Raw genomic sequence first — 1,153,433 nt, 5'->3', positions numbered from 1 at the left:
TTTTCCCATATAGGCCATTACAGAGTATTGAGTAGAGTTCCCTGTGCTATACAATAGGTCCTTATTAGTTATCTATTTTATAAATTCTTTCAGACACACCAGACAAAGTGTTATTCCCCAGTCTCCCAACTGGGCTATTCCATCTTCAAATGCTACCCAATCACTAAACAATTTAACATGTCTGGAGTTGCTCCTATAGGATAAATTAATATGCAGCCGCACACTTCCCTAGATAGTGTTTCACGGTAATCTTTGTTGAAATACATAAATGTTAGATGCATGAGGGGGATAATGGAAATTACTTTAAGGCAAGAACCTAGCTTCCATATTCGCAATAGGAAAAAGTTACGCATGTAAGTTGAGACACTCCAAGTTATTTGGAGAAATTTTTTTCTATGGGTTGTTGGAAATAATAACCTTCAACAGCAATAGAACCACTTAGAGCAACTGCAACGGGAATGACATATTTTCAGAATAAACTTGATTTGATACAATGCATTTCGAAATGTCCATTTTAAGTATCTGGTGGAAAACTCTCGAGACAGCAAACTATGCAGGAATGCGTTTAGCTACGGTCTGCTCAGCCCGGCTCCTTTAAGCTGCTTTCTCCAGGAGAATCTCTCTTTTGGTGGCTGTTACCTGCTCATCACGTGGACCCCATTTGGAAGCTTGGCTGGGACAGTCATCAGAAATAAAGAGGGCAGGGTGCACAACAGCCATGTGGAAAAGTCAGGAAGGTGGTGTACAGGTCAGGAGTGGAAAATGGGAAGGTAAAATGGTCAGACTTTTTCCAACAATCAGACCATGGCAGTCAGCATCACAGGTATGTGAAGTACGTGTAAAAAAAACCAACCAAACAAAAAACCAAGATGAGAGTGGAGGAGGCTAGAGGCTCTCATGAGAGTTATCTCTTTTTAAACAATATGTGTTGATTATTTTCCTTATAACATAGCTAATACACAAGCATGCACTATAGAATATAGTTTTTTATTGTTGTTATGCTACAGAATTGGAATCACACTATACACAAAGCTCTGTAGTAACTACTTTATCACTTAAGGATTTAATATGAGCATTTCCCCCATATAATTCAATATTTATCTATATTATTTTAATGATTTTATGAAATTCTACTTGACATTCATTTAACCAATTCCTTATGGCTAAATATTTAGATTTTTTTTTCAAATTTTCCAGTTGCACATTACACTGTGTTAAGAATCTTGGCACGTGTTTGATCATCTCCTTGAAACCAACTTTCAGGTGTTGAATTTCCGGTCAAGATTCAGTAGAGATCCACCGTGAGAGTTTCCTTCCTAGGTACAGACTGTTCAGTAAATAACTGATTATACCAATAATGTTTCAGGCTGTAGAACAAACAGATAAACTCAGAAAAGCAGTATTGAAAAGAGTGGGTGAGAAATAAGAAAATAGCCCAGTTCCTGCTCTGGTGGGGCTCCTCACAGATAATACGAAAGACACCCACCAACGACAAGATAAAATCAGATGGCTACAGCTGTCCAAAGGCAAGAGAAAAGGTAACACTGCCCAACAAACCTCCAGGTCCGTTATACCAACATACATTTACACCAGAGGTGTACAGGGATGCTCATTTCCTCACATTTCTGCCCAAACCTCCCTATCAATTTAAAAATCTTCACTTAGTGTTTTAATTTACATTTGGTTGGTCACTAATGAGGTCATTAGTGAGGTCATTTCAGTATATATATATTTTTCTATTATGCACATTTTTCTATTATGTTGGTTTTTTTCTTACTGATTAGAATAGCTCTGTTATTATGTTGCAAATATATTATTTTCCTTTTAATTTTTATGAGGTTTTTTGGTTTGGCATAAACATTATTTTTGTGGCTATCCTTTTTCATTATAGTCTCCTAATTTCATTTTTTGCTGAGATAAGCCCTTATTGCTCCCAGAATAACATAAATACTTAGATTTATATCTAGTCATTTTTATGGTTCTATTTTTTTATATTTAACTCTTTAATTCATTTTGATTGTACTGCTCTAATTTTACTATTTCGCAAATAGCTAGCCAGTAGTTCTAGTATCATTTACTGTGAAAATGTTTCCCTGCTGCTTTGAAGCCCTCCCACCATGATATTTTAAGCGAGCCTATGTACTCAGGCCTGGCTGGATTTTTCCATGCTGCCTTACAGACTTGTCTACTCTGCAGCCAGAACCGCACCTTGGTCTGCTCTTGGTTTAGTCTACTTTCCGCTTCGATAAATAGTGTGCTAGAAATGGGTCTTTCAAACTGACTCCCTTACCTGCCATCTTTTTCTGCCTTCTAATCTGAAGAATGGATCATGCAATGCTTACTGACTTGTTCAGGGAGGGAGAGATGGGGGAAAGTGTGAGAAGAAAAGGAAAGGAATTAACATTTTTTGAGTATTTACTTCATGCTTTACACAATGCTGCATATAATAAATCTTTTTAATCTTGATAACAGTAACAATATCGTCCTCCCTACTTTGCCAATTAGGAAATTGCCCCTTAGAGAGGTTAATTTACCCAAGATCACACAATGAATAAGTGGAAGAATTAGGATTCAAACTAAAATCTATCTGATTTCAACTTTCATGCAACCCTACAGAGACCTAGCGCAAAGAGTGGGAGAAGGGGGCCTATGTCCCTGGATGCTGGCCCATGAAGGACTGTGAGGACAGAGTCATTGCCGGCTCTAGTGCCATTGCAGGGAGAGGGCTCAGAGCCATGACATTGTTTCCAGATGCCATTTGCCCTTGCTATGCCAGCGTCTTGCCACTGTATTACACAAAGACAGGGTGTTGTAACGACACGGTATTCCAGCAGCCCCTACCCCCATGCCCTGTCCCCTACCCAAATATGTTTTCCTTTTTTTTAAAACTGATAAATGCATATATTTTTATTAACATATCTTCCCAGATTCAAATCAAAATAACTATTGTACAGTGACTAGATTCGTGTGTATTTTACTTACAACACTGTATACACTCAAAATTTTTGCTATATCCTAAGATAGGTCTGCATGATATAGCAAATTAATTTATCATTACACTTATGTAACAAGAAAAAGGCAACACCAAAATAGTGAAAAGGGAACAAATGTTTTCCTTTTAATCTGCCATAGTCTTAGAAACTTCCTACCACTATACCCAGACTTTCTTTTATGTTTAGGCTCTGTCTCCTGTCTCCTGAAACATTTCTTTTATGTTTAGGCTCTGTCTCTGTTTTACTTGATGACAAGGTGGGGCTGGAGGGAAACCCTAGCCTTAGCTATGTGGCTTTGGGTGGTGTTTCTTTGTTGTTGTTTTTTTTAATATCACTGAGCCTCAAGTTTTTTACCTGTAAAGTAAGAATAAGAGTAATAGTTCCTACCTTGTGAGGATAAGAGAAATTATGAAATAAAGTGCTTGGAGCATGTCTCACTAGTAAAGGGTTCAATTCATATTAATTATTGTTACCACCATTATTATTATGTATTGTTCCCATGAAAAATGAGAACAAAGCTATGAAGGAATGGGGCGCTGGATAGATAAAGGCAGTTAGAGGAAAGCATTAAAGGAGTTTGGAAGCTTAAGAACAATGTGGAGTTGTAAGATCTTAAAAGACAGATCTAGGGCTTCCCTGGTGGCGCAGTGGTTGAGAATCCGCCTGCCGATGCAGGGGACACGGGTTCGTGCCCTGGTCCGGGAAGATCCCACATGCCGCGGAGCAGCTGGGCCCGTGAGCCATGGCCGCTGAGCCTGCGCGTCCGGAGCCTGTGCTCCGCGATGGGAGAGGCCACAACAGTGAGAGGCCCGCATACCGCAAAAAAAAAAAAAAAAAAAAAAAAAAAAAAAGACAGATCTAAATTATGGATGTAGGGCTCAGGAAGAGAGACCAGGAGAGAAAGCAGAGGGAATGGGCCACCTGAAGCTAGAAGAAGCCCTCTCTCTCCCAATTTTCCTAAGCCTGATGTCTAACAAAAGAGGAAAAGTTTTGACTAGCTCCAAAAAGATCCAGTCCCTTCTCTTCTGGGATTTGAAATCACTACTGTCTGTCCTTAGGAAGCTGATCTGGAGTCTGGGAAGCAGTGGGGAGGGAGGCCAAAGCACGAGAGGCACCTCTACACATCCATTCATGCTTCACGCCTTCATTCAGCAAACGTTCATTAGAGACAGTGTGAAAAGGAGGTGATATGCTGATGTAAAAGTCACAGGAGACCCTGACTATGGGACAACCTGGTGGGAAAGAATGAGCAAATAACTAGGCAATTAGATACTGTGCAAAAACGTGTATGATATGTGCAGCCAGGCATGGAAGGGGACTCATACAGAGGGCATTCATCCAGCATTGAAGAGTCAGACAAGGCATCAGAGGCTGAGTCTCAAGGAAGAACAAGGAGTAAGCGGACAGGCGTGGCATCCCAGGCAGTGGAGCAATCGTGTGCAAAGGCTTGGATGCAGGAGTCATCAAGGCCACTGGAGGAATTAGGAGTGAAATGCAAGTCATTATTATGGCTGGAAACTAGCGCGCGAGGAGCAAGAATGGTGAAAGGTAAGACTTGATCGCAAGTGTATGGGGAACAGCTCATAAAGCCTCCTGTGGACCAAGCTGATGGGCTGGGCCTGAACACAAGGATCATGGATCATGTCTACTTATTTCTGCTGAAAGGATGGTGGCAGCAGCCTTGGTGCATTATTGTAGAGTACAAGTTTTTTGACTAGCACAGTGGTTTAGTTTTTGACACCCCATTAGTCATTCTGAAGTTCTAAAATAACCTATTAATGTGTCCTGAATAATAAGCCAGAAGGATTGAACTGTAGCTAGAGCCAGAGGTGAACTTGAACACCAACCTAGTGCCATTAAAAAAACCATTTTCATTGGTATCTTGAGAAAGAAAGAAAGAAAACTCTGTGTTGCTTTGGTAGAGAGCTTCAAAACCCTTTCCCTGAAATGAGGAAATGCCAGAGATAAAAGCCAGCTCAAATCTGGCCAATCAACACATATTAATCCTATGGCTTGTGAGCAGTGATCTCACTGTAAAATATAACAATAATTCATCTCAGGGAATTATCTTTCAGCAGAAAGTCAAAACTGCACATGTTTTCAGTATGTACTTTTTGAAAGAGGAAGTGGGAAAGAAAATATAGAAGTTAAAAGGAAGGAAAGAAACAGACAAAGAAAAAAGAAAGAGAAAGGAAGGGAAAAAGGAAAGAAGGAAGGAAGGAAAGGTAGATCTGTATGTATTAAATCTTGGTGAGGTTGGCACTTAAAATTGGAGGAGTGTTTTTGGTAATGAGCTTAACATTTGAACATACTCTATAGTCCCCACAAAATATGGAGTTCAGCAGTTCCTCCCAGACCCCAAGGTTTAAATGAAACCCACAAATGTCATAAGGAATCAAAGGGTCTCATCCCCAAATACTTAAGGTGTTCTTCCTATTGAAGTGGAGCCTGTAATATTCAGTGGGTTCCTCTGTTAGGTTGGTGGGAAGGATTCACTGTAATTATTGGGTTATCAGCCTATTTAGGGACCAGCTGTCCTCCACCAAATTCCTCTGAGTCAAAGAGGAAGTGACACAGTAACAGGAAAATGTCTTCTTGTAAAGTTCTTTAAGCATAGACATGCTTTTCAAAGGCTAATTACAAACATCTCAACATGTGGGTTATTGACTATTTCAAAATAAATTTAACAGAAAAATGTTTATCATTGTCCTAAAATCATCTTCTAAAAGAGATGATCACAGAAATGACTCTTGTTTTGAGATTTTTGATTACAAAAAAGAGACTCAGTAAAGTTGCCCCAGAAAGAGGGTTTTCTCATATAGTTATGCTAGGCTATCAGCAATCTCATTCATGTGGAACCCAGGCTTGGGAAAGCCAAGCATCTAGGATTTATGAAAAAAAAAAAAAAAAAAAAAATTGCAAGGTGACTTGAGGACCAGGTTAGCTCCTTCTGTTCTCGGTGGCAGGACTGCTGATAATTTTTCTAGCACTCTACTATGAACTACCCTGAAATTCCCCTTTGTATTTCCTTAAACCCTGTGTTTATTTGCTTCTCCTCTTGCTACCAGTTCAGTGATTTATTTCATCATTTTTTAGAGAGGAAATCTGATTTGCTACTTCTGTTACATAAGAAAAATATTGTTTACAAAGTCTCTGTCTACAAGACAATTCTATAGCTAAACACACACCAATTAGCAAAACATCTCTTGCATATTTTAATGCATAAAATTAAAATTGAAACTTCACATTGGTGAGCCTCTTAAAAAAATTGCACATAGCTTCCCCCATAAAATTCTGTAATGCGCAAGTGACTGTGCTAGGTGTGGTACAATACACTGTAAAGGTAATTGAACAGTTCTTAGGCAAGTTGACTCTTTTTTTTACTTTTGAGGTCTTAAGAGACATGCAGAGAATTCCCTTAATGCATTTATTTTCTTGTCCTGATAGAGTATACAAATTGCAGGAATATTTATAACTGTGTTATTCGTTTGGTGTTGCTAAAAATATTTTACTGTGTTATAGTTTTGCTTATATGGTATATTCTATGTATGCTGTAAGGTACTGTATTAGGTTGGATCGTATTTTAATTTTTTCTTGGTGAGGGAGGGAGTAATATGAAGTATTTATTATTGATAGGAAGGATATAAGGGCTGCTGGGAATTAGGGGTCAGAGAAACCCCTGGACTTTCTGGTTTGAGAAAGAACATGATTCCTAATCCTGCCCTGCTGATTCTAAGCACAGGTTTCCCCCGAGATCTGCAAGCAGGGTGTTCTTATAAAACCTTTCGTAAGCCGAAGTGGCAGAAAGCAAAGACGCAGTTACCTTCGGACACATCTTGCTAACAGATGCATAGAGTAAACCGAGACAAAGCACAGATGCTCTCACAGACACAGTTCAAAGCTATGGCGGCTTGATGCTGAGTGTACTTCCTGAAGAAGGAGCTTGGTGGTGCCACTCTCGCTGCTCAGGGTGTGTGCTGCCTCTGTTAATGCTTGCTGCAAAAACAGATGCCGACGCTATTTTCAATTTTCACCTTTTTTTTGTAAAAGTGAAAAGTCTCTTTGGATTTCTATCCGTGAAACAGGTAATAATGTAGGTCCTTCGTAAAAGTGAAGTGGCATAAAGCCGGGGGTGCGTGCAGTTGGAAACTGTCAGGAAGAAAACATAAAGATCCTACAGTGAAATCGCAAAAGGGATAGAGGTCTTAGACGCAACTTGGCCTCTGCCTTAGCCTTATGGCCAAGAGGCAGAGTAATTCCAAGTTTTCAGAGAGTGGATTTGGAAACTGATCGTGACGCTGTGCTGGCTTGGCCCCAAGGCAGAGGCTGCGGGAGAGAACCTGGAGGGCTGTCACGAAGGGACCCAGGCCAACTTGCTGTGGAGCGCCAAGGAGGAGTGCTCCTCCGCCCTCGTCCCCACAAGAACCACTGTGGCCTTGACGGGGAGCAACTCTGACTGCGGCAGCAACAGGCACCAAAATCTCAGCTCCAAACGTGTGGACTCAGAGATGTCTGCTGACAATGGCTGTAACAAATAAGGACTGAGCAGTTCTGCTTCACATGGAAGCAAGGGTGAATGACTCGCAGATTCAGCTGAGTGGCAAGAAGAAACTGACTAGTTTCTTGGTATTCTTAAACATTAAGGGCTTTATTTCCTAAAAATTGGTGTGGAAAGGAAAGAAGAAGAGAGGAGGAGTCCAAATGAGCTTGAATTGCTGCTGATCTGGTCCACGGAAGCTCACTGATGTTTACTTGGGTCACTACAGGGAGGCCCTATTTTGCACCCCACAGCATAACATGAGGTAACCCCGCTAACAGGTAGCAAATAAACATTGATGCTGTGCACTATAGGCTCATCTCACTGTGTCTCAGGATTCCTGGGAACCTAGAAAGATAAACTCACTAGAAGTCTAAATAAACAGAGATGTGGTGATGTCAATGGAGTTAAGCATTTTAGACTATGTGATGGGGGAAACAAAAAGTACGAGCCAAGATTTGCTGAAGGTATCTGAAAGTTTCACTGCATTATTAGGACACTGAGATTATTTATCAAACGGCCCTAATTATTACGAATCTCTCTCGCATATTACATGCTCTCATAGTATGCTACAATTTTCCCAGGAGTCGTATCCTATGATTTTTACTCATTTATAGTGAACTGAACCATTAACTTTTAAAGGACTTTCTGTAAAAATTTATATAGCTAATTATAAGATATCTAAAGGCTAATTATTCATTTTGTGGATAGCTCATTCGTTCTCTTCCTTATTACATACTCATTACTTACGAGTTGATCAAAAGACGAGCAATAAAATCTAGAGACCATAGAACAATGGTATTTAATTGTAGTTCTCTAAAAGTCACCTAAGATCTTTTCATTAATGCATAGTCACCCATTTTCTGCCTCCTTCCCAACCCCAGTACCTGTAGAGACCTGACACTGTGGTCCTGGGGAAAGGGTAAGGATGCTGTAGTTCAAATAAACACCCCAGGTGGATTCTGACCCAGGTGCTCCCAGGACGGTGCTTGGAAAAAACACAGCAGAGAACTTTGATTAAATAGCTTTAACAGCTCTGCTATAAAGTTTAGTGAGAAAACAGGGTAAGGAATTCCTTAGCCTTGTATTTTTGTATAAGGTTATACATATGCACGCCCTTATTATCTCCAAAACCAGGTAGGAAAACTGAGGTATGAAAAAATTAGTGGTTATTTAAATGATACAGAGATACCCTTGTGGACAGAAGAAGAGAACCGCAGCCTGCGCTTTCTGGGGCCCCCCAAACCTTACACAGTATAAACTTCATACACAATAGGATGACAACCAAGTGTAGGTCATCTTATTTTGGTTGGCTACAGTGAAGCCCATTCAGCCCTGCTCAAATGTCATGTGGTAATACATCCTCAATAAAAATAACAGCTGCATATCTCCTATCTTGACGTCTGTAACCCCTTGTTACAGAGCATTATAAAGTGAGACTGGAGCCTTCTGTACTACAAATGAGAGGGTTTGCTTAAGAAAGAATTACAAGCTCTTTAATTAATCATACTCTGGTTCCACTTTCTACCTGGAGCACTAGATCTCATTGTTTCCAAAATATTAGTCCATAGTTCTGTCTGAGAACAGAAGCAGAATTTCAGAATTTCTGCTCACATATCAAGTGTCTCAGCACCGTGGTGTCCTCCAGTAGTAATCCAGCATTTGATTATACTCCCCTCAGATATTTAGACACTTTCTTTGCCCATGCTGCTTAAACAACCCTGGCTGCAACAATAACTGGATCTACTGAGGCCAATTAATAGGCACGTAACTCTCCAGGCTGCAAGAGAACTAGGTGAGGCCTTATGTACTTCAGCAAGGATTGCACTGGAAAATATTTTTATTGCTTTTCATTGCATTAAATCTGGAATTATTTTGGAAGGGACATGGGCTGTGGCATGAGTGGTGGGCTTCACCTTTCATAATCACTAAATTTAATTTATATTTATTCATTAATTCACAAAGCAGGAAATAGGATTTTTTTTTTAAACTAGCTCAAACTTCTGGATATTTCCTTTCCTCTTTATTCATCCAACAATCCAGAAGATTTCTGGTTCTTCAAATCGAATTATACCATCTTTTAAGCTTAAGTTTAGACAGTGGATAGGAAGACATTTTTCAACAGTTGCCTAATTTAAAGATGTTCTGACACAGTATTTTGCTTACTTATTTAGATTGTGGTTGCATACTTAAAAATTAACTCAGTTATCACAGTCTGAGACCAAAAGATACTTCGCATTGCCTATTACTTAAGTGGAATCCAATAATGTTTGGTTAGTGAATAAAAGAACTATGAGAATGAATCAAATTTGTAATAGTAAAGTAATTGGTGTGTGGTATACTGCTTCCATGGAAATTATGTCATTTTCCAGTGCATAAAATACAGTCTTTTCTTAGGGTCCTCTATGTGAAAAAAGAAAATGATGTTAGAATGCAGAAACAACAAGCTTGCATGCTTATTTTTATATCTAAAATCATGGTTTACATGCAAAAGGAAAAGAAGACAGTGAACACTGGGAACCAGCACAGATTCCCAAAGCACACCTTGGTCATTCTGAGACCCCTCCTCTCAAAATACTCTGCATAAATTACTGCACATAGAATTTTGAATGTATTTCTGTGTTCCCTGGAAAATAAAGTAAATCTCCTATAGCCAAAACCACAAATGGAATGGTCAGTAATATGCAAACAAGGAAAGGGAAGATTGTTCTGAAGGCACATTCCTTTATCAGAGCTGTGATTCCAAGATTAAACCTTCTGCTGGCCTCAAGATGGAAAAGCTACCTTTGAACATTTCCTATTAGGCAGAGACCTTTTAGAAGGTCCAGGATTAGGATTTAGATTGTTCCAGGATGATAGCATTGCCTGCTTTCTGGCAGAAGCAAATACAAATCATATCTAATTATTATTATTATTAAGACCTAATTATTTAGGTCTCAGGAGTCCCAGAGATTAAATTATATTCAGTGCACACAATGAAAAAGACACTGTGACTCGGGTCAGGAGAAATCACAATGGATCTAAATCTCTAAAAATTTTCTAAAGCAAAATATGAGATTATGTTAATTGCTGAAATTATAAAATAAAATTTTATAAAATTATTCTGAAGAAATGATTAATGATGATTTGAATTTAATGAATGAACAAGGAGCAAGTAACTATTAAAAAAAAAAAAGTCCAAATAGGTTTGGAAAAAGAACCATAAAGAAGTGTTATATCTGAAACATACATTGAATTAAAAAGTCAACTGGTGAATTATACAGCAAATTAGACATAGCTGAAAAGAGAATTAGAGAACTGTAAGATCAATTTTAATAGATTATCCAGAATGCAACAAAAACAGGTAAGGAGATGAATTACATGAAGGATATTAACAGGCATTAGAGAGAGAATGATAAAGTCTAAGCAAAGTATTGAAATAGTGGCCTGGTTCCTCCTGATGCTTATAATAAAATGAGAGAAGGGAGAAATGATTTACAGATGACATTGTTCAGAATAAAAAGAAGCAAAGCTTAAAGATTTGAAAAATTATCAGCCTAACCATACTGTTAAAAATGCAAAACTGTAGCTGAACGAGAACACTAAAGGTGTGGCCAATGACTATTTCATAAGGTAATGAGTACGGATCAGCCATGTCCACAGACGCCAGGAGTTATTCTCCAAGATGATAGAAGAATGACCTGGGAAGATAGTTCAGCGATCTGAGGTACTGCCATTTCCATCACAGGCTCAGAGTATATGAGCCCAGGGGGCAGAACGGCTTCGAAAAGGGGGCCCATGCTCTCTCTTTCAACAGGCCAGAAGTCCTCCACCCAAAGTTGGTGGGGCAGGGCTGCCCAGAGCCATGGGGTCCCACCCAGAAGAGGAAGGTGGCTGTAAGAAGCTTCAGTGACTTAGGGAAGAAACAGGAGAGGAGAAGAGGAGTTGATGATTTATATAGGAAGGGATGAGCTTAGGGATATTATTAAACTTAGAAATTAGGTTTGGGGTTGACACAGAAGATGGTTGGAAGATTTTAATGAAAGAATTATCCTAAAGCAGCTGGATAAAAATGGTTCACAACCAGTATTTTCAAATGACTAAAAAGAGGCACAGATAATTGAGCTACAGTGAAAGACAGGAATACAGCATGGAAATAAAAGTTCTGCAGTTAGATATTCCACATTATGAGGGATTGTAACCCAAAGTACTGTGGAACCCCTAGGTGGTGGAGATTGGTGTCATGCCAAGGAAAGAGGCCACCAGTCTATTTGTTACCAAAGCTATCTGTAGTTCTAACATTTCCATCCACTCCTCCAAAACCGTGCCTTGAGACTCAGGCCCCTTCTCAGGAACCCAAGTTAGAATCAAACTCTTTTTTGATCCACTCCCAACTCTCTGACCAAAATAATTTTCATCTAGTCTGGAGTAGGAAAAAGTAGGTCCTGGTTGAACTTTGTGTTCTTTCAAATTTATTGATCAGTGCCTGAATCTCAGATTCAAGACTAAATTCCACACAGTTGAATACTTACAGCGATGAGAATAAACTATCTACAATTACATAGAGCAAGGTAGATAAATCTCACAAATAATGTTGAGTAAAATAAAATACTACTATGTGCAGTAATTTCTGCAGAATATTTTGAGGGGAGGGGTCTCAGAATGACCAAGGTGTGCTTTGGGAATCTGTGCTGGTTCCCAGTGTTCACTGTCTTCTTTTCCTTTTGCATGTAAACCATGATTTTAGATATAAAAATAAGCATGCAAGCTTGTTGTTTCTGCATTCTAACATACATGCACATACATGTATGATTTCATTTATATGAAGTACAAAAACAGGCAAAATTCATCTTGGCTATTTGAAGTAATTTAGCCTCGGGTGAGTATAAGAACTTCTGGCAAAGTGGTATGTTTTCTAAGGCTTAGCCAGTGTTAACTCTGAATTCCTGAATGCAGCCATTCGGCACTCTCCATCTGTAAGGAGTGGGTGGATAGGTGAGCTAAGGCAGTTCTCTAGGCTTTCAAGGCGTGGAAAGGTTGCAAAGAATCCAGGGGTTTTGTGTGTTTGGTTAAGAGGACATTTCTGTTGCTAGAAGTGCCAGTGGGTATACAGAGATTGGAATCTGGGTGAAGATGAAGCCATGGGTATGGTCCTCCAGAGTAGAGGCAAATGGCCAGGACCAGGGCCCTAACAGTGCATGCCAGGATATTTTTGCTCAAAGTCAGGGGCCATCAGTTCTTCCTAAGAGGTCACTAACCTGATTATTAATCAAACAATTCCCTTTGAGAGCAGGAATGTGCTAATACCCAGAGGACCCCACGGGCATCCAATGTAGATCTGAAGATTATTTTATTCCTATCATTATGGGTCACACTGCAAGCCACACTGTGTGCCCAGATGCTAGATATAAGCCCAGGTGTAAGGAGAGGAAATCTAGAAGACTGTGCATTTATCTATGTTTAAGAGATTGCAATGGATTAATTTTATTGCTTTGAATGGCTCTGGGCTGAAATCTAGATGTTTTTTGCTTTTTTTTTTTCTTAACTGATGACTGGGGCAGGGGAGGAGAAGGCACCTAAGGGAGATCACAAGAGTTAAAGACTGAAAAAAGAGACCCATTTTCTTTGCATACCTGAGTAAAGTGAGAGAAAATGTGTGTCTCCTTCACCTGAAAAGTCCTTTCCTAAAGGCTGGGCCAGCTAGGCAAGACAGTCAACATGAGAGGAGCAGAGATTAGCATTCTAACTAACTTAGATGTGACACAGGGAAAGCAGGTCCCTCTCTGTGGGTCACAGTCCTGAGAGCCTTCTGTCACGTGGCTCTTGACCACTGTCTCCCTGCTCAGTGTTCATGTCTCAGGAGGGGAGGGGATCTAATCGCCAAAGTACAGGGAAGTGCTGATTCTCTAGTCCTAGTTCAGCCTCCATTCAGTGAGATCTGTGGGTTCTAGATTCCTGACTAGGTAACCAGTGAAGTTGGTATTTTTTTCAAACAAGTGTGAAGTTTTCTTCAAGACAGGACATCCTAAATAGATATAGTGTCTCCTACTAGCATGGCCCTTGTTTTAGCATTTGGAAGCAATTACTGTGCCTTTTCTGGCTTCGCCCAAACCTTGGAAAAACAAACGCACACACCACTGTAGCATATATTTCCACCATGAATTATCCACTTGTTACCTTTAGTCACTAAAATATTATGGGTTTGGTCATGAATCCTCTTCTCTAATCTCACCCTCACCACTTCGCCCTGCATCGTCCCTATAATCCATCTTCTTATTGCTCCCTATCCCTTCCCACTGTTTTCGAAACCACAGTTTCCTTGTAGAGGGTTCTCTTTAACCTACTGACCTCTGTTCCATCTACTTCCCTGATTTAAGTGAGCTGACTCTCCCTTGGTGACGCCGTGTCCCTCAAAGCAGTTTAATCTCCCACAGGCACAAATCTCTCAATTAAGGGATGGGATTGGCCAGCTCCCTCTTCCTCTTTGGTGCTGTACCCCATCACCCCGCATCGTGCTCACTCCCCATTCTCTTGCGATCCTGGTTTCCAGTAGAGGCCTCTCTCACTCTTCCATGGACACACTTCCTAGAGCTTGTCCTCGTCTGCTGCAGACTTGGAGGTTCACAGCCTCCCTCCTCTCCATTCCTACCATCACTCAGGTAAGGCCCACAAGACCCCCACACACAGTTCCTTCATACCCTTAACTTCAAACATTTTCTGCTTTCATCTTTGGCAGGACTAGAGCTCCCGTCCTCACACAAAACCCCTTCCTCTGACTATAATCGTCCGTTTCTACAGTTATCTTCCTCCTTTATTTTCACGACGCTTAACCAAGTCACTCGGGTGACCCCCAAGAGTGAGCACGACCTCACGTTTTGTGCCACAGGCACCTCACTTACCTCACCCTAGTCCCAGCTATGATCCTATTTCATCTGGATTGTCAGGCTACTATCCCTCTGTCTCACTTCTAGGCAAAACTCTCACTCAAAAATCAACCCAGCTGCCTGCCTTCTCTGCTCCTTTTTCTCCTGCTGGAGATATAAACTACTCAACTGCACATATTGAATTCACTAAAAATTCAAGATTTCCAACCTGAACTGAGCACTCAGTGTTGTCACACTTCTGAGGCTGGGTGTGAGTTCACACGGCCACTCCCCACAGTGGCTATGTCCCACCTCTCCTTTCCCTCAGCCCCCTCACCCCACCCTGGGATGGTCTTGCTTTCTACTCTTTTCCCACTCAACACACTTCAGCAAGGCAATTTAACTCCCTATAATTCCGAACACCATTTTCATGCCGATGGCTCCCAAATGTAAACCGCTGTCCTAAATCTCTCGATTTCACGTTGCTGTGCCGCAGGAACAGGAACAGTACTCCATCAGTACTCGCTTACTGTAACAGGACGCCTAAGGTCTGCACGTGCTGCTTCCTCCCCCTAGAATCTCCTCTTCCTATTACACTCCCTTTGCCCACATAACTGCTGTTTCTAGGACACTTTATTCAACTGCACACCTCTGGATCACCTGCCTCTTCTACTGCTGTTCTTGGAGACTGTGCATCGCCCTGGGAGAGCACCCGTCACTGTGTGTTCATGACCTGATCCCTCACCAGGAGTTAGGCTTGTTGAGGACCGGCATAGGTTCAGTACCTAGAATAAGGTCTCATTCATACTAGACAGCCCATATACATGTTGAAGTGAATTAATAAATTAATGAACAAGGGAACTTACTAACCATGAGCCTTTCGCCCAGGCCTTTGGACTCAGACCAGTGTTCACTTAAGGGTAAAACAGAAAAAATAGTACTTTCTGATACTTAGTAAAAAGATTATTGTGTCATTAAATGGGGTAAACCATGTGAAAGTACTTTGTGAGTAGCACAATTGCTTCACAGATGTGGAGCAAAATATGGCATTGCTATGTCTGCCTTCACAGGAGACTTTTTTCACATCATCATGGTTTGTAATGATGACATCGTTTTCAAGTGTCTCAATTTTGACGCCATGTAGCCAAGGAGTTGCAAAATCAGATCACAGAATTATTCAATAATGAACTTGCCAACTTATGTTTTTGTAGGATATTAATTGAGCATTAATCTGGAAAGCTGAGCCCTACAAATCATAGTAGAAATAACCCCACTTGTGAATCATTAATGTTTACTGTTTTTAATAAAGGATTATAAAAGAGATTTTAGGTTTTGTTAGGAAAAGATCAATTTTCTTCAAGTTTAACAAAATCTAAATCTATTAGAATTAAAACTCTAGAAAGAATATATTTTATGTTTAGCAAATCATAACTATTTTATGACATGATTATCTTGAAAGTCATTGAGATACTTTGATAATTCTTTGCAGTTTAAATTTAATGGGCCATGAATCTTAATTCAGAAATTTTACAGCTTATTCTTTTGACCTTTCTATGAATCAGCTGCTTATATATATATTGTTACAATATTTGCTTGTGATGCTTTCAATTTTTACACTAAAATAACCTAAGAAAAGGAGAATTTTTAAAACTAAAACTATGTATAAAAGAAATTAAGTGCCTTATTCCTTATTAGAAGAATAATAAAATGTAAATGTATCAGTAATCCTTTTCAGTTTGATTCTTTTTATTGAGCACTTATAATTATTCAGTAAGATACAGCTCCTTCCCTGCTAGCATTTACTAAGGAAAATTAACTTTGGAGCTTCCATGGAGTTTGTAATATATCAAGAGAAACAAATCTATTTTTTTTTTTTTTGCTGTACGCGGGCCTCTCACCGCTGTGGCCTCTCCCGTTGCGGAGCACAGGCTCCGGACGCGCAGGCTCAGCGGCCACGGCTCACGGGCCCAGCCGCTCCGTGGCATGTGGGATCTTCCCGGACCGGGGCGCGAACCCGCGTCCCCTGCATCGGCAGGCGGACTCTCAACCACTGCGCCACCAGGGAAGCCCACAAATCTATTTTTAACTAACTATAAGTCAAATGTACTATAGAAAAGGTATAACAAATAAAGTTCTTTGGAAGGAAGAAAAAGTAATAGTTCTGCCTAGAGAAACTGAAAAGTCTCAAGAAGTGATTACTTTTAAAATGATTTCTGAAGGAAGAATAGGCATTTTGGAACCAGAAGAAGAGCTTTCAAGATATAAGAAATTTCTAGAACTAAAGTATGAGGGTATAAAAGGATGTGGTATGTTTGTAAAAATGACAAACTGCTATGCTTAGAGCAGTAGTTTTCAAACTTCAGCACACAGGCTTGTTGAACTTCAGACAGCTGATTCAGTAGCTGTGAGGTAGGGCTTGAGAATTTGCATTTCTAACAAGTTCCCAGGTGATGCAGATGTGGCTCTTTTGGTAGGACAGCGACTATATTTGATAAAAGTTGATACTGTCCAAGAATTTTAGAAGACCAGGTTGAAAAAATAAAAAGGTTGTAGCCAAATTATAAAGATACTCGATATATGAGCTCAGGCATTTTTCGTTTGCTTTAGCTAATTGGAAAAGCAGGATTGAAACTGTATTTTACAATAGACTGGAGTTGGAAAAGCCCGTAGGACATTGAAATAAATGGCCTAGTTGTTAATAGGGGATTAGATGGGAAAGCCATCAAGGACACAAGGCTGACAGGGCCTTGTAATTTCTTGACTTTGGAAAAATGGAAGGAAGAGTCTCAGCATTTTTGTGAGTCTTAGCATCGGTTACCTGGGGATTTGGCCACCAAGTTAGGAGCCCCAGGAGCAGGCACACCTCCGGACTAGGGGTGGGTGTAGGGCAAGGGGAGGGGACTGAGAATGTGATGGGACTGATTTTAAGGTGCTAAAGCACACCCAAGGACAGGGGCCAAAGAATTACTTGGAAATTTGTGTCTCGAATTCAGAAGAGTTGGAAGGAGGTTTGATGGATATGCATGTCAGAAATAAGGAAAGTCAGGAGAGTGGGTGAGATTTCCCAGGGAAATATTGTGATCAGGAAGAGGGGAGGATTAAAAAAAATAAATACAGGGACTACCCAAAAAGCACAGGGAAGAAGCCAAGGTGGGTTGCAGAGCCTGGAACTTTCCACATGTTGATAAAATATGAACTTAATAGTTTTAAACAAAAGAAATTTTTTTTGTGTGCTTGCTATCCATAAAATTTGGGGAATTTTCCTGAAATCTGGCATCAGTATACTTTCTGCCCATTACCCTGTTGAATGTAAGCATGCTTTTCTGAGTGTTTGTGGACTTGCTATAATGCATTCTGTTCAAAAACACAGAAGAATTTTTAATTGAGGTTAGAGAGATTAGGAGGCTTGTTAAGCTATGCCAAGATATAAAGCCCTAAAAGTTTTTAAGCAGAGGATGACATTTTGAAACATTTGTTTAACAAGATCTTTTTGGCCCTTGGAGAGGAGAATGGACCTTGGAATGTGGATTGGATACAGGGAGACATCTGGCTTAGAATACATTTGTGGAAGTAGAGAAGTGGTGAATGAAATAAAGGGGTACTAGAGATGTATAACTGACCACCTCGCATTTGGATGCACTTGAGATGTGGAGAAAGTGAGACGTTAAGAATATCTTCTTAGTTTCACCAAATGTAAAACAGATAGCTAGTGGGAAGCAGCCGCATAGCACAGGGAGATCAGCTCGGTGCTCTGTGACCACCTAGAGGGGTGGGATAGGGAGGGTGGGAGGGAGATGCAAGAGGGAGGAGATATGGGGATATATGTATATGTATAGCTGATTCACTTTGTTATAAAGCAGAAACTAACACACCATTGTAAAGCAATTATACTCCAATAAAGATGTTTAAAAAAAAAAGATTGTTAAAAAAAAGAATAGCTTCTTAGTTTGTTATTTGATGAATCAGATGGAGAGTACCACCACTGAGTGAAACGTGGGGAAGAAAAAGGTCTAGTTGATTGAGGTGAGTATAGAGACAGAACTGAGGATTAATGTAAAATGTTCAATCTGTTTTCTGAATCTCAACTGAAAGAACTATTTCAACACTACAAGGTTATCCATGAACTCACTGTTATAAAATAACATGGAAAAAAAAACAGGCAAATTCAGGTATGAACTTAAGTATATACTTTGACTTTAAATATTTCAATGGAAAATAAAACTTTAAAAAATTACTTGACCTCTTTTACCTATTTCACTTTTCCAGAATTTTGGGGAACATGGGAATTTTGATTAATTTGAGAACTTTTAGGCCTAGTCTACATATGTACAGTATAAGAAACTTTTAAAAATGCTAAGACTAAAGCTAAAATCAAACTCCGGGATTCGTTAAGTTTTTCTTGATGACTTGAAAATGTCCAAATGAATGAGCATCTGATCCCTTCAGGAAGCCTGATGATAACACAGGAGAATTATTCACTCAGAACGAAAGCTCCAGAATGTGTTAGGAGCAGTTGGAAGCAGATACAATTACATCAGGTGAAGTTCTTTCATGACTGCTGGAGTTGCTCCGAGGTGAAAGAGAAATGCAGAAACTTGGGACTCCAGATGGCAGGAGATCTATTTTTAGGCCAATAGAAACTTATATTTGGTTGGGGCACTTAATAGAATGAGTAGCAGAAATGTGTTGAAAACGTAATTTATACCTGCATTTGAGAGTTCAGCATGGAGCAGATGGGAGCAGGTGCCATGGAAACAGTGTAGGTCAGCCAGCAAGTAGAAAAAAAGGGAAAAGAGCAAATATTTTAGTGACAAGTTACTTTGAAATTTTGGTTTTTCCTAATCCTTGCTGAGATATTTACAAGTAAAAAAAGTTTAAAAAGTGGAAGTAACCAGGAAATTTCATTCTATGTTGGAAAAAAAAAATTCTAATGTAAGTCAATTATTTAGAACTTAAGACTCACCTTCCCAAGGGAAAATATATTTTTAAAGTTATAATAGTGGTTAGATTTTCAGGCTAGTCAACAAAAAGCTCCTTTAATAACTGCTGATACATTTTACTGTGAGTCTGAAGTTAGGTTCCTGGAAGCAAGAGATCCTGGAGAAGATGAGGAAGAGGAAGTAAAAGAGAAAAAAGGGAAGTCCTTTTGCTTTTCCAAGTGCATTATTTTTTTAATGGAAAAACTGAGAAACATCTGTCTCCAGGGCTGCTCTCTATAGCCCGTAGTAATAGCTCAAACATCCGCAGGGCTGTGTGGCTCCCACCCAAGTCTGCTTTTCTCACCTGTTCCAACGGGTTTAGGCATCTCCTCTCTCTGTGCCTGTCGAGCCCCTTTCTCCCCAACAAGAGACAGAGCTGAGGCCCATCCAGGCATCATGACAGCTGAGAGCACATGGGACTTGAAATGAGAAAATCTGGGTTCAGCTATTGGCTATATAAGTCATATGAAATTTAGAATTTGGGTGCCATCTCAAACTCTCTGCTTCTGTTTACATATTAAAAACAAAGTTGTGACTAATTTTAACATCACAGATTAGGGTGAGAACTTAATTTAAAAAAACAATGTAAAAGTGAATTGCAAGGTGGAAAAATTAATGTTAGTGTTGTTATCAAATTTTATATTAAGAAAAAACATTGATTGAACTAAATTATCTAAATGTGTGAATTTCTAAAGAGCCGACTCTAAAGGCTACCAGGTATGGATTTGTTTGATTTGTTAAAAAAAATTTTTAACCAGGATAAATATATAGTTAATGAAATTTTAGGAGTAAAATTAACTGAAGTGAAAAAAGAAGTTAGAGGAGAAGGTATTTTTAGCTACTGAGATCCTGCCAAGAAGTATACCACTGTGGTTACTAAATTTCCCTCTGCATAAAATTGGACTGATTGTACCTGCTTCTTGCCTACCTGCCAACATCTTGAGGCAAAGTTTGTACGTGTGTGTGAAAATACTTGGCACCCTTAATAGTAACTGTGCTATGTTATTGTTACTATTAAAGTTCATTTACCTTCAAATTTAAAATCAGATGTCTGAAAAACTCAGATTAGATACAAAATATTTTACTACTCTGTAATATTAAAATTTCCATTTTCAAGGTGATAGTAAGCATCATTGCAAAGTGTTTCTGATGGTTTATCGCTTAATTGTATGATGTAGTACTTTAACCAGGGGATAGTGTTGTCATCAAGCTGGGTAAGTAAGAATTATGCTTCTGCTAAGTAGAGCACTTAAATTCCTGTCCCACAGAATGATGGGCACTTTATTTCCATTCTTCCTGTACTCCTTTCCTCATCTTAAGAAAGAAAGAAATAGAAAAATGATGCTATACTTAGGAAAACCTGGTCTCTTGTAGGAAAACAGAAAATCCAAACTGTCTTGCAAGGTAACAGAACCAAAAACTGAAGGGAAAAAAGAGAGTGATTTTCCAAGATCACTAGAAGTCTGTTTTAAAGCTAAGTTGCAACAGGAAGGAAGCTGAGATTTCAAATAGGGCTTTAAAGTTAAGGATCCAATCCAAACTCTATTACTGCGAAGTTCCTATTGTGATGGTAATGACATGGTACGTGGGAAGTGGTGGTTTTACTTGGAATGGTGAGAGAAAGAAACTTGCCATGATTGATGTACCATATGAGGGTCAAACCACAAAATCACTAACTTGCTGACTGTCCAACTAAGTGAAATTGGGTTGCTTATCTTCCTAAGAATTCCAAGTTTTGTATGTATGTCTGTGTTTGTGGGACTACTTCATAAATTGAATGCAGTTTCTTTGCAGGGGAGGGGTGTTATAATTAACATTAGAATCACTTTCTATGGGTTTATGAGTGGTCACTAATACGAATTAGAACTGTCTACTCACCAGTGCAATGGAAGACCACCCAAGTGGTCTTCCGTGGTTTGCGCTAAGTTTCCTACGTTTTAGCAACAGGCTAAAGGTATTGAAGGTAGCTAATGGGGGATTATGTGTCACCAATCCAAGTGTTCCACAATTTGGCTTGGGATCCAAAAGAAATAAATTTGAGGTTCAATTATTTTCAGAGCATTTATAAGACATTACTAGAACCATTAAGAGGATTAAGTATCTTTTTCATATTTCATATTCATTTTAACCTTTCGAAGCAAATCAAAGTGTATGAACACATTTGAAGGTGAGCCATAGCAGTAGCAAGTGCTTCTGAAGGATGCTCCTGGACATCCTTTCTGAGTGAAACAGGGGAGACTGGTGGTTGAATAAAGAAGGGGCCAGCATTTTTCTAAAGAACCGTCACCACCAGGCTTGTAGTGCTCACTAAAGAGAGAAATGTAAACTCGGGTTTCTCAATCCAAGATGACTGAATTTTACCAGATACGTTAACGTTCTGGTAAAATGAAAGAGCCTTCAAAGAAAAAAATAAATGAATCAAGACTGCCTTTTACCTTCTGGGGAAAATGGCTAGGCTTTGACTGAAAAAAAAATTACTAAATATAAAATAACTCATCTTTCCAAAAGAGGGACTTAAAATCAGATCTAAGACTCTTTTAACTTTTTCCAGAATTCTTAGGAATCCACTTTTCTTTATCAGCTCCAAAAGAACAGTTCTTTGAGAATACACTGGTGTAGACTTTTCTGAAACACAATAACCATTTCTTTCAAAATAATTTTAAACACTTAGGCACCAATATAATGAAGTATAATGGAATAAAAAGTAAGAAGTCTTTGAAAATCTAATATGTCTTTAATTGATTTTAATTTCTTTAGAGGCATGAAATAACAGTTAATAGAGAACTTGCTATTTAGTATTTAATGAAACAAAGCGATCATCTTGAACTTTTCAATTTCCTGTTAATACGTTTTGAATTTTGAAAAGCTTGAAAAATGCTTAATATCTTAGATCATCTTTTCTCAACGAGGGTTCCTCTTCTGAATCACAGAATACAGAAACTGAATGTAGTGACAATTTCCTCGATTCTGTCAAGGATGGTACATACTAATATTGTTATTCATCTTCAGAGAAAAGTTAATTCATTACATACAATGCATAATTTATAGTTCTTAATGCTTAATTTTCTCCTGGGGTTATATTTTAAATGGCTTCTTATTGGGGTCTTCCATGGCACTATTTCATTTTTAAGTTAATGAATTAATTAATTTTAATTTTTTTATTGAGGCATAAGTCACATACATACAACATTATGTTAGTTTCAGGTGTATACCATAATAATTCAATATTTGTATATATTGTGAAAGGATCACCAAAATAAATCTAGTTAACGTCCATCACCATACATAGTTAAAGAATTTTGTTTTTTCTTGTGATGAGAATTTTTAAGCTTTACTCTCTTGGAAACTTTCAAATATGCAGTCCAGTACTATTAACTCTAGTTGCCATGCTGTACACCCATGGCACTATTTTAAGTGCAACATGTCATCATGATACATTGAGGGTCCATTTTTATTTAATATGTTCTTCTCCTCTCTGCCTTTTTATAGTAAAACACTTAAGGTCCACTTGTAAAACCCATGTCAGGGGAAAGAAGTAATGTGTTGGGAGAGCTTTAGTCATTGTACCCTCCCACCTCTCCCACCTCCAGTGATCTCTTTAGCTCTCTTCCTCCTTCCTGAAAAATTTTAAAATATTAAGAGTCTTCCTGTGAACAATTTGGGGGGTCAACCTCATGTTAGGTTTCTGTGGTCCACAGGTCAATGCCATGATCAGATGCTTTAAACTAAAGCAATGGGCTTTGCCAAGTTGCAAGAAACTTAGGTCCTGTCCCTCCTGTAATCAGTAAACTATAAGAACAAATGGCTCATTAGTCACTGGTTTCCTGACACTGTAGAATTGTCAGCCCGGTAACAAATACTTCATTGTTGTCTATAATTCTAAAATGTTAATGGTCAGTTAATGCCAAGAGAAAACTTCCATACTATTGACAGGTTACATTCCAATAAAACCTGGCTTGGCCCATGAATATTTGAGTATTAGAGTTCTTTTTTTGAGAAGAAAGCTAAGAAAAATGTAACCTTCAATATGTATAACAAGAAGTCCATTGACACTTGAACTCGCGATTCAATAAAATATATTTGCTCAAGAACCAAACTGTGAAGAGGGAAAAACTGAAGAGGGATAAATGAAGGATAAAGGAGATGGCGTTTAAATTACAGGAATATTTTCAACTAAAATCCTATTATGAATAGGTTTGTCCATAGCTGAACAAAAATGTTTTCTATATAGTTGGTTTGAAGGATATACATTACAAAAGAAAGTATTTTAAAAAATTCTAACTTGGCATCAATTTCTTAGAGCCCTGGGCTGTAGACAAGATGGAGCAAAGCTAGAGAGAGAGAAGACAGATGGAGTGACAGAGGTAGAAAACAATTCCCTGTGTTAAATCTGAAATAAGAGAAAGGCTATTAATCACACTTTTAAAGTATCTAAGGAAATTGTTTCGAGAAAGTATGGGTCCTCCTTGGAAAATTAACCTCCAAGGTCAAGTTGAAAAGAATCAGCCAAGAAATCAAGAGGTTAGACTAAAATCCCATCCCCACTCCCATGCTGACTGTAATGGAATAGCCTTGTGGATTTTCCAATACAATGGATTTCATACCCTTTCTTGTAATCATTAAAGAAGAAACCTCAGAAGACTTGGAGGGTTGGTTCACCTGAGTTTATTGAATGATTGAGTCCTTCACAAAATTACAAAGCCTTCTCTTCCAGTCAGATTAAATAATAGGCAAGGAACCGAAAATACGCATCTCGCAAGTAAAATTCTCTCTATCGCAAATGCAGAAATGTTACTACACCATGAAAAGAGTTAAAGGAAAGACTCTCTAACTCCAGATGACCTATGAATATCTGTATACCAAGAGCTTCAGTTATGAAGATGTGGTACTGTCCTATGAATATAGTTCTATGTCTGTGAGGGAATAAGATACCTGCTGCTAAGTTCCACTCAGGGATCCAAGAAATGTTTGTGTAATTGGACTTTCTACTTTCTACTCAGCCAAAATGATAGAAACATGAGGAGAGAATTGTGGGGGCCTCTAGACAAACAACTTGACTTGCTATGACCCAATGTAAATGACTCACTCTTTCTGATGGAGAACCAGCCAGGTTCAGAAAAAGCTGTGAATGACTTCATGTCATTGGGAAGTCAAAAAAGAAAAGGTGTAAAGAAGGCAGTGGAAGGAGAGACATTTTTCAAGATGCAAACAAATGACAGTATGATCATCATGTACACACTACTTCAATTGCACCCTCATTTTACATAGAAATATGTAATTGAAAACTTAAGTAGAGGTGAATTTAAAAATCAGTCCCATAAGCTTGTTTTATGTCTCATTTCATTTAAAAGAAAGGGAAAAACAAAACAAAGCAAAACAAACAAAGGTAACATCTGCTACATCAGATGTTACCTTAAGGTCATTGTTATCTGCAATTCACAGGAATTTGGCAAATGCATTTATAAGTTCAGAAAACATATAAAAAAATAAATATTTTAAATTACGAATTAGTGCTATGAAAAACAGATGACTGACTCTACCTAAAGTATGACTCTCAGACAAGCCAAAACTAACAAGAGTTTATCAATACTAAACTGACACTAAGAAAAATGTTAAAGGGTCTTCTCTAAGTGAAAAAGAAAAGGCTATAACAAGAAGTAAGTATGTATAGGAAAGGAAAAATCCCACTAGTAAATGCAAATATATAATAAAGGCTGATGATCAACCACTTAAATAAGCTAGTATGAAGATTTAAAATATATATATATATATATATATATATATATATATATATATATATATACTTCAGATTCATACTTCAGATTCTATCCCTTATAGGTTATTACCAAATATTGAGTATAGTTCCCTGTGCTATACAGTAGGTCCTTGTCGGTTATCTATTTCACATATAGTAGTGTGTATATGTTAATCCCAAACTCCTAATTTATCCCTCCCTCCCTTTCCCCTTTGGTAACCATAAGTTTGTTTTCTATGTCTATAGGTCTATTTTTGTTTTGTAAATAAATTCATTTGTATCTTTTTTTAGATTCCACATATGCTTCTCTTCTGGCTTACATCACTTAGTATGATAATCTCTAGGTCCAACCATGTTGCTGCAAATGGCATTACTTCATACTTTTTTATGGCTGAGTAATAGTCCATTATGTATATAGATATATATACCACATCCTCTTTATCCATTCATCTGTCGATGGAGATTTAGGTTGCTTCCATGTTTTGGCTTTTGTAAATAGAGCTGCAATGAACACTGGGGTGCATGTATCATTTTGAATTATACTTTTCTCTGGATATAAGGCAGACATTTCTTAGATGGGTCACAGAAAACAAAATCCACAAAAAAAAAATGATAAAATAGGTTTCATCAAAATTAAAATAGTCTGCTATCAAAAGATACCATAAAAAATGAATAAGCAAGCCATGGAGTGGAGAAAATACCTGCAGGTTATATACAAGACAATGGACTGGCATCCAGGATTATATAAAGAATTCTGATAACCCCATAATAAAAAGACAAACACCCCTATCAAAAATATGGGCAATGATTTAAACATACATTTAACAAAAGAACATAAATAGCCAATAAGCAAAAGTGTTCAACAATATTTGTCATCAAGGAAAAGCAAATTAAAACAATGAGATACTACAACATATCCAAAAGAATGGTTAAAAAAATGTAATAATAAAAAATGATGACAACACTAAACATTGGTGAGTATGTAGAGTGGCTGGAACTCTCAAACATTGGTGGAGATGTACAACAGTCAACAATTTTTGAAAAACAGTGACATATTTTAATTAAAGTAAGCATACATAATTCCACTCCTAGGTATTTTGCTCAAGAACAATGAAAATATATGTTTATAAAAAAGACTCGTACAAGAATTTTCACAGCAGCTATATTTATCATAACCCAAAACTAGAAACAACTCAGGTGTCCATTGATAGGAGAATGGATAAACAGACTGTGATATAGTCATACAATGAAATGTGACTGAGAAATAAAAAAGAAAAAAGTACACAAAAAACATGGATGAGTCTCAGAAACAGTATGCTGAGTGAAAGGAGCCTGAGACAAAAAGGTATAAAATTCTAGAACATACAAAACAAATCGATGGTGGAAAAATCAGAACAGTGGTTGACTCTGAGAGGGTAGGGACAGGGGTTGACTGAGAAGCATGAGGGAACATTCTTTGGATAACACAGGTGTATGTATTTGTCAAAACTCAGTGAATTTACACTTAATACTTAGCATTTTATTGTATAAATATATCAAAAGAAAAAATAAAAACAAAGAACTTTATTTAATGATAAAAATCTAAATATTTAGAGAAAAGTATATTAATGTGTGTAATTTACTTTTAAAGGCACCAAAGAAATCCCATGGATTAGTGAAATGATGAGGATGCAGATCGATGGATATGTGGTATTAATAAAGCAAGTGTAGTAAAATACTCATATTAGAATCTACATGGTATATATACAAGTTTGTACTACAAAATTCTTTCAGCTTTGCTGGATATGTGAAAAAATATAACAAAACACTGGAAAAAATGAAGGCCAAATAAAGTCATTTTCTCACACACACACACATACACAAGACAATTTACCACCAATAGACTTCACTAAATAAATTAGTAGGGGAAATTCTGAGACAGAAAGAAAATGATCCAGGTTGGAAGCATGGAAATTCAGGAAGGAAAGAGTATAACAGAACAGGTCAATATTTGGATAAACCTAAACTATCACTGACTGAGAAAACAATATATGTGAAATGAATATATGAAACAACAGTGTTCAAGGCAGAACTGGAGTGAGTGGATTTAAAATGTTCTAAGATTCTTTCATATATTTGGTAACAGCACCAATTTATATTGGACTAAGTCAAAGTTACATTTCATGACATCTAGGGTAAACACTGTATTAGTTTCCTAGGACTGCCGTAACAAATTACCACCAACTGGGTGTCTTAAAGCAGCAGAAATTTATTCTCTCATGATTCTGGAAGTTAGGAGACCAAAATAAGGTACTGGCTGAGCCATGTTCCCTTGGAAATCTCCAGGGAAGAATCATTCCCCATCTCTTCCAGCTTCTGGTGGCTCCTGACAATCCTTGATGTCTCTCAGCTTGTGGCGGCATTACTCCAATCTCTGCCTGCATTGTCACATGGAGTTCTTTCCTTGTATCTCTTTGTGTGTCTTCTCTTCTTATAAGGACAGCAACCATTGGATTTAGGGCCCACCATGATCCAGTATGACCTCATGTTAACTAATTACCTCTGTAAAGACACTATTTTCAAATAAGGCCAAATTCTGAGGTTCTGCATGGATGTGAATTTTGGGGAAACACTTACCAACCCACTTCAAGCACTAAACGAAAAGGAAAATATGTAACGAGCTAATAAAGAGGGAAATGTAAAATATAAAATACTTGTTAACCCAAAAGAAGTAAAGAGAAGAGATTAAAAGAACTATTAGCAAATGGATAAAAAGGAAATAGGAAGATGGGGATTTAAATGTCAAATATCAGTAATTATATCAAATGGAAATTGACTAAACATTCCCATTTGAAACAAAGATTTTCAGACTAGGGGAAAATCTCAATTACATGTAGAGTTAAATTATCTGAAACAACTGCATTAAGGGCAGAACTGTTGTCAGTGGAGTTACATGAAATATAAGAATACGGAATGTAAAATAAATAAATAAATAAAAAGTAAATTTTTTTTTAATTAAGAAAAAAGAATACAGAATGTTTGAAAGTAAAAGGATAAACAAAATACTATGTAAACACTAATCAGAAGAAAGCTGATATTGCTACACTAATATCAGATAAAGTAGCCTTTAAGACAAGAAGCATTATTAGAGATAGAGATATATTTCATAATAATGAAAGGATCAAGTCACCAAGAGGATAAAAAACACTCTAAATATACAGGCATATAATAACATAACCTCAAACATGTAAAGTAAAATTTAAAGAACTTTTAGGACTTATACAGAAATTAACAATCTATACATCTCAGTAACTGATGAAAAAAAGACAAAAAAGTCAGTAAAGATATAGAAGATTTGAAGAACACAATTAACTAACTTGAACAAATTGACACTTATAGAACAATGCAAGCAATGGTTTCAGTATACTTATTCTTTTCAAGACTACTTGGAACATTCACCAAAATTGCAGGGTCGTAGTAGTGATCAAAAGATTTCAAAGTACTGAACTCATCTATGAAATGTACTCTGAATACAGTGAAATTAAATGAGAAGCCAATATAAAATGATAACTAGAAAATCTCTAATATTTAGAAATTGAACAATAGAATTATAAATAATTTGTGACTCTAAAAGGCAATTTAAGTAGAAGCTAAGTAATATTTCAAAATGAAGTGAATGATAATGCAGCCATGACATAAAATTTGTGGAATACAGGTAAAGAGTACTTAGAAGGAAATGTAAACTTTATTTATTGGCATGTATTAGTTATTTAAAGAAAAACTGAAATCAATAAAGAAGTAAGAAGAAAGAGAGGAAGAAAGAACAGAAGAAAGAAGCAGAAAGTAATAAACTGGAAAACAAACATTCAATAGAGAAGAGTACCAAAAGGCTAGTAAATTAATAACATTTATAAAGCTTTGGCAAGATCGAGAATAAAAGAGAAAATACAAATTACCCATGTCAGAGTTAATATAAAGAGAAACATTACTAGATCCTACTGACATTACAAAAATAAAAAGAGGATATTACTTTTTTGCCAATAAATTTGAAAAGTTAAAAAAATGGACAAATTCCTAGAAAAACACAACTGTGAAATTGTCACAAAAAGAAACAGAAAATCTGTATAATTCTATATCTATTAAAGAAATTGAATCTGTAATTTAAAACTTTCCTACAAAGAAACTGAAGGTCCAGATGGCATCACAAGTGAATTTATCCAAATTTTACAAAAACAGGAAATAGAAAAAGAGAGAACACTTCCAATTCATTTTATAAGGCCAGCATAACCTTGATACAAAAACCTGAAAGGATATTTATGAGAGAGGAAATTGCAGGCCAGTGTCTATCAGGAATACAGTTGCAAAATCTCACTGAAAATATTAGTAAAGTGAAGCTTGCTATACATAAAAAGGGAACTAGGTCATGACTCAGAAGTTTTATTCCAGCAATATGATGTTCATTGAATACATAGTCAATTGATGTACTTATCACATTCAGAATATAAAGAAAAAAAATCATATCATCTCAGTAAGTGGATCAGATTTAATAACGATTCATAATTTAGTTGAAAAAAATTTCTTAGCAAACTAGAAACAGACGAGAACTTCTGTAATTGATTTTTTAAAAATCTACAAAAATCCTACAGCAAATATTAAACTTAATGGTAAACTATTCAAATCCCCACCCCCCACTCCATCCCAGAGATCAAGAGTGGAACAAGGATAGTCCCATCACTTATGTTCAACATTTTTCTAAATATCCTAGTTAATGCAAGAAAGAAAAAGAAATAAAAGGTATAAAAATTAGAAAGAAATAAATAAAACTATTATTTGTAGACAACCTGCATATAGAAAATCTAGATAAACTATTTTATTTAGTAAGCAAATACTACAACCTTGCTGGACACAAGATTCAAAAATTAATAATATTTTAAAATAAACCATTCCTAAATAAACAATTAGAAAATGCAATTTGAAGACAAAATTAACACTCACCTGGCATCCCTACACATCAAATATTAGGAATAAATTTAACAAAAGATATGAAGAACCTCCATATAGTAAAGTGTAAAACATTATTGAGAGATAGAAAAATAATACCTAAATAAATGGAATAAATGTACTCTGCATGAATCAGAAGAGCTATTATTTCACAGATGCAGACTGCTCCCAAATTAATCTATAGATTCAATGCAATCCTAATCAAAATCTCAGAAGACTTTTATTTCAATGAAAATTAATTATAATATTTATGTGGAAATGTGGCAAACTGGCAAATATTGGACCAAGATTAGACCAGATATTCTAGAAGAAGAAAGTCAAAGGATTTACACTAACACATATTAAAATTAATATAAAGGAATAATAATTAAAAGTGTGGTACTGGTGCAAAATTAGACAAATAGACCGATGGAACAGAATAGAGAATCTAGGACACCCACCTATATGTGGATACCTGATTTACGGTAAAGATGGCATTTCAGAGTGAAAGAACAGTCTTTTCAATAAATGATACTTGGTCAATTGGATTTCCAAATAGAAAAACAAATGATTCTTGATCACTACCTTGTACCATAAACACAGAATTCAATTACAATTAGATTGCTCATCCAAATGTGAAAAGTGAAACAATGCTTCTAGAAAATAACATAGAAGATTATTTTATAATCTCAGGAAAGCAAAGATTTTAAAAATAGAATGTAAAAAGCAGTACATAAAAGAAAAGATGAATAAGTTGGACTGTAAAAACTACTATTAATAAGAACTACTATTTATCAAAATACACTTAGAACGAAGAGGCAAATGGCTAGAGAATATCTGTAATGTGTATATAAAATAACACATATCTAGTATATACTGAAGAACTATAAATCAATAAGAATGTATGGATAACCCAATTTTACAACTGCATTGAGTAATGACCAACACTGATTTATTTTTTTTAAAGCACTAAGGAGGAATAGGAATAGTCTCTTCACAGAAAAGGATATCTAGTTTGCCAATAAATATAGGAAAAAGTGTTCAACCTCAAACATAAGGGAAATGAAAACAAAACCATGATAAGATGCTAGTACGTCCCCATCAGAATGACTAAAATAAAAAAACTTAGCAATCCAAAATGTTGAGGAGGATGAAGCAACTAGAATTCCCATAAACTGCTATGTGGAGTATAAACTGTTGCAACAACTTGGAAAATCAAAAGTATCTACTAATGTTAAATATGTACATGACCCAGCAATTCCATCTATAGATATGTACCCAACAGAAATGCCTTAAACATGCACCAAAAAATCATGCAGAAGAATGTTCTTGACAGAACTATTCATAATAGCTGAAAGCTAGAAAAAAAATCTACTGTCCATGAAAAAAATAGAATGGGTAAATAAATTGTGGGATTATATAATCAAATACTTGATAATAATGAAAACCAATAACTTACCACTACACCTAACAACATGCATGAATTTCCCAAACATAATGTTGAATAGAAATGTCAGATACAAAAGGCTACATGATGAATGATTCCATTTATATAAATGTCTAAAAGAGGAAGCACTAATCTATGGTGTTAGAGGTAAAGATAACGGTTATTTGAGGGAGAAGAGGTTACAGTGACTGAAGGGGTTTTTAAGGATGATGATGTTCTAGTTTTTGCTCTGGGTGGTGCTTACTCAGCTATGATCACTTTGTGAAAATACACAAGCTGCACACAAATGAGTTGCACACAACTCAAGCTGCACACAGATGAGTTGTATATATTTTGTTGTATATATTTCTGAATCTATTTTGTACTTCAATAAGAAGTTTACTTAAAAAATAAAAATTAAATCCATAAATAATGCATTTTCAAAATACTTTTCTGTCACTTTCCCAAGTCATTAAACTGCTTGGATATAAGTAGACTTGTTTCTTTTTTTTTTTTTCTTTATTTATTTTAAAATTACCTTCAGTCTTAAAGCAAATATATTCCTTGAAATTTGAAAATGAAAGTTGTAAATTGATACAATCACTATGGAGAACAGTACAGAGGTTCCCTAAAAAACTGAAAAATAGAATTACCATATGACCCAGCAATCCCACTCCTGGGCATATACCCAGAGAAAACCATAATTCAAAAGGACACATGCACCCCAATGTTCATCGCAGCACTATTTACAATAGCCAGGACATGGAAGCAACCTAAATGCCCATCAACAGATGATTAGATAAAGAAGATGTGGTACATATATACAATGGAATATTACTCAGCCATAGAAAGGAATGAAGTTGGGTCATTTGTAGAGACGTAGATGGACCTAGAGACTGTCATAGAGTGAAGTAAGTCAGAAAGAGAAAAACAAATAGTATATATTAACGCATATATGTGGAATATAGAAAAATGGTACAGATGAACTGGTATGCAAGGCAGAAACAGAGACACAGATGTAGAGAACAAACGTATGGACACCGAGGGGGGAAAGCGGAGATGGTGGTGGTGGTGGCATGAACTGGGAGATTGGGAATGACATCTATACACTAATATGTATAAAATAGATAACTAATAAGAATGTGATTTGATTTATAAATCAAAGGTCAGTAAATTATGACCTGTTTTTGTATGGCCTTTGAGCTGATTATGGCTTTACATTTTTTAAAGGATTGTTAACACACACACACACACACACACACACACACACACACACACAGACGCATATGTAGCAGAGACCATACATGGCCTGCAAAGCCTGAAATATTTGCTATCTGACTGTTTACAGAACATTTGAAGACCCCTAAATAAACTACCAATTGTATTACTCAGATCAGAGATAAGCATATATATTTTTTCTTCTGCTTGGCAAATTTTTTAAAAAAAATCAGTTTGTTAAAAGCCTCCCAGTATGAATACGAGTTTTATGGCATCTAAAAAGTTTTAAGTTTCATATGTTTTGACAAGTAGAGTTTTTTCCACTTCTATCCTTGAATTTTATTTGTTCCAATTTTAATATTGTCAATTTTTCAATATTCCTCAGTTCTTTTAATGTGTCTCTTGTAAAATATGTTGTTGCATTGTATATTTTAATATAATCTGAGAGTATCTGACTTTAAGTGGGTTAATTTGGTTCATTCATATTTGTTGTACAAGTAATATTTGCTCTTTCTTCAGTCATCTCATTATCTCACACTCTTGTTTTTAAATTAACTTTCTAACTTTAACCATCTGCAATGCATGTTCTTTGATTTTCTTAATTCTCTACTAATTTGTAAGGCATATGACCCATTGTAATACAATCAGTAGTTACTAATATCCATGCAAATACTTAAAGCACCAATGTGAAGAGTAAAACTATCTATTCAAGAAATCCAAGTAAATGAGAAATAAAAATTGCAATAGGTCCCATTAATTGTGTCAGGGTCTGTGCAATTTACATAAATCAGCTCACTTAATCCTTAGAGGAGTCCTTTGAGTAGGTTCTTCTTACAGATGAGGGTTCATGGGGCTTAAGTAAACTGTCCCCAGTCACCCTTCCAGTAACTGGCTGATGTGGAAGTCAAAGACAGACTGGCTGCCTCTCCAGACCCACCATTAGCTATATACTTTGGGCTCTTGCCAAGCTGGGCAGTCTGTCCCAGAGAGCCCAACAGGCTTGCTGTAATATTTTCTCCCATTCTACACAGTCTAGAAGGAGTTATGGTGGATTGTGTCTGTGAGATCCACTGCTCCCACAGAAACACTTGTGGACTCCTTAGAAGTGTTGAACAGGTTAACAAAACACCCCAGAGAACTTGGGAGGAAGCTCTAGGGTTTTAGGTCTGATGGGGGCCAGAAAGGATGGTTATTCAGAGCTCTCAACACACAATTGTCCTTTAAACTCCAAATTCATGCTACACATCTGTGTGGCCCCTGCCACTTTATTGGCCCTCTTAGAACAAAGGTGTTCAAATTTGCAGTATCTACCTATGTCCAAGGTCTCTGTTTCTTAGTATTTTATTTTATAATGTGTGGTTTTCCTTTCTTTCTCTTTTAGACCATAACCTACTTAGAATTCAAATGTGCCTTAAAAAAAAAATCCCACAGCATTCTAAATTCACATGGAGCCAAATAGTTTATAAATGTTCTTGTCTGACTACTCCTTATAATTTTTAAGATAATAAGAAATAAATGATGTTAACATATAGTTTGAATTTTGTCATAAAGTCAACCCAAAGATGAAAGGACAGATTATGTCATTTACATTCTTTGTCATCCACTTGAATCATCCATAACTTTTTCAAACAGCCTACACTTGGCATTGATCCATGCAGATCCTTCAGTGGGATGGAGGAAAAGGCACCTGAGAGGTGCTGACTCACACGCTGCTCCGAGCAGCAGGCTGGCATAAGCCAGCAGGGTAGAAATGGAAGGCCTTGGCCACCCAGCAGGAGGAGCACCTAAGTGCCTGCTTAGCCTTCTGCATCCAGCCCGATGTCCAGGCAGCCTCACCTCTTGTGTAAACAGAGCAATGGAAGCCTACTGGCTAATCCTTCAAGGCTCTGGCTCTTTTCGCCTTGATTGATGAGAGTAAAATTCTGTACAGCAGAGTATGGAACTTTAGATAATGTATTTTGGCTACAAACCACCCCTATTTTAAAAGAAACAGCAAAGGCTAGTAGGAAAAAGCTTCAGGGTTGTGGTTGGCTTGAATCTCGGTTTTGACGTTCATTAACTATGAGATTCCCTTGTGCCTTGGTTTTTCCATCTCTAAAATGGAGTGATAATAGGACCCCCCTCACAGGGTGGTTGGGAGGAGAGAATAAGTTGATACATGCAAATTACTTCACGTCAGCAACATGGTGAACATTTGGTAGAAGACAGCCATATCATTATCTTCATTTCTATTATACTTTTATTGCTTCTTCACCTCTACCCTCTTCTCCTCCTGCCTGTCCCTCTCACCTGATTTTCTCAGTGACTTAATGTTTTATGTGATCTTTGTAAGTGGCCTCATACCCTCGAGAGCAAGAGTGTTTTACAAATACATTCTTACGATAAAGAGAAGGAAGGAAGGGGGAAGGAGAGAGGGGGTAGAGAGGAAGAGAGAGAGGGAAGGAGAAAAGGGGAGGATTGTGTATGGAATTATTCAGGGCAGAACTTTCACTTACTGTTTATTTAAGGTTATCCACTCCCTAACTTTCTTATCTAAACCCTCTGGTCTCCTGGAAAGAAGGGAGTGTGATCCCTTGAAACATAGGACCCTGCCTCCTGGGACATCTCTTCTATCTCTGGCCACAGCACCCTGTCTTTGCCTTTCCTCAGAGGCCACACTTGATGCGTATCTAGTCACTCCTCCATCTCTAATTGACCAAGAATTCTGTCCCACTCTCAGGATCATTCTCCAGCAAGCACTAGGCAGTCATCACCCATCAGAGCTGGCCTGTGACATAGAGCAAAGACGCCATCGCCACCTTTCCATCTTGGTCAAGGCATCACCATCCCAGGAAGCCTACTCCTCCTCTGGCCTCCCTTATGGTTTTAACCTTATTAAACACTTTGGAGAGGGAGCTCATGATTCTCTCTGCACATTTGACTTAAAGCAGAGTCTGGCTGGAGTGGGGTCGAGGTGCAAGCATCACTGAAAGGAGCTCCTCAGATACAATTAATATTTACACCCTGCTTCTTTCCATAAAGGATTTGTGGACTCTGATTAATTATTACTAATAAAGTTTTGGAAACTAGCACCACATTTCCCCAAAATGAGCGTACATATAATTATTTTGCCTTTGAAAAAGGGAGTCATGGAATAAAGAGATTAAAGTTCACCAGTAAAGATAACATGATTGATGGCCATGACATATTTCATATTGAATACTCTGTGTGGTTTTGGGGCCACGAATCGCAAGAGCCTGGGAGTGACAGCTACTCAATTTTAGGAATCAGTCAGCAAGCACCATACTAGGCAGAATCTGATATGGGTACCTGACATTTAATGCTGTGTAAACGAGCCAGAGTGCTCACGGAATCGCTTCCCTAGCTGTGTGACTTTTAACGAGTCATTTGATCTTTCTACTTCAAAATCTTCTTTTCTGTAAAAAGAGGGAGATATTCGAAGAAATCACTAAGAAACCTTCTTTTCTGGGATTTGACCCTTATAAATCCCACATTACAATTTAATCATATATCTGTTAAGTTGATTGACATTATTTAAAGAGATACTTGAAACTTTTTCTGAGCACCTCTTCCCTCCTTCCCTTAATTTCCAACTCTGTAACAGCTTTAACTCTAAGAATAGAACACGGCATTGAAATGAGCTGTATACTTCTGCATTTACATGGAAAAATTCTTATAGTGGCTTTATTTGCCTTGTGTGGCTAGATATTTAGCCCTTTAATTTCAAGGCAATAATTCATCCATTTTATTCAATGATGAGACAAGTGTGTATCTGATTCTTTAATTACAGTCACAAGGGACACCATTCCAACTGAGCTCTGCTTCCTACTGAGAGGCCATGTTTTTTCCCTGCAAGATTATACGTGAACAATGGTTACTGAATTAAGTGAAATCACAGAGTCCCTAAAAATAGATACAGGTATATTTCTTTTTACTTGCACCTCATCTACACGGTAGCGGTTCTTCTTACAGGCATTAACTTGCTGTGGTTGATCCTTTAAAGAGGTCCTTGATTTGGTTCTTCGTTAAAATTATCCTCAGGAGAAAAATACCAGAGAAACCTGAAGGTTGAGAATTAACTCAAGCATAGTATCTTTCTCCTGCTGTAACTGCCACTTGCTAACTTCCCAATTAATTCTTCGCACCCGCCCTCCACCCACCTACACCCTTGCATATGATCTTAGTTATTTGACAATCTACTAGAATCAGTATAGTAGCACCTTGATTAGTATTCACAGTAATTGCTATTCCACAGATCCTTAGTAGAATGTACTTATTTTCTTCCAGCAAATTTTCAGGTTGCTTAAGGTCAAGCCCATTTCTATGCAGGAGGAGGTATTTAATAAACACCTTATCCTTAGACACAAATAATTCTTTGCTTTGTCGAGGTTTAATTCCTCAAATTGCATTCTATGTGGAAGGACCACATAGAAGGGATCATTCTTTAAAGGGTACATGGTGAGTTGGTGAAAAAAAAAAAAAAAAAAAAAAAGACTGGGAGACTGGGATGATCTCTGACCCAGCAGCAAAGAAGTTCTGAAATGTGGAAGTGCTTCTCCACTGGAAAAGCCTAATTCTCCATTAGCGGATGACAAAAGAGATTTGGAAGGAATTATTTTTTCTAAGGGGGGTCCAGTCCCTCTGCTTCAACATAATCACAAAAATGCCCAAATAAATGTGTGAATACATACACATGAGCACAGAGGGCAGTAACTCAGAACTACAGCAAATATGTCCACAAAATAATTCTACTTTTGATGCATCAAGAAGCAAGCATTTTAAAGACTTGTCTTATTTGACTTTCTATCCCCATTCTCTATCATGGTTTCTGTAAATGGCAGTCAAAGTACCTGTCACTGACCAAGTAAAGATTAATAACAATAACTAAGCATTTTAAGCACTCACCTTTATTTTATTTAATACTAATAAAATGCTAAAAGGTATATATTTTTAGTATCCTTATTTTATAGAGAAGGAAACTGAGATTTAAAATAATAGTTTACTTGTCTGAGGTCTGTCCCCACCAGAGTCCATGATCACTTAAATCACTAAGACTACCTTTTTTCAAGATGCTTTCATGAGAACGCTGAAAAACAAATTACATTTTCCAAAAGATTTTCTCACAGTCATTGGAAATTGAAGGCTTCTGCTATTCTCATTTTAAAGGCTTATAAAAGAGGCAAAAGAGTAACTAAATAAATTCAATATACACCCAGCAAAAATTAGATGGAAAAGAACATCATTTTATGTTTTGTCTCAATGCTCATTCCACAGGATTTGAATTGAAACAGTCCTTCCCCCCATTGTGCTGAATATTTTATTAATAACTGCTGTAGGCTCCGTTGAATCATTGGCCTTTGTCAGATTTTCCCAGATGTCATCTTGTCTTTGCTGGCTCTCATTTTGAGCCTGGATTTCTGCTTACTATGATCTCAACTGATTAGGCAGTACTTTGTTGTCTTTTAGGAAGATCATATGAAAGGCAATAACAAGTACAGTATTTCAGAGTGGAGCCTACGGCTGCCTTCTCATCTTCTACATTAGCCATTTGTTATACTTCCCGTGTTGACAGTTGAAACCCTAAAGAGTCAGCCTTTACAAACTTATATTTACTGTTCATTCATCTCAGCAGTTTATAAAAAGGGTGATTCCTGAATAATTCAATGTAAATACCTGAGCTAAACTTGGGAGAAAAGACTACTACTGGGGTGGTAAGCTGCCTGATTTAGTTACACATAGCATAGGAAAAAATAAACCAAATATACTTTGTAATTTCACTCCAAAAGTCGTTTCTTTCCTTTACAGAAATAAAAATTTGCCTATAATATATTCCTGCTGGGCACTCTGTCATCTTGTGTCATTCAAAAACAATACTCAGTTTGTCTCACCTGCAGAGATTTATAGATTAATCTTTAAATTTATGGTTAGAAATTCATATATGTGAATGAAATGCATGTTGGCCATTGGCTTTTCATTAAATATTTTTTTCTGATTATAAACAATTATATTCTCATTCTGGAAAATATGGAAAGTGCAAAAAAGAATAAAGTAGGAAAAAAAACAAGCTATAATTCTTTCAATTTGTTGGACTATTTAAAATTAAATCTCAGATTGCTTCAGTGGGAAAAGAGGAATTCTAGAAGTAAAGACATAGATATTTTTTTGTCTGAGGTAGAGGAACCAAATTAGTAAGTGGAACTCAAAGAAGTATTTATTTCACATGGAATCAAGAGTCAGAAGGGTGAGCGGAATAAACGTCATAACATACAATAGAGTTATTTGGGGTTTTGCAGAATCCAGGCCCTGCTCTTGGCCACCAGCATCACCAGCAATGAGAGAGTTGGTCAAAACCAACAGTGGGTTGGAAATACCTATATCCTGGTATAGCACTTTGAAATCCACAAATCACAAATAGCGGACATTATTTCACCCTCTAACAATGCCATGAAATAGAATTTATTATCCTTTTAGAGATAAGAACACTGAGTCTCAGAGAGGTTAAATGGCTTTACCAAAGCCACAGACTGATAAATGATCAAATCATACAAACTAGGTCTTCTGACCCTTAGACTAGTGCTTGTTCTGTTAGATTTGGCTGCATCTATAGGATGATGATGATGATAATCGCAGTTGTGATAAAGCCAACATTTCTTGAGCTCTTATTATGTGCTTGGCACTGTTCTAAATGCTTTACATGCATTAATTCATTCAATAACATGATGGAATAATCCCCCCAAAGGTCACAATACAAAATGCTTTCTGCATTTACAAATATGTAATTCCCCTTGGCATTGTGCAGTTATCACCTTCACGGTTCTGGAATCCAGAGAATTTATGCTAGATCGTGTGAAATGCTAGACAGAAGCATGGAAGAAGCAGATGGCCACCCTCAGGCCTAGAAAGGAGAAAATGGACCCTGACTAGGGAGGGAAATCAGTATTATTTCATATAATAAAAAGGCTGACTCACATTCCAAACAAAGTAAACCTAGCATTTTTATCATCTTTCTCTAATTTGGAGCTATCGGAGAGTACAGTTGTCTTTAAATTTGATTATAGATAAAGTCAGTTTGCAGAGGATTAGTGATATTTCATTACTTTGAAATTCTTGTTCAGTTGTTTCTATGCAAAGCATTTATTGAGGAATAATATGTGAGTTTTCTTTTAGCAAAAACAGCAAAATTTAGTTTCAGTCATGGGTAATAGACGCATATATAAAACCAAAACTACTCTATAAAATATGTTGAAATTTCTTCAATTTTTTTTTTCCTTCTTTTGTTCCCGGCCCAGAGAATTCTTACAGAGCTTTTAAAAGTGAGTTTACCATCTGTATGAGACACCTGTTGTGTTCAGTTTCACATCCATTCAGCCCACCTTTTCTCCAAACCTTGCTATGGAAACCAGCTGCTAACAGGTGTACCTGGCCTGACAGCGCCACAAATCTCTCACTTTTTGATCACAGCAGAGATGTTGTGGAAACCTGCCTAGCATCTGCCTGGCAGCAACCTGGCTATGCAAAGGAGTCAGCACTCTTGACCAACGGGTAGCAGGTGTGGGTAAATGCTGTCTTCTATTGTGCAGGTGGGCAATTCTGAAGCAAATTCTGCAAGGCTTCTCTGAGGGTCCTGATGGAAGGGAGGCCCAGTTGCCCTCAGGGTGACCAACAGGAGAGCACTTATTTTTTTTTGCACTGGCTTGAACCCTTTCCATGGTTCACTCTCCCCAGCCTCCACTCCTGTTCCTTGGAATCACTTCCTAAAATAAACTACCTGTACACAATCCTTGGCTCCAGCTCTGCTTTCTGGGGGACCCCAGACTAAGCCAGTCAGTTTTGCAAGTGGCCCTAGAAAATAGACCCTCAGGATGAGGTTTGGATTAGGATCTCTTCCTGGTTAGATGGTGGTAAGAGCTGCATTGCTGATACAGCCTCCGGGGAATACTCTGGGCCTGCAGTAGCCCCACAATTCCTAAGATTCTCAGGGTGGCCAAAGGGAAGAAGGTACAGTTAATAGGTGAAGCCATAGCCTACAGCGCTTGAATAGTACTGGAGCAGAGATCATCAAAGGACTGTGGACTTGGCTGGTCTCCATCAGTTGCTTTTAAAACCTTAAACAATATAAATAAAATGACTCAAGACAGCCAACAATCAACTCTAAACATACTGTCAGATCAGAAGGTCTCCATGGTAGCATTTTAAGAGATCTTAATTTTTGTAGCTACAAGGCAGACTCTGATGAAAATCAGACTGATTTAATTATAATGGTAGTCAAACAGTAAAAGAGATTGAATATACCTCCTCAGTAAGCCACATAGGCAAAATCAGCCCAAGGAGGAAAAGAGTGGAATCCTAAGACCTAGGATGGGGAAGATTGGGTGAATGAGCCTGAACAAACTGAATTGTCAGATTCCCCTGTACCCTCTGGGAGCTCAAGGGCACAGGGCATATGTCATCCACTACAATTACAATGTATAGTCTCCTGCCCAGTTCCCAGACCTAAGGCAGCTCACAGACACAAACCCCTTGGCTTAAGGGAGAGTTAGTCCCCTTGAGAAAGGAACTGCCATGACATCAAAAGTATGTACAATCAATATAGCCCCAATCCTTCCCAAAGGAAATGTGTCCCTAGAATAAACAATTTGGGACTCAAGGGGTAGGAGTAGGATTGGTCCCTCTCACCATGACTCCTGTGGCCTCTCTACCTGTGTCCCACCTGTGGAATGTAGACTCCCATCTCCTACTTTAGGGTCTCTGGGGTCAGGGAGAAATACTTCCACCTGGGGATACTCACCTAAGGCTGTGACTGCTGCCTGGTCATTTGTGGCCCAACGTGCCAACAGAGTGACAAACCAAGAAAGGAGTTGCCATACTGGAAGGGTAACTGATTCCTATTACCACGAAGAGCAAGAGTTGCTATGACACAGTGAAGGCACGAAGCCTCTAGCTGCTTCCAGGCCTAATAACAACTGTAAACAGCCAGCTGTAGTAACCTCGGTCAGACATGTGCCTGGCAAGAGATTCAACATATAGGGATGAAGGTCTATGTCTCTCTACCTGGGAAGCAGTACAGATCAGCTGAACTGTTGGGCAAGAATGAGGGAAACCTAGAATAAGCAGTACTGTGTCGGGAGATAGCGATGATCAAAGTTTCAGGGTTGGGTGGAGGAGATTAGATGGAGCTTGCCGCATCAACCTTCCTGTGACAAGGCTTTTTATTGAAAGTCGCTGGCTGCCTCCTGGAAGACTTGATAATGGTTTGGACTTCATGGAGAGCACAGGTGGGTTTGGGCGGTGCAAAGTATGGCCAGTACTGGCCTCTCTTGTGTGCCAGGGCCTCCTGTCTTCAAGGCCCATCTCTCACTCTCACCATCACAATTGCTCTAACTTTGCACAGACATAAACTGACTTCAGCCCACCTCAGATGCACCTCTTAGTGCTAGTTTTCTACCTGGAGCTCCTCTGATGCTGTGAGATGGGACTTCTTGGGGAGCTCTTTGGAATTCACCCACACCCAGCCCAGAATTGTGAGTTAATGTCATGTGGGGCAACCCTTAATAAGTGGGGAAGGGCAAGCTGTGGATAAATGCTCCACCTTCCCTTCCCGTGAACTATGGCTCAGGCCTGAGCCATAGTTCAGCAGTCACCTCAGAAAGTCCTGGCAGAGCCAAACCCTTGTTGACCTCGGTGGTAACCAATCTAAGAACAGACCCTTGTTGGTTTTACTTTCTTCCTTATTTTACTCTTCCCTGTGCCTCACTCCTGATCCCTGGGATCACTTCCCCCAGAACTAACTACCTTCATGCAAACCTTTGTCTAATCTCAGCCAAGGAGAACCCAGGTGAAGACACCACTTAATATATTGCTATGTCTTGTGTTAAGTAATACCAACCCAGAAGTAATAGAAATATGTTTATGCCAAATTCAATTTTCCTGATGGTGGGTACCCAACCACACACACTGTCCTTAAATCACACTCTTATGGTATCTTTGCATCTTTTTCATTTTAAACTGTAAATGGGAAATTTTTTAGATGGGTTTTTATGGGTGCAAGAACCAAAGGTTAAAGAAGTTCCTATTGATCACAGATGGAGCCTTATCCTTTGGATCACTGAATCATGGGTCTCAGATAATCAGGTGTCTGAGGCTACCTTTCATCTGCTATAGATCGGCCCTAGCTCCCCTTTGTAAAATAGACAACTAGGGTTTGCTGACTCAAGCTGGCATGGCTTGGAATCTGCTGGGTAAGGATCACATAATTTCATAGTTGAGCTTGCAATCACTGTGCAAGACAATAACAGAGAAAGAAATAGCTTTTCTTAAATATTCTGCCCTGCACAAGATGATTTAAAATTTTTTCAATGCAACAAAATATGGTAGATAAGAACAGGTGTGCTGAGATGGGAAAGGAGCAAAAAATGCTGGAGCAAAATTTTTTTTTTCTTTTTATTATTACTGCATTCAGGGCTCAGCATAAACTTGTGCTTTTAATAGCATAATGAGATAGCTCATGAAGGCCCACATTTTGTTTCTTGAAAATTTTCTCCTGTTTCTAAAAAATAGAAAAAAATATTTTTCTTCTCAGATTTTGCCTTCTTAGAACCTATTTTCTGACATATCAGACAAGCAAAACAGATATTTTTTCTTAAAAGCTTCCCTCCCCATCCAGAACTGTCATGCTGGTCACATTATGCCACCTCCTAGAATGTCTTGGAGGTGCTGATGTGGGTCACAGTGGCATCATATAATAGAATCAATGGGCAGTTATTTGTACCTAGGTTACTTGAGGTAAGGTTACTTGAGACAGGATGGTAACTAACGATTCAGTAGAGATCAGGTAGGAGAATTACCCATGAAATTGAACTCGTCCACTATAAGAAAGCATATATTACAATCAAAATTTATGAACTGAAAAATTAGTCAGCTATTTTATTACTTTCCTAGGGTTACCGTAACAAACCAAGTGGCTTAAAACAACATAAATTTGTTCTCTCATGGTTCTGGGGTTCAGAAGTCCAAAATCAAGGTGTCAGCAGGGCCAGGCTCTCTGATGCTTCTAGGGGAGGATACCTCCTTGCCTCCTCCAGTTTCTGGTAGCCCCAGGCATTCCTTGGCTATGATAGCATCACTCCAATCTCTGCCTCAGTCATCACTTAGCTGTCTTCTCTCTTCATGTCTCTGCATCACCTTCCCTCGGTGCATGTCTGTGTCCAAATTTCCCCTTCCTTTAAGAACACTAGTCATATTGGATGAGCACCCACCCTAATGACCTCATCTTAACTAATTACATCTGCAATGACCCTGTTTCTAACAAAGGTCACATTTAGAGGTACTGAGGGTTAGGATTTCAGCATATCTTTGGGGGGGACACAGTTCAACCCATAACAGGTGTAATCTTTGCAAGCATCTTAGAAACAATGCTGCAGTTTCAGGTTCTCACAGTGAACTGCTCTCAACTTGGGAGGACTCCACTGTTCACGTGAGAGGCTCTACGTGAGGACATACTGAAGGGCCATGGGAATGCCGGGAATTAGGTACTAGGACTGTCCTTGCTCATGAACTCATGTGCTACCTGGCAGCTCTACCCAATGTAATAGAGACCATTCTATTGATACAAGAGCTTGTATTTTCTTACAAGAGAACAAGTATTACTACAAGTTCACTTCTAATTCCTCATTTCTTGTCTTTTGTGCGGCTTTTGCATCAGCTACACTTTACTGCCAGTGGATAATAATGATAAACAGAAATCACAAATAATGTGATGGCATTCTGAAGAGAAAGAAAAATTTCAGTAAATTTGTTTTATGATTGAATAAATATATGTTAAGTATTTACAAATATGTATTGAGTGCCCATTATATTGAGAGGCTTACAGATCACTTTTCCAGATACTATGCTGGGGGCTGGGGATGCAATAGAGAACAAGATGTATGATTCTTATCCAAATGGAGCTTTGTGCCTATTAATTATCTTGCTCCTTTTAAACACTGCATCAAGACAGCAGAGTTTCAAGGTGGACTGGCTGGACATTAGTACCCATGGACAGAGTTACCAGAATGTATGTGAATTCAGATTTTTAAAGATGAATTTCAGTGAAAAAGAAACTTAAAGCATCTTGTTGATACAAACTGTAAATAATGTTTGTATTTATGATACTGTGACTTCAATTTCTTTTTTTCCACTGGATCTCATTCACAATGAGTTCCTTATGGTATAAATATTACTGAATACTCACTTGGAGACAATGGGATTTCTTACAGAGATCATAGAGGTCTTTAGTAGAATGTATTAGGTACACAGTCATAACAGACAGAAAGAAATATGCACTAAATCCAAACTCAACTTTAAAGAAGTGACAGGAATCACCATTTGACAACTTACTGAAAGATTTCTGAATGACCCAAACCAGTCCGAAATGCAGTGGAACTTAGAAATAACAACATGATAAACTGTAAAAAGGATACTTCAAAAATATGTATATGTATGAATTTATGTGTATGTATTTATAAGTAAATATATACACATATTATGTACATATGTACATTATACACACACACACACACACACACACACACACACACACACAATCTATGGGGTTGTAAGGGGCCAGTTCTCAGAAAACATGCAAATAAGGTCATGGCCTATTCTTTTCTTTCCCAGTGTTGTCAAAAATTGTTTTCTTGGGCTTCCCTGGTGGCGCAGTGGTTGAGAGTCCGCCTGCCGATGCAGGAGACACGGGTTCGTGCCCTGGTCCGGGAAGATCCCACGTGCCGCGGAGCGACTGAGCCCGTGAGCCGTGGCCGCTGGGCCTGAGCGTCCGGAGCCTGTGCTCCTTAATGGGAGAGGCCACAGCAGTGAGAGGCCCGCATACCGCAAAAAAAAAAAAAAAAAAAAAAAAATTGTTTTCTTGCTCTAGAGTTGAATAGAGCTTGATATTTTTTTTTTTTTCAGAAAATTCCTGGGCTCAGGCAAGCAGTATTCGATCCCCGTTAGAAGAATTATTTACTAAAGAATAATTGAGATCACTGCAATGCACCCAGAAACAGTAAATATGAACTGTTCTGATATGCTGTCATATACATATCCTTACCCTCTGATTCAGCTTATTGGGGAAGCAGTGTGAATAGGGTGACTAGGCTTTCCAGGGAAGTTTGCTTGGAGCAGTACTGGTTTATGCTTGTTGCCCTGGCATAATTGTCAGTAGCACCCTGTTTTACTTCTAAAAGTGTCCTAGTCTGAACAATAAATTATTGGTTACCCAATAGACACAGAATTTGAAGACAAATCTGTTAGATTTATCTAACAGATTTGTCTAAGATTCCACCTCATCCACACATCAAACAGGTCAATTAAACTCCAAACCTCAGTTTCCTCATCGGTAAACTACAAATACTCTTAATGACAATCTTTACATCCTAGTGTTGTTGTAAGGATTACATGCATTGATCGATAAGTACCTGGCACTGTGCGTAGTTCACAGTTACTGCCCAATAAATACTAGCTGTTATTTTTATCATCACTGCATGATGCTGGCCTGATTTAAAACAGGGAGCACAGGAGCCCATCTCCCATTCCAAAGCCACGTCTTGGGAGTTGTACCTCTACCCTCCAAGTGCAGCCACCATTCTGGGTCTCTCTTTTAGAGTATCCCCGAAGGATTTACAACCTGGATCTCTTTCCTTTGTCAGAAGTGAAGCCACTTGGCTTCTCTTCCAGATCTAGTTCTAAGCGTGTCACTTTCAAATTAAACCCCATCATTGCCCACTAGTTTTAAACTGAGTTTTTGAAAATAGCTTATCGTTAGATTTCACAGGAAGTCGCATCCGTCACTCTGGGTTTGCCAAGAAGGAGGGTGCTGGAACTATTCCTGATCTGTCTTCTGTTCTTTTCTGAGTGGGCATTCATGCTTGTACAGCCTGCGTCTTGGCCAGGAAGGCTTACCTCTGCTGGGAAGGTTAGGTGGGAAAGCAATGAAATTGTAGCTGGGAGCGGATGCCAGTGCAGCAGTGGCACACGGTGATCCAGCAATATCAGAGTTCCCGCCGAGAGAGAGGGCGGTGGAGATGACGCTGTAATTGTCCTCGACACGGCAGCTCAGTTCATGGAGAACAGAAAACTGTTCTTTAGACAGATGGCAAACCTGTCCATCCATCACCAGGCATTTAATGAGATAAAACAGAGCAGCCAGGGCTGTAGGTATGTGAGTCCAGACCATTTTGGAAGACATCAATTTAATTGCTCTTCTATTTTTGGGAAAGCTGTTCCCAGATGCCTTCCTTACCCTCTATTCTACCTTCCTTCTTTATTTTTATCTTTCCTGCCTTTCTGGTGTTTGGTCACAATCAGATGGACGGCTTCCTTTCCCGACTCCCAGTACCACAGGTTTTAAATCACGAGCATAATTGGGGCAGCCTGGCGAAGCTGAAGGCATATGGACTCTGATGCCAGAGACCTGGGTGTGAATCTCTGCTCAGTTATTTAGTGGAAGTTTCCTTTTCTATAACATAATGATAGCACTTTCATGAAGTCTGAAAAATGCAATATATGAAAAAAATATCAAGTATAGTTCCTAACCCTTAGAGGGTGTTCCATAAAAAAAAACAAAAACCAAAACAAAAGACCAACAAAACAGTGGCTGCTATTATTACTATGCCCAACTTTTCTTACATGATGTTGAAGTTAGGCTCTCCTAAGCTGCTCTTCTCTATTTATTTTAGGCCTTCAGCATAATACCCAGGGTCATGCCCAAGGAAATACAATTATATGGTACTCATGACCACTTTATTATGCTTACTCACTGTCCCATCCGAATTGCTCCTGCCCCTGTGTAAAAGCATTGCCCTTTGTACTAACTCATGGAGTAGAAGACCAAATAGTTGAGCCCAATCAGTGATTAAGTCCTATATATTCAATTCAAAACAATTAGGTTCATTTCTATGAATGTCTACATGTGTAAAAACTGAATGCTAGGGGCTTCCCTGGTGGCACAGTGGTTGAGAGTCCGCCTGCCGATGCAGGGGACACGGGTTCGTGCCCCGGTCCGGGAAGATCCCACGTGCCGCGGAGCGGCTGAGCCCGTGAGCCATGGCCGCTGAGCCTGCGCGTCCGGAGCCTGCGCTCAGCAACGGGAGAGGCCACAACAGTGAGAGGCCCGCGTACCACAAAAAAAACAAAACAAAACTCAATGCTACAGAGGCAGTGAGCTGGGCATATGTCATGGCCCCTGCCTTTCAGGTGCTACCTGTGAAATAGTTACACCTGAATAAATGTATAAAATGATCCTCTCTTGAGAAAAAACCAAGATTCTCTCTTGGATAAATAGTTCTGTTTCTATTCTGTCCTTGGATGTTTTATAATCCCCGTGGTACCCTGTGATGTTTGTGAAGTACTAGCATCATTTCTGCAACAGTCTAGTATCAGTTTCTGGAGAAGAAGCTCTTCCATCGTGGAGCTTTAGTACAGCTAGAAACAGAATAACTTAGCTATACCCTATTTTCCAAAGCTTAAAAATAAAATTATAAAGTCAACCAGAAGTTGAAAAGGAAAAAAAAAAGTGATAACATGTGACAGTTAGCTGGGTGCCCATCTGGGAAGAACTAGGCTGAAAATGGAACACAGGTCAAGGTCAGGAGTCAGCTGGGTAAAAGCCTGAACCACAAGGAGTGGAAGTGGTAGAGGGAGGGGACCTAGGGTTCAAGGCTGTTTTACCATGAGTGGCTCAGTGCCTGCAGGTTCTATAGTGTTGTTAGCCCACAGGAAGGCAAACTGGCAGCAGGGATGCCCCCTGGGCAGGGGAGACAGCAAGGTGAGGGGAGCGTGCAACACAGGTGGCACGTCAGCTCTACATGGTTTGGACAGTGGGCTGCTGCCAGACTCCTTTTTGAACATCTGTCCACTGACCTGGCAGATGTGCCACTGCTGGTCTTCATTAGGTGCTACGCACAGGCGGCGTCCAACCCAGAACAAGACCCACCGTCCACTGCTGGTGAAGGTGGCCTCTCCCTCCCCCTGGTTTGCACCATCTCTTTTACTAGCAAAGCAGCACCCTATCATAAGGTTCTGATTTAAGAGATGACTTCATTTTAGCAATAGTGAGTGCTGTAGATAAAATATTTAAAAGCCTTATGGTTTGATTAACATTTTACGAGTTCAAAGAATTATAGCTTTTAACATCCAGATTTTTTTCTTTTTTATGTTTTAGTATAGGGAAGGGATTTGGGTATATGTCCTCTCCTTCAAATCCTGATCTAAACCAAACAAGAGAACCTTCCTCATGCTAATTAGCTATAGCTTTATCTTAACAGTTTTAGGTTAATGATGAATTCTCTGCGAAATGGGATGGCTTTTTGCCCTAAGGCCAAGGGGAACCAGACCCAAATGCAAATGCTTTTAGGGACCAGACACCAATAAAAACTGCAGAGTTTAAGGGCAATAGGGAATGGTTGAGGTGGTGTTGAAACAAAGGAATGCAGGCCCCACCTAAGGAGATTCAAGTGCAACTTTTTTTTTTTAATATGAAAAATAAAACTCTTCTGCAGGCTACATTTGATCAAAGGCTTTCATTTGCAAACCTTGCTTAAATGATTCGATATATTGCTTACAATCTAAATATTTTTTGCTAGGCATTTTGAAACTTCGTTTATAAAACACAACATGTTGGTTCCTTTTCAAAATTCTCTTATTTCAGTAGATCCAACTTAACTTTCATAAATTTAGAACTATTTTTGCACTTTCATAAATTTAGAACTATTTTTGCAAATCTCTATATGACCTCCTTTGTTTCCACTGACTTTTTCAGACTGAAATGTGGGGTATGTATGGCCGGTTGAGTAGAAGTGCAGCAGGCTCAGAGACATCTTGCTTGATTATATACCTTCTAGTATTTGAAATTTACTTGAGAGCATAAGGTACACACATCTCAACGCTGAGCAAATTCATTCATTAAACTGTTACTTTTCTGTAACTCTTAATTCACCAAACAAAGAATACCTTCTATGTGAGGTACATAGTTTTCAGGTGACTTTTATGCTACAATGAATATACAATGTGGTAAGAAATACAGTGTGGTAAGTTCTATAAAGAAGGACTGGATAATTTGATATGATTAAGTAAGAGGTATTTTTTTTGCCAGTTTGCCAGCCTGGCAAGTGGGAGAAAAATCGCCCATGTCTACAGAAAATTCTGTAAAGCAACATCTTAGCATAAAACATTTGGTTCAACTCTTGGTCTTCATGCATAACCCTTGTGTGTAATGGAAACTGGTGCTGTGGTTTCCAAGACTGAGTGCATAGAATAGTTGCAGAGGTTAGGCACTGCTTTGGAAAGATCATGAGATATTCTACCCCAGTACCTAGAACAGTACCTAGCACGCTGATTATAGATATTCAATCAGTATTTGTTGAATAACTAGGTGAATGGATCATTCAAGGTTCAGGTAAGAGGACTGGAGAGCTCTGTCTTGCTTTTGACACATGAAGCCCCTGAGGAACATGTGGGCAGTTCTCACAGTGTCTGATATACATCACTGAGTTCAACAGGCTGTTTCCATGTGTGAAGAGAGTTCTCTGCAATCACCTGACTCCAATTATAGGCAGATGGTCAGTGACAAACGTGAGTTTACTGGGGAGTTCATTCTTCCCCTTTGGATAACTTAAGTGTTTCATCCTATGAAATAAAACTCACTGACTGGCATTAGATTCTTCAGCGTGTCCCAGAATAGCCATTTCAAGCACAGTGTGCATCGCAGTTTTAGAGTGGCAGGGCTAATTCAGTTACTTTGTGTTTGAAATTGGATTGACAAGGTCTATGTTCTCTGAATTTCCTTGTTTAAGAGAATATTTGGCTTATCACAATACTAACATGTAGTACCCGGTAGTCAGTAACAATAAGAGATATACGATATTAACCACGCTATGTTATAGCTACAAAGCACATAGCTATGGATCCCAGCCTGTCAGGAGATAGTTTAGATCCCAAACGTTCTGTCCTGGCCTCCTCATAATATTAACATTAACTATCATTGGCTGAGCACTATTCTTTGTGAGGCCCATGTCAGGGGCTTCATTTGCATTGTCTCTCATGTTAAAGGTGGCTCTTGCTATATACAGGTTAAGATGAAATAGCTGATGTACTAAGAGAAAAACGCCTTGCCCCAAATCACGTACAAAGTGTCAAAGTCCTTGGGCACATTTGCATTTCATTGATTTTGCCATTGGTTTCAAGTCCAGAAAGTATGGTTACTCTGTATTTCACTTACTAAGACTTTCTTTATCACACATAGTTACAGCAATATAAAAGGTATAAAATAAAACAGAACTTAAGGGAAAAAAATCACAATAGGAGCCCACCACAGTCTTACCCTGGTGTTTACACTTACAGGCACAGAGACCTTCTGTCAGTTTTCTCCACACGAAACACTTTTCACTTTCACACGTGTCGTTCCTTCTGCCTGGAGCACTGTTCCCTAAATAATCACCATCTTCCTATGACACCCCAATCTAAATCAGGTCACCCATTCATTTTTCCTCAGTACCCTGTAATTTTTCTTTATAGCACTTTCTACACTTTTAGTTGGTATTTAATTTTGTGTTTATTTCATTAATGCTCATTTCTCCCACAAAGGTATGAACCACATTTGTTCATGTCTTAGTCAGCTGTTATAACAAAATATCATAGACAGGGTGGTTTAAACAAGAGACATTTACTTTTCACAGATCTGGAGGCTGGAAAATCTGAGATCAGGGTATTAGCATGGTTGGGTTCTGGTGAGAGCCCTCTTGCTGCGTCCTCACATGACGAAGAGAGAGGGAGAGGGAGAAAGCTCTTTGATCTCTTCTTATAAGGGCACTAATCCTATTACAAGGATCCCACCCTCATGATCTCATCCAAACCTACTTACCTCCCAAAGGCCTAACCTCCAAATATCATCATGTAGGGGATTAGGGTTTCAACATAGGAACTTGAGAGGGTATACTTCAGTCCATAGCAGTTCACATAGGACAGTGTTTATCATAAGTTCTCAATATTTACTTAATGAATAAATGAATGAATTAATTAAAAATGTCCCGAGATCTCTATGTCCCTTTGAAAGTTGCTAAATTACAACTGGAATCCAGAACAGGGGGAGTGCTCCAACAACAATGTAAGTAAGTCTTTAAGCCAAGAAGTAAGTTCAGGAGCTGCTGAGAAACCAAGGATACAAGTGAAAGAGCTAGGACAGCAATGCTTAGAGAACTCTGAAGTGAACACCAGTGTAACAGTGGGTTACAGCCCACTGCTGGGGCTACCACGGTGAAGATCTGACTTTTTCTTTGTCTTCTCTCTCAAGCAGGGCTAGCTACATGATTTGTGGGGCTCAGTGCAAGATAAGAATGCAGGACTCCTTATTCAAAAAACAGGGGAAAGTGCCATTAAAAGTACTAAAATATAAAGCCCTTTCCTTTTGTCGATGGTCTCTCTCAACTTGTTTTATTTTCATTTGCTATTTAATGTTTTTTTGTTTGGGTATTTTTAGAAAGGGTTTTTTTTTTTGGCTGCACTGTGAGGCATGCGGGATCCTAGTTCTCCAACCAGGGATCAAACCCGTGTCTACTGCAGTGGAAGTGTGGATTCTTAACCATTGGACCACCAGGAAAGTCCCTTAATGTTGTTTTAAGGTAAAAAATAATTAAACATTTTAATTATTAGCATGAATTTTACCACTGTGCAGTCAGAGTTTTAGATGTAAATATCAGAGCATTTAACTCCTACTTGAAATCACCAAAATTAGACAACTCATATTCTGTACCTTGTATGTGCATATGTATTTCATTCTTACCAGCACTGTAGAAACACTGCACAAAACCAACTCAACTATTTTTATTTTATTTTGTGATAAGTGCACACTTTACCAACACTCTCTACCTTTGGCTTATTGATGAGTAAGGAAGGACAGAAAGGAAAGAGATCAATAGGTTGCCCTATTTTTCCCTCTCCTTCAATGTCATCATTTTCAGCATATGTGGTTGGCTACTACAGGGTAGTAGCAGGGCTAAGAAAGGACACGCTAGGATTCCTTGGTTGGTTGTGCCTTAGAACGCAACTGCCTTCTTTCTGGTTTGAACAGAAAACGTGGGCTCTCGGGGATGTCAGTGTCTCCCCTTAGTTGTACACGTAACATACTCACCTTGTCCACACAATGAGCCTCACCAAACTCCTACACATTGGGATTCTGTGCTCTTGAGGCATCCAAATGCGATAGGTGAATGAGGTGGTAAGGAACTCACCATCATGCTCCATTGCCCCCTTGGACTGACTTACAGAACAGAAGCTCACAGTCAACAGTGACAGGAAGGGAAGAGCATAAGAAGATGGTGGAGGGAGGTGGGTGGGGAAGGGAGGACCAAGACTAAGCCTGTTGTCTGAAATTCCACGTATCCTTTCTTCTGTGTCTCCATTTTTCTCCCGATCATTTTTCATTTATCAGTGGAGATAGAGAGCACTCTGTTTCTACTTCCTCCCTGAATCACACTGTTCAAAGGCAGCCTGCAATGGCCAGACGAAGCCGCTACCTTTGGCCCACTTTTCTAGCTAAGATCAATAAGGCAGTGGTGGTCACGGGGACAGGGCACCCAGGAGCTGGCTGCTCCCTGTGGTCTTATACACAAGACTTTTGCCCTTTGTGGAGCCACCCATCTTCACTTAATGGCTTAAACTGTTTCTTTTTTTTTAAAGGTCACGTGAATTTAGGCATTAAACAAATTGCCAGATTAGCCAACATCAAAACCTTTTTTTCCTAACAACAACAAAGGCTCTTGTAGGTAACACCCCTAAATAAAGAAGGACTTAAAGATACACGGTTTAAAAATTTTGCCTATAAATAATAATCATTGATAATTATCCCTCACCAGAAACTAAAGAATTGGTGTGTTTCCCATGTACAAACACTGACAACTACTCCATTTGCACAAAGAGCGTTACACAAGCAGAAATAGTTTCATTATTTAAATATTAAGAAAATCCTTTGAAAATAAAGGATTCCACTATACTTTATATCACATGAAAATGTAAGGTAGCATGTGCAAACTGTTTTAAAGTGCTTGTTAAAGATTCTTATAATAAGAAAGGCTGGGAAAAGTAGAGTCACATCTTATCAAAACAATCTAAGAAATCTTAAGAATGCTGCTTTTCTAGTAATACATAAATATACACGAACATGAGCAAGAATCCAAGTAAAGAAACAGTTCTTATTCATAGGATTGACAGTTTTATTATTATACCAGCCTGAAATAACATATAATGGTGTGTGAGTGTGCACTGGAGTTTCTAAAAGCAGCTTTTAAGATTGGCTTAATGTGAGAAGGGTTCAACTTTCTTCTTTAAATTCTGGAGGATGGGGTCTCCTGGGGATAAAGGGGAAAAGTGGAGATAAACTTTTAATGCAATCTCTATTCTTGCCACAATTTGTTGTATTTATTTGTTCAGCTCTATTTATTGTGTAGCCGCCATATGCCAGGTCCTGTGGATACAGTGAGGGCCTTGACAAATACACACTCAGCCTTCAGGAAGCTCAGAGCACAGGCCAGAAATAGTCTAGCACAGAGAACGTCACAGGAAGCAAGACCAAGGGTGGGGGGGTCACAGAAATCTTCCAGGAGGAAGAAACATCAAAACTAAGGGCCCTGGGATAAGTGAGACATGAACAGGTCTGCAATGGGGGAGTGGAGAATGCTGAATCAGCGGAAATCCTGAGAAATTCTTTCAGGATCTGGTTTCCCCAATTTTTATTAATCATGAGCTGAGGCTCCTTTTAGATGATGTGAAGAAATTTCTAGGACTGAAAAAACCAAGTGCTTGTTATGATTGTTCTTGCATCAGTTTGAATTTTGAATGTGTGTAAATAATTGATGAGGTTGAATCCGAGAGGTAAACCAGCTGGGCACCTTTAGCGGGGACCAATAAGAACCACAGCCACACCCAAAGAGTTGCACAAAAAGGAAGTGTGGTGTCTCTTCTTTGGGCCATGCTTTTGGGCACTAGGGAATGCTATCCTTTCTGGGTGAGGGAGCTGGTAATAAAAGTAGGTTATGAGTTGGACCTGGATGTGTGTATGGGAGGGCTTTTTTTTTTGATGTTATATGCATTTAAAGGTAGCTAAGACACACCTGTATTGAGGTGTGTGACTGTATTAGTCAGGGCTCTCTGGAGAAACAGAACCAACAGGATGTACATGAGATTTTTTAAAGGTATTGGCTCACACAACTATGGAGACTGAGAAGGTCTGCAAGATGGAGAACCGGGAAAACTAGGGGTATAATTCAGTCTGAGACTGAAGGCCTGAGAGCCAGGGGTGCTTATGTCTGAAGGAAGGAGAAGATGGCTGTCCAAGCAGAGAGAGCAACTACCCCCTTCCTCAGCCTTTTGCTCTACTCAGGCCTTCAACTGACTGACTGACACCCACCACACTGGGTAAGGCGGTTTTCTTTACTCGGTCTACCTATTTGACGCTAATCCCTTTCAGAAACATCCTCACAGATACACCCAGAAACGTTTTACCAGTTACCTGGGCATCCCTTAGTCCAATCGAGATGCCATAAAATTAATCATCACAATGATCCAACTGTCAACCATTGGCCATCAAGTACTGTATTCCAGCCAGAGGGAATAACATATTAAAAGACCCAGAGGCGAAGAGGCACCAGCATCTCCAGGTGACAGGAGGTGCTTAAATAAGGGTGGGCCAAGTATAAGGTAGCAAATGGTGACGGGTGCGTCACAGAGGAACCAGCAAGATTTCAAGTGTGTTGAGATTTTAGAATGCTGGAAATGGAAAGCCATTTAACACTTTAAGTAATGAAATGATATCATCGAATTTGCCTTTTCAGAAGACTAGTCTGGCTGCAAGGTGGAGGCTAGATTTAAGTGAAGGCAAGCCTGGAAGGAAGAACAGTAATTTATCAAGGAGATGCGAGTGGCCCAGAGTTGGGAGTGGCAGTGGGTATATGGGGAGATCTTGGGCTGATGCACCTTGATTTACCAGGTGTGTGTCTGTGTCTGTGTCTGTGTGTGTGTGTGTGTGTGTGTGTGTGTAGTGTGTGTAGTGAAAAAAGAGAGAGGTGAGGTTGACTCCCATGTTTACTCTTATGAGAACTGGGTGAATGGCTGGTATAATCACCAAAAAAAAAAAAAAAAAGGGATATAGAAAGAGAAGTTAATGTGTACAGGGTTATTCCAGAGGTTATTATTACATCTTCCATGTCTCCTTGTATGAGAAATGGAACTGTTGCCAGAATAATGACCATAGCCATTTGAGGGAAGTGTTTTGGAAAATAAAAACATTTGTAAGGGAGAATGCACTTAGATATTTGTTGCTGAAAGTAACTCTGACCTTGACTTCAACCCTTCCCACGTCAACATCCATTCCCAATCCCACCCACCTAAATCTTGTCCTTCCTTTTGGAGCTCTAGGTATGAATCTAACTACTATGAAATATGGCGGCACTTTTGAAAGGAGCCAGCTGGCTACATCTTTCTCCAATGTAAAGCATAATGGACCTCCAAGGACAACAAATTTAAACAGATCTAAGCAAAAGATTAAGACTCAACCAAAACTTTTGTTACTCATTTTATTAATATTCTTTTTTTTAATACCAAAACTTAGGCCTAATGTCCTGAGAAGGGAAGATTCATGCATACACCCTTAATATTGAAAAGCATTTTTTGAATCAACTGGCAAGAAAGTATTGTCATAACAACATCACTAATAATGATAATAATTTTATCTGCCTTTATTTATTGTCTACTATGTGCTAGTTGCTTCTTGAACATTATTTCTATACTCATGTAAACCCTACGTGTTTATTATCTCCACTTGCCAGATGAGCAATTGAGAGCAATGCTAAGTGGCCCACAAAGGGAGTGCAGACCTTCAATTTGGTCTCCTTTCTATGGTCTAAAACCAATTACCTATACCTGTAAGATAGTAAGAGCATATTTTGGAAGTAAATCATTTGAAGTAAATAGATGTGGGCAGTGCTTTTGGCTCTGTCTTAATCTTTCCCTCAAGCCTAGGAGTTTTGACATAAAAGGTTCATGATTGCTTAGCTATGAAGAGACCACAATTTATTTTTTATTTACCTGTTGATGGACATTTGGAATGATCTATTGATATTTAACATATTTTAACATGATATTGATATTTAACATAATATTTAACAACATATTAAAAATTCATATGTTGTTAAATATTCATTCCATTTTATTGCTGAATTGTATTCCACTGTATGAATATTCCACAATTTCCTGGTCAATGGGCAGCTTTCTTGTATGCAGTGATTTTAGGCCCAGGTCTTTTCATTCTGTGGTGTCACAAAATAAATAGGTTTGATGCCTATGCATTGAGTTGGCAAACAGACGTAGAGAATGTAGAGGTCTATAGTCACCTCGGCCCAGAAATAACCCCTTCTCACACACATACTCCACTGGTGAGAAATACTCATGTGGCCTCACCTCAATGCAAGTGTGTTGGAAAATGTAGCTGATTGGACAGCTGCTTCCCACCATACTCTATACTATGTAAAGAGGAGGCTGAGATTGGTGGGCAGTTTTATGTCACTGTTATGGATGTTTAACCCATCAATCTTTTCCTTTAAAGTTTTTAACTGTGGAGTCATGTTTAAAAAATAGTTCTTCACTCAGGAATTAGAGAAACATTTGCCAATATTCTTCTAACATTTACATCTTTTTAAACCAGGTAGCCTAACTTTAACACCATCCACTCTCCCCATTAATATGAAAGCGCACTTTAATCAAATACTAAAATAATTCTAGGGCTTCCCGGGTGGCCCAGTGGTTAAGAATCCACTTAACCCTGCCAACGCAGGGCACACGGTTTCGAGCCCTGGTCCAGGAAGATGACACATGCCATGCAGCAATTAAGCTCGTGAACCACAGCTACTGAGCCTGAGCTCTAGAGCCCGCGAGCCACAACTACTGAAGCCTGCGTGCCTACAGCCTGTGCTCCGCAATGAGAAGCCACTGCAGTGAGAAGCCCGTATACCACAACGAAGAGTAGCCCCTGCTCGTCACGACTAGAGAAAGCCCGCGCGCAGCAATGAAGAGCCAACGTAGCCAAATATATATATATAAATGAATAAAATAAATAAATTTTAAAAACTGAAAAATAAACAAAATAATTCTAACACACACACTTGGCATCCTTTATGAACTTGACTGTGTTCTATTTCACTTTTGTCTTGGGCTCATACCAGCCCCTGAATATTTTAATTATAACAGTTCTGTAATTAAAAAAAAATTCTCTGTGCCTCTCCCTCCAAAATTAGTCTTATTCTTTTAAAAAAAAAAAAACCTTCCCATCATATGCTCATTTATACATCAACATAAATATCTCTCCAAATCTCTCCCTCAATCCTAAAATAATCACAGAAGAGTTTAACTAGTAGATAGATAGATAGATAGATAGATAGATACATACATACATACATGACAGCTAAACAGATCATAGACACATCTGGAGGATAACTGATATATTTTCAATGTTGATTTTTCTCATTTAGGAGCTTGGTGTTCATATTCAAGTTTTCTTATGTGTCCCTCTTTATGCTTTCAACATTACAAACCTGGTAAATATTAAATGAATACTTGCTGAGTGGATCATATTACCATACTGTGCACACCTCTCATTAGATTATTCCTAGGTATTTTATATTATACTTCTGTTGCTTAATAAAAATATCTTTTTCTATTATAGATTGAAACTGGTTATTGCTAGTATATGAGAAAGCTAATCACTTAGAAAAAATGTATTATGTTGTTAAAACTTTCATGACTGAGAACGTGTTTCTTTTGCTTTCATAAATGAATGATAGTTTCAATGGATATAGAATTCTAGGTCGAGCATATTTTCTTTTCACTGAAAACTACAGACATGACTCATACTATCTAATAATATTTGTTACTGAGATGTCTGAGGTCAACTGGATTTTTCTCTCCTTTTGTTTAGCAACTTATTTTTCTTTCCCTGTTGGATGCTTATAGAATTTTTACATTATCAGAAATTAAAATATGTTTATGTCCAATTCCTTCAATCATTTTTTTCCTCTGTCATAACCTAAAAATCAAATTTTTAACTCAGGGAATTTTTTTCAATGATTTAATAATTTTTGCTCCTTTTTCACATGCCTTGTGAATAATATGAATTTCTATTGTAAATATGTTGATCTCCTAGGCATTTTCTCCTTGTCTCTATCTTTTCCCCATCATAATTATCTCATACTTTTCCTCTAAGCTACAGAAAAATTTTTAGTATTTGACTATTATTTTACTATTTTGTTGAAGTAGTGAATCGATGCTTCACTGCCTCTATTGTATTTTAATTTGGGGAATTTTAAAAATTTGAAGTCAAGCTTTACTTTATGTAATTGATGTAGTTTAGCATCAGTTAAGAAAACAATTCAATATATTTTTAAAAACATTTTACTATTAATCTTCTAGTAAGTTTATTTCCTGGGGTGGGAGTGGTGATAGACAATTTCCTCTAAATTCCTTATACTAGTGCCTGTGTTTGGAACTAATAAATGTTTCCATAAATGTTATTTTTATAACTTAAAGTTTGTTCCCTTTTACCAACATCTCTCTATCTTCCCCACCCCTAGCCCCTGGCAAAGATCAACTTTTTTTTTTTAGATTCTACATTTAAGCGGTACCATAAGGTATGTCTTCCTCTGAGGATTTAATCTATAACACGGTAACTATAGTTGATAACATTGTATTGCATAATTGAAATGTGCTAAGATTAAAATTTAAATGTTCTCACCAAAAAAAAAAAGATATCTGAGGTGATGGAGGCATTAACTCAGTGGGGGGAATCCTTTCACAATGAATAATGTATCAAATTGTTATGCTGTACACTTTAAATATCTTACAAACTTGTGTGTCTATTATACCTCAAAAAAGCTGGGGAGGGGGAAGAATGAATTTTTTTCCTTGCAGTTTACTCATCCTTTAAATGGTAATCCCTGCTTGTTTAGTTTGTTATTTAACACAAGTTGAATGAGAAATTGTCCCAGGACACAATTTACAAGGTTCCAAACAAAAGCAGAGGGGCTTTACTTTTAACAGCTTAATTGTATTCAAAGTCCATTTTCTATCTGTGATTAGTAGAGAGGGAACCGTAACCAGAAGATCCACGCTGTGACTTATATATGGTGGGAACCCGGAGACAGCTGGGTACCACCCACTTCTCTAACTGGTGTGACTGCCTTAGTGATGTGTACAAGCTCCCACTTCACTCAACAGGCCTTCCTCACCAAATTAAGTCAGAGCTGCCACTTCCTAAAGTTCTGGCTAAAGGAAGGTAACACTAATCTTGTTTTATAATCATATCTCTTTCAGTAGCTCAAAGATGGCTGGGACATTTCTCCCTTTCTCTAATTGTAGACAACTGCTCTTAAATGGAGCTCACTGTCTCAATGTTACATTTTAGTTAGGGCACCATCCAGGCAAAGTGTAGGCAGGCTGAGGGCCAGGGTCTGCGGTTCTGAGGATGGTAACTGTAAAGCCTCAAGTTCCCTTCTGGCCTTCCCTAGTTTACTGTCATCTCCATCTCCCTTCTCTCTTAATCTTACGGGTACCTGTGGATTTCTGTCCTTTGAAGTTCCACATAGGTTCTTCCTTTGCATGAGATAAAAGTCAGGCTGGTTGATTTTCACCTAGGTTAGGGCTCACCTGGATTCTATATTCCTGAATTCCCTCCAACTTCCTCTTTTGTGAAGAGTGGGTATCCTTTCTTTCCTTCTTTTCTCTTCTTCTTTTGAGTGCCCAATCTGAAGTTTCTCTATTTTTTCTAATGGAGAGATCAGAGAAGAAGGTGCTAAATATGTGTCATGAAATTATTATGTTGAACTGGAAGTCTACATTTCTATATTAGTTTTCATATTCTAGTCCCATTAGCTTTAAATAGAGGAAGAATTTTATACCATGAATCTAAGACAAGAAGGAAAATGAAAGAAGGGAGGGAGGGAGGGAGGGAGGGAGGAAGGAAGGAAGGAAGGAAGGAAGGAAGGAAGGAAGGAAGGACCCAGACAGCAAAGCTATCGAAAACACCACACTGACCCATGAATTTACAAGGATTAACTTTTTCTAACTGACAATAGTTAGACAGCCAATTAAAGCAGTGGAGGACACCTGGTAGTATTAAAACATTTTGAAGGAAAAGTAACAGTAAAAAGAAATGTACTAATGTATGTCTAATTTCACTATCCAAGATAAACCCTTCAATCCGCCAGATTCATCCTCTGGGTTTACAGCAGACCAAAGTCAACACTGACATTTGAGAAACCTCATGTTGATGCCTTTGGTCTTTGGGGAAAACACTGGAGTAGCTTTAATTTAAAAGTTTCTCTGTCCACAGCACAACAACTTGTTAAGGTGTTGCAGACCAAGTCAATCCCTCCAGCTTTACAATACCATCTTTTAGATTGTAAAACTGCCCTTGAAAATGGCTGGAGCAATTCTGGGCACTCTTATCAGCTCTCGTGGCCTGTTGGCATGAGAACTCTTGGAAGACAGATTGGTGTCCTGCAGCAGTTCTCTGTGCTGGATGGACTCAATCCCTCCCCGGCACTCTCTCCAGCTGTCCTCCCTTCACACATGGCTACCTGGCCCTGCCCCTGGAGCTCTTCCTGCATTCCCAGTTACCTGGTATACCCTTCACTCGCTTGCCGTTTAAAGAATTCCCGTATTAAAGAGTCAAATGAAATAAATCCTCTCAAAGTTTACTTGCAAACAAACAACACCCCTAAAAAGTTAAGTTCCAAATAGCTTACTAAATTATAGTATACTATGATGCAGATATCAAAAATGCTAATGAAGAGACTTTTAATGTAAAATTATAATGATATGGGGAAATTCTGAAACATAAAGCAAAAATAAAAGGTTTACAAGGAAGTATATAATATTATATCAACTGTGGAAAAGGAAAATGTACTCAAAAAAGAATGAAAGAGGGCTTCCCTGGTGGCGCAGTGGTTGAGAGTACGCCTGCCGATGCAGGGGAAACGGGTTCGTGCCCTGGTCCGGGAAGATCCCACATGCTGCCGAGTGGATAGGCCCATGAGCCATGGCCACTGAGCCTGCACGTCAGGAGCCTGTGCTCCGCAATGGGAGAGGCCACAACAGTGAGAGGCACGTGTACCGCAAAAAAAAAAAAAAAAAAAAAAAAAAAAGAACGAAAGAGAATATACTAAAATGCTAATAGTTGTTGCCTCAGTATGGTAGTATTATGCATGATAGTTTTATTCCTTTATAAATATCTCCATATTTCTATAAGATGCATCTTCTTGGACAATTTGTTTTGTTTTTGTTTTTTGCGGTACCTGGGCCTCTCACTTCTGTGGCCTCTCTCGCTGCGGAGCACAGGCTCCAGATGTGCAGGCCCAGCGGCCACGGCCCACGGGCCCAGCCGCTCCGCGACACATGGGATCCTCCCAGACCTGGGCACAAACCCGCGTCCCCTGCATCGGCAGGCGGACTCTCAACCACTGTGCCACCAGGGAAGCCCAACAATTTGTATTTTTTAATGATTTAATCACTTCAGTTTTTAATAACTTGAAATGTCAAGTAGATCACAGCACTTTATAAAATTGTCCACATAGTATGATTTCAACTAAAAATAATGTATAGATGACTTGATGAAAATATGGGAAAATGTTAATAGGCAATCTCTTCTCTAGGTGAGATAATGACTGATTGCTATTTCATTTCAAAGTTCACCTATATTTTCAGACTGGGGACACTGGTGGTGTATTAATTTTATATTAGAAAATAATGCCTAAGACAAAGGAGAAACAAGAAAACTGCTATGTTCCTAATACTCCTAGTAAACCAGTGTGCTACAAATAACTCTGGATAAAAGTTAAGAGTTGTTTTCAGAAATTAAAGATATTAGCTTCACATATTTCAAGATAACATATTTCACATTCCCCAGTTCACAAGTAGCAAATAGTTTCTCAAAAATATTTTTACCTCAAAGTGAAGTCAACTGAAATGAGGGGAAATCCTGTGAGAAAACGAAAAACAAATAAAAATAGAAAAGGTCTAGCCAAAGGTTCATCATAAAACAAGGATTCTGGCAGGACTCTGAAATGGAATGAGAAGGTTCGTGAATATACACCTAAAGTCCAGGGCCCCCACTGCCTTCTTCTTCCACTGTTTTTTGTTTGTTTGTTTACAGCCTTTGGGAAGACACTTTGATCCACAGAGGCAAGTGAAGAATTAGATCTTCTAATTCTTTCTGCAGTGGAGATGGGTATGCTCACTGCTTTCTCAGTCGGGGAATTCATTGTTAAGGAACTGTGTATGTACATATCACCTGGAGAGGTATGGTGGTATGTTTCTTGGTGGGTGAATGACCTGAATTAGGAAATTTTGTTGCTATTACCAAAAGAAGAAGTGTGAATATCTTCCAGTAGAGTCATCAAGTCATCCAAATTAGACTTTAATCCAGACATTTACAAAAATCTGTGGTGACTTGAGGGTTCGTGTGGAACTATACACAGCCTCTATCTAAAACAAAAGAAACAGCTGATTTATCCATTCAGGAAGACTAAGACATGATATTCAGAGGATGAAGATAAAATTCAAACAAATACCTATATTAGAGGACACCAGGCTTGGACCATAACTTCACTATGTCTATGCAAAGCAGGAAAGGAGAAAATAAATATCAAATCTACTTCTTTATCTTGTCATACCCTCAACCCTCCATGTAAAGAAATTAAAACCTTTATGCCACTCTCAGTAATCTCTTTTGGAAAAGAGATGCTTTAAAAAAATACTGGCAGTAAAGCTAAAACTTCTTTTTCATCTCCGATGAGAATTTGTTTCATGATTCATTTTGAACCATTTGACTCTAAATTGTTCTTTTATTTTTGTGTGTTCTTTTTAAAAAAGGAATTAATACATTTAGACATAGGAAAACACAACAAATCACATTTTACTAGTCTCTGCATTCATACACAGCACGCTATTATTTTCAATTTCAAGGACAATTCACCATCAAAACATATAAATATTTAAACACATACAGACCCAAATAATGAAACTAACAATGCAAACATTTATTAATTTGCATATCCTACACACTTAAAGTTCCACACCACTTGAAGTGTATTGTCATTTACCTTGTATATTATTATAAATTAGAAAACTTAGTATGCCTTAATTTTTTTCCAAATTGGAGAACTTTATGGAGGGAATATTATGAAACATTAAATGTACAACAGAGTGTTTGATTTTTATTGCCAGAATAATCTGTTCACTTGCTTCAAAATTGCCAATTTTCAGCTAAAGATCTTAAGGGAGCTCAAGGTGGCTCTTTCTGTTATACTTTTAACAAAAGTCAGAAAAAAAACCCAAAACAAAACCATGAAACCTTCAATACTTTCAAGCTCAAATTTCAGCCCGCTGTTTATTTTTCTTTGTGCTCCCACTGCTCTAATTAAACAAAGAGCCTGACATTCAAAGCTGGTTTGGGAAAAGAAAGAGAGGGCACAGCCAGTTGGGCTTTGGCCCAACTACCAATAAATATGGAAGATAACAGTCATCTTAACGGCTTTCATTATGACTTTATATTCATTCACTAAACTTTTCAAGATAGTAAAATGAATTAATGGGGAAAGGGAAAAAAGAAAATCTCACAATTATGCTATTTAGTGTTTAGGTTAGAGAAATTATACCTATTTGAAAGCAAAAACTTTAAATTATTGTATTTCAAAATCCATTCGTTTCTGAAGAAGAATCTTCATTATACTGTTTATTTTCAAATTGAATCCAACTAATCTACATTTTTCCTTAATACACTTTTCTATTTTATACCCCACCCCAAAAATGTCAGAAATATACTTAAAGAAATAATTTAGGAAGCTTTTTAATCTCTCTTAAGAGTTTGTGTTAAATTTAGATAAACATAATATTTGTGAAACATTTCACCTAGAGAAGCTACACATTTTTATGACTCCCTTTTAGTTCTATAATTTTTGTTTTAATATTTTAAAATAAAATCCTGAATTAAAAATTAATATATTATTATTTAAACATTCAAATGATATAGAAGTTTTTTTAAAAAGTTCCTATCCCTCATTTCTTCTCCCCTCAAATCTAAGAGTTGGGTGTGTGTCTTGTCACATCTCCTTTTATAATATAGAAACATACAGAAACACACACACACACACACACACACACACACACAGATGGGGTATGGATCTTTATAGACAGTGCTTTACATGTGATCTGTAACTTAATTTCTTCTTCTTTTATCCTTTCATCATGGACATTCTTCTGTAACAATACATAAAGCAACCATATTCTTCTCAATAGAGGTCATGTATTCCATTTTAGAACTGTACCAGGATTTATTTAACCAAACCCTTATTGATGAGCAAGTCAGTTTTACTCTTAAACAAGTTCACACACGCATATCTATAAGTCACACCACATGAAATAATCTAAAAAAAAAAAAATTAAGCCCTCCTGCTTCTCCTCCAAAAGATCATCAATTTTAAACAGTTTCTGGGTTTTTATTAGACTTTTGATGGTTAACATTATAACTTTTAAACAATAAATTGAAATGTGCTACTTTATGTGTTACTTGACACAGTGTTAATTTTCTTTAATTAAAATGAATAATTTAGCACACTTACAACTACCCCTTGCTTTGCTTCCCCTTCCCCTTTGTCTTCATTTTATTATTTTTATATTGTTAAATGTTGTAACTTTTATATTGTTTTGATAAACACAGTGAAGTCTTCCCTGCCAGTGTTTAAAGTGAGTCTAAGATCCAAAGGCAGTGAGACAGCATCTGTGGTACTCTGACCGAGTGTGGCTTATTGGCTGCAGAGCCATATGGTGTGATGGGGCCGTGAGAAGAGAACTCGGTCCTTGGTGCGTGCACACAATTTTTCCAAACTCTTCTCTAAGTTTGTTTTAGCTCTCTGGGCTGAATTCAGGTTTAATGGTAAGATGACAAAGATGACAAAGCTCAGAAGCTGTGTGACCCACAGGTAAGCCCTTCTGTTTTCTGGGCCTTGTTCTCATTTATAGACTGAGAGAGAAACTAGTCTGCCTCTGCTGGCTTCAGCATTTTAATATTCTAAATTATTGAATATCACCTAGAAGAAATGTGTTGCAGGTACAATGACACTGCAACCCTAAAAGCAGAGTTCTAATAGCAGAATTTAATTCCACTTTTCTAGGTGACCCTAAGTGATTGCCAAAGACACGTTCTCCTTAATACCTCCATCATTTTAGTCCTTGGAGATATTCTGAAAATATGAGGCCGTCACCTTTAATGGCCTCATTGGGTTTTTTTGGTCTGTTTGTCTGTTTTGCTGCAAAGAAGAACACTCCTATTAAATCCTAGTGTGTGCACTTTAAAATGTAAAATTATCGTTTACCCTTTCCACGATAATCAGAGCTAACAATATAGGTAAAGCTGGGATAATAGTAATACGTTATACTAAACAGAAAAAACAATGTTTCTTCCGCACTTTTACACCCATAGCCTAGAATCATTTTCATTTCTCTCTCTCTCTCTAATCGTTGTGGGATTAGCACTGGAGATGAAAGATGGTGATTCAAAAGTCTGGATTTGGGCATACCAAGCAGTTACACATGTAACCCAACCAGGGCCTGTATGCAGAGTCCTCCAGCCATTCTATCAGGTCAGGAATCTTTCCTGGTAGATCTATCACTGCTGATGTGATTTTGACACTTCCCTCCCTCCTTCCTCACTGGGGGTGGGGGTGGGGGGCCGACCCAACACTTTGGCCTTATCAGCCCCCGCAGATGCTGCTCAGTGTCTCTTCCTGCCAGTTCTGGCTCAGCACGGTGTCTCCTGGGCCCACTGACTGTTGGTTGCCATAACGACATTCAGCAGCTGAGGGAGGCCTGGCGGAGCAGTGATTGGGCCAGGTGGAGAGCGGGAGGTAGAACAGAGCTGAGCCACACCGAGTCCCAGCAAGGATGATCAGGAGGCAGGTGGCCATAGGAAAGGAGGAAGCCTCTGCACGGGCAGGGGTGGCGAGGAAGAGACAGAACCCATTATTGCAAATTAGCAGGGTCTGGCCTCAGATGCTGCTGAAGTTAGAGAGGGAGGAAGAAGCTGGTGGGGGAAAGCGGAAGGAGAAAATAAAAAGGTCAAAAAATATCACAGGGAAGCACAAGAAAAATGGAAACCAGAAAAAGAGACATTTCTGCAACTGAAGAAATGTCAACCTCAGATATTGTGAATATAGTAAAAGCATTCTTCTCCGTGGCCCGTTTATGCTTACACTAACATTGTTTTAACATGAAATTTAGAGGTAAAGGGAGAGACCAGCTTCAGAAGGGAAATATGTACCAGTTTTGGTTATGACACACTACTGGGTTCAGGCCTTATTTAAATTTGTAAACCGTGGTTGAAAATACCTAATTTGCCTTCTTCCCTGAATTGTTAATGATTTCAATGAGTTGTTGAATATTCAGATACTTGGTAAACTCTAAAACATTCTACTGCTTGATGTAATGGCGCATCACCGCTTGATTTTATCATTATCAATATTTAATGGGCTTCTCTTTCACTCTCATTTGAACCACTTTTGGAAGATTCTTTTCTTTCATTAATTATAGGATATTTGGACTCATATTTTTCTCACAGGAGGAACTGAGATTTATAATCCAATAAGGCCAGAAAACTTTCATCTGCTCTAGTTACTATCCGTAGAAATGATATAAAGTTGTAACCTAATTCAATTCAAACATCCCTATCTATATTCAACCAAAATTTCTTGATGCTATGTTTCTTTGATGGATTCCTTTTTCTCTGACCAAACTGCCCAGAACAAAGGAAAGCAAAATAAGGAAAGATAAAATATATATTGTATAAATGTATATTAGAGCACAGTGCCAGAGCTGAAAGTGACTTTGGGGAACAACGAGTACAATACTCCTTAAACTTTAATTTGAGATGGGTCATCTAACGATCTTGTTAAAATCAGATTCTGATTTGGAAAGCCCAGGGTGGGGCAAGACTGCAGTTTTAACAAATACCCAGGTGTGCTGATACTGTAGGTCTTTGAGAGGCAAGAATCTAGTACAGTGGTAATCAAAGATTTTGAGTTGCAGAACACTTTCTTTTAATAAAATCTGATAAAACAACTAAAATCACACCTGTGCACACTAAAGCAATGGTGGGAGGCCCACGGACCTGGCTGTCCTCCCACAGTCCCCACGGGCTTTTGAGTCATTTTCTAAGTACTTTCATGGAAGATCTTAAAATCTGTGGGACACGATATGAAATGCACAGGCTAATCTAAAAAATTATTTTAATCATAAGAAAACCGTGTCTCAGGAGAGTTTAAATACCAATAAATGAAATCATAAGATTCTCTATCCATACACATATATCCAATACACATACACAAAACATTCACACGAAGGCATGTGTAAAGGCATCCAGAGGACAGTTGCTGCGTTTCAGCATCCAAACTCTATTTGGAGGAAGCAAACCAGAAGATTAAAGCTGACAGTGTCTCTCTCTATCCCTTAGCAGGTAAGCTGAGAGCAAGTGACCAAGATTCAGCCAATCACAAAAGCTCATTCCACGGACTTCAGACCTAGATGGAATGAAGCTACAATTCAGAAACAGCTATTTATCATTCATGGTGGTGACACTAGAAGCAAAAGTTCAGGAATGCTGGTTTGAGGAGTTACTATTCCAGGTTAATCATGGGAAGTGATTGTAAAAAAACCAGAGTGACCAACATGATGAAAGTAAAGAAATGTAACAAGTGGAACGAATAGAATATAAAAAAGTGAGAGAGCAGAAGAGCTTAAGATGATTGGAAGAAGGGTTTCATACTGGTAAGTACACAGGAATGAGGCTCACATTTGGGTTGTACAGGCTAGCCCAGCTGCTACAGGGACTTCAGTGGCACAACACTTTGGATAGTCTCTAAACTCCACGAGGGCTGGATTTTACCCACAAACCTCTGCAAAAGGTACGTCTTTAATATTTGCCAAATGAATGACTGATAGATACACATCCAAACAAACATATATTCAGCATTTCTTATATGGTGCCATTTATAAACATGCAGGATAATAAGTAGAAGTTCACAAGGTGAGATTAGGACACTGACTACAATATCACCATGAACTTCAAAAGTAAAAAGAAATGAAGTCAGAAAAATCCTTCCAAATATTTCTATGACTTTTTGACTACTGCTGGTAAAATTATGGAGAACTGTGGAATGGGAATGTATTTCTGCTTCCTTTAAGAAGCTTTCCAAATGAAAGGAAATAGAAAACTATCAAATTTGAAATAAAGACAAAAGGTTGCTAAGGAATTAAAGGGACAAGATCACTGTGTTTAGTTTTTGGAAAGGGGAGTGAGCTTGGGCCAGAAGTAAAAATTCATCAAATTTTAGTCATGTTTATTTACTTATGATTTTCATTTTTATTTTAATGATTTCATTAAAATTTTTTTGTTTCCTCATTATTTTATTTGTATGTTTTCAGATTTGTTTCTTAGGTACCCAAGTTTTCTTTGTTTCTTTTACTGTTTATAATTTGGAAATCATTTTTCCCAACTAATGGTTAATTTACATGTAAAATACCTTTAGAGGTATTTATTTAATTCTATATCTTTACCACTTCAAAAATAAAATACATGGATTTGAGAATCCCCCACCCACACACATAAAATGAAACACTTTGCAAGCAATTATTCATACTCCTACTCTAAGATTTTGTTGGTGTTATTTGGAATTTCATACCCAGAATATTATCATTTTTTAAAACACTTTTAGTTTCTCTTGGAAGAATTACTTAAATGTTTTTCTCTTGTTTTTAACTTCTCACCATATTAACAACAGAGATTTAAATATTGATTCTTTGATTGGTTTCAATTACTCACTACCCTTCTTTTTACAACACAGTCTAATCCCCATTGGTTTTAATTATTCACCATATTTTCTTTTATAACATATAATCCTCATTATTTACTTTTTTAGTTTGATTCATTCCTCAGTCAGCTGGAATACTTTTTCAAGTTTTTTTTTTTTTTTCAGAAAAGGAATGTGGGTAAAAACATTTGGAGTCCTTTTATGTCTATTATTATGACTCTATTGCTTTCAAATATGAATGATAGTCTGTCTGGCTATAACATTCTTGGGTTTCGATATATTTCTCAAGAGTCTTGTGTTCGTTTCTCTTCTGTATTTTTCAAATTGTGGAGAGTGTGATGTCAACTTGAATTTTTTCCTTTTATAAACAAACTTCCTCCCCTGTCATCTTGATGCTTTAATTTTTCTTTAATTCAGGATTTTCTTCATCATAGTCTCAGATAAATGGTTTTCCCTGAGTTTTAAGTCCCCACCACCAAGAAAACATTCTACCATTATTTCTTTGGGAATTGCTTTTCCCGTAACTGCTCTGTTTTCTTCTGTATGTATCTTTGACTTCTTAGAGATGCCCTTTATATTTCTGATTAGTATATTTATCTCCTTAATTCTTGTACTCTAAATTCTGGGACATTTTCTCAATCTGGTATAGTAATTCACTGATTCAGTTTCCTGGAATATTCAACATATATTTTTTGTTTTCATGCCGTAACCAACCCTTGTTAATCATCCTTGTCATCTGAAAGCTATCTTTTCTGATAGGTGCCTTGTTTGGAGACACAATAGCTCCCTGAAATCACACACAAAAAATTTAATATTTTCATTCATTTCTTGCAGTAAATCTGTTCCATAGATTTGGAGAAGCATTTATTCTTCCACAGGTTTTCTGCTCTTGGATTACTGGCTATATATTAGATATCTGGTCACCTTTCTCTTTGTTCATTTTTACAGTTTGTTTATGTTTTTCTATTTTGTTTTATTTTTCAGTACTAAGAGAGTAAGGTGGTAACTGTAAAATACACTGTGCTACTCTCATACACCAAATTAGTGGGAAAATAGAAGTACAGGTTTGCAGATTTATTTTGTCACTTCAGACTTTCTCTTGACTGTGGGATAAAGGACAGTTCAAGGTCCACCATGCCAGTTGTCACTATTTCAGAGGATGTATTCATTGTGACCCTTGCTGGAGACCCTTTCTCTAAGTTGCATGACTATGTTCATTAGGCACTGGATGAAGCAGCGTGTGTTACAAAGCATGTCAATGGCACACACTTCTGAGAGAAAACATTGCACGTGTGCGTCAGGGAGCTAGTCTCACTGCACTTTCTCAGGGATGTCAGTACTGCCCACTCACTTTGCAGTGGCTCACCTTTGCTCAGGTACCTGTTGCAAACGTCCTGAAGCCTGTGGGGTTTTCCCATCATCTCAGATTCTTGTTCCTCAGGCAGAATTCTCTATTGCATCTGTTGACTCACAGATTGATTGGTCCTATCTCAATCCTGTCTCTCCTCACTGTGTTTTATGAAAATTCTTCCGAGCATCGGAGGTAAAAATGTTATCTTCCCCTCACTTTTAGTACTTGATGGGTTTTATTCAATTTGTATATCTTTTTAGTCATCTTACTGCTAAGTGGATGAGTTAAGACAGTAGATAAAGATTTCCATCTTTATCCTGAGTTTCTTGCTTCTCACTTTTTTTTTTCACATTTCTGACAGTATGAAAACAAACTAATGCTATTATTTTTTTAAAGCTGATCAGTGAACTTCTGAGATTAAACTGGGATCCTGAAATCAGCTCTGTCCAATAGAACTTCCTGCAATGAAGGAAATGTTCTTCTGATCTGTTCAATTCAGAAGCCACCACTAGACTCATATAATTATTGAGCACTTGCAATGTGGCTCATGCAACGGAGAGACTGAATTTTAAATTATATTTAATTTAAATTTAAATAGCCACATGCACCAAGCAGTTAGTGTATTAGATAGCTCAGTCCTAGGTAAACATCATTTAAGTTTCAACATCTGAAACTGGAAGTCCTAGGCCTCACACTAAACTTATAAAATCATAATCTTGGGTGTGTTGGCATGGGGGAGATATATTTATTAAAAGTTCTCTCCATGATTCTTAATGTGCACTAAGATAGTCTTAGATGGTAAGTTTGATACCAGGAATAATGGAAATGAGACTTGAAAGGGTAATGACCTTGTGTTCTACCGAGCTTTAATACAAACAAAGTAACAATGAGTGGTGCACGTTAGAAGCTTGACTAGAAAATACTAAACCTTCACTGTCCCCCTACCTTATCTGAGACAGACATTGCCTGTCAATCACTGTGGACTTTTCTATGCAACCCACAAACAGAATCCTTCTCAAACAGGATCTTGCAATCCCTGAGGATCAGTCCCAGAGGAGAATCATGTTTTCTATCTAGATCAGGGGTCTACAAATCTTTTCTGTAAAAGGCCAGATAGTAAATGTTTTAGGTATTGTGGTCCATAGGCTCTTTGTCACAACTCATTTTGTCAATGGAGCATGAAAGCTGTCATAGACAATACATAAAAATGCGTGACTGTGTTCTAATAAAACTTTATGCACAGTGAAGTTCAAATTTTATATAATTTTCCCATATAATGAAGTATTCTTTTTTACTTTTTCAACCATTTAAAGATATAAAAACTATTCTTAGCTCTCTCTCTTTTTTTTTTTTTTTTTTTTTTTTTTTTTTTTTTGCGGTACGTGAGCATCTCACTGTTGTGGCCTCTCCCGTTGCGGAGCGCAGGCTCCAGATGCACAGGCTCAGCGGCCATGGCTCACGGGCCCAGCCGCTCTGCGGCATGTGGGATCTTCCCGGACCGGGGCACGAACCCGTGTCCCCTGCATCAGCAGGCGGGCTCTCAACCACTGCGCCACCAGGGAAGCCCAATTCTTAGCTCTTAGGCATAAATAAACAAGCATTGGGCTGGATTTGTTCCCCAGTGGGAGTTTGCCAACTCTCATCTAAATGACAGCTAAGGTCTCTTCCCTTTCTAATATTTTATGAGTCAAAGGCTTTTTGCTATATATTTCCTAGAGAAGGACATTAGTATAATACTTGGTAGCTCTTTACATCTTCTTATAACTTAATATCAGGATCTGCACAATTCAGTATACAAAACACAGTCATAATAGTGATAACTTCCTAAGGTAAAACCTCTACAACATGAGTGATTAATGTGAATATACGTATGAAGGCAAATACAGTGATGTCTTAGCTTTTTGCCCTTCAATTTGCTTAAAAAATTTAAACATTTTCAAGTAAATGTCTACTGAATTTCATTCCAACAAAACTTTTAATTTGAAAATACTCTAGTCATGCAATTTTTTTTAAAGAACGAACATTCTATTTATATCTAAATTGCAGTTATGTTCTAAGTTAGAACAATATTTATTTCTATAAATCTACTACTAATTTTAGTTAACATTTAACATCTTTCTATGCATTTAAAGTGGATGAATAAGTAACAAAAGCAAAAGCTTCTTAGGGACCTGCTAGGAGATCAATGTGAGGAGTGTTCCCCAAACATCAGCCCTATCACCCAATGACCCCCATTCACCATCCTACCCCCCAATCTATGTGACTCACGTTTCTAGGTCAGAACGTGTTATTGTGATTATCAACCTCAGCAGGGCTCTGAGTTTGGGAACAACATACACTTCACATTTCCCAAACACCTACACGTTACGCTTTGGTGATTTGCTTACCATTACTATTATTGCTGCCCATATATTTTATACTTCTTTTCGTATTTCATTTGTTACACAGTCAAGATAAGAGAAGACAGTTAAACATCAATATAGGATTCTAAAGCTTTCAAATTTAAAAAATAAGGACATTCTACTCTTTTTGAACTAGTATTGTGGATTTTTAAATTTTGTTTTGATTGTTTTTCTAAAGACTTGAAACACATTCTCACACATATTGGGAGGTCAATAATAATTTTTTTATAAAGATTGCCTTCTTTTGAAAACTTCTATTTTCTTAACTTCTAGACTGGAATTTTAATTTTATTTTGCTTGTTTCTTTTTTATATATACTACTATGTTGAATGCAGTTTCAAAAGTCTTCTCTACCTAATACTCTTGATTCCAACTTATTAAAATCTTCTTCCCAAATAAATGGGAAATTACTAACAACCTCTGACTGGGTTGTTAATTACTATCCTGGGGCCAAGTTGATGTGGCATTGTCAACAATACTAAAATACAAAACCAAACACACACACACACACAAACTGACCTACAGATCTTAAAATAAATATACTAAAGTTAAATAAAGAAAACATTTCATTATACTTGTGAGTCAGCATTTTTCTTCAGTAAAATTTGCTAAGACTGACAATGAAAAAAAAAACTTCATTAGAAGAAAAATACAGAAGCAACACTTCTCTCCATGAATTTCAAACATAAAAATATGTAAGCATTATATAAAAATAAGAGGAAAACATGGCAATATATTTTAAATAAAATGCTTAATGTTTTACCCTATCCTGTTTAATCTACAAGATGATATTTAAAGGGGAAATATAAGAACTTTATAGCTAAAAGAGACTTTAAAAATCCCTTTATTTTACAGATAAGAAGCAAAGTCTGGAAAACGATGTGTTCATTAGCAGTAGAATCAGTACAGGAACACTTACAAGGTAGTTTCTTAACCTGCCTGTGGTGGTGAGTTCCATTAAAATGATTTGATTTCTAGTGGCTTCTCTGGGGTCACTTATAAGTTTGATATAAAAAATAGCTCACATTTATAGTACACCTCCTGTATATATTACTTGTAGGCTGAGATCACCAGTATGTTAGTATTTCACCCTAAGGCGCACTATATAAGTAGCAACACTCATACAGAATTATTTTACTATTTTAGCCATCAGTGAGTATAGAACTATGACCAAATGACAACCATTCATCATCATCTTTTTCGATTTTCTTCTTACAACAGAAAATACACATTGCTACAAACCAGTGTGCCTGATACGAATGACAAAGACCACGAGAGTATTCTCACTTAGGTAACAGGTATGGTTAAGTCAACACTTATTAACTGGGGAAAAGGCACAGACTTCGGAGTCTGAAATATCCAGGTCCAAAGCAAATGGTTCCCAGTACAGCCTATGGGCTCATGAATCTCTTTTCCTACATGTCAAAGAAATTTATAATAACAGATAATATAGTACTATTTGTGAAGATGAATGACATTGAAGATAAACTACCTGGTAGAGTACCTGAAGTAATTTTCATTTAACGACAGTATTCTTTCTCCCGTCTGTTACTCCCTATAGGAGGTCCTGTAGTGATTGGCTAAATATTACCATTTTGTTCTGACAGAATTATTACAATTTTACATGCTTAACTGCTACAGTTACTTAAACAAGGACGATATATAATTGCTGAATTATAAAACCATTAGCCCAAGAGATTAAAAACCATCACAAGAAACTCAAACTTCTCATCTCTCAAGACCACAAAGCTGAAGTAGAGTGGGTGATTTCCCTTCTGTATCTTATGAGAAGCACAGAAATAGAAGTTGGGAAGAGTCAGACTTCAGACTTCTGGTGAGATGAAAGTAGTAGGCTACTTTTCCCTTTTTGTCTTTGCAGAAAGAAGAGGTTGAGGATTTGTGCTCTAACAGCTCCTTCAGTGACACTCTAGAAAGCGGTGGGTAAAGAATGTGAAAAATCTAAACTTGAAAGGGAAATAATATGAACATACCTCCATGCAATAAATAAGTAGCCCTGACTTACACACCAACCCTGACAGCTATTATTAGACCCCACTGGTTAATTAGACAAACATATTTGGCTAATTTCCCTTCAGATTTACCATCAGTGTCAACACATTTGGATAATCCTAAAAGGCTGGGAATTTACAAGTCATAAACATTTAACAAAATAGCTAAGCTTCTTAAAATACTTTTCCCATCTGTGTTAAACCACAGAAAATCTAACCGGAACAGCATTATATCCCCCACCCTACACAAGTTTTTATTAGAGATAGTAAGTCACTTAGAGCTCTATGCTTTAAGTGTAGGGGGAGCAACACAACACAACACAATTAAAAAAAAAAAAAAAAAAAAAACCAACGTTGACCCAACTTCTATTACTATTTTCTTAAGTTTCTTAGAAGTTTTATTCATTTAGGAGCAAGTTTATTTTTATCTGTAAATGTTTTTTTACCGTCTCGCTTCAAACCATCATCTGCATTGTGAAGCCTGGCCTTTCCCCTGATGACCTAGTTACCCCGTCAGTTCTCTTATGGATACTCTTATTCCCCTACTCTGCTTCATGCACTAGAAGTCTGGGCCTTGCTCCCCAGAGCCGCTTTCTGATTACTGAGCAGTTCTCATCGTTTCACTTTTCTACACTGGAAGTCCACAGGAGTTATGTTTCTCAGCCTCTTCACCATCGTTTATCATCCTTCACCACTCACCATCACCTTCCTCAACCACCTCTGCCTGCCTCATTACCTTCTGTCCCTTTCTTTTTGTCATCACTAGTGACTTAAACATTACGGTGGATATTCTGACTCACCGCTGTTTACCTTCCTCCACTTTTTTGACCTTCCATTCCGGCAACCTCAGCCTCTAGTGAGTCCAGTCATATCCCGTGGATCCTGACCCAACGCCTCCAAGATCCCAAACATTCTTACCTTCTCTGAGCGTGAGCTGATTATAGATCACACAACCCTTTATCTCCATTTCTTGAAACACTTTTGCCTTTGCTGAGCTCTCCAATTACTCATTTTCTAATGATCCCCACCAGTAATGCCTCTCGCCACTCGGGGCTCTCTCACCAGAGTTCTAGGCCTCCACTCACACACACACACTGCTTTTCTCAACGTTTTATTGCTTATGTTCCCAAAGGATGAGTGTCTAGGGGGTTATGTCCCGGTCTTCCCAAAGTGTGCAATCCCCATGGAGCTCAGCTTGATGGGAGAGTGGCAAGGAAGATGCCCTGCTACTCACTGTTCTGAATACCCCCTTTGTCACTTAGTACTCAGAGTGACAGGATTTTAGGCTCAAAGTTCCACATTTTTCCCTCCCATGAACAAACTCATCTGCTAAGACACTTCTCCAGGAGACATCTCCCACCACATACCCACAAACAACATATACTTACGCGAACTAAGCTAACAATCCCATATTATCAACAACAACAACATAAGCAACAGTCTTCCATCCCATAAGCTCTCCACAAAATAGCCTCCCTGCCGCAACTCCCCTAGAAGCTTTCATTTGCTCCATTCATACTGACATTGCATTTCTGTTTTTCTGGAGAACCACTGCCCCCTACACACACACACACACACACACACATACACACGGAAAAAAATACTATGTTCCCAAATAGATTTAAAATGTCTATTTGGCCTTCCTTTTATACTAAATGCCAGCCATTGAGTACAAACTAATTGCTTTCTCTAGCATTAGTTAATCCATCATAAGGGTATAAACATTCCATGAGTCAAAACAGATTCGTGGCTCCCAATCATAGCAATTCTGACTTAGTAGGTCTGGAGTGGGGACTTGACTCTGTGTTTTAATAAGCACCCTACCTGCTTCTGATTCATGCTTATTAGAATACTGCTTACCACACCCCAACTGTTGCTTGAGGACTAGCTTGAATGAGACATCAATCAATAGGAACCATAATACTATGGGTCTGTTCTTTGGGACATTTGTGCCATATGCCAACCACCCACCAGATTTATGATAGGAAGGCCTTCTAGAAGACCAACTTCCTTACATTCCTTTGAATGTTGCAGTAGACTAAGCAACTCTACTAACATAAGACTAGCCAACTCTATAAACGCACTGCTGACCCCAACCATCTCGCTACCAAGCTCCCCTTCCTCTGCTTCCTATGGCACAAAGAGCATGAACACAAGTGGAGACTGAGCTCACTGTAAAATTTCCTCTGTATGTCACAGTGATATAGTGATATATTATGTGCTTCTTTCTGATGTTTATGATTCTATTCACGGTTCAAATATTATTGCATTTGTTAGAACATTCAAAATAATATTAAAAGTAATGGCAACGATGAGCTACCTCTTTTCTTATTGACATTCTTCTTCCTTAAAAAGAGCTTACTTGGGGCTTCCCTGGTGGCGCAGTGGTTGAGAATCCGCCTGCCGATGAAGGGGACGCGGGTTCGTGCCCCGGTCCGGGAAGATCCCACGTGCCGCAGAGCGGCTGGGCCCGTGAGCCGTGGCCGCTGAGCCTGTGCGTCCGGAGCTCCGCAACGGGAGAGGCCACAGCAGTGAGAGGCCCGCGTACCACAAAACCCCAAAAAAAAAAAAAAAAAAAAAAAAAAAAAAAGAGCTTACTTGTAGCGCACAAAGCACTACTTTGATAACACTTGTATCAAAACATCATGGGGTTCTTGTTAAATAATCAGATTCCTGGGTCCCATTAAACGGTATTAAAATACTCTCTGGAAATCTGCACTTTAATACACACTCTCAGGTGCCCCCAACACCCACACAAAGCTCCCTGTGCTAGCACCAGCCTCTACTGCTAATCAGAATCAGCTGCAGAACTTTTATGACTTATTCAAGCTCATCCCTGGACCTAAAAATCAAAATCTGATGGGATGGAGAGAATAAGAAGATGCTGTTGGAAGAGGCTCCTCAGATGACTTTTTTGTTGTTGTGAAAGTATGAAATTCAGGCCAAAGATTGAGTTAGTAAAACTTTCAGTTTGTGGCACATTATCATTATTGACCTGTGCAAGGCCCCCTTTTGTTTGGTTTGATTTACTTTTTCCCCCTTCAAACCACTAGCCCTTCTCCCATTTCACGTCCTTTGATATGTATGGTTATTGTAAAATATATAGGGTTGTTTGGTGGCCTATGAACTTTTAATTTGCATAAAATAACACATGATAGATTTTTTCCTACTGTTTTCATTCAATAATGTTTTTAACAGTTACACATGTTGTTGCATGTTCAGAGTAATTCATTTGCTAATCAGTTTCTCACTGTCATGAGGGATTACACAGCATGCATTCGCATCAAAGACATTTCATTTATCCATTTATCCATTTATCCACGTCCCTGAGGAGCGACATCTAGGTCACCTCCAGTGCCCCACCACCATAAACAAAGAGAAATAAGCATTTCACTGGACAACATGCTGCATTATGAAAATTCTTCATGCTTAGTTTAAACGAGAACTGCCGGATTGCCCCCCAGACTGGCTTCATGTGTTTACATACCTACTAGCAAGTAAGGCTGAGCACTTCATGTACCTGTTAGTTACCCAAGACTCCCTCTTAGGAATCACCTATCCATATATATGGACCACTATTCTATTTGATCATGTATTTTTCTCTTTTTCATTTTCTTTTTTTTTAACCATTTTATTGAGGTTATGACTGACATACAAAAAAGCTGTACATATTTAATGTGTATAGCTTGATGTGTTTGGAGATAAATATATATCATAAAACCATACTACAATCTATGCCATAAACATATTCATCACCTCCAAAAGTTTCCTCTGCCCTATTTATTACCATTTTTTGTGACAAAAACACTTAACATAAGATCTACCTTCTTGGCAAAACTTTAAGTGTACAATACAGTAGTATTTTTAACTGTAGGCTCCACGCTATACAGGAGATCTCTAGGACTTATTCATCTTGTGCAACTGAAACTTTGTAGGATTTATTCATCTTGTGCAACTGAAACTCTGTACCCTTTCATTAATACCTCCCGATTTCCCCTGCCCCCAGCCCCTGGCAACCACCATTCTATTCTCTGCTTCTATGAGTTTGACTATTTTAGATGCCTTATGTAAGTGGTATAATGCAGTATTTTTCCTTCTGTGTCTGGCTTATTTCACTTAGTGTACTGACCTCCAGGTTCATCCATGGGGTTGGAAATGGCAGGATTTCCTTTTTTAAGGCTGAATAATATTCTACTATATGTATACTTTACATTTTAAAGAATAAATCTCTTTGCACGTGTGAACTTGTTAGTTTTGTATGTTGCAAATACCACTGCAATGTGTCATGTCTGTTTGCTTTGCCTATAATGATGTGATTAAACAGAAATTCTGAATATTATGACAAATACACCCTTTTCTCCCTTTAGTGTTTGTGCATTTGGGTTCATTGAGATGTTTAAAGAGTCCTTCTCCACACCAAGATACAAAACCATTAGCTTATAAATTGTTTTAGACTTACATTTTTATCCATCATCTTTAAATATTTAATTCTCCTGTGCTTTTTCTCTCACTTAATGGAATAGTCTAAACTTATGTTTCTTTATAAAGTGAGGCAGTTTCAACACTCCTAAGTAAGCCACACTTTCTCTCTTGAGTTTTGTGCTATCTACTTCATATACTAAGTTTCCACATGTACACAGATCTATTTCACCATGAGTTGTGTGTTCCTGTGCCAACATTTTATCAATAAGACTTTACAACTTGTCTTAAATCCTTGTGGTGGACGTCATCTTTCTCTGTCCTACCTTTTAAAAACGGATCTAGTTATCTGTGATTCTGTGTCATGTATATGAATTTTACAGTGAGTATGTAGAGTTCTTAAAAACATCCTATCATAGTTTTTATTAGAACTGACATGAATTTACAAATGCATCAGTATTAATTCATTCCACTCATGAACATGCTATTCCTTTCCACTTATTCATTCTTTTCTGTTGTTCAATGTATTTTTAAGTTTATTTCTTACTTGCTTTACACATGAGTTATATTTTCTATGCTATTTATTATGATGCTACTGCTGGAATAGCCAAACGGTTAATATTTCTGTTAATCTTGTGTATATGGTTATTTTGCTGACCTGTTATTTCTAAAGGTTGTCTGATGCTTTTGAGGGATTTTATTTGGTAAATGATCATACAGTCTATTCGTAAGCAGAATTTGCATCATCCCTTCAGATATTTACCTCTTATTCTTTTTTCTCATCTTACTGTCTTGTCCAGGACTTTTGAAAACATCTTGAATGAAAGTGATCATAATAGGCATCTTCATCTGGTCTCACATTATAGGGTAAATTCTTTCATACTTTCTTGAGTTAAATGTTTGACCCAAGTTTTTGATAAAAGGCTTTATTAACATAAAGGATGATTTTTTTGTCTCTGATTTTTTATTATAATATGTGTTATTTAATCAAATTTTATTAAAATTTTTTTTCTCAATTTTTAAGATAATCATGTGTTCTTTCATGGACCATTAGTGTGGGAAATCATGTTGACTGCTTTTTGATGACCAAACATACTTGACTTGCTTCTTGGGATAAACCTGAAGGTGATATATTACAATATTATATATAATCATAAATATATGTACTTAGAATAATATATTATAAATGTATGTGTAAAACATGTGATATATATTATGCAGAAGATATAGACTACAATACAGATTAAATAAGCCAACATTTATGTAGCATTTTGCCTGTATTTTAATAAGTGAAATGGACTCTACATTTTGTTTCCCTATATTAACTTATCTTCTGTTGGTATCAAAGTAATACAAGTCACGTAAAATAAGTTGAGAAATTCTCCCTATCTATGTATTTTTTAAAAACAACTTGTATAAAATAAACATTATCTGATCCTTGGAAATTTGAAAGAACATATATAAAATAACACCTGAGCTTCTGCATTAGCAACAAAGGAGGCTGAATAGTATTTCCATTTATTTAATGGCTTTTCTCTTTTTTTCTTGTGCCATGTTATCAATATTATGATAAAGATATATATTTTAATAAGATTTTGAAATATATTTTCATATAATTGTTCATAGAATTTTTACTTTAAAACTATTATTTTCTTTCTAATTCTTGTTTTTATATTTTTACCTTCTACCTTTTTTCCTCAATGCCAGATTTTTCTATCTTATTTATCTTAAAAAAAACTCCAGATTTTTCTTTAGTTAATCTTCCCTATTGTTTTTATTCTCTATGCCATTAATTTCTGCTATTATATTTAATACTGTTTCTGATATCTTTGGGTTTATGGTGAAACACTTTCTCCCACTGAGTTGAAAGCTTTGCTCATTTACTTTCCATATTTCTTCCTTTTGGATAAGTATATTTAATACTTTCAGTTTTTCCCTATGTGCTTCTTTAACTGTATCTAGGAAATTTTGATAGATTTTCATTCATAAAAATAATTTTGTCATTTTTAATGGTTTCTTTCACAAAAATGTTATTAAATAGTATAATTTTTTTGTTTTTAAGCCATTATTTCATTATTGATATCTAATTGTATTGTCTTAAGTTTAGAAAATAGTCTGTATGATGTTGATATCACACAACACAGTTTATGTATGCAAGGGGAGGGTTTACATGAGTGTTCAAAAATAATATGGAACCTCTGTTGAATATAAATTTCCCTATATATTTATCAGTTAACAATCTATTACCTTGTTGTTCTATTCGATAACTTTGAGTACTTTTTTGTATTTTTTTTTTTTTTTTTTTTGCGGTACGCGGGCCTCTTACCGCCGCAGCCCCTCCCGCCGTGAAGCACAGGCTCTGGACGCACAGGCCCAGCGGCCATGGCCCACGGGCCCAGCCGCCCCGCGGCACGCGGGACCCTCCCAGACCGGGGCGTGAACCCACGTGCCCCACATCAGCAGGCGGACTCCCAACCACTGCGCCACCAGGAAAGCACCTTTTTTGTATTTTTGATCTTTGTTTTTGATGTTCCTAAATTTCATTTTAATAGATTTGGACACAGGTTCCCCCTGCCCCCTTTAGCAATACTCTTTCACTCTCTAAGTCATTTTGACCTGAGGGCATTTCATTTTTCCTAAATTATGGTAAAATCTCTATGATTAGTTTGACAATTACTTTCTTCTACTTATTTTAATCTCATTTTAAGACTTCTATTATATGAATGCTGACAACTCTGCCTTTATCCTTCCTACCACTTAAATTTTATTTAAAAATTTCCATCTCTTTTTCCTTTCTTGTTGGCTCCTATAATAATTTATTCACCTGATTTTACAGAAACTTATTTGTTCGGTGGCTGTATCCATTCTACTGTTCAATGACTTCTTATTGTTTCTAATCTACTATGCCATTTCATACTTAATTTTTCCAATTGGCTCTTGATAACTATTCACTTGTTTCCTTTTCTTTTCTTTTTTTTTTTTTTTTTTTTGCGGTATGCGGGCCTCTCACTGTTGTGGCCTCTCCCGTTGCGGAGCACAGGCTCCGGACGCGCAGGCCTAGCGGCCATGGCTCACGGGCTTATTTGCTCCACGGCATGTGGGATCTTCCCGGACCGGGGCACGAACCCGTGTCTCCTGCATCGGCAGGCGGATTCTCAACCACTGCGCCACCAGGGAAGCCCCACTTGTTTCTTTTTTATCAATATCCTTTCTTACCTCTTTAAGAAACTGACTTTAAAAAGTTATTCCCTCTAGACGATTCTTCATGGGGATAGGTTGTTTAGGTTTTTTGCCTCTCAAAGGAGTTGTATTACTCAGAGGTTTTGTTATTATTCCCTAGGATCTCATATTTCCTTACCTGGCAGTATACACCCGTAGGGAGGGACTGAAGTCCAGACCCTCACTTGTGCCCCTTCCAATAAGTTTAAGGGTGTGTGTATCAGGGCTCATTGAAAAAAAGCCCCTGTCATGAAAGTCTGGGTTCATTGTTCTTTATCCACCAGACCCCCAACCGATGGCCCTGCCACACAGAAAATTCCTATATCCCCATCTGGAAACTGCTTCCTCCCAAAAGCTACACCCCTCGCTTCTAATCACTTAGACTTTGGGGTGGATGGGGAGGAATAAAGGAAGGAATACTCATGAGTTGACTGGGCTACTTGTTGTAATCCACTAACAGTGTAGGGAACAATCCCTGGACCGCCCTTGGGAAGTGTGGCCTGTGTTCTATCTCACAGTAGCACAGGAAAGGCCAACGTTTGCCCAGTAATGTGTGTGGAAAGGCAGCTTGCAAACAAACACACACACATAAATGCAATAAAAAGGTCTAACCCCTTGGGCTCCTAGACTTTCTTCCTCCTGGGTTGCTGCATCACCCTTTGCCCAATCCCATCTTCTCTTTCCTAGGGGTTTCTCAGGATGTAGCAATATGGCTCTTGGTTTTATGGCATCGATATTATTTGCAGCATCTACAAGAAGGGAATCAGAGGGCTATATTTGTTCGCTATCTTGCCAGAGACTAAAATCTATTCCCAGGTATTTCTGATAGGTGTTATTTCCCTCCATGTTGAAAATCGTTAATATCTGTCCACTACAAACAATTTTGGCTATTAGTTTATAATAGATAGTGTTTCTTTTATTAAAATATGTGTCAACGTGCTTTTGTAATTACCTGAAATCAATGTTTTTTTTAGGAATGTCAAGGCATCTATAGGGACTTTATGCAGATTGCATTATATTGACAGGGTCTCATATCTAAACGTCAAGATTACTGGATATATTTGATTATGGTGGATCATTCTTTTATTGTGTGTTATTTACTTTTGCATGTTTCATTTAAGGCTTTCTTATCTACTTTTATAAGTGAAATCTATCTCTATTTTCTCAAATTATTTTTATGGAATATTATTATTTAATAAATTGTCACATTTTCATCCAGGAATAAAACAGATCACCACCTATAACTTTCCCTCGAATGTTGAAGGAATTAACCAGTTAATCCATCTATGGATTGGACTACATGAGATTTCCAATATCCAACTAGTTTTGACCAGCAAAACAGACATTTCATATGTTTTTATCCACATGAATACTAGAAGGAAAACTCCCTATAGTTCTCATCAAGTTCTTACTTCATTGGGAGTAAAAACTGATATACCGGTATATCATTTTGATTAAATGGAAAAGCATTCATAATTTCTTTCCCAAACCTACCACACATATTTGGAATGATATACAGATGTATACTCTAAGAACAGTTCTAGAAAAATAAAAAAACCTATCCTTTTACTTACTAATCTTCTGGCCTATGATGTTCTAGACAAACAACACAGAAAAATTAAGTTTCATCTATCTATTGTTTGTCTTGTTTATTCCGGTCTTTCTTTCAAGGCAAAGTACATGGGAAAAACAAAATAAAACAGTGAACCAAGAATTCATGGGAGAGTCTTTTGAATTCATTTTCTGGATGAGTGTTTCTCTACCCGAGCACCAGAACAGAGGACCTTCCAGGAAGTTAGAGAATTGAAAAATAGGGAGAAAGAATGAGTCACAAGAGGGTCTTACCCTTTTACTAAGAGCGAGATTGGATAAAAGATTTGGAAAATCACTGCAACTTACATATACGTGTGCAGTTATCATGGACTATTCTATTTCTCAAATGAAGCATGTACTATAATTATTTTGTGAGGCTATGAAATTCTAGAAATAAATAACATTAAAATGCCACAGGTTGTGTTAAAGTAAAATAATGTATTTATCACAAATTAAACTGCATGATAGAAATTTGGGGATTTTAATGATGAAGTACCCTTGGATAGAGTCCAGTATAGGCCTTCTACATAAAACATGTTTCAAAAGTGAAAGAACAGTTACGTTTCCAGGGCAAAGTATCGAAAAACTGTATATGACCCCTGTGTTAACCTCAATTTGCTCTGTGTATAGAGGACAATTTTAAAAGGTAAGATAGTGGAGAGAACTAAGTATTCACCCATTGTACCTTCAGAAAATACATTTCAGAATGTACTTACTGATTCCAGGATGGTTTAGGCTCATTAGAGCTAAGTTTGTGTTTGAGAAACCCTCCTCTCTGTGAACTTTGTTCTTGCTCTGCCAGTGGTTATGATGGCTCCCAGCCCTCCTGTTCTGAGAATCCAAATCTATTGCTTCTTTCATGACCTGTTTCAAAGCTCATGTTTTAAAGAAGGATCTCCTAAATATCCCCCCCACCAAAAAAAAATATTTCCTACCCTATTGACCATATTCTCAGGCAAGAAAGTTGATTATAATTCCTAGGAGAGTGAGCCATGCCCTTTATAGTTCACAAAATTCTCTCTCACTTAACTTTTCATTACTAGAGACCCTTTTGTGCATTAGACATCGCCCTCTCCTTGAAACCCTCTTTTGAAAATACAAGTATCTGGAAAAGGTCAAACACGAGACCCTTAATACTTTAGTATGGATAAGATTATACTATGTCCCTTTGGCCCAGCGGTCTCATCAGAGTTCTAGGTGCCAAAAGGAGAGAATGGATGGTCAAAGAAAAGGGAAACAAAGTCTAGAGTGAGATCAGCTCACCATTTTTTTTTTCCTTTGACCTTCCTAATTTTGCACATAACTATATTTTGGTTTAGTGTGAAAAGTAAGATTGCGGGGTCTCTTGTTAAACTGCCCAGGTTCAAATTCAGGCTCTACTACTTCCTGTATTTGTGATTTGGGGAAAAGTACTTCATTTTTCTATTCCACAGTTTCCTTATTTGTAGAATGAAAACAATGTACCTATCTCACAGAGTTGCTGTGAGCATTAAATGTAGTGCATATAAACTCTTAGGACACTGCAGGGCACAGAATCAACACTCAACATTACCTTCCTTAGCTTTTCTCTACCTTGTCTCATTCAAAAAGTGCAGCTCTCAGAACCAGGGTCCTGATGTTTAATGGACTCACAGCTGAAATCTCACTTGCCTCTCTCTTTATATATAATAATCCACACATTCATCAGTGACTAGGAAAGCTATTGCCTAGGACACCTGTCCTGCTTTTTTGTGAGCATATTTTCCTAAAGATCAAGACCTCTGTTAAGTCACAGTCTGGTTGTTATTAGTTCAAGACAGTGAGAAACTTGAGAGGAAGTGCTTCATTTACTTCAACATCTCAGTGCCCCACACAGCATCTGGAAAATGGTAACCATGGGAAATACTGGCTGGACTGAAAATATATTATTGTGATAAGAACAGTAACACTTGGGGTTTACCTTGATATCTTTATAATACCATCTCTCTGATAAACTGGAAGCATTCTATAAACCTTGCCAACTATAGTATATAATACTTGTTTCACATGGTTTTGAACTGGGAAATTATCCCCATTTAGGACAAAAAAAAAAGACATTTATTAAATGACACTAGGTGATAGGCACTGTGCCCAGTGTTTGGGAATCATGCAAAAATGAAAGACACAGTTCCTCCCTCTCTTAAGTACAGCTGGGGCTCCAGTCCTTAAGTACAACACTTTTCCCTACCTGGTCTTAGGGCACCACTCTCCTTTCTCCATGTTATCTCATCGTGAGAATGATTTCATAATCACATATACAAGTTTTGTTCACACCTGATGGCAAAACTTATCAAGACTTTTCTTAGTGCTGTTTGATTCTACTCTTTCTTACCATGAATAGCAATAGCCTCCTAATAACACTTGCTATGAAATTTGCAACAATAACACTTGCTATGTAAAGGCCGTTAACCTCAATCAAAAAGATAAAAACAAATAGGAGTTAAATCATTATCTTTTCTTTAAATTGTGTAGTGTTATACAACCTCTGAACAACAGGGCTATCCATACTTTGTCCACTTTCTTATACCAATCATATGTGTAAAAATCTTATTTATCTATTTGGTTGTGCTTAACATCTGTATGAATTTATTCTGAGTTTTTCCTGGTACTATCCTTAGGGCTACATAGCACTCTCCGGCCTTTTGTGGTTAAACACACATTTTCTTGTGAAATCTGAGTTCATAGAAAATCTTCTTCCCAGAAGCCATGTGCTCTAAATGATCTTTCAGCTTTCTAGTGAGAACTGGAATGACATGATCACTTATTTCCCAAGGTCCTCCTCACTTCCTATTCACCAGCCACTGAAGGACACCACAGTGGATCCAACAGTATGTACTCTGAAGCCAGAGTTTCCATTCTAACTCCCTGCATTAATAATTACTGTCTATCACACAGTTATAAATCTCTCTGAATCTTTACTTCCTCACCAGAAAAACAGGGCTAATAAATGCTTCTTCAGTTGGATTTTAAGAAGACTTGGTGATGTATGGCTGAGTCGCTTTGCTGTGCACCTGAAGCTATCACCACATTGTTAATCAGCTATACTCCAATATAAAGTTTTAAAAATTAAAAAAAAAAAAAACAAGAAGACTTGGTGAGATGATGGCTATAGAAAACTTGGAAGAGTCTGATGAATGTGAGCTCTTCCATCCCATTTTATTGACTAGACTCAGGGCCAGAGTTACCACTCATCTGTGGATCCTTCTGGCTCTTCAGTCATAAAAGATTCTTCTGGGTACTCAAGAATATATCAACTGCTCAGTAGTTAGAAGAACGACATTGCCAACAGAAGACTAATTTCAATTCCAAAAGCATTTTGCTGTAATCTAAGGGGGATTCAAAGATGACCGAGATAAGGTTTCTGACACTAATAGCTTGAATGCTTGAGTTATACTCTACATGAGGAAAGAATCAACTGTATCTTCTCTCTCTCTCTCTCTGTCTCAGCAGTCTGTGGTGTGGTATCTCTTGGCAACATCATTTTTTTTTCTCTCCTCTTATTTGTCCATATCCATTTAGAACACTGTTTAACATATCAATGTACTTTTAATGCCAATCCACCTTGTACATTAGATCTCTTTTCTTAAGACAGATTTCACCTCCTTTTCCACTGCCGTCATATACCCCTAAGACTCATCCCACCAAACCTTAGTGATAGCCATGATAGGGATTTTACTTATGTAAAACTGACTATATTAATCAAACGCCAGATGCCGAGTGGTTCATATCAAAACCCAAAATGAAAATTTAGCCTCAATGGGGTTATACAGGTGCTGAAGGTGAATGTCATAAAGTGACAAAAGGAGGCAAATGTCATAAAGTGATGAAGGAGGCAGAAATATATCTAAGAGAAGATGAAATCAGTCACATGGGGCAAGAGACCACAAGGAGTGAGGAGGGGGAGATAGAAGAATAAAGGGTACAGTTTTAAAGCTGAATAGGAGAGCAAACAACCAAGTCACCAGGCTAAAGAGATGAACCAGGAAAAACACTGTCATCACAAGTTGAGGGCTCAGGGGAACTATGAAGTCAGACGGAAATCAGGAACACAGGAGTGAGAACTGGTCAGAGGAATTAAGGAGATCAAGATTTTGAGACAAATCAGATACTTTCTGAGGTAGCCTCTTTACTATTCCACCCTGTTCCACCCAGTTTTTAAGGGGTACTACTCCAGACTCACTGAGGACTTGTATGAGTCCCGACGAGCTCAGCCTTAGTTATGCATACCGCCCAGGAACTATCTACAGAACTTCTGAGAATTGCACCGTAATGTCCCATTCTACATCTTTGGTTGTAATTCACCTTCCTTCACAAATTTTCAAGACCTGCTTGATGAGTCTGGGAAATCTTATGCCACACATACTTCTCCCTCAAGTGGATCTCAGCTAATAATACGGTACAGTTGTTAAGAAGTGAACATAATCACAGATATTTCTAATATTAATATAAATTTACAAACCAGATAATGGAACTACTGGAACTTATGGTTTTCAAATCTTACCTAGAGTTCTTTGTGAATTTTTGGGCTGTGCCTTTAAGGAATCTTTGAGAAACTGAAAAAAGACCACCAGAATGGTGAAAGCCCTACACATTATTTTATAATTGAAATGTTTGATGGACCTGGTTTTTATTGAAGATACTGAAAGGAGACAGGCTAGCTGATCTTGATATTTGGAATATTTACCTGTTAATAGAATAGATTTATTCTGTGCTATGTCAGAAGGCAGGACTAGGGGAAAAAGGAATGAACACTATAAGGAAGGAGAATAGAGATTTATACATCAGCAATACAGCTATCAAACCTTTCCAACAAAGCCTGATGCCTTAAGAAAGTATGCATTCTCAATTTAGTCTTCAGCTCAACATCTCTCCTTACAGTTCTTAAAAATGCCTTCAAAGAGGCCAGGTGCTGCACTAAAAATAGACATTCTGATTTCTAGTAACTAACCCTTATTACCTTTACTCTCAACTATCATTTCAGCTCTTGCATTACTCTTCATACAGTTTTGGGTATTTTTTTTTTTTTCTTCCCAGCTACAATTTTTCTCTTCTTGACAAAAATGATTATTCTTCCCTCAGGCTCCTCCAAGTTTGACCCATCAACCCTGTCACCACTCCCCTCCAATCCACATTTGGCATTCAAGCAGAAAAAAGGAAACTACATATCAGAAATTATATGAAAAGAGCTCGCACTGAATAAGAAATTTAACACCTAAGATTTATAATCCCTTTCAAAGGTAAGACACACTGTCTCATAAAATACATTTAAATTATTGCCATCTCTAGAAAAACACATTTCTTTCTTCTGGGAGGATAACTGAAGAGAAAAATCTTTAAATTTTTAGTTGTTTTTTTTAACCGAAGTAAAATTATATTTTACTTTGTGGATTGAGGATTAACAATTATTGAGGCAACAGATGAAACTATATTAGGATTTTTTATTGATGGCATGGTGATTCCACAGAGGCTGGTCACTGTTGAGCAGGGATTTTCAGTCTTCTTTGGCATTCATTTTCACAAGTAAAGCACATGCAATTTATAAATAATATTTAAAGCAAAGATTGTGAATAAAATACACTATTGAGCCCTTGCTCACTTGCAGTCTGGTCTGCTTTCTTGTGTTAGGGTAATGGGGTGGGATTCGAATGAATATAATAGCACTGCATTCAATCCTGGACAAGGGAACTTGTTTCTGTCGTTTGTGGTAGTGGGGAAAAAAGGAAGGTCTTATCCTTGCTTTAGCTCAGATCACCAACTATCTGTGTCACTTTAAAACAACCCATTAGGGCTTCCCTTCCCCGGTGGCGCAGTGATTGGGCGTCTGCCTGCCGATGCAGGGGACGCGGGTTCGTGCCCTGGTCCGGGAGGATCCCACGTGCCGCGGAGCAGCTGGGCCCGTGAGCCACGGCCGCTGAGCCTGCGCGTCCGGAGCCTGTGCTCCGCAGCGGGAGAGGCCACAACAGTGAGAGGCCCGCATACCGCAAAAAAAAAAAAAAAAAAAAAAAAAAAAAACAAACCCCATTATACTCATTGGCACCGTTTAAATAAAGAATCTGTTTAAATCAAGGTAATCTAGGGTCCCCAAAAAGCTACAGAAACCATGGGAGGGAAGGACGGACTGAGAGTTTGGGATCAGCAGATACAAAATATTACATACAGAACAGATGAACAACAAGATCCTACTGTATAGCACAGAGAACTATATTCAATGTCCTATGATAAACCATAATGGAAAAGAATATGAAAAAGAATGTATGTATACGTATAACTGAATCACTTTGCTGTACACCAGAAATTAACACACTGTAAATCAACTATACTTTAATTTTTAAAAATTAAAAAAAAAAAAAAAGACAAGAGGAAACCGTGGGAGGAGGCCAAGCAAGCCAAGCAGGGCAGGTGGAGAGGCAGAGACACCAACCTTTACTTTGCAGCTTCCAAGGGCCAGTAGGGTCCCCCGAACTTGGTTTGCAAGAGTTGAGGGCCCGTCCGCAGGTCGCCCGACAGTGCTTCGTGAGGCCCCGGGGAAGCCCCAGGGTCAACCCAGCAGCCCCCGCGGGAGAGGCTGGGCGGAAGCGCAAGGCCTGCCGGGACGGAGGTGGGCGGGTACCGGGGCTTCTGGGAGACGCTGCGCCTGGTTGGCTTTTTCGGGGTTTCTGGGAGACGCTGCGCCTGGTTGGCTTTTTCGGGGTTTCTGGGAGACGCTGCGCCTGGTTGGCTTTTTCGGTGACTTGGTGCCAGGGAGCGCGTGGTTTGTTCCAGGTCGGCCGAAGCTGCCCGGGGAGCTGGACTGTGAGCGCAAGCCTGGCAACCAGACTGCCGCTCTGAGTTCGTTGGCGTTAAGAGAAGGCCTCCCTCGTGTGGGAACCGTGACAGCAGCGGCGCCCGTGGTTGCCCGCTGCTGGATGAAGCCTCGAAGCACGGGGACTTGAGGCCTTAGTCTCCTGCGCGCATCCCTGACTGCGCGGGTCTCGAAGCTGTTATCAACCAGGCCGAAAGCAAACTGCTCAGAGCCCCGTAACAGGTGCCGCTACACATCCTGCCCTGGTCCGTGGGCCTGGGGAGGAAACACTTTCTGTATTTATGGACTCTTCTGGAAGCTCTTGCATGACACCAGATTCACATATCTTGGGACAGAAATAATCAGCAGTCGTAGGATATTGCCAGCTGAGTAGCAGTGACAAAAGGACCATCCCGACTGTGGGGTTAACCTAGGCCCTGGCTGCACCGCCTCTGGATTCAAAAGCCCTTTCAGGAAGTACTAGTGATGTATCTTGAAAAGCACTTGGTACTACTTCACGGTCATAACCCACCAATCTGCGTAAGGAGATGTGGATATAAAAAGTTGGAGAAGAAATGAAAACGATTGGAAAGGAAAGAGTACACTTCAAGTTTAAGGAAGCAGATACGCAGAAGTAAGCAGTATGGTGATTCCAACAAACAAACTGCATGAAGAAAAGTACCTCTCCCAGTCTCCTCTGCAACGCTTCACTTACACCCCAAAGGAAATACCAGTCTTTCTGCGGTATGCAGGTATGCATTCACCGGGGCATTTGCACAGCAATCTGTATGAATTTAGCCTATAGTATCTACAAAGGGTGAAGAGTTAGGGACCAATTATAGTGCGAATTTCCTGTCAGACTCATTCTGCTTTCTCTGTGTTTCGTTTAGCTTTTGTTTGGTTTGTTTGTTTGTTTTGCACATGGGTGGCCAGAAGGGGCACACATGTGTGTGCATATAGCTGAATGATTCATCTGCTGGAGCTGCTACAACTAATATTTTTAATGAAACAGTTGTTTATTGTGGTTAGCATTTGGCTTTAGTCAGGTGATGAGAAATGAGATAAATCTTCCAGTAAAGCCTATATTTTGAAATCCTGCCCCTGGGATTAGAGAGAGAGGATACAAACTTGCAAAATGCATAGAGGCTGGTAATGTACCTGCCTCAACCTTTTTATTCACTGTTCATGATTCTTGCTTTTCACATGGGCTCTAAGTAAGTGTTTCCTCTTGCTGGCTGACTTAGCTTTGTTTGAGCAACTTGTGAGCACAGAGGAAAACATTACAGTGAATTGAAAACGCATGACCTGTTCAATAATATTTAATACCATGTGTGGTTCTGTTAAGACACATTTGGGACAAAATTTATGGTTCTGTCCTGTTTCCATTGTTAAGTTTCCTTAACAATGTGTCATTATTTATGTCGTTTACACCCCTTACCCTCAAAGGTCTTAGCTGACTTAGAAAATGAATAATAGGTAGGGCAAATAGAACTTCTCAGAAAAAGTCCTGCATTTTTCATAGATTAAAAACACAACTATCTTTGGACATCTTCAGTAATTTAAAAAGTACACCCCACTGGTTGAGGAAAATAATTTAAATGATGGCCGCAAGCATGTTTAGACATTGGAGCATGAGGCAAGTTTAAAGGAATTGCAAAATAAGCTCTTACGTTTTTATTTTTATTTTTACAAAGTTGTTTTTTTTTTTTTTTCAATTAAATACTCCCTGTCCTGCACCCCACTCCACCTCATTTTCAGAGTGTTCTCGTGCAGTGACAGTTAGCAGTGCAGTTAGTTATGGCCAAGGGGCTAACAAAGTATTCCACTGGGGTTTTGGGAGCTTAATTTGTGGCATAAATCTCTGTTCTCAGGCCTCTGGTCTCAGACCCCACAAGGCTGTCAAGTGGTGCCAGAGGGCAATAGGACTTACTAAGTTTTAACTTTTATAGCATTTAACATGACTCTAAGACAATTGTTTTCCACTGCATTTCAGATGAAGCTGGTAGTTCCTCAGGAGTCCCCCATCTGGGTTTCCATTAATCTTAGTAACAGGCTCAAATCCTTTTACATTCATGCTTTGTCTGCATCTGCAGCAGGGTGATGCTGGATGGAACAAATTACTCTTATTGTTTCCTGATATCCTTGCTCATTACAAAATCTTCCATAAAAGATGGCATCTCGTGGGTGGGATTTGTAAAAAAGACAAAATAGGAATGGCTTAAAGAGATTTTGTATTAAAATACCTTTTTGTAGAAAGATCTTTGTGCATGTTTCGGGGTAAGGTGTTAACATAAGGATTACTGAGGTTAACTTAGATATAGAGAACTTCACACTTTATGGGTTTATAGTTCTATGCATTTTATAAGGCATATATTACATAAAGCAAAATCTGTCCCTTTTAGTGACTAGTTGCAAGCACAAGTTTTTACAAACATGAACAGTCATGTTTGTAATCAAGCTATAGAATATTTCTATTGATCCAAAAAAGTTTTCTTGTTCCCCTCTGTAGTCAATTCCCTTCTCTTACCCTACTCGGTAACAACCACTGATCTGATTTTTGCCCCTATAGTTCTGCCTTTTCCAGAAAGTCCTATCAATGAATTAAACATGTATGTAGCCTTCTGTGTCTGGCTTCTTTCAGTAAGCATAAAGTTTTCGAGATTCTTCTATGTTTTTACATGTGTCACTAGTTCTTTATTTCTTCTGAGTATCATTCCATTTTATGGGTATATATTTCCACACACTTTTGTGTGGATATACCACAATTTGTTTATTTACTTACTAATAGATGGACTTTTGAGTTATTCCTAGTTTGGGTTATTGTGAAGAAAAAGACTATAAACATTCACATACAGGTTTTTGTGTGGACAAATGTTTTCATTTACCTTATATAAAATACCTAGAAGTGGGATTGGTAGATTGTGTAATTGTATATTTAACATTATAATAGGCTGCCAGACTTTTCCACCATGGCCGAACCTTGCTGGTGATTGTATTCCACCCAGCAAGGTATGAGCATTCCAGTTGCTCCAGATCTTCACCAGGGCTGGATATTGTCATGTTTGGGAAGTGTGTGTGTGGTGTGTGTGTGTGGGGGGGTGTTTGTTTTTAATTTGCCGTTTGATGTTTGTAGTTATATTTCTTTGTGGTTTCAGTTAAATTTGCCTAATGACTAATGATGCTTTATACGTGTCTAAGTGTGTCTATGTATAATGATATATGTGCATGCATATATTTATTTAGGGCAAGTGTTACAATGCTCATACTGTTTTACACAATGAGGACATGTTTCATAATCCCACCTTGGGGGATTGAGTTTGACACAGTGGGAAAAGTGGGGACTTTGGAATTGGGCAGATAAGTGCTTGAATTCTGAGTTGTGTCACAGGGACAGAGACCACATGTTATTCACCCCTATATCCCTCTTGTTGAACGCCATGTGGCATGAGGTCAGTACCACTGCCTGGTACCTTGGCAGTGTTGTACCTATGGCCTGAAGGTTGGTAGAAGGAAACCATGGTTTGTCACAAGACTGACAACAGCCAGAGTTTGGACATTTAAACTTATGTTTTATCAGAGGATTAATGTTTCGTGTCAGGTTTACGTTCTCTCTAGCTGTTGTTTATGTACTCAGTTTGGCAGACTTAGCTGGAGAGCTCCACGAGGCTGTGGGAGAGTATATATTTGTCCTTGCTCAAGCCAAGAGCACACGTAGTTCTGCTGCCCCCAAACTCAAGTAGCCCAGGTATTCCAGGGAAACGTGCCCTTTGAGATAAAGGATGAAACTGACTCAAACCCTAATCTATAAGCAGAGGGAGCTTGGGTTTTGCTGATTCATTTTGATTTATGAATTATCATTGCTATACCATGTATGCTCTTCCTTCGTCAAAAAGCAAAACAAACCACATAAAAGCAGATATTAGACATCCCATACTCATAAAAATTCCTGTTTCTTCAAGTTCAGTCCAGCTTCCTGGTTTTCTGCCCAGATTTCTTTCTTCTGCCTATCTATCTAAACTAAATAAAACAGCAAAACTTTCTCTTATGAAAACCAAAATGTTTCCATTTTCTTATAAAGATTATCTTTTCTCTTTGTTCTTACCTCTCTTGTACAGCAATTTCCATTTCCATGATTCTGGTTCTAGACTTCATCATTTCTTTTAAGACTTTCCTATAGCCCCTTATTTACATCTTTTAATACCACCAGGTGTCTTTCTAAAGTATAGTCACAGACTCCTTGGGGGGACAGGGGATGCCTCATGTCCCTTGCTTATAAAATAATTACAAGTTTCTTGCTATTAATATCTAAAATCCTTCACAATCTGGCCACAAATTAACTTTTTCCAATGAACTTTTAACTTAAATATATGAAAATAATTCAAAACTCTTAAAGTATGTCCCTAAGCTGCTTCATTTGGTGAGTTCAAGACCAACATTTCCAAATGCCTTACAGCTATTCCTCATGAATGTCTCTTACAAACACTTCAAGATCAAAATGGCCCAAATCATATTAATCATTTTTATTTTATCCTCCTAAAACAATCCTCTAAGGATTAGTAAATGATAGACACGTTATAAATAGAGATAAATATAACTTGACGGTGAGCACATAAACAGAGTTTTCTTCCTAATGGCCCCGGAATGAATAGCTATGGAAATTGAAGGTATTCTGATATGATTAACTAGGATATTTCTTGTTGGATCTTGCATATTTTGGGGTGGGGAGAGTTATCTGGTTAAGCAGATTTAAAATTTTTATCGATTGATTGATTGAAACTGAAATTATGTAATTTGCCACTTAATGCTAGGTCTGGAAGCATCACTTGAGTGGCCTTTCTAAAGTAAAAGAGCGACGGGCAAGTTGTTTTTCATTGCTTTAATACACAGGTGTTATAGCTTGACAAATGGTATCCTTCTCGATACTCCTTTTATGCAGAGCTAGTTGCTGGGTGTGAATTTGCATAGGGACCAAGGAACCTCCCAGGAACACATGGATGGAGACCGCAACTCCATCTATTTTGAGTTTCTATATTATTCGATATTTTCTGAATGATTTCACTACACGCAAATGAAATTCCTTGCCAGGAAATGAGTACTTTCCCATGTGCCTCAGCCCTCCCCAACCTAAAAGGATGACAAAAGGAGATGGTGGGGTTTTACGATGGAAGGAAAGGAGTGTGGCCTGAAGATGGGCCTCAAAGCCAGAGCCTGCCTTGTCTGTTGAGTGAGGAGGTTGGTCTGCATGTGACATATGACTGAGTCCTAACTCCTCTTGTGACCCAGCTATGCTGGCATAGTGGGTTTGTTTGGCACCATTGGCAGAGCCCCAGGTACCATGGAATGTAAATTAATGAGGTAACATACAGTAGTGATCAAGCACATGGAGTCTGCAGCCGATTGCTGACCTCAAAATACATTTGGGGCAAGTTACTTGTCCATACCTCAGTTGACTCACCAGTAATATGAGAATATTAATATTATATATTTCCTAAGATTGTGAAGAGGATTAAGTGACTTATTACTTATAAAGTACTTAGAATAATCTCTTGTTCATACTAAGTGCCATATAAGTGCTTGTTAAATAAAATGAAATCTCAGGAAGCCAGTGGCATATCAACCTTGATCAAGTATGTCAGCGGTTGAACTGTCCTCTCTCTAGAAACTAGGTTTGTTTCATGGAGAGTAAAATATCTAACACTTCATTTACCTAATATATAAGACATTGTTCTCCTAAACTACAGTTTCATTTTAATTTTGTTTCCTTGTATATACCTGGATATTTTTAAAATTAGAATACAAAATAACTCTGTTGTTTTATTTAAAAATCCATAACTGAGTATCCTCTGACAATTCAAACAATTTTTCCCAGTAATGGTTTTTAAACCAATTTTACAGATGTAAATGCAAATGTTTTGATAGTGTTACATAAGGCTGTAGTCTTTGTGTGTACAAGTAGTCACATGTATGTAAGTCTGGCAAGTTTCAATCCCTGTTCATAATCAACACCAGAATAACACCAGAATAAAAAGGTAGACTGTTTCAGAGTCCTACCCCATTAGAAATGGCATATCACATTAATTCTTCTCTCGTTTTGTGGCCTGAAACTGGACATCGTCCCATTTCGTTAATCTCAATAGATTCTGTCAGACATTTGGTCATCCCCTTTCACTAAAACTAAAAACTACATTTCATTTTCAAAAAATGCATTGTTGGCCTCTCCCAGTAACCATGATGAAATGGCAACGCCAAGGAAATAAAGCAGCATTAGCAAATTCAAACGCAGTGTTTCCTTTAATTGCTTCAGGGATCTGAAAGACTAAAAGAACTATTGTATCCCTAGACAAGGTTGGCCTCTTTAGGAAAGCCAGGGACTTAAATTATGAGATTTCTGCATTTGGTAATCCTTCTCAGCAGATCATTGTTATAAAATCAAGCAGGATATCTTTTACACCTGAAACGTAAGTGAAATGACATGTTATTCTTGCAAAATATAAATGAAATGACATGTTATTTTTGCAAAATGTGAGTACTTTATCTAAATTATAGCTAACACATCTTCTATTAACTCACTTATCCACGGGTCATTAAACAGTTTAGATCTTTGGAATATGACCACAGATATGAAATTAAACAAAAAGGTGGCCAATAAGGACCACAAAGTTCATAATCTTTTTTTTTCAGGTTCCCATCTAGTCCTACTTTAAATCTAATTCCAACAAGTTTGAGACAGTGGCTTCTCAACCCATTCAGATTAGAATTTGTGTGTTTTAGGAGGGTAAGGCCAGAAGACATAAGTGTAGTCAGTTCATCACCTGATTGGCTTTGACGATGCAGGAAAACCATAAAAAACATACAGCATCTCACGAAAAACATGAAGTCATTAAGTTTAAGGGTAAGTAGCTATTTATACTTCAATAATACTAAAGAATATTCTACTGAACAGATATTTTTGAGTCATTAAAAATAGGTTATTTTAACACATTTTAGGAAGTTTCCACTTAAACATATTTAATGGAATAAATTAAATATTTATGTGAGGGTGCTTACAGTGGCAAACTCATATAACTGAAAAATCCACTTATGTCCAGCAGCTCATTATCTGTGGCTATTTCGTATCTGTGGTTCTAACCTAGAAACACCATAAGACATACTCATCTAATGTTTCCTAATATTTTATCCCTATTTTTAAGTCAGAAAATATAGGAATAAGATCTATATCATATAGAATAAGCTGAATTCAAGTCTAAGAGTTCATAAAATTATTTTAGAAAGACTCTGTTTATCTAGAATTTCAACTATTTTCAGTGTCACAAAAGAGAGTAAGAAGATGAAAGGTGATTTTTTCCTTCCTCTACCACCAATTCATACAGTCATCACTCAGTATCTTGGGGAACTGGTTCCAGGACCTCTGCAGATACCAAAATCCATGGATGCTCAAGTCCCTTATATAAAAATGGCATAACATTTGCATATAACCTACGCATATTCTCCCATATACGTTAAATCATCTCTAGATTACTTATAATACCTAATACAATATAAATGCTATGTAAATAGGTGTAAATACAATGTAAATGTTATGTAAATAATTGCTGGTGTGCAGCGAATTCAAGTTTTCCTTTTTGGAACTTTCTGGAATCTTTTTTTTCCTGAACATTTTCTATCCTTGGTCAGTCGAATTTGAGGATGCGGAACCTGTGCATACAGAGAGCCAGCTGTAATTGAGAGGCTCTGTGTAGTGCTTTATTCATCCTCTAAATTTACCCTTGCTTGATAGAACAGAAAAACTTGAAAAGGTGCACCTTAAGTGCAGAGACAGCTAGAAGCATGGGAGCTAAAAAGGAAACCAATTCCTAGAACATACCAGAAAGAATGATGTGAATGAAGTGATGACAATGAGGGACATTTATCAACTGAAACCATATTTCAAAGATTATGCCTCAGTAATATAAATTAGTACTGGCATGCCCAATTTTTGTATGGCTGAGGAAAACTTCACAAATTCAGTTGCCAGCCTATCACAAACTAGTACAAGTAATATATATGTCCTCCACCAGTGTACATTTGCAAATAGCACTCCAAAAAGTTCAAGGGCAAGACAATGCAAACTGGTGATGCATTCAGATATGCCATTGGCCTTAACATTGCTCTAATATCTCACAAGTATCCTTATTACATCTAGGTAGTATTTCTTTCCTAGAGTCAGTTATGGCCTTTAGAACACAAATGAACATCAGTAGAAAGTAAACTCATTTTGTTTTGTAAAATTTAAAATTGTTCCTCCCTCAGGATATGAAAATATCCTATACAAAGTACTCGAGACTCATCAAATCAACCCTTGACACTCGTACAAGCGTGATAATCACACGTCCTTTCTCTATTGACATTTTGAGTGTACTTGAAGAGAACACAAAAGGTGATTTGAACTGTGACACCAGTGGTATATAATTTCATCATAACCACTTGCATTCTGAAAGATGATTTTGATTTGAGTTTTTATTACTTTGTTAATGTTTCCGTTTATGGGATTTTCATTGTTTGGGATTAAACTTGAAGGTTTTGAACTGTGATTTGAACTGTGACACCAGTGGTATACAATCTCATCATAACCACTTGCATTCTGAAAGATGATTTTGATTTGAGTTTTTTTTACTTTGTTAATGTTTCCGTTTATGGGATTTTCATTGTTTGGGATTAAACTTGAGGATGTTTTCTAGGCATTTACAACTGATTTGTTGGAGATGGTTTAAATTTGACGGCAGGGAGTCCAAATGAAAATTTCTCCATAGAATTTGTATGAAGTTTATATTTGATTATAATTGTAATGTCTTTAACCGCACAAGCTGCCAGCATTAGAAGAATGTTTTACATCATGGGGTCATTGAGTAGATTGTAGAGTTTCATTAGTACAAGCCTTGGGTAAAACTGGAATAGGTGACATTTGGCTTTGCTATTCATAATCTCATCATTTTTTTTTTTTTTTTTGCTTTCTCTGAAACTTGGTACAGCTGGTATTCCTTCTGGCCTCGAGCACCCCTGTGTGATATCCTTCTTTCTATTGACCCATACCTGTTGCCTTAGGAAACGTCTGATTTCAGTTTGCATCTCTTTGTATGAATTTAGGTCTAGGTGTTACTCACATTGTGGAGGCAAAATTGATTGATTGGTCTCCTACTTAAAGTATTTCAGGCATCACTGAAGGTGGGAGAGGGTGCAGAGGGCCTTCCCAGTGACCTAGGGGTAAGGTCAGCCTCCATGTCATGAGCTCAGGTAGTCCAAGGGGGGGGGGATTAAAAAGAAAGAAATCAGAACAAACTTATCAAATATTAATGAGTTTGGTAGAACTGAATTTTTTCATAGAATTTATTGCACTAACGTTGGCAGGGTGAAAGTCAGATTCTGATTTCTTTCTTTCCTGTTACAGACGTTAATTTGATTCAGGCAAACTGTGTTGCAAACCACTCAGCATTTCTAGTTTTCAAAGTGAAATTAATCATCCTTCCCACCTGCCCATCTTTAGGCTATCACTGTACTAAGGACACTGGTCACGGAGTGCTTTTACAAATCCCTGAGACAGGTGTGGCTACATGTGTGCAGTAGAGATCAGTGAGGAAAAAATGAATGGCTGGAGGAGAATATGACATCGTCATCATTAGGAAAATGTTGGTCAAATAACCTATTTTATCTTTACATAACCAGCTGCTTTGCATAATTAGATAGTATCTTAAAATACATATTACATGAAAAGATTATTTTGATAAATTTATAAAAGTCTGGATCTGATTCTTTTACCTCACTGATCAGAATTCTTCGTAAACTAAGCCCAGCTTCCATTTTCAGCCTCACCTCTGGACACCGTTTAGTCATACTTATTTATCTGAGTCCATGCTTCTCAAATGAGGTGGAATGGCATAAGCTCTGAGGTAGTAGTTAATGAGGTAGCCAGGACACACACAAAACCCAGGGGACGCACTTGATACATCTTCCCAGAGCTTCAAGTATTCCTCAAGAAAACATTGATTCACGTGGCAAGCAATTTAAAAACATTATTTATAAACAAATACACGTGAAGTTTGGACTAGAATTCCAGGTACTAATCTTTACTAATTTTTAAAATAAAGCAAAAAACGTCAAAGAAATTCTACTTTGGTAAGATTATTTCCATCCTGACCCTAATCTTGCATAAAACCTTTCACTCTGTTCTTTAGGGGTATTTAGGAACAGATATCTGAGAAGTACTGCATTAGCTCCACCAGATTATTCACAGGTTCCAGAACATTCCAGACGCTTGCTTGCCCGTGTACCTTTGCTCATAAGTTCCTTCTATTTAGAACCCTTGCCCCATCTCATTTGTCTTGAGAATCCTTACTAAAGCATTGGGTCTGGATCAAAAAAGTTTTCTTTTTTATTTTTTAACGTTCCTTGAATACATCCCGTCCTGATTTACAAAATAAACCTTTCCTTAGCCATGTCCTAGCCCCTTAGCATTTTAATGGACAACTATTATTATATATATATTATACTGTATTATAGTTGCATACTTATTTAACTTTCTTTCCTTAGACTTGAGAGAATTTTAAGAGAAAGGACCATGACTTTTTTTTTTTTTAGATCTTTTATAGTATCTGTGTCAAGCATATATCAGGTGTTTCTTGAATGAGTAATGAATTTGCTTAATCTAATAACAGTGGCATATATATTGGTTCTCACACATGGTGGCTTCTGTGAGACCTCAGTTAATGTATTTAAAGACAGCAAATATTTTGAAATCAGACCTGGGTTTGAATCCCAGCTCTGCTAGTTCTTATTTGTGTGAATTTGGGAAATTATTCAATTTATCTAAACCTCAGTTTCTTCATGTTCAAAATGGGGACAATAATGACTCCCTCATGGTGTGGTTGTATAGATTCTGAAATGATCCATGCAAAATGTCTGGCACCTAGTAGGTGCTAAATATTGTTTCCTCCTCCAGACCTATCAATCCCAGCCTACGTGATATAATTTGAAGAGTGATGAATAAACTCCTAGCTCTATAATCACCCAATCCCAATGAGTCGGAGTCTCAGAAACCACGGTCAGGAGAGGGAGTGGGCTGGTTGAGTCGAAGACTGGGCAGCTGGGACAAAGGGATGAAGTAAATGAAATATCATGTCTACAGTGGAAGGTAAAGCGTAGGAACAAACCCAAAGCTGAAGGTCTACGAGCGAGCATCCTGACTGACTATAGATCCTAAACAAGACGGAATGCGTTGAATGGAGGAGCAGGTCTGCAGGTGCCCTGTGAAGCATCAGTAAGGGTAGGGGGGTCAACTTTGCTTGGAGCAGCTTTCACTGACCCCACAAGAAGAGAGAGGGTCTGTTAAAGCTTTTGAGATATTTAAAGACTTACCGAAATACATCCCCAAAGCTTTGAATCTCCACCCATCGTATTTCCTCCTTGGGTGATTTGTGGAAATGGCCATTTTTTAACCTGAATTAGTCAAATCTGGCGGAAGAGCGACTTGGCATTAGATCAGAGATTGTTGTATCAGATTTTAAGACATGACAACAATGCCTGCTCTCAGTCAAGCAGAAAGCAGAAAGATGCTTGCTTGATGGAGTCAGAAAGAGAATGGGTAAATTTTGAGAGAAAAGGAAGTTGGGGAAAAATTAAAAATGAGACATTGTGTAAATTCCGTTGGGATATTATCCAGCTATGAGACACACGGCGACTCCCTGGAGGAGCTAAAAGGAGAGGGTGTAGGATTGGGCAGCTGCAGACAGGTCCTGGGAACATCACATCTTGTCAAGGCGTCTCACTGCCTGCAAGCCCTTGTGAGACTGGGAGCCTCTGCGTGGACCCCAATCCACCACTCATCTGGTTGAAAATAAGAGGACTCGTTTATCCACTCAGTGGAAGTGGATTAAAAGAGTTCATGGCGGGTTTCTGAAGGATCATTCCCGCATGTTATTATCCTTTCTCTCTACTGTCTGTCAGATAAACCCATGCTGTAGCCAGTTTGGTGTAATCCTGTGTCTGCCCTTCTCCTCTCTCTGCTCTTTCATTTACATCCTCTTTTCCCTCCACCTCCCTCCTGCTTCACAACAGTGCCACGCAGACAGCACAGCAAGATGAAGCTGTGTTTTCCAAATATCAGGGCATGAAATGGTATGTAGAGCAGCAGTTCTCTTTTCAGACTTTCCCTTGCCCTAACTTCACACCCTAAGTTCCTCTTTATCCTTTACCCATTTACACTAATCCCGTGGTTTTAATAGAAGGTTCACTGACATCTGATATTTAAATGTTCCTTCTTGAAAATATGTAAACTTCAGCTGGTTAATGTAATTAAAGTAAAGCTCATGGGCACCACTTTGGAACTGGATAAAAATATTGTTATCCAACAGAATAAGGATAAACTTGCTTGTTAACCACCAGTTCTCTTAGGAACATGTTCCCGCGTGGGATCTCTGTAACTGGTGGGGTTCTTTTGGTTTGAGGCAGAGGTGCTTTAAGGTATCATGTTGAGCCATGAAGGATCAGTTACCCAGAAGAACTAAGGGGAATGGAATATACGGTGTCTTTGTTATTGACACCCAGGCTAAAGTCAGGGAACAATTCAATAAAACTAATTAATGCTGATTTGATTCCACCTACAAATGTCACTGGCATAACATTTGCGGTCATCTTAAGAAAATGTAGTCATTCCAAGCATGGAAAAGCAAAATAGAGTACTTGTGAATTAAATAGCAAATAATTTAATAAGATACTGTTCTTGAAAACACATTTGCTGAAAAATTCCATAATGTTACATAGAATTTAGTCATAACTCGGCACAATTCTAAACAATCACTGACTTATTAGCTTCAAAAGACGTTTATGGGGTCATTTAATTGAACTCCTTCTCTTCAGCCACAGACGTACCCAGGATAGCTCGTTTTCTAGCTTTCTGCTAAGCATATTTGAGACCAGAGATTTTGCAGTTTTCCTTCAGTAGAACAGTGTGAGGCGACTGAGTCATCCCTTGACTTTACTGAAGAGCAGTGGATCTGCACCGCAGAGGTTGGAAGCGGTCGGCTCCCTCCCAGCCGCAGAAAATAGCAGGGAGGAGAATGAGCTGCAAAAAGGAGAAGGCCAGGTGGGGCTAGCCCTGTGGAAAAGGCTGAGTTTGACTTGAGTTGCTGAAGTTTATTCCTTGGGAGAGTTAGGAACATGCTTGGCATTTATCAGGGATCGCTTGATCTGATTTAAATATATGAGCACTGCCACCCACTGTTACTACTACCCACTGTCATTGGGGGATGTGGTTCCACACCCCGGCAACTCATGCCTGTTGTTTATAATTTCGTGAGATTACTGAAAATTGCGATTTGGATCACTGGGTCTTCACTGGTAGCTTGAAATTCTTCCTGCAAGGGGATCTTGGTTCAGTTTGTGTGACTGTGACCTCCGAGTGTCCCACGACAGCCTCGAGACTGTACAACAAGGCTTCTTTGTCCTTTTTGGAGCAGAGCCTCCTTGTGAAGATGAGGAACACTATATATATATGTACAGGATACACAGAAAACTATGCAGACAGTTCCAGGAGGTGTGCAGACCCCTTGGTATCAGCCCGTTGGTCAATATCTGAGTCACCTCGGGCCACTGACATTACAGAAAGTAGCAAGTGCAACTGGCCAGACTGAAGACCTCACATTTTCTTTTTCTTTCTCTCTTTCTTTTTTTCTTTCTTTCTCTGATTTTAGAAACAGCACCACCAGGAGCAGGGACTTTCGCATATACAGTAAAAATGTACAGTATCTTCAATGCAAAGTTGGACAGGTGCCAACCCCCTCCCCCTCCCCACCCAGAAGCATCTTCATTTGAATTTAAAGGGGTGGATGAGTGACAGCAAGACTCTGTTCTCCTTCTGACAGGGCTTTGGCAGATCATTGGTTGTCATCAAACCTATTCCATTTCTTGCTCCCTGCCAGGAATTCCACCTACATGCCTGATGGCAATTAGTCCCTCGTAGGTGCTAATGAATAAAACGCAGCACGTAGACTTCACGAGGATGAAAAAGCCTACGATCCAGATCCAGAGAGTCACTCCAAGTATCAGTCCCCCACGCCGGTCCCCCGTCAGCTGTCGCTCTCACCCTGTCCAGCACGTGCTGTGCCAGGGCCGGCAAGCCCGCCCCTCCTCTGCGCACTTGAGCACGGGGAGTAGAAGGGAGCTGTCCGAGGAGGACACAACTCAGCAGAAAGCACGATTTTAGAACCTCAAGTGTTAACCTGTTTTTCTGTTGCCGTCACAGGCCATGATGCTACCAGTTTAGGACAGTCTGTGTTGGGGCATGCGAGCTGAATCTCCAAACCAAAAATGCCTTTAGAAGAAGCATTGAGAGGCCTCGTCAGAGAGCGTTCTGCACTGGGTGGGTTTCGGGGCTTGTATTATCAGTGGTTCCCAAGACTTGCTGATAATCAGACATCTCTAAGCAGCCTTTAAAATTACAGATTCCTTGGCCCTGTCTCTGGAGAGTCTCTGCCGGGAGGTCTAGGATAGAGCCTGAGAATCTAACTTTTAAAAAATATCTTCCCAGGTGAATCTGATACTCATGCCGGGATCAATACTCTGGGATTAGATGAGCTCCTGTATCCCATCTAACTGGAAAACTCCAGGACTAGGCGTTGATTGAAAGATTCTCAAAGACTGTGCTCACTATTCATCTGCACCTTTACTATGTTTTGGTGTTTAAAGGGAGCAAAACAATTCTCTTTTGTAATGTGACCACCTATCAGATATAAATCAATGTTCAAACATTATTTTTAAATGAAGCTGTAGGTGATTTTTACTTTTTTATTATAATTTCTAAAGTTTATAACTTTACTGAAAAATGAACATGTATTTCTTTAATAATAAAAGCTCAACAAATGTTATTTTTAAAGATCTTTCTGCATCCCAACAGAAGCTAATTTGTTCACAGAGAAAACTATATTTTAGTACTGTTGGTGTCTTTTAAATCCTATGTGTTTTGACTTATGCATTTAAAAATATTGCTTAGAAAAGGGGATTATAGACCTCACCAGACTGTCACTCAGATAGTCCAACTAAAAAAAAAATGTTAAGGACCCCGATACACCAAAGACCAGTTTGTTATTCATATTTTGCATGTACACAAACATTGTCTTTCTAGGATTTCAAAATATGTTATCAAACAATTGCAGCTAAAAAGCCTTGGAGTGACACACATGCTTGCAGTTTGGTCTCCTCTGATGGTAGCAAACCAAAGAAAGTGACGAGAGAAAGAAATTTTTCTTCTAGTTTTCATGGGCTCCAAAAGTTAAGATAGTTTGAATAGGATTCCCTGGAGCATTTAAACTCCATCATGTTTATCAGAAAGAGAACTTAATCCAAACCCTTTGAGGTTTGTTCTTCTCTAGTCAATATCTATTACAGCAAAACAATCATGGTTCTAAAGTATAACAGTGAAGCGAGGAAGAAAAGAGAGATTTTTCTTTCTGATAGTGAAATGGGCAGGTGCAGTTGAAACTGAAAGGCCATAATTAAAACATTGTTCAGCGGAGGCATGGTAGAGGTTCATGCAAGACTGCACAAATCCTCCCCTGCCCCACACGGACGAGTTCAAGGTTTTGGCAGGAAAGGAAGCCGAAGGTGCACTGCCATTCAAGAAACAGAGTCCTGGAGCCTGAACTTTAGTACCCTTGAGGGACACATGGAAGAAATTCTACACTGCTGGACCTACAAAATTGGCTTGTTTAAATCCATACATTTTGAACCACCTAAGAAAGGAAAGGAAAACAAACATTTTTAATTGAACATATAGTTATGTGGCAGGACTTATGCATATAGTAGGTTTTTAAAGCTCTAATGCAATAAGTATTATTATTTCTACCATATAGATGGGAAATTAAGCCTAGTTGCATAACTTGTCCAATGTCAGAATCAAATATATTTTATTTTTTACAGGCTGAATTATAGGATGGACATTGACTACATCTGTATATGATCAGATTAGAACACGCAGACTGAGAAAAGTGATGAGAACAGCGTTGGAAAATTCCTGGCACATCCTCTCAACTCATACCTGAGGTAGATCTTGTAAATCGATCACCGCGTTTTTTTTTTCCTTTCTGGCCCAGAAACGTGCCCAATGAAACATTCAAGGAAATCTCTACAGATCAACTAGAGTTAGCACATGGGTAACACCTACCACCAGGGCAGCCAGGAGCGGTAGGCAGGGTGAGACCCTAGAGGAAGGTAGTCAGGGGCTGGTTGATGGAGCCCCAATTTCTAGCCTCTTCCCCAGGCTCCATGGAGGGGCAATTCCATAGCAACTCTGTACACTCCTTCAAAGATCTCCTAAGTAATTGAGAAGATATTATCCTCTGATAATAGTTTATTGTGTTAGCTGTTCCACCGAATCATTTACAGGCTCTTCATTCAAAGGAAATAGATTGCTTTAACACAAAGGATTTAATCTCTGTGGAAGGAATGACTTACTCCTTGACTAGAGGTTAAGGCAGCTTTCTTTCTTTCCTTTTATTTTTTATTATTATTTTTTAAAATTTGGTGGAGCATTCCCACATCCCTCGTGGGTAGCTGCCTCCTCTGCATATGGGTAAACCAGCTGTCCTTTGTTATGACACAGGCCCTCACAGTGTCATGGGTTAAGACTGGTGGGAGTTGACTGAGAACTTTGAACAGCGATGACGGGTGGAGGCTACTAGTAGTTCTGGGCCAGGTAATACTTTTCCAGGGTTCAAAGCCAGAAGGCCAAGACTTCTGACCTGGACCACCATCTTTCAGGCTGCAGGCCAGGGATTGCTGAGGCCTAATATAGGCAGGGAGTCAATCAGGAGAACTTAAGAGGGAAAAAAAAAAAAGATTCTGCCTTTGCTTAGTTCTCCAGATTGGCTCTCCAGATGGCCCTCTTTTCTCTGGTAAATTATGCAACAAGCTGCTTCAGCCGAGTTTTGCAGACCTGGATGATCTTGAACTGATTTCAACAAACGGGCGGACTTGTGGGGTTGCAGGGCTTTCTCCTAGTCCTTTCATCTGAGGAAGAACACTGGGGAAAGAAAGCCAGACAATTTCTGGCACCAGTCATAGAAATGGAGCAATAAACATACATAAGTACCATTGCTTTATGTCCGCCTTCATAAAAGAAATGATTTTGAAGAAGCTAAGAGTCTGTCTCATTAGGCGAGGTTAGAGTTCATCATGATTACTCCACAAAGAGGAATTTGGCCTTGCAAATTCTCACTAATTAAATGCCAGAATCGTTCTCCAGTAATATTGCTGGAATTGAAAATGAAGAAGAGTTGCTTTTCAACATAAAGAGGTATGAGGGTCTCACTCTCTGCTGTTATTAACATGTCCTGGAACCAAAATCAATAGTGCATGCAAATGAGCCTCTGATTATTTCTTTGATTCGGAGAATGTCTCCTCCCACCGTTCCCTCCTGATTGAGGCAAAATGGATTAGCTCCTCAAGCCCTGGGACTGCTCTGAGTGCTGAGGAAGACAAGGTGGGGAGAGGCCACGCTGTGCCTTCCCACCCCCAGAGGCAGAATCGCAGCCCTGACACAGCTTCTTCCTGTCCCTGCACTGGAAAGTAGAGGCACTGAGGCCAGATTTGCCACCGAGCAGGGAGGAAGGCAGAGTGAGAACAGGAGGGAGAGTCAACAGGCCAGGTGGTAGGGGGAGCAGATGGGTAGGTGGTGGCTGAGCTCAAACTACAAAGTGAAGAGTTTTAGGAAAGAGGAACAACCCACTAAGAAGAGCAACTTGGGAACTAAAATGAAAGAGGAAACAAATAGAAGATTCCATGGCAAAAAAATTATTTTGAGATGATGAAAGTGAATAAAAGCCAAATTACAATCCACCCAGTCATCCATTCAAAGCTTGTTAGGCACCTTTCAGAGCCTGCACTGTGCGTTGGAATGCAAATAGGAACAAGATATGGTCCCTGCTCATAGTCTTGGTACATAGGTAAGATCTTTAAAGGAGAATTAAAATATGATGTGATAAACTGCCTAAAGAGAGACGTCAGGTGCTAGAGGGACACAGAGGGAAGAGTGACTCAATGGGTGAAGGTTACGGGAAACGCGACAGAAGAGGAGTTACTTGAGTTGGATCATGAAGTTGATCAGGGTTTCCCAGATGACAAGGGGGGGAGAGCATTCTCAGCAAAGGGAGCCGCAAGGCAATGGCATGGACGAAGGGGTGGAAGACCCCTCTCGAGGGTGAAACGGTGGTACTTCTGAGACAGTGATACTGCCTGAAAACAGGCTGTGGAGACAGGAAGTGGTCATCCAAGAATATGGAAACAGGCTAGTACCAGCCTTCCATGTCATGCTAGGAGCTTTGGATTTTCCTCTGGTAGTACAGCACATTTGGAAGAGTTGGAAAGATAAAGTGATAAGTTTACTTAGTAGAGGGTAAGAGAAGGTAGGAAGGGAAAGGATTAGTGAGTGTTTAAACTCTGGTTCCCCAAACCAGAGCTTCCTTAGTTTCCCTTCAAGCTTAAAGCCAAGAAATACCTAGTAGAGTGGGGCCTGATCAATTTACTGACTCCAGATATAACACAGCTGATTTCATTAGTAGTTATGCTTCTGAGAAGGACCACTGTAACCAAAGAGTGAAGACAATGCTAGTGTGAATAATTACTATTTATTTATTCAAACACTATTTCTAGGAACACATTCTACAGGCCAAGCACTGTGCCTGGCACCGGTTAAATGATGAAGAACATTACAGTTGTGTTCTGTGACCTCTTGAAGCTTTTGTTGAAAAGGGAAAAGCAGTAAACATGTAAGTGAATACATAATTATAAATCATGGTACATCAAATGAAGGAAAAGACCAGAAAACCAAAAGAGAAAATAACAGGGGAGAGGGAGAGGACCAGTTTTATATGATATGTGAGTAGGAGTTTCATGAAAAGGGTAAGGTTGTAGGAGGTGGAAGGAGAAGGGTGTGTGATAGAATGAGTGAGATGATGTTGGAGAAATAGTGAGAACCAAAGTAGGCATGGACTTGTAGGCAGCTTAAGGGGATAGTCTATTATTCTCCATGGAATTGAAAACCATTAAATGGGATGAGTTAAGTTTTTTAAAGATCACTCTGGCAGTGGTGCAAATGGATCAGAGGAAGGAAAGATTAGAGGTGGAGAACACCAGCTAGAGGGCAGTGGTCTAGAGAAGAGAAAACAATAGCTTAGAAAAGAGTTGGTCACGGAGATCAGAAAAGCAGATGAGTATTTCTGAGGATCCGATTAGAAAAAACAACTGGAAAGCACTAAAGTAGAGGAAATGTAATCTATGGAGTTGCTTGTCAGGAAGTGGAAGAGCTAAGCCAATAGGGGAGAGTGAGAGAAACTTGAGCTCAAACAAGACACTTGTACCCTTCTCAGCGAGAGGGACCAGGAGAGAAGGTGGCACCACTGGAGCTCCTGGGCTAGAATCACCTGCTTGAAAGTTGGAGCCATTGCAAAGATGCCACCTCTCATGGGGTGGAGGAAGAAATACCCTTTTCTCTCCCTTCTTCCTGTTCTCCATTATCCTATCAATGCCCTCCATTTATGCAACACAGCCAGAAGCCATCTGGCATGGGAGCCTGGAAACATAATTTTCAGGGATAAATCCCCTATAGTACAGAACAGAGAAGATAAAAGATAGTGACTCTGAGTGCAAACAGACCCAGGACTGGTATAGTATGACACTTGTATTTTAAGGTAGAATTGACATGACTTGGTGATGAGTAAGGAGTAGAGAGATGAGCAGGGAAGAAATGTCAAGAATGGTCGCTAGGTTTTTGGCTTGAGCAACTGGTACCATATGCAGAACGAGGAAGGTGTTGGACAGAAGTAGATTTGGTGAGGAAGCGTATAAAAAAAAATTCAGTTTGGGAGGGGTCAAGTGTAAGATGCCCATTAGATGTATATTCAAGAAGCCATTTACATCAGGAAGTTGAATTTATAGATCTTGAGCTCAAAAGAGAAGTCAGAGCTTTTGGTTGCTAAATCGTCAACATTTAGGTTGTATTTATGGCCGTGAAAATCAATGAGGTCACCAAGGAAGAGAATTTAAAATGAAAAGATGGCTAGGACTTACCTCCGTGAAGCCCACCATTTAGAGGGCAGACAAAAGAGGAGGAATAGAAAAGGAGATGGGGGAGCCCATGTTACCAAAACAAACAAAAAAACCTTTTACCACTGTTTTTTTTTTCCCAAGAGCAAGTATATTTATTTTATGATAACATAAGAATGTAAGACAGGTCACTTTACAGTTATATTTTATAATAAGAACAATAAACTAGAACTTAAGTTAAATGAAATTCTTAATATGAAATGATTCTGAGAATTACCATAAACCTTTCATCATAAAGTCTTCTGTAAAGAGTATGATACTAAAATTTCATGTATAGCTTCATCTTTCCAAGGAATAGTTTGTAGAAGGAAATACTGAGAATAGCATACATGTATTTAGTACATTACTATTTTCAAAGCACTTAAAATTTTTCAAATTGATGTAAACAGTCCCGTGAGATATTTTTACCTCTCATTTTATAGATGATAAACTTCAAGAATGATAATATGTGGAGAATCACCATCATTTACTACTCTTTTCCATTTTAATTGATCAGAATATTTTATTTATTTGCATTTTAATATTATGCTGCAGTCTTATAAACAGATAAATATCTATTCATTCTGATAAGCAGTAAAGAATAAAGGTTGCATAGGTAGTATTCCTTGGGAGAATGACAGAATTATAAAGAACCTTAATGAGCTAATTCAGTTTTTAATCTCTATTTATGGGACTGTTCTAAAGAGCAGTTTTTCCATGTATGCAAGATAATTTAGCTTATAATCAAAGATAAAAGTAAGCTGCATTTTTTTTCCATTATTTCAGAGAGCAAATAATATTGAGAACACTCAGTGTAAGGTAAAATAGAGCTGAGGCACATTAAATGAGAAGGTAGGTATTTTCATTTAGTCAATCAACTGAATCAATCTTCAAAGCAGGTGAAATTGTACTATATGAAATCAACCCCTACCACCCTTGACAGCAAAATGCCTTCTGGCTACAAGCTACTCTTCTGCTCCCTTTTTAAGCAGAGCTTCTTGATTCAGTTGTCTTTACTCACTACCTCCAAACCTTCTACTCACGTTCTACCCTGAGCTCTCTCTGCCCAGGCTCTTACCCCCATGGCCTCCACCACAATTGATTATGTCAAAGTCATTAACAACTTTCACATTTCTAAGTATGAATCAATCCTCAGCTGATCTCACTTGACCTACCATTTGGCCGACCACTTCGCTTGTAAGAATGAAAGGTGGTACTATTAATAACTAGGCAAAGACAACAGGCGTGATAGAAGACTGTGCTGGGCAAGCCACGACCTGTAGTCTTCCTGTCTATCAGCAGCGGTACACACAGGTTTTCACTCCCTGCCTCATGCATGTGTCTTACTTGGCTTTCAGTGCACCACATCTAGTTTTCTTCCTGCCCCACTGTCAGTTGTTCTCGTCTCCTGTGATGTTTCTCTCATCCACCAAACCACTTGGGAGGGCCCTCCAAAGTGGCCCCAGACTTCCTTTCTTCTCTATCAAAACCCATTTTCTTGGTCATCTCATCCAATAGCCTTGCTTTCAGATCTACCCGTGTACTAGCGTCTCTCAAATGTATCTCTCTAGTTTGAAAACCTCTCCAAACACAAATATTCAGTTACACTGGTATTCCATCTCTACAACCAAAGACTCTGAACGTCCTCCCCAAACTTGTTTTGCGATCCTTCCCATTTCAGCTAATGCAACTCTGTGCTGTTTTTGTACAGGTCAAAAAGCTTGGAGTCATCCTTAACTTCTTTCTCTCTCTTTTTCACAGCCACTTCTAACCCATCAAGAAGTTCCAGCATCTGTACCTCCAGGTATTTTCAGAATCCAGATGCTTCTTACCACATCTACCATAACCACCCTGGTCCAATGACTGAACAACGGTATCCACCTCGTTGCTCCTGTCCCTGTCCCCAGGTACTCTTCTCAGCTGGCTTTTGCCAGAGTGATTCTGTGAAACAAGTTGAATCGTGTCACTTATATGCTCAAAATAATCCAGATTTCTATCTCACCTAGAATACAAAGCCAAAGTCCTGACAAAAAGCCTACCAAGCCCCCAAATAATGTTTCTTCTCACCACCTAGTCCTCATCCCTGACATTGCCTCCTTCTCCCTGCTGGTCCTTGGACAAGCCGGGAGTGCTTCTGACACTGGGCATCTGCTCTGGCTATTCCCTCGCTTGAACAGCTCTCCCACCATTTACTCACGTGGCCCCTCCTGCAACTTTTTTGCTCAAATATCACTTCAGTGAGGTCTTCCCTAATCTCCCTTCTCGCAATTGAACCCCTTCATACCTCTTCCTAGTTTTTTCTCTTTTACCCTTATCATTATCTAATATACTGTACATTTTTGTATCTATTTTATCGTTCATCTCCCCACACTGGAATACAAGCTCCATGAGGTTGGAGTTTTTATCAGTGTTGTTTACTGCTATATCCTGGCTCTTGGAATATAATGTAGAGTATAAACTCAATAAATGTTTGTTAAATAACGATGGATAAGAAGAGGGGGTCAGAGAAAAAAAGAAAACCAGGAGGGGATTGTGTTACAAAAGCCAAGAGAAGGGAGTGTTTCACAAAGGATAGAGTGATCAATGGCATCTAGTGCTGTTGAGACATCTCCTGACATGAGATTTGACATCATGAAGGTCCCCAGTTATCAATGTATCGGAAAGAGAAGTTTCGGTGAAAAGGTGGAGGAAGAATACCGGCTGGAGGGAGATACAGACTGGAGGTCGTGCAGATTGCGTGGGAGATGATAAAGGGGATGTACTTCAGCACACACAGTCAAGAAGCCTGGCAGTGACAGAGCAGGGGAGGGGGATGAAAATGAGACCAATCAATGCCATCATCAAAACCCAATTAGCCAAGTTCCAAAACAAAGAACTTTCTTTGATGCTTGATCTATCCAATCATAAAGTCCTAACAACTGAATCTCAATTCAATTCAATTCCATTTCAATTGTTAGAAAGACCTCTCCATCCTACTCTTTCTTTCTGTTGTCATAGTTCCAGCTCTTATTTTAACAGTATTTCAATCGATTCCTTACCATCAGTAAATGAGCTAACCTCAGGCTCATCACATTTTTGGAGTTCCCCTCAGGGGAATGAAATTGGCTATGATCACAAGATTAACAAAGTAAGAACTGAAGAAAATGGACCAGAATAGCAAGGCTAATCTTCTAGCTCCTACTCCATCAACCCAACAGTCCAAAACCATGTACAAAGAGGTGCATCAAATTTAGGTCCAACCCTTACCTAGATCAATAATCAGTGGACAATGAGTGTAGGAAAAATTGGGTGTGGGATCCAGAGTTCCAGGTGGCAGCTGTTCTCTGTATGTGGTGATTCTGCAAGCCATGGTAGGGCATTCAAGTAAAGAAGTGAGAATACTGGTTGCATGGTGTATCCCTAGATAAAAAGAAACTGACAGGAGTCAATGGAGAGCTGATGGCATGGAACGATGAAATGGTTACCAGAGGATAGAAAGAAAAGAATGAAGGGACACCTAGAGCTTGAACAGAGATTTCAGGCACAGACAGGTCACGTGGAATGAAGGTAGACGGGGAGACTGTAAATCCTGGCTCTCGCCGGCACAGGACTCGAGGAGCAGGACAGCAGGATATTTTCAGACCCTATTTTCTGAGGCAAGGAGACTCTCAGTGTATCACCTGGTCTAGTTTTCACTGAACCAGGCTCTGACCTGGTGAAAAACCTAATCACGGATGCTGAGCTTGGGCTGCAGCAGGCTGGGGCTGACACATGTCTTCACACCCTTCATGCCCTCCTTTAGTTCCATTCCCCCCTCTTCGGGGATACTAGAGTTCTCTTCCTCAGGCACATTCTGATCACACCACTTTTGTGACATCAGTCACTTAATCATTTTCCATTTCACAGCCTGAGCCTGAGTCTAACTTTGCTTTCAAACCTTCATGCCCTTCCTGCTCTCATTTCCTAATCATGCAGAAAGGGCCACTCTTTACCTCATTAAGATCACCTAATAATGCCTTCGCTACTGCAGTTCCCACTGTTGCAAGGCTTCTCCTTTTCCATTCTCTACCAGACAGACTCCTATTCATATGTCAAAGTCCATTTCACCATGTTTCTTCCCCAACCGTATATATTAATGTATACTAATGAAGGACTACATCACGTGCCATAAACTAGAAGCAAGTGTCTTAACACTTGAAATAATTGCTCAGTGTTTTTTTTTTTATAGCATTTTAAAGCTATGACAATGAAATGACCCAGATAAAAGTTGCAATAGAAACACTAGCGTTTAGCATCATCTTGTACTCAGGTGTTTATGTGACACAGGATGTTATGAGACCATGGTCCCATATTTGTAAACTCATTTTTTAAAAAGACATCTTTAGAACTCACTAACAGCATCCCTGGCCTTTGTGTTAGGTGAGGGATGGGTATGTTTAAAACAATAGTTCCCAACTGGGGGTGATTTTTGTTACCCAGGGGACATTTGGCAACGTCTAGAGACATTTTTGATTGTTGCAACTGGGGAAGGGAATGATACTGGCATCTCCTGGGTACAGTCTAAAGATGCTGCCAATATTAAGTTGTTATGGAGTAATTTATCTTAAAGAGGGCTTTGAGAAGCCTGGAGTGAGCACAGTATAGAGACAGCTTCTGTCTGATGCAGAGGAGGGAGGAAGGTGGAGTCAGATGCACGAGAGCAGCCGACTGGGGCAGGAGGTGGCCCCAAGTGGACACTGCCAAACACAGCACTCCACAGAGCTCAGCTGGGAAACCACTAACGTGGCGAAAAGAAGATGGGGGTTTAATTCATTTAGATCTGTGTTATAATCCTGAATCCACCACTTAGTAATATCGTAAATTTGGCTAAGCTCTTTAATCTTACCAAGTCTTAGTTTTCTCCTCTGAAAAAGAAGAATGACAATGATTACTTCACGGGGTCATTGTGGAAGTTAAATAGAATGTTTGTAAGACTAAGCCATTGCCTAGGAAATGGTGCTTAATATTTTTAAATTTTTTAAAAAATAAATTCTTTCCATACTAAAGAATGCCACAGTTAGCCCCAGAAATACTGACTGAAAGCTTGTTAAAGTTTGAAGTTTATGATTATAAATTTCACTTTTACCATTTAAGCTATTAAGGAAGACTTTATAGCAATATTATTTTTAAAAGGAAGACATTTCAAAATCTACAATTTATAGGACTGCCCATTTACCAAAACAATCGACAAATTTGATAAATAATGATTGATTGCATATTTCTACAAAGCAGAGGCGTGTGAGCTATTATGTACTGTAGACACACAAAGTATGAATGTAGATGTTATTGTAAGAGTGGGGCAGTAGACATCTATTGTTTCGCTCTCCTAGACTAGCATACACCTTTCTGCTGGGAAATCTTTCTTCCACTTTAACTCTGGGGTGTAAACAGGAGCTCCTCTTGGTTTATAAATCCTTCCCCCTCACTCACTGTTTATTGTTCCAGGGAAAAACATATAATCCAAACTGGGATGATGTTCTTGGCACCCTCCAGCTCTTCTGTACAGGTATGGACTCCAGATCCATATTATACCAATAAAGCCCTTTCCTGGGATTTTTGAGCTTGAGATCAGAGAGAGAGAAAAAGCAAGTCTTAACTCTCTCTGGTGGTGAAATTGGAACATACAAATCAGCAGGTGGATTTCCTTCAATCTGAGAAAATGAAATAGGAAGCAGAGTTGTGGGCAGGTGTGTGTACTGTGCTGGGTGGTAGGGACACTGAAAGACTTCCTCATTCCAGGCGTACGTCTGAGGCCTGACTATGCACCCAGCGGAACGCGCTGCCTTTCCCCACGTGTGGGTGTGAGTCAAGGAGTTCTCCCTTTGGCCTAATCTCGTTCTATTTGGATTTCTGTCACCTAAAACCATAAAAGTCTTGACTAATTCAAGTGAGTTATGCTTAGTCAAAAAATTAAAAAATACTCTCTCTCTGCAAGTATCTAACTGGAGGCTATTATGGTGAAGGCTGAAAGAGTAAAAGATTTCTTCAGATAAACTACAGTTTATAAGTTACAAGTTAGTTGTGGAAACTTTAAAAAGTTAAAGAGATTAGTTAATCTCTGTAAGTTTTCAGTTCAGTCAGGAGACGGAAACCACTCCAGTTATTTTAACAGAGAGAATCCAGCGTAAAGGGTTGTTAGTTATGTGTGAAAGAACTAAAAGAGTGAAAGGAGAATTCTAAGGTATCATGAGGTGGCAACTGCAGGAAACAGCCACTGTTCACAGGACGGGGGGAACCAAGGGAAGGTGGGAATTATTAACACTTCCAAGCGTAGAGAAGCAACCTGCTAGGGCCAGAAGCCAGGCCTTTGACAAGGTGTCCCTCAGCTAGTGCTGGCGCCTCTGAGGGGGCTTCATAAGACCTACTCTGTCAGTGTAGGAAAAACTGCCAGCTAGATTCAACTCCTGCTCCAGTGCACTGTCACTGCTGGGGTGAAGAAGCATTGCTCCGGTGACACTCACTGAAAGGCAAAAGCAAGCCTTGCAGCCTTGCAGCCTTGCAGTCCCCCTTCTAGCTTCCTCTATCAGCAGAGCCTAATATGGAGCCCACCGACAGGCAGAAATGCACTTTCAGAGCCCCAGGCCCTGAACACAAAGCCGATCACAGAAGGTGGATCTGAAGCTGAGGGACAACAGCTTAATGATTGGCGGTCTATGAGGGTGATGAAATATACGTCAGCAGGATTGGGGGCATATTACTGACGTTAGTCTAAGAAGACCATTCCCTGAAAAGGAGTAGTTGTTTCATAAACATTGTGTCTCTTCTTCCAGTGAAAATTCAGTCTCATGTGGCCACTGTCAGAGGTGCCAAGGTCTTGCTCCTCCCCAGGGAGACACTAGTCATTTGTCTCCATTAGGGTCCGTGTGATGCCATCAGATCACCTTCCCAAGTCCTAGCTGTAATTGTTCACTTCCAGTCTGTTCCCTGCAACTCAGATTCACCTTTCTCTTTCATCCTTTGCCTTGATAGAATGCCTTTTTCAGCTGTTGTCTACCTTTAAAACCCAACACATATTCTTTTTCCTTTGGGAGCATTTTCCAAAGTAACGTGATTTTTCTGCCTTCTTAGTCCCTAGTACGTTTTCTATGTTTTTCCTTTTTTCTTTTCTTTTCTTTTCTTTTTTTTTTACAAATAATGGTGATATGCTTTGTAATGTGGCTGGGGTCCATAGCCAGGCTCAGATCTCTCTGAACTAGAGAAAAACTTGGAAGGAACTGCAAGGAAATGTGAAGGAATTGGTGGGGAAAACTTGTGGCCTGGGCAGAAAGGCTCACCAGGCATTCTGCATGCCGTGGTGGGACTAGGAAGTGAACCTGAAGCAATCCGCTCTCACTGGTACCGAGTGCCCTGTTCACCTCCAAGCTCTTGCACCTTAGGCATGGGACACTAATAAAATGATCTCCGGTTCCTCACTGTTCTTGAGGAAGAATGTAAGGCTATCCTGCTGGTCCAAGTTTGCTTTAATTCCAGGACTGGGCATGTTTAAGGCTGTGCTTGAGTATCATTATGGGCTTCTGGAGTTTGGCTAAATTTGACATTGCTTAGATTAGACAATGCTTTGTATCCTCATAGGTCTTTACCTAGTTCTTTAATAAGCTACTATGTGTAAAGGAATTATATCCAATCTTTCCTATGAAGATCTGCCTCCCCTATGGATTAAGAAAGAGACTTCTAATCTTTTACCAGTTCTGTTCCAGGACTGAAACTAAATTAGATCTGGATAAAATCTGAGATATTATCTTATTTATATGGAATCCCCACCGTTGACTATGGACCAGACCATAATTACCAAAGACATTCTACTCATGGTAGAATCCAGAAACTATATAGAGGGGCAAAACGTTCTACACATAAACACTGCATTCTTCCTGGAATAAATCCTTCCCATAGAAAGATTTCTTGTGACAGGTGATAACAGTCTTCCCCAATTACTTGTAAAAGTAAGTTGACAGTACAAAATTTCTTTTGAAGATACTCTATTAAGTACATCTCAACCAATGTTTACTGTCAAGCCAGGAATTTATGCCAGACAGGTAGAATCATTTTCCTTTATAAACCTATTATTAGCATCAGATAGACAAGCAGGCTGCTAAAAGAGTTTTCATTAGCATTTGCACATTACCCAGAGACAAATATTTTATCTCCTAGTCCCTCCATATATAATCCCCAGTGAAAAATATAACTACTATTTATTATGCCATGTACCAAAGCCTGTGCTAAATGGTTTATGCTTGGATTTGACACTAAGATCAAATACTTAAATGGGTTGAAATCCATGGCCTTTGATAATTTTCAGGCCATGTACTTTATGTCAAGTGTGTTCACAGTTCATTGGTTTTGCTAGAAATACTTATTGAATGCAGTGATTTCCTCTTATTTCCTTGGTTTCTCCTTTCTAGGCAAGCAGTGAGTAGTGAAATGAGGAAAGATGGTTTCAAAACATACAAAACCTGTTCCTTGTGTAGATACAGCTTAAAGAATATAAACAGATGGGTTTCTCCCACAAGGACAGGTCATCATACCATCAGGGGAAAATGAGTTGGCTGCTGCTGAGTTAAGAAGCAATGAAGTCATTGCTATGCACATAATTAAAATGTGATATTTCAAGAGGAGTGAATCCAAGGAGGAAAAAAAGAAAAATTGCAGATAATACATACTGTGGTTGTGGCTTTGAATTAATATGTGCCTGGGTGCAGAAGAAGCAACGCAAACAAATGTCAGCCATTAAAAATAGGCAAAAATAACTACATTTAACTTGTAACCTTTTCCACCCCACCTTCCTCAACATACACCCTTAAAGCTAGTATTATTTACTGTTGTTAAGCTCCTTTGAATTATATAAGTGTTGTTAGCAGGCTGGATTTAGGACAGGTAGAATTCCTTGATGCACACCATTTTGCTGTCTAATAGAAGCCCTAGTCAGGATATAATAAGACAAACCAATCCAGAAAGCATGCATCCAGTTCACGCCCCTCTTGATGTTGCAATGACAGCTCTTGCATCTATATCTGAATTACTAAATGGACCCATTTAGGAAAGAAGCTCTTCTTGTCATAGCCTTTATCTGGCTTACACAGGTATTCTCCTTTCTAAGCAGACTTAGGCCTAAATAAAGAAAAGAACACTATAGGATTTTGAACAATGGATCCTGTGCCCTTCCTGTCCAGGAAGCTGCCTAGTGAGGAGAAAACAGCAGATGCACAAGCAACTGTTATCTTGGGTAAAAGAGATGCTTTTCTTGGGACCATATCAGTTTCATGTTTATAGCTCCTTAGAAGGCTATATCTATATGATGACAGGCTTTCTGGTGAAAGCTGAGAAATTCAGTTGCAAATCTGAATGCTACAAAATGTGTGGCTATTTGGCAACGGGAGGATCAAACATCTGGATCTTTGACTCAGTTTTTCCATTTTCACCCAATATTTTCATATCGTGAAAAACACCAATTAAAAAAAGCAGCCAATCTGGTGTTTTGGCTTTCTTAACAGCCAATTTGTATCTCAGAATGGTTGGACCAATTGATTGTTCTGCTTTACATGGCCAAAATGAACAGATCAAGATAAAAATAGTGGGTTAGGTGGCTGTTCCGATTTATTTCAATTGATACACTGGTGTTGTGAACTCTAGCTAAGTGCTTTACAAATGCAAATAATTTCTGACATCTCAGAATTCAGTAATCTATCAGGAGGTAGATAATTGTCATTTCTCTCTAGTTCTCCAGATAAGAAATGGCACCAGCAGTAGCATGATTTTCTTTGGGAAAAACACAAGTCAGTATGTTCATTCTCTGTTAGAACTTGTGGGTTCCTCTCTCAGTGGGGCCTCAAACGGTCCAAATGAGACCAAACTACACGTGAGTATTCACAGACAGCACACTACAGTTTACTTCTGAGGCTCTGAGGAATAGAATTACTGCAAGACTAAAAAAAGAAAAGACAGAAAAGTAAGAGAAATTGTATTGAAATTCTGTTTTACAGTATACTACGTTGGAGTTTCCAAATATTCTAATTCTGGAGACTAGCCTACATTTTTTCAGGCTATCAATGTTAATATACTAAATGCATTTCATTTAGGAAATTAAGGGGTATGTAGATCAGGATAGAAATTATTGAGGTTATGGTACAGTTTATGTACAATTTCACTTGAGTAATACTAGGTCTAATATTAAAGTGGTAAGAGCCCTAGTCAGGGAATAGATTGTTTTTGGTAACATCTACATAATCAGGAAATGTTTTAAAAAGAAATGTAATATATATACCTAAGTAAATCACCTTTGCATTATATATGCCATTCTTTTCCAGTAAAGATCACCTAGATCCACAAATACGAGTATAACCATTTTTGTAGGCCGGCATCTAGGTTTCCATATGATAATGATTCTATAGCTGCCTTCAAGATGACATTTTTTTTCCTTCTGGCAAGGAATATGATGCTATGGAAAGATTAAAAAAGAAAAAAATACTAAGTCAAAGAATAAAATTGAAATAATATTTAAGGAAAATTATTTTCTTTCCATGTATTTTTAAATTTTACAGCTTTCAAAATAACCCAGCATACAGTACCCCTCAGATTGACTGACTCATCTCCATGTCCACACACTTTCTTTAAAAACAGAAAAATCATTTTTGAAAATGATCAAAACATAACATTTTGCTGGAACAGATGCCGTGCCTGAGCTCTGTGCCACATTTTTGTAGTATTTAAAATGAATGTTTCAGTTTTAAACACCACGGCATGACTAATCGCCAGTGAGGAGGAAAGGAAGGTCCTAGAGGAGTCAAAGCTGGGGTCCTCCTGTACCCCATTTGTGAGAAACACTGTAGCTCTGCTCTGTGTGCACCTGGCACGTGTCCTAGGGCCGCCCTTCTCATGCTTTCTTCCCAGCAAGAAGTGTTTGTGAAAATTTGACTATCTTGAGATTCAAAGAAAAGGGGGCATTTTTTAAATATCTAAGACTGATATGCACTTTGGGGGGATCTATTTGTAATTTAATTTTGCATCTCATTATATTCCATGCATCCTTTTAAGTGCCATCTGAATTTTAACTTTTCAGGATATATTCTGAATCCCAATTTAACATAATATCCCAATTTATATGTGCTTTGCCAGCAAAGTGTTAACAATGGTCGTTTTCCCTTTTAAAATTGGCCTGATTTGGAAGATAAATTATGTTGTGACCCAAAGTACAAAGAGTCTCTGTCCAGGAAAAAAAAAAATACACGGTACATTATTTTTCTTGTTACATTTTTTTATGTTAGTGGATTTAGTGATGGATGGATAAAAATAGATGACACTTTAACTCAGCCTTCTCCACATTTCTACAAGTTTGGAAGACCAGCTATGTGACCTTTTACTTTTCACCAGGGTAAGAGATCAATAGGGCTTTGCCCTCTAATATTCTGCTGATTGTCATATTATAGTTGACTCCTGTGACTGGCCCAGTGGCTTTCCTCTTCTTCTCTCACTTCCAGCTCCACATGCATGCCTCTGAAACCCGAGGAATCATTGAAGAAAACGTTTTCCAAGTAAAGGTTTTATAGGTCACACTGTAGCATGTTAGGATCATATGGATATCCCAACCATGATGACAGTAATAAGTATTCTTCAGTATCAGGCTGTATGCAGTAAGACTAAAGACCTCCTTCTATTTATTAATAAATATTTTGCTCATTTCTAATCTTAACACACATGTAGGTTTTGGCCTGCTATGAGCTCCAGAATTTTTTTGTTTGTTGGTTGGTTTTGTTTTTGTGGGATTTTTGTTCGTTTGTTTTGTCCTCATGGGGTTACTCAAATTCTGTATCTTCTGGTCTTTGTTGGGAAATGTGGGATTCATGGAGAGACACAATCAGACAATTCTGTCCCAATTTTTATATGTTTCTAAATGTGTAAGGCAAAATCTAGGATCTACCATTATGCTATGCCAGTCCACTGGAATCTTGTAATAATTATTAAGAGTTAATTTACTACCAGGGTTTCAATGGAAATATGGACAGAATGTGGGTGCATTTCATGATCCACAGTGTTGCAATTAGTGATAAACCACTGACACTTCATCTTCCTTACATAAAGTATTGGTCTAACCCTGTGTCTAGAGTATTTGTCAGGGACTCAATCACACATTACATAATACCGTATTTTCCAGAGAGGAGTCATGGCTCACACCCTCAGAGCAATATTGTGAATGTATAGGAGGGATATAGCCAGGTGTGGAGCCAGACAGGGATGGGGGCTATGCATTCATATTTCTTTACATCATCCTGATTTATCATTTTGGGGAAAGTTCTATTTAAGTGAATTCTTGAATAGCACGGGAAACCCTGTGTCTCTCCCTAATGGATGGTATTTATAAATGAGGAAAGGGTTGATCATAAGATAGAATATGGAAATGGAGAAATCGTCAAAACATTAACCTAAGCAGAAAGTACCTAACTCTATTGTTCCCACTGAAGCTCTGCAATGTAAAATGATCATTACATTTCTAGAAAGCGTTTACATTTCATTTATTTTGTTTTCTCTTTTATACTAGAAAAGCTTTGGGAAGCTTATACATGTACTATATGCAAGAGGAAGTCAGAAGGACTAAAAAATATGACTCTTGGGCATCTAATGACCTAAAATGCTGTTGAGTCAGCAATTTGAACTTATTATGGGGGTAAATAATTATTTGATAAATAATATCACATGAGAACATGTCACATATATTTGAGACTATCTCAGGTATTCCCGGATATCTCATATATTCCAGAATTATAATGATTTCTAATATTTTATTTCATTCTTTCATAGGTGCCTTTTCATGAGATGAACATTTCTTTTTGGATTAGAAAATATAATCACCATTAATATAGCTTGGAAACCTTAAAGGCATCTAGAGAACAATTACATTAATGAATATGTGCATGTTTAGTAAACACTTCAAGAAAGATAAGAAATAAGTTGGCACTTAAAGAATTACTGATTGGTTCAAGGGGAAAAGCTGAGTATTTCAGGCAGTCAGCACAGAACAAGGAGAACCTAGGAAACTGTGAGGTGGTAAGAACAGTAGTGGCAAAATCAGTAATTAGGGAGTGGAGGAAAATAAGGTTGGATGGACGGAGATTCTGGAAGACCTTTAAAATAAAGTAATGCAGGAAAGATTTGCCCTGGGGACCACCCCATGCTTTGATCAAGAAAAGTGACCACTTATTGTTGGGCTTAGAAAGCTTGGTCTGATGGTGATGTGGAATTAAAGCGGGGAAAGGGCAGCGTTGGGGCATCCAGGCCAGAAGTTAGTGTAATAATCTAGTTATGAAGTGACAAAGACCTCAATAGCTGATTTTTCTTTTCAGTCATACAAAGATACTTTGCTGTTGACTTGTAACAGCCCGGCGTAATCAGTCACCTCATTCAACAGACACAGGGTTTAGTGAAGGCTGTTTCTAAAAACCGAACCACCTCCTAGCAGTGAGGGGGCTCTAGCCTGCAGCATTTCCAATCAGATTGGACCACAACACTTTTGTTCCATGTAGCATACCCTGGGACCAGGGGGCCACTGAACATAGTAAGAAAGGCTCATATATGCAAATAAACGAATGCAATATAGTCTCATGTGTGATATGGAATATAGATAAAATATAAAGATATATGGACATATAATTTCATTAGGCTGGAATCATTTCATAACTGCAAGGAATTCAAGTAATTCAGCCTTTGCTAATTGCCTTTGGCTTTAGGGCTTGTCAGAATTCTTCTGCTCATTAAATTCATAATCTCTCCTTATGAGAGAGCATTGAGGACTCCAGTGAAGTGGTTCATCCACTCACAGCCCCCAAATCAGGCTGTTCATCATCTGAGTGTTTTTCTTCAAGCACACAAAGACACTATTTTCTTCTGGGTAGGGGCTTCCCCTGACCTCCCACCCACCCCTGTTAGGTAGGGAGTCATCCCCAGAGAGATGTGTCATTCTTGGAACAGAACATCCCTTGGCGAAGATTCACTGAGTAATCATTCAGCTAGAAGCATAAATCTACCCCGAGGGTCGGAAAAACCCATAGTGCATGAGAATAATGGGCAAAGAGAATTGCATTCCAGGCCATTAAAATAGACACAGACACTGAAGCGAATGTGCTGAGATGAAACAAAGGGAATTCTCCAAAATTCAAACATGGAACTCTGGGTGATAAACTCTTGCCTGGGTCGTGATGAACTCTTCAGTCACTCAGGAAGAGATCATTCTTACCTTGTCCTCAGGACAGTAAGGTGGGTGATCCGCACTGAGCCATTTTCTGTTGACTTCACGGAGCCTATAGGGAACACAGGCTTTCCTCCTTTTCCCCTTTCCTTTCTTCCCTGCTCCCCTTCCATTTGTGGCTATCACGTTGACCCTGAAAAAGACATTAGACAAAGGATTAGTCAGAACTCAGGATTCTCTGGTGAGTCAGAGCAGCCTACCTGCAGCCAGACAGGCCTGGGGCAGGGAGCAAAGTTGGCACCAGCCCTGCTCTGTAGGTTGGAACAGGAGCTGAGAGAGCTGTCCTTGCTGCAGAGGCTGGCGGGGAAGTTACTGCTGGGTGGGCTAGGCACAGGCCCAACAGGGATCAACATGTTCCCGTCACGATTCAGACAGACGCCTGGCACCAGGGGGTTCCAAGCTGGAGCCACCCAACAGGTGGGCAGAGCCCTGCTCAGAAATTCAGACTGGCCAGGGGCTTGATTATTAAAAAGACAGGATATGGAAGGAGTGAGAACATGGACCCCTGGTCTCATTTGCCTCCCTTCTAATTATGTGATTAGGCAAATTACTTTAACCTTTCTGAACCTCAGTTTCAAATAATGTCACTAAGGCTTTTATTATTTAAGGGTGAAATGAAATAATAAAAATATCTAACATTTATTCAGCACTAACTATATGTTAGGTACTATGCAAAGAGCCTGCTATGTATAATTATATTTAATCCCCAGGACAAACCTATGGGATAAATGTCATGATTATCTCCATTTCATATGTGAGGAAACTAATACTCAGGTCATCAGCCAGTAAGAGATTAATCCAGATCTGGCTTCAAGGACCAAGAGTTTAGCCAAATGTATATCCCCTCTGAGAAATCTAACTCCCCTAGCACTGCTGTAGGGGATGCGGATGAAGTTCCCGGCCCAGATTCCTAGTGTACAACTCCAGTGCTTGGGGCGAGAGAGAGAACAAGATCATAGTAAGGCTCTGGTCTTCTTCTTAGTCCAGAGAGAGAGAGCTGGGGTCCTGCTCAGTTTGTTGGAAAGGGCACCAAAAACAAAGTTCACCCTTATAAACTGTAGCACATAGAAGGGACTTGAGAGCCATTAATAGAACTCAGTCTTCAAAATGGGGTGCCATGCGGTTGGGCAGGTAGCAAAGGAGGAGCTCAGGGATCAGCCCCGGGGCAATGGCCCTGGATTATCATCCAACGCAATCAAGGATATTAGGAAAGAGTAGCATAGACTACTGTATGGAAGGTAGTTGAATCCTAACGCCCAGGTCAGGAGGCATGGGAAATGTAGGACAGGATGGAGCTGGACTGAGCTTGCAGGTCTGGGATATCAGCAGACTCCTGTGGATTAAAACTAGAGGGTAGAGCATTAAAATTTATTCAGGTTATTTCTTTAATATTATCATGTGTGATTTAGTGTAGTGTACTGTAGTGTAGTATATTATAGTGCAAAATAGTGATAACAGAGTAGTACAGTAGTGTGTGGTGTGATGTAGTGTTGTGCTGTGTGGTATAGTTTGTTGCAGGACAGTACAGTACAGCATAATGAGGTGTAATATGGTAGAGTAGTGTAGAGTAGCGCAGTGTAGTACAGAGCAGTGTTCTGCTGTATCGTGTGCTGTAGCGTAGTTTGTTGTAGTAGACTGTAATGTAATGTAGTGAAGGAACCACTGAGCTAGAAGTCAGGAGACTTCAGTTCTCATCTTTTCTGTGCCATTAATAGCTGTATGGCCCTTGGATAAATCACTTAGCCCTTTTTGGCTATAGTTTCTTGTAACATGTAAAATGGGGAGGTTGGAAAAGATGATCTTGAAGGTCAGTTCTGAAACATCCCACAGCTTGGTCTTACTCATGAGACCTCTAACAACTTTATTTTCTGCCAAGATTTAGAGGTTGCTTAAACAGACTTTCCCCAAGTGTAGAATGCCAGATAATGTTCCTGGAAGAAAGTAGAAAAGGAAAAAGCCCATAAATAGATTTTAGTACCAATCTAACATTAGGAACTAAATTAAATGAAAGGTTAACTTATTGCAATCCAATTCTGGTCATAATTCTTTGTGAAGTGAAAGGCATTCTTAGCCAAAATACTGGGAGGTCTGGGTAGCTGGAAACCAGCTCCAGAGAGTTTCCTTTGTTATACCCTTGGTACAAGCACAACTGCAGTACCTGGAGGTAAGCAATCAATTTGGTCAAAATTGCTGGACCAGATGATCCTACCAATCCAGATTACTGTTATCAGTAGTCAATTTTAACTGATTTATCTGCCAGAAGAAGTATGAATTCTGTATAATATTTTCAACTGAATTATTAATTGACCTAAGAATAAATGTACAAGTTTTAAAGTTAAATCATATGAAGAGGCTTATTGAAAAACGTAGAGGTTCTTTGTCTTACTCCTTTTCTCTTGCTCTAGTCCCCCTGCCCCAAAGCAACCACTTTTGACTGTTTCACCTATTACTTCTGGTATTTACACATTTTCATATTTATTAAATAATGTTATAGTACTCTCTTTTGATTCATCAATTTTAGACATTATCTGTTGGCTTCCTGTGTTGATAGATTAGGCTTTAACTCTCTAACACCAACATTCCTTCTGGGTCCACTCTCCCACACTCATAACTTAGTACCATATTTTGATATTGAATCAATATTCAGTGTTAACATTATTATGCCCCAGAGAATAGGGTGTACTGTGATTCCGTTTCCTTCCTTCCTTTTGTTTTTCCTTAATACAGGCCTTATTTTTCTTAATTTTCTTTGTATGTATTGTTAATTGTTTAAACATCTTCCAAAAACTTGTCTGTGAAGACTAATTTTTCACAAGGTAGATCACATCAGTTATCTTTCAATGCCTTGTTCTGTTTTGTTTTGTTGTGAGACATCTCTAGGTCTGTTTCATAAGTGTCACCCTGGGACTTCCCTTTGTCCATCATCCTAGAATTCCCTTTCTCCTTATTTGGGCTTCCTGTTCCCTGTGTCTCATGATGCCATCTGTAATGACATGCTCCTTTGTTTTGAAGGAGCAATTCCTTTAACCATTCTGTCAGATTACAAATATAGTATTAGAGTAGGTATCATGATGATAACATGCCCTCAACACGCCTGTCTTTTGAGTCACAGGGTTCTAATTTAGACTGATTTCTTCAGTTCTGGGCACCCTTTTGTCATCCTGGAATTTCCCTTCTTCATCATTATGAATATTTCCTTGCTTCTCTTCTGTGTTGACTTGTCTGTTGTCTGAATCCTTTTTCTACCTATTTCTAGATTACTGCCTCCTCTGGTGGAGAACTTCTTCCGTTAGCTTCCTGAAAAAAGGTACAAGGGAGGCAAAATATTTGAGACCTTGAATGTTGGAAAATGACTTAATTTTTACCCATACAATTGATTGATAGTTTGGCTAGGTATAGAATCCCTGACAGGGAATTTCTTTTCCTTCAAAAGTTTAAAGAAATTACTCTATCACTTTCTTGCTTTCAGTCTGATCTAGAAAAGTCAGATTCCATTTTGAATATTGATCCTTTATGTGTATTTTGTTTTTTCTCTCTGGAGGCTTCTAAAACTGCTGGTTTTGTTCTTTTTCCTGGAAGAGTTCCTTAACTTTATTTTCTAATCTACTATTGAGTTTTTCCATTTCTGTTATCTATAATGTTTTTAATTTCCAAGACATATTTTTTTGTTCTATGAACACACACACACACACACACACACACACACACACACACACACACAGTTGATCCTCCTTATTCACAGAATTTGTAGTGGCACTTCTGTGGTCATTCATAGATGTGTAGAACTTCAAGAAAATAAGTGATGCACACATTCCCAGCTGAGGTCAAAAAAGGTGATACTTTGCCTTCTTTTTTCAGCTCTCATACTGTAAACAACAAGTGTCCTTTTCATGGTATAACTAGTGCCTCATATTCCACATTTTTGTGCTTTTTGTTGCTTATGTACTGATCAGTTGATGAAAATGTCGTCAGAGCCGCAAAGGAGTCTAAGCCTGTATTTTCCCCTAGGGAACAATGATTCAGTATTCTCTACTTCAAAGTTGTAGTGACATTACAGAATATAACTACCACGAATACTGAGAATCAACTGTATATATAATATAATGTATGTCTGTGTGTGCATGTGTATGTGTATTAATATAGTTTTCTTCTCCCTGCATACTCTGTTTCTTCCAAGTTGCTTTTATTCTTCAATGTTAAGTGCCTCCTCGGTTATTGAATAGTATTTAGTTTCTTGATCATGATAAAAGTGAAAAACTAATAAGATGATTACATTCTCAGAGTGTGTGTGGAATCATGTTGACTTTGAGCTTCACTTTTTTTGAAAAAACCAAGTATGTCAGTATCCCTACAGTTATTTTTGGTTGGTCAGATTATCTAGAGATTACTTCTTTCAAAGAGTATGCTTTTTCAGTTTTATGCATAATCGTAAAACTTTTCACCTCAATTTCCCTTTTCAAAACAAACCCTTAGAAAAAATAAAAAGGAAAGATAAAAGTTTAAACAATGAATAGGTTCTTTGCAATATAGTCATTTTGAGAAACTGTCAACAGCCTATATTCTCAATGATCAATTAAATAAGAAGAACATATAAAAAATTTCCAGTGGAGTGTTACACAATCATCAACTATTATATTTACAAAGAAATGTTAACATCAGAACAAATGCTTATCTTATAATAAAAACAAAGAGAACAATGTAAAATATGGTGGGATCTAAACAATGCCAGAATACATGTATAGATGGTGTTATGTCTAAATAGTAGGATTATGAGTGACTTTTATGCTTTTCTGTGTGTTTCGTCATTTATTTAGCAAGTTTCCTACCATAAGCATGCTTTAAAAAGAAGAAAAGTTTATATCTAAGAACGAAGTGCTAATAGTAGTCTGCTTTCCTTTACTCCCAGTTTTCTATAGGACATATTAGGAACCAGAACTAGGGTTAGCAACCATCTTGGTTTGCTTGGAACTAAGAGATTTCTCAGGATGTGGGTATTTCATTGCTAAAACTGGGACAGCTCTGGGCACACTGATTGCTGGTCACCTTATAACCAAAACCCTTAATGGCAGAAATATATGGCAACATGTAAAATGGTTTTGAAAACTGGATTATATTCTTCTAAATACGTAAAAACATTAAAAATCTGTTAACTCTGCACAGAAAACAAGTTTCATTGAATTATACTTACAAACACATTCAAGATTGCCTAAAAATTATAGCATCAAATATCTGGATTTGTGAAAGTTTAATTGTATTTTATGTTTTACTTTCTTTTATATTTGGTTGTATTTCATAGTTAACATGACACAGAGGGACTATGTTGTATTGTGTAATGCTAGAAAAAGTTGGGAGCTTGCCTCCCTCTTGACTTCTTCTCAATTTCCTTCTCCTTCTTTGCTCCATCCACCAAATTCCAAAGTCCATTCCTGTGGTCTCTTCATCTATACTCTATCAGTGACCCAAAGCTATAGCTTCAGGTCTCACCTTTACACAGAGACTCTCAAATTTATCCTTTCTTCTGATTTCCAGTATTTAATTCTCATCTCTATATTTCCTGTCATTTATCATATCCCAAACTACTTTTCCCTCCCTAAGTCACCAAGACCCTGCAATTCTCCATTCAAATTAATCACTCTACCAGCATTCAGGTTACCAGCCATTTTCATTCATTCTGTCCCCTCATCATTCCCAAAGCAACCTATTGCTAAGTCTTGCCGATTTTAACTTCATAATATCTCTCTTCTTTGTCTATTTTGATAATTCCGGACTTTTTTGGCCAATGAGTGGTACTTTTAACATAGCCTCTAGCACTACTAGGAAGGCAAGCGTTTTGTTCTTTTAAATAGTCAGAAGCCCGTACATTACTGTCTCTACAGGTTCAGCAAAGTCTTCCTGCACCCCTGACCTCTTACATTTCTGAACTTGACTTCTATACTCCATTCTAATTTTTATATAAACACCAGTCAGTGCTGGGCATATCTCTGACCTTTGCTTTGCCCTTCTACTTCGCCAGTGTTTCCTGTACTATACTTTAGACAAACAAAGTGTAGTTCTGTGACACAATCTATGCCTCTACTTGCCACCTGGATACATGCCAGACCTTGCTTGCCTGAGTATATCAGAAACTTGCAAAGGACACCAGAGAGACTTTCAGGATTTCCCATGTACTTTACCCATATATGAAAGTCAGGAAGATACATTCTCATCTTCTTTCCATTGGATCCTAGAGCAGGAGGAATATTAAGGATACAAAGAGGCTCCTGACAGAGCAGTAGAGTCCCTTCTTGAAAGAGTTCCAGAGGTATTTGGAGATCCTTCGAAGTGGCAAATTTCCAACTAAGCTCCATCAAAGGTAAATCTCAAACCAAAAGGATACTACTATTTTTTGCCTCTTTTTTATTAACATCTTTATTGGAGTATAATTGCTTTACAATGGTGTGTTAGTTTCTGCTTTACAACAAAGTGAATCAGTTATACATATACATATGTTCCCATATCTCTTCCCTCTTGCGTCACCCTCCCTCCTACCCACCCTATCCCACCCCTCTAGGTGGTCACAAAGCACAGAGGTAATCTCCCTGTGCTATGCGGCTGCTTCCCACTAGCTAGCTATTTTACATTTGGTAGTGTATATATGTCCATGCCACTCTCTCACTTTGTCCCAGCTTACCCTTCTCCCTCCCCGTGTCCTCAAGTCCATTCTCTACATCTCCGACTTTATTCCTGTCCTGCCCCTAGGTTCTTCATGACCATTTTTTTTTTTTTTAGATTTATAACACCTAAAGCAGAAGTCATACCAGCAGAGTTAGGTGGATCACTACCTCCAATGAAATAATTTGGCCTATGAAACTCTGAAGCACATCAGGTTGGAAGGGGGTCACAGCACTTCATAAAGTCTCTTACCTGTAGAGAAAACATGTAACACTTGTATTGAGATGTCAGGATCAAGCTATGAGTTTAGTTCCCAAGGGTACATACAGAAAAATCTTGCATGCATGACAAATACAGAAGTGGTTTTCGACAGGACATTTTTTAAAAAGTAGTGGAACTCTTTCTTTAACAATTTTATTTGAAATCAAAATGTAAAGCAAAATTGGAATTATGTGCTTAAAGCTGGTTAGGCATCTCTTGGTAGATTCCATTATAGCCTTTGGAGAACTCTAGTGTTCTAGGAAATTATAATTTGAAATAAATCATAATAAAGATAATCTTTGTCCACATTTCCAGAGAGGAAAAATTACATATGCAACTGCCCCCCAAATTAACTCTGTCCCCTTTCTCCAAATATCTTAATGACAAGTTCATGATGACTTGGATTTAATGTGCTTAAGCTGATTGGGTTGGTGGCTTAAGGTACTATTCAAACCCCCAAAATCTAAGTTGATGGGTCTTCATTGACCTATACAATGGCATAGACATAGATGTACAACCTCAGGGTCTCTGTGAGGAGTAAGAAAACCTCGGTCCTAGTGCTTTCAGATTATCCCCATGTGCATACAACAATCAAACATTTTTTCCATAACAATAGACTGGATTATTATTTGCAGAAACTGAGATTGCTTTATTCCACAACATTAAAAAAGAAAACACCTTGTTTTACCACAGAATACTTTTCACTAAAGAAATATTCAAACTTTCAATTTCTGTAGAATTGATGTCAGGTAACAAGAGTAGAGTGTACTTGTTGCCCAGTTTTAGACTCTTAGAAATGCCCTTGCACTTTGCTTTTTAAGTAAGGAAGAAAATATTTGTGCCTTGTTCCAGAAACTGAATTTCTTTCTTTCCTTCAGTTCTTCCTTGCCATACCAACAAATGGCATATCTTTAGAAAATAGGAAAACATAGGAGTCTTCTCTTGAGAGATTGCCTACAACTTATAAAAGTTCAGTGATGCCTACAGTTTATAAAAGTACAGTGATATCATTTATCAAGTCAGCCAAATCACCCCTGTTTGTATCTGTAAGTTCTGGACATGAGTCAACAAGTTATTGTGTAGACTTGGATAACTGACCAAATAAAATGTGAATTCAAAGCCCCTTTTAATTCAATTGCCCACTGATTTCTTCCTCAATTCTTAGAGCTGATAATCCCATAAACGTAATTAGTAACTTCATTTCATTTAAATTCTACTTTAATGTCAACAAGTCAGCAGCCCTTTCTTATTAATGTAGTTCATTCCAGAATGAAATATAAATATCCTTTGCAGAACAGGATGTTAAAACTAAAACTTCTGCTGAAGTGACAAGATTCAGTCTTGAATCTCAAAAATGAAAGGCCACACCAAAAATGCAGAACTCATAAAGGAACTTACAGAGAACCAATCCCACAATACCTTCATCAAACTAAGGCCAGAAAGGGGGAATCAGACTAAGTAAAGGAGTTTTGAGGCATTGTCTTTCAAGAGAATTGTTATGTGGATGAGCCACTTCCAACCTTAAGGGGATTTTTGGGGGGAGGTGGGGGTCTGGGAGTGGGATCTTGCTGCTTACTCTGACTCACTTATAGAGCCATATGAAGAGCTTGACGCATGTTCTTGGAATATGGGTTCCTCTTGGATTGCAGCCTTTATTCATGCCTGAGAAGGCTGTATGAAGGAAGTGGTTTATAATAGTTTATGGCAGGAAAGAGAGAGAGTAGAAGACTGCATTTGGGAAGTACTCTCATTCATTCCACAGCAAATGATGTGAGAGTTTTTCTCAAGTACCACACAGAAAAGAGAAGGCCTAGAGCTATCTAAGTCTCACTTGAGAGGATGCTTGGAAGGAAGGAGATTCATCAGAAGAGAACGGGCATGGAAAGGAACACCTGAGAACCATCATCTGAGTGGGAAGGGGCCTGCTTACCAGTCACCGGCTGAATAAAATTTGGGGGGAAAGGAGAGAAAAGGCTAATCATCCCCCTTCCCAGATGGTAGGTGGCTGTCCAATATAGGCCTTAACAGGAGGATGGGATGGAGGTGTCTAATCTTAGAATGAAAACTGAAATTATAATTGTTATCTTAACCTGGACATTCTAATTTCTCAATTGGCCAGTTTGCAATTTAAAGTGATTTTAGGTCTGCCTGTGACCCAGGATTGACTGGAAAAGTCTTGGTAGTATAAGAAACAACCCCTTACCCCCAAATAAACTTTAAAAGAACAAAGGGAGACAGAGCAAAGTTGCATTTGATTACATTTTGGTTGCATTTTGGTCATGAATTTTCACATACTGATTTATATTTGGATTGTTGAATTCGATTCAGTGAATATTTATTAAGTCCTTACTACGAGGAAAATTAATATTGTTTAGTTAAGAAACAAAGTATGTGCTTTGGGGTCAGAAAACCTGCTTTTGAATTCCAGACTTTCACCTAACTCACAGTATTGTCCCAAGGAACTTGACTTCTCAGAGCCTCAGTTTCCTCGTCTGTTGACTGAGGAAAACAAATTGAGATTATTTTGAGGATTGAATGGGATAGTGGAAAGACCAACAACTTCTTGGCATTTTGGAAAGTGCATTAAATGGTCACTCTATAACACATAGTCCTAGGTATGTACTCTTTAAGTGAGCTCAAAGAAAGAATACTGGTATTTGTATCAAGAGATCATTTCTTTGTAATTTTGAACAAGTTCTTTCTTGTCTTTGGAGGAATTACTTTTCAAATGCATTAATTAAGCAGTCTGCAGACTCCTCTCCACAGTCATATAAGGACAGATATACACAGAATAACAGTAATCATCAGTCGTATTAATACTGGTTAGCCACAATGACACACACCTCTGAAATGGTTATTCAAAAAGAAATGTTAGAAAATATCTTTTTAAACACATGTCTCATAATAATGACTACATCTTGAGTAGTGCCTAAAATAGACTGACCTTGTACTTTTTTAGTGTCTAAAAAACATAGATTCAGCACATCCAAAACCTCAAATGACTTATTCCAGGCTGTTGAAACCCCCGTCAGTGAAAAACCACTCACATTTTGGTGAAGGATGAGCCTACAAATTCTGCTTATTTTCCTCTACATTTAAGATCCTGAGCTATAACTGTGTGGACATTAAGATGACTAATACAGACTCTCTGGTCCTCAAGGACTTAACAACAGAGTTGGGTAAACACAGCCTGGATGAACACAGTTACAAAGAAAGACATTTTATGCCAAATTCCAGGGTGGGGTAAGGTGACAGGGAGGCAGGTAAGAAAGTACCACAAAAGTTCTAAAAGAGTCAGACAATTATCATCCAAACTAACCATCTCTGGTCTCCACCTCATGCTTTATAATTATATGATCCTCTGACCCCTCCTTAGCTAGCAGTTTCCAAAAGACGGTAGAAATGTTCCACTGTGGATGACGTCATCATTTGGCATTACTCACTACACTTGCAAGCTAGCCGGGACAAGGAATGTGATCTAGCCCTGTCAGGAGGATGCTGTACTTTATCTGACTTGACTGAATACTTCACGGTCCTCAGGCCCCTTTTTCATCCCTGGCCATTTCCACACACTTTTAATCATAGTATGACAAGACACGCTAACCATAATTCATATGTAGCCCCATCAATCCCTTATAGGGGGCTGCAGTAATTTCCTTCCATTTACACTCATTCAGACTCTCTCTTTCTGGTTCCCAGTCTTCTCTTTATACTATTTATTCTCAATCTGTGCTGGAGACTTGGGAATTTATTTTTCCAGTCCCTCAGAACTCTTTCTGTCCTAATGCTGCTAAGCTTTATATAGTTCCTTTTTCTAGAACTTTGACCCTATCTTCATTAGTTGACATTTCTTCACATGGAATTTCATCAGCCTGTTATCAGAATATGTTTCCATTTGTCTTTTCACATCGTCCTGAATTTTACCACTGGTCTCCTCCGTAGGGATTTAATTCTTTACTTTCATCACCTTATTACAAATAACTTTTGTTGGGCAAAGTTATTCAGTAAGACCACATTTAAACATGCCCTTATTCCTCCTAGCAATCACTTTCCATCTTTCTTTCTATATTTAGAAAAGTCAACAAAAACTTAACCTCCTCCAAAGGCAATAGCATGTTCTATATATTTATGTGCAAATGCAAAGATTGCTCCTTAAATGTATCTGCTATCCTTAGGCATCATTCTCCCAGAGAACAAAATTCGAAGGAGTGTCTTTTGGGATACCATTTTTTAAAGGCTCATCAAAAACTGTATGTCTCCTTCCCTTGAATATTTTATTATAACCACTTTTCAGCAATTTATTCATTCACGGGTGCCCCTAATTTGCATCAAAGTATTAACTCCTTTCTTGATTCATTAAAGCTCTGATACCATCTCTAACCCTTTAGCAGCATTTGACACAGTTGAGCACTGGCCTTGGCTTCTTTAGCACCACACACATCTATTAGTCCTCATACCTCCCAACCACTCTTTCTTAATCTCTTGCTGGTTCCTTCTTCTCTATCTAATTTGAATGGTGAAGTCCTTGGGGTTTAGGTATGGACCCTATTTTCTATCCACATTTTCCCCCTCGATGTTTTCATCTTATCTCATAGCTTTAGATACCATCCATATGATGATATCTATCAAAGTAATGTCTGGGGCTTCCCTGGTGGTGCAGTGGTTGGGAGTCCGCCTGCCGATGCAGGGGATACGGGTTCGTGCCCTGGTCTGGGAGGATCCCACATGCCGCGGAGCGGCTGGGCCCGTGAGCCATGGCCCCTGAGCCTGCGCGTCCGGAGTCAAGTAATGTCTGAATCTCTCCTCTGAGCTTTTTAAAATTGAAGTATAGTTAATTTATAATACTATATTAGTTTCAGTTGTACAACATAGTGATTCAATATTTTTACAGATTATAGTCCATTTAAAGTTAGTATAAAATATTGGCTATATTCCCAGTTCTGTACATTACATACTTGTGTCTTATTTATTTTATACCTAGTAGTTTGTACCTCTTAATCCCCTTCCCCTGTAATTCCCTCTTCCTAGAAAACTCTTCCCATAGTTCTTCTTATGAATGGGTTATTTTCATATTTCAGGTCTTAACTCACATATTACTTCCTCAGAGAATGTTCAGTGATTATCCTATTCTTCTTACTAGAACTTATCACTATCTTGTACAAGAAGAAAAACCACATGATAATGTCAATAGATACAGAAATAGAATTTGGCAAAATCCAACATCCATTCATAATAAAAACTTCAACAAACTAGGAATTGAAGAGAATTTCCTCAACTTGATAAAGAATATCTACAAAAAACTTACAGCTAACACCATACTTAAGGGTGAGAAACTAGAAACCTTCCCATTAAGGTCAGGAACTAAGCAAGGATTTCCCCTCTTTCTACTCTTTCAACATTGTAATTGAAGTCCTAGCTAATGTAACAATACAAGAAAAGGAAATAAAAGTTATACAGATTGGGAAGGAAAAAATAAAACTTTCTTCACAGATGACATGATCATCTATATAGAAAATCTGAAAGAATTTTTAAAAAAAGAAAAAGAAACCTCCTGAAATTAGTAAGACATTATAGCAAGGTTGTAAGATGCAAGGTTAATATATAAAAGATAAAAGTCAATTGCTTTTTAATATTTATATCACTAATGAAAAAGTGGAATTTGGAATTAAAACAGTGTCATTTACACTAGCACCCACAAGGCTAAATACTTATGTATAAATCTAACAAAATATGTACAAGATCTATATGAGGAAAACCACAAAACTCTGATGAAAGAAATTGAGAAAGAACTAAATAAATGGAGGGATATTCCATGTTCATGAGTAGGAATGCTTAACATTTTCAAAATATCAGATCTTCCCAGCTTAATCGATAGATTCACTGCCATCCCCAAATCCCAGCAAGTTATTTTGTAGACATAGACAAACTGAATTTAACATCTGTATGGAGAAGTAAAAGACCCAGAATAGCCAACATAATATAGAAGGAGAAGAACAAAATTGGAGAACTGGCAGTACCTGACTTTAAGACTTACTATGCAGTCAACTAAACTTTGACAAAGGAACAAAAGCAATACAGTTGAAAAAAAGATAGTCTTTTCAGAAAACTGTGCTGAAATGACTGAACAACCACAAGCAAAAAAAAAAGGAAAAGTATCTAGACACAGATATTACAGCCCTCACAAAAATTTACTCAAAATGGATCATAGACCTAAATGTAAAATGCAAAAACTATAAAAATCCTAGAAGATAACATAGGAGAAAATCTAGATGACAGTGAGTATGGTGATGACTTTTTAGATACAACACCCAAAGGCACAATCCATAAAATAAATAATTGATAAGCTGGACTTTATTAAAATAAAAAATTTGCTCTGTGAAATACATAGTGAAGAGAATGTGAAGATAAGCCACAGACTCAGAGAAAATATTTGCAAGAGACACATCTTGCAAAGGACTTTATCCAAAATATACAAAAATACTCTTATAACTCAACAATAAGAATATGAACAACCCAATTAAAATGGGCAAAATATCTGAACAGACACCTCATCACAGAAGATATACAGATGGAAAATAAGCATATGGTAAGATTCTCAGCATCATATCTCAGGGAATTTCAAAGTAAAATAAGATCTTGCTATACAACTATTAGAACGGCCAAAATCCAAAACAGAGAAAATGCTAAATGCTGACAAGGATGTGGAGCAACAAGAACTCTCATTCATTGCTAGTGGGAATTCAAAATGCACTGCCACTTTTAAGACATTTTGGCAGTTTATTACAAAACTAAACATACTCTTACCATATGATTTACCAACCATGTTCCTTGGTATTTATACAAATGATTTGAAACGTTATATCCACACAAAACCCTGCACGTGAATATTTGTAGCAGCTTTATTCTTTTTTTGGGGGGGGGTAGGAGTTTATTAATTAATTAATTTATTTTTGCTGTGTTGGGTCTTCGTTTCTGTGCGAGGGCTTTCTCTAGTTGTGGCAAGTGGGGGCCACTCTTCATCACGTTGCGCGGGCCTCTCACTATCGCGGCCTCTCTTGTTGGGGAGCACAGGCTCCAGACGCGCAGGCTCAGTAGTTGTGGCTCATGGGCCTAGTTGCTCCGTGGCATGTGGGATCCTCCCAGACCAGGGCTCGAACCCGTGTCCCCTGCATTAGCAGGCAGATTCTCAACCACTGCGCCACCAGGGAAGCCCCCAGCTTTATTCTTAATTGCCAAAACTTGGAAGCACCCAAGATGTTCTTCAGCAGGTGAATGGGTAAATAAAGTGTAGTACATCCAGATAATGGAATATTATTCAGCACTACAAGGAAATGAGCTATCAAGCCATGAGAAGACATGGAGGAACCTTAAATGTATATTGCTAAGTGAAAGAAGCCAGTCTGAAAAGTCTGCATATTGTTCAATTCCAACTATATGATATTCTGTAAAAGGCAAAACTTTACAGACAGTAAAAGAATCAGTGGTTTCCAGGAGTTAGGGAGGAGGAAGGAATGAACAGGCACAGCATCGAGGACATTTAGTGCAGTGAAGCTATTCCATAGGACATTACATGGTGCGTACATGTCATTATATATTTGTTGAAATCCATAGAATGTAGGCCAGCAAGAGTGAATCCTAATGTGAACTATGTGCTTTGGATGATGATGGTGTAGCAATATTCATTGATCCTACAAATGTTCCATTCTGGTTTGGGATGTTGTTCGTAGGGAAAGCTGTGCAAATGTGGAAGTGGGAAGTATATGGGAAATTTGTATCTTATGTTCAATTTTGCCGTGAACCTAAAACTGCTCTAAAAAATAAAGTCTATTTAAGGAAAGTTATATGTGATTTACATTGTCAGGAGAAACAGGATCCATCCCCCCCACCCCACCCTGAAGTCTGGGAAGTGTCCACTTGCCCTACTGTCAAGTTTGGAATCCAGCTTATAGGAAAAAGATGCCATAGAGAAAACAATAATCAACAGCAGTTAACAAACTGTGACTGAACCATGTGCAATTATAAATGACAATAGAAGTCAAGTTGTATGATTTATTGGATTCAATAATTTATTGGATTCAATAATCTGACTCACAAACCCTTAAAAAATAAAAGTTATATTTGAGTATGTTAGAATACAATTTAGAAATAGTGTTTTCCAGTTTGGAAGTAGTATGATCCAAACTGTAGTTGACAAAAGTAGTAATAATAATGGCCCTAACATGTCTCTAAGAAATGACTGTTTGAGTTTCAATATCTTGGTCATTCATTTTAAAAATCCTTCTTATATGTTGCAACATTATGTGTACTTTTAACATACAATTTATTTTGGGATTTTCAAAGTCTGTAAACCATTTAATGAAAAACATGAAACATAACAAATACAAAAGTCAAACAACATTTTTAAACAAACGTTCTTTGAGGAAAGAAAAAAAGTTGAATAAATTTATATAGCAATTTACTTTTAAAGCAACCCTGTAGTAACTAATACCAGTCATTTAACTGAAACTATTAATTGAATCAAAGAGAGGAAAAGGACTGTGAAGAGACATTTATGTCAGGTCAATTCTTCCAGATTGTAGGTTTAAAATATTCAGCAATCAATTTTTTTCACAAGGAAATTGAAATGCTTGACAATTCAGTTACTTTAGGCCCTGTTTGAAGTCTTGTGTGGTCTGAATTTGTGTGGCCATTCATCAATAAGATGATTCATCAGTGGTTTTAGCTTCCAACACACCAGAAGGTTTTAACTTGGGCATTGCTAGGAGTAACTGATAAAGCTGGCTTCTCTACTCTGTAAAGGAAAGGAAACCGAGAATACAACCATGATTTTATTATGTAGCTATAATTTTTTACATACTGGTGGCTTTAAATTTTTCATTTAGAAGAATAAGTTGTATCTAGTGGGTCTCAGTCAGGGTTCAGTTTATATAGGGAGTTAGCGAAAGAAAGAGATGAATCTTTCAGAAATCCAGAAAGTAGGTTGAAGGTAGTAGCGAGGACCTTTGACAAGAACTGATGAAACAAACTTCTCATCCTGAACTTCCCTGATGCTGTTTTCCCCACGTACTTTAATAATGCAAATCCATCGAGGGCTAGTTCTTAAAATTTTTCTTCCTTCTGCATAAGTTGTTGCATTACAAGTTTGATACCCACTGGTCCAATTAATAAACCTGTAAATAATTGCTTTTTTTTTAACAGCTTTATTTGAGTATAACTGTTTTACAATAGTGTGTTAGTTTCTCCTTTACATCAAAGTGAATCAGTTATACATATACATATGTTCCCATATCTCTTCCCTCTTGCATCACCCTCCCTCCCACCCTCCCTATCCTACCCCTCTAGGTGGTTACAAAGCACAGAGGTGAACTCCCTGTGCTATGCGGCAGCTTCCCACTAGCTATCTAATTTACATGTGGTAGTGTGTATATGTCCCTGCCACTCTCTCACATCGTCACCACTTACCTTTACCCCTCCCCATATCCTCAAGTCCATGCTCTAGTAGGTCTGTGTTTTATTCCCGTCCTACCACTAATCTCTTCATGACATTTTTTTTCTTCTCTTAGATTCCATATATATGTGTTAGCATACGGTATTTGTTTTTCTCCTTCTGACTTACTTCACTCTGTATGACAGACTCCAGATCTATCCACCTCATTACAAATAACTCAGTTTCATTTCTTTTTATGGCTGAGTAATATTCCATTGTATATATGTGCCACATCTTCTTTATCCATTCATCTGTTGATGGACATTTATGTTGCTTCCATGTCCTGGCTATCATAAATAGAGCTGCAATAAACATTTTGGTACATGACTCTTTTTGAATTATGGTTTTCTCAGGGTATATGCTCAGTAGTGGGATTGTGGGGTCATATGGTAGTTCTTTTGGTTGTTATCTGTGCACTCAGGATGTATTTGTTTGATTTTTAATATAATTGAAGAAAATAATCCACTCATAGGTAGCTTTAAATTTACAGGGCATGGACACAATATAGAAAATTTAAATCTTCTGCTAGGGCTTCAAGTTTAATTACATAGTTGAATGCCTTTGTTAAATGATCAATAAGTAATCCATTTATAGTTCACTCTAGTCTATTAGACAAAGGAAAATTACATAATAGAGTTCCTTCTGGCTTGTGAATCCTCCTCTTAAAACATAAGCAGCCTTACTGATAGACAGACAACATAGGAATGCAGAAACCCTCTTTGTGGAAACTACCATGGCAATTTCTAGCAAACAGAGACACATTTGCTCTGTTGTATCTGGAAGGTACTAGCAATACGTGTCAGTCTGACCTCTTTCTCTAGTCTCCTACATAGTTGGGCTTGGAACAAATCCCCATCTGTGTTATGGCTGTAGTACTTCTAATAGTTTGGCTTATGAGGTACATTTTTAAAGTGGGCTGCAGGCTTCCCTCCAGACAGACTTTTAGAGCCTTAGAAAAATCCCAGAGCATCGCACACTTCACAGTCCCTCACCAAGGGGCGGGTCCTTCAAACGAGGTATGGCACAGGGCTCTCGTGAATGTCCAGCAGAGGTTCCTCGGAGCCTGAGGAGGACAGGGACCTCAGGGACTGGTCAGACAATGGCACCCTGGATCAAGTGTGCCTTAGTCAGAGGGCAATTACATCACACAAAGCAGTGAATGAGGAAAAGCTCAGAAAACAACAATTTGCACAAATAATATGGAGATTTTTAAAATAGATTACCCAAACTGCTTTTGAGGATTGAATGGGAAAATGTGTTCATTAACATCCTGCAGGGTGTGTGTGTGTGTGTGTGTGTGTGTGTGTGCACGCGCGGGTGCATGCGGGTGCGTGCACATGTGTGGATGTATATAAATTCAGGTGTTATTAATACATTATTGGAAATTTATTGTCCTCCAGGATAAACTGGTCACTCATGAGGAGATATTCAATGAATAGTTAATAGACATATCAGAATCAGTTAGATCTAGTATTGTAGTAGATAAAGTTAGTAATAGTAGATAAAGTCATAGGATTGGATTAGATCACCAAATGAGAAAATATGGAGACCATCTAAAAAGAGTACCAAAAAAAAAAAAAAAAAAAAAGGAAGAGTACCTATGAGGATTGCAAGAGGCTTCATGTAGGAAGTGACATCTGAATTTAGATGTGAAATACTGATAATATATCAGTAGGCAGAGAGGTCAGAAAGGAAATTTCTGTCAAAATATTCAAATGTAGGAATATGTACTCAACTTTCAAGGAAGAGAAAACTGCAGTTTGGCAAGTACACAGGCTGTACAGAGGCTGTACTCAAACATCCTGGTGTAAAGTTAGGTTGAGGGAAAATGCCATACTTGTCCTATTAAGGCAGAGATATTTTAAAGATTTGTTCATGCTATGACCAGTTAATATAAAAAATAGAGATGATAAGGGGAAGAGAGGAGAACAGAGGAAATACAGAAAAAGATAATAATATGAAATAAGAACTGGATAGTAGTAGGTAGAGAAAGACTCTAGAGGAATAGAGAAAACTAAACAATGAGACAGATGAGGCTGAGATAAAGGAGAGCCTCTGGGAATTTAAGATTAGCATTCGAGGCCCTGCCCTGCTGCTGTGCTGGACGTGAGGTCCTTGGCCATGTAAAGTATCTACTAATGACTGGTTAGGCCTGGCTGTCGGATGGCTCTCCTCGTTAACTGGAGTCTCTCCTCTGCCTGATATAACCATGTAAACACCACAGCCTCTAGGAGAGTCATTCTCGTCTGCACTGAAGCAGAGGTGACCGTGGCAGGAAAAACAAGTCTGAAGGTCAAGTCTGGCTCCTCATCCACAGGTTCCTCAGCAAATACTAAACAGACTCAAAAGTTAGCAGTTTTACCCAAATGACCGTCTGTCCTTCCCTGTAGGAAAGAAATCTCAACCTCCAAAAGATGAAAAGAAAATTCCTTTTGCAGTATGTGTACCCTGGCTAGTCAAGGATAGTAACTGTTGCCTGTACTTTACTCTATGGCACACAAAGAGAAAATTCACCAGCAGATTACGTATGGATAGTTTTGCCTTGTCACCAGTAGAGCCTCCATTTCTGGACCTCAAGTTAAAGTGCTGCCACATCCCTTTTTTTTTTTTTTTTTTTTTTTCTTATTCTCATACACTGTGCTGAACCATGGGAAGCACTGTGTTCTGACCAACCCCAGACTGCGTGGTCTGCGGTCTGGGCAGCGTAGGGTCAGCTAGACCCAGTAATGTCATCCATCTGTAGTTGGTGCAACTGGAGATGGGGCTCTTATCTGTGAACTTGTGTATTCCCAAGATTTAATTCACCTGATTCATTTCTGTGCTGTGTTTTCCAAACTTACTTCTCTTTGCAGGTTATTGAGACTCAGAAAAGCAGACTTTTGCTTAACTGATTACACTGAATAATAACGCTAGTCTAGTTTGCTTTCAGTTAACCTTATCACATTTCACACCACTTACAAATGGTGACTCACAATTGCAGCATTCCGCCCTTCCCTAAACTACAGGACAGTTTCACACTTCTCCTGATAAGTTATTTCTCTAACAAGCCTAAATACAAAGTTCCAAGGGCCTTAAGACTGTGGATTTCCCTGTCTTTTTGAACTAGGAGGGAGTGGGTGGGGCTAGAGAGAATTTTCTCAGTGTTTTCTAAGTACCGGGCAATGAACTAGGCTCAGTACATATTTTTTCTCATTGAATCCTCACAACTCTGCAAAGAATATATCATTGTACTTACTTTATGATATAATGGATCCTTTATAGGTTGATTAACTTGCCAGAGATTTTATAGCTAGAAAGAATATGCTCATCAGTAAAGATCAGAAATATTTATGATGTTATCTCAGGATTCTGAATCTAGATGCAAGGCTAGAGTTGAACAACCCTACAACCCATATTCCTGGGTTTGGGACACCCAAACCCAGGATACCTTTGTGTGTGTTTTGTGTGTGTGTGTGTGTGTGTGTGTGTGTGTGTGTGTGTGTGTGTGTGTTTTCTTGTTCTTTGGGATTCTTGTGCTGCAAAGCCACAAGTTTTCTTAATATATACAAGTCTCTTTAGTTACTGGGGGAAGAAATTTCTTTAGCAAGTAATCCAATATTTCAGAAAGCTTATTTGGGTCTATTTGCCATAAGCCAATTTGTGTTTTTCAGGATTCCTGACCTTGTGAGTAATTATTATTGAATTTGAATGTGTTAAACTTCTTACTGTGTATTCCCATTTTTAACTGTCTGTGTGGTGCATATAATCCCTGAAGGTCAGATTTCTGTGTGGTCCATATATTCCCTGATGGTCAGATTTTGGACTTTCATATGGCAGCTATCCCTCACAGACCCTTCCAAAAATCAAACAAACATAGAAACAAACAAATAAATCTTATATTTTACTGCACTAACTTCTCAGCGGGCTTTCCCACCTATTTTCTCATCAGCTCCCCACAAATCCTTGAGAGATAAATAGGAGCTTCCAACCAAAAGACAAAGACCTGCCCTGTCCATTTTAACCTGCGGTTGAAGTATAATTAGGGTGCCACTTATGCAAAATGAACTTGGCACAGAATTCCAAATACAATACATTTTAAGGCGGAAAAAAAGCCACTGATTTCTAATTTCTGAACGTTCCCAAACTCTCAATTGCTGAATTCATCAGAAGCCCCAAACTGCCCAGCCCTGAAACCATGGCCTTGGGCATGAGGGAAGCTGGGACTGGACATGTGTTTTTTCCATAGGCTTTTCTCAAACCACAACCTGACATGGCTTGATTTTCAAAATCATTATTGGCCTTCCTCAAACCCAGAGCACTCATCCTCCAGTGAGTAGCGTTCCAGCAGTGGAAGTAATAGTGCTAGTAATACTTTATTCACTCCAATAATCCCAGTGATTTTTCCATACATCACCTCAATTACTCAGTTGTCTGCTTGTTAATCAGACTAGCTTTTCTCCAAGTGTGGCCTGGGGGTAGCTGTGGGTCCCTGAAATTCTATAGAAGATCCTTGCAGTCAAAACTATTTTCTTAATAATAAGAAGAAATTATTTGTCTTTTTAAATTCTCATTTTCTGAAGAGTGTACAGTGGAGTTTTCTAGAGGCTGCTGTAACACCAATAGCAAAACAGATTGAATACAGAAGCAGATACAAGACCCTAGTGGTCTTCTATTAAGGAAGACACTGAAGAGATTTTGAAAAATATAAAATCTATTTTTGTTTTGGAACATATAGTTTCTTAAAAATATGTTATTTATGTTAACATGGGATAGGTTTATTATTGTTATTTTAATAAATTATTAAACATTTTAGAATTTCTTCAGCTTTAATTTCTAATATGGTAACTATATAATTCATATAAATGAAAGCTCTTTTTAAGAGTGCAAAGTGGTCCTGAGACCAGAGAGTTTGAGAACCACTGATCTTAGACCAAGGTAAATAATTTCTTGTCAAGGAAGAAGCCAACAACCTGATATGAGTGTGATTAACTTTTTTTAGAAACCTTATTGATGAAGCAGCCAGAACAATGATATCTGGAAAAACCACTCCTGTTTCCACTGTCACCTTCCAAATACTTCCTCCTGAGCCTAAGCAAAGTGCTTTTGCACTCTTTCCTAAACCCCATCTTTGTAAATATATACATTCGCCCTGATTCCTCACTGTTGGAAGAAAGGAATTTCTTTTTACACACACACACACACACACACACACACACACACACACACACACACACACACACACACACACACACACACACACACACCCTTATAAACATAATTCTCTACTTTCCTCTTGTAACTTTTCCCACCACTCAGCTTTGTAGGTCAAGGGTTCACTGTTAGGACTTGATCTGCACCCATTCCTTATACCACTGGAGAAAATAAGGCAAGATTCAGGGGGGGAAAAAACTATTGAACAGTGAATGGAGGAAGGGATTTGGAACACCACAAAGTCCTTTTATTTTTGCCATTTGCACCAGACACTTTATCAGTTCACACCAACTGTGGACTTGCAAAGGGCTGATTTTCTTTCTCTGTGACCCAGCAATAATGGCCTGCTCGCCTCTCTTACCCTCTCTCTCAGAACCTGGGAGAGAACAATGCAGCGCTCTGGAGGTGTCAGGTAGCAGTTAGAGCTTGCCAGCATGCTTGACACCTGAGTCCTCTAGTGACGGATACAGTGGCCAACTAACTGGTGCCTGGAGACATATGGTGACTTCTTCCCTGCCAAAGAAACCAAGACCCTGTGCCAGGGACTTAGCCAACCAGTGCTGGCTCTCAGGCCTTCCTTCCCAGGGGACGATAAGCGAGCACCCCGCGGCATTGTTGTTTGTTCGGAGTCCAGCAGCCCTCTCTGGGCTCCCGGGTATCACCGTGTCAGGCACACAGAAAAGGAGAGAATTCGATCGATTGATAGGAGAGACATGATAGAGAGGGCAGCATCCTTCTCTGATCTCTCTGCCGATAGGAAAAGCAACACAGTGGCGCCCACGTTCTGCTCCAGCAAGCCAGTCCCGTAGGCCAGCTCAGGAAAGGGGGCGTGAAGCAAAGCGCCTTCTTCCCCCCGGGGGGTTAAGTGACTTCGGGTTTCATCACTCCGTGCCATAGCGAGAGATTTATGCCAGCCTGGGTCGTTTTTCCCTGGAGTTCCTGAGGACGCTTGGGATCCCTTCCTTTTTTATTTCTTCTTTCTTTTAAATCTTCTTATTTGTTTCATCAAGAAAAATTTAAAATCTGCATATGGTTTTTTAAAAATCAAACAAGTACAGAAAGTTTATAAAATGATTGTAAGTATCCCATATTCCAGTACCCAACTTTTATTTTTCTACCCCTGGTAGCTACAACTAATAATTTTTTTGTATCTAGGAAATAACTGTGTGTGTGTGTGTGTGTGTGTGTGTGTGTGTGTGTGTGTCCCCACAGCACAGTTATTAACAGTCCACAGTGCAGGATTTAGACTTGCACTGCCTGGTTTTGAATACTGGCTCCATCATTTGCTAAGACCCTGGGTAATTTACTTTGGCATTCTAACTCACAGATGGCCTACCTTTTAGAGTTGTTTAAGCGTGTAAAGGGCTTAAAATAGTACTTGGCACATAGTCATAATTAAATAAGTGCTGGGCATTATTACTTTTTATTATTACTATAATTAATATAATTATTATTTACATATATCTCCTTTTAAAAACTTCACACATACTAAACGTGATACTTTTAACTTTGCTTTATTTTTTTCATCAAAATGAAATAGCTACAAGATCTTTCCATGTAAGCACAGATCTGCTTTATTCTCTTGAAATAGCTACATGGCCTTTTATTGTATGCATATACATTTCAAAAATTTAATTAGACTTCTATTGACTGGCATTTGGGTGTTTCCAGTTTTCTTCCTATTATAGACAATGTTTGGAAAATTATTAACGTATCTCAGTGGTAAATTCCTAGCAGTGGGATGACACGGTCCAAGAATAAATGTATTTTTTAAATTACTTTTTCATTTTTAGCATTTGAAATTTTAATCTATTTGGAATTTAATTTTGGTCAGCTGTGAGGCAGGGATTCAGTCTTCAGTCTTGTTTTCTTCCAGATTGATGACCAATTATGCAAATTTTATTAAATAAAACATCCTTTCCTCACTGAATTGGAAACTTATTTGTTATATATTAAATTCTGGATCTTTTTTGAAAATTATATGTTTCAGATGTATAGCATTATAATTTGACATCTGTATACACTACAGAGGGTCACCGTCACAAACCTAGTTACCATCCGTCACCACACAGTTAACCTCCTTCACCCATTGCACCCACACCCCATCCCCTTCCCCTCACTAATATGATTTCTGTATCTATGAGTTTGTTTTTGTTTTATTTTGTTTGTTTGTTTGTTTTGTTTTTTGGATTCCACATGAGAGTGAAATCATATAGTATTTGTCTTTTCCCTTCTGACTCACTTCACTTAACAAGATACCTCCAAGGTCCATCCATGTTGTTGCAAAAGGCATGATTTCATTCTTTTTTATGGCTGAGCTGTATTCCATTATTGTATATATATACCACATCTCCTTTATCCATTCATCTGTCAGTGGACACTTAGGTTGTTTCCATATCTTAGCTATTGTAAGTAATGCTGCAATGAACATGGGGGTGCACGTATCTTTTTGAATCAGTGTTGCTGTGTTCTTCAGATAAATATGAAGAAGTGAAATAGCTGGGTCATATGGTCGTTTTATTCTTAATTTTTTGAGGACTCTCCATACTGTTTTCTACAGTGGCTTCACCAATTTACAATCCCACCAACAGGGTATGAGTGTTCCCTTTTATCCACATGCTTTTCAACGTTTGTTATTTCTTGTCTTTTCAATAACAGCCATTCTAACAGGTGTGAGATGATAGCTCATTGTGGTTCTGATTCGCATTTCCCTAATAATTAGAGATGTTGAATATCTGGGTCTGTTTTTAATTTTTATTCTATTTCAATGATCTATATTGTTATTCTTATACACCATTTTCATCAGATGGTAAATACATTTTAAAAGGTTATAAGTTATGCCAATGTGTCTTATGGAAATGCTGAATCAATGCCCAACTCCCATTTTCCCATACATGCCCAACTCTGGATATTATCGATCAATTTTTAATTAGTTTTGTGAATCTGCTAGTTGGAAAACAGTATTTTTTATTTGAATAATTCAAAAGTAGCATGAACTACTTTTTTTTACAAATTTTTCTACAAATTTTTACATTTTTATTTGTATCTTGGTTTCTATCAGTTTTTTAGTATTCTTCATATTTACTTTAAAATGTTCTTTCTATTTCAATAAATTAGCCTTTAGTCAACAATGTGTTTTAGTATTGTTTTAAAAATTTATCTTTTAATTTCACTTTTTATATTTTTATTATACATTAGTATTTTATATAATGTTTAGTATTTTCCTTGATAGGGTCATGATTGGGATTTCTGCTTATAAAGATTGTTTGCACTCCTATACACACACACATTATAGATTTATATATCTCCCACAAATTGTCTTCTAGATCTTTTGTGAATTTATTTTTGTGTGTACCAATTTTTAAGGAACTGAAATTTCTTTTCGTATAAGACCTCACAGGTCTTCTTCACAAGCGTTTTGTTTGTGTTTGAAATGTCCAGTCTGTTCTTAACATTGTTTATTGACTATTTTGTCTTTTTAATACTGATTTGGAATTCCAGAATTATCAAATACTGAAATCCACATGTTTACATGATCTCCAGTATCAAAATGAATTCATTATGAGAGCTTCACAATATGATTAATATCTGGTTTGATGGCTATTACCTTCTTTCTGTTTTTCTGCATAATTTTGGTAACTGTTCTTGCACATTGGATTTTTCCAGATGCAGTTTAATATCATTTTCTTAATTTCCCTAGTAGAAAAAACAAAACAAAACAACAGGTATCAAACTGTGAGTCATTTAAACAAATCAAATTGTATAGGTTGGGTATTAAGATTATTAAAGTATGTGAGACCTATAAAATATAGTCTGAGCATGTCTCTTCTCTGCTCACAGCCCAGGGCCCCTGTCTCACTCAGGCTGCAAGCCAGAGCTGTACTTGGCCAAGGGACCTGATGTGGTTCAGTCCTGGCTGTCTCTCTCAATCCATTTCTGGTTACTTTCTCTCTTACTCCCTACCAACCATTTGGACCTGCTTGCTGTAGTTAAACACCTGAATCCTCTCTCACTTCAAGGACTTTGCACATGACTTGCATCCTTGCTTCCTTTGGTCACAGCTTTAGATGCCACCGGTCAGTGAGGCCTTCCCTGACCATCCGGCCATGCTGTTTGAAAGAACACACTTTTAGGCAAATCTTCAGCACTCTATCTCCTTCCCCTGCTTTACATCTCTTCACAGCACTCATCGTATACTGTCTGTCTCCGCTCGCTAGATCCCCCTCCATGAGGTCAGGGACTTTTGTCTATTTTGTTCACTGCTGTCTCTCCTAGGCCTAGAACAGTGCTTGATGTATACCAGATCCTCAATAAATACTTTTTGAGCGAGTGAATGAATAAATGAATGAATCTTTTCAAAATTCAGTGTCCCTATTCAAGACATGATATGGTTTAACACTTGAGTTTTCTTTCAAGTCCTGTACTTACATAAAAATATATAGTTCCTATTTTTCTATTGTACAGGAAACATTTTTTCCAATCTGTTTTTAAGTGGGTATCGTTTGCACCTAGAAAGGCTATTGATTTTTTTGAGTTTTAATTTTGTAAATAGCTCACACATTATTAAATGATATCATTCTAGTCATTTTTCAATTCATTCTCTTGAGTTTTCTAGGTATCAATAGTATATTATGCAAATAACGATAATTGTTGCATCTGCACTCCAATTATTATACCTGATTTATATGTGTTCCTTAATTGCCTTAGCTACTATTTACAGAAAATGTTAAATAAAGTAGTTATAGAGGGCATCCCTATCTTGATTCTTAATAAGAATGCTTCTAGTGTTTCATCTTTAACATGGTGGTGGCTTTTTGTTGCATCTATTTATACATATACAAATACCCACATACATGTACACACAGAGGATGTCACAGGAGTATCCATTGAGTTCTGTCAGTGCTCCTTTTTTAAAATTAGCAATTAATCTTGAATTTTATTAAATTATATTTTGATATATTTGAAATAATTATGTTTTTACCTTTTAATCTATTTATATGATGAATTATGATTCATTCTTGCAGAAAAACTATTCGATTATGCTGTATTTTTCTTTCAAGGTGGTGCTAAATTTTATTTGCTAATGTTTTAAGATCCTTGAATTCATATTTATAAATGAAATTGATCCCTAGAGTATATTTTCTTTACCATTTATTGGGTTTTCGATTTCAAATATATCACTTATCTTTATATTAGTTATTGCTTTCTAAAATTGTTTTAATCCCATTTTTTTCTGCATTCTTTCATTGATATAAAGCCTTTTTCCTTGCTTACTAATTTCAATGGTGTCCATTTGGTTCTTGATATTTCTGATTTATTTAGTGATTCTGTAATTGTTTTTTTTTTTTGATCCTGAATTTGTTTCCTTAGCTTTGAAATTGTATTCTGTTGTTTTAATGTTTTGTTCTTGATGTCTTTCTTTTTAAAAACTTTTTGTTATGTTTAAGTTCCAGAAAGAAAAACACTCATTGCAGGGAATTTCCAGCCAGTTCCTTGCTGGTATCATCTTACAGAGCACAAGCATTACCTGTCTTAGGCCTACTTTTCCTTCCCTCCATACTTATCGCAGCAGAATTTTTGCGTAGTTCCCATCAGTGGTGTGTGAAGCTGATCCACAAGTGTCAAATCTTCACATCTTTTCCTAACTTCACATTCAGTGATGTCACTTTGGCAGGTTGAATTGGCTATGGTGGGAGTATTTACCCCATGGCAATTGGCAAATGTTACATATTGCTTTTTTTTTCCCCCCAGAAAGCCTACTGTTAAAACATTTACCAGCATGATCCTAGTTACCATAATATAGACATTAATACCATGTAACCAGTTACCATAATATTTCTTTTCACATCATTTACTATGAGCAAGGTCTAACGTCTATTAGATCTTTGTTCTGATAACATGCAGATGACTTCTCCTGGACATTCTGTCACCTTTTCTTGACTTTGTCCTTAGAGCTTCAGTTTGGAGTCAGGATAGTGTGTGTTTTCTTGAACTTTACTTCTCTTCCCCAAGAGTTTGGAGGGAGTAAGAGAAGGCGGTGCTTTTCTCCCTCAATAAGCCACTGTGCCTGGAAGGCTGATCTTTGCTAGGCCTCCACCAGCTTGGTTAAGGGGTGTGTGATAGGGTTCACTTCCCCGGGCCTGGGGCCTCTCCTCATCCTGTGTGAGTTGCCTCCCAGTACAGAAATCCCTTCTTCCACACCCCTTCAAGGTGGATCCTTAGAAAGATCTGTCATCTGCTCTCAATGTTGCCCTCCTCCGCTTTACCCACAGGTCTCAAGTAGCTTTCCCCTCCCCCTCCCAGCAAATTGAGGAGTCTTGCCCAGCTTTTTGCTTTTTGACCTCAGGTGAGATTTTGGAGTGTTAAAGAGGGTCTTCTAATTTTTCAGAGCTTTCCTCTTTCTCCCCATCTCCTGCCCAAATACCTACACAATCCCTCTTGTCTAAGTCTCTCTTGGTTGGGCGATATTCATGAAGTTTTATTCTGGGTTTTTTCAAATCTTTTCCCAAGATTAACTCTGAGGGTCATGACTAAGGCACATCAATTTCCAAAACTGCTTATCTGTTTTTCTCTTTCCTCATTCGTAACTTTGCAAAGATTATGATCTAAAGTTTTGCTTTTTTTTTTTCTGTAAGGTTTTGTGTATGTTTGATGCTGTATACTCACTTTGAGTTCATTTTGTTACATTTTAGTAAATAGATATTATATGATCTTTTTTCTCTTTACCATATTTCCTGCCTGAAATCTCCTCCTTCTGGCTCCATTTTTTGATTATACTTGTCAAAGAAAAATAAGATATGATATTAATAATGTTATTGAGTGTGTAACATAGAAATGGATGAGCATTTTTCTTACCATTCTCCATTTACTCAAAAAGGGCTGATTCAAGTTCAAGAAAAAATATGGCTTCCGGTTAAATGCATATTGACTGGTTTTAATTCACAAAAGCCTTTCAAGTGACTATGAAATTTAGATTGGATTGGAATTGTTCTGTGGGGAAAACAATAGTTCATTAACTGTGTATGGTAAGATATTAGGAATTACATTTAGGTATTTTAGACAACATGAAAAGCTACCAATCTAGTATCTACTATCCTACCTTGAAATGCACATATTTAGATCAAGTGATTTTTATGTCACAAGTACAATTATGTATTTACAAGATACAAGTAAACACTTGTGACAATTCTGCCCATTCCATATCTCTTGACCAAGTTGCAAGTTCTGTAAGGATCAGAAAACCTAAAGATTTCAGTTTCTATTTCTATCAAGGCAGGCAAGACCTGTAAGCATTGCCTTAAATAATCTTTGGTACCTAGTGAAATTGGGCAGTTCAAACAAATCCTGCAACAATAGAAATTTTGTACTGAACTCTCTGTCTTATACTGGAAGAGAATAAAGTGATTAGAAAGTTGAAATTAGTCCACCGACACTGAGAAGTTTGATCAACATGTGCTGGGACCTACTTTGGCTCAAGCTCTACATATCTTGTATAATTTAATTATCATGACAGCTTTGAGGTGCAGGTGTTAGGATCCCCATTTGACAAGTATGGAAATGGAGGCCCAGAGAAGTGGTGGAACTTACTGTAGATCACAGGGCTAATAAGGGGTGTTGGAAGACTTTTGGTTTAAGTCTGAACCCTTTTGGTTGTTCTATAATGCTTCCCCAAGCAGTCAAGAACATTCCATCCTTGGAAACTGCAATTACTCTCAAGAATGAATTACTTAGTTCTTGTCTCTGTGGCCACAGAGAGTCAGACCTATGGACACTGTAGCTGGTAGGACTTGTTCTTCAGATGCTATCTGGAGGCTATGAGGCAGATAAGTAGTCAGCAAGAGTTAATGTTAATGACAAGGGACAAGGACAATTGAGCTGATAACCGTGTTTTCATAGACTCACTGAATCTTTACAAAGGCAGCCAAACTAACGAAAACAGGAACTTTGTACATTTTGTCAATGTCTGAAGCATGCATATACTTCTCTGCCATGCAGGTAATGTCATGAAAGTTCACACAAGAATCATACATGACTATTTAGGTCAAGTGCCAGACTTAAGAAGTCGGTGTAAAAAGGAAAGAAACAAAATAAAACAAACCCTTCATTGTATTATTTTACCTCTATACTATTCTGCATTCGATATAGCTGATTTTGTTCATAAATTGTAGTGCTTTAAATAAATGAATTATTCAAATGCTAATCAAATTTAGTTAATTTTGGTCTATTGGTGCAAAAAAGAAAGTTGTGTCCATAACAAACATGTGCACCTACCATGTACTTGGAACAAAGGACACGAGGTGAAAATGACGTTTCACTGTTCTTCAGTATCTCCTCTACATGTAAAAATACAGGAAAATTGTCCTTCTGTTGTTTGAAGAGAACTGATTTTTCTCTTGCCTCCTCTCTCTAAAAGGATACAGCTCAGTGTGTGACAAGGAGAAACAGAGAAATATCAGTACTCTGAGAGTGGGTTGCCATGAAAAGTTGGCTTCCAGTAACTTGATTAGAGAAATAAGGAGGAAAAGCCAGATGTGGAGTCTTGAATACTTAATGGAGAATCCTACTACCCCCTCCAGTCAGAGAGCCAGACTGGGCCAGATTGAAAGCCTGAGGGAGAGAGCCAGGGGGTCAAGGCACAGGGAGGCCTGGCCCAAAGAGCCTGGAGGATGATGACAGGATGGAGGAAATATCTGCACAGAACAGATACACCCTAAAACAGTCATCCTACGTTTAGCGTCTCTATTTAGGATGACCTCTTATTAAAACATTCAGGCTCTCCAGGGAAGCTCGTAGACTCAGGAGAGGTATTGCTTTGTTCTAGACCGAAGTCTGAACTGTTACTTGAGGGTCATTGAGAATACATTACAAGGGTGTCATCTGTTCCAATGTTTTCATAATTTTCCCCCTATGCAGAGTTGACTGGGATAAAATCTAGACATAAAGGTAATGACCACATAGAGAATTGAACAAGTTAGCTATTACCTTGGTCATTTGTTGGATATAAACAACAGTATCAGTGATTTCTGGCCACAAAACATGCCTTCTGATCTAAATTTTCTAAATTTGTTTTCCCTAAAATGTCGGTTTATGAAAAATTCACCTCCAAGTTCGTCTGTGTAGATTTACAAGGACTTTGAGTGTTAAGATTGATGTAAAATTTTGAAAAACATTAAAATGATGACAACTTTCTAGTTCCTGACAACTGGAACTTATTCAGCACAGGTTTATTTTGATGAGGATATTTACTTGTGATGAGTGCTAATTATAAAAGAATAAAATTCAATCTCATTTGTAATGGGTTTAAAAATGTCATTAGGTGCAGGCATTTTCTCTCATTTCCTTCAGGTGAGAGGGAGAAAACTATTTTCCTTCAGGTATGTGAAAATTATAGCCACTTGCCTTGATCCAGTTGCAATCTCATGGACCAATTGCTGATCAGAAAGAGCATTTTTGGTGCCCAAAATGCCTGATTCTGATTGATTCCAAAGACACTATTACAACCTAAGATTCTGATAGAATGTGCACATGGTCAGGTTTCAAGAATATTGAATTCTGACAATCCACTAGCCTCAATGAAGTGGGCATTAGCCTGAGGGAAATCAGACTCTTTGCAGTAAAAACATAATCAATCTCTTTGGTCACTGATAGAGCAAATGACCAGATGTTGATTTCCAAATTTCAACTTATTTGTAGACAGGCCTGAACGTCATTGGAATATTCTGTTGAGGCCAAAGACCAGGGGGAAATCTCCTGAAAACAAACAACAAACAAATACAGTCCTTGTAATGATAAGAAAATATACAAGAAGCATTTTGTTTTTCAAACCTAGGCAAACAGATATATAGAAAAGGTATGGTGATTTTAGAAGTAACCTTATTCAGATTCATGATGGTTTGAGATCCTTGGATGATCCTTAGTATGTACATAAATAAATAAATAAACAGGAAATACAACTTCAGGAGCTATTTGAAGTTATTACTATTACGATTCAAGATGTTAAATGCCAAAAGACATAAATTCAACATAAAGTTCAGCTATCATGTAGTTGTCTCAAATGTTAAGAGAGATTGGCTTATCTGTAAATGAAGAAACCGTGAGGACTGTATAGCTTTTCTTGTTTTGTTTTGTTTTGTTTTTCTTTTAAAACATTACTGAGCTACATGCAGTATAGCTTTGGCTTGTGGGAGGGAAAGCCAGTGCAATCCTTGTTCTGCCTCAAAATGCTTTTTGGATGACTTCCTAACTCCTTCTTTACTCCTATACATTTGGCATTAATTGTGCTTAAGGTTTTGGATGAAGCAGGAACCCAGAAGGGACATTAAGTTGTATCACTCAATAAAGCATTCTCTGTTCAGCCTGATGCATGGCCTTCTGGATCTTGGTGGGGTCACTGTTGGAATATCAAGGTCTGTCTGTGCTGGGATAGCAGGAGCCATAGGAGAGCCAAGATGGAGACCTTCAAGTACCGGGCCACATGGGCAAACTTGCAACTCTCTTGATTGGGAAAAAATAGCTCAAACTTGGCTATTGGAACAGCAGATCCAATTGTCCTGAGGAACATTAGATCCCTGGTGCCTTCTTCGAAGTGCTTTCCACCTTTAATTTAGATATTTCAAGGGAAATTTAATCCATATGTTTTGGATTCATTTGGACTAAACTCATAAATATGCTTCATCAAGTACTGCCAAGCTCTGTGTTCACCAGAATCAAGTAGTTTCATGGGACAATAGTGCAGAAGGAGGAAACTTGATATGCAAGGGTCCATCACCCAAACAAGGAAAAGAAACCCTCCGGTTCAAACCACTATCTACATAATCTTAGAGCAGTAATTTACCCTCCAACACTGTCATGGTAAAATAAACCACTTATGACTGCATGGGGCACATACAAGTACACATACAATAAATATATGCCCTTTCCCAGAGAAATATCATAACACGTGGTCTTTCTCATCATCAGTTCCAGAAAAGTTAACAACTCTAGGAAGGAAATAGAGGGATCTACCTATTTTTGCAGCTTTTAAAGTCCTCGCAGACTCTTTTCTCTGTGTATCTCACCTTATGTGTCTTGCTTTCTGTCTCTGTCATTACATAAGACTGGGGCTCTGCCAGGCCATAGGCTGACAACCCTTTTACCTTCTGTATATTTCTATTTGGTCAGATAATTTTGACCAACTTTACTTTCCCCAATATAAAATATTATATCATTGAATATGCTTTCTTCCAAACTAAATCTCCCTTGCTCTGAGATGATTTTACAGCTTCCTAGGGGGCTGTGCCCTGCAGGCTAAGAATCCTTGTGTGGTCACTGCTCTGAATAATACAAAGGAGAGTGGCTCAGTGAGAATAGTATCACAGTCCCTCCCCATTCGTTTTTTTCCCTAAATATTAAAATGTTATAGATTCAAGATGACCAGCTTCTACGTACTTTTAAACAAAAGCTGTATTTCGGAGCAATATGTGATTTTAATATTCTCTGTGCTATCACATCTGTGTTCAGAGTTTTCAAAAATAAAGAAAGGGAATTCATGGCCCATTTCCAAATCAGTTCAAATTTCTTGTGCCAATGGCACCTAATACCTCAAAGGACCCGAGGGCATCTAATAACCAAAGACACTTCAGGTGGCAGAGAAGCCTTAGGCGGGGTTGCTATCTTCACATTCTCATATTATAGAAAGTGAGAGGGGAGAGGATAGTGCAGGGTGATACGTCAGATGGGATTCCCAGATTCACGCATGCTGAATTCTCAGTTTTCAGTGAGGATGGACAGTCGTGCCATGATGGACAAAGCCCAGCAGTGCAGAGTTAAGTTGGCCTGGGCTAATGTTCTCATAGGCCACATTCCCTGAGCATTTCTTACCTAAGACAGTGCAACAACAATTATGATGTCTGTTGGTTAGAAAGTCTGATGACATAGATGAATAATAATCAGATTGGACAACTAGATATTAATGTAAAATATTATATAACTATCTTTTAAAATACATAGCATGTTAGGCCAAATGTCCAAAGACTTTTGTCCTGTACAAAAGAACAACACTGCACATTTCCCCTTTCACGAGAAAGGACTATACACCTTTTTTTTTTTAAGATTTTTTTTTTTAATGTGAACCATTTTAAAAGTCTTTATTGAATTTGTGTTTTTTTGTTTGTTTTGAATTTTTGAATTATGTTATTTGTTTTTTATACAGCACGTTCTTATCAGTTATCCATTTTATACATATTAGTGTATACATGTCAATCCCAGTCTCCCAATTCATCACACCACCACCACTTCCCCCCCAACCCCCCGCTTGGTGTCCATACGTTTGTTGTCTACATCTGTGTCCCTATTTCTGCCCTGCAGACCGGTTCATCTGTACCATTTTTCTAGGTTCCACATATATGCGTCAATATACGATATTTGTTTTTCTCTTTCTGACTTACTTCACTCTGTATGACAGTTTCTAGGTCCATCGACGTCTCTACAAATGACTTAATTTCATTCCTTTTTATGACTAATATTCCATTGTATATATGTACCACATATATTTGAATCTGTTATAATATTGCTTCTGTTTTCCGTTTTGGTTTTTTAGCTGTGAGGCATGCGGGATCTTAGCTCCCCGACCAGGGGTTGAACCCGCACCCACTGTGTTGGAAGGTGAAGTCTTAACCACTGGACCGCTAGGGAAGTCCCAGGACTATACATCTTTTATTTTCAAGCTGGAGCAAGAAAACAGGCTCAAAACAATACAGAATCACCTCACATTGTTCTTTTCTTCAGGCAGAGCGTGTATCAGATGACACTCATTTTCCTCCCCTGTGCACTTTTACAGTCAGAAACCCTGGTAGTGAATCTTCGAGGGGCCAACACGGAAACGGAAACGGTGCTTTGCTTGCCTACAACCCTAAATGCTTCCTGGTGTGTGTGGTGATTTGCTGAGGTATAACAAGCTTTCAAGAAAAGGAAAGCAGAGACGGAGAAGAGAAACCAAGTAAGTAAAGAATGTTGACTGGTTTCCTAGCTGGTGAGAGCCACCAAATCCCTTTCCTGGTTCCAATGCAAGACAAACAGATTCACAAGGAAGGAATTGTACTTAGCAGCGGACTGAGGCAGTCTTAGCCTGCACAGCCAAACCCCGCTCAGAACCTTGGCCAACTTACCTGGGTTACTTCACCAGCCCTATCTGCCTCCTTCTCCACCCACAGCCTCCAGGCATTAAACTGCTTCTGAGCAGGTGCACTCCGCCCTACCCTAAGCCACGCAAAGCAGCCATGTCGCCCCTAAACCCTTCACAGTGCGTCGGCCTCATCACGGTTGGCAATCGCACTCCTATGTCTTTCAAAGGGCAGTTTCAGCTTCTAACATTTCATTTTCTAATTTTTGCAACACGTCTGTGAGGTAGGGAGATCCAAGGTATTTCCCTCTCATTGAATTTTTCACGTGTTAAAGGTGACTAGAAGTGGTTTCCATTCAACCTTGTGTGTGTTTCCCTTTTTAATACTCAGAAATGCCCCAAATATATTATGATCGAATGAGGTGGGATGTCTCCCCTCAACTGAGGTGGATTTCCCTGGAGAGAGGCTCCTGTAAAGGCCAAGAGCCATTCTAAACTGCGAGGCACTACATTTAGTGTCGGCTCTAGTTCCTTTCCGAGGATTACCAAAGAAGAGGGGCCTTTGTGGAGAATGCTGGGGGTGGGGAAGTCGTGTCAGAAGGAGTGAGGTCTGGGGAGCTCTTAGGAGAAAATGGGGGAGCTGCAGCCTACTAGCTCAACAAGGAAGTAGCGCCATCAATCAAGAACCACGATGGGGAAGATTTTAGAAAACCTGGGAGCCCGTGCAACTTTGGTTTTATGCCCCTGGTACTTGTATTGGGATCAGCAATTGAGTCCTTGTCCTGCAGGAGACCCAGCACCAAGTGGGGAAGCTGGGGAGACCACGCCGCAGCCCACAGCCCTGTGTTCATTCACAGCTTGCTGAGGTTCTCCTCAAAGCGGACAATATCCCAGTTCCTCGCTGGGAGTGACATATATACACTAATGTGTATAAAATGGATAACTAATAAGAACCTGCTGTATAAAAAAAATAAATTAAATTTTTTTTAAAGCAGACAATTTCTGAGAGGAATGCCAAGTGAGCCCTGAGCCAGACAAGCAACTCAGGCTAAAAGCAGACTGAGCTGTGGGGTTCTAGGACCCTCAGTTTTACAGTGTGACTGGTGCAGGGTCGCCATCACACTGAAAGGAGGTAAAAGCCAAGTGGGTTGTGGAACGTGGAGAAAGAACACCCTTCGTGGTCAGAAGAAAACCAATTATTTCAGCTTTTCAGTCCTGGGAGGTTTCAAGCTATCAAAGGTATATAGCAGGGGCTTCCCCGGTGGCGCAGTGGTTGAGAGTCCACCTGCTGATGCGGGGGACGCGGGTTCGTGCCCCGGTCCGGGAAGATCCCACGTGCCACGGAGCCGCTGGGCCCGTGAGCCGTGGCCGCTGGGCCTGTGCGTCCAGAGCCTGCGCTCCGCAACGGGAGAGGCCACAACAGTGATGGTGTGTAAGTCCACCTGGACTCCATCCTTGCTCTTTGGGTAAAATAGCACCTTTATTTTCCCTGTGGAAACTCTCCCCCATTCTCAGCCCACCCCACTCTCCGTCTCGGTGTAGACAAGTACCCCAGCCTCAGTCAATTAATGCTGCTGGGCAACAGTGATTGGTAAAGGCTGGAGCATGTGAACGATTTGGGATCAAAGAGAGAATTGCTTAAGATTGTGTCAGCTGTTGGTAAAGAAAAGCTCTGTTCCCCTTGGACTTGTACTTGTGAGGCTGAAAGTCTGAAGTTTCAGGGACTAGGCAAGGTAAAACTGAATCACCTCCTGACATCCTTTGGGTTCCTGAATCAACTCTGCTCCTGGACTTTCCAGTTAAGCAATCAGAAATAGTTCCTTTTCTATTTCAGCTGGGTGCAGTCTGGTTTTCCATCACTTGCACCTAGAGATCCTAATACAGAACAGCATCAAGTTAAAAAAAAAAGAGAGGAGGGGACTAGTACAAAAGCATAAAATTAAAAAATGAGCAAGCAGATTAATTTAACTAGAGTGAGAGTCCATATAGGAGAGTAATGAGAAAACCATATGATCGTCTCAATAGATGCTGAAAATGCATTGGACAGACTCCAACACCATATGTGATTTTTTTTAAACAAAAGACTTAAGGAGAAATGGATGGCTACTTCCTTATCATAATCAGGAACATCTATTTTAAACATCATACTTAGTGATGAAACAGTAAAGGCATTCTAATTAAAATTAGCGACAAAACAAGGTAGACAGATAGAACAACAATTTATAGATTTGATATTTGCACAAATTCCTGAAATGATTATTTTTCTTCTTTGTTCTTGGAACTTTACCAAATGGTTTTAAAGTTCATGGGGAAAAAAAGCAGATGAGAACCGCTAAGACTTACTCTAAAAGATATTAAAATATATTTTAGTACAACAACAATACAAATGGTATATTACGGTATAAAAATTGACTGTAACATGAATCAGTGGGATTGCTCAATAAATTTGGTTTATGAAATTGATGATTTGGCAGGAAATGAAGTTAACTTTTATTTATTAAATATTTAATATTTAGCTGAACTTGCAATAAGTACAAACTTTCTAAAATTAAAAGAAATAGAAAAACAGGAAAGACAAGAATGTACAGGAAGATACTGCACAGGAAATGATTATTAAGTTACCTGGGCTATATACAACACATCCTAGGAAAACATAAAGATAAACATCAAACTGGAGAAAAGAATTACAACAAATATCTGAAGCTTAATATTCTTCATATATAAACTTTTTTTTCCAATTCAATAAAGAAAGTATGTATTTACTAACAGAATCCTAACTAAAGGAGATGAGATGATCATTCTCAGGGCCAGAGATAAGTTACAAATGATCGATATAGGAAACGGGAACCCCTGCAATCTGCTAAAGGGAAAGAAAACTGTTTAAACCTTCCTGGAAAGCAGTTAGGTCATGAGTGTCAAGAAGCTTAAAGAGTTCTTGATTCTGCTCTAGGATGCATCCTGAGGACACAATCAGAGGTCTAAACACACCAGTAAGAACAAGACAGTTCAGGGTGGCTTTACGTAAAACAACAAAAATGGACCCAACTGAGTAAATAAATTTTAATACATCCAATTCAATTTTTTAAAAATCACAGAGACATTTTCTAAAAATTTTTGAAAGTTATGTAATTTGTAACATTATAAAGAATATTATTTATTAAATGTAGGTGATATAATTATAGGTTATTTTCATTACTCTGAAAGTTTTTTTCAGATTCTACATATAAGTGAAATCATATGGTATTTGTTTTTTTTCTCTGTCTTATTTATTTAGCATAATGCCCTTGAGGTCCATCCATGTTGCTGCAAATGGCATTATTTCATTTTTCTTTGTGGCTGAGTAATATTCCACTGTATATATGTACCACAGCTTCTTTATCCATTCATCTGTTGATGGGCACTTGGTTTTTTCCATATCTTGGCTATTGAAAATAATGCTGCAGTGAACATAGGGGTGCATATTTCTTTTCTAATTAGTGTTTTTGTTTTCTTTGGATAAAAACCCAGGAGTGGAATTGCTGTATCTTATGGTAGTTCTATTTTTAATTTTTTGGACGCTTTCCATAGTGGCTGCACCAATTTACATTCCTACCAACAGTACGTGAGTCTTTCCTTTTCTCTATATCTTCACCAACACTTGATCCTCTGACTTCATTCATTTTATAGCTGAAAGTTTTTACCCTTTTACCAACCTCTCCTTATTTCCACCACCTCCCACCCCTAGCAACTACTTTTCTACTCTATTTCTAAGTTTGACTTTTTTTGTCTTTGTTTTTAGAATTCACATATAAGTGATAGTGTGTAGCATTTGTCTTTCTCTGTCTGGCTTATTTCACTTAGCATAATGCCCTCAAGTTCTGTCCATATTGCAAATGGCAGGATTTCCTTCTTTCTCATGGCTGAATAATATTCCATTTTATGTATACACACACACACACACACACACACTTCTTTATCCATTCACTAGGTTGTTTTCTATTGTGAATAATACTGCAGTGAACATGGGGGTGCAGATATCTCTTCAATATCCTGTTTTCACTTCCTTTGGGAAGGAAGGAAAATCTCACTCAGAAGTGAGATTGCTGGACCATATGATAGTTCTATTTTTAATTTTTTGAGGAACCTCCCTACTGTTTTCCCTAGTGGCTGCAGCAACTTACATTTCCACCAACAGAGCACAGGGTTCTCTGCTCCATATCCTCACCCACTCTTGTTATCTCCTCTCTTTTTGATGATATCCATCCAACAGGCGTGAGGTGATACCTCACTGTGGCTCTGATTTGCGTTTCCCTGATGATTGGTAATGCTGTGTACCTTTTCACGTATCTGTTGGCCATTTGTATGTCTTCTCTGAAAAAAAAATGCTATTCATTTCCTCTGCCCATTTTTTAACTGAGTTTTTAGGGGTTTTTATTTGCAATTGAGTTGTATGAATTCTTTATATATTTTGGATATCAACCACTTATCAGATATGTGATTTGCAAGTATCTTCTATTCAGTAGGTTACCTTTTCATTTTGCTGCTGGTTTTCTTCGCTGTGCAAACGAACAGACAAAAGAGAAGCAGACACCTAGATAGAGAACAAACTGGTGGTTGCCAGAGGGGAGGGGTGGTAGGGGGATGGACAAAATAGGTGAAGAGGATTAAGAGGTACAAACTCCCAGCTACAAAAGAAATAAGTCACAGGGATGTACTGTACTCATAGGGAATATAGTTGATACAACTTTGTATGGTGACAGACAGTAACTGTTTTTATTGCAGTGATCATTTCATAATGTATAAAAATATCGAATCCCTATTCTGTACACCTGAAATCAATGTAATATTATATGTTAATTATAACTCAACTAAAAAATATTTTAGTTTTTTTTTGTTGTTTTTTTTTATTAAAGGAAGATCAGGAAGGAAACTAAAAGGCAAAACTGTAATTAGTCATTTTAGATTGTCTCCTATTAATATAACAACCTAAAAGTGTCAGGATTTTTTATTTCCTTAATCAAATTATACATTGATTATACATAAATGTGTGAATTTTTTATGGCATGCATTTTTACTTTTCATAAATTGGATTTATTAAACATACAGATAGTCATACTTTTATATATTTTATTTAAAGTTAACCTCAAATTAAAAATGTCTTTTTCAGAGACATAATTTGAGGTAGGATCACCAAGGTCAGTTGCACATGAATTGTTTATGTGGATTTTGTCTGTCACCTTAACTATAAAGGAGGGAGGGAAGGAATCACTCTTCTTCCAGAGGTCTCCTGATAACTGTGCTTAGACAACATCTATGGCGTAAAAGATTAAAGATTTAAACTTTGAAATTAAGTGTCTTTCTTAGGTGTTTAACTCTCTCATAATATGTGGTATCCTATTGGGTATTCATTCATTCACTCATTTAATCTGTAGGTGTATTAGCTAAGCAAATGCTTTAACCTTTCTAAGCCTCAGTTTCATCTGTAAAATGGGAATTATGTGACACTATCGCCGTCTAAAAGAGTGCCTGATCACAGCAAGCACTGTGGACTCCAGCTCTGCTGACTCTCTATCTGGCATCCCTGGCCGATAGCAGTGCCACACGGCAGGTCACAGAAGTAGAGCAGCATGGTGCCAGCTCTGTGGCTGGGCCCATGTCCCAGATCTTCTCCTGCCCAGGCTGTGTTTCATTTCAGAAGAACATGACCTGGACACGCTCAGGGCAGAGGCATGTGTCCAAGTGGCTCTGGTGGTTGGCCCCATGGTTAGAAATGCATTCTTTTGTAGGCCTTGTGAATCATTTACTGATAGCAGTAGTAGGTAAGGAATTCCCACGCTTGTTGCGCAGGTATTGTCTGTCACTCAAACACAAGGCCAGTGTACCTGAAGACAATTCACACCCTGGTTGCCATTGTCGGTCTTGCTTCATAATGGCCTAAAGTTTAGAATAATCTAAAGTTGAGAATGTGGTGCTGTATTAACTGCTAGCAAACTACCTACCCAAGCTTGCAGGCACCCTGCCTTGGGCCCTTTCCTGCATGTGGCCTGGGGCGGGGCTTTGGTCTGGGGGGCTCTGATGGACAAAGGGAAGGACTTTATTGTTTTCTAAGTGATTGGATTTTTAAAGAAAGTTCTTGCTAACAATGCTACCTTATATTCCAGGAACAGGTGCGAGTATTAAGGTAATCTTTAGGCAGGTACCATTGCCCATGGTGTGTTTACTTTCCTACAAGTCCCTTTTTAAGACCTCCAACTGAAGCACTGTTTTCAATAAGTTACAGACTAAAACCACTTCCTCTGTTAAAATGCAAATACACATGGGGTGGGCAAAAGACACAGTATCCCCTGTCTATTGTTCCTACCTTCCTGAGGACAATTTCTGAGCGCTGGCTTACTGGGGCAAGTGGTGCCAGTCTCCGGACAAGAGGAAATGGTGAGGATGTAGCCCACCACTGGGGAGGGACATTGGGAGGGGGCCGAAGACCTTGCCCTTTATCCCCCATGGCTGCTCCAGGCCACACCTTGCAGCACAGGGCACAGGGGTGTGGCCCCCTCTGCACACGCCCCCTCTCGGGGGCTCCACCCCTTTCATCTCTGTCCCTCTGTGACCCATAGCAAGCCCTAGGGATGTTTGTATGTTCTTCCTCATGGTTGAAGACATTTTCTTATTTCCTTCATAAATCCGGACGCTTGCACATCTTGGTCCCTGCCTAAGCTAGAGTTAAGGAAGCAAAATAAAAGGTCCCCTGACACTTTCATCACATCTGGGTCAGAGACAAAGTGGGGAAGAGTGTTGAAGAGGGCTAAACATCGGCAAGTCCCAGTATTATAGTAATCTCACTCTCTGTTTTCTCTAAAATTTGTTTAATCTTTTCCAGATGTACTGGCACAGATGATCACCTCATGGCCTGACCTTCTCCTGCCACACTGGAGGCTGGGCAAGAGGGAGTGACTTCCCAGAGAAGAGGCTGCCCTTTAGCCAGGGTCCCTTGCTGCTAAGTTGTCCAGGAAGTGGCCATTGCCGTAGGTGCTTTTTGAACTTTCTCATGTCCCATCAGCACCTTGATCCCAGCACCGTTGGGGGCTTTTAAATATACCCGGTGGATAGGTAACTTATTCCCTCTTTCAAACTCAGATACTCTTGGCTACTCACTGTAAACTAAATACTTCTCTCCTTGGAAACCTCAGAATAGTTCTGTGTGATATCAAACACCTATGCTGGGAAAAACAGGAACAAACAAAGCCATAAGGGACCTGCCTTTGAAATGGAGCCTGGGAACCCATCAACCACACTGAGTATTTGTTTGCTTTCCTTGTTTCCCCAGAACTGTGCTCACCTGGAGGCAACAGCCTGTACTTTGTCGTTTGTTGGGATGAGGAGAGGCAAGGGAAAGGAGGCACTTTGGCCGGCTTGTCAAAGCATCCCCAACAGGAGACTGTGTAAAACGTTCCTACCCTAAGTAACCCTCAAGCTGCTGTTCCTTTCACTGGGGGACATGCCAAGGGCTGCGGCTGACTCAGCTTGGGCCCAATTCTGCTGTCATTACTTAAACCCAAAGTTCCTGGTTCCCTGGTTTTGGTGGGGAGTTTGCCCACACAGCGAGGGTAGGGACAGCACCCTGGCTAGGACTGGCTTTGCGTTAGGTGTGGCTGAGGCTCTCATTTTTCCTCTGTGAGCCCTAATTTCTGGCCTCAAAGGAATGAAGGAAGCAAGGAGTTCTCTTTTCCAGAAGCAGCCCAGTTGAGGACACATAGGTCCTATGTCACTCAAGCAGGAGGGTGGAGAAGGGGACGCTGACTGTTCTCCCTCGATGATGGAACAAGAGGCAGTCTTCTGAACCTTTCAGGTGAGAACAGATGTAGTCCAGTCCCTTTAGTTGGGAGCTACTTCTTACAAGGATGAGAAAGGAAGGGACTGCTTGGGGTTTTGTGTTTTTTTTTTTAATTTTTAAATTTTTTAATTTTTTTGTACTGAAGTATAGTTGATTTACAATGTTGTGTTAGTTTCAGGTGTACAGCAAAGTGAGTCAGTCATACATATACAGATACCTACTCTTTGTCAAATTCTTTTCCCGTATAGGTTTTTACAGCGTATTGAGTAGAGTTCCCTGGGCTACACAGTAGGTCCTTGTTGGTTATCTATTTTAAATATAGCAGTGTGTATGCGTCAGTCCCAAACTCCCAGTCTGTCCTTCCCCCCACCCTTCCTCCCTGGTAACCAAAAGTTCGTTCTCTAAGTCTGTGAGTCTGTTTCTGTTTTGTAAATAAGTTCATTTGTATAATTTTTTTTAGATTCCACATATAAGTGATATCATGTGATATTTGTCTTTCCCTTTCTGACTTACTTCCCTTGGTATGATCATCTCTAGGTCCATCCATGTTGCTGTAAATGGCATTTTTCCTTTCTTTTGCATGGCTGAGTAGTATTCCACTGTATATTTGCCTATCCACAGGTGAATGGATAAAGCAGATGTGGGAAGGGACCATTCTTTACCAGGATTGAAACGCCATATAGGACAAAGCACAGACCTGGCTGCCTGTGATTTTCTCTACTCCAGGGCTCTGCCATCAGGGTGCTCTGTCATCTCCCTATCTCTGCAGTCAAGTCATCAAGTTACTATGTAGCTTGGGTTAAACTCCCTAAGGAATGATCTTGTTAGTCACCATCTAGCATAGAGTGTCCTGTTGACCAGAGCTTCTTCCTCATCTGCCAGTTGGCTGACCTCTGTCTAGATGGCTGGTTTTGGCCTCAATGCCCATCCCTGGCCCACAGGTGAGACCAGCTAGTGGCACCACATGGCATGCTTCACTTGTGCATGAGGGATTGCCATGGCTCATGGCCTGGGATGGGGGCCATAAGTGTGGCAAGCAGTCGGTATCATATTTTGCCCAGTTCTGCAGAGGCAGTGTTGAGGTGGTGGTGGTGTGGGAAAGGGCGGTTGTTTGCTAAATACTCTAAATAATTTGAGGCACCAAAAGTTTGGCTTTGGTTCTCCTCTCATGGTCACGCGAAAGTAAGATGAGGAACATTTTCCTAATTCCTGGGAGGGACCCTTAGCAGCTTTGGCATATGGGGAATTTACCACAGAGCTAAGCTTCAGCACCCCAAGGATGTCAGTGCCTCATAGTGAATGTGTCTGGTATGAGGGATCAGAGGGAGTGAAAGAGGTGACACTGGACGAGCCAAAGCAGGAGAGGGCTAGGATACTGGGTGGTTGAAGCTTGAAGAGAATGGACTGTGAGAACCTATGGAAACCCTACAATGACTCTAAGACTTGATTGTGGGGCCTTTGGGGAAAGGCTGGGGCCCTAAACCAGCAGGTGTAAGAGGAGCCACTAAAACATGTGCTATGATAAGGAAAAGGACAAGGAAAAGTCCAAAGAAAAGGAGTAGGGAAAGAAAGAAAATGAACGAAGGGGTAAGAACTTCAGCTTTGTACTGTGTAGGAATCAGCAGGAAGTTCTGAGATTTCATTCACTCAGGAGTTTAGAAAGAGATCCAAAATAAAGCCCAACCCAAGAGCAATTACTGTCACTCTTAGAGCAGTGAAGAGACCCAAGAGGTCATATATACATCATGCCAGGTGGGGAGCCAGCGTGAGGGAAGTTGTAAGGAAAGTGCAGTAAAGTGAAGGCTTGGGGCTAAAAACGGTGAGAGCTTCAGAGCTGGAATTGGCAGAGAACTCGTGTTGTAATCCTGGGCCTTGTGGAGCAAACCGAGTTGCCAGCCCAGTTGAAATCATATTCCATTATATGAGCTGCTGGCCTGCGATTATGCACTCTAGACATTGACGTCTTGACTGTAATTGCCATGCCAACCCACCGGGCCATGTGTTTGCCTGTAAAAATACCTGCAAGTGTTCCTTAACTTGAGGTCTTATGACAATAAAAGAAGAGATTTGTTGAATTATATTTTAATATACAAGTCAATGCAATTAATATATACTATAAATCATTCAATGATTTTTTTAAAGTGGCTCTAGTATAAATTTGAAGTTTTTCTTCACTTAGGAGCTGTTGGGAACTCATACGCTGGGGACGGTCTGCTCTCAAGCTCAGCTGACTTTCCTGCACCTGTGCGGTGCTCCTCTTAACAAGTAGATCTTTTAATCAAGACTCCGTTTTATCATGTCAGGGCTTTTCCTCACAATTCCTGCTGATGAAGTTGCTCCAAGTTAACTTTAAGGACAGTCTTCGTCAGGAATGGCTAATAGTTTTTCTTCCTGCCAATCCCATCTGGAAATATTGACGATCTACTCTGCTTGAGGCCCTAGGGATTGGCATTCTCTCCATTTCCCCTCCAGCTCTTCCTCTTTCTGTGAGGTTCCAAATTAGCCCTGAGTTTCCTGCTTTGTATTCTCTGCCCTTGGTGGCCATGGAAGGAGTTAAATTCTGCCCCTTGGGTTAGGTCAGAGCATCCCTGATATTAAACAGACATACAAACTTGATGCCCCTTTTTGTGTAATGCTGGCAGGAATCCTCTCAATAACTGCAACTCGGGAATTGTTTCTGTTGAGCCACTTTAGTGAAGGTGTTAGTTATTTGAGCTTAAAGAGGTCCAAGCTCTTCTACCACCACCCCCCATCCCCAAATATTATACGTAGTTATTGAAGTGTTCCATACCTACCTCCCATTATAAGGAAGGACTACTGCTACCTACGCCACCACTCCAACCATTATCACCACAACTTTGCTACCTTATACTTGTATATTACTTCACAGTTTTCAAGGTACTTTCACAATCTCTACGCTATTTGATCTGCACAACCTCCTATGACCTACTCCTAGTACCTGTTATTACTCTTTTTCCAAGTGAAGATCCTGACGGTTACATGTCCCAGGGTCACGACTTGGCCCAAGAGCACACGGCTAGTAAGTGGCAGAGCTGGAAAAAAAACGGATGCTCAAGGCATTCACGGTGCGCAAAGTCCCTCCATAGTTTAACCTCTTCCCCATCAGTTGCCCAGCTCCGGAGAGAGCTGCTCTCTGAGCGCTGGCAACATGAAGTTTGAAAAGGATCTGACGAACTAATCTACATATGCTAACATTCAATGCTGATGAGTTTCAACATGTCACCCCTCTCAAGGACATTGCATTTTAATGAGCTTCATTCGGTTATATAACGTGAAGGAATACTTTCCCAAATATAAAATTGCAGGCATAAGTGAGAAGTTAGCCGGGGACATATTGGTGGAAAACGGCAACGTTCTGACATCCCTCAAATCACATCATGTCCAGGATCCCCATCTGACGAACTCCCTGTTCCTCACGAGGCTGCCCCACCTGGGAGGTGTGGATTTACGCACCTGCCAGGAGCTTGAATGCAGGCCTCCGGCTTCCTTTCCAGCCATGCATGGTAGGGTCTGTGTTCGTCTTGAACTCACGCCTCAAACACGCATTGGCTCTTCTCGTGCACTCTCCCCAGAGCAGCTTTGCTCCAGGGCTTGTCACACCCCGGGGCTATCAGATCTCTGACCATGAGAAGAAGCGGCCCAGTGACCCAAACCTTGAAGCAGTGACAAGCAGCAAGGGTTAACCGGTTTTGCACGAAGCAAGCCCGGCTCAACCCTGTGAATCTTTTTCACATTTGCTGCTTATTCATAACCCAAGCCCATCTGCTGCACAAGTAATGATCAGCCGCTCCTGTTTCAGATGTCAACCGCCCCAGCTGTTTCTCTCTCTGTAAACACGAAGGGGGGAGGCAATTACCACAATATTAATATTCTGGCTTGATTATCTCTATGCAGTGAAATGAAGACTGATGAATTCCCCTTGGGGCCCACCGTCACTTCAGCCCCACACAGAGCACACCTACGCAGCGTGGCGCAGGCTATCGCCTCCCAGGAAGGCCCAGGTGAACCTCGGAGCTTCTGCCGTGACCCTGGCCACCTGGAAATGCCAAGGTGAACGTGGTGCATGCAGGGAAAATTGATGAGTCGCTTGGATCGTGCAGGGCTTCGAGAGTGAAGTCTACGTTGAAGTTAAGGAATGAGGCTTAAAGATACCCCATATAGCTTGGGATGACTCTTAGATCTGTTTTGATAGAGATTCCAAGAGTCATAATTTCTTCCATCAGCGTTCTTTGGTTTAAAGTAAATGTCAGACAAAAGCTATCATCAAGAACATATTTCCCTCTCTGGTTTTTCACTGCCATCCCGAGGCAGCAGGAGCTGGAATGATCTGACTCATCAAGAAAGCTTTTTCTTCATTATTTCCTAAATGTGTATGAAGCATCAGCACACCCTCCCTTGGTCATAAGCAGGCACCCAAGCACCTCATAGGAGGAGCTCCGAGATACAAAATTTAATGTGGACCGTTTCCTGCCCTCCTCAGACTTCATACTGCCTGATACTGGGGAAGGAACTTCTTTTTTTGGGGGAGGGTGGCTATACGGCATGTGGGATCTTATTCCCCTGCCTGGGGATCAAACCCGTGCTCCCTGCAGGGGAAGTACAGAGTCTTCAACATTGGACCACCAGGGAAGTCCCAGGCGTAAGCACTTTAAAAAAGAGGTAGAATCAGAATCGGTCTGTCTGGCTTCAGTTCTTGGCTCTGCCTCTTTCCACGTGTGACCTCGAGGTCCATGACCTGCCGGTGCCTCAGTTTCCTCATTTATAAGATGAGGATAGCACTGTTGAGAGGATTAAAGGAGTTGATAGGCCTGCAGTGTTTAGCACGGGCCCTGGCCACACTCACTGAAATATGCATGTTGCTATTGTGGTGCCCCTCATACCTGAAAGGGATTTCGTGTGATGGCGTCTGGGTGGAGGTACCGGGAAGGCCCCAGGTACCGGGAAGGCCCCAGAAGCATCTGTAAGCCATGCCTCAGACAAATGAACTCAAAAGAGTAGAAGAGAAACTGGAGGCCGCTGGAAACACATGGACATAGTGATGAAGGAATAAAAGTTCTTGGGCTTCCCTGGTGGCGCAGTGGTTGGGAGTCCGCCTGCCCATGCAGGGGACGTGGGTTCGTGCCCCGGTCCGGGAAGATCCCACGTGCCGCGGAGCGGCTGAGCCCGTGAGCCGTGGCCGCTGAGCCTGCGTGTCCGGAGCCTGTGCTCCGCGACGGGAGAGGCCACAACAGTGAGAGGTCCACCTACCGCAAAAAAAAAAAAAAAAAAAAGTTCTCAGTATGTTCGAAGTTAATTTTAAGTCACCCAGGGGACAAGAGAGCTGGGTGCACGGAGGCGGGAAAGTGACCTAGGGTGAGCAGGGGCTTTAAGTTTGGAATAGATTAGAAAAGACTCTGAGCGATAAACCGGGGAATTGGGTGTTCCTATAAGGAATGGGAAGCCTTGCTAAGTTTCTAAGAAAATAACCTCAATAAATTCATATTTTGAAAAACTGTAGGAGCAGGCAGTTCAGAAGACTGAAATGCCAAAAAGCACGGGGAGCCTCCTGCCGGGTAAGTCAAGGTGGGGTCTGACCCAGGGCAGCAGAGTGCAGACAAGCGGACAGGGCAGTGACCGGAGGGTTGAGGGGGTGAGCGAGAAGTTCAAACGGAAGCAGACCGTGAGGCTCAGGGTCCTGGCACGTGGGAGGAGGGGACCCCCTGCTGGCTTAGAGGACACAGGAGGACCGAGTAGTAGCCGGACTGCCCTGGGGGCTGACTGCGGGCGATTCCTGAGGGGCTCAAAGGCAGGGAGCAGGGCCTTCCCTTCAGCCGTACTTGAACAAGCCGCTTCTACCCCCAGCAGCAGGTCTGAGCCCTGAGATCCCACCCACCTCCCAATGGAGCCAGCCAAGCACCGCCTCACGAAGGGAGGGAATCCTCTCAGACTCTTCTTGGGCATGGAAGTTTGCTCAGCTTATTCTAGCTTGCTGTAAGAGTCCTGCATTCTATCATGGACAGTCTTATTTCACGAAGCAGCTTCTTCTGGTATATGTGCACGTGTGTATGTGTGTGTGCCAGAACACAGGTGTGCATGGGTGCACATGCATGTGTATGTGTGGGGGAGGGGAGGGGGTGGGTCCAATAAGAAGAGTCGAATTGGCCTGATAAAGTGTCCTGGGCTTCTAACCCTATCCTCTCACCCATCCCCCTGCTCTGGAATCTCGTTAATGGCGACTTGATTCTTTCTTTCCTTTCAGCGTAGCTGGACGCACCACAGTGGGGAACGTCTGTGGGTAGAACACCCTCCCTCTCAGCAAGATAGCTCGGTGACCTTGAGCGGGTTACGTGCCGTACCTGGCTTCCTCACGTGCAAATGGTGATAACTGCAAGGCTTGTAAGTAGTATTGTAAGGATTGAATAACATAAGGCAGCAAAGCCTCACATCTGCTAAGTGCAAAGTAAACGTTAAGCTGTTATCCTTGTGACAGGATGCTGACAAACTGACAGGGTTCACGGTCAGGGGTGGCTTCGGACAGAGCGCCTGCTCACCCCAGGCCGTGCTGTGTGCTGGGGAAGCCTGCAGTTCCGGCTCCGCCCCTGCGTGGCCTGTACCCCTCTGTGCCTGAGCTTCCCTTTGTGCAAAATGGAGACGCTGACCACGCACCTTCTACGTCGACTTACTGTGCACGTGAAATCGTGTAAAGTGGTGAGAATGGTGCCTGGCGTCTAATAGGTACTACTGATATTTAAGTTGAGCTGCTGATACTTCTGAAGTAGAGGAAAGGCAGAGACAAGGGCACTGGTGTGAGGGAAGGTGTCATTGGTCCTGTCATTGAAGATCAGCTTTTCTGATGACCAGGCCCGAGGACACAGCAGGACCCTAGCTGTCCCTGGAACTGGCGTGCTGTGACTGTAGGCTTGGTAGGCTGTCCTTCTAGTGTTGTTTCCAAACTGGAACTAGAAACAACTTCCAAAGTACCCTGCCAGAACGTTTTAGGTTGTCTCAACATGATGACTTGGAGGGGATGGCATTCCTTTGGATCTATGAATTCAAATTTCTCTTTCTAATTGAAGTATAGTTGATCTACAATGTTGTGTTAATGTGATTAATGTTGTGTAAAGTCATTCAGTTATACATATGTAGACATTATTTTCTCAAACGTATTTATTAAATATTACATTCCTACCCAGTCACCACTTTTTAAAGAGTTAAGAACAAGATGGGAAGAAGAGACACGTGAAGGCAGCCCCAGGCCTAAGAGTTGCTGCTTGCCTGGGAACATGGGTGTCCCATTTTGAGAAATCCCAACACACATCAATCAAAAGCTGCTAAGCTTGTTAAAAAAAAAAAAAAAAAAAAAAAAAAAAAAGGAGTGTAGTTTTCTGGAAAAAGAGTGAAGAGATTCAACATTTGCATTATCAAAGGATTCTTTGCTTCAGGGAGAAAAGAAACCACAAAGAAAGAAAGAAAAGAAAAAAAAAGTACAAAAAAAAATTGAAAAGGATTCCCCACATGGTCTGTTTAAATGGTATCCTTTCTTGGTGAATTTCAACCCTGATTCAATTTGCAAATATTGGATTTATACTGCAGTGCATAAACCATATGTTCCTGGGGAGGATTAAAAACGTGTAAAGTGAGGTATCCCTGTAGGAACGATATTTAGGAGAACTTAAAACACACCAGAGAAAAGGAGCAGGTTCCTTTGTAAAGAAATCGGGTAATTGAACTCAGAGTGTGTGAGCTTAAACATCAGCTGAAAAACAGCTGCTCTTCAGAGGAGGATGAGACAAAAGAGTGAGGTTGGAAGGAAGTTGAGATGAGAACTGTTTAGTTCTTTAATGCTCCTGTGTGTGTGGATAAAAGGGTGAGAAGGAGGGCATCTTCTTTGGCCCCAGCAGCGGTTCCAAGCAGTTCTAGAAGCTTCTGCCTCCCTGAATATGATCTTCCCGCATGGCGGCTGAAGTGGAGGACCAGGGTCACACACATGGAGCAGTGATGTAGCAGGGCCCGGCGGGTCAGGCACCTGTGAAGCTACAGCCATAATACATTCTTCAGAAGCTGTTTTTTGACTTAATCGAGCACAATTTTCCATCCCATATGTGCAAAGCATTTCATCCATTAGCATCTTCTTGGCTCCTTTGGGCTTCTTTCTTTCCATTCAAAAAAAAAAATCAAAAAAAATCAAAACTCCCCATACTTCAACTCATCACCCACAAATATTTTGCTTCTGAGATCCACTCCATTTTCTCCTTGACGACTGGCATATTTTAACCTGTAGAGGTTCAACCGCCCTCATCTGCTTTTGATTAATGCAAGTTCCCTCTTTCCTGGGTCTGAACCCAATCACATTAAACAAGGTACTTTGCTAAGTGTTCTGAGGCGTAACAAGGGATCATGAACAGCTGTCTTAAAGGAGCTTACATTTTAATTTAATGTAATTTAACTTTAATTTAATTTCCATGTAACTGCCTGTCTGATTTTCTCAATTTCTACCATAGAGTACCCCCTCGAAAAAAGAAAAAAAAACAACACCACCAAATGCTTCTAGAAACTGCAAACTGACACTTTAACTCTTGTGTAGTTGGGGAATACATGCCTCTATGTGCATATGTGCGCACTCACACACACACAAAGATGCACAGATATACAAAGTAACAACCTCAGATTCTATGTTGTAACCATGCTTTACTTAATTTTTAATTTTAAAAAATACTTTTTTTTAGCTAGGAAATGCTGAGCAGCACTTTCCTTGAAATGGTACTTTGCAGTTAACCAAATGAATGGCATAGATTGTGTCTTTTTTTTTTTATACCCCCTTCACCTATTTCTCTGACCCTGCCCCCCACCTCTGGCAACCACTGATCTGTTCTCCATACCTGTGAGCTTGGCTTTTGTGTGTTTCTTTGTTTGTTTGTTTTTTAAGGTTTTTTTTTTTTTTTAAGATTCCAGACATAACAAAGATCACACGGTATTTGTCTTTCTCTGTCTGACGTACTTCACTTAGCATAATGCTCTCAAGGTCCATCCACATTGTCACAAATGGCAAGATTTCACTCCTTTTTTATGACTGAATAATATTCTACTGTGTGTGTGTGTGTGTGTGTGTGTGTGTGTGTGTATTATACACACACACACACACACATTTTCTTTATCCATTCATTTGTCAGTGGATACTTAGGTTGTTTCTATATCTTTGCTGTTATAAATAATGCTGCAATAAACACGGGGGTGCATTTTATTTTTTCAAGTTAGTGTTTTCTTTTTTTTTCGGATATATACCCCAAAGTGAAATTGCTAGGTCATATGGTAGATCTATTTTTAATTTTTTGAGGAATCTCAATACTGTTTTTGACAGCGACTGTACTGTTTTACATTCCCACCAACAGTGCATAACGGCTTCCTTTTCTCCACATCTTAACCAACGTTTGTTAATTCTTGTCTTTGATAATAGTCATTCTAACCAGTATAAGGTAACATCTCATTGTGGTTTTGATTTGCATTCCAGGTGACTGACGATGTTGAGCATATTTTCATGTACCTGTTGGCCATCTATCTGTGTGTCTTTTTCTGAAAAAGGTTTATTCCAATCTTCTATTTTTTAATTGGATTTTTTTTCTTCTTTTTGCTACTGAGTTGTATGAGTGATTTATATATTTTGGATATTAGCCCCTTAATATATAAATGATTTGAAAAAAAATTTTCTCCCACTCAGTAAGTTGCATTTTCATTTTGTTGATGGTTTCCTCTGCTGTGCAGCTTTTTAGTATGATGTAATCCCACTTATTTATTTTTGCTTTTATTGCTTTCACTTTTGGTGTCACATTTAAAAAAAAAAAATCATTGCCAAGACCATACTGCCTATGTTTTCTTCTAGAAGTTCTATGGTTTCAAACCTTACATTCAAGTCTTTCATACATTTTGAGTTAATTTTTGTATACGGTATAAGATAGTGATCCAGTTTCAGTCTTTTGCATGTGACTGTCCAGTTTCCCTAACACCATTTATTGAAAAGAATGTCATTTCCCCATTATGTACTTGGTTCCTTTGTTGTAAGTTAATTGGCCATATATTCATGGGTTTATTTCTGGGCTCTCTGTTCTGTTCCATTGATCCATGTGTCTGTTTTTTATGCCAATACCAGTCTATGCTGTGATCATGCTTTACTTTAAACAATAACAACATTTTTTGGAATCTAGAATGAAAGGGCCTTTGACCTCAAGACCACATGTAGCCCAGATGTAACTGACCATGGTGAAGATGATTTCAAAGGGGTAAATGCTGGACGCAGGAAGAGTGGCAAAGGGCACTGTTGCAGTTATGCAAGAGTGAAATGACAATGACCTAAACAAGAAAATGATTGTGGGAAGGGAATGGAGTCAAGATATATTCAAAGGTAAATTTGTAGGACTTGGTAGTTCCATGGATTGGGGGGGATAAGCAAAGTTTTGAGTCTCTGTTCACTCCCTTTTATCTGACCAGATTGTTAGGAAGATGGCATTGATGTTCATGGAGGTACAGAACTCATGGACTGGAACAGATATAGGGTGGAAATAGAATGAATTAAGTGTGGGACAAATTACATTTGAGATTACCATGGGAATTCCAAGTATATATATGCAGCCAGCCCTCATATATGTCGAGGAGTCTGAAGCTGAAAGGAGAAATCCCTGCTGGAAAGCAGAAGAATGACCCATCGGAGAGGTGAGTAAAATCCTGTAAGTCAAGGACAGAGCAAAGATTAAGGAAGGGTGAGTGTACAACTGTCTCGAGCAGCGTGGGTATCCTGTAGACAGGGATTGGGACACATCCACTAGATTTGGCAAAATGGTGGTTCTCCCCAGGCAGCTGCTGTGACATGTTGAGAAAGAAGACACAGAGGAGAGTTTGGGAGTTGGCAGAAGGCTGTTAGGCAAATGGCCGTGACTGTAGCCACACAGATCATCACGGTAATCTTGGCATTTGTTCTGCAACTGCATGGCCTTTAGTTACAAAAGGGATTGGACAAGCTTGGGAGGCTGTGTAAAGGCCAATCCACGTGAATTCCCAGGAAGCACACTGAGTACAGAGCATCATTCTAGTCTGCTTTCATCCTAGACCTGTCTCCGTCGAAGACACACATACACGGCCAGATACGTGTGCCCCAGGGACGTGAAAGGACTCAGATTCTTTTCAGTGTAGCAAGGTAAGAATTTGCAAGATCAATACACATTGATGATCCTAGGAACATCCATGCATTTACAAAGCTCTCTCCCCCGCTTTCCTGGCTGTCGGAGGGCAGGTTGGTAGATGACTAATACCAGCATTTTCAGGTGACAGATGATGTAATCGAATGGTCAGGAATTCTTTATTTACAGTTAAGAGGCGTGAGAAGTGATATTCAGAGATGGCTAGAACTCCAGAGCCTCACTTGTGTGCACGAGATTTTGCAGGGATATCGATTCAACTCAGTTTCTCTACCAAACTCAGTCTCTACAAATCCTTGGATCCTTTAAAATGTAGATTAAGCAGTTCTAACATATGACAGAATTATAGAGCAACTCTGTACTTAAAAACATCTCTCTGAGGGCTTCCCTGGTGGCGCAGTGGTTGAGAGTCCGCCTGCCGATGCAGGCGACGCGGGTTCGTGCCCCGGTCCGGGAAGATCCCACAGGCCGCGGAGCGGCTGGGCCCATGATCCATGGCCGCTGAGCCTGCGCGTCCGGAGCCTGTGCTCCACAACGGGAGAGGCCACAACAGTGAGAGGCCCACGTACCGCAAAAAAAAAAAAAAAAAAAAAAAAAAAAAAAAAAAAAATTAAAAAAAATAAAAACATCTCTCTGAACAGACTGACCTTTATTTTCAGAGAGTATGTGGTCAGTGCTTCTTGTAGAGGTTGTGATGCCTGTGTGTTGATATACCCATGTGTGCTGGCTGGTTCCCTGGGTACACAGCAGGCACTTAGAAAATGTGTCAGGTGGTTCGTGGAAGGTGTGCATTTCTAAATACCTGGCTAGGGTGAGATGTAGTCCACAGCTATAGATCAACACTTCAGACCTTCTCTGTAACCCCAGATTCCCTCCCCATACCCTAGTCAGGATGACAGCTTCTGGTTGGTTCTCCTCCCATCTGAAACCACACTTGTGTAAGTCTCCTTCACCCATAGCTAGATGTACCCACTCACCAATTTCTGCCCCTCACAGGAAATATATAAAAGCTTCTAAAAATACAGGTGACTTAAGTGTGTGTTTCAGTTACTAGTTTTGTCTCTTGACCTCCTTGATCTGTTGAGCTTTGGGACCTTTGCCCACCTTTGCTAGATGACCTCTGACCCCTTCTAGGAAGAAGCAGATCATCCTAGTGGTGGCGAATGTGGCCTCTGACAATGCCTGGCCTGACTTCCTAGCTCTGCCACCTCCTATCTTTGTGCTGCGGGCAAATTGCCTAGCCTCTCTGTGCCCTGGTTTCCCCAGATCTAAAATGGGGCTAAAAATAGAACCTCTCTTCTGGTTATTGTGAAGGTTAAATTAGTTAATACACATTATGCGGCTGCAAGAGTGCCAAGCACACGGCAGACAGTCACTAGAGGCACTATAGTTGCGGAGCTGTGGTTATTACCTACTGCTCGAAGCTTCTCGGCCTACAGCTCCCCATTTCTGGCCCCGTGGAGTGGCCGATGCAGGAGCCCTGCAGAGCCTGGGACTGGGTGTCAGCTGGCCTCGCTGCCGGCCGCCAACCGCACAATGCACACGTTAGCCACAGGTTCTCGGGCAGCTCTCAGTAAAGACAAATGTTCACTTGGGGCCCCGAATTGCTCTCCTGACTGAAAGGAGGTGCAAAGAAGAGGAAATTCAAATTCTTGTTCCTCTCAAATTATCTTTCATTGTACAGTGTTTGCTGATCCTTCGAGTATTTTGTGTTTTTTTTTTTTTGTTTGTTTTTTTTTTTTTTTTTTTTTTTGCGGTACGCGGGCCTCTCACTGCTGTGGCCTCTCCCGTTGCGGAGCACAGGCTCCGGACGTGCAGGCTCAGTGGCCATGGCTCACGGGCCCAGCCGCTCTGCGGCATGTGGGATCCTCCCAGACCGGGGCACAAACCCTTGTCCCCTGCATCGGCAGGTGGGCTCTCAACCACTGCGCCACCAGGGAAGCACCTTTTGAGTTTTTTATTTACTCTCTCCTGACCCACTCAACTTCTAGGGGAAAAGAGAATTTCAGAGATGTTGTAGGATTGAGCAGGGGCGAGACACATAACAGGAAGACGTGTCCTTCATTTACGAGTCTTAATTTATGAAACTTTCTTCATTGACACCAGTTTCTTAACCCCTCAGACAACTGGCGTTACCCATTCTTGGATGAAACTGTTCCTCCATCACTGGAGAGGACCAAGTCCAGCTGTCCTGGGCGATCTTCACAAGAAGCATAGGTGAGAGCCACCCTCCAACAGAGCCCCCAAGCTGCAGGTCCCCGGTGAACCCAGGCATATGTCCCCATGGAGATCCGAGCACAGAAGGCATTTGGTGGGAAGATACCAACATCAGCAAGCCCTAGGAAGGAAAAGGAAATCTGTCTTTTCTTATTATAACTCACAGGCCCTTCTGGTAAAGGGAAATGATGGTCCAGGTAGCCTTGGAGACATTGCTGATAACAGAGACAAGAGGCTGGGGTTGCAAAACTTAGTAGTGGCTGCAGCAGCAACAATGGCAGCTTGATTTATTGAACACTTACTATGTGCCAGCCATTGTGTTTAGTGCTTTGTATGCATCATCCTATTTTATCCTCCCAAACCCCTGCTGTAGATGTTATCTAGTGAGAGACAACATCTAGTGCAGAAGTCTCTTAGTGGTGGCTAAGAGGACAGGCTCTGGGGTGGGGTTTCTCAACCTCAGCACTGTTGACATTTGGAGCTGGGTAATTCTTGGTTGCGGGGACTGTCCTGTACATTGTAGGATGTTAAGCAATGTCCCTTACTCAACCCTGTAAATACCAGTAATATCCCCCCCCTGTCCTAGCCGTCACAGCCAAAAACATCTCTAGACATGGTCAAATGTCCGCTGGGGAGCAGAGTTACCCCTGGTGAAGGATCACGGCTCTAGACTCTCCGAAAAAGCACAGAGAATCCTAGCTCCAACACTACTCGTATGGCTGTGGGTTCGTTTCCTCACTGGCAAATGTACACACCACATATTTTTAAAAATTTAACTGAAATAATTTCTATATCATGCTTAGAACAGCACCTGGCCCAAAGGAAGTTTCAGTCGATGTTAGCTCCTTTAATTACTTGAAGTTTTACCTTTCAATATATTTCTGTAAACAGACAAAGAAACTGAGACTCAGAGAAGTTAAATAACTTGTTACATTCTCAGCGGAGGTGCGGCTGAGCCAGGTTCAAATCCAGACCATCTGCCATCAGAGCCGCACGCCCTCGACCTGGCTCTCCTGCGGGGTAAGCTCGGAGTCTGCCAGGCTGTAAACCGTCCAGCCAACGGCTCGGGGCGGGCTGGCTGCCTGGGGTCCTAGTGGGACACAAGCCCTGGAGCCCGGTGACCCTCCCTGACAGCAGCAGGGGCCGCAGGGGCCCGAGCAGCTCAGCCAAGGCGGCCACTGCAGTGCCCTGGCCTTTGACATTGTTTGTGGCCGCTATCAGGGATTACTATTTGCATATTCGTGAACCACAATATGCCAGATTCATAAGAGCCAGATGTCACAGCTGACCCAGACGAGGCCCTGAGACAGATCCCACACGTTTCATGTGTCAGGCCTATATCCATTCATAAAACAGCTCCCTTCCAATCCCCAAATATAAGTCTTGGGAAAAAAAATTCAAAGTTGGATGTGCAATTCTGAGACTAATTGCAATTGATTTCCAGACCTCACCCCCCTCCACCATCCCTAGCCCCGCAATCATCTTATACTTTTAATTCTAGGTTAATTCTTCCATGGTTCAAAGCAGAAAGAGGGGCATGGTATCCGTCATTCGACCCCAGAAAAGGAAAGAGGAATTCAAAGACATATGTAGGTGAGCATAGCATAATATTATTTTTGCTGTTGTAAATGTTAAAGCTACAGAAATAATTTGTGGTTGGACTCAGGGGAGATGTGTCACTCACACCCTCCCCTCTTTTTCTTTTCTGTTTTTTTTTTTTTTTTTAAACTTTCTTTGGAGCCACTTTCTCAGAAGCACAGCTGAAAACCCCTTAAAAACGCACACACGCATGCACACCGGTCTCAGGAGTTCGAGGGGTCTGGAGTAAGGATTTGAGAGGTTCAAGTCGGCTCCCCCTGTTAAAAATTACAGCTGCACCAAAGATGGTACAGAATACCTACCCAGAGCTCAGGAAACTCGTCTGGTTCTCAGGAATGAGAAAATGCATCTGTGCTGGATCAGACAGAGGTGGGGGGTCGGGCTTCCCTCACCTGTCACCACTCTGTCCAGAAAGAAAGGTCAGGGAGATGCCCACCGTGTCTGGCAGCATCCTGGTGGCTGGGTGCGGTCGAAACACAATGTCTGTCATTCATGAGTGGTCAAAAGACAGGGACACATTTAAAAAAACAAAATATGCGTGAAAAATCAACCTGGCGTTTAGTGTTACTCGGTTTTCGTTTCCACTTTTTGATTTCCTCCAGGGGCTGAAATTTAATCTCTCTTTTAGCAAACTGGGGGCCGGCTCCTTCTCTTTCTCTGGCTTTTTCTCCCCAGTGGGCTCTCAGTACCTATCCCACAGATACGCTCAGCCGATTAGGAAGCCTGTGCCTTGTCACCAAGACCTGTTGTCACCAAGGAAATGTGTTGGGGCAGGTGCTTTCCATCCCCCCCTCCGCACACCTTCAGCCCTGCTGACCTTGCTAATCTTTAGGTTCAGCGCTTGGCAGGTGCTGACAGAGAAGGCATCCCTGGGGTGTCCGTTCGTGCACCTGTGTGTCCCACTCTCCCACCAGGTTCCACATTTCCCAGGGGTCCCACTAGTGCAGGGGTCGAAGTGACACGGCCTCAGTCGCTGTTCTAAGAAACTCTGGCCAAGAGCTAAGCTTGCCCCCCTTCCGAGGGTGTGCCCCCGGACATTCCTCCCCTCCGCAAGAGGCACTTTTGGTGAGACAACACAAACACCCTCACCCACTGTGCCCCCGCCCCTTGGCTTGATGACCCACATTACTGGCAAGCACAGGGTCGTTTCTTAGTTTAACTCACATCCGGTTAGACACAGAGATGTTTGTTAAGGCTACTCTGCGGCGGGTGAGGATACATCAGGGGTCACTCCAAATCCATTCCAAATCAGTCTTGCAGGCCAACCCCGCAGAAAACCAGAAGGAGGAAATGACTCACCATCCGAGCCCATTGCTCTCGTAACCCCCGAGGCTCTCTCCTGGCACAGAGAGCCAGAGGCCGTCGCCGAGGTTCAGCTGCTACTTGAAATCAAGTCCTGCCTCTAACAGCACCCGTGCCCCCCCGCTTTGCAGAGGAAGGCCCCGCCCTAATGGCATGTGTCTACACCCTGCTGTTCTTGGATTGTACGAAGAGTGGACAGAAACAGCTTTCCCACCCGCTCACTTTCCTGATAACCCTTAGAATGTCCGTTGTTGAAATAAGGTAGATTTAGTACATCGGTAGCAAATGAGAACCACACATTTTCCCCAACTCACAGTACTCCAGCTCTATTGTTTTCAAGCAAACTGATGATTAAGTTGGAATTGTATAATCATTATACACCATCCTTCATTGGCCGAAACTTAGATTTCTTTACTCACTTGTCTCTCCAACAATCTACCCATTCATTGGACAACACGTTAAGTGCGGGATCTGCCGGAAACAGTGAGACCCAGGGCACGGACATGAAGACACAGTCCCCGTCGCCGATGGGCTGGCCGGCTGGTAGATAGAGATGGGCGAGCAAACATGCACAATTATGTTGGCGCGGCAATCTGGATCTTCTGAAGCACAGGGCAGTGACGTAGCGCAGGTGGTCAGGACCACTTTCAGGCATCAGGAAGTCTCCCAAGACTGAATGAGCAGGTATTTCTGGGCATGAATGTGGGTAAAGGTTAAGCAGGCGATGGGAACCCTTGGAGCTGTTTTGTGCCTCTGCCTTTACTCCTGGGGCTTTTTCTGCCTAGAATCCCCTACCCCAGCATTAAGGAAACTGCTGGCACACAGTAGGCAGCTACTGTATGCCCACTGGGGAATTTATGAATAAATTCCTGACGATGAGTAGTTAAAGAAGCTGGTAAAGATGCAGTAAATCAAAGAAAGTGGAGGCAACTCCAGACAAGGCCCAGCGAACACACGGCGTGTGAATAGCTGCCCCTGGAGACCACGTCCACGGCGGATATCATCAAGGATCGGAGAAGTTTTCTGGTTGAGTTTAGATGGCAAAGAACTCAGCTCTGCACAACAGAGCGCTTGACTGGCACACAGAGTAGAACCTATTTGCCATTTGCCTTTGCAGACTATTCATAGGATACACTTGACAAGGAAGAGTAAAATACATACATACATACATACATACATACATACATACATAGCATTAGAGATGAGACTATTTTCTTCATAAAGAGTCTTTGAACATACCTGGAGAAAGAATATGAGCTAGAACGTCTGCATAGCGGTCACATCTCGTATATAGTGACAAGAATAAGGGAAACAGTTCTAGAATGTCTATACTTTTTTTCACTGTGATGTTTGTTTCTACGCTGAACAAATGATTTGGATTGTCTGTGGGGTACTGGGCTCTCCGAGGGTAAGATGAGGTTGGTGGAGTTGTGAGGAAGAAGCGCTATGGAAACTCAGAGGGAAGGATGCGAACCTTCCAGCCTGAGCGCTGAAGGCTGCTCTAGAGGACGTAAAATCGAGCTGCACTTGAAAACATGGGTCATGTTTACACAGGAAGGAATTGTTAGAGAAATGACCTTTTAGGGAGGAAAAAGTCGCCTGAGAAAGAAGTCTAAGAATAAAAATTTGAGTCATGGGCGGGATTACAGGGAAGAGTATAATGTGTCCAGAATATGCACTATGCTAGGTGCGTCCTGGGTATTAATGAACTAAGTCATCTCTTAATCCCATGTGGTGTCAGTCAGTACAAGGGTCAGGCAGACAGTGTGCCCATATTTTCACACTTTAGGGCCTTAAAGAAAATAAGTGACATTTTTAGGAAACAGAGGTTATGACAGTCACGGCCAATAAGAGATCCTTCATCACATCTATTTGGTCCTGGGAGAAAAGTCTGAACCAGTGGCTCAGCACAAGGCTGTCCTTCCATCCCTGGACAGGACGGGTATACAACCAGATTTCCCAACCTCAAAGGACTGCTGTAAAGAGTAGATAAAATATATGAGTCTAGGACAAAGCTGGGAGCCCAGTCTGTACTTGGAGCACAGGAATTGTGGATTGTAGACAGTAAAGGAGTGTTTCTAACTTCACCGGTGCATCAGGATCACCTGGAGGCTTACAACAGATCGCTGCCCCCTCTGCCCCCTGGGAGTTTCTGATTCTGTAGGTCTGGAGAAGGCCAGGACGTTAGCATCCTTGGGTGATGCTGTTGGTCCAAGGACTGCTCCGTGGGGACACCCACCCTGAGCCGCCCTGCCTTTCTGTGCTGTGTCACTTGACACAGCCACTCTGAGCCTTTACTTCCTTCTGCAACTGTAGACTCAGAGAGAGGGAGTTGATAAACTCATCCAGGGAAAAGTTTCAGACAAGCCATTAATTTACTACCTATTACTTAATATAAATGAGGAAAATCCAATGGTAGAACTTATTTCAGGCACTTTCGGTCATGAAGTGGAAAAGGATTTGGAGGAAGAAGGATTGATAATGCTTTTGAAATCCTACCTCTCCTATAGGTGAGATGACTGGAAGTCTGAGAATTTCTTGGCTAATAAAATGCAGTCAATATTCCTACGTGGCAAAAAGATCACTGCCCTCACCTGGCCCATGAATACCGCAGAATTCAAGTCCCTTTTTCATCGGTTCTTCTTTCTCCCTCCCCACCTAGGACAGTAGTGCCCTGTAGGCACTCCAGAACAGCTTTGGCTGACCCGTTCGCGCTAGGCAGAGCATCAGTTATCATGACATCCAACCCAGCGTGGACAAGTTGGCACTGGTGGTAAGTCAAATACATTCCTCAAAATTTGATGCTTCCTCTTGAAGGTCTAAATATTAAGGTTCAGGAACAGAAAACCCTAACCCCAGTCTGTCACTCAAGGATCCTGCAATTGCCGAGTGGAGGTTTAGAAAAGAAGCTGAGATTTTTTTTTTTTTTCTGGGAAACCACCAGTATTCCAGCAAAAGCCACAGCATAGTGAGAACTTCTGAGTAAAACTAGGAAATACCAGCTATGGAAAGAAATGGCAGTATGTTGACCATACATGTAAATAACTTCCTGCCCCCCCTCCCCCACCAGCCATCACCTCCAGGGGAAAATAAGCACATCTGTGTGGGAGAGTGTCTGCCTTCTTCTGAACACAGGTCAGGAGCCAAGTCAGTTAGGAGAGCCCCATGGAAGCACAAGATACACAGCTTCGAAACATCCCTGGCCTCTCTCTCAAGTACAATAATTGCCAGGGATGGTCCACATGAGACCTTCCACATAGACCTCATTTCCAGTTGGCCCTCACTGGCGTGTGTTCATGAATATTAAGTAAAGGAACAAACATTCATTGAGCACCTTAGACGTACTAGCCTGGTCTCACAAGCACCTGCTCCCCGGGTGTCCCTCACCCAGGGGATGCTGAAACATTGGCTGTCAATGGCAAACACTTGATTGACAGGTGGCCTCAGGATGCCTTCACTTGGATAAGCCAGAGAGGCGTGGGGGCCTTTGAATTAGAACAGGGATCTCTGACTCTGCTCAACGTATGTGGCAGCCCGGATGGGAGGGGAGTCTGGGGGAGAATGGATACTTGCATATGTCTGGCTGAGTCTCTTTGCTGTGCACCTGAAACTATCACAACATTGTTAATCGGCTATACCCCAATATAAAATAAAAAGTTAAAAAAAGAAAAGAACAGGGGTCTCTGGTAGAGAAAGAGTTGCCAACAAAGAAGTGAGCAAAATGATAGGGGTAAAGTAAAATAATAAAACATATTTAAAAGAACTTAATAATTATGCTTTAAAGAGCAGTTTGTATTTCCCTGCTCTACCTCACATGGGTCCTGTGTACTATGTCATTTAATTCTGATAACTGCACTGCACGGTAAATGCTACCATCTTCAGTTTGCTGATGATGAAACTGAAGAGAAGAGAGAGGAGACCCATATGCTCTCTTTTGTGGAAACTGTGAGGTCGGGTCTGAGCGGCAGAGATCTGGCCTCCTTTGATTAACCTGTTCTCCTTCTGTGGATAGACCCAGCTTTGGGGGAGTGCAGTCTGGGTTTATTAAAGCACAGTCATACGGCACAGGTCTCTGCCACTGTTGAGAGAGGCGACTCCTCTCCCTCCTCTTTCTGAAACCCTTATTGATCACAGAAGGGGTGAGTCCACAACTACCGAGTAAAATATGCCTGCTTGGTCTATTCAGAGCAGTGTCGTTCGTATCCCACGTGCGAATAGGTGTGAGGGGCGTACCCTGAGGGGTCAGAGACAAGAAGCCTCACCTGGGCTTTTGGCCAAGGTGCCATTTTTGAGGGTTAACTTCTCAGGGCCTCCGTTTACTGTCTGCAGCATGGTGGAGGTGAGGGAAGAATAAGGGAAAAGCAACACCCAGAAGGCATCAGGGGGAAGTCTCCAGGAGTCCCTCAACACCCCCAAACAGCCCTGCAGCAACCCTTTGCTCTCACCCAGGAACCACAGAAGGGGAAGAAGGGAAGGAAGAGGGACACCTCCCTTTCCTCCTGTCCCAGCAATGGGCTGGCATCCTGGTGACCTGGGCTGTATAATTCTCAAGGTCTTCTCCCAACCCTTCCCTCGCCCCCCAGTTCAGGATTTCTTGGGAAGAAAAATACAAGGATGAGAAGAACCGTTCGCCTCCCTTGCAGGGTGTGTATGGATTATAAGATAATTCTTTTCCTTTCCTGTGTTCTGAGTGACCTGACAACATTCCTTCATAGCAACTGCACTTTTATATGGATTAAGAACCAAATGTTGAAAACACAACAGAAAAAGGAATCTTATTGCAGTTTCCAATATCTGACCTGCCAAGAACCAGGAGCTTCAGGGAAGCTAAATCAATTACTTAAGAAGTTTCCATCTTTTCAGCTTTTCTCAAGAAAAGTTGGAGGGAGCCTCCAACCTATCTTTCCAAAAAAAAAAAAAAAAGTGCACACAGGGCAGTGAACGGATAACAAAGGCATTTCCACCAATTCCGCATTGGATGGGAGGGCCTGCCTAGAGATTTGCCAAGAACACCGAAGCCAACTCCAGAAAGCTTCCTGGGATTGCAGTTGAAATAGCCCTTTTGATGAGTGAACTTTCCCAGGTTGGTTAAGAAATTTGCACTGTTCCCCTGTCAGCAAACTCAATTTTTTGGAATTCAGCACTTTGAAGAAAAAAAAAAAAAAAGATCTAAGGACATGGACTGCATTGTCTTCTTTCTAGAATCTTATTGAAAATGTGTATTTTGTCATTTTAAAATTAATTTTTATTGGAGTCTAGTTGCTTTACAATGTTGTGTTAGTTTCTACTGTGCAGCAAAGGGAATCTGCTATATGTATACATATATCCTCTCACCTTTGGATTTCCTTCCCATTTAGGTCAGCACCAAGGATTAAGTAGAGTCCCCTGTGCTATACAGTCGGTTCTCATTACTTATCTATTTTATACATAGTATAATAGTGTATATATGTCAATCCCAGTCTCCCAATTCATCTCACCACCTCCCTTTCCCCTATTTTGTCATTTTTAAAAAGCTGCGTTCTACCCAATGCAATTCATCTAATGTTTGTCGAATGCCTAAGTGTGTCCGGTTTGTTGAACGCCTGATGTGAAAATTCAGAGATTCAGTGTGAATTCAGGAGCTCACGACGTAGAGGGGAAGGTAGCCTGCAAAGGGAGATCTGTGGAGGTATGGAATCCATGCTTCAAGGAAGGGGTGTCTCTGTGGGGAAAAATGAGTCTGCTTCAGGGAGTCAGGACAGACTGGAGAAGAAGGGTGAAGATGAATTGCCCTTGGCTGGCAAGGGCAAGAAGTCATTCCCAAGTGAAGGGGCTTCCTTTGTGCCTCCAATTTTACATACTTTATCTCTGTTCACCCACACACAACAGGGGGGTTTCAGGTCTTAACAGAATTCGTCTTTCCGTGTTATGAGTGAGGAAACCGAGGCACCGAGAGACAGTTATGTGTCCAGGGTTACAAAAACGTAAACCACGGTTTGCACAGGCATCTAAGTCACAGTCTGGGAGTTAGATCTAGATGGAGGCCAACAGGCTTTGGTCAGAGGTGAAGGGAAGGAATTCTGCTCCGAATATGTCAAGCTCGAGGTACACGTGGTATGGATAGATTAGCTAGAAATAAGGACCTGGGATTGGAAGAGAGTTGGGGGCGAGATTCGGGAGCACGGGTAGGTTGGTGACAGCTGGGCTATGTGTGAGAGTGAGTGAGATTGTCCTGGGTAGGCATGCGGTGAGAAAAGCAGCTGTAGACAGAACCCCAGGGCAACAGGAAGAGCCCGAAGACGGACAGAGAAAATGGGGGGGGCAGCTGAAGCAGTAAAAAGAGAGGCAAAGCCATGGAAACCAAGACAGAGGAGAGTCTTCAGGAACGAACGGGGCCAGAAAATGCCATAAATGCTGCCAAGAGCTTACACGGGATGACAGCAGCCATTCGATTTGGCACTTGGAAGGTTACCGGGGACTTTAGTGGCAGGACTTTCAGTAGAGTACCGAGGAAAGAAGACAGGTGAGGACCTGGCAAGGAGGAAAGTGGGACAAGAAAGCTAAACGGGTGCTGCCCCATTTGTGGGTCTCTTTCAAGGTGGAGGAATTTTAAGAAAGTTGGCATGCAGAAGGCAGGCTGTCAGTGAAGAGGAAAGGGTTCTGGGATAAAGTAGAGGCCGAAGGTTTGAGAAGGAACAGAACCCCAAAGGGAATGGTGTAGAAGTCGGCCTTGGAGAGATAAGAGGTGATGAAAGGCACTCAGGGAACAGCCCTGCCTGCTGCGAAGCTGGTGGGGGGAGCCTATGATGAGAACAGGACCCTTTATCTTTGTGTGTGTGTGTGTGTGTGTGTGTGTGTATGGCAGCGCCGCGTGGCATGTGGGATCTCCGTTCCCCAATCAGGGGTGCAACCCGCGCTGCCTGCAGTGGCAGGGCGGAGTCTTAACCACTGGACTCCCAGGGAAGTCCCAGAGAATGAACAGCCGTATAGGGCCAGCGAGGCACGGAGCTACTGAGGAAGATGGGACTTACAGGAATGAAGAAGTGCTGTGGGGGGCTGTCCGAGACAGGTGTGATCGAGAAAGAATGACATCTGGTGTCCTGATAGCCATGGGGGACACAGTGAAATTCCAGCAGAGACAGAGAGGTGAGTATCTGTGCCAATCAATATGGGATGCTCCCGCCAGAAACACCGAGTAATTAAGCACATTTTACATGATACCCAGTATCCTCCGTGGATGAAGACAGGAATGTGCATGGGAAGAAAAACAATTGTGAGTAGATAATTTTTTCAAACACGTTCTATGTGCCCAGTACTATGTTAATAGCTTTATATATATGGGCTATTTAAATTTTCCCAGTATGAATTGTTGTGGATGTTACCTCCAGTTTACAAATAAGGAAACTGAGGGTTTGTTAAGAAACTTGCCTCAGATCATCAAACTGGTGAGTCAGAACCAGATTGAGAACCCAGGTCTGTCTGTCTCATAACAGCATGCTCTTAAATATTACTTTTTTTCCTGATGTAGAGAGGTTGCTAACATAAATTGTCACAAAAGGTTTGATATTTACAAAACCTTTCTAGAAAGGGGCTTTAATGTGATTTTACCCTCCCGATGAGGTGGACATGAGCTGTTATCCATCACTTGTTCACACACGCACTCATTCATTCATTCGTTCATTCATTCCACAGACATGTATTTCTTTGAGCATCTATAATGAGCCTGACATCAGGCAAGTCAGCAAAGATCCCGTGTGAAGGAGACCTGATTCCTCCCTGGAGGAGCTTTCAGCCTCAGAGCTAACATGTACCACAAAGATGTCCACTTCTCTACGGTAGGTGGCGTGCGGGAAGACGGTGTTGGCACCCAGGGGCACCGAGGGCAAAAGGTTGCCCTTCCTGAAGGTCAGAAAAGATTCAAGGAGGAAGTGGCCGGATCTGAGTGTCAGTGGTGAGTCAGTGTTGTGTGGATTCCCCTGGGGGCTGGGACAGGGAACAGGGCAGGCAGGGGCAGTCCTGTGAGGCGAGGCTCAGGGCCAGGAACAGTGTAGCACGTGGAGCCACAAAAAGCCCAAGCAGGCTAGAGTGAGTTCTCAAGCATCAAGAAGCTGCCCTCTTCCTGATTTTTTGATATACCAGCATGCACCTGCATAATTATCTGAGGGCTATATTTATCTATGCCAACTCTTTAAAAATAATCTAACTTCAAATTTAAAAAATCCACAAAATTGCTGTTTTGATCAGTGGTTATTTATTCTTTTTTAAGATGTTAAAATAAAAAAATATCCATTGGTATGTCTTACATATCACCTGTCGTGTGCATAATAAAGTATGAACCCCCTTTGAGAGCATAGAGATGAGAGTCCAGATTGGGGGGGGGGATCTTCAACTTTTGGTGCTCACACAGCCCTTGGAGAGTATAATGGAAACGATGGAGCCTCTCTATGTAACCCTGTGGGTACTAGCACACGTATTTTGCATGTTATTTAAGAAAGTAGCAGAGGACTTCCCTGGAGGTCCAGTGGTTAAGACTTTGCCTTCCAATCAATGCAGGAGGTGAGAGTTCGATCCCTGGTCAGGGAGCTAAGATCCCACATGACTTGTGGTCAAAAAAACAAAATATAAAACATGCAATATTGCAGGAAATTCAATAAAGACTTTAAAAATGGTCCACACACACACACACACACACAAAAAAAAAAAAACTTAAAAAAAAAAAAGAAGGGAGGGGGGCAGTGGTTCCTGGATGAGAGGTCGGGGTACCCTGCTGTAGGAGTAGGCAGGATGCAATACGAATGGTCGTGTTAAAGCCTGAAAGAGCAAAGCTGAATCTACCTGCTCTTCCTTTTATTTGCATCCCAGGAGGCCACCTGGTTGCACTCAATAGCCAGAGGCATCATTTCTGAAACTTTGTCATCTCAGCAACAGGAAAACAGCAGCCTTAAGAGGTCCAGGCAAAACTGCTGTATAGTGCAGGGTTCCCACTCGGTGCTCTGTGGTGACTCAGATGGGATGGGATGGGGGAGGAGGGAGGTGCAAGAGGGAGGGGAGATATGTATACGGGTAGCTGATTCACTTCGTTGTACAGCAGAAACGAACACACCATTGTAAAGCAACTATACCCCAATTTAAAAAAAAAAAAAAATGCCAAATCAGCCTCGGCCTGTGTACGTGGGGACTTCAGCCCTCTACTGGCTGAAGGGAAAGACTGAGTTAGCCCAGCAGGCAGCTCATGGCAAAAAAAAAAAAAAAAAAAAAAGCAAGCCACCGAGGTGCAGAAGCAGGGCCACTGCCCCAGGCACGAGCAGGGAGGTAGGGGCTTGGCAAGCCGAGCTGAGGGGGTGGGAGAGGGAAACTGCAGCCACCAACCAGGAGCAGAGCCACGCCATTCAGTCCCTCAGCTCCATTGCTGTGGCCGGGGCCCCACTAAGTGATGCCTCCCCAGCATCCACAGAGAAAGGGCCAGACAACAAGTAATGCTTGTCTTCCACTGGCAGAACAAGTCCACTAACCGGCCGCTGTGCCTCCCCCAAAAGGCCAGAAGAAGGGCAGACAGGAGGAAGAAGGAAGAAAGAAAAGCAGCGAGGAAGGATCGAGGGACACGCAGAAGAATGCGTCTGCTGCTTCAAATGTGGCACCGTTTAAGCTTCCAACGCAGGAGCCAAGAGCTCCCGTTAAATGGTGAGTCAACAAAAAGGTCAGCTCGTCCAGAGACCCAATTACCCTCCGCTTGGTGCCCAGGGAGGCCCAATTAATCCTCATTAGCTCGGCTTCGGTGGGGCTCTGAGTGCTCTGGCCCCTCCAGCTCCAGCCCGGGTTGTGGCCCTGGGTCCAAGCACCCCACTGTGAACCTTGTTTTCTCGAAGCTCACACTCTTGCTGGTTTGACCCAAGAAAAAAGAGCCTGTGGCCCAGAGGTAATGAACTGTTCTCTCTTAAGTCTGTCTCATCGTTCTCTAAAATAAGAATTCTGTCGACTGCACAAATATGACACGAATCAAGACACGCCACACCCCCGTCCCTCGCATACACTTAACACACTCAGTCTCCTGAACGCACATGATTTGATTCTGAGTGAGAAGCTGGACCCTGTCAGTATAGCTTAATTTAAATGCTTTAAGCAAAATGAATAGTATCATTAAATTGCTTCGGCCTCTTGTGTTCTAACACCCCACACAGGTGTTAACCTGTGATGGTAAGTTTGCAGCCCTTAAGCTAAGCAGACAATTCGGTACTAACATCCTGCCCCTGGAAGGTACAAGGACAGGATTGACAGGTCCAAACCTCTGCGGGGATGGACACCGTGTCTTCTGACAATTTCATCCTTTCATTTTAGTATTATCATTCGCCCTCCCTCCTGTCCATTTTCTTTTCCCACATTCCTTACCTGCAAAGCCCCAGGCGTGCCCCTGCCCTGGCTCGATTTCAGTTTCCTGTTCCTCAAACCTTGCTCTCAGGCGGGGACCAGCTTATTCACACAGAGCCATCACAGGCCCACCATGGGTCAGAGTTCCCTAAAGTCTGATCCAGGGACCACCTGCAGCTGAAACACGTGGTGCGTGTCAACAGTTTAAATCCTGGGCTCCACTCACTGAATCACAATTTCCAGGAGTGGGAAATCGAAATAAGCATTTTAATTGTTTCCCCGGTTATTCCTCTGCATACACACACACACACACACACACACACACACACACACACATGCACACACACAAAACACACACACACACACACACACACACACACACACACACACACACACACACACACGAAAAAACTGCTAAGATACAGCATTTGGCCTCCCAGGGCTATACGAGAAGTTTGTAAATCATACAGACTTGGCAATTCCAGGACAAGGAATGCTCTAAGAGTTGGTCTCAGCTGGGAGATGTATGCACATGTGTGGATAGTAGAGTTCCTGCTGTGTATGTGAGCTCCTCACATCCAGTTCTCCACAAAAGGCCAACTGGAGAAGTTCAAGTGGCCACACCTCATCTCCCAAAGGCCGAAAGAGGGAGCTAGTATGGTACGAGTGAAAGGGGGAAGGAATGCTGGCAAAGGGACATGTGATAGGAAGGATGAGGGGGAAAAGGTCTGTACTTGTTGACCTGATTTCCTGCAACTTCTGAACATGTATTAGTAGGATGTCCCCACCGTGGTGGGATTAAATGGGCCCTGAGTATTGAATGACTAGACGTTGGGGCCCTGCTCATTTCCTTCGCCCCATGTACATTAGGCCACACCTACATAATAGGAGCTCAAATCTGGGACTTCTCCCCTCCGCTCCCCCATTCAAATGCACTCACTGCGGGAGCCTGGAGATGAAGCTCTGGGTCATTTAGAAATTGGGTTCTTCATGGAACACAAATCAGTCTGCTGTGGCTTAACCAGTTTCTTTTCCTCATTCGATGATACAGCTGCAGGTAGGGGCTGCCACACTTTAAAAATCCAAGGCTCCTCTGTCTTTCTGACCTGCCTTCCTTAGAATATAGCCTCATCCTTACGGTGGCTATATCCTCACCTTCCCTCTGTATTCCAGGCCAAAAGAGGAAAAGGGAAAAAGCACAAGGAGGAAAGGTGCCACTTCCATCAGGAAAACCCGACTTCCCCTGAATCCCCAGAAATCTTCGGCTTCTCACTGGTAAGAACTGCCTGCAATATAGCCACCTCAGTTGCAAGGGAATGTGATAAAGGTAGCACTTATTTTAAAAATCTAGAGCGTCGTCTCCTTGAATAACATTGGGATGCTTTAGTAAGGAAGAAGAGACACCTGGATACGGAGGAGGTAAGCAGTGTGTGCCCCACGCCTAGAGACACAGCTTATCTGGGGAAGGTGACTCTTCTCTGATGTGTATTTTCTTGCCCTCACGGCTGTGACCTGAATAGCAGGAATACTAAGCTCCTTCCCTCTTTACATAATCCCCCAGCTTTTAACATGTGCCTCAAGCTTCGTGAGCCTAATTTTAGGTTCATTCAGTTTGTTCTTTGGTTGAGACCCTACTTGGTGTCAAGCTCAAGGCCTCACCCGGTGGGCACGATGGGGTGAAGCTGTCTCCTGCTGTCATGCAGCTTGCATTGCAGCGGAGGGAGGGAGACCCAAGGACAGGCAGGTACAACCCAGAGAGAGCAGAGCCATGACAAAGGAAGTAAATGATGCAGTGGGGACACACAATATGGTGGGACATTCAACCCATGTGGGGGTGAGGGAGCTGCTCAGAGGGTAGTAAAGAGGGTAATGGAGATGAGAGGGTGGATTTTTCTAGGCGGAATGGCCAGCATCTTCTAAAGGATGTAGGGGACGAACGTTGGTCTTCTGGAAACTTCTGAAGTTCAGAATGTCTGAAATATTGCCTGCAATGCAAGGGCAGGCAGTCGGGCGAGAGGTCGGCAAGGGTCAGATCACGGTGACCTTGTTGGGGCCATGCGGATCCGATGAAGGGCTTGAAGCAGAAGTCACAGATGGTCACAGAAGGTCACACTGCAATCTCTCTCAATTCTGGTAGCCTGTCCAGGAAGGACTGTTCTCACTGCCTTTAATCAGTCAGTTCCGATAACTCCATTCTAAATGGTTTCCATCTTCTTTGGTGAAATAACTGGGTGGAGAACAGATGATTTTACCTTTCAGTCTTTTCTGGTAGGTACCGTGTAGACTCAGCTTCTAAAATTTATGAATCAGAGAGACCAGATCACACTGCTGGTGTGCTCTCTGGCCTGTGACATCTAAAGCCACGTCACTGAGCCGTCGAGACTTAGTGTAAACTGCTGGCCTAGGACCTACAGTCCTGTTAAGAATCCTCCCCTGCGAGCCAGCACTACAGCACTCCCCCACTACCTCCTTCCCTTGCCCTCACCAGCCCCTCCCAAGCCCCTCCAACAACTCGGTAGGCAACTAGCTACTTCCGGCCAATGAAGACCCGCCTTGGAGTTAACCCAGGTTCTCTCCTGATCCTAAGTGCAGAGCCCAAACAGAAATGTCAGCATACGTTCAGAAATTCTTCTATGTGATTGACCTAGGATGGAAACCTATTGAACATCCTTAGATACTGAATGAAGATACAAACAGAACAGCATCTGGAAACCTACTTTTCTGAATTTCTCAGCAGGAAAAAAAAATGAAGGGAGAGGTGGAGGAAGGAGTAAAGCGTGCCAGGAAATAAAGCAGGTATTTGTTGGCTGCTTCGTCCTGTGTAACCATCAGCTTCACACACACCCCCCACCCAGCCTTTATGTTTGCACTCGTCCAGCAGATGAGCGATCCGAAGTTCAGAGAGGTTTAAACGAAATCCTAAAGGATGAAGGCCCACGTCACCCACGTCATCCGCCCCCTCCAATGAGAAAGGCTTTAAAATGGAAACCCAATTTGTGTACTACTCTCTAAGAAAACCCAGTAGGAGTAGAAGACCTCAAATCAATCTGAAGATCCTAATAACGAAGAAACAGTCTTCACAAACACACAAAAGCCTGCGCATGAGCGTCTATAGCAGCTTTATTCATAATTGCCAAAAATTGGTAGCAACCGAGATATCCTTTTATAGGTGGATGGCTCAACTGTGGTCCAACCATGCAGTGGAGTGTTATCCAGAAATAAAAGGACATGAGTCATTGAGTCATGCAAAGACATGAAAGAACCTTAAATGCATATTACTAAGTGAAAGAAGCCACTGCCAAAAGGGTACCATCTATATGAGTCTAACTGTATGACATTCTGCACAAGGCAAAACTGTAGAGACAGGAAAAAGATCAGTGGTTGTTAGGAGTTGGGGGGAAGGATGAATAGGTGGAACGGGATTTCTAGGGCAGTTAAACCATTCTGTACGATACTGTAATGATGGATACGTGACAGCAGACGTTTGTCAAGACCCAAAGAATGCCCAGCGCGAGAGTGAACCCTAATGTCATCTTTGGACTTCAGTTAATAACAATGTATCAACATTGGTTCATCAATTATCATAAATGTCCCACATGTCAATAACAGGAGAAACTGGGATTGGGGAGAGAGTACAAAGGAAGACTGCGTACTTTCGGTGCAATTTTCCTGAAAACCTAAAACGTCTCTGAAAAATAAAGTCTATTCAAAAATGTCTCTGGTATGAGTTTTTCCTGGAGGGAAGACACAGGAGCTTCCGTGCTCGTGGTGGACCTGGCAGAGGCAGGGGCTTCACAAGCTAAGGGACAGTTTCATGGACTTCCATTCACTCAGTCGCAGCCTAACACTGCTTACTTGGGAGGGTCGATAAGTCCCCTGCAGAATCTGGAGGTAAGCTCTCCCCTCTGACTTGGGGGTGTTCTAACATGTGACTAGGAATTTTCAAGGAGACATGACCCCATTGTCTGTGCAAACAAATAACACTCTCCTCATAAGTGTAACATGTTGGGTGGGGTGACTCAGGCTCACGTCAGAGTCTTCAGATGATTGGGTTTTCAGGTCATCACACGGCATGGAGGCTGGCTGGCTGGCTGAGGAGTCTTCACGGGGGCTCCCACATCTCTGGGGAACCCAGGGGAGGAGGGCAAGAGGAAAGCCTGACAGAAACGGGCTGCGAACGATCAGAAAAGCGAACCTTTTGATCCATTGTCTGAGAGACATGCCGAAAATGTGATTGTGGTGCTGCTGTGTCCTCTGAGCATAGATCTTCTTTGGGGACGTGCGAAGAAGAATACAGGCTACCACTACCGAGGACTGAACATTCAACACTTCAATAAGCCCACAAGGGAGGCTCGAGTGATAATCCGATGTTATAGGGGAGGAGACCTGGGCTTACAGGAGGTGAAGGGGCAGGGCTAAGGCGCCCAGCCAGAGAACATGGTGGGTGCCTGTCTCCAGAGCTGGAGAGCTGAGTGGATTAGACATATTGATTTCCACATTAGTAACCCAGGATGGCCGGTGATGAGTTTAGTTAGTCCTCTGGGGGCTTATTCAGTGTTCAACAGAAACAGGAAATCCTAATGCTTTTCTTTTTTTGAGGCCTTTCTTAGACCTCCTCTTCTTCCTTTGTTCCATGCTAGTTTTATTTTCTATTGGAGTACAGTTGAGTCACAATGTCATGTTAGGTTCGGGTGTACAGCAGCATGATTCAGTGATACATATACATGTTCCAGATGCTTTGAGTCTCACGTGTGATAATGTGTATCTACTCAGCGTAAGCAGACCAAGGAGGAATGGCAGTCTTTCATATCGCAGACTCTCTGTGGTCTTTAGATGACATTAAAAAAATCAAATATGTCCCTGTTATGTCTATTTTCTTCTAATGTTTTCCCAGTGGGAGTTCGAGACATCTCCACGGGAGACAACTGTGTTATATTCCCCAGGAGCCCCGCGGCATGTCAAGAGTGACGTTACCATTGCCCCGAATGCCCCCGATTCCCTCATAACCACAGAGCACAGTGTGTGCAAAACGCACGGACAAACTTCCTGTATATTTGTCCCCTCCATTCCAGGCATGCTTCTTATACCACAGAATGTTATGTGTACCCAGGAATTAATGAGTCTGCAAAGGGGAGCTCTCCCTCCCCCCAGTATAATACAAGCTTCAAGCCTCGGCAGCCTCGAGGCAGGATTAGCATTTTTCTGCTCACGAGCAGGACAGAGCCACCAAGACCAGGAGCGCCAAAGCCCTGGGCCCATCCTCAGCCCCGTCCTGGACAGGTCTTCCTTCTAGAAATGGTCCCTCCACGCATGGCACCCAGAGCCGTCCTTTCCTCCTTTCCCTGGGATTCTTGCCTTCAAATTCCCCGAGAAGTCTACGGAAGGCAATGGCAAAGGATGAAGCCTGGAGATTTTTAGAGGACCAGCCCTTTAAGGCCCTACATGGAAAGCCTGAACTTCTTTTTCCAGAATTGCTTCAGCTTCCAAAAGTGAACGTCTGCTGGGTTCCGGAAATAATATTGATTTTTTTTTTTTTTTTTTTTTTTTGCGGTACGCGGGCCTCTCACCGCTGTGGCCTCTCCCGTTGCGGAGCACAGGCTCCGGACGCGCAGGCTCAGCGGCCACAGCTCACGGGCCCAGCCTCTCTGTGGCATGTGGGATCTTCCCAGACCGGGACATGAACCCGTGTCCCCTGCATCGGCACGCGGACCCCCAACCACTGCGCCACCAGGGAAGCCCTTGATCTTTTAAAAAAAAACACTTTTCAAGTATAAAACCTAAGAATCAGATACTCAGTATCTATGAAACCCAGCATTAGGAAGGTGCCTTTGACATGGATACAGACTGTACAAGACTTTCCACCTAGGTGTGTGTGTTAATGCTGTGTAAATACAATCAGATCGTGTTTACCTGGATACGCCCCAAATAATCACTTCTGAAATACCATAACTGTATTTCTTCTTCGACTTTTCCTTTAAGTTCTTGTCGTGAGTTTCACTGAAGATAGACAAAATTAGCATGTCAAAATCAAATTGAATGCGGGCTTTTGCCCCAGACACCAAAGTTTCCCAGAGCTCCATGGCTGAAGGGCAGCTTTTCTCCGAACCCTCTTTAGTGCTGCAGAGATGGATCTGAAAGATCAAAGCTGTAAAATAGAGGCAGCCAGTGCAGATACCTGCAGAGACCTGGCAAGAAATGTAAACGGGAGATGACATGTGAGTATCAGTAGCAGTGGTGACCAGGAGAGGAACTAAAGGCCTTCAGACACAGGCCGTCACCACTCTGTTGGTGCCACAAGCAGGATCGGCTACGTGATAGGAAGGGCCCCGTGCAAAATGAAAACGCTGGGGCCTTTGTTAAGACAGCAACAGCGGAGCATGAAACCAAGCACGGGGCCCTTCTCAGTGCAGGACAGAGCGTGACCATGTAGGTCAGGGGGCCCAGGAAGCCAGCCCCGGCCACACGGGTATGTCAGGCCAAGGTGACAAAAGCAGCGCACAGAGGCTAGAGCTTGCTCGCTTCTTGAGACCTTTAAACCCAGATGAAGGCCCAGCCTGGATGTTCTAGGAGGAGGCCTGGCCTGCTGAGGGGTCAGCATTCAAGGGCCCCAGCCTCTGCTGCCTTTCTTGGGGTCCACCCCTCCACCGCCACCACCTGCTTCCAGACTTACAAACGCAAACCTGTTCAGAGAGCCTGAGCTCAGCTGCACGTGAGTCTTTGATAACCTGGCAAGGAACTTTTCCAAAAACTGGGGGCACATAGGTAGACTCAGGGTAGAGACCTAATACATCTTCCTTTCTCGTCCTTCCATTCTAAAACAGAACGGATGTCTTTCTTACAACCATATTATTAAGTGTTTTCGCCTTTTTTTATAACTCATTGTATATTTAACTTTTTGTTTATTTTATAATTTGTTGTTAATGTTTCATTTTAAAATTTTTATGCGTTGATTCTCTTAAACATGCAAAAGAATTACATTTCAAATAGAATATACAGACCTCCAAGTATATTTAAACTTAGATTGAATAAATGCTGGCACCTGACCTGTTTCTTTCCAATACATATCTCTGTTTTAAGAAGGAAATCGTGCAGATATATTTGAAATGTTCCATATACTCCTTTCTCTTTTACCCAGAATTAACCACAGTCTGGAAGTTTTTATAACTTTCCCATCAAAGGTTTTATGTTTTGACACTTAAGTAGATGTACAGTATTATTTTCTTTTTCTGTTTAATTTACCAAAATCATATATTTGCAAGTTGTTTTGTTATTCCCTCAACGTAGAATAGATCTATGTTGATACAGTAGATCAAGGAGTCTTCATTTTAACTGCTGTTTAGTAAGCCCCTATATATATGAAGGATAATTTATTGATGCCTCGTGTATGAGTCTTTCTGTTTCCTTCTGATGTTTTGTGGTTGGGAACAATGTGCAGTGAGGGTCCTGCTCTTGGGGTCTTCATGCGAGCAGGTACATTTCTCCAGGATCTGTATCTAGTGGTAGAGTCTGAACATCTGCAAGTTGGGGGCAGCTTGGTGATATCCATCAGGGGCTGTTCCCATTTACTCCCCACATCAGGTCTGAGAGTTCCCAAACCTCACATCCTCGCCCACACTTGTTATGATGAGACATTTTTTTGTCCAGCCAGTGGGTGTGAAGAGACACTTCAACGCTGATTGAATCTCCATTTCCCTGTCACTGATGGGATTGACATGTATTTCCATATATTTATTGGTCACTAGGGTCTTCTCTTCTGCTAAACACTTATTTATATCCTTTGTCACTTTTTAAAAAAGTGGATTGTTTTCTCTCTTTTACTACTGTGAGGGAGTTCTTTATATTCTGAATATGGATTCTTTGTTCGTTGTAAGTGTAGCAAATATCTTTTCTTGGTCTGTGGTTTGCTTTTTCACTTTGGATTGCCTTGTGTTATACAGAGGATTTTAATGTGAATGTCACTAAATGTATCATTCTTTGTTTTTACCATTTGTGGTTTATGTGTCTTGTTTAGGGAATTCTTCTCTAATGCATGTGTATAAAGATACTCTCCAATGTGTTCTTTTGTTCAAACTTAACTTCATAATTTTATATGGATTTTAAAGTCTTTGTCCATAAGCATGTATTTTTTAAAAAATGGTGGTAAAGTTCACATAAGAGAAAATTTAGCATCTCTCCAATATAGTCTTTGAAATATTTCAAAACTTGTTCTCCATATTTATGTCTTTAATCCTCCTGGAGTAATTTTCTGTATTACAGAAATAGGTAATATTTCTATTAGGTAGGATGTAATATTTCTGAGTTAGTATTTCTAACATTTTTTTTTTTACAAATGGAGTTTTCTCAGGAGTATCTATTTAATAGCACATTCTGTCTCCACTTACTTGTAATGCCATTTCTGTCATATATCAATTTCACGTATGTGTATGTTGTCTTTCATTGGTCAACTTGTCTGTCTCTTCACTAATACCCTGCTGTTTTAATTGTCATAACTTGATCATGATTACTGATACCAAATAAGGCAAGTTCATCTTTGTATTGTTAGGCTGTTTTGGGCTGCACTAATACTGGCATAAGAAATGGGGTTTTATAAAATGCCATATAATAATAAATCTGAAGGAAAGTGGGTAGTGCTACCCATTTTGGCTACCAAAATGCTACCCATTTTGGCTACCCAGCCATCACTTTCTCATGAAGTCCCATTCAAAGACAGAATGAGGGGTGGAGGCTTAAAAGGCATCCCTTGATTTTTATTAGGAAAAAACTATCCTTTCCCAGAAGGCCTGGTAGGGATTGCTCTTTACATGCCATTGCTCAGTTGCAGGTGAAATAGACAGCCATCCACCAGTGCCTGGCAAAGAGAAATAAGATTGCAATAATTGACATATTACTGCAGCTTTGTCCATCTCTCCTTGTAATTCTGTTGTCCACTTTGACTTCATATATTTTGGGGTTATGCTGTTAGAACTTTAAAGATTCAGGATGATTATCTTCCTGGCAGATTGTTCCTTTTATTCTGATATAAGAATATATTTTCTATTTTTCTTCTTTTCCCTTAATAATTCTTTGTTGTCTTAAAGACTGTTTTACCTAACATTTATATTAATATGCTGGTTTTCTTTCGATTAATGCTTTCCTCTATCTCTTGTCTCATCTCTTTACTTTCAAAATATATTTCTTTACATTTTACATCTTCCTCTCACATATATCAGTAAGGATGGGTTATGTTATGCTGTGGTAATAAACAGTTCTAACATTTCAACAGCTTAAAACAACAAAGATTTCTCTCTCTCTTTCAAGCTGCAAGTCTCACAAGGCACCATGGGGAGTTCTGTTCCATTTCATCCTTCCCCTGGGGTTCAGAGCAGTCACTCTCCTAATCAATGCTAATGGTTGTAGCAGAAGAAGGGGGGAAAGTGATACATCACGCACTGGATGTGAAGGTTTCCACCCCAGTGTGGCACACATCCCTCCAGCATATGCTTTACAGGTCGTAACCAACACCGTCCTCTCATTCCTAGGGAGCAGGCAAGTGAAATCCAAATCATGAGTTCAGAAGGAGAGTAAGAAATATTTAGTGAACAGCATTAATAACTATCATAAGTTGTATTTGAATTGTTAAAATAAAATTCAGTTTGAGAGGCTGTATCAGTTGGTCAGTTTATTTATATTTACTATGAATGCTAATATATGGGATGATTTGTGTTTTCTATTTATTTCCCTTGCCTTTACTTTTTCTTGTACTTTTCCTTTCCTCTCATCTATTGGGGTTAAAAAAATACATATTCTGTTTCTATGTTTATAGGTTTATCTTAAAATTTTAACAAGTATATTTAATGGAGCAAATTAATATTTTTACTTTTGCCCCAAACGTTACAAGGAACTCAAAACACAGTAGTTGTACGGAGCATCCTCCATCCTCTATGGTGTTATTTTCTAGCATTTTAGTTCCACCTTGCTTTTAAGTCTCTCTCAAAATTGTTTTTAAAAATATTTTTAACAGTCAGTACTCTTTAGACTTTGCTCCAATTTGAACAGTCATTTGCTCACCACTGCTTTTTTGCATCCTACTCCTCATTCCAGGGTTAATTTTCTTCTAATTTGATCACACTCGTAGGTAGTTATCTCATCAAACATCTTTAAAGAAATAAGTCCCGCTCATTGTTTGTCAGAAAATGTCTTTTATTTTGCCTTTTTTCTTGAATAGAACTTTAGCTACTTGTAGAATCCTACACTGACAGTTGTTTGCAACATAAGGTTATTTAGCACTTTTTGAAGATATTATCCCATGGTCTTCAGATCTTTATTTTTGGTGATAAGAAGTTCATCATCCTTCTAATTATCATTCTTTTATTTAAAATCTTTTTTTTTTCTAGCTATTCTTAAGACCTTCTCCTTGTCTTTGCTGTTCCATAGCTCCACTACAATGTGTGTAAGTGAGGGTTTTGTTTTAATCTATCCTGCTTAGGATTCACTGGGATTCCTACATCTGAGAATTGATGTGTTTAACAAATTCTGGGAAATCCTCTGCCATCCTTTTGAATGTTGCCTCTCTTCACTCTATTTTTTCTTTCTGAAATTTTATTTTTATTTTTTTAAAACTTTCCACATTCTAGTATTTTATTTTATTTTTATTTTTAATTTTCGGCCATGTCTCATGGCATGTGGGATCTTAGTTCCCCAACCGTGGGATCAGACCCATAACCCCTGCATTAGAAGCACAGAGTCTTAACCACTGGACTGCCAGGGAAGTCCCCCATTCTGAAATTTTAATTTGACATAATTTAGACTGCCTAAATCTATCCTGCTTATTGCTTAACTTCTCTTTTATCCTTCAGGTATTTCCAGATGCTGCATTACAAGTAATTTCCCAGATTTTATATTTTTGTTTGTTGATTCTCTTTTCTACTATATTTAATGTGGTCTTTACTCTATCCTTTGAATTTTTTTGTTGTATTTTTTTCTCTTTGTAGAAAGAAGCTCAATTAGTTCTTTTGTTTAATTAGATTGTTCTTTTACACAGCGTCATGTCTTTCATCATGATTTCTATTTCTTTTAAATAAAATATCTAATAATTTTAGATAATCTTGTTTTCTGGTTTATTTCAGATTGTTCTATTTCTTCTGGTTCTTGGACGGTGGGGAGACGTTCATCCTCTTTTGACTGTCCCTGTTGACTTTCCTGTGGTGAGTAATTATTTGTATTATGTGCAATGTTTTTCTTCCAAGTACATCTTGACATTTTTAAGATTGGCATGTTTTCTCGTGAATGGTGATTTCTTACATAGAAAGTAATTCATTGTCTGATTCTAGCAACATGTAGACCCAAACTATTGCAGACTCACCTTCAACTACAAACATACAAAAATTTTGGATAAACTATAACAACGGCACAGTTTTTAAAACCTATCTGAGGGGGAAGAATAGAGGGCACCTCTTCTCTTCTCTGTAAGTCGCTTTAGCCCTGAGCCCTTAATGGTTTTGTGTTTTCAAGATACCCAAGCATTTCACCTGGGCAAGAGCAGCTTTCACGTTAATTTCTGAGTTGAGATTCTGCCCTAGCTACAAGCATTAATTTGATTGTCACTGTGCATGTGGCAGGCTGGACACTTCTTTCTTTTTCTGTTCTTCCCTGAGCCCTGGGCAGAGCAAGCTTGGTGCAGCATGCCAGGTTGGTCCTGGTGGTTTTTCTGTGAAGGTCTTTCACAGAGTGAGTGACCTTCTAGGGTTCAATGCCAGTCTCAGTTCAAGCACCATGCCTCATGGGGCCAAAGTCCATGTTTCCTGTCAAGGTGTGAGCACCAGTATTTCCGCCCATGAATGGTAGGACACTTTTCTACATCGAATTACCCCACTACCACATCAGGCTGCCTCTACGTTAGGTCTGTGCTGGCCGGGAGTTCTCTTTTCATTTCTGGCAACTAGAGATTCATTTTAATATTTATTTTTCCCCTTGATATGTCTTAGAAACTGCTGTGTTGTTATAACTGATCCAGAATTCTTACGTTGTGGCGAAAGGTGCAATAGTTCAGTGCTCCACGAGGCTAGAACCACTCAGTGCTCTATTTTCTGTGTGAGAAATCACTGCTGAGGGAAAAAAATCGCCACCCTATAATTACTTTTATAGAAGCTTATTAAAACATTGAATTTTCATAATGAAGAAAACCTGGAAATACATATGTGAGTGTGTCAGAATGGCATCTACACCTCCAGGTAAGAAAAGTGTTCTCCATTGCATCAGTCACTTTTACCTTTTGTGTCTTAGTCCATGGCCACGTTGTTTTAAACCTGTGTTTCGATAACGAAACTTTTCAAAATTAACATATGGAACCACACTTTTGCTAAACTATTTACTTCTCATTTCTTGTTTCCAGGTTTAGTTTAATATTATCCTTCACTTCAGCTACCATACTTTGTAGAAAATGCGTTCTCTTGCAGAGCCAAGGAAATGTAAAACAAAAATGACACACACACATGTCCCAAAAGTGTCCATCTGTTCATTCACCCTTCTGGAATTTAGGAATTTTTTCATATAGTAGTATGGAGACTTTTCCCCTTTAAGGCTCATATATTTGATATTTTGTGGGACCTGGTAAATCTATAACATAACCTGAGATAAGTTCCAGGGAGTAAGATAACATTTGTTATTTACAATCCATTCAATCCCCTTGAAAATTGAGTGTTATTTTCACTCTAAGAAAAATGGTAAAACGAATGAGAATGAAAATTAAGTGCTGGGAGTTGGCAAAATAGGACTCTTATGTTGGTGAATATTGAACACAAGGAGAATGACAAGTGACAGCCAGCTAGGAATTATATTTCATGGGAAGGTACTTCATAGCCAAATATAGACAGGGGAGATTACTGCTCATTGAAATCCTGTTTTGAAATATTCCTTAAGATTGTTAAGAGATGTGTTTGTTTTCCTATAGCCAAAGCCCCCAGAAAACCCATAGCAGTTCTATTCCTTGCACCGTTCAAGACAAGAACCGTTACCAATAACACCCCCTCAGCCAGAAGCTATATTTACTGAATCAACCCTAATTACAGCTTTAGCTGAGGTTGTGAGGTCAAGAGAAGCAGTCACATCTTTCTCAGAAGGAAAACATGAGGTTGGAAAATTTGATCTGCAGAATTTGTTTTCCCACCCCAAGTATAGGGGATCTATCCAAGATATACAAATAATGGTGCGTTTTCAGTTCTCTCTTGTAATCCTGAAAACTACAAAAAAAGCATTAAAGCAGCTGCTAATATATGAACAGGTTGGATTTCTGACATGCATTCATAAGTATAGGAACAAGAATGAATGGAAAACCAGCTCGAGAACTGGGTGACAACTTAGTCCTTTGACTAAGGACTTTGTGCGTTGTAAATCAACGCACAAGGGATCAGGGTCAGGAGAGCAAATTCACTTTAAGACGGCAGAACTTGAAGGTTCCAATGTATCTATGACAAGTGCATGCATGGATGACATGTAAATTGTTGTGATTTGGCAATTTATTGCTAAAGTTTTCATCATGAATCTTAACCTCGATCCAGTAACCTGGCAAGTTGTGCTAAAGAGATCCTTAAAGATATACAAAGTAATCACATCAGTGTTGTTTATAGAGAAAAATTAAAAATAACCAAAGGTCAATGATGTTGATTAAAGAATTGTTAATACTTGTTCACAATTATTTGTAATTGTTAATAATTTCGAAATCATGTTACAATGTAGTGCATGCAACTATGGGAAATTCTTCAGTTAGCATCTTTATTTTTGTCTTCCACAGCTTCTTCTGACTTTATTAGGTAGGGGGAATTCTCCAGATGGAAACTTAGGGACCCCCATGTTTTGTTTTGTTTTGTTTTGTTTTAACCATTCTTAGCACATAATTCTCAAATCTTAGCACCTGGTTTTGTTTTTGTTTTTGTTTTTGTTTTTGTTTTTGTTTTTAGCACCTGGTTTTAACATAAAACTTCTCTATCTAACTCGGACCCTCTGCAGGCAAAAAGTCTGGAAGGGCTGGTGGTTCTCACTCATTCTCCACTCTGTTTCCTCACTTTCCCCCCATTTTCCTGACCTGTTCAGGGTTTTGGTCAGGGAGGGGAGGAGCAGGGAACAGGAAAGCTTTTGACTGGTTCTGTAATGAGAGGAGCCCTTCTCCTGGAGCCCGTTTGGAGGTCGAAGCTCTCTCTCTCGGGTTGGTCCTTTGCTGGCCTTTCCTGAGACCCACCACTGGACTCACTTAATTGCATTTCTCTTGACGCTGTCATGTGTTCCTACCACTTGGCCACTCTCTTCACAGCAGCCCACTAGGTAGAGACTCTGGAAAGTGCCAAGGCCCCCAGGAAATCCTCTTGGGCTGCATTAAAGATGGTCTGACCAGCTCTCCCTGACTATGAGGCCACATCTGGTCCATAAGAAACATCCACCTTCCTTTTCTCTGAGGGCAGGTAGGCTCAGCCTAGTGCATCTAGCCCAGCTCCACTTTTAAGTTTGCCAAGCAAAAGTCAGACATGAGCCTAGTGTATCTCCCCCACAGAGGAGAACACATATCAAATCAATTCTGAGTGGTCCTTGAAGCTTTTCTCTTTTAATCTAGAACTTGATGTGAAATGGAAAGCACCTCAGTCCCCATATTGGGATGCGGATTCTTATAGCTCCCTAACTGCTCTATTCACTGAAGTCTTTCTAAAACCTTTCTCGATCTCCATGCTTGTCTCTTTATATACTTGATGTGAGGAAGGGGCCTAAGAACTATGAAACTCATTTTTTAACATCCCCTTTGAAATCCCCACCATGTGGAATGTCTTATTTTCACTCCCTTGTCCTTGCCATGCGTTACATATCTGTATCTTAGTGGAAACTCCATGCCACATCTGGGGATGTGAACGGCCCTTATCCAATAACTTCAGCCCCTTTGATAATGTCAGTGTCGAAGCTTTGGGGGAGACTGTGTATAGAAAGGGAATTCCTGAAGTTAAGTTTGTGGGAAGGTCTTTAGACAGCTGAACTGTTTTGTTAGGAGGAAAAAAAAAAAGTGAAGAATATGATTTCTGCTTGTGAGACGGAGAAAGCAAAAACAGATTGGGAAGAGGGGAGAAAGTGCATGGCTGAGTAACATGGCTTAAAGACCCATGATCCCTAAGGAAAAGGATGTCTAATATTCTAGTGTAATGGCCTTCACATCCTGAACTTGAAGTCGGCTACGCATCAAAAAAATCCTTGTTTGGATGATTTGTTGTTACTCACTAATCAAGGAAAGAGCCTTATTCCCACATTTGGGTCTATGGCCAAAGCAAAATAAAGGAACAGCTGTAAGCTCAAGAGTGGAGAACGGAATTGAGAAGAAGTAGGAAGTTAGAGTCACAGGTGATCATTAGAATGTGAGACCCTGGGAAGTTGCCAAAATCCCGAGGAAAGCAATGAAATGAAGGACCAAGGCATCTTATCTAGACAATAAGGAGCAGAGAGACCCAGTTGACATCTGGCTTATGTATACAAGTGTACATATTAAAATGTCTGGAAGATGTTAACTGTGGTTATTGCAGAATGGTGGGATTATAAAAGATCATTATTTTCTTCTTCATTTTTTCCCACTAATATATGTTTCTTAGATTCTTCTACCATATTTTTGTAATTAGAAAAAAAGCAAAGTTTAGTTTAAAGGAAAAATAAAAGAAAAACTATGAATCAGAACCAGGTGAATCAGGGAGACAGGAATCCATGGGCTCTACCTTGGCAAGTCCATTCTAGATGTAATGACTTCTTGGCCATTACACATTTAAATGTAAAACAGTATGTTTCTATTTTGTTTTATATACGCATCAGTCTCTGAGATTAGGTAACATGCATCCATCCTGAAGGTACTTACCAAACAATAAAAATAAAGACAAATAGTAATTTTCAAAAATGTACTTCCCTGAAGAGCCAAGAAAGTTAAGGAACAAACATCAAACTGTAGTGACTTCAATAAGGAAAATGTTCCCTTAGGGGGCCTTTGGATAGCCAGCCACAACCTCTTCCAAGACACGTCTTGGTGGGTGTTGGGAAGGTGGGGACATTTTGTCCCCTAAGAAGAAGGCCAGGCATAGTGGTGGGGCTGGTCCTGGGGTTCCAGCCTGGTGATGTCTCTCTGATTTTCACAGAACCTCCCTCCATGTGTCTGCTGTTTCCTAAGGGGTATAGAGGGGGAGGGTGGCTGCTTAGGGGGCAGGTCTTCCAATGGTCATGGCAGCTGGTAGCCGAGGCTGTAGGTGCCAATGGGCAGAATTGTTGGCAAAGCTAGTGCTGCTTGTAGACAAGAGTGGTCCCCAGGTAACCACACAGGGAGAGATGAGTACATCTTGCCTTGTGTATGGAAAGGCCTTACTCTCCACCTCGATCAGAAATATAGGCTTGGGAGGGGACATGCCAGTATGCTGGCTCCTCCTGGAAAAGGGCCTTGGGTTAGGTGAGTAGACTTTCCCACTTCCTAACTTGCTTTCCCTCCTGGGTCCTCCGTTGTTGACCACCAGGCACCAATCTTCTTGCTTCTTATCTGAGATTGGCATTCTTGATTTAATGAAAATCATCAGGTTTAGGCTGTTCAGTAAATACTAAGCTGCCAGGTCACCCAGACGTTTTGCACTGGTCTCCACCAGCCGGGAAGAGGGATAATTATACAGGCTGTTTCTAATTTAATCCACTCAACAAGCTCCTCAGATAGGTATTATTATTAGTCTATGTTTATAAAATGTGTAAACCAAGGCTCAGATAGGATAATTTACCCAAACACACATAGGAAAAATAACCCAAACTTTTTTTTTCTAATTTCAAGATGAGTGTCTAATTTTTGAAAATAAGACTGGAAAAAGATAGGTTCTTTCTTCTTTTCTCTTCTCTATGAATATGTGAAAAAAAAACCCAAATTATTTAACTTACCACTTTTGAGTGTAACATTATCTAAATGCCGTTGAAGAATCACTAGTTCCACAAGAAGTTAATGCATAATAGACAAGAAAGGGAAAAAGAAAAACGAAAACAAAACAAATTTCCAGGTCAAAGCAGTTTGGGTGATGTTGGATTAAATCAAATGAGAAAAACTGATTTACTGTGGGAGTTCTCAGACTCTTGCACATGTAGATCTCCAGAACTATGGTATGAAACACTATAGTACCCAAACTATTCTGGGGAGTTTTAAATAGGAAATCTTTTTTTTTAATGGGAAATCTTTCTGGATTAATATTCCTTTGAAGTTCTACTCTATTACCATTTGGTGAAATTTTCAAATATATTTGACAGATTCTGTACAGAACATTTCGAGATGACATGGAAAAGGGGCAAAATATGGTGAAAATAAGTTTCTGTGTAAGTTACTGTTGTTAATAATAGAGTTCATGCTACGAAAATATAAAAGGAGTGATCCCAGTGAAAACCAGGTGAGAGGTTTCCTGAATCCTGTGCGTGTGTATGCGTATGCATGTGTGTCTAAGGACAAGTTTGTGTGTTTTAGCACAGAGGTATAAGAGCTTTTAATTTTTGCATTATTTATTGTTTTGGTCCATGTTCTTAGAGGAGCATGAAGCATGGTATTAAAAAGGTAATACAAGAATTGTTCTTGAGACATGATCACTCTGAGATGAGAAAAGGTAGAGAGAACAGGTGTAAGTAAAATAAATGAGTGTAAGGGGGAGACCAGAGTAATAATTTCTCAGTAGACAAAGTGGTTATTCATGGCTATGGCAGGAAAACAGCTGTAGTAGGGTTTCCTGGCACTCACTTTTTAAAAATTTTAAACAAAAATTTTTTTTAAAGTTTTAGATTTATAGAAAAGTTATGAAGGTGGTACAGAGAGTCCCCACATGTCCCAGACCCAGATTCCACTATTATTAGCATCTTACACTCGTAGGATACACTTGTCACAATTAGTGAACAAATACTGATACCTTGTTATTAACTAGAGTCCATACTGTATTCAAATTCCCTTAGTTTCTATTTAAAGTCCTTTTTCCTTTGCCAGGATCCCACCCAGGACACCACATTACATTCACCTGTCATATCTCTTTGGGCTCTTCTTGGCTGTGACAGTTCCTCAGACTTTCCTTGTTTTTGATGACTTTGACAGCTTTGAGGAGTCCTAGTCAGGCATTCTGTAGAATATCCCTCAATTGGGATTCCTGTAATGTTTTTCTCATGATTAGTCGGGGGGTTATGGGTTTGGGGGAGGAAAACCTCACCGATAAATTCATTCTCATCACATCATATTTTTAAAGCTGCCAAAGAGATGGTGGCAGAGACTATGTGTTCACCAAAACCTGTTTCTAGTTTTACCTAAGCCCATAGCTAGCCTACATTTCTTAGCCTCCTTTGCTAAGTGAGGTCATGAACCTGGGCTCTAGCTAACAGAACCCCCAAGCTTTAACCACAGAAAACGGCCCATGGATTTCCCATATTATTTCCTCATTCCTCAGCTGCTGGTCTAACGCAAAGGCTTCAGTGGGGGGCTCTGAGACCCTGGGAGATGGCAGAACGGCGAGAATGAAGGGCCCCGGGCCCCTGAGTGACCCCGTGGAGCCCAGCCCCAAGCGGCTTGCAGTGCACTGGGATGGGAGTAAGAAGTTAGCCTTCGTTAAGCCACTGAGGTTTGGGGATTGTTAAGGAACAGAAGTTAACCCTCCCCGAATCGTATAGAGATGACCAGGGTGAAGCTCTATGCTGGTCACAAGACTGAGAAGAATCCATTGTTGAGTAAAACCCCTTCCCCTTTGTCAATCTGGCCAGTCAGGGTGTTTTCGTAAGGAACCGGTCTTACGAGTACCCGTTCCCTCTAACAAGTCCTTGCAGTCTGGAGGACTCCCTGAGACACCAGACCTTGGAAACCGTTGTGACTGGATGCAGACGGCGGGCGGAGGAGGGGTCTGTCCCGAGGGCTCGCCTCCGCCTCCGGGCAGACACACTCTTACTGCCGCACGCAGCCTGGGGGCTTTTTGTGTGGTGAGCTGTTGGCGCCCAGGGAGGAAGCAGGAAAGAGATGGGGGGGGGGATACGTGTAAATGGATTCCTGGGTTAGAAGAGACAAATCTAGAAATAAAGTCACTCTGAATGTGTTTCCCACACGGCGGAGGGTTCACACTGGGTCTGCCATTGTCTCTGGGAGTTCATTGTCTGAAAGGCTCCACCAGGAATGGCCCATGGACAGTCCTGTTACCTCAACTCAGTTGAATAGAAATGGCCTAATGCCAGTGTCACTTGAAGGATGGGAAACTGAAACATCCATTCATTCCTACCAGTTCTCCAAACCTGAGTGACACTAAGAATCATCTGGGGAGCACTTAAAAATCTAGAATTTAGGGCTCTACTTTCAAAGATTCTGACTCACAAGGGCTGGAGTAGGGCCTGGGAATCTACACTTTAGAAACACTACAGGAGGCAGTGATCAGCCAAGTTTGAAAATCTCGGATCACAACCGTTTTCAGTAAAATCATCTATGCTAATTTATTTTGCTGCATCAATCGCTTAGAATTGGCATGTGTACGCACACACACACAGACACACACACAAGCGTGCACACGCCATCAAACCATGCAAAGCAAAAAGCCTCCATTCACGCCACTATCAATTAATCAGTCTTCTTTCTGAGACAAGAGGCTCTTATTTGAGTTCCAGCTCTGATTCATTGTCTGTCTTTTCACTCCTGACTCCTTCAATGACCACCAGACTTCTGGGGAGAAAAAGTCTTCTCAGTGTTAAGGATCCACATCAATATCTCCTGCCTGTAATTGTATCTCTCCTTTAATTAAAAAGTTCTGCTTGCAATAATACTTGTCTTTTCGTTTTAAAAAAAAATTCACAATTCTGGGAATTCCCTGGCAGTCCAGTTGTTAGGATTCGGCGCTTCCACTGCTGGGGTCCCGGGTTCGATCCCTGGTTGGGGAACTAAGATCCTGCTGGCTGCGTGGCATGGCCAAAGATTTTAAAAGAAAATTTTTTTAATTAAAATATCCCCACAATTCTCAGGTATGTTATTGGGAAATGAATAGATTTCCAGCATATGCCATACGTGGGCTAATCTATGCTCTACGTTTTCATTTGGTTATTCCCAATTTCTCCAACCTGCTTCTCTAGGTGCTGTGAATGCTGTGTCAGATCCCTAAGGCATTATGTCTGCCATCTTCCTCCATCTACCAGTAAAAGAAATCTAATGATGAAAACAGAAAGGAAATTCAGAAAGCTAAGTAAAAGTTTTCTTAGGAATCCTGTGTGGCCGTGCAACTCTCCCTAGTTTCATGTTCCCTTGTTTAAAAAAACATCTCTTTAGTCATCAATTCAAACTGATTCCTGGGATTAATGTCAAGTTTGGTAGCTTTTCCCTTCAGGGATTATCACCTCCAGCCTGGCAATCACATCCCCAAGTCCTCTCAGTAGCCTGGAAGAAACTGGAACCCACCAGGAGAGGCTGGGATTCTTTTACAGTTTTCAGATCCCTTTTATCAATACTTATCATGGTTTCCCAGTATGAAAGTAGTGCAAATTGAGGTGCAAGTAAAATGCCCCTTCTCACTTCTTAAATCTGATGTGAGACTGATGGGGCGGCTGTGAATTAATTAATAAAAATATCTAAATTTGATGTTTCTTTTTTAAACAGTAGCTAATATATGTAATGATCAAACTTTTATTAAAGAGTCACTGGACGTTCCACCAGAATATTGGCCATTGCAACTCAATCCATTCACCACATCCTCCACCCCAAACACACACACACACGCACACACGTACTCATATACAGCCACTTATAATTTTTTTGGAAACAATTAGATTCACATGCAGTTGCAAAACTTCACAGAGAGATCCCATGTACCCTTCATCCAGTTTGCCCCACTGTTTTCGTTTTATGTAACCACAGCTCAGTATTAAAACCAGGAAACTGGCATGGGTACAATGTTGTTACACACACTTTAAAAAATATATATTATTATCTGCTTCTCCAGGCAAAGACTCCTTCTCAGAAGCCGCTGACTTTCGCCAAATCAGCATCAAGTCATAACTACCCTCCCGTGTGAACCCAGGTTGGTGGATTCAGTCAAATGTTTTGGTTGTCCTGGAACTGGATTACGGTTCCCCAAATTTAAAAAAATTCCCCAAAGGGAAGAAAAATCATCAAGCTAATTTCACATGGTGTGTGCTCCAGTTATCTGTTGTTGTGTAAGAAACCACCCCCAAAGGGAGTAACTTAACCACATTTATTTTGCTCATAAATCTGCGATTGGGACAGGATTTGGTGGGGACAGTTGATGTCCGCCCATCTGGATGAGTCCGTCTCGGCTGGGAGGCTGGCTGCACCTGACACGGGCCAGGGAAGCGTGAGGGTGGGGCGCGGGGTGGTCCGAAAGCTCCCTCGGCCCCGTGCAAGTTTACTGCCTTGGCTGAGAAAAGTCAGAGAGCTGGGAGCTGGACCCCTGCGCTTCTCGGGCACAGGTCCCTCTGCAGTGTGGTCTCTCCTCAGATGCCTCCAGCACGGCAGCTTCAGGGAGGGTGTACTTCTTTTTTTTTTTTTTTTTTTTTAATTTTTATTGGAGTACAGTTGCTTTACAATGTTGTGTTAGTTTCTGCTGTACAGCAAAGTGAATCAGCTATGCAAATACAAATACCCCCTCTTTTTTAGATCTACTTCCCATTCAGGTCACCACAGAGCATTGAGTAGAGTTCCCTATGCTATACAGTAGGGTCTCATCAGTTACCTCTTTTATACATAGTAGTGTGTATAATATAGGTCAATCCCCATCTCCCAATCCATACCACCCCCCCTTCCCCCCTTGGTATCCATAAGTTTGTTCTCTACATCTGTGTCTCTACCTCTGCTTTGCAAATAAGTTCATCTGTACCACTTTTCTAGACTCCACATATAAGTGATATTATACAATATTTGTTTTTCTCTTTCTGACTTACTTCACTCTGTATGACAGTCTGTAGGTCTGTCCATGTCTCTGCAAAGGAAACTATTTCATTCTTTTTTATGGCCAAGTAGTATTCCATTGTATGTATGTACCACATCTTCTTTACCCATTCCTCTGTTGATGGACACTTAGGTTGCTTCCATGACCTGACTATTGTAAATAGTGCTGCAATGAACATTGGGGTGCATGTCTCTTTTTGAATTATGGTTTTCTCAGGGTATATGCCCAGTAGTGGGATTGCTGAGTCATCTGGCAACTCTATTTTTAGTTTTTAGAGGAACCTCCATACTCTTCTCCATATTGGCTGCACCAATTTACATTCCCACCCACAGTGTAGGAGGGTTCCCTTTTTCAGGGAGGGTGTACTCCTTACATATCAGCCCAGGGTTCCCAAGACATGTGGGAGAGAGGCTGAAAGAGAGAGAGAGAGAGAGAGAGAGAGAAGTTGTAAGCTCTTTATGGCACAGCCTCAGAAGTCATGTACCCTCACATCCATGATATTTTATTCATTGGGGTAGTTACAAAAAGGCACACTTTCAAAGACAGGAGATTTAGACCTCACCTTTTGTTGAAGTGTTGCAGAGTTTTGGAAGAGCATGTGAGACCAGAAATGTCGTTGTGAGAGATTAGGAGGATAAACAAACCAGTGGAAAAAAAAAATCTAAAGATGTTTCTCTTTTTTTTCAAAGCAAATAACCTATGTCATGATCAAAATTTTATTAGGTAGCCCCTTGAAATTCTGTCAGAATATTTGCCTCCCGCCATTAGCTCATAACTACAGCCACAAATACACACACATACATGCACATGCACACACACGTGTACACACATGTACAGACAGACAAAGCTTGATGATTTCAGAACAGATAGAGACCAAGAAACCATGGCATTGAGTGTGCTGAGTCCAGACAAATGATATTTACACACACATCCAAACTTGAAGAGAAAATGTATTTTTTTAGGTTTCAGACACTGTAATAGATATAAAGCAGAAATGAAAACCCGTTGCAAAGTTCTATAAAACAAAAATACATGCATATGTACATCTATGCACACACAGACATCACTTTTTTTTTCTATTACTGTATTTTTATCTCTGTCCTCAGCCAAAGCTTCCTTCTCAGAAGTCGGAACTGACTCACTGGCTGTCCATGAATCCAACATCAAGACACTATTGTTGGGACTCCCCTGGTGGTCCAGTGGTTAAGAATCTACCTTCCAATGCAGGGAACGCAGGTTGGGTCCCTGGTCAGAGAGCTAAGATCCCACATGACATGGGGCAACTAAGCCTGTGCACTCTAAGGCCGGCGCGCCACAACTGGAGAGCCCGTGCTCCGCGACAATGACCTGGCACAGCCGAATAAATAAATAAATATTTTTTCATGTACACTTAAAAAAAAACAAAACATTCTTGTCCCCTGATGTGGACTCAGGCTGGTGGGTTCAGCCTTATTGTCTTTGGCTTGTCTATGAACTGGGCTGTGGCTCCCAGGAGAAGGAACTGAAAGCATCAAACTAATTTCACATGATGTACTAAGAAGAACGCAGTACCTACCACATGAAGGAGTCGAGTGATTACTTTACCAAGCCATCCAGCCCTATGGAGATGACCTGTGATAAATGACTGGTCAGCCAAGGGAGCAGAAATCATGTAGCATTTCCACAGTTTGCAGTGAAATGCCGTTTGTGTTTATCACTGTTATGAAACAGCACAGTCGATTGCACGGGACAAAACTTTCTGCAATCACAGAAGCGACTTTTTAGTTAAAAAAACAAAATCACAGTATAAGATTTTATCGGACGTTCTTTACTGGGATCATCAGTGGTGGCTTGCAGGTGGCCTTAGTGTGCTGACAATCGTGTAATCCTCTTACACAGATATTTACGAGAGTTCTGAATGTGGAAGTACTTAAACAAGGTCGAGCTCTTTTGCCTTTTATTTAGAATTTTCATTGTATATGCTGAGAGTCAAAAAGTACACCCACAGCTTCATCATGATACGTTTCCTGACTTTGCATTCTTTTACTGGATTTTTCTTTCAGTTTCTCTGGATATAAGAGTAGTGTAATTGAACGGACAATCTTCTCACCTAAAACCTACATGAATCTTAGGGTAGCCCTGTGCAGAAAGAAGTGAAGTAATCACAGTATAAATGAGGCATTTGGATAGACTAATGCTTCTTACAAGTCAAGATTATCTAATTTACCACCAAAGGCCCCAGCTAGCTGTCACTTATCATTTTTTGAGCACTTGCCACGGGCAGGTGCCATGCTGACAACTTCAGGTAACATTGCCGCTTGGATAATGACAAATTTCTATGCAGCTGGTATTATTATTCCCATTCTACAGGTCAAGAATCTGCAGCTCCTAAAGACTGAGAAGCTTGAGCAGGGCCACAGACACCTGGAGCCAGGTTGAACGCAGATCCGTCAGACGTGAACCATTGCCCTAAGTCAGGTTAGTGCCCTGCCCTTGACAGAGACTTAAAAACTACACAGAAAGGCAATCAAGAGCTCTCAAGGTTGTGGGAAGAGGCATAGTGAAGTGTGAGCTAATCAAGTCTGGACCCTCCTGAGGAGTATAAGAAAATACTTACGAGTGATGGAAAGTTCACTGGAACTAATGCGGGAGGGTCCCTAGGCCCTGGGGAGAGGCTGGTTCTGAGAAATTTCCACACTTGAGAAGCTGGGGAATCATTATTTTTCCAGCTGAATGGCAGATAACTGCGGTTCTAACTGTCTTTGCCAGTTATTGGTTGACCTGGGGCTGCACTCAAGAAAGACTCAAGAGTGGAGTATGAAGTAAAACAGGGAAAGAACATAAAACATAATTGATGAAAGGAACTGGGTGTAATTCAGGGAAGAGACAGTGGCTCCGAAGTCACATTGTAAAGAAAACAAACAAGCTGATCTGAGGCCGGACACAGCAGGAATTCTCCCACCGATGCATTCCCAGGGACTTCTATTTGTGTGCACAAGTGTACATCGGTGAGTCTGAGTCTCCACGGTTGGATGTAAGTGGGTGGGTCTGCAGCAATTCTTGTAAACTGTCCAAGTTCCATTGGCAAGGGGGTGGGACCACTTACGCTGCTTCCTGTCGCAGGGGATTACAGTCATTCTCTCACCTCTAATTTTATCTTATCTGCTTTGCTCCAAATCTTCTGACACAGCGCTTCTCAAACTTTAACCTGCTTATGAATCATTTGGGAAAGATTGTGAAAGTGCAGAGTCCTCCTTAGTAAGTCTAGGGTGAGGTCAAGTCGCTGTATTTCTCAGAAGCTCCTGGGGGTTATGGATGCCCCTGTGGGGAACTACACTTTGAGTCACGGGGTTCTAAACAATGACATCGTCCTGGCACAGGAGGAGGAGGACGGTGACTGTCTCAAGAAAAGAGCATTTTTCTCTGTCTTCCCACTCTCGTTGGGCCAGTACACACCACTTTCTATAGGTTCTAATTTGCGGCGAAGGCTGAGGAAAGGATTGACAGTAGGTGCCACAGTCCTAGCTTGTTCTCTTCCTAAGGCTGCTTTCTCTCCCATCCTCTCTTTGTCTGATCCCATCTGGATGGCTGGCCTTCCTTCCTCTCCAGAGGGAATTCCACCCAAACAGCTGCTTCCTCCTGTGTCTCAAGCAGTGTTCTTGCAGAAGAGTTAGACTCTAGAGCTTGGAATCGAGCATGCAAAATCAGCTGGCCTAGCCTTCCACCCTCATTAGGGGGATGTCTAAACCATTCAAAGGGAGAGAGATGCCTATTTTCCTCACCCAAACCACCATCTTTTTTTTTTTTTTTTTTCCTTCCTAGCCGTTCATATTTTCAAACATTGGCGTGGGCCTTTGTTCAGCTGGAGACTCGGTCATCAAGTCCACTTTTGGATTAATTTGGTTCCAGTTCAAACAGTCCAACTTCACACATTTATCCCATGATTTCCTAATGCTATTGAATGACACATCGTTTTATTTTTCCCTTTGTTTTTCTCTTTCAACTAATTTATTTAATGGGTCCAAAATGGGGGATTAGACCATAAAAACATGTGGTATCCTAATTGGATTTTGGAAATGTGCAGACACGGCCCTTCAGTGGCTTCGTGTTAGCATCTGGACCAAATAGAAACTTCTGGCCCTTGATTCCAACTTGCCCCCACTTGCTCCACATCGGAGCCCCATCTCATGTGTTCCTTCTCTCCGGGGTCTCTCTGCTCCAGCAAAGCTGGGCTTCTGATTTTTCAAAACCCATTTCTCAATTTCTGCCTCAAGGCCTCTGCCTGAATTAGTCTACAGAGGAGGAGCAAGTTTCTACTTTCCGCTCCCTACACCTTTCGGAAGGGTTTTCAGATTTCAGCTCAAGACTGATGCCTCTATAGGAATATTTCCAAAATCAGCCCCAACCACTCTTCAACCTTCTGTGATCCCGAGTCCACTCCAGTGCCTTCTGATTATTTTGGCAAAATTTGTGTTCCACTCATATATATTTATATGGCTCACTGAGTTCTTAACAGAAGCTAACTGCATGCTTCTTACATGCTGGGTACTAATCTAGGTGCTGGGGTCACAGTGAACAAGCAGGCAACGTTCTTAATGTCGAAGAGTTTACATTCAGCTTTGCAAAGGTGGAGAATGAGCCAAGAACAGATAAAAAACCAATAATTTCAGATGGTGAAGAGAACTTGCTATTGGGTGGCAGAAGTCTGTCGGGCAGGGTTAGGGTTAGGAAGTCACTTTACTTTCGATCTGAGCTCTCTGAATGCACTTTACAAAAACCTTTCACGTACCGAGCAAACACTTGTAGACTCACTTTATTTAGATGTGCACATTCCAGTTTGCATGTGAATAAAGCATGTTGGACCTGGTCTCAAGGGAAGGTTCTTCACGAGGTCATTCATGCCTGGGAAAACGTCACTGAGGAGACTGACCACTGATTTCACTGGTGAGAAAGGGCCATACTGTAGTTTTCAGTGTAGCCCAGAGTTTCACAAACTTTAATTTCCCATTAGTTTTCCAAACTTTAATCAGATTTATCTGGGGTACTTGTTAATACTCTAGATGATTCTAGTGCAATTGACCTTTGGACCACATAATTAAACACTGTGTTATAACAATTTAATTGATAATAAGGACACGGAGATGGATGAATGGATGGGTGGGAGGACAGAAGGAAAGATGGATGCATGGGCGACCCAAAGATTTTTAAGCTGTAAATTGGAAGCTGAATTCAGGTGGCACGTGATACAACATATGTTCATGACTCTACCTTTATCCGTCCTGTGGCTCTATGCCTGCGATTTGGGAAGGTGAGCTCAATTCGGGCTCCTTTCTCTAATTTTCGTGAAGAAAAAGCTTATTCTTTGAGCCCCAAATATTTTAAAAAACTGGTTTAAACAGGGTGCGTGAAATGTAATCTTTCATTCAATTGTCCATCACTTACCATAGAACTTGCATTTTTTTGGAACCACATCCCCCCCCTCCCCCGCCAAACAAGTCACTTTTAAGTCATGTCCAATTTTGCTAGTATAACAAGATATTTAATACCATTGGAATCAGAGGTATCTTCATATTCTAACAAGACCCATAAAGAAACCGTCATGCATTAGGACCGGAAACTACACTTTAGGGTGTCTGAGAGGCAGTAGATGGTCCCACTACCACCAAGCACCATCCTACCAGGCCCTCCCCAGTCTAGAGAAGATGGCTTAGTAAGGGCGATGTGGGAATTGCAGTGCACTGGTACCAGTCTGTTCTCACCCTAACCAAGGGGCTGGAAAGAGTATGTTTCTACTTCTGAAACAAAGTGTGTGTGTGTGGGGGGGGCTCCAGAAGAGTCATTTATAATGACTGGGGTACTTGCAGTAAAGGGAAATCGGCATTTCATTCTTTTACTGGAGGCCTTCTGAACCTCCAAAGGTGTCAGACCCTCCCTTAGGATGTTTCCATTGAAAAGTGGCTGCCAGAGCTCTTGGGGGAGCTTGAGGTGTAGCCCTGAGGGGTGGCAAAGCATGTAGGAATATGCAATCTGTGACCCTCTTTTAAAAATATTTGTAAAGATTTTTTTTGGATGTGGACCATTTTTTTTCAAAGTGTTTATTGAATTTGTTACAATATTGTTTCTGCTTTATGTTTTGGCTTCTTGGCTGCCAGCCATGTGGGATCCCAGCTCCCTGACCAGATATTCAACCAGCAACGCCCCACAACATTGGAAGGTGAAGTCCTAACCACTGGACCACCAGGGAAGTCCCTGACCTTCTTTCAGCCTAGAAATTTCTGAAGACGTGAGTATCAGAACTTGGAGGAACTGTGGTGGAAATACCTGGGGAGGGCAGGATGATCCCCAGCCAACCTAGTCTTCTTCCACTGTTGGATGATGTGAAAGAAGACCCCTGCCTTTCATTGGCTCCACCTGAGGGAGCCCAGAGATTAGCGGAGGTGCTGGGTGCAGGCACCATGGGATTCCTTCAAGAGTCACCAAGTCAAGACCTGGGATGGAGGGCTAATGGCAGACATGGCTGAATTGGGGAGGGTGGGGGGAAGCTTAAAAGCCCACAGATTCCACCTGTGGGGAAACCACTAGTAGTAGATAGAACCAGGAAGAATCAGAACAATGTCCAGAGGTACCTCCCTCCCAAGAGTGAGTGGACATTTAAGGAAGGAGTCTTGAGTCCCCTAGCCCTGCTTCAGGCCCCCAAGCATCTAGGTCTAGAGGAAGAGGACAGCATTGATCCAGAGCCAGATCTTGCCCCCATCCTCCTCCTAAACAGTCAGAGTCGCAGCTCTAGCTGTAAATTGGATATGCAATTAAGGGTTTAAATTAAGCCACACTAAGTTTTAATTACCAAATGTGACCAGGAAGTTATGGAATACACCCAAGATTTTGTTAAGGGAGGAGAAAATAGTGGCTTCTACATAGCACAATTGAACACAGAGATTAAAAAAAAAAAAAAAATACATACGGCTATTTCACTTTTCTTTGGATCTCAGTTGCAATTCCTTCAAGACCCCATTGTCATAGAAGGCTTTATTGAAAGCAATTTTCATGCTCTCATGGTCAAATAATCCAAGAATGTTTATTTCCCCTTTTTTCCCTGACTTTTTGCCTACTTCTGGGATTGCATAATGCACTTTCACTCATTGATCACCCCATATTAAATCTTTCCTTAAAAGTTCAAAGTCAAGTATTTGGTCATTTGCAAGAGAATCTATCTGGCACTGAAGGCTAGGTCTCCAGAGTGAGGGGATTAGAAGACAAGCCACAGCACTGCATCCGGTTCCCTGGGTGATATCCTAAGGCATGCACACAGCAGAAATGATGCTCCAGCCAGACTCAGAGAAAAGCGCGTGAGCCCCCACTCTGAGCTCATGCTTGAGTTGACCTTTTGTTTATATTTAGTCACTCTTGTATATACTTAGCTTTATTCTGGATTAAGGAGGCCTTGATTTGACGTAAAATGCTTTTAGAAAAGTCTTTTCAATGAGGGCAGTCTCCACTGATCAAACCAGACTGTGCAGACTGATTGGTAGGTTAACAGTAAGTCTGGTTAATGGACAACTTGAGACACGAGACCCACCCTTTATTTTTATCTGATGACTGTGTGAAAATCTTTGCTTTATTGTTACCAAAGTTAAAACGGAAAAAAAAATATGTTTGAAAATGAAATCGTACTTGTTTCTATTCTTTAATTTAAAAAATAAATTATGAATCCCTAATTCTAGTATTTTTCCAGATCAAAAAAAAGTATTTTTTTTTCCAGGAGCCTCCCCGAGGCCCCTCTTCTGTGAATTTATGTCAGCTGTCTAACAAACTAATGAAGATGCTTGTTATAATGGATCCCTTCACTTCAGTGGATGATTAGGTAACTTTCAGAAATCATTCCACAATCTTAGAATAGTCATTCTTGAATCAGCCAAGATATTCAGTCAATAAATGCCATTCCATGTGATCATTACTATGACTGCCAAACTGTGCAATCTTAAAAATGTAGGGGGGAAAAAAAAAAAAGCAAGAAGGGTGAATATCCAGGATAAGACCAGGTATTTTGGGGCAGGAGGCTTTCCAGGTAGACTGGTCAGGTTCTACCTAAGCCCATTCCTATCTGGAAGTCTTTATCGTTGTCTTAAGCCTGGAGTCAACAACCATCATCCCCTTGAGAGTCTGAAACCTGAAACAAGCATATTTCTTTAAGCACCTTTGCAAAACTGCTTAATTTTCCATGAGAGCTCATTGCCTTGACCGGCTCCTGGAATTCAAGAAAAGGGTGGAAAGTCGAGTCCAATAAATGAATAACTTGCAGGAACTTCAAACTTCATTATTTCTGATGGCAACCCAACGCGTTTTCCATTGTAAAGAAGGGAGAAAAAAAAAAGGCCAGGTATTTTGTGCTCAAGTAGCTCTTTCTAAGCGAATGAGCGCACGCAGCCCTCTTTACCCTGGTTGAGAGCCTCACATTCTATATCTTGTTGGCTCAGACCCTCTTTGTTTCAAGTCCAGCCCCTGGTTGAGGGTCAGCTAACAAAAGACAGAATGAGGTTCAAATTCTTTAATTAGTTTTGTCAGTGATTCTCTGTGGTTGGCAAATAAAAGAAATACTTTCTGGGAGATCAGGTTCTCACACTGGAACTTTGGATAGGATAAAGCACTTGAAAGGCCAAGATCATTTTCAGCCCATTGTCCTAGCCTGTCTCTGAACTGGGCTTTTGCTAAAGAGCTTTGGAGCCAAAATTTTTATGTCATCCCCAAAATCATGGCCCACAGGTACCAATAAGAATCTCTCTTTCAGATATTAAAGCACAGAGACCTGCCATCTTAGAAGGGCTTCATGAAACAGTGAACTCTGTGAGCCAATTGGGAGAAAAACAGTTTTTGTTGGTGAAGGTTTGTGAACGAGCACAGTCTGGGATACAGATTTCCGGAAATGCTCAGAGGTCGAGTCCTCCAAAGTGAGAGTGCTTACAGCAGGATGAGGGCAGCTCACCAAGGATGCTGAAACTCGCTTAGGAGTCAATGTTGAAGGTGGAGGAAAAAAAAAGGAAAGAAAAACTTTCAAAGAAGCATCTTTGGCATATGACCATGCCCTTTCGTACCAGAAAGTTCTATCCTTTAAACTCGACGTAGGTCCTTCTACGACTGACCACATACCCTGATACAAAGGCAGTCACTAACCTTAAAACTATGCAACTTCATTGATATGGCCGTGTCCCGAGACAGAGACAGAAATTCTTCGTATAGCACCGGATAAAAACAGGATTCCAGTTTTATCTCAAAAATGGGACATTGAAAATTCAGGCAAAACCCACAAAGGAGAAGTGACCATGTCTTTCCGGCTTATGGAGCATGTCTGGAAGGAACCACACCCGCTGCCTCTTCTCTGACTCATTCCCCTCCTCCCTCCTTAGGGAATATCTGCCTCACTTCCTGAGCAGGAAAAGGTTTCATGCGGAGGCACCTATTCTCTGCCCTCTGCGTCGGGGCATGGGGCAGGGAGAAGGTGTCCAATCTTAGGGTGACAAGTCATTTCACAAATGTCTCTCTTGGGCAGCCTGACTTTCCTCTAAAGGCCTCTAACAAACCCAGATCATACATTCAGTTGAGGGGGAAGCATTTGATTTTCCTTTGAACTTGACTCTCCAGAAAAAAAAAAAAAAAAAAAGTAATTCCTTGGCTAAAATAGGGTACAAATGAACTTATCTACAAAACAGAAATAGAGTTACAGATATAGAAAACAAACTTATGCTTAGCAGGGGGTAAGGAGGGGAGGGAAAAATTGGGAGATTGGGATTGACATAAACACACTACTATATATAAAATAGATAAATAATAAGGATCTAGTGTAGAGCACAGGGAACTCTACTCAATACTCTTTGATTACCAATATGGGGAAAGAATCTAAAAAAGAAGAGTGGATATATGTATATGTGTAACTTATTCACTTTGCTGTACACCTGAAACTAACACAACATTATAAATCAACGACACTCCAATAAATTTTTTTAAAAAAAGTAATTCCTTGGGAGTATCACTTCTCTGACTTGAGGCACCAGATGACTCTCAAAACCATCTTGGGACCACATCGTGTTCGCTGAATGAGAAATTCAAACATCAAGACAGAAAACAAGAGCAAAGAGAGAACAGAGAAAGTAGGCACCTGTTTACCACTTTTGGAGCAAACCCTCATCAATACCTGTTTCTCCCACTGGAGATACGTATTTTACGTGACCATCAGGGCTGCGTCCACCGAGGTCACCCACATCATGTCATCCGTAAGTTCCATTCCCAACCTGCCATATCTTGGGAGTTCTCTTCCCAGCGGAAGGAATCAGGCACTTGTTTTCTATTCAGAGGAACAAGGAGATATAGGTGATTTCTTTTGACAAGGGCAATGCACTACACACGTAACTTGTAGAATATTCAACTGCATGGTGACTTTTCTGTGTTATTATCTGCCTCTTAATCCAACACACTGGACAAATGTTCCCAGAGGGCAGAGAAGACAGAACTTGTACTTCACTGATGTGCCCTGACAGCTCTCCTCTTCCGTACCCTGCCTGCTGGGCCTCTGGTTATATCCGCAACGGTTACTTTCTGAACCCAGTGGTATTTGTGACTTTGCCCACGATGTCACCCGTTACTGATGTCTGCACATCAGGCCGGCCTCTTGGCTGCAACAATTACCTCCCTGTGCCCCAGTTCTGCAGCAGGGTTGGAAGTTTTCGTGCTGGGTCTTTTAAATTATTTCTTCTGCCTCCCCTACTTTGGATTGCTCGAAAAAATAGCAACTAACAACAGTAAGGCTGTCTTAAATTTGCCCCAAAGAAATTGCCTGGGACTTTTCAGAGGCCACATTCAATTTATGAATAAATGAAATGGATCTTCTCGACCAGCCATGACAATGAGCACTGGCCTACATATTCAGGGCCTGAAAGAAGTTGAGGCAATGGGCCTAATGAGAAGCAGTCAGCGAATCTAATGAGAATCAGACAGAAGGCCTAATGAGACATTTAACATGCTCTCCGTCTCCCTCCTCTTTTGTTCGGTTTTCATGGGAATCTGTGTTTGGGGAGCTCAGTTGCACTGGCTACAAGCAGATACATATGGCCCTAGTGGGGTGATGCAGGAAACAGTAGAAAGGCATGGAGATGGCCAGGGATGGGGGGAGGGTGAACTTGGAAAATATACCCCCAGGCCATGATAATGTGGCAGGGCGGGGCGCGGGGGGGGGGGGGGGGGAGGGGGAGGGAGGGGGTTTAGCTGTTTGTTTTACTTATATTTTAATTGTATCTATGCCTTTTCCAGAATACCATACATAGAGTCATTGAGCTATTGGTGATGATACAGTAAACAGGCAGAGATTACAATCTCATTACATCACTGCTTAGAGAGAAATAAAGAGGAAAAGTGTGCAGGGCTGTTTCTGCAGCTGACTGTCGCCATTCAGAGAACAACGACTGGAATGTAGGTGCTGCACAAAGCTGGATGCCCGGAATAGAGTCCTGATGAGGCAACGTTCCTTGGAACACTAGGTATTTTCATTTGTTGACCTTGGATGGAAGTGGCAGCTAGAGAAATAGCAGGAGCACAGACCTTCCTGAGTTACAGCTCTGTGTGTCAGTTACCTGTGCTGGCAGTATGCAAAGGAAATACATATGTGTCCGAGCCACCGTCTGAAATGTTGTCTGACCCATGCATCTATCGTTTTTGTAGTATAGCTTGGCTTTGAGAGAGTAGGCAAGATTTCTGTCTCATTATTTAGCTTGCAAGCCCAAGAAATTTGCACTGGTCCTTGTTGCCTGCCTATCCCATAACAGTCTCTGTGGATACACATACTCTTTGTTTTATTTGCTTGCCCCAGTACATGATTGAAATGCAACTCTATCCCTCTCTCTAGCCATCTATTTATTTATTTATGACAACTCTTCTTTTGGTTGTCAAGGTTTAACTTCCACTGGCCCACCTATATCTTGAGTTAAGGATCTGAAGGTAAATGAAACAGTCTTGTTCTTTGGTGGCGCCACCTAGTGGCCTCACATGGCAACACAGTCTCAGCAGTTAAATGACTAAGGATTTAGAGATCAGATTATCACCTGGCTTAGTCGGGCGTGGACAGCAGATGTGCACCAGCATTTATACGTGCCAGGCTCAGAATTCACATATTTCAGCTTTTTAAAACTTTACAAAAATTCTATGGAGTAGATAGATATTATTCTTGAAATGAGGGTGTTCATATTACCTAAAATTTCCTATGGGCTGTGCTAGATGCACAGATAGACTGTGCTAGATGCTTTACATAACATTGCCTTGTTTTTCCTAATAATGATATTATGAGGTGTGAATTATGTGGTCTTTTGAGTCTAATTGCTTGGATCTGTAATGGGCTCCAGCCCCTACTTGCTGTGTGACTTTGAACAAATTACTTAACTTCTCTGTACCTATAGTAACAGCGATACAGTAATAGTACATATCTCATAAAGTAAGCACTTGTAAAGTGTTTTAAAGTGTCTGACACATAGTAAGCATTCAATATATACCAGCTAGTACTTTAATAATAGCAGCCACAGCTACTGCCTCAGTGCAACTAAACATTGCTGGACAAAAACCCCACTATAATGACTGGTCTCATATATTTCATGTCCATAAATTTCAAATGGACCACACTCAACAGTGCCAGACCATCCTACATGTATTTCCTTTCCGTGTTCACTTTTAAATTCCCCCAAACAACTATTTCCCACCCCTCTATCCTCATGTCATTTATACCGTGACCACTTACTTCCACACTCAGCTGATGAACTTGCCTCATTATTAAGAAAACGATTAGCTAGGAGCTTTGTCATTTCTCCCCAGCCCTATCTGCTGACCTACCTGTTCTCCGCCCTCTGTCTTTGATCAAATGGTAAGGGCTCCAGTCACACACACCTGGATCTCCTGTCTTCTAGTCTTTTCAAAGATTTGGTTCCTGTGTTGCTAAATCGTCACAATCTCTGTTTCTCCTGGATCACTGCCATCAGCATACAAACAAGCAACCTTAAAATAATCCTGCCTTGAGGCTAAACCCCCTCCAGTTAACTCCCATTTTCTGCTCCCTGTTGTTCTAGATACAATGAGGATAAAAAACAGTTCATTCTAAAAAGACCTCTATTTCCACCAAACCCATCAGGCTGCCTCGGTCAAGGTCACCCATGACCTCTATGCCACCAAATCCGTTGGCGGCCGCTCTCTCCTGGCTTTACCTCTCAGCAGAATTTATTGCATCTTCCCTGAGTTGCTGGGACACCAAGCTCGCTCTCCTGCTTTCACTCCCCACTCACCCACCTTCTCAGGGTAACCTTCACGTGTGGATGGGCTCACCTGAGAGCTCCATCCTAGCCCTCTTCTACTCTCTATCTGTATCTCTAACTTAGGAAATTCATCCAGATCCATCACCTTAAATATTGCTTTCATAAAAGCTGCAACAAGATCTCCCAAGTCCTGGCCTTTCCTTGAAACTCCAGATTCAGATACCTCCTCCTGACTTGTCATTTCCATTGGAAATATACTGGTACCTCAAACTGCCACAACAACAATTTTGATGCCATCCACAAACATGGTCCTTGTCCAGTTTTTTTTTTTTTTAATCGTTTGACTTTTGGTCTTTTTTTGTCAGTAAGCAGCATGACTGTTGACCAGTCTGTCATGTCAAAATCCTAGGAACCTCTAGGAGGAGACTTTGATGCTTCTTTTCCTTTCTCAGCCTTAAAAGCGTGCTCTGCTTCGGTCCATGGCTCTCTACATGGACATTTCCCACTAGCAAAACCCAATCATTCCTTAAAGTGTGTCTCCTAACTTACCCTAATCTCATCATCCCACACATTTACAATCTGCTAGCCATGCAGCAGCTACAGACATTATCTGAAAATATATATCGGATCACTTCTATCACTTCTCTCCTTTCAATCTATCTGATGGCTTCCTTTCACATTGTAACTTAGCCCAGATTTCTCACTCTGGCTTTCAAAACACCGTAGAGCAGAGTATCTTTAAGAAAAATGACATGAGGCTTTTCCTTAATTCTGAGAGTTCTCCAGTAACTTTCCAACAAATTCCTTTCTTAACCTAAGTTAGCCAGAGTCTTAGCTGCTTACAGTTGAAGAACTATCATTATATAGCCTGGGACTAGAATTACATCTGGCTCTTCACAGGAAAACGTTTGGGATGTGGATAAATTATGGACCTATCAACCAGATTGTGTACGTGTGTGTGTGTGTGTGTGTGTGTGTGTGTGTGTGATAATGTACACAGGCGCTCACAAACATAGTGATACTTAATAAGAACTTGTTGAATTGCTTTGAATTTGACTTATCATTTCTCTATGAAATCTGCCTTCTCCCGAACCTCAAAAACAAAACAAAACAAAACCCTCCCATCTTGTCCTGGAGAGGACAAGGACTGTCAAATAAAGGCCTTTAGTACGAGACTAGGGGACAAGAGGCACATTGCCGAGGGCCCATGATACTTCTAAGGAGCCCTCAGAAATGTTTTCAATTCTTTTTAATCAGAAGAAAAACATCATATAATAATAATGAATATATAATACTGAATACAACTTGTATTATATTCATCTTTATACTAAAGCAGTCGTAAAATGTAATTTTTAATAATTTTTGTGGAGGAAGGGGTCACTGAGGGCAAATATGCTGGAAAGGCCCCCATGAAGGTCAAACTATAGTCCTGTTCCTGGAAGCCCTGCTCTCTGCAGAAGAGGTTGGGGAAGGGGCTTCGGGATTTCTGGGCCCACTTGAATTTCTCTGATTGGGGAAGGCCAAATGAAACCTAAATGGACACAGAGAAGCAAAAATAGTGGCTTTCCACTACATTTATTTTGTTTTCCTTTAACAGACACTATCTAAAGCTCACTGGATGCAAGACACTATTCTAATTGCTTTGCAGTCACTAAGTCATGTAATCTACTATCTCCTAGGTGAATACGAAGTGAGTATCAAACACCTTTGCTTAACCTCTGCTAGGCTACTTCCTTCTCAAGGTGGATGTTCTTCCAGGGCCAAAAGGAATGTAAACACAGAATTTGTGAACTTGTAACTGCAATGTAGCAGGCATGAAATAGCTGGAAAACAACAACCATAGAACTGTTTTTAAGCTTAAGCTATAGTGTCCAGTGTTGACATACTTATAATGTCCTTAGTGATGTTCATCTTGTTTCAGGAAAACACTAAGAAAAGAAAGAAAGGAAGAGAGAAAGAAGAAAGGAAGAAAGAAAGAAGGGAAGGAAGGAAGGGTGAGCTGTGAGCAATCCGATAGTGTCTTGCGTCTTTCGAGGAGCTCCCTCACCCTAGAAGATGTCCTCCAACTTACCTTAATGAAGACCAGTCTCCAGGTTTTCCCCAAATATGAGATCAAGTTAAACACGTGTCACTTCAGCAGGTCACAGCAGAGCAGTGCCTGCCATCCCGCGTTCTCTGGAGGTGGGCACGTAACGTGTCATATTCACATTGGGTTCATATTTACATGTGCCAGTGACCATCAGTGATTCAACTAACTGTTACAAAAACATAAATGTGATCCTTTTGTAGTCTTTCTCTTTTCTTTTCAATGAATTCCTCTCAGTGAAATTTCAAGCTGAAGCATCATTTGAAGCTGTGCTACAGAGAGGTCACCTGAGCTTCTGTGAAGTCCACAGTGAACCAGACTTGCTCTGGCTGGAGAACCTGATGGGAAGAAGCTCTCTGTAGACCGTCTCATCTCAATCGTGGATGCTCAGAAAACCAGGGGGCTTTCTAGAAGATTCCAACACTCAGGCTCTACCCAGACGGATTAAATCAGTCTTTGGGATTGTACTTGGGCATCAACTTCTCTAAAAGCTCCCTAGGCTATGCTGATATGCAGCCAGAATTCAGAAAAAAACATTGATTTCTGTTTTGTCAATAAGTTCATTTGGGCTTCCCTGGTGGCGCAGTGGTTGAGAATCCGCCTGCCGATGCAGGGGACACGGGTTCGTACCCTGGTCCGGGAAGATCCCACGTGCCGCGGAGCGGCTGGGCCCGTGAGCCATGGCCGCTGAGCCTGCGCATCCGGAGCCTGCGCTCCGCAATGGGAGAGGCCACAACAGTGAGAGGCCCGCGTACCACAAAAAAAAAAAATAATAATAATAAGTTCATTTGTACCACCATTTTTTTTAGATTCCACACATAAGCGCTATCACATGATACTTGTCTTTCTCCATCTGACTTATTTCACTCAGTATGACAATCTCTAGGTCTGTCCGTGTTGCTGCAAATGGCACTATTTTGCTCTTTTTTATTGCTGAGTAATATCCCATTGTATATATACACCACATCTTCTTTATCCATTCCTGTCAAGGGATGTTTCGGTTGCTTCCATGTTCTGACTACTGTAAATAGTGCTGCAAAGAACATTTTTTAAATTATGGTTTTCTCCAGATATATGCCCCAAAACAGAAATAGAGTCACAGATGTGGAAAACAAACTTGTGGTTACCAAGAGGGAAAGGGGGGGGGGCGGTAAATTGGGAGATTGGGACTGACATGTATACACTACTGTATGTAAAATAGACAACTAATAAGGACCTACTGTATGGCACAGGGAGAGGAAAAAAACAAACAAAAAACACTGACTTCATACCCACGGACATCCCAGCCCTCTGTTATCAGTGGGGTGCTCTACAGCTGTGACCTCTTCCATGTAACCCTACGTTTCTCTGTCTTTATTCTGGGATGACTTTTTAATTTAAAGTGATTATCTACTCAACTCACTAGTCCTAGTTTCAAAGTCATTTGGGAATTAGATCCTCATTGAAAAAGTGTCTTAGAACTGCAGAAGGGCTACTGAGAGCCCAGGGCTGGATCCCAGGACAACTGAGAGGTCCCCTAGGAGTCAGGATTGAAGTGGTCATTCACCGAGACACCAAGGGCAGCATCACCGGAAGGGCAGTCTGCACCATTGTCAGGGCAGGGAATAAAGCAAGTCAAGGGACCAATGCCAAGAATACTGGTTTAGGGGGAAAGTGAAGATAATCATTTCTGTCCAACAAAGATTTCTTGAGGACCTACTGTGTTCCAGATATTGGGCCAGGCATTGTAGGTACAATCGTGCTGTCTAGGAGCTGAGAGTTCAAGGGGGAGGTATCATCAAATAATTTCAAAATTACATGGGAAGTTACGAGCAGTGAGAAAGGATATTTGGTCCCAAGTGACGCATGTGAGTAGAACGTCTAGAACATAACAACCTTATGCAATCCTTGAGAAGTGAACGTCAGTGAAGCAAGTTACGGATGCCCAGGAAACGGACAAAGCGAGGGCCAGGTGAGAGATGGTGGAACCAGGACTGGACCAGGGCCACTGTGGTGAAGGTTGGTGTGAATGAGCAGAGTCTAGTCATCAGAACTTCAGGACTGATTGGACGTGTGGCTTGAGTGGGAGAGAGTAGACTCTAAATGTAAAAAGTCAGGCGCTGGGAGAATGTTGCTCTCAGAACATGGATTTTGAAATGGGTGGAGACGGGCAGTCTAAGATAAAGGCTATGAACCACATGAGGGTTAGGGGTGCCAGCTTTTAATGGGGTACCAGCTGTGTGGCTCAGGATGGTGCAGCCTTGAGTGGTTAAGCTGGGTGGGGCGTCTGCAGAGAGTGAGGTGGAAAGCTAGGTGCCTGTGTCCTTCACTTTGAATCTGTACTTTGCTCATCGCATTGACAGTTGGGAGTCGTATCTTCCTAATTCAATTGCTTTTGTAAATCCCCACTGGCCTGATGATAGATTACAGGTGGCTATAAACTAAGACACTAAGATGGAGCGTGGCCTAGCCTCCCCTTTCTCCTTCCCTCAGCCAACCAGAGGCCTGGAGAATCTTGGGGTTGCCTTGGGAAACGAAATGCACTCTAAACGAGGAGCTGCAGGAAGGTGGAACATTTAAATTAACCTCCAGTGGAAACCCCAGCTTACTTGTTATGGTCATTCTTGGCACCAAAGGCCTCCCATATTGGCTCAAATCCAGTAACACAAAAATGGTAAAGTTGCAGGACAGAAAGTTGGCATGGACCCTGGGGTGATTTCCCTGTCCCACTGACTCCCCTGCCTTGGAATTCTGTCTAGACTTGGCTTCAAGGCACATTCCTTCAGCTTTCAGTGGGCAGAGGTGTCCGGCTCTTGCAATGTGTAACATGATTTTAAAAGAACCAAGAACAGGCTCTCAACCACTGCTTTCTAAAGGTCAAATCTCACTGCTCCAAGTGTGAGCGGGAAACATAAATATATTCCAGATCACACAGCCCACAGGTGCAGAAGCGGAGTGCTGCAGATTTCATGTGCAGACTGACGGGGTCCTTTCTTTGAGTCTCCAGATGCACAGGGAATGTTTTATGTACAGGAAGACAGAGGCTACACAGGGACAGCTGGGCTTTGGAGAAAAAAAGTATGGACATGTAGTTAACTCTACCACAAATCCCCATATTCAAGCCACCAAGACAGGAGGGAGAAAGGAAGCATGCAGGGGGATTTCATCCACACATTCATTCCAAAAATGTGGAGTGTTTACTATACGTCAGACATTTTCCAAAGATATTTTCCTGCCTGTGACAAAGTTGCTCACACTAGAGAAATGTGTTTCTTGCCACTTAGAAATCACTGTGCAATTCAGGGAGTTAGAAGATTGGCATACCGTTTGCCTTTGATTTATGACATCACCAGGAAAGTGATTTTATGACTTTCCTTTTATCTAATTAAGGTAGTCACTTTTCGTAAATGCCCTGGAGAGAAACATACCCTGAGAAGTGGGTTTCACAAAGGAAGCAACCTACCTGAAGAAGGGAGGGAAATGTTTAATTGAAGTGCAATTATTGGTCTCTCTTTTTCTCGATGAATAATTGCCAGGAGGCTCTTGCTATGGATAGCCATCGGTCTTCAAATTCTCCACAAATAGAAATGCAAACCATTTTATGTGATGGTTACAGTGATGACGATAATGATGATGGTAGAACAGGCTAAGGAAAATATTGAAGGAGGTAAGAAGAGTGAGAAAAAAGCACAATAATCTAAAACAATAAGGTGAGGGCAATGTTCATGGACATTGATACCAGGATATCATTCATTCAGAGATATTTATTGGGTACCTGTTATGTTCAGGTCATGCTAGGTGGTAGGGATATAATAATAAACAAAGAAATCAGACTTTCATGGAACTTGCATTATAGTGATGGAAGAGAGAAAACAGAAACAAAACAAAACATAGGATGCCAATTGCTGAGATAGAGGAAGAGGTACGGGGGAGGCCATGTGTGTACACATCTTGGGGTGGGTGTTAATTTGCTTAATGGTGTTGGAGAAAGAGACTCCTAGAAGATAACATTTCGGCTGATTCCAATGGCTAAAGGGAAGAGTCATTCTTTGGGCAAACAGAGCTGATTCTTTGACTTCCTCAGCATTTCTTTTCCTAGCCTTGGAGCCGAGCTGGGTACCCATAACATTCAGTATCCTCAGTTTCATAGGGAACATCTTTTGATTGTGGGACCGTGTGGACTGAGACACAGGGAGAATTTACAACCAGTGCCTACCTTCTGTGCTCTCCTCCGGCCACGTCCCAGATCTTCTGCTCTGCATGCTACATAGTTTCTGAGCTATTCCCTCCTTCTTCCAAAAATGTCAAGAAACCTATCCAGAGCTTGTGCACCAATCTCTTCAAAATAAGGCCATGGGGTTTGTTAATTCAGGTCGAGGAGCTGGAAAAGAATAATGGTAGGAAGCTGGCAGGCTTCCAGAGTGGGTGTAACTCTTTGGGAGAAGTGGGCCGTGAATACTTTCTTTGTTCTTTTCCCTCCTAACATTGGATTGGGTGGGGGGGGGGGAAGGTATTTTCATTTTTAGTATCAATGATATGGAAGAAACTGGACTCCATCCTCTTACTTGAACGTGCCTTGTTAAAGTGGGTAGATGTCTTTACCTTTAAACTAAATGCACCCTGCACACAATTTGGAGTCTGGCCTTGGCTGTCCCTGTCCTGATTAGCATTCCAACCTTGGGGGCAGGAGTGACCACACCATGTGAAAAAGGATGGTACACGACAGATTTCCTGAGCAGCTTACACACCTTTCTCTCTGCCTTGCCCCTTCCTCGGGTATATTTAGGTCCCACCTAATAAGACTTGAGAGTCCAGGACATAATTCTATAGTCAGGCAATTGGGTAGCTAAGCTGCTTTAGAACCCTTGTCTCAATAATCCTTTATAATTGCATAATGTTTTATTTGTTTGTCAAAGTTCTCTCCTATTTTCTCACTTGTTCTTCACAGTAGGGTTGTTAGAAAGCTTTGTGCTATTTAAAAATCTCTGTTTTACAGATGAAAACTCTGGTCTCATGGAAGCTGGGCTGCTAGTCCAAGGACATGAGAAGGTCATTTGGGGGCCCTGAGTGACATCTAGTTCTTCCGACTCTGAATCTGTTGCTCTTCAACTGCATCTTAAATGTGCGGAACCCTGGGATTGGATCTCGGCCACAGCTGAAAATTCTTGCCAGCTGGGAAACAAGTCACCTTCTCACCTACCTTCTACCCGGGGAGTGATTTGATCTCCCTGTACTCATGAAGGAAACTGCAGATGAAGCTGTTACCTGTGCAGTGAGATGTGAACATCCAACAATGGTGAGAACTGGTGACACCGAGAGCCTCTCGTTTCCCACCTCTCCTCCCCAGAAACCCTCCACCCAGGGCTTGGCCACAATTCCACCAATGCTTTCTGACTCAGGAGCTCAGCTCCATTGGTGAAGGAGTTTCCAGTTAAGCCACACAGGATAAGCAGAGGCGATGGGGTATCCCCTTCACCTGCCACGATTAAGGTTTGTCCTCTACGCAGTGAGCAAACATAGCGCACAGAATACTGAACACATCCAGGAGTGCCATGTCGTGGGGGGCAGGGGGGGCTTCTAGGGAGCAAAAATAAGGGTGATGAGGTCCAGCTTCATTCGTGACCTAGAACCTGACTACCTCAAGTGCTCCACAAACCAGCAGATCAGCATCACCAGGACGTGGGGACGAGAAACACAGAGACTCAGGCTTCTTCCACAACCTCTGGAATCGGAACCTGCATTTCAACAAGACCCCCAAGCCCTGACTCCTCATCCTGTTCCCTCTCTCTCCCCCACTTTCTCTCTCTCCCCTCACTCCTCTGTTATACTGGTGTCTGTCCATCTAACTCACAACACTTTTGCTCTGGAATATACTTCTGGAATTCTTGCAACTTGTAGATGTTTTCTTTCCCCTCTTTATAGACAGAGTACTTCACTAGGGTTAAACTGCCACTAAGCGTGACTGTGCCCTTGTCTGGTTCGCTGCAGAGCCAAATCTCTTCCCTCGATGACCAGAACTCTTCCATACAAGGCCTCTCTGGCCCACTCTTTCCAGGGAAGCCTTTTCAGAACAGGGGAAAAGCAGTTTCTTCAACTGTAAAAATATCTACTTCACAGGGTTGTGGTAATGACTAGAGATTCTACACATGGAGCATCTAGCCAGGTGACCGCCCAGCACCCATCCCATCGGCCCACAGGAGGAAGCCTTCCTCCATCAGGTCGGGGCTCCCCCTCCGTGGTCACAACATGGCTGAGGGAACTTCAAACTTCGCCACTTCAAACACCATCCAAAGAAAGAAAGGCCCTTCTGATACCCGCTTGTCCTGGGATCCGTTATCACTCACGGGCCCAGATTGTTTCGTTCCCATTATTATACTGACCACAGGGCTGAAGGTGGAAGCACTGACAGATACAAACCACTGAGGGCACACTCCTAGGACTGCAAGTGGGGTCTTTCCACCCAATCTCATGGCTCAACAAGAGGAAATAAGTCCCCCCTCACCCTTACCCCCGACACCAAATCAATAAGGATACAAAAGGTGAAATGAGAATATATGCTGAGGAGGAAACCAAAAAACCTCTACAAAAATTAAAACTGTGCTAAAAATATTTTTATGGACAAGGTCGTATATTAACTGGAAAAAAAAATCAAGTCGTAAAAACAGGATTTTCAGCATTCTTCTGTTTCTTTAATTATCTATCTATAAAACAGGATATATAAAAGAATGCTAAGAATAATAGGCTTATGGGAGATTTTTATTTTATTCTTGATGCTTATCTCAATCTTTTACTTTTTTCCTCTATAACAAACATATTTTTAAACACGTACTTTATTTCTTTAGCATCATTATTATCCTCAACATCAGTATCCACATTTTAGGACCCATCCAGTTCTACAGTATTGTGTAAAATTGTTTTGAGGTTTTTTGGGGTATCATTTTACTGTTTTGTGCCTTAAAAAAATTTTGTTGGAGTGTAACTGATTTACAGTGTTGTGCTACTTTCTGCTGTACAGCAAAGTGAACCAGTTATACGTATACCTGTACATATGTCCACTCCTTTAAAGATTCTTTTCCCATGTAGGCCATTACAGAGCACTGAGTAGAGTTCCCTGTGCTATACAGTAGGTCCTTGTTAGTTATCTATTTTATATATAGTAGTGTGTATATGTCAGTCCCAATCTCCCAATTTATCCCTCCCCCTCTTACCCCCAGTAACCATAGTTTGTTTTCTGTATCTGTAACTCTATTTCTATTTTGGGGCATATACTGGGAGAAAACCATAATTCAAAAAGATACATGCACCCCAATATTCATTGCAGCATTATTTACAATAGCCAGGACATGGAAGCAACCTAAATGTCCATCAACAGATGAATGGATAAAGAAGATATGGCACATATATACAATGGAATATTACTCAGCCATAAAAAGAAACGAAACTGAGTTATTTGTAGTGAGGTGGATGGACCTGGAGTCTGTCATACAGAGTGAAGTAAGTCAGAAAGAGAAAAACAAATACCGTATGCTAACACATATATACGGAATCTAAGAAAAAAGAAAAATGTCGTGAAGAGCCTAGGGGTAGGACGGGAATTAAACACAGACCTACTAGAGCATAGACTTGAGGATATGGGGAGGGGGAAGGGTAAGCTGGGACGAAGTGAGAGAGTGGCATGGACATATATACACTACCAAATGTAAAATAGTTAGCTAGTGGGAAGCAGCCGCATAGCACAGGGAGATCAGCTCGGTGCTTTGTGACCACCTAGAGGGGTGGGATAGGGAGGGTGGGAAGGAGGGAGACGCAAGAGGGAGGAGATATGGGAACATATGTATATGTATAACTGATTCACTTTGTTGTAAAGCAGAAACTAACACACCATTGTAAAGCAATTATACTCCAATAAAGATGTTAAAAAAAAAAGATGTCATACATATATACAATGGAATATTACTCAGCCATTAAAAAAGAATGGAGTAATACCATTTGCAGCAACATGGATGGACCTAGAGATTATCATACTGACTGAAGTAAGTCAGACAGAGAAAGACAAACAGCATATGATATTGCTTATACATGGAATCTAAAAAAAGGGTACAAATAAAATCAGTTTTGTTGAAACATCTCTTTGTGATGTTATTTTCTCAGTAGCTTAGTCCCTTCTACAAAAGATGCCTTCAAGGAAAGCACATCTTCTTTTAGAAAAACGAAGCCCAGAACCTGTTAGCCCTAGAAGGAGAATCTTCTACATGGGGGAAGGGTGATGAGGCAATTAAGTCTGCCTTCCTTTCCCTGGGATCTGCCCTTCCGTAAGGCCACATCCCCACCTACCACATCCACGTTGCTCTTAGACTTTAACACTTGTGCTCACGTTCAAACTAAACAACTTTTCATAGTTGCCTCTTTGCATAGCTGAAAACATGCTGGAAATTTTACAAAGAAAATAAAAGAATTTACCAATGAATGACAAAAAAATGAATAAACCCCAAACACCATGATTCTATTACACCTACCCAGCTCTTTAGGGAGTAGAGATGGAGCTCACACAAGTTAAACCACCTAGAACAAGAGGGTGCCATCCTACTCCCTGGATCCACCCCAGCTTTCTCCAAGCTTCCTTTTCTGTTCTTGAGAGGGAGAGAGAGAGAGAGAGAGAGGGAGAGAGAGAGAGAGAGAGAGGTTTCAAAGTGTTTCAATTAACCTCTCAGTTATATGAATGGCTTCCACATAGGCCTCAGAACATCAACAAAAGTATTTATTTTATTTCTATTGGCTCCTCTGAGGGGATAATAAATAAAATGTAGAATCATGGTTCCTGCTCTAAGAAGCTTACCATTTCCAGTGGGAATATCCAGCAAATGCCTGTAATTCTCGTTGGAGCCCCAAGAAGGAAGTATGGAAATGTTCTCCATTTATCACTGGGCTCACGGTTGGACGGTCTGTCTCCTAATCACTGCTTCCTTGACTCATACCTGACCCTTACAAACCAGGTGTAGTGGCATCTCTTCCACGAAGCCTTCTCTGATCCTCTGCTCCAAAATCATAGGATTCCTTTTTTTCTGAACTCCCCACATATACTGCACTTTTCTTGGGAGACATTTCACAGTTTAATAAAACGATTCCTCACTGGGGGAAAGAACGGGGGGGACACACACATCCTCTGAGAAGCATAAAATCATAGTGACAAGAACAATAAATGCCCTGTATTGAGAACTTATAACCTGGAATAATATAAATAAGTCTTTTCACAGTATCTCACTTAGTGATAACATCATATAAGCTTCAAGATGATTATGTTACTCATCAAAATCACACAGAGAGAAGGTCCCATGTTTGAACTCCTGTCTGTTTTATTTATTCCAAAGGTCCTGCTTTGAATCACCAATTCCTCCTGAGAGTTTTCCAACGCCTCCCCAGACCTCCTCTCCTTCCACCCCTCCAGCCTAGGCTGTGACCAGCACGTCAGGTCTGTACACTCCTTGTCCACCAGGGGGTCCCTGGGCTTGGTGGCAGGGGGCTGCTTTCTGCTCAGATGCTGAGCTGAAACAAGACTGAAGACCACGTTTAGATCCTATTCATCTGCCTTGTCCCTTCTGCTGCTGGGTTTGTACCCCTGCAGGGAAGAACCTTTTTTCATCTATCTGCCACCTTCCACATACACCAGCCCTGTGGAGTCTAGAACAATGTCTCACTCCTATCATTTCTGTATGAGTTTTTTTTAACTAACATTTTTGAGTACGGGAAAGAACACAGAATAAACAGATTATGGAAGTGAAAATAATGTCAAGTGCATGTGATAACGTTTACTAGGGAAAGAGAGGCTTCCTGGAGGAGGTGATATTTTTCATTTCTTTTGTCTGGGAGGATCTTGACTTAGGAGAGATGAAGAAGATGGCAGCCTAGTTGGGGAGGATTGCATAATGGTCTGATGTAAAACATTTCTCGATGAGAAATGATGGTGCTGATAGAGTTCCTGTGACCATAGAACAGATGAGCAAGAACATTTAATTCTGGGAATTTCTGTTTTCCATCCCAGGGATTATTCCTTGGGCCATTATCGCTTCAGTGGTTGAAGGTACTGGCTAAAAATAGGCTACTAATGTTTTCCTTAGAATTACAGCACACGTCAGAAGAGACTGATGACCCAACGCTGCACTGTTTTCTTTTCATTTCAGTTGGCCTCAAACAAATAAACCCGATAAATATTATCAGAGTCACATATGCTCATTAAGGGTTATAGTCAGTGGCTCTGTTTGTTTTACTGTGTAATAGATGATGAAACCATGGTGATGAGTAGAGTAAGCTGGGGTGGTTTTCATATCTTCCCATCTTAACACTGGAGACTGGCTCATTGTTTTTTTTTCACTGGCTTGTATTAGAAATAGAACAGCTTACTAAAACGCTTATTCATTTTGACATGTCTTAATGCAGTCCACACTCACATCTTCCAATCTACTTCAGTGATACATGATAGATGTTTGAAAGTGGTCCTTAAATATAGCGTTGAATGGGAAATAAGTACTTCCAGGGGGTGGACAGCCAGTGTAAAAGCTTTCTGTTAAGAATTAGTATTCTTTAATAACTTATTAATTATCCATAACCGAGGATTTTGTTGTTAATCATTTTATGGGTTAGAGAACAAAATTTGGCTCATGCTATATAAAATTTGTGTTCTAAAAAGTCAAGATATACTGTACTGGCTTACTGTCCTTTTTCTTTTTTAAGATTTCAGTCCAGTAAAAGAAAATAAGCACTGCAATTATTTCCTAATGAAAATACTACACATTTTCCTATCAGACCCTTACGGCCTTCATATTTTTAAGGAGACTGTGAAAAACGATGTCTTCTCATTCCTCCATAAATTCTTTCCAAAATGGTAAAATTGTACCTGTAATCTGGCTGTCTGTAAAGTCCCCGGTCCCCTTCTTGCTCTAATTCATTATTCTGTCAACAGAGTGGTCTTTCTAAAATACAATCTGATCACGTCCCTCTCCAGGTGAAAACCTTCAGTGGTTCACTATTAACGTAATCCAAGCCCCTTGCAGGACATATATGACTATTCATATCATTGCCTCTTTTAGCTCCTTTTAAAATTCTCTCACTCTGTTATTACTCCCTTCCTATGTAATTCACAGTCATCCTGGACTCTGTATGTCCTAAAACTAGCAAACTTTTGCTAGGACTTTTGCTAGTCCTTGGCTAGTCCTTCGGCCTCCAAATAACCTCCCACTTAATGTTCCGGTTAAACTGTTTTCATCACAACTCCACTCAAATGCAACTTCTATGATTTTTTTTTCACCTTTACCCCCAAACATCTAGTCATTCCCTTCTCTGTGCTCCTCTAATACATTCTTCAGGCATTCATATTTCCATCACCCTGCATTTTCATTATGTTTTAATGTCTACTTTCCCCCAGCCACACCTCTACACCCCCTGCCGAGGATTTTGTCTTTTTTGTAAGTAAAAACTCAACACTGATACAACTGCTGGCCCCAAGCAGGTCCTCCATAAATGTCCACTTACAGCACAGTGAAATGAATGAATCACAAACCGCCCCTCATGAGGAAGAAACACACCCAGAGCATATGCCTTTTGATGCCCTGATGCTAGCTGCTGTTCCCGACAGGAGTTCCAGACCAAAGCCAGAGACATGGTTCTGAAAAGTGCCCAGGGAGCTTTAGTTTCTAGTTAAAACCACGTGTGCCCGAGAGAACATCAGGGGTGATTACTTGAATGACGCCCACCTCCCAACTCTGTCCACATTAAAGTGGCGTAAACACGTACACTGTCTTCTTGGAAAAAGTTCCTTTGAGTCTCTGCTGAGAAGTATTCATTTAGAATTAGAAAGGGTGATTAGCATGTCACCAACCAGGCAGCAGGAACTGTATGTTCAGCAGCCACTTCCACGGGGATTCAGGCCTGTGGTTAATTTCCAAACAGATTTCAGGGACCTGATTTGGGAGGTGAGGTATGATCTTCTGGGGAAGGCTGCATAAGGCCAGAGAAAATGGTGTCACACTTGACATTGATAAGGGTTCCACCAACATCATCCAAATCTTCTCTGCAGTTATACACTCAATGCCATTTTAAAATGGTAACCATCAGAATATAGTTATAGAAACACAGAATGACACAGATGAAAACCTTAGAGATAAATTTGTCAACACCCTTTATTATTCAGATGTGGACCTAATAGTTTAGAAACAAGTTCTACCTGCATAAACTACATGGGATATGGAAGGAAAATGTAGGTGAAAATAATACATAGAGGTGGCAATTTGATGGAGTGGACAGGCCACAAGTTCTGGGGTCAGATCATCCTGGGTTCATCTCAGCACCTGTCTGGCCATAGGCAAGTTACTTAACCTCTTCAAGCGCTTTTACAGTGTCTTCAACTGTAAAAAGTACATCCTGCTATTTACTTCACAGGGTTGTGGTAATGACTAGAGATTCTACACATGGAGCATCTAGCCCAGTGCCTGAAAAAAACAGATATCCTCAATGACAGACGGATTATTGCAGTGGAGATGGGGGAATGTGAATCATACCTGGGGTGGACTTTTCACATAAAGCTACACAACATCCAAATCTTCTTAGTATTTTGGAGGAACCATGGGGGAAAGAGGAAGGCTCACCTTCCACTATGGAGGCTCTCCGGGAGGGTCCCTGTGTGTATGTGGGGAGGAGAGGGGGCAGTGGACACGTGGTAGAGCTCAACCAATCAGAACCTCTGCCTGGGGCTCTGAATCTGGAAGCGACCGGCCGCTGGGGCACCACCCAGCACCCTCGCCAGTCTCCTGCCCTGACCGCATCCTGTAGGAGGACCGGCTATCCGGACCCCTTTGGTTCCTACCTATGCTCTGAGTCTGACATTTCCGGGAGCTCTCTGATCTCTTCCAGCAAATCCCTCATTTGTTTAGGTTAAATCAACTTGATTTCTATTTCTGACTAGTAAGACTCTCACTATCAATACAATTCCGATAGAGACAGACGGATTCTTACCAATCTATTTATCGCCTGCTGTTAACACACTTTGCACCATATCATTTCCTCAGTTATAACCACGGCTTAATTTTCTGTGTTCATGGAGGAAGAGTAGTCTACAAAAATGAGAAATTGGGAGATTAGGATTGACACATACACTCTACTACATAAAAAATAGATAACTAATAAGGACCTACTATATAGCACAGGGAACTCTGCTCACTATTCTATAATGACCTATATGGGAAAACAAACTAAAAAAGAGTGGATATATGTACAGGTATATGTATAACTGGTTCACTTTGGTGTACAGCAGAAACTAAGACAACATTGTAAATCACCTACACTCCAATAAAAATTAATTAAAAAAATGAGAAACTGTGAATGAACCACAAAGTTTACTTTGAGTCACAAAATGAAGTCATTATATATACAAACCTAGGCTGAGAGCATCTCTGTATACTCTGCGTTCAAGGGTTTGATCGAAATGGCAGTGAGAGTGGGGAAGGAGAAGCCCCAAATATCCAGTCTCCCTGAGTGAGAGCCAGTTACAAAAGAAGCGGTCATCTAGCGCAGCCATCGCTTTGCGCCAAGTAACCAGTGATTCTCCAATGTTTTTAAGTTGGAGGGAAATATACGACAGATGTGTTGGCACTAGAAACAATAAAAACAGCTCCTTAAATCGCCAAGGAAGGGGGGGGGTGAGAAGGTAACACGATACAGGATCAATCAGGAGGGAGTGGGCAGGACTGTCTGTTATGGTTGAGGGTAGCAAGGGGATGATGTGGTCGGTAGCAGTAAACAAGCTTGCGGGGGAGGAAGTCTTGGACCACAAGCATCAACCAAAGCAGAAAACTGCCCTGAGCCCCACCCTGAAGGAAAAAGATATACAACTAGAGGAACACAAGAGGGATAAAATGCTAACAGAAACTCACATGGGGCAATAACATTAAAGCACATACAAATAAATTTAATAAAACATAGGGAGGGAAATAATGACTCAGTATCCTGTGCTGAGTTCCCTGATGGCAGTGGTTCTCAGCATCTAGGGTACATTGGAATGATCTGAGTTAAAAATGCAGATTCCTGGGCCTCTCGTCCTATAGGGGCTGCTATAGCGCTTTTTGTCGGGGGCCTCGGATGCGTATTTTTAACTGCTTCAGAAGTGCTTCTAGTGCAGGTAGCATTACTTGCTCCAATCGCAGATAAGCCCGGAAAGTTTTCTTAGTTTCAGTAGGTACCATGTCAGGTTCATATTGTCCTGGGGTCGGGGGGTAAGGCTGCCTTTACATCAAAGATCAGGACTGCCACCTGGCTGCACCCTCACAGATTGCCACGTGGGTAGGCTTACCCCAGTGATCCCTGGAGGCAACGCTGCCTCTCCCGTGGGCTGGAGTGCAGCATCAAACCAAACAGGATTATTCTCGAGACTTAAGAACTAATGAATTTGCCTTGCTAGGTTTTGAACCTGTTCGGGACCTGTCAGCCACTTCTTCCTTCTAATTTCTCCCTTTTGAAATGGGAATGTCTATCTTCTTCCTGTCCCACTGATGTACTATGGATGCATGTAACTTGTCTGGTTTCACACGTTCACACTGGAAAAGAATTTTTTTTTTTTTTTTTTTGGCCTCACCACACGGCATGTGGGATCTTAGTTCGCTCCCTGACCAGGGATGGAACCTGCACCCCCTGCATTGGAAGTGCAGAGTCTTAACCACTGGACCGCCAGGGAAGTCCCTGGAGAAGAATTTTGCCTCAAGATGAATTGTGCCTGGAGTCTCACCTGTACCTGATTTAGGTGACATTTAGGTGAGACTTTGGGCATTAGACTTTAGAGTGGATGCTGGAAGGAGGTAAGACTTTGGGGGCTGTTGGGGTGGAAAGAATGTATTTTGCATGTGAAAAGGCTGTGATTTTGAGGAGCTGGGGCAGAATATTACAGACGGAATGTTTATGTCCCCCAGAAATTCATGTGTTAAAGCCCTAACACCCAATGTGATGCTATGTGGAGATGGGGCCTTTGGGAGGTAGTTAGGGTTACATGAGATCATGAGGATGAGGCCCTTATGGTGGGATTAGTGTCCTTGTAAGAAGAGACACCAGGGCTTCCCTGGTGGCGCAGTGGTTGAGAGTCCGCCTGCCGATGCAGGGGACGCGGGTTCGTGCCCCGGTCCGGGAGGATCCCACGTGCCGCGGAGCGGCTGGGCCCGTGAGCCATGGCCGCTGAGCCTGCGCGTCCGGAGCCTGTGCTCTGCAACGGGAGAGGCCACAACAGTGAGAGGCCAGTGTACCCCGCCCCCCCCCCCAAAGAAGAGACACCAGAGCACTAGTTCTCTCCCTCCCTTCCTCCCCCTCTCTCTCTCTCTTCCATGTGAGGACACAATGAGAAAATAGCCATCTACAAGCCAGGAAGGAGAACTTCACCAGAACCTGTCCATCTTGATCTCAGAACTGTGAGAAACAAATTTCTGTTGTTTACCATAAATTGCCATCCAGTCTATGGTACTTTCATATGGCAGCTCACGCAGACTAAGACACATACCTAGGAAATGGCTGAGTTGGGATTTGAACCCAGAAGTCTGATTTGAGGACTTTTCCCTCGACCAACGACACTAGACTTTCAATAACCCTTTTTGCCAAAAGATATCTAGGAAGCAAGCCTTTTCTTGTCTTAGAGCATGTTTCAGTCTCCAACATTTCCTTTATACCAAGGGATAGAGAAGAGTGTGACCTGATTGAAGGTTCCAGGCGCTAGGATTGAGTCTCCCTTCTGTAGCTAAGCGGCGGGACAGAAACTCCCCCACCTTTCCCCTCGTGAAGCTGTGTGGACAGGCCACCAAGGGAAGGAGCAACTGAATCTCTCGCTACAGGACTCGACCATGTCACCAACCCCTGTGCTGAAATGAAGTTTCACCAGAGGCAGCCTGACCCCCAAGGGGACCGCACAGCTGCCGTGAATCCAGGAGGGCCCACGAATGACGCATGCTCCAAGCAACGCATCAGACCACTGGGCACTGACCTTCTGAGGTCTGCTAAGTAGAGGGCACTTGGAGAAAACACAAATATATATTTAGGTATAAAGGTAAAGCAGTTTGCAACAGCATTCCTGGTCTTTAGATTAACAAGTACAATATATCAGGTTCACGGGTATTTGGGGGCCAGATGTGCATCTTGGTAAAGAGCTGGTGCATGGTTACAGGGTGGTGTGATGAACATCCTGGAAGACGTTCATTGAGTAGTTATTGAGTGAATGAATGAGATGAGAGTCTCTGTGACAAGAGCTGAGCTATCCCCGCCTGTGCCAGGATGTGGCGGTCCCCTGACAGGAGCCAAAGGAGCCTGGAGAGTGAGCGCTGCCTGACTTGCCCCCTGGCCGACCTCTCGGTGACACCTGGGCTGGAGGGCAAGGAGGAAGGTGTTGCCGCCAATCGGGGCCACGGCAGGCATCCACGTGCAGTGCAGGGATGCACCTGGGAGCTGAGCACCAGCCTGCGTGCCACGTGCCGGCCGTGTGCCCTGGCTCAGCTGCCTGAGTCCGAAGAGGGATGCTTTCTAGTCAGTCTGCCAAGAGCTGGGAGCCTTTGGTAATTCACACAAAGACACAGTAGGGCCATCCAGGACCCTGTCAATAACCCGGGGGAGTGCAGACCAGCAAGCCAGGGGGAGCAGAAAGAGCTTGAGTCTCAGGAAGGCTGAGGTTTAAGGGTCAAGTGGCCGGCCCATCAGGCTGCAGACTTAGCCTGTGGAGCACAGAAGGACAGCAGCCAGATCCAACATTAAAACTTCCCACCGAGGCAGGAGTTGGCGGCACTGAGTAGGAGTTCACTGGTCACTTTAACGCACTCTGGCCCTACATAATTTGGAGAGAAAAGCAAACGCCAAGGGAACCGGAGAAACAAGACAAAGGAGAGTAACCTTGTCTTATTTCTTTATCAAAAACAACATGCCGATTGGAAGGGGTGGTTTCCATTTCTGGTCAGAGTAGCAGCTTCATAAGTTTGGGTCCTCCCCCCGCCGTCCCCCATCAACCCTAAGCATCTTGTCACCAAAGCAGCCCTCCTTCCTTTATTCCTTTTCCCATGGGCACAGATGGACCCAGGGAAAATGAGCACATGCAAGTTATGAATTTGCAAAGACTCATGACAGACTTTAAATAATCTACCCCAAGGGAAAACTAAGAGGATGGAAACATTTGCAAGGACGTTGCCATTCTTTCTAGTAGCAGCGTTCGGCCCGGTCCCTTCAACCTCGTAGCTTCATTCTCCGGGAGACAGATCAGCAGCTCCCTTCTGCAGATAGTCTATTGCGTTCGCTGTTATTAGCGACATTGCAACCTGTTCCCTTTTCTCTCCCTCCCGGCAGCAGCCAGAGTATCGACCAGTCGGCCCTTGAAAGAGGAAAGCTGTTCCCGGCGTGAGTCTGCGGGGGGCTGTCTGTGCGTCCAGGCCTCCGCCTCATATGCACTCCGTCCTTATGGGGGCAGGAGGTGGAGACGTTGCTAGACAGTCTGTTTCTGAAAAGGATCAACCTGCTGATGAAAGATTTATCGTTGGGGAACTGTGAGGCAGGAGAAGGCCTCTACTTGAGCCAAAATTGGTCATTCAGAGTTCATTCTGTAACCTGATCATTTATTTATATTTTATGCACCTTCTCCCAAGGAGAAGAGGATGCATGTGGGACCATGACCTCATTGAATGTAGCGTGGCTGAGTGACTATCTCACCGGACAGCCTGTTACAGACTTTTTGTGTGCAGCTCCTTGGAACGTTGCTTTAACCCTTTGGGTTCTGTGTGAGCTCCAGTGAGCAGGGGAAGATCAGGTTTTGCCTTCTCTACTCAGATACACTACAAATGATGACACACAGCTCTTGGTTCCAGCAGACGCATGCTCTAGACACAATTGTGTCTCTCCCCATCCACTCCTGAAAGAGGACATGGCTGGTGAGAAGTGACAGAAGGCCTGGAAAAACCGAAGACGGGTTGTGGGAAAGAAGATTCGTTTTGTAAATATTAATGGCCTATGTTCTCGTGAGACCACCTTCAGTGACATGAAACATATCGATGCTGGCAAAGGTAGTCACAACTTGGCACTGTTCTGGAAATCACAGCAACACCTTCTCTGTCCACAAAGCTTTAGGCCTGTCAGAGTGTGCTTGTTCCACTTCTACCCATGGGTATTTCTAGTCTTACTTCACGCAGGAGAGATAATGGAGGTCTAAGGAATGAGCTGCCCAAAGTCACTGGCCAGAGCTGGTAGGTGAGCGTGGTTTTGGATGCTAAGACCAGAGCTCTGTTCTTCAAGGTCCCTAAAGCCACCTCAGGAGGGCGCTGAGGGCGGTCAGCATCCTCAGCAAAGCAGCCTTGGAAGAAGCCGCTTGCCATTCCCATCCACCCCCTCAAGGCTAGGGGGACCCCCCGGCTGGCTCCCTGACTCAGAATGACCCTCCTTCTCTGAGCATAGCCATCAGTTCATCGGGTGACCCCCTGCCCCCACGAATGAACCGTCCAACTCTGACCCTCAGCTAGCAGGCCCCCTAATCATGATTAGTTCACATCGCGAGGGACACCTCACCCTGGGTTGGCTGTTTAGGTTGGAACAAGGTGACACAGACTTGGGCTTCCATGGAACTTATTTAAGGCGGAGAAGGGAATGTCCATAATCTCTTGTTGCTGAATCTCAGAAGCCACTCTTATCTCCCTGTCTCCAAGTCTCCTTTGGGAGTCTCCAGAAGCTTCCTCCTCTTCCTAGAGATCGTGTGGAAGACAGTGGAGGTTGGTTCAGTCAACACACATTCTCAACCCAGTCCTTCCTTGCATCCGCCTTGTTCTTGCATCTAAGGGGAGCTATACTGTGGAGTTCTGGCCGAGAAGATGTAGGCACCACTCCCTGGGATGGATTATGGGATCCAAAATAAAAAGGCAAAGATGTGCCCTTCCCATTTCTGGCTGACTGGGAAGCAGATGTTATGCCTAGAGGGGCAGAAACCATCTGGAAAACAGCTTTTTACAAAAGCTGCACAGCTGAAAGATCACTGAATCAGGATATCAGCCCTGGAAAGCCTACCGTAGACTTATAACAGATATAGAAAGGAAAATACAACTATTAGTTTACTACCTTGTGAGTTGGGTATTCTGATATCTGCAAAAAGAAGCAGCAGCTTCTTGAGCTTAGAACTAACAGAACCTTGCGATCCCTTTTAAACATAGCAAACTGACTTAAATGATCTGAATATCTCAACTGTGACATGGGGACCAAGGAAGCCATCCATAATGTAGAGATCCAGTGGAACACACTGTGTATTTAAGAAGGAAGGCCCCTGAGATGCCTGCTTCTACAGTTTCATTCCTTTACAGACTGGAACTCAATGAAGGTATCCTGGTCAGGCTTCTTTAGGCTATTTGAAAAGAAAAGTATAAAAAACCTTGGGTAAAAAAAGTTATTGCGAATATAGAAGAAATGTGGAATGATCTGGAAAATTGACCAGACACTATGTGGTCAGTTTACATTCCATTTACTGCCCATTCATTCATTCATGGATTTATTCATCTTGCAACTAATGTTTATTGACCACAAAAGTAATGCCAGGTTCACGGATTCACGGTAAATATGATTTATCCCCTTTCAGAAAACTTTAACGTCTAGATCTGAAGGCAGATGATCCAGCAATTACTTCCTAAAAAGTCTGATGAGCATCTGGGTAGTTGGAATCTGTGTATGTTTCATAGAAAAATGGAAAAATAGCTCAGCATGGCTAAGGACAAAAACTTCAAGCCCACATCATCACCTTCTTTTTTTTGGGGTGGGGGGAGCTCACCTAGCATTTGTGCTCTCCCAACAAAAGATTTGAGAAGATTGGTTTGAGACCAGTCAGCATGAAATGCCAGCCCTGGAAGGGGACTGGATTCCCTCTTGCCCAGTCATGGTGGCTGTTTCTGGAGTCTTTACATGACTTTGCCAGGGCTGCTCTGGCTGCCATAACAAAATACCACAGCCTGTGTGGCTTCAACAACAGAAACGTCTTTTCTCACAGTTCTGAACATTAGAAGCCCCAGATCAAGGTCCGGCAGGTTAAAATTCTGGTGAGAACTCTCTTTCTGATTTGCAGACAGATACCTTTTTGCTGTGGTCTTACGTGGTGAAGGGAGAAAGCACTGGTATCTCTCCTTCTTCTTAAAAAGGCACCAACCTTGTCAGATTAGGGCCCTACCCCATGACCTCATTTAACCTTTTCCACTTCCTCTCAGGCTCTATCTCCAAATACAGTCACATGGGGTGTTAGGGCTCTAAGGTATGAGTATTAGGGGCGGGGGGGGGGGACACAGAAACATTCAGTCCATAACAATGACTGATTCTTCCTGCCTGAAGAACATTCTTTATGGACATTACCGCGAGATCAGGAAGAAAGTTAGGGCCACGTGGCTCTTTAGGTACTGTGGACTTTTCCTTCAAACATTTCAATAGGAAAGGATGTGCTTCCCTGGTGGGCGAACACAAATAAACCACATGGAGGGCACAGTCCTCAGGGCCTCCTCCCTGCAGAGCATCCAGCTTATCCACGTTAAGGAGACACCACATACGACCAACAGGTATTTCAAATGATGTGTCCTGACGTGCCGGGACATGCATGGCAAACCATGGAGAGTCACTGCTGGCCGGGGGGCTGGGTGTAGGGGGTGGATTAAGGAGAGGGGCACCTCGGGGGATACAAAATGTGCCTGAGGATCTACACTTGAGTCTCACACACATAAATAAAAGCCAGGGCTTCTAAGGTGGTTCTCTAATTGGGGTCAGGGTCAGAGATTCACATGCGCTTTTGACAGAAGAGGAAACCAAAAAGAAGTGATACACCAAAGTCATGGGAAGAGTCTGTGATAACAACAGAGTTTCCCATAATGGCCCAGACCACTGCAGCCACTACCAGGTCGCATGTACCAGAGGCCTCGCCCAGGGGAGGCTTTGATCCAAGGACAAACCTTCCGTCCTGATGTAACTCTCTGATGGTTCAGTGTTGATTTTAGCAGTGTTAGCTACTGCTCCAGGGTCCTCTCCCGAAGTTTTCCTATATATTAAAGACAACACACCTGGAAAAGACAGAGCACTTTCAACAATAAAATTCAGATTGGCATAGACCAAGAGCCCGCAGGGAAGGATAGTAAAAAAGTAAGAATTGCATATTTCCACATCTGTTCCCAATGAGACTTATGTCAAATATTTTTATTATTTGACAAAAGCAATCCAAAGAATTATTTTGTTTTTCAGGATGCCTTGAAATGTCATTAAAATTCACCTACAAGCGCACAGATACAACATACCACCTGTCTGCAGTGTTAGATCAAATGAGAAAACAGAGCCCTGGGCCTCCTGAATAGGAAGACACTTGACCTGCTACAGGCAGGGTAGGGTGTGGGGAGGAGATGCTGTTGCTTACCTTAGCATTTCTGTTCTCCCACCAACCTGGGGCAAGCAATCTATTTTCAGCTTGACACCAATCAGGAAATGGCTCTGCTAAAATATCCCCCCTGTTAATACAATGAGACATATCCCTGGAAAAGCGGAGAATACCAACATGGGCCTGAGCGCTCAGATGAGAGAAAGTCATTCCTGGGCCAACACGGGAAACGCAACAGTCATTTTACAGAACACAATCGAGAAAGCAAACCTGCAAGAGGAAGTTTCTAGAAGGTCATCTGGTGACAAGTACAGAATGTCTACAGCAGTGCAAACTCTTTGGTTGAGTGATTTCATTCCTCTGTATTTACCCTAAAGATATTTTTCCATCCTTCTTTTTTTGGGGGGTGGTCGTGCTAAGCAGCTTAATTCCCTGACCAGGAATTGAACCCGGGCCCTCGGCAGTAAAATTGCCAAGTCCTAACCACTGGACTGCCAGGGAATTCCCTCCTAAAGATATGTTTAAATGTATAGGAAAGGATGCTTATTGTTCAGAGACAGTCCTTCACAGTTCTCTCATGCTCCTGCACACCTTACTGGGTATGCCAAGAATGCAAAATCCTTACCACTCTTTACCCAGGCCATTTCTCAGACTTGCGCTTAAAACAAGTGACCTTGAAGGATGAGGTAATGTCTCCTCCCGGGGCAAAGAGTGGGCTTGCTTACTGCTTACCCAGCAGAAGTAGATTCCCTAAGCTCGATATTCCTCAGCTGTAATGCCAACCCACCGCAAGCACAGCATCCATTTGGGTCCATGAAATCACTGCTATGGGGTCTCGGGGCCAATGGAACCAATGGAACCAATGCCATGCTGATACTCCTGCTGTCTGTTGTGCTGTAGGTAATAAAGTCCCTTGTCTCTGATCTAGGAGTCTTGTGTCATCTGCCAGCATCCACAAGACAGCAACAAGCTTACTTCTGAGCTGGTAAGTAGGGTAAAATCAAATTCCAAACTTGACACTTAAGACAGTATTGTTTAGTAAAAAACAATGAAACTAAATGGCACCAAGGAAAAACTGATGAGGTTAATTATGGTACATATGTACCCAAAGTATGATGCAGGCATTTAAAATGACTTCAAGTTGCATATTGATTGACATGGAAATAATATAACAATTTATTTTTGAGTGAAAAAAAAAAACCAAACACTTGAGGCATCATGCTAATCCAGACAGAGAAAATCAAATTCTGCATTGTATCACCTATATGTGGATTCTAAAAAAAAAAAAAAAAAAAACTCACAGAAACTGAGAGTAGAAAAGTAGTTGCAGGAGCTGGGAGTTGGCGGAAAATAGGGAGAGGTTGGAACGAGTGCAGAAACTTTCAGCTACGAGATGAATAAGGTCTGAGGATCTAACATAAAACATGGTGACTATGGTTGACAGTTCTGTATCATGTTCTCACACGCAAAAAACGATAAATATGTGAGGTGATGGGTGTGTTCATTACCTAGATGGGGGGAACGCTTGCCCAATGTTTATGTGTACCAAATCTCCACAACGTACACTTTAAATATCTTATAATTTTATATGTCAATTATCCCTCAGTAAAGCTGAAATTTAAAAAGACGATCTGCCACCACTATGAATTTTACCATAATTCACCCACAAAGTCTGAGAGCCGGCCCTCAGTCCTCCTGACTCACGGCTACGTGGATCCTTTTAAAATCTCTTAGGTGCCTCCCTTCCAGCTCTGGCTCCATCTAGGTCCTCCCCAGCATCTTCCTGGAGATTACAATCGTCTTTGAACTGGTCTCTGTCTCCATTCCACATCTCCCTACCCCATCTATAACTCTGCTGCCACATTAATTTTTCTTTAAAAAAAAAAGCCCACAAATCAGAGCATGTCACTTAAAAAAAATTTTTTTTTATTGTGGTTAAAGTCACATAATATAAAACATACTATTTTAACCATATATAACTGTACAGTTCAGTGTATGTCCTTCTTTTGCTTCAAATACTTCAGGGCCTCCCAACTACTGACAAAAAGTCCCCTGTCATCTGCTCCTGCTGGCCTCACCGAGTTTCTTTGATGTCGTCCCCTCGCTCGGCCCCCCCTGCGATTCATTCCTTTTGATTCCTTGCCCCTTCTTTATGGAATGCCCCACCCCGACCCTGTTAGGCAAATGCTTATTTCAACATTCAGCTCCTCCGGGGAAGTGTGTCAGAACTGCCTCCCCAAGTTGAAATCCCTCCTCCTTGGAGTCCCAATGAGATCATATGCAAATTCATCAAAATATTTACCAGGGGTTTCCCTGGTGGCGCAGTGGTTAAGAATCCACCTGCCAATGCAGGGGACACGGGTTCGAGCCCTGGTCCGGGAAGATCCTACGTGCTGCGGACCAATGAAGCGCGTGCGCCACAACTACTGAGCCTGCGCTCTAGAGCCCGTGCTCCGCAACAACAGAAGCCACCGCAATGAAAAGCCCGTGCACCGCAATGAAGAGTAGCCCCCGCTCACCGCAACTAGAGAAAGCCCGCTCGCAGCAACGAAGACCCAACGCAGTCAAAAAAAAAAAAAAAAATCACAAAACTTACCATCCTGTGTCCTATCTTTCTCTCCTATTGGCTTGTGAGCTCTCTGAGGGCAGAGACCACATCTTATTTATATCATCCACATCTAGTCTACTCTGGGCACAAAAAGACTATTTATACATAAACGAAAAAAATACAGTGGAAACTTCAGAGCCCAAGTTCACTCATACTATCAAATCTTAATTCTGAAAAGCTCTAAGTTGAGGACCCCACCTGATGGACTCACTGTGCTGCCATCAATATTTTGCTGCCCAGAAAGGAATAAAGCAGGTGATTCCTATCTGCAAAGAATGTTGCTCTGGAAATATTTGTTTCTGTCTGACACAGGGTGGCCCCCTCTGCTGCCATTAGAGGGGGAACGAACACCTTGGCAAAGTCCACATCCCTGGGACAAAAGCCATGGGGGGAAAACTGACCCTGTGATGGCTTACTATGCGTCATGAGATTATCTTAGGAACTGAGCATACTAAGATGCTTTAAGCCTTTTCAATAATTTATTATTAATGGAAAACATTCAAAGACAGAAACAAATGGCAACCCAGGAAGATCAAAGCAGGTGTGGGAAATAAAACAAGCAAAAGCCTTCAAACAGGGCTTCCCTGGTGGCGCAGTGGTTGAGAGTCTGCCTGCCGATGCAGGGGACACGGGCTCGTGCCCCGGTCCGGGAGGATCCCACGTGCCGCGGAGCAGCTGGGCCCGTGAGCCGCTGGGCCTGCACGTCTGGAGCCTGTGCTCCACAACGCGAGAAGCCACAACAGTGAGAGGCCCGCGTACCGCAAAAAAAAAAAACAAAAAACAAAAGCCTTCAGAGAGAATGAGGATGTGAGCCTGAAACTTGACAGCAGGTTTCTAGATCCCACTGAAAACGTATCATTTGGGACTGGACTCTAAAACACGGACCAAATGTAAGTTTGAACTATATTTCTTCAGGATGACCCCTTATCTGAAGCAGAGCATCACATAACAGTGCTTCCCAAAAGGTTTTGAAACATCAAGACAGGTCCCGTGATAGGCCTTGATAAGCCATTTCTAGCACGAGGATTTTTGCCGAGAAAGGCTCTGCAACAGCCAGTAGCATTGACAGAGCTCCCTCTTAAGTCAGGAGCAGGACAAGCCATCCTGACACCCACATTGCCCTGAGCTGGCCTCTCAGCTGGTTAGAGCAGGAGCTGGAAGGAAGGCATAACAGGGGGGCTGCTGGAAGGGACTGGGTCTCTGGGGGTGGCCCAGGACCCACAGGGCTACAAGCAGGCCACCAGAGAGGCTCACGAGGTGAGCTTTAAACTCCCTTAGGCCTCCATATTGGCAGCGCTTAAAGTAGGAGTCTTCCCACGACCTGAGGTGGGTCTATGGCAGCCAGCCCTTGAAGATGGAGCACCAGCAGCCTTTTTGCTACTTGAGGTTTTGCTTCTGAAAACGCTTTTGCTCACCCCACATTGGATTTCCTCCATCTTGGTTTACTCAACATTGAGTCCTGAATCCTCACTCTAACTTTAGCAAGCACAGCCTTTTGTCTTATGATCAGCATGACTTCTTTTCCCACAAGCCCTGGAGGACTTTGTTTGGTTATCTGAAGTCTGTTTTGGCCTTAGGAGCTGCCCCTCACCTCTGAGGTGGCCTCATCAAGGTTGGAAACTAGTTAAGTCTGGACTCCACACTGCATCAGTTCCTCAGCTACCCAGAGCTAGAAGCACCCTCTGAACCACATATACAGAAGTAGCGTATTTCACAGATGGTGAGTAACGGTGCTACCGCAGTCTGAGCTCAGCCAGGACAACAGGAGGAGACTGGCTTTGAAGCACTTGTCACGGCTGACATGGCAAGCTCAGTGTCATTCTTTGATCCAGAGTTACAGGCACATGAAGAGGATGGTTCAGTTTGTGACCTAGTCTGTGAGTGTTGTGAATGATTTGTTGTACAAGGGTTTATTTCATAAACATGTCAGAGATATTTAGATTATCTTACCCTATGTCGTTCATTCTAGTTTCACAAAAGTAGGTAAATAAGACTCAGAGATAGGGACAGAAAGAGGAATTTGTTCCAACCCTTATCAGGTCCATTGTTCATAGAATAGTGTCTGTTTCACTTGGAAATTTCCTTAGTTTAATGAAAGAGGAAAAAAAAATGGGTGGGTTATAGAGAAATCTATTGAAATTATTAAAATCACGCTCCACAGATTAGAAATAAACATCGTATCCATTTTTTCAGTCGTAGGCTCTATACTAAGGAAGAAAACGTGGGGGAGTGTCTTTTTGTGGTTATTTCATGTATTTCTAGATGACAAATCACTGGATTTTATTTCCAGAAATTCCCATCATTCGGGAAAAGTTATTCAAAGCTGCATAGCCAGAATTTATACAAGTATATCGTTGACTTCATTTTGATTGAGGGTGGGGATGTATGAGATCGGGAAATGGGGAGGAGGCTATTTTATTTTAATTGCTTGGGTGGGAGCGGATCTGGTTATCAGTTTCCTATGAGATGCGCTCCGTGCTGAGGGGTTCTGTGCTTGTCGTCGTCATTCAGTGGAGATTCTGCGCTTCTCTCATGACTTACACATGAACTTGGTGACTTACAATAACACTTTGTGATCCAATCTCAACTTGCTCTTTTCCATCTGTGACAAGGATAACATCCCGGCTCTGGGGGGCCTGGCAGCACCTTTTCCCTGCCAGTGAGGCTGAGCTCTGACCCATATGCTGAAGCAGCAGCTACAGGAGGGAGAGCACAGGACTCGACAGTAACAGGACAGATTGCCCAGCGCGTGTCCATTTTCACCCCATTTGGGCAACATGTAGCTTGTCTGAGTAACTCCTAAGTTGTGCTCCACGGACATGGAGCTTCGAGAAGGAGATGCTCGGTCACGTCCAGGGTCGTGGGATGGTAAGCGTCAAACTTTCCACAGATGGCAGAAGGGAAGTACTACCAGATCTGATGGATCCACAAGTTCATTTTTCTAGGTAACAGCTAAGGAGCTAAGTTAAACATCTCTGGTCTGGTTGAAACAGCCTGTGGAACAGTTTCATATGTTTTCTCTCCGGTTGTTCCTTCAGAAACGTTTTCAGCCACACCATGGATCTCTTTCCAACACAGAGCATTCATACTGCTCTGAGGTTAAGTTAAACTTTTGACCACTCCTTAACAAAGTCCTTAACTTCTGAAGGGGTGAAAGAGGGCAATCCATTAGCAGTAAGAAAATATTCCTGTCACAGGATCACTAATCGATGTCCAGAGGATGATGCACAACAGTGTTGCTTGTTTATTAGTTTGTTTTCAATTTTTCCACTAGTGCGGAAGCCTCCTGTGAGGTCTTTCTCTCCTGTTCTCTCTTCAGAGTCTTTGTGTTCTGCCTCCTTCTTGCCAGAACCCTGCCTCCCAAGTAGTGTCCAATTTACTTTTCCACCTGTAAAGTCTCCATCAAAAATTCAGGGTCCTATTCGTCTTTTAGGTTCTTCAAAATTAAAACGCACATGATAAACCTTTGTCTTGTTAATACTACCCACTTCTTATTGCATGACCTCGATGTTCTCTGCAAATAGATCTCTATTCTCTATTCTCTGACTAAAAAGAAAGAAAAGTTTCTGAGTAAGAGAGTGGTGGAAAAGGAAAGGAAAAGGGAAAGGAAAGGAAAGGAAAAGAAAGAAAAGGAAAGAAAAGAAAAAGGGGAGTGACAATAGGGGGAAAACTCTGTTCTGTGACATTTGAAACCAGGCCGTTACCATGACTAAATTCTTACAATTGTTTTGATTTTCAGCCACTGTTTTTTTTTAGTCATAGTATCTGCAAATTCGTGATGTTGAGCTAATATCAATAACTTTTCTTTTTCATTTTTCATTTTTTATTTTAAAATGAAGAATTCAATCTTTTATAGTAGCTGCATAGATTATCTGATTCTATATCAGTTCTTTCAAAAGAGTGTAATATGTCTTTCAGAAGTAGAATTGACAAATTCCTGAAACTTAAATCTACCAAAACACAAAAGTGTTTTTTAAATTTTATCTCCTGTGTTTTAATGTAAATATATAAAACTTTAAAGGAGACACCATATGCAGCTCAATTAATATGATTCACAGTGTTGTCATTAGAAATTGGCCAATAATCATGTTGAGGTGAAACAATCTTTACTTTGAAAATTACCGAACGTTGTTCTACTTTTTAACAATAGTAATGTATCTCTGCCTCTTTTCTCAGAGTAATTGAAATAAATTCATGAAGAAAGGAAAAAGAGAAAGAAAAGAAGGAACAATGATAAAAGAATGCAAATACAATGGCCACATGGGCTCATACAGCCACACACATAAAAATTTGGCTTGAAGTCCCCGGGCAGCCAAAGCAAAGAAAGGGAGATATGGTCTTATTATTAGGTAAGAAGAAATGTACTAGTTCCTCAGGGAAGCAAATGTATTTTTCTTGTATTAATTTCACAAGGAACTCATGCTGGTGGGGTCTCATCTGGGGAACACTGAGAGATGAGTTCTACAGGCAAGGATGCCACACAGAGTCCCCCTTAAAATCGAGGGTACGGCATTAAAACACAACCTAATTTAGGCAACTTTTAAACCCAAGTGTGAAGCTTTCTGTCCGCCAGCTTGAGTGAAGGCACTCATGGAGTGCTTAACCTTTAGACACTCTTGTTGAGACTAGATCACAGGAGGTTTACTATTGCCTTTTCAGTGCGGGCGTCAAAGGCCAGCAATGTGATGAGATAGTTGAAAGCAGATCCACTGTCTAGACCAGAGAAACTCAACCAACCACATTCGGGGCTCTTACCGCCAACCACATCCGGCTCTCCGGCAGCTGTTCTGCTCTTCCATGGATGCCCCACTCCCCCCTGGAGTTAGGCTCTAGGGGTAAATACGGACACAACTTCTCATAGGGAGTTATTTCCAGCATATAAAGGATTGAGTATGCGCCTTCTGCAAACATGGAAGAGCATATTCTTGGGGCCTATGCAGTTGGGATCATCCGTGTGGAGTAGAGACTGAGATCGGAACAGCTCTAGCGGACAAAGCATCCTCACCCAGTGCTGCACACCACTGATGATGTTTTACAAAGCTCACTTTGTCATGCAGGGTGACTGGGTCCCAACCAGAGGGGGCCAAGTGCCTATGAAATTTGAGGCACTTTCCTACGCTGGGCCTTCCTCATCCCCTCCCCAGAATCTGGGTCTCAGAGCCTACCCTCTCACTGGTCAGCACAGCCAACACTGACGTCCCCACAAAGATCGGATATACTTCTGATTTCAGGATGTAATACAGTGTTTAAAATCAAGTTTAAATTTTAGTAAGTTCCCATCTGTTTTCCTTCATATACTGTCCTTTTGACCTAAATGGGGATTTTTGCACCCCAAAAGACCTTCCCAACCAAGAACTAGATAAGCAAGATCCATGTTTACTCAAACATAGTGAGACAAATCTTTTTCAATCTATGGATGGTTCACTGAAAGGAAATTAATAGGGAAGTTAGTAAGACATTTCAATATCTTCACGATGACAAGAAATACTACACAGAATATGAAAACCTTTCCGAGAATTCCTAAAACCACTTGTTTGATTTGTCATTTAGTGGGCTGAGAGACATTGCTTCAAGGTGAAGGAAAAACAGTTGCTCTGGACAAGTCCAGGAAATCTCTCCTGGTCCTAATCAGGATAGATCAGCTTCATGTAAATGTGATCTAAACCTGGCATTTGACATCTCTTCAAAGGATCAAAATACTGAACAGCATAAAACGTTGCTGGGTTTGGCTTCACTTATTTTTAACTTCTATCCTGATGCTTTGGAATGGTTTCTAGATCATCTAGATGCACATGCCCTGCCAGAAAGAATGAAGAGAACGGACACACACTAAGGATCACATATAACCAGAATGAGCTATACTAGACTATTGATATATGCAAATAATATTTCCCCATATTTATCCTATAGAGTGCCATTTAACATTATTAAATTTTGTATGCAAATGCATTTGGAAAGGAGTGTTCTGTTTAATTTAACACAGCTCTCAAGGAGAACAACACACAAACATTTTCCCCTACAAATTGGCTCCAGGTAAGGCATGAAAGTGTATCCTACTGCTCAGTCTTCCAGAGACAATTCCAGAGACACATTCTCAAAAGTGGAGAAAAAAATTGATATTTAAAAGCTATCTAATTGGAGCCTAATATTGAAGTAAAACATGCATTAGTTGCATTGGAAAAAGTAAAAATCAATGAAGAACATCTCCGTCTCATTAGGAAGCTGATTTGGGAGGTGACACGGTCTTGCTCGGTGGGCAGAGGAGCTTGGTGACAGCCTACACTTGGCCAGCCAACACTATATTTATATCTGCTAAAAACATCTCTCACTTCTGGGTACACAAACCGAAATACTTGAAAATGAAACAAGTGTAATACGTACGTGTGGGAATAATTCAAATAATTAAGAACTGGGTACAATTTAAAATCGTATAACTTAGAATAAAAACTTGTGGAAATTTCCAGCAAAGGTGCCATAGATGCTTAAAGTATAATCCCTTTGGTTTGGTCAGTTTCTTCTTGGCCATTATTAGAACGGGAGAAAGCTGGAAATACACTCATCTCCAGATGATCCTCCTGGAAACCTGCCTAAAAGGGCGACATGTAGATTTGAAAATAAACAGGCTGAGGCCGATTAGGGTAGAAAAGCTTCCAGGAGCTGATCTGTGACATTTCTATCTAACAAGAACATTGAACTCTGCCATGTTTCTTATCGAAAGTCAACCTGGAGCTATTGTGTGATCTGCCCAGGAAGGGCCAAGTCACCCACCTATTTCCCATCGAAAAGCATGCTATTTTCATTACATTGATGGTGGACTTTTCAACTTAGAACTCCTCAGCAGTCATGCAAGTGTGCTGCCACCCAAGCAAAACTCACTATTTTCTTGAGTGCTGCTGTTGTTGTTATAGTTGTGTGTCTTTGTGTATCTGTATATGTGTGTGTGTGTGTGTGTGTGTGTGTGTGTGTGTGTGTGTGTGTGTGTGTGTGTGTATGTCTTTGAAGGAATCCACATGGTAGGGGCTGGGAATTCTTGGGGAGGAGTCTATTGAACTGGGTGTCACTCAACTTGAAAGATCTGGAGACACCAACTGGCCACTTGAGGAAAGAGGACGGCAAGCACCCAGCACGGTTCTATCTTAGGTTTGATTGTGTTTGAAGCAAGTATAGAAGAGCTGGAGTCTTCTGAGTCCTCCCCTGCCTCTTCAGCAATAAAAGGAGGGAGAAGAAGGCCGTCCTAGCAGAAGCCGAGGCCAGGGAGTGGAATGACTGATAACAAAGGAGAAAAGCAAGTGACAGACGACAGGGTCCTGGAGGCACCATGGAGTCCTCAGTGAGGGACCTCCTGGTCACACTTCTTCATCTTCTTTGGAGGGCAGGGAGGGGTGTTGTGTATGAACGCATCTGCCTTCAGAGCTTTCACTTGGAGAGCACCAGTATGTAGACAAGAAGTTCAACCTTTGAAAAAGAGTTAACTTGGACTTGGTAAACTATTTCAGTTTGAAGCCATTCAAGATTTTTTTTTTTTTTTTTTTTGGCCTCGCTTCGTGGCTTGCGGGATCTCAGTTCACCCCAAGGATTGAACACGGGCCACGGCAGTGAAAGCCTGGAATCCTAACCACTAGACCACCAGGGAACTTCCGCCATGCAAGGTTTTTCAAGTATTTCTAAATACTTTTTCACTATGTAATTGAAAGTGACCTGATACGGGGGACGTGGGGAGAACTCACATCCATTTACAGTAAACCCGGATAGCAGTATTTCCTAATATCATCTGTGTGTACATAGTATTTTTCCCTTCTAAGAGAGCATCCAAATCTTCCAAGAATAAACATTCACCTTCAAAAATCTTTAGGGTAAGTTAATACTTTTCAGATGCGCCAGCTCAGATGTCATATCACCATTGATATGTGTGTGACTGCTGCTGAACACTCACTGAAACACATATATATGTGTGCGAACTGATGTATTGAAATTCTGGAGGAGAAGCAGTATGCTAGGATGGTAGTATATACATAATGAAATATAATACTGAAAATTTCATTTAAAAAAAGAGAAAGGAATTCCCTGGTGGTCTAGTGGTTAGGACTCTGTGCTTCCACTGCAGGGGGCACAGGTTCCATCCCTGGTCGGGGAACTAAGAAAGATCCCACATGCCACACGGCATGGCCAAAAAAAATTAAAATAAAATACAAAAAGAGAAAATATGTAGAGGCATGGGAAAGATTGGAAGAAGAACAAATGGAAAAAGACACTCCAAACTTCTCCAAGTTGATGTACCATATATTTGTAATGTTTCTCTTTAAAATAAGTATTTTTAGTGCCACTAAAGCTCAGTCCTCTGAATTTCCAACATCTTTTAGATTCATGGGGCATTTGAAAGTATTTACAGTATCTGGAAAGCTTGTGTATTGTGCAAGACTTTCTCTGGTTTCAAACAGTATTGTCTGCGCCTGCAAGCAAAATGAAGTATCCTTCTGATGGCACTAGTGGGACCCTCCTTGCAAATACTGATGTCATCATGTACAATGACGGCTGCGAGGATAAATTTATATGGGAACAAAAGACTGACATGAACTGGCACAAAAACTGAAATATAGATCAATGGAACAGCATAGAAAGCCCAGAGATAAACCCATGCACATATGGTCACCTTATCTTTGATAAAGGAGGCAAGAATATACAGTGAAGAAAAGACAGCCTCTTCAATAAGTGGTGCTGGGAACACTGGACAGCTACATGTAAAAGAATGAAATTAGAACACTCCCTAACACCACACACAAAAATAAACTCAAAATGCATTAAAGACCTAAATGTAAGGCCAGACACCATCAAACTCTTAGAGGAAAACATAGGCAGAACACTCTAGGACATAAAACACAGCAAGATCCTTTTAGACCCACCTCCTAGAGAAATGGAAATAAAAACAAAAATAAACAAATGGGACCTAATGAAACTTAAAAGCTTTTGCACAGCAAAGGAAACCATAAACAAGTCAAAAAGACAATCCTCAGAATGGGAGAAAATATTTGCAAACGAAGCAACTGACAAAGGATAATCTCCAAAATTTACAAGCAGTTCATGCAGCTCAATAACAAAAAAACAAACATCCCCATCCAAAAATGGGCAGAAGACCTAAATAGACATTTCTCCAAAGAAGATATACAGATTGCCAACAAACACATGAAAGGATGCTCAACATCATTAATCATTAGAGAAATGCAAATCAAAACTGCAATGAGCTATCACCTCACACCAGTCAGAATGGCCATCATCAAAAAATCTAGAAACAATAAATGCTGGAGAGGGTGTGGAGAAAAGGGAACCCTCTTGCACTGTTGGTGGGAATGTAAATTGGTACAGCCACTATGGAGAACAATATGGAGGTTCCTTAAAAAACTACAAATAGAACTACCATATGACCCAGCAATCCCACTACTGGGCACATACCCTGAGAAAACCATAATTCAAAAAGAGTCATGTACCACAATGTTCATTGCAGCTCTATTTACAATAGCCAGGACATGGAAGCAACCTAAGTGTCCATCAACAGATGAATGGAGAAAGAAGATGTGGCCCATATATACAATGGAATATTACTCAGCCATAAAAAGGAACGAAACTGAGTTATTTGTACTGAGGTGGATGGGCCTAGAGACTGTCATACAGAGTGAAATAAGTCAGAAAGAGAAAAACAAATACTGTATGCTGACACATATATATGGAATCTAAAAAAAAAAAAAAAAAAAAGAAAAAAAAAAGAAAATGGTCAGAAGAACCTAGGGGCTAGATGGGAATAAAGATGCAGACCTACTAGAGAATGGACTTGAGGATACGGGGAGGGGGAAGGGTAAGCTGGGACAAGTGAGAGAGTGGCATGGACATACATACACTACCAAACGTAAAACAGATAGCTAGTGGGAAGCAGCCACATAGCACAGACAGATCAGCTTGGGTGCTTTGTGACCACCTAGAAGGGTGGGATAGGGAAGGTGGGAGGGAGGGAGATGCAAGAGGGAAGAGATATGGGGACATATGTATATGTATAACTGATTCACTTTGTTATAAAGCAGAAACTGACACCATTATAAAGCAATTATACTCTAATAAAAATGTTTAAAAAAACGAGAATGCAAAAAAAAAAGTGCATAGAAAATTCTACAGGATACATCATGTTAGGCTATAAAAGGAGTCACAAAAAATTTAAAAGGATTGAAATCATATAAAATATAACATTCCATACAATGAAATAAAGTAGAAATCAACAACAAAGAAATTTGAAAAATTAAAAAATATGTGAAAATAAAACAACACCCTCTTAAACAATCAATAGGGCAAAGAAGAAATCACAGGGGAAATTAGAAAATATTTTGAGATGAATGAAAACAAAAATACAACATTTCAAAATATATGAGATGCAGCTAAAACAGTATGTAGAAGAAAATGTATAGTTCTAAACACATATATTTCTATCTTAAGAAAGTATCAATGGGACTTCCCTGGCAGTCCAGTTGTTAAGACTCTGCGCTGCCCCTGCAGGGGTCACGGGTTTGATTGCTGGTTGGGGAACTAAGATCCTGCATGCCGTAGGGCGCGGCCAAAAAAAACCCAAAAGGATTGAAAGGAGCAAACTAAATCAAAGCAAGAAGGAGGAGGAAAATATTAAATAACAGAACCTAAATAAATGAAATGGAAAATAGAAGAATAATAGAAAAACCAACAAAGCTAAAAGTTGGTTTTTTTAAAAGATCAACAAATATGATAAACTTTTAGCTAGACAGGTCGATAATAAAAGAGAAAACTCCAATTACTAAAATCAGGAGTGAGAGAGGGGGCATTACTACTGATCTTGGAGAGAGAAAAAAGGATTTTAAGGGAGCACTATCAACGACTGTATGGCAACATTTATATAACTTAGATGAAATAAGCAAATTCCTAGAAAGATACAAACTACCAAAACTGAATCAAGAAGAAATAGCCTAACAGTTCTAGAGGCTGGGAAGTGTAAGATCAAGGTGCCAGTCAATCCAGCTCCCGGTGAGAGCTCTCTTCTTGACTTGTAAATGGTTGCCTTCTCACTGTGTCCTCACAGGGCAGAGGGAAAACCAGCAAGATCTCTCATGTGTCTTCTTATAAGGACATCAATCTCATAGTGAGGATCTCACCCTCATGAGATCTTATCACTCATCACCTCATCTAACTCATATCACTTCTCAAAGGTCCCATCTCTAAATGGTATCACACTGGGGTCTAAGCCTACAGCACATGCATTTTGGATGGACACATTTAGTCCGTAATGCAAAACGAACTACTTGAATCTAGAAAATTTCTGATTGCCTTTATCCCCACTTTTCAGTTTTGCTCTTTCACATTCTTCTGGTTTCTATCAGCAATTTCAGGAAGTCACCTGATCCACTATCTACAAAGAGCCCATAAAGAGGAATTCTGTGGATGTTTGGCTGAGTAACAGCAAACAAAGAGTCTAAGAAAAAGACAATGTTACTCAATTCTCAAGAGCTCTTTTCTGTTTTCCATTATAAGCTAAGAAGTATAAGCCTCAAGATTCCCATTATTATTATTGAAATATTGAGTAACAGCATCAAACTGTATTAGATAGTATTTACTCAGCATTAACTAGCTACTGTTAGTTCTTAATTAGAAGAATGAGCAATGGAGTAGAAACTTTTAAATGATAATTCATCCAATGTTCATTTTGTTAGGCTTGAGTATTAGGCTCCCTGAATTCTGTGCTTCAAGGAAAACACCAAAGTTGCACTGTGAAGAGGCCATTTTGGAGGCAGTAAGAAGCCATCCAGTTTCATTATCTTGGTCTCTGGTGCAGCTACTCTGTCCTCTCCACTGTGAACTGGAGGTCTGCCAGTCTCACGCAAAGCACAAGCCCCAAAGAGCTATTCTTTCTCGTGAGTGCGTTTGTTGAGCTCTATCTGAAGGGCTTTACAGAATAGAGAATGGTAACACTTGGAATAAATGGTGCTAATGTCACAGGAAAGTTGAAAGCATGCTGTAGTTTGTCACAATGGTTGTCTCTGGGAAGATAATACAGATGCGGATAACTGAGGGAGATGAATGCATTGTGATTGCGTCTATTAAGTGTATTAAAGAATAAGTCAAACAAGGCTCATTCCTTTCCCTGAAGCAATTCAAATTGCAGGAGTCATGCAGAAACCAGGCTTTACATGGGGGAATGCCAGGTGGGCTCATCCCGTAAGATGAAAAACCATTCTCAGTGTGAAAGTTAAAAAAAAAAGAAAGAAAAAGAAAAAAAAAAACTTTAATAAAAGAGTCAGGATGCACTTAAGAAAAAATAAAATGATTCCAAGGGAAAGTCTTGGAATCATAAGCTCACTCATAATCCAGAGACATCACCAATTAAGCTTGGCAAGCTGTGGTCTGCTACAGTTCTCTTCCTCCTTGAAACAGAGACCACAAAGAGTTCTGGGCATAAACACTAAACTCAGAGAAACTTACATGAGGTCCACAAGGACTACTCATAGCAGCATACTGTCCATGTGACTGGAGAGTGGATAAGTGATGACGTTACGATAGAATATTATATAGCAGTAGAACTACGTGCACATATAACACCATGACAGCATCTTAGAAACTGTGAGTGCAGAAGGTTCGCCTTGAGTTCACCAAAGTATTGATGGCACAGAATTAACAAGCAACAGGCACTCTCCACGTTTCCTTTCTCTGTTCACATCACCTAGAGAGACTATGCATTTCTTGGGCGCGCAGACGGAGTTTTACGCAAGGCTGTGTATTCGAGCCCCAGAGGTGGTCTTCCCTGCCAAGTGTGCCGTGTAATGGGCGCCAAGGTGAAGCAGAGAGATGAGGCCCTTGGACCTAGGCTGATGGCTGGTGGGCTAATCTGCGCATCCAGTCCAGGGGGATTTTCCTGCAGGGTTTAAACTTGGCTGAAGGCCAAGTGAGGAAGTTTATCACCAACAGGGAACAGTCTCCGTTCACAGTTCAGGGAGGTCAGGGTCCACGGCCTCAAGAGGGACTTGACTGAGTGAAGATTAGGAGAGAGACCAGGGTTCACTTACGCAGAGAACGTAACTCAAAATGGGATATGCAACACCAAATGCCAGATTTTTGTTAAGGATCCAGGCAACAGTGTTGGACTAGAGAAAACTGCAGATTTACGGAAGATATTTATGGTCCCAAAGAAGAACCCTGACCAGTCAATGCTCGTGTCTAAGAAAAGGGCAGATTGAAGAGCCTTTGGGTTTTTTCTGAAGCTAGAAATTATAACACGTGTTTTCTTCCTCTCTGGATTAAAGTAAAAGCACATGCTTCTTTTACCATCACTTACTGATGGTAACTCTCTAGCTAAGTTCTTTATATGTATATGTGCTGTGGATGAATGAATGAATGAATGAATGATGCAAAAATGTGGTTCATTATCACCAATGGGCAAACTAAAGTCACTTTGACTTAGAATTTGAGTCAAAACCGCCTAATGACCTTGATTTTCTGATTCTTCAAGGGCATTTTCCAGTCCAAATATCTCTTGCATGGAATATCTTCAACATACAAAGCACGCAATTCTCTGATGGCTTCTGGCAGTCACTTCTTGCTAAGCAACTCTCATGTTTTTAATAGATACATGTATAACGGAAGCAATTTGCCATACACCTGAAACTCATACAACACCGTTAAACAACTATACTCCAATATAAAATAAAAAGTTTAAAAAACAAACAAAAAACCAGGCAGGGGACCAGGGGTCCTGAGTTCCCAGTGGAGACCCCACAGGGTACACATCCTGAAGGAAACATTACTTATCTCTTTCTTTTCCTTCTACACACTCTCAGGCTAAGGAGTTTTCTTAAACTCCTTATAGAGAGGCTCCAACTGAATCTCGAGTGTACCTGCCATGCCGTCTACCTCCCACCCTGGCTCACTTTCTAACCTTTCCGAGAGCACGTATGAAATGACCTTGTACCAGAGTGCCTGCTCCGGGTCTATCAGTAGCCAAGGGCTGGGACTTCCATGACAGCTCAGGAAGCAGATCTCCCGTTGCTAATTACTTCATGTTGCCCATGCCTGTACAAAGCAGGCAAAAAGCAGTAAATAGCACTGGGACACACAGGGGAAGCAGAGGCCTATAAGGGCAGCTACATGCTCATTTTTGCTGCAAGGTAAACGCTACTCACTGTTATCAGCAAGTTGCTAACTCCAACTTGGGGCAAGGGGCAAGGGGCACCTTTCTATTGATCAACTCCAAGCTCACTAGGCTTCTCCTTGAATCCTGCTCATTTGAGGACAAGATGAAACATACCGGTGGGTTCTTTCCAGGGAAGAGACAGTCATGGTGGACTTGGAGACGGTGAGGAAAGCCAGAGTTCTTTGCTTCTTTACAAGCAGGCGTGTGATTTCAATTTTGCCTGAGGCTGTTGTCTCTGGCTCCTGAGAGAAGACCAAGAACTCTGCCCCAGGAGTCAGCACCTGACCACCAAGGTGTGAACTCGAAGGCAGGCTCCAAGAGCCACCTGATGGAGAGGGAGGGCGTTTCCTTCTGAAGCACCCAGGTCTTCAAAAAGGGCTGAAGAGTTTCCTGATATCTGGGCTGGGGTGCTGCTGCTTCCTCCACCGGGGTGGCGGCGGGGGGGGCAGGTGGATGACGCCTTTACCGCTGGTCAATTCTACAGAAACTCTGGGGTACGTGGCAATCATTTCACTAAGCCCCAAAGGGATCCCTGGGAGACGTATAGGCCAATTCAGAGAAAAGTTAACCTTCCTCATCAAAGAGCCCTACATTCCTCTAAACCCTGGCATAAAAATCAAGTGTCTCCCCTCATAGGTGTGGATAACCAAGAGGAAACAATTCAGGTGATAGCAAGATTTTTTTTCTTTTTATCATATCTGAGCTAATATTGCAACACCTCGAGTCTCCTTTGAATTTGCAAATTAACTGACTCTACTGTGGTTTATATTAATATTGCAGAAATAGATCACTTCTCCAGGTTGGAGTGGAAAAGATGGCAATATCAGATTTTAATAAATGTCTGGGGCCTATTGTGAAGTTGCTCTTTTCTCCAGTCTAAAATCTTCCTTCAGTTGCTAATCATAAACACACACACACACACACACACACACACACACACACACACACACACACACACACACACACACACACACACACACACACACACACACACACACACGTCTCCCTTTCCAGCTGGGGCCCCTGCGAGTCAGGAGGCTGCAACCACCGCTGCTCCTGGAAGCATGGGGAAACAAAGGCCTCTGCAGCAGACGCTGGCTGGGGAAAGCGGAGGCATTTACCCCCGCTCCTGGGCCCTGACTGGGTCCTTCTCTGCCCCTGGAGAAAGTCTAGTCTCCTCACCTGGCAACAGTGGCAGTTCTTCGAGGTGAAAGCATTCCTGCCCACACTAAACTGGCCTCCAGATGCTGCCTCCTCTCCCCTAGGCCTGGAACCTTCCTTCCCCTAGGGGCTGGTCAGAGCCCCGTGACACCTCAGAACCACTATTCATGTGGACGTGGGCTCAGGAGAAGGGGCACTGAGCCCAGCCTCTCTCCAGCGCCGTGGAGATTCCATTCCAGAGGCCTTGCAATTCCTCTTCCCCAGGACCTTTTTAACTCAGACAGATGCCAACAACTTTGAACTTTAAAAACACAGGGTCCGAGGACCCGTGCCTCCTGGCTCTCAGGAGGGATCTGCTTTCCATGTGCAAATTTACCCACCATTCTTTGTAACAACATCTCCTCCTGGGAGAAAATAAACAAAAATAACAATTCCACCTTGTTAGCACCTACTGAAGCGAGTCTCGCAGGCATTAATGTTTTCGGTTTATGTTAGCGCATTTCCATCCATATCTCTAGAGCGCTGGCATTGGAAGTGCCAATATTGCCAGACCTATGGTGGGAGATGCATGCACAGAGGCTGCCCCTGAGGTCCCCAACCAGGAGCAGGGACCCTGAGGTCCACACCAAGCTGTCCACTTCCGGTCTGTTCCCTTCTTCAGAGGGGCTCAGAGCAGGAGTGCTCATCAAAGAAACAGGACTGCAATTCAATTACCATCCGAATGAACATGTTTGATTTTTCTGTTCTAAATTTCTTTCCAAGACTTTCAGAAAACAAAGCTATTAAGTATTTCAATCTTAAAGCTGCTGAGTTTTCATTTATCTCTTGGCCACATCTTCTCACACTCTTTCTCTTTCTCTCTCTAATAACATCTGAAAAGCTGCCATCCCTTCTCTTCCATCTGAGGATTCTGGGACATCTCTGAGATGAAATGGAAGATCTGCCAGTTAGCAACTGGGGCTGATGAGTTTCTTGCAGGGACGGGGCAAGAATAGTGGAAGAGGGAGAAGAAACAAAACCATCTCACCTGCCAAGCAATGACAGCAGCAAAAGTGAAGCCCAGTTCGTGACCGAGGATCTGACAAAATCCCCTGCAGATAGGAAGTCACTGTCGGGTAGGCTGCGTGCGAGTGCATTGCTCCAGCCACTCCGGGAGGAAAAGTCCCATCCTCTCCTTCAGCCCTTTCCTTTTGGCAATATCAGCAGGTTGAAGGCAGGTGGCAACCAACGTTGAACTTTCTCCGGCTTCTCGTGACCTTCTTGTCAATCTCATTCACGGTCCCTGTTTGTCCTGCACATGGCATCCTTTCCCCACAGATGTGGCCACATCAAAGAAAGGAGTCTTTGTCACAGCAGGGGATGTGCCAGAGCTGTACATTTAGGAATCAAGAGTGACCAACACATGGTTCCTTCCCCTGACAAAAAAGAACCGTCTAGCAGGTGAGCTGGACCCCTACATCACTTCAATGCCAGGTCATAAGTGGCTGAATTCTAGAATGCCTAGGACACTGTGAGGTCCCATGGAAGGACCTTTAACCCAGAAGAGGAGGTGGGGGAAGGTGGTCGAGGACCAAAGTCAAGCACCAGAGAAGGTGCCCCTAGGCTGAGTTGTACAGGACAAGTAGGGGACATTGTAAGAAAAACCATGGGGGAATAGAGAAGCAGGACCTGCAGAAGATGAATTCAGAGAACCAGGGGAGGCCAGACTGTGGAGAGCTGAATGCATTCTGGGGCGGGGAGGGCTTTGTAAGTGAGGTAACAGGGAGTCACTGAGAGGTTTTGCATGAGGAAGTGAGATGGTCAGATGGAACCTTCTAGCAGGAATCTGGAAAATGAATCTGGGGGGACGGCCGGTGGTCGAGAACGCTGGGACGAGAGCTGTCCATCAGTTATTACAATATTTGTGGCTAATAAAGAGGTAATAAAGAGTGACTTAAGAACCCCTAGGGATGGGGTTATTTATGAGGTAAAATTAATAGGACTTTCTGGGTGATTAAATGGAAAATGGGGGGGGATGGAGGATGCAAGAGTAACTCCCGGGGGAGTGGCTGGAGGGTGACGGCCCCCAGCAACAGCACAGAGAAGGGAGACGGAAGCTGATCTTGAAGGAAGTAAGAACATCAGGCAGCTTGTGCTGGAAGGTCCCAGGGGACTTCCCGGCGGACGCCTGGTAGGCATGGGGCACAGGAGTGCGGGGCTTGAAGAGAGGTCACGGTGCCGGAAATAAACGTGTGAGTCATCTGCACCTGAGCCGGGGATGAGGGCATGTGATTCAATGACTCACTCCGGAGTGAGGAGCGGGGAAAGGAAAAACTCTGGAAAACCTCAACAGTAAAGCCCAACGCTTTCCATTCCTCTGAACTAAATCAGAGTGTTTAGGGTCTCTTCTGTCCCATCGCCAATCTTGGGGGGACTTTTTCATCTATTCAGAACCCTGCCCCCAGGCACCTGATCTTTCTGACAATGCACAGGAAAAAAAAAGATTTGCACCAAACAATAGTATAAGAGATTAAAAGCATTACCCCTCCTTGTGAAATTTAGACTCTGAGGGACTATGGCTGGTTGAGTATTTTAGTGCCGAGGAATGAAATTTCAGGTGTAAACAGTTTTGAAGGCAAAGTGGGCAGCAAGGAGTACATGCCCTCTCCTCTGCGTTCTTGCCCCATCCTTTTATTCCAACCTTCTCCTTCCAGGATTCTGGTCTCATTCAGGGGATGCTGTGCATTTCACCCTGGAGAATAGCTGCAAGGTCTGTCAGAGGGTAGTGTCTCTAATACAAGTAAGTCATTCTCATGCTAATTTGGGACTCTTCTGGTAAGCATAGCCTTGATGCTAAAATAAACTAATAGAGTTTCTACATTATTCCCCTTCTTACTAAACATTTCAAGAGGGTGGGGTTATGTGGTGGAGACTATTATTTTCCATCCAATTTCATTCTCTTCTCTCTAGGCTCATGGCTAGGCAACACTTCCCACTTGCCCTGGCAATGACCAACTGACTAAGTTCTCTCCAATGGAAAAGAGCCTGACACTCCCGCACACAGACCTTCCAGGCCGTGGACAGGCTTCTCCTGTCCCCACTGCAGGTAGAGCCTGGGCATGGCTGCGCCTCAGACTCTACCATGCAGATGAAGGCAAGACCCTAAGGGACAGTGTAGTCACAAGATGAAAGGAATCTGGGTGCCTGCTTGGATCCCACCGACCTTGAACTCTCACCTTGAACTTCAGAGAGAAACAAACTTTCTGTTCTTTGAGTCTCTAAATTTGGAATATCTTTGCCAAAGCAGCCTACCTCCCCTAACTAATGGAAGATAGAAGTAGTGGGTACCATGGGTAATAAAACCAAGATCTTCTCCTTCCTTTCAGGGGAGACTGATCATTAAAAGAAATTATAGAGAACACTGGAAGGCCATTTAATAATGATTAGATGTCAAAGATACAAAGAAAGTTTACCAGATATTTGATAGCCATGCATTTTTGTCTGAAGTTGTCCCTATGTGGGGCTAATGCTTCTCAACTCAGGAAGAGAAACGGAAATTGTATGATGGAGGAGCTCTTGATGTCCCTCAGTGAAGCCTTTGAATACCCGTTTGGGTAACTGCTTCGCTTATTGTTGTGTTGGGTATTTCCAGGCTCTTCTCAGTACTCGACAAATTCAGTCTCTGAATTTCTACTGTCTTTTCTGGCTCCTTCTGTACTTGAACCAATAGCTTCTGCCTTCTTCATTCTTAGTGATGGTCAATCCAATATGTGTCTTACATCCTACAACTACGCCAGACTCCTCACGGTTTTGTCAACAGTTTCACATATGGATATTTAAAAGGTATATTATCTGTGTATACAACGAAATATACAATGAATAATAAATGTTAAAAACCTATACTGTATCACACTTAAAAAGTACCAGTAGCGCGTCTCATCTTTGCTGACACATATATACAGACACCAAATGGTGGCCTGTAATAAAAATGTCAGCCCACTGGTTCAATGACAGAACCATTCCAGGGCGGGCGTAGCTCTGGTTTTGAGAGCATGCCATGACCCACATGACGTTAGCAAGAGTCTGCTTATTTCTCTTTATCTGCTTGGCTCTATTCTCAAAAGGACGCTTCTCTCATTGCCAAGAAATGCCAGGAGCTCACGGGGCTGCGTAATCTTAGGTTTGAGTGCAGTGGTAGCTCACAAGCGTCTTCCCTAGCCTTCTCAGGGTCCTGGGCTTTACTTCAGTGGGACGCGTTCTGGGCGTATCCAACCCTAAATCAACCGCTGTGAGCACAATGCAACACAGTGATTGGATTAAGCCTCCATTCCTAGGGCTGTAAGTGGATCCACACCCAGACTGTGGGGACTGAGAGAGAGGAAGGAGTGGGCCCCAAACAAAACATTAGGTCTGTTCCTGAAAAAAGCCGAAACAGGTAATAAACAAACAACAACCCTCTACTATGATACACTTCTTAGCTGTCCAACATTCAAATACAATCTTAGTACTACTATGTGTGTATATATATATATATATATTTTTTTTTTTCCCCTTCTTTAATGTCTACAGTAACATAGTCAGTCCCCAGAAAAAGAAATCAAAGTCTCATTTGAAGGCCTGAACTCCACTTCAGGTTTGGCATTACTGGGTGATGTGCTGTCCTCACAGCCAGGCACCCGACACACGCAATACAATAGTGGAGAAAGAACAGAAAAGCAGAGTCGGTGGGAAACATTCGCAGTCACTGCTTCGTTGCACATATAAACGTCTGTTTTATTTACTCATGTAATTCTATAACATTGGGACACAGTAGGTAACTAGTGTTTGTTGAATGAATGAATGAATGAATACTCAGCCGGACAGGAAGAGAAAGGACTTCCCGTGCCAGCAGTGGGAATGGGTACTTGCTCAGCTGGTCTAGCCATCCCTGTTCTTCTTTCTGAGGGTGACTCCAGTCCTTTGCCTCAGTGGCCAACCTGTCTGCCCTTTGATAGAACCTTCCTGATCTATTGTCCTCTGTGGCCATATCTTGGAATGGCACTGATGAAAATGCCCCCATATAAGCCCACTTTTTTGGTTGCTATTTCTCAGATCTGAGGGCTTTCTTAGAGACTAAACATTCATAAACGGTGGTTCTGGTTCCTCCTTTAGAAGTGTTTCAGGTTTTACCCAGTTCCAAATAGAACTGCACAGGCTAGTATCCAAAGTCAGAGATCTTGCTGGGTCATGGCCCTTTAAATTGGAATCCCACTGGAGAATTTCTGTTTCTCAGGAAGAGCATAGGTGCTCTTTCTACCCCTGAAGTCCTTCCTTTAGTAACCTTCATCTTTGTGCTGCCCCAGAACCGTTTGAAACAATTGTTGAGGTAAGAAGACTCCTCTGGCACTCAGGCAGCAACCACACATGCCTTATCAGCATGGATCTTCAACCTCTTTGTCACGTAGGAAACGTACAACAGGAAGAGCTTGGCAGTGATATCAAAATAGGTTTGCCTCATATTCTAATAATAACTTCTGATATGGTTCCTACCTTTCTGACTTGCTTTGCACTAACTTTTGATCAGGGTAGAGAGTAAACTTTACTAACCCCAGAAAGATCCAGAGTATCCAATTCTCAACTTTCTTTTTTTGTTTATTTTATATTGGAGTAGAGTTGATTAATAACGTTGTTAGTTTCAGGTGTACGGCAAAGTGATTCAGTTATATGTATACATGTATCTATTCTTTTTAAAATTATTATGTATTTATTTATTTTTGGCTGTGTTGGGTCTTCGTTGCTGTGCGTGGGCTTCTCATTGCGGTGGCTTCTCTTGTTGCAGAGCACGGGCTCTAGGTGCGTGGGCTTCAGTAGTTGTGGCACGTGGGCTCAGCAGTTGTGGCTCACGGGCTCTAGAGCGCAGGCTCAGTAGTTGTGGCACACGGGCTTAGTTGCTCTGCAGCATGTCGGATCTTCCCGGACCAGGGCTCGAACCCGTTTCCCCTGCTTTGGTAAGTGGATTCCCAACCACTGTGCCACCAGGGAAGTCCCTCTATTTTTTTTAAAGTTCTTTTCCCATTTAGGTTACTACAGAATATTGAGCAGAGTTCCCTGTGCTATACAGTAGTTCCTTGTTGGTTATCTACTTTAAATATAGCAGTGCATACATGTCGATCCCAACTTTCTTATTCTACAGCTTTCATGCAGAAGCTCATCTTTCAGCAAAATTGCACTTTCCTTCATTTTTGATTTCAGATGCGCCAGCTTCAACATATTTTTAAAAGAATTCTGGTGGGACCTTTATTTGTATTTTTTAAAAGGCCACTAAAAGTGGTTCACGTGTTCTAATACCCTGAATTTCTCCTACCAACTCCCCAGTGAAGCATCTGTAGGCATCTGGTCTAAGGTCCAAGATGCAGCAGTTTAAGAGACGGCTCCCCTACTGAATAACTTGGTTTGCCAGTTCCCTGCCATGAATAAAAGTTCTCAGTGCTTTACACTGTTGACTCAGCTCAGCATTTTCATATTTTAGGTCTGTTACTTACTATGCCTCACTCCTGGTTTCTGTGTCAGTCAAGCTAGTATCTGTGCTTAAGTTCCTAAATATAAAGTATAACAAGTAAACACATTAATCGACTCACAAAACTTGAGAGTCCAGAAGAAGGTATGGCTTTGCATATGACTCAAAAAAAAGCAAGCCCTTGTCCCAGCTTTAGCAACCTGTCCTAAGACACACCAGTCACTGTGACAACGAGAAATCAATGTGCTCTCTGGGTCACCTGCTGGACTCTCACTCTTGGGATGAGGGTGGAACCCTCCCCAGACACTCAGGACTGAAAGGGCAGAAGGGGAGAATCCCTGGATGAAAACTGGATACGTGGAAATAGCAGCGTTGCCTGGGTTAAACTCAAGAATGAGCTAAACAATAATAACCAAAAAACCCCCACAAAACTCTAACAGTTCTTTCAGTCTCTTTTTCAAACAACTTTCTGTGATAGTTTGAATTATTATTATTATTTAATTATTTTGTTCAGCAAATATTTCTTTCTTTCCCTTTCCTGTGTGGGTGAAGTTTATTTTCCTGCCCCACTGGTGCTTAGCTTGGCCCTGTTTTTCTATAGCTAATGGAATGTCAGTGGACAGGTCTTCAATGAGTTTGTGCATTTTGGTTTGGCTCTTCTGCTTTGGGAATCTTCCATGAAAAGAGCCTGCCGCAGATAGAGAGGCTCTTGCAGCCTGGATTCCAGAATAAACACAGGTACAGCGGACCTCAATCCAACTCACAGTGCCTAGAGGAGCCCGTTTTAGATCAGCAGCAGTCAGCCTGCAGAAATGTGAGCAAGAGGGCAAAGGCTGGTGTTATAAGCCGCCGAGCCTTGAAAGAATCACGCAGTATTATTTTGGCAATAGCTCATTCAGACATTCTCGCAGTAGATGTACCTGAATTTCTTTCTAAAAGCAGAAATCTGTTAGGACTAGGGGACAAAGGAATTTACCTTGAAGTTGCTTTTACAGAGCAAGGACACTGTTCTTATTTAGATTGTATATTTACTTGGGGCAAGCTAGTTGAGATTCCGGGATGGTGTGATGGTCTTAGTTCTAAAGTGTACATTCTTTTCCACTCTAACATTGCTGCACCAGGATGTGTTATAAAATCAATGTGCATGTGGCCTTGTGGTCGATGAGAGAGTTTCTTCATTTCCTCAGCCCCACCCACCCTGGGTGTTGTGTCCTTGAAAGGTAGTACCTTGCGGCACAGCAACTCAGAAGAACAGTAGGGCTGGCAGGGCTGGAGCAGATCAGAGGTGTGCTTCCAGACCAGGGCATCAAGTGTTTAAAAAGCATCATTAAATATTGATAGAGTACAAGTTAACTGAAAGCAATGGAGCATTCTGTTGTGAAAACGGAAGTCCGCATTGGAATATGGTGAAGTCACCTTTTTTAGAGAATATGCTTAATGGCCTGAGTGTAGTCTTTCAGAATCCAGGTTACTGTATCATGTAGTAACAGAGCAATTATTTTCAATTTGGAAATTTTTCAGAACCATTCCAACCAATTGGCCATCTTGACCATAAAAGCAGGTGTGGCCCCATCCAGCATGGGAAATTGCACCATATCAATTCATGATAGGTGGAGTTACTTAGTTCTTGCCTCATGAAAGGTGGAGATTGTCAACTGAAAATTTTCATTTTAGTTTATCTGATATCAAGCTGCTCTTTTTGATTCTAGCTAGTCAACAGTTTCAGCTGCTGAAGTTTTCCCACGGAACAATGTTATAATTAGTTGGATAATTGGAAGTTGTGTTCCTGACCAAGGACTCAGAAGCAAATAAATCATAGATATAACCAACAATATGTCATATGAGCAAGATACAGTTACCAGAAACCTCCAAAATCATTTGAATTAGTAAAATTATGATCCCAAGCCCACAAATAACATAAAATACAGGCCTAATGTATCATAAATTTGGCCAATCTGAAACTAATAGAAAGATAGCTATTGTAAACATTGAATTAAGACTTTCGTAGGATAATGTGTATGGCCTGGGTCTTCAAGGAAAGAAAAGCAATTTCTCACAGTAAGTTTAACCGATGCATTCTTTATCCCTCAGTAAATTCTGCTGCTGTAAATATGTCAAATAAAAGCTAATATTGTTTCTGGAAATGCAAGACCTCGGGGAAGACTCCTTAGGACAAAACACCAACAGATCTTAAATTTTAATTATTGATATGCCCATCTATCTCCGTATATAATTAGCTGGCTCGTGGGACATGTGTGAGCACGCGTGCGCGCGCGCACACACACACACACACACACACACACACACACACACACACACCCTCCCTTCCTCCATAATTCCTTTAGTGTCCATCTCTAAACACTGGAATGTGAGAAACAACACCAAGAAAACTCCTTTTGATGGTTCCTTTACACCAGCGGTTCTTAATTAACATGAATTTTCTTGATATTGAGTAGGTCTGGAGACATTTTCGGTTGTCAAAACTGGTTGGTTCTACTGGCATCTGGTTGGTAGAGGCCAGGGATGCTGACAAATAACCGAGCACGCAGTCCCCTCTAACAAGGACTTGTCTGCCTCTCAATGTCAGCGTTGCCAAAGTTGAAAGACCCTGCTTTACACAAAGGTTCGTATGGTAGAAGAAAGGTGGATTCAGCCAGTCAGCTTACTTGGATCATTCTTCACCATCTATCTTATTGCTCAGCAGGAAGTGGCACGCATCAGTAGCCCTATCACAGTTAACATGCAAAGAAAGCAGGAAACTGGATTATTTTGTTCATCACAGTGATCTTAGCCCAGTGTCTGGCATGTTAAGGTGGTTTAATGAATATTTGTTACGTAAATGAATAAATGGATGGGAAGAGGGAGAAAGAGTAAGAAAGAAAGGAAGAAGGGGGCAAAAAGGAAGTGGATGGTGTTAGGACCAAAGTCTGCTCGATTTGGGTGAACTTGCTTCCCTTTCCTTTACTGTCTTCCAGAAAATCAGTAGGCACAGGTTCAGCTAACAATGATTGCTTACTAATTACTGCCATTAATGGCATATCATATTTAACTTATTGTGTTAGTAGTAATTAAAGGACTGCTATTGACAATCACTATACAATCGTTCTTGTAGCAGCTCACAAATCGAAGGTTTTTAAATAATGTCATTGACTTTCAATGGTACTCAAAATTTAGAAGATTATTTTCAAAAGAGCAATCACAACATCTAAAGAACCTAGGACTTCAAGGTTTTGGCAGGTTGTTTGTTTGTTTTGCATTGTTTTGCTTTGTTGTTTACCCTCGTTGGTCTTCTGGGTTTTCCCCAGCCATAAGCAATATCCTGGCAGAAGAGTCACCCTGGCTATTTTGAGGGAAATGTACAGGAAGAAATGGAAAGTTATGCCTGCTGGCCATCTCACAAGGAAGGGGCTGGAAAGGGGAGGGGGACACGATGATATATATTAATAAAGCCCAGTCTTATTTTTAACACCTATTATCAGAATGCCTTCCTTCTTTCCCTAAATCACAATCCAGTGTCAGCATGGTCTCTGTCACAAGAAAACAACCAAAAACTAATAAACAAAACCCCACAAGTTTCTCTGTAAAGGCATTTTGACTTTGTTCAGGGCCCACCATAGTTTCTATGTGTAAAAGTCAATCATTCAATAAATGCTAAAATATTGAATGTATTTGGGATCTACCACGTGCCATCGGCTCTACTGGGTACTGGACACAGAGAGATAAAGAATGCTTCTTGAGAAGGGAAGCGTGGATTACCATAAATAATGAAGTGCTGGTCCATAGCTGGAAGAGCAGATGAGCAAAATTGGAAGGCAATACAGCGAAGGCTGATTAGAACTGACAATTTCACCAAAAGAACTGCATCCGTCAGACAGGGCACTAAAATTCTTGGTCAACATTAGACACACAGATAGTTATTCTTACTTCCTATCCCTTCTAAATGCCCTTACGTCCCCTCTCAGTTTGCATTCCAACCACACTTTAAAAACATGAATCAACTGTCAAGTTTATATCTCATTATAAAAATGGTCCATATTTTTATAGGCATCTATAGGCAGGCATCTCAACGTCTCTTAAACCCAACACGTGATAAATTAACTCTTTTCTGCAGATAGTAAATAGCAACCCAAGTTTATAATTCTTCCTACCCTCCATTAAAAGTTCATCTTCTCGGACTGGGCATTTTGCCATTTTTCTCATATTTTGACTTAACATTCATCATCCTTGGTCTTAATCTTCCGTCTACAGTTGAAGATATATTTCTGGTTAAGCCTATGATTGCTTCCTGTCTCAGAGGCTTCATCTATTCAATGGGCCCTTTATAGGCCATGGAAGAGCACTTTCCATGTTGAACACACACAAAAAACCTCAACAACAACAACCAACAAAAACCAAAACACCGGACATCCAGGTTAATACAAAAGCAGTTGGATTAGATCGAAATTTTCCAACTCTGGATGCTTCTCGTCACCAGCTTTCAACAAGGAAACTGAAAAGTAAGTTAGGCCGTTGAACCCCAAATTAAGGAGGCAGCTGGCAATGTGAGCGCATCCCTGGAGGGCGCCCTGGGGTGGACTCCTGTCTAACCAGGTTGCTGTTTTTACACTCAGACACCTTGGCTCTAAAAGCCACCACTCTGTAGGGATTTCGTACAGATGAACTGACTCTTCTGGAAACGTCCCTGATAAAGGCACTAGATGAGTCCAAACTACCTCATAACCTTGGAAGGTGCCAGAATAACCAGACAAGTGGCCTTGTCAAAATCTCTCATGAAATATCTGGAAGCAGGTAATAAGGAGAAAACAGAATTCCAGATGAGGTTATACAGAAAGAAGAGCCAAGCAAAGACAACCACGAGTGCAGAACTAGGATGTTTCAGCATAAATTTCCCTCCCTCTCTCTCCTTCCTGGGATGCTGCGGTGAGATCAGCAGCTCACACCTCTGCCGTCTTCATGTTTCATTGCATCTAGTGACCGGCTCTGACTGTCATAAAATAAAACAACACTCAGCAAGCGCGCACTGGCCCACGGCCCGAGACCAGGAGCTGAGCGAACCCAGGGTGACACGCAGCTGCCCCGCGAGGTAGTAAGTCAAAGAAGCAGGTGGAGGGACATCCCGTTTGTCCAAGTCACACTCGGAAAGCAAACCCAGTGTCCAGCAGCCTTGCTCCCAAGTGATCTATGGCTTTCCAGACCTCAGCCTGCCCTGGGTAGAGCCCTGGCCCAGGTGACCCGAGGAGGAACTGTTGATTTTGGAAAAGGCTGGGGCTGTATTTCTGCCACAGCAAATGATCGGGTCTCCACTCTCTTTGACTTAATAAAAATGTTATTACTATGCTTGCAGTATATGCTCATTTTAGAAAAAACACATGAGAATAAAGAAAAAAGAATAAGTGACCACCCGGAGATAGTTTTGTGGGATTTTAGGGTATTCCGTTCCAAAGATTTTTTTTCTGCATGAGACAGACCGGTGTATATTCTCCAAAACTGGAACCATACTATCCAGAGTACTTTTTAAAAATGTAAATAAAACATATATACAGAAAAGTGCACAGAAAAGTGAACAACTCAGTACAATCCCTATTATGTTGTAAATTCTTCCTTCTTTAATAATTCATTGTGGTTTCTACAGCTACAAACAGTCCGCTGGGTTTTAACAGCCACTTGGTATTTAATTAGAGGGATCTTCCAACATGTGCTTAACCAACTATGGTCCATATTTTTAAAATGACTTTCCTGATGATGCCTCTCCCATTTTTCTCTTAGAGGCTGAGTGTGAGTCTTTTTCTTACTGATTTATATACGTATCTTACCAAAAAAAAAGTTACTTCTGAACATTTTGAAAATATAAAATAATGAAACCAGACGTCTATTTATTAATGTTGAGAATTAAAAGTAAGAATTGGCTCTCCGTCATAAGATAAATTAACAAAGTTTTCTTGCTTTACTCTTTCAGTTGTGGTGAGGATGCCAGACTTTTATCTCAGATTATAGTTGTAAAATGCAGTGTGTCTCAAGCATTGTCCACATACCCTTCTCATCTTTACACAATTCCGAGTCAAAGATCCCATCCAGAGATAACATCGTGGTTAAGTGAATGGGCTGTGACGTTAAACAAATCTGGAGTCGAGCTCCCTCTGTGACCTAGCAGCCGTGTGACATTGGCAATATAACGGACTTAATCTCAGGTTCAGTTTTTTCAGCGGTGAAATGGGAAGAGTAATAACGCCGATTTCATAGGGTTTTTGTCAGCATTAGATGAGGCAACTTGCATAAAAATAATGAGAGCTACATGACACCCACATTTAGGCACAGCTTTACAGTCATAACGCCTGACACGGAATGAAAACTTAATACGCGGTGGCTGTATTACGCTCGTGTTAATACACCTGTTCTTCACGGGCTCTAATGATTAGAATGAGAAATTCCAAGCCCAGGGAGGCAAAAGCTAGATTAAGCACCACCTGCTATAGAACTCTGTCTCAGTGACGTTGACTTCTGCCTGGGAGTGCGACACAGAACATGCTAGTAGGTAGGCTAGGTCAGGGTGCAGAGACTGCACTTCTGAGCTGAGAAAGCGTCCAATCTTCAGTGTGCTCGGGAAGGAGTGCAGAAGCCAGGAAAGCTCAAGATCACACACCAGAAAGCCAAGTCCCACTCTCACAAGTCTCTCTCTCTCTCTCTCTCTCTCTCTCTCTCTCTCTCTCTCACACACACACACACACACACACACACTCATACTTAGGACAAATGTTTCTCCTGATGAATAGATCCTCACTTCCAACAAAGAAAATATTTAACAATTGTATTCCTATTAGAAGTTTCTTTATAACGGAACTTCTAACTCCACGACTTTACCATTTTACAGAGATTGAAGTTGAAAGTGATGACATTATTTATCCACAAAAAAATACTGTCATCTAGGACTTGGAGGGCATTATCGTCAGTGAAATAAGTCAGACAGAGAAAAACAAATACTGAACGGTCTCACTTCTATGTGGAATCTTTAAAAAAAAAAAAAAAACTCGTAGAAAATGAGTAGAATGGTGATTGCCAGGGGCTGGGGCATGGGGGAGAGGGGGAGAGGTTGGTCAAAGGATGAAAAGTTCCAGTTAGAGGATGAGTAGGTTCTGGGGATCTAATATTCAGCATGGAGACTATAGTGAACAATATTGTGTTATATACTTGGAACTCGCTGGACGAGTAGATCTTAAATGTTCTCACCACACACACAACACTGTAATTACATGGGCTTATGAATGTGTTAACTAAACTTAATGTGGTAATCATTTCATCATTTATATGTGCAGCAAATCAGCATGTTGTACACCTTAAACTTACAGAATGTTCTATGTCCACTATATTTTTTAAAATTGGAGTATAATTCCATCATATCTTAATAAATCTGGAAAACACCCCCCCAAAAAATAAATAAATAAAGCTAACTCACACAGATCTATAACTTCTCTCTACCCTTTTTATTCCTTTCTGTTATTCTGAGCTTTATTTTCAGCACATGGTAGGAATTTTTTATTATTTAATTTATTTTATTTTGAAATATTATAGCTGTTCATTGAGACCAATTCATGGGCAGAAAGGACCCCTTTAAAAAATGTAAAGTCTCATTTTTGCTTTTGGGTGAGCAAACTTAGACTGAAACTTACTAAATATCTGGGCCAACTTCTAAGATGAAATATCTGAGCATCGATCTGGTTCTGGAATATAGCATAGAAAATTGTTTATGTTCATAGTTAAAATGTTTAGTACTTCTTAATAGGTATAATTTTGTTTTTGTCTTTGCTTTTTGGAATAGGCCCACTGAAAAAGATATATCTGTTACATAAAATCATAAATGTTGAAACTCAATAATTCTACTTTTATTCCATTTTATATTAAACAATTATCTCTATCTATAGATCATTTAACATTGCTTTAGTCTACTTTAATTACATTTGTTTAATTATAAATTTTAAAACGAAGTTCAAGTTTAGTTATAGTTATTATTTATGTTTAATAATAAGCATTATTGAGGATTGAAAAAATAAAAATAAATAAAAATGCCATCTTCCACTGTTACTCAGGCAAACCTGGCTGAAATGATAAACCTGAAACGTTTTAATTGTCTTATACTAACCCTGGATATCAGTGTTATCAAAGACTAGAATAGGAAGCTAAATATGTGTTTTAAGAAAGGGGTTACTATAGATATATTTTTTTCTCCAATCCAAAATCTCTATCCTGTACCTGAAGACAATAGTATATGTCTTCATCTTCCAAATTAAAAATAATGTATTGTGGTAATATACATTAACATGACATGACTCATTTTTAAGTTCAGGGGCACTCACGCTGTCGGGCAACCGTCACCACCATCCATCTCCAGAATTTATTTTATCTTTCCAGACCGAAACGCTGTACCCCTTAAACAACACCTCCCCATTCCTCCCTCCCCCGCAGCCCCGGGCAACCACCATCTTACTTTCTGTCTCTATGAATCTGACTACTATTCTATATGCCCTATAGAAGTGGAATCGTACAATAGCAAAGAATTTTTTTTTAACTGCAGTGTAATTATCTTAATTTTAGCACAGTTAATCAAGCAAATTGTGTCCTTTAAACTATAGGATCGACCCATCCTTGGTACATATACAAAGACCTCATGGTTTGGCAATGGAATCTAAGCCTCGGCCTAATGGGGACCTGCTTCCATCAGGCAAACACAAAGCCCCTGTCTTTTCCCTATTTAGCTGAACCCTAAACAGTCTGACTGGCGTTCTGGGCTCTGCCTATATCCTTTGTGTTTCTGATGGTGCAACATCAGTCGTAAAAAACATCTACAGGACTCGCTTTAAAAGTCCTTGCTGCCACTTTAACTGTATACAGACTTGTAATTCGGCTGTAAAAATTCACGACTTGCTGAAAGGAGCTATAATGAAGTCATAATGATCGCCGGTGTGAGCACCATCGGAGAGGCCGTGAATGGCTGGCTGGCCACGAGGCCTGGTATGTCCGCCGGAAGCTGGGCGAAGAGTGGGTGACAGCCACACGGGACTGCCCGGAGAGAGGTGCACCTCTTCCATGCCCAACTATATGCCCAACTATATCAAGTGCTAATGAGTTCCCGGTCGCTGGCCATATAGGTCAACATTATCGGCCTTACTGGGGGAACAGAGGCTCCCTTCAAGACCCTCGAGTCCTTTGAACGCCGATCTTTCTTTTTGACAAAAGGATGTGGAGTGACATTTGGAAATGAAGGCTAGAGATGGAGGCCATTTCATGCTAAAAACTGTTCCGACTGGGAGTCTAGATGCCACCCTTCCCCTTTTGTGTGACGGAAGAAAGCTTCTCCTTTCTCCAGGGATTGCTAGAGGAAGGTGTAGTCAAGAAAGAAGGTTATTTCTATTTTTTCTGAGGTGGGCCGGATTTAACCAAAATGTGAATTGTGTCAGAAGTGCATTCAGGGCCAGAAGTGACCGGGCACCAGTGGGCCTGCGTCTGCCGTGGAGGCTCGGTGCCCAAGGAAGTGCTCACAGTGAACCTCAGTCTCAACAGGCCAGAGTCTGAACAGAGCGACAATCTCACCAAGACCACCCCTCCTGTCCTTCCCCGGAGCTGCTCTTTTCTCCCCTTCTCAACTCTATCTCTCTCTCACTTTCTGTGAGTCTCCACCCAGGGGACAATGTGGACGTGGGACCCCCTGCACTGGGAGCCGCCCCTCAGGTGACACTCGTGCTGGCTGAGGCCCATACAGATTGACTTCTCACCCCAGATACAGCTGCACAGCCCTTCAGGGGAGGAGAGTTTGACTAAAGAGAACGGCTGCCTTGGGACTTCCCTGGTGGCGCAGTGGTTGGTAGTCTGCCTGCCGATGCAGGGGACGCGGGTCCAAGCCCCGGTCCGGGAGGATCCCCCGTGCCGCGGAGCGACTGAGCCTGTGAGCCACAGCTACTATCCATTTCTCACCAGTGACCTCCCCAGCCATTGGTCACTGAAGCCTCCGGGTGACTATCCCAATTCTTTGTAACCAAGCTCTGCTTACAACTCATGTCGGAGCTGGAAGTCATTTGGAATATCTACTCTGTAATGGACTTCAAGCTTCCCAAAGCCAAACAGAACATGAATCACAAGATGAAACACCTGAAACAGCAAGGTCAGAGTCGGGACACCCTCCCCCATCCCACCCCTGCACAACACACAGACACACACACACACACAGACACACACAGACACACACACACACACACACACACACACACACACACACACACACATCCTTCCAAACTTATTTATTTCTTTATGCGCAATGGGCCAAATATAATCTCTGGACTTATTATTATATGTATATTCGCCTTCGTTTATCATGTTGAATTGCATGTGCTTTTGAAAGCCACCTAAAATCCTTTGAGGAAAAATAATGTACAGACCAATCACCTCCTAAATGAAAAATCGACAAGGTCCCATTTTTCTGGCGAAGGCCCCCTCACCCCCCTGCCCTGCGGTTCTCACTCTGTCCTGAGTCCCTTCAGCTCTCTTGGAAGCAAGCTTCTCTGCTCCCCGTGGTTTCATGCACACAGGTAGTTTCCCGAGAGGACCCCATGCTCTCCATGGACGAGGCCCCTCGTATTTCTCCTGCATTTTTCTCAAGGTCCCTTGGCGCTGACCCAGCCCCGGCCTGGGCCAGGAACATTCCTTTGATAACCAGACAAGCTCTATTGTTTTAGCCAGTCAGATCTGTAGAATGACCTCTGGAGATCAACAGCAGCAAAAACTAGTTTTCTTTCACATCTCCTAGGCCCACGGTCAGGGTTTAGGTAATAGCTGTTGGGGATTAAGTGAGCATCTCTGAAGAAGGTGGTGGTGGGTGAGATATCAGCGCGAGTCTGGGCAGCCTGCTTCACAAAGGCCACTTTCCCCCCCGAGAAAGCACTGCTCTTTCCAGTGTCCTGGGCCACCAGGGGACTAGTTAAGTATGGGAATTCCCAGCTCCCCTCAGGGCCTGACGCAGAAGGCCCGTGCTGGGTTCAGGAGTCTGCAGGGTTAAGAAGTCACCCGTCTGATTCTAAGCCGGGTCTTCCCAGCAAAACGGGCTAAGGATAGAGAGTAGCTTGGAAGGAAAGTCCTGCCCTCCTGGGAGGATGACACGTCCACGCCCAAGCCTGAGGCCCTCAGGGCTGGGCAGGAGGTGGGTGCTCTAACCAACTCCACTGCCATTGCCCGGTATGAGCCTGGGTCCGTCACTTCCTCTTCACGGTTGTAAGATGAACAAAACAACTGTCCACATTAACCTCCAGCAGGGCACACATAAGGCTGGACGTGGAGAAAAACGTAACAGTTCCTTCATGAAAACCAAAATCTCTCCTTTGCCGTGAAAACACACTACTGAGACGCAGGAAAGATGAAAACTCACACGAGCATTATTCACTCTCATTTCAAATAGGATGCTAACCAAATGCACACTCAATAGCCCCGCAACACCTGACGTCTGCGGGATCCAAACTTCTCTATCTGCAAATCGCTGAGAGGCGAGTGGGCAGTAGAGGCTAAGGCTTTGGTGGTGGGTGGACGTGGCGTGGCCCCAGCCACAGCTTTTCCTCACTGCAGGAACCTTGACAAGCTACTTAAGCTCTCAGGGGCCTTGGTTTTCTCACCCGCAAAACGGGAGCGATAAAGCCTACCCTCTTGGGAGGAGAGAGGAGGTACGATCCCAGTATAAGAAACGGAGGTGACCAATGCCGAGAAAGAAGAGCAAATAAGCGATGAGCTTCCCCAAGAGGCTGTGAGCTCATGAAGTCCGGGGCCCTGACAGTTGTGTGCATTCTGGTCCTGCCGGTGCCCGACGGGACGCCTGAGGTGCGGAAGGGACTCAGGCAGGTTGCACTGGCTCCAGTCCCAGGCAAAGAGGATTGAGACTCACCGTGGGCCAAGCCCCAGGCTAAGTGTTTCACGGGCACCATCTCAGTTAACCCACCCAACTAGTTCACCTTACAGACAAGGTTTGGTCATCTGTCCGACATGGTGGAACGTGGCCGTGAGTTCCGAATTCAAAATCTGAACTACAGCTTTGCATGGGGGCAGAGAGGGGCTGGAGGAAGAAAACGCTGGGGGCTCGAAGGTGGGTGGCTTCACGACACCGTGGTGCTTGCCCTGGACCTTGCAGGACAGCAAGATTTGAGGCGAGCAGAGATGGGGAGAGGATTTCAGGAGAAGCACAAGCCCACCTGGCAGAGCTGGAAAGCACAGGCTGTCCCGTGAGGGCTCCCTCCTCCTGGTGGACGCGGGCAGCAGCTCCGCAGTGACAGAGGCTGTGGTCCCCGTGCTGCTGTGATCCCCAGCCCGGGGGGGGGGCAGCTGATGCGGAAGCTCCTCCTCGACTAGGCTGCCCTCTGTCTTCTGAATCAAGCTTAGTTTCTGCTTTGGAGCAGAGCGACATGTAACAGTGCGCACAGCCGGGCTTGGGGAGGGAGGTAGCAGGTCAAAGACTCAATTTCCTGGCCTCGCCACGCTGCGTCACCCTTTTTAATGACATTTCAACATGGAGAGGGTTTCTGGTTTGTTTGTTTTTTCCCCCTCTTTAAATTAAACATACAGTAGGTGTTTTGTGTTTAATTTCCTTAAGAAAAAAGTGTATTATGGGGGTAAAATATTAAAAAAAAATGCAGCAGGGAGTCTTGGAAGTTTATGAAAACCGTATTGTGTGCTCAGAGGACTGGGGGTACCTTTTGGGAGCCTTTTCATTCTCTCGGGAACGCCCATAATGCAGTCTTACGAGTTCTGTTTGTGGTTGTATTTTCGCCTTCACTCTTTCTCTCCTTTTCGGCCAGTGTGTTAGTCACGTCCTGAGTCGCTTGTCTTTTTATGTGCTTCTCGGAGGTGTGCTGCTCACACAATAGCCCGGAGCCAGCAGGCTTTGGAGCCACTTCTGTTCCATCACGTCATTACCTTCACACGGCGTATTTATAGCAGCCGGCGTGCCAAGGGGGGCTTGGAGGCGGATGGAGGGCCAGGTTGGGTAGGGAGGGCCTCACAGAGCACCTCTGTGCTGTCCATCAGGCTGGGAGGGGGCCAGAGGGGCCAGTCTGTCTGCAGAGAGAAGGGCGGAGCTACACGCTGTCCAGCTCTCCCACCCTGGCCCTCAGAGCCTGGGGTGGGTGCTGTCAGAATGGCCAGGAGACCACCACGGGGGAGGAGTGGTAGGGGGACCTAGTGCAGGGGGCGGGCCTGGCTCTGGACCCCTTCCCCGGCCCCCAGGGAGAGCCACTCCACTTTGATCTGACCCGTTACGGAGGTCCTAATTTTGTTTGCAGAAAATCTTCCTCGTTTACCTAAAAAGTCTGTCCCTTATCTATGGGAACTCTCCCCTCCTAAGAAATGAACCATCTCAGGGCCCCTTGGGGCATCACCAAGTTTTCTCTCTGGCCCTCCGCACCTCCTACTCCATCCCCTTCTCTGCTTCCCGCCCCTGAAGTCCTCCAGGCCTTGTCCCTCACTCTTGGTGAGGGCTCTTGGTGACCTGCTGCAACGGTCCCCCACGGGCTCGCCGCTTCTAGGAGATACACCCCGCTGCCCCCCGCCACTGGAGTGATCGTTCTACAACACAACTTAGCTCCTGTCCCCAAGCCGGGCGAAGCTCCTCCGCGGCTCAGCCACCTTCTGGAAGGTGAAGACAATCATATGCACACAGACCCGAGGGCCCGCACATGCTGGGCCTTACTTGCCGCTCCGGCGGCTCCCCCGCCCCCCCTTCATCCCCCGGTATGGCAACCGCACGGACCCTTTACTGACCCAGTGACTGACACGTATTCACTGAGCAACTATTATGTGCCTGGCATGCTGTCCACGCTGAATGAGAAATGGAAGGATGCCTGCCCGCACGGAGCTTGCCTTCCACAGGAGAAAAGGGGCAGGAACCTGACCACACGAATCATACGGCCGCCAGGTGTTTCACAGAAAGCAAGGGAGGGGAGAAGAGAGGGGCCATTTAGCATAGGGTGTGAGACTAGGCCTCTTTGGGCAGGTAACCTGTGAGCAGAGACCTGACAGGTGAGCAGCGAGGACAGGATCTGAGGAGGCAGCATTCTGGGGGCCCAGAAGCAGGAAATGAGGCCAGGGAGGGGGGCGGGGTCAGAGCCAGGGCAGACGGTTAGGATTGAGTCCGACTGTGAAAGCAAACTATGGGAGCGTTGGAAGCAATTTCCATTTTTTAAAGACAGCCCCCCTCCAAGTTGCTGTGTGGACCAAAGTGATAGGGATGGGGGGGTGGCCTATGCAGGGCCCCAGGCCTGTGCACCAAGCAGGGGGGGAGCACGGGGACGATGCTGCACAGCCCCCCTTCCTTCTCACCCCTGCCCACTGGCGAGTTCAGAGAGAGGAGCTTGGGCCCAGGAATGAATGGGAAGTAAGAACGAGGGGACAGAGCTTTCCTGAAGTTTTGCTGGGAAAAGGCCCAGTGAAATAGGACTGTGTCCAGCAGGCAATAACAGAGTCAAAGGAGGCCCGTTCACTTATTCATTGGTTGGAGGAGACGCCGGTGATGGTGGGGTGTACTAAGTGTACACGTGGGATTCCACAGTGAGGGATCTGAGTCTGTGAGGCCAAGAGTCCCCTCCCCCATCCCCAGGAAGTGTGAGGAGTGGGGTGTGAGGCCTGGCCATCGCTCCATTTCTGCTTCTGAAGACAGCGAGGGCTCGTGGTCACACAGCGCAAGGGTCCCCAGGACCCCTCGTGTCAGGATCGCGGTGCTCAGAGACAAGGTAGGAGAGTCCCAGGGCCCTGTTTCCCAGCCAGCTCCTCTCAGGAAGGCCGGCCCCACAGAGCACACAGCCCTCAAGTCTGAAACTAGCTGTGCTCGCGGGGAGCCCCGCAGGCCGCGTGCTTCCAGACCACCTGGCCCAGCCAGAAGCCACAGATTGATGGCCCCTGCTTTCCAGATGTCCCCCCGGGGCCACGGTGGCCGGTCAAGCCACCTATAGGTCAGGCAGGGCCCGCACCCCTGCCCACTGGGCTCCGCGCTGCCAACGCGCCCTGGGGGCCTGGCTCAGGGCGCGGCTTAACGCCAGGATCTCCCAGCTCCCTCCGTCAGCGTCACAGTCAAGCTCTAGCGCGACTGCATTTCCTTCCCTGCATCTTCTTTGTGCCAGAATAAAATCAGTCAAATAAAACAAGCATGGGGCATCAGGCCACAGGCTGTATGTCTCAGCCTAACTCACTCTGACAGCCTGGGGAGGAGAGCAGCAGCCAGGGCTCCGGGTCCGGGAGCAGAAGTGGCCGCCGCCCTGCCCCAGGTGGATGCATTCAGTACATGCAGGCTGGGTCACAGGACTCCGCTCAGGCTTCCTCCGGGCACCTCGCCCCTCCTGGGCCTCCCCAACTCCAGCAGAGGCAGTGAGCAGGCCCATCTGGGCTGTACCTTCTTCGCTCTGAGGTCTGGGAACGCACAGGTCACCCCATCCGTCCATCCATCCATCCTTCCCATCCGTCGGGTCCCCGCTGAGATATTCCCAGCTGCCAACCCCAAAGGGCACCTGACCTTCAATATTCTGTGACAGGGTTTTCAAGAAACCTATGTCCCTGCTTTAAAGCACAAGGCTGAGAATGTCATTCATCGTTGCATCCTATGCATATCAAGCTTATCTGCTGCCACCCTCATGTTGGGGGTCTCTCTACTCTGTGGTTCGAACTTCATGGAGAGCCATTTCTGTATCTTCCCGGAGCCTCTCAATCCACACTGTGGGCAGATGAGGAGAGGAGAGCTGCTGTGGGCCAAGAGACATGGATTTAAGAGCAAGGAAGCTCCCATTTCAAGCCCAACTCTGCCACTTCAGGGATCAAATAAGATGCTTAGCGCCAAACGCTTAGAGCCATGCCTCCTTCCCAGTGAGCGCTTAGGGCACGTGGTCCTGCGAGAGGCCAGGGCCACGTGGGAAGGCACTGGCCCCTCCCACTTCTGGGTGTCACACCCCCTTGCTTTTCATCCAAACTCTCTGAATGCTTCTTTTCCGTGTCCTTTGCCTCCTCCTCCCAAACATGAAATTTCGGAGGTACTGGGAGTTAGTCCCAGAGCTCTGTGCCTTTCCTCTTCCCTGGGAAGCCCAGACCTCCCACTTTTGTGTCTCCAGCCCACACCGCTCCTGAGACACCAAAAGGTCCTGGATAAACAAATGCCTCCTTGAGACACCATTGAAATGTCTCAAAACCAGAACTCATTATTCTCCTGCCAAAGCAGATCCTCAAGCCATATATTCCATTTCAGTCAATAATAACACTCACGGCCTGATGGCTGCATCTAGAAACTTAACAGATTGTCTCGATTCCACCCTCTCTGTCTTCACTACTCTTCTAATCCATTATTGAACTCTGTGGTTCTATACCTAAACTAAATTTGAATCTAGACTTGTCCACATGACCCCCGCCGCTACCCTCTCAGCAATCTAGATGATCATCACCTCTTGTTCCGACCACTGCAGTAGCTTCCCAGCTGATTTCCAGCTTCTGGTCCTGCTACCACTCAGCCCATCTTCCAAACAAGTGTGGTCTTTCTTTCTCAAAAGTCAGATCATGTCACTCAGCCACTTCAGTCCCCGCTGATAACTTCCTCATTATACATAGAATTCAGTTCACATTACTCTCCAGGACTTGGGATGCTCTATAGCATCTAGCCTTTGCTTTGCTCTTCAACTTCATCCCAAGCCACTCTCCCCTCGACTAGCTATGCCCAGTCTCCCCTGGTCCTCTTTCCCACCTCGAGGTGACAATCCGAGCCCACTCCTGCATGACTCTATCATGCACTGTCTTAGCTGCTGCATGATTTTGCCTCGTCTACAAGCATGGCTTTCTCTCGCACGTCCCCTGAGACTCATCTTCACATATCCTAGGCCTCCATGCCATATGATACACTGACACTTCTTGGACAGTGCACTGTTAATAGGCTGGTTTCTTATTGTGCTTCTGGAAAGTCTTTTAAAAGGGGGGGAAAAAAAAGGTGAAGGTCCTTCCACACAGCATTAACATTTTGTTGTAATTAGAAAAAGTCGGGAAATTGATATCTAAATGTTCCCAATGCCGACATTAGTTTAAATCCTCATCCACACCCTTGGCCGAGGCGGGCCACGCCAAGACAAGTCATCCTGCCCTCTGGAGCCCATTCATTAGAGAAGGGAAGTGTTTACAGGGCCTCGGAATGATATAATGATTGCCCTCCCTCCCAGCAGGTCTCACCCTGTCTCAGGAAGACGTCGGGGGCCAGCGGCAGCCCGGGCTCCAGGCTGATGAGTCACACTGGGAGAAGGCCAATCATCACAGGAGGAAGGCTGGCTCCAGAGGACTGAAGACAGGAAACGGCACCTTTCCCTTGGAGGACTGAGGTTGCGTCTGACCTCAGTCTGATGCCATGGGAAACCACCTGGTCTGTCTGTCTGGGGATCCAGGAAGGGGAACGGGGGTCCCCAGAGAGGAAGACTCAAAGGCCAGGCTCTAGCCAGAGCTCTTAGGAAATCTTCACTGCCAGGTCTCTGAGGAGCTCAGGTGAGGCAGGTGTTGGGAATATGGACCCATCTTATTTTTTTCCACTTGTAGGTCTGGTTGCATGAAAAGCAGGCAGAAGTGGTGGAAAAGTGTACTCTGGAGAAGGCAGTAGAAGGGTGAGGCCAACAAGCTCTGGTTCTTCTCCAAGCCAGTACCTCTGCTATGGCACCCTTGAAGGACCATTGAATCAGGTGGTGAAAATTCTAGAGCTTCCTTATATTATTGCCTCTTCTTCCTCTGATGCTATGACCATCACCACCATCTGAACACCGTCCTCACTCCTCCACACCCCCTCCACTACCGTCACTGCCACTGGCTACCCTGTAGTGCCACTGAATGGTTTGGCAGGTACCATTCGAGGGGCTCCGTGTTTACTTTTCATTCAATGTATCTTTAATAAGGAGGAAACCAAGGTCTAGAGAATTCAGGCAACCTGACCACGGTCTATATCATGCAAATACAGAGCTGGGATTCTCACCCAGGCGCATCTAACACCAGGGCTGTGCTCTCAACAACTGTACCAGATAGAAGGTTCCCTTCGGGGCAGAAAAGCAAGGTTGAGGTGGACAAGCAGGCAACCATAGAGCAGAGGCCAGCCCTACTCCATGCTCTCCCGCCCCCAGTTACCGCTCTCCTTCTACTCACTCCTATGTTCCGTGACTCCATGGCACTCTTTAGAAGGACCGGGTGTCTTCCTGTCCCTTGGGGCCAGCTCTCCCTCTCCCACTTCTACCAAGCAAAAGGCACTCGCCATGCTTCTACTGGTCTGAATTGCCGCGGCCATTCTTGCACCCTCAGCAGGTCACCGTGACCTCTGTTTGAAACTTTCAGGAAAGAACACTTCCTTTCACAAAAGCTCCCCACCATCTAGCACAGCAGGAAACACGAGCTAAATCTTACAGGTTGAGGAGTGAACCAAGCTGAAGGGCGTCCGCCGGCCTCAGCTGTCCACTGAGCTGGGACCGCACAGTCCGAGGGAAGGCCCATCTCTCTAGGAATTCCAAAGCATGTGTTCCCTCACTGGAAGGTGCTAGGCGAGGGAAAAACAGACGAGTCAGGAAGCCTAGACATTCATTTTCAATCATGAACTGCCAAGAGTTAATGTTGACACAGACCCTTCCAGGGAGATAAACAGTCTGTGGAAGGTTCCTGAGTCTTTTCTCTGCCTATGCCAGCAATTAAAGAGAGGATCAGCCAGGTAGCAGCTCCTGTTGCTGCCTTGGAAAATTTTCCCGTGGGCTTATCAGGCATAAACATCTTGGAATGAGTCTGATCCCAGTTAAAGAACCAAATGTCAGGAAAGCCAAACATAAAACTTGCCTAGGGTAGGGATTCCTTGACAGTCAGATTTTTTTTTTCACTAGGGTTACAAGAGAGAGGGTGTGAAAGGAAAGCCCAGTCTGATTTTCTGAGCCATAATCATAGTATGCCTCTCCCTGGAACACAGAACTTCTCTGTTACTGAAGCTCCTGGAAACTGAACGAACTGGAGACCATGTCTGTGGTTGTGTGTCTTGCTTCCCCGGTTGGGTGCCAGGTCAGTGGGACCCTCCCTGGAGTAAGCAGACAAGGTTTTTCTGTCCCTCCAGAGCTGAGGAAGAACTACATCAACTGCCTTATAGTAAAAAATACGGGAAGTTAAACCATACTTTGTGTTATGAAATCTATTCAAGGTGTTTGCATTTTGAAACATTAAAACAGGCATCCTGGGAAGTCCCATCCTTAACTTCTAGAAGGTCAATCTTAGACTATAACAATTATTGCAGCTAGCTTTTGATGAGACCTTACTCTGTCCTAAGCATTTTACACCAGTATCTCACTCAACACTCATGACTATCCTATGAGGTAAACAGACATGTTACATTATCCTTATTTTATAGGTAAAACTGACACAGAGAGGTTCAGAAACGTTTCTAAGGTCACACAGAATATATGTCAGAACAAAGATGTGATCTTAAGGCAGTTGGACTCCAGGGTCTATGCTACTCCATGAAATGTTACCTGTGGATCAAAGAAACTGACTCTCAGTGGAATTGCTGATCCCACATCCTTAAGGTCCTCAAGGCACACATGGAGCTGAGGAATACATAGCAGCTGAGTGACTAGGGCCAAGGTCCCAGACCACCAGAGGCATGCCGCTTTGCTTCCAAATACACATGGGAAAGGTCTTCACCTCTTGCATCTCATGAGCTGGATGGATACCTAATTAACAAGCCTGTGTTGGTAACAAGCAAGCGTGGCGAGGCCTAGTGGACCGACCACACAAACCCAAGTCGGGGACGCCAAGTTCTGACTGCCGAGGTGTAATCTCTTGCTTTCAGTGAGGCGAGACAGCTGAGCCACGAGGAGGAGACTCAGAGAGCGCATTGTGAAGATAATTCTCACTGGGCACTCTGGTGTCTGAGCTAAGGGCTAGGCAGGAAAAAAAGCTCTGCTGAGAAGAAGCAAAGCAAATGATCCGCATAATCTGGAGGGTGGAAAAGGGCCAGGGAGATACGGGGCCAATTTTTTGAGGCCCCAAACCATAGGGAATCTTTCTAAGAAATAGCCAAGGACAAATGAGTGCTTCTAGAATAAATGAAATAAGATGAAGCTGGTTTTACCTGCTAAAACACCAATTCTGATCACTCCTTTTTCTCCTCTTTAAAATTAGACCAAGAAATCGGCGACTTTATTGTTCCGTTTATGCAACGAACTGGATACAACTTCAAAAAGGCCAACGTTCCCCTGTAGCATCTTTATTATTTTTAAGTCAACTTTAATGCGAGTTCGATGGGAAGCAGATTTTACATGCCCTTGGGTGACTAACCCTCTAAGAGCCTTCCTGTTTGTTCTAATAGCGAGCACGTCTATGTTCGTCTTCTGTTTATGGCACTGGGGACCTTGAGAGCTCACACACACACACACACACACACACACACACACACACACACACCCTTGACGTGTGCTACAAATAATACAAATTCTGCAGTGGTCATTGGGTATTGCCTTCCATAGGGGGAAAGAGGATCAATGTTCACTGGAGGAAATGTCTAAGGGGGCTAAGATGGTCCCGACCATAGAGAAATCCCATCAGTTGATTATGCTCTGCAGAACAACTGGGTCATTTTGACTACTTTGGACTAGGAGTAGATAGAACTTTATGTAAAATTGTTTCCATTGGCCAGACTTCAAGAACTTAAAGGTTAGTGTTTGATATTTCATAATCTTCATAAATTAATGAATTCCCCCCCTCCACCCCCCCCCCCCCCAGTTTCAGCCTGATGGATCATCCCCTGATGCCTGGAGGGTAACAGGAGAACTTCCTGTTGGTGGCAGGTCGAGTCAGTTGCTTTCATCTCTAACAAGGATGTTTCATAGCTTCCAAGACTTTGTCTAAAAGGAAACTTGGAAGCAAGCAAAGGTGTGAGAAAAGGAACCTTTCTCAGGGATTTAGACAATAATTAAAACCAGTGTTGGTTTACTTAGCAAACCAAGTGACTCTCCTTCTCTGCTGGCTTTTGCATCTACCTTTTTACTACATTAGCCCTTAATGTTGCCTTAGATTATGCCACTTCCCAAGGCTTCCCAATTCAGCTTTTCCTGCTGCTCTTTCTGCAGTCGGCTTTCCCTAAAGTGGGAGCGAGGACCTCAGAATAAGCACAATCCTTTTAACAAGGTTCCACCTTGACTCTCTCCAGGACCACCCTATCTGGGAGAAGCCAGTGTCAACATCCACATGGAAAAGGATGTCTAGAAAAGACATCCGAGGTTATCTCCCAGCCCGTTGCTTTACTTGGCATGACTAGATTCATTGCAACTCTCGTGTTAAGAAAGGGCCTGACAATATCCTCTTTCATATCGGGACGCGGCGCCACCGGCATGTCCAAGCTAAAGCACGAGAAGGGGCATTTGATAGGCAATAAAGTCGACTGTCCTCTAGATGATCCAGTCTCCTAAACCCCATAAACAGGTGCCTGAGTCACAAGAGAGGAAGCAGTGGGTGCAACTGGAGAGGGCTTTTTCACTCAAATCCCTGTAAATCATCGAGTACCCAACAGAGCAGCTTTTCTACTTGTGTAATAAAATGGAACATAAGTATGGAGGAGAGGAATTCTGCCTACTTAGAAGGAGATCAGAGCAGCACACCAGGGAGTTCAGAGAATATAGCAGAGCTGTGTTCTTCAGGAGTGGCAGGTGATGGTTTCAAAGCAGCCAAGGCTTTGGGTGATGGGTCATGAGTGAATGATGGATACCTCCATGTTTCTGAGAACATGGGAGAGCATGTTATCCCATAAAACATGGGAATAGTTTCAGGGTACTTTAGAGGAAACTAAAGGTCCCATAGTGGATGATGGGAGGAAGAAAAGGGTAGAGGTTATGTTTGTTATGCTTTTTAATCCCAGTTTTATATCTTACATACTTGTACAACTTGGCATAAAAATCATTCTACACGGCTTCTAAGAACTGAAGGCTAGAAGGTCATTCTCCCTTGGATCAACAAGAGGCTGATGGCCAGGGGGGCCATCCATGGCTTCATTATAATCCAGGCTCCTCCAGAACAGAGGGAGAATCTAACTGGCTACCTTTGTGCCATCACAACAGAACCTCTATCAGCTGGACTTCTTTGTCCTGTCATGAAACACTGGTTCAGCACAGGTCAGAGAACCATAAACTGTTAGCACTGGAAGGTACCCAAGAGATCCTCTGGCTCAATGATTTCTAAACTGCTTTTAGTAAAATTTTTTCAAATGAAATTTTTCTTACACCTAAAAATATAAAATAAATACAGTAGCTATAATTCAATATGGCAGTTTGATCATAACTTTTTATTATTCTTATCTAATAAATAAAGATGGATTTAATTAGGGAAAAAATCATCATTTTATAGTCACCAATGAAACAATGGATCTAGGCAATAATCATAAATAGATGCTGAAAATGTAAGATGGGAGGTTGATGGGGAACTTTTCAATGGAAGGATTAATTCAACTGAGCCCATGGGTCAAATTTAGCCTTAGTAAAAGAGGGTTAATCAACTATATTGTGACTTCAGAAGGTGGCGTGACAGGAGGTACGTATGAGAAGTATCTATGAAGTACTTTTGCCTAAAAAATATTGAACCCTAATCTAATTAATCCTAAATATCAGTTTTCAGGACATCAAAAATAAATCAAGCAATACCATGAGGAAGCAATCAGCCAAATTCAGACTTTAGGACAGTCTGGCTTAGTTTCTCTACTTGATCAAAGGCATGTGCAGTGGACTTTATTATTTCCCAAATATTCACTCCCCCTTCCTATAAGAGGAAGGATTATACATTTGTAAGAGGATCATACATTCATGCCTACTGCCTTTTGGCCGGCCACTCTCCTGGTGGAACTGTATACCTTCCTGCCCCACCAATCTTGACGGGGCCTCATGACTTGCCTTGGTCAATGGCAAGTGAGGAAAAGAGACTATGTCATGTCTAATCAAAGCTTTGCCCATCACTGCATGATCAGCTATGTTGCCCTTTCACTTCTGCCACAAGAACATCCTTACACAAACAGCCTGGAAGACCCATGGAAAGAGGCGGAGTCACTGCCAAACTCTGGAGACAATGTACAATGTGAGCCAGAAAGAAAAACCTGTAACCTTTTTTTGTTATAGGCATTGAGATTTGGGGGACATTTGTTACCATGTGAAGCTGATAAATTTAAAAGCACGCACACACACACACACACACACACACACACACACACACACACTCACACACACAAAGAAGAATTGTTACAGAATAAAAGAAACTTAATAAATGTAGTCATTGAAGACATGTTGTGGACCATGCTTGGACCTCAATTAAAACAACTCAATCTATAAAATTATTTGGGGATAGCTGAAGCAATTTGGATAATGTTTGTGTACTATGTAGTATTACGGAGTTATTGTTAATTTTGTTAGGTGTGCGAACACTCATATATGCATGTATTTCTCAGGTAGAGATGTATACTGGGCTATTTATGGGTCAAATGGTATGGTGTCTGGTTTTTCTTTTGAATATTCCAAGAAACAATAGTAAGGGAATAGATAAAATGTTCACAAAATACTGATAATTGTTGAAGCTGGGTAATGAGCACACAGAGGTTAATTATACCATTATCTCTAATTTTATGTATATTTTAAAATATTCCTTACAAATAAGTTTTAGATCATATCAAATAAGTTAAAGGGCATTAACAAACAATGACAGACAAGACATGATGGGAGTCCCCTGTAGACAAAAAATTCCAAAATTTATGGACAATGTAGTGTTTGGAAGAGTGGTTATTTAGAAAGTAAAGTTGAGAAAGCGTCATTTGTGTGTGTGTGTGTGTGTGTGTTTGGGGTTGACAGGGAAGAGTATCCTTAAAATGAGTGTGACTTAAAAAAAAAGAGTGTGACAACAATGGGTGTGAGAGAGTCTACAAAAGCAACCGTTTATAACATCCACCCATCCACACACCTACAAACAGAATGAATAATGCCCAATAAAGTGTTTGTCTTCCAGGTGAAAAACAGGCTTCCAAACCGAAACAAAACCTGCTAATGTAGGCACTGATGCCCAAGAGCAAAGCACTCCAAAATCTGGCATTTTCAGGTCATGGTCAGCTCGCCACATATTCACCCTAAAGTAGAGCCTAACAGTTAGACAGTCATCCCTGCCCAGAGGAAGACCAACCAGGTCACCATTGCTTCATTCACAAATGTTAGCAGACTACTAAGGATCTCACTGTCCAACTAGAGAAAATGTGCAGCATGACAGAGATAAACACGGAGGAAAAATGACACAAGAGAAAACAGAAATAATTAGGAAACAGAGGACAATTTGTTTCTGAAAAGGATAAACTTTTGATGAACAGTCTTCAGAGATTTGAAACAAGATGGCATCCAGAAAACAAGAATAGGTTTCAATGAAAAAGGAAAAGTCAGAGATAAAGAAAGTAGTCTTAGAAATTAAAATGCAACTTTAACCCTCACTCTGTCCCATCCAAACCAAGAAGAAAAGATAAAAGAAGATAATGTAGGCCCTACCAGAAAAGAAAGAGAAATAGGATACTCTCCATCACTGGGAAGGTGAAGGAAGTATTGGGACACACAGAAGAGGGATAAAACTAAGTGAATAAGAGGAGGGTGGAATAGCCATTTATCTGTGAGAACAATGGACACCAGAGCTTTGTTTAGATATTTGGTGTTTTCATCATGTCTGGTTTGTCACCATGCATTTTCAGAATATATGGCACACACATGTGCAGAAGCAATTTAACGTGATGAGCATATTGTAGAAATGTTAAGCCAAACAAGAGTAAGTATCATAAGAAGGAAATCCTCGAGTATCTAATAACTCAGCCAGGCTTTTATTTCTAGATCCGAAAATCTCAAAGTCTAGCCTCTATATTAATTGTGAGCACTTGGTATAGAAAGGTTAAGGTTCCAAAAAATATCTAAAATTCTCTCACATTGAAGTCAATCCCCTAGAGAAATTTCTGTGATCTTAGTTTTGAAAGTTTGCCGTTTTCGGAGGAGAGTTATGTTTGAAATTTTTGTAAAACGAAAAAAGTTAACATATTGAGAAAAACTCTACTCACACCCTCCACCCCCCCCCCCCCACTCACGGAGTACACATTCATGCCTGCCGCACGTTACTGAAAATCCACAAAACATATCAAAATTACTTTCACACGGCTTTGTCTAAAAATGCTTATCAAAGTGTTAGAACCCACTTGGTAATGTATGGGGAGAAAACATCCAGTGATGAACCTTGAGATCACATGTGATTTCCAGTCAACACACACAGACCCAGACACGCATGTGGATACGACACAGAAGATATTTTCTGGAAGCTCTTGCTAAATCGTTTATTACATTTTATCTGAAGATCATTTCAAGTTGTGATGACAAGCCGTAACTCAAGAGAAACTTTGTTCAACTGAGACCATCCTCTGGCCAAAGGAGGCTTCAAGCTGGTTAAAATGATCAATACACAAAAGGAAGTTATCCCTTAAAAAAGAAATCACAAGTAGCCCTCAACTTTAAACGTTTTTGAACTTCATCCAGGCTCTAATTTAAAAAGGGGGTGGGAATCCCTGTATATATCGAAGAAGAGAACGTTTTTTATGGATTCTGGGGGAGGGTACTGTCAAAACCGGAATGGCTGACCCGGGGGAAGTTAGAAGGCTGACACCGTGGAATCCTGGAATGGCTCCCCCGCAATGGCTCCAGGAAACACAGGCCCCTCCAGAAGCAGCACAGACAGCGTCTGTTCACATTGGGGACCCTGGTGCTGAGCAGCATTTGTCAAGAGTGGCAGCCCTGGGAGGGACTCATGCTCACAAATTCATTCCACGCAATGACTCACTAACCCAAGCCAAAGGGCTTTACTATCCCAGCAAACTAAGTCCACCTTCCACGGGCCTGAGACAACCTACTGATCATTTGCAGAGGAATGTCTGATTTACGGTGGTGAAGCTTTCTTTCCTTCTCAAATAGAGCTCCAGCCTGCTGGGAGGAAAGAAGCCAAATAAAACACTTTCTGTATGTAGACTTCTAAGTCACAGGTGGCATCGGGCGCTTAGTTATGTCTTCAGCTTGGTACAGACACATAATCCCCTTCCCTTTAATGTGTTAAAAAAGACTTCCTAGAAATTCAAACATGCCCAGCCTGTACATTTTTCTTGTTTTTTTTCCTGTGGAATAAATTGACAGACAGCTTGACTCTAGCATAATGTTTAAGAGAGTGGGGTTCCTGAGTACAAATGACAGCTCCAATGCATAAGTGCTCCATGACTTTTGGAAATTTGCTTCAGCAATCTAATTCTCAGTTTCCTCCCCTGAGAAATGGGGATGAAGGTCGTATCAACCTTGAACAGTTACTATGAGGATTGAGATAATCTTCATAAAGTTAAAATATTCCCCTGCCCAGAGGTATTGTGGCTGCAAACAACGGAAATAGTAACTCAAACTGGCTAAAACAATAACTAAATGTGTGTTTCATACAGGCTGGAATCCAGAAGAGCAGGCTTCCAGCACAAAATGATTGACAACTTGATGGATTGTCAAAAACCTAGGTTCTTTCCCTCTGCCGTATGCTATTCTTGGCATTGGTTCATCCCAAAGCTGCTTCCTCTCCTGGTCACATTTTGGCTTCCTATGGCAACTAGGACTACATTATTTCTTATTCATATTCAATTAAAAAAGGGCAAGGTAAACCTTGCAGAAGCTTCCAGTAGAATTCTCTCATCCCATTGGCTAGAATTGGATCACAAGCCCATCCTAAAATAATCAGTGCAAGTAGAACAGGATCACCATGACCAGAAGAAAGTCATCTTTGGAGAAGAAAAGGATGTAGGGAAAGATCATTTAAATGCCTGTAAAGGTTGCCTCTTATTAGCATTATTGGCCATGTTATGCTGCCCCTACAGTTTTACAGACACTTTTTCCAAAGATGCAACTGGCTATTGCTTCAAAGGTCTTGACATAGAAAATGGATTCTGTGTGCGTGTGTCACTTCAGGTTTATTTCTAGTAGTGGTCTAAAGTGATGCTTAAGAAAGATTCTGAGATGCCACCTATGCCAGGGAGGGGAAGGTAAAACAATCCGTTACAGGAGGCCACAGGTGCAAGATATGGCTTCATCAATGCCAAGGGTAGAACTGAACAGCTGGGCATGCCCACTTGCATTCTTTCTCTGCCACTTTTTAACCTTTAGAACACACAGGACTACCTCTTCAAGACTTTCAGACTAAAACCAGGAGTGCATCTTCACCACTGAAGAATGAGTTTGACCGAATAGCTGGTCCCCCACATTTCTGAGAGTGTGAGCTTTCTCAGCAGACCAATTCAACAATATTCACTGAGCACTAACTCAGCTTCCTATTTTGTGCCAGGTGCTTAGCAGAATCCAAAAGAAGTGCAAGACACAAACTCTGTCCTTAAGCAATGTCCAATCTATCTCGGAAAAGAAAGCACGTGGACAGTCAAGTGTTAAATAGTAGAACGAGGCAACCTAGAATTCAGGATCCAAGGAAATTGCTAGAGCCATTTTAACTGGCCATGACTAAACTAACCAGGGAGAATCCCATAATTAACTGTAGCACTGTTGTGCAGATTGGCATATGGGCTCGGCCTCAATCTGTACTAGGGACTGGTACTTTCCACGGAGCAGGCAGACAGATGGCCTCAGAGCTTTTCAGACTTTGCGTCAATGTCTCCCATGCTCTAACTGTAATCACAACCTTGACTTTATATAAATACATCTTCTTCCAGAGAAGGATGAATCCTGAAGCCTGATGAGGTGGTAAGTTTCTAGAGCTCTGAAAGTGTGGCAGTGGTTTCGCAAGGCTCTATCTTCCAACAAACCCTCCGGATTCACAGCTCGCATATGCTTGATCTGATCTAAATGGCTCTGTACCCTTGGCCCTAGAGAATATATTACATAGAGAACATACTGGAAATCACTGACGTGACTGCCCATCCCGATGCTGTGTGTTTACAACCTATGCAGAGCAGCTAAGTCTGATAAAAATGTATTGAGCAATAATAACAATAACATTTACTCACCAACAGACAATTAATTCTGAGCACTGAGTAGGCGAGAAGGGACATGCCATACAACTAGGGAAATGTATTTCATTTCTGGTTTACAAGGAATTCATAATCTGATTAAGCTGATACGACACAGATGTATGGAACACTACGTATAAAGCAACACATAAGACTAACCACCTGTGGTCCAGGCCCTTACTGACTCACAGTCAGATCGTGGCAGTCAGTCCCTTTGGAACCAGTCCTTTTATAATCCGTGTGCTCTATCACATCCACAGGGCCATCTTCCCAAAGTACAGCGGTGGGCAAGTCACTTCCTCGTTGGAGCAACTGCATGGCATCCCAGCGCCTACCAAAACATTACCCTCCTGGCTTTCCAGTCCTCCAACCACCCTCTAATATCTGCTCCTCTCCAGTCTTCCAGTCTATTGCCAACAGAGCAGCCCTCTTTCACTAAATTCATTTACTCAAGATCTCCATTTCCAAATACGTCATGGCTGCCCTGCCTCCAACGCTTGCTCACCTGTGCACGTAATACTCTTCCTGCCTTTACTTATTTAAGTCTCACTCTTCTTTGAAGAGGAAAATCTGTTTCCTGCCTCATTACTTTCCTAAGCACACTGGATGACAGAGATCATTCCCTCTGCTGAACTCGAGGAGCACTGGCATTTCTTAGGCAGCACTGTGAGTCCTTCTGCATCAATCTCGTATAAGGGTCTTGCCTTCCCATCTGGGTCTCCAGGTCCTGGACGTTTAGTGCCTTGTCCCAGTCCTATCTGCCCAAAGCTTAACAGACACAAGATCTTCAACAATGCTGTTGACGGCAGCATCAAGTCAGGCACTGACTACGGAGCAGAGCAATCGGTTACAATCAGAATGGACTAGAATGAATTTTAAAAAGCCTTACTAGGCAGGTGGCTTTGCAAACTGCGTTTGGAAGAAAGGACAGGAATTGCAAACGGGCAAAAGCAAGAAGAGTGAGGGTTAAAATGGAGATGGCGGACGTGGGAAGGGATGGGTGGATCTGAGAGCCTGACCATGTTCTGATAGTTGAGTAAAATCAACAGATTGGTACGGAAGTCTGGTGGCCACATGCCCTTCCCTTTGCGTATCTTCTAGGTGTAACTTGCTTAGGGCCATAGTGTTGACAATTAGGGCCAAGAAAAAGTCATCATCTAGGCTTAAATCTATCTTATGACCTTTAAATGTGCTTCTTCTATTTAATTCTTTGAAATATTATTTCCTTGGGTGGGGTAACTTTTTCCAATGGGAGACTCGTTCGTGAGTTGTTTGCTCCTCATTTTAACCTTGTCAGAACAATTGGGCAGAATAGCAAGTACTGATTACTGTTTTGCACACATACTTATTTTGCTTTTCATGTCCTTGGGTCCCCCTCGAAAACTCCACCTTGTGGCAAAGACCCTGTGACATTCACATCTAGGTTTTCAGGGGTGTCAGGGGATATCACGGGGCATGTGCTGCTCAAGGGGTCAGCTGGGTTCCACCGAGGCTGAAACTGAGATCCAATCCACTAGGTCTGACCTGAGATCCTTCCCGTGCAGAACACTTCAACCTCAATCTCACCTCAACTCTTCCTAGAGTAGCCATCTACCGGGTCCATACAGCAAAGAGAGGAAGATGTGCCGAGGAATGTGTGGATTATATCCTACTTATTTGTTAACTTTGCAAACTTTCTACTTCTCTACAGTTCTGGATCACCAGATACCCAAAAGGGGCCCTCTTAATTCCTCATTTAAAGTGTCTTTCTTCTTTAAACACTATTATTCAAACCTGTCCATCAGTTTTGTCTATATGTATGGCATTCTCCGTGCATCCACAGTATGACCCTAAGTGAAAGAACCATGGAATGCAAGAACCTGAAATCTCAGAAGGATCTCAGAAATCATCTCATCAAAGCCCCTTACTCTGTCGAGTCACCTACGGCCCCAGAGGGGAACATGGCCTGGCCACTCTCACCTGAGCATGTTATAGTTCTCTGATTCTATTAAGGACTAATACTTTTTTCCTACAATTTGACCTGTGTCCTTAATGCAACTGCCATTGTGAAGAACAACTGAGTTCCCTTCGTTAATGAGAATCTCTTCTCTTGCTCCCTCCACTATAGAAGCACACTTACTGCAAGAAGAGGATTTCACATTTCCATCAAAAAAAAAAAAAAAAAAAAGAAAACACGTGTAGGCTTTATCTGGAGATCATATTATAGCTCAGTGAGCCCAATTCCCTCCTCTCTTAAACTTACATAATGTAAAAAAAAAAAAAAAGAGGACATAGAGGTGATGAGTCAGATACCTGCTCTTCTCTCAAGGATCAGCTTCCTTCAGAACAGTGTTTCGCAACAGCATTACTATTAGTATTTCGGGTGAGCAATTCTCTGTCGGGGGCTGTGCACTGCTTGTGTTTATCACCATCCCTAGCCTCTACTCACTCCCTCACCCAGAGCACCCTATCCTTGTGCTGCCCCCGCTATGAGAGCCAGAAATGTCTCCAGACGTTGCCAAACGTCCCATGGAGGAAAAGCTGATCCCATCCTTCTTGAGAACCAGTGGGTCTAGAACACGCCATGAATGCGGAGGTGATTCTGAGGGGTCCTTTCAGAAGTTTCTTGTCAGTATTTGTGTTCCACGGGCTCCCACCCGCCAACTCTGACATCACTGCTAGCATTTCCACCCTGGACTACCCAAAAGAGTCCAACACACAGCAGGCAACTCAGTCTCTTTTTCTTCATAATGCCTCCTCACAGGGCTGTACAGGTGTATCACACTTAACAGTGGAGATAACAATTGAAAATCATCATGTGGAGAAGTCAAAATTGAAAGTCACATATTAAAGAATGACTTTTTGCCATAATCTAATGGGGAACTGTATTGGTGATCTATCGCTGTGTCACAAATTGCCCCAAATGAAAGCTAACCTAATCTATTAAAGAGAAAGCTGAACCAACAAATATGTATTATTTCACACAGTTTCTGGGGGTTGTTCCGTTCCTTACAGGGCAATAGTGGGTCAATTCATTTTAGAAGAATTTTCAGCCAAAGCAGGTTTTTGGTTGCCCTCTTTCAATAGGAAAAAATAATTAAAAAACCATAGCACATATTATTCGCTATTTCGATCAGCCATGATGCTGTAAGAACATCAAGGTATAAGTAGCAAGGCCTTTCCAGATCCACGGTAAAATAAAGGGCATCAAGCTTAGCCTCTTATAAGAGATGGTCTCTGATCTGTCTCCTGGCCAAACACAGACTTGTGAGAAGGACTCTGAAAGCACTCAAGTAACAATGGAGGATCCAATGGCCTCCGGTCCCTCATGCCCTTCCCACGTGCTGTTCCGTGGATGGGAACGTGACAGTAAGCTGAGGGGAACATCCCCTAGCCCCGTCTTGCCATCACTATAGCTGCATGCTCCTCCCCATGGCTCAGCCTTCACTCCAGAAGGAGCTGATGTTCCCAGAGGCTGGGCACAGTGAAAAATCATAATAAAAAGATTGGGACGCTAAAAAAAAAAAAAAAAATCTCTTCATCAAACAACATTTAACGTTGAGATCCTTCTCTGAGTTAGAACTGTGCTTATAACAAACCACGTCACAACAGTGGAACAGTGGAATAAAACAACCTTAGTTCATGTGGGCCAGAAATGTGGGTAAGGCTCAGCCGGGCCATTCTTCTGCTTCACGGGGCAGCGGCTGCTGTCGATTACTCAGTTGTACTCATGTGATTGCAGAGGCGGGCTGGAAGTCTGGGAAAGATTCACTCACATATCTGGTGTCTTTGGGCTCCTCTAAGTGGCTCCTCTCTCTGGAGAGAGTGGGCATAGGTACCACGGGATTCCTCAAAGGAGAGTGGTCAGACGCCTTTCATGGTGGTCGATTTCCAAGAGCAAAAGAGGAAGATGCTAAACCTCTTCAGGGCTCAGCCTAGAATTGGCACTGTATCACGTCTACCCCATTCTGTTGGTCAAAATGAGTCACTTTTGAAAAGTTCTCTCATGTCAAACCCCCTTTGTGCTTAAAAATCTCTGGCCTAATGTCTTTGACCTCTAGACCCAGACTTAAAGGACTCATGTGATTAGGGCAGATGCCCCCAGACAATCTACCTATCTTAACGTCAACTGATTTTGGACCTTAATTATAGCTGCAAAATCCTTCCACAGCAGTACTTAGATTAGTGTTTGACTGAGTAACTAGGAGAAAGTATGTGTACATCAGGGGCTGGGAATCTTGGGGACTATAGAATTCTGCCTAACAAAGTGAGACAACTGGTAAAATTTGAATAATGTTTTGTACATTAATTAATAGTATTGTATCAATGTTAATTTGCTGGCTTGGCTAATTTTGTACAGTGGTTACATAAAATGTTAATATTAGTGGAAACTAGGTGAGCAGTATATGGGAATTCTAAGTATTATTTTAATCATTTTTGTAAATATAAAATTTTTTTAAATAAAAAGTTAAAAAAAAAAAAAAAGGCAAGTCACCAGACCAGCCCAGGTTCCAGGGGAAGGAAAATAAAGTGCATCTTTTGATGGGAAGAGAGGCATGTGCCTATCGGGAGGGAGGAATTGATGGTGACTATCTTTGAAAAGTGTTTATTACAGGCACTATGAGTTAAAAAAGAGAATGAACATAACCAGTTCTTCTCTCATAGAACATGTAATCTGGTGAGTGAGAGAATGTCTAGTGGACAGATATTTACTGTGTGCCTCCTATAGAGTAAGCATCATGGTAATCACTGGAGATGCAGCGGTGACTAAGATACCCACAATATTACAGTTAATAGGAAAGAGCAATTGCTGACTAGTAATTATAACTCAGTGGGTGATGACTATTATGGTCAGATAAATACAGAGGCCTGAGGTAGCAAACAAGATGCAGAAATCACTTCCAATTGTGGAGATCAGAAAATGGTTCGTTCATGGGTTAAGACAAACACAAAGATGTACTCCCCTCTCCCCTCCACTCCAACCCTTTGGAATTGCTCCAAACAAATCGAGAGAAGTTATCTGTATGGTTCACTGCTGTATCTCTTATTTGGGGGGAATTACATTTTTTGCTGAATTTGCTTATAGAGTAGATTTTTACACAAATGAGTATTTTCCTACTAATAAAAACTGTAATTCAAGCTGGAGTCATATATATGTCATCCCAGATATCTGTCGTACTTCTTTCATCTGTCCAAGAAGAATCTGAAATTTCACTGGAAATGGGTGCCACTCGTTTCCTGACGTTCAGTACCTCTAATAAGCGATCCTTTGTTTACACTGATGTCTCTCTCTCTCTCTCCAGGTCTAGATCTCAGCAGTGTGCTGGTTGTTCTCTAGGGCACCCTACGTGGTTAAGTCCAAGTGTTCTAGGCGCTATCATTTTTCCCAGGAACGGCCTTTGGGAGAGCTGCTTTTGACCTACTTCATCAGCAACCTTATGGCTCCATTGAACCTTTAAAAAGCTTCACAAATGGCAGGCTATCTCTGTAAATTCATACACAGAAAAATCTTCTGGAGTGGGGGGGAACATTTTCGGGTCCTCTTTGGTAGACGTATATGTTCTTCGGATGTTTAACAGTTGAGAAACTGTGATATCTCCCTGAGACGGCAGGCTGAGGAGACTTTCCTGAGGGTTTTGCTGACAGTGTTTGAGTTAAGCTGATCCTTTTGGGAACCCTGTTATTTCTAGAGCATTTGCCAAGGCTGAGATGAATGGATTAGGGTCTTTCTGCTCCTGATATGTCTTGCCCTTTACCCCTTTGAAGATCCCGAAGTCCTGGGGTGCATGAGCTTTAGGGACACAATCCGAGGGTAGTGTCCATGGTAATGATGCCAGGGTATCACTTAGTCACACTGAAGGTGACGGAGCAGAGGACCTGTGAGTGCATCCACTTTAACATGACGACCTCCATCTTTTTCTTTTTTTTTCCGTGGCTATGCCATGCAGCATGTGGGATCTTAGTTCCCCAACCAGGGATCAAACTTGTGTCCCCTGCAGTGGAAGCATGGAGTCTTAACCACTGGACCGCCAGGGAAGCCCCAACCTCCATCTTCAGGCAGTAGCCTTCAGGGCTTCCCAGGCACATTGAATAAGTGCATTAGTACACCTAAATCTATTAGGATAGTGCTTTACATATAAGACCTTAACAGATATTGTTGTTGGTGTCATTATTATTATTATTATTAAGCATCAAATTTAACCCCAGTCACAGAACTCATAAGATCTTCTAACATTGCTGAACTTTATCTATCATGTATCCTAAGAGAGAGAGAGAGAGAGAGAGAGAGAGAGAGAGAGAGAGAGAGAGAGAGAGAGAGAGAGAGAGAAAGAATATAATAAGAACTCTTATTTCACTCGGATGCAGAGTAAGTCTACTTCAACTTTGCACAGGAAATGAAAGGTGCTAACTCTGACTACCAGTAGAATCCTCTTCCTCCCCCAGCTGGGCCTATTCTAGCTCTGACTATTCATTCTCCCAAGTTAAAAAACCTTCCCCCAGAAATGCACCCACACAGAAGCCCACCAAGCTACTCATTTCACCACGTCACCTGGGTGGTATGAGTGTAGCTGCACAAACTGATGAGTTTTGATCCACTGTCATCTCTGCAGGGTTTTGTCGGTGACTTCAGCTAACTGAGTCACTTAGCGAGGCCCGAGCACCACCTCTGCTCACGTGCTGGGCCCGCATCCTTTCACTTAGGTTTTCCCAGAAAGTAAATTTGGAGAACCAGACAAATGTTTGGGATGCAGAAGATGGGAAACAGGGGCCCAGAGATGGAAACCCTAGTGACTGGATATTTCCAACTCTGTCATATTTTTTAAGAATGGAACACGCTCCCATTTGCACAGTTCAGCAAATCAAGCTGAGAAGATTCAGGGTCCTGGGTCACTGGGCACTGTTTCCAGAGGTGACCTGTGGGTCACTGCATTTCTGTTTTGCCCCCTCATCTGTGTCAATGCCATTGCAAGCGTTTGGCTACCTATAATGACAATCCTGGAAATATAGTTCATTTTCCAACCCCCCCTAAATAGTGAATCTTTAGCAGTCCCCCCAAAAGAGATGCTACAATTTTCTTGACCCTCTGAGAAGAAAGAACACAATAACGTCCATTAGTAGTATATTTCAAAGCTTTGATCAAGAACAGCCAGGAAGTCCTTTGTAAAACCTACAAACATAAATCCAAGTCTACTGGGGTGAACGTGTGTTACACTTGTTGCCATGTCCCATACCAAGAGATGCTAGGGCAAACCGAATTTTTCTCTAGGGTTCAGAAAGAGGTAAAGGGGCGGACAGAAAGATATTTTCCTGTGGCCGTTTTACATTAATTTCTTTCCTCCCAGTTGTGTGTTCTGAAGCTATGTCTTGCTTCATGGGCAGCATTTGTGCACAAGTTCTGGGTGAGAGCAAGTTCTGCAGATGAGAAGCAAGAAAGCTTTGCTCCTCCAATCTCTGCGGTCAAGAGCCAAAGAAACCAATGTGAGGTGAACAGACTGTCATGTGGTTCATTTGCAAAGAAAAAGAAAGGGGTGGGGGGAGAAAGGAGGGGTGCGTCTGAGTGTTTTTCATCCTGTTGAAAGAAGAAAGCAAAGGGAGGCTCCCTGTTTCACAGATGGCAAAACCAAGGTGGAGAAGGTACCGCCTTTCTGGAGGCCATTTAACAGCAGTGATTAGGGGCAAACTGCTAATCCCCCTTGACGGCTGAGTAGCTGCTGCCTTCTCCAAGGAAAAGCAAGAAACAAAGGGACTTCCCTGGCGGTCCAGTGGTTAAGACTCCACGCCACTGTAGGGGGCACAGGTTCAATCCCTGGTCGGGGAACTAAGATCCCACATGTGGCAAGGCCAAAAAAAGAAAAGAAAAGAAAAAGCAAGAAACAAAGGCCAAGGCTGAGTGCTGGAGCAGACCTATCAACCTTCATGCCCTCCTTCCCCTTTCTCTGATGAGAACTCAGCCACAGCAGCAAGACCCCGGCTGTCACAGAGTCTAGTCTGCTCTGTATTACATTTTATTTATTTATGTTTTTCTTAGCACTGGGGGCATGTGACAGGTAGCAAGCCCGAGGGCTCTGCCCCAGACTGGGGTGACATCTGGAACACTCCTTCACTTTGTTCCCTGAGTTTTGAGGGAGAAGGAGAGGCAGCCAGTTATTCACGGCTCACCCCGCCCACGGATTAAGCCAAAGTTGCTTGTGGAGCTCAAGTCATGGCCAGAATTACCCCTAGTTATCTTCCAGATCACTGAGCAAGTCCTATTTTTCCTCGAGGTCAGTGGTGGCTTTTGGTGTCCATGCTTATGTAACATGGACAAAAAGAGAAAAGAGAGAAAGAAGCAGAGGAGGAGGGAGAGAAAGATACAGGAGAGGGAGAAAGAAAACATTACTATAGAGAAAGGATGGGGAAAAAGTGAAAAGTCAAAAAAGGAAGTCGAAATAAAAAAAGAGAAAGTAGAAAAAAATGGACTTACAGGGAGGTGTCAATTAGTCACTTTGCACGGCAGTGATTCTCCTGTCATTTTAGACTTTCAAACCAAGGAAGAGCAGCCTCCATATTAGTTTCCTATTGGTGCTGTAACAAAATATCACAAATGCCGTGGCTTAAAACAGCACAAATTTATTATCTTACAGTTCTGGAGATCAGAAGTTCAAAATGAGTCCAAAATAGGTCTCACTGGGCTAAAATCAAGCAGGACTGCTTTCCTTCTAGAGGCTCTAAGGGAGAGTCCTTTTTTTTTTTTTGCATTTTTCATCTTCTAGAAGATGCCTACGTTCCTTCATTCATTTCCATTTTCAAATCCCATAACAATTGGAAAAGTCCTTCTCCCATCATGTCACTCTGACAACTGACTCTTCCACACTTAAAGGCCCCTGTGATTGTATCAGGCCCACCAGGAAAATCCAGGATAATCTCCTTATTTTAAGGTCAGCTGATTAGCAACCTTAATTCCCTCTTGCCGTGGAAGGTGACACTATCCACAGGTTCTGGGAATTAGGACATGGGCCTCTTGGGTGTGCCTATCACAGCCTCTTATTAAAAAAAAGGATACAAATGACCTTATTTACAAAACAGAAACAGACTCACAGACTTAAAGGATGAACTTATGGTTACCAGGAGGCCAGGAGGGAAGGGTAGGGGGGGCAGGGATAGATTGGGATGGACATATACACACTGCTCTATATAAAACAGATAACCAACAGGGACCTACTGTAGAGCACAGGGAACTCTACTCAACATTCTGGGATAACCTATATGAGACAAGAATCTGAAAAGGAATGAATATATGTATAACTGAGTCACTTGGCTGTACACCTGAAACTAACACCACACGGTTAATCAGCTATGCGCCAATATAAAATAAAAATTTAACAAAAAATGTTGCAAAGGGTCAGGAGGCTGGGTAGCCCTTTAATGTGAAGATCTTAACAAATGGGAAAAAAGAACTATTTCTCCAGAAAAAAAAAATTGAGGTGGGTGAGTTCTGTTTCCTGGGTAGCATTTGAGCCCCTCCCAGTACGCAGCCTCCCCTGTTGGCATTCACACGTCAGGTCAGGCTGGGCTCACCAGGGTCCCCAGGGCCAATGCACCCTTGGGTCTGCCTGACCTGGGCGTGCTCTCTCTTCCTTTCCTCCTCATCAAATTTACTTCTTCCAACTCTCCTCCCTTCAAAACTCACATTCTCTCCCCCTGGTGTGTAGAATAAATATATGGTTTCAAAGTACTTGCATTCATTTGTCAATAGTATGTTAACTTCCTAGAGTGATACTAAAAGTCACGGTTTTGAATCGGCTTTGGGGGAAATGTGTCTATTGGAGGTGCTTATACTCCACGAATCCCACCACATAAACCTGTCCTGCATAGAGCCAGCCTGGTTTAAAAGTTCAGGTCCATTTGTGCCCAGAAGATAGCCTGGTATATGTCTACACAGAGAAACCATTTAAGCATCATAGGAGAGTAGGAATTTATAAACCACTGAACCCTGGTATTTCTATACTAGGACTGTAAGCAGTAACACAGTTTTATCCTGATGCCTGAGAAAAGTTCTGCATTTCCCCTGTGATGTGTTATTGATTTTCCCAACAGCTGTTTGAAATGGAATTATGTACCTTTTTTCCCGAACCTTTTCATCCTCCTTATCAAATAATCACTGTACCACAAAATAGAGAGGGAAAAGAAGTGAGCTTGACATTCTGGCCTCCTAAGTGGCATTGATACTACAATCAAGGTGAACAACCATTTTCTGCAGGCATCTCGTGTCTGAAGAATCTCATGAATTTAAGGACTCACTATAGCGGATACTCTCCCATGAACAGAAGCAAATGCAAGAAGAATCTATTAATCTTGGGGGGTGAGTTTGAAAATGAATAGCCCAGGGCCAGGTAGTGGAGGGTGAGGACCGTGCCTTTCTTTCCCTCTCGTCTCCTTTGCCACATGAGCTGTCAGAGCAGAGGCAGACGATCTGGACCTAACATTCTTTCTCAGCACCTGCTGGCCCGGGATCTGGAGAACGGGTCCTGTGTATAAAGGTAGCATTGGGCCACATGGGACAGTGACAAGCAAGAGACTCACATCCATAAAAGCAGATCACATGCCGACGTCATGGAACCAAAGAGTCAGTGGTGAGCTATCAAATTCAGGTGAGGTACGAGCGGGTGTGAATTTCCATGCAAAAGGCTGAAAGCAGGGGTCTTGAAGTCTTATGCAAAAGCCCCCCACTGTGTGGCTATCTAAGAGGTTAACCCCACATAGTCTAATAGTCTAATGAGCTAGTATGAAATAACCTATGTGAGACCTCCCTTGTTTTTCTGTTTTTTAAAACAAATCACGATTGGGCTTCTAACTCCTAGTAGATGGACTGAACGTGAAAGAACACCAAGTCACCTAGGGGAGTCACACAAAACTGGTCAATGTTCATTTCTCTTCTTCTGGGGAAACATTCAGCATATCAACATGCATGATGGAAAATATCAGGCTTGATTAACCAGAAAATCATGGCAGCAGAGAGTTTAAGAAAAAAAATCAAGGGACGGAAACCAGTTGCTCGTGGACACACATAATGATTAACCCGCGAAGTTTCAAAGAACTTTCTATGCCAACCTCAGACACAAATCTGCCAGAAGGTAGGCCTTGACACAAAGTGAACTGGAGCATATGGTATCTTAATAGGATGTTTGGCTTTGGAAATGCATAAGATAATAGGTCCTGATAATTAAAACAGCACATTGTTTATAGGTATAACTTGATCTGGGACATGTTGCTAGAAATTTTAGCAAGCACAGTGTTTCTTGCAGGACTAATTATCTATCTGAACTTGAAATATATTCTAAATTACCTCTCTCACTAAATCAGTTGGGTAAATGCTATCTGTCGGGTAATGAACAGGTTCAAAGTTCTCCTGGATCGTTTTGAGGTGTGTAGGTGGAAATCTGGACAGCCACATATATGATTACACTGGAGACGGTCTCCAATGGCAACTCTGCTGTGGACCAAGACTGCACAATCAATCAACCGTGATTGATTTCAAGGTTTTAGAGGCATTTTGTGACCCTCTCTGAATGATCAACATCCTGCTACATATGGTGACCCAGATATTTAAGGGTTATTGCTCAGTAACCAAGTAATTTGCATTTCAAGACATCTACTTGGATCACTAGGAGAAATGGTGGAGAAACGTCTTTCAAGATATGTGTTTTGCCAATTCTCTGTCATCCAGCCTTTTACCATTTTCATTACTAATTGTATATACATGGAAGAATTTCATTTAGATGTCTGGCCTGAAGTGAATGTCTCCAAATATATATCTACAAATTAGCCACTGGGGGAAAAGTACTGAAGAAGGTATCGAATTACACTTGCATGATGAAATTCTAACTAGTGGGATAACAGCAGGAGTTCTTCAGAATAAGTTGTCCACAAAGAGGAAAGCAGAGAGGACAATAAGTGTTTCAGGAATTAGTAGGCATTCTTCTAAAAAGTCCCAGGAGGCCTCACGAGAAGACAAACTTCCTATTTATTTGGAGTCCTTGATTCTACAAACATATTGGGGCCTAACAGCATGCATAAATGGCTTGAATCTTTCCAATAAAAAAAGAACACAATAAGGGCTTCCCTGGTGGCACAGTGGTTGAGAATCTGCCTGCCAATGTAGGGGACACGGGTTCGAGCCCTGGTCTGGGAAGATCCCACATGCCGCGGAGCAACTGGGCCCATGAGCCACAATTACTGAGCCTACGCGTCTGGAGCCTGTGCTCCGCAACAAGAGAGGCCGCGACAGTGAGAGGCCCGCGCACCGCGATGAAGAGTGGGCCCCGCTTGCCGCAACGAGAGAAAGCCCTTGCACAGAAGCGAAGACCCAACACAGCCATAAATAAATAAATAAATACATTTTAAAAATTAAAAAAAATAATAAATAAAAGAACACAGTAAGAAAACAAGCTCTAGGGCTTCCCTGGTGGCGCAGTGGTTGAGAATCTGCCTGCCGATGCAGGGGACACGGGTTCAAGCCCTGGTCTGGGAAGATCCCACATGCCGCGGAGCAACTAGGCCCATGAGCCACAACTACTGAGCCTGCGCGTCTGGAGCCTGTGCTCTGCAACAAGACAGGCTGCAATAGTGAGAGGCCCGTGCACCGTGATGAAGGGTGGGCCCCGCTTGCCGCAACTAGAGAAAGCCCTCACACAGAAACGAAGGCCCAACACAGCCAAAAATAAATAAATTTTAAAAAAAGAAAAAAAGAAAACTAGCTCTAAATCACAGTTTGAAAAATGAACATCTGTAATTTAACTTTCAATGACCACTTGGCATGTAATGACACGGGTTTAAGATATATGTGCCTAACAGCGTGAATTGGGTTCATATGAGGATACTGATCATGGGGTCACCTGATTCCTTGGTCTGTACCTGAGCTTGGGTGATTAGCAGTCTGAGTGACAATTCATCCTGGAACATATAGGCGAATCAGTTACCACCTTCTGGACAGAAGATGTTTCTATATTTCAAATTCACTGACAAATACTTAAATGCAAATACTTAATATTAAGGCATAATATATTCTTCTACAGTGGATACTCAGATCACAAAGAAATATTTTCCTTTCATTCTCCAATTTATCATTATTTAGACGTTATTTAATACCGAGATAGTCATCTGACATTCATTTAAAAATCTGTTGCATTTGTACTTGGCTCAAAATAAGGTACCAATTAAAGAACCACTCTTCACCCCCTTCATCCCAAAATTCATTGGTGGAGACTGATTTTCTGCCATGTCTCATGAAATAATCAAGGAAATACAACATAAAGCCATTATTTACCCCCATGGGGGAGAAAGGAGCTCAGTTTTATAATGGACATTAACAAATTCCATGGTTTAAATTACAGATTAACAAAGGGTTCATGAGCTCAAAATTAAGTTATTCTGTTTAAAATCAATCACTGAGACTGTCATTCTGCTTATTGCTTTGACTTCCTAACAAAGGTTTAAATGAGGACTTTATGTGCAAGTAAAGAACGTCAAGAGATCTGCTCTTTTTCAGACCTGCGTGGGCTGGAGGGGCAAACGTTTAGGCTATTAACGTAATTAGAATGAGGAATGTATTTTTCCAGAAAAAAAAAAAATCCTCACCCCCCCACCCACCCCCCAAATCCCACAAATCCACAATTAATCTATTATCTGGGGGGAAATGGTAAGGAATCAAAGGTGGGGTACGTTTAGAAAGCACTAGATTCATTGATACCAGAGCCATTCTGGAGACGCCAGGCAGGAAATCTGGAATTCCTCTAACTCTTCAGTGGCAGGCACCAGAACTGGGGAGAAGGGTCCAGAAAGGCTATTTTGCCTTTGCTAGCAAAATGCATTCAAACTGTGGTTTTGCAAAAAAACATATTTCCTTTGTCACTCAACCTCATGTTGGGTCACCACTCCAGCGCTGAGCAGCTCTGCGATGGCCCTGTCATCGTATCTGAGGACCTCCTTCAGGATGTGCGTCGTGTGCTGCCCAAGCAGGGGGGGCGGGTTGGCCTCTGACATCTTTAACTCACTGTATCTCACAGCTGGGCCTGTCAAAGGGGGAGGAAAGCAGGAAACCTGTTAATGACTGACCCTCAGAAATTCATTACCCAAGCAGCCTGGGGTGTTTGCGATGAATGCCAGGAATATCACTGCCAGCTACACCCTTGCAGATGGACCATCATTTTGGAAAGAACTGTATTTGCACACATGGCTTTTCTTGACTTAGCTTCACCCAACTGTGCAGTGGTCATCTGACCTGCCCACCACCGTGCAGGGGGCCACATGGATGCGCCTGGCCTGTCACAAAGACTCACAGGCGTAGGTCACTCAACTGAGTTGACTTTCTGGGTCCCAGAGAACAGTGGCCATGGGTACACAGTGTCTCTCTGAAGCTGGAAATCTGACCCCAGGTGAAGGTAACACAGAGGTTTACTACTCAGCATCTACTGTAGGGTTCCAAGATTCAGTTCAACAGACCACAGATCAACTACACCTCAGCCAGACCCTGGGTGAAGCCTTTAGGTGGTAGAGAAGGTTATGGGTGCAAGCTTCATTGTCAGAGAGACTTCTGTTTGGATGTCAGCTCTTCTACTTTCAAGCAGCGCCATCTCGGACTAATTACTTAATGTCTCTGAGCCTCGTGTTCTGCAACTAAACTGGGTATGATAAAGTTTACCATATAGACTTGATGTAAGGATTTAAATGAGATAATGGACAGAAAGCACGAAGCAAGCATCCCCTAACCCACAACAATGCACAAAACCTGCCGGCCACTATGATGACAAAAGCTGCCCCATCACCTCCCTTGATGCTTTTTAGTGCAAGGGGAAAAGGATATTTACTGTCAGCTCTTTGCTGAGCACTGAGCCACTGCAAACAGGGTAACTCAAGAAATGCTTTCAACACCTGTTGGGAATGGATTTTATCATCCCCAATCTTCACATAACAACACTAAAAGTCCCCAAAGCTAATAAGGTTTTGCTCAAGGTCACATGGCTAATAATTAATAGCACCAGGAAGCAAATCCACGTCCACCTGAGCTGTCTCACACTGAAGACCATGTACTTTCCATAACCTTAGCAGCCTCGTCTTGCTTCTCACTCTTCCATGGACAAGCTGGGGAACATGCTGTTTCGACAGATTTTACTTTTGTTGCCTCATTCAATAAATGGTATTTATGTTGGCTGTCCTTTACATCTCACTTGATTAGGCTTCGGGAAAACAAATTAGGGAGTCACAAGAAGACTACAAAACAGTACATTTCTATCTCATAAAAATTTTTCCAGCCTCCTCTCGATTTGGGGAGCTCATAGGGAGAACAAATAAAACCAAAGCACATGTGGGTAACAGAATGTCAGTCAGTAAAACAGCAAATGTGCTCCCGGCTCTTCGGAGAATTCCATGCAGAAAAGGTCATGCTGAGAAAGCCACTGTTGATGGAGAGAGAGGACACAGAACTCCTAAAACCATCAAGCCGCCCCTTTCTGTCACCCATACCGTCCGCTCCAGATAAATGGCAACTTCCAACTGATTCCACAGTTTTCCTTCTCTGGAGCGCAGGGAAATTCCTTTTTTTCCCCTTCTCACACTTCCTTTCAAACGCTCCAGTGTAGGACTGTTTTTTCATGGGTTGGTCCCTTTTCAGGAAAGGAGCACACATTGGGAAGCAGTGTCCCCTACGCTCCCGGGAAAGCTGATAATTTGGTGTTTTAGGGATGTGTTCCATTTTGACATCAACCATGGTTTTCATCTAAAACTTGTCTTTCAAAAGAAGGACTCTGCTGAGTGAATACAAGGCTGAAGTCGAAGTCATGTACGTGGTTTTTTCCTAACTGGATGACCTGAAGCAAGACGATCCACTGGGAAATAGGCACTTGACTATTCAGGAATCTGCGTTGAAACACAGCTACCATTTACTGCTATTGCTGCTGCCACTAGTAGTATTAGCAGTGGTAGCTACCGTGTCCTAAGAATCTAGGATGTGCCAGCCACTGTGCCAAAGGTTTTACATACATGATCTCCTATCATCCTCACGGCAATCCTCTATGGATGCTGATGGAGGTTTAAGGTAAAAGGGTTAAAGTTAGGATCCATGTTAGAAAATGAGAATTAACTTGCCCAACATCATACAGCTAGGAAGTTGTCAGTTTCCAAGTCCAGGTCTGTTGGGTTTAGGAACTTGGAGTTTTGTTAAAAAAAGAATGGTTTGGGGCTTCCCTGGTGGCGCAGTGGTTGAGAGTCTGCCTGCCGATGCAGGGGACACGGGTTCGTGCCCCGGTCCGGGATGATCCCACATGACGCGGAGCGGCTGGGCCCGTGAGCCATGGCCGCTGAGCCTGCGCGTCCGGAGCCTGTGCTCCGCAACGGGAGAGGCCCGCATACCACCAAAAAAAAAAAAAAAAAAAGAAAAGAATGGGTTGAGGTGAAATTCACATAACATAAAATTCACCATTTTCAAGTGAACTATTCAGTGGCATTGAATACATTTGCAGTGCTGTGTGACTACCACCTCTATCTAGTTCCAAACTATTTCCGTTGCTCCTGAAATGGAGCAGGACCCTACCTGTGGTCCTTGGCCCCCATGTCCTCCACCTACCTTCTGTCTGTGGAAAAACTTTAACCAAAGAATAAGTTTAATCAGAGAAATGAGAAAATGCAGAAACAAAGGAAAACCGTACAACAAGACTAAATAATAATAGTTTAGTCATTAAGCGTAGTTAAGGACCTTTATTTAGTTCCTCTCAAGGGCTATAGATAATATTCTGAGCCTTATCCTGTGAGCTGTCTTATAGACACTGAAACCCCATCAGGTGGAAGAAGTTAACTACGTGATGGCCAGACTGTAGCCGTGACATTAGCTGCCACATTTCCAAGAATTGGCCTCAAGGAGATGGGAACAAACCGACCCTGGAACTGAAGATTAACTGTACTTAAAACAATCAGGATGACGCTAGTCAGACCAGCGATGACTGATTTCACGATGACTGTCAGAGCTGACTGTGCTGTTTCCGCATGTGGCCCCTTCCTTCAACCTATAAAAGCTACTGCCCACTGATTGTGAGGGATGGAGTCGGCCTTTGGACAGGCATCCGCCCTCCCCCGCACGGCCCCCAGTCGCCGGCATCCAAAATAAGGCAAACTTTCCTTTCCGCCAACCTTGCCTCTTTACTGGCGAGCAGCCAGACCCCACCTTCAGTTACACTCTCGGTAAAACCCTCATCCCTTGAGCAGTTTCTCTCAATTCTCCCCTCCCCTCACGCCCCCGGCAACCACTAACCTTCTTTCTGTCTCTAGGGGTTTCTCTATTCTGGATATTCCATATCAATGAGATCATACAATATGTGGCCTTTAAGTGTCTGGTGTCCTCCACTTAGCATAACGTTTTTGAGATTCCTGCACATTGGAGTGCTGTGGTGTATTGGTACTTAGAACTTGGACTTTTAACCTCCCTGCAGGGATGATGTATAAGGGAATTCTTCAGGTCCAGCCATAGGAAAGGGCAGTTCAACTTGTGTCACCCTCACCATGCACCATCCTTTCCTGGGAGCTTCCAGATCCACACCGAACACTATGCTACTAAGTTTGGGATGAAGGGCATTTAACACTTTGCACAAAGAAATCTTAAGAGAATTTAGGTTGGTGGAATGGTATTACTCGGTAATTTTTAGACTTGCTAGGATAAAGACACCTGGAAGATACTATATATTTGGAAAGCTTAGGCTTCTTTAAATAAATATAAGTTCCTAAGTAAGCCATACTGCAGTTTATGAAATTGTATATACTTTTTCATATGCCCCTTCAGAAACCAGGTATTTTGCATATGACTGATTTTAGAAAGATTCTGAAGCTGGGGTTTGTCCATGTAGTTTAATACTAGAGTATGGTATAGGTATCTGTACTGTGCTGTCAGTTTTCACACTGTAATTTCCTATACGTTTCTTAAATACGGCAGTGCTCCCTTATCTGTAGGGGATAGTTTCCAAGACCCCATGTGGATGCCTAAAGACACAGAAAATGTCAAACCCTATGTATTCTCTTTTTTTCTTATCCACACATACTTATGATAAAGTTTAATTTATAAATGAGGCACAGTAAGTGATGAACAACTATAACTACTGATAACATAGAACAATGATAACAATATACTGTAATAAAAGTTATGTAAAAGTGGTCTCTCTCTCAAAATATCTTACTGTACGTATTAAATGCTTTTTCCATCTTAACTAAGCACCCATGACATATTGTGGCCTTAACTTTTGCAGTTTGAGGTGTGACAGCAAGACTAGCACGAATTTCTTTTTCCTTCTTCACAATTGCACGGATAGGAGATTTGCTCTTACTGTAGATCTCAGCGACCTCAGCTTACAGCTTATTTTTCTTTCCTTATTAAGTTGAGAACTTTCACCTTTTCACTTAAAAGAAGCTCTTTACAGCTTCTCTTTGGCATATCCGAATTGCCAGCATCACTACTCTTGTGCTTTGGGAACATTATTCAGTAAAATACGGGTCACTTGAACACACGTGCTGCCACTGACGGACACGTCAATCTGATAAGCTAGATGGCTACTAAGTGACTAATGGGTGGATATGCCTGACAAAGGGATGATTCAAGGGACAGAGGGGGACGGCAGGAGAGTTCATCACTCTCCTCAGAATGGCACACAGTTTAAAATGTATGAATTATTTTTTTCTAGAATTTTCTGTTTAATATTTTTATACTCTTTTTTTTTTTTTTTTCGCGGTACGCGGGCCTCTCACTGCTGTGGCCTCTCCCGTTGCGGGGCACAGGCTCTGGACGCGCAGGCTCAGCGGCCATGGCTCATGGGCCCAGCCGCTCCGCGGCACGTGGGATCCTCCCGGACCGGGGCACGAACCCATGTCCCCTGCATCGGCAGGCGGACTCTCAACCACTGCGCCACCGGGGAAGCCCTGTTTAATATTTTTAGACCATGGTTGACAGCAGGTAACTGAAACTTTGGAAAGTGAACCTGTGGATGGGTGGAGTGAGGAGCTACAGTGGAGGATCACTTTGCCATGTGGTTTATAAAAACAGAAATTTACAGTCCCTTAAAAACATACATAGATATGCACAGTGAGACAAGGAAGGCAATATCTAGACCCCAGAGAAAGCTAAGTTCTCATGAGTCCACTGAATCCTGTCCTTGTAACCCTGTGCAATAATCCTATGTACCTGGGACGTCCCTCCCAGTCTAGGCTTTGCATGAAGGGTTCTTCAAATATTTGTTTCAAGAAGTAGAACATGTTTGACATAATTATTTACATCTAAGGCCCAGAAAGAATGATCTGATTTTCTGTTTAAAAAAAAAGGATGAGCGGATAAGTCACATGTTCTTAAATTACTTTTTGGCAAAGCAATATCTACATCCGCACATGCTTTCAAACACTTGAAAGCTGTGTGATCTTGAGAATTCTTAAAAGTCCCTGAGTCTCAGTCTATAGATTTCTAAAGTGAGGTTGGCAATACCTATGGAGGATTGGTTTGAGCAGTTGGGTAATACAATATGGGTAATAACATCAGTAATAATCAAAGAAATGTGTATGAAGAGAATGAGCCCCAATTTTGTTTATAAAACTAGTAAATCATCTTGTGGATGTCATCTTAGTGTGTGTTTAAGACGTCCGTGATTGGGGCTTCCCTGGTGGTGCGGTGGTTGGGAGTCCGCCTGCCAATGCAGGGGACACGGGTTCGAGCCCTGCTCTGGGAAGGTCCCACATGCCGTGGACAAACTAAGCCTGTGCGCCACAACTACTGATGCCTGTGTGCCACAACTCCTGAAGTCTGTGCGCCTACAGCCCATGCTCCGCAACGAGAAGCCACCGCAATGAGAAGCCCGCGCACCGCAACGAAGAGTAGCCCCCGCTTGCTGCAACTAGAGAAAGCCTGCGTGCAGCAACGAAGACCCAATGCAGCCAAAAACAATAAATAAAAAAAAAAGGGGGTCTGTGATTGGTAGGAATACAAATTGGTGCAATCCTTCTGGAGGGAAATCTGTCAACTCAACATCGAGTTTTCAAAGTGTTCACACACTTAGATGGAGAAATCCTGCTTAAAAAATATTTTTTTTCCTATGGTTGTAATAAGGAATAGCGACACATTTTATTGGCAAGGCTCTAAACAACCTTCTAAATCTTCTTAATACTCTTAATACCTCTCTCCTTCCCACAAGGCTTTCTAACACAGCCTGTGAGGGTTCTTTGTGGGTCATTCTGAACTTTAAAAAAAAAAAAGAAAGAAAACTTTTCCATCTTTTCTTGGCTTCCAAAGGTTACATTGTTAAGAGTAGGTGTTTAGCAAACATTCCCTCATGTACTGTCCTCAAAGGCCTATCTCTAACCGCTTCCTTCCAGATAAAGAGGTCAAATAGTTGTAATACTGAAAAAAAAATTAGGAAAATATGTCCCAAACTTTGGCACTGGTTCAATAAATTACAGTACATCTAAATGATGGCAAACTATACTATAATTTCAAGTTGTGTATTTTGGGGCTTTGAACAGCTATAATTGCCTTCACTCTCTCCTGATAAACCACTGAAATAAAAGTACACGAGTTAAACAAACAAACATAAAACTTCATATGTGGGAAAAGGATGGGAGATAGCACCACTAGTGAATGGGATATTCCAACAAATTTAAGAATGACACGGATGGGATCATGTTGATGGGGAAAAGAGGTAGAGAAAGCTGAAGCACAGAATATCCTACGTGGACACTGAGAGGAAGTCGATGCCAATTCGTCTGTTTCACCTCCCCAAGAGCCTCTTTAAAAAATTTTTAATTTAACTAATTTATTTTTTAATATTTTTGGCCACTCTGTGCATGGCTTGCAGAATCCTAGTTCCCCGACGACCAGGGATCGCACCCGCACCCTTGGCAGTGACATCGCCGAGTCCTAACCACTGGTCCACCAGGGAATTCCTGAGCCTGTTTTCTTAAAATCAATGGTTAAGAGAGAGACAGATCTTAGACTAGAAGTAGGGCTGAAAGCAGAGGGATTAAACGCCTCAATACAGACTAGTCTCACTGGTTTCTTCTAGAAACTAGAAGAAAGTGAAGCTTGCTTTCAAATTTCTAAACTGAAATGACGTTAAACCTAGAATTGTATATCCAGTCAAATGATTAATCAAATATGAAGGGATTTTCAAACTTTCAAAGATTAAACTTACTAAGTACATTTCTTGAAGTTGACTCCAGTAAAATACTGGAGTCAATGAAATGAGGAAAATTTTGGTACAGGTTGAGGGCCAGCCAAGAAGTGTAGGGAAGGAGGGTCCCAGAACGACAGCTGGGACAAGGTAGAGATGGAGAAGGACAGAGATCTTCAAAAGGGGGAGTCTAAGGAGGCAGAAGAGACTTAACTGTATAATCAGTATGACTGAGAGGTTGGAAAAAGTAAAATAATGAGATAAAGCTACATATGCAAGAAAAAAAAAAAAAAGAACTAGGAACTCTAGAAAAAAACAAAATTTACCTAAGAAAATCAAGATTCAAATATGAAGCCAATTATAATGTGGCAAGATTTTAAGTAATTGATGGAATATAAGTAAAGAAAATCCATTTGACTTTGATGCCAAGAACATTCAAGAAGCACCTATTATCAGTGTATCCTCTATAAGGGCACAAAGCATAGTGCATTAGATTGTCTATTAGTTGCTGTAGGCCCTATGCAGGCAGGAAAATGCCAACTGTATTTGCTAATTGGCCCTCAATGCCTCTTGTTGTCCTTCTAATGAATAACAGCATCTTCTCTTGAACGCTTGTGATGGCTGTGGACTCTGCTTTTTATTTGCACTATCTCACTGGACTTTTCAACTTACAAAATAGAGAGCATTATAACTCGCATTTTACAGATCAAGAAATTGAGACCGGGCTTCCCCGGTGGCGCAGTGGTTGAGAGTCCGCCTGCCGATGCAGGGGACACGGGTTCGTGCCCCGGTCTGGGAGGATCCCATGTGCCGCGGAGCGGCTGGGCCCGTGAGCCATGGCCGCTGAGCCTGCACGTCCGGAGCCTGTGCTTGTGCTCCGCAACGGGAGAGGCCACAACAGTGAGAGGCCCGCCTACCGCTAAAAAAAAAAAAAAAAAAAAAAAAGAAATTGAGACCCCTTTAAAGGGTTAGTTTGTCTAAGGTTACCCAGCTAAATAAGAGACAGAACCAGGACAAAATGTCCTATACGTCAGACTCCATGGTCCATGCTCTGTCATTCAATACAAATGTGTTGAAATAATTATTGCTAACAATTAAAGATATTTGAAGAAATACTGTTTATATTATCTTATTAATTCATTTATCCACTAATTTATTCTACATATAATTTGTGAGTATCCCTGTGTCACGATCTGGGCTATATAATCTAGACATATGTTAGCAAACAAAATGTATCTAGACCCTCCTTTCATGGAATTTACATTCTGATTCGGAAGACAGACTAATAGGCAAACAAATAAATAGTTTAAATTTGACAGAAATTATTAAATGAGTTAGAAACCTAGCTGAAAAGAGGAGAATATTGCAGGCACGGTGGAGAGGGCTCATGGGGTAGTAAAGGACTACAGTAAGTCCCCTACATCCGAACCTTCAACTTGTGAACTTTCAAAGACGCGAACGTGCCCCTGGATGCCAGCTGTTGTGCTGTGCTACTGTACTTTTCAAGGTACTGTACTGTCAGATTAAAAATGTTTATCTTTGTGTTTGTTTTTTATGTGTTACTTGTGTGAAAAGTATTATAAACCTAGGACAGTACTACAGAGCTGACTGTGTTAGTTGGCTACCTAGCCTAACTTGTGTGAACCGGCTTGATGTTCAAGGCAATGAAAAGAGTTCCAGGGTGGCTCAAACATCATTTGGTAGTTTCTGGATGAAGCTGGAGGGAGAGACACGGGGGGATTTATAGGCTGTGGTAGTAAACTTGGATCTTATTCTGAGTTCACTGGGAAGCGGCTGGGGCTTTAAGCAGAGCAGTGACAGGACTTAAATGCTCCCGTTGCTGGGCAGAGAATGCGCGCAGATGAGCTTGGAGGCTGTTCTGGGGAGGTCAGGGGAGACGACGGTGGCCTAGGCTAGGATGCTGCCTACAGAGTTTGAGAAAATTGGATGTATTTGAGAGCGATTCGGTGACAGAAAGAGAGGGCTTGCTGATGAAGTACAAGGCCCACCCAAAGCAGGTGAGGAGGGAGGGAGAAGGATCAGAGGAGAACTCGCCTTTCGGAGCTGAGTGACTGCTGAGGCCATTTACCAGATGCGGAAGGCTGAATGGGTTCACAGACAAGCCTGGGTGGAGGCAGAAGTCAAATTCTTTTCTGAAGTGGCTGTTTGACTTGCCAGTGAGATATCAGAGGAGAGCAGCCTTTTGCTGTGCGAGTCTGGAATTCAGGGAAGAGCCCGGGCCAGGATATGTAAATTTAGAGGTCGCTGACCATCTAAATGTCTTCATTCCAAAGTGGTATATTCCCAAGGCAACTGTATTTGTTCCAACATCTCTGACGCTGAGGTTTTAAATTCGTTATTTAGGCAGCCTTTGTTCTATTATCTAAGTTCTATATCAAAATCTATTGTGTCAATATGGTTTGTGTCCCCAGGAAGCAAATTAAATGAATGAAAAATTAATCTGTACAGCTCATAAGTTCGGAGATGAATGCATTTCTTGCAAAGAGGAATTCTTGGCCTTGAACAGACACATCTCCACTGACTTGAGGGGTAGAAATTAGGGCAGTTTTACTTGTGAAAGAACTGTGGCCTCTGTGCTCACAGAAAGAGGCAGAGGAAGAAACGCAGAGTTCTCTGAGACTGAGTCATAGATACTTAGGGATCACCGAAGGTGTGGATGTTTTTCATCTGCATTAATAAAGGCAAAATCAAACCAAAAAGTGCTGAAAGAAACGCACACCACTGCAATCTCCAGCACACCAACTGGTACCAAACCTGGAACCCCAAGTGCTGTCCTTGTGAGGAGTCTATCTAGTCCAAGGATTGGGGGGCAAAGCCCTCACCGGGAAGGGGGTTGAGGGGCACAGCTTGTGGGTTCGACCCACTTCTCCATGAGGACTGTGTGTGAACTGCCCTTGGTCCCTGAGGAGCAGTGTGTCAGATTCTAGGAAAGTGACAATGCCTCTGACCTCAACTTCTGCGTATGCCCATTCTTGGGAGGCTGAACTAATGAACCTCCAGGAGCCCACAGGTCAAGAGCTGGAGGCTGACAAAATGCAAAGGTAGATGAGGAGGAACCTGCCCCAGTCTCTAGTCATACCCGATGACATTGGCAACTACTACTTAGTGAGCCTTTACTGTATACCAGGCCTGGGGCGAAGAGTTTTGTATTTGTTAATCTAATTTGATCCTCACAATAACCTTGGAGAGTGTTTGCATTTATCGGTGCCTTTTATTCCTACATCACAGAAGAGGAACATGCAGCTCAGAGAGGTTATGAAACGTGTACAAGGGCACACAGCACACAGCAGACGCACATATAGATCCGCTGATTTCGGAGCCATTGCTTTCGAGAAGTGACGTGGCAAGAGGGTTAAGAGCGTGGGTTTGGGGAGCCAGAGGGTCTAGGTTCATATCCTGGCTCTGCCATGTATCGAGTGTTATCTCCTTGGGTAATTTACTTAATCACCTGTGCCTCAGCATCCTCTGTACAATGGGGATGAAAAAGGTCCCTTCCATATAAAGTTGTGAGGATTTTTAGAACTTCTTAGAACAGAACCGAGCACACAACAAGCAGTCAACACATGCTAGCTGCCGTTGTTCCCTTTCCTTCTTTGCTGCGGTGCTGACCTTAGTAACCTAGATTCCTTAAGAAGAGCCTTGGTCACCTGTTAATTTCAGACTTCTACTTCCCAGAACATGGACAAGTGAGCTGCATTTCAGATTCATGACAGCAAGTTGGGGATAAAAGCCTTAACTTTAAAAAATCTTTAACAGTCAAGGATAAGATTACTTAAAGGAAAAGGAAAAGGGAGGAAGGAACCCTTTTTTTAAAAAAAATCAATTCTATTCATTCATTTTAGTTAAGGGCAGCTTTTTGTGTCTTCAAATACTAATTTTTTAAAAAGTTTTATTTTATATTGGAGTATAGTTGATTAACAATGTCATGTTAGTTTCAGGTATACAGCAAAGTGATTCAGTTATACATACACATGTATCTGTTCTTTTTCAAATTCTTTTCCCATTTAGGTTATTACAGAATATTGAGCAGAGTGCCCTGTGCTATAAGGAAGGAAACTTTTCTTAAGTACGTCAGACCTAAGAAGCACTTTTCAAATGTTTATTTCATGTATTCCTCACTACTACCCTTCGAGATAGGCATGTTTTCCTCTTCCTACAGATAACAAAAGGGAGGCTAAGCGAGGTTGAATGGTTACCTGATCATCTGATAAGTACATACTTACTATCTCCAATGGCATCATAACATACACCAGAAATTAATTTTATACTCTCTCAAATTTTAACTAGTTATGTTAAAAGGCACTTTGGAAACATGGGACTTATTTTACTTACTTAGCAAACACTTACTCTGTGCCAAACACTGTTATATGTGCTTTGCACATTTGATTCATTCAGCCCAGAAGGTACTACTATGATCCCCATTTGTAAAATGGGGAAAACGGCAACGCAGCAGGGAAGCCGCAGAGCTAAAAGGAGCTGAGCCAGCGTTCCAAGCCAGAGTCTTGCCCCAGATCCCGAATCTTTGCCAATGGGCCACGCCGCTTCCCAGTAAAAAGGAAAAAGCAAAAGAAGAGAGAATTATCTAAGCTGGAAAATAAACTCGGGGTCTTGGAGTAGGACATGCCAGCTTCAGATTTTGTCTTCTGACAGTCTATTCCCTCTGTGTTTCTAGATCACAGCTCTACCAGATTTCTTATGCAATAGGTACTCACTACTACTTCATCTTTTCACATTAATTTGTCATACGCCGCCTATTTCGTTGTAGGAGGTCCTGGAAACATGGCAGCATCGATACGTTCTGATTTCTCATGTTTCTGAGTCAGGCAATGCTCTCCAAAGCTTTCCTCTCTACCCACCCCAAAAGGAATGGAGCCTTCACTGTATTCTCTGTGGAAAGTTATCTGGTTCAAGACACAGGGAGGGCCCAGTTCCTGGTGTGCCAGAAAATTCCTCAGACTAGCCCTGTGTCGTGTTTTCCATCTGTGGTTTGAGGCCCTTCGGTAACAAGACCCTGACTATTCTGTCTCATCTCCTCTTAGAAACCTTCCACGATTCTCTTAGGCTGGAAAGGGAATCTACCCCATATATGCAAACATCCCAAGCTACTCTAACTATACACAGAGTTTGAGCTACATTTCTATAATCCAGACCAACTTAATAATGTAAACAGTTTCAGGAAACAGAGGTAGCCAAAAACATGTGGGAAACCATAATGAATATTCAAGTAATGGGAACATAATATCACATCATCACGAGGGAAGGGACCTCAACAGTCCTTTTTTCCAGAACTCCATGCACCTTCCGTCTTCATGATGCATTTCTAAAGCAATGAAACAACTTACCGCTCAACCTCACAGCAAACTGGCAAAGGATCAGCAGTAAGGGTTAAATTAATTCACAGAGCTGGCCGGTCCAATCACAATGGAAGACAGCATGGATACAATTAAAACTAAGTGTGTGGGTCTTTTCATTTGTGGGTTTTTTTAAATGTCTGATATGGGTGTCAACTGTTTAAAAAAATTAAGAATACTTAAAAGCAAACATCTGTTTCATAATATATGAAAGGCTATATCAAAAGTTTTTATTTTGACTTCTTTGGCCTATTGCTAAGATATGTACTATAGATACCATTTAATCTTCAAGGCTTACTACTGTAATAAGAGGCCAAACTTCATTTCACTGAAAATAATGATAGCTCCAGTATCAAGTTATTTCACAATTTCCCCTCCACTGCTTGAACTCATCATCATAACAATAAAAATATCTTTTATATGGTGCCTCTCAGCCATAGCATCCAGGGTGCCAAATGGAGCCATACAGTTAGAACACATTAAACCCATTAGATGTGAGATAAAAACAGATAAAGCCATTTCAACTAGCATGGAATAGTGAAAAAAGGCCATAGAGAATAAAAATGGCTTTGGACATCTTGAAGAGAAGGACCCAGTCGATGGCGCTGCTCATAGGGTCCCGCATCCCAGAAACTCGAGGCAACGTGTGGTGTGTACCACCAACTTGGACAAGTCACCCAGTCTTGCCCAGGGTTCAGAAGCACCATATACCACTACTGCTGGAACAGACTTCAATTCATTATTTTGGCGCTCAGTAAAGATGCCTCAAGCCCCACTGCCTACGAGGTAAGAGTATATTTTCAACTATGTCTCTGGTCCTGTGGTAGTCATCTGTGTTCATCAGATGTCCAGTTTCCACCTTCCAGGGCCACGATAGCGTGACACGTCCCGATCCCGTTGTGTGAGGCCATGGGATTGGCCAACAAATTGTGAATGGGAGGGATGTGTATGCCCCGCCTCCAGGCCAGAACACTCAGTGCTGAGGTGAGCCCCTCCAGGTCTCTCTGGTGTCACAGCTCCACCTTGCAAACCATGACGAACATGGGATGTGAGCAAGGAATCTACTTGTGTTGCCTTAAGCCAATGTTATTCAGGAACTGTTACTACAGCATGACCTATAGCTTATGGAGACTGATTCTAGGCCTCAGTTTTAAAACAGAGACCTATCTGCCTGAACCAGAGGAGGGGCTCATTCATCTAGCCCCTCAGCACTCCTTTCAAAGGGATTCAGTTCAGATGTTCCCAATACTTTGAAACTCTCATTTTGTGCGGAGTCAATTTTGACCAGTGGAATGATGAGAACAGCTACTATTTATTGAGTACTTACATGTGTTAGGCGTTTGGTGGAATGCTTTTCATATATTGTCTTGTTTGATAGACTAAATGACTTTTAAAAGTAGGACGATTATTATACCGTTTTATCAACAAAGGAAAGTGGGGTTAAGTAACGTTATCAAAACAACACAGTCAGTCAACTAAAGAATTTTGTTCGAATTGAGGCTAAATACAAAGTGCATGCTCGTTAACACTAGGATATATTTCCTCTCTGCATAATGTGGAAGAAAATCTGTTCGCATATCAGTGGCTGAATAAATACCATTCTTTGGCAGATGGTGTTATAAAGCAGTACTGTATTATAAATACTTATATATTTCATGATTGCTAATCCATTAAGGTATTTATCTTTCATTTGATAAAGAAACAGGGTAACTTGCCTTTGATTTATCTATCTTGTTCCAACCCACTGAAATGTCATAGTAGATTATCCATTTCCTGCTGGAAAAAATATACGGCCCATAAGGAAATGCTATTTATATTCATTAGCGAACACGCCATCTCCCCTCAAAGTGTGCTCCCCCAACTTTCAGCTGAGGTCTCTGAAAAATGTCGGGCTGGAAGAAACTCCCCCCTGAATGCTTCTTTCCAACATTTGTGTTTGCTTCTAATTATTTTCAACACTTCTGAAAACGCGAGGAAGGGTGAAGAAACACCTTGCTGACAATGTGCTCTTTGCCAAAATAATCAATCCTCCAGCTTCTTTTGCTTTCTAAAATTCTAATATTCAATACAAGCTCTTTGGGCACATTCCCAAGATTTTGTTTGGTTCGACTTCACCATGGAAAACAAAATTGGTTCAGCTGAAGTCTGTAGCCAGAACGTTTTAAGCTTCATAGACCTTCAAAGTAGTGACCTTCTCTTCACCTCCTCTGCCTCTGGGCTCCATTAAGGAAAATACCGGAAGAAGTTTCCAGGCAGAGAAGCCAGATTGCATTTCGGTTCAATTTTGAGAGGAGGAAACTGAACAGAGCTGGAGCAGGTAGTTATTTGTGGCTCTTACCTCAAACGAGCTTTGAAAAGTTCTTCTGTAAACCTTGGAAGGTCTTTTTAAATTTAATAAAAATTGCCTGTGCTTCTCAGCCTTTTATCTTAAAGGAATAAGTCCTATATCTACCATATTCTTTTCTTTTCCAGGAGTTTCTTAGATCACACAAATCACAATCACAGCCCAGGCAAATAGAGGATCAAGAAAATTAGGTCCTCAAATCTGCTGCTGGGAAAATAGGGGTGGCTCAGTATTTGTCACAAGAATTGATCTTAGTTTTTCTCTTTCACTTTGTCTCTGCGGTCCAAATGGAAAGACTTTAGGAGAAGGTCCTTTCCCTCTATGCCCCTATTTCCGTTTTGGCATCACTAGCCTCTCAATAACAGCATCCTAATCCTCAGCCTTCCCTCTGAGACCTTGTTACGCCAGTGGTCCTGTCTCTGAAATGTCTCTCTCACCTCCCCACACTTCTGATCTTTTCTGCCACCTCCTTGGCCCAAAGCACTCGGAAATAGGAGGACCACTTGTCTCATCCTTTTCCCCAGCTATTCCCTGCGGGCAACCTGCCCTCATTCTGCCCTGGACTGGATGCTGTGCGGGCCCCCGTGCTCACCTAGAAGGCGTCTCAGGTTGGCGATCCTCAAACCCAATTATTCTGAAAGTTCTGTTCAGGCTAACTTGATGCTGGGCCTTTCCTTTTTTTCACAGTGCAGAGGCACAGCTCTCTTCTCTGACTCCCTATAACATCTGATCTGCTTCTCCTTTACGGTGTATCTCCACGTCTAATAGTATCGCCTCTTGTGATCTTTTCTGAGACCATAATCAATGCTTTGCTCATCTTCCATCCCCCACTGCACCTACCACACGGTGAGTACTCAGTAAATAATTAGTGGAAGTGCTAGACCAAATAACCCTAACATATTCCTAGACTAGGAAATGAGACGACTAGAAATATGGGAAATACAGAAGGAAAGAGACATGAAGACTTGCAAATTAATATATTTTGCCCTAGGCGTCTAAATGGAGTCATCTTGACTCTTCTCTTCCTCTCACATCCCATAACCAACCCATCGGCAAATCCTTCTGGTTCCACCTTCAAAATATATACAGAATCCAACCACTTTTTACAACCAGCCTATTCCTGGTCACCAGCACATCTTGCCTGGATTTCTGTGAGAACCTCCTACCAGGCCTCCCTGCCTGCATGCTTCCCTGCAAGGTATTTTCAACAAGGCAGCTGCAGTCACCCTTTAAAAACATAACTCATATCAAGCCACTCCTCTGCTCAAAATTCTGCCAAGTTATACCTTTGTAATTTTTGATGGCTCAGAATTTTGTTGAAGGATAGCCATCTCTCCTCCATAACTGTAAAAAACATTTTCATATTTGGTTTATAAACCCCAAACAGAATGATGGATCCAATTAACTTTTTTCATTTCTGTATCATCTGTTTCCTTGTAAGCACTTTTATATACACACCAGACTTCAGGATTTGTCCACTTATGTACCATATCAAGTGAATTTTGGTGCACAAACGTCAAAAAAAAAAAAAAAAAAGAATTCTGCAAAGCTTTCCCTGTTTGACTCTTGACAATGGGCTCTGAGATTCCAGAGAACCTTCTAACCTTCCCAGTAAGCAGGGACCCCGTGACCTCCCCTCCCGCATTTCTGCCCGTTACTTACTCTGCCCCACTGTGCTGGTTTTCTTAACCAGGCAATGCTCATCCTTAAGGGACTTGACTCCAGCTCTTCCTTCTGCTTGCAACATTCCTCTTTCTGGTATCTGCACGGATTGTTTCCTCAAATCCACCAAGTCTTGGCTCAGCGCGGCCCACCCTGACTAACCGCCAGCTTTGACATCCCTGCTTTTGCCCTTCTAACCCTGTCACTTCCACTCAGCCTCACTCTGCGCTGCTTCCTCTTTCTGCCACAGCCCTTCTCAGATATGTCTGCCGTTCTTCGTCTCCCTCTGCTAGAATGCGCGCTTTACAATGTCGCGGAGCTACGCCTGTTTTCTCAACAATGTATTTGCTGAATACCAATGCATGAATGAATAAGTGAGTGCTTTAGTCCTAAGTTCAGCTCTCAGGTTTCTTGAACAACGAGGTCATACCCTCAGACCTCAAGATTCTAGAAAAAGAAATCTTGTCAAATAGACCCCGAAGTAAGGTGAAGCAGTGTTACTGACTATGAACCACAAGAGTCACATGTAAGCAGAAAAATGTTCAATGCAATGTGTCTGTTCTCACTGCATCTGGTCTATGCAACTGTGCAACTTGCATGTATGCTACCCATGAGGACAGACACCTGCAACGTTCTAAAGATGGGACGTTCCAGCAGCTGTGTGGCATTTTTGAGGACAGAGATTCACATCACAGATTGGATGAAAACAGGTGTTCAGGAGAATTATTAAACTCCATGAGGGCAGGAATCATATCTGTTTTGTCTGCACTGTCTAGAAGCCAGTAAATCGGGGCGCTCAATACATATTTGTTATGGGAGTGCAGGAATAAAGAGAAAGGATCCCTATTATTTTCAGAAATAAACAAGGCAGTAAAAAGTAATTTTGCTATTCACACAAAGGAAGGTTTTACCACCTGGATGTTGGTATAATGATACCAAATTTTACCTCAATTTAATTTGTTTAGAAGTTAATTTTTTATTATGACAATAATATGGGGGACTCTATGAACAATGTAAAATAGCTCAGAAAACACTGTCAGACTTAAAAAAAATTGTTTATAATTCCTTCTTGGAAAGACAGAAGTTCTTTTGGATTTTTAATGACTGCTTTTCTGTTTCAAAAACTAAGTCTTGGTTTTTATTTATATGAGAGTATAATTTTTACAATTGCACGTTAATTTAATTTTGTTTCCCATGTTTCTCTTTGTTAGAGGGTGTGTTGTGAATTTCACATAATAATAATAATACATGTCTGTTGTGGTATACAAACACTTTCCTATTTATTGTTTCTTTCCTTTCCCACCTGCTCCTTGTTAGCTATTTAGAGTCTTACAAAATGCCCTGCTGACTCTCTTGCACGTGAATTCTGTAGTTATTCTTTCCTGGTATCTTTTGAATTATTTAAAAGCATTTAACAACAGTAAAAAGAGCTAATAACTATTGAATATCTGAAATGTTGTTTTTGTTTTTTACAGTTTCACTGTAAACTTGAAGATAGTCATTGACTTTTTGTATATTAATTAAATGCACAAGTAATATTCTTTCCCCTCATGGAGCTCTTTGCACAGTTTCCAAGAACATAAACTTGGTTCTCTTCTTCCGCTAAGGGTAGGGCTGGCTATTGTCTATGAAATATGTTAGGATATCCTCAGTACATGCTGAGCGAGAAGACATTCTTACCACATTGAAACTTCATTAATTTTGCCTGAGTAACAATCCAGCTTAAGTAAATGAAAAATAGGAAACCTATCATTTCTTACAAACAAATAAAACTAGGCCAGAGATGTCTTGTAAATCCATAGTAAAACTTCCTTAATAATATACACAAGTGGATTGTAATTAATAAATCAATTCTTTGCCCACAAAAGGTACTTTTTGTTTCAGCATGCTTATTTTTAGGAGCAGTTGAAACATTTCCTGTGTAATCATAATTAAGCCAATAATTCGTTCAGGAACTTTTTTTAAAAAACAAGATAGCACAAAGATAAACTCAGAATTATCATCTAAATATCTAAATGGTCACATATCCAAATTAATGAGAACCAAATTTAAAATGTTACTGTTCTTATGTCTCTAAGTTCACAAGGTCCATAAAACCAGACCTGGTCCCAGATAATGATTTGTAGATTATCATGAATAAGAAGGTCCTTGATGAGCAGTGATATAGGAATAATTTATCATCTGTATCCTTAAAAAAATAAATAAGAAATACTCCAGTGAAAAGGTTTCTACATGACATTCTGAATCCCAGAGAAAAAGTCTAAACAATAATAAGTTTAAAAGTCCTCCCTGGATTAAACTTTCTCTGAAAGTTTTTGTACCTTAAAATTACGTGAAGAGGTATAAAACAGTTTATGTGAGGAAAGAGGCTATTTTTGTTCACTAGAAAAGGATTTGGAGGTGAAACTCTATATAAAGAATATTATAGACTTGAAAACATCCAAATACATGATATATATTTTAAGGAGAACCACAATTTTGTTTCCTGTGAAACAGAACAATCATAAAACCTTTCAGTGGCCACTCTAAAGTGAGTCCAATTGCCCAGCCCAGTGGTATGAGGGCGAATGTGTAGTAAACCGCACAAAGCAGGTCTGAGAAAGTCCTGAGCATCTTCTTGGGCAAAATCCAGAAAAGGGAGCACCTCCAAATTCCTGTTTTCTTTAGAAAGAAGAGGTGTGCTGGTTTACTCCACCCTTTGTTGGTCAAAGCCATTCTACCAGAGACAAGACAGATGCCTCAGGGCCTTGGGGTTTGTCAAAGTGTGAAAAAAGGTCTTCCTACCTCAGTTTTCCAGCTTGACAAGTCAAAAATGCATATTGATGGGCCTGGACTTATACCTAATACATCAGAATCTTTGGGAGTAAGGCTTGTTATATGAAATGGAATAAGCACTGAACTTGAATCTCTAAATTGGAAAAGCCTTGCTACTTCCTAGCTTTGTGGATTTAGGCAAATTACTTAACCTCTTTCAGCATCGGTGTCCTCATCTATAACATGAGGGTGATAACCGTATCTAGTTCATAGGCTAGTTTGGAGAATTAAATGAGAAAATGCTTGCCAAGCACTTAACCCAAGCACCTATTAAGCCCTTGCAAACTGTTAATTCTTCTAATTCGTCTTGTTGTAATTAACATCACAGGGTCTGAGGGGCAGGGGCAATGAGAATTGAGTTTCTGCTTCATGATGGCTAGCAGTGATTCAAACTCATGCTCAGGATCTAGTCTGAATTTTAGTACAAAGAGACTCTTTCTAAAGGGAGGCTGTTTATTTCACCATTAGGAAATGGACAGTGAAATCTTAAAAATGTATTACATAAAAGAAATACCTTAGATTTTCATTTCTGACCTCTTTCCTCCCAAGTCCTTCCTCTTGCAACTAAAAAGCTCTGGACATAAGGCAACAAAAAGTATAGGAAACAAGAATATGACTGCCAAGAGATCTTGAGACTTGAGGAACAACACTGAGGAGATTTTTCTGGGTTTCTTTGTGGCCTCCCATACATGCTGGACAGGACACTACAGAATCCACCAGCCCAAAACCACCAACAGACACAGACTAAAAATGCCAACAGAAGCCTATTCCTCCTAGCCAAAAGACTAGGAAAAGGGTGGCCTAATGAACCCTAAACATTTTTTGTCAATATCTGCTGTACTCTGGCCAAACACCAATGAGGGAAACCCCTCTGTCACCACTGCTTCATGGTTCCAGTGGAGCCAAGCTGAGCTGATCTTCTATCCTACCAGCCTCACCCTAATCCCACAGAAGCAGGCTGTGGCTCTCTGATTTCCCAGCTCTGTAATGTCACCAAGACCAAGGGTGAGCAAATCTCTTATTTCCCATCCAATAGGGCAGATGGTAATCTACTTACTCTGCCAGGATAGTGTCATGGAAATCAGGAAGTGAGCTGAGTGGGGTGGGGAAGCCCAGTGGGAAGGTGACCATACACACCAACTTGGCCTTCACGCTATACCTCAACAGGGAGATAGCCTGCTTAAAAAAGGGGAGATTGAATAGGATACAAAATCTCAGAATACAATGTCCAAAATGTCCCAGATACAACTGAAAATAACTCATTATCATCACAACCAGCAAAATCATAACTTGAATGAGAGAAGGCAATCACCAGGTGCCAATGCCAAGATAAACCAGATGTTGGAATTATTTGACAAGGATCATAAAGCAGACATCATAAAAATGCTTCATAAATAATCATGGGTTCTCTTGAAACAAATGAAAAAATATAAAACTCAGCAAAAATAGAAATCATGGAAAAGAACCAAAAGGAAACTGTAGAACTAAAAGACACAATAATCAAAATAGAAAAACTTACTGATGGGCTCAACAGCAGAGTGGAGATGACAGAATACAGAGTCAGTGAACTTGAAACCAAATCAATAGAATTTATCAATCTAACAACAGAGAGGAAATGTGTTTGAAAAAAATGAAGAGAGAATCAGGACAATAACAAGAGTTAACATTTCTATCGTTGGAGTCTCAGAAGAAGAGAGGGAAAGAGTGGGATGCTTTGAAAAAGTATTCAAACAAATAATGGACAAAACTTTCCAAATTTGGTGAAAAACACAAGTTTATAGCTGTAAGAATTTGAACAAATTTCCCATAGGACAAACCCATAGAAACTCATGCCAAGACACATCATAATTAAACTTCTGAAAACAAAAGACAAAAAAAAAAATCATGAAAGCAATCAGGAGAAAAAAAAAAAAAGCACATTACCTATAAGGAAAAAACAATTCAAATGACGGGATTTATCATCAGAAACCGCGGAGGACAGGAGAAAGTGGCACTTTTAAAAATTACTGAAAGAAAAGAACTGTCTACTGTAAATTCTATATCTGGCAAAAAAAATATCCTTAAGAAATGAAGAGGAAATCAAGACATTCTCAGATGAAGGAAAACTAGAAGAGTTTGTTAGTAACAAACCTACTGTTAAAAAATAGGTAAAGGAAATTCTTTTAACAGAAAGTACATAATAACAAAAGGAGACTCTGAGCTTCAGAAAGGAAAGAAGAATATCCAAATGGGTAAAAATAGGGGTAAATATACAGATAGTCCCCAATTTTCTGTGGTTTGACTTACTTACAATTTTTCAACTTTACAATGGTGTGAAAATGATACGTATTCGGTACAAACCACACTTTGAGTTTTGAATTTTGATCTTTTTCCTGGCTAGCAATACATGATACAATAGTCTTTTGTGATGCTGGGCAGTGGCAGCGGGTCACAGCCCCCAGTCAGCCACACAATCATGTGGGTGAACAATCAAGACATTAACAACCATTCTGTACCCATACAAAATTAAAGAACTTAAATGGAGTGAAGGTCTCTATACCTCACTTGAACTAGTAAAATGTCAACACCAGTAGACTGTGATAAGTTATGTATATATTACATAATACGTAAAGCAACCAGTTTAAAAATTCTATACAAAGATATTCTGAAGATGTTCAAATAACTCACAGAAAGGCAAGAGAAGAGAAACAGCAAAAACAAACAGAGAAAAAAAATCTTAAGCTGTAATATATCTCTAATTACTTAAATGTAAATGGTCTAAACTCACCAATTAAAAGACAGAGATTGGCAGCAAGGATTAAAAAAATGCTGACTATTAGAAACTCATTTCAAATTTAATAACAGAGGTAAGTTGAAAGTAAAAGGTTGGATATATATCATGAAAATACTCCTTTAAACAAAAGCAGGTGACTATAGTAATATCAGACGAAGTAGACTTTAGAGCAGAGAAAATTACTAGATACAAAAAGGGAAATTACAGTAAAGATGAAAGAATCAATTCAACAGAAATACATAAGAATCCTAAATGTGTATACATCAAACAAGAGCAGCAATTACACAAAGCAAAAACTGATGCTACTAAAAAGAGAAATGAACAAATACACAATTAGAGTTGAAGACTTCAACATCCCACTCTCATAAATTGATAGAACTAGACAGAAGATCAGCAAGGATATAGGATTGAACAACTCAATCAACCAATGTACCTATATTAACATATATAGAACATTCCACCCAATAGAAGCAGAATATACATTTGAAAATTAATAGTTTCAATCCAACATACCAACGGGTTAAAGAAGAAAAATGTTACAATAACATCAATTCACATAGAAAAAAAGCATTAGACAAAATCCAACACCTATTTGTGAAAAAAATTCCTAGCAAAATAGGAATTCAGTATACCTCCTCAACCTGGGTTTTGCATTTGCAAAACCCAACAGCTAACATCGTATTTATGGTAAAAGGCTGAATACTTTCTTCTAAGGTTAGGAACAAGGAAAGATGTCTCCTCTTACCACTTGTATTTGACAAACTACTCTAAGTTCTAACCATCATAGTAAGGCAAGAAAAAGAAGTAAAAAGCATGTGAGTTAGAAAGAAAGAAATAAAACTGTCCCTCTTTGCAGATGACATGATTGTCTATGTAAAAAATCCCAAGTAATCTATAAACAAACCAAACAAAAACCTTTCAGAACTAATAAGTGAGTTCAGCAATGTTGCAGGATACAACATAAATACACAAAAAGTAATCACATTTCTATGTATTAACAAGGAAAATGTGGAAACTAAATTTAAAACACTATAATGTTTCCAATCACTCCAAAGAAAATAAATTTAACAAGTAAACTCAACTTGTACAGAATAAGTATGCTGAAAATTACAAAATGCTGATGAAGGAATCATAGAAGAACTAAGTAAATCGAGAGATATACTGTGTTCGTGAATTGGAAGACTCAATATGGTAAAGATGTCAATTCTCGTTAAATTGATATATGTGTTCCATGTAATCCCTATCAAAATCCAAGAAAGTTTGTTTTTTTTTCTTTTGTAAACACAGGCAAGCATACTCTAAATTTTATATGGAAATGTAAAATATCTGAATAGCTAAAACAATATTGAAAGAGTGAAGAGAAAGGAATCACTCTACCCACTCTTAAGTATTATATATAGCTATAATAAAGACAGTGTGGTATTAGTGGAGAGATAGAAACATAAGTCAATGGAAATAGAGAATCCAGAAATAGACCCATACAAACATGACCAAATGATGTTTGAAAAAGCTGCAAAAACAATTATATAGGAGAAAGATGGCCTTTTCAACAAATGGTGCTGGAGCAACTGGCTATTACAGGCAGCCTAACCTCAACCTCAACCTAACCTCAACACTCTATAAAAATTAACTTAACGTAAGTCACAGAAAGAAATGTAAAACGTGAAACTATAAAACTCAGAATAAACACTTAAAAAAAATCTTTGGGACCTAGAACTGGGTGAATAGGTCTTGACACCAAAAGTAAAATTCACAAAAGGAAAAACTGATAAATTGGACCTCATCAAAATTAATTTTTTTTCCATGAAAGACCATGTTAAGAGGATGAAAAGACAGACTTGGAAAAAATAGTTGCAAACCAAATATTGACAAACTGAAAAACAGGAAATATCAAACAATTCAATTAGAAAATGAGCAAAAGACATTTCACGGAAGAAAATATATAGGTGGCTAATAAGCACATGCAAAGGTGTTCAATATAATCAGTTTTCATGGAGATGTAAATTAAAACTGCATCAGAATGACCAAAATAAAGAATAGTGATAGCACCAAATCCTGGTGATGATGCAGAAAAACTGAATTGCTCATACACTGCTGGCCGAAATGTGAACTGTTAACACTCACTCTGGAAAAATGTATGACAGGTTTCTTTCAAAAGTATACATACATTTACCATATGATCCAGCTACTGTACTATTGTACTCCTGGACATTTATCCCAGAAAAATTACAATTGGTGTTCATCCAGAAATCTGTTTGCAAATGTTCATAACAGCTTTATTTGTAATAGCAAAAGCTGAAAATAACCCAAATGTCCTTCAACAGGTGAAGAGTTAAACACTGTTACATTCATTCCATGGACTACTATTCAGCAATAAAATGAATGAAGTACTGATACAAGCAACAGCTTGGATGGATCTCAAGGAATTTATGCTGAGTAAAAAAAGCCAAAATCAAAAAGTTACATACTGTATGCCTCCATTTATAGAACATTCTTGAAATGACAAAATTATATAGATGGAGTGGGACAAAATTCTTGAAATGACAAAAGTATATAGAAGCGCGAAGGGTGGGAAATGGCAGTACCTATAAAGAGTAGCATGAGGGACCCTTGTGATGGAGCTGTTCTGTTTTGGCTATTGTGGTGGTCACATGAATCTACATGTGTGATAAAACTGCACAGAATTAAACACGCACACATACTAATGAGTCATGTAAACTGGTGAAATCTGAATATGATCAGTGAATTGTATTAGTGCTAGTTTCCTGTCTATAATTTTGCATTATAGTTACGTTAGGTGTTATCATTGGGGGAAACTGGATGAAGGAATTATTTCTTACAATTTCATATAAATCTACAATCATCTTAAAATAAAAACTTTTTTAAAAGCCATAAAAAGACAATGAAAACAAAGAAAAGCAATAACTTACATTTGATTAGTGATTTTCTTTTTTTTTTTTTTTACTACAAATTATTTCCTGTATAACTCCACATCTCAAGAAAATGGAAGATACTAATGATTTCTTCCCAATAGAAGACACTGGACATTTCTCTAACCTAACTGGATGGATCCTGAAATTGGGGCATGGAGAAGTAATTTTTCTGGACCAGAGGGCTTAATAAAAGGTCAATGAAGATGTACATCAAACCAAGAATAAACTTTGCTTTGAATCCAAAAAGATGTTTATCTTTTTAAAATTTTTGAAACCAAATGAGAATATACAATACAACCATCAAATGCGTTCTCCTGCCGAATTGTTGGGAAGCCTTGGGGGATGCCTACCATATCATACAAATCTGTTCATACTGGGTTGGGGGCAGTTAATGCAGGTCCTTTCTTGGAAACACTCTTTCTGGAGATCTGGCAGCAAAATGTGGGTGCTGTCAGAAGGAAGGTACTAACAGAACTTAACATTAAGTTAACTTAATATGGATTGCAGAACTTCTGCAATCAATATTTCAACATGCAAGGAACAAGGGAAGGTGTTTTGAAGCAGATGATAAAAAAAATCTGAAGAACTTAGGAAATATTCAGAAGCAATATAAAAAATAATAGTCTACATTTAGTAATCTGAAAATTAGACATTAATTCTGTTATACATTTGCTTTTAAATTTTTCAGTGAATCTGGATGAGACAAAGGACCAAATTCCAAAGCTGTTAGCAAGGAGAAATGGGAGAAAAAGACAATATTTTGACCTATACTGCCCAGTATCATAACAACCAGCTCCATGTGGGTACTTAAATTTAAAATTAAATAAAATTAAAATCCAGTTCCTCTATTGGACTAGCAAATTTCCAGTGCTGAGTAGTCACATGTAGGTAGTGGCTACCATATTGGATAGTGCAGAAAACATTTTCATCATCTCAATAAAGTATTGAGCAACCCCAATCTAGATAATTTAAAAAAAATACTACAAAGCTCCAAAACTTTTTAAAAGGACACCATTTTACAAAATGGCACCTCCCTAGAAGCATACCCATGGCCTAGAAGAGCAGCATTAGAAAGGACCCTAATAACATCATGTCAAAACATCTGTCATATGCTTGAATCTTTCTGGTTGTTCAGTTTATGTTCCAATATCTTTTTCTATAGCAAAATTGTTATTTTCTTCATTCTTTTTCAAGTTAAAAGAAACATTTCTGTTCTTTAAAACTATTCTAGGGCTTTAAGTCTTTCATCACCTTGGCTCTTCACTGCTGGATTCCCATCTGAATTCCAATTTCTCTACATCTCTAATCAAATATCCTGTATCAAAATTAAATGCATGTTTCAGGTGCTCAGAATATGAAAGATTTGTCTTTTCTCTTATTCTAGATATTATACCTCTATTTTTACAGACTAAAATCATATGGTATCTTTTAGTAACCCCATCAATCAGTTTATTTGCACTGAATTTTCAGTCAAATAAAACCCTGCAATAAGGTTACTGTGGACGTTGCTCTAGCTAATTGAAATTTTTTGGTATCCTAATTCTAATAATGTCTCCATGAAGTGGGCCACCTGTATACTTGTGAATACTTCAGGTGCCAAATTCAATTAATGTCATTGGTTTTGTAACAGATGCAAATTTATAGGCTCCTACATCTTTCCTGATCTAAGTGATAAAAATGTTGACAACAGGAACCAAGGATATATCCTTGGAAAACTCTCACGGTCACCCACCCCTAGCCCCCAAATCATCACAGTTTGGATCCAACCATCCTCAACTCAGTTGGACTCTAATAGTACCCAATCCATTCTTCTCTGTTTTATCCACAAAGACTTTCCTGGTAATCGAGATTTTTTTGAATTGAATTTCCTACAACATATGTTACCTTTTCCAGAAATCTAAAAACAGACGCTGAATTTTTTTTTTTTTTTTTTTTTTTAGTTTAAGAAAAGTGAGGCTTTTACAGCCCCAAAGACAACTCATCAATCCTGGAGAACAGAGGATGCACTTAAGAGTCTTGGCACCCCAGAGCGGGCAATTGTCACATTTTATGTTAAAACAATTCTGAGAACAATTTCTAACGATCCTACTGATTTTTAAACATTAATAAAGGTGAGGTCCCACTAACCCTCTTGTACAAAACTATCTGGACTGGCGGTAGGAGAGGACGCACTGCCTTCACCACTGTCCAGATGGGATGTTTTAGAACCAAATGTCTTATTGACTCATTCGGTCTAGAGACAAAGAGAGCAGCTGATCTCAAAGCAGGCGGCTGTACAGTAATGATGTAGCATGTGCCACCATCCTGAAAGGCATGGTTGTAGAGAAACATAGCAGGACACCATTATTTTTAACACTTCTCCAGCTTGAAAATGGTTTGTGTCCATGACTTCAGTTTTCAAAAGACACAATGCAGTCTGGGACTTTAAGAGAATGTGGCTAATTAACTAATAAGTTTATGAACACATGTTGAAGTGGCCAAGCACTAACTAGGTTGTATTCTCCTACAGAAAATAGTCATTTAAAAGGAGTCAATCAAGTCGATGTTTACTTTCCACATAGAATTTTGCATCACAAACTGGAGAGAAATAATTCTGCAGGTAGGAAAAAAATTGCTTTCCAAACAGGAAAGCTTCTTGAGTTCTTAATGTTTCTTGCTCTGTCCAGGGTCTTGGAATACAAACTATCTCAATTCAATATTCCTACATTTGGAGTTTGGATAAATATTTGTTTTTCCTCCAAGAATCTGCAACTAAAATGTGATCTGTTTGATTAGTATTTGGAGGATTAAAAACAAAAAGGACTATGTATTAGATTCTCCTCTAGCAGGACAACAAAGAAAAAATAGGCTGTTGGAAAGGGAGATTCTGCTAAAGGGAGAACATGCAGCCAACAGAGCACAACGTTGTGTGTTCTGAGGCAACCGCGGCAAGTAGACGTGGAGGACCGGAGGTAGAGTGGCCGGAAATGGAGATGGTCTGGAACAAATGGGGTGCCTAGGCCGAAATCTTCCTCTTCAGATAATTCTCTGTTGCTAGGAGTGCTTGAAAAACACCACAGTGGATGGATGGAAGTTTGTGCATGTCCCTCCCTTCTTTGTTTTGTGTCAGAACAAAGAATACTGGAGTTTTGGAGACCGTCTGTTCTATTGTGTGTTCTACTGGGTAATACTGGACATAATACTAATATAGCACTGAAGGGGACGGAAAGTGTTTTCACACGCGTATCACAACAACAGATGCTCACAATGGCCCTGTGGAGTTCAGGGTGATTATTCTTCTTCCCACTTAACGTTAAAGGAAAATAAGGCTCTGAGAGGCTATGTGTGGCCTAGAGTCCCCAGTTATGGAAGCAGAGCAAGGACTAGGGCCTTAGGATGGATGTCTGTTCTGGGTACTTTTCGTGACTCTGCACTGCCACCCACATCATCAGAACTTTCCAGAGATGTCAGGATACACACAGGGAACAGTCCCACATCGGCGCACGCCCCCCACTTACTGTTCACGTTCTGTCATGACCCAGCCTGCTCGGGTCACTGTACCACAATACAGAAGACCCTCCAACACGCTCTGGGCCCTGAAACTGGAGCCACTACTACACATGGGTTCTCAGCACAGCCTACTGCCCTGCCAGAGGACCCGACTTTGGGAGCCCTCTTTTGCCCTTGGAGCCCTTTCCTCCCCCCTCCTTCAAATGCCCAGTATCCTCCACCACCCGAGGCTGATGGACAAGCAGCCCCGCTGAACCCAGCTGGGCTAGGGGCAGTGGTAAGGAGCATCTTACCCAGAGACAGGAGCGCGAGCCAAATGATGTGAAGACAAGTGTCCCTGGTGTCCCCATGTGGAACTCAAAAGCCTATTTTCCCACAGAATCAAGGTGACGGATGCTGACTGGCTAGCGAACTTCAATAATTCTGGAGGATCTAGTAGTATCTTGGTTGGACATTACACAGGGTTTCATGGATGACCCCAAGACCCCATCCATCATTGATAATATTGTTTCTAAGGGGAAATGTGTTTCGAGTTTCACATGACAACCCCTCCAAAGAAGTTCTAGCAAACAAACCCATTTGCAAGCTGGGCACCGTCTGTCTTCCAGTACTGGCTGTTCTCCCACTTGTTGCCCTTGACATAACCTGTGTTCTCACGTCCAACTTCTGGGTGGCCCATGAAAACTACTGCTCCCCTGAGACTCCAGCAGGTGTAAGCAATGAGTAGAAGGTGAAAGTTCTGGGGCAAGGTCTCCGCAGTAGAGGGAGGGAGTGAGGAGAGGGGAGAAGACAGAGTTGGACTCATTCACGGCACAGCAACGATGGGGTCAGTAAGCCTGTGATGTTGACAGGCTACAGGGACGGCCTTTTATGGGAATGAAAGTGGAACTTTTAGGCAAGCAGGATGCATGTCATTAAGAAAGCACAGGCTGTGGATGAGGCAGGCCCCGGGTACATTCTGTCACTGAGGAGAATGGTCATTTTAAGCTAAATATTTAACCTCTCAGAAGATTCAATTTTCTCATCTCTAAAATGCAGATAATGTTTACTTCTCAGAGTATTCGTGAAGATCATAATAATTTTGTAAATGTGACCAGCACAAGCCCCGTCAGCAGAGAGCAGAGATGTTACTTCTTCTAGCTTTCCTTGAGAGATGCAGTGTGATGCAGGGTAAGATTACAGTGAAAAGGAATGGGTTCGAATTCCACTCTGGAACGGGCACCAGTGAGAGCCTGTGGGTATCCTCTGAGTGTCAGTCATCTGTGCTGCTCCAACAGGACTTCCTCAGAGGGCTTTGGTGGCTAGTAAATGAATTAATGCGTGTGTGATTGCCTGCCACCCGCTGGTGCTTGAGAAGGATTATGAGTTCAACATTTCAACAACTGTGTGTTGACTGCCCAACTATAATCTAGAAAAATGATTCTGGAGTGTGGGGAAAGAAAGCCACAGCCTGTTATGTTACATGGGTGGCAGGGAAGTTTCTCTGAATAGATGAGATGTGAGCAGAGACCCGAATGGATAGAGGGAGAAAGAGAGAGAGAGAGAGAGAGAGAGAGAGAGAGAGAGAGAGAGAGAGAGGTAAAGAGAAAGAGAGCCATAAAAATATCTAGGTAAAAGGATTTCCCTGGCAGTCCAGTAGTTAAGACTTCGTGCTTCCAATGCAGGGAGCGCAGGTTTGATCCCATGGTACAGTGTGGCCAAGAAAGAAAAAACTAAATAAAATATAAATAAAATTTTAAAAAATCTAGGTAAAGAGGCATCCAGGCAGAAGGAAGACCAAGGCTACAGGCCAGGCCCCTGGGGCTTGTGTGGGCCTGATTGAGAATCAGCGATAAGGTCTCAGAAGGTCATGGTGATGGGAGGCAGGGAGCAGGGAAACGATGGGCATTGGAGGCCCCGGTGGCCCAGAGACTGTGCAGCCTGCAGGCACACAAAGGACTCTCTACTTAGTTCTGAGCACAGGGAGGCCCCGGGAAGGTTCCGAAGAAGCCATCTAGAAAAGAGATGGAGCGGCCCAGGCACTGGGAGGTGACGGTCGTCAGGGGTGAAGGTCAGAGGTGGCGGTGCTGGACCAGGGGGGCAGCAGCAGGCGGCCCAGATGTGTCTGGTCGAGTGTGGATTTCGAAATAGAGCCCGTAAGATTCGCCAGTGGGTTGGAGAGTGACAGAACGAAGTGTGCTAAAGGCAGAGCTGAACTGTTCTCACTCTAAAGGCGATGCTACTTACTGTGGCGGGGGATAGCTTGGGGGAACGTGTTCTATTTTGAGCAGCTTGCATCCGATGTACCCGCTGGCGGTCTGTGTAGAGGGGTGAGGCAGACCCTGGAGCGTGGGGAAGGGCGCAGGTCTGGAACAGACGCTGCAGAAGCCTCAGCAGGGTAACGGTCTGAAAGGCAGGGACCAGACCCGGTTGTCTGAGGCATGGAAACAGAGAAAAAGGAAGAGGACTGAGCCACCCCGGGGCAGCATTAAAAGGTCTGCAGTTGGAGGGGACACAGTCCGTCAGTGGACATTAGCAGAAGGGACCCTTTCTAACTAAAGGTCTGCATGTTTCTTTGGGTTATCGCTTTTGTTTTCTTTTAACTAAAAAAAAAAAATGAAGCATTTCAAACATACTGAATACCGAAAATAAAATGACTGACACTCCACCCCAATTTGTAATTTGGGAACACTCTGCTATATTCATTTCAAATACAGCAGAAGTCACGCCCTTCCAGCCCTTTCCAGAGGCTTCCGTGAGCCCATGAGCCTGGCATGTGGAAAGCTCTCAGTAAAGGTCAGGTACAGTGATGCTGGTGAGGAGTAACATGGTTGTTACTGTTATGATGACACTGATGTGGATCCTTCTCATGCAATTTCTAGCTTTTATTACATAAATATATCTTCACGACAATGTATAGTACAGTTCGGTGTGGTTTTTGAAATTAACATAAATGGTTGATTTTTGGACTATATTGTTTTGTAACTGGCTTTTTAAAACTCAATATTGTGTTTTTGAGATTTTTTTTTTTTTTTTTTGGCCGTGCTGTGCAGCATGTAGGATCTTAGTTTTCCAACCAGGGATTGAACCCATGCCCCCTGCAGTGGAAGCATGGAGTCTTAACCACTGGACTGCCAGGGAAGTCCCGAGATGTCATTTTTTAATCTATTCAGTCAGACACAGTTTAGGAAATAAGAGGAAGAGGAGGAGGAAACAAACTCTGCAAAGAGAGTGACGTGAGGGAGCTTTGGAAATCCCAACAGACACACCAGCTCCCCTGCACCTTTGCCCATCCCTTCATTCTTTTCCTCCCTCCTTAATTGTGCAGCTATTTCAGGGGAAGGGGGTGTCACTCAATGCTGAAGCCATATTAGATGCTAGCTTCACAAGCACTCAAGCCAGGAAGGAACCCTCAAGACCACGTGGTCCCATAGCCCCCAACTTGCTCCACTGCCTGAGCCCCAGCAGTTATCAACCAGAGTTCTCGGCCTTCCCCAATCAACAGAAATTGACTAGAGGCCACACAAGAAATTCAGACAAGGCTTTATCGGGCTCCCTGCTGCAGCAGCGGGGGGCAAGAACAAACCACAGGTTACCCTGCTCGCTTCTCCCCGAGGGGGGTCAAGCTTGTTTCTTATATGGGGTGGGGGTAGGGGTGTGTCCAGGGGTCGGGCCAGAGGGGTGGCTTGGGTGCTTTGCCCGCCCCTTCGGTGGTGTTGCATGCAGGGGGCACGCGCAGTGCCCTGCTTTTGCTCGCGACACCGTTTTTTGCTCCAGGCTCTTCATAAGTGGCAGTTGGGTTTTTTGGTGTCTCTGTATCTTTGGGGTCCAGAATTTGCCCCAGCTGGGCATGCATGCCGTTATTTTTGGTCCCATACCGTTTCTTTGTATTTTGTTCTCCAGGAGAGGTGTGTCCAGGTGCAAGTATTTGCAGCAAAGGGTCCCAGATCCCGGCCTGTCTCATGACAAAGAGCCATATGGTGGGTGACAGAGTCCCCACCCCGAGGAGTTTCTTGCGCTAGAGCAGCTTCATTTTACCCGTGAACTGACGAACACACTTACTTCTGCCAGCGAAGTAAAACTGAACATAGACGCAATACTTGCTGGTTACTGTTATTTTTCTGCTCTCTCATAGTCCCATTATCTGTTTTATTTTTATTTCAGAGTCTTCATAGAACAGGCAATGTTTGGATTTCAGCTTCAAAGAGACGTGGGGAGACAGAGGGCACATTCCACATAGGGATCCAGGCATGAACTTCCAAGTGGCAATTTGACCCCTGTCGTCGTGGAGCGTAAGCTGGAGGACAGGACTAGTTTTCAAGCCGCTGCTGCCGATGTGCATTGGAACGGCAGGCTCTACGCTGGGGGAGTCAGAGCAGCGCCGAGAGACAAGTGAGCCCCTCTGTGGCTGGATGGCACCCATGGTGTGGCGGAGTTTTGTTGCTCCTTTTGCTCTTGTGAAGTTCAAGGTCTTGTGGCTTTTCCCCTTTTGCCAGCTTTGCTTGGGCCCCAAGGAGAGTTGGATGGTAAAGACTCCCTTGAGGGCAGGCTGGGCATGAGAGCTTTTTAACATGTTAATTTACTAGAGAAAAGCCCCGGGTGCCCCAAAGCAGAATCAGCTTGAAGCTGGTGAGCACAGAATCAGCACGTTGGCCCCTAAGAGTGAGCAGCTCCATGGGCCCCTAGCCTGTACCAGCCTAGACTGTACCCGCCTCTTTGCTCCCTCCCTCCTGCCAAGCCACTTAAGGCTTCTCCTCCTTTTCCCCAGGCTCCAATCTTAAAGCAGCAGGTGCCTGATTCCAGTGGGATCTTCCCACCACGGAATGGCTCAGAGCCAAGCAGCACCTGCCTCCCATCCACCCTATCACCTCTGGTCCTTTGCCACACGCACTTGTGGGTTTCATCTGACCTTGCACCCTGACTTCGCTCCAGAATCTGTGTCTTTGTGTTTTTCTTTCCTATGCTTTTCTTTCTCTCCGCAGCTCTCCTGTGTACTGTGGCCCAAGGTCTGGAGCTTCTTCGTTTGTTTGTATGAAGGGGGAGTTCCTTGTAAGTCCCCTGTTTTGTTTTTTAATTATGTATGACACAAAGATGCGTCCAGAAGAAAAATAAGACAGGAGAATCTAGTGGATTTGGCAGGGGGGCGGGGGGGAGGTGAAGAAAAGCAAACTTGCATCCCATTTTCCTAAACCTCGACCATATTTCTTTTCTTGGCCACATTCTCAGTTACTCACCAAAGTCCACTTATTTTGTGCCTTAAGGGATAGGTAAAGATGCCTTCCTGCTCAGCACGTATTTAATACTTAAAAGAAATACCCTTTCTTCGTCTGGTGAGGTACTTGTTGCCAGCAGTGGAAAGTCAGGGCACCCAAAAGGCAAACTGTCTGGAAACCTGGGGCCAATTCCTCTGAAGATGGACGCCTTGTGGGTGATTCAAAAACAACCCGAGTCCGAATGAACTGCATTCCCCACATACTGTTCAAAGAATAATTCTTTCTCTTGAGCTGTGTACTTTCTGAAAACCATTTCTCTGGCCCGCAGCAGGCCCGGGCTTTGGTTGTGAGGCCCAGAGGTCTAGCTTCTTCACCCAACGCTTGCAAAATATTTATAGCAAATTCAAATACCTTCCATAGATTACTCTGATTCTCTGACTGATTTCTCCGCCAGCTGTTCTCTGCCTGATTCATTGTGCAGATTTCTTCCTAGTGTAGTGGATATTCCCTAGTTACCTACCGTAATACTAGGTCTTACAGGTGTAGAGCATGTTTGTAATGCTTGTTCATACACTCTCAGGGAAAAAATATCATAAAATACAATCTTATGTGTAATTTTCCTGAATACTAAGTGCTTTGCCCTAAACTTTAAGATAGTGTATCAGTTGAAGGATGCCAGGAATGACTTCACCTCGTGTACATGTACCTGTTATAAATTATATTCATTTTAAAATTAATTTCAAAGCCAGCTGTTATTGTTGCTAAAAGTAATCTCTGATAGTATGCTTTAGCAACTACCGTTTAAAACTTAGAGACGACTAGCTGAGCAATCTGAGGATTTAAAAATACACAGCCTCTGGATTGCTTATAATGGTTTTACATTTTGAGTGTAAGTTTCCTTCTTAATTATGTTGTCTGCAGCACTTAATAAAAAGAACTTTTATGGAAAAGAAGGAAATACATATACATAATGTTGGAACTTTTTTTTTTTTTGCGGTACGCGGGCCTCTCACTGTTGTGGCCTCTCCCGTTGCGGAGCACAGGCTCCGGACGCGCAGGCTCAGCGGTCACGGCTCACGGGCCCAGCCGCGGATGTGGGATCCTCCCGGACCGGGGCACGAACCCGCGTCCCCTGCATCGGCAGGCGGACTCTCAACCACTGTGCCACCAGGGAAGCCCCTAATGTTGGAACTTCTGAGTAATTTATTTTTCCTTATTTTTTCTACCACACTCATTTAATTATCTCTACAGCAATGCTAAAATTGAAAGGCTGGTTCCTATTCCACAGGAGTTTGTTGGAAGTTCTAACTGGCAATGCAAGTACCTATGCAATCTTAATCCAAGGAGACAGCTCCTCTAACTGGAAGGTTGTCTGTTTTGACCATCAGCTAGCTGGGTAGGATGGGGTACCTTCCCTAACTTACTCAATGAGCCGAGTCAACTCTGACAGTCAGAGCTGGGAGGAAGTATCTCCTTCAAAGTGAACACACAGTGAATTCTGCCCCCATTTTCCCTTATTCATGGGGAGTGGTAGTACTTTTGAAAAGTCAGCTTTTTGTTTTTTCCTTTTTGAATGTAATTGACACAATGAATATATGTAATATGAAAGATAAGAAGGAAGGAAGGAAGGAAGGAAGGAAGGAAGGAAGGAAGGAAGGAAGGAAGGAAGGAAGGAAGGAAGGAAGAAAAGAAAGAAAGAAAGGAAGAAAGAAAGAAAGGAAGGAAGGAAGGAGAAAGAAAGAAAACGAAGGAAGGAAGAAAGAAAGAAAGAAAAGGAAGGAAAGAAGGAAGGAAGGAAGGAAGAAAGAAAGAAAGAAAGGGGCTTCCCTGATGGCGCAGTGGTTAAGAATCTGCCTGCCAATGCAGGGGACACTGATTCTGTCCCTGGTCCAGGAGGATCCCACATTCCGTGGAGCAACTGGGCCCATGCGCCACAACTACTGAGCCTGTGCTCTAGAGCCTGAGAGCCACAACTCTTGAGCCCGCGTACCACAACTATTGAAGCCCGCATGCCTAGAGCCCGTGCTCCGCAACAAGAGAAGCCACTGCAGTGAGAAGCTCACAAACTACAACGAAGAGTAGCCCCCTCTCACTGAAACTTGAGGAAGCCTGTGTGCAGCAACGAAGACCCAACGCAGCCAAAAATAAAATAAAGTAAATAAATTTTTTAAAAAAAGAAAGAAAGGGAAAGAGGGAGGGAGGGAAGAAAGAGGGAAAGAAGAAGGAATCTTCAGCTTACGTTATTCATTTCAAATTAGGTTTCCTCAGAAGATCTGAAACTTTAAAAATGTTCTTCACTCAAGTCATAGAGAGATAGAAATAATAAGTATATAGATTCAAACTCTTCTAAGTAATGCTAAAAACAAGGCAGCCAATGCTCCAACAAGGTCAAGACCTCACTGGTCTCATGACTCTTATCACTGTCCATTTTAGCTTGACAAAAGCATGACCACATGTCAAAGACAATGCCATATGTTCACCAACAACAATTTAGTTTCCTCCTGGGCATACAGGAGGCTACATTTACCAGTTTCTTTAGCATTTAACTTTGGGCCACAGGTCTGAATTCTATCCAATGGAACACAAGTGAGGGTTTTGTATGCCACGTCCAGAGCTGGCTACCAGCCTCTCTCCTCTCTGCCCCTTTTATAGTAACCAGGGGACCACATATTGAAGGTGGATAAGAAGAGCCTAGATTCCTGAAAGACTGCATGAGATGATGTCATTTTCCCCATCACCGCGTTGGACTATAACAGGGGCAAACAAGAAATAATTATTTGAGATTAGGGGTTGTTTATTATAGCAGCTAGCATTATTGACCAAATAATGCACACCATATTCTACCACATATGTTCTCTGTGTTGTTTCTTTCCTGCCTCACCCACAGTCATCATTTTATGATTGAAAAAACAGGAAAACTACTTCATCCACACAAGTGCTTCTCCCTACCTGACGTTTTTCTTCTTTTTCTTTCCTTCGTCCTTGGCTCCCCAACACACACACACACACACACACACACACACACACACACACACACACACACACACATCTTTACCTTTACACACCCCTTTGCAGTTTTGAATTGGTATGCAGGCTTGTCAGCAAAGATTTCTTGGGCTTTCAGAACATCAATCAGCTTCATAGCTATAGGCAAAGTTCTTTCCTTAGGGAACACTTTTTATAAGGCGAGGGATATATTTTGCTTTCTCCAGTCAGAATAAAGTTAAGGATGTAGCTAGCTACTTGTCATAAGCCTGAATAAGAGGGAGAAATTTTGTACTCACTGCTCACCGTCACTTTCTCTTTCTAACTTCTACTTCCCCTGAATTATTGATTAATCTAGCAATTACCCAGTGATCACCACTTTAACCTGAGTTCTTTTAGGAAGAGGACCAATGCTTACTCCCCTTTTATCCTCAGTATTTGGCACCCACTAGGTGCTCAACAAATGTTGGCTATTCTTTAATGATAACATTATAAATCAGGAAACAAATCAGCTTTAACTCTATCAAGAGGAATTAAAGACAAGTTCATGGGACTAGGACAGCCGTCTGGCCCTTCTCATGTTTATCTGAATCCCAGATCTGAAACTGAAAGGAAATGAAAATTTAAATATAAATACCACTTTTTAATTCATCTTCAAATAACTTCTCTTTCTTTTTCTCTTCTCTCAAAAGAAAGAAATGAAGGAGGAGGAAGACAAGGAGAAAGAAAAAGAGGAGAAGAAGGAGGAAGAGGAGGAAAAGAAAGAAAAGGAAAGGAAACTTCTAAGAGGCTCATTTTCTTCTCCAAGCAGAAAATGGAGGTCTCAAATGCTTATAAAATCTGCCGCTTCCATCTCACATTTACAGTCGGCAGTGAAGTAGAGTTAGGTGGAGGAAATGAAAAACTACAGGAGTAGAAATTGCGTTTGCCGAGTACAAACGTAAAACTCCAGTTTCTACCTTCATTCTCCGGTGTTAGTTTTTGAAATCCCCATAGTAGGAAATCCACTTGAAATATGTTTGCCTTTGGATCTATTTTTAAATGAAAAAATCTTAGTGCTTCTGGTGTATGTATGTACTAGAGACAGTCTTAACCTAAGACATTAAGACAGAAGCCTGGGGGCAATTTATCAATGACAGAGCCCAACACCAGAAGAGAAATTCTAATGGCTTTTTAACAAAGGTTCTATTTTTAAGACCTAATTGGCTTATCCACAGGGATTATTTCTGGTATTAAAATTTTCAAAAAGAGATTGCTCCAAGAAATTCAGACAGGATGTATAGTAAAAATCATCACTAAGGTGATACAACAGCAGTAAATATTTATTGATGCAAAATAAGAAGCTCTGGAATATCTGGGGACTTGCCTGCTATTGTTGTGAGTTACGAGAGACATCACAACCAAGGCCTGCTTTTGTTTTTCTTCTTGCAGCCAGAGAAATAAACGCAACCCTGAGAGTCATCAGAACATCCAAGGGGACTCATGACCTGTCCCTTGGGAATATTTGGTCAAACTCCTGCCTACGGATTCTTCAGCTTCCCAGTCTTCCTCTTTTCCTGTTCCCTTTAGTCTTCCTAGCTGCCCACTGGCATGGTGTTTCTCCATTTCTTTAACACACTCACTTTTACATTTTAGTCCTTCTTCATATTGCTCTTGGAATTTCTCCACACCCAGTAATATCTGGCTGCCTCCGATAGGGGAGTCTACTGTGGAGTGTAAATATGGATCAAGTGAACGACCAGGCTCTGCCAGGTTCCCTTCCAGCTCTTTAGGGACCCTGGTCTATTAATCTTCTTCTCCCCTGTATATGCACCCTTTGTTTCTCTCTACTAATTTCTTCCTATTACAAGTATCTTCTATCTTAAAAGACAATCTTGTCTTGGAAGCATATATTCTATTAGCTCTGGTACTGTATCTTCCTACCTTCCTTCCCACAAAGACTGGTCTATATTCCCTGTCCCTACTAGCTCACTTCCCATTAACTCCTCAACCTACTAAAATCCAAAACCCGGCTTCTGTCTCCACCATTCCATTGAAGCTGCTCCCCTTGGTAGACCAATACTTCCACACTACCAATGTCCACGGTACTAAAGAAGAGGCTTTAAAACGGGAAGCATCTTCCAGATCCACTGCCGCTTGCTGAGGAAAGCAGTTCTTGGTGGTTCTTTATGAAGAGGTAGTTCCTATTGTGGGTACCACAATACCTTGCCTCCTGGCTACAGCTGACCCCAGGGGGTGGGTGTATACCAGTGACCCAAAGACTACCAATCTATAGACTAAGAGGTCCCTGTCTAATTAGAAACATGGGGATGAATTAGCCCAACTGGAATCTGTCCTTGAAGGCCTGGTCTAGAGATGGAATACGGCAGTGCAGCCAAAGCATGCAGACCTCCACAGACAGCCAAAGAGTTAGGTTTAGGCAGGCACCCTAAAGAGAGATCATGAAGCATCTCCTACACAAAGGGACTGTGCAACCTCCTCTGTGTTCCCACAGCTTTTTTCAGGAGGCAACAAGATATCCTGAGTGCAAGAGTTTATTTGTATCTTGAATGGACTTCTAGTTTCTGGACTGTCTTCCATACTCTACGAGGCCTGACTTTTCTGGAGTTCGTATTCTCCCTAAACCTGGTTGCATAACTAGGGTTCCTGTCTACTTCATTTTCCCCAGTGTGTACTTACAATAAAGCCACTATTGCTTCATAAAACTTGAAGGAACATAGTCTTTGGTCGCAAAAAGCCCACATAGGTAATAGAGACACCCAGCAGACATTATCTTATGTCTGTGATATTTGACTCTGCTGATCATTACTTCCTTCTAGAAGTTCTTTTTCCCTTGGCTTATGTACAATTCTTCTTGGTATTTGAATTCTATGGCTCTGTCTTTTCTTTCTTCATTATCTCTATTTCCTCAATTCAACCCTTAAAAATGGTTATTCCTCAGGCATACTGTGATCCACTTTTCTTAAATCTATCAATATATACTATCTCTCTTAAGAAGTACATACATTATTCAGCCATAAAAAAAAAGAATGAAATAATGCCATTTTTAGCAACATGGATGGACCTAGAGATTATCATACTAAGTGAAGTAAGTCACACAGAGAAAGACAAATACCATATGAAACCACTTATATGTGGAATCTAAAATATGACACAGGGACTTCCCTGGTGGGGCAGTGGTTGGGAGTCTGCCTGCCAGGGCAGGGGACACGGGTTTGAGCCCTGGTCCAGGAGGATCACACATGTCACAGAGCAACTGGGCCGGTGTGCCACAACTACTGAGCCAGCACTCTAGAGCCCACGAGCCACAACTACTGATCCCACGTGCTGCAACTGCTGAAGCCCATGTGCCTAGAGCCTGTGCTCTGCAACAGGAGAGGCCACCGCAATGAGAAGCACATGCACCTCGGCGAGGAGTGGCCCCTGCTTGTCGCAACTAGAGAGAGCCCGCATGCAGCAAGGACCCAACACAGCCCAAAATAAATAAATTTATTTAAAAAAATAAATAAAATATGACACAAATGAACTTATTTACAAAACAGAAATAGGCTCACAAACTTATGATTATCAAAGGGGTTACCGGAAGGAGGGGAGATAAATTAGGAGTTTGGGATTAACATATACACACTACTGTATACAAAAGAGATAAACAACAAGGACCTACTGTATAATACAGGCAACCATATTTAATATCTTGTAATAACCTATAATGGAAAAGAACCTGAGAAAGAATATATGTGTGTGTGTGTACATATAGCTGAACCATTCTGCTATACACTTAAAACTAACACAACATTGCAAATTAACTACAGTTCAATTAAAAAATAATTAAGTTTAAAAAAAAAAGAGTACAAACACACATAGTCATGGCTCCAACCTCCATTTAAACCCTAATGACAGCTGCTTGCTGGACAACTTATCTTCATGGCATGTCACACAAGATCCTCCAGTTCCACGTGGTGAGAACCAAAGACACCACGATTTTGCACAAAATGCCTCTTTGTCTTGAATTCCTTCCATTAACACATGGTACCCTTGTTATCCTAAGAGCCCCAGCCGGTAACACAATTCTAAATACAACACAGGCTCTTTATTTATTTATTTACTTGCTGGCCATGCCGCGTGGCACGCGGGATCTTAGTTCCCCAGCCAGGGATGGAACCCATGCCCCCTGCAGTGGAAGCGTGGAGTTTTAACCACTGGACCGCCAGGAAGTCCACTCCATGCTTTAATGACTTTCCAATAGATCTTTACCCCGGCCCTCCTCCACTGCTGCCTTGTTCTGGCTCCTCTCCCCTGAGCCCCCCGTGACCGTTTGCCCCCATGGGGCACTCCCACCGTGCCTTCGGTATACCTTCCACAGCATCAACCTGCTACACTGACAGCTGTTGGCCTCCCCATCTGCCTCTGTTAAGACTGCAAGTTCCTCGTGGCTAAAGGTCCAGGTTTCGTCACATTTGTACTTCTACCACTGAGCACAATGCTGGCATACTACAGGTACATATTAATGTTGCGTAGATAATAAATAAACGGCTAAACAAATGAAAAGTCAGACTTGCCTGCACTGTTCCAGCCTCCTAACTGCATCAAAACCCACTCAACTAAAACTGGGAAATGTAATATTGAAGAACAGGGGGGTTAGTTCTTTCGACTGAAAAAAATGCACAACCTAAAAGTTGAGAATTATGTTTTATTTGGTGGTCTTTCTGAGGACTTCAAGCCCGGGAAGCAGACTCTCAGATAGCTCTGAGGGATTGCTCCAAAGGGGTAACAGAGGAGCCAGGACATACAAGGGGTTCTGCAACAAAGACCGGGCAGTGGGAACATCAAAAGATCACCGTTAATTAAAGAAAATCAGACATCTCAAGTTAAGGAACTTAGCGCTTTTCTATGTATGGAAAGATGCAAGAGTCTGGGTTCACTGAAATCATTCCTTTGGTGTGCAGCTTAGGTATCTAGGGCCGGTATCATGTTCCTTCCCATCCTGGGCCCCCTCAGGGCCACTGCTGCAGGTGGGTGCAGTGGCTGAGGGCTTGTGCGGCAGACATATTTCCTGTGTAGTTCATAAGCTCCAAACCTCTCCCCTCAAAAGGGCCTCTCTTCTCAAAAGACACTAGAAGACAAACACGTCCTCCTGACTCCCATCCCATCCCCTTCTCAGAGTCTCTCCTTATAAGACCTTCATGCAGCTCTTATTCGACTTATATGGGGACTCCTACCAAACAGGGTGTGGCTCTGAAGTTAATGGCCATAGCTAATACTGTAGAGCTGTGATGACCTCACCCGTCAAGGTTCTGTTCATTCCATATGTAGGGAGGACTTTTACTTTTGCACACAGTGGGGTTGGTGAAGAATGGCCTTAACAAGCTCCTTAGTCTTAAAACTTGACCTGTTGTCTTCATGGGCCCTTGGTTCAAAAGGAAGGATTTGTGAAAGAGCTCGAGGAACCAAATACTAGTATGATGCCTCTTTACCTAAGTTAATCCTAGACTCTGTTGATGGTAGGAAATCCAGTTACCTTTTGCTGTGTGTGTGTGTGTTTGCGTGTGTGTGTGTGTGACAGAGAGAGAGAGAGAGAGAGAGAAGGAAAGAAAGAGAGAAAGGAAGGAAGGAAGGAAGGAAGGAAGGAAGGGGGAGGGAGGGAGAATACGTGTACACACACAAATGTACTTGTATGTGTAGAATAAAATATAGAGTCACCATTGCCCATTTTGATTTGCCCACACTAACGGAAAAAGGTATTAGCATATATGGTGGAGAAAAATAGATTTATATGAAATTTTACATTAAAAACTATAGATGGGAAAAATAATATGAGCTAAAATTTATTTAACACTTATAATATTCAGACATTATTAAGAACTTTACAAGCATTATCTTTAAAAATTCTCATAACAACCTTGTTTATAGATAAGAAAACCGAGGCTTTGATGTAGTTGAGTCACTTGGCAAAGTAACAGAACCAGGATTTAAAATTAGGTGGATTCATCTTCAAATCATGTTTCAACAGCTATAACACGCTGCTGATCAAATTTACCTTATCAAGTCCAACTTGCTAAGTTTCCAGATAACAAAACCGAGGCCCAAAGGTGTGAAGCAGCTTGTCCAAGGTCACACAGCTGGTTAGGGACAGAGTCAGGACTAGGCATGAACTACCTACGGGTAGCTTGCCTTGCCATTGAAATATGTGATTCCTGAAGACAAATAACAATGAATAAGAAAGAAAAGTCTGGGAAGTGAGCAAAATAAAGTCAGATGCCTTCCGCTTCTGCCTGACTTTGGGATGGCCTGCATTCTGTTTCCTATAAAATTGCCAAGAGACAACAATTACACTCATGGGAAGGAAAAACAGTCTGTGTGAATGACACATACAAGAGATATTTTTGCATAAAAGCAGGGAATTGGGCCACTTACAGCCTCTTAAAGATCAAAAGGCCCTTGGAAGAATGTTCTTCCTCACCACCAGCTCCTTATCCCAACCCACAGCTGACTGACTTCCTTATTAGGCCTGGACAATGGAAGGGCAAAGAATTTAAACCAACTAGGCCTTGTGAAGCTCAGAAGAGTAAGGCTTGGGGAATGGAGGCAATGTCCCCTGGCAGCATGGCTGGAAGTAGACCGTTCAGGCCATGAGGGTGGAGACAGTGCCCAAGCACATGGATGCCTCTGTATTCAGACCTGGCTGAACACAGTCCTCTCCAATCTAAGGCCTCCTAGTTTTCTAGATAGCCCTTCCCACTTGCCCGAGACCCCAGGCTTCTGCTGCAGGCTATCTGATATCCTCCACTTACAGGTTAGGCTGGGGGCCAATCTTCAAGAAAGGAGTCCTTCCAGTGCTCCCAGGAATTAAGCAGCTCTCTGGGATTTGGAATCCACTGCTAAGCCTACTCCAGCGCTTTCCCTTGCTGGCAGACAGGGTAAAGACAGGGTGGCCCAGGGACATGTCCGGGATAGCTATAATGGCCCTTCCACCCTTACATCAAAACTCAAACTGCCCCCGAGTTAGCCTCTTCATGGTACTGAGCTTCTGTCTGGCTGTCCAGCTCCCTCCCATAGACCCTTCCTCAAGGGCTACTATCCTTTCCTGAATCTCAGCTCATTGACTACGTTTTAGTTATGTGACCTGGTCCTTGGGCAGTCTGCTTATTTGTGCTGAGAAAATGAGTAATTCCCTCCAGACTCTACCTGCCTTGGCATTGTGCTCTCCACAGATTCCTCCTCCTCAGTGGCCCTGGTTTGTTGAAAGTCTATCAGGTGAGGCCTCATATCAAGATTTACTATTCTATAGCATCAGGCATCAAATAATATCTGTTTTTTGAAAATGCTAATAGAACTGGGCTGTGGGTTGTCAACGATTCTCTCCAATTTGTGAGATGATAAAGAAACAGTTACTGCAACTGCTGCTAAGCTCCCACGACTTCTACTACTACCATTACTAATCACCATCCTTTGGGTGATGGGCATTGTACCAAGTGCTTTACATGCATGAACTCATTTAATCTTTACAACTTTAAGGGGTAGGTAGTGGATAACCATCTTATTTCCATTTGGGAGATCAGGAAACTGATATATAAAATGTTGAAGTGGTTCTACATGGAGAATAGGTTAGGAGTCTTCTGAGATATTCATCATCTCATGGGCCAGACTCTCTGGCCTCTGCCTCAAGCAGCCCCAACTGTTTACTCCAGGGTTCTTACCCCAGAATCTGTACAAATGTTATCATTTTTAAACGTATTCCATGACATTAAAAATGTTGCGAAGCCCTAGCTTAAGCAACTTGGTTAAGTGGTAGAGCCACTCTGAATTCGAATCTGTGGAAATCAGAACCTGAGGTCAAGACAAACATTCATAATGATTTTTTTCCTAGTGAAACAAATAAAAGGGGAGGGAGTAAAAAACCAGGATATAATTCTCCAGGGATGAGTAATTCTCCAAGGATGAGCAAGATTAATCAGAATCACCATAGTTTCAGTAATTTTATAAAATTGAGAGAAAAGAGTGACAAAGTCCAGAAGAGAGAGGAAAATCAGGTTGAAGAGGGAGGTTACAACAATGATGGTTGAGAGGAGAAGGCTAAACCTGTCTTGACTAGAATCTCAGTACTCAAAGAGTTCCTCAGGAATCCATGACACTCAACGTTCACAGAAGCATGGACAGGATAAAACAGATTTAAAACAGGGTGGACTTTGGGGTGAACATCTGTTAAGTCTTGACCACGAGTCTGATGAAACCCTGAAACTGACTCTTCAGGACCACCTGGAATCCTTTGAGAACAAAACCCTGTCAATACTGCAGGGTTTAGACATCCTCCTCCTTAAAAGCTGGAATTTAGTCCAAAATCTCTAGCCCTAGGTACTTATAAACTTGGCATTTCTTTAAGCTTTTAGTTTTATTCTATAGACAAAACATCTCATTAAACTTAACGGTTTTCACTTGGATGCTTGACATTTTTGAGGGTTTGGGAGTATATCTACTCATTGCTTCTCAGGAGGTTCCCCAAGTGCTTTCCACGATGCATGCGCTGTCTCAAGGAGCCTTTTCTTCTCACTGCTCTACACTTCTGGTGTTTGTCTCTGAGGCTCCTTAGATAACATTACACACACACACACACACACACACACACACACACACACACACACACACAATGATTTTAGACCAAGTCAGAGCAACACCCTCATTTTATGTTACTGCAATAGCTTGATAATACACATGGAACCATTTACTATGTTCAAAAGCAAAGCACTAGCATTTTTATATTAAAAACAACCCCAAAGGAACATGTGCTCTTTTCACAAGGACATGAAACAAGTGACAGCTGCCATTAAGTCAACTGCACAGAAGAACTATTGATTCCTGACAGTGGAGGCATTAACAGTTTCCTAGGCTGGATTCACGTTTGGATGATACCAAAGTGATTGCACCCCCAAATGGTTTCCAAGAACTTGAACTTCGTTAAGAAAAGCTTCGAGAAGGTTCAAACCAATCTCAGTGTCTTTGTCATACCCTCATGGCCACAAGAGCTTGCATATACCCCTCTCTGCATAAAAGCAAGTCTCGTTGCTTTAAGGTGTCGTTAGGCTGGGGGTCAGCTTGAGTTGAAGTGGAGAACCCCAAATATATTTTGGCTTCCAGACAGGAAACCAGCAAATGGTTTTCTTTCTAACTAAACCCAAGGAAGAAAAATGTTCATGTCTGTTTTGATGAATGAGTTATTCAGAAGCAGTGAGTTCATCTGTTTTGGCGTCCAGAAATTGGTGAAGGCCCACATAAATAGTAAACAATGCCTTTCTAGCTTTGTGCCTCAACCCAAACAGTACGTTACATGCAGCCAGCCAGATTCTACCCGTGGACAGACCAGGATGAGTCCCACTGTAGCCAATGAAAATTATGTGAGAATTTCTGGGGGGCAGGGTTCAGCTAGGGAGCTATGCATGAGGATCCAAAGACAGGGTTTGAGCCCAGAACTTAGCTCAATGGGTTGGATGCATGGGCCTTTAAAGACAATGCCTTTTTTCTTTGCAGTCTATTACCTAGCATGCTTCATGCAGGCATGGGAAAACTGATCCAGGAGCCAGTGAACCCGAAAACTGTCCAACTGTCTGAAGTCATACTATAACAAGACAGAGTCACTTTACTTCTGATGTGTGCTTTCGTGTAGACATATCTAAGCTGACCACAAATAAAAGTGAAAACAGATCCAGAATGAGTACAGCAAACAATGGAAAACAAATGGATTCTGGAGTTCAGATGACAAGACTGGTTTCGTATGCCCCCGTATTTTGCCTTTTTTCCCCTAAAACTGTTTTCTTAGCATTTCTAGCATTATTAATGGAATTAAATTATTCCACATGGGCGCAGAATCCGTCCCATGGTGCCAACATTTGTTTTCTGCACTCCAGCTGGGAGAAACACGGCACTTCCATGACAGTGGCCCTGATCTTTTATTATGGCAATTTAGGACTCGGTGTTTACCCGTGGGAAGATGGGCATCATTCGCAACATATAAATGACAAGGACTTTGCTTGTGAATACCTTTTCATGTTTTCTGACAGACGCTTTCACTTAAGATATTCAGTCCTTGAATGCCCACAATGTTGATTATACTGAAAGAATGTGTTTGTTTGTCTGAGAAGGGCAACTGCCCGGACAGTCATATTCTTAAGAAGAAGAAGGAGGACAATCCCACTCTTGCCCCCCTTAACTATAGGAATAGATGCAGCGTGAGGTGCAGTATCCCCTGGATTCCTTCTCTTAAAGTTCACATTACCTAAGAAATACTTATTAAGCATCTTTTACGTGCCAGGTACTTTTCTAGATGCTAGAGAGATAGCAAATAATTTAAAAATTACCAAGTGTCCTCTCTCATGGAGCCTACATTCTATTTGGTGTGGAGAAAATAAGCAGATATATCAACACTTCATTGTTTAATTCAGCATTTGCTTAAATTTTTGCTCAGCGTCTCTTCTCTAGTTTTAAGTCCAATGTTAGATTTCTGCACTAGGTGTATAATGCTGCCAAAACGTGTAAGCTTTTGGAAGGCAGGATGAGGTCTAGGTGCCTTTCTTTTCCAGGCCATCATCAATCCCTAAATGATTATGATCAGCCTCTTTGAAACAATGAATAAAATACAACTGTCTCAAAATCCCATGTTCCATTTAGTCACTCTACCATATGGATGAAATTCCATGCAGTGAAGTGGATCTTTTTAAATGACTAGATAGAGAAAGTTATAGAAATCACTCTTTTCTTCCTCTTCCAAAAGCAAATGTAATCAATGCACTACTCTGCCCACTATGGATTGTCATAAGATGCTTTATACTCTCGAATAAAACTAGCATTTAAAAAATACCAAATGCAATAGCATGAATGTGCAAAAAATGGTTTTCAATTTACTCTTTGATTTTTCTTTAGCACTACTGCTCGATTTCTTTCGGTTCACCTAAAACAAATCTCTCCCTAGGCACACGGTTATATTGTGTATGTGACTATTTTAAATCGCTGGCAAAAAAATTAATGATAATAGTGTCTACTATTTTTAATAGTTCAAAAATCTTATTTTGGAAGATACTCTTGTTCCCTTCTTGAGGATGGAATAAGAAGACACAACGTGAGGGAAGGAAGGACCACAGGAAATGTGATTTCATTAAGATTTAAATGAAAATGTGTCTTTCTGAGGCATATGGCAGGTAGTTAACGACACAGGCTTTGGAGTCAGAAAAAATTGGCTTGACTCCTGCTATACCAGTTGTATAATTTTAGGCGTAGTTGAACCTCCCTAAGATCAATCTTTCCATCAGTAAGATGAGAACGTTTTTCTTATAGAGAGAGCAGTTGTGAGGGTAAAATGGAACAATAACAAATGCAGGACTTAGAGCAAGGTCTGGCATGTCTGTAAGTACTCTATACATGGCAGCTGCATGTTATTATTACTATAATCAGAAATATTGTTATTTTATTTTACTATTACATGATCAAGTAGAGAATCTTGCTTGATCTTGACCACGTGCAGCAAGGAAAAGAAGAAAAAGAATGAAGTATAACAGAAAAGTTTTGTCTTCCAAAACAGAATTATAATTGAAAATAAAAATTGATATTTTTACTATATCTTGCTGTGGTCAACAACCTGGACTAAATATCTTTTAAAAAGAAACATGAACCAATTTCTAACTTCCCATAATCAGGGAGTGAAAGTTAACATGCTTAAATGGAAAACCATAAGTAATCTTTTAATTTCATTCAAATTTCTTATTGTAGCGAACACAAAATAGAACAAAAAAAATAAATGAAATCCAGTCATTTATAGACCTTCTGGTGCAAAGTGGGCTGAACTCTGAATAGGAAATAGGGCAAATGGTTACACTGAATGTCCCCACTTTGAGCTTCAAATTTGCAAGAAGTTGGCTCTTCAATATTGTGCTTTCTACCAGCTCGCCGTGAAAGTATGTGCTACCCAAGGGAGGCAAAGGATGCTCAGTGGTTTTATGGTGTTGTTGTTTTTTTTTTTTTTTTTGCGGTATGCGGGCCTCTCACTGTTGTGGCCTCTCCCGTTGCGGAGCACAGGCTCCGGATGTGCAGGCTCAGCGGCCACGGCTCACGGGCCCAGCCGCTCCGCGGCACGTGGGATCTTCCCGGACCGGGGCACGAACCCGCGTCCCCTGCATTGACAGGCGGACTCTCAACCACTGCGCCTCCGGGGAAGCCCTATGGTGGGTATTTTTAATGAGCCTGATGAAATGTACAGCTTCTGTATGTCCCCACTTGATGGGAGCTGGGTTATCCTCTCGGTTCCCTGGAGGGTCTCAGAGAGGAAGCTTTTCTGCTCACTACTTGGAATCACTAGGACACATTGGGGGAAGGTGTTTACACGGCTTTAAAAATGATAAAGGGGAACTCGGAGGGATTTTATAGTCTGAACAGAAAACCTAATCCATAATGAAGGAAAAGGGGGATCAGAATAGACAGTAAATGTAGACCCATCAGAAGAAAGAGGCTTTTGAAGTTTTAAAATGCTATTTTGGTGGTGATCAAATTGAGACGTCAGAAAGGAGACAATCTGAAAGTGCGTGACCGTGTGTGTGTGTATGTGTGTGTGTGAGTGCTGACACCACTGAGGAAATGTCCATAGGGGATAGAGAAAAAATTCATTCACCCATTCTCTACAACCCTGCCTCTCACAGCGTATCTTCAAGTCATTTGTCTGGTCTAGTTTGAAATGACTAAGTGATGGGGTTTCCAAAATGTTCCCAGAGAGACTATTCCACAGTCTACAAAATTTCACTGTTTCCTCTTATTTAGCTTAATTTTACTCCATTTCAATTCACTGTTTCTATTCAAGGGGGGAAAAAAAAAGCAAGCCTGTTCTTTAAATTCATGTCATAGGAAACAGTTTCTGTTTTCTTTTGCTTTTAATGATTGGGTTTCTCTGAGGCTATGCCTAACGTCTGCTAGAAGGGATACAAGACTATAAGCCAGTTCTTTTCTGGTTCAAAAGAGCTGTATTGGCTCACGTGTGAGGTCAAATCCTCATCGAGCTCAATTGTGAGGGCATTTCTAGTTGCATCTACCCTGGCTCACAGGGGCCCGAAGAACATCTGATAAACCATACATTATATAACATCTTCAGGGTTGTTTTTTTCCCCATTCCTAGGCCCAGGATACATAAATAAGAGTTTAAAGTTCAGCCCAATTTGAAATGTCCACAAGCTTTCATTTCTAAACTTACTTCCTCAGAGGAGCACGTTGACATCTGCCGTGTCTCCCAGAAGAAGGGGCATCCTCTCTTGAAAAAATGCAAGTCTTCATTTTCCTGGTTAAGATCATAGACGATTGCCAGCGTCTTCAAACCCCTTCCCTCACTGCCCAAGTGAAACCTGCCCAGGAAGATGAACTTGAGTTCTACAAAGTTTCTTATCTGGGACACCTCCAGGAGACAGGGGAGATGTTTAGGATAAAATTTTAGTTTCTTTCCATCCTCTGTGAAATAAAGCAAGCCTGTGAGTACAGGGCACGGGTCTCTAATGAAGTATAACTCAGGCGCCCTCAAGATGCTCTCAATTGATGGGCGTGATTACCTTAATGTAGACCCCAGGCTCCAAGACATGCTGGATCAGAGACTCCTGCAAAGGGGGGCACAGCTAATAAACGCCCTTGGGGATGTGTATGCACGCTCAAGCACGAGGACCTTGGTGGAGTCAATCTTTCTGACTCCATCCAGGAGAGTGTTTAGAAACGTTTGATATTTATGCACTTCCTTACATGTGTCGTCTTTCCCTTTTCCCCTGTGTAGACTCACAATGGAACCATCCTCCATGCGGACAGCTGATCTGGTTCACGTGAAAGGCAGACAACCAGAACCGCGGGACTGCTCTAGGTCAGCATAGCAAGGGAGTTGGGAACATAAAGCCAGCTGCCACTAACTGGCTGTGTGACCTTAGCCATGCCGTCTAACTGCCTCTGTCTCGGTTTCCTCATCTCTCGAATAGTAGTAATAACAGCACCTGCCTCGTGGGCTAGTGTAAGGACTATATGATTCACTTAATTAATATTTGTAAAGGGCTTGAAATAAAGCCGGAGATACAGTAAACCACTCTCTATAATTGCAGACACTGTAAATTTAGGACTCTGTGGTTTCAACTTCTGTACACAGTGTAGCACTGTCTGTAAACCCTGTACACCTCCTTGGGTAGAAAACAAAGAAATAGAGAAACTTGAATCTATGGTGAGCAGTGGCCAGAAAAAAAAAAAGAAAGAAAGAAATCTTGGTCTCTGTGGAATCTAGCAGGAACAGCAAAGACCTTACAAGAACATGAGTGCAATGCCCCGGACCATAGACACCCTCAGACAAGGCCACCCCTACCTTTCAGGGCAGAGAACATCAGCAAGAAGCTGCCAGACAGCTCAGACCCCACCATCATGTAAAGGAGAGGAGTACGCCCTGCTTTTTGGCTGGGTAGGCAAGAATGAATCTCTGGACACTCATGACAAAGACTCTTGAATGTCAGAAATGAAAACCAATGTCTGCCTGGAGCACAGTGTCATTTTCCAGGCCCACGGTGACTAAAGCCACCCTCGCACTTGTGCTAAGAAAGAATGTTCCTTTGGACAAAAAGATTCTGAAGAAAATCTTGCTGATTTTCCGGAAGAGAGTCCTTCCTAAATGTGTCACCTGGCTTTGTCTGTGACAGGTTCGCGATGGTAATGACTTTTTCGCGGCAGGTATTCAGTATTCTGCTTGTTTCACAAACTTCACTGTGTTTCGCAAGCTACTGCCAAGGGTAAGGCTTCTCCATGCCAGGTTTTCTGAAAAATTAATAAATCTACTGCCATAATCCTTACTGCCTCAACTGACAAATGTAATAAACGACAGGATACAAATCCCAGGTTTCCTAATGGGATTGCTTCCCCAAACCACCCCCCCCCTTTTTTTTTTTCTGTCTTTGACAAGTTTTACAGAGTAGCACTTCTGAGACGTGGTCAAGTGCTATAAACCTAATCCTTAGCAATTTCCTCCTTAGCTCAAATAATCTAAATATTTTATTAATGGTAAAGGGTTTCACATGTCAACTATCAACCAACCCACCCTGGTCTATCCCTTCCCTCTGTCTCTTCTTCTGGTTGTTTGGATAATTTTCTTTAAGAAAACATACTTCTGTCAATATTTCAAACAACACACAGGATATTTTTCATACCCTTTCTTTAGAAGTTTTCAAAAGTAGCACGCTATTCCTAAGCACATCTATCAAAATGTTGCAATAACCTTGATGTCGGTAAAAATGAAAACGTGTTGGTTTAAGTGTGTGGATAAGTCAGAGGGCCAATTCCAGGAGATCCAAAGGGCTTTATGGTGCACAAAGGGAAGGGGGCGGGTGGCTCCAGACTACCTGCTTGGGAGAAGCAGTTCTGGCAATCTTTCGGGACTTTGGAGATGTGACTGGTGATGGGTTTGGACCCAGGATCTACTCTGCCTTGTAGGAGTCCCTTTGTCCAAGCTGGCTGTGGTCATCCTCTACGAGAGCAAAGCTATTCATCCCCAGAATCAACAGCCCTCTTCCAATAGCAAAGATCTGCAGAGATTTACGATGGTGCTAGGGTAGTTTGTAATAAGGAATGACAAGTTATTACCTATTTGTGAACCTAACGTTTTGGAGGTAGAGTCCATTTAACAAAAATATTGTTTTAAACGAAAGAGAAGGCAACATTTATTACTAAGTGCTAAAACTATGTCAGCCAGTGTTTGAGGAACTTAGATATTCTAGCTCCTTGGACCCACACGATAATCATGGTAATTCCGTGAGATAAGTTTCATTTCCCTCACTTTAAGGGAAGGATTATGATGCTCAGAGAGATTAAGTAGCGTTCACAAGGCATGTAGGATAAAGAGAAAATAAATGGTGGTATTTGAACCCTATAGCATTAGAGAAAACAATGTATGTTTATTTAAAATGCAAGACACCAAAACACTTTGAAATGCTACCCACTAGCAGTAGGAGGTATTGTTTGCTAAAACGGATTACAATTCACTTCTTATTTTGATTAAAGCTATGTTAGCAAGTGATGAATGCTGACTTTACCTTTTACTACGGTTAACTTAAAATTGTTTTTCCTATATCTTCTCACCATCTTCATGTTCTGCCTCAGCAATCCTAAACACATAGTTTTCTTTTACTTATGTTTATTCATTTGTACAGATCTCAAAGTAACTCACAAAAAGGAGTGCACCACATAAAACAACAGAATTGGTATCAAAGGTGCCAGAGTCATTCGTCATAATTAATTAATCTTAGCACACTCATTCATTCGACATACACATTAGTTGATCCAAGCTTTATGCAAGGAGCTGGGGATAAAAGATAAATAGAATACGGGTTTACACTCAAGCAAGTCACTGGGTAGAGAGGAAGACACAATAGCAAGTTATTATTATAACACAGCTTGATAACTGCTAGGAAGTGTAAGGCAGCTTGGCGAATCTGTGTGTGGCCGGGGGTTCCGTCAGAGTTGCTGATGCTTGAATTCCGAAGGAGGGATTACAGCTTTCCTGGTGTGCGCTCCAAGCAGAGGAACTAACACGAAGCCACGCATCTGCACAACGCTGCAGGTATGTCTGAGTGGCTAATGCACGCGGCACGAGCTTGGGAGTGGGGCAAGACAGGCCGGGAAGGGGGACAGGGTCCTGCTTATGAAGTCTTTGTACTCTAGGCTCTGCCATTTGAATTCTGGCCTGTAGGTCGAGGCTATACAGGGGGCCAATCTAATATTGAGAGGCCCAGAATCTTAAAAGTACCTACCACTTATTTGCATCACTTCTTCTAAGCAAAGCAGCCCCTGGCCATGCCTTCCGGGATGCATGCTTTTTACCGTGTGATCCTGGGAGGTTGAAAACAATAAACTGGGCTGGGAATCAGTGCCTGACTCAAACCAGTGGACATGAGAAAGTCCACTCACCTACCAGGTAGATAGGATGGGGAATCTGGGGGCGGAGAGGAAGGGATCGGTTTGAGAGGTGTACAGGACTTGGAACGGAGGGTTCTGTTGGATGTGGGGACTGAGGGGCAAGAAGCAGCTTAGGATGGCTGCAAAGTTTCTAGCGACAGTGACTGACAGGACCCATCATTCAGACACTGCTACTCACAGGAAGAGGACGGGATTTCAGAGGATAGGTGACCCGTATAATCTGGGAGATCTTGAGTTAGGAAACTGAAATAACTCAGTTGTATATTATGAAGAGAGTGGTTATATTTTCCAAACGAAAAACTGGTTTATAAGGACCTGCCTAGGATGCAGGTTTTTTTGTGCGAAAATAAGGGAGGTACATATTTCAACTTGGGCTACTACGAGAGCCCACTGCTGTGTACTTTAAATGAAATACTGATATCAAAGGTTAGTTTTATGGTTAAAAAAATCAGTTCATGTTGTGCTATTTCATACACGCTAACCTATAAAATGCATAGAATTAAACTGTGCATCACCTACTCTGCTCTCTATCCTATGAGACATAGGAAAAGTCATCACAGAACTTAAATGAGACCCCTCAGTCTGCCCTGCCGGCTACAGATTGAGGAAACTTAGTCATGACCAATAGAAAATGCTTTTGCAGAGATGTCCTGATCCACTTAGGACTTTGCTCATACCCCAGTCAACCCTGGCCCTACAGTGCCTTGCTCTTGTGACATTCAGCTTCCAGGCTGCCCCTGGCTCACCCCCAGCGACCGGCCAGGGGCCCCCCCATCGCTGCTCTCCACTCACCACCGTCCTCTCTTTTCAGCACCGGCCTCACGCCCAAACAGCTGGGGTCACCAGCTGGCGCCAGGCTTTCACGCGTTCACTGGTTTCGAGTCACTGCATAAAGTCAAACTCTTTCTCCAAAATGGCAAAGATATTAAAAAAAGATATGAACTGTAGCCACACCTGCTGTAGAAGGCAATACAGTTTTGTGATGAAGACCGGGGCTATGGTGTCAGAAAAGAAAATTTGGGTTCAAATCCCTGATCTGTCATTTATGGTGTAAGATTTTGAACATGTAACTTGAGCTTGGTAGTTCTCTAAGCCTCATTTATAAAATAGAGATAATGATGACAGAAGCAGCCTCCTAGCTTTTGATGTACAAATACAATAATGTGATGATATATGACCAGTGCCCAACCTGGGACCTAAACAGAGAGTAAAAGTTCAATATCTCTTCTTCTCTTCCTCTTCTGTTTTCTCATTATTATGAATTCTCCAGAATATGCTTCCTGTTAATGCAAAAATCTACCAAGTTGCCATCTTACAAAACACCTTCTCAGAAATGCTGAGGTCACTCCCTACCTTTCAATTAGAAGTTCTCTCCTTAAACCATCTATAATGTTCTCATCCCCCTGGAATCTCTTTGTATATATCCACTTGTTTACATGGGTTTATGGCTAAATGGGACACCAACCAATTGGATTCCAAACCCAATACGCACCGTCATTGTCCTATTTCAATGCTATTAGACATCGTTTACTATTTAGTGGACTCAAGGCACCATCTTTTTTTTTTTTTCCCCTGAGAAGTATTTTTGGTACACAGACAGAGAAAGGGAAATTCTGAAAGGAAAGAATTTTGAGGTCTAGGATCCAAAGGGGTTATTATAAACAACTAAGAGTGTTTAAAAAAAAAAAAAAAAGAAAAGAAACATTTAAAAGAAGTCGAAAAATTACCTCGACAGGACCCTTTTCATTTATATTGCTTCAAGGAAAAGATCACATATTCAAAATGTTCCTATTAATTTTCATACGCTGCACTCACTCAGAATGCTTGACTATTTCGCTTCATAATGTTTTGGCACAAAAATGTAAATAACATTGCACTTCACCTTCCCAAGTTCCCACAGTCCGTTTTCTGGGTAATAGAGGGAAGAATACACTAACAGTCAGAAACTGTGCACATTCTGCTGGGTGGAATCCAAAAGTAGTTTTTAAAAAAGTTTTCTGTCACAACTTGTTCTTGGGAGTTTGCTCCCTGCCAACTAAAAGCTATGATTTTCAGGAGAGCACAAACCCTCTTAAAAATCAGACAAGATGACAATAGCTCTGCATTGATTTGAATGGGAACCCTATTAAAATATCAATTTTCTACTTCAGGTCAAGACCTGGAACCCCTGCTTTTCTACTTCAGATTTTATTTTCCTTAAGAACTTCTGGAGCATTCCTATTTAGCTGTTTTCATTCCTGTCACTTAGTGAGAGAAGACAGGCTCTAAGAGCATCTCAATTTGAGGATGGGGTACTACTGGAAATAGTAGCTACTTACAGAATGTTCCACTGTCATAATAAAGAGGAAAGGAAAGTTAGAAGAACTGGGTTCTAGTCTTGATTCTGCTATCAACTACTTCTTCGGTCTTAGGGAGGTCATTTTTACTTCATGCCAGCTTTCCTCAAGTGGCTCCGGAAGTACACCCATCCTATGAGCTGCCCTACTCTCAAAAGATGCACACGCATATTACACACAATTTCTTCACTAAGGAAATCTGTAATTTTGTTTAACTCAACGTTTCCCAAGATTATTTGACCATGTAATTACAGATTAGTGTTCTATAGAACTCACTTTGGAAAGTATTCTTTTAGGTATATATTTACTCGATAGAAAAAAAAAAATAAGGGTATTAGAAAAGATGTACAGGCATACCTTGTTTTATTGCTCTCTGCCTTATTGCACTTTGAAGATAATGTGCTTTCTACAAATTGAAGTCTGTGGCATCCCTGCATTGTCAGATGATGGTTAGCGATTTTTAGCAATAACGTATTTTTTAATTAAGGTATTTTTATTGTTTTTTTAGATATAATGCTATTGCATATTTAATAGACTACTGTGTAGTGTAAACATAATTTTGACATGCACTGGGAAACCAAAAAAAAACCCGTGTGCTTCACTTTATTGTGATATTTGCTTTACTGCAGTGGTCTGGAAATTGAACCTCCAATGTATGTCCATATATTAAGATTTCTGTAAACTTTTGCATTGCCTGATTGCTCAAAATGTCTGTGGCATGAAATGAGAATTGGAGAATGAAAAAAAACTTTTAATTAAATTTTAAAAAGGACATGGAACTTCTGGTTATGGAAATAAGGTGGATTAACTATCATGAAAAACCTCTTGATAAAAAATATTTTTAAATGTTAGGATATAGTTCACATGTATGGCTGAGTTAACAAGAAAGGACAAGAAATCCTTTGGTGGGGGGGTAGGGAGGGCTTAGGGGAGGTAGGGAGGACCCAATAAACAGAGAAAATCATAAAAAGTTAATTCAGTGAATCCTGAAGCCAGCAGCTGCCCCAAGAACATTTACCATTGCTTACTGTCCTACAGTTGTGGCATAAATGACCACTAAATAATAGAAGACGTAGCCTAAGGGTTGTACAAGGTGAGAAGTCATATTTGGGCCATATTCCATAAAGCTGAGATTCACCCAAACTGTTATAAGCTCAATAAAATGGTGAATTAGCAATAAAATTCCACCTCACATGGCACAATGGCAAGCAAGATTCTATGTCTCATTCTGAGGAAGATTAATAAAATAATTTCCTTGAGAACGTATAACCACAAGTCAGTCCTCATACAGGTTTGAAGCTTGAATTCATGCCATTTTGACAGTCACAAAAACTATAAGGTGAAATGTAGTTTAAGGAGTCATTAGGTTTGAAGTGCCATATGTCTACCAGAATCCAATACAAAGGAAAGTGCTCTCAATCTAGGCCTCAAAGAATTCTGACAAAGTCCCAATGAACATAACACACAAAACATACCTGAAAATAAGAGAGCAAAACAAGCAAACAAAGAGATATTCAGTTATTTCATATATTAGATTATCAGGTGCAGTATATAAATATGTTTAAAGGAATAAAAGGAAGAATCAAAGTTATAAGAAAATAAAAGCAAAAGTCTATAAGAATGATCAGAAGTATTTGAAAACATACCTCCTAAAAGTGAAAAATAAAATCATAAAATTAAAAACTCAGTGGAAAAATTAAACATCATTAGACACAGCTTAAGAGGCATTTAGTCAATTGCAAAATGGAACTGAAGATACTACTCAGCATACAATGGAAGGAACAAAGAATTTAAAAATATGAAAGAGAAGTTAAAAGACATGAAAGATAAAGTGTTAAGGGTTAACACACATCTAACTGGAGCTCCAGAAGGAGAGAATATAGAGTCAACATTGGAAGAATTTTCCAGAATTGGTGAAAGACATGACTTCTCAGATTCAGGAAGCCTAACAAATTCCAAGATAATAATAAAAAAAATCAATAAATCTATATTCAGACACAGCTCAGTAAAACTGAAAGAAAAAAAAAGGGCCAAGAAAAAAGTTTAAATTGAGCAATAGAGAGAAAGAGAAAAAAATTCCCACAAAGGAACACAGATAGCCGAGTTCTCAAGAGCAAAAAATGAAGCCAATCTTTTTTAGATTCTTTCCCCATGTAGGCCATTACAGAGTATTGAGCAGAGTTCCCTGTGCTATACAGCAAGTCCTTATTAGTTATCTATTTTATGTATAGTAGTGTGTATATGTCCATCCCAATCTCCCAATTTCTCCCTCCCCACCACTTACTCCCGGTAACCATAAGTTTTCTACATCTATGACTCTACTTCTGTTTTGTAAGTAAGTTCATTTATGCCCTTTTTTAATATGCTTATGTGTACAGCTGATTCATTTTGCTGTACACCTGAAACTAACACAACACTGTAAATCAACTCTACTCCAATAAAATTTTTTTTTTAAAGTGAAGCCAAGGGTATGCTACTAGTCGGTGCAAATGACCACATAAAATATTCTGCAATCATGAAAACAAAGTAAAGCAAATAAGAAGCTGATCAGTTAAGTGACTAACTAGAGATAGGATATCATTAATGTTAAGGGTAGGGCCACCACTAACCATTTCTGAATGGAAGTCGCTAGGGAAGGGAGCAGTGCACTGTCTACCACATCGAAGTTGTCACTGCCACCTCCTACTTTTGTTGCCATTGCCCCCTTCACCTCTCCTGCAAAGTCAGAAATATTATGGTTGTTCAATTAGAAATTCCATCTAGGGCCATATATATATGAGTATAACACAGGCAAATCTAGTAATTCACTAAATCTAATCATGACTTTAAAAAAAAAATCAGTAAAAAGAAGCACATCTGAAATATCACAGAGAGACAGAGTTTAAGCTGGTGGTTCCCAAACACATCTATACAGCAGAACCACCCAGGGAGTGTTTTTAAAAATGTGAATAGCTGTACCATACCTACTCTACTGAATCAGAATCCCAAGCACAGGAATCATACTTCTAAAAAGCTCTCCAGGTGATCTTTATACACTGACAGATTTGAACATTGTTGGTCTAAGTGAATTCCAGCTAGATCCAGCCTTGTGTGCTTCAAAGACCCAGAACCTGGGTCTTATCAGCTCTCTGTCCCAAGAAAACAGATACACTCAAAATCAAACTGCCTTTAAGGCTGAAACAGACACCAGACTGCCACTCCTTAGTGTATACAGCTGTCACATGGAGCACAAATATTCATGTTTTCATGACTGGCCCATTCTCCGTCTATAGTCAACTACATGGAAACAAGATGAGAAGGAGAGGCTCTATCAATCTGCAACAGCAACCATGGTCACGTGGGCCAGATGGCTACCTTAAGTCCAGTATATTCCATCAGCATATTTTCTTTTGGGGGATTGATAGGTTGCTCGAGAATGCAGAATCTGGACAAGGGGAGTTAGGTCAATTGAAGATCCCTTGAAATATGTCTCTCACCAAAGGGATGGTTTTCAAGACAAGCTCAGAATATTCAAGTCTGTTGACAATGACCACTGTCGTGGACAAGGTCAATGGCTCCAGGAGCCTCCTGACAATTGGGCTGACGGTACTTGGACGGGATTGTGATGGACAAAGGTGACATTGCCTCTGTAAAACTTCCTAGCTCACCACCCTAGCCCTGTTTCAGATGAAAACTTTTTAAATATACATTGCTCTTTTCTATTCTAAGACAGGAGCACATGTTCATATTTCTAAAGTCATGATGTGTCTTAAGATAGATGTATAGATTTAATGTGACTTAAAAAAAATCACATCAGTGCAGCTCTGGCCACCAGATAGGAACTCTTTCTTCCATTGTAATTGCAAAATCTCGTGTAATGCCTTCTATTTACCGGTCTCGGGTCAACCCTTAACCAATCAAGTGTGGCCAGAGGGGCAGGATCAAATCGGTTGCTCACAATCTCCATGTGTGGGGGAGGAATTTCCCCAGAAAAATGAGAGACTAGACCAACAAGACAGAGAAGTAAGATAGAAGTGTGTAAGGCCAAATAGGTGCTGCTGTTCATAGTATTCTTAATTCCAAAGGGAGCATCTGTCAGAGACAAACCAATTCATTAAAGTAACATGTTTATAAGAGCAGGGTGGCAGCCCAGGTGAGATCTTAAATATATTTTTAGATTGTTTTAACAGTAGGAATTTGAACTGAGGTAAGACAAAATGTAAATCCAGGAATAATATTTCCATTTTTTATTCCTTCCTGCCTTTATTAAACATTGGCCTTGATTGCAAAAACTTGCCAACATTCTACTGTTTGTTTACATGGGACCTATGGAAACAGTATTAAGACATTTATTCCTTCAAACTACTATCTTGCTCTTAAACAATTCTAATGTGCCACATTATGGTTACTCTTTCAAGCATACCAACTTGATCTAGTTAGCAAGCCTTACAGACCTCTGATCATTAAAGTAAATCCACAGTCTCTGCATTTATGGAATAAAATATCCAGCATGAAATGGTAGTTCCTGGAAACTCAGATCAGTTAGAATGATGGTTAAGCAAACTGGCCAGTAAAAACATTCTTCGATTTTTAATAATTTTTTTTTTTTTTTTTTGGTGGTACGCGGGCCTCTCACCGTTGTGGCCTCTCCCTTTGCGGAGCACAGGCTCCGGACGCACAGGCTCAGCGGTCATGGCTCACGGGTGCAGCCGCTCCACGGCATGTGGGATCTTCCCGGACCGGGAAGTTCAAGTTCCCCACTAGGCCTCTGCAGATACCACTCTGGCCCATAGAAAAAAGAGTGCCTGGTTACTCCTATCCATGTAGCTTCCAGTGACATGGCAGGTGGAACGGGTGGCTTACCATTACTGGAAGATAATTAAAGTTCAGGCTTTCTACCTGGCCTCCTCTGACACCACTCCAGCGTGGATGGGGAAGAATGCCTGGTTACCACCGGGTGGGAATGGAGGTCCATGTTCCTCATGGGTCTCCACTTTCACCATGGGGGCTGTCTTCATTACAGCCAAAGGTCCAGGCATCCTTCCTGGCCTTCTCTGACACCAACTTATTATGGGTGTGTTTTGTGGAAAGGCTCTCATTTCAGCTGGGTAAGGGAAGAACTCTAGGCCTCCTACTTGGTCTTTCCTGACAGAGGTGGGAGTGGGATTGTGTGTGTGTGTGTGTGTGTGTGTGTGTGTGTGTGTGTGTGTGTGTATGTTTATTTGAGTGAAGTAGGGAGGTTATTGTCAAAAAGCCCGAAAAGTCTTCTGTCATTCTGGTCTGCACCTTTTCTAGTCCTTTGGCAAGAGAGAACAGGCATTTCCTGGGGCTTGTTTTTTTCATTTTTATGTGGGATTTTTTGTCTTAGAATTATTTGGTTGCCAGCTTCTTCAACAGCCCATTGGGGATACGTGAGGCAAAACGAAATCCCAGGGAACTCACTGCCATGTCGATCCTTGGGTCCCTAGATCCCTAGCTGGTTTGCCTTCTTTTTGCCACCTTTTAGTCTTCTTATGTTTATCTCTAATATTCACTTTTCTCTGAGATTTTGGCCCCTCAATCCAGACTGCCTTAAGAATCCCTAAACTCAAACCCAGTAAAACCGGTGAAAGCTCTAAGTAACCACTTTCTGGTGGGCTTCTATGCTGTGCATCAAAAATGGTACTTTCTTAGGTGGGCAAAATGAACCAGTGTATAGGTGTCACTTTAGTACATTTCCCTTCCCTTTGAGCTGTTGATCCTTGAAGTCCTAGCTTTCTTGGTAGTTCCTCAGTGCTTTTCAAACAGATTTTTTTAATTTACCAAACTTTTAAATTATTTTTTATTATTCAATTGAGGGTTGGTAAACTACAAGCTAATCTTCCCATTACCAGAAATGGAACTCTCAGATATGTCCAAAGGGTGTTTATATAGCATTGTACCTGGTATTTTCTTCCTTTGTACCTGCCCTGGGCTCATAAATTAATACTGATGGTGAAGGCCACAGTTAGATTCCATTTGTAAAGTTTACTAGGAAATGAATAAGATGTCTACTAATGGGTTAGTAGGTATTTCCTATGGCTGATATTCAGCTTGTGTGCACTGGTACATCCCTACTGATTACTAAAATATCAATATATTAATTACTCAATAATTGCTGCCCTCTATACCTCCTTGGGATCCCACTGAACTTTCTAATGATCCAAAATATAAAGGTCTAACAGCTGATCAGGATGCACCTTCAACAGTGCTGCTCTGATGTCAAGGCTAGCATCCTACCATTTTTGATGAGGATCCAGGCTTAGCTGTTGTTAAGTATTTTGAATACCACTCCTGCGTACACATGAGCCATTTTGTTTTTTCTTTTGTTGTAGGGAATAATTCTATTTTCCTCTTGGTTATTTCCATAGAGAATTGTTTGGCATGGTTTTTTCATTTATTTGAATGATATGCAACAATATAATTGGCAAAAATATTCAGAATTGTTTCTGCTAATGAACTCTATTTTAATTTCCAGTCTATGAATATCTTTACCTTTCATTAACGTAATTAAAATCAAACCTAATTGCCAGATTAAGCCAAATAACTCCTGATAAGGCCAGCTTCCCAGCTGAGATCATTTTTTCTTGTTAATCAAAAATGCTATGCTGAACACATGAAAATAAGAACACTCTATAACACGTCTTACAGAAAATAATCGTTGCAAGTTCATTAATAGTGGTCATCTTTATTTTTCTATTATTCACAGTAATTACTTCTCAAACTGTGGTCTCAGTGTATTACTGCCATTACGCTTCTGTGACAGCAGGCTCAAGTTTCACAAGAACATATGAGAATTTTGTGTTGTGTTTCCTACAAGCCTTAATCAATATTTCGTTTATTAACTTTCTAGAGGGAGATTCAAGGCATTCATTAAGCTAAATGATTTTGCTTTGAACTAAAATACAAGCAGAAGCCTAAGTAATGATTTTGCTAAATTGTAATGCAGTGGCAAAATCTCTGCTCCCTCATATTTTTTCACTCTGAAACTGACCCATTTAGAGGATATTGCATGCAATATTTTAATGCCTTAACTTTATAAATTTTTTTCTTCATATGCAACTTTGGAAATGGTGCTGTGCACTGCAAGTTAAAGGGCGAAGTGCTCATATATGTGTTGCTAGTGCCCACTTTTTGTCACTATTGTGAAAAAAAGCTTTGGACGCTTTTCTTGGATCTACCTCAAGTTCCTGGTTACTAATTGGGTGCAAAGAAATCTCAATATCAAATTTATCCTGTCTCACTAGGACTAAACTTCTTTGTGACTGACATATCTGAAACTACTGTAATGATTGGGTTACTAGATACAGGAAGACAGCCAGCTGGTTGGAATTCATTTCATTGGGCTAATTTAGTCATGCTTCCTACCCCTAAAGAATTAGTGAAAAACAGGTAGTCAGACCAAGTGAACCTGAGCTGAGAACAGCCCTCTTGTCCATGGACAATAAAGCAGTTTATGCTTCCTTATAGACGAAACAGTTCATATCAGTTCTGTACACATTCTGGTTCACTTTGAGAGGCAGTTTTCAGCTGATAAAATATACACAGAAAATGCAAAATTTATCAGTATCAGGGGGCCTGGGGAGAATGACAATGGCAGGAATTGACAGACTAAAACCACCTAGCTGTTGGCCATGATTAGAAATGTGAATGTTCCCTTCTAATTGGTCTCTACAAAAATATTTTGCCGTTTGATGAAATATGCAATATTACTTTGTCTTTATGGGATCCTATAGATAGATGTATGTTAATATTATTGATTTCTGGCAGTAAGTAAAGCTTTATTTATTTTAGAGTGAGGAAATGAAAGCTCGGCCTAATTGGTGACTTGCTCAAGGTAACAAAACATGTAAGTAGAAAAGCCAGATTCTAACTCTTAGTTCAATGTCCTTTCCATGTGACCACAGTCTGAGTAATACCCGCATATACTCTAATCACATCTAATAATGCTGTTCCAACAATTAACAAGGAATTTCTAAGTCATTTCAGTATTACATTCATAATTGTTTTAAACTTATTTTTTTTTCCTCAGTCCTTTTTACAGAAAAGATGAACTAGACAGAGGTCAAAGAAGGGGCACCCTCTGGTCTAAGAGATCAGGAATTCCCAGGGTATTAATAAGGGATTAGTCTATGAGAATTCCTCCCCAAAGCAAGTGAATCTAGTCCTCCGAATTTAATCTTTAGTAATGTAGGATTCTAATGATATAAAAGTGTTAGAAATAGCTGTGAGAAGAGAATGACCTAAGCGGTGCTGAATGGTCCACTTGAAACACTGAAAATGAGAATGGCAAGAATGCTGTCAGCCCTGTCCAAGGGAGGCATCATCAGAGGAGCTTAAGTCTCAGATAACTACAAAGACACGCCGAGGAGCGGAGCAGAAATGATCTCTCACAAGGTTCTGAGATCACTCTCCCCCAACAACTGCTCTAAACTATCTGCTTCTATTTGCTCTGAAACCAGGCTCAAACCATTTTGCTAATACCAACTTGCCATACTAGGTTTTTAGACTAAGAAGAAGGCGCTAAAGGCATGGATAGAAATATCCAAGCATTGTAAAAGGCTTTTCCCGCTCAACAATTTAATACATGTTCATTCAACAAGCACTGATTGAATCACACACCCATGCTCAGCACTGAGGCATCAAAGTAAAATAAAATAAAATAAAGATACCATTGCCCTTTACAAGCTTAGAATCTAACTGGCTTTTTGGTGCAAATTACTTTTATGTGATTTTAAAAGGCATGAATCAATTTTCTCAGGACCTAAAACCTCCTGTGTGAGTAAATCATAGAGATCCGGGTTGAATAACTGAGGAAAACCCCGAGAAGTTCAGAGGCGAGAGCGAATCTAGCATCCCACCCTAAATACACTGACATTCAGTCATATCCACATCCACACTGGTATGTTTTCTCAGTAATTCACCAAGGGCCATTTCCTTTAGTGGGACATAGTCAGGGGCCTTCAGAGGTTAGCACCTAACAGAGAGTCCACCACAAGGAAGGGGCATCTTACTACCCCTCCTGGGCACCCCTTACTGCCTCTCTCTTTGGTGCCCTAAAACAGGCATGAACCAATTAGTTTTGTTCATTAGTTTCAGCTAACACTGGCTGAAACTGTCTGAAGTTTCCTTCCTCAATATTAAAGAAGAACAAAGGAGAAATAAGAATATTAAACATTCAAAGTTTTTTATTCTTACCATTTTCCTTGGAGAATATTTTATTTTATTTTTCATTTTTGTTGTCATTTTGTTATTTTCAGCTTTTTTTCTCTCTCTGTTCTTTTTTATTATTATTATTATTATTGAATTATAGTTGAGACACACAGACAAGCTGATTAGGAAGAGCTTTCTGACTGTGTCAGAGCCAGTTGGCCTGTGGGGGGTTTGAAAGTCCTATCCCCTTCTATATGGGATTCCCTGAAAAAGGGGTGACTACTTAGACCCCAAGAACTAAAGTAACTCCACCAACAAGGAAGCCCAGCGCCCCCTTCCCAACACCAGCTGGCCTCCACAGGCAAGCGTCAGAATGTTGTCCCCACCCGGAGTTTTTAACAAAAGATACAATTTCCACTCCAGTTTCTGGCTGGACGTCAGACTAATCATTGATACCAGGAAGAAACCCCTGGTCAAGATGAACTTTCCTCAGGGCAGAAACAACCAAAACCCGTACCTTACAACGGCATTGTAACCACACAGCCCTGGCGTGGGAAGAGCTACACACGGGAACTTATCCCCTCACTCATTCCTGTTGACTGTTTCCCTTTTCCGCAAAGGCATGGTAGGGACGGAAAAGGCAACTGGTTGTTAGAAAGACTAAATAAAGCAGGAGAATGAAAGCGCTTGAGTTTGCTGGACATCCCAAGCTACTGGGGTAAAAAGAATCTTCATCGTGCGTGAAATGACTGTGTTCTTCCAGCCTCCTGTTGCTCTGGCTAAACGAGAACGTGGCAAAGTCATGAGATGGATTTAGTCTGGAAAGAGGCAAAGAATGAGGCCCATGGCACTACCTTTAACCTTGACAACAATGAATTTTTTTTCTGGATTCTCCTTATTGTTTTCAGACTCAATGAACCTGCGTGCCAACCCAAATACATGCAGCCCTCAAACTTCTCTAGACTTTTTCTGGTGCTTTAGTGTGAAATTAAAAGCAATGATCGGAATTTGGTGGCTGCAGGAGCACTTCTGCTAAAGATTTTGTTTGAATCCTTTGGTTAGGAAAGGAAGGAAACTTACAAATCTCATGTATTTACTGTTTAGCTTCTTTATGTCAGACACCACAGACAATAACCAAAATAAACTGGTGATGATACCTGAAAATTTTTGCACATGTTTATCTTACTAGACTGTCTGAAAGTGAAAAGAAAGGAAACAAAGCAAAAATATTTATACTGGCAATAAAAGTATGAGAAAACTAAAGAACTACAAGTTATTGATGAATTGGTGAAGCACACTTAAAAAGTATGGATATAAAAAAATAAAAATAAGGATATAAAGGATACAGTAGCACTATGTAAAACCCTGATAAATGTGTACTGAGAAAAAATAATACTTTAAACCTTCTAGGAAAAACAATGTTCTATTTATTTATACTGTACTTCTAAAAAATACGGTATATACCTTTTTCTCTTGTTTTTCTGGAAATATATTTTTTTCTAAATGTGAAAGTAATATTGTAAATGTTTAGAAAAAAATACTGAATAAAATAAAAAAGTTAAAAATTACCCATAATCTTGCCACCCAGAAAGAGTTGTTATCCTTAACATCATAACATTATTATTAATATTTTGATGTATTTCCTTCTTCTAGACTTTTTTTGGGGAAGGCATAAACACTATATCAATTATGCAAAAGCTTGAATATTACATAACAATCTAAAAATTGAGTTTTAGACAAATAACAAGCTCTAACACCTTGATAGGAAAGAAGATTTAAATAAAAGAGAGATAACTACCATTTGATGTTAAAAAGTCAGCTAAGGAAGCTAAGGATGTACTCTTGCCTGCGAAGCTGGTAGACTTGCTAATTCAGTGGTAGGGAAACAACTGCTAACTCGTTACTGTACATTCCTCATTACTGTACGTTCAACTTGGGCCACATTAGCCCTGAAATTTTAAAGAATTCCATTCATTCTCAGAAGACATTTACTCTTTCTGTTTTGGTCTGAACTCACACAACTACTGGTATGCCAAAGCCTCAACCCATGCTGTAACTCAACACTCCACTATAATACATATATGTGTATATATATACACACAAATATATTTGTGTACTAATGTGTGTATAAGTATATATGTTATGTGTACATGTAATATGTCTATGTACATGTACTACACATATGTATATATGTGTGTGTATGTATGTATGTATATATATATATATATATATATATATATATATATATATACCCTGTACCAGAATCCAGAACATTTTATTAGAGTTTGTTTCTTAGTCCTGGCTCACCCCTAGTGCTGGTGGAGAGCTGAAGCATTTTTCCTGAGCCTGAAGATTCAATTGTTATGTACGTTTCATTATGATAACACGGCTATCATTGTATCAAAGGAGGAAAGGTTATCAATTCTGATGATGTCCTGTTAATTCCAAGGGAGTTGTAAGATGGAAATGTATTGTCAGAAGCCCAAGGCTAAAAATATGCAGTCGGAAAGCCTTGAGAATAACTATCTTGGGTATATATAAACAACGCTGCTACATTATGTGCATAACTAAAGAGAAACAGCTAGCTGATACGAGTTCAAGGAGAAGGAGACTCGAAGTATACGTGGAGAAGAAAAACTGAGATGAGCTCCCTTCAAAAGCCCATGTGACACCAAAAATAAGTAACATAGTCTTTAACATGAGGAACCCAATGCCCAAAGAATGCAGAAAGATAAAATCAGTGATGTTGTACTTTCTTTTTTCTTTTGGTGAACTTCATCCTTGGAAATATTTCCCTTCTTCCATTTCGAAGATTTATAATGTAATCCTTTATGCTTTAATGAACTTCAAACTGTTTCCCCAAAATGTTTAAAACTTTTCAACGTTGGTGTTTTTAAATTTTTTAAAGACAAGAAAATTTAAAAAAATAGAAAAGAAAAGAAAAAAACCCACACTAGGAACTCCAAGTCCTGCCAATTTTTCCTTCCTGCCAAGTCCTATTAGTATAAATGAAGGGTTTATTTTAAGAAATGCCTGATAAATTACTCTACACAATCAGTAATGAGGGTACTGTCAGCAAAGGAGAATCATTTCCAAAATTTACTTGGCATTAAGGAGCTAGAGCCTTCTAAGCTCAAACTGGGTTATGTGACCCCAGTCCCTGTGGATTCCATAATTCTCTCCCTTCTTCTCAGAGGACAGAGGAGTGGGCTGATATGTGTAACTACCGAGGTTTCTCTGGGTCAGCTTACGGTTTCTGAAAACTGCAACGAAACACGGTCATTTTCAAACTTTCCCTGTCAACAGTTTCTACCACTCTTCAGCGTCCCTTTTCTTCTTGGGCTTTGCCCCAGAGGAAAATATTAAAGACCTTAGGTTTTTAGAGTAAAATGAAAAATACAGGCCAGGGTGAAACAGGAAACAGCATGATGTGAAAAGGAAAGGGGCAAAGAGCTTCATATTTCTTTTAGGCCATAAACATTCACTTGGTGCCCGGTTCATATTCGATGTGACTTCGGAGAAATACAAGGGTAGTGATGTAGAGACCACAAGTCACTACTCAAACGTTAAGAGCAAAGGAGGGCAACAAAGGACCACTCCTTTTGGAAAAAGGAAGAAAGAAAAAGGCATCAGTTAAAGAATCTGTGGAAAACGAAAACCACGATGGTTACCATCCAACAATGGGAGTTGAGAACCACCTTCATGGCTTCTCCGCGGTCCCCCCATGGCTCTCTGCTCCTCTTCACTCAACCAGCGTGTGAAATCCATTGCATTTTTATTAATGAAAACCCTGAACCGAGAGCTCAGAAATAAGAGACATGCAGTGGTATCCTCTATCCCTAAACACTAAAGGAAAACTCCCTTGTCTTAAAGTTTTATTTTTCTAAAGGGAGAAATAGGTGGATGTTCTTTTTGATTAATTATGGCAGCAAACCCCTACAAAGCTGTTGGGGAATGAGGAGTGTAAAGTTTGGAGTCTGTTATCTGTAAAGCTTTTTTGTGCTCTTTAGAGGAATAGCATTATAAAAGTTAATGTGCAAATAAAATAAACAAATACCTCCAGGCCTTGCCCACCCATGAGCAGTGCAGACTGGTCCCCCTCAGTTTTCCTTGGCCCACTTATAAATCCCCCAGTGATGGGCTTCCAGGACTTTTGCTGTAAGGCTATTTTCCAGCCACCGACTAAAAGACTTCCACTTACTCTTAGCAGCATCTGTATAATGTTTGTGGTGACCCTGCATCAAAATCTTGTTAGGCCTCCAAGTAGGAGACCAAAGTGTTTCACACAATTTATACTACTCATATTTTGTATTTAATATGTTTAAACACTAGGATCGGAGTTCAGCGTTTAATGCAATGCAGTCTGTACACAAGCTGACTAAATTACAGATGAACAGAGGAGATGCTGCATACTTCCTCCAATCTTACAGCAACAGGAAAGATACCAGCTCTTCTTAGGAAATATTTATAAGTTCCAAGCATTCTCAGCATCATTAATAGCAAACCTCACAATGGTCCTTAGAGGTCATCGAGAGGAACTGATTCCCATTTTGCAGATGAGGAAACTGAGACCTGGAAAGAGGCTGGGTGACTTTTTCAAAGGTGAGGTCAGACACAGAGGCAGAACAAGCAGGACCTCAGAGCCCTGAGCCACCCTGTCTGATCTGTTTCTCCAAGGATGCTGCTCACAGGCTCACAGTGCTACTTACCTCCCCTTTTCAAGGTAGGGGTGGGAGTATTGGTCAATGTCCATGTTAACATTTCTTAGGAGGCTGGAAGGAGGCCAAAGGGGCTGGATAAATGGCCTGTAAGCATGGCTTGACTTGTACTGGGTAAAAGCCATCCAGAAAATAATAGTGGAGTGGAAAATCTCCTCCTTAACCAAGACTCTCAGCCTCATCTTACCTACCACAGAAATATGTTCCTACAAAAAAAGAAAATTTACTTCTCAGGTCTGATCCCTAGTTGCTACTAACATCATGTATCATTAATTAGAAAGGTCAGGGTAAGAAAAGCATAAGCTTTTTACCAAGCAGGTCCACAATATTAATTAATATTCCTCAGCCTCCAAGCCTACGATCCACTGATTATTTTCTGATCTTTGACAGAGTGTACAGCAGAATGTAGAGTCCTTTCTTTGTAGTCTCCCCTTACCTTTGGGTGACAGAGAGCATTTCTAGATCATTAAAACATGAGATAAGCCAATGGCAATACTTACAGGAAAAATGAGTGCTTCTAAAAGGATTCTATCTCAGCCAGAGGAAAAAAATAGTGAAGATGGATGTAAATTTCACATGGTCTAAATTTCTAAACATATCTTTAAACCTACTGTCAACTCTCTGGACCAGCTCTGGAAGTGGCTGGCTCCTGGACTGTTACACTCTTCCCCAGGCAAATCTAATTCTGGCCTTGGTCATTCTATCCTCAGACCTGTAAGGGCGCTGGGAGCACTGGTACCCTGAAGAGGCTGCAGAGGCAGCTATGATGTGTATGGTCTGATTCTGCAACCTCTGGCCATAGCTGATTAAACCAATAGAGCCCTGACTCAAGGGGAGCTAAGGGGTCTCCGTCTGTGTGACATTATGATCAATGGGTCGGCTTGGAAAAGATAAGTGGTCTAAGTCCTCTCTGGGAAGCTAAGCCTTGCAACTAACAGGTAGTGGTAGGCGGAGCTCGGGTGGCCATAGGTGTCAAGCATCTGCTGGATTTATGAGTGGCGAGTGACTACGGATACACAGAGGAAGCCAGGTGGGAAAGGGAGAGGAGAGTGAGGTCATGATGATTCAGAGAGAAAGAGATGCCAGGGTGGTGCAGCGCAGCTTCTGCCCTTTGGCTGAAGCTGGTCATTCAGCTTCTTCCACGCACAAACTTTCAATAAATCCTGCTTCCCGTGAGGCAACTTAAGTGCATGTCTGTTTCTTGTAACCAAAAGAGCCTTGAGAAGAACAAAGGCCCCCAAGGAAATGATTAAAGACCTTCTGGGATAGTCCAACCTTTGCATCCAGCAACAGGCACACACAGCTCTCCCCAGGCCCAGGGCAATGTCAGGACTCCTGGAAGAGGGCGCCCCCTAGTGCAGCTCCTGGCTGCTTAGACAACTTCAAGCCACTCGGTCATTCTTGCTCTCAAGTTAACACTGAAATGTAACACTACTCATACTTCGATTAAAAGATGACAAAAACAAAGCCAACGGATACGAAAAGAAATCCCACCAAGGAGACACAGAGAGGGATATAGCTATTCGTTTTGGATCTGATGTCTTTTTGCTCTAAGACTTCACAAGAATGTTAAGTGGTTAATTTTACCACTTCCTAAGGAGTACTCCTGACATTCACGGAAAAGGTAACAGCGTCCCATCTGATGCATACCTCCGTATGTGCCTTGGTGTTTACGCTCAGGAGAAAAAAAAAAAAAAAAAAAGTGGGAACAATCCCTAGAGACGAATATCTGGGTCCAGGCACAAGAATATGAGATCTGTGAGTGTTTGGTGAGCGTGAATCCAAGCAACCTGTCCCAATGAAGTGTAACGAAAAGTCATCTACAGTGGAAAAGCAAATACTTCCTCATCCTTGCCTCTGCTAGTGAGATTTCTAACTCAAAACTTCATTTCTTCACAAGGTATTTTTCACAGATGAGCTCCCCATGACACCCTTCTAGAACTTTTAAGAACTTTAGGGCCTTCTCAGTGGATTTCTACTCTACTACAAAGTATCTTTTCATTAAGGTTTCATAGTTCTCCCTGAGGAGAAAAATCTGTTTGCTTGGTGTTTATTACACAGAGCATGGTTTCACGAACGGCAGATTGATTTTAGCCTGCATGCCAACTCCAAATGACTGTTTGAGCCTTGTGCAAAGAAGGGTTCTTTAAAGCCAAATGGCCTCTCTGCTTGGTAAGAAAGAACCCAGGATCGATTAGCAATGTCCGGCACAGGCATGGGATGGAAAAGAGCCAGTGTGCTAGAAACTGATCACCTTTAGTTTACACCTTAAATGTATCGGCAAGTGTTTGATTTAGCACACTGCATTTGTGAGCTGAGCACAAAACTTTTCTGCTTCAAATTTCCCTTCCAGATAGAGGTGCTGACATTCAAAACTAAAATAATATACAGAAAATAACACTGATACGAAACGTTGCCTCTAAGTTCTGAAAAAGTAACAGTAACTAATTAATAACTGAAACGTCCAGAAGAATATGAAAACTCAAATCCAAGAAGTAAGGTTTTTCTCATGATTTGAAAGAATCATATGCCAGTTAAAGAGAAATAACCATAAAGATGAGAAAAATAAAAAGTAATGATGTAATAAACTTGGGCTTAAGTCCTAAAAAAAAATCTCAAAAATTCTCTCACTCTAAGGCTAAGTTCTCCCTTCAGAACATATGTGGTTTTTTTTTTTTTTTTCTTTTTTCCTTATTTTGATAATTGAGAAACTGAGGCACAGTGAAAAGGAAAAACTGATTCCAAGGCCCTGATGTGAATCAGTAGCAGATTCTGGGCACAGAATATAAGACTTGATTTGGAGCTGACTTGTTTTAGCTCTCAGACACCTGGATTCCACGGCTGACTTTGACAAAACAGGAAGAAGGCAACCACTGGGCACCCCCTTGAAAACTGCAATATGGCAGGAGGCTGGCAAAGGTCCACGGTGGGCGGGGCTCAGGTGAATGGTCAGGAAATTACTGGTCTGAAGGACAGTATATCTCAACTGAATAGTCTTCAGAACAGAAACTTTAGAAACAGGAAAAGAAGTGCAGTAACAATTCCAGAAGCTGAACCATTTCTGAAAGCCTCATCTGTATTCAAAATATGTATCGAGCACCTCCCTCTGACATTATATGATGACTTGATTCTGTGTTGCTACTTCTTTAAAGGAACTGGGAAGACTGCACCTATACTGGCTTATTTATACTTTCATGAGAGGGGATAAAGTACAGAAATAATCCACTTACTTTACACTTAAGCCAGAGACAGTTTAATATCTTCGGCTTGCCCTCTGAAAGGATAAAGTGCATCTGTCTAAAATCAGAGCAGATTCTCCCCACTGGAAAAGGAAAGCAAAAGGTTGGTACAGTGCAGTGATTATGGAATCAGGCTCACTTCAGTTGGAATACTGGTCCTGCACCTCACCAGCTGTGTGACCTTAAACATATCCTTAATCTGAACCCTGGTTTCCGAATCCCTAAAGCAAAGAAAATAGTTTCTACCTTGCAAGATGAAAGAATATTTTTTAAATTGTGTATGTTAAGCATCCGATCCACTGTCTGACAGAGAGTACTCAATGCATAGCAACTATTAGAATATAGATATGACTCTTAGTATTGTCAGCTGAGAGTGCTTGTGGATGTTCGCTTTTCAGGAAGAGAAACTGGGACCCCATGTCCTGCCAAAGCCTTCAGGTGTAAGTCAGTGGATGCAGCTACTTGTAAGTCAGGTATGTAATTGAACCAAGGACACCCCACTCATTATGAGCACAGCTCATTAGAATGTGCTGGCCCTTAAGATCACCTCTTTTTAGTACAAGTTACATTAATGGTTATTGATGGTAAAGTAGGTTATTTTCAAAACCTTCAGAGGTATTCAGGCAACTCTTATGGCTCTCAAATAAATGTCTTTGTTTTTTGATCTGTTTGCTTTTGCTATCTCTTCCTTGCAGAAACAAACCCCAGTAATACCACAGTTGAAATTGCATGGTATGGGAATTCCCTGGTGGCTCAGTGGTTAAGAATCCACCCGCCAATGCAGGAGACACGGGTTCGAGCCCTGGTCCAGAAAGATCCCACATGCCGCGGAGCAACTAAGCCCGTGTGCCACAACTACAGAGACTGAGCTCTAGAGCCCTCAAGCCACAACTACTAAGCCCAAGTGCCACAACTACTGAAGCCTGTGCGCCTAGAGCCCGTGCTCTGCAACGAGAAGCCACCACAATGAGAAGGCCTCGCACTGCAACGAAGAATAGCCCCTGCTCACCACAACTAGAGGAAGCCCGCACACAGCAGTGAAGATCCAACACAGCCAAAAATAAAATTAATTAATTAATTATTTTAAAAAAAGAAATTGCATGGTATGGCAAGCTGTTACCAAAAATAAGTATTAAATTGTGAAATATGCATTTTCCCAAAACAAGCATTTGGTCCATGTGAAGCACCAAATTGTCTTGCAATTTGAAAGATGTGAACCATTTTATTTAACTTTTCCTCCCTTCTTTCCTGAATGTTACTAACAGGAGAACACTAATGACCATGAAAATTCAAGATACTTAACATCGTGAGGATCAGGACAAATCTGTGTGTTTTGCCAAAATGCCTTAGTTGTTATATTTCACATGTGCAGTATTTGGGGTAATCGAAAATATGAAATTTGTAGGAAAAGCCAACATAAAATCAAAACCCAGAAGTCTTTTCAAGGTTTTATAATCTGTATTCAAATACCATAAACACCAGAAATAATTGTTAGGAAATTTAATTGCATTTGGGCAAGACACAGTGTCTTTGACCTACAGGTTGTATGTGAGCATCTAAAAACCAACATGTAGCAAAAATCCACATGATCAGCTGTCTCCCCATCTCTACAATGAGATGAGAAAATGCCAAATTAATTTCCTGGAACAACTGGCATCTGGGAAACTTTTAGGGTTAATGTTTAACGTCTATTCCTAAAAGGCAACATATATATATATATATATATATATATATATATATATATATATATATATATATATACACAGATATATACAGATATATATTAAATAATCTATATAGTATTTGTGAATCATTTTACTTAACTCCATATAATACTTATAATATATATAAATATGATATTTATAATATGTAATATATTGTATTTACTGAGCTGTCTTTTATATAAATTAGAGCAAATCTTTCAGTTTTTGTTTTGCCTGCTACTTTTGAAGGCATTCTTTTGGCAACAATAATGTTTGGGTATTCACTAGATAATTTAAATCTACTTTGTAGAACTCCTTATCTCCCCTGTGACTCGTAGAAGGATTGTTTTGTAACCTTTGATAAAAGGGAAGGAAGACTGATTTCCAAAACTCTGAAATAATCACAAACTTTACACAATTTTGGTGAGTCTTGAATTAGGGGGAAAAAAACCCCCTAAGTGTAACAAAAGAAAGATTTCGTTTCCCAGATGAATTAGGCAGTATTGTGGAATCCTAAAATCTAATGTAGTACATTTGCCCTCACTAAAAGTTGTTCAACACATTTCTGTACAAAACAGATTTATAGCATCCATTTTCACTCTGATTTCCTGTTTCTCTGTCCATCCACCAAGCAAGTATTTGGAAGACTACAAGTGCTATGTGGAGTGTTTTAAGAGTTGACCTAGGAAGTGAGCACCCCTCTGGGAGCAATTTGATTGGTTAATCGTAGTTCTGAGCCCCATATGTGAATCTTTATGACCGCACAGCTTCAGGAATGAATTACTTGACCTCAACTTTCTCCATAGGGGTGCACACCTTAATTTTCCACACTAATTTTCAAATGGAATTACAAAAACACTTTACTTATCTAGAGGTCAACTATTCTACAAACTTAACTACCTGGAACACAGACAAAAAGCAAGCAAAAAAGTCTCTGTGCAGCCAAAAGTGATGTCATAAAACCCCACAGATTTTTCCCCATCATAGTTTCATTTACCTGGATTTTATTTACAGTTCTGATCACTATACTGAAGTTGTTTTTGAACTTGCAGCAGATAGGAAGAAACAATTCATAAGGGCAAAAGAGGGACCGTTTGAAGCATTAAAGTAAGAACAGTATGCGAATTTTTAAAAGCACTAATTTAAAGATTATAGCAAAGGGACAAACAAGTGCATATGCCTCATAAGTCTATGAAGACATCACTTATTTAAAACATAATAATTAGCATTCTTAATGATTATAAAAACAGAAAACTTTTCATTTTATTCAAACCACATTAATTAAGAAAGCCAACCAAGCATTTAAGTCATTTTATAAAATTTCATCGAATAAGAAAAACACTTCAAAAGGATTATCCAAAAGGATAAGCTCTGGTGATTTACCTATCGGCCATCGATTGACAAATCTATACAGGATATTCACCTCTGTACAATAACTCATCCCCTCAGGGGGAAAAAAAAAAGATTTTTAAAGTCCAAAAGCTAAATTAATTACAGTAGATCGAATTACTGAATTTGGAAAAAAGCATATCTATCCAGTGCTGGATGATCTAATAGTAATTTAAAGAAATGCTTTTTGTGAACTCAAACATGGAAGTCTTTTTTTTAAACCAGAAGCACGTTTTCCTCCAAAGAATAAAGGCTTTTATCTACAAACCACAGGAACTTGAAACAATCTGCAAGGCTTGAGTATGGGCTAATACTCAGCAGGTGGTAACAGGAAAATCCGAACCACAGCCAGAAACTGAGCTTTCAGGAAGAGTAAGTTGCCCTCTTTCCTAGTCTTAACATGCTTTTGGTGTGGAAAGGGAGGAAGGAGGGAGAAGTGAGGGGACCTACATCCTGCTGAGGATGGAGAAGCAGGCTATGTAAGGCCGACTCCAGGGACTGAAAGGAACACTACTGATAATCGTGCTGAGACAACAGGGGTGCACTGAGACAGTCCCAGGCAAACTAGCACACACGGTCACACTAATTTTAAGGAGCAAGTTGAAAAATACTCTGCTGATTAACTGTACTCTAACAATTCCTGAGGTAGAGGATCATGGAAGCATATGAACAGGTAATTCACAAAAGAATTCCATATAGAATACCCTAAAAAATGGTCTCCCGGATTCGTATGGTCATTCAGTCATTCCCTCAGTTAACCTCAGTTGACAGCTACTGTAACACGTTACCATTTTAAATAAAATCTCTCTTCCCTACTAGATTACAAGTTTTTAAGAGCAAGTATCATGTCTCTCTTTTTTTATTACATTGACTTTCAAGTCTGGTGTATTTTATTTCTTCAGTAGATGATAAATATCTGTTGATGATCAAAAGAGTATCCTTAAGAAAAATGAAGACCTATATACTGAGAACAATAATGACACTTCTACTGTCCCATCTAATCTTAATCTCACTAGGGTCAAACTAGTTGTTTGAACTGAAAGAGTGCTATAGGATTCTAGATTTCTCCAGACCATCGTACCTTTCTAGTATTTATGATCTCATGACACTGTTAAAGCACAGTTCAGAAAAGAGGGATATCAGAAGAAAGATCGCTAGAAACAAAATTATGTATTTTTATCACTCAACAGATTGTTATTCAATAAATTTATTAGTCTACCTCTTAACTGGATAGTGTTACAGTTACCTACATAATTTGGTTACATTAGTACAGATTAGGGTCCACATGCAATCTGCTGCATTTTAATGGATTAAACTGACATAAACTTCCCTTGATCACATTTTTTTCTAAACTATCTTTACAGGGAAAAGTGAGGGGGGAATGTAAAGGAAATCTAAGTACAGTATCACCACCCCCTTCTCCATGGGGGATAAATTCCAAGACCCCCAATGGATGCCTCAAACCTCAGACAGTACCAAACCCTACGTATACTATGTTTTTTCCCTATACATACATACCTATGATAAAGTTTAATTTATAAATTGGGCACAATAAGAGATTAACGATAATAATTGTTAATTATTATTAACACCAGGGCTTCCCTGGTGGTGCAGTGGTTAAGAATCCACCTGCCAAGGCGGAGGACATGGGTTCGAGCCCCGGTCCGGGAGGATCCCACGTGCCGCAGAGCAACTGAACTTGTGCGCTGCAACTGCTGAGCCTGCGCTCTGGAGCCCATGAGCCACAACTGCTGAACCTGAGTGCCACGGTTGCCGAGACCCGCACGCCTGGAGCCCGTGCTCCACAGCAGGAGAGGCCGCCGCGGTGAAAGACCCCCAAGTTGCCGCAACTAGAGAAAGGCCCGTGCGTGGCAATGAAGACCCAACGCAGCCAAAAATAAAATAGATAATAAAATAAATAAATTTTTAAAAATTTACTTTAAATACACCCAATAATGATAAAATAGAACGATTATAACAACATACTGTAATAAAAGTTATGCGAAAGTAGTCTCTCTCAAAATATCTTATTGTACAAATTTAATCCCTTTTCTACCTTAATTATGGCCATAACTTTTGCAGTTTGAGGTGTGACAGAAAAGCTAGCAGGAATGTCTTTTTCCTGCACAATTTCATGAATAAGAGATTCGTTCTTACTGTAGATCTTAGCAACCTCAACGAACCTTTTTTTTTTCTTATCAATTCGAGAACTTTGAACGTTTCACTTAAAGGAAGCAGTTCAGCCTTTCTCTTCGGCATATCCTAACTGCCAGCATCACACGCTTGTGCTTTGGGGCCATTATTAAGTAAACTAAGTGTCACTTGAACAGAAGCACTACAATACGAGGACATTGGGTCTGATAACCAAGACGCTACCAAGTACGGAGCAGGATACGCCGGACAGAGGGGTGAGTCACGCCCCGGGCAGGATGAAGCAGGACGGCGCGAGATTTCCTCACTCTCCTCATAGACTAGCGCTCAATTTAAAACGTATCAATCGTGCAGGGAACTCCCTGGCAGTTCAGCGGTTAAGACTCCACGCTTCCACTGCAGGGGGCACGGGTCTGACCCCTGGTCAGGGAACTAAGATACCACATGCTGCACGGTGCAGCCAAAAAACAAAAAAACAACCAAAAAAAGTATGAATTATTTATTTCTAGAATTTTTCATTTAATATTTATCGACTTCGGTTGACTGCGGGTAACTGAAACAGTGGAAAGTGAAACAGATAAGGGGGTACTACTGTATGTCTTGTCATATGCAGAATTCTAACTTTTAGAACCATAAAATACACACACATACACACACACGGCTACATTGGCTATATGTTTGGATGTACACTCTATTAAATAATTTCCTAGGAATTGCTGCAAAGCTATTTTAAGAGCATAAAATACAGTACAGCTCAAATTAAAGTATCTCCTCAAATCTCAAAATTTCTGGGATGCTGCCATCTGAAAACTCTGGGGTTAATTTATTCATTCACTCAATATAAATACATTTTTATAGCTACTTTGCTAGGCAATAAATACAGTGACAAAAACAGAGTTCCTGCCTCAAATTGTTCACATTCCCCTGAGAGAGACAGCCAAGGTAATAAAGGCACTTGACACAGGTAAAGTATTCACAGGATGTATGGGAGCACAGAGCGGGGACAACTAACACAGGGGGGTTAGGAACATCTCCTCAGAACGGCAACCACATAATCTGAGTTTTAAGTGAAAGTGTGACAGATAATGGCTCTTTGTCAATTAATATCCCTTTCTTTCTTCCACAGAAATAGAGCATCTGGTTTTTAGTATGGTCAATGCCACCGCTCACCCCAAGATAAAAACTACATTACCCAGCCTCTTTCCAAGTGACTAAGTACTTGTTAATGTATGTGAGCAGAGGTATAATTTGATAGCTTTCAGGAACCTTCCCCCAGAAGACAGCTGGAATGTGCTCCTTTTCCTCTTTGTGATTTCCTCCATATTTCTGACTGGAATACAGATGTGATGGCTGGAGCTCTAAACACTATCTTGTGCTATGAAGACTAAGACGTACTCTAGGGGAGGCAGAGCAATGAGCTGGAAGAAGCCTGATTTATCCCAGAGCTGAGATGCCACAACAGTGCCAAACTGTCATCTTCCGAATTGTCACAGGAGAGAATTAAACTTCTATTTAATAACGTTGTTATCTGAGGTCTCTGATATAGCTAAACATAATCCTGATGGAGACGAGTAGAAGTTATCTAGACAAAGCAGAATATAAAAGCCATTCACTACAGAGGAAACAACACATGCAAAATAACAGAGGCAAAGTAGCATGGTGCTTTAAGGAAACTTGTGAAGTTCAGCATGACAGGGGTTCAGGAAGGAAATAGATGGGCAAGTAGCAGGCTTGATCGTCATGCTAAGAAGTTTGGATTTAATTACACATGCATAGAAGTCATTCCAACACATATGTAAATTAAAAAGGAAAAATTCCATCATAAAGGAGCAACTTTACATAAGGCTCAATCTAAGAACCTACAACTGGTACTGGGGGAGGACAGTGAGACGGCTATATTTCTTTCATTGATGTATGTATTTTGGCCTTGGCTAGCTTGCTTAGAGCTCAAATAAAATTCCAAACACAGTCTAGAGAAAGGTAGGTATATTAGTTTCCTGTTGTCACTGTAACAAACGATCTCAAAATTAGTGTCTTAAAACAACTCAAATTTATTTTCTTACATTTCTGGAGGTCAGAAGTCTGAAATAAGCCTCACCAGGGTAAAGTCAAGGTGTGGGCAGAGCTACATCCTTTCTGGAGGCTCTAGCAGAGTGCTTTTCAGCTTCTAGTGGCTGCCTACATTCCTTGGCTTGTGGGCCATTCCTTCATCTTCAAAGCACATCACTCCAACCTCTCCTTCCACCATCACATCTTCTCCTCTGACTCCAATCCCTCCTGACTCCCTCTTATAAAACTATCCTGGGCTTCCCTGGTGGCGCAGTGGTTGAGAGTCCGCCTGCCGACGCAGGGGACATGGGTTCGTGCCCCGGTCCGGGAGGATCCCACATGCCGTGGAGCGGCTGGGCCCGTGGGCCATGGCTGCTGAGCCTGCACGTCCAGACTCCTCAATGGGAGAGGCCACAGCCGTGAGAGGCCCGCATACCGCAAAACAACAACAACAACAAAAAAACCCAACTCTCCTGAGGATATTCCAGGATAATCTCCCTAACTAAAGATCCTTAACTGAATCACATCTGCGAAGTCCTTTTTTGCCATATAAAGTAACATTCACACGTTCCAGGAATTAGGACATGGACATGTTTGGGGACTTCTGTTCAGCCTACTACACAGCAGGGAATCAGGCAAAAAATTCAGATTACAAAATGGAAAATTCACTCACTTTAAAAGCCATTTAGGTCAATTCTCTACTCTATACTTAAATATAACATTCCCGCTAAGTCCCCACCCACTGTCTACTTTGATTGAACTCTACACTTACTGCCATGTTCACTATCTTTCCAGTAAATCTACTCTCCCCTCCCCCCTTTTTCTTTACTGTTCCAGAGGTAAAAAGTTTGTCCTTATTCTGAGCCCAGTTCCCTACCCTATAACATTTCACAGTCTCAGCTCTGTCCTCCGAAGGCATATCCCTTGCTAAGTTAACCACTGTATCCGAGATGTCTAATAAACTTGCCCAGGGCAGGACATGAGTTCAAGGTCCTCACTCTTCTGGCTGCTCTCTCCTTAAAGAACAATTTGTCACACATGCCTCCCCCACCAAGGTACACTGGGCAGCAGGCTGACAGTGCAAGGCGCTGATGTTTGTTTGGATGCATGATTAGGCGTTTACACACAAAAGGAATGTGGTGAACAGATTAGGGGTATTGCGAAGGTGTCGCCAGCCGCATAAACCATAGTGAACGTGAAGGTGTTTGGATTGTAATGTGGCAAACGCAACATTATTTGAAAGTAAATAAACTGTAGGGCCCAGTTTTTAAGCATCCAGCCTGGTCTTCACAGCAAATATTCTTTTAAAGAGCACCATTTGGTCTTGGTCATATTGAACACTTCCTAGAAATGACGACAGAAAGATAGGGTGGTGTGTGGGTTCTCTAAATCATATTGGTTGTTGGCGTCTAGCTATCCAAATAAACTGAGCAGATTTCTGGGTGGCTTTGCCCTCTGGTCAAAAGATGACTCCCATAGAGTGGCCTAGGAAAGCGAAAACTTCACCTTGATATCCTTCAGAGAGATCAAGAGTGCAGGTGGCTATTAACGACCCCAGGAAACTCCTGGGGAATGGTTCAGGGTGCAGGAAACAGCCTTGGACTCCCGCACACTGACTGCCATGATCCCTCCAGGAGCGGTTACTGCCTCTTCCACCGAAGCCGAGAAACTTCTGAGAAATAGCTTGTTAAGCAGCTAGAGGCCAGTGCCTCTGAACTCTACTGAAAAGAGAGGAAAAAGCTCAAGATGAGCTGGCAGCAGGTTCTGGGTGATGTTCTGCTTGGCTTTCTGTCCCTTGATCCTCTTCCCCCACTTCTGCAGACTCTGGGGACTGTGCTCAGCAGGTGCGGAGCTGCTCCAGTCCTCACTGCGCGCTGCACCCATCACTCGCTCGACTTTGCCCTGAAGCCAAGCCTTGCCTTTTGCTCAAGTTCTGAAGAGTAGTTTCTGCCCTCTCCCCGGCAGCTTCATTCTGTCCTTAAAACCATTCTAGCCGCCTTGTCCTTCCAGAATCTGGGGACATCGATGAGTCCATCCTCCTCTTGCCTTCTTCTTTCTTATGCCAGGATTGAGTTCTGCTCCTGGACACCAGCCCTGTGGCTGAGGCCCTGCCAAGCAGAAGGGTCTACCTGAGGTCCACTGCATACTGTCTGCTAGGGTTCTGTGACGTTCCTCGAACCTACAATCTCTGTTTGTGTGTTTCGTCAGGGCCCCTTGCCATCTCTTGGTAAATCAACACCGTATTTACCAGCTATCATGCCCCTCCTGATGGGCTGGCGTTCTCGGCATTGCCCATGGACAGGCTGACCCCTGCCATTCCGCTGACCCACACCAGTGAATGTGTCCAGGTCCAAGTTCTTACGTCACTGGGCTGCTGCTCCATCCTGCTAGGGTGACCAACCCTGCCGCTCTGCTCTGTGGTTTGATATAAGACCCAGGGATCAACGAGCGATCCTTCAGATTAATGGCATTTTTCAAAATGCACCGTTAAGACAGTTTTTGGAGTGCTAAGGCTTAGGAATACCATACAATTTTCTTTTATAACACATGATTACATAATTCTCTTTTATAACACATGTGGTGTGATGAATTGGGAGATTGGGATTGACATGTATACACTGATGTGTATAAAATGAATGACTAATAAGAAAAAATAAAAAATAAATAAACATACACAGGTCATTTGTGAGTTAAAAAACCAAAACAAAACACATGATTTACATTCTAGATGCACATCTTGTGTGTATGGAAGTATATAAGGACGGTTTTTATTTTTCCAAGTAGAGGAATCAATATTATACTTTTTATTCGAAAATTCTATGAAGAGACCATCTATGTTACTAAAAAGAAAAAAGATAGGTTAATTTCTACTAATCTATTTGTTTTTAGCCTTATGGTTTAGGTGAACTTTTCTCTTTGCAAAATACAGACTTAAAGGTCTTAACTCACTGAAACATTTTCAAAAGCACCTAATAAGTAAATAAGGCAGACGATACATATTCAAACGTTTCTTACTTTAGTGGTAGAGATGTTGCTATTATACAATGATCATTATTAAAATAAGGTCTGCCTTAAGTACAGACTCCAGTTTTCACGCCTACACTACTATGCCCAGTCCGTTGTCTCCAGCTAACATCACTAAATTTTCCCCAGCACAAAGCATACCTCGTATATATAATAACAACAATAACTGACATTTGTATAATACTTAAAATATTTAACACAACACTTTCAAATACATCACATAAATACACATACACTTCAAATTGGGTATATTAGCCAGAAGTATAGGATTGGATTACTTCTATTAAAAATATGTATATGTATATATGTATATCCGATAAAAATATGTATACCCACTAAAGTCTAAAACTGACAGATTTTCCAGACAAAGACAAATATCATAGGGTATCACTTATATGTGAAATCTAAGAAAATGATACAAATGAACTTATTTACAAAACAGAAACAGACTCACAGACATAGAAAACAAACTTATGGTTACCAAAGGGTTGGGGGCAGGGATAAATTAGGAGGTTGGGATTGACATACACACACTACTATATATAAAACAGATAATCAACAAGGAGGTACTGTATAGCACAGGAAACTCTACTTAATAATCTCTAATGATCTATATGGGAAAAGAATCTGAAAAAGAATAGATATATGTATATGTATGACTAAATCACTTTGCTGTACACCTGAACCTAACACAACATTATAAATCAAATATACTCCAACAAAAAATAAAATTTTAAAAAATTAAAAAATTTTAAAAAGATATTTACAAAACTGCCAGATTTTCAAATAATCCAGTAGTCCTAATAGAGTGTTATAGGCGGAAAAATATGTTTCAAAGGCTTAATTCTCACTAACATATTGAGATTTACATTTTTAGTAGAAAGACAAAAGTAAATTGACCTTAGGATTCACAGGAATGTAGATTTGGGGGGAGAAAAAAACCAACAGGCATTAATACCTATAATATAAAAATATAAAACCGAATTTTGTTGTAACACCAGGATCGGCACCAGAATTTGTCTGTGGATGGTATAGATTGCTTTTTCTACACTTTTTGGGGGGTCATGGTTTCAACCGCCTTTTAGATTTCAACCCTATATTATACTGCAAAGATACACAGTTATAACAGAGTTCCATGTGTATAAGTAGAAGAGCACTGAAATAAACTTCTCCCTTTTTCCCACCTCACACGAAAGTTTAAATGTTGACATTCCCATTCATATATGTGAAGTATTTAATAAGGGTAAAGAAGAGCGGTCCAAAGAAAATACATAGCTGAAAACTTAGAGGGTGATGCTTGATATTCAGCAAAAGCACTGGAAGAGGCTGGGTTGTCAGAGCATTTCCTTTCATATAAGAGAAGGTGCACTGGTTGACAGAAGTGAAAGATTCAGACCATTTCAGAAACTGTTCAAATACGTGTATCCACCCTATTTTTTTCCCTCATGAATTCCAGGGTTTTTTCCCCCTTTATTTGCCTTTCTTTAGTCTTCTTTGTTATTACCTTCTATGCCCCTTTATTATTTTATTTATTTATTTATTTATTTATTTTTAAAATTTTTGTGGTACGTGGGCCTCTCACTGTTGTGGCCTCTCCCGTTGCGGAGCACAGGCTCCAGACGCGCAGGCTCAGCGGCCATGGCTCACGGGCCCAGCCGCTCCGTGGCATGTGGGATCCTCCCGGACCGGGGCACGAACCCATGTCCCCTGCATCGGCAGGCAGATTCTCAACCACTGTGCCACCAGGGAAGCCCTCCTATGCCCCTTTAAATAAAGACAATGGAAACCAATGATAAACAGGAGTCAAGTTTGCTTTTTACATTGGTTTGGAAATCTCTGATTCTAAAGTTAATTTTTCTTTTGGCTCAAATACTCAAATAGATGATATGAAGGCCTAGAAGTAAGTTATTTTCTATTTCAGGGGAGTCACACAGTTTTTGTTTTCTTTTTTAAAACATCCTGCCCCTGAGAGCATCTGTATCCAACTCTGGATCCCAGGCAGAGGGTCTGAGGGATGACTGAATGCAAAGAGCCCAAGAATCCTCTTCAAGCAAAGTTTGGTTCAGTTTTGTTTTCTAATGAAAAGAATCCAGTGTCATAGAAAGTATCTTGGTATTTCAACTGGAATGGCTACCTTTGGTTTGGAGTTCCTATAGCTTTGGTTTGATTTAAGACCAATGTGTTTAAATGACACCTCTTTTGTTTTTTTGTTTTTTGTTTTGGACTTACTGGAAAATTTCACAATTCAAGATGTAGGAAAATAGGACAGAAAGAAAACTGTAATTCACTGCAAATGAAAGGACATTAACTAATTAAAACCCATGGATCTCAAATGTCAAATATGGAGTAAGCTGTCACTTACACTTTCTGAGGACTCAGGGACCCTACTGCTATACACAGCAAAAGATATCGAGGAAAACCTTGGTGCCATTCTGGGGATAACTTGAGCTACCATAAGCACAAAGAATAATACATCTACAAAACAGAAATAGAGTCATACATGTAGAAAAAAAAACTTACGGTTACCAGGGAGGAAAGGGGGGAAGGGATAAACTGGGAGATTGGGACTGACATCTACACACTACTATATGTAAAATAGATAACTAATAAGGACCTACTGTAGAGCACAGGGAACTCTACTCAGTGCTCTGTAATGACCTATATGGGAAAAGAATCTAAAAAAGAGTGGACATATGTATATGTATAGCTGATTCGCTTTGTTGTACAGCAGAAACTAACACGACATTGTAAATCAACTACACTCCGATAAAAGTTTTTAAAAATAAATAAAACTGGAATAATAAGTTCTCTCCTCCAAAAGAGCATGCTGCCACAACCCATGGTCTGCTTTAAAGAGCTGGGTGAGAGCCTCAGCTGTCATCTTGCTCATGTCCAAGATATTGACAGCTCACCTTAAACTCCAGGCCACAGAGGGAGGAAATCGGACTGGGGTTACTTCCACGGGAAGCATTGACAGGGTAAAGGCCTTACCGGTTCAATTCAGTGAAATGGCTCCAATTAAATTTCATTTAAAAATATAATCTTCAGGATTATATTGTCTTGTTTTTAAAGTCTACTCCACCCTACTCTCTTGAATGATTCCAGAAGAATTGTTTAAGTAACTTATTTTTTTTAACCTTCCTGTCAGATCTGGTTTCTCCATCAGTCTTAATATACCGTTTATATATATATATATATATATATATATTTTTTTTTTTAAGAAAAGAAGAAAGCATTATAAAGATAGCCAAACAAGATGATATATATCATCTCTGCTAAGGTCCTGCTACGGAACTGAATTCCTTAGGTTTGAAATGCGTTCCATGAATGTAAAAGACATAAGCAGTCAGTCCTGATGGCTAAAAAAGGCGAATGAGGTAACAGCAACACGGATGGCTGTTTGTCTCAAATGTCCTATAAATAGGACTGTGAAATTAATTTTTTTTCAATCTACATTCTCTCTATTGAAGGAAAATGCTCTTCAGTGGTAAGCTGAGGTTAGGTGTTTAAATTAAAATTTGAGTTGTCACTTCCATGCTTGTCATTTGGGAACTTCTTACTGAAATAAAAACGATACCAAGGTGCAAATTTCCTAAATTTCCTGTAAAACTCTTGAATGCAGGATGCCGCTTTGCATCTTCTAATCCAGTCTACTGGATTTATCTCCCCCTGCTGTATGTGTGCTGCAGGACAGTTGGAAAGAGGGCTTACCCGAGGCCTGCTATTGTGACAGCTGGTGGCTTTGGCATTTTCGTATAAACATGCAAGCCGAAGAGAAATTTCTCCTTTATAATTGGCCCCATTTCCCCCTTCCTGGGACATTCCACAATGCCACCAACAATGAAGTGCTCAGAAGGGAGGAATTGTTTCTGTTTATGTGAAAATCGATCTGAACTCCGCGAGGCAAGGGAAGGAATAACAAAAAGCTTCAAAGGCCACAAAGAGAAGTTATAATCAAATCTGGATGCTGTTTCTGAGATGTGACAGAGCTGCTCCGTGCACCCGCTCTGAATGCGCGGGGAGCTTAGGACCAACCAACTGCCTTTTCCTCCAGCCCCGCCTGCTTCATCCCGCACTGCCCCGGCCAAGCTGCTTGGTGAAGCCGAGCCACGGCCCTGCCTGGGTTAAGCGTGGGTAATGCTCTTAGCGACCACCCAATTCTCAATCACAAGCGAAGCGCCTCGCACGCTAAGCCACTGGTCGCAAGCTTGTAAAAGCGATGACCAAAGAAGCCTTCGGAAGGCAGCAAGAGGACATGGATGTTTGAGTCGCTAGGAATTGAATGCAAACTCACTGCCACTTGCTGGTCGTGGGACCTCGGTCGGGTTACGTGATCTCTCCGAGGTTCGGTGTGCTCATCTGTACAGTGGGGATGCTAGCGTCTCTCTCAGAGTGTCCATAGGAAGATTAGCATCTATATAGGTAAAGCGCCTAATGCAGAGTCACAAAGTGTTCGCTAGTTTCATCAAGTGCTCTTGATGGTACCTATCCTTACTACGCTTTCCATCACAAGCTATGTCTCCACACACAGTGTAACAGAATGCACAGATTTTCTATGATTCCTACCAGCCAGGATATTACTATAATTCAGCTTAAGGGAAAACACATGTAGAGGCTTGAAGCAACCCTAAGTGTTGTTACCATCTCACAACATCCTGGAGCAAATTAAATATTATGCTCTATTCTTCAATTTCTGCCCCTAAGAAACATGAAATGTATGCATCCTTTTTAAAGGAAAAAAAAAAAACAAACGTTGACACCGGGATATAAGAAAGAAAAGTTTCATCCTGTATCTTTATCCAAATAACTCCACCGACTTCCGCTGTGATGGCAGTCGAATCACCCTTACGGGTAAATACTGTTTCCCTGATAGGCTTCAATTCAAGCTTCCCTTTCGGTGCTTAAAGCCCATTTCTTCTCATCTGCCACATTAGGAGTTAATTGGGTCTTTATAGGCAGCTATCATACACCCCACTGTCATCGCTACTCAGTCATACATCTTAAATTCTCCACATCTTGCTACTTAAACCCTACCCCTTAATCACCTCATCATCTCTGTCACATTTGAAACATTTCCTTCCACTTAATCAACTCCATTTTCTAAGCTAGAGTACGAACTATTGTGCAGGATTCTACTAAAGCGGCTTTCCTGAGGCTCAATGAAGAGGAAGCGTTTTCTTCTTAAGTGATTTCTTTAGATGCCAGGATAGTTGCTGCTTCTAGCGCGAGAGCATCACCGTGTGAGCTGTCCCTGATCTGCACTTCGGTGTTGCCCTCCATCCATGTCCATTGGTAATGCCTTTGCGCAAGGCTCTCATGGGCGGAGGCTGCACCAGCTTGAAGTAAAGGTGCCCCACACCCACTACAGCCACCCAGCCGCCCAGCCAGCCCCGTGGCCGTGCTCCTGGCTGACCCTCTCCTGCCCGCTGTTCGTGGGGGCTCAGCCCTCACAGGAGAAAGAAACCCCTCCTGATATTCTTCAGGACCCTTGGTCCCTTGAGCTAAGAAACAGGAAAAACTTCTGATCCTCAGAAGATGGGCAGCTTTCTGTGTTGGCTTCCCTACCCTTTCGTTAGCGTCAACTGGCCCATTTCTCCAGTGAATGACCGTTACAACCTGTTCCATGCGCTCAGTGAAGTGACCCACAAAACGCTTTTCCATGGGATCTGAGTAAGAGCTCTGGAAAGAAAAGGGCACCACTGTCAAATAACTTCAGGAAACACAACATCTCCCTCTTGGAGACTCAAAGCTATCTCAGAACGCTCGTGGATCTGAGACATGCCAAGGTAAAGAAAATCCGCGGACCTGTGTTTAAGGCAGTTTCCCAAAGGCGTTGGACAAGACAGTCATTTCTTGGTGAGACGACTATGAGGACGTCAAGAAGCTGCAGCGTGTGCAGGGTGTGTGTTGGAGATGCTGCACCATTTTGTGGTCTTGCGCTCATTCCCCCTAAACAAGCTGTTACATTCTCATCTGCAGTCTCTGAATCATTTTCACCTGCACAATCTGTCTGGCACAGTGCTGTTTCTGGAGGATGCTGTCACACCGCCGTGGTCTCCACCGACGCTGTGTACGACACATTTATCCGAGAGCTTCAAAGCTGGCTTGGCCCTGCACACATATCTGGCAGCGACGGTCCAAGGTTCCCCGGTCCCCACTGCATTTCATTTGATCGGTCACTGTCAAACGCCCCATTAGACAAGCTCCTTGTCAGTCAGCACTTGGCACAGAGTAGATACTAGATCAATGTTCAATGAAAGAATGATCTGTTTTACTGTATTTCTTAGAGAAATATGCACGATTATTTCAATGTCCCATGTTTGAAAAATAACTAATAATGTGGCTAGTTTTATTTTCCCTCAAGAGTTGTGGCTACTGTAGACCCTGCTGAGAGTTTATTTATTACCTGCAACGTGTTTCCACTTACTCCTACGTGCTGGGTCCTTGGCGCGTATTGTTATTTATTATCGTAATTATCCTAAGGGTTTGATCTCCATACTGCAGAGAAGACAGACGTCACTGAGACAGGTCAGGAAGGCTGATCAGGAATGCCTAGTATCGCCAACCATTTCTGGCAGAGCTGAGTTTGTAGTCGGGTCTCCCTGACGGAGCCTAAATGCACTCCTCTCTACACCACACATATACGCCCCATGCACATGGGAAAACGGCATAGAAGTTAGCTAATTTTTTCTAGTTATCATATATTTTATTGCGGTAATATATATAACACAAAATTCATCATTTCAACATTTTCTCACGTGTGCAATTCAGTGGCATTAAGCACATTCACACCATTGTGTGACCGTCACCACCATCATCTCCAGAACTTTTCCATCTTCCCCAACTCAGACTTTTCACCCATTAAACCCTAACTCTCCATTCTTCCCGCACCCAGACCTGTGGAACCACCCTTCTACTTTCTGTCTCTATGAATTTAACTACTCTAGGTCCCTCATATAAGTGGAATCGTACAGAATTTGTCACTAATTTTTTTTTTTTTTTTGGCAGCACCGTGTGGCACGAAGGATCTTAGTTTCCCAGCCAGGGATCAAACCCGTGCCCGCTGCAGTGGAAGCACTGAGTCTTACCCACTGGACCGCCAGGCAAGTCCCTAACTTTTAAATTCTTGCTCTGGCCATAGTATCAACCACTCACTTGGAAAAAATATCACTGTAACGTTCTTGTACCAGCACAACACTGTCTGCAGGTTAATTAAAGTTGCTTGGAGGGAACTGGCTTTAACTTGAAAATAAAACCAGCCCCCAGTGAGCAAGAAGAAATTTGCCCACGTAGTACCAGTGCCACAGAAAGATCACTGCAAAGATGAGAAATCTGGGTAAGTCAGCGTGGCAGCTTAACATCACGGGTCTTTTGATGATTGAAACCTGCATATATGTCCCAAATATTTTTCTTTCCCCCACCCCTTTCAAACTGCTTTTCTGTTAATGTGTGGAAACAGCACAACTTGAGGGAAATGTAATCCACATGTTTTGGTGCATTTACACTTATATGCTCTTGAGAATATTGAAATGGCCTAACAATATATTTTCTGATGGCTTTTTTTCTTCATAGAAACACAATAATAGACTAGAAACCAAACTTAATCCCCAAAGGATGGAGGCTCAATCGAAGGTTAAATTCCTGAATTTTAACATTCTTAAATAAATTTCCACGCTCCTCTTTAAATGAAACATTTAAAATATGTTAATCAGCCTTTAGACTAGAGATTAAAGTTGTAAGATAAAAAACTCAATAACTGGCTCAACCTTCCTTTTGGGCTCAACTTTAGGAGACAGTAGAAAATAGGAAAAAGAGGACAGATTTCAGAGGTACTCAGATCTGGGTTCCCATTGGTACTGCAACACTTAGCAAGTCTCAATTTTCTCAACTGTAAAATGGATGTAATAATGTATGGCTTACTGAATTTTCCTAGAGATTAAACAAATCGTATGCATAAAGGGCTCATATATATATATATATATATATATATAGAGAGAGAGAGAGAGAGAGAGAGAAAGAGTATTCAACAGATGTTCACTTACATTCCCTTTTTCAAATCTGAATGTTCCACGGCAATGAAGCTATTAAAATCTATTCACAAAAGACCTTATATGCAGTATTGTAAATTACATTTTTCCTTTAAACGGAAAGAATGCAAAAATCAATCTCATCAAAGCAAGACAAGGCACTAAAAGGTGAAGTCAGTTACTTAAGTTCACGTATCAACTTGAAGGCCCAGCAACAAAGAGAATGCAGTTTACGAAGAGTTTATGGGAGGTAAATAAACTGTTGAGGATATTCTTTAAGTCTATGTGGGGTGGTATTTCTCTAGCTTTTTTGTGGCTGCGGCATCTTGTTGATGCCTTTATCTCACTATACACTCTTCTGAAATCCCCCAAATGTCTTGTGCTACCTTTATTTTCATTTTTAATCTAATGAAAATTAGGTTTTCTCTTAATTGCTTGAAAAGCAAATGGCTTCTTGCAAGAAGCTGGAGAAGAGGGTTCACCGGAACACTTTCAACAGACACAGGGCTCTGAGCAGTTTCGACTAACGGGTCACCCACCCTGAGAGTCACATGGCCACCGTGACTTACAGGATGCTCCGATGAAGGACAAGTTGGGAAGCATTTCAAGGCCCCTCATCCCTCCCCCGCTAGGCAGTGGCCTAATCTTACGCAAAGGATAAGCCCAGGGACACGGTGACTGCTAATGCCATACCGGATAAAGATATGACTATAGGGGGATACGGTCCCCAAAAGGTCGGTGCACAGCTAACACAGAGAAGACAGCATTCGCTCCTGCTGAAAAGGAGATAAGCAATGAATTTCAAGACCCAGCTCAATGCCAAATAAGTCCTCAAGGTTTGGAGCTGATGGCATAAGTGGGATATTGCACATGACCCCTCGGTTAGGTTAGAATATCTGAAGGTTCTTATTTAACCCTTTTACTACCATTTCTTCACCTCCACCAACACTTACTAATACAGTGTGTGCCTCGCCAAAATTAAACTATAATCCTTTGAAGTAAGAAGATAGCTAACTCTACTGATATTTTCTCTGGCTAAGTCTTCTTAACAGGAGTAAATCTTGACATCTTAAGGAAACATATTTAAAGCAAACAATTTTCCCCTGGGATTCAGTCCACTTGTCATCTCTTCATGGACCACAGAGTCCCTGCCTAGCAATGCTGGAGGACAGCAAAGCCATTCCTCTCTCAGAGAGGACTAAAATGACCCCTTCTCCCACCCTAAATAAACCTGGCAATGAGGTCAAGCAACTCCTCCCGGCTGAAGCCCACTTGGAGGCAAAGTTAATGTCACTTCCTAATTATCCAAGTTAATTCCACAACACAGAGGTCCAAACTGGAAGATAATTTCAAGCCTTTTGCATTTAGCTATTACATAGTATCCGATTCTACTTCTCCACCCAGTTTACATGCTTACTTACATTTCATTAATTTATTCTTTAAAGATCTAGCATCAAGTCAGTATTTAAATTAGATCCAGAAAAAGACTTCTCTGGGTACCCAATGAAAGCTGGCCGCGGCGAATACAGCAAGGACTCAAGAACTGATCCCAGAAAATGTCTGTTCCACCTTCTAAGAGGAAAATGACAAAAAATGCTTTACCATTGTTGAGGCTTCCACTCCTCCTGTGCTTCCTGTGGCTTTTTATTTTTGTTTATATTTTGCTTTGATTTCTATGTTTGGGGTGACATTCAGTGGTCCACTCAGATGATGTCAGATACACCTCTAACCTCAAGGATAATTCTGCATAGTGATACTTGAGAAAACACCCCAAACAATGTAGAAGTCCAGCTAAGTATGCACCCAGGAAAATTCTTTAGCCATATTTAGAAATATGAATTTCTAATAGTGAAAACAGCTCTGCACCCCAGAACTTAACTGATTACTTAGGACTGATTTGGAACATGAGTTTCTGGCCTTTTGGACAGATGCACTTATCGTAGCGCCTAGGTTGATGAAGATGGTTGAAGAGGAACAACTGAGATCTTGGCCTCCTTCCCAGTCCCGAGTAACAGGAATGTGAATTCCCTGAGCGTGAAAGTCCAGCTCTCACGGAATATTTCTTCCTCATGGCACAGATAAGCATCGTTGATGGAGACCCCTAAGTCCTATCAGCGATGGTAACTTGGCTCTTAGGGCTTCTCCAGTTCCTGATGGAAAGACATTCCTGGGAATGCTATTCACTCCTCCTGTTTCCCCCCCAGCTCTCCTAGGAAGGGAAGTCACTCTGGCTATTCATTTCTCACTGAACGGTAACAATGTCTATGACCCCGCCTCGTGGGAATGGGATTTCCAGGGAAGGCTGCAGGCACTCTGTCAAATCACCTGAGAATATGCTGATTTATTTAACTCTCAGGGCATTGCTGTGGGTTAAGGGTTTAATCAAGTTAAAAATAATTGAGGACTTCGGGAAGTACCATGGCTAGTCTATTTGAAAATCCACTTCCCTGCCAGCTCTCTCTCATTCTGTTGACAGACTGTAGACCCTTCTTTTCATCTCTTTCCTCTTTTTTACAGCTTAGCCTGGTCCCTGAAGGAGTATGCTCTTTCTAAAACATAGATTATGCACTATACACAATGTGAAAACTTGACACACTCTTCCTGTTGTCATCTGAAAGATTTTTCTACCTGGAAGGAATAACTTATCTCACCTTTCACTCTCAGATTGGTTTTACTTAGAATTCCTTATGAGAACCAACATATTTAAACTTTATGGAGGAAGATAAGCTGAAACTCTTGTGCCTCTTTAATTTGTCTTTTTCCCTAGTAAGATTTGTGACAGCTTCCCCCATTGCTGTTATCCATTATCGAGATTTAACTAAACTTTGAGGATTTGTGATTTCAGAAGCATCATCTAATTTTCTATGTAGAGGGGACAGAGAGCTAAAAGTAACGGGGAAAGCTGAGGGCGTGTATGGCACAGAAGAGGAAGATCTATAACCATGCAAGAGACTAGGTGGTCAGTCCATTTAGTATATGTGCTTCAAACTGGAAACAAACTAAAGAAGTAAAATAGATCTCTTTCAGGTCTCATTCTCCTGGCCTCTGGCTACCTCTCCAGGGTCATCTCCATTCCTGCCCCTTCTCAGCTCCTCCAGCACCACGCTCAGCACCTCCCCGTCCCTCCCTCAGCCCACACCAGTTTGGCCCAGCTGACAACTGGTCGGAGGTCACGTGTCTGCTCACATTTCATTCTCAGGGACACCTCTCCGGATCCCAGGCTCTAGGTGAGGTCTCCCTCATCTGTGCTTTCAGGACATCCTGCTGTTGCCTCTGGTTCTCCATGGAAACGCCCATCTCACTTTTCTGAATTTATTATTCAGAATAACAAAAAAATTCCCTGGCAAACTGTAAGCTCCATGAGTGACTGGGCCCGTCCTGGGTACAACCCTAACACCAGAGCTTCATATAACGTATGGGACATGGTAGGTTTAGTGAGTTAAGCTGTGTGTGTGAGTGTTTAAGGTTTTAGCGCTCAACCAGGTTACCTTAGTTTATTATGAGCAAATTAGTAGACTGTGTCCACCGTGCTGACACTTCTGTCACTAAACGAACGGTGAGCTAAAACTACTGACTGATGTCTACTCCACTCGCCAGGGACCCACAGAACACCAGATTACTTAAGCTGGGCAAAGAGAGATAGGATGTATCTTCCCATTTATACTCCAATTAATAACTAGTTTTCTTTGTATCTTTCTACCTTTAACTGTAAAATAGGATTTAAAGGTCAAACGAGACAGTAGCTTAATAAACAATGTTTGAAAAAAGAATGATAGTATTAGCAGAACTACATCCCATATTTAGAGATAATTCATGACTATTAACTAGCTTGCATGCTTTAACTATGACACGTATATACACAAATGAAATTTCTTTCTTAACTGTTTACTAGAGATTGGAGGTGGTGGGAAACGATTACAATAGACATAAATTAATAAAGGAGATCGTTTGGACTATACTACTTCCTTTATTATTTTCATATTCGTAATGGTTACAAATATTGGAACAATGTATTAAGTGCTGACAATAATTATTTAAGTAGCAAAAAGAAATTTTGAAGAGGTCAATAATTTCCTATTCCTGTTCAAAGTATCTTCAACATTGGTGGACAAGCACCTTTAAGATTTTAATCAATTAGCACTCTCCTATACAGGAACTCTAACGTGAGAATCTGAGGGAATGCTGTGGATTTACACATCTCTAAAAAAGGTGCCATAAATACTGTTCTCCAAGAGACAAATTTCTCATAGTGACTAAGATGGAAAATCCTTCAGGCAAATTAGTGCAACATGTAGAAAATTCAGTACTGTTCACAAGAGATTCATTAATAACAAAGGTAATATAAATAAGTAGTTTTAATTATGATTTTCACTGTCAATATAAAGATGCAGACATATATGTAAATCAGCAGAACTACACTTAATGAATCCAAAAATGTGTGTCCACTGGCTAACTAGAAAACAGTGCAGCATAAACACCACTTTTAACTCCACCCACCTTTTCTGTTTTGGCAGATTCGCCTCACTGAGGCATTGTGTGAGAATCTGAGTTATTTCTACAGCATTCATGAGGTTCCCAGTGAGGACATTCCTTACAAAGAAAGGCGGAACTATCATCCGTAAATAATATCAATGAAAAGAACAAATCACAGGAAAATTTTAAATTATTTAATGATTAAATTCTCTTTGCATTTAATATCTCATCCTGTCTGAGTGGTCTCTTACTGGGATACACTGAATTAGGAGATACAATAGCAACTTCTTATCTTATGTCTATGAGCAGAATTGTCTCTCCCTTTCATGGGGAGTCCAGATGTGCTGCCCTCAAAAGATACTCAGATACTAATTCCAAAACCAATCTAAACATATCCATTTCATCTCACATCTGAGACTTCCTTTGTTGGTAATTCTATAGAGAGAATATAAGGTCAGTCATCAAGATAGACATACCAAAAAGATGCCTAAGCCCTATAAAAATTAAAGAAACAAAAATAAAAATTTCCAAAAGCAGATTAAGAAAGGATTGCTGTAGACCTGAGAATTATATTGTAGTAAATTGAGTTTTGGGCCCTAGTTATTTACCCCTCCCTCTGCTCATGCCTTCACCATGTAACTTTACAGTTTCTCTTAAAAAGAGAGATATATTTTCCCCAACCCCATATAGCCTAACACTTGCTTTGGCCAATGAGTTGTGGGCAGAAGGGTCTGTTAGTTCTGCAAAAGCTCTTAAGTGGCATTGGGGTTTCTGTTTGCCTTCTTGCTCTTCTGGCCTTGCCATGAGAAGAAATGAGAGGCACATAGGGCAGAACTGGGCCTAACTCACACTGGAGCCAAGTCCAGCCAGACCTGCATCTAGAAGCAAAGCCACCCAGGCAAGTCCAGCCTAGATCAGTCATCTACCATCCAATCCACATGCACAGAGTAAATAAATGCTTATGCCTGAATGTTACTGAGATTTTTTTGTGGTTATTTGTTACACAGCATTATTGTGAGAATAGCTAACTGATACACTTATACGTTAAAGTGAGCAAAAGAGGTATGCATTCTCCTTTAGGAGTCTGAAAAAATATTTCCTTCTTGATTGATTGTTGATTTATTTACCAAGGAAAGTCAGCAAATGCACATCTGACTGATAGAGAGTTACATCCAATGAGTTCATTCTAGGTTGGCCTCTGACTTACTTTTTTCCTTACTATCATGCTAATAACTGTTATCAACTTTCAAATGTTTACCTTATTCTCTCATGTGTTGGGGATATCAATGTGATATGACCTAATCTGTAAACTTGTGGAATTAAGTTAGACCAGTGGTTCTTGAATTATTCTTTAGGGACCCATGGTTCCAAAGAGGTGTTTGGAGGAGTATAGCATGATGAAAGCAGGGGAAAAAAGGTAAAGAGTTGGAGTGCTAAATTATCAATTGCAAAATTCGACTTTGATCTGTTTTAGATAGTTAGACTTCATTTGAGAAATCAGTTCCACTGTTTAAAAATTAAAGTTTAAAACTACTGGACAAAATGCTTTTTAAAGTCTTCTCATACTGAAAGCAGTACGATCACATTTTTTGCTTTGACTACCCCCTTCTCTTTCTCACTATTACCATGTCCTTAATTTCAGATGTCGACTGTCACCTGAAGTCTTGTAATAACTTCCTAACTTGACTCCCTGCTTTAAGTTACAAGTTGTGTCATTTCACTCCTCTGCTTAAAACTAGAGTAAACTAAACCTAGTGGGGCCTTGAGGCTCTGCTTCTCTCTTCAGTCTCCATGCCTGCCCCTCTTTCCTCACTACCTATTTATTTTTTAATTTTTAATTTTTTTACCTTTATTGGAGTATAATTGCTTTACAATGTTGTGTTAGTTTCTGCTGTACAACAAACAAAGTGAATCAGCCATACGCATACACATGTCCCCGTATCCCCTCCCTCTTGCGTCTCCCTCCCACCCTCCTTATCCCACCCCTCTAAGGTCGTCACAAAGCATCAAGCTGATCTCCCCGTGCTATGCGCTGCTTCTCACTAGCTATCTATTTTACATTTGGTAGTGTATATATGTCAATGCTACTCTCCCACTTTGTCCCAGCTTCCCCTTCCCCACCGTGTCCTCAAGTCCTTTCTCTACGTCTGCATCTTTATTCCTGCCCTGCCACTAGGTTCATCAGTACCATTTTTTCAGATTCCATATATGTGAGTTAGCATACGGTATTTGTTTTTCTCTTTCTGACTTACTTCACTCTGTATGACAGCCTCTAGGTCCATCCACCTCACTACAAATAACTCAATTTCATTCTTTTTTTATGGCTGAGTAATATTCCATTGTATATATGTGCCACATCTTCTTTATCCATTCATCTGTCGATGGACACTTAGGTTGCTTCCATGTCCTGGCTATTGTAAATAGAGCTGCAGTGAACATTGTGGTACATGACTCTTTTTGAATTATGGTTTTCTCAGGGTATATGCCCAGGAGTGGGACTGGTGGGTTGCATGGTAGTTCTATTTTTAGGTTTCTAAGGAACCTCCAAACTGTTCTCCACAGTGGCTGCACTAATTTACATTCCCACCAACAGTGCAAAAGGGTTCCCTTTTCTCCACACCCTCTCCAGCATTTATTGTTTGTAGATATTTTGATGATGGCTATTCTGACTGGTGAGAGATAATACCTCATTGTGGTTTTGCATTTCTCTTAGTGATGTTGAGCATCTTTTCATGTGCCTCTTGGCCATCTGTACGTGTTCTTTGGAGAAATCTTCCCTCACTTTCCGCTCTCGTTTAAAGTGTACCCCGCTCTTTCCCACCTCAGAGGCGTCTCATAAGCTGGCCCCTCTGCTCTTCCCCTACTCTTCAATGCCAACTTTGAACTCTCCTTCAGTTCTCAGGGTCCAAGTCATCCTCTCAGAGAGGTTTTTTCTGATCAACCAAAACTATCACAGGTCCCTGTGTCCCCGTTACTCTCTATGATGCACACTGTTCATTCCCCTCCTTTGCACTTATCATGACTTAACAGTTCAGGAACATTTGTTGGTTGCTTTTATTATATGACTTTCCATTGAGTATGAGCTTCATGTGGCCAAGGGCCAAGTTGCCTGGTTTATTTTTGCATTCCCAGGACCCAGAGCCTGGCACATAGTACATACTCAATAATATAAATGAATAAATGACTTTCTTAGCTTTTATCAACATGCTTTTTTTCCACTGCTTTTCTATGCCATATAACAGCATTTCCCTGTTAACATGTGATCCCAGTTTCTGATATGCGTATACCTGCTCTCTCTCTTAGTTACCTCCCTTAATTCATGTATAACATTCCTTATACTCCTGAATATCAGAACTTTCTCCTTCAGTTTGCTTCATTCATCATACTTCCTTCCTCTCATTCTTTTTGTTGGCCAGTGGCCATGATCTGATCTGTTCTAGGACATTATTATCCAGCTGATCCCAAATCTTACAATTAGGTTATACCCACAACCAACTTAACAATAGCAGTTATTCAAGAAATGAGATCTGATACCTATAGAAGTAAATACGTATGTCATTTGACAGACGTGACTGAGGGATTTGGGAAATACCCAAATTTCAAGCAAGGCGACCAGGATATAGTTTCAGGAAAACAATGACCAAAGTTACATTCTAACTAATTTCCTTACTCTCTGTCAGAAGAAGAGAAAAAAAAAAGTGTATGATTTGTGTATAGCCTAGAAAATAGGGATGCAATGGACAGGAATGTGGAGTGTCTTTCTAGCAACGGCCAGAGTAGAGACAGCAGATCTGAGGAACGGTAATGTCACGATCACTAGAGAAGTGCAGTCTGTTGGGGCCAATAGGTCAATCATAAGCCCTCACTACAGTTTGGATGCTCTGAGAGTCAGACCTGAGGTTTCTCCCTAGAAGTGAAAAACCTGGCATTTTGGCTTAAGGCCAAAATGTCTTCAGTGAGTTTGTTTGATATGAGTCAAGTTACAAAAATTCAACATATTCTGAGTTTACTGAAAACATTTAGTTTCTTGATCGACAAAGCTAAGATCCATATCTTAAACCACAGTTCAGAAAAAAAAGAAAAAGAAAAAGAAAAAAAAAGCCCTGCCCTGAGCAGTCGGTAGCCTTGCTTGGACACCACCTCTATGGTGCCTGGCTTTCTTTCTCATTCTCATACGAACCAAGCATAATTTCAGAACATTTTCCACATCTATCGCCATCTCTCTGTTGGCCATAAAGCACTTGTGTGAGTACGTGATTCCACAGAATGGAGTTAGGTAATATAAGCATTTTTTGTCACCGAGACGATCAGAGTGAAGACACAAGTCCAAAGCCTCAGCAAACACACTTGTGGGTGTGATTCTAGGGTTCCCCTTTTACCCAAAACGAAAAGTTTAGATAATGTCTTGACAAGTGGTTTGGAGGGTCATCAGCTACCTGCAGTAATCAGCACAGGGAACAAGTTCATGAAGGAAGGAGTTAAGAAAAATAAAAATTTTCAAACCTGGGACTGATATCTTCCCCACAGTCGGATGTTTCATCTCCATAACGAGGCCATTGTGCAACACCTTAAAATGTAAAAACAGAGAGAAAAATAACTTACAAAGTAAAATTATCTTCAATCTCAAGGAATATGCAAAGCCACCTGTTCAATCCATTGAAGAAAGATATTGCAAAACACAGATTTTTTTTTTTTAACATCCTTACTGGACTATAATTGCTTTACAATGGTGTGTTAGTTTCTGCTGTATAACACAGTAAATCAGCTATATGTATACATATATCCCCATATCCCCTCCCTCTTGCGTCTCCCTCCCAGCGTCCCAATCCCACCCCTCTAGGTGGTCACAAAGCACCGAGCTGATCTCCCCATGCAATACAGCTGCTTCCCACTAGCTACCTATTTTTCATTTGGTAGTGTATATATGTCCATGCTACTCTCTCACTTGAAATGTTACTTTGAAAGTAATTTTTTTTTTTTTTTTTTTTTTTTTTTTTGCGGTATGCGGGCCTTTCACTGTTGTGGCCTCTCCCGTTGCGGAGCACAGGCTCCGGACGCACAGGCTCAGCGGCCACGGCTGACGGGTGCAGCCGCTCCACGGCATGTGGGATCTTCCCGGACCGGGGCACGAACCCATGTCCCCTGCATCGGCAGGCGGACTCTCAACCACTGCGCCACCAGGGAAGCCCGAAAGTAAATATTTGAGGTTAAAATGTTTCCATCTTATATTAAACCCAGTGAAGCCAAAAAGAATTAGAAGACTCAAGGGCTAGCAAACTTGACTTTTATAAAGTCTTCCCACCCTTAAAAATGGTATTTGCTCCTGAACACAGGGTATGATTTCCCCCCTTTCATCTATGCTTGATCCTCTGAATATTAAAGCTCAGCCTTTTCCTGCATGACCTCATAGCAGGACTGGGCCAAGGTCAACTGCAGAAGGACAGGATGGGAGGAACCAGGAACTGGAACAGAGGAGCCCTGGAAGTTTATTCAGTGGAAGGGGTGGGAAGTCAGTCCAGTTTGAAAGGTGAATCAGAGTATCCAGAAGGCCCAGTGACTGTGGGAAGTAGACAGATCAGAGCTGCTGTGACAAGCAATGAGCAGAGACAGCTGACAGGGAGTACAGAGTAGGACCAGGTCAGAGGCCTGAGCAGGAGACTGAAACCAGAGATGTTCTCAGTGGTAACAAGACCTTACTCATAAGACTAGGTTTCATAAGTAGGACTCCACTACCCTGGAGTCAGGGGGATGGAGACAGCTGAGAAAACAAAAAGCCAGGAACCCCATCCTAGACGGCTGATTTGATCTCATGCATTGGACCAAAATAGGTATTTGGTGTCCCATCAAGAACACAAGGTAGACTTGACCTCTGGGTTAAGACTCAAGGCAGTTACTAGGACAGGGACATTCTAGCAGAGACCAACCAACAGAAACGTGACTTGATGCTGAACTGCTCAGCTACTGAAACAGAGCTACTTAAATCCTTGGCACTGAAGTTTAAATCCTTTAAACTACAGAAATCCTTGGCTGTAGTTTTTCCCAGGGGATGGGCAGGAAAAGAAAATCTGCCAGAGATCAAGTGCCCTCCAGCTGTAGGTAAAGGATGAGATGAGGGTATGGAACTAGATTCTAGAACATAAAACATGAGTTACTGGAGGCAAAATGTTCTGTGATACACAAATGAAAATGCTACAAAGCTGTCTTCTTTTGTTAGTTTAGTTTTTAACAACTGGAGGCTACCTGAGTATACTGTCTCAAAGAACCCCCAAATTCAGTTTTTTTATTACTACTACTGGATCTTCAGTGAAACACCTATGGGTGACTTACATATGAACAGTGCTTCACCTGCACTACCTACCAAGTGCAGAGCTTCTCTCTTCCTGCTCCATACAAAGAGGTATTTCAGTGGCCCAGTGAACTTGTGGACCACAATTTCATGCTAATATCCCAAAGAGTAGCAGTAGTAATGGTTCTCTAGCATTTTGAGCCTCAGGTAAAAGGAAGATCTGCACATCCCTATCCTTATCATAATCTTTCCACACAGCAAAAGAGCATGAAATAAATAAACCAATAAAAATGTTTTCTCACTTGGAATACTCAGGGAGAGAGGACACATTTCTTGGCTTTTATCCATTTCTGTTGGGCTTATTGGCCACGTTATGGAATAAGCCATCCATACAACAACCTCCCGGATGACATTTTAAGGTTAGAACTGTAACTCTGCTATGGCTAAATATTAAATAATATTTAAATATTTAATATTAAATATTAAATAATATTAAATAATAAAGACAGTGGCTTCCACTGTCTTCTTTGGCAGTGGTCACCACTTTGGGGGTGACGCTCTTTACGTGACCATGTCAAACCTCCCTATTAAGCGTGACGCCACACCCTAAGGAGATCTTTCTAGGGATGCCTTGCCTTTCTTTTGGAATTGCCAGCTTTGCACCCAAGAGCTGGCCAGAGAAAATTCTTGCCGGTGTTCGAGCTGTGCTATAATTTAATTCTGGTGTACCTCATTCTCAGCACCCGCCCAGCACAGCCTCCTCCTTCGTGGGGGTGAGGGCTAAAAGCCAACGCGAGGTGCTAAATCTCAGTTCTACTGAGGACAGGAACAAAAATACCACGCTAAATTTCACTCGAAACAATTATCTGCACACTGAATCATTCTTCTCTTCTCGTATCTCTGTTGCCCTCCTGACTACCTCTTTGTAATAACGCTGCAGTGCTACTCACAAAAGACAAAAGTGAGTGTTCTCAGCTAAATATAACTTAACTGATAGTGTTAAAATTAATTAACGCTGAATTTTAATCATGTAGCAAACGTTAAGTGTCAAACCTGAAGGGGTAGTTGTTAAAGGTCAAGGGACATACATCAAAGTTTGTAAAGCAAAAGCTAGCAGTTGATTGAAGTTTTTCATGGAAGCAGCTTAAGGAGTGTAGTTCCTTCAGCTCTAACCCTCACTGCTGTCTATAGGTGATATTCCCAACATGAAACTTTCTTATCTAACTGGATCAATTCCTTTGCGTTGACAATTGTTCAGTTTTAAGCAGAAACGCAAATTCTTCTTACGCTTGAAAGGAAGGTAACTGCAGCCTCTCATTTGCTGTAGTATTTTATACAATTATGAGGCAAATGGGCTAGTCTGAGCTCCCATCTTCAGAAAGAATTGACTTCTCTCCCTGCTTGGTTGCCACCCACCTTTTTATGTGAAGTCTGAGGTCCATCAAATTCCATTGGCTTTCTTCATGAATCATGTCAGATTATCTCAGAACAACTGAGGCTGTGGCACTGCTGTCCCTGGAAACCCTGCCTGATGACTCGGAACCCTGGAAAACTCTCCAGCCTTGTTTGTGGGACAAGTCCTGCTCTGCTTCATAACATATTCAAGAATCTCAGAACCCAGGCAGCCTGTCTGGATTTTAACATAACTCTCTCCCCATGCACTTCAGGTCTGTGTCGCATCCTAACTTCACTGGAAATGCAGGAACTGCCCCTTGTCACCATTTGTATGACATTTCTTTGGGAATAGTTACTACATGTTTCCTTTTCCTTTTCTCATCCAGGTGCAATGCCCCATTCTCTACTACGTTAACCAAGAAATTCAAATGTAAAGTGCTTCTTTTTCTGACCATTAACAACGGAATGGGGACCTCAGCCTTAGGGACCTCAAACTGCCATCTTCCTTGAAGGAAATTTCATGCCTGGAATCACAGTCTGGCCATTCAGGATATTCTTTGTTTCATAATTCGTTACTTTAAAATAAGGCAAGGGGCCTTCCCAAGAACTCTGATGTGGATTTTGTCCTTCTCTTACACATTTTATCCTCCTTCGATCTTTCATGGATTGGTAGCTCTTCTAAATTTCATTTCTTCTTGAAATTTCAATAGCCTATTCTTGACAAGAATAGAATTGTAGACACTGCACCCATCTCTCTAGCAAAGTATCAGGCCTATTTAAAATAAGGTCTCTCTTTCTTCTTCAAGAGTTTAACAGATTGACAGCCTAATGACAGAGTCAAATGGTAATGTATTAATGATGGGGGGGAAGAGAAAAATGTATACCTTAAAGCAATGTGGGAAATAAAATTTTAAGTGGAAGTGAGAAAGTCTTTTTATAAAGTCCTATGGCAGGAATGGCAGCAAAAAGTCTGTAATACAGCAGTAGCAAGAAAAAAAATGTTGAAAAAAACCAAAAAACAATACTCACTATATAAGCAGTGAAAATCTCTACGGAAAGCAAGAGATCTGAGTCCAGAGTAGAATTAGCAAGCCATATTCAAATAAAAAGAATGCCAGCATTAAAAGACGGACACAAATGATATGTGTGAAGACCTTATCAAAAATCAATGGGGACTTCCCTGGTGGCACAATGGTTAGGAATCTGCCTGCCAGTGCAGGGGACACAGGTTCCATCCCTGGTCCGAGGAGATCCCACATGCCGCAGAGCAACTAAGCCCGTGCGCCACAACTACTGAGCCTGCGTTCTAGAGCCCGCATGCCACAACTACTGAGCCCGCGTGCCACAACTACTGCAGGTCGTGCAACACAACAACTGAAGCCCACGTGCTCCAGGGCCCGTGCTCTGCAACAAGAGAAGCCACCACAAGTGAGAAGCCCGCGCACCACAACGAAGAGTAAGCCCGCGCTCGCCGCAACTAGAGAAAGCCCGCGCGCAGCAACCAAGACGCAACATGCCAAACAAAAAAATCCGTGTAATACCCTCAATGACATTAACAATGATGCACAAAAGATAATCGATCTATCCATTCACTATGAATAGAGACATGACCTATCCATTCAATTTGACAAACATCACAGAGCACCTACATACTAGACGATATGGAAGGGCTGAGACTAAAAAAAGATGAATGAACTGGCATTCAAAGTGCCTATAACTGGAAGGTAGGCAATGAGAATTGAGCCAATTTTTATAACAGTGTACGTTCCATAATGAAGGAGTAATATCCAATGAGCAAAAAGTAAGTAACCCTGTCTACCTTGGAAGGAAGCTGAGGTTGTAGGTCAAGGAGGTCAGTAAAAGTCACAGAACAAAGAAGATACTGAAATAAAACATTAGGTTGACAATTACCATGATAAATATAATAATGGCAGCTATTGCTCAACAAAACTCCTTAAGGGTCAGGCATTGTGTTAGGAGCTAAAGAGTTACCTCTTAGTGAGACCATTAACTAGACTAGGTGGAATTACTATCACCTGCATTTCCACTGATAAAGTGATGGAAGCGTAAAGAGGTTAAATACTTGCCCAAGGTTTCATAATTAATAAGTGGCTGACCTTGGGTTATAATTTAGGTGTATCTGATCCTAAACTCTTAGCCAGCTGGACACCTAGTAAAAGAAAAAAAATAGACGAGCATAATTTGATTTACCATTAAAATAACTAGCTGATGTGGTCAATTCTGTAAAACAAATCAGTCAGTTCATTGGGGGGAGGCAACAGGTAATCCGCCAAATGGCTGGCTTTGCACCATGCAGCCCAATTAACTAATGAACTGAACTGTTCCCTTCTAGGTAGCCAAGGATAGTCTGGCTCCCACAGAAATAAAGACTGTGGAAAGAGGAAGGCTTTTGGTCCCAGCCTAGCGCAGATGTTGAAGGGGACAGACCTAGAGGGTGACCTTGGGCAAGACACAAGTTCTCTGAGACTCAGAACCCTCCTCAGTCAAAGGGGGGCAATGATGCCTGTATCTCAGGCATTTGTAAGGGTTAAGTGAGATGCGGAGCGTAGAGCAGTGAGCGTGGTGCCTTGGACAGAGTAAGCTCAAAATAAATGGCAACTGTTTATCATTATTGATAGACTAGGTTAAACTCCGGCTCCACCAAGGATGAGCTGTGTGGCTTTGGGGCACATTCACTCATGCAACAAACAAACGCTAAATGTATTAACGGTCATGATTAATAATAAGTATTAAATGCATATTAATGTGCTGGACATTGTTAAGTGCTAAGGAGAAAGTGGGTCACAGGACAAGCAAGGTCCTTGCCCTCAAAAAGCTTATGGGCCTGTAAGGGAGACTTCTGAATTAAGTGATACACACTGGTCTATTACTATTACATAATATCTGTTTAGTTCTCTGTAATATTTCCAGTGTCATGAACATTATCTGACACTATCTGGCAGATGCTCAATAGTACTTTATAGGACCTATTGAATCAAATTTATTTATTTATTTGTTTGTCTGTTTAATTAAGTAGCAAGTAGCTCCTTCTGGTTTCTTCATTACATGGGTGAGGGAGTTGGAGGGAGTTCTCTGTTTTAAGCTTTCAATAAATACCTAAAGTTCTCTAGACACAGAACTATTTTACCGGGTTTCCAAAATATATTCACGTTTAAGAACTTAGTTATTAAGTCCCATTGCTGCCCTGCAATTCCCTCAGTTTCCTAAAGCTTTCCAGGTGATCCTGAATCTGTCCTAGATACGGCCCATTCCAGAGGCCATGCTGAAGAAGCTCTGCAAGGATCATGGCCATTAACCATGAAGAAAACCCAGAAAGGGTGACCTATGAATTCAGCAGAAACGACGGGCACGCACATTATACACGTAAAGTCAACCTGCCACACTTGAAGACAATAATCATAGCATTCTTATTCATTGGGAAAACTCAGAAAACCATTTTCAAAATATGCAGTAGTATCTTAGGAAGCAAAAGCAGCACTGGAGTAAAATCTCATTTATTGTCTAGTATGTTTTATCAATGTAGCCATTCCTTTAGCTCAAGAGAAAATAACCTTGGAATAATACTTGAAAAGTTACATAATCAAAGGCATAACTTACAATTAACAAGTTAACAGTTAATTCAACTGTTACTGAACACTATGACTACAAAAAATGCAAAAATAACACAAATTCATTAAAGAATTGACATGTAATCTCCTAACTTTACTTACATAATGGAAATCAGATTTAAATGCTGACATTTTCGTTTTTCTTATTTCTTTTGAAACAACTACTGTAACCTTTTTTTCCGGTGCTAATAATGTACACGACTCAGACTCTTCCTTTTTTATCTAATTAAAAATATAAATATTAATCATCCCAAGAGGTATTATAATATATATTCTTGTTTGAGTGCTAACAAGATGAACACCCATGCACCCAACACCCAGCTTAAGAAACAGAACATCACCAAAATGTTTAAAGCCCCAAGTTTGTCCCAGTCCCTCCCTCCTCTATCACCAGATAATCACTCTCCTAAATTTTTTATCATTTCCTTACTTTTTAAATATTTGTACTACATATTCATTTTCTCTAACAATTTAGTGCTTGTTTCCACCTATTTTATAACATGTATATCAGTGAAATCATGAGTATGTATTCTTCTCTGATTTGCTTTTTCTCTTAACATTGTTAGTGAGATTCATCTATTTTGAAGCTTGTGGCCATGGGCCAATTATGGCCATTAATGTAAAGTATACTATTATACAAATGTATCATAATGTATTAATTCATTCTGCTCTTATGCGTTGTTTCCAGTTATTTCACCATGACAAGCAATGCTGCTTTTAACCCATCTCTTCATGCAACATACACCTAGAGCTAGAATGGCTAGGACTTAGAGCACATGCATCTCAACTTGTTAGGTCATTTCAACTTATTTTTCTAATTGGTTTACCAACCATTCCCACCAGCAATGACTATTATTTTCAGTTGCTTTACATCCTTAGCAAAACTTGACATCATCAGAGTTTTTAGATTTTGCCAGTCTAATCACTGTGAAATGTTATCTTATTGAGGCTTTAGGTTGTATTTTCTTGATTACCAATAAGGTTGAGTATATTTTCCCTGCTTAATAGCTATTTATATTTCTTCAGTGAAACACTTGTTCAAGTCATTTGCATGTTTTTCTATTGCCTTAATTATTTTTTTCTCATTGATTCATAGAGTTTTTTTACATATTCCAGTTATGAATCCCTCATTGGAACATAAATTGAAAATATTACGGCTTTATTTCTCACTCACTTGCTGTTGAAAGAAATCAAAGGGGACTTAAGTAAATGGAGAAGCATACCATGTTCTTGGACTGGAAGACTCAAGACAGTAAAGATGTCAGTTCTCCTCAGATTTATCTATAGGTTTACACAATTCTTACCAAAATCCCAGCAAAGCTTTTTGTGTATATGAAGAATCTTACTCTAAAATTTATTTGGAAAGACACAGGACTTAAATAAGAATAAAGTGAAAGGGAATCAGTCTACCTGATATTAAGGTATACTATATAGTTGCTATTAAGAGAATAAGAGAATTACTTTAAGAGAGTATGGTATTGGCAGAAGGATAAACACATAAATCAATGGAATAGAATAGATGTCTAACATATATCCACACAAATATGCCCAAATAATACCTGACAAAGGTGTAAAGGAAGAAGGATGGACTCCTCAACAAGTGGTATTGGAACAATTAGGAAGAAAGAAAAAACCACCCCAACCTAAATCTCATCTCATAACTCATACAAAAGTTAACTCGAGTGGATCATGGACTTCATTGAATAATTTAAAACTATAAAATTTAGAAAAGAATCTTTGGTATTGCTCTACAAAAGATCATGTTAAGGGGATGAAAAAAGCTAAGACTAGGAGAAATATTTGCAAGCAATATATCTGATAAAGGACTAATATCTGATATATATATATAAAGAATTCTTACAACTTAAGAGTAAAAAGCAATCTAATTAGAAAACAGGCAAAAGACATAAACAGACATTTCACTAAAGAGGCTACACTGATGGTACATAAGCACATGAAAAGATGTTCAATATCATTAACCATTAGAGAGTTGCAAATTAAAAGCACAAGGAGATATTACTATACATCTATCAGAATGGCCACGATCTTTTAAAGTGACAGCAAATATTGGCAAAGAGAAATTGGATCACTCATACATTTCTGGTGAGAATTTACAATGGGATAGCCATTGTGGAAAACAGCTTGGCAGTTTTTTAAAAAGTAAACGTGCAGCTGCATACGACCCAGCAGTTGCATTCCTCCTTGATAAAGTAAAAGTTATGTTCATACAAAAAACTGCACTGCAATGTTCATAGAGCTTTATTTGTAATAGCCAAAAATTGGAAACAACACAGATATCCTTCAACCAGTGAATCATTAAGCCAACTGCGGTACATCCATAGTATGAAATACTCGCAGACGATAAAAAGGAACAGACTATTGACTCATACAGCAACCTGTGTGAATCTTGAGGGAATTATGCTGAGTGAAAATGGCCAGCCCCCAAGGGTTACATAGTATATAATTCCATTCGCATAGGATTCTTGAAATAATAAAATTCTAGAAATAGAGAATAGATTAGTGGTCAAGGTTAGAGGAGAGATGGGAGTGGAGGAGAGGAAGGTGGGTGTGGCTTTAAAAAGGCAACAGGAGGGATTCTTGTGATGGATCTGTTCTGTATCTTGACTGTATCAATGTCAATATCCTGGTTGGGATGTTGTAAGATAGTTTTGCAAGATGCTACCCTTCTCGGAACCAGGGTAAAAGGTGCATGAGACCTCTCTGTATTATTTCTTACAACTGCATGAGAATCTACAATTTTCTCAAAATAAAAAGTTTTATTTTCAGATTTTTAAATTTGGATTTTCATAGTTTGTTTTTTGAAAAACTGAATTGAATTTTGTGTATAACATGAAAAGGAATTTGATTTCGTTTTCTCCCTTAGAACAATTTTGAGCAGTCCTTCTTTTCCTTATGAATCTGCAATACTAGCTCTGTTGCAGATCATTTCTACACATTGGGCTCTTTGTCCTGTCCTAAGGGTCTGTTTGTCTGCCCCACTGCCGACACCACACTGACTAAGTCACTGTAGATTTATCGTAAGTACCAGTGTTTCATTTGTCAAGGTCCTCACCCCACCCCTGCCCTTTCCTTTGTCTTCAGGGGTTCCTGGCCCTTTACTCTTCTCTATAAATTTTAATGTCAACCTGTCAAATTCCAGGAAAACCCCATTGGGCAGAAATAATAACCTTACAATGTTACTGCACTCCCCATTAAACATTTACTTTAATAATTTCCATTTATTTAAGTCATTTTTAATATTTTTATAAAGTATAAGCATTTTTCCATAAAGGATTTACACATTTTTCATTAGCTTTATCCCTAACAAAAACAATCTATTTTAGCTGATACGGTAAAATGAATCATTGTTTAATAGAAAACTTTGTTTATTGCTAGCATATAGAAATGAAATTAACTTTAAAATTTTGATTTTATATCTGGCAAACACTCTTTTTTTTTTTCTTTTTTTTGGCTGCTTTGGGTCTTCATTGGTACGTGCAGGCTTTCTCTAGTTGCTGAGAGCAGGGGCTACTCTTTGCTGCAGTGTGCAGGCTTCTCATTGCGGTGGCTTCTCTTGTTGGGGAGCACGGGCTCTAGGCGCGTGGGCTTCAGTCGTTGCAGCACACGGGCTCAGTAGTTGCGGCACATGGGCCCTAGAGTGCACGGGCTTCAGTAGTTGTGGCTCACGGGCTCTAGAGCACAGGCTCAGTAGTTGTGGCACACAGGCTTAGTTGCTCTGTGGCACGTGGGATCTTCCCAGACCAGGGATGGAACCCATGTCCCCTGCATTGGCGGGTAGATTCTTAACCACTGCACCACCAGGGAAGTCCTAAACACTCTTACTAATTTGTAGATTCTGTTAGGTTTTCAATAAAATTAATTATATTATCTCTGAATAATTATAGTTTTGGTTTTCCATTCTAATTCTTATACCTTTTATTTGTTTTTTTTTTATATTGCTGGCTAGGACTTCCAGTAAATTGGTGGAGTCTTAGTAGAAAGCATTTTTACCTTTTTCCCAGTTTTAAAGGAAATACACTTAATGTTTCATCATTATGTTTGCACCAAGGTATTGTAGGCACCCTTTATTAGGTTAAGAAATCTATTCCTAGTTTGTTGAAAACTTGTATCATAGATGTTGACTTTTATAAAATTATTTTAATCCATTTATTAAGAGGATCATATTTTTCTCCATTAATCTGTTAACACGAGGAATTAACTATTTTTCTAATATTGAACCAAACTTACATTTCAAGAACAAGCTAATTTTTGAGTTCTGTTTGCTAATGTTTTGTTTAAAATTTTCTTGTATCTATTGCCATGAGATTAGCCTGCAATTTTCCTTCCTTGTATTGACCTTGTTTAATTTTAGTATCAACAGTAACTTTAATTCATAAAGGGAGCTACAGTAATCCTCCTTTTCCTATTTTCTGAAAGTGTTTATGCATGATTGGAATTAAGTGGTCCTTCCTTCAATACCTGGTGGAAATTTACCTACAAACCACCTGGAACTGGTGTTTTATTAGTGAGAATGTTTTTAATTATCAACTCCACTAACTTGTCAGATTTACTGTCTTAAAATTATTACTTGTCATACAATTTTAGAATTCTCATATCTTCCTGGTGAATTGAAATTTGTATTATCATGCAGTTACTTTTTGCAGAGTAATGCATTTTTTTATACTTTATTGGAGTATAACTGCTTCACATTAGTTTCTGTTGTACAACAAGGTTAATCAGCCATACGTATACATAAATCCCCATATCCCCTCCCTCTTGAGCCTCCCTCCCACCCTCCCTATCCCACCCCTCTAGGTGGTCACAAAGCACCGAGCTGATCTCCCTGTGCTATACGCTGCTTCCCACTAGCTATCTACTTTACATTGGGTAGTGTATATATGGCGATGCTACTCTCACTTTCCCCAGCTTCCCCCCTCACCCCCTCCATGTCCTCAAGTCCATTCTCTACAACTGCATCTTTATTCCTGCCCTGCCACTAGGTTCATCAGTACCATTTTTCTTTTTTTAGATTCCATATAAGTAGTGTTTTAAAGTTATACTAGCTTAATTTTGGTTTCTATTTTCTTCATATGTCATTTTATGCCTATACAGTCAAGCTTTCTAAGTTCTAAGTTTGAAAATAGAAAAATCACAGTCTTTATCTTATTTTTTCTTTGTCTTTTAACTGGAGGATTTCATGCATTTACATGAATTGAGATTATTAAAATGTTTGAATTAATTTCTAGCATCTTAGTGCCTCCATTTGTCCCACCATTAAAAGAAAAGTGCCATTTTGCCTTGTTTGAGATTGATTGAGATTTCCCACATTTCCTCGTTTGAAGATATATATCTATACTTTCACTATTCTTTTCCTCTAGAAATGTTAACATGCATATTTAACTGAACAAAACAAATTTGACCAACACCAACCCAGTTATCCTCATGCCAAATTACATGCCAGTTGTTCTCAGATTTTCACAGTTCCTGGTATGTGTCTCAGTAATTTTTTCACAATGCTCCTAGACAAAAAAGAAGAATCTTTTGTTCTGTTTATTAAGTGATTATGTCAAAACAACTTAACACATATCTGTGTCCTAATAACTTAGTAGCCATTTGAAAAAAGCAACAGACATATATTGAAAGGAAAGGCACGGCACAACTTCTCAGATCTCGGAATAAAATTGAATACTTTCATTCTCATTTCTTGTTTCATATTGATTTTATCTTGGTACTTTTTTTTCACAGAAACATCCATCTAAAAACCCAGTTTCAAAAAGAAATAATGTTATCAAAAGGAACGTAGTACAATTCAACATTGAAACCATAAAGTGCCTTGAGCTAGCTAGCATTCCATGCTGTCCAATAGATATTGCTGTGTCCCTTAGAAAATGTTAACATCTTCTGGTACCCCTGTGCATTTATGGGGATGCCACAGGTGCCTCAGTATATAGATTGGGAACAACAATTATATGCTATTGTTCAAATTTGGGTTCTATCTCTTTTTTGAATTCAAAGATTAGACAGTATTAATATTGTTTTCAAAGTCAATGTTTTTAACTTACTTCATGTCTACCAGATTTTTTGCTCTTTTTTTTTAAAATCATAGGACTTCCTTCCATGGTTGCGTTCCCTCTTCCTGTAGGATAGTCATTAGAATTTCCACAGTCATCTGTTTATAGTAAATTCCCTTGGTTTTTATGTTCTTAGAAGTTACATTATTTTGCTCTCATTCTGAAAGATAGCTCTACTGGTTACACATTTCTAAGCTGACAGTTTTTTTCTTTTGGCGCCTTGATGATATTATTCCACAGTCATATGGTTTTCATCGTTGTTTCAAGAAGTTGGCGGTTGGTCTAATTGCCATTCCTTTGTACGTACAGATCTGCCTCGACTTAACGAGGCAGCTATGTCCTGATAAAGTCACCGTAAGTCGCAAATGCATTTAATACACCTAACCTACCAAGCATCACAGCTGAGCCTCGCCTAACTTAAACATGCCCAGAACGCTTACGTTAGCCTAGGGTTGGGCAAAATCTTCTAACATAATGCCAATTTTATAATGCAGGGTTGAATGTTTCATGTAATTTATTGAATACTGAAAGTGAAATACAGAACGGCTGCCTGGGTACAGAAGGGTTTTAAGCCTCTTGGGTGTTCACTCTCGAGATCTAGTGGCTGACTGGGAGCTGTTTGCTGCCGTGGCCCTGAATCACAAGAGAGTATCTACTGCATATCACTGGCCCAAGGAAAGTTCAAAAATTCAAAATTCAAAGTACATTTTCTATTGAATGCCTATCACTTTCATACCATCATAAATTGAAAAATCTTAAGTCTAACCCTAGTAAGTTGAGGACAAGTCTGTAATCTGGTTCCCCAGCCCCCGTCGTCCTCCCTCCACGGCTCTGGGTGATTGAAAAATCTTCTCTATGTTTTTGGTTTTCTACCATCTTTCTAGGCCTCAATTGCTTTTTTATTTAATCTAATTTTTATGTAATCAATTGTGCCTTCAATACTTCATGAATCTGAGGAATTAGGTCTTCAAAAGTTCTGGAAAAATCTCAACTATGATCAAATACTGCCTCTACCTATATACTCTCTATCTTCTCCTGGAACTCCAATCAGATATATATTAGCTAGATATCAGACTTGATCACTCTTATACTTGCTCTCTCTTCTTTGTCTCTCTGGGCTGAGTTCTAATTAACCTATTCATATCTATGTGCCAGATCACAAATTCTCTCTTATGCTGTGTCTAATCTACCATTTAATGTGTCTGCTGTTCATCTATGCTTTATCCAGAGATGATTTGCATTTGTTTCACCCAAGTGAAGCACCAGCAAAATGGGACCACATTAAATTAAACTTCATGCTTATAGATTTAGAGGTCCTGAATGGAATTAATTCCTGCCTTATATGCAGGATGGTAGGTATGTGGCTAAGACATCTCATGAGAGATTTTTTTTCTCTCCGTCTCTCCTGCAGAAGCCAAAGTCAAACAGGCCAGAATCCCTATTGTTTCCCTCTTCAGTCTTCCACACAGGTTTTAAATTTATTTTGTTGTTGTTTTTTCACCTAGTTCACCCACTGAGAATGCTGACTTTTGGATGTCCAAGTTTTATTCCGAAGTCCAACTTCCCACCTAGTGTGTGATTCAGGATTTCTGTCCTGTCCCCATTTCTTATGACCCAGGGAGTTCAAGTTCTAAGCCCATAGGTATCAGTCAGTGTACACTTCCATGCATGTGTGTCTTCTAATGACTTCTGTACCAGCAGGTTTTCTCTGCTCACATACTCCTCCACGTTGATAGAAACAGAGGTTCTTATGATGTCATCATGTCTCCTCTAAGCTATACTTTTCAGGCTTAATTTGCTACTCCAAACTTTCCCAATATTAATTAGTCTGAGGAATAAGAAAAATACCTATTAAATGAAAGAGAACATAATAGAATCCAGTGAAATATAAAGGTGATTTATGAACTTTAAAGTCAGGATATTAGAAGTCCAGACTTACGTCATGTATTTTTTTATTTTTTGGCTGCACCTCGAGGCATGCAGGGATCTTAGTTCCCCGACCAGGGATCGAACTCGTGCCCCCTGCAGTGGAAGCACGGAGTCTTAACCACTGGACGGCCAGGGAAGTCCTCAGACTTACATCCTCCTTGGCACTGGGACGTTTAATGAAATTATCCCAGAACCAGTTGCTATATAAACTTTGGTGAAAATTGAGAAAGTATTCTTTTCCCTCCAGCACAGGGGCCTGCAAAGCCTTATAAAAGGAACCATTCCAAGAGGTGATCAGCAGGGTGATTGTGTGTGCTGTCTTCACTTAGCATGAACCAAATAATTCCTTCTTTTTTAGGAATTATTCAACTGCCCCTGGGAAAAGTGAGTTTTGATTAGTTCTAAGAACATGTCAGGAGGCTGTGAATGTATCATCTTTCTTGCTGGATTTAGTCCTCTGCTCCCAGGACACTCTAAAGATGCTAGGCAAAGTTCGGGTGTCCAGTCTAGGACGCATAACCTGATCTACTTTATTTAGTGAAATAGTTCTTGATCTTATTCAATATCGTGCACATAAACATTTGTCTTATTAATATCCATTAGTTGATCAAGAAATCATCACTTAAATGTGAATCACTGCCAACCACTCTCCTCTTTCAGAGAACAAAATAACAAAAGAGTGTGAGAAGGGAAAAAGTCAGTTGGATGAAAATATAGCATGACCATAAAAAATTATGTGGACCCTCTGAGTGGGCAGAGTTTTCTAAGTGATGTGTCAAGGTTAGACAGTGTAAGCAGCATGAAGGTAAAGAAAGGACAGGGGTGAGTATGAGGAAACAGCCCCGTCTACCTCATACGGGGCAATGTGCACGCCCTGTCTCATTTTATCCGTACAGAAGCCGAGTGACATAGGGGTTATTATCTCCATTTCTTAGAGGAAGAGGCAGACTTGGGAAGGTAAAATGACTCGATTAAGATCATAAATAGAGCGAAACAGTGGCACACCCATGTCTCTCTGATGGCAGAGCCTACTCTCTTTCTATCACATTATGCTGTCTCTTAAGTGTTCAATACCACTTCCCACTACAGTAAGATTCTAGTGTTCCTGATCTGGGTCCCAAACAGATGTAAGGGGAAGGAATCACTGGGGACACCAAATATTCCAAATGATTAAGCAATTTGTCATTTCTTCTGTTGGCTTGAGTGCTACCTAGAAGCTCGGGGATAGTAAGATGCAAGTAATATTTTATTGGGGGCTTCCTTTCTGCCTCCCTGATGGTAGTGCGTTGTAAACTCTACCTGGGATCTAGTGACAATAAGACATCTCCTTATTTGGAGTTGTAAAGTGTTCCCTTAGTAAGTCCACAGGAATATGAAGGACAACAGGGTGTAACACAGCATCAGCATCTGCCTCCTTAACAATCTCTTCTTTAATAAAGTCATGCGTGCCAAATGTGTTTAAGACTCGTTATCACTCTTGACACAGTATGATATAAGTTTAACCCGGAAAGGTTTTCGGCATCAGGAAACCACAGAGGAAATGATGTAGCACACGGGATATCTAAAGAGCCACGAAGCAGAACGCCAGCTGATAAATGTGATTATCCAGTCCTCTACCATGAGGAAGCAATAGCATGTGTTTACTTTATGTCAGACGTTCCAGAGAACCCTAGCCACCCAAGAGGCAATCAAGTGACAGTCCTATGGCTCCAGAAAGATCATGGATGCCGCATGCCACATCCTCCTTGTACCTGATTCATCAATCACAAAATCAGCTCATGTTCAGAAAACAGAACTGTTATGATAATTAGCATGTCTCTAAGCACAAACCACTAAGGTGGTGGTTCTGAAGTTCACCGAATTCTGTGTTTTCATTTTATATTTTGGTTTGGTTTTCACAGGAACTTGTGTTGCCGGGGAAATATCTTGCTTGTTGCAGGCAGATGCGGGTTTGCTCTAGGGCAAGAGATAAGGAGACCTATTTTAGGAAGGAGCCTGGATGACCACGGGTGGGGTAGATGATATGGATCAGCCTGAGCAGGGTCACTGGTCACTTTGTGGCATTTGACCCCTGGAATACACCAGATTTCTATCATCCACAGAGCGCGGAGTCACTCACTCTCACACACACACACACACACACACACACACATAATTTTGGCTTGAATTAGCTGGAGCGTGGGATGGAGGGGTAGAGATGATCATACATAGAAACTGAAACAGAAGAGACATGAACCCATGGGAGAGCTAGGCCTGAGCCCCTTTTAGACACATCTGTTTTCCCAGCTGACTTTTTGCATCCAGTGGCTCATAATTTCAATCACACATTATCAACCTGCCTTACAGGCACATTTTTCAGCCTGGATAGGCATAGCACTGTCACATCTCAATGGAGCAGCCAGAAAAGTGGTTCTTGCCTCTGGTTTGCTTAAGTTGAGTATCATGGGAAACACTGTGTCTTGTAATTCTAGCTGTGTGATCCATCTTCCTATTTATAACCTGGCTTTATCTTCTGGAATTGACACTTGACACTACCCTCCCGATTTGGTCTTTTTTTTTTTTTTTTCCTGGTACGCGGGCCTCTCACTGTTGTGGCCTCTCCCGCAGCGGAGCACAGGCTCCGGACGTGCAGGCTCAGCGGCCGTGGCTCACGGGTCCAGCCGCTCCGCGGCACGTGGGATCTTCCCGGACCGGGGCACGAACCCGTGTCCCCTGCTTCGGCAGGCGGACTCTCAACCACTGCGCCACCAGGGAAGCCCCCGATTTGGTCATTTTTGCTGCTGCGCACAGCGAAGACTTCCCTTCAAGCTGAGCCCTGTGGTCAAATACACGTCTTGTTTAGCCCAGTCCTTGTAACAAACCTTATATTGTATGTAGTAGCCACTCAAAGATATCGAGTCCTAATGCCTGGAACTTGTAAATGTTCCCTTATTTGGAAAAAAAGAGTCTTTGTAGATGTGATTACATGAAGGATTTTAAAATGGCAAGATTACCCTGGATTATCCAGGAGGGCCCCAAATGCTATCACAAGTGTCCTTGTAAGAGAGCGCAAGAGGAGACAGCACCAACACACCCACAAGGAGGTGGCAATGTGACCAGAGAGGCTAAAAATGCAGTGAAGTGGCCACAAGCCAAAGGACACCTGGAGCCGCCAGACGCTGGGAGAGGCAGGGGAAGACTCTCCCCGACAGCTGTCAGAGGGCCTGGGGTCTGTGCCAAACACCTTGGACCCAGAACTGTGAAGGAATAAATATCTTGCTTTAAGCCACCCAGTTTGTGGTAATCTGATACAACAGCCCTAAAACACACAGTACCTATCTCTTGAGTTAATCCAGATATACCGTGAGGAGCTAGAATTCTCAGTTTAGTTCATGCACCCCAATCTAAACATCCAAATTCTGCCTGATCTTTATAAATCTCATTTATAAAGCCAAATGAGACTCAGAGTTTCTACATAAAGGACACAGGAATATTTTGAGCAGCATGCAGCCATGCTTCAATCAACTAGATGGTATTTGACTGAAATTATTTTCATGAAGGAATATTTTTTAATCCTATTTTTGCATACTTTTGGTACTAGCTTTGCCACTTTCAATAACCTGGTAGAAACTTAAACCTATATACTATTTCCACATCAAATATTTATTTCTTCCACTTCAGTGATTTTTTTATGCAAATTACCTGACCTCAGGTACAGGTTGGTGCTTCGTGGGGAAATGTGCACCATATAAACGAAGATGCTTATTATCCTCACTATTTTGGTTCATTTGTAGGATGCAGTTATTTTCTGATGACTTGCAAATATTGACTTTCTCAAGTTTTTCCTCAATGTATGAAGGCATGATTTGAGATGACTGTATCAGATACTTATAAAGTCTTAGACAGCTTTTGGCACACAGTAAGCATTAAATACATTTAGCTGTAATTATTATTGTTGTTGTTATTATTTTCTTACATAAAGCCTTCTTAATGAAGCCGTCTCCCTTGGGTAACAAACCCATGAAGTGGACGTACAGAACAGCATTCTAGTGAAACAGCTATATTCTGAGGTGTTGTATTTTACTTACATAAGGTAAAAAAATATATATATTCAAAGAAGTTGTAAAGCCCCCTTTTTTTCCCATAGGTGAGGGCTTCAGAAAACTCCTCTTTTCTTTAAGCTCCATTTAATCCTAAACAAATATCCTTAATAGGAGAAAAGCCAAGCTGATGTTTAACACATAAGCAAATAAGATACTATATGCCTAAAGCAACAATGAAATACCATATTTTATTGGCAACCTTTGTAAATATGTATATTCTTAAACAAGGAGGTACCTTTCAAGGGTGAAAGGAGACATATAATTTTTACCTTGAAGGTAAAGATCTAAAGGTATATATATTTTTGAGAAGGTTTTAGTCTATATATATATGAACGTAAAAAAATATACCATTTGACCAAGTAATCCTACCTCTGTTCTAAAGAAAGTTTTTTAAAAGGAAAAAAGCCTTACACATAAAAATGTTCACCTCCGCACTTTGTAGCATTATCAAATTGGTAATAACCTAAATCTTCAAATAGAGAATAATAAATAAAATACAAATATATAGACAGCTATTAAAATTATGTTCACAAAATTGTTTAATGACACAGGAAAGTTAAAAATGCAGGATACAAATTTGTATGAAGAGAGTCCCAAATATTAAGGGAAAACAAAGAATGAAAGGAAATATACCTCACTTGTTTTGTACACAAGTGTCTAGAACCTCAGCACTCCTAGGGTGTGCAAAATTCTCTCTCTGCCTATTGCAATGAAATAGTTCATCTTTATGACTCATGCAGAACTAGATAAAAAGGTTATATTAAATTTATAGTGACACTGTCAAGAATCAGTTTGAAAACCTCAGTTCTCACCTGAACAGGATGACTAATTTGGAAGAAACCACACCTATGTGGAAGAAAATGGTACTTCTTGCTGAGCCCCAGCACAGCTATCAGATATGAAGGGCTTAACTGAATGTTTTCAATGGAATGGTCTACATTTGTCAAAGTACGAGTATAGGATGAAAAAGAACTCGAAAGGCCCTTGGGACCCACCTAAATGAAAAGTGCTTACGAAAGAGGAGAGCAGTCCAGTGGGCCAGATTCTATTGCTGAAGATGAAGCAGGTTGCCTGGAAAATAGTTTCCAAAATGTTGCAGCTTTATATCCACGGAGACTTTGCATTCTGGGAACCAGATTTTGCATTCAAAAATGAATTCATATCTCTTGGATAAGCCAAAGAATAACTTCCAGGGGACAGCAATAATAAATTTCCTACTAAAGAAATCATGGCATGGAAAAGTATACTTGCGAAAGGCAAAAAGAATCTCAAAGGTCGTGAAATCCTCGTATGGAAAGTTACTGCCTTAGCTAACAGTGAGCAAAGGAGTCACGAACAATAACATGATACCATCCTACTAATCTATTATTCAGTATCTGACAGCCCATGGGGGCCTCACCTGTTTCTCCAAACACAATATCCACAGTCAGTGCAGCCCTTCAATCACACATACTGCTCGGTCTCAAGAGCTTTGCTTAAGCACCTCATCCATCTTTCACCTGCCATGCAAGTGTTGTGCCTTGTTTATATATCATTCTTTGTTTTCTTAGTGCACAGGCTTTTGGCTGTAAGCATTAAACTCTCCCCTGATGATCAGACTTGCTCCTCGCATGGAAATGCCTATTCCGAGCAGCACCTGTGTAGTCCATTATAGTGTGTACCACCATGGTGGTGGGGAGCCAAGCCAACGCCAAGGTCCTCCAGAAAAAACCCCTGGCAACTCAGCTGGTACATTACTGCATGGTTGTGGAGCCTCAGCTTCTCTTTTACCCCGCTCTACAGGTAATCTCACTCCATGAACTATTATGCTGGAATATAAGATGTTGACCTTTATAGACATCTAAAAAAGAGTTCAGTAACTGGGGCGTGCAGATTAGTCTGTATTAGGTAACAATCGCCAGTATTTAATAAGTGTTTACTGTGTGCCACGCGTTTTGCATGGATTATTTCCTTTCACTGTCTTGTTAGCCCCATTTTACAAAGAAACTGAGGTACAGAGTCTACGTAATTTGTTAATGTCACCCAGCCAGTTTAAATGACAGAGCTGGGATATGAATTGAGAGCGCCTGGTGCCAGAGCCAAAGCTGCCAACACCTGTTCTACACTGTCTTCCACTTACTGCCTTCCTGACTATAAAGTTGTAGCTATTCTTTTTCACCAGGAGCTGCTTGATGCCCCTCTCTGTGAAGTTCTACACTCTCCTTACTCTCTCTGGTGGGTTCCTCGCCTAAAAAATTTATTGTCACAAATCAACACTGTCAAAGGGTTTTGAGGTAGTAGAAAATGGAGGAAAATCCAATTTCTCCATGGAAAGAGTCTGGGACTTCCATCAAGAGCACAGCAATTCTGGGAACTAGAGACCTGGATTAAGTCTGCGTAGAAATAGGATTGCAAGGTAGGTAGAAACGATTAATTATAGGATTCAAGCGATTATCTCTAGGAGGGAGAATATCAGCCAAGCGCTAGGACAGAAAGTTCTGGTAAATTCTAATAGTTAAAAGAGAGAGAAGAAACAAATGGCAAGGTTTGGAAAGGCTGTGGGAAAGGACAGGTCTCTACCCCATCGTCTTCCACGACTCTTAGTGTGTCACACTGGTCACCTAGTTAATAGGTAGGATTTTAATCTAGAAGAAAATACTTTTACAAAGAAAAGTCTAAAGAGACTAGATCTTAATTATTCTCACCACACACACAAAAAGAAATGATAATTATGTGACGTGTTAGAGGTGTTAGCTAACACTACAATGGCAGTCATAGTGTCATATATAAATGCACCAAATCAACATGTAGTACACCTTAAATAAATGTTATATGTCAAATATATTTCAATTAAAAATGAAAATAAATAAAACGAGATCAGATTTTTTTTAAAAAGAAAAGAAAAAAGTGAGCAAGCAGGAACTCAAAAGATTAAAAGATTAAAAATGGGTAAGACTTCTAAGCTGGTCCCTCTCTACCAGGACAGAAAATGAATTGGATCATTTAGATATGAGCATTCTAAGAAGAAAGTTTCAGATAATACATATCTGTAACAGAACACTCTAAAGAAAGGTCTCCCATTTTTCGATCATCCATCCATTCATTTACTCATTCACTCCTTCATTTACTTAGGCTGAAGTGTGCTCTTGATCAGTGCTTCGAACCCTAACATGCGTAAGACCCCCTGGAGGGCTGGTTTAGAAGATCTGCATTTCTGAGACTACCTTCCTAACGCCCTCCCAGGTGATGCTGTCGCTGCCAGAGCACACCTTGAGGAGCAAAACTCTATATAGGTGCGTGAGAAGACCACTGGGCGTGCACATCCCGGGAGGGGGAGACAAGGCCAGGCTGCAGTGACCCGGGAAACTGGAGCTGGGAGGAGTCCACAGCAGCTCCCATCCGAGAAGGCACTGCTCTGGTCAAGCATTTCTCTCAACCACTCCGAGTCCTTTTAGAGTTTTAACAGGGCTGTAAAAATGGGCTACTGGCAGATGCAGCCAAAGGCGCTTTTTATCATGGCAGAATAGATGTTTAAAAGGATTTTCCTTTTGTTTTCTCAAACCTTAAATAAAATGAGTTTGTTAATATTTTATCTGTTTCCAATTTGTGCTTTTTGTAAATAAAGGATATTGAGTTGATTCCAATAGAAGTCTGGCTTTCATGCATATGAGAGAAACATACATATGTTTCGTATGTATAAATTTATATATACATATACTCTGTATAACATGTCATATGCATGATAAACATATATATTACACATACAATACATATTCAGATAGCACTGCACTGACTTCAGAGGAGAGATTAGTAAACCACTTGCTATACATGGATCTCCGGTTCCAGGCCATTGCATTCAGCCAGCCCCAGATCTTCTTAATAGGAGAGAGGAAGGACCAAGTATGCCACATAGACACAAAGAGGCTCAGATGCGGCAAAAGCCATCTGTGTCACGCCCTCCCACTTGCTAGTACTTCCACGTGAACAAACCCTCCTTGTACGTTTTGATTTCTCAGGTTAAGAGAACAACAGAGTGAATCATGCGCTCATTTTTCTGCCTCAGTTGAGAGGCCAGTCTAGTGCTCAAGTGATCTCATCCCAGGCCCTGGCCCTTGGAATAAATATCTTCTCATTTTCTTTGCATGGTGTCTGGTCTTTTTCTTATTTTGTTTTGTTGCCCACGTGTTTTGTTACCAACTGCCTTGAATCCTTTAAGCAAATTGACAGGAAATACATAAACACTGATGCATTTATTGATTCAACGACAGCTGCCAAAGCGTTTATTAAGCAATAGGTACAGGAAATGAAGAGGGGAAGATCTCCTGTCATGAAAATGCAAAGAGAAAATAGACGATTGCAATGTGTAGTGGTTAAGGGATCAAAATCCTCAATGTATGTCTCAAGTAGTGGGATATAGGATGTTATTCAATAAAAGGAAAATCAGTTATTATATTATTTGTCTGAAGGAACACGGTCAAACAAATGTAGACTTCCACATGTGAGCTTTTTAGAACTAGAAGCCAAGCATCTTTCAGGAACACCTAGTTTTCTCTGTCTTCATTGGCATGATAGATCATTGAGCACCATTTTTATAAAGTGCACAAAACTATTAAAATGAATATGCGTATGATCTTTGTAGTTCCCTCTCTGAGCCAAGAAACTTCAAAATGTTGACCTTCTAAGAAAGAGGGTTAAATTATCCGTTTGGTCTGTTTGGACCAGTTTCCCAAGTGATAGATGTAAAGTAGTACCTTTCAGGGATTTGCGATTTGTTTTAGGTCAGCTTGAGGAGGCTTTAAAAATGCTAAGAGGATTTTTGATTGTTTTGTTTTGCTTTGTGTGTTGAGGGCCAACCTAATCACAGCTGGTTTAAGCAAGGCTAACCTCATCACCAGTGGTTTAAGTAAGGCTAACACCAAAGCCCCTCAGGAACAGGCACGCTAGCTGTCTCCGTCTGCACTCATCCACCAGGAATCTTACACGTTTGATTCACACTTGTACTCTGGTGCATTGCCTGTGTGTTCTCGTATGCTGAAAACCGCATGAAGACTTGGATTCACTTTTTCCTTAACTTTCATTTGTCTCATTCATCGGATGAAGGAATCAATAAATCAATCCCTGAGTCTTGCTCATCATTCATTGGCTGTCAGTCCAGGAAGAAGCAACTCTATGTGGTTGTTCACTAAGAGTGACACTGTGAGCCCAGGTGTCTCTCCTCTAATGCTACTTGCTGAAATCATCAAGGTTTACGTACAAAATAAAGGGTGAGCCCTCCCCAAATCTGACTTGCTTTCCTCATGAAGTTAATTCCTTGTAAGGAGAAACTCTTGCTTTGGCAGGACAGTTGCACACAGCCTGCGTTCCAGACTCACCAGCTGTACAAGGGGTGAAACTTCTGTGCCCAGGGTTGTGGGGAACAGAACACTCTCTGGCCTTTTGCCACACCCTGGCCCAGGACCTTCACAGCATCCAAACTCCAACTCATCAGATCCAGGAGAGACCTGCTCTAATCCTGCCTCCAGAAGGTCCTGTTCAGAGGACCATGAGCATCTTAAGAAAATGCAGATTCATCAGAGCTCCTTCAGGGCCACTGTATCTGGAGTGGAGGCACATGTGGTTTTAGAATGGTCATTCCATCTTCTGTCTCTGTTGATGCGACTCCAAAACAAAGTGAAAATTTCATTTTCATGCAATTGGTTTGACTGCTTGGTTGGAATTGACTATATTTGGTCTAAAACTGACTGTTTTCTCATTGAATGAGCCAACATTCCCAAGGAGCATTTAAATGAGCTCTGTCGTCACAGCATGGGAATGGCTGAGCCCTGCACCAAGGTCTATTTTCACTGGATTATATGTGTACTTATTATACAAAAATAGAGCAAAAATAAGATTCTGCCAAGAGACTCTCCTACATGATAGTGTAAGAGTGAGCTAGGATTTCTTTAAATTGAAGAGCTGCACGCTTGTTTTCACAGCTCTCAGCGTTCTTTCTGTTTAATTTTTTCACCAATTGGCGTTATTCATTGTGGTTAATATTTAGGAGAATTTACTGGTAGCCAAATGTGCTTGTTGGCAACCGCAGAAGAGGAAGTCCTCTACTCTGTCAATTTGTGGTGGATGAAATTGTTCATATAAAATAAAAAATTGACTGGGAAAAGGACCCCAAACACAGGCCAGCTTTCTTCGTATTTAAGTGGATAGCTTTTCTTGGGCATAGGCTTCTACAAGACCTGCTGTCATCCTGGAACAGAATTATATATGCAGTTCTAAAATCGCTCATGAAAGGGCAGTCTTGAAATGCTTCCAACTCTAGAAGTCTCATTGGGAATCGTATTTTCTACCTCAAGCTACGCAAAACAAGATTTCAAAAGCTGCCACCCCTTCACAGATTGTACACATATGCCTAAACAGTGACAGAAGAAACTTGATCCCCACTGGAGCAGCTGCGAACCAGAGGACACTCCTCTGAGGCAAAGACCGTCCAGGTTATAGGAATGGAATGAAGCCGCTAAAGAAAATGGTCAGTTATGGAATGTTCTGTGCATAAGTATGTCCATTAACTAAGAAATGAACTGAAATTACTAATGGATTTCATAATGGCCACCAAGCAGCTGCCAGTTGGCTGTAGCTTGGTGACAGATGGCAGTGACTGATCTGGACTAGATTTGACCTAGAGATAGTCCATCATTTATTAAATCGCAGTCCCAAATAAATTCCCTGCATTGCAGCATTTCACCATTATGTCTCACAGTGAGATGGACTGATAGCATTCCTTATCTGCCACCGCTGTTACAGACAGCAAACTATTCAAATGGCTTCCATGTAACACTCAGTAAAGAAAGTCCATAATGCCTCTCAAGAGATGGAGGAAAAAAATGCAGCTTGAATGAGTGCCACTTGAGCGAGGTATAGGATAAAATGAAAGCACCGTTTTGTGCTAATCTGGTTTGTTACCTCCCAGCACCAAGATTTACCCCTCAGTGTTTTTTTTTTTTTTTTTTTAATCAAAGCATTCTCATTTACACAGCAACTGACAGGTAGTGACTGTTTAGGTTCTGCTTTCACCCATCAACACACCCTCAGAGTGAAGAAAGCTGCTGCAGACCGGCTCCAGGACCTGCCTATTTAGGGCTCTTGCATAAACAGTCACTCAAGTGGGCACATCAAAAGCCCCAATTACTGTCACCAGACTCATTGTTGGAGTATTTGGGAAAATGAACCTTAGCTGTGCTTTTGGAAGCTCAACTTCATAAAGACCAGGAGGGAAAAAAATTTCTATTGCTATAATAAATCCAGGTAGAACCTAGAAAGACATAGAGAAAATACAGGTCTGTTTTAAAATCTTTTATGTAACATGTGATAGACCTTCCTTTGTGTTGTCAAAACACCATGTAGCTTCTTGTTCTATTTCAAAGATGACAGGTAAAAGACTAGCTTTAATATAAGATACATGCATTCAAGAAGCAAAATGTAACACAGATGAGTGGTATTTGGTCACAGTAAGGTTATGTTTTACTTGTTTCAAAGAAAGAGAATACTACTATTAACAAAGCTTATACTTAACACATTACCCTAATCTTTTTATTAAAAACAAAAACAACAAAAACTTCTTGTTTAGCTGGAAGAAGCCTGAGTAATAAATGCTATGGTCTCTGTTCTCACACGTGTCCACTGAAAGGCCCCAAAAGGTAGAGAGGAATAAACAGGGATCCCTCAAAGATTTGGGGGAAAATCCTACAGGGGCTGACCATGGATAAAATTTCTTTGTAATCTCACACCTTACCCTAAAACTCTATTCAAATTTTGCATTTGACTCTACCGTATATCCATTTTTCTATGGACTAAAAAAATACTATTTAACATTACCTCACTATATAAAATTAATGCTCCAAGCAGTTGTGACATCTTTATCCTAGAGCCTTGTGAACCCCTGCCACGTCCTCTTGTACCTCTGGATATTTCTGTGCCGAACTTTGACAAACAGAGATCTAACCCAAGTTGCTCAGTTGATAGATAATACTCGAGCCCCAAGAGTTGGTGACTTAACCAAGTCACAGGACTCAAAAATCACATGAGATTAAGTGACTTGCCCAAGGTCACACGTAGCAGTAGAGAGACTGAAATCTAGATTTACGACTGTCACGCCAGCATTACATGTGCCTTGTGTGGTAGCCAAAGGCCGCCTCGGACATTTCATCTGAGCTCGCGTGTCCTTGCACTAGAACTCCATGCCTTCCTCTTTCAGGAGCTTGATTGCCTCTTGCCTCAACTCGCCCATCAGGTTTTCTTATTTATCCCAATTCTCCCTCTGTATTCACCCAATTCTCAATCTCATTCTGCTTTCAGGTTTTCTGTTGTGGTCTTTGGTAACTCTTTGCCTGACCCAGTTTTCAGCTTTGCTGTTCTGGAATCGGTGGCTTGTAGAGGTCCTATACACCTCGAGGCCCCCTGACACATGGCTCTTCAGGGCTAGCTCCAGCTGGGTATGTTAACAGAGGGACCAAAGCAGGAAGAACAAGAGGAACCAAAAGCTCCCAAGGGAGACTAGAAGTGGAGAAATCGCCTGTATGCAAACACCAGACAGCTAGAGCAGCAGAAGAGTTCATGACGATAATGATGATGATGATGACGGTGGTGACGGTGATACAGATGAAGCAAAGGGCCTGCAACAGACTGGGAAACAGACTGGGATACAGAGGACTGGAGAACAGGGAAGGGAAAGAATTGCCAGACAGTCTCAGAAAGAATAGCATGAGCGAAGGCCCACACGCCAGAGAGCAGGGCACAGCCGATGCCCTAATGGAAGCCCCGCCTGGTAGAAGGCAGGATGGGATGGAGTCTGTGGGGGAAGACGAGCTCAGGAGGCTGACAAGTGCCAGATCGTGTATGGCTCTGTGGGCTGTGTTAGGGAGCTTGGACATCATCCTAAGGACAATGAAGGGATATTAAAAAGTTTAAACATGCAGCAACTCAGTGAAATTTGCATTTTAGGAATGCTGCCTAGGAATTCTCCAGATCAACCTTAATTGCTGAAGGAGCCATATTCAATCACCTTTTCAGAGTGGTCTCCTTTCATATCAATGGGTTGTTTTCTTCTTTAAAATTTTATATTATATAGTCTTTGAGAAGGAAGGAATATTTTTGTAGTCTCTAATATTATAAGAACTTGTTCCCAGAGTTTGTGGCAATAGTGTGGACACTGGCTCAAACACAAGTATGTGGAATCCATTTCAGTAAGTATTATTTAAAATACTCAAAGTTCTTTCACCAAAAAAAAAAATGTCACTGCAGAATCACTTAAAAATGTTTACGTATACACCTAAATCTCCAAACTGCAGATAGCAATTTTAAATAGAAGACGAAAAGCTGTACTATTATTAACCAGCCAGAAAACCTAGCAGTTCATTTATCAGAGAAAAAAAGTGTATAAATGCTTGACAGATGAAGGCAATAGCCATTATGTTATGACTTTATTTGAATTACATTATATAGACAAAGCGTGCCGACCCATCGGCCTCAAGTTACTACCCGGTTACCTATGGTAACAGATATTTTCCCCATTACTTAATAATACCAAATCTCAAATAAGTATCACAACATGAAAAACAGATGTTAAAATGTGACACTCAAGGTCAGGTTACATCAAATACTTGTTAATTTTTAAGTGCCTGGTTACTTCCCAAGAATTGTTTCTGAAAATTTTCACAAGATTTTGTTGGATTTGGTTGCAGGGGTTAGAGTCTTAATACATACAAAAGACACAAATACGAACTTGACTTGTTATTAATCAAAGTAGCAATAAAACAGGGAGAAACTAGTTTTTATACCAGAAGGCTCACTACTTTGCATGCAATATGATTTTACACAAATGACCAAAATCAAGGGCATAGTTTATATTTTTAGTTCGATAACTTTCATTTGTATTCTCCCCTTAATATTTCAAATAATTTGAAATTGTTAAAGGCATAACTCTCATTTTAAATAGAAAATAAGTTTTCATTATTATATAGTTATAGATGATAGTCTTCAAAATACATAAATAAAAAAGGATATAATCAAAATATATAAATAAAATCAAAATATATAAAAAAGAGGAAAATAGAATTCTTCTTATGGCACCACCCTCAGTAACCACCTCAAATAGAAAGTTAGTTTCAGTTTTTTTTTCTCTGTATACATATATATATATATTTTTTTCTTGGCGAAATGGAATCAAACCAGCAAAGATCTTGCCATGCCAATTAATCTTCATCAAGAGCATCATTTTTGATGACCGAAACAGTGCCCTGATGTAGATATGCTATAGTTTGTTTAATCACTGATTCCTGAACACAAATCATTCCAATGTTTTGGTTTTATAAACATTATGGCAATGAACAAATATGTAGCTTAATCTTCCTACACATTCTTGATTATTTCCTCAGCGTAAATTCCAAGAAGTAAAATCTGTGGGTCAAAAGGATGCATGTTTTAAAAACTTTGGTACATAACTGCTAAATTGCAGCCAGAAAGATTGCACTGTTACCTTCCCACTGGAGGTGAGTAAATGACATTTTTCTGTCATGTTGCTTTTTTTTCTAGCTTGCTACCATACTTGCTTGATCCCAAGAGGCACATTTTCTCATCCTTAAAAACAAGTCACATTTTACAATTGATGGCATATCGTGTTTGTTAATTCTGTTTTTTATTTTTTCCCTTTCTGGTGATACTTACAGTGTTGTATCATATTATCAATGTCTTAAGTGTCACAAAATTTAGTATTTGCCTTCATATGTGTGGCTAGGTTTAACAGATACACAGAAGATTTTAGTTTTTATATATATAGTCCAATAGTGTCTTCGTTAGCTGTCATGCTCATAATTTCTCTGAGTATGTGTAACAGTCACCTGTGTTTCCTCCTGTTATTATATTTTGCATTTAAGTCTTTAATAAACTTGAAAATTACTTTTTCACAAATGAATTAGCCAATTACCCTAATGTTTATTGAATAAATCATTTTTGCTCATATATCACCAAGCTTATTCTATTTGAATAATTCCTATTATTTCAGTGTCTCAAACACAACCATTTAATAGATTTTCATTGGTTGATTAATTAAATTTGTAGAAACAATTTGTAGAGGTTGCTCTAGGTTAAGGTTTTGAACTCACAGTTTAGGGCTTCTGAAGGGACTCTGGTTTTAGGGGTCAAAAGCCAATCGGCCATTTTGACTCCCTGACCTATCACTGCTTCACTCACATAATATATAATAGGGCCCAGCAAACTGAAAACGAGTGTTCCTCCTCGTTGGCATCCATTCTCCTGGCCAACCGGAGTCAGTCAAGGAGGGCTTACTGTGCAGGGCTGGAAAGTCTCTGCTTTCAGTACTCAACAGAACTCCACAGGAATGCATCGAGAGCCCACCAGGGCAACACGCTAAAGTCAGAACACACCCCTCCCGCTGATCAGCAGCTGCATTCACAAGTTCATCTTTTACAATGCCTGCATCCAGACAGTGCACTCAACTAACCTTTGATGAGCAGCTATTCTGTGCCTCGAATGAAGGACAGGCAGAGAGGTCTGAAAATGTTTCTCAGAGACCAGCCGGTAAAGTGCTATAAAATCCAGTCCTTAGTTTACTAATGTACAATGGGAGAACAAAGGAGTATACAATGGTCCAAGAGGAGGGGAGGAGGACAGAAAAACCACATGGAAGAGGAATCTGAAGAATCAGAGAAATCTGAAGATGTGGAGTGGGGATATGAGAGCTGGGGACACCTTGCCATGTAGATATGGGGCCTGTATCAGCAGGCTGTTTGGGAGAGGAAACTGCAAGCAGACCTGTGGGCTTGGGCATTGAAATGACAGTGAGGGTTAGGGTTAAGGTTAGGGTTAAGGTTAGGGTTAAGTCGGGGGAAACTGAAAAAGAATCAGATAGAAGATACTGTGAAGAGGTGAAATTAGGACTTGACAACTGATTGAGTACGGAGAGGAAGGGACAGAGAGAAGTCTGGGAAGATTATCCATTTAGTAGCTTGTCTGCCTGAGAACATGCTTGTACGCATCCACTGAGATAGAAAACACAGGAGGAGGGGCAAAGATACACTCCGTTTTAGACGTGTTGAGTTGGAGCCGCTGAGGCAGATATAGCCTCGTAGCTATGCTCAGCTCACAGTTGGGTATCTGGAGCTCAGGAGAGAGACAATCACATCCAACTGTAAATTACTTTAGCTCACTTGCTTTCCTAGTGAGAGCACCCTTGAGAAATGAGAGTTGAGCTTTTTTGCCTGTTTGTTTGTTTTGTGGGAAGCAGAATCCATGGACGGAGTAGACGTGGGGTTCCCAAAAGGCAGGAGAGGGGAGGTCAGAAAACAGAAGGGGCTTTAGGAAGGCAACAAAAGCAAGCCAACTGTTCTTTGCAATTGTGCAAATTAGGCCACAGATGCGAAATTTCCCCATTCATCCCTCCCAACCATCAACACCTCCGGCGTGTTTGCTGTGCAGTCCATAAACTACTCATTCTTCGCTGTACAAGTGAAATGAATAAGTGCTCAAGAATGACCTGTTTGTACTAGGTTTGTCTGTTTTAAGAACAAAAGAGAGATTTTTTTTAAAAGATACTGTTTCAATAGTATTAAAAGTGTGATTTTCATAATCCAAGTCACACCCCTGTAATTCTTCTTTTTCAAGACACTCTTAACTCCTGGCAGGTGGAAGGAGGAGGCATCTTCACAACTCAGTAGGTGTACAGACCTGCGATTTGCGCCCCGATTCCTGGAATATGATATAACTCCTCTGTGAATTCGATTTTTCTCCCGTTAAAGAGTCAAAAGTAACACTATCCAGGGTGGGAGTTTCGATTGATAAATTGCCTTCACGAAAGGAGGAAAGGATGGATGGGAGCTGTGCAAGTATTAAGTATTTCACATGCATATTATTTTTATATATTATCCTGTGCAGTTTGACTTTTAAAAATTCAAAGAGTTTCTCGCTTCCTCCAGGGTGTTACAATCGGCTTTTAAACAGGTCCAGAGTTAAATTTGCTTCTGAGAACAAGTGTTAATGTCACTTAATTGATAACAGCCAATGTGAACCTTATTATTTAAGACCTATGCATTACTAAATGGTTTCATTAAATAATGGAGAAGAACTTTAAAAAGAAAAACAAAGAAAACCCACACAAGCACATGGTTTTCATTTGGGGAGTTAGGGATGGAGAGAGGCTCAGCTCTGAGGCTGACTTCATGGCTTCGGGCAAAACTGGGAGATTAAACAGAAACTACAGCAGAGCCATAGCTCTTGGTTTTCAGAGACACTGAACTCAGTATATGACAAATCTCAGGAAATCTTTTGTCTTTTTGGAGCGGGGGGAGAGTGAGTAGCTGTATTTCTTTTTTGTTTGGTTTGGTTTTCAATAATTAATGTCAGCTAAATAGTTTCACCATGGGAAGTGAAATAAAGTTTAAAATATTTCTTAGTTTAATAACTTTGGATAGTTTTCTACTGGCAAAAGGGAGGTGGATGCCAAATTACATCCCCTTATGTGGTCAAAATGCCCCCCTTCTGAAAGAGGAAAGAGAATATGAAGAAAAATATAAAGCATGAGGGTCGGGGGAGAGGTAGGGGTTTGAGAAGGTGTGGAGCTGGAGTTTGAAGGAATGTGTTTGAAAGAATAATTCAAACATTTCTATACACAACTGATACTTCCCAGAAAAATACTCAAACTGACCACTGCTAGATACCTAAGTCCAGAGCAGGAGTCACATGTGATACAGGATATTAAAATACAATGACCTCCACCTCTGTTCTGGTTAGGACCAAAAAAAGGTGAACACAAAATAAGAGGCTGCTATGGTTCTGGACCACCTTTGTAGGACCTGCAAGGAGGTAGCAAAAATTAGCTTTGTAACTCTTAACAGCCACCAATGAAATGTTGGCGAATGATGGCGTTTATTGTAATAATACCCTCTGGCCATGTAAAAATCCTCTTTCCCTCAAGCTTAATAAGAGAAGTTTAAATAAGGCAACTAAGAAAAGAGGAAAGGTTTATTATACCTGCTGGGTTCAGAGGCTGGGGCTGAGGAAATGCTAACAGATCAGGTGCAGGGCAGGCACTGTTTGAGCTAAGGGACCCGTGGTCAGATTTTCTGGGTGGGAGACTCTGAGAGTAATTCATGAAAGCACATCATGAGAGGGTCAGCTTTGAGCTGTCTCCAGGCCCAGAAGGTCTACACCAGATCATCCAACACCAGTCAAGTGAGGCTTTTTCTGCCCTACTCTCTCCTTGGGTCCCTCTCCTGGCAAGAATGAGGGTCAGGGGATAAATGACAGGTGAGGAAAGGCAACCGAAGCCACCCATGCGTCTCTCTTCTGTCCCCCACCCCAGTGGACTTCCGAATCAAAGTCGGCCAGGGCTAGGGGGATATAAGAGTTATCGTTTTAAAATAAGCTCAGAGATATTATTATTCCACTGTAATTGCATAGGAATTACATTTTAGATGAATCTTGTGATTGCAAGCAATGTGGGAGAGGTTTTTTTTTTTTGAGATCTGGGTTGTTTTTTTAAATTTTATTTTTAATTTATTTATGGCTGTGTTGGGTCTTCGTTTCTTTGCGCGGGCTTTCTCTAGTTGTGGCAAGCGGAGGCCACTCTTCATCGCGGTGCGCGGGCCTCTCACTATCGCGGCCTCTCTTGTTGCGGAGCACAGGCTCCAGACGCACAGGCTCAGTAATTGTGGCTCACGGGCCTAGTTGCTCCGCGGCATGTGGGATCCTCCCAGACCAGGGCTCGAACCTGTGTCCCCTGCCTTAGCAGGCAGATTCTCAACCACTGCGCCACCAGGGAAGCCCCTGTGGGAGACATCTTACTAGCAGATCACTGAAAAAGTGATGGGATCTTCGCAAGATGCAATGGCAGGAAAACCCAAGGGTTTAAAAAGCACAGAGGTGTGACATCTGCTCCTAAGTTTAACTCTAGGGAGACATGAGGCCTGCAAATGCCAACAGCTCCACAGGGTCAGAGCCTCCATCCTGTGAATGAGGCACATTCAGAGGCTCAACGTTGAAACTGCAATTCAACATACCTTTTTGCAAGGATACCATATAACTAGTAGTTATAATAAATAGAAGAAAAACAATCATACATATATTTTAGTATATGGCCAGAATTTCTCGACAAGGGAGAGTTGTATACTCAAACCAAGTTTTATATGATCCTAAACTCTCTATTTTTCTCTACATAGGCAATTGGTAGTTTTCCTTCCACACTGCTTTATGCTATGGGGTCTTTTACATAACATCCTACCACAAATCAGGAGGAGAAATCAACTGACTTAGGCTACATAATGTCAGATACACACTGCCTTCCAGTTCTGGCTGATGAAAAGCAATATGCTTTATTTGACTAGAAAATGTAGCTGATCTGTTCTTATAAAACTACTTATGGCTAAAAGGAGGTAGGTTATATTTTTCACCAGACCTCACTAACCTCCTTCTCTCTTGGTATCCTCCCTTTAGCAAAGAGCATATCCTAAAAGTTACAAGATGATTGTCTAACAATCAGTATAAAATAATCTGAATACTCAAACATTGATTCATCATGTCAAATCCCTATTTACCAGCCAAAGTAGCTATAGTCTATAAAATTGGTGTGGACTTGAATGTTTGTGCCACCCCCCCCCCCCAAGATTCCCATGTTGAAATCCTAACCTCCGATGTGGTGGTATTAGGAGGTGGGGCCTTTGGGAGATGACTACGTCATGAGAGTGGAGCCCGCAAGGGGGAGATTAGTGCCCTTATAAGAAGAGATACGGGAGAGCGGCTTCCTTACTCTGCTCTCTCTGCCATGTGAGGGTACAAAGAGATGACCCTCTGCAAACTAGGCAGTGGGTCTGACCAGACACAGGATCTGCCAGTACCTTGATCTTGGACTTCCAGACTCCAGAACTGTAAGAAATAAATGCCTGGTGTTTAAGCCACCTAGTCTGTGGCATTTTTGTTACAGAAGCCTGAGCTAAGACGTTCACATAGAGGACAACAAAGTCAATTTCAAGTGCCAGCTCCTCCCCTTGAGACTGGGCCACCTTGTAGGTCAGGTAGGCTTGCTGAGGCTGTGTCCTCCCTTCGATGTGGGCCTCTCTTACAGGGCCATGGTAAGGACCCCTGCCACACGGTGAGGACTACCTGTACGTAAACCAAGAACCTCCCCTGCACACGTCAAGGTCTGAGTCCCTTCAGGGTAAGTGAGAAAGACGAGATTGGATATTGTGCCCAAAGGGTTCACAAGCTTCCCATCTCGCTGGGGATACAAATAGAGACATTTAAACAACGTGCAGATAAAAACCGAATTCACCAAACAGTGTCAATTCCAATGAGTGGCTCAAAGAGTTAGTGCTAGGATTCCGCAGGAGGAAGTGAAGGACGTGAGCAGCAGCGTTCGGGTTTCAAACGATGCGGAAGCAGAGCTTGGTGAGGGGGCTGAACTGGCAAAGGGGAACAGGCGTGGGAATGCTTAATATAGACCTTGCAAACTGGTGGCTCAGTTGTAAGATTTCACAACAAAATCTGATTTCGAGCTTCTCTTCTAAACACAGAGGCTGAGTCTGAGTTGCCCCCAGAAGAGGGGGCACCCTCTAGCTCCCCGCAGCAGTTTCCAGCTGAGCTTCTCCCACCCTTCGGCCTTCCCTTACCAATGGTCCCTGACTGGCCCTTGTAGGTACCTGGGATTGCTATTCTCTGAGTTAGAAATGTCATTGACCTTGTGAAACAGTGATCCTAACCTGACTGCACATCAACCTACCCAGGCAACCGCAAGCTACTTTCTCTTCCTTTCTGGAGCCCCATTCCACTGGCAGGAACTCCTATTCTAACACCTCAAGGGGTGCATCCCGCACTCTAAACATAGAGAAACTATAGGCAAAGCTTGAATTTATTTTAGATGGTATCTTTGCAAACAAAAATTCTTAAAGGAAATTTTCTTAAATTAAGGTCCCACCGAAAAAGAGACCCAAATGATAATAAAACCTCTGATGAGGACTAGGGCTGAATTTTCAATAAATTGATGATTATTAGCTAGGCTTCCCACTCAAATAAAAGTATGTAGTTTCAGAATCTTTTTTTTTTCCCCCGGACTAGAAAGTTTTTCTTATACTTTTTTCTTCAAGCATGATTTTAGAAATCTCTCTTAATCTCTCTCTCTCTCTCTCTCTCTCTCTCACACACACACACACACACACACACACACACACACTCAAATCCCTAAAACCATTCCCTTTATCAAGATCTAGAGGAATGGGGATGGAGGAGGAATGGAGTAGAAGAGAACCTCCAAAGATAAGGACTCTAGCAAAAAACATTAAGCTTCATCCCCTTCGGTGCCCCTTACTCATCAGTTATAAAAATAGAGGCTGGCACTGTATCTTACTCTTTCCATAAACTGTGAGATGGATCACAAGTAATTTGTTCCTAAGACCTGTAGAATAAAAATGTACTAATAACTTGTTTCTATATAAATAAACAAAAGCAGATTTAAGATTATGTTTGTAGTAATGTATTTCTGCCTTGCATTCGACAACACTTTCTGGAATGGGAAAGAGGTGTCCCACCTTACAGCTAACACTCAGAGAGTGTTTTATAACTCAGGGAGAGATGGCAGTTAACAGTGAGAAGTAAAACTCTGAACAGAGGAACGATATCTACAAATTATTTCATAGAAGGTTTGCTGAATGTGATGTAGTGGACATACACCCCTACCCCTTCTTCAAGAAAATTTCAGTAAAGATTTATATGACTTCCAATGCCTTTTGGAGTTAAGATTTGAGTTTCTTTGCCTGAGAATGACTTCAAGGAAATCTTCAATGTGATACATTCTCAAAGTTGTTCCCCCATCCCTGACTAGCATCAGCAAAACCTGGGAACTTAGCCCCACCCCGGATATGTATCAGAAATTCTGGGATGGGGCCCAGCAATATGTATGTTAAGTAGCCCTCCCTCCAACTGATTTAGGTGCATGCTGAAGTCTGAGAGCTACTACTACAACCTGAAGCGAGGAGCCATTACGGGGGACCCGCGTGTAGTGGGGACACTGGTGTCCACCCATACAGATCCCCTTGGCCAGCCGGTGCACCCATCCTCTGGCTGCTTTGAGTGGTAAAGCTGAGCACTTACTCCTGTGACTTTTCCCAGGGATTTACCCGTGGCGGACAGAATGAGGAGACCCGCCACCCTCACCCCTGGGGCAGCCAGTGACCAACTGACATAAGAAACTGAAGCTGGACCCTTTGAAGGGCAGGACAGCTCATGACCGTGAGTCCTGGGCTTCAGGCCAAAGCTAGACTTTACCTAAGGCCACATCCTTCTCCTCCCCTATCTTGACCTCTTCACTCTCTCACAGGGTTTTCCTAAAGACTACTCCCTCGTTAAAATCAGTGCACCCAAATCCCTTTCTCACATTCTGCTTCTAGGCAACCAGACTAAGACATTATTAATAGTTTTAAAGATTAGAGGGGATTGCAAAGCTTGTCTCAGGGCCATGACAGGTGGGAGTAGTTATCGTTTGGTGAGGAAAGGAGTGCCTAAATAGGAGATACCCACAGGAGTCTAAGTATACCAAACTATACTCGGTTTCAGCTCAGTAAATAAGGTTGAAAAATGATGAAGCAAATGATCTCTACTGACCATTCAATTCGTAAAATGTATGTGTCATGACAATCCCTGGTAGTCGGTAAGAGATGCTTAGTGTACAGTTTTATTTGTGTTCAACTGTATGAAGAGAAAGGACAAGAAGTCTTAAGAGGGGTTGGCATTCATGTTCACTGACATGAAACAACTCACTCAATAGATATTTATTGAGCCCCTATGTGCCAGGCACTGGGACTTCCACGGTAAACCCTACGAGCAAAGTCTCTACCCTGAGGGAGCGTCCATCATGATGAGGGAGATAAGCAATAAACAGATGAATACACATAATCTGACGTGAAGGAGTGAGAAATATTATGAAGAAAAGCAAAGCAGGGGAAGGGGACAGAGAGTGGTAAGCCGGGGGGAGGGCAGGAAGCTCACCAAGGAGGAGATAGCTGAGCAGATGCTTCAGTGCAGTAGGAAGGTCATGGGAGTGTTCCAGACAGAAGCAGCAGCTACAGACCCCGGCGGGGGCTCAGTTAGTGAGGAAGACAGTGGCAGGAGGTGAGCTCAGGAGGTAGCCAGGGCCCTGACCATGTAGGGGCTGGTAGGTCATAGCACAAACACGGTGTGTTGGGAAGCCCTCAGAGGTTCTGAGCAGGTGGTCGCATGATGGGACTTCGGTTTGAAAAGTGTGTCCTTATAGAGAAGAGGCTGAAGGCAGACAAAAGAATCAGAGACCACAGGTAACAGGACACTGTAGTGTTGACTAGACCAGACTGAGATGAAGAGTTAACATCTTCCAGGCAAGTGCACTTACCTAATTAATCATTTACTTACTTTCTAAAAAGATTTATTTATTATTTATTTGTTTATTTATTTTTGGCTGCATCGGGTCTTAGTTATGGCACACGGGCTCTTTGTTGTGGCGCACAGGCTTCTCTCTAGTGGTAGCGCACAAGCTCAGTAGTTGTGGCTTGCGGGCTCTAAAGCAAAGGCTCAGTAGTTGTGCCACATGGGCTTAGCTGCCCCGCGGTATGTGGGATCTTAGTTCCTTGACCAGGGATCGAACCTGTGTCTCCTGCACTGGAAGGCGGATTCTTTACCACTGGACCACTGGATCACCAGAGAAGTCCCTAATCATTTACCTCTTTAATTCAGTGAGAGCTCTGAATGGCCCTGCAAGATGTGCACACTCCAGGCAAATCTCCTTCCTTCTTTACCACAAGCTGGAATATGGGAAGGAAGGATTTACGAAGGCATTGAGTCTCAGCCATCCAGACTGAGTTAGGAACAGGACATCATTAAAGTACTTTCTGTGCTTTAATGACCCAGGAACCGTTTCAGTCCTGGTCCCCCATGATGACATTAGCTCGATTATATTTCATAAAACAGCTCCCTGCTTCCTATCGTTGTGTGGATACTGTGAAGTTTTGGGAAGTTTCACTGAGACCAAGTCCTATTCTCTAAAGCCACAATGTAAGGAACAATTTATTTCCATCTCATTTTATTCAAAGTACATAAATTATTATTAAACAATACCATGAAAGAAGACATTTGATATCATCTATGCTAAAAGCTAAAATTTTCTACTTCATTTTTTGCTTCCAATAACATCTATTCTTTGCTAAAATTTTACTGTCAGTTTTTAAATGCATGGAAAAAAGATTTCATTTACAATTTATAATCCAGAGAGTTTTAACAGAGGAAGTCAATTCTTCAGAAAGGAACAAAAACCCACCAGAGCTTACTCAGAAGCAATATTTAAGGCTTACATCCGTGGAGATTTCTAATACTTCTCTTCTAAGTGGAATTCAATTTTCCCATTTGTAAGCATCCTGGTGTTGGTGGTTGTGGAGTATGTGCCTGTGCTCAGGTGGTTTAGGGGAAATGAGAAGAATGAAGGTGCTGCTTTTAAAATTAAACCTGAATCTTTCACATGCCTTAAGGATCGCGTCCAAAAAGAAACTGCTTTCCTTGAGACCAAAGGTACTATCTCACCATTCAAATGCAAAGCACCAGAGGTTTATTTATACCTTCTCCATGATTTGTTTCCCAGATTTAGCTTTCTACAAGCACTTCCTTCAGGAAAACACACACTCTTCCTTTCTTGCAGCCCAATTTCCTGTAGGAGCGCCTCTTTAGGAAATGATAAGCACAGCATCATTCCTGTGTTTTATAGTGACAACTTAGAAGCGAAACACTCATATATGCATATACAAAAACACCTCCCAAAACAAAATGAGGATGAAGCAGGAAAAAAGAGAATAAATATATTTTCTTCTTTTCCTAAACTGCCTCTCCTTCTTTTTTTTTTTTTTTTTTTTTTTTTTTAAGAGGAGTTATTGCAGTATTTTCATAGCTTACACTGGGATTTCAAATCTATACCCTTCATTTAAAGGCAGATTCTCTCCCTATAGTGAGACAGATTCATGTAATCTGAGACACTATTAGAGTTTCGTTCAAAGAAGCTCTACCTTAGGCAATTATAGAATACCCAGGGCTGCTCTTGGTGCTGGTGTGTTCCAAGGTGAAGATGAACAATAAGGGTGAGTAGTTTTCTAGGTGTCAGAGCTGCGTCACGACTACTGTCTTTGTAACAACTCTCTTAAGGAACAGGACTGCTCATCTGACCTAAGTGAGAGTCTCTGGGGCTGTATCCACAAAAGGAAAAAGAGCAGGCATCAGGGTTACATAGCCTAGCTTTCTGAACACAAAGCTATCATACAAAGCTATCTTGTAAACCCCTGACAGTGTTGTGGTTTCCTCTAGATTGAGCCTTAGCAAGGTCCCGAGAGACAGCTGCCCACTGGGGGTGGGCTTGGGAACAAGGCAAGCTGTCCTGCTGCTGAATGGATATTACTACCAATAGAAGAAGCTACTGCCATGAAAACACCACCCAGGGAGGAGAGAGGAAGTTTCCGATTATTGATTGCTATAGACTGAATGCATTTGCCGCACCCCCCCCCCCACCAAATTCATTCCAAAACCTAATCCTCAGTGTGATGGTATACAGAGGTGGGGCCTTTGGGAGGTGATTAAGTCATGAGGGTGGAGCCCTCAGGAATGGGATTAGTGCCCTTATAAAAGAGGGCCTAAAGAGCTTCCTCTCCCCTTCTGCCCTGTAAGGACAGTGAAACCATGGCAGTCTACAAACCAAGAAGTGGGCCCTCACCAAACACTTAATCTGCTGGTGCCTTGATCTTGGACTTCTTAGCTTCCAGAACTGTGAGAAATAATTTCTGTTATTTATAAGATACCCAGTTTATATTATTTTTGTTACAGCAGCTAAATGGACTAAGACATTGATCATCAACTTCAACCTCACTCTTATAACAACCATATTTTCCCTCAATTCTAAGACTCTATCATGCTGACCTTTCAAGAGGGAATAAGAAATACCATCAAGATTGAAGGCACTTACCAATATAAATAAATAAAGACATATTTGCCATAAGTAAAGAAAATATTACATTGTTGGAAATCATAATCATCGTAAAAATATTAGACTACATTGAGCCCTTACTAGGCTATATATCCAAAGGCAACAAACGGAAAAAAAACCAAATGGGGCTACAAAAGGAAAAATAAACAAGGGGGGGCTACATCAAACTAAAATGGTTCAGCAAAGGAAACTGTCAACAAAACGAAAAGGCAACCTATGGAATGGGAGAAAATATTTGCAAATCACATATCTGATAAGGAGTTAACATCTAAAATATATAAAGAACCCATACAACTCAACAGCAAAACAAACAAAGAAAAAACAATTTGATTGAAAAATAAGCAAAAGATCTGAAGAGATGTTTTGCCAAAGAAGATATACAGATGGCCAACAGGTATGTGAAAAGATGCTCAACATCACTAATCACCAGGGAAATGCAAATCAAAACCACACTGAGATATCATTTCACATCTGTTAGAATGGCTATTATCAGAAAGATAAGAAATAACAAGGGTTGGCAAGGATGTGAAGAAAAGGGAACCCTTGTGCACTGCTGGGGGGAATGTAAATTGGTGCAGCCACCATGGAAAACATTATGAAAGTTCCTTAAAAAATTAAAAATAGAATGACCATATGATCCAGCAATTTCACTTCTGGGCATTTATCCAGAGAAAATGAAAACACTAAATTGAAAAGATATATGCACCTCCACATTCATTGCAGCATTATTTACAATAGTCAAGATATGGAAACAAGTTAAGTGTTGATGGATAAATGGCTAAAGAAGTTGTGGTATACCTCTTGCACTGCTGGTGGAAATGTAAATTGATACAGCCACTATGGAGAACAGTATGAGGTTCCTTAAAAAACTAAAAACAGAACTACCATACGACCCAGCAGTCCCACTACTGGGCATATACCCTGAGAAAACCATAATTCAAAAACAGTCATGTACCACAATGTTCATTGCAGCTCTATTTACAATAGCCAGGACATGGAAGCAACCTAAGTGTCCATCAGCAGATGAATGGATAAAGAAGATGTGGCACATATATACAATGGAATATTACTCAGCCATAAAAAAGAAGGAAATCCTGCCATTTGTGACAACATAGATGGCCTTCGAGGGCATATGCTAAGTGAAATAAGTCAAACAGAGAAAGGCAAATACCATATGATCTCACATGTGGAATCTTAGAAAACAAATGAACAAACAAACAAAAAGCAAGCTCATAGATACAGAGAACAGACTGGTGGCTGCCAGAGGTGGGGTGGGCAAAGATGCGTGAAGGGATTCAAAAGGACAAACTTCTGGTTATAAAGCAAATGTCATGGGGCTGTAATGTGCAGCATGGTGACTGTAGTTAACAAATACTGTGTTGCATATTTGACAATTGCTATGAGAATAGATCTTAAAAGTTCTCATCACAAGAAAAAACAATCTGCAACTACGTATGGTGACAGATGTTACCTGGACGTATTGTGGTGATCCTCTCACAATATGTACAGATGTCGAATCATTATGGGGTACATCTGAAACTAATATAATGTTGTATGCCATTTATACTTCAATAAAAAGAGAGAATAAAAAGAATTACATGTGAATAAATAAATGAAATACAGTGTCTCCTTTGACCTTCATAAAAATTATAACCCTGAGGCAGATACAAGTTTTCTCATTTTACAGATGAGGAAGTTGAGGCTGAAGGAAAATGAAGGAGATTAAGAAAAGTGATGGAACCTTGAGTTCTGTGACTCTGAACTCATGCCCAGTCCCTTCTGAGTTTCTGAGGTGTGCTACCCTAAAAGGGAGACACCAGTAGGTGCAGCAGGTGGTCCAGCCCTCCCCACTGTACCAATGGGACTCATGGATAAATTCAAAGAAATAAAGGCAATCATTTCCCAACAATAGCACAGTTAAGTAGTCCAAGACCCTGATGTAAGCTCTGCTGTTTCTCATGGCATAAAAATCAAATCCCACTTCTGCCATGACCCAAATTTTAGGAGGTAATGTAGTAAATTGGAAGAACAATTGCCCTGAGCTCTGAAAGATCTGGGGTTTATAATCATTCAGTGCTGGAAATTTCTAATTAGTGTCAAATGATGATCTATAAAATAAATGGTTCTGAGAAAATTAGAAATTAGAAGATAGATTCCTACTTTTCAATAACACCAAAATAAATTCCAGATGAATCAAAACATTTTGGATAAAAATGAAAGCATAAAAAGCTTTGTGATGATGGAATAATTCTGCATCGTGATTGGAGTGATCATTACATGAATCTACACATGTGATAAGTGGCATAGAATTATGCACACACATTGTACCAATTCCTGATGTTAATAGTGTGCTATAATTATGTAAAATGTAACCCTTGGGGGAAACTGGGTGAAGGGTACACAGGATTCTGTGCTATTTTTAAAACTTCTGGTGAAGCTCTATCTCAAAAAAGAAAATAAAAATAAAAATTGAACATAATCATAAAAGAAATAGGATAAGGTAAGACTGAGTGGCTGAACTTGATGTGGGCAAGGAAGAATTCATTTTTTAATTGATAAATTTAACCTCATACAAATTGGAAATTTCTGAACGTCCAAAAATACAAACTGGAAAGGCAAATATTAAGATGTTTTCCCCATAGCTGACAAATGAGGGTTTAGAAGTATTAATATGATTTATATAGTGGTTAAAAGTGTGGACTCTGGAGCCGGACCGCTAGGGTTAAAATCATGACTCTTATCACTTGATAGCTGTGTGACTTTAAGAAAGTTACCCTCACTGACCTTCAGCTTTACCATCTGTGAAACAGTATCTGGAACATAGTATCTGAATAGCATCTGGAACACAGTAACACGCGCAGTATTAGCTGAGTTAGTTGTTGTTGTTATAATAGATATAATTCAGTACAAAAAAAAAAGATAAATCCTTCTGTGATGCCAGGCCCTCTGCTATTCAGGATCTGGCTAGCTAAACTCATTCTGGATAAGACTGGACAGACTGTCCTGATATAACAAAATCCTCAGGCTGAGTCAGGCCTGGACATTTATCCCAATAGCTGGTGATTTGTATTAAGTGACCTCTCCCCTGTGGCCACCTGTGAGCTGGATCTCTTCTCTATTCAATGTGTCCAGCTCTGTGGTTATGCATCCACTTCTCTTCTCATGCTGTGCCTCTAGTCCACTGTAATTTCGTGACAGGATAATTGTAAGAGGCCCCTGGTGTCAATAACCAGTGTCGTCACCTGCACACTCCCATACATTAGCTCTGTTAACCCTCACAGTGTCCTTAGGTAGATATTACTACTATCTCCATTTAGATAAAAGATGGTAACTCACAGAACTCACTGACTTGACCAAGATCACACAGCCAGCAAGTAGTAGCACCTAAGCTCAAAACCACTTTTTTCTAGCATGGGCTTTTGGACAAGCTTCTTGTCTCCTGACTGTTTTCTTGCTGTTTCTTGTCAGTGTTCCAGAAAGTAGTACACACCATACAAGTCTCATTTGGACAAGTCAGCTGCTCCTATAGTTGGGTCACACTCTATACAGGAAAACACATTGCTTTCCATGCTCTTACGATGTTTTCGAGCTCTGTCTCCCCCGATAGATTGGAGGCTCACAGAATACAGGGACCACGTGTTGACATTATCTGGTACCCACTCAAAACAATTGGTGCCGTGGCCTGTAACTTCAGATCGTTGGCCCCCAAACCTGGAACAGTGTTTTAAAAAAGATGATCCATGTTTCTGTTTGAGAAATTCTTGTGTGTATGAATGACTACCTGGGATTATGAGTATGGAAGCCTGAGTGTCAGGTAGACTAATACCAAGAAAGAGGAAGAGGACTTGCTTTATGGCCAGCTCTTGCGGCCAAGAACAAAACTTTTGTAAAATCACTATTTAGTGTGACCTTGGGCAAGTGGATAAACTTTACTGGATCTCTCTTTGCACAATGTAAAAGGAATCTATCACTCTTCAGGAAATCTACTCTATAAGATGGTACCTCCAATCCTTCCAATTGCCAAATAAATTTGAGTATCTATAGAGAGAAAGGGGAAGGTGGGAGGAGAAGAGGGCTCAAAAAACACATTCTGAGGGAATGCTATGGACCAATGTAGAGCTTCACCTGTGCTGAGCTCTCCAGGGCAAAATTATTTGAAAGAACCATGTCAGCTGGACCCAGGCAATAACCACCACGCATACAGGAGACAGGCCGACACAGGTATACGTACACATATTCCCCCCCCACACATACATACAGATGTATACTTCTCCTGTTACAATACATGATGTGGATATCACTTAGATGCTTTTCCTTGGGACAACAAAAGCGGGGGCAGGAATGTTAGAATGGCTGTTTTGCGTACAGAACAGAACCAACCTCTAGTCAAAATCTTCTTGCACAGCATGTCGGCTAATTTAAGAGTAGCATGGCTTTTTTTTTTTTTTTAACATCTTTATTGGAGTATAATTGCTTTACTATAGTGTGTTAGTTTCTGCTCCTTAACAGTGAATCAGCTATACACATACACACGTTCCCATATCTCTTCCCTCTTGTGTCTCCCTCCCTCCCACCCTCCCTATCCCACCCCTCTAGGTGGTCACAAAGCACCGAGCTGATCTCCCTGTGCCATGCGGCTGCTTCCCACTAGCTATCCACCCTACATTTGGTAGTGTCTATATGTCCATGCCACTCTCTCACTTTGTCACAGCTTACCCTTCCCCCTCACCATATCCTCAAGTCCATGCTCTAGTAGGTCTGTGTTTTATTCCCGTCCTACCCCTAGGCTCTTCATGACATTTTTTTCCCTTAGATTCCATATATATGTGTTAGCATACAGTATTTGTTTTTCTCCTTCTGACTTAGTTCACTCTGTATGACAGACTCCAGATCCATCCACCTCATTACAAAGAGTAGCATAGTTTTTGACTGTAAAAGAATTCCATGTTTAGCTCTGGTTTATAGGTGAGGGCCCTGCAGGATAAGAAAGCAGCCCAGAAAAACACATTTCAGAGATCTTTTACTGAGCTGGAAATCCCACACTGGCGCTAGCAGGGTATTAATAAGAACAAACACCTTACCCCACAGTTCTCTCAACCCCGAAAGCGTGAAACAGACTCAACTTGATAAATTACTATGAAACTGAAAGCAGCTTTACAGTAGGCTGACCCTTAAAATGGAAGGTTAAAGTGAGGTGTACTCAGTGCCTTTAAAATACGCATAAATCTAATGTACCAATGCCACGCGCTCCAGACAACACTGCTGATCACACAGGAGGCAAATGAGGCTGGGTGCCCATCAACCTAGAAGCTGAGAAGGTAATTTGAGGCTCTTAGAGGTAATGAATAATGATTTAACCTGGTTGTCTTGACTTCGATGTTTTTATGGAAAATGTCACATGAAAATGTGTTTTCTACTCCATTATTTCCCTCCTCTGAAACCGTGCCAAGTTTCTTTCACATTAGAAAAAAATATCTCAACAGAATGAAAGGTTAGAAACTTGATTTAAAATTTCTCCTTACTTGTTCTAACAGCCTACCTGCCCATCCAGCTCAAGCAGTAAGATGCAAAAGAGACCTATCTGGTCATTGATAATTATCTCTTTATCGCCACCTATGCAATCAGAGGCAAGCCAGATGCCTTCCAATTGCCCTGCGTCCTGCAGAATCCTCAGGCTTTTGGTGGCAGTGAGGGTTATTTGGGGAAGCTAGTCCTTGACTGGATTTAAAGAAAGGCTAATGACAAAGAGAGAGTCGCATCCTGTGATGATGTAGCCCAGGTGGATCTCACATTAATCTTTGAGTTTCTTCTGCATCTGTGTCAGCTAAGGGTTATAACTGTGGCCCAGAGGTACAATAGGGGCTCTGAACCCGAGGCTGAGTTTCTAGAACACATCTCCCACTAATTCACTGTTTGGCTCCAGGCCATACATAAATTCTTCTACAGGTCAGTTTCCTCTGCTGCAAGGTAGAGGGAAGCTCCCACTTACCTACTTCACAGAGCTTCTCAGGGGAGATAAAACAAATTGAGTGGCAGACCATGCTACATTTTTAGAATTGCTCTAAAGATTCTCAAGAGTCAAAAACACACAGCTACTAAACGCAGCTCACGAGATGAAATATGGTAGAATGCAGATCTGGAAATTCACCTTCTACCGATGCTGAAATGGCTCGAGGACTTTGAATGGCTCCTTCAATCTCTATGTATCTCTCTATTTCCCTAAATAAACTGTGGCATTTTTCAGATGATCATCTGGAAAATGCTCTGCATACAGCCGGCGTATAATCGGTGTTTTTTCCAGGATACCTGTCTTTTGAAAAGCAGGTAGCAGCTACCTCTCTGAAAAGTGCAGTGTTACTCTCCGGAGCGGCCGGCCTGCCCCGCAGCGCTCTTCACAGCTGCCCACAACTCTGAACACTGGAGCGAGCGGGGTGGGGGTGAGCTCAGCTTTCGGAAGTGGCTGGAGTGGCTGAGATAGCGGTAGCCTGCCACACTCACGTCCTAGGACAAGTTCAGCCAAAGCCACACTGAAAGGTGGTTGCTTAATGTCGGCAGAACTTTTCAGGAGGCACCAAATGAGGCTGCGTGAGTAGGGGAGTGGGCAACCGTGTCATAAATGGAAAAATCCGAACACATGTTTCCTGTCCTCGTATTTAAAATCTCTGAGGGAAGAGGAAGCTGGCCTCGGAGGCCTGGGGCTTTCCTGAAGAAAGTATCAAAGGAAAGAATGATAGAAAAGAACCACAGTTTTAGCAGGACCACTACCAACCAAACCAAAGAGGGGCAAGAGAAGGCTCCCCCCCAACCCCAACCTTTGCTCATAATTTTCAGACTGTGTCTGCTCTAGGAAGCTCCTCAGAAGAGATGTGAGGTTCAGCTGAGTTTCTGGGATGCTTCTTTTCCTCAATAACTGATTACAGCGGTACCCGGTTTTCTCATGCTCCCACTACAGATCCATTTAAGAAGCTCAATAAGAATCAGTGGGGACTTCCCTGGCGGTCCAGCAGGTAAGGTTTTGCCTTCCAGTGCAGGGGGTGAGGGTTCGATCTCTGGTCGGGGAGCTAAGATCCCACATGCCTCGTGGCCAAAAAAAAACAAAAAACAGAAGCAGTATTGTAACAAATTCAATAAAGACTTTAAAAACGGTCCACATTAAAAAAAAAAAATGAAATCTTAAAAAAAAAAAAGAATCAATGACTTCATTTGTGTCACACACGTCCTAGTGACTCTAACAAAATGTCCTGCCTGCTCCGCAAGTATCCCTTGCTATCTCAAATCAGGCAAGAAATTGATTCAAACAGAGGCTATAACTTAGACATAAAACCATCAATATAGTCAATGAATACATTTCTTTCACTTGATTTCCAGGACCAGGGAAAGTCATGAAGCATTCCCTCTGAGATCTGTCAATTCTCAGTCACAACAAAAATACGAATAATTGATTTGAAGCAGAACAACTGGAAAATTGTCCAAAATACTCAGACAGCATGATTGGCCTATTTCCTTCAGCATTCCAACTTACTCAAGCACTAGTCTGTTGGGAAGGTTTCCCACAATGAATACCCTGAATAGATTCAATGCTTCATTTCTCATTTCAAGATCACTTAAGTCCTGCAATATAAGATTCTACTCAAGTAAGGCCTGAAAAACCCATCAGTTAAGAAAAAGCTAAGTTCTCCTGAATGCTCTAAGAGTCTCCAGTCCTAAGACGGGACCGGAGAAGTCAGCGCAGGCCCACTCAGCTAAAGCACGTACGCTGCATAATTCAAAACACAGCGTGTAAGGAAGCCCTTGAAGAGGCTCCAATCATCTTCAGAGTCCCAGGAATTGTATCTGACTCACAAAATTTAGAATCATCCACACACACCATCTTCTTCTCGCCCTCGCTCTACCCTCCTCTGTGAGTCGAGAGACACGTGCAGCTGCCGACAGCAATCACAAAGACTTCTCCGATAAAGCAAATCCCAGAAAAAAATGAAAAAAAAAAAAAATTCCAGGAACACTCCCAGCATTTAGTGGTTCAGGGGTTAAATCAAATAGCCTGGGTTCCAATCCTGATTCTGCTGACAATTAAACAATGAAGAGCACGTAAGCACCCTTTATATATTTCCAGTTCGATAACATGAAGCAATGTATGTGACCTTCATAACAAACCTCTGAGCGAGAAGGGGAGTCTCTGGCATCCCGAACTGACAGGTGAGCAAGGCAGCCTCCGAGGTCTGCGTGACTTGCCAAAGGTCCTATGTCTCTATCTCGGCAGAGCTGCTGTCACACACAGCCTTCTTGCTGGGTGTCCAACCCGTGCGGCCTGACTCTCTGTCTCCCCAGGTCACTACTGCTCTCACCTGCACACACATACCTACTCACTCTCCGCCCTCCACAGCCCTAGAAGCTGGTCTCACCACACCAGCCACTGTCACTCAGTTATTTGTGTACTTATCTTGTGGTCCTAAAGGTTGGAAACCTCACTGAGGACAAGGAGCCTGTGAGGCCCATCTTTGATGGTCAGAGGAGGTGGTACCACATCTTGTATGCAGCATGTGCCCCACAAATATTTGGCAAATTGAGCCAAATGTAACCAATCTGATAAAATTGCAGAACAGGTCAATTTTGTGCATCCCATACCCTGTAACCTCTTGTTCTCAACCTCAACTCCTATCTATCAAAACCTACTCAGAGATCTTTCAAACACGCTAAAAATACTGTGTGATTGAGAAAAACTTAAAATGTTGTACACCACTGTAGATAATGAACTTGAATCTAAATGGATGTGGCTCTACTAATTCCAGGCATAGCCTGAAAGTCAGGGACGACTTGGAAGTGGTAGGGCTTTCCCAGCAGGCCAGAAATCCCACTGAGAACACAGTGGCACTTCATTCAGCCTGTGCCAAGATCACAGGCATCTACACTCACCCACCTTGGCTTTCTTCATCTATGAGTTGAAAAGTATGAGTCACAAACTGTTGGAAGTATTTTTAACTCACCAATTATTTGGATAGTGAAATGTAGTGTTTCAACCCTGACTGAATACTAGAGCCAATCTCAGCAACCAATTAGACAGAGTTGACTTTGAAATCAAAGTAAAAGTCCAAGCAACAAAGAGTAAACTATTTAAAAAGATGATGTTGATATCCTGAAATGAGTAACTCAAAGCATCTGTGAACGCTCCACACAAATCATGGGGTGTAACTGCTTCTCTTTTTCTCTTTTTAACATCTTTATTGGAATATAATTGCTTTGCAATGGTGTGTTAGTTTCAGCTGTATAACAAAATGAATCAGCTATACGTATACATATATCCCCATATCTCCTCCCTCTTGCGTCTCGTCTCCCTCCCACCCTCCCTATCCCACCCCTCTAGTTGGACACAAAGCACCGAGCTGATCTCCCTGTGCTATGAGGCTGCTTCCCACTAGCTAACTATTTTACATTTGGTAGTGTATATATGTCCATGCCACTCTCTCATTTCGTCCCAGCTTACCCTTCCCCCTCCCCATGTCCGTGTTAGCATACGGTATTTGTTTTTCTCCTTCTGACTTACTTCACTCTGTATGACAGACTCCAAGTCCATCCACCTCACTACAAATAACTCATTTTCATTTCTTTTTATGGCTGAGTAATATTCCATTGTATATATGTGCCACATCTTCTTTATCCCTTCATCTGTTGATGGACACTTAGGTTGCTTCCATGTCCTGGCTATTGTAAATAGAGCTGCAATGAACACTGTGGTACATGACTCTTTTTGCATTATGGTTTTCTCAGGGTATATGCCCAGTAGTGGGACTGCTGGGTCGTATGGTAGTTCTATTTTTAGTTTTTTAAGGAACCTCCATACAACATCAAAAAAACAAACAACCCAGTCCAAAACTGGGCAGAAGACCTAAAGAGACATTTCTCCAAAGAAGATATACAGATTGCCAACAAACACATGAAAGGATGCTCAACATCACTAATCATTAGAGAAATGCAAATCAAAACTACAATGAGGTATCACCTCACACCAGTCAGAATGACCATCATAAAATGTCTACAAACAATAAATGCTGGAGAGGGTGTAGAGAAGAGGGAAGCTTTTTGCACTGTTGCTGGGAATATAAATTGATGCAGCCCCTATGCTTCTTCCTCTTTGATGTGGACCATGTGAACAGGCCCAGTCCTGAAGGAGGCAACACCCTGAGCTCCTGCTCACCCCTGAGCTTGTGTTCCAGTTACAAATGGACATGCTAAAGCATCTGCATGCCATCCTGAAGGTTCCCAAGACTCAGATCAAGGCAAGTCCACCCTCTAGCCTCAGCCTTTCTGCTTACACTCTGAGCCATCCATCCTGCCCCTGCCACCTCCTCCCTGGCACCTCCAGCAGCCTCGGTTCAGGCCGCCAGAACCTGCGACTCTCATCGCAGCGGCCTCTAAGCCACCAGCACCCCTGCCCCAGTCATGCCGCACTGGCCAGCGTCTCCTCACAGCTCTGTCTCCATCGCCAGGACTCACTCATGCTGCACCTCACCTGGAGTAACACCCAGGTGTTACCCACCCCAGTAACTCCCACCCCTCCTCCAAGGCTCAGCTCACACAACCTGGGAAGTCTCTACTGACGCCGCAAAGCTGAGTTGGAATCCCTTCCTCTCTGTTTTCCGAAAATCCTGGACATATACCAAGCACAGCATTTATGATGCTGACTAGTACTTCCTCTTAACTTCTCTACCTTGTGTCCTCGGAGATCCTACAAGGGGCCAGCACGTTGTGAGCACCAAGGAAGAAACTCGTTGGCTGCCTGATTAATCGAATGAGTCGACAGCAATAGGGTGCAGTCAAAGCCATCACCTCGGACCACTGGGAAGAAATGGCCGAAAGTTGTTTGAGACGTTCCTGTTGCTCAGTGCCTAACACAGAGCCTGGTGCATGTTATCCGTTAGTTAAAGGAAACTGAACCACGTAATTCTTGCCTTGCCTTCTTTATTCATTCGACCATCATTACTGATCATCTACTAAATACATGTATTTCACTAGGCACTGTGGAAGCAACAGCCAGGTAAGCCAAGGGTCTAGAGGTGTAATGGATTCATAAACAGAGAAGTCATAGAGGTCGAAGTGAAATGCCAAGTATTCTTTGCAAGGGAAATAAGGATGATTTAGCTACAGAGATGAGTTTTGAGGCAGATCTTAGATGATGAGTACAGGAATATACACTTTTTCTGAGCCTTTTAGCTGTGTGTGTGTGTGTGTGTGTGTGTGTGTGTGTGTGTGTGTCAGTGTGTGTGCCCACACGCATGTATTTTGGATATCTGCTACTACCATCCGCAAAGTACCCTGGTATGAATATTTATAAAAATGTTAATTACACGCTATAATCTAAAACTCCCCTTGTTTATTTTCTGCCAACACAATGTCCTTTTGCATGTCTAACATTATAGCTGTTCTTTGGATGACAGTTGTTTTACATTCCACAGACCCTGGTTCACCATCCCTGAACTGCTTCCTCTCCAGAGCCCTGTTAATCTCTCATGTTTATTATCATTTTTTCAGCTGCAGTCAGTCATTTGTGGACAGTAGTGTTTTCCCCACGGTAATAAATATTCATGTATTTATGAAGTAATGAAGAGTTGATGTCAAGTCAGGAGCGAATGAAACACACCATTAGATCGATTAGCATTCTCACACCTTCCTAGAGACTCAATTGCTTCAGACAAGAGGGTGAAACTTAGAGTTTGGAGGCTTTGATAACGACTACAGGATGGGAAGAAAAATAAAAGTTACAGTTGGCTAGTTATGGCTCTGGGTGTCATTTCTATTTCACAATAGGAAATGGGTAGGAAGTCTTTTCACATTATTTAATTTATCCTTTGGAGACTGAGACGGTCTACTTACCCCAAACATAAGATACAGTCCGGGTAGTGAGAACTAGAGTCCTCCTAGGAAATGAGGCGTTGCCTGCAATGGGGGCTCCTAGTTTGAACTCAGACCCATACCTCTGACCTCAGACCCCCACTCAAAGGCACGTACTGGCTCAGAGACAGCCATTGTAGGGACACAGGTGTACGTTTCTGTTTCTACGATCCCTGTCTGATGGTGTGTGAAGATTAACGCAGAGTTCGTTTAAGAGAGCTTTGAAATATTAACAGGTGTTTGATGGACATGGGTGCATCCAGGTGTGCACACACAGTGTACTAAGCAGACGTTCATTAGGCGTATGATATTAGACAGAAAAAAGAAAAGAAGGACGAGGATGGTTTGATGGAGCAGTAGTGGTATAGGGTAGTAGATAAATACTTTGTACTTGGAAAAGATTTGTAGTCCTAGCTCTGAGGCTTACTAGCTGGGTGACCTCTGGAAATCTACTCAACCTCTCCAGGCCGTAGTTTCATCATGTCCTTAATGCAATGCTTCTTACCTGGGGGCAGTTTTGTGGGGGTCTTTTGAGTACAGATGGCAATTTCAACCCCCTGCAGTAATACCTCATTAGTACTCATCTTATGGCCAATGTTGACCTTAATCTCTCCTGAAACCAAGACTTAGATCATAAAACAAAGGGGTGGTCAGCACAAATGTGTGCCGATTTTCAAGCCAAAGCCACTAGAACTGACCAGGTGACGCACTAGCGTTGGACCATCCTACCCCACAAAATATCTCTAGGCATATGGTCCAGATTCTTCCTGCTACTTCCTGAGGCCAGGGGCTAATTTTATCTTAGGAAGTGCAGCACCATTTCCTAAGCAGTGGTATCTTCTGAAAGGAGAGATCTGGCCACTGAACAATTCTGGTCAAGAATTGTTTTATGTCTTCTTTGGTTTGTTTGTTTAACAAGACCAAAAGAGTACAGATTCACATCTTTATCACTGACTTAACCAAGGGCAAGGTTCTAGTTAGAGGCCAGCAAGAACAATGTGGAAATTGTTCACTCACAATGTGAATCATTTTCAGACAATTCCCAGAAAATCTGGGATAAGTTAGGTGTAAGAGAGATAGATGACAGTATGTGGAAAACTTTATTTATGAACGTTAATAAAATTTCTATTGCAAAGGAAATACTAGAGACAAAACTGAAAAGCCCTACATTGAGAAGTGAAGCTTATTCCAGCCTGACTCTGAGATGCAAGCAAGCCAAAGACCGATTCATTAAGTGCCAAGTTCAAGAGAGGGATGGCAGGCTACAGCCACAGCTGGAGAAGTTCTCCTCCACAGGGTTTTGCCAAGAGCCTGATCACATGCTTTGCAAACCACGATAGATATGTAGGGCAGCCCTGACACCCTCGCTGAACTTCCCCCACATCAGAGTTTTGCAGCATGGAAACAAGTTGGTAGGTTTTGGATGAAAGGCAATCTTCCTCATTCACACTTGGGGCCTCTGACAGAAACTTTCAAAAATGCAAAACAACAGTGGCAGCTTGTCAAATTCAAGATTTTAATTCTTACAACATCTGGAAATCCCTTTTGAGGACAATGGCTGATACAACCAGAATGGACTTGAACTTATATAAATATGCGCCCCAAGAAATATCCAGATCCATGTTGGTTATACAATGGATACTGACACCTCTAATTTGTCTGAACTATGGGAATGTTTTCCAAAAGTATGATGAGAACACAGCAGGATGATGTTTTTGTGAGGGTTTGATATACTGACTTCTATTTTCCACAGGTTGGGATAAAATCATTTTAAAACAGTAACTGAAAGAAGTACCGCTCCTTAGAACTTTCCAGGTGATGGAAAGAGTAACTTTTAACTGTGTACATGTAACTGGGATTTGTGAAAAAGTGACTATCAGTTAACGTGGCATCAAGGTTAAGATGAGGCTTTCAAAATTCTAATACTGAGGAATACGCTGAACATCAGGTTTGAATTTCTTTCTTTTTTTTTTTTTTTAAAGGTTTTCTTGAGCTAGCTAATCTCTATTCCATGATTATACCTTTCAGCAAATGTGCCCAATGCTCTACACTCCTTGGAAATGAAAGAGTATGACTACGGAAGTCCAAAGGTCTGTGTTCAAATCCCAGCTCTGATACTTGCGTGACTTGGGGAAACTTATTTAACCTCTCTGGCCCTCAGCTTGCTCGTTGGCTAAATGGGGATGATAATGGTATCTGCCTTATGTGATCATTGTTTTAAAAATTAAATGAGTGAATTCCTGTAAAGCATTTTGAAAGAGCAGGATCTGATATGTTTTAAGAGTTCTATCAATTCTAGCCCTCATTATCTAATTTCATCTTCACACAGATTTCATGAGGTAAGTACTATCCACCACTCTCATCTCACACATGAGGAAAGTGAGGATTTGATAGGTAAATTAAGTTGCCCAAGGTCAGACAGCTCAGAAGGGGTACAGCCAGCTCTTGAAATCTCTCTCTCAAAGCTCAAGCTTGCAAGCACTCATTCTATAATATATTTGGGAAAATAACTGTGAAGAGGAAGGGTTGGTCTTTCCTACTAAAGGAAATAATAGCTGCTAGGGCAGAGATAAGGAGCGTTCTTAGTTCAGAAAGTAGCTCTCCATAACCCTCCAGGGGCATCTACAATGCCTTTCCTCTCCCCAGAGCACTTATAATAGGAGTGGAAAGGTTTGATTATAAAGACGAACCCTTTCAAAACTCGTCTCCCTTCCATTTAACCAGGTCATTTCTTAACACTTCGCAAAAGCATGAATATCTGAATGCCATTCTCCTCTCCTTCCTCAACAAACTTCTCGTCACAATAAAGTCTGTTGTCGGTAGAATTTTGCCGACTGAGTCAACTTCAGCTGACTTCTGGGTGAAGGCAAAGAGGCCTAGCAGGCTCCTGCAGAATTTTTAAGTGAAGGTTAGTGTTGGTGCCTGAGCCCTATTTGTACCTGCCCTTCTTCTGGAACCCTCTCTCCTCTATCACTCTCCCTTCCACGCCTCCTCCCTCCCCCCAACACCCATCCCCAATACACAACACCCATCCCCAATACAAGCTCTACGAATTGTCCTTGGGTTAATGAAAGTGTCCATTGTGGTAGCATAATCACAACATCGACAAATTTTTCAGCTCTATTTTTCTCATCCACTTTCCCCTCAGTGAAGGCTCCCATTCTTAGTACACATTAAAAGAGACCTTTGGCATTTTCCATGACTGTGCCGTGGAAGTCCATAAATCAGGACCTTCAAGCTTTCAAATTTTTGCTTTTGCTGTTCTTATTTCCTAGACCTGAAATATCTTTTTTTCCCCTACCCTATCCTCCACCTCTTTGCCTTCTTAACCTGGCAAACTCTTACCCCTACTGTAAAGGGAAGACTAACGCCATGCTGTCACTGCAATTTTCCTAGACCACGTGAACATCTGTGTCCCCTGCAAGGCAAAACTGTGCCCTTCTTTGCATTCTTCAATTACTCACAATCCTATAGCATTAACACACTGTTTCATAACCTTTCTCCGTTTAGCACCTAGTATAGTCTTGAGATGTAATAAACACTCTGTTTTATTGAAAAAGACCATTAAAGTGTTTATTGAAAAAGACCATTAAAGTGTGACTAAGATAGATGAGGGAGAGACGGTATAGTGAGAAAGAGTATAATTTTTGATATCAGAGAGATATAGGTTTAAATTCTGATTCTACCACCTCCTGGCTATGTGATGGCAAGACCTACCTCTATGAACCTCTGTTTCTTCATCTATGAAACAGACAGTAGAATTAAATAAGAAAGGGATATAAACATTCTTGCTGCATGGTGTCCACTTAAATTTTTGTGTCTCGCTTGGCTTTTGTGCACATTATCTTCTCTTTGTAATCCTCCTCCCATCCCCGCCCCCATCCCATTTCTTCTTAGAACAGAGGAATGCCGCTGTTGAAAGTTTGGATAAAGGGGAATTATAATAACATGTGATAGGAGAGTCCCTCCAAACAGAGTCCAGAAAGGAGCGATCCATCTGACTTGACTACCACAAACCTGATATCAAGGACGGCCCTAGTATGAAGATGAATGTAGTATTCTTAAGCCAGTGGACTTTAATGATTTCTGGCCCCATTGACAAAATCAAAATCATCACCATTATGGAGCAGACATAGCAGGATATCTTGGTTTGGCTCCATTAAATGTAATGCATCTAACATGGTTATTCTGACTCCACACTCACCAGAAATCTGGACCTGCCTTCTGGGGAGAATTATGGATCATAATGACTTTGCCTCTTTCCACACTCCTATGGCTGTGATATTTCACAATCAGAAAGCAGCATGGCTTCTGATTATGATCTGGCTTTGAGGAGAAAATCTCTGGTCCTATTTCAATCCTAGAGACAAGAAAAAAAGTCTTTCACATAAATTAATCCGTTTTCTGGAGTCTACCACAGATGCATATACAGTGCATCTCAGCATGAGACAATACGGATTGACCTTAAACACAAAAATGATTTCTTGCATCTTCAAGGAGCGTCTAGATCACTCTAGGACTTCATTAAACTTTGTTTTATTTCTCCTGTTCCTATGGACTCCATGTGTATTCTTTGAGATCCTTAGCACTCCAACAGAAGAGAGCCCCAAACTCTGTTTTTCCGAGGTCCTCATCTTCTGCCCCCAAGAGGAAAAGTCGGAGAGCCAAACGCAAAAGACCCAAGTATATTTGGACTTTATGGACTCTTGCCTTTGCCACTGGAGGAGAAACAGACCTTGTCAGCGACTTACGGTCAAAATTTTTAGGTCCTCCTAAAGACTCCAGCTCAAACGTTTATATGAATGAATCTCTCTTACTAGTCCATTAATGTGACTTACAGCAAGACCTATGAAAATGTAGCTTTTCAACAATTAATGTACAACCTAATCAGCCATTAGAAGTCAGCACTTAAGAAAGATAATATTTGATTTATAGAGCACATATAAAGGTGACTAGGAAGAAAGTCTAAAGACTAAAACATTTTCTTGTTCTAAACTTGTTTGTACAGAAGTCAACTCATGTCACAAAAATGTTCGTGTTCATATATATGATGATACTGTAAATACAAGTTTTAAAAAGAGCTGTAAGGCAACAGTTGCAGACAACCAAATTGTAACCATTATGTTTACCATGTTGGCCTAAGTCTCAAGCTCTACATGTTTTCGGCATCGTTTTTTTGACTCGACAATAAGGGCACAAACGTGAATATTTTGTCGCTATTCCAAAGGCATAAGAGAACAAATCCATTTATCTAAATATGAATTTGAAACTCTTTGGAGTATGGTGGCCATATGCACCAATCCTTAGAAAGTAAAAGCAAAATATTAATTTCCCTTTCTGTTGGAACACTTGAGGTTTCTGACATGAGGAACTGATCCTATTAAGTGGTAATTTACAGTGGCTACTTATTGCTTAAATGTGGAAAATCCACAGGGGTAAATCATGGGAATTAAGGACGAGAGTACCGTGAGTAAAATAATATGCACAGCTAATCCTCATCATTCATTCTGTACCATTCTCCCCCATCCAATTCCCCATCCACTTCTTCACCTTCCACTCCATCCATCTGATTCCCCGACCACTCAATTAAATGAGAAATGCCTGGTGAAGTTTGCTACGAGAATTTGAGTTGCACCAACAGACTTGATCTATTTGTAAGAAATGAGCCTTCTGCCATGGTCTCCAAGAAAGATCCCTGCCTTTGCTATACGAGGCCCTCCACAGAGTGAGAAGGAAAGAGCTATGGATCAAGGGAAAATTTTGTCTTTATGAAAGCCAGCAGGCCAGTAGCAGAAAGGCTCCATCTGAAATCTAAGACAGGTATTCCATTAAGTTTGTTAAACTATCTCATTAGGAAATCACTCATAATAATCTTCCTTGTCCTTTGAGAGTGACATTCTAAACAAACTATGCTGCTCTCTCTTTGCTTGGAAATGTATGATTTAAAAAAAAAAATTCAGATGTCAAAGATAAAATACTGCCTCCCCATTATCTTCATTTTCCCCAGAACTTGAAGGTTCATCACTTGCCATTAATTGGACAGTTAAATCTTCTCTAGAACAATGAGATGTCTGCTCTAGCAAAGGCTTCTTTTTCAACTACTTGATAGGCCTAAAATGAGTAAACAGAGAGAAAAATGCAGGGCAGTGGAAACTGGAATACATATTGATTGATTTGTGGCTTTCGGAGCAAGTCTTAGTTATGATAAATTTTCAAAGAAACACCAAGTTGAGTCTTGGCTTCATGGAATTACGTTAAGTTTCTTCCTTTCCTTCATTCACTGACAAATTATATACTCAGGCCCCTCAGTCCTATAAGTTAGCCTTTAAATAAATCAATTTAATTTCAAAATTCCATAGTGGGACTTCAGAATGTTTATGCCCCCCAAAGCTTCTTTAAAATATGAATAGAGAATTTAAATAATCTCATCCACAAATATGTCATTTTAATTTATTTATATCATATAAATTATTATGATAATATAATGTATATTATATACTATGTGTTACTTACATATAAATTATTTTTTAACTCAAAAAGAATAAAATTTCATTATAGGAGATTTGGAAAATGCATAAAATATTTTTAAAAAAGGGAATAGCTACTCATAATCTCTTTCCCAAACACAGAGTGTTAATGTTTGAGTATATTTCCTTCCAAACTTTTTTATTTTGCATATTAACTTTACTATAATTGTGGTCAAAGTGTGCTAAAAATTTTGTACCTTACTATCTCCTCTTAAATATTATATACTTTAATGGTTTGATGATAATCTATTATTTAATACAACTATTTTGGGGCTTTGGGAGTTATTTAAAATTTTTTTATTATTAATGGTATCTTGGAGACAAACATAATTTCAAGATAAATAAAAGTTCCATAACAACTATTCTAGTGACTGGGAACAATACCTGTTTTTTTATCTATTGGGGCAAATCGGAACTCAGAAGCAAAATGGCTAGTAGGTCTTAAATCATCTCACTTTAGATGTCTGGCCACAGTGACCCTTTTTGGACCCTGCAGATTCAGCTGAAATTTTGGTAAAAGAGGGAGATTGGGGGCTTCCCTGGTGGCGCAGTGGTTGAGAATCTGCCTGCTGATGCAGGGGACACGGGTTCGTGCCCCGGTCCAGGAAGATCCCACATGCCGCGGAGCGGCTGGGCCCGTGAGCCATGGCCACAGAGCCTGTGCGTCCGGAGCCTGTGCTCCCCAACGGGAGAGGCCACAGCAGTGACAGGCCCATATACCCCCCCCCCACAAAAAAAAAAAAAAAAAAAACCATCACACCAAAAGAGGGAGATTGGGTCTCTAATGCCATCTATTGCAATACAGACATAAGCAAGAAGGCTCAGTCTATGGGACCAAGATTCATTGTACCATGGAACTCCAAAGGTCTTTACTTACATAGCAGTAATATATACCCACCACAGCCTTAAGAATTCTACTAAGATTTTTGCATTTCTATGACACCTTCTGGGTTAAGTCTCAACATCTCAAATGTTTAATAAACTTTATTGAGGGACAAATAGCTCCATATTACCAAATCAATTCCTCAGGAAATAAGTTGATGGACAAAAACGAAACAAAACAAAACAAAACAAACAAACAAAAACACTTCTGGGCCTGTAACTTCAAACATACACAAAAGAAATGGATAATTTATCTTCTCCACTTCCAAGTACAGCCACCTCCCCTCTGCTTAAGACTTGTTGACTTGTAGAATCTGGAAGATCCTCTGGGAAGGCCCTCAGAGGATCCTTATGGGATAGTGCCAAAGAGCTTGACAAAAGTCTTGTGAGGTATGTGTGGGTAAAAATAATTGAAAGTAGAGGCTGATGCTTGCTTCTCATCTAGTGATTACTGAAGGAGGGAGGTCTGTTGCAGCAGCCCATATCAACAGAGCATGAAGCAACTGCAGTGTAGTATGGTGTTGGCTGGAAGAAAAAAGTGTAGGCACCCCCATTCCAGTTCCCCATGGGACTCTAAAGCTGTGGAAGAGGAACTCAGTTGCTGCTGAGCTGCTCAAGAAGGAACACAGAGGTCAGAGGAGCTGTGAGAGCTCGGGGGCTCCCAAGAGGACAGCAAAAGAGAAACTAGGAGGCAATGCAGGTAGAAAAAGGATTGGGGTGCCATCAACTACTGGTACGGCTAGAGGGAAATGAATTTGCCACTGTGGGGGGGAGCTGGAGTAAAGGTGAAAGTCACCACAAGATATCACAACCACTACATCAGCAGAGTCCATCAGCCAGTGAAAGTAAGACAGAACCAGATACAAGAATACCTGCTCACAACCAACAAGTGTCCACTGATGTCATATCTCTGCTTTCCCACCTCTCCTCCTATACCAGTGGAGCCAAGCCTTGCCTGGAGAGAGACAACTAGACATGGTAGGTGGAACACACATGTTTACTATTACTCCCTTCTAATTCTCCACAAAAATGATCGTAAAGGAATTTTTTAAAGGATAGACTTAGAAGGACAAAGAGAACAGGAGAGAAAGTGACATAAAATAAGAGATGGTAGCAACACTGAGTAAGCTGAAAAATGCAGTGGATGAGTGGTCATTAACTTAGAGATGGGAGAAAGCTAAAACTGTGGATTAGAGGGTGGGGTACAGTGAGAAACAAGCCAGGTTAAGCTGAAAACATCCAAATCCAGGAACTCAAGGCAGCAGCAACCTCCAAAAAGTGGGGCTGTGGGGTAAAGCTGAAAACAAGAGCATTTGTAGATGGTTGACTCTTAACTGCCCCTCCTCGTACTTTCTGGAAAGGCTGAACACCATCCACAGCTGAGGACAAAAGAGATAATACATGCAGGAAACTAGGCAGTTCAGTAAAAAATCTGCACGGCCATCATGAGGTTCCCTAGCCTCCTTCCCCCGCTTTGCTCATAGAACACAGACAACCAGGCTTAAACCCCAAAGGCAGAGATTTGTAAGATTTCTCTCTAGAGAATTTAACAGACCAAGGATTTAGATCTGTAGATGTTGATATTTGGAGCCCCTCAATGAAAAAGACTTCTTATCAGCCTACACTCAAGAAGCTACCCGTCAACAAGGCTTCCAGTCAGCTTTTTACTGTCACATTCTTCAAACTTATGGTTACCAGGGGATAAGGAGGAGAAGTGATAAACTGGGAGAATGCGATTGACATATACACACTACTTTATATAAAATAGATAACTAATAAGAACCTGCTGTATAGCGCAGGGAACTCTGCTCAGTGCTCTGTAATGGCCCATATAGGAAAAGAATCTTTAAAAAAAAAAAAAAGAGGGGATACATGTATAGCTGATTCCCTTTGCTGTACACCTGAAACTAACACAACATTGTCAATCAACTGTACTCCAATATTTTTTTTTAAAAAAATAGATAGCCAATGCTGTCTTTCTATGCACCAAGCATCATTCCAAGCACATTTTTATCTTTTACACAAATGATTTCATTTAATGCTGTACGCATTTAATGTTTTGCACATATACAGATAAATATATTTACTCATCATAAAAACTATAAAGTAAGTACCGTTATCATCCTCATTTTTTTCAAGCAGGAAACTGAGATACATAAAGACTAAAGTAACTTGCTCAAGGTTACAAGCTACAAGGTAGTATGGCCAGTTTCACAAACTTTCCGTATGGATCCAGGGCCCACGCTTCTAATCTCTACAACATACTGCCCCAAAATGAAAGTAGAACAAAGTCAAGGAAAAAAGAAAAAAGGGAAACAATGCAAACAGGCAACCAGGGACCAGAAGTAAACGGTAAATCAACTATAACACATTTACTCAGTTTACTCATTGCGTACATTAAAAAACAAAAGAAAACAAAACAAAACCCAGAAAACCAAGATGTTCTCTCATTCAATGAACAAGAGAATATGGGAGCAGAAGATTCAATACATGTAAAAGAATTGTAGCATTAAAAGACAAAAATAGAAAACAGGAGAGAAAACGAAGACAATCTATCTAGAAAAGAACTGTGGTGATACAGTTATCAAAGAAATATATAAGAAAACTTCTGATTGAATGAGTTCATGGATATCCAACTAGCTTAATCAATGATAAAGGATTCACATTAAGAAATATCACTAACAAGACAACCTACTGTATGGGAGAAAATACTTGCAAATGACATGGGTGGTAACAGGTTAATACCCAAAATATATAAACAGCTCATAGAACTCATTATCAAAAAAACAAAGAACCTGATTTAAAAATGAGCAGAAGACATGAACAGACATTTTTCCAAAGAAGACATACAGATAGCCAACAGGCACATGGAAAGATACTCAACATCGCTAATCATCAGAGAAAGGCAAATCAAAACCACAATGAGATATACCTCATACCTGTCAGAATGGCTATTTTCAAAATGTCTACAAATAACAAATGTTGGAGAGGATGCGGAGAAGAGAGGACCCTCCTACACTGTTGATGGGAATGTAACTTGGTGCAGACACTATGGAGAACAGTATGGAGGTTCCTCAAAAAACTAAAAATAGAACTACCAGATGATCTAGCAATTCCACTTCTGAGTATATATCTGAAGAAAATAAAAACACTAACTCAAAAAGATATATTCATCCTTTATATTCATTATGCTAGTTGGATATTCATGAACTCATTCAATCTGGAATGCATATATCACTGCAGCACTACTTATAATAGCCAAGATATGGAAGCAACCTAAGTGTCCATCAATAGATAAATGGACGAAGAAAATGTGGTGTGTGTATGTGTATATATATATATATATATATATATATATATATATATATATACATACAGTGGAATATTACTCAGCCATAAAAAATATGAAATTCTGCCGTTCACAACAACATGGATGGACCTAGAGAGTATTAAGTTAGTGAAATAAGTCAGAGAAAGAAAAATACTCTGTATTATCACTTTCTGTGGAATCTAAAAAATGAAATGAATATATATAATGAAACAGACTTACAGATAGGGAGAACAAACCAGTGAAAGAGGGAAGAGCAGAGGGGCAGATAGGGTTGTGGGATGAAGAGATACAAACTGCTATGCAGAAAATAGATAAGGAACAAGGCTATATTGTAGAGCACAGGGAAACACAGCCATTGTTTTGTAATAAGGTTAGATGGAGTATAAACTATAAATGTACTGAATCACAGAGCTATACACCTGAAACTAATACAGTATTGTAAATCAACTATACTTCAACTAAAATAAATAAATAAATAAAGCATTAAAAAAAAGAACAACATGGGAATGCATATATCTTTCCAATATCTTCTTTCATTTCCTTTAGATATATACCCAGAAGTAAAATTGCTGGATCATATGGTAGAGTTCTACTTTTAATTTTTTGAGGACCCTCCATATTGCTTTTCATAGTGGCTGCACTGCACCCATTTACATTCCCGCTAACCATACACAAGGGCTCCCTTTTCACCACATCCTCACCAACACTTGTTCTCTCTCATATTCTTGATGATAGCCATCCTAACAGGTGTGAGGTGATATTTCATCGTGGTTTTGATTTACATTTCCCTGAGGATGAGTAATACTGAGCATCTTTTCATGACCTCTTTCTTAACCAGAACATCAAAACCATTTGGAATTTACGCGGAGTAACTGGGAGATTGCTTTTATTAAAATTTCCAATCACTGAAAAAGTCCAGGACGTTTTCTCAAGCAGAAAAATCATCTACAGTAAATTCTGAAAGAATAAATCATCAATATAAAGCAAGGAAAGTAAACTGACAAACTACAGAATAAAAAAGAATCCTATTTCCACCCCTGACATGTTACAAGGTCTAAACTCTGCTGAAATAATAATGGTAACAGAAATGGAATTGATCCTTTCAATTTTCACACTATATATTGACTCTTCATTTTCAGATCTTCTTTTGGAGACATCAAAAAATCAGAATGAAATAATATGAGGTCTACATTCACAAAATGAACAAAGAATATAAACTATTTCAAGCTAGATTAAAAAACATACAGACAAAAAACAAAACAAAAAAACTTCCCTTCCTCCTCCCAGGGAGAGTAAAGGGATTTTTTTTTTCTGTCTTTTGCCTCAGTTTTCTTTTTTTTTTTTAAAGAGAATTTATTTTTTAATTAATTACTTTATTTATTTATTTATTTATTTATCTTTTGGCCACTCCATATGGCATGTGGGATCTTAGTTCCTTGACGAGGGATTGAATCCGTGCCCCCTGCAGTGGAAGCGTGGAGTCTTAACCACTGGACTGCCAAGGAAACCCCTGCCTCAGTTTTCTATGTAACTCCCTCAAGGTCCCCAGTATGTGGGGTGTACTATAGAGAGGCATCAGGATGTTTTGAGGTTAATGTCTCAGAGGAAGTCTTCAGTTGTCCTTTGCTAGTGGAAAGGTGCACACACTTAAAGTTTTGCTTAAGTTTAAAGAAAATGCAAGGACTTTTCTAATGTAAGTGTGAATGTTACCTCATGTTGAATGGGTCATGGTAAGAAACTAGACATGATTCTTCATCTCATTAGTCATTACTGTCTCTAGAGCCTCACTTGCTGTGCTACTACTTTAGTACCAGACTGTCACCCCCAGATAGAATGACCTTGACTACACTGCCAGGCATCACAGATTTGGATCTGGGCACCACGGCCTGTGTAACCAAAGAGAGCATACAAAATGCAGAATGGGAGATATGTGATTCCTGATCATAAATGTTAAAATACCCTCCAGATCAGTTTACCAATGTGAAATATGGAATTTTTTCCCTATAAAACATCAAGAAACAAGGAGTAGTTATATCCTTTGTTGGAGGTGGGGAATATAATTACCTTTGACAATAGGATGTATCCTGGGGCTTTCAAAGCAAAACTATTATGCCTTTTATTTTTCTTTTACTTTGTGTGTGTGTGTGTGTGTGTGTGTGTGTGTGTGTGTGTGTGTGATCCTCTCTTAAACATTTGGTCTACAGATGGATAGACCTGTGATTTTAAATGGCCTAATGAGCCTCAGACAGACTTCTAAGTAACACTCATGAATAAGCCAAAGAGAGAGTCTCAGATGCTAACATTTACCGTACTAAGAACTTCGTTTCTGTTTGCAGATCTTTTTCCCTTTTAAAAAGTTAACACTTATTGAACATAATATATCCTGAATCTTTCGCAGGTGTTAAGCAGCTGACTTTAAGTTTTTAAAGAACCAAATCCATCTATTACCAAACCAAAAAAAATTAGCTGTATTTATTTAGGTTATTTTGACAGTAAATCCTTCCTCTCTAGTCTGTCCTAGGAAAACGATTGCATTTCTCTGTAAAAATAAACTTTCTGTGAAGATTAAGACATGAGCTCATGTGGACTTACTCCTTCAAAAACCGAAGGGTCCAAAATGTGACATTACATTTTCTTTTCTCTAACCCTTTAATTCAGGATGGAGAAACACAAGTCAGCAACACCGGCTTAAAAATGAAACAGTATATCTTTCTATAATGGCAAGAAACGCTATGGCATTGCAAGTGGCTTTCAGTGAAGGTATTGTCTAGACTGGATGTGAAATCCCCAACATGGGAGAATACTGCAGTAAGAAGGGATCAATCACGGGAGAGCAAATGAGATTTGGAAAAAGGAGGGGAAAATTAACAAAGACAAACGAAATTTTAATCCATGAAAGGTTTGACCTTGGACTCAGGACTCTACTCTAACATCTGGGCTTTTTTTTTTTAAATCATAAATTTGTCAATGTTTTTGCTATTTTACCAACTGGTTACCTCCCACTGTCTACGCCAAAGTGTTCTCTGCCTTTAGTCACCAAAACAGGGACTAAGTCAACAAAATAGGAGCAAAATAGGAACAGCTGCCTGGAGTACTACTTACTCATCGTTAAAAAGGACCTTGACTTCATTGAAGGGGCTGGCAGAGTCGAGGGCAGTTGGTGAAGTGGGATGCACACTTGTCCAGTTTTCCAATGCGTTGCTGCTATGATATTACAACTTTCTTTTAAAGTATTCCAGCATGGACAGGTGATGTAGCCATGTGGGTTCATCTTCATCTATACCCTTGGGCTGGTCATCCGTGCTAATCAGGAGCACACACTCCAGGGTGGTTAGCCAGCACGGGAGACATCTTAATCAAAAGACAACTCCAGATACAATTATCACAAGAGAGTCCTCAGCTATCTTCAAATCTGATAAATACCAGGGGCTTTGTTCATTAGCATGACGGATATTTTTTCAAAAGTAGAAGTATGCTTTAATCAATGAAATCAGTGGTAAGATGTGTGACAGAAATATTGTAATGGCATTTCTACCTTCCTATAAATGAGGTTTAGGAATTTGGTAAAAGCTCAATTGTCTAAACTCTTTAGAGTGGTGGCCTTGGCTCTCTGAAGAAGTCTTGTGTCCAGCCTCTGATTTGAAAAAGCATTGGTCACCAATTTCTGGAACTACAGGCAGCTACCAAGTCAACCAGAAATTACCTAAAATTTATGAATAACCAAATTGGCTAAGGTCCTTTTACAACAGTGGTCAAGAGACCTTCCTAAAAACCTGGGGCAAGTAAACCAAACTGGTTACAGTGTGGGATTAATTGGATCAAAAATACCTATATCTTCTTCATGTCAGAAAAAAACATTTGTCTGCCCCTGTGTCTCATAAAGATATACCATATGAGCAGATCATCCCTGGAAAAAATAAAAATAATTCACACCATTCACTCTGTGTTATTGCAGTGGAAATTTTTCTTATTATTTTGTTAAAAATCACCCAGTGAGGTCTGGCTTTTTTCAGTGAATTTACTCAGGAAGGGAAAGAAGGATTTCCCATTGATACCCTGTTTGTAGATTGTTTTCTTTCATTTGGTGACTGGTAGTTCAGAAGGATTTTCCTGGTGAAGTAAGGAGGTATGGAAATTTTTTCTTGACAGCTAAATGTAACTCTAGATCAAGCCTTTTGTTTACTTCATCACACATTCATTCATTCCTGCTCATGGATAGGGAGCAAAGAAAGTGGTAAAAAAAAAAAAAAAAAAAAGGTCTCCATGGTTGCCAACAAAACAGTGTGAAGCAGGAGATAAAACAGGAGCAGTACCTTACATTTTTGCTGCTGTGGCAGCCTGTCTCCAAGATGGCAACCAATGATCCTTGCCTTCTGGTATTCATGCACTTGTGTGGTCTCCTCCCATATTTTGAGGGCTGACCTGCATCATCAATAGAATACTATAGAAATAATGGTGTGTGAACTGAGAGCAGATCATAAAAGATACTGCAGCTTCTGCTTTGACCTCTTGAATCTTTTTCTCTGGGAAGCCAGTCGCCATGCCCTGGGGAGAGGCTTACTGGAGAGAAACAGAAACCTACCACTAACAGCCTGCACCAATTTGCTGGCCATGTTTCTGGATTATCTTGAAAACAGACCATGCAACCCCAGTCAAACTTTCAGATGACTAGAGCCCAGGCCAACAAGTAACCACAAACTCATGAGAGACTCCAAGGCAAAACCACCCATCTAAGCTGCTCCTGAATTCCTGACCTACAGAAACCATTTATTTTGTTTAAAGTCACTACATTTTGGAGTAATTTGTTACGTAGCAATAGATAACTAACACAGCTGCTAACCCAACAGCATTTTTAACTCTATTTTCTTTTGACTGTCATATACTGTAGAGATTTTAAAAAGCAAGATGCTAATTTTCTTATTAGCCTCCCTTGTAGCTACAGGCAGCCTAGGAACCAATTTTGACCAATGAGACATAAGGAGAAGTCTGCTAAGGTAGTTTTCTTATAAAAGGAACTGTTACAAAGAGAGAGTTCACTTACACAGCTCCCTTCCCCATGTGTCTGCTTTGAAAATAATGTCTTGAAACAGAGGCAGCTTTCTTATAGCTGGGCCGCACTAGGCATGAGAATGAAAAACTAACAGCAAAGGACTGTAGGGCAAACAGGAGAGAGCTTAGGCTCCCGATAACACTGCCGTCTAGGTGAACTAGTGCTGGCTACATCCCACCACCTTGGTAGGTGATTAAAATAAACCCTATTTTTATAGCACTACTAGCTGGGGTTTCTATTACTTGCAGCTGACAGCATTCCTAATTGATGCAGACTTTGAATTGAAGAGGGAGTGCTTTAAATAACAGACCCTAAAATGTTGAATTGGCTGATGAGAAGGGAGAGGACAACAGGCTATGAGGTTCCAAGTATTCCTGTTTGGAAAGAGGATTACCTTGGTTATACAGTGATGAAGCATTTGTTTTAACTGTTGCCTGTTGGGATGCATACTGAAGACAAGATGTAGTATTAGCGGAAAATGTAGAAAACCTGGTTGTAATAGCTTATTTTTCCAAGCACCCTTTTTCTGCGTATTTCAGAATGTTGAGAAAACTCACATGGGGAGGTGAGTAACTTTTCTGGGCACTTTACGGCAATGGCATGTTAAACAGTAAGAACTTCTACACACACACACACACACACACACACACACACAGAGTGATCAGGTCCTTCTGATGGCTTTGGGTTTGTATGCTTGGTTTACATACAATCTTTGTATGAAACTAAATAGGCGACTTTAAAACATGAGGTATTTTTCTCCTTTTGGCTTTCCTCTGTTTTGATAAATACCAGTCAAGTAAACTTTTTGTAAATTCTGATTTATACTTTTCCCATTTAGCCCATGAATGGGAAATAAAAATTGGCAGGCATAAGAGCTCATGAAACATATTTCACTTTTTGCTCTACAATAAAATAACAATCATTAGAAGAGTAATAGTGGGCTTCCCTGGTGGCGCAGTGGTTGAGAATCTGCCTGCCGATGCAGGGGACACGGGTTAGTGCCCCGGTCCGGGAAGATCCCACATGCTGCGGAGCAACTAAGCCCGTGAGCCACAACTACTGAGCCCGCGCTCTAGAGCCCGCAAGCCACAACTACTGAGCCTGTGCTCTAGAGCCCGTGCTCCACAACAAGAGAAGCCACCGCAATGAGAAGCCCACACACCGCAACAAAGAGTAGCCCCCGTTTGCCACAACTGGAGAAAGCCCACGTGCAGCAATGAAGAAAAGTAATAGTAACCATATATCAATCCTGTGCTGTTTTAAAGCACATTACATGCATTATTTTATCCAATCTTCACGACAACTCTGTAAGTTTTAACAGTCCTTTTTGCCAAATGAGAAAACTGAGGATGTCTACAAAGTAAGCCCAGCATCGTGTGGCTCCAGACTTCTGCTCATATCATCATGCTCTAATTCCTCCTAATGTTTCTGTTACTGTTAATTCTACTGCTTGAATATTTCTCAAGGTTGTCTCCTTCCCTGATGTGACTGGCCTCCACCTCCTCACTGGTCTCTCTGGCTCTCCTCCAATCTGACTGCAGCCACAGATGTCTTTCTCGAGTCTATACTTGCTCGTGTTTACACACTGTCGTTTAAAGAATTAAGTCAAAGCTCCTTGACAGGGCCCTTCTGAGTTCTGTGTCACTCACCCTTTACTTGCCCCCCAGCCTCTACTCTGCATTCCTCCCTGTTTTGACACCTCTTTATACCTCCTCTTAATACTCATTTGATGTCCTATCCATGCTGGGTTTCTCCCACTTACCGAAGCTTTTTCTGTCCCAGACTTTTGCAGTCAATGCCGCCTCTGCCTGGAGCACTTCCTCTGACTCTTCTGGTCTGAACTCTCACAGGCTTTTCCTCTTAGACATCACTTCTGAAGCAACTTGTGCTTCTATAAATTTCAGTCCTCACTGGCTTGTCTCTCTCTTAGCTTGAGTGTATAAATAATTTTCCCCACCGTGCTCCCGGTGTTCAATATAGGTTCAAGTCATTCATTCTTTAAAAAAAAAAATAAAATGCTTGTACCCTCATTTAAATAAAAATTGACCAAGACACAGCCCATTCTAAAGAGTGAACAATTGCTAAGGAACAAAAGTGAAGCTGTACTCCATCCACTGATTTATATTACAACTAGCACCATCTTATCAAAGTAAAACTTTGTTGGCACACTGCGTGCTACCCACACATATAGACAACATTCTGCTAGTTTCACAGATACAGCAAAGATCCCAGGCACCTGGCCTAACTAAACTTGCACATTTAACTAACTAGTCATTCTCCTTGTAAAATATACCAAATTTTCTACACAAGAGAATGTATGTGTATATACCCAATGTACATTTAATACATGTATTATGGAACATATGGAATTACACATTAGAATATTCTATATATATAATTATATAGTCTATATAATTAATTATAATTATCTAACAGAACAGATTCCCTTTCAGTGCTAGAATTATGTCAGCCTAATTCATGTCCTCTATCACCTTCCTAACCTCTCTGAGTAGACCAGATTCAATCAAAACTTGCTTTCCCAATATTTAGCATCCCACGACCACCTTCTACTCCATGGGTGAGACAACACCTCCTCTTTGTCTAATAAATCACCAATTTAATTTTCTATACTTCTTACTATCACCAATACAGATTCTAATACTGCTCTGTACTTAAATATTTCTTGAAAACTATCCCTATATCAACACCCTCAAAAAAAACATTAACCTGGATCTCCCCTTATCTATTTTTTTAATGACAGTCATTTAAAAAAATTTCCCTCTTTATTTTAAGATTAATTTTAATTTGTTATTTCCCATTGGATGAAGCTACTCTTTCTCAGAAATTCAAGCATGTCCACAGGGGCCAGAATTTGGGTCTCCATCCAACTTCATTCCCTCTGTGACTGAGGGACATCCTCTGTGGCTATCAAATGGTTCACTATTATCTTTGGTTTTCATAAGTGTTTGTCTTTTCTTACGTCTTCATGAGTATTTGAGTTAGGAAAGGGCATATCACGAAATGTAAATATGATGCCATTTTGAAATGAAAGGCCCTGCCTGTCCTTCAAGGATCTCTCCTTCTGCCGTAGGTGGCACTAACCAGCTGTATTTCTTGGAAGAGAAGTGACAAATTAGGCAACAGGGCACTTGGCAAGGCAAGGTAAACAAAGTTTCCTGTGGTCAAAGTCTCCATTTTATGCAGTCACTCCGTATAGAACATTCACTCCTCCTAGGAAGAAATAGCATTCAGTACTTTAGTAACAAACTTGTTCTTTCAGAATAAGAAAGAACAGCCTCACATCTTAAGCCTTTTACATTTCTTCCCTTGATAATATAGTTTAATTTTTCACTACTCTTCCTCTCCACACTAATTTCAGTAGAACTTTCGAAGTTTAAAATCTGTGACTGGTTTTCATTGTCGTTACTATTATGGTTGTTTGTTGTTGTTGGGTTATTTTTTTGAATTTTATTTTATTTATGTTTTTGTACAGCAGCAGGTCCTTATTAGTCATCAATTTTATACACATCAGTGTCTACATGTCAATCCCAATCGCCCAATTCAGCACACCACCACCCCTCCCCCACCACTTTCCCCCCTTGGTGTCCATACGTTTGTTCTTTACATGTGTGTCTCAACTTCTGCCCTGAAAACTGGTTCATCTGTTGTTGTTTTAAGTGACTTTGGCAGGAAATCAGTTTGGGGAGTAGAAAAGGTATCTAGAAAGATATCTGTAATATCTTCTAAGGTAGCAAAAACTCATGCAAAATTGGGGGAGGAATTATCTATCTCCAATAGGATTAACAAAATCACAATGCATACAATTTTTGGCAATGAAACATAAAATTGGCTCCAAAGCACAGGTAATTTTGTGTCAAAGACCAGCTATTGTTAATAATATTGCAATGAATCTGTGTTTGCAAATATTTCATTGAGATACTGTTTTCAATTATTTTGAATATATACCCAGAAGTGGGATTGCTGGATCATATTGTATTTCTAATATTTTGAGGAACTGCCATATTATTTTCCAAAACAGCTGCACCATTTTACATTCCCAGCAGCAGTGCATGAGGGTTATAATTTCTCCACATCCTTACCAAAACTGGTTATTTTCTGGTGTTTTGATAGTAGCCATCCTCCTGGGTGTGAGGTGATACCAGCTGTGGGTTTGATTTGCATTTCCCTGTTGAGCATCTTTCATATGTGTGTTGGCATCTGTATATCTTCTTGGGGAAATGTCTATTCAAGTCCATTGCCCATTATTTAAGGTTATTGGGTTACTCGGGTTTTGGCTGTTGAGTTGTAGGAGCTAAAAATGAACATTTTTCCATGTCATTTGTATATCATCTTAGATGAAGTATCTGTTCATGTCTTTTGCCCATTTTCTAATCAGATTTTTTTTTTTTACTGTGGTATTGAGAATTTTTGTTTGTTTGTTTGCTTGTTACTAGGAGTATTAGTCCTTTGTCAGTTATGTGGATTGCAAATATTTTCTCCCATTCTGTAGCTTGTCTTTCATCCTCTCAACAGGGCACTTCAGAGAGTAAAGTTCCTAATTTTGATGAAATTCATCTTACCATTTTCTCCCTTTATGGATTGTGCTTTTATGTCAAGTCTAAGAACTCTTTGCCGAGTCCTAGATCCCGAAGATTGTCTCCTGTTTTCCTAAAAGTCTTATAGTTTAATGTCTCACACATTTAAACCTGTGATACATTTCGAGTTAAATTGTTGTATAAGGTAGACAGGTTTATTTTGTTTGTTTATTTGTTTATTTGCCTATGGATGTCCAATTTATCCAGAACCATTTGTTGAAAAGGTCATCTTTCTTCTATGAATTGATTTTGCATCTTTGTCAAAAATTAGTTTGGCATATTTATGGTGGTCTATTTCTGGGTTCTTTCTTCTGTTCCATTGATGTATGTTGTCCCTCTTCCAATTCCACACAGTCTTTATTACTGTAGCTATATACGTCTTGAAATTGAGTAGATTAATTAATTAATAATTAATTAATTGTTCTTTTTCAAAACTGTTTTAGCTAGTCTATATCCTGTGCCTTTAAACTTAAAATGTAAAAGAAGTTTGTCTGTATCTTGCTGGGATTTTGATAGGAATTGCATTTAACCTATACAGTCGTCCCTCTGTATCTGCACGGGATTGGTTTTAGGACCCCTTGCAGATACCAAAATCCAAGGATGCTCGAATCCCTTATATAAAATGGCATAGTACAATTGGCCCTCCGTATCCATGGATGGAAACCACAGATACAAAGCGTCGACTTTATATCAGTATTGAGAACAGTGACATCTTTTCTATGTTGAGTCTTCTAATCCATGGACATGGCATGTCTCTCCATTTAGTTAAATCTTCTTTGATTTCCTTCATCAGCAATTTGTAGTTTTAGCATACAAGTCCTATACACACTTTGTTAGATTCACACTTAAGTGTTTTGTTTTTATTTTTGAGAGATTGTAAATGGTACTATATTTTAAATTTTAGTGTCCAAAGGTTCATTGTCAGTATATAGAAATACAATTGATTTTAGTATGGTTAACATGCATCCTGTGATCTTACTGAGCTCACTTATTAGTTCTAGGAGTTTTCTGTATATTTCTGATGATTTTCTATGTAGTCAATTATGTCATCTGCAAACAAAGACCACTTTATTTTCTTCTTTCCAACACTTATGCTTTCTATTTCCTTTTGTTGCCTTATTGCAGTGGCTAGTACATGCAGAGCTTTGCAGACACTCTTTATCAAGTTGGTAAATTTCTCCTCTATTCCTATATTTCTGAGAGTTTTATCATGAATGTGTTTTACATTTTTGCCAAGTGTTTTTTCTTCATTGACTGATATGATCACATGACTGTTCTTCCTTAGCCAGTTAATATGGTGGATCCATGGTAATCCACAGATTGGAGGACTCAACATAGGAAACATGTCAGCTCTCCCCAGATTGATGTACAGGTTTGACACAATTCCTTTCAAAACTTCAGCAAGACACATATAAGCTTGTATTTTCAAATACTGTACCTTGCATCTCTGGAATAAACTCCACTTTGTCACAGTGTACAACTCTTTCTACATACTGCTGAATTCTATTTATGAATATTTTTTTAAAGATTTTTTTACTTCTATATTCATGAGGAATATTGATCTGTAGTTTTCTTTTCTGTACTGTCTTGTCTGGTTTTGGTATCTGAGTAAAACTAGCATCATAAAATGAACTGCAGTGTACACTATCCTCTTCTAATTTCTGAGAGAGATTGTGTAAAGTTAGGGTTCTCTTTTAAACACTTCCTTGGGGGAAGTTTTAAAATTATGACTTCAGTTTCATTAATAGTTATAGGGCTATTCAACTTATCTATTTGATTATTTAATTATTTTATATTGAGTGAGTTGTGATAGTTTGTGTTTATTGAAGTGGTCCATTCCATCTAATTGTCAAGTTCATATTCATACAGTTGTTCAGTTGTTCATAGTATTCCTTTATTATCCTTTTGATGATGTCTGCAGGGTCTGCAGTAATATCCATTCTTGATATTACTCATTTCTGTCTTCTTTCTTTTTATCTTTGTCTGTTTTGTAGAGGTTTATCAATTTTATTAGTCTTTTAAAGAACCAGCTCTTGGTTTCAATGATTTTCTCTATTGCCTTTTCTATTTTAAATTTCATTGATTTCTGCTCTTACCTTTATTAATTCCTTCCTTCTGCATCTGTTTTATTTTGCTTTTTTTCCTAGGTTCTTGAGCTGGGAGCTTAGCTTATTGATGTGAGACTTTTATTTTTTTCTGATGTTTGCATTTAGTGCTAAAAATTTCCCTCTCAGTGCTGCTTTAGCTTCATCCTGCAAATTTTGATACACTGTATTTTCATTTTCATTGTGTTCAGTTTCTTGTTTGTTTGTTTTTTTACTTCTCTTGAGATTACCTCTTTTATCCATGGATGATTTACTTATTTACAAGTGTGTTGCTTAGTCTTCCAGTGTTTGGAGAGTTTTCTATTATCTTCCTGCTATTGATTTCTAGTTTAATTTCATTGTGGTCAGAAAGTACACTCTATGATTTCAATTCTTTTAAATTTGTTGAGGTTTTTCTTGTGGTCCCGGGAATAGTCTATATTGGTATATGTTCTGGGGACACTTGGAAAAAATATGTATTCTGCTACTGTTGGATGTCAGTTACATACTAATGGTTGATGGTGTTGTTGAGTTCTTCTGTTTCCTTGCTGGTTTCCTGTCCAGTTGTTCTACAGGTTACTGAGAAAGGACTGTTGAAATCTCCTACTATAATTATAAATTTGAGTATTTCTCTTTTCAGTTCTATCAGTCTTAACTCACATATTTTGCACTCTGTTGCCTGCTGCTTACCCATTTAAATTTTCTATCTCTTCTTGATGTATATACCCTTTTATCACATAATACCCCACTGTGCCCTGATAATTTGCTTCGCTCTTAAGTTGACTTTATTTGGATATTAATATAGTCACTCTTGCTTTCTTTTGATTAATGTTTCAAAATACCATTTCCCATCCTTTTACTTTCAACTTACAAATTTTATTATATTTGAAGTGAGTTTCTTGTAGATAGTCATGTTTTGTAATCCGCTCTGCCAATCTTTATTTTTTAAGTGGTGGATTTCAACCATTTACCTACAATGTAGTTTTTTTATATTTTAGGACTTGAGTCTACCCTTTTGTTTCGTGTTTTCTGTTTTTCTCTATTTCCTTTTCCTGCCTTCCTGTGTGTTACTTGTATATTTTTAAAAATTCTATTTTGGTTTAGATATGGTGTTTTTATTGTATCTCTTTATATAGCTTAGCTATAGTGTTTTTGAACTGTATCTCTTCATATCGATATTTAAGTGGTTGCTCTAGGTATTATATATGCCTATTTTTAACTGTCCACAGGTATTGTCATTTTGCTGGTTTAAATGTAGAAACTTACTACCCTTTACATCTCTTTACCCTCTTTTGTTTATAATGGTCTTAATTAGTTCCTCTACATATTGATACATTTAGAACTAGCTCAGTGTCTGAATTTTTGCTTTAACACTCAACCATAATTCAGAAAATTCCAGAGAAATCTAGTGTATTTACCCATATTTTTACTTACCATGTTCTTTCTTCCTTCTTTATGTTCCAAGATTTCTCCTCCCCCCTCCTCCAACTTTCATTTTTATTTAGAGTTTCCTTTAGTTATTATTTTAGGGTAGGTCTGTTAGTGACAAATTTCTCTTAGGTTTTTTCAGCTGAAAAATGTCTCTATTTTCCCATCATTCCTGAAGGATTTATAGGAGGTTGTGGGTTGACAATTCTTTTCTTTCAGCACTTGAAAATTATTGTGCCAATTCTTTCTTGGCGTCTATGATTTCTGATGAGAAATCTTCTGACATTTGAATTGTTTTCTTCTCTATAGGTGAGGTGTCATTTTTTTATGGTTGCTTTAAAGATTTTTTTCTATGTCTTTAGTTTTCGGAATTATGATGTGTTTGGCATGAATTTCTTTGGTTTTTTTCTTCAAGATTTGCTTAACTTCTTAAATCTCTACATTTATGTCTCTCACCAAATTTGGGAAGTTTTTAGTTATTATTTCTTCCAGTACTTTTTCAGCCTCACCCTTTTTATTCTGTCCTTCCAGGATGCCAATAACAGGAGTGTTAAATCCCACAGGTCCCTGAGGCTCTGTTCACTGTTTTTTTTTTCCAGTCTATTTTCTCTCTGTTTTTCATATGAGGTGATTTCTAACATTCCATCTTAAAGTTTATTGATTTTTTTCTCTGGCCCCTCCACTCTGCTGTTGACTCCATCCACTGAGGGTTTTTTTAAAAAAATATTTTATTATTTTTAGTTCCAAAATGTCCACTGGGTTCTTTTTTATATCTTCTATATCTTTGCTGAGATTTTCCATTTCTTTGCTTACACTTTCTATTTTTTTCTTTGTTTCAAGCATTTCATAACAGCTAGTTCAAGCATTTTAATTATGGCTGCTTTAAAATATTTGTCAGGTAATTCCAGCATCTCTGTCATCTCAGTTTTGGCATCTACTGATTGTCTTTTTTCATTAACCTTGAGCTATCCCTAGTTCTTGGTATGATGAGTGATTAAAACCTGTGCAATTTGAGTATTATGTTATGAAATTCTGGATCTTATTTAAACCTTCTGTGTTAGCTGGCTTTATTTACTCTCTTTCAGCAAAACCCTTTCCTCTCCTCCCTCCCTTCCTTCTTTCCTTTTTACTGTATTTATGTATTTATGGGCACATGGAACGTTAAAATGGATTGAATTATTAAGTCCAAGACACTTCACATAACCCTCTCCTACTCTGCAAAAGCCCAGCAGTTTGGAGGGGAATAATCCCACCTTTAGCTTCAGAGGTTAGCCTCCTTTAGCCTAAGCCATTTGCAGGTGCCCCCCTGCCCTCATCAGCATTAAAGATTTGGGAACAGGCACATAAGCCAGGCTTAAAACTTTCAGCACCTAGTGACTCTCAGGCCTTAGCTATAGTTTATTAGAAATGTCCTAATTGGCCCAGTCAGGCTAAAGCAAAGCACCCTCCTTCTCCTCTGAAGGTGACTTAGGAAACATGCAGCCATAATTGCTGCCGGCAGCAGCTCTGTGACCTTGAAGAAAGTCTTCTGAGGACAAAACAAACATATGGAGAACAGAGACTCAAAGTCCGAGCCCTGATTCACCACACCCAGGGCCCACACTATGCAGGATTTTCAGTTACTTAAGTCAATAAATCAGTAGTTCTCATCCCTGGCTGTCCATTAGATTCCTCTGGGAAGCTCATGGATACCTGAGACCCATCCTGTTTAAGTGTTCTGAGCTAAGCCCCTGGCATTTATATTTTTTAAAAGCTCCCCAGATGATTCTAACACTCCTCCAAGGCTGAGAACCACTACAATCAATCCTCTTTATTATTGACGACTACTGAGTTAGATTTTCCCTTACTTGCTCTTGAAAGCATTCTATCTCCATATTTCCAAAATTTAACATGCATAAAAAAAAATCACTTGATGATTTTCTTAAAATGCAGATTCTTATTCATGGCTCTACAGTGAGTATTAGTTTGCTAGGGCTACTATAACAAAGTACCACAGCTGAGTGGCTTTAAAAAAGAAACGTATTCAAATTCTGGCATCTAGAAGTCGAAAATCAAGGTGTTGGTAGGGTTGGTTCCTCCCAAGGACTCTGAGGAAAGGATCTGTTCCAGGCCTCTCTGCTTGGCTTGTAGACATCATCTTTCCTCTATGCATGTCTCTCTGTGTCCAAATCTCCCCTATTATTAGGATACCAGTCATATTAGATTAGGACCTACCTTAATTACCTCATTTGGCCTTGATTACCTCTGTAAAGACTCTATTCCAATAACGTCACAGTCCGATGTTCTGGGGGTTAGGATTTCATATAAGAATTTTGATGAGACACAGTTTTCATCCAAAATGGGTGGGGATTGATTATTTGCATTTCTAATGAACCTCCAACTGACGGCCGGTACTGCTGGCCCATGGATCATACTTTGAATAGCAAGGTCCTACCTGATTTGTTTCTGATGCTTAAGACTGAGCGGAATTGAAGCCCTGCTATTCCAAGATGAATGGCCTTGCATCTACCTGAGGCATAACCAGCTAGTGGGCAGAATGATAGAATGGACTACTGGTCATGGATGTGGTATGGATTAATTTAAGAACACATATACAAGAGACCACCCCACTCACAGAGGGTCTCCCCTAAGAGAGCTAGTTGGGTGGAGGACCTTTAAGTAACCAAATACATATAAATTCACTGTACCAAAAGGTCAGAAATAATTTTCTCTTGATGACTTTAAAAATAATACTTTTACACAACTTTCTTTTTTCAAAATTTTTTCAATATTTTTGAAATTTGTATGTATTATATTAATAAGTGGAAAGAAATGTTATTTTTAAAAGAATTATCCTTAATTAAAAAGTAAAGAGATGGAAGCAATAACATCGACCGGGTCTGTATCTTTATGAAACAGGGCAGTGATTCTTTGCTGCAGTATTGGAGAGACCCTGGTATGCTAATATTTTGCCACTGTTTAGACATGATGCTGAAGTTCTATTAATGCCACTTAAAGTACTAAAGTCTTCCTGTTTTCTATGTATGAAAACCAAGACTACTGCTCATGTGAGATTTTTGGTCATAAATTTGAAGTGAGTCTGGTCAGTGAAGTTGCATGTTTTTTCACTAGCAATGTTCAGCTTCACAGATACAGATGTGACATAAGTAGACAGTTGGATTTAACCAGACTTGGGGTTTGAAGGAGTGACCCAAATGCTGACATCTTCAGTAGGTGAGAGGGGCCAGGAGGCCAACAGATGACAATGGAAAGGGCTAAGAGTAATAAAGTCTGATGACATGCATGTCAAAGACAGAAAAGGGCAAGACAATTTAGAAGCAGAAGACAGAGAAAGGTGACAGCTACCTGGACTTCTAGCCCGGATATATGTGGAGTAGGTAGAAATCAGAGCTATCATTGGACAGGTCTTGGAAGAGAGGCGGTGTGCTCAGGAGACAGCCAGGTTGGGTTATAGTCAGAGCAAGAAAGGTAAGGGAACTTTCCAAGCAAAGGCTGAGACTGTGGGGAAGTTGATGATGAGAGGTCACGATGGGGAAGTCAGGAGAGTGAGGGAGCAGAGCGTGGCAAGTGAGATGAGACTGAGATGTCTCGGAGCAGTGGGAGAGGTGGAAGGTGGGGAGTTCTGAAGGAGACTGAGGACGTGAGGGCTGATGGGACCGCTCTTGGGTGTGTGCACTCAGTGACAGGCAAGCCCGGGAGGCCTTGTGGCTGGCTAGATACTACAGCCCAGGGAATGTGGTCCAATACCTACAGGGAGGGGCTCTTTCCCAGAACATCCAGCTGTGCTCTCCTCATGGGTATCCCGCTTCACATGTGTGCCACGTTAGATTTGTGAATGCCGTCCTATGACAGCAATGACTAGCCGTCTACCAAAGGTTCATACTCTCCTTTCTTATTGTAGGATGAGAAGCAGCTTCCTAACCTGGGACTACATGTCGCAGATGATACCTCCCCTCACCCCAACCCTGTGAAATTAGATGGAGGCATGAAATAGGTGCAGCTAAGTTCTGGACAATATGAACAGGAGTGATGCATGTCACTTCAGGCCTGACCCACAAATACTTCTTTCCTGTGCTTTCAGTCTTATCCCATTCACTGGCTGAATGTAAAGGTCACGGTGACACTGCAGGCCTCCTATTAAATACGGCAGAGCCTTTCTCAGCCTGAAGAACTATACACAGCAAGTCTTCTGATCAGGAGACTTTACGTGAGAACAATATAAACTTATGTTGAATAAGCCCCTAAAATTTCAGGGTTTATTTACTACAGAAGCTCTTGTTACTTTGACCAATATGTATCTATCATGTGTCTCATAATTGGACCCAGAGACCTCTTCAAAAATTTACTAAGATGCAGTGTCCCTACCACACACCAACCATGACCCCATACCCCCTCCCTAGCTCATGTAAGGAGAGGACTAAGAAAAGGTGAGAGGTGAATGCTGGTTTTATGAGGAGTACAGCATATCTAGGGAGAAGGAGAGACAGGTATGCCCCACAACCAAAGCCAAGCGAGAAAAAGGTAAATATGTGAGGTGATGGATGCGTGAATTAATTCAACGGTGGGAATCCTTTCACAATGTGTGTGTGTGTATATATATCTCAAATCGTCATGTTGTACACTTTAAATATATTACAAATTTATTTGTCAATTATACCCCAATAAAGCTTAAAAAATATAAGATATCTGCCTCTGCTATTCCTCCTGCCTGACCCCAACAGATAAGGATCTAAGTCTGGAAGAGGGTGGGAAGAAGGTAAATCACACCCTTCCACTCTAAAGGAAAAGTCTAGCCTGTGACAGGAGAAAGACAAGGCTTTCAATTGAGTATGGCGTTAGACTAATATTTTAAAAACTGGAAATGTCTGGAGTCATTCCAATATGATGTTAAGAGATGGGAAAGTAGGAGAGGGGTCCAACATGACAGCTGGTAAAAATCAAGACCATTTTCTGTTTCCATCTCAATGAGTTGAGATTCCTCAATATAGAGGTGATATACCTCATATAGTCATTCTGACTTGTAATTATTCAGAGGTTAATACAGAAATACCACATAGAAGGAGTATGTAGAAGTCAATAGATAGAAGTGTATGGGTTAACTGAAGACGTGGTACATACTAATAAAGGGACAATGTGTTTGACTGCCATTTGGGGCTTCAGAGCTTTGAACAGTGGTGGTGTTGTGCAGTAGGTCACTGGGTTTGTTGTTAACAGACCAAGGATCTCATCCCAGCTCTATCACTTCAGAGCTACAAGAGCTTTACAAGTCACCTTTCCTCTTTGACCTTAGTTCCTTCCTCTGGAAAATGGGGATTATGAATATCTACTTCATGAGATTACTAATTAAAATGTACTAGGGCCTAATTGAACACTTGATATAGAATATGCAGTCCTGAGAGACACTTAAAGCAGAATTTGATAAATGGACATTTATATAAATGGTAGGATAGTTTTTATGCTGACTTTGTTGTCAATGTCAAATACAGCGCAGATACAGTACTGACATAGTACTACCACGACCAAATTATTCCTGGGCTGACAACAACAAAGGAAATGGTCCCTTCCTGACTCAGCAAAGGGGAGAAAAAGCATCACACACACACACACACAGACACACACACACACAGACACACACACACACACACACAAGTCTATAACAGTTATACATATAAATATTTTCATGGAAAATTGATTTATAGCTTCAAAGAAAAAAATAGCCTTAAAACCATGTAACGCCTAATGCATCCTTTCCCTAAAGCCATAAACACACCTCTGGTTATCCCGTCCAACAAAAATATACCACAGCAGGTGGAGTCACAAAGAAGTAAATGGTTTCAATCTTTTCATTCATTTTCATCTATTCCCTCAACAAAAACTTCAACCTGCAGGTGCATGCAGCATACTTCTGCAATGACAAGAGCAGTGTATCTTTGTAACCCGGGCTTTGCCTAATGATGTGTGAACTAAATGTTAACTGCAGCAAAATGACTCCAAGCCAAGAAGGCCCCAGTCGAGGGTCTCGCCTGGAAGAGGGGCTAAGCCACAGGAACACACCAGAGTAGGGTTGGACCTTTGGTCCCTGGGAGATCATCATTACTTTCCTTACCTTCACGTTCTAATGTTTTGAGGGCAGTGTATGAATTAAACTGGAAATTTTCAGTTTGCAGACATTCCTCACTTGAGGGTCCAAATTTGACTTCAGGCTGGAAACCAGCATCTAAGTGAGTCTGAGAGAGGAGTTTTTTCTCAAACTTTTTTCTCAAAAGTTTGACTTTTGAGGAAAGTCAAACCAGTCAAAGTAAAACACTAACCAATTATCGTAGGGAAGCAGTTTCACATCTGGAACTGGTTATACGTGGAACAGAAGGAAGAGTTTTCTTAGGACAGTTGGTTTAATTATATTTTAAAAACAAGAAAGAGTAACCGAGGAAGTCCAGCTCATCTCAAATGCAAACAGGTCTCCGCCAGCTAGTGAATATATTGGTTTATCATTTCAATGAGAATCATTAGTACTCTACCCACAAGAGGTTTCTATCAGTTGTTGATCAACAAAGGCAAAGTTTCAAATGGCCCTTTGAGGTGCACAATTTGTCTGGGGGTTTTTGTGTATTAGGGTCAAATCTAGGTGTTCGGACATCTTGTCTCTTTTAAAACTGAAAAGACGCTGTGAGCAGAAGAATGGTTTTGGCGTCAGACGGACCGATTCTGATTTTATTAGCTGGTGACTTGGGGATTGTTACTTAATCTATCTTTATCTTTTCCTTATCCGGGAAATGGGAATAATTCCTATCTTGAAGAGATCTCTGTTCTGGTTATTACATTAAATCATAAGGCAGAGGTAAAACACCTAATGATTATGGGACTTTGTGGCTATAGAAAGTATTCCACAAAAGTTAACTCTCTTGACACTCCCTTTCTCTCTTTCCTCTATCCTTTATTAACTTATTTTTCTAAAAGCAGTGCACTTTTGGCAAATACAATGAAACAGGAGGTTACATGTTCCCTATGACTTAAAATTTCAGTAGCATAGCACAAAAGAATATAAGAAATGAAACACACACATAGATTTCAAAGTATTTGCCTTTGGATATCTCAGAAAAGTTTATCACTGTAGTGAAAGGCATTTCATGGAATGTATCTCCTGACATGTATTTTTATGACCATAGCAAATTGTACCTTTATGCTTTCTCCACTGCCTACCCCCATCCCACCAAAAATTGTCCATATCGGCATATTACAATTTTTGATTCACCAAAATCAAGGCAATCACAAGGCCCTGGGGTTACAGTACATCTTGGAACTGCCTTTGTAATCCATCTCTTTCGAACATTCGGGGTTACCAGTGGACAAGTTGGCAAATGAATACTTTGCCCAGCGTGGAGGACAGAATTCTGCTTTGCAATGAAGAAGTTTAGTGTAGCTAAGAAAGATGCTGAAAAGCAACGTTTTACTCCCGAGGAGCAGGTTATGACCTTTCAAATGAAACTCAGCCAGAACATTTCTATCACATTAACACCAGTGAATGGAAAAGAGAGAAAGGTCAAGGATGTAATCATATTTGTGAAGGCCTTGTGACATGGGTCATTTTTATTGCCTTTCCCTTAAGTTTTTCTGAGGTTGATAATACATTTCATGAAATTAATAGTAATCTTGAATCCTTTCTATTTTCCCCACTTGAGTCCAGGTGCAGGAGCAACGAGGATGAGTTCGGGGACTGAGAGTGGCCGGGGCTGTTGCTGGGACCAAGGAGATCAGGGTGACAAGTAACGATGATATCAAGAACACCAGATGCTGCCGACCCAAAGTGGTGGAACGATGCATCCGAATCATCAAAAGAAAAGACAGATGTTTGTCCACATTTTAAACCCCTAAGGACAGTTCTCAGGCACTTAGACTCGGTCTTTGTGTGTATGATGCAGAGTGCGGGACGAGATAGAGTCGATACTTAAATGACATGCGAGGGAAGGGAGCCGCTTGATGTGGTTGAGCATTTGCTCTCCTTACACTCTGTTCTGTTTATAAACATTCCAGCTATGTGAATAATAACGAGCCAAGCCCAGGCCTTTGTCATCCCTCCATGATCTTTCTGGTACCGAAAGGGCTCCGGAGGAGGTGTTGAGTTTTTGTGTGCTAAAGCTTGTCAAGGGCACATCAAAATGTAATAACGAAATCAACTACCAGACAGATTGGATGGCAGATTTTGGCAGCTAACAGGGAGCTTTCTCGTTATAGGACGTGCAAGCTTGTGGGTTGCACTGCAATTAGAAATGAATTTTTTTCCTCTTTGCCTGAGCTCTTCTTATACTTTTCATTCTCATAAGTGACAACAGCAAAAGACTACTTCTCACTCCCTAATGTACTCTATCCATCTCCGTGTTGCTGAAGTGACTGGTATCTTAGCATCAAATTTTAAAACATCAAATCAGTGCTCTTCAGTGTTTAAGAGACTGTGATACTTCAAGGAAAAGTCAGGGATATACTGCTTAAACTAATTCTCTTGAATTTTTTTCTGTGGGTGCAAAATATCCTTTTGGTACTTTTTGTAATTGTGGTGGTGGTGGTTTTAACCATATGTCTCCAGTAGGAAAGCAAGATCTTTGTTTCTTAACAGCTGATGTGTACTTGCTACTGTGTCACACAGGAGTCCATAATACTGTTAGCAACAACTAAATCATTTCCACAGAAGCTAATTATAGCATTTGGGAAGGGAAAAGCAACACTAACTTTCTGCCACTTAATGGTCAGATTTCATGTGAAACAAGGGAGTGAAGCAGGTCAACCTGTTTTTCAGAGGTTAAAAGTGGGACACCCGAAGTGGTAAAGCATTTCCCCTGAGATTTACAGCCTAGCTGGGCCAACGTTGGGAATACATGCAACTGATCAGGCGACTCCCAGATTATCCTGGTTGTTGAAACCATAAACAATCCTGGAAAGGAGTGGAATAGGAGCTGAAGGTGAGGGGAACGGAGAGAAGTGATCGAATTCAGCCTTTTAAATAGGCTCAAGGACTGTCCATTCATGAGTCAGCTACCATCTTAAGCCATTGAGCCCAACAGGAAGGTTGATGTACCCAACTGTTACAAAGAGGAGATGTAGAGAAAAAATGCATGGACACCAAGTGGGGGAAAGTGGGGTAGGATGAATTGGGAGATTGGGATTGACATGTATACACTATTGATACTATGTACAAAATAGATAAACTAATGAGAACCTACTCTATAGCACAGGGAACTCTACTCAATGCTCTGTGGTGACCTAAATGGGAAGGCAATCAAAAAAAGAGGGGATATATGTATACGTATAGCTGATTCACTTTCCTGTACAGTAGAAACTAACACAACATTGTTAAGCAACTATACTCCAATAAAAATTTATTAAAAAAAAAACACAAGAAAGAGGAGGTAATGGACAATAAAGTCACAATGCAGTTTATGGTGGTTTTTTTTTAACAGGATAAGAGGAGGTTTCAGTTTTAGTCAACAACAATAACAAAACCTCAAGAATTGGACAGTAAATCCTTAAGAGATAAGAGGAACTAAAGAGAGGAACTAGCCCCCATAGTTATCACTCTTTTTATTTTACTGGGAGTGAGAGGAAATTTATTTATACATCCAAGATTTCTTTGAATCAGCAACAATTTTTTAATGCATTTAATATGTACCAGCTGCTATACCAGTTTCTGAGATTACAGAGGTAAACTAGAAACCTCCTCTGCCCAGCCATGATCAAGTAAAAGTAATGAGGAGATAGAGGTGCCGAAACCAACTCATGCACAAAGGTGGAATTATCATGTCTCCTCTTCATGGAAACGAAGCTGGAGCTGAGTCTTGAACAAGCATTTTCAAGACAAACCTGAATGAAAGGACATAATAAGCAGAGGGAAAAACACCAGTCAAAGCAAAGAGGGTTGGAGTACAGCGTGAGGAATGAGGCTGGAGACTCGGGCAGATATGAGATTTTATTTTTATTTTTTTTATTTTTTTTTTTTGCGGTACGCGGGCCTCTCACTGTTGTGGGCTCTCCCGTTGCGGAGCACAGGCTCCGGACGCACAGGCCTAGCGGCCATGGCTCACGGGCTTAGTTGCTCCGCGGCATGTGGGATCTTCCCGGACCAGGGCACGAACCCGTGTCTCCTGCATCGGCAGGCGGATTCTCAACCACTGCGCCACCAGGGAAGCCCCAGATATGAGATTTTGAAGAAGATCAAATATTCCATGACAAGGAGTTTGGATAGAAAGAACATTCAGGGGCTTTAAGAAGGGGATGACATGATCTATGCCTTTTATTAAGAGCTTTAGGCAGCACTGTAGCAAACACATTGAAGAGGCTAGTATTATTACATCAATACCGAGTTTTCTTTCAAAACAATGTTTGGTAGCAGCCACTAGTGCAATTTCCCTAACTTATTTCCATGAAAACACAGTAAAAGTAAAAATACACCTAAAACCAGTATCAAGAGACAATGTCCAAATCTAAGAAAACGGGCAATAATTAGAAGATAGTCGAGCTAGAGTGAGGTATGCTTGTCTCCCTAACATCTCCCCAATATTCTACTGCAGCCAGAGACTGAAAAACCAGAAAGCCACGGTAGTAAACTTAGGGGGAGAAGGTCTAGAGGTAGAATAGTAAATTTCGGAACACAGGTATAGACACAACTCTGGGATCACAAATGTTATAGTGTTTCATGTATTTAATCAATTCATAAAACCAGAAAAAGAAGGCAGGGAAGAAGCCAGTTGTTCCTTCAATGGGACAGAGGTCCATTATAATTTAAGCCTGTTGTGAAATGGGAGACAAATACATAAACCTGCCCTCCATGTGCACAACTAAGAAATCAATTTGGTCTCAGGGTATATAAAGGAAATTCTAGTTGTCTTGTTCACTGAAAAATACTGAGTCATGACCCTTGTTTGAAAATAAGTGAGAGGAAAACCAACATGGAAAAAATAATTTTCAGAAAAAGGGAGGAAAAAAATAGTACCCATGAGATAGGAAAGAACAAAACACTTCATAGTATTGATTTCTAGGCTGAGAAGAAATTCCAAGAAAATGTTTCATTTCCTCAATGAAAGACAAGAAGACAACTATGAATAGGAACAAATAATCTTAAGGAAACAACTGGCTAAAATAAAGAGATAAAAGGACAAAATTAAAGGGTAACAACAAAATGAAAAAATATTGCAAGGACACTAAAATCACATACTAAAATTAAAATAATATTTAAATTTGCACTGAGGGTAGGGCAGAAGCAATGACACAAAAAACTCAAATAAATTATGTGGTGGTGGGCATTGAAGTTTTCTTAGTACAAAGGAAAAAACCAAGCAGAAAGAAGGAAATGAGAGCTACAGATGATCAAAATTATAAGGCCAAGTTGAGGCTGAAAGGTGTTTCTGAAAAAAAGGATGAAATGAAAGAAAAGCAGCAATAATCAAAGATATAAGAAGATAAGGTTTCCTTGAGATGAAGAAAGACCTGTGTAACCAGATTGCAATGGGTGACAGTTTATAGTTCACAGGAAAACAGATGAAAAACTGCATGCCTAGGCACATCCTGATAACATTTTTAAAGTAAAAATTAGGTGACAAAAACTCCAAGTTCAGGAATACAAAGCAACAAATTTTGATCACTCAGCAATATCCTTTGCGATGTTAAATACCAAATGACACTGGAGGAACATCTAATTTATTGCTAATATTTGGTTAAAACATGTCCATGTAATCCCTGCTAACCATTTCTTCCAGAAACAGGTTATAAGAGGAAGCAGAACATTTCCCCCAGAAGCATATGCCCAACAGCAGTCTAAACCCTCAGCTTCCTGTAAAAGATCTCAGGTGATTCAGACTTTCTCAGAAGTATAATTTTAAAATATTATCTATGAGCAGAGAGCTAAAACCAAGATGTGGTAGGAAACCTCTAAGATAGCCTCTGATGATCCCCATCTCCTGGTATATGTGCTTTTGTGGAATCGCCTCTCCTTGGACATAGATTGAATTTAGTTATGCCTTTCCAATGCATTAAATGTGACAGAGGTAGCAGACTGATACCTCCAAGATTAAGTTACAAAAGACGTGGCTTCTGTCTTGGGATCTCTCATTTTCTCCCTCCCTGAGGATTCCTGCTGCGATGTTGTAACCTGTGCAGTTGAGAGGACCACTGGCAAGGAACTGAGACAGGCCACCATTCAAGAGCCTATGAGAAATTCAGACCCTCAATCCAACAATTTATGAGAAAATCAACCCTGACAACAAAACTCAGCCCCCTAGTAGCCTTCAGATGAGAATGCAGCCCTGACTAGCATGTCAACTGCAGTCTTGTGAAAGTCCTTGAGCTAGAGGCACCAATTAAACCATGCCCAGATTTCTGACACAAGAACTGAAATAAGAAATGATTGTTGTTTTAACACATTTTTCACTGGAGACATATTATGGCCACAGGCGTTAGTTTCTGCAAAAGTCCCCTGGTCAATAATGTGTTAAACCACAAAGTGTTGGGTAATTTGTTATGCAGCAGTAGATAACCAATATATAACAAGTTAATACTGAGTAAAGAATAAGGAGATAGAAAGTAAATCTTTGACTGGTCTCCCGGGTCACTTTGTGTTCTGAAATTTCTACCATATGGCCTAGTTTTAAGTAACAGAAAATGAGTCTTGCTCTTGAGACAGGAGTCACCTCTGATCTCAGCAAGCACTTAATACAAGCCCATCAAGTCTCTGACCATGGGCTACACAGACTAATCCATCAATTAATACATCAATCAACCTATCTTTGATACTAAAATAAAATGTACAATAAAATCTTAAAATAGAAGATATAATTAATGTAGAACATCATAATCTAGGTCTAATCTAGGTCTAAATCTAATTAGGTCTAAAACCTCAGAATTTATTTGGAAGGCCTGATAGTACAGTGGTAGAGAACATAGCTCCAGGAGTAGAAGACACTTGTTTGAGTGATGGCTCCAGGAAGGATACCTAATAACCTTGGGAAAATTCCATAATCTCTCAATGCTTCAGTCTCCTCACCTGTAAAGCAGAGATATGCTATTACATGTATAGCACTAGAGCATGTTACTTACTCAGTAAATGTGAGGTATTATCACTATATTTTAAGGGCTAACAATGGAAAAGGGAAAAAGTAAATTTGCTCAACTCCTAATCTCAAGTATAGGCAACTCAAATACTGTTGTTTCAATCTCAATTCTGACAATTTGAAAAATGTAGGCCAAGAATGGTTTGGAAAAATGTAAAATAGAATATAGATATTTCAAAACACTGGAGAAGATATAAGCAAATAAAAAGACCTCCCCCCAAAAATGTAGGACAGGAGGCATATAAAAACATCAAATAAATCAAAGACATTAGACTAAATATATTAATGATAGTAACAAATGAAAATTAGATTAAGCCCTCCAACTCTTTTAAGGAAAATGTTTTTCAAATTCAGTCAAAAAACAAAATATTACTACTGTATTCATTTCCTGGGGCTACAACAGAAGTGTATTCCGTCACAGTTCTGGAGGCCAGCACAGGGTGAGCACTGCCTAGAAGGAGTCCACCCTTGCATCTCTCTAGCTTCTGGTGGTTGCCTGCACTCCGCGGCCTCCCCGTCTTGTAGTTGCAGCTCCCTGATCCATGCCCCCATCTCCAGGTGGGCATCTTCCCTCTGTGCATATGACTCTGTCTAAATCTCTCTCTCGGGCTTCCCTGGTGGCGCAGTGGTTGAGAATCCGCCTGCCGATGCAGGGGACACGGGTTCGTGCCCCGGTCTGGGAAGATCCCACATGCCGCAGAGCGGCTGGGCCCGTGAGCCGTGGCCGCTGAGCCTGTGAGTCCGGAGCCTGTGCTCCACAACGGGAGAGGCCACAACAGTGAGAGGCCCACATACCCCCCCACCCCAAAATAAATAAATAAATAAATAAATAAATCTCTCCTTATAAGGACACTAATCCTTACATTTAGGGCCAACCCTAATGTAGTATGACATCTTAACTCTAGTATGTCTAAATATCTTATTTCCAAAGGAGGTCACATTCACAGGTACCAAGGGTTAGGAATTCAACATATCTTTTAGGGGACAGTTCAACCCAGAGCAGCTATGTGCTATTTACAAAAGCACACCTAAAAGTAATCAGAAACAATTAGAATATGTGACAATAAGGAGATAGTCAAATTAGCATATATTCATATAATAAAATATTTTAAACCTACTAAATATGCAAATATTTTCTCCCATTCTGGGGGTTGTCTTAGTTACAAAACATAAACAGACTCATAGACTTAGAGAAGGAATTTATGGTTACCAGGGGTTAAGGGTAGGGGAGGAGGGATAGTTAGGGAGTCTGGGATTGACAGGTACACACGGCTATATTTAAAATGGACAACCGACAAGGACCTACAGTACAGCACAGGGAACTCTGCTCAATATTATGTAACAACCTAAATGGGAAAATAATTTGAAAAATAATAGATACATGTATATGTATAACTGAATCACTTTGCTGTACATCTGAAAGTAACACAACATTGTTAATCAACTATACTCCAATATAAAATTAAAAGTTAAAAAAACCTACTAAAATCAGATTATGGAAGAAAAATTAATATTTAAGAAAATGTTAGTGATATGATATAAAGTATATTAAAATATAAATAGATAGTTAAGTAGGTAAAGAGATATATAATAACTTCAAATCATCTATGTACATGTATACACAGAAAGATGCTTTAGAGGAAATGCACTAAAATATTAATAGTGGTCAACATAGGTTGGTAGGATGAGAGGTAATTTTTTTATCATCTTCATAATTTGCTATACTTTCAATATTTTCTTACAGTTAGAATAATTTTTTTAGACTTCCATAATCTTGATTTTCTTTTTAACAGGAAAAGTAAGGTATATTTTTCATAACTGTCTTCAGACGGTTGTGGATATGCTTGCGTGTTTTTTGAAGGAATTTAATGAACCTCCAGGACTGGATGGGATGTGGAGTGGTTGTAAATTTACAAGCAATGTTAAGATCACACAGCAAATAACCTGGGTTTACAGTCAGAATATGGTACTTCCTGACAGTATGAACTTGGGCAAATAACCTAACCTCTCTGCGTCTCAGAGTCCTAACCTCTAAGCTGGAAATAGAATAGGACGTTATTTAGGACATCAGAACATTATTTTAGCAAAGTTTTTCCTAATATATTCAACAAAGATGACAGGTCAGTGGCTTTCTATCTACAATTTGGCCAGCAGTTTCATAAGGTATATCTGATAGTGTTAGTAGGAATAGAAGTGGTGGTAGTAATATGGAATCTTCTAAATAGTCCACATGGATATCCCAATTGAGTGCATTTCCCTAAAATGCAGCATGATGACGTTAATGACACACAAGGCACAGAGGTCCTAAAGTGATTGTACAGTTCCCCCGTCCCTCCCCTAGCTAACACACAGGTTAAGTCGGATACATTTCCCACTATTATTTGATATCCTTCAAGTACCTTGATCTTATAATGATTTAATGTTACAGACTTTCAGTTACTTGTCCAGCCCCCAGTGAAACAGGCCACAGAAGGTGCTTGAAGGCCCTGATATTACCAGTTCCTATCTGTTCCCGCCTTGCCCTGTCAAACTGCAGGCGCTGAAGGCCTGAGACCTCAGCCCTGCCCGGCCTGCTGAGCGGTGTGTTCAGAGCAGTCTCCGCAAGAGCAGGGCAGTCTGGCGTTTGCCCACCGCACTAGCAGCGGCAGAGATGCTCAGTTTCTGAGTCAGCACCCCCACCTTCCTCACCCTGACCCACACCGGGTTAAATAATTCAATCATGTAACAAACATTCACGGAATACAAGGACCTGTACTAGATACTGAATAAAATAGCACCTGCCCTCCCAGAGCTGAGTGAATTAAAGCGCTAAACGAATACAGAATTATGCATGGTGATTAGCAGCACAAAGGAAATAACAGGGTGCAAAGAAAGGGGGGAAAAAAAAACCAGAAAGAGGTGACCCAGTTAGACTGGGGAAGAGGGAAAGCCTCTTGAAGGAGATGACAATGAAATAAAAACCTCAACGATGAGAGGAACAAGCTAGGCAAAGTGTTGGGTGGGGAGAGGTTAGGGAATGTTGGATCCGGGTTGCTTTCCTGAACGGGACAGCAACAGACGAGTTCAAATAATAGAAGTGAAACCAGCGTAGCGGTGCAGGGGAAGGAGGAAAGATACGGGTATGGGTTAGAAAAACAGAGGCCGGATCTCGCAGAGTTTGGTCTTGTGGGGCACAGTAAGAAACACATTTTGATTCTGTTTTGACAGTAAGAAGGCGGAACTGATAGGTTTTAAGCAAAGGAACGACAGTTAAACGGTTATTCAAATTTTATTTTTATAAGATTGCCTGCTTTCCGGATTATAGAGAGAAAACAAAAAGGAGGGGAAATGAGGGGACCAATAAGGAGACTAAGTTCCGTATGCAGTGGAATTAAGCCTTCAACTAGTGTGGTGGCAAAGAAATGGGTGCATTTGCGCTTTAGGCTGGGCAAAAAATGACAGAGCTTGCTACTCCTTTGTATACTGGGAAAAGGAAGGAACCAGTGGTCACTGCTGGATTCTTGCTTGAGCAAAATGGCTGGATGGTAGGGCCACTGACTGATGGGAGGACAGACTTGGAGAAAATCTTCTTGGGGGGCTGGTGGTGATGGAGTTGAAAATAGGGATGACAGCTGAGTTTTCCAAATGCGATATTTGAAAATACCTGGAAACCTAGTATCCAAAGGGACATGAAGGAGGCAGTTAGACATACACATCTAGAACTGAGATGTGGGGTCTGAGCTCAAGATGAAAACGTGAAAGCTGCTTCGTGTCAGAAATGCCAGACCTCGTGCGACAGTTCCCACCTCGACCAGAGCCTTGGCCTGAATGCCAGCTTGGTGGCCTGGGGGACTGACCTCCCACCCACTCCTCCTCACCGAGGTGGAGGCCCTGCAGCCAACTGAGGTCTACCCTTGGATCCCGCTGGGTTTCCCCTCATGCAGACTGAACTGACCTAGAGACACCCTGCCAGGATTGCAGACCCCAGATCTGCCTCCTCTGATCTGGGTCCAGCCTGGACCGGGCGACATCCCTGTGCTTTATCAGGGGCTTGCATTTTAAATGAGACGGTGGAAAGGCAGTGCCTCTCGGCAGGAGATAAATCACAGCGTTTGAGGTGCGTGAGGGTGGGAAAAATCTTGGGGTGGATGGTCTCCTTTGTGTTCCACTGAACAGATGTACGCTCATGCGGTGTGAATGGAGGGGCATAAGAGAGACGTAGTCCTGAGAGTATTTCTTTCTTGCCCACATAGTCCCTGGCCCTTTGTGCACAGCTGGCCCTCCCACACCACACAGCAACTAGGAGAGAGAAGAGAGCCACGGGCAACAGCACCAGGCCCTGGAGTTCCTTTAGGACCATCCTCTCCCTTGCCCTCTAGATCAATGACTCCCTGTCTTGCTGACCAGATCCCTAACGGTGGGAAGGGCATTTGGGGCAGAGCCCATAGGAGGGAAGGCACGGAGTTGAGACACAGCCCGTGCGGGAGCCTCAGTGTCCCTCTACACTGAAGTATGTGCTGACTTGGTGACTTAGACAGAAAGGAGGAGGACATAGCATGTGTCAGCAACTGCGGCCAGAACAAGGTTGACTCACATCGGTTCCAATGCATTAAAAAGCCCTGTGTCATTCTGACTGGTGTGAGGTGATACCTCACTGTGGTTTTGATTTGCATTTCTCTAATGATCAGTGATGTTGAGCATCATTTCATGTGTTTGTTGGCTATCTGTATATCTTCTTTGGAGAAATGTCTATTTCGGTCTTCTGCCCATTTTGGATTGGGTTGTTTGTTTTTCTGATATTGAGCTGCATGAGCTGCTTGTATATTTTGGAGATTAATCCTTTGTCAGTTGCTCTGTTTGCAAATATTTTCTCCCATTCTGAGGGTTGTCTTTTCGTCTTGTTTATGGTTTCCTTTGCTGTGCAAAAGCTTTTAAGTTTCACTAGGTCCCATTTGTTTATTTGTGTTTTTATTTCCATTCTCTAGGAGGTGGGTCAAAAAGGATCTTGCTGTGATTTATGTCATAGAGTGTCCTGCCTAGGTTTTCCTCTAAGAGTTTGATGGTGTCTGGTCTTACATTTAGGTCTTTAATGCATTTTGAGTTTATTTTTGTGTGTGGTGTTAGGGAGTGTTCTAATTTCATTCTTTTACATGTAGCTGTCCAGTTTTCCCAGCACCACTTATTGAAGAGGCTGTCCTTTCTCCACTGTACATTCCTGCCTCCTTTATCAAAGATAAGGTGACCATGTGTGTGGGGGTTTATCTCTGGGCTTTCTATCCTGTTCCATTGATCTATATTTCTGTTTTTGTGCCAGTACCATACTGTCTGGATTACTGTGTCTACCAACAATAAATGCTGGAGAGGGTGTGGAGAAAAGGGAACACTCTTGCACTGCTGGTAGGAATGTAAATTGATACAGCCACTATGGAGAACAGTATGGAGGTTCCTTAAAATACTACAAATAGAACTACCATACGACCCAGCAATCCCACTATTGGGCATATACCCCGAGAAAACCATAATTCAACAAGAGGCATGTACCACAAGGTTCACTGCAGCTCTGTTCACAATAGCCAGGACATGGAAGCAACCTAAGTGTCCATCAGCAGATGAATGGATAAAGAAGATGTGGCACATATATACGATGGAGTATTATTCAGCCATAAAAAGAAATGAAATTGAGTTATTTGTAGTGAGGTGGATGGACCTAGAGGCTGTCATACAGAGTGAAGTAAGTCAGAAAGAGAAAAACAAATACCATATGCCAACACATATATATGGAATCTAAAAAAAAAAAAGGTTCTGAAGAACCTAGGTGCAGGACAGGAATAGAGATGCAGACATAGAGAATGGACTTGAGGACACGGGGAGGGGGAAGGGTAAGCTGGGACGAACTGAGAGAGTAGCACAGACATATACACACTACCAAACGTAAAACAGATAGCTAGTGGGAAGCAGTCACGTAGCACAGGGAGATCAGATCGGTGCTTTGTGACCACCTAGAGGGGTGGGATAGGGAGGGTGGGAGGGAGACACGAGAGGGAGGAGATTTGGGGATATGTGGGTATGTATAGCTGATTCACTTTGTTCTACAGCAGAAACTAACACACCATTGTAAAGCAGTTATACTCCAATAAAGATGTTTAAAAAAAAAAAAAAAAAGCCCTGTGTCCACTGGCTCTCTCAGCTGGAGTAAATTTCACATGCCAGTGGGAATGGAACACAGGAAGGAGGCTGAAAGAGCAGATGGGCAGAAGCATTGTGAAATGTATCATGCCACAAGCAGTGGAGACAAGCTGAGACAGCAGCCCAGCAGCAGTGCAGCTGAGGAAAGGCGTAGGATCTGCCTTCCCCCTGGACCCAGGTGCAGAGACGAAGACGGACCCACAAAGGGACCCCGGTGGACGCCACAAACCAGTCTGAGAAATGCAAGTCGCGGTGAGGGCAAGTGCCGCACGGAGTCTGCCCCAGAGGGAGGTAAAGAGACAAAGGAAGGAACGGCAGGGGCTTCCTCCTGGAGCTACAAACTTCATGCCGGGCGGCACAGTTCCCTGACAGCTTGCAACTGGCAGGCACATCTGCTCGTGAGGAAACAGAGAAAGGGATCCTGAGAGGAAAGGGTTCTGCATGTCTGAGCACAGAACCCTGTGCTTGAGCCACAGGTGCTCTTATCAACCAAGGCTGAACTCCCTGCTTTCTGGTAAAGACCAGATCCACCTCTGATAGTGCACCAGGCTGTGAATTAAACTGAACTGCAGGCAATGTCAAGAAAAGCCAGGCACCAGGACAGAAGGCTGCAATCAGTAATCAGACTGGCTTACTAATCCAATGTGCAATTATTGTGCACCAGGTGTAGGCACAGCCCAGAACAAAGAGGCAGTAAGTAAGGAGGGAAGAGGCGCACAGCAGGACAGGTTCTCAATCTAGACATGGAAGCCACTGCTCTACAGGTCAAGAGGTTGGTGGGGCAGTGGGGAGATGGGCTCTCTACCGGGGAAATCTAGAATTAATGGCCAAGGAATAGGACTTGGTTTGTTGGAGTTTCTCCAAGGAAATTTCCTCCATCTCCCGTCACTCCTACAGTTTCAGAGAAATGGATATAGGAGTCACACCAGGATCGGTCTGTCAGCTTTGTTACCAGCAAAGCTGCATCAGAAACCGTAGCTAGTACCTGAGGTCACAGTCAGGCACCCATCCCAAACTGCAGGTTTTCTCCAATGCAGGGTCACAGCCTACCCCATCCGGTTGCCACAAGGGGCAAAGAACAAGCCTCGCCTGTAAGCAGACTGGGCTGACAGCAAGAAAACCCAGGGGGGCTGAGCCACACGAAGTCAGTGACTCTCCTCCAATCAGGCAATCAAATAAGTCCCCCTCTCCTTTGGGAGGGGTCTGGAAGGAAGGCTGAACGTTTCCTCTCTTCCCAGTATTTCCAGAAGGACAGATGTTTCTATTTTATGGGCCTCAGTAGGGATGCCTGGAAAAGGAAGAAAATTACTCTCCTTGCAATGTACTGGCATATACTGTCAGATTGTACGTTTTGATATTTAGGGGAAAAATTATAATTCCTCAGTGAGCTAGAAGAAGGCCTAAAGATCATTTGGTCCAGTGGTCTTCATTTTTTTTTTTTCTTTTTCTTTCAGTTGCTGAACTCTTTCTTCGAATATAAAACACAAAAGACAGAGCTGCTCTGGCTGAAAGGTAAGAGGTGTGGAAAAGCCAGGCTGGACCAGTAAGGATGGCTCACCCTCCCCAGCAGCCATCCAAAGGTAACTCAAGAGGATCTCTAGGACTTCCCGCTAGAGTTTCTAAACCTCTGAAATGGTTTACTATGCTAGGAAAATGCTAACCGGAGAAGTTACATGACAGCCCAAACTGTGCAGCTGAGCCAGTGGTGGAGATGGAGCTACTAGAATCCATCATGGTATCCTGCACCTCGACAAGGGCTTGAAAATAACACAGAGTTTCAACTCACGTGGAAGCGATCCTTATTAGTACTGGTCTCATTTCTTTTTCTACTACCACACATCTCATCTACGAATGTCCACTGGTCTTAGCAGAGGCTCTACTTGGCAGAGTTCACACTGACCACTGCCATTGCTGCTGACAGAGATCTTTACCAAAGGGTAAATAATCAATGACAGGATGATTCAACTGAAGGAAAAAGGATAAAGGGAGCTTCTGGGGTGACCTCCAGCACTATGGTTTGAATGTGTCTTTCTGCCTCTCCTTCCCAGAAGGGACCAGTCAACAAAGGTAACAGATGTCTGTCACAATAGACAGCTGCTGCTTAGAACTGACTGTCCCCACTGTAACCCTGGCCCTCCATGAGAAAGGGGTGGTGAAAGGCATATTTCCAAACCAGAAGGATAAAACCTATTGGGCTAGTGAAGACAGAATTAGGTTGAATCATGAAATCAAGTGAAATGAAAACACTGAATCGCATGTGTTTTTATAAATTATAAATGGCTAAATATTGGCTCTTTTATGTGTTTCAACCTGTATTTCACTGGCCGGATCCCCAACCAACTTGGACCTCCCAGTATTCCAGGCAATAGGCTCTGGTCCGTGTTCATCCCTGATTCTACTTCTTAACTTAGGACCAGGACCAGAAACAATGGTGTGGCCTTTGATGTTAGGTTACGTGTGCTCTACCAAGGACAACTGTGCATGTCAGAGGCGTTCTCTCACGCCCTTCCTCTCCCTAACACTGCTTCCTGCCCACCCCCCTCTTTCCCCTGACCCTCAGTTCATGCCCACACACCTGCATCAGAGACTGCACAGAGACTGCACTGAGACCTCCAACTGATTTCATACCAATGACTGAATGCTTACAATGCAGAGCAACTTTCACCACTGTTAGAGGTCACAGAAGAGCCAGGAACCAGGGTTAGAACCCCTGCATTTGATCACTTACCCTTCCCAAGAACATTCTCAGAAGTATATAAGAACATACTTATTTCTATTATCCCTCTCTTAATTATATCCAGGGCATAATCCCTGCAAAGCACATGCACGGTTTAACAAGCCACTCTGTGAGCGTCAGGGGAAATCACACCATCACATGTTAGCAAGCCAGAATATCACTATTACTAAACTTACTTTACAAAACAAAGTGGGGGTAAAAACCAGGGGAAGGGAACTTCGAACATCAAACAGGATTGATGGGCTTATCATCATTGCGCTACATTACAGGGTGACCTCCGCAGACTGGAAATTGGGTTACGTCAACAAACCTTTCACTTTAAAGTGTGAGATGAAAGAGTGCCTCCCCTCACATTTGCAGTATTACTGGCTCAGGTTTAAAGAAAGTATGCAGCCAGGTACGCGTGTCACATTTCAATCTGTGATATTGACATGGATGTGAAAACCCAAGCCTTTGAAACTGAGCCTTTCATATGTCGAACAAAAACCTGAAACGCACTCTGCTGCAAAGACCTGAAGGAGAGAGAAGGTAAGATGATAAAGGGGAAACCTTTACACATGAAACATTTCTGAATTCTCCTGCCATGGGCCGTAACTCAAGTCTGCTAATGTAGAGCTTAGTTCAGATAATTGACGTTGGTTTGTTTGGTTTTCCTCAATATCAAGGCTTACCTGCCTTGAAAAGATTCCAAAAAGTCAGCGATGTGTGGCCAAAGTAAGGAAAATTATTTAACAGAACCAGCCTTCCTTAAGATCAATTCAATTATAGTCTCTGAGTGCTACCCACCCAATAGTACCATCTTGTCGTTTATTTGTTTAGCTAAACTGGTTTCTACAGTATTGCCTCAGCAACCCCCCAAGCAAACAGCGAAGAGCTCATATACTGTAGGCAAGCTTCACTAACCATCTGCCAATGATCTCTGTATTTTTTCTACAGTATTCCAAAAGGAAAATGTCTCTGCCTTGTACTTCAAGTGTTTTACTAGTATTGTATTTTTGACCTAGAGGTTAACAGATACCAAGCCATATAGTACATCCTCTGGCTTAATCAATAGGTACCTATATAGGAAACAGGAAATACAGACAGAGGATGTCTTAACTTCCCATAAATCATTCGAAGCAAGGTCCTAAATTCTGCCCAGTCATGACCTTCAGGTTAAGGTAAAGGAAGGGTTAACAGATATATCACAAAGAGCATTTGAACTCCTTGTAAACAGGAGTGAAAGGCGATCTGCTAATAGGTGATGATGCAAAACAACAGTAAAACACAGAGATGCCCTAATATTTTTAAAACCCTGAAAACATCTCCAGCCCCAGGTCTTTCCTTGGCTTCCGGCCAAGGAAACAGAATCCCAGGATGCATTACCCTTCCTAATTCTTCATAGTCTGCTTCATTTGGCAAAGGGCCTAAACCTAACCACAACAGTTGAAAAGAAAGGCTTACATTCTACTATAAAATATACAAATCATGAAATGTATACAACTAACAAAAACAGTCTCAGTACTACTTGATGAGAGGAATTTTGTGTGGTTTTTTTTTTTTTTTTTTTTTTTTTTTTTTTAATTTAGCATTCCAGTAATGTGAAACCACTGTTTAAGGTAGAAAATCATTTTTCAATCTCAGGAAACATCGTTACTAACTGCCAAAAGTCAATCCATATAATAAGAACTATTTGCTAATGCTGAACACCTGCATTTTTATAGATAGCCTCTCAGGACAGCTGTAGCCAAGCCTTCAAGTCTACTGATACAGCAGCTGAGCAAAAACACAAAATTTGTAGATAAGAATGCTTGCTGAATTAGCCATGCATGCATCTCTACTAAGTCTGGTGTATTTATTGGTGGACTCTGATAGTCATTAGATACAATAAAGAACATACAAAATATGTCCAGGATAAGGGTCCCAGCTGCTAAAAGCTTACATCTTGAGGTGGTAGGATACACAAATCAAAACATACTAAAGGTATAAACATATATCATGCTTATGGAAGCCACGTGTAAATATTTATTTCACTTCCCATGGTTAGTTTTAGCTTTTTTGGTTTCACTGTTTGATTTTCTGACTTACTAGGTATAATGGAAAAAGACAGCCACCAGAAGTTGGAAGGAAGGGTTCATTAAGAAGATGCAGGGCTTCCCTGGTGGCGCAGTGGTTCAGAATCCGCCTGCCAATGCAGGGGACACAGGTTTGAGCCCTGGTCCGGGAAGATCCCACGTGCCGCGGAGCAACTAAGCCCGTGCGCCACAACTACCGAGCCTGCGCTCTAGATCCCGAGAGCCACATTTACTGAGCCCACATGCCACAACTACTGAAGCCCGCGCGCCTAGAGCCCATGCTCCGCAGCAAGAGAAGCCACTGCAGTGAGAAGCCCGAGCACCACAACGAAGAGTAGCCCCCGCTCGCCGCAACTAGAGAAAGCCCACACGCAGCAACGAAGACCCAATGCAGCCAAAAATAAATAAATAAAATAAATAAATTTATTTTTTAAAAAAAGAAGGTGCACACGTTGCTTTACATTCTTCTGAAATGAGGACTTTCTAGCAAGCATCTTAAGGAGAGTTTACACATTCTCACATACTTGTTCAAACATAGTGATGTTCAATCGTTATAGCTTTTTCACTGCAGTGCTCTCTTCTAACCAATAAAACAAGAACCAGAGAAAGAAGATTTTCATGTTATTACTACAAATAATAAAAACATTTATTCAGTACCTACTAAGAACCAGAAACGGAATGAAGTCCTTTATAAACGCTGTCTTTAATTCTTACAGAATCTGTATCATGCTGCTTCTTTTGCCAACATTTAGTTAGCACTGACTTTTTGCCAGGCATTGTACTGGAAATGGAGTAGTTAGTAGAGTAGATGTGGTCCTGCCATCACAGTTTACAATCTTGCCAGGAAGACATACATACAAGGAGTACTAACAAGTGAAACGGGTTATTAAGGAGGAGTAGAGCATGCCAGGGAACGCGAGCTAAACCTGGCCAAATGGTACCAATTCTGTAAACTGCACCAGAAGAGTCAGAAAAAAACTTGCTGAGTAATCACATTCATCCCCAGAACTTTAAGTCAGCCCACCGTTCACTCAATTCAATCTTTATATCTTGACATTTCTATTTAAATAGGATACCATGCAATCAGTTTTCTCTGGTTGACTGTGATTTCAGTATACTAGTAAGGTCGGAGGTGCTAGAAGGGCTCTTAAATGCAAAGAAAAGAATGACTGACTTTTCTTTCCTTGGATTTCAAGTTTTTCCAATGCCCTCCTCCCTACCACACGCCTTACCTTTATCTCCAAAGCGACCTGTTGCTCCCTCTCCCTTCAGCCAACCGTGACACTTTCACCTCCATCACCCTTCTCCGAGGTGCTCTTACACCCCAGGAACTGCATCACTACTCCATCCTCTTCCTAACACACACCCCGTTTCCCCTCCTCCCTTACTGACCTCTGGAGCACCTCTGCACACTAGGATTGAACAACTCCCAAAGACAGAAAGGACAAATTCATATAATTCTCTGGTATTAGGTCCTTGCCTCACGTGAAAAAGAAAAGAACTTTTCTGGAAGCAGTCTAGTGCAGCTTTCACCACTTTGGGACATGGGCTCAGTCATTTTGGTCTTAAGATTTTTCAAAAGCAGGCACCAGCAAAGTGCCAAGATTAACACCAAGTGCCACACTAAACAGAGTTCTTCGACATGCACAGGATGGATGATCAATCACACGGGAGTGATCCAGTCATAGCTTCTCCTACTCTCTTCTGTCGAGAAAGCATTGCAAAATGCATGTGAGTAATGTTGTGAAAGGGAAAACCTTGAATCTGCTTTTTTAAATAAACCGCTCTAAAATTTCACTTAGCTAGTAGTAACAATTATCTATGCTTACAACACGCCTTACAACTAAGGCGTCGTGGTTACAAACCTGCCACCAAAAATAACTGCAAGAGGTTTGAAGACAAGGACTAGTTACCTTGCCTTCTAAAGGCAACTGACTTACTTTTAAGGAAATTTACTATATGATAGAGGTAAACTTCCAAAATAAAGACACACATCAGCTTTTTTTATGGCACATGATCTGAAGGCACGAGTAGGTCTGATAAAATATAACACATGTGTGCAAGTATTTACCCTGTAGCATTTTCTGAGAAATTCAAGCAGTATCACCACAAGTGACAATAATGCTATCCAGTACTTCTGAAAACTCCAAAACAGTCAGAAGGAGGGATACTATGAAACTGAGCCCGAAGTTTTCCTTTCCACATTGGCTGATTGTGTTCTCTTTTACATCTACTAAACCTTTCCTTTTAAAGCATCTTCCCACCACTATACTGCATTCTCAAAGGAGTACATTTCATGCTGTTAGCATAATAATCAATTAGTTGGCAGGAGGATGTTACCACTGTTATCAAACTAAGAAACCACAGAGGTAACATATTAGAACATTTGTTGCGGTCCTCAATTAGTGGCAAAACAGGAAGAAACCAAGCTCTGGCACTCCTAATAAAGAACCATCCCACTGAAATGGGGACAGCCACTTTTCCAAGGGTAGTGAGCCATGTGCTGTGGTGGCTTACTAACTAAGGTCTGACATCAAGGAATTAACCACAAATATACCAGAAAGTCATTTCTGTTTCTGGGAATGGCCTAGGGTCTAGAGCCACACAAAAGATCCCAGGGCTGACTGCCCACCTCCATTCACTCTTAAATACTTATTTTCCTATTACTTTTCAGAGATGCTGGTTCCTGTATCTCAGCCACGCTTCTCCTTGATACCAGACACTGAATTCAAATGTTTCCGCGGAGGTGCCAGGAGCCACGAGCCTGTAAAGGTTCTGGGCCGGCCACTCACTGGGTGGTCAGTCTTCACACAGTGCTCACGGAGTCCCAGTGCAACTTAGTGAGTCATTGAGCCTATTTGGCTTTTCCTGCCCTTGATGAGTAGAAAGAGGAAGCTGGGTTTGAAAAGTTGAAAATCTCCATTATAACTTCCGTGTTAGTGAGTTCTCCCTGGAGTGAAACAAAATCTCACTCATCGAACATAAATGGAAAACGTGTGCGTCATCGGGCATCCTTACCTATTATAAGTAGCTCCCCTGTTGGGTTGCTTACCAAATAAAATTGGAAATAGCTTATTCCAAACTTTCCTAGATCTTACAGCCCAGTGCTAGCAGAAGTCAGCACTCCTTTCATTAGTAGTATTTGCCTTTGTGAAATCCCTGCCAGGAAAAGGAGGGGCTAGGAGTTCGTACCTCTCATGAATACTTTGGGGACATACATGTATTCAGAAGGAATATTTAAAATACATGAAGACCAAAAGTCAGGCACTGATTAATTAGAATGGGTGCAGGCTATGTTATTATGGTGGTAAAATATACATAACGTAAAATTTACCCTTTTAACCGTTTTAAGTGTACAATTCACAATGTTGTGCAACCATCACTACTACTATTTCCAGAACGTTTTTAGCATCCCCAAGAGAAACTCTGTAGCTCTTAGACAAAAACTCGCCATTCTCCCCTCACTCCCAGCCCCTGGTAATCTCTGCTTTATTTTGTGTCTCTACGAATTTGCCTACTCTATGTACCTCATATAAGGACTATAGGGGTTCTAATGTCTATCATTCTTTGATACTCCTGCTCGTCAAAAGGTGAGTCTAACTTGAATATGGATCTGCCTTAGTGACTCACTTCTAATTAACAGAATGAGTTAAAAGTGGCCTTGAGGAAACCATAATTCGAAAAGACACAGGCACACCCCAATGTTCACTGCAGCTCTATTTACAACAGCCAGGACATGGAAGCAACCTAAGTGTCCATTGACAGAGGAATGGATAAAGAAGACGTGGCACATATATACAACGGAATACTACTCAGCCACAAAAAAAGAAAAAAATAATGCCATTTGCAGCAACATGGATGGACCTAGAGATTGTCACACTGAGTGAAGTAAGTCAGACAGAGAAAGACAAACATCAAATGATATTGCTTATATGTGGAATCTAAAAAAAAAAAGGGTACAAATGAACTTATTTACAAAACATAAGTAGAGTCACAGATGTAGCAAACAAACTTATGGTTAACAGGGGATAAAGGGGTGGAGGGATAATTTGGGAGATTGGTATTGACATATACACAGTACTATATATAAAATAGATAACTAATAAGAACCTACTGTAGAGCACAGGAAACTCTACTGAACACTCTGTAATGGCCTACATGGGAAAAGCATCTAAAAAAAAAGAGTGGATAAATGTATACATATAACTGATTCACTTTGCTGTACACTTGTAACTAACACAGCATTGTACATCAACCATACTCCAATAAAAATTTAAATAAATAAATAAAAGTGGCCTTGGGTGACTTCAAGCCTAGGTCACAAAGACCATGCAGTTTCCACCTGGCTTCCTCTCTGTCTCTTACCCTTGGAATCCAGCTGCCGTCCTCCGAAGAAACCGAGCAGCCACATGGAAAGATCAAGTATAGGTATTCTGGCCATGGCTCCAGCTGAAGCCCCAGCCAATAGCCATCATCAACCAGCTGACACGTGAGCGAGTCTTTAGATAATTCCAGCCCCCAGCTTTGGAGCCACCCAGCTGACACCAAGTGAAACAGAGATAAGCTGGCCTCATCAAACCCTCCCCAAATTTCAGATTCATGAGAAAGATAAGTGTTTTAATCACTCTATGTCACTAAATTTTGAGGTAGTTTGTCATGCAGCAATAGATAATAGAAATACCAACCAATCAGGGTCAGTGCTGGCCAGTAACATCACATAGGTGTATATCAGCTGAATATCAGTCCTCTAAGTCTCCCATAAAATAGATCAAGCAAAAAAAATCAGAAACTCACTCCAGGAACTCTTAGAGACAAGACGGCTTCGGAATGTTCAATTAAATGAGTTCATAGTAACTTAGACCAAAGTTAAGGGAGGAAGGAGTCAACAGTCTTGAATGAACTAGTGATACCTGAGTATCTGCACAATAGCTAGTAATATTCAAACCTTGGGAGAAAATTAGAAAATACTTAACTGAGCATTAGATATATTCATATTATTGATGAATACATATAATTGTGAGAGAAAACATCAATGATGAGAGAAAACAGTGGATAGAAAACTAATCCACTGGCAAAATCAAAGTGTATTTCTCCTTGATAAGAAAACAAAATTCAGATTTTGGCTATTTTAATCACATGCCCCTTAACTTAATAAATACTGTTGACAAAAATAGGTTAATAGATGATCGTGGTGGCAGAAAGAGAGATAATACAAACAAACTCTGCCCTGGCAACAATATGGCTAAAAGAAAATAATGAATGTTTCAAAATATTACTTCAACTTAAAGCTTCCATAAAATGTGTTTACAAGTAGACTTTTGTAGTTTTGTGTTAATTTAACCTGACTGGCACTCTGTGCTTTTTCTAGCTATGAACTCATGGCTTTCTTCAGTTCTAGAAAATTCTTAGCTGTTATCATCTGTTGTATATTGTCTTTTCTTCATTCTATCCTTCTGGAACCCCTATTAAAAATATATTTCAATGTCTCAATTCATTCCGACTCTTTCATATTTTTCATTTATTCCTTCCTTCTTTTCTTTTCTTTCTTCCCTTCCTCCTTTACTTCCTTTCTCAATATTCTACGTAACCTACTCAGTTCTATTTCCCATTTCATTAACCATTGCTTCTACTGTGTCCAGTCTATTTATTCTCTTCATTGAAGTCTTTTTTTTTCAGTTTTTAATCTATACAAAAAATTCATTTTCAAGGTTTCTAATGGGTTATTAGATGCATTTATCCACACTAGTTTCAAATTTTTTGATATTTTTATTCACAATCTCGAAATACTGTTTAATTTGGATACTAGTCCTTTTTTATCCTTTCAAAGATACATAAAATAATTTTATTGAAATCATTTGACAAATGCTTGATTATTTCTAATTCCTCAGGTGTAATTTCTCCCACTCGTTGGATATACTTGCTATCTTTCATAATCTTGAATTTCCACATAGTCTTAAATTTGGGCTTTGTGAGTTCTTCTTGCCAGGGAAATTTTGTTTTGTTTCTTTGCTTTTATCCCTTCCTAAACTCACATTCGTATAGTGGGCAGTTTCACCACTGACTCAGCCTGACCCGAGAGTCCACAGCTCAGAACTAGGTCTTAGTCTAGAAGCTTGGGACATTGCCCAATGGGGAGCTGGCCGTCCCAGTCTGCGTAGTAGCAGATGGAGTCATTGCTGGAAAATCCACTGGAATGAGCAACTAGCTCTGCTTCCTCTCCTTGTATGTCACTTCTAATTTAGCCCCTGACATCATGGAGGGCACGGGCCCCTGTGACTCACCATGGTGGGTACATTTTTTAGTACCTCATGGGCTTGGACCACTGGGCCTGCTCCCACTTTCCAGTTTCAGGGTCCTGGGTACTTCAGCTCCTGCTTGCCATGTGGATTTTCATTCTATTTTTGTTCACCAGAGATTTTTAGTTTAAATTCTGCTTTTAGTGAAACTCTGCTTTAAAAAAAAAAAAAAAAAGTCCTTTTATTTTTTTCAATTTTCTGTGTTCCAAATGAATGGGGAGGTACACCCATTCTGTCACCCTGATCACAGAAGAAAAAAATTAGGATAAAAGGAATTCTGTTCTTTTCCTCAATTTTGAATGAAAATCCCTATAATTTTCATAGTTAAAAATTTCATCTTTATCATGAAGAGAAGGTAAAGTGAGCCTACCACTGCATTAAATAATATATTTGCTCTGAAAATACTACTAGGAAGCAAGTGTTCTAGGTAACGCAGGGATCTGATGAATATTTGATTCAGTAATAGTATTACCAAAGAATACAACTTTTAAATACATGTGCATATTTATGCAAAAGCAGAGGACATGTAACACACGTTACAGCCTCACATGGGAAATAAACCTTTTGCAGATCTCCACAGCTCTGTTTAGGAGCCTTTAAATCTTTTGAATGACTGAGTTTTGCTTTTTATTTTCAATTTAGTTTAATTTTTTATTATTTATTTATTTATTTATTTATTTTGGCCGCACCGTGAGGCTTGTGGGACCTTAGTTCCCCAGCCAGGGATTGAACCAGGGCCCTTGGCAGTGCAAGCACGGAGTCCTAACCACAGGACTGCCAGGGAATTCCCTATTTTTTTAATATAAATTTTAAAGGTTACTTTCCATTTAAAGTTATTACCAAATATTGGCTATATTCCCCATGTTGCACAATACATCCTTGAGCTTATCTTACACACAAGTTTGTACCTCTTGCTTCCCCACTTGTTTATTGGGCCCTCCCATTCTGGTAACCACTAGTTTATTCTCTATATGTATGAGTCTGCTTCTTTTTTTGTCATATTCACTAGTTTGTTGTTTTTTTAGTGAATTTTGCTTTAGATTCATAGCATAAACAAGCTCACAGGCAAGTGACAACTGGCTCTTCAGCTCTTCTAGTTTTCAAAGACAAGTTCTGATTGTCTGATTTTGCAACAAGTATCATTTTCCTGGCTGGAGGTGCAGATGATTCAACACATGCACTGACAACAGACTTCATATAAACACTTGTCTACATGTCAGTTCAACGGGAGCAAACTTTAATACGTTCAAAAACTCTGAGCTGAGTCAGTCCATTTCGGTGTAGGCTTGTCTTTCTACAAAAAGGTCAGATTCTGCATATGGGATGTTGCATTTATAGAAAGTTTATTTTCTTTAAAAAGGAGAGATTCTCTTTTAATCCTTACTATTAAGTATGAAATAGATTTGAAAGAAAAAAACAGATACTTTTGATTTCAATTTTATTAAAATATGTCTTTACAGGAACTCAGAGGCAAAGTTACTGAGTACCTTCACCGGGTGATACAAAGAATGTGTAAGACACTCACAATTCTTCCTCTAGCTGATTTTATAATATTTACAATATAGTTGTTTTATAATATATGAAGAAACCCTTATAAATCTGTCTCTCTCTGATTCTCCCCCTCTCTCTCCCTCCTCTCCTCCCCTTCATGGTTTTTGAAGATATTCTCCTAGAGATACACTTAAAAAAAAAAAAAAAAGTTCCCTTAGCTGAAGAAAATGCTCTTTACAATGCAGTCTGTATCCAGTTTTACGAAATGTGCAGGTTATTAACAGTAATTTTTGTGGAATTTATAAATACTATTGTCCTTCAATTTCAAGAGAACTCGTAAACTAGTCATTGTTGTTTAATATTTCTAAATGAGAGATTCTAAATCTCTTTTATGAGGCAGAAAAAATCATACTTTCAAAAATTAGTGGGACACAGTTAACATTCATTAAATGTTTTTTGAATAAATTAACATGACTTTACATAACCTGTGTGGAAACAGCTACGTAACTTAATATTTTTCTTCTTGCTCAAGCAGAGAAGGGCAAGAAAGTCAGAAGAAAAGAATTGATGGGGGTTGCTCTACATTTAAAAAAAATTTTTATTGGAGTGTAGTTGCTTTACAATGTTGTGTTAGTTTCTGCTGTACAGCAAAGTGAATCAGCTATACGTATACATATATTCCCTCACTTTTGGATTTCCTTCCCATTTAGGGCACCACAGAGCACTGAGTAGAGTTCCCTGTGCTATACAGTAGGTTCTCCTTAGTTATCTATTTTATACATAGTATCAATAGCGTATATATGACAATCCCAATCTCCCAGTTCATCCCACCCCCCCTTTTCCCCCTTGGTATCCATATGTTTGTTCTCCACATCTGTGTCTCTATTTCTGCTTCGTAAATAAGATCGAATATGCCAATTTTTTCAGATTCCACATATGTGTGTTAATATATGATACTTGTTTTTCTCTGACTTACTTCACACTATTTACAGTAGCCAGGACATGGAAACAACCTAAATGTCCACTGACAGAGCAATGGATAAAGAAGATGTGGCACATACATACAACACCATATTACTCAGCCATAAAATGGAATGAAATTGGGTCATTTGTAGAGATATGGATGGACCTAGAGACTGTCATACAGAGTGAAGTAAGCTCCACATTTCTTTTTCATGTTTGCCTAGTTTCTCTTCATGCTGAGTGAGGATGACTAGGAAGTGAAAAGTGAACTGCAGAAGGACAAGTGCTCAAACAGTAACACCCATGGCCATCTCAGAACACCTAAGAGGGGACTCAGAGGTAGAAGATTCAGCTGAGAAAGTTTGGCACTTACTAGCCATAGCTTTATGCCAGGCCCAAGATAAAATGGCATAATTCTCATCTTTTAGCAAAAGGCAAGCAAAAGAGTATATCAGAGCTTCACTAACAGATGTTTTTCTAAAGAAGATAGTCAAATGGCCAACAAGTACATGAAAAGGTACTTGACATCACTAATTATTAGGGAAATGCAAATCAACCACAATGAGAAAGGGAGGTGCTGGATGGGGGAATTGGGTGAAGGTAGCAAAAGTTACAAGCTTCCAGCTATAAGGTTGTATATTTGAAAGTTGCTAAGAGACTAGATCTTAAAAGTTCTCATCACAAAGAAAAAAAAAATTGTAATTATGTGAGGTGATGGACGTTAACTAAACTTGTAATCATTTCACAATATATATGTGTATCAAAACATTATGTTGTACACGTTAAACCAATATAATGTTATATATCAAATGTATCTCAATAAAAGTGGGAAAAAAATTCAAGAAAAGAAAAAAAAAAAGCTTTGCTGTGATGCTGACATATGGCCAAGAATGGAGGCGGACTTCTATCCCAAGAGGAAATCAGTCTCAGGCTCGGATGGCTAGTCCTGAGTATCTAGTGGTACCAACTTTGTTACACACACACTTATGAAAAGCACCATTCCAGGGATACTGTGATGCATGAGGTCCTCCTTCCTTGGAGCTAGCATTCCAGTAAAACAGTTAGAAAGGGCTCTGGGCTGCGGGCATCTGCAGGGGCTAAGGTCAGAGTCTAAAGAAAGAAGCCAGTAACTTCAACAACTAAGCTGGGTTAAAAGTCAAAGGTGGGTGCAAACGGGGGATAACTCCAAGTTCTCAAAGGAAAACGTTCAAATCCCTGTAGAAATAAAGCAGACCTCTATTTTCCTAGAGAAAAGAGAAAGCCCCAGGGTCTTCTCGCTATGTCTGTCATACTCCACCTGGAATTTGGAGATAGAACTGGTCTTAGGTCTCAGAAGTGGTGGACATCTACAAGAAGAATCTCATCCAAGAAATCCATGGTATTACCTTCCTGATTACAAAAAGAAAACGTCTAAAATCAAATCACTTTATCCCTCCCACTAGTTACCCAGATCCAAATTCAGGCACATGATGTTTCATCGTTTCATGATGTTTCCGATCATGAAAGGGCTCTTTTGCCAACAAGTAGGCCAACTACTGATTTGGTTCTTTGATGAGTAAAAACAACCTCTTGAAGGTTCAATCTGTAACACCAAATCTAAACAGCTGGTGACAGGGACAACAAACGCCCCAGGGGAATCCCACCCAGGATGCACATTACATTAAAGGACCCATTAACGAGCATATACAGCCGAAGTTAGGAAGAAAAGGTGTTATTAAACATAAATCAGGAGTGCCTGTTGAAGGCGAAACGGTTTCCTGTTACAGAGAAACAGTGCTGAGAGAAACCCAGAGTCACCCAGAGTCAGGCTGCACAAGACATCTATGTTACAAGAGTGCTCGTGATAACAAATACTGTCCCCTAGCTCCACTCCGTTGTTCTTTTCTACCACCCTAGATCGTGGGGTTATGAAGACAGGAGACAGTGACGTGAAATAAAACAACTCTGGACTTTGGACAGATCTGGGTGTGAATGTCAAGGTAACCACTTGCTAGATAACCTGGGTCAAATTACACAAGCACTCTGAGCCTCAATTTTCTAATCTGTAAAAGAGAGATATTAATGACTATCTCAGAGGAGTTTCATGGGAAACAAATGAGATTCCCTCTCTCCCTCTCTCTCCTTCTCTCAGACACACACACCCACACATCCACACATGCACACCCCAAACAGTTAATTAATTCCCATTCTGTTAGCTCTGAGTCTTGTGTGTACGCTATTTCACAACTTTCAACATATTTATTATAAATTTGCCTTCTCTACTAAACCAAGAGCTCTTTGGTGACAGAACATATATCTCATTATCTTTCTGTTATGAGGATTCAGAAACGTCTTAGCATAGAGCAGGTACTCAAACAAAAAGTTCCTTTTTGGCTGTTTTTCTAACATTCACTGTGTTCACGTCACAAGAGCCCTCTCCTCCATTTAAGATAGGAAATGAGAACAAGAGAAAGACAGCACCTGAGTTCCAATATCACAGTTGTGCACATGAAAGATCCTTTTGCCACAAATGATGTTACAGTGAGAGATCTGCTATTTCTAGTTTCTACTTACCCTTGTTTTGTGGTTACTCCTTTCTAAGAAATAGTATCTTGGTTCTCAGATACTGGGTTGAGCAACTGTGGACAGAGAGCAGGTATTTTTATCATGCAAACAGATGAAGCAGGAGATAATGAAGAAGCAGATCTCCTCCCCCACTTCCTGAGTGGAACAGGACAAGGGGTTTCCTTCTTCAGTGTGACCTGACAGGTCGCTGGCATCAGACGACTCTAGGTTTGGTCTGAGAAACAGCTACTGGAGGAGCGAAACGGAAGAGCAGGTGAAGTCAGGGAGCTGCTGGCAGAGCAGGGGTTTCCTGACACAGCAAAGAAGGGGGTAGAGGAGATTTGGGGAAGCACAGGTGTAGGACTGAGCTGACCAACTGAGGGGGAGGTAAGGGCCGTTCTGTGCCTAAGTGTAGGTTTAAACGGAGAAGCAGGAAGCCGGAAGTCAGGGGGAATAGAGGCAGGCTACCCCTGAACTCTTCCTCCCCTGAAGTACTGAGGTTTTATTTCCCCCATTGAAATTGGCCTCAAAAATTTAGAGACGTTTTTCCTCGAACTCTGTAGCTTCTCACTCTAACTCTGCAGTTCACAAAATGGAGCTTTGCTTGTGGACTGACAGATCTTTTGAAGGGTCATTACATATTTTACATGTGATGTCAATTTTATATTTAGATAAAATATATAATCCAGATTTCAAGATTGATAACTCTTGATACATACATAATCTGACAGATGAGGCAGTCGAACTCTGATCACTAATTCTGAGCAATAACTTTCCTGGCTCATTCTCAACTAAAATAACTTGATTCTCCACTCAGTTACTACAGACTATGTGACTGTGGACAACACAGTCAAGGTCAAGGACAACTTTCTCAAGGTCCTTCAGAATTGACCCCCTCCTCCTTCCACACTCCCACCCCCTGGCCACACAGGATTCCTGGAGGTCCCCGAAATCATGTTCATAGCTGGACTTTGGAAGTCCCTCTACCTCTTGACAAGTGGAGTCTACCTTCAGGGCCGTCCCCAGCGGGCTTCATCTGAGCACTCGGAGGGCGCTCGGGAAGAGAGCAACAGAGAATCTTCTCTCTGCCCGTGGTTTATCACTTCCTCTCTATAGGAGGGACTCTCTGATTTCAAATGATTGGCTGAATTATTTAGATCTCACATGTCCTGAAGGGTGGCACACAAGGTTCTTTCTTTCTGGACAGATATCTAGTTCACTGATTTAAACCACATAAATTATGCTCAGTAAACATCAGGCTGTGTGTTGGGCTGGGCTTCTGTTCCTGATCTTATGGAGATCACCGTTGAGGAGAAAATGATTAAACAGTTGGGGAAATGGAAAATCGTACTGTGATGAGGCGAGTACTAGCACAGAGAAAAGCAAAGGGTGCTGAGAGATGATACGGAAGGAACAAGTCCCAAGCAGAGGGCTCAGGAAGGGAGCAGGGAGTGGCTCTGGAGCAGCATCTTCAGGGTGAGGACACCTGGGGCAGCAGGGGTGGGAGTGGGGGTGGGGGCAATCCCTGGGCCACGGATGGAGGGCAAACACTCTGGGACCGGACGCCGATCCACGGGAACACAGCACGGGCAGCGAGAGGACAAGAGGTGACCACGGAGAGCAAGACGAGGGGTTTCCGTTTTGTTCTGGAATACTGAACTCCATTCCATGTATAGCTGGAAGCTGTTGGGGGATGGCTGTAAGTGGAGAGACCTCTTAGGATGCTACTGTTATAAAAGGTGAGAAGCGATGAAGGCCTAAATGAAGCAGTGACAGTGAGAGTAAAGAAGGGAGGGTGGATTCAAGGAAGCTATTTTAAAAGTTCTCTCTGGGGAATTCCCTGGCGGTCCAGTGGTTAGGACTCGGGGCTTTCACTGCCACAGCCCGGGGTTCAGTCCCTGGTCGGGGAATTAAGATCCCACAAGCTGTGTAGCCATCAAGGTTCTCTCTGTATAACCTAATGACAGGTTGAATGCGGGGGCTAAGAGAGAGCCAGGTCAAGGGTGACCTCTTTGTTTCTGACCTGAATGCCTGTCATTGGTGAGCTACAGAAAAAAAAGGCAGATTCAGGAGGTGAGAGATGGAAAGATTATGAGTTTAGTTTGGCACATGTCTGAGGTCTTGTGGAGCATCCAAGGCAGAATTTCCAGATGACACATGACTACATGTGTCTGGCCTATAGTAGAGACAATTGGACTGAAAACAAGAATACTGGAAATGCTGGCATATATGTGGCTGCTGAGCTCTGTTTAGAAGCAAAAAAAGAATATATAGAATAAGAAGTAGGTCGTGTATGTTATGACTGTGATGGAAATCTATTAAGAGATACTCAGAAGCCAGAATCCCAAACTTTGTCTCACCACCGAATTCCCAAGCTCTACCCTTTAACCCCCAAACTCCCATCACGAGTTCCTCAAGGAAATACAAGCTTAGAGGTCAAGAACTAAGATGAGGCCAAAGTGTATGCTTTCCCACTGTAACACTCCACCACTATACCTTCACCAGTGTAGAAAGTCTCTGGGTGAGCGAGACTGGACCATCCATGCTCTAAAACCAGAGGCAGATGCAAAGGATCTACAACACATACAGGAAGCTGAGAGGCAGCTTAGTCCATTTGCCCTAAACTGAAACACAAGTCTCAGTCCTCTGTAACTGACCACTCTGGTGTCCAGGAAAACTGTGTCAAAGGAAGGGCCAACTGAGGTAAACAAGAGGACAAAGCAAGGGGGTTTGCCATGGTCTAGAATAGAGACCGTTTAATCCAGACACCAAGTTATTCTCAGGATAAGGTATTTCCCTAGCAGTAATGGCTCCAAACCCACATTGCTCCCAGTTTCATGGGAGGAAGAGAGGGGCTGTCTAAGGGTAATAATCAAGAGATAGAGAGTGAGAGACTCCCCTGCACGTGGTTCTAATAAATGTCAGTGCCCTGGATCCCACTTAATCATCCCTCTTCCTTGGGGATGAAGTTAGGAGTCAGAAGTTACTAAGACTTGCCAAGAGCTCCCATTGAACCTAAAAGACCAAACAAAGGACCCTGATAAATATCTAAATTTTAGGAACTGAAAAAAACAAAGAGGAACTTTTAAGGAGGTGCCTGAGAAGGAAGACTAAAAGGGCAGGAGGAAAAGCACAAGAGAGTGTACGTTTCTAGAAAGCAGGAGAGGGTAGAATTTAGAAAGGACAAGTAGTCAAGAGTATAAAATGCAATTGGATAAGACAACTACAAGGGTCCTAAGTGGCCTCAGTATAAATGGCTTTCAGTGGAGTAGTATAGGACCAGAACCTCTGACAGTGGCAAACAGGAAGACACACAATTCTTATATATGCTAAGATCTGCATGGGTTAGAGCAGGAATTGAGAATTCCACTTTTACATGCCAGCTAGCCAGCAGTCCTCAGAACTGGCTAATGGCCAAGATATAACAGAACTCTCAGCTAAGTTAGAAGGTACCTCAGTAACACGGTCTTTGCTTAGTTAGTGCCCAGATGGCTCATTTGAGTTTCTGGCCACCAGATGGTGAAGTATCACAAGAGTGGTCTAGTTTTTGATGAGCTGTGAACCTATACATTCTCCTTTCCTGCTTACCATTTGGACAAATGTGGGTTAGTATTTCTTTTGGAGCTGTAGATGAATAAACTTTTTTATCTTAAATTTCACACTAAACAAAGATGAGAAGATAAAAGAAGGCCCCATAGGACATGAAACTCAACATGTCCAAAACACACACACACACACACACACACACACACACACACACACACCAGCAAAGGGGCAGAAAGAAACAGAGAAAACAAATTTCACAATCTGGTATTAGATTAAAATAAAATACCTACACTAAAGTTACACTAATATTAATTTTGTTAGATGATTTGAGTCCTAGATTCAAGTCCTGGCTGTGCCACTTACCAGCTATGGATCTTGGGCAAGTGACTTATTCTCTCTTAGTTTCAGTTTCCTTTTTGGTGAAATGGGATGATAGTAATAATATCAAACTCATAGAATTGTAAGAATTAAGTTTAAGAACACATACATATAGCATGACTCCTGGTGCAAAGTAAGGGCTCAATAAATGTTATCTACTCTAATTATTATGGCACTCAGAATCTGGCTGGGCCTCTAGTGGATCACTATGGACCTCAATACTAATTATAGCATATGTACTATTCGAGATAATTTGCACTCACAGAACACACATAACATAAACACCTATACATATGCATATACATGTGTGTAACAAGATAGTTTCTCCAAAAAGGCAATCTCCACATTATAAAGAGCTTCAATCTAAAGATATATTGATACAAATGTTCTTTGATCCTAGAAATGTTTTTCCCCTCACAGAAACACTGACTATAATCAAATAATCACAGAATTCTAGGACCCAAATTAACTTTATAAGCAATGATACTTAGGAAAATGTAATAAAGTGAAGTGAAAATATTCAAGCTTCAAGGGAATTACTGGATGCTGAGAATATATTGGTCCAAGATCTATTCTAACTCTCTTCTAGTTATCAAGAGACTGAAGAGTTAAAACTTGGGGGGAAAAATCCAAGACACTCTTGTAATTAGGGGTCCAGGCAAGACTTAGTTCTTAGTTTTCACCAGTCACATGAACTTACATGAAAAAAGTCTTTACTGAATTTGTTACAATATTGCTTCTGTTTGATGTTTTGTTTTTTCAGCCAGGAGGCATGTGGGATCTCAGCTCCCCGACCAGGGATCGAACGCTCACCCCCTGCACTGGAAGGCGAAGTCTCAACCACTGAATCCCCAGGGAAGCCCCTTACATGAAATTTTGATTTTGAATAGTGAGTCATGTGGAGAGAGAAGCAGACTGTGAAGCGTCCCACTTTCTATGTGGCTCCTGAATTGAGCTCTTCCTGGCTTAGTGGTCACTGTTGCTTTCCTAAAGGCAGAAGAAGCAGCAGCACTCTGGGAGCGACGGCTTCCTTATCATCAGCTTCCTACAGACGTGGTGGCGGCCTCCTTGACTGAGCACAGTAGAAGGGTTCTGGGAGCTTGTCTCTAGGACGTCAGCCTTCTAGTCCAGCTCTTCTAACAGTTCTGAAGCACCGAATCCCCTGAATCAAACCTTCATCTACTTAAACTAGCTATAATCGAACCTGCTGTCTGCAGTGGAACCGTCCCTAAACAAGAGAGATGAGCAGAGGAAATATGGCTCCGGATCAGGGTCCAGGCACTGCTCATGCAAATCAGACTTTCTGAGATCCCTGCATTAGCGGGATCTAATTACCTAATCAGCATTCCCTGTGCTGATTCCCATTGCTGAATTCCCTCCTCTTCAGAGCCCATAGAAACTAAGGATATTTGCAAAACAACTTTCTATCAGAAAACCACATGGGATTTCGGTGGAGGAACTGAGGAGAAGGTGGGAGAACAGAGACATTTCAGAGGTAGAGAAGGAGGTATCTGTACGTATTGGTTGCCTGCAATGTAGTTATTTGAAAGATAGGCACTACCTGTAGTGGAAATACTCAAGAAGCAGCTTTGGAAAAGCCAAGCTGCTTGGATTCCACCCCAGGTTAACTCAATCAGAACTGATGAGGGGTGGCACCTAGGAATCTGACAGCTGTGCTGGGGAGTGAGGTTTGAGAACCAATACCGTATAGTAAGCATGCTTAAACAGGGAGTAAATGTCAACACTTTTACAACGATTCACTTTCAGAACTAATTTAGAACCTGAAAAGAGAAAGATCACTTTATCTAGGACACATGTTTCCTTTTGGCTTGCAGTTATTGATGTTAAAAGGAGCAGGATTTGCTCTCAGGTGAGATCTTTTCATTCAAGGTGACAGGAACCCTTGTGTAAGCCAGAGAACCTGAGGGCTACGATGTCTCACCTGACGGGAACCACCGACTTAAACGGCATCCTCTGATGATTCAATCCTCTCTGCCTGATCAGTGGTTCCAGAGAAGCACAGTGGTGATGTTTTGCGCTTCTGGTTGAGAAAAGACACATGCACCCCAATGTTCACTGAAGCATAATTTACAATAGCCAGGTCATGGAAGCAACCTAAATGTCCATTGAGAGACAAATGGATAAAGAAGATGTGGTACATATATACAATGGAATATTACTCAGCCATAGAAAGTAATGAAATTGGGTCATTCGTAGAGATGTGGATGGACCTAGAGATTGTCATACAGAGTGAAGTAAGTCAGAAAGAGAAAAACAAATATCATATATTAACGCATATATGTGGAATCTAGAAAAATGGTACAGATGAACCGGTTTGCAAGGCAGAAATAGAGGCACAGACGTAGAGAACAAACATATGGACACCAAGGGGGGAAAGGCGGGGGTGGGGGGGATGAATTGGGAGATTGGGATTGACATATATACACTAATATGTATAAGATAGATAGCTAATGAGAACCTGCTGTATAGCACAGGGAACTCCACTTCACTGGTCAGTAGAAACTAACACAATACTGTAAAACAACTCTACCCCAATTAAAAATAAATACATACATAAATGAAAAGAAGATATCTGCCAAATCACTGGATTGGTACTAACCACCCAGGCTCACTGTGGTGAGCACCCTGCCTTTGAACGCGCCCATTTAAGCAACAAAGCACAGCACATTTGGATGTAAAATCATTCAATATAGTCAATGCTGATAACGTAAAAATCCCAAATCTACAAGTCAGTAAACTGCTATATTCCAACGAACACATGCACATGATTTCCCTTTGGGGATGTGAGAACCGCGCTCACTCCTTCATACATTTAGAGAGATGGTGTGCCACCAACCCTGCAGAGGACTTCCTCTCGTGGGGCTTGAAGCCACCTCCACTCTCTTGTCTACATGCTTTTCGGTCTTCACCAAAAGTAGGAGCTGGATAACAGGCCTCTTCCTCTTGGCATTTAGAAAGACCTCTATTTTCATTTCTTTTTTTAATACGTAAATAAATCTTTATTTCATTAAAGTACCCCCCAATTTTTTTCCAGCTCAAAATGGGCCTTCCTTAAGTGTGTGCTTTTTTAAAAAAATTTTTATTGGAGCATAGTTGATTCACAGTGTTGTGTTACTTTCTGCCGTACAGCAAATTGAATCAGCTATACGTATACATATAACCACTCTTTTTTAGATTCTTTTCCCATATAGGTCATTACAGAGTATTGAGTAGAGTTCCCTGTGCTATATACAGTAGGTCCAAGCAATTTACCCCAATAAAATGGACAACTTAGAAGAAAAGGACAAAACTTAGAAAGGTATAACCTTCCAAGACTGAACCAGGAAGAAAGAGAAAATATGAACAGATCAATCACAAGTACTGAAGTTGAAACTACGATTTAAAAACTTCCTACAAACAAAAGCCCAGGACCAGATGGCTTCACAGGCGACTCCTATCAAACATTCAGAGAAGAGTTAATCCTTCTCAAACTATTCCAAAAAATTGCAGAGGAAGGAACACTCCCAAGCTCATTTTATGAGGCCATTACCACCCTGATACCAAAAGCAGACACAGATATCACAAAAAAGGAAATCACAGGCCAATATCACTGATGAACATAGATACAAAAATCCGCAACAAAACACTAGCAAGCCAAATCCAACAACACATTAAAAGGATCATATACCATGAACAAGTAGGATTTATCCCCAAGATGCAAGGATTCTTCAGTATATGTAAATCAATCAGTGAGATACACCATATTAACGAACTGAAGAATGAAAACCATACGATCATTTCACTTCTTATTATAAGGAAAATGTATGTAAAAAGCTAAGGAGAACTGGAAAAGTAGAATATATTCATCACATCGCCTCCCTTCCACTTCTAATGTTGAAACCATCTGATATTTTGAACCAATACTAAGAAAATAGGCTGATGGGAGAATTTCAACTAGTAATATAAAGGGAAAGAAACTGATACTTATTTAGCACTTTCTGAATGCCAAGCACTATGGTAGGGAAGTAGTTATTAAGGGAAGATCAGCAAGTGGCCACGGGACACAGAAGAAGATGTCGAACCGGGATTAGGCCCATGACTGTCTGGGCCCTTTCCCTAGGAGCTCACTCATTACTGTTAAAAAGGAAAAAAAAAAAAAAAAAAAGAATGTTTACTTAAGCACATTTCATTTAGAAATACAGATATCCAAATATACACTTAACATGACTTGCAGATTAAGCTCCATTCTTTGCTGGATACTGGAAAAAACACATATCCCCAGAAGGGAGCCGAAAATAGCTGCATCCCTCAAATTCTATGAGTCTCTCAGGAGGCAGAAAAACGACACGGAGCCTGAGGAACTGCCCCAGGGAGCCAGGATGCCCGAAGGTGGACTAGAGCATTTCAGAAGAGAGGTGTCCTGTAGACGCTCGGTGGTTGAGTGGTGCGGCACTGTAGAGAAGAAGAGCTTGCAAGTTTCAGTGCCGGGCCCAAGCAGGGCCCACTGCTTTCTAACTCTGTGCCCTTCGGGCAAGTTGCTTAACCTCTTTTATTACTTAAAAGAAAATACAAATATGTACTTCACAGAATGTGAACATATTTTTCTTTTTTAATTTTTACTGGGGTAGAGTTGATTCACAATGTTGTGTTAGTTTCTGCTGTACAGCAAAGTGAATCAGCTTATACATATACATATATCCACTCTTTTTTAGATTCTTTCCCTATACAGGTTATTACAGAATATTGAGTAGAGTTCTCTCTGGGCTATACAGTAGGTTCTTATTAGTTTTCTATTTTATATATAGTAGTGTGTATATGTCAATCTCAATCTCCCAATTTATCCTTCCCCTGCCTTCCCCGCTTGGTAACTATAAGTTTGTTTTCTACATCTGTGACTTTCTGTTTTGTAAATAAGTTCAATTAAACTAAAATTGTGAAGTTCTTAGCACAGGGTCTGATGCTGAGTACCTGCTTAATAAATTGTTTTTATCACTCTTAGTAGTGAATGTTCAAGAAAAAGACAAATTGTTTACCTGCACTTCACACAGGCCCCTGATTCTTCTCCAACAAGGGTGATAGCTACCCTCTGGTTGGGGTCTGCTGTTCTCCTGGTTCCATCCCTCCAACAGAGCTATACTGTGTTCATGTAGCTGGGGGGAACCTCATCTCAATAGCGTGCACCAGGGTTCCTCCTGGAGAGAAAACTGTCTTTGTTTAGAAAAATACCCTAATAAGTCGATTGGGGTAGAAAAGGTGAGGTTCTGGGAGACATGGTTAAGAAAGAGGCGGCAAACAAAGCCTAGCTGAAGAACAGCCAGGGATCCTGACCTGAGGGATGAGAAGAACGGGAGGGAGTTGAATGGGTCGGAGTGGGCGAGGGAGTGGGGGGGGGGGGGAGCTGAGGGGCCTGGACTCGGGGTGGCAAAGGAACGCAGCCAACAGGAACTTTCTGGTGGCAAAGTGGCTTAAGGATGTTTACGAACAAGGATGCCTCATATTCTGCTTAATGGTTTCGCTGGGATATAAACCCTCTCCTGCTGCCTGCAGGTCTGCGTTACAGAACAGTGCCACGTGGGCGTGAGCTGGGGACGAGGCGGGGGTGCTGGTTCAGGGAAAAGGATTGAGTTCGCCTCGTGGTCAGCGTGGAGCACAGGGTGCATGGGTGGCCGAGGGGGACAGGATGCAGGAGGTCAAGAGTTCACCAGGAATTGGGAGAACTGGGGCGAGAATGTGCAGAAATCTAGAGGGTGGCACTGGAAACTTCCAGGGGATGTGAAATGGGGGATTGTGACAATTTTATTCAAATCTCAAAGGACAGGGCGAACTCGGAGACAAGGACGACCTCGGTTAACATCTGAGTCACATTAGCAATTCCAGATCAGGGGGCGGGCGGGGCGGGAGATAAGAAAGCACTATGATAAGTGGGATTGTAAAAAGCAGTAAGTTTCAAGGCTTGTTCGTATTTTACGGAGAAAGTTTTTTCTTCATATGAAACATTATTTGGAAGTCCAGTGTGAAAACAAATAAAAGATCATCTGTTCAACTTGGTGTGTGTGTGTGTGTGTGTGTAAGAGAGAGAGAAGAAAGAGGGGAGAGGCAGAGCCGTATCTACTTGCTTCCTCCACTTTCCATTTTCCTCTCACACATATCGCAGTTCTTCCCGTGATTGGAGTCTAAGCATCATGGTTCTAAAACCATATGTAAAGGTGCACCTGGCTATTTTGCAAAGAAGGAGAGCATGAGGTAAGCAAGCAGGTCTCAAATCAGACTGCCTTTACTCCCTGTGTGAGTCTAGACAAATTACCTTGACACTTTTTCGTTCTTCATCCACAGAGTGGGTATTTAAAAGGCCTCACAGGATGAGTGTGATGATTAAACGCAAAATTATGCATAAAGTGTACTAAAAAGTGCTTAACCATTACTGTTACTTAATACACTTTCTTTGCACAGGAATAATAAGCAGATGGTTTATCAAACAATTTCCAGGTTGGCAATTATCCCAAAAAGATCTCAGTAGAGAGATGGTCCACAGCGAAAGGAAGCTACTTGGGAGACACAACAGGGGCGGGGGGCTCTGGGGCAGCCTCAAACCGAGGGGAGAGTGAGGGAATCTCCAAGGGGAAGGAAGGTCCTCCACCCCACAAGAGTAACCACCGACACCACGCCAAGCCAGAGGGCGTCTGACTTATAACACACAACCTAAGTTACTCCACTAATTGTTCAACTCAAGTCCACTGGATTGACTTACTAAAGAACCACGTGCTGACTCTTCTTAGTATTTTAAAGGATGCTTAATTATCGTTAGCAGAAATACACTGACTAAAATATCAAAACCCAATGTCCGGTGAGACATGATGTCTTGAGACAGAAGGCAGAACAAACTATCAGTGAGAAAAAAATACTCACGACTCTACTGCTCCAGCCTTATTCTAAAATGCCGAAAGAGCAATTATCTAAGAATCTAAAAGTTCCTTACAAAACATAATTTTCTCTCATGCCACCCCACCAAATTCTTGATCACACACTGGGACGTATGTGTGCGTGTTCCCCAAACTTAAAAGACACATATTATCTGAGCAAATAATCTTCTAACAAAGTCCAAAAGCTGAAATAGTGCATGTTTCCTACCAAAAAAAAAAAAAAATTCTCAGAATTGTATTGCTTTTAAAAAAACTTTATTAATCACTTTCTATAAAAGGGGATGTTAAAAAATAGATGGAGTATAAAAATGATTTGTATAGGCTCATAAAACAATAAACTGTACTTTGGAGAATGCAGAAAAATGAGAGAGAAATTTAGCTCTCTTCTATTTTCAGTAGCCATGTGAAATCCAGGGCAGAGTCCAGTTCTGCACAATTCACACTGCCCAGGCAATTTAATTCTGTGGGGTATGTATTTGGGGACAAAGTTTGGAATCCTGGGGAGGGCTGAAATAGAATAGCATTGCTGATGTGTTTTTGGAAAGAAAAGTAAGACAGTAGTACCAAGACTTGGGAAAACAGCCCATAGTAAGACTCTGGAGTCCCTGGCATGGGGAGGTGGGCAAATGGAGAAAGAGAGTTAAAAGCCTGAAGGATAATGAAGTGTAGCCTTCCCTTGTGGAACCAAGGAGTGGTTCCATATGTCTTTATTGGCAGGGAGATTTCTAGAAAATCCTGTTATCAAGCATCAGAGAGTTTGGACGGAGATCAAATGAATTGCCCAAGGTCACACACTGTGTCAGGGCAGACCCAGAGTTAGAACTCTTAGCCCTGAAGTTTCCAATCTATTGCTTGGCTCCCTAAACCACAAATGCTTGTCAAGGAAAAAGTCTCCCTAGAGCCGAGGCAACACAGCTGGAGAATATTAACCCATAAGTTTAAAACAGACAGGATTTCACTGCATCACAGATCCATAACCTCTTTTGGTGGATACACGGGGAAAGCTGGAGGGCAAAGGGCTGGGGGGACAGGAATGGCTGAGAAAACAGAGAAGCTAAATGAGTTGATCAGATAGTCCCACATCAAACCATCACCCTTCAAACACACACACACACACACCACATTCTATTAAATATTCCCGGTTGAAAAAATTGAAAATATTTGTCTGAGAGAAGAATCATTGCTTTAGAATAAGTCATTGGTGTGTGTTTTCCTTAAACCCAGAAAAAAGACTCCTATGAGGTCAATAATTAGTTCTGATCAATTAGAAGATGAAAACAAACGAAATGAAACGAAACGTGAAGGCTGTGAAGTCTAAGACCATTGAAAAAAGGACCTTTCACCTTCTGAACGATCTTATATTTTTTGGCCTTTAAGCCTTGGGTTTGCATCCTTTCTTGGCCATTAACTCCACTGAGAACTTGATTACAGCTATGGTCTTCTCCCAGGGAATAGTTTATGGACTCATACTCACAAGTTTAAAATTAAAATGTTAGGAGTTCAAAGATTCCTTAGGTCAAAGAACCCCATTGAGAAGTCCTGTTGTAAGAGGCTTTGCAATGCTCAGAGGAAGATGTGAATGGCATTGACTGGTCCACTGGTTTCCAAAAACTTGTCCATGAGACAGCTGCCTCGTGTCATATAGGTCACTTGTTAAAAATACAGACATCTGAATATCTTCCAGATCCTAACGGATCTGAATTGGGGTGGGGAGGGGGGCTACAGGGGTGGAGCAGGTGCCATAGGAACCAATGTTTTAACAAATGTTCCAGATGATTCTGATACACAGACTTGAGAACCACTGCTTTGGACAGTTGCTTAGTGATGCTATTAACTATTTGGAAACTGAATGTGATAAAGGTGACAGAAGTTGGAAGAGAGGTGCGTAAGAACAGTGATCATATTTTCCATTCCTAATTTGGGACTAGTGGCCTAACAATGGCAAAAAATATTTGAAATCTGGCCCATCCTAGGAAATCTGGGACATATGGTCATCATGATATAAGATGAAAAATGTCTGAGAAATCACTGCTTTAAAGATAAGATGACCAGGGCTTCCCTGGTGGCGCAGTGGTTGAGAGTCCGCCTGCCGATGCAGGAGACACGGGTTCGTGCCCTGGTCCGGGAAGATCCCACATGCCGCGGAGCAACTAAGCCCGTGAGCCATGGCCGCTAGGCCTGTGCGTCCGGAGCCTGTGCTCCGCAACGGGAGAGGCCACAACAGTGAGAGGCCCGCATACCGCAAAAAAAAAAAAAAAAAAAAAAAAAAAAATGGTAAAAAAAAAAAAAAAAAAAAAAAAAAAAAAAAATGGTAAAAAGATAAGATGACCAGATGGTCTACATTAAGACGGAAAGTTCCATCATTTGATTTCACATCCTGCATCTCTGATTTTCCCTTGCCTGTTACCTTCTCCTCAAGCTAACGAGGAACCTTCTTCCTTTCAGCACCAAATGTCTCTAACTGCTCCGTATGTCAGGAAACCTCACTTTAGCCCCTTCTGATAATGTCAGGGCTGATCTGCAGGTCAAGACCAGCCTCCCCTGTTCTCCTTTGCTTTATAAGCAAAAGCCCCAGAGATTTAACCTAGTTCCTTCCCCTTAGGTAGCTACTTCCACCCACTCTACCCTTGAGACCCTGTCCTCTCAAGAAACGAGCAAAAGAGCAAAATGCAGCTCAGTATCTCCAGCTGACTCTCTGAGAGTATTCACACCAGCCCAGTTTTATCACTGATCATTACAAGGAGAAAGTCAGGAAAAATGAAAATAACAAACACGGAAAAGCTCCCTTATTTACGGTGATCTTCGTTGTATTCACTGGGCTATAATTGCTGATTTCTTTATGTATCTTAAATTTCTTGCTTCCCATTTATTTCTCAACCTGTTATGATAATAAATATTATAATCATAATTATATAGAAAATATATATTATATAAATAAATATAATAAAATTGTCTTAGAAAATAGAATAAATAAAAACACAAAATAAATTGTTGGTGCATACTTATAGAGCTGTTTTACTGGGACTTCCCTGGAGGTCCATTGGTTAAGACTCCACACTCCCATTGCAGGGGGCCTGGGTTCGATCCCTAGTCAGGGGATTAGATCCTGCATGCATGCTGCAACTAAGAGCCCACATGCCGCAGCCAAGATCTTACACACAGCAACGAAGATCCCGCGTGCCACAGCTAAGACCAGGCGCAGCCAAATAAATAAATAAATATTTTTAAAAAGAAAAAGAACTGTTTGACCTACTGTTTCAGAAGCAGCAAAAGGAAGTGGGCTGCAAAACACAAAACATACTCCTCACTGGACTTACCATGGTGGTTTGCCGTATGATACCTATTGAAATGAGATGCTGAATTAAACCAAAAAAGTCAAAGACTAATACAAGAAAGAGCTTACCAAGAATGTGTCCACTTAAAAATAGACATTTCTCCCAGCATTTTGTCACCTTGTTCCTTGTGCTGCTTACTTAGCTAACAGTGACTAAAGCAGTCCTGTAAATTAATGTAAACAATCTATTTGGGTTTGAAATGATTATTTTTATCACTATCATTATTATAGCCATTCATTAAGTGCTATGTTAAAATCTGTAATCTATGTTATCTCACATAATTTTTTCCAAAAAGTTTGTGAAGTAGGTACTAGCTTCCCACATTTTAGAGAAGTGGAAAATGAGGCCCAGAGAGATTAAATATGTGAGCAAAGTCACACAAATTAAGTGTGCTTGAACCAGTGCTGTGTTTACCAACCAGCTCTTTGGGGTCAGGGGAGAGTTCTGGTTTGTAAAATTTGCTGCTTCCTGTGGTGTAAATACTCCCAGCAAGGGATTTCAAACTGCCCAGGTGATGTCACTGAACACGGAGTTGGAAGAAGACGCGCACGGCCCCATCCTGTTAGCTATGACATCGGCTCCGGCACACTAAGGCTTGAATCCAGGCCAGCCTTATTCAAAAAGTGCTAATTCATCCATTACAGCATTCCTGTGATCATACATGAGTTTGGAAATTGGACACTGGCCATGTCTCTACCCTGGCAGTACCAAACAATCTGTAGAAGATGGCATATTGTTTCATTCACTGAAAAGGTAAAAGATAGAAGAAAGCCACCAAATTACCCTGTTGCTACAATATAAAGACAGCCTCAAATGTGAAAAGTCTGTGGACAGCTCTGAAAACTGAATTGGAAGTAATATAGCCAAGAAACATCATATAAAGTATGATGAGTCCACTAATGGAAAATATCAGCATTCTTTACATTTGTTTCCAAAACCAAACATTATAATCCAATAAAGAGAAGTCATACTACCCAGTCCTCAGCTGTAACACCCAGGGATTTTTTCCTTTGTTTCTTTCATCTGTATACCACATTGTGCTAAAATCACTCAAATGTCTTTTACTGGTTACTTTCCAAAATACCCTAATATTCATCTTCTAGGGCAAAAGTTATAAATCAAGTCAATATCTACATTCCCAGTCTAACTCACAACTGCTAATGAAAGAGAAAGGAGAAAAGCATATCTACCTTTTGAAAGATGAGCCTAAGTCATCCATAAGTGACTTTTTCCAAATAAAAAGACAGAGGAGTAGAGGAAAAGGCAAGTCTCCAACATCAACTTTAAAACCAATCATTACCCCGGTGAATTCACAAATTCATCACAAATGAATTTGAGGGAAAGGAATTTTTAAAAGGCTTTGCTTGGCTGAAAAAATCTATGAGATAAAAGGTAAGAATTACTTTATGTATGATTATAAAACTAAAATAAATCTTCCTTCTATAACAGATTCCATAAACCATATCATGAAAATATGTTCTCTTATATGTTAAAAGTTTCAAAAAAAAATCATAAACCTGATGGGAAGACCACTTATTATTAATGTATAAAGACTGGCAAACACAAAAACAAATCATAAAATTGTCAGAAATGATTTGCTTTGAGATTTTAATATAAAATGTTGAAGTACTCTAAATGAAGAAAAAACAAGAAAAATTAATAGATGAATATCATTTGGCCATGTGAAATACAGAATTTATTTTCTCAGCCGTTTGTCAGGGAAGTTCCTCCATTTTAAATATACTGGGTGAAATATATAGGATGGAAGAAAATAATACAAATACTAAATATTAAAGAATTAACAGACAAGACAGAGGAGTTATGACTAATAATTCAGCAGTTTCAATAATTTAACAAAAATTTAGTAGTTTCAGTAATTTAATAAAAAGTAGCTCTATTAAAATGAGAATGCAAGAAGGCCCAGCAGTATCTTTGACATATGGGTTCTTATAGAAGCAAACATGCCCACAGGACTTTATAAATGACAGAATTTCCTCTCTGAAAGGATATTTGGAAGGCATCCCAAAGACTTACCTAATCAATGTGGAAATCTCCACAGGATCCCTGGCCAGGGTGGGCAAGTTGGTGGAGGGGCACGGGCCTTGGGGAAAGTGGGAAGAGACCCGTGTCTACCCCAACACCGGCCCTGATAGAAAATCTGCCATCTCTGGGACACATTCTGACGTTAAACACTAATTACGAGAGTGTTCAGTGAGAATTTCTGTGTATATGTTCAGACTACTGGTCCTAATTATGCCTCCTAGAAGACAGAAGACAAGCAATGGAAAGAGTATAAGATTTAGAAACAGAACAATCAGACTCAAATTCTGATGTCATCGCCATTAACAAGGATAAGCCAAATCATTTAGATTCTGAGCCTCGGTTTCTTCATCGGCAAAGCAGTGACATTAATAGCTACCTAGAAAGATTATGAAGATCAAATGAGATAGTTATGAAAAGTGCTTTATAAACTGGAAGTTGCAGTATAAATGACAGATAATGTGAACTCCAACAATTACTTCTTACTATTTCCATCTATTTGACAGTCCCTAAATTATTTGAAAATAGCTACCAAATGCTGCCAAGGGTATCTGATGGGAGATAATTTCATGTTCAAACCAGAATGTATCAAAACATGCTACCAGCCTAGCTGTCACCTCCTTTAAGTGTTTCAGTTTGTTAAGAATAACAGTCATTTGGTCATGTACAATTCTGAGACAGTAGTATGCCTACCACTTCAGTGATGCACATGGTTACAGTAAAGGTCTGGTTAGATTCTGATATATTCTGGCAATAAAGCATTTCCTGTTGGATTAGATGTACAGTGTGAGAGAAAGAGTCAAGTGTGGTTCTAAGACTTCTGGCCTGAGCAACTGGAAAGATGAAGTTGTCATTTAACAGAGGAAGTGAGGAAGGAAGCCTGTGGACACAGCAGGTCTAGTGAGAAGATCAGTTAAATTTGAGATATTAATTAGACAACTACGAAGAGATATCAAGTAGTACTCCTACAAAATAGGAATGAAAAGACCTATTAGAAAGTCATTAGTGGTATATAATGTCAAAGCCAGCTCAAGAGTTCTTTGAAAATAATTCTTGAGATGTTAACTTTGCAACAGGCCTTAGAAAACAATTGGTCAAAATTAAAACAGGAAATCAGTGGCAATCTCCAAGAACAATGCCTTCTAGAAAAAGAATGTAATGGATTACAAGAAATACACAGTGCAATCAAGGAGCAGCGTTACAAAAAGTAGAAATATAATTTTTTTCCCTCAAGTATGTAAAAGAAAGGCAACTAAAAACCAGAAGAAAAATATGATCTCAGACAACCTAATGTAGTAAATACAAAAAACCTGAAGTAAGACATGATTTTGAGCAATTGGTACAATGTAAGAAATAATAATTTATTTGGCAGTTTTTGAATTGCACAGAGGGGATGTCAGTGAAACCATCAAGAAGAAAATACAGTTATAGTTCTCTACTAAAAATATACATGTAGTTATTGATTTTCAATATTTACAATTTATAGGCAAAGACTTAAAGGTTATGAAATTTCTGAGATATTTTGACTGAAGTCTTCCAAGATTTTAAAACTTATCTCTTTAATACCACTAACAGTTATTTTGATACATGGTATCCTTAGAGAGGATCTACAGTTAATTTTTTAAGTAGCCAAGTTTCTTTTTTTCCTTGAAGAGCTGGTCAGTGAATAATAATTATTTTTTAAAGAACTCTAACCAGTTGAATTTATATCTAAATTTTACTGGACATCTGAGCTCTTTTACCATGAGAATCAAAACTTCTTCTTTAAAAAAATATGTCAAAAGCATACATTTCATGGGCAAACTTCAGATAGCACAAAAGTATAAAGCTTCAAGCTTGAGAGAAACCTTGGAAGAGATCTTATTCAAAGCCCAGGACTAGATGACCTTTCAATGCTTTCATCTAACCTTGATCATCTAAGGGTTTTCATTACGACCCATATGACAAAGGTGTTCTAGACATTAAAATGGTGTTCATCCATCTTTTAAAGACAGAATTCCAGGCTTTAGGAATGACTTCTTCAAAATAGTAAGAAGTACGTAGATGCAAATGTCTTTGGAATTTTTTTTTTTTTCAAATATTAAGCAAGAAGTTAAAAAAAGTTGAAAAATAAAGTCTGAGTTTAAAAAAAAAAGACAATATTCATTTTCCTTGTAGCATGATATGAAAAAAGTCATAAATATTCCTGACCTTTAATCCACTAAAGATAGGCTTTTCATATCTGAAGTGGAAGTATTTACTGACTATCTGCGTTCATTTATATGCACATGGAAAATCTAGATTTTTGCCATGACAACCAACATTAATCGAATAAAAATGTGTTGCTCCCAAGCCCACAACATTAAGAATGGAATGTCACCTGAAGCTTTCAACTCCCCTCAAGGTGAAAGGTGGAAAGGGGGGCCACACCCCCTTCTACTGAAGACTTTTACTCAAGGACCATAAGAGCCCTTAGTCCACTGCTACCTTCAGGGTCTTTCCTCCTCCTATTAATTGCACAGTGACCTAGTCCACAACATATTTGAAATGGACTATTTATTCCTGAAATAATTTTCTTCTTCTCCGAGGGTAACTAGGTTTGTATTCCTATTCCATCATTTACTAGCTCTTGGATCTTGTGCAAATCACTTGAACTTTAGCCTTGATTTTCTCAAAACTAATTTATCAAACCTAATTCTTAAGTTTCTTTAAAGAATAAAGAAGATAGCATATATAAATATGTAAATGTATTATACAGTATCTGGTACATAATAGGCATTTAATAAATATTAACTGCATTCTGCAGTCATATATTTATATTTTTGACATTTTAGATAGTGATCCTGAAATCAAAAGTATACAGAGACCTTTGCAGGAAAAGAAACTGCTCCGATTTCTAAGAGTTAATTAAGGGCATTAATTAAGCCCTAATGATATTAAACATTTTAAATGGTATGGGTGACTTTCAAGAAAGCAAATTCTTCTATATCTCCAGCAATAATTATCTGCTTTACTTTCTGTGCAGAGAAGGGCCTCACTCTTTAAATGTGAAAGCATGTCATGTACAATCAATAGAACAAAGCTGAAGTCGGGAAGAAGACTCAATTTTTAAAATGGAGTTTATATTTGTAATGAGGTGGATGGACCTAGAGTATGTCATACAGAGTGAATTAAGTCAGAAAGAGAAAAACAAATACTGGATGCTAACGCACATATATGGAATCTAAAAAACCCGGTACTGATGGACCTAGTGGCAGGGCAGGAATAAAGACACAGACGTAGAGAATGGACTTGAGGACGTGGGGGGGGGGGGGGGGGAAGGGTGAGCTGGGACAAAGTGAGAGTGGCATGGACATATATACACTACCAAACGTAAAATGGATGGCTAGTGGGAAGCAGCCGCATAGCACAGGGAGATCAGCTCGGTGCTTTGTGACCACCTAGAGGGGTGGGATAGGGAGGGTGGGAGGGAGGAGTGGGATAGGGAGGGTCAAGAGGGAGGGGAAATGGGGATGTATGTATACGTATAGCTGATTCACTTTGCTGTACGGCAGAAACTAACACAACGTTGTAAAGCAACTACACTCCAATAAAGATATAAAAAAATAAAATAAAGTTTATACTAGGTCTTTATACCTAGCAATCTAAAAATTGTATTTGCTCCCAAATGATCTTTACATGTTCCCTAAACAATCAAGGATTACAGAATACCACAGAACCCACATCTCCATGCTCTAAGGAACCTACGAGGTCATGTATTCTGCCCAACGTCTTTGAACAGATGAGAAGTCAAAGCATAGGCGGATGAAGTTCACTCCTCAAACAGGTGTTGGGTACCTGCTCTGTTTCAGTCAGGGAGCCCATCTAGGTCTGAACTTAACAAGGTCACCAAGACCTTCTGATTTCCCGTCCCCTATTCTTCTAGAGTACCCATATCCTGAGAGCAAAAATTAAATTTATTCTCACCTAAGAATTGAAGAGCGCAAATTAAAACACCACCACAATAAGTCATCCTGTTTACTACAGTACTAGGATTAAGCGGTTCCAGAAAAATGGTTTTCTGGGTACCTAAGGCTGTCCAGAAGTATTTTTGTTTTAATCCCTATTATAAAAAAACTATCAGTAATTTATTAATCTATATTGTACTGCTTTTCATTTGTAAAAAGAAAGAGAAGGAGAAGGAATAAGAGGAGGGGGCACAGGTCGGGGAGGGGGAAGAAGAACATCTTTGAGGATTGAGGAGCTTGTAGTACCCTCGACAACGTGACTGTAAATAGGGTATGTAAACTATTAGATGAGATTTCTGACGGATGCAGGGTTCAGTATAGAATTAGAGAGTGTTTTTAAGTTTATTCTGTTTTTCTTTTTTCTCATTTTCATTTTTTTTTGGTCATTTCCTCAAGTTTGATACAAAGGAAAAACACTCTAGTAAGTTCTGAATTTAGGATTTTCTTGTTGTTGATAAACTGTCGTACGACATTTATTTAATCTTTAAAAAATAACAGCACAATTACCATTAAGCTGTGGCCACCTTTCCTTATTGTTGTCTATGAAAATGACTACTGTATAAACTAGCCATTTCCCAAAGCATGGCCCTCAAACATTAACTGTAAGACATTGCAAGAAATAAAGATGCCAGTCAAATAAACAGAACTTATGATCATCTCTTGGAGACTGACATGTTCATTGGGTTAGTAAAGGCTCTACGAAGTCCAGCAGAAGAGAAGCCTGGTTATGTTGCATATGCCAGTGCTTCCCAAACTAATGTAAAAAATTACACGTTTTCAGCAGAGTATCTATTAACATCCTCTTAAGTGCCATTGTACAAAACGGACTGAGGAAGAAGGCTGTAGCCACGTGGAAACCTGTTGTCTTCTTGAATGTAGAACTCAACGAAAGGAAGAGAAAGCAAGAAAAATGAAGCAACATCCCTTAAAGTCAACTGGATAACAGAATGGGTTTTGAAACAAACACTGCCTTGGGTTTGTGTATGGTTTTTGGTTTATCTTTTTCCTTCCTTCCCAGGGATATCCCCTGAAGGAAACTGTAGGTTTTCAGAGAGCAGAGACTGTAAAAATCCTAGGCATATGAATTAGCATAGATAAGGTATTCAAAATCCAATGGAAATAACTTAAAAATTAATTCAGTCAAAACTATAACCTATAGCATTCACTACTGTACTATTTAGAAATATTGGGTGCATGATAGGACTGGGAGGGAACAGCAAATGTGCATGTCAGCTATTGCAAGAAGCCTACACCACTTGGCTTATCTTCCAAGAACAAAAGAATCAAAGATGAGAAAGGCATAGTGTCAAGAAGTCATCGTGTGTGCTCTTTCTTAAAAAAAAATTAGTATTTTTTCAGTATAGTTGCTTTACAATGTTGTGTTATTTTCTGCTGTACAGCAGAGTGAATCAGTTATACGTATACATCTATCCCCTCTTTTTTAGATTCTTTCCCCATATTACAGAGTATTGAGTAGTGTTCCCTGTGCTAGACAGTAGGTTCTTATTAGTTATCTATTTTATATACAGTCGTGTGTATATGTCAACCCCAATCTCCCAGTTTAGTTCCCCCCCATTTCCCCCTTGGTAACTACAGGTTTGATGTTTTCTACATCATCTGTGACTCTTTTTCTGTTTCATAGATAAGTTCATTTGTGTCATATTTTAGTTTCCACGTATAAGCTATATCATATGATATTTGTCCTTGTCTGACCTACTTCACTCACTGTGACACTCTCTAGATGTGCTCTTTGTCACTGTGTGTGTTCTTTGTCATTCTCTCTCTTCTCAGTCTACCCCAGGTCTGGAAAGTGGTCATGATGGGGCTAAGTGAACTCTGATGGAAATAAACTGCCTAAACACAATTTCTAAGGGCCCAAAATAAATGTAGCAATCATTCTGGCATTTTCATCCGGTGCTCCCACTATCAACTCCAGCTGTGTAAGCAGCTTCATCGTGTCCTTCCTAAAGCCCTGTGATAATAGCCCACGCTCTGACTTTCAGTGTAAGACAGTCACACACACAGACTTTCAGAGGGAGTCTGGTATAGCTTATAGAAGTATTCATTGAATTTGGCTCCCAGGATTTAATCTGTGACTCTAAAATTCAAAGTATAATTGTGAATTACAAACGTAATTTTATTTCTAATAGCCATAATAATGTTGGCTAATCTTATTTGAATGCTACCATATGCCAGGCACTATACAAAGAGCTTTAGATAGGTTTTTCTCCTTTAATCGTCACGGCAACCCTGCAGACATGATCATCCCCATTGTACAGATGAGAAACCCAAAGCACAGAGAGTTTAGGTAAATCTCCCAAGATTGCACAGCTATCAACAACTGTTTACAGATTCACAGAGATGATATTCCAATCGAGGCAGACTGACTCCAGATGGTTTCCTCTAAACCCTGATAACATGCTCCTTCCCATAAGCAAAGCAAAAGCTTCAGTTCTGACTGGTAAACAGAGCAAGTAAACACGGAAGAAAAATTCATAAAGGTCCTGATTTCTCTGGCTTGTGTGGTGGCTGAGTGTGTGCTCTGGAGCAGGACTGCCTCAGTTCAAAGCCCTGCTCTGCCTCTAAACAGCTATATGCCTTTGAGCAAGAAGTTAACCTTACTAAAGTCTCAGTCTCCTCATCTGTAACATAAGGATAATAATAACTAGCATTTATAGAGCACTAACTATATGCCATGCATTTCATATACTTTGCATATACTAATATATTTAATTCTATGAAGTAGGAACTGTCATTATCCTTAATGAAACCTAAGTAATGGTAGAATTAAATGTTTTAACGCATGTAAAGAACTTAGAATGATGCCTGACATACCATAATCGATAAATGTTAGCCATCCAACATATCACCACATACACTGAAACCTCATAACACATTATTACAATCATAATCATCATCATAACAGCATCAAAGCGATGCTGCACAAAACCAGTGGTATATTATTTTTTAAAAGGAGGGGGTAATCTAGGTCTCCAGCAATGCTTTACAATATAAATTTATAAAATAATAACAATAAAAAATGACTAAGAAGGCGGCTCTATGATAGTGGTTAAAGCAGCAGCTCTGCATACCGGCTGCCCAGATCGGAAGATCACCTTTGCTACTTAACAGCTGTGTGACTTTGGGCATGTGGCTTACCCTGTCTGTGCCTCAGTTTATTCACCTGTAAAATGAAGATAGTAAAAATGCCTGCCCTTAGAGGGTTGCAAAAATGAAGATAATAATAATATTTGCTTTCTAGGATTATGAGGTTTAAATGAGGTAATATATGTAGCATATTTATTTATTTATTTTTATTTTTATTTTTTTTTGGCAGTACGCGGGCCTTTCACTGTTGTGGCCTCTCCCGTTGCGGAGCACAGGCTCCGGACGCGCAGGCTCAGCGGCCATGGCTCACGGGCCCAGCCGCTCCGCGGCACGTGAGATCTTCCCAGACCGGGGCACAAACCCGTGTCCCCTGAATTGGCAGGCAGACTCCCAACCACTGCGCCACCAGGGAAGCCCTATGTAGCATATTTATAAAAAAGCTTGGCAGACACTCAAAAAACAGCTAGTAGTAGTAGTAGTAGTACTATCACTACTATCATTACAACTACTGCTGTGCAGTTCTACTACATAACTCAGTATATCTTGTGACTGTTTTCCTCATAGGATTATTGCCCCAAGAGAAACAATGGGGCACATATGACATAAGGATAGCATCTGACTTAAAATAAACCCAACAATCGGCATGAAGATCCAATATCTCCATTTCCTGAACTTTGCAAAATGACATCCAGTATGTTTTGGTTCTCTTTCAATCACGTCTCAAAATCAGTGATCTAAAATGGAAAACTTCCTAGGGTTATTATTCTTAATAAGTCATTACAACCACCATGATATAGCACAGGGATATAAATGACACTTTAAGGAAAATTGAATTTACTGATAAATTATGGTAATTGTTTTACTTGAACAAGGGAATAACTGTTTACAGATTCACAGTCTAATAGCCTTTTCATTTTTAATGTTGGAAAAGAAATTATACCTCAAAGCATAGGGTCATTCTGGAGTTCAATTACTAAATCTGATGTACCTTGATTATATAAAAGTATGAGAAAACGGGAATGTACAGCAAGCATACATAAAGGTGTCCATGTGTACTGTTAACAATGGGACATCAAGGCCTCGTGGGGAACCAAGCATGCTTAGGTGGAAGTGTCTAAAAAGCACGTCCTTCCTTAAAATCGACTTCCTTCCCCAGCCTTCCCAGTTTTGGATCAGGGGAGGAGTGTTGATCCAGACGGTAACTCTGACCTGTACTCAGTTGCTTTGAGAATTACCATAATTAATCTTAAACTGACATGGGGCAACACTGAGGCTCACAATGGAATTTGAAGCCAGGAGCACGAATAAATCCCCTTGGCCCAAAGTGGAGGCACACATACTAAGCTGTTAAAATCAGGATTATTCTTCAAACCAGCACTCTGATCCCAAGGGAAGCCCAGAAATCATGGGGATTTGCTGGTCTCTTCTAAGAATGCCGCATTTCCAAACACTCAGTTTGGGATGTACCAAAACAAATGCATTTTCCAAGGGAGAGCAGATGAGGTAGGTGTAAACTGACCCAGGTTTTTCTTACCCATTACAAGTCAAATGTCTGGCTCATTTAGGAACTAGACCTCTTCTAACAAAAGAGTTAACTAGATTTTTTTCTTATTTATTTGTTTGTTTGTTCGTTTATTATATGAATACCCCCCCCCTCAAAAAACTTTATGAGATCACTAATAAAAAACACATTTTAAAAATCAGGGCCAAAAAAACTAAGACCCCAGCTAAAATATCACAAGGCGAACATAATTTGGGCGACAGATTCAGTTTTAAGCTTCCTGATGTTCAATGCAAGGACAAAAGGTCTCCAAGAATTAAGTTAAAGGCACTGAAGATAAACAGCCAGATTTAAATGATTATTCCAAAATTACAGGTCAGACTATTCCAGCGAATGTGTGTCTACTTAAGACTCACAGATCTAGGCTACATTAATTGTTTCAGAGCAACATCCTGTTGCCCTTTCCCCTAGAAAAACCTCTAGATTCTATAGAAGGATGGTCTCCACAGACAATATTTCATCTCTTAAGATAGGTCAATGTTTTTATGTTAAACCAAAGATATGGATTATTACCAAGTAATGGCCATTATATTGCCAATAATGCACTCTTACTTTGCTAAAGACGAAACAAAAATAAAACAAACGAAACCAAAAACTCCCTGTTTTGTACTGTCCGCTTATCAAGATTTCAGAAAGTGATCAGTTCTCATTAGCTAGTCCAATGTATTTGCACGGCAAAAACTCAGTAAATGTGCTGAGTCAAATTAGGCCCAATTCTTCAGGTATCAGATATATTATTATAAGCCACAGCTGTTCTTTTCATGTTATTAAGAGTTTTAAGTGCAATTTTAGAAGTGTTCATATTTATATAAAATAAAGTGTATGAAAGAATAAAATCATTGTAATACATATTTTGTAAGGAAGAAGGAAAAGAATTTAACATGTAGTGAAAAACTACCCTATATCTCATTGTGGTCTCTAATATTTACATACATTATCTAATTTACTCCCCACAATACAGGCATAATTTGGAGATATTATGGGTTCAATTCCAGACCAGTACAATAAACTGAATATTGCAATAAAGTGAGTTTCAAATTTTTTGGTTTCTCAATGCACAAAAAATTACATTTACACTATACTGTACTCTATTCAGCATACAACAGCATTAGTACTTTTAAAAATGTACATAGCTTGAGCCCTCGTGGCTGATGACAGAGGCAGGAAGATGCTCATGGGCATGGACCTGCAGCGGGTCTTTAAAGGACTGGTAAGAAGGATGACAGCCTGGCAGGAGACCGTCGTCCCCGTGATTGTATCTTGTGGCTTATATTAGGCCCTTGGTTCCTTTGTTGCCAGACACCCTGGGACTTTAGGAGGTGGGTGGTCCCTTCCTGGAGTGCCACCTCAGCCGTGTGGACACCGACGGCTCAGGACACCCAGAGAAGGCATATTTTCTTAGGTCATATACTAAAACATAAGCCATGAGGCTGACAGGGTCCTGGTGCTCTGGCTGGGCATCATGCCTGAGGCTCGGAGGTGAGAGAGCTGAGTTCAGGACACTGGTCCACCAGAGACCTCATGACCCCCCTGTGATATCAATCGGCGAGAGCTCTCCCAGAGATCTCCATCTCAACTCTAAGACCCAGCTCCACCCAACGGCCAGCAAGTTCCAGTGCTGGACGCCCCATTCCAAACAATTAGCAAGACAGGAACACAACCACACCCATTAGCAGAGAGGCTGTCTAAAATCATAAAAAGTTCACAGACACCCCCAAAACGCACCACTGGATGCAGCCCTGCCCAACAGAAAGACAAGATCCAGCCACACCCACCAGAACACAGGCACCAGTGCCCTCCACCAGTAAGCCTACAAAACCCACTAAACCAACCTTACCCACTGGGGGCAGCCACCAAAAACAACGGAAACTACGAACCTGCAGCCTGTGAAAAGGAGACCCCAAACACAGTAAGTTAAGAAAAATGAGAAGACAGAGAAACACACAGTAGATGAAGGAGCAAGGTAAAAAACCCACCAGACCTAACAAATGAAGAGGAAATAGGCAGTCTCCCTGAAAAAGAATTCAGAGTAATGATAGTAAAGATGATCCAAAATCTTGGAAATAGAATGGAGAAAATACAAGAAACATTTAACAAGGACCTAGAAGAACTAAAGAGCAAACAAACAACAATGAACAACACAATAAATGAAATTAAAAATTCTCTAGAAGGAATCAATAGCAGAATAACTGAGGCAGAAGAACAGAGAAGTGACCTGGAAGATAAAATAGTGGAAATAACTACTGCAGAGCAGAATAAAGAAAAAAGAATGAAAAGAATTGAGGACAGTCTCGGAGACCTCTGGGACAACGTTAAATGCACCAACATTCGAATTATAGGAGTCCCAGAAGAAGAAGAGAAAAAGAAAGGGTCTGAGAAAATATTTGAAGAAATTATAGTTTAAAACTTCCATAGTATGGGAAAGGAAATAGTCAATCAAGTCCAGGAAGCACAGAGAGTCCCGTACAGGATAAATCCAAGGAGAAAAACGCCAAGACACATATTAATCAAACTATCAGGACAGGAATAAAGACACAGATGTAGAGAATGGAGTTGAGGACACAGGGAGGGGGAAGGGTAAGCTGGGATGAAGTGAGAGAGTAACACTGACATATATACACTACCAAATGTAAAATAGATAGCTAGTGGGAAGCAGCTGCATAGCACAGGGAGATCAACTCTGTGCTTTGTGACTACCTAGAAGGGTGGGATAAGGAGGGTGGGAGGGAGACGAAAGAGGGAGGATATACGTATGCATATAGCTGATCCATTTTGTTATACAGCAGAAACTAACACAACATTGTAAAGCAATTATACTCCAATAAAGATGTTAAAAAAAATTAAATACAAAGAAAACATATTAAAAGCAACAAGGGAAAAGCAACCAACAACGTACAAGGGAATCCCCATAAGGTTAATAGCTGATCTTTCAGCAGAAAGTCTGCAAGCCAGAAGGGAGTGGCAGGACATATTTAAAGTGATGAAAGGGAAAAATCTACAACCAAGATTACTCTACCCAGCAAGGATCTCATTCAGAATCTATGGAGAAATTAAAATCTTTACAGACAAGCAAAAGTGAAGAGAATTCAGCACCACCAAAGCAGCTTTACAACAAATGCTAAAGGAACTTCTCTAGGCAGGAAACAGAAGAGAAGGAAAAGACCTACAATAACAAACCCAAAACAATATAAAAAATGGTAATAGGAACATACATATTGATAATTACCTTAAATGTAAATGGATTAAATGCTCCCACCAAAAGACTGGCCGAATGGGTACAAAAACAAGACCCATATATATGCTGTCTACAAGAGACCCACTTCAGACCTGGGGAACACAAACAGACTGAAAGTGAGGGGATGCAAAAAGATATTCCATGCAAAATCAAAAGAAAGCTGGAATAGCAATCCTCATATGAGACAAAATGGACTTTAAAAGAAAGACTATTACAAAAGACAAAGAAGGACACTACATAATGATCAAGGGATCAATCCAAGAAGAAGATATAACAATGGTAAATATTTATGCACCCAACACAGGAGCACCTCAATACATAAGGCAAATGCTAACAGCAATAAAAGGGGAATTCAACAGTAACACAATCATAGTAGGGGACTTTAACACCCCAATTTCACCAATGGACAGATCATCCAAAATGAAAATAAATAAGGAATCACAAATGACACACTACACAAGATGGACTTAATTGATATTTATAGGACATTCCATTCACAAACAACAGAATACACTTTCTTCTTAAGTGCTCATAGAACATTCTCCAGGATAGATCAAATCTTGGGTCACAAACCAAGCATTGGTAAATTTAAGAAAATGGAAATCATATCAAGTATCTTTTCTGACCACAATGCTATGAAACTAGATATCAATTTCAGGAAAAAAACTGTGAAAACAGAAACACATGGAGGCTAAACAATATGCCCATTTATGATAAAAACTCCAGAAAGTAGGCATAGCTGGAACTTACCTCAACATAATAAAGGCCATATATGACAAACCCACAGCCAACATCGTTTTCAATGGTGAAAAATTGAAACCATTTCCTCTGAAATCAGGAATCAGACAAGGATGCCCACTCTCACCACTATTATTCAACATAGTTTTGGAAGTTTTAGCCACAGCAATCAGAGAAGAAAACAAATAAAAGGAATCCAATTTGGAAAAGAAGTAAAGCTGTCACTGTTTGCAGATGACATGGTGTTAACACAGAGAATCCTAAAGACTCTACCAGAAAACTACTAGAGCTAATCAATGAATTTGGTAAAGTAGCAGGATACAAAATTAATGCACAGAAATCTCTGGCATTCCTATACACTAATGATGAAAAATCTGAAAGAAAAATAAAGGAAACACTCCCATTTACCATTACAACAAAAAGAATAAAATACCTAGGAATAAAGCTACCTAAGGAGACACAAGACCTGTATGCAGAAAACTATAAGACACGCATGAAAGAAATTAAAGATGATACAAACAGATGGAGAGATATACCATGTTATTGGATTGGAAGAATCAACATTGTGAAAATGACTATACTACCCAAAGCAATCTACAGATTCAATACAATCCCTATCAAACTACCAGTGGCAGTTTTCACAGAACTAGAAAAAAAATTTCACAATTTGTATGGAAACACAAAAGACCCTGAATAGCCAAAGCCATCTTTGGCTGAGAAAGAAAAAAGGAGCTGGAGGAATTAGGCTCCCTAACTTCAGGCTATACTACAAAGCTACGGTAATCAAGACAGTATGCTACTGGCACAAAAACAGAAATATAGATCAATGGAACAGGATAAAAAGCCCAGAGATAAACCCACGCACATATGGTCACCTTATCTTTGATAAAGGAGGCAAGAATATAAAATGGAGAAAAGACAGCCTCTTCAGTAAGTAATGGAGGGAAAACTAGACAGCTACACGTAAAAGAATGAAATTAGAAAAGTTCCTAACATCATACACAAAAATAAACTCAAAATGGATTAAAGAGCTAAATATAAGGCCAGACACTATAAAACTCTTAGAGGAAAACATAGGAAGAACACTCTTTGACATAAATCACAGCAAGATCCTTTTTGACCCACCTCCTAGAGTAATGGAAATAAAAACAAAAATAAACAAATGGGACCTAACGAAACTTTAAAGCTTTATCAAAGCAAAGGAAACCATAAACAAGATGAAAAGACAACCCTCAGATTGGGAGAACATATTTGCAAACGAAGGACAAAGGATTAATATCCAAAATATACAAGCAGCTCATGCAGCTCAATATCAAAAAAACAAACAACCCAATACAAAAATGGGCAGAAGACCTAAATAGACATTTCTCCAAACGAAGGTATACAGATTGCCAACAAACACATGAAAGGATGCTCAGCATCACTAACCATTAGAGAAACGCAAATCAAAAACTACAATGAGGTATCACCTCAAACCCGTCAGAATGGCCATCATCAAAACATCTACAAACAACAAATGCTCAGAGGGTGCGGAGAAAAGGGAACCCTCTTGCACCATTGGTGGGAATGTAAATTGATACAGCCACTATGGAGAACAGTATGGAGGTTCCTTAAAAAACTAAAAATAGAACTACCATACGACCCAGTAATACCACTACTGGGCATATACCCTGAGAAAAGAATAATTCAAAAAGAGTCATGTACCAAAATGTTCATTACAGCTCTATTTACAATAGCCAGGACAGGAAGCAACCTAAGTGTCCATCAACAGATGAATGGATAAAGAAGATGTGGCACATATATACAATGGAATATTACTCAGCCATAAAATGAAACGAAATTGAATTATTTGTAGTGAGGTGGATGGAGCTAGAGTCTGTCATACAGAGTGAAATAAGTCAGAAAGAGAAAAACAAATACCGTATGCTAACACACATATATGGAATCTAAAAAAAAAAAAATAGTTCTGAAGAACCTAGGGGCAGGACAGGAATAGAGACGCAGATGTAGAGAATGGACTTGAGGACACGGGGAGTGGGAAGGGTAAGCTGGGATGAAGTGAGAGAGTGGCATTGACATATATACACTACCAAATGTAAAATAGATAGCTAGTGGGAAGCAGCTGCATCGCATGGGGAGATCAGGTCGGTGCTTTGTGACCACCTAGAGGGGTGTGAGGGATACGCAAGAGGGAGGGGATATGTGTATATGTATAGCTGATTCACTTCGTTATACAGCAAAAACTAACACAACATTGTAAAGCAATTATACTCCAATAAAGATGTGTAAAAAAACATAAAATAAAATATACATACCTTAATTTTAAAACACTTTATTGCTAAAAAAATGCTTTCCATCATCTGAGGCTTCAGCAAGTCGTTATCTTTTTGCTGGTGGAGGGAGGGTCTTGCTTTGATGTTGATGACTGATCAAATGGTAGTTGCTGAAGGTTGGTGTGGCTGTGGTCACTTTGGTTTTTTTAAATTTATTTTTTTATTGTATTTATTTTTCGTTGCTGTGTGCGGGTTTTCTCTAGTTGTGGCGAGCGGGGGCTACTCTCTGTTGTGGTGCACGGGCTTCTCATTGGGGTGGCTTGTCTTGTTGAGGAGCATGGGCTCTAGGCATGTGGGCTTCAGTACTTGTGGCACATGGGCTCAGGAGTTGTGGTATGCTGTCTCAGTAGTTCTGGCTCGCGGGCTCTAGAGTGCAGGCTCAGTAGCTGTGGCGCACAGGCTTAGTTGCTCTGCGACTTGTGGGATCTTCCCGGACCAGGGCTCGAACCCATGTCCCCTGTATTAGCAGGAGGATTCTTAACCACTGCACCACCAGGGAAACCCCTGCAACTTCTTAAAATAAGACAGCAATGAAGTCTGCTGCATCAGTGACTCCTCCTTTCACGAATGATTTCTCTGGAGCAGGCAACACTGTTTGACAGAATTTTACTCACAGTAGTACTACTTTCAACATTGCAGTCAATCCTCTCAAACCCTGGCTCCGCTTTATCAACTAAGTTTATATAATATTCTAAATCTTTCATTGTCATTTCAACCACCTTCACAGCATCTTCATCAGAAATAGATTCCATCTCAAGAAACTGCTTTCTTTGCTCATCCATAAGAAGCAACTCCCCATCCATTGAAGTGTTATAATGAGATGGCAGCAATTCAGTCACATCTTCAGGCTCCACTTCTAGATCTAGTTCTCTTGCTATCTCCACCACACCTGCAGTTAAGTCTTGAATCCCTCAAAGTCATCCATGAGGGTTGGAAGCAACGTCTTCCAAATTCCTGTTAATGTGGATATTTTGACCTCTTCCCATGAATCACAAATGCTCTTAACAGCATCTAGAAAGGTGACTCCTCCCCAGCAGGTTTTCAATTGACTTTGCCTGGATCCATCAGAGGAATCATTATCTATGGCAGCTATAGCCTTATGAAATGTACTTCTTAAATAATAAGACTTGAAAGTTGAAATCGCTCCTTGGTCCATGGGCTCCAGAATGGTTATTGTGCACTAAGGCAGGCATGACAACAACATTACTCTCACTGTTCATCTCCATCAGAGCTCTTGCATGACCAGATGCACTGTCAACGAGCAGTAATATTTTGAAAGGAATCTTTTTTTTTCCAAGCAATAGGTCTCAACAGTGGGCTTAAAATATTCAGTAAAACATGTCATAAGCAGATGAGCTGTCATCCATGCTTTGCTGCTCCGTTTTTAGATCAAGGAGTAGATTTAGCATAATTCTTAAGGACCTTAGAATTTCTGCAGTGGTAAATGAGCACTGGCTTCAACTTAAAGTTGCACTGGCCCCCAACAGAAGAGTCAGCCTGTCCTTTGAAGCGTTGAAGCCAGGCACAGACTCTTCCTCTCTAGCCATGAAAGTCCTAGATGGCATCTTCTTCCAGTAATAAGGCTGTTCTATCTACATTGAAAATCTGTTGTTTTGTGTGGCCACCTTCATTGATTATCTTAGCAAGTTCTTCTGGATAACCTGCTGTAGCTTCTATATCAGGACTTGCTGCTTCACCTTGTACTTTATGTTACAGAGACAGCTTCTTTCCTTAAGCCTCATGAACCAGCCTCTGCTGCTTTTCTCCTGCAGCTTTCTCACCTCTTCCAGCCTTCATAGAGTTGAAGAGAGTTAGGGCCTTGCCCTGGATTAGGCTTTGGCTTAAGGGAATGTTGTGGCTGATATGATCTGCTACCTAAACCACTAAAATTTCTCCAGATCAGCAACTATGCCGTTTTACTTTCTAATCATTTGTGTGTTCCCTGGAGTAGACATTTTAAATTTCCTTCAAGAACTTTTCCTTTGAGTTCACAACTTGCCTCACTGTATGGGGCAAGAAGCCTAGCTTTCAGCCTGTCTCAGCTTTCCACGTGCCTTACTCACTAAGCTTTATCATTTCTAGCTGTTGATTTAAAGTGAGGGACGTGAGACTCTTCCTTTCACTTGAAGACTTAGAGGTCACGTAGGGTTATTAATTGGCCCAATTTCAACATTTTTGTGTCCTGGGGAATAGGGAGGCCAGAGAAGAGGGACAGAGACAGGGGCTTGGTCAACTGGGGGAGCAGTCAGAACACACACAACATTTATCAATTAAGTTCACCGTCAGATACGGGCGCTGTTCCTGGCACCCAGAAACAGTTACTACAGTAACATCAAAGATTACTGATCAAGGACCACCACAACAAATATAATAATAATGAAAAGGTTTGAAATATTGTGAGAATTACTGAAATGTGACACAGAGACACTAAGTGAACGTGTGCTGTTGGAAAAATGGTGCCAGTAGACTTGTTCGATGTAGGGTTGCCGCAAACCTTCAATCTGTGAAAAACACAATATCTGGAAGCACAACAGAGCGTAGTGCAATGAAAGGAGTTATGCCTATGAGTCTACTGTGTAGACACTATCATTATCACTGTTTAACAAATAAGGAACCAATGCTCAGAGATTAGATAATTTAATCAAGATCACAGAGCCAGCAAGAGAAAATGACTCCATATATATGTCATTGGGAAGCTCATGTTATTCCCAGCGTTCTCAAAATAACTCTCACATAGCAGGGCACAGGATAGTAGGCCCACTGTCTAAGTGAGGAAACCCAAAATCAGAAAGTCAAACTGCCTTTCTACTGTACACTGGAGCTGGAACTAGAAGTTACAGTTTTTCTACCACATCACAGTTGGTATTATCTGAAGAGAATAATTTGTAATAGTGGTTTCATTGATAGAAAGTCTGCAACATTCTGAAGACAGAGCTTAAGTTAATAAATAAAAATAATGTGTTTTCTTTCTTTGCTTTCTTTTTTTTTCCTACCCTTTTTGGCTCATTGGTAAATAGACTTTGTAAATTTGTTTTATTAGTGAATTCAACTCTTGTACTAAAAGTACAAAGGGACATAATGGAGATAAACTAAAAACATAATAAATAAACTAAAAATATACCATTTTCACAAGGGAAACCACAATTTTCTAGGCTACATTCCCTAGAGCTAGAGAATATACTTTTAATGAGCTTTGAGTAATCACATAAATTGAAAACCTAACCTTGTAATGCCTGATAGTGATCTAAACTACTTAGCTGTGTTTTGTATTATACCGCAAAACAGTGGTTTGTTCACGAAATGTAACAAAACATCATGTGTTGTTCATACTTTGGCCTCAGGCTTTACACGTGTTGAAACCATAATCCCCAATGTATTTCAGAGTGTGTTTGGACACCAAAGTTACTCTATGAAAATGACCCAAAAGGAAAACCCTATTCCATTAAAAACACAAATTGCTAAGAGTTAAATGTTTAAGTATTGCCTACAGTGTATAAAGAAGATTTAAAATATAGTGCTCATTTTTCCTACTTAGAAAAACAAAAAAGGAACATTCAGGAACCATACAGGAAAGTTGTAAATTAGCTATATCCTGATCTACTTCATATATGTTGCATTATGTAACATGGAAGAAATGAGATACTACATCCCAACAAAGAACTGCTTGATAGCAAGAACTTCAGATTCAGAGAGAAAGCGGTTACCCTGGCTGCTACTATGGAAGACTTGTCAGGGTAATGTCAAGGGTTAACATTAAACATCACAGTTTGGAGGTTCTCAAGTCAAGATACCTGAAGCCCATCTTGGGGATGTCTGTGGACATTATTTAGGCTGTAAATTCTCCAAGGACAGTGCTGTCACAGTTAAGAATGTGAACAATGGGATCAGAAATTACCTTTGAATCCCAGTTCTGTAATGCACGAGGTCCATGACCTCCCGAAAATCACTTCACCTCTCTGAGCCGTAATTTCCTCATTTCTTATATACTCAATACTCAAATACTACTCACTTCCCTCACTGGGTTGGGAGCATTAAAAGAGATGGCATATGTAAAATACTTACCAAATTTCCTAGCAGCTAGTAAGCACTCAAGTTTTAGCTACTATTATTATTATTATTAATATTTTATGAATAATCATTGTGTTCTTAGTACCTAACACAATGCCCAAAATATTAAGGAATAAATAATGTTTGCAAACTGAACTGAGCTTTGTGGCCAAGAGTTTGAAATCTTACACTACTCCACTTAATTACAAAGGAAACCTTTAAAGCACCATTATTGAAACTCTGGGAAATATTGGGTTGGTCATCAAATAAGACTGGGAAATCTAAGTTAAACAAAGTCAGTATTTTCTTTCCCGCAGAACTTCTCAGAGCCTTTAATGTGAAGATGTGAGTTATGAATCCCCTAAAGAGGTATAAGATACAGCCTTCAGCGCTTCTTAAATTTACTGTACAGTTTCCTCATCTATACAACATAAGATTTTACAGTATGATTTCTAAATTCCTCCCTCCTCATTGAGAGTTTAGAATTATAGGTATTTTTCAGAACTAGTTATGCATATGATTATAGATAAAAAATGAATGTTGATTCCCCCCTTGAGATCAGAACAAATTAGATCTTTTTCCATTTTTCCATTCCAAAGCCCACCCCAAATGAACATGATCTTTGACACTTTATCACATTTATAACTTAATACTGGCTTTAACCTGAATAGATCAAGTTCATGGAGAGTTTATTTTTAAGTCATTTCTGATTTAATATGATTTTCTGAAAACATACGTTGACATTAAATCCAATATGTTAAAGCTAACAAACTCCACGGTGAAGACTCAATCATGTAGGAGTACATTAAAAAAACAAACACGCTTACTTCTGAATAGATTTCTCATTAAGATCACATGTTACCCAAATCCACATTCTTGACAACATTTGACATTTAAAAACCAGGTAATGAAATTGTCACTTTACTGAGTAAAAGAGAAGCATGAGATGTTCCAATTTTGCCTCTCCCCCTCTCTCCACACGGAGACTCTTCTTGGCATTCTCACTGATTCCTTGGGCTCCACATGGTGAGTCCCGAATCTCCCCCATTACACATTTTCTCTCCTTAAGCTCAAGACCTATACCCATATTTAGTGCGTATCCCTACATGCAGTCACCTCGAATTCAAAGTGAAACACGTTATTGCTACGAATCGTTTTCTGCTCACCCTGGTATCACTGCCGGATCCGCTACTCAAGTTTTCCCTCCTTCTTCCATCTTCCTCATCCTCCATATCTAATCAGTTCCCACCTCTGTTTTCCAGTTAATCCTTTTCCCTGGGTCCCCACTCTCATTCTTTTTGCTTTTCTACTCCAATAGTTTGTTAAATAGCCTCCTATTTGTTGGTATTTTGACATTCCCTCACCCACTATCCCTCTTCTACTTTCCCGAGATATTTCTCAAATGAAGAGCAGTCGTTATACTCTCCTGGTTACAATGCTTCCATGACTTCCCATCTCCAGTTGTACAAAATCCAATCTGCTTAGCATGCTAGATAAGGCCCTTCACAAGCTGGCTCTAAACAACCACTCCAGCCTCGCTCCACTCTCTTCTCCACTTCTTGGGCTCCGGACTCTCAAGAGACTCTGCCTTTCTCCTTTTTCTTTTCTTTTTTTTTTTTTTTTCTTTTTTGCAATTGTAATTGCTGAATAAATATAAATTTATTTTATGATTTAATGTAGCATTTCAAAACAGTTCCCATTATCTTTAGTCGCCATTATAATTATACATTTCCCCCTAGAACTATTTATTTATTTTTTGAATGAATTCAAATTTTTTTCCTTTTTCTAACTTTCGATTTTATATTGAAGTATACTTGATTAACAATGTTGTGATAGTTTCAGGTGTACAGCAAAGTGATTCAATTATACATATACATGTATCTATTCTTTTTCAAATTCTTTTCCCATTTAGGTGATTACAGAACACTGAGCAGCGTTCCCTGTGCTGTACAGCAGGTCCTTGTTGGTTATCTAATTTAAATATAGCCGTGTGTATACATGTCAATCCCATGCCTTTCCTGAGTCACACACAGTACCATTCCTTCTCTACCATCTACTATCTGCTATGTCCCACTTTGTCCAACGGGCAAACACACAAACATCTCTCAGTATTTACCTCTTCCATCCTACGAAGTATATCTTAACTTCTGCCCCTTCGTAGTGCTGTGACCCCGACCTCTGCATTTCCCCAACAACTTGCGCCTTTTCTTATTAATGTCTTTTTATGTTGAGAGTCTCAAAGTCCCGCTCTAGACTGAGCTTCTCAAGATTCTCGGGATCTCTTTCATCCCCCATCTCCTAGTGTCCTGCACAACCCTGCACGGTGCCTGGTAAAGATAATGTTTGCTGAATGACAAAAATTAATAAATAAACACATGCAATTCAAATACAATTTTAAGCCCTGAAATTGCAATATTAAGGTTCAAAAGAACTATGTTAAACGTAAGGAAAAGTGTTCAAATATGTCAAAAATCTTGTACTCCCCCCAAAACGTGACGTTTGTTAAATAGAAGGTGTGAGTTAATAGGTGATTCTCCGTGTGATTCCAATTACTCTGAACACAAAGACATACACTTTGGTGTATAGCGCCGTTAAACTGAATGCCATTAGAACAAGATTAAAGCCACATTGGGCACAGAAAGGAAACGGGTGTGTATGGAGTCGACCGGCGTAGAACATAAAATGAGTTTTTGTCTTTTTATTTGCTCAGATTAGACTTCAAATTACACTAAACAACCCAAGTCTATGTTTTCATGACCATCATCCTGCACCAGCAGAGCAGCACCCCTCAGAAGAAAATCTGCCCCTGCGCTGGCAAAAGCTCGAACCTCCATTAGGCCAGGTGCTGCGCGGTGGCCGCAGGTGTTGCTCTGCCCAGCAGAGGGCGCGCAGCCCCCAACACCGAGCAAGGCGGGTCAAGGAAGCCGGCGAAGCCGGGGTGAAGTTCAAGAAACCAAAGCCTAGGAATCCGGGTCAGCGCGCTGACCTCCTGTCCTCGCCCGCTCCCCGGCACTCTGTTCTGTTCTTCCCACGCACAATGAGGTGTTAGTGATGCTCCAGATCTCAGGCACACCAGTTTTGGAACAAATGGGGAGAGGGCAAAGGGGAGGCTGTTCGCGTAGGGGCGTGGTAATTTCTTGGAAAAGGACATTTTAACTCACTCCTACTGAGCACCACAGCTACAGAAAGCATCCCAAACTGGTTCTATCATACATCCGGGTTCCTCTCGCCTAAGAGTGAAGAGGGGAGCACAGAAGTGGAGGCTTTCAAAATGCCCCCTCCCCCCAACTCGAAGGAAAATGATTTTCTGCCCTTAATGATTTAGTTCGATATTTTAGGCATCAGAAGGATAACATGAAGGTCATCAGGCTATTAAAAGGCTGAATGGGGATAAACTCCTTCGCCTAAATATATATTTACATTTTAAAAGGGGTAACTAGTATAAGAGGAGAAACAAATTCTACATCCTCTCACATTCTAAAGACAGATGCTTCTGGTGTCCAACTTAAGAGTAAGGGCCACTGATCTCGAAAGGCAAACTAAAAAATAAACCAGATTCATGTGGCTCTCAAGGAACCCACAAGTGTCCTTTCTGTGCTTTATTTGAGGAGAACAAAGGAACATCACAGTCCTTATGGGGAGCTCATTTGTCTGCCCTGTTAACCCCAAAATGTGTTGAGAGGAAGCAGATAGCAAGGGCTACTTGTTAAACACTCAGAAAGGGCACACGGATTCACTGTGTTATACAGCAGAAACTAACACACCACTGCAAAGCAACTGTACTCCAATAAAGACGTTAAAAATAATAAAATAAAATAAAAAGAAAGGGCACACGGAGTATTGTCTTATCCCTTCAAAATACACCTCAGACAGAGAGGAGGAGTCTTCGTAGACGCTTACCGTCCCCTCGTGGGCAAGCGTCCAGGAGCCGAATGGGAAGTAGCTGCTGGAAGGCCGTGGGCCGTGGGTGCCTCCGGCTGCCTGGAGGACAGAGCAGGGAGCTGGGGGGTGGTGAAGGTGAAGCCTGCCGTAACTCACTGTAAATCATGCTAACGGGTGTGATTATATCTTGATGCCTTAAGAAGCCATTGAAGAATTTTAAACAGGGAGTGACATGATTAGATTTGCATGGTGGGAAGATCACTCTAGAAATAGCAGATAGTGGGGCAAGCTTATACAGATCAAATAGAAATGCTCAATCCGATGTCATGCTTATTAATTAGGATAAAGCATAGCAAGACCATGGATTGGTTTTTGAAGAGCAAAACATACCAAATAAGAGTGGGGACTCTCTTCCATTTCTAGTCCACTTGCCTTACCCTAGACCCAAGTCCCCATGCTTTGCACAAGCTTAAGGGCCACCATTTATACAGACCACAAGGCCTAGAACCACTTAAACTCAGAATAAAATCTCAAGCGAACCGACTTGCAATCCTACTTTCCAATTATAAAAGTATCATTTGTTATACAGGAAGTTAATTTAATCTCACAAATATTGTTGGAGCAGCTACTGTGTTGAAACCATCGTACAAGACTCTGCTGGGAACTCTGAGGTTAATAAAATGCAATCTCTTTCTTCTAGAAACTCACAGACTACCTCAAATCAAGTAAAAAGGAAAACACTTTTTAAAAATGTGTTATCTTGGGCAAATAAAAATACTAATGAAAGTACTTTTTGTTATTAAGCATTTGTAAAATATATTCATATGTATCTAAGCTCCTTTAGTCTCTAACACCCAATTCTCCAAGCATAAACATACAGTTTGAATTTAGGAAAATCAAATTTAGATCAATATTTTTTCTATATTCTTAGGCTGTATTTCTCCTAAAAACAGAGGCTGGACATTCTAAAAGCACATCACACCAAGTTTGAGAATAACGAGATGAAAAATGTATCTAATTTCTCCTAGAATTTAAATTTCTCCTAGAATTTAAGAAGCTCAGACTATAGTTCTTTTCTTTCAGACCTACTTAGGCTTAAAATGATGTCAGCCCACTTGCTCTGAAATCCCATCACTACCGCTGGTCTGAAAAGCAGCCACCTGGAGCATTAGGGAGACTCCTGTCATTTCCACCAAGCAAGCGGGCAAATCCTAAAGCCACTGTTCTGTTGTGAAGGACGCCGGGACTACTATAAATAATGTCTAGAATGGGATTGCTAATACTATAAGGGAGTGAGAGTGTACCTAGGAATAACTGCAGTGCATGACAAAGAGAATGAAATATCTCAGAAGGTAAGGAAATAGTTCTAAGTAGGTTCTCATGAGGCCACTATGACTTCCTACTGCTTCAATGACTCAGGCTTTGGGTGTGTTTGTTTGTTTGTTTGTTTGTTCATTTTTCCCCATGCCTGGAGTAAGTCTATACCCATAGCTTGAGGGTAGACCTACAATTTAATCCTGTATTGTAGCAGACAACACTGAGGGAGAGAGGAAATCTACTTCACTCAACGAAGTTGAGCTAAGACTATTTAAGGTGAAACCATGTTTAAAATCCTAAGTATTGTTATACGAAGAGGGCTTCAAAATAATGACATAAATTAACATTTTTAGCTCCAGTACAAAATTGAAATAGTTTGTTTATAAAAGGCCAAAGGAACTATTTCTAATTAGATATGCTAGGTGCTTTAAAATGAAAACTTTCAGGCAAAGGGCAATTCTGGATTTTTAAATACACTTTGAATTTGGCCATTTGAATGTTCAGATCTTATTTTGTGTGATATTTTATAGGCCAGGGCTTTCTTCGGCAGGGCTGCTGCTGTCATTCAATACTGGAAGGGAAAAGGGTGAGGTTACTGTGATATCATGGAATTTCGTAACAATGAACCACAATGTGAAACCAAGGTTTTGTGTGGTTAACATCATTACTTCCATAAGAGACTCAAAACCTTCAGAAAAATGCTTCTAAGTAGTAGTATTTTGTCACTCAGAAGTCCATTGCACTAAGAGCACACAGATTTGTGGCAAAGACATATGTGCTTGGCAGTTACAGTCCACAAGGGAGCCTGGTGTCTGCAGGTCCACGATTTCTCCTTGCGGCTCCTGATCAGATGAGCTAGGAGCTTCAGTCAGCACAACAAGACAGAAGATAAACTTGAGTAACAAGGAATTTTTAACGTGTGCCTCCAGACGTCAAACACTACATATTCCCGATCTGTGTAATTATTACCCTGGAAGCTACATTCTTCCTTTTGTATCATCTGAGTGCAGGACCTTACACATGGCTTGAACGTGCTCGTTTCCCTACTACCATGAGCAGTTTTGAATTTCATGTAAATATGTGACCTAAAAAACATAGCCCCTTTCTCCTCTTCCTTTCTAGAACTGACATCAGATTCACAGAGTTCCATTTATGTCGCTATATTAGAATGACAGTGGTAGATGTCATGTTTCAACCAAAACATACTGGAACAAAGTATTGAACATAGGTACTGAAAAATGCACTTAAATACCACCTATATCAAAGTAAAAATGGATTTCTTTGAACTGTCTTTAATTAGAGGATTTTGAGCACCATCCTCACCCCATGGACATACCTTATGAATGCTTATTCAATGGAACCTAATCCACAAGACTTATGAGGAAAATAACATCTCTAATCTTGATTCTTTAGAAATTCTGAATGTGTACGTCCCCTTGACCAAGAAAAGAAAAGTGGTTTACTCTGACTTTAATGAATTTCTATTTTTTCCCAAAATGTTTGAGGCTTGATTTTTCCAATCACATAGGAAGTCAAGTATTAAGTGTCCTGTGTCTCCGGCCAGAGAAAAAGGAACAGGGATTGTTACAACTTTGAAAAAGGAACAGGGATTGTTACAACTTTGTCTCCTAAACTGATGTGAAAGCCCTAGAAATTCAGCTGATGCACAGAGGTTCTCTTGTAAAACTTCTGACATTTACAAAATTAATACCTTGGATGACATTCTGCAAATACGTGGTAACATCAGCCTTGATAACCCATTCATCTAACGACAAGGATGCACTGGATTCTGATGGAGGGATTTTCAGCACGTGCACTTCAGCTTGGTTAAAAAAAGACGTGCAATGAAGTAACTTTTTTTATATGTGCGGGGATCCAGCTTGAGTCTAAATTGGGGCTTACACACAACTGACGAATGGACAAATAAGAACTCTGGCATTGATGCTTTTGTTGGAATATTTTTGCGTTTATTGGTTTGTTTGGGGGGCGGGGTCCTGAGATGAATACTAAAATGACTTTGTGTGCGTGCCCAGGAAGGGACTGTGACGGGAGGAACAGCCTCTAGTCTCTTGCGAGTACAGCTCCCAACACCAGCCCTGCAGAAAGAAAGACTGCAGGTAAGGCTGACAGGGTGCTTTCCTTGATGCGCACGAGGAATTTGCTCCAGGGCCCAGCAGACAAAGCATCACTGCGGAGAGGAAAAGAGCCATTCTCCTGGCTGTGTGCAGCCCAGTGTAGCTTTCCCCACCAGGAGACATGCGGGGATCCCAGCACCACAGTCACCTTGAAGAAAGAGCTTGAAGAGTGCGTGGTGCTGGCTCTTCTGATACAGACACGAGCCTGGCACTGCCTCTAACTGACTTCCTGGGGTTTGGACCCCAACAAGGGGGCCTGGGGTAGAGTGGGAAAAATAAGAAAGGACTGTTTAAGCACTATTTACAACAGCCAAGACATGGAGGCAATTTAAATGTCCATCAGGAGATGAATGGATAGATGATATGCTGTATACACACACACACACACACACACACACACACACACACACACACACAGAGTAGAATATTACTCAGCTATAAAAAAGAATGACATAATGCCATTTGCAGCAACACGGACGGATGGACCTAGAGATTATCATAGTAAGTGAAGTAAGCCAGACAGAGAAAGACAAATATATGATGTCACTTATATGTCGAATCAAAAATATGATACAAATGAACTTATTTACAGAACAGAAACAGACTCACTGACATAGAAAACAAACTTATGCTTAACCAAAGGGGAAGAAGGTGTGGGGAGGGATAAATTAGGAGTCTGGGATTAGCAGATACAAACTACTATATATAAAATAAATAAACAAGGTCCTACTGTATAGCACAGGGAACTAGATTCAATATCCTGTAATAAACCATAATGGAAAAGAATATGAAAAAGAACATATACCTATATCTATAGCTATATCTAACTGATTAACTTTGCTGTACACCAGAAACTAACGCAACATTGTAAATCAACTATACTTCAATTTTTTTAAAAAAAGAAAAAAAAGAGGAAGGACTGCTCAAGAGTGGGCCTCTTAAGAAACCTGGAGTTATACTAGTGAGCAGTGATGCTACTACAATTTATTAGTTGTATCCCCAAGCTGGTAAGCCTAGGGAAACGGTTCAGAAATCAAAAACAATTGGACTTTAAGTCTGTTTCTAGAAGAAACAAGAGAGTCTTGAAGAAGAAAATCAGATGGGCACTTTGGGGGAAGAGAAAGAAGACTTGCAATCACTAAGATTACTTGTATTACTCAGAATCACGCTCATACAGGAAATCTTGTAAAACAAACCCTTCCGGCGGGGACTGAGCCGCCTTCTGAGGGACGGGCTTCGGTGCTGAAGTTAATATGACCCCCAAAGCAAAAACAAGTAAACCGCTGCAATTTGGTGTAAACAGCATAGCTATCAACTCACCTCCCATGCTTCATTTCCTCAACATTAAATAAAGACATTCCTACCTCTCCAATTTATAGTCAACAATCTAATTTCCTAATTAATGAGAATGCACAAGCTACCCACAGTCTCCTCAGAACATTTCCCTGGCCCTGTGGTATCCTGTGGTGAGGAGAACTGGGGGCCAGCAAATCTCAAGCACCAGCCTCTGAGGCTTCCCTTAAAGTGCTGGCTTCAAGCTCCCTTTCTTTCATCCCACTGCAAAGCAGGGCTGCTTCCGGTGGCAACTGAAGTAGAGGCAGCAGGAACCAGAGGCGGCATTTTGTTCAGAAGGGAGCGAGGAGGAAGGTGAGCCACTTGGGTTTGTTTCTCTCGACAGCCACCATCATGTTTAGCATTGTGGGTGGGAAAGGATACATTGCTGGAGATGGAGATGATTCTCTTTAGAAATCACTGTTCCTTTTTGAGTATCTGGAAAGTCCAACATGCTTCCTCCCTCCAACTCAGTTTAAAGAGAATACTCTCAGTTCTAGAAGTCATGTATCACATGTGAGAGGCTTGAAAACTGGTACCCTATACACAACAATGCTGGGTTTGGGATGACAGCCGTCATTTACTGGTCGAAGTTACCATCTTACATCACCTTCTTTACCATCTTGTTTTCCAAATAATATCCTACAGTTACTTCTTACTCCCTGTGTATCCCAATAAGCTCCTTTCCAAATGGATGCCTCATCAGAGCCCCACCTGCCCAGCCACTTAGTACGAACAAAAGAATATAAAACATCTCATTAATAAATTTTATACTGATTACATGTTGAAGTGGTAATATTTTGCTCATATTAGACTAAATAAAATATATTATCAATATTTTAAAAAGAACATTCCCTCTTCCTGTAATGCCTTTCTCCAGTTTTCTACTAGGAAAAAAAAAAAATCACATACTTTGAGGCTCAAATCAATGATCACTTCTATGGAGTGGAAAAATAAGAAAAGTATTTCCTATATCAGTCAGGATAGGTTAGATTATGCTACAGTAACAACAACCCCAAATCTCAGTGGCTTAAAACAACAAAGATTCCTTTCTTTCCCAGGCTAAATGACAACTTTGGGTCGGGAGTGGACTCTGCTCCACTTAATCCCTCAGGGATCCAGGTTGACGGAGAAGCAGCATCTCCAGCATTTAACAGTCCACTGTGCCAAAGAGAATGAGAACTCTGTAGGGTCTCAGACCAGATATTAAATTCTTTGGCCTGAAAACGACAGCCTCTGTTCACACTTTGGTCCTATCTAGCCACACAGTCCCATCCCACTATAAGAAAGCCAGGAAGTACAATTCCACCATGACACCAGGAGGCAGAAAGCTGGGAATATGGGGTAACCAGCACCGATGACTCCCACATGACCTTATTTGCACCCCAAGCTTGTAAAGTAGTTAACACTTGTTACAATAAATTGAATTATATTTTACTGAAACAGGTTTTCCTATTGATTTAGTTTGAATTAATAAAATGCACATTGTTTATTGATGTTATAGGAGTCTCTGTATCCAGTCTGAAAGATTCTAGAAAAACCTATTTGAACCTGAAGTGACACACAGCACAATTACATCTCTAAGAGCTTTTGCTAAGGAAGCCAGGACAGACCAGGTCCTTGTTTGATAAATATGTTGGGAAAAATTAATTCAACTCTTAACAATCATATATTCATAAGTTAATAATTTTTTTCAAAGGAAGCAGAGTCTGATGAAAAATAAAGGTTGATTAGAATAACAAAAAGATATAAGATCTAATTCCTCACCTTCTACCTACCTGCTGTTTAACTTAAAAGAGTCTCATAAGCTCATATGCTTCAGTTTTTCTATCCAGAAATGTATAGCATTAATTCATCCAAGTAACAAATATTCATTTAACATCCACTAGATACAGGCACTTGGCTGCACTGTTAATACAGTGATTAAGAGGCAAAACTGCATGATCCTTGACCTCATGAATTTTATAATCTGTTTACCACTAGTGATCAAACTTGGTTCTAAATAATGGAATGTGGTAATACAGGTATGGATAAACATAACAGGAAAATTACTAAGACTTTCACTAATTTATTCAATGCACTGGTATATGAGCCCCCATGGGGAGGTAATGGGAAACATAAAAGATAGGTAAATGAACACTTTAATAGCTAAACAGAATAGCTGAGAGAAGATCTCAACCCTCCCTGACTACTGGACCTCAAGCAGGCAATGAAACATATGTCCAAGTATTAAAAAATAGGTAAAGTTGAAGCTGTCATTGGGGGCCCCCTTCATGGAGGTGAAGCCTTATGTTTACTTGGCTAGCTCACAGGGCCTTAAAGAGTTCTCCTTTGACCTCCTAGGTATTTGACTTAGAATAACTTGTGCATATTTAAAGAATTCAATTTCCTAAACAACCTAGGAAAACTTAACACTGGCAGCCACAACATGCGACATTACCAAAATGCTCTTGATACGCTCACAAAAGCCGACGGAGAACTGCGTCTGTGCCTCTGTGGTCCTTTTACTCTCGGTAGTATACCAACATGGCTTCCAAGGACGTGGCGTACTCACGGTGCCTACTGTAGTTTTATTTTTTAGCTATTTTTATTGGAAAGAGTGAGTAAACTATTAAAATACAAAGGATCCTTTTAAAGCCACAAAGGAAATGTGCAAAAAGCCATGAAAAGGGTAAGAGATGATTTTTCTAAATTGAACAGTTGGTTTTATTAACAATAACAAGAAAGTAAGTCATACAGTTCATAAGTCCTCCCAGATGAGACATCTGTGGGATTCTCTGGTCTGAAAAAGAAGCTTAGCTTATAAACATGTCAGCCATATTCTGAATAAAATGAAGATTTCACACTATGTGGGAATGTGACCATTTGCCCTTAAATGTGTCCAGGATTTAGTGTTATTTTAAGCTGCTTTTCCTTCCAATTATTTGTCCTATTTAGGACATTTTCCCATCAACTTTAGGCAGGGGAAAGGTACCAGTAACTGCTTTTGATGAATATAAATTGTTTAAGCTACTAAGCTTAAGATCATAGGTTATCAACCACTGGTACAAATTCTAAATCCTACCCAGCTCACAAGTATAAATAGTCATAGGTATAAATAGGTATAAATATAAAAATGTTTTAACATTTGTTGGCAAAGACCATCTCTATATTCTGGTTTCCACATTTCACGTTAAATGAGTTGTGGTAGCTGAGTGATTTGGAAGAAGAGAGTGGTGGGTGATATAGCTGTAGCTAGTTCCTAACATGTTGAAAATTTATTGTATTCTTCTTTTTAAGGGAAAAAAAAAAGTAAAAGAAAAGAAAAAGTAGAGGGGGTATCTAGTAGCCCATTGAGATACAGAGCATGAAGGGAGTTGCTGAAGGTTCCCAACGTTTCTCTTTTTCCAGGCCCCTGTCCAAGAAGTACTGTGAGGACTTGTCCTCTGACTCTTTTTTAAAAATTAATTTTTATTGGAGTATAGCTGATTTATGATGTTGTGTTACTTTCTGCTGTACAGCAAAGTGAATCAGTTATACATATACATATATCCACTCTTTTTTAGATTCTTTTCCCATATAGGCCATTACAGAGTATTGAGTAGAGTTCCCTGTGCTGTAATAGTAGGTTCTTATCAGTGATCTATTTTATATGTAGTCGTGTGTATATGTCCTCTGCTTCTTAAATGTTGCCAGTCTTATCAATCTCAACTTGCCAGTTAACTACTCCCCACTTTCTACAAGTGCTTTTTTCCACAGGCTCTACTCCACTCACTTCTCTGCTCAAGGCATTAATGGATCATAATAATATATTATGGCAGAAATTAAAGAAGCACAATACATTTCCTGAAGCCTCCACAGATGGAAAGGAGGAATGGAAAGAATGCAGCCTTTAGCATCATCCAGATCCATCACTTCATAGCATTATGACGTAGGCCAAATACCTTCACCTTTTTTAGGTGCTCATTTTCATCAACTATAATATGCAGGATAACAGTTTCATCAGAGAGTTGAGGCAGATAATATATATTTAAAAGCACCTGCCTAGCTCACTGTAAGCTTTAAAATTTTTGGTCTCTTCCTTATAATATTAAGTACATGGAGAATAGGGTTTTTTTCCTAATATCTGATAAAAATTCCTTCTTTTTTTCATTATCAATGCCAATGGCTGCTCTAAAGCAAAAATGATTCAATGATGAGACAGAAAAAGGAGACTGTCGATAAATTACTCCTAGGAGAAAAGATGCTTTAAAGATGTGATCTTCTTTCTAAACCTAGCAGAGTGGCCTGAGGAGTTGTTGAGGTGGACTTGGGGAAGCCCAAGCCAACGAGACTTTGGGTTGTTGACCTGACTTAAACCAACACAGCTGTACTTTGTTCTATTTTATATTGACCACGTATAAACATTGGATTTAAGAAATGCACCAGGTAGTTCCCTGGTGGCGCAGTGGTTAAGAATCTGCCTTCCAATGCAGGGGACACAGGTTTGATCCCTGGACTGGGAAGATCCCACATGCCACGGAGCAACTAAGCCCGTGTGCCACAACTACTGAGCCTGCGCTCTAGAGCCCGCGCACCACAACTACTGAAGCCTGAGCACTCTATGGTCTGCGTGCTGCAACTACTGAGCCTGCGTGCTGCAACTACTGAAGCCTGTGTGCCTAGAGACCATGCTATACAACAAGAGAAGCCACCCCAATGGGAAGCCAGCACGCCACAACGAAGAGTAGCCCCCACTCGCCACAACTAGAGAAAGCCCGCGTGCAGCAATGAAGACCCAATGTGCCCCCAAAATAAATAAAATTTTAAAAAAAGAAAAGAAAAGAAATGCACCAATGGTGGCCTACTTATGATTTTCTTGTTGGTGCCACACAGGTCCTGACTGTAATCCTGTGAACAGAGAAGGGTTTTCCCAGAAGGGGACAGCTGTTCTCACTATGAATAACCCTGGGAAAGTTTCATAGTAGGGCAGGTAAATCTGCGGTCAATGTTTGACCCTGATTCCCAGCCTGGAGGCCTGAGTGGTTTTGGTGGTGGAGGATTAGCTACGCCTACCTTGTCGGGGAGGCTGAGATAGGTCAGCAGCTGACCTGGAAAGAGTCTGGGCTGGATCTGGATTTGTGCTGCTATTGAGAGTTATTTTCCTGTGTTGTATTCTCCCTCTGTTATCCCCAAATCTTTTATATGTCTCATACAAAGTGATAGGGTAGGCTCTGATGGACTGGGGTGATTTAGCTAAGGACCTGTGTCCACATGTGAGAAAAGCAATACAATGTCTTTCTTTGGAAACTAAACTGTGGAGTGGTAGTCACTGCCACTGGGAGAAGACACCTAGCCTTGCACGCTCTCCCAAGGCAACCATTTGGTGACTCGAAGAGTCTGAGCTAGATACACAGAAAACTAAAGGGGGTGAACAAAAAATGTTGCCTAGAATCACAGTCTTGAGGATACACACACACACACACACACACACACACACACACACGCACATTTAAACAATTCTATGAGATTACTGAACAGAGGGACAAGTCACAATGACACCGATTACTGGTTTTATATCAGTTCAAAAGCCATTTTACTTACATTATTTTAATTAGATCACTACGAAACTTTGTTATATGTAGATGCAGTAATTTAATTATATATTTATTTATAGTGCAACAGAATTATTTCCTAGCTAGCAAAAACATCAGACTTCAGTTTTCTCTGCAAATGTATGCATTGTACTACTCAGGATTCTAGGGAAAAAAGGCAGACAAATGACTGAAAGATAAAATCAAGGTAAAAAATAATAACATTTGTTCAGTGCTTTAAGGCTAGCAAAGCATCTTCATATTCATTATTTCAGATTCCATGTTAGTAAATGCAGCCTGTTCTTAGAAAACAAACTTATGATTACCAAAGGGGAAAGATGGGAGGGGGGATAAATTGGGAGTTTGGGATTAACATATACACACTACTATATGTAAAGTAGATAACCAACATGGACCTATTGTATAGCACAGGGAACTCCACTCAGTATTCTCAGATAATCTAAATGGGAAAATAATTTGAAAAAGAATATATATATATATATATATATATATATATATATATATATATATATAAAACTTCATCACTTTGCTGTACACCTGAAATTAATGCAATATTGTTAATCAACTATACTCCAATATAAAATAAATTTTTAAGAAAATTATCTATCATATGTTAATAAAATAAAATAATAAGGTATTTACCAAAAAAAGTAAATGCAGTCTATTCAAAGAATAATGCATCCTGTAATTTATGCTTTCCCTAGTAAGAATATTTTAAGATTAATCAGGATTATTTAACTATTATTATATATGATGCTAATAAAGCTTGAAACTGGAGAAATGCTAACGGCAGAAAACCAAGAAAAATGCTTAAATCGTAATCGTTAATTAATCTTGTTTATAGTTCTTTATTAAGATTAATCACTCTTTGAGCATGAAACCCCAAGCATTAGATATGTGACTATGGGAAAGTTATTTAACTACTATGTATGTCACCTCTTCAGTTATAAAACAGAGATAACCCCTAATCTGCTCATGGACAACAGAGTGGGCTGTAAAATATTTTGACATCCCCTCTGCCTGAAAATTACACATATCCATGGTTTTACGAACACACAACAAAATGAGTGAAGACAGAGTCACGTAAGCCTTTTAGATGATTAATTCTGTATGACAGTTTTCTTGGAAATATTACAGGAGGAAATAAGTATATGCAAAAAGATATCCATTGTACTATTGTCTCATGCAGTGGTTTTATTGTAAAAACAAGGATTACATTATGCATTGGGAAATTTTAAAGTAAGCTTTCAAGAGGGCTGATGACTTCATATGGTAGTTATTTTTCACTTAAATAAAAGGAAAATGGGATAAAGCATATAACATCCTACCATTCAGGTCTAATTAAAATATCTCTTCCTCTTTCACCTCCACCCTCTTTCCCATGCTGATGGCAAATAAACACCAAGTTGAATAAACATTTACTGTGTCAACTCATGTTAAATACAAATTTAACTGCTTTAGACAAACACACACACACACACACACACACACACACACACACACACGTTTCTTTTGAGTCTTCAATTCCTACATCGTTTTTCTGTTATATGTGTGCATATACATATCATAAATATGAAGATATGTTTAGACACAAAAAAAATTAGAATTATTTATTTTTCAAAATAGCCTGAGTCAGAATAACCAACCATATTCCCACCTGCCTTTGTGAAAATAAATTTGGATCTACTTGTAAGCCTTTCTTTCCTTTGCAGTCAAGTTTACTGAAGTGCAATTTACATATAGTAAAATTCACCCTTTATAGGCCACAGTTCTATGAGTTTTGACAAATGCATAATCATGTAACCACCACTACAATCAAAATATAGAATGTTTTCATCACTCCTGCCCAAATTCTCGTTTCACTGTAGTCAATCCCCCCTTTACCACCAGCTCATGGCAGCCACTGATCTGTCTTCTGTCCCTATAATTCTACCTTTTCTGGAATGTCATATAAATGGAATCACACAGTATGTAGCCTTTTACATCTGGCTTCTTTCACTTAGCATTATGCATTTGAGATTAATCCATGCTGTTACATTTATTTCTATTTCTATTACTTTTTATATTGCTTAGCAGTATTGCATTGATTGGATGTATTCTGTTGTTTACCCATTTACCAGATGAAGGACATTTGGGCTATTTTCCACTTTTAAGTCTTTCTTAACATGTCAGAGCATGAGACAATATAGTATGTCCGTATAAGAGCTTAGGTTTCTAAGCTAGACAGACTTTAGTTCAAATCCCAGGTCAGCCATATGTTAAATTGCACCCTTGGGCAAATTACTTATATTTTCTGAGTCATAATATTGTGAAGTTTAAATTAGCATGTGACTTACAGTAGCAATAAGTAGCTACTATTATTATTACTATGATCTCTAGTTCTCAAACTCTGCTTTACTTCAAGTCTTCAAACTGATCCTAAACATAACATCTTCAACTACCTCAGAGCTTCTGCTGTATCCTTTCACTTAAAATATATCTCCCCTTCTTTCTGCTTCCCATCTTCAAGACCCAACTGCATCTTCCTCCATGAGAACTTTTCCACTCACAGTCCACATTTACCTTACCAATCTCCACGTTCCTGTAGCATGCATTATCCCACCTGATAGCCACTACACATACATGGCTTTTCAAATTTTAAATTAATTACAGTTAAATGAATTTAATCCAACTCCTCAGTCACGGCAGCCATATTTCAAGTGCTCAGCAGGAAAATGTGGCTAATGGCTACCATATTGCGCAATGACGATAAAGAGTATTTCAATCCTCACAGCAAGTTCTATTGGACAGCACTATTCAACATTTAAAACTGTAGAGTTCCATTTAGAACTAGGCTATAGGAAATGGAAGACGGTGGAGGAGTGAGACATGGAGATTGCCTTCCTTCCCACAAATACATCAGAAATACATCTACATGTGGAACAACTCCTACACAACACCTACTGAACGCTGGCAGAAGACCTCAGACCTCCCAAAAGGCAAGAAACTCCTCACGTACCTGGGTAGGGCAAAAGAAAAAAGAATAAACAGAGACAAAAGAATAGGGACGGGACCTACACCAGTGGGAGGGAGCCGTGAAGGAGGAAAGGTTCCCACACACTAGAAGCCCCTTCGCGGGCGGAGACTGTGGGTGGTGGAGGGGGGAAGCTTCGCAGCCGCGGAGGAGAGCACAGCAACAGGGCTGCAGAGGGCAAAGCGGAGAGATTCCCGCACGGAGGATCAGTGCCAACCAGCACTCACCAGCCTGAGAGGCTCGTCTGCTCACCCGCCGGGGCAGGCGGGGGCTGGGAGCTGAGGCTCGGACTTCAGTTGGATCCCAGGGAGAGGACTGGGTTGGCTGCGTGAACACAGCCTGAAGGGGGCTAGTGCTCCACAGCTAGAAGGGAGGGAGTCTGGGAAAAGTCTGGAGCTGCCGAAGAGGCAACACACCATTGTTTTGGGTTGCATGAGGAGAGGGGATTCAGAGCGCTGCTAAACGAGCTCCAGAGATGGGCGCGAGCCACGGCTATCAGCATGGACCCCAGAGACGGGCATGAGACGCTAAGGCTGCTGCTGGAGCCACCAAGAAGCCTGTGTGCGAGCACAGGTCACTCTCCACACCGCACCTCCCGGAGTCTGTGCAGCCCACCACTGACAGAGTCCCGTGATCCAGGGACAACTTCCCTGGGAGAACGCGCGGCGCGCCTCAGGCTGGTGCAACGTCATGCCGGCCTCTGCCGCCACAGGCTCGCCCCACCTCCGTACCCCTCCCTCCCCCCAACCTGAGTGAGCCAGAGCCCCCGAATCAGCTGCTCCTTTAACCCCGTCCTGTCTGAGCAAAGAACAGATGCCCTCAGGCGACCTACACCCAGAGGCGGGGCCAAATCCAAAGCTGAACCCTGGGAGCTGTGCAAACAAAGAAGAGAAAGGGAAATCTCTCCCAGCAGCCTCAGGAGCAGCAGATTAAATCTCCACAATCAACTTGATGTACCGCTGCCTCTGTGGAATACCTGAATAGACAACGAATCATCCCAAAATTGAGGTGGTAGACTTCGGGAGCAATGATATGTATTTTTTTTTCCTTTTTCTCTTTTTGTGAGTATGTATGTGTATGCTTCTTGGTGTGATTTTCTCTGCATAGCTTTCCTTTTACCATTTGTCCTAGAGTTCTGTCTGTCCATTTTTTGTTTGTTTGTTTGTTTTCTTAAGTATAGTTTTTAGCACTTGTTATCACTGGTGGATTTGTTTCTTGGTATGGTTGCTCTCTTCTTTCTTTTTTCTAATAAGTTTTTAATTTTTTAAATTTTAAATAATTATTTTTTACTTTAATAGTTTTATTTTATTTATTTATTTTTTTCTCTTTGCTTCTGAGCCGTGTGGCTGACACGGTCTTGGTGCTCTGGCCGGGTATCAGGCCTGTGCCTCTGAGGTGGGAGAGCTGAGTTCAGGACATTGGTCCACCTGAGACCTCCCAACTCCACGTAATATCAAACAGCAAAAGCTCTCCCAGAGATCTCCATCTCAACACTAAGACGCAGCTCCACTCAACAACCAGCAAGCTCCAGTGCTGGACACCCTATGCCAAACAACTAGTAAGACAGGAACACAACTCCACCCATTAGAAGACAGGCTGCCTAAAATCATAATAAGTTCACAGACACCCCAAAACACACCACCAGACGTGGTCCTGCACACCAGAAAGACAAGATCCGGCTTCAACCACCAGAACACAGGCACTAGTCGCCTCCAGCAGGAAGCCTGCAAAAACGCACTGAACCGACTGTAGCCACTGACAGCCGACACCAAAAACAATGGGAACTATGAACGTGCAGCCTGCGAAAAGGAGACGCCAAACACAGTGAGTTAAGAAATATGAGAAGACAGAGAAATATGCAGCAGATGAAGGAGCAAGGTAAAAACCCACCAGACCAAAAAAATGAAGAGGAAATAGGCAGCCTACCTGAAAAAGAATTCTGAGTAATAATGGTAAACATGATCCAAAATCTTGGAAATAGAATGGAGAAAATACAAGAAATGTTTAACAAGGACCTAGAAGACCTAAACAGCAAACAATGATGAACAACATTATAAATGAAATTTAAAATTCTCTAGAAGGAATCAATAGCAGAATAACTGAAGCAGAAGAATAGATAAGTGACCTGGAAGACAAAATAATGGAAATAACTACTGCAGAGCAGAATAAAGGAATGAAAAGAATTGAGGACAGCCTCAGTGACCTCTGGGAAAACATTAAACGCACCAACATTCGAATTATAGGGGTTCCAGAACAAGAAGAGAAAAAGAAAGGGACTGAGAAAATATTTGAAGAGATTATAGTTGAAAACTTCCCTAATATGGGAAAGGAAATAGTTAATCAAGGCCAGGAAGCACAGAGAGTCCCATACAAGATAAATACAAGGAGAAACACGTCAAAACACATATTAATCAAACTATCAAAAATTACAAAGAAAAAATATTAAAAGCAGCAAGGGAAAAACAACACATAGCATACAGGGGAATCCCCATAAGGTTAACATCTGATCTTTCAGCAGAAACTCTACAAGCCAGAAGGGATTGGAAGGACATTTTTTTTTTTTTTTTTTTTTTTTTTTGTACGCGGGCCCTCTCACTGTTGTGGCCTCTCCCGTTGCAGAGTGCAGGCTCCAGACGCACAGACTCAGTGGCCATGGCTCACAGTCCTAGCCGCTCCACAGCATGTGAGGTCCTCCCGGACCGGGGCACGAACCCATGTCCCCTGCATTGGAAGGCGGACTCTCAAATACTGCGCCACCAGGGAAGCAAGAAAGGACATATTTAAAGTGATGAAAGGGAAAAATCTGCAACCAAGATTACTCTACCCAGCAAGAATCTCATTCAGAGTCAATGAAGAAATTAAAACCTTTACAGACAAGCAAAAGTTAAGAGAATTCAGCACCACCAAAGTAGCTTTACAACAAATGCTAAAGGAACTTCTCTAGGCAGGACACACAAGAGAAAGAAAAGACTTACAATAACAAACCCCAAACAATTAAGAAAATGGTAAAAGGAACATACATATTGATAATTACCTTAAATATAAATGGATTAAATGCACCAATCAAAAGACAGAGACTGGCTGAATGGATACAAAAACAAGACCCTATATATGCTGTCTACAAGAGACCCACTTCAGACCTAGGGACACATACATTCTCAAAGTAAAGGGAAGGAAAAAGATATTCCATGCAAATGGAAATCAAAAGAAAGCTGGAGTAGCAATCCTCATATCGGACAAAATTGACTTTAAAAGAAAGACTATTACAAGAGGCAAAGAAGGACACTAAATAATGATGAAGGGATCAATCAAGAAGAAGATATAACAATTGTAAATATTTATGCACCCAACGTAGGAGCACCTCAATACATAAGGCAAATGCTAACAGCCATAAAAGGGGAAATCAACAGTAACACAATCATAGTAGGGAGCTTTTAACACCCCACTTTCACCAATGGACAGATCATCCAAAATGAAAATAAATAAAGAAACACAAGCTTTAAATGATACATTAAACAAGATGGAGTTAATTGATATTTATAGGACATTCCATCCAAAAACAACAGAATACACATTTTCCTCAAGTGCTCATGGAACATTCTCCAGGATGGATCATATCTTGGATCACAAATCAAGCCTTGGTAAATTTAAGAAAATTGAAATTGTATCAAGTATCTTTTCCGACCACAACACTATGAGACTAGATATCAATTACAGGAAAAGATCTGTAAAAAATACAAACATGTGGAGGCTAAACAATACACTACTTAATAACGAAGTGATCTCTGAAGAAATCAAAGAGGAAATCAAAGAATACCTAGAAACAAATGACAATGGAGACACGAAGACCCAAAACCGATGGGATGCAGCAAAAGCAGTTCTAAGAGGGAAGTTTATAGCAAAACAATCCTACCTTAAGAAACAGGAAACATCTAGAATAAACAACCTAAACTTACACCTAAAGCAATTAGAGAAAGAAGAACAAAAAAGCCCCAAAGTTAGCAGGAAGAAAGAAACCATAAAGATCAGGTCCGAAATAAATGAAAAATAAATGGAGGAAACAACAGCAAAGATCAATAAAACTAAAAGCTGGTTCTTTGAGAAGATAATCAAAATTAATAAACCATTAGCCAGACTCATCAAGAAAAACAGGGAGAAGACTCAAATCAATACAATTTGAAATGAAAAAGGAGAAGTAACAATTGACACTGCAGAAATACAAAGGACCTTGAGAGATTACTACAAGCAACTATATGCCAATAAAATGGACAAATTCTTAGAAAAGCACAACCTTCCGAGACTGAACCAAGAAGAAATAGATAACATAAAAAGACCAATCACAAGCACTGAAATTGAAACTGTGATTAAAAATCTTCCAAAAAACAAAAGCCCAGGATCAGATGGCTTCACAGGTGAATTCTATCAAACCTTTAGAGAAGAGCTAACACCTATCCTTTGCAAACTCTTCCAAAATACAGCAGAGGGAGGAACACTCCCAAACTCATTCTATGAGGCCACCATCACCCTGATACCAAAACCAGACAAAGATGTCACAAAGAAAGAAAACTACAGGCCAATATCACTGATGAACATAGATGCAAAAATCCTCAACAAAACACTAGCAAACAGAATACAACAGCACATTAAAAGGATCCAGTGTGGTTTATCCCAGGAATGGAAGGATTCCTCAATATACGCAAATCAATCAAGGTGATACACCATATTAACAAATTGAACGATAAAAACCATATGATCATCTCAACAGATGCAGAAAAAGCTTTTGACAAATTCAACACCCATTTATGATAAAAACCTTCCAGAAAGTAGGCATAGAGGGAACTTACCTCAACATAATAAAGGCCATATATGACAAACCCACAGCCAACATCCTCCTCAATGGTGAAAAACTGAAACCATTTCCACTAAGATCAGGAACAAGACAAGGTTGCCCACTCTCACCATTATTATTCAACATAGTTTTGGAAGTTTTAGCCACAGCAATCAGAGAAGAAAAAGAAATAAAAGGAATCCAAATTGGAAAAGAAGAAGTAAAGCTAGCACTGTTTGCAGATGACATGATACTATACATAGAAAATCCTAAAGACACTACCAGAAAACTACTAGAGCTAATCAATGAATTTGGTAAAGTAGCAGGATACAAAATTAATGCACAGAAATCTCTGGCATTCCTATACACTAATGATGAAAAATCTGAAAGAAAAATAAAGGAAACACTCCCATTTACCATTACAACAAAAAGAATAAAATACCTAGGAATAAAGCTACCTAAGGAGACACAAGACCTGTATGCAGAAAACTATAAGACATGCATGAAAGAAATTAAAGATGATACAAACAGATGGAGAGATATACCATGTTATTGGATTGGAAGAATCAACATTGTGAAAATGACTATACTACCCAAAGCAATCTACAGATTCAATACAATCCCTATCAAACTACCAGTGGCATTTTTCACAGAACTAAAACAAAAAATTTCACAATTTGTATGGAAACACAAAAGACCCTGAATAGCCAAAGCCATCTTTGGCTGAGAAAGAAAAAAGGAGCTGGAGGAATCAGGCTCCCTAACTTCAGACTATACTACAAACCTACAGTAATCAAGACAGTATGGTACTGGCACAAAAACAGAAATATAGATCAATGGAACAGGATAGAAAGCCCAGAGATAAACCCACGCACATATGGTCACCTTATTTTTGATAAAGGAGGCAAGAATATATAATGGAGAAAAGACAGCCTCTTCAGCAAGTGGTGCTGGGAAACCTGGACAGCTACATGTAAAAGAATGAAATTAGAACACTCCCTAACAACATACACAAAAATAAACTCAAATGGATTAAAGACCTAAATGTAAGAGCAGACACTATCAAACTCTTAGAGGAAAACATAGGTAGAACACTCGATGACATAAATCACAGCAAGATCCTTTTTGACCCACCTCCTAGAGAAATGGAAATAAAAACACAAATAAACAAATGGGACCTAATGAAACTTAAAAGCTTTTGCACAGCAAAGGAAACCATAAACAAGACCAAAAGACAACCCTCAGAATGGGAGAAAATATTTGCAAATGGAGCAACAGACAAAGGATTAATATCCAAAATATACAAGCAGCTCATGCAGCTCAATACCAAAAAGTAAAAAATGCAATCCAAAAATGGGCAGAAGACCTAAATAGACATTTCTCAAAAGAAGATATACAGATTGCCAACAAACACATGAAAGGATGCTCAACATCACTAATTATTAGAGAAATGCAAATCAAAATTACAATGAGGTATCACCTCACACCAGACAGAATGGGCATCATCAGAAAATCTACAAACAACAAATGCTGGAGAGGGTGTGGAGAAAAGGGAACCCTCTTGCACTGTTGGTTGGAATGTAAATTGATACAGCCACTATGGAGAACAGTATGGAGGCTCCTTAAAAACTAAAAATAGAACTACTATATGACTCAGCAATCCCACCACTGGGCATATACCCTGAGAAAACCATAATTCAAAAAGAGTCATGTACCACAATGTTCATTGCAGCTCTATTTACAATAGCCGGGACATGAAAGCCACTTAAATATCCATCGACCGATGAATGGATAAAGAAGATGTGGCATATATATACAATGGAATATTACTCAACCATAAAAAGAAATGCAATTGAATTATTTGTAGTGAGGTGGATGGAGCTAGAGTCTGTCATACAGAGTGATGTAAGTCAGAAGAGAAAAACAAATACCGTATGCTAACACACATATATGGAATCTTAAAAAAAAAAAAATGGTTCTGAAGAACCTAGGGGCAGGACAGGAATAAAGATGCAGATGTAGCGAATAGACTTGAGGACACAGGGAAGGGTAAGGGTAAGATGGGACAAAGTGAGAGAGTGGCATGGACATATATACACTACCAAATGTAAAATAGATAGCTAGTGGGAAGCAGCCACATGGCACAGGGAGATCAGCTCGGTGCTCTGTGACCACCTAGAGGGGTGGGATAGGGAGGGTGGGAGGGAGACACAAGAGGGAGGAGATATGGGGATATATGGATATGTATAGCTGATTTACTTTGTTATAAAGCAGAAACTAACACACCATTGTAAAGCAATTCTACTCCAATAAAGATGTAAAAAAACAAAACAGCTTATATTATATAGTTATAGTCTCAGTTTTTCGGTGCACACAGTCTTATATTCCATCCAAAGCTAATTAGCAGACATGGAGCAGCTCTTCTGTGCCAGACACTCTGCCAAGAACTGAAGATCTTTAGACCTGCCCTCTAAGAGCTTATCATCATATTAACATTAAGCAATGATGCATCATCTTTCAGGTGATCTTTAGCCACCTGGACAACGAATGCTGAAGGAATTTAAAAGAAGAAATGATTACCAAGGTCTGGCTGGTAGAGAAGTGGCTCACTGAAAGTTTAGGACAAATATGAGAAGGAATATTCCAGGTAGGTGGAAGAGCGGGCAGAACCCTATCTGATACTTTTATTATGCTTCAGATGCTTTCCAGAGCATCAAGTACAGTGTTAGACACAGAAGGACATAACTAACACATTGAGAGTGGAGGAAGCAAATGATAAGGAACAGGAATAAATACAGGTAGTCAAGTTACAGAGGGTGACACAGGACAGGCTGTCATGTGGTGAGGATCCAAAAACCAGATGCTCAAAGCAGGTCAAACTAAGGGTAGATTGGCAAAGGTAGGTATAGAGCAAATCCAGAGGCAGGGGCTAAGAAGCAAAGTCAAGTCAGGCTGAAAGAAATGAATAGATGAATAAAGAATAGGCAATCAAAGTGATACTGAGATAAACACAGGCTCAAGAAGGAAGGCAGTGTCCAAAGGTTAGCACAATGCAGCCAGGAATAACTCATCACCAGAGAGATTGAAGGATGAGAGAACGAGTGCCCATACAGCAGGCCAGACTGGGGAATGCAGCCAGTTTGGAAACACTGTTCCAGCTATCTTTTATTCCTGATGGCTCCACGTGGGATGGTTTATCTTCCTGTCTCAAATGCTCAAATGACATATGGAAGTCATATAAATCTTCTGGATAGGCTGTGTTTATCGGCTAAAGGCAAGATAGCTGAAGTCTTCATATGAATATTTTAAAATTAAGCACGAAGGTAAAAATCTGCAAAAAGTATACTGAAATGTGAGGTAAAAAGTAACATGCTTAGGTTTACTGTCTTTCTGCAAGGCCCTAACTGCCCTAATGGTGTCCCTCCATTTTTCCACTGCCTTAGTTGGGCTTATATTTGGTTTGAGTGATCTGCTCAAGAAGCTGGTTACAGAGACATGGTTTCAATTGCTCGTTGTTGGATTCCACCACATGTGTTTTGCCAAAAGATTGAAAGAGTCACAGAACAGTGTTCTTCCTGGCTTTGTCTAAAGTTAAAGGAATATCAAAGAAAGTATGAACTATTTAAAGACTAAACCTTTGATGAGAAATCAAATGTGTTTTTAGAGGAAAAGGCAATAAAACAACAACAACAAAACTCAGCAGCTGTAGCAGTCAATTCTGAATGATCTGAACACTGTATGTTTCAAGAATCAATCCACATACTATATCACTTACCCCTCAGGCACAAGGCCATGACTCACCGTCTGAAACCACAATGCTCTTAGAATCTTCAGAGCTTCTAGAATAGCCACACTTGGTCCAAGTCAGCAAAGGACAGGAAGCGCATTAAGATTTCCCCATCTTCCCCACTACAGTCTACAACCAGGAGAGGCTACCTACGCCACTGGCAACCGGTGCCTGGAGCATTCCAATCACATCTACTCAGGGAGGACTCTGGGAACTGCTGGAGGGTGACTTGAAAGACAAACCATCAAAGTCAGTTTAAATGTTACCAAAGGATTAAGCCGTGATATCATCTGCAATGTACTAGCATTAGAAGACCCTGGTTTTCGAATTTCCCAGTTAGACAAGGACGTCAGCAGTCCCTCCAAGAGGGAGCAGAATGCCATGTTACCCTGGGAAGCCAGAGTCACTGCTGTTACATCAGAGACAGACCTATAATGGTAGGAGAAAAGCAACCAGCATAAAGATTCTGTCACAGACGCATGGCACTGTAAATAGAACACCAGATTTAGATCAAGATCCATATTCGAAACCTAGCTTAGTATAATCCCTTAATTTCTCCTGTCATCAGCTTATTCATCTGTAAAATGGGATAACACATCCCTTAACGACTTTGGTGGGGTTTTGTTACAATCAAATGAGGTAATGGCTGGGAAAACGCTTTGTAATCTGCAGATCACTATGCACACGGGAGCCATTATCTGGTCTTTTTCCCTAAAATGCTGTTCCTTGGAACTCACTTAGCCTGGGGTTTTCCAACTGCACTTCTAAAAGAGCATTTTTGGAGCTACTCAAATGAAGACTTACACAAAATATGAGTATCTGTTTTCTGCTTCTTTTTCTCTGATCCAAGGAACTTGCTTCCTTTCACAGATTTAGCTCTTTATGTCATTAACTAAATTTAAATCATGCCTAAAGACTTACTTGTTTGGCATCACAGTTTCATATCCTGTTTGGTTTAATTTTTTAAATTCTTTTGTAAAGCACTCCAAGATGTTTGCATGAAGATCATTCAACAAACGGAAGCCTCTCTTGAATACACACACAAGGACACACCCACATCAAGGGGAAGAAACATAATACAGATTTTTGTTAACACGGTAAAACAAGTCTACAGAAAACAGTTCCTAAAATTACATTTGCTGCAACACTGTATGGCCATTTCTTGGCTGACAGAGCCTTAACTCCCTCAAAACCAACTGGGAAGGATAATGTGATCTTCTAGAACCCAAGTCCACCAAGGCATACAGACAGAAGATTTCAGGGTACAGTTCAACATAGACACAGTATTTTCCATGAAGCAGGCATCCTGGCAAGAGAATATTCCCTAGTGTTTCACCATTTATCAAGAGACTAACCATCAGGTCCTGAACTGTGTTACATAAGCACAATACCCTTATTGTTAGCAGCTGTTCATTGGTCAGCATTGCACAACTGACCAGGTGCATGGCAGGATGGAGTTTTGTCTTTATCCAAAGATTCAGGGTAGCTGGGCTCAGGACTTGTTCAATGATGGTGAAACACTGGTTCCAAGCCATCAGGATTATTATAGCCTTTAAGGTACTTTGCCAATTTACACATATGGGGTAGAAATTAAAGCATGCTGCAGATACAAAAAGAGCCATTGGTTTAATTTAGAAACATTCTTTTTGATTTTATATGTTTAAGAATTGATTTTAAACTTAATTGTCTGGATGTTTAGGAAAAATCATTGACTCAGTGTCACTAAAGGTCATCAGACAATTCTAGGGAAGGTATATTTTGAATTATCAATGGCAAGGATGTTTGATTTTTAAATGATCACTTTAAGATAAATATATAATGCTAAAATGTGTTTATTAGAAGAATCAAGGAAAGATCTATCCATGTAGAACTGTTTTAGAGCACAAGAAAAATCCATCTCCTTCTATAGTCAAGAAAAAAATTATTTCACTTTAAATTAACCATGAGAGTTCAGGGTTTTATATTAAGACAGGAATATCCTGTCTATTTTTTTCACCTTTTCCCTTTACTTGGTTTTGAGTTTTTCAAAATATATCTTTCTTTACTGGTATACCTCTTCATCTAATGAACCTGTTTTTGAAAGTTTCAGATAACCAGTTAACTGTTATTTAAGAGTAATGTGTTATAAAGTAAGTTACAGAGCTGCCAATTTTTGTGTTCAATAAATTGTATTTTTCTAGTGAGTAAGTTTTTTGTTTCTGTGTTGGTTTAGTTTTCTAGTAAGTTATATCTATCTATTAAATAGAGCTGTAAGTTGATGCAGGCTCTATGGAAAACAGTATGGGGGTTCCTCAGAAAACTAAAAATAGAATTACTATATGATCCAGCAATCCTACTCCTGGGCATATATCAGGACAAAACCATAATTCAAAAAGATACATGCACCCCTATGTTCATACTGGCACTATTCACAATAGACAAGTCTTGGAAACAACCTAAAAGTCCACTGACAGATGAATGGATAAAGAAGATGTGGTGTGTACACACACACACACACACACACACACACACACACACACACACACACACAGGAATACTACTCAGCCGTAAAAAAGAATGACATTAATGCCATTTGCAGCAACATGGATGCAACTAGAGATTACCATACTAAGTGAAATAAGTCAGAAAGAGAAAGATGAATATCATATGATATCACTTATATGTGGAATCTAAAATATGGCACAAATGAACCTATCTACAAAACAGAAACAGACTCACAGACATAGAGAACAGACTTGTGGTTGCCAAGAGGGAGAGGGGGTGGGGGAGTGATGAACTGGGAGTCTGGGGCTAGTAGCTGCAGACTATTACATATAGAATGGATAAACAATAAGGTCGTCCTACTGTATAGCACAGGGAAATAGATTCAGTATCCTGGGATAAACCATAATGGAAAAGAATATAAAAAAGAATGTAGGGCTTCCCTGGTGGCACGGTGGTTGAGAGTCCACCTGCCAATGCAGGGGACACGGGTTCGTGCCCCGGTCCGGGAAGATCCCACGTGCCGTGGAACGCCTGGGCCCGTGAGCCGTGGCCGCTGAGCCTGCGCGTCCGGAGCCTGTGCTCCGCAACGGGAGAGGCCACAACAGTGAGAGGCCCGCATACCGCAAAAAAAAAGAATGTATGTATGTGTATAACTGAGTCACTCTGCTGTGCAGCAGAAATTAACACAACATTATAAATCAACTATACTTCAATAAAAAAATAAATGAAATTAAATAGAGCTAACCTAAGGCTCTTGGAGGGGAAGAAAATGACAATATCTAGGACAGATTAATAATATCAGAATTATTATACAAAATGCCATACACTGACATCACTAAATCACTGTTCTCCTAACTTTTTTGGATAGAGAGCTAATATATACTAAGCATGTGCTCTGTGACAGGCATGGAACTGAGACGCGTGCCCAATACAAGAGCTACCACCAGTCTTCCCAACATAGAGATGAAGGAACTGAGGCAAAGGGTTTAGAGAAAGCTGGAGACACCTGACTCCGGACACTTGCTCTTACCCAGCAACCTAACTTTGTCTTTGCAGCAATAACTGGCGGGAGAGGAACAGGCCTTCAATAAAAGCCCTTTGCTGCAGCAGTATAAACACATTCTATCTCAACATTTGGGCCACAGTGGATCTTCAGGACAGATGAAAAATTAGTATCCACAAAAAGAGGATTACCAAATACTCAAATTATGAATTATGTTTACAGCACTTTTATTAATGAAAAACACTCCTAAGACCCTGTGGCTTGATTATACTGTTTAGTGGCAAATAGTGACTAAACTTTGGTTCTGGTTGTGGACTGTAATAATGGCATTCAAATACATCATTGTTGAGAGACACTAAAACCATTACACAATGTGTTACTATGCCCTCAGTTAGGAAGTGACATTGAGATTCTATCAGTGAAGTGTACGCTTCACAATCCTGCCAGTGTGGCCATTCTGAAGAGGATGACTCCATTTTCAGACCAGACTGTAGGTGTAGGTTTATAGCCTGTGATGATCTATTTTCCATGTAAGGAAAATAAGCATGTTTTAATGTTTGCTTATTGTTTCTGGAAGGAATCTCTTCTAGTGACTTTTCCCTCATTATGCTTATAAAGAATGGTGTATGCTTGTTCAGGACTGGAATTTACAATAGGTTCTGTGAGAGATTGTGTGTGCGTCCCTGTTCAGTACTTTCAGTACCAAAGTGTAAAGAAGAAAGATTATGTTTCCTGAAGTTTTGTTACCCTAGATTAGACATGCAGGAGGAGGAACATTCACTTCTGTGCCCGATGGTTTCTTGTCTTTAGTTTCATGGACTAGTCTTTACAAACATGGAAGTGATTGGGGAAGCTTCAAGATTCTCTCCGCTTACTTTCCAGGTGGACTTCTCCTTCCCCTACTGTAAATGGCAGGCTGAGCAGAACCTCCCTAAATTAGGTCCTATTTGTACTACATCTTGCAGAAATTATTCAAATATTCTAGCCTGTGGGTTTTCCTATTTCTTATTTCCTGTGCACAGTATCTTACTCGATATGCATCAGGAAAAAGATTATACACACACATCATTTGGGAGGCAGGGTATTAAATGTGTGGGATAAAATCACAATTTTGAAACAAAAATAAAGTAGTCCCCTTTTAGGCTTCCTCCACAATTACCATATATTAGAAGAAAAATTAATTTCTATATCTTTCTCCAAGAACACAATAAAACTAAAACAAGTTACTGTCCATCTTCTTCCTTTAGTTTTGAGAGTAAAACATAAAGTATGAGAGGTTTACAGATTTTCTGGAAACTCTAAAATGTAAAGTACTCTTTGGCTGGCTAACTCCCTCTAGGCTTAAATGTCGTTTAGCTGCCCTGCCCCCTCCCCCATTTAAATTATATCCCCCCATCAGTCTCTCCTTGCACTCTTTTCAATCAAGTAAGAGCATTCCGGTAATTATAACGTGTAAAATGCCCTGCGCCTCCTCTACTTAATTGTAAACTTTTAAAAAAGTGTAACCATTATACATCCAGTGCCCACCAGAGTACCTGGCACATAATAAATATGGATGAAATTAATGATTAAATAAACAGGAAAATAAACAACAGGGTTTTTTTTAACGAGGCTGTTTAAAGAAATAGTCTTAATTGCATTATCCTTTGCTAGTGCAAGTACGGTTTCATACAAATCCACAATTACAAATTCATCAAGAAATATCATGTGCCTTCCTCCTGATCCATCACATTTGAATGCCTTTGCTTTGTGGAGTCACAGGGGGCTGATTTCTTACTTCAGCAGGGCAGGACTAGATACACCTCCTAGGATGTTTTGGGATTCTGGTTGGGCCTTTAGCAGAGTGGCTTGGGTATCTGGCCTACACAGCAATTTAAAAGACAAGGTATCTGTCATACAGAGTGAAGTAAGTCAGAAGGATAAAAACAAATACCGTATGCTAACACATATATATGGAATCTAAAAAAAAAAAATGTCATGAAGAGATTAGAGGTAGGATGGGAATAAAACACAGACCTACTAGAGCATGGACTTGAGGATATGGGGAGGGGGAAGGGTAACCTGTGACGATGTGAGAGAGTGGCAGGGACATATACACACTACCACATGTAAATTAGATAGCTAGTGGGAAGCTGCCACATAGCACAGGGAGTTCACCTCTGTGCTTTGTGACCACCTAGAGGGGTGGGATAGGGAGGGTGGGAGGGAGGGTGACACAAGAGGGAAGAGTTATGGGAACATATGTATATGTATAACTGATTCACTTTGTTGTAAAGGAGAAACTAACACACTATTGTAAAACAGTTATACTCAAATAAAGATGTTAAAAAAAAAAAGGTATAAAAAAATAAATAAATAAATGAAATTCATTCAGGCAAAAAAAAAAAGACAAGGTAATGAGGTAGATGTTATCCCTGGACAAACTACAAGTCTTCTAGCATTTTCACTGAACTTTTTTCACTAAAACACAAATATTGTAAATGCTTATAGGGCATATTTTCAAATAGAATAGTCACTACCCTTTCGCAAACCAAGAGTCTGTCATCTCATTTAGACAGAAAACCAACAGACAGATATATGATATACACCATACATGGAAAAATATGTCTTGTTTGCATTCAGGTTTCAATTAACTAATGGCTTTCTCTTTATAAGTCTGTATTACAGAAACAAAGCCCTAGACTAAGCTTTTCTAATGGCTTAATAATTAAAGATGTAATCAATCTGATATAGTCAAAGCTGAGGTTTGTTCCCTTATGGTGTCAACAATGACTAGGGGTTTGCTTCAAATGGCTGAATAACTTAACCACATATAAGTTACGTATAAAAGTATCCCTTTTGTCTTGACCCAGAGAGATGAATTCTCTCAGAAGGAAAGACAGCATGAAGACATGCTAACTCCACCTAATCCCTAAGCCACCCTGCTCCAGTCCAGGCAGAACTAAGACCAACAAAAAGCAACTACTTGCTCCGGCCTTGTGTTAGCTGAAGTCTATTAGACTTTGCACATGGATCATTATTTGGCCTGCAATCCTCTAGTCCTGATCTCCAAACTGAGTCCCCACCCCACTGCAATTTCTGCTGTCGAGATTTAGTCACTGTCTCCTGACTAAACCCTCCAGAATCTAGACACTCCATGTGCTAAGGCATCCCCACACCATTTATGTCTGTTTCCATAAAAATGGATGAGTGTACACTTGTTTATGTGTTTTCTCTGTGTGTGTTCTTGGGCCCTTTCATGTGTCTGTCTGGCTGAACTGAGGGACTGCAGAGTACTTCCTGCAGCCCAACCACAGCAGGAAGGCTCGGCTCCGCTCCTGGACCTCCAAGGAGGATGCCACCGAGGACCTGCTGCGCGGGGGGAAGGAAGCTGCGCCGTCTCACGGCTCCTTGGTAGCACCCTGCAGCCAGGGAAGGCTAAAGGAATTGCAGAGCCCTGAAACCACAGCTCAGGTTATGAGGCAGGCTTAAAATGTCATTTCAGTTTCTACAAATCACTCAGTCTCTTAAACCGTGTAAATGTGTTGCTGATACTACAATGTAAAGAAGAGATGCTAGTGGCAGTCTTTATATGGTGAGATGTTTCCCCTTTATTTGTTTAACCATTTACTTCTCTGAGGTTCTAACAGAATAATATAAAATGTTAACCAAAAAAATGTAGTCCACTAGGTTGTGAGCTCTATGAAGGCAGAGAGCACTACATTTTGGGGGCAGGGGTCGTTGTTGTGACTGTATTTGTTGTTCATTATTGTACCATCCCTGGGCCCTAACACAGTGCTTGGTACATTGCAGGTCGAAATTAATATTTATCAAGTGCTTACATGTTCTAGGATCCATTCTGAGATCTGAGGAGATAGTGATAAACAAGACAGAGCTCTTCCTTTCATGAAGCTTATATTCTATTTGGGGGTAGGAAATAAAAAATAAGCAAACAGAATTCAATAAAGAAGAAAATAGCAAAAAGTAGAATGTGCTATTAGAAGTTGTTAGAGAGAGGGGCTGAGGGGCTAATTTAGATGGAGTGGGTAGGATGGGTCCTTTTCCCTGAATGACAGCCAGGAGAAGATCACAACACTTCTCAATTTGTCCGCCCATGAGAATGACTTGGGGAGTTAAAGAATCAGAGGCTCTGATTCCACTGAGCTTAGGTGGTGGGCCTGGACTTCGGTATTGTTTAAATGTCCCCAAGCCAACTCTGAATGGTCAGTCAGGAATGAGAGTCACTGAAGAGGAAGTACCTTCCAGGCAAAGAAAGAGCTAATACAAAAGCCTTCCCACGGGACTCAGCAATGATTAATAAACCTCTGATGAGAATCACCTAGAGCGCTTTTAAACATCCAGATGCTGTTACCACACCCTTAACCCATTAAATAAAGACTCTAGGGCCGGGAGGGCCAAGCATCAGTGTCTTGGAAAATTTCTCTGGAGATTCCAATGTACAACTAAGTGTGTCTGACTTAGGGTGACCAGTCATGCTGGTTTGCCCAGGACAGAGGGATTTCCAGGGATGTGAGACTTTTAGTGCTTGAAATGGAGCTGTCCCTGGTAAACCAGGATGGTTGATCACTCTAGTTAGACAAGTGGTTCTCAAAGAATAGTCCTAGTGGGTCAGAAATGCTGGGGGGGAGGATGTGCAGGCAACGATCTGTGTTTTAAGTGACCTCCACATCATGGAGGCTAAAGTTTAAGGACCACGACATTAAGGCAAAAGAAACCTCTGTGTCTACAATACAGATACAGTTAAAGCAGCAGACACTGGTAAGAAGAGTGAATGAAGGGAGAGATGAATGAATGAATGAACTCACCAGGATATCTTCTAATTATGTCCCTACTATGGCGTGAATATTAAAGTCTCTTTGGATTTTATGAACACGTAAGCCAGTTGAAAGGCATATTGTGCTCAAGCAATAAAACAAATGTTCATAGTTTTTAAACAATCAGAAGCAAAAAGAAAAAAAAAAATCAGCATAAGGCTCAAACTGCTGTGAAACTCCTAAGAATAGAGTACCTTGTTAATAGAATGCCAAAAGAAAACTACTCACAGTCCGAAAATGTGTACTTGTTACAATCTCCTGAAAGAAATCAGAAATGAGAAGCGCTCTGTCTTGCCATCAAGGCTGCCTTAGTACTAGAAATGCAGTGGCTTAATCCATTGCTCTCCACTCCCAACTCAAGCATTTGACTTCGGCCAAGCAGGTGGTCAGGCCAGCAGGAGTCAAGCAGGACCTCGGGGATGTCATACCATAGATACTTGAAAGGGATTGCTCCTCTTTGGACCCTCTTGCTTCCCTGGTGATCAAACAAGGAGAGTCTCTGAACTTGATTCTGAAAAGCTGGGCCTACTGGGATCCTTGGAGCCCAAGATACTGAGGAGTACTGAACAGGTAGGTGGAGTGGTCTCCCACTGAGGCTGACAGACAGTGTGGAAACCAGGGAACAGAGAGGCTTCCTGGTGTCTGGACATGAAACTCAATGCTTGTTGCTGCATTGAGATCAGAGGCAACCTGCTCTCTACCGTTCCCTCGCCCACAACTACTTGTGTTACCCTAACCAGAGGATTTTAAAAACAAAACCAAAAAGCACCATAATCTCTAAATTTAAAAATTTGTTATGTAAATTGAAGGAGAGGTTGGTCTCTGTTGAGAGTCAAATTAGTAGACTAGAAAATCAAAGAGAAAACACATGAAGAGAGAGAAATTACGAGAGAAGGATACGTCAACTAAAGATAAATCCAGGGACGCTTAGCATTATTAGGAGTAAATCCTAATAGTGGGATTAGGGGTCAGGGGAGGGGTAGTAAAGAGCAGGAACTAACAGAGGAAAAATAATTACTAAACAACAACAACAAAATCCTCCAAGAGGAAGAAAGCCTTGAAAGAGTCCACTGAGTTTTAAATAAAATTGATGATAAAATACATTTAGACATATATTATTAAAATTCTTTAAATCTAAGACTTAAAAACAAAATTTTATATTCTTCCAGATTGAAACAACAGTTTCTTAAAAAAAAAAAAAAAAAAAAGAATCAGACATGGATCGGACTTCTTAAAGTTGGAAGATAATAAAATAATATCTATAGAATATCTAAAGTAATGAATTGCAAGCCAAAGAACCTCCACTTATTATTAGGCTGGAAATAAATTCATATCTTTAGATATGTAAATATTCAGGTAACAAATGACCTATACATCCAACTAAAGAAAATACTCAAAAAAACAAATCCACTGAAACAATAAATATGAGCAGAAGCCTCAAGAGAAGATTAAGAAAGGAGGAAACATTAATGAGAAATAAATACACACACACAAATATATATATTTATGCACATATGTTATACACATATAATTAAATCTGTGGATAATGATACATTGACAGACTGTCTAAAAATGTATAAAACACATGCTAAATAAGGACTACTGACTAGGAATGTAATGTACAGTATGATAAACATAATGAGCACTGCTGTATGTCATACATGAAAGCTGTTAAAAGAGTAAATCCTAAGAATTCTCATCATGAGGGAAAAAATGCTCTTTTTCTTTTATTTTGTATCTATTTGAGATGATGGATGTTCACTAAACTAATTGTGATGATCATTTCATGGTGTACGTAAGTTAAATCATTATGCTGTACACCTTACGCTTGGTGCTGTATGTCAATTATGTCTCAATCAAACTGGAAGGGACAAAATAATAAATAAACAAAAAATAAGTAAATAAATAAATATTCCTGAGATAAGAGATCTACCATGAGAGAAATTTTAATAAATTCCAGAACTTAAAATATTACATTAGCTCAGTACACCTAGAGTTCGGGATAAGGATATATGGAAAAGAGGAATGGATTGTAAAGGTTTTCTATAGGCTTTATTCATTTACCTGGAAGAACAGAGTATATTGGTAAAAGAAACTGTGGTATCTTGATTTCATGTGGTAATCAACAAATACATATAAGATTATGAGTACTGGAAAGTGAAGACAACCATTAGTGGAATAGGAAACTAAGAAAGGGGAATAAAGTAAATAAATTTATGACAGAAAATTAGCATAAATTTTTCAAAATGGGAAAAGGAAATAAATGTTCAATGTAAAGTAAAATAGGGGAAAAACTACTAAATATATCAGTGGTAAAATAAATATGAATGGCCATGATTCTCCTAATTAAAAAGAGACTGACAGATTCGATTAAAAAAATTTTTTTAAACTACTTTGTTGGAGTATGATTGCTTTACAATGGTGTGTTAGTTTCTGCTTTATAACAAAGTGAATCACCTATACATATACATATATCCCCATATCCCCTCCCTCTTGTGTCTCCCTCCCACCCTCCCTATCCCACCCCTCTAGGTGGTCACAAAGCACCGAGTTGATCTCCCTGTGCTATGTGGCTGCTTCCCACTAGCTATCTATTTTACATTTGGTAGTGTCTATATGTCCATACCACTCTCTCACTTTGTTCCAGCTTACCCTTTCCCCTCCCCATGTCCTCAAGTCCATTCTCTAGTAGGTCTGTGTCTTTATTCCTATCCTGCCCTAGGTTCTTCATAACCTTTTTTTTTTTTTTTAGATTCCATATATATATGTTAGCATACGGTATTTGGTTTTCTCTTTCTGACTTACTTTACTCTATATAACAGACTCTAGGTCCATCCACCTCACTACAAATAACTCAATTTCGTTTCTCTTTATGGCTGAGTTCGATTTTTTAAAATTAAATCAAAGTAATAAAGATTTAATATAAATAAATGAACAAAAAGATAGACAAATAAAAAGAAGGAAGAAGTACCAATATTAATATAAAAAATATGGTGAACATAATGACAGGAAAATTTAGTTTTAAAAAATATATGAATACCAATCATGAATCTGGATATATGAAACCACAACATAACTAAATATTTAAAGCAAGAGAACAGAAACAAATAAATAAAAAATGGTCAGATCCATGAGAGGAGGATAAAACTCTCATAGAAAACTTACAGTCTCAGTCTTACTGGCCTGAAGAGCCAGAGGACAGAACACAGGGAAACTACAGCTACTGGAAAGTGAAGGGAGATCCGAGAAAGGGAAAGCCAGAAAGCGGAAGCCCATAAACCTGACCTCATGGGTGATGACCCTGAACTATGCATATAGCACTGACAGCTGAGGCTAAGAAGAACTGAACCAAGATTTGAGATGCAAAGGAGACATGGTTTGCAGTTTGAATCCAGCAAAATTCAGCACCTGTTTTTAAAACTCATCACTCTTAAAAAAAAAAAAAAAAAACAGCACTCTTCAGGGGAGTATACCAGAATAGAGTCTCTACTACAGATCATTCACAATGACCAGAAAACAATCCAAATTTACTCAATATACACCTTCTCCCACCCCAAAAAAAATTTTTTTAAGGAAAACACAACATTTTTAAGAGAAAGAAACAAACAATGGAAATGACTCAGATGTTAGAACTAACATTCTGAGAGGTTCCCACTCAATCTTCCTTCCTCTCTCCTTCACTCAGGGTAGATGTGCACGAGTTTGAACAGCTCTCCCAGCCTTGCCCAACTTCTGCTCCATTCTCTCTCACAGGTGTTTTGTCTGCTAGAAGCCTTGTAAATTCAATCTCACCTTGGTGTCTGCTTCTCTGAGGACCCAGTTACACAACCGATCTGAGAAACCTAAACCTCTGAACCGATGCCCTGGTGATGATTCTCAGACTTTGGTTTGGTGCTCTTGACACTGGCAGGTCTTATGAGAACACAGATTGCTAGACCCTACCTGAGACATTTTGACACTGAATTTGCATGTCTAATAACGTTCCAGGTGATCCTGATGTCACTGGGGCCACACTCTGAGAACCCCTAGTCTGCGTTTCACTCCCCTTGGCTGGCCCCAGGGCAACAGGATGATAAGGGAGCTCACCAATGATATTTCCAAATGTGACTGTATGGTTTCCAAACCACGTCCTGAAGAAGTCTGGTGCTTGGAGATCTGCTATAGGAGGAAAGGTGATGCTTAGGAGGCCGGGGTTCAGCCCTCTCCCCTACCTCAACCAAAACAACTCTTAAGACCTGTTTTACATGTTGATCCTTCATTTGATAAAAGAGTTCAAATGATGAGAAATATATTTGAAAACAATGGCTCTAACAAAACTCAGCCAAGCCTTTGCCTTTAAAATGAGGACAATACTGACAACTCCTTCTTTCTGGTCTGGCTGACGACCTGTACTACACTCACTGCTCAGCAGCTATTCCGAACAGCCTTCCCCTATGACCTCATTCTAACTTTCACATTCTAGGTCCGCAATAACACTCAGGTCTCCAAGAGCCTTCTGGTTTCCCTGATTCATATGTTCTCTGCTCTCAATGGACTGGAAGTAGCTTTTTTTTTTTTTTTTTGCAGGTTGGAAGTAGTTTTCTTAGAAGCTTTTAAACCCTATCTGAGAAGCATTTTCCTCTGGTGAGGACAGACCTCTTTATCTTCTTTCTCCCTTGCCTTTTCAAAACCTGCCACTCTCATTTGACAGCTGCAAGGCAGAAGACAAAATAAAGTTAATAACCAAAAGCTGCAAAGCTGCTAACATTCAACCTGCAAGCTGCTGCTCTACCAAAGATCAACACTTTTCATTAGTTTTAATCTTTTAAAACACATTGCTGCTCTGCCACTAGAGCTGAGTTGCTCAAAAAGCTAAATGAACTTTATGATCCTTATTTTTATCTTTATGTAAATAAAAGGGCTCATCTTTTACTGTTCAGTACTAATTGACAAATGCTCAACACGAGCAAACAGTGAATTATAAAAGAGTGATTGTTCAGCAATACTGTCTAGTTTTCACAACCCAGGACAAGCATTACACATGACATAACTATTCAGGTAGAGGTGATTCAATTTGAGGAAACCTAAGAGATTTTTAACTTCTCTTCCTCTTTATTATTCTATATATGGCCACTTAAAGAACCGACAGGACTTCTGAGATTAAAAGAAGGAAAGAAGACGAGTTGACGTTTATGTTTGATACTGATTAGAAGTTCTGACAAAGAATTTAGTGGGAAGAAGCGACAGGACAACTTCTATGTTTTGGACCAACTATCAACTCAAATGTCATCTCCTCTTCTCTGTGATCCTTAGATAATTAAGAGCTATCTTCCAGGGGTTAGAATACTGAACTCATTCCTATTAAAAAAAAAATACTGATGGTAAGAAGTTAACTCAGACAAGTTGTACATGGAAATAAAGGCAGCAATAACAAAGAAGACTGAGGGAGACTTAGTCCCCTTCTTTCAAAAGTGTAATAGTTTAGACATTTTTCATATGGATGGCAGGGACTTTTGAACAAACGTATGTGAGGCAGACAATCCACAGAATTACCCGCAAACTTCCAAAATTTCTGCCAACTCCCCCTCAACTACCGACCACTCTTCTACCCTGTTAAAGTATCAGACATACTGAAAAAAAGTGCTGAATGAGATAAGGATGGATGTAATGAGGGGAGAAAAAAACCTTGAACATTAATTCCAATGACTGGGCTTGAATTTCGGATTCAACCACTCAGTAAAGTCAAGATGTGCACTCATTGCGTTTCAGTTTCTATATCTATACATAGAGCAGGACAACTTAACTTCCCAGGACCGCTGTGAGGATTTAATGGGATGATATCTACAGGAGCAACTCCTACGGTTATTTGTAATACTAGGTGCTCAATCAATGTCAGTTAATTGAAAGTAAAAAACGATTCACCCATAGTCTGTGGGGAGAGTGAACTAATAGGACCTCCTTCAAGATGACATACATGTTCAGAAACGTAATTAGGAATAAAGGTTAAAGGGGTTTAAAGTTGTTTAGAAGTTTGTCCTATAAAGAATTCCATTTTTCTCTATTACGGAAATGGGGATAAAGAGATATAAATGAATGAATGAATGAATGAATGAATGAATAAATATAACACAATGTAAAGAGTGATCATAGCCACATACACACGAACAGTGGCTAGGGTACACAGAAAGGACAAGCTGCCGGGGGTGAGGGGAGGTGACTGTCCGGGGAAGGGGGTTTACTTGGCACAGAGACGTGCAGAGGACTTGAGCCTTGGTTGTAAGTGTGAGTTCATCAGACAGATGTGGTGAGAGGAGGGGGCTGGGGGGAGAGCAGTGAGCATACCACACAGAAACCGTGTGTTCATATAACATATGATCTCAGAATTATATAAGTTCATAAATTCACCATGAAAAACAAGAAGAAGGAAACATCATAGGTGGATAAGACAAGCCCATTTTTTACGTATAATTTTAAGTGGAAGAAAACAGGTGAAGTAAGACATAGGAATAAAGCTCTCAGATCACGTGGCCCAGGGGAAAGCGCTCCAGGAGTTCAATGGCCGGGTTCAAGTCGAGCCCTACCAGCCACCACCTGTGTGATCTGGGGTAAACCTCTTCAAACGCTGAGCCTCAGTGTTCTCATCTCTGAAAACTGAGAGTGGGCTTAGCAGGTCATTAAAGTATGTGTCGTCTCTATAAACCCTAGGACACAATGAAAATTGAAGCCCCATTGTTACATACCTATTAATAAAAACAGATCCGTAAAGCATTTAGCTCTTCTTAAAAAAAGAACTGCCGTTTTGAAAACTCACTTCACAGTACAAAAAAAAAAAATTACATACACATAAAGTTTATATGTGTATGTGTGTGTCACAGCTTACTACTTAAGGGAAAAATAGACTGGATTAAGTCACACCTGGTTAAGGTGGAAAGGGTGGGAGAGAAGGGAAGGAAAAGGAATGTGAAATGTCTGCAGACCTCATTAGTGCCCTGACACCAAATGATTCAAGGACATCTTTGGCTTTGATTCAAACAGTCATTCTGTTCCAAGTAACATGACGACAATCTAAAGATCCACAGCTGGACTCTGGAAAATCTTGTCTGATGTTTTCTGTAATAAAAGTAACAAATTTGCTGTATAGGTTGTAGGACACAAGAACATTTCACAAAGAATCCTGTCAAAGCCCAGGGCTCAGAGGACCTGCTTTACGCAATTTCGGTAAAAGATGTGATTTGTTTTTAAGTTGCTCTGGTATTAAGAAAGGCTGAGCAAGCAGTCTGGAGAGGTCACAGCTCAAGTTAAAACAAAAAGTGAACATTTGTGCTCACACATTGTGATGGGACACATTTTTGTTACTCTAATCTTCCTCAGTCCTGGGGTTTCTCAGACCACTCTCCAAAGAACACAGAGGACAGATCTCTTCATCAAGATGAATCACTTACCCACATGGCTTATATCCTGTCTCCTCTTGTTTCACAGACGTTTGATGCCACAACGCATGCTACCAATGACACCACTTGATTTCGAAATAAGGGGACGTGCCAGATCTTTCTCAGACACAACCTTTATTCTTCATTAATCACAGCATCACTGAAATCTAAAGCCAGCGGGGACCTCACACATCATCAATTTGGCCACTTATTCTTAAGGAAGAGTTAATAATTTAAACACCACAGTAATATGATGAGATTAAAATCACACATTTCTTCCAGAAGTGTTAAGCGTTCTTCCCAGATGCCTTTTTCCCCCCGGCTGCTCTTTAAACTAAAGATAATCCCCATTAAGTCTGGGCACAGATTAATTCAGTAAATAACGCCACTACTTCCTCATGATCTTCAGGGATTGTTGTAACACAAATGTACCTGCGATCCTTACAAGGCCTTCTACTCCAGCTCCTCCAGATCCCCACGAAGCTCTCCAGAATCCTCTGACCACTGATGAATGAACCCCAAGCCATTGGAGAGCCAGTGATTCCCCGTATTTCTTGGAATAAATTTACTTTTCAAATATAGACTATAAGCCTGATGGACTTTTCGTTGGGGAGACAAAAGAAATATTTTCGCTGCCGCCCAACCAATAAATGTTCTATAGCCCCCCCACACACACCCTGAATTTTTAGAGGCAGTTTTCTACATGAAAATTTGCATGCCCAGTGTAAACTTTCGGGCTTTCCTCCTGGAAAGCCGATTTCTCATACACCTTCCAACAAACACGGACCACATCCCGACCAAAGCTTAAGTACTGTGTAATGCTAAGCAGACCTGGGCCTGCAGGAAGTAAGATGCCACATTCAGGACAGCTATCAGCACTCGTACAGCACGTAGCCTTCCACACATCCGTCCCCGCAATTAGCCAGAAGTGAGGTTCGGAGGTAAGCAGACAGCTTCTGATCCCCCAAACAAGGGAGAAAGTCACTGGATTGCTGTTTTGCAAATACTTTGCTGAGGTTGACCACTGGTTGAAACTATTTCATTTCTATGTAAGTGTTGTTTACTAACCCGTTTCTCCTGAGACATCTGAAGATCATCTTACACATTCCTACATAATCCCAGAGAATTCTAGAATACCACAAATTCACGCCTCATTTTTAAGAAACTGGTGCCTGACAAAAGCTTTTCTGAAGACCAAAAAGCATCTAGATGATGAATCCTGATGCGTTTAGCACAGGCTCAAGTCCAGATTCAAGCCAATGGATTTTATTCATTAATGCATTCACTCAATGAGCATCTTCTTGATCATCTATTTTGCTCAAAATACTGTGGCAAATGCTGAAGTTGATATGAAAATAGAAGAAACAGCTTCTCCCCTCAAAGAGTTAATAGTTGTGTGTCCATGTACAACTGTGCACTCCTGTGTGCAGGAAGTTTAGTCCAGAACTTTGGGATAGGAAAATGATGACATGCATTTCCAAACTGCAGAAATCATTAGACATGGAACACAAAACTCCAATTTTCACTTGAGCTCCCATTTTCTCACAATGCATTTTGTAGTCAGATGAAGAAAAATGTAATAGAATAGATGATTTATAGTTAAATATTGATCTCATTTAGACAGTCATCCTCAACACTTTTAGCTGTTTAGTTTCTCTTAGTCAATATTAATGCATTGGGGGGTGCTATTATTTGAAGAAGTAGTTAACACTTCCAGATAATTAAAATGTGGTAAGCTTAACTACGGAAAACACAACAAATGCAATTAATTTTTAAAGATCTTTTAAAAAACCATTATAGACTGAAGTACCAACTGAAAGGGAACTGACGTGGTGTTTTGGTCATTAACCAGCTTTAGTACAGGAGGACACTGGGGTCTAGAAGGAAAGCAGTCCATTTATAAAAGCATACAGATTTTGCCCAGAGGAGACTGTTTATGCTCCAAATTCATGGCTTTTTTACTCTCACTTTTAGACACAATTCTAATTAGTCTGGTTATGTGATTCTTCAACCCAACAGAAAGCAAATTAGAAAGAAAAGAAGATCAAGTCACCAGAAACAGATGCAATAATTGCTGCAAAGTCAAAGAATGAACAACAGTGAAGGAAGAAGTAAAAGGAAATGACGTCAGAACATCGCAAGATAAAGACATCACACACATCACAAAGTGTACAGAAGCCTGGTGACATTAAATTAAGGACAATAGCCCTATGCACGATAGGAACCCCTCAAGTTTAACTGCATTTCAGTCTATCACTTGTGCTCCCTCGTTCCATTCTCCTCCTCCCTCACCAAGGTCTAACCACACTCTTCTTCAGTTCTGCAAACTTGCCAAGTTCTTTCCCACCTGAGGGCTTTGCTCACGCTGTTCTCTCTGCTTGGAACTCTTTTCTCCCCATCATTCACATCCTCTTTCTTGAAGACTCAGTTTATACAATAACTGTCACTGGATGGGCACTTAGCAAATATGTGTTGAATAAATTAATGAAAGAATAAATATCAATTATGTCAACCCTGTGTCTTTCAGAAAAAGCTATCTTTAGTATATTCTAGCTAAAAAGCAAAGAGTGAAATATATACAGTATGCCCACCAAAAATGTTTACAATGAATCAGTCTCAAGAATAAAAGCAGTAGCAACTCCAGGTAACCAGAAAAGTTCTATTTTCTGAAACGTAATGTAATCGCCACTGAGCCACTACTCCAATGCAGTCATTTCTCTTGAAACATACACTTTCCTTACTATGGAAGCAAGGTTTGATGACAGTGTAGTGATGCAGCCTTCATGTTTATGGAAGCAAGCTACACATCATTAACTCTGGATGCCATACTTCATATATTGGGGGGAGAATAAATGCATACATTTCTTCCTATTAATTTTTCCAAATAATTAAATGAAAAACAATATTAACTTTATGATTTAGGGATTAAAGGTTTAATAAGATTCAAAGCTTTCTGATGCCATTTTCTGTTCTGAATAGACCACACAGGTCAAAGGGATCAGATGGTTTGATTGTTTTTTATAACGTAACTCTCAACTATCAATGAATTAATCCAAAGTTCATTTTTTTATACTCTTTCCACATTCAGATAATTGAGATCTTACAGAAGAAATTCAAACCCACATTTGTATCCTCTCAATGATTTGTCAGTCCAAGTTGCTCAGTTCACAAGTCTAAGGAAGATTCCTCTCTGCCCTAGCTGTGCCAATTCAACCCAGAATGGGAAACATTGAGTTCTGACACCCTTAAGAGCTACCAAGATTTTGTGATGGAAATGAAGCTGACAGTTCTGTCAGGGATGTGAGAATCAGAATCAGATCCAGCTCATTCCTGCAGAGATGTGCTGGCTCTAAGGACCTGAAGATAATAAAAGCAAGTTTGGTGGGTAAAATGAGCAGATACAAGTCAAAGACACATGGGAAGAGATATTGAACAAAAGGGTGACTTTTCACACCTTCCTGATTGGGTGAATGGCGACTTTGCCAAAGGTTCTGCAGCCACTGGAAGAAAAGGAAAGGGTGCTTTCAAGCTAAACTCCCTGTCCCCTAAATCTCATCTCCCTTATTTGGTATGTCAGGTAATGGAGTTACATGTCCCTGGTAGTATAAATGTCCTACGATGAGGCTTTTCATGATCCAAAGCCCCATTACTCCCATAAATTAAATATCTGATTGTTTATAAGTCATCTTGGGCCAATACATATACTCCCTGCAATCTCTTAAACAGCCTTCAAGGTAGATGCTATTATTTATGTTTTGCAGATGAGAAAAACTGAGAATCAAAGAGAAAAGTTAACTTACCCAAGATCACACAGCTACTAAGTAGGAGAGTCAGGATTTAAACCCACATTCTTCAGAACTACACTACTCTCTTGTCTTCTACTGTTGCTGATAGAATTCCCTCACTGAGAAATTTAAGTGTTTTCTGCGAAAGGAAGACATATTCCTTTTATAAAATGTCAATTAAAGAAAATCTCCACATATGTATGTAAAACACTTCTGTAAGCTTGACATCCATAAATAATAACTTTACTTGAGAAAGTGTCCTGGGTTTCCCAAAAGCCTTATCACGTCTACAATGCCATTGCCCAGCCCATGTCTGAACATGCCATGTCTCACGCTGATGCCCTGCAAAGGCAACATTGCTGGCCTGCAAAGGTGACACTGCTGGCAATGGCAGCATTGAAGCAGCCAACGTCCGGGAGCTGAGAAGCAAATTCTCTTTAAAAGGGTTTTTGAGGCAACTGCTAGAACAGATTTTTATTTTCTTTAAGTTTTGTTCAAGAAAGACCTTTAAGGTAAGGAGAGACTCCTTTACAAAAAAAAAATTACAGATTTCTAGTTTTGGGTTTTGCATTTGCTTTTGTCCCTGGCCTGGAGGGTGTGTGTGTGTGTGTGTGTGTGTGTGTGTGTGTGTGTGTGTGTGTGTGTGTGTGTGTGTGTGTGTGTGTGTGTGTGTGTGTGTGTGTGTGTGTGTGTGTGTGTGTGTGTGTGTGACTGATAAAATAAATAAATATATTTACTGACAGATAGTCTTACACATATACTTATTGTGTACCCAGTTGATTAATTTAAAAATGAAGAAATGTGGTCCAACATCACAAAATAGCCATTTGACTAACTTTCCACTGAGTTAAATGCTAGTTCGTCCATTATACCCAGAGAGACGTGATCTTTCTCCCTGGCGAAATAAAAGAAATACAGATTTTAGGGTCTTGCCTCAGCATGCAGCCTCTCTCAGAGGCTGTGTCATCATTTGCAATGTGGAAATCTCTAAAACCCCAACTTCAGAAAGTTACATCGAGGCTCGAATGAAATCATTTGCGTGAAGATCTTTTGTAAATGACAAAGTCCAATAAGCCCTCATATTAGCCAGTGTCTTATCTAACTCAAAACCTACCTTTTTATACTATCATAAGAGATTCCTCTCAGCAAAAGTCTCTGTACCTTTGAAAGGTTGTGGTGTTGCTGAATTTGACATTTCTTTTGATATTTTACATTTGGGAATACTTTTTTCCCCAGGTGTTACCATGATTCTGATCTGAAGACACGAATAATTTGGAGAAGCCTACTTGCAGGTGTGGAGGCTTCTATGCCCCTGCACAAGGGTGAGAAGCTACCTTACAGTGTATTAGAATGTTGGCCAAAGGAAGAAGAGAGGGTGAGAATGACTTTGAAAGCAAGACAGACTGAAACTGGATTGATGTTCCCTGAATCACTTCCTTCAAGGCTCTCACGTTAAGATCAGCTGGACAAAAGGCCTAATGACCAGGAGGAGGAAGTATGATGTCCATATTTAAATGCCCAGAGTGCAGGAGGAAAACCCTATTCATGTTGCATTAATATTTTCAGTAACTTTTCAGATAATATCTAGGCCTATAATGATTACAGTGTGGTTAGGAAATGAACAGTAATGAACAGTGTTGAATCATTTCATCTTCTAAGAAAAACATCAAGAACAAAGTCTAATGATTATCCCTAGCAAGTAAAATATTGCAGACCACAAAATAGTTTGCCATTCTAATCCATTTCAGGCATAAACAAACACATACTTGCATGTACACACACATACCCCTACACGGAAACCATCGTCAAAAGCTGAAAGAGTTAATTTAGGCCTTGGAGACAACTGGCTTTAAGTACTGGTTCAAAAGCTCTTAAATAGCAGAAAAATCAATACACTTTTATCAGACTTCAGTGTTTATAGAAGCAATACAAAACAGGATTTTGTTAAATGTATATATTACGCCAGATCAAACTAAGTTAAAACATCTGTGTCCAAGTTAATCTCAGATACAGCATGGAGATTATTTGAATTGTGTGTTTCCTTTTGTGACCTTTTTAGATGTGGCTTTTGGGGGGTACAGATGGGGAATAATTTTCTTAAGCTTTTAGTTGCCTGCAACAGTGCCAACAGTTGAACATAACAGCAATACTTTTTTAAGTTACCCAGATGAATAACAAAAAAAGAAAGAAAACCCCGTTAGTAATTTCAAAATAGTGTTGTATAGGGAATCTTAAAAAATAAATTATAGACACATAAATATAGGTACGTGCATCTAAGATTGCCACAGGCTATCCATGACATAAAATTTTCAATTAAAACCACTTTTATGAGCAATAATCACATTCTGAAAAGGCATACACAACTTGCTAGTGGATTATACTACTTCCCCGATGAAACAAACCTTGAAACACAGGCAAATAGAACGTACTTAGTTTAACATGCACCAATGTTTTTAACACAATAAAGTCTATGGAAAATGTCTTCTACTAAAGTCCTTAGTTCTTGTTTGGAGGAGACAAGAAAACAAGAACTGAAGTTGATGGAAGCTTTCTTTTCTTAGATCTGTTTTTAAGGGATCAGACATCTGTAAATCAAATCCATTTTGACTGAAACAATAAATTTGATTCAATTCTGAAATTTCATTTCAAAAGTGTAAGAGAGATATGCATGGGACCCCTCAAGGTTAATGACAAGCCTGGTCTCTGAAATATGTCAGGAACACATTAGCACCATGTAAAAATAACAGCAGAGCCAAACCAAAGTCACAATGGCCAAATATCCCCAAAACAGGGCTCTAGGACAGGAACTTGCAGATCTAATATTAGCTGTATCTTCGGTAGTAACTAAGACTTCTTATGATTAAATTCCCTTAGTAAGTATTTTTGGTATAGTAATGCTATTCCGTCTTTGTTTAGTTGGACAAAAGACTTGAACCCAAGATTAAGAAGATTGGATTGTAGATGCTCCAAGTGAAGCAGTCATTCGACAATCTACAAATATTGATTAAATATATATTATGCCCAGGCTCTGTTTTAGGTGCTAATAATATAATGAACAAAATACAATTCCTGACTTTATGGAGTTTATGTTTATATTCTAGCGGAGAGAAAGGCCACACTCAGTATATATATAATACCAGGTGATGATGAGTACTATGAAAAAAGATGAAGAAAAGGGAACAGAGAATAAAGGAGTACTAGTACCATGTCAGGTAAAGCCTTTCTGTTGAGGTGACGTTTGAGCAGAGCCCCGAATAAAAATGAGGGAATAAGCCCCACGGATGTCTATAGAAACAAGTATTCCGTACAGACAGAACAGCAAAGGCAGGATTCCTAAACATGAGCTTGCCTGGTTTGCTTGAGGAACATCAAGCAGGTCAGTGGGGCTGGAGCAGAGTTACAAAGCTGGACAGAGGGAGGAAATAAGGTGAGAGAAGTAACCTGGGCGAGACGGTGCGCAACCTTGGAAACCCTGCTGATTGTGATGGAAAGCCACTGGAGGACCCGAGCAGAGGAGGGGTGAGAGGATCGTGATACGCAGAGACCATCACAGGCCACATCAGCTTCTACCTAAGGCGGAACGATGAAATCCTCAGCACAATGCGTAAAACAGGGCCTAGCATATAACACATGATGAATAAACATTTGTTGAATGAAAGAAAAACATGAACCAGTATAAGATACGATGGTGACAGCCTATGCCCCAGTAAAAACTTATTCACCATTTGACCTTTATTCCTTTCATCTAAACCACGTTCCCAAGCTTGCACTCCAGAGCCCACAAGCCACAACTACTGAGCCCGTGCGCCTAGAGCCCGTGTTCCGCAATAAGAGAAGCCACTGCTACGAGAAGCCCATGCACCGCAGTGAAGAGTAGCCCCGCTCGCTGCAACCAGAGAAAGCCCGCACGCAGCAACGAAGACCCAGCGCAGCCAGAAAAATAATATAAAATCAAAACTTTAAAAAATGTCGTAACCCTATTATCTGTATCAATTCTCTAACTCAGGGCTAGCAAACTGCAGTCCTGACATCAAATCCAGCTGCTGCCTGTTTTTGTAAATAAAGTTTTATTGGAACCCAGCCACACCCATATGTTTTGTATTGTCTATAGATGCTTTTGTTCTACTACAACAGAGTTAAGTTGCAACAGAATAATTGAAACAGAGACTGTACGGCCTGCAAAGCCTAAAATATTTACAATCTGGCTGAGCCTTTACAGAAGAAGTTTGCTGACCACTCCCCTCCCTCCAATATAATTTGCAGAAGAAAAGTACTATGTATGTGTCCAACTATATCTCTTCTTCCACCTTTATCTTGGCTTGGTTAGGTTTTTAATTGCCATGGTATGAGTTTCCAAACCAATGAGTCCATATTAAATTATTAAAGGTTTAGGAATACACCACAGTTTTGTTTTGTTTTGCATTTTGCTTTATTTAGCCTCAGCTGCAAGGTGGTATCTTCAAGGTGCTGATAGACACGAGAGACGGTAGGTAACTGCAGCCTAGTGGAAATAGTTCTGATTTGGGGAATAATCTAGAAAAGTCTATCCAGTGTACCCAGATTCCTACTGTGAATTTCTGAGGATGGATACCACCAAGCTTATTTCTTCAGCATCCTGGAGAGAGCACTTTCTAATTTGCTCTAAATACCTGCCAGCAGCTGTCCACAACCCTGCTTCTCGGATCATGTTCTAAAGTAACTGTCAGTTCCTTAATTATCGAAATTGATTCCATGCTTCCACTTGGAATGTAGAAAGCCACGAGAGGTGCTTACCCTCATAATGAGAAAACCCAGAAAATTTACAATGATTTTTCTTGAACACATCTTAGAGCTGAACTAGCAAGGCAACCAGATGAACCAATTTCCAAAGAATTGACAAGCCCTTCCAAGGAGAAACGGGTCATAGAATCTATTTCTCCTTTGGCAGAGCATAGGAGGAAGCGGTGACGGCCATAAAAGCAGCTAGGAAGAAAACAGCTAAACTTTTAACAAATCCTTCAAGTCCAAGGACAGGATGGAAGCCACAGATAAGGACCAGAGGCTGGAGAGAGCCCTTCCAGTGGCACGTGCATGCAATTGGCATCAGCTGCCCGTAGGCGGCAAGCATTAAACCCCGCTCACTTCCCTGGACCCTTCTCTCATAGGAGGTAAAAGCCTTAAGCTCCCAAGAGAAGGGCAGGAAATGTTTGGGCTACCAGAGCAAAGGTCAAGATGCATACTTCCAATATATTCCACTCTAACCTCAAATTCAACATATCCCTGGCACAGACGTCAACATTACCCATAAGCAAAATGTGTCTAGTATCTCTACCTTAGAGTACTACTATGAATTGAGCTTATTTCCACTGTGCCTTTTTAATGCTTGAAGCTTTAGATACACAGATAACAGGGGACAGTATTCTATAAATATGTAAATCGATCTTTATTTCTATGAGGGTCCAGGGAAACGTCATGTTACTTCCCCCTTCTTCACTGTATCACAATCATGTTGCCTTATTTCTACTTGGATTTGTGTCAGTTGGATGTTACCCTCCTCCAGATATTATCAATAAAACTGTTAAAGTTTAAAAAAAAAAAATCCACACATCCAAACCAGAACTCATTTTCTCTCAAACCTCTACTATATTCCCTAACAACAAACAGTGCTGCCACCCACCCAGTTAGCACACCACAAACCGTGGAATTCATCAGGACTCCTCTGTGGCCTTCATTCCTTACAGTGAAATTGGTTCTTCTTCCTAAATATCTCTCAGACCTAAAAAGAACAGCCTTTTAATTCCCACTGCTGGGATTTAGTTCCAACTCTCACAATCCTCTCCAAGCCTGTTAAAATAGCTTCTTATCCAATATTGGTGTCTTCAGTTTCCTCAGCTTCCGCTCATACAACATTGATCAATTTCTGTCCCTTCTTGAAATTTTTTAGTTTCTCCATATCCTACAAGATGAAGTCCAAACTCCTCAGCATGGCAGAAAACACAGGGCCCATCCTGAGCGCCCTGTCCAGCCACACTGAATGAATCACCATCACACCAACATCCTGCACCCTTTACACCTCAGGGCTTTATATGGGTCATTCGCTCATCCTGGAATGTTCTTTCCTGCCTTTCCTACCTGGTAACCCCTGCGTTCACCTTTTAAGTTGAAGCGTCTACTCCTCTGTGCAATCTTCCCTGTGCTTCCCTGTGGCTGAGCACACCTCCCCCAGCCCTGGTGTGCTACCTGTTATCTCCCCAGCTACATTATGACGCTCTCAGAGCAGAACAGTTGATGCCACTGTGTCTTATTCCTGTCAGTAACTTCAGCTCCTTGCACAATTCCTGGCACACAGTAGATGTTCAGTATGTGGGCTGACTAAATTTTAAGCCAAAAGTGAAGACAGAGACATGACAACTCTTTCCACGTCTCACTTTCTTGCTTTTTTTCTTTTTTTTTTTTTTTAAGAATTAGATTGATTGATTGATTGATTTTTGGCCAAGTTGGGTCTTCGTTGCTGCATGCGGGGTTTCTCTACTTGTGGCGAGCGGGGGCCACTCTTCGTTGTGGTGCACGGGCTTCTCATTGCGGTGGCTTCTCTTGTTGTGGAGCACGGGCTCTAGGCCCGCGGGCTTCAGTAGTTGTGGCACACGTGCTTCAGTAGTTGTGGCTCACGGGCTCTAGAGTGCAGGCTCGGTAGTTGTGGCGCACGGGCTTAGTTGCTCCGCGGCATGTGGGATCTTCCTGGACGAGGGCTCGAACCTGTGTCCTCTGCATTGGCAGGCGGATTCTTAACCACTGCGCCACCAGGAAGTCCCTCACTTTCAATAAATGATTAACTGTTAATGATTAGTACTAACAATGAGAGGGAACTCAGTTCTCCGTATCAAATGAAATATATTCTTCTGTTTCTACTTAGACCTTCTGAAGGAGATTTAAGGAAAAGGGAGCTGAACTTTCTCACTCCATTTAGAGAAGAGAAAACCCCAATAAAGGCTTTTATAGATGGATTTTGCCACTCCAGCCTTTGGTAAAATAGATGTGCTTCATCACGGTGGCATGGCATTGCTGGAGTTCTGTAGCAAGCTGCTTTTACTTACTTGGGCAAAAAGGCTTGTATCTAGGTGTTACCCATTTGTGAGTAATTTCTGCAGGATACATGTTCAGTGACAGCATTCCTGAGCCCAAATACAGGCAATGCTTTAAAGAAAGGACAATGTGGTGATAATCACCATTTAATTTCAAGTGTTGCATATTTGTTTCAACAAGTCTCAAAACATTTCCCAAGGGATTTTAAAGAAAGTCACCAAGTACGTTTAACAAACAACATATGGAATGCTAATTTTGTTGTGATGTTATACTCTAATACAGTAAGAAACAGATTTTTCGTAAAATCAGCAGATTTGCAAACACTAATTAAGAAACACTGAAAACTATCAAGGTCAATTTAAAAATCCATTTGAAAACAAATATTACTTGTCTTGTTAGTTCTAGTAATTTCCCACTAGGGATTCACTGCACATCAACAAACTTCCACTGCGCACGTTTTTCAATGAAGGTAAATAAATAAAGGTTTACTTTCAACTGTCAATACAAAGCCAACCAGCAAGGTTTGGAGGGTTGGGTGGAAATAACCGATTTGCCTCGATCAGTATAATCTCTAATCAGGAATCTCAGGTCCTCGGGGTATGGGATTTCCACTTAACTTAAGATACATCACTCCTAAGAGGCTCTCCATGAGCTCTGTGCCTGCGATAGGCACGTATGCTCTGATACTGTTAACTGTGTGTGAGAATGATTCTCCACTGCCTTGTGTGAAAAGAGCAAGGGACGCTAAGACCACTTTTACAGGTTACACCTCAATGCTGCCTTTTGCCCTGTGGCCATTCCTTTTTCTGTCTCTCTGTCCATTGACCATGTCATTGTTTGTAAGGTTCTCCACCCAAAAAGTGGGAGGAATGTATATATAAGCATACACATATGTATGCATGCATGTATCGTGTGTGTGTGTGTGTGTGTGTGTGTGTGTGTGTGTCACTTTCCAAATGCTCAGATTTTAACCAGTGGGTACTGACTAAGGATTCACATGGTCAACCTAGGTATATGTACCACTCATCTCTTGTCAGATTTAACTCCACACACAAGGGATGGACAGATGTATTAGATTTACACTCTTCAAGAACAGATCCACCAGTAACATCAACCTGTTTTAAACAGTATAATTTATAACACACCACCCTTTCATCTAAGAACCCTAGACCAACAACAGAAGAAAAGCTGATGTGAATCCAAGTAGCAAATATATAATATGACCTATCCAAAGGCCAAAACTTTTTGTATTAGTTTGACATATTATTGTTCTGTCTCTTTTGTACCTTGTCTTGTTCAGAAAAGATTTAAAGTCGTTTTGTGTGAAATACATGTGAGACTGGCTGAAGTTTGGAAAGTTGCTAAATGGACTTTGGCCTTTCGTTCCCATTATAATTGCTTTTGATGAAATTTGACGTAAAATAACGTACATTTGAATGAGTCAGTCCTGTGTCCCACAGACTCCCAACACTGCCGAAATGAAGATCACAAAGTCTTAAGATAAAGATGTAAAAGTATGAGAGGCAAAGGCAAAAATATGTCAGAGTAAATGTTATGGAGATTTGTCAAATGTCATCTGATTTCCTTGAGGAACAGCACCTCACAAAGAAATGCACCTTCTCTTTCTCTTCCTTCTTTCAGTTCACTTCACTATTTAAGATAAAATGAGGAGAATCTGAGGCTATGGGCTGGGAAGGACCATCTTAACCAATGGGTGATTGAATTTATTCTTGTGTGATTTAATTTCTTACATCTAGGGCTTTTGCCTATAGATACAGAGCACAGCAACTAAGACACAGACATTGGAAGTTTTAAAACACTATTTATTGCTAAGTCTAAAACACTCAAATACCATAGTACAGTGATTGCCAAATCTGAATTAGAGTTTGTGGGGTTTTTAAAAGTTACTCTTCAGGGGAACATTTCAGCTCTATGGAGAGGTGTGATACATAAGAAGATGGAGTATCTGGCTGGAGACCAATTTGCCTATGAGCTCAAACCAAGCGGACTCGTGTGGATAGCTTTTATAAAATCATAAACGGTAAAGCTGAAGAAAACTCTAGGCTCGGACTGCTTTATGGCATCAGTAATTAAACCGGACTCACTGCACTCATGGGGTTACTGCAAATTCTGACTAAACCTAAAGAATTTTCAAATAATCTAACTACTCCTTTATTTATTCATGTTTATCCACAGTGTTCTTTTGTTTCTCTGCTTTTAATTGGATGTTTAAAACTTTACAGCTCTTCAGAAACTTTGTTTAAATTCTCACAGACAACTTACGTGTACTTCTTTTGTGCAAGAGAAAAGAAATATTAGTGAGACAGATATCAAAGTCCTAGAGGCAGAACAGCAATAACAAAATGAAAGACTAGAGTTAATGCATTCTTTTTTACTCTGGTATAATATATGTAACATAAAATTTACCATTTTAACCATTTTTAAGTATACAACTGTATTAAGTGCATTCGCCATGTTGTACAAACATCACCACAATTTATTTCCAAGACTTTTAAAATCATTCTAAATAGAAACTCTGTATCCATTAAACAATAACTCTTTGACCATGAAACAATAACTCCCCACTCCTTCCCCTCCTAACCTCTACTCTCCTTTCTGTCTCTATGAATTTGCCTATTCTAGGTACCTCATAAATGGAATCATACAATATTTATACTTTGGTGTCTGACATTTCACTTAGCATGTTTTCAAAGTTCATTCACATTATAGCATGTTTCAGAATCTCATTCCTTTTTATGGCTGGATAATATTCTATCATATACAACATTTTGTTCATACGTTCATCTGTTGATGGAAACAGGTTGTTTCCACATTTTGGCTATCGTGAATAATGCTGCTATGCTCACTGGTGTGCAAATATCTGAGTGTTTGCTTTCAAGTCTTTGGGATATATAACTAGGAGTGGAATTACTGGATCATATGGTAATTCTATGTTTGTTTTTTTGAAAAAACTGCTATACTGTTTCCACAGCAGCTGCACCATTTTACATTCCCACTTAGCATGAGGGTCCCAATTTCTCCACATTGTTACTTTCTATTTTGTTTGTTCACAACAGTCATCCTAATGGGTGTGAAGTGGTATCTCATTGTGGTTCTGATGCACATTTATCTAACGACTAATAATGTTGGGCATGTTTTCATTTGTTTATAGACCATTTGTATATCTTCTTCAGAGAAATGTCTATTCAAGTCCTTTTTTGAATTGTGCTGTTTCTTTGTTGTTGAGTTGTAGGTGTTCTTTATATATTTTGGATGTTAATCCTTATCAAATATATGATTTTCAAATCAGCATTTACTCTGTGCCAGGAAACATTTTAAGTGCTTTACAAATATTGGTATATTGAATCCTCATAACAACCCAGTGAAGTACCATTTTAACTCAATTTTATGGATAAAGAAACTGAGGCACAAAAAGGTTAAAGCCCAAGGTCTCACAGCCAGTAACTGGCAGAACTGGGACTTACCCTCAGACAGTCTGGCTCCAGGGTCCATGCTCCTAACTATGACGCTGCACGTCTCTTCAAGCACTCATTCATTCAACAAGCACTTACACAACACCTTCCAAGCGATTTATCAAGGAGGCGCTCCCAGGAGAAACCCTTTAAGGGAATAAGAAAAGCAGGATACAGAAGGGGAAGAAGCCAAACAAGGGCTTGATTTCCGGTGAGGCCCCTGCCTCAGCCTGATCCTGTGGGTGCTGTGGAGCTTCCAAGGCAAGGGAGCTGAGCTTTCATACTGTTGCATCAGTCACTTAGCTACAGGTCACTCTGCTAGGGATGTAAACTCCCAGACAATTCCAGCTCTCCACAAGTCTGAGTGAAGCGGCTCTAGTAGTTCCAGTTTAATCCTCTGAAGAAAGTTACAAGTTCAAGTTGGTAGGGACAAAGTGTGCAGAAGCGGGAGGACGGATACACAGAAGTGGTCAAGTGCATCCAAAGGAATCTGGGTAGAGAACCAACAGAACCTTCTGCTTGTAAGTCACTGTACTGTACTGAGCATGTAAAGAAGCACGATAAGTGAGCCTCATACGTTTGCCTTCAAAGAGTTTAAATGTTGGTAGCAAAGCCAAGACATGCACCCTTTATACAGAATTGATGGCAGTAAATACTATAAGAGGGCAAACAAATTGCTAAGAAACTGGAGAGAAGAGACCGTACAACAAGTGTTTTATGCCCTGGCTGAGGGAATCACAAAAGATCATTGAAGAGGTAGCATTTGACCTGTGTTACAAATGGCAAGATCTGGGGAAAGCCTTCAAGATCCACCCCACTACACGTGCAGCCACACAGAGGTGTGAAGGGACAGACAGTGCTCAGCAACACTGTACTTCCAAACATAATGCATTCCCAAAAAAGCGTTAGAAATGCAAACTCTCAGGCCCCACCCCAGACCTACTTTCTCAGACATTCAGGGGTGGGGTCCAGCAGTCTGTGTTCACAAGACCAGCAGGCGACTCTGACGCACGCTCCCACTGGAGAGACACTGTCGTCCCGCCCCCTGGACTACAGCCCGGGGGAAGCGCAACTGAGCTGCACGTGCACTAGGCCACCCGTGACCCTGCTGCCTGCCCAAACCATACCCTCCCACTCCCCCTCTGGAGTGAGTAACAGCGAGGCGTGAAAGTGGACTCGACGAAGGGACAGCCATGCCGAAGGGCAGCCTTTTGTGATCAACAGGCTTAAGGCCCAGGTGGTTGATTCAGAGTTCCATGAGGCCCATATTCAGTGAGAAAAAACATTACAGGGAGGAACAGTTTCACTGATCAGAGGGGAGAGTGTGGACCACCATGAGCGCCATCTTCCCCATCCATCTCCTGGAAGTTCTAGAAGCTCTTGCTCTTCCTCCTTCCTCGAGGACTGGGCCAGCTCCAGGGGCTCACAAATACCCACCTTACTCCAGAAGATGACAGGCTAATGGTTTATGCCACCAAAGTTTGAAATCACGTATCAAACAACATTTAGGAGACCAGGTCATTCCTACAGACGTGAGGAAGTGAGTCGCTCGAACAGACCATGAATAGGTAATAGGTAAAAGTATATTCTATGGAAGGATAGTGCAGTTTAGTGAGACAGGACATACAGAAAGGAGTCATGGAAATATGATTTGGGAGGACAGGCATCCTAGGTCAAGGTGAGGAGCCATTGGTCCCGGGAGTGAAACGAACAGAGACTGAGCTTTAGGGAAGTGTTCTGGAAGATGAGAAATCTCTTAGGAGGCTCAGAAGCAGAGCTATGGAAAGGTAGAAAAATATACGAGAAATCGACAAATATTTGGCTAAAGAAAGATAGGGGACAGTTTTCTGCAGACTGCAGTTATCAATAAATAGGATAAACCTCTTCTACTGAAATCTGATTTTTTTTTTTTTTTTTGGCTGAAACAGAAAATTTATCCTTACCCTCAAAACAATGGTCATTAAAATCATCCACCCAGCAAAACACAGTACGGAGAAGCTGTAGCCATACATATTCTGATTAACTCTCATAGTTATCACAGAAGAGTTCTAAAACATGGACAAGCTAAATGATTCCAGGTGTCTTTAAGACAAATACATGCAGTCACACTTTTAGCTTAAACCTACAAATATGCTCATTCCCTCACAAAGTTGGCAGGTTATAAATCAACAAAATGCTACTTGACACGCCACTAAACTCTCCGGATCTGTTGTTAGGATACGTTTAGAGAAACCATTCCCCCTCCGAGTTAGACATGGTCTTATTAGTGGCTCATCACAAAAAAGTTAACAACTGCATAGTGTTTATAACTTCACAATAATAGCGAATATTTATTGAGTGCTTACTATGTGCCAGGCCCTATGTTCTTTACATGCTTTACATCATTGATTGCTGAGGCACAGAGCATTAATTGAAATGCCCAAGGTTACACAGCTTTGACACAGGAGAGTCAGAAGTCAAATCCACATCTGCTGACCTCCAGAGCCAGAGTTCAAAGTACTAAGCAACGCCTCTTTACACGTGATCTCTTCTCATTTAATCTTCCCCAAAATGCTTTACGGTAGTCATTATCACCATTCTACAGGTGAGAAAGATGAGACCCAAAGAAGCTAAGTGTCAAGTTCAACAAGAGTCCACCAGGAAGATCTAACCAGAGTTATTTATTCGCGGGGCATTCTGCTCTACGACCTGCGACAGGAGCTACTCTGATGGGGGCATCCTCAGTGCTCCTAAAACACGCCAATATTTTCTGAGAAAGAAATAGGACATTTGAAATACAGCATAGCTGAGAGCACTGAAGATGGACATGCAGACACACACACACACACACACACACACACACACACACAATGTGGCAGCTTAGTAAAGGTAATAGTGGTGTGGGAAGGGTCTACACTTAGCTTTCCACCATCATTAATGTAAATATATATTTGTATAAATATATACAGCTATATACATATATAGATATAAGTAAATATATAGATAACCTGTTTTCAGAAAGAACTGAGTAATCACATGGACTAGTTGTGATTTCTAAAAATCCATGGAGGAATTATTATCTGTTATTATAAAACATAATCATCTTGATAAAGAAAACATTAAGCATTTACAATGGCTTTAAACAAGCACTGCATCGTTCAGCCTCGGCTTTCCTGGTCTTATTCTACATGATGCAACATCTCAGAGACAACATCAATCTAGAGAACAATCATATAAATTTTGCTAACTAAATAAAGGCCTTTTGTGTTATCTGAATGTTATTTTTCTAAAAGACTCATTCCTCACAGTTAATTCCTAGTTATTCCCTGACTTGAGGCCATTCCCCCAATCCGTATCTCCCTTTCTTTAAGGCACCAATATTCATTTTGAAGAGAAATATAACATGACAATAAACACTGCAAGGTATTCTTTAAAATCTGGAATACAAGCCCAAAGGTATCACCCATCCAATTACTTCCATAAACTACTGTTGCCATTATGAACACTGTTTGTCAATATTGTTTTAAACAAAATGCATTCCGGAAGTAAATCATCTCTGCTCCCACCACAGGCAGAGATACTTCATCCCCACTCTTCAGGAGAAAAGCCAGAACCATCTCAAACCCTGAATATGGAATGACAGATGTGAGCGCAGGCGGGTACAAAGTCTGCAATCACAGCCACAGCTTCATATAAACAGAAATCAGTATTTCCCAAGTCCTGTGATTAGGTCAGGAAATCTCAAATCCCTGAACCAATTGATTAATACGAGTATGATGGGTTCAGGAAACAAAGCAAGGGGGGCGGTTGGATGAGGCTGTGCAACAGAGGCCGTACTTAAACATAATTTGCCCTTTTCCTTCCGTGCCTTCGGGGAAAGTGTGATGGAAGACGTTACCCAGATAGCAGCCTCTGTGTCCGGGCAAAGTTCTAGGTTATCATTTATGTATCCTTCTTGGACTTTGATCTGACAAAGAAAACGAGTGGAGCAAGCCGGGCAAACCCCCAACGCCTGGTAGTCGTGACAGATGAACACAGGGTTGAACAGTCCCATCTGGCCTGGCGGGCCAGCACCAGGCCCCGCGTGATCTATTTGCAGCATGAGCCCAGGTGTGGGACCAGGCTCCAGGCTCGCCACGTGCAGGCCTGGCCATTAACCGGTGTGAGCATCGGGGAACTTACGGGAAAGCATGCAACACGAACGTCAGTCAGGAAATGGTTACAAATTAGAAAAAGAAAGAGGAATCCTGGGCAAAGGGGCCTCTTGTGCCACAGTAATAAAAGTAACTTCCTCTTTTCCCTAGTTTCAGAACCACAGAGTAGAATTCTCTCCATATGAAATTCCTTACAAGTCACATGCTGCACTAAACCACTGCCTGTCCCCTTCAATGTACTCACAGGATAGTCACATAGAAACAGATGTTCTGGCTTTGCTATCATGCTGTGAAGGGAAAGTGCCCCTGTGACATGGGAAACAGTGACCTATGACCTCTCCGGAACAATTCTCAAGCACCTCAAAGATGCTTTTGGCTTCTAGAGAATCTGCATCCTGAATGTCCGATAAAGCTCTCCAAGATCCTGTAGCTCAAGTTTAATGACTCTGATAAAGTGTGTATGTGAGCTGAAAGTGGCCCCTCACAGCTGGCAAACCAGAGGTGACGCTGACCTGTGAAATAACAGTCTTTCTGTCATTCTCAGGCTGGCTAACTGGGCACCACTGCAGTGCATCAGCTTCCTGGGCTGGGTCATAAGTATTCACTCTCTTATCTGTGTTCTCAAGGTTATTTGCATGTGCCTATATTATGGCAGTCATCCTGTCCCACTGTAATCACCCATATTTATGTTTGTGTCTCCAACTAGACTGTTACTTCTTGTGGACAGAAAGTATGTCTTCTACTGCCTCGAATCCACAGAACCTAGCACATACAGTATCCCATTCATGTATGTTCAGTGAATGAATGAATATACTTCAGTCTGAATTGTCAATATTTATTATGACCTAGCAAAATATACATTTATTTCTCTTTCTATTTTAGATTGTATACTTCCTTGTGAATTAACAAAACCATTTTTCTGTTTACAAACCTTATGAGAAAAAACTTAAATATGTTTTAACGTTATATGTGAGTATAGGTTGAATATGTTTATACAGTGATAGTATTCCTGGTAGCATTCAGCCCAGAAGTCAATTCTTTCCCTCCAAAGAGAGGGAATATTTGGAGGGAAAATAAATAGGACTTTAAATTCAGCAGAAGCTGTGGGGAATAGGAGAGCAAGAAAGTTGTAATCCATAAAAACAAAAGTGGCCCAAGCAGACAATCAGGAGGGGGTCCTAGGAGTGCCGATAAGCCAAAGAGCATGCCCGCTTGAATGCAGAGGGCCTGAGACAGCGGAGCGAGGGCCGCCACGCAGCAAGCCACTGCAGAGAGACAGGACACTGCAGCCTGATGAAACGGAGCAGGCTGCCACGGGAGGAAAAAAGCGCAGGGGAGGCAAGAAAAGGAAACAGGCCAAATGAGTAAAAGAGAAAGCAAGAGGAAGGGAAATGCTCCAGTGAGACTTTCAGGCCAGATCAGGAGAGCTCTAGTAACACAGTAAATAGGTCCTGAGGAAAAAAAGGTGAAATGTATGGCAACCTTGCGAAACATCTAGAGCACCTTTCAGGACAGCGAGAGAGAGCATCGTGGTAAGAGGGAACGGGAAAGGACAACGACTCTTCTGGCTACGGTTGGGGGCCAAAGAGAAGTATGTTAGTATATGTGTATTCGTCTGTAATGCTCAAATAATCACTTAGTAAATTTAATGTTTTCTCCATAGCGTAAGATTACATGCTTCTCAACTGAATCTTTATTGGTTACAAGTCTCAGGGAGAGACCGCTGTTAGGATATTGTTATTGTAACAAATGCCTCAGTGTCAGGGCCACAACAGCTATCCTCTCTCCAAGCAGGAATAAACAGTTCTTGCCTGGATCTGCCTCTGCTCCTGCCTTCCTGTCCAAGGGTAGAAGGGGTGGAATGTGGGAGAATTTGTCCCCCAAAGCGAACGCAACCTCATAAAAGATAGGTATTAAGAGAAGATGAAATCCAGACTGTTACATATCAGGAATACTTAGTACCACTAGCCACACCTACCATACAAGTACTCCCTTCTTATAAAAAGAGATGCAACCAATATCAGAAGAGAAGATGTAAGACATTGATATCCCATAAAATTATTGGAAGACCCAAAGTCACAGATGAAATCCAGGACAGTTTAAACTCAGTTAAAGTGTCCCCTTCATCAGGCAATAGAGCCACTATTATAGATAACCATTTTTTCCAGTTTTACTGAGAACTAATTGATATACATCACTGTATACTTTACAGTGTACGGCACGAAGGTTTGACTTACATATATTGTGAAGTGATTACCACAATAGGTTTGCTAAACATCCATCGTCTCATATAGATAAAGTAAAAAGAAAATTTCTTCCTTGTGATGAGAACTCTTAGGATCTACTCTCTTGGCAACTTTCTTATATATCATTAAGCAATGTTAAACTACAGTCATCAAACTGTACATTACATCCCTAGTACTTACGTATCTTATAACTAGAAATTTGTACCTTTAACCACCTTTCTTCAACGCGCCCCCCTCCACGCCTGCCTCTGGTAAACGCAAATCTGATCTCTTTTCTATGAGTTTGGTGGCATTGTTTCTGTTTTCTAGGTTCCACATATGAGTGAGATCATATAGTACTTGTCTATCTCTGTCTGACATTTCACTTAGCATAATGTCTTCAAGGTCCATCCATGTTGTCACAAATGGTAGGAGTTCCTTATTTTTTATGACTGAATAATATTCAATCCTATATATATTATATATACATCTCAGAACTTCTTTATCCATTTATCCATTAATGGACACTTAGGTTGTTTCCATGTCTTAGCTATTGTAAATAATGCTGCTATGAACATGGGGGTGCATATATCTTTTCAAGTTAGTATTTTCATTTCCTTTGGATATATTCCCATAACTGGAACCGCTGGATCGTACGGTAGTTCTATTTTTAATTTTTTGAGGATCCTCCATACTGTTTTTCACAGTGGCTGCACCAATTTACGGTCTCACCAGCAGTGCACAAGGGTTCCCTTTTATCCATATTCATACGAGCATTTGTTATCTCTTGTCTTTTTGTTGATGGCCATTCTAACAGGTGTGAAGAGATATTGTGGTTTTAAGCTGCATTTCCCTCATGAGTAGTGATGTTGAGCATCTTTTCATGTACCTGTTGGCCATTGGTATATATTCTTTGGAAAAATGTCTATTCAGGTCCTGTGAGCATTTTTAATTGGATTATTTGGGGGTTTTTGCTATCGAGTTGTATGAGCTCTTTATTTATGTTGGAAATTAACCCCTTATCAAATGTATGGTTTGGAAACTTTTTTTTCCCATTCTGTAGGTTGTCTTTTCAATTTATGACTGTGGGTAGCCATCCTAAACTATTGTTTGTAAAGACTCTCAACTGTTCTCTCACCTCAAGTGTCTAGTCCTTGCAGTGTATCTTCTGTGACAAAGTCAGAGTAGTTATCTTAAGAGACACCCAATTATTCCATCCCCTGCTTAAAATCCTCTCCTCATTGCCTGCAATACCTACAGAATGAATTCTGAGCTACTTAGGGTGGCATTGAACATTCCTCAGAATCAGACTGCAATCTACTTTTCCAGTTATCTTCTACCACTTTCCTCCTCCATCATCCTTTTCTTTTTTTACACTAGACTCTTCAACATTGCAGGAACAAATATTTATTTTCAGATGTTCAAACTGCCCCTTCATCCCATCTCCACACTTATAATTCACTTCCCACAACTCACACACCAAGATCCTACCTTTCAAGGTCTTGCTTAAATGCCTTTTCCTCAATGAATCTTTCCTCAGTCCTCTTAGTCACAATAATTGTTCTTGTCTATATCTTTGAATAACATTACATTAATGGCTAATTACATCACCACAGGAAACTGACAAACTAGAGAGTTGTGTGTGTCCAAACTTCCAGCTGGATGATAAATTCCTTAGGCAGAAGTAAACTAATGATGATCTTTACATTTTTCTCCTAAACAAAATTTCAGCCAGGTGCTTGCATTTCTTTAATGCTTGCTCTACTTTCATACTCAATTTAAATTCAGAGCTCATTCCAAGGCTTAGGGTATATCCTTAGCTATTACAAAAAAGTGCTCTATCTTTAGAACACAATATTTTCTATCCATAATTCATTAATCAAGTCTATAGAAAGTCTAGATCAGACCAAATATCAAGTAAAAGCCCAAATAAAGTGACAGTGAATGTCTTATTTAGAAAGGGCCACATCCATGTCATTAATTAAATGGAACAATATTCTCACAGAACATCATACCGGAGCAAGCACAAGAGTGTCCCAAATAATTTTGTATCTACTGTATATTACCTGGATTGTTAGCTATATGTTTACATGTAGAAATAGTGTCTCTTGGGTTTCATTGCACTTTCAAACATAACCATTGCAAAAATCAACACAAACTGCTCAATAACATGTGTCAGTTCATAGAAAGATTGAGAACCTTATTATTTACATTTAAATTATCTTGCGAGCTACCAAATTTTCAAAGCTGATAAAAACTATACAAGATAATTTCTTTAGGTTTTAGACTATGGAACTGAAAATAGTCTAATAATCCACAATAAATTTACTAACAACTCAAATCTATTACTATATATTTGCTTACACATACACAAAAATATAAAATACAATTCTTCCCTTTAAGAAGCTGACAGCTAATTTGGAGGACTAAAATGCACACGTGAAAAAAGAAAAGAATACAAGACAATATAAAACTGAGGTCACTGAAGTAGATTTGTTTTAGAAAGGTTTAGAAATCATAGTTAGGATTAGAAGGTGAAAATGAGGCAAAAGAGTTCAGAGTTAGTAGGATAAAGAAAATTAAAATTCACCTGTAAGGATAGAAAATCAATGCACAGAAATCTCTTGCATCATTATACACTAATGATGAAAAATCTGAAAGTGAAATTAAGAAAACACTCTCATTTACCACTGCAACAAAAAGAATAAAATATCTAGGAATAAACCTACCTAAGGAGACAAAAGACCTCTATGCAGAAAATTATAAGACACTGATGAAAGAAATTAAAGATGATACAAATAGATGGAGAGATATACAGTGTTCTTGGATTGGAAACAATCAACACTGTGAAAATGACTCTACTACCCAAAGCAATCTACAGATTCAATGCAATCCCTACCAAACTACCACTGGCATTTTTCACAGAACTAGAACAAAAACTTTCAAAATTTGTATGGAAACACAAAAGACCCCGAATGGCCAAAGTAATCTTGAGAAAGAAAAACGGAGCTGCAGGAATCAGGCTCCCTGACTTCAGACTATACTACACAGCTTTAGTAATCAAGACACTATGGTACTGGCACAAAAACAGAAATATAGATCAATGGAACAGGATAGAAAGCCCAGATATAAACCCACACACATATGGTCACCTTATCTTTGATAAAGGAGGCAAGAATACACAATGGAGAAAAGACAGCCTCTTCAGTAAGTGGTGCTGGGAACACTGGACAGCTACATGTAAAAGAATGAAATTAGGGCTTCCCCGGTGGCGCAGTGGTTGGGAGTCTGCCTGCCGATGCAGGGGACACGGGTTCGTGCCCCGGTTCGGGAGGATCCCACGTGCCGCGGAGCGGCTGGGCCCGTGGCCGCTGCGCCTGCGCGTCCGGAGCCTGTGTTCCGCAACAGTGAGAGGCCCGTGTACCGCAAAAAAAAAAAAAAAAAAAAAAAAAAAAGAATGAAATTAGTACACTCCCTAACACCACACACAAAAATAAACTCTAAATGGATTAAAGACCTAAATGTAAGGCCAGACACTATCAAACTCTTAGAGGAATAGGCAGAACACTCTCTGACATAAATCACAGCAAGATCCTTTTTGACCCACCTCCTAGAGAAATGGAAATAAAAACAAAAATAAACAAATGGGACCTAATGAAACTTAAAAGCTTTTGCACAGCAAAGGAAACCATAAACAAGACGAAAAGACAACTTTCAGAATGGGAGAAAATATCTGCAAATGAAACAACTGACAAAGGATTAATCTCCAAAATTTACAAGCAGCTCACGCAGCTCAATATCAAAAAAACAAACAACCCAATACAAAAATGGGCAGAAGACCTAAATAGACATTTCTCCAAAGAAGATATACAGATCGCCAACAAACACATGAAAGAATGCTCAACATCATTAGTCATTAGAGAAATGCAAATCAAAACTACAATGAGATATCATCTCACACCAGTCAGAATGGCCTTCATCAAAAAAATCTACAAACAATAAATGCTGGAGAGGGTGTGGAGAAAAGGGAACCCTCTTACACTGTTGGTGGGAATGTAAATTGATACAGCCACTATGGAGAACAGTATGGAGGTTCCTTAAAAAACTACACATAGAACTACCATACGACCCAGCAATCCCACTACTGGGCATATACCCTGAGAAAGCCATAATTCAAAAAGAGTCATGTACCAAAAATGTTCATTACAGCTCTATTTACAATAGGCAGGACATGGAAGCAACCTAAGTGTCCATCAACAGATGAAAGGAAAAAGAAGATGTGGCACATATATACAATGGAACATTACTCAGCCAAGAAAAAAACAAAATTGAGTTATTTGTAGTGAGGTGGATGGACCTAGAGTCTGTCATACAGAGTGAAGTAAGTCAGAAAGAGAAAAACAAATACCATATGGTAACACAGATATATGGAATCTTAAAAAAAAAGAAAAAAAAATGGTCACCAAGAACGTAGGGGTAAGACGGGAATAAAGATGCAGACCTACTAGAGAATGGACTTGAGGACACGGGGAGGGGAGAGGGTAAGCTGTGACTAAGTGAGAGAGTAGCACGGACATATACACACTACCAAACGTAAAACAGCTAGCTAGTGGGAAGCTGCCACATAGCACAGGGAGATCAGCTCGGTGCTTTGTGACCACCTAGAGGGGTGGGATAGGGAGGGTGGGAGGGAGACGCAAGAGGGAGGAGATATGGGGATATATGTATAGCTGATTCACTATGTTATAAAGCAGAAACTAACACACCATTGTAAAGCAATTATACTCTAATAAAGATGGTAAAAAAATTCACCTGTAAGAGTTTTTTCTAAAAGAATAATTGAACATGTGCACAAAGCTGCATGTGCAAAGTTGTATCTCAGCATAAAATGGAAATAATCTTGGTATCCAGGGGCTGAATTACTTAACAAATTATCGGACATCCATAAAACAAATAGAGTTGATCCTTCAAAAATTCGAGGGTTAGGGGTACCAGCCCACCGACAATGTAAAATCCACATATAACATTATAGTTGGCCCTCCATGCCTGAGGTTCCACATCCACGGATTCAACTAACCACGGATTGTTTAGTACTGTAGTACATATTTATTGAAAAAAATTTACATATAAGTGGACTCGTCCAGTTCCAACTGGTGTTTTCAAGGGTCAACTGTACTATGAAATAATGTAAAATAACCCTTTCATAGGTATATGTGTATGTGAATGGAAAATGATAATATATCAGAATAAGCATTATATATAACATTTTATAAAGCTAATTATACACATGAAAGCCTAAAAAGCTATAAAAGAGGTTATCTCTCATCCTTGAATTAAGGAAAATATTTATTTCCTTCTTTTGTTTATCTCTATTATCTGCGTTTTTATAGTAAACATGTATTTCTTTTATAACAAGAAAAATAAACACCAAAAGGGTTTCTTAGTATCTCAGAGCAATCTGGCACTGAAAGTCAGCACTCCCTCCTCTTTCTGGGTCCAAGAGAAGATCTAAAAAGATTAAAGTCCATGAGAAAGTTTTGATATGAATAAAATGCTCTACTGAAAAGAAAAAAAGAAGACAGTCATTTTAACTTCTTAAGGAAGGTACGATAGTTAACTTTATGTGTCAACTTGACTGGGCCACGAGGTGCCCAAATATTTGTTTAAACATTAAACTGAGCATGTCTGTAAGGAAGTTTTTGGATGATGTTAACACTTGAATCCACAGACTGAATAAAGCAGATTGCTCTCCTTAATGTGGGTGGCCCTCATCCAATCAATTGAGACCTGAATAAAACAAAAAGGCTAAGCAGGTGGGAACTTCGCCTGCCTGGCAGTTTGAGCTGAGACCTTGGTCTTCTCTTGCCCTCAGACTGGAACTTACACTATTGTCTCCCCTGATTCTCAGGCCTTCAGACTCAGGCTGGAACTACATGACTGGACTTCTTGGGTCTCCAGCTTGCCAACTGCAGCCCTTGGGACTTCTCAGCCTCCATAATTATGTGAGTCAATTCCTTATTTTATTTATGTGTTTATTTATTTATATCCATCTATCTTCTACTGGTTCTGTTTCTCTGGAGAACCCTGAATAATGCAGATAAGGGATATTTAATTTTAAAATATGCTTAAAGAAGGTTAATCTTACAGTTGTGTGCAGGATGGACTAGAGTTGGGGAAGGCCAGAAGCTAAGAATCCAGCTGGAAAGATGCTGCACAAAGTGGGTAAAAACGACGAGAGGATGGAAGATGGCCAGGGATGAAGCCAGTGAGAAAAGGAAGCTTCTGGTGCTCAGGGAATCAGGAGGACTGAGTTCTAATTCTAGCTGGGCTGTTATGCCCTGGAGTAAGTAAGTCACTTCCCCTCTCTAAGACTTTGATTCTTGCCATCTATAAAAATGATTTGTTTACACCAAAAATCCTCCAGGGTCCTTTTCGGTTCTATAAATCTAAGATTCTATTATGATAGGAAACAATATTTAGATGCTTTTATTCAAACTGTGAATACACTGGCTTAACTTTGTTCTTATGCTATACTGAATATTCCATCAGTGCTCAATAAATAATACATTAAGCAAGCTCTTTTGGACATCACGGTTTAATTGTAAGGCCTGGAAATGCCCTGCCTTTTGGCAAAGTCTTTGCAATATCAATTACTTTATTAACTTTGCAAATGGAAAAATGGGCACATTACCTTGAAACAGGCCTGTTTTAATCCAATCCTCTTTCTTCATCATGGAAAAAGCCAATTTAGAGGAATAACACATTTCATATCAGATAATTTATTTATAATGTAACATTAAGTCACTTTAGGACTTGATGCAATCTGAAGTTTTTGCACAAGCATGAGGTGAGGTTCCAGTAGACCAAGACAGTCATGCCAGTTTGATATGTGTGCATTCCCTTCCCATAGGTCTGCTCTGCTTAATGGCCTCCTATATCTGAGTCTGAGCTAGCCTAGGAGGAAAAAGCCTTAACTTTATTCCAAATAGAAATCTCATGTCAAAGTTGAGAAGCGCTTTAGTACTGTATCTGAAGATTAACTTCCTCAGATGTTGAAATTCATGTGATCCACCCTATATATGAATCTTATATATAAAATAAGATTATATAAAGTTCTTATATATAAAATTCTATCTATGCATTTTACAGATACTCATGTTTAAGCCCATCTGATCAAATTAGGACAATATCACAAACAAAGCACTAGGCCACAGAAGAAGTAATAAACCCACAAGAGAGTGTACTGCCTCACCCACATTCACCAATACCACCTTCACCCAAATCATACAGTTTTCTGGGTATTTCCTGAGTCAGAAGGTTTTTTTGTTTGTTTTTTTGGTTGTTTTTGCGGTACGCGGGCCTCTCGCTGTTGTGGCCTCTCCCGTTGCGGAGCACAGGCTCCGGACGCGCAGGCTCAGCGGCCATGGCTCACGGGCCCAGCCGCTCCGCGGCACGTGGGATCTTCCCGGACCGGGGCACGAACCCGTGTCCCCTGCATCGGCAGGCGGACTCTCAACCACTGCACCACTAGGGATGCCCCCGAGCCAGAAGTTTGAAAGAACACACCCATGATTCTTCTGTGGCTAGCATACTACTTAGTTATTCTCCGTATGCCTGGAAAAATCAACAGAAAAAAAGAAATATGGAAAAAGGGACGGCACGCTAAATCTCTTTCCAGCCTGTTGCCTGATCTCTTAGAACCTGGACAAATGGACCAGTCCTTCCTTTCATAAAGTCCTTTTCCTTCCTTTGTCTTGGGTGCTTTTTTTTTTTTTTTTTTTTTTTTTTTACAACTAAACCTGGATCTAACAGCATTTAAGGTCCTGAAGCTTTCAGGTAAGGCCATATTTTACATCATATTTTATTTCTGGTCTTGGCAGTAAACTTGGAATTAGCTATTAAGTCCGGATTTCTCATCTAGTCAACTCCAGGAAAAAGTACAGTAGAGAAAGGAAGAAAGAGCCAGAGACCCTGACCAACAGGAACTATATTAAACCAGAAGAAAAGTATTCTACTTGTGATCCAATAGAAAAGAAAAAAGAGAGGCTCAACATTTCCATCATCAAATGAGGACTCCTTCCAGGGGAGGGGCTCCATGATGAACCTTTCCCTGACTTTTATCCAGGAATACTGAATATGTCATGACTCCTTTCAACTCTACCTCCTCAGTCCATGCTATTAATTGAGGTTTATGTGCTCTAACCTATTATTTCTAAAGAGGGAGAAAAAGGAGAATTTCTTCCAAAACTCTCTGGTTCTCCAACCCCACCTGCCTTCATTTATAAAACAAGCCATCTAAATCTCTCAGGCTATTTTTCCACCAGCTTGTTTATAATGTGGTAATGCTTATGCTAATACCAGCTGGGAATACATCTATGTGGATCTGCTGTGTGAGTGCGTGGAGTGGGGCAGGGCTCTATAAGCGCCTGAGGAGAACAATGCAATAAAATTATAGTACACGTGTAGCCCTTTTCCCATATTTACTAGTTTGTTGTAAGCTCCTTCTCAAATGGGAAATAGACCATGTTTCCTTTGCAGAGGGATAGTTATTGAATAACGAAGACCATGTGTTCTGCTACATCCTATTCGTCTGAGCACTCTGTAGCTATTTTCTAAACCAAATTAATAACAGTATACTAAAGTTATTTCCCCAGTGAAAACTTCTGGCTACCAACGGTGTCAGTATATGCACCTCACTGTCCCCAAGAGCACAGGTAATCACAACGCGACCAAGTCCATGGTGCATCCAAGCGAGGAGAATGCAGCTTTCATGGTATGCAAGGGAAAACGACACCCTCTAATTAAATAATATTGTTTATACAAGCCATGGAGTATTACATCACTTTCGCTACAAAGAGGAGAGAATGTGAAATTTCAGAAAAGACAGATAGTTATTTAATGTGTAACTTGTCACCACGGTCAGCTTCAGCATAATAAAATGCACATGGAAAAATCGCTTGCAGCAAGCCCCTTGCATAGCAGATTCTTGCTTCGTCTGTGTTCGAGGGTGAGTGTGTGTCTCTGAAGGAAACGATATCTCTGCTTCGCTCACACACACACACTTGCTGCACAGTGAGCTTCAAATAGCATTTCAGAGATGTGCCTGCTGGATGCTGGGGGCACAGAGGCAAAAGGCCGGCAGTGAGCCTCCTGTGTGGTAGGAGAAGCAGCAAATACCTCCTTCCTGCAGATCAAGGAAATGCACATCCACATGACAGCTAAACCCTGGAGAAGCCGGTATGTGTACAAACTGCTCTTTTTTATTTTTACCCCCAAGAGCCAAGTAAATTGTAAGCGAAGACAATACAATTCTGGTAGCAAACTGATCACAAAAGGGATTTCCAATTTTTCTACTACTTTAGTCCAAATGACAGTACCTCCTTACCCAGGATGATTTTTGCCACATCAATGCAAGGGCATTTTCAGCACCCAAACTTGGAAGAAAACAGAATCCTGTTCTTTCAACAAAACCTTCAATGAATGTTGCTACGGATGGAGGTTTTGTAACATGTTCCTATTTCAAATAGGAGGGTCAACTGTACTATGAAATAATTTAAAATAACCCGTTTGTTCCCAATCCAATATATAAGCATATACGCTTACTATTTCAATGCACTCTATAAAATCCTGACTGGGGGGACTTGAGCTCCATTTGGACATCACAACTCAAACATTCAATTCATTCCACAGCATGTTCTCTCTCTCCAACTAAAAATTCTTCCTGTTGTTTCGGATGTAAACTTAAAACGTCAATTATAATTCACACGTGAGAAGTCTTTGTAACAGTTGGAATCAGAAATAGTAAAAGGGTTAATGGTTCAGTCCAGCAGATAAACTTTTGCAGGTTCCCATCTGAAAGTCATAACATAACCTTTTATTCCGTGTGTCATTGGTACAGAAGGTTTTTCAAGGGAGAGTTCTCCAAACTGCAAGATGTTAAACAGATGTACTGTAGAGTCTTCCAGGTCTAAACTACGAAGAGTCTGTTTTCAGTCTGTGTGTGGAGTTCTCCATTTGTTTTATTCTTTCATAAAGATCTTCAGGTTTGGGTATCTCTTCTGGTATAATTATTTTGTTGTTATTGTTTCTTAAGCTGCATGTTTGTTTAGAACCAGATTTTAAAACGTACTCTTTTTGAACTAAATAATAAATATTAATTTAAATTTTGCCATTTAAGAGCATGTTTTAGCAGGAAAATTCTGCTTCCTATAGCAGGTGCTGGAAGCCCAATCCCAGATGTTGTGATGTGTAAATAGCAAAGGAAGAATTTGAGAAATGGGTAGAGATGCAAGAAAGAGGAAGGCATAAATGAAAAGCAGACCTTTTGAAACTTCAGGTCTCATAGGCTATCACTAAAAGCCCCTTCTAAACATTTTGGCTTTTGTTTTCCATGGATAGACTCCTATACGTAACAGTTTCTCATGCTGCATATGTCACTTTCCAAAATGTGGGAACAGTCATAGTCATTGGCCTGGCTATTCATTTCCAGCAAACCAAATATATCCCTATATCGACCAGAATGAGATGTCCTATATTCCAGTTCTATCAGCTAAGGCAAGGAACCCTGTCTTATAGATGTGGCCATTTCTCCCATCTTAACTGCACTGAAGTCTGGAGTTTAACAGTATCAAGGCAGCATGATAAATAGGGTTCTCTGTGGCCTGACCCTCTGTCTTTGTAGTTGAAAGGCCGTTGTGCCCCTTCCGTTCTTACCCATCTGTTACTTGGAGGGATTTCAGAAGGCATAGCTCTAACAGGGTTAGCAGGGCGCTTCTAAATGTTCTCTCCTGACGTAGCTTGATGTTGGCACTGGCCCCGCCATCGTTTCAATGAGAGACACATGAGCAGAAAGGCCTTTATAAAAAATACAGGCAGCCTCCTTCTCGAACATCCTTTTGCTATCAAATTAATCAGCAGTAAGGCATAATTAAAGCCATACAAAGCATAGGGCTGAGTTTGGACTACTTTAACCACTTCACTACCCAGGCCCCTCTGCATCTACCCTGACAGAGGAATAGAGAGCATGGCTGTGAAAGGAAGTCTAGCATACAGGTTAAGAGCACAGGCTTTGGGGTCAAATATAACTGGCTTTTCGTCATGACCAGCACTTATAGGATGTGTGGCTGGAAGGTTACTTACCTCTTTAAGACACGGTTTCCCCATCTGTAAAGATGGTGATGATGGTGGTGGTGGTGGTGGTGAGTAGATTATAGATGTGATATGGCCATTGTGAGGACTAATTAGGAAAGATGCATACAGGACTCAGCAATGAGCCTCACACTTAGTCCTACACGTTAGCTATTATTACATTGCCGCACCTGTACCCTATGATCCAACCAAAGTGAACCACTCTTCCCTCACTGAACCCTTGGCCGCCGCCACTGTATTGCCAAGCATTTGCTGGTCCTGATCCTTTTCCCTGGAAGGCTCTCATCATACATCCCAATATGCACTACCTGTACCAGCATCCCATCTTTCACAATCTCTGTCCAAATTTACCCATCCTTCAAGACACAGATCAAATGCCACTTCCTCATGAAATATTTCCTGAACTCTTCCAGTTCTGACCTTTTACTGCCTTGAATCCCCATGATTTTTGTTATTTCTGCTGCAGACGGTTGAATTGAACATAATACTCACTTACTACCACAAATTATAATCATTGCTTCATGGATAGTCCCTGAATTATATTTATTTTCCCTTTTATTCCCAATCCCCATTCCTAGTCTTCTCTTCCCATAGGAAAACATTCTAATATACTAAGTTTGTATCTTTTTATTAATAATTTTTCTTGGAAAATACGTATTGTTTTTATGCACACACATAAACTTATTTAAATGAATACTGTGATCCATTTCATTCTGGTTCTTTTACTTCTCCATGCTCTTTTGTGATCCTTCTGTGTTGCTATGGGTATTTCTAACTGTTGCATAATACTCTATGATGTGCATTGCCTACATTTTACCCACACTCTTGACAATGAACTCCTGGCCACCAGAAAAGAATATCTTCATACATGACCCCTCATGAACTTGTTTGGGAATTGTTATTGGGATATAACCAAAGAGTAGAATTGCAGGGTCACAGTAGTAAGTCCCCTACATACGAACGAGTTCTGTTCTGAGACCATGTTCATAAGTCCAATTTGTTCATAAGTCCAGTTAAGTTAGCCTAGGTACCCAACTAACACAATCGGCTATATAGTACTGTACTGTAATAGGTTTGTAATACTTTTCACACAAATAATACGTAAAAAAACAAACGAAAAATAAAACATTTTTAATCTTACAGTGCAGTACCTTGAAAAGTACAGCAGTGCAGTACAACAGCTGGCATCCAGGGGCTGGCATCGAGTGAACAGGCAAGAAGAGTTATTGACTGGATGAGGGGGAAGAGGAGGGAGATGGTAGAGCTGAAGTATGGTCAGCAATAGGAGACAGAGGGCAAGCTGCAATTTCACTCACACCTGATGTTGATGGAAAGCATGTTTGCATCTTTGAAAGTTCGCAACTTGAAGGTTCATGTGTAGGGGACTTACGTAATAGGTAAGCCTTATTGACCAAGCACCGTCAAACCATTCTCCAGAATGTCTGCACTAATATGCACTCTCAACAGAGGCACACACTGACCTCTACATACTCACATCTCTGCCAACATGTGGCTCTATCCAGCCTTCTAAGTCTTGCTACTTTATTCAGTGTAAACTGACATCTTATCATTGTTTTCACTTGCATCTCTCTGCTTGCTAATGCATTTACTCTTCATGGTTCTATTTTTCTTGGGCATTTGGTTTACATAGCCTGAAGATTTTTCATCTGAAACTCTTGTCTTTCCTCTTCGCTCTCTGCAGGATCATAAATTCCTTTAAGGTAGGAGCATAATTATTTTTCTAATTTTTGCACACAACAGAGAGCCTACCATAGCACCTGAAGAAAGACATAAAACATGTACACAACAATAAACTGGAAGCATGGGAGTATGTGTGGATAGGAACAGTTACAGAGAAAAATGAGTGCTTTGAAATCTAAAATAAGAGGGATATGGTTCATCCTCTTCTTGCTAAAACCGTGATTTCCCTTGGTCAGCTGAACTGAAAATGACAGCACCCATTTACTACCTCAAACACCACAGTGAAGGGTAGGGAGAAGCTGCTAATATGCTGATTCTCAAGTGGAGATTCTACTGTGACATCTACAGTCAGTCCCCCCTGATCAGATGTGCAAGTGCCTTCCCTTCATTACTCACTTTAAGGACCTAATGGAAAACACACTGGCAGCTTCATCTTAGGAACCCCCAAAGCCCTGCTCTTAAATACAATATACAAAATCTGGTTAAGAAGATTCTCCTGTTTGCCAACATTAATTTGCCCTGGAGAGTAGGTAGGTATTTACCTAGTAGCCCATGCAGATAGCTATGCTTTCTATAACTTTCCTGATAAGGTAGAGCAACAATGGTCTCACACTTAATTAACTCTACCATCATGCACACTTGCTTGATTAATGTCATGAAAGCTGCCAAGCCACACAGCAAGATGATCAAGAACAAGGTCTTTGGAGTCGGACTGACCTGGTTAGAATTCTGACTTTGTCACATGCCAGCTATGTTACTTTTTTATTTCTTCTGCCATCAGTTTCTTCATTTGCAAAATGTGAACAATGAGACTGGCTTTATAGGTCTATTGTAATAACCAAATGAAACAATGGTATACTACTTGATAAATGGAAGCAATTTTATTATGCCTATCATTCCCCCAACCTATTCTACACTATCAAGATGAAAGCAATAGACGAAAGTATGCTACTAACATATGAAATAAGTCTTGGAAAGAAAGGTCTATGCATGTGATAAATGATTAAGTGAGAGGTTTTCCTTGCAAAATTGAATTGTATTTGCTGCAGTGGGGAAAATACACTATCTGAAGAAAGATTTGGTTCTAGTTTGAGTCCCAGCTATACCACTTCCATGCTGTGTGAGATTAAGCAAGTAAGTCACTTGACCTCAAACCAGTATGCAGACTGCTCTCAATAGGGAGAATGCTATCTACTCTGCAGACACACTGTAAAAATTTGATGTGATAATAAATGGGAAAGTACTTTGCAAACTGCAAAACAGCATCCATAAAACATGTTCAATATCATTGGTTTCCAAAGTCTGACAGCACCTTGGTTATTATTGGCACTTAGCTGGTGCTCAAAGCAATAATCTATTCCATGATTCAAAATGTCAGAAGCATTTTTCTAGGGATTAAATAATGTCAGTAAAATTTTTTATCTTTCACCTATCGTTGAGAACTTTCATTTAGTACTTTGGAAATCAGAAGATTCTACATAACATTTGAGACAAAAGGAAAGACACCACCATTTCCCTAACTCTATAAGGACTAACAAGAGAAATGTGTCTATTTAGTGCCAGTGAAGAATTTTGCTTCTCTAGAACAATTGTTTACTTTAATCTTATGAAAATCCTGATGCTTGTAAGTGATCTGGTTTCCTTCTTTTTGCTGGCTGCTAGAAATCTCAGAATGAAATTTGAGATCACTTCTGAATGTGTCAGGCTACATAGCATTTTATATTTTGTGTTCTCACCTCTTTGCAGACATATTTTAGTATGCCTACACATATTCTTCTTTGCCCAGATTTTCCTACTTGCTCTTTCATCTTCTTGAGCAAGGAAATTAAAAATAAACAAACAGAACAATCTCAATGACTAGGGAGAAGTGAGTTTGGGGCTTCACTTCAGAGCTTTTTAAAGGAGAGCCATCTTTTATCTGTATGTCTTGCTCCTACCGCTGGGCAGAACCAAAGCAGCTCACTCAATCTTTCTCCATTTGCACACCCACTTTACAGAGACAGGGGTCTTATATATTCAGTCTTCGCTCAAGAAAATGTCTCTGGTGAAACTTTAATGCTTACTGCTTATCATTCCTTTGTGTCTTCAGCACCTAGCCTTAATCTTTGCTTTGGTTTTTGTTGAGAAGTGTTCCTTGAAAACATTACCCAGACTATTAGCTTTCATATTCTAATCTTTAATATTCTGAACTACCTTTAAAACTAAACCTATCTTGCCTACATGCAGTGCTTATATAACAGTGGTTCTTACTTTGTCTTTCAGAGCTTCAACCTCTAACTAGGAACTTAGAGGGCAAAATGCCCTGCTCTAATTAAAAAAACAAAGACAAAAACAACTTTGGTGACTGGACCTGTAACCTTATCTAGTTAAGTATATTTTAGGAAGGAGGGGGTAGAATATTTTGACTGTGAAGATCAAGTCATAAGCCTTCATTTTCTACTGTAGGCTGTACACAAATGTTAAACTTTTTATACTGTTTTATATCTTCCATACCAGGACATTTATTTGGTAATCAGGAATAATCCTAATGGTTTCATCCTTCAAACGGTTCTCAAACATAGTTTCAAAACCCAAGCATTAAAAATTAATACTAAATGGATAAATATGTTCATTACCTTGATTGTGGTGATGGTTTCTTATGTCATGATGCAAAAATAGTAATAGTTATCATTGTCATTAATCACAGTAATAAATTTGAACTACCAAAACACAGCATGGTGTGCTTTGCCACAGATGTATTTTCTTACTTGACTTATTAATAGAGCAACATCAATAATACAATTAAATTGATCACCTACAGATGAATGCTGTTGAGGCTGTAAAGGGATTAAAGTAAATCAGGTAAAGGAAACAATATATTTTGTAGGTATCCTTGGTCATTAGTCTAACAACAGAAAGAAAAGAAATTCAAATATATGCAATAGGGCACATTAAATGACTCATGATGATTAATCATATAAGACATATATATTATTTTCCAAACTTCCCCAAATAGAAATTCCCTTGTTCATAACATAGTCTGAAGTTAGCCTTATGCTACTCTGTTTTGACTTTTTAAAAATCTGTTTAAGAATATTAAATTTTCACTATCTGGTAGTTTCCCATTTATATTAAACATTGTTAGAAAAAGTGTTTAATAGTCATTTGGATTATACTAAATTCAAAATCTTCAAGATCTCTGTTAAGAGGCCAGTACATTTGAATGTTAAAGGGACCCCACAATGAAGAATTTATAATGCTTTATCTATTCAGAGCTGTATAACCAAAAAGTTGTTTCTCAAACAAGCACATATGACTTAGTCTCCATTCACCTCTAACATTCTAATGCATATTTGTCTTTTACTGTTTATAAATTACTCTAAACACCAGAGTTGCACATGGTGTGTATTTAGAATTATATTGAAGTAGTTAGTGACTACTTGGTTAATGATAGTGATGCTTTCAGAATTAATGAAAAAAGCCTTAAAAGTACTCAACTAATTCACAAGAAAAACTCCTGATAAGCTTTAATTGTAGATTGTATAGTTTTCTTCCAAATATTAACAAAAATATGAAGAATACCATTTTTTGGCTTTGTTTTGTAATGGTAAGGCAAATATTTCCCATCAGATTCAGGGGCCAGAGTTGATAGGAAATGTGGCTTTCCTGCACCTGGGGCTCAATAGTCTACCATGCTGCTTTGGCAAAATTAAAGTACTATTCCCAAAGAGACACAGGCTGATGGGTAGGATGGTATGGAACTGCAGGAGAAAGAGGCTCCCTTCTCAAAAATGTAGAAAGACAAAGACCTTGGTGACATTTCTTGAACCCCTAAATGCAACCATTCCTGAAACCACAGTGACTCCCAGACATTAGCAATGGTGTGAATCTGTAGCTTCATTTTTCTTTTTTGTCTTTAATCTATTTTGAATTGGATTTTGGTCACTAACAGCTGAAAGAGTCTAAGATGTCAGTGGCGGTTTTGGGAGGTTTTTTTGTTTTTTTTGTGTTTTTTTTGATTTTGTGGTTTATGTCCTCTTGTTCTGTCAGATGTCATCTAGTGCATAACTTAGACCTTTAGAATCTTCTGATGTTAATTTGCTTGAAAACTGGAAAATCTTGTCTCAAATGCATAAAGTAAAGCTAACCAGGCACATCAAAGGGTCTAAGAAACTCTCCTTTAAGAGAAGTTTATCAGCTTCTCTCTTCTTCCCAGGCTGAGAAAGACGTCCCTCCTCTCAGCTCCCACAGCAGCACCACATGGAAACTAGTGACTTTAATATCTGTCAATTCCTTGGGGACCAGGACCAGGTCTTTCATCTCTGAATCCCCAAAGCCTAACCAGATACTTAACAGGTAGCATGCATTCAGGAAATGCTAGTTAAAATAATGGGTCTCAGCATCAGCCAGCTAACTAGCCCCCGAGCCCTAGCTGGCCAGCTCACCTCCAACTCTGGGAACAGCCACTACAAAACTTCCCATTCTCACATCCCTCACGATTGCCTTGCTTCTCCTCTGACCATTCACAAATAATTCTTCCTCCTACTTAATGGAGAAAACGAACAAAGCAGGAATTCCCTCTGCTTCCTGTCCCTTCACCTTTAATCCACCCCTCTCTCTCCCTTCTTCCTGGCAGTCTCAGAGCATAAGGTACCCTTTCTCCTAGGTTCAGAATATAGCTCTTCCCATTTCCTTCAGGTTCAAGATCTTATTCAATTTGTTATACTCTCTCTTTCTCTAGAATATGCAACCTCTTCCTCCTCATTGTTAATGTCTCCTCTGCAATGTGCAAGTCTCCCCATCTTTGGTCCAACATCCTCCTTTAATTATCCCTATGACCTTCCATTTACACCCAAGCTTCTGGAAAGATCAATGCAACCGGTTTCCTCACTCCTATGAACACTTAGACCCATTCCACTAGGGCTCTGCCTCTCCCATTCCACGGACACCCACACAAACAACATTTATTGGCACTTGTACAATTTTGCAAACTTATCTCCTCCAAGAATTCGATCTTTAGTCAATGATTTGGGGTTCTTATTAACTTTAGTTACTTGGCAATAATGTTAAAATAAAAGTCTGAGTTATAATGTTTCACAGAAATGGGGAAGTCAAGCCACAGGGCTAATGGCAATTGAGTGAAACAACTGTGTGTTTTGTTCATGGAGATCTGGCATCAAGGTATTCATAGAGAACACTGCTGTCTTAAGCCCAGATTCTGCATAAAGCGTGAAATTCAAAAAATTAAGTGATACTATATGTAAGAATTTATATCAACTAATAAAAATTTAAAGACAAAATATATTTTAAAGCATCTTACTATTTAAATAGATAAATGATAATTGGGATACTACACTTAAATCAATACAAATGTGTCCTGCCATCAAAAATTTAATCTACAGAGGAGCATCACTCACAAATCATTGAAAATATTCATTAAGTACACAAATAAGTATATTTAAAATAACTGCAGTTTAGGAGTAAATTCCTTTGTGATCAACTGTCACCAATAAACTATAAAAATATGTTAAGAAAAAGAGATTAGGTGAAACTCATGGTTTGCAAACATCTTATTTCTTGAAAACATGTTTATCATTAAGATGGCATAAATAATTTTTCAACTCTGACTAAAAGCTTTTGGAAATTATTGGAATGAAAGATAAAGAAAATCATTTTAACATAAGACTTAGTGATTTGATTCTTACAAATACGTCCAAATTCAATATGAAATCATTGGTATAACAAATTCTTATTGAATACTGTTAATGAGATTAATGTCCTTCAGTTTATTCAATATCAGATATGACAACAGGTAGTCCACCACAAAAACAGAATCTACTTGTGGAAGATACATTCAGTCAGCATCTGCAGCCATCTTAAACAGAAATTGTGGAGAACGGTGAAACTGTCTTATATAGGTTTTGTTTTCTTTCTTAATTGCACCAATTCAAAATTACTTTTCTAAAGATTTAAATCAGGCCTAACATCATACCATTAACACATGTAGACATTATGCTGCAAATTTAAGTGTATGTTTTCTGTCATACATATCTTTTGGATTTAGAAGTGATAAAATTTTCAGAGAAAATGGTAATTAAAGAACTGCAAACTGTCCCCAATACTATCAATTCTTTGTATGCATCTGCAAAATGATTAGCTGTTTTCAAACTATCGAAAAATAGAGATTAATAATGTGCAAGAAACACAGATGCAAATATCCTCAACAAAATACTAGCAAACAGAATACAACAGCACATTAAAAGGATCATACACCATGATCAAGTGGGGTTTATCCCAGGAATGCAAGGATTCTTCAATATATGCAAATCAATCAACGTGATACACCATATTAATAAACTGAAGGAGAAAAACCATATGATCATCTCAATAGATGCAGAAAAATCTTTCGACAAAATTCAACACCCATTTATAATAAAAACCCTCCAGAAAGGTGGCATAGAGGGAACTTTCCTCAACATAATAAAGGTCATATATGACAAACCCATGGCCAACACTGTTCTCAATGGTGAAAAACAAACCATTTCCACTAAGATCAGGAACAAGACAAGGCTGCCCACTCTCACCACTATTATTCAACATAATTTTGGAAGTCTTAGCCACAGCAAGCAGAGAAGAAAAAGAAATAAAAGGAATGCAATTCAGAAAAGAAGAAGTAAAACTGTCACTGTTTGCAGATGACATGATACTATATAGAGAGAATCCTAAAGATGCTACCAGAAAACTACTAACGCTAATCAATGAATTTGGTAAAGTAGCAGGATACAAAATTAACGCACAGAAATATCTGGCATTCCTATACACTAATGATGAAAAATCTGAAAGTGAAATTAAGAAAACAGTCCCATTTACCACTGCAACACAAAGAATAAAATATCTAGGAATAAACCTACCTAAGGAGACACAAGACCTGTATGCAGAAAACTATAAGACATGGATGAAAGAAATTAAAGATGATACAAACAGATGGAGAGATATACCATGATCTTGGATTGTAATAATCAACATTGCGAAAATGACTATATGCCCAAAGCAATCTACAGATTCAATGCAATCCCTATCAAACTACCAAAGGCATTTTTCACAGAACTAGAACAAAAAATTTCACAACTTGTATGGAAACACAAAAGACCCCGAATAGCCAAAGCAATCTTGAGAAAGAAAAACGGAGCTGGAGGAATCAGGCTCTCTGACCTCAGACTATACTACAAAGCTACAGTAATCAAGACAGTATAGAACTGGCACAAAAACAGAAATATAGATCAATGGAATAGGATAGAAAGCCCAGAGATAAACCCACGCACATATGGTCACCTTATTTTTGATAAAGCAGGCAAGAATATACAATGGAGAAAAGACAGCCTCTTCAATAAGTGGTGCTGGGAAAACTGGACAGCTACATGTAAAAGAATGAAATTAGAACACTCCCTAACACCATACACAATAATAAACGCTAAGTGGATTAAAGACCTAAATGTAAGGCCAGACACTATCAAACTCTTAGAGGAAAACACAGGCAGAACACTCTCTGACATAAATCACAGCAAGATCCTTTTAGACCCACCTCCTAGAAAAATGGAAATTAAAACCGAAATAAACAAATGGGACCTAATGAAACTTAAAAGCTTTTGCACAGGAAAGGAAACCATAAACAAGACAAACAGACAACCCTCAAAATGGGAGAAAATATTTGCAAATGAAGCAACTGACAAAAGATTAATCTCCAAAATTTACAAGCAGCTCATGCAGCTCAATATCAAAAAAACAAACAAACCAATACAAAAATGGGCAGAAGACCTAAACAGACATTTCTTCAAAGAAGATATACAGATTGCCAACAAACACATGAAAGAATGCTCAACATCACTAATCATTGGAGAAATGCAAATCAAAACTACAATGATGTATCACCTCACACCGGTCAGACTGGCCATCATCAAAAAATCTACAAACAATAAATGCTGGAGAGGGTACGGAGAAAAGGGAACCCTCTTACACTGTTGGTGGGAATGTAAATTGATACAGCCACTATGGAGAACAGTATGGAGGTTCCTTAAAAAACTACACATAGAACTACCATACGACCAAGCAATCCCACTACTGGGTATATACCCTGAGAAAACCATAATTTAAAAAGAGTCATGTACCCAAATGTTCATTACAGCTCTATTTACAATAGCCAGGACATGGAAGCAACCTAAGTGTCCATCGATAGATGAATGGATAAAGAAGATGTGGCACATATATACAATGGAATATTACTCAGCCATAAAAAGAAACGAAACTGAGTTATTTGTAGTGAGGTGGATGGACCTAGAGTCTGTCATACAGAGTGAAGTAAATCAGAACGAGAAAAACAAATATCATATGCTAACATATATATGGAATCTAAACATAAAAAGAAAAAAAATGTTTTTGAAGAACCTACGTGCAGGACAGGAATAAAGACGCAGATGTAGCGAACGGACTTGAGGACACAGGGAGGGGGAAGGGTAAGCTGAGACGAAGAGAGAGAGTGGCATGGACTAATATATAATACCAAATGTAAAATAGATAGCTAGTAGGAAGCAGCCACATAGCACAGGGAGATCAGCTCAGTGCTTTGTGACCACCTCGGGGGGGGATAGGGAGGGTGGGAGGGAGACGCAAGAGGGAGGAGATATGGTGATATATGTATACATATAGCTGATTCACTTTGTTATAAAGCAGAAACTAACATACCATTTTAAAGCAATTATACTCCAATAAAGATGACTTAAAAATAAATAAATAGGGCTTCCCTGGGGGCGCAGTGGTTGGGAATCTGCCTGCCGATGCAGGGGACACGGGTTTGTGCCCTGGTCTGGGAAGATCCCACATGCCGCGGAGCGGCTGGGCCCGTGAGCCATGGCCGCTGAGCCTGAGCGTCCGGAGCCTGTGCTCCACAATGGGAGAGGCCACAACAGTGAGAGGCCCGTGTACCACAAAAATAATAATAATAAATAAATAAATAATGTGCAAGAAGCTACATAATTTTTAAAAACATGTTAGACTTGCACTATGGTGCAATACTGGACGTGACTGAAATGTTTCCTAAGGTTATCTAAACAATGGATGTTGTAGAAAATGATTTTTCAATCATATAAATAGGTAGCTGGTAAATCACAGGATCTGATGATACTGCTTTGTAAATCTAAATTTACATTTGGTTTAAAAATTTTTTATCATATGCTAAGTTACAAGAATTCTTTCTAAAGAGATTAAACATAGAATTATAGAATTTTCTTTACCCTTAAAATTAGAAGTTATTTCAAAATAGATTTGCCAGAGTGGAAAATATATCAAAAATATTTTCCAAATGCATAAAAATCAATAAAACCTTCAGCTCAGAGAGGATAAGATTATAATTTTTTTACTTATATTTTTTTCTCCAAAGCTTTCATAGAAAGATAAATACCGATATTTAATTACTATTCTAAAACTGTATTGCTTAGATTAGATTCAGTATTATTAAATTGAAATTTACATTTTGAGGTCAATAATTTGAGCAAAATAAAAGGAACTTCAGAGCTACTTTTTTGTTTGTTTTGTTTGTTATTTTTTTTGCCACGCCACGTGGCTTGCAAGGATCTTTGTTCCCCCACCAGGGATCAAACCCGGCCCCAGCCATGAAAGTGCGGCATCCTAACAACTGGACCACCAAGGAATTCCCCAGTCCTGCTCTTTAAAAGAAATAAACACTTAAACAATTGAGGATGTGCAAAAACTTTATAGATGATGCAAACATGATTCCCAGACTTTAATTTTGTTGTTCAACATAAAATTAATTTTTTTATGGTTGAATCATCTTTCTATACTCTGGCTCTTTATTTAATACAAACTTTATAACAGTGCTCCTTGCATTTCATGGCTATTATGTGGTATATTACTTTAGCTTTTAGTGTTCTTTAGTAACTCATGTTCTATTCTCAATTACCCAAAAACATTTTTGGAGTGGAAGGAAGGGTTTATCAAGAGATTTAGTAAACCTCCTTTAAAAAGCAGGAACTGTTAACCTTAACCAACTAAACTGAACTAAAATACCACAGTTCTATTCATCTGCACAAGCAGAGAGACTAATGATGTGGTACTGATTTAATTTCATCATAATTAAAATATTGTGTTTAAAATTCACATGTTAAACATTATAGGTCTGAAAGCTTTATTGTTCTGGAACAAAATGCTGATACTACCATTTGGATGACATGATGGAATCAGTATGTTACTTTATGAAAATCCTCCCTTAATATTAAAAAAAAAAGTTGTCAAACGTTAATATGAAATGTCTTCTAAAACCTCTTGCATGCTTACTTAGGATCAACTTTGGAGAATTCAACACTACAGATTAAAAGTTATCTGAGGCCACCCACAAACACGCATAAATACACACACACATACACACACACTCAGTTTGTGGTGCCACACTGGAAATGTTTGTTAACTTTTCATGCTTTATTGGGTCCCTTTAAATAACCTTGATACATATTTTTTTAAAAAAGGAATATAAGGAATCCTATAGGTTCCCTCCCTCCATTTCAGATAAATTACATACACCTGGCTAAAGCCTAACATGGACCTCTCCTAGGGAGAATGGGCCCTAGGTTAATCAATTTGCCCTTAAAAAAGATTATTTCATATGTGTGGTCCCCAAAGGAGCATAAGACATGGGTAAATTTTGTTTTGTCTTGTTTTGTCTTGAGTTCTAAAATAAATTCTTTTAATGCTTATGCTGTTGTAAAGTCACTGTAAGACATTAAACCATTCAGTAGTATTGGATCCTTATTCTTGAAGAAATTAAGCCATGATTTTGACCAACCTCATATAATAAAAATCCACATGAGGCCATCCTTCCAGTCTGCCCTATGCTTTAGGCCTGTTCCCTCAGCTATCTGATCTCACCTCCCAGGCTTCTGGACAAGTGGGCATTCAGAAAGACTAAACTAAGTACTGTTCCATACATGTGGTAGAAAGAGTTTTAAAATATCTCATGCTCAATACAAACTATAAGCATATGGCGATGGAGGTAGATAGGAACTTCTTGCCTGTTACAATAAGAGCAAGAACTATTATTATTATTAACACATTTTTTATACATCTTTATTGGAGTATAATTGCTTCACAGTGCTGTGTTAGCTTCTGCTGTATAACAAAGTGAATCAGCCATATGCATACACACGTCCCCATATCCCTTCCCTCTTGTGTCTCCCTCCCACCCTCCCTATCCCACCCCTCTAGGTGGTCACAGAGCACCGAGCTGATCTCCCTGTGCTATGTGGCTGCTTCCCACTAGCTGCCTATTTTACTTTTGGTAGTGTATATAGGTCGATGTTACTCTCACTTCCCCCAGCTTTTGAGTGGTTTATCTAAATAGCATTGTTCACAACCACAATGCAATTCTAACTCAATACTCGCTCACATTTTATGACTGATCATATTTTATGACTGATCATACTGTTAAAAACAAAAGTGGCCATTGAGAAGTCCAATAACTCCTTTGTTGTGGTAGTGAGAAAAGCACTGGATCTGTGGTCAGAAGATCCAACTCTGCTGCTTACTGTGTGGCCATGGGCAAGATGCTTAAGCTCCCCAAGTCTGTTTCCTCATCTATAAAATAGGCATGACACCACCTACCTGACAGAGTTCTTTTGAGGTTAATCTTGAGATAGTTTATGATCTGGCTTCCACCCTACTTTTCAACTCTCATATCTAGCCACTTCCTCAACATGTGTCTTATGTTCTGGTCACTTCAAAGTCTTTGAGATTCTCTAAAGGTGTCACCTTCATTCTTCCCCTTTGTTTTGAATGTCTACTTCCTCTGTTTACTCAGATAATATGGATTAATTCATTAATACTCAAGGAACCCTTCTCTGACCACCTCCAAGTTGAATCAGCTCATCCTCTAGGCCCCAAGATCAACCTGTACAAATCTTTATCCTAATATTTACCTGTTTATTGGTCCAACTTCCTGACTACTCTCTACACTGCTTGAATTCCTAAATTATGCCTTCCATCTCAACATGTGTACCCAGCACATGTAACCCATAGTGGGAAAAAAAAACTGGATGATGATTAAATGAATGCATAACATAACACAGCAGAATTGAGCTTAGTTATTTGCGATAGAGTAGGAATTCAGTTTAGGTTAGCTGAGGCTGAAAAGTAAGCCCCCAGAGATGATGGGTCCTGTGGTTCACCTCAATGTAACTTCATTTTCATGACTTAAACTTCTGTAAAATAACCACCCGTGGTCCTGAGATAGGTTTTATAAAGAAAATGAAAAGCATCATCAAATGAATCCCACATATGGTCAGCACACTCTGTGAAGAATATTTTTTCTTGTTTGTATTAAGTTCGCATCAAGAACTTTCAGCTTACAAATCCCATGAAACAGGCAAACTGACACACAAGACTTCAATATACCACAAAGCTAAATTGTAAGCATGCTTTTCTCACGTTTCAGTGTGGTCATTGAATTCGATTGCTTAGCAGTAGTCGTTGAAGGGTTATATACACTTCCTGCTTTGGTCAGCTTGATTCTTTATTAAAACAATTATATCTTCATGTCAAAAAATAGATACTATGTTTCGAATAACAGTAAAGGCATAGGGAGAAAACTGATTCCAAATAGTCATCTTCTGTGGCTAAAAATTACAGAACAAACTACTCCCAACTTGCTATGTTATCATTAGAACTGTTCAAAAGGAACAAAAATTAGCAAGAAAGCAAGAAACAAATAAACCTTAAGAGTGAATCACAGTCCTTCTAGGTATAAACAAATGCATCATTGAGCTTCTTGAATTAGGGAACTAGTTGACAAAAGAGGCAGACTGCAGGCAGATGATTATGTGGGCAGAAATATGCAGGACAGGATTTAAATTGGAGTCAGGTGAACAATTAGGTTAAAAGTCTCCAGACACTAGGATTCTGGGGTGGGGTGTGGTTCACAGTGGGCTGAATGAACTGTGTTTATAAACCGCCCCATTTCCAGACCTTGGAAAACGCAACCTTTTATGTACTTTTGAACACAGAATGATTATCTTAACTAATACTTTCTGTAGTGGGAATGAAATTTATATTCTACAACTCACTTTACTTTCTATCCCTGATTATATTTTCTTTATAAGCCTCATTCTTACTGATGGCAAAACAAAAATTTTTTTAACTTGACAGCTAAAAGGAAATCATTCTTTTTCCTCTTCCTTCTTCCCAAGACGGTGTTATCTGTGTAAAGAGGAGCGACTGGTTCCTTTATCCTCTGGGTTCTCTCTGGCTGCTGCTGAGATGTCCTGTCATTTGCCCAGCCTACTGGGAAGCCTCTGCTAGTGACACTGATTTCCCTGGCTTGGATTTTTATGGTGCCAGGTTGGCACCCACTGTTGTTGACCATGGAGCTTGCCACTGTGCCCTGGTGGTGAGGTCCCCACGTTCTGCATCTTCCCTTTGGTCCACTGGTCCTCCCAGGATGGGGATAGTGGAGAGGGAATGGGGAAGAAGAAGCCTTCAGCTGATCTCTCTGCTGTACTGTGCAGGACGCAGGACTCCACCCACGTACCCTCAGCCTCTCCCAGCAGTCATTGGTCCTCTACCATTCCAGCGTCATGTTGGACATTTTGCCATGACAAATGTTCTGCAACCTCCCAGGCTTTTCCCAAGTAAATGGGAGTACCGACTTTCAATGTTCTTGAACTCAGACACATCTATAAGTATTTTACTTCTCCCCTCCCAGTTTCAAGATGCCACCTTAAGGTGGTAGGATACAGAGCTGAAGGTATTCTGTCAGCTTTCTTGACCTTCTTCTCTTTCAATGATTCTCTCCAGTACTGGGAGGTTTTGCCCTTCCCATGTTATGGGAACTCCCCATATGTTCTGACCTGTTCTCTGCTCCGCTCTGTTCTGCTCCATGATCCCCACTCCAAATTCTGATTTATAAGAAAATCATAACACACATCCGTTTTTTTTCTTTCTCAAAGAAGAATGGCTTTTGCAAGCAAAAGGTGCTTGCTTCAAGACTATCATCTTGCTATGGATGTGACCGATGCTATCGGAAAGTTCAAAGCCGAATGATGACTGTATCTCTCTCAGCTGGGTCATTCCTTCCCCAAAAGTAATGGACGTTATTGATTTAGTGAATTGGAAGACCCAAGGAGCAAGCAGAAACTTGGGTTTGTAAGTAAACTTGACCCACTATTTTAGTCTCTCCAAAATATCTTCCATGTGCATCTCAAGTTCAACATATAGTTCAGAAAAATTCCTTTATGTGAAGCTATATTTAACTTGAGCCATTCTCAACAGTTTCAATATAATTTAAAAATTACCCTTTTTCATACAAACGTTTCATTCATCAGAGAAAAGAGAACAAAAATAAAAATCACAGATCCTTTCTCATTAAGCAAAAGAATCTAAACTCTACTGGCCTAAAAGAATTTTCTGTTGTTAACGTATGGGGAAATTACTGTGAGGGAACGTGGTTCCTGATATGCAGAAATATAACCCATGACCAAAATATCACATACTCGGTTTTCATAAACATGGGTCTGATTTTATAATATTTAAGCCATTTTAAGTCTGAACCATTCCCAAATGATATTCTAAATAGCAATTTACACTGAAGTTGTCATAATCTTCTCTCTTTTGGGGAAATAGTCAATCAAGCAAGGAAGTCCACTCAAGGTAAATAGTAAAGGCTAACATTGATTATGCCCATTATGTGCCAGGAACTGTTCTAAGGGCATTAATGTACTATTTCTTCTCTTTCAAGGGAAGTATACTCATTATCCTGATTTTACAAACTAGGAAATGAAGGCACAGAAAGGCTTAGTAGGTCTCTCAACATCACTCAGTGAATAAGCACTAGAGTCAGAATTTGAAGCCAGGCAAACTCACCCCTAGTCTTTACATCCAACCGCTATTCTGTGCTGCCTCATAGGTAGAGGACATGTGGGGGTCATTCAGTTTAAACTGCAAAAAGGAAAGAACTAGGCACAAAAGGCTCTGCTGTCTTTACAAGGACAAAAGAAGGGACACTAAGATTCCATATTTAGAGCTGGCATGCAAAATAACTCCCAGAACCATATGTTTCATATGACCCAACCATTGGGTCTTTCATTTTTGATCATGTGACATTTTTAAGCATGAATCATCTAATGAAAAAATTACAGGGCTTTCTTTTGAACACATTGTTTATTTGTCACCAAGAGATCTCAGATATACTTTAAACAAATTCCTGCTATAAAGGAAAGACTACATACCCTCATGAATGGCACAAAATCCAAAAACAGAAATTATTTAAAACAGCTCTAACACCTTTTCTAAATTTCCTACATTGTGAAATGACAGCAGTGTCTCCCTTTCAACACTGCCTTCTAGTCAATGTAAAAAGAAATAAACCATCCCCACATGCTCATATTTGGTGTTTACTTTTCCGTCAGTCATCTAAAATGGGACGCGGGAAAAGGGATGTGTCTGTCTCTGTTAGAAAGAGAAGAAAAGTGAAGGAAAGGAAATCTAACGCAACAAGAGAGTTGCCAGATTTGAAACTGATTGAAAGAGTTTTGTGTCACCAAACATTTTTCAAAGACCTATCAATCTGCAACTCTTTTTATAAACCAACCTGTAATGACTGGTGTTTCCACACATTTTCTTCACACAGTTGCTTCTGCGTTTGGCAGTGCCTTTGATTTGAAAAGAATTTCAAACTTTAGATGATCACACAGAACCTTTTTGGCATCATGGAAAAGAATATTTAGATCATAATGACTTAAAGGAATGTAAGCTAGAGTTCCAAGTAGTTTAAACTTTCATTACAGAGATGCTGAAAGCCACATTGCTGTGCTTACAAGTATAAGTGATGCCACTTGTAACTCTAATTAAATGAGAATTAAAAAGGGTGAGAAAAAAAGCACAGATTAAAATCACTATTAATTTAAATGACAAATATACATTCTACAGTATATCAAATACCAAGATAGACCCAAACACCGTCATATTCCTATTCACATTCCTATTCACATCTTCTGGCATCAAGGGAAGTCCACCTTGGAAAAACCAACAAATCCTTAAAATAACAGAAAAGTGCCAGCACTAACAGTCGTACTCTTAGTAATCCCTGGGAAAATTCAAAGAAAGTGGAGTAATGAAATTTGTCACCTGCTGACTGGTTTCTGCTGCTTCAGAAAACAAAGTGTACAGCAGACTGGGGTTCAGGATGTACAGCCAGAAGAGAATGGAATTCCTAACTGCAAAGTAACTGAATCCATTATGAATACAAATCTCATTCCCCTCTTCCCACCCCCAAAACCACTGGTTCTCAAAAATTCAGCCCACAACCAGCAGCATCAACATGATCTGAGAACTTGTCAGAGTTCTCAGGCCCCAACTAAGACCAACTGAATAAAAAATGCTGGGGTGAGGGCCAGTAACCTGTGTTTTCATAAACCGTACAGATTATTTTAATGCACACTAAAGTTTGAGATCCACTGCCTTACACATCACAACCTGATCAGTAAAAAAGTAGAGATGCCCTTCTTCAGTCTGAATCCTAATAGTAATAAAAATTACAATTATTGAGAGCTTACCATGAGCAAAGTACGCTTCACGACACATTACTTGTATCTGCTCATTTAATCCTTAGGCAACCCTATTGACTACTAAGTCCATGCAACTCATTAGCTAGACAGGACACCGTGAAACTAAGTTACTGAGAAAAGACAGTGCTATTATAAGAAGAATGAGTTTCTTGAATGTACATTTATCAATAGCAACAGAAGCATAAACACTAGGAAACCTGAAAAGAAAATTCTTATGTAGCTTTAAAGCAACTTTCACTGGTAAAAATCTTCATAAAAATTTGAAATTTCTCTTGATAGACAAACAGGTCGAGGTCTCGTTTTTTTCATCAATTAACTTCTTGAAACGGTTCCAGGCTGATATCCTTCATTATGGTCCAGAATGGGAACTGGACTGAGTCCAGCTAGCCAGCTGCACTGAGTAGTTTGGTCACAAGTAAGATGGAAGATATTGCAGCCAGATTGTTCTCAGGTCTGACCAGCACAAAGTTCAAACACCATCTTTTATGACCCTGCTCTCATCCTCTCAGCCTTGTATAATCAATGGATATTCTTAGCATCAGCAGTCAGGAAATATAAAGGAACTCAAGATATAAAACGTGATTGTGTCTAAGTGTTTAAATGACAGCGAAAATCAGGAAATAAACAGCTGCCTCTTTTTTATTTCCTTATTTAGTTCTATTACCTCTTCCAGTAACCCAGGCTTGAATCTTTGTGTGTCTCCTTGAGCACTCCTCTTTCTTCACTCGCTCATCCAAATCACTAAAGCCTAAAATTATTTTGTTCAGACTCTTCTATGTCACTTTCTTTCCATTCCAACTTCCCCTACTTTATCTCAGGCTCTTATCACCTCATCCTAGAATACCAAAATGTTCTCTTAATCTCTTTGTCCCTTATATTTATTATGGAGACCACTGTCAAATAAAGGCGCTTTGAACATGATGCTTCCTTGCTCAAAACCCATCAGAAATACTTCATTACTGACAGGGTAAAGCCTAAACTCCTTAAACATAAATATAAACATCTTCACAGCCTGGCTCCAGCTTTATCTCCAACTGTTTCCTTATGTGAATCCTAAACACACGAATCACAGTTCTAGGGTCACTGCCTCTAAAACACGTCATGAATATTCCAGCAACACTTCTCCAGCCCCGGCCACAGCTTCAGACAAAAGATAATAGATGTAAAATGCCAAAGGGAGAATAGGCATTAAAGCAGAGAATAAAGTCTGTTTACTAGCCAGGATTTAATTATAGATTAGTGCTTCCAATTTGATTATTCTGCTATATGGAATTTACAACTGTTAGGAAAAAATAATAAGTGTCTAAAAGTCTAACAGAGGTCTTTGGTTAACCTACATAATAGCATTTGGATTAAATATTAAGCAAGTGCTATTCCAGATGCCAAGGATAAACACATTTATAAGGGAAGAGGCTCCAGAGGCTCACTGAAGCACTCTCCTTTCTCTCTCCATAAAACTGATGCTAGAGCCACAGTTCCTGGGATTTGACCAAATACACTGCTGAAGGAATAGGAATTCCTATTTGCCCTTAGGAAATAACCCTCCAACTATCAAAACCATTCAACTGAGTCCTTCAAATATAACTATAAAAAATTAGGAAGAGAGGACCTTCAAGATGCTGGAGGAGTAAGACGTGCAGATCACCTTCCTACCCACAAATACATCAGAAATACATCTACATGAGGAACAACTCCTACAGAACACCTACTGAATGCTGGCAGAAGACCTCAGACTTCCCAAAAGGCAAGAAACTCCCCACGTACCTGGGTAGGGCAAAAGAAAAAAACAGAGACAAAAGACTAGGGACGGTACCTGCACCAGTGGGAGGGACCAGTGGGAGGGAGCTGGGAAGGAGGAAAAGTTTCCACACACTAGGAAGGCCCTTCACTGAGGAGACGGGGGGGGGGGGGGGGGGCAGGGAGGGAAGTTTTGGAGCCACGGAGGAGAGAGCAGCACGAGGGATGCAGAGGGCAAAGTGGAGAGATTCCCGCACAGAGGATCGGTGCCGACCGGCACTCGCCAGCCCGAGAGGCTCGTCTGCTCACCCGCCGGGACGGGGGGGGGGGGGGGGTGGGGGGGGTGGCGGTTGGGAGCTGAGGCTCAGGCTTCCTTTGGATGCCGGGAGAGACCTGAGGTTGGCTGCGTGAACACAGCCTAAAGGGGGCTAGTGCGCCACAGCTGGCCGGGAGGGAGTCCGGGAAAAAGTCTGGAGCTGCCGAAGAGGTAAGAGACTTCGTCTTACCTCTTTGCTTCCTGGGGCGCGAGGAGAGGGGATTAAGCGCGCCGCTTAAAGGAGCTCCAGAGATGGGAGAATAAGTGCCTAGGGCAGAATCCCTGAAAAAGAATTCAGAGTAATAATAGTAAAGATGATCCAAAATCTTGGAAATAGAATGCAGAAAATACAAGAAACGTTTAATAAGGACCTAGAAGAACTAAAGAGCAAACAAACAATGATGAACAACACAATAAATGAAATTAAAAATTCTCTAGAAGGAATCAATAGCAGAATAACTGAGGCAGAAAAACGAACAAGTGATCTTGAAGATAAAATAGTGGCAATAACTAACGCAGAGCAGAATAAAGAAAAAAGAATGAAAATAATTGAGGACAGTCTGAGAGACCTCTGGGACAATATGAAACACACCAACATTCGAAACATGGGGGTCCCAGAAGAAGAGAAATAGAAAGGGACTGAGAAAATATTTGAAGAGATTATACTTCAAAACTTCCCTAATATGGTAAAGGAAATAGTTAATCAAGTCCAGGAAGTGCAGAGAGTCCCATACAGGATAAATCCAAGGAGAAACAAGCCAAGGCACATCTTAAACTATCAAAAATTAAATACAAAGAAAAAATATTAAAACCAGCAAGGGAAAAGCAACAAATAACATACAAGGGAGTCCCCATAAGGTTAACAGCTGATCTTTCAGCAGAAATTCTACAAGTCAGAAGCCAGTGGCAGGAAATATTTAAAGTGAAGAAAGGGAAAAACCTACAACCAAGAATACTCAACCCACAAGGATCTCATTCAGATTCAATGGAGAAATGAAAAACTTTGCAGACAAGCAAAAGTTAAGAGAATTCAGCAGCACCAAAGCAGCTTTACAACAAATGCTAAAGGAACTTCTCTAGGCAGGAAACACAAGAGAAGGAAAGACCTACAATGACAAACCCCAAACAATTAAGAAAATGGTAATAGGATACATACATATCGATAATTACCTTAAATGTAAATGGATTAAATGCTCCCACCCAAACACACAGACTGGCTAAATGGATACAAAAACTAGACTGTATATATGCTGTCTACAAGAGACCCACTTCAGACTTAGGGACACATACAGACTCATAGTGAGGAGATGGAAAAAGATATTCCATGCAAATGGAAATCAGAAGAAAGCTGGAGTAGCAATTCTCATATCAGATAAAATAGATTTTAAAATAAAGACTATTACAAGAGACAAAGAAGGATACTACATAATGATCAAGGGATCAATCCAAGAAGAAGATAAAACATTTGTAAATATTTATGCACCCAACATAGGAGCACCTCAATACATAAGGCAAATACTAACAGCCATAAAAGGGGAAATCAACAGTAACACAATAACAGTAGGGGACTTCAATATCCCACTTTCACCAATAGACAGATCACCCAAAATGAAAGTAAATAAGGAAGTACAAGCTTTAAATGACACATTAAACAAGATGTATTTATTTGATATTTATGGGACATTCCACCCAAAAACAGCAGAATACACTTTCTTCTAAAGTGGTCATGGACATTCTTCAGGATAGATCGTATCTTGGATCACAAATCAAGCCTTGGTAAATTTAAGAAAATTGAAATCGTATCAAGTAACTTTTCCCACCACAACGCTGTGAGACTAGATATGAATTTCAGGAAAAAAACTGTGCAAAATACAAACACATGGAGGCTAAAAAATATGTTACTAAATAACCAAGAGATCACTGAAGCAATCAAAGAGGAAATCGAAAAAATCTAGAAACAAATGACAAAGAAAACACGACAAGCCAAAATCTATGGGATGCAGCAAAAGCAGTTCTAAGAGGGAAGTTTACAGCAATAACACAATCCTACCTCAAGAAACAAGAAAAATCTCAAATAAACAACCTAACATTATACCTAAAGCAATTAGAGAAACAAAAACAAAAAACCCCAAGATTAGCAGATAGAAAAAAATCATAAAGAACAGATCAGAAATAAATCAAAAAGAAATGAAGGAAACAATAAAACTAAAAGCTGGTTCTTTGAGTAGTTAAACAAAATTGATAAACCATTAGCCAGACTCATCAAGAAAAAAAGGCAGCAGACAGATCAAAAGAATTAGAAAAGAAAAAGAAGCAACAACTGACACTGCAGAAATACAAAGGACCTTGAGAGATTACTACAAGCAACTATATACCAATAACAAGGACAACCTGGAAGAAATGGACAAATTCTTAGAAAAGCACAACCTTCTGTGACTGAATGAGGAAGAAATAGATAATATAAACAGACCATTCACAAGCACTGAAATTGAAACTGTGATTAAAAATCTTCCAGCAAACAAAAACCCAGGACCAGATGGTTTCACAGAAGAATTCTATTAAACATTTAAAAAAGAGCTAACACCTATCCTTTTCAAACCCTTCCAAAATATAGCAGAGGGAGGAACACTCGCAAACTCATTCTGTGAGAACACCACCACCCTGATACCCAAACCAGACTAGATGTCACAAAAAAAGAAAACTAGAGGCCAATATCACTAATGAACATAGATGCAAAAATCCTCAACAAAATACTAGCAAAGAGAATCCAACAGCACATTAAAAGGATCATACACCATGATCAAGTGGGGTTTATCCCAGGAATGCAAGGATTCTTCAATATACGCAAATCAATCAATGTGATACACCATATTAACAAATTGAAGGAGAAAAAACATGATCATCTCAATAGATGCAGAAAAGGCCTTTGACAAAATTCAACTCCCATTTATGATAAAAACCCTCCAGAAAGTAAGCATAGAAGGAACTTACCTCAACATAATAAGGCCATATATGACAAACCTATGGCCAACATCGTCCTAAATGGTGAAAAACTGAAACCATTTCCACTAAGATCAGGAACAAGACAAGGTTGCCCACTCTCACCACTATTATTTAACTTAGTTTTGGAAGTGTTAGCCACAGCAATCAGGGAAGAAAAAGAAATAAAAGGAATCCAAATCAGAAAAGAAGTAAAACTGACACAGTTTGCGTATATGATATGATACTATACATACAGAATCCTAAAGATGCTACCAGAAAACTACTAGAGCTAATCAATGAATTTGATAATATAGCAGGATACAAAATTACTGCACAGAAATCTCTTGCATTCCTATACACTAATGATGAAAAATCTGAAAGAAAAATTAAGGAAACAGTCAAGAAAAAGAATAAAATACCTAGGAATAAAGGTTCCTAAGGAGACAAGAGATCTGTATGCAGAAAACTATAAGACACAGATGAAAGAAATTAAGGATGATACAAGCAGATGGAGAGATATACCATGTTCTTGGATTGGAAGATTCAACACTGTGAAAATGACTCTACTACCCAAAGCAATCTACAGATTCAACGCAATCCCTATCAAACTACCAAAGGCATTTTTCAGAGAACTAGAACAAAAAATTTAACAATTTGTATGGAAACACAAAAGACCCTGAATAGCCAAAGCAATCTTGGGAAAGAAAAACAGAGCTGGAGGAATCAGGCTCCCTGACTTCAGACTATACTACACAGCTGCAGTAATCAGGACAGTATGGTACTGGCACAAAAACAGAAATATAGATTAATGGAACAGGATAGAATGCCCAGAGATAAACCCACACATATAGGATTACCTTATCTTTGATAAAGGAGGCAAGAATGTACAATGGAGAAAAGACAGCCTCTTGAATAAGTGGTGCTGGGAAAACTGGACAGCTACATGTAAAAGAATGAAATTAGAACACTCCCTAACACCATACACAAAACTACACTCAAAATGGATTAAAGACCTAAATGTAAGGCCAGACACTATCAAATTCTTAGAGGAAAACATAGGCAGAACACTCTCTGACATAAATCACAGCAAGATCCTTTTTGACCCACCTCCTAGAGAAATGGAAATAAAAACAAAAATAAACAAATGGGACCTAATGAAACTTAAAAGCTTTCTGACAGCAAAGGAAACCATAAACAAGACAAAACAGAAGACCTAAATAGACATTTCTCAAAGAAGATACAATGTTAAGATTGCCAATAAACACATGAAAGGATGCTCAACATCACTAATCATTAGAGAAATGCAAATCAAAACTACAATGAGGTATCACCTTACACCAGTTAGAAGGGCCATCATCAAAACATCTACAAACAATAAATGCTGGAGAGGGTATGGAGAAAAGGGAATCCTCCTACACTGCTGGTGATCTGATACAGCCACTATGGAGAACAGTATGGAGGTTCCTTAAAAAACTAAAAATAGAACTACCATATGACCCAGCAATTCCACTACTGGGCGTATACCCTGAGAAAACCATAATTCAAAGAGTCATGTACCACAATACTCATTGTAGCACTATTTTCAATAGCCAGGACATGGAAGCAACCTAAGTGTCCATCAACAGATGAACGGATAAGAAGATGTGGCACATATATACAATGGAATATTACTCAGCCATAAAAAAGAAATGAAATTGAGTTATTTGTAGTGAGGTGGATGGACCTGGAGTCTGTCATACAGAGTGAAGTAAGTCAGAAAGCAGAAAACATATACCTTATTTTAATGCATATATATGGAATCCAAAAAAAAATGGTTCTGAAGAACCTACAGGTAGGACATGAATAAAGATGCAGACGTAAAGAATGGACTTAAGGACATAGGGAGAGGGAAGGATAAGCTGGGACGAAGTGAGAGAGTGGCATTGACATATATACACTGCCAAATGTAAAGTAGATAGCTAGTGGGAAGCAGGTACATAGCACAGGGAGATCAGCTCGGTGCTTTGTGACCACCCAGAGGGGAGGGATAGGGAGGTTGGGAGGGAGGGAGACACAAGAGGGAGGGGATATGGGGATATATGTATACATATAGCTGATTCACTTTGTTATACAGCAGAAACTAACACAACAATGTAAACAATTATACTCCAATAAAAATGCTAAAAAGAAAACAAAACTAACAAGAATCACCAACCTTTAAGGGAAACCAACAGAGTGATAAAAATGTTCCAAACAGAAGTAATCCCTCAGAAATAAGAATTTCTGAAACAGAAAGAACTTTTAAAATGATTATAATTATTATAATCAGTCAATAAGACTATGGAAAATATTTTCATGTTTCAAAAAAAACACTGTTCAAAGAAAGAAGAATAGAAAGAAAAGAGGAAGAGAAGGAAGACTAGGAAGAGAAGAAAGGAAAGAAATAATGAGTATTTCTGAAAATTAAAAAAATTAAAATGACTGAAATGAAACAAATCAATAGATGAGTAAACATTAAAATAGATATGGATAAATATTCCATTAGTGATTTGGAAGATCATTAAGAACACTCCCAGAGTGTAGTAAAAAGGACAAAAAGTAGGCATTAGCAAATACACTAAAGTAAAAGACATAAGGAATCAGCATTTGGCATAGGAAACCAAATGAGCATTCTTTACCAACAATTTGATGTCCAGAGAAACATATAGAAAATTATTAAAATAAATGAGTTTAATCATCCAGACAGAAACAATATCAACCTATAAAATCACTAGACATCTTTCATGTGAGCAATCACAAATTAGAAGATGAAACCCTTAAAAATTTCATTCAGAATTCAAATAATACTCCCATGATAACTAAAAGTAATGACAAAGTACATGTACAAAACGTATTTTTAAAAAACTTTCAGTCTTAAATCCTTGAGAAACACCATACTCCTGGATGGGAAGATTCAAATTGTGAAAGTGTAAATTTGCCCCCAAATTAATCTATAAATTAAAGAAAGTCACTAATGTCATTCTAAAATCTATGTAAAATAGATTCATGAGATGGGCAAGAACATTTTTTAAAAAGAAAAGTTGGTCTAAATACTATGCAAATATAGTAATTAAAAACCAGCAACAAACTAATCCAGGGATATACAGACTGAAAATTAAACAGAATAGAGAATCCAGGAAAAGATCCATGCATATGTGAAATTTATCATGATAATGATAATATTTCAAATCAGCAGGGAAAGGAAGACTACAAGAATAAATGGCACTGGGATATTTGTCTTTTCACCTGGGGGGAGGGAATAAAAAGTAAATTATAGTTTGATCTCACAACACAGACAAAAATTCTTGATATAATGAAGAGCTAAAAACAAAGCTTAAAAAATGTCAAAGGAAAAATGAATATGACTATCTTAATAACTTTGAGAGGGTAGGTCTTCTTACAAAAGAAAAAAAAAAAAAAAACAGGTTCCATAAAGGAAAAACGGACTTACGTGACCTATATTAAAAACAAAAATGTTGGGCTTCCCTGGTGGCGCAGTGATTGAGAGTCCGCCTGCTGATGCAGGGGACACGGGTTTGTGCCCCGGTCCGGGAAGATCCCACGTGCCGCGGAGCGGCTGGGCTCGTGAGCCATGGCCCCTGAGCCTGCGCGTCCGGAGCCTGTGCTCCGCAACGGGAGAGGCCACAGCAGTGAGAGGCCCACGTACCGCAAAAAAAAAAAAAAAAAAAGTTCTATTAGACAATCAATCAATCAATCAAAAAAAAAAAGCATGAATAAAGTTATAAGGCAAGCAACACTGGGGAAAATTTTTACAGTTTATAAATAGATAAGGGTTTAAAATCTATAATATACAAAAGTTAAAATAAAATCTAATAGAAAAATAAGCATAGATTTTAGCAGTTAAGACAAATAGACATTAAAAAATACTCTCATTTTTAATCTAGGAAATGAAAGTGTTAGTGCTAGTGTTTATACGATGCAAATGCCATCTCTTTTTGCCAGATTAGAGAAAGCTGCAAAGACTGATAATATCTAGTATTGGTGATAGTGTGGGAAAACAAGTATTCACTATTCGGTTTTGTTTTTTTTTTAAAACATCTTTAGTGGAGTATAATTGCTTTACAATATTGTGTTAGTTTCTGCTGTATAACAAAGTGAATCAGCTATATGTATACATATATCCCCATATCCCCTCCCTCTTGTGTCTCCCTCCCTCCCACCCCCTCTAGGTGGTCACAAAGCACCTAGCTAATCGCCCTGTGTCATGCGGCTGCTTCCCACTAGCTATCTATTTTACGTTTGGTAGTGTATATATGTCCATGCCACTCTCTCACTTTGTCCCAGCTTACCCTTCCCCCTCCCCGTGTCCTTAAGTCCATTATCTACATCTCCATCTTTATTCCTGTCCTGCCCCTAGGTTCATCAGAACCATTTTTTGTTTGTTTTTTAGATTCCATATATATGACTTAGCATTTTGATTGGAGTATAAATTAGCACAGCTTTTTGAGAAGCATTTTGGTGGTTCTACTAAAATTTAAATCATGCTTACCAGCTCAGCCAGAAATAATACTTCAAGGAATTTATTCTAGAAATACATGCACAAGTAAGCCAAGATAAATATGAAGATGTTCATTTTCTCACTATGTGTATTGTCAAATGTTTCAAGTCACACATGTACCATCTAAAGGAATTTGTCATTTCCATATACCAATGTGCATTCTTTGAAAATAGATATTTAAATAATTCATAAATATATAATTATAATATATAAATAATAATTGCTTTTACAATAATTAAAAGTAATTCTTTAAAAAATGAGAATTGCTTACCATAGCATTGTTTACCACTGCACAATACCCTTAACCATTGCATAATAAATATTTACATGGAAATTTTTTGTCCCTACTTTTAGGTACAAAGTGCAACTTTATTGTGTCCATTGAGTCAACAGAGGAATGGATAAAGAAGACGTGGTACATATATACAATGGACTATTACTCAGCCATAAAAAGGAATGAAATTGGGTCATTTGTAGAGACGTGGATGGACCTAGAGACTGTTATACAGAGTGAAGTAAGTCAGAAAGAGAAAAACAAATATCATATATTAACGCATATATATGGAATCTAAAAAAATGGTATAGATGATCTTATTTGCAAAGCAGAAATAGAGACACAGATGTAGTGAACAAACATACGGATACCAAGGGGGGTCGGGAGGAACTGGGAGATTGGGATTGACATACATATACTATTGATACTACATATAAAATAGGTAACTGATGAGAACCTGCTGGGAACTCTACTCAGTGCTCTGTGGTGACCTAAATGGGAAGGAAATCCAAAAAAGAGGGGATATATGTATATGTATAGCTGATTCACTTTGCTGTACAGTAGAAACTAACAAAACACTGTAAAGCCACTATACTCCAATAAAAATTTTTAAAAATTAAAAATAATAATAATAATATTGGTTCTCTGATATAGACCAGTACAGCAGGCAGAATAATAACCCCTCAAAGATGTCCATATCCTAATCCCCAGAACCTATGAATGTGTTATTTTACACAGCAAAAGGAGTTTCCAAGTGTGATGGGGTCAAGGAGATTAACCTGTATAATCCTGGTGTGATTACAAGAGTCCTTATAAGGGAAAAAGGGAGGCAGCAGAATCAAAGTGATGTAGTATGAGAAAGACCCAACTGGCCATTGCTGGCTTTAAAGATGGAAGGAGGTCGTGAGCCAAGGAATGCGGGCACTTTATAGAAACTGGAAAAGGCAAGGAAATGGATTCTCCTTTAGAGCCACCAACTGATTTTAGCCCAGAGAGACCTATTTCAGACTTCAAACCTCCAGGATTATAAGGTAATATATTTGTATTGTTTTAAGCCATTATGTGAAAATTTGTTTTAGCAATAATAGAAAACTAATACAATCAGATACTGTATTAGGTTATAAAAATACTAAGATAGCTTTTTGCCTTTGAGATCACAGTTCTTTCAGGGGAGGAAATAGATAGAAACTATAATTCTTAAGATAGATGTTAAATGTCAAGGTATAAGACTTTCTGATTCTTTTCAATTATGCATAATTTCATTATATCTGCTGATAGTCTCATGTTAGAAATCTGTAGATGTTCTAGATGTCTGCGTGTTAAATAAAATTGATTTTGGGGGTTTGATATTATTGATTAAAGAAAATAAAACTTACAACTTTGTTCTAAATATCTCAGTCATTGCTATTAGAACATTCCTCATGTCCTTCTGAATTCTACTGATAATGTTATACATTATTTATTATTGAAATAGGGATAAAAACGGCCATGTTTTCTATATTTCATTGTCACCTTCACTTAACAGTTTGGCCGACATTAATTATGACACATCACTGAGCATTTATGCATAAAATAGTTTATATAATAGATTTTAAAACCTGAAATTTTTAGAAAGCAAAATGTTTGTGTCAGTTGGAATTTCTTAAATGGGATTTAATCAATAAACAACATGGGAATTTACTACTGAGGAAGAGAATTGCTGGCATTGCCCACAGGTGTTTAGAGCCTCACAACAGTAGTGTGAACCCTTAGGCAGCAAAGACAGAAAATGACTTGTAAATATGCAAATAGGAAGAACTGTTTTAGCTTGTAATTTGGGGGTTATTCCTACAGCACCAGCAAGTAGGCCTACTAATCAACCAAAATTAAGAGGGAATAGGGCAACTCAGTCTAGACACTCCCCTGATGGAAAATTTCAAATATTTATGAGATGTTTTCCTTTGTGGTACATTTAATATTTCCTACACCAAGTTTTCTCCAAATTAAATTGTTTCCATAAGACTTTCAATATCAGTTAGGGTCAAGTCAGAAGACAGAGATCATACTGTTTCTCTTTTCAGAGACAATCTAATTAGAATTCTCCACCGAAGTTGTTAGCTAGGTAATTGAACAGATCAAAAGGGAACTAAGGCATTCCAAAGGTAGCAATTACAGGAAGCAGTTACCACTCCTAGGACTAGGGGAAACAATAGTTAGAAATTGTTAGGGATTAACATATATACACAATTGATACTATGTATAAAATAGATAATTAATGAGACCCTACTCTATAGCACAGGGAACTCTACTCAGTGCTCTGTGGGGACCTAAGTGGGAAGGCAATCCAAAAAAGAGGGGATGTATGTACACGTACAGCTGATTCACTTTGCTGTACAGCAGAAACTAACACAACATTGGAAAGCAACTATGCTCCAATAAAAAAATTTTTTAATTAGAAAAAAAAATTGTTAGAATTATCAAACTTAGAACCTGAGAGGATGGGGCCATGGAGCTAAAACTCAGATCTCTGAGCAGTGCTGGCGAATTACAGTTGGTTTCTCTGAGACAGGACATTTTGAAGTTAATTCTGTGAGTGTTGGGAAAACCTCAAGCTTAATTCAGCTGCTGCCACCTGGAAGAACTTCTGCTGCCAGGGTGAAGAAGTGCTGTTGGGGTGATGATCATGGGAACCACAAACGAACCGGAGTCCCCGGAAAGAAAGCAGAAAAAAAATAGGAAAGAGAAGGTCTTTCCTTCCTCTCTCTACCTTGCTGACTCCCTCTAGTGACTCCTCTAAGAGTCCAACAGGGAGTCAGGTGGCAAAGTAGAAATGTGGTTTAGAATCCCAACTCCAGCCTCACCAAGCAGTATATAGAGAAGGGCGGATATGCAGCTGAGAAACGACTTACTAACTAGTCCACTGCTTTTAACAACTCCTATTCGTGAATACCTTTTCAAAAACAACAACTTTACTCAATGTTTCCAGATAAAAAGCTGGAACTATTCTTAGTGAAAATGAAGACATGCTTTCTCCAAACTCAGTGGAGACAAAAAAATCTCAAAAATCATGGTATCCATCCCTGTGCAACGTTTATTCCCCAAAATGAGTCAATCCCCTTTGAATTTTCTCTTACCTAGCATTAAATGGAAAATAATCTCTGAAAAGCTATAAATTAAGAAAAAGACAGAAGAAAGTGAATATATACAAATATATATGTATATTCATACAAACATGAAAAACAAGCAAAAAGGAAAATATACATAGCTGCTACAGTCACATTTATGTAACTGGTCAGGAACCTGTCACTGATGTTTATAACTTCCTTTTTTCACTATCTATTGAACATGGAAGTACTAAGGGGCTCCTAAGAGAATGCCCTGGGTTTCAGACATAGTTTTCCCTGCCCGCATTGTGTGGTACCAACTCTATTTTCCCTTGGTATTCAGGATCAATTACCCCAGCCAGCACTAACCACATTGGTTCAGCGAAGCCTGTTGCTTCAGCAGGATTCAGAGAATCCCCAAATAGCCAAGTGGCAGTCTCATCTTCCATTCAACGAATTATTACTGCATCACCTGGTAGAGGCATTCTTTCCTTAGGAAACAAGATCATCAAAACAGCAGAGCTTAAAGTGGTGGAGAGAGCAGCAAAAATTCTGAGAATGTATATTATTAGATATTATAGTAATTTATAATGGTATCTACTTACAGAACTCCATGGATTATTCAAAGATATGTGAACTCACCCAGTGACAGTGAGTGATACATAGGAGACACTAAACAAATAGTAATTAGTGGCAGTGACAATAGTAGTAAGTATAATGATAGCTTACATTTATTAGGCCTTACTGTGTACCAGATACTGGACTAGGAAATATTTTATTTTATATCTCATTTAATCATCCTAACAACACAACGATTGCCAAGATTATAGTCACCATTTTACAAATGAGGAAACCAAGGCCTAGAGAAGAGTGACTTGTTCAAGATTACACAACTAGTGACAGAGACAGCTACTGATTCCAAAAGCCATGTGCTTGATTAGTAAGGAAAGAGACGGAAGAAAGGGAGGGAGGGAAAGAGGGTGAAAACAAGAGATGGAAGTCCTTGAAATTAAATTGTTCAATTAGTAATGGCAATACTTTTGATCTTAAAGACTGTGCAACAATAAATTCACATGTACCCCGCACTTAAATGCAGAACAAGTGAAACAAGAGAATTGCTTCTATTCTGACCACTACCAGTTTTACTTTTATCATATTCTCCCTAATCTAGGTTTTTCACCTGTATTCCTCAGAGCACGACAATTCCAGGTATTTTAAATCCTTTATCCACTCTTGCAACAAAATTATTTACAACTTCTGGGTTGAAATCTTGTTTTAGAACCAAAATATTAACAATTATAACTGAAGTTATCCAATCTGAAGTATAACTACAAGAGAATGTGTTGCCTTTATACTTTTCCATCCTTTCTCCTACCATGTAAATTGTGGTAATAAACACCTCCTTCAGCAACTCTGCCACGGCACAGGAGTGAGGTATCAACTTCTAAGGGCAAAATGATACCCCTGATTCAAGTTTTTTTTTACCTGGGATACTTTGGTCCACAAACCGGAAGTACTACAGAAGTGAGAGCACAGACGGGGTGGCGAATTCCTCATCTCAAATTTGGTTTGTACAGACCAGGAATTTGTTCTGTTCTCCTTCCTAATGAGCAAATGACTTGAAAGAGTCCTAGTTGTTTAAATTTTGTAACATTTTCTTAAATATATAATGACTGATATTTTTCCAGAGTCCTTTCATATCCATTATTTCACTTGATCTCATGATAACCTTGGGAGATCAATATTATCACCATTTCACAAATCACAAAGCTGAGGTTTACAGGGGTAGACTTACTCAAGATTGTAGGACTGAAACTCAGATTTTCTCACCCAAATTTCTTCCAAACCATGGAAGCCCCTAGAAAGTTTAACTTTAATTGGCACCAGAATTTCTACAACCTGTCTCATCTCTAGCCTTTCTAATTATATCAACACTATATGCTGACAATTATACGCATTTTAGTGTTGTAAGAATATTATGTCTCTTTTTAGTATTTTGTTTTTATTCCACATGTCTAGGAAACTTGCTATTGCTATCCCTCCCTAAATACGAATTGGGTGACAATCCTAATTTGGACTTTTCTTTTTCTTCTAGCTCAATAAAAAAATTCATTTTGATTATTCTTTCTGTCTATATTAAGTAAGCCAATTTCCCACTTTTTATTCCCAAACATTAAAATTAGAAGCTATTCAGCTTCCTTTTCAAAAAATTAGTCTAAATTCTAAAGTATCATATAGTGTAACAGAGTCACATGCTATTGGTAACTGTCATTTACTCAGTACCTGAAATGAATGAACAGTTGAATGAGTTTTTCAACAAAGTTGAAGCTTGTTGGACACCTTTACAAATCATCCTAATTCTGCACTAGAGTTTCATCAAATTCACACTGCCTCTGTCTTGGCAATGGTAAGCCTCCCCTACTGGAAGGAAAATCCATTTGTATCATCAAGCAAAATAATTTGTTATTATAAGCGAATAAAACTTATCAATAGACTGTCATTTATGGATTGACCCCATTATAACACTTTTTATTATAAATTCTACTCTTCTAACAATTTATTTAAGAGATTTAACTCAGACATATGCTGTCAGGATCTTCTCAACCTTTTCCTATCCTCAGCTCAAAGAATTTTTTGTATCTACTCTACGTATAGCATCTTATGACACGTCTTATACAGTATCATTTCATTGTATTTTTGTTTAATTATTTAAATTATCTACTTTGAAATAATTTCAGACATACAGAAGAGTTGCAAAAATAGTTACAAAGTTTCTGTGTACTCTTTACCTAGCTCCTTCTAATGCTAACCTCTTAAATAACCATGGTACAATTGTCAAAACTAAGAAACTAATATTGGTACGATACTATTAAGTGAACTGTAGACTTTATTCAGATTTCACCAACTTTCCCACTAATGTCTTTTCCTATACCAGAATCTAATTCCACATTACTAAATTACTATTACTATTATTATTATTATTATTACTACTGGTGATGTTACTGGGACTACAGAGTTAAAGTGTGTCTTTCAGTTCTTTCTGCTATAAAGTTATTTCTCTTCATATTGTAATTAATGAATATTTGGAGAGGAGAATGGTGATGTATTGCAAATATCATGTTTCTCATTAAACACTTACCCACTAACTTAAGCACTCACTGGTGGATTTTGCCTACAGTAATCATTACTGTGATGTTCTAATGGTGATTTTCTATTTCCTTCATTCCTTCTACACTTATTAACTGGACTACTTTTGTAAAGAAGACTTGTCCCTTATCCCCTACTTATTTATTTATTTACTCATTTATTATGCCAATATAAAAAATGGATATTGATTTTATTATTTGAGTTGTAATTCAAATAATTTTGTGCTTTTTGCTTTTGTTTGAATCATTTCTTGTTCAATTTGTTCTAACTTTGGCTGCTGGGAGTTCTTTCAGGTTAGCTCCTATATCCTTTTGATGTCCCCATACTTTTTTTTTTTTTTTTTTTTTTTAGCATTTCCTTATTTTCTGGCATCACCAGACATCCAAACTTATCTTAGATTTTTCCTGCGCAAGCCCTGGAATCAACTACTACTCCAAGAAGCTCTGATACTTTTTAATAGGAGAATGATATTTAGAAAGCAAGACCTGGAAGTTAAGTATGTTCATGACTACTGGGGAATCACTGCTTCTAGGACATCATGTGTATGCATATTAACCAATGCATGCACACATATCTATATTTACTTCTTTATCTATGTATCTGTGTATATTAAGAACACATGGATTGATACTGATACCTCTGATTTCAATCCAGCACCACACGTCATTCTATTATTCCCACCATGGTTAGTGATAACTTCTTTTACAACATAAAAAACCTGGCTTTCATTATCTACAATATATTTACTCATTCGTTCAACCCTAATATACATGTAAAGTAGTTTGAGAATCGCTAACCCATGCCCATTTGAAAAACAAATTTACCAACTACATAGAGTACATTGTTTGTATGTGATAATTTTTGTCTTTACCCTTACAGTATCCAGTCAAAACACCGTTTCCCAAAGTTTTAGGTCAGCTCCTTTCCTCCCTACTCCTTTCAGTGTAGTTATGTCATTCATTTGTCACAGTCTAGATTGCATCTCGGGTTTTTTTGACATCCTGGTTGATTTTTTATTAACGCACATACTCTTTACAGTGTAGAGTTGAATGGATTTTGACAAATGCATAAAGTTCTGTATTGACCATCGTAGTACCATACAAAACAGTTCAGTAACCTCCAAAATTCCCTTGTGCTGCCCCTTTGTAATCAATCTCTACCCCCACTGTTAACCACTAATCTGTTTCCCAAATCTGTACTTTTGCTTTTCCTGGGATGCTATATAAGTAGAATTATACAACATGCAGCCTTTTGTGCCTGGCTTCCTTCACATAGCAACACGCACTTAAACCTTGCCAGGTACGTTGGGGAGGGTAGAGGGTGGTATTTGGTGACTTCCAGAATTATGACATGAGGAGCTCCACAGATCCACTCCTCAGTGAAACAACCACAGCTGGTGAAAATCATTACCAAAAACAACCACTGAAAGTTTCTATAAATTATCCTAAAAACATAGAGCAAGGGAAGAAATATTTATTCAATAAAATCTATTAAATCTCAGTAAGAACAGAAAAATTCTGTGGCACTTGAACCACAACTTCACCAACTCCCCTCTCTTAGTGGCTCCTGAAATCAGCAAGGTAGAAGCTCTACTCCAAGTGGGTGCATCCAGCAATATGGGGTTCCTGATCCACCCACCCAGCTCCCAGTCAAGGGCTAAGGTGTCTCTTCAGAAACTGCATACCAACAGCACTTCTCACCTCGTACTCCATCCCCCAGCTCCGTATTGCAGAGTCTCTGCTTCAGGCAAGAACTTCAGAGGTCCAGGGCTGTCTTCTTCCACCCAGCAAAGACCCATAGACCAGAGGCTCTACCTCAGTATGACAGGCCAAGGATATTGAGATCCCAGTTACTCTTTTCATAGCTTGATCACAGAATAGAGGTTCCATACTGGGAAAGGCAAACAAAGAAGACCAGAAGCTACCACTCCCACCAAGTGCCCCGCTCACAAAGCAGGGGTGTCACTCTGAGAGAAGTGACCACTGTCCCTGTCTCCAACTCCAGAGCAGTGCCTCAGAAACTTCACCCAAGGAGAGAAGAAGGCAATAGAATAGAAAGCTCAAGAGTTCTCCCAAAGGAACTGACTGTATTTGGCAAGATGCTCTCCGAAACAATAGAGATTTGCTGGTAGGCAATTAATATGAGGCTAGTAGCTACGTGAAAGGAAAAAAAAAAAAAGTAAACTGAAAGCCAGCTTATTTACCAGCAAGTACCAGGGAAAACGAAAGCTAAGTAGATCCCTCCTGTGATCAGGACAAACCACAAAGAGTGGCCTCAAAAGCCATCCCTGCAAAGGGGGACCAATTTAATTGGATCATACTATGGAGTTATTTATACTCAAGGGCATTGCTAAAAACAATACAGGAACAACCTGGAAATTAATGGAGCCTAACAGCAGGCTGGGGATGTGACAGCAACAGAGGCTTTAGAAGAGATTAAGGAGAGGCAAAGAGAGCTCTCCTAAAACCACTGTAATCCCAGGGTGACTCTACACATGTCTGAGGCTATACCTTCTGAATGGAAACATTAGAGGCCAACTCTGTGTGTGTTGGGGGGTGGGGGGGGCAGGGGGAAGACCTCAATAAAATCGGTCCAGGAAAGTCATTAAACAACTAAACAAGAAGCATTGCAGAGGGCTGGTGGGGGACTCCATATCCAAAGTTGCTATAATACATTATCTAAAATGTCTAGTTTTCAACAAAAATAATGAGACATGCAAAGAAACATGAAAATGTGACTCATACAAAAGAAAAAGAGCAGGTAACAGAAATTGCTTGTGAGAGTTTTCAATTGTCAAACTTAATGGATAAAGACTTGAAAATAGCCTTATAAGTATAATCAGAAAACTAAAGGAAACTATGCTTAACAAATAATAGGAAAGAATGATGAAAACGTCTTGCCAAATAGAGAATATCAATAAAGAAAAAGAAATTATTTTTAAAGGACCAAATAAAAATTGTGGAGTTGAAAAGTAAAATAGAATAAAATATTCACTATAGGGGCTAAAAAGTACATTTGAACTGGGAGAAGAAAGAATCAGCAAACTTGAAGATAGGTTGATAGAGATTATGCAATCTGAGAAAGTGAAAAAATAATGAAAAAAAAAGAGAGTAAGAAGTACAATACTATTAAGTTCACCAACATAGGCATAATGAGAGAACCAGGGAAAAGGAGAGAAATAAGAACACAAAAATGTTTAAATAATGGCTAAAATTTCCCAAATTTGATAAAAACATTAATCTACACATCCAAGAAGCTCAATGAGCTCCATGTAGGATAAATGTAAAGAGATCCACACCCAGACACATCCTAGTCTAATTGCTGAAAACCAGAAACAAAGAGAAACTCTTGAAATCAAGAGAAAAACAACTTGGAACACAAAGGGGACACCAATAAGACTGGCAGCTGACTTCTCACCAGAAACAGTTGTATGGCAGAAGGCAGCGGATGCTATATTGAAAGTTTTGAAAAGTTTTGAAAGAAAAAAACTGTGAATCAAGAATTTTACATACAAAAAAGTATCTTTAAGAAATGTAGATGAACTAAAGACATACCAAGATAAACAAAAACTGAGAGAATATGTTGCTAACACACCTGCTTTACAAGACATATTAAAAATTCTTCGAGCCCATGTGAAAATAATAAAGAGCACCAGTAAAGACAAAGGTGAAAATATAAAAGACATAATATACACTTCTTCTTTCTTCTCTTAACTAATTAAAATATTATAACTATACATATATGAGGCCAACTCATTATATAAGTTTTCAACTCATTATATGAGGTCCGTATTACCCTGAAACCAACACCAGACAAGACATAACAGGAAAACAACAAACTAATATCTCTTATGAATATACACAAAACAAATTCTCAACAAAATACTAGCAAACCAAACACAGCAACACATAAAAAGGATTATATACCATGACTAAGTGCAATTTATCCCAGGAATGCAAGTTTGGTTTGACAGCTGAAAAATCAATTAATGTGATACAACATGTCAATTAAAAAAAAAAGATCATTTCGACAGATACAGAAAACCAACACATCTTTATGATAAAAACATTCAACAACAAATTCAAAGTAACTGCCTCATCCAAATAAAAGGCATCTATGAAAAGACCACAGCAAATGTTAACTAATAGTGAAAGACTGAACGCTTTGCCCCTTAGATCAGGAACAGACAAGGATACCTGTTCTTGCTACTTCTATTCAACATTGAACCGGAGGTCCCATCCAGGGAATTCTAGCAAAAAATGAGAAGGAAACCATCCAGACTGGACTGGAAGATGACATGATCTCATGATATATAGAAGATGACATGATAATATAGAAAAATCCCAAAGAATCCCCATCCTTCCAAAAAGAAATGTTATTAAAACTGATAAATGTGTTCAGCAAGATTGAAGGATACAGATCAATATACAAAAGTCCTTTTTATCTTCATGTGATAGTAATTAAAAATACGAAAGTAAAATTAAGAAACCAACTACATTTACAATATCATCAAAAAGAATAGGATACTCAGGTAAAATTTAACAAAGAAATACAAGACTCATACAATAAAAACTACAAAATATTTTTGAAATAAAGAAGACTAAATAAATGGAAAGACATCCATCTTCATGAGTCAGAAGATTTAATATTACTAAAATGGCAATACTACCAAATTGATCTGCAGATTTAACACAATTCCTTTCAAAATCCCAACAGACTAGCAGAAATTGGCAAGATACTCCTAAAATTCATATGAAAATGCAAAGGACCTGGAAAAACAAAACAACCTTCTAAAAGAAAACCATAGGGCTTCCCTGGTGGCACAGTGGTTGAGAGTCCGCCTGCCGATGCAGGGGACACAGGTTCGTACCCCGGTCCAGGAAGATCCCACATGCCGCAGAGCAGCTGGGCCCGTAAGCCATGGCCGCTGAGCCTGCGCGTCCAGAGCCTGTGCTCTGTGCAACGGGAGAGGCCACAACAGTGAGAGGCCCGCATACCACACAAAAAAAAAGAAAAGAAAAAAGAAAACCATAGTTGGAGTACTCACACTTCATTTCAAAACTATGACAAAACTACAGTTCAAGACAGCATGGTAATGGCAAAAGGATAGATATACAGACCAATGGAACATAAATAAAGCCTCACATTTACTGTGAAATAATTCTCAAAAACGGTGCCAGAAAATTCAATGAGAGAAAGAATAGTCTTTCAACAACTGGTTTTGTACCATTGGTTATCCATATGCAAACGAAAAGAGTTAGACTCCTACCTCACCCTATATGCAAAAATCAACTCAAAATAGATCAGAGAATTAAATATAAAAGGTGAAACTATAAAATTTTTAGAAGAAAATATAATCATAAATCTTTATATCCTTGGATTAGGCAATGGTTTCCTTGATATGACACCCAAAATAAAAACAAAAGAACAAATAGATAAATGAGACTTCACCAGAATTAAAAGCATTTGTGCTTTAAAGAACACCATCAAGAAAATAGAAAGACAACCCACAGAATGAAAGAAAATATTTGCAAGTCATATATTTGATTAAGAACTTGTATCCAGAAGATGTAAAGAACTCTTTGAACTCAATAATAATAGACAAATAACCAAATTTTTAAACAGGCAAAATATTGGATTGGACATTTATCCAAAGTAGACATACAAATGGCCAATAATCACTTTAGAATATTTTTAACATCATTATCCTTAGTGAGATGAAAATCAAAACTACAATGAGATACCACTTCATACCCAGTAATGTGGCTGTAAATAGAAGGAAGGAAGGAGGGAGGGAGCAGGGAGGGAGGGAGGGAGGAAAAGAAAGAAGGAAATAAATAAGGAAAGATAGATAATAAGTGTTGGCAAGGATGTGGAGAAATTGAACCTTCACACATTGCTTGTGGGATTGTAAAAGAGGGCAGCCACTTTGGAAAAAAGTTTAGCAGTTCCTCAAAAAGCTAAGCATAGAGTTACCGTATGATCCAGCAATTCCACTACTTGGTATATACCCAATAGATATAATGCCTTATGTCTTCACAAAGCTTATATATGAATTACAATAAAAGCAATATTCATAATAGCCAAATGTGGATATAACCCAAATGTCCATCAACTGATGAATGCATAAGTAAAATGTGGTATATCTATACAATGGAATACTATTCAGCCATATAAAGCAATGAAGTACTGACACATACTACAGCACAGAAGAACCTTGAAAACATTATGCTAAGTAAAATAAACCACTCAAATAAGGACACATGTCGAATGGTGCCATTTATATGAAATGTACAGAAAGGCAAATCCACAGAAACAGAAAGTATATTAGTGGTTACCAGGGGCTGGGGGAAGGAAAAATGGAGAGTGAATGCTAATGGAGTTTCTACTAGGGGTTACGAAAATGTCCTGAAATTAGACACTGGTGATGGTTGCACAATTCTGTGAATGGGCTAAAAAACATGGATTTATACTTTAAAAGGGTAATTTTACAGTATGTGAACAATATTTCAATAAAACTGTCATTTCTTTTAAAGTCACATGCTGTATGATTCCATTTATATAACATTCTTGAAAGGACAAAATTACAGTGATGGAAGACAAATTAGGAATGAGGCAGTTGTGGTAGCATAACGGAGATCTTTATGGTTATGGAACAGTTTGGTGTTTTGGCTGTGTTCATGGTTACATAAATCTACGTACTTGTGTATTAAAATGGCATAGAACTGTATACATACACTGTACTAAAGTCAGACTCCTGGCTACGTTATTATACTATAATCATGTAAGATGCAATCATTGGGAGAAACTAAGTGAGGAGTCCACGGGACCTCTCTGTACCATCTTTGCAACTCCCTGTGAATCTAACTACTTCAAAATAAAAAGTGGAAAAAAAATTCTGAACTCCAGTGATCTTCAAATATCATCTTTATCAACAATATCCTAATTATTAACTTAGCTCCTCATGAGTTCTTAATACCCAAAAATTATACCCTGGGAAGTAGATAGAACACATTAAAGGCTTTGAAGCAAATACGTTTCTCATAGCAAAGAAATAACTTGGTCCTCCTGTTTATTAATTAGTCTTATATTTGCTTAGAGTCAACCAAGAATTGCTATTCTTTCTCTCCATTGTTTAGCACACTAATTTGCACACAGCTGGCACTCATGAAATAGTTGATCACGAATGAATTCTGAATCTTCAGGTCTCAGACAACAAACTGAGCTCCATTTCAACACTATAAAGCCTAGTCTAAAGGTAACATCAACATTGTTCAGGGAATCTTCTTTTTTCCATATTTAAAGACTTCATTTTTTAGAGCAGTTTTAGGTTTACAGTAAAATTGAGAGGAAAACAGAGTTCCCTGGTACCCCAACTCCCACACAGGCATAGTCTCCCCCATTATCCACATTTGCCACCAGAGTCCCACTGCTGCAACTGAAGAACTGACAATGACACATCATCATCATAACCACCTAAGGCATCTTCTTTCCCAAGTCCAAGTTTCTCAGACTCTGAAAAAATATAGTCCTTATTTAATTGTACTTCTAATATAGTTTGTACAGACTTCTCTGAGCCTCTATACCTTGCAGCCACCACTACCTGTGTGAGAATTTTCTAATTTAAATAAACCCTAGATGCATTCATAAACTTTTTCAGGATAAAAGTTAACTTTTTCAATGACACGATGGCATTGTGTGCCTTGGGTCAGAGGATCCCAGAGTACAGAATGGCATCATGCCTAGCCTGTGTCTGCCCCTGCATATGGGTGTCCCCACACAGTCAGGTCCTAGCTTCCCCCTGCTTTAGTGACAATTTGAGGATAAGTAAAATGGAGCTCCATGGGACTAGGAACTGAATCTTATCCTGGGGAAAGCTCTTTAACACAGATTTCACAATCCAAGATGGTTAGGAGTAGGGCTTAGAATGGGATATGTCAGTCCAGTTGCAGTTCAATAAACACCATTCCCCAACATGCCCGCACACATCTATATATTAACGTGGCTGACTTCCTGTAACCTGGGGCGTACTTCTTCACAGTGCTCCTTCACTGGTCATATATAGCTTGATTAATACCAGAATTAGAGGTGACTAGAGGTTCAGTCCCAGATTTCTGGCTGACAAGGTATAAAACAAAGAATGAACAGCTATAATCATAAAGTTCCCATTAACTCTGACAATGTATTTTTTTTGGTAGGCCGTGTCAGATGTGGCTTGGACCTTAGAACTTCTACTTTCCATACTGAATCTCTACTCTGGGACTAATAGACACGACATATGTCATATGTAGCTGTACACAGGCATACCTACATGCTACATTCTCCTGGGCTTCACAGCTACCCAGGATCACCAGAATACACTGCTGCTGGTACGAGTACATCTGCTGCACTTCCAGGAGCTGGCATCATACTACGTGTTCTGACAAACAGTTTGGATACGGATCAAACTCTTCAGCATGGCATAAAGTATTCCATTAAATGACTCTTGGGTTCTCCATTTTCACCTCCTACCATATCTCATCCACACTCTACGCTCCAGCCATAACACACCAGCTGCCCTTCTCACATTTCCCCAGGCATTTTTCACATCTCCCATTTCCTTGCTTGGTTGCTGCTTCTGCCTGAAATACCTTCCCTTCCACTATGGCATTTTCCAGAAAACATCTAACCATCTTAAAAAACTAATCAATAAAAACTGCCTTCATTTTAAATACTTTATATGCACTATCTTCTCTCATTGAAATATTTAAAAACAGATGAGGTCAAAATCATTAAAACCTCTATTTTATAGAGGAGGAAACTGAGGCGTATGAGGGTTGAGTAACGCCCAAAGTCACCCACTGAGTAAGTGGCAGAGCCCAAATAAAAGTCAGGTCTGCTTATCCAACAATATAAACTGCATACACTTTCTTTTCAGTTTGGTAGGAGTTTTCTATCTTACCCTTTGCCCATTTTTGTCATGTTTCTAAATTAAATTCATAATTTATCTGTGGGAAAAAAAGTCAGCTCTGTTGCAACTACAAAGACCATGTCCATAACATGACAATCTCCCCTCTCCAAAGCATTCTACATTTCTACAGTACCAGCCTTGGGGAATCTTCTAAAAATCCAGATATCCTTAACTCCATACTGACTTGTGTTATCAGAATCTGTGATGCTGGAGCTCCAGGAACTAGATTTTGGAAAAGTGCCCCAGGTGACTCTAATGCACATCCTGTTTGAGAACCACTGCCTGATGATATAAAAGGGCTTACGACAACTATTGACACTTAGTGTACTACTAAGAAACTGGATAGCTTCTGAAACCAATTGTGAAAATTTAACCATTTTTCATAAAAGTTAAATGAGACATATCTATTTTGCAAAAATGAGAATCTGTAGAGAAGTATTTCCAAGAGTAACTGCATTCTGGTAACATTTTAATTACATTTTATAAATTAGCAAAAATCTGTTTTCTAAAGAAAAATGAATTTAAATTATCTTTCATTTAAATTCTTGACAAGGGATCAACTACAGTTGTGTGAAAAAGATCTGAACATTTGATTGCGTGTGTTGCTGTCTTAGTGGTCCTCAGGCATCAGAAATAAAATCTCAACTATGATGCAGAAATATCAGTAATAGTTCAGGCTTCATACTACTCAGAGTTTCACGTCCCTGAACAGCAAAGAGAGAATTATTATAATCAGTCAATTTGAAATGCTAGAAAAACAAATGCAATGGCATATAAGAGCCCTCTGATATTTTGATAAGCATTGTTTTTAAATGATGGACACCTGAGAAGCAATAAAACTTGAAATTTTATTTTGCATGTTCTATAGAGGACTCCCCTTTGACACTTCACACTTTCATTTTTTTTTAATGCAAGGCTCTTTACCTTTGTATTTATACAATGTGAGGTATTTGAAATAAAATTTCTATGTTTTTTTTTTTTACTTTTTATTTTGAAATACTTTTAGGTGGACAGAAAAGTTGCAAAGCACGGTTCTCAAATACTCATCACCCATCTTCTGCTATTAACATATAAAATGTTAATGGCAGATGTTTGGTTATCAAAGCCAAAAAATTAAAATCGAAACAATATCACTAACTAATCTAGAGACTTGGAATTTTGACAAGTGTCACACTGATGCCCTTTTCTCTGGACCAGGATACAATCTAGGATCCCACATTGCAAATAATTGTCATATTTTTTTAGCATTCTCCAATATAGGACAGTTCCTCAGTCTTTGTCTTGCATAACCTTGACACTTTTGAAGAGCACTGGTCAGGCATTTTATAGAATTTCTCAATTTGAGTTGGTCAGATATTTTCCAACAATTAGATTTGGGGCAAGAAAGCGATGCTATGCATCATAACGAAAGATTCATGATGTTGTCAGATCTTATTACCGGTGTTACTAACTTGAATCACTTAGTTAAGCTGATGTCAGTAAGAGTTCCCCACTGTGAAGTTCCTAGTTTTTCTTTATAACTGAGAAGATAAAGAGATAATTGAGATTATACAAATATCCTCTTGTCCACCATAGTTTTAGTACCCTTCAACAGTTCTTTGTTGCAATAATTATTACTGTGATGTTTACCTAAAGATAATTTCCTATTTCCCTCATTCTTTTATGTTTATTAGTTGAAATCCTAAAATCTAAAGAGTTCTTTGCATTCTTCCACATTTACTGACTGATTCAATTATTTATTTATATCAGTATGGAGTCATGGATATTTATTTTATTCTGTGGATTATAGTCCATTACTATAATTATCTTATATTTGTTTTATTATTCAAATTGTCCTGCGTTGGCTACTGGGGCCTCTCTGAACTTGGCTCCTTTGTATTAATGCCTTTGCCACACGTTCCCATAATTTTGCGGGCACTTCCTTACTTCCTAACACCACAGGAGGTCCCAGCTTTGTATTATATTTGCCGTGAAAATTGGTGAATGATTTAGTACTGCTCAGAAACAAGAAAACAGACTCGTTTTTTGTTTTGTTTTTTTGCGATACGCGGGCCTCTCACTGTTGTGGCTTCTCGCGTTGCGGAGCACAGGCTCCGGACGCGCAGGCTCAGCGGCCATGGCTCACGGGCCCAGCCGCTCCGCGGCAGGTGGGATCCTCCCGGACCGGGGCACGAACCCGTGTCCCCTGCATCGGCAGGCGGACTCTCAACCACTGCGCCACCAGGGAAGCCCCAGACTCTTTAAAAAAAAAAAAACTTTTGCCCCGTCTCCCTGACCATTGCAGGCTCTGATACCTTACTCCTCTTTCTGAGAATTCTGTTTTCCTTCAGACTCCAACAAAACACTGCATTTGCCAGACAACGCTGAATAAGTGCTAGGTAACTGTCAAATGACCAATATAGAAAATTGACATTTAAGGAAAATAGTTGAAGGACAACCTAACCGCTCATTCCCATAGGTCAGAAGACGTTCTTTCTTTCCTTGTAGCAGGAAACACTTTAACAAAAAAGTAAACAAAATCCCAATATATGAGGAATTCAAAAGGAACAATGTATTAGTCTCAATATATTCATATAAATGTTCAAAACTATAACATCTGCTTACCCAACAATCAGTATAAAAGTTGGAGTCCACTGTAGTTCCAGTTATTTATTAACCTCTTCATTCAATTTATTTCTATATTTTGTTTTGATTAGACATTTCCTGAAAATTCTAATTTGCATTAAAAAGTAGTTGCAAAGTGCATGAACTTTTTGAGTTACTTCAACTTAACAACTGTGTTAGGAGTCTCTTCAAGAAAAATGATCTAGAAATGTTTCTTTAAATATTAAGAAATGTTTGCTTTAAAGTTGAAATGTTCAGGTTCCAGGTACTATGAAGCAATAAGTATACTCTAAATTGTCCCCCACTGAACGCAGCTATAAAACCTGGACAGAATAAATGAAGCAGCTTTTTAAGGACTCAAAAGTCAACAGCAGCAGATAGAGAGGAGGAGAACAGAATTCAAATACCACCATATAAGTGGAAAGTTTATCAGTTTGTTTTTTTTTTACTGTTGTATCCCCAGGTCAGAACCCATCACCTAGGAAACAAACCAAGCGCTGGGACGCTGCTGTAGATAAACGTCTGTGCGCCCCTGGCCAAACGCATACATTGAAACCTAGTCCTCCAGTGGGATAGTATTTGGAGATGGAGTCCTGGGGAGGTGATTAGTTCAAGAGAATGGAGCCCTCAAGAATGGGATTAACATCCTTATAAAAGACACCTCAGAGAACTACCTCACCCCTTCCACCATGAGAGGATCAAGTGAAAAAAATGGCCGCCTATGAACCAAGAAGTGGGTTCTCATCAGATAGTGAATATGCCAGTGCCTTGATCTTGGGTTTCCCAGCTTCCAGAAATGTGACAAATAAATTTCTGTTGTTTATTAGTAACCTTGTCAATGGTATTTTTGTTATAGCAGCCAGAATGAAAATAGGTGCAGACAAAGAAAGCTCCAGGAGAAGCCTCCTAGTTCTGGCTCAAGGAATAGGAAAGGGAATGCATAACACCCAAAGAGAGTGTGGAAATCTGGTTTTTGCTTTCTTTTATCCATTTCCCTACCCCAGCTCTCAGGCAGTGCTGAGGTGACAGTGGTAGCAGAAGCTTTGATTAGAAGAAGCAATGGGAACCAGCAAAAGCCAAAATCCAAAGAAAGGGGAACGTCCCTTTAAGTTTGATGGAACAGCAGGTTCAAAAAAGTGGAGTTAAATCCATTGTTCTTTTCCTATCTCTGTCCGGCTGCCACCTGGTCCCAAAGACAGGAGCAGTTATGGAAGTGCACAGGAGAACAGGATAACTAAAGCCATAGAATTCTGGCCAGAAGACCAAAAAGAGGCACCCCAGGGAACTGGAAATTACCAAGGAGGTCATGAGAAAGGAACTTGGGAATATAACTGCATAAGGCTGTTTATTAATTCCTGGGCATATGCACATACTGAATTCAACAAACCACACTTTGAGAACTGAATGAACAGATACAACACCATCCAGATCTCAGGCTGGCTATTAGGTGGTGAATACACATCACAGATTTGGATAGCTCTACAGAAGTTTAGAAAACTGAAGTGACATTAGAACCATGGTCCACAGAAAGCTAATCAGAACATGTAGCCTGAGCCCAATCACCTTGAAACCGCCAAGTGTGATATTTTGACTCAATGGCTTATGCCTGCCCAGGAGTGATCACTAGGTAAAAGAAAAAAACAGGGCTTCCCTGGTGGCACAGTGGTTGAGTCCACCTGCCGATGCAGGGGACACGGGTTCGTGCCCCAGTCCGGGAAGATCCCACATGCCACGGAGCGGCTAGGCCCGTGAGCCATGGCCGCTGAGCCTGCGCATCCGGAGCCTGTGCTCCGCAACGAGAGAGGCCAACAACAGTGAGAAGCCCGCTTACCACAAAAAAAAAAAAGATAAAAACAAGTGGAATCAATTTGAGCTGGGACATCAGAAGCTGTGAACTGCAGATAAAAAAGACTTCACAGAATTAGCACAGCCAAATCACTGTTGTTCGACCTAGTAAGCAACAAACAAAACAACCTCTGGGGTAGAGGGATCTAAAATGTCCAGATATCAACCAAAAATTATGACACATGCAAAGAAACAGTAAACTGTCCAATACACAGAAAGAAAGAGCTGGCAATAGAAACTGCCTTTGAAGAGGCCCAGATGGTGGACTTAGCAGAAAAAACTTCAAAGCAGCTATTATAAACATGATTGAAGAACAAAAGGAAACCATGCTTAAAGAATTAAAGGAAGATATGAAGACAATGTCTCATCAAAGAGATAATATCAATAAAGAGATAGAAATATTCAAATTATTAAAAGGAATCAAATGGATATTCTGGAGTTGAAAAGTACAATAACTGAAATGAAAAATTCACTTGAGGGGCTCAACCATATATTTGAATTATCAGAAGAAAGAATCAGCAAACTCGAACTCAGAGGTAGACTAACAGCAATTATTCAATCTGAATTTCAGAAAGAAAAAATAATTAAGAAAACTAAACAAAGTTTCAGAGAAATGTGAGACACCATTAAGTGCACCAAGATACACATAATTGGGGTACCAGAAGAAGAAAAAGATGAAAAAAATCAAAGAAATAATAACTTAAAACTTTACAAATTTTATGAAAAACATTAATCTACCATCCAAGAAGCTCAATGAACCCTAAGTAGGATAAATGTAAAGAGATCAAAACACATCCAGACACATCACACTCAAAATGTTCAAAGGAAAAGAGAAAATCCTGAAAAGAGCAAAAGAAAAATGATATCACCTAAAGGGAACCCAAAAATATTAACATATAACATCTCATCAGACACCATGGGAATTAAAAGGCAGTGAAGCAACATACTCAAAATGCTGAAAGTAAAAACTATCAAACAAGAATATTGTATCCAGCAAAACTACCTTTCACAAATGAAGGCAAACTAAAGATAATCCCAGATACACAAAAGCTGAGAGAATTTGTTGGTAGTGGACTTACATTACACTGAACACCAAAGAAAATTCTTTAGGATGAAAGTAAATGACCCATACAGCACTACGAATCCACACACTGACACACATAAAGCATACCAGTTAGATAATCATGTAGGCATTTACAAACAACAGTGCAACTGCATATTTCTTCTCCTTTCTTCTCTTGATTTATTCAAAAGGCTACTGCAATAAACAACATGTATAAAAGTGTACTGTTGAATCCATTACATACAGAAATGTAATCTATTTGACAATAAAGAGCACAAGGGAGGTGAATAAGAGCAAAAAACATGTGATGGAGTAAGGAAAGGACATCAAATCCAACTTAAATCTAGAACTCAGGTCAATGAGAAGAAATTAAGAGGACAAAATAGCATACATAAAATTAATATTAAAAATTTTATAAATATAAATTAGCTCTCGTTTCTTTCATCAGCTTCCTTGAAAGACTTACTATTATATAACATTTATAGAGTAACAATTATAACTGTATTGCTGAGTTCATAATATACATACATATCTATAGGAATTATATAGGAGGAAAGTTTCCATATTTCACTGTAACTAAGTTGGTATAAAACTGAACTCAAACCTGATAAGTTAAGATATACGTTATAGGCCTAGAGAAACTAATTTTTAAAATTTCAAAAATACCATCAAAAATCACTAAAAGTATTAAAATGTTACATTAGAAAATATCCACTTAATGCAAATGAAAGCAATGAAAAGGAAATAGAAAAATAAACACACAAAACACAAAGAAAGCAAATGTCAGCTGGAAATCCTATCCTATCAATAATAACAGTGAGCGTGAATGGCTTAAACAATTCAATCAAGTTCTTTGAGAAGATAAACAGAACTGATAAATCATTAGTCAGACTCATTAAGAAAAAAAGGGAAAAGACTCAAATCAATAGAATTAGAAGGGAAAAAGGAGAAGTAACAACTAACACTATAGAAATACAAAGGATCATGAGAGATTACTACAAGCAACTATATGCCAATAAAATGGACAACCTGGAAGAAATGGACAAATTCTTAGAAAAGCAGAACCTTCCGACACTGAACCAGGAAGAAGTAGAAAATATAAACAGACCAATCACAAGCACTGAAACTGAAACTGTGATTAAAAATCTTCCAACAAACAAAAACCCAGGACCAGATGGCTTCACAGGTGAATTCTATCAAACATTTAGAGAAGAGCTAACATCTATCCTGTCACACTCTTCCAAATTATAGCAGAGGGAGGAACACTCCCAAATTCATTCTACGAGGCCACCATCACCCTGATACCAAAACCAGACAAAGATGTCACAAAGAAAGAAAACTACAGGCCAATATCACTGATGAACATAGATGCAAACAGAATCCAACAGCACATTAAAAGGATCCAGCGTAGTTTATCCCAGGAATGAAAGGATTCTTCAATATACGCAAATCAATCAAGGTGATACACCATATTAACAAACTGAATGATAAAAACCATATGATCATCTCAACAGATGCAGAAAAAGCTTTTGATAAATTCAACACCCATTTATGATAAAAACCTTCCAGAAAGTAGGCATAGAGGGAACTTACCTCAACATAATAAAGGCCATATATGACAAACCCACAGCCAACATCCTCCTCAATGGTGAAAAACTGAAACCATTTCCACTAAGATCAGGAATAAGACAAGGTTGCCCACTCTCATCACTACTATTCAACATAGTTTTGGAAGTTTTAGCCACAGCAATCAGAGAAGAAAAAGAAATAAAAGGAATCCAAATTGGAAAAGAAGTAAAGCTGTCACTGTTTGCAGATTACATGACACTATACATAGAGAATCCTAAAGATGCTACCAGAAAACTACTAGAGCTAATCAATGAATTTGGTAAAGTAGCAGGATACAAAATTAATGCACAGAAATCTCTGGCATTCCTATACACTAATGATGAAAAATCTGAAAGAGAAATTAAGAAAACACTCCCATTTACCATTGCAACAAACAGAATAAAATATCTAGGAATACACCTACCTAAGGAGACAAAAGACCTGTATGCAGAAAATTATAAGACACTGATGAAAGAAATTAAAGATGATACAAACAGATGGAGAGATATACTATGTTCTTGGATTGGAAAAATCAACACTGTGAAAATGACTATACGCCCAAAGCAATCTACAGATTCAATGCAATCCCTACCAAACTACCACTGGCATTTTTCACAGAACTAGAACAAAAAATTTCACAACTTGTATGGAAACACAAAAGACCCCAAATAGCCAAAGCAATCTTGAGAAAGAAAAACTGAGCTGGAGGAATCAGGCTCCCTGACTTCAGACTATACTACAAAGATACAGCAATCAAGACAGTATGGTACTGGCACAAACACAGAAATATAGATCAATGGAACAGAATAGAAAGCTCAGAGATAAACCCACACACATATGGTCACCTTATCTTTGATAAAGGAGGCAAGAATATACAATGGAGAAAAGACAGCCTCTTGAATAAGTGGTGCTGGGAAAACTGGACAGCTACATGTAAAAGAATGAAATTAGAACACTCCCTAACACCATACACAATAATAAACTCTAAATGGATTAAACACCTAAATGTAAGGCCAGACACTATCAAATTCTTAGAGGAAAACATAGACAGAACACTCTCTGACAACAATCACAGCAAGATCCTTTTTGACCCACCTCCTAGAGAAATGGAAATAAAAGCACAAATAAACAAATGGGACCTAATGAAACTTAAAAGCTTTTGCACAGCAAAGGAAACCATAAACAAGACCAAAAGACAACCCTCAGAATGGGAGAAAATATTTGCAAATGGAGCAACTGACAAAGGATTAATCTCCAAAATATTCAAGCAGCTCATGCAGCTCAAGATCAAAAAAACAAACAATGCAATCCAATAATGGGTAGAAGTTCTAAATAGACATTTCTCCAAAGAAGATATACAGGTTGCCAACAAACACATAAAAGGATGATCAAGATCACTAATTATTAGAGAAATGCAAATCAAAACTACAATGAGGTATCACCTCACACCAGTCAGAATGGCCATTATCAAGATGTCTACAAACAATAAATGCTGGAGAGGGTTTGGAAAAAAGGGAACCCTCTCGCACTGCTGGTGCGAATGTAAATTGATACAGCCACTATGGAGAAGAGCACAGAGGTTCCTTCAAAAACTAAAACACAGCTACCATATGACTCAGCAACCCCACTACTGGGCATATACCCTAAGAAAGCCATAATTCAAGAAGAGTCATGTACCACAATTTTCACTGCAGCTCTATTTACAGTAACCAGGACATGGAAGCAACCTAAGTGTCCATCGACAGATGAATGGATAAAGAAGATGTGGCACATATATACAATGGAATATTACTCAGCCATAAAAAGAAAGGAAATTGAGTTATTTGTAGTGAGGTGGATGGACCTAGAGTCTGTCATACAGAGTGAGGTAAGTCAGAAAGAGAAAAACAAATACTGTATGCTAACACATATATATGGAATCTAAAAAAAAAAAAAAAAAAAAACGAAAAACTGGTTCTGAAGAACGTAGGGGTATGACAGGAATAAATACACAGATGTAGAGAATGGACTTGAGGATACAGGGAGGGCGAAGGGTAAGCTGGGATGAAGTGTGAGAGTGGCATTGACACATACACACTACAAAATGTAAAATAGCTAGCTAGTGGGAAGCTGCCGCATAGCACAGGGAGATCAGCTCGGTGCTTTGTGTCCACCTAGAGGGGTGGGATAGGGAGGGTCGGAAGGAGACGCAAGAGGGAGGGGATATCAGGATATATGTGTACATATAGCTGATTCACTCTTACACTAACACAACATTGGAAAGCAATTATACTCCAAGAAAGATGTTAAAAAAAATAAAAATCAATCAAAAAGCAAATATTTGCAAATTGGATTTAGAAAAACTGGGACCCAACTATGTATTATCTATGTGAGAGATACTTTACATTCAAACATGCAAACAGGCTGAAAATAAAAGGATGGCAAAAGATGTACAATGCAAACCACAACCATAAAAGAGATTGGGTAGTTATATTAAAATATATATATATATTAATATCAGAAGTATCAGAAAATAGATATTAAAATAAAACACGTTATTGAAGTAAAGAGAGAGACATGATGATAAAAGGGACAATCCATCAGGAAGATATAACAATGATAAGCATATATGCACATAAAAACAGAGCCCCAAAATACATGAAGCAACAACTGACTGAAAGGTTAGACACACAATGCAACAGTAAGAGGTGGAGAAGCCAACACCCAACTTTCCATAAAGGATATAATGACTAGGCAGAAGATCAGCAAAAAAAATACAAGAGTTAAACAATGGTATAAACAAGACCTAATAGATATCTACAGAATACTTTAACAAAATATACATTCTTCTTAAGAACACATACATGGAACATTCTGCAGATCGATTCTATGCTAGGGCATAACATAAGCCTCCAGAAATTTGAAGAAGTTGAAATCACACAAAGTACGTTTTTCAAACACAGTGAATACAATTAGAAATCAAACTTAGAAAGTTTGAGAAATTCACACAAATATGAAAATTAATCAAGACACTCTTAAATAATCAAACTTCTGAAATTAACCTTTCTTTAATGTCCAATGGATTTTGAACAAGAGTGCCAAGAAAATTCAATGGGAAAAGAATAATCTTTTCAACAAATGATGCTGGGACAATGAGATAAATTCATACACACACACCCCCCCACACACTCAAAATGGATCATAGACCTGAATATAAGACTTAAAAATTGTAAAACTCTTATAAGAAAATATAGATGTAAATATTCATGTCCTTAGATTAGTCAATGGTTTCTTAGTACAACACCTAAAGCACACTGACAAAAATAAAAGAGATAAATTGCAAATTCAGGGTGCATTTTTAACTGCTGAATTCTCAAAGAATGTAGAACTCCATTCCAAGCTCCCTTTAGGCGACAAATGCACCATTTTGTATCTATTCCTCCTTCATTATTAATCATTTTAGAAAAGTTCTTAAAATATCAATAGTGCTCAGTCCTTGTCAATCATCGTTCATGTTCAGTACTACCAATAGTACAATTAGAATGTTTCTAATGTATGTAAATAACTACAATAAATGATACTTAAAAGTATCTTTATGGGCAAAGGGAGTCAAAAACTACAAAATTCCATCTACAAAATAAATAAGTCATGGAGATGTAATGTACAGCATGGGGACTATAGCTAATAAGCTGTATACTTGAAAGTTGCTAAGAAAGTAGGTCTTAAAAGCTCTCATCATAAGAAAAAATATTTTTAACTATGGATGGTGATGGATTTTAAATTGATTTATTGTGGTGATCGTTTCATGCTATATACAAATACCTAATCATTACGTTGTACATTTGAAACTAATATAATGTTATATGCCAATTACACCTCAATAAAAAAGTATTTTCATTTGAATACATATGTGAAATCATAGCATTCCGTATTGGCATCTGTTTTAACTATTTAAAAATAACAAAAATTCATTTTGAATTTCCACTTAAGAAACTGTTTAAGCTATGGAAATATTTAAACCCTTTTTATTCCTGATTACAAAGTAACTTGATTGTTTTAAAGAGAATAGTTTTACAAAATTGAGATCATACAATATACACAATTTTGTATGCTGCATTTTTATTTTTATAAATGAACACTTTCCATGTCATTCCTCAAAATCATGAGATAAAGGCAATATATTGTCCCACTGTATTGATAAACTTCAAATTATTTAATGTATACTTCTATTAAAAATGGGCAAAGGACTTGAATAGACATTTTTCCAAAGTAGACACACCAATGGCCAACAGGTACATGAAAAAGTACACAACATCCCTAATCATCAGACAAATGCAAATCAAAACCACAATGAGATATCACTTCACACCTGTTAAGATGTCTATCATGAAAAAGACAAGAGAGAACAAATGCTGACAAGGATGTGGAGAAAAGGGAACCCTGTGCTCTGTTGATGGGAATGTACATTTGTACAGCCACTATGGAGAACAGTATGGAAGCTCCTCACTGTGATTTTTATTGGCACTTTCCTGAGATTACTCTTTCTTGATTTCTATTTTTTACTCATCAAAATAATAAATTATGTCTTTGGCTTGAAAGTTCAAGGCTTGGTAAAAGTCAATGCTTATACTATGAATCTCTACTCTGAAATAGGAGATAAGCGGAGCCTGATGAATAAACTGTGAGAAAGAGGAGAGACAGACAGAGAAAATAACTTTTGCCAAAAAAAAAAAAAAAGTCTTCAGACTTTCTCAGATCACACATATCTTCAAAATTACTGAATAAAGTTGAAACCCTCCATTAAATTCCTCTTAATCACTAAGAAGCAATTTATTAGTAATATGATAAGCTAATTACAAAGTGTTTAAAAGGATAAAGAGTTCTTTGGTAAATTTCATGATTAAGACATTTTGCAAGTCTGTCAGATTTTAAGCTTTTGTTAATTAATTAAATAGGAGAATCTCATGATGCTTTATACCTATCATTTCTTGCTACTAAAAATACCCAGAGCATTTTTGTGTTACTATTCTGTGACACTGGATACTTTCTACCTTAAAATGGACTGTGCAACCTCCCTGAATGCTTAATAGTTTCATCTTTGTCCTATTGCTTCACTGTTTTCCCTCATTCCTCCCCTGGCCAAATACCTAATACAAGACCATACAGGACTTCCCTGGTGGCACAGTGGTTAAGAAACCACCTACCAATGCAGGGGACAGGGTTCGATCCCTGGTCCAGGAAGATCCCACATGCCGTGGAGCAACTAAGCCCGTGCACCACAACGACTGAGCCTGCGCTCTAGAGCCCACATGCCACAACTACTGAGCCCACGTGCTGCAACTACTGAAGCCCGCAGGCCTAGAGCCCGTGCTCCGCAACAAGAGAAGCCACCACAGTGAGAAGCCCACGCACCACAAAGAAGAGTAGCCCCCGCTCGCCGCAACTAGAGAAAGCCCGCGTGTAGCAACAAGACCCATTGCAGCCAAAAATTTAAAAAATTAAAAGACCATACATATACATATAGCAGGCCAGCAATTACTATTTGCTGAACAAATGACCGAGTGACTGACTGAATTAAAAAGTGACTACAGTCTCCTCTGAACCATGCCCTGAACCATGACTTTCATGAAAATATCAAAAAGAGAGACTTTTTTTCTTTAAAATAAATTCTATTACCTTTTTTCCATCAATGTCAATCAGGTAATGTCCAAGGCATTCCAGTTAGATATCTAAATATGTAAGTGTGATAGCTTAAAAAAACCCGATGCATCCAAATTTCCTAGGTATACATAAAGAATGAACATAAAATGCCAGTAATGTAATAACTAAGACCTTAACTTTTATTTGACATTTCAGTAGGTTTCCTCTTAAATGATAACGCATGAGGTTTTTTTGTATTACGATTCTTTTCAACCCAACAAAATAAAATTGGATATTACTGTCTTATATTTTATATTTTAATATAAAATTGAATCCTTAAACTTTCAACTTTTATTTCATTTAATCACTTATGTATGAAATAGATTATTTTTTTCCAAAACTGAAAATATTATACCCAGGCATCTCAAAACAAAATGTCTGAATTTGTTCACTATCTGAAATGTGTCATATATACCCAGAGATTATACATAAATTTTATTTTTGTATCTCTTTTGTCTACTAGGAATTATCTCCAGACATACTGTTTTACCTCAGATCTTCATCAACTGTTTTCCAGTTACAGGGAGCACTGTATGTATGTATTTCCCAGCAGTATTAGAAACAAGGATATAATTTCGCTTGATTTGTATAACCCTCCCAGGGCTATGCAACTGCATTTCAATAAATATTAACTAATGTCATGCAAAAGGCTATATCTTTAAAATGCATCAGTAGTGCATGTATGTATGTGTATGTATGTGTATGCATGTGTGCACATGCGTGCCTGCATGTGTAAGGTAGAAAGGGCCTGAAAAATAGCTCTGTATTTTGGGGAGCTTCTGACACTTACTATATGAATCCTGAAGGCTTTTTTCCCCCAGATGCTCAGATATTTTGCCAAAATGTGCTAAAACAAAGTCACTTGGAGAATATGAGCTAGCCTAGAGATTAATAAAGCCTCCAACTTCACAGGCTTCCACAAATAATGATATGAAAACAACAGATAATTTTAAGCTATCAAATATTTCAAGACTTCACTCTGTTTCTATGACATATTTATCCCATACGAAAGATTGGCTACAGGAGTTATAATGGCCTTCTGGGACAGGAAGAATAAGGTTTCTGTAGCAAATGTTAAATTAATCTTGATGGTGATGCAAAGTTAAGGAAGGGTTGTTAAGGGCTGGCTTGCTGCCACAGGGTGGGGTTTCAGTTTGGTATCCTTTTAGAGCCTGCAGGTGTTTGGCACCAGTTAAAATCAGGGCCAGCTGTGATATTTCAGTTCTGATATTTCCCTCCCAATAGTTCTCAGAAGTGATGCTTCAGGGTGATGTCTTACACCTGATGGATTCAACTTGTGTGGTATAAATGTGAAGACTCTGTTAAATAACACCAGTTTTGTGACACCCTTTGCCCTCTCTTCCTCACCCACAGGTCATGGCATCACGGAGAAAGAAAAACATTAATCAGAGGTTCAGTCATTCATATACACATATATTTTTTAATTGAGCATTTCATTCAAAAATGGTGATACACCAGAACCGCCAAATTTACGGTCTTGAGCAAAATAGAAAAAGCAGGATAACACATTCTCTTTTGATTCTCATGGTAGATAATGATGCTTTTAAACCCTCTCAGTGGTGAGATCCATACCTATTTTTGCAGGAATTTGAATAGTTTCTATTAAAAGCTGCATTTTCTTTTAAGTTTGTTTGGGTTGGAAAACCTCAAACCACAATGTATTTCATGCACATGTTCCCAAGGGTATGTTAAACAGGACCATACTGAGGTCATCTAGTAAGTTTTTTAAACTTTTTGAGAATTCCTTTAATGTACTACACAATCTTGGCCTGATTAAAAGAAGATATTTTAAGAAAGCACTTGGAAACATGACTATTAAAATCTATATGCAGATAATCTATGTTATACTTATACAGTGCACGGAGTTTTCCACAGATAATTTATCATTGAGGGAGAAAAAACAATAAAACTACCACTAAAAGGGTTTTGGATCAAAATTTCTCAGAGATATCAGTAAATACAGACCAAAATCTCCTGTAGTATTCCTGATTGACTTAACAGTGGATGTCTGCAGGATCATTTTAACTGTGCAGAGGTCTGCAGCATATAATCAGAGGATAAAAGGTAGACACCCTTGCATCTATCCAAGAAAAAAAGAATCATTTGTTGTTTCGGTTGAGTCAAAAAGGCAAGTTTTCTCGGAACATGAGACTATGAGGAAATTATTTTGGTTAGGAACAGTTTCAACCATCAAGCAAATTTCTGTTGTCTACCACATTCAAACCACAGATGAAACATAAATGGTCCACTTGATAAGTAGGCCCACAGAAAATTCTCTCCTGCTCTTTGATGCTTCTAATCTTTTTTTTCCTTTCTTTTTCTGGTTAGACATACCCCTTTTCCCTTCATCAAAGTCTCACTTCCTGCGCCATGTTCCAGGCCCTGTACTTCACCCAAATCAATTTTCAGTTGAACTAGCAGCTGTGCTGGCACGGCGCACACGGAGAGCTGGGCCACGGGCGCCAGCGGTGCGGTCCCACATCTGAACAGAAGTGGCCGGTTCCATGTACCCAGGGCCAAGAAACTCCACAGATCGTCAGGGGAAAAACAAGGGAGGACACCTTGAACGGAAATCATACTTTTACGGAAAACAAAAAGATTTTCAGTAATCAGAAAAATTACTGAAGGGCTGAGAACTTCTTGGCACAAAGTCTGCAGACAAATTTTCTTAAAAGGATATTAGTTAGACCTTGATTTTAAACTAACGATCCCCATCCCTGCAGCTACAGTGGATTTGCCTCTATCCACCAAATAATAAGTAAAAGAAAGTGTTTTTTAATAAAAATATAACCATAAAGGGCACCATAACCAGAGCTATTACCATTTACTAAACTTTTACCATCTGGCAATCCCTACTACGTGCCTTTGATAAACATTGTCACATTTAACACTTACAATATAGAGAAAAGGTTCTATTTCATCACTTTACCACGGAGGAAACCAAAGCCTAGAAAACGTATAAAACTGCCCAACACTTTTGACTCCATGGTCTTACTACTATATTATGCTTTAGTCTCTGAAGCTTTCCAACCAAAGGCTTCTCAGCCAGCTCTACAGATGGAGTCTGTCAGTCCCACACAGGGGCCACTTGATCATTCGGAAACCTATACTTTACAGAGTGGTAACCAACTCACTCATCCGCTGATTCATACGTCAATCACACTTTATTGGGTACCTGCTACTTAAGTCAACTTAGAGTTTATTTTTCAGAAAGGAAAAGAATTACTAAATTCATGATAAATCCCTAGAACCTGGAACGTAGTAAATACAATTAAAAGTTTGTTAAATGAACTTTCAGAGTAGTTCTTTTTTAGATGTCATCTTAAGGTACTTTTTAAAAATAATTTATTTTATACAAATTTTTTTTAACTCCTTCATTTTTTTCAGTTTCTACATCCCTTTCAAAATACATAATGATAGGGAATTCCTTCTAAAAGAGCCTTCTAGGCATAGGGGAAAGATGGTGCCCTTACCTCTTGCGCCAAACAGTCCTACGTACAATTGCCATAGTCATCTTTGCTTATTTTTACTTTTTTCAACTTTTTATTTTATATTGGAGTACAGTTGATTAACAATGTTGTGTTACTTTCAGGTGTATAACAAAGTGATTCAGTTATACATATACATGTAATCTATTCCTTTTCAAATTCTTCTCCTGATTAGGTTGTTACAGAATATTGAGCAGAGTTCCCTGTGCCATACAGTAGGTCCTTGTACTAATATTACACTGCTCTCTAGTCTTTCTAAAAATCCAGATAATTTTATACACACATTTTGGTGTTTAAATTCCAAAGAAGAATGAAATGGTATATAAAAGAGATGAACTCTACGCTATTGTCAATAACTATCACTGTATGATTAAGAATTTTTGATGTTAGAATTGTAACAATTAGAATCTACTTTTTGATGGATAAGAAGGCAGTTTTCAAAGACTTTGGGGGTAGTAGGAAAAGTTGGTATCCTGACTTAGAATATCACTATTCTCCATCTGAAAAATTGTTTAAGAACTAAAATAAGCCATAGACCAATAATAGAAACTTCCTGCAGGTCCAAACGAGTTGAGATACAAAAATTAAAGTAATTAAAGTGAGCTACAAGGGAAAATTGGGAATGAAAATCCTAATTACCCAGTATTCAATACAAACCAGCCCATAAAGTGAACAATTTTAAGGGTGGGACCCTGGATTCTTGTTTATCAAAGCCTAAAAAATAAGTAACACTTGAATATATCTAATAATTTTTAAAATAACATTCTTTGCTTTGGTGCCTTTATTCCTGATGAAACACAGATGGAGCCGACAGAAATGCTGATGGAAAAACTCTCAGGAATTCTCTCTAGAGAAATGTGCCCTCAAATTGAGTTAAACAGCAAGTCCTACACACCTTGGTGCTACTTTTAAGCAGGAAAATAATGGTGAAACCCACCCATTCCCCTACAACAGCTTAAAGCCAAAGCTTGAAGTGAGAAAACTGGCCCTCTGGTCTACTACATTCACGGTGCACACACTGCTACCTCACCACAAGGAATCACCAGCATTAATCACCGATGTAGTGGGGACCCTTTCACAAAGACTCAGTCCGTATCAAGTGGGCCACCTTTTCTCCAATCCTTATTGACCATTCTTTCATTAGGAACAAAGTGTTGCCATACTCACAATCTTGGCAGAAAAAAATAGCACAGAGCAGAATTCCTGCTTTCATTCACCTTTTTTTCTCCAGTAAATATTATAATCATTGAATTGAACACAGTACAATTATCCTTTAAACAGATATTCATGTAACATGAAGGTACCAAAGTTAGAATTAGGTCAGTTTTCTCCCTTAAAAAAGTATATTCCATTTTCAACAATCCATTTCAAAGAAAAATCTACCACTATAAAAAATGAAAAGAATAAAGAGAAAAACTATAATTTTGAAATGACAGAAGCTGACAGATACATGAATAATCACAGTGAAAGTTTCATAGAAAAAGGCAGTTCCTCTACATTGTGGGATTGATATGTGAATCTGAGAAATGGTAAATTGCTTGCAGCGATACTGATTAAAGTAATAAAATAAAACTTATTATTTTGACATTATCTCAAAATAATCATTTGAACAATGTTATAGAAGAAATATTTTTTCAGATGATCCTTATTTCTGTACCCCAAGAAGGAATCTGTAAGCAATGTACAGCACAAATCTCTATTCAAGTACATTTATTCTTCACGGATAATACACATTAATCAAAGCATATAAAAGCCTCTCATCGGCAGAATTAATGATAACTTGCTTTGTACCTTTTAAGACAGCCATACGATGAGAGGGAGACTATAACTGTGAAGGTCCTCCCATTTCTTTCTGCAGAGAATGATCTCTGAGGGCCTGACTCCAACCTTTCAATTGTCTGTATTTCTATTTTTCAGGAAAAACACATGCCCTGACCTTGGATACTTTATGGCTGCTGAAGAAATACGTTCGATCAGATACATATAAAAGTATGACGGTAGGCTGCCAGTGCTAAATTCTGATTATTTTCATTTCAGACCCACACTTTTAACGTAAGAGTAAAAAATCACGTGGTGTGACTTAAGCTCAAGATCAATGGCTAATGTACACTTACATGAATCAGTCCGGATAGAAAAGAGAGGCAAATTCTTGTGGTTTTAACGGAAACATACTAAAAATTTCAAGAAACAAACCTGGGGTTCTGCAAACACATTCTTCATGCTGTTAATTGGGCCATAGGGGACTCCACTGCCCTCAAAGAGGTGTAACCACTTGCCGGTCATTTCTTCTTCAAACCTAGGAAGAGACCAAAAAAGGATGCACTTTTATACTCTAAAGAATGTAACACAACCTGTTTTTTCATGTGGCCCCCTTTGAAAGCAACTGATAGTGACAAAAACATGTTTCTTTAACTTTCCTTGTGCCTAGTGTTGAGAGAATGTTGCCAATATGAAACAACCTGAGTTGCCCTGTAATTGATAAGAATAGCCACTCCCATCCCCTTGTTTGCAAATCCACCATTAGAGTTGAAATTCCTCCTATTTCTGACCCTATGAACTTTTTAACAGAGAGACGACCCTTGGAGAAGAGAGATTATGTAGAAAATGGTATTAACTGAGCTTCAAATGTGGTATTGAGCACTTGAAGAATTTAATGATGATAATATAATGTTACTGAAGTTTTGAGCATAACGTCATTGTGCAGTGTTTTTCAGGTCTCAGGCAATAGTACATGAGGTTAAGATAGACACAGATATGCTAAATTATTCCTCAAAACAAAAAATAAACTAATGAACTGGTTTTAAAAGAAAGCTGTATGCTTTACCTCCATTATTCTTAAAGCACACCAGAATTAACAGCCACAGCCACTGGCCTAAGAAAAACCTTAATTACTTATTTACTTGCACTGTGGTTTACTAATTAGAACAACTGGAGACATGTAAAGACTAATACCTCAGTTTAGCCAACAACCCTCAAATTCATCCAAGTCCTTTACCTGTGTTTTATTTTTATTATAATTTAAAAGTGGACTTCACAGACACAAAAGCTTATTTGATTTCCTTTCTTTTTTCTATTAGGTCTTAAGGAAAGGAGACCTAATTCATTAATGAGATTTACTGTTTTTTAGTTCTCTGTTAAGACAGTGAGCACAGAAACAAAATCTTGGATCCTCAAAGACAAATCAACACTCAGAGTTTGTAATATATGAAGAATTTGACAACTGCTAATTGTTAAAACAGCAAACTATTTTTAGTTATGTAATAATCTAGGTTCAAAGAAAATTTTTAAAAGCGTTAGCTATAGTAAATTATTGGCAGCAAGTAAAATGCTTCACTAATATGGGAGGGCTAGTGGAAGTATAGTAGAAATAGTTAATATTCATGGGCTTCTATTCAGCTCTCTCAGACATAGCTAGAATTAATTTCAGATCAGCAGATTCTATGGGAATTTATGTCAGAGAAATGCACTTTTTCCACTATTTAAAAAAAAGATTAAAAAGTGTCAATACTTTGAGAACATTTCTCTAATTGCCATCTAATAGATAAAAAGAAAAGAGAAGTTTGAATTAACATACTCTCTAACAGACAGACTACTATATGAACAGCTATATTCAACCATATAAAGTTTTTACATAAGAATCTGATAAAAATTTTTAATGAAGGTAGTATTACATTTCACTAGGAATATAATTAATCCTATTCACACATCCACTTATTCTACAACCATCTAAGGAGTGCCTACTCTACACCAGGAATTGATTTTTGTCTTTAAAAATAATGCCTTCCCTTTTCTTTCCATTATGATAAAGATTTTTCATTGTACACATTAATTACAGCCCAGTAATGTTAACTATCCCTATTTAGTACACAATAAAATACTTCACTTCTAAATATTGAAAAATATTCTTTCATGGGAACACCACAATTCAAGATTATATGTTTTGAATTAGTCAATTCTTCGCATCCACATTTTCTTTTCAATGACTATTAAAGACATCTCCTGGCCGAGACTTGCTAAGATATATATAGATATATATCACCAGAATGATATATGTTGAAAGAATAAAAGAGGTACTTTGAACCTGGAGCCTTTTCAATCAGGGTGTTAATTATTTAAGTTTTCATAAACAGAGTGTTATAATGGTTACTCTGATGAATTTTCAAGACATAAATTTATCACCACTGGACTCACCCAAGTGGCCTGAAAGATCCGCACAGAAAATGCACGTCAATATCTAAACAAACCCATAGCTGCAGGCTTGCCAACAGAAAACTCAGGGGAATAGTTGAAGTTTTAGTATTTATATAAGCTTTTCACCACTGGGCAAAAGAGAGGGATTTATTTCATGTTATGGAAAACAATGGATGCACTTTGGATATGAGACTGGGGAGAGAGGCAGCGTCTGGAGCTGCAGTTGTGACCACTGTTTGTGTATTTGAGTGGGTGTGGGCGTGGAAGTGTTCACAAATGCCTTAAACTCAATCAGTCAGAGACGAACATCACTGCATTCCATTACTCCCAGAGGACACATCCATCATTTTCTTCTGAAAATCTATCTCTTGATCTAAATCTGATGTAGAATCCTTTCCTTTATCTATGCAAGAAAAGCTGTAAGTGCTTGTTTTTATGAACCACAAAAATTCTGCTAAAAAAAAAAAATGGAAAGAGCTGACTTAACTCACTCAGGGCAACAACAGTCCTGAAGATAAGACAAGAAGGGTGTCCGTGGATCCAGTGTAGTGAGCCTCGAAGCTAGGGCCTCCTCTGGGAAGTTCCTTGGAGACTCATAAAACAATTCAGACTTAACTGTAAACTTATTAAATCAGCCCATATATTTAATTCTAGATTTTTGTTGAATTCACTTGATGCCGAATGGTTATCATTAATCAGATTACATCATGTAGGCAAATGAAACACTGCGGCTTAAAGACAGACTTGAATTTCAATTTCTTAACATGAAAATTTAACTTAGAAAACGAACCAAAAATTCTTCTCCTTTGGGAATGGATTAAAGTTGCAGCCAAATCCAAGGCCAGAGAGCAACTAGTAAGAGATCCACACCATGAAGGTGGGAGTTGGAAATAATTATAACATTAATGATTAATAAATGCTGGTCATTAATTGTTGGATCTATATTTTGTAGATTTTATCCTCACAAGCACATTATAAGGTAAGTATTATCCTCCTTTGACCAACAGGAAACTCAGGTTTGGAGAAATTAACTCGCTCAAATTCATATAGCTTCCCCCACCCCAACTTTTTTGAGGTACGATTGACAAATAAAAATCGTATGTATTGGGCTTCCCTGGTGGCGCAGTGGTTGAGAGTCCACCTGCCGATGCAGGGGATACGGGTTCATGCCCCGGTCTGGGAGGATCCCACATGCTGCGGAGCGGCTGGGCCCTTGAGCCATGGCCACTGAGCCTGAGCGTCCGGAGCCTGTGAGAGGTCACAACAGTGAGAGGCCCGCGTACCGCAAAAAAAAAAAAAAAAAAAAAAAAAAAAAAAAGTATGTAATTTGTACAACATGATTTTTTAAGGTGAGCAATGTGATGATTTAACATACGTATACATTGTGAAACGATTGCCACTATCACAGTTACCATTTGTGTGTGTGTGGTGAGAACACTTAGGAACTACTCTCAGCAAATTTTAAGTATTTGATACAGTGTTATTATCTAAAATCACAATACTGTACATTCGATTCTCAGAACTTTTCATCTTATAGCTGAAAGTTTGTACCCTTTGACCAACATCTCCCAATCTTCCGCACACCCCAGCCCCTGGCAACCACCGTTCTACACTCTTGTTCTATGAGTTTGACTTTTTTTAGATTCCACACATAAGTGAGGTCATGCAGTATCTGTATTCCTGTGTCTGGCTTATTTCGCTTAGCACTAAGATGCTTCTTCACTTTCATCCTAGATACCTCATGATATATCTCTTTACATTAATACTCACTCATTCATTCCTGATGCTTTTAGCAAGAGTTTTTTTTGGTTTTTTTTGTGCCAGTCATGGGGATTACAACGATAAAAAAAAAAAAAAGACAGTCATCGTATTCAGAGATCATATAGTCTAATGGAGAACAGAGCTATCGAAATTTATGAATTACAATGCAGGATGCTGAGACAAAAATATGAATGAACAACTTCCAGTTGAAGCACCAAAGAGGGAGACCTGCACTGGGCCTGGGGAGTCAGGAAAGCGTTCAAAAGTGACGTGACATTTGTGCCAGGTGTTGAAGGATGAGTAAGAATTTTCCACGTGAAAGGTGGAAAGAAGGAACTTCCAGGCAGAAAAAGCAATGTGTACAAAGGCTCAATCTGGAAAGAATCTGAAATCTCCTGTGCCTAGAGCGGCAGAAGAGGAAATGGAAAAGGGAGGTTAGAACCAAGAGTGTGAGGCGTCTGGTGAGCTATGCTGAGGATACTGGATTTCCCCTGGCAATGGGGAACCCAGAGAGGTCTTTCAGTAGGGGACTGACATAATCAGCATTGATACAGAGAAGGGAAGGATATCGATGAGACTAGAGAAAAAGAAACTTGACAGGAGGCACCATGCTGTCTCCCTCTGATGCTTCTTAAACCTGCCTCTCCATCAACATCTTCCATACTACTGTCAACCAGAAATAAGTTTTTGTTTGAAAACATAAGTTTTCCAGGCATTCTTACCCTTTTTTTGATACTATCCTATCTATGTTTCCAATCTACCATTACTGCTTGAGCCTCTGGTATATGACTTGGCCACCAACACCTTTTCTTACGCAGTCTCCAAGGGTCTCCAGTGAACCACTTGGGTCTCTGCCGATATTCTGTTCACAGTCCTAACCCTACCTGCTTTCTGTGCAGTATGTGACGCTGTTGACTATCTTATCTTTAGGTCCTATGATACCTTCTTGGATTTTTAATACCTCTTTGGCCATTTCTGGTTTTTTTAAAATTAATTCTTTTACCTTTTCCTTCCAGTCCCAATATTCTTTATTTTCTTTCATGCACTTAAGTAATCCTGTCATCTCTATGCAGATGATATCCAAATCTATTATTTCTAGCCTTGACCTTTCCTCAGTTCCCCTTTTCTAGTTACCAAAGAATATTTCCACTCAGATGTAGCACCATCCCCACCAACACGACTTGCCCATGGATGACCAAAATTTCCATTTGCCCCACAGCCCTAATACTCTCCCTTCTGCCTGAACTCAAAGCCTTTTGGCTAAATCTGGAACGCCTTCTCCTCATCATTTATCATTTATACATAATTGCCCTGAAGAACCAACTTTTCCAAAGTTAAGTTTTACTCTTCTATTCCCACTATTACTATCACAGCTCAAGCCCTTGATTCGTCACACAAGGACTATGGCAATAGTTGATTAAAAACTTACTGCCTCCAATTTCCCCCCTTGCCATAAATCACTCATTTTAGGTATGTCTCAAATCTGTCCAACTATCTCCTTCCCCAAGATCATTACCTTCTCTCACACTAGAGAAACAGACTATTTCTTGGCTGTTATAGCCCCATAACTTAAAATATAGTTGGCACTCAATATTTGCTAAATGAATGAAGATATGACTATTTGGGAAGAATAAGAGGGTCTTGTTTGTTTGCCTGGTGCGCAGCAAGCCAAACGCTGAGACGAGGAGGTTTGCAGCATAGAAGGGGTTTATTCCTGAGGCATCCAAGTCAGGAGACGGGAAAAGTCTCACATCTGTCTCCCCGAAGGTGAGGCTAGGGATATTTATGGTATAAAAACTGAGGCAGGCGGAGCATGAAGAGAGGTAATTTGAGATAAGAAAAAGGAGAGGCAGTCGTTGCTCTGTGCAGATGCAACCAAGCCACAGGTTTCTTGATGGGAGACATGCTCAGAAAACAGCAGCACTAGCATGCTGTGAGGGTGGAGATATTGGCCCTCAGACATCAAAAGGTCACCGAATGGACATTTGCACATGCCCAGATGGAGGGTGGGAGGTCTTAACCAGTCTTAATCATCTGAAGCTCAAACTGGACACAGCTGACTCCAAGTTCCTAGAAAACAACTTGGGCAAACATCCTATTGCCCAGGCTATGTGACCCTTGGAGGACAAACACGCTTTAATAAAAACAATCAAAGTAAGCCTAACCAGTGAAGGCAGGTCACAGTTCACCATTTATCAATGGCTAACTGGTAACTATCCTGGGTTGCATCTCAGTCCCATTAGCTTGAATTAGTGGGTGGAGTATCTTCTCCTATAACCTTGCTGAGACTAGTTTCATTCAGATACTGAGGTTGCGAGAAGGAAGACAGTTTGAGGCCCTTAGCTTTAAACGTAACATCACAGCACCTCCTCCTCTTCCTTCTTCTTCTACATTGGTCTCTAAATTCTATATAGAAGTATAGATTGCTAGTTCCCAAAGACCCATTTACAAGTAAATGCTTCAAACATAATGTTTCAATTTAGGGACTTCCTATGATCCAGAGAATCATAAGATCCCAGGAATTCAAAGGATCTTAAAAATCATCTATTGTTTTCTATGATCATACAAAGTCATCATATTATGTATATTGGGACTATTTCTAGTAATAGGGACCATATTGGCAGTTGTTACTGGAAGTATTCAAACACAAGAAGTGTGCTACAGTAGAACAGGCATAAGATGTGGATAGATTTGGGACTGAGTCACAGCCCCAGGACCTCCTATCTATATGACCTTAATAAAAATATCAGTTAAAAACGATCACAATTTTTTCAAATCAAAGCAAACATTTATTAAACATTGACCGATTGCAAGGCTCTGTGCTAAGCAGTTTACACACATCATTTCATTTAACTCTCATAACTATCCTGTTAGGTAGGCACCATTATCCTGCTCGTTTTAAAGATGTGCAAACCGAGATTTAGAGAACTTAAGTAGCCTTTTTAACTCGTATCAACATGAAGTAGTCAAGCTAGAAGACTACCCTGAGTCCAAAGCTCATGTGTTAACCACCACTTTCTACTGCCTGACCCTGGGCAGCAGAGGACAAGAGAGCAGATCAGACAAAGTTTTGTGAGTCACGTGCTGCTGAAGACCTGTCCGACAAAGGGCTTGAAAAGGCAGTACAGCATCTTAGTGCTACTGTTGACTGAGAGCCTTTTATAATATGTACTGGACACCACAAGAAATACTTGGCATGTATTATTTCCTGTCCTCATAATCCCACGAGGTGAGGTGTATGACCCTCATGATCGAGGAAACTAAGGCACAGAGAAGTTGAGCAGAAGTGTATGCATCAGGAGGCCCAAAGCTACAAGCTGGTGAGGTCTTGAACTGGTCTTTGCCTATGCTCCTTCGTAGGGTAGACCCATTAGATGTCAGCGTCAATCCAGTCAAATCTAGCACACAGTGCCACCCTCAGGCCATTGGCAATCCAGCTACTGTTTGCCCCAGAGCTGGGGGAGGAAGGGAGGCGAACTCTATACTCGGTGAGTTGTCTGGGATCCAACTATTCGTGACTTCCTTCCCACCAACAACTGATCAACCCTATGGTCTGATAAGGTCTCATAATATTGGCCACCATTTTTTAATCTCAGCCTGTCAAGAATTCTATGAGAAAGGACTCATTCTTCTTATTTTGAAGATGAAAAAATTGAGATTCACACTCAAGTCCACATTTCAGGCTCAGAGCTCATCTCACTAGAATGCACTGTTGCCATTTATAAAAGATAATCAACAAATAAATCAATAAATAAAATTTATTGAAAAGACAAGCCTGATTTTTAATCCTAAGCTCACCTAACTTTGTGACCATGAGTAAACTGTCTAACTTCTCTGAGCTCCAATTTTCTCTTCTGTTCTAAGGAAATTATAATCAGTTGTAAATTGCTTAACACATCACCTAGCATGTAGTAAGTACTCAAAATGGTATTTACTTAGTTGTAAGGTCACATAACAAAAATGAATACAATAATAAAATATGTCTATAACTTCAAATCCAAGGAAGGAATTTTAACAATTTATATAGCAACTCCTATTTTTTGCTGAACATAGCTCAAATATTTTCTGATTATAAAGGTCTAAGGATACTAATATCTAATCATTCCTATGTTGTACACCTAAAACTAATAATATATAATATATATCAATAATCTCTCAATTCTAAAAATTTAAGTCTAAGTTTTTGGGAGTTCTAAAATATATTAACATGTTACTTTGTTGTTGCTTATTCATTTCTTATTCTAGAAAATATCAGTGTTTGCACTGAAGCCTCTAGGGGATTGGTGATGACACCAGTGTCGAGAATCCCAATCAGTCTTCATTATACTTAGAGATCCCATAGGACGGAGTGACAATACAGAGATTTCAAACTAGTCAGGGAGTAATAAAATAGGCACATTTTACCAGGCTAACAATCAGCATTGTTGAAACAGTTTAAAGAGGTACCAACATCCAGACAGCTTGTGGAAAAGCCACAGAAGTTAAAGATCTTGTATTTTTGCCTCATTCTAATGGTTAAGACAAAGTCCGAGGCTTCGATTCCTATCAGTGATAAAAGAAAATGCCTGCTATGGCTCATGCTGTGTCCTTATCTGGACAAGGGCCTCGTTTCCCCAAAAGGCCCAGGGTGCTCCCTGGACAAAATCTGGTGACCTCCTAGAGGGGTGGAATAGGGAGGGTGAGAGGGAGACGCAAGAGGGAGGGGATATGGGGATATAGGTACACATAGAGCTGATTCACTTTGTTATACAGCAGCAAATAACACAGCATTGTAAAGCAGTTATACTCCAATAAAGATGTTAAAAAAAAAAGTCAATGACAGCAACTTGGAGCAAATGAAAGGTTTTCTTTACCCTTATCTCTTGCTACACTTTATGAGATGCTCAATGACAATTTCCTCCATGACTTTTCAAGTTCCCAGAGCAGAAAATAGGGTAAGTGTGCGGCAAAAATGAAATCATATCCCTCTTGGTTTCATGAACTCTTCCCCACTTTTGGGACAGAACAGAAAAGGATTTCAAGGATAAACTATTTATGGAGATTCTTTGGTAATATTCTAAATCTTTGAATCCTGGCATTTTCCCACATAAAAATTCAGGGCTCTAATTTGGAGTCTAGTTAGCTGTCTTTTCATAGAAGTTTTATAGGAAAATTCAAATGTAACATACTAACATATTAGAATATGACTTTATGTTACAAAAGTATTCTTTAATTCACACAATGATTTCTTCATATAATTGGAAATATGAATCAACTTTCAAAAAAGTTTTGTATATGTATGCATAAGTAGAAAGGTATACCTGTCTTGTTGCTATACTGTGTCTATGGCAGAATTGTGGACTTGCCAACTACAGAGTTCTGAAAATAAGTTTGGATATTTATACACCCGAAACCCCAAACCCATCAATCTTTTTAAATTTGCACATATTAGTTCCATCCCCTTACACAAATAAAATACAACTACAATGGTGGACTTCCCTATTAGACCATGAGGGTGGCTCTCCAGGATAGTGGAGACAAAGCTCTCCTAACACACCACCTTCTTGATATACAGAAAACTAGACCCAGAAAATTGTGTCTTTAAATTCAAAATAATTTTGTGAAAAACCCAAAAAGCTAAATAAATATCTTGCAGAGGCTTAACAAAAACATTGGAGAATTACAAAATACATTACTCTGTAAGCCAGTGAGAAGTAAATACAAAACTTTGGAAAAACATACTGTCCATATAACATAAAAGTTTTGGGATGAGTTTATGTCAATATCATAGCAATGCTTCCCAAAGACATTTTTTTAAAAATTATGGTTGTTTCTGAAGTATTCTTCTTCTGCAAGTACTGTCTATTTTCCTCAGTGTCCCTTTTTTTTTTCTTGGCCACCCCATGTGGCATGCAGGATCTTAGTTCCCAACCCCAGGGATCAAATCCAGGCCCCCTGCAGTGGAAGTGCAGAGTCCTAACCAGGGAATTCCCCCCAAAGATTTTTAAAAGAAAATCTAGGAGTATTAGCCACTAGAGTTAGTTTATAGCACAGGAAGATCAGCTCAGGGCTCTGTGACCACCTAGAGGGGTAGGATAGGAAGGGTGGGAGGGAGACGCAAGAGGGAGGAGATATGGGGTTATATGTATATATATAGCTGATTCACTTTGTTATACAGCAGAAACTAACACACCATTGTAAAGCAATTATACTCCAATAAAGATGTTTAAAAAAAAAAAAGAAAGAAGATAGTAAGCAAAACAAAAAAAAAATTATTAAACTTATTTATTTTACTGTTGTGAAATATTTCAAATATGCCAAAAAGTGTAGGAATAGAAAAGTATAGAGAAGAAAATAACATAAATACTTATGTGCCCTCACCCACTCACACTGTTAATGAATCTTAGCATATTTGCTTCATATCATTAAGAAACAAAATGTTACAGACACAGGCAAAGCCCCTTTTGCGCCTCTCCCTGACCTTTTTTCCCCCTTCTTCTTCATGTCAGAAGTAACCACCATCCTAGAGATCTTGTGCATCTCTCTGTTCATGCTACTGCACTTATATTACATATGTGTGTGTCTGTTTAGACGAATCCATAGGCATTTTAAAGTATCATGTTGTGTGTTTTTAACCTTTACATTGCAACTTGCTATTCTTATTGAACATTTTCATTTCAAGATCTATACATATGCATACGCATATAGATTTGACTCATTTATTTTATCAACTGGGCATACAATGCTTCAACGGAACCTGTTTGGTCATATGGGATTGATTCCCCAAGATATATATATATATATATATATATATATATATATATATATATATATATATATATATATATACACATACAGAGGTAGAACCGCTGAGTCATAAAGCAGGCACATTGTCAGCTGTCTTCGATTTTGCCAAATTGCTCTGCTATGTGGTGTCAATATCTGCTTCTACCATGCTCCATATTCTCACCAACTTTTACGGTCAGAAGAAAGTTTTGCCAATCAGATAGAGGTGGAATGGTATCTCATGGTTACTTTAAATTGTATTTCTCCCAACTGGAGAAATTAAGCATCTTTTCATAAGCTTAAGGGCTATTAGACTTTTGTTTGTTTCCTCTTCATATCCTTTGCCCCTTTTTCAGATGAACTGCTTTTCTTTCCTTATTGACTTATAAGAACATTTGCATAATCTAGATATAAATCCTTTATTAGTTACATGCATTGCAAATTTCTTCTCCTAGACTATAGATTGTCTTTTGGCTTATCAGTATGTATTTTTTCATATAGAAAAAATTAACTTGAATTAATTTGATTAATGAATTAATGAATTAATACTTTGAAGGTATTTAGAACAGTGTAATAGTACAATTAAGTGGTACATAAGTGTTAAATAAATAATACTACACTAACATTTCTGGGGAGGCAAGCTTGGCAGGAAGAGGAAGAAACTAGAATAGAAGTTATAGAAACAAAAATTTGGTACAGGGCTACATTCCATAAATATATTGCCTATAGGAAATGTGTCTTTGGACAAATCTGAGTAAACCCAAACCAAACCAATGGGATTCCATAACAACCAGGCTGGAGTCTACAATGCAGCAACTATAAATAGGCCTGTGACACTTCTATAACCCACAGAGAAACAGCTGGAATTTGTTGGTCGGCGTTTCTACCGTAAACAGAATCACAGATTTAATATTTCCTGTAATTTCCTTAGACCTTATTTCCTCTTAGGAATTTATCTCTACATATTACTAATAAATTATGGTTAAAGTTATCTTTTTTTTTTTCCCGCTAGTATTCACTAGCTCTCTCCTTTGTCTGCATGTCGATTCACGGGCCACACAAAAGATAGTGAAAGAATCCATCCAGGAACTCCAACCACTGCTTTCTAGTGCAGGGTCATTATGGACTTTTCATACAACTTGCTCTTAAATACAACAGGACACTTACTAAGCTGATTAGCCACTATGTCTTACGAGTCAAACTAATTATTATTACCACATTAATAATCCGGGTCCATACTAATGATCACTCATAGTTCCAAAACATGTTCTGCTTTGCACAGATTTTAAATGAAGAGTGGATCATATATGATAATGGTTTGGACTGACCAGTATCGCTGTGACTGTCCCTATAGCCTCAGCAGCATCACTGCAAATATGATGCAGGAAAGTTGCCCACACTGCCAAGGTCCAGCAATACCTCACACCAGGGCTCCTTATATCAAAAAACGAGCCTCTTGAATCAAGATCTCTTTGTAAAAGACTGCTAATAGGGACTTCCCTGGTGACACAGTGGTTGGACTCCGCCTGCCAATGCAGGGGACATGGGTTCGAACCCTGGTCCGGGAAGATCCCACATGCCACAGGGCAGCTAAGCCCGTGCGCCACAACTACCGAGCCTGCGCTCTAGAACCCGCGAGCCACAACTACTGAACCCACGTGCCACAACTACTGAAGCCTGCGCACTCTAGGGCCTGTGCTTCACAACAGGAGAAGCCACCGCAATGAGAAGCGCACGCACCGCGACGAAGAGTAGCCCCCTCTTGCCGCACCTAGAGAAAGCCGGTGCGCAGCAACGAAGACACAATGCAGCCAAAAATAAATAAGTAAAAGTAAATAAATTTATTTTTAAAAAGGACTACTAATAAAGCAATACATAATTATTGTAGAAAAATATTTAAAAGTCAACAGGCAGAAAAGAAGAAACAAAATCAACTATAACCTTACCACACAGAAATAATTTTGATTTATGCATATCCTTTAGCATTTTGTATGAATTTATATTTCTTAAAAATTTAAGAGATCACAATGGTTTTTTCCCCTTTTTACTGTGTCAAAATACGCATAACATAAAATTTACCATCTTAACCATTTCAAGTGTACAGTTCAGTGGTGTTAAATACATTCACATTGTTGTGCAGCCATCACCACCACCTGTCCCCATAACTCTTTTCATCTTGTAAAACTGAAATTCTATACCTATTAAACAATAAATCCCCATTCTTCCCTTCCCCTGATCCCTGGCAACCACCATTATACTTTCTGTCTCTATGATTTTGACTACTCTAAGTACCTCTTATAAGTGGAATCATACAATATGTGTCTTAACATAATGTCTTCAAGGTTCATTCACACTGTAGCATATTTTCTTCCTTTTTAAGGCTGAATAAAAATTACAAAACATTGCTGAAAGAAATTAGACATAAGTAAGTGGAAACATGCCATGTTCATGGATTGGAAGACTTAATATTAAGATGTCAATTTACACAAGGCAACCTATAGATTCAATGAAATCCCTAAAACCCCAATGACGATTTTTTGCAGAAATAGAAAAACCAATCCTAAAATTCAATACACAACCTCAAGAGACCCCAAATAGCAAAAACAATCCTGAAAAAAATGAAGAAAACTAGAGGACTCACACTTTGTGATTTCAAAACTTACCACAAACCTACAGTAATCAAAAGGTATGGTACTGGCATAAAGACAGACAGATAGACTAATGGAATAGAAGAGGGAGTCCAGAAATGAACCCACACATTTATGGTCAAATGATTTCTGACAAGAGTGCCAAAACCATTCAATGGGGGAAAGGACAGTTTTTTCAACAAATGATGCTGGAAAAACTGATATAGTATATCTACATGCAAAAGAATGAAGAAGTTGAACCCTTACCTAACACCATATAAAGGCAAAATGCTAAAACTAATGCTTCTGATTACCTGTGTATCTTGTTTTACAAAATGCCTGATTATATTCTTCCAACAATTTCATATTGTTTTCCTTTTTCTTATTAATGTGTAAAAGGTCTTTTATATTAAGAATGTTAGACCAGCTTTGTATTGATATTTACCTTAAACTTTTATTTATAGTCTACAGAATTCTTAGAATGATTCTGGTTCTCAAGGACATAGGTGATAATAGAATTAGAATATCCCATAATTACTCATTTGCTTTATTCTACAGCACATAAACAATAATCTCAGAATGACTATCTTAATCCTACCAAAACCAGTTATGATTCTGTAAAACATTTTGATTATGCTACCCCACTTCCACCCTCATGCTCAACATACCATATTTATGTTTCTACATGATCAGAATATATAGCCACTGCACATTATATCCTCTTTTCCTATGATTCTCATTTAGTTATATATATATGGCTCACCACCAGTCATTAGGTCATTATCTCTCAGTCATTTTCCTTATCTAAAGCTTATCCTTTAGCAGATTGGTCAATGCTTGCATATTAACAACAATTTGTATCCTTTATACTTGAAGGTCAGATTTGGTGGTTATAAAAATCCTTGGTTTTCTTTCTTTGAGTGTCTTAAAAAAATTACTCCCTTTTTTTCTGGCATAAAGTGTTGCTCCCGAAAAAGCCTCATAATTTAATGTTCTTTCCCTTGTAAGTTATGAGTTCTTTTTGCCTAAATGCCTGAAGGATATTTTTTTTCTTTAAAGTCCAATACTTTTACTCTGTCTTACTATGTTTTAGCATTGATTTAGGGGGGAGTCAGTTTTCTCAGATACACGGTGGACTATTTCAACAGCTTTAAATGCTTTTCATTTTTATTTTCAGTAGCTTCAAATCCTTTACTTGTTTAATTCCATGAATTTTCCTCGAATTTTAGTGATTATCTTAAAAGTGTGGAAACATAGATAATATTATTATGGTTTTATATATTGAAAATGTCTCTTATAACATTATGCATATTAGCTGATACTTCCAGAAATTACAGGCATCCTAGTGTTTCTAGTATTTGTTCTGTTCCCTGCTTTGGTTTTGTTCCTCTGAAACTCCTATTATTCATGTGGTAGATTACTGTCACTCTCTTCAACATTTGACACTTTTCCTCCAATTATTGTTTGAAATATATTTTCCCCTACCTTTTAATTTTTTTAATTGTCTTTATTTTCACTCTCTATTTTCCTGAAGAATTATCTCTTGTCGATTCGCTCTTGTGTGCCTTCTAATTTAATCTTGATTTTTTTTCCTTTTGTGTCTTAATAATTTCCTGAGTTCTTTTGCTTAATTTCTGTGTTTTTCTAATTCTTAATCAAGTTCATTTTTTAATGTCCTGTATCACTTTTTATTTGTTTTGTTCATTTTTATCTATAGTATAGGCATGTCGTTATGGCATGTTTTCATTACCTATAGAAATATTATTCTGTTTATTCCCTTTTTTAATTCTTATAATAACTTTGTGTATGATTTGATCTCAGCACTTTTCTCTTGCTTTTTATTTTTTATGTAAAATTAGTTTTCCTGAACTTTTAGAAGAAGGCTTGGCTCAAATAGCCTTGCTAAACTTCATAGAAATCTTTCTTAGGTTTGTGTGTGTGCATGTATGCGTGTGTGTGCGCGTGTGTGTGTCTGTGTGTGTGTGTCTGTGTGTAGTGTTAAAGAAATATATGGTAGGCTAACTTTTACAAATTTCCTGGCTCTATTCGCCTCTGTCACTTTTATCTGTATCTTCTCTGTCCTTATCTCTCTTATCCATACCCTGCTGCAATTTTTACTTCACTCCCTGCAGTTTCTCAATGTGAAGCCCTCTCCTGGAGGGTGGTTTTCAAGAATTCATAGAGGCTATACTGCCCCAGTCTCTTCAGATGTTACCAGAGACCCCCTGCACTCACCGCCTAGTTTTAGTTGCTATTCTCAGAATTGCCTTGTGCTTTCCAAAGAATATCTGTAGATGATTTTGGACACCTCTATTTTTTCTCTTACAAACGCTGATATCGTTCAGATCTCATGGCTTTTGATGGCTTGTTCCCACTCACTTATACTTTGGAATTCAAGAGGATTCCTTGTCATTTTTTGTTTTCCATGTTTTTCTCATTTTGTTCACTAAAATGTAGCTCTATTTTAAGGAGAGATTTGGAAAGATCCAAAACCTATCTACCACAGCCACCACCATCTTCCCAGAAGTTCAAGGCTATTATTTTAAGAAAATTGGACAGGCTTCCTTACAGACACTAATAAGGTGCCATTTTGAGCTCAGAAAACAATCATTTATAATTCAATTTGTATTCCTTTACCTGGGCCGAGTTTAACTTCTTATCTCCTGACCAACACGCATCTTTTCATTACGTCCTTGCAGCCTTGCACTTGATTAAAACGTATCACCCGAGTGATTTATGAGGTCCACCTCTTCTATTTCCCAAAAGCCATTTAAAATACACACTTAGACCATCAGCATCGTATCAAACATAATCTAACTCCAAGTATATGGTAATAGAAAGCAACACACCATTAAATGAAAGCCTTCAACTTCTCCTTCATTTTCCTGTTTCAAAATCCTGTTTTTAATATGTCTCCACTGAATTTAATTTAAATATATTAAACAAAGGAAATTTTCAAATGAAGTATGAAAATCTACTGCTTCACAAATCTACCCATTTTCTCATCTGGTGTCTTCATGAATAGCCTTACAAAAAAGAACATTATTTTGTTACTGTACATAATACACTAACATGAAAACGGCATAAAGAAAAAGTTATAGGCTATACAATGCTATTTCTGATTTCAAAGGATCCCAGAGGCAGAATGAATTTTTCTGGCAATTTCCTCCAATCTTTGAAACCCAGAAGAGTGGTCATCCAACCTGCTTTGGCAGGCAGACAGCAGAGGAGGTTCTCAGCCAGGAAAGACGGTACTTTCAGAAGCAACTCACCTCATATGTGGGAATCTCTTAATAAGAATTCCAGCTTCCCAATATTTCTGCGCTTTCTCAGTTTCCCTAATTCCACTCACACTAGTCTCCTTTCCCTGTTAGAGATTCTAAGATCCCTTCCAGGTAAGAACCAGTGCTGTAAATGTTAGAGCAAATGTTCACATTCATCCTAGAATCTGCTCCTTGCTGAGTCCTGAGGAGCCTCATGCAATATTCTTCCCCATAACAGTGCTTCAGTATTTTAAACCAACAGCCATGCCCTTCTAAAAAGTCCTCTCTTATATAATTTAACCAACCCATAGCTCACACATCAACAGAAGAAATATTTCATTCAAAGGGAAAAGATGAAAATAAGTCACAACAAGGAAACAAGCTCAATCCCACTTATAATTTAAGAAATGCAAGCTAAAATATTTGAGGTATCATTAGATACTGTAAGAAATGGCAAAAATTAATGGTTACATATTACTGAGGTGTTACAAATTAACTCAAATTTTCTTGAAAACAATTGGTTAAGAAGTAATAAGAACTATAAATCTGTTCATTCAGTTTGAATGACTCCATTTGTACACTAATAACCAAATCAAAGACTTCAATAGCAGCAAAAACATTTTATAAACCCTAAATGCCTAGAAAATAGCAAAATACCTTCGTATGCTGTAGAATATTTATACAACAGATTAGTATACAAGCAACTTAAAGTAAATATATAGCCAATATACACTAAACGCTTTATATAATATACACAGAAATACTTTAGCAAATGCAAAAACAGAACTCACAATTATATGTGCATATAATTATATCTAATTGTGTATATACATTAACAAAACTCCAGAAACAATTTGGCAAGATATAAATAGAACTAAATGTTCATCACATTCTCTTTCTTTTCAAGATTTTTCAAACCCTTAACAACAACAACAAAAAAGCAAGCAGATTTGATTAAAGCAGTCTCATGGCTTCATAGAGCATATGGGGAATTTCTGTAAGTACTACAGGACAGGAAACGAGTCTGGCTTGTTCCCTGTTGTAGCCTTTTACCAAGACAGAGCCTGACATTTGACAGTTGACATTTATATGGCATATACTATGGGCCAGACACTATATTAAGCGCTTAACATAGATTACACATTTAATACAACAACCCTATAACCATAAATACTATCGTTGTTCCCATCTGATAGACGAGGAGCCTAAAGCACAGACAGGTTTAAGTGACTTGCCAAGTTCACACCTTTAATAAGAGTTAGAGCCAGGATTAGAACGTAAATAGTATGAGCTCCAAGATCCAAGCTCTTCCCATCCTCCTCCCATGCTACACCACCTCAATAAATGAGGTAATAAAAGGTGGCTTGAATACATGTATATCTGGATGAATGGATGGATGGCTTGATCGAGCAATGGATAAATGAGTTATTTGGGTTTAGTCTCTTGGAACCTGGGAAAGGACACTGATATATTGAGCACCTTCTCCACTCTGGCACGTGCTAGGTGCTTTCACAAATTGCCTCGCTAAACCACAGTCATAACTTTGCAAGGATGCATGATTATTGCCCGTTTCTGAATAGGAGGAAACTGGGTTTTGCTCAGTAGATGTTGAATATTGAAAAAGTAACCCTGGGACTCAAAATGATGCTTGACAGAGTGGGAGCTCAATATACATATGTTAAATGAAGGACTTTAAAGTACCTTTTTTCATACTGAGAAAGGGAAGTAGTATTAGTTAGCCAATATGGTTTTCTTAGAGGAAAATCATACCAAGCCAATCTCATTTTCTTTTTTGATTAGGTTCTAAACAGGCATGTGAGAGAAATACAACGGGCAAAGTGTTCCTGGATTTCAACAAGGCTACTAACAAGGTCATTCAAAATATCTTCACGGATAAGATGGAGAAAATGTAGTTTGTATAATGACGTAACTGTGTGAATTGGAAACCAGTAAAGATATACCCAGAAAGTTCAGTTTCAATCTTGGGGAGTAAGGGTGGTTCCTATTGTTGAAGCTAAATGAAGGTTCGGATGATGTCATGTTGGTCAGATTTGTGAATAACAAGAAGCTGGTAAAGACAGCTATCAAGTTGGTTTCAACGGAGCCAATTTTGTTTTAAACAAAATTAATTAAAAATGTACGTAAGTCCAAAAATAATAAATGCACAAAGAGAAACAAGGCTTAGGAGCCGCCAAGATTTTTCTTTAAAGGACGTTTTTGTGGTTACTTAATACAAGTCAACATGCCACACGGCTGCCAAATAAGAGTGAACACAAACTTCAACAGAACTGTTACTCAAATTAACTACCACCCCACTATACTGCCCCCCAGCGAAATCTCTACAATAAGTAATACTTATCAAGTGTTTGCCATATGCCAGGTGCTCTGCTCAGGGCTTTACCTATATTTACTCATTTAATTCTCTCAATAATTCTAGAGGTAAGGATTATTATTACCCCCAATTTACAGATGAAAAAAATACAAAACACAGAAGTCATACAGCTTGCCTAATATCTTATAACTAATAAGCCAGGGCAAGTATTGAAAGATGAACAGTCTAAATGGAGCTTCAACTTATCTTAACCACGATTCTATTCAGTCTTTTGGGCCCTCTGACACCACTAGTTGTAGAGGCTGTAGACGGCACACTCCACATGCCCTTAACCAACATGAATGAGTTCTACAGCAGCTATAGACAAGTTTCAGCCTGCTGACAGCTTCCCACCTCAAATGTTTGCACCTCTTCTTCATCAGTGGGCTTCTCCAATACCATGAAAGTTTGCTAGGCTGCACCCTCCTCTGCCTCACTTTCCTCCTTGCTGATTGAATTTCTTGAGATCATTTCCCTAATAAATTACTTGTACCCAAGTCCCTGGATCAGGGTCTGCTTTTGGGGAAACCCAACCTAAGATACCACTTAGGTTGAATAAGTGGTTAGTGAACCTACAAACTTTAAGTAAGTATTTACTTAATTTAATTACTTTAAGAATTTAAATAATTTATAAAGCATACCATAGATAGCTCTGGCATTATAAATACGCATTCTTTGATTGTTCTATGTTCTGAGCTACACTAGAGCATGACTTGGAGGAAGATAAAAGGTGCTAACATGATTTTCCTGTAAGCCACCAACCCAACCCAAAGGCAGCTGAGAAAGAAAGAAAAGGGACAATGGCAAAATAATTGAAGAGGACTCTGAGACAGGAACTTTGAATTGAACCATTATAACTCAAGTAAAATGTAGGTCTTGGCCACCCATGGACTCCCAGTGCCAAATTATAAAACTGGCTCATTCTCAAGAATATTTCTGAAAGGGGAAGTCCCTAATTCACTTTCTTTTTGGATATGCTCAAAGGAAGTTACTGGTAGTTAGAAATGTAAATCGAACTAGGCTGGTAAAACTGGAAAACCATTTCTTGGTCCTTGGTTAAATCATGCTACCATTTGTTACTACATTTGTAGATCACAGTCCTAGTCTTCTAATTCCAGGAGTACTTTCAGGAGGTGGTAAAAACTGCCATTGATAAGTCAGTAATGCTAGGGTGCTGCTATCTTACAGAATGAACAATTCAGACTTAGAAACACTTTGGAAATGGGAAAAACAAAGGCTCCTTAAGGAGGTATCCTAAATGCGATCTTACTTTTTAGCTATTTCATTATACTGGAAAATAGTATTTTAATAATTGAATGTCACATTCAATTGCTATTGTTGCCTGAGAAAAACAAGGTAACTAATTATCATTAAATTATTGACATTTCTCAAATATACAGCTTTTGCATGTACATGTTGCTTTAAGATGCTTCATATGGTTACAGTTAAAATAAGTATGTAAGTTTTATTGAACAATACAGTAAACAACCACAAATGGCATGCGTAAATTGTTAGTAGATTCCGCTACTTATGGCAGAATTCATTGGTGGACTGTGTTTCATCAAAACATTCTCTTTCCCACTGAAAAATGAAAAGTTTTGTAGCACGCAAACAAAAGACGTGAGCCTCTTTCTTCTTACCAAGTTTACACTTTCCCTCACCATAAGTCAAAGCAAGAAAATATACAACTTTCTCAATGAATTTATAAAGGAGAAAACTACAACTGAAAACAAGTGAAAAGTAAAGGACGTTATAATAAAAGTTTAGGCATTTATCCACAATAACATAAAAGTTAGAAAAATATCAGAAATACCTTTGATTCTGATATTCACGCTAAATGAAATTAAGAACATAAATTAATTGACAAGAAATATTTCCTTAATTAACATAAACTTCTTACATTTATTTTGACCTCTGTGGTCTGTGCTGTTCTTGGCCCTTAGTGATCTAAAGTTTATAATAAAATCTCTCATATGACTACCAACTAGGTCAGAGCGCAGATTTTTTTTTTTTAATTTTGTGGCTATTTTTGGTATCATGTTGTTTGCGCTCTTAAAAATGGGTGAATACTGCAAAGTTATTTGTTAGTTTTATCCATTTATTGATAATTAATATGTTCACATTAGAAAATTTGAAAAACAGAGAGAAATATAAGGATGTGAAAACAAATCTTACTTATAATTCTATCCATAGACAACCACGGTTAATATTTAGCTATGCAGCTGATCTTCAAAAAATGCAGAGGTTAGGGGCACTGACCTTGGGCGCAGTCGAAAATCCAAGTATAACCTAGAGTGGGCCCCCCCATAAGCAGCTCCTTCATGTCGTCAGCTCTGCATCTGTGGACTCGACCAACCGTGGATCATGCAGAACTATAGTATTTACTATTGAAAACTCCACATGTAAGTGGACCTGCACAGTTCAAATCTGCGTTGTTCAACAGGGCTTTCCCTTTTGCTGCCATTCCTTCTAGTTGTCCTTGTTAATATAGTTTATAACTTTGCCTTTTCAAATTAATATTATATAATAAACATTTTCCTTCCTATGAAAAATTATCAGTAAATTTAATTTTTGGTGAATGTACAATATTCCAAAGTATTTACTTGTTTCCCTAATACTAGATGCTTATGTGCTTCGCAGTATTTCATTATTGTGTACAACTCTGCAAGTGTATTTATCTTGATTCCTCTAAAGTGTTTTACTAGGACATCATGGAGGAATATTTTGAAATAGAATTCCTGAGTCAGTAAGAATGAACACTTTAAAGCTCTATATGCCTATTGTCCAATTGCTTTCTCCCCAGCAGAGTATGAACCTATATGTCTTACCACACATTAGGCAACATTAATTGTTTCTATTTAACTAAATATTTGAATGATTAAAAAGAGGAAAAACCTATCTGTGCCATTTTAATTTGCATATATTTAATTACTAGTAACACCAAATACTTTTTCATATTTGACACCAGGATTTCAGCTTTTATGAATTACTTCTTCAAGTTAATCTATTGTACGTTTTTTTCTGATCTATTTTTTTGGTAAAATAGCTACCATTACCTTTAGTTATTGTTGGAAATATTTTCCCTATTTTGTTGGGGTTTTTTTTCAATTTATTTATGGTGTTTTAATACTAGAGTTGTTCTAATATATAGTGGGGATTGTCCTCTCCAGTAATTTTTAATAATTTATTTAGTCAATTTATTCTCAAGATAAACTTTAGAATTTATTAAATTGCAAAAATAACCCTGTTGAAATGGTGTTTGGAATTTTGATAAACTATCAATAATAAGAAAAATTGACATCTTAACAATATTTAGTCTTCCTAGTCAAGAAATTTTTATAGTTTTTTTTTCAGGTAAATCCCATACATATCTTGTTACTATTTTCTCTAGGTGTTTCATATTTGATGTTGCTACTTTTAACCATGTATGGAATCTCTCCTTCATTAAATTTTTGGATTAAATAGGAAAGTACTATTTTCTATACACTGACTTTGTATTTGGTCACAAGCTTAACTCTGTTAGTTGTAAATTTTTCTTAAAAATATCACTCTTTTGGGCTTCCCTGGTGGCGCAGTGGTTGAGAGTCCGCCTGCCGATGCAGGGGACACGGGTTCGTGCCCCGGTCCGGGAAGATCCCACATGCCGCGCAGCGGCTGAGCCCGTGAGCCATGGCCGCTGAGCCTGCGCGTCCGGAGCCTATGCTCCACAATGGGAGAGGCCACAACAGTGAGAGGCCCGCGTACGGCACACAAAAAAAATCACTTTTAATTTTATATGCAGTATTATTGTTTAATACTTTCTTTTTTTAGTGAATCATTTTCATAAACAAGCTATACTTGGTAGTACACATTCAGAGACCAACTTTATTCTCTCTCCCAATTTCCAACCCACTCTCTGGATTTAGTATTTCCCAAACCCTGGACAAAATTTGGGAAAGATTCCACAGTCTTTCCAATCTGTCTTAGGTAATGAATGCATAGTCCTTTTGCTCTGGTATTAAAATAGTGTAGTCCAGTCCAAGAACTACATAATTCTACTCTAGTGTAATACAACAGTAAAAGTCAGAACTCCTATGCAAGTTCAAGTCCTAGGTTTTCTATTACTTTAATACCCAAGATAAGATCTACTTAAATGCAGTGATTTATTCTTTCAATATAATATTATATTCTATCTGATACCACTTTAGTACCTATTTCTCTAAATTAAATTAGATTAGATACTCTGATTTCCCAAACTGTGTTCCAAGGCACACCAGGATCCCTTGACATGTAAACAGGAGTTAGGATTCATGGAGTAGGGAGGAGAAAGAAACTTTCTCTGGCTACATAAGCTTGGAAATCACTGCTTGCTACATTGCTCCGAAGAGATTCATAATACACATTAGCAAATTACTTGTCTTCAAGTGTGAATCTGCGCTGGCCTCATGACTCATTTTGAGTAACAAAATGTGATGGAAGAGACATTGTGCATGTTCCAGAGCCAACACCTCAAGAGGCCCTGTCGCTTCTGCCTTTGCCTTTTGAACCAGTGTCCAAAGGTCACCGTGTAGGAAAGCCTCTCTAGCCTGACAGGTGAAAATGATGAGGAAGGCATCCAAGTCACTCCTTGTGGCCAGGAGCCAACCCCAACCCGTCAAATGAGAGAGGCCCAGGATGGCCTTTCCAGCCCGGCTAACCGTCTAACTGAAAACAATCACATAAATGAGCTCCTCCAAATCCAGCAGAACCACCCAGTCAACACTCAGAATCATAAAAAAATAATAAATCACTGTTGTTTCAAAACAGGGGCTGGAAAACTGTGACCATGGGCCACATTCAGTCCACCTCTTTCTGTGAAACCCTTGAGCCAAAAATGAATTTTAGAAGTGATGTCATTAAGGTGGTGATACAGATTGTCCCTGACTTCACCGCCCCCTCCCTGGAAGAAGCACTAACAGCTGTTCAAGGACAAGACAGCAAGGAGAGAATTCTGGAGTCTGAAGCACTCACCTGTGCCACAGAAACCAAGACAGACCGCATGAGAAGAGTAAGAGAAGCAGCGGCACGCTGACCGCACTGCCCCTCTCCCAGGCCGGTGCAGCACCACACAGAGAGGGCTCTCCTGAGCCTCTGGCTCCTTCAGCGGGAAAGAGGACTGGGGAGACAACCAACCCCGACCCCAGCATTGCTGGTTGTTTTGCAGGAGTCCCTACTTCAACTTCACAGCACGGGGACTTCAGGGGAATCCTCAGGGCTCAGCCACTGGGAATCTGAGTGCGATGAAGAAGGGGGAGGGGCTTGCAACAACCAGCACGCTGATCTGGGCAGACTGAGGTCATACCTGCAGCGCCCACACAGGAATCTCAACCGGCTGCCTTGCTCATCTGCAGAACCAAGTCAGGGGTGTGCTGTGACCAGGAAATTCAGAGGGGTGCAGATCTGTCTGATTCATATCCTCAAATGAGGAGCTTGGATAGCCCCAGAGCCATTTGCCCATGCCCAGGCAAGGATCTGAATCATAACCCCATGCACTGTGGAGAGTGTCTTTGGCCCCATCTGACCAGAAGGGCTGGCAACAACTCCTAGAAGCTGTGCAGCCCAGCAGCACTTGAGCTGAGAAGCAGGCAGAGCTGATCACCCCCCAGAGCAAAACCAATGTGGAGTATCCCCATGTTATGCACAGGCAGGGGCATTCATTCATAACTCAGGCTGAGAGTAGCTCCTCCAAGCGGGAGGAGAGCCTGTTTAGGAAATTGAGGGTATCCCAGAGCTATTCCTCCCCTTCCTGCCCGGGCAAGAGAGCTGAGATATAGCCCCACTTGCTGTGGAGTGTCCTCTGTCCTCATCTGACCAGAAGGGATGGTGACAACTCCTGGAAGCTTTGTGGCCCAGCAGCACTCAAGCCAAGAGTGAGGAGATAGAGCTGACAGTTTCTAGAAAAAGCCAGTGACCCTGTTCTGTCAAGGAACTTGGGGTGTGGGTAGGTTTGAGTTAAGACAGCAAAAAGCTTTACCAGCTTAGGGCTTCCCTGGTGGTGCACTGGTTAAGAATCCACCTGCCAACGCAGGGGACACGTGTTCAAGCCCTGGGCCGGGAAGATCCCACATGCCGCAGAGCAACTAAGCCTGTGTGCCACAACTACTGAGCCTGCTCTCTGGAGCCCGTGAGCCACAACTACTGAAGCCTGCGTGCCGCAACTACTGAAGCCCACACGCCTAGAACCCGTACTCCACAACAAGAGAAGCCTGAGCACGGAAACAAAGAATAGCCCCCGCTCACCACAACTAGAGAAAGCCCACGTGCAGCAACGAAGACCCAACACAGCCAAAATAAATTAAATTAATTAATTTATTTATTTATTTTAAAAAAAGCTTTACCAGCTTCAGAGTTGCCTCTCTCACTGAACCCAGGAAGAGAATTTAATTCATCGCCCTGCTCATTACTGAATACAGCCTTCAGCCTGTCCAACCAGGGAACCTAACCAGAACACATGAGAAGCTGCACAGTCTATTCAACAGCCCTATGTACATTAGTTCTTGAACAGAAAGCACAGTCTGTGGCTTCCCCCATGTGCAGAGCAAAACTGGTGGTCTCACCTGACCAGGGAATTCAGTGCACACTCTGGCCTGATTTGAGTCCTCAAACAAGCAGCTTTATAATCCCTGGGTCCGGTCCTGCTGCCCTGCCAGGGCACAAAAGCTAATTTATACCTCCATTTAGTACTGAGTATTATACCCAGTCCCAACCAACTAGTAAGCTTTACCAGAGAATCCAGACAACTGCAGAGTCCATCGTATAGCCTCGTTTGGGAAGGAAACCAAGCCAGTAGTCCTATCAAACTGTTATTAGCCAGTGGAACACGCCACCATCCCCATCCTCAGAACTCGAACAGTTGCCTTGCCCCCAAACAGACCATCATATCAGGCCCCACCTGCCCAAGAACATTACCAGCAACACACCCAGAAACCCAAATTGAGCTAACTGGTGAAGAACTGTCTCTGCCAAAGTAAATCTTTGAAGTCTGGAAGAGAACTCTGATTACTCAAATGCCCAAATACCAGCATAAGGAATCAAAGGTCATGAAAAATCAGGTAAATATGACACCACCAAAGGAAATTTTAAAAACTCTAATAACTGGCCCTTAAAAATTAGAGAAATATGAACTGTCAAAGAATTCAGAACAGTCCTCTTAAGGAAGTTTAGTAATCTACAAGAAAATACAGACAGAAAACTAACCAAAATTAAGAAAACAATGCATGAACAAAAGAAGAAGTTTGACAAGGAAATAGCAAGCATCAAACAACAAAACAAAACACAGAAATACTAGAGTTGAAAAATATAATAACTAAAATGAAGAATTCAACAGACTTTCAAAAATAGACTTTACCATGCAGAAGAAATAATCAATGACCTGGAGGAAAAGACATTGGAAATTACCCAGTCAAAAAAGCAAAAAGAAAACAAAAATGAAAGAGTGACAGGGCAGAGGAGCTTCAAGATGGCGAAAGAGTAAGATGCAGAGATCGCCTTCCTCCCCACAAATACATCAAAAATACATCTACATGTGGAACAACTCCTTCACAACACCTACTGAACGCTGGAAGAAGACCTCAGACATCCCAAAACACAAGAAACTCCCACGTACCTGGGTAGGGCAGAAGAAAAAAGAAAAAACAGAAACAAAAGAATAGGGACAGGACCTGCACCAGTGGGAGGGAGCTGTGAAGGAGGAAAGGTTTCCACACACTAAGAACCCCCTTGGCGGGCGAAGACGGGAGGTGGTCAGGGAGGGAAGCTTCGGAGCCACGGAGGAGAGCACAGTAACAGGGGTGTGGAGGACAAAGCGGAGAGATTCCCGCACAGAGGATCAGTGCCAACCAGCACTCACCAGCCCGAGAGGCTCGTCTGCTCACCCACCAGGGCGGGCGGGGGCTGGGCACTGAGGCTTGGGCTTTGGAGGTAGGATCGCAGGGAGAGGACTGGGGTTGGCTGCGTGATCACAGCCTGAAGGGGTTAGTGCACCACGGCTAGCCGGGAGGGTGTCCGGGAGAAAGTCTGGAGCTGCCGAAGAGGCAAGAGACCATTGTTTCAGGGTGTGCGAGGAGAGGGGATTCAGAGAGCTGCTAAACGAGCTCCAGAGACGGGCGCGAGCCACGGCTATCAGCGCGGACCCCAGAGACGGGCATGAGACGCTAAGGCTGCTGCTGGAGCCACCAAGAAGCCTGTGTGCGAGCACAGGTCACTCTCCACACCTCCCCTCCCAGGAGCCCGTGCAGCCCGCCACGGCCACGGTCCCGTGATCCACAAACAACTTCCCCAGGAGAACACACAGTGCACCTCAGACTGGTGCAACTTCACAATTGCCTCTGCTGCCGCAGGCTTGCCCTGTATCCGTACCCCTCCCTCCTCCCGAATCAGCTGCTCCTTTAACTCCATCCTTTCTGAGCGAGGAACAGACACCCTCAGGCGACATACACGCAGAGGTGGGGACAATTCCAAAGTTGAACCCCAGGAGCTGTGCGAACAAAGAAGAGAAAGGGAAATTTCTCCCAGCAGCCTCAGGAGCAGCGGATTAAATCTCCACAATCAACTTGATGTACTCGGCATCTGTGGAATACCTGAATAGACAACGAATCATCCCAAATTGAGGAGGTGGATTTTGGGAGCAACGATATATATTTTTTTCGCTTTTTCTCTTTTTGTGAGTGTGTATGTGTATGCTTCTGTGTATGATTTTGTCTGTATAGCTTTGCTTTTACCATTTGTCCTAGGGTTCTGTCTGTCCATTTTTTTGATTTTTGTTTTTTATTACTTAAAAAATTTTTTTTAATAATTATTTTTTTTAATTATTTTATTTTATTTTATCTTCTTCTTTCTTTCCTGTTTTTCTCCCTTTTATTCTGAGCTGTGTGGAGGACAGGTTCTTGGTACTCCAGCGAGGCGTCACGACTGTGCCTCTGAGGTGGGACAGCCAAGTTCAGGACACTGGTCCACAAGAGACCCCCCCAGCTCCACGTAATATCAAACGGCGAAAATCTCCCAGAGATCTCCATCTCAACGCCAAGACCCAGCTCCACTCAACGACCAGCAAGCTACAGTGCAGGACACCCTATGCCGAACAACTAGCAAGACAGGAACACAACCCCATCTATTAGCATAGAGGCTGCCTAAAATCATAATAAGGCGACAGACATCCCAAAACACACCACCAGATGTGGGCCTGCCCACCAGAAAGACAAGATCCAGCCTCATCCACCAGAACACAGGCACCAGTCCCCTCCACCAGGAAACCTATAACTTACCAAGACTAAATTAAGAATAAATAGAAAGTCTGAATAAACCAATTACTACTATGGAGACTGAATTAGTAATAAAAAATCTCCCAACAAAGAAAAGCTCAGGACCAGGTGGCTTCACTGGTAAATTTTACCAAACATTCAAAGAAGAATTAACACCAATCTTTTCCAAACTCTTCCAAAAAATAAAAGGGGAGGGAACACTCTCAAACTCATTTTATGAGGCTAGCATTACCCTGATACTAGAACCAGAAACTGATACCACTAAGAAAGAAAACTACAGGGCAATATCCCTCATGAAAACAAATGAAAAACGTCTCAAAAAATACTAGCAAACTGAACTCAGCAGCACATTAAAAGGACCATACACCATGATCAAGTGGGACTTATCCATGGCATGTAAAGATGGTTCAATATATGCAGATCAATCAATGTGATAGAAAAAGAATCATATGATCAACTCAATAGATGCAGAAAAGCATCTGACAAAATCAATATCTATTTATGATAAAAACTCCTAACAAATTAGACATAGAAGTAACATATTTCAACATAATAAAGGCCATAAATGACAAGCCCACAGTTAACATCATCTCTTATGCTGAAAAGCTGAATGCTTTTCTTCTAAGGTCAGGAACAAGACAAGGGTGCCCACTCTCACCACTCTTATTCGACAAAGTACTTGAAGTCTTAACTAAAGCAATCAGGCAAGAGAAAGAAATAAAAGGTATTGGAATTGGAAAGGATGTAGTAAAAGTGTCTACCTTTGTAGATAACATAATTTTGCATATAGAAAATCCTAAAGACTCAACCAAAAAACTGTTAGATCTAATCAACAAATTCAGTAATGTTAAAGAATACAAAACTGACAGTCAAAAATCAGTAGTGTTCTCTACACTAACAATGAATTTTTTAAAAAAGAAGTAAAGAAATTAATCCCATTTACAATAGGACCAAAAACAATAAAATACTTAAGAATAAATTTAACTGAAGAGGAGAAAGATCTCTACTCTGAAAACTACAAGGCACTGATGAAAACAATGAAGACACAAATAAATCAAAAGGTATTCCATGTTCGTGAATTGAAAGAATTAATATTGCTGAAATGTCAATATTATGCTTTTTTTTTTTTTTTTTTTTTTTTTTTTATTTGTGGTACGCAGGCCTCTCACTGTTGTGGCCTCTCCCATTGCGGAGCACAGGCTCTGGACGCGCAGGCTCAGCGGCCACGGCTCACAGGCCCAGCCGCTCCGCGGCATGTGGGATCCTCCCAGACCGGGGCACGAACCCGTGCCCCCTGCATTGGCAGGCGGACTCTCAACCACTGTGCCACCAGGGAAGCCCTGCATTTTTTACAGAAGTAGAAAAACACTTCTAAAATTTACATGGAGCCACAAAAAATGCTGTGTAGCCAAAGAAATCCTGAGAAAGAAGATCAAAGCAGGAGGCATCATACTTCCTGATTTCAGACAATGCTATAAAGCTATAGTCATCAAAGCAATATGGTACTGGCATAAAAACAGACAAATAGACCAATGGAATAGAATGCAGAGCCCAGAAATAAATACAAGCATATACAGTTGACAAATATTTCACAAGAGAGCCAAGAATACTCAATGAAGAAGAGACAGGTTTTTAAATAAATGAAACTGGGATCATTGGATATTCACATGTAAAAGAATGAAACTGGATCTGTATCTTATACCCACTCACACAAATTAGCTCAATATGCATTAAAGACTTAAATGTAAGACCTGAAACCATGAAACTTCTAGATAAAAACAGAAATAAAGCTCCTTGACATGAGTCTTAGTAATGATTTTTTTGGATATGACACCTAAAGTACATGCAACAATATAAAAAATAATAGAAAAATGGTACAGGTGAACCTGTTTGCAGGGCAGATATAGAGACGCAGATGTAGAGAACAAGCATGTGGACACAGGGGGGAAGGGGATGGTGGGATGAATTGGGAGATTAGGATTGACATATATACACTACCATGTGTAAAAGAGACAGCTAGTGGGAACTTGCTGTATAGCACAGGGAGCTCAGCTCGCTACTCTGTGATGACCCAGATGGGTGGGATTGGCTGGGGGGGCAGGGGGAGGGTAGGAGGGAGGTCCAAGAAGGAGGGGATATATGTGTACATATAGCTGATTCGCTTTGTTGTAAAGCAGAAACTAATACAACATTGTAAAGCAATTATACTCCAAAAATAAAATAAACAAGTGGGACTACATCAAATTCAAACGCTTCTGCACTGCAAAAGAAACCATCAACAAAGTGAAAAGACAACCTGTGGAATGGGATAAAAAATCCGTAAACCATATACATGAAAATGGGTCAATACCTAAAATATATAAATAATTAATTAAATTCAATAGCAAAAAACCCCAAATAACCTAATTTATAAATGGGCAAAGGACCTGAATAGACATCTCTCCAAAGAAGACTCATAGATGGCCTGCAGACACATGAAAAGATACTCAGCATCACTAATCATCAGGGAAATGCAAATTAAAACCACAATGAGATATCACCTCATGCTTGATAGAATGGCCATCATCGAAAAGAAAGAGATAATAAATGCTGGCATAGACGTGGAGAAAAAGGAACTCTTGTGGCCTGTTGGTGGGAATGTAAATTGGTACAGCACTATGGAAAACAGTATGGAGGATCCTCAAAAAATTAAAAATAGAACTCTCACATTCCAGTCCTGGGATTATATCCAAAAGAAATGAAAACATTAACTTGAAAAGATATCTACATCCCCATGTTCATAGCAGCATCATTTGCTATAGCCAAGGCTTGGAAAAAATGTGTCCATCAACAGATAAATGGATAAATAAATTGTGGTATACATAGACAATGGAATATTATTCAGCCATAAAAAGTGAGAAAGTCTTACCATTTGTGAAAACATGGGTGGACTCTGAAGGCATTATGCTAAGTGAAATAAGTCAGATGGAGAAAGACAAATACCGTATGATCTCACGTATATGCAGTATTAAAAAAAAAAAAACCTCATAGAAAAAGAGATCAGACTTGTGGTTACCAGAAGCAAAGAGTAAGAGGAAGGGAGATTGGAAGAAGGTGGTCAAAAGGTACAAACTTCCAGTTATAAAAAAAACAAATACTAGGGATGTAATATACAAGGCAACATGGTGACTATAGCTAACACTGCTATATGATATGTAGGAAAATTGTTAAGAGAGTGAATTCTGGGCTTCCCTGGTGGCGCAGTGGTTGAGAGTCCGCCTGCCGATGCAGGGGACACGGGTTCGTGCCCCGGTCTGGGAAGATCCCACATGCCGCGGAGCGGCTGGGCCCGTGAGCCATGGCCGCTGAGCCTGCGCGTCCGGAGCCTGTGCTCCGCAATGGGTGAGGCCACAACAGTGAGAGGCCCGCGTACCACAAAAAAAAAAAAAAAAAGAGAGAGAGAGAGTGAATTCTGTGAGTTTTCAAGAAAAAAAAATGGATTTTACATTTTTAAACGATTGAAAGAAATCAAAAGAATAATATCTCGTAATGCATCAAAAATGTATGAAATTCAACTTTCAATGTCCATGGACAGAGAGAGTCCTTTTGGAATACAGTCACACTCACTCATTTAAGTACTGTCTATGGTTGCCATCTCGCCACAACAGTCGAGTTAAGTAGCTATGATGAGGACCACAAGGTCCGCAAAGCCTAAAGCATTTACTATCTAACTCTTCATAGAAAAAGTTTTCAGACACATTTAAAACAGTCAGTTTTAGGATGATTTGCTATACCACAACTGTTAACTATGATTTTAAATTTTTCATCCCATGTTAAATTTTTTTGGCTTACATGCTGTGTTTTATAGTTATATCTATGCTTGTATATTTAAATTTGTTATTACTTTTTAGAATATTTCATTGTGGTTATATCTCTTTCTTGAAGCTTACTACTATTTTCTCTGTAGCCTAGTCTGTCATCAGTGTTTGTAAATGTTCCATAGACACTAAAAAAGAATATGTGCTCTCTGTTAGCAGGGTATGCAGTGTGGCATATGTCTACTACCTCCACCTCATTAAATATGCTAAATAAATCCTCTTTTTATTTACCTATATTAGAAAATAGTTAAACTATTACAAAATGATTATGTCTCTCACTGTTTCTGTTTCTAATAGTTCTAAATATCTATATTTTAGAATTTATTTCTATACTCTTATGTGTTTAAAAATAGCTTGGAACCACCAATTACTCTCATTTTCCAAATATAGCACATATCAATGGCCACCAAAAAGGGCCAATCCCAGAGCCACAAAGATCCAGGCCAGCATTCTGATTTTCCTTTTTTGTTTCCCTTCATTAAATTGAACAGAGTGCTGAGACTTAAATAAACTCAGACATTCCAATGTCTGGATTTTTCTTTTTCCAAAGTTAGCAAATGAGCAAAGAAAAACAATTCACAATAGAGGGAAGAAAAATCATTAAGAAAGAAAAATGCAAATTTATAAATTGAAAGATTAAAAGTTGTGTGTGTATGTGTTTGGGTTGGGGGGGATGCAGAATGTTCACTTTATTTCTTTTCCTACCTAGGATTATTCTAAATACAAAATTTCTAGTTAGAGAAAAGGGAAATAAGTGATTGCCCCAGGAGTACTGTGGAAAAAGGAATCAGGAGATTCCAATTTGAGCCTCACACACCAGTGAGCTGTGTGATACTGGGGGAAACATATTAAACCCGAACTAAGGTAGGTCCAGTCCGGCTTTGGAAGCAGTGAGCAGCTTGCCAAAACTACTGTGGATTGTCCAGGTGAAGATGGCCAGAAGCAGATGGTCGCTAGGGAATGTTCCAGGATGCTGGACAGCTGGTGGAAATCAAGGCTCAGCAGGGATGTCAGCTGTCAGCACTGGGAGAGAGGTGGAGTCAGCTCTCACTAGAAACATCAGTTGATGTCAGATCAAAGGCCCAAGGAAGGCCTACGCTGGAAAGCTGAAGCTAAGAAGAGATAAGAATAGAACCCAAGTGGTGGCAAAGTAGTTGCAGAACAGAACTCAGTCTGAGCCAAAGGCAGGCAGGAAATTGGGCAGGGCAGGAATGAGTCTGGGGGTCTAAGGAGCAAACCGAGCGTCAGGAGACCGAGTCAAACTCCAGATTCTCTATCCAATTCAAAAGTCAAGGGCAAAAGAAGGTCAGCCAGCAAAGTCTGGAGAGCTGTGCCTACACCCTCCCAAAAGGAAGGCCTTTCGAGCTGGCTTTGTGGAATCTCCCACCAGTTTTCAGGGGGTCTCTGGCCATGATGCTGTTAAATTCGAAGTTCTTACATGTAGGAAGGGGTTAAGTTCAATGATATCCTAGGTTCTATCCAGCTCCCCAAGTGTTTAGGGCTCTAACATTCTATAAATCTAAAAATATACATTAAGTTCCAAAGGAGAAATGAGGGTATTAAATGTTTTATCCAGGGAAACAGAGTTTACTGGACGCCCTCCACCACCATCCTCACCCCCCCGCACATACATATAAATATCCCACCACTACCACCTAATGCTTTCTACTAAAAGGCAGTGTGGAATGTTTTATAGCCCTTCTGGAAAAAAGGAGGGGGAGAGAAGGAGTGGGATGACATTCCATTCCATCCTGACTCACTTAAAGATATCATTTGATTCTCAGTCACAAAGAATTCTCTTAACAGGGTAGAAAGAGCCCTGGTCACGAGGAGCTTGTTTGGAGTTGCAGTGGTTCCCTTTGCATTCTGTAAGCCAAAAGGGATGCATTCCAGGGCTGTGTTTCTTTCATTCTTCTTCCCTCCAGGCTGATTTTATAGTAACAACAAATAGCCACTTAAATCTATCTCCAAATAACCAACATTCAGAAAATGTACCACATAAAATGTAGACATTTTACAAGAGACCATCTATTAGCCGATAATGGCAGAGCTGCCATGGAATGCATAAGAAAACAAATGTGACCCTCACCAAACGTCAGATCCATTTATCCTAATCAGCCCTCTGCAGTGGATCCCAGATAAACCTACAATGATATGATTCAAAGCATTATGAAAGGTTGAGGGGAAGGTTACAATAAACTAAATATGTAGGTTGAGGATATATAAAAATCATGTGAAATGCAGCCTCATAAGATACTAATAGTAGGCAGAAGGGAAAAAAAAAAGGCTGGCAGAAGAGATTTTAAAATGTGATCATATGGGAAAGAGAATATTAGACCAACAAAAAAGAAAACAATAAGTTTCTCTATGTATATTAAAACCATGTAGACATGGGAGAGCCGATGGTTGCCAGGTTTAGAGGGGAGGAATTAATCAGGGTTAAAAGAGACTCCCATAGCCTCCCAGGCCTGGCAAAAGTGTCAGTGAGGGGAACGTAATCTCTGGGGCTCCTGATTGCTCTCAGCCTTCATTCTGCTTTTCACTCACCTTAGGCAGGGCTTTGATGATTTCTCCACTTTCCCCATATTAAAATCTAGTCTGAGGAAAGGGCCTGGGGAATTTTATTTACTCAAAGGAATAAGACTACATGCTTTAACACACCCCCCCCCACCCCTGTGCTGTTTGAAGCTTAACGGCGGACAAACTTTTAAGCCCCTAAAATCTGTAATTGCAGAATTTCTGAAATCGGCAAACTACGTGTGAGGAAGGGTTATATTTCATGGAATACAGGTTCTTGCCAGTCCTTCTAACTTATATCATGTAGGCAGCCACTGATAAAACCCTCCCTGTTCTCTAAGCAAACCACTTGTTCAATGAAGCCTTTCTGCAAGTAGCTAAAACCCACCTAGGAAAGTGATAAGTGATATCCATCTATTATTTAATCGTAAAAGAGTTCAAATTGTGAATGACAGGATAAGGACGGGAAGATGGGGGCGTGGAAGGCAGGCAGGAGGGAGGACTGAAATGTGGATTTAAGATGGGGGGTAGGGGAAGGGGCAAGAGACAGAGGGCTGTCTGAGATGAAATATGTGGTAGTTTTACTTTCTACTAAAAATGAAAATTAAGGCTATTATAGATATTATTTAAGAGAAAAGTAAAGTCAACAGTTTTCAGGAAGGCCAAAGATACCCATTAAAACTTTGAAAAACTTAACCATAAAAATGACACAGGAGAACTCATGGACGTATTTTATTTCAGAGTTCAAAGCCCCTGACTGAAGCTTTTCATAGAGTCTATTAACACAGCATAGCAACTCAGGAACACACGAAAGTGCTTCATTCTTTATGAGGGTACAACCACAAATGCATGGAATAATTTAAGTGGAATGTTCACAAGTTCCAAATTCATTGCCCACACTGAGAAAGTGTTTCTTGAAAGGGAATAGTATATGAACTATTAAGGTCATTGGGTTTGAAAGAGAAAAAAGAACAAGCACTATTAATAGCCTTTATTAGGAGCACTGTACAAAGTTAAATGTATTCCTGAGTCTTGTGAGCTATTTTTAATTTTTTTAAGAAGTTGAACAGAAATCATTTGTTTAGCTGCAAAAAGGTCATACAGGCCAACTAGAATGTCATGCTTTACTTCTGCTAGAATTAAATCAAATCAGTACAATAACACTAGTTATATCATCCTAATCAGGATCTGACTGGCAGTTAAATGAAATTTATTAAATAAAAATTGTGGAAGGTAATTCATATAATAATTACAGTTTGGGAGAGGAAAATCTCTCAAAACTTGGCATCCATGAATAAAAAAATGATATAGGAGAACTCTGATGGCAAAAAATGTGGGGGCTTCCCTGGTGGCGCAGTGGTTGAGAGTCTGCCTGCGGATGCAGGGGACGCGGGTTCGTGCCCCGGTCTGGGAAGATCCCACATGCCGCGGAGCGGCTGGGCCCGTGAGCCATGGCCGCTGAGCCTGCGCGTCCGGAGCCTGTGCTCCGCTACGGGAGAGGCCACGGCAGTGAGAGGCACGCGTACCGGGAAAAAAAAAAAAAAATGTGGGAACTGTAATTTCTGATTCTTGAGGATTGAGGTTCTCCTCAAATATACTGAGCACTGTTGTTTGCTGAGAGCTATGCTGGCTGCTTTCATGCCAGTTCTGTTTTTTAATTCTCACAGTGATGTAGGTATTCTTATATGTACCGTATATATGAGAACCTGAGGCTCAGAGAAATCAGAGGATCTGCTCAAGACCACAGAGTTAATGGAAGTCTCTGGTTTCAGATTCAGGCCTTCTGACATTCTGTGATCATAATACAGGCCTCCTAGGTTAGTTTAGAAAAAGTTCTCATTTCTAGCTACCAGTGCTCTCCTCTTTTTATTCTGACCTGACATTGGGTCTCTTCCCTTTGGCCACTTTGCCAAATTGGGATGGCTTTGCCCCTCACTGGTTCATACGTTCACTAACTGAAAGAACATCTAGCACCAGGGACCCAAATAGGCACCAGAAATAAAAATTTAAAAAGACAGTCTCTTACGATGTGCATAGTGTCTGACGATGTGTCAATGCAGGCTCATCAGTTATAATCAGTGTACCACTCTGGTGAGGGATGTTGGTAGTGGGGAGGCTGGGGGGGTAGCAGAGGGTACATGGGAACTCTCTGTTCCTTCCTCTCAGTTTTGCTATGAGCGTAAAACTGCTCTGAAAAAACTGTCTCTAAAAACAAAGAGATAGTCTCTGCCTTAAGAAATGTACTGCAGCGTCAAGGCGGAGGACTAATGACAGCTGAACGCAATAGATGCTTTGAGTCAGCAACACAGGAGGGGCTGCTTTACACACACAAACGAGATGGGAAGAGCGCCCCAAACTTGTGCTCGTCTTAAAGGACTGGTAGCGGCCAGTGAGAGGAAGAAGGTTCGTCATTTGAGTGAAAAGCAATGAGCCTGTGGGAAGACACAGCAGATTAAAAGACCAGGCCAAGTTATAAGATGGTTCTAAGGCAAAAGTAGGAGATGCAATTACATGTGTTAAGATAAATAGTTTAAACTTTATCTTCAAAGCTGTGGAGACTCCCTGAAAGACCTAGGCAGGGAAGCGGGATGACCAAATTTGTCTGATGGAACCAAGATGTCAGTTTTAAAAAATTAACATTATATTTAGGCATCTTTGAAGTCACAAGCCCTCCATGAACAGCCCCAAAATGCTCCAGGTCCAACTCTCCGATACTCTGAACAAGTATATTAAAAATAACTTGACACCAAATTTAAAGAGGTGAAGCTCTTTAAAAAGTTCTGGATTCAGGGCTTCCCTGGTGGCGCAGTGGTTGAGAGTCCGCCTGCCGATGCAGGGGTCACGGGTTCGTGCCCTGGTCCGGGAGGATCCCACATGCCGCGGAGCGGCTGGGCCCGTGAGCCATGGCCGCTAGGCCTGCGCATCCGGAGCCTGTGCTCCGCAGCGGGAGAGGCCACAGCAGTGAGAGGCCCGCATACCGCAAAAAAAAAAAAAAAAAAAAAAAAAAAAAAAAAGTTCTGGATTCAATTCAACAAATGTCTGTTTAGCACCTCTGTTTAGAAGACCCTGAACTACAGCATTTAATTCACCATATTTTAATACAGTAGACCATGAAAATAAGTAGATATTCAATTGCATACCAGAAACTTGACTTCAGGAAAACCAGATCATTCAAAACCAAAAATAACTACTTATTTTACTATAGGTACTGCCACAGTACTTTATTTTTTTTAAAACAGTTCGTATGTGGCGTTTTTTCTTCACATCTTTATTGGAGTATAAATGCTTTACAATGTTGTGTTAGTTTCTGCTTTATAACAAAGTGAATCAGCTATATGTACACATATATCCCCATATCCCCTCCCTCTTGCGTCTCCCTCCCACCCTCCCTATCCCACCCCTCTAGGTGGTCACAGAGCACCAAGCTGACCTCCCTGTGCTATGCGGCTGCTTCCCACTAGCTAGCTATTTTACGTTTGGTAGTGTATATATGTCATTGCTACTCTCTCACTTCATCCCAGCTTCGCCTCAACACCCACCCCCGTGCCCTCAAGTCTGTTCTCAACGTCTGCATCCTTATTCCTGCCCTACCACTGGGTTCATCAGTAACCGCTTTATAAAATTCCATATATATGCGTTAGCATACGGTATTTGTTTTTATCTTTCTGACTCACTTCACTCTGTATGACAGACTCTAGGTCCATCCACCTCACTACAAATAACTCAGTTTCATTCCTTTTTATAACGGAGTAATATTCCATTGTATACATGTGCCACATCTTCTTTATCCAGTCATCTGTTGATGGACACTTAGGTTGCTTCCATGTCCTGGCTATTGTAAATAGAGGTGCAGTGAACATTGTGGTACATGACTCTTTTTGAATTATGGTTTTCTCAGGGTATATGCCCGGTAGTGGGATTGCTGGGTCGTATGATAGTTCTAGTTTTAGTTTTTTAAGGAATCTCCATACTGTTCTCCATAGTGGTTGTATCAATTTACATTCCCACCAACAGTGTAGGAGGGTTCCCTTTTCTCCCCACCCTCTCCAGCATTTATTGTTTGTAGATTTTTTTGACGATGGCCATTCTGACTAGAGTGAGATGATACCTCACTGTGGTTTTGATTTGCATTTCTCTGATGATTAGTGATGCTGCACAGCTTTTCATGTATTTGTTGGCCATCTGCATGTCTTCCCTGGATAAATGTCTATTTAGGTCTTCCAACCATTTGGTGTTGAATTTTGTCAAAAGCTTTTTCTGTATCTATTGAGATAATCATATGGTTTTTATTCCTCAATTTGTTAATATGGTGTATCACATTGATTGATTTGCATATATTGAAGAATCCTTGCGTCCCTGGGATAAATCCCACTTGATCATGGTGTATGATCCTTTTAATGTGCTGTTGGATTCTGTTTGCTAGTATTTTGTTGAGGATCTTTGCATCTATGTTCATCAGTGATATTGGTCTATGGAGGCTAAACAGTGCGCTGCTAAATAACCAAGAGATCACTGAAGAAATCAAAGAGGAAATCAAAAAATACCTAGGAACAAATGACAATGAAAACACGATGATCCAAAACCTATGGGATGTAGCAAAAGCAGTTCATAGCAATTCAAGCTCACCTCAAGAAACATGAAAAATCTCAAATAAACAATCTAACGTTATACGTAAAGCAAGAAGAACAGAGAAAACCCAAAGTTAGCAGAAGGAAAGAAATCATAAAGATCAGAGCAGAAAGAAATGAAATAGAAACAAAGAAAGCAATAGCAAAGATCCATAAAACTAAAAGCTGGTTCTTTGAGAAGAAAAACAAAATTGATAAACCTTTAGCCGGACTCATCAAGAAAAAAAGGGAGAGGACTCAAATCAATAAAATTAGAAATGAAAAGGAGAGATTACAACTGACACCACAGAAATACAAAGCATCCTAAGAGACTACTACAAGCAACTCTATGCCAATAAAATGGACAACCTGGAAGAAATGGACTAATTCTTGGAAAAGTACAACCTTCCAAGAATTACCCAGGAAGAATTAGAAAATATAAACAGACCAATCACAGGTAGTGAAATTGAAACTGTAATTAAAATCTTCCAACAAATAGAAGTCCAGGACCAGATGGCTTCACGGGTGAATTCTATCAAACGTTTAGAGAAGAGTTAACACCCATCCTTCTCAAACTCCTCCAAAAAATTGCGGAGGGAGGAACACCCCCAAACTCATTCTGTGAGGCCACCATCACCCTGATACCAAAACCAGACAAAGACGTCACAAGAAAATTATAGGCCAATAACCTGATGAACATAGATGCCACAGTACTTTAAAAGGTAAATTTGTCTGACACTGTTAGTTTTATCTATGACAACTTAGGGTAACCAACATTTTAGGAATGCCTTCACTAGGACTATACTGACATACGTTTCCCTAACATGTGCAGCATTTTTCAAAAAGCAATTTAAAAGTTGTCATCAGTTTCTCTCCAAGCTACTTTTTTTTCTTCTTATGATTTATTTATTCCTCAGTATAAAATTACACTCCATTTGATATTTCCTCCTTTGATGTGAACTATCTTTTTTCCTCACCTGCCTAATTTTATTTGTCCTGTAAGACTCATCTCAACTGGAAAAAAAAAAAAAAGACTCACCTCAGCTGGCACTGTCTGCAGGAAGGCCTCCCCTGACTTGCCCAGACTGAGGCAGCCGCCCCTTCTCTGGGCTCCCACCACCCCGTGCGTGTGTGTACAGTGGCACGTCACACACACTACTTAATTCATTGCTCTACCTGTTTGTTTTCCTACTTAGACCAAGAGCCACCTCATCTTTCATCGCTGTACCTGCAGGACAAGGGCACCCAGTCAGTGGCCATTAGAGGAAGCAGGAGGAATAAAATGAATTGTATTTCTATTTTCCCTATTATTTCTCTTTTCCTTCATCCTCATGGCATGTCTTCCTATTATTTCTCCCCAACTCCTAATACATCATCATAATCCTTCTGTTCTTAGTATCAACACACATCATGATTTTCAGTCTCTCCCGGGAGGTCTGAACTATTGCAAAAATGCTGGTCCCACGTATGGGTAGCACAGGTTGAGGAGTTTGTTGCTCCTTAGCTTTGCAAAGGAGGGGTTTGTTGTAACAGATCCTGCATTAGTCTCGATTTTATCTTTTCTTCTGTGTTTTAGCTGGGGACTTTTAACATGCTTTAGCTTTGCCTCATTTTTGGTCTTAGCAGCTGGGTAAACAGACTTTCTGAAACACCCTGGATAAAATGGCAAATTCAAGGGGAAAGTCTTCCACCTTTAAATTAAAAAAAAAAAAACTTGCTCAGGCCACAGTTGGGGAATAGTAACACCTGAGAGCACTTGAGAGGGATCGTGTTTGTGCTAGCTATGGAAAACTTTGCTGATGACAAAAACATGCAGCTGCCTTTCCAAGTGAGGCTGACCACTCTCAGAGAGCAGCATCAAACTGAATTTAGCAAGAGTGACAGAAAAGTGAGGTAAACGACTGACATTTCTGGTAGGCACTTTCTGAAGAGTCTATGAATTGCAGAGGAGAATGCAAAGAGAATCACATGATTCTAAAACACTTAAATGAACATTTGCCATGGGCAGGAAAGTTACTTTGGGAAATTACTCAGGAAATTAATCAAAACTTAGGAAAAATACTTTGGAAGGAAGATTTTGAAACACAAGAGGGAACCTTTGTGTGTATTTAGGAGAGCAAACTTTGTAAAAATCCATAAATGCTTCTGTTTTCACTTTTGGATATCGAATTGGATGAAAGGGGTGCGACGTTTTGTTTTGTTTTGTTTTTAAGGAACACCAGGAGTCCATCATTACTAGAGTTTTTTTTTAAAGTTGTCTAAAGTGCAAATTCACTCTCACAAATCCCTCTACATTGTTATGTATTTTAAAGATTTTCCAAAATAGAAATACAGGCTGAGGAAAGTGTCTATGAGCATTAAAGGAAAGTTTTATGATGTAATGTTTAATATCAGACAACAGGGAAAAACATGGTATATTCAGATGGCAGTGTAGCTACTGTTACCGAAAATATGCTTTTCTATAGAAATGACAGGAAAACCACACACACAAAAAACTGTAGCATGTGCACTGTAATATGCTCACAAAAAGACAAAAAGACAATAAGTTATTAACAGGCACAGACTGTAGCTGCAATACTTTTGCAAAGCAAAATTTACAAAGAGTGTATATGAAAAATACGGACAACTAACTTCTTAGGCATATCAAAACACCTTTTTATGGAAGAGGTCTTAAAGAAAAGTCTTCTAGAACGTCTACAAGGTTTACTCTAATGAAAGCCCAGGCAGGCAGGGAGTTGAGTTTTGTTTTGTTTTTGAAGCCATCTTCCCAGTACCCAAAACAGTCACTGGCACATAGTAGGTAGTCAATAAATACGTGTTAAATAGATGAGTAAGAGAAGGAACAAATGAGAAGCATGTTCCATTGAAACTCTTGAGTCCCTAGGTCTCTTCAAGGTGTGGAAGGAAGTTTTTGCTGGTTCTAAGTTGCTGGAAAACTTCGAATTCTACCCGGTAGAGTACTCCCTTCAAGACGTCTCTTCAGGGTGGGGAGGAATGGGTGAAGGTGCTCAAAAGGTACAAACTTTCAGTTATAAGATAAATAGGTCCTGAGGATGTTATGTGCAGCATGGTGACTATAGTTAATACTACTGTATTGTATATTTGACAGTTGCTAAGAGAGTAGATCTGAAAAGTTCTCATCACAAGGGAAGAAAAAGATTTGTAACTGTGAGGTGACAGATGTTAACTTACTAGGGTAATCATTTCAGAATATATACATATATCAAATCACTATTTGTATGCCTTAAACTAATGCAACATTATATGTCAATTATATCTCAATAAAACTGGAAGAAAAAAAAAAAAAGACCTATCATCAGGTTACACAGAAAACAGAAGTTGTTGACAAGCTAACTCATTTTATGGCCAAAAAATTTCCTTTGTTTCACAAGTTGCAGAAACTCTTTTATCATAAACTCTATAATAACTTTTACAGCATGATTTTCCTGCCATCTCCCCCTACTCTCTCCCTCTGGACCCACCTCCCTATATTATTCCTTTATATTGAGAAAAGGTGGAAAGGAGAGGTCATGTCAGATTGTGGAAGGCCATGATGTCAGAATAAAATGACCAGATTTAATCATGTAATTAATATAGAGCCATTAATATTGTGAATATTGGAAAAACATAAAATCATATCATGAAAATGAGACATTTTACAACATTCACAGAGACTTCTGAAAGCCCAACACTTAACGGTACTAATGAATCCAGGGATTTTTATTCAGAAAAACAAATGATAAGGTTATCGATGGGACTGAATCAATATCCTAATCTTCCCTGGTCATCACTGTTTGATCGACCATGGAGGAGAAGAGACCTGAGCTGGAAGAGACTGTAGAACTGCATCCCACAAGACACCACCAAAACACGTCCACACGCCAGCCCAAGAGAGCAGGGACCCTGGCCTCTGGGCAACCAAGGGCCTCTCTGTGGTCTGTGTTTTAACAGCAGGATGATGATGATGGGAGCTCCCTTATCAAGTTTCCTCCCTTAAGACTACCCTCTAGTCTCTTCTTTACAAGTTTGATTCCTTAAGTCTGAATAAAGACATAGGAACCTATGGGTTCCAAAATGCTGAAATTCTCACTTCTGGGTATATAAGAGGAGAAAGAAGAAGGTGTTAGGTTATTTAATTCACCCCAAAAAGAGAAATTTGAAATTAAACTGTTACAGATGCTGCTAAAAGTCTGTCCACAATAGAATTCTATAACAGAATTTAACAAGGAATACAGGTTTCAGGACACAGGAAACAAATAACTTAACTCTGTGGTCCTTAAAGTTAGAAGAGTGCTGGCAACTCAATAACAAGATGACACTTGTAGGGCTTCCCTGGTGGCGCAGTGGTTGAGAATCCGCCTGCCGATCCAGGAGACACGGGTTCGTGCCCTGGTCCGGGAAGATCCCACATGCCACGGAGCGACTGAGCCCGTGAGCCATGGCCGCTGGGCCTGTGCGTCCGGAGCCTGTGCTCCGCAACGGGAGAGGCCACAACAGTGAGAGGCCCGCATACCGAAAAAAAAAAAAAAAAAAAAAAAAGATGACACTTGTATCTGCCTAGGTTTTGTATTTTTCTTGGGTCCACTCTTCTCACAGCATGGATATGATTTATTTAGACTCTCAAAGAGCTTTTGATAAGGTTCTCACAAGTGCCTGTTATTGAAACTTGGTAACAGTGGTGTGAAAGGAAAAAGTCATATCAATGAATTAAATGAATCAAAAACTGCCTGAGAGGCAAAGAGGCAAAAAGCAGAGATAAAGGGCCAATTCTCATGGGGTGAAATGTTAATGACTGAGGGCTCTCCGGCTTTGCAGTAGAATCTGAGTTTTGTTTAACTAATGACCAAGAAAGGAGAGCCCAATTCTCATTCCCCTCTTCTCTGCATATCAGTCCCACACACAGAGGCCCCATTGATTGAAGGAGGAGATACAGGCAGCAGAGAAGAAGTGCTTAAAATCCAGGAAAAAGCAAATAGGTAATGAATGCAGACTCATGTAGAGATCCCCAAAGGAGAAGGGAAGAGGAATAAATGTAACATTAGCAGAAGTTTTTTTCTAAGAACTTTCGCTTGTTTGTTAGTTTTTTAATACAATTGTTAAAGGTTACACTCCATTTCGTTATTACAAAATATTGGCCATACTCCCCGTGTTGTACACTACATCCTTGTAGCCTATCTTACACCCTATAGTTCGTACCCCCCACTCTCCTACCCCTATATTGTCCCTCCCCCACCTCCCCACTGGTACTCAGTTTGTTCTCGATATCTGTGAGCCTAAGAACTTTGATATATCTATGCTACATGGAAACAAAAGGGCATTTTCAAAAGACAAGATATGGTATTTGAATAAAAGTCCTTAATTTATTGGTTTGATGAGAGCAAATGTTCCATACTGAAGAACGGTTCACATGGGCATTGAGATCCACAAAGACCACAATCTATTCCTATAGATTGAGAAGTTAGATGTAAACAAAAGTGAAACTGATAGGAAAGAGTAAGAATTATTAACTTTTTCTGAGGCAAACTTGAATAATTGATACAGGTTTTAACAAAAGTATAACCTGACATGAATGGAATAGTTTGAAAATCAAATACTCTAATTGGTCAGCACTAATCCTTTATGACTCAATCTGCCATTTGCAAAACATCATCATGACAAACTACACAGAGAGGCTCAGAAAAGCCAACAAACTCTTGACTGAACCTCCCTTATCTCAGTTTCCTTATCTGTAAAATGGAAATAATAGAACTTCCCTCATGGGATGATTATAAGGGTTAAATGAGATCATGTATGTAGAGCTATTCATACAGTAAATGTAAAAAATGATGTTGAATTATTACTGTTAGTATTTATGATAGACTAAACCCAAACACTGACATGCCACAGAGAAGCAACTAATGCAAGCTATTGTGACGTTCTTATTTGTATCATTGTTATGATGCAGTACTTAGTAAGACATGTGAAATACTTTCAAACAAAGAAAAACATAGCTTTAAAACACATTTCCACTAACCAATTTTGTAAAATGAAAGATAATTATAAGTTAATCTAAATAAGCCAAAAAGAGCACCACAAAATGCCAGATAAATGCTAATAACATATTAATTCTTAAAGGTACAAACAGTAGAGCCAAGCTTACCGGGTCGATAGTATTTTAATAAGCTCTTTTCTATTCTGTACCCGAAGGCGGTTAGTTCTATACTTGGAATCATCAATCAGTTCAGGCAAATTCAAGATCTAAAAGGGAAAAAGAATTTTAAAGTGTAATTCACAAAATTTTTGTGTACCTGCCTGTGGGTACTAATGTTCAGGACCCACCACTCCATCCTCAGGACCATTCCTTGCTGGTCTTTATACTTCTTAACACAAGGATATATAGAGGGAAGGATCATGCAATTAGGATGGGTCATGCTGGTGACTGTTTTTCTCATTTATAAGAAGTTTTTCCTACATTTAAGCATGTGCCTACATACAGGAAAACTGAAAAAGAGTTATCAGACCCCCCACAATATCTTGTACCCATTTATGAGAATATACGAAAAGAGTTATCAGATTCCCACAGTAAGTCTTATCTAGAGGAAACAGAGACAGAGGTACAAATTGGGTAAAACTGACCTAATTCTAAGAACCAATATCATAAGTGCAAGTCTGCAGTTACATCAAGCTCATAATCAACATATATCTTGTAGGTACATTCACTTATTTGTTCCACATGTAAATAAAATAATATTATCTGTCCCAGTAGTCCTATCCAGCATGTTGTACAAGGTGCTAAAATAAAGGGAAAGCATACACACTTGCCCCAAATGCTCCACATTAAAACAATGTCAAATTAAAAGATAGCCCTCCTATAGAAGTGTCCCTATTTTTCTTTACTATGACTCCCTGAAGGAATAACAAATAGAAATGCTTTTATATACTTCCTCTTTTGCTCCTCCTCAGTAAAGAGAAAATCTATCTTGGAAGTCCCAGTGGACATCTTGCAATTTTAACAAGACCGTAATGAAAGTACCAAGTGGATTTGGAATGGAAAAGAAGTTTTAAAAAGAATGTGTGGAGGCAGTGTTTGGCAGTGGTGTTGGAAAGTCAGAAGGAACATTTATGGGCTAGGGGCAGGCCATGTGGCCTACAGAAAGCTTCACTACCTCTATTAATGTATTTGCCTTAAATATAAACACTTAATGGTTTCACTTGTTTCCCACAGTTTAAATAAAATCAATCCATTAATCATCTGACAAAGGAGAGAGAAGTGAAGAAGATTCCCTGAAGTAAAGAGAGGATCTCAACGGTGTAATTTCTCTTTCACATGTTTCACTTATTCATTTCCTTTAGGAATAATAAAGACAGCATTACTCTCTCAGATTTTAAAAAAGTGACACCACATACAGTGCCCTTTCTAGAAACCTCCCTGTCACCACACCTGATCCAAGAATTGGCCTCAAGCCTTATCCAGGAATCAAAACACACCCTCCCCCACCAAGAGTGAATAAGTCATTTCAAGAAAAGGCAAGTGCCTTCACTAGATCACATGTTACATTTATAAATGTGGCCTCGCCCAGAATACACTGTAAGCTACATAAAAAACTACTCAGTGTTTGCACTCAATGGTAACTGGGGTGCACTCATGTCTCCTTCTCTGAATATGACTTATTGGACCTCTTTTCTCTTTGAAAGTTGGTGTTAAATAGTGGGTAAAGTAATTATCCTTCTGTCTTCACCTATGCCGGCATTCAAAACGTTTCTAGAGAGACTGCTTCAAGAGCTGTGGTCATAACCATGCTTTAGGTGCTTGAAAGAGAATGCTGCCTGGGAGAAAATGAAACAATGTAAGTGAAAGTGCTTGACATATTAAGCATTAAATAAATGTGAAATATTCCAAGTAGGTACTGTTTCTCCCCAAAGAGATACTAAAGCATGTGTCTGTTCAAAAAAGAAGGATGGGAAAGAAGGGAGAATGTAAGAGAGATTATCTACTTAACTTTCATTTCTTAAGGATATTTCTATTGGCTATAGAATTCTGCAGTTACGGTTCTTTCCTTTTGGCCCTCTAAACACGTTGTACCACTTCTCTCTGGGTTCTGTAGCTTCTGACAGGAAACCTGGAGTCAATTGAGTCAGTGTTCCTCCAAATGTATCAATATTACGTCATTCTCTCAGGGTGCTTTCAAATGCTTTCTCTTGGTCTTTAGTTTTCAGCAGCAATATTTTGATGTGCTTGGGCATGGATTTATTTGGATTTATCTTATTTGGGGTTTGCTGAAATTATTAAATCTGTATGTTTTTAATCTTTCACCAAATTTGGGAAGTTTTCAGCGATCATTTCTTCATCGTGGCTTCAATTTTTTTCAGTCTGTTCTCTTTCTTCTTTCCTTCTGGGACTACAGTGACATAAATATTAGATTTTTTTGTTACTGTCCCACAGGTCCCTGAGTATCTGTTCTTTCTTTCGTTTTGGGGAGGGGACTATCTTTTTTTCCGTTCTTATGTTCAGACTGAATAATTTCTATTTATCCCTCTTCAAGGTCCTTGACTGTTTCCTCTGTCCCCTCCACTGTGCTACTGAGCTCATTCAGTGAGGTGTTTGTTCCTGTATTCGGTTGTTGGCATTTTTCAGTTCTAAAATGTCCATTTGGTTCTTCTTCAAATCTTCTATTTCTTTTCTGGACATTTCTACTTTTCTATTTATTTTAAGTATCTGCGATGCTTGTTGGAGTATCTTTATAATGGCTGTTTTAAAGTTTTCATGAGTTAATTCCCACATCTGTATCATCTTGGCATTGGCATTTATTGATTGTCATTTCTCATGCAGTTCTGGTTCTTCATATGCTGAGTAATTTGGGATTGTATCCTGGACATTTTGAATATTATGTTATGAGCCTCTGAGTCTTGTTTATTAAATCCTACAGAAAATTTCTGTCGTTATTGTTTTTAGCAAGCAGTTCACCTGGTTAAGTTCAGACTGCAAGTCCCAACTCACCTTCTATGTGCTTTGGTTCTACTGTTAGTTCAGTTTTCAAAGGCTTTGCAATTGCTTTTTGAACCTGTGCCCTACTTAATGGTCATGCTGCAACCTGGGAAGTTGTCTATTTGTTAATAGTTCTCAACATCTTTGGTGTCCTGACTAGGACCAGATCAATGCATGTGCAGCTCAGGGGTGAGCGCAGGAGTTCACAAACAACTTCAAGGATCCCTTTCTGAAGCTTTTCCCTCTCTGCAACCTCTTTCCAGTTCCCTAGAGCTCCCCTCTAGTTACCCAACACCCCAGCATACTTCCAGGGCAGAGGCCAGTCAGTGGGAGGGCGGAGGCAAAAGCATCAAGGATTCACCCCTCTCTTTGGGGATCACAGCTTAGTGAAAAAAGAAAGGGCCCCTTCCTCAGAGTTTTGGCTCCTGTTCATCCGCTGCTGCCACTACAGGACTGCTTGGAGGCTGGGGTGTGAGAAAATGAGGAAGGGGACAAAAAGGGAGGATGTCCACACTCTCTCTGACATTAGACTCCACTTTTACGCTCCTCACACCAGGAGTGAAGAGCATCTCCTGGAACTCAGCTCTGTCCCCTGGTGCCCACTTCCAGGTTTCAGACTGTGTTCACGTAAAGGAATAATCAGAGAGAAAAACCGGTAAACTTACTGCCAGTTTAAAGGTATTTCAAATCCTGGTATTCCTTCCCAATTTTCCTGCTATTACTTACTCTTCACAGTCCTCATACAGATGTTCCATGCATTCTGTACGGGTTTTATCACTGTGTTCCGTGGGTGAGACAGGGAGAAATGTGCTTATTACTCCATTTTACCCAGAACCAGAATCTCCACACCTAGTTGCTAGAAAGACCATTTATCAAGTTCATACTGTGAGCCAGGGACTGTACTAAGTGTTTTACTTATCTAATCTAACTTTTAAAAAAAAAAACCGTAAGTTATATATTAGTATAGGTATGTATTATAACCTTCATTTTATCATGAGGACACTGATGCTTAGCAAAGATTAAGTACCTTGCCAGAGATCACCTGACTGGTTTCAAGACTCACAGAATGCCCTAGAATTAAAATGTCCTCAGACCACCTGCTCTAAGATCAACTATAGGGTTTGTTAAAATGGAAGTTTCCTGTGCCCCACCTCACATACTAAGTCAAAATCTTTGGGACAGGGGCTCGAGGAGATTTCCTATGCATACTAAAGTTGAGAACCAATGTCTATTGCCTCCAATAAAAGAAACTTTCAGTCTAGATGACTTTTAGAAGGATGTCAGTGTATCTCAAATAGGAATATATACCCATTAGCGTTGGCGTCAATCAGCTTAAAATAGCTTCCATGTGCTCATGTGCCCGACCCTCCCGCATCATGTCAAGGGACATAAAATAGGGTTTGTTGTAAGCCAAGTTTCACTTTATATGCAAGAAGATTTTCTGAAGCCCAAGCCTTGAAGCCAAAGCTCTTACTGCCACTCTAATCCCTGACAGTAAGAGTATTCTCATAGGGCCCCTCCCAACGAAGTTATTAGTCAACCAGTATATCAAACTCTCTCTTGGAAATAGACTGGACGTAAGTAAATTCTACTCATTCATCACAAACAATACTGCCACATTTCTCCCCAGGAGGTACAGCAGCCCTGTCTTTCATGATGGACTTTACGTGGCAAAATAATAATTTTGATAGGCTCATTGTCTAACTTGGGGTCCTCCACTTCTACAAGGCCAGCCTGAACTATAAAACCCTCTGTAACAGATAAAGCTGAATAAAAGATACCTAGAAAAAGCTCGCCCACTATATATGGGAAGCGGGAGAACCTTGCATCAAATAAGGAAACAGATGATTTTTTTTCCTTAGAAAAGATTTTTAGGACAAGTTTACATGTAAGGGTATAATTATGAAGGTGAAAAACTCAATCAGATTGCAACGTTTGCTGAAGATGCCTAGTAAATGATGTAGATAACATTAAAATCCAGTACACATAAAACTTTTCTTCTGAGGATCTCAGAGTTTTATAGACATTGCCTTAATGGCTCATAACAGGGATTATCATTCCTAACTCACATATGGGAAAAACAAGGTCAAGTATGCCATTCTCCAAGGCCCTCTGTAGTCTCCTTTTTAAAAAACGTGTCATAACACACCATAACAATAAGTCATATTTTAGTACTAAAACTGATGGCAAATATTCTGCTTTGAAATAAAAATCTTTTTCAAAAAAAACGTTCTTATGGATATTTATGAGGAAGTTCAGAAGTTTTAAATTGATCAGCAGTAATGAATCAAAAATAAAAAGATTCAGTGCAGCTATTTTCAACAGTGAAGAATATGTCAACCAGTAATTTCTACCCCCTCCCACCCTGATTCTGGAGAGAGAAAACTCCAAAACATATGGCCCAAGAAGAAAATCTGTCCTTGTTTATAGCAATGAACTGGCTTTTACATCTCTGCAGCTAGAGTACGCAAATGACTTCACAGGCAACGGCTTCCGTATGTTTTATATTTTTAACATTGACCGTTCATAATAAAGGTTCTTTGATCCCAGATCAAATGTTTGAATCAATTTTCTCTACACTTACTCAGAGTCACCATTATAAAAGCTCCCCTCTTTCCCACCTCAGATGTTCCAGCCCTTCCTGCAATTGGAACTATCTCCATTTGTCACCTTCTCTGCGTTACTTCCCACCCCTTTGCTGTGGTTTTTAGCCGTGCTCGTTAACCTCATACGAAAGAGGCACAGCAATAAATAATTTTTGTACATAATAAGTTAACTACAGTAAATAAGGTTCCTCTAAGGAATTCACAGGCATCTTTATTAAAACTGAAAGCTCATGGTACAAGGAAAAAAACAACCTTTCCCAACCAGTAAAACATCCTCAACAGGTAAGGCCTTTCCCTACATGTTAGAAAAATAAATTTTATGTATATATATATATATATATATATATATACATTTAAACTAGATTATTTGCCTGGGATTAGAACTCTAAAAAGTGAACTGAAAACTAAAGCCTTAAATAAAAACAAAAAACCAGAGTCTGGATAAATAATAAATATAACAAATTGAAAAAAAATGTCCAAGCAATGCTAAAAATTGAGAATATCTTCAACATAAAATTACTTTAAATAATTCCAAGGCCTTTATTTAAGGCCTTGTTTAGGGACAACATTTTTGTTTTTTGTTTTTGTTTTTGACTGTGTTGGGTATTCATTGCTGCACGTGGGCTTTTTCTAGTTGCAGCAAGTGGGGACTACTCTCTTTGCTGTGGTGCATGGGCTTCTCACTGTGGTGGCTCCTCTTGTTGCGGAGCATGGGCTCTAGGCCCACGGGCTTCAGTAGTTGTGGCACGTGGGCTCAGTAGTTGTGGCTCGCGGGCTCTAGAGTACAGGCTCAGTAGTTGTGGCACACGGGCTTAGTTGCTCTGTGGCATGTGGGATCTTCCCGGACCAGGGATCCAACCTGTGTCTCTTGCATTGGCAGGTGGCTTCTTAACCACTGCACCAGGGAAGTCCCCAGGAACAATATTTTTAACATGACAATTGCTAAAAACCTAAAACATGAATTTTGCAGAAAGGTACTCATTAAACAAAGACTAATTTGAAGAAAAAAAATAATTTTCTAGTGGTAAGTAAATAAATTTGGTAGTAGAATAACTATATTTGGGCCTAATTATATCTTGTGGGGTTTGAAAAAGAATAAGAAAAAGAAAGAAGAGAAAAAAATCTTTTTCCTTCCATATCTTGGCTATTATTAGATGTAATGCTGCAGTGAGCATAGGAGTGCATATATCTTTTCAAGTTAAGTGTTTTCATTTTCTTCAGATATATACCTTTAAGTGGAATTGCTGAATTGTATGGTAGTTCTATTTTTAACTTTTTGAGGAATCTCTATATCGTTTTCCGCAGGGGCTACACCAATTTACAATCCCACCCACAGTGCACAAGGGTTCCCTTTTCTCCACATCCTCACCAACATTTGTTGTTTCTTGTCTTTTTCATAATAGCCATTCTGGACAGGTGTGAGGTGAGATCTCACTGTGGTTTTTATTTGCATTTCCCTGATGATTTGAGATGTTGAGCACCTTTTTTTTTTTTTTTTTAACTTACTACTATTGGTTTATTATAAAGGATACAACTCAGGAATAGCCAAATGGAAGAGATGCACAGGGCAAGGTATGAGGTGGGAGGGTGCAGAGCTTCCATGCTCCACTACCCTCCCATCACCTTGCTGTCTTCACCAGACGCTCTCTGAATCTTATAGTTCAAAGGTTTTCATAGAGCTCAATCTCCAGTCCCCTCTCCCCTTATTGGAGGTTGGTAGGTGGGGCTAAAATTTCTAACCGTCTAATCACTTGGTCCTCCTGGTGACCAACCCATGCTGGGGCTATCTAGGGACCCCACCCTAAGTCACCTCAGTAGCATAAACTCAGGTGTGATTGAAAGGAGCTTGTTGTGAATAACAAAAAACGCTTCCATTATTCAGGAAATTTCAAGGGTTTTAGGAACTCTGTAAGAAATCGGGGACAAAGTCTAAATATATTTTTGTATTTTACCACTTCACAGAAGTAGAAAGAAAAAAGAAAAACCCACTTTTATCATACCACCAAAATATGGTCTGTATTAGCATTATGGAATACTTCCAGGCTTTTCTGTGAATTTTGAGTACTATATTTATATTAGCATGGCAAACATTTTATGCTAATATTTATATTGAAAAAACTTATCGCTATTGCTTTATGAATGTCACTCAGATCTCATCTTAATGTTATTTCTTCAGAGGGACTTTCCCCTGAAAACCCAGCCACTATTTTAAGACAGTAGCCTATTTTAATTCTCTGCATGGCACTTACCATGAATTGTTTTGGAGTTTTGTTTATTTATTTATTGTCACTCTCCCACTGAGCATCTTTTATGTACCTGTTAGCCATCTATATGTCTTCTTTGGAAAACTGTCTATTCAGAACTTCTGCCCATTTTTTAATTGTATTGTGTGGGCTTTTGCTATTGAGTTGTATGAATTCTTTACCTATTTGGGGTATTAACCTATAATCAGATATATGATTTACAAATATTTTCTGCCATTCACAGGTTGCCTTTTCATTTTGTCAATGATTTCCTTTGCTGTGCAGAATCTTTTTACTCTGATGTAGTCCCACTTGTTTATTTTTCCTTTTGTTGCCTTTGCTTTTGCCAATAAACCTTCACCAAGACTGATGTCAAGAAGCTTACCACCTATGTTTTTGTCTAAGGGTTTTATGGTTTCAGGTCTTATTATTGAAGTCTTTATTCTATTGTGAGTTAATTTTTGTATATGATGTAAGACAGTGGTCCAATTTAATTCATTTGCGTATGACTGTCCATTTCCCACCACTATTTATGGAAGAGACTGCCCTCTCCCCATTGTATATTCTTGGCTCCTTTGTCATAAATTAACTGACGACATATGAGTGAATTTAGTTTCAGCTCTCTATTCTGTCCCATTGATCTGTGTGTCCATTTTTATGCTAATGCCATACTGTTTTGATTACTATAGCTTTGTAATATAGTTTGAAATCCAGGAGCATGATGCCTTCTCCCTGTTCTTCCTTGTTCTTCTTTCTCAAGATTACTTTGGCTATTTAGGGTCTTTTGTGGTTCCATACAAATTTTATAATTGTTCTAGTTCTGTAAAAAATGCCACTGGAATTTTGATAGGGATTGCACGGAATCTATAGATGGCTTTTGATAGTACTGACATTTTAACAGTATTAATTCTTCCAATCCATGAGGACAGAATATCTTTTCATAATATCTTTTCATTTATTTGTGTCTAATTTCTTTCATCAATGTCTTACAATTTTCAGTGTATGGGTCTCTCACTTCCATGGCTAAATTTATCCCTAGGTATTTTATTCTTTTTGGTGCAATTGTAAGTGAGGTTGTTTTCTTAATTTCCATTTCTGATAGTTTGTTATTAGTGTACAGAAACACAATAGATTTTTGTATATTGATTTTTATATCATGCAACTTTGCTGAATTCATTTACTGTTCCAATAGATTTTTGGTGGAATCTTTAGGATTTTCTAGCTATAAAGTCATATAACCTGCAAGTAGAAGCAATTTTACTTCTTCCTTCCCAATTCTGATAACTTTTCTTTCTTTTCCTTGCCTGATTGCTCTAGCTAGGACTTCCAATTCTATGTTGAATAACTATGGTGAGAGTGGGCATCCTTATCTTGTTCCTGATCTTAGAGGAAAAGCTTTCAACCTTTCACCACGGAACATGATGTTAGCTGTAGGCCTGTCATATATGGCCCTTCTTAGGTTGAAATATGAGCCTTCTATACTTAATCTAAGACTTTTTTACTATGAATGCTGAATTATGTCAAATACTTTTTCTATGCCTATTGAGATGATCATGATTCCTTTCTTTCATTCTAATAATATGATATATCACATTGATTGATTTGTGTGTGTTGAAACATCCTTGCCTCCCAGAAATAAACCCCACTTGATGATGGTGTATGATCCTTTTAATGTATTGTTGAATTAAGTTTGCTAAAAATATTTTGTTGAGAATTTTTACCTCTGTGTTCATTAGGGACATTGGCCTGTAGTTTTCTTTTCTTGTGGTGTCCTTGCTGGGTTTGGTATCACAGTAATGCTGACCTTGTAAAATGAATCTGGAAGTGTTCCCTCCTCTTCTATTTTTGGAAGAGTTTGAGAACTGGCACTAATTCTTCTTTGAATGTTTGGCATAATTTACCAATCTGGTCCTATACTTCTGTTTGTTGGGAGGTTTCTGATTACTAATTCAATCTCCTTACTAGTAATCAGTCTCTTCAGATTTTCTATTTCTTCATAATTCAGTCTTTCAAGGTTGTACATTTCTAGGAATTTATTCATTTCTTCTAGGTTGTCCAATTTGTTGGCATATAATTGTCCATAATAGTCCCTTGCAATCCTTTGTATTTCTGTGTTATCAATTATGACACTTCCTCTTTCATTTCTGATTTTTTTTTTTTGAACCTAAAGGTTTGTCAATTTTGTTTACCTTTCAAAGAACCAGCTCTCCATTTCACTGATCTTTTCTATTGTCTTCTTAGTCTCTATTTCATTCATTTCCGCTCTGATCTTTGTTATTTCCTTCCTTCTACTAACTTTGGGCTTTGTTTGTTCTTCTTTCTCTAGTTCCTTGAGGTGTAAATATAGGTTGTTTATTTGAGATTTTTCTTGTTTCTTGAGGTAGCCATCTATCGCTATGAACTTCCCTCTTACAACTGCTTTCACTGCAACCCATAAGTTTTGGTATGTTGTATTTCTATTTTCATTTGTCTCAAAGTATTTTTTTAATTTCTTTTAATTTCTGCATTGATCCAGTCATTTTTATGGTTGCATGTTGTTTAATCTCCACACATTTGTGATTTTCCAGTTTTTTTCTTGTAATTGGTTTCCAGTTTCATACCATTGCCGTCAGAAAATATGCTTGATATGAGTTCAAAATTCTTAAATTTATTCAGACTTGTTCTGTGGCCTGACATATGATTTATCCTGGAGTATGCTCCATGGGCACTTGAGAAAGAATGTGTATTCTGTTGCTTTTGGATGGACTGGCTTTTTATATACCTGTTTAGTCCATCTGGTCTAACTTAAGACCAATGTTTTCTTATTAATTACCTGTTTGGATGATCTATCCATTCATGTAAGTGGGGTAGTAAAGTCCCATACTATTATTGTATTGATGTCAAGCTCTGTTAATATTTGCTTTCTACATTTATGTGTTCCTATGCTGGGTGCGTAAATATTTACAAATGTTATATACTCCTGTTGGACTGACCCATTTATCAGTATGCAATGCCCTTCTTTGTCTCTTATCACAAAAGTCTGTTTTGTTGGATGTAAGTATTGCTACCAGAGCTTTGTTTTGGTTTCCATTTGCATGAAATACTTTTTACATACCTTCACTTTCAGTCTGTGTGTGTCCTTACATCTGAAGTGAGTCTTCTGTAGGCAGCATACATATGGGTCTTGTGTTTTTAATCTATTCATCTACTCCATGTCTTTTGAATGGTGAATTTAGTCCATTTACATTTAAAGTAATCATTGATAGGTATGTACTTATTGCCATTTTGTTAATTGTATTCTGATTGTTTTCTAGTTCCTCTGTTCCATTCTTTTTCTCAGAAAAAAAAAAAAAAAAATCCTGGCATTAAAAATCCCTTTAAAATGACATTTTTTTCCCTTTTTGTTTGGACTAGTAGACAGGTCAATTTTTAGCACAATTTAAGCTACTATGATTCTTCATTTAAAAATACAGCCAGATACATCCATTTTACAAAATCAGAGTGCTAATTTAGACCCTCTCCTTAGCATTTGTAAGCATAGAAAAAGCATACTTTTAGGTGCTAACACAGGGAGTCTTGAGTATAGACTTAGCAACACTGCTCTAGGCAAAACTGAATTTTCCTGGCTTTGTGCAAAATGAGTTGTTGCATATATTATCCACCCATCCCAAATATTATAGGTTACCTTGCACACAGTAGCAAACTGTTGGTTATTTCCTGCTCCGACTACAAGATATCCATCCTTGGTTTTAAAAGCCTAAAATAAATAAATACATACATACATAAATATATAATTTTACATATTGAGAATACCATAAAAATTGTCTTTAATTTTTCAAACTTTTATATAGAATCCTTGTTCTAAAGTAATGTTATTAGTTAAAGCAATATCAACTAATTAGTATATTTTTCTCTTATATTTGCATAGTTGTCATTTGAAGTTTTCAAAGCACTTCTTATCTCTTCCACTAACTGTTATATCATTGGAAGCAGGGGGGAAAATGTGTGACTTAGGAAAATAAAGAAAATACTGGATTTTTATTATAATTCATAACATCAAATTCTATATTCATTATAGTATGGATTAATGTTGTATTTTCCCAAAACTTTGTGTTTTGTTTGTTTCCAGTTTTTCTCATAGGGCAAAAGGAATGACGGTACATTGTTTTTTACAAAGCATATGAAGAAGACATGGAAAAAAGGAAGGAAATAAGTGAGCGAGGAGAGAAGGAGGAAAGAAAGGAGAGTGGGGTGGAAGGAAGATGAGTAAGGGAGCTATATTTTTGTCTTTGAAAATCTTAGATAAAAACTTTTGGGTAATTTTCACTTTCTAGTAAGTGAAAAATGACACACCTGGACCTCGTGTGGCTTTATGTACCTGAGAATGCCTGTTCCTTTTAGGAAACACATTCATTTGGTAAAAGCCAGAGACATATAAGTAACTGATGCCTCCACCTCCCATAGCCTTAGCCCCATGGCGTAGTTTGCAGCCCTCCCTGATCCACATTTGATCACAGTGATGGTCGGAGGAAACAAATTTTACCCTCAGAAGGCCTCATTCCTGCTTTGTTTAAGTAAATGAGTTGCTTTAGTTTCCTCTTTATGTAAAACTTGCTCTGTATCTTCACCTACTTTTTCTTCACTTACTCCTGCCTCTGAGAAAGATAACTTCTATCTTTCTTGGCACATCTTATTCCTAGGCTAATGACCTTAGTTTTACCTTCACTCACATCCTTCAGAACCCTGCTCAATTAACTTTTATTGTCTTCATTTCCACTGGATCCTTTTCTTCTTACATATAAGCTCGTGCTTACACTAGAAATATTAGAAATAAAATAAAAGTGGGGGCTTCCCTGGTGGTGCAGTGGTTAAGAATCCACCTGCCAATACAGGGGACACGTGTTCAAGCCCTGGTCCAGAAAGATCCCACATGCCGCGGAGCAATCAAGCCCGTGCGCCACAACTACTGAGCCTGTGCTCTAGAGCCTGCATGTCACAACTACTGAGCCCACGAGCCTAGAGCCCATGCTATGCAACAGGAGAAGCCACCACAATGAGAAGCCCACGCACCACAATGAAGAGTAGCCCCCACTCACCACAACTAGAGAAAGCCCGCGCGTAGCAACAAAGACCCAATACAATCAAAAATAAATAAATAAAATAAATAAATTTTTTAAATAAATAAAATAAAATTTGCATCAATCCTGACACCCCTCTCAAGCTATCTTGAAATTTTCTCCCTTCCCTCTATCTCTAAATAATATTAAAGTGCCAGTTCTTCACCAACCACCACATTCCAATGCCCTTTGTCACCAGGATTCTCATCCTAACACTACACTGAAATAATTCTTTCTTGACCCCTCTGTATTATTTGGTACTGTTAACCATACCCTCATTCAGGAAACTGTCTTATCTCTAGGCTTTGTCTGGGTTCATCTCCAATCTCTCTGACATGTTTTCCACATGCCTCTTTTACAGGATTATCTTCTCCTAACCTTCAGCATTACTTACGCATCTGTATTTGGTCTTTTACTTCACTTGCTTCTTATGGTAGCCACTAGCCACATGTGAGTATTAAATTTAAATAAACTAAAATTAAATCAGCCAGTTACAAAAGACTACAAATTGTGATTCCATTTATATGAAATGTCCAAAATCGGCAAATCCATGGAGACAGAAAGATTAGTGCCTGCCTAGGGTTGAGGAAGTTGGGGAAATTTGGAAATTTGGAAATTTCCAAATTTCTTTCCAAAGAAAGCCAGTACTACTTCCACTAGTACCGGCTTTCTTACTGAGGCAATGAAAATGTTCTAAAATTCACTGTGGTAATGGCTGCACAACTCTGTGAGTGCACTAAAAACCACTGTGGAACTGTACAGCTTCAATGGATGAATTGTATGGTATGTGAATTATATCTCAATAAAGCTGTTATTAAGAAAAATTAAGTTAAGAGTTCAGTTACACTGACATACTAGCTACATGTCAAGCATTTAATAGCTATATGTGGCTAGTGGCTGCCATGTGAGACAGTCCACATAGAGAACATCACAGAAAGTTCTGTAGTACAGTGCAGGTAAACCCAGTTGGTTGACTGTATTTTTTTTCTTTTATTCTTCCTATATACTATGTGGTATCTGAAGAATGTGAGGCAATTAATAAATGGTTATAAAATGTTAATAATTAACTCAAATGATTGCTTCCATATAATAGAGTTGTGGCTAAAATGGATCTCAAGCAAAATAATCGGGTTTTACTCTATTTACTTTTTTGCTTGATTTGGCAATTAATGCTACTGAGATATTACATGAACTATTTTAAATGTTTATATTCCATTATCCACCAAGCAAAGGAATATAAAAGCAAAATTAGTGTTATACCTAATGCATTAGTGTTTCTTAAACTGCACAAAGGAGGTCTACAGCAGAGCTATGAGTGAGGACACGGATTTTGAGCAGAGATGTCTCAACAAACCATTGATAATTACGAAGTTACATGGGTTGTTTGTTGGCTTTCTTTTTTATGGGGAAAGGGTGAGTTGGGGAGTGGATAAGTAATGTGAAGTAACAATGTGCGTTGCAAATTATAACATGAAGAAAGGTTTTCAAAACTTTGGATCAGTGACATGTTCAATGAGTTTACATTTTGGGGGGTGTTCATTTCCTTTTAATTAATAAAGAAGTGCCTGTTTCTTCCTTAAGCCCGAACCATAACATGAAACATATTTTTACCAATATAGTTATTTTTTTTTAATTTTAAGCAGAGGTAATTAGTTAATGACCATTGGAAAGTAAATAGTGAATAGCAGCTCAGCCACCAGGATATAATTAGACTAAGGCTCACCAAATATATTTGTTAGGATGAAGGTAAGATTATGAGTTTTTTACATGATTATTTGTTCCCTGTTATTATTGCTACAGTGTTTATTTAATAAATATATTTTAAATAAGAATTTTAAAGTACTATATTTTGCTATGTACTGAATGTTTATATCCTCCTCAAATTCATATGCTGAAATCCTCACCCCCCCAGTGTGATGGTATTAGGAGCAAGAACACAGCCGTCTCTGAACCAGGGAGTAGGCCCTCACAAGACATCAAATCTGCCAGCACCTTGATCCTGGACTTCCTAGCCTTGAGAACCGTAAGAAATAAATGTCTGCTGTTTTAGCCACCCAGTCTATGGCATTCTGTTATAGCATCCCAAATGGACTAAGAAATCGGTACTGAGAAATGGAGTGCTGTAACAAACACCTAAAAATGGGGAAGCAGCTTTAAAACTGGGTAATGGGTAGAAGCTGGAAGAGTTTTGAGGTGCGTGCTAGAAAAAGTCTGCATTGCCGTGACTGGACTCTTAGGGGCAATTCTGTTGAAAGCTCAGAAATAAAAGACAGCTGTAGAGAAAGCCTCAATCTTCTCAGAGAATACCTAGGTAATCCTGAACAGAATGTTGGTAGAATGCTGGGAGTAAAACTCATATTGATGAGGTCACAGATAGAAATGAAGAACACGATATTGGAAACTGGAGGAAAGGTGATCTTTGTTATAAAGTGGCAAAGAACTTCACTGAATTGTGTTCATGTTCTAGCGTTTTGTAGAAGGTAGAACTTGCAAGTGATGAAACTGGATATTTAACTTAAGCTGCTTCTAAGCAAAATATTGAAGGTGCGACTAGGATCCTCCTGACTGTACAATATAAATAAATATAAATAGAGTGTAAGTTAAAGACAAGCAAAGAGGAAGCAGAAATGAAAGATTTGGAAAATTCTCAGGCCATCAATACTGTAAAAAATGAGAAAGTATGGTCAGAAGGAAACACTAAGGGGATGGCCAAGTGACCGTTTAAGGATATGCCCTTCAGCAGGGGAATGGGTAATGCACTGTTATGCGTCCAAAAAACGGGATATTTTTCAGCACTAAAAAGAAATGAGCTATCAAGCCATGAGAAGACATGGAGGAACTTTAAATGCATATTACTAGGAAGCTAATCCGAAAAGGCTACATACTGTGATTCTCAACTATATGACAATCTGGAAAAGGCAAAACTGTGGACACAGTTTCAGATATCAGTAGTTGTCAGAGACTGTGGGGAGGGAAAGATGAAGATGCAGAGTATAGACAATTTACAGGACAGTGAAAATACTCTGTATGATACTATAATGGTGGATAAATGTCATTTGTCTAAATAAATAGAATGGACAACACCAAGTGTGAACGCTAATGTAAACCGTGAATTTTGGATGATTATAATATGTCAATGCAGTTATACCAATTTTACATGTGGAGGCTGTGCATGTGTAGGGGGAGGAGATATATGGGAAATTTTCTATACTTTCTGTTCAATCTGGAACCTAAAACTGCTCTAAAAAATTAATTTAAAAAAAAGAAAAGTGGGCTTCCCTGGTGGTGCAGTGGTGGAGAGTCTGCCTGCTAATGCAGGGGACACGGGTTCGTGCCCCGGTCCGGGAGGATCCCACATGCCATGGAGCGGCTGGGCCCGTGAGCCATGGCCGCTGAGCTTGTGCTCCGCAACGGGAGAGGCCACAACAGTGAGAGGCCCGCGTACCGCAACAACAACAACAAAAAAAGCAAGAAGCATCCTCGTGGTGATGATAACGTTCTGTATCTCAATGTCAATATCCTGGCTGTGATATTGCACTAGATTTCTGCAAGATGTTACCAATGGGATAAACTGAGTAAAGGGTACACAGGCTCTATCTCTACTATTTCTTAAAATAGATGTGAATCTACGATTATTTCCAAAGATTTTCTTAATTAATTTTTTAAAAAGATGATGGCGTATTAGATTAGGGCCCTGACAACAGAGGAGGAAGAAAATGGGTTCAAGAAATATTTCGGTGGTAAAATCTACTGATTTGGTAATCTAGTAGTTGGTAATGACTTGAATATGATGGTTAAGAGTTGAAGGCTGAGGAAGAAGAAGGTGTCATGGGTAACATTTAGGGTTCTGAGGAACTTTTGAGATACTCCAGTGGAAATTTCAAGTGAGCCGGACTTGGGGACCAGATGAAAGGCTGAACTGTAGATAAAACTTGGGAGTCACTGGCTTATAATCTATAAGTGAAGCCATCACATAGATGAAGTCATTTAGGAAGAGAGTTCAGACTGTAGAGTGGGAAAAAAAAAGGAGCCAAGGGATAATCTGAAGGCCACCCCCATTTGAAGCCCAGGCAGAAGAGGAGTTAGCCAGGGAATAAGATGAAGACTGAAGACTGACCACAAGGTGGTCTTTCATCAACTCAGCAAGTGCTGTGCTGGTGTCACAAAGTGGACAGAATGCAGTTTGAAATGGATCAAGGATTAAGGAACAGTTACGGAGATGGAGAGAGAACATGTGAACATCTGTTTGAGAAGCCTGGCTGTGAAGGGGGAGAATAAGCAAAAGACTGAGAACACAGGATGGGCATGGGTGCAGATACAGGTCCCCGTCATGGTCTGGTGATGGGAGCTTGAGGAATCTCCCGGTGGATGCTTCTGTTTGCTTGAGAACTAAGGGGTGAAGTCATCAGCTGAGAGCAGCATTGGGATAAATGAGATTGGAAGAATGAAAAGAGTGGAGACGTTCTGATGTATCATTGAAGAGAAAGGGACAGAAAAGTGGCAAGATAAGCATAACTGGAATGCTGAAGTGCTGAGAGTCTAAATGAGTGATTTTCTCCATCATCTCTCTATCTCATCTATGTTTCAGACATAGAATAAATGGATATTTGCATTCTCTAGCGTTTTGTCAGATGGATATGACAAAAGATACAGGTGTAGGAAAATTAGAAAACTAGCCAGAAGGTTACTGAACCATGAACTATGGACTATCTAGATATGGAGGAAGGTGGTAGAGATAGGAGGAGGTTATGGATAGGGCAAAGGGAGAGGTGTCAGTGGATAAGAAATCGTGATGAAGTCGAAGACCAACCATAGTGGGAGTAGTTGAACATGCACGGTGGAAGACAGGAGACTATGGATGGTCAAAATGTAAAATGCTTCATTTAGTGTTTACTGAAGCGAAGCAGTTTCAATGTGAAGTGAGAGCTACAGTGTGAGGTGAATAGAATAGTTGCTGATAAAAGGTAAGGACTCAATAAATATCATTATTATTAAATAGTTACTAATATGCTGGTTCCTGCATAAAAGGAACTCCCTAGTGCATTCTAAGCCTTTGCATCTTGATTCCTGGGCCCTTATCCACTCTGCAAACTCTCTTACCTCATTGCCTTGGTCACCTCACTCCCCATACCAGGCAAGATTAGTGACCACATGCTATGTACACACACACACACATACACACACACACACACCTCTAGCAGGTTTTCCATCACAGGGAGAACTCAAATCAAAAGCATCAGACTGGCCCACAAACACTCAGGGCTGGGATATTTCTCTTGTAAAGAATTTAAGCCTCAAGAGGAAAGCAACAATTGCTTCTGCATGAAATGATGAGGGAAAGGGCAGCAAGTGTCTGTAGTTTTGAAAGGACAGGCCAACACCAAGTCTTTCCTCATAGGAGACCAGATTTCATTATTCCTGAGAAAATAAACACCTCTCGTTGTGAGCTGTGCTTATTCAAGGGTGACAAGTGACACTGGTAGGGAGACCACACAAATTGCATGGTTTTCTTCACATTCTAGTCATAATCAACCCCTTCTCCTTGGGAGAAAGGTGGTTTTCAGGCTGAGAAAATACTGATGAACAAGGGATTAGATATCCCAAGGAAACTGCACAACTTGTGAGCACATTGGGAGACATGTAAAGAGGACACAGGGGTTCAAAGTTTAGTTCCTGTAGTTAAGAGCAGTTTCAGATGTAAAATGTGACCACACCTGAGAAACTGAAGGGGAGAGATGTAACATACAGGGGTAGAGAATATTGAGCAGACATGAAAGCAGAGAAGTAAGAGGGTCAGTCAGGAATTCCCATTGCTCTTGAAGTTGCTAGTGATCCCCAGATACTCTGCTTTCTGAGCTTCCAGCCATGCTAACCTGCTCTGAAGATGTCTTCATTATTGAGCTGACTAAAGACAGAACTATAGAAGGACTTCTAGAAGCTCTGCATCAACTCAATATATTATCAGACGATCAAATGGGAAAAGGAAAACAGGAACTTCCTCCGTGACCCTCTCAAACTACCGTATCGGTGCATCAGTATTTTCTCTGATCTAAAAAAAGGTACATACAGTTGGCAGTGTGTCTACATCAAAAGCAAGAGCACAAACTTCAAACCCTCCTGGAGCTACTTAATTTTTAACAAGATTTTCTTCCACAAAAGGTAACCATTGCTCAATGACTTCATCATCCACTGGAAAGAGACATTCCATGAAGTTTAACTCATGGCCATGAGAATGTTTTCTGGAATGTCAAGAAGTTACTGACTCTGGGTCTGTGCTAGTACATTGTGACAAATTTAGAGCACTATTTCCTACCACTAACAGTTCAGTTCACCTTATGGCTGAGCCAGATGGCAGTGAGGCACAAACTGCTTACAGCTCAAGAACAGTGTCATCTATGGGACGGGACTGTGCAAAGTGGTAAAGGAGCCCGGGAGGCCCTAATTTCACCTACTACCTATTTCTCTACACATTTTTTCATGGGGAATAAGCAGTTTTGAACACCCATTTCTAAATACTAAATACAAGCCCTTGTCCTGAATTCTAGAATAGCTTTGAAAGCAATATTAAGTACTGATTTCCTGCCACCCCAGATCCAGGTCAGGATTTTCCAGTACCATAGGAAGTTTGAAAGTTCCTTGAGGTCCTTCAAATCAATTAAATCCCATTTCAAATAAAAAATATTTAGAGGGCTTCCCTGGTGGCGCAGTGGTTGGGAGTCTGCCTGCCGATGCAGGGGACATGGGTTCGTGCCCCGGTTCGGGAAGATCCCACATGCCGCGGAGCGGCTGGGCCCGTGAGCCATGGCCGCTGAGCCTGAGCGTCTGGAGCCTGTGCTCTGCAATGGTAGAGGCCACAGCAGTGAGAGGCCCGCGTACCACAAAATATATATATATATATATATTTAGAATTTTCAATCACTCATCTGATACTAGGTATGGAGGCAAGGGCAAGAAAGGAAATGGAAACTGTCCTATTTTGTATCTTCTTCACAAATTATCAGTGGATATTATTTTTCTTAAAAAAGCCCTCTGTGAGGAAAGCTGGCTGTTACTCAAGAAGGCAGCCATCGTGTATCTTGGACATAATGTACAATGGCACATGGGGTTGCTTCACCTGGAAAGTATAGGTTAGAAATCAGTTATGATGATTCTGAATCAACTGTTTTATAAATTGATTGTTTTAAGCCAGATTGTTTGAAAGAGCCTGCCTAAAGCACCTACTATTTAACGGAAAGTAACAAAAATTTCTGGACAAGAGTCCACACTGATTTTTCAGGAGCACTTCAAGGTAAAAATTCCTTGACTGTGTTAAGCATTTTTTAAGTGCTCTTTGTTTTATCTCCAACATGTTATAACAGTCATAGTTCCATACTAGTTATGTACCATACATGAGAATATCATTTCTGACAATGAGCCTACATTGATCTAAGACTAGTTAAAAGCCTTCATAGGCTAGAACTTTATTCAGGCTGTCACCATAAGAGTTCACCTTCAAGCAAAAACTATAGCTAGAACAGAATATTAACCACAGTTACAATAAGAATATTATTGTAAAGTAGATTATAGAGTGGATTGCCAATAAGATTTTTGAAACATATTTTAGCTCCATCATGTCTCAAGATTTATCAATGATAAAACATAAGGCGAGACTGGGATTAGGGGAGAGACCTGACATTAGACCTACCCACTAGACCTGAAGAGGCACTGGGGTACAGGTCCAGTTGAAAGTGGAATTTCAGCCCAGAGTATAGAAAGTGTGAATAAGCATGGCTTAGGAAGGCATTCAGCCAGATAAAGTATGGGGGTATAGGGAGGGAATGGAGTAAGAAATTTTGACAGGCTAATTCTTGAAAGTCTAACAGTAGAGGCAGCCGGCTCCCGAGATTTAAAGGCAGAGGCTGCAGGATCCCAGTTACGGGAGTGAGGTTCAGAGCCTTGCCTCCAAATTCCCACATGAAGAATTGTGAAAGAAAGCCAAAGGGTGGAGGGATAGTAACCAGGTAGTTAACTAGATGAGAACCTCAGAGAATATAAACAAAAGCAGAAGCCCAGGCCTTTGAACAAAGACATATGAAGTAATGACAGTGACATCAGGTGAGCATGGGAGTCTGGCTGGAAGATAAGAACTTAGCCTGCTGCAGCTACACCAAGCATCTAGGACAGTATCTGCCATAATAGAAGCTTAATACATTTTATTAAATCAAGGCCAATGTATTAATGCTCAATCACAGCAAACCAAGCAATTCAAGAAATACTAGACAGTATACAAAAGGCTTGCTGGCAAAACTAGGAAACATGAAGTAGGAAAGAGGAGGAAGTGTCAGGGACCCAAAGGTGAGGACTCACTGAGAGTGACAAACATACTCAAAATTGATTCCCACAACAAACTTCCTTCTTCACAGGTTATTGCCTAAGTTTAAGGGCGAAGATAAGCTTAAAGGGAGATGGAGACTATAATTCCATTAGGAGTTCCGGATGTATCCTGTAGTTGGAACAATGCAAGACTCAGTCCCCCTAATTAAGTACTCATTCATTCTACCATGGTCAAAATTTAGCCCATTCACAAGACAGCCCTCCCATTTTCAGAGGCCATTTAGTTGGCCTGAAAGATCTCTTCTTTTACCTCCCTAATGCTCAAAGCCAAGGGTTTCTTAACCCATTGTGGTGTTTGGAGGCAAGGAAGTTGTTGTCCTATAGGATGGTGAGGAGAAATCTCCTAGCATCTCACCACAGGGCAGGACCATCAAGGATGCATTCATACTGCCACCACCTCCAACCATCAATTCCATCATCATCACCCCAAACCGGTACCCATAGCAGATGTTGCTATGTAATTCTGGCAGTCTGTCTTGAAGCATACAGGATCAGCCTTAGTATTCTTTCCGCAAATAACCCAGATAGCCGCTACCAAATAATTGAACATTAACTGGAAGTAAAATTTCTTTTGAATCCAAATATAAAATGGGTTCCTGTACAGAGGCTTGGAATCTGAAGTATACAGGTTCACAAAACATCTTTGGGCTTGGCCCAAAGATCATGGGAAGAACTAATGGCTACTCAACTTATGCAGTGAAGAATAAGTGCTTATGGGAAGGCCCGGCTGACTCACGGGAACAAGTGAAACGTAGTCCTCATGGGATAACCAAGTATCTTAAACAAGTCAACTCCAGGGTCCGAAGAAGCTTAGATGAAGGCTCCATCTTAAATATTTATAGACATCTCTAACTAAGGAAAGTGATGGAAAAGGTGGTAGGCTGCAAGCAGCTGGTAGGACCTTGATGAGATGGCCACATTCCAGGATCTGAACCAGTTCTTTAAAGGACTCATTCCTTCTTCTGTGTGATCAGGACATGGGAGCCTAACTCAGGCCATCTGCCATGCATGTGAGATTAAGGTAGAGACCAGAATGATGAATTGCTACTGTAGTGAGAAATAACTGTATTAGAGGCCAGAATCTTTGAAGACTAAATGATCAATGAATTATCTCCCTGGGAAACTAAAAATCAGAAGGCAAAATTAAGAGAATTGAGCATGGATTAATTATTTCTTGTCTCAAGTCCTTATGAATCTGGAAACAGTGTGAAGCCTGAATCTGTCGATGGAAAGGTCAGTAGACCCTTCTGTGTGTGGCTCAAAGAAGCAGGGAAAAACGAGCCTTGGCTTTTCAGCAGATGGAGTCATGCTGAACTGCTAGAGGACTGAAGTCTCAAAATGCACCTCAACTATTTCCATTTCATGACATACAAGAAAAAACAATATGTACTCTGAATATTATTCTGTACATTCCTGTTTCAATCACTGGTGACCCAAAAGCATTGGACTCACTCACATGGGCACATACACTACAACTGAGGTCATGGGAGTGTTATGCAAGGTTCTTTTGCGTCAAAATTTAGACCAACTAGGAAGTTGTCCCTTCCAAAGTAATTTAACATCAGAGCCATTAGAAGCATTCTTCCAAAACAACCTGAAAAAAATTCTTCAATAGGTCAAAAGGTGAAGAAAGCAATAATTCTTCTCTCATCTCCATAACCACTTAAGAAAAGGTATTTGGTATTTCTATGACCCCTGCCAACATTAACAGCTCATATTAGCTAAAAGGTCAAGGGTTACAGGAGATCATTTTATTTTAGAGTTTATTCTGTTTGAATAATTTGTTTCATTTCAGTTCCTCTGGGATTCATGCTCTGTAAATAAAGATGGGAGCTAGTTAAGCATTTTTATGCATAATAGAATGTGCTGGAAATAATTTACCATTGCTTGTCTTCTCAAACACTAAAATTCTTCATCCCAATTACGGTAAATGTTTAATTTCCACTCCTCCCTCAACACCCCCGAAGCAGCAGCACTGTATGTGGTGTGAGCGACCGCTCCCCACCCCTGTTTGACGAGCCTCATGTGGATACTACTCCCAAGCCAGCCAACAGATTCACCGATCAGGAATCAATTACATCAGCTTGATCATTCAAAAGGCCACTTGGGGGTGGGGCTGAAATGAGCATATGAGGCGTAAGTAAGAAAGCCTCAGAAAGACTAAAACTGAGACAAAAGACCAGACTACACCAAAGAAACAGACCAGGACTGAGCAACTGCCGCATGCCCGACGGCATCCTGATTCTCACAAAATGGAACTGTACTTTCCTTTCTGCGAAATCTCTGTAGCCTTACAATAGCCTCCCCTTATCCACCCCCCATCCCTGTTTATGAGTCAGTTTGACTGCATTTCTGCTTGTTAGAACCAAAAAAGATTTAATCCTAGATTTCCTAAACTGTGCTATGTGATGCAAATTCAGGGTCAGTATGTGACTGAAGTTCTCCTGCACACTGGCGTTTGGGGGAGTAGTGAACAAGAAGGCTGGGTCTATATCTTATGGACTTATGATCTGTTTGCTCCACACAGGGCCTGACATATAGGAGGATCTCATATTTATTTGAAAATGTTTTTTTACAGAAGATTTTAAGCCAGCATTTCCCAAATTAGTTTCACAAAACACTGTTCCGTAGGGTGTTAATAACAATGTTCCCTCTGTTTTTCTCTCTCAGCACCACACACACACACAAAACTTTTCTTCACTTGAATAAGTTTGAGAAATGCAAGCTCAACAGCTTTTTTACTCTACTTTTCAAAACGCTTAATGTGCTAGCAAATTTATGAATCTCCAAAAGGGGCCTAGAATTTTAAAAACGGAGTTTGCCAAATTAGTTTGATCATGAAGCTCTTTTTGGTAAGAATGCCAATTAATTTTTCCCAGAAGAGTGTTCCACAGAAAAGTTTAAAAAGGGCCAGGCAAACTGTCAGGCCTATACAGGAGCAAGGACCCTGCTGACATCCAGAAGAATCTATAGAGTGTGACCTTTCATTTTCTTCAGTGTTGTTTCACAAATTAACTGATATATTTAAAGTTTGGTTTAATATTATCCCCTGAAGAATAAACTATGTTTGCAATTTTATACAAGTCCCTAAAGGAAGGCATTGGCTAAACGCCAAAAGAATGCTGATTTATTTTGCCTTAATCCATATTTTCCATCCAATAAAGTTCGGTTTTTTAAATATAATAGCTAATTATTTAGACAGGGTGTCTTTTAAAAAATGATCATGAAATCTCATTCATCAGGTGTTCTGAGAAGAAAATGACATTAGCAAAGACCAAATAGTTTAAGTTCTTCAGGAACTTCCCTCCACATGTTGTTCAATTAATATTCAGTTTTAAATTACCTAACTATATATAATAAATTATTTTGCTCTCAGATAAGTAGTCTGTCTCGGCTTCCATTCCCTACCATTCGTTCATTCCTCCCTTCCTTGCCTGGGATGGCTCCTATTCAGCACTTCACCAAATCTACTCTCAACTGACATCTTAATCACAACATTTTTTTTCTCAAAGTCCTCACTTTTTTTGATCTCCTTGCCCCTCCTAACCACCCTCTCTTGTGATACCCTGGAGTGAAACTATGTAATCTTACTTCCTTCCAATCCAATTCCTCCTATTCTGTGGGATTTCTGTGCTTTTCTCCTCAGTCTCTTTCACTCACTCCCAGAGATTGAACCATGACTTCTACCAGAATTCTCTTTGTAACACTGACCCACTTCCAAATTCTTGTCCTAAATTTTTCAAAGTTGGTAATCAAAACTGAACCACTTAACTACCATCTAAACCAGGACTGTGACAGGTCAGAAAACCACTTGGGGAACACCATCATAAAGCTGGAACACATAAAGGGTAAAAGGGTAATGAGAAAGACCCACACATGAGAAAAGGTGGGAAGAAAAAAGACTTCCCTGAATAATCCGAATCATGGCTTTTCCTTAAAGAGGTTCAAATCTATCAGTAGAGTCTGAATAGCAAAAGCCAAAAAAACAGTCCCTGCTTTCCATTAGGTCCCTTAGTGTGCCATGCAAGAAGTAAATACAAGCTCTATTCAGAAGGACACCCTCAACCTAAATTGAAAAGGATTTACACTGAGAGAGCCCAATTATCTTTGAGCCCACAATCCAACATTACACAATATACAAGGAAATAAGCTACTATGAGCAGGAGTTGGCAGAAACAATAAAGAGCAGAATCAGAATCACAAGATCTTCAACTAATGGTGTTTCCAGATACAAAACATAAAATAACCATGGCTAAAATGTTTTTTTAAATGAGGGGTAGGGCTTCCCTGGTGGCGCAGTGATTGACAGTCCACCTGCCGATGCAGGGGACACGGGTTCGTGCCCCGGCCCAGGAAGATTCCCACGTGCCGCAGAGCGGCTGGGCCCGTGAGCCATGGCCGCTGAGCCTGTGCATCCGGAGCCTGTGCTCCGCAGCGGGAGAGGCCGCAGCGGTGAGAGGCCCACGTACCGCCAAAAAAAATAAAAATAAAAATAAATAAAATGAGGGGTAGATTCAAATATATGAGAAAAGTATAAGTTACTCTCAAAAAGGGTACATTTTTTAAAGAACAAGATAGAATTTTTAAAAATAAAAATACAATTGATATTTAAAACTCAATGGACAGGTTACAGAGCATATCAGAAAGCTGAAAGGAGAATTGCTGCCTGGAATAGAGGTTTTTAAAAATTAGCTAGAATCCAGCATAAAAAAGAAGAGATCAAAAACATAAAAGTGATATTAAGAGACAAGGAGGTTAAAATTAAAGCATCCAAATGGAGTTATAGATGGAGAGAACAGAAAAAATGAGGGGAACGCTATATATGAAAAGATAATGTCTGAGAATTAATTCTGTAAACTCAATGGATCCCAAGTGGAAGAAAGAAGAAGAAACGTACATCTAGATAAACCATAATAAAACTGAAGAATATCAAAGACAAAGTAAGAATGTTACAATCATCCAAATAAAAAGATAATCTGTCCTTTTTAAGAATGTCATTTAGATCAGTAGCAGAAACCTTTACAGCAATAATAGAAGTCAGGTGATAATTCTGAGATATAATAACAGACAACATAGGATTTCTTTTCAACATAAAAGTTTATACCTAACTAAAATACTCTTAAAGAATAATCTTGAAATAAAGTCATTTTCAGACTAATAAAGTCCAAGAGAGGTTATCACCACCAGATCCTCACCAAAGCAATTTCTTAACAAATATGCTTTAGAAAGAAGGAAATTAAACCTAGAAAGAATAAGATACAAAAGGGAGTGGTGAGAAAGTAAAATAAAATATATTATTTGAGTGAATCTAAAACACTAATATTAAAATAATAATTAATAATAATAATTAGTAAGGCAGTAATGGGGATGAACCACTAAGATCTCCCTTCAAGAGAGAACCTGGGGCTTCCCTGGTGGCGCAGTGGTTGGGAGTCCGCCTGCCGATGCAGGGGGCGCGGGTTCGCGCCCCGGTCCGGGAGGATCCCGCGTGCCGCGGAGCGGCTGGGCCCGTGAGCCGTGGCCGCTGAGCCTGCATGTCCGGAGCCTGTGCTCCGCAGCGGGAGAGGCCACAGCGGTGAGAGGCTCACGTACTGCAAAAAAAAAAAAAAAAAAAAAAAAGAGAGAACCTGATGCGGGGTGACATCAAGATGGCAGAACAGGAAGCCCCAGATCCTCTTTCCCTCAACAACAGTATATACACCAATTCCCTTTGTGAGAAATCCAGAAAATGGTTAAGAGGCTCCTGCATGCCAGGTCCCCAGGCAAGTGTGAAACCAGTCACATCAAAGCCAGTAGGAAAATTTGTGGCACTCGCCTGCCATACCCCCCCCCAACCCCTACTCGGTGCATCATTATTGGGAGAAAACTCCCAGTTGCTGGCTTCTTCCTGGGGAGGGAAAGAGAAGACTGAGACGTACAGCCACTGTGCAGACTTTTTGAGACGCTGCCTGAGGGGCGAGGTTTCTGTCTCACTTGTCTCAGAGAACTTACAGGACACAGTGTACTCTAGACGCCTGAGGGCTGCTGAGGAAAAAAAAAAAGAGAGAGAGACAGAGAAGGAGAGAGAGAGAGAGAGAACTGGGTGGCATCTACTATTCCAAGGATCCACAGTATGACAGACAGAGGTGTACAACAAAGTGCCGTCTCGCTCATACAGGGAAAGAGACGAGTAAAGTATGCATCCAATATTCCAGCTCTTCAGGGGGCTGCTTAAGCGGCTGGTTTCTGCCTCTCCAGTCTCAGAGCACTTATGTGACACAATATACACTAGATACCTGGGGGATGCTGAGAATAAAAGAGAGCTGGGAGTTTGCTGCACATCTAGAGAACCTGCAGTACTGCAAACAGACACCAGAGGGAGGAAGAGATTATGAGATCCTGAAAAGAGAAAGTGCAGTCCAGGGAAGATGCATCCACCAAAAAAGGTTTTTTTAAAAGGCCTCCAGAATCTTTAGCTAGGCTGATTGGTAAAGGTTTTTCCCTTTACAGAGCCAGCACATAAAGACTGGAAAGGTGGCTGTGGTTTTTCAAATGCATGGATCCCAGCACAAAGTTATAAGGCACACGAAGAAACAGAAGCATGGCCCAATCAAAGGAACAAAATTATTCTACAGAGAGTGACCCTAAAAAAAAAAGGCTGCTATGAATTACTTGGTACAAAGAATTCTAAATAGCCATCATAAAGATGTTTGATGAGCTCAGGGAAACTATGCATGAATAAAATGAGACTATCATTAAAAGAGATAGAAAATACAAAGAACTAAAATGAAATTTTGGAGCTGAAGAATACAGTAGCTGATGGAAAAAATTCACTACAGTTTGTTGTTCACTTAGTTAACCAACAGCAGACTTAACCAGACAGAAGAAAGAATCAGTGAACTCAAAGATGAGCCATTTAAAATTAGCCTGTCACAGGAGCAAAAAGTAAAAAGAATGAAGAAAGCATAACGGACTTATGAGACACAATAAAGCAGACCAATATACACATGAGGGAGTCCCAGAAAGAAAACAGAGAAAGGTGCAGAAGGACTATTGGGAGAAATAATGGTTAAATAATGGTTAAAAACTTCCCAAATCCAGGGCTTCCCTGGTAGCACAGTGGTTACGAATCCACCTGCCAATGCAGGGGACACGGGTTTGAGCCCTTGTCCGGGAAGATCCCACATGCCGCAAAGCAACTAAGCCCGTGCACCACAACTACTGAGCCTGTGCTCTAGAGCCCGCAAGCCACAACTACTGAAGCCCACGTGCCTAGAGCCCGTGCTCCGCAACAAGAGAAGCCACTGCAATGAGAAGACCGTGCACCACAATGAAGAGTAGCCCCTGCTTGCTGCAACTAGAGAAATCCCGTGTGCAGGAATAAAGACCCAATGCAGCCAAAACTAAATTAATTTTTTTAAAAAACTTCCCAAATCTTGGGGGAGAAATGGATATATAGATTCAAGAGGCCAAAAAAAACCTCAACTAGAATGAACCTAAAGAAGCAAGTCCTTCCCTATCAGTAATTACTCAAAATATAAATGAATTAATCCCTCCCATCAAAGGCATAGAGTGGCTGAATGAATAAATTCAAGATAGAAAAAGAGAATATTATTTATTGACTTCTCTATGAATTCACTAATTCTCTCTTGCTGTGTACAAACTGTGGTTAAATTTATCTGGTGGGTTTGAATGTCAGATATATTTTGGTACTCTTTAATACCTATTAATTCATTTCATATTTCTGTTGAAATATCCTATCTTTTTATCATCATTTTGTCCATATTTTCCTCTATTTTTTAACATATTAATCATGATTAATTTTGAAGTCCTTGTCTATTAATTCCAGTATCTGGATCATCTCTGTGTCTGCTTCAATTGATTATTTTATACCTTCCTTACCAGTCACTTTTTCCAGCTTTTTCACATGTCTACAAATGTGTCTGTTAAATGTTATAAAGGATATATTGCAAAGGCTCTGGATTATGTTAACTTCCTATACAATTCTGGGATGTTTCTGTTAAGTTTTGTTCTGATGGGCAGGTTGAATTACTTAAAAGATCACCTTGATCTCATCAAGAATTGTCTTTAGCCTTTGTTAAGGTTGGTCTATTTCAGTACTGTCCTTACTCCTAGACTTTGGTCCTTACTCAGAGGGTATAGTCTTTCCAGGTTCCCAAGATAATAGTACAAAGTATTGACCAAGCCTACTTTTAGCAGAGCACATCACAATTTATAAAGAATTTTCAAAGACGTTCTTTTATTTGATCAGACAGGTTCTCTTACTAAGAGAACTAAAAGAAAGGATTCAGCACATACCACAAAACATCCAAAAGTTCTCCAGATATAATAAACTATTCCTTGTCCCAGAATATTTATTCAAGTCACCAATATTCATTCATTCGATACATATCTATTGTTGACCTACTATATCTTCTTCTGGGTAATATATTAGGCACACGGGGAGACAAATATGAATAATATACTCTCAAAAAGTCTAATGTAAAAGCTTATGATCTTGTGGATAAAGGGAGAAATGAGAGGGCTGATAGAACCGAAATGTCTTCCGTCTCATTTGGTTTCAACATTTTCTTCTCATGGTTGTATTTTGGCTTACAAATAACATACAAATAAATGTTTCTTATTACCGGTGAATTTATTTGTGTCTTCTCTAATGCACAGGCTAGGCATATATCATGCCCATGTGATTTACCCCCTCCAGCTGCTTCAGGTTGCACAGATTTCCCACAAAACTCCATGATCAAAAGACAGAAATTAAGGTGTATAAAGAGCTTAGAAGACAATACGTATTTCCAAGTCTACTGGAATACATCAGAAATTTATGGTGGGGACAAATTTGTTGCTCAGGTTTTTGGAGTTCAAATGGATTTTTAAATGGCCTTATTGAAACCTGGAGCCGCATTTTAGAACTAAACCATAAATACAGCTGTAGCCAGTCATCATATCAGTTAAAAACTCATTTTGAAGCAGTAGAAAATAAAAAATCTTTAGAAAATGTCCTATCTAGCGGCTTCCCTGGTGGCGCAGTGGTTAAGAATCCGCCTGCCAATGCAGGGCACACGGGTTCGAGCCCTGGTCCAGGAAGATCCCACATGCCGCGGAGCAACTAAGCCCGTGCGCCACAACTACTGAGCCTGCACGCTAGAGCCTGCAAGCCACAGCTACTGAGCCCACGTGCCACAACTACTGAAGCTCACGTGCCTAGAGCCCATGCTCCACAACAAGAGAAGCCACTGCAACGAGAAGCCCGTGCACCACAACGAAGAGTAGCCCCCCACTCACTGCAACTAGAGAAAGCCCGCGTGCAGCAACAAAGACCCAACAATAGATATTAACTTGGTGTTATTTAACAGTTATCTTTGTATAAGAGTCCAGGAGGGAAGGCCACCAATGATCTTTGAATCTAGTCAGGATAAGGTCAGTGAAATTTGTCTTACACTCTGAATCTCTTTTGAGTCTGGGATGTACCCAGCTCACTTGTAAACACTGGAAAGTGTAATATTCCCTGTGTTGCACTCCTTGAAAATACTAAATACCCACCTTGTTGCCCTGCTCAGGGAACAGGTTTCTGCCTCAATTTCTCTACTACGTACCTTTTTTATCTGTTCAGACTAGAATGTTATCCTAAATTGTGAGTGACTTTTCCAGGACTCTGAGAACCTAGTAAGTTCTCTAGTACTTTTGTCTCAAGGGATAGAATTTTCTCTCTGTAACAGATCTCCCACCACGAAGAGAGTGATCACTTGGGATTATAGTGATAACTATTCTTTACTAAGTGGTTATATTCGTGCTGGACTCTATGCTAAATTCATTTCATGAATTACCTTGCTTATCAGCACATCCGTAAGACGTAGATAGTATTATTATAAAGTTACTGTAGAGGAAACTGAAGCCCTGAAAGATAAGCAACTTCCTCAAGCTATTAGTTAGCAGAGCCTCCCTGGAGCTAAGGTGCTACTGCTTTTCTGACTTTGAATATACCACCCAGCTACTTTGATATCTACCTGATGCTTGCCTTTCTGGTTCAACATGACATCCTTAGGTAATTATTACCTGGTCATAACCAAGATCATAATATCCTTTATAAACGGTGTACGGGACCATTCAGGAAATTTCACGAGGGCCAGCCTCTGCCACCCAGGTAAGGGTCCCCTGCTTTAAGCCTTACCCAATCTTTTCTTTCAGCTATATGCTGAATGTCACACATATGTATGCTGAGGGTCACTTTGTAGAGCCCCAGTGCCACCTCTCCTAAGTAATAAAAGCCTCAATTTTGTCCGGATCCAGTTGTCATTTCTCACCCTTGAATGTTCGGTCTTGGAGACAAAAGACCTAGATTCTGCTACTAACTTACTATACAGCCTTAGGCAATCACTTAAACTTGTCAGGTCACAGCTCCCTCACTTATAAATTTAGGGTGTTGGACTGGTCCCTTCCAGCATTAAATTCTGTGACTTTAAGATCAAACATGAAATCCTGATAGGAGGACTGTAATAAAACAATGAAAAAGAAAGAAAATGGTCTGGTCTAGAAGATCTTGCTTATTTTAAGTGTTTGGAGCTATTTTATATATGTTAACATGCACTTAGAGACATCTTAAATGAGGACGTTTTATAAGGTTAAGAAACAAGAAAGCCCTCACACACATGAGATTTAAAATGTAGCTCCAGAGTTCACAACACCCTCATCATGTATAAACAGAACGTAGCATTTACAAGCACTTACTCTGCAATATATTTCTTTTGGCTGAGAGGTAATGTCAACTACGTGAGCTTCTGAGAGCACTAACCACCGTTCTTTTTTTTTTTTTTTTTTTTTTTTTTTTTGCGGTATTCGGGCCTCTCACTGTTGTGGCCTCTCCCATTGCGGAGCACAGGCTCCGGATGCGCAGGCGCAGCGGCCATGGCTCACGAGCTTAGTTGCTCCGCGGCATGTGGGATCTTCCCGGACCGGGGCACGAACCCGTGTCTCCTGCATCGGCAGGCGGATTCTCAACCACTGCGCCACCAGGGAAGCCCAACCACCGTTCTTTATGTTGCTGAGTAAAGTACTACTACTTGGTAAAGACACAGTGTCATGGGGCACTCAGTCTAATTATTACTGTGGGTTTGTTTTTGTTGTTGTTGGTTTGTTTTTGTAAATAATTATAATCGTCCCATTCATCAAGCACCCACTATTGGGTCTGACGCTATGCTTGGTAATTTACATGCATAATCTCATTCTTCCAACAAGCCTGCAAAACATGTATGACTATCCCACCTTACTCATAAGAAAATCAGGTCTCGGAGAGTACAACAACTTAGCTAAACACTGTTAAACAAGAAACCAAGACAAGAACCCAAGTCTGCTGGGCTCCGCTCTGCCTTTCTTCTCAAAGTAACTTAAATCTGCTTGCTGGTTAAATAATAATAGTAGTAAAGTTTATTGAATCCTTCTTGTGGAATAATGCTTGTAAGGGTCCCAGCAATCTTTTCAGTTAGACACTATCATTATCTCCATTTTACAGGTATGGAAACTGAAGCATAGAGAAGTTAAGTAACTTGTCCAGAGTTACACAGTTTTAAAAGATCAATGCTCTCAAACCCCTTCCTGCAAACCACCTATAATGTGGCAGAAGCTCTAGGTCTAGAGGGAAAGTACTCATTTCTTCTCAAGTTTCACAAATTGATATGTAAGATGATTAGACTGATATGGTAATTATTATAGAGTCTCAAATCACAGAATTCTTCCACACCTACTATTTTTCCACACATCTACACATACATCAATTATGTACAAAAAGAAATTACCTTCCAGCCTTGCACATGTTCACACATTCCTGTCACCATCTCAACTGATTCAGTTCCCTACACCTTGCTTCCCTTCTTTATGAAAAGTACACAGGCAAGTTTCTCTGCCCCTGCGAGGAAGGCCAGTGATGATGATGATGATGTTACCTTTTTTTTTTTTCATTTGCATTTGATTTTTATTGAAACAGAGTTGATTTATAATGTTTCAAGTGTCAGCAAAGTGATTCAGTTTTACATATATATATACACACACACATACACACACACACATATATGCTCTTTTTCAGATTCTTTTCCATTACAGGTTATTACAAGATATGGAATATAGTTCCCTGTGCTACACAGTAGGTCCTTGTGGTTTACCTATTTTATATACAGTAGTGTGTATCTGTTAATCCCAAATGCAAATTTATCCCTCCCTACCTTTCCCCTTTGGTAACCATAAGTTTGTTTTCTATGTCTGTGAGTCTATTTCTGTTTCATAAATAAGTTCGTTTGTATCTTTTTTAAAGATTCCACATATAAGTGATATCATAGGATAATTGTCTTTCTCTGTCTGACTTCCTTCACTTAGTATGATCATCTCTAGGTCCATCCATGTTGCTGCAAATGGCACTATTTCATTCTCTTTTATAGCTGAATGATATTCTATTGTGTATATATATACCTCATCTTTATCCAGTCATCTGTTGATGGACATTTAGGTTGCTTCCATGTCTTGGCTATTGTAAATAGTGCTGCCATGAACACTGGGGTGCATGTGTCTTTTCAAATTAGAGTTTTCTCCAGCTATATGCCCAGGAGTGGGATTGCTGGATCATATGGTAGCTCTATTTTTAGTTTTTTAAGGAGTCTCCATGCTGTTCTCCACAGTGGCTGCACCAATTTACATTCCCACCAACAGTGTAGGAGGGTTCCCTTTCGATGATGATATTTTTAAAATTCTTTCATGCTCAGCTATTTCTAACATTTGACACACTATCCCACCATGGCAGAGCATACTTTAAAATTTAAATGTCAAAAAAATAATTTATATGGGACAGTATAGTTGATCACCTAAGACTTGTTTTTACTTACTGAAAATTGAGTGTAAGTAGTCTGGTACCAGCCCAAAGAGAGACACATAACAAATATTGTGTCCAAGAAATGAGAAAAACTTCAAAATAGGGAGCATAAATAATATATGGCCAGTTGTAAAATATGTTTTAAATATCATAAAATTTATGATAAACCTTAATTCCAAATAAACTCCTTGATGTTATAAACATACACTGTGCTAGAGTGTTTAAATATATATACACAGAATCAAATTCTCCACTGCAACATTAATTTTCCATTACCTTTTCAATAGTAACCTATGAAAACATACACATATTCAAGACGGATACTTTATAATAGTAACACATTGGAGCCAGTGTAATGAGGTTTATGTCAGTATTTCCATTTAAGCTACTTTTGTCAGTAGGTTAATGACTGGACCATAAAAATGCAGTTAAATGAAATCTGGCATGTGTGTTCTTAGTAAGTAACATTTTTAAAAGTGAAAAGAAAAAAAAAGCAACTGTTGACCATTTAGAAGAAGATTTTTTTTTCAATTATTTTGAGGAGCATGTACTATAAAAGAAAGTTAAACCAAAGCTTTTAGCAATTAGATTTATAAATATATTTTGAAAGTTTGTTGCTAAATATAGTCTTATCTTTTTCTACAAAATAATCTGTGATTTCAGGCACTTTGACATACATGTTCTTACCAGATATGACATGCCTCAGCAGCAACATTAATATTTTTCTACTGTCACTGATCCCAGTATTTGGGAGTCTAGGTATTCCTAGAAGGGTAGTATGCCAAAGAGTAATAATGGAATTAAATGTGAAATGATACGCCACGTAAATGTTTACCTGGCTATCTGCTGACAGAGCTGGAAATATGGGCCAGGCATCAAAGACACAGAGGTTAAGGTGTCAGCTCTGTAGTTTGCTACTTTGTGCGACCCAGGCAAGGTATCTAACCTCTCTGTGCCTCAGGCATCCCATTTTTAATCTGATAATAACAGTACCTATCTCGTAGGATTCATTCATTCACAAAATTGAGCACCTACTGGGGCAAATAGCTATAAACTAGACTTCTTGGAACTTGCTTTATTCAAACACAGTTTATGGCCTTCTTAAATCATGGAAAGTTCTCAAAATAAGCACTAGTGATTCTTAGTGATTACATGTTCTAGAGAGGCTGTTTGCTTTCACTCTGGTTAGTTCTTTAAGACGGCAGGGATGAAGTGCAATGAACAGTCTTAAATCTCATTGATTATTTGGCTATTGCAGAACATCTGCTTAGTGTAAATGAGATAAGGTAGCAAATCTACCCAAAGCACTTGATGTTTAATACAACTAATATTCACTGAGCATCTACTTTATTTAAGGACAGTGCCAAAGATCATATTCAGTATAAACTGAATGGAGTGTCTTGAAGAGATACAACTCCAAGTGTAGGATTCTTTTTTTTTTTGGAGTGTAATTTCTTTACAATGTTGTGTTAGTTTCTGCAGCACAGTGAAGTGAATCAGCCGTACGCATACACACATCCCCTCCCTCGTGGAGCCCACCCAACTAGGCCATCATAGAGAACCGAGCTGATCCCCCTGTGCTATGCAGCAGGTTCCCACTAGCTATCTATTTCACACGTGGTATTGTATTTATGTCAAACCTAATCTCCCAGTTCATCCCACCCTCCCCTTCCCCCCCGCTGTATCCACAGATCCATTCTCTCAAGTGTAGGATTTTGATGTAAAGAGAAAAGAATGAATTCTAGGGACTCCCCTGGTAGTCCAAGGGTTAAGAATCCGCCTTCCAACGCAGGGGACATGGGTTTGATCCCTGGTTGGGGAACTAAGATCCCATATGCCATGGGGCAACTAAGCCTGTGCGCCTCAACTACTGAGCCTGCCTGCTCTGGAGCTTGTGCACCACAACTAGAGAAGCCTGCGTGCCACAACGAAGATCCCACATGCCGCAACTAAGACCTGACGCAGCCAAATAAATATTAAAAAAAAAAAAACAATGAATTTTACATAAAGGAAAAAAAGACATATGCTAATACAGCACGGAAAATAGCCAGGAACTAACTGTCACAAAGGGTTCAAAGATAGTGGGAAATGAGTCTGAACAAGAAAGTATAGGCCAAATTGTGAAAAGCCCAAGAAAGCGCTTATACATGATGCAATGAAAGATGTTGTCAGTTTTTCCAAAGGTTTAAATGATTAAATGAGATAATACATATGGTAAGTTTTAGCACAGTGCCCACCACATACGAGCCACTAAAAAAATACTGGCAAATAAATAATTTATTAAAAATTTAATTACACCCCGTTCTCAACCCTAACAAAATACTACCAACATAAATATAGAATCATGCAACATATTTCTAGCCCCTCCCCACTTGCTCCCACCATCTTGTATGTATATTATAAATTTAAGACTAATTTAGAAGCATTAAAATCCATTTTAATTATATTCCACCAACTTCCAGGAATCAAAAGAAAAGGTACAAAGAGTTCTTCAGGTCACCTAGACCTGGTCTTGATAAAGGAACAGATAACACGAGTGGGAGATATTAGAATTCAAATGTTAGGCACCAGATCACCAGAACATGGTCGATATTTTAATATCTAAGGGAGAAAGCTGGGGCAAGATTAAGGGCTCAAGGCTAGAAGAACAGAGCCCTTCTCTGATAACTGTTCAGAAGGACCTGCCATTTTCTGTGAATGAGTCACAGTTCAGGGCTAGTGCACAGTCTTAGGGATGGTGACCAGTATCAGCTTTGGGGAATTCTCAAGGAAGCACTTCCTGACCTCCTTAGAAAGCAGGACCACACTTAACTGTTTGGCTCAACACTAGGTCTCCAGTGCCCGGCACACAGTAGGTAATCTATAAATATTTGTTGAAGGGACAGATGACAAAACAAATCAACAGGCACATGGAATTAGGGCCAATCATCCTTCCAGACTGGAGGGCACGAGGAAAGGTAAGCCTGGATGCTGACAAAGTACCCTGGAGCCTGGTCTGGTCAGGACAAGAGGTCAATTGTCACTTGCCCTTGGGCACTCAGTGCGAATGTTGATGATGCTAGAGGTGAGGCACTGGGGAGAAGGCAAAGGCAAAGGCAGGCGATAGATCTCCAGGAACTTGACAATAAGATGGAGACTCAGATAATTAGATGAAGGTGGACAGTAGAAGATTAACAGTAGAAAAAAATCCCCAGACCTGAAAAGGATAGCTCCTAAAGATCTTTGAAGGGTCCAGAGGTCTCAGTGGGTTGATATGCATCTAGTATTACTGCTCTCTAGCTGGCTGGATAAGGTAGACTCTGCAGATGCAAAGATGGGGGAAGGTAAAGAACAGGACTCCTTGAGAGAGCATAGGGTGGACACTGAACAAATGGATCAGATAAGAACAATGGATCAATAAGAACATAGGTTAAATAAAGGAAATACCAAAAATACTAAGGTCAGAAAAAAGTCTTGGGTTCTTTAACAGCTTCTGGGTTATGGAAGCTGGATTTTAATCAATAAACCTTACAGAGCCTCTGTAAATTCGTGAGCAGGAGAGAGACCTGATCAAAGCTCTGCTTCCAGGTTCAAGAGAGTATATATTAGAAAAAAAGAGGAAAGGGTGTGGCTTGTATAATGGTTCCAGGCAAATGAAAATTAGATAATAAGGGAGGGTTGTGTACATGGAAATGGTGATGCAAATCACAGCAGCACAGAGAGCCAGTAGAAGAGTCTCCCCCATAGTACACTTAAAGACCTCAAACAAAATGTGCAGACATAATCTCTGTAAAAAGCAACTGACATAATTTGACCTGACTCCTGCCCACCTCTATACCTCCGTTTCCCGTCATCGTTCTCGAGGAACTTTTCCCGCAGAAAAGGAGTAGCGATACACCCCATCTAGTTACCTACCCACTTAACTTCACAGAACGCTATTGCTTGTCATCAGAATGTCCTATATCCCTACCCTCTTCATTTATCAACTCTTTCTCATGTTTCAAAGTTCACCTCAGCATCTGATTTCCCTAAAGTTCTCTGATCTCCCTGCAGTCCATATACTCCCATAGCAGCCCTCCGGAGCTCTACCGTGGTGCCTACCGCACGCTAAGAGTTCATTCAGATCTTCTGTTCTCCCTGGTTAGGAGCACAGGCTCCTGTTTCTGCAATGTACCAGCTACATAGCATCCTTGGGCCTACTCTCTTCTGTGAAACGCAGAGACTATCTATTGTACCTCACAGGAATACTGCAAGAAGTATATGGAACAGTAAATGGGAACTGATTAATACAGTGGCTGGCATGGCAGAAGTACTGAATAATACAGCTCTTTCATTGACTCTTTAACCTGCACTGCAGGTTAAACAATGAAGCAGAAACCAGGCTATTGGCCTGAGGTGACCCCCAAATCCATGACCAGACAGACTCTCTACCGAGACCTCAGTCCCCCCACCCCCTCGCTTACAGATACGCCTCTCGGCACTGGACCTCCTCAACAGTGGATCCAGACTGTAAATTCACAAGGAGACATGCAAGCTCTCGAATCAATTCCTCCTTTCGTCCCACAGATATCACACAAGAAAAAACGCAAAGGGAGAGCTGCCTGAAGTACAAACTGAACTTAGCATATCTTTGTGGCCAGAAAAAAAAATCGGGGGAAAGTAGCTTTTTACAGACTAATAATTCTAACTCTCCTCCCTTCCCTTCTAATTCAAGCCAAAATTATATATTTTCTTTCTGTAATAAATCAGGTGATTCACGAGTATATTGGTGATTCTGTCGAGGCTTAGAGTTGCCTAATATACAAAAGTAGATATGGTTAATTAAGTAAAGGAAAAAAAAATAAATTCCTGCTATCAGATCTCTCTTTGCATTCGTTTTTAGTACCTCTGTCATCAGCCAAAGAAATTCAATCAGCAAAACCCATGCAGAACTATCCATTTACGATATCCATTTGCAATGCGTAAACATGAACCTTGCCTTTTGCTCCGTGCAACAGGCACTCACTGCTCCATGAATGACTACATTCCGTGATGATTCTGCAGCATCTCATTACACCAAAAAACTTAGTTAACATACTTTACACTGATGTTCTTCTTTAAAATTATATCTCTTGCCATAATAACTTCCAAATATATTTACAGGACTCTACTGTAGGCAGAGAGTAAGGTAAAGAATTCAGCATCATTTCAGGACCCTGGAGAATGTTAAAAATTCTGGTTAGAAAAGTATTACAGTTTATGGGTTCCAACACTTAATAAGGCATTGTAATTTCTTTTCACTGTTTCAGAATTAAGTTGTCCAACACTCAGAAAGCAAATGGAAAAATGTCACTTCCTCTGTTTTACAAATGAGAAAACTAAAAAAGACAAAGCTCTTCATTTAAAGAACCTCTTGGTAACTGACAGATTAAGTAATTAAGTAATGCTGTCACTACCTATCCAGATCACACCTCACTTACTATAATCTGCCTGCCTATAACACCTGCCCCCAAAGTGGCTGAGACCTCTACCACGAGATCCCAATCTTACCATAGTTGGTGGGAGTTAGACAATGGCACTTGACCAGTGACAGCTCATCCAGAGGCCAGCCAGTGGCCTAGGCCTGACCAAAACTTTGAGCTAGTCCAACCTCATTAGTCTCCCAAACACTTGATACTGGGAAAAGAAGAGAGTGAACCATTTAAGAAGCTGGTAGTAAAAATATGCTATGAAAGTGACTCAGGGACATGTCAAGGCAACAATACATGCACCCCAAAATAAGAAAGGGGCAAAAACAATACTGAGTAGTTGGTAAGGAAGCCAATCAGTGGAGATCACGATACCATCCAAAGAGAAGCAGGGAGACAGAGGGGCCAATTCCCAGAGAAGACAAAGTTCCTGAGACCTCCGAGCTGCGGATCCCTTACAATGAACTTCCTTTCACAAAGTAGCTATCTGCTTGCAATCAGAAACATAGTGACTTCTGCCATAATGTCTCCTGGATAACTAGTACAGCTCTTCCAGAATTAAAAAAAGAAAAGAAAAAAGACTATTTCACAGGAATGTGAAATTCAAAACCATAACCAAAGGGAAGAATTTCTTCTGTTTAAACATCAAGAATATATACAAATTTAGGGTTAGATTGACAAAAAATATATATATATTTGTCTTAAACCAGTTGATATCACATGAAGCTTGAGGCTCACATGAAGTACACAATGCTTATGAAATATATTAATTTTCTCCGCTGCATAACAAATTACTATTAACTTAGTGGCTTAAAACAACACTCACTTATTATTTGACAGTTTCTGTATGGCAAAGGTCTTAGCTGGGTTCTTTGTTCAGGGTCTCAGAGGCTAAAATCAAGAGGTTAGCCAGGCTGTGTTCTCATCTGGAAGCTTGACTAGAGAAAAATCCCCTTCCAAGCTCCCTTAGCTTATTGATTCATTTTCTTGTGGTTGTAGGACTGAGACCCCCAGCTAGCATTCTCTTCTTTTTAAAATGCATTCTCCACTGAAGTATTTTATAATTCACTAGCTCAACTTGTTAATAAAATTTACTTCTGATTTCGACTAATGCATCAAACCTCCAAAGATTTTTAGAAACTTAAGTTTTTTGCCAAATAAGACATTTATTTGCTTCTTTATATCTGAAATTATTCATACTAGTACAACTCTTATATTATAGCAGTTATCACACTTCATTTTAACTATTGTTCTACTTCTCTTTCTTACCTCTTATAGTGTTAATTCTTTCTAGGCCTTATCTGTCATGCATAGCCCTTAGCAAAGCTTTTGGCCCATAATATTCTCTCAGTAAATGTTTATTGAATTGATTTAAACAATACAGAGACCTTGAATTTAAGTGATTTGAAACCATATTCTAAAACTTTTTACCAGGAAGTCATGGCCTAAACAAATATTACTGATGCCCCTTTCTCCCCAACACCTATTCCATGACTTCTCCAGGGCAGAGAGACAGCCAGAATGGTCGAGCCTATCAGCTCATGCAAGACTACGATGAAATCTCTAAGGGAGAAATTAGGCCCAGGACTTTATTCTACTCTGGGACAGGGGCCAGTAGAAAAGATGCCTGTGGCATCATTGAGGATTCCACAGCTCAAAGGTTGGCCCAGGAGATTTGGGTACCTCATGGAACAGAGACCATCCTTTAAGTATGCTGTCCCAGGAGGACCCACCCAATCTCCTTGATCCCAGAGAAACTGTAGGAAAGTCATGATGAGAGGTTAACGTAGCCCCAACCACTGTATGTAAGAAAGGTGAAACATAGGCAACCAGGGAGACCTGGGAGCATCACAGAGCTTCATCAGAGGACCAGCAGCTGACTAGTACAAGGCTGGCCTCCTCGCTACAACCACATTCAGGTCCACTGTGATCTAAAAACTTGACCTGCCCATTGAAAGTGAACAGAGTCATGAGTAGACAAAGAAAAACAATAAAGCTTCCAAGAACGTATAAGGAACTAGGATTAACACCAAGAACACTAGAACAGACAACTCCTGGAGAAACAAAACGGCTAGAAGAGGCAGATGACAAGTTTTAAAAGAAATAAATATAATAAGAAGACTGAAAGAGATTCAATTATAAGGATTTTCTACACATAAAAAACATAATTGTTGAATCACAAAAGTAAGTAGATGCAGAGTGGTACTGGCAGAGGAATCGATACATAAATCGATGGAACAGAATGGAGAATCCAGAAACAGACCCCCGCAAACACATTCCACTGACTTCTGAAAAAAGTACAAAAGCAATTCAGTGGAGGAATGACAGCTCTTTCAACAAAAGGTCTGGTGCAATTAAACATCCATAGGTCAAAAAAAGAAATCTCAGACTTTATATAAAAATTAACTCAAAATGGATCATGGACTTAAATGCAAAACATAAAATGTAGAAAATAGCATATAATAAAACTTTCAGGATCTACGGCTTGGCAAAAAGTTCTTAGGCTTGACACCAAAATCACAATCTATAAAAGGAAATATTCACAAATTGGACCTCAAAATTAAAAGCTTTTGCTCTAAGAAAGACGCTGTCAAGAGAATAAAAAGGCAAACTGCGAAGTGTGAGAAAACATTTGCAAACTACATATCTGGGAGCTCTTCAAAATTCAACAGTAAAAATAAATAAGTAAATCACACAATCAAAAGAGAAAATGGACAAAAGACAAGAGACATTAAAGAAGATCTACATATGCAAATAAGCATATGAAAAGATATTCAACATCATTAGTGACTACAGAAATGCAGATTGAAACCACAATGAGAAGTCTCTACTTACCTATCAGAATAGCTAAAATTGAAAAATGGTGCTCACAGCAAATGCTGGTAAGGAGGCAGGGATTCTAGACCAGTCGTGCATTGTTTGTGGGAATGTAAAGTGATACAGTCTCTCTGGAAAATAGTTCAGCCACTTCTTACAAAACTAGGCATGCCACTACCATACATCTTAAAACTGCACTCCTGGACATTTATCCCTGAGGAATGGAACACTAAGGTTCACAAAGAAATCTAAATGAATGTTCTCTTAGCAGCTTTATTCACAATAGCCAAAAACCAGAAACGACCCAGATGACCTTCAAAGGGTAAAATGGTTAAAAAAAATTGTAGTATACTCACACCATGGACTACTACTCAGAAATAAAAAGGAGTAAAGTATAGATAGATGTAATAACTTGAATGAATCACCAAGGAATTATGCATAATGAAAAAAGCCAATTCTGAAAGTCACATACCATATGATTCTATTTATATAATATTCCTGAAATGACAAAATGAAGATAAAAAAGTAAATGTCAGAAATAATAGATGATACAAAATTATATTTTGGGACTTCTCTGGTGCTCCAGCGGTTAAGACTCCACGCTCCCAATGCAGGGACCCCAGGTTCGATCCCTGGTCAGGGAAATAGATCCTGCATGTCGCAACTAAAAGATACGGCGTGCCGCAACTAAAAGATATGGCATGCCGCAACTAAGACTGGTGCAGTCAAATAAATAAATAATTTTTTAATTATATTTTTAGATAGATATTTTATACCCAGAAAACTCAAAAGACCCTAAAATTAAAGCTACTACAATTCATAAGTTAATTTGATAAGGTCACTAGATATGTCATACTATAACATATGTTAACACATGTTAACATATGTTATATGTTATACACAGAACCAACATTTTATCATATCTAACAAACACCATTCAGATATTAAAATAGAAAAAAACTGCTATTCACAGAAGGAAAAAAAACTATGTAGTTATACAATTTTATTCTTAAATACAAAATCAGATTTGAACAAGTAGATAGGCAAACTATGTCCTTGGAAAGGAAGATTTTATGCCAAAATACTATAAATGTATATCCTTCAAAAAGCATATACTTGGAAAACAATCCATTTGAATTACAATCATTTTGAATTTTGTAAAAACTGATTTTAATATTCAAATGGAAGAGTAAATGTCTAAGAAGAGAAAAAATGTGAAAACAATTTTAAGTTGAGGACTTCCCTAACCATCTACTAAAACTTACTAAAATATCATCTTAAACAAGAAATAAACAAATAATTTAGCGGAATGGAAGAGAATCAGTAGTAGTTCCCAATATATACAAGAAAATATGACAGAGAATTTTAATTTAGTAAGAAAAATCTATTTATTCATAATGCTGTCAAAACTAACCATTTGTAAGTAAATTAAATTGGACTTTAGTTCCCATCATAGAAAGAAACATATTTCAAATGGGGTAAAGATACAATTGTAAAACATAAAACAAAAATAGAGTAAAATTTAGGGAAATAAATGTTGGGTAGAACTTTTAATCAAGGCCTTTTTAATCAAAGGTAGAAAACCCAGAAGTTCTAGGAGAAAAACCAGACACATTTGATGAAATAAAAAATAAACACAGTCAAAGATGAAAAATGGATTGGAAAAATATTAAATAAAATATTATTAATATAAAAAGATTCCTATATATTGGTAAAGAAAATATGAAAATTGGATTGGAAAATACTACATATTAAAAATTTAATAAAATATTAGTAGTAGTAGTATAAGATTTCTACATACTGACAAAGAAAATATAAAAGCAAACAAAAAAATATATGAATAGGAAAAGCAAATATCCAATAAACATATACAAAGAGAGTCAAACTCAATAAGGGTCAGAGAACTAACTATTAAAACAGCAGTGCTCTTCAATTTCTTACCCATTCAGTTGGCAAAAAATTTTAAGGGTGATAACATCCAGTATTAGAGAAAATTAAAAGTAGGATAAGAACATTTTCATATACTGTTGGCAAAAATGTGAATTGTGGGGACTTTCCTGGTGGTACAGCAGTTAAGACTCTGTGCTCCCAGTGCAGGGGGCCCGGGTTCTACCCCTGGTCATGGAGCTAGATGCATGCCGCAACTAAGACCCAACGCAGCCAAATAGATAAATAAATAAAGATTTTTTAAAAAAATCTGAATTGCTTCTTCACTCCCTTAGTTATGACAGTACCACTCCTGATAATCTCTCCTGTAGATATAATAGCCATAGTTTATTCATATATAAAAGAATGTTTATTGCAGCATTTATTATAGTGGGGAAAAATGGAAACAATATACTGTCCATCAATAGAGGAATAAATCATGTTACATTCAAGCCATGAATTATTATGCAAGTATTAAAAAGAATGTCTTGGAAAGAGAAATTTTCATGATATACCAAATAAGTATCAATACCTTTTCTTTCCATTTATCCATATGATAAAGAAAATTGTAATTCATTGCTGTGATTTATATTTATTTGATTACTAATGATACTAAATGGCTTTTTCATGTTCTTATTAGCCATTTGTATTTTTTTTTAATGAATTATCTCTTAATGTTGCTCATTTTTCCGTTAGAACTTTCATACTTTCCTTATTGCTTTACAAAAATTCTTTATACATAAGGACTCACTCTTTGACCACCAAATGTTATAAACATTTTTATTTGCCATATAATGGTATATGGAGTGAGCTTCCTCGCATACAGATGTTATACACATTTTTAAATAGTTAAATCTATCAGTAAATTAATTTGCCCTCGTATTGGACTTAAAATGTACATTGCCACCCAAAGTGTACAGAAATATTTTACCATATATTTTTCAAGTAACCATAAAGTTTTATATTTTTTACATGTAAATCTTTAAACCATCTGGAGTTTATTTTGGTGGATGAAGTGAGTTAGGAGTCTGACTCTCCCATTGAAGTAGGGCTTTTGCCTGAAACAGCAGGCAGGAGCTCCAGGAAGGAGGTCAGACATAGCCAAACAGTACTTTTGAGGGGAAGCCAGGAGGTAAAGAACTAGCTATGGAAAGCTGACCCACAGCACAGCAGTTTCCCCATGTACAGAGAATAAACCAAGCAGAGGAAATTTCCCTGCTTGGATGTCCCTTGCCTCCAACTTCTTCCAGATTGCTGGGCCACTAATATAATTTACCCTACCCACCATTCAACTGTAGCTTTTAGGAAAGGATCCTAACATCTTACAAGAGAATATTAACAAAACCCAAAAAGAATCCACCCATGCTATTTATTGGCAAAAACAAGATCAGAATAAATCTTTTTCACTTAAGAATGTATAAATATAAAGATGAAATGATACCCATAAAGATATTATATCCTACCAAGGGAAATAAATACAGCATGTAAGAGGTAAAGAGGATATTTTAATGTAACTATGGCAGGAAACGTAAGTAAATTTTAGAAGCCATTTATTTATCTATGCTCTCAAGGAAATCAAAGAAAATTGTGCACTCTCTGCACAAAAGGAGTAAAGATGAACTAAGAAAAAACACTTATACAAAAAAAGGAAATTGATAGATTCACTAAAAGAATGTAGGGAGGAAATAAAGAATGCCTTAATAGAATTTAAAATTACACTAAAATTTGTAAAGGTCAGACTCTAAACTGCAGAAAATCCAGTAAGTCATGCAGAAGACAAACTTATAAACCTAGCAAACACTGTTCAAAGAAAGGGACAAAAATAGTAAAATGGTTAAAAATGATAAAAAATTATGGAAGATATAAAATGGAGATTCAATATATAAATATGTATTTTATTAAAGAAGAAATCTAAACAAATGATACAAAAGTATCTAATATTGCATGAAAGTCTTCCCTTAAAAGAATAGTTGTTACTGTTTTCATTTTTTATTCTTCTCTTGGAAGAATGAAGAGACGGGAATAAGCATCAGCTAGTTTTACAAACTACAATTACTCTGATCAATAACAAGAATTTTGTCTTGGTCAGCACATTAGGCAACTAAAAGATTTTAGTTCCTGCTTAAACTTTGTCTTCCTAACAAGATAAAGTAGATGCACCAGCAAGAATTAAGCACTCTATTTTCAGTCAAACTTTGGAGAAAAAAAGCCAATGTGAGGACAGTGGTTTCTGATGTGACAGTCATGAGGACTTTGGACAACCAGCAGAGTCTCTGGTCTAACAGACAAGACTTTGTGGGTTGAGAACACTATAAAAGGAATAATCAGACACGAAACCCTACAGGTGCCCTCTGACTTCCACTTTAGAACAAGAAATCATTTACATCGTATTTGCCATCGACAATGCCCAACCAGAGGAACAGCATTTGAGCACCTGAACAGCATTAGGAAAAGTGGATGAGGCCGGGGAAAGGGGTGGGGAGAATACCCTGCCGTATTTTTGTCCATGATACCCAGTAAATTTCCTTTTATAAACGTCTGATTCATTGGCTTATGTCAGTGGGTTAGGGAATAGTGAGATGAGACGTTTTGCCCAGTCTATATTCTTGTAGCTTAATCAGCGTTTTTCTGTAACAAATAAAATTACTGAGCTGAATAAAAAATCTGTATCTGCTAACCAAAAAACTTCACCCTATATAGGACACAGCTAAATAAACCTAGATAAAGCCTGATAAATATTTTTAATAGTCTTACAAAAAGTATTTTTTAAAACAGAAGATTGGCCTAGATCACTTCTTCACAATACTACATATGGAGTAAAATATACAGCCTTTTAATAGGGAAAGGCTGCTTCTCAAGAATTCTATATCCAAACTTTCACTCACTTATAAAGACAACAGAAATATATTATCAGATATGTAAGGTCTTATAAAATATACCACCCATGTATGCTGGAGGAAAAATAAAATGCTTGGAGACATATTTCAGTCGTGGACAAGTTAAGTAAGACAAAATAACTCATGATATGCAAACAGTGCTATAAAAGAAATGGGAATGAGTATTGCCACCACTTAATCTCAGAATTACATCCAAATAGCTGCTAAAATATAAATAGAAAAACAGAATAATCATTATTGAAATAAAAGATACGTGAGTTAAAAATAGTAATTTGGGGCTTCCCTGGTGACGCAGTGGTTGAGAGTCCGCCTGCCGATGCAGGGGACACAGGTTCGTGCCCCGGTCCGGGAAGATCCCACGTGCCGCGGAGCGGCTGGGCCCATGAGCCATGGCCGCTGAGCCTGTGCGTCCGGAGCCTGTGCTCCGCAACGGGAGAGGCCACAACAGTGAGAGGCCCGCGTACCGCCAAAAAAAAAAAAAGCAATTTAAGGAGCAACTGAGATCAAATAAAATATGCAAACAAAAATCTGGAAGTTGTGGGGTAATGAAAGTAAAAGTGCAAATTCTTTCGATTCACATCAAGGGAGACAATATGGTTTGTTTCGTAATGTGGGTAATTTAGAAACGTATATTTTCAAGTAAGGCTTTTTAAAACAGAAAAACAGTCTTTAGAGCAAATATAGACCCACTAAATTACTAGAAAGAACAAAAAGGCAAAACAGCAAGGTTTCAAAAGACACAAAAGAAAGGAAACAGCAGAAAAGATTTTCATAAATTCAAATCACATATGTGAGTAGAATGAAATATATCAGTAATATACAAATAAGTATTCAAAGAAAAAAACTACATCTCTTTGCCTGTATGCAGCTTAAAGTTGATAAACAAAAGTGGTTGTATCAAACTCCTCTACAGATGTAAAGGAATGGAGTACTAGAGTCAAGCAAATTTTCTGCAGATTATCACAAATCCATGAGCTGAGTAACTGCAGCTTGCCAAATCATTGTGTTTCTGGGTCTGATGTAGTTCCTTTCCTGCCTAATTTCGAATTAGTGAACAGAAATAATAAGTCATCAAATTACGAGTTACAGTGTAAAAGAAAAAGGCTGTTTGTGGATGCTGAGGCGATTCAGTTCCTTCTTACAGAAGTATTAATTCGCCCCTACACTAGAAACACAGCATCTTAGTGGGCAGGTCTTTTTCATAAGCCTCCATGGCTCCTTAGATTGGGTTGTTATTAGAAGTACATTAAAACACTGTAGCTTTAAAAATGAAAATAGTTCTATAATCAAGGTGTGTTGATGTATTCTAAAGCTAGTAAACTTACCTAACCTTTTGATTGCCCTTCTTTGGGTTTTCTTCCATTAATGGTGAATTCTTCTGTTTAATTCAGATACAATATATTTCACACAAATAATTAACCTTGCGAATACAGTGGTTTTTTCATACCAAAACACGTATTAACAATCTTGGCAATTTTTGGCATTAACTACAAAACATTTTAGCTTACATGCCAGACTCTACATTATTTTTCTTCTTTTGAAAGAAACTCAGCTATTTCAAGTTTTATCTTTATTCCCTTCTCTAAATGTTATTATTAAAGTATCTAGACAGCCCTTTCAGAAGGGCTCCATATTGTTTGAAGACTATAGTCAGCGCAGTCCTAGCCTCTTTCAAAATATTCTGAATAACTACGGGCAGAAGAGCCCCAGTGCCAACTAATCAAAAACCAAAGGCAAGGCAGGTTGGAAATGTAGTACTTGAACTATTCACTATCCTGTTATCGGTGTATCCTATGTAAATGGAAGCTGAACTTGAAACCTGGTGCTTTTAACTAGGCATAAATTAAATGTCCTCTCACTGCAAGCATAGCATACCTATACCTCTAAAAGTATAATGCAGTGATATTTTAGTGACTAGGCCGTTTTGAACTCTTGTTCCTTGGGGTGTTTATTGAAGCTTTATGGAAACTATTGATGTTTCCTTCGTATCCTTAAAGTTATGTCCAGGCTTTAAAAAGTTTCTCTGTAGGAGAGAAATGGTATTTATACCATGTTTTTAAATTCTCTAAGGTGAGACATCTTAGCTGCTTTCCAGGCTTTTAAACTATTAAGCCACTCAACTTGCCTACATGTTACTGGAAATACTTTTAAAGCTTGTGATGTGGTCATCTAGAAAGGCCTTTGGGGGAAACTTCACAGTCCCAGTGTCATTGCCGTACGGCTTCATTAGAATTCTTGAACCACAGCTGAAATGAGGCTATTATTTTTTAGTTCCCCCAGATACCATTTAGAACTTTAAAACTAAAGGTGGTAGGTAAAAACTTAAGGAGTCTTAAATTAAAAAACACAACAAAAACTTAAGGAGTTTTTCCATTATCTTAGGTTGCAGGAAACTTAGTAGTTTTTGAGGTTTAACACATTGTATCTCCCTAAATTAACATTAATCATTATGCTAATAAGTATGTCAAACATTATTTTGCATTGATGCATTTTGTACCTCCCTCCATTAAAAGTGTAACAGCCAAAAAAATTAATTAATTAAATAAAATAAAAAGCGTATCTAAATCAAACTTATTCGCAAAAACTTAAAATAAATATGAGAAGCAGCCCGCGGCCCAGCGCTGACGAGGGAGCCCAAGCTCAGGGGCCCAGCCGCACCCAGGAAGGGCGCCAGGCCGCGGGCCTCCCCCGGCGCGTCCCTACCCCCGAGCTCTCACCTGCGTCGGCCCCGGGCGTCCTTCCCACCGAGGCCTTCCTCGCGGCTTGCTAGAACGCCGGCTGTCTGGGAGGGTGGAGGTCGAACCCGGGCCCCAGGTCTCCAGAGGCCACCGTGGGGACCCGGAAGGCACTAGAGGCCATCGCCCTTTCTCCTGGCTCCTTCCCTCGGGAGGCAATGGGCGCATCTCGCCTTCGCTGAGGTGGAGCCCGGGCCTCAAGGCAGAGGCCTCCTCCAGCGTTTCCCGCCACTTCCTGCGGCCGCGCTGCATTCTGGGAGCCGCATAAAGTGAGGAGCCGCTGGGGCCGCTGGGACTGCCGGCGCCCGGGGCCGCTGGGACTGCCGGCGCCCGGGGCCGCAAGCTGGACCTTCGCAGGAGGAAGTCGGGTTCCGGAGAAAAGCAGGGACCACTCAGGACGCCGGTTTTGAGATACATCAGAAATACATCTACACGTGGAACTTCTCCTATAGAACACCCACCGAACGCTGGCAGAAGACCTCAGACCTCAGACCTCAGGCAAGAAACCCCCCCACATACCTTGTTAGGGCAAAAGAAAAAAGAATAAACAGAGACAAAAGAATAGGGACGGGACCTGCACCAGTGGGAGGGAGCCGAGAGGGAGGAAAGGTTCCCGCACACTAGAAGCCCCTTCGCGGGCGGAGACTGCGGGTGGCGGAGTGGGAAGCTTCAGAGCCACGGAGGAGACCACAGCCAACAGGGTGCGGAGGGCAAAGCGGAGAGATTCCCGCACGGAGGATCGGTGCCGATCAGCACTCACCAGCCCGAGAGGCTTGTCTGCTCATCCGCCGCAGCGGGCGGGGCTGGGAACTGAGCCTCGGGCGGATCCCAGGGAAAGGTCTAGAGTTGGCAGAGCGAAAACAGCCTGAAGGGGTTAGCGCACCACGGCTGGCCGGGAGGGAGTTCGGGAGAAGTCTGGAGCTGCCTAAGAGGCAAGAGACCTTTTCTTCCCTCTTTACCTCCTGCTGCGCGAGGAGAGGGGTTTAAGCGCGCCGCTTAAAGGAGCTCCAGAAACGGGCGCGGAGCTGCCGAAGAGACAAGAGACTTTTTCTTGCCTCTTCGCTTCCTGGGGCGCGAGGAAAGGGAATTAAGGGCACCACATAAAGGAGCTCCAGAAACGGGCGCGAGCTGCGGCTGTCGGCGCGGACAACAGAGACGGGTGTGGGGCGCTACGGTTGCTGCTGCCGCCACCAAGAGGCCTGTGTGCGAGCGCAGGTCACTCTCCACACCGCCCCTCCCGGGAGCCTGTGCAGCCCGCCAGCGCCGGGGTCCCGGGATCCTGGGACTGCTTCCCCGGGAAAACGCGCGGCGTGCCTCGGGCCGGTGCAGCGTCACGCCGGCCTCTGCCGCCGCGGACTCGCCCCACATCCGTGCCCCCCCACCCACCGCCTGAGTGAGCCAGAGACCACGAATCAGCTGCTCCGTTAACGCTGCTCCTTTGACCCCGCCCTCTCTGAGCGAAGGGCAGACGCCCTCGGACGACCTGCGCGCAGAGGCGGGGCCAGGTCCAGGGCTGAGCCCCAGGAGCTGTGCGAACAAAGAGAGGGGGTGGTCCCTCCCAGCAGCCTCAGAAACAGCAGGTTAAAGCTCCACAGTCAGCTTGAAGTGCCCTGCATCTGTGGAAAACCTGAATAGACAGCGAAATATCCCAGGTTGAGGAAGTGGACTTTGGGAGCAAGATATACTATTATTTTCCCCTTTTTTCTTTTTGTGAGTGTGTATGTGGGTGCTGCTGGGTGAGATTTTGTCTGTGTAGCTTTGTTTTCACCATTTGTCCTGGGGTTAGACCGACCTTTTTTTTTTTTTTTTTTTTCTTTAATAGAAATTTTTCTTCTTAATAATTATTTTGTTATTTTAATAACTGTATTTTACCCTACTTTATTTTGTCTTCTCCCCTTTCTTTCTTCCTTTCTTCCCTCCTTTTCCTATTTCCCTCCTTCCTTCCTTCCTCCCTTCCTTCCTTTATTCCCTCCTTCCTTCCTCCCTTCCTTTCTTTATTCCCTCCTTCCTTCCTCCCTTCCTTTCTTCCTCCCTCCCTTCCTTTCTTCCTCCCTCTCTTCCTTTCTTCCTCCCTCCCTTCCTTTCTTTATTCCCTCCTTCCTTCTTCCCTTCCTTTCTTCCTCCCTCCCTTCCTTCCTTTATTCCCTCCTTCCTTCCTCCCTTCCTTTCTTCCTCCCTCCCTTCCTTCCTTTATTCCCTCCTTCCTTCCTCCCTCCCTTCCTTTCTTTATTCCCTCCTTCCTTCCTCCCTTCCTTTCTTCCTCCCTCCCTTCCTTTCTTTATTCCCTCCTTCCTTCCTCCCTTCCTTTCTTCCTCCCTCCCTTCCTTTCTTCCTTCTTTCCCTCCCTTCCTCCTTTCTTCCTTCCTTTCTTGACTTTCTACTTTTTTCTCCCTTTTGTTTTGAGCCGTGTGGATTAAAGGCTCTTGGCACGCCAGCCAGGTGTCAAGGCTGTGTCTCTGAGGTGGGAGAACTAACCTCAGGACACTGGTCCACAAGAGACCTCTCAGCTCCACGTAATATCAAACAGCGAAAATCTCCCAGAGATCTCCATCTCAACACCAAGACCCAGATTCACTCAAGGACCAGCAACGAACAGTGCTGGACACCCTATCCCCAACAAAGAGCGAGACAGGTCTACAGCCGCATCCATTAGCAGAGAGGCGGCCTAGAATCACAGTAAGGCTACCGACCTCCCCATACACGCCCCCAGACGTGGACCTACCCACCAGGGAGACGGGATCCAGCCTCATCCACCAGAACAGGGGAACTGGTCCCCCCAACCAGGAAACCTGCTCAACCCACTGAACTAACCTCAGCCACTGGGGACAGCCACCAAAAATAGATAGAAATTCGAACCTGCAGCCTGCAAAAGGGAGACCCCAAACACAGTAAGATAAGCAAAATGAGAAGACAGAAAAACACACAGCAGATGAAGGAACAAGATAAAAACACACCAGACCTAACAGATGAAGAGGTAATAGCCAATCTACCTGAAAGAGAATTTAGAATAATGATGGTGAAGATGATGCAAAATCTTGGAAATAGAATAGACAAATTGCAAGAATCAGTTAACAAGGACCTAGAAGAAATAAAGAGGAAGCAAGTAACGATGAGCAACACAATAAATGAAATGAAAAATACTCTAGACGGGATCAGTAGCAGAATAACTGAGGCAGAAGGACGGATAAGTGACCTGGAAGATAAAATAGTGGAAATAACTACTGCAGAGCAGAAGAAAGAAAAAAGAATGAAAAGAACTGAGGACAGTCTCAGAGATCTCTGGGACAACATTAAACGCACCAACATTTGAATCATAGGGGTCCCAGAAGAAGAAGAGAAAAAGAAAGGGACTGAGAAAATATTTGAAGAGATTATAGTTGAAAACTTCCCTAATATAGGAAAGGAAATAGTCAACCAAGTCCAGGAAGCACAGAGAGTCCCATACAGGATAAACCCAAGGATAAACACGCCAAGACACATAATAATCAAACTGTCAAAAATTAAATACAAAGAAAACATATTAAAAGCAGCAAGGGAAAAACAACAAATAACACACAAGGGAATCCCCATAAGGCTAACATCTGATCTTTCAGCAGAAACTCTACAAGCCAGAAGGGAGTGGCAGGACATATTTAAAGTGATGAAGGAAAAAAACCTACAACCAAAACTACTCTACCCAGCAAGGATCTCATTCAGATTTGATGGAGAAATTAAAACCTTTACAGACAAGCAAAAGCTGAGAGAGTACAGCACCACCAAACCAGCTTTACAACAAATGCTAAAGGAACTTCTCTAAGCAAGAAACATAAGAGAAGGAAAAGACCTACAAGAACAACCTGAAACAATTAAGTAAATGGTAATAGGAACGCACATATCAATAATTACCTTAAATGTAAATGGATTAAATGCTCCCACCAAAAGACACAGACTGGCTGAATGGATACAAAAACAGGACCCATATATATGCTGTCTACAAGAGACCCACTTCAGACCTAGGGACACTTACAGGCTGAAAGTGAGGGGATGGAAAAAGATATTCCATGCAAATGGAAATCAGAAGAAAGCTGGAGTAGCAATTCTCATATCAGACAAAATAGACTTTAAAATAAAAACTATTACAAGAGACAAAGAAGGACACTATATAATGATCAAGGGATCGATCCATGAAGAAGATATAACAATTGTAAATATTTATGCACCCAACATAGGCGCACCTCAATACATAAGGCAAATACTAACAGCCATAAAAGGGGAAATCGACAGTAACACAATCATAGTAGGGGACTTTAACACCCCACTTTCACCAATGGACAGATCATCCAAAATGAAAATAAATAAAGAAACACAAGCTTTAAATGATACATTATACAAGATGGATTTACTTGATATTTATAGGACATTCCATCCAAAAACAACAGAATACACATTTTTCTCAAGTGCCCATGGAACATTCTCCAGGATAGATCATATCTTGGGTCACAAATCTAGCCTTGGCAAATTTAAGAAAATTGAAATCGTATCAAGTATCTTTTCTGACCACAACGCTATGAGACTAGATATCAATTACAGGAAAAGATCTGTAAAAAATACAAGCACATGGAGGCTAAACAATACACTACTCAATAACGAAGTGATCACTGAAGAAATCAAAGAGGAAATCAAAAAGTACTTAGAAACAAATGACAATGGAGACACGACGACCCAAAACCTATGGGATACAGCAAAAGCAGTTCTAAGAGGGAAGTTTATAGCAATACAATCATACCTTAAGAAACAGGAAGCATCTCGAATAAACAACTTAACTTTGCACCTAAAGCAATTAGAGAAGGAAGAACAAAAAAACCCCAAATTTAGCAGAAGGAAAGAAATCATAAAGATCAGATCAGAAATTAATGAAAAAGAAATGAAGGAAACAATAGCAAAGATCAATAAAAGTAAAAGCTGGTTCTTTGAGAAGATAAATAAAATTGATAAACCATTAGCCAGACTCATCAAGAAAAAAAGGGAGAAGACTCAAATCAATAGAACTAGAAATGAAAAAGGAGATGTAACAACTGACTCTGCAGAAATACAAAAGATTATTAGAGATTACTACAAGCAACTCTATGGCAATAAAATGGACAACCTGGAAGAAATGGACAAATTCTTAGAAATGCACAACCTGCCAAGACTGAACCAGGAAGCAATAGAAAACATGAACAGACCAATCACAAGCACTGAAATTGAAACTGTGATTAAAAATATTCCAACAAACAAAAGCCCAGGACCAGATGGCTTCACAGGCGAATTCTATCAAACATTTAGAGAAGAGCTAACACCTATCCTTCTGAAACTCTTCCAAAAGATAGCAGAGGTAGGAACACTCCCAAACTCATTCTACGAGGCCACCATCACCCTGATACCAAAACCAGACAAAGACGTCACAAAGAAAGAAAACTATAGGCCAATATCACTGATGAACATAGATGCAAAAATCCTCAACAAAATACTAGCAAACAGAATCCAACAGCACATTAAAAGGATCATACACCACGATCAAGTGGGGTTTATTCCAGGAATGCAAGGATTCTTCAATATACGCAAATCAATCAACGTGATACACCATATCAACAAACTGAAGGAGAAAAACCATATGATCATCTCAATAGATGCAGAGAAAGCTTTTGACAAAATTCAACACCCATTTATGATAAAAACCCTGCAGAAAGTAGGCATAGAGGGAACTTTCCTCAATATAATAAAGGCAATATATGACAAACCCACAGCCAGCATTGTTCTCAATGGTGAAAAACTGAAACCATTTCCACTAAGATCAGGAACAAGACAAGGTTGCCCACTCTCACTACTCTTATTCAACATAGTTTTGGAAGTTCTAGCCACAGCAATTAGAGAAAATAAAGAAATAAAATGAATCCAAATAGGAAAAGAAGAAGTAAAGCTGTTACTGTTTGCAGATGACATGATACTATATATAGAGAATACTAAGGATGCTACCAGAAAACTACTAGAACTAATCAATGAATTTGGTAAAGTAGCAGGATACAAAGTTAATGCACAGAAATCTCTGGCATTCTTATACACTAATGATGAAAAATCTGAGAATGAAATTAAGAAAACACTCCCATTTACCATTGCAACAAAAAGAATAAAATATCTAGGAATAAACCTACCTAAGGAGACAAAAGACTTGTATGCAGAAAACTATAAGACACTGATGAAAGAAATTAAAGATGATACAAATAGGTGGAGAAATATACCATGTTCTTGGATTGGAAGAATCAACATAGTGAAAATGACTGTATTACCCAAAGCAATATACAGATTCAATGCAATCCCTATCAAATTGCCACTGGCATTTTTTACAGAACTAGAAAAAAGAATTTCACAATTTGTATGGAAACACAAAAGACCCCGAATAGCCAAAGCAATCTTGAGAACGAAAAATGGCGCTGGAGGAATCAGGCTCCCTGACTTCAGACTATACTACAAGGCCACAGTAATCAAGACAGTATGGTACTGGCACAAAAACAGAAATATAGATCAATGGAACAGGATAGAAAGCCCAGAGATAAACCCACACACATATGGTCACCTTATCTTTGATAAAGGAGGCAAGAATATACATTGGAGAAAAGACAGCCTCTTCAATAAGTGGTGCTGGGAAAACTGGACAGCTACTTGTAGAAATATGAAATTAGAACACTCCCTAACACCATACACAAAAATAAACTCAAAATGGGTTAAAGACCTAAATGTAAGGCCAGACACTATCAAACTCTTAGAGGAAAACATAGGCAGAACACTCTATGACATCAATCACAGCAAGATCCTTTTTGACCCATCTCCTAGAGAAATGGAAATAAAAACAAAAATAAACAAATGGGATCTAATGAAACTTAAAAGCTTTTGCACAGCAAAGGATACCATAAACAAGACCAAAAGACAACCCTCAGAATGGGAAAAAATATTTGCAAATGAAGCAACTGACAAAGGATTAATATCCAAAATTTATAAGCAACTCATGCAGCTCAATAACAAAAAAACAAACAGCCCAATCCAAAAATGGGCAGAAGAACTAAATAGACATTTCTCCAAAGAAGATATACAGATAGCCAACAAACACATGAAAGAATGCTCAACATCATTAATCATTAGAGAAATGCAAATCAAAACTACAATAAGATATGATCTCACACCGGCCAGATTGGCCATCATCAAAAACTCTAGAAACAATAAATGCTGGAGAGGGTGTGGAGAAAAGGGAACGCTCTTGCACTGCTGGTGGGAATGTAAAATGATACAGCCACTATGGAGAACAGTATGGAGGTTCCTTAAAAAACTACAAATAGAACTACCATATGACCCAGCAATCCCACTACTGGGCATATACCCTGAGAAAACCATAATTCAAAAAGAGTCATGTACCAAAATGTTTATTGCAGCTCTATTTACGATAGCCAGGACATGGAAGCAACCTAAGTGTCCATCAACAGATGAATGGATAAGGAAGATGTGGCACATATATACAATGGAATATTACTCAGCCATAAAAAGAAATGAAACTGAGTTATTTGTAATGAGGTGGATAGACCTGGAATCTGTCATACAGAGTGAAGTAAGTCAGAAGGACAAAAACAAATACCGTATGCTAACACATATATATGGAATCTAAAAAAAAAAAAAAAAATGTCATGAAGAGATTAGTGGTAGGATGGGAATAAAACACAGACCTACTAGAGCATGGACTTGAGGATATGGGGAGGGGGAAGGGTAACCTGTGACGATGTGAGAGAGTGGCAGGGACATATACACACTACCAAATGTAAATTAGATAGCTAGTGGGAAGCTACAGCATAGCACAGGGAGTTCACCTCTGTACTTAGTGACCACCTAGAGGGGTGGGATAGGGAGGGTGGGAGGGAGGGTGACAAAAGAGGGAAGAGTTATGGGAACATATGTATATGTATAACTGATTCACTTTGTTGTAAAAGAGAAACTAACACACTATTGTAAAACAGTTATACTCAAATAAAGATGTTAAAAAATAAATAAATTAATAAATATAAGAATAATAACAATAACAGCAAATACTTATATAATGCTTAGTATACTCTAGGCACTATCACAGGCATTTTATATTTAGTTACTCATTTAAATCCTCAAAACATCCCCGTTTTATAGATTACAAAACTGAGGCATAAACTGGTTAATCAACGTGCCTATGGTTATATAGGAACTAAGTGCCACAGCCATGATATACATTGATAACCAGGAGCATCTGTCACTTAAAAGAAAGGAGTATTAAAAAGTATTTAAAATAAACTGTAATGGGAAAGTTACTTTCAAGTCAAAGGACTCCTCTAGAAATAATGTCCTTTAAAAAAGAAAGACATCACCTTCAATTTACCTCCTAATTTTTTTTTACATAATGACTACCAATAGATTACAGGAAAGTACATTTGATTTCAATGACAAGTTTCCTAGCATCAAAATCAACAAATCATTAGTATCCTTTCAAGGAAAATAGGTAAAACAGGACTAAAGAAAACATCTGAACTCAGGGGTAGGTTAGTGAGTTATGGTAATAGAAAACTATTCCGGCCTCACTAGGGACCGAATCGGATGGCTCTTGTTTCAGAGAATGTTTCCTGTTTTAAGCTAATATAGTCTAGTCTAGAAGAAATACAAATGAAAATGCTCTTCTAGTCTATGTTGCCAATTCTTCTGTGTGCATTGAGAAATAAACTAGGGGGTGCGGGTGGAGTAAAAAAAAAGAGCACTCCTGTTACCTATATTCCTGTAAAAGCCTTCTAAAAGCTCAGACCTGCCAAATTCTTTAGCTGAAGATTGCCAAAATTGAACAAGGAAAGATCAAAATCAAAGTACTGTCAATGTTTTCCATTCTTCAGTACTTATAGACTGAGATCAACGTAACTTTTTAATTCTTTTTTTGGCATGGTCTTCTTAAGTTCTGAAGCTATTTCTATCCTTTTATGACTTAAACTGAACCACTTTTAAAATATATATCAGACAATAAATAATGACATTCATTTTGTTTTTTAATTTTTGCCACATTTTAGTACACACAAAATTTTATGTCTTCATCAACTTAAAAGATATATGATTAAATGTTTACCTTTATTTCAGATAATATACTGACAAATGCTTTCTGACTTTTATTGTTTTAATAAAACAAAATAACTGGAATAGTTTTTAAACTTTAAAAGCCATTTCATCCAGCCCTTGAAATATCACATAGCTACATTTATTATATTTTTATTCAGAGCCAAGTAACTCAGGAAAAAATGTGGCTTGAATCAACAAAGAGATGTTGACAGCAAAATTTTATCTTATGACATTAAGGTAAATTGTAAGTATTTTTCTATACACTTTTGAATTTGAATTCTCATTTTCATTCATATTTCCTGTTTTCTTTGTTGTCTTTCAAAAGAAGGTCTTTAAAGCTCCTTTTGTTCTTTTCTTTCTTCAAAAAAATGTATTTAAGTTTTCATTTTTGTGAAGTAGACTTTTTCAACATTTGTTTTAAACCAAGAACCTAGACTATCATTATATTTCCCAGTTTTCTGTCCATATGTATAATTTAAAGCTCAGCAAAAATAGCAAATGAAAAAGAGAGGGACCCTTTGTTTCTATTCCCAAGCCAAATGATCATTGTAAAAATTCAGAATTCTCTAAGCTGTCATTGAAGATGAATGAGCACCTAAAAAATCAGTAAATTTTGCTATATTATTTATTCTTTAAAAAACTTCCAGAAGACTAGGACAGAGTTTTGGCATATTTATCCCTGAGCTATATTTTTATGACCAAGTTACAATATTCTGAATAAAAGAGATTTGTATAAATTAACTCAGAATTGAACAAATCCTAAACAGATTAGCTCTCTAGTGGACCTAAATAAACCACTTTACTTTCCTAATGGCATCACAGTTAAAATTTGCTGTGAGAGCATTACAGGATTTCATGAATTGTAAAGGATATTCCCTGATTGTTAAAAATGCTAATTTTATAAAATATTTTCTATAATAAGACACATCGATATTATAAGAAGCAAAGTAAATGTGCTCTGTAATACTTAAAACATTACATATTCAAATGCTAATTTTAAAGCAGGAAACGTATTATCTTAATGGTAATGAAAAAGGAAAAGATATTATCCTTATTATAAAAATGGAGAAACTGAGGTTCATAGTCATATAACACATCTCCTATCACCCTTATATCACCTATTACTTTAAAACCAGCATAAAACACTGAATGGATTGTGTTCACCTGGGTCACTGCATCCTCACAATTGGGAGTCTCTTACTCCCTATGGCCCTGTGACTAGGTATCAACAGACCAATGCCATAGCCTTGTCTGAACAGTCCAGGAGGCCCTTCTATTAAACTCTTCTGCTGCTCTTGGGGACACGCTGGGGGCACTGAGAGGGGAGGCAGCTCTCCTATCTTTGATCTCCTACGTGGCTTGCAGAAAAGGGATGAGGGTTAGGGTTGGTTTTAGGTGATGAAGAGGCCTAGAAATTAAACTACACACCCCAGCTCCGCAAACCAGAGAGCTTTGCTGTGGTGTTTTAGATAGACTAAAGCCCGGCTAATTCTATAAAGACACCAGAATTGGGAACAGGTACCACTTAGTCCCAGCACTGCTAAGGCACATTCATCTGTCAGCAGTACAGACCTGGCAGAGCATGGGATAATCCTAAAGAGTCTCTGTTGGCCTGGAAAGTATTTTTTTCTCTATGAGAAGCTACGTTATCAAGACACCAGAACATCAGAATCTCCTCTATGTGCAAAGATAGACCAACAAATGCAACTAGAGACCTCTCCCAAAGGAATGTCTTCCTCAGACCAAGGAGGACAAAGAAGAACAACAAAGATCACTGCTGAGGTACCCACACCTTACTATGTAAGGTGCCAAGAGCCTTCCTTGCCTGGCTTCCTAATGAGAAAGACCAAGGTCACCTTCCCTCTTTTACATGATTTTTATCATGTCACTTCCCCTCTTTTATCATGGAACAGTAGCTCTGTAAGGAACCTCAATGGCTCTAATTCTTCATCTCTCTGAAGAGAAAACTTAGCCCCTAGCGAAATTCAGCAACTTGAACAAGGTCGCCGCCCGGTCAGAGGTAGAGCTTCCTGAGACACAGGCAGGGGCTCTCCCACTGCACAGAGCAGTGCCCCTGTGTCTGCCTCAGTTCCTAAGTGACCTGCACCCATGCACTTTGCACTGGGACCCTGAATGAAGCCAGTGCAGTTCCTCACCTGATCCCTGCCTTATCTCCTTTTCCTGTGTTGCTAAAACCTGAAAAAAGACAACTCATAAAAGAAAAGAAATAAGTAGCCAAGACCAGAATGCATGATTCCATCAAGATTGATTACTTTCATCAGCCAGCAAGCTAGTCAAAAAGAATCTCCAGGAGCAGATGCTGCTTCAAAAATTAATCTTCGAAGAGATTAAAAGGGCACGTTCACACCGTAAACTCACCCTGTTTGCCACACAGATAGAGAAAACAGGAAAACATGCTCCCCACCGAACTGTGTCAAATGAGTTCCCTTCCCCTATGAAGAAACTGAGTAGAAATAACTTATGAATCATTTTAGCTACTCTGACCTGTGTTCAGGTCACAGTGACCTGTTTGGATTGTGTAAACATTCCTCCTGAATCTTAGAATGGCTCCTGCATTTTTATGACTGTGTAATAACTTTTCCCTTTTTCGCTCAACATACTCACAGTTTAAAATATAGTCAATGTTCCTTCTGTGCAAACACTATTCCTCTGTCCCTTCAGGCTTGCAAAAGGGACAAAAGTCAATGTTCCTGAAAGTGTTATCACTGTTTTTAATACAATGAGATAAATAAGTTGTACCACATCCAAATATGTGATGGATAAAACACTATCCAGCTTCATTCAGCATGACCAGTCTTGTCTTATTTATTAGTGAAAAAGACTTGCATGGGACTCTTTACTTACTGACAGAAGGGTTTTTATATTAGTTGGCTTATCTATTTCCTTTTTCTTTATACCAGGTCGGCAGCAAAAGCACTTGCATTTTTGTACAAAACCTAATAAAATTATGGAAAATGACAGCAAAAAGAAAATTATTATGCTTATCATATAGTTTATAGTCCTCTACTTCCCAAAGGAAAAAACAGAAGGAAGGTGGAAAAGTACATGTAAGAATGAACATAGGATATGAGGAATATGGTTATAGTTTAAAATGTAACACAGATATAGAGACCAGATAATGCCTCTATGCATAAAATCATGCCTCTAGCCCTTTGGAAATTGCGAAGTACAATGTGAACTTTCCAGTAAACTCTCTGGTGCTCCCACCTAAATCCATGGAAGACAGCAGTCCTCATCACTAAAACCACGCATAAATCAGCAAGTTGGCAGTGCTTGTTCTGGAGAGTACAAAGCTTAGGCTGTTTGGAGACTGAACTTCCTCTCACCCTAAGGAGGGTGGATCCTACCTGATCACGATGAAGCAATGAGACAGAACTTTTTAAAAGCTTAGAAGACAGAGACAGACAGACAGATATTTTACTTCCAGAACCATTTAAAGTATTGTAGCTCTTCATAAAATGCATATATGGATTCCCAACCCAACAGATTTAGGCTAGATACATTCTCAAAAGTGGATTTTTAGGAAAGAATAGAAAGAAAGTAGGTGATAAACAATATCTGCAAAACAAAGAAAAATTTCACTGTCTTTGTATGAGTACATAGTTATTGGGCTTTATTTTTCTACCTTATCATTAGTTTGACTCCAGGGAAGTTTATAAAAAGAAAAAAGAAAATATGTGCTTCTCACAACAAAAGGTGCCTGTCTTAATTGAAGCAGGTGATTTCCAGGCCACAGGGTGTCAGAAAGCACAGTAAGAGCTGGCCGCTTGGTCTTCTATGTCAGCCATGAACTGAGCTCCACAACCTTCTCTACTTACTCATCTTAAAAACGAAAACAGATTATACTAAATCATTTCTAATGTCTCAACCAGCTCAACAGAAAGACTGAGGCAGAATCACAGAATGCTTCATAGCACAGGCTCTAGACCCACCCTTCCTAATCATGTGACCTTGGGTAAGATACTTAACTTCCACATGCTTCAGTTTCTTTATTTGAAAAAGCGGGGGGGGGGGGGGGGGGGAACGACTGATAACAATATTTCATAGAGAGAGTGTAGGGTAAAGAAAATAATCCATATAAAACATTTAAAATAGTACCTGGCACATAGTAAGTGTTCAATTAATAGTAGCTATGTTTATAATGAGTGCTTACTAAAAGTGGTTTTATGAAGCAATTTGGAATGTTCGTTTAAAAAAAAAGCTGTTGCAACAAAAAATATTAAAGGGAGCAACTTGGAGCATTTTTGAAAGAGCAGCAGGAAGAAAGAGGATCGTGGTTAAGAAGAGAGGAGTCCTCACTAAACTCGAGTACCCTTAACAGTTGGGATAGGCTTGTCCTTAGGGATACTACTTTATTCAAATACTACATAGTCACCAAGTTGCTTTCTGCTCTTGCTTTATAGCTCTTTTTATCTCTAGTCTTATATAAACTTCCCTTCTAAGAAGAAGGATTTGCTGTTTTAGGTTATTAAACTAGTTTCTAGCTAAAATCAGAATCGAGTCACCATGAGTCCATTTTCCCCAAAAGACTTACTCACTCCTTAGATAAAATGAACGGCCAACTCCCAGACTGCAAAATTGGAAGAACAAACCCCAAAGAACAAAGAATCCTCAACGTACCTTTCCAGGACTCTTCACAAGTGTAACTGACCATTCTCTGCTTGGGCCCTAACAGTGTCCTGCTTAAGTTAATAAACTAGCAGCCTCTCACATTCCGTTACACTTCCATGTTTCCTTGTCCGGTCCTCATTGCCCACCACGTCCACTTTACAGGGCTGTAGAACACCCAGAAGGCAGAGCCCTTGTCTAGATAATCTCAAGGTCTAGCCCTCTTGCTACCTTGTGCATAAAAGACCCTTTAAAAAACTGAAGTGAACTGAGCAAGGCACTACTGAATCCTATATTGTCACACAATGATTCTTAGATTAAGTGTAATAAAAGCCCAAGTAGGTTTTTTGACCAGCTGGTAATGAGGAAAAATTCTCCTTTTTATGACCAGACATTCTAATTTTTTAAAAATATATCTGAGGCTTGTGAGATATAGGCTAGGCCAAAAGGGGAAAAAAAAAAAAAAAAAAAAAAAACAGCCAGTCATCTTTTCTTAATCTCAGAATTTAAGAAAAATAATTCAGGATTGACAAGAAGGAGTAAAACATGGTTAAAGATTAACATTAAAATGAAAGAAGGGTGTAAAACAAAAGTACTTTAGCAACTTCAAAGGGGTGAATTAGGCTGCCTTTTTATTTTTATTTTATTGGCCATTCCATGAGGCTTGGGGGATCTCAGTTCCCCGATCAGGGATTAAACCCGGGTCCTGGCAATGACAGCGCCAAGTCCTAACCACTGGACCGCCAGGGAATTCCCTAGGCTGCTTTTTTGATGAATACCTGTATTGGAGAGTTTCATATGGCTCTGTTCAAACCCATCCAAGTACCTCTCCACCCCCACCACTGCCCTGGAGTACAGCTTCATACCCTTCATCTGTGGGGACTGGGTTGATGTGATGTGTGGTATGTGTAGCAAAGGACACTGAGAGGTGGGTTGCCAGCTAGGTAAGTAGAGCAGGAAGTAAGCAAAATATGGAGGCACAGAAACACATCACATGACACCAGCTGAAAGTCAAAGGAAGACATGCTGGCAGGAGGTGAGGTTCTCACTAAATGCAAATTACAAGAGCAATTCATGCAAAGTCCTTGCCACTTCCAACACATTAATAAATTCTGCTCCAATGGAGACTACAGTTGGCTCCCAAGAGAATCCCATGAGAATGGGTGCTGGGCAACCTCTAGGTATAAACTCTGCTCCTGTTCTTGAGCCCCATCTAAGAGCCCTATCTCCTCATTCCACCCTTTTCCATTTCTCCCACCAACTCAGGGAATCTTATCTAGTTTTGGTGATGAGAAGCCTTGTTCCAGGTTCCATTCTTCTTTCTTGTGGCAAAGGTACCTCAATTTTTCCTGGGAAACCATCCTTCTCCCACTGTCAATTCAAGCACTTGGGTAAAACTGACTTTATTCCTGGAGAATCCAAGCAAGATCATGAATTAAAATAAGTTAATCTCCCTACACAAACTCTTTTCAGAAAACAGAGGCAGAGGAAACACTTCCCAACTAATTTAATGAGGCCAGCTTTACCCTGATACCAAAACCAGATAAAGATATTACAAAAAATATATAACAAACGAATATCACTCAAGAACATAGACATAAAAATTAAACATACACACATTAAATTCAGCAACTTATAAAACAAATCCAAAACATCATGACCTTTTAGGGTTTATGCCAGGAATCAAGGTGAAATTCACTAACATAATTCACCATGCTAACAGAAAAAAGAAGAAAATTCACATAATATCTTAATTGATGCAGAAAAGCATTTAAGAAAATTCAGCACCAATTCATGATTTTTTTTAAAAATCTCAGAAAACTAGGAATAGAAGGGGACTTCCTGAATCTGATAGATGAAATCAATGAAAAACCTACAACTAACACCATGCTTTATGGTGAAACACTAAACCATTTTTCTCAGTCATCAGGAAAAAGCTAGGATGCCTGCTCTTACTCTTTCTATTCAGCATTATACTGCGGCGGACCTAGCCACTGCCGTAAATCAAGAAAAAGAAACAAATGACACACAGATTGGAAAGGAGAAGGTAAAATAAGTTAATGTGCTCACTTATGTTTGCAAATGGACATATGACCCAAATCTAACTAATGAGGTTCAACTCCTGGTTTTGAGTATAACTCTCTTTCTGCTGTGCTGTCTTTTATTGTGGTGAAGAGACCCTCAAGCTTCTGGAGCCCATAATACAGTCTGAAAATAGAACCACTCCATTAGGTACAGGGCCTAAGAAGGATCCTAGTGACCTCAAGCCATGAATCAAGCTGGTTTGAGAGTACTTCTTTCACTGGGCCATTCAGTTATATGAAATAATAAATTCTCTTTTTGGCATAAGCCAATGTGAGTTATCACCTAAGAGTCATAATTTTTTCTCATATCTTCTTTCATACCTTAAATCCCCTCAGGGGTTAGACTTTTGAATTCTTTTGCTGCTATATTTTTCTTGCCTGAAGGCTGACTATAAATCTAACTTGAATAGGTAAAATAACAACACAAAAATCAGTATATATAAATATTATCCTGTCAAACATGTGATAAATAAATGTAATTGATGAAAAAAAAAATTTAAATCAAAGTCAGTCCTCTGTAAACCTCTTCACCAATGTAAAAGAGTGACAATGTAGATGCATCTGTCATACTCCTTCTAGATTCACTTTCCATACTACAATAGCAGTGGAGTGGCAATCAGACATGGCAAATCTGTGCAATGCAGATATATAAGACATTTATTTTATTTTTACTGATTATGACCAAATTCATCAGGAAATATGAGAAGTGTGCAGTACAGTACACATTACATTTCAAGCATGGAGGCTCAATATAATTCTTTTATGTACAACCCAAGATTATCTCTCTATAAGTCCATCCCTTGTTCACTGCACAAATTCTTCCCTGACCCCTCCAAAGATCCTTCTCCAAAATGATGCTGACTAAACTACATTTTTCCCACTCTGATTACACTATGCTTGTTTTACCTGTGGCTACTGTCACTATAAAATTATTAATATGAAGACTGAACCTCATAATTGAAATAATTTATTTTGCTAAGACCTTAGCTCTATTTGATCAGACTGTCTTAGGATGGGCTAACCCAGAGAAAGACCCTATTTGTTACACGATCCCAGAAAACACAAATTAGGGAGAAATAAAAGTGAGATCGGGATGGGAGAAAAGCAAATAAAGAACACGTTAATGATCGGGTTACCGCTGTAGCCAACTGAGACCCAACCCCACCGGGGACTTACTGACAGATCACATACAACATACCTCAGAATTACCTTTTACTGAGGAACCGAGAAGGAGGAATATTTACCCTATGACTGTCATCCTTCACTGGCTGAGCTGCCTTGTGCAGTAAGGTAAGCAGGCATGTATGACATGGAAGTAAGGGCCTGAGGCAAAAAATCAGAGAGACGCAGATGCTTGGGGTGGGAAGCTGTCAGTGACCACAGGAACTTTCTACCACACACGGAGCTCAAGAGTAGAGATGGAAGAATGGAACGTCAACAGCATCACTTACACAGTCCAGCTGCGCCTTCAAGCTACCTCATCTTGTGATCACAAAAATACCGACATTCTTCTGTCTCCTCCTCCTCATTATCTCATGGGTTTCTCTAGAGTCTCCACGTGCCTCTTCATTCACCTTCTTAACGTATTATATTTCAACTTCTAACATAGATACAGCTCCCACATTAAATATAACATAATCCCCTTTGATCGATATTCTCCAAAAGATAAAAGAAACTTTACTTGATATAAACTGTCCCTTTTTTAACCAGTCTACTTTTAGTCTTCTCAAGAATGATCTTCTTGAGGACACGGGAGCATTAACTTTCAAGAGTTTCAAGAATAAAGAAGACATAGTTCCAGCTCTCCAGCTGCCTAGCAAAGGAAAGATGTCAAGGTCACAAATAACTAAACCATAAGGCAGAATGAGCTAAGTGCCGTAAGAGAGGTACATACAAAGTGCTTTGGGGGCTCAACGGAGATAAATATCGTGTCTAGTTGGCAGGATCAGGAAGGATACGTGAATGAGGGGACTTGTGAGCTGAGCTCTGAAGGATGGATGGGATTTTGTCAGTAAAAGGTGGCTACAGGGCTTTCTAAATATAGAGAATATTACAAGCAAAGCTCCAACCACAGAAAAATGCATGCTCCTTTGAGAAACAGTCCGGTTTGGCTGAAGCATAATGTACACATCACAGAGGTGTACTGGGAGATATGGTTAGAAAAGTCTACTCTGCATGTATTTTTAACCCTTTCAGTAATCTATCATCAGAGCTTTCAACTCTTAAAAGTGGCATGACGTTAGTATCTCTTGTGGTAAGGTCTACCAGCTGCGTATTATTTTTTAATACCAGGTTACTATTCATATTTTTAAATTTCTACAAGGTCAGACTTGTTGAAAGCAAATGCAGGAAGTCAGAAGGGGATCATTCCCTTAAGGTCATTTAAGGATAGCATTAAATTTTAAAAGCCTATGATCTTTTTTGTCTGTCTTTGTCCAAATACTGCTCAAAGGACAAAGTGATAGCTTGTATTTTACAAAAGAGGTGGAATGAGGTAATAAAAAAAGATGAATGAATAAAATAAGTCAACATTTAATGTTCTCCTCAACAGGTGCCTGAATCTACACATATATGTGAGTTTAAAAGGAAATTAGCCAAAGTAAATAACATGGGAAATCAATACTAAACACATTTGTATGCATGTGGTTTTTCTCCCACATCCTGGAGGAATTAACATTTTAGACTTGCTACACTTCCATTATTAATCTTATTCTTACCAGAGTCAAACGCGAAGTAAACCTGCTGAAGTGTAATAACTGAAGCTAAAAGGAAATTCTTTCTTTCTTACATAATAATATTTTAGTTCAGCTTGAGGACTGTTGTAAACAGTCCTAATAGTTGTTTTGTCAAACCACAAATACACAGTCTTAGTCTAGCTCTTATGAACACACAATAGCATGAGTTCATCGACATCAGAATATCAATTAGTACTTTTCAGAGCACATTCCCATATATTTAATCTTTAGAATCATTCTGGAAAGAAAACTGGTCTAAAAAACATTATCCTCATTTTGATTAAAAAGGCAAGGTTCAAAAATACTTAATAGGCTTCCTCACGTCCAAGTTGTCACATAGTGTGTTGAGTCCCACTTGAACTTTCTTTCCAACTTACCTGAGTCTGAGAAGCAAGCCTTTGCTAAACAATTCACTTTTTTAATCTGTGCAATGCAAGAAAAGGTGGGGATCGCTTCTTTTAGGAATGGGCTCATTAGGAGGGTATGAGCTAGTCTTCCACGATTTCCACGACCGTTCTTCCGCAAAGCTAGGCTAAGATGACCTCTTACACGTTCTTGGTTGTAGTTCTCTGGAGTCTCAAAAAAGTCCTCATTAGAGGCTATTGATTAAATTCAAGGTGTTTCTTAAGAAAAGTTTGGCCCTGCCGCCAAGAACCACAGTTTGCCTGGTCTGTATGAAGACAGATCTCTGTATATGTGCTGGAATATAAATTAAACCTTCCTTTAAATAACAGAATGTCAACATTCCACCTGTGTCTCTAAGCCCTAAAACCAGTCTATCTGAATTGTTAAGCGATTCAGAACACCTGGACGACAGCTTCTTACCACAGACTTCTTAAATGCTCTCTAACTTTCATTAAAAGGTCACCAAGACAACAGGGAGAGATGAAGAGGATTCCCTATTTTCTGAGCTGAGGGGGAATGAGATAGTATGGGCTACAGCAGATTAATGATTCTCAAAATTGCATACAATTTACTTCAGAATCTTATTAAAATGCAGATTCTGATTCAGCAGAACTCACTCAAGGCTCAAAATTCTGCATTTCTAAGTCCCTTTGAGGTGATACCAACGTTGTTGGTTCAGGACCACACTCTGAGCAGCAAACGTGCTCTGAGGGATCTGCAAACTGCAGGATACACCTGTGTGACCCATGAGCTAACGGAAATCAAAAGAAAAATAATATTTCGTGACATGTGAAATTTATATAGAATCCACATTTCAGTGTCCATAAATAAAGTTTTATTGAAACATACCCACGCTCTATTTATGTATTATATATGGCTCCTTTTTTTGAGCTATGACAGAGTTGAGTAGTTGTAATAGAGACTGTGTAGCCCAAAAAGGCTAAAATATTTCCTACGTGGCCCTTTACAGAAAACATTTCTGACCACCGGTCTAGAGCAGTGGTTCTTAACACTGGCTGCATAGTCAAATCACCTGGGAGCTTTAAAAAATATTTATGACCTTCTACCACACAAAATCAGTCAATCCAGAAGCTCATGGGGTGACCCTGGCATCGTTTTTTTAAAACTCTCCAAGTGATTCCTATGAGCAGTCATGTTCGAAAACCACGGATCTAAAGGAAATATCCCCTTCCTACCCGTCTCAGCATCTGTAAACAAAGTCACCAAAGTCAAAGCTTAAGGTCCAAGTCCTCAACTATTCACAGCTTCTTCCTGCACAACCACTACGAACTAAGATACGGTCCCTAGCACAAGTCTTTGGGAATTTTGTATTGCTCTTCTTAACTCCAGCACTTCAAAACTAGTAAGAACCTTCGCTACTCTCTTCATCTCTCACCACATTTATTTTCAAGAACTGTCATTGCTTCCTTCTTCCTCCGGATGGCTGAAACCAGCAGCTGTGTTGTCATTGGACTGTCTAATGCACGTGACCTATAAGTGATCTACAAGTGTATCCATCATGATTCCTTTCTTTCTGTAAAGGAATGGCCCTATAAACCTATGCGGGTCCATGTCTCTTTACTCCAGCCCTAGGGCCTCATCTGGGACCTGCACATTGGTCATACCTTCTCCCGTATCTTCAACCTCTCCCTCTCAGTGGCCTCCTTTCCCACATCCTAGAAAACTGCTAAATTCTACTCGCTCCCCTCCACAAAAAAATAAATAAATATTCACCTTTAGCTACTACTCAATCTTTTCCATTTATCAACCAAAATACTTGAAACAGAATTCCTTACTTGCCATCTCAATTCCCAGCCTAACATTTACTTTTAAACCCAATGTGTCATAGTTTCCCTCAACACTATTCTATTAGATCTCTTCTTGCAAAAATCAAGTTATCCACGTTGCCTAATTTAGTGGACATTTTTCAACCTTTATCTCATAACACTGCTCTACAGCCCTGCCACCCATTTATCATTTTCCTGAAATTCTGTGTCTCTGATACCACACACTGTTGGTTCACCCTATCTCTGATTACTTTTGTTCTGTCTCCTTGGTAGGCTCCCCTTTCTTCACCCACGCTAACTGAGTGGTCCACCTGCAGCCCACTATTCTCACCTGTCACTCTAAAGTTGTGCCTACCATAAAGGTTTATGATGCCTAAGCCTGACTCCACCTCAAGTCCCTACCCAGAATGTCAGATTCATATAGTCAACTTCTACTGGCGGTCACCACTTGGCTGTACCAAATCCAATATGCCCCAAACGTAACTCATTTTATCCTCTGCCTGCCCCTCTTCCTGTATTTCTCTGTCTTAACTGGTAACTCTACCATCCACCCAGGTATATAGGCTGGAAATCTGGTATATTGTTTACTCCTTCATCTCCTCATCACCCAGAGCTAATAAGCACCATCAGATTCTGCAAATGTATCTCTTACTTACAACTCAGATGGGTCCCCTACTACGATGAACCTAATCTAAAGTCTTCAGCATCTTTCACATAGGAGACTGAAACTGGCCCCCCTACCACCAGTTTTGTCTCCTAGAAGCATCTCCACACCCATTTGAGAGGGATTTATCTGCAACACAAATAAACTATGTCAGTTAAATGCCTGAGACCTGTCAGTGTCTCTCTATCTTATAATATCATGCCTAAGCTCCTCAACATAGATTCCCCAAAATTTGGACCTTACCTCTCTGGCATCATCCCCTGTCTCACTTAATACTCTTAGTATACTGCAAGTAACGGCAATAGGATCCCCTATTTGCAGAACCCTCTATCTGAAATTCCTTTCTTCTCCCCCACTACTCCCCCTACCCCTTCACAAACACCTATAGCTGATTCATATACTTTAAGACTCAAGTCTCCCAGGTTTGGTTGTGTCCACCTCTGTATGTCCACAACAGCCTGTGCATTTCTATATTATTCATATCATAATGCAGTAGCTAAGAGAACCTGCTGATGATAGAGATCTGATTCAAACCAGTGCTCCAACATTTGCCAACATTCTTACTTAAAAAAATCATATAACGTCTTTAATACCTCATTTCCTTCATGTGTAAAATATTCACTTTACTGCTTTGTCAGTGAATTAGTGAGGTACAATGCTTAAGATATAAACTGGCACAAAGTAAGAACCCAATAAATTAGAATTTTAGTTGTTATTATCAATGTTTTTTGTTGATTTTAAAATCACAACACAAAACTATGATGTGTGTTCAGTAATTCTTCAAAAGTCTTACTTTTGCAAAGGAATCTTTATCAACTTAAGTTAGTCTTTTTAGTGTTCACAAATATCTCTCCCTTACAAAAAGAAATTATCTGGATAATTTAATAAAACAATAAAAAGAAAAAATGTCTGACAATGACTTGCTGATGAAAAGATAGGGGAGCAGTAGTATTTCTCACAATAAATGAATATCTCAAACATATTTTTAAAGTTCTTACTTGGTAAAAACACATACTAAGAACTATAGATGACTTTCTGGGGAAGAAATTATCCCTTTTATTAACTTATTATGAATTATCCACACATGAACTAGGAGATCCTGCTTTCAGTTTACTTCAGAGCATGATAATGTGAAAAAATAAAATGTGATGTTCTACAAGAACATCTGTTAATTTTTTAAATGTTAAAACATTCTGAATTTTGTTTTTCCAGTGATTTGTACTAAAATGGATTTCAATCCCCAAACCCAAATTTTCTCATGATATCTTAAGCCTGTTCATTACCCAAAGGGAAAGAAAATGCAATCTATTACCATAGCGCCCACCTGCCTGCTTCATTAAATAATGCCTGTAATTACAGTATACTTTCCAGAAGTGTGTAAGGAGGACCCAACAAATATATTCCAGGTGTGGACTATGCACTCAGCAAACAACCAGATTCATTTTTATTTCAGTCTTAATATTGTGGTAATTTTTATTAGATTTCTACTTCATTTTTCTACTTTCAGTTGAAAGCAGAGTGCAGGCACGTAGGGGACGAAACTCGCCACAATACCAACGGAGGCTTTTACAATTAGATGCACCCAAACCCCTTTCTCCACCACATCTAGGAAGAGGGTACCTCTTTCTGTACCTGCTGCCAATTTCAACTCACCCACTGACAGGTTGTTTCCTTAGGCAATGAAAAAACTCCTTAAGTCTCCTATTTCTCCTCTGTGAAACGGGGATAATAACATCCACCACAGAACGGTAACTCTCATAGTGCCTGGACACCTTCATATTATCCCCTTCCACAATGCTTACTGAGTGCAAGCAGGGTTCTAGGCACTTTACGTATATTAATTCCTCTAACCTTTTAACAGCCCCATGTGATAGGCACTATTAACATCCTCCTGCAGCAGATGAGAAGCCATCTGTCAATCACAGTTCTGATTATTTCACAAGACAACAGGACCAGATAAACAGGGATTAGGACTAACCACTCCAGGAGGTTCAGTAAGGGAAATAAAACCTAATGCCCTACGACAGCCACTGCATGGAATGAATTAACTTCCCTTCTAGCAAACTGGAAAGTACTATCCACAGGAGAATTGACAAAAAAATAGTAGCTCAAATAGTTTTTTGGGTTCCATTGCTTAGTAGAGGAGCCCCAATAGAGAAAAGGCAGTACAACCCTGAACCCTGTCAAACTGTTCTCTGCCTTTGCCTCCATGTTACCAATAGCCATGTGTCCTATTTGCCCAAATTACAGAGCTCCAATTCCCTGTGGTAAAGAAATCAAACCTTAGAAGTCAGACAGAAACATTTGTCTTTGAAGGAAATGTGATACAAAATCTATGTTTAGGGATACGGTGCAATAATCTGTTGAGATATTAATTAGCTTTTTGATTTTGCTGCTACTGAATAACCCAAGAGTGAAGCAACACTGAGTAGTTCTTATTTTCTATTTCTCCTTATACTCCACCCCTACCTTCTGAGAAGATGGCCAGACTTTCCACACTCCCTTGCCACAGGTAGGCCGCAAGGCTCAAGCAGAAGTGGCCTGAAGAGAACCTCCCTTCCTTGCTAGAGTTTTCCAAAAGCCTTGTGCTATGGAGACAAAAAAGAAGCCACTGCGTTTGGGGTGAGACTGGAGGATAAAGGTGGGGACAGGTGTGGCACAGCAGCAAGAGGAAAAAAAAGATTGCCCCCAGCTTAAGGGAGAGCTGGAGGTCTGTGGGACCTCCAGAGAAGGGACCCACAGCTTCCCCCTTGTGGACTTCCAGGAAGGAAGTTCGGTCTCCATAGGAAACAACAGCAGAGTGGCCCTACAAGCATGGCTCCATTCAGAGCACCTGAGTCCACCTGGGTCCCCACATACTGGGTCACACAGTAATCCCAACACCATCAGATTCCAAGGGACTGGCTGAGGAGATAAAAGCAGATCCATTACGGGCTCAACCAAGGGGCTTTGGAAAGGCGGGGAAGGCTTTATTCACTCTGTGTGACCCTCACTGTCACAGTGGGTGAGAGCCATGGATGCTAAAAACACTCTGCGGTGTACAGCACCACCAGATGCCAGTACACTCTGTCGAGAGAAACTGGTAAACAATGGGCATCAAGGGGGAAACGGATTTGGACTAAAAGGCCAAGGACTGCCCTCGAGCCCTGTTCTTTGCAAGCCCCCATGATCTCGTCCGCACAACTCTGGAAAAGAGGGAGTCTCCGCATGACTGAGAATGAACTCCCTTCAACCTGGTGGGATCGGAGCTCAGAGTTGGAATTAGGTTGACTGAAAAGAAATAAGTAACACGGCATTTCTTACATACCGGAGCTTAATGAGAAGACGGATATGACCCATAGATATTTCATTTTTTAAGAATACAGTGTCAGGGACTTTCTGAAAGCATGATAAGCTCTCGCTCATCCTGTCTCCTGCACACTCCTGAAGATGCGTCGCATTTTGCACTGTAATGGTTCTGAAGGTGACTTTCCAGACTGCATCTGTGTCCTAGTTCAATGAAGAAAAATCCAAGCCATCCTTCTGTCCCTAAGAGAACATCCGTATTTCTTTGTGCTGACTTTTCTATGAAAATGGAAGCAGTGATTATATTTTTAAAGTTTTATTTTTAAGCTATTTCATTTAGAACCAATAAAATATGGTTAAGCATCTGTATATGCATCCATTCCACCTAACAATTGTTACATGTCAGTAGAAGATTGGCAAGAAAGGACTTTGGCTACACTATATAAAGCGACACAAATTATTACTTCATGAGAAATGTCCACACATCACATTAAAAGTGAAGTAAACAGCCACATGCAATTTTTTTAAAAATAAAATTGCAAAGAGATGTGAAGCATTTTCAACTTTTGTAGAAAAATTAGTTGGAGGAAAGGAATAAAACACCATTTATGTAGCACCTTCTCTGAAAGTGAAGAAAACCATTACAGGATATAACTAATCTTGAGACCTCTTCGCTAAAAAGAAAGAAGGGGCAACATGATCCCTTTTGGGAGAAGCAGCACAAATTCAGATTACTTGCCTAAGGCAGTGATTGGTGGAGATGGGGTCAAAATCCTACATGAAGATTAAGACGCTTGTGAAATCCCATTCCCTTACAAGTACTACACCTTTTTAAAAGAGAACACTCATTGAACACTATGTACAAGTCACAATGCTTTTATACTTTTTTCTTTTTTTTTAATTGTTACTGGAGTATGGTTGCTTTACAATGTTGTGTTAGCCTCCACTGCACAACAAAAGGAATCGGCCACACACACACACAGATATGCCCTCCCTTTTGGACTTCCCTCCCATGTAGGTCACCACAGTGCATTAGGCAGAGTTCCCTGTGCTATGCAGTATGTTCCCATCAGTTGTCTATTTTATATATAGCATCAATAATGTATATGTGTCAATCTGTCTCCCAATTCCTCCCTCCCCACCCCTTTCCCCCTTGGTATCCATATATTTGTTCTTTATGTCTAGGTCTCTATTTCTGCTTTGCAAATAAGAGCATCTATACCATTTTCCTAGATTCCACATATATGCGTTAGCATACAGTATTTGCTTTTCTCTTTCTGACTTACTTCACTCTGTTTGACAGTCTCTAGGTCCATCCATGTCTGACAAATGACCCAATTTCGTTCCTTTTCATGGCTGAGTAATATTCCAGTGTGTGTGTGTGTGTGTGTGTGTGTGTGTGTGTGTGTGTGCGCCACATCTTCTTTATCTATTCATCTGTTGATGGACACTTAGGTTGCTTCCATGTCCTGGCTATTGTAAATAGAGCTGCAATGAACATTTTGGTACATGACTCTTTTTGAATGATGGTTTTCTCAGGGTATATGCCCAGTAGTGGGATTGCTGGGTCGTATGGTAGTTCTATTTTTAGTTTTTTAAGGAACCTCCATACCATTCTCCATAGTGACTGTATCAATTTACATTCCCACCAACACCGTATGAGGATTCCCTTTTCTCCACACCCTCTCCAGCATTTACTGTTTGTAGATTTTTTTGATGACGGCCATTTTGACCGGTGTGAGGTGATAACACATTGTAGTTTTGATATGCAGCATTTCTCTAATGATCAGTGATGTTGAGCATCTTTTCATACAAATCACTATGCTTTAAATACTCTTCTCACTTAAATCTTGCTGCAATCCAAAGAGACAGATGTAATTTTCCTCATTTCACAATTGAAGAAACTGAGGGCGGTGACATTAAGTAGTTTACACGGGATCGCCCAGCAAACAAGTACTGACAGCATCCCAACCAGGACTGTTGGACTCAAAGCCTATGCTCCCAGGCATGGGTCCTCCTTCTCTCTTTACCCCTCACACAGTGAAGAGACTGTATGCATTTCAGAACTAATACTGATTATTCCTAGTAGCCATCAAGGATGCTGGCAGTGACAAGGCATGAACTGATAGGACATATTTTCAATTTCCTTGCAATGCTATGATCATGGAAAAGAATCCTGGCTTTATCTTCCATGCTACTCAATATCCTTCCCCTATCACTCATACTAATCATACCTTATTTTAAGGTATTACTTTTTTAACATGTCTTCCCTGTCAGACTATAAGACTCTTGAGGACAGAAAGAGTGTTCACCATCATTTACCACTAGTCTCAACACATAAGCACAGTGCCTGGCACAGAGTGGGCTCACAGTAAAACGTGGTTGAATGAATGAATGAAGGTGCCAGGGCAGCCTTGTGAGCTGAGGGAAGCACAGCACAGTGGTGGCACCTGGCTCAGTAAGACTTCATTGTCAACTGCTGGATCATGATTGACTTGTAGAGAATCTATGGTCAAAGGAGACAAAGCAAGAGCAGAGGTCAACAGTAACTAAAGCCCCACCTACCTACAAAGTCTTTGAAAACTCTTTACTAATGGCTACCCCCCCCCCAACCTAGGCATGAAACGCTCACACTTGATTTCTCCATGTTTTGAACATCACACTTACTTCCGTCTCTAAGTTGCATATATTCATCTTTGTATCACCAGCGCACCACACAGCACCTACATACTCAACTTTTCTCTATCTTCTACCCAATGTACTTAACATTGACCAATAGGACTTAACATTGTACTTAACATTGACCAATAACTCTGATAGGAGTTATCTTGTATCCACAGTTTTTATCCACAATCAAGCTGTAACTCATATCCCAAAGTTATTTCCCACTATCCCTCCCTTCATCCGTTTTAGTGTCATCTGAAGAGAACTATACCTGCTAATGCCCTAACAAATTTCTTGCCTCTGCTCATGCAGTATATTTTGCACCAAATGTCCTTCATTTTCACACCTGAGCCCCGTTCAACTATCATTTCCTCCAGGAAGGCTTCACAAACTCATTCCAAATGGACATAACCCTTTCCACATCTCAATTTCCACATTTTATCTGTATTTGTTTGTTGACAGACATAACTTTACTCTGTAAATTCAGATATTGCTTTATATTCGCAACCAGATGGTAAGCTCCCTGAAGGCAAAGGCCATACATCATTCACTTCTTTATCTTCCACATCAAGTAGAACAGGGCCTTCTGCATAGTAAGTTGAGTGAATAAAGGAATGAATAAAAGATTAAGTGCATTTTTTGTTCAGTTATTCTTAAGTCTTGAATCTGGCTTAACGAAAATAGCATTTCTCATCCATACATCATAAATCCTAATTCAGTTTTTCTCATAAGCTAGCTATGAAATTCAGGCTGGTTACTCCATGGGTTAGAGTTTCCTCATCTGAAGAAAAGCTGAACTACAGCTGATCACTCAGACCATTACCAGTATGTAAAAATATGACAGTGTAAAATATGTGGATAATTCCAAGCAGAGGAAACACAGTTCCCCTTACTTTTGTCTAGTAAATTTCAGTCTTTCTTCAGAGTTCAACTCATCATCGCTTCTGCAGAGAAATTTCCCTGATGATCAGGACTACATCAAATCCCACCACATAACGCTCATACAGCGCCACAAACCTCCACTTTGCAGGATTTACCAGACTTATCATTTTTGTTTCTATGATTATTTAATTAAAGTCTATCCCTACTCATCCCCTGTATATTCAATAAGATGAATGAATGGGTGTAATCTGTTTTAGAATATAAGGTTTTACAAAGCAAAAACATTTTTTTCAGTAGTTCTCTTTGTAGTTATATAATCACATATGTTTCAGCACTTAAATATTTTCCAAAGATGATGGACAAAGCTAGGTGGTCACAACTTCAAAGAGTTAACATAGTTTTCAAAGAACCTAGCTTGTCATTTCATCAAAGTTTATATGTTCAAAGCATATGGTCTCTGAAAGACTTTTTTTGGGCCATGCTGAGTGGCATGCGGGATCTTAGTTCCCCAACCAGGGATTGAGCCCGTGTCCTCTGCACTGGAAGCGTGGGGTCTTAACCACTGAACCACCAGGGAAGTCCCTCTGATAGACTTATTTCTAAATGGGAAATCTCTTTTGTTTTATTTCAGCTCTTTCTTATTTTTATCTGTACTTTTTTTCTCTATTCAAAAGAAATTTATCTATAAAACATCTCATCCCATGTGTTTTCTTGGATCATCAGGTAAAAATACCAATTTAGAGATTCTTTTTATGATGTAGAAAGTAAGCCCCCTAATATGAGCAGGAAAAACAAGAATGTTTCTTTGTAAACAGCTACAATTTAATATTTGATTTTTTAAATCAACAAACAGAAATTTAAAAGATTTAAGAATTAATTAAATAAAATATCAATGGCATCATCTTTTTTTTAACATCTTTATGGGAATATAATTGCGTTACAATCGTGTGTTAGTTTCTGCTTTATAACAAAGTGAATCAGTTATATATATACATATGTCCCCATATCTCTTCCCTCTTGCATCTCCCTCCCTCCCACCCTCCCTATCCCAACCCTCTAGGTGGAATGACAACATCTTTTAACACTGCAAATCTTCAATGTGAATAGGAAAGTCTAAAACTTATCTTAATGATAAAACTAATCCAAGCAGTAGGAAATAAAATCTGAAATGCTTTCCTTGATATAAACATTTGAAACTTATTGGTTTACTTTTCTTTATCCCATGAATACTTTTGAATTAACACAAATACATTTGATTTAACAAGCTGTAACATTTTATACCTCTCTAAGTCCACACAAACCATTATAGTTAGTACTATAATTATGAGTTAAAGGTATGACCTTAGACACAAAGCCAAAGCTTTCTATCTTCTTTCATGTGCTCCTTTCTGTACACTTGGAGGGTATTCCTTTCCATCAAAAGGAGAAGCTGACTGAAACTAGTGACACATGACCTCTTCCTATCCAATAAAGTGGACTGCCCAATCCTTGAGAGTGATGTTCCCTCAAGGGATGATATGGTATGAGCTAAGCTCACTTCCACCTTAAAATAGGTTTTCACTTTTATTTATTTATTTTTTTTTTTGTGGTACGTGGGCCTCTCACTGTTGTCGTCTCTCCCGTTGCGGAGAACAGGCTCCGGACGCGCAGGCTCGGCGGCCACGGCTCACGGGCCCAGCCGCTCTGCGGCATGTGAGATCCTCCCGGACCGGGGCACGAACCCGCGCCCCCTGCATCAGCAGGCGGACTCTCAACCACTGCGCCACTAGGGAAGCCCCGGTTTTCACTTTTTTAATCACATGTATAAACATGTGAAGGATAAACCTACAAGCAATAAAATTCTATTCCTGGGCTTCCAGGAATAGAATTCTAGAAAGTCACTAGATCATGCAAGATTCTGAAAAACATATTTATTCTATCAGAAAAGCCACATGCTCTTAAAACAGGTTATATAGAGACAGGAAAATAAATATACTAAAGAGCAGTGCTTATTTTTTCAAATAATTTAGGTGTTTTTTGAAAAATAAAAACAGCACTATTAAATAAAAATGATTACTGTATGTCTTAATTATTACACTCAAGAAATTTTTAGAGTTATACAGACACCCCCCGCCCCCAATGGTAGGAACTACAATTACACCAGTTCTGCACAGTCAGCAGCACTTGGCATGATGGGTTGGATGAATAAGTTAAGTTCATTGACGTCTTCTAAAATAACTGGCTAGGGCTTCCCTGGTGGCGCAGTGATTAAGAATCCGCCTGCCAATGCAGGGGACACGGGTTTGAGCCCTGGTCCAGGAAGACCCCACATGCCGTGGAGCAACTAAGCCCGTGTGGCACAACTACTGAGCCTGTGCTCTAGAGTCTGTGAGCCACAACTACTGAGCCCATGTGCCACAACTACTGAGCCTGCGCTCTAGAGTCCGCGAGCCACAACTACTGAGCACACGGGCCACAACTACTGAAGCCCGCATACCTGAAGCCCATGCTCCGCAGCAGGAGAGACCACTGCAATGAGAGGCCCACACACCACAACTAGAGAGAGCCCGTGTGCGGCAACAAAGACCCAAAACACAGCCAAAAATTTTTAAAAATAAAATAAAATACTGTAACTGTCCAATGAAAAAAATATAAAATACATATAAGCACGAATGACTGACATGAAAAAAGACCACTCATTGTTTGGTTACTTAAACAAAACTGACATTTTTCCAGATGTTATGTAGTTATTTGGTTTGATGGGATTTTTGTGTGTCTATTTGTTTGTGATTTTTAATGATTAGGATTTTTAGTGCAGTGGGAGAGATGGGGGTGATGATATGATATGGACTTGCCAATATATTCCTTATTAATGTTTGTTTGTTTTGGTTTTTTGGCTGCGTCGGGTCTTAGTTGCAATAGGCGGGATCTTCGTTGAGGTGTGCGGGATCTTTCTTTGTGGCATGCGCTTGCCTCTAGTTGTGGCCTGTGGGTTTTCTCTCTCTAGCTGTGGTGCGTGGGCTCCAGGGTGCGTGAGAATGTATTAAGTTTTATTACATCCATACTAGCTAGGATGGGTCTAGGGTGCCTCCTAAGACATAGAAACAATCTCATCACACTGATTTGGAAATTACTGAATTCTGTATTTTTTTCTGAACAACCAGTCAACAAATATAGGGATTTTTTCTTTTTTTACAAAAGCAAAAATGGCAATGCTTTATAGCTGGTTTTCAAAAGAACTGGACTTTTAAAAAACAAAATTGTAAAGGTTTCATAATCACATTTTAATATTTTACCCGTGTGAACAAAAGATCAAAGAATTATAAGACTTGGGCAAAAAAAGCCTAAGTAATACAACTCTCTTATAATAGCCCTGGCAAAAGTGAGCTAAAAATACAATTTACATATTATCAAAAATTTCTTATTAATATTATTATTACTACGACTATTACTACCACAGCAACTACTACTACTATTACAGCCTGCCACATTCAGGAGCACACAGACCTGCAGCATAATACTATCATAAAAATCAAACTGACTCTTGAAGAAGCAAAGGATTCAATGAACCTAAAGAGGTAAAAGAAAATGGATTCTATCTCTCACTCTTCTCAATGCATTCTACTGTACTCCACCTACTGAGAATAGATATTAATACATCTTTCATGCAGATAGCACTGTTTCAGTAGCACAAACTAAGTATGATCACAGTAAGCAACGGCCCTTAATAATTACAAACCAGAGAAGCCTACACACTCATTTTTTGAAAACCAACATTCTCATTTAATAGACATTTACTAAAGTAAATAATTCTATATCATTTCAGAGGAAGACAGTAAAAAAAGAAAGAAGCGAGTCATAAAACCTCTACCCCAAAAACCTAATACAATAAATATAAAAAAGGAAAAGAATCAAAAAAGGGGGAGAGAATGGAGTTGTAGAAACAAAGTTTTTGTATAATATTGAAACTAAGTTACTATTAACATGAACTAGATTTTTATAAGCTAAAATATTCATTGTGGTCCCCAGGATAACCACTAAGAAAATAACTCGAAAGAATATAACTTTTTAAGGAAGGTATTAAAATGGTACACTAGAAAATATCTATTTAACAAAAGCCATATGTTTAGAAAACACTTGTTCAACTAAGCCATTCAAATTCAGACTTTTTAAAAAAACACCGGACTTGTCACACCAGACTTATCTGCAGGCTGAATTCAGTCCATGAACCACTCTTTCAGTTTGTGACATCCCTGGTTCTGCAGATCTAGATTTTGCCTTTCCTTTAAGGCTTTCAAGTACTACTTCTCCCATTAAAATTGTGATGATCTCCTCAATTGGGATTAATACTTTGCCTCTGTCTCCACTTGATGGAAAGAAAAAGTAAAGCATATGGAGCCAGAAGATTTGGGATAAATCTATCTGCTCACCTGTTATTTAAGGTAATTAATATCTCTCAACCTCAATTTTCTCATCTGTAAAATGAAGATAACAACACCTACCTCACAAGGTCATTTTGAAGGTTGGATCAGAAAATACATGTAAAAAGCACTATACAAATATTAATTGCTGATTTTCCTCGTCTTCATCCCAGAAAGTGGCTTTCACTCATGGGTGAGATTAATATTCCTCTTTTCTCAGTCCTATATGAGCACTTGCCCAACTAAGTACCTGACACACTATTAATATTTTGCCTTATGGGTTTATATGCATCTCTAAGTATGGTGCCATGTAACTCTGTTGCTTCACTAAGAATTTCAAGTCTTACTTCACAGCAAAAAAAATAAGAAATGAAAAAATATTAACCAGAACATCTTTGTATTTGACCAGATAACAGATGGGGTCCTAGTTATATATGCCAATAACAGCAGACATAAAAAGAAAAAATTAATATAGCTATTTTGTACCTACCTTTATGAACTCTTTATGATAATTCAACTTGCAAATACTTTTTATCTATGGAATATGTGAAACACCCTCACAGATTTCTATTATTCCTGTCATTGACTCATTTCTATTAAAACTGAGTTAACTTGTCAAAACTCCTGAAAATACTTTCCAAAATTAATTTGCCACAAACAGAATGAGTCAATCAGAGATAAATCACCTGTTTATCTCTGCTGTTACTTACAAAAGTAAACTTGCACTATCAACTTCCAATATCAAGGACAATCAGAAATACACATATATAGACAGAATGAAGCCCTCAGTATCTTCCTAATTTGAATTGAAGGACTTCTTTGTATTATATTCCTTCTTTAGGAGTACATACTCTCCCACTGAAAATTCTCACATGTCAAAATGAGTGTCCTCAAATTATGAGGATATTATTAACTTAAAAGTAATTTTTAAATATCATAATGCTCTTCAGGGATAAAAATCTATAAAGCTTTAGGGTTACTTTTCACTGATCTAGAATTGATATAAATCATTCTATTACAGCGAAGTGGAAAACCTATATTTCTAGAATCTTCAACTTCTCCATACAAAGTATAAGAAGGAAAAAAATGTAGCTTCCTAATTTAACTTTAAATACCATCATCTAGGAATTTATACCATCATAGTTTTACTCCTTTGGACTTCACTGGTAGTAATTTTCACCTATGAATTCTCTGAAAGGGTTTAGTAATAATTATTGCTATGACATACAATTAAACAACATGAGATGTTTTTTATACACAGTATAAATCTTGATTCTCAGAGTTGGCTCTTGCAAACTAATAACCCTCGGTATATATATATTTATGCTATGACTTCTTTTATGAAAAATCAATATGCATTTAAGATTATGAATTCTTGGGCACAGTATATCTAGGTTACTTCGCAGTTATTTGATCAAGAATGTCCTCATACATGGACTTGAGGATATGGGGAGGGGGAAGGGTGGGCTGTGACGAAGTGAGAGAGTGGCAGGGACATATATACACTATCAAATGTAAATTAGATAGCTAGTGGGAAGCTGCTGCATAGCACAGGGAGATCACCTCTGTGCTTTGTGACCACCTAGAGGGGTGGGATAGGGAGGGTGGGAGAGAGGGTGATGCAAGAGGGAAGAGATATGGGAACATATGTATATGTATAACTGATTCCGTTTGTTGTAAAGGAAAAACTAACACACTATTGTAAAACAATTATACTCCAATAAAGATGTTAAAAAAAATAAAAATAAAGTAATCTGGATGAGAAGAAAAAAAAAAAAAAGAATGTCCTCATAGTCACATCTGTCCCTGTGTTTAAGACATATATTAACTTTTCTTGTAAATAAGAGTTGTTCGTGGGATAATCTGTTCTCTTAGCCTTCTCTGTGATCTTTAGGTTTCTCTTTAAAGGTTTATATAGATGTATGGTTTATCTGTCTGAATTAATTTTACAGATTTTTCCACTGACTTAAAAAATTAATTCTATTAAGAATTAAAATAACATTTGAATGGTGTTTTCCAGCTGAGAAAGAAATATATATGTACCAGGAAAATCACAAGAAGCAAAACTCTGAAAGATATCCCTATTCAAATGGTAAATAATGTATAAAGAGCTCAAAGGAAAAAAGTGCTTAAGACCAGCCATGCCACAATTTTAAAAATCAGATTAATGCATTTAGTGTGAAAATAAGAGAAAAATACAAAAAGAGTGAATCATTCAGTATATTTCAACAGCCAGTTTTACTCATCAATTGCAAAGTGCTTTGTGAACACTAATTAATCAAAGATGTAGGGTCTAAGATGTGCAGTACATTTTGTAACGGCCTCAGTCGGTCTTCAAAATTCCAGATAACTAACAAGAGATAGAGACACCTGACAGATGAGGTTACAAAGACTATCTCTGTGAATCTGTCAGCTCTTCAACTCTTATTTCATTACTGGACTTGTAAGACAGCAGGAAGAGCCTCAGAAAAATAAAACCCCAAAACAAAACTTTAAATAAAAACCTCAAGCCAGTAAGACCGCATCAAAAACATACAAACAACCTTAGGTCTCATTTGAAGGATGGTTGTGTAATCGTGATACTAAAAAAATAGGGCTTCCCTGGTGGCATAGTGGTTGGGAGTCCGCCTGCCGATGCAGGGGACGCGGGTTCGTGCCCCGGTCCGGGAAGACCCCACATGCCGCGGAGCGGCTGGGCCCGTGAGTCGTGGCCGCTGGGCCTGCGCGTCTGGAGCCTGTGCTCCGCAACGGGAGAGGACACAGCAGTGAGAGGCCCGCGTACCACAAAAATAAACAAGAAATGTTCATGGTCTTTTAAGTCGGGACTATCTAGCTCTGTGCCATTTGTTACATGTCTCTGAGCAAGTCATGTAACTTCTTTGACCAGCAGTTTCTCTCCCTGTAAAATAATAATAATAATAAATCTTGCACAATGTTACTGAGAGTTCAGGATGAAGTGTTTAACACACCACAGGTGCTCGATAAATTAACACTAAGCTTGTTATTGCTAGTTTAAAGCATATAGCGCTCACATTTTGCATGAATGCAAGTTATAGCTGAGGTGCTTCATAAAAATATTTTTTCTTATTAAAAAGTAATATACTTAAGTTGTAGAAATATTAGAAAAATACCAAGAAGCAAAAAGAATAAAAATGAAAATTATCCCAAATCTTAAAACCGAGATTACCACAGTTAACATTTAGGTGTATCTCCACTTTGTGTCTCTTGCTCTCTCCCTCTCTCTGTCTCTCTCTCTCTCCATCTCTATCACACTGTTTTCTTCTCCTCCTCCTCCCCCTCCCCCTCCTCCTTCTCCCTTTCCTCCCCGCTTCTCTCTTCTCCTTTTTCTTTCTTCCTTCCTTCCTTCCCCTTCCTTCCTTTCTTTCTTTCTTTCTTTCTTTCTTTCTTTCTTTCTTACTTACTTACATTTCCCTCCACACCCACCCTAAGCATAGTGAAAAGAACCCCTGAAGGTGAAGATCCCTTGGTATACCTCTTCCTGTAACCCCTGCTACACATAAAGCAACCACTTTCATACAGAGGGACTGAGCAATGACCTCTCCTGGGGGACAATCACTCCTGACCCTCCGGGGTGGGCGGAGTGCGGAGGGCATATGTACAGGGAGGACCACCTGCTGCTCAGAATCCCACCAATCTCCCCTGAAGACTCATTCCCCCCTCAGGAATTTCTCACACGTTAATCATCACCACCACGCCATACATATTCCAGGGACATCACTCTGTACGTGGTTCTGGTCCAGCAACCTGCTTTTTTTTCTCCATGTCGACATGCTTTTTAAAGTTAGCATTGAAATGCAAGAAGAATACATATGAACTTACCTAGAAGAAGAAGAAAGTAAGATATGCAAAGAAAATAGCATGGCCCAAAACAAAGAGGGCTGAGGGAAGATGGCATTTTCAGGAAATTAAATGTGTCATATATGGCTACTCAGCTACAGACAGGGGATCAGGGGAGAAGAGAGCCGGGAAGGGAGGCAGGGGCAGAGAGGAAGAGAACTCAGCTGCCGTGCTAAGGCTTTTAGACCTCAGAGCCTATTGGTCAGGGGCATGAATTTTGGTGTCAGATTGTGCTGAGTTCTAGTTCCAGGTACACCACTCACTGGACCTTGGTGAAATTACTTAACTTCCCTAAGCTTTGGTTTCCATATTTGTAAAACAAGGATAATAGCTGCATGTGCATAAGAATTAATTGAGTCAATATACAGTCAATTCTTGTTATTTGCAGTGGTTATATTCTATAAAGTTGCAGTGAGCACAGAATTTGCAAAAAACTGTTCTCCTGGGTGAAATACAGGGTTAGGTTCCTAAGAGCTTCTGGTCACAATACTTTTACCACTGCATTGATACATAGCCTTCTTTTATGTGTATTTCTGTTTAAAGACACCTTATTTAATATGTATTGTTGATTCACTAATATTGAACTCACTATAACTCATGCAAGAATGAAGCTTATCTAACACATGTATTATCCCCATAAGGCACATTACAGTCTCCTTGTACTTAGGAACACAGGAACGCTAGACGGCACTTCAACATTACACTTGGGGTCCTTGTTTTTTGTTTGTTTTTTTTAAACATCTTTATTGGAGTATAATTGCTTTACAATGGTGTGTGAGTTTCTGCTTTATAACAAGGTGAATCAGCTATACGTATACATACATCCCCATATCTCCTCCCTCTTGTGTCTCCCTCCCACCCTCCCTATCCCACCCCTCTAGGTGGTCACAAAGCACCGAGCTGATCTCCCTGTGCTATGCGGCCGCTTCCCACTAGCTATCTATTTTACATTTGGTAGTGTATATAAGTCCATGCCACTCTCTCGGGGTCCTTGCTTTTAAACAGCAAAGTCACATGAGACAGCTCAAACACGTGAAAACCACGGTACTAAGTAGACCATTGGAAGGACACTAAGTTACAGTATGAGAGCTGAAACTAGGAGGCAGAGCATCGCTCAGTTTGGCCTCAGCTGGGAACATGCGTGACAGGCAACGCTTCTCTGTGCAGTATTGCGAGTGACCATGATAGCACGTGAGTATTGATTTAGGGATTACAAACATATTCTGACAAGTAGGCAAATTCACAATACAGAGTCCGTGAATCATGATGATCGGCTGTATACAGAAACACAGAAATATTCAATAAATATTTATCTTAATTGTCAGAGGGAAACACTGAAGCCTTCTGAGTGGGATGGAGACACTCAGATTTTTAGTACAGAAGGTGAACTTTGAGGAGGCACTGGAGCAGGAAGGGCACGGAGGCAGAGAACAGCTAAGGGCAGGAGAGGAGAGAGAGATTTCAGAGATATTTAGGCGGCAGAATTGATACCATGTTAAGGATAGGGCAAGTGGAACAAGAGAATTCAAGACTGACCCCAACGTTTCTTATGGGCGCAACTCAGTAACCAAAGTAAAAAATTCAGAGAAAAGTACCAAAAGGAAACTGGTTCTTCTTTAAAACTGATCCCTCCCTCATTTTTGCAAAAACTATTCTTATTTTTTTCTTCCTTCCTTTCTACCTACCTCCTCTAGGTGTCCTTTACTAATTAAGCTGAGGGGGAAAGGGAGGCAGGTGTAACGGGATAGCTTCCTACTATTCAGCTCTGGAGTGCCAGTGAGGATCAACACCGGAGGTAGATCAGAAGCTCCATTCCCACTCATGGGCAGAGTCAGATATTTGCAGACTGCCCTAAATCCAGGATCCAAGGTGCCCAGGGTGTCTCACCTTCCCCTGCTCCCAATTTAGCTGCAACGTCCTGTGTTTCACAAACGATGCCATGTGTTGCATGAACCTGAACTGAACTTCTGTCACCTGTCTAGTATCATCTCAAGTTCCCTACTGGCACTACAGCCTGGCCATGGGCCTCACTTCAACCAGCTATCGCGCTGCTATGCTGCTAGATGTCCCCAGTTTCTTTCCTCCTTTCCACAACTACCTCCCAACATAAATACACACACGATTCATAGGAGCCTAGGATCTACTGCAGCTGATCCTCGGCATCATAATCCTCAGGGCCACCTGATCCCCTGTGACCTCCGTTCAAGGCCCCTCTTCCACCTACTGCCGTTTCCTGCCCACTGTAAGTGGGTAGATATTAAACCCACGTGGATTAACTTTTCTATGTCTCTTAAACAGTATGATTGAGACATATGTCTGCCCCATTCCCCTTCTTAGAGACCAGAACTGCTACAGAATCATTTCTTGGCATGGCCCTATCTCATCTCCCTTCCTTCTCTCAATAGCCGAGTGTAACATTTCATGAGTGGCCAATGTATATAAAATTGTTAGACAGTTACAGCCTAAGCTGCTGCAATATGGACAAGGGAAGTCAGGATTACAATAGAATATTTGATAGTGTAAAAAGGGAAGAAATCATAGAGAAAATGTTACAGGCATAAGTGGGAATTAGTTTCTTCAGGAAGAACTCAACTTAGAAGCTGTTTTCTTTCCACAAAAGCCAAAGAAATATATTATAATACTCAACTGTCTCCCCATCCTCCACTCCATCTCCAAAACAAAGAGGGAAGATAGTCACAACAAGCATTTTGCCAAGTTTTCTGGGGTACTGGTTCCCAAATACCACTCTGCAGTGCAGTGCTAGTGAATATGAACTACCTGGAGTACTTATTAAAAGTACTACCTAGGGCTTCCCTGGTGGCACAGTGGTTGAGAGTCCGCCTGCCGATGCCGGGGACACAGGTTCGTGCTCCGGTCTGGGAAGATCCCACATGCCGCAGAGCGGCTGGGCCCGTGAGCCATGGCCGCTGAGCCTGCGCGTCCGGAGCCTGTGCTCCGCAAGAAGCCAAGAGGCCACAACAGTGAGAGGACCGTGTACCGCAAAAAAAAAAGTACTACCTGGAGAACTTATTAAAAATAAAAACACCCAGGCTCCAACCAAAAGTTCTAATTCAGTAAGCCTACAACCCAGGAATTTGCATTTTGCAAAGGTCTCCAGATGATTTTGAAAACGAGCCAAGCTGGGAAAATAGACTTCCTTCAATTCTGTGGTTGCCTAGTTCTGAATAGTGGTAAATTAGAATTGATAGTAGCTTCAGCTATGGATATGTGGCTGGTGAAGAGAAAGTCTGAACTTGAGGCAACTGCAGACCAAAGACGGTAACTCTGTGCAGTCATCGTATTGACCTCAGTATAAGATAAACATTCCAGTCAGGAAAAAACAAGAAAGAACGTGGAGCTCAGAATACAACCAATCAAGGACAATGGATCCATTCATTTACTCATTCACTTATTTTTGTTCAAGAAAATATGTACTGAGAGCCCACTGTGTACCAGACTCTGTGCTATATCTGGGGGTACAAGAACAAGCAAAACAGACCCAGCCCTTGCTCTTATTAAATTTATAATCTATTGAGACAGATCATGAACATCAAACAAATAATCACAAAAATAAACACATACCATAAAGACTAAAGTTTTACAATGGGATATTGGAGTCAGCAGGGAAGAGCAAGAAGCATGGAAGTGTGGTCAGGGAAGACTTCCTGAGAAGTTGACATTAGAGATAAAATCTGAAGGGTAAGTAGGAGTTTACCAGGTGAAGAGAGGCAGCAGAGTATTCCAGGGAGATGGAAAGAATGGCACGAGCAAAGGCTTAGGGGCTGAAAGGGGAGTGACTCATCTGAGGAAGCGAAAGAGGCAATTTGCCTGGAGTGCAGTAAAGAAGGAAGAGAACGGTGGGAGATGACGATGGGCTAGCAGGGAAAGACAGGTCACGCGAGACAGGAAAGCCAAGTTAAGGATCAGCTCTTTAATCCTTGCGATGCAAGAATGGAAGCAGGGAGACAAGAAAGAGGGATGATGGACGAGAGCGCGGGCAGCAGTGATGGAGGTAAGTGGATGTAAGAGGAGAAATTTAAGAGGAATTAGGGAGAAATATCTTTGCCTCACTTAAAAATTTACATTAATAATTTCCATTACATTTATTTTTACTCTTACCTACTATTAATGGCAGATGATGCTGGTTCTATCGCCTGGAAGTAAAGTAACATTTTTTTTAATAAGAGTGGGGGGTTTTTTTGCTGCTATTTAGTGAGTGGGTTTTTTGTTTGTTTGTTTGTTTGTGTTGTTTAGTGAGTTAGTAAATATCTCAGTGCCAGAGTTTTTTTTTTTAATAGATGAAGGGTTTCTTTGCATTTTTGCTTTTTATTTTTTTAAAACAGAACTGTTTTCATATACTATTAGACTAAGTTATATTTTACAAATAAAATGACTAAGAGAGAATTGTAATCCCATCACACAGGTCAAAATTACATTTGTTTTCTGGAATTAGATAGTAGTGATAGTTGTACAACCTTACGAATACACTAAAAACCACTGAATTGTACATTTTTAAATTCATTTTTAAAAAATGAATTTTATGGCATGTGAATCACATCTCAATTTTTAAAAACTACATTGTTGCTTCCAGACTTAAATTTCTACTTTCAACTTTTCTCCTGTGTTGAATGTGATCATTGTTAATACTAACAGCTATATATACTATACTATTTTTTTTTGAGCGTTTCTTTTTCTTTTTAAATTTATTTGTTTATCTATTTTGGCTGTGTTGGGTCTTTGTTGCTGCGCACTGGCTTTCTCTAGTTGCGGCAAGCGGGGGCTACTCTTTGTTGTGGTGCGCGGGCTTCTCATTGCGGTAGCTTCCCTTGTTGTGGAGCACAGACTCTAGGTGTGTGGGCTTCAGTAGTTGTGGCACACAGGCTCAGTAGTTGTGGCACACGGGCTTAGCTGCTCCATGGCATGTGGGATCTTCCCAGACCAGAGCTCAAATCCGTGTCCCCTACGTTGGCAGGCTGATTCTTAACCACTGTGCCACCAGGGAAGTCTCATACCATACTATTATACTAGAGCTATTATACTATAATCGAGAAAGATAAGTGTATGTATATATGGAGAAAGACAGAGAGAGCAGATACATACATGAATTCCTTTCCCAGCCTCCCTTCTCTGGCATGCAGACTTAGTACCAGAATCTTTAACTATAGCAGTCATTTTCATCCTTATAGTTAGTTCCAGGAGGAACACTTTAGTTGGTCGTGATGGACACTGGAGGACTATGATGATTGGTTGGTTGGTTGGTTGGTTCTTGAACTTCTCTCTCAACTATCTGAATCAAGCATATATGATGCAGCTACACCTGATGCTCCTGAAGAGTAGTGTTTCCTTGAACTCCATGGCAGCCCAGCTATCTTAACTTTCCTCTCTGGCCTGATCCTTAAATGCTGTGGTCCTCCATATTCTTTACTGGGACCTCTTCTCACTCTAGGCCAGTGCTTCTCAAACATTGCCCCAGGCCATCCTAGAGCAATTCAGTCAGAATTTCTGGGGACAGTTCTTAGGCATCAGGATTATATTTTTTAAGTTCTCCAAGTGATTCCAATGTGCAGTCAGGAAAGAAAACCCCTGCTCTTCATCCCCCCACAATAATCTCATCCACTCAGTCATTTTAACTGTCATCTTTATTCCATCTGTATCTCTAGTTCCCACCACCTTGGTCATTCAAAATAAAACCACCACTAAACCACAAAATAAAATTTCACTTTTTTAATCGACACTAAATTTTAAGATAAATTATTTCTTTCTAGATTTTTCTAATTTTCTCTCTCTTTTTTGAGGGGTGAAGAACCTGTGCTTTGTTCGTATCCCAAAAAACTGATTAGACTCCCTCCTGGGAGATGGAACATGTGCTAGCACGCCTTTCCAAAACTGCAGACATCTGGCGGCGGTTGTGGGGGGAGGGGGGGGTCCTCAATTCAGAGGTCCCATAAGCACTAAAAAAAATCAATATGCCTGCAAAAGAATTCATCATTTTCCCATGTCCCCAGACAAAACCTGCTCTTCCTCTCACCGAATGACCGGCAGCTAAAGTAAAAAACTTGGGAATCAGGATTTAATCCTCCATCTTTCACATCCTCACCCTCAGTTATTGGCCAAGTAATATAACTCTAACCTTTAGCAGATCATGAATCTGTTTGCTTTCTCTCCATCCCCATGGCCACTGTGTTCTGTTGCCTGGGGTACCGCAACACCCTCTGAACTGGTCTCCTCGCCCACAGTCTTTACTTGTTCCGCACTACTACCAAAATTATATTTCTAAACACAAATGTTTTTTGTGTACTTAAAACCTTTCAGAGGCTCCTTCCCACCCTCAGGATAGTGTTTGCATTTCACAACATGGCTTCCAAGGCCCTTAAAAACCTCTCCAGATGCTTTCACTGCTCCTGCTGCTGCTAGAACCATCCCTCGTCACTCCTGCACCTCGCTTCAGCCGAGATCTCCTTCTCCAGGGAAATCTTCTCTGGTCTCCCAAAGCCAGGTTAGGTGCCCCTTCCACTCATGGCCATGTCACCACGCAATTACTCTGTTACCGCAGCAGTCGCTAACTTGACTGTCTCCGCCGCTACAAGTGAGCGCCTCAGAAGCAGAGGCAATGTCTTATTCTTCATGGTGGCCCATGCTTAGCACGTTGTAAGTGCCCAGTATTTGTTGAAATAAACAATGAAGGAAGGAAGGAAGGAATAATAGCTCTTGTAGTCCTTGCAAATCTCATTAGTGAAATATGCATTTACCCTCTCCAAGCAACATCAGGATACAAGAAAAAGAGTTGTTAAAAAGAAGTCTTGCTCACACATGCACAGCAGACCCATGCGCTATCCTGTGGATATTAAAAGGCTGGAGTTCTGCCCCTAGGTACAGCAGAGACTAACGCAATACTGTAAAGCAATTATACTCCAATAAAGATGTAAAAAAAAAAAAAAAAAAATAGGCTGGAGTTCATTTATCCAACATTTGTAAGTAGTTACTGTTCACTCCGTCCATAGTAAGCTTGTATTATGCAGTGTCAACAGTCACCTAGTCAGCTTAAATTAAGAAATATTACAGTATGAAATCTGTCATTTAATATAAATAACAGCTACCATTACCATTCTGTAAGCACTGTGCTCAGCAGCTGACACGTATTGTCTCATTTACTCTCCACAATCAAGCCCTGAAGTAGATCATTTTACAACTTCTCAGAGGAAGAAACCAAGGCTTGCGAAGGGTAAGCACCTAGACTACAACAATACAGTTAGGATGTGTTAGCCAGGATCCCACCCTTATAGCAGAAAAATAAGCCAAACATGAAACTTGAACTTAATATTGCCATGTCATGTCCAGTCTTGCTCTAGTAAGTGACAGAACACAAAGTCAAGGCTGCTGGGGTGAGAAACGCCTCCGAGTTGATAAATCGGTGTGTATCCATGGGACATAGCCCCGTGCCAAAGGGGATGCTTAAAAGCTTCCTGAGGACCCTGTGCCCAGCGAAGTGGAATCTGAAGCCCTGAGCAGAGGCACCAGCCCGGGGAACCTGGCTGTCCTCCCCCATCTGACCCTGGCGCTGTTGGCCACTGGCATGCTCTTCACCGCCTGGTTCTCAGTTTATGAGGCCACCTCCACCAAATACGCTCGGGATGTCTACAAAGAGCTCCTCATCTCTTTGGTGGCCTCACTCCTCCTGGGCTTTGCAGTCCTCTTCCCGCTGCTCTGGGTCGGCATCTACGTATGAGCTCCCAAGGGTCCCAACCAGGTGGCTTCACTGAATCCCTGCTTTTGCAAATTATCTTTTTTTTTTACTATGCTGGAAGTGTCCCACCTGCCGCTCACAATAAAGGCAGATGTGTGACCCCCCCAAAAAAAAAAAAAAAAGCTTACTGAGTTCTCTGAGTGCAGTGTATAAATGAGTTTGAAAAATGTAGTACCTCTGGTTAACTATCTATCATATCTATCTATCTATATATCTATATATATCTATATATCTATATCTATATCTATATATCTATATATATCTATCTATCATATGTCCCACATTTACCATATCTTAGAGGCAAACCAGATTCCTGAAAGTCCATATTAATTGGGGAGGGGGAGGTCTTTGGTTAAATAAATAGTCTAGCATATTAAAATAGCAAAAATACACTGAGTTCACCCTCCTGAAAAATGCAATTAGCTACTAGCTTCTTTGGCTTAAAAACCTTGCCTTGTTGAAAATTCTTTCATTTTCTCTGCATAACTTTTTAAAGGAATTTAATTATAAAATCCAACTGTAAAGAAACTTATTGAAATACCCTGCAGATTGTTTTATTTGCTACACCTCCCTCACACCTTAATTAACCAAAATAATATTAGCTCTCCAGTTATTATTACATAAATTAGTAACCTGGCCAAAATGATTCCCAGCTACTAAACACTTCATGTTCCTCGGGGCTAGCCTCGCTCTATTTTAATGGCTCTAAGATTAAACAATTCATTTTAATCTCACTATCTTTAGGATCCCATATATTGTGTAAGATATACAGTAAATCATTCATTCATTTCATTCATCCAATAGACCTTTATAGGCTTATTATATGCCAGAAATTGTCTTTTACTTACTCAAAAAAAAATACTTATTGAGCATCTATGTGCTGGGGATTTAATGGTAAACTAGGTAGCCAGGGTTTCCTAACTTTGTATGCCAAGTCCTAAGGCAGGACCTAGACATCTGTATTTTTCGGTGTCTCTGAGATTTTACTAATTATCATAGATCAGCGATTGTCAGCAGCAAGGGTCAGCAAACAGTGGCCTGAAGGCCAAATCCAGCCTGCTGACCATTTTCATAGGACCACAGAGAAGAATTATCTTTATATATTCACATGGTTTTTAAAAATCAAAAGAAAAATAATATTTCATAACAGATGAAAATTATATTAAAATTAAATTCAAATTTCAGTGTACACAAAGTTTTATTAGAACATGATCATCTGATTACATCTATGTCTGCTTTTGCACTACAAAAGTTTAGTTGTTGTCTAAATGTCCACTGACAGATGAATGGATAGAGAAGATGTGGTATATATATAATGGAATACTGCTCAGCCATGAAAAAGAATGAAATAATGCCATTTGTAGCAACATGGATGGACCTAGAGATTGTCATACTAAGTGAAGTCAGTCAGACAGAGAAAGACAAATATCGTATGATCTCACTTATATGTGAAATCTAAAATATGAAACAAATGAACTTATTTACAAAACAGAAACAGACTCACAGACATAAAAAACAAACTTATGGTTACCAATGGGGAAAGGGGGTGGGAGAAGGATAAATTAGGAGTTTGGGATTAACAGATACAAACTATTATATACAAACTACCATACATAAAATAAACAACAAGTTCCTACCATATAGCAGAGGGAACTATATTCAATAACTTGTAATAAACCATAATGAAAAAGAATATATATATATACATATATATATCTGAATCACTTTGTTGTACACCAGAAACTCACACAACATTGTAAATCAACTATACTTCAATAAAAAAATAAAAAATAAAATTTAAAAAGTTTATTGGTTGTGATAGAGGCCACATGTGGCCCTTTCACTCTCACTGTTTTGCACACCTGCTTGTTGTACTATGAATCACGGTGATGCAGTTATAATTTAACAGCATTTCAAATGTCATGTGTATTACCTTACCATAATTTTTTTTTATTACCAGTGCATACCCATCAAACCAAAACAAGAGGAGAAGTGTGCCATACTTTTAGCACACACTGGAAGATGGACCATGCTGTTACTGAATTAGATGACAAAGCACTATATTATTCAATGACACTATCTGTACTAAAAGAATAGGATATATGCCAGATGAAGCACTCATCACAGTATTCCCAACTCACAGAAAATCCAGTGGGCAGAAAATATTACAAAGTCAAAACAGACTATCTCATCACAGCAGAATTTCTTCGCAGAAGTAAAAAAAATAATAATAATAATAACAATGAGACTGCAACCAAAGTGAGTTTGTAAGTGGTTCACTTGTTAGCCAGGCAAGGAAGGACATTTACCAATGGTAACTTAATTTAAGTCATGTTTGATTGCAGCAGCTGAAGCAATGGATCCAGAGAAAATAAACTTGTTTAGTCTTGGTAAGAACAGTTGTTCAAAGAGTTGAAGATACTGGGAGCAATATCAATATAGTCAATTTTAAAACGAGACAAATTATTTTGAGAGGTTTCCCTTGGCTTTGGTGAGATGACAGATGTCATGGATACTGCTCAGTTGTTCTTTATACCAGGAGTCAATGCCAATTTTGAAGTGACTGAAGAATTAGCCTATATGAGAGGCTGCACAAAACAACTACAAACAAGAATATTCACACAAATTGAAAAAAACAATAATTCAATACAACTTAAGTGGAATCTGCTAAAAGGTGTTACAACTTAGGGTGGTAAAAATTATGTGTGGAGCAAAAAAAGACTTGGCTGGACAAATTTACAGAGCTTGTAAAAATATATGGTTAAAGCCTATGGTTATTCACTGTATTATTCATCAGGAATTCACTCAGGTTATTCACTGAGGAAAATATTTGAATCTCTCATGTGACATTAAACCAACAGTGTTAATAGTAATCTTCATCTGCTCTGTGAGCTTAACCATTGTTAGTCCTATGAAGTTTTCTCAGAAATAGAAGCTGAATAGCCTGACTCATTCTACCACACAGCAATTCTACGGCTTAACAGTATAAAGTTTTACTGTGATTTTATTAAGCTCAGGGTCAGGAATGAGTCTTTTCTGAATTTAAAAAAAAAAAAAAAAAGAAAGAAAAAAAACCCAACCCCCAACCACTACCATTGACCACTGAATAGATTTGGAAATTAGCTTTTCCTGTGGACTTGATAATCTTTTTCAATGAATTCTACCTAAAATTACAAGGCAAAATAGCACATACATGCCAAATTTTTATAACAGTAAAGTCACTTCAATGACAATTAATGTTAAGTCATTTCAATGAAAACTAATGTTGTCTGAATCAAAAGTAAGGTTGGGCTACTTTACATATTTCCCATGATGGCAAAGGTTAAAACAAATAGTGAGATTTCATTCCCACAGAAATTTACAGCAGATACATTTTGTGAGCTCAAACTACAGCGGTGTTTTTTCAGACTTCCGATGCAAGTGCAAAGGAAATTTCCATATTTCAAAATCTTTTTAACTGTGCGATTAAGGAGCTTCCACCTAACTTTCCATTCTAAGTGGTTAATCTGCAATATAATGACATGTAAAAGGAAAACATCAGGAGAAAAAAATCTAATAAATTCTATAAATGCCTTCCAGGCAATGAATATGCTCAATTAAAATCAGACGCTTAAAAAAAATATCAGAAGCTTGTGGATTGATAGCACTATTCGGCAACACCTTACTGTGTGAAAAGACATTTTCAAAGATGAAATACGTAAATACTTATTACGGGTCAGCAATAAGCGACAAACATTTGCAATCAATTCTGATGACAGGGAACAATAACTTTGCACCCCAACTAAGTGAAAGGTTATCCTCCCCAAAAATAATTCCACTCTTCTCATTCGCAAATCTGTATTACCAAAATTCTCAATTAGTACTATTTTAATTTCATCAATCAAAATCTTGTGGAAATTTTTTTTTTCTCGTATCGTATAACTACCTACATAGCATCTTCAATTTTACCTCTTGACCTCCAAAACCTAAATTTGCCTTTTACCAAAAAAGTTGACCAACCCTTGCTCAGGAGAGTTAGTGGTAACGCACCCCACAACCTCCAAGGAGCAGTAACTGTTTATATTTTCCAAAAGTAGAATAGGTTACAAAAGTATAAATATAAAAAATGGTCACAGATTATAACTGATATAAATTAAAAACTCTAAGTATAACCTTGACTAAAAGAGGAACAGGAGACAGTATACCTCCTAAGACTCTTACCGAAAGATTCCGACACAGATTATGACTTTAGGAAGGATGAAGAAAGAACCTACTAAGGTTCAATGGGGCTCACAGCCTCCACAGAGACTCCAGGGTCCCACTCATGGATGAAAATCCAGGGATTCCAAGTAACAAAGAGAAGGTAAGCAGAATCTAGTGGCCTGGAAATTAGGGTCCTCCCCATTTATGTGGGCACCGTGCTCATCTCCTGGATTTATATGCAACTCAAAGGAGAAGGCAGGCACCAAAATAATGACTGAAATACAAGTTACCAAGATGGGGTAAAGGTTCAGAGCCAAATCTGAGTTAATGTAAAAAAAAAAAAAAATTACATTTGTGAACAAGAGTCATAACTGCTATGTGGCATATGGCCAACTTCCTAACCACGTGAGGATTGCATGGAATAAATTACGTATTTAACAAAGTGCCTGTCCCCAAAGGTCTTAGCTATTTATTAATATTTATCCAGCCCACTTCTGGATAAATGTCCTGCTTCTACTCTCCTTTCCCATTTCTGCCTCCTGTGATCCTTGTCACTCCCCAGAGTTGCCAATCACCTTTTACATTTCTATGCGTCAGTACATGTTCCTGCTCCCTGAAATTACCATTTCTCCCTTACCTTGTGGTTATTTTACTTTACCCTTCAACCTCCATCCTTTCTCAGCCTGCTCAGCCCTGCTTGGTGCTCTGGACACTGACCCAATGGGCTGCAGTCCCAGTTCCCTTGCCAGCTGACTTTTCATTAGGTTTAGCCAACGGGAGGCACCGATGGGAAGAGAAAGAGTTCACGGAATTTCTTCGCAGCTCCCTCAGAGCTTAGGCGCTGTACCTCTGGAAGTAGCCAGGTGTCTCCACGACTATAGTGTCAACCAGGCAGTGCCTCTTCTGCAGTTTCAGCTCTCACTGGGCTCCAAGAACTCTACTTCCTTCTTGTCCCTTTTGCCCTATGAAGAGACAATAGTCTCCCACTTTTCCTACCTCTTTATCTGTTCTTCGCCCTCGGCCTCACTGTTGTATGTAGTATCTCCCTTTGAACTATCACGGCTAAATTTGTCTTCTGCTGACCCTCTGATTGATAAATGTGCCTAGAGCATATTCTTATTCAGCCTTCTGCATCCAGTTTGAATAGCTGCACCTCTATGAAACCCTATTGGACATTTTCCCCAGGATGAGCTGGGTACTCCCTTGTTGGTTTTCTTCTCACACGTCCTTCATCACATTGTGATTGATTTTACACATCCCCAATAGACAGTCAGCTCCTGAAGAAACAGAATCATATCTTGTTTACTGATAAATCTCTGGCACCTTACATGTAGTATGGAGAAAGGGAGAGAGGAAAACACTGTAAATATCCTTATTTATTCTTTGACAGGGATCAAGGCAGAAGAGAGCTGGAAAATGTCCTAAAATAAGAAATATATCTATCAATAGGGCTACCCAGCCTGGTCTTATTTATTTTCCTCAATGTAGCTCTTTTTCTTTTTTTTTCTTTTTTCTCTTTTGAAGATCTGATCGGCTCTATTTAGGCAATTCATGAACTGGGCAGCATCTTATTTTTAGCAACTAGAAGCGTGTTCCCAGTGGTTGTACAAAGTGGAAGGTTTTTTTAAAAAATTGAGGTATAGTTTATTTACAATAAGTTTCAGGTGTACAACACAGTGATTCACAATTTTTAAAGATTATACTGCATTTATAGTTATTATAAAATATTGGCTATATTCCCTGTGCTGTACAATATATCCTTGTAGCTTATTCATTTTATACATAGTACTCTGTACCTTAATTCCCTACTCCTATCCTCCCCTTCCCCCTTTCCTCTCCCCACTGGTAACCACTATTTTGTTTTATATATCTGTGAGTCGGTTTATTTTATGTTATATTCACTAGTTTATTTCATTTCTTAGATTCTACATATAATTGATAACATATGGTATTTTTCTTTCTCTGCCTGACTTATTTCACCAAGCATAATGCCCTCAAAGTCCATCCATGTTGTTGCAAATGGTAAAATTTCACTCTTTTTTATGGCTGAGTAGTATTCCATTGTGTATATAAACCACATCTTCTTTATCCATTCATCTACTGATGGATACTTAGGTTGCTTCCACATCTTAGCAATTGTAAATACTGCTGCTCTGAACACTGGGATGTTCATATTAGTGCTTTTGTTTTCTTCAGATATATACCCAGGAGTGGAGTTCCTGGATCATACAGTAGTTCTATTTTCAGTTTTTTGAGGACCCTCCATATTGTGTTCCACAGTGGCTGCACCAATTTACCTCCTACCAACAGTGTACAAGGGTTCCTTTTCCTCCACATTCTTGCCAACATTTGCTATTTGTGGTCTTTTTGGTGTCTGCCATTCTGACAGGTGTGAGGTGATATCTCCTGGTGGTTTTGATTTGTATTTCTCTGATTATTAGTGATGTTGAGCATCTTTTCATGTGCCTGTTGGCCATCTGTATGTTTTCTTTGAGAAAATGTCTATTCAGGTCTTCTGTCCATTTTTAAATTGGGTTGCTCATTTTTTGGATATTGAGTTGTACGAGCTGTTTATATATTTTGGAGATTGACCCCTTGTCAGCTGCATCAGTTGCAAATCTTTTCTCCCATTCAGCAGGCCACCTTTTAGTTTCGTCAAAGGTTTCCTTTGCTGTGCAAAAACTTTTAAGTTTAATTAGGTCCTATTTACTTATTTTTGCTTTTCTTTCCTTTGCCTTAGGAAACAGATCCAAAAAAATATTGCTATGATTTACCTCAGAGTATTCTGTCTATGTTTTCTTCTAGAAGTTTTATGGTTTCCAGTCTCACATTTAGGTCTTTAATCTATTTTATTTTTGTATATGATGTGAAAAAAGGTCCTAATGTCATTCCTCCATGTGTAGCTTCCAGTTTTTCCAGCATGACTTATTGAAGAGACTGTCTTTTCTCCATTGTATACTCTGGCTTCCTTTGTTTGATTAATTGACCATAACTGTGTGGGTTTATTTCTGGGCTCTCTATTCTGTTCCATTGATATATGTGTTTGGTTTTGTGCCAGTATCGTACTGTTTGGGTTACTGTAGCTTTGTAATATAATCTGAAGTCAGAAAGAATGATATCTCCAGCTCTGTTTTCTTTCTCAAGATTATTTTGGCTATTTGGGGTCTTTTTTGTTTCCATACAAATCTTTAAGTTATTTGTTCTAGTTCTTTGAAAAATGCTATTGATATTTTGATAGGAATTTCACTGAATCTGTAGATTGCCTTGGGTAGTATTGTTATTTTCACAATAATAATTCTTCCAATCCATGAATATGGTATATCTTTCCATCTGTGTGGCACTTTTTTCTAAAAATTCTTTCTCAGGATCTCAAAACAAATATAAAAATGAAAGCAGAAAATAGTGATAGACACCAAAAGAGCTTCAACAGGAGCTTGAGACAAACCTAGTATCTCCAATTTTGTCAGAAACTGAGTTTATCTTTACTACAAGAGAAACTATCTTTACTATAAGAGTTATTTACTACAAGAATAAATATCTGAACCCAATTTCAGAAAACTGACTTGGGTTTTTTGTTGTTGTTATTGTTTGAGTTTGTGTTTGTTTTGTTTTGTTTTTACCCATTCATTAGGTATCCTTCAAGCTCAGTGTGTACACAAATTACCTAGGGATCTTATTACAATGAAGACTGATTCATTAAGTGTGAGATGGGATCTGAGATCCTGCACTTCCATCAAGCTCCCAGGTGAGACCTATGTTGCTGGTCTGTTAGCACACTTAGAGTACTCAGACGAATCCTTATGAAAAAATGATCTGTTCCTGCTCTTATGGTTTCATTTTAGAAATGTTTCCCAAGGCCTGGCTACATCCGAATCACCTGGCGGCTTGGGAAACCACAGATTCTTGTATCTCGACTGTGGTGGTAGTACACATGTGGTAACATTGCACAGAACTAAAGACAGATATACACATAAGTGCATGTAAAAATAGTGAAATTGGATCTCTGCATTATTTCTTCCAAATGCATGTGAATCTACAATTATCTCATAACAACAACACAAAAAAAACAGTAAATACCCCACAAAACACAGATTGCTAGCTTCTATCCCCAGAGTTTCTGATTCAACAGATCTGGGATGGTGCCTGATAAATTCACATTTCTAACAAGTTGCCAGGTGATGCAGCAAGTCTAGAGACCACTCTTTGAAAACCACTGATGTCAAATAATGGTTTTCTTCTCTGGCTGCACATTAGAATCAGCTGGGGAACTTTTTGAAAACTCTCAATGCCCAGTCCCATCATAGAACAATGAAATAATATCTGGGCATGAAACTTAAGTATTAATATTTTTAAAAGGCTTCTTGGATGATTTCAATGTGAAGCTAAGATTGAGAACCACTAATATAAAAATTTAAATCTCCATTTCCTCAATCATAATCCCTGCCATTTCTGAAAGAGGTACAAGTGTAGCAAATTTTCATAGGTTTAAAAAATAAAGACAGAAAATAAAAGATGAGTTGACAAAGCTGCCATTAAATAGAACTAAGTTTTTATCCCAAACTCTAACTGTGATGTCAACTAGTCATTAAAGACTGCTTACAAATGTTTTGTTAACAAAATTAAGAGATTTTTTAAAAACAGCATGTGGAACTCTGATCACAGTTATTACCTAACTCAGAAGGGTGCTATGTGAATTAACAAGATAATGCTTATAAAAGCTTGGAGAATCTCGGAAGGATAGTGAAAAAATACAATCACACTATTATTAGTACATTATCCTGAATCCCAAAATAAATCTAATAATCCATTCAAGGAAACAGTAACACAATCTGTTTACTTTTTAAAAGGGGGTAAATAAACATATATTTTCATGTGGAATCATAAGAGGTAAATTATTGTCATATTTCAGGATGGAAATTACTTTTAAAGCATAAAAACAATAAAAGAGGTCAAAAAAGAAAAATTATCGAATTTAATATCTATACATAACATTTTGTACACTACAAACCTAAATAGAATTTTAAAACAGACTGGGAAAGAGTAGTTACAACAACTGTGAGATGGACATGATATTGTCAACCTGCAAAAAGCTCATAAGAAGACTCACACCACAACAAAGAACACAGGTAATTCATTACTTATTTAGTAAGTGAGAAAAACATTCATAATCACTAATAATGTAACAAATGAAAATAAAACAATAATGAGTATGATTCACCGACCAGATAGGCAAAGATTTTTTTAAATGATGTGTAACTTTTAAGTAAGAAGTTGACATGAAAAGTATTATCTGTTATTCTTCCATTTAAATGGATTTATTTATTTATTTAGTCATTAATTTTTATATATTAGAAATTATTTTAAGAAGAAGAATAAGGACAGTACTGGAATAAAGGACACTGGAAGAGAAATGTTAAGGATTTTCTGCTAAGTATATTCTAAATGAACCAAAATAAATGAAATCACTGGAGATCCACTGAAAACTCACAACTTGAAAGCAACATTGATAAAAATATAAGAAGATCTTGTTAAGGAATGAGATGATGATACAACAGGTGGGGAGCAAGGGGCACAGCCTTCATTTGCAACTAAGAATAAGCAATATTTGAAAGCAGGGCTTGGGGAGGAAGCCACAGAATTTGTGCACTGACACCATCAAACAAAAAGAAGAAAAGCGGGGCTTCCCTTGTGGCACAGTGGTTGAGAGTCCGCCTGCCAGTGCAGAGGACACTGGTTCGTGCCCTGGTCTGGGAAGATCCCACATGCTGCGGAGCGGCTGGGCCCGTGAGCCATGGCCGCTGAGCCTGAGTGTCCGGAGCCTGTGCTCTGCAACAGAAGAGGCCACAACAGTGAGAGGCCCGCGTACCGCAAAAAAAAAAAAAAAAAGAAAAGGAACAAGAATGAAATTGAAGAGACATAATAAATAAGGAAGACAGATAGAGACCCAAATAAAGATAATTTGGTATTTCTAAAAATAGATTAAAAGATAATGGAAGTTCACCTTCCTAATTTAAAAAATTTGTAAATTTTAAAGACTCAAAACATTGATAAATGAAGACCAGCCTAAAAATATTCTGCTACAAATTTTAAGAAAAAGAAATCACCATTTTAATAAAGATGAGATTCTTAAAAAAAAAGAACCTGAGTTAAATTGAAGTAAGAAGAAGAGGATCAATCATCAAACACACAAAATTAGAGAGACCTGGTGACAAATAGAGGTGATTCATAAAACAAGAGAAAACATATTTAGAGCAATGATCATTAATTAAGCCAAATACCTGAATAGACAAATAACTATTAGAAACTAAAACATACCCCCAAGAAAAGGCACTGCAACCAGATAGTTTTTTGAAAAGATTTTTTATCAACATTCAAAGAAAATATACTTCTGTTACATAAAGAAGTACAACTTCAACACTGCTAAGAGACTAGCTCTTAATGTACTCACTACAAAAAAAGAATAATTATGTGACATCATAGAGGTGTTAGCTAACCATGGTGGTGATCTCATTGCAATACATAAATTCATCAAATCAACACATCATACCCCTTAAACTTACGCAATATCATATGTAAATTATATCTAAATATATAAATAATTTAAAAAGAAGATAAAAGAGAAATTCAAAACAATAAAAATGGAAAAGTGCCTAATTTGATCCCAAAATCTAGCACTGCCCTCATACTACAACCTAAAACACAATAAAGAAAACTAATAACTCTTAGAAAAACATGTAAAAAATTTAAGCACAATGCTACCAAATTAGATAAGCAGCATTTAAAAACAAAAATAAACTGTGACTGAAGATGACTGGTCCCAGAAATATTTGAATAACTTAATATTAAGAAATCTATTATACTAATACATTAATCAGTAAGTGAGAGAGAAAATTCTTGCAAAACAATGTATATGTTTAATGCAATTCCTAATAAAACATTAAAGGGATTTTTCCACTTGAAAAAAATAATTTTACCTATTTTGAAAGAAGTCACCAACAAAAATATCTAAGTAAAAGATAAAAAGGAAAAACAAGGGGTAGATGTTAGCCACAGAATGTTAGAGCACATTATGAGTCACAGAATAACACAGACTTGAGAGGAGATAAGAGTACAGAGAATAGAGAGGTTAGAAAAAAGTCCAAGATATGTAAATTTAATATATGATACAATTAAGACTTTGAACAGTGGACAAAGAATAAGTTGTTTAATTAAATATTCTGAAATAATTAGTATATTATTAAGAGAGAAAAAACTGTTAAAATTTACCTCATATTACATACCAAAATAAATTATAGATGAGTTTTAAACTCAAAAAATGGGAAAACAAAAGTATAACTGTAATGGGAAAAAATTAATTACTCTAAAAATACAAACTTTAAAGAAAAGTGATGGATTTGATATTTTAAAAAATTAAAATATTCCACATAAATTAAACCACCACATATAAAATTCACATGCAAATAACATCAGAAAAATATTATAACTGTATATCAAAAGATTAATACCCTCAACATATGAAAAGTTTTACAAATCAATAAGAGATTAACTCCACAAATGGTTAACTGAACAAAAAATGCAAATGAATTCACTAGCCAATCACCAACAGAAAAATCGCAGCAAAGAGAAAGCAGAGCAAGTAAACCTCTAGGGTTGGGCTAGAGTATGGCACAGTCACAAACAGCAAGTGATGACAACAGCTAGAAAGAGTGTGACAGGACACTAAGAACTGAAACAGGAAAGATAAGCAGAGGACAGATCCCTTCTATGACATGTTAAGGAGTTTACATTTAAACCCAAGTGATAAAGATGTGCCATTGATGCTTTTCAATGAGATCAGGGACAATAATCAAATACAAAAATCAAATCCATACAAACTTTTAGAAAAACCCATTGGGTAATTTCCATCTTTTATTTTCTAAAAAATCTTTGACAGAGTTATACACATGCCTATTCAACACAGCCTCATTTTTAACACATGTGACATTAAAAATCATGTTTCTGAAGGATCCTTAATATGACAGATGTACCAGATAAAGAAAAACTGAAGATATATTCACATTTGTATGCATATCCATATACATACATACACACATCTCTACAAATCTAAGAGTACAAATAAACACACAGATAGATATACACATATATACAGAAACAGATGCACACACACATAAAAAAGAGAAAGACCTGACTGGAAAAAAAATGCAGACAAATTTTAGTAGTAGTTATATTGTCTTGAATGGCGGATTTCAGCTAATTTTTCTTCTTTAATCTTATTATCTATAAAAAATTAACGTTAAGTTATCAAAAGGGTCTACAACATATAATCAAATATTTATAAAAGTCTAAGTACAGCCTATGAGGTAGATGCTATTTTATATCACTTTTACAGCTGAGAAGCTGAGGCATAGAGAAGTTATGTAACTTTCTCATTGTCATACACCCAGAAAATTGTGGAACCTAAATTCAAACCTAGACAATCTGGCTACACAGTCTGCTTTTAAACACTACCCTATCATTCTTTTCTCTATGTTAGGAATGAAAACAAAAAAACAAAACAATGGGTACAACAAAGTTGCTCTTTTTAAATTATGAGACAATATGCTTAACTTTATGACAATAAATTAGAGTACTTAGAATACAACGGCAAAGTTCTAGGGAAAATATAACTCAATAAAACTGACTTAAAAAGAATTAGAAAGTTTGTATAGATCTTTAACCAAAAAATAAGTCTGTAACTTAAAATCCATCCATCCAAAAACCATTAAGATTAAGCCCATATGGTCTAACAGATTGTTTCCACCAAACTTTTAATACGCAGATAATTCTAATCTTCTAGAGAACAGAAAAGTAATGGATAGTCCCTATCTCATTTTATGAGACTTACATAATAACATAAAAACCAAAACCAAACAAGAACAATATGAGAGAAGAAAATTCTGAGCCAGCTTACTTATGAAAACTGATGTAAAAATCCTATGTGAAACTCTAGAAGAATAAATTGGTAAGTGTGGAAAAACAATACATTATTACCGATGGGTTCTCCTGGGAATGCAAAGATGATGTGATATTAGAAAATCTATTTATATAATTCAGTTTCTGGCAATATCAGGCAAAGTTGAAGGTACACACACCTACGACCCAGAAATTCTACTCTCAGTTACAGATTCCAGAGAATTTCAGACATATGAACAACAACAAAAATGTATAGGAATGCTCATAGCAATGTTATAAAAGTAAAAAAATGGGAAACAATACATGCATCTTTCAACAGGTGAATGGTTAACAAATCATGTCATACTGAAGGAATGGAATAATGCAAGGCATGAAAAATGCATGTATTAGAATTACATGTATTAATACAGATAAAACTCATAAAAATTAGGTTGAAAGAAAAGGCAATTTTCAGAATGCTGTATCAGTACATTATTTATGTAAGTTTTAAAAATGTGTGAAACAGTACTAGGTAGTCTATAAAGATGTATACCTATGTAATACAAGGATACAAGTACTCATGATATTGGTAACACCAGAGTTAGGATGGTGTTCATCCCTCTATGGCAGAGGAAAGGGAATGAGAGCTCACCTGGATGCATTCTTCCATCCATGCTTTGTACACACCCAGTCGTGGAATGCTCAAGCCCTCTCCTCCCCATTCTCCCTTCTTCACCTAGCAAACTCTACTCAGTCTTCAAGATTAAGATCAAATTTTATTTCCTATTGGAAGTCTTTTCTGACTCCCTGGGTTACTTGCTCTTCTGGGCTCCCACAGTTCTCTGTACAAATCACAATTAAAGCAGTAATCACATAAATTATTTGTATATCAAAATCCTGCCTTGGGCTTCCCTGGTGGCGCAGTGGTTGAGAGTCCGCCTGCCGATGCAGGGGACACGGGTTCGTGCCCCGGTCCGGGAAGATCCCACATGCCGCGGAGCGGCTGGGCCCGTGAGCCATGGCCGCTGAGCCTGCGCGTCCGGAGCCTGCGCTCCGCAACGCGAGAGGCCACAACTGTGAGAGTCCCGCGTACCACAAAAAAAAAAAAAAAAACCTGTCTTTCCTGCTATGGTTCTTTAAATGAATTCTGGAGGATACCACTAAAAGAAATTCAATTAAATTCAGCAAATACCTCGTTAGAGCCAAGTACTATGAGCCTAATCCTTGGCTTGAGTGCTATGTTGCTGAACACATTATATGGTTCCTGCCTTCAAAAAGACTACATTTACAAAAGGAGGGGAAAAAGGACAAAACAAAATACGTAAAACTTTTAGAGAACTATGCAATCAATCAAACACTAGTGTGTATTAGGTAAAGAGGAAAGAGAAATTTTTGAGGGTCATGAAGGAAGTGGAATTCAAGCTGGAACTCTGGGAAAGGAAAAGGCCAATGGAGAAATATAGAGTGATGCTGATTGGGTCTTTGGAGACACTTTACAACCAGGGTCAGCTAACTTTTTCGGTTATGGGCTCATTATAAATATTTTCAGCTTTGCAGGGCATACAATCTCTGCCAAGGCTCTTCTGTTATAGCACAATAGCAGATGTAGACAATACATAATCAAAGGAGTGTGACTACAATTTCATAAAACTTTATTTATGAACACTAAAATTTAAGCTTTACGTAATTTTCATGAGTTACAAAATTTTTTTCTTCATTTGATTTTTCTTAACTATTTCAAAATGTAAAAACTATTCTTGGGTTTCCCTGTGGCCCAGTGGTTAAGAATCTGCCTGCCAATGCAAGGGACACGGGTTCGAGTCCTGGTCCGGGAAGATCCCACATGCCGTGGAGCAACTAAGCTCGTGCGCCACAAGTACTGAGCCTGTGCTCTAGAGCCCGCAAGCCACAACTACTGAAGCCCGTGCGCCTAGAGCCCGTGCTCTGCACAAGAGAAGCCACCGCAGTGAGAAGCCTGCACACCGCAACAAAGAATAGCCCCCGCTCGCCACAACTAGAGAAGGCCCGCGTGCAGCAATGAAGACCCAACGCAGCCCAAAATAAATAAATAAAATCAATAAATTTATTTTTTAAAAAAAACTATTCTTAGCTCACGTGCCACATAAAATCAGGCACAGGATGGATTTGGCCCATGGGCCATGCATGGTTTGCCAACCCCTGCTCTAAAGGACTAGCAGCTGCAATACAGAAAATAAAATAAATCAGCCTGAGGGTGGGATCAGTATTAAAAACTAGTAATGGATGCTAAACAAGGGAAGGTGAAGACCGGCCTGCATTGTAAGGGCCTTGCAAATATCAAGGTAAAATAAACATACTAATAAATAATGCAAACAGAAATATCAATGAGGCAAAGTTCTATGAAGTCATGTTGGGAAATACATCCCACCTTATATTCCTCATTCTCATCCATACAATAAGAGGTTCTGAATGAGTGATCTCCCAAGTTCCCTTTCTTCTCTGTTACTCTGTTGCCTATACATCACAAGAAAGGTAGCTTTCAACTAAGTATAAAGTCCTTAGTGACAATTAGACCTGTTCAAAAATTAAATTGTCTCCCCTGTAAGAAGCAAGTTCCTTGTAGCTGAGTTGGAGAGAAGATAGATCAGCATCTTCCTATACCAAGTTAGAGCCTGAATGATTTGGTCCAACCAGGAGAGTCTACTTCCATCATGTCCCCCCTGACACTACATTCAGGGCTTGCCACGGACCACCGTACTAGGGCAATTTCACATATATTCAATTTGGTCCTCATAAAAATCCTTTAAAGATTGAGTCAGGATGTGAAACTAGGTCTTTCTCATACCCCTTTGTGAGACAGGACAATCAAAACCAAAAGAATGCAGAGGCGCGATGGTTTGGTTTCAAGTGCACCTCTGGTTTCACCACCTTCCAACGTTCGCTGGCCTATTCAGAAGGATGCAACTATTGACACAAGGGCTCCAAAGTCCTTTCCTGGTCCCTAAAGGAAAGCAGGTTTCTAAATAATTCAGAGCCCATAGTTTTACAAGTTTAGTTTGGTTTCTTCTTCCCTAAATTGGAAGCACTTCTTACATTACTGAGCCTCCCTGCCACTTTCTTGTCCACTTATATGATCTTTCACAAGCTTTTTCCTGTTGAGTTATAATTTCCCTAGCCAAAGGAGCTTAGTCCTGCACCCTCAGGTATTTCATTGGCACATACTCTTCTAGATGATCTATAAATATGTATAATAACAAAGTCCAGCCGAAATCCCTGGAGGAGCCTCACTGTTTACATGTCTCCATCAACAGCAGGCTCATACACCCTACTTTTTGTTTCCTCTGTTGACACCTATGGGTGACAAAATCTTCCTCCTAATACCATGGTAACACAATTTGGAATAGCTTTGTTGTGAAACTTTGTAACTGACTCCTTGAAAGTCTAAACAAACTACATTTGTTGTTTTTTTCCTGGTGCTTATTTACCTCTTCAAACAATCCAGCATGTCATAGAGAACAGACTACTTTCCTCCATTCATTATACCAAGTAGTCAATGATCCTACCGCTTCTGAAGTCCACCAGTATGAATGAGATTCACCAACAGATTGTAGGGTGTCCTCATTAGAAAGGAAGCAAGAGTGGAATTCACTCATACTGAGGAGTGAGTACAAGACTTATTTTGCATTTTGGTCAATTTATTCCCTTGAGTTTCTTTAGCCCTTTATGATGGATGCCATAAAGTTTCAGCAATTTACTTATATCCAGCACGTCGATCAGGTAGAACATCCTGTTCCCTGACCACTATTTGATCTAATAGTATATCTCTCACCTCTCTGCTTCAAAAGACATGATGACAGAGGAAATTTTTATGTTTCAACAAAGACCAAAGCAAAGAGTTCATTGAGCCCCTAGATCTCCTTTTTTCCCCACGAGCACGTCTTTTGCACCCTGATCATCAAGAAGTCCCATGGAGTTTCCAAGTGACCTTCTGCCTTTCATGTATAAAAAAGCTTTTATTTCTGGATTGCAGTCTTTTCTGTGCTGTTTCTTGAATTCCTTTACAGTCTGACTGGCTTCTTATTTACACCTGACCTGTCACACTTTGAGGCATTCCCTGTTCTCACTTGAATAATCTTTTGCCTACTTTTCCCCCTTATATTTGCTTCTTTTACTTTATGAGATGGATGCAAAAGTTTTTATAGGAGCTCCTAATCTTTGGTATGTGACATATTTTCCTGCCCTACCACTAATGTGTTTAAAGCATTTCCAGGTTTCCTACAAGTTACAGACTTCTTAAAATATTACTTTCAATTTTAACTTAAAGCACACATTGATTTGATCATAGTTCCATTTTCTAAAACCGAGTAATAATGTAACGGAATTTTTTTTTTCTTTCACTCCCCTTCAGAAGGTTGAATGTAACTAAGTTGTGAGCATTATTACAAGAGTCATAGATAATTTCTTACACCAATCTCTGTCTAATCTTAGGCCCAAGTCCAGTATAATTCCTTTCCCTCCTTAATTCTAAAACTTCTTCCCCTATGAAGAAGACATTTGTGTGAGATCTTTCAGTCTCAGGGTATGATTTCCCTTGTAATTACTATTTGGTCTAATTTTCTGGTGTTATCAATAGAATTTCAATATCCTGACCCTAATTCAGTTGGTCTTTGGCAGGAATCCAGGGATGGGTCCCAAGAGGTCTGAGAAGCTCCTGAAATCATGTGCAAAATCATGCATGTATATGGGTATGTGTACTTTTCTGAGCAAGGATTCCATGGTTCTCATCAGCTTCTCAAAGTAACTCTGAGCAAAAAGAAAGAAAGAAAAAATGTTTAAAAGCCACTGGTCGGGACTTCCCTGGTGGAGCAGTGGTTGAGGGTCTGCCTGCCAATGCGGGGGACATGGGTTTGAGCCCTGGTCCAGGAAGATCCCACATGCTGCAGAGCGGATGGGCCCCTGCGCCACAATTGCTGAGCAACTCCCGCTCTCCACAACTAGAGAAAGCCGGCGCACAGCAATGAAGACCCAATGCAGCCAAAAATAAATAAATAAAAATATATATTTTTTAAAAAGCCACTGGTCCTTAATATCTCTAAATATACTCTTATTACTGAGCATGAATTTCTCATCCTCAGTGAATTTCTTTGTCCAGCATTATTTTGTACCTTTTCATTTACTGTTTTTATTATACTTACTCTGTTTTCATCATTTCTATATATAAAATGTCATAATCCCATCAGCTCATCCATCCCTAAGATTCCTATAGATTTCCTAACTCTGCAGTACCAGTTTTCACTAGTTTCTACATTTTCCCCTTCTACCAAGCCTGTGAAAACCAAATGGAATTGTGATCCTTACCTGCCACCAATCATTCTATCCACTCTGTTTCATACTAGAGTTTACATGCATTTAAACACTTGGGGCTTTGCTTCTCTACAAACTGTCAGTTTCCTGTGTACATGGATGAGAGCTTTGCCGTCCCTGCCTTCGCCCAGTACACCACTGAATCCCCTTCTCCTCTCCCTCCTCCTTTCACCCACTGCCATCACCCTAGCGAGTCTCTGTCAGATCAGGTCTCATGCTTCCTCTGCACTTATCAACTTTCTCCCAATTTTTAGGTTAAACTGTAAACTGCCACTTAACAGATTCACTATACACAGAGCTACACAACACCTCAATGCACCATTATATTTGCTGAACAAACCTCAGATTCTTTTGCAATCTACACAGTAACACCATTATAAGTTTTGTTCCCTACCCCCTAGCTTCTTCGAACGGGGACTGACCTTACCGATTTGACTCCTTGCAATGGAAACAAGAATGATATGGTAGGAAGAAAAGAATAATCCATACCCCTTTTAAGGTTTTTTTTGAGAAAGCATTTTAAACAATGATCAAAAATATATATTAAAGTTAACTTTGTTAAAACAAACAAAAACAACCTAATGCAGACTCCAAAGTCTAGCAAGAAAAATAAGAGTATATTTTTAAGATACAGAGTGCTCCTAATTCTTTAATATTTTATATCCTCTTCTGCTTGAGGCAGCACACTAACACTATTGCGGTTACATTGAGATCTCCATTGTTCTTCACCAACGGGATATTATCAAATCAAACCACAGGGCAGCTTACGTTGGAACTGCAAAAACTCCTACAAAGGTGTTTTCAGGATGAAAAATCTCTTCAGACAGCCTCACAGTAGCTTTCTGACGCTGTTGCTAAACCAGGTAACGTGCCAGTGACCCCCAAGATATGAGTTACAGCTATTGGAAGTCTAGAGGTCCTCTCTGAACCAGAAAGGTCATTCCAAAGCAGTAAAGGTAATAAAGAGCAGGCAATCCGTAATTTGCATTGCAAAAATCCAATTGAGATTTCACAGTTTGCGTTTTCAGAGTTTGTTTCTCTTGAGAATTACTGGTTAAATTGGTGAATAGGACCTGGTTCAGCCTGTGATATGGCTATACTGACAATACTAACAGTGCTAACTATTCTCAGTTCTGCTGAACTTGACCACCATTTTATGACACTGCGGGGAACGTCCATTGAGGCTTCCAGCGGGGGCTGTAAGGAGAACGTCTCTCCTTGTTGCAGTGCTGGGATCAAGGGCCTGCCTACCACTCTGCACGGTGCTGATCTGCTCTTCATCCACTCATCTCACACTCACACACACACACACACTCTCTCTCTCTCTCTCTCTCTCTCTCTCTCTCTCTCTCTCTCTCTCTCTCTCTCTCTCTCTCTCTCTCTCACACACACACACACACACACACACACACACACACATTTACCAGGCAGAGGGAAAGGACGGCTCCTTGACTTGGATCTGTCCTCTGGTGGAGAAAAAGTGTAGGAACAAGGGCTCCTGCCACAGTTGGTGGACTGGGTTTTAACAACCGAGAGATGGGGACAAAAACTGTAGGACTGGGGTCTGTGGGATGGGTACAATATGGGGATAACAGCTACCATCTGCTGAACATACACCATGTGCCTGACTCTAGGCCAGGTGCTTTATATGCACTGTCTCACTAAATCATCACCACTGCCCATGAGGCAGGTAGGATTGTCCCTACTTTACAAATGAAGACACTGAGGCTCAGTGAAATGAAGCAATTTGCCCAAGGTCTGTCGGACTCCCAAGCCCATGCTTTTAAACAATACACCTAAAGTACGCTGCTAGATCTGGTAGCATCTGCAGTCTCAGCAGCAACAGTTAAAAAGGAAATCCAACAGCGGTGGGGCTGGGGGTGTAAAATCCTATCAACGTGCAGAAGCAGAAATGTAGACCGTGCCCAGGAATGGGGAATGAGCATTTCAGGCGTGTTTTCCATAGTTTAGCTATTACTTTAAAAAATGAAATTGATTCTCCATAAAAGGCTTGAAAATTAATTCTGCTCCTGGTCGTTAGAAATCACCTCACAATAAGTGAAGTTGCGAAAAGGACTCTAAAGAGTCCAAGTGAACAAACACTACGGCCACCTTAATGATTCGGCACAAAGGAAAGTTATATTTAAGCTAAAACCGTGTTGTTTTCACATCAATAAGAATATTTACTAGACTGAAATCAAATTAAACATTTTTTTACTCATTTAGTGGTATTATAAATGCCCCTGCCACACACCAAGAAGAGGAAATACACACAAAAACAGTCACAAAACACACCCAAGTGCAAATACATACACACACACACACACACACACACACACCCCTGCTATTTTACTACTTGTTTGCTACCCTTGTTAACTGAAACAGATGAAAAACCACATCAGACTCAGAGGGAGGAGAATTTTGCAAGAGATTGATTTATTTCAAGAACTAACTTTTCTCAAGCTGGGCATCCGGCAAAAAATTGGATAGTCTAAAGCGTAGTCCTTAACCTTTTCACCTCTCATTCCTAATAGTCAGACCTAACCAGTTGTTAACAGGACTTGTCCTAGGGGGCCTCATATATCTCTGAAAGTACATCACCTCCCTCTGGACCTTACTTTATCTGTAAATGTCCCTCATATCCATCTTCATGGCTGAAACTAAGGCCCTTCAAGGTTACACTTGGGACACTTCTTTCTAAACAGAAGTGGCCTTTTTTGTAAAACCTCCCCTGAGACACCCCAAGAATTCAGAAAGGGCTGCCCTTCCTCCAACAATCACACAGAGGTTGATGCTAATTTCAGGATACAGCCTTGCTTCTTTTCAAACCTGTGCGTTTATTCTGCGTCACTGTGCTGAGCAGGCCAGGATGCTGTTCTCTCCGTGAGTCAGTCAGTCAGAGCGACTGCAGCATAGTCTGTGCTAAGGTTACATAATGACAGAACCAACCCAAGCAACAGGAGGCTTGAAGGACGGAAAAACGAAAGGTGAGAGCGCTAATTCCACAGAACGAAAATCATTCCCTGGCATCTCTCTCCAGGACTGTGAACCAGAAAGAAGGGTAGTTTCACCTTAAATAATCAACGTGTATATCAGTAGGTCTAAGGATGGGGAGGAAATCACCTAATAACGTGTTCATATTCACGTTCTTCCAAGTCCTCACTGAAAAAAAAAAAAAAGAAAAAAAAAAAAGCCTTTCCATTACCAGGTTACAAGAGTGACATCTAGTGGACCCATAATGCAATGACCAAAGGGATTTCACACACATACTTGAGAGCAGGGCTTCTCAAAATCTAACGTGAAAACACATCACTTGGTGATGTTGTTAAAAAGCAGATTCTGGTTCAGGAGAACAAACGAGACTCATTTCCAGCAAGCTTCCAGGTAATGCCGATGCCACTGCTCCAAGGCGAGGCAAAGACCTAGAGCATCTCACACCAGCTTTTACCCGCAGGAAAGAAGAGAGGAAAGGGACACTTGAGAATCATTTCCAGGTTAAAATTAGGTCAAATGAATTATTAACATGATCTTTCAAAAACAAAAAACACGTTCGTATTTCACTAGCCCCACTCAGTATACACACTTAGCATCTCCTGTCTAAGCAGAGTCCTTGCACCAATGCCAGAAACAAAACTAGGATGGAAAAGAGCATACTTCCCAGCCATATTTATATATGTGGACATGATGTGCTCAAGTCTCCAACATACGTTCACTTCAGAGCTTAACATCGCATAGTTTTTCTTCCACTGTATGATTTTATTTGCCCAATATTGAATTATATTATAACAGTAATTTGTACCATATCAGAACTCAGTTCTTTTTCCCCCAGGTAGCCTGCACCTGAACAGGGAGCCATCAGGGTACTGTTATCAGTGCTAAGCACACCTACTCAGAATTTCAACAACACCTGCCCTGAACACCCCTAAGAACGGAACAGGATGTGTAACTACATCCAAGTCCAACTGTTTGCAGAATCCAGTCCCACGTGACTTACCTGAGCCAAAGAGCCGTGACCTCCACGCAGAGTCACCAGGCCAGACTCTCAGCTGGGAGGTAATGTGTGTGCTCCTGCACAGAGGAGCTCTGCCAGGCATCACACACACTCCTGCCAAGGCCTCCAAGCTCAGCTGCATCAGACCCTTTAATAGAGGTTCTAGGTCACAGTTCTAGGAGCCACCGACATCAAGGAAAACGGGTCTCTCTTTTCCCAAACACACCACAAACATGTACAAACCTCCTGTCTAGTCCTGTAGAATCCTTCAGTACAAGACGGTTGACCTAGGACAAATAATCATTTTTAACCAGTGGACCCTGTATTTCAAACAAACAAACAAAAAGTGGAGCTGTTCTGGTTGAAATGGGGTTGGGACACTTGGAGATCTGCCTATTTGGCTTCTCCCCCGAGCCCACACCCCTGAATGTCCACTTCTTCCCACCTCGACCTCCAAACTCTCAGAGAAACCATTTGAAAACCAGAAACTAGGAGTCTCACAATAGCTAAGACCGTCCCCAAGCTCCTAGACTACTCAAAGACAGTATTGTTCTCATTCATTACATAGATGGAGCGAGAGAGGGCTGCTTCACTATGACTTGACTTAATTATGATTCTAATACAATTTTAGCATAGGCAATCAAAGGATTTCTTCAGAAGATGTACAACCTGATTTCCTGAATGAAATTAAGTCATAATTAAGGATCTCAGTAATGAGTAAACAACAGAATTGTTTATATCTCTTCAATTGCTCTTGGCAGTCCTAAAGGGGAAATTATATAGAGGAAAATGTCACATAATTCTTCCTCAAAAGTGGGATGAAGATAGAAAACGAAACTAAACATGTCAGTTTAAGTTAGTAGCACCACATCCTCTGCCTATACAGTATAGTTCCCTTGCCTGGTTAGAATCCCAGCTACACACTTATATGTGGCCTTGGGCAAGTTATTTAACCTCTCTGTGCTTCCTCTGAAAGTGAGGATAATAGCTTTGCCTATTTCACAGGGTTGCTGTGAGGATGGAATTAATATATATGAAGTACTTAATAAGTGACACACAGCAATCATTCAATAAATGTTATCGCTGTGATTATAATGGTTATTACTAATACAATATTATTAAGTCAATAATATTAATATTCTTACTTAGCTGAATATTCAAAATGGCATTTTATTCTTTGGGGTAATTTTAGCCAAATTTGATAGGCATACGAGAAGAATATTGAGAATCCCAGAGAAACTGATAAGATCCTAAAGGAATTTCAGATTTATTCCTTGAGATACATTGTCTTTCCTTGTGCCTCTTTCTATTTTACCTCTAGTGAAATGCACTAAAAAGACCATATTTGTCAACTGAAGGCAATACTGATTTTTTTTTTTAAATCACAATGGTTTTTGCACAGTCATACATATGTTTATTCTTTGTGCAATATGCTCTCCTTAAACATCATGTTGCCTAATTTATTTTAAATTTAGGGATTTTATTTGAAATCAAAGAAAGCTGAAGCTTTTTCTAGGGAGAAGCAGAGAGGGTGGCAACTATCATGCCAGCAGCTAGCATGTCTGCTCTAATTTTATCTGCCTGTTGGACTGCCCCATTACCTATATTCTTAGGACTGAGACAGAATCCTAGCCAACTGGTTTCAAAGTAACGAGGATCTTCAAGTAAATGATTTTGTTTTGTCTTAACAAGAATTCCAAATTCATAAGGATTAAGACAAATATAAGCTCTAAAGCAAATAATCAAAAGCTACCTGGACAAAACCTTTAGAACAAAAGGGGCGGGGGAAATTCAGACAATTCATGCCTTAAATTTTTTTTAAAAAACCCCAAAACCTTTGAATATTCTAACTTGTCAGTGCTAAGTAATCCAAAAGTTTGCAGAAACCTCTGAGACAGAATCTAATGTATTTGCTGTCACCTGCACTTTCGTTCCCAATAAAAAAATCTTCAGGTATTTTTTTTTTTTACTGGTTAGAGATTATCAAAGTTCACTGCAATCTTAAGGTTATAAGAACAGATGTTCAGAATATTCTGTAGTTCTCTCACTTTTAAAAACTGAAAGAGAAAGCTCCACAATTTTTGGCTCTCAAAAGGGTAGGTATGTATCTTTTATAGAAACAGGTTCCCATCTTGTGGACTCCTCAGAGAATACTTCTGAAAATCATTTTTACCACGTTTCATTTAGTTAAGTATGAATTTATGCTGAATCTCAATTTACTAAACACGTCAGTAAACTAGAAGCCCTATTCCCTTTGACAATTGAGTGGTGGTGCTATAAATGATTCTCCCCAAACTGTATTTCTTTCAATAATGCTACATTTGAGCAATGGCTCAATACTACAATTTCTAAAAAATATCTGAGGACAGTTTTTTTTTTTTTTTAATAGAAAAGTAGCACAGTACATTGCCCTCCTTTTCGTTTTTTGTTTTTGTTTTTTTTTTTTTAAAGAAAGAAATTAAAGTGGAAATTCCATTAAGAAAGAAAATCAGCTATGTCTCTTTATTTATTCTGCCCCTAAGCTGTCATGGATAGTTTTCATAGGGACTATTTCATAGTTTCCTAGAAACCATTTCACAAAGTTATAATTATTACTTCAACTACAGAAGTAATAACAGGAGCCACCTTCCACCACATGCTACATGCTTACTAGAGTCAGGTACTACACAGAACACTTAGCACGCACTATCTCATTTAACTCCATCAATGAACATGGAAACAACTATCATCATCACCTTTTTGCACAGGAAGCAACTAACACTAGGGATATTAAAAGACTTGTCCAAGATTTCGCAGCCATGAAGTGGCAAAGCCAAGTTATGAGCCCAGGCCTGTCTGATGCCAAAGCTCAAATCTTCTCAGCTGTGCTTGCTATATCGTCTCTGAGTTCATTGAAATCAAGGGCCTAGTTTTTCCTCATTTGGAAGCCTTCCAGAACTAAAACAGTGCCTACTCCATAGGGGGCTCAAGAACTGTTGCTCACTTATCAGGAGTCATTTGAAAGCATGAATGAAAACACGGTAGAGGGAAACCTACAGTTGCCTCATAGCTCAGAATTCCAATATAGTTCCATAGCCATGTCACTTATTAGGTTTGGGACCCTCTAAAATCATAATAAATAGGTCGTTTGTCAAAGAGATGATGGAAACAGATCAGAAGAATTCTATCCGCCAAAAAAACTAAAAGACAGGTAGCTACAATGTGTCAAGCACCAAAAGAACCATTAGTTCGGGTATAGTGAGAAAGAAAACAAGTTTTGAAAACTTAAAACCATGGTTCCAATCCAGGCCCTTTGACTTTCTAGCTATAGCCATAGGAGAGTTGGTTCACCTCTCTAAATGTCCCTTTCATCCATATAAAATGAGAAAGAAAAATATACATATATGTAGATATATATCCCAGTTACATGATATGTGTTCAATGGAAGCCAGCATGTTAATTATTACTCTTATTATCAATGCATCAAATAAGAGATGCAATGTAATCATATGCTTGTTTAAACTGTACTTGCAAACTTCAGCATATGAATGCTTTACTGCTACTATGGTACAAAGAAAAAGTCACACAAGAAACAGATGTGTATCATTCACATTTTGGCTTTTTAAAACATCCTTAACATGGGTTAAAAGAAAAAGATTCCCAAGGTTACCTAATCTGCTATGATTTAACAGCATTTCGATGTTTTCCTAAGGAATGATAGCAAAGTGCTATATCTCTTCAAACTTGGAATTTACTGCCTCTCTCAGTCTCTGCTTATGCCAAATTAAATATACAGTATAAGGTCCCTACCAGAAATAACATAGCACAGTTTCCTGCTCTATTCCTTGGTTGAATGAGCCCAAACTGAAGAAAGGGAGACATGGTTTTATTTAATCACCTGAATAATTGTTTTCTTCACTCTCTTGAATTGGAAGCTCTTGGTGGGGGAGGGTAAAGTTTGAAAGAAATCACCATGTGAATTATCAGGCCATTTAAAGGAACAATTCTCTTTGAAAGCCCTACATTTGAAAGGCTCAAGAAAAAGCATAAGAAGAGTATTCTTATTAATGAACTGCCCAGAAAGTCAGCTTCCACTGCTGGTCCACTGCACTCAAACTCCTGAGGCTTCAGAGTGCTGTAAAGTCTCTTTACCTGTCAGGTACAAATGGCACTGCAGGATAGAGGTTGCAGTGTTTCCTTCCAGCAGACACCACCCAAAACTTCCGAAGAGTTTTGTCATATAAATAAGAGCACGAAGAAATGGGATGGTAAATGGAATAAGACATGCCCCAGAGTTGGGGGGTTAGGGTATGGTGGGGGGGTGATGTCCAAGGCTGGGTTTTTTTTAAGTGAAGGGCGTGATCATATATTTATCCTCCAACAGATAATACAGGTGATGGAAGAGATCAAGTGCAGGAGCAATGCCTTCAAATCGGCAAAATGTGGAAAGGGACAGTTCATTCACTGTGATAGGAGGAAATGAAGTTTGAGAGTTATGGTAGAAAAAAAAAATGCAGCAGTTCTCTTCTGGTTGCATCAATTTTTAGTGTCGTATGAGACAAAGTCTTTGCCTAAGGATGAGGAGAGAGGAGGAAGACTTGAAGAGAGAGAAGATGTGAAATAATCGTATCAGAGAGAGAAGATAAATATGTAGATAAATATGGCAAGATTGCTGAGTAAGGCTGGGGAGAGACAGCCATGAGCTTATAACATGGTGGCTATGTTTTTCCCCAGCCATATTCACTGCTTCATTCAGTCAGGCACGGAATGGATGGACTATTAAATCCAATCAGCACTGGAATTTGCCAGTGGAATATAAACGAGACGGTGCGGTCACCAACAATAAGAAAGTCTAGGGCTTCCCTGGTGGCGCAGTGGTTGAGAATCCGCCTGCCGATGCAGGGGACGCGGGTTCGTGCCCCGGTCCGGGAAGATCCCACATGCCGCAGAGCGGCTGGGCCCGTGAGCCATGGCCGCTGAGCCTGTGCATCCGGAGCCTGTGCTCTGCAATGGAAGAGGCCACAACAGTGAGAAGCCTGCGTACCACAAAAAAAAAAAAAAAAAAAAAAAAGAAAGTCTAGGTCTACAATCTTATCACTGTGATGGGCAGCACCAACATCACCTGGAATCAGAATTGGCCTCTTAACGGGGTTTCCAGATGGTTCATGGGCACGCTTAAGAGAGATCAGCGTGGGGAAGCCAACTGAAATAGGAAAAGATCATTAAGAGCGAGAGGAGGCTACGAGCAGCCAGGCTGCTGCTTTGGTCCTCGATGTGTTATCATGTTAGTCACACATCTAAAGAGGGGTGGCCGCACTGAAAACTGCACATATACATAATAAACAAAACACATTCTTTTTGAAGACCAGCTGCTTTCTCTGCACTCTCCTCTCCTGTCTTTACAAATATCATTGTTTGAAGGGTTGAGAAACCTTGAACTAATACCAATGCATTAAAAATACTGACATGAGCGTTATATAACGATCAATCCCTTGGGCGAGGTACTTCTCAGGGGCAAAGCCCACTGATAATGGGAACAAGAGGAGCACTGAAATCAAACATTCCTTTTAAAAATCTGAATTCTCAGAAAAGCCTCCACTAAGATGTTCAAGCAGCAAAATGCTTGTCTCAATTCTGTATACTTTGTTTAATTTACTCATTTTCAAAAAGGTGGCAGCCGAAGAGCAGGGAGGAAAGAGCGCAAGCGGATCACCAACCCGAGAAGTTGAGAACTGCATGTATACAGGGACTTCCGTGGAGGTCCAGTGGTTACGACTCTGTGCTTTCCACTGCAGCGGGCACAGGTCCCATCCCAGTTGGGGAACTAAGATCCCACATACTGCACAGAGCGGCAAAAAAAAAAAAAAAAAAAAAAAAAAATTGCATCTATACAAGTAACACACCAATCAAGGAGCACTACTTTTCAAAAATGTTCATTTCATGCATTTGAGGTCCTTGATCTCCAGAATCCTTCAGAGGTCAATAAAATTGAGACGGGAGAGGGATGGGCCGGGACTTTGAGGTTCGTAGTTGCAAACTACTACATTTAGAATGGATAGACAACAGGTCCTACTGTATAGCATAGGGAACTATATCCAACCTCCTGGGATAAACCATAATGGAAAAGAATAGGAAAAAGAATGTCTATATGTGTAAAACTGAGTCACTTTGCTGTACAGCAGAGACTGGCACAACAGTGTAAATCAACTCTACTTCAATTAAAATATAAAAATAAAATAAAATTTTTAAAAATTGAAGAGAGTGAGGTGGCCGTCATAACAAATTCTTGAGAGCATCAGGGTCTCTTCCATTACAGGCTTTTGGCCCAAAACTCAGACAACTCAAATGAGATGCAAAGCTTTAATTACTGTAGAAAACTGGATTATAATTGCCCTGTAATTCACCCATAAAAATATTTCCCAAATCTATTTTTAAAAATTGAAAACAGACCAGGGTCTAAAAACATATCTAGGCTCCATCTTGGTATACTAGCTTCATTCAAGCTAAATTTGCATTTGTTCCTTAATCACAGTGCTGAACCCGTTCTCCATCAAGAGGAAACAAATTAATTCTGGGCTTTTGAGGAAAGACCCTAGTAGATCTTCTTTTATTTCTTACAGATATTATAAAGTTGCAATCAACTAGATCAAATAAGCACAGTGTCCATTTTACGTAACTGGGGCAACTCAAGAAGGAAAAGTACATTTCTGTCTTCAATGAAAAGAAACACAAACACACACACACACACACACACACACACACACACACACACACACGGAGTCTCCCATATCTTTTACCTATAATAAAAATAGCCAATGATTCTAAATTTCTTTTCACCTCACAGTGAAATAATTGAGAGCACACCCAAGATGCCAGAGCTCTCGGTGTAAACACCCAGGAGGGATACTGAGGTCTACACATTTTTTAAAGACATTCTGTTTTTTAAAATAAGCAAAAAAATAGACTATAAACGTTATACTTGAACATAGTGAATACCTCCCTACGTGACATGATTTGGAACTTTACTGTAAAGCCTCCCGACTCACAGATACTTTCTCCACGCACATCAAAAACTGAAGCCTGAACTCCCAACATTTGAGATGAATTCCCATGGTTTCCAATATGGTCCTCTGTTGAAAAGGGTGAAGAGGAGTTTTTGTTTTTGAAAAGTCATAGTTTCTTCACATATTCATTCACACTAGCCAAAGTCAAGAATTTCTGAGGACAAGTTTAGACACTTAATAAAGAACAGCAGTTCCTGAACCATCTGCTTTGCTCAAGAACTGAAGATCTGTCACATGCAAATTTTCATTTTTCTCCAATCCTGTGAGAATATTATTGTCAGCTGGGGTAGGTAACATTTGGTTTTTAATTGACATGGGGAACAAACCAGGCTTTATAAAATGGGTACAATCAGTGCGTCTTTGGGGTGAAAAAAATAAAAGCAAACCATCATCTGAGTCTAAAAGTCACTCACTTTCAGCAAGTTCTTTTGATCCATTCAAGTGTCCTGTTACTAATCTTCCGATGAAGAAATGTGCAAAACACAGAATTTGAAGTGAATAACAGAAACTTGTTATAGTCAAAGATATATGAGAGAAAACCCTGAAAGTCTTTTTTTTAAAAAGGAATCATCTCTCAAACTCATATCATACAGAACTGCAGATTCTAATAGACTGATCCTATATTGCTGCATTCTTACCTGGTAAGGAACAATACTTCCGTGAGCTGTGCCCCAGCGCCGTGCTTCCTCTTGGCCAATAAGATAATTCGCAGCGACGTGAGTCAAACATGCCACCTACCAGAAGAAGAAAAAAAAAAAGCTACTTTATACTCATAAACAGAAGGTTATAATAGGAATATTCTCGTTTGATTTCACTTCATGTCATTGTAGAAGGAAAAAGGAGAGAGAAAAAATTGTCTTGCTGGGTTAGAAAATATGCAGGCAACCACACTTTCATCATACAAAGAAAAGAAGAGCAGTAAGTATTACATTATTGCATGAGACTAAGTACTGAGTAACGGTCAATTGAGAAATACAAACACGGAAACACTCAGCTCCTGAAAAGCTCACCTGGAGGCAGAGGTTAATAACCCAACGGATGGAACCCTGGTCCAGCCTTCAGCGTCGAAGCCATTGCAAAATATATCAGCAACTAGTACATTCCCTTCCCCTTTTACTTTCCATCAAGATGACACAGAAAGAGCCTGCATCATCACTGAGCAGGGGAACTAGTCAGGAGCCACATTCCTCTAAACATCTCATAACACGAAAAAATAATAACAATAAACCTCTACTTTGTTTAAGTCAGTTTAATCAAGTTTTCTGTTCCTTGTTACCCAAAGCATTCTTACTGGACAGAGGATCAAGATTACTTAACTTTTTTTAAATTCATTAGTGAATCATTCTCATTTAAACAAAAATTTCTGTACTTCTTTCAACTTGGTCCTAGGATCATATCCTCATTACTATACTTGTTTCAGCTTTCAAGAACTACAGATCTATTAAAGGGGTCATCTAAAACGGTAGGGTCAACCTCTGACTCTTGCAGTATTTCATATATAGATCTTAAAAACCTATAATAATTCAATTCCATATGCGGATAATGACTTGATTCCTGGTCATCTGCCACAAAGGGCTTATGTTCCGATGACTATCCATGCCTTCAAGGGCCCAGAACTACGGAAAGGAGGTGACCAAATAACAACTTTCCATAGTTTCCAGAAAAAAGCTTCTGGCCTCACAGCATCACCACGATCTAACAGGCGCTGGCTTTTCTCATTCTATTATCATCAGATGCGATTAGGAATCTACCAAGCCAGCAAGTCAAACATCCCAAATGGAGACTGGCTCCTGGAGCAACTCAAGCGGTGACTTTTCAGGGCTTGGTGCTGCAACCTGTCCTTGCCCTCTCTACCTGGCATGGCAGGTGTGCCGCCCACAAGGGCTGTCAATGGGGCTCAGCCTGGATGAATCTCCTTGCGGCAGCAGCCATTCTCCTTTACTTTTTTCTTGGGATTTACACTCATTTTTATGTTCATTTACTGCTTTGCTGAAATTGGAACTGCCTTATGGCAGCTGGTTTGGCTATACTGCCCAGGTGGCAAAACTAATAAACTCTGAGTCATCCACTTCTGGACCTCCATCTGGTCTTGGGCATTTGAACCATGGAGCATTCCAGGGCTGCCTGGGGCTGCCTGGTGCTAATCATCATTTCACAGATCACTTCTGTGTCTTTCAAAATGGAAAATCAAATCAACATTTTGTAGTAAAAATGTACTGGATGGGAAGTCCAGATTCATGGTTCCTAATTTCTGTCAACCTCTAGTTGTACAACTGTAGGTATTTAATTTAACCACATTGACCTTCAGACACTTTCTCTATAAAATCTTGGGCATTTGACCTAAACCAATTGTTTTCAGACTTTTTTTAAAAAAAAAGCATAACTCCTGTATCAAACCAAATAATGCACGAACAATACATAAGAAGATAATACCCCACATGGTCTGGCTGAAGTAGAGGCAAGCCTACAATGCCACCCGAGGAAATGTGAACACAGAACACAATTTGCAGATTAGTAAATGGTCTTAAATTTGCTTCCAAGGTCTGTACTTCTGACTCTGTTCTTCTTCTTAACAATATAGCAGATAAAAAGCTACCAGGGATGCAACAGTAGTTATTTTCCCATGAAGGCTCTTCATGAAACTGGGGAAATTTTCTCAAGTCTGAGGTCTTACTGTAAGAAAGGTGTTTCTTTGATCTAGCCATGTTGGCAAGGCGGGAATTGTCCCTTTCAAAAAGCCTAGTGTAAGTCACTCTCTAAGGAGCTCTGGTGCTACTGGAGGCCAATAATTCACGTCAATAAAGGTAATTCTTTGCAAGCAGAATGTCACAAGGGGCTTGGTATTTCCACTTTTCTAATCTCAAAGTCAAGTGATAAGTCAATAGGCCAACAACAGCAAGGGCTGCAGGAAGGAGTGGGCTGAGTGGATGGCTACAGGTTGAAGTGTAGCTCCTAGATTGATCTGAAATGGTTTCCAGGGGTGGGCATGGGCCGGATGCTAGGCTAAAGGTCAGCCTAGCTGCCTCGTTGCTTGCCCACTACCTCATTCTTCCTTCTCAATTTTGTCTTTGGTGTTTCTGACCCTGCCTTGAAAAGCTGTCTTTGACAACTGTTGAATAAAAACAGCCCCATTTAGAGTGGGTTTGAATGAAGGGTCAGAATTCATCTCACAGACTGTTTCCAAAATGGAAGATCATACCCATTTTCTCCACACAACGGTAGCTCATGAAAACAAGAAGCATTTCAGAACTAGCAGGCTCCCACTGGGCAGGAAGGTTAAATAAGATTTTACAGCAGTTGCCATCCAAGAAAAAACAAAGTGTGATTTGTCAGTGATGACTCAGAGGCAAAGTTGGTTGTGGGGGGGGAGGGAATTCTATTTTAAAAAAGAGAGCAACAGGGCTAAACTTAGCAACCCAATGTTTAAAAGGAGCATTACAGATCTGAAAGTAATCTATTTACAAAGACGTATTTTTAAGGCAGGAGAAGGGGGAGAAAGTCAACAGCTATGATGCGATTATGTATGAAAAATCAGAGGCTTCCTGGCAATTAATGACAAATTTTCCACAAATCAAAAGAATGCAGGATATGACTTTTAGGTTAATAACTACATACTGTATACCTATTCCAAATGTTGCATTAGATCGTTACTTTCATCCCCTAAACTTAAGCTCATTATTTCATCATGTGGGTGCCATATAATTTACTCAGAATGTTGCCTTTATACGGTTTCATCTAAATAAAAAAGCCAACTTTGGTTTAATCATCATCATTCTGACAGCAAAATTATTATTTTAGATAACATAGTGGGTCCTGATATTCTTTGTGTCTAACCAGGAAACCAATGGTGTTGTCACAGTGGATCTCAAAGGGCACAGCCCTCAAAGGCCTGAGGAAGAATATGCCCAATTATTTCCCAAAGCGTCCTCATGGCGTCCATCACCTCGTTTTAACTCTACCTAATGAAGATCAAGCTGCAATAATATAATCTTTCATCTCCAAAAGGACAACCAAGTATCACAGGTAGAATGGGGAAAACAAGATCAGAAGTATGGTCCGTTGCATCAAAATGGGTAATTTTGGGGCTTCTCTGGTGGCGCAGTGGTTGAGAGTCCGCCTGCCGATGCAGGGGACGCGGGTTCATGCCCCGGTCCAGGAGGATCCCACGTGCCGCGGAGCTGCTGGGCCCGTGAGCCATGGCCGCTGGGCCTGCGCGTCCAGAGACTGTGCTCCGCAACTGGAGAGGCCACAGCAGTGAGAGGCCCGCGTACCGCAAAAAAAAAAAAAAAAAAAAAAAAAAAAAGGGTAATTTTTTCCCTCCTGCTTCTTTGCATATATTCTGGCCTCCAACTAAAGCTAGACTAAACACCAATCGTGATCGCTTCTGCACCTGCCCAAATCTGCATCCTCACTTCAAAGTCCATTTCCACATGGCTGTTTCATTGAGTCCCCACATCACCCAAGCAAAAAAATATTTCCCCTGCCTCTGAACAAATACAACACCTTAATTTGCCTGACTCCTGACTTTTGCACTTTCACAGTCGAGGCATACTACAATAGAATTATAAGATTTTTTCCCTTCCCCTGCCCCCGCCCTTCCCCTAAACTAGAAAGACCCAAATCAGTAGTTCCTAAACCTAGTGGTACATCACAATCACCTGGGGAATTCCTGGACCCCACCCAGACCTACTGACTCTGCCTGGGAAGAAATAAATGAACCAATGTACCATTAATTGTACACAGATTTGAGAACCAAAGCCGTAGGAAACTCCAGTCAAACTCCCTAACATAACAAATAGATAAATAAAGCAACAGAGAAGGTAAATAATTTATCTGATGTCACATTGTTGGCTAGTGGCAGAACTTCACTCCAACTATAGCACCTTCCTCCATGCTACAATATTATTCAATCACTCCTTTTAAATTGGGAACTATTTCAGGGTAAGAATTATGCATTATAAACCCTTTGTATGTACTCATAGCAGCTAAAATAGAACTTGCACACTAATATTTTTTAAAGTGTGAATGAAAACAGTAATTACTATTTATTTATTCAACAACTACTGAATGTTGCTTTGCGTGAGGCATTATGCTAGGTACTGGCTATACATAAGTAAATGAAAAAGAGGTAGTCCTGCCCACTTTGGACTTAAGAATAGTGGAGAAGACAACTAAACAAACAGTCACAGGAACTGCCATGGGGAGAGGAGATGGAGGAGAACTTTAAAAACAAAGAGAATAACATGTGTGAAAGCCCTAAGGCAGGAAAGAGACTGGCATACAGGAAGAAAAAAAAAAAAAACTGAAAGTAGACCAGTGTAACTGAAGCATGGCAAGAAAGAGACAGGAAATGAAATTGGAGAGGATTACAGAGGCCAGACCATGCCAGTCCTTGCAGATCATGGTAAGGAATTGTTCTTTGCACATCTTTCAGATGATCATTTCAAAATCACAAATCATATCATGTCAGCCTTCTACTTAAAACTCATGGGGCTTCCCACTTAAAATGATGCAACAGAAGAATACAGTGGGAAAATGTTCACAATTTTTTTTAAAACTTTTTACTTTAGAACAGTTTTAGATTTATAGAAAAAATACCAAGATACTACAGAGAGTTTCCATATACAACACACCCAGTTTCCGTATTATTAACATCTTACATCAATGTCATACATATTTTACAATTAAAAATCTAATATTGATGAATTATTATTAAAGTGCATATGTTCAGATGTCTTTCATTTTAACTTAATGTCCTTTTTCTGTTCCAAGATCCTCCTCCACATTACGTTTATGCCTCCTTAGGCTCCTCTTGGCAGTAACAATCTATCATACATTCCTTGTTTTTGATGATCTTGACAGTTTTGAAGAGTACTGATCAGGTATTTTTTAGAATATTCCTCACTGGGATTTTTTTTTTAATGTTTTTCAAATAATGAGACTGGAGTTATGGGTTTCGAGAAGGAAGACGATAAAAGTTAAGTGCCATTTTCAACACAGTATATCAAAGGTACACACTATCAACATGATTTATCACTGTTGGTATTGACCTTGATCACCTGGCGAGGTAATGTTAATAAGATTTCTCCACTGTCAAATCACTCTTTCTTCCTCCCCGTCCACGCTGTACTCTTTGGAAGGAAGTCACCACGCACAGTCCACACTTAAGGCGTGGGGAGCTACGCCCCTCCTTCCTGAGGGCAGTGTCTACATACACTATCTGGAATTCTTCCGCACAGGGGATTTGTCCCTTCTTGCCTATTTATTTGTTCATTCAATCATTTATTTATATCAGCACAGACTCATGGGTATTGATTTTATACTTTGGGTTATAATACAATACTACTGTATTTTATTGTTCAAATCATTCCAGTTTGGGCCACTGGGAGCTCTTCAGCTGGCTCCTGTGCCCCTTTGGCATACTCCCCATCATTATGAGTTCTTTTGTTTTCAGCACTTCCTTCCTTTGTGGCACTACAAGATGCTCCAGGCTCATCTTTATGTTTTCTGTTGCAGTCTTACAAGAAAGCATAAAGAGAAGAGGAGTCATGCAGTTAAAAAAAGGAACTAATATTTATTTCAGCGTAGACGAGAACCACATTCATTCACTCAATTATTCAAAAATCTTCACATTGCACCTCCTACGTGCCAGGAGCTCTTCTAAGGCACGTCCTCTTCACGGCAGTGAACAGGACAGACATTGTCACACTTGCATGAAGCCCACATTCTAGTGTGAGATACATTCAGACATAAACAAGAAAATATCAGGAAATGATAATTCATGTGAAGAAAATGAAATGATCACAGAGAGGGCTCTTCTAGACTAGCAGGTTAGTAAAGGCCTCTCCGACAATATTACATCTTATCTGAGACCTGGAGAAGGCACGTGAAAACCTAGGGAAAACCTTTCTAGGCAACAAGATCAACCAATGAAAAGACTGCATTGTGGTAAAAAGCTTACCATATTTAGAAACAGAAAGAAGCTCAGTGTAGCTGGAACATAGTAAGTAAAAGAGGCAGTAGTATAAAGTGAGGTCAGGGAGGTATGCAAGGGCCAGACCATGTGGGTCCTTACAGGCCTGGTAAGGACCTGGGATATTATTCTAAGTGTCATGGGAAGCCATTGATTTATATAATTAGATAAACTGGTTCTTCTATGGAGTATAAAGAGGCAGTGAATGAAACCAAATTATCTCACATGACGTAGGTATTACAACTTCCATTTTACAGATGGGAAAACTAAGCCTAGGGAGCTTAAGTATCTTGTCTAGATCTCACAGCTGGTGAAGAGCAAAACGAAGACACACACTCAGATGCCCCACCCTCTAAGCCATCCACACACCACTGCCTCCTGTCTGCTCTCAGCCCCTCCTCACCCTAGGAGTGATCAGCTTAACGTCTGTATCCTATATATATTCTTGACTTCACATTTTATATTCCCTGCAGGGACCCCCCCAAATCACTGGAGTAGTCAAGAAGCCCTCCACAATCACTCGGCTGTCCTCTGCATTTGCTTAGAAAGCATGTCATTAACGGAATCGATTAATTCTCCTCACGTTCTTCTGATCAACCTCACTCATTTACTAACTGTACAACATTTTCTGGGAGAAATATGTTAAAAGAGAAATTAAGAGGCTAGCATTCATGGAGAATACACCTTTCAAGATGGAAAATTCTTCAAAAAGAGCCTTCATCAGAGCGTTTGAGATCCTGACATCTCTCTTTTTTCACCCTGATTCCATTACTTTGTATGTCAAATTTCCTATGCAATTTAATCTGCTTTGCTTTGTCCCTCACACCTTAAGGTAGACTAATTTCTTCAGAACCACTAAGGACCAACGAGGAAAAACACTCAGGAGCAGAGAAGGTATTCTGGCTATCTCACGTTGAAAGAAGAATAAGAATTCTACCTATTTATACTACATTTATCATTTTATTTACTAATGATCAAAACTAATACTAAGCACTTATTGTGCACTGTTCTAAGCATTTTATGTGAAATTATCTCATTTAATCCTCATAGCAACTATATGAAAGACATGTTCTGATGAACCCATTTTACAAATGAGAAAACTGAGGCAGGGAGCAGGTTAGTAATCTGCCCGAGGTTATGTACCTAGTAAATGGACAAGCCAGGACCTGAACTCAGCTACTCTGGATTCTGGCATTCTATATTAAATTAGGTACAGAATCAGACTCCTTAGGATTTCCGAGTGGCCCCGATCCTGGAAAAGCTTTATAGGCCTGGTTTTACTTGGTGTTCAAAAAAAGTGATTGAGCATCCTTTTCAATTAAGTAAACATCTACAGATAAGTTTGATCTTAATTATTACAGAATACTTAAAGTAGTACTCATTCAAAGTTTTCTACTTTGCTACAACTATGCCTTGGCTTCTATTCCAATGTAATTAGAAATAAACTTCAACCTACAAACATTTTACCTGTAAACACCAATAAGCCAGTAGAGCTGTTATGTAAATTTTAAATCTCTACTTTTATTTACTTAGCAAAAAGAAACATATTACCATATCCATCTCTTCATGGCAATTTTTTAACTTAATGAAAGAAACACACACATTTCACATTCCTCTGAATTATCACTAACGATAGTCAAAGCATATTGATGTTTACTTTATATACTGAACTCAAAAGAAAAACATATTTGCATTACACTCAGAATAATTTTGCCAATCCATCTGAATGAAAATCAGACATATGAGGAAACTGGATATCAAATGCCAGAAGGTAAGACCAGACAGCAAAGAGAGACAGAATTTCAAAAGCATGTTTAGGATAATACATCAAACATATTTTTTACCATGAACCACTGACCTAGTCAATCATTTGACTGAAAAAGTGTGATGAGTAAGTGAAAATGTAGAAAAGTAACATTTAGTGACATGCTTTACTTATTTATCCCTATGATGGCATGTCTTCAGTTTCAAACATCTTCTTCAAATATGATTCCACATTTTAAGTAACTTAGTTCTTTAAATATCTGTTTTTAGAATAAAATAATACACTGTTCTGCAGTGTTTTTAAAAGAAGTTCAAAGAATGAAGTTACTTTTGTTTACTGCTTCCTTCAGGCATTTAACAGATATTTAATAAGTACTTATTACACACAAAGCACTCTGTCAGGTACAGTGGAAGATCCCCAAATCAATAAAACAGAGTTTCATCTCTCAGTAAGGTTAAAATCTATCATTCAAAATAGAAATATTTAGTTCCACAAGAGACTTTTCTTTAAAAAAAATCAAGCAGAGATTAAAAAAAAAGTGACATTTGAGCAGTCCCTTCAATAAAGGGAATTTAGCCTTGCATACACACAAGGAAAAGGACCTTCCATAGCAAAGAAATACTGTGTGCAATGTCACAGCAGAGATGGACAAGTATTGGGGTTTTTTTTTAGTGAATACATGAATGAATTAACGAATGGAAATAAAAACTGAAAAAAGGCATTAGATTTGATGACCAGGAAATCATAAATGCTCATTAAGATGCAATATCAATAAAGCAGTGGAAACAAAAGCCAGATTCAAGGGGGCTAAGAAAATGAAAAGAATGTGGGAGGTGAAAGAATATTTTAGAGGCTTGGGTAAAGTCTGGGAAGGAGAGAGACTAGACAGTAGCTCAAACAGGTGAGCAGGAAGACAGAGGTTTTATTTTTGAAGATGGTGGGGGGGGAACCCTGAAATTCATTTAATTATGCAAGAAAAAAGAATAACTGAAAGTGTGGAGTCTTAAGCAAGGTGTAATAGGACAAGAAAGAAAATACACATGAATGGGTTATGGTTTAACATACCATCTCCCAGGGAGGTCTTCCCTCACTCACTCAGATGGGGTCATTCCCTCTTCTCTCTGTCCATTAGTATTAATAGAATGGAAGCTTTGGGAGGGAAAGAACTTGTCCGATGTGTTTGATGCTCTCTACCCAGCAGCAGGAACATAATCTGAGACATACTATAGGCATGCAGTCATTATTAGTTAAACTGGTAAATAAAGGGAGGAATGATACAGTTTTCCTCTAATTTTGGAGTACAGTCTTAATGAAGAAGGAGAAATCTTTCAAGTGAAAAGGAGGAAAGTTGGATGCAATCCCCACAGAAAAGCAGAACAGTAGGAGGCATCTTCCTAGAATGAAAAGGACACTCTGATGTTTGCCTCTTCCTCTAAATCCTGCCTCTGTGTGCACTGGAGTCACACAGAGCAAGTCCATTCATCCTTTTACCATACACCAAATGGATAAACACAGAGGCTGAGTTGCCTGAGGCCTCACATTCAGAGTGAGGAAAGCAACAAAGATGGCTTACTATCAACAACGGAATCCTCAGGAGTCAGGACCTCATTGAGATAAAAGTGAGTATATGATTATGCAAAAGATTCATGGATGGGTAGAGAAACAAAATAACTCTTCCCTTAAGTCAGAATTGGCCTAGGAATGGGGGTGGGGTGCGTTTGTAACAGGAGGACCAATAGGTTCTTCGAGGAAGCACTAGGCAATTCAGTTCAGAGGTCTAAACGCTGAATAAAGGTTGACTCCCAAATTTCACAATTTGTATGGAAACACAAAAGACCCCAACTACCCAAAGCAATCTTGAGAAAGAAACACAGAGCGGGAGGAATCAGGCTCCCTGACTTCAGACTATACTACAAAGCTACAGAAATCAAGACAGTATGGTACTGGCACAAAAACAGAAATATACATCAATGGAACAGGATAGAAAGCCCAGAGATAAACCCACACACATATGGTCACCTTATCTTTGATAAAGGAGGCAAGGATATACAATGGAGAAAAGACAGCCTCTTCAATAAGTGGTGCTAGGAAAACTGGACAGCCACATGTAAAAGAATGAAATTAGAACACTCCCTAACACCATACACAAAGACAAACTCGAAATGGATTAGAGTCCTAAATGTAAGGCCAGACACTATAAAACTCTTAGAGGAAAACATAGGAAGAACCGCCTTTGACATAAATCACAGCAAGATCCTTTCTGACCCACCTCCTAGAGAAAGTGAAATTTAAAAAAATAAACAAATGGGACCTAATGAAACTTAAAAGCTTTTGCATAGCAAAGGAGACCATAAACAAGATGAAAAGACAATTCTCAGAATGGGAGAAAATATTTGCAAACGAAGCAACTGACAAAGGATTAAACTACAAAATAGACAAGCAGCTCATGCAGCTCAATATCAAAAAAACAAACAACCCAATCCAAGAATGGGCAGAAGACCTAAACAGACATTTCTCTAAAGAAGATATACAGATTGCCAACAAACACATGAAAGGATACTCAACATCACTAATCATTAGAGAAATGCAAATCAAAACTACAGTGAGGTATCACCTCACACCAGTCAGAATGGCGATCATCAAAAAATCTAGAAACAATAAATGCTGGAGAGGGTATGGAGAAAAGGGAACCCTCTTGCACTGTTGGTGGGAATGTAAATTGGTACAGCCACTATGGAGAACAGTATGGAGGTTCCTTAAAAAACTAAAAATAGAACTACCATACGACCCAGCAATCCCACTACTGGGCATATACCCTGAGAAAACCATAATTCAAAAAGAGTCATGTACCAAAATGTTCATTGCAGCTCTATTTACAATAGCCAGGACATGGAAGCAACCTAAGTGTCCATCAACAGAGGAATGGATAAAGAAGATGTGGCACATATCTACAATGGAATATTACTCAGCCATAAAAAGAAAGGAAATTGAGTTATTTGTAGTGAGGTGGATGGACCTAGAGTCTGTCATACAGAGTGAAGTAAGTCAGAAAGAGAAAAACAAATACCGTATGCTAACACATATAACTGGAATCTAAAAAAAAAAAAATGGTTCTGAAGAACCTAGGGGCAGGACAGGAATAAAGACGCAGACGTAGAGAATGGACTCAAGGACACGGGGAGGGGGAAGGGTAAGCTGGGACGAAGTGAGAGAGTGGCACTGACATATATACACTACCAAATGTAAAACAGATAGCTAGTGGGAAGCAGCCACACAGCATAGGGAGATCAGCTCGGTGCTCTGTGACCACCTAGAGGGGTGGGATAGGGAGGCTGGGAGGGAGACGCAAGAGGGAGGGGATATGGGGATATACGTATATGTATAGCTGATTCACTTTGTTATACAGCGGCAACTAACACACCATTGCAAAGCAATTATACTCCAATGAAGATGTTTAAAAAATAAAGGTTGGCTCCCGCTGACCCTGTAGATTTCCTTCACTGTTCCCTGGAGCCCAGGATGCTTCTGCAGAAAGTTGTGCTCATTTTGGGAAGAGCTCCCTATACTTTGTTTAGTTATGCTAGTTCAGGTTACCTTCTCCAATTCTCTATTTTGTCACATTTTTCCTCTAGTTCTGATAACCTCTGCCTTTATGTCCTGGTGACCTTCTGTCACTGGAAACTGGAGGGCATTATGCTCAGTGAAATAAGTCAGACAGAGAGAGGCAAATACTGTATGTTATTACTTATATGCGGAATCTAAGAAATAAAACAAACTAGTGAATATAACGAAAAAGAAACATAGTCACAGATATACAGAGAACAAACTAGTGGTTACCAGTGGGGAGAGAGAAAGGGGGAGGGACAAGATAAGAGTAAGGGATTAAGAGGTACAAACTTCTATGCATAAAATAAAGAAGCTACAGGATATATTGTACAGCACAGGGAATATGGCCAATATTTTATGATAACTATAAATGGAGTATAATCTATAAAAATTTTGAATCACTGTGCTACACACCTGAAACTAATATAATATTGTAAATAAACTATACCTCAATTTTTTAAAAAAGCCTTCCCCATCTCAATATTAAAAGAAAAACCTTCTGCATTTTCTTCTAAATATAGATTTTCTCATATCCAGGAGATGGAAAGGACTACATACTCTTGGGATTATACTTACTTTTATATCCTGATTTTTACACTTAATGAGAATTTCCTCATATTTGTATATATTCCTTAGGGCTTCATTTTAAATGCCAAAAGAAAAAAAGGAAATTAGCCATTAAAGGCAATAGCAGCAGAGGAACTGGAGTGGACATCGTAATGCAAAGGGTTAGGAAAAGCAGGAAGCAGAAACCTCAAATACAAATAATATGTTAAGTTTGGCAGTGAAAGGGGGAAAGAGATAGAGCAATAGCTGGAATGCACAGCCAAATCACCAAAAAGGGTGTAAATGAAGATTGTTCATGATGCTACCTTTTCCAGGGTATACAGACTTTAATAGAAAATTAATGAAGGCCCAAAAGCCTTGGAGCTAAAGGAATGAATCTCTCTTAGTGGAATTTCAGGCATCTTCCCAAGTTCATGGGAGAAAGATTTTATAATCAAGGGAGGCATTTTCCTAGAAACTTTAAGTCACAGAACTATATAAAACAACCCTGAATATAACAACAGTTTATAAACCAAGCCTCAGCATGAGAACAAAATTAACTAACTTACACACTCTGCCTACATCTGATCATTCTGAGTGACTAAAATCTAAGAACGTCAAAGTGAATCTGATGATGATTTTTGTCTGGCCATGTCACATTGCACTGCTCTCCTGAGCTTCTGTGGAATGGTTCCCAGAATAACAGGGAAGACTCACTAGAATGCAATACATAATTAAGTTCTTTACTGGTGACTCTTCTTAAAGTGACCTCATGGGGAGTTCTGGGGAAAGGTGCAAAGCCAGGTGTGGATCAGGACAAGAAATCATGTCAGTGATCAAATGATTCAGCAGGTAAAATAGGTATTATGTCACTGCACTTCAAGCAAAAATTCATGCAATGAATACAGATACACAGTGCCAAGGGCTGCCCTGTTAATTAACAGAAAGCAACTCAGTGATGAAAAACAACAACTCTAAGAAGAGCTAAAGAAAGAAAACACATTCTATACTTTATATACTGTTTCTGTTTTATATGGAAGTTTAGAAAATCTTGTATTTGCATTTCATCTTTGCATCCAGGAAATATTTATTGAGTGATTACTTTGTTCAGGCAGTGTGTGAGGTGCTGGGCATACAGTGGTGAAAAGAGATGGAGTCTCTGCCCTCATGGAACAGAGTCTAGTGAGAAGACACGCAGCAAATACGCTAAAGCCCAGCGACGTGAGGAGTTTCAGGGCAGAAATGTGATTGGAACCAGGCCTAGGGGACTTAGCTCGAAGTGGAGTTTGCAGAACAAGCACATTCTTTTCACACTTTCGCGCCCCCTCCCCCTACCAACACACACAAAATGGTTTGGCAAATATAACAGTCATCTTTACTAATTTGGGAGTCACTTCACAGGAACAGAAACAATGAGAATATTTCACTGTATTTACACAAACACTTGACCAATCTCTCCTCTGTTCTAATACATCTCAGCAAAGATGAAAATCAAGTCAACTGATTTCAGAGCCTCACTAATTTATATCACAGTCAGAACTCATCAACAACAGCCCACATGGCACAGGCTGGATGGCTTTTAAGATCTAAGCTGCAAATTGTAGATGAGTTTGGGCTTTTCAACATCACCTCTAAGAGACCTCAAAGGTACACCGACATAATCAGCCTTTGATGATACACTGTATCATATATCCGTAGTCTCACATGTCTCTAATTCAGCACATTTGCATATGATCTGCATTCTAACATATCCACAAATATGTTTTTATATGCTAGAAGACTGTAATATGATAGAGCCCTTTAGGAGCCATTCTGCTTTGTTGTGTCAATTCTCATGTTCATCAGACAATGATCATTCTCCCAGCCACAACCTCCACCTACTCCTTAACCACAACTGGAGGGCTAGACAGTTCTGAAGAGGGCAGAGTCTCTGAGTCTTTTTGACATCCTCGGCAGTCTGGTGGAAAAAAATTTGGATCCTGAGTCAACAGGCCTGAGTCTCAGTCTCAGCTTATTAGCCCCTTACTGCAAAGTCCTGAGGCAAGTTTGCAAAACATCACTAACCTCCTCATAGTCCTGTTTGTTGACTTCAGAACAATATTGTAAAAGTGCTTCGAAAACACTCAAAAGTGTGAATAATGAAAAATTATCATTTGAAAAACATATTATCCAATCAAATACAGGCCAAACAGCAAACACAGGGTTTTATGACACAACAATTTAGTAATTTCAATTAATTAGATTGGTGTTTTCCATCTTTCACTGATACAAATAATCCATCTAGGAAAAACAACTCCCACAGACTGCAAGCCAGGTTAGTCAGCTTTAGAAATTCCAAGTATATTTATTGTTTTTATTAATCAAAGAAGAATTTCTGAATTGCAAATTTTTTACCTTTTACAAATATTAAACACACATTAAAACAAAATTGGTTTAGAAAAATACCAGTGGATCCATTGATTAAACATCTGCAGTTTGACTATAAAGTACTGAAATTTGACTTCTTTTTTTTTAAATTAATTAATTAATTTGTTTGTTTTTATTTTTGGCTGTGTTGGGGCTTCATTGTTGCCCACGGGCTTTCTCTAGTTGCGCGGGGGTTTTCTCTAGTTGTGGTGAGCAAGGGCTACTCTTCATTGCGGTGAGCAGACTTCCCCTTGTTGCAGCTTCTCTTGTTGCGGAGCACAGGCTCTAGGCACGCGGGCTCAGCAGCTGTGGCTCATGGGCTCAGTAGTTGTGGCTTGCGGGCTCTTGAGCACAGGCTTAGTAGTTGTGGCGCACGGGCTTAGTTGCTCTGAGGCATGTGGGATCTTCAAGGACCAGGGCTCAAACCCATGTCCCCTGCATTGGCAGGCAGATCCTTAACCACTGTGCCACCAGGGAAGCCCCAAAATTTGATTTCTAATAAGATTTCTAAGACAAGTGCTATCAGTTTACCTCCGAAGGTTGCAGGATGGCAGCTCAATGAGCATGATTCAGTTCATTAATGTGTTTTGTTTGGCCTACAAAGTATTTCAAAAATTGAAAGGTTTAATAAAAAATTCAGATTTCTTGAATCAAAAAATGCAAATCTGGCTGCTCTAGTGGTGGAGAAGGCTTATATTGGCCCATGAGAGCAACTGTTAATATCTCTTCCAAGCATGTTCAGTAACAATCACATAAGAGGCTTGAAATGAGCTATGAAGGAATATTTACACCACAAGAATTGGTAAATGCTATGGATCACAGCTTTTTTTTTCTTTAAGAAAGCTAGTTAAACACTTACAAGCACACCCTACACCTGGGACCATAATCTCACAGGGCAACAACTGGCCAGACTGAGTAGTAACTATGCCCTCAGATAGGATGTGAACTTTTTAGTCCATATCCACTACTATTCCCTATTGTTTTTTGTCTGGCTTAGTTCACTCATTTTCATTACCTGCCCCACATATTTAAGCATTTGATTTTCCAACTCCTGGTTTACAGTCACACTCTTTTCAATAAAACTCTTAGATGATAACAAAGGAAAAAAAGCCAAGTCACTGTGCTTGCTTGATAATTAAAAACAAAGAGCAGGCTTAAATTCAACACTGTTGAACAAACTGAAATACCATCTTTAGATTCCTTTTTCTCCCTTTTCTAACCATTGTGTTATTTAAGTAAAAAAGAACATTGTAACAGATTTCAAGTCATAAATTGAGCAGTTAGCAAAATGAATATTTTTAAAAGATAAAAATATTATTTAATTGTATATTCTTAAACAAAATAAGAAAAACTGAGAATTTTTATTTCTAGAGGTAAAATCATCATTGCTTCTCAAAACTATGAAGTCTTTTTTGGTTTGTCTGAAGACCTTGCATGGATATTTGATGGAAATCTTGAAAACCTGGGCAGAAAAATTCCTACACAAGGCAAACGTCTGATTAAATGACTCTATCAATAAGAATGTCTGAATATGAAACCAGATATGATAGCGGGCAGGAAAATTCCCTTTCATGTCACATTACATGGATTCATACTGCATAAGCAGAGGACTGCTGCTTAGCCTGCCCTAATACGTAGGTCTGTGCTTCCAAAGACAATAACACTTTGATTTATCACTCCCTTCCCTTGGGGCATGAGCATCATAGTCCTACCCACTACAAGGAAAGCATTTTCCCGAAACCACTTCCAAGGTCCCAAGAACAAAAATAAAAGACAAGGTTAAGGAAAGAACACAGACCAATGGAAGGTCCTGAAACAGTTACCATCAACGGGTTTTGTATTTCTGGACACTGTCTTCACAGTATCACTACCACCAAAAGGAAGGGGCCATGTGAGCATCTGTCAGGAGTCTCTGTCTCAACACACCACTTTTTAAAAAATTCTATCTTTCCTCCTTGACCTCCCGCTAAATTTGTTTTCAGTCACTCTCAGACCTACTTTAGCTTGGTTACTGGTCTTTTCTTTTTTTTTCAAGATGCTCAAAAATAACAAGTATTTGGACTTCTAGGCTAGCCCCCAAATTATAATAAGGCCATTTTTTACAGTGGCAAGAAAACAAGGAGATTAAAGAAATAGAAAGAATGGAAGGGAGGGAGGAAGAAAGGGAAGGAAAGGAAAATAAAAAGGACATAAAGCATGTTTTGAGCTAACATGAGAGAAAGGGACAAAGTTTTAAAAAGAGAAAGAGGAAAGCAACTGTCCTGTGTCCTTTTAGGTTGCTCTTAATGTAAATTTTCGGGGTAGAATCCAAATACTGATATTACTGATCCTCTTGAAAAAATGTTGCCTCTCATCTTTTGCACACTCCTATGTACATTAGACAGTCTCAAGTGAACACAGGAAAGCTCAAGAAACGATCCAGGTAAAGTCAAGAGGAGTTTGTGATAGTACCAAAAACAAAACAAAGGAAAACAATAGCAGAAAGAAAGAGTTCTACCTGTGTGCAGTGAAGTACCAGCTACAATGATTTATGTCGAGCCTTTCTTCAGTGTATTGATTTTTACCAATTTAAAGCTAAAGGCCTAGACCTCAGTTACCTCAAGAGTAACTGAGTTCTTTTAGAAGAACTTGAGGTGAACCAGAGTACTTTAACTCAAAATTCTCAGGTTTGTACTGCAGCTGACTAGCAAAGATGTATTTCCTGGGCGTAGAATGAGTTATCTCAGTTCTAAGCCTAGTCTAAAGCACCAGCCAGCATCCACGGACCTCACATGCATATTTACAATAAGCAATATGTCATCGGTATTTTTAACTTAATTTTGGTTGAGGCATTTTAACATATACATTCCCTCAACTTAAAAAAAAAAGCAGTAGCAAAGTAAGACTTTTATTTTTTAATGTTTACATTCTAAATAATTGCAATAGGTCATCAAAAGTAAAGGCTTTGGGGTTAAAAAAAAATCAGTCTCTGCTGCAACCAACATGCTTGTCTGTCAGCATATGCAGGGTTAAGGAATGTAGTAATTAGGTGAGAGTGTGCTGAAGAGGGGCTGAAGGAAAAGGAACAAAAAAGGTGGAGACAATGGTAATAATAATATAACAACAACAGCTAACACTTACCTAGTGCCGACTATGTAGTGGGCACTGCTGTAAGCACTTTACATATATATATACCCGTTTTAATCTTCACAGCAATCCACGAGGCAGACACTGCCATCATCCTCATTCAATGAGTGAGGAAACTGAGGCACAGAGCCCACTTCAAGATTTGCCCAAGGGCCTCAACTACTTAGTAGCATATTGAGGATTTAAACTAGCCTGAGAGTCCACGTTCCTAACCACTATCCCAGAGGCCTGAAGAGGAAGGTTACCAATGGAAAGAAGTTAATTCAACAATAAGGTTAAAATTAAGTTTAAAAACAACAACAACAACTGAGGTTTTTTACCTTATAGAGAAAAATATATATGTTGCATGCAGATTAAAATGTTCTACCTAACAAACGGAATATAAATTTAACAGGTACTTGGCAACAGATAACAGGTGCAATGACAAACATTAGAATGAATATAAGAAGCCTTCTACAGAAAGATGTGAACACAGTATTTTACCCACCCAAGAGGTCCTATTTCTAGTGCATCTCGTGAGCCTGAAGCGCCACCCAGTGACGGTCAAGGGGAACCACGGGTATATCCTCTTCTGCAAGTTTCCATAATCTTTTCTGTAACTAATATAGAACTTTCACATAAAAAGGGAAACCTGGATTAGTAATAACCTATCTTTTATTTTTACTATAACTTTTTCCAAATTTCCCTTACATTTAAATTTCCTCTCCATTATTTCTTAACATATGACTGTGACAAGACCAACCAAAACTATTAACTTGAGGGCTGAGAGAGCTTGCTTGCTGAAAATTTAGAAGAGTATTTCATTTTCCACAAGAAATCATTCAAAATATTTGTCAACAGCATTTCATTCACCCAATGAGTACATAATGTTGTCACCATATAGGGTATTTCAGTGTTTCCTAATATAACTTTTCAGTTACTGGAGTACAGAGTTCAGAGCAGCCAGTGAGGAGGGCTGAAAACACATGCTCCAAACAGCAAAGCAAAATGTGAGCAGGTCCCCCATCAGCAAGCAGTACCTGCACTATGGAACCTCCAAAAAGAAACAGATGCAGCAATTAGGCACGTGGTGGAGGAGGGAAGGAGGTGGGAGTCAGGAGGCAAGCTAGGCAAACATCAAACAAGACAAAATGTATCTACAGACCTAAATAGACAGGCGATCACTTAAAAAAAAATTCTCCTACAGGGAATGGTTACGTAATGAAAACTGAATTCTAAAGTTTAGTTTTCATCCAAAACCATAACTTACAACTGATTATACCACTAAGACAAAATAAGACAGGGCTATACATCCCTGGAAGGAATTCAAAAAAGATTCATCAGTGAGTTCTTCTATTAAGATTTTTTTCTGAAATATTCACCAAATATTTAAATAGTAGTTATTGCTAAGGAGTAGAATGACAAAAAAACTTTGAGTTACAAAGTTACACATTTGTATATTTTTGGCATTGTTTTCCAGACATGTATTTCTTTTGTTAAAAGTGTAGGAAAGTCCTGTGCTCCACTGTATAATAATCATTAGGAAGAAACCCTGAGCAGTAAGACATTTGTCTCTACTTTCTATATATTCCTTATACATTTCAATCATTGTGCAACCGATATTTTTACATACACTAATAAAACATAGCTTTTGCTTAAATTAAAATAATACCCTTCACCACAGAACTACTTACAAATCTAATTATTTTATAAAGTATATTTGTCAATTAGCAGCTAAGCCAGCTTTTAAATTCTTTCATTTTTAACATGCCATGATTGATAACATGTCTATGGGAGTAAGCATGATTAAAAAGACAAATATGTGAACTTTGATAACCAGTATATGAGAAGTGGAGTCTTGAGGTTCATTTCTATGGCCCCTGAAATGTCTCTCTGCAACTGTTTCCCTTCAAGTCAAGGGTTGAGGATGATGAGTTCACACACTCCTAGAGACTGCAAGTCTCACTGACAAATCAGCTGCTGACTTGCAGTTTAGTCCATATCACCATTGCTAAAGTTGTGCTCAATGTACCATATACTCGTAAAGCTGTAAGGTTCTTTCTAAACCATTCTTTGTTCTTTTAGTTCCCTGACAAGCTAAAGGTCCCTTGGGACCCTGTAGAGCAAAACCTCAAATACAGTGATGCCCATAACTAAATCCACAGGAACCAGCCAAGAAAGTTGTTACAAATATGACTTGAGTCTTGAGTAAACATTATCTGGAGAACTTTAATGCTATTTAATTTTAAGAGTATCGGGATGACATATGATAGGGATACACCTTGCAAGTTTACTCTAAGACACACCTTTTCAAATTGCGACCCACAGGTCTACTGCATCAAAGTCACCTGGGATGCTGTTTCCAAGTGGCGGACTCCTGAGCCCTGCCCCAGACCCACTGGATCTGAATGCTTGAGTGTGAGGCCCAGGAATCTGGTTTTTCCCAAAGCTCCCTGGACGCTTACACACCTATTAGAATGGCCAAAATCCAGAACACTGACAATAGCAAATGGTGATCACAGGGTGATCATGTGGAGCTACAGGAACTCTCACTCATTGTTGGCTGGAATGCAAGATGGTACAGCCACTTTGGAAGACAGTTCAGTGGTTTCTTACAAAACTAAACATAATCTCACCATAGGATCTGGCACTTGCACTATTGGTATTTACCCAAAAAGAGTTGAAAACTATGCCACTCAAAAACCTACACATGGGTGTTTATAGTAGTTTTTTTTCATAGCTGCCAAAACTTTGGTACATACAGGCAACGGAATATTATACAGCACTGAAAACCAATTAGCTATCAAGCCATGAAAAGACAGGGAGGGAACTTAAATGCATATTACTAAGTGAAAGAAGCCAGTCTGAAAAGACTACAAACTGTATGATTCCAACTATACGACTTCCTGGAAAAGGCAAAACTTTGGAGACAGTAGAAAGATTAGTGGCTGCCTGGGTGTTGCGTGAAGGGGAAAGCAGAAAGGAATAGATAAGAACAGAGAAGTTTTAGGGCAATGAATATATTCTGTATGATTCTATAATGATGGATATATGTCATTACATTTTTAAGCAAACCCATAGAATGCACAACACCAAGAGTGAACCCTAAAGTAAACTACAGGCTTCGGGTGATTATGATGTGTCAATGTAGGTTCATCCTTGGTAAAAAAGGTACCATTCCGGTACACTCTGGTGAGGGTAGACTATTCATGTGTGGTGCAGCGGATATATGAGAAATCTCTATATGTTCCTCTCCATGTTGTTGTAAACCTAAAACTACTCTAAAAAATTAAGTTTTAAAAAAAGCTCACTGGTGACAGTCATACATCATACATTTGGGAATCATATTATCGAACAGCAATTCTCAAACACTGCTGAACGTCAGAATCATCTGGAGAGCTTTTAAAAATCCCAGTGCCAGGCCATGTCCCATACTGATTAAACCAGAATCGCTTGGGGTGGGACAAGAGCAGCAGTTTTTGAAACTTCCCAGATGATTCCAACATACAGCCAAGTTTAATCATCAGTGTTATAAGGCCTCAACGTGCAATTTAGAGAAAAAATTCAGACTTCCTGGGTGTCAAGCAACACTCAACTTGAGATTTTTAACAATAACAACAACAACAAAAATGTTTACTACCCAGTTCGTTATGGTGGCAACAAAAAAGGCCTAATTAAGATGCCATAAAAAATAACATTAAGTATGAACTAAACATGGAAAAATCCTCATTACCAACATGACAACAGACAAAAAAGAGGGGGGAGGTTTTCAACAGTTAATTTGAGTCAAAGACACTTATTAAATCCAGGCTTCATTGACCAAAAACTTATGCTTGAAATATTGCGAATCAGCTTTATTATATAACATAATGGAAGAAATGAACAATACTATGTGATATTTTTCATGCTATTAAAAATCAATGTGCAATAGTTTGGGGATATTTAGAAGATGCTGAAGCAGAATGTGTATCAAAACAAACTAAATTTTCAATAAGGTACCACTGTCAGAGAAATAAAATGATTCAGCAAGCTGCTTTCTCAAGTCAAGGCCTTTTGTAGTTCAGACTGAAAGATTCACTTTGCTTTCCCTCAGTGGCTTACAATATAGTACATTATTAAACTTGAGACAACACATCCCAATACAGTGGACTTGAAACTACAGTCACAGAATTTTAAAAGCATGTCTTTATTGAAAGAAGTACAAATTTCAGACTCAAACTGTACCTATAAATTGAACAGAAAGCCAAAGGAGAATGTACTCATTTTACTATTGCAGCCTGAGTTGAGTTCAACAGAATCAAAAATATAAAAGAATTACAGAGCTATTTACTGGAAGGGAAGTCATCATTTCAGAAAAGATTCAATGGTTTGCATGATTTCAAACCAAGTTTTAAGTTTCTGCAGCTTCCTTTAGAGAAAACCTCAGAATGTATCTGCATTGTCATCTACCTTATATGAGTGGTTCAGGGCTTCCCTGGTGGAGCAGTGGTTAAGGATTCACCTGCCAATGCAGGTGACACAGGTTCAAACCCTGGAGCAGGAATATCCTGCATGCCGCAGAGCAACTAAGCCCATGCGCCACAACTACTAAGCCTGTGCTCTAGAGCCCGTGAGCCACAACTACTGAGCTGCGTGCCACAACTACTGAAGCCCGCATGCCTAGAGCTCATGATCCACAACAAGAGAAGCCACTGCAATGAGAAGCCCACGCACCACAACGAAAAGTAGGCCCCACTCACCACAGCTAGAGAAAGTCCACACACAGCAACAAAGACCCAACACAGCCAAAAATAAATAAATAAATTTATAAAGAAAAAAAGAAAAGAGTGGTTCAGTTTTAGGAAGAATTGACTGAACTGAAAACAAACTATCCCACCAAGAAGACACAGTGTTCTTGGAATTTTAGAGATAACTATATGGATTCTAGAGCTGCCCCGAAATTTCTGGCAATTGCCTCTCAACAATGTTTTAATCCTCTGCCCCTATGAAAATCCACCTAAAATATAAAATTGCTGAAAAATCATTAATGTAAAACTTGAATCAGAAGTGATATGGACCTTCACTTGTACAGAACATGAGTTTTTTTTTAATATTAATGAAAATTTATATATAAAACCTAAACTTTCGAGATAGCTTCATCCACCAGAGGGCAGACAGCAGAAGCAAGAACAACTACAGTCCTGCAGCCTGTGCAATGAAAACCACATTCACAGAAAGATAGACAAGAAGAAAAGTCAGAGGGCTATGTACCAGATGAAGGAACAAGGTAAAACCCCAGAAAACAACTAAATGAAGTGGAAATAGGCAACCTTCCAGAAAAATAATTCAGAATAACAATAGTGAAGATGATCCAGGACCTCGGAAAAAGAATGGAGGCAATGATCGAGAAGATGCAAGAAATGTTTAAGAAATATGTAGAAGAATTAAAGAACAAACAAACAGAGATGAGCAATACAATAACTGAAATGAAAAATACACTAGAAGGAATCAACAGCAGAATAACTGACACAGAAGAATGGAAAAGTGACCTGGAAGACAGGATAGTAGAATTCACTGTCGCAGAACAGAATAAAGAAAAAAGAATGAAAAGAAATGAAGACAGCCTAAGAGACATCTGGGACATTAAACACACCAACATTCGCATTATAGAGCCCCCAGAGGAGAAGAGAGAGAAAGGACCCGAGAAAAAATTTGCAGAGATTATAATACTCACAAACTTCCCTCACATGGTAAAGGAAATAGCCACTTCCAAGTCCAGGAAGCACAGAGAGTCCCAGGCAAGTTAAACCCAAGGAGAAACACGCCCAGACACATAGTAATCAAATTGACAAAAATTAAAGACAAAGAAAAATTATTAAAAGCAACAAGGGAAAAATGACAACATACAAGGGAACTCCCTTAAGGTTAACAGCTGATTTCTCAACAGAAACTCTACAAGCCAAAAGGGAGTGGCATGATATATTTAAAGTGATGAAAAGGAAGAACCTACACCAAGACTACTCTACCCAGCAAGGATCTCATTCAATTCGACAGAGAAATCAAAAGCTTTACATAGAAGCAAAAGCTAAAAGAATTCAGCACCAACAAACCATCTCTACAACAAACGCTAAAGGAACTTCTCGAAGTGGAAAACACAAGAGAAGAAAAGGACCTACAAAAACAAACCCAAAACAAGAACACAGTAATAGCAACATACATAGCAATAGTTACCTTAAATGTGAATGGATTAAATGCTCCAACCAAAAGACACAGGCTTGCTGAATGGATACAAAAACATGACCCATATATATGCTGTCTACAAGAGACCCACTTCAGACCTAGGGACACAGACTGAAAGTAAAGGGAAGGAAAAAGATATTCCATGCAAATGAAAATCAAAAGAAAGCTGGAGTAGCAATACTCATATCAGATAAAATAAACTTTAGAATAAAGAATGTTACAACATACAAGGAAGGACACTATGTAATGATCAAGGGATCAATCCAAGAAGATGATTTAACAATTATAAATATATATGCACCCAACACAGAAGCACCTCAATACATAAGGCAACTGCTAACAGCTCTAAAACAGGAAACTGATGGTAAGACAATAATAGTGGGGGACTTTAAAACCTCACTTACACCAATGGACAGATCATCCAAACAGAAAATTAATAAGGAAACACAAGCTTTAAATGACACAATAGACCAGATAGATTTAATTGATCTGTATAGGACATTCCATCCAAAAACAGCAGATTACATTTTCTTCTCAAGTGCACATGGAACATTCTCCAAGACAGATCACATCTTGGGTCACAAATCAAGCCTCAGTAAATTTAAGAAAACTGAAATCATATCAAGCATCTTTTCTGACCACAACACTATAAGATTAGAAATCAATTACAGGGAAAATAACATAAAAAACACAAACAAATGGAGGCTAAACAATACATTATTAAATAACCAAGAGATCACTGAAGAACTCAAAGAGGAAATCAAAAAATACCTAGAGACAAATGACAATGAAAACACGACGATGCAAAACCTATGGGATGCAGAAAAAGCAGTTCTAAGGGGGAAGTTTAGAGCAATACAAGCTTACCTCAAGAAACAAGAAAAATCTCAAACAATCTAACGTTACATCTAAAGGAACTAGAGAAAGAAGAACAAACAAAACCCAAAGTTAGCAGAAGGAAAGAAATCATCAAGATCAGTGTAGACATAAATGAAATAGAAACAAAGAAAACGATAGCAAAGATCAATAAAACTAAAAGCTAGTTCCCTGAGAAGACAAACAAAATTGATAAACCTTTACCCAAACTCATCAAGAAAAAGAGGGAGAGGACTCCAATCAATAAAATTAGAAATGAAAAAGGAGACGTTACAACAGACACCACAGAACTACAAAGAACTACAAAGCATCATAAGAGACTGATACCAAAAACCAGACAAAGATACTACAAAAATAGAAAATTACAGACCAATATCACTGATGAATATAGATGCAAAAATCCTGAACAAAATACTACCAAACAGAATCCAACAACACATTAAAAGGATCATACACCATGATCAAGTGGGATTTAGCCCAGAGATATAAGGATCCTTCAATATATGCAAATCAATCAATGTGATACACCATATTAACAAATTGAAGAATAAAAACCATATGATCATCTCAGTAGATGCAGAAAAAGCTTTCGACAAAATTCAACACCCATTTAGGATTAAAAACTCTCCAGAAAGTGGGCATAGAGAGAACCTACCTCAACAAAATAAAGGCCATATATGACAAACCCACAGCAAACATCATTGTGAATGGTGAAAAGCTGAAAGCATATCCTCTAAGATTAGGAACAAGACAAGGATGTCCACTCTCGCCACTCTTATTCAACATAGGTTTGGAAGTCCTAGCCATGGCAATCAGAGAAGAAAAGGAAATAAAAGGAATACAAATTGGAAAAGAAGTAAAACTGTCACTGTTTTCAGATGACATGATACTATACATAGATAATCCTACAGAGGTCACCAGAAAACTACTAGAGCTAATCAATGAATGTGAAAGTTGCAGGATACAAAATTAATGCACAGAAATCTCTTGCATTCCTATATACTAACAACGAAAGATCAGAAAGAGAAATTAAGGAAACAACCCCATTCACCATTGCAACAGAAAGAATGAAATACCTAGGAATAAACCTACCTAAGGAGGTAAAAGACCTGTACTCAGAAAACTATGAGAAGCTGATGAAAGAAATCAAAAATGACACAAACAGATGGAGGGACATACCATGTTCTTGGATTGGAACAGTCAATATTGTGAAAATGACTATACTACCCAAAGTAATCTACAGATTCAATACAATCCCTATCAAATTACCAATGGCATTTTTTATAGAACTGGAACAAAAATTCTTAATATTTGTATGGAGACACAAGAGACCCCGAATAGCCAAAGTAATCTTGAGGGAAAAATACAAGAGCTGGAGGAATCAGTCTCTGACTTCACACTATACTACAAAGCTACAGTAATCAAGACAATACTGTACTGGCACAAAAACAGAAATATAGATCAATGGAACAGTATAGAAAGCCCAGAGATAAACCCATGCACATATGGTCACCTTATTTTTGATAAAGGAGGCAAGAATATACAATGGAGAAAAGACAGTCTCTTCAATAAGTGGTGCTGGGAAAACTGGACAGCTGTAGAATGAAATCAGACCACTCACTAACACCATATACAAAAATAAACTCAAAATGGATTAAAGACCTAAATGTAAGGCTGGACACGCTAAAACTCTTAGAGGAAAACATAGGCAGAACACTCTGGCATAAATCACAGCAAGATATTTTTTGGCCCACTTCAAAAATAAACAAATGGGACCTAATGAAACTTAAAAGCTTTTGCACAGCAAAGGAAACCATAAACAAGACAAAAAGACAACTCTCAGAAAGGGAGAAAATATTTGCAAATGAAGCAACTGACAAAGGATTAATCTCCAAAATACATAAATAGCTCATAGAGCTCAATATTAAAAAAAAAAAACCCAATCCAAAAATGGGCAGAAGATCTAAATAGACATTTCTCCAAAAAAGACATACAGATGGCCAAGAGGCACATGAAAAGCTGCTCAATATCACTAATTATCAGAGAAATGCAAATCAAAACCACAATGAGATATCACCTCACACGGGTCAGAATGGCCATCATCAAAAACTCTACAAACAATAAATGCAGGAGAGGGTGTGGAGAAAAGGGAACCCTCTTGCACTGTTGGTGGGAATGTAAATTGATACAGCCACTATGGAGAACAGTATGGAGGTTCCTTGAAAAACTAAAAATAGAACTACCATACGACCCAGCAATCCTACTACTGGGCACATACTCAGAGAAAACCATAATTCAAAAAGACACATGCACCCCAATGTTCACTGCAGCACTATTTACAATAGCCAGGTCATGGAAGCAACCTAAATGTGCATCAACAGATGAATGGATAAAGAAGATGTGGTACATATATACAATGGAATATTACTCAGACATTAAAAGGAACAAAATTGGGTCATTTATAGAGACGTGGATGGACCTAGAGACTGTCATAGAGAATGAAGTAAGTCAGAAAGAGAATACCAAATATCATATATTAATGGATATATGTGGAATCTAGAAAAATGGTACAGATGAACTGGTCTGCAAGGCAGAAATAGACACACAGATGTAGAGAACAAATGTATGGACACCAAGGGGGGAAGGGGTGGTGGTGGGATGAATTGGGGGATTGGTATTGACATATATACACTAATATGTATAAAATAGATAACTAATAAGAACTTGCTGTATAAAAAATAAAATAAAATAAAATTCAAAATAAATAAATAAAACCCAAACTTTCTATAGCCACTTTCACCTGCTAAGGTGGTGAATTAGCTGGCTGAGATGGAAATACCAACTGGAGCAAACAAGAGGCTAGCCAAAAACTGAAAAGGAAACACTGGGTAAAGAGATGTCCACAGGGAATATTGGAAAGCTCCAACATATTCCTGGGACTCTAGAAGGCCACATGCATGTGCAGAGCTGTATGCATGCACAAGAATGACCCAAGAAGGCCTAATATTTTACTTATAGCCGACCTTGAGGTTCTGCACAAGCATGAGTGAAAGAAGAGTTGTAAACTCTGTCCCAACACACAGAGTGTCTCAGCAAATGTGAAGAGATACATTGGTTCAAGGCAGTTAAGAAATTCTATGCCTAATTATCAGCTGACCACTAAGCTAACTGAACACAGTGGCTTCAAAAGACAAAGAATAAAGACTTTATAAAATTCATTCAGAAAAGTCATTAAACAAAAAAACAACAACAGTGAATAGCAACAACAACGAACCCTTGAGCACGGGAGAAATCTGAACTCCAAAGTTTCAACACTCTATTATTTAAAATATCCAGTTTTCAACCACACACAAAAAAATTATGAAACATGCAAAGAAACAGGAAAGTATGACCATTCACAGGGGAAAAAAAGGCAGACAACAGAAACTGTCTCTGAGAAAGCCCAGTGTTGTACCTAATAAAGACTTTATTATTTTTTTTTTGCGGTATGTGGGCCTCTCACTGTTGTGGCCTCTCCCGTTGCGGAGCACAGGCTCCGGACGCGCAGGCCTAGCGGCCATGGCTTACGGGCTTAGTTGCTCCACGGCATGTGGGATCTTTCCCAGACCAGGGCACGAACCCGTGTCTCCTGCGTCGGCAGGCGGATTCTCAACCACTGCGCCACCAGGGAAGCCCAATACTTTTTTTTTTTTTTAATATTTATTTAGTTAGTTAGTTTGTTATTTGGCTGCACTGGGTCTTAGTTGCAGCACAAGAGTTCTTTGTTGCCATGTGCAGGATTTTCGATGCGGCATGTGGGATCTTTAGTTGCAGCATGTGGGATCTAGTTCCCTGACCAGGGATCAACCCAGGCCCCCTACATTGGGAGCATGGAGTCTTTATTTTTTTTTTTATAATTCTTAGTTAACTTTTTTTTTTAACATCTTTATTGGAGTATAATTGCTTTACAATGTTGTGTTAGTTTCTGCTTTATAACAAAGTGAATCAGCTATACATATACATATATCCCCATATCTCCTCCCTCTTGCGTCTCCCTCACAAAGCACTGAGCTGATCTCCCTGTGTGATGCAGCTGCTTCCCACTAGCTATCTATTTTATATTTGGTAGTGTGTATATGTCCATGCCACTCTCTCACTTCGTCCCAGCTTACCCTTCCCCCTCCCCATGACAGAGACAATCTTGAAAGTAGCAAAATAGAAGCAACTCATCACACGCAACAACTCCTCAATAGATTAGCACCTTAATTCTCACAAAAAATCACAGATGCCAGTCAGCAGTGGAATAACGTATACAAAATGCTAGGGGATGGGTGGAAGAATGTCAACCAAGAATTCTATACCTGGCAAAACTATTCTTCAAAAATAAAGATGAAATTAAGACATTCCTAGATAAACAAAAAAGGAAGGATTTGTTGCAAGCAAACCTGCCCAATAAGAAATACCAAAGGGCTGAAATGAAAAACAAAAACAAAAAACACTAGACGGTAACACAAATCCATACAAAGAAATAAAGAGCAGCAGTAAAACTAACTAAAATAAGTATAAAACAAAGTATAAATGTACTTTGTTTATAAATATTTTCTCCTACCTGATGTTTAAAAGAACTGAATAGAGCTATAGTGGTAAACCTGTGTAGATGCGCATACAATGTATAAAGACGTAATCTGTATGACAATAATAGCACAAAGAGGAAGGGAGGGAACAAAGCTATACTATAACAAAGCAAAGTTTTTACATGCTGTTCAAATGATGTTGGTATTAATCTAAACTAGACTGCTTTAGATTAAAATGTTAATTGTAACTCCCAGGGCAACACTAAGAACATACGGAAAATACGTGTGGGCGCACGTGCACGTGTGCACACGTACACACGCAATGGGAATTAAAATAGTACACTAGGGCTTCCCTGGTGGCGCAGTGCTCGAGAGTCCACCTGCCAATGCAGGGGACGTGGGTTCATGCCCCGGTCTGGGAAGATCCCACATGCCACAAAGCGGCTGGGCCCGTAAGACATGGCCGCTGAGCCTGCGTGTCCAGAGCCTGTGCTCCGCAATGGGAAAGGCCACAACAGTGAGAGGCCCGCATACCACAAAAAAAAAAAAAAATAGTACACTAGAAAATAACTATTTAACAATAAAACGGCATTAATGGAGGGACAGAGAAATACAAAAGACACAGGATATAGAAAACAATAGCAAAATGGCAAAGAAAAAAAGCAGAGATTGGCAGAATATGTTATAAAAATTGATCCAACTATATTCTGTCTATAAAAGACATATTTTAGATTCAAAGACACAAAGAGATCAAAAGTAAAAATATGAAAAAAATATCAGGTGTAATGGGCTGAATTGTGTCTCTCCCCAAATCCGTATGTTGAAGTCCTAACCCTAGCATCACAGAATGTGCCAAAATTTGGAGATAGGGTCTTTCAAGATGTAAATAAGTTAAAATGACATCACTAGGATGTGCCCTAATCCAGTATGACTGATGTCTTTATAAGAAGAGAAAATTTGTATTCAGATATATACAGAAGGAAGATGATGTGAAAACACAGGGAATGATAGCCATTGACAAGCCAAGGAGAGAGGCCTGGAACAGTTCCTTCCCTCATGGCCCTCAGAAGTTAACCCTGACAGCACCTTGATCTTAAAGTTCTTAGAGTTCAATCCTCCAGAACTGTGAGAAAATAAATCCTTGTTGCTTAAGACACCCAGTCTATGGAACTTTGTTATGGCAGCCCTAGCAAATAATATATCATAAAAATGGTAACCAAAAACAGATTGAGAACATCAAAAAAACAGACTTTGAGGCAAAAATTGTTACTAGAAGCAAATTACATTTTATACATTTATAATACATTTATATAATTATAATAACAGTTATAGTAATAATATGATATATAATAATTATAATATTATAATAATAGTACATTTTATAATAATGAAGTGGTCCATTTATCAATAAGACATAACAATTATAAACATATATGTACCTAACAGCAGAGCACCAAAAACATGAAGCAAAACTGACAGAATTGAAGGAAGCAAAAAACAATCCAACAATAAGAGATGGAAACTTAAATATACCATTTTCAATAATAGATATAGCAACTAGGCAGAAAATCAACCAAGAAACAGAAGACTTGAAATGCAAAAATGCAAATCAAAACCACTTCAGACCCACTATAATAGCTAAAGTAAAAATTATGGGGAATAGCAAGTGTTGACAGGAACGTGAAAAAACTGTAAACCTAATAAATTGCTGGTGGGATTGTAAAATAGTGAAGCTGTTTTAGAAAAAAATTGACAGCTCCTCAAATGTTACACAAAACTTTACCACATATACCAACTAGACCAAACAAACATCTATATAACACTTCACAACATCAGCAGAATACACATTCTTCTCTAGCACACCTGGACCATCCTCCAAGATAGACCAAAAACAAGGCTCAGTAAATGTAAAAGGACTGAAACTACATAATGAATGTTCTCCAACTACAATGGAATGAAGCAAGAAACTAAAAATAGAAGGGTATTTGGGAAATTCACAAACAGGTGGAAATTAAACAACACATTCCTAAAAACCAATGGATCAAAGAAGAAATCTCAAAGGAAATTAGAAAGTGATTTGAGATGACTGAAACAAAACACAAAATACCATAACTTATGAGATGAAGCTAAAACAGTTCTTAGAGGGAAATTTATAACTGAAAACAATTATATTAAAAAAGAAAAAGACCTCAAATCAATAACCTAACACTCCTCCTTAAGATACTACAAAAAGAAAAGCAAACTAAACCTAAAACTAGCAAAAGGAACGAACTATTAAAGATAAAAGTGGAATAAATGAAATATAGAGTATAGGAAACCAACAGAGAAAAGTCAATGAAATCCAAAGTTGGTTTGTTGGAAAGATCAACAAAATTAACAAACCTTAAGCTGGACTCAGCAAGAAAAAAATAAGGGAGACTCATTTACTAAAATCATGAATAAAAGAGGGAATATTTGTACGGACCTTACAGAAATAGAAAGGATTCTATGAGAATACTATGAACAATCATCTGCCAATAAATTAAATAACCTAAATGAAATGGATAAATTCCTACCAAGATACAAATTAGTGAAACTGACTAAATAATAAATAGAAAAACTGAATAGGCATATAACAAGTAGAAAGATTGAATTAATAATCATAAAACTTAACAAAAAAAGCAGCAGCCCAGACTTTTTTAGCTTCACTGGTGAATTCTACCAAATAATTAAAGAATTAGTACCAATGCTTCACCAATTCTTCCAAAAACTAGAAAAGGAGAAAACAACTCATTCTACAAGGCATCTTTCTGATACCAAAAACCAAGAAAACCATCACAAAAAAAAGAAAATTACAGAGCAATTCTCCTTTTTGAATACAGACCCCCAAAATGCTTAGCAACATACAAACAAACTAAATATAGCAACTTTACCAAGAATTATAAAGCATAACCAAGTGAGATTTTTCCAAGGATTACAAAATTGGTTCAATATACAAAAATCAATATCAATTGTTAATCAATGTTAATTAATCAATAATCAAATAACATATTAATGGGATAAGTGACAGAAACCAATTAATGATCTCAATAGTTACAGAAATAGCATTTGCCAAAATCCAACACCCTTTCATCATACTAGTGGTGAAAAACTGAATTTTTTGCCTTGAAATCAGGAAAAAGAAAAGGATGTCTGTTCTTGACACTTCTATTCAACATTGTACATGGGTTCTTTCTATCCAGGCCAATGAGGCAAGACAAAGAAATGAAAGATTGCTCATGCCAGAAAGAAAGAAGAAAAACTATCTCTATTCACAGATGACATGACCTTGTATATAGAAAATCCTATAGTATCCACTAAAATATTCTTAGAACTAAAAGCACAAGCCCAGCAAGGTTGCAAGATACAGAGCAATACACAGTCATTATGTTAAGCTCTATTGCTCAGTGCTGACCACATTACTTATCAAAATCATTCTCCCAAAAGACAAGTCAAGATTTGTTATATTTGCATACTCTTCTTAAAAGCTAAAACATATTCCCCAGTCATCCTTATTCACCATAACATTGCCAAGAATAACAGCATGCTTGGCACTGGGAGCTCAATAAACATTTAAGTGAATAAATAAATGAATGAATGAATACTGGGAGCACCTTATACCCTTAAGGATAAGTATAATACAGTCTCTGGATCCAGACTGAGTTCAGGTCCCAACTCTGCTATTTACTGGCTGTGTGACATAGGGCAAGTTACAGTGTTATTCTGCGCCTCTGCTTCCTCCTCAGTAAAATGGGAATAATAAAACTGTTGGGGAAATAAATCAGTTAATATATGCAATGTGCTTAGAACTGTGTTTGGTATAAAGTAAATGTTACCTAAGTTTTATTATGTTTTTAAAGTCACTCTCGATGATTCAACTTTGGAGAATATTAACAGCCTATACAATACAGCTTCTACTCCAAGGTCAGCAAGTTCATAGCACTCTCCCAATGTTGCACCTTTATATTATTATTGTCAATAATCACAGCACTCCTTTTCCAGAAACTGTCTCAACCTTCTCAATACCAGTCTCCAGTCAGCCCAAGAGGCAGAAAAGACTAACACTGTTTGCCGTTCTGTGTTGTTTCCACTATCATTCTACAAAAACAGCACCAGAACTCAACTTTTGCTCTACAGGCTTGATCTAGTACCCTGCCAATAAATTCACTCCCCACAAAAAAGAACAGTCCTCTAACTGACTTCTAACTTCTAAGAGGCCTACTAGTCATAGAATATTGGATTATTATTTAAATTAAATGTCACATCTCATGTTTGTTCTTCAGATGAGTATTAATAAATGGCCAGATTTACTGCTAATGTCAACTTCTAAGGAATGTCTTTCACTGGGCTTTTTGTCAGTGCCTAGAACATGTCAAGTTTTATCCTGCTTCAGGCTTTTGCATTAACTGTTCTCTCAATCTGGAACATCTTGCCCTGGCTGACAGAAGTGTCCCTGCTATCTTTACGAAACTGTTGCATATCCTTATGCCAGTTTATCACTATTACTTGTTTATTGTCTGTATATACAACTACAATGTAAATTCCATGGGGCAGGAAACTTGCTGGCTTGTTTATCATTTATTGTATAATCTGGCATAAGAAACAAGTGTGGATGGATGGAAAGATGGATGGTAGATGGACAGATGGATAATGGATGGATGATGGATGGATTCCGTGAGTGCAGATTCAACTTAATTTCTTAGTCCCTAATAGGTTTAAAAAATAGAGACCAAAATCATAACTTTAAAGTGAAAATATATTTAGTATATGGCATTTACCATAACGGAAAAGTAAACTAAGCATTTTAGAAGATTTTCTATAAAAATGGCTGAAACCAAAGCAGTTTCCTTTTAGCCCTCAATTAACTAGAAAATGAAATCAACCAGAGTATCAAAATTTCTAAGCACTTCAGCTAATCAAGATCTTATTTTACATTGGTGGTCTATAATGACTATAGGCTATGAAAAAATTAAAAAATTATTCGGCATTATGCCTCATACACATTCTGTGAAGAACCGACGTGATTTCCCTGGAAATTAAATCTCAGTCACCATGCTTGCTGCCAGTGGTTTACTTATCCTTTAGCTGCAATGATGACATAACAGTTGGGGCCAAATAGATTCCACTGGGAATCAGCTGGTCCATAACTTAGGACAGGTAAAGAGTCACCATTAATTAGCAAATATAGAAGGATGTAATTACTACATTTTATTCTACATAAAATTTTCTGACCCTAGAAAGTACCAAGATGAAGGTGGAAGTGATTAACTTAGCAACAAAAACAAACTGTTCTACTCTAGTAATAGAGAACAGAGGGGATTCTAAGACTGTTAAACCAACCTTTAGGGACAGTCAATTAAGTTCACTATTCCACACGATCCTTCGAAGACAAAATCTAAATTCGGGGAATATTCATCAACACCAATGGTTCTTTCTCCTCCTACTTCTTTTATACCTTTATCTTAATCATGTTTCTATTTTTCAGAACATTTTGAAAGCACCAAATTGTTTTAAAGTATCTAATGAGAATTAAATTAGATCACAAGGAAATTTGTCTTCTGGTTTTATTCTATTCTCCTTTGAGATATTCTCCCACTAGTAATTATTAATCATTACAAGTTAAAAGCCCTGGTTTCCCTCATTATGGCTCATGTCATATACAAATATGACATGTCCACGAATATAACTAAAGATTTCAGTTATATAAAACCAGAGCATCCTCTCAATACACTTATATTTTGCTGAATCTTCTTTAAAAAAAACAGTGAACTGTGTTTTGTAATGCAGTCAACTTGTCTTCAATCCAACCAATAGTATAAAATAATAACGGAAAATAATAGATTATCTAAAATCTTTGCAGTTTTCTTTGGAAGTCATCTGATTTTTCATTTTGTGTGTGTGTCTTTAACTACCTACTTACTCATCTTAATATTAGTTAAATGTTAATATTCATATATCCCCTGAAATTAAATTGATAGAGCAGTGGGAGGCCTTTGAGAATTAAAGAACTGAAGTTAGACGAGGATGAAAAATTGGCCACAAGAAACTAAAGACTGTCAGGTTGGCAGGAGCCTTCAAGACAGGAATGCATTAGGCTCCTCAGGGAAATTCAAATGCAAATTTGTAGTTCCCAGATTTCTTCAACTTTCTGATATTATCCTTTTTTTTTTTTTTTTTTTTCCTCTCCCTACTCCAGTCTCTCAACCTCTTTGGTCACAGACTGCTGCTTCTCCATCTTTCCCCCCTCTATTTACCCTTCAGGATAATCTCAACTTTCAGCCTCCACTTCCTTCCTGTATACAGGATTGTCTTTCCTCACAGACTGGGGACATTGGAGACTGTTCTCAAGGTAATTCTTCCGGAGCTAACTTATTAATTAGGTAGAGTGCCTAAGGCCCACAATACTTCAGGGGTACACAAAAATGTTTTCATTTTAATTTATTTTAAAATCAGAAGAAAAAATGAATATGTAATACCAGTAAACACACAATAATTAGTTATATTCATCTTTATACAAATGCAGTTATAAATATAATTCTTAACATTTTTATGGAGGAAAGGACCCATAAAGGCAAAATTTTCTAGGGCTCACAGAAATCTTAATAGCCCTTGAATTCTTCTGAAGTCAGCCCAGCCTTACATCCCTCCACAGTCAAAACCCATGCAACTCTAGCCTCATGGATAAGACCCAGACCAGAGGTGACTATAAAGTATTTATTTCAAAATCTGATTTATGGTGATGGCTGCAAAACTCACTAAATCCACTAAAAACTGTTGAACGGTCACCCCTGAAATAGGATGAGTTTTATCATATTTTTAAAGGTATACATTAAATAGGAAAAGCAAAAACACAGGTGTATCTAAAGACACAAAAGTATCAGATTATTATACTTGTTTGAATTCAAAAGTTTATCCATAAAAATGTGCTATAATAATGAGTTAAAATCGCATCTACCCTAAATATGAACAATCTACAAACAAGGAAAAAAAGGTGAAATTAAAAATGCCGAAACATTCTATAAGTGAAAATAATTATAGAAGTTTGGTGCTAAAAAAACTAACTCATTGTAGTAGTAATTAGGGGAGCCTGGTTGCAATTAAGTACAGGAAGGATATTAAAACTTTCTAAAGGTATTTCTGTAAGCCACAACAGAAGAATAAGAGCAACAGAGTAATTGGAACCACATCCAAACCCACTTCCTTGTTATTTACCAATATCATGTAAAGAATACTGTTTAGATGCTTAGATGCTGACATTAGACAATCTTCAGTTGACAACTTTAAATCATATTAAGGCTAAGAAAAAAAAATCAAAGAATTTTATGACAAGGTTTAAAAGTTTATAGCCTTGAAACTACAAAAAATTTGGTGCCCACTACAAACCACATCCTGACAACTGTCATGTCTCTATGGTGAAATGGTTTTGTTGTGGTTGAGGCAATCATTTCTGAGTTAATTATTAGCTACTATTCAAATCAAGTGCAATTTGTCTATTGTACATTAGATCACTTCTAAGAGAGGGGGTACAAATTTCCTTTTTAGCAACTGATACTGAATGTTATAATCATTCATTTGTCATCCTATGCAATGCAATCAAAATGAATAGAAAACTATGTTTTTTACCACTGCATGAAATGGCAGTCATTTTCCAGGCAGCTGAAGTTAAGTTCAAATGTTATCTGCTTAATGCAAGTGAACATTTATATTAAAAAAAGAAAATGAATACATTTTTTAAAACGTGAAGTTTCCTATTACGTTACTTTGAAAAGTATCTAGCAATAGCACTTCCCATTTATATAAAGCAGATTTTAATCATTTTGTGGTTTGGTTTTTAGATCTAAAATCTACAAATGTTATCTTAAATTGACAAACTAAGTGAAGTTAGTCAAGATTTCTCTAATATGAAAAGATATAATAATTATGATAAAATCATGTCAATAACCATCTTTTTAATCTCAGCATATTTCTAACATTGTGAAATTTTTTTCAATAACCTAATAAAATTAATGCTACTCATCAGTAGTATACTTTCTAATAGACAAAGAACTTGCCACATCCTTTGTTGCACTAGAACTTCAAAACAACCCAGTATGTTAGTATACTGAACATTTGTTGACTGGCTCCCCATCATCCTTTTCCCCTTCCTCTGGCTAAAAAATAAGTCCACCATGCTTCAAGGAAATCACCTCTCCCCAGTCAAAGCTATATGGTTTGGGTGGAGTTAACCCTGTCCCTTGTATCAGGAATGGCTTAAGCCAATCAATATACTTTAGCTTTCAGGTCTCATTAATTGGTTCAGGAATAGTTCACTTAACAGTCACAGTCTTGCGTTCTGGGACTTCTAGGAAAGGGCACTCACTTCCTTTCTCTTCCATGGGAACCACTGAAAAATTCAGAAACTTTCCTGGGTGGTACAGTGGAAGGATGTAAGATCTGGAACAAGAATTGCTAAAACTTTAGCTCTTCACAATGAAGAATGGAGAAAAGGGGGGAGACAAGGAGAAAGGCAGAAAGCACAGAATAGGAATGAAAACAGGGAAGGAAAGAAAGAAAAGCAAAAAAAATTAAAAAGAAAAAAGAAAAGAGATGCCAAAGGCTAGAGAAGCACACATGAGAAGAAAAGAGAGTCCAGGGCCAAAGAATAGGGCAGAGGCAAAGAATCAAAGACAAACCGAGCTTAGGCTGTAGTGGGTTCAAAGAATGAAAATGCTCTTATCACCCGTTGTGTTGCCCTTCAGGAAGGCTTCAGCATAAATTATTACCTGTACCACTGCCCTTTGAAACTCTCTAACACTGTTCACAGCTCAGAGGTTATTCTGAATGTGGCAACGGTAGCAGCATCCAAGGAGACATAGTCTTTGGTTGAAAGACCATCACCTAACAGAATTTATAAACAGAAGCCTTAAAAAGTTAAAATTCAGATTCCTAAGCATGATATATGAGGCCCAACCACATTCTGCAACCCCATTAGGGAACCACAGGGAACTATATATCACCTCCAACTTTCCCATACAACCTGGCTGCCTCCACTAGTAAACTCTGAACAGCTATGTCACCTCCCACTCCAAGCAACCTAGCACAGAACCTGGGATACAGTTAGTGCTCAGTGGACTAGAGCTGAAACAAAAAATCCAGTCATCCCAGACTCCAAATGCTATTTTTTCTCAAAATTCTCATATTTCAACAAAAACACTTGTCCATCAGGTTAAAGTCCATGATGGCTTTCACTCAGTGGATCTACACATGATTAGGTAATGACCCAGAAGAGCCCACTTTGTTGCACTATCTTACTGTAGCTCTTGGCATGCTTTTGGGAAGTGGGGGCAGTCTTACTATGTGTTTCCTTATTACTGAGTGCACTTTTGCTTCCCCTGCCTCTTACTCAATTTGCCTTCTCCCCTTTAGCTTCAGCACAGGAAAGCTCGAGCTTGCCTGTCCCTCAATGTCAAAGCTTTTCCTTCATTAAGCAGGGGAAAGAGAATGATTCAGGATGTCAGAAACCAGAGGTCTTGCTGTGACTCTGCTGCTCAAGCAGGTCAACCTCTCTTAGCCTCAGTTTTCAGTAAAATGAGAATAGAAATACCTGGTCTACCTATGTACCTCCAATGATAGTTATGAGAGCAAAATAAAATAGTAGATGTGTAAGTGCAAAGCTCTAAAATAAGGCATAACAGATTTTTATTGTTAAAAGGTAGTTAATGACAATGGCCAAGATATAGAAACAATGTAATTATTGTCCATAAATGGATGGAGAGATAAAGAAAATGTGGTATGTACATACACTGGAATATTATTCATTCATAAAAAAGAAGGAAATCTTGCCATCTACGACAACATAGATGGATCTTGAGGGCATTATGCTAAGTGAAATAAGTCAAACAGAGAAAGACAAGTACCATGTGATCTCACTTATATATAAAATCTAAAATTTTTTGAAATTTTTATTTAAAAAATATACCGAATTCATAGCTACAGAGAACAGATTGGTGGTTGCCAGAGGTGAGGGATAGGGCATGGGCAAAATAGGTGAAGGGCGTCAAAAGGTATAAACTTGCAATAATAAAATAAATGTCATGGGGGTGTAATGTACAGCATGGTGACTACAGTTAATAACACTATATTGCATATTTGATAGTTGCTAAAAGAGTAGATCTTAAAAGTTATCACAAGAAAAAATTTTTGTAACTATATATGGTGATGGATGCTAACTAGACTTACTGAGGTGACCATTTCACAATACATACAAATACCAGATCATTATGGTTACACCTGAAACTAATATAATGTTATATGTCAATTATAAAAGGTAGCTAATGAGCCTTAAATACACTAATGATTTTAGCTTCCTCTGACTGGGTTAGCTACAGCACAATAGGCTAAATTACCGCTACCATGTTTGCCGAAAGCAAATCATTTCATCATTAGTTGTTTATCAAGGACTTATCCTACATTGATGATTTCCTACTTTTTTCTAATTTTCCCTTAGCAAGTTTAAGGGTTATGAGGCATACCCATCGGTCACAGTGGTTCTCTGATTGATCTCCAATGATTGCTAGACCTGCTATTTGACAAATACTGGGCTGGGCTTTGAGGATACCACTATAAGCAAGAACAAACATTATTCCTGCACACATGGAACTTACAGCCTCAAGGAGCAACATGAACAACAAATATAGACACACACCCAACGTGTGCATGAGTTTGCATTTACTGTGCCCTCACTGTGAAACGGCCCTACCCGTGATTCCACCCACCTCCATGCCCGCCCCCATGGAACCACACACTGCCAGATTGTGAATCACTGTTAGGTGCTAGAAGAGAATTCAACTCTATAATACTCTACAAGAGAATTTTTTCCAAAGCTAATTAATTCATCATTGACATATTATAAGAAAAGCAGTCTGGGCAGAGATCTGAAGACCTAAGCAGAGCCCCAAATACAGGACCAGCTACATAATTTGTGAGTACTGGTGCAAAATGAAAAATGTAGGGCCTCTCATTCAAAAAATATTAAGAATTTCAAGGCAGTGACAGCAGAGCATTTAAATTAAGCCTAGTGCCTTCTGTGACTGCATAGGTCACACACCTATGAAATCTTCATGGCTTCCATATTTACTGGATGTGCAATTTTACCCAATCACTTAACCTACCTCGGGTTCCTTACAGCTATAAAATTAGGGGAGGAAGGAAAAAACTTTCAGCTTCTTCCCAGACATGACATCTGCTTCTCTGTTAAGAAGAGAGATCATTCATTTGGAGAGAGTTCTTTTACCCTTTTCTTATAACCATTAAAATCCTGACTGTGACTCAAAGCTAGTGCTGAAAACTCATAAATAGTATTTCACCTTCAATCGTATTAATGTTTTTTTACTTCTATGCACTATCTTAATTTTGTCTAAAAGAAAAAATCTCCAAAGCAGAGTTCCAAGATTACTATTTTCCCATGTATGCCATTCAAATCTGAAATTCCCAACTGAGGTCTTTGTCTATGAAGTAATTTTTCCCACAGTAAAATGTCTCCTTGTACAAGTTAGATATTTTCTTTTTTTTCCCCTCCTTGAAAAATTACCTATTCAAAATCAACTTCCACATATGGTACAGCATCTAGGTCTGATCCAGTAAAAAGGAGGCAAAGTGTCAATTTGGGAGTAAGTTAACCCTTTTATTCCACTAGCTTAGTATTTAGTATAACATAACTGACAGCTATCTAAACCAAGGGTTCTTAATCTGGAGCTTACGGTAAGAATTTTGGGAAGTAATTAACTTGAATGGGGAAAAAATTATATCTTTATTTTCTATCAACCTCTAACTAAAATTTAGCATTTTTTTCAATTATGAATGTAGACAACAAACCACAGGAGTATTAGCAGTACCTAAGTATGACTTGATCACCAGTAAATATTCTACATATTTTCTTATATTATAGTTGCAGATATCTCAAAATATCATTCATGCTCAACATGACCTCAAAATCGCAAGTTATTGAATCCCCTAACAGATATCCTGTTTTAATGTATTAATGAATTATAACACAAAATTGGTTTCTACATTGAAGTAACTACATTTCAATATAATTGGCTCCCTCTGTAATCCTAAGTATCTCATTCTACACATTTAAAAACATAATTCTGAGGAAAGGTCCACAGACTTCACCAGATTACCCAAAGGGTCCATAGCACAAAAAAGATGAATAAACTCTGGTAAAAAGAAGTTACAGAGCTCACATGACAATGAAATAGAAACAACTGTACTCCTGTCTCAGAAACAGTAATAGACCTATCCTAATAAAAACAGTCTTTAAAATTCTGGTTCAACAGCAATGTCTACATTATAACAAAATCTTTGCGGTCCATTTAATTTGACAATATCAAGGACACCAAAACAGAACAGCTTTTGCTGTTGTTGTTTTGTGTTTTTTTGGGGGGTGGGGGAAATTCTGTTGTTTTGTTTTTTGTTTTTGCACATGTGACCACAGGATTTGATATGAAAAAGTGTAACACAGATACATGTTTTTATGCCACTATCTATAATGTTATTTGGATTGGTACCTGGGATGACAGTAGGTTACAATCAATGAACAGTCCTTTTCCGGTTTTATATCTTTGTATCAATCCAGCCATAATGGCTCCATATGCATAAAGGCCAGTGGCAAGATCAGTCATGGCCACTCCTGGACGAACTGGATCTCCATCCTGATTTAAGGGTTAGGTTGAGAAAAACAGAGAAACTGAAAATTAAAACCATCATATGAGTTCACAAATATCCTAAGGTCAAATAAAAGGAAGAATTGTATATCATGTGCACACACACATACACACACAAGAAATACAACAAATTGCTGTTATAGATATCTATTGGTGGTAAGGATATATTTACATTTGCTGTATATTTATTATTTTTCTGAACCCACCCCCTACCAACCAAACTAAACCAAACCAAATGAAATAAAAGACTTTTAAAAACATGTCTAAAGTTCCTTCTTAATATATTTTACATTATTTATACCAAAAAAAAGGTAAATAAGTGAATTTGAATTTAAATGAGTTAATCTGTTGGAGAGGAAAGAGTTAAAGAAGTATTTTTTTCTTGTTGGGTTAGGAAGTTCTCCCAGGAAAGAAGAGGGCAGAAGACCTAGAAGACCTGGTCTAATCTTATAAGCATGCTAATAACTGGCAAATACACTAATGGTATTTGCTTTAAAAAAAAAAAAAAAAAACGTATATATAAAAGGCTTTTAGCAGGATACTCCTGCCTTAGAATTACTATGGTAAAGAAACCTAGCATCTATAGATTTATGGGGCGTAAGGCATGAGCTATGCAACTATCTGGGTATAAAATGCAAATGTTCCAATAGCCCATCAGTTTTGTGCAGTATGAGGTAACCCATGTACTGCATCTGAGATCTTATCTACTGCCCTGTGGTTGAGAATGTAGCTATTGTGAGAAGCAAGGCACTGGGAGCCTATCTCAGTGTCCAGGAGCTCCTTCTGCTTCTCCTGTGCCTTTTTATTGCTTGAATCCTTAAAATTACAAGTAAAGCTTGATACCGATCCATGCCAGTCTTACTAACAATCCAATCCTTGACCCATACGTAAAGGTATTAGAATGGTACCAGGCAAACAATAAGTGCCCTATAAAAATTAGCTATCAAATTTTTCATCATTATTAATCATGTTGTATCAGATAGTTCCTATTTTTCACTACCTTGAATTCTGCCAAGTCTTTCATTGCACATAATGCCTAAAAAAACCTATATTTCACCTAGTTGATCTATTCATTCATTCACTTCCTTATTCATTAATTCCAGCTGTTGTTCAGTCATTTTCAGAAGCTAATTTTTTCTTTTCTGAAGGCCATACATAAACTATGTTAATCATCTTACAAGACAGCTAAATTTGTTTAAAGCAAGTAAGTGAGACTGTACAGGGACTAAACTATTTTTCCCTGCTTTTCAACACAATTTCAAGGAAGATATTGCCATAAAAATTGGAAACTTCTGGGGGCCTTCTAACTATTATTATTGGAAAAACTTGTAGTGGCTTGAATCCATAAATTTAAAATTAATACCATCATTTGGATTTAAGATTATTTAATGTATTAAAAGTGAGAGGTAAGTTCAAATTTAAGTTTATAGACATCATCTGCTTTCTTACTATAATATTAATACAATCACATTTCTTGAGACGTTTTCTATACTTCTCAGACCAGTAGGAACAAATCATATAATAAATCCTTTATATTACATTTTAAGTCTCCTGAAAAGCAGAGACTATACCCAATATTCTAAAAATATCAATACATTATCCAGAATAATAGCATGATCTGTATGAACATTAAATATTGTCACCATATATTAGAGACAACATTGTCACTGCTAAAAATGACCATTTGTGCCAAATAAGTTTAGTGAAATACTAATTTAAAGAGGCTTGCTAACACACTTTAGATTCAAAGATATAAATAGGCTGAAAATAAAAGCATGAGAAAGGATATATCATGCAAACAGCAGCCATAAGAATGCTGGAGTGGCTATACTAATATCAAACAAATAAACTTAAAACAAAAAAAGCTCTAGAGAAAAAGAAAGAGATTTTATAATGGAAAAGGGTCAATGTATCAGGAAGATATAACAATTAAAATCATACATGCACCCAAAAATTGAACCAGCAAAATACAAAAAGCAAAAGTGACAGATCTGAAGGGAAAAATAAACCCTTCATGAATAACAGTAGGGATTGTCAATACTGAAATATGAATAGTGAGCAGCACAACTAGATAGAGGATCAAAAAAGAAATAAAAAACTTAAACAAAACCATAAACCAAGTATACCTAATAGATATAAAATGCACATTCTCAAGTGCACATAGAACATTCTCTAGGACAGACCATATCCTAGGCCAGAAAACAAGCTAAAATAAATTTTAAATGAGTGAGTTCATACAAAATATATTCTCAGATCACAATGAAATGAAATTAGAATCAATAACGGGCATATTTGAGAAACTCAAAAGTATGTGGACAGTAAACAGCGTACTCCCAAAACACCAATGAGTAACAGAGGAAATTATATAAGAAATTAGAAAATACTTCAAGATGAATGAAAATAAGGGCATGACATACCAATATTTATGAATGCAGCTAAAGCAGTATTTGAGAGAAATTTAGAACTGTAAATACCTATATTAAAAAAGAACAGGGGCTTCCCTGGTGGCTCAGTGGTTGAGAGTCTGTCTGCCGATGCAGGGGACACGGGCTCGTGCCCCGGTCCGGGAAGATCCCACATGCCACGGAGCGGCTGGGCCCGTGAGCCATGGCCGCTGAGCCTGCGTGTCCGGAGCCTGTGCTCCGCAACGGGAGAGGCCACAACAGTGAGAGGCCCGTGTACCGCAAAAAAAAAAAAATAAAGAAAGAACAAAGATCTCAAGTCAATTACCTAGCCTTCCCTAAGACATTGAAAACAAGAAGAATAACTAAACCCAAAGCAAGCAAAAGGAAGGAAATACATATTGGAGCAAAAAATAATGAAATGCAGAATACAATTCCAATAGAGAAAGTCAACAAAACAAAAAGTTGGCTCTTTGAAAAGATCACTAAAACTGACCAACTATTAACTGAACTGTCCAGGAAAATGAAAAGAGAAGCATTCAAATTACTAACATCAGGAATGAAAGAAGGAACATCACTAACAACCTTGCAGAAATAAAAAGTATTACATGGGAATACAATGAAAAATTGTACACCAACAACTTTGATAATCTAGATGAAATGGACAAATTCCTAAAAAGACATAAACTACTGAAACTGACTAAAGAATAAACAGAAAAACAGAACATATAACAATGAGAGAAACTGAATTAGTAATTGAACTTCCAACAACAACAACAAAAAGCTTTTTTTTTTTTAGCTTTGCTAGTGAATTCCACCTCTTTACAAATACTTCTACAACCTGGAAGAGAGGAAACACTTCTCAACTCATTCTATAAGACCAGTAAAAACTGAGGTCAAGCCACACAAAAAGATCAAAGGAAAATAAAGCTACAGAACAAAATCTCTGATGAATGTGAACACACACCAAAAAAATCCCAACAAAATACTAACAAACTGAATCCAGCAACATATAAAAATGCTTATACACCATGACAAATCAGGATTTTTCTCAGGAATGGAAGGTTGGTTTAACACTTGAATATCAATCAACAAAAGCATATGATAAAACTCAACACCCTTCATGATAAAATACTCAACACCAACACTAGGAATAGAAGTGAAATTCTTCAATCTCATAAAGGGCAAATGTGAAAAAAAAAAAAGCTAACCTCATAGTTAAAGGTGAAAGACTGAATGCTTGGCCCCATTAGGAACAAGACAAGGATGTCTGCTCTCATCACTCCAATTAAACATTATACTGGAGGTTTTAACCAGTGTAATCAGGAAAGAAAAAGAAATAAAAGGCTGGAAAGAAATAAATAAAACTACCTTTATTTGCAGGTGACATAATTTTATATACAGAAAATCCTAAGAAATCCACCAAAAAAACTGTTAGAACTAGTGAGTTCAGCAAGTTTGCAAGATACAAGGCATTATACAAAAATCAATCTTATTTCTACACAATAACAATAAATAAACCAAAAATGAAATTAAGAAGCAATTTCATTTACAATATCATCAAGAAGAATAAAGTACTTAGGAATAAATTTAACAAAAGAAGTATAAACTTAAACTCTGAAAACTACAAAATATTGTTGAAAGAAATTCAAGATCTAAATAAATGGAAAGACATCGCAATGTCATAACTCAAAAGACTTAAAATTGTTAATACTGCAATACTCCCAAACTGATCTACAGATTCAGTACAGTTTCACCTATTGAAATCCTAGGTACCTTTTTTTGCAGAAATAAAATCTGATCCTAAAATTCATATGGAAATTCCAGGGACAAAGAATAGCCAAAACAATCTAGAAAAAGAACAAAGGTGGAGGACACATACTTCCCAATTTTAAAACTTACTACAAAGCTACTGTAAACAAGTCAGCATGGATGGCACAGGCAGATATACAGACTACGGAAATTCTCACCTTCAATTCATTTTTGACAAGCATACCAAGATAATTCAATGGGGAAGGAATAGTCCTCAAAAATTGGTGAAAAGAATGAAGCTGGACTCCCTCCTCACACTATATACAAAATTAACTCTAAATGGACCATAGACCTAAACATAAGAGCTAAAACTATAAAACAAAAGAAAATATAGGAGTAAATCCTCATGATCTTCAATTTGGCATTGATTTCTTAGATATGACACCTAATAGCAACAAAAGATAAATGGTACATCATGAAAATAAAAATCACATGTGTTTCAAAGTAAATGATCAAGGAAATGAACAGATAAAAAATGGGAGAAAGTTTTTGCAAATCACATATCTGATAAGGAACTTATAAACAGAATTTATAAAGAATACTTACAGCTCAATAAGACGACAAATAACTATTTTTTAAATGGGCAAAGAATTGAACAGACATTTCTCCAAAGAAGATCTACAAATGGTCATTAAGCATATGAAAAGATGTTCAGCATCATTAGCCATCAGGGAAATGCAAATGAAAACCACAATGCGCTTATAAACTCAAAACAATAAAGACAACCCAATTAAAAAATAAGCAGGGCTTCCCTGGTGGCGCAGCGGTTGACAGTCCGCCTGCCGATGCAGAGGACGCGGGTTCGTGCCCCGGTCCGGGAGGATCCCGCATGCCGCGGAACGGCTGGGCCCGTGAGCCGTGGCTGCTGAGCCTGCGTGTCCGGAGCCTGTGCTCCGCGACGGGAGAGGCCACAGCGGTGAGAGGCCCACGTACTACAAAAAAAAAAATAAATAAATAAGCAGAGGGTTTAAATATACATTTCTCCAAAGAAGATATAACAATGGCTAATAAGCACATTGAAAGATGCTCAACATCATTAGTCACCGAGGAAATGCAAATCAAAACCACAACGAGATACCATATCACACCCACTAGAATGGCTACCATGAAACAGAGAAATAATAACAAGTGTCAGCAGGGATGTGAAAAAAATCAAAACCCATATGCCACTAGTAGGATTGTAAAATGGTGCAGTCACTGTGGAAAAAGACTGGCAGTTCCTCAAAAACTTAGATATAGAGTTACCATGTGACCCAGAAACTTCACTTCTAGGTATATACCCAAGAGTAGGAAAACATATGTCCTCCCAAGAAACATATGCACAGATTTCCATAGCAGCATTATTCACAATATCCTAAGAGTGGAAGAAACCCAAATGTCCATCAACTGGTAAATGGATAAATAAAGTGTGGTACAGCCAGATGACGGGATATTTCAGGCAATAAAAACAAAGTACTAATACATACCACAACATGGAAGAATTCTGAAAACAGTAAGAAAAAGAAACCAGTCATAAAATGTCATATATTATATGATATCTTTTTTTTTTTTTTTTTTTTTTTGTGGTACGCGGGCCTCTCACTGCTGCGGCCTCTCCAGTTGCGGAGCACAGGCTCCGGACGCGCAGGCTCAGCGGCCATGGCTCACGGGCCCAGCCGCGGACCGGGGCACGAACCCATGTCCCCTGCATTGGCAGGCGGACTCCCAACCACTGCGCCACCAGGGAAGCCCTATGATATCATTTTTATGAAACATCCAAAATGGGTAAAACCACAGAGAGAAAAAGTAGAACTGGGGGCTGGGGGCAAGTAGGAATAGGAGTACTGCTAATGGGCCTGGGGTTTCTTCTGGGTATGATGAAAATGTTCTAAAGTTGATTGCACACCTCTGTGACTATACTAAAAAACAATGAATTGTACACTTTAAATGGGTGAATTCTATGGTATATGAATTATATCTCCATAAAGCTGTTTTATTTATTAAATATCACTATAACGCTGGTAATTAAAGCAGAAAAATAGAAATAAATAAAAATAAATTTAAAAAATCTTTTTAAAGGCCTGCTAAAGAACATGTATTTAATGGGAACTCTAGAAGTTACATTTCATTCAAGGCTGCTTGGTAGCAATAATTAAAGAAGATGTTCCATTTGTATTCTATTGTAATTCAGAGATGACTGTGCTCATACTTTGGAACTCCCTCATAATCATATTCCTGTCATCTAAGAATTGTCAGCATGCCAGAGGAATAAGAAAGTGAAAATAAATTACCATTTAGTAAGCAGAATACGCCACAGAGACCCACACTGTGGCTGTGAAGTGCCTAGGTATTTATTCCCAGGTGCAGTCAGGCAGAATCAGAGAAGGGGCTGTATGTACTCATGGAATCAAACTCCCCGTCCACACGTGGAGCTCCACAGGAGCCCTAAGGCCATGACAGTACTAACCAATGTGCCTCTTCTTCTCAAATCTGGGGAAAATGGGGTGGTACTTCTTATGTCTATGGGTATAAGAATTCATCACTCACAATCTTTAGTAAAAATATATTTGAGAAAAAATGGGTAACTAACTGACCTTGTTAAGCCCTAGAAGCTCATCATAATTTGTTGGAAGAAGTGGATTTAAACTTATAAGTAGACTTTTGGAAATGAAGTAAAATTTTTATTTTATTAAATTTTAATTCTAGAAATCAATAGTAGAATGCTTTTTTCATGGTCACTTAGAAACTGCTTTAAGTGTATTCAGTTCCTTTGATAAGTTAATGTAAACTTTTTGTAAGAGCAATTTATGATGATTTTCCTATAAAACTAAAATGAGTGTGCCTCTCATCAACAAAAGTACAAGAAAAAGAAGATTCTACTTAACAGTTAAGACACAGAGTTATAGTTAGAGGACATAGTATAATATAAAAATATTAAGAGTCTTCCCAATCATTCACTTTACATATTCATTTGTGTATCTCTCCATTCTCACTGTTTCAATGTTATTTTCATATATTTTCTCATCCCCCATTCATTCATGTATTCAAAAACTCATTACAGGTAAAAACTGAACATTAGTGGAAAAACTAGGGAAGTCTGAAAAAAAATGTGGAGTTTAGTTAATAGTCTCATACCAGTGTTAATTTCTTAGTTTTGATCATTGTACTATGATTTTGTAAAGTGTTAACATTAGAGGAAACTGGATGAAGGGTATAGGAACTTTCTGTACTATGTCTGCAACTTTTCTGTAAGTACAAAATTGTTTTAAAATTTTAAAGTTGATAAGTAGAACCTGAATTAGTTATTTAGAAAATAAAGTTTGACAATTTCAAAATGGTTTTTATTTTTAGAAAATTATGCAATCTAGAGAAGAAGGGGAAAAAATAGGTAACCACCTATAAAGGTGTTCATTTGTTTCGTTTACATCACAATCTCCTAACTTATAAAATTAAGAATTTAAAAAGATTATTTCCCAAACACAATTTAAGACTGTTCTAACATTTCATTCATTTCTACATATCTATTCTCACTACTTTCAGAGTTTGCCAAATGAAAAAGAAAAATGATGTGTTTTTCTAAGTTATTCATTAAAACCTTGTCTGGTTAAAAAGTACATAAGAGGGCTTCCCTGGTGGCACAGTGGTTGAGAGTCCGCCTGCCGATGCTGGGGACGCAGGTTCGTGCCCCGGTCCGGGAGGATCCCACATGCCACGGAGCGGCTGGGCCGGTGAGCCATGGCCGCGGAGCCTGCGCGTCCGGAGCCTGTGCTCCGCAGCAGGAGAGGCCACAACACTGACTGAGGCCCGCGTACCGCAAAAAAAAAAAAAAAAAAGTACATAAGAAACTTTAAATCAATTCTTGCACACGTTCAATAAAGAGGCATGAATTTGAAAAGTAACCAAGAATTTTTCTCCTTAGTCATATTACTCAACCTAATTACTTCATAAAACAACAAAAAATGTTAAAACTTTTTTAAAGTAGTTGGCTTCATTTTCAAAATAAAAAGTTATTGTTAAATATGTCCATGTCTCTATGTCATATTTTTATTTCAAAATGAGGCATTCATTATATAAATGTAATCTACAGAAAATTTTGTTTTTACTCTAGGGCACATGAATTTTTTAATGATCTATCTTCCAAAATATGAATTCTTCTACTATTTACTAACTGCATAACCTTTGGCAAGTTCTTAGCCTTTATCAGTTTTTTGGTCAATTGTAAAATCTTGCTAATAAACAAAATCTACCTCATCAGTTGGTATGAAGATTAAATAAGAAAAGGTGTATAAAAAACCTTTTTATAAATGTAAAAGGCTGCACAAATGTGACTTTTTAAAGATACTTGGTGCAGTGCTCTAGAATCCCCATCAGAAAGATTTGGCAGGGGCTCAGGGGAGAGAGCCAAGATGGGAACCTCAATCAAGGACAGAGGAAAGAGGGAACGGATGTATTCAAGAGATACTTAGAAATTTGAATTCATAGACTTGGATTATTGATTGGGTGAGGGAGGGGTTAAATTAAATCAATTGGGGGGGAAATCAATAGGAAATTAAGCTTCTTAATATGATGGTAATATTGTGATTATGAAAGCCACCATCAGTATGATTTGCAGCCCCAGTTAGGAAAAGTATCTTTGGTAGAAATAGAAAGAGCAGCACAGAGAACAAAGAGTGGTATATTCAGACCAAACGAGGGTTTTAGTGACTAGGAAGAACACAGTCACCACAGTCACTGCCTTCACACTTTATGAGCACAGACTCTGGAACTACACAGTATCTGAACCTTCTGTTCCAAGCACAAAATCTACTCGAGCCATCCACTGATGCTAAAGAATATGCTTTTAGCGAAGTCACATACAAATTTTCACAGAGTAACATTTCCCCTACATGAAGGAAGTTTTGTTGAATGGCTAAAACACGGAACTCAAAGCTGTAAATTCTACTAGTTGGTGCCTTCACTCTTTCACCTATAAATAGGCATAACAAAATCTATCACCAATGTGCCTCAGTGACATTATGGAGTCCTCCAACCTAAATCACATATTTTTAGAACTTGAAAGGATCCTATAGTTAAGTCCCCGTATCAATGGAGGCAGAGAAGCAGGAAAGTATACAGTTGTTAAGAGATCAGTCTCTGCTACTTACCGGCAAACAGATCTCTGGTAAGACAGAGAAAAGAGAGTTAGCGTTGTAATGCACTTCATTTAGGCTAACAGTGTTGCACAATACGAACAAGAGAAAGTCTCTAGAATGTTCACCTAGAGCCTGGCAGAGGAAGATCATTTTTCTTAATCACATCCTGAAAGGCTCAAAATTCCACCCCATCTCCCACCCACATACCTCCTTCTCAGCCTCCACAGAGCACAAGTCAGAAGCCACAAACACAATAAATTGGGATGCCAGAAGGAGGGAAGTAAAGAAAGATTTAAGAAGATGAGGGAGAGAAGAGTCCATCCTCCTGATGCATCTGCCACACCAGACAGGCGAGTCAAGAGAAAACGTAACAAACTGACTTGTGCCATTCTCTGGATCCCACGTAGATGCTTGCTGACCTAATACTAAGAATTTCTTTCTAATAATAAATTAAAACTTTCTGCCCTTACAAACATTAAAGGTACGACTTAGAGGTATCAGACTTACAGAAGGCAAAATTCTATACTGCACTTTAAAACCAGTACCTAACTTCTTGCACAACCCTTAGGAGCAAGCAATCCTTGTTACAGATGAGGAACGGCAAGGTTACCTAAATACCGTAAGATGTTACAAGCGTTTAGCAGCTAAGTCAGAAGGAGACCCCAAGTGACCCTGAGTCCACTGCCTCTACCACATTACTGGATTCAGTTACCTTCCTTAAGGTTTCATGACCAGGTCTGGATACTTAACTATTTTGTATTTAGTAAAGCAGTAAGAAGCTAGCTTCGAGTCTCCTGCATGTTCATAATGTGATGTACAACTTCATGCTCTTCAAAGTGCTTTAACATATGCTGCTACATTTAACTCTCAATAAGAATTCTGTAAGTACCAATAGTATCTCCAACTTACAGATTATGAAAGAAACATTTAGATGATAAATTAACTTGTCAAAGTCACAGAAAGCAAAATGGTACAACTAGAACTGGAACTCAGAAATTATGACCCCAAAGCTCCTGAATCTTTTCACCACCACCTTTTTGCCTCCATGTGTTACTCTAATTCCAATATTCATCCTCTCTCCTTTACTGACAATCACTAGAAAGCAAAAACTATTTATTATTTTGTGGTACGCGGGCCTCTGACTGTTGTGGCCTCTCCCATTACGGAGCGCAGGCTCAGCGGCCACAGCTCACGGGCCCAGCCGCTCCGCGGCATGTGGGATCTTCCCAGACCGGGGCACGAACCCGCGTGCCCTGCATCGGCAGGCGGACTCTCAACCACTGCGCCACCAGGGAAGCCCCCCAGAAAGCAAAAATTTTAAATGAGTGAGTTGATTTGTCATTTCTACAACTACAATTAAGAAATAATCAGTTCTGATGTGGGATGGTTTGTTCTACAAAATTTAAGTGAATGGCAAGCAATCAAATGCATCTACATAAAAACATGCTTTTACCACTCTAAAAAATGTAAACCAAAACCTTTTTCAGAAAATAACTGGAAGAATCCATTCACTGGGAGCCTAATGAATTAAAAAGGTAGACAAAACTGGGAATTCCCTGGCGGTCCAGTGGTTAAGACTTCCACTGCATGGAACACAGGTTCGATCCCTGGTCAGGGAAGTAAGATCGTTCATGCTACACAGCACAGCCAAAAACAACAGCAACAGCAACATCATAAATAAATAAATAAATATAAAAATTTATTTTAAAATTTAAAAAAATTTTAAAGTACACAAAACTACAAATTTTCAAAGATCCCTTAACACGCCAAACATACTATTTTCTTGTCCAGAGATTAAATACCATCGAAATTATTCTGAGTTAGCTCCCACAGTGATATGCCCAAAATATCATCTAGCCTGGCTGTCCTCTTAAGTTTAAATAGGGTTAGACTGAAAGAAAATGGAATGGATGGTTGGGGAATTGTGATATTTTAAGGGATGGCCTAAGAAACTATTTGAAAAGTTATTTTGCTTCTTTCCATGTTGTTCTTCAAGAAAAAGTTTCCTAGTTATAGTTTCTGTGCTACAGCTTTAGTGCTAATGGATCAGAGAAAAGCAAAAACAAATCTAAACTAAACATCAACGTCTCTAATTTCTGAGACAAAACAACTTTCACACCCACTAAGATCGGCATATAGTCCATCCTACATTTAACAGGCCTCCTCGGAACTTGTCTTACATATTCCAGAAGTAGCTCCAGACCTTTATAAGAGTTGTCTATTTCTGGTATGATTTAGGTAAGCCATACCTAGAAGGAACAAAACAGATGAACTCTTGAGGATGTTCCCTGTCCTATAACTTTACCTATTTCATTTAATTTTCATTTCTCATCAATAAATGATGTCTCAAAGAACTACATTATGGATTTTGAATGCAATTACTTTTGAATGAAAAATCTTTCTACACCAGTGTTACAAGTTATCTAATACAGTGCTTCCTGAACCCTCCAAGATAAACTGGATAGAATCACTCTGTGTAGTTGTGGAGGCCACATGCATGGAGTTGTCAGAATAAGCCAAATAAATGCAGCAGGTGATCTGGTTTAAAAAATTATTTTAGTCTTATTTAGTTATGACAAAAATTAGATGGAACCAGTGACCTATTAAGGCCAGTCTTGGAACACAATAATAAACCATCAGCACATAGGAGAACATTGAACTTTCTGCTGTCTATGGCAGTACCTTTGTTTCATCCAAATGGATTATCAAGTCATTAAGATACAAGTTTTAAAAGGTGGAAAACATATCCTTTTTTACTCGCTCAAAATTGCTATCTAATGTATCAAGAGATAGCTTTTCTGTTCCTTTCATTCTGGTTCTCTCTTTGATAATTAGGTTCAGACACTAAGAGTAGAAAATGTTTACATTGAGATCATAAAGCTTAGTCCATAACCAATTTTTGCCACAGGCAAAGCCAAGAAAAGATCATTTAAAGCTACAAGAAGTCCATTGTTACTAGCAGATTTCTCCACAAAGTGGAAAGACTGTGCCTAAATCCCACCTGCTCTTTATGTAGCATTGCAGCATGTTGAGAGACTGTGAAAGATTGTATTTTCCAAAGATGGCTGCAATATCCCCTTCCACATGCCCTTTTAGTACCTTAACATTCCTTGCCCCCATCAACAGGTGGAGTCTAATTCCTTTCTCCTTCATTCTGGGTGGGTTTGTAACATGCTTGTAACCAACAAAATTTTGCAGAAGGGTTACAGCATGACCTCCACAACTATGTCATAGAACATATGTATTGGTGACTTTGCCTTGTTTACTGAACACTTGTGTTAGTGCAGCCCTGAGCCCCCATATAAACAGTCTGACTGCTCTAAGGCCACATACTGTAAGGAAGCTCAAACTAGCCCATGCAAAGAGATGATGTGAAAAAGTCCTGAGATTAGATGGGGAGATGCCTGGCAGCCCCAAGCTGCTCCAGCTCCCACTGTTCCTGCTTTGACTGCAATTGCTTGAGAAACCCCAAGCCAGAACCACCCAACTGAGCCCTTCCCAAACTCCTGACCCATGGAAACTATGAGAGTTCATAAAATGATTGCTCTTGTTTTAAGTCACTAAGTTTCAAGGTGATTTGTTACACAATAATTATTAGCAGAATAGAGATCAAGGCTTACAAATGACCAAGAAGAAAACCAGCCTACAATGCAGAAGGAATACCTGGGAAACAAAAGGATATAAACTACAGTTCTTGTCCCAGTTTTAGGTGTTCCAAGATTCCTCTGAAACTATATGCAAAAATTCTGTATGTTAATTTCCTAGAAGACGTTTGATAGCTTTCATCAAATTCTCAAAGAAGTTTATGACTCTTTTAAGATATATTAAAAATTGATTTATAATTTTGGAGAAGACTTTGCAACTAGTTTGGATGACTGAAGCAAACCGTGAATGTGAAGGTATGATAAGAAATGAGGTTGAAAAGACAGTCTCTTCAATAAGTGGTGCTGGGAAAACCGAACAGCTACATGTAAAAGAATGAAATTAGAACACTCCCTAACATCATACACAAAAATAAACTCAAAATGGATTACAGACCTAAATGTAAGACCAGACACTATAAAACTCTTAGAGGAAAACATAGGAAGAACTGTCTTTGACATAAATCACAGCAAGATCTTTTTTGATCCACCTCCTAGGGTAATGGAAATAAAAACAAAAATAAACAAATGGGACCTAATGAAACTTAAAAGCTTTTGCAAAGCAAAGGAAACTACAAACAAGACGAAAAGACAACCCTCAGAATGGGAGAAAATATTTGCAAACAAATCAACGGACAAAGGATTCATCTCCAAGACATATAAATAGTTCACGCAGCTCAATTAAAAAAAAAAAAACCCAATCAAAAAATGGGCAGAAGACCTAAATAGACATTTCTCCAAAGAAGACATACAGATAGCCAAGAAGCACATGAAAAGCTGCTCAACATCACTAATTATTAGAGAAATGCAAATCAAAACTACAGTGAGGTATCACCTCACACCGGTCAGAATGGCCATCATCAGAAAATCTACAAACAACAAATGCTGGAGAGGGTGTGGAGAAAAGGGAACCCTCTTGCACTGTTGGTGGGAATGTAAATTGATACAGCCACTATGGAGAACAGTATGGAGGTTCCTTAAAAAACTAAAAATAGAATTACCATATGACCCAGCAATCCCACTACTGGGCACATACCCTGAGTAAACCATAATTCAAAAAGACACATGTACCCCAATGTTCACTGCAGCACTATTTACAATAGCCAGGTCATGGAGGCAACCTAAATGCCCATTGACAGATGAATGGATAAAGAAGTTGTGGTACATATATACAATGGAATATTACTCAGCCATAAAAAGGAATTAAATTGGGTCATTTGTAGAGACATGGATGGATCTAGAGACTGTAATACAGAGTGAAGTAAGTGAGAAAGAGAAAAACAAATATCATATATTAACGCATATATTTGGAACCTAGAAAAACGGTACAGATGAACTGGTTTGCAGGGTAGAAATAGAGACACAGATGTAGATAACAAACATATGGACACTAAGGGAGGCAAGTGGCAGGCAGGGATGGTGGTGGTGTGATGAACTGGGAGATTGGGATTGACATGTATATACACTAATATGCAGAAAATGGATAACTAATAAGAACCTGCTGTATAAAAAAATAAATAAAATAAAATTCAAAAATTACAAAAAAAAAAAAAGAAAGAAATGAGGCTGGATAGCAACCAAAGACAAATCATGAAGGCCTGATATTATATACCTAATGAGGTTAGGTTTATTTGTTTATTTGCTTCCCTAAGTATGACAGGAAATAACTGAAAGGTTTCCAGAAAAATAAAGTTCCAAGATCAGTTTTATTGAATACAAATTAAATATCACTGGCATACTTTGTAGATTAGAGAGGAGTCATAAGAATCATAAGGTTTGAGAGTTGAGGCAGGGAACCAAGTAGAAAATTACTGCAATTATTCATGAAAAAGATCAGAGGCCAAACTAAGTCAACAGCAGTAGGAATGAGAGGATGGAACAAATGGTCACAAGAGTTAGAACACAGAACCCAGACGTAGTGAATGTTTGGAAAGAAGTTTAAGTTTCTGGGTTTTGGTTAATAGGTCAATTGAGATAGGATAAAAGAAAAGAAAAATACTGCTAAACTGGTTTTTTGTTTCTTCAATTTAAGGAATATATCCAATCAAGAGTTGAATATGCAAACCTAAAACCCAAGGGAAAAAGAACTGGGTGAAAGATATAAATTTGAGAGCCAAAACATTATGTTTGGTAGTTAAAACCACACTAGGTTTGAGATATTATCTAGGAAGAACATATAGAACAGTGCTACCCAATAGAAATATAAGGTGAGCAAAATAAAAACTATATATGTAATTTCTAAAATTTTGCTAAAAAAAGTAAAAGGAAACCAGTGTAATTAATTTTAGTAATATATTTCATTTAACACAATGTATCTAAAATATTATCATTTCAAAATGTAATCAATTTTTTAAATTATTAATGAGAAATTTTACATGATTTTGTTCATATGTCTTTGAAATCCATTGTACTTTTTACACTTACAGCACATCTCAATTCAAACTTGACGCATTTCAAATGCTTACCAGTCCCATGTGGCTAATGGCTGCCTTATTAGAGAGTATAAAAGAGTAAAAAAAATAGATGAGGTCAAAGCACAGAATTCTGGGCACAATCATTACTTTAAAATCAGGCTGAGGAAAAGGAGGCCATGAAGAAGACTGAGAAGGAGAAAAACCAGGAAAGACACATTACGGGAGACAAGGAGGAAAAGAGCATCGAGGAGGGGTAGGTGGCCAACACTGTCTACTGTCACAAAGTGAGATAAGAAAGGAAAAGTGAAGTAAGTCAGAAAGAGGAAGACAAATATATGATATCGCTTATATGTGTAATCTAAAAGAAAAATGATACAAATGACCTTATTTGCAAAACAGAAACAGACTCACTTCGAGAATGAACTTATGGTTACTGAGGGGGAAATGTGGGGGAAGGGATAGATTGGGAGTTTGAGATTGACACATACACACTGCTATATTTAAAATAGATAACCGGGGCTTCCCTGGTGGCGCAGTGGTTGAGAGTCCGCCTGCCGATGCAGGGGACGTGGGTTCGTGCCCCGGTCCGGGAAGATCCCACGTGACGCGGAGCGGCTGGGCCCGTGAGCCGTGGCCGCTGAGCCTGCATGTCCGGAGCCTGTGCTCCGCAACGGGAGAGGCCACAACAGTGAGAGCCCGCGTACCGTAAATAAATAAATAAATAAATAAATAAATAAATAAATAATAAATAAAATAAAATAGATAACCAAAAAGGACCTACTGTAAAAAATAAATAAATAAACAAACAGAAAGGAAAAGTATCCACTCTAGTTTCCAATTAAGAGGTCACTGGTAACCCTCCCAAGAGCAATTTCATTGGTGAGGGGGCTATGGAAGCCAGAATGCAATGGATGGAGGAAAGAAACAGAAACCACATGCCCTTTTTCCACAAAGTATTAACAGTACCTCATTACTTACACCAGTGATTCCAAAACCAGGTGGATTATCAGAATCACTCAGAAGGCTTTTCAAGAATACAGATATACAAGTAACACCATCCCAGGTTTCTGTTTCATTACGTCTAAGACATGGGAATTTATGTATCATTTAGAGTTGTCTAAGCAATTCTAAAGACTTCTGGTATATAGTAAAATCGGAATCAGTGTGCCTAAACCTGAAAATCCTTAATTCAATCAGGCTCTGAAAGTCTTGTAGGATTACATCCGATAGTTCTGTAGTGAAAAGTTTCTCAACATTTCCTATCCCTCGGGACAGGAATTATGATTTACTAGCACAAATGTAAGCTTCATTACAAGTTCAAAGTTCTTTTCCAGTGACTGACTATGACTTCAAGCCAAGTATTTATTATTTTTGCACTTGATTATCCTCTATCTATACAAGGAACAACTTAGAGGGACTAAAAGTACATCTGACTCTACTTAAAGGCATCATTTTCACACAGATTTAAATATTAATCCTCCTAATATTTTAGATCTTTTCATGCCAAAAGTGCAGAAGTCTCCTCCTCCTTGAACATGCAATGAAAGACAGAAATTAAACTATTTTCTCAAAAGTTAACATGGAAACTATTCCTCAGTTACAACTAAACAGGGTTATGGTTCTCGACAGCCAGTCCAGGGGGCCACATGGGTGAGAGAAACATGGTTTAGAACTAAGACTAACTGAGCTAAACCTTATGTCCCTTTATTTCTTGAAAGCTGCACATTGCCCTTTCAGGGACCTCTTTAAGCTCCTCCTTTATAGTCACTTTACCCTGATTTTACTTAGATAAAAGTGCTTGAGGGGCTTCCCTGGTGGCGCAGTGGTTGAGAGTCCGCCTGCCGATGCAGGAGATGCGGGTTCGTGCCCTGGTCCGGGAGGATCCCACATGCCGCGGAGCAACTAAGCCCGTGAGCCATGGCCGCTGGGCCTGCGCGTCCGGAGCCTGTGCCCCGCAACGGGAGAGGCCACAGCAGTGAGAGGCCCGCATACCGCAAAAAAAAAAAAAAAAAGTGCTTGAGTGTAGAATACACATTGTGATTTTTCATGCAGTCCAATCTCCTAGAGAAGTTACTAACTCAGAATTTAAACTCTCATTAACTTGCCATCAAAAGTCTCTATGGTTCAAACAGCCATTCAAGACACTCTGCATTTTCCTTTTTACTGTGTAAAATGACAGTATGAATTAAACATTACATCCTTGACTAGCCAATCTTTCCTACAAAAGAACTTTTAAAAAAGAGAAAGAAATTCTACTGTATTCGTTTCCAAAATAAAACAGTACATAAAGACTCCTAAAGCTGAAAAACTCTCAAAGGATCATTTGGTCCAACTTCCTGCCTTTAGGCAGGTAAATTTCTAAATCATCCAGGAAGATGCTTATCCCTCTCTCCTTAAAGATCTCCAGAGGAAACAGAGCAGTTATTGAGTATCTAATACATGCCAGGCATGCAACAGAAAGGGAAAAGGAACTAGCATTATTTCCCAGGTGTCTGCCTACACATTATCTCATTTAATCTGAGTACATTTTCCAGGATGTGTGTTAGTACTGTCACTTTTACAAATGAAAAAAACAAGGTTTTTTTTAATGTTCAATACCCTAATGGCCAAAAAGCTCTTCATTTAGCTAATTAAAATATCTTCTCTGATATGAGCTCCTTTTCTTTTATTCATTGTTCTATGAACAATAAAAATAACTATTCCACATCCTCCCCAAAATAGATGAAAATGGCATTCAAATCATTTCTTTGCCTTATCTATGGCAAACAAATCCAGTCCCTATAGACTTTCTCATTGAAGAAACTATTTTATATCCCTGGGAGAATTTTGGCCATTCTTTTTAGGATTTTCTCTGATTATAACACTTTTTCAAAGCATGATGACTCAAAATGAACACAATGCTCTCAAAAGTAACCACTAACTGAGATAGAAAAAAAAAAAAAAAGGAGGGGGAGGTTTTTTCTTTCATAAGATTCAGAAAGCAAAAACATTAGGAAGAAACTTGTTTAAATGATTTTTAATCGTTACCTCAAGCTGAATGTTTTTTCCAAATATTTTTTACCATATTTTTCCAGTCACAACCCCAAAATTCCCTATTCACATTTTCTGAGTATGAGGCTTTTATGAAGTGTTCCACCCAATAGAAGACTCTCCTTTTATTTTTAAGTATGTCCCTTAAAGAACTCCAAAAGGAATCTCAAATGCTATAGCTATCGCTACGTGTATCAACCTGTTATTATCAAACTGAAGTTGAATCCTTAAAGATTCCAAATTCATAAATAACAAATAATCAATGAGTACCAACTCTGTAGTGGATCTGTGTTATACTCTAGGGATATAAAAAAGTATCCCAAAGACACTCCCTGAATTAAGGCACTTACATTCCAAAGTCAGAGACAGATCGACATACAATAAGCAACATAATGAAAATTACATTGGAGCACAGAGAAAGAAGTGGCAAGTTTTCCCTAAGGAAGCTAAGAAAAAAACCAAGTCACAAAAGATGAACAAAAACCCTGTGTATCTAGTTAAGGCTTTCAATAGGGGCACCAGTGGCATTTTGGAGGTGACATTCTAGATTCATGAGCTTGTCCCAAACCTTAAGGATGTTTACTCATCCCTACCCCAAGCACTAAATGCCAGTACAACCCACCATCCCACACATCATTTTAAAACTCCCCTGGAGTCGGGGTGAAGATTACTATCCACAGATGAAAACCATTGCTAGAGCATAGGATACCTCAAGCTCAGAAATGACATAAGAAATAAGTAGGTTAGGGACTTCCCTGGTGGTCCAGTGGTTGAGAATCCGCCTTCCAATGCAGGGGACGCAGGTTCGATCCCTGGTCGGGGAACTAAAATCCCACATGCCGCAGGGCAACTAAGCCCATGGGCCGCAACTACTGAGCATGTGAGCCCCAACTAGAGAGCCTACGTGCCACAGCTACAGAGCCCATGTGCTCTGGAGCCCGCACGCCACAACTAGAGAGGAGCCCACGCGCCACAACGAAAGATCCCGCATGCCTCAATGAAGATCCCACGTCTTGCAACTGAGACCCCATGCAGCCAAAAATAAAATAAATATTTTTTTAAAAAGAATCATTTATTTAAAAAATAAAAGATGCGGGAAGACTATTGTGCTTGTTTCTTAGTAGAACATCTCTGAAAGGATGCAAAAGAAAAGTGATAGCATTGACTATCTCTGAGAAGTAGGTGAATTGAAGACAGAGAGAAGGAGATTTACATTGTAAACTCAGATACAGAGTGACAAAGACAAACCTGGTTATTATATAGAGAGCTCTCTTCCACTCTTGAAAGAGTCCTGATTTGTATGATAAATTATATAGTCAACATACTTGTTTCTTGTAGATTTAGCATTATGTGAATGTATTACCTCTTCAAAAATACAAACTAAATACAATACAGTGCCTTTGGATAGCAATGTAAGACTATTTTCCTTTTGTGTAATTGTTTGTGTGTCCTTAGTTTTTAAAGGGGGAGATAAATATCTAAGAAGCATAGCTTGTAAACTTGATGTAATCCATCCTGCACATATGGATCAAACTAATCTTATGAAGCACAGCTTTCATCATGTCACTCCCCTTGTGAAAAACCTCCCTAACTTCACTGTGAGCAAATAACATCTCAATTTCTTTGCTTGACCTTGAAGACTTTCCAAAGCATGGCCTTAATCAAGTTTCCCCCACTACTCTGAAACTTTAACTCTCAGCTCTTCCATGGCTGGCCTATTGCTTTTCTCTAGGTATGCCTGATTCCTTTCTACTTCCCTATCTTTGTTCACTCTGCGATCTTCACTAGGAATGCCTCAATCCCTCTGAATCCTACCAGGTACCATTCTACTCAAATCCCACCACTTTTTTGAAATCCCACCCTGAGCCACATTTATGTTTTACTTGTAGTAAGTTATAGTAATTTGTCTCCAACAGATTCCATGTAGGCCATAAATTAGATTTTGAAGATTTTATTAATTAAATTTTTTTTGAAAAAACATTTGAAGAGCATCTGTTATACGGGGCACAAGGACATAAAGTTGAATAAGAGGCTTTCCCTACCCTGGAAGTGCTCACAGAAACAGCTGACAACTGGCACCATGCCCCCTGCCCTCACACATCTACCCCTCTCGGCTGCTTGCAAAAAGCTTACCTCACTGTCAGCACCACATATGCAGACACACACATACCCACTCACTCACCCACACACATATACACACACTCCCCAGCCCCAGGCCTCTAGGATCATAAAACTCAAGGGCTTTCAAAGGCTGTTTATTCCCAAGAAAGGATTAGAAACGCTCTATCTCACAGTTCTCTATATTGCCTGCTACATAATCTTCCACTTAATTTTATGCAGTTTTCCATCATTTTCTAACTTTTCCATGAGTATGTATCTAATCTAGTCAATCAAATTATTACTTATAGAGTAACTTATTAAATTCTTTATGGCATGTAAAACAATGCTATTCACATATGGTCAATACATCTTTTTCATTGATTGATATAATTCTTGATGTTTAAATGTAAGGTAAATTATTACTTAGAACATGTATTACATATGTCTGAGTCATTTACTTTCCAGAATCTCTGATACTCATTGGTTTCATTCTCAATACCCTCTCCATATTCCCTATGCATTAAAAAAAAATTAGATAGATGATAGATAAATAAATAGATAGATAGGTAGATAGATGATATCCCTTTTGAGTAATAACTGGTTAGCATAGAGCCTTGAACATAAAAAATAATGGGGAGCACAAGGTTCTAATTTAAACATAATATATAGACCTTAACAAGTCATTAACTTCTGTCAGAGTCTATGCAAAGGGATTTTTAATAATAACACCTCTCATAATGTTTCCAAGTGCGATCCACAACCTTCTCCATCAGAAGCGCTTGGGGCCATCATTAAATATGCATATTTGTGGGCTCTACCCACAAATCAGTATCTCTGAGGGTGGAGCTGAGGAATCTACAGATATACCAAGCAATTGTTGATTCTTATGGGTACTACATTACATTATACATGTTTGTACTTTTACATTCTATAAAAGACATTTATTTTCTCTTTACAATATCTGGAAGAGAAGCTGTGTGAACATCACTTCCAGATGCACTTCACCGAAAGAGAGAAGCTATACGATATGTTCCAGATCACATAGCACAGTACCAAGTATTCATTTATTCATTCATTCAGCATTTATTTATTGAGTGCTTAGAAAGTACCAGGCTCTGTTCTAGGCAATGAGATACCGCAGTGAGCAAGCAAAGACCATGGTCTTATGAGGCTTATGCCCTCCTGGTGCCCCTTTTAGGCACCCAGGTAAACATTACACAGGAGTGAATGAGATACAGCCAGGCCTCCAGACTCTTAGTTGACTGCTTTCTCACTCCACCAAATGGTCTATTCACTACAGTGCAACATATATCAATAGCAAGCATAAGCAGGATGCAAATACAATAAAAATCAGGTTTCATTCTTCAGGTAGCATGGAGAGTGGCTATAGTTCAGAAGGTACTATATATAGCTAGAAGATGTAAAGCAGACTGGGTTCAAAGTATGGCTTTAGCATTTTACATACCTGGGCACCCTGTACAAGTTACCTAAGCCCTTAAGCTTCAGTTACAGAATTTATCAATACCTACACCTGGAAGGATCAACGTAAGAATGAAAACATAAAAGCACATGGAAAACATCAAGCATGGGTCTAGCACAGTGTAGGTACTCAACGTCAGTTCTCTTTTCTCCGTTACCAAATCCGAATTTTATTCAACAATACCACAGCATTACCTAAAAGGCTAGATTTTAGATTTAGCTGGAGGTAACTGTAACTAGTTTGTTTAAATCTCATCATAAAGACTACTTTCATAGATTTTATCCTATATTACACATTTAGCTGATGCCCCTTTGGGATAAAATAACATTATGAGTCCACTATAGAAAAACCATGCATTTTGAGCTTTCTCATCATAATAATAGTCTATACTTTGGGAACATCACTCAATTTCCAGGCAGAAATATATTAGATCATCACTAAAAATATGTATATATGATAATGTATCTTTCCATCTCTTCAAACTCTTAACTAATATAGTAGGTCCATAAACAATAAGTTCCCTGCATCTCCAACCTCATTCTTCCCCTTCTCTGCTAGCTCACAATAATCCAATTAGACTAGCTCCTCAAACCCACCAGACCCTCCAGCATTTAGATGTCATGCATGGTGTTGCCCTAGAGTCACCAGGTTAGTGCTTAATTGCGTCCTACCTTAAATATCTGGCCCTCAGAGAAGCCTTTCCTGACCAACCATCCTGACAACATTAGGCTGCACTGAATAGGGTGAGGAAGCCCGGGTTCCAATCAGTCATCTGACAACACGGAGTTATGCTACAGGACAAGTACACAGCTGGGCAGGTAGATAAAACTTCATAAGCAACGTGATACAACTGGCAACAGTGCATCTGCATTGGCTGGTTAAAAATATTAGCCAGGGCTCTCAGAAGTGATCCCTCCTGGGGAACCTCTGCTGAGAGGCTTAGTGAACTGTCATATACTGCTGATAGCAGGGGGAAACCACTCCTTAAAGGGAGATTCCCAGCATGGGCTGATTCTCTTCAGGCTGCTTTTATCCTTTGCTGTCAAACCACATTTTGCAGAATCTCTGGAAGTATTAAAATGGCCTGAGGCACACTGTTATATACGTCAGTAGCATCCTGTACTCTTCTTTAGAGCTCTTTTTACTTGTTTAATATTTCTTTTCTGTTAATGTTTGTCTTCTCCACTTAAGTACCGTGGCTACCTGTTGCCTGTAGTAGCCAGCATACAGAGGATTCCCTCGGTATATGTACAATAACCATTCACTGGGTGGATGAATTGAGAAGTGAGAGATGTGTCCGTGTGAAAGAAACACAGTATATGGAAGCTGAGATTATTTAACATAATACACGTGAAGTACCTAAAATAATGCTTGGCACATAGTAAGCATTCAGTTAGTGTTGTTGTTATTTGCTTAGCCAGAACACAAGTCTCCTGAGGATAACACAAGAGGTGAGTTACTGACTGACAACTACTATGGCTGAGCACACACTGTGTGGTACCCCTGTCAGAATATAGCGCAGTGCACCAATGGAGTCAGCTTTCACCTCATCCTCCTCAGGTGTTTTGGAGCTAATTCATTTTAATATTTGAATATTCAAATTTAAAAGTCCCATATCTTTTCACCTATTCACAATTGAGTACAATGCTATTAAGTAAAACCACTCACAAAAATAATGTCTTGACCATATAAGTACCTCTATGGGAAAGAGCAAAGAGATATATATCCATGCTTCATTCTCTCAAATGGACAGAAAGAAAATTGGTGCCCTTGAATATTGTAAGGAAAAGCCACACACATTCTTTCTAAGACTTGTGAAAATGAAACAAAGAAAGTACAAAAGACCATATATTTTAAGTCACTGAAATCCCAACACCTACTTTAAAATAATAAAAAGAAGTAAAATCTGTAAAAAAAAAAAAAAAAAAAAAAACGACTTGAGGTCATTCTGCCTCATTTTATCCCAACACGACAGCAATATTTCCTGAAGAATTAACTGAAGAAAGCGGTTCAGGGAAGGAATACCGACTTGAAAAAGTATTTTAAGGCTATCAATCTAATTTGTTTTGGAAGTGGATTTTTTTAGTATTTTTATTTACTAAGCTTTCACACTTTTTTTTACTTTATTTAATGGCATGTTTAGCTTTCCCCCAGAGTCCATTTTCTAAAAGTCTTTGATCTAACCACCCGCATTTTGGTCGTCTATATATTTTTTGGGAACTTCCTATCACCAATGGAGAAGGAATGTGGTTATAAAATCAAATAATTCTTTCACTGTCAGAATCTAATGCATTAACAATCAGACACAACTGTGTCCGAGCATTAAGTAACAAATTTTTAAACAAACAACCACTAATAATACTCCAGAGGGAAAAAGAAAACCTCCACTATGTATATACATCAAATGAAAGTACTCTGGTAGAAATGGACATCCGCGGACTAGTCTAGTCAGCCATTCTACTTCACACGAGGAATATTCCTAAGTCACACAAAGGTGCCTTTACTAAGCTTGAATGATATAATACATATGGAAAATGTGTTCACCACTTGATCTATTGCTTCTTGCTAAAAAGGTTGTTCTTTTCCATGGGGCCATAATGACATGAAGCCTCAAGTACGTTCATAATAAACATTTCCATTTTTAACGTCATTCACTTTCCGTGGTTTTTTCCTAAAATTAACTCATGTTTAAGCCTAAGGGGTTAGTAAAGATGAAAATCTCTTTGGAATAAATAGGGGAAAAAATATGAATATTCTAAAGAAGGATACCTACCTCGGGCCCTGTGATGTGCATCAGACCAGAAATAGCAGAGGCAACAGCATCGTACCCAGCTCGCTGAGACAGTGGACCCGTCTGACCATACCCTAAGACAACAAGAACAGATATATTCAGCACCACCCAGGGAGAGCAACAGTACAATAGTGTGTTAAAACCATCTGTATCCAGAAATCCTACAGCATTTTGTTACTATTAGGTCTATACTATCCCTTGAAGGAGGCTGTAAAATTTAATTATGGTGTAATACCCCAGAAGGTGGCAAACTGGTGACTTGTGGGCCAGATCCCCATAGTATGAATGTTTTGTCTGGCCTGAAGAGTGTTTTGAAATGTTTTTACTTAGTTTCCAACACTTAAAGATCAGGAGACAGCACATAATATACAAATTTCCGACTTTTCTTGAAAAACCAGAAAATACATTCAAAACTAGGCTCACATCCTCACATGGCAATAATCAATTAGAGTTGAGTAATAGTTCTTCCCTTTGCACAGGGCATAAATTCTCCAATTTGCCACACTCTCCACCCCTCCTTAATCCTTTATGCTTCAGCATGATTCAAACATTAACTGACCTTACAAAACAATATACAAAGTAAAACAAAACAATGTCTCCCTAGGTTCTATTTACATATTATTTCAAGTATGCAAAGAAAATATAAATGATAATTTAAAATTTGAACATAAATAGAATTAATACTTCTCCTGCCAGTGCTTTTCAGGATTACAAAGACAAGTTGAAGGTGTCACTTTTTTTGCCATCAGCAAAAATTAAAAGAACATAAAGGGACTTCCCTGGTGGTCCAGTGGTTAAGACTCCACATTCCCAATGCAGGGGGCCCAGGTTCAATCCCTGGTCAGGGAACTAGATCCCGCATGCTGCAACTAAGAGCCCACATGCTGCAACTAAAAGATCCTGCATGCCGCAACAAAGACCCGGTGCAGCCAAATAAATAAATATTTTTTAAGTAAAAGAAGAGAAAAGAACATAAAAATATTTTATCCTTCTCTCCTCAGTTTTGGTGCATATTGTTGGATAATAAAGGTTATATGAGGAGATACATAACTCTGTCTCCAAATCCCATATATTTTGCTTGCTTCTCCAGCAACCTGGAACACTCTCCCTCTATTTCACTCCATATATGTACATACCTCACTCCCTCACATCCTCCAACTCTGCAATGAAATGTCTCCTTATTAGAGAGGTCTTCCCTGAAGAACTTTTATGAAAGATCACTCTCACTTTTCACTCTTAAGCCCCCTTACCTCATTATATTTGACTTCACACCTCTTATCACCACAAGATATATAATATAGTTTATTTATTTATTTTCTGTATCCTCCCTGCTCAAAGGTATGCTCTAGAGAGTTTTTTCTATTTAATTTATTGCTGTATTGCCAGCATCTAGAATAGAATTCAGTAACGGTTACCAAATGAATAAATGAATGAATACTGGTTATATAAAAACAATTATCTTTAAAAAACAAATTACTTAATAAAGAAACTAAAGAGGCTTTTTTTCAGTTTTGTTTTTGACCAAAATGATGATATAGGAGGCCAATTTCCTCCTCCCATGGACACAGTGATTGTACAGCTACACACAAAGCACTTCTCTCTGAGAGAAATCTGGGAACTGAGAAACTAGAGAAATCCAGATGAATGACTCCTATACATTGGGCAACAGAGACAATACCCATATCGAAACTGGTAGGAAAGGCTGAGACACTCTCATCATAAACCTCACTCCAGGCATAGAACCATACAATCAGGAGGAAACCCCAAACTCCCAGCTTCTCCCTGAGGAACAGGCAGTATGGACAGCACATCTAGTGTCCCAACCTTTAAGGCTCCCACCTGAGAAACAGTCCCCTAAAACTCCTATCTCTGATAGCCAGCATTCATGAGTCCTACAGGACTACGGCAAACAAAGAAGTTACCGATAGGATCATGAGCACTAACCACAACTATCCTCCCAAGTCTCAGGACTGAAGGAGCAGCTAAAACATCCATCTCCCAGTCTTTCCCTGGAAAGGGTTTGACTTCATACTTTACAAGCTGTTGCGTAAGAGTCTAGACACTAATTGACAACATCTAACTGATCCTACCAGGAACCTGAAAGAATCAGTGGGCGCTTACCCCACCTTCTCCATCCAGCTCACTCCAACAATAAAACCAGGTCACCACCATCTCTCTAGAAGGACCTTCTACACATGTCTCATGCCCCACCTTTTGCAGCTACCGCCTGGGAGATGGGCCCCCAGATCACCTGGCTCTGACTGTCAACAGTGCTTGCAGTTAACAAGTCCCACTGGACTATAGCAAACAAATAAACAGTTTGTAATGGGCTCAGGGTTCAGTGCAAGGGAGAAGACAAAAAGCCTACCTCCCAGTTTCTCCCCAGAAAGTGCTTGATGGCATACTTTCCCAGCTGTTGCCTGAGGGTCTGGCTTCTAATCAGCCTGTATCTAAGTGCTGACTACAATCATCCCCTTTGGAACTTAGATGGGTCTTCTCATACCCTCAACTACTAAAAGGCATGAAGAAGGACAGTGGCTTGGACAGTCACAAAGGTTTGAGAGGCATCCAGGAGTTCGGGCTGGGCTGATTAACAGGATTCATCGCCTACACAAGACCATTCTGTCAAGACTGAAAGAGGTGCTGTTTAGCTAATGCACAAAAACCAACACAAGCATTCAAGGAAAATGAAGAAACAAGGGAATATGTTCCAAACAAGAGAACAATATAAATCTCTAGAAACCAACCTTAATGAAACAGAGAAAAGTGATTTACCTGACAGAGAGTTCAAAATAATGCCCAGAAAGATGCTCACAGAGTTCCGGAAAGCAATGCATGAACAAAGTGAGAATTTCAACAGATACTGATAATATTACAAAGTACCAAACAGAAAGTATAGAGATAAAGAATAAAATAACTGAACTGAAAAATTCAATAGAAAGGTTCAACAGCAGACTAGATCAAGTGGAAGAAAGAGTCAGTGAGTTAGAAGACAGAGCAGTGGAATACATCCACTCAGTGAAGAAAAAAGACTAAAAAAGGAGTGAAGATAGCTTAAGAGACTTATAGCGCACTAAAAAATGAGCCAATATACACATTATAAGGATCCTAGAAGACAGGGATCCTTAGAAATAATGGCTGAAAACTTCCCTAAGCTGGGGGAAAAAAAACAGACATCTAAATCTAGGCAGCCCAAGAAATACCAAATATGATGAATCTAAAGAAATTCACACCCAGACATTATAATTAAATTGTCAAAGACAAAAACCTTAAAAGCAGCAACAGAAAAGCAACTTGTTACGTACAAGGGAACCCTCATAAGACTATCAGTGGATTCTACAATAACCTTGCAGGTCAGAAGGCAGTGGGATGAGACATTCAAAGTGCTGGAAAGAAATAAAAAAGACTGCCAAACAAAAATACTCTACCCAACAAAATAGTCCTGCAGAATTGAAAGAGAGATAAAGAGTTTCCAGACAAACAAAAGCTAAGGGAATTTATCACCACTAGACGGGTCTTACAAGACATGTTAAAGGGATTTCTTCAAGCTGAAACAAAAGGATGCTAATTGGTAACATTAAAACATACGAAAGCATAAAACTCACTGGTACAGATAAATATATGGTTAAATTCAGAATACTCTAATATTGTAATGGTGGTGGGTAAATCACTTATAACTCTGGTATAAAGATTAAAATTAAAAATATTAAGACCACCTATAACTACAATAATTTGTTAATGAATACACAATATTAAAAAGATTTAAGTTGTGACATCAAAAACATCAAATGTTGGAGAAGAGTGTAAAAATGTAGAATCTTCTTATACATTTGAAGTTACGTTGTTATCAGCTTAAAACAGACTATTTTAGCTATAAGATATTTTATGTAAGCCTCATGGTAACACAGTGCAAAACCTATAGTAGATACACAAAAGAGAAAGAGAAAGAAATCTCAGCATACCACTACAGAAAATCATCAAATCACAAAGGAAGAAAAACAAGAGGGAAAGAAAGGAACAAAGAAATGACAAAACAACCAGAAAACAATTAACAAAATGGCAATAGTAAATCCATAACTATCAATAATTACTTTAAATGTACATGGACTAAATTTTCCAATCAAAAGACACAAAGTGGCTAAATGGGTAAAATGAACAAGATCCAACTATATGCTGCCTACAAGAGATTCACTTCAGCTTTAAGGACACAGGCTGAAAGTGAAGGCATGGAAAAAGATACTCCATGCAAACTGAAACCAAAAGAAAGCAGAGGTATCTATACTTATATCAGATAAGGTAGACTTCAGGACAGAGACGAAAATAAGAGACAAAGAAGGTCTTTATATTGATATAATGATAAAAGGGTCAGTCTAACAAGAGGATATAATATTTGTAAATATTTATGCACCCAACAGAGAAGCACCTAGATATATAAAGCAAATATTAACAGAACTGAAGGGAGAAATAGACAGCAATACAGTAACAGTTGGGTACTTCAATAACCCCCTTTCAACAATGGCTAGATCATCTAAACAGAAAATAATAAGGAAATACTGGACTTAAACTACATGTTAAACCAGATGGATTTAACAAACATTTACAGAACATTCATCCATCAGCAGCAAAATACACATTTCTTCTCAAGCACACATGGAACCTTCTCAGAATAAATCATGTGCCACAAAACAAGTCTTAATAAACTTAGTAAGACCGAAGTCATGCCAAGCATATTTTCTGACCACAATGGTATGAAACTAGAAATCAATTACAAGAAGTAGAAAATTCACAAATATAGAGAGATTAAACAAGTTACTGAACAACCAATGTATCAAAGAAGGAATCAAAACATAAATCAAAAAATTCTTTGAGTCAAATGAAAATGGAAATACAACCTACCAAAATTATGAGATGCAGCAAAAGCAGTTCTAAGGGCAAAGTTCATATGATGAACTCCTACATCAAGAAACAAGAAAAATCTCCAATAAACAACCTAACTTTGTACCTCAAGTAACCAACCAGAACAACAAGAACAAATGAAGCCCAAAGTTAGTAGAAGGAAGAAAATATCAAAGAACAGAAAAGAAATAAATAAAAGAGAGACTAAAAATACAATAGAAAAGATCAATGAAACTAAGAGCTGGTTCTTTGAAAAGGTAAACAAAATTGGCAAACCTTTAGTTAGACTCACCAAAAAAAGACAGCAAGAACTCAAGTAAATAAAATCAGAAATGAAAGAGGAGATGTTACAACTGACACCATAGAAATACAAAGAATCAAAACAGACTACTATGAACAATTATACACCAACAAATTGGACAACCTAGGAGAAATGGATAGATTTCTAGACACTTCAAGACTGAATCATGAAGAAACAGAAAATCTGAACAGACCAATTACTGGTAAGGAGATTAAGTCAGTAATCCAAAACCACCCAACAAACAAATGTCTAAGACCAGAGGCTTCACTAGTGAATTCTACAAAATATTGAAAGAATTTCTATTCCAGAGCAGCTAGTTTATAGCTGTAAAGGGCATCCTAGACCAGACTTCCAGTCTTGAACACAATGGCTTTTAAACCACCAGTATCCCCAGCATAAAACAGGACTCCAGGAGCAGAGAGAAGCTCCGCCGTAAGGCAGGAACACTAAGTGCTAGTGAACCACCTGCTATCTCAACAGGAAGTCAAGAGGATGAATTAGCTTCAGTCCACTCTAGGGAGAGTATATCAGGAGCTCAGGCTTCTGGCCAGGAGCCCAAATGCCTCAAATGAGACAAAGAGAGGCCCCTCACCCAACAGCACAACTCTAAATGAAGTCTTCTAAACAAAGGCCTGCAGGAAAACATGCTCAAAAAAATGAACAGTTTGCTAAATAAAAAGGCACCATAATACTTGTCTTGTGATACAAATTCTCTTGTTCAGCTTACAACAAGGGGGAGGCACAAATATCCTAATTACTTTAAATTACAGCTTCCATGTATTTCTATTAAAGAGAAATATAAATAGTTACTCTCACGGGGGCAGTATGGCATAGTGAATAAGAGGATGAGTTTTAGGATTGAAAAATATCTGAATTGAAATTACAGCTCTGCTAACTACTAAATCTTCAACAATTCATTTAATCTCCCTGAGCCTCAATGTCCACAGTATTCACATTTATCTCAAAAATATATTATGAGGATTCAATTTGATAACACAGCATAAGCAAATTACATTTTGCATTGAGAGCTAAATATACTTAGTTAATAAATACGCATTGATTAATATACTAATAACATAGTAGCTTGCCCTTTCCACAAAATATTGAGAATAACAAAAATTGCCTGGAGGTATGTTTAAATGATGAGGAGAATGAACATTCTAAGCATTGCAACTACGTTGTTTAACAACCCATTAAAATTGAAAGTTTTTGTACTTGCAAACTAGCACATGTTCATTTTAGAAAAGAAACTTGCCAATAATAACATATTTTTGGTAATATGAGTCAAAAATTATTCCACCTTTCACCTTACACTTGCCTTAACTACTTAAATACTGACAACCAATACCATAATCAACAAATATTTATAACAATAAATTTTAAAATTTTAAACAGGAAACTGACATTACCAAAATGGTATTTTGCAAAGATTGCTCTGGTGACAATGTGAAGACTGAATTATTTATTAATAATTTAACAAAGAATTGAAAAAATGGTAAGCACGGGATCCAGATAGTTCTTTTTAATTTTATTTTTAGTGTTACAATTCCAAAAAAGACCATGATCAAAATCCAAATTACAGAGGAAAAATTTAAGCATGTTAATTCTATTTTATATTCAAGTAAGGGAGGTAAGGAAAACCAAGGAGGTTATGGAAAATCAGAGAGGAACATCTTTCTCTCTCCTCTCTCCTCTATCTCTCTCCACTACCCCACCCCCTTACTCACCCACATTCATTTTAAGGAGCAATCTCGCCATCTTGTGGCTTTTATGAACACTGACTATAAAGCAAAACTTGAACTTCCAGACACAAGTAAAAAATGCAAGGGAAGGAAACTAAATGGAAAAGATTTCTTGTCTTTTAATATTTGCCCTGAATACCAGATGCTCTGGCCTGCCCACTCCTGGTTTCACTCATTTTTCTTCTTAATCATGACTACCTTTTTGTTTCCCTTTTCTCCTTAACCAAAACAGGAATATGTTTAAAGTTAATATCATTCCAGCAGCTATAGAAACTCCAAAATGAGACTGTTTACCTGAAAGGAGAACAGAAGCAATAAAATATTTTACAGTAAATAATGTAATCCTTCAAAATGTATACAAATGTCTGGACTTCTTTCCCTGATTATTTTCTAGTGTATAGATTGTTTCTGAATTAAAAGATTATGAACTCAATGCATTTTATTTTTAAAAAATATTTATTTTCTTATCTGTCCACTGAAAAGGTCTAGAAGCAAAGACTAACCCAGCAGCAGTGAGCGTCACCAGTATCTAAACGGTGTTCTCTAAATGCCATTTTCCACTAAAAGAAATTAAGATTCTTTGGGGAAATGGTTGATTCCAGGATAGGGCAGGAAATGTACAAAATGCACCTGGAATATACTGTTATACCAGAAATCAAAGAAGCTATGAGACTATTAGTCATGTCAAGAGTATGCAGAAGCCAACTTAAAAAGGCCTCCACTGGCCAAAGATAAGACCATTTTGAGTATCAGTAAGGATAACAGCTGCAGTGGACTGAAACACAACAAATATGTTAAATTCTGTGAGTTCCTAATGATATTTTTTTAATCATTAGTCACCCCTGGAAGATACTAGGGAATACATTCATTATTATGACAATTGGTCAATAGAAAGAATTTGCATCTATCCTGCCTTTCCTTAATGATCTATATACTCAGGGTAATCAGACAGCTGATGAAGGGAACATTATTTTTCTGGAAGTGTTCCAATCAATATATGAAGAAGGAACGGCAGAATCAGGGTGTCATCATTTTGTAACTCCTAATGGATTAACAGATCTAGGCAATCACCATCAATGGCTGCTAACATCACAAACAAGAGCAATAGCCAGCCCATGTGCTCCAGGGGAACTACACACCACCTTCTATGACATATTCTTGACAAAAAAAAAAAAAAAAAAAAAAAACCTCAAACCAAAATCCGAGCAAACCTATAGGTATGTCAATTTGTAAATAATAACAATGACAAAAATTAAACAACAAGGGAATGTAATCAGCAAAATTCAACCTACTCAACAGGACAAAGTGGGTTTTTTTAAACAAATGAATTTTAAGAAAAAAGAGATTGAGAAGCAACTATAAATTAAAGGAGATTTAAGAGACATACCAATCAACTGCAATGATTAGACTTCATTTGGACCCCAATTCAAATTAACAAACTATAAAAAGAAAGAGAGAGAATTGGGAAAATCTGAACATCAACTGCATATCTGATGATATTAAGGAATTATAGGGTTTTTTTAATTTACATGTGATGACACTGGGTGTTTATGCTTTAAAAAGAGTCCTTTCTCTAAGGGAAAAAAATGTCATGAGGAGATTAGTGGTAGGACAGGAATAAAACACAGACTTACTCGAGCATGGACTTGAGGATATGGGGAGGGGGAAGGGTGGGCTGAGACGAAGTGAGAGAGTGGCAGGGACATATACACACTATCAAATGTAAATTAGATAGCTAGTGGGAAGCTGCTGCATAGCACAGGGAGATCACCTCTGTGCTTTGTGACCACATAGAGGGGTGGGATAGGGAGGGTGGGAGAGAGGGTGATGCAAGAGGGAAGAGATATGGGAACATATGTATATGTATAACTGATTCGGTTTGTTGCAAAGGAAAAACTAACACACTATTGTAAAACAATTATACTCCAATAAAGATGTTAAAAAAATAAATAAATAAATAAATAAAAAATAAAAGAATATGCAATTCCAGGATGAAAGTTACTGTAATTTTGAAGACAGTATTACATTGTTTTCCCCTCTATGTCCCATGTTGCTGATGAGATGTCTGACAAAATCTGGTTAGTGAACCTTTATGAAGATCTGTTTTTTAATGCCAGGAGGATTTCATCATTTTACCTTTGTTTTTAATCTTCTTAAATTTCACTGCATATAGCTAAAAACATATTCTTATCATTGTATTTTTTTTTTTTTTTTTTTTTTTTTGCGGTACGCGGGCCTCTCACTGCTGTGGCCTCTCCCGCTGCGGAGCACAGGCTCCGGACGCGCAGGCTCAGCGGCCATGGCTCACGGGCCCAGCCGCTCCGCGGCACGTGGGATCCTCCCGGACCAGGGCACGAACCCGTGTCCCCTGCATCGGCAGGCGGACTCCCAACCACTGCGCCACCAGGGAAGCCCCCTTATCATTGTATTTGATATTCTATGATTCCTTTCAAACTGTTATTTCAACTTTTTTAATTAAAAAAATCTTATTGTTACTTTAAAAATAAATAAATAAATAAAAATAAAAAAATAAAAAGAGTCCTTTTCTTTTAGACATATTCTGAAATATTTAGAAATGAAATGATATGAAGTCTGAGATTTGCTTTTAAGTAATCAGGGGAGGGAGAATAGGTGGGGTTGTAGGCAAAATAAGATTGGCCATGAGTTGATAATTATTAAGCTCGATAATGTGTACCTCAAGAGCCATTATACTATTCATTCTACTTTTATGTAACCTTAAAATTTTCCACCATAAAATGCCAAAAAACAAATAAATTTAAGAATGGCATGCAAATTTCATTTTGTATGTCTAAAAGTACCCCAAGGAATATTAGAGCTGAACGGAGCTGGGGCAAAAATTCTTGCTTTACAGATAAGAAAACTGAGGCCCACAGAGGTTAAATGACTTGTCTAAAGTCATAAAGCCAGTCAATAGCAAAACTAGAACTAACACTGAAGTTTTCAGTTTCCCAATCTGGTTCTCCTTCATCTGAACAGGATGTCTGAAGACTCTTAGCCACTTTCTACTTTATAGGGTTAATGCAGAAACAAATTCAAGACCCAGTCTCAATAAATGTTTTTGGTTTTTCTAATTTGCATGCTTTGTTTTGTAGACATCTCCCTTATATCTTTTTCCTCCACTGTGACAATTAAATGAGACATTTAGTAAATGGGCCAAAGTTTCACATTCTTATGGCTTTTCACTCAACTTTTTCAACTGTCATTGTGAAAAACCTTCCTGTTGATTTGAAAGATTTCCCACAATCATACCTTGCATTTAATAGGGTTTGTCCTTCTGTCACATGCATAATGATTTAGATTCTCACAGTCACACCCTGTTTTGGTGGATTATTTTTTCTTTTTCCCTCAGGTCACAGATACAGCATTTTTAACTGTAAGATACGTACCTTTCTACATGCAAGATTACAAAACTAACCTCAGCAGGATTCAGTGAGATTCCTGTAAACCTCAATAGGGCAAGAGATCTCCCTGCAAACATGCTAACCAATCAAAACTAACACTTAACCAAGGACTCCATAAAGCAAGAGTGGCAATTTAGGGTGATGGCGGTAATAATAATGATAATAATAATAATAATAGTTAACATGTACAGAGCACTTGCTATGTTCCAGGAACTGTGCTGGTGCTTTGTATGTGTCATCTGATTTAAGTCTCACAAGAATTACATGAGGTAAATTTTATTATCCTATTTGAATTACTATTGAGAAAAATGAGGTTCTGAGAGATTAAGTGCCTTACCCAAGGTCACAAAGCTACTTGCTGTGACTCTGTAACTAATTATTGATGTTTTGACACTCATTACAATGTAACCATTTTTGAAAAATATTTCCATGAGTATTAATAGTTCATACATTGTTCAAAGACCAAAAATGTGACTAATATGGTTTGCTACCTCAATAACCTATGAAATTAGATCCCCCAATCTCTATCACAGAGAGGCAGCAAAATTGGTTGATTAATCGTACAGCACCTAAAACATCTGAAATACTAATAAGTATATGTTCCTAGTCAGAAAAGGCAAATAAATTTGTAAATTAAGTAGTATTACTACAATGCAGCAAAAAGAAGCATGCTAAGAAAAAATGCTTATACTGATGATAGCTGATAATACAGAATTACCAATTTTTTATGATATCCAATTTGATGATACTAATATATAAAAATATATTTTGTTGGACAATTGCTTCTTATGCATAGGTTTCATTTTCCCCAACTAGTTAGTATAACACTAAGCAGACAGTGAAAACTTAATAAATACTCATCAGCTGACTGGTGCATATTTTTGTATTTTACACTATTTCATGCATGCCTATGATATTCTTCACATAAAATATCAAAATAAATGTTTTTTTACAGGGCAGACAAGAGTAAGGGGTAACTGGGTGTCAAGATACTACCTTGCTTATAATATACGGTGTGTTTTTTATGGAAAAGAAATAAAAAGTCTTCAAAACTCTCATCATCCAAACAGAGTCTACAATTGCAGAAGCTTTGGTGATCATGCCAAAGCATCCCGCTAAAAGTGACTTTAACTACATGCCCAATCATGTAAGTACACACACACACACACACACACACACACACACACACACACACACACACAGATTATCCTAAATCTCAGAAGACTTATTCAAATAGGAAGGGAAAAAACTATTATAAATCACAATGATATAATGAAGATAAATTGCAGAATCTGCCCTTAAATTAAGAATTCAAATATATTTTCATGGAATCTATTCGAAAGAAACTACTAGGAGTTACGTCTACATTCCAAGAGTCAATATTTTGTACTAGATGAATGCAGCTCACATTCCGACAGATACCCCATAAAATTATTAAAGAATAAAGAGAATTACCATTTTATATATTTTTCATTTTCAGGAGAAAAATCAAATTTTAAATTACATAAATATAAAACATGAGTAGATAAATTATGAGCTGAAAAGAAAATAAAAACCCAGCCAGACTCTCACATAAAACCAATTCCCTATAGCTGATTCCCACACTCCAAATAGCAGCACTACGTCAGCCTATGAAGGGACATTTTAGGCAAAGAACACAGAAATGTTCAGTACTGACCTCTTTACAGAGACTAAACATCATCCCAAATCAAATCCAGATAAATGGATAACTCAATTGAGTAACAAATTAACAAGAATCACCTTTAGCCTTGTTCCACTGCCAAGAGAAAAGTACTCAATTAAGTACAGTCTACATCTTTATTTAATAGAGATCAATGAAAAAAAAGAATAAAAGTGACCCAAGTAAGAATGATATCAAACAAAATCCAGTAATCTTTGAACTGCCCAAAGTTGGGAACAAAGTCTTTCCAAAAATGCAGACTTCTGAGTAAGCAGTGCTTCCTGATTAAGCAAATACACATAGTTACACCAAAGCCAAAAACAGAGAAATAAATAACATGAAGCCAGGAAAAACAGTATAACATGTAATGGTGCTGGGTAAAATAATCACTTGTAGAATAAACTAATGGGTTTTAAAAGTTTGCAGTTATGAGCACATCTAGTGCTCAGATCTTGGTTCTTAAATACGATTCGCCCCCTCAATGGAACCAGGGCTCCTTGGAGAAATGGTTAATTCCAGGCTTGGGGGAAGGGGTGTGGGGGAGGACCTAAATAAATGTGGAGCATCTTGTGCCAAAAATTAAGAAAGTGCTCAAAGGATGATGAGGACATATCAAAAATGTACAGGGCATAGTTTGAAGGTGTTCCCACCGGCCAAATCTGGACAATGTGAGCATCAAAAATAAACCATGATAGTAAAGGACTGTAACTGATTGAATAACATATGAATAAAAGAGTCCAAACTGATATAAATAAATAAATAAATAAAGAGAGAGCTCTCCCTTGTCAGTCCATAAATGTAAAAGAAATGGTGGGATTAGAAAATCACTATTTAACAACACCATAATAATAGTAAACTCAGGCAAGAATCATCAACATATGATAAAAACAGTGGAGATAGTTTGAGCAAGTAAGAAAATATTTACATAGTCTTAAAGTATAGCCCCCCTGCCAACACTATATTCTTTTAACTGTAACAGGTAAAACAGTAACTTTACAATGGAGAAACGTAGCAGATACCATCTTAACCCAATCATCAAAGTTACGTTGCTAGCAATAGACAGCTTGTGTTACCCGATACAATGCACTGAGAAGAACTCAGCATTACTTCTGTGGCATGACCAGCAAAAGTACTTAACCTGAATCTACTCAAAAGGAAACATCAGAAAAATCCAAATTGAGGAGCATTCTACTAAGTAATTGACCTGCACGCTTCAAAAAATGTCAAACCATGATCTACACAGAAAGACCCAAGAACCACAAAGAAAAACCCAGATTAAAGGAGACTAATGTGACATGACAATCAAATACAATGCAGAGTTTGGGTTTTCCTTTGCTATAAAGGACTGAATTGAAACAACTGACAAATTATCAATAAGGTCTGTAAATTATACACTAATATTGTTTCAGTATTCATTTACTGATTTTGGTAATTGCACTCTGGCTACATAATAGAATTCCATTTTTTTTATAAAATACAAACCGAAAAATGAAGGGGTAAAGAGGCATCACATGTCTGTGTCTTATACGGTACATAAAAAATGTAAGTAGATTAGATAGATGATACAGATGATAGGTAGGTAGGTAGACAGATACATGGCTAGATTCACAGATACAAGCAGAAAAGATAAAGCAAAACTATTTCTATATCCACATCCATGGAATGAATAAATAGACTATACAAGTAATTAGTTAGAACAGGAAACTGAAAACCATTCAACTTGCCCCCATGTTTGAGGAAGAAGAGGAAGAGGATGAGGGGGAGGCAGCAGCAGCAAAGGCAGAATAGCTAACATTTCTTGAATACTTCCTAAATGCCAATCACATCACATACATTATCTCATTTAATCCTTACAATAAACCATAGAATTTGCAGATGAGACCACTGCACTTGGGAAGGCTAAATAACTTATCCAAAGTCACCTAAGTTATAAGTGGTAGAGCCAATATTTCAACCAATCTACAGGGGACAACGCCCCCACCTCTCTTTGCCCTGTCTGAATCTGAACAGTTCCACCTTTATCTGTGTTGGGTCTCTATGTAAGATATTTGAAGAAAAGGTGTGATAACCTCAGAACACTAGATTACACTATTCTCCCTCACCATGTTCCTGGCTGCAGTTAGAGAATCACTTAAGAAGACACAAGACTAAGGTTATAAAGAGATCAAGGCAAGCTAATTAAAGCTGCTCACCAACTCTAGTGCCTTAAAGCAAAACTTGAGGAAGGAAAAGCACACTTACCACAGTGTTCAAATCCCAAATAGGAACCTGTATGGTCATTTCATTTTTAATAAATTAGTTACAACATTGTGCTCCACTAATATTGATTTGATAAATATCTACTAAATATCAACTATGTGGAAATAGTATTTTCAAGAAAATCAATAGCACTTGGGAAAAACCATTAGTGCCCAATAGTGACAGAATACAGCTCTCTGTAGCTCCCCATTTGCTCAGTTTCTAATGCCTGCATGGCTGGCCAGAACTGAAGGGGTGTGAGGAAAAGAGGAGGTATGGTCAGCAAGAAAGGTCTTACTTAATTGGTGCTATCATGGTGAGTTAGTTTTGTTGCTCTCTGGGCTTGACAGGAGTTTAAAGCCTACTTGTCACATGGGGCACTTTACTGAGTTCTTCAAAGACCTCCCCCACCCCATCAGTGGGCATCTCTCACCTCCAGGGTGAATCTATCTTTTTTCCATCTGAACACTTTTGAGTCCTTCCTCAGTCCCATGTGTCATCAGCACCACCAGCTTCCTCCTGCCCTCCTAGACAGGGTCTTAACCACACAGGTTTTCTCTTTCTCACCCTGATCCACAGGACAGCAGTGGCTTCCAAACCACAGCCCTCCAGACATCCTCTGGCTCTCTAAATATCTCAGGTACGAATCACATATCAATCTACTATCTAACAAGCTCTGGGGAACAAAACACAAATCCTCCCAGAGATTGCATCGAAGGCTCCTTCCCTTGGCTTGAGGTTATACATTTTATAGAACTATTTCTTTTGAAACCATAAGTGTTTGATAAACAATTTTCATTTAAAAATGACTATGGAAAACCAAGATGGCAGAGTAGAAGGACATGCTCTCACTCCCTCTCGGGAGAACACCAGAATCACAACTAGCTGCTGGAGAATCATCGACAGGAAGACACTGGAACTCACCAAAAAAGATACCCAACATTCAAAGACAAAGGAGAAGCCACAGGAGACAGGAGGAGGGGCGCAATAACACTAAAATCAAATCCCATGACTGCTGGGTAGGTGACTCACAGACTGGAGAACACTTATACAACAGAAGTCCACCCACTGGAGTGAAGGTTCTGAGCCCCACGTCAAGGCTTCCCAACCTGGGGGTCCGGCAATGGGAGGAGGAATTCCTAGAGAATCAGACTTTCAAGCCTAGTGGGATCTGACTGCAGGACTTCGACAGGACTGGGGGAAACAGAGACTCTACTCTTGGAGGGCACACACAAAGTAGTGTGTGCATCAGGACCCAGGGGAAGGAACAGTGATGCCAGGGGAGACAGAACCAGACCAACCTGCTAGTGTTGGAGGGTCTCCTACAGAGGTGGGCTGTGGCTGTGGCTCACATTGGAGACAAGAACACTGGCAGCAGAAGCTCTGGGAAGTACTCCTTGGCATAAGCCCTCCCAGGGTCCACCATTAGCCCCACCAAAGAGCTCAGGTAGGCTCCAGTGTTGGGTTGCCTCAAGCCAAACAACCAACAGGGAGGGAACCCAGCCCCACCCATCAGCAGGCAAGCAGATTAAAGTTTTACTGAGCTCTGCCCACCAGAGAAACAGTCAGCTCTACCTACCACCAGTCCCTCCCATCAGGAAACTTGCACAAGCCTCTTAGATAGCCTCATCCAACAGAGGGAAGACAGCAGAAGCAAGAACTACAATGCTGCAGACTGTGGGACAAAAAACACATTCACAGAAAGACAGACAAGATGAAAAGGCAGAGGGCTATGTATCAGATGAAGGAACAAGATAAAACCCCAGAAAAACAACTAAATGATGCACAGAAATCTCTGGCATTCTTATACACTAATGATGAAAAATCTGAGAGTGAAATTAAAAAAACACTCCCATTTACCACTGCAACAAAAAGAATAATTTATCTAGGAAAAACCTACCTAAGGAAACAAAAGACCTATATGCAGAAAATTATAAGACACTGATGAAAGAAATTAAAGATGATACAAATAGATGGAGAGATATACCATGTTCTTGGATTGGAAGAATCAACATTGTGAAAATGACTCTACTACCCAAAGCAATCTACAGATTCAATGCACTCCCTATCAAACTACCAATGGCATTTTTTACAGAACTAGAACAAAAACTTTCACAATTTGTATGGAAACACAAAAGACCCCGAATAGCCAAAGCAATGTTGAGAACGTAAGATGGAGCTAGAGGAATCAGGCTCTCTGACTTCAGACTATACTACAAAGCTACACTAATCAAGACAGTATGGTACTGGCAAAAAAAAAAAAAAAAAACAGAAATATAGATCAATGGAACATGATAGAAAGCCCAGGGATAAACCCACACACATATGGTCACCTTACCTTTGATAAAGGAGGCAAGAATATACAGTGGAGAAAAGACAGCCTCTTCAATAAGTGGTGCTTGGAAAACTGGACACTACATGTAAAAGTATGAAATTAGAACACTTCTTAACACCATACACAAAAATAAACTCAAAATGGGTTAAAGACCTAAATGTTAGGCCAGACACTATCAAACTCTTAGAGGAAAACATAGGCAGAACACTCTATGACATAAATCACAGCAAGATCCTTTTTGACCCCCCTCCTAGAGAAATGGAAATAAAAACAAAAATAAACAAATGGGACCTAATGAAACATAAAAGCTTTTGGACAGCAAAGGATACCATAAACAAGACCAAAAGACAACCCTCAGAATGGGAGAAAATATTTGCAAATGAAGCAACTGACAAAGGATTAATCTCCAAAATTTATAAGCAACTCATGCAGCTCAATAACAAAAAAACAAACAACCCAATCCAAAAATGGGAGAAGACCTAAATAGGCATTTCTCCAAAGAAGATATACAGACTGCCAACAAACACATGAAAGAATGCTCAACATCACTAATCATTACAGAAATGCAAATCAAAACTACAATGAGATACCATCTCATACTGGTCAGAATGGCCATCATCAAAAAATCTAGAAACAATAAATGCTGGAGGGGGTGTGGAGAAAAGGGAACACTCTTGCACTGTTGCTGGGAATGTAAATTGATACAGCCACTATGGAGAACAGTATGGAGGTTCCTTAAAAAACTACAAATAGAACTACCATACGACCCAGCAATCCCACTACTGGGCATATACCCTGAGAAAACCATAATTCAAAAAGATTCATGTACCAAAATGTTCACTGCAGCTCTATTTACAATAGCCAGGACATGGAAGCAACCTAAGTGTCCATCAACAGAGGAATGGATAAAGAAGATGTGGCACATATATACAATGGAATATTACTCAGCCATAAAAAGAAATGAAACTGAGTTATTTGTAGTGAGGTGGATGGACCTGGAGTCTGTCATACAGAGTGAAGTAAGTCAGAAGGAGAAAAACAAATACCGTATGCTAACACATATATATGGAATCTAAGGGAAAAAAATGTCACAAAGAGACTAGGGGTAGGATGGGAATAAAACACAGACCTACTAGAGAATCGACTTGAGGATATGGGGAGGGGGAAGGGTAAGCTGTGACGAAGTGAGAGAGTGGCATGGACATATATACACTAACAAACGTAGGGTGGATAGCTAGTGGGAAGCAGCCACATAGCACAGGGATATCAGCTCGGTGGTTTGTGACCACCAGGATAGGGAGGGTGGGCGGGAGGGAGACGCAAGAGGGAAGAGATATGGGAACATATGTATATGTATAACTGATTCACATTGTTGTAAAGCAGAAATGAACACACCATTGTAAAGCAGTTATACTCCAATAAAGACGTTAAAAAAACAAAAAACAAAAAGAAACAACTAAATGAAGTGGAGATAGGCAACCTGCCAGAAAAAGAATTCAGAATAATGATAATAAAGATGATCCAGGAACTCAGAAAAAAAAAAAAAAAAATGGAGGCAAAGACTGAGAAGATGCAATTAATGTTTAACAAAGACCTAGAAGAATTAAAGAACAAACAGAGATAAACAATAAAATAACTGAAATGAAAACTACACAAGAAGGAATCAATAGCAAAATAACTGAGGCAGAAGAACGGATAAGTGACCTGGAAGACAGAATGGTGGAATTCACTGCTGTGGAACAGAATAAAGAAAAAAGAATGAAAAGAAATGCAGACAGCCTAAGAGACCTCTGGGACAACATTAAAAGCAACAACATTCGCATTTTAGGGGTCCCAGAAGGAGAAGAGAGAGAGAAAGGACCAGAGAAAATGTCTGAAGAGATTATAGTCGAAAACTTCCCTAACATGGGAAAGGAAATAGGCACCCAAGTCCAGGAAGCACAGAGAGTCCCGTACAGGATGAACCCAAGAAGAAACACACCGAGACACATAGTAATCAAATTGGCAAAAATTAAAGACAAAGAAAACTTTTTGAAAGCAGCAAGGGAAAAACGACAAATAACATACAAGGGAACTCCCATAAGGTTAACAGCTGATTTCTCAGCAGAAACTCTACAAGCCAGAAGGGAGTGGCATGACATACTTAAAGTGATGAAAGGGAAGAACCTACAACCAAGATTACTCTACCCAGCAAGGATCTCATTCAGATTCAAGGGAGAAATCAAAAGCTTTACAGACAAGCAAAAGCTAAGAGAATTCAGCACCACCAAACCAGCTCTACAACAAATGCTAAAGAAACTTCTCTAAGTGGAAAACACAAGAGAAGAAAAGGACCTATGAAAACAAACCCAAAACAAGTAAGAAAATGGTCATAGGAACATACATATCAATAATTACCTTAAACGTGAATGGATTAAATGCTCCAACCAAAAGACACAGGCTTACTGAATGGATACAAAAACAAGACCCATATATATGCTGTCTACAAGAGACTCACTTCAGACCTAGGGATACATACAGACTGAAAGTGAAGGGATGGAAAAAGATATTACATGCAAATGGAAATCAAAAGAAAGCTGGAGTAGCAATACTCACATCAGATAAAATAGACTTTAAAATAAAGAATGTTACAAGTGACAAGGAAGGACACTATGTAATGATCAAGGGATCAATCCAAGAAGATATAACAATTATAAATATATATGTACCCAACATAGGAGCACCTCAATACACAAGGCAACTGCTAACAGCTATAAAAGAGGAAATCAACAGTAACACAATAATAGTGGGGGACTTTAACACCTCACTTACACCAATGGACAGATCATCCAAAATGAAAATAAATAAGGAAACAGAAGCTTTAAATGACACAACAGACCAGATAGATTTAATTGATATGTATAGGACATTCCATCCAAACACAGCAGATTACACTTTCTTCTCAAGTGCGCACAGAACATTCCCCAGGATTGATCACATCTTGGGTCACAAATCAAGCCTCAGTAAACTTAACAAAATTGAAATCATATAAAGCATCTTTTCTGACCACAACACTGTGAGATTAGAAATGAACTACAGGGAAAAAAACACAAACACATGGAGGCTAAACAATACATTACTAAATAACCAAGAGATCACTGAAGAAATCAAGGAGGAAATCCTAAAATACCTAGAGACAAATAACAATGAAAACACGATGATCCAAAACCTATGGGATGCAGCAAAAGCAGTTCTAAGAGGGAAGTTTATAGCTATACAAGCCTACCTCAAGAAACAAGAAAAATCTCAAGTAAACAATCTAATGTTACACCCAAAGGAACTAGAGAAAGAAAACAAATAAAATCCAAAGTTAGCAGAAGGAAAGAAATCATAAACATCAGAGCAGAAATAAATGAAATAGAAACAAAGAAAACAATAGCAAAGATCAATAAAACTAAAAGCTGGTTCCTTGAGAAGACAAAATTAATAAACCATTAGCCAGACTCATCAAGAAAGAGGGAGAGAACTCAAATCAATAAAATTAGAAATGAAAAAGGAGAAGTTACAATGGACACCGCAGAAACACAGAGCATCCTAAGAGACTACTACAAGCAACTCTATGCCAATAAAATGGACAACCTGGAAAAAATGGACTAATTCTTAGAAGGTATAACCATCCAAGACTGAACCAGGAAGAAATAGAAAATATGAACAGATCAATCACAAGTAATGAAATTGAAACTGTGATTAAAAATCTTCCAACAAACAAAAGTCCAGGACCAGATGGCTTCACAGGTAAATTCTATCAAACATTTAGAGAAGAGCTAACACCCATCCTTCTCAAACTCTTCCAAAAAACTGCAGAGGAAGGAACACTCCCAAACTCATTCTATGAGGTCACCACCACCCTGATACCGAAACCAGACAAAGATACTACAAAAAAAGAAAACTACAGACCAATATCACTGATGAATATAGATGCAAAAATCCTCAACAAAATACTAGCAAACAGAATCCAACAACACATTAAAAGGATCATACACCATGATCAAGTGGGATTTATCCCAGGAATGCAAGGATTCTTCAATATATGCAAATCAATCAGTGTGATAAATCATATTAGCATATTAAAGAATAAAAACTATATGATCATCTCAATAGATACAGAAAAACCTTTGACAAAATTCAACACCCATTTATGATACAAACTCTCCAGAAAGTGGGCATAGAGGGAACCTACCTCAACATAATAAAGGCCATATACAACAAACCCACAGCAAACATCATTCTCAATGGTGAAAAACTGAAAGCATTTCCTCTACATTCAGGAACAAGACAAGCATGTCCACTCTCACCACTATTATTCAACATAGTTTTGGAAGTCCTAGCCACAGCAATCAGAGAAGAAAAAGAAATAAAAGGAATACAAATTGGAAAAGAAGTAAAAGTGTCACTGTTTGCAGATGACATGATACTATACACAGAGAATCCTAAAGATGCCACCAGAAAACTACTAGAGCTAATCAATGAATTTGGTAAAGTAGCAGGATATGAAATTAATGCACAGAAATCTCTTGCATTCCTATACACTAAAGATGAAAAATCTGAAAGAGAAATTAAGGAAACACTCCCATTTACCATTGCAACAAAAAGAATAAAATACCTAGGAATAAACCTACTTAGGGACACAAAAGACCTGTATGCAAAAAACTATAAGACACTGTTGAAAGAAATATATACCATGTTCTTGGATTGGAGGAATCAATATTGTGAAAATGACTATAGCACCCAAAACAATCTACAGATTCAATGCAATACCTATCAAATTACCAATGGCACTTTTTACAGAACTAGAACAAAAAATTTTTTAATTTGTATGGAGACACAAAGGACCCCAAATAGCCAAAGCAGTCTTGAGGGAAGAAAACAGAGCTGGAGGAATCAGCTTCCCTGACTTCAGACTATACTATAAAGCTATAGTAATCAAGACAATATGATACTGGCACAAAAACAGAAATATAGATCAATGGAACAGGATAGAAAGCCCAGAGATAAACCCACGTGCCTATGGTCAACTGATCTATGTATGACAAAGGAGGCAAGGATATACAATGGAGAAAAGACAGTCTCTTCAATAAGTGGTGCTGGGAAAACTGGACAGCTACATGTAAAAGAATGAAATTAGAACACTCCCTAACATCATACACAAAAATAAACTCAAAATGGATTAGAGACCTAAATGTAAGACCAGACACTATAAAACTCTTAGAAGAAAACATAGGAAGAACCGTCTTTGACATAAATCACAGCAAGATCTTTTTTGATCCACCTCCTAGGGTAATGGAAATAAAAACAAAAATAAACAAATGGGACCTAATGAAACTTAGAAGCTTTTTCAAAGTAAAGTAAACTACAAACAAAAAAAAAAGCCAACCCTCTGAATGGGAGAAAATATTTGTGAACGAATCAACGGACAAAGGATTAATCTCCAAAATATATAAACAGCTCATGCAGCTCAATATTAAAAACATAAACAAGCCAATCCAAAAATGGGCAGAAGACCTAAATAGACATTTCTCCAAAGAAGACATACAGATGGCCAAGAGGCACATGAAAAGCCACTCAACATCACTAATTATTATAGAAATGCAAATCAAAACTACAATGAGGTATCACTTCACACCAGTTAGAATGGGCATCATCAGAAAATCTACAAACAACACATGCTGGAGAGGGTGTGGAGAAAAGAGAACCCTCTTGCACTGTTGGTGGGAATGTAAATTGATACAGCCACTATGGAGAACAGTATGGGGGTTCCTTAAAAAACTAAAAATAGAACTACTGTATGACCCAGCAATCCCACTACTGGGCATATACCCTGAGAAAACCATAATTCAAAAAGACACATGAACCCCAATGTTCAATGCAGCACTATTTACAATATCCAGGTCATGGAAGCAACCTAAATGCCCATCGACAGACGATTGGATAAAGAAGTTGTGGTACATATATACAATGGAATATTACTCAGCCATAAAAAGGAACGAAATTGGGTCATTTATTGAGACGTGGATGGATCTAGAGACTGTAATACAGAGTGAAGTATGTCAGAAAGAGAAAAACAAATATCGTATATTAATGCATATATGTGGAACCTAGAAAAATGGTACAGATGAACTGGTTTGCAGGGCAGAAATTGAGACACAGATGTAGAGAACAAACGTATGGACACCAAGGGGGGAAAGCCGCAGGGGGGTGGGGTGGTGGTGTGATTAATTGGGCGATTGGGATTGACATGTATACACTGATGTGTATACAATTGATGACTAATAAGAACCTGATATATAAAACAAGAAAAAAATTTTCCAATGTATTTATGAACGTGGAATGGAAAAATGTGTTTTTTCAATCCCTATTGTAGTATATGGTAAAGCATCACTTTTCTTTTAGTTGGGCTCTGTCTTCAAGGTCCCTTGTAAAATATTTTCTGTTAATTTCTTTACCTGAGTCCTTATGCCTCAGTTTTTGTTGAATGATAAATTATCTGTCATTGTAAAAAAAAAAAAAAGACTATGGAAAAATGTACCAAATCTTATGTAGTTATCTCAGGGTGGTGCCACTGTATCTCATAATTATTTTCTTTTTTATAGTCCTCAATTTTCAAGGACTTTTCCAAAATGAATGTTTATCACTCTTATAATTAACAAAAGAGCAATTTATGTTTTTAATTTTAAAAATATATATAATGTAAATATCTGGTTTATTCTATAATTAAATGTCCAATAGATGATAATTACAAATATATTTCCCAATATTAAATGAAGACTGCTTTTTTTGTTTACTAAGTGCATTGCAAATGTCAAGAGGAGATCTAACCATAGTCATCTTTGGTATCTCCACTCATGTTGAAGACACTGACTCCAAAAAATCAAAACAAAAATTGTCCAGTTAGTGTATCTTCAATACGAAAATGTGGTTTTATTTCAATAAACTTATCTTCCTCGTCGTCTGAGCTAAGCTAACATTAAGATGACTTTACATTTTCTTTCAACAATCCAAACAATAGCAAAGGAAGATAATTCAAAACATTTTGTGTCAGGGAGAGTCAGCCCAGGTTCGAAACTTTTCTATGGCTAATCCAAAAATAAGTAATTTAGAATCTACCATGTTGGAATAAGAAACTAAGGTGAGGATAGCATTATTTCATAGCAAATGGATAGTTCTACTTATTTGTGGAATTGTACCAGAATAGAAAACTTCCCACATTATATGAGAAGCTATTGTATAAATAGTACTGTTGCGGCCCTAAATGAAATGGGCTTGATGAAGTGATTAAAGACTCAGATTTTGTCATGTCCACATGCAACTTAGATTAAGCAGTATGTTCCCCCATTATCACTTAGGGCCTATCAACTGGCCTAATGGTCTGATAGCCTGAAAGTACTTGGTTCATGACTTATCACAAAGACTTTGTGATAAGTCATGAACCAATACTAAGTTTCCTCCTGATACAGTCAAGTTCCAAAGCCAGCTTTATGCTTTTAATTAATACTAACTTTACACCAGATGTAAATAAATATCTGGAACACTCTGGAAATATCATTAGAGCCAGATGAAATATCAGGCAATATATCAAAAATGGTTCTTCTAACTTCTGGGTTAACATGGCAGCAGACAGCCATGCCAGTATGCTTTCTCTCAACATCCCATCAAAATACCTATGGACAGATACAATAAAGATCCAAACTGGGAAAAAAAATAGGGGAAAAAAAACTTTAAAGGGAAGATAACATCACATACCATGTTTAGTGGAGAATTTCCACTAAAAGCATCATTGGTGCAAAGGATTTAGGAGCACATTCCTGAATGATAAATCATATGTGTCCTATTCTAAACCAGAATCATACAGGCCACCTTCAAATGAGTAGAAAAAGATTATTTTTCATATGCTCCTATTCAAAGTTAGGGAAGACTTCTTTATCTTTATGAGGTCCTAATTAATTGATACTTTTTATAAAACACTGAACAAAAGATTTAGAATTTTAAGGAAAAAAAACAGGGTCAAAGCGATCTTTTTTTAACCAGTCCCTTTTAATTTCTACATTAAGATATTACTTTGCACTGGTTTTTTCAGCCCTTTGTTGATAAGAAGTTTTAAATTTTTTTATTTTTGTTTTATTGTGTCTGTTTGACCTTTGTTTTAGATATCGAAACATCAGAGTCACCCCCTACCCTCAGAATACCTGGTGGAGAGAAGTTCATCCATGGTAAATCTCCACAGATATGGTCTGTTCACTACCTCTCCAAGAGACAAGGTGACCTGACTTTCACAATTGAGATGACTGATTATGGTAACATCCAACTACAACCTTTTTTTTCTCATTTGGAACACTGGGAACCAGGCTACCTCAACTCTTTAATAGAAACATTACTACTACAAAGTAGTACACACGCACAGTTCCCCAAAGAGTGAAATAAATAATTTTGCTGAGCATCTCTTGCTTTCATCCCCTTTTTCTTTTGAAGTTTGAAAGATTGTTTTTTATATGTCTTTTCTCCCCCACCCTGCCGCATTCATCTACACTCTACTTGATCTTTTTTTTTAATTGAAGTATAGTTGACTTACAATATTATATTAGTTACAGGTGTACAGCACAGTGATTCAATATTTTAATAGATTATACACCATACAAAGTTATTATAATATTATATTCTATATTATAGATATACATTATAGTTATATTTTATAATCTATATTCCCTGTGCTGTATATAACATCCCTGTGACTTCTTTATTTTATAACTGATAGTTTGTAGCCCTTGAACTTTCTTTTTTTCTTTTTCATTTTTATTTGGCTGCATTGGGTCTTAGTTGCGGCACGTGGGATATTTCATTGCGGCATGCAGGCTCTTTGTTGCAGCATGTGGGCTTCTCTCTAGTTGTGGTGTTCCGGTTTTCTCTCTCTTGTCATGGTGCACAGGCTCTAGAGCACGTGGGCTCTGTAATTTGTGGCACATGGGCTCTCTAGTTGAGGCACTCGAGCTCAGTAGTTGTGGCGCACGGGCTTAGTTGCCCCCTGGCATGTGGGATCTTAGTTCCCCAACCAGGGATCGAACCCACGTCCCCTGCACTGGAAGATGGATTCTTTACCACTGGACCACCAGGGAAGTCCCTCTTAATCTTTCTTTTAAATTGGGTAAATTGTCCTCTTGGAATGGTACTCCCTAACCATGTGCGACCAACTCAAAGGGATACTAATAACAGCTTTTCAAGCCCATCTTTTTCCAGGATTATAACATGGCAAGTGGCCAAATATCTCTGCCCACAAATGTAAGATTTTCCAAGAATACACTGCCACCGTCGTTAATTCTAGAATCAATAAACTGAATGGAAAAATCAACAGACAGCTTTCCAGAACCAGAATTTGGGTCCTCCATCAGCCCCATTCACTTTTCTGATTCTACAGCCATTCAGAGACTACAAATTCCAAGTACACCATACAGGAGAAACTGGATGAGGATTGGTAGATGTGCACAGCAGGCTGGGATGCTTTGATACCTATGGAAAAGCACTGTATGTAGGGGTGGAGACAAGAATAATTCCGTAAGCAATTCATGCTGAAGTGGTTGGCAGGGGAGGGGGACACACTTCCTATGGTATCTGGGGCCCTAGTTTAATCATTGCATCAGGAATTTAAAGCAAGAGACTAAAAACCTTGGTGCAGCAAACCTCTCCTAAATTCAGGTATGGATACTATAAACAATTTGCCATTCCATCTAATATTGAGAGAGAGGAAACACCAGCACCCAAGGGGACAGCCAGAGTAGAAAAGAACACTCCCCCAGGAACATCCGACATATGGTCTGAACCTCCTGATTTCCCTGTAGTCCTTGTGTCCTTCTTACATAGAGTACGAATAAATTACAACATTCTTCTTAAGCAAGGTTAGCCAGCCATGTCCCTTTATGCTTTCTTTTAAGCTATCTGTATATCTGTACCAAGACAAAATTTTTAATTTTTTTTTTGAACATGAAAATCCTTTTTAAAACACTTCTATTTCCCAAAACAAGTAAAGAAAGTAGAATGGGCTTTCCTGTGGATGGAAGCTGTAGGTAAATTTCATTTTTGATCTGTAATCTCTGTCCTTCAAAAGGTAATTAAAGCCAGATATTTCCTAAAAGGTCTGGGCTGTGAGTTGCAGTCATCTACCTCCACTTACTAATGGAGAAATATCAGTTCTAAAATCCAGAATCCTTGATAGCATAGAACTTCTAAACCCTTAGCTATCTCTAAATATTATTTGCATTTCATAAGAAATAAATGACACACTAAACTCTTTGACTGGTCACTGTGGGCTGGTATCCTAAAAGTTCTGCATCATTGTGATTAAAAATATCAAATTATAACATGGCCCTGAAAAAGGAGACATCATTAATTTTAATAGACCCTAAAATATCTGCTCGTGCTAGAAACTTTGGGGATCTTCCTCAGTCCTTTACCTCATTCCCCACTTCATCAAGACCTATCAATTTTACCTCTGGATTATTATATATAAATATTCCCTCCTCCCTATACAGTCTTTCTACTTTAACTAAGTCTCAGTTTAGACCCACAATGAAATGAAAAATCTCACCATAACCCCAACTCCCTGTTCCTGGTACTTACTTCTGAAACACAAAGAGGTACAGATCACAACCCTATTCAAAATTTCCCAATGAGTTTCCAGTCAGAGATAGTGAGCTCAGGCATTGCAATTCTCCCTCCCAATTCTGACAGAAATAACCAAATAAAAAATGGGGAAGACCTGCATCTGTGCCCTCCAAATGCCTAAAGTTTAGGAGTTTCTACTAAATACAAATTCAAATAGAATTTGAGTTTGGACAAAGGTCTGGAAGTGTAGATGAGAAACTCACCTCGTTAAGCTTCACTTCCTCCCAGGAAAACAAACAATAGAGAGCATATAGTGGTAAAGGCAGGGCTGGGCGAGACTGACAGGTTCAAAGTCAACTGCCTACTAGCAGAGCAATCCTGAACAAGTGACAAACTCTTTGTGCCTCAGCTCTCTCACTCAAAAATTATGAATGGTAACAGAAGTTACGTCACGTAGCTATTGAAAAGATTATCTCAATTAACACATGTAAAGTGATGAACAGTGCCTAACATTTAATGCGTTCAATAAACGCTATTATTATCCCACTACGACGTAGACTGATTCCAGTAACAAGCACCTGAGAGAGCCACGCTTAACGTAGACATCAATAATGCCACATTGCTACCCTAGTGTTTGCTCTAATATAATTTTTATTTCATACAATATATAAACTTAGTTAAGTTAAATGGTTCTATAAGATTTATAACAGAAAAACCCACAGTCACACTTCCCTATGTTCATCAAATCCTATCACCCAAATGACAATCACTTCCAACACTTTCAGCTATTTCTTCTAGTATATTTACCCTAATACTTTTAAATATTACTATTTCTTGAATGTCAACTTCAGGCATTAGATATTAGCTTTCTATCATGGAATATGTGGATTTTGCTATCTTACATCATTTCCCAGATATAGGTATTTATATTATTATGACTATGAAAATATTGTCCACTTCCAAGCCACATTATCTTTCTTTTCCTTACCATTTGGTGTGCTTAGTTTTCTACGCGCCTATCCCTAAATCCTCCCCCTACCCTTCCAGTAGAATTGAATTTCCAATATGATGGCCAAACAGATCAGGTAATTTACTAGTTCCATTTTTTTTAATTGGAGACAACTTCCTGGAGTCCTGTGTCCTCTTTCCAACCTGGATCAGCTGCTCTCTAGGCCTGCTGCACAACTGGTCAACCAGGGCTCTCCTTCCCCTCTCTCCTCTGTTGAATTCTTTGTTTCCTAGATCCCACGTCATCGTTAATATTATTATTATTATCATTCCTCTATTTAGGTGGAAAACATCCTCCAGTAGCTTCCTGAGAAAGTATGCAAAAGAAGTATAATTTCTGAATAAAACTTACGTGGCTGAATTTTGGCTCAGATTACAAAGCAAAAATAACGGCACTTTAATACAACATACAATGAAGTAAGCAGAGAAAGCAGCATTGAGCCAGACAATGTGAGAAACATCATCAGAACATGAGGAATTAACATATTTTGTTCACAGTCTCTGCCCTGAGAAATGGTTGCCTGAGAGTAGTTTCCTCTCATTTTAGAGTATCACGGTACACATGCTGGAGCTGAGGGTATGTGGAAGGTAAGTGTCTGGAGCACTGTGGAGGGAGCAGACTAGAAGACTCAAGGTATGAGAATAATGCTTCATGTTAAGGTTGCATCACTTCTGTAGATTCCATTTGCGCTCTTATTTAATCCTTACAATAACATTTTAGGGGGAGGCACCAGCATCACTGTCCCCATTTTACAGCCAGCTAACACACGTTAAAGGGATTAAATTACCTGACCAAAGCGACATAACCAACAAAGACAGGACTGGGAATTCAACCCAGGTCCTCTGACCACCAAGCTTTTGCTTTCCATTATGTAATCTCATGATAAAGAGTTTATGACTAGGATATACCCAATATAAAACTTACATAACACAATCTGAAATATATTTAGTGACTTCATGTCCTTAATATCTATAGAATAATTTGCAGTTCTGAAAGAATTTTTATGAATTACATCTCAGACCCACTAGCAGCCTATGAAGTAAGCAGGACAAAATTATTCCCATTTTAGAGGTAAGGACATTTAGGCTCAGATCAGTGTAATGATGTCTCCAACGTCACATGGCACTATAATACAAGTCTAATAAAACCTTGTTGAAAGCTTTCAATTATGTTGCATGATATTTTTATAATTGATAAGCAATTAATATTGATACCATGATTACAAGATTTGCCTACATATAAATTATGCCAATTATGTATTATTTTATATGAGATAGTATATAACAAATGCTTAGCACCATGTCTCATACATAGTAAACACTCAATAAATATTAGATATTATTTTATATAGCCAAGCCAAATGTAAAGTTTTTCATGATTCCGTTTCTGCCTACTTCTGTAAGCCTTTTCATTGTAGAGAATTACTTTTATTCTTGGGAATGTGGGCACAGGACTCATTACTGGCTTTTACATCATAATGTATTTTCTAACCTAAGAATCCTCAGGGCCTACACTCAAAAGGGAACAGATAAAGTCCTTTTTTTTCTGTCCATTCTGTTGTGTCATCCTGCCTTCCAGCCATGAATACCAAATGCCCTAAATCTGGGACCTGCAAATTTCTTCCATTCAGGGCCAGATAGAAAATATTTCTTAGACTTTTCGGGGTTTGGGGGTCTCTGCTGGCAACTACTGATCTCTGCTGTTGCAATGCAAAAGCAACCACAGACAATATGTAAACAAATGGACGTGGCTGTGTTCCAATAAAACTTTATTCTTTAAAAGAGACAGCTGGTCATATTTGGCCCACAGGGACTTCCAGCCCCCTGGCTCTAGATAAGCGAGTCTGAGAACTGCAAGGAATCTCCCATGAAATGTTGGGAGCGCGGAGGTGGGAGAGGTAGGGCCATGAGAGGGAAATGTATTTTAACATACTGCCTCTCCACACCTGTGTCTCACAATCTGAGATTCCTCCTGTGCCTTGTCCCACTTTTGCCCCACTACCTTCACCTGAGGAGTGTCTAGGCCACACTGTCCTTTGTTCAATGCTTTCCTAATTAGAATTTGATTGTTTTAGATACTTTGTGACTCAAGATAGTCAAAATAATGGACCAAACAGCTTCTGTCCAGTAATCCCCATGACCTTCAGGAGTAATAAGCAGTTCAAGTCCAAATGACAGATATGAAATGGTGGAGGGATTAGAGGGCAGACGTATATCGTATCCCACTCAAAGAAGTAAAAGACCCATAGAATCACTGAAGACAACAACTGAGGACTTTGTTGTTCACAGTTGATACTGTGTACCTTCAACTAAACACTGAGAGGTAAAAGTTCTAAGTGAGGGTATTTCTGTGGACATGTACATATTAGTGTAGTCACTGCCTCCATATGCTGGGTTAGAAACAGAACTGAAGGCATGTAGAAGGCAAGGGCCCAGGTTACCGTGGCAGAAGAAGAATAAAAGATTCAAAATACAAAGATGGTAACTGAACAAATAAGATTCTGGGTGTATCTAACTGAGGTGAGGGCATGTCCCACACTACTATCATGGCTTTCCTTGGAGAGCTGCAAGAAACACGATTGAAGTTTCTGACTGGAGTAGGAGAAATGTGCCCTCCTAGAGATATTTGGGACTGTAAAATTTCATTTCTCAGACTGAAATTTTTTAAATAATTATAATATTTTTATTTTGAAGTAAAATCAGCAATTCTCATAGAACTCTCATTATTATAAGTGTTCATCCTAACAGGCAATTCTTCTCTTCAGAAAGAATTCATTTAAATTCCCTTTCCTCAGTCCTTTGAGTATTTCCTAGACAACGTTAGGAATGCAAAATTATTTACAACAGAATGATAAATATAGGGTGAATAGCAATAAGAAGCTAAAGATGTAAAATTAGCATATGGAGTAAGATTTTGACCAAAACGACAACAAAAAAACCCCTGGTATTTTAGTCAATATTTAGTATTAAGCAAATGACAACTATAAGCTAATCCTATCAGATTGAAAAGAAATAAAAGACAAAAAGGGCTTTTAATTTATACATACATGAATCAATTGATTATTAAAGAAAGGAGTATTTTATATATTCAATACCTAGTCATCAAATATTTGTATTTGTAGGCCACTATTTAAAACATAGTACAAACAACATTTTCTTGTGGTTGTGACACAGTAATTAGAATTTCAGAGTATACTTTGTAGTTCAGACTAGCTTTCTTTTTTAACTTTTTAAATTCTTTAATTTTTTTAATCATGATAAAGTACACATAACACAAAATTTACCATTTTAACTATTTTTAAGTGTACAGTGCAGTGGTACTCACATTGTCACTACTATTCATCCCTAAAACTTTTTCATCTTCCCAACTGACACTCTGCATCCGCTAAACAGTAACTCCCCATTTTTCTTTCCCCCAAGCCTCTAACAATCACCATTCTATCTTCTATCTCTATGAATCTGACGACTGTAGGTATCTCATAGAAGTGGAGTAATACAGTATTTGTCCTCTTGTGACTGGCTTATTTCACTTGGCATAATGTCTTCAAGGTTCATCCATGTTGTAGCCTGTGTCAGAATTCCCTTCCTTTTCAAGGCTAAATAATATCTCATTGTATGCATACCACATTTTATTTATCAATTTATCCACTGATGGACACTTGGGTTGCTTCCAACTTTTGACTAGTTTTGAATAATGCTGTTAGGAACATAATGCAAACATCTGTTCAAGTACTTGCTTTCAATTCTTTTGGATATATAATCAAAAGTGGAATTGCTGAATTATATGGTAATTCTATGTTTAATTTTTTTAAGAACCCCCTATGCGGCTTACACCATCTCCCATTCCTACCAACAGTGCACAAGGGTTCCAATTTTTCTACCTCCTCACCAACACTGTTAACTTTTGGTTTTTTGATAGTAGCTATCCCAGTGGGTATGAAGTGGTATCTCAGTGTGGTTTTGATTTGCATTTCCCTAATAATTAGTAATGTTGAGTATCTTTTCATGTGCTCATTGGCCATGTGTATATTCTCTCTGGAGAAATGTGTTCACATCCTTGACCCATTTTTTTAATCAGACTGTTTGTTAGAGTAGTCTTTCTTATAACCAAATGTTTACCAAATTTTTTAAACTTTGGTATTTTTCACTTGATAAATTTTTGTTAACTTTATGTTCTTTACAAAATGGATTCACTTATTCCACAGTCTGATATTCTATGAACATCCCTTATCTTTCAGGGTATAACTGTTACTTACTCAACATACTTTGACCTTTGTGAAGCTACTATGGTTCAAATAAGGGCCGAAAGTTGTAGTACTGCAGTAATGCTGGCTTGGAAGGCCATCCAAAGAATGAAAAGATTCATTAGCATTCATGAAATAAATGCTATCTAAATTTTATCTAACATTCTTTTTTTATCCTTTTAAGCATAACATTTCTTCCTATCTAGCATTGCTTCTTTAATTTGTGGATTTATATCCCAGACCTATTACCATAAGGGGAAACAATTTAGTTCTGATGACAGGATTTTTGGACTGTGGCTAACTCTTGGCATGTTTATCTGGCAAGATCTATGAAACATTCAATTTGTGACGGTTTTGAAATAACTACTGCTTTGACATTAACTAACATTGTCATCTTTTTCCCTTTTGTTGGCCCCAAGTGGTTCTTTGAACTGGGAACCAATATATCCATATATTAGAAATCAGAGACCAAAGGTGAAACCAACTGATTCTAGATTTATACCATATTTCTAGTCTCAGGTTATCTCTTTGCTTTTAGAATTTTAAAGCATTGAGAAAACAACTCAAGTTCCTTTTCAAGTCATGGGTTTCTCTTTTATCAATCAATAGTACGAGAGAAATGAAAGTGACTGAGAACTGAAGAAGCTCAAACACATATTTATGTATAAAATTGTGTCGTGAGATGGTGCTCACTGCATATCCCTAACTACACCCAGCAGAGTTCTTTTAGGAACAGCAATTTTGTCTCTTTCAGCATAATGGGGATGGGGAATCATTTTACCCATGTTCCAGTCCAGCAGATTTTCTTAATCCCACAGTTTCATAAAAAATTCCCAAGGAAAATTAACATAATGTTCCTTATACCCAGTAACAATTCAGTATCAGCTTTAAAGTGGGATTTGCTATTGGGAAAAAATATTCATTGAGAAATTATGTATATGGAAATGACTGACCTTTTCATTTGTGTCTAAATAATTTAAAATGTATACAAAATTAGTCAAAACACTTTTAGTTTACTAAATATTATCTTTTCATACTTAAAAATTTCGAACACAGATATCTCAGGTTTACTCTACTTAATGTTATTCTTTACTACCTGAAAAACATATTTCTTCAACAAACTTTGACTTGAAGAATGTTCAAACAGGACTCTCTTGCCTCAGTTTCAGCTGAGGCTTGAAACCCAAAAAGAATGCCATAAGTGCCAGAACACCAATGCAGGTCATGCTAAAAGACTATGAAACCAGTTTTGCTGCTCTTAGCTTACCATCCATTTCAGGGTATGTGAGAAAAGGTGGAAAGATAAATGAGACCTTTAGCATGAATTTCCTAACAAAGAGTTGTTAGCCATACAGATGGCCAGCATGCACATGAAAAGATGCTCAACATCACTAATTATTAGAGAAATGCAAATAAAAACTACAATGAGGTACCACGTCACACTGGTCAGAATGGGCATTATTAAAAGTCTACAAGTAACAAATGCTGGAGAGGTTGTGAAGCGAAGGGAACCCTCCTACACTGTTGGTGGGAATGTAAATTGGTGCAGCCACTATTGAAAACAGTACGGAGGTTCCTCAAAAAACTAACAATAGAGATGCCATATGATCCAGCAATACCACTCCTGGGCATATATGTGGACAAAACTATATTCAAAAAGTTACATACGGGGCTTCCCTGGTGGCATGCAGTGGTTGAGAGTCCACCTGCCGATGCAGGGGACACAGGTCTGTGACCTGGTCTGGGAGGATCCCACATGCCACGGAGCGGCTAGGTCCATGAGCCATGGCCGCTGAGCCTGCGCGTCCAGAGCCTGTGCTACGCAATGGGAGAGGCCACAACAGTGAGAGGCCCGCATACCGCAAAAAAAAAGAAAAAAAGTTACATACATCCCTATGTTCACAGCAGCACTATTCACAATAGCCAAGACATGGAAACAACCTTTATCCAGATGAATAGACAAAGAAGATGTGGTACATATATACATTGGAATACTACTCAGCCATGAAAAAGAATAAAATAATGCCACTGGGAGGTACATGGATGGACCTAGAGATTATCACACTAAATGAAGTAAATCAGAAAGAGAAAGACAAATACTGTATGATATCACTTGTATGCGGAATCTAAAATATGACACAATAAGGATCTTGCTGTGATTTATGTCATAGAGTGTTCTGCCTATGTATTCCTCTAAGAGTTTGATAGTGTCTGGCTTTACATTTAGGTTTTTAATCCATTTTGAGTTTATTTTTGTGTATGGTGTTAGGGAGTGTTCTAATTTCATTCTTTTACATGTAGCTGGTCCAGTTTTCCCAGCACCACTTACTGAAGAGGCTGTCTTTTCTTCACTGTATATTCTTGCTTCCTTTATCAAAGATAAGGTGACCATATATGCGTGGGTTTATGCCAACAAACACATGAAAGGATGCTCAACATCATTAATCATTAGAGAAATGCAAATCAAAACGACAATGAGATATCATCTCACACTGTTCAGAATGGCCAACGTCAAAAAATCTACAAACAATAAATGCTGGACAGGGTGTGGAGAAAAGGGAAACCTCTTGCACTGTTGGTGGGAATGTAAATTGGTACAGCCACTATGGAGAAAAGTATGGAGGTTCCTTTAAAAACTACAAATAGAACTACCATACGACCCAGCAATCCCACTACTGGGCATATATCCTGAGAAAACCATAATTCAAAAGAGTCATGTACCAAAATGTTCATTGCAGCTCTATTTACAATAGCCAGGACATGGAAGCAACCATGTATCCATCAACAGAAGAATGGATAAAGAAGATGTGGCACATATATACAATGGAATATTACTCAGCCATAAAAAGAAATGAAATTGAGTTATTTGTAGTGAGGTGGATGGACCTAGAGTCTGTCATACAGAGTGAAGTCAGTCAGAAAGAGAAAAACAAATACCGTATGCTAACACATATATACGGAATCTAAAAAAAAAATTAAAAATGGTCATGAAGAACCTAGGGGTAAGACAGGAATAAAGACACAGACCTACTAGAGAATGGACTTGAGGACATGGGGAGGGGGAAGGGTAAGCTGTGACAAAGTGAGAGAGTGGCATGGACACATAGACACTACCAAACGTAAAATAGATAGCTAGTGGGAAGCAGCCGCATAGCACAGGGAGATCAGCTGGGTGCTTTGTGACCACCTAGAGGGGTGGGATGGGGGGGTGGGAGGGAGGGAGACGCAAAGAAGAGATATGGGAACATATGTATAGGTATAACTGATTCACTTTGTTATAAAGCAGAAATTAACACACCATTGTAAAGCAACTATACTCCAATAAAGATGTTTTAAAAAAAAAAAGGAGTTATACAGCACAAACTAAGACAACATTGTAAAGCAATTATACTCCAATAAAGATATTAAAAAATAAATAAATAATATGACACAAATGAACTTTCCTATGAAACAGACACAGACTCACAGACATAGAGAACAGACTTGTGGTTGTCAAGGGGGAGGGGGGTGGGGGAGGAAAAGATTGGGAGTTTGGAATTAGCAGATGTAAAATAGTATATAGAGAATGGATTAACAACAAGGTCCTACTGTAATAGCACAGGGAACTATATTCAATATCTTGTGATGAACCGTAACAGAAAAGAATGTGAAAAAGAACGTATATATATGTATAACTGAGTCACTCTGCTGCTCAGCAGAAATTAACCCAACATTGTAAAACAACTATACTTCAATAAAATAAATTTTAAAAACTAAAAGAAACAGTTGTCAGCATGCTGTGCATTTCACCCTGCCATAGGGTAGGGGCAAGCTGCTTCCTCTTCACTTCAAGCCACATGAGGGACACTTCAAAAAAAGCATCTGAGGTCTGGGCCTATAGTTTAGGAATATGAAAGTATACAGGGACTGGACATGTGCCTTAAAAAGTACCAAAAGCAAGAGGCTATGATTACATCAGTGAAAGGCAGAAGAACTAAAAGATTTGGGAGTAAACTTCATTCCCAATGGTGAGGAAGAGCAAGGAGTTTTCCCCATGGGCTAAGTGGACCAACAGGAGAGCAGAATTAGTTCATTTTAAAAGGAATTCTATTAACATACACACACTACTATATATAAAATAGATAATCAACAAGGACCTACTGTATAGCACAGGGAACTCTACTCAATACCTTGTACTAATAATGGAATGTTCCTATAACAGAAAAGAATCTGAAAAAGAATCCATATATATATATATATACACACACACATATAACTGAATCACTTTGCTGTACACCTTACACTAACATAACATTGTAAATCAACTATACTTCAATTACAAAATTACAAAAATTAAAAAAGGAATTCTATCCATGAGATAGAATTGTCCTATAGGACAATTTTTCCTATAGGACAAAGTGACCTTGACCTGAACAGGTGGCCTTTGTATACATAAGACCGCACAAAGCTGAGGACTAAAGAGGGAGAGCTACAGTCTGAAGTCTCTGAGGAGCCTACAAAGCTCCCCATAGGACAATCTGCCACCAACTGGTCTTCAGGCACACAGTAGGCCGCAATGCAGGGCCCAACTACCCCCCATCAAGCAGAAGCTCTTTTATACCCATTAACTCACTCGCTTCCCTAAGAGGGCCTGACTCTGAAGGAATCACAAAGAGTAGCTAGCAACAGGGAAGAGATCGATCATGGAGGAATGAAGAAACTGACTATCCTCTTCCAACACACACACGCACACACGCGCGCACGCGGGCGCGCACACACACACACACACACACACACACACACACACACACACACACACACACACACTCTTCAGGTTTCCAAAAAAGTCAGACCCAAGATGGAGAAAGGGAAAAGTCATAAATTGTACAAGAGTCTGAAGTTTTGATTTTAGATTGGACTGGAATTTGTAATACTTGAAATAAAATAATCGGAAAAAAAGTCTGTAGGACTTTCCTGGGATTTCACCAATGAGCAAGGAAAATGAGTCAGGAGTGCAAGTTTGCAGAGGTAGGGTGGGAAAGAATAAAGTTTCTGCTTACACTCCACTGAGTCCAACTTGTATAACACATCTGTTATATGTGTAAGGGTAAAAAGAAGTATTTAAAGATAAAAAGATTATGCCCTTGGGGGATAAAATGAAGGCATAAAGTCACTTTCTGGAGTCTGTCCATGTCTACAGACAAAATATAATCTCAGTCCCTAGTTTTATGGGCTGTGCTTTGAAATCTTGTATTTATGTGCTAAGTTTCTCTTCCCCTGCAGAGACGGTGTCATTGTTTGTTTAAACAATGAGTTCGGTACGAAATGGTAAATATGTTAAACCACACTTTTGCTAGGGATCGCTGACTGTAAAGTTGGACAGATGACCACAACACTCTAAAATTCTGCGGAAAAAAACTTTCTGTCAGACGGGTAGACAACAGAGACATCTATAATTTAGACCAGTAGTTCCCAGTTATTTTGACTGTGAGTATCTCTTTGAATGTCGTATCTGTAACTGACTGTTTATTCAATCTAGAAATGATGCTTAATGAACTGAACTGGACCATTATTTTTAGAGGTTAAAAACAACTTGCGCATTGTTATTCCATTTGACTTGGTTCTGATTCTTTCTCTTTCTTCCTCCCTCCCTCACTTCCTTCCTTCCTCACTCCCTCTCTCCCTCCTTCCCTCCCTTCTTTCTTTTCTCCCCTTCAAAACTTTTATGGGTTTAGAGTGCAGGCAGACTTCTAATTATTCTTTTTTAAAAGACATGGTTATGTGGTGAATATGTAGAAAATGATGAAAATATGCATATACACAGACTAACTCACTCCATAAGAATCCAAGTGCAGCAGTGTTTTGTTTTGTATTATCGTTGCCATGATATAGTGTTGGATGCAGTTGCTAGATGATTTGCCATATCCATCTGGGCTCATCATTCTCTGTTACTGACTCTGAAACACCATGGGAGCCTTCAGTAATCTAAAGAAATTTTATCTCAATAACTACTCTCTCAAACAGGAACCTTATTTCAAGACCAATGTTTATAATGAAATTCTTCAATGAGACAATCAGTATTTGATTCCCACCTCTTCCAAAGATCATTTTTGATGTAATCTGAATCATATCCCTCTACTGCTCAAACCCCTTCCAGCACACCATGGCACTTGCACACCTCTATGCAGTGTCTTCTCAAGCATGCTGTTCCCAGTTGTTGGTATTCCAGGCACACTGGCTTTCTCTTAGGCCTTTAAAGATAGCTAGATCTTTCCTACCTCTGCACGTGGTGTTCTCTCTGCCTGAATCACTCCTCCCCTTGCTCTTTGCATGGCTGGCTCCTTCTCATACTTTAAGTTTATTAAAAGTTACCTCCCCAGAAAGGACTTCCTTGACCATCCCATTTACTTAAGCATCCCCTGCTCTACTAATCTCCACCACAGTACCCTGTTTGACTCTATCATGATAGCACAATTTGTTAGTACATGCCATACTCTCTTCTTAACCTGTTTATGAAGTGTCTCTCACACTAGGCTGTAAGCTCCTTAAAGGCAGGAGCCATGTCTGCATTGTTCACTCTGTACACTCAACATGGCCAGGAATCTACAGAAGCTCAAGAAACATGTACTGGAGTGGAGGGGGTGAGGGGCAGACAAAGGAAAGGAATGAGAAAGGAAGGGATTATTGGGGAATTTCTGAATCATTTGCTGTTGTTACTTCAAGCATAAAAGGGTATTCAGAATGGGGCTTCCCTGGTTAATGCAGGGGACACGGGTTCGAGCCCTGGTCCGGGAAGATCCCACATGCCGCGGCGCAACTAAGCCCGTGCGCCACAACTACTGAGCCTGCGCTCTAGAGCCCGCGAGCCACAACTACTGAGCCCACGTGCCACAACTACTGTGCCCACACTCCACAACAAGAGAAGCCACCACAGTGAGAAGCCCGCGCACAGCAACGAAGAGTAGCCCCCACTCGCCGCAACTAGAGAAAGCCCGCGCGCAGCAACGAAGACCCAACACAGCCAAAAATAAATAAATAAATAAGGGTATACAGAATAACATAACAAATACTCATGCATCTGCCAGTTGGCTATTTGGCACATACAGCTGAAGTCCTGTGTGTATCCCTGTCCCCCTCCCCGCCCTCCCCACTCCCCAGGGGTAATCATTCTCTTGAGTTTAGTATTTTTCATCACTATGAATATTTTTTTCTACGAATATTTTTATATTTTAATCACATACGAGTAAACTACCAAAAAATATATTTTTATATAATTTTAACTCTGTATGAATAATATCATTCTGTATATCATCTTTTGTAACTTGTTCTCAAAAATTAAAAAACTGCTTTGCAAACTACATTCCTTAAAAAGAGACAAGAGGGCTTCCCTGGTGGCGCAGTGGTTGAGAATCCGCCTGCCGATGTAGGAGACACGGGTTCGTGCCCTGGTCCGGGAGGATCCCACATGCCGCGGAGCAACTGGGCCCGTGAGCCATGGCCGCTGGGCCTGCGCGTCGGGAGCCTGTGCTCCGCAACGGGAGAGGCCACAACAGTGAGAGGCCCGCATACCGCCAAAAAAAAAAAAAAAATTAAATTAAAAAAATAAATAAATAAAAAATAAAAAGAGACAAGAAATTTTATTTAAAGGGTAAACACAATGTTCCTACCACAAAATTAGTTTAGTCAATAACATAATGTAATGTTTATCCTTTTAGAAAGAAAGAATAATGAAGTTAACATGAAGAAAAAAAGTAAATTCTTTAAAATGTAGTAGCATTCTTATTGCTAAGTGTGTATAATTAATAACATGCACAGAAGACATGAAGGAAAGAAGATAAAAGTTTAAATTAAATTGCTAAGGAAAATATCATTGTACTTCGTTTTTTTGTTTTTTGTGGTACGCAGGCCTCTCACTGTTGTGGCCTCTCCCGTTGCGGAGCACAGGCTCCGGACGCGCAGGCTCAGCGGCCATGGCTCACGCGCCCAGCCGCTCTGCGGCATGTGGGATCTTCCCGGACCAGGGCACGAACCCGTGTCCCCTGCATCGGCAGGTGGATTCTCAACCACTGCGCCACCAGGGAAGCCCCATTGTACTTCTAAAAGTACAGAAAGGTAAAGAATGGTCACTTTGAAAAAAAAAACACTTTGAAAAAATATAGATACGTCCTTTCAGAGATTCTCTCCACCTAGTGGTACACAGGAAACACTACAGTTTTCTCAAAAAGGAATTCGTAGTGAATTCTATTGATAGCTTTTTAAACACTGCCCCCTAATGTTCATGCTCAGCTTCTTCTGAAATGACAAGAGGACCGTGCTAATAAAGATAATCGGGTCTTTCCTCCCTTGTGATCAGTGCAGCATTTTTGTCCTTTAGACCAGATTTCACACACTGAGGCAGTCTCAGCCACACAACGGTCAGAATGCATTAGAGTAAACTCCCAACCACTCCAAGGTTACTCTCATCAGCAGTAAGGGCAACATGTGAGTGAGAACAGACTATGTGGGCTTGGAAAGCACTGACAAGACATCAATGCCACTGGGAAACATCAGGAAAGTCTAGGATCCCAATAATAACATGTGCAACTTTAGACTGATCTAATCAGTCTTATTAAAAAACACACTGATTACCAAGAATATCAAACTTCTAAAAAAATAGAGATGCCCCTTGCTTTATATACATATACACACAAACTCATGACCCACAAATGGCGGCTGCTTCCAAAAGAATCCGTTGAAATTTAGCCTCCCTGATGAGCAACTCTGTTCATGACTCCCACCGGTGCCAATATGATCCACAACAAATGAAACAGAATAACAAAAATATATATTCTCAAGGAGACCTGTTCAGTGTCTTGTAATCACAAAGTCCATGTCATCACTTAACAATGATACATGTCTAAACAGAGAAAGTGTAGAAGCACTTAATACCAAGTCAAGAAGCCTGAGTTTTAAATCCATTTGCCGTTAAATAGCTGTGTGACCTTAGGTCCCTTAGCTGTTCTGGGTCTGTTTCCTTATCAGGAAATAAAGAAAAAAGAGCTGTGTGAATGTTTTTCTAATGATTGTCAGGAGGTGGAGATACACAGGATTATAGAATAAAGAGGGCTGCTTTTTCAGACTACACATGCCTCTCCCCATCACCCCTTCATGCCCCATCCCTATTACCGAAAAGCATATGATACTCCCATTTTCCCCTTAGCTGAGAACTACTGGATTATATAATCTATCTCTAAGGGCCTTTGCCACACTAAAGTGTTAATACAGGATCTGAGAACTGGAAGAAAACTTAAGAGATTCTCCAGTCACAAGACAAGGCCCAGAAGAACTTTTGATTCTAACCATAGTTAGATACAGATGTGAAACTCTGGGGAAGTGTGAGGCTTCCCAAGTGGATTAGCGTTTCATTTAGCTGAGTGATGTGATGAAATACATGATTCTTCCCAATCTTCACCCTTCCCGGATCCCATGCCCTTTTCAATGCGACTTTGTAGTTCCTGCCACTAGAGTATTATATTTAACCACCTCTCGGTATTAGGCTTGGCCATATGACTTGCCTTGACCAAATGAATACCTAGCAGATGTGATGTGAGCAGAGAGAGGCTTTAAACGTGCTTGTGAGATTAAGTTTGTTCTCTTGTGCTCTTGCCTTTCACTATGAGGAGAACACGCACTTGGTAGCCACTGGTCCAAGGAGTGTAAGACACGTGCAGAGCAGCCCTGCAACTTGGAGCCAAACCTAATGAGTCTAGATCAGCTGAATCCCAGCCAATCCACATTTATGACAATGAGAAATAAATACTTACTGTCAAGTAAGATTTTGCATTTGTTAGTTATGTAGAATTTTTATGGTTATAGGGTAATTCAGAAGATAATAGTTCACCTATTTTAATATTTTAGACCTCAGCATTTCCATTAGATTGTGAGATTCGAAGGAAAAATCTCTCCGTCTCTCACACACACATAAGTATTCAATATACAGACACACAAACAAAAGTGTGATTACAGATCTATATAATAGTACCTCTGAAAAAGAGTCAGATCTAGTGGCAAAGATCTACTATGTACAGAACCTATCTCTCGTGCTGTTCAATAGAGAAGTTAATGATAACTGGGCTCTTTGATCTAAATCTAAAATAATAACAATTGTCCAAATAGTGCAATTGTAGCTTATTTTATATGAAAATACCACCACAAAGACAATTACACCATGAAAAGCAATATTTATACTTATGTAATGTGTCACAGTCAAAGTATTATAATATCTCAATTAACCTGAATGCACAGAAATAGAAGTATTTTGGTTCTTATAATTTTACGAATAACAAACATTTTTAAGATAACATTTTTGTGGCTTTTATAGTAAAACAAGATTTTCAGATACCTATTTTAAGATAAATTTACTGAAATATAAGGAGTAAAGTTTTTGTTTGGTTCCCTTTTAAAATATTTTTTAAATGTGCTAGTTCCCTTACTGACTTAGGAAGAAACCTAATGCATAGGGACCTAATGACAATAAGTGAATATTTACTTCATGGTATGGACTCTTTTGGTACCTTAAAGCAATGATCATTACATTAGTGCTATGGACGAACTACAAAAGAAATAAAAGATTAGGCCAACTATGCCCTAACCCCAGGCTATCCTCTGAAAGTTTCTTTGGAAAATGTAAACATAACATTTACCACTTACACTTATCTCCGAAAAGTAGAATGCAAAATAAAAATGGCAGCTATTAAAAACTCTTTAGCCAAGTTCTGATTATTCATTCATTGAGGTAAGAAACTCCCTACCATGTGCTCTATACTGTGTGCTGAACAAGAGCCTGAAGGATAGTGGGGGAGACAGGCAAATAAAGAGTAAAATATGGTAGACAACAGCCAACCCAGTCTTCAGGGGATGGAGAGAAAAAGTCTGCACAGAAGCAGTGACGTCCAAGGTGAGATCTAAAGAACAAAGACAGAGTTACCGGGTGTGGCAGGGGATCAGTGTTCCAAGCAATTGGAACATCGTGTGTAAAGGCTCTGCCGTGAGAGCGAGTGTGGTGCATTTAGGAGATGCGAATAATTCAGGTCCATACGTGCTTTACGCTTTACGCTTTTCTGCTTAAACTGTCTATGAAAATAAACCCTTCCCTCACTTCGCCTCCAGGTTCTCCTCCCACCTCACTGATGACTCCTTGATTCCTTCACAACTTCCTTCCCTGCGTCATCATCCTCTCCTAAACATCTACTCATGGGAGTGCATCAGGCTCAGCCACTCAGACTCTCCTTTTTCTATCTACACTCACTCTGTAAAAGATCAAATACAGGCTTCACATACCATGTATTTGCTCATAACTATAAAATTTTACATCTCCTGACTCTTAGATCCAAGCCCTTACTCTACATTTCAAGCTAGACTTGGACTTGACATTCCAAGCCCAAACGTGATGTTCTCCCTCCCAAAGCTTCTTTCCACAGTCCTACTCGACTCTGTAAACAGCAATTCTTCTTATCGCTCAGGCCAAAACCTTACAGTCATCCTTAACTCTAGTCTTTCTCTGATACTCACATCTCATCCATCTGCAAACCTTACCCCCTTTTCTCGAAAACATTCAGAATCCTATCACTCTTTAACTACCTCGACCACTGCTACTCTAATTCAAGCCCCCATCATCTCTAGCCTGGACTATTTCAATAGTTTCGTAATTGTTCTCCCTCTACCCTTGTCCTCGACAGTCTATTCTTAACACAGTAGCTACAGTGACCCTTTTAAATATGTCAGGTCGCATCATTCCTCTGCTTAAAACTCTCCATTAGCTTACAATCTTACTCGAAGTAAAAGCCTAATTCCTTAAGAGCAGCCCACAAGCCCTTACTAACCATCATCTTACTAACCATTAGCTCCCTGATTTTCTTCTTACCACATTCCCCCTCACTCACTCTGTTTCTGCCATCCTTGCTGGTCCTCAGACAGGCCCAACACAGTCTTGCCCCAGGTCCTTTGCACTTGCTGTTCCCCTTGCCCAAAACCCTCATTGCCAATAATGATATGATTCACTCCTTTACTTCATTCAGGTCTCGGCTTAAATGTCCCCTTTATCAATGAAGCCTTGTCTCACCTCCCAGTATAAAATAGACCCTCCTCACCTCATCCCCTTTGCCCTGTTTAGCTTCTCTCTTTTGACCTTCTCACTACTGCACTCAATTACAAAACACAAAAGAATGTGTTTACTTATTTACTATCTATCTCCCTAACCTAGAATGTAAATCTGCTGGAGAGCATAGATATGTGTTATTCATTGCTGTATCTCAGAAGCTTAGAATACTGCCTGGCAGATAGATCACAGGTCTGCAGTAAATATTTGGTGGATGAATTAATAAAATCTGAAAATCTTATAAATTATTCTGACAAAAGCTATTAATGTAACTTTCTATTTAAAGAATAACTTTTTAATACTGTATCCCTAATTAATAGCTAAGTGCTTATAAACTATGTAAAGATAACTAATACAATGACTTTTTTCCCTTTAGCCTAAAGACATACTTCACACACACACACACACACACACACACACACACAGAGTTCACCATCAAGGGCCGAACAATCTAAAAGACTTTATAGCACTCTTTTCCTTCAGTTGGCTTTAGCACTTTTGAATATATTGAAGCAGTATGTTGAGATCCTATGTTATCTTAAAGCCAATTAATATTTCACCTGTAATTCTACATATAAGTTAATAATAGTACCTTGTCAGTATTTTGTGAAATATCAATAGAAAAATTGGCAAAACTACAGGCAGACAATTCACAGAAGAAATATGAAAAATGTTCATTTAGGTTAATGTTCTTTAGTGATTAATTTTCAACAACCTAAAATGGCTTGGCAGGAAGGGAGAGCAGAACCACCTCAAGAAAACCAACACTAGCAAGAGGTTTCTTATATACAGAAAGAGACAAAGAAACTGGAAAACCTCGCCACTGACGAGGGTGTGGTGCTGAAATACCTGTGATGGAACAGTAGACCATGTGAGGCGCTATCATGTCTATATCTTCATAGCCCAGCCCCATTGCAGACAATTTGCCAGGGACATAGTTTTCCACAAATACATCACAAACAGCTGCAAGCTGAAAGAAGAGGTGAAGATGAGTCAGACTTCTTAAGGGACTTCCCAGCTTTCAACAAATCCCCACATGATAGAATTCTGATTTCAGTAAATACAATTGATCCTGGCTTTGTAAAAGCCCAGAAAAATCTCAGGAAAAGTAGAATTACAAAGTATTCTTAGATAAACATGAAGGCTCTGGTCAACTACTTGAGGTATTACTGCCAGTAAAACAATGGCTATTAAAATTTTCAGTTACTACCATGGTATTAAGTGGATTCTGCTTACATTAAATGTAAGAAATATCTAGGCTACATGGTCTATCTAAATATATTCTCAGAAGTTCAGGTAAAACAATTAGAATATAAGTACATAAAATATATGAAAAATATCTTTTAACCCCTTTAAAATAAAACTAAATACAATGTCTTTACTACTCCATCCTTATTATGTAATATTCCTCATTACAACATGTACATATAGGCACTTAACACATGTAAACATGATTCTGAATTGCTTTCACATTTTCCAGATGCTTTCTTTCCAAAGAGTTTTAAATGTATTTAATGAACCATTAAAAAAAAAAACCTGCTAAACTATAACCCAGTAAATCAGTAACTGTCAGAAACAAAACCCCAACTCTGATTCCCAGATCACTGCAACAAGCCATCGTAAACCTTAATTTTAAAATTCTTTTCAAAATTTCAATTGTGACTACATATCTTTTGAAAAGTCATCACAAAAATTGTACTAGGTCATCCAGAAAAATTGATTACAGTAATGCTTAAACATATCCAAGTGCCTAATAACTATTCAATAATTTTTTAATTGCCATGTTGACATAGATATATTCTCACACATAAAACTAATGTAATAGAATAAGACTCTGGCCCAGGGGTGGGCAAGCTTTTTTAAAAAATGTCAAAAAGTAAATATTTTAGCCTTTTTAGGCCACATACATTCCCTGTCACATGTTCTTTATTTTTCTTTAACAATCTTTAAAAATGTAAAATTCACCGTTAGTCCACAGGCTGTGCAAAAACAAACTTGATTTGGCCCACAGTCTGCCAACCTCTACTCTAGATGGAAAATAACTGAATTTACATAAACTTTAGAAGGAAACATGTAAATAAGTTGAGTGCCTGTTTGTTATTGTGTCACCAAATTTGGAGTGTATACATGGAACTGTTTGACTTAACAAAATTTAGGGGGAGGAGATCTTTGGAGGCATCTTTGGAGGGAAATAAGCTGTTATCCTCCAGAGCTCCTGAAACAGAGGTACCAGGGGCCCAGGGGACCACCTGTCAGAAGAGGAATGATACATACATTAAGATACAGGACAGAGAGAGAAAGGTTTTCAAGTATGCACCCCAAATCTTAAGCCATACAGGCACCCTTCCCAAATTTCAGATGCCAATTAACATTCGAGCTGCTTCTCACATGGGCAACTCTATGCAGTATGCCCCAGGGACAGCCCAAGTAGAGATGTGTTTATTTTTTGTTAATGATTCTACCAAATGTTGCTTGGAAAATGTGGAGGGAGAATGGGTGTTAGTATAAGTAAAACACAAAGCTACAGTTACATTGTAATTTATTCCACATATTTTTCTGAGCTTCTGTCTGCTACTTACACAGCACTCCTGCAGGCACTAAAGAAAACAAGCTGCATCAAACACATCTAGATTCTTATACCAGTCATCTCTCTGCTGCATATTCTACATGGTGCACAGTATAGTACCTTATGCAAATGACATTTGATAAATTATTTTTAATTTTAAAACTCTGTATGGGTTCCTCAAAAAGTTAAACACAGTTAAGATGTGACTCAGAGATGCCAATCCTAAGTATATACCCAAAATAATTGAAAGCAGGGACTTGAACAGGTACTTGTATCCAAATGTTCATAGCAGCATTATTCGTAATAGCCAAAAGGTGGAAACAACCCAAGTATCCATCAACAGACAAATATATCCATCCAATAAAGTAGAATATTATTCAGCCATAAAAAGGAGCAAAGTTCTGATACATGCTACAGCATGGATGAACGTTGAAAACATTATGCTAAGTAAAATTAACTGGATACAAAAGTACAAATATTATATGATTTCACTTATATGAAATATCTAGAATAGGCAAATTCATAAAGCCATAAAGTAAATTAGAGGTTATCAGAGGCTGAGGGGAGAAGGAAGTGGAGAATTATTGGTTAATGGATACAGTTTGTTTGGGATGATTAAACATAAAGGAAATACACAGCAGTGATGGTTGCACACAATTATGAATGTAATTAATGCTACTGAACTATACAGTAAAAATGGTTAAAATGACATTTTATGTTATATATATTATACCACAATTTTAAAACTTTTAATTCTATAGGGTATTTGTATTTTTAGACTTCTATATCATAATAAATCACATTTCAATTCACATAAAGTATTCAGATGGATCACAAACAAATTCACTGTTTCAATAAGACAAGAAAATATAATGAATAAGTTATATTAATAGAAAAGTATTCAGAATGTATAAACAAAAAACATTACAAAACAATATACATGGTATTATCTCATGTTTATTGGAAAAAATGAGTATACAAGGACATAAAGAGATTTGATATGATATACTAAAATATTAATCTTTTTGCCCATGAGCAGATATTACTTGTATAACAACAGAAAAAAAAATAAGCTAAAAAGAGGTGTGCTCAGAGTACCATGTAGTTGACTCTCCGAAGTTATAAGAAAAATATGGAAAAGTTGAATTTAGAAGCTAAAGACTTCCACTGATAAAGATGCCCAGTAGCTTTTTATTATTACCCAAGAACTCAATATGTATGCATTATGATACTTATTGATAAAATATCCCTAGAAAAGTGTATAGCACAGAAGTTATTCTTTGCTCCATTTTAAAAATATTTATTTTAAATAAACACACAGTATCTATTTACTAGATACTGATTCTTAGTGAGTCTGCCATCCAACATATTCTCCCTCCCTGTCTCTTTCCGGATATTTACCCATTTCAAGATCACATATGTTCCCTAAAGCGTTAACTAAGGCATTCGTTAAAATTCTAAACAGTGCAGTGCCGAAATCAGAGACATCACAAACCTCCCTGAGTTATATGGATCTCCACACTATCTACAAGTAATATACAAGTCAACTGCTTCAGTGGAGACCAAACATTTATTGCATTTCCCTGATACAAGGATCTACTAGGAAATAAAGTGAGGGGGGAAAAGACTTGTTCCCAGTTTTGCAGGTGATCACCTCTTCCTCATCTTGGCACTCACAGATCACCTAATAATCTATTCTAGATTCTTACCCATAATAAGAAACAAGAACAATTTTGCATTTTAGAGAACTCATCATCTTTTTCTTTTCTTCTGGGAAAAAAAAAAAAAACCTTCCTTCCACTCACAGAGTAAAAAAACTAAAATCAATTGAAATACAGGATACCTAATTCTGAGTTGTCTTCATTAGATATAATTTAGGAACAGACTGGATGAGCAAGATCAGAAATAGAGGGGAAGTGATGATAATAATTTAACCACATTTATCAGTAAAAAAAAAAAAATCATAAAATAATTTTTAAATGTATGTCAAAGAATGTCCTTACTCTTAGATGTATTCTGCACTCAAATGCTCCTACCCCTGAGCTATACCTCCCAGGAGATGTCTCCTGAAGGATTTAAGGACAAAGTTTCATATCTTTCACTTACTTTCAAATAGTTCAAAATCAGACACACACATACCACATGTATTCATATGTAAATAAACAGATATAGCAAAATGTTAAAACTGTTGCATCTAGGCATACGGTAAATAAGAGTTCATTATACTACTCTTTCCATTTTTCTGTATGTTGGAATTTTTCATAATAAGATGTCAGAGGAAAATCAAACCCATGACACTGCTCTATTGGCTGTGATTCACACCCACAATATGGATACTGTCACTGTCAACTAATTAACATAGAGAATTATTTGAAATATAGATGACATGTTAGGAAGTTATCAAATCATATTGCCATGAAAATACATAGACTTTTCTAAGCAGAGCTTTCTTTTCTACACAACCTATTTTTGGTTAGCCTGGTTGACAAAGGAGTCATACTTTTTGGAGCTCTCATGTATCCAGCTGACTGCTTTGTATAATACTCTGGAACTGTATCTATAAACTAGACTCATTAGATTAGCAATCATATCCACCAAGTTCTGAATACAAAGGTTGTTTTGCTACTCTTAAGACCACAAGAGAAATCTATGCGAGAAAGAATAAAAAGACTAGGCAAAAAATAACTTTTCCTCTAGGCAGTAAGATATATAACTTATGAACTGTAGAACTAGCTGAAAGCAACAGATATGAAAAATGACTGCAGACAATCTATTAAAGTTTAATATGAGTTGAAATGTACTTTATTTTTATCAGACATGAAGAGAAACCATGCCCATAATGAAACAATTTAAAACTGTTACAATCTGGTGGAGGACACAGGCAGGATCCAAAGAGAGTGAGAAAGATGTCCCAGCAAATTCATTTCTTTTGGTTAGAATTATACATGTAGGCCTAAAATACTCCAATGTACACTGATGTCTTAGGAGCAAGAGTTATGAATTCCACCTAACACTGCCCCATTGAAAAACCCTAATGAACTTGTAAAGTATTTGTTAAGTCAAATCTGAAACCTTCACTATTCAGGATAAACTATCAAAATGTTCTGAAATGGAAGCAAAGAAGCAGGAACTGCAAACACTGAAGGTGGAACTGAGAAACATAAACCAGAAAGAGAAGAATTAAGAACAATCTCCTAGATGATTCATCACCATCACCATCATCATCATAACAACTACTGAAAAGATAAAAAGAAGGGCCTGAGAATGAAGACAATGGGAGTTGAGTCCAAGATGAGGGTCACTGCCATAGAAAAATAAGGCAAGGTGGGCTTCCCGGGTGGCACAGTGGTTGAGAATCCGCCTGCCAATGCAGGGGAAATGGGTTCGAGCCCTGGTCTGGGAAGATCCCACATGCCGCGGAGCAGCTAAGCCCATGCACCACACTACTGAGCCTGTGCTCTAGAGCCCATGAGCCACAACTACTGAGCCCCCGTGCCTAGAGCCAGTGCTCCGCAACAAGAGAAGCCACTGCAATGAGAAGCCCGCGCACTGCAACGAAGAGTAGACCCCGTCTGCCGCAACTAGAGAAAGCCCGGATGCAGCAACAAAGACCCAATGCAGCTAAAAATTTAAAAATTAAATAAATAAATTTATTTTTTTTAAAAAAAGGCAAGGCAATAATAACAGAGAACAATTTAGAAAAATCATTATTAAGTTGCAACTGAAAAAGAAAATAAAAACAAGCAAAGAAACCTAAGTTATGCTATAGAAAAGATGTAGGAAAACAGGACAGTGCGATCAGGACAATTATCAAGCTTTGGGTTCAACATATATCTAGTAAAATTCTAAATTTGTTGGATTGATCCAACAGAACCAGAGCGATGATCACTGATTCTGATCTTAATAATTAGAAGACATTATTTTTCAATCAGCCAGATGATAAGGAAAGAAGCATCAGAACAATGAAGCTAAAATTGATACTTTGATATAAAACAAATTTGGGGATTTGGTTCTCTAATCAAGGAGATTTACATCCATTACATTTGACTTCGATTTTTTTTTTTTTTTGGCGGTACGCGGGCCTCTCACTGTTGTGGCCTCTCCCGTTGCAGAGCACAGGCTCCGGATGCGCAGGCTCAGCGGCCATGGCTCACAGGCCCAGGCATGTGGGATCCTCCCATACCGGGCCATGAACCCGTGTCCCCTGCATCAGCAGGTGGATTCTCAACCACTCCGCCACCAGGGAAGCCCCAAACTTTTTTTTTTTTAATATTTATTTTATTTATTTATTTATGGCTGTGTTGGGTCTTCGCCACTGCGCACGGGCTCTCTCCAGTTGCAGTGAGCGGGGGCTACTCTTCATTGCAGTGCACGGGCCTCTCATTGCAGTGGCCTCTCCTGCCACGGAGCACGGGCTCTAGGCACAGCTTCAGTAGTTGTGGCTTGCGGGCTCTAGAGCACAGGCTCAGTAGTTGTGGCACATGGGCCCAGCCACTCCACAGCATGCGGGATCCTCCTGGGCGAGGGCTCGAACCCGTGTCCCCTGCCTTGGCAGGTGGATTCTTAACCACAGTGCCACCAGGGAAGCCCTCGACTTCAAACTTTAACAAGAATGGCAAACAAGTTTTACCTCACATGATGAATCCACCTTCATGTGCATCAGGAACAATAATAATATTTAATGCTGAGTGAGTGCTGACTATGACTATAGCAGGCACCCTTCTTCACATTTTACACAATATTAACTCAATTCTAACCCTAAGAAGTATGTATTATTATTGTCCCCATTTTGCTAATAAGGGAACTGAGGCATAAAGAAGTTAAGTAACCTGCCTGAAATCACATGGCTAGTAAGTAAAGAAGGCAGGATTTGAATCCCAGCAGTAGAACACTGGGGTATGCCCCTAACCATTGTGCTGGCCCCTAAGGAAAGATGCCAAGATCAGGTCTGCACACATCAGCCATCTGAATAAGTGTTAGAAAAACCTTGGGCTCTACAGTGATGTAGATCTAGGGTTCAAATTTCAGCTCCTCCCTTTACTAGCTATGTGATCTTTAGACAATCACTCAAGCCCCTTGAGACTCATTTCACCTCTTGTGAAAATGAGGATATAATACTTCATTTACAAGGAAAATTCTGAAGATTTGAGAAGATGATACGAAAAAAGTACCCAGGCCTAAGATCTGATGCAGGGCAGGCACTCAGTCAGTGGACACTAGTACCATAACTGAACACTCTGACACTATGGAGAAAGGTTAAACACAATATACCAGAAATCATAAAGCAAATTATACTTAGTATAAAAAGGAAGTTAAATTCAAATAGCATTTACAGCAAAATTTCAGATTGCCAATGAAATAATGTTTTAAAACATTTTTACTCATATTCAAATCCCTAATTACAACCCAGGTGACAAGATGCCTTTTATAGAGCATACTGTACCTCTTTGATGATTTTCACCCCTTTTGGATCCTTGATATTAACAGCTATACTCTAAAAATTAAAAATATATATATTAAAATAGTATCTTAAAATTTCTTCTTATTGCTGACAGTTCAATAAGAGAGCCATTCATATTACAGATTTCTCCTCTTAAAGTAAATGCATTTTCCTCACGAAGAAACATTTAAATAATTTTTACTGATTTTATTTTCAATTCGGATATGTTAGGATGATAGTAAGGATTATAGTAAAAATTTTTCAAATAATAATACCAAATGTAGGCAATTAGCAATCTCCAAAAGAATAACAAATGTAACACATCAAGTGATTCCTAACTTTAATAAAATTATTTCCATTAAAAACCATTATAAATTCTCAAAAAAATGTTTTAAGTTAGTCAAGAAGGAAAATTAATAAAGAGCTCTACTGTTTCTACTTGGTAACTGGTGAATGAATAAAATAAAATAAAATTTCACCTTATTGGGAATATTACTAATATCTACAAAAAGGGGTAGAAATAAACAAGCCACAATGATATCAAAAGTTTTGTTATTACAAGAGAATTACACAGGGCTTCCCTGGTGGCGCAGTGGTTAACAATCTGCCTGCCAATGCAGGGGACACAGGTTCGAGCCCTGGTCTGGGAAGATCTCACATGCCGAGGAGCAACTAAGCCCCTGAGCCACAACTTACTGAGCCCGTGCGCCTAGAGCCCGTGCTCCGCAACAAGAGAAGTCACTGCAATGAGAAGCCCACGCACCGCAACGAAGAGTAGCCCCCACTCGCCACAACTAGAGAAAGCCCGCGTGCAGCAACGAAGACCCAAGGCAGCCAAAAATAAATAAATAAATAAATAATTTTTTTTTTTTAAATAGAGAATTACACAAAGAAAGCAAAAAGGGGATAATATTCTTACTTTTTTATTTCGGTTAACACTGAGAAAATAAGTACTTTCTGTCCCCACAAAAGGTGGACCCCAAGTTCGTGTATCATCACCAGCTCCTGAAAATAATAGTATGAACTATTTAACCTTGAAACATCATGAGACATTTCAAATCAACAGGCTTACTCATATGTAAGTTCACAGATGCCTAAACAAGATCAGCGGAATTAGCAACCTAAAGTGGCCTTGGGACCTTGTTAGAACTGCCCAAACTCTTTACCTGTTCATGTAAATCACTAAATCCTCCCACAGCTTCTTTCACTAAAATCCATCCCTGAAAGTCAAAATCCAGAAGGGAATATCCTACTGGCAGTCTTTAGATTTAATAAATGGCAAGTCTGAGGGGGAAAAAAATTCCTCTCCTACTTCAACAAACAAGTCAGCTCTTTCAGTGTTTTTAGCATTAAATGTGCAAACAAAATGTTGGGTCTACAAAATATTTTTGTTAAATATAATTTAAATCAGGATAATGAGAAGTAAGTCTTTATGATAAAGTGGTATCTGAGGCTAGGTATAAAACAATGATAAATAAATCTATTTTTAAAATTCTGTAGCAAAAAAATCAGAAAAAGCAAAATAAGCTACTGAATAGCAAATGTCAATAATTTAAGATGCTATTTAGAATAAAATTTTAGTAGTCTAGGTCTTGCTTCAAATGTCTTGCTTCAAAGTAAAAGTTTAAAAACATCAAAAATAGGGTATTTTATTCTAAACATCTACTTCAAATGATTCTGAAAAGTACTTGTGTTTGATTCAAAGATAACACTATCGAGTTACAGAAAAAGTTTTCTTTGCACAAAAAGCAAACAATGTAGATGGAGCTCAGAAAGTGAATCAACAATTAATAGGCACAAATTAGTATCACTTAAATTAAGATTTTTATAAGTTCTGATTAAATATTGATATTAGAAACTAATCACTAAGTATTACTAGCCCCCCAATAAGAGAGAATTTGTGAATATGGGTTAAAGTTTAAATTCTAATCTCATTTAAATTATATAATTAATTTATTAGCCCATTAGACTTTACCCACTGAAACTGATAAAGAAAAACAGACATAGCCTTTTAGAAAACAAAACAGAAGCTAAAGAATAGACTCCTTTACTTAAAAACAAAAAACTAAAAACCTCACAAGAGAAAGAGAGAACACAGGACAGAGGAGAAAAGAAGCATTAGCTCTAACTGGGGATGAACTGATAAACAACACAAAGCAATAAATAGTTAAGTATCAAACTGAACAGCATGCTCAAAACGTCAGGGGCAAAAATAAACTACAAGAGTCCACAAAGGGAAAAAATAAACTACAAGAGTCCACAAAGACAACCGCCTAGTAATAAACCGGTTATAGGCTTCACGGAAAAATATATGTGTGAATCTGGATCTTCAAGATCAGACAGGACCTCCCATAGGCAGGAAAAAGTCCAGACACTTCCACTTTTTTGAAGGTCTCAATACATTAAATAAAAAAAAATTTTTGTTTTTAAGAGAGCAATGTCAAGATAAGGCTAAAAGTAGACAGCTTATTTTAAATGTTTACATTCACCTCTTGGGTGGAAATAATGTCAGAAATCTAAACTAGAGGCCTACATGGCTTTCCTGCCCCACCTGGTCCTGGTGTATAACCTGGGTTTAAGAGACACAGAAGGATAGGATACGTGCTGACGGCCCATGAAATGAAATAAAGGTTAAAGGTCACAAACTGGTAAAACTGGCAATTTGAGAGACATGTTTTATTTGACCCACACACAAAAGTTTTTAACTATCTGCCATCATTTCAAAACCTAGAGATAGCACATAAAAATTCAGACTGCCTTTCTCATATGATATTTCAACACATTCATCCATTCAGCAAATAGTTATTGGGTGCCTACTTTGTCACAAACACTGCTCTCTGCAGAGCAGACACAGCAGTGAACAAAGACCAACATCCCTGCCCGGGTATGCCTGCCTCCTGGTGACAACCCTGGAATAGCAGCATCATTGGCTGCCCAGCCCACTTCATTCATTTAGGTTACCTGCCTGGCCCTGCAGGCATAGCGTTTACATCCACCGGAAGACTCTAAAAAGAGAAGAAAAAAATAGACTTAAGCTTGATACGCTCTTTGATTACTCAAATAAGAATAATCTAAGTCCCAAGTCAGAAAACTACAACGAAATTTAATTTAACAACTGAGGAAGTGGACACTAAAAGAGACTGAAATGTGAAAATACTGCCAAGGAACTTTTCTTCATATCTGTTGAATAACTATCTCGAAAAAACAAAATATATAATATGAACATTAAAACGTACTGAGCAAAAGGGTTAAAGGAGAGAGACCAATTAGTAAGAAAAAAAGCAATGAACACCTGCTAGGAACAAAGCTTGATGCCTAGTGTATGGCTATGGGACAAAATAAAGGCCTAGACTAAGGAAAGGGTCCCCCAGTGTGGAAATGAAAAAGTACAGAGGAGAAACAGGGAATTGTGATTTCTAAAATTAACAAAAATAAAGTCATTCCCTCAGCATTCACGAGGGACTGCTTCCAGCACCCGCTGAGGACACCAAAATTGGCAGATGTTCAAGTCCCATAATTGGCCCTCCCTATCCACCAGTACAGCATCCGCAGATTCAACCAACCGCAGATCATAAAAGTACCCAATCTGTGCCTGGCTAAATCCATAAACGCGGAACCCGTGGATACGAAGGGCCAACTGTACAAATATTTAAGCTAGTGATCAACTGAAATAGCAAGAGAAATCAGATTGGCTATTCTACCTAGAAATGGAAGACCCAATGCTTGAAATTAGAAAGTATGTGGTATTAAAACTGGATAGCAATGTGAAAATTAGAAGTTTTATGGTACCTGTAAAAGAAAAAAAAAGATGTTCAGCTAGAAAGTAAACATTATTCAGCATGTATCCAGCAATGACCAAAAGAGATAAATATCACTGACTGGATAAATGAAGCATTATCTCTGGAAAGCAGGATTCACCAGGCCCTTCTATCACCTGGAGCCTGACAAGCACAGGGCCAGATAAATATAAAATACATAACATTCCCCATGCTGATCAGAGAATCTTCTGCTAACTGCTTTGGCCTCTTAAGAAGATCTATGTATCAGAAAGTTGAATCTTCTAGATCATGTGTTCTACTTTATAGCGTTTAATCACTTATGGTAAATTAATATGCTGATGTAATTATAAACTAGTCTCTTATGGGTCTTATGCATACTATTCAAGGCTAGACCATTTTCACTAATTTGGGAATTCTGTTCCAGATCCATAAGCAACAGATCTTGAAGAATAAATAATAATGCTAATTTCCTGCCTTGCCTTCCCTTCGTCCCTCAGTGAGGGAAGGTGGCCAGGCCCACTCTCATCTCAGTCTCAGCAGCAAGGCTTGTGTGGGGCTCAGGAGGGCCAGGATCAGAGCTGAGTGTCTGGATATTCCTTACTAGCTGTGTGACCGTGGACAAATACCTTGACCTCTCTGTCTCTCTGTCTTCTTATTTGTAATCTAGGAATAATAACAGCTCACAGGCTGTTATAAAGGCTGAATAAATTAATACAGGCAAAGAGCTTAGAATTGTGCCTGGCACTAACTGTTTTAGCATCATCATTATTTACGTGTTGCACGTCTGTTTCTACCACAGGCTTCCAGGTGCATGTGAAGGACCTGGCTTAGGCCTTAGCCCTTGGCACGTATAAAGAGTAGAAACAGATCTAATATTAGTATAGGTTCAGAGGAAAATAAAGAAAGGAGAAGGGAAAATAATCGCTTCATTTCCATTCTCTCCTCATCCCACATACAGGTACATGGACATTTAAAGAACTATTAAAAATATTTATTAGCTTGTTTCTATGTTTTAAAGAGAGCAGTAGTTTTACCTGGTCTTTCCACTTTTATAACTTCTGCTCCAAGATCTCCTAAATTCATAGTAGCAAAAGGTCCCGCCAGTACTCTACAATGTTAACAATGATAGATAAATTCATTACCATCTTTAAGATTTTTATATTAATTCTTTTCTTAATAGTCCATCAACACAGACAAGCTCATATAATGTGAGTAAGAATTAAAATTCTTAAAACTGTCCAAAAAGTGATTTGGCCATATGTATCAAGAACTTTACAAAGTATATTCCTTTTGATGCAGTAATTCTACTTCCAGAATTCTATCCTAAGGAAGAAACTGAAAGATTTCCTGAGGCAAAGATTTATGTACAAGGAAGTCTCATTTATAATATAAAAACACAGGGAGATGACAAAGTAATTATGTGACAACTATATACTATAATAAAATATCTTATATTTTTGTTGAATTTTGAATGACATGGGAAAATACTCAAAATATAACATTATGTTTAAAATGTGGATAAACCTATAATTTCAATATGGTTCCATTTTTTATTTTCAAAAGTTATATATAAATATGCAGATTGGAAAGAAAAGTATAAGTATTATAGTAATTGTCTCGTAGAATGATGAAATTGCAAGAAATTTTCTTGGTTTTTCTTTCCAAAATTTCAATGATAAGCTTATAAACACCCTCTTATAATCCGAGAAATAAATGTCTTTTGAAAGAAGGGGGAAAACTCAATCACCAAAACACAGATAAGCCAATACAAACCTTGTTAGATCCAGAATTCTTACACCCTCCAATGGCTTCATACTGTCAGTATCTGGCAAAGACAGAAAATACTTAAATTGATTACCAGTTGTCGGAAGGAATAATGCAGAATTCTTCATATTCTTAGTAATATCTATCACTACCAAATAAATAAATTTTCCTTTACATTTCTGCTTTATATATAACACAGAAACCTGGACCCAGTCCAACTAAACCAACCTGTAAAAATTAAAGCCTCTAATACCAGATTATTCCCGATTTAATAAAGTCCAAAGCTATGCTTAAGATAGTTTGTCTAATGGAAAAATTTTAAAGTGGGACAAACTAATGAAAAATTTTAAAATGGGGGGAGGGGGTGTATAGGCTGAGCACAGAGGGTTTTTAGGACACTGAAAATACTCTGTATGATACTGTAATGATGGATACATGTCATTACACATTTGTCCACACCCCCAATTGAGAAACAGAACTTTCCATTACCTGAAAGTTTCCTCCTGCTCTTTGCAAACTACCTCTCCCTCCATCCCCAACCTCAGGCAACCATCGATCTGCTTTCTGTCATTTTAGTTTGCATTTCCTAGAATTTTATATAGATGAAATCATACATTATGTACCCTTTTGGTCTGGCTTCCTTCATTCAGGATTATGATACAGACTCATCCATGTTGTTCATTTTTATGAGTAGTAACCTACTCTATGGCTGTACCACATTTGTTTATCCATTCAGCTGCTGATGGACACTGGGTTGGTTCCAGTTGTAGGTTACAGTGGATCAAGCTACTATGAACACTTGTGTACAAGTCCGTGTGTGGACATGTTTCCACTTCTCTTGAGTAAATACCTAGTGGAATGGCTGGGTAATATGGTAAGTTTACGCTTAATTTTCTAAGAGACTGCCAAACAGACTTCCAAAGTGTTTGTACAACAGCACGAGTTCTAGAAACTCCACATCCTCACAACACTAGGTATTGTAAATCTTTTAAAGGTTAGACATTCTAATCGGTATATGATGTTTCTCTGTGGTTTTAACTTGTATTTCCCTGTTGACTAATGCTGTTGAAAATCTTTTCATGTAGCAATAGGCCATTCATACATCTTCTGTTGTGAATTGCCTCACTGCTTTTATTTTTTTTAATTTTTTATCTTATATTAGAGTAGAGTTGATTAACAATGTTGTGATAGTTTCAGGTGTACAGCAAAGTGACTGAGTTACACATATACATGTATCTATTCTTTTTCATATTCTTTTCCTATTTAGGTTGTTACATAATATTGAGCAGAGTTCCCTGTGCTACAGTAGGTCTTTGTTGGTTACCCATTTTAAATATTACAGTGTGTACATGTCAATCCCTAACTACCCCTTCCCCTGCCTCACTGTTTTTAATACTGAAGCAAAATATTCGAAACAGTACAAAAATCCACCAACAGGTGAAATGTTAAATAAGCACCGGCACATCCATATAAAAAAATACTGTGCCGATGTTAAGAAAAATGAGACATTTACATACTCTGACATGTAAAGTTCACCAAGATATATTCCTTTTTTTTTTTTTTTTTTTTTTTTTTTGCGGTACGCGGGCCTCTCACTGCTGTGGCCTCTCCCATTGCAGAGCACAGGTTCCGGACGCGCAGGCTCAGAGGCCATGGCTCACGGGCCCAGCCGCTCCGCAGCATGTGGGATCTTCCCGGACCGGGGCACGAACCCATGTCCCCTGCATCGGCAGGCGGACTCTCAACCACTGCGCCACCAGGGAAGCCCAAGATATATTCCTAAATTTAAAAATAAATCAAGTTGTAGAACAGAATGTATAATATGATCCTATATTTGTAAAGATACATAATAATATTAATAATACATGTTGGTATTTCTAGGAGCATTCATAAAATTCTACTGGTGGTTAAATCTTGGGGTAAGAATTTATGGAGAACTTTCACTAGCTAAGTTATTTATTTCTGTAATTTTGTTTAATTGTGATTAAGTGTATAATCAGCAAAAAGAAAAAGACAAAGGAAAATCAAAAAGTGAAAACACAAAGAACAAAATGAGAGAGAAAACAAGATATTTTAGAGAAAATAAAACATAGAAAAAGACCTCAAACGTGAGAAGATATTTTGGCATCATTAGGAATGAATGGACAAGTAATTCTTTATGTTACATAAGACTCCAAAACTACTGGTCTTATGTACTCATCTCTTTTGGAGCCCTTGTTTTATTTCAAATGATGCAGGAAATATATTTAGAGGTCTCTTCAACCCATAAATCTCATTTCATTATAAATCTATAAAGAGAAGTCTATATTCCTCTATCAATATCAACTCACAACCATAATAAATTTTGTTTAATGACACAAAACTTTTCAAATGAATTAATTTAACATCAGGCAATAGAATTTTACTTTCATTATCTGAGAAGATAAACAGAAAGGACTTCTAGAGCACATTTAAGTCAAAATCAATTAATGAGTTTTAAACAGTTAGGAGCATAAACCCTGGAGACTGACTGGATTTAATTCTCTGCTTCACTACTTACTACCCTAGTGACCTTGACCAAGGTAACTTCACTTCTCTGAGCTTCAGTTTCCTCATTTGAAACACCGATATCATAGAGTTTGCAAGGATTCAATGAAATGTTATATGTAAAGTGCTTAGTACACTTCCTGGCACATGGTAAATGCTCACTAAACATCAACAATTGTCATTATCATCATCGTCATCATTGTATTATACAGTCACAATACCTATTAAGTAGATAATCCAGATTTTTTTTTTTTTTTTTTTTTTTTTTTTTTTTTTTGTGGCACACGGGCCTCTCACTGCCGTGACCTCTCCCGTTGCAGAGCACAGGCTACGGACCCGCAGGCTCAGCGGCCATGGCTCACGGGCCCAGCCGCTCCGCGGCACGTGGGACCCTCCCAGACCGGGGCACGAACCCGCGTCCCCCGCATCGGCAGGCGGACCCGCAACCACTGCGCCACCAGGGAAGCCCGATAATCCAGATTTGAAAACAAAAGAAAAACACATGACTCATGATTATTTCAAAGAACAGAAAATAACATATATGATTCTCAATACTCTATACTTTAAAAAGATATCTACAACCATATTTTGCCTGTTTGTGAAAGACCAGAATAGGCTGATTACGGGGAAGAAGAACAGTTGAAAAGAGCATCTATTATAACGTAATTTGTTAAGATATATTGAGCAGCTTGTATATTGCTCTAACTTATTTGGCCTCTAGGATGGAAAGCTATTATGATGATCATAGCTGAGTAACCATGCAAAGCAGTATAACTATGATGAAGCTGCCATCAAATCTATGCTTGCCAGAGCTGCTTCTAGGAACTCCCCTGGTATTTGGCCCTAAGGTTTCCACGACACAAATAAACTTCAGCAGCACCAGAGTAGATATAATAGACAGATGCCCACAAAAGTGGCTCATCTGTGTGACAGCAATAATGGCATCCCTCCCCCACTGTACTAGTCAACTACTGAGACATTTTTTTAAAAAAGTCGTCATAAAACAAACTGATCGAATATCACTATGAAATACAACATGTGATATACACCAAAATGATTTCTTAATTTGATGTTTTACAGAGAACTTAACTACCAGAACTCAGGAGTGAGACAGTAGATGGATATCTCTTCAAAGCTTTATTTAGAATCGTTAGCAGGATATTTTCTTTTTAGCACAGGTTAAAAGTCTTGCAAGAAGCTCTGTTCCTAATAGTATAATTTGGAAGGTAATTTTAGAAGTTTAGAGTACTTGGAACATTAGAATCCACTGGAAAACATTCCAGGGAACCTAAAAATTTTGAGTTGTAAAAAGGTACTGTGGAAGTGCTGCCAAAGTTACAAGGCAATTACACCATTTAGAGACAACCAGGGAACAATAGCTAGATGGATAGTAACTTATAATAATTTATAATTCACCTTCCATTGACATTCAGTTTCTTGGGAATTGCCCTTCTCTTGCAAGGACTTGGCTATTACTATGGGATTTGCAATCAAACAGGTTTTTAAACTGTTGGATGCTACTATTTTAATGAAAACTTGAGAAATTTACAGGAAGAACAGTGGGAAAGGACCAGATAAAGGGTTTTTGAATGACAGGTAAAGCATGCCACAGCCAAAGCACAAATCAGCATGAATCCCAAATCCCTGCATGCTCTTCTGCATTTCCCAGCTTCTCCTGCAATTAGCTCGGGCCCAAATGCTGGGGGCCTGGCCAATGAAACACAAGCTAATTCCAGCCCTGATCCTTAAAGGCATCCCACGAAATCCTCCAAGCTTCTATACCCCTGCCGCAGTGACCTTGGAAGCTACAATTTTCAAATAGTGTAGCTATATGTGTAAGAAAGATGTTTTATTGTATTAAGCCACTGAGATTGTAGGCTAATTTGTACCACCACCCCATCTAGCCTATCCTGACCAATGAAGAAACCAAGCATTGGAGGAGGAAAAATGGTAGCGCCTAAGCGATCGCAGAGCATCAAAGCCAACAGCTGGAAAGTCCATTTCAGGGGTAGGTTGTTTCACTGTTAGCAGCAGTCTTCAAACTGAGATATGTGAAGACTTTTGTAAGAAATGAATCATTTAAAGAAATCAATTTCCAGGTCTTCCACTTTCATCTGTATTTTTTCCTAAAAATAAGCCTTCTTTCATGATAAGCCTTCTCCCACTGGCCAGAAGGAAAACATATTCCTTACACATTACAGCTCTTACCCTCATCTTCGTTCTTGTAAAATTTACTTGTGATAAAAACTTTTAAATATGAACTTAAAATATGCAATGAATTGCCTTTCAAAAGTCATTTAGGAGAAAGACCACTGCTACAGACTGGCACGTGGAAAGGTGGAAAACAGCACCAACTTACAGACTTTATAAATCAATTTATAGTTATAGGATTCACAATCAAAAGTCAGGAAGCCAGAGAAAAAAACGTCAGTGTTCAGGCCTCCTTAAAGGGCCAGCCTGAAATGAACTACTCAGAGGGTAAGAAATGGCTGAAGCAGGAACTCATGGAGCAAATGACAGCAATGAATTACCAAATATGAATGCCCACAAACCCAAGAGGCCCCTGGAACTTCTCCGTGTTGGTGTGGTGGCTCTCCTCCCGGAGAAGACTGAGCAAAGGCAAGACCTTTGTGCCAACTAGGGAAAACCAGCAAAACGCCATCACAGGTGCTTGAGGGAAATGATTACTTCCAATGGGTAATTCTGACGAGCAGGAGATGTCTAGAGGGAATTTAGGATGCTTTCTGCGAAGGGCTACCGAACCCTCCCAGGAACTTCTCTTTAAGGAGTAAAGATAAAAATTATTTTCTAAGGCTTTTAGAGTTTTGGGGGATGGAGAAAGGAGAATGAAGAGCATGCTTCCAAGGACAGGGGAAGGTCTTAAGGTGACCTAGCCATGTTCATGTTATAAACTCTTTCAAACTTTTCATACATTTCATCAAACCGTCCACCAGAAAGGCAGTATTAACATATGCTGGCACCAGCAGTATATGAAAACAGTGTTCTCCACCATCTTCCATAGGCCTGCATATGATCACTTGGTTTGGGGAGCATATTGTTTACTTGTTTGCTGTAAATTTAAGTTAAAAATTTGCATGCTACTACCATTTTAATTTCCATTTATTTAATGACCTCTGAAATTACATTGTTTTTAATACTTGCTCTTTTTCTTCTCAAAAATAATCTATTCTTCTTGTTGGCCCATTATTTCCACAGGCATGTTTATCTTTTTTCTTATTGATTTGTATGGATTCTTCGTGTAGTAAGAATATTAACCTTTTATGAGTCATAATTAGCAAAAGTAATTTTTCTTTATCTGCTGTTTGGTTTTTTGGATGGTTTTGGAATTTCACTTTCCAAAAAATCATTTCTTTTACTTTCTGCCTTTGCTGTTGTTTCAACCCTGAAACAACAGCAAAGGCAGAAAGTAAAAGAAATGACTACCCACACCTTCCGTGAGTTGCTAAAAAGACTCAGCACATAGTTGTATTCATGACTAAAGGTTTATTATAGCAAAATGATATATGACCCACTCAGTCGGTGAAAAAGACAGGCAGAGTCTGGAAAAATCCATGCACAGGCTTCTTAGGTTCCCTCCCTCCCATGAGGGGCCACGCCAAGCTTCTTTTGTTGCTTCTTTCTCCAGCAACAAAAAAATTCAGTAACATGTGCAATGTTTCTGCTCAGGGAAGTCTATTACGGACCCAAAATCCAAAGGTTTTATAGAGGGCTTTTCACATAGGCACTCTCTGCTCAGCCTACTCCAAAATTCTGGACTCCCAGAAGAAAAGCAGGTGCTCACCATAAATCCATAAATCACACTGATTGTACAAATCATCTAGGCGCCCTTATTAATTAGGAGGCAGTTCCAGCGCCAAGTTCCCAGATGCCAAAGGCCACACTTGTAAGAAGGTCTTTCTAAAGATAGCAGCCTGAGGCCTGCTATGTTAACTCTTTTCTGTACACGTATCATGTTTTTCCAACCCCACATTATATAAATACTCATGTATAGTTGGTTTTCCCTTTTAAAAAGCTTTTATTTTCCGATTTAAAGTATGTGAGGCTTATTTTTTTTCTATTTATATATTAAGTATTTGCTTCTTAGATAAGAGACTAATATTTTTTCTTGCCTTCTGTTTTCCTAAATATTTCAGGTTTTCTACAAAAGGTACGTATTGTTTTTACAATTGGAAAACTACAAAGATACCAGTTCTAGCAACATTAAAATTTTACTTACTCATTTTAAAACAAACATTTGGGGCTTCCCTGGTGACGCAGTGGTTGAGAGTCCGCCTGCCGATGCGGGGGACGCGGGTTCGTGCCCTGGTCCGGGAAGATCCCACGTGCCGCGGAGCGGCTGGGCCCGTGAGCCATGGCCGCGGAGCCTGCGCGTCCGGACCCTGTGCTCCGCAACGGGAGAGGCCACAACAGTGAGAGGCCCGCGTACCGAAAAAAAAAAAAATTTGTGTCTGGAAAAGATTAATCATACTCTTACATTTTTCTTCATGTCAAAGTATTCTGTCAACAATTTTATTATTTTCAATGAAAACTTTTGTGTGAGTTAATGCATTAACGCTTGCATTACACATGGGTGAAGAATATTAGTCTAAAAGAAATAAACATATATAATACTTTTCACCTGTGCTTGACTACTGTGGATGGTGGAGACATACTTAGAATTGAAAAGAAGATCATTAACAGTAGTTTGGCTCTCAGAGGCGAAAACAAGTTACTTCTAATACCTGCTTTATCAATTAGATCATTACATAAGTGATAGTTAAGTGGTCTACTGCATTCAAGGCAGGCCTCACCTTATCAGTAAATGAGCTAATCAATCCCAGAGATGCCTTTACTTTTCTACAACTGACAGTCTTCAACATGGAACAGCTGACAACAGAACCTATATAAGGAAAACTGAGGTAACCTGAAAGGCTTTAGGAAATATTAAGATAAAGCTTATGCTCTAAGTATACATACAGTAGGCCCTCTGTATCTGTGGGTTCCCCAACTGCAGACTCAACCAGCAGTGTACCGAAAATATTTGGGAGAAAAAAAATGCCAAGAAATTCCAAAAAGTACGATTTGAATATGCTGCACCTCCCACAACTGTTTACATAGCAGTTGCACCGCACTGTCAACTATTTACAGATCATTTATATTGTATCAAATATTATAAGTAATATGGAGATGATTTTAGGTATACACAGGTTGTGTAGTTATATGCAAATACTAAACCATTTTATATAGTAAGGGACTTGAGCACCCTCAGTTTCTGGTATCCAAAGAGGGTTCCTGGAACCAATCCCCTGCAGCTACCGAGGTATGACTGTACAAACACTTCTAGGGCTCCCTTCAGCAGCACATACACTAAAATCGGAACAAAAATTCCTATACATAGAAACTATTAAATACATTCTTCTGTCCTAAGAAGTGCTTTCTTCATCAAAAATACATTTTGGGGGGGGGGGGGGGTCTTCCCTGGTGGTTCAGTGGTTAAGACTCTGTGTTTCCAACGCAGCGGGGCACAGGTTCGATCCCTGGTCAGGGAACTAAGATTCTATAGGCCGTGCGGCGTGGCAAAAAAAAAAAAAAATATATATATATATATATATATGTATGTATATATATAAACGTTTTTAATATCTATGTATTCAAAAACATGAGGTTTTTGAAGCAGAGATCAGTTATTATTACTTACATCAAGAAATACACCATTTTTCACACACCTAATATGCCACAGGCGTCATGAGAGCTGGTGGACTAGGCATGCACATACAAGGATTGAACCACAGGAAAGGTCCCCCAAATTATAAATCTATTAGTTTGTATGGGACAGCTGCCCAGCAGCCACCTTCCCCCAAGAAAAGCAGAGAAAGCTTATCTCCCTAATGTAAGCAAATTCTCCTTCGGAAGAAAAGGGGATGGTCCCTGGGTTCTAACCCTTTGGAATATAAATAAATGTCTCCAGGGGGAAAGATAAACTTCCCTGGGTTTACAATCTCAATCTTGGGAATGTCTCCAAGGCTCTGAGTTTTATACCTCTTTGAAATATAAACATAAACTTCCTGAGAGTTCTCTAACCATCATTTCAGTCATCCTTTAACTTCCAAGGCTTGCCCTTTAACCCAGGCTCTAGTTTCCTTGGCTTAGAAAGCCCTGACCACGCAGAAACATGAAAATATTTACTCCTTGGTAATAAGTAGTAAAACTAACCAAAGTATTTACTTTCGCAGCACTCATTAATACCTGACAGCTACCTAAAATACTGGCTTTCAAAGCCTTTCTGGAGAGCCCTAGGAATTCCTCAGCAGTGCCCCAGAAGTGTCTTTTCAGGGAGGCAGTTAAGTAGGGGACACAGGGAGCAGCTATGAGACCCCAATTCCTGCTTCAAACACAAGGCCATCTGCTCTCATAAAGGCACTACAAAAAAAAAAAAAAAATTTGTTTAATCTACTGAAAAAAGACACACCAAAAAATCTTAGGTAACCCAAATAACATAACCTCGGTCTTACAGAAATGGACAAGGCCCCATTTTCACTTACACTTAAATTTCCTTAGTGGTACTCTTACTTGTATTCATGTAAAACTTATAAAACATGCACCACCACAAAGTTAACCAGTTAATCTGGGGGCTCCCCATATAACTCACAGGTACTGAGGAAGTTCCTTGATGTTTTGCCTGTTGATGTCTTCTGTGTACAATGTCACTTGAAGACAGCACCTAGCCACTAACAGTGTCTTCAATAAAAGCACTATCCTACCGAGGATCCTGTTTTCTAATGCTGGTCCTCCCTGAAGAGTGCTGCAATTCTCTTTTTGTGGGAACAATACCTGTGTGACTCACAAGAATGTTAACGTGCTCTTTTCTCTCCACAGGACTCAGACTTCGTTCGTGGGGCAGCCACCAAACTCTCATATACATCATCCCATTTCACTTTTCTATTTCCAGGTAATGCAACATGAAACTTCCTTCATCTCTCTTCCCCTGAACTCACCACCATATAAATAACCAACACAAGTATGTATCTGGGGACCTCAGACCCACCAGTTCAGGCAGCCAGACTGCAATTCCCAGGTTAATAATACTCAGGAAGATTCTAGCTACATTCACAAAAGTTCAATACTAAGGTTGTATCTACTAATCTCTAAATATCTAAAATAATATGCTATGCGGTACCACTATCAGAATTTTACATGCCTATTTATCTATTGCATTTTTCAAAGGACGGACTGAGTGTCAATTCATATTTCTTTACTTAGGAAAAAAGACAACTGCCTGGGATTCAAGAAGCCTGAGTTCTGGTCCCATGTGAATTCAAGCAAGTCACTTCACTTTTCTTGGACAATTTCTCATCTGTGAAAAGGCAAGTTGCCTATTCTCAGAAGTGATCCAAGTGGAATCTGGAGTTTTCATATAATTATGTACTCTCCCTCAATCCTCATATATACCTGAAAACATGATGACAGGCACACTGTCATGTGCAATTTACCTGTCAAAATCTACCTCCCCCATTTCTAATGCAAGTTCATATGTGTAGAAGATAGCACTGTATCACTATAGGAAAGAGCATTCCAGAAGTGTAAGGCAAGTAAAATGACAACTCACAGTACTTCACTCAATTCTGCAAAACATTTGCCAGTTATTTAAAAATTAACAAAGGTGGGCTTCCCTGGTGGCGCAGTGGTTGAGAATCCGCCTGCCGATGCAGGAGACACGGGTTCGTGCCCTGGTCCGGGAAGATCCCACATGCCGCGGAGCAACTAAGCCCGTGAGCCATGGCCGCTAGGCCTGCGCGTCCGGAGCCTGTGCTCCGCAACGGGAGAGGCCACAACAGTGAGAGGCCCACATACCGCAAAAAAAAAAAAAAAAAAAAAAAAAAAAAAATTAACAAAGGTAATTTTGATCCCTGCCAGCCTCATTTTCCTGCTCCCTCCCCCCAAAATGTAGATTAGTTGATGATATTAAAGGGGGTATTATAGGTGAGAATCACTGACCAATATGATGTGAACCACTCATTCATTCAATAAATATCTGACAGCTCAATGACCAGGCATTAAGCTAAGCACCAAAGACAATGTCCAGAAAGGTGCTTAGCTTTGGCCAGGACAAAAGTATATAATAAAGTGAATATAATCTGGGATCCCCGGGCCTTAACTGCACCACAAAACCTTGATGGCATTATCCTGCCTTGACTGATTCTACAACTTGTGTCTAAAGAAAAGCTTGATGAACCGAATTCCCTCAGAACAAACAACAACAGCGAAGTGTGCGTGTATCTCCATTCATCAAGGACGGAAGCTGAGAAAACATCACATTCTTCGCCTTGCCACGTCACAGAACGTGTCAAATGGACAGTGAGGAGTGGCGCCTGCAAGAAGGTTCACAGGCTGAAAAGCACAGGTCCAGGCTAACCATTAGGCTATGATTAAATGAGTCCGAAAATTCTTTAAGATTCTGTTTCCTACAAGATGATTTCAAGACTCACAGTGGACTATCATTCCCAGATTCGGAGCGTGTAAAGAAAGTTCTAGAAAACTCTAGTAAATCTAAATTTCATCTTCTAAATAAAATTTTGAGACAGGTATTCGGTACAAAGGTGGGTTTATACATCGGGGCCATTCTTGAATGATCACACTTTTCATTTTAACCAAGTCTGTGAAACGACCATTATTTTAAGAGCTTTAGCCAAATGTTGCTCCTTTTGAAAATCAGGCTCTCTGCTTCCTAACCAACTCGCTTACCCGCTTGCATTTAACAAGAACAAGGAAGGGAGTAAAGTCCGGCCTCTGGGAGCACAGCCTCGCCCCCGAGCTATTTAAAGTGCAGTCTGAAACCCTTCCTGAAATGTGGCTGGGGGTGTATTTTTCAAGGTATTTAAACTTGGGGGACGAGGGGGGACGAGTAAGGGAGAGAGGCGAGTCCGCCCAGTAGGACCGGGCAGGGGCCGGACCCAGGCCCGGACGCCGGGGCGACCGCGGAGCCAGGGCAAGGGGAGACGCGAAAGGCCAAAGGGCGGGCGGCGGGGGCAGCGGATACTTCTGGAAAGCGCGGTGCTCTCCTCGGGATGCCGCCGGAGTGGGGAGGCTGGGGCTGGGGTCCCTTTCGCCGCCCGGACCGAGTCTCGGAGGATACCTGACTGCGGGCGGCCGGTCCACAGCCCCCTCCCGCCGCTCCGGCGGGAGAGAAGGCCGGTTCTCCGCAGAGCCGCGACCTTCGCCAGCGTCGCCAGCATCGCGCACCCCTCTGAAATCCTCGCTCCCCGCGTGAGGGTAGAACGAAGCGCACGCGCGACCCGCAGCCACTGGGGGCACCCGCGGACACCTCAGTCCCCGCCCCACGCCAGGTGGGAGGGGCTCGGCCCTGCAGAGCGCTCCGGGCCCCCCGCCATCCGCTCGGCAGGCGTCTAGTCCGTCAGTCAGTGGCAACCAAAGCCCACGAGACTGCAAAGGCCATTGCTGGGGCCCGGGATTCGCCCTTTCCTTTATCCTTTTTCTTCTTCCTTCCTTCACTTAAATCAGATGAATCTGTACCCAATTCGATAACCTACTTATCCCGCCGCCCCAGAGGAACCTTTGTGAGGCCGGAACCAATGTGCTCTCTGGTGCTGACGGGCGGAGGACTGATTTGGTGAAGGACCACCAAGTGTCTGTAAACGGTTGGTCGCGACAGTTCCGGCGGGAGAACGCGTCAGTGAGGGCTTCGTCTTCGTCTTTTGAGATGCACCGACAGAATTTCCGACCCCCGACTCCTCCTTGCCCCGGCCCGGGTGTAGGAGGTTGGGGAAGCGGGAGCAGCTTCCGGGGTACCCCGGGCGGAGGCGGAGCGCGGCCGCCATCCCCGCGGGACGGGTACGGGAGTCCACATCACACGCCGCCGTACGGGCCCAGGTCTAGGCCCTACGGGAGCAGCCACTCTCCGCGACACGGCGGCAGCTTCCCTGGGGGCCGGTTCGGGTCTCCGTCCCCTGGCGGCTACCCTGGCAACTACTCCAAGTCCCCCGCGGGGTCCCAGCAGCAATTCGGCTACTCCCCAGGGCAGCAGCAGACCCACCCCCAGGTAATAATAGCCAGCGTTTGCCGAGCTCTTACTGTATGGCAGGCATGGTACTAATAATCGGATTATTTTGAATCCTCTATGAAGTGAGATACTATCGTTAGCCCCATGTCGCAGATGAATAAACTGAGGCTCAGAGAAGTTAAGTATAACTTTCTTTAGAATGCTTTAAGAAGTTGCAGAGCTGTACTTTGTTTCTATAGTCCTCCTGCTTTTAGCCAGTACATTGCCGCTCAAACACAGGAGATTTCCCTAATTCCCTCTCCTTCGTCAGGGACCTGGCCAGTTCGTTGCAGTAAATTATTCTGAGTCCCCGGTCTCTAAGGAGGGGAAAAAAAGCGAATGAATCTCCAGCATAGAGCTCATCTCTAGGGTTACAGGCTAGTGCCATCTTCCTACTGATGGCACCTTTTCCCTTTTTTTTCTTCTTTTTTTTTTTTTTTTCCCCCTTTTGGCCTTAGTTTTTCAACTACATTGGCTTCTGCTCTAAGGCTTCTTTCTGGTATGTCTAGGATTCTGTGGTTTACATCTTAAATATGCTTGGTAGTTTTCCGACTTATGCTAAACCAAACCCATCCCTTTGAGTGTGGAGCTAATGAGATGGGAGGGCTCTAGAAATTTTGAAGCTGTAAGGTTAAAAAAAAAAAAAAAAAGGTTTAATTTGCTTCCAGAAACAATAGGGAAATACTGAGGGAAAACTACAATACAAGTAATTTCTTACTTCATCACCAGTTTATAGTTTGGGAAAGTTACTACATTAGAAACCCAAAAGGATTTGAGGTGACAGTGGGCATAAAACTATCAATAAATTAGTATATCAAATAGGTTTAAATACTTTTTTAAAACACTAGATTAAAGGAAGCATGGACTTTGCAAGTGAATATATTTGGGTTCAAGACACAACTTTTAACTAGCAGTGTGATCCCCTCTAGCCTCTAAAGAAAAAGTTCCAGTTACCGCTACTAAATGCCTTTTTAACTGATGATTTTTTTTCTAAAGGGTTCTCCAAGGACATCTACACCATTTGGATCAGGGCGTGGTAGAGAAAAGAGAATGTCTAATGAGTTGGAAAGTTATTTCAAGCCTTCAATGCTTGAAGACCCTTGGGCTGGCCTAGAACCAGTATCTGTAGTGGATATAAGCCAACAATACAGCAATACTCAAACATTCACAGGCAAAAAAGGAAGATACTTTTGTTAACATTTCTGAAATTCAACTGGAAGCTCCATTTGTCAGAAACATCTTGGACAAAACTTTTGCTTGTAATTAAGTTGAACCCTGACATGGTGACTTTGAATACTTAGTTGTGTCTTCCTTCATCATATCAAGCATTTTTGGTGTTAGAGAAGACATATGGTAGGATAATTTGCAATATTTAGCTCTCTGGAAGTGCCTACCAATCTTAGAAGATTGACAGTTTCCAAATACTTAACATTCTTGATTATATAATGGACATTTGTCTTTTAATGTTTTTCCAATGTTTCAAAATAAAACATTTTGTCTTTCTAGCTATATTGTGCTTTTGTCATATGCCAAAGAATTATTAAAATAATGCTTTGTAATCACATAGTTTGAATTCGTAAGTATATATTTTGCATACTACTTTTGAAAATGAAATAGACTGTCTTTTGTCCTGTAGACAGTTCTATATTTGTTCATAGGGAAAGGGGGTAAAGGAAAAGAATAAAGGAGATTTCTATTCATATTATAACCATTGTTCTGCATGCATATTTTATGTAATGCTTTTGTAAAAATGCATTGAAACTTGATTGAAAGTTACAGAAACCCGCTTAAGCTTAAATAAAAAAAGTATTCATACCCTTTATACTCACTTAACTGCAGAGGACAAGGATAGACCTACTTCTTACAGAGCTATATTAAAGAATTCTGCGTCTGAATTTCTCTACTCCACATCTCTCAGTATTGTGGAGTCATTTTCTCTTGAGGCCCGGGAAGATGGCTACCAGCAGTCTTAAATCACTTCCATTGTGAAGAGAACATTTCCCAGCTCTGTCAATCTCAGTGAAGACAGATTGGCCATGCTTAGGTCATATTTTAGAGTCTTGATCCAATAACTATGATCAAGGCAGTGTGGCATGATTAGCTTGGACATGGATTCACCCCTACAATGAGGCAGGGTCCCAGGATCTTCAGCTCCACCAGGCCTCCCTGGATTAAAGAAAGGCTTTCCAAAGGAAGAAATGCTATGTACCTATACCTACAGTAATGGGGAGAAAAATGAAAATGTTGGGGATTTTCATTTGCCCCAACTATTTAAACAAAATCAAGTCTTAAAACATTCAGGCTTTTTAGATATTTTAGGGTCACAATATATGATGAAAGTATAGCTAAAATTTTGTTTAAACATTCCCAGAAAGAAAGCTTTAAAAGTGGAAAGGTTACACCACCTATTTGAGCCATAACCACTTCTATTTGTACATGGTCTTTTCACAGAGGCAAAACAAAATGAGAAGGGAAGGATTTTAGATTAATAAAAGCTCCATGAAATCCAGGACAACTACTACCAGTTACTAGTTTGGTGAATTATTTAACTTCTCTGTGCCTCAATTTTCTTATATGTAAAATGAAAAAATTAACAGTACCCATGTCATAGAGGTGTTGTGTTTGAGGATTAAATGGGTTTACATGTGTGAAAACTCTTAGGCCAGAGCCTGGCACATAGTAAGCACTCTAAATGGTAGCTGTTACTTTCTCACTTACCCCTATATCCTCAGCTCTTAGAATGATGCCTGGAAAGTAGTAGGTGCTTAATAAATATTTGGTGAGTGGATGCAGACATTCTGATTCTGACTACTATATTGCTCTGCCTTTATCTCCTATATATAAAGAGAATAGTCATTTTCCCCCCAATGTTTTAAAGGGAATATCCTTATTTTCTTATGTCTTTCTAGATGATTTGAGGTCATGATGTATGATGAAAATTAGAGCAAGTACAATACTTTTGCATACCTTTTATTGAACTTCATAGGTAAGAAATATCTCTAAGAAGTGACATTTAGAAATCATTATTAAGCCATTGCTTGGAGATCACTGGATTATTGGCAAAAATAAAAAAGGAAGTCAAGAATGGCTTTATGCTAATGTATTCATATCATATTTGGAAAACATTCAAATTATAATTGTTCTAATGGCTTATGTGCATTTTATTTTACTACTTTATAAGTATAATGTTAAACAACTAAATGTAAAATTTCTCTTCTCCCAAGTTACCAACATCTTCCAGAGGTCTGACCTTTCTGATTTTAAGAGAAACATTTTTGTCCTCAGGAAAGATACCTTGCTTTATTGCTCTGGTTGGTAGTGTATATAGTTATCAAAGGTCTTTTGACATTGATATTGGTTTGTTTATATTACTAGCCTATTTTTGTTTAGCTGAGTGAAAGGAGTTGATCATTCTTTTAAATGAAAAATGATTTTTTAAATTGTTCCAGAATACACATTTTTACCTCCGCAGAGATGCTAAATAACTGTTAGGGAAATTTATAGTTAAGTATGCATCTTAAATATTCATATAATTAAAGAATGGAAGTATAATCTATAGCTGGGTTTTCAAACACGGGTGTTTATACTTTTGGGAGTATTTAACTGTAAAGGCAAAGATAGCTTTAAGGGGATTTTGATCCAGATCCTCAAATCCCAAATGCACTCTTTAGTTAAAATGATGTGCTTGAAGAACATTTCCATGATCAGTGGATTATGCCAGTTCTCGTTTTTTTCCCTTCTGCCTTTTCATAATTACCCTTCTTCCACTTGACAAGAAACCTATGGCAGGTTGTGTTTTTCAAAAATGATGCCAAAAATATTTCAGGTCCCTCAGACTCTTCCAGAACCTTGCCTCTACCTCGTCCAGATATAGAGTTATGTCCCTGCCCTTTGAACTCAAGCAGACCTTTCTGACTGCCCAAGGAAGTACGGTGGAAGTTAATGTATTTTCATCACAGGTGAAGTGTGGTCCTAGAAATGAGTTATGTTGGCCCATGTGGAGATATTCAGAACTCAGATGTGTTGTCAAGTAGGGAGATAGTGATTTGTTTATAGGCCTTGCCTTTTTTGTCTCCTGACTATTCAAAAAATCATTTTTCCTGTGGGTGAATCATGTGAAAGCAGAGAGCAAGAACATAATATGAAGGGAAAAGCACTTTATTTTTAGGAAACAATGAAAAAGTTGCTTGCCTCATTTATCTTAGAATATTTAAGATTGGTATGCAAGCATGATGGGTTTTGGTGAATCTGCTGTCAAGCAAACTGTCTTTTCCCCATTTTCAATAATGATAAAGAACCTGATGAATATGTCTCAAACCTGTCTTAATAGCATAATTTGCATGATTTCAAGGAAGAATAAGTTAAAGTTTCCATGTTTCTTTCTGACATATTAACCTTACTTCTTAAAGTTAAAAGATCATATTTCAGAGGTAAGTTCATGATTTTTATATTTTCTAGAGCATTTTTCAGATTCTTAGGAGAAACATTTTTATTATCCTTTGCCAGTTCATTATTAGATTCTATAAATCCATATTAATTTTTTACTTGGCCCAAGTCTCCTGCTTATTGTCTCTGAGCCATTTCCCTGTTTTATTTTTCATTCCTACTATGTGTTTAGTTTAAATTAACAGAAATATATTGTGGATTTTACTGTAAATAAAACACATGATAGTCGTAAGTATACGTTGTATAAACCCAGAACTTAGTAGTAACCCAACATCTTTTCTTTTTTGCTCTTAATTTCCACAGTCTAATTTTTCATCTGACCTAAGAAACTATTATTATATAATTATATATAATCCATTATATACCACCTAGTAAAAACACTGCCAACTAAACTATAATATGCTATCAATTATAAGATGCATCCCAATTTCAGAGATGTTAAAATGTACATCTTAGTTTGATAAAATACCATAAACAATACTTTTAAAAGCAGAACATGTATTTACGTGTAGGTTTGGGTGTAAATGTCCACAAAACATAGTCGAGGACAGTACATTTAACTTTGAAAAACCAGCTTTACTTAGTTAGGATTAATTCTTCCTTCTCAGGTGTTTATATTCTGTTCTCTAATCTATGTAGAATTATCCTCAGTAATTATGTGGAATTTATGGGGGTGTTTATACTCAGGGTTGTCTTAATTTTAGGCTCCATAAGCAAGATGACTGTCAGTAAAAAAGTTATAGATAAGTCTCAGTAAAGCCTTTCGTTAACTTTCCAAGGATATGAGAAAGAAAATGGCCTGAACAACAAGATCTTCAGTGAGGGTGGTTTTTCAATTCTTTGTTTTCAACAAAATTGAAGAAAATCAGATTGTTAGTTAAAGATCATTAAAAGTAATTTGATGATCAGTTTATTATTTGGGGCATATAACTTAAAAGGTGTACAAGAATTAAGTGACATCGCTATAACAAAAGTCTATCCCTTTTTATTTGTATGCGTAAATGAGTTTTCTCAGCATTTATATCTATAGTTTAAAAATAGTAATAATGTCTCATTCTAGTGGTTAGCAGTATTTATGGTGTTTTTATTGTTTGAATAGTAATGATGATCCAGATAACAGATAACTTCAGCACTTTGAAGTTTATAGCCATTGGAAATGTTTTTTTTCATTTCCAAAAATATTTTTTAATTTCAATAAATATATTTTTCATACATTTTTGAGAAACAGATGTATGACAAGATACCAGTAAAGGACTTTCAAGCATTACACTATTACAATGAGATAAAAATTACATGGGAAAGTAAAATGGAAATATGAGTTGGGAATAAAATAGTGTAAAATGTCCTACTATGTTAAGGAGTGTTTTTAGATAGCAAATTACTGTGATAATTAGATTCAGTTGGATACTTTAATAATGTAATGGATTTAGCTTAAAACATCAATGTTACCGAAATGACTTCCTTTGCAATTTTTGAAACTTACGATAAAAGTGTTTTTATGTTGACTTGGAAAGTATAAAAGCGTACATCACTTTTCATAATTACTTTAGAGAATATATGACTAAAATGTTTAAAGCTCTCAAATCATCAGAGGAGGGAGAAAGAGGAATATAGTAAACCATAAATCCAAGAGAAGTCAGGAAAAGAAGTAAATTACAGCAGTAAGTCCAAATATTCCAGTAATAACAGTGAATCTTAAAAAAGTAAAATCTTTTAAAAGGCAGATTTTCAGATTGGATTAGATAGATGGAATCAATCTTCGTTGGTTTAGAAAAGATAACATCTAAAATAAAAAGCTATAAAAAGATTGAAATTCACAATCACAGTGGGGATTTTAGTACATCTCTACTAGACATGGATATAACAAGCAGATGTAGAATTTGTAGGGATATAAAGAACTGGTATATAAAATAGAAATTATATATTTATATACAATATGTACACATTTTTTCAAGTACACAAGTATATAATAAATTTTTTATAAGTGTTCTAAATCACAAAGACTCTTTGCAAATTTCAAAGATTTGACTGATAGGCAGATCATGTTTTCTGACCAAAATGTTCAATAAATTTAAAAACAGAAAGTACCCTCAAAAAAATAAGTCAGTGAAACAAGGCAAAGCTATAGAGATGGTCAACAAAAAAGCCTATTCCTTGGATTAACTAAAGTCAATAAAGATTGATGAAAAAGGAGTTCCCTGGTGGCCTAGTGGTTAGGATTCCAGGCTTTCCCTGCTGTGGCCTGGGCTCAATCCCTGGTCGGGGAACTGAGATCCCTCAAGTCGCACTGTGGAGCCAAAAAAAAAAAGGAAAGAAAAAGAAAACAGATTGATGAAAAAAAGGACAAAAGGAAAAATATAAACAATGTTAACCTTTGGTGTAACATCAGGAACTATGCTTGAAAAAAGAACTACAGTAAGAAAACAAAGTGATGGAATCACCTAGAAGGATAATCAGCACTTGCATCATCCTTCTGTTTTCTTTGCGTTGCCCTAAATCCTGCATCATCTTTAAAGAAGGGATAAAAGAAGTCTAGAGACACAATCTCTGTAAATGTTTTTTAAAGCTTTGATTTGGGCACAATTAAGAATTTGGCATTTTTCACCCATAATGGCAAAGAAAAGAAAATTAGCAGGTATTTCATGATTATTAAACTAATCAGCACTCTGGTCTCTTAGAAGCAAACTCTCAGACTATAAATTTTCAGATGACAATATCCTAGAAAAATTTTTCTCAAATTCAAGAATCAATGAGTGAACAATATATTTCTAAGGACGACAGAAATATGATATTCTCATTTACTCAGTCATCCAAAAGGAAAGACTTCATCACAGTACTTTGTGACAAGAACATCTTTTATGTTTGTTAATCAGAATTGTAGGTAGACAAATACTAAAGGCAGGTGTGTATTCAGAATTGATTAAAAGGAAATAGATGATGTAAAAGTGAAAAATCAATTGGATTTACCATTCTGATTGGTGTTTATAAATCTGAAAGTGAAAGTGTTTTGCAGTTATGAAGCAAAAAGAAATGACCATCCTTTCCTTAACAAAAATATTACATCTAAGTTCTTAAATGTATTGCATTTTGAAGATGCAAGTGTAAAAAGAACAAGAAATAATAATAAACTAAAGCCCATTAGAGATATATTTAAACTCTGGAGTCAAGGTTCATGAGATGAATATATTCTAAGTTTGTGACAGTAGAGGAACACCTATTTATGTTCGAGATGCTACCCATCTTATGTATTAAATACTTTCAAAACCACGAAAATACTGAATAAAAATTTGGGTTTCCTATGTTTACATTCTTATTAAGATGTCTAACAAAGTTCTTTCTAACCATCTCTTTATTCTCTACATTTTGCTAAATAACTTTAAATGTTTTTAAAAATTAAAAGGGTCCATTGGACCCAGATGACAAATGATGGCTAATTTTTTTTTCTGGTATACTGATGATTAAATGAAGTCATATTAGTACCAATGAAGGCTTTGAAAGTCACGCAAACACAGGATGACCAACTTTACACCATAATATTTGAAAGCATAGATGAAATGTGTTATATTTTAGAAAAATATTGATACATTATCAGTATTGACTCAAAAAGGAATAGAAAGTCAGAATAAACCAATAACCATGAGAGAGACTGAGTTGATAATCATGAGTTCTCCCCACAGATGATACAGACTTACTAAGTCTTCATGGAATACTTAATTCCTGTATTATAAAAACTTTTAGTTAAAAAGTATCCAACACATCTTACACCTGTGGTATTAACTGATCTAAAACCAGGCCAAGGACAGTATAAATGGAAATTATAGATCATTTCACTTATGTACATAGTTGCTAAAAATCCTAAACAAGGTATGACAATTCAGCAGTTGCTCACAAACAAACCAAAAAAGAACTGATTGGGTTTATCTCAGGATTGCAGTGATGGCTCAGCATATGGAAATTTATTTCTATAATACATCTTATTGGTTAAAGGAAAAGATATATACTAATAACTCGGTAGATAAAGAAAAAGCATTGCTTAAAATTAAATACGCAGAAGTCTTCCAGAAGTGGGAAAGAAGATATCTGAAGTGTGAAAGTTACAAAGGAAGAGATGAAACTGATCTTATGTACAGATAATATTACTGTCTGTACAACTCCAAGGGAGGCAAAATTTTTTGAACTATTATTCTGGATCCATGAAAAATATACAATTATAGCATTCCTACACATCAGTCAAAAAAATGCAATAAAATGCCTCAGCCTCCAAATAGCAATCTGCAATAAATCTCGGTGGGAAGGGGGTTGGGGGAGACAACAGAGAAAATTACAAAGCATTTTTGAAGAACTTCTTAAAAAGCACAACTAAATAGGGAGATAGATATTATTCATGGATGGAAAGATACAATATTGTACATATGTCCCTTCTCCCTAAATTAATCTATAAATTCAACTCCAATCGAATCTCAAAATAAGTTTTGTGGACCCTGCAAAATGATTCCAGTATTTATATGGAAGAGAAAAGTGTCAAGATTAGTCATAAAAATGTTGAAGAAGAAAAATGTAAGCAGGCTTGCTCTACCAGATAAAGAAACTTGTAAATCCAATGACTGATTGGTGTAAGAGTAAACAGACTAAAGAAACAAAAATAGAGAACTCGGAAACAAATTCACACATATATAAAAACTTGATATTTGGTTAATATAACACTACAAATGAGTGGGGAAAGGACAGATAATAAGTGGTAATAGGTCAGTTTTTTGTGATTATGAAAAAAATTATAAACCCCAATTAATGTAATTGAGACTTGTCTAAAATTGTACAGAATAGGATGTAATGAGAAAGCTTTCTAAGACTGTCAGAGGTACTTTGGGGAATGCAAATATGTTTAGAGTTTTTTTTAAAGGTCAGAGAATATTTACATAGCAGTTACCATAAAATCTAGGTTGAATGTACTTAAGTATGTGTTTATTCAGAAGGACAAAGACTATTCCTATAACATTCTTAGATTTATGTTTAATATTGTCCTCTAAGTATTGTTACCTGTCAACATGAGATTATAGAAAAGGAAACTTTAAAAAATATTTGTGCATAAAACTTACATTTGGGCTTCCCTGGTGGCGCAGTGGTTGAGAGTCCACCTGCCAATGCAGGGGACACGGGTTCGTGCCCCGGTCCAGGAAGATCCCACATGCCGTGGAGCAGCTGGGCCCGTGAACCATGGCCGCTGAGCCTGTGCGTCCGGAAGCCTGTGCTCTGCAACGGAAGAGGCCACAACAGTGAGAGGCCCTCGTACCACATACACACACAAAAAAAAAAGTTTACTTAGAGTTGTTATAGTAGGTTGAATTTGTTCATGAACTTCGTATAATAACCTGCTGACCATGACCTCGTTGTTTTTATACTTAACTATTAAAAGAATTATACACCATACACAAGTAGGATTTCAGGTGTGCAAGGCTGGGTCAACATTCAAAAATCAATTACTGTAGTCCATCACATCAACAGACTTAAGAAGAAAAATCATATGATCTTATCAGTACATGCAGAAAAAGCACTTGACCAGATCTAGCACCCATTCATGATTAAAATAACTCTCAGCAAACCTGGAATAGAAGGGACCTTCCTTAACTTGATAAAAAAAAATCTACAAAAAACCTCCAGCTAATATCATACTAAATAGTGAGAAACTAAATGCTTTTCCACCAAGATCAGGAACAGGACATGGATGTCTCCTCTTACGACTGCTTTTCAACATAATACTGCAATATGATGCAATATTATTGCTAATGCAGTGCAATAAGACCAAAAAAAGGAAATAAAAGCTATAGAATGAGAAGGAAGAAATAAAACATTATTTACAGATGACATGATCGTCTATGTAGAAAATCACAAAAAAAGAAGAAAGAAAGAAAAAAAAAAACCTGGAAGCAGGATTAAGCAGTTACAGTTACAGCAAGGTGTCAGTATACAAAGTTAATATACAAAAGGCAATCACTTTCTTATATACCAGCAATGAACAATTTGAATTTGAAACTTAAAAGCCAGTACCACTTACATTAGCACCAAAGAAAAACAAACAAACCTTAGGTATAAATCTTAACAAAATATGCTCAAGATCTATATAAGGACAACTACAAAACTGGCTAAAGAAATTTTTTTTTAAATGGAGGTATCCCATGTACATGGGTAGAAAGACTCAATACTGTCAAGATATTCTTCCCTACTTGCTTTATAAATTCAACACAATTTCAATCAAAACTGCAGGAAGTTATTTTATGAATATTGACAAATTTATTCTAAAATTTAATTGTAAAGGCAGAAGACCCAAAATAGCCAAAACAACATTGAGAAGAACATAGTTGCATGACTGATACTACCAGATGTCAACTTACTATAAAGCTACAGTAACCAGGACCACGTGGTATTGGTAAAAAAACAGACAAAGAGGTCAATGGAACAGAATACAGAGACCATAAATAGAGCCACAAAAATGTAGTCAACTGATCTTTGACAAAGGATCAAGGCAATTCAAGGAAGAAAGGATAGTCTTTTCAACAAATGGTGCTGGAACAACTGGAAACCCACATGCAAAAAAAAAAAGGGAATCTGGACATAGACCTTAAACCTTTCACAAAATAAACTTGAATCAGAGACCTAAATGTAAAACACAAACCTATAAAGAGGATACATAGAAACTTCAGGTAACCTTCAGTTTAGTGATGACTTTTTTAGATACATCACTAAAAGCATGTTCCATAAAAGAAAAAAATAAGTTGGATTTCATTAAAACTGAAAATTTCTGTTATGCAAAAGATACTGTTAGGAGGATGAAAAGATAGGCCACAGGTGGGGAGAAAATATTTGCAAAACAATTATATGCCCTTGTTACAATGGTTAAGTCCAACGGCAAAACACCCACACCACCAAATGCTGGCAGGATGTGGAGCAACATGAACTGTCATTGCTGGTGGGAATGCAAGATGGTATAGCCAATTTGGAAGACAGTTTGGCAGTTTCTTAGAAAGCTAAACATACTCTTTCTTACCGAACAACCCAGCAATCTCATCCCTTGTTATTTACCCAGATGAGTCGAAAATGTTTGTCCACACAAAAACCAGCACACAAATGTTAACAACAGCTTTATTCATAATTGCAAAACTTGGAAGCAGCCAACAAGTCAAGTCCTTCAGTGGGTAAATGGATAAACGGGTAGGTCCATACAATGGAATGTTATTCAGCAATAAAGAAAAAAAGAGTTATCAAGTCACAAAAAGTCATGGAAGGCCCTTAAAAGCGTAACACTAAGTGCAAGAAGCCAAACTGAAAAAGCTACATACTATAGAATTCCAACATTTGACAGTCGGAAAACACAAAACTACGAAGACAGTAAAAAGATCAGATTGCCCGGAGTTGCGAGGGGTGGATGAGTGGCGGGAGGGAACAGGTAGAGCACAGGGGATTTTTTAGGGCAGTGAAACTATTCTCTCACGGTACTGTCATGGTGGATACACGTCATTTTACATTTGCCCAAACCCATAGAATGTACAACACACACACACAGTCTATTCTGTGATTTTAGTTAATCATGTGTCAATAATGGTTCATCAATTGTACCAAATGTACAACTAATGCAAGGTGTCTATAACGGAGGGAGCTGGAAGTGGGAGGAGGATGAGAGGGTATGGGGGAGCTCTCTGTATTTCCTGCTCATTTTTCTGTAAACACGAACTGCTCAGAAAAATAAAGTCTACTGATTTTTAAAATTTTGTTTTGCTCCAGCTTCTCTGTGTAAAACAGAATAGAAGATTGACAGAGTAGATTCCCAAAGACTATTCAGTAAACTACTGAAATAGTCAGGGTCAGGGATGGTTGTGCATTACATTAAGGTAATGACAGTAGAGCTGGAAATGGACGGTTCCAGGCATAAGAAGGTTGAAGGTATTAATCCTGTCGTTTGTTTCTGTGTGAGAGGAAATATAATTCCTTCTTTGTTTTTCCTCTCAGTCCTTATGTATCATCTGTGTTAAATATTTGTATATGCCAATGCCACAGATTGAACTGTCACTATAATCCTTTAATTCTGTATACTTTTAAGTATACATTTTTAAAAATTATTCAATACAAATAATTTTTTAAAATTATGTATATGGTAAATACTTACATTGGTCCTCAACTTTCACTTCACCTTCCATTTGGAAAGGTTAGAAAAAAAAATTTTTTTTGAATGCCCTGACTCCCTTGCACCCACTGAGTTCTGAATATAAATTCAGGCTTTCCAATTAGAGGCACTTGCTTAAGATTTGGAAAACAAAAGTGAGTCGGAGGCCATCTTCAGTTGGCTCCTAGCTCTCACCAGTGGTTAGGAAGGTTGCAGTTTTCCTGAGATTCCAGTGTTCGTTCGCCAGCTTCCTAGGTGTCTCCAGCTTCTTGATCTAATTCTCTAGTTCCTGGATGAGGCTTCATTTGTCTTCCTGTTGTCTGGATGCTGTTGCTGGTGGTGGGGTCTTCCAGTTTTAGCCTGGCCTTAGATGCAGTAACCTCTCTAGTGGACTACTTTCTGTATTTTCAGAGAGCATTCCAGGAGGCCCAACTTAGATCCTGCTCCTTCAGGCTTTCCAATGGTTTTATAATAACCTAAAGTCTGTCCCTTCCCACTTAATACTTACAGTGAATTTTGTTTTATGCCTTGAACCCTGATTGATTAAATATATCACAATCCATAGAGATGTTAAAAGTAAAAGTTTATCTGTTATCTGGAAATCCCTGTTTGTTTTTGGAAAGAGGAATGAGAAATGGGAAGAGAAAAACACAGGGATGTCCTGTGAGGCTGAAGTTGTTAAATTTCAGACCAACTTTCATTACGTTAGCGTACAATATCAATGAATGTCTGGGCCACATAGAATACCCAAATCTTGATGGGTCACTAACTTTCTGATAGTTAAAAAATAAAGAAATAAAAATAAAGAATAATTAAATAAATAAGAAAGTAATTAAAGAAATGACATCAAACCCAATGCTTATGAGGCTAGATAATAATAGGAGTTCAAAGGAAACTGCCAGAGTTTTATTTTTCTTTAGGTGAGCACATTATCTGGGATAAATGTATTTGGCTGGGTTTTATGACTCCAGCACTCAAATTTCATTTCCTTTTTACTTTATAATTAGGGTAAGCTTTCATCATAAGAAAACATCAGCATGCCTTTCTTTGGTTTTGTTTTGATTTTATCAAATGACTCTTCAACATATCTGTAACTTGATGATGCAAAAGCAACACTGAAATAAATATTGCATATTACCTTTCCCTTTGGTCTTTAAAATTGTTATTAATCCTTTGAAAGTCAGAATCCCTAATGTTATTGAAGCATCTTCAACATTCAGCTACCAGAGAGGACTGAAGGGGCAAGAGGAGGAAGCTCTCGTCTTGCCATCTTTTTCCTAGCTCTCATTACATGTGAAAGAAGCTGAGAAATTAGTCACTTTTTACATTTGTACTAAATGCCCAATACAGAAGTGCAGTGTTGCCAGATTTTCCCATTTTTTAAACAACTGGCAGACATCTGGACTTTTTTACACAAACCCTCCCAGTTTTAAACTAATCTTTTAAATGTTTAAGCACTGAGTCAAACAAAACTACCTATAAGCTGAATCCCAACCCTGGATCGCCAGTTTAAGACCTTTGTTCTGAGTAATTAACAGAAAAATGTGCACATTTTTAGTAAATGCTTTTTATAAATTTATTAGACCAGGGTTTTCTGTGGGGGGGGGGTTGCTTTTTAAGTTGGGACTGGAAACAGTTGAATACATTTCATAAATATTCCCATTATATGTAGATATAAAGGAATTCTTGGCTGACATTCTACATATTAGGGCCATTTTGAAATTCAACAGTTTATTGGGAATGAATGATTGTGATTATTTTTTTTTCTTTTGATATAATTAACACCACATGAGCCTATAGGACATGGGATGAGATTCCTGTTGAAGGATACTATTATATTACAAATCCTGAATTTAAAGTAATGGCAGATTTCTTCTCAAACTTTGGCACTACGCTGTAATCATGTTAAGTTTATGACCCTAGGAAATGAACTGGACTAAAATTCAAAGCTCTAGGGAGAAGATGTTAACAAAATAAATAGTTTGTACATTGCTAGAGTTTTATCTCAAAAGCCACACGTTTTCATGCCTATATTTCATGAAAAATTCTATATAGTGTCATGAGCAAAGTGTTTATCACTTTCCAGCTATGTGGCATTCATTTAAAAAAAAAAAACTTTGGGTCTCAGTCTATAACTTGAATTGATTAAATCATCTGAGTAACTGAACAAGGTAAATTAAAATTACTAAGGTTTCAACTGGTTTTGGTTTGTTTGTCTGCTTTTCTTTATCATAGATACTTCCTAAGACAGCAGTTCTGGTTAACATTTGCTACTTCTGATGATGGAAATAATGTTTGTTCCTGGTGAAAAACTCAAACAATTCAGAAATGTGTAAAGCAGAATGTGAAAATCACCTTGTAACCCCAGTCAACAGCTTAAATCTTTCAAAAGATTTTATATGCAAAAACAAATCCTTTTTTTAAAAAAATGGTGTCATACTAGATGAGCAGTTTTGCAGTACCCCACTACAGTTAAGTTTTGTACTAGTCTAGATTCCATCAAGCTGCAAGGTTCAGAAACTCCACCGTAAATTGACTTATACAGCAAACATATTTTATTGGCAAAGTCTAGGTCCTGTCTGGACAGAGGAGCCAAGATGCTTTCTCTTGGTTTGCTCTCTCTTGCTGTTCTTCTCTTGTCTTGGTCCCACTTTCCAGCAGACTCTTGCCTCATGATTACAGTAAGGCTGATACAACCCCTCTTAGCAACCCCAGTGGAAAGGAGAGATTCTAGCTTCTTAACAGTGTTCCAAGAGTCTTGGAATTGAGTCTTACTGGCACTGATTGAGTCATATGTCCATCCCTGAATCTGCAACTGTGACCAAGAGAATGTGGTGTTTGTCCATCAGTGGGTCAAGCCTGGGGCACTTGCCATCACAGAAGCAGAGGTAAAGTTAGTAGTCCCCTCTGAACCACAGAGACAAAGTAGGAGGACGCATAGTTTCCTAATACAAAGCAGAATATTATTGACAAAGGGGGAATGAATGCTAAGTAAGAAAAGACATTCCACCTCCCAGCAGCCCAAGTTCCATATATAGGCTTCCTTCTATACACGTTTTTTTGTTTTGTTTTGTTTTTACTTTATATTTTGAATGTTAGATTTACAGATAAGTTGTGAAGATAGTACAGAGAGTTCCCATATAGGCTTCACACAACTTTGCCTGGTATTAACATCTTGCATAACCATAGTACATTTGTTAAAACTGAGAATACTAAACTAAAACTAAAATACAGACTTTATTTAGATTTCATCAGTCTTTCTAACAATGATCTCTTTTCTGTTCCAGAATCTAATCCAGGATTCCACATTGCATATAGCATAGATACACTTCTTAAAAATAGTCACATCTCATAAAATGTAACTATCTAATATATATGTATGACAAAACATCTCCTTATAAAGAAAACTCAGTCTCATTATTCATTCATATTGGAGTTCAGAACTCTGGATGATTTGTATTTCTCTTTTCCATTCTAGATATAGCACAACTCATTATGGCAAACTATGGCTAAATTATACACTCAATCAATTCCACCATACTTAATATGCAGTGGTAGAAAGAAAACAGGGTAATTGCAGTTGAAAGGAGGAGGAGGAAGACAAAGACATGAAGGAGGAGGAGAAAGGAGGGAGGGAGAGGGAGGGAAGAGAGAAGAAGGAAGGAAGGAAGAAAAAAAGGAAAGAGGGAAGGGAGAGAAAGAAGGCAAAGAAAAGAAAAAAGAAACTTCCATTAGGATGGAAGACAAATGAAAACATACAGTGGTCACCATGTACATGTAACATATCCTAATTGAGAAGAATAGCAAAGACTCCCTGTCTTGGCAGTAAAGTGAGGTTTTTGATCAGCTGTGGTTCTCCTCTCTGAATCCCCTCTGTCCTTGTTATATGACCATATCTTAGATGCTCACTGAGGAGTCTTTTTCCTTCAAGTGACTGCCTCTCTTTAGCAACCTACTTCTTGTTCTTATGAAGTGTTTTGCCTTTCTAGAACTGATTGACTTAACTTTGTTCCATTTTATTCTCTTACTTGATATACTCTTATAATTCTGCTTCCAGTGAAGGGTTTCCCTTCTAAGTGCATTCCTTTATCTTGCATATAAAGGGATATATTTATTATATATCTGTATTTGTTCATTAAATATTGAGCTTTTTCTAGGTGCTAGGAGTAGAGAAGAACAAAACAAAACAACAAAACTCTGGCCCCCTTAGAGCTTATATGGAAAAAAATTGTTAATGCCGTAGAGAAAGTTGAGCTGGAAGGAAGTTCTTTGTTTGGCAAGAAGAGATTTTTCTAGGAATATGGATAGTTTGTCCATAGTAACAGGAAAGAAGTTAATGAAATGAAGAAAGTGAAAGGTGGGGATGATACAGTAGGAACTTTGGCATTTCTCTCATTTATTTCTATATCTGTGAAAATAGGGAACAAAGTCACCAACTGAAAGTGAGAATGGGGGAGTATTATGGGCTGAATTGTGTCCCCTCAAAATTTACATGTTTAAGTCCTAACCCTCAGTACCTCAGAATGTAACTGTATTTGGAGATAAGGTCGTTTAAAAGGTTATTAAGCTAAAATGAGGCCCTTGATGTGGGCCTTAATCCAATGACTGACTTCCTTATAAGAAGAGGAAACTTGGATACACAGACATGAGACATGCACTCACACGGAGGAAAGACTATGTGAGGACACAGCACGAATGCTGCCTTGGCAGCTCTAGCAAAGTAATACAGGAAGGAAATACTGGAGATTTGAGTAGAGAAGAAAAAAGTATTAAATGATCATGTGGGAAAATGAGAGAATGAAAAGGATGAGGTAATTATGCTTTACTCTCTCAAAGATGCCATTGATTGTAAGACACACTATTTTTTAGGTAACACTAAAAAGGGGAAAACTCTACCAATTAAAGTATGACATACCATAGTGGCATATATGAGACACATCCTCATTTCAGAGGTATTAAGTGTGAAAAATCTATGCTTTAGAAGTGAGGAACCAATGGTAGTATAACTGTTGGGTAGCCTTAAGGGCGCACAAGAGATTAGCGATCATGAAGTAAAGTGAGACTAGTTAGTGGGCATGGTTGAGTGTTTTTCCAGCAATGTTCAGCTGCATGGATGCAGACAGTGGATTTAAACATTGTTCGGGGATTTTGGGTCTGAACAGTTTTGGCTTTTTCACATGAATACAGGAAAGCAAGAGCATGACAAGGCAGTTGCAGATGTGTATAAGGGGGTGAGAAAGGTGGCTGGAGTCAGAGTATTAGAGTGGGCTGCAAACTTGGGTGGGGGAAGGGCGGTTCCCATGTAGGGTAAGTAGTGTGCTTGAATTGAGATTTGCAGGGGTCATGGAACTCGTGGCCATAAAGTCGAGGGTGTGACAAGGACATGAGTAGCTGAGATGAGGTGGAGGATAAGACCACTGGAGGAGCGGCAGAGAAACAGAGAAGCCAAGATTTTAAGGATCATCCACAAGGATGCTGAAATCAAGATAGAAATAGGACACAGTGATAGTTAGCCAGGAATTAAAATCTTCAAAGAATGGCGGGGAGGGTGAAAGGGGAAGAAAAAGTCAGTCAGTAAATAACTGCAGCAGGGAGGCATGAGTGAAGCAGTCTGATGACACAAGCGGCAAATCTCCATAGTTTTAAGGCAGCAACAAGAACAGTCTGAAAGTGAAAATGAGCATCAAAAAGGACACTTAACTAGATTCCAGGTCCAGTGGTCCAAGGGAGAAAAAAACAGCCATCACTTGAGAAGGCCGCAGGGCAGTCAGTCCCCTCAGGGAAGAGCTAGATTTCAGTCAAAGCAAGAAGGCCGAGGGAACACCACTATTCCCTAACACACTGAGGATGGAATTCTAAGGTCAAAGTTGTTTCCCTTAGACTGCAGAAACTTTTAGCATCCAGTGTTAATGGTGAGGGGGTGTGGTACCAGTATGATTCTGTCTTTTGCAGACAATCTGTTTTTATTTTCTCAGTATACAATAAATAAATGTAAAGTTCCAATAAAATTTAAAATTCTGAGATATTATTTTGACATATATCAAGTGTGACTCTCATCATATATCTTGCTTTGCATTCCGTGGACCTCTTCAATACAAGATTCATGTCTTTTTCAACTCTGGAAAGTTTTCTTCTAGTATGTCTTTGTTTATTTATCTCCATTCTACCTGTTCTCTCTTTTTGCAACTCCTATCAGATGAATAGTGGGATATCGAGATCTAGCCTCCATTTCTCAATTTTCCCTTTAAACTTTTATTTAATTTTTTAGTAGTGAATTTTAGGGAGGATCATTCCCAGCATCACTCAGCTTGATATTCAGGCTCACTAATTTGATCTTCAGCTGTGGATATTCTATTTTACAGCCCATCCACTTTTTTGTTTGTTTACAATCATGTTTTTAACATCCAAGAACACTGATCCTTACTTTGTCAGCCTTTTTTTAGATGAATGCCTAAGAATAATTACAGATGACTCTCCAACATTCCTTTGACCCTGGTCTAAGTCAGTCATGGTAATCCCATTCCCCTTTTTGGTGACTGATTTGGCAACCTTTTTATAGGAGACAGTCTATAGCAACTCTTATATAACTTCTGAAGTTATTCATTCAAGAAATAGGTGTATGTCTTTGAAATATTTAAAGCTGAGTAGAAAAGTCTGTACACATTACAAATCAACAGAAGGCCTCAAAATACAAATTTCTAAAAAAGAGAAAAAGAAAACCAGTTTTAGCAAAAGATTAAAAACAAAGCCATCAAGGTAGCATTAAAAAAAAGGGGGGGCAAGCAGAGAGTGTGAAATAAACTAACAAGAAGATGAATTGTAGTAATATTAAAACTGGACCTAGTAGAATTAAAAGTTTTAAAAACTTGAATAAATGGAACAGAGATTAAGTAGTTATGAACCTGTATGTGCTGAATATAGCACTGAATATATAAAGCAAAAAGAATTAGACATATAAGGAAAAATATGTAATAGCAGTATAAGAATTTATTTTACATTTCTCACTCCTTGAGAAATAAGTAAAGATATAGAGAATCTTACCAGTGTTTAATAATATTGATTTAATGCTTATGTGACAAATTGTACCAAATGGCATACTTATCCTAAAGAAATATTTACAAAATGTATTTGCTTGGCAGGCTAAAAAGAAATCCTTAATAAATTCCCCAAAGCAGACTACATACACTGACTATATATAATAAAAAATCTGTCATTAGCAAAAAAATAAAATATATCCAACGACCTGGAAATTGAAACACACTATTCTAAATAATCCTTGGATCAAACAAGCAATCAAATTTGCAGCCACCAAATATTTTGAAAACACAACATTCTTAACCTACTGGATGGAAGCAAAGAAATAATCAGAGAATTCATAGCATTAAAATGGTTTCTTTTAGAATTGGAAGGAAGAAAAACAAATGGACCAATTATTCAACTCAAGAGGTAGGGATAAATAAGGGAAGTAGAAGAAAAGAATCAAAATCAAACTGTTAAAATAAATGAGAAGTAAATGATAGATTTTTATTCCCTGGTGGTGAGAGGACAGAGGTAGAATGGGGCAAATCCTAACTAGTCTAATCAGGGAAAAGAGAAAAAACACACAAAGGATATGTAACAATAGATGATAATGTTTTTAAAACACTCAGATTATTAAGTACAACTGTATGCTAAAAACATTTTAAATATAAGATGGACTATATGATGAATTTCAGAAAAAATAAAATTACCAACATTTACTCAAGAAGCAGAAAACCCTGAAAAGATCAAGGACACATGAGGAAATGGAGAAACAGTGAAAGAATCACCTTCAAGAAAAAAGTCAGGTGTACTTGGATATAAATAAAACAGCATCAACTTCAAAAAAAATCATTCTCAGGACACACAAGCCATTCTACATCAAATAAAACACAAGTTTTCCAGTTTCTTCTGTAACACTATCAAAACCTGCTAATCAAAACCAGACTTACCTCTCATAAATAAACATAAATACAAAATACTAAATACAGGGTTAGTCAATAGAATACAGCAGTATTTCTAATGAATGGCTCAGTATAGATTCTACTAATATAACTGGTGCCTATCATCAATAGATTAAAGGAGAAAATGCTTTACAATGAAAAAGCATTTTAAAAAATTTAACATCTAATCCTGATAAATGGGCTTCATGAATGTTCTTAACATAATAAACTATTCTATTTCTAATCTATAGCTTAAATTATACATGAGTGAAATACTAAAAAATTAAGACGTTCATAAAACCAGAAACAAGAATGCCCATTATCATATTCAATCAACTGAAAACTATTAGAAATAATAGAAGTAAGTAATGTGGCCAGTTTTTTTTATTTTTTTTTTTTATTTTTTATTTTATTTTATTTTTTTTTTTTTTTGCGGTATGCGGGCCTCTCACTGCTGTGGCCTCTCCCGTTGCGGAGCACAGGCTCCGGACGCGCAGGCCCAGCGGCCATGGCTCACGGGCTTAGTTGCTCCGCGGCATGTGGGATCTTCCCGGACCAGGGCACGAACCCGTGTCCCCTGCATCGGCAGGCGGATTCTCAACCACTGCGCCACCAGGGAAGCCCCTGGCCAGTTTTTTTTAAATGACAGCTTTCCTATATAAGCAGACTAGTTTAAAATATTATATTATTTAAATATGAAGAACCCATTTCTAGAAGCAACAACAAAAAATTTTTGGAAACTCTTTAAAAAACCAACATATCAGAACTACAGTAAGGGAACTTTCAGAACTTTTAATGAAGAACATGCAAAACACCACCAACCCAAACAAAAACAAACAACAAAAAAAACACTAATTTAAACACTTAATATGTGTCTAGTTAAAATCCTAAAAGGATACTTGGTGAAAGTGATCAAAGTGATTCAGAAAGTCCCAAGGAAAAACAGGCAGAAATAGACAAGAAAGCTTTGAAACAATGGAAAATTAAATTACCTTCCATCTTAAAACAAATACTGTCGCCTGCTATGTGCTACACGTAGTTTATGAAGATATAATACAAATGTACTTCTAACCAGAAGAGAAAGATCAGGGTGGAACATAACTGAAAAGCCCAGAAACAGACCCAAATAAGACAGATGACATTTTAAAACTATGGATAGGATCAACTATTTAACAAATGCTGTGGCATGGTTAGTATAGCCATTCAGAAAAAGTATAAAGTTGGATCCTTACCTCACAACATTTAGCAAAATAAATTCTACAACAGTTTAGAATTAAGTGTAAAAGCAGAAAGCCAGAGAAGTAAAATAAAATTGTGTAAAAAGTAAAATAACCTTGGACTATGGAAAACTTTTCTGAGAAACCAAAAAGAAAAGATGAATAGATTGGACTACATGTGACTATTAAATTTTCCTCTATCAAAACATACAATTTTTAAGATTATAGTTTACAAAGGGCTACCTACCTTCTATAAAAAGCTCTTCAAAGCAACAGAGAGGAAATACCTAATAACTAAACATATGAATAGTTAATAAACAAGACACCCAGCTAGCATGAATATAAATTTCACTAGTAATCAGAGAAATACAAATTAAAACAAGATGACTTCTCACCTGTCAAAAATGGCCAAGATTTAAAATGCTTAAATACCCAGCATAACTAAATGAAAAGGTAAAGTAATAGGAATGTAAAACTTGCAAACCTTTCCTGAGGGCAATATGGATATAGCAAAAGTTTAGAGGGGCACTCTTTAGGTCAGCAACTCCAAGGAAACTACGTACATTTGTGTGTTTGTACTTACGCAGATTTTCCTCACATTGTTATTTATAACAGAAAAGTTAGAAATCTTTTGTGTCCAGCAATGAGGAATTGTTAAGTTTTGGTTCTTCTATAAAGGAGTAATTTACAATCACTAAAAAGAGGATGGAATTTAATTACTGACATAGAAGGATGTTCACAAAATATTATTAAATGAAAAACTCTAATTACAAAGCTATGGGCAGTATAATCTCACTGTTTTAAGAAAAGACATCCATCACACACAAAATATTAATGGTGGTTATCTCTGGATGTGTTCCTACATTTTCGAATATGTACAAATATAAAAAGGAAAAAAGAAGGGTTCCAGGTTTAAAGCGTTGTCTATAAAGCATGACACAGCAGTTGTAACAAGTGCTCATCCTCATCAGATAAGATTATTTCTAAGAGTCTGTTCTGTATATGAGCAAGAAGAAAACAAGGATAAAAATAGCCTGGATTTTTAGGGCAGTTTATTTACAGACTATCAAATACAGTCTTTTTTCTTTTGTTAAACAAATGGCTTATATTAAACACATTAGATTTAGGAGTTATGAGACTTAACTAAAAATTTTTGCAAAAAAGCACACCTTTACAACAAATTAACTTAATTGTGAAAAAAAAAGTGTAATTCACTACAGAGCCTCATTTTCAATGTGGCATTTTCGGTAAGAATTTTTTTTTAATGGGACATTTGATATGATGAAAGGAATAAGACCCACAGTGTTAGTCTACACAATTCACAGAGCAAGTTCTTTTCCCATATGATCAAAATTTTGTTTTCCCCACCTTCAACTGAATCCCTTGATAGCTTTTCTCTTAATAGCTTTTATTTTTAATTAAACTAGAAACAGTTTAAGAAATTATCTAGAGAGGCCTTTGGTAAATGACAAACCATTTGCTCCCCTTATAAAACCACTTAAAACTATAAAAACTTTAAAGAATTTAAAAGCAGTGTCTGCAGGCCTGCTGATACGGACCTTGCTCCTACAAACAGAAAATATGTTTAAGTGAAAGATTCAGTCTTATTATCTAATTGTTATTTAGGTAACCATTGTTTTAAAAAAGAAAATGAGGCACCACCTTTTTTTTTTTTTTTTTTCCTGCGGTACTCGGGCCTCTCACTACTGTGGCCTCTCCCGTTGCGGAGCACAGGCTCCGGACACGCAGGCTCAGCGGCCATGGCTCACGGGCCCAGCCGCACCGCGGCACGTGGGATCTTCCCAAACTGGGGCACGAACCGGTGTCCCCTGCATCGGCAGGCGGACTCTCAACCACTGCGCCACCAGGGAAGCCCCAGGCACCTCCTTTTTAAAGACTATCCCATATATGAAACAAACAGCCTCTACAGGCTCCTAATTAAGTTTTCTAAAATTTTATTTCCGTTTTTTCTGAAGCCTTTTTTTAAGTTGACTTTTCAAAGCCATCTGTGTTAAACTAGCAGTTCAGTATTCTAAATTTAATTATTTCATTTTAGTATAACACTGGTATTTTAACAATTTTCTCATTAAAAAGTATTTACAACAGAATTTAGTTATGGCTTAGAGCAACAACCCTGGTAATCCATCTAAAGCTCATTTTTCTTAGCTGTAAAGTGAAGAGATGGACTAGATGATTTTAGATTTTGGGGACATCCTGTTCAGACTTAAAATATCAAAATCATTACCCCAGGGAATCAGTAGATCTTTATTCAAATCTATTTCAGCTTTACCTTTAAAAAACAAAGGGGGGGCCCTCAGGAGAAAAATCATCTAAAATTGGATTAAGTTCATAGCAAATACAGCAAAACTTTAACTCAGAAGTACCAGAAAGATTAGTTTGGAAGCATTTAACCCATTTACCTTCCATTTTTCTCAAGAAGTCTTGATACTTCGTACACATTGGCCTACTGTAAACTGGCCAGCTCCAACTTAAATTTTGTTTTCATTAATGAGTTTCTAATTGTTCTATTTCTTTCCAGAACTTTCTCTATTCAAATTTGACTTTAAAATTTTACACATTTTCATCTTACTTTCACTTAGGTGTAATTTAGATACAGCTCAAGAGTAGCAAGTACTATTAGCTTCTCCACTTTTTAAATATTCTTGCTCACTGTCAGCCCATCAGAAGTAGGATTTAAAGCCTTTCATGTTGATTGATGTACCCCAAGTACTAGAACAGTACCTGGCACTTGGTAGACGCTGAATATATTTACTGAAGGAGTGAAGCTCTGAATCACAGCTAAAGCACTATCTTAATTCACATTCCACAAACTATTTTCATCAATAAACCCTTAAAATGAGTCTTAAAATTTCATGGGTGACAGCAACTCTCCAACAAATAATGGATTGAAGACTTGGGAAACATGAGTTGCATGCAGAAAAAGCTGCTGTAATCAAGAAATACATAAGGGAATTTCACATGGGAGATAATATTTTCTTCTTTTGGTAGGTTCAATCTTTTTCTGTTTTCATCTTCTCATTTGCAATCTGACTTACCTGTTTCTTTCAAAAACAATTTAAGGAACATTTTATGTTCCTTAAATTTCACCCAAGAATACCCAGTGATTACTGTAGTTATTATAACATACAGAATTAGTGATTTCCCAACCCTGTTCTTTTCATTAATCCAAATTTACTGAAGTATTACATGATATGAAAGGATGCATTAAGATTTTTACTACCATATTTCATCAATTTTAAGAAACATTCTTTCATAGAATAACATCTCTGAACTTGGGAAGTATCTTACAATTGATGCATCTTAGCCTTGAGTTGTGGCTTAACTGGCAACATTTTTCCTAACTAGTGCATAAAATACTGTCGTCTCACAATCAGTGCTGTCTTAGGGTAATATCAGGAGCTATAGTTCAAATATTCCATTTCAAGCAACAATTTCCTTGTCCTCCCAGCCACTCTCCCAGCATAAATACATAACTGAAATGTTAGGAAAAACTATCCAAACACAGTTCAATTTTATATAAAATATTTAATTTTTAAAACACAGGCTATTCATGTCACATAAATATCTTCAATTTTAGGTTAGCTGCTACGGTCAGCAGAATTATCAAGTGTGACTATTAAGAATAACTTAGATACTGTCACTTATAGGAAAGTCTAAAGCTCTAAGACTCACCATATTAAAATTCCAGATACTTGAATACTGCAGCTATTTTGCTAAATTTCAAAATATTTCTTCACTTCCTGCAATGTAGTTTTATTATAAGTTGTTAGTATTCAATATTCAAATAAAAGCAAAATAATTTTTCTTCCATTCATTTCTTTCTCCCCAACAACAAAAAAATCCATCAAAAGACATCAACTCATTTTATAGCAGTAAAATGGTGAATTATTCATTTTAAACTATTTTTACTGTTACCAAATTATAATGCTTCCCATGTACTGTTTTGAAATGAAGGTTCACAAGTCAGATAGAGGGCACAGGATTAAAAGACTGACTTTAGAACTGAAGCCATTTCCATTTGATAACAGTTGTTCCAATTTAAGATTCCAATCAAAAAATAAGTTACCAGGAGAACAGTTAAAACATAACGGTGAGTTGGCACAGCTCTCCTTTCCAGAGTCTGTTTTGCCATTTAGTGCTAATGGCAACACTGGTTATTTACCTTTGGTTCCTTTCTAGGATTATTATAAGGGTATGTGTGTTTGAGTGCACACAAGAAGTTAGTTAAACCTGACACCATTACAGTTGAAATAAGGGTTATCCATCATTCTAAAATGAACTAAAATAAAGGTACTCTAGGTGTGGCAGAAGAAGTTGTAGTAAACCTCGTAGAAAGTAAGAGGAGAGAGAATAAGAGGGTTTTTTTGCACTACTTTTTCTTTTTACTTCAGTAAATTCAACCTAAGCAATGTTTCTAGTTAACGAGTAAAATGAACGGTTAACTTTGTCTTAAAATGGCAACTGTATAACTTAAAATATGGTGTTCACCATCCCTCCCCCCATGAACTTTAACAGAATTATGCCAATTCTGTTATTAAGCCTTGCTTCTATGCTACTGCCCTCCAGTTATGCATGGCAAAAGGAAACGGACAATGTGGCAGTCTGAAAGAAAATGGTTCTCTAAAATTCTCATTTAGCTATTATTTTCAACCATTTAAATGACACAACTTTTCAGAACTCTTTCTCAGAAGTAACAAAAGTTGCTGTTGGGAGTTAGACTCCCTTTCTTTGCTCTCACTCCCCTATCAAGAGAAGGTGGTAGTGGAAGGTAACACACCCCAAAGAAAAGGAGAAAGCGTGGTAAGGCAGAGGGAACGAACCTAACAGGAACCGAGCAGGCAGCCCCTAGACACTTGAGAGCTCCCTGCCTCTTCAATACAATGCACTGATTCCCTTTAGAGGACAAACGGGTGTAAAGGTTAACTACTTTCTCAGACCTTAAGCTTACCTGTTAAGGCACTTACTTACCCTCCCCACCCCACCCATATTTTTCATATAAAACCCACTATTTCATTTGAATGCATTTTGCTAGGCTATGATAATCTGCAAAATAAAACAAAAATAACATTGACCATTTTTTTTTTATAAAACTGTTGCATCAAGAGAAAGGTTGTGTTTTATTTTCTGAAATGAGCACAAAGTACACCTTTCACAATAACACTGAAAGCAGGTGCAAAGACTGACAGTGACCTTTGACTAAAGGTAGCTTTGTAAAAAGAAAAATACCAAATAAATCAGTGCCCTTTCTGATTGTTGTAAAACTGGAGGGGGGGGGAGGGGTTGGTTGGTTGTTACATAAAAGTTGGTCCAAACTTACAAAAAAGCACAAATGTGCATAGTTCAGAAGATCTGCAAGAGGGCCATAAAAGACTTTTATGTCCCTAAGATTAGCATCCACTTAAAACTGCAAGAATACAAAATAAAATTGTTAACTAGAATTTGTGAAGATGTACAATCAATAGATCTAGTTTTTTAGAACAGCATGAATTTAAGCAAAGGTGGTTTTTTTTGTCTTTTTTTTTTAACTATTGTATGCAAGACCCTTTTCCACATAAAAATAAAGCTGTTGTTGAATTAATATTATTCAAGTCTCTTGGATCGCTGCCTTAAACTGCAGCTAGAAAAGTCTTTCCAGATAAAAATGATGTGCCTGAGGAAAAACAGATACTCAGTATGGTAACCCTCTGCCTCGACCTCTGCCAGCCGATGTGCTAACGTGTCCCCTGTATCCTTGTGAATACCCAGGTCCTTGGGCAGGAGAAGTCCAGGTCTGTCCATGCATGAGGCCAGGGCCACCCGGGTTTTCCTGTAAGTTACCACCATAGTTATAGTTGTGCATCTTTGCTGGCAAAGGATGAGTACTCTCTGGCCCTGTGGAAGGGTCACTGCTGTTTGCCAGGACTGCAATGGGGCCATGGCTATATTCAAATCTATGGTCCTTGTCTCCACTAAACAACATGGGACCTGTATTGAGGTAAATGTCTCCATATCCAGCCACTGAACTGGGAAATGACTCGGAAAAGGCAGAAGGCTGAGGTGGACCACCAGAATGAGATGAAGTAGTACTGTAGTTATCCAAGGACTGAATATCTGAATTTCCAATGAAGCTACGTCGTTCCAGTGGTGGAGCAGAGGCGCCTCCTAGACCATCACTGCTGACATAAGGAGCAGAAGAGAAGGAAGAGGATCCAAAACTGTCCTTGTAGTCTGCAGAGGGCGCGTAAGTGTCTCCTGCTTGGTAGTCACCACCGCTTTCTCTTTGGGGACCATCCTGGGGCTGATGCTGAGCAAGTAGCTGTAACAGGGCTGCTTTCACGCCGGCATGAGGGTCAGTTAACGAAGAACTAGTGGTGGGTACGTGCTGGTTTTCTGTCCGATAATCTAGGTCTTCTTCAGTGACTGGTGGTGGTTCAGGTGGTTCAGGAGGTCGCTGATCAGGAGGCAGAATACGAGGCCGATCTGGCTCTGGCGTGAGCTCCAGTCTCCTCATGTCTTGATGCTGGATGAGGTCATCTTGCCCTAAGTGAAACAAGGCAAAAAAAGAGAGTCAAAAGTTACCATGGAAACAAAAATTTCAAAATAGTTAATGTTTTCTAAAGAGCATTAGAAGTTATATCTCTGGCTAAAACACACACACCACACACACATACACACACACACACACACACACACACACCAAACAAACAAACAAACAAACAAAAAAACCCAACCAACCAAACAAAAACAACCCAAAAGTCAAATGAAAAAGAAAAAGGTATATGTTAAGTATTAAAATATCGCCTGCTACCATTTGAGTCTATGGTGACGGAAAAACTTTGTTGTATTTGACTTTTCAAAAGCATCTCACATGTACCTATTTACTGCCTGAAGAACAAAAGCTACTGTATACATAAAGTTTCTGCCTTGGTCAATCATCCTGCTGCAACTGGAATGAAAGATTATTTCTTAACCATAGGTTCACATGAGAAATGTTGATAGCATTCATAATGAGTTCTATCACCCACAGGTAATTCGTTAAAGAATCAACTCCTAGAAGTACACAGACTAAGAAACCAACCTATAACCAGTGACCTGAGAATTCTCAGGACATCTCCTAGCAAAGCTACTAAACACTACGCATTATAGCTAATCATCAACAGCAAGAAAACAGTGTGAATGCAGCCGTGTTAGTGGTCGGCTACCTGTACACTCACCCGACACCGGAGTGCTAGGTTCTGGAGGTGGCCTGAGCTGTAAGGACGCTTCGTGTCCCGATCCATTTTCCCTCTCTTCCAGTAGCACATCTTTCTGCTTTGACTGCTGAGCCTTTATTAACTGAGTCAACAGAACTGCAAATGCGCTCTGCACAGCCGCCTGGGCAGCATCAGTCTCCACTTTAGGCTGGACGTTCTGAGAAGAAGGCTGAATTCCTCCCAGCGGTTTCGAAGACTCCTGTTGTGGTGTTGATGGATCTGTCTGTTTTTCACCTGTTGCCAAAATTCCAGCAGGAAGGTTTATTTTATTTAGCTGCTGTTGAGTCTCAGAGTTTACCTTAATGTTCAACACTTGGACAAAATCAGCCATACTAACACTTGTTTTAGATTGTAGTAGGTTTAGTAGGATTGCCAATTCACTGTGGTTTAACTGCTGTCCAGGGCCTGTTTTTACTAAAGACAAAATGTGTATTAATTAGAATTGCCATGATTCACAGCTCTCCCCACCCCACAGAATGGCTCTGTATTACCCTATTAAAATGTACATTCGTGGGACAGTGTTTGAGAAATACTGTGGAAAGGGAATCTCTTTCTAGTTCAATTTCATGTACACTTAAGATGTAACGGCACATAAATTAAAACAAGAAAGAAAAAGAACTGCAGTCCCTTTTGAATAAATTATCTTTAAGGGTAAATACTTCGAAAGGAAAACCAAGACCACCGTTAGAACCCCATACTATAGACATGACCAGGAAATAGCCCCTGAGAATGGGCACTGGATGATGATCATGACGACGACGACGACAATGTTAGGTTCCTTTCTGAGCATTTTACATCCTTTATTCCTCACAACAACCTTATAAGGCATGCTTTATTATTGGCCCCATTTTTTTACTGAAGAAGAAACTGACATCCGGAGTGACTAAATAACTTGCTCAAGGTCACAAACTCTGTAAGTGGCAGAGTTGAGATTTGAACCCAGGTATCCTGATTCCAGAGTCTCTCTTTTTTTTAAAAATAAATTTATTTATTTTATTTATTTATTTATTTTTGGCCGTTTGGGGTCTTCACTGCTGCGCGTGGGCTTTCTCTAGTTGCGGTACGCGGGCTTCTCATTGTGGTGGCTTCTCCTGTTGCGGAGCACGGGCTCTAGGTGCGCAGGCTACAGCAGCCGTGGCTTGCAGGCTCTAGAACGCAGGCTCAGTAGTGGTGGCGCAGGGGCTTAGTTGCTCCGCGGCACGTGGGATCTTCCCGGACCAGGGCTCGAACCCGTGACCCCTGCATCGGCAGGCGGACTCCCAACCACTGCGCCACCAGGGAAGCCCCCAGAGTCTTAACTCTTAACCACTCCCTGTACTGCTTATATAAAATAACACGTATGTTCTAAAAACCTAACCTTATCTTTGCAGTAAATTCAAACTGGGATTTTGTAGACTGTCTGATATAATGTCTTTTATTCAAACTGCTTTTTTTTTTTTTTAAGTTAAGCACTCTTGGTAAATTAGGAACTCCTACAGAAGCATGCTTATCATGTACATATAAGGTGGCATTAATTCATGACCACTAAAACAGCTGTTTTTCTTTTTCTAATTTTCAGTTTAGACTTGTGATGGTTTACGTAGGTTCTTGTGCAAGTTTATCTGAGTCATACGTAACAACAGGGCTCAAATGTACATAATACTATATATGCTAAGTGATAATACAGATACTGATAAGCAATTTCCATAACCACAGATGACAGACTAATAGTACTCCAAGATGAAAAAGTGATGATTAATGCTTATTTTAACATATTCTCTCTTTATATATTTTGAGATACTTTTTATTACTTCTTAATATTTTTAGAATAATTCAAAACAAACTCTTGCAAGTTCCTCTTGTGATCCGCAGGTATTAATAAGGAACCATGCTTGTTTGCTACACCCCAAGTGCCTGTCTTCCTCATTTTCCCTTTCATTTTTCTATTAACAGAGGTAGTCTCCATGTGAGCTCAGAGAAGTACACTTTAACTGTGGTGTCTCATCTACACAGAAGGGGCATTTTTATTTCATGGCACTTACTGATGATGTAGAAAGTGGAGCAAAGAGGATTCATTCCTATTTCAAAAAACTAGAACCCTCACTTCTTAATAGTGACAGTTTGAAAAGAGAGGCGAAGGAGGTAAGGAGGGAGGGAGGGAGGGAGAAAATGAAGTTCTAAAATTAACAGGGTTGTAAATATGCAAAGCTAAGAAACAATAACAAAATGAGCCCAGAATTCATTTTTTATCAGCTAAAATAGAGTGAAATAACTACCCTCTATTCCACTAGGCTTCCTAGTGGAGTAAGGACATCAGTTCCATGAAGGGAAGCAGAAATAGACACCTGGTAGTCTTATTAAGGAATATGACAACTGTTGCCTGGGACAAGTGACCACCATCCAAATTTCCTGTTACCACCATCTGAAACCCTTTTTCAGCAGTAGGTGGTATATAAAACAGGTGACATAAACACAAACCAAGAAAACTTCTTGTTGCTTGTGTCTTTCTCCAAATTTTACCTATTTTTACCATGAAGAGAAATAATACTGAACTTGATATAGACAGCCCTCACTTTGTACAACAAATAAACGTGTTTTCTCCTAAGCTACATATACATCAAATATTTTCATGTACAAGGGGAATTCACTATTTCAAGAAACTCTGAAGAATACTTTTGAACAACAAATAACAATTAACTTTGGTTTTTAAAGTAACGTATTATAGCACTTTAATGTAGTCTGACCAAGGTCAACTCTAAGCTTGTAGACTACATGGGAAAGCATTAAGGTAATCTTTCTCAAGCTTTCTCAGCTAATCTACTCTATATTTATATTTAACCACCAAAAGTTCAATCTGATCCACAGATCTGTTTTAATCAACTAGCTGATCAGTCAATACTTACTCATCTCTTAATAAGTGCTGGGTTATTTTTCATGTTTAACAAAACACCACCTCCACACACACACATGTATTTATTTCTTATCATCTCTGTCTTCATAAAAACATTAAAGCTGAATGCTTTCTGGATTCTTGAGGCAAAATGAGGGAGTGGATTCCACTTTTTAAAAAGTCGTTAACTAAACGAGAGAATGAATTTAACAGCACTTCTGACAACACTGAAGAGGTTGGTTCCTCGTGAAGAAGCTTACTCTTATACCAGATTGAGTAAGACGAAGAAATTTAACTTTCCCCAAAATACCCTTCTTTATCATACTTCAAGTCACTTTTGGCACAATATCAGATTCCAGTCTGAGATTCTATAATATATTGGGAAATATATTAAAAGTGACCTGAGGACATTACAAACAGTATGAAAGAGCTTCTACTCTGATTCCTGGCTCTTTTCCTTTATCTTTCTTCTTACTCCTGAAAAGCATCCACAGACGTTGAATGCTGAGCCTCACAGAACAGTGTCAGTAAAAGACCTACCGACTCTTGCACTAGGGGGAAAAAAAAAAAAGACAGAGAAACCTGACCCATCACTAATCATATGTAATTTGATGCCTTCTTTATAAATTAATCTTACCTCGAGATTGCTTAATATTGTGGTGCCGGTAGCAGTGAAACATCTGTACTGGCACAACCAAATAACAAGGAAATGTTGAATTCAGTGTTCAACTTTTAGCCACAAGTGCTTTAACACTACAGCAATATAATTAACGCCAGCTGCAAAACAATGTGAAGAAAATCAACCCATGGAAGTATTACTGACCAGGTGCTACATTCGAGTTGCCCTGAGATTTCAGCTGTGAAGACGGCAGCACACCCTGAGGCGTGTTAGTTCTGCTGTCATCCATGCCCAGAGACAAGTCCTTTCTGGGGGCTTTAATTGTGGAAACATCATCAGTCATGCCCATCTGCTTCTGTCTTCTTCGCTTTTTACTCCATAACTCATGACAATCTTGCCATAAAGGAAGGCTGAAAAAAAAAAGTATTAAACTGTTTGTCAATGGCATTTCTTAACAACAACAACAACAACAACAAAATGATAATATTTACTACATAGCCCCAAAGCTGCCACCCTGGCTCCCCAACAAGTTATTCTTGAAGATTTCACACACAGGCTTTGTAAACTCCTCCAACACAAATAACCCTTAATGACCCCCTCCTTCAGGGCTTCACCTACACAGACAAACTATTTTTCTATGGCTTCTGGATAATCAATGAATAATAACTTATTAAAACTATGAATGAAGAATATATGTTCACAAAAATAGGTTACTATTAGCCTTGGTGCAATCTTTTAAAAGCCAATTCTTATCATAGTACAACATACATTGAATAGGACATGGAAAAAAAAGGTGAAAAATATGCCACTTGCAGAAACTAGACACGGAATTAAAAAGTAGCAAAGGCTAGGACATAAATTTGCGAAAAACCTTCTAGTACAAGCTTTTTACTTTCTGAGACCCTCTTATTTGCTTCTATAATCAAATGCTCTAGAATTAAACTGATGCTACAGGAGTTTCAAAAATAGATTGTAATCCAGGTTCATCAATCATCATTGAGAGTTCTGAATAACTAGCAACTATCAAAGTTATCCATAATTCTGAAACAATTCTACCTCATGTAATTTCACAAAATTGAAACACTGCAGAATAACTTTTGTTTAAAGAAAGACAAATATTTGATTTATAAATATTTTCTTCTTACCCTAATAAAAAAATCCAGTGGGAAGTTACTATGATATCTATTTTAAAGATAAGAAAATTGAGGCTTGGAAAGGTTAATAAACTTGCCCAGAATATCTATAAATTTCCTTAAGCAGCCCCAACCTGGTCTTCAACCTGGATATGTTTACCTCTAGGGATACATGAAGACTTTCTGAGGGAGTATACCTGGAATTGTTCTAAAAGAAATTCCATATCCATATGTCCTCTTTCCTAAAATTGATCTTTGAGAAGGGCCTGCATGTTCAGAAAGTTCTTTCACACATCTTCTTTCACAATTAGTCTTATCTCATGTTATAAAATAAAGGCATATGTAACAATATGGTCAAATCTTAGCAATAGAATTTATTAAGTGAAAAAAAGTCATTCCCAACAGATTACAAACAGCATGACACTCTTTCATAAAATTAAAAGCAATTAAAAATGTAAAATATAACTTTTTATGAGTACATATAGATGGCAACAAAAAGTATATACAAAAGAAAACAGGGATGATGGTTACACCTCAGGTGGAGGAAGGCAAGGGGGATAGGTCGTGGGCGGAGAAGGTATGATATGAGTAAAGTAGGTTATTGTCAAGATTCTAGCTTTTATTTGGTGAGTTCATGGCTGCTTATTAACATCATTTAAAATAACTAATTAAATTAAGTAACTAAAAGAAAAAAGAGAGCCATGCATGGACTAATGATGAGTGACACAGGATTATGATTAAACCAAGTCTATGCACCTGAGGTCCAAAAACAAAACAAAGGCATACCTCTCAGCCATCTTACTATGGTGCATTGCCTCAGCGTGTAAAAACCTCCTGGAGTAACAAACAAAGGGACAATTTGAAATATTGATATTGGGAAGCTTTAAGGCATCAAAAACCTGCCAAAGACTTTCGGGGTGTGTGTGTGTGTGTGTGTGTGTGTGTGTGTGTGAATTCAGACATACTGCAATACTGCAGAGTGGGGGGACTGGAGTGATTTCATTTTTTTCCATCCTGATGTTCAAGGAATGCATTGCTCTTGTGGGAGAGTCCCATGAGAATAAAGCGAAGAAATTCATTAAAAAGGGCTTCTGTTCCCTCCCACAATTGAAACGTTAAGAGATTCTTTACAGATGATCTCAACAGTAGGAAAGATAAATATTACCCAACAAATAGCTAAACAGGATAGAGAGGTTAGTGATGCTATTAGATGTACCAGGAATGTTTCCAGGACAACCAAATTTTTAACGTGTTCTTTTCTAAAGGTTCAAATACCGGCTCAGCCACTTACTTATTGTGTCTCACAGGCAAGTAACTTGACCTCTGTGCCTCAGTTTGCTTATCTTTAAAAATGGGGTTAACAAGACAATCTACCTTGTGGAGTTCATGTAATATACGTTAACATATTTAAGTGCTTGGACAGTGCCTCTCACATAGTAAGCATTATATTCATGTTTCATCATTCAGCAAGGCATTTTAAAGTATTGTTTTATCATATCATATCATGGAATATTTATTCCAATTATAGTTGATTATATTTATCTTATGAATTGTTTAATGCTTTTAAGAAAAATAAAATTATAGACAAGCTGCTGGCCTAATTCACTTCTTAGCAATACATACTCTTTTCATTAAGTACCTTAAAAAAGTGTGACAGGACATCTAATAAAATTAATGGAGTTTTTATTACCCCACTCATTTGCTTACTCCTAAAAAAACGGATAAGTTTAATACACGTAGCTATTTCCCAAAGGAATACCAATGCCTTTCTTCATAGTCCTTACCTTCACATTTTATAATTTTAACTACCCATTACATATGACAAAATAATAATGAGATGTTATATTGTTTATATAACTTTTTATTTAAATATCACATCAATATCACTATAATTTCAACCTGATTGCTTTACTGATGTACTTAACAAAGATGTACCATAATTTATTGCTGGTTTACAGAATGTTTCCCCAAATGTGTACTAACATATTTATTTTTAATGCAAAAGTGCAGTCGGGTGTGTTCTGATAAAAAGTTAAGTGAATTTAGGTGATGTGTTTGACAATATGAACAGAATTTCCTATTACGTGGCAAACATTTTCCATAAATTGATGGGATACATCTACAGTTCCAAGATTTTGACAAAAACATATATTTTTAAAATGTAATAAGAAACACAATTTAGCAAATGGATTGGTTAAGTAGCACTGAAATTACATGTTGACTTCCTAACCTTTTCTAAGTATACTGGATTAAGAAAGTGCGAATAAAAGAAAAAGCAACAAGTATAAGAAGTCATGTAATAAATATTGGTAAAGCTTCTTTGGTTTATTTTCTTAAAATCTGAAAAAAAATAAATGATTAATGACTGGATAAGAAATCTTTTGGCAAGTCATGTGGTTTCCAATTCTTTACTGTCACGAAAATTAGAGAAAGAATCTTAAGTTGACATCTGAAAGGTCATTAAAATAATTTTTGATGACAGAGCAGTGATTTTGGGGACATAATGTGGAAGAAGTTCAAAGAACTCAGTGATTTAACTATGACAAAACTCCATCCAGTCTCAAATGCTTATTTAAAAGAGTACTTACAAAAATTTTAAAATCACAATTAATGTGGAACTATAATCTCACTCTAGAATAAATAATATTAATTAATGGATACACAAATTACTTGAGGGAAAAAAAATCTCAGCACTATTTCATTAAGGTTGCTTCTCCAACAAAATTTACGATTTTTTTTCTTTTTTTTAAACTGAAATACACACTACTAATACATGCAATAATTTAATCAAGAAAAAAAGAGCTTTGTAGTCAGAGGAAATTTTTAAATTAAATTTCCATTTATATACATATATTTGTTTTAAAGAAGTACTATAGGGTAATCAATAAAATACTTTCAAGCATAAATATATGCTACATTAAAAACGTGCAGAAGCAATGTAAGTCCACACACACACACACAAACCCAATGGTGTCCAATTGTTGAAGAGTTTGTTCATACATTTTCTGAGTGAATGTTGATGAATATCAAATGCTAAGATATTTTGATTCCACTAAATACATTTACAAGATGATGTAACCACTCTATTTTAAAGTGTCTACACTTATACACTGAAAATTATACCTTTTGCAACTATTTGAACCCTTGATTTAAAAAATTTAGATGTCTATTTAAAATGTGTTCAATACAGTTTTACCAGAATTCTTTCATGTGGACCACTTAAACCAAGATATCAATTTAGTACTACCAATAATGAGAGAAAAATGACATATTCCTCTTGACGTGATATAGCAGGAAGCAATATCACTACCCTAGATAGCATTCTTGCCAAAAAAACCAAAAAAACCAAAAAAACACTAATTACTAATCATGAGGAAGTAGTTAAAGTCAGACTGTAGAATGCTTTACAAAACAGCTAGCTCTTCAAAAATGTCAATGTCGTCAGAAGTCTTCCCCAGAGACTTCTGGGGAAGAGACATAACAACTAAATGAAATGTGTGAGCTTGGAATAAATTCTTCATCCAAAAAAATCCAAACCAAAACAAAACAAACAGAAAAACAGACTACAAAGAAAACTATTGTGCCAACTAGAGAAATCTGAATATAAACTATTAGCTACCACAATGTTAAATTTTTTATGCTTTATAATGATATTGTAGTTATACAGAATAAAGTCCCAGTTCTTATAGATAACATGGTGAATTATTTACAAGTGAAATGTCATTACCAAAATATAATATGCAAATAGTTCAGGAAAAAAAGATATGGAGTGATATATCAAATGTGTCCAAATTTTAGTTAAATGTTGAATCTAGATGAAGAGTATATGACTGCTCACTGTAATATTCTTCCTATTTTTCTGTATAGAGTTGAAACTTTTCCAAATCAAAAGTTTAAAAAAATTCTTTAGAGGGGTACTTAAGCCAAAGTTTCAAGACTGCTGATATATACTGATAAGCAAAAAAATCCATGAAACAATTCAACAGTGAATGATTCAGGTCCCTCAACGTGTCAGATGATAGATCCTTTTTGCCTTCCAAACTCATCCCACAAAGGCTATTCACATACAATTCAGTAAAAACTAAAGCCAAATATGATGGTCTCATAGAACTATAATAAGACCAATCTAATTAATTAAGTGGAAGAGCCAGGATTTGAACTCCAAATCCCATGTCTGTTCCTTCACAATATGCTAATTGTTATTACATGGACACATTTTATTATTATAGGGACAGGCTTGTTTTTGTGACACTCATCATCATTTTTAAAATTACTAAGAAAATCTCTACAAACTTTCTAGATCCTATCAAGGAGAACCAAATGGACTGCTCTGTCCCCTTCCCCAAATCAATCCTAGAGAAGTTACAGGAGCCACAGGGGAGTGAAGGGTCAAGAACCCAGCCATTCCGATGCCCAGACTCTGTGCATTCTCTGCCTCCTGACACCCACCTCCCACCATCAGACAGTAGACTCATTCCATACAGGCTCTGGACACAAATATTTTTATTCAATGATAAGAATTTTCTACTGTAGAGTCTGCTAAGGAGTATTTCAGAACCTCTTTTTGTTACAGAACTAACTTGAATTTGAGAGCTGGCTTCACCCTTTACTAGATTTGTATTCTTGGGCAAGTTTCTTAACCTCTCTGAGCCTGCTTCCTTCTCTGTAAAATGATGATTAATAATACTCACCTGTTAAAATGATAAAGATTAATGTAATACATGAGAAATGCTTAGCATAGCACTCAAAATTTTAGCTAAGCAACTAGTGTCGGCAGAAACAGTACTACAATAGCAGCAGTAATAACACTTTTTTTCGGGTGGAAATATATTAATAAAATTAACTAGAGGAAGGCTGCTTTTGCTAGTCCTGTGGTTAGCTGAACATAAAGCAAGACTCTGCATTCTAGATGTGCAAATTATGTACACTATTGCTATTCTTTTCCTTTTGATTTATTCTTTCTTTTGACTTAACTAATCATAGAATAGCTTTTGATAGCTACATAATGATGTTATTAATATTGTCCAGATTCTGCATATAGTAAAAAGTCACTTACTCTGGTGGAGGCATTTTTGAGGGTTCCACATCCCGTAGGAACTCACATTGAAGAGCCTGCTCTGCAGTGCAGCGCTTACTAGGATCCAAGGCGAGCATGTAATCAAATAAGTCTAGTGCAGCTGCAGGAATACTGGCATGAGAGGATTACAAAAGTCATGCATGTTCTTTGACTCAAGCTTAATGTTTCTTTAGGAGCTTATTTTAAATATTAGCATTTTATAACATGTTTGTGAAACTTTATTCCAGTAAGTTCCAAATATTCCTTTAAAGAAATATTTATTTTTAATTTTATAATTATTATTCTAAATAATTTGAAAATTGGCAAACAATAGTATATTTTACTGCTCTAAGGGCAATTTGCTGTTGTAACATAAATTAAAAACGTAACAGAATAGTTTCCTACAACAAAGTAAAAAACTCAGTTCAAGTATCTTGTAAGCAGTTTCATTAAAACTTTAAATGGTATTATTAAACTTCTTTCAGGTAAACACTAAATCAAACACATAACTCCAAAGCACTGATTTCATAATGATGGGGAAATGGTAATTTGCATGTAGCAAAGGGAACTCAAAGTTAAATGACACAGAAGAATTGTGATAGGTCGACCTTAGGTCAACAGAGGCTACAGTGACATTTAGAATTCTCAAGAAATAACTTAAAAAAAAATCAACGCAATATGGATGTTTAAGCATCCCCTTCTTACAAAACAAATTCTTCTCTTAACTTTCGACGATATTGCTTCTTTGGTTTCATGGTGTTGAAATATGGTAGTTTGATTACATCAGGCCACACTGCAGGACATGGACTTCCACATATACGGCTGAACAACACACAAAAAGAAGTACATCAATATAAACTACACAGAAAAAAATCATACATACAACTGCTATACAAAACATCAACTCATTTTTAAATATGCAAATGTTGAAGTCCTGATACAATGTATAATAGTTTCATTAAATATTTTAGTCATCCCAAATCAATTACTTGTCTTAAGAATTCAGTGCATTTTCAGTGAATGCTTCTAACACTCCAAACATTCCAATTCCTAGAAAGAAAACCATATCTGCAAAATCAAATCTTAAAAACACAGGCAACATTCAAAATATGTTGAGCATATTTTGAACCAAAATTTAAAATGTTTATGCCAATAAACTGAGGAACTAGAGTTTAGTATATGTCTTTCTCTGGTTTTATAGGTACCTAAACATCCCCTCATGAATATAATGAAGTTTGCAATAATGGCAGAAAAGATTTCCTACACTGAAGAAGCTAACTGAACTGTAGACTGCTGCTGAACTCGATCAACAGGAGGACCCTAAAAGTCACATTCCTGAAACATAGAAGTTCTTCAATTTCAGTAGCGCCTCTGATTTCAAGGTATTTAGAAATTTTAACTGCTTTACTTCTCTATCTGTATCTTGAAATCCCTCAATATTTTTATAGTAATTAGTAAGTCCTTGTTATGGTAAACTGAAGAAATGCTATAACAGATAACTCTAGCTGGTAAACATTTAAAACTAATGTTTTGGTAATATGTAGATGAAAAATTGGTTAAAAATATGCTTAACTTGAGTATACTGAATCTCAAGAATAAATGTACGTTTTATATAAAATTATCAGCTAGTCTTCATATAGAAAAAGAAGAGGTCCATGAATCACTGACTAAAAGTAAAAATATCCCATATATACATAAATACATGCACCAATATACATAAGCAAGTGACAACTAAAGTTGCCAGACACCCTTTAGCGGAGCTTAAGAACACTATGTCAGAAACACATTTGTACAAGGCACCCTCTCATTTTTTAAGCTGTGTCACTGAAATTGTATTTTGTTTCAATACATTTTAGGATTTTTTTAAATCCAAGCTTTTTAAAAGGCTTTAAGATCTTACTATTCGTACATGCCTGTCTCTTCTTCCTAACAATCTCATTCTCACAAGCTCCTCAAAAGGAGCGAAGAAGACCAAGCTCAGGAGCGTGGCTCTCTATGATCTGATCCCAGATTGGCTTCCTAGTCTCATCTCCCAACTCATCTCTCTCCACAGACCAATCACTCCTCCACGTCTCTGCTCATGTTCCTTCTTCCTAGATTCTATCTAGCTCAATCCTCTTCATTCCCGAAGATGCAGATCAAAAGTAATCTATTCAGCAACGTTTTCTGTATCCTCACTGTCCAAAATGGTCACTTTTTGCATGCTCCTTGTTTCTTTTGACACTATTTCATCCTGCTTTATATTTTAGTAGTTTACATGTCTTTCTTTCTCTTACTAAATTATAGTAAGAGAACCACTCTCTCACTTTTGTATACTACATAATATACCCAAGTAACTAGATGAATATAATCAATCCCTGGCAGATTGATGTGCATCATAACAGAAGTATAAAATATAATGGAATAAAGAAAATGAAGGATACTTTCAACTACGGAAATACAAGAAAACGTACTCAAGTTAGAGAAGAGGTGCAGAATTTTGCCTATAACTCAACGGATAAGTAAACAATAGACAGGTGGGAAAGGGAATAAGAGAACTATGTTACTGGCAAAGATTAGTGCATAGGCAAAGTCATGGAAGTAGCAAAGTATAAACATTTGTGGGAGGAAGACTAAGGAAATCAGTATAGGTGGAATTTAGGGCTAAGGGAGGTTTAGTTGGAAGCATTAGACAGGGGCCATACAATACAGTTTCAAGAGGCAGTATGCCTAACTATAATGAAGACAGACTTTGAAAACAAACTTTAGAACTGAATCCTGTCTGTGATATTGGTGAAACTGCATTGCTTAGAATCTGCTGCTCTTTTGTAAAATGGGGATTAATTTTACTTTGGACCTGTGAAATTAAATGAGCTAGCACCTGGCTCATTAATAGCCTTAAAATAAAAATCAGTTTCATTACCTCTTAGCTAAAGAGTTTTAATTATTTTATGTGTTCTGGGAAGATAGTTGAGTGGGAAAGTTATCAAATTGGTAACAGCATACAGGATGAAACAGACATTCTAAGACAGGGAAAAGTTTTAGAAATTAGGGAAGCAGACATGACAGCAATTGATAATTGCATATTGGCAAAATCAGTGCCTGATGGTCAATTAGCTATCCCCAAATCATTTACTGAAGACATTTTGAAATGCATCATATGCTAAATCCCTAAATATCTAAGGTATGTTTTGAGACTCTACTTTGATTTATTGATTTATCTACTCTGGTGTCAATATCATATGATACCTTTACATTTTTTATAAGACTTACAGGACAAACCCCTCTATCTACTCATTCCTCTAAGTATTCTTTTCAGTATTTCCTTACAGATGAATTGTAGAATCAATACTGTCACACTCCAAAAGTAAGAGAATCCTGTTGGGATTCCACTGCTGCTCTGAATTTATCAATTTAGAAAGGATTACTATCTTTACAAAGCTTAATATTTCCATTTTCATACTTCCTTTGGTTTTATACAGGCATACCTAATTTTATTGTGCTCTGCAGTTTTTTGGTTTTTTGGGTTTTTTTTACAAACTTAAGGGTTTGTGGTAACCGTGCGTCAGAAAGTCTATTGGCGCCATTTTTCCAACAGCATTTACTCACTTTGTGTCTCTGTGTCACATTCTGGTAATTCTCACAGTATTTCAAACCCTCCATCAGCCAAAAGACTACAACTTGCCAAAGGCTCAAATCATGGTTAGTATTTTTAGCAATACAGTATTTTAAAATCAGGGTATACACACATAATGCTATTGCACACCTAACAGACTACAGTATAGTGTAAACATAACTTTATATGCACTGGGAAACCAAAAAATTTGTGTGACTCACTTTATTTTGATGTCCACTTTATTGTGGTAGTCTACAACCAAACCTGTAATATCTCCAAGGTATACTTATAAGTGTCTTCAATTAGATCTTGTATATTTCCTTTTATGGGTTTTACTTTTTGCTTTTTGAATGTGTTCCTATCCCTATTATATTTCCTAAGCAATAACTAGAAGAGTTTTGTTATAGGAAATGGTTGAAATTTGACATAAAAAATTTAGATCGCCACCTGAGATCCTATGGTTCCTAACATAGTTGTCTTTTAACAGTTGTTTCTTTGAGGCTTTCCAGGTTTATTACCATCACCTATACTCACAATTCATCTATATTTTTTCAAATATGTATTCCGCTTTATCATCATGGTATGCTACATTATGTGGCAATTTCCAAACAATGTTAAAATGCTAATCATGCCACACAATATTAGGTAATTCTGTTTGGTTTCTGATTTTAATGGGAGTACTTTCATTGTTTACCACTGGGAAAGATGGTAACTTTTAGTCTGAGAAACACAACACATAGTAAAGATATTCACAGACACATACAAATTCACATATACCTCCTGCTTAGAAAGCATTGATTTATTCATTTTGACTATGGGTTTTATTTTTGTGGCTTTTAAATTTTAAAAGGATACTTCTTTAGTTCTATCAGTTTGATTTTTAGAAACTTTATTAAAATCATCACCTGCATTTTCTTCCCTGAGTTACTGATGTCATAAATTATACTAGAGATTAAGAGATTTTCGAATTAAGAGATTTTCGAATATTCAGTCATCCACAAGTTCAAAAGAGGAATACCGCTTGGGCCTAATCAAAGTACTGTTATTTTAGTGTAATGCTGTATTGTACTTTTTAGATGGTATACATCAGCAGTTTGCAAAAATGGGGTTCAAAGACTACTTGATATCCCCTAGACCCTTCAGGGGTCTGGAAGATCAAAGGTATTATTAAGACATTATTTATACTTTTCAATGTGTTGACTTCGCACTGATGGTATTAAGCCAGTAGTAGGTAAAAAACTACTGGCACTTTAGCATGACTTGTGGCAGTGGCACCAGACTATTAGCAGTAAATACTCTTCACTACCACATAATCTTGGTGGGGAGAGAGGGGGACAGTTTCACTTAAGAAGGTACTTGTTGAAGCAGTAAAAATTATTATTATTAAACCCTTACACTTGAGTACGTATCTTTTCACTATTCTTAGTAATGAAATAGAAAATACTCATAAAGCACTTCAGTTGCACAACAAAGTGATAGTTATCTTGAGAAGCACTTGTGCAATTATTTGAGTTGCAAGCTGAAGTAGCTGCTTTTTTCATGAACCACGATTTTTTACCTGCAAAAACAACTAACAAACTATGGTCATTCATACTTGGGCATTTGCCAGACATTTTCTTAAACAGGAACAAAGTCAGCTTATTACTTCAAGGAAGACAATTGCAGCATTTACTGTCAATTATAAAATTCAAGCTTTCAGGAGAAAATCAGAATACTAGAAGACTTATATCTACACCATGAACTTGACAGCTTCAAAATAAATACCTAAAGGCTTTTCTGATGAGACAAGTGGTCATACAAATACTATATAATGAAATGTTACACTTTAGAAGATCTGCTCAATTCAGTGATCCAATATTATCAAATGACCAATACATAATGTTATAAAATCATCACAGTTAAAAGATCTATTCAGAGTGTAAGATAAACCAATGGATTTCAATATATTAGAGTACAGAATCTGTGGTTACAGACTGCACATTACAACTAACCTGTAAAAAAAAACTTCCACTTACTGAAGTTTCAAGGAAGAATATGCACAATTATCTGAAAAGACTATTGAAAACAGCATATCACAGACGTTTGTCCAGATGTTTAAGCCAGACATAAGAAGATTTATAAAAAAGTGAAACAATGCTATTCATTTCACCAATATTTATTTTAGTTTGGGAAATATAAACATTTTACAATTAAAATGTTATGTTAATATATTATTTTAAAATGAATTAATAAGTATTTTTACTTCTCAGTTTTAAATCTCAATACATACAGTCAACATAAACAAGCTCTTGGGATCTTTTAAGAGTATAAAGAAGAGACCAAAAAGATTAAGAAGTACAAGTTTAAAGAAATTTTTATGCTATTGATTTATGAAGGTATACATGCTTCACTTTTTAAAATATGGGAACTTTCCTTCTTTTCCTATATTCTGGAACAACCAAAGCCTATGCCTTTAAAGTTGTAAAAATTTTACCTGTGTGACCTGAGGCTTTGTGTATGTGTGCGGGGACTTCTTCTCATTCCAAATCTACTTTTAATTTCTTCCATGGTTGTTTTTTATTCCATAAGCAATATACATTGTGTGATATAAAGGTTCTTTCACTGGCTGCCAGAACACTTAGAGTTAAAAGTGTTACTCTCAGGTAAAAACATTTTTGCTCTCATTCATCCCTTTTTTGTCCCCACCTATGTTTTTCTCTCTCTTTGCCATTACTTTTAATTCATGCTACTTCTTATCACAAAATTTTTGTAATCTGCCTAAAGTATTTTCTGGAACCAGGTAAAGTAAAAATAACTTGACCACTGTAGTATAAAGCTCTTTAAGACAGATTCTCATTAGGATTACCATCCTTGATCCATTTATATGTATCTGTACAATGTAGACCCTAGAACTCATCATTCCTGAGGCTTTAGATTGGGGAAACATTCCAGCATTACCACAAATAAGATGAGGGGAAGAAGTAAATATGTACTAGGAAACACATTAATTTTTACAATCCTACGCACATTATTTGTCCTGTTTTACTTGTGAAGAAAGAAACTTAGAGCATTATGGAACTTACCCTAAGTCACAAGAGCAGGAAGTAGCTGAGCTGGCATTAGAACCCAGGCCTGTAAGATCCCAAAGCCTGCCCCTTTCAATATACTTGCCATCTCCTTCAAATCAAGGAGACGTGTCTCTTTTACCAGAAACGTCCTTTTTTTTCTTCATGTTTTAAAAGTAATTAATGCTATAAAGTCAAAATTGAAGCATCTTTTTTGTATTATTATAAATATTTGGTATCTTACCAAAACCCAAACACATTCTGAAACATAGAAAGTAAAACAGTCCCTTCCCTAACCCTCTCACAAGTCCACGTTCAGATTAACAATTCCAGACTCTTTTGATGTGTTTAATTTGTCTCACCCACGTGGGATCAAACCAAACACAGCCTTCTGTAAAACTGCTCTTTTCACATGACAGTGTTGCTTTTGCATATCAACATCTCCAGATCTACCATTTCCTTTTTAGTAACTGTACAGTATGCCACTAACTGGATGGCTTGAGCTTTCTTTTTGTTTCCCATACGGTTCCCTAACTGACTTAACATGTCCATAAAATAATCCAAACACACTCATGCCTCAGGATCACGACTCTGCTGTTCACTCAGCTCTCTGCTCAGATGGTACCTATGGGAGAGATTTTCCCTGGCTCCATACACAGCACTGCCTCCTATCGTCTTCTATCCCCTGCACTCATCACCACCTGATGTATTTTATTAATTTGGTTGTTTTCTCTGTCTCCCCCAACAAGAAAGCAGAAAACGTTGTGTGCCAGTTACTAGGCACTGGGGATACAATTCCCAACCTCCACTGTATCCTCAGTACTGGTAACTGCTACACAACCAGCAATCAATAAATACTATTCAATTAACTCCCTGATTTGAAATGTCTACTGTATTATATTCTAAGGTCCATATGAACTTTCTTTACTTCTGAATTTCCCATATAATTCCACTAATTCATCTGTGTATCCTGTGCCAGTACAAAATGGTTTTAGTTACTAAAATTTTGATTTAACATATGATATGCCAAATTGTCCTTCTTTTTTAAGAATTTTCCCAGCTATTTTCAGGTTCATGCCTCCAGATAAACATTAAAATCAACTGTTGTTTTAAAAAAGTCTTTTGAAGTTCTCATTAGAACTATAATGACTAAATAATGACTAATATACGATGAAGTGCCATCTTGAAACAGAAAAGGGGCACAGGCAGAACCCAGGGCACGTGGATCCAATAGCGCCTGGTTCAGGTTCTTCTCCCTAAGAATGGCGGCTTCCACAGCGTCCTGGGTTTTACCCCACTCATCTTGAGAAGGCTTCCGTGCATCCTGGAGGAGGGCACGGCCACCGCACTGCTTTTGCATTTTCAAGAGACGCTGGTGCCCTCACACTTCTCCTTGGCCAACTAGTGAAAAAAGTGGCTCACACCAACCAGAGTCACATTGCTACTGCCGAAATAGAAGCCCAGAGAGAGCCGTGTGGCTGACAGGGTCTTGGTGCTCTGGCCGGATGTCAAGCCTGTGCCTCTGAGGTGGGAGAGCCGAGTTCAGGACACTGGTCCATCAGAGACCTCCCAGCTCCGCGTAATATCAAACGGCAAAAGCTCTCCCAGAGATCTCCATCTCAACATTAAGACCCAACTCCACTCAACAACCAGCAAGCTACAGGTGTGGACACCCTATGCCAAACAACTAGCAAGATAGGAACACATCCCCACCCATTAGCAGAGAGGCTGCCTAAAATCATAACAAGGTCACAGACAGCCTAAAACACATCACTGGACGTACCTGCCCACCAGAAAGCCAAGATCCAGCCTCATCCTCCAGAACACAGGCACTAGTCCCCTCCACCAGGAAGCCTACACAACCCACTGAACCAACCTTAGCCACTGGGGACAGACAACAAAAACAACGGGAACTACGAACCTGCAGCCCACGAAAAGGAGACCCCAAACACAGTAAGTTAAGCAAAATGAGAAGTCAGAAACACACAGCAGATGAAGAAGCAAGGTAGAAACCCACTAGACCAAACAAATGAAGAGGAAATAGGCAGTTGACCTGAAAAAGAATTCAGAGTAATGATAGTAAAGATGATCCAAAATCTTGGAAATAGAACAGAGAAAATACAAGAAACATTTAACAAGGACCTAGAAGAACTAAAGAGCAAACAAACAATGATGAAGAACACAATAAATGAAATAAAAATTCTCTAGAAGGCATCAGTAGCAGAATAACTGAGGCAGAAGGACAGATAAGTGACCTGGAAGATAAAATAGTGGCAATAACTACCGCAGAGCAGAATAAAGAAAAGAGAATCAAACTATCAAAAATTAAATACAAAGAAAAAATATTAAAAGCAGCAAGGGAAAAACAACAAATAACATACAAGGGAATCCCCAGAAGGTTAACAGCTGATCTTTCAGCAGAAACTCTGCAAGCCACAAGGGACTGGCAGGACATATTTAAAGTGATGAAGGAGAAAAACCTACAACCAAAATTACTTACCTAGCAAGGATCTCATTCAGATATAATGGAGAAATTAAAACCTTTACAGATAAGCAAAAGCTAAGAGAATTCAGCACCACCAAATCAGTTTTACAACAAATGCTAAAGCAACTTCTCTAGGGAGGAAACACAAGAGAAGGAAAAGACCTACAATAACAAACCCAAAACAATTAAGAAAATGGGAATAGGAAAATACATATTGATAATTACCTTAAATGTAAATGGATTAAATGCTCCCACCAAAAGACACAGACTGGCTGAATGGATGCAAAAACAAGACCCATATATATATACTGTCTACAAGAGACCCACTTCAGACCTAGGGACACATACAGACTGAAAGTGAGGGAATGGAAAAAGATATTGCATGCAAATGGAAATCAAAAGAAAGCTGGAGTAGCAATTCTCATATCAGACAAAATAGACTTAATAATAAACACTATTACAAAAAACAAAAAAGGACACTACATAATGATCAAGGGATCAATCCAAGAAGAAGATATAACAGTTGAAAATATTTATGCACCCAACATAGGAGCACCTCAATACATAAGGCAAATGCTAACAGCCATAAAAGGGGAAATTGACAGTAACATGATAATGGTAGGGGATTGTAACACCCCACTTTCACCAATGGACAGATCATCCAAAATGAAAATAAATAAGGAAACACAAGCTTTAAATGATACATTACACAAGATGAATTTAATTGATATTTATGGGACAGTCCATCCAAAAACAACAGAATACACTTTCTTCTCAAGTACTCATGGAACATCCTCCAGGATAGATCATATCTTGGGTCACAAATCAAGCCTTGGTAAATTTAAGAAAACTGAAATCGTATCAGGTATCTTTTCCAACCACAATGCTATGAGACTAGATATCAATTACAGGAAAAAATCTGTAAAAAATACAAACACATGGAGGCTAAACAATACACTACTTAATAACCAAGAGGTCACTGAAGGAATCAAAGAGGAAATCAAAAAATACCTAGAAACAAATGACAATGAAAACATGACGACCCAAAACCTATGGGATTCAGCAAAAGCAGTTCTAAGAGGAAAGTTCATACCGATACAATCCTACCTCAAGAACCAAGAAACACCTCAAATAAACAACCTAACCTTATACCTAAAGCAATTAGAGAAAGAAAAAGAAAAAAAACCCTAAAGTTAGCAGAAGGGTTAAGAAATCATAAAGATCAGATCAGAAATAAAGGAAAAAGAAATGAATGAAACAATAGCAAAGATCAATAAAACTAAAAGCTGGTTCTTTGAGAACATAAATAAAATTGAGAAACCATTAGCCAGACTCATCAAGAAAAAAAGGGAGAAGACTCAAATCAACAGAATTAGAAATGAAAAAGGAAAAGTAACAACTGACACTGCAGAAATACAAAGGATCATAGAGATTACTACAAGCAACTCTATGCCAATAAAATGGACAACCTGGAAGAAATGGATAAATTTTTTGGAAAGCACAACCTTCTGAGAATGAACCAGGAAGAAATAGAAAATATGAACAGACCAATCACAAGCACTGAAATTGAAACTGTGATTAAAAATCTTCCAACAAACAAAGAAAGGCCCAGGACCAGATGGCTTCACAGGTGAATTCTATCAAACATTTAGAGAAGAGCTAACACCTATCCTCAAACGCTTTCAAAAGGGAGGAACACTCCCCAATTCATTCTATGAGGCCACCATCACCCTGATACCAAAACCAGACAAGGATGTCACAAAGAAAGAAAACTACAGGCCAACATCACTGATGAACATAGATGCAAAAATCCTCAACAAAATACTAGCAAACAGAATCCAACAGCACATTAAAAGGATCATACACCATGATCAAGTGGGGTTTATCCCAGGAATGCAAGGATTCTTCAATATATGCAAATCAATCAATATAATACACCGTATTAACAAACTGAAGGATTAAAAACCATATGATCATCTCAATAGATGCAGAAAAAGCTTTTGACAAAATTCAACACTCATTTATGATAAAAACCCTCCAGAAAGCAGGCATAGAGGGAACTTTCCTCAACATAATAAAGGCTGTATTTCACAAACCCACAGCCAACATCGTTCTCAGTGGTGAAAAACAAACCATTTCCGCTAAGATCACGAATAAGACAAGGTTGCCCACTCTCACCACTATTATTCCACATAGGTTTGGAAGTTTTAGCCACAGCAATCAGAGAAGAAAAAGAAATAAAAGGAATCTAAATCAGAAAAGAAGTAAAGCTGTCACTGTTTGCAAATGACATGATACTATACATAGAGAATCCTAAAGATGCTACCAGAAAACTTCTAGAGCTAATCGATGAATTTGGTAAAGTAGCAGGATATAAAATTAATGCACAGAAATTTCTTGCATTCCTATACACCGATGATGAAAAATCTGAAAAGAGAAATTAAGGAAACACACTCATTTACCACTACAACGAAAAGAATAAAATACCTAGGAATAAACCAACTTAAGGAGACAAAAGATCTGTATGTAGAAAACTATAAGAGACTGATGAAAGAAATTAAAGATGATATAAACAGATGGAGAGATATACCATGTTCTTGGATTGGAAGACTCAACATTGTGAAAATGACTCTACTACCCAAAGCAATCTACAGATTCAATGCAATCCCTATCAAACTCCCAATGGCATTTTTCACAGAACTAGAACAAAAAAATTCACAATTTTTATGGAAACACAAAAGACCCCGACTACCCAAAGCAATCTTGAGAAAGAAAAACGGAGCTGGAGGAATCAGGCTCCCTGACTTCAGACTATACTACAAAGACAGTATGGTACTGGCACAAAAGCAGAAATATACATTCACAGAACAGGATAGAAAGCCCAGAGATAAACCCACGCACATAAGGTCACCTTATTTTTGATAAAGGAGGCAAGGATATACAATGGAAAAAAGGCAGTCTCTTCAATAAGTAGTGCTGGGAAAACTGGACAGCTACATGTAAAAGAATGAAATTAGAACACTCCCTAACACCATACACAAAAATAAACTCAAAATGGATTAAAGCCCTAAATTTAAGGCCAGACACTATCAAACTCTTAGGGGAAAACATACGCAGAACACTCTATGACATATATCACAGCAAGATCCTTTTTGACCCACCTCCTAGAGAAAGGGAAATAAAAACAAAAAAAACAAACGGGACCTAATGAAATTTAAAAGCTTTTGCACAGCAAAGGAAACCATAAAGAAGATGAAAAGACAACCCACAGAATGGGAGAAAATATTTGCAAATGAAGCAACTGACAAAGGACTAATCTCCAAAATTTACAAGCAGCTCATGCAGCTCAATATCAAAAAAACAAACAACCCAATCCAAGAATGGGCAGAAGACCTAAACAGACATTTCTCCAAAGAAGATATACAGATTGCCAACAAACATATGAAAGAATGCTCAACCACAGTAATCATTAGAGAAATGCAAATCAAAATTACAATGAGGTATCATCTCACACCAGTCAGAATGGCCATCATCAAAAAATCTACAAACAATGAATGCTGGAGAGGGTGTGGAGAAAAGGGAACACTCTTGCACTGTTGGTGGGAATGTAAATTGATACAGCCACTATGGAGAACAGTATGGAGGTTCCTTAAAAAACTAAAAATAGAACTACCATACAACCCAGCAATCCCACTACTGGGCAAATACCCTGAGAAAACCATAATTCAAAAAGAGTCATGTACCACAATGTTCATTGCAGCTGTATATACAATAGCCAGGACATGGAAGCAACCTAAGTGTCCATCGACAGATGAATGGATAAAGATGTGGCACATATATACAATGGAATATTACTCAGCCATAAGAAGAAATGAAATTGAGTTATTTGTAGTGAGGTGGATGGACCTAGAGTCTGTCATACAGAGTGAAATACAGAAAGAGAAAACCAAATACCATATGGTAACACATATATATGGAATCTAAAGAAAAAAAAACGGTTATGAAGAACCAAGGGTTCTTCATAGGACAGGAACAAAGACGCATATGTAGAGAATGGATTTGAGGGCACGGGGAGGGGGAAGGGTATGCTGGGACGAAGTGAGAGAGTGACATGGACTTATATACACTACCAAATGTAAAATAGATAGCTAGTGGGAAGCAGCCGCATAGCACAGGGACATCAGCTCGGTGCTTTGTGACCACCTAGAGGGGTGGGATAGGGAGGGTGGGAGGGAGACACAAGAGGGAGGATATATGGGGATATATGTATATGCACAGCTGATTCACTTTGTTATAAAGCAGAAACTAACACACCATTGTAAAGCAATTGTACTCCAATAAAGATGTTCAAAAAAAAGGCTTCCTAGCCAAAAATGAGATATGCCTCTCCAACACTTATTCAAATCTTCTTTACAATTTTAGGTGAAACATAGTTTTCAATATTCCTGGAGTATATATGGTGGTGGTTTTGTTAAACGTGCTCTCCACTCCCTATGTTTCTAACTGGTTATTATTGGTACGTAGTCTTTAAAAACTATTGCTTTAGGATATATGTATTACTATATAATATATATTAGTATGCTGTGTGTATATACATACATACATACACACACACGTGTGTATATACACGCACATTCTTAACACTTGCCATTTTACCAAATTTTTTATTCAAGGATTTAAGGTGATGTCCTTGCACGCTGCATGTATGCAATGCTATCAGATACAAATTATGATAGTATACCTCTTATTGGGTTCACTTTTCTATCACAAGTAGTTAACTAGTTAGTGCTTCTAAAACACTCTTAAAATAATGATACTGCTAGTCAATTTTTTCTCATTCTTGCCTTTACTTCTAGTATTTCACCACTAAATATTATTTAGTCTGTTTGTGATCCATATTTTATTGTGTTAAAGAAATATGCCTCTACACTTAATTAGCAGTTTATAATTTCAGCAAATGCCTATTCAACACATCAAGATAGACATATTATTTTACGTCTATTAAAATGATGAATTATAATGGAATTCCTAAAACTAAAACATTCTTGTATCATTAGGATGACCCTACTTGACTCTGCAAGTTAATTTTTACTAAAACATTACATACTACTGGCTAATCACTCCTTTTAGAATTTTTGTATTAATATTCTGCAGAAATTTTTCATGCTGTCTTTGTTAATTCCTGGTGTTTGTGTCATACTAACTAAAAGTTCCAGGAAGTTTTATTTCCTACATCGTATAGAGAATTGGTTATAAGTTTAGATAGTAAGGTAAAACTATCTAGATTCAAATCTCAATTTTGCCACTTGCTAGTTGAATGACTCTGAACAAATTCTTCATCTCTGTAAGGTTCAGTTTTCTTAACTATAAAAACAAGACACGGGCTTCCCTGGTGGCGCAGTGGTTGAGAGCCTGCCTGCCGATGCAGGGGACGCAGGTTCACGCCCCGATCCGGGAAGATCCCACATGCCCCGGAGCGGCAAAAAAAAAAAAAAAAAAAAAAAAAAAAACAAGACACAACTTAACTGAAGTAATTCAGGTGAAATTCCTAGAACAGTACTTGTATCATGTATAAACTAAATAAATACTAACATCATTAATAGAAACCCTAGTATCCAATACAATTAGGAACAATAGTTAGGTAACTGAAAAAATGGGTTAGAGAAAATCATTACCAAAAAAGAAAAAGAAAAAGAAAGATACACAGATACATGATTTAAACATTTTATTTTAACTAAAAATGTATAAATGTGCATTTATTTCCCAACTTTCTGACATAGGGCCATGGCCTTCTCTTTCACCAGAGGACTCACTGAATGGGATTCTACATTAACCAACTCTGTTAAGTCTTTGCAAAGCACTGCATCTGTCTATAGTTAATTAAACAACATATGTACAATAATAAAATGTTTGTATACAAAATGGGAAACAACTACCTCTTGGTCGTCATACTCTTCAACTGGTAGAATAAATACGTAGTCTTACGATAGAGTGGTAATCTACAAGCTGCAAATATTCAGCTTGCTATCAAGCTAGTATTATTTACAGATGGAATGTAGAGCATCAATTAGTCCAATAAGTCTGCTGAAGGGAAGGTTCACAGTACATGGGTATGTATGTGCCTTATACCAATATCTTCCCTAAAAATTCTCATCCATATTTTGAAACACTCATGCAAATCTTACAAGTTGCAAATTAATATTATTATATATGAAAACCAAAGCTCTTTTATAAAAAAGAAATTTATTTAAAATATTAGATAAAGAGAAAGATGATTAACATGTAAGTCCTATGACCTAGGTCCTATAATAGGCTCCAAATAATGAAGACCTATGCTAGTGAGTACATGGATATATTTTGGTGTGTCTGCGTACACATATACATATTAACACATGTGCATATACATATGTAAAAGAGTATTTCTTTAAAATATCCCCAAACATTAATTCTTCCATACTGCCACACTCCAAAAAAACCAGAATCTACCATTCATTCTCTCCCCCCTCATATTAATACTCCTCCTTCCCAGTCTTATCTTTAGGGACTCAAACACATTAATCTAATCACAAAATATCTAGGGACTTTAAGATCCTTAATTTTACTAGAACATTTATCAGAGTGCCTGCATTCTAGTTTCTCCTCCATTCAGCAATCATCAGCCTTCAACAGAAACATAATGTTCTCCTAGAAACACAAGAGTGAAAAAATTTTAATTTCCTACAGATATTACAAATATTAAAATCACAAGCTTACCTTATTAATTCTAGTTGTGCAAGCTCCTGATTTGCTTGAAATATAGGTTTTTTAGTGAAGAGTTCACCAAGGATACATCTATTGGGAAAAATATCCGCCATTACCAAATGGTATGATTTTACTTCACTACCAAGTTTCAAGTAAACTAACCAGTCAATAAGCCTATCTTACCCACAGCTCCATACATCAATAGCTGGTGTGTATCTTTCTTCTCCCAGCAGCAGTTCAGGTGGACGGTACCATAAAGTGATGACCTTGTTAGTATACGGACGACTAAAAAACATAGAAAGCACTCTTTAGAGTTAGTATGTGTTAGAATAAGAGAAATTCTCTTAAGAAATATTACTTTGGCTAATCAAAGCAATCCTACAATCCTAACTAAAACTACTTTCATCTGCCTACAGACATGCTATGACATCTAATACATGATAATAAAATACATCTGAAAGCAATGTGATTACCTGAAAAATTCCCTTAATATATAAAAATTAAAAGTTGTTGGCTTGTTTTAACTGTAATACAGTCAAAGAAAGATCTTTATATCAACTGTTGGCATTGATGATTTTCACCAAATCTGGCAAATCACTAATGTATGGCAAGATACAGTTCAAACTGTAACCACCTAACAAAAGTTTTCAACTGGCTTACCCCACTTTGGTATGTGAATAGAAAGTACAGAAATGTAGACTGTAGTAGTTCGGGTCTACTCTGCCAGGAACCACTAGTGATAGGTAAGATACTTTATCAGATGATTTCTTTGTCACCTTCTAACAATGAGGACATATATATATATACTACTACCACTTTGTCATAGAAGATATTATCTAGTAAGCTGCATATGTGTTTTCACTCCTCCGAGAATGATCCTGTTGTAGCTGATTCACATGAGTAAAGACAGTCTAAGAAGTTAGAGGTAGTTCTTCGACTGTTCTGTGTGATCACGTATGTCTTTAGGTCAATTCTAAACTTCTCTTCCTTTCCAAATACCCTCCAAATCACAAGGATGCAAAGGCTGTATCACAGGAAATTTCCCAGAATGGCTGTATTCCAAGCCCAGTTACCTGAGGTTGGCTTGGACTCGGACCAGTTTGGGGAAGGAAAAAGAGGAGCATATAATTTATAAAGCAATTCCCTCTTGCCAACTGTAGGTCTGAAGTTCCAGGCAGCCTAAGACCTGAGTAGCTTGCTCCCACACTACCAAATTTCTCCAAATAATTTAAACACTTAGACTGTAAGCCATCGAGGACACCAAAGCATTACCACAGATAGGACTATAGTAACAGTGTGCCAAAGCCAGGAAAAAAGGATACTTGACTTTGGTATAAATTGTGAAAAGGGAAGATAGTCTAAGAAGTACGTTTTCAATAGCCAACTAGGATTAGATTTTTCTAACATTATTAAATTACTTTTCTTAGTGATTTTTGCTTATTTTTACTAGCATCACTTATCTTCATATAACGAGGAAATCTTTTACATTCTAGCTATTCTAATTAAGCTGGATTTAATCATTTAAAAATATGTTCACCTCTTTATGTCTTAACACCTTTTAAAATTGAAATTCCTTCCCATTTTTCTCATTCAAACCTATACCTCCTTTAAAACATGGTGAAAGACCCATCTCCATAAAGTCTAATCTTTTATTAACAACAGATTTATTTTTAAAGAAAGATTTGTTTTCATATTCTTAAATTTACACCATACTTACCACTGTAATGAACTATTTTGTTTTCTCTATATTCCCAGAAAAATCAAAAGACCTCAGAGACCATTCTTTATTATGAAAAAAATAGTACCCACACACTAAGCCCAGAACAATGTTGGGCATAGGGCAGACCTTTTACTGTATATGGCCCTGCAACTTTAGGTGACATACATGAATTAGCTGGGTGGGGGAACAAAGTCTGAGAAAATTATAAGTAGTTTTCTAAAATATTTCAAAGGTCTATGAGCATGTGAAATGTATGGTCTTGCTACTAAGGTACAACTAGGTATCTACAGTCTCAAGAAAAATGTTTAAATTTATGTAAATCTGTCAGTAAACAGTTAATTTTTTAATCTTTTTATGTTTAGAAATGTTTTAAAATATATTTAAAAAAATAAAAGTCTGTTGTATTATGTGAAGAAATTACACAAATTAAGGTTATTAAATTTTATATTTAAATAAAAGATTATTTTATATGTGTGTTAAAAAGAAACAACAGATCCAAAATGGAGTTACTTGTGTAACTCCCACACCAGCAAACCAAGACTTACTACCTAACCTAACTGCAGATTCAGCCCCTCCCAGGAAACGCATGTTAACCGATTGGTCTGGAATTTCCTGGTCAGCACTAACGAAGTCACCTGCCACACAGACCCCTCCCATCCCTTAAAGGAAAGTGACCTTGCCACGGCCAATCTGCTTTCTGCTAGTATAACTTTCTTGTCCCTGCCCCCTTCTGCCTTTAAACACCTTCCATTTTGTATGGCTCCTCAGAGCTCCCTTCTACTTACTAGATGGGATGTGGCCTGATTCAGGAAGTGTTAAATAAAACCAATTAGATCTTCAAATTTACTCAGTTGAATTTTGTTTTTTAACCGTATTATATATCAAGTTCTAGGCAACATTTAGAACACAGTCATCTTTAGCAGTTAAAATTAGACTAGCTCACTTTTTCATTAACTCTCATCAAATTCAGAAGTGAAAATATTTAGTACATTTTCAAAAATGATTAAACACAGAACTAGATGAACTATACTTCTAGGTGTACAGCAAAAGTACTTAATGTATACCAATTAATAGCTTTTCCAAATATATCAAAATGCTCAGCTTCTGTCAGAAGAAAAATAAGAACTACATAAAGACTGGCAACATTCAACAGTAAAATTTGACATAGAAAGCTCAATTTTAAAACACTAACATAATCTCTAAATTGTGGAAATTATTTCATTTATGAAGTAAATAAATATTCAAACTGATATATATTTTTTGTAGAACAAAGTACCATCCCAACATTTCTCTTTACAATCAATGAAACATCAACAGAATAGCGATCAAAGATTATCTGCTCAGTGACAGATTCCAACACTTTGCCCTTCAGGGGAGGTGTGACGTGGTTATGGTCTTCCCTACTCTACACACCACAAGCAGCACTGTATTCCTAACAAAGCGAGCACTGCCTTAAGGGTATATCCCCAGGCTGGCAGACAGCTCAGCCTCCAGTCTGGTCTGAATAGGTAAAAGGCAAACAGATGATCAGAGCAAGATTTTAGGCCCTTGAAGTATTTGGAGATTCTGGATAATCCAAATTAAAATTCACAAACCACAGTTGATAACTCTTTAAGGACCATTCTAAGAAATGAAAAAAAAAAAAATCATATAATAGGAAATACCTAAATTAGCTTTAAAATGCTTCATTTTTCCAACAATAAAGTCTACACTTATTTCTTTTAGAGTGTAACTTACATTTTTGAGAAAAACATGGAAAGAGTTCAGCTAGCTAAATTCATCATATGCCTAAATGCCATGTCTCCTTCAGAATCCACTATGTAAACACCTACCAAAACTACAAAAGAAATTTGGGACTTTTTGGGTTTTTTTGTGGTACGCGGGCCTCTCACTGTTGTGGCCTCTCCCGTTGTGGAGCACAGGCTCCGGACGCGCAGGCTCAGCGGCCACGGCTCATGGGCCTAGCTGCTCTGCGGCATGTGGGATCTTCCCGGACCGGGGCACGAACCTGTGTCCCCTGCATCGGCAGGCAGACTCTCAACCACTGCGCCACCAGGGAAGCCCTAGGACCTATTTTTAACACCAACCCAACTTCTAAGGTCAAAAACCCAGGAGTCATCCTTGTTTCCTTTTTCCTTCAAATCGCACATCTAATCTGTCAACAACTTCTGTCAACTCTACATCCAAATAGGTCCTAAATGCAACCATTTCCCACGATTTCAAGGAAATCTGAGCCAGTACCAACTTTTAGTCAGAGCCACTATTATCTTTTTTCTGGTACTACTGCAACAGTCTCTTAACTAGTTTCCTTGCCTCGATCTCTAGCTTTCCTCCCCAACTTTTAAGTTTTTTAAGCATAAAACCAAGTCATATCAGTTACCTGCTTAAACTGTCCAGTGATCTCTCACTGCAACTAAATAAAATTTACACTTTACCTCAGGTGATAAGACTATATCCTGGAGTATCTCACTTCCTATTTCTACACTGGGCAACCTCTTGGCCCCCTTAAACTTTCCAAGTCTGTTTCCAGGCCTTGCAGTTGCAGAGTTCCTTCTACTCGGAATGTTATCTGCCTAGGTCTTCATTAAGTTATCCTCTTCTCATCACTCAGGTCTTAGCTCAATTTTACTTCTCAAAGAATTCTATCCTAACTGCCTTAGCCAAAATTAGCCAAGCAGCCACCCCCAAGCTCATAGTGTCCCTACAGACACTATTTTATTTGCTTTGTAGCACTTGGTACTTTAAATTCTTTCCGCTACCCAACAGGTTCATAGTCTACCTTCTTTCATGACTATATAATGAGACCAGGAATTGATCTGTCTTTCATATCTCTATTACATAGCCAATAGGTATTACCTAGGTCAGTGTCTGGCATACAGTAAGTACCTGTCAATATTTTTAATCAACTGATTTATGCCATAACTACATAACAATAAACACTGTCTTTTCCCTCATGCCCTTTCCCCATTCCCTTCTAATTTTACCCTACTTTCCTCCTTTTGATTTTTTCTCAGAAAAATAACTTAAATTTCTGTATCATAACATTGCTACAAAAAAAATAAGTAATTTTTTTCCAATTGATATTACCTTAGGATCACTTGAGCATTCTTATTACACATGCAAATTTAGAAGTGTTAAGTACCTGTATCTTAACATATCCAAAAGGAAATTTATTATCTTCTGCCGTAAACCTGCTTCCCGTTTCCTGTCTCAGCAAACAGCATCACAGTTTATGGCAGAGATTGCTGTCTTCTAAAATCTGTTCTTCCTTTCTTCAATGGGAGCTGCCCACCTACACTACATTTCCCACCCTCACTGCAGTTAGGTGTGGCCGCATGACCAAGTTCTCGCCAATGGAACGTGAACACAGGTGCCATTTCTTGGCCTGGCTCATAACACCCCTCCCTCCTCTTTTCTAGCTTCTAGCTGACAGACATGGTGATAGACTTGGAAAGCATGTGAAGAAAGGCAGCATATCTTCCCATCTGGATCCTTAAATGACTGTATGAAGCAGTCACCATTTGATCAAACAATATTCAATTGTGCAGCAAGGTAAAGTAGCAACTGCTCCAGATTACTGAGTGAGAAATATAAACTTCTTATTCTTTAAGCCACTGAATTTTGAGGTTCTCTGTTGTAAGTTTAGCTTCTCCTAATTAATAAACCATTTATGCAACTCCTTAAGCAGAAATCTTACTGTAGGGGTAAAGGCAGGGATGTGTCTACCAACACAATAGTCAACCATCAAGTTCTAACGATTCTATATCTTATGATATAATTCATCTCCATCCCTCCAACACCTACACCCATTGCCTAGTTAAAGCCATAATTATCCTACCTAGGTTGTTTTTTTTTTTAATAATCACTACTCTTTTTTTTTGGTGTGGACCATTTTTAAAGTCTTTATTGAATTTGTTACAATATTGCTTCTGTTTTGTGTTTTGGTTTTTTGGCCACGAGGCATGTGGGATCTTAGCTCCCCGACCAAGGATCAAACCTGCACCCCCTGCAATAGAAGGTGAAGTCTTAACCACTGGACCGCCAGGGAAGTAAGTCCCCCATATCCTACCTAGGTTTACTGCAACCCCTTTCTAACTGATTGCCCTTGCTTGCAGACTTACAAGGTCAATCTACTTTCCAAAGTGCAGTCAAAGTGACAGTATAAAATGCCAACGTTTACACCTTCAATACACACTGCTGCCTCTGGGAGAAAATCCACACAAGACCTACAAAATGACTGCTTGGTTCTTGCTCTGCCCACACTGAACTATCAGTTCCCTGAGAAGGCTGAGCAAATGCTCATTTTCTAAAACTAGGAGATAGAGCCAGGGAGAGAACACAGCTGGCAAATGCGGACCACAAGCTCCGGACACGCAGGCTCAGCGGCCACGGCTCACGGGCCCAGCCGCTCCACGGCATGTGGGATCTTCCCGGACCGGGGCACGAACCCGCGTCCCCTGCATCGGCAGGTAGACTCTCAACCACTGCGCCACCAGGGAAGCCCCTTAAATAAGCTTTTTAATGTACTTTTCAAAGTTAACACTGACAAAAGACAATGAAAATGACTGTTTTATTAAAGTCAAGGAAAAACATGATAATTTACTCAAAACTTTTACAAAATAGGTGCCATACCTCACTTTTTACCTTAGTGCTTAATGAGGAAAAAGCAAACACTGAGAAAGTATGCAGACAGAAGGACTTTAATCATAAAAGAAAATTCCAAGGTGGGTAGAGTTAGCAGAGAATAAAGCCAATCTCAAATCACTCAATTCAATATTTATTTATAGTATTATGAAGAAAATATTCCATGGTATGATTAGGTTGTTGTGTTTACCAATGTAAAGACAGAAGTATAAGACACTGAAACTGTTTTGAAACTAGGACATTTAAATCCCAAGAAAACTAAAGTACTGATGTAATAATGAAAATAGATCATCCAAAGTTAGACAAATAAATAAAATCCAGAATCCTCAAAATTGAACATTTAGGACTTGGGCTACTAGGTTTGGTTACCCACTGTCAACATCCTAAAGACGGTCTTGTTTACATCACAAAGAGAAAACAAACTGATGTGACATCACACATACGATGTTTTTTTTTCTTTCATGGACTAAAAAAAAATTACATTATTGAAATATCTACCCAGTCTTTTCACAAGAAACAAATTCATCCCTACTGAAAAAGAAACAGGATGGAAAAACATATAGTGAGGTTCTTAGGTGTTACAGAATAAATTAATACTTTAAAAAGAAAACCCTAAAAATAGGAAAAGAACCACTCCAATTTATTCCCACAATTAAAGTTAAATCCCAAGCGATAATTCCATAACCTAGCAAAACACACACATATAAAATCCCTCTCACATTAAATTAGAAAAAGAAAACAGTAACTCCAACAAGCTGTTCCTCTTGGACGGCTAGAAACTACCTTTGTAAAAATCCAGAAATAATGATCTCGACATTAAATATTCTGAATTTCAACTTCTAGTGAATATCTTCATCTGTAAATAAGTCTCATTAACAGTTTTTGAAAAGAAAGCAGACACTATTTTCTTTGTCTACTAGGGAAGTGGCACCAGCACCAGCAATACTTCTTTTATTTTTCAAACCTTCTACTTTAATGTGGTTAACAAGACATTAAAGTATAAAGTCATCATAAAACTTTCATGTGAAATCTCAGGTAATTTTAAATATTTGATGCTATCAAAATATTTCGCATTTATAGACTTTATTAGATACATAAGGAGCTTTAAGAGAGATTCAGAAATGGAAATATCACACAAACTTGCTGGAAGACTAAATGAGCAAACTTCATTTGGCAAAAATAAAATATAACATTTGAAGGGCCAACAATTAATATTAATATAATTAATATAACACCTGAAGGATCAGAATTAATCAAGCAGTTACTATGAATGTGTTTTATGCTTTAAGGCATATAAAACACAAAAGTTTAAAATAATGATCCCTGTCTTTAAAATAACTACAATTCTAGCTGTAGTGAAAAGAACAAAAGTAAAAAGACCAGCACCAAGGAGGCAATTTTAATGCTGAATATAATTCCATCTAGTCCCTGGACAAGCAGCAAGAGGTAATTCTTCCATTCACACCCTACATAGTTTTGGGAAAATTTAGTTTTGGTTTTAATGGAAATTTTATGAAAAGCCACTAGATGGCGATATTGCCTTCAAAAATGTTTAAAAAGCTATTTTGTTCACTGTAACTTTCAGAACCACGAAAGAAATGTTTTCCAATACACTATAAATATCTTACAGATTTGAAATCCTTCATCTTAAAGTTGAGAATAATGACATACAGAGATACTAAGTGACTTGTCCAATATTTCACAACTGGTAGAATGGAAATGCCAGGACTAGAGCCAAAGTTTCCTGATTTAGGCCTAAGGATTTTGAGTTCCTTCCATTAAAAAAGTAAATGTGTTAAGTTATAGTTTCTTCTCTAGAAAGTGAAATTAATTTCAACTTACATGTAAAGTGCATATTTTTCATATGAGACGGTCACATAAGGAGAAAAAGATACTCCATTACTTGGAAAAGCATTGTAGCAAAGACTTGGTAAAATAAAAACTCAGAAGAGGATTTATCATTGTGGCTAAAAGTCTTGGGGAAAGGTGGACTTAAAACAGCTACTAAAAAACTGAACAGATATGAAGAAATGAGGCAAAAACCTCTGTTCTCAAGTTCTATATTTCCCAAGGCCAAATAGAGCAAAGCATGAATGCTGATGTTCAAAACAAGAAAATGATTCTTCAAGTTTAAAGGCATCATTTTCCCCCCTCATTTTAGCCCAGTCTCCTTTCCTCTATTGTAGCATACATGACAGAGGAGATCCATACTGGTCACCCACAACCTCATGCTCAATTCCTACATACTAGCTGTAGTTCCATCAAGTTTTCCTCAAATTCAAAAAAGGTATATCGGGACTTCCCTGGTGTTGCAGTGGTGAAGAATCCACCTGCCAATGCAGGGGACACGGGTTCGATCCCTGACCCGGGAAGATCCCACATGCCGTGGAGCAACTAAGCCCATGCGCCACAGCTACTGAGCCTGCGCTCTAGAGCCCGCGAGTCACAACTACTGAGCCCATGTGCCACAACTACTGAAGCCCGTGCACCTAGAGCCCGTGCTCCGCAACAAGAGAAGCCACCACAATGAGAAGCCCACCCACCGCAATCAAGAGCAGCCCCTGCTCAACGCAACTAGAGAAAGCCCGGGTGCAGCAACAAAGACCCAACGTAGCCAAAAATAAAAATTAATTAATTTTTAAAAAGATACACCAAATCAAATAAGTGAGAGAGATGTAATTGATGCTATTACAGCTATAAGCTGAAATCTGCTCTATTTTGAAAAAACAAGAAACCCTACAATAATTTCTTGACCACTTCATTCTACCTGTAATAGCTAATTACTTAGAAAATAATTCAAAAAATATTTGGATGGGGGTATTATGGTTTCTTTCTGCTTATGATAACAAAGAAATATGGATGGAAATAATTTACTGTATGTTTATTTCAAGAAATATACTAGAAAACTTGGGATAATATAGTGAATCTGCTAAAGGCAGTGAATTTCAGTATGTTATTAAAATTTACTAGAACAGTATGTATATTTTAAAGTCATTCATTAAATTAAGCCTACTTCTCTAACTGATTTTAAAGAAACTGGAATTATTCGAATCTGAAAAAGAGTAGTTTTAAAGACGTACATAACCCTGAAGGAAAGTATATTTGCTTATAAAACAAAATGATATACCAAGTTTTTAACTTATAAATTTGATTAAGCAGAAAATTTCAGTATACATTACCTGAAGATGCAAAGGTATGGCATTTTAAATTTCCTACTTCCTTAAGTTCAACATTCTTATATAAATTCAGCAAGGCAATGGGGACCAAGGTTCAGTGAACACACCACACACCCCTGACACTCCACTGAAACCCAACACTCCATTTTAAAAAAGAAAAAAAAAAATCAATGGGAAAATGGATTATGACATATAAAATTTGGCTCTACAGTCAGTTCTTCTGGAACATATCTATTCCAATGTGAACAAATATCTGCATAAAAAGAATCTATGAGATGGAAAATGGTAATTTAGCTGTTCTCCATCTCCACTGAAACCTAACACGAAAACAAGAAGAAAGGGATTCATAGTCAAAGTATGATAGACATATACTTCTATTAAGAAAGGATAACCAAACTACAGTGAAATCTCAGTTAACCAGCTAAGCAGGTAGAATCCTTAATTAAGAAGAATTTCCCCCTAAAGAACAGTCATTGAAATTTAGTCATTCAAAAAGTATACTTCAAGTGAAGTTTTAGATTAAGTATACTTAAGGACCAATTTATTTTTTTCCTTCAAATTCTATCAAAAGGCACTATTATACACAATGGAAAGAATAAATAATTGGGAGTTGGAAACTTTGAGCTATACACTCTTGATGATACTAACAAATATTTTTGGATTTTTCAAGTCACTCAACCCTTTCTAGGTTTCCATTTTCTCAAACACAAAATGAGGGTTAGAGCTGTTAAGCTCTAGAACGACTTCAAACAAACAAGCAACAACATACAACCTTTTCTTAAAATATTAAAAGTGTAGTAAAGTTAAAACAAATAAAGGCCAAAAAGCTCTGGCTGAAGTAGGTATAGGGGACTGGAGCCCTGTCCATAACAAGCTGTCCATACCATAGTCTGAGTTTAACAGAACTCTAATGTATCCAAAACATACCATTTTAAAACCTCTAAACACTAAAAATAATTTTCAGAATTATGTCACAGGCACTGCAAGATTAAAAAACAAACAAATATTTCACTCTTAAAAAAAAATTCAAAAAGGGATTTTTTTTTCAACTAACCAGAAACTGGCAAAGATTCAGTGAACGTAAATAACTATTGCTAAGAATTCCAATTAACAGATATTTTATTATATCCAATTATGATTACACTAAATAAATTATAGAACTGTCATAAGGAATTTATACATATATGTACATATATTCTATATAAAGAAATAATGCTGTCTGACAAGAAAGGAATGGGCTAATAAACTGGAGATATTAAACCCAGTTAATTTAATAGTTTATATAAAATTCCCTACTTAACAAAAATACTTTATTTTGAAATTTCATATTATTCTTCCTGGAATAATCCTAATAAGACAAATCAATTTCAATACCATCAAGCACAAAAGGAGCCAAATGGGATACAAATCCCTAACTAGCCACAGAAGCTCCACATAAAGAAATTATACACTGAACTTCTTCACAATAGTTTGTTTAAATAGAAGGTTCTAGGGAGTTAAAAACAAACACACATCTATATATAGATATAACTATAGTTAAAAAAAGTTTTAAGTAAGTCCAAAATAATAATGAAAACAAAATATACAAGTTTAAACATGTAACATAAAAAGCATTTACTAAGGTTTTTCATTAAACACAAAAATTACAAACGTCTGGACATGCATTAGAAATTTAAGCATGAATTTTATTTAAAAATTCCTAAGTTCATTTAAGAAACATTTAAAATAGCACATTTTAAAAGAAATTATATTTATCTCTAAGTATGAAAAAATCTATTATTTTTACATTGATTTAATGTATAAAATTTTGTAATTAAAATAGTCAACCCAACATGGTATAAAACTTCATTATTTCATGTATTTAACCATGAAAAGAAAATTTCCCTTTTGTTAAAAAATAAACTATCAATAAGGTATTCTTAATATAGCTTCTAAAACTGGTCACTAATGTCTATAATATTCATTTGAAAATATTCTTACCTTTCTTCTGAGCTATACAATCGAGCAAGTCCAAAATCTGCAAGTTTTATCTGCCCTCTGGTGGAAGTAAAATAAAATGAACAAAAAATATTAGTCTACTCTGAATTGATCTTACACATTCATGTTGTATTCCTAGAACTAACCAAAAATTCAGTGATATAACTGAAATTTCGATTATACTGCAGCACCCAAGGTTCTACAGGAAAAGGCAAATAGATAAACTCACAACAATATAAGGCAAAAATTAGTACTTTTCTTTGGATAATTTCAGCTACTATTAAACAAGTACTGTTGTTATATTATTATGATATATATAGTATATTATTATATATAGTAATAATAGTACTAATATAACAGTTTCTCAGTACTATTCAGTTCCTATTTAGAAAGTACACTTCAATAAAAATAAAATGAGGTAATTCATACTACTTTAGTAATAAAACAAATTATTTGTTCAATTCCAGCCAATAATGCACAAGAAATGAATCACATCATTTTAAATGTATGTTTAATTTTCCAGTTCTTAAGAGTGACATGGTGCTCTATAGAACACTTTCTACTAATAAAATCAGGACCAGGCATGCCTCACTTAAACCAACAAATAGTACCAATTACAAGAGAATTATCAGAGTTCAGGTTATGCTGGCAGTGAAATGTTTAACATAAGCTTTGAATATGTATGTATGTACGTACATATACACTTCAAAAAAAAGTTCACTTTAAAACTGTTGATGACTTTTAAAAAAAAAAAATTCCAAAATAAAAAAGATGCTAAAACCTATTCTTAACCTAAAACTGAAATCACATCATCAATTATTAGAAGAACCATTCACATTATTTGGAAGAAAATCAAATGAGAGGGTCAACTAAGTATTTTGGTTAGGGGGGGTGCCTATAATCTTTATTAATTCCCTCCCCCCCGCTCCCCCATGGAGGTATGACAGCTGTTACTGAGCAACAACAAAAGAAAAGGAGTGGTTACACGTAGTTTGCCCAAGGGCACTTAAACTACTATATGGTTTATGTATACTAGTATACTGATTCAAACTATTATGTGGATTCAAACTCAGGTCTTTATGAGTCAAAAACCCATATTTATATAAGGTCAAAGGGACTGTAAAGTTCTTTAGAGGTTTGATCCAATTAATCCTATTAAATTGCTTGGATTGAGGGGATGGATGGAACTTCAACAAGTCAACTAAATATTATTTTACATACATTACAAACTATTATTGGAAGTTAATTAACTGAAGTATATTTAACACAACTTCAGACGTAGCCCAAGCTGTAACACTGATTTTGTTAAAATAGTCTGAGCAATAAAAACCTAAATTTTAAATCTTTTTAACAGAATCAAGGTATACATTATATAAGCCTCATTTTAAACATATATATCAAACTCATATCATACCTATTATTTAGAAGAATATTTGAACACTTAATATCTCGATGCAAAAAGTTCTTCTTATGACAATAATCCAGACCTTCCATGAGCTGTCTCATAAATGACTTTATGTGATTTTCATTAAAATGAACCAAGCCTGATTCCAGTAGTCCCATCAGATCATGGTCCATATATTCAAACACCAGATAAAATGCACCTAAGAACAACAATTAATACATTAAAGATTTTGTTCTTACAACTTTTCTATAGGTTCAGAATTTTTTAAAAATAAAATGCTGGGGAGAAAATTAATCCTTGAAAAGAACTGCTACTTCTTCCATTTAATAATGTTCATCCCCTTCTCTGTGAAGTTAATATCAATACCATCCCAAGAAACTATCTAGCCAGTTTTCTTCTCCCAAAGAAAACTGCTATGACATAAAATCAACACTGCTAATTTCCACACTGCATAGTTTCTGGGTATGATTGATATAAAATAAATTCTTAGCTGTTTTACATATTGAACAAATTGTCTCTCAGCAGAAGCTGAATAAAATCAGTATAGTTCATCAAAGAAAATTTAAAGATGTTATAAGAATTACTTTTAATTAAAAAAAGAGTCTGAGCCCAGTTGGCTTTAGATGACTTCTACTAAGTTTTCAATAAACATATAATTTAATTCTTTTATACAGCTCCAGAGCATTTGAAAGCATACAAATTACGACTTTATTTTAAAATACCAGCTTATTAATCCTGCTACTAAAACCTAAAACAGCACATACACAACATACATACGATAGATTCAAAATTCCTAAATGAAATTTGCACAAATTGAATCTAAAGTTATATTTACAAATATCTCAATCAGGCAGTTTAATTTATCAATTCAAGAATGGAAAAGCTAATAAAATTCAATACATCTATCTTTCAAAGTAAAAAAGTTATCAATATGCCAAAAAAAGGCATCTGAAGAAAGTTCATGATCAGCTCGTGATTAAAAACAGAGCAAAGGGAAATCCCTGGAGATCCAGTGGTTAGGACTCGGCGCTTTTACGGCAGGGCCCAGGTTTGATCCCTGGGTCCAGGGAACCTGCAAGCTGTGTGGCGCGGCCAAAAAAAAAAAAACAGAACAGAGCAAAGATTTCACAGTAGGGCTTCCCTGGTAGTGCAGTGGTTGGGAGTCCGCCTGCCGATGCAGGGGACGTGGGTTTGTGCCCTGGTCCGGGAAGATCCCACATGCCGCAGAGAGCCTGGGTCCGTGAGCCATGGCCGCTGAGCCTGTGCATCCGGAGCGTGTGCTCCGCAACGGGAGAGACCACAACAGTGAGAGGCCCGCGTACCGCAAAAAAAAAAAAAAAAAAGATTTCACAGTAAACTTGCAATAGAAAGATTCTTTCCTAAAAGTTTATAATGGTACCTCTCTGAAACCAACAACTATTGTCATATTTAATAGTAAAATGCCAGATGCTGTACACAAGACAAGAATGTTCATTATTACTATTCTAGAAGTTAGGAAGTAAAATTAAAAACAAAGTATAAATACTGAAAGTGACAAAAACATGATTATTGGTAGATGAGATGACGATTCTAAAAGATCCAAAAGAATTTTTAAAAGTAGCTGCATTAGAAAACAATCATACACAAAAAGTAAAAGGCTTTATATACGCCAGCAACAATTAGAAATTAAAATTAGAAACAATTAGAAAGTAAAATTTAAATGACTCTGCAATAGAAAAAAAATACTACAAACTAGGAATAAACTTAAACAATTATACAAATTTATTAAGGATTCACCAAATTGTAAAATTCTGTATTTTAATGCAATTTCAGTAAAAGGACCAATAATTTGTTATTTCTTTTGCTGAAAGAACACTTAACTTGAGAAACTAATTCTAAAGTTCACCTTGAAGAAAACAAAACCAGAGTATCAACCAAAACGTTTCTGAAAATAAACATTTGCCCTACCAGAAATTAATATGACCTACTGTACTATTGGGGCAGACAGAAAAATGCATATAATATATACCAGAAAAAAAAATCCCAAATACGTATCTACTAACTATGAAAACAGCCATTTTTAAATCAGTGAAGGAAAAAAAGAGGCAGAATAGTACTGGGACAAATGTGTAACCCCAAAGGCAGGTTGGGAATTATACCAAAAACAAACCTATTAAAAAACTGACAGGGCTTCCCTGGTGGTGCAGTGGTTGAGAGTCCGTCTGCCGATGCAGGGGACGCGGGTTCGTGCCCCGGTCCGGGGGGATCCCACGTGCCGCGTAGCGGCTGGGCCCGTGAGCCATGCCCGCTGAGCCTGCGCGTCCGGAGCCTGTGCTCCGCAACGGGAGAGGCCACGACAGTGAGAGGCCTGCGTACCGCAAAAAATAAAAATTTAAAAATAAATAAATAAATAAATAAAAAACTGACAAATTTCACTAAATAAAAATTTAGAAACACATATGTTAGAAATAAATATGAAATAGAGGTAAAAGGCAAATAAATGACAAGGTGAAGAAACCTATTTGCAACAGATTGATTTTCTTAATATAAAACAAACTCTCACAAATCAGTACCAAAAAAGACCAGTACTACAAGAGAAAATGAAAAACAAAATTAACTGTCAATACACAAAAAATGCCTATGTACTTAATCTCACTATTAATCAAAATATACAAATCAAACAATATACCACTTTTTTTTTTTTTTTTTTGGTGGTACGCGGGCCTCTCACTGCTGTGGCCTCTCACGGGCCCAGCTGCTTCACGGCACATGGGATCTTCCCAGACCAGGGCACGAACCTGTGTCCCCTGCATCGGCAGGTGGACTCTCAACCACTGTGCCACCAGGGAAGCCCTACCACTTTTAACTAAAGGGAAAATATTTCAAAAGAAGAACTACACAGTATTAACAAAGGTGTGAGATAAACAGACACTGTTATATAGTGCCAGTAGTAAACTGGTATATTAACAAAATATAATTTGGCAACATGCACCCAAAGCTTTAACAATCATGTACCCTTTTATGTAGCAAGGGCTTTTAAAGATATTTAGCACAAGGAAATGAAAGATAGAAAAGATTTATCTACAGGCATGTTCACTAAAACCAATATAATAATAAAATACCTAAAAACATTAAGCAAAAAACCCAAACCAAATAAACAAACAAATGGGTTATTATGGTTCATCTAAACCATAACATGCACTTTGAAAAACATTGTAGAGGTACGATGTTGATATGGAAATATACTGATGATATCGAGTTTAAAGTAGATTAACAAAGATTGTGTATTTGATCCATCTATCTCACTATCTTTGATGTTACTAAGTAACACAGTTACACACAGAGTATCTAGAGTAGCACAGCCCAATACAACTGCTAATAGCTACGTGTGGCAACTGAACACTTGAAATGTGGCTAGTCCAAATGTGCCTGAAGTGTAAAACATACATGGGATTTCAAAAACTTAAATACAACAACTAAAAAATATAAAATATCTTGATAATTTGTTATATTGGTTACATATTGGAATAATCTATTGACATACTGGGTTAAATAAAAATATTATTTAAATGAACAGAGCTTTAAAAAATGAGACTAACCGATTATTTTAAATTAAAATATAATGTCTTGCATTGTTTCTATTAGACAGTACTGTATTAGAGTAAGAATTGAAACAGAAGAGCTAAGACTATCTCTGCATGCAGATGACCTGAACGTTTGTTCTCTGAAAGGACATATACATTCAATTTAAAAAACTGTTAAAAACAGTGACACAATTTAGAAAAACAGCAGAAATAAAACATACCGTAGTCACTGGGCTTCCCTGGTGGCGCAGTGGTTAAGAAACCGCCTGCCAATGCAGGGGACAGAGGTTCGAGCCCTGGTTCGGGAAGATCCCACATGCCATGGAGCAACTAAGTCCGTGAGCCACAACTACTGAGCCTGCGCTCTAGAGCCCACGAACCACAACTACTGAAGCCCCCATGCCACAACTACTGAAGCCCGCGTGCCTAGAGCCTGTGCTCCACAACAAGAGAAGCCGTGGCAATGAGAATCCTACGCACCTCAACGAAGAGTAGCACCTGCTCTCCGCAACTGGAGAAAAGCCCGCGCACAGTAATGAAGACCCAACTCAGCCAAAAATAAAATAAATAATAAAATAAATTTTTTAAAAGATCTAAAAATAATAATAAAACATACAGTAGTCATTAACATAACTACCAGTTAAAAGAAAAAAATGGGGCTTCCCTGGTGGCGCAGTGGTTGAGAGTCCGCCTGCCGATGCAGGGGACACGGGTTCGTGCCCCGGTCCGGGAAGATCCCACAGGCCGCGGAGCGGCTGGGCCCGTGAACCATGGCCGCTGAGCCTGCGCCTCTGGAGCCTGTGCTCTGCAACGGGAGGGGCCACAACAGTGAGAGGCCCGCGTACCGCAAGAAAAAAAAATGGAGGTCCCATTTATAATAAATATTTTTTTAAATTTAAGAAATGTGCAAAATACTTCAGAGATAAATTACAAAACACTTTTAAAAGGCAAAAAACTATAAATTAAAAAATGGATACATTGTTAGGAAGGCTCACCGTGATAAAGATTTTTCTAAGTAATTTATAAATTAAACAAAGTTCTATTTTTAAAAATACCTTGTTTTCTTCCTACAATTAGATAAGCTGACATTATATCCACACAGGAAAATAACTAAGTAAGAATAGCAATGAAAATATCTGAAAGAGAAAGGCGGGGTGGGCACTAGGCTCTACCAGCCCAGACAGTTTAAGACAGAATAGTGAATTCCTATAATAAAAAAGTGTGATGCTGTGAAAGGAACATGAAATAAAACAGAAATCCAGAATTATACCCAGGTATATATGTAACTTTAGTAAATGATAAAGATGGCATCATATCAATTCAGTGGGAGAAAAGATCAACTTATTATAAATCAGCAATATGGGGACAACATGAATAGCCAGATAGAAATGGTTAAAACTGGTCTGTTCCTCACAACATATATACCAGCATAAAAGCAAATGAACCAGTTATAAATATAAAAAATAAAACCATGAAAGTATTTTTTTAAACATGAATTCCTTAATAATCTCAGAGTGGGGAAAATTTTCCTAACTAGGAATCAAACCAAGATGCAACAGGGGAAAAGGGGGAAAAGACTGATAATGTGACTATGTAAAAACAAAAATCTACTGAGTGGCTGAAAACACTGCAAGCAAATTTAGAAAAATATAGCAAACTAGCAAAAAATCATTAGCAACTTATTCCAGATAAATTACTTATACCCACTAAAAAAGCCTCTCTAAATTGAAAAGAAAAAGATTAATAACCACACAGAAAAGTGGGCAAAAGACAGAGAGATAACCCAGACCACACACACACACACACACACACACACACACACACACACACACACACACACACACAAGCAGTAGCCAACTGCCCTTAAACCAATGGAAAGTTGCTTAGCCTTGCTCATAATAAAAATTTATTTCTCAAGCTACAACCTCACCACAATAACAAATTGACAACAATTCAAATGTATGACACCAGGCTCTAATGGCAAAGCTGTAAGGAACACTCTCATACACTGCTAGGAATTTGGCAATATCCAGCTAGATTAATCATATTTAGTATTTCCATTTCTCTTTGACCTAACCAGCCCAATTCTAGAGGTCTGTCCCAACAATTCACTGGCAAAAATACAAGATGGTGTAGGCAGAGAGCTATTCAAAGCAGCATTATTTCTAATAGCAAAAGACTGGAAACAATGCAAGCATCTATCAGTGGGAGACTAACGGAATAAACTATGATACATCCACACAGAGTACTGTGTAGCCATATCTATCTACTGATACAGAGTAATTTTCAGTATATATAATTAAATGAAAAGAACCAGGAACAGCAGAGCAGTTATTAATATGACATCTTTTATATAAAAGGGGGAGGGTGAATATGTAGCAAAGAAAAACTGTAAGGATGAACTAAACACTTAAAAAAAAAAAAAAAAAGGCTGTCCCTGGGTAAGGGAGAGAACTGGAAAAAGGAATGAAAATGAGACTACTCTGAATGTGCCCTGTTTTACAGTTTTGAGTTTGGAACCATGTAAATGTTTCACATGATTAACTATACATCATCAAACTGAAAAGGTTAAAAAAACAGTACCTGAAAAATTAGAAACAGATGAACCTACATGTGTATCAAACCGTCTATATTACATTAACTGATTACGGTATTCTGACTATATTATCCCTAGTGGGGCATATGCTAAGGACAAAAAGAACCAATAAGAAATCTTAAACTGCATTCAGTAGTCTTCTTAGTAATTAACATTAACATTGTTATCTTGAAATTATTATATTGCAGGACAATGCTAATTTCTTAGGAACCAAGGTTTTTAATATTAAAAAAAAGACAAGTATAGGATCAAAAATTTATAAATCCTGTACTTTTAATTTTAAATTAAAATCATTTACAGTAGCCAGCCTCTAAGGTGACCCCAGTAATTTTCATCTGCTGGTATCCATGCCGTCGATTCAAGGATGGCCTGTGTGACCAACAGAATATTGAAGACGTAATGTCACTGACCACCAAGGCTAGGTCATAAAGATATAGCAGGTTCCATCTTATTTTCCTGGATCATTTGCCCCAAGAGAAGCCAGCCACCAAGCTGTCAGAATAGTCAAGCAACACTTTTGAAAGGCCCGTGCTAAGAAGAACTGAGACCTCCCCTCAACAGTGGAACTACAGCTTGCTAGCAATCTAAGGGAGCCACCCTGGAGAAGATTCTCCCATCCCTAGTTACACCTTCTAGTGACTACAGCTCCAGTCAACATCTCACTGCAATCTCATGAGAGAATCCAAGCCAAAACCACCCAGCCAAGATGCTCCCAAATTCCTGCCCAGACAAACTGTAAGAGATAATAGCTTCCAGCATCACCTCTGAAGTACAACTGCCAAAGAAGTGAACTTATATCTAAATAATCATCTAGATCTAACTTCCATTTATAGGAAATATCAGGGTTAGAAGAACAAGCTACCCACCACCAAAAGGAAGCATCTGTCAAATCCAAATTGTAGTCTATTCTTCAATAAATAAAGGAGTAAAATTTTTAAAAGGCAAGAGTGGATACTGTAGATTACAACAGACTTAAGATAATAATTAACCACATACAATGTGCAGATTTCTTGTTTGCATCCTGATTCAAAGAAAGTCAACTATTAAAAATATTTTTGAGGGCTTCCCTGGTGGCGCAGTGGTTGAGAATCCGCCTGCCGATGCAGGAGACGCGGGTTCGTGCCCTGGTCCGGGAAGATCCCACATGCCGCGGAGCAGCTAAGCCCGTGAGCCATGGCCGCTGAGCCTGTGCGTCCGGAGCCCGTGCTCCGCAACGGGAGAGGCCACAACAGTGAGAGGCCCGCATACCGCAAAAAAAAAAAAAAAAAAAAAAAAAAAAAAAAAAAAAAAAAAATTTTTGAGACAGCTACATAAATTTAAATATGGACAGTTAGATAATATTATAAAATTGCCAACTTTGTTAGGTAGGCCTCTTTCTTGTCTTTTTTAACATAATAGCAATTTCATTATAGATTATAGGCAGATAAACAAGAATTTATGTTTACAATATAATGCATGGGATTAACTCAAAAATAACCCAGTGGGCTTCCCTGGTGGCGCAATGGTTGAGAGTCCGCCTGCCAATGCAGGGCACGCGGGTTCATGCCCCGGTCCGGGAGGATCCCACGTGCCGCGGAGCAGCTGAGCCCGTGAGCCGTGGCCGCTGGGCCTGCGTGTCCAGAGCCTGTGCTCCGCGGCAGGAGAGGCCACAGCGGTGAGAGGCCCGCATACAGCAAAAAAAAACCCCAGCAAAATAAAAACAAGTTGGGGGAGAGAAATAAACAAGATTAGCAAAATGTGGTAACTGCTAAATGTGAGGGATGGGGACACTGGGTTTCATCATACCATCTTCTCTACTTTTAAATATGCTTGAACATTTCAGTAATACTGAATTTTTTAAATGTCTGAAACAAAACTAAATAAATGAAAATTTTAGAAGGCATTCAAATTATGCTGAATTAAGGGATATATTTATTGTTCCCATATTTTTAATTTGGTTTTTATTTCTATCGAGGTTGTATATTTATGTACCTTTAAGCAATGTTTTCAAACTGCGGGTCATGAAATCAGTTTAGTAGGTCATGATCTGCATTTCAGAAAGTTTTTTCTATTGCTTGACAGTTTTTCCTACATTGTATTTAAACAATAATAAAATCATATGTAATAATATTTTTTATATAGCATGCCAACTAAAATTTCACTTTGGTAGGAATTTATATACATACATATGCTTAGAAAAATGTCCAATATCAAAATTCTAAGAGCAGTTTATCTCTGTGTGAGCAGATGGGTGAGTTTTGCTTGCTTCTTATGCTGCCATTTTCTGACTTTTCTACAAGGAGCACAAATAATAATTTTTAAATATATTAACAACTGTGCCTAATATACAAATTTATAAGGAAAAAACAAATAACCCAAATGAAAGAAATGGCAATATCACAAATAAAGATGCACACAGGAAATCAAAATTGTAAACATATGTAAGATGCTTCAGACCTCACTAGTAATCAAGAAAGTACTAATCAAAGAAACAATGAGAAACCATTTTCACCTATCAGACTGGCAATATCCAGTGATGTCCAAATGAAAGGAAACTCATACACTGCTACAATTTCTTGGCAAAGTATGCTGACAAAAGAAAATATCCCTTGACTTGAATATCCCACTTTTGGAAGTAACCTAAGGAAATATCAGCACCAGTATGCAAGTATACATGTATAAGCACATTTCTAGCAGTATTGTTTGTAATGGAAAAAAGATGGGGAAAACTGAGTGCACATCAAGGGAGTATGGTGGAGTAAGCCCAGTATATCCATACCATGGCATATTATGCAGCTAGATAAAAGAAAGTTTTATCACCTAGAGATGTGTTGTATTCCTTAATAAGAAAAGTAAAATACAGAATTTAAAAAAAAAAAAACACAATTAGCACAGAGGACTTACAGTTTCTCGTCCAACAGTAAGGAGTTTGGAAGTCGCCACAGCCATCCTCACAATGAGAAAACAGCAAAACAAACTAAAAATCAACAGTTCTTCTTAGATCCATCAGAGAACTGAGGTCATGGAGCAAAGCACTGCCCCCCAAATTGGTGAGAGAGACAGGCAGATATACAGAGAATCACCAATTCACCAGAGTAGAGGCCCAGAAGCAGAAACCTCCACAAGAACCATTACCTTGGTAGGAAAGCCTAAACTGTAATTGACAAATTGCTAGAAGCTCAACATGAACAAGTTTAAGAGTTAAAACTCACAAAAGGTGGTGGGGGTGGGGGGGGTTTTCCCTAAGACTGGAACCCCTGGAGTTTTTATCACCAGGAACCCTACCAGCTTATCACACTGAAGATTAGAGATAAATCAAGTTGTTCTTCCAACAAGGGGAGAGGAAAAACAGTCATGATGAAATACACGCAAAGCATTCTGTTCTTTAACAAGGTTTGCCCTCAAGAGAAACTATTTTACCAGAGCCTAACCAACTGGGGTTCAATAAGAGCCTTATCAGTCTGGCAAAGAGGAAATATCCAACTCCAGAACACTCTAGCCTTTGACTTAGGGGAAAGAAACACTGAACTCCAGCACCTTTTAGCATTCCTGTCTCACTTCAGAGGGAAAAGAAAAAAGAAAACTGATAAACATGTCTGTAGGATATAGGCTCACTAAAAAACTGAGACCAAATGACAGGACTACAGAACACTTCCCCTCCCCACATAACTTACCATCATATATAATAACAGGGTACAACATCTGAAAGAACTGCATATCACAGACCTTATTTAAGAAGTCTCCAGAGAAACCAAAAGACTACAGGGGAGGAAATCTTAGCCTCTGACACAGCTTCAGCAAACAATACACACAACCTAACTGCTAGCCAGATAAACATAAAACCTTACACTAAAGGCCCATTTATCTCAGTTTATTTCATCCAATACCTCTTATCTGCCTTTCAATGAAAAATTACAAGGCATGCTAAAACATAGTCTGAAGAGAAAAAGCAAGCATCAGGGAGATTCAGATATAGACGAGAAACTGGAATTATCAAACCAGGAATTTTTAAGGAACTATGATTAATGTTCTAAGGGCTCTAATGGAAAAAATAGACATTATGCAAGAACAGATGGGTATTGTAAGCAGAAAAATGGAAATTCTAAGAAACAACCAAAAGGGAATGACAGAAATCAAAAACACTGTAACAGAAATAAAGAATGCCTTTGATGGGCTCATCAATACACCAGACATACGCGAGCAAAGAATCAGTGAGCTTGAAGATATGTCAAAAGGAACTTCCAAAAGCTGAAATGCAAAGGAAAATAAAAAGATAAAAAAAGAATATCCAAAATGTGGGACAATTACTACATACATGTAAATGGGAATACTAGAATCAAAGGGGGGAAGGAGGGAGGGAGGGAGGACAGAAAAAATACTAAAAGTAATAATGATTGAAATTTCCCCAAATGATAAATATCAAACCACAGATCTAGGAAACTTAAAGAATATAAAGGAGGATAATTATTAAAACATCTACACCTAGGTATATCACATTCAAACTACTGAGAATCAAAGACAAAAAGAAAATCTTGATAGAAGCCAGAAGGAAAAAAAACAGCTTACCTTTACAATAGCAAAGATAAAATGTATACTGGATTTCTCCTCGGAAACCATACAAGCAAGAAGAGAGTGAAATGAAATATTTAAAGTGTTGAAAGAAAAAAACCTACCAACTTAAATGAAGATAAAATAAAATCTTTATTTTTCTTATTGATTGACCAAACAGTTAACAGTCTGTTCAAAATAATAATAGCAAAAATGCATTCACTGAGTATAGCTTGTGGATAAGTAAAATGAAAACCAATGTTATAAGGGATGGGATGGAGGGAAATGGGAATACTGTATTATGAGGTACCTATACAACCTAAAGTAGTATAATGTTATTTTATTTATTTATTTTAAATTTATTTTATTTATTTTATTTCTGGCCGTGCTGGGTCTTCACTGTTGTGCATGGGTTTTCTCTAGTTGAGTAGCGAGTGAGGGCTACTCTTCATTGCGGTGCACAGGCTTCTTACTGCAGTGGCTTCTCTTGTTGCGGAGCAGGGGCTCTAGGCATGCGGGCTTCACTAGTTGTGGCACGTGGGCTCAGTATTTGTGGCTTGTGGGCTCTAGAGAGCAGGCTCAGTAGTTGTGGCACATGTGCTTTGTTGCTCTGTGGCATGTGGGATCGTCCCAGAACAGGGCTCAAACCCACGTTCCCTGTATTGGCAGGTGGCTTCCTAACCACTGTGCCACCAGGGAAGCCCAGAAGTAGTAAAATGTTATTTTAAAGAGGACTTGGACAAATTGTAAATGTAATTGCAAACACAAGGGCAACAGCTAAATAAAAATGTTAAAAGAAGAATAGTTGATATGCTCAGAAAAGAGAAGAAATAGAGTCATATAAAAAGACTAAGACAGGGCTTCCCTGGTGGCTCAGTGGTTGAGAGTCCACCTGCCGATGCAGAGGACACAGGTTCGTGCCCCGGTCCGGGAAGATCCCACATGCCATGGATCGGCTGGGCCCATGAGCCATGGCTGCTGAGCCTGTGCGTCCGGAGCCTGTGCTCCGCAATGCGAGAGGCCACAGCAGTGAGAGGCCCGCATACCACAAAAAAAAAAAAAAAAAGACAAAGACAAAAGAAGGCAGAAAAAGAGTAGAAGAAAAACAAGCAAGGGCAACTAATAGAAAACATAACAAATACAGTAGATAATAATCCAACTATATCAACAAGTACTTTAAATGCCAAGAGTCTAAAATACACCAATTAAAACACACAGAATGTTAGAGTCAGTTAAAAAAAGAAAAGAAAAAAAGACACAATTGTAGGATGCCTACAAGAAATCCACTTTAAATATAAAGACAGAGTAATACTAAGCAAAAGAAAGCAGGCGTAACTGTATTAAATTTCAGACAGAGCAGACTTAAGAGCAAAAGAAATTATCAGGAATAAAGAGGAGCATTACATAATGATAAAGGAGTCGATCCTCCAAGAAGACATAACAAGCTTTAAATGTGTATACTCCTAAAAACGGTGTCAAAACATGTTAGGAAAAAACTTATAGACCTGCACAAATAGATAAACTCACTATTACAGTTGGAGACTTCAAGACCCCTCTAACATTAACTGACAAATGCAGTAGGAAGAAATCAGTGAGAACATATTTAAACAGCACCATCAATCAACTGGATCTAATTTATATCTAAATTAATACTTCAACAACAGCAGAATACATCTTCTTCTCAACTTCCCATGAAACATTCACCAAGACAGACTACAGTCACAGGCATAAAACAAACCTAAACAAATTTAAAAGAACTGAAATCATACAAAGTATGCTAACGGAATTAAACTAGAAATCAGTAACAGAAAGATAGCTGGAAAACTGCAAAATACTTTTAAAATTTTTTTCTAAATAACACGTGGGTTAAACAAGAGGTCTAAAAATAAATTTTTAAATATTTTGAAGTACATAAAAAAAAAACGCAATTTACCAAAGTATGTGGGATACAGCAAAACTATTGCTTAGGGGAAAATTACAGCACTGAATAAACATATTAGAAAAGAAGACCTAAAATCAATAATCTACACGTCCACTTTAGGAAACCAGAAAAACAGCAAAGTAAGCAGAAGAGAATAATAGAAATTGGAACAGAAATCAGAGATATTGAAAATGGGAAATCAAGAGAAAAAAAGTCAGTGAAACCGAAAAGTGATTCTCTGAAAAGAACAATATAATTGGTAAGCCTCTAGCCAGGTTAACTAAGGAAAAAATTACTAATATCAGAAATGAAAGATGGGACATCACTATTGCTCCCCAAAGCATTAAAAGCATAGTAAAGGAATATATGAACAACTCTATGCTGACAAATTTTATATTCTAGATGAAATGAACCAATAATTTGAAAGACATAATCTACCAAAACTCACACAATGAGAAATATATAATCTGAATAGGCCCAAATCTATTAAAGAAAATGAATCAATAATAGCCTTCCAAAACAGAAAGTACCAGGCCCAGATGGCTTTACTGGTGAATACCACCAAACATTTAAGGAAGAAATTGTACCAGTTCTCTACAACCTCTTCCAGAAAATACAAAGAGACAGACTACTTCCTAACTCATTCTATAAGGCCAGCATTACTCTAATACCAAAACCAGACAACTGATCTTCAACAACAGAGCAAAGGCACTTTGGTGCGAAAGGGAAAAGTCTTCAACAAATGCTGCTTAATAAGCGGACACAGACGTGCCAGAAAAAAAAAAAAAATTCAAATCTAGATACAGACCTTACAGGAAAAAAAAAAAATTCAAATCTAGATACAGACCTTACACACTTCACAAAAATTAACTCAAAATGGATTATAGACCTAAGGGCAAAATGCAAAACTAAAAAACTCCTGTAAGATAACAAGGAAGAAAACCCAGGTGATCTTGGGCTTGACAATGACACCAAAATCACAATCTAGAAAAAAGAAATGGTGTGCTTGTGAAAGAAGCTGGAGTTGATTAAAATTTAAAACTTCAGCTCTGCAAAAGACACCATTAAGAGAACGAAAAGACAAGCCAGACTGGAGAAAATCTTATAAAACACATATCTGATAAAGGACTGGTATACAACATGTACAAAGAAACCCTAAAACTCAACAATAAGAAAACAAAAAGCCCAATTTAAAAAATGAGCAAAAAATCTGAACAGATACATCACCAAAGAGAAGACATAAATGGCAAATAAGTATATGAAAAGATTATCAAATCATATTTCAATAGAGAAATAGCAAATTAAAACAACCATGGGAGGGCTTCCCTGGTGGCGCAGTGGTTAAGAGTCTGCCTGCCGATGCAGGGGACACGGGTTCGTGCCCCGGTCCGGGAAGATCCCGCATGCCGTGGAGCGGCTACGCCCATGAGCCATGGCCACTGAGCCTGTGCGTCCGGAGCTTGTGCTCCACAACAGGAGAGGTCGCGACAGTAAGAGGCCCGCGTACCACAAAAAACAAAACAAAACAAAAAAACAACCATGGGATACCATACATATTTATCAGAATGAAAAAAATCCATGACAATGTCAAATGCTGGTGAGGATATGGAACAACAAACTCTCATTCATTGCTTGTGGGAATGCAAGATCATACAGCCACTTTTCAAGACAGTTTGGAAGTTTCTTACAAAAGCAAACATACTCTTACCATACAATCCAGCAATCACACTCTTTGACATCTACCCAAAGAGGTTGAAAACATATTTACACCGAAACTTGCACATGAATGTTTATGGCTGCTTTATTCATAATCGTCAAAACTTGGAAGCAACCAAGATATCCCTCAGCAGGTGAATGGATAAATACACTGTGGTACATCCAGACAATGGAATATTGATCAGCACTAAAAAGAAATGAGGTATGAAGCCATGAAAATCCACAGAGCAAACTTAAATGCATATTACTAAGTGAAAGAAGCAAATATGAAAAGGCTACATACTGTATGTTTCCACCTTTGACAATATTCTGGAAAAGGTAAAATTATGGAGACAGTTAAAAAACCAAGTGTTTGGCCTTCCCTGGTGGCGCAGTGGTTGAGAATCTGCCTGCTAATGCAGGCGACACGGGTTCAAGCCGTGGTCTGGGAGGATCCCACATGCCGCGGAGCAACTAGGCCCGTGAGCCACAACTACTGAGCCTGCGCGTCTGGAGCCTGTGCTCCGCAACAAGAGAAGCCACGATAGTGAGAGGCCCACACACCACAATGAAGAGTGGCCCCCGCAAGCCACAACTAGAGAAAGCCCTCGCACAGAAAAACGAAGACCCAACACATCAAAAATAAATAAACAGATTAATAAACTCCTACCCCCAACATCTTCTTAAAAAATAATTAATTTTAAAAAAAATCAAGTGTTTGCTGGGGTTGGGGGTGGCAGTGGGCAATGAATAGGTAGAACACAGGATTTTTAAGACAGTGAAAGTAGTGTGTGTGTGTGTGTGTTCCTGTCAGATTCTCTGTGGGTCTTTCTATGCCTCGTCTTTATCTCTCGTTCTCTGTGTCCGCGTCTGTGGGTCTATCAAACTGTTTTTGTTGGACTCTGTATCTCTGCTTGACTGTCTGCCTGACTGACTCTCTCTCTCTCTCTCAGTTTATATACTTAAATATATATTTTTATTATTTCTATTTCCATTTTTGTGCACAGACAACGGTCTTGAAGGATATATAACAGGCTGTTAACCCTGGCTAGGTTGGGTAAAGTAGCAAGAGAAATGGGAAATTAATTTTTTTTTTTTTTGGCTGTGTTGGGTCTTCGTTTGGGCTTTCTCTAGTGGGGAGTGGGGGCTACTCTTTGTTGCGGAGCTCAAGGTGGTTGCTGAAGCAATAGCCCCTTCTTGCTCTCAGGCTCACACCTCACAAGTAAGAGGACCTCACTCAATATGCGAGATCTCAGGAAAAGTCTCAGCCTCGCGACAGAAAGACTGTAAGTCTCTAACTGGCCAGACCTGAACGACGTGCATCTCAGGAGCTAGAAGTGAAATCAGTTCCACAGTTACATGGACTAAGAAGAGAAAAAAGCTGGAACCTCAAAAACAAAAACAAAAAGCTCAAGGCTATTATATGAAGTAAATAGGAAGTAGGGTAAATTGGTGGTAGCAGACACCAAAACACGTCCAATACAATATCTACCCCAAAGTAGGGCCAATATCAAGTTATATTCATGAAGCTGAGTTTTTCAAGTTATATTAAATCTAGAACATAATGTAAAATTCCAATTCCCTTTTAGAAAACTCATGTAAAGCCAGAGACAAATAACAAAAAAGCTTTCTGAAGTACAAAAATCATTCAATTCCTGTTACTACCCCAAGTATCTGTAAAAATGGACAAATCTTATGAGTGTATAACAGTTGTTAGAAAATCCCATTATACACTAAAATGACCCCAAATCCCCAAATCATAAGTCTGGTACCTGAAAACCTAGGAGTGAAATGAACTTAAACCCTATGAACAAGTCCAATGATAGAAGACAAGTCAGTAAATAACTATTACATTCACTAAAATAAAACACTAAAGTCAGAACATTAAAAACAGAGGATATCAATGCAACTTTCCACATCCTAAATTAAAAATGGTCAGGGGCTTCCCTGGTGGCGCAGTGGTTGAGAGCCCACCTGCTGATGCAGGAGACACGGGTTCGTGTCCCGGTCTGGGAGGATCCCACATGCCGCAGAGCGGCTGGGCCCAAGAGCCATGGATGCTGAGCCTGTGTGTCCGGAGCCTGTGCTCCGCAACGGGAGAGGCCACAACAGTGAGAGGCCCACATACCGCCAAAAAAATAAATAAATAAATAAAATAATGTACTGTGATTCAGTAAACTAGCCATTCACACAAAATTGTAATGAGTATGTAAACTGGTATAAGCTTTCTTATAAGTTAATTTGGCTATAATTAGTAACATAAAAAAGAATTGTACCATTTAACCTAACAACTCCGCTTTTAAGAATGTATCTACAGGGCTTCCCTGGTGGCGCAGTGGTTAAGAATCCACCTGCCAATGCAGGGGACACAGGTTCGATCCCTGGACTGGGAAGATCCCACATACCACGGAGCAACTACTGAGCCTGTGCTCTAGACCCCACGAGCCACAACTACTGACCCCACGTGCCACAACTACTGAAACCCGTGTGCCTAGAGCCCATGCTCCACAATGAGAAGCCATCACAATGAGAAGCCCGCACACTGCAAGGAAGAGTAGCCCCTACTCACCACCAACTAGAGAAAGCCTGTGTGTAGCAACGAAGACCCAATAAAGCCAAAAATAAAAACAAATAAATTAATTTTTTTAAAAAAGAATGTATCTACAGAAAGACTCAAAGAAATACACACAGATTTACATTTAATGATGTTTGATAAAGCACTGTTAATAAAAGCTAAAAACCAATAACCTAAAGACTAATTTACAGGGAAAGTCTAGTAAAATAAAATATATCCAAATTACAAAACTAAGAATCCGCCTTCCAATGCAGGGGACACGGGTTCAATCCCTGGTCAGGGAACTAAGACCCCACATGCCGCTGGGCAACTAAGCCCACGCGCTCTAAAGCCCACGCACCATAACTAGAGAGAAGCCTCACAAGGTGCAATGGAGAGCCCACACGCCACCACGAAAGATCCCACATGCCACAACTAGGACCTCATGCAGCCAAATAAATATTTAAAATAAGTAAATAAATAAATTCACATAAGAATTTTTAAAAAAACAAACTACAAAACACTATCTTTTTTTTTTTTTTTTTTTTTTTGCGGTACGCGGGCCTCTCACTGTTGTGGCCTCCCCTGTTGTGGGGCACAGGCTCCGAACGTGCAGGCCCAGCGGCCACGGCTCACGGGCCCAGCCGCTCCGCGGCATGTGGGATCCTCCCAGACGGGGGCATGAACCCACGTCCCCTGCATCGGTAGGCAGACTCTCAACCACTGCGCCACCAGGGAAGCCCCTATCTTGGTTTTTTTAAATGGCTGCATGATACACAAAATGTCTATTTTACAGAACATTACATACTATGTCCTCAACTCTGTAAAAATTAATGATTAAACAAGGTGTATACTTGTTTTTCACAAAAAAATGTCTCAAAAGAAACTAAAAAAGAGGGAGCCGCTGGTGTCTCTTCATTGTTGGCCAAATGTCAGAGCATCTATGCATATGTCTCTCGTCTACTCATTTATGTTTTTTATTTCTACATGTCCAGGGCTTTAATTCAACCAGATGTATTATTTTTACAATTCTAAAAAGTATCAGGCAAGAGAAGTTCTTTTAAAAACACTCTCAGTTTTTGACCAGGTAAAAAATATGTTGTACTTAAATTATGTTTCCTTTAACTACAAGTGAGGCTGAATATTTTTGCTAATATTTACTGAAAATTAGCGGTTTTTTGTTCCTTGTTCATGTCCTTTTCTGAGCTATAAAGGAGGACTGTGCCTATGTATTAAAAAGGACATTTGTGCCACAGATATTTCTTCTTAACATGAGATATACCTCTAAAGGTATGACACATGGCATAATACCCTCCAAATTCTAACATCTGATTTTCAACAAAATTCTACACACAAACTAAAAGAAATAAGAAATCTGTAAGTCTTACATAGTAACTGCATGATAGATCAACTGTTATATTAAGTCTTCTATATTAAGAGTGCTAGTAGTATGTAGTACTCTAGTACTCTAGTGCTAGCATATTAAGACATGCTAGTACGTAGGCTGACTTTATGGTAAGCATAAAGAATGGTAAACTACTACAGAGGTGAAAATACTTCATATATTATCTCATTTAAGCTTCACAATTACTCGAAAAGTATTATTATCTCCTTGTAACACACAAGGCATAGAGACGCTAAATAATTTGCCCATTATCACACACCTACGAAATGGCAAAAGTGAAACAATCCCCCAGCCTGAGTGTCCCATCCTCTTTACGCAATGAAGAAAAAGCGGTTATTCGCTTCCTCATAGGTGGCTCAAAAACCATAGGGTAATATAACAGCTGTCTTTTATTTCAGTGCCCTAAATGCCCTAAGTGGTGCTCTGACACTTCCACCCCTCACCACCTGCCTTTCCCCACAACAGAATTTAGCAGAATTCTTTCTCCTTATTGATGGTCATAGCATCAATTATATAATAATTTTTATAGTTAAGCAGAGAGGGTGGATGTTTGGGAGAAATGAATATTTCAGTTTTAGTTCTTTAGTGAAATTTTATTTTGTGGATATCATATATCAGGAATGGTGCTGACCCAGAAGTTAAAAATAAAGAAACTTTTTCCTGAAAGCTTAGAAGTAGTCTCTATTTCTAAAAGTTGTCAAGAAACGTGAAATACTTGTCACGTCTGACTAGCTGTGATTGATTGGTTAACCCACCAGAAGTTAAAAAGTGAGTTCGTTGGTTGGTCAAACCCAGGCAGTGAAAAGGAAGTCAGAAGAGTGAAACTCAATATCAGACAGTAGGACAGATGCCAGTTGCAGAGCCATATAGAGTGCTATGAATTGATCTATTTCTGCCCTCACAATCAATCTACCACCAAGCTGTAATAACAGTAAACTTTACTGTGTGCTTACTATGTGCAATATTCTAACCTAAGTGCTTCACACAGTTTATCTCATTTGATACAACAAACCTATGAGTTAGGTACTGTTATTCCATTTTCCAGATGAGGAAAACAGAGAGTACGTGATAGTGGAAGAAGCAAGGATTCCAACTATACCCTTAACCATTATACATAGTTCCCATTACTATTACCTTGTAACATCTGCCCAAAAATAACATATTTCTTGTTCAGCAGTTCAGGAAATATTGGCAGGGAAAAGGAACCCCCCGCCCCCTTCCATCTCCACCTACCCCTTACCTACTTTCCTACAGATTCCTTTTAAACTCCTGACAATCCTTTCGCCATAGGTTGTATCTCCTGACCGGCACCTACACATTCTGATCTATGTTCTTTACCTCTAAATTTCAACACGTGATGCTAACTCTGTATTTCCTTGTAACCCAAAGGAGGAAGTCATCACTAGTTAAGATTTTAATTTTTTTACTTTAAAAGCACTATTTGCTATATTTTATTGATGTTAACTAAAGTATCTTCCTATAACTTTTACTGATCATGCAAAATTCACAATCACAAAAGGTTCATTTAGTTATTCTGGAACACACTACAATCTGTTTCATAAATCTTTTTCTCCTCAATTCAACTCAACAAACACTTTTTGATCAGTAACCTAAGAAACACATGGAGAGCAAGAAAACGAGATGGCAGGATAGTTTTTATGTAAATCACTCAAAAGATGAACATTTGTACTAGGTAAAAAAAAAAAAAAATTTAAAATCAATTAAGAAAAACACTGATACTCTAACTTAAAAATGGGCAGAGGACACAAAAAGGTAATATATGGATAAAGAAATATAAATGGCCTCTACACAGAAAACTGTTCAGTCAACCTGCACAGTAATAAAAATAATTACTAAAAAGACTGAATACTATTTTTACTTATCAGATTGCCAAAGATCAAATAAAATCACTACAAACATTGGTCAAAACACACTATTTTTTTTTTTTTTTTTGGGAAAAAAGTCGAAGTTGATATTTTGGTCCCTCTGCATAGTATTTAAGGTCAAACATCATTTTTGGTCCTAACCTACCTTTCCAGCCTCATCTTCTATAAAAGACCCTGTCCCTCCCCACAATACTTATCCCTCTCAATTTATAAAGTATTTTTATCAAAATTCTTGGGAGCTAGTTGGGGTTTTCTTGTCTTAAGTAACATCTTTAATGTATTCATAGTCATCCAACCGTCACCACAATGAATTTTTGAAAATTTTCATCACCTCAAAAAAATTTCGTACCCAATTAGCAGTCACTCTCCATTTCCAAGCCCCTCCCCAAGTCTCCTGCAACCACAAATCTACTTTCTATCTCTCTCAATTTGCCTATTCCGGACATCTTATATAAACAGAATCATACAATACATCATCTTTTGTAACTGGCTTCTTTCACTTGGCATAATATTTTTAAGGTTCATCCATGTTGCAGCATATATCTATCAGTATTTCCTTTTCATTTTTAAAAATCGTTGTAAAATAAAAATAAAATCTACCATCTTAACTATGTTAAAATGTACAGTTTAGTGGCATTAAGCTTATTTACACTGTGTGCAACCATCACCACCATCTACTTCCAGAATTCTTTTCATCTTGCACAAATGAAATTCTGCAACCATTAAACAATAAATACCTCCCCATTCTCACCTCCCTCCCTGGTAACCACCATTCAACTTTCTGTCTCTAGGAATCTGACTACCTCAGGTACCTCACAGAAGTGAAATCACACAATATTGGTCCTTTTGTGACTGGCTTATTTCACTTAGCATAATGTCCTCAAGGTTCATCCGTGTTGTAGCATATGTCAGAATCCTCTCCCTTTCTAAGACTGAATAATACTGTATTACATATAAATATCTTGCTTATCAATACATGAATCCAAGGACACTTGGGTTGCTTTCCCCTTTCGGGTGAATGCTGCTATAAACATGGGGTACAAAATCTCTTGAAGATGCTGCTTTCAATTCTTTTGAGTATAAACCCAAAGATGAAAATGCTGGATCATATGGTATTGTAATTCTATTTTTAACTTTTTGAGGAATCGCCATTATCATTTTCCATAGCAGCTTTACTGTTGCGGATTCCCACTGGCAAAGAACAAGGGGTCCAATTTCTCCACATCTTTGTCACTTGTTATTTTCTGTTGTTTTTATTTTTACTTTTGTGATAACAGCCTTTTTTTTTTTTTTTTTTTTTTTTTTTTTGCGTGGGGCTGCATTGGGTCTTCATTGCTGCACATGGGTTTTGTCTAGTTGCGGCGAGCAGGGACTACTCTTCGTTGCGGTGCGCAGGCTTCTCATTGTGGTGGCTTCTCTTGTTGCAGAGCACGGGCTCCAGGCACGCGGTTTTCAGTACTTGTGGCGTGCGGGCTCTAGAGCGCAGGCTCAGTAGTTGTGGCACACGGACTTAGTTGCTCTGCGACATGTGGGATCTTCCCAGACCAGGGATCGAACCCGTTTCTGCTGCATTGGCAGGTGGATTCTTAACCACTGCACCACCAGGGAAGCCCAAGATTGTAGTTTAGATCACTGTGATATGGGATTACATATAAACAAGATTGGCCATTGAGTTGATAATTGTTAAAGGTGGGCAGTGGGTACATGGAGTGTTATTTCATGATACCATTTTTAAATTTATGTATATGTTTGATATTTTACATAATACTTTTAAAATTACATAAAGCAAATAAACCTTTTTCTGCAAAAACCAATGTTGGAATTTTCATAAGAGTTGCACTGAATCTGTAGATCACTTTGAGTAGTAGTGATATCTTAACACTATTAAGTCTTCTAATCCATAAACACAAATATCTGTAATTTATTGGTGTCATCCTTAACTTCTTGTCTTGTAATTTTCAGTGTACAATACTTTCATTTCCTTGATGTATTCCAAAGAATTTTATTCTTTTTGATGCTATTGTAAACGGAATTGTTTTCATTTCTTATTCAGATTTTTCACTGTGAAGAGTATAGAAATGCAACTGGTTTTTGCATGTTAATTTTGTTTCCTGCTACTTTGCTGAATTCCTTTATTAATTCTAACTTTGTGTGTATGTGAAATCTTTAGGTTTTTTTTACATATAAGAAAGACCATTCTGTCTATGAACAGACGTTAATTTTATTTCTCCCTTTCCAATTTGGGCATCTATTCTTTGTCTTGCTTATTTTGCTCTGAGTAGGACTTCCAGCACTATGTTGAACAGAAGCAACACAAGCAGGTACAGGTATCCCCCCATTTTTGGAAAGTTCACTTCATGCCACTTTGCTTTTATGACAGACCTACATTAGTATCTGTTTTTGCTAACCAAAAGAAATCAGAGGAATTTTGCTTTTACTAAAGAAAGGTAAAAAGCAAAAATAGCATTCGGTGTTGATTTTGCAGTGAGCTGTTATAGAGACGGCACGCACCCTGAGCAGTGAGAGCGGCACGACCAAGCCCCTTCCCTGGCAACTACACTCAGCATCAAGCCATCATAACTTTGAACTGTGTCTGTGAGCACCTGTGCTTTATTTCCATTTAGTTTGTGATTCCATTAGCAAGATGTGTCCTAAGGTAATTGTTTCTTCCCTTTATGCCGTCTGAGCTTACAAAGGGTTTCACAAGAACACTCTACTTTCGGATAGCTTGGGAAAAACTATATCCTCGTCTTCTACCTGATTTTAGAAAAGTTTTTAGTCTTTCACCACTAAGTATGATGTTAGCTGTGGACTTTTCACATATGGCCTTTAATATATTGATGCGGTTTCCTTCTATGCCTAGTTTGTTGAGTGTTTTTATCATCAAAGTGCGTTAAACTTTGTCAAATGCTTTTTTCTGTCTCTACTGAGATCATCATGTAGATTTTTTCCCCTTCACTGTAATAAAGTAGTGTATGACATTGATTGATTTTCATATATTGAATCATCTTTGCATTCCAGGAATAAATCTCATTTGGTCATAGTGTATAATCCTTTTAATACACTGCTGCATTTAGTCTGCTGAATATTCATCAGAAAAATTATTGGTCTATAGATTTCTTGTCTTGTAGTCTTTGCCTAGGTTTGGTACTAGAGTAATGCTGGCCTTGTAGAATGAGTTTGAAGTGTTTTGGAATAGTCTGGAGAGGACTGGTGTTAATTCTTCATTAAAAGTTTGGTAGAATTCACCAGTAAGACCATCTAGTACTGGGTGATTTTTTGTTGGAGATTTTTTATTACAGAGTCATCTCTTTACTGGTCTGTTCAGATTTTCTATTTCATGATTCTTGGTTGGTTGTATGTTTTTAAAAATGTGTCCAGTTCATCTAAGTTATCCAATTTGTTGGTGTAAGTACTTCAATCCTTTTAGTGGCAGAATAATATTCAACTGTATGGATACACCAGATTTTGTTTATCTATTCATCAACTGATTAACATTTGGGTTGTTTATACTTTGGGACTACTGTGAATTATCCTGCTATGAACATTGGTATCAAGTTTTTGTGTGGACATGTTTTTATTTCTCTTGGATATATCCTTAAGAGTAGAAGAAGGTCTAGGTCTCATGGTATCTACACATAACATTTTGAGGAAATGTCAGGCTGTTTTCCAAAGTAGCTGTACCATTTTACAATCTCACCAGCAATGTATGAGTCTTCCAATCTTTCCACATCTTCCCCAACACTTGTTATTACTTCTCCTTTTTATTATGGCCATCTGACAGTGTGTATAAGATGGTATCTCATTGTGGTTTTGATCTGTATTTCCCTAATGGCTATGATACTGAACATCTTTTCATATGCTTATTGGCCATTTGCATATCTTCTTTGGAGAAATGTCTTTTGAGATCCTTTGCTTACTTCTTAAACAGGCTATTTTTTTTATTATATAGTTGTAAGAGTTCTTCATATAATATAGAGACAAGCCCCTTAGATATATGATTTATAAATACTTTCTCCCATTCTGCATTGTCTTTTCACTTTCCCAATGGTGTCCACCAAAACACAAAAGTTTTAAATTTTGATGAAGTCCAATATATCTACTTTTTTCCTTTAGTTTCTGCTTTTGTTGTCGTAACTAAGAAGGCTTTGGAGGGACTTCCCTGGTGGTCATGTGGTTAAGACGCCACACTCCCAATATAGGGGGCCTGGGTTCAATCTCTGGTCGGGGAACTAGATCCCGCATGCCACAGCTAAGAGCCCACATGGCGCAACTAGAAGATCCCACATGCCACAACTAAGACCCGGCACAGTCAAATAAATAATAAAATAAATAAATAAATATTTTCAAAAAGAAGAAAAAAAAAGAAGGCTTTGGCTAATCCAACATCATGAAAATTTACTCCTACATTTTCTTCTAAGAGTTTTGTGATTTTAGCTCTTATATATAGATCTTTGATCCATTTTAGTTAATTACTGTGTATGATGTGAGAAAGGGATCCAATTTCATTCTTTTGCATGTGTATATCCACTTGACCCAGCATTGATTGTTGAAAAGCCTGTTCTTTTCCATTGACTTGTGCTGGTATCTTCATCAAAAATCAACTGACCAGGGGCTTCCCTGGTGGCGCAGTGGTTGGGAGTCCGCCTGCCGATGCAGGGGTCACGGGTTCGTGCCCTGGTCCGGGAGGATCCCACATGCCGCGGAGCGACTGAGCCCGTGAGCCATGGCCGCTGGGCCTGCGCGTCCGGAGCCTGTGCTCCGCAACGGGGGAGGCCACAGCGGTGAGAGGCCCGCATACCACAAAAAAAAAAAAAAAAAAAAAAAAAAAAAAAAAAATCAACTGACCATAAATATGAGTGTTTGTTTCTAGACCCTCAATTCTATTCTACTGATCTATAGGTTTTCCTAAAGCCAGTACCACACAGTCTTGATCATTCTAGTTTTGTAGTAAGATTTGAGATCACTATGTGTGAGTCCTCCAATTCTGTTTTTCTAAACTTTTTTTGACAATTTTACCTCTTGAATTTTCATATGAATCTTAAGATCAGCTTGTCAGTTTCTGAAAAGAAGCTAGCTGGAATTCTGAGAGAGACTGCATTGAATATATAGATCAATTTGGGGAGTAGTATGCATCTGATCCATCAACATGTAATGTCTTTCCATTTATTTAGGTTTTCTTTAATTTATTTTTCAATGATATTTTGTAGCTTTCAAGGTACAAAGCCTTACACTTCTTTCGTCATTTTACTCCTAGATATTTTATTCTTTTTAATGCTATTATAAATTAAAGTCTTCTTAATTTCACTTTAGATTATTCACTGCTAGTGTACAGAACTATAACAGATTTATGTATATTGATTTTGTATCCTGCCACCTTGCTGAACTCATTTATTAGTTCTAAGAGTTTTTTAGTGGATTACACAGAATTTTCTATATTGTGTGTATGTACACACACACACACATACACACAAATTGATTAGAGACAGTTTTACTTCTTCCTTTCCAATTGGTTACCTTTTATTTCATTTTCTTACCTTATTTCCCTGGCAACACTGAACAGAAGTGGCAAGAGCAGACATCCTTATTTTTCATAGATGTCCTTTAACAAGTTGAGGCAGTTCCCTTCTATTCCCAGTCTGTTCTATTCCTGCCCTACATTTGAGAGTGTAAACTGGCACAACCCTTATGGAAAACAACTTGGTAATATGTGTTAGGAAATTTCAAAGTTCAAATCCTTTGACCTAATAATCCCATTTCTATAATCAATTTAAGGGAATAATCAGATGTGGATAAAAGGTTTATGCAAAAGGACATTAGAATGGAAGGAAATCTGGTTCCAATGTCTATGGACTCACTGACTGCTAGGATTATATATGTTCATTATACAGGACCTTTATCACTCACTACTTCACTCACTACTTCATTTCTCACCAAACCTATAATTCAGAATTGGTTAGGACTTTTTCTAGCAGATAAAGTCCCTTGTTTGGTTAAAGGTATATGAATAGCTACAAATCACTGCTAGAATTTCCCAGTATAACACTTCAATATAGAAAACAGTAGTTGAAATGCCTGAAAGAACCTAAATATGCAACAATGGAGGAATGAAATATGGTCCATCCATATGATATACTATTCCAATAAAAAAGCATGTTATTAATGAAAGAAGCAGAACCTCAGCTTGGGAATAAATAATCAATAAATAAATATGAGAGAAGACACATTAGGAAAAATATAGAAAATTTTAATAGTAATAATATCTGGGTCATTTTATTTTCCAAATTTATAACAATAAACATCACTTTTATAATCAAGAAAAGAAAGTCTAACATTTTTCTTTCTCCTTCCCTGCCCCACTCAAAAAAAGTTACTAATTCTAAATAGTAGTACTGCTGTACAAAAAGAGGGTACAGGATCTTAAAACTATGCATCCCTGGCCTAGAGCCTTAACTGGAAACTTCACATAAAATATCAGATACAAATAAATTGTACAACTGAGACTAAGTTTTATATTTTACATGACAAAATGAATAACATAATATAGGCAGACCCCAGTATATAAAAAATTTAAACTTACAAGTGACTTTCCATCCTGCCTCAACATGCTGCTGGAGGCCCCACCATCACAGGAAAATTTTATCTTTAATAAAATAACCTGCAAGTTCATTTCTTTTTTAAGGTAGGGAAAAAAGAAGACACAGCACACAGTTGGTAGGTACAGACTCCTTAACAAAGTTCTCTTATTTGGTAGATCCCACAGCCTGCATTAAATTTTTTTCTCTTTTTTTGAAACTCACCACCTACAACTGAAATTCTGGCAATTACAGATTAACAGAGTTAACAATAAGGGAAAACTTCTGGGCAGAAAAAAGCCTGTCATTCATATATTAGTCTGATTTAGTTCTAGCAAGTATTGATCCACCTGGTTCCCAGAAACTCGGTTGAGTCGGGGACCAGATTTTTTTTTTTTTTTACCTCGTATATCTCAAGCACTATTCATTAGAACTTGCTGATTTGATGAAAATGTTCAAGCTGCACTATCCAAAATGCAGTCAGTAGTAACGTACAACTACAGAGCACCTGAAATGTGGCTAATGCAACTAAGGAACTGAACTTTTAATTTTATTTAAATTTAAATAAACATATTGCCTAGTGGCTACTGTATTGGCCAGCACAAGTCTAGAACTGGCACAATAAACATGTATGGAAAGAACGAACAAATCAATCAACAATGCTCTCATCACAAAACCCACAAAATATTAGCAGTTCTATATTATGGGAATGAATTCAGATTTTTAAGAAAATGAGACAGAGAAGATAATTTTGAAGCAAGACTTTTTTTTAGGGATATGACAATTTTTCATTGCCTCATAAAACACGTTATGACAGTTATGAATTAGAATGGCCTCCTCTCTACTTATCCAAATAGCACCCATCTTTAACTTTCTATCTACTCCACAGAACATTCTCACCTCTGTATTTCATTCATTCATTTATTCAAAATTTAATGATAACCTACTGTGTGCTGCACACAATGAACACAAAGTAGAATAAAACTCAGTCTCTGTCCTCAGGCAGGCACTTCAATAGGAATAAGATATAAAAACATAATGACTAAGTTGAAATAGAAAATATCGTTATAGAACTGTGTATAACATGGAATGCAAGCGTAGGGGAGCACCATGTGAGAATCAAGAGACTATAGTGGAAGTGACATTTAAGACTGCTTCCCTCAACCATATAATGACACTCTGCCATAAGCATTACTATAGAAAACTGTTTTATTGATTTTTAGAAAAATTCCAAATTAAAAGATTACTCAAATTCCCTCATTAAACAAACACTAGTGTTGAGAGCATTACAGCTAACTTAATTTGTGCAAAGTAATTTTAATACTGGTTTTCGTTAGCCAGGATATTATGTTAATTTTAAGTACCAAAATACTATTTTGTTGTAGTGATACCATTATTTCAGTGTTTGTTTTTCATCTGAATGCTAAATATTTACATTTTGATATGGAGATCAATGACTAACGTTTTACTTTATACTGCATATAACTGCAAAACAAAAAGTGTCCTCTACCCAGAGAATTATGAACTGCATTAAAATTTTTCATTGAATATTATTACATTCATTAAGTATTCTTCTGTAAATTCATAATCCTCAGTGGAAAGAAGAAAATAACAAAGCAAAGCTTCTGTTGCAAAATAATTAATAGTTTAGTTCAAAGACCTTATGAACAGGGAAGTATGAACACAAGACTACTGAAATTAATACAAGTAACTTCATCCCACGCAGAAACTAAAGACCTAGAGGTATAGGAAATGTTTTCTTATACCTCACACTAACAATAAAAAGACTGAGAAACAGACAAAACAGTTCAAAGATTCCCTCAAAGAGAGCAAAAAGAAATGGAACTGCTTGAAGATGAAAGCATTAGGAAAAAAATTTAGAATTAGTTTGTCTGTCTCGCCTGCATTCCCTCGATTATTTTAGAGGAAGCTCCTTCAGCATCTATAGGTTTCTGCATAAATATATACCCATGGTGAAACCACTTAACCCTGTTTTCTTAAGGCCACTGTGGTGGAAAGTGGGAAGATTGATCAGGTAAGACCTCACTAATGAATAAAGCAACATGCAGGCAGAGAGCTAGAGAATGAGAAATTTGCCTTTCAAATTGCGCGCGCATGCGTGCGTGCGTGCGTGCGTGCGTGCGTGCGTGTGTGTGTGTGTGTGTGTGTGTGTGTGTGTGTGTTGGGGCTGGAGAGGTGTATGCCCAGTGTAAAGAAAGGTTTCAGGGCAGAGGAGTGCACTGGCATATCTGATGGCTCAAACAAGTGATGTGAATGGAGTTTGGTGAGCAATGAGAAAAACTGATTGGGGTTGAGGATGGAGAAATAAACAGGGATGTGATCAAACAGATCAGGAAAACAGAGGTCCTGGGTATGTGGAGGAAAAGCAACTATATTAATTTGGCTATAGAACAAGATTAATCAAAGAAAGTATTTGCACACCACCCTCATGCATAAAATCTTAATTTAATTCTCACTACACAGCAAGAGAAATAAGGTTTCCCTTTAATGGGTAAAGAAATAACAGGCTCAGAAGGGCTAAAGGCCTTGCTGAAAAGCTAAGTCTCTAACCCCAGACATTCTAACCCAAGTCAAACAGGTAATCTTTCTACTACACAGTAAGAAGTAGTGAAAAGTTAACATGAAAAAGACAAACCCAGTTGAAAGTCAGACTAAGAAATATGGGCTTTATTATGGGAAAAAAACTAATGGAAGTTATATCAGTTAAAAAGATGATTCTGATGATCTCCATAGGGCATACAGAATACTTTCAAACAGAGGTTCCTTCATAAAAAATGGTTACCAAACATAACAACAATAATTTTTCTACTGTGTTCCCCAGAAGAAAAAGATGGTGGATCTGTATAGTTGGGGATGGGAGGAGGCTAAATACCATGTTCAATCAGAACATACCTACTTTTTAATCTGTTTTATGTTAGATTTAGTTTCAAAAAGAATTCTGCTCTTTGAAAACCACTGACTATAAGGGAGTCAACCTTAGTTCCAAAATCCTACTCTAAAGATCTAAAACCTACTGGAGGTAGAGCATTTCTTTCACCCATCAAATACCCTATGTTAACTACTTTAGAAAGCACACTAATTTATTTTCAGCTTTTTTTCCTAAAAGCCCAACAATATACCACTATAGATTATCAAAAGCAATTTCAGTTAACATTTTTGCTGCCATACTTTTAGAAATAATATATATGCCTACCACAAAGTTTCCTTGTATGTTGAGGCATTATAACATTAAAAATGTAAGGTAAATATATTCTAATACTACTATAGACTGCTTTTCAATCACTAAAAAATAAGGACTAAAATTTATATATTGAGGTCCCCTCAAAAAAATATTGCTAGTGAATACTTCATCTGTAATACCAATAAGTATGATGTTACCTAGGTGACTCAAAAACCAGTAAAGTAAAACATGTAAAATAATTCTTCAACTCAACTGTTTTAAAATAGTTTGACAACCCAATCAAAAAATGGGAGTTGAAGGGGGGAATGCATTGGGAGATTGGGAATGACACTAATATGTATAAAAGATAACTAATAAGAACTTGCTGTATACAAAAATAAAATTCAAAAGAATAAATTTAAAAAATAGTTTGACAACCCAATCAAAAAATGGGCAGAAGACCTAAAAAAACATTTCTCCAAAGAAGACATACAGATGGCCAACAGGCATGTGAAAAGATGCTTGACATCGCTAATTATTACAGAAAAACAAATCAAAACTACAATGAGGTACCACCTCACACCAGTTCAAACTGGCTATCATTAAAGACTCTACAAATAACAAATTGCTAGAGAGGGTGTGGAAAAAAGGCAACCCTCCTACACTGTTGGTGGGAATGTATATTGGTGCAGCCACTATGGAAAACAGTATGGAAGCTCCTCAAAAAACTAAAAATTGAGTTGCCATATGATCCTGCAATCCCACTCCTGGACATATATCCAGACAAACCTATAATTCAAAAAGATACATGCACCTCAATGTTCACAGAAGCACTATTTACAATAGCTAAGACATGGAAACAACCTAAATGTCCACTGACAGATGAATGCATAAAGAAGATGTGGTACATACATACAATGGAATACTACTCAGTCATAAAAAAGAATGAAATAATTCCATTTGTAGTAACATGGATGGACCTAGAAGCTATCATACTAAGTAAGTCAGACAAATATCATATGATATCTCTGATATGTGGAATCTAAAATATGACACAAGTGAACTTACCTACAAAACAGAAACAGACTCACAGACATAAAAAAACAGACTTGTGGTTGCCAAGGAGGATGGAAGGTGGAGGGAGGGATGGATTGGGAATTTGGGATTAGCAGATGCAAACTATTACAAATATAATGGATAAACAACAAGGTCCTACTTTATAGCACAGGGAACTATATTCAATATCCCGTGATAAACCATAATGGAAAAGAATGTGAAAAAGAATATATATGTAAAACTGAATCACTTTGCTGTACAGCAGAAATTAATACACTGTAAATCAACTATAGTTCGATAAAATAAATTTAAAAAAAAATTTTTAACAGAGTTTGCTATTAAGGCAATATTTTTAATGTACCTAATAAATACTCAAATGGTCAATATCAAAATCTATGTTAGCAAAATCATGAATACACAGAATTGGTTATGTAAATATGCACACATACCTTTATCCTTCTTAAAATCCAAAGCATCTTCTTTATCAGTCACTATTTCCTTCATATTGATAATACTCTGGTGGGTAAGCTGCCGGAGAATTTTAATTTCTCGAATTGCTGTAATGGGAAAGCCTTCCTTTTCATTATCCAGGCGTACTTTTTTTAAGGCTACCATTTCTCCTATTAGAAAAGTAAATAAAATCAGGTTACCAGCCGACAAAACTAAGTAACATTTTAAATTTTTATTTTTTAATATTTTTTTATTTTTATTTTTTCTTTTCAGCTGCACCAGGTAGTTTGCAGGAATCTTAGTCCCCAACCACGGATCAAATCCATGTCCCCTGCAGTAGAAGCTTGGAGTACTAACCAATGGACCAGCAGGGAATTCCCTAAATTTTTATTGTAATTCATAATTTCAGTTCCTACCTCTTGAAATTACAAACCACAAAATATATTTTAGTTTCCAATATACCAAATTATAATGTTTATGGTTCAAAAAATCTCTGGTTAAATAAATTAAGGGATATTTATCAAACTGTGGAATATTATACAACTGTTAAAAGGATAAAGTAGGTCTATATGTATTGTTATTTTATACTAAGATATATTAAATGAAAAAAGCTAGATAACGAAGACTAGATATATTACACTGCCGTTTTTTAAAAAGTGAAGAGGGGAGGCTAAATATACCTAATATGTTTATACATGCATAAAATCTCTCTGAACAGATGAGAAAACTCTGGACATTGTGCAGATAACAAAATATGCTCAGATATATTAACCTGTCCAAAGATGCCCAGTTACCCAGTAGTAAAACTGGGATTCAAAATCTGGTTTAGCTCTCTCAAAACTATGTGCTCTTCCCACAACACTAAATGGCCTCATAATTTACATATGAGTGAGTTTTGTATCAGATAATCTAAATATTGAAACACACACAAATCCTATTATAAGAAAAAATTCACTGTAATAGAAGTTTGTTCATTCCACTTCTTTGTGGGGAAAAAAAAAGGAATTCTGTACTTACAAATTTTCCAAAGGAAGGATGTTTTTCCTTTTAATTATTAAAAATTACTTGATTTTTCTAATAGAAATCTAAAATGTATTATTCCTTGTTTTATAATTTAATCTCTTTTGATAATGCAGAATCATCATGATAAATATTACTTTATTGCTGCATGCTATAACTGCCTTCAGAGTTTCTATGCATAAGGTAGCCTCGCTTATACTAAGTGCCCTCAAACACCTATGCTATTTTATCTATTGGTTTACTTCAACAGGAAATTATAAATAAAGATTAAACACTGACTCTAAGCACTATTTATTAGTAAAATACATGGTGTCTAAATAACACAGTTACTTTTTCCTCTGCCCCAAGGCCTTTTAAAACTTTCTCTCAGGGGACTTCCCTGGTGGTCCAGTGGTTAAGAATCTGCCTTCCGGGGCTTCCCTGGTGCCACAGTGGTTAAGAATCCCCCTGCCAATGCAGGGGACATGGGTTCGAGCCCTGCTCCAGGAAGATGCCACATGCCACGGAGCAACTAAGCCCGTGTGTCACAACTACTGAGGCCTGCGCTCTAGGACCCGCAAGCCACAACTACTAAGCCCGTGTGCCATGACTCCTGAAGCCCACACGCCTACAGCCCATGCTCCGCAACAAGAGAAGCCACCGCGATGAGAAGCCCACGCGCAGCAACGAAGACCCAATGCAGCCAAAAATAAATAAATTAAATAAATAAATTTATTAAAAAAAAAAAAAAAAGAAGAAGAAGAAGAATCCGTCTTCCAATTGGGGAACTAAGATCCCACATGCCATCGGGCAACTGAGCCCACATGCCCCAACTACTAAGCCTGCGTGCTCTGGAGCCCACACACCACAACTAGAGAGCCCGTGTGCCACAACTACTGAGCTCACACGCTCTGGAACCTGCGCATCACAACCAGAGACAAGCCTGCGTGCTGCAACTAAGAGCCCACGCGCCACAATGAAAGATCCCACATGCCGCAATGAAGATCCCAATGCAACCAAAAAAAAAAAAAAACCATATATGTATATATACCCCATTAATGTACTCATATCTTACATAAGTGCATATATAAAATGAAACAAAAAACAAGATGAAACAATAGCATGATAAATTCAAGTTTAACTTTTTTTTTCTGAAAATTCCTCAAGTTATACATTAGAAGAGAAACATGAATTAAGTACATTCCATAGGCCCAAAGATCCAAAGCATTTGGCATTCTTACCAGTGTCTTTATCCCTGGCCTTGTAAACTTGTCCATAGGTACCTTCTCCAATAATTCCGATGATATCAAATTTATCCACACAGCGTTTTCCCCAGTCAATGTCTTTTTCTTTGATTTCACCATAGCGAGGCCCACATATTCTATCAAATATAGTTCTGAAGTTTTTATATACAATCAAGCAAAGTGAATAAACTGCTTAATACTCAATATCCACCCTCCATACCCAATCTTAAATCATTTATTTCCCCTCACCCTTGCATATTTGTGATCATCCAAGACAGGCAACACTGTAAGGTGGTATGATAAATTAGCATGAAAGTCAAGGTATTTCTCCATACTGACTCTCCTTCTGTAGACTAACACTTAAAGTGGGAAAGAGAAGTAATAAAGTTTGTATGAAGGACTTTCAGAAATACAATATAATTTTTCAGTGAGGGGACAAAATCAACACCAGTTCAAAGTTCTCTAAACAACCTCCAGAGTATTTTTTCATTCATTGACAATGTGTATATATTTATCTGCTTTCAAAAACCAGAAGTTTAATAATGAACATTACCAAAAATCTAACTATAAAGCGTATTGACAAATTTAGACTTATGGCTAGATAAAATTATCTTAAAAATGGAAGCACCAGAAAGATTTTCAGTCTAAGAAAGCATAAAAATATTATCAACCCTTAGGAATCTATACTTTAAGTATGTATTATATATAACAAATATTTGATATTCTTCAAAAAGATATGTAATTTTGTAGTATCTTAATATTCTGGCAGGTAAGAGAAATTTAAGTAAAGGAATAAAGCTACAATACTCAAGGAGAGACTATTTTAAAAGTTTTCTAGCTTTCTACTCCACACTAGAAAATCACTTCATATTCTTATACTAGACACTACCTGAAACAGCAATTCTAAAATCAGATCTACTTACACTTTCCCTTGGTTAAAGTAGAAGTAAAAAAAGGAATCATCATTCTCCATCTGCCCTTAACTGATGAACAGGTTTCAAGGCAAAGAGTTATCTCTAGGCACTTACTTGGAGCTAATTTAGGATACAGATTTCAAACCTTCTTCCACTCCACCTCTTGCAAAATCAAGAATTAATTTAGTTATGGGAGCAAATGGAGCTAAAAGCAAAGGAAAACATAGCAGCTTGCCCATTACTAATTTTGTATGGGCTCACTGAATGCTGATTTCCACCTTGCCCAATTTCAATATTTGTTTTTAAATATCTTAATTACAGACATTTTCTTCAACATATATAATATCCCAAGAAATTAATACATTACAAACTGAGAGAGAAAATTTAATTTGGTTTTATTAGTCATTTTGAATAAGTACTCAGGCAATTATGAAAAAAAAAAAATTTTCAAAGCTCCAATAAAATTTATTCATATACTTAAGTTGAAAGAATAATGACTCTTTTTATTATTTTAAATCTTAATTTTGGATTTTATGATGATCCAGAATCATCTCTGGCCAATTTAAGAGCAGGTAGAAAGCAAGCACATACTTAGGCCTCCTTTTACTATGTAACTGTGTTGATGTTTTCTTTTCCTCTGGACTCTTTGAGAGATCATCTCCTCCTGGTAGCTCAGGGGGCAGTGGTAAATCAGCAAGTAGACATCGTAGTTTCTTTTCTACTTCTTTTTTAACTGCTTTTACTGAAATATTTCCTCGTAAGCTAAAAAGAAAGGAGTCAGACAAATAAACAAAACACAAAAATTTATTTCATTGAGAAATAAAAATGCATTTACATAGCACAAAAGACTAAACTGAGTTTCTTTACTTTCCAGCTAAAATAATATACTATATTCAACTGCAAAAATATAAAATTTGGGGGCAAAAATGATACAGAATTAGATAAAAACTAAGGAAATCTGAACAAAGTATGGACTTCAGTTACTAATAATGTATCAATATTGGTTCATTAATTGTAACAAATGTACCATACTAATAATGCTAGATGTTAATAATGAAGAAACTGAGTGCAGGGTATATGGGAACCCTCTGTAATATCATTATAATATTTTGTATATCTAAAACTGTTCTAAAAAACAGTCTATTTTTTTAAAAGATATAGAATTACTATAAAACTGTAAACTAAAACTGGAAGTCAACTAGTCATGTTTTACAGGAAAATTAATTGGTTTTATAATAGCATTTGGTTTGATTCTGGTAGAGAGACAAAAAGCTATTTTGTTGCAAGAAATAAATAAACCACACGCTATTATTTATCTGGCCCATTTAAATAAATACAAAGAACAAATTTAGCTTCATCCCTTTTCAGAATTAATTTTTCCTGAATTGGACAATGATTCTTTAAAAAATTTTTTAAGGATCTAGCTTATCAGAATTACAGGTGAAAATTAAGCTCAGTTAGTTTTATACTTTTTTGAATGTATTAAGAGCTCTGATATTTTTAAACTATATCTTAACCTGGTAATTGATTATTTTAAACCTCCCAGATACTACAAAATCTGTTTAACAATATAACATGTTGAAAGAGAATATTATAATGATAATAAAATTTGGACTTCACATACTTTCATAGCAGTTATGAGTCTCAGAATTAAAGAATTTAGTGAAACTACACTGCTGTGGTCAGAAACTACTAATGATGCTAACAATATAAATCATTTCATTTTAATCATAACTTCTCCTACTCATGTTGGACTTCAATATTATTGTACAATATACGGTCTTTTAATACCATCTGATAAAAACTATTTAGCAATAAAATTGTGACTTTTCTTCATAACCCCGTTACTAGAAAGTAATCTTTAATAGGCAAAACAAGCTCAAAAGGAAATTGGATTGCAGTTTTATTTTTATAGTAATGGTGTCATATAGCCCACTTTTCAATTTTCATGTCCCTCCATTCAACTAATATTCATTATACACGTCTATGTGCTAGGTATTACATAGGCACTATAGTTTAACAACAAAAACAATTCACAAATATATTAAGATACATACTGTTCCTCTCAGAAAGGAGGTTACAGTCTTTTGGAGGACATCAGAAAGCAGCAGGATAAAGTACTGTACAGACTAATTTCCATAGTAATATGGTACTAAAGGGTAGCTAACTCAGGACTGAAAGACAGTAAAAGCTTCTTTCTAGAAAAGGTACCACTTGAACTCTGTCTGAAAATAATTCTATTTAAAATAATTTATTTCGAGAATTGTAGTCTCTAACTTGTAATTAGACCTCAGTCCAAAATTTGCATTTGTCCAAAAATTCAAAGCAATCGGGGGGGGGGGGGGGGGGGAGACTAGAAGTCTTAATTTTACTTACAATTTAACATTTAAAAGACTGCCTATATTCAAATATATCATTATATGAACTACCAAATTCAGCAAGCCTCCCAGACTTAGGAGAAATGAAATATTAGTTTCCAAAAATAACACTATATAATTAAAAACATTATATTTTCACTGAATATCTGCAATAACCAAATAGGGTATGTGATGGGTTTTTTAAAGTCTCCATATACTACAGCAACAAAAAACAACAAAATGCCTTAACCAGAAATGTATAAGACCAAGAGAAGAAAATTAAAACATATGGCTGATGAACATAAAACTAGACCAGAATGAATGAAAAGAAATGATGTTTTCCTATGGGAAACTGTAATCCTGTAAATTTGTCAGTCTCCAAATTAATCATTGCATTTAACCAAGTCCCAAGCAAAAATCAACCAAGACAAGCCAAATGATCATAAAATCTGTCTAAGAATAAAGGCAAAAAATGCCAACACTGGGCCCAAATTCATTTATAGCAGTGTTGAAGTTGAGGCTGAATGGCTGGGTTATTCATTAACCGGTAATTTACTCCATCCCTTTACTTTCACATTACCTGCCTACTCCTATAATAAAAATCTGACTTTAAGAGCCAACATACTATGCACCTAAAGAAGTTAAAACAAAAAGGTATTGGCAAAGAAATAATAAAACACGTTAATAGAAAATAGAGTCCAGTAACACACAGATATCTATAAGAATTTTTATATATGGCACCACAAATCAGTGAGATAGATTATTCAATAAATGACATTAGCAACAACTGATCTATTAGTCCATGGGGTGATGCAGGAGAGCACATAATCAGACCATGTCTTTCTTCTACATATAATAACCAAAAACAAATTCCTGTGAGATGGGAGTTAACCTTTAAAAATGTTTTAAACCTGTAAGTTTTAAAGGAAAAATTATAGATCCAACTACATTCAAAATGGAAAACACCCATGTAGCCAAAAACAAAAATAAGTCTCAAAGACAAGCAACAGACTGTGAGACGCACAGGTCAAGATCCCTAACATAAGCAGTACCTATAAATCAATTAGAAAAAGGATAATAATCTTAAGGAAAAGTCAGTATAAAACATGAACAAGCAATTCACTGAAAAAAAAAGCCAACAAGTGTTTAGAAAGATGCTATATCTCAATAACCAGAAAAATGAAAAATTAATCACATATTTTAAAGATTTTCAACATTTCAAAATTGGCAATATTGATGTTAGTTGAAGCAATTTCATACACTTGGGTGCATAAATTGGTACACAATCTTACTAAGATACAATTTGGCAGTTTCCATCAAATTTTTAAATGTGGATACTTTGACCTCACAGCTATTCTATAAAAACTGCTCACATCTACATAAAATATTAATGTATTAGGAGAATTTAATAGCAAACAATTATAAATCTAAGGATTCATTAATCAACAGAATAGTTAATAAGAGAGTGATGCATCCACTTCCATGTATAGGAATACTGAACCTATCTCAACCAACCTGGAAAGATCTCCAACACATTAAATTTAAAAAAAAAAAAAAGAAGTGAAGGAATATTATGCATGGTATGATCCTAATTTTAAAAAATGATTTATTACATGTAAACATATAGTTAACAGTCTATCTTATGATTTTCAGAGAGTAATGGATTCCAGGGCTGGGAGAGAAGCAAAGTTCAAAGTGAGCCTAAAAGATATTGTTTGGCCAGGAAGCAAGGAAGCACTCAAAAATAAAATGAGTCATATCAAAAGGACAAAGGAGTTAGCATAAAGGACTTCCCACTGGCCAAATTTCAGACAATCAAATTTGGAGCATCAAAAAGAAGAGTGGGGCTTCCCTGGTGGCGCAGTGGTTGAGAATCAGCCTGCCGATACAGGAGACACGGGTTCGTGCCCTGGTCCGGGAAGATCCCACATGCCGCGGAGCAACTACGCCCGTGAGCCATGGCCGCTGGGCCTGCGCGTCCGGAGCCTGTGCTCCGCAATGGGAGAGGCCACAACAGTGAGAGGCCCGCATACCGCAAAAAAAAAAAAAAAAAAAGAAGAAGAGTGGCTCAATGTTCATTGCAGCTCTATTTACAAGACAGGACATGGAAGCAACCTAAGTGTCCATTGACAGAGGAATGGATAAAGAAGATGTGGCACATACATACAATGGAATATTACTCAGCCATAAAAGGAAACAAAATTGAGTTATTTGTAGTGAGTTGGATAGACCGAGAGTCTGTCATACAGAGTGAAGTAAGTCAGAAAAACAAATACCATATGCTAACACATATATATGGAATCTTTAAAAAAAAAAAAAAAAGGTTCTGATGAACCTAGGGGCAGGACAGGAATAGAGATGCAGACGTAGAGAATGGACTTGAGGACACGGGGAGGAGGAAGGGTAAGCTGGGACGAAATGAGAGAGTGGCATGGACAGATATACACTACCAAACGTAAAATAGATAGCTAGCGGGAAGCAGCTGCATAGCACAGGGAGTTCAGCCTGGTGCTTTGTGACCACCTAGAGGGGTGGGATAGGGAGGATGGGAAAGAGACACAAGAGAGAGGAGATATGGGGATATATGCATATGTATAGCTGACTCACTTTGTTATAAAGCAGAAACTGACACACCATTGTAAAGCAATTATACTCCAATAAAGATGTTAAAATTATATATATAATAAATTTTTTTAAAAAAATGAGTGGCTATAAGTGATGTTGAATTAATCTTTGGCCGCACATGTCAGTAGTAGTACTCACGAGTCTTAAAAAACTTCAATATGCTTGAAACATACAAACACTTTCAAAGCAAAAAGAGCAAAGACACAATAAAAAAGACAGAAAAGAAGGTGGGTCGAAAAAAAATTTTTAATGGCCAAGTATGAAATGTGCCACCATCTTATTAAAAACAGATGCACAAAGAATATCCTCTTTAATAAGCAGTCACCTGGGCACATCCTGAGTTCTTAAAAACATCACCACTAAAAATTTACCCCTGAAGCACATATGAAAAATAAAATAGAGAACAACCAGTCTCACTGGTCCAAAAATCAGTAGATTCTCAGCACCTGGCTTATTCTCATTAATGAAGTGACTCAATTCTGCATTCATGCCTCTGTCCTGGACAGCCCATTCCAGGACTCATAAAATTACAAATCACTACTGTTATGACCCTTTGGTGATCCTAGAGAACAGTCAAACCTGCAAATACCACAATTAGAATAGTATAACTGGATAACACCTGATAAAATTGGATGGGGTCCCTCAGCAACATTTTTGATTGTAGAAAAAAGATGCCTCAGAGGGCATGAAACACAGAAATTATATTCAATACTTTTTCTGTTTGTTTTAAATTATAAAATTGTCATAATGCTAGCCAAAGTGAGCACTTTCACCTGCCCACATGGAATTTCTATCCACTTGTTTTCAAATTCTCAGATGTCAGCTAGGAAAACTGACCATATAGTTGCTTTTTAACAAAAAGGGGAAGGGGAGGGGAACAGCTATAATTTCTTCATAAAAATAAAAATGAAAAAGGTTAAGTCAACTGGCAAATATCACACAACAGCATAAAGCTTCTATCCTAGCATACATCTGAGAAACATTCTTAGAACTGCATTTACATTTACTCTTACCTTCATCCTCTGAAAAATGTTTCAAAATAAAGTACAAGCCACACCCCCAACATTCACAGCAGAAATGTGTAAACAATTTAAAGAAAAGCATAAAGCATAAAAGCATAAACACATTTCTGTAATATGTAATTAATCTCTAACTGCAAAAAATTAAGTCAATAAAACACTAAAAAGTTATGTATTCGTAAAGCCACCTAAAGTAATAAATTTATAAGGCCAATGTAAACACTTAGAATAACCAAGATACATGCTATTATCAACCAGGATAGACTCTCTCATAAAATGTACTGTCTCCGGTAGTATCACCAAGGAATACTCAGCCAAAGAAAATACCGACATTTCTAATTCTCAAACTCAAGCTGAAACATACATTGTATCCCATGACAATGGCAATTTTTACCTGGAATTCTTAGCCTAAGCTATAATTTTGTCATCCTACAAGCCATTGCTTCATTTTAAGTTGTACACAATAAAGAAAATTAATTCACTTACTAACAGTCATTATAAAATTTTGTTGGTGGGGGTCAAATAATTTCTCATGTCAAACTAAGATGTTTTTTCTTTAAACAGTCACCGACAAAATGTTCTGCACTTACCTATCAGCATCTTTATCTTCAGGCAGCATGGGAGGCAAAGGTAAGGGTGGTAAGGTAGAGGTCACTAAAGCCACATGTTGCTCCTTCTCCTTGGCTCCTATGCTTGGTGTAAGTGGTTTGGTTTTCTCTTTAAGAGATACTGGTTCCTCCTTTGTAACAGCAGATTTACCCTCCTTTCCAACTACAACTGCTTTCTTGGTGGCTTTATCTACAATCAAATTATTATCCACCTTTGTTACCTGAAGAGGTGGCTTTGTTTTTGCCTTGTCATTTTTTAAAGTTCCACCGCTTGAGGGAGAAGGTGCATGCTCAATTTTAAGTTTCTTCACATCCTTCACGTGGTTGGTTTGTGATGCACTGGCACCAGTTTCTGTGTTCCCCTTGGTAGGTGTAGAAGTGTTTGAAGCTTTGGCAGCTTTGGCAGCGGCCTCAGCAGCCTTAGCTGCTTCTGCAGCTTTCGCTGCCTCTGCAGCTCGTGCTGCCTCTGCAGCTCGTGCTTTTTTATTCTTGTTCAATTCAGCTGCCAGGCTACTCTTCAGAGTTAGTGTGCTAGGAGAAATGCTAGAATGACGACTTCTGGATCTAGACAATCTGTGCCTGCTACGAGATCTTGAATGCCTAGATGAATATGGGCTTCTGCTTCGGGATTTGGCAGACCGTCTGGTGGAAAATAATTAAGATTTAGTCAGTAACTCAGAAAAGTTCAGTCTGAAGTGTACAAAAACTCCTAACTTGAGCCTGTGAAATGAAACAGAAATTACTTAATTTCAAGATCATAATATAGTTTTTGTGAGAGAATTTTTAAAAAGTAGAAAGTGCTTTTAAGTAGAATATTATCTGCTGGTTATACTTTTCCTGAAAATAGACTCTATGCTTGATCTCAGTCTGGCCTACAAATACTCAAAGATGAGGCTGGATGAAAGTAGATCTCTATGAAAAGAAATACTGTAAGAATCAGGAGGAAAAACTATGACAAGGCATTACTGCTGTCTCAAGAAAACAGAAGCAGTCAACAAGGACAACACCAATGGTAGAAGTAACAGGGTGAAGTCTGATCAAACGTTTAGCACGGAGACAATTTCTACAACTCAAAAGCCCCACATGCATAAGTTCAGGAGTAAGTAGTGCTCTGTCTACACCAAGAGTGAAAAAAACGAAACCTGTCATTAGGCAGTAAGTAGAAAAAGTCTAAATCTTGGGAACTATTTAACAATGACTATTCATTTCACTTCTCAAAAATCACTGGAAAACACAAAAATTAACGTATATTCAAAAGTATGGTGGCAACCAAAGTTTCTATGAAACAAATGCAGCACAGCACCAAGAGAAATGAAGCTGAGCTTTTCAAATCCACACCTTATCAAAACTTTTAAAAAATATAAGAGCAAGGCACTATTAGAGTATTATGACATATCTGATGTGGCTCACTTAATGCTCACATCAACCCCAGTAAAGTCACTGCAGTTTGTAGATAAAACTTGAATCTAAAATATTACCTGAAGTCAAATCCCAATCTCATTAGAGTTGTACTGGTTATTATCTTACTGCCACTACCCCATCCCTCCAATACTCTTCTGCCCTACCCTGTGCCCAAAGGAGGCTGACCTCAACAGATGCATCTTCCGGGATCCAGTGCTATCCATCACTGGCAGATCAGAAGGCAGAGAAAAGCTGGATTACTTCTTTCCAGCTCCCTCCTTCCTGCTGGTCACATTTTGTGGCAGAAGCTCTGTCCCTCTACCACCATGGCTCCTGTCAGGCACTGCCTTCTCCACAGCTCTCACCAGGCTCTAATAACACTATATTTTCCTTGCCCCTTTGAGCTTCCCTCTGTAACTAATGAAAACATCCCTTGTCAGTTTTCTCAATCCACCCCTATCTCTGTAGTCCTCCATTAAAGTTTCTTAAACCACCTGAATTGGATTCTGTTACCTTCTAGAACCGAACTGTATGCCAGGTCTTAAAACCCAGATCTTTTGGTTCTAAAGTAGGCAGAGTTACATTCAACACATTAACACACACCATGGAGATAGTTCTTATTGAAATTTTGTATGGGGATTTGGTAAATGAAGCAAAGAAATTCCTAGGAACCCATAATTAAAGTGGGAAGAGAAAAGGAAGAACTAGAAATTTTTGTTTATATTTGGCATTAATATATTATGTAATATATACATATATATATTATCCAATACATTTTACAATTCTAGTATGAAGACAAATGATGGTTAGATTTAGGATAAACTCAAATACAAATTCAACTTCTCCCTCATTCTTTCAGAAACATTTCAAAATATACGTAGGGCCAATTAGTGTTCAGCACTGAGCTAGTGTTTCAAACCCCATACTTTACATAAAGTATTTATGTAACATTATTTTAGGTTAACAGCAACACTGGTTTAGTAAACATTTTAATCTAACACTTGCTTAACATTAAATATTCATATGCATCAATCATTAAAATCATCAATGAGCTTACAACTATTCATGGAAATGAGAGAAAATGTTTAGCTAAATATAAAGTAATAAGTTGGTTATAAAATGTCTTGGATAACTTTAATATAGGAACAAAAAGTGTCATAATATGAAACACTTGGCTACTTTTAATTTCCTTTGCCTTCAGAATCTTGGACCTCAAAACAAGTCTGCTATGTCAAGTTTCTATCCCCTGATCAGATAATAATGAGGAGTAGAAAGGTACACAGCAGGAGAAAGCAGAGACTGTCATCTCATCAGAGGTAACAGCACAGAACTTTTCTTAAATTAACTTTCCCACACTAGCAAGATTCTGGTCATCAGCTTCATACAGACACAGAAATTATATTTAACTAAGAAATTTACAATCAGTAAACTTTACTTAAGAAAACAGATACAAAGATAAAATCCCAACACAATTAAGTCCTCTGGCCTATTAAATTCTTATTCTCTTCTGCACAGAATCTAGATAAGGAAATTATCAGTAAAGACAAAAATTTTTGACCTATAAAAAACATTTCAGAACTGACATTTTTATGGTATGTGATCCCTAAACCAACTGAAATTCTTCTAGACACACACTCCATTCTTCTCCAATTTTTCTATTTCTCTTCAAAAGTTCCTTAACTTTTCAAATTTCCTGCCCTAGTAAACTTGTACTCTCTCAGGTATTGCATATTTGCTAATCAATTTCAATTACATATTTACTATTTATAACATATTTTGGGAATCTAAAATTAAGTAAAAACACAAAACTCAAGTTTAGGTTATTTTTACTAATGATCTAACACTTCAGCCATACAAAGTTATGAGAGTAAGAGAGAAATGGATCTCTAAGACTACATAATGAATTATGTCATGTCTTATAAAAAAAATTTAAATGGAGAGTAGATAGCACATCCTTGTTTTATAGTTAAGATTTTTCTTCTTTTTAAAAATGTTTTTTCTAATATTTCTGTACTGTAAAATTTACAGTGCCATATATTAGCTGTTTCTTGTTTGTTTTTAATATGTTACAGAATCACGGGGCTTCCCTGGTGGCGCAGTGGTTAAGAATCTGCCTGCCAATGCAGGGGACACAGGTTCAAGCCCTGGCCCAGGAAGATCCCACATGCTGTGGAGCAACTAAGCCCATGCACCACAACTACTGAGCCTGCACTCTAGAGCCCGCGAGCCACAACTACTGCAGCCGCGTGTCACAACTACTGAAGCCCGCACGCCTAGAGACCGTGTTCCGGAACAAGAGAAGCCACTGCAATGAGAAGCCCGTGCACCGCAATGAAGAGTAGCTCCCAGTCGCCAAAACTAGAGAAAGCCCATGCACAGCAACAAAGACCCAACACAGCCATAAATAAATAAAATAAAAATTTTAATTAAAAAAAAGAAAGAAGTTACAGAATCTTTTTAGAAACTTTCCCACATTCATACAACTCAAAGCAGAACCAGGGGGCTTCCCTGGTGGCACAGTGGTTAAGAATCCGCCTGCCAATGCAGGGGACATGGGTTCGAGCCCTGGTCCAGGAAGATCCCACATGCCACAGAGCAACTAAGCCCATGTGCCACAACTACCAAGCCCATGTGCCACAACTACTGAAGCCGGTGCACCAAGAGCCCATGCTCCGCAACAAGAGAAGCCACCACAATGAGAAGCCTGTGCAGCGCAACAAAGAGTAGCCCCTGCTTGCCGCAACTAGAGAAAGCCCGCGCGCAGCAATGAAAACCCAATGCAGCCAAATATAAATAATAAAATAAAATAAATTTATTTTTAAAAAAAAAAAAGCAGAACCAGGATAAAAAATATCTAAAACCCAACTGGTTAGTGCTCACTGTTAATTAGGTTAGTGTTCCTTACAGAGAGAGCATGGTGTACTGTTCACTCGACTATATCACACAACCTCTCCAAGAGTCCAGGTCTTCTGCAATTGTGCCTAATTAGCAAACACTGATTCTTAAAATTTTTACTATAATAATATTCAATCCCTCATTATATAAAATAATATGTAAGAGCAGTATCCAACAGAACCTTCTGGGATGGTGGAAATGTTCAATACATGTGATGTCTCCTATGGCAGTCACTATTCACAATATTTTTTAGCCTAATTTTTCCACCCTGCTTATTTCACCCTGCTTATTATACACCCTGCTAATAGTAGCTATGTCCATTCAAAAACTTGTTGCTAAGCCCCCCATAAAGGTATGAAAGTACTTCCCATGCAAGGATGGTTCAACATACGCAAATCAATAAATGTGATATACCACACTAATAAAATGAAGGATAAAAATCACATGAGTATCTCAACAGATGCAGAAAAAGCGTTTGATAAAATTCAACATCCTTTCACTATAAAAACGAAACATATAGTTACTAGAGGGAAAAGGGGGAGAGGGATAAATTGGGAGATTGGGATTGACATATACACACTAATATATATAAAACAGGTAATAAGGACCTACTGCATAGCACAGAGAACTCTATTCAGTACTCTGTAATGACCTATATGGGAAAAGAATCTAAAAAACAGTAGATATATGTGCATGTGTAACTGATTCATTTTGCTGTACAGCAGAAACTAACACAACACTGTAAATCAACTATACTCCAATAAAAAAATTTTTAATAAAATAAAATAAATAAAAATAAAAACTAAATAGATTGGGCACAGAAGGAACACACCTCAACACAACAGACGCTATATACGACAAGCCCACAGCTAACATTATACTCAACAGTGAAAAACTGAAAACTTTTCTCTAAGATCAGGAATAAGATAATGATGCCTGCTCTTACCACTTTTATCCAACACAGTATTGGAAGTCCTAGCCAGAGCAATTAGGCAAGAAAAAGAAATAAAAGGCATCAAAATCATAAAGTAAAAAGGAAAATGTTCTTTGTTTGCAGACGACATGATCTTACAGACAGAAAACCCTTTAAAGACTCCACCAAACACCTGTTAGAATAAACAATTTCAGTAAAGTTACAGAATACAAAATCAGTATAAAAACTCAGTTGTGTTTCTATACACTAATGACGAACTATTGTAAAGACAAAGTAAGAAAACAATCCCATTTATAATAGTATCAAAAAGAATAAAGTACTTCGGAATAAATTTAACCAAGGAGATGAAAGAAATTGAAAAAGAAATATACGGAAAGATATTCCATGCTCATGGATTGGAAGAATTATTAAAATGTCCATACTACCCAAAGTAATCTACAAATTCAATGGAATCCCTATCAAAATTCCAATGGCATTTTTCACAAAAATAGGAAAAAAACCCTAAAATTCATATGGAACCACAGAAGACCCTGAACAGCAAGAGCAATCTTGAAAAAGAAGAACAGAGCTAGAAGCATCAACTTTCTGATTTCAAACTATATTACAAAGTTACAGTAATCAAAACAGTATGAGACATGGACCAATGGAACAAAATGGAGAGTCCAGAAATAAACCCATGCACATATGGCCAGTTAATTTTCTACAAAGGAGTCAAGAATATACAACGAGTAAAGGATGATCTCTTCAATAAATGGCATTGGAAAAGCTGGATAACCATATGCAAAAGAATAAGACTGGGCCCCTATTTTATATCATATACAAAAATCAACTCAAGATGGATTAAAGACTTGAACATAAAATTTGAAACCATAAAACTCCTATAAGAAAAAGAAGGAGGTAAACTCCTTGATACTGATCTTGGCAAAGGTTTATCAAAAGCAAAAATAAACAAGTGGGACTACATCAAACTAAAAAACTTATGCACAGAAAAGGAAACCACCAACAAAACAAAAAATCAACCTATAGAACGGGAGAAAATATTTTTGATAAGGAGTTTATATCCAAAATATACAAGGGGGATTTTCCCTGGTGGTCCAGTGGTAAAGAATCCACCTTACAATGCAGGGGACGTGGGTTCGATCTCTGGCCAAGAAACTGGGATCCCACATGAAGCGGAGCAACTAAGCTCGCGCACCTCAACTAGACAGCCTGTGTGTCGCAAACCTCAGAGCCCACGCGCTCTGGAACCTGCAGGCCACAACTACAGAGACCATGCACCCTGTAGCCTGTGTGCCACAACTAGAGAAGAGAAAACCCACAGGCCACAACTAGTGAGAAGCCCACGCGATGCAACAAAGATCCCACATGCTGCAACTAAGACCCAACGCAGCCAAAAATAAATAAATCTCAAAATATACATGGAACTCATACAACTCAAGACAGCAAAAAAACTAAATAAACCAATTAAAAAGTGGGCAAAGGGGACTTCCCTGGTGGTCCCGTGGTTGAGACTCTGCACTTCCAATGCAGGGGGTGTGGGTTCAATTCCTGATCAGGGAACTAAGATCCCACATGCCATGAGGCACAGCCAAAAATTAATTAATTAGTTAATTTTAAAAAACATTTGTTAAAAAAAAAGTGGGCAAAGGACCTGAAGAGACTTTGCAACACATCCAAATGGCTAACAGGTACCTGAAAAGGTGCTCACTAATCATCAGGGAAATGCAATTCAAAACCACAATGAGATACCTCCACACACCTGCTTGAATGTTTATTATCAAAAGGCAAGAGATAACAAATGCTGGTGAGAATGTAGAGAAAAGGGAACCCTGGTACACTGTTGTTAGGAATGTAAATTGACACAGCCACCTTAGAAAACCATGTGGAAGCAAATCTAGAAGTCAAAAATAGAACTATCAGCAATCCACTTCTGGGTATATATCCGAAGGATATGAAATCACTACCTCAAAGAAATATCTGTACAGGCATACCACCACAATAAAACAAATTTGCAATAAAGCAAGTCACACAAACTTTTAGATTTCCCAGCACATAAAAAGCTATGTTTACACCATACTATAGTCTATTAAGTATGCAATAGCATTATGCCTAAAAAGACAATGTACATACCTTAATTTTAAAAATTAATGCTATTGGGAAAATGGCACCAACAGACTTGTTCAATGCAGGGTTGCCACAAACCTTCAGTTTGTAAAAAACACAGTGTCTGAGAAGCACAATAAACAAGATATGCCTGTACCCCCATGTTCACTGCAGTACTATTCATAAGAGCCAAGATATGGAAACAATCCAAGTGTTTATGAACAGATGAATGGATAAAGAAAATGTGGGCATGTGTTTAATATTATGCAGCCTTAAAAAAAGGAAATCCTGCCATTTGTGACAACACAGATGAACCTGGAGAGTGTTATGCTACGTGAAATAAGCCAGGAAAGACAAATACTGCATGGTATCACTTATATGTGGAATCTTAAAAAAAAAAAAAAAAGTCAAACTCAAAGGAAGAGAGAAGGAGAAGGGTGATTGCCAGGGGCTAGAGGGTGGGGGAAATGGGGACAGGTTGGTATAAAGGTACAAATTTCAGTTTTAAGATGAATAAGGTCAGGACTTCCCTGGTGGCACAGTGGGTAAGACTCCATGCTCCCAATGCAGGGGGCCCGGCTTCAATCCCTGGTCAGCGAACTAGATCCCCACATGCATGCTGCAGCTAACAGTTTGAATGCCACAACTAAGGAGCCCACGTCGGCAACTAAGGAGTCCTGGAGCTACAACTGAGGAGCCTGCCTGCCACAACTTAGACCCAGTGCAACCAAATAAATAAATATTTTTTTAAAAAGATGAATAAGGTCTAAGAACCTAATGTATACAACATGGTGACTATAGCTGACAACGCAGTGTTGTATAATTAGAATTAATTTGCTAAGAGTTGAACTTAAGTATTCTTACCCCCCCCCAAAAAAAGAGGTAAATATGTGAGGTGATGAATGTGTTAACTTGATTGTGGGAAGCCTTTCACAATGTATACATATATCAAGTCATCACTGTTGACACCTGAAATATATTACAATTTTATTTCTCAATTATAACTCAACAAACTGGGGGGGGGGGAATGATTCCCAAAGTGAAAACAAGCACTATATAAATATAATGTGGTATTATTTTTCAAAAACCAGTCTCTCTCAATCATCCCTTTAGTCATTCTGTCAGTCAAAACTCTAAATATTCCTGTAAAATTTGCCATGCATTAGTATTATAACAGCTCTATTAAGTTTAACAGTACTATGGCAGCCTCTTAAATCCACCCCTTGTTTCAAAACTAATCTGTATCTAATCCAGACTTACATGCAAAGTGAACACCTTCCTCTGAAATCTGCTCCCTGCCATTCTGTATTTGTAATTTCACCACTCTCCTCTACCCATTTACCCAGCTTAGGAATCTTCCCAGTTTTCTGCTGCCCATACCACATGCCATCAACTGTCTCATTTTATTGATTCTAACTCTACATTCCCTTACATCCATAATTCCCTGCATGTTTCCTATTCCTGCTGTAAAAAATTATCCACAGATTTAGTGGCTTAAACAACACAAATGTATTATCTTACAGTTCTGGAAGTCCGAAGTCCAAAATCAGTCTCACTGGGCTAAGATCAACATGTCACCAGGGCTTTGTTCCTTCTACAGTCTTTTGGGAAAATCTGTTTCCTTGCCGTTTCTAGCTTCTAAAGACTGTCCTTTCCTTGGTTCATGGTCCCACATCATCTGACTTTGGTTCATGGTCCTTCCATCATCACATTTCCTCTCTCCCTCTGCTTCTATCATCACATGGCCTTTTCTGACCCTGACTTTCCTGCTTCCTTTTACAAAGACCCTTGTGTTTACATAGGACCTACAATCCAGGATAATCTCTCCATCTCCAGATCCCTATTTTAATCTACAAAGATCCCTTCTGCCAAGTAAAGTAACATATCACAAGTTCACATGGACATCTTTGAGGGGGCCATTATTCACATCTTCCTCTTCTATTCTCAAGGCCACTGTTCTATTTCAAAACTCATTACCTCTCCTCCAGGTTACCTTATCATCTTAAAAATAACTGATCTCTTTAAATCAAATCTCTCCTTGCCCCAATTATTTCTACAGACACCAGAACCAAACTAATCCTCGCTTTTCAGTGATTATTACATGTCTCAAATTCAATCACTTTCCTTCTCTTTTTAGTAACTATTCCGAACCTTCACACCTTCTTCAAGCTCACAACATTCCCAAAGTCTTTTCTTAAAATCACTTTACTTCTTTTTCACAGAAAAAAACAAAGGTTATTGGGCATGTCTCCTGCCTGCAAACTTTTTTTTTTAAATTTATTTTATTTTATTTTTTTTTATTTTGGCTGCGTTGGGTCTTTGTTGCTGCATGCGCGCGGGCTTTCTCTAGCTGCGGCGAGCGGGGGCTACTCTTCGTTGCAGTGCGTGGGCCTCTCACTGCAGTAGCTTCTCTTGTTGCGGAGCACGGGCTCTAGCCACGCGGGCTTCAATAGTCGTGGCACGTGGGCTCAGTAGTTGTGGCTCCCGGGCTCTAGAGCGCAGGCTCAGTAGTTGTGGCGCATGGGCTGAGTTGCTCCGCCCTGCCTGCAAACTTAATCTGTATCTCCATCCACTTTATATTCCACCTGATCTCACAGCAGAGGTGTTCCTCTTTCTATCTAAGGCTAACTCCCGCAATAATACTTTCAATCCCATATTCTCTAGATCCTTACTTCACAGAGTTTGGCCCACAAACCAAAGCAGCATCAGCTTCATCAGGGAGTTTATGAGAAATGCTGTATCTCAGGCCCCAACCCAGACCTTCTGATTCAGAATCTGCATTTCAACAAAATCCCCATTATCGTTTGAGATGCTCTATGGCTCCTCTATGGCTACTCCATTACTTGTGACTTCAATCTTTTGCTGTCTACTCATTATTTCCCCTCAGGAAATAACTAACTCAAGACTCTAAGATTTTTAAAAACAGGCAAGAAAAAACAAGCAATAAATGATACCTTGCTATTGTATCTTTATCTCTCCTTCCAATTACAGTCAAATTCTCATCCACCCCACATACTCCTCAAACCACTCTAATCTGGCTTATGTGTCCTCACTGTAATTATTGAGGTGACCAATGACCTACCTCTGGAGGAAAAATAAAGGGAAAAAGAAATAAAAATATCAATATCTATGATGACAGTGCTGACTATACCCTTAAGAAACACTTTCTAACCACTTCCACTACCGTTTTTTCCTGATTGTTTTTTTACTTCTATGGCCGTTTCTCAGTGCTCCATAAGGTTCCTCTTCATTATACCCATTCTCCCATGATCCCCATGATTACTTAATTTATACGTATGGATTAAATTATCACCTAAACATTGATTACCCCCCTAAGTCATCCTCCACCCCTCCCAATTATCCTAAATGCACCTTCAACACAATACAGCTGAAGCTATTAGGCTTCCTCTCCAAATCCACCCCCTTTCTCCTTAAATATACCCTATCCTCAGGCAATGGTATCCACTGAAGTAGAAGAAATCCAGAAGTCATTCTATATTCCACCTGATCCCTTTCCTCCCTTCTCCCATATCCAACTGATCTCCAAGTCCTGTCAATTCTACATCTCAAGCATGTCTCCAATTTTCGAGGCTCTTTATCCCCTTAGCTACTATTTCACATGAGGTCCTACCTCATCTTTTACTTTGCCCAGTGTAATAGTCTCCTTACCAGATTCCCCACCTCGAGTCTCTACCTTTTCCAATTTACTGACACCTGAATCTTTCAGTTACCCTCTATCAAAATTCTTCATAGCCTTGCACTGCACACAAAACCTTGTCCAGCCATCCCAAAGCACATAAAGTGCCTCGTCTAGAATGTTTCTCTCATGTTCCTCTCTTTCCCTATTTTATCTGCTAAGCAAAGGGATACTTCATAGCAAAGCACAAATGTCTACCACACCTCTATAAAGCCTCCCCTTTTTATGCCAGGCAGCTGCAGATGTTCCTTGCACTATGATTCTACAACACTTCATTCACATTTCATTAAAATAATAATCTGTCTTCCCCAACTAAACTGAGATCACTGAATTTTCATAGCCCTGACTAGCACAGACCTGGCACTGGCAGATGCTCAATAAATATTTTCTGGTAGTATTCCTAGTGAATAGAATTCACCTTCCTTAGTCTAGTATTAACATGCTACATAATCTGTCTGGTCCTAACCTACTTTTCCTTATCAAATTCTGAATTTGCCTAATGCTCCATGCCATTACTCCCACAGATTGACCCACTGCGATTATCCTCTTCTCCTCCATCTTCTATTGAAGTCCTATCCACCTTTCAAGGCCTAGTTCAAGAGTCCTTCCTTCTTCATAAAGCTGTACCACCAACTCCAAGAAAAAAGCAAGGTCTTCTTTCTTTGAATCCCTATAGCACCTTATCTGCATCCTTCTTAAGATCTTTATCATTCGTAACATTGCACTTTAGATATTACCACATTATCTACTAGACTATATCCTCTTTAAGGAGCAAACACCAGATGTAATTCATTTTTGTATCACTCCACAGCCCTTAACGTAGTAACACACAGATGGTAGTCTTTTATTAAATAAACAAGCATACCACACTGAACCCCACAGTTTACAAAATACTTTTATAGGCATTTTTCATTTGACTTGCTCTTTATATCAACCAAGGCGTAGAGAAAGCAGAACTAAGATAAAGAGGGTCAAGAAATTTTCTTAGAGACGAGGAGCTATGAAAAGGTAGAGTCAATACTCAAGAGCAAGTCTTCCCGTTCAAAGCCAGGCATTATTTATTGCTACCACACCATACTACACCCTTCCCCTCCATTTATTTAATTCTTATCTGTCTTTATGGGTCAAGTTAAAGTCCCATCTCCTCTGTAACCTTCTCATTTGCTGAAATCATATAACACTTGTTACATACTGCCTTGTATTTTATGTCTTTGTTTTCTAAAAATACAAATTGGATTATGCCACATCTTCGCCTAAAACTCTCCAATGGCTTCTCAATGCATTTAGAATAAAATAAAAATCTTTTTTGTGATCCACAAAACCCAAATTGCCTCTCATCTTTATTATACCCTCCTTCACTCACTAGGCTAAAGCCACACAAGCCTCTTTTCTGCGTCTTCAAAGGGTCACGCTTTGCAACGTAAATGTCCGTCGACAGATGAACTGATAAAGATGAGGTATATACAACAGAATATTACTCAGCCATAAAAAAGAATGAAATAAGGTCATTTGCAGCAGCATGGATGAACCTAGAGCTGATCATACTAAGTGAGGTTAAGTCAAAAAGAAAGACAAACATGATATCACTTATATGTGATCTAAAAAAAAGTGATACAAATGAACTTATTTACAAAACAGAAACAGACTCAGACATTGAAAACAAACTACCAAAGGGGAAAGGGAGGAGAGGGATAAATTGGGAGTTTGGGATTAACAGATACACGCTACTGTATATAAAATAGATAAACAATAAGGACCTACTGTATAGCACAGGGAACTATATTCAATATCTTATAATAAGCTATAATGGAAAAGAATCTGAATGAGAACAGATATACAGAGATAGAGACAGAGACAGAGATGTATAACAGAATCACTTTGTTGTATACCTGAAACTAACACAGCACTGTAAATAAATTATACTTCAATTTTTTTTTAAATGAGAAAAAAGAAAATGAAAGTCACACTTCTTCTTGATTTGATACCTTAAAACATTGTTTTTTATCTTCCTGGGATGCTTAGGTCATCACATAGCTGACGCTTGTCATTTAGGTCTCCATTTAATTATCAACTTCATAGTGAAGTTGATAAATTAGAAAGATAAATTAGCACATATACACCCCTCTTCTCCACCAATGTCTTATTTACCACTATAACCCCAGTGCCTAAAACTATGTTTGGCATATAATAAGAGATTAAAAGATATTTACTGAAGTGATTAATAAAAGTAAAGAACAAGTTATCTACTTCTCTGAATGTCTGCAAATACTAGCAGAATGCTTTGGGTAACTGATACCCAGCTAGTTAACTAATAGGCATAGGTCCACTGATAAAATTCTACTTAAACTAAGAAGATTTAGGAGACAGAATTACATTTAGTTAACTAGCTTCTTCATATAAACATTGAGATAAATTTATTATTTTTATTAACAACCAAACATTTTACATCCATTATACCACAGGGACTTAATAAAGCAAAACTAATTTTTCTAATGTAAAACTATATTTATTCCTTCTTTTTAATAACTAGAGGGTCTTCTTGATTAAAAAAATAATTCAGTCACAGAAGAAATACAAATGGCCATTTAAGAAATTTAAATGTTGTCTTCTCTCTGGTAACCAGAAAAGGCAAAATAAAATGTTGGTAATAAATTTACAACCATCAGAATGGCAAAAAGAAAAATTCTGAAAATATCAAGTATTCACCAGAATTTAGAGAAACGGTCACTCATATAAATTATCAGAGGAAATATAAAATTGCTAACTAAGCCTTTTAAAAAAAGGCAATTCGGTAGTACCTATCAAATGCTTTTGATCTGCAATTTCACTTATAAGAACATATCCTACAAAAACATTTCTAAATGTGTCAAAAGTTATCACTCTGATATCCTTTAAAGGACTGTTTGTAATATTAAAAAAAAAAAAAAAAAAAAAGCTTAGTGCCCAATAGTTGATGGTTAAATAAAGCTTGATAGATTTCATTATGGAATTCTATGTAGCCATTTGGAAAGATCTTCAAATCATACTGTTAAAAAAAAAAAAAAAGTAAAGAACAACACCTGTGGCATAATAACATTCTTAATGTTTACGTGTATATATGTTTGTATGTAAGTATATATGCAGAAAAAGGATGTACACCAATCTATTTACACGGTTATATATTTGGAAGGAAACAGGAATGAAAAGGGCATAAAGGCTAGCTTTCACATCTTGCTACACCTCTGTATAGTTTTCAAGCATTTCATATGTTTTAAATATAAAAAGAGTATAGGTTAAAAAAAGTCACACAATTTCATTGTATAAAACTGAAAAATGCAGAAAAATTCAAGGATTAACACCAAGAGAAAACTTTAAAGATGAACACTACCAGAAATTACTACAAACCAGAATGCATGGTATTTTACAATGATTTTTACACTGTCACTTTCTTTAATAAAAATGAAAAAAGTTGTATCAATTTATTTACTCCAGTACACCAACTGCTTAACTTCAAAGAATTAAATTTAGAAAATCATGCATGCTTAAGTAACACTAACTAAAGGAAACACTATCAACATTAATGCATATATTTTCCATAATGAAACATTTTTCATATGTTTCTTCCAGCACAGTCTATGAGGAAACTGATGAGGCCAATCACTACACACATACTACAAAATAGGAGACTTCCTCTTTTCCTAGCCCATAGGACAACAGTGGATAATTACACAGGCTTGTGTATAAAGGACACCATAGGACAACAGTGGATAATTACACAGGCTTGTGTATAAAGGACAACCAAAGCATCTGGAATTTTTTTGACACCAAAAATTAGACTCTGAGGGAAACAACTTTAATCAAAAAATAAAACAAAGGCACTTATGAAAAATTCACAGCTAAAATCATTTTGTGGAGAAAGACTAAATGTTTTCCATACCTGATCAGGAACAAGGCAAGGTAGTCCGATTTCACCTCTTCTAATCAACACTGAACTTGAAATTCTAGCTGTTATAATTAGGCAAGAAAAAGAACTAGACCAGGGGAAAATAAAGAAAACATTCTCTATTTGCAGATAACATACCTTGTATACGGAATATCCTAAGGAATCCACTAAATAACTATTAGAACTAATAAGTCAGCAAGATGGCAGGATACATGAGCAATATAGAAAAATCTTCTGTAGGGAATTCCCTAGCAGTCCAGTGGTTAGGCCTCAGCACTTTCACTGCCAGGGCCCGGTGTGCAATTCCTGGTCAGGGAACTAAGATCCTGCAATACACACAGAGCAGCCAAAAAAAACCCACTACTGTAGTTCTACACAGTAGCAATGGACAATCAAAATTTACTTACAAAACAAGGTCCTACTGTATAACACAGGGAACTACTAATTCAATATCCTATGATAAACCATAATGGAAAAGAATATGAAAAAGAATATATATATCTATAACTAAGTAACTCTGCTGTACAGCAGAAATTAACACAACATTGTAAATCAACTGTACTTCAATACAGTTTTTTGTTGTTGTTGTTGTTGTGGGGTTTTTTTGGTGGTACGCGGGCCTCTCACTGCTGTAGCCCCTCCCGTTGCGGAGCACAGGCTCCGGACGCGCAGGCGCAGCGGCCATGGCTCACGGGCCCAGCCGCTCCGCGGCATGTGGGATCTTCCCGGACCGGGGCACGAACCCGCGTCCTCTGCATCGGCAGGCGGACTCTCAACCACTGCGCCACCAGGGAAGCCCAATACAGTTTTTTAAATTTACCCCAAAAACTTTAACTTACAATAATAATTCCCATTGCAACAGCCTTACAAAGAATACCTAAGAATAAATTTAACAAGAGAAGTACAAGGATTGTACCTAAAACAAAAAACACCATTGAAAATACTTTAAAACACCATTGAAAATACTAAGGAAAATCTAAATAAATGGAAAGACATTCCATGTTCTGGTATTAGATGACTTAACATTATTAAGATGGTAATACTCCCAAACTGACCTCCAGATTCAACGCAATCCCTATGAAAATCCTTAACTGCCTTTTTTGTACAAATTGGCAAGCTGATCCTAAAATTTGTGTGGAAATGAAAAGGATATCCCCACCACCCTCCCCTGCTCCCACAAGAAAAAGACAAAAAACACAAAGTCAAAGCAATCTAAAAGAGAAAATCTGGAAGGTTCATACTTCCTGATTTCAAAAATTACTGTGAAGTTAGAATAATCAAGATTGTGTCGTACTGGCATAAGGATGGACATGTAAATCAATGGAATAGAACTGAGAGTCCACAAAATTAACTGAAAATAGATTGAAGATCAAGATGTAAGAACTAAAACTATAAAACTCTTAGGAGAAAATACAGGAACAAATCTTTGTGACTTTTAATTAGGTAAAGCCTTCTTAGGTGTGATACCAAAGCACAAGCAACAAAAAGAAAAATTAACTAGACCATCAAAATGTAAAACTTTTGTGCTTAATAGACAACAATAAAGTGATACAACAGGAGAAAATATTTGCAAATCAAGTATCTGTGCCATAATTTATTTATCTGCCCCCCTATTCAGAATACTTAGGTTGTTTCCAGTTTTTGTTATTAGGTAGGAATTATTCATTCCAGTTTACAAGTAGAAAGACTAGGGCTCAAAAAGGATAAGTAAATAAATTGCTTGATATTGCTCTGTTACAAAAGCACCAGAGTTAGCACCTAAATTCACATCTGTATTATTTCTAAGTCTTTGCTTTTTCCTTTATACTGTATCTCTACCCAGCCAACCCAAGGCACAAGATCTGCCAACTACATAGTAGTCTTTTGGTTGTTCTGTTGACCGCTGCCCTAGGAATTCTATTTTCTTTTTCTTTTGGGTCCATAAACAATGTCTCAAAAGCTAAGTGACTTGTCTGAAGTTACACTACTACAATAGCCCAAGTGGTAGCCAACAAGTTACTTGCAGAAGACTCCATTTCTTTGTACTAAGTTAATGTTGACTCTCCCAAACACAAGTTTGTCTCTCTAGGAGAAGGAGAAATGTTGCAAGTCATATTAAGGGAGTTGGATCCAGAATATATAAAGAACTCTTAAGATTCAACAATAAGAAGGCAACCAGCTTTTAAAATGGGTAAAGGATTTGAATAAACATTTCCCCCCAAAAGATATACAAATGGCCAATAAACACATGAAAAAACGTTCAACATTATTAGTCATCAGGGAAATGAAATCAAAAGCACAATAAGATAGCACTTTAAACATAAGGATGTCTATGATTTAAAAAAACAACTATTGTCAAGGATGTGGAAAAACTGCAACTCTAACATACTGCTGATTGGAATATAAAAAGTAATGCTGCCACTCCGAAAAAGTTTGGAAGTTTCTTAAAATGTTAAACATAAGCTTACCACATGACTCAGAAATTCCACTCTTAGGTATATACTCAAGAGAAATAAAAACATATCTTCATGCAAAAACTGTACACAAGTGTTCAAAGGAGCATTATTCATAACAGACCAAAGTGTAAACAACCCAAGTATCCATCAACTGATGGTAAAATATGGTATATCCATATAATGGCACACTACTTTGCTAAAAATGGAATGAAGAACTGATACATGCTACAACATATATGAACCTTAGAAACATTAAGTTTAAAGAAAAAAGCCAGTCACAGAAGACCACAAACTGTATGATTCCATTTATATGAAATGTCCAGAAAAGGCAAGACCATAAAAACAAGAAAGTAGATGGGTGGTTGTCAGAGACTTGGGGAGGTGGGAATGCAGAGTGACTACCACCGAGTTTCTTTCAGGTTTGATTAAAATGTTCTAAAATTAGTGGCAATGGTTGCACAACTCTGTGAATACACTAAAAGACCACTGATTGTACTATTTAAAAGTAAATTGTATAGTTATTTAAAAAACTAGAAAAAGTAAATAACATAACTCTGAAATGTTTCATGTTTATTCTAAAAGTGTATTTCCTTTCCTTTATGTTCCTAATGGAACACTGAAAGTTAAAAAAAAAAAAAAAAAAAAAAGACAGATGGCTGACTTTCTGCAGATTTGCTCAGGCAAACAAGTTCTAATCCACTGAGCATACCCCTGTCTTCATGTTTCACTGAATCATGTCTTGAGACATGTTTCTGAACAGAGAAAAAAGAAAGATGGTGAGAATAGCACAGGAAGGGCTTAATACCTGATTTGCACAAAGGCACATAGTTTTGATTAGTCTAACTCTAGTCATCATGAATTTATTCATAGGCCAATATTAGACTCTGTTAATAGCAAAATTTATTGTAGTTCTATACACTAGCAATGGACAATCAAAATTAAATTACAAAAACAATACCCATTATAATAGCCTTAAAAAAAATACCTAGGAATTTAACAAAAGTAGTTCAAGGATTGTACCCTGAAACATTTTTTAAAAATTGAAAAGATTAAGGAAAATCTAAATAAATGGAAAGACATTCCATTTTCATGTATTAGATGACAACATTATTAAGATAGGAATACTCTCAAATTAATCTCTAGATTCAATGCAATCCCTGTGAAATTTTTTAAATTCTGAGGTGCTGGATATTTTATTATCCACATCAATCTAATATTATTTGTCAGGTATCTATCACCTATAGATACAACAGGTGGCAGGTGCTTAAGAGACACTAAGATTAAAAAAGAAACTCATGGGGCTTCCCTGGTGGCGCAGTGATTGAGAGTCCGCCTGCCGATGCAGGAGACGCGGGTTCGTGCCCTGGTCCGGGAGGATCCCGCGTGCCGCGGAGCAACTGGGCCCGTGAGCCATGGCCGCTGAGCCTGTGCGTCCGGAGCCTGTGCTCCGCGGCGGGAGAGGCCGCGGCAGTGAGAGTCCCGCATACCAAAAAAAAAATAAAAAATAAAAAATAAAAAAAAATAAAAAAGAAACTCATGTAACTTAAAATCCAGTGGCTGGGGCTTCTCCGGTGGTGCAGTGGTTAAGAATCTGCCTGCCAATTCAGGGGACAAGGGTTCAAGCCCTGGTCCGGGAAGATCCCACATGCCCCGGAGCAATGAAGCCCGTGCACCACATCTACTGAAGCCCACATGCTCTAGAGCCCGCGCACCACAATGAAGAGTAGCCCCCGCTCGCCACAACTAGAGAAAGCCCACGCACAGCAACAAAGAGCCAAAAATAATAAATAAATAAAAATAATTTTTTAAAAAAATCCAGTGACTGAAGCAAAAACCAATTATTATGGAAACTCTCGTTAAACTGTGCAAGCCAGGAGTGAAATAAGTCGAAGTACCCAGGGGGAAAAATACATATATACAGAATTCCATACCTAGCAAAAATATCTTTCACAATGGAGACTTTTTCAGAGAGACAAAACAGCAGACCTGCACTAAAACAAATGTTCAAAGCCATCCCTCTGGCCAGAGAAAAATATGACATTAAAATTTGGATCTACACAAAGGAAAGAGAAATTTTTGAAAAGGTATGTATAAAAGTAGGTAAATGACTTTTCTCATTTTAAATTTCATGTCTACATATAACATACATAAGTTATACATATGTAGAAATAAAACATATGACAAGAACAGTACAAAAGAAGAAAATGGAGGTATGCTCTTGTAATGTTACATTATACATGAAGGTAGACTGTGATAAATTAAAGATGTATATTACAAAACCAAGGATGTATAAGCACAGGGAACTATTTTCAATATCTCATAATAACCTATAATGAAAAAGTATATATAAATTACTGAATCACTTCGCTGTACACCAGAAACACAACACTGTAAATCAACTACACTTCAATTTAAAAAAAAAAAAAAAAAAAGTTAAAAAAAAACCCAAGGAGAAAAAAACCTGTGAACATGAGTTAGGCAAAATTTGAGGGCACAGGCGATGACAAAGAACATAAATCATAAAAGAAAAAATTGCCAAATGAGATTTCCTGAAAATTTAAAACTTCTGCTTTTGTAATTACTGTTAAGGAAAGCTGAGCCAGTGGCTCACCTTTGCAAAACATGTATCTGATAAAGAGTTTGTATCCAGAATATGTACAGAACTAAATGAGACAACCCAATTCATAAAGAATATGGACAAAACATTTTAAGACACTTCTCAAAAGACGTGAAGAGCAAATAAGCATACAGAAAGATGCTCAACATTATTAGTCATTAGGGAATTGCAAATAAAACCACAATGATATACCACTATACCTCTACTAGAACAGCTAACATCAAAGACTGACAAAAACTGAAGTCTCAGTGAGAATATGAAGCAACTGGAATGCTCATACATGGCTGACTAGAATGCAAAATGGTATAGCCATTTTGGAAAACAGGCTGACATTTTCTTATAAAGTCAAACATTCACTTAACCATACAACACAGTAGTCCCACCCCTAATTTGCTCACGAATAATAAAAGCAAAAGATCTATATTCAAATGTTCACAGCAGCTTTGTTCATAACAGCTCAAAACTGGAAACAACCCAACTGTTTATCAACTGGGTAATGGGATAAGCAAATTGCAGTATATTCATAAATGGAATATGACTCAGCAATAAAAAGGAACAAACCACTCGAACATGCAACAACATCAGTGAATCTCAAAAGCGGGCTAAGTGAAAGGCAGACAACAAAGATTACATACCATATAATTCCATTTATCAAGAAAGGTAAAATTAACATGACAGAAAGTAAATTAGTGGTTGTCAAGGACCACAGGTAAGAGTAGGGGACGGACTGCAAAGAGGCCCAGGGAACTTTGGGGGACAATAGAAATGTTCCAGTTATCCTGACTGTGGTGATTCATCAAACCCATTTAATTGGTGAACTATACTATATGTAAAGTTATACCTCAATAAAACTAATTTTTTAAATGAATGAATGAAACTGGTGAACTGTACTATATGTAAAGTTATACCTATATGTAAAGTTATACCTCAATAAAACTAGCTTTTAAAATGAATGAATGAAATATGTCCAATATACGGGGGTGGAGGTGGAGAACTCTAATTAATCCAAACCTGGATATAATAAGTATTCATAAAAGTGATCTCGGGGCAATAGCATTAAGAGATATCACTTTGGGATGAGATTAATGAAGGCTTCATAGATAAGATGACACATGAACTCCGGTTGAAAAAAATGGACAAGTAGGATTGGCCAATTGAGGGTGGGGCATAAACTAATGTACAGGGGGCTTACAACTCCATGTTTTTAGAATGGTAAGGAGGCCAGTTTGTATTGTCATCAACACATACAGTGAGAAATAAGGTTATTTTGGGTCAGTCTATGATGGAGAATCTTAAATGCCCAGTTCAAGAATTTGACTCTGTCAAAATGTTTTACAAAAAAGTGACAGAATCAAAGTGGCATTTTGAGATTAATTTGAATGAAGAAAACAGGAAGGGCTCAAAGAGGTAAAGCCCAAATGCAATCAGAATCAACAATAAGGATGTAAGCTACAGAGTTTCGAACTAAATAAGAGTAGACCAGGGCTTCCCTGGTGGCACAGTGGTTAAGAATCCACCTGTCACTGTAGGGGACACAGGTTCGAGCCCTGGTCCAGGAAGATTCACATGCCATGGAACAACTAAGCCCGTGCGCCACAACTACTGAACCTGCGCTCTAGAGCCTGTGAGCCACAACTACTGAGCCCACATGCCACAACTACTGAAGCCCACGTGCCTAGAGCCCATGCTCTGCAATGAGAAGCCACTGCAAAAAGCCCACGCACTGTAACGAAGAGTAGCCCCTGCTCATCGCAACTAGAGAAAGCCTGCGCACAGCAATGAAGACCCAACGCAGCCAAAAATAATTAACTATTTTTTTAAAGAAAGAGTAGACCAATGACCATTACAGAAGGACAAATTAGAACAAGCAATTCAGTAGAACTCAGGAGCTCCATAGAGGAGATAAGTATTACTAAGGTTTTGGCACTGGATGCTTGGGAGAAACTACTGCCACTTAAAACACGTGCACACACACACACAAATCAAACAGTTCTTTTTTTTTTTTTTTTTTTTTTTTTGTGGTACGTGGGCCTCTCACCGCTGTGGCCTCTCCCGTCGCGGAGCACAGGCTCCGGACGCGCAGGCTCAGCAGCCACGGCTCACGGGCCCAGCCGCTCCGCGGCATGCAGGATCCTCCCGGACCGGGGCACGAACCCGCGTCCTCTGCATCGGCAGGCGGACTCTCAACCGCTGCGCCACCAGGGAAGCCCCAAACAGTTCTTAAAACTAGACGTTACATAAACAAAGTTAAAAGACTCACAAAAATACTAATGCCACAAAAAAACACTTAATACCTCTAATACAAAGAGCTCTTATAAATTAGAAAAACATCAAATAATGAATCAAGAAATTAGAACATCCAACATACAGATGAAAAGAAAGGCAGCCTTATTAGATATTAAAGAAACACAAATGAAAAATAAATAACGGGACATCTGACAACTCCAAGTGATGGTGGGACTGAAGAAACAGGCATTCTCAGACCGTTGGGAAATATAAATTGGTAAAAGCCTTCTAAAAGGGCAATATGACAGTGTATCAGAACTATAAACCTGTAAACCATTTTTGACCCCAGCAATTTTATCCCTGGGAAATCCAATCTAGAGGAGAAAATGGGCAAATGCACACAAAAATTCTGCGACAGATGCATAAACATAGAAAAAAAACAAAACATAAAAAAAATAGTGGGCTTCCCTGGTGGCGCAGTGGTTGAGAGTCTGCCTGCCGATGCAGGGGACACGGGTTCGTGCCCCGGTCCGGGAAGATCCCACATGCCGCGGAGCAGCTATGCCCGTGAGCCATGGCCACTGAGCCTGAATGTCTGGAGCCTGTGCTCCGCAACGGGAGAGGCCACAACAGTGAGAGGCCCGCGTACCGAAAAAAAAAAAAAAAAGAATCTAGCAAAATGGACTTGGCCAAAGAAGTTATGGTATATCCATACAACAGAATACTAGGAGCCAATATAAATATACTATGGAGTACAGGGTAAAAATAGCATTGTAGTATGTTATGTAAAATCTTATGTCCTTATGCATATACACATAGAAGTCTAGAAGAATGTTCATCAAAATGTCATGGGGGTGATCATCTCAGGTAGCTGGATTCAAAGGGACTTTTAATCTCATACTTTTCTGTACTAACAAAATTTCTACCATGAGCCTCTATTATTCTTTGTAGATATGTGAAAAATAATGAAGAGCAATATCAGAAAAAGAAGTGACTCCAAGAGAAGTGAAATAATTAAGTTCATGGTGGATAAATTAAGTTTGAAGTGTCAATAAAATACCTCAGTGAAAGTATCCCTATGCAACTGAAAATGCAAAAAACAGAAAAGAAACAGAAAATGGGCATACAGCCCATTAACTACTTTCGTTTTCAGTTCCTCTCACCACCTTTTTCATTTCCATTTTATGCAAATTCCAGTTTTTAACCTAGACTTTAATCCTCTAACCTACATTTATTTTCCAAATATATTAAGAACACTAGATTCTACCACAATTTGCATGTGCAGAAATTCAAGGAACAAAATCACTGTGAATAAGTAATACTTTTCTTAATACTTTTGCTTCCAACACCCACTTTAAAGTTTACAGATATCTACATATGAAACAAAGCCAACCAAAAACAAAAATAACAACAAAAACTTAAGTGATATTCACAGAAAACATACAGAATAAGAGAAAAGATTTAAATGACCGTAAATATGAATATTAAGCAACATTAATTTTCAGCTGGTTTTTCAAAAATAGCTATTAATTTTTCAGAGTCAGAAAATAAAAGCTTGACTTACCGTCTACTCAGAAAATTTTCACCAAGAAAAACAGATCATTTATCTTGATCATACAACAGAGTACAAATATAAATACTAAGTCTGAATTTATTCTTTTTTTTTTTTTTTTTTTTGGCAGTGCTGGGCAGGCAGCATGTGGGATCTAACTTCCCGGACCCGGGATGGAGCCCGTGCCCCCTGCATTGGAAATGCAGTCTTAACCACTGGACTGCCAGGGAACTCCCTGAATTTATTCTGTTCACACTAAAAGTGACTCCCAGCATCCTTGACTCATTCCAGTAAAGCATGAGCTAGAAGGGGGAGGTTCTTAAATTTTCTCCTTATAAATCAAAACAATTACTTCCCCCATCCTAGAGTATACGTAAACCAAAACAGCAAGTAAATTTAGAGATAGAACTGGCATTTATGCAAAAGCTGGTTTGCATTAATCTGCGGACAAAAATATTCAAATTAATTCAACCACTAATAAATAAACCTTGGAATTTGTCCTCTAGGAGCTTACAATCTAGTAAGGAAAACACAAATTTTTAAAAGCTCTACAGCAAAGAGAAAACAAAGTGCCATAGGGATATAAGAAAAGGAATTAACTTTTTCTGGATGAACGGAGTAACAAAGGTCTCAAGACGGTGGAATTTGAGCTGGGTTTTGAACGCAAAGCTGGAGGCAGAGAAGAGGAAAAAAGGCATTTCAAGCTAAAAGAACAGCAAAAGGAAAAATGTAGAGAAATAAAAGTGCCTCTAAAAATAGAACTCTGGTAGAATGGGACCAGATCATAAAAGGCATTACCTGACAATGCATTAGAAAATTTGGACTTAATTAATGGAAGTGATACAATCTAACCAAAATTTTCAGCAAACTCTCTGAATAAAGAATGAATTGGGAAGAAAAGAATAACAGGAAGTCTGATTACAAATGAGGGCCTGAACTAAGGTACTGGAAATGGAAGAAATATTAGTGTTACAACAAAAATTTAATGGAGAATGAGTAGATGTAAATGTCAGGCAAGGCTGGATCAGAGAAGCAGCAAAACACAACTCCATCTTGGGAATGAAAGGATTACAGTTTGGAGACTTAAGACAGTTCACTTAAATTCCCATTCCTTCTGAGTGTTTCTGCATTTATCCAACTATCCTGTATCTTTAACACTTCTGAAAAGCATTTTAGGAATTCAATTCATCTAAGGATATTCATGACTTATTTCCAGTATGTACATATCAAATCAGTATTTTATGAGTAATAGCTTTTTTAAAATTCTGGAATGTCTTTATTTCATATATTTTTGAGCACTAGTTTTTAGGACAAAACACTAAATAATCCACAACAAGAGATACCGCGTATCATATGCAAGTGAATACTAATAAATTCATTTAAATTTCCATCTAGGGTATGTCCATCTTTAGATTCTCAGGGTCTCAATATTATTCCATAACAGAGGTTTCTGCTGCTTCTTGGTGGAAGAGAACTTCCACAGGTTCAGAGAGAGAATCAATTATATATAACAATTTATTGTACTGATTGTAACTGGTCTGACTTGAGTGACTTCAGACCAAGAACATCCCATTGCAAAACAACCCTCAATAACTATTATTAGTGTCTTCAAAAAATGTTTTTAGCCTCCTATTCACAAAACCTACAAATTAAAAGACAAAGTGAGCTGAAAGAACCTTTAGAAGAATTTGGTTTTTTTAATCTTCAAAATGCTGCAAAGATGGCCAGGAAACAGAAATTAACACATAAATATCCAAACGGGGTGAATTTTAGCAAAACAGATCATTAAGTGAGGTGGTCAGCTCCCTTGAACCCCATGTGAGGTTCAATACAGCACAATATCAAGAGCTTGTACTTCAGAATCAGCCCAAGGTTTGAATCCAAGCTGACCTTGGAACAAATCATTTAACTTTTTAGAGCTTCCGTTTCCCAATCTATCAACAGGAATGTTCCAACCACACATGGGTTTTGGAGGTGAATATATGTTAAGTATTTGTCAATGCCTGGCATTCAGTAAAACCTAAATGTCAGTACCACTGCCTCTCATTCTGAACAGCCCCTCTCTTCAGTTCACCTGCACATTTATTATAAGGCCAATCAGCAGAATTATATGACTTCTCACACCCCAACAGTCAAGTAGCAAAGAAAAAACGGTAACCCGGTTATACAGGGGAAAAAGGAAAGCTAAGAAGGGACTTGATGAAAAGCATGAGCAGCAGAGCGCTGAAGATTCAGATGGTGGCAAAGGGCAGGTTGTGAGGTAGAAGTCAATAGAATAGAGAGGATTTATTCTAGGAACACAGAGAAAATCTTCATTCCATGGTCTCAATACCATTTTGAATGTGCATGCATTTCCTTAAAAATATCTACAGTGACAATTCTTTCACAGATAAGCTCCATGTGGGCTGGAAAAAGACCACTCTATTTCCTGTAGCAAAACACACAGTCTCTATTAAATCCTTACATATCCAGGCCCACAATGTTTCACATGCTCAATAAATGCCATCATCCCTTCCTTTACCCATTCAACAATTATTAAGAGTCTACTTGTGCCCGATACTACACTGAGTACTAGGAATACAACGGTCAGCAAGACAGGATAATTGCCTTCGTGGAGCTCGCAATCCAAGAGTCTATTCGTTAAACAACACAGGCCACCTATCACAATGACTTAAACAAAACTTTCTGCATTAAGCTGGACAAGACAGTTCAATTAATTATTCCAAAACAGTAATAACACATTTGTTATATTTAAAACTCAAGTTCTTCAATCAACTATTTTAACTATAAATTCTGGGCCCTATACTTCAAGCAGGACATTTGACAAACTCGGTATAATATAATGTGAAATCAAAAACTGTATGAAAAATGAGTTTTTTGACCCAGAGAAGAAAAGACTCAGAAGACAAAACAACTGTCTTTACATTTTGAAGAGGCAGCGTACAGGTTTCCTCTGAACTATTCCAAAAAGTTAAACTTGAAGCAATGAGTAGAAGTTACGTGGAGGCAGATTTCTGTTACAATATGAAGAATTCTAGCATTTCAAGCTATTCAATAAAAATTCCACCACGTAACATTTCTGTAATAGTCTATAATATTTCTACACTTTGCAAAACACAAATCGTTTTTTCCCTTTAAAAAAATCAGCTTTATTGAGATGTAATTTAAGTACAGCAAAATTCACCAATTTTAAGTGTATATAAAACACAAATTTTCATTTAATCCTTGGAATAATCAAAAGAAAACAAGTATTTCGCTGTTACAGTTTAGGAAACTGAGTCTCCCAGGGTGTTGCTAAGACACTGGGCAAACCAGAAAGTCCCAAATCTAGTGGAATAAGCTGTCTCAAAGTAACGTCTTCCCTCCTCTAGATGTATACAGGCACGCAACCAAAAGGCTGGATGTCAGGAATGTTGGCCAAAATATTCTAAAGCTTCTTCCAAATCCAACCATTTAGAAACACCGGTGGTCAATACAGACATTAGGAAAAGATTCAGTTATGAATGGTCCTCTAGCACGCAAGCCTCATGAGGGCAAGGACCTTGTCTCTCTTCATTGCTATACTCCAGTCCTTAAAACAGTATCTGGTATATAACACATGCTCAATAAATATTTGCTAAGTACAAATAATTCCAAATGCACATACCACTGCTCTGAAATAAATATAAAATACACAGCACTATCATATAATAAAGGACCTCACTGAAGTATCCAGCAACTAAAAGGCCTGATAAACACAAAATCCATTCTTAAAATTGCATCATACACTTAAAATTGCTATCTAAAGCACTGAAACTTTGACCTAATCCGTCAAAAACAAATTCATCTCCAAAATTGCAAGCCTTTTGGCAAACCTATTTTAATTAAAGTAAAATATAAACTCGTACAAGACACAGAAGCTAGATATGGTAAAATGAGTTTTCAATGTTGATAGTCTTTGCTTAAGGCATCAACTAGCATTGAAAGTGTGCTTGAACCCTGCAAGAATGAAGAGATTTATACAGCTGTTTTGGTTTAAAGACAAACACACACAGATCTCCACTCGCATCACATCTTTACACTTACTAGGCTGACGCTTCAAAAAGATCTAATTTTACTGGTACACATGTTGTATTCAACATAACCGTGCTTAGAGGTACTCAGCAGCTGCTTGGCATTACTGAAAAGTAAAACCAATAGGAAAAAACAATGGATGCAAACAATTCGTAATACCCTAAACTATAAGGCCTAGAATTTCTAGACATCTAAAAGAATTTAGGACCTGCAATAACCTCAGGAGTTACTTTTAATTCATTTTGCTTAACAGATAAATATATATCAACGCACACACCGTTTTTGGAGAACAACATTATATAACAGGCAAGGCCTTAACAGCTATATTAAAGATTTACTCCTATTTCACTAGATTAAAGTATACCTTTCAAAGATATCTGAACAAAGATCCTGACACTTAAAGGTCTAGTTAACTTTAAAGTAAGTGTAAACAGTAATTTAAAGTACTAGCAGATAATGTGATAGTTTTAAGAAACGTCCACTACTAAGCCATTCACTCGGTGGCTACATTGTATTACACCAACTAGCTTATGTTTACATTACGTTATTAGCAACTGGGTGTCACCACAAACCAACACAGAAACCACAATCTCATCATTTTTTTCTACTTTTTAAAATCATGACTTTGGAAGATCAGGTTAAAAAAAAAACTATTCCACACAAGAATACCATAAAATGAGTATCTTCCTTATCTTACGAATTAAGAACCGTAAGCTTGTTCACATATTGAAAGAATGAACTTGACAGAAAGGCTGCTTTTCCCACCGCTGTACTAATCATATGAAACATTTGCAACCCACATCTAACTCTGACATCAGCACCTGGCGCCGATTCTCCTTTACAAATGCTTACTCCCTAAGCTGCAATCCACTCCTAAGTCTGCAGCAACAAAACCTCTTCCGAGGGCTTTCAAAACTGTGACAAATCACCCTCCAGGCTGACCCAAAGCAACTGTGCTGGAAAAGCAAAGAGCAGTTTAGAGAAACCCGTTTAAATGGATTAACGCAACACGTTTAAAACGGTGAACCCTTTCCTCAGAACCCTTCTCCGCCACAGCGAGGAGAAACTCTGCCGGACCTGTTGCTTTGCCCCTCCGAAGCCCCCACAAGGTGCTCGGGGCGCGCGAAAACGCCCCTCCCCACCGGAAGCCCCGTGCCAGGTGAGGTTTTTCTCGCCTCGCCGGCCGACTGGAATGCTGCAGCGCCCCATCGCCTCTTGCGCTGCCTCCGGGGCTCTGGCCGGCCCAGCCCGAGACAGACGCCGGGACGCCGGACTCACCTGATCACAGGGCTGTAGGGGCTCCGGGAGCGGCGCCAGCTGCTGCTGCTGTACGGGCTGGGGGACACGTCGCCTCCCCGCTCGTAGGAGCTGTGGCGGCTGTAGCTGGGGGAGCGGCGGCGGCTGTAGGGGCTCGGGGAGCGGGCCAGACGCCGCGAGTAGGGGCTGCTGCCGCCTCCCGCCGGGCTGGGAGACTTGCGGCTCCGCAGGCTCTGCGAGGCCCTGTGGGACACCGGGCTGTCGTCCCGGCCTCCCAGCGGGCTCAGGGACCGCTGCCGCCGCCTGTAGGCCTTGGGCTCGGTCTTGTCCTCCCGGTAGGCCTTGGGCGGCTCCTTGTAGGCCGACGGCGGCTCCTTGGACGACTTAGTCCGGCTCCGGTGGGCCTTCGGGTCTCGGTCCTTGCGGCTGCTACTGCTGCTGGACGTGGCCGAGGCGCTTTTCCGGCGGCCGCCGCTGCTGCTGCTGCTGCCGCTTTTGGCGGCCTCGGCCCGCTCCTCGCCGCCGTGGCCGTGGCGGCTGCGGGACTTGGAGGCCTCGCCGCCGCCGCCGCCGCGCTGCCCGTCCCGCCGCCGATGCTCGCGGTGGCGCTCCTTGCTGCGGCCGCTGCTGCTGCGGCGGTCCCGGCGGGGCCTGCGCTCCGACCCCTCCCCGCGCCGCTGGGTGCCGGAGGAGGAGGCCGGACTCCCGCCGCTGCCCCCCGTTCCCCCGGCAGCCGTCGCCGCCGTTGCCGCGCTGGCCCCCCCCAGCAGCAGCCCCTGCTCGGACTGGGAGCTTACATCCTCGTACTCCACCAGCGGGGTCACACCCCCGCCGCTACTAGCACCGCCACCGCCGTCCTGCTGCGGCTGGGGCAGCGAGAAGACCCGACGCTTCTCCGCCTCCTGCCCGGCGCGGGGCCCGCGGCGCCGCTTCTGCCGCCCTCCTGCGCGCCTCTTGCCTCTCGCCAGCCGCTTGACCTCCAGAGGGGGGCCCGGGCTGAAGCAAGAGGAGGAGGCCGCGGCGGCGGCGGCTGCGGCGGCGGCCGTGCCGGGAGCAGCCAGGAAGAGCAGAGGCGGCGGGGGCGGCGGCGGTTGCAGGAGCTGCGGCTGCAGGAGCGGCAACAGCAGCGGCGGCTGCTGAGGGGACAGGAATCGCCTCCGCTTGCGGCGTTCCTCCAACTTCTTCTCCGCCCAGCTCAAGCCCCCGCCTCCCCCCAGCGCCGTGTCCGAGCTGCTCGGCATCGCCTAGAGCCCGCCGCAGAGCGCGGCGCGGGTGCGGCCTCCTCCCGGGTCCGGCCTCCTCCCGGGTCAGATCCTGGCCATCTCCCCCGCCGGAAACGGGAACAGCGGTGGCGGAGGGACACCGAGCACCAGGGCCGGCCGGGAGACGCGCCACGATAATCCGGGTCGGGACTCGGGTCCCTGGGTTCCAGGTCACAGTGGGGTACGCAGCGGCCTCCGGGCCCGAGGGAAGCAGGGAATCCGGGCGGAGGAGCTCCCGATCGTGCTCGTCTTCCTAGCCTCGGCAGCAAAAACACCAGATGCGCCGGGCGCTGACCTGCGGGGGAGTCCGGAGTCCTCCAAGTGCCCCCGGGGGTGGAGAAGAGCGACCTCGGCCGCGCTCTCGGCTCGGGCAGCGCAACGCGGAAGTACCACCTTCGTCTCCGCTTCACTCCATCGGGCCCTGACGTTGGGTGCGAGTTCAGGGGAGGGGAGTGGGCGAGACAACAACACGCCTCCGCCGCCTCCTTCTCCTCGTCGACGTTGTCCTCCAGTAGTGGCGGCGACACACGGCGGGCGCCTCAGAAGTGGCCTGGGCCTGACAACAACTCCCGGCCTAGGGCCTCGCGCACTCTGCGGCCCTCAGGGACGGGCGGCGGGGCGGGGCGAGGCGGGGGCGACCGGGCTGCGGCTCACGGCTGGGGCAGCGAGTGTGCGGGGCTGGGCGGGGGGCTGTTTCCGGGGAGATGGGGGCGGGGGGGGCGTTTCTGAGTCTGTGGGGGTGGGTATGGGCCCTGACTTTCTTCTTCCTTCGGCGCGGCGAGCAGAGGTGGCGGTGCTGCCCCTTTCCTCCGCTCCCCCCCCCCTCCACGAGGAGGCTCCTGGTGTGCGCGGCCGGCCCGGCTCGCTCCTCCCCTTCCCTCTCGGCTCCTCGTCATGAGGAGGGAGGGAGATGGGACTTGCTGGTTGGGCCCTAACCTCCACAACCCCTCCTTCTAGCCTCGCTCTTTCGGCCTTTCCCCTCTTCGGCCCTGACGCAAGGCCGGGGGCGCGCACGCACGTCGCGCTCCGAGAAAGCCCAAGGTGAGTGGTGTCAGGGGCAAAGGAGGCGGGAACAAAGTTGCCGCGCACGGGCGTGCTCGCTCCCGCCAAGCGACGGGCGTCTGGCCCGGAAGTGAGGGAACGTAGAGAAGGCTCCACTTCCGATGGGGGTGGGACTCTGTGAAGAAGAGTTAAAGAAAGGAGAGGATTCGTGCGCCGCCCACTGCTGTCGCTGGAGACTCGGAGTGGCGGCACGTTGCTCGTGCCTGTTGCTTGCGTCCAGCGCGCAGTACCGGCTCTGGTTCTTCGCAGGCGCCGCACCGCCTGCCTGTTGACAGGTCACGGCGAGAGCATGAATCTGGAGACTCAGGAATAATGCCGTTAATGGCCTTCTGGGCTGGGTAATCACCCCGTCGTCTCCCCTCAGCCAAGCCCGGACGGAGGTTGGAACAGCTGCAAGAGAGGAAGAGAGGGCACCCTGCAAAAGAGGGCGGAGATGGCGTTAGCTTAAACTATCTCTTGTACACCCAAGTTCCAGGCCCCATCTTGACCTAAAAACACAGTTGGAAATCCCAGTCTGGCGCTTCCATAACACTGAAGTTTAAAAAAAAAAAAAAAAAAATGTTAATACGAGGAATAATGAAACGTCGAAAGGAACTCCTGGAAACCCCAGAATTTTTACCGGCGGCCTTGAAGTCAAAACATCTCGCTCAAATGAGAGCTGCCCTCTTTGGCACTTCACCCTCTTTCAGCTTAACTATCCAAACCTGTGGGGCTGCAAAGCATAACCATTCGGTGACCTCACGTCTCATTTCTTTCATTACCAGGTTAGCCTTTCAGTTACAGAGTGGGCACTTGGGACAATTTTCATAGGTTAAAACTTAAATGGCTTATTGGTTTGGTTTTTTTTTTAATTTTAATTGGATTATAATTGATTTACAATGTTGTGTTTCAGGTGTACGCGAAGTGAATCAGTTATACATACGCATATACCCACTCTTTTTTAGATTCCTTTCTCATATAGGCCATTAGAGAGTACTGAGTAGAGTTCCCTGTGCTATACAGCAGGTCCTTATTAGTGGCTTATGGGGTTTTAATATGGTTTCAAAGAGAAGCTGAGCAGTGCATTCAATGGCTACATGTAGTCACCCGTTTTCAAGTCTATTCAGTGCATCAGTTGGTTCTTAGTTCTTAAACATTTGGTACCCATCCATCATTCATGCCTTTGTGTAAATAATTTTAATTGACTTGACATCCACTAACACTGTATCTCAATCTGGACTCACCTAAGCTAAAATCAGACTTCACTGAAAGAATACAAAGGGTGTTTGCTGAAGAATAAAGGAGGCAAAGGAGTAGGTAATCTTGAAGGCAGTTCATTTCCCAGGAGGATAGGCCCCGAGTGGGCCACACAGTGGGACCTACCACGCAGCCAGAAGGATGTGTTAAGTGCACTGGGAAACTGAATAGAAAAGTAAGGGACAAGGTGCCTAAAAACGTTTCTCCTAGGGGCTTCACTGGTGGCACAGTGGTTGCGCGTCCGCCTGCCGATGCAGGGGACACGGGTTCGTGCCCCGGTCTGGGAAGATCCCACATGCCACGGAGCGGCTGGGCCCGTGAGCCATGGCCGCTGAGCCTGCGTGTCCAGAGCCTGTGGTCCGCAACGGGAGAGGCCACAACAGTGAGAGGCCCGCATACCACACACAAAAAAAAAAAAACGTTTCTCCTTGGCAGTATTGCTGCCTGAAGTGCCTACACCCTAAACCAGTTAGCGAGTGGGTTTTTCCAAAAAACTACGATCAACCTGCCCCATCATCCTACTTTGAAAAGCCTGGAGTAACAGAACAAGGAGAGCAAAATGGATTTATCTAGCAGTTCGTCACATATGACCAACTCCAGGTAAGAATATCATCTTCTGTCTTATACTTGCAAAGAAAACATGTTCCAAAGTAAATGGGTAGCTTCCAGTCCAGGTTGCAAACAGAAAACATGTACTAAAATATTTTTTGTGGGGTTCTGCCACCCCATATGTTTCTGCAAAGAGTCTGGGGGGATGGGATGGGGAAAAGAGGCAGAAGGGAAGCATTTTGAACTCCCCAAAGATACTTGCCCCCCATGCATTGAAATGCTAATGATTAACAGGGTTCAAACTCCAAAAAATGAGAAAGACCTTTAAATTAGAAGCCATCTGTTTCTATAAACTTGTCTACTTAACTTCATGTAAAGAGACTTGAAGTTGCCACTTGGGACTGTGTTTTAGTATTTTACTGTTTGTGTCTTATGACATACTGTCTACTGGTCCAAGAGAGAGAGAGAAGGAAGTGGTAAATTTTTTGCTTTCTTTGTTTATCTAATGGGTCATAACATACCTAATCAACTGTTCATAAAGGGTGGCCTGAGACTGACGCTTTTTCAATGAATCATGCAATCAAAACTATTTTCATAGTAAGACATGATTTGTTTTTATCATTCTTATTTTTTCACAAATGCACCATGGAGTTTTCCAGAGGCAGCATGACATGTGATGACATCATCGTTCTGATGGCTAATGGAATGTGTGCTTGTGTGTTCATATTTTTTCTAGAATGTTCTAAGGTATTAAGTTTCTGAAATGTGTAAACATTTGGAAAATCTGCCTAACTCAGTGACCCGATATTTTGCAACTGACTAATGGATGATGTTACAATATCATGAGTAAAAGATTCATTCAAAGTGCAGGACAGACTGATGTGTTTTAATGTAACCGTATAAAAAGTTCATAGATCTGATCTCAGATTCCACTTTATAACTAATCTTTAAGAAGCTACCGTGGGGACTTCCCCTGGTGGCGCAGTGGATAAGAATCCTCTTGCCAATGCAGGGGACACGGGTTCGAGCCCTGCTCCGGGAAGATCCCACATGCTGCGGAGCAACTAAGCCCGTCTGCCACAACTACTGAGCCTGCGCTCTAGAGCCCGCGAGCCACAACTACTGAAGCCCGCGTGCCACAACTACTGAAGCCCGTACTCCATAGGAAGAGAAGCCACCGCAGTGAGAAGCCGGTGCACCGCCGCGAAGAGTAGCCCCTGCACGCCGCAGCTAGACAAAGCCCGCACGCAGCAACAAAGACCCAATGCAGCCAAAAATAAATAAATTAATTAAGAAGCTACTGTGGAGTTTTGGTGTAGTATCAAAGAATACCCACAATTATCTGGAAAAGCTATTAAAATACTCCCTCGCTTTTCCAACAACATATCTTTTTCATACATTTACACCAAAATAACATATTGCAACAAATTGCATAAAAAGGCTGATATGAGAATCAGTTTCAGTCCTACTAAACCAGTCGAAAGGAGATCTGTAGAAAGGTAAAACATTAATCCTCTAATATTTTTGTTTTGTAAAGATAGTTTCTTT

The 1,153,433-nt window shown here is 39.4% G+C and overlaps 4 protein-coding genes, 2 long non-coding RNA genes and 1 other non-coding gene across 11 annotated transcripts; 3 read left to right on the top strand and 4 right to left on the bottom strand.

The window, feature by feature from the left end:
- Positions 1–181,459: 181,459 nt before the first annotated feature.
- Positions 181,460–1,009,237, bottom strand: SUGCT (succinyl-CoA:glutarate-CoA transferase). 4 transcript variants are annotated; one of them, XM_067042878.1, is made up of 14 exons: positions 1,009,090–1,009,237; positions 997,440–997,491; positions 996,701–996,774; positions 992,807–992,892; positions 991,891–991,941; positions 984,731–984,851; positions 939,253–939,344; positions 872,357–872,452; positions 759,507–759,578; positions 748,168–748,265; positions 702,985–703,087; positions 420,489–420,552; positions 319,939–320,093; positions 181,460–181,812 (listed from the first exon to the last, which is right to left on the bottom strand). In XM_067042878.1, exons 1-14 carry the CDS (start codon positions 1,009,187–1,009,189, stop codon positions 181,585–181,587), a joined length of 1,392 nt encoding a protein of 463 aa, XP_066898979.1. In that variant the 5' UTR covers positions 1,009,190–1,009,237; the 3' UTR covers positions 181,460–181,584. The 4 variants fall into 4 exon arrangements, with proteins under 4 accessions (XP_066898979.1, XP_066898980.1, XP_066898982.1 ...); XM_067042879.1 differs by lacking the exon at positions 992,807–992,892 and adding an exon at positions 914,334–914,477 and having other exon boundaries at positions 1,009,090–1,009,225; XM_067042881.1 differs by lacking the exons at positions 992,807–992,892; positions 996,701–996,774 and adding an exon at positions 914,334–914,477 and having other exon boundaries at positions 1,009,090–1,009,225.
- On the bottom strand, positions 241,017–253,209 carry LOC136794875 (uncharacterized). The gene is made up of 3 exons (XR_010842297.1): positions 253,135–253,209; positions 245,180–245,277; positions 241,017–241,303 (listed from the first exon to the last, which is right to left on the bottom strand). It is a non-coding gene; the product is annotated as an uncharacterized lncRNA (long non-coding RNA).
- On the bottom strand, positions 253,979–254,051 carry TRNAK-UUU (transfer RNA lysine (anticodon UUU)). Its single transcript has one exon. It is a non-coding gene; the product is annotated as a tRNA-Lys (tRNA).
- LOC131762919 (transmembrane protein 258-like) lies at positions 838,466–842,210 on the top strand. Its single transcript, XM_059074766.2, has 3 exons — positions 838,466–838,496; positions 840,899–840,980; positions 841,967–842,210. Exons 1-3 carry the CDS (start codon positions 838,466–838,468, stop codon positions 842,208–842,210), a joined length of 357 nt encoding a protein of 118 aa, XP_058930749.1.
- Positions 1,009,238–1,009,302: 65 nt separating the features above from the next.
- Positions 1,009,303–1,011,522, top strand: MPLKIP (M-phase specific PLK1 interacting protein). The gene is made up of 2 exons (XM_059074325.2): positions 1,009,303–1,010,013; positions 1,011,010–1,011,522. Exons 1-2 carry the CDS (start codon positions 1,009,675–1,009,677, stop codon positions 1,011,208–1,011,210), a joined length of 540 nt encoding a protein of 179 aa, XP_058930308.1. The 5' UTR covers positions 1,009,303–1,009,674; the 3' UTR covers positions 1,011,211–1,011,522.
- Positions 1,011,523–1,034,770: 23,248 nt separating this feature from the next.
- Positions 1,034,771–1,149,062, bottom strand: CDK13 (cyclin dependent kinase 13). 2 transcript variants are annotated; one of them, XM_059074309.2, is made up of 14 exons: positions 1,147,798–1,149,062; positions 1,118,667–1,119,326; positions 1,112,667–1,112,837; positions 1,111,159–1,111,298; positions 1,108,918–1,109,088; positions 1,077,519–1,077,708; positions 1,076,108–1,076,164; positions 1,064,771–1,064,872; positions 1,064,600–1,064,677; positions 1,049,428–1,049,544; positions 1,048,723–1,048,854; positions 1,042,738–1,042,943; positions 1,039,007–1,039,459; positions 1,034,771–1,038,332 (listed from the first exon to the last, which is right to left on the bottom strand). In XM_059074309.2, exons 1-14 carry the CDS (start codon positions 1,149,015–1,149,017, stop codon positions 1,037,482–1,037,484), a joined length of 4,548 nt encoding a protein of 1,515 aa, XP_058930292.1. In that variant the 5' UTR covers positions 1,149,018–1,149,062; the 3' UTR covers positions 1,034,771–1,037,481. The 2 variants fall into 2 exon arrangements, with proteins under 2 accessions (XP_058930292.1, XP_058930293.1); XM_059074310.2 differs by having other exon boundaries at positions 1,034,772–1,038,332; positions 1,039,007–1,039,279.
- A 657-nt stretch (positions 1,149,063–1,149,719) lies between these two features.
- LOC131762653 (uncharacterized) lies at positions 1,149,720–1,153,185 on the top strand. The gene is made up of 3 exons (XR_010842296.1): positions 1,149,720–1,150,864; positions 1,150,993–1,151,936; positions 1,152,898–1,153,185. It is a non-coding gene; the product is annotated as an uncharacterized lncRNA (long non-coding RNA).
- The last annotated feature ends 248 nt before the right edge of the window (positions 1,153,186–1,153,433 follow it).

This window comes from Kogia breviceps, chromosome 9 (genome assembly GCF_026419965.1).
Source record: "Kogia breviceps isolate mKogBre1 chromosome 9, mKogBre1 haplotype 1, whole genome shotgun sequence".
In the NCBI taxonomy this organism is placed as follows: domain Eukaryota; kingdom Metazoa; phylum Chordata; class Mammalia; order Artiodactyla; family Physeteridae; genus Kogia; species Kogia breviceps.
The sequence above is the reverse complement of the archived record's forward strand: the minus strand, read 5'-3'. Positions and strand labels throughout refer to the sequence as shown.

Coding starts and splice junctions, on each gene's coding strand:
- LOC131762919 (XM_059074766.2), top strand. CDS start 838,466: ATGGACGAGAGCGCGGGCAGCAGTGATGGAG. Junction 838,497..840,898: donor CGCGGGCAGCAGTGATGGAG/GTAAGTGGATGT, acceptor TGCTGCTGCTAG/AACCATCCCTCGTCACTCCT. Junction 840,981..841,966: donor CTCTGGTCTCCCAAAGCCAG/GTTAGGTGCCCC, acceptor CCCTGTGCCCAG/CGAAGTGGAATCTGAAGCCC.
- CDK13 (XM_059074309.2), bottom strand. CDS start 1,149,017: ATGCCGAGCAGCTCGGACACGGCGCTGGGGGGAGGCGGGGGCTTGAGC. Junction 1,048,855..1,049,427: donor TTAAGAGAAGAATTTGTTTT/GTAAGAAGGGGA, acceptor CTCTCATGCCAG/TATTCCTGCAGCTGCACTAG. Junction 1,039,460..1,042,737: donor CAACTCGAATGTAGCACCTG/GTCAGTAATACT, acceptor TTTTGTCTTTAG/TAAAAACAGGCCCTGGACAG.
- SUGCT (XM_067042878.1), bottom strand. CDS start 1,009,189: ATGCTGGCGACGCTGGCGAAGGTCGCGGCTCTGCGGAGAACCGGCCTT. Junction 997,492..1,009,089: donor GACCGGCCGCCCGCAGTCAG/GTATCCTCCGAG, acceptor TGTCTTTGCCAG/ATACTGACAGTATGAAGCCA. Junction 759,579..872,356: donor GAAGTATTGTTCCTTACCAG/GTAAGAATGCAG, acceptor TATTTATTTTAG/GCTTTTAAAACCAAGGATGG.
- MPLKIP (XM_059074325.2), top strand. CDS start 1,009,675: ATGCACCGACAGAATTTCCGACCCCCGACTCCTCCTTGCCCCGGCCCG. Junction 1,010,014..1,011,009: donor AGCAGCAGACCCACCCCCAG/GTAATAATAGCC, acceptor TTTTTTCTAAAG/GGTTCTCCAAGGACATCTAC.